At 43.3% G+C, this 1,153,433-nt stretch overlaps 3 protein-coding genes, 2 long non-coding RNA genes and 1 other non-coding gene across 14 annotated transcripts; 3 read left to right on the top strand and 3 right to left on the bottom strand.

Annotated features, from left to right (window-relative positions):
* Nucleotides 1–243,779: 243,779 nt before the first annotated feature.
* On the bottom strand, nucleotides 243,780–285,593 carry ANXA2 (annexin A2). 2 transcript variants are annotated; one of them, XM_031452968.1, is made up of 13 exons: nucleotides 285,495–285,593; nucleotides 275,606–275,664; nucleotides 272,566–272,665; nucleotides 258,072–258,166; nucleotides 254,831–254,944; nucleotides 251,675–251,765; nucleotides 250,463–250,542; nucleotides 248,906–248,965; nucleotides 247,103–247,196; nucleotides 246,359–246,454; nucleotides 245,902–245,960; nucleotides 245,176–245,298; nucleotides 243,780–244,155 (listed from the first exon to the last, which is right to left on the bottom strand). In XM_031452968.1, exons 2-13 carry the CDS (start codon nucleotides 275,651–275,653, stop codon nucleotides 244,096–244,098), a joined length of 1,020 nt encoding a protein of 339 aa, XP_031308828.1. In that variant the 5' UTR covers nucleotides 275,654–275,664; nucleotides 285,495–285,593; the 3' UTR covers nucleotides 243,780–244,095. The 2 variants fall into 2 exon arrangements, with proteins under 2 accessions (XP_031308828.1, XP_064341620.1); XM_064485550.1 differs by lacking the exon at nucleotides 285,495–285,593 and adding an exon at nucleotides 279,867–279,884.
* Nucleotides 285,594–307,806: 22,213 nt separating this feature from the next.
* ICE2 (interactor of little elongation complex ELL subunit 2) lies at nucleotides 307,807–369,378 on the bottom strand. 3 transcript variants are annotated; one of them, XM_064485549.1, is made up of 18 exons: nucleotides 369,236–369,350; nucleotides 368,396–368,512; nucleotides 368,167–368,305; nucleotides 365,659–365,763; nucleotides 359,919–360,180; nucleotides 358,748–358,867; nucleotides 347,951–348,088; nucleotides 347,187–347,303; nucleotides 346,851–347,010; nucleotides 345,492–345,673; nucleotides 339,906–339,947; nucleotides 337,583–338,579; nucleotides 336,669–336,844; nucleotides 332,071–332,200; nucleotides 318,640–318,724; nucleotides 317,314–317,364; nucleotides 313,613–313,871; nucleotides 307,807–310,073 (listed from the first exon to the last, which is right to left on the bottom strand). In XM_064485549.1, the coding sequence occupies exons 3-18, from the start codon at nucleotides 368,205–368,207 to the stop codon at nucleotides 309,951–309,953; spliced, it is 2,988 nt and encodes a 995-aa protein (XP_064341619.1). In that variant the 5' UTR covers nucleotides 368,208–368,305; nucleotides 368,396–368,512; nucleotides 369,236–369,350; the 3' UTR covers nucleotides 307,807–309,950. The 3 variants fall into 3 exon arrangements, with proteins under 3 accessions (XP_064341619.1, XP_031308822.2, XP_031308823.2); XM_031452962.2 differs by lacking the exon at nucleotides 339,906–339,947; XM_031452963.2 differs by lacking the exons at nucleotides 339,906–339,947; nucleotides 368,396–368,512 and having other exon boundaries at nucleotides 369,236–369,378.
* Nucleotides 369,379–375,638: 6,260 nt separating this feature from the next.
* RORA (RAR related orphan receptor A) lies at nucleotides 375,639–1,075,025 on the bottom strand. 6 transcript variants are annotated; one of them, XM_031452958.2, is made up of 12 exons: nucleotides 1,074,759–1,074,986; nucleotides 780,148–780,279; nucleotides 554,416–554,445; nucleotides 416,376–416,461; nucleotides 400,761–400,902; nucleotides 397,692–398,087; nucleotides 392,117–392,238; nucleotides 390,387–390,519; nucleotides 389,620–389,727; nucleotides 387,617–387,727; nucleotides 386,541–386,653; nucleotides 375,639–385,020 (listed from the first exon to the last, which is right to left on the bottom strand). In XM_031452958.2, the coding sequence occupies exons 1-12, from the start codon at nucleotides 1,074,922–1,074,924 to the stop codon at nucleotides 384,856–384,858; spliced, it is 1,704 nt and encodes a 567-aa protein (XP_031308818.1). In that variant the 5' UTR covers nucleotides 1,074,925–1,074,986; the 3' UTR covers nucleotides 375,639–384,855. The 6 variants fall into 6 exon arrangements, with proteins under 6 accessions (XP_031308818.1, XP_064341616.1, XP_031308819.1 ...); XM_064485546.1 differs by lacking the exons at nucleotides 780,148–780,279; nucleotides 1,074,759–1,074,986 and adding exons at nucleotides 552,958–553,039; nucleotides 707,769–708,002 and having other exon boundaries at nucleotides 400,761–400,891; XM_031452959.2 differs by lacking the exon at nucleotides 780,148–780,279 and having other exon boundaries at nucleotides 1,074,759–1,075,025.
* Nucleotides 420,469–420,541, top strand: TRNAG-ACC (transfer RNA glycine (anticodon ACC)). The gene has a single exon. It is a non-coding gene; the product is annotated as a tRNA-Gly (tRNA).
* Nucleotides 514,413–515,552, top strand: LOC135321270 (uncharacterized). The gene is made up of 3 exons (XR_010380838.1): nucleotides 514,413–514,482; nucleotides 514,575–514,652; nucleotides 515,344–515,552. It is a non-coding gene; the product is annotated as an uncharacterized LOC135321270 (long non-coding RNA).
* On the top strand, nucleotides 515,619–521,465 carry LOC116153423 (uncharacterized). Its single transcript, XR_004137147.2, has 3 exons — nucleotides 515,619–515,935; nucleotides 518,083–518,884; nucleotides 519,161–521,465. It is a non-coding gene; the product is annotated as an uncharacterized LOC116153423 (long non-coding RNA).
* Nucleotides 1,075,026–1,153,433: the final 78,408 nt, after the last annotated feature.

Here is a 1,153,433-nt window from a genome sequence, read left to right as displayed (position 1 = left end):
CATTCAGCAACTGGCAGTTCTTCCAAGAGAAGCCACACAATGATGCCGACTTCAGGATTTGGGCAGTTCCGGTATTTTCTCCATTGCATAGAGCCAACAGACACATGTGCTCTCATCAGCAAGCTGCCTCCTGCCCCCTCAGCCAAGCTCTAGAGGTCAGTGAATGTGACCAACAAGCCGTGCTTCACTCCCGGAGTTGGAGCTTTAAGCCTGGGTGCCCTGGTGCCCCACTGTGAACAGCCAGTGCCACAGGAACAGTCTCTCCATTTGCCCAGGGCGGGACCCACCCCCAGCAGCTCCTCTTCCAAGGTGAAGCTCCCTCTGTGGTCATAATGCAGTCCTGAATCCATATGCTTGGTTTAGTTCTTCCTAATTACATCCATTGATGTTGAGAAACACTCAGACCAGACCAGAGGGACTGTGGGCACTTGTAGCTGCCAAACAGGCAGGTTTTATACCACGGCCGCTGGGGAGATGCACGAAGGCCAGATGGTATGTCGCAACATATGTTCCCTAGCAGGACAGCACGAAGACATTCTGCATTCGGAAAGCCTGCGGCAGAAAATGCCACCCGGGAAGCCGTGAGAAGCACAAAAGGATCAAAGCATGAGTCCTAGAGTCACTCCAGGGGCGTGGGTGGCCCCAGGTGGCTGCCTCCAGGTCACCTCTGCAGCCTGAGTGTGCCCTTCCCAGGGCAAGGGCCTTTCCTCCAGAGAGGCGCTCTTGCTGTCTGGGGTGCACCCTTTTCTGGAAGCAGACCTGCACTGACCCTCTGTGTTGGACAAGTCATTTCTGAGGGATCCACGCGGTAGAAAGGATTGACACTTTCCTTGCAGCTTCTACGTAAGTCCATAAAAGTCACATTTGGGTCATTAAGAATTCATCTCATGCCTTTTGAAAGGGTCATCTGTAACAGCAGTTTGTTCTCTCAATTGAAATGAGGATGTGTGTCTATGTGTGTATGTCACAGCTTCATATGCCCCTGGGATCACAGTGTTAGGGTCATTTCCATTCTTATATTCTACCAGTTTTGGAAAGCTCCTGGATTCATTTTGAAAATTTGGCAATAAAATCCACTTGCTTGGAGGTCCAGGATGCACTTACCTTACTCATACTAATAACAGCAATAGCTAACAGTTACTGATTACTGACTAAGCCCTTTACCCGCATTATCTTATTTAATCTCCATCAACAACTGTGTGATGTAAGTCCTATTACTATCTAAGTTTTACAGACGAGGAAACTGAGAGTTAGACTAGCTAAGCGACCTGTCCAAGGTCACACAGCACATCCAAAGGAGAACTGGGTCGTCTGTCTCCAGGGTCACCGTGGTCATCACAAAAATATCACTCTGGAGTCTCGTTTTTGTCATAGATTGTTTAACTAGTTGTGGGGCTCCCTTTACTTGCTGAGAGTCAGGGGAGAGAAAAATCTCCCTTTGGGTTTAGCCAGCTAGCAATGACAGACGACCCGCCTTTAAATTACATTCTACCTATTCATAATAGCCATCTTCTCTTTCTTCTGGCTTTTTGGTCCAAAACCCCAAATGAAAAACACGAGTTAAGCATTTTAGAATAACTCCCATTTCAAAAGTATATTTGTACCATAGTTAGGGGTCTTCAGACTCTCTGTGAAGCCCTCCCGGCTCCACTGGGAAGTCTTGGCTTTCTGCTCTGAACTTGGCTGTCTACCAGGCAAGCACGTTCCCCAGCATTACAGTGGCTTGTCTGTGACTCCTTTTTCCTGTGAGCTATTGGAGAGCAGGAACTGTGTGACATCCATCTTTGTATCACCTACATCTGGCACGTAGCTGTGGCTCAGTAAAGAACTGAAAGGTACTGATCCTATCAGCTTCAGGGCAGTGATGAGATCAATCTCCTAGCCTCTCCCATTGTCACTGCACACGCAAATGAAGTTCCTAAGAGGCTGGGTGAGCCCCGCCAAATTCTATCAAATCCCTCTTTCTAGGATTTGTATGTTCTGTTTGGAAGGCAGGATTCCTTTGTGGGGCTTGAAACAGCCGATCCAAACCAGGTCTCCCTAATGGGCTCTCAGAATAAGGGAATTTGGTGTCCCAAAGAACTCCATCAGTGGTAAAATACAAAATTTGAGACCACTGTGGTCTTCACTTTCCATATCTTTCTTCTATTGTAGCTATAAAGTGAAGGTCAAAAAAGAGTGGGACTTCCATTTTTAAATGTGATGATCTGATAGTAAGAGCTAGGCTTTGCTGATAAAACACCCTATATTCTTGATCTTTTTCATCAAAATAAAGATCAGTTGTATCCCAGAGGTCGGTGGCTTTTGTACAAATTTCAGTTCAAATTAGGGCCTGGTGAAAAATTTACAGGCACCTTTGGAACAATTCTGAAGTGAGAATTTCAGGTATATCCGACTGTTTTCCATAGTGAGTAACTTTTCTCTGGTGTCATTTACAAAGCATCATTCTCAATCATCTTGTCAGAAATTAAAATGATTTAATCAGTTTACGTATGTCACATCATCAGGAAAGTCCTGCAGGAGCTTGTCTATTCAGAGAATTTCTAATAGAGAAAAATCTCAGGGTAGATGAAATCATCTTATATGATCATCTTCTTCCCATTACTCAAGAGCTGATGCTCAGCCTGAAAAACTCTCACATTCACACTTCAGGATCCAACTTACATGCCACCTCCCCTGAGAAGCCTTCCCTGACTCCACCAGACAGACTTGGATGCCCTCTCCCTTGTGTTTGCAGAGAAGTCTGCATGTTCACCTCCGACATCACTTACCACACTGCACTGTGATGTCTGTCTCTCCAAGGGGACTTATGAACTCTCTTATTGTTTTTCATTTTTTCAATTAAAAAGTAGCACATGCTCATGACAGAAGGAGGAAGAGGTGGAGGTGGAAGAAGAGGAAGAGGAAGAGAAGCAGCAGCAGCAGCAGGAGGAAGAACGGGAGTAAAAGACTAAGTTTTCGCTCCCAACGCAGAGCCCCAGTACTTCCCAGAAGCAAACTCTCACAACAGTTTTTTGTGCATCTTCCCAATTTTGTCTATGTAACTAATACGCAAATGCTCCTTTTTCTTTTTTAGAAAACACGAATAGAGCACTTCTCGGTCTCCATGATATTCTGGCACCAGGCACTGTGCTAGGAGTACAGTTATTATCAAGGTTCCAGGTACGCAGATAGTCCTTTGGGTGTTTGATTCTCTCCCTTCCTCCATCTGCTACGCGCCACTCCCGCCCCCTCACCTTAGATATTAGGGAGGTAAAACTCAGAGCCGCCAATTTTACTACCTAGAAGCAGAAGCTCAGTAAAGAGACAAGAGAAGATTAATATTCATAGCTAAAGTGCACATGGGTTTCAATTTCCTCCACTGCTCCATTCACTAATGCTCCCAGATAATAGAGGACTAATTGTATCTTTGAAAACTAGACTCATAATATAGATTATTTACTGTACACTCTCTAACATAAAGATCACAAAGTAAAGAGTGCCCCTGGCTTAGCAGCACATGTTAGTAAGGACACTGTTAATAGGACTTTTATTATTTATAGTTTATGGACTGTGGTGCTATGCTGGTTGATTCCGTCATTTCAATCTTTTGCTTTGTTTTGCCTTCTTTTTTTTCTACCTTAGTATCCCCAGCAGAATCATAACTTTTCACAGAGGCATCTAATTTCTTAACCTCGAAGCAGAAGAGAAACATTTTTCAAATTTTCCGCTGATAGTCAAAGGGGCGGAGGGGGGAGGGTTCCTGAATGTATATACTTAGATGAATTAAACTCAGACCTTCTCAGGTTGGACGTGTGAGCTGCCCAGACAAAGATGAAGGTTAACATAGTTTAAAGATGAAATATAGACCATCCTGCACAAAACCACTGTGTTGCAGTTTAATTAAAAGAATTCATTAAAGTGGCGCCCCATCCAGGGTAATTAGTATGCGTAATTTATGCGTTGCCTAATACACAAGGGCAGTAGCCTGAATAATAAACTCAAGTTAACCTTAAGTGGAAGAGATTGAATGGTCAGATGTTTATTTAGCTCAGGTTTGCTCACGAGTTAAGGTTAAAGAGGTGAAATTCAGTTACAGTTAATTAATTAATTTCTCGATTTTTCTTCAAGAAAATCCAACTGGGTAAAAGTCTGGTAAGACAGACAGCACTATTTTTATTCATCAGCTATTTTCTGACATGCCCTCTAGGAAGTTAACCATTTGAAAGAACAAATTTAAGGCAACTGCAAAAAAAGAGAAAATAAGACCACACACACACACACACACACACACACACACACACAAAGGGTGAGCCAGTCTGGGGTTTGTGCCAACAAAAGATAAAACCAGGTCACATTTAAAGAGGGTGTCACTAACATTACCAAAACGTTGGGCCTGATCAGGACAAGGGTGTACAGTTTTTTCCAATAATGGGCCGCATGTTTACGAATTCATAAATGTATTTGAGCTTTGTGAATTTCTATTGACAGGCGTGGTGAGAGTCCAGGCCTGATGTGTACATAAGACGTCACAAATATGAGCCAGTGCTTTGCAAGTTCTGTTTATTCCTAGAAATATTTCATCATGCCCCAATTCTGTGATGTAATTTTTGTGGAATTAAACTTGAAGAGTTCAGAATCATGTAATTAATTGTATTCAGCTTCAATTACAATGACTTATTAATCAAGTCCTTTGGCAAGACACCTGGCACCTCACCAGTGGTTGTGATGGGAAGTGACGAGGCCTGAGGAATCTATTGGTTCATGTGAGCAAGCTAATTAGCTGAATTGTTATTGATTGATTGCTTTATTGGTGGCTGCGTGTAGGTAGGTATTCTGAGGTTTAGGAGCTGGGATAAGTCAGGAAAGATGTAAATTAATTTGTTTCTTGGACTGGAAAGACCAAGGACTGTAATAAAATCAACAAAATCTATCAGTCATCTGATACGTATTGAGCCCCAATTACGTGCAAGGCGCTGGGCCAGTCTCTGGGCTTTCATTTTGAAACTGAGCATATGACAGAGGTGTCCTCCCCATAGCTCCCAGCCCTGACCCCCCAGGATCAATGGTCTAGTAGGATGCTAAGACAGAAGCATAAGTGAATATAACCAGTCAGAACCAGCCACACATAACAGCTGGTTTTAGAATTACATGAGGACTAAGTAATAGACTTCCTTGACTTGAGAGCATTTCTCCCTTTGTGGAACTGTCTTTCCTCCATTGCATATTATTCCAGTTGGCTGCTAACCATGCCCGCCCACCTGCCCACATGGTGGGCATATGGCCCAAACTAAGTCAAACAGATTGTCTCTTCTGTAAATTCGGATTTTGAATGGCAAGAAAAGCACGAGGAAGAAAGAGAGGTGACACCGAGTCATCCAATGACCATGCCCAGGGGCTGCTGAGATCCCTGGGGTTGCCATGGTTCTTTCCCAGAAAGTGTTTTATCAGCTCTTCCATTTTGTGACCTCACGTGGAAAAACCCTACCTGTTCTTTGTCAGCCAGTTAGTTTTGGAGGCATGAAAGCAAAAGGAACAATCCTGTATTTCAGAGACAGAAGAGCTTATTTCTAGTTGGAGCGGTACTGAGGAACAGTACAGAGAGAGGATGCAGTACACTGGATTCTGATCTGGCTTGCCAAATAACTCGCTGTCTACTAAGTACTGCATGTACAAAGTATGCAGCCCTGCAGGATACACAACAAACATCCCTGTTTAATAGATGGGGAAACTGAGGCTCAGGAAGGTTCTACTACTTAACCCAAAGCACATTGCTAGCAAGTGGCTAAGCTGAGACTTGAACCTAGGACTTCCTGACCCCAAAGACTGTTTCTTCTTGCACACCAAGCAGTACTCCAGCTTGTGGCCTTGGGCAAATCACTTAGCCTCTGTGTACTTTGGGTTCCCTAGTAGTAAAGCTTGGATGATAACAGCTGCCCTGGGTCCCCTGCAGGGCTGTTGTGAGGATCAAAGGGGAGGATGCCTGCAAAAGCACTTTGAAGCCTGTCACACTATCCAAATACTTTTAAAGGCTTCCTATTGTCAGGAGGAACTCCAACTAGGATGGGCCTGATAGTGAGAGGTGACAAGGAAGAGGCTGGGAGAGTGTGTGATTACAGGAACGGGGCCCTGGGGGAGAACTGGGGAAGTCTGGGGAGACAAAGAACCCAGGGGAGCTTGGGGTCAGCAGGTGCAGGGCAACAGAGTTTGATCTGGCAATCCAGAACTCTTAAGACTGCGGCCTGGGGAGCTCGAAGTTTGAAATGGATGGTTTCAAGACCGATTAAAGGAAGTGGAACTTTGAGATAGCGAGTAAAGGAAAAGTCTTATCTTCAAGAGGCTGAGGTGTTTTCACATGCATCATCTTATCAAATCTTCACTGCAACCCCAGGAGCTCTGTGTCATCCCCACTTCTCAACTGAGACTCTGAAGCTCAGCAGAGTTAAGAAACCCACCTAACGTCAGAGCAGAAAGGGCAGGAACAGATTCTAAACCCTAGCCTTTCCACATAATCTGTAGCTTCCTCTAATTCTCCTACCCACCTCCTCCCTTCTTTCTCTGCTTAGCCACAGCTCATTAGCTGGAAAGAAAATGTAGAGGTCCTAGTCTCACTGAATGAATATGCTGTGTGACCTTCGATTAATCACTCAGCTTCTCTGAATTTTAGATTCCCTTATTTGTACAGTGATCTGGTTGAACTCTAAAATACTCCATGAGTTATCTTCCTTGAGTCTATGTTTAAGAAAAACTCTTTGATTTGCACACATCTCTACCCTTGAAGACCCAGCCCCCAAGCTCCTTGAGTGCGTCCCAAAGCACAGGTGGTACAGTTTCATGGAGCTGACTGAAACACTCAGACAAAGGAAAATGAGCTTCTGGTAGGTTTTGCAATAGTTGAAAATCAGCCATAGTATGATACATTGTAAGATCATGGTTTTAATGATCAAATCATACCTTAGTATGGGGTGGCCCAACTCTGCTTCCCTAGGAGGAACAAAAAAAGTCCTGTTTCCAGTCTGATGTTCTCCACCTAAGAGGATACCGCCCTTCTAGTTTTACCGTGTTCCCCTTTGCCCTGTTGCCCACTTGACCAAGAGACTGGACCACAGTCACCCCAAGAATAACAAAGGACAAATAGGAATGAACATAATTACCCAGAATTGGAGGTAATTAGCTCACATCCAATAGCAATAGCTCCTAGTAAGTAACTGCACGGCTGCCCTTGGCAACACTACTGCAGGGAGAGCGACCTCACCCCCGTTCTAAAATCACAGAAACAAAAAGCACTATCACCTTGAGAGCTTCACGTTAAGATAAGCAAGTCTACAAAGTTTCAGCTTAAGAAAATGATCTATCTCACTGAAAGGGTTGTTTTTGGCATTTGGTTTGTAATTTTGTTTCTTTCACAGAAGATTGTAAACTCTGTGCCAGCAGGACCCTTTTTTGTTCACTAGAGTAGTGCCTGGCCCATAGGAGACAGTAAATATTTCTTGAATAACTTCACTCGTACAAACTTGGTAAAACAATTAGAGGTGTGCAAACTTTACAAGGAGGTAGGGAGTTAAGGAAAGCATCCTGTTTGGCCTGCTTAGTGGTATACACCATCACAACTGGCGACAGCCGCATCAGTGTGACACGCACAATGATCGGCTTTGGGTTTAGACTAATAGCTGCCCCTCCAGCTCCTTCTCTAACTGTCCAGCTTTGCACAAATCACTGAATCTCAATGAGCTTGTCTCTTTGTGTAAAATGTAGGTAACATGTAGGACTGTTTTGAGATTGTGTCTTTGAAAGTACCTAACGAAATGCCTGGTGCCCTAACAGTAGAGACTGATTCTCTTGCTGTCCCTAGTTGTGCTCCAGGAAGGCAGCCACTAGACACCTGTGGCTACTGAGCACTTGAATGCAGCTTCTGCAATAATGAAACCGAAATTTCCATTGCATTGAATTTTCATTAATTTAGCTTTAAAGGTAAGAACTGAAGCAGTGTAAAAACTTAAGCAAAACGGTAGGAATACACTTCGCTTTCATTATTGCACCGCATAAGATATAGTATTACACAGCAGTGTGTGTATCAGGCACTAGCATCACTTCTAGTACTGCGCATAAACGTTGTCACTGATCCAGCCAGTGGACATACTGATTCATTCAAGTGTTTTTTTTTTTGGTCTATGCACTAAAGAAACATGATAATTTGCTTATTTGAATATAAAATGCAGACAGCTCAAGTTACAGTGATACCTATGTAACTCATTATTGGTAATTACATTGAAATCCTTATTTTAATTATAATGTAATTAAATTATGATATCAGTTTAAAAAAAGTAAGTATGGACAGATTTTTTAATTAAAAACAATCATCCAGTTGCAAAACAAATGGGTCATGGGTGTGAAATGTACAGTGCAAGGAATATAGTCAATAACTGTGTAATATCTTTCTATGGTGACATATTGTAACCAGACTTATGATAGTGATTAATTTGAAATGTGTAGAAATATCAAATCACTATGTTATGTAACACAAACTAACATAGTGTTGTAGGTCAATTATACTTGAGAAACAAATAAACTCATAGAAAAAGCAATCAGATTTGTGGTTACCAGGAGTAGGGGTGGGGCTGGGGGAAGGGACAATAGGATGAAGGGAGTCAAAAGATACAAACTTCCAGTTAAAGGTAAGTAAGTCCTAGGGGTGTAATGTACAATATGAGAAATACTAATGAACACTGCTGTGTGTTATATATGAATATTGTTAAGAGTAAAGCTTGAGTTCTCATCACCAGAAAAAGAAATTTTTCCATTTCTTTAATTTAATTTTAGTATGAGATGATGGCTGTTCACTAAACTCGCTGTGATCATCACTTTGTGACATACGTAAATCCAGTCATTATCTGTACACATTAAATTAAGTGCTGCATATCAATTATATCTCAATAAAACTGGAAGAAAAAAGAAATAAAATGCAAAATGAAGGCATACTCCTGATGTGGAAGGGCGTGGAGGTGCAGAAGCTAGTACGGTGAGTAGAACACTAAAAAATAGAAGAGCCTGGAAGAAAGTATGTTTCAAATTTCACCACACGTGGCAAGTGCAGTTGGCTGATACCGGGCAAAATGAAAAAATCTGTTAGGTAAAAAAATGTTAAGCAGAAAATAAAGTAGGCAATACTGAGAGCCATTTAAAGCAAACAGACAATACATTTGGTGTTTCCTCTCAACAGCAAAAAAAAAAAAATTGAAGAAATTAGTTATATGAAATCAATTAAATGTCCAACCCAAATTTCTCAAATAATTTTTAACAAGATCTGAGCTTGTAACTTGGGCCAACTATAAAGTGACTTGAATTCTTTCATAGAAAAAGAAAATCATTTTTAGATGGAGCAGTGGTAAAAGCAATTGTTTCAGCTATGCAAATTTTTAGCAAACTGTGAGGAAAAGGCAAAAAAAGTTTTACAAAAAGTGAAAATTTTCAACTAAGTTGCCAAACAAGTGCCTATAGAATATGCCCTTCTAACAATGTCAAAGATGAATTGATTCAAAATTTGAAAAATTGCATCTACTTTTTTTTTTCAGTTTTAAATAAGTTAGATAATGTAAGAGGCATTACCCAGTCAATACTTTGGGCATACTTTTGTCTCAAAGAACTTTCAAATTTACTTAAAATGTTGTCTATTTATGACCTAAAAAAAATCAAACTCAAAGTGGAGACAATTTTGGATGTTTTACACATGTCAAAGAAGAGTTTCAGCTAGATAAGAAAAAAAGTAGTTTCTATCAAGACAGATAATGGCCCAGCCATGTGAGGTCAAAAATTTGGATTTATCAGAATTTTAAAACAAGGGACTAAATGTCTTCCTTTGCTTCATTACAGTAAGAAGGCGATGAAACTGACAATGCATTAAATAACTGTGTGTTCTTTACCAATACTCATTACTTGAGTTGTAGATGAATTTTACAAAGACATACAGTACTGGTAACTCCAGTTCAGTAATTTCTTTTGAAAAAAAGGAATGCTTCCCACATTCAACAATTAAAGGAAAAAAAAAGGCAGTGTGATTAGTCTTAACTACATCATATTGCATATGAATGATCTAAACTTAAGTTCTAGAGAAAGCAGAAAGAATTTGTATTAAAATTGAAATTTTTCACACAGCAAATTGATGTTTTTATATCTTTTAAAAAACAAATGAAGATGCCTGTTTTAATTGTAATCAACAGTGTTAGGTAAATTGACTGCAAAAACTAAGAAAAATGTGATCATCACTTTGTTAATATTGATACATTCAGAACTGCCTTTCAATTTATGCAATACTCCTTTGATTTCAATGTTAATGATACTGAGTTGATATTAGAGTTAGTGAATTTACTTAACTTGGACAGATAGAGTTTTAAAATTGATAAGCTTTTGCTTCAAAGTCACATCAATTCTTTGAAGCAAAAAGATGAACCAGTTTTATAAATATGAATGTGAACATTAAAGGAAAACACTTTTTTGGTACTCAGTTCAGTTGTGGGAAAAATTTTAAGTATGTTTGGGACAACTTGGGTATGTGAATTTCTCAACAGCACATTTTATGAACTCTAGACACATCAAGTATTTCTGGTAAAAGTTTAGCATTTGAATTGAGATGTGTCTGTGTATGAAAAACACTGGATTTCAAAGACTTACTATGAAAAAAAGAATGAAAACATCTCATTAATAATTTTTATATTTATCATATGTTGAAAAGATCATAGTTTGGGTATATTGGATTAAACAAAATACACCATTAAAATTCTTTTATTTCCTTTTTACTTATTTTAATGGGGCTTTCAAAACAGTTAAATTACATATGTGGCTTGAATTAGATTTAAACTGGTCAGCGGGAAAGCGCAGGTACAAACACTATGCCACATCCAGGGTTAACTGTCCCTCACCCAACGGTTCCCAGATTTGTCCTTTATACTGCTCTGAGTCTGCAGTTCCCTGTGTAAAATGGACAGGTCCCTTCTCCCCCAGTCTGGCTCTGTTCCCATTTCCCCATCTGCTTTTAAAAATGAGTATACTGTAATTCTTTTATTTTCAAATTTTGGTTTTGTTTTCATCAAAATTAGATTTGTACATAACTTACAGAATCACACAATTCTCTGAGACTTATTACCAAAAAAATAGCATTCTCCCATACTTCACCCACCTCATCTCTTTCTCAAAAGCAACCACTTGCAATTATTTTAGCTGTTTCTTTTGTTGTTCATCTCCATATAGCTAAGTAACATGCTTATATTTCCTACTTCTTCAAGTTTCAGTTTTAGGGATTATCTATAGAAGATGAGAATTTCGCTCTTACCATCTCCCATTCTTTTACCGCACACACGCCACCACCACCACCCCACACATACACACAAACTCTGTCCCATGGCTCTGTCAATATTATCACAACATACTTTTGTTTAGGTCAGTACTCACTGTTTGCATTGTGATGACAATGGTGATGATATTCATAGCCGAGTCAGGTACATATAGGATTCTAACCTTTTTCTGTTTTGCACAATTTTTTGTTCTCCCTAAAGCAATGATTTTCTTTTTTGTTTGATTTTCTACGTATTTCTAATTCAGCCCAGTTTCTCCCTCACTAGTCTAAATCTGTTCCCTACGTAATCAGGCATGTGGGGGTGTTCTACTTTTTCCTTTGCTTGGATTGATCGCTCTTGGCATTTTCTGACCTGCTACCGTAGACCTGTTTCACACTCTTCCTAGGACCGCATTTCATCAACCTATTAAAAATGCCTTTGACCTCTCTCTTCCTGGATCCTGTGTCTTTATGCCCTTATTCCTGTGGAACACACTGTCCAATGGCTTCCTGGGAAAACGTGGATGGGACATGATTTTTTTGAGTCCCTGAAGGTTAGAAAATATCCTTGGTTTACCCTCTTTCTTTATTGATAGTTTGCTTAGGTATAAAAATCTACATGGGAAAATATATTCACTTAAAAATTTGCAGATATTGTTCCACTGTCTTCTAGTTTCTGGTGGTGGTGTGATGGTGTCATTATTATTATTTTTTTTAGATTCCTCGTATAAGTGATATCATGTGGTATTTGTCTTTCTCTTTCTGGCTTACTTCACTTAGAATGATGATCTCCAGGTTCATCTTTGTTGCTGCAAAAGGTGTTATTTTATTCTTTTTATGGCTGAGTAGTATATATGTACCACATCTTCTCTATCCAGTCATCTGCTGATGGACATTTGGTTGTTCCCATGTCTTGGCTATTGTAAACAGTGCTGCTATGAACACAGTGGTGCATGTGTCTTTTTGAATTTTATTTTTCTCTGGATATACACCCACGAGTAGGATTGCTGGATCACATGGCAAGTCTATTTTCAGTTTTTTAAGGAAGCTCCATACTGTCCTCCATAGTGGCTGCACTGATCTATACTCCCGCCAATAGTGGAGGAGGGTTCTCTTTTCTCCACACCCTCTCCAGCATCTATTGTTTGTAGACTTTTGAATCATGGCCATTCTGGCCAGTGTGAGGTAATATCTCATTGTAGTTTTCATCTGTATTTCTCTGACAATTAGCAATGCAGACCATTTTTTCATGTGCCTATAGGCCACTGGTATGTCTTCACTGAAGAATTGCTTTTTTAATTCTTCTGCCCGTTTTTGGATTGGGTTGCTTGTTTCTTTGACACTAAGGTGTATGAGCTGTTTATATATTTTGGAAATTAGCCCCCTGTTAGTCACATCCTTTGTAAGTATTTTCTCCCGTTCTGTAGGTTGTCTTTTCATTTTGTTGATGGTGCAGTTCCTTTAATTCTTAACAATTCAATTCTACAGAAAGAAACAGCTTTTAAAGTAATTCAGTCAATATAACTAAACTTGTGTACCTATTTAAAGGGGTTTTGTTGACAAGGTACTCCTCTTCAACAAAATGTCCTGTTTACTGGAGGGATGTACTCCTGTATTTATTTCCTCATGCAACAAATTTATATTTCCTGTCTTCCCTCTACCCCAGCTTTAAAACAAAAACACGGAACTATCTAAAATTGAGAAGAAACACGTGCATCATCAATATTTTTGTTAAAAAAACAAACAAACAGATAAGCTTTCTTTCTAAGCAAATGCCAAGCCCTACATGTTTGCCAGAGTCCAACACTGGACTGAGTGGCCACTTACACCAGAGTCAAAGGCTGGCAAAACACCACAGCAGTGCAGGAGGAAAGCCACTGTGGAGGCGGATTTTTGACTTCTCAGCCTCTAACGTCACAATTTCTAGGGAGAGAAGACTCCTTAATGACCAGCTAAGTCCCAAACCTCTCAAGTTCAGGGACCTTTCCACTTAGAGAAATCAACACACTCTCCACTGTCCTCCCAAGTCGGGCAGCCTGTATTGATGCATCAGGGGCTCCTGGGTCATTTACACAAAATGATCTCTGTGACAGTCCACTCTTCCTCCCTTAGATGCCCCACCGTCCAGCTCCATGTTAGTCCTGGAGAACCTACGTCTCTATCCATCTCAGATTCCTGAAACCTTAGAATTGAGAGTGATAGATCAAGAGCACCAAAGCCCGACGTGTTGCCAGAGACAGGCTTGGTTGGCTCATTTTCTAAATGAAATTTGGTTCCACTTTAAAAGTCAAGGCCGTCACAGAAATGCCACAGAAACTGAAGATGTAGCTTGTATCGTAGAAACCCTTCTTCAAATTTAGAATTTGGTCAAGTGCAGCTTAAAAAGCAAAATAGGCCAAGGCACACCAAAGAGCTTACCCATGATTGTCTCCCCCGACGTGAGTGGTTTTAACTCAGGCGATATCCCACATTCAGTCAAGTCCAAAAGAGAGGTGGCCCGTGTCTTACTGTATTAAGTATAGCATTTTCTTTTTCTTTTTTAAAATTGAAGTATAGTCAGTTTACAATGTTGTGTCAATTTCTGGTGTACAGCATAATAGTTCAATCATATATATATATTACATATATATACACACATTTGTCTTCACATTCTCCTTCTTTATGGGTTACTACAAGATACTGAACATAGTTCCCTGCATTATACAGTAAAGTATAGCATTTTCAATGTGTCCTTCATCTTGGCTTCAGTTCAGTTGGGAACCTTCAATTACATTTTACATTTTCTCGTTCCCAGCTCTGCAGGAAGTTTGGTTTCAACAAACTATATACCACTGCCTCTGTTCCCTCAAAATGCACCTCACAAACCATGGCTTCCAAAAAATCTCCCTCATACACTTTCTGAATCTTTTGATAAATTACTTTATACCAAGAGATGCTGAAGGGCTTACTATTCCCCCTTCTAGAGAATGAATATTGCACCCTTTGCTGGGACTTGATACACATTCAGTGCCTCAGACAGTGGCTACATGTGATCCAGTGAAGCCTTTCTGTGACCTCTCATGCCTCACGGCCATCTTCTCAACCAAACATTCCAGTTGGTCCTTTGCCTCTTTCCTTCAACACAGAAACATGGGGATGAATCCTGCCCCTAATGGAGGCAGAATCAGAGAAACTAAGTTGATTTTTTTCAGGTTTTCTGAGATTCTCTGAGGGTTTCTTAGGAGGTTACAGTAAAGATGCAGTCATCTGAAGGCGTGACTGGGGCTGGAGGACCTATGACTAAGATGGTGCACCCAACATCCTGGTCTGGTGCTGGTTGTCAGGAGGAGGCCTCAGTTCTTTGCTACGTGGACCTGTCACATGGCTGCTTGAGCCTTGTGACAGGTCAACAATGTGGCAGTTGGTTTACCCCAGAGAGTGTGATCCAAGAAGCAACTCAGAAGCTGTAATACTGTGTATACTTTGATTCAGAGTCACACTCCATCAATTCTGCGTGTCCTATTGGTTACACTGGTCAGCCCTATGCAGTGTCTGGGTTGGGGAATCACATAAGAGGTGAGGAACACTGGAGCCATCTTAGAGGTTGCCTACCACAAATACATGTACTAAAATTTAAATACTATTATGTATGCTATTGGTAGCCAGTTTTTCTTCACTTACTAGTTCACTATCACTGTTCCACATCAGTTGGTTTGACACCATCATTTTTAGCAGCTGCATAATATTCTGTCATATGGATATACTAAAATTTATTTAATTCCATAATTTTGAACATTTAATTATTTCTGGTCTTTTATTTATCATATCACCAGTACAATGATGAGCATCCCTGTAGATTTATTCACATACCACCTTCAGAATAAGCTTAAAGGGAGGAAATGCTGGTATCTAAGGTAATTTATTCTCCTGTAAATCAGTGCAGAAAAGTGAATGCATATAACTCCCAGATACTTGGTTTCTTTAATTATCATTTTATATAAGCTCAAAATGGATTTTTAAAAAATTAGCTTCTCTTAGATGTTTCAAATTAATTTTGGAATGTTAACAAGAATTTAAGGCGGACTAACCCACACACACAAAGGCCCTTGGTTTTAGTTTCGGGGTGACACTTATTAAGCAACTTTTTATTAACTATTTACATGGAGATGTTACATCTAATTTGAACATTTTTTATTATTATTACAAATGTACATCCAAGAGGTAGATTGTTCCACTGGTTTGGCTCTTTGCTATGACATTCTAATTCCTTACACACTGATTGAGAACATCCAGGTATACAAATCGATGTTCAAAGAAGCACTCCTTAGGGCTACTGTCAGCTTCTTGTCTCATTGATCAGATCGTAAGACAGTAAGAACTTTGATTTAGATAAACTTTGAATTTATTATAGACCTAATGAACTTATTTTCCATCAATTCAGAAAAAAAGTGTACACAAGGTCTCAAAACATCAATCATTAGGTAAATTTTCAAAGACAGTGTTGTCACATGAGCTCAGACAAGAAGAAATCAAGCCTCTATCAGTCTGTTGCCACGTTTACTCACACATTTAACACTTGCCAAGGGGATCTGGGTCAATTTAAGAAACTGTAAATAAATATTGATACATCATAACAGACGCTATTACTCACATTCCAAGTAAACCAGAGATTCTAATTTAGTCACAATTTTGCAGTGGCATCATTCCATGGAGAAAATTAGATTTTTACATATCAGAGCAAATCACAAAGCCAAAATGTCAACTTCATACATCAGGCAATTACTTGTGATGTTTATTTTGGGGGGGAATTTTCTATATATATTTACTTAGAAAGCTGCACGGGTCCTCCAAAATAAATAAGGGCTATAATTCTTGCCAAAAAATCCACAGTTCCAGAGAGCTACTCATCAATTTCCAGCAGCATTAATGAGGAAAGGCGCTGAGACAGTCATTCATACTGTCTTTATGATCAGAGTAACCTACAGGGCAAATCAAGATTAAGCACAAGGACAAGACAAATGGTTTGGAAGACTCTCTCTCTTTTTTTTATCACTCATTTGAAATCAACATTTACTACCTGAAGTTGGTGAGGAGCACCAGAACCTTCAGGGAAGAGCGAGAATTGGTACTGAAGATATCACTGAAATATTTTTTTAGGGTAAGAATGGATACAGAAGGATCTCCTGCTCCCACAGACGGGGAGGAATATTCTCTTTGAGCTGGAAAGTTCTTTGTGGTGGGAACTATACAGTGCACTGTAGAATGTTCTGTAGCATTCCAGGCAATCTCTGGCCAGCTGAGTCCATCAACAATCTCTTTAGGGACCGTTAAGAGTTCCATGGAGGGGAAACTGCCTCCAGGTGACAAACACTGACTGGATTGAAGGATCATCTTCCCTCTTAAGAATACATTTCTCTCTTAGTGGCTTCCCCACATATTATATCTTTCAAAGGGCATCAGGGCGGGGGACACCCTCAAGTTGGAAAACACTCCAAAGACCCAGCTGAGGAGTCTGGATCCCGTTGGTGGGATTTTCCCAGGATGTTTTTATTGCTCTTACCAAGTCCTGTAGGTAGAGGTCAATGTAAAAAAGCCAGCTAACAGGATTCTGCTTAAGCAAAGTGGGCTCATTTGGATGGGTCCCTCTCAATTAGCCACATGCTGCATGGCTCTAAGCCTTTGCTCATTTTTCTTTTGCTCTAAGGCTTCATTTTAAAAAGGTACATTTCAAAATGATAAATTAAGGAGGATAAAATAACCTTAAGTAAAAACAACTTCTGCATTTCCCAGCATGCAGGAGACGGCATCTACATTCTTCCAGGGTGGCCACTGGACATGACCTTGGGGAAGGGAAGTTAAGGGAATGTTAGCAGGACCCCAAATCAGTTTTCCTGCTACACAAGAGAAAGTACTTCAAAAGAGACCAAAAGGCTTATGAAACTTCTCCTTGCAATAGAGATTTCTTCCCAATCTGCTCACTGTTCTTTCCCCCTGTTCCCTACTGGCAAGCACAGAAAAGATTCCTAACAAATTAGAGAAGAAATTGGCACTAAATCATTTAAATGTAGCATTAAGCCTTTTAGTTTCCGTTGACCTAGTAGGTGGGCCTAATTCATAAAATTTCATAATCCACTTACTGTACATTTGACCCAATCGAGATAAGAATATTAACATAGGATAGTGAATTTAAATGCATTTAATTTGGAATATTCGCATCCCCTGGCCTAACGCCACAACTCATTCTTGCCTTTTCCTTTCTCCTGATCCCCAAGGGCTCCCATTAATAACCAAGAGGCCTGAGAAGCACCATTTGTGCCGCTGTGGTGAAGGATCCAAGATCCCATCTCCCCACAAACCAGCTGGCAGAGCAGCAAACAGCCCAGACACATCAGGCTCCCCACACCCCAAGCATAGCCCTTCATAAGTGCACGCTAGCTAGGCACCCTGCCTTTGAGGTGCTCACTGGCCGCATCAGGGAAGGGCTAATTTCCCTCCACCTGATCAAGAGAGTCTCATCCAGCCTCTGGCTGACTCCACCCCTCCGCCAGATTCTCATCAGCCAGAAGAAGGAGAAAAAACTTCTGACTTCATCTTCTGACCTAGCCAGATGGTTGATAAATAAATAACAGAGCAAAGAGGAAAAACATACTTGCTTTCCCGTAATAAAACACTGACAGCGTATGCTATGGTCAAAGGAAATAGACAACTGTCAAGAGCAGACAAGAACTCACAGCGCAGTGGAAGGAGAGCCTGCGGGGAAGCATTCCCTCTCTGAGCCTTGGGTTTTCACTGCACAGGAGACTGGAGGCCATTCGGAGGGCTTGAGAGCTCGGGGGATGGACTGCAGGGCAACTCAGGGCACTAAGCCAAAGTGGAACACTTCCACCCTCTTGGGATGACACTGGTTTAGTATCCCCTAGAGCAGTGACCACCTGTAAACAAAATTCAAAACAGGAAGGACCTTTGTTTGAATGTAATGACACCCTAACACCAGGTGGACGGACTTTTTTTAGGCAGATGAAACTGTGAGCCACCCTTTCAGACATTTCTGCTTCCCTGAGGAAGTGATGACTGAGCTGTGTGAAAAGAGCGGGCAGAAGTTTGCCAACAATGAAACAAACAAACAAAAAACCAGATAGCATTTATAGACCACAAAATAATTCTCCACGTCTTACTGCACTTAATCCCCACTTGTAGTTAAACACATAGTTACTGAGCTCCAGTTACGTGCCAGAAGAGAGGCAGGCTTTGGATCTCCCTTTAAAAGAGAGAGACTGGGAGCCCAAAAGATAAAGTACCTGGCAGAGAATCACACTAACTAGTAATTAGTCAGGACCTCAATTTTTGTATTTCCACAAATGTCTTAGTGGCATTATAACTAATGATTTACATAATGTCACGTAAATATGAATAAAATAACCTTTTTGCCATTTACCAATTTCTTCCCTTTTGGAGGGTGGGGGGCACTGTGGAGCAATGCTCATTCACTTATGTTATAGTCTCTGGTTTCTTCCAATCTCTTCAGCTTATACATGATGGGGCACCCAGGTCACAGTATCACATTTTACATATGCTACACTTCAAAGCCGTCACTAAGCCAGGCCTTTGTCCCAGGTGCCCAGGCTTGACTTCTCATTGCATGTATCAAAGCTCAAAGATCATCCTCAGTGAATCTTAGGGTAAAACTCAACAATATGGTTGGTTTATTAGGCAAGTGGACTCTCTCGTCATGGAACCAGCATCCTGGAGGAATGTGGCCATGCAGAGGTGATGAGGCAGAAGGCTCTGTATCAGAGCATCTGGTCTCATGGACTCACAATGGTGGACAGACCATGTTCTCTTCTAAAGTAATCCCAACACCTCGCTGCCAAGGGAGATATGTTTGTCGGAGTCAGAGAATTCAGGGACATGATGGGTTTTTCTGACTGTTAGCGAAGGCCTCACTGATTACACCACCTATTTGGCTAGACTTGCTCCCTAGGTTATGGCCGGTCTTCCTCTCAGCTCCTTCTGGGAGGCACCAGCATCTCTGCCGCTTACCAATCTGAATTGAACTTAAACCTTGCCATGCCAGGGAGGAATTATTCATAGTTGAGGCATGCTTTATATTTCCCTGAATTTTAAAGTTTATCTTCTTGAGGCTGGGCCTCCAGAGCAGTCAGGTAAAAAGATAAAAGATTTGCTGCAACATGGATGGACCTGGCGATCATCATTCTAAGTGAAGTAAGCCAAAAAGAGGAAGAAAAATACCATATGATTATTCACTTATATGTGGAATCTAAAAAAAAGACACAAGTGAACTCATTTACAAAACAGAAACAGACTCACAGACACAGAAAACAAACTATGGTTACCGGCGGGGAAAGAGGGGTGGAGGGATAAATTGGGAGCTTGAGATTTGCAAATACTAACTGCTATATATAAAATGGATAAACAAGATCCTACTGTATAACACAGGGAGCTATATTCAATATCTTGTAGTAACTTATGGTAAAAAAGAATATGAAAATGAATATATGTACATGGATGACTGAAGCATTATGCTGTACACCAGAAATTGACACAACACTGTAAACTGACTATACTTCAATAAAATTTTTTTTAAAAGATAATGCAAAAAGAACCTAATCACTGGCAAATGAGATGATTAACATCAGTCTCAGAATCAATGACTGGCTTCATTTTTATGGGACCATTTATGATCTAAAATAAAAAAACAATGTACATGGATTCAAATTCAGGGCTAATTTTAGAACAAAATGGACACACAACAGAGTCCTTTAAAGAAGAAAAAAAACAGAACAACTAAGGAATCAATTTCTTAATTTATGGCCCTTAAGAAATTAGGAAAAGAAACAAAGAGGAAATACTGATGTATCTACAACTGAAAGAAATAGTTAACCAGCTGCATTTTCAGTTGAAGAAACTGAACCTCAGAGAAATTAAGTGATACAGTTCCTAGTCCCTGAACTTTTTAATTGCAAGGACCATATCCTATTTACCTACTTATCCATCATCCAGCCCCAAGTCTCCCACACAGTCCGTTGCTCAATAAATGTTTCATGATTGACAGCATAAATTAGTAGAGCTGGGATTCAGACACAGATCTATCTGACTCTAAGTCTCAGGTTCTTGCTGGTCACCATGCCACTTCCACAGCTACAGTAATGAGAAAAAACCACTGAAATTCAGCTAGACTACAAATAAAAATTTGAAAAGCACTATCTTCAGATTTTCTCAATTGAATTTTGTAAACATTTATTGAACACCACCGTGCACTTGGCCACACATCATGGGAGGCACCAAACACGTGGAAGGCATGGTGTCTATGTTGGGAGACTTTCCATTCTAGCTGACAAAAAAATCCAGATTATTTATAGAGGAGTTGAGTAAGCATTTGGAAAGAAATGCATAAGCACATGGGAGGCAGCTAAACTACATAAAAGAATGTTGGATTGAGTAAAAGAGAGGAAGCAACTTTTGTGGAGTGAGGTATGGGATAAGCGTTCAAGGAGGAGGTGGAATCTTGCAGGGAGGTGAGAGGGTATTGAAGCTGGAAAAAGATGTGAGTGATGGTGTGTGAGGAGGATGGTGAGACCCTGGCCTGATGACGTCAGATTCTTTTTAAGGGGTAACAATTGTAAACCAGAAAGGGAGAACACAGCCTTGATGCCCTGAATCACAGCCCAAGATGCTTGGGTTCAACCCTTGTCTATTCTTGAGGGAGCATCAGGCATACTTTGAGATGATGACTATGGCTGCACCACGCCAACAGGAAATTCCCAATACAGTTTTCAGTAACTAAGAGACAAAGGAATGCAACGTTTGGGGCGGTAGCCAAGGAAGAACCCATCAGAGACAAATTTCTTCAGAGAACTTCAGTTACTGCCACTCATATATGTTCGTCTTCTGGATACTTTTTTCTTGACTTACACGTGTCTTGGTAACATGAAGACAGGATCATAGCTTCTTATTTCAGAAACAGGAGAGAAAACACGCTTTGCAAGAAACTCAGCCAATTTCTTCTACCTTTGGGGGTTCTTGGGGGTATTATCTCTTTAGCTAGTGCACAGTCCCGTAATTACAGAACGTTAGTACTGGAAGAAAACTTAGAAAGCGTAGCCCAATTCCCATACTTAAAAGTGAAGGTGTCCTTGACCCAGAAATGTTAGACGCCCTTCCAAGGTCACACAGTTAATTAGAAGCCATTAAGTTTTATTTCCATGGGCCAGGGTAACAAGTGCTCTGTGTTTTCCCATAAACCAAGTTCAGTTTAGTAAATAACGTTTGCCCTTAATCAGAGATACAAGCCACCACACAATAACTCTGTTGTCACACATCTTCTCCCTCCCCTGGAGTTTGATCCCAATTTCCCCTTTTTATTTAGGGCTTGAGGATTATATCTTACTCATTCCTGTGGACTCAGCACTTAGTGTCACGTCTGACACATCACAAGCACCAGTATGTTTTTGTGGAGTTGAGCTGAATTTGAATCACAGGTTTTCATCCCTTGCTCTTGGGGACTTTTATGACATATTTTTTTAAAATGAAAGAATCATCAGATCATTAAACTGGAAGCAACGAGAGATTAACCCTTTTCCTACAAGTGAAGACACTAAAGCCGAAGGTAAATGCTGAATTCCAAAGACAGCCCTCAAGCTGGGCCCCAAACCACTTTCTCCAGATGACATGAATTACTTTTTGGTGAAAAATATCATCATTTTCAATATTCCTATGTGGGACAGATTCCAGAGTATCAACTCTTTCAGGGGGACAAAAGTCTTCAGAGTATTTTTGTGCATCCATACAAAACTCACGGCTAACAAAGAGCATAAGGAAAGTCTTTGATGACCAAATGATTAAGTGACAATTTTTGGGAAGAATTTTCCACTGAGTATGGGCTTGGGCTCATTTTAGAAACATCCTACTAGGAGGAAAAACTGATCCGGAGACAGGCAATGACCTCAAAGCTGGAAAAAGGCAAGACAACTGAGCCACAGACTTAGAGGACAAGAAGGGAACCTCCTTGTCCAAATCAACTGCTCTACTCTGTGCCTCAATCAACAGTAACACCCCTGCCCCTGCCCCCGTGCCCACTCCCTGTGAGCTCCTGACCTAGGAGAACCAAGTGAGCATGGGACCGGCTTAGGCCAAACTGTCACTGGAACTGAGACACAACACTCCCCGGCTGAATATAGTCAGAGCATCCTCTCCTAACACAAAGGGTTGGCCATTAATCCTTCCCGAGTGGAAGGTCAAATAGGGGCTGCCCTGCAACGCTCTGCTGGTTTCATTCAAGTTCTTGATGGCTGTGGCCCGCCTGGGGGGAGAGCCATGGGCTCGGCGGTTCTCAGGGCCACCTGATCAATGGCAGGGCACTCGCAGGAAGTCTGGTCCTTGACCAGGAGGGAATACTCATTTGTCCGGGCTTAGCTACAAAATACTGGAGACTGAGAGGCTTCAACAACAGACATTTTCTCACAGTTCTGGAGGCCGGAAGTGTAAAGGCAAAGGGTCGGCAGGTTTGATTTCTCCCAGGGCCTCTGTCCTTAAATTGCAGAGAACCCCCATCTTCCCACGTCCGTGAGTGGACTTTTCTCTGTGGATGTGTGTCTCTGCCTCTCCCTCTTCTTTTAAGGACACTTGTCCCACTGGATTATGGCTCCACCCTTACAACCTCGTTTAACCAGAATTATCTCTTTCAAGGTCTGATCTTCAATCCAGTCACACTGGGGTTAGGGCTTCAACAGATGAATCTAGGGGGCACAGAATCCAGAAGGAAGGCAGCCTCTCTTCTCTCCAGTCACCAGGGTGTCTCCTCGGAAGATTACTTACTCTCCTTGGCATTTTCTCCAAGAGACATCTGAAGAATCTAGACAGCCATGAAGAAAAATCACCTGCTAATCAGGAACTTAGTTCTGAAAATGGCAATGAAAAGGGGGGAAAAGACAAAGAAAGTCACATTGCCGACAGGAGGAAAAAAGCCTTTGTGTGACACTCTGCAAGGTCAGAGGCAAAACACACACACACAGAGGAGAAGAGGCGGGCTCCCAAGTCCTCCCCACAGAAGAGGGCCACTTGCGCGGCAGGCACTGCAAGCATGCCTTGTCGGCCTGATTTACACAGGTACACAGAGAATGGTCTGGAGGCTGCGGGCCTGCTCCGCGAAACGCCCATGTGTGCATGAAATTAGAATGTCAACATCTGATTCATGCTGCCAAGCTGTGACTGTGAAACAAATTATGTCAGTGGGTGGCAATTGCAATATTAGTCTAAGCAGATAACATTTAACTATAAAGAGACCCCCCGGTCCCCATCTTCCCGCCTTCCCTCCATTATTATTTTAATATCAACAGTGTGAGAACCTAGACGTGATAAAATCTTGAGAAAAAGGAAGATGCTTTCTGTGCAGGCCTGGGCCCTGCAGGCAAGGGCTCGTGGTCGGTCAAGGAATACTGGCTCCTCACCCTCTCGTTGGAACTCAGGAGTCAGGTAATGCGGTGATGGTTTTGACAAACCACCACCACCCACTCAACTGAGTTCAAAGTGGTGGTGCCGTTTGTGGGGTAATCTAAACCACAATTAAATAATCCTCCTCTTATAAAGGAAGCCTTTGATTCCGGGGCAGAAGCTAGGAGCTTTGTCCTTAAATGCATGTCAGTGTAAAGGAAGTGGTCAAGAGCCTTGAAAGGCAGGGTCAGCAGATTCTCCCAACTCCCCTCCGGAATTCCACACAAACTCATTTCGGGAGAGTTAGTTCCACACAGACGCTGAGGTGCAACCTGTTAGTGTCTCCTCAACTGATTTAAGCTGGTGCCTTAAATTTAAAATTTATTTTAACTAACTAATATACATAAAATAGACAAACAACAAGTTTGTAGTGTATAGCACAGAGAACTATATTCAATATCTTGTAGTAACTTATGGTGGAAAAGGAGTACGAAAATGAATATATGTATGTACCTACATGACTGAAGTATTGTGCTATATACCAGAAATTGACACAACATTCTAAACTGACTATACTTCAATAAAAATATAAAAATAAATAAATAAAAGCTAAAAGAGGACACAAAAGTAAATAAATGAAAACAAGTAAGTAAGTAAGTAAGTAAATAATTAATTAATTGATTTTAAAAAATCCACTTTAAATTAACATGCAGTTGGAAATTTGCTGAGGAATTTCATAGAAAAAGTCAGGGCTTTGTGCACATGTGTTTTTTCTTTTAACACTTTCTCCGTGAAGCTATGGCCTCCAACTTAAACGTGGCCTCCAAGGTAACAATCTTCCCATGAAATGAGGTGCACATGGTGCAAATCTATGTCCCCTTGAGGCCCCCTGCTTTAACTAGCAATATGGCAAAACATCAGTTTGAAGTTCTATTCCATTACAAACACCCATGTAGTTAAAGTTAATGCTTTGAAAAATCCCACTTGTAGCAGTGAAATGTTTATAGAAGCAGCATTCACTTAGCAGTTGACCCAGGCCAAGATGACTGGCCACAGGGCGAACCTGCAGAAAGAGTAGAGAGGTTTTTGGGGAGGAAAGGGGGCGGGAGGAGATGGGCATCCCTTAAAAACTTATGTATCCATTTAAAAACCTTTTTATTTCTAACCTTGAAGGTATTCTCACATCTCCCCATGGTTAACACGAATACCCACGACAGTCCCCACCTTCTCCTCTATAGTCTCATTTCCCCACATAAGCATCCATGTCCAGAAGTCTGGGACTTCATTTTTCTTCCAAGGCAAAGAGTAAAGGCTTGAGGCCTTTATCAAAAGGGAAGCATTAATAGAATTTGATTTTTTTTAAATTGTAGTATAGTCAGTTTACAATATTGTGGCAATTTCTGGTGTACAGCATAATGTTTCCGTCATCCATATATGTATGTATATTCCTTTTCATAATCTTTTTCATTATAGGTTACTACAAGATATTGAATAGAGTTCCTTGTGCTATACAGTAGGATTCTGTTGTTTATCTGTTTTATGTATAGTAGTTAGTATCTGCAAATCTCAAACTCCCAATTTATCTCTTCCCACTCCCTTCGCCCCCCCGCCTCCTCCCGCTCCCCGTAACTGCAAGTTTGCTTTCTATGTCTGTGAGTCTCTTTCTGCTTTGTAGGTAAGTTCATTTGTGTCTTTTTGTTTTTTCTTTTTTTGGATCCCACATAAGTGATATCATATGGTATCTTTCTTTCTCTTTCTGGCTTACTTCACTTAGAATGATGATCTCCAGATCCACCTATGTTGCTACAAATGACATTATTTTATTCTTTTTTTATGGCTGAGTAGTTAGAATTCGATTCTTTTAAATAGATTTCCTATTTGATTTTCATCAAATAGGGCTGGCGGGAGAGTGAGGGGGAGAAAAGAACTTTAAAATTTACCAAAGATTCTTTTGACAGTGATTTTCTATTACTCCCTTATACCAGACAGAAAGCAATGCCACGGCAATATGATCAGTAGCTTGATTTCTGAAATCATTTGCCTGATTGGCATATTTCTCAAGACATCTTTATTGATCATACTCCTTTCATAGCTGGACATAGTATGATATAAACTCACAAAGGTTCAAAACAGATTTCTCAAAACCAGACGTAGTAGGGCCCGTAGCGACATTTCAACTTTGTCTCCACTCCACGGTTTCACGAAGGTGGGCACCAAACCCACCCTTCTGGCCTCTGCCTACACGTGAAATCCCTTGGCTGAAATACCCCGATTGTCCAAGGGGTTTGTGAAAAAGCAGCCTCAGTGAAGGGTCTCTGAAACAGATCACTGGACAAGGGGGAGGTCTAAGGAAAAATGCCTGTTTGACTCACCAGTCCAGTCTAGAGCATTAGCCAGGGCTACTGATGCAAACATGTGTCCTACAGTTGCCACTCCAGCAAGAATTTCCACTTTGAAATCTCAGTCATCCTGAAAACACCCCCGGGTAAGGCCGTATTTCCTTTTCATTCAGATGATGTCAGAGTCTGCCACATTCACTCTCAAACCCCAGTGTCTTCACAGCCCTCTAACGTATCCTGCCGTTCATTTCAAAACTATTCACAGACCAAAGAGGGTGTTTTCTCTTTATGGGGCAATTGCAGGCTTATAACTTCTGCATCCCCTGAGAACCACAGAAGAAAGTTGTGAGCTGTCAGATGCACTTAATGCTTTATCAGGGGACAAAACTGCTCTTCTCACTCACTCCAGGTCAGCAAAGTAGATTTGGGTTCTTCATAGTGTCTGGAATTAACCATATTCCTTCAGCCAGAGATGTACAAATCAAGAGATCAGAGAATGGAATAAACAATATTTTTGATGTACACAGATTATCAACATGAGAGGAATGACCGTCTGGTCACCCGGGGGGCTTATTCAGTTAACACTTCCACCCCTTAAAGACAATGGTGCGCAATCAATGCATATAGGGCCTTTCAGGCCCGTTGCTAAGTGATACGCAGTGTCAACAGAAAAATGCCGGATGTACAGAGGACAGCTCCCGGCCCGAGAGAGATCAACACCCTCTGATGATATTTTAAACTTAATTCAGTTCCCAATGAAGATTGTGACAGGTTCCGTGGCTAGAGCAGAAAAGATGTTTGCACTTCAAAATCCGACTTCGTAAAATTGCTCTGCTGTGTGCAAAGAGTGTTTAATTTGGTCACGAGTGAATCCTGGCCCAAACAGTAGTTGGTTCAAATAGGAAAAAGCACCCAGCAGGGGCATCTTGAATATTCATTTCCTGCAAGGCACAGCGGTCATCTTACACTCTCGGCGTCAGTATCAGAGCTGATCATTTGTCTCAGATTGTCTATGCGTGCTCTCATTTTTTCATCTCTAAAATCTATTTTAGGAACAGCCCCCTGAAGCCATTTGCAACAGCTTCTTCAGAAATTCTAAAGAAAGGAAAGAAACTTGAATAGGATCACATCACCCCATACAACCATGAAAACCTGTTTTGTGGGGCATTCTTGAAACCAGCCCAGAAGCTCTTGAGAGTTTTTGTATTTATTTACCCATTTTTTTCTCTCCCTTCTCCTTCCCTCAATGGATTTTTATATTCAAATGCAAAAGATTTTCATGTGCACTAAAGACCCATTTATGTATTGGTTTAGAAGATCAGGCCATGATGTTGAGAAATGCAACTTTTTCATAAACAGATGTTTACAAATTCAGTCTTTGTACCAGGAAAAGCACACTCACCACAAAGGGCCTATTTTCCGTATTTGAACACAAAAATCCCTTGGAAAAAACCCTCATGTCTCTGAAGTCCAGGAACCGTTAACCTCAAATACCTCACCCCTCAAAGCCACCTAACCTTTAAAACATTTTCCTAACGAGACACTGGCTGATCCTGCCTGTCCTGGTCTCCCAGGCCCGGAGAGCTGTGTCCATAAGAGGGTGGTGACAGGTACAAGCAATTTATTCAATTCAGGATGCTCCATTCTCCGAGCCCAACATGAGCTTTTTAAGAGCCCCAGTCACAGAATTTTCAGCGGGCAGGTTTGTCCTCTTTTGTCCTCGAGGGTTTGGTCTGTTTATTAAGCCAGTAAGAGCCCCAGAGCACTCTGTCTGGTGGGCTACAAACTCCTAAAGTGGGAGTGTATCAACGCCAGTGGGGGAGGGGGAGGGGCTGGCTTCGTGACATTTTTCTTCCTGTCTCATCCCACGAAGCTAATTTTATAGGGTTGTTCCCGTCATGTTGAAGCTACAGGTAGTGAGGGGTAGACTGAAGGCAGATAAAACCACACAATAGCATTCCCAGGCCTTGCTTCCTCGCCTCACTGAGGGTGGTTTTCTCTCACAGAGGCATTAAAGCATTGTCAGGGACTGGAGAGGCAGAGCACAGAAACCAGCCCACAAGGGACCACAGTGGCGTTCAGACCACCTGCCACCATCCTCCTAGTCCAGCTCTCTCCCCCTACCAGCACTCTACAATAAAAACCATGCACACTTTTCCAGAGTTTTCAAAGATGGAAAGTGAGGATGTGAGCCCTGGGTTGGCAGAGTGAACAAGCAAGGTAACGAGGACTCAGCAGAGGCCAGAGGTATTTCTGGATTAATGATCACGTCTGACTCCCGATGGAGGCTCTGTCTCAGCGCTGGGGCAAGGACAAGTGACTGCTGAGTGCAAGGCAGAAAGAATTTCACTTTCCAGAATGAGCTGTGGAGCCACCAATAAACATTTATTCATTGAGAGGCGCAAAATGATTATTGATTAATTGAAATTGTTCATGGAGAATGATCACAAGTTCTCTACAAAGATGAGCAAGTAGGAATGGGCTAGCATGTCTTCCTTAAATTCCTAATAAAATGAGTTAGACCCTAACCATAAATTTATTCCAATAAGCAAATGGCTTTCTCTGTCTCTTCTGAACGTACCCAAAGCATCACACAGGAATCGGTGACCATGCTTCAGTCGTGTTCAGCCTCAGGACATGGCTGAGCCCTGTGGGCTATTTTAGCACCAACCTTATAATGTGGATAATGCTCTAACTTGGGGCATATCCTGGACCTCTAAATTTCTGTGTAGGTAAAAGTACTTTCTGTACCATCGTTTGTGACAAAGATCCTAGTTACTGCAGTTGGTTTATCCTGTGTGATGATGATGCCACCTGGAAGGGAGATGGGTTTTCTACTTTCCCCTGCAGCGGGAAGGGACTGTGCTAAGCCATTCTTTCTCCTTGTCCCTCTTGTGGCCAACAGGCTACACTGAGAAACAGGCCGTGAAGGCAAAGACCTCAGCAGCTACGGCAACAGAACAAAAGTGATAAGGCCACACTAACAGGAGCCTATGACGTCAAAAGCTTTGCTGGCATGAGTGTTGACCGGCTGACACATCTGCTTAAGGCCAGCAGTTTTAGCAGGTAAAATGCTAGAGCATGCCACAAAACAACACAGCCCGAAGGAAAATAGCCTTGAAACAAGTGCAAAATAGAAATTCGATGTTCTTCTATGTAAATATAGAGCCATGAGCACATACTAATTCATTAAGCTATGAACTAAGCTAGGTTGTCTATTTCCGGAACTTCCCACCGATACACTTAATATATGTTGGCTCTTTGATCTACTTTCTTTTACACAAGATCATTGCTGATCTATGGGTGTCAGCCTTGGTTGTACATTAGAATCACATGGAGAACTTTTAAAACTCTGCAGATGCCTTGGCTCCACCCCCAGAATGCTTCAATTGGTCAGGAGTAGAGCCTGAGCAGTGACAGTTGTCAATGTCAATGGTTGTTAACTTCCCCCTGGTGACCAGGGGTTGACAGAGATGGTCACAGATGATTAAGTGGAGGTAGGTGCTGACAGAATAAGCAGAATTTATGGGAGGAAACCCTAAAAGGGGGAAAACACCATCCATTAATTTCCCCTTTTTCTGTGAATGGAAAAAACAAAAGATATCACTCAATCTCAGCAGTCGAACGTCTTTGTTTAGCTCGAAAATAAACATCTATGAAGCTAGTTGAGACCCATTGACTTAAAGTGATTGGAAAGAGATCCTCCAGAAACTGGAAGGCAATTCCAGGCCTTTTGTAGGAAAAGTGCCCAAGATAGGAGTCAAAACACTGGGGAAATGTGGGGGAAGGGAGGAGATGGGGCATCAGGAAAGGCTTCCTAGAAGAGGAGGTTCTTGACATGAGTCCGGAGGGAAAGGCTTCACAGGGAGCAGCTGTGCGTAGGCTGAAGGGAGCTGGTGAGGTACAAGCAGGGAATCCCTTTTCCAAAGTTCAGGGCTCTTTTCATGAGAAAGAGAAGGAGTATTCCACCTTTTCTTCCTTTTCTACCATTCTTCTCATCTGCTTGCCCACCAGGAAAAGTAAAAAGCTAACGTTTACTATTTATTGTGTGCCAGACATTCCAAGAGCTTTCTACTGAAATCCTTTGTGCTTAAATCACCTAATAGTCAAAATATTTCTATGAGGTAGGTCTTGCAACTATTCCTTTTGTACAGAGGGGGAAACCAAGGCAGAGAGAAATGAAATAACTCACTCAAGATCCGATAGTTGCTAAATGGTCATTGTATTAAACTTTTTGCTCTTTCTGGTTCTTTCCGGTACTGTCATTGGCTGAAGCCACCTCTTCCACCAGCAGCCCAGAGCTCACTGGTGATAAATGTTACTGTCCAGGAGTTGACCATTTATCATCCAAAACCAGCTGCTCTCTGGAGGTGGTTGATCAAGGGTATCTCATAACAATTTTTTTTCATTTCATTCTTAAAAAATTTTTTTTTTCTTTCGTAATTGAAGTACTGGGGATTGAGCCCAGGACCTCGTGCACACTAAGCTTGTCTCTACCACTGAGCTATACTCACCCCCTGGAGTTGGAAAAAGATGGAAGACCCACCCAACTACAGTTCAGACAGCATGCTAGGAGGCCCAGTGTCCATCCAGGCTCCACTGAGCACTGGAGCTGCTAAGCCCACAGCCAAAGAAAGAGAACTCTGGTCCAGTCATTGTCTCTGACCACCCCATCTCACCCCGCCGAGGGTCAGACAGAGGCTCCCTTTTGCTTTTGCTTTTTTTAATTATAGAGGTGTAGATCATGCATTTTCTTCTCTCTTGAAACTCTCTAAAGCAGCAAGTTATTACAAATGTTGAATAGTGAGTGGCCTTACCTATGGAATCCAAAGAGCATTTCATCAGTGTTTTTAAGAATGTCCTAGCAAACTGGTATGGCAGAGGCCAACTAAATCTCTATTTTTTTCCCCTCTCATTCAAATCAGTTAACACAACTTAACATATATGTACTGAGCACCGACTAGGCCTAGGGTTTCTAAACTGAGTAAAGAGATAACACCGCGGCAGAAATTACTATAACAAAAGGCAAAGTGAAAAGGATTGCAAGGAAAGTCTCAAAACACCATGACCATTTGGAGGAAGATGAGAGCGAAGTGGGGATCCTGTAGGGCTGCCTGGAGGAGGCAGTGCCTAAAATGGACCCTAAATCTGAAGGATTTCAATCAAGAGGCCGGGGGAGGGGTTAAGGGCAGTTAATTCTGTTGAGAGGAGAGCTCCAAGGCCACTCCTGTCTCGGAGTGGAGGGCCTCGGGCTGCACATTCAGCCCACAGGAGAACAAAGAAAAGGTTTGCTGCTGACTTCCCAAACTGCACAGGCTGCAGAGTCGGGGGGCAGGGAAGCTCGAAGGTCGTTTGTTCAAAGTAGCCAATTTACAGTTATGGTTACACTTGAGTCAATTAAAGTGTTTTATTAGCAGGAATTTGAATCTCTTACCTTCATTAACATTTAACAGTAAATGGGAGAAAAAAGGTAAATAAAATATTATCTGGCTTTTTAAAGGTCATTTCAGACTGAGCATTATAAAATGCGAGCTGGGGAAGGGCGGGGATGGCCCTTTGTGTGGATTTAGTACATGAGCCGGCTACCCGCGGACGTCTCTAGAGATAGCCCATAGCACCGGGAGCAGGACACCTCGCGGCAGGTGAGGTGCTGGAGGTGCATTCATTACAGGCAGCACAACTGGGGCGGCAGGAGGGAAAAAGGGGACCTGACACGTGAGAATGAATTCTCCACTTTAGATCTCAGACTGTAAATCACTGAGGGTATGCAGCCCTAAGTAATTACTCCCGTGCTCAACACCTGCTTTTTCACAACCCCAGGCGAGCAGCCCACATTGATTAAGAGACATACCTAATCCTTCCCCCAAAGGAAATAAGCTCAAAGGAAGCCCTGGGCCTGGGTCTCAGAGTCCACCAAGGGCCCCTGGGAAGGCCCTGCCACGGTCAGGAGGCAGGTCCTACCCGTGCCCCAGGCGCCCCGGAACTTCTCACGTCAAGGCCTGCTGTTACTGGAAGCCAGACACAGAAACATGATCATTTGGCAAGGAGGGAAATGCTCAACCTGAAAAGAAACTTCTAAATTTCTTCATTTTTCCAAAGTGTCAAGCCAGAAGTGATGAGACAGCCATCCCAAAGTGGCCCAGTGAAGAGTTCATCCCAACCCGTGACTCTCAGGGATGTTAAGACCTAAAGTGGGGATGCTCAGGTGTCATCTGATCCTGGGAGGGCAGCAGGAAGCCAAGATGATCCTACAGTTGCGGAAAGACTTTTCTTGAGATTATTCATCAGAATGGGTGAATAGAAGGAGCAGACCCACGCCCACCCCGCCACAGAGAATTCTGAGGTGTCCCTGATGGCTGTCCTCCTTGTCTGAGGTGAAAGCTGTACCTGGATATATAAACCCCAGCAAGTGAGCAGTTTCCCTGTGGAGGTGGCTGTAGAAAGCGCAGTCTTCCTCGAATGAATAGGGCTACTGGGTTAAAGCCCCTTCCTGGGCCACCTTCATCATCAGGATACTCGATTCTACTGCACCCGGAAGTGGGAGGGAAATGAATTCACAACAAAATAAATATTTCCTAATTTTAAATAAATACTGCTAATCCCAGTGATGGCTTGCAGAGCACAATGCAGCTATATCAACATAAAGGACAGAATTAGGATTGGGGGAAGGATATTTACATACATGAAAATAAATCCAAAGTCTGATTTTAATGTGATAAAAACATCAAGTCTTGCTCTGTAAATGTCAGAGGTGGCTGCTTGCTGTCCCTCTAGCGCCTCCCCAATTAGCAGCTGAGGAGATGGCCTTCCGTTTACCCAAATCCGAAAGTAAATATCATGGACTTCAGTGCAAAAACAAGGAGGACCTTTTCCTATTGCATGTAACAAATTCATTTTGCATTTGATCTAGCAAAGACATACAGGAAGGCTCCTGGTAAACCAACGCTCTAAGTCGCCTTCCCCAGGAGCAATTTCAACCTCATTCCATTCCCTTTTCTTTTTGCAGAGTACACACAAGCAACTTCTCACCCACCCTAGAAGTATGGGGCTGTCATCAAGCCTGGAAGACCTTCAGTACTGAGGTGTGCAAAGCCACAGTCAAAGGCAGGCAGTGAGACTGTGACCACTTTCAATGTCATTCAGAGAAGTTATGATGCATGAGGATATAAAATGTTGTGTTGGGTTCCTGATAACCACTGAAACAAGCATCCTTTAAAAAGTATATTGGTATCACTTATATGCAGAATCCCCAAAAAAGGATACAAATGAACTTATTTACAAAACAGGAAGAGACTCACAGACATAGAAAACAAACTTACAGTCACCAAAGAGGAAATGTTGGGGGAGGGATAAATTAGGAGTTGGGGATTAGCGAAGAGAAACTATTATATATAAAACAGATAAACAACAAGGTCCTAACGTTCAATATCTTGTAATAACCTATAATGAAAACCTATACACACACACACACACATCTATGTATAACCGAGTCACTGTGCTGTATACCAGAAGCTAACACAACAATATAAATCAACTAAACTACAATTAAAAAAAAAAAGTATACTGAACACATAGTAAAAGTCAGGCGGTGTGTTTTTGCCTTAGCAAAGGTCCCCACAATTCAGTCCTACAAGAATGGTGTGTGTTAGGTGGTTTTCTCTCAAATGCAGAGAGAGAGCTGTCTGTTCTGGTCACTGTCACACCAGCCTACACCTTCTTTAATCAATCTCCCCTCTCTCATAAAGAGAATTTGGAAGTAAGTAAGGGAGATGACCATTTATTCCCACCAATATGAAAAAGCTTTCTCGCTCACTCTGGGTGCGTACCACAGACTCACTGAAAGCCAGCACCAGCAGATACCTCAGAGATCTGGGCACGGCCCCCAAGGGGCACTGGAAGGAGACAGAGGCCAGTGTAGCAGTGACTTGGGGAGTGTTGTCCCTCAGTGCTGGACCTGTCGCATGCAGGGAAGAGTTAAACTGCCCCACAGAGAAACGCTGACCAACCTCCTGCCCCCTTACTGACTAGGGAGGAAACCCAGGCCCATAGTGGGGCCCTGGACTGAAAGCTTTCAACTCCTAGTTTAGAGACGATAACTGTGTCCATAGTTGAGCAGTAGAGAAGCAATACATTGAAATATACATATAAATGTAGATATGTTAATGTTGCTTCTGCTTTTTCCTGCACAACCCACTTCTGTTAACTAACCCTGGAAAGGCCCATGGCTGTTCCCTGCACCTCTGTCTTCATCTTGAGGCAAATAAAATGAACCCCTTGCAAGAATTCATACTTATCTTTTAGTGTCCTGCCAGGGCTCTTCCTTAGTATCTGAATTCAGCAGGAAACTTTAAGTAATTCCAGAGAAAGATGTTCTAATTCAACCAAACATCTATTGGACACCTTGTATATGCCAGGCATTGGGCTTGGTCAAAACATTATTTCATTTAACTGCAACTCAAAACTATAACTTAATGTACTAAGTCCACTTTACAGTTTAAAAAAACTAAGGCTTTGAGTGGCTTATAAGTTGCTCAAGGCAATTAGTGACTTAGTGATTGACCTTGTGTCCGACCTTGGTGTCTCATCAGTCATCACTGGGTTCCCTCCACATCTCTGGCCCATCACATCTTGGCATCAGTTGCCTCTTCCTCCAAGAATGTAAAGTCACAGAAAGGGCCTTTCAAAGCTTAAGATTTCATCAGGTGGGTGAGTTCTCAGGAGACAGGAGTCTCAAAGACTCACTGAGACAGAATTTGTAAAAACTCTGGCCAGCAGGAGTTACAGTTCAGTCATAGAGTGCATGCTTGGCATGTATGAGGAACTGGGTTCAATTCTCACTATCTCCACTAACAAAACAAAAACAAAAACAAAAAAATGCTCTAGCCACATTTCCACAAGAAAATGGCAGACTTGTGCATGTACACATGTGACTTCTTTGCCACAGAGCAAAAACACATCCAAGGGGAACTGAAAGCTCCTGAAAGCTCCTGAGAAAGCCTGTGCAGAGGAAAATCAATGAGGAGACATGGCCATTTACGAGAACATGATCACACACACACACACACACACACACACACACACACACACACTGAAGTGGTGACCTGTAAAGGCATGCAACGGAATCAGAGCGGGGAATAAAAGAATAAACAAAACAAGAGCAGTGTGATTAACTTAATGATCTACTCCTGAGGTTAACATTTTAAAATGTTTATGGCACTTTAAAAATAGTCGGTGAAAAAGATTCCCAGCAAAGGTGATAAAATCCCTAAACCTTGCAAGAGGTGATGGAAGGTATGAGAATTGGCGAGAGGAGGGAGAGATGAACTGTCTCCACTTGCTAAACGGGGAGTCCTCCTTAGGAATTTCATAATTACGTGCTCTGGCTGTTCATTAATTGTAAGGAGAGCAGCCTGGCTCCTTCCCCCTTGCCTGCTGGGAGGGCATGACAGAATTATGGACTTATGTGAAGGATGGGCACTGACCGACGGCACCTATCAGAGTGCCGGACAGTGGGGCTGAGGTGCCAGGTCAGAGATGGCCACCCTGGACCCAGGCTGCATGCAGTTAAAAAGTCTGTGTGGAGTCCAAACTGCCCCTCCCCATCTTAGGCATGTCAGGAGATGCTCATTTGAAGCAAAATTCGTAACTGTTTTTCCCTTTCTCTTTAGTCTTAAAACCATCCATAGAAGTCACGTAGCTTGGCAAGATAAAGAATAAATATCCTATCATCTGGCTACTGTTTAAAGTTGCAAAGGTTTTCCATGACTGTGCAGTGAGCGTGTGCACACACACACAAACACACACACAGAGGCAGAGCAAAGGCTCTGATGAATGAAAATGTGAATCTGAGGCCAAATGAGGCATGAAACATATTGGCCAATAAACAACACAAAAGAAGGTTATACTAAATTTTTTGCTCTAACCAGACTGGGAAGGATTTGAGTTAGAATATCCATCCAGAGAAGACTTTCAAGGAAGTTCCATTTCCTTACAAGTACAGAGGACTGGTGTTCATTTACTGGTTATTACTCAGACGTAGAGAGGGAGAGAATCTTACTGGACTGTGTTTTTGAAGGTGAAACTCTGAGGGTTTATCATATCTAAAAACACATCACCGACCTATCATAAGAAAACTAAACCTGCCTCAAGTGCTCCTGTAATCACAGCTCTTTTTTGAAAACGTCTCCTCCAGGAAGCCCTATGTGGCTAAAGTAGTTTTCAGTCCACAAAGTTCCTTCAAAACCATCTCATAAAGTGGAAAAGGCAGGTATTATTTGCTCCATTTCCCCATTTCTCAGAAAGTTCAGGTGAGTTTCTCAAGCTGACCTGGAGTGAGTGACAAGAGCAGTTTTGTCCCTACTTCTGATAAAGCATTAAATGCATCTGACAGTTCACTACAGACTATAGTGCCAACTTTATTCTATGGTTCAAGGTCAGGAGTTGGACAGTCCCACAAGGATCTGTACTCTTGTTTCAGTGCAGCCCTGCCGATCTGCTAGTCCTGAGGTTTCAAAGAGCCGCTGTGAAATGTGCACGGTTTGGCCCCTGTTGCTTCTGTGTTTGAAGGCAAAGCTGATTCCAGGAGGCTGCTTTTTCCAGCATTCACCATATCAACCATCCCCTTCCTAAGAGAGGCAGGACAGTGTGGCAGCTTAGAGCCGGACAGCCCTGGGTGCAAATTCTGCCTCTGAGGCACCTGCTGTAGGTGTGGAGTGTTTGGAGCCTTGAAGCACTGTTTCCTCTTCAGTATTATTGTGATGATAATTCCTGTCTTCCAAAGCCCTGGGCATAATAAAGGCTTTGGCCCGCAGCAAGCATTACTATGATCTCTCCTGCACATTACGCAAAGGTGAAGGCAGAGAAGAACATACTTTAAGGGCATGAACAGAAGAGGTCAGGTCAAGCCCAGGGACACTTGGAGGGGGGGTCCCAGCAGAGTCTCAAACAGAAAGACCCATCAACGTGGACTTTTCTGTGCGTGGAGGATATCAGAACAAAAAGAACAATGAGAATGAATGTCTCAGAGACTCCTCCACCCCACCCCCACCCACCACATGCACACACAGAAGCACCCAGGGTCAAAAGAATACGGATTCTTTCAAGATTCTCAGACCAGTCTGAGCAAAGTGAAAAGGTTTCCAGCCCCTGTTGGATCTGAGAAATACCTGATCCCCGCCAGGCTGAGGTCACCTGGAGCTCCTCGGGGGGCTCTCCGTCTGCACTAATTAGAGAAAGCAATATTGTTTGAAAGCATTCCCTTCATCTGTCTTCCAGCCTTGCTTTGCTCCCAGATTTGGGCGTTTGCAGGCCCAGGTCCAGTTCACACAGCCGGCCAGCCCTTCAAAGGCGGGGAATCCACACAAGTGCATCCAACAGGTGGCGATGAGAGACGTGCCTGGACTGTCCTGGCCGGTCCGCGCCGCACCTTCACTTTCATTATCTCCATCATTTGTCAAGCAAAGGCAGGCTGGTGAGCCTTCTACCTTCAAAAGAAAAATACTGCCTAGACAGTGAGGCTGCCTCTGCCATGACCTCCCCTTTACCTGCTAGACGCCCACAGGGACTCACACCGTCAAAAGACAAGTCGTCAGACTTTTCTCACTGACATCCAGTGGCCCGAGGGAGAGCAAGAGAGATGAAGGGCCAGTCACTGGAGGGGTTATGAACCACGCTGGGAAACCGGCAAATGCAAAATTAACTTTCTAGGGTACGAACATACAGGCAGGATGAAGCCCCTCAGAAGCTGAAAAAAATATGCTCTCCGAGATGATGGAGTCCAAAATTCCCCATGAATTTGGCCGTTGATGCCACTGGTTAATAACCTCACCTCTTTGAGAAGCTCAGGTCTTCCCCACAGACCCAGAAAATTCCTCTTCCTAGAATTTAGAAGGATCCCTAAGTTGAGCCAGGGACAAAATGAAGTTCTCACGGCAAGACAATAAGTACAGATGCAGTGACCAAAGACATACTCTTTGCATGAGAAAAGGGATGCAGTTCTGTCTGAGGCTCAGCTGATGGGTCTGGTGAACTAGAAAGAAGTTCTTTTTGATTCTTGTTGTTGTTGTTGTTAATGAAGGTACTGAGGATTGAACTCAGAACCTTGTGCATGCTAAGCATGCACTATACCACTGAGCTATATACTCTGCCCCTGCCTCCGCCCCAGAAAGAAGTTCTTTTTTTTTTCTTTTTTTAATTGAAGTATAGTTGAATTACAGTGTTGTGATAGTTCCTAGTGTACAGCACAGTGATTCAGTTTACATATATACATATTTTTTCATATTCTTTTCCATTACAGGTTACCACAAGCTATTGAATATAATTCCCTGTGCTATACAGTAGGATTTGTTGTTTATCTATTTTACACATAATAGTTTGCATCAGAAAGAAGTTCCTGAGCAGAGCAGAGAAGAGAGAAGGAAGAAGGCAGGGTGGGGTGGGGAGGGGAAGTGTTGTTCTGGTCTTTTTCTTCTGCCGGCAGGGAGAGGGCTAACCAGAAACTGGAAGGCAGATTTTCCAGTGCCATGGGCAACAGAAATTCTGCTGCCCTGGGTGTTCCTGAAGAATGTGCAAGGACTTGAGCTCGAGTCCAGAGCTAGATCACAGGGCAAAAGACTAAGATTTGAGTAGAGTTTAGCCCTCCTGTCTTCCTGGTGTTCCCCAGCTCTCTTCCAGAAGCTTCCTGGAGAATCTCTCCCAGCCACTCTGTTAACCCCAAGAGTCCCATCCCCAAGTCACCTCAACATCTGTCCCTCCCTAAGAGACAAAACTCCATCCGGTTCCAAAATTGTTTCTATTCCCAGGTAACATGACTAAAGGCAGCAAAATGTGACCGTCCTACAAGTACAGACGTTCCAGCATAGTTATTCTTGCCGGTCATCTGTATGTAGGGTTGTTTTCCCCCAACAGTTAACATGTCACCTATTTTTAAAAGTGAGCTTGACAGTTCTGCTCACATAAATGACTATTTCCCATTTGACAAATACCATATCCCAACAGCCTGCTTCTGTGGGAATACAGGGGCTGATCTGCATGGGCATCTGCTCTGAAAAACACAGAGGGCAACATGATTTTGATGCTAACTGGCACTGAGAAGCTCTCGGGGGCGGGGGTGGTTTGGAGCACTGTAGTTAGGCATCTTCTTGTTCCTTACAGGTTGGCCTCCAGCCTGAAGGAGGAACACAGGAAAGCGCAGAGATGTAAAGCCATGTTATGCCTGGAAATACAGACGGGGCCATTTCTACTTAACAGGAGCCAGAGAAGGGCCGAGGGGAGCAGCAGCAAATGAGGTGAGAAAGGTAGGTTGAGTTCAGATCAGGAGGGCCTCCAAACATTTTCCTCCCATTAATGGGTACTGAGAGGCATTGAAGGTCTTTCCATAGGTTATACATGGGATTAGGACTTCTGTTCTGGTAATAGTGCATGGAGGCCCTGGAAAAAGGAGACACTAGAGACAGAGGGACAAGACAATCCTTCCTTCATGAAAGAAACATTGAAACATCGCTCTGCCAAGCACTGAGGGCATGTGAATAATGAAGGAAGTCAACACAATGACTCTCCTGGAGCTTGCAGTCCAGTGGAATGAGGGGGCAGCACTAACAGTCCCAGCTGAATTTATGACATTTGCAGGAACATTTTCAACGTGAGGAACTTGAGATGTCCATGAAACAGCCACATGGGAAGGTACATGGAGGCCTGGAGTCAATATGCACCCTCACAAATTTAAACATAGAAGTAGAATTTTGAAAACTTGTTTGATCTGAAGAAAGTCTGCTTTCCTAACACTATCTCTAGGGTTCTACTCAAAAGAGAACATTTCCCTTTCCTTGTCAAGCTGAGAAGCAAGTAGCTTGTCCAAGCATCAGTACAATTCAGTGGCTGAGCCCCAGGGTTAAACTGGGCCTGCGTGGCCAGGGTCTGTCCCCAAACGGCTGCATACAGAGTAAAGGGTGAGGAGCACAAGCCTTGGGCCTGAATTTCAGTTCTGGGACTCACTCACTGTAAACCAACACCCCCCCACACACCATTTTTACATAGAAGTCGATTATTATTGTCCAACATTGCACAGAAGTCAGGGGAGATTGGATATACAAATGACCTGAAATGAACCTTCACTGGGTCTCCCTCTTCTATAAAGGAAACCTTGACCATCAAACCACTAACCAGCTCTTCTGGATCCCTTCGAGAGGCCAAAAGCCACTCTCCTACAAAAGCCAGGTCTGATTGATTAACATTTCTTCCAGTGGCATTTACATATTTTATCCCAACCTCTATAATTCAGCAAACCCTCCCTCTCATCCCATTCTGCTCTCCAAGATAGTCCTTAGCAAAAATAACAGATTTACTGCTTCACTTCCCACAATGCACACGTATTTATTAGATCCTGCCTTAAAGCAAATTCAAACATTTTCTATGATCATTTTTTGCAAATGTCAGAGATCTGGCAATCCAACTTCAGGATGACTCTTGACTCTTAACATACAGTCTACCACCCGGAGCCAGCTACTCATAAATTGTAGTATTTCAGTGCCTTCCAGGGACTCTATCTGACCTGCTAATTATCTGTCAAAATGTAGGCATCAGGCACAAATCAAATAGGTGAAAAGAACTTGATCTAATCTCTGCTTTTTCTAGTTTTGGAGTCTCTGAATACCACATACATCAAGTCTCTGTCTTGCTCTGGGACAGCACATACCTTAATGCATTCCCCAAGTCATACAATTCTCTGCCAAGAACGGTTTCCTTTGCTGCTGAGATTAATAAGCCAATTCTCCTTCCTTGCCTGAGAATGTCTGAACAGTGCAGAGCTGACCCAGCCCCTGTCTTTCCAGGGGGGATGTAATTGTGCCATGATATGAATGTCTCTTGAACTTGAGCGTAGCACTCTTTGCCCACAGGAAGAAAATTCAGGCTTGGAGGGGACTTCTGACAAGGCTATCTGATTAGATTCGTCCTCTTCAGTGTGGACAAATGTCTAAACAGAAAGGAGTTACCCTGGCATTCAGCTCTTATGTCCCTTCCCAAATTCCTGAAAGAAGTCCTAACAATTGAAAAGGAAACCAACTTATATTATGTTGGACACACCTACTCACAAATTATTCATTCGACCAAAATATCTATTTAGTATTTACTGTGTACCAAACTGTGCTGATGGAGTGTAAACAAAGATCATTGTATTGTATGGAACTAACATTAATTCCTGAGACTCTTATATAACACCAATGGCCTTTATTTGAAGGGAGTTCGGTGTATACAACCAGTATCCTCAGTTTTAGCAGACAGTTCACCAATTTTTTTAAAAGGGTGCCCTCTCACACTGCCCTGGGAACTCTATGAGGACAGAGATTTTTGTCTATCCTATTCAGGCTGGATCTCTAGCAACTTGAATAGTGTCTGAAACATAGTAGGTGCTCAATAAATATTTATTATGTTTGTTGAACAAATGAATGATGCCCCTGACAAACTGAGAGGAAGGCTATTATCATTCACATCCCTTAACCAAGTAAGTACTTGAGAAATACTAGCATTTTCTTCTAACCATCCAATTTAGGAGAATGATCACTTTGCGGTCATTGGAAAAGATGTTGTCAATGAATTTTCAATGACATAAGCAAATACCTGTGATATCGAGCTGCGTGGAAAAGCAGGTTATGAAGCAATAGGTCCAGTCTAAGCCCATTTTTAAGCCAAAATATTTATAGAGGCTCTTTCTGCTTGATGAGCTGTAAGGTAGTTTTTCTTTTCCTTTTGTGTATTGTCTGTGTTATCAGAAGTCTCTACAATGAGTACATGTTACTTTCCTAATTACATAAAAAACTATTACTCTAAAAGAAAGATTACAATCCAGATTTTTGACCTGATTTCATTTTCAGTTTGTAGTTTAAGTCTACTCAAGACCTGCCACCCAGCTAGAAAGAGCAAAAATTCTGTTGCAGGAGAGAGGAGAGGAAAAGAAGGTTCCTAACTGAGACTGTCAAGAGAGGTGACCCTAAGTATCATCAGATAATAACCAATCAGTGGCTAGTGTCAAAGAGCTAATTGTGCCAGCTTTAACCCTGGGAAGGTCACCTAGACAGATAGGAAAGGGGTGAACACAGGAAAGACAATGAACCAACAATTAAAAGGAGTCCTCTTGTAATCTAGGAGAATAATGCCACCAAAGTCCACTGAATGGTAATTAGCTATAGTTCATTGGGCTGCCAAAACAGACTTCTCAACAAGACCAGGAATGGGAAACCAGCTTTTTAAAAAAAAAAATTGTTATTCCTTTTTCCCTCTCTTTCTCACCTAGGAAAAAAGGTTAACTAGGATTTCAAAGCCTAACCTAGCAGCAGCATCTCTGGACTTTGGCAGCTGGTGTGTTTTGGTGCCTGGGTGCCAGTTACTTGCTCTGCCAGCAATGTGTTAGGATAATCACCCACTGAAGGATTTCAATACATTATCTTTCCCCAGAAGCCTTTGTCTAACAAGGTAATTTATGACCTGTTCAGGAATCTGGTCTTTACAAAACAATAAATTCACACTTGCGCTGGACTTCAAAGCTGCCATTAGGAGGCTCAGTAGCAGAAGGCATCCCGCAGCTGAGAGCCACATCAACAGATAAGTGAGTTTTTAATGATCTCTTTCAGGCAGGCTGTGAAGGGGACAAAGCTGACAGTCACTGCAGCAGCGTTTGGCTATTCTTGCAAAATTTGACCCTAAAATTGGGTCCTCTTGACAATGTTAAAAACCACTTCACCCACTGTCTACAGAATGTGGGATCTATGGGACTGTGGAGAGGGTGGGGAGGAACTGGTACTCCCCATGCAGATGGCCAGCTGTTCCTGACCCTGGTAAGGATCTTGCTGGAATGCCAACGGAAGCCCAGTTTTCTAACCTGGCAGTTGGCCTAAGCCCCAGAAGTCTCTGGAAAGCACTGGGGGAGGAGGGAATTGGTGGTGGCAGGCTTTTCACTGACTTCAACTGTTTCAACAGGTTCTTGAAGTTGAGGGCATCCTACCCACGCACAAACCCTGCAGAAAACGTAGGCCAGGTTTTTCAGAGCGTGGTCTGCGTCCTTCTTGCACAAGGATCACTTGGGATGCCTGTTGTGAAAACACAAGCGCCTAGGCCCCATTCTGAATCTGCTCTATCAACTGGCAGCAGGTGGGCCTAGGAATTGGAATCTTTAACAAACAGCCCAGTGATTCTTACAGCAAATTTTGAGAAACACTGGGTAGGATAAGATGAAAAGAGAAAGACCAAACTAGGAGTTTAAGCCTGGGGGCCTTGGGATGAGCAAGATCCAGATTCAAATCTAGGAGGTACCATTTACTGGCTGTGTGACCTTGGATAAATGTCTTAACCTCTCTGAACTTTGGTTTACTCATACATGAAAAGGAAGGATTATCTCCTAGTTCTTTAGTGAGGAGTAGCATCTGGCTTTGAAAAGATGTGGCCTGGTTCCCCTTCAGACTTTGCATAGCTGTCTTCTGTGTGTCTAGACCTCCACTTACAGCTTCCCTGGAGTCGTCCAGCCAGACACAGTAAGCTGTCAGGTTCATCACTCCAAGCAGCTCCCTGTAGTCCAGCTCCCATGAAAATATATGTCTTCTGTTTGAGACACAGAGTGTGCAATGCAGCTAGCTATATTGCTTTCCTTTCTTTTTCCATTTTTCAAGCAGTAGAACTCATTTTTCAAATGATACCTTTCACAGAACTTTAATTTGTTAATCAGGTATTTTTTAAAAATAGAAGTTCTAGTGTTACAGTGGGGAAGGCTTTAATGAGTCCACTTGTCCCCTCCACCCCACCCCAAAACCCCCACCCCCCACAATGGCCTCAGATGGGAGGGGTGTCTGTCTGGGGGTGGGGAGCAGGGTGGGAAGTAGAGAGTGAGGAGTCACACTGGGTACACAGGACAGGGAGCACGTTTGCAGAGAGAAAGGAATGACCTCACTTTCTGCTACAGTTAGTTTGAGGTACCTGGCAACCAGGTGAAGACACTTAGCCGGCAGTTGGAAATTCACACCCAGAATGACCGGCAGAGGTCCAATCACAAACAGAGATGCTTTTCTGCCATCTCTCTAAGTCAGCGCTTCCTAAACATGGCTGCACTTTGGAATCATCTGGGAGCTTTAAAAAGTACTGATGCTGGGTCCCAGTTCCAAAGATTCTGATATAATTGGTCTGGGTCATGGCTGGGCGGTGGGGAAGTTTAGTCTCCCCAGCTGACGCCACTGTTCAGCAAAGTTTGGGAACTTCTGCTTTTAGTGTAAAATGTGTGTCCCTCATTGAGGCACAACTGTGCAGTGTAGGAAGCTTTACTAAACATCCACATCCTTGTAATTACATCAGAAAGGCAGCAATCCAAATGTATTAAGTTTGTCCACAGATCCATTTGTATTAGGACCATGAGGATGCCAGAGCAAATGAGCACGAACTTGGCGGCTTAAAACACAGAAATTCATTCTCTCACACTTCTGGAGGCCAGAAGTCAGAAATCAGTATCGCTGGGTGGAAATCAAGGTGATGGTGAGGTCATACTCTCTTGAGAGGCTCTGGAGGAGAATTCACTCCTTGCCCATTTCAGCTGCTGCTGCCAGCATTCTGGGCTTCCTGTGATCACACTGTCTTCTCAGAAAGGGGGCCTATTTCCTTCTGCACCTCCCTCTTATCAATGATAGATACACAGGCTTGCATTTAGGGACCATTTGGATAACTCAAGATAATTAGCTGATCTCAAAAGCCTTAATTTAATTATACCTGCAATGGCCTTTTAAAAAAAAAAAAAAAACCCAGATAAGGTTTTATTAACAGTTTCCAGGGATCAGGACCTGGTATCTTCAAGGGACACTTATTCCATCATAGTCAGCCCTCAAGGATTCCCATTTGTCCCACGGGCAAATTAATTCACCCCCATCTTAATATCCTCTAAAATCTCAACCCATTAGGGCACTGACTCATACCCCAAATCACACCTGCGTGTGAGTCTCAGCTCTGTCGTTTACTAGCTGGTGAACTTGAGCATCATATTTAATTGAGCTTCAGTTTCCTCTTACATAGAATGAAGATAACACAGCATGAATTTCCTTGGGTTTTATAAAGTTTAAATAAGATAATATATGTAAAATGTTTCTTTAGCACTGGGCCCACAGTAAGTAGATGGAAAACACTGGCAACTGTCTTAGTCTGCTCAGGCTGCTATAACAAAGGACCAAAGATTTGGTGGCTTCTAAAGAACAGGAACTTATTACTCACAGTTCTGGAGGGTGGGAATCCAAGATCAGAGTACCAGCCTGGATGGGTTCTGGTAAGAGCCCTCTTCTGGGCTGCAGGCTGCTGACTCCTCACTGTATCCTCATAGGGCAGAAAGACAGTGGAAGCGCTCTCTGGAGTTCCTTTTATAGCGGCACTAATGACATTCACAAGGGCTCCACTCTCATGACCTAATCATCTCCCAAAGGCTTCATCTCCTAAAACCATCACAGTGGCGGCAGCGGCGGTGGAGGGGGTGGGTTAGGATTTCAACATATGAATTTTGGGGGCCACGAACATGCAGTCCACTGCAGCAGCAATGATCAATAATGGCAAACTTAATGAATGCAATCCAAATAACAGAGGCCCCTGCCAGGTCTCTCTGATGGGCCACTAGGTCCGTAAGGATATCAGCTAAGGATTACGTAGCTCTCACTTTATGTGAGGTACTATTCTACATGCTTTACAGATGCTTACTCCTTTGGTTTTCAAAAATAACCCTCTGAGGTAAGTACTATCATTATCCCAATTTTATAGATGGAAGAACTGAGGCACAGTGAGAAGTTAAGGACAAGGTCACACAGCTAATCAGTGGGTGAGCCAGGAGCTGAATCAGGCAGACTAGCTCCATGTTCTTGCTTGCAGCACCACACCGTCTCAGTTTCCACTATAAAAGGGGTAATCTGTGACACTGTGTAGACCACAACTGCAACCCGTCTGGTCTTAAAGGTAACTGCCATGATTCTGGCCAGTTGATTTCTAAAACCCATCCCCACTCTGGCATTTTATGTAGACATCAAGGAGGAATTTCTGAATTCCCAATTTATCTCTGGGTGGGAGAAATTCAGGCACCAGTGGTCCCCACCGCCAACCTCCATAGTCTCCAGGCAAAGGAACACACTTGAGAGTCCACGCGGTTGACACCGGCACTAACCGCCGGGTTGCCAGATTAGCGCAAGCTCATGAACAGAAACTGGGAGTCCGGGTTCCCACCCAGCCCATCTCTTTGAACAGGCTGCAGCTGCCTCTGAGGTTGTTCTGTGACCAGGACATGGTTGCAAAGTTCACACTTAAAAGTCCACTTAAGAGGATTTAAAAGAAACAACAACAGAAGCAGGTGGGGGGAGAAGTGACCTCATCACCTTTTGCCCTGAGCGCCGCTACAACAGCTGGGAAGAACAGGGCCAGCCAGCAAGGCCGGACCATAAAGCTCCGGGACCCCGGCCGGCGCCGCTTTGAACAGAGTGCCTGCCGGGGACTCGCTCACCCCGCAGCACAGAGCTGCGGCCGGGACTCAGAGCAAACACACGGGGACAAGCGTCTTAATTTGAGGAACTGGAATTTACCAGCAAAGGTGATGTGACCATTCTGTTGCCAAACAAGGAGGTCTCTTTGGTGCCCAGTTTAAGTTTGTTGCCATAGGGGTCTCAGCGTTGAAGAGGTGGGGCGAGTTTTGCAGAGGATTAAAGACTAGCTGCCTACAACGTTGGTTTTCTCATTCCAGGAACAAAGCAGTGCAAGAAGCTACCCATCTCGGTGGCTTTGTTCAGTTTATATCCTGGGTTGTACTTCATGGGAAAATGAGATCATAAAAACAATGGGGGTGGCACAGGAGGAAGAGCTGTAGGGGCAGATAATATAGTGATCCCCCTGATTCAAAATCAGAAATATTTAGATCTGAAAAGAAAATATTAGTCATCTATTTTGATATAAATGGCCAAAGTCCAATGACAAATACTTCAGTATTTAGTATTAGTAACTCTTCCCCTCACCCCAGCACCAAAAAGCATTGCACATCACCCTATCCTTTCAAAAGAGATTTTTGGATAATATTTTAAATGTTGTCTAAGAGATGTGGACAACTTTATATCTAGGGGTATAAATAGGGTAAGTAATCACCCCTGTTTGCCTGGGACTGAGGAAAACTTCCAGGGCTGAGCCCGGCAAAGGCCCAGGCCAACCAGGCAGTAGGTCACCCTAGTTAACAGAGAAAGGAAATGACAGTCATATGTAAGAAGTGAGTTCATGTTGCTGTAATCTCATATGGTGACTTTTCAGTTCACTACCAAAGCTAGTCAGCTCCTTAGCATCACAAAGTCAAATTATACTGGCCATTTCTGATACCACTCCCAAAAGTGCCATAATAAAACTACAAGCTTTAGTTTTAGATAATCTTTCACCAGCCTACACCTATTTGCCTAAGTCAGGACCCTGTCAGTTCATGAAATGGCAATATTATGTTACTAAAAGATAGAGAAAATTAGGCCATTTATCCCATTTCAAACCAAGAATGTCCTTTCACAGAAATTATAGCCTTAAATTTTTTTAACTTAATTATTTGAAAAACACTACCCATTTTTCTCAAAGTTATTGAATTTAATCTGTTCATAAAAAGGACTCTTTTGCTATCCTGGCCTGACACACCATCTCATGCCCCCCACACATGTGTGCACCCCATACATGCAGACTTCTGAAATCTTTTGAAGAGAATGTGTCTAAACAGATTTAACACGTGATATATTAGGAAGAGCACAAACTCTGGAATCAGACTAATTTGACAGAGGGAACACCGAATTCTGCCTGAAATTCCTCCTCTAAAGGAACAGAATTATCATTTTCACCAAAACCCAAATCATTGGTGATCTGCACCAAAATGTTTGTTCCTATTAAGACTCCAGTGAAAATGCTAGGGTTCTCAGTATCAAATGTCCTAAATTTTTGTTTCTTAAAAAAAAAATAGCATCTTTGAGCAACATCTACTGGTTAAGTTGACTCTTATGATAGGAAATTAAGCTTTGAAAAAGTTCATAAACAGCCAGCCCCTTTGTAACTGTGGATTAAAACAGGAATTGGTGACTGAAGAGGAATAATTGGTAACAGTTCACAACTTTATAAATTAAAAGGCTTGAGGTTTAAAAAAAGACATTCTTCTCTTCCTTTGGGAAAAGGGTGTCTTCTGCAAAGTGATGCATTCTTTTGATAAGGATGACATTACTGATAATGTCACCAAACCAAACCAGCAGCAAAAGCGAATTAATACAGAGTGCCCACTGATTCCAACTATGCAGAAGGCTTAGAAGTTGTGAGGCACTGTGACAAACTCTTTTCTTGGTAACTGAGAGGCAACTGAATTACACTTTCCATTTTAACTCTGCATACTGAATTTGAATTCTAACATGCATTTTTATTTTAGTTTTCTAATTTGCCCCAAATGTTAATGAGTTGGCCTTGAATTCCATCTCTTACATGGTCTTCGGTCAACACATATTATGGACAACCTTTGGTGAGTAGTGTAGTTATAGAAAGTAGAAATTTGGTACCACATGATATCACTTATACGTAGAATTGAAAGAAAAGACAAATGAATTTATTTACAAAACAGAAACAGACTCACAGACAGAAAACAAACTTACCGTTACAAGTGGGGAAAAGGGGTGGGAAGGGATAAATTGGGAATTCAAGATTTGCACATAGTAACTAATATACATAAAATAGATAAACAAGTTTATATTGTATACCACAGGGAACTATATTCAATATCTTATAGTAACCTGTAATGAAAAGGAATGTATGTATACATATGGATGACTGAAACATGCTGTACACCAGAAATTGACACAACATTGTAAACTGACTATACTTCAAAACAAAAAAAAAACCCTGGAAATTTGGCTGATAGAAGGTGTGCACTGACTGCAGGTCAGCCTGTGGGAGTTTAAATTGTTCTTTAAAAATTTTTTTTAAATTATGTTGCAATTTAGGACTGTGAAGGAAAGAAGTCAACATGTGTAGAGTGACTGTGCTCCAAGCATGCTGGTAGGTATTCTACTGCAGGGTGTCTCGTGCCTGCACATCCTGAGTGGTAACAAGCATCAGTTCCCTCCATCCTTTACTGAAGAATGTGCATCAGAGTTAGACATTCGCGCCCCCCCCCCCCCCCCCGTCAGCTCTGATCCCAAAGTCTACGCTCTTTCTAATATTCCACAAGGCAGACCTGTGTCAACTAGTCTGTTCAAAACAGGTTCCAAAAGTCTATGAAGGGAGGGAAAAAGTCATGACTTCTCTAAGAGAAATCTTTTAAACTAAGAGCTATAGAAGCTTATAACTTTGTAGGACCTAGTTTCAGTTTTCAGACCTCTTACTCTGTATTCAAAATGTAACTACCACAAAGATGTCTAAAACTTGAAGCTTGCAAAACTAAACTCTGTTTCCCCCCACTGAATCTTCTCCCACTTGTATTTTTTGAGCCAGAGCCTGGTTATAGGGGGGTAAGAATAAATGGACCAAAACGTTTTCTCCGCTTGGTGCCTACCATTTCAGACCATACCAATCCCAAGAGATACATATTAAAATTTTCATTTTACAGATGGGAAAACTAAGGCTACGGTCACCTGACATTACATCCTTGCAGTCTGATGCCAAAGCCCATCTTTTGATCACAATGAATACCCCTTCCCCCACCATTCACGATACAAGTGAGAAACTTAGAAGTTAGCACAGACGACTTCCCCTTCCTTCTTTCTCATATCTACTTGTTCATTTACTCTCGCTAATTTTCACTCTCAAACATCTTGCTCCAATCCCACTGCGATTGTCTTGGTTTATTAGGGCTTCATGATTCCCTCCCTGGTCTTAGGAAGATTCTCCTAACTGAACTCTTGGGTACCTGTTTCCCCGGTGACCCACATACACATACACCCTATAATACACTATACTAGGACCTGAATGAACTTTCTAAAAAACTCTAGCCTGTTCATATCCCTTGTTTAAAATTTTCAATGGTTCAACAGTCTCTGCTCTCTAAGGTCCAAACTCCTTATGGCAAAAAAGGCTCTTTATTATCTTGTCTCTACAATCTTTTCACTTATCTCCAATCATTCGCTTTACAACCCGCAAGACCCTGACAGTTCTCAATTCAATTTAACAAAATGTTTCTTGAGCCCCTGTTCTGTGCCAGGCACTGCCTTCACTGTGGAGACACGGCAATGAACAAGACAGAGATACCCTTGCCTCATGGAGCGAAGAGTCTGAAACGGACCTTAAACAGGTAATTACCTGCAAGATGAATAGTACAGAAGAGCAAGCACAGGAGCACGTGGCAGCAAATTGCATCAGGGAGCGTGTGACATTTAAAATGAGACAGAGAGAGTGGCTTGAGTTAGTCTAGCAAAGATGAGAAGGGAACCCCAAGCGGATAGGCATTACTAACTCTGTGTGTGCATACCGCCTTGGACGTATCTCCATGCAATTTCCTACATTGCACTGGGCTGGTTATCTCCGTGGTCTGCCCACACTGAAGGCTTCTTGAGCACAGGGTCAATGCGCTAGTCACAGTTTGTAACCTGGTCAGCTACTAGGCATGGCACGCCTGAGTGTTCCAATGTCTGCTGGTGACAATGGTGACGATATTAGGCACCTTCTGTCTGATATTACTGTGACATGTTGATAAATTACTGATAAATTTTTACAATCCTCCACAATAGGTAATATATTTATTTTTACAGATAGAGACACTAAGGACCAGAGAAATAAAACAAGTCTCCAAAATTAAAGAACTAGCCAATAAGATGAGGTCAGATCTAAGCCCAGGTCTATGTGACTTCACACATGTTCCATTCCACTACAACACGCTGCAGCTAGTGCTTAAAGCACATTGGGACGATAATCCAGCTATGCTGGATGTTGAATACCAGGAAAGACAGACATTCTTGTTACCACTTTGTTAATAATTTAGTCCTCCATACCACTTGGGAGTGAGTGTCAGTCTATTCCCTAGGGTATTTTTCATCTCTGGGTACATGGAAAAAGCCCAGTTTCTGTTATAAGGCTGAGGACCAGATCATCATAAGTAAACCACGTCTTTGCCAACTAGCAAGCAGCCTTTCCCTACCAAATCTGTGCTTTTACTGTCAAGAGCTCCTTCTGTCAAACTTCACCTGGTGTTAGATGCTACAAAGAAGAGTTGAGACTGAGGCTTAAGGAAAGGCCATTACACTGGATCCCTGGTGAAGTGGAGAGGAGCAGTCAGGAGAGCAGAGAGGGTGTGAGCCAGACTGCAAGGGACCAAGGCGTGAGAAGACGGCGAGTGAGCAAACTGTAGCAGCAGGTAACACGTGCGGCACAATGGTGATATTAGCAGGAATAAGAGAGAAGGTATTTGCTAGAGCTGAAGGCACAGCAAAGTGCTGTAGACCAGAGGGAAAGAGACAGCAGAGAAGGAGAGATTCTAGATGCAGTTAAGGTGAGAGAAAGTCTCAGAAGACGTAAAGAGGTCCACTTTCAGCCGAGGGGGTGGGTGTGGGCTCAAGGGCATGGGGGGAGGGTTTAGCTCTGGCAGGGTGATGGACCCCTGTCACTAACAGATGAGACAAAGGGGGAAAGGGGAGAACCACCGTGGAAAGGTTTTGGGATCAGACAGAACTGGAATCCCCAGTATTAAAGGAAGATTCCAGTTTTCCTCAGTTGCTCTCCTGAAGACTGCAGCAGAGATGTTAGTAACCGCAGCAGAGATGTTAGTAACTGCAAAATGTCAAATCCCGAGAACTGGGTTTGGGGGAATGTCTGAGTGTAACTTTGGACAGAGAGATAAAGCAGTGAAGCAGTGAATTCTAAGCGCCTGCCAGTGGCCATGGCTAGAAGGCTAGAGCGCACCATGTAATGTGGAAAAAGGAACAGAATCTGATATCCTATGGACTGTGGGGATCTGAACAGAGAAAGAAGGAGGAAACTAGAGGGAAGATGAGTAGAAATACACAGTTTTGTTCTTATATTCATTGGGCCTAAGCTGCATAAATACAGAATTTGTTCTTCCTTTGTTGCTGAGAAGACCCCAAGAAAAGCAGGTCGGAAACTATAAATAAACTTGGGTTGTTGTCTGGGTGGGTAGATGGATGGGTACATGGTAGATGGATAAAAGGAAGGATAGAGAGATGGGTGGAAAAGCAAACAGAGGACTGAGACAGGGAAGAACAAAGTACAGAAAGATTATTACATTGAAATACTTCAGATATGTCCCCCGACTAGGAGAGCATCATACTGCTCATCGGGTAGACGAGGAGACAGGAAATATTTTGACCTGTCCTCTGACTTTCTGATTTGGCCAATATGAGGAAAGAGAGTTAGGGAGGGGCAAGGAGACGTTTTCTCTGAATGTGTTTATTTAGAGAGACCTAAGAGTAAGAGGTTCGTGCGAGAAACATTTTTTACAGAGCAAGTAGTGGGGAGAAGCACCAAAGACTCTTTTGGCTCCACAGGTGAATCAGGGAGCCTCAGCCATCAGACACCACGTAAAGGAAAACTGGTACCAAACCCACAAGCAACACAGATGAGAGAAGATGAAGGCTCTTCTTGAAGCAAAACGGAAAACCAACACTGAGATGAGCAGGAACTGATATTAAGCTGAAATTACAGACATGGCACCAAATGAGCCCAAGGATTTAGTTTTAAATTTTTGTTCCATATGTGATGGACTTAAGTTTGTAATGGATTTGTAGACAATTAATACTCCCATATTTGTCCTGCTATGCTTCACTTTTTCAACTTCTATTTTTATTTTGATGGAGAATTCATATATGTGTTTCTGGAAATTCATATTTTAGTGTGAACATCTGAACTATTTCTTACACATTAGCCACACCAGGAGAATTTCATTTTCAGGAAAACAAAGTCATTCTTATTTGGGATAATTAGAAAAAGAGGGAAGGTAGGAATTTGGGGGGGAAAAAGTTCTGAGATAAAGTCAGGGATAGAGAAGGAAAAATATTTTTATAACAAAACTGTACAGAATATCTATATGCTTATAATTCCCAAGTTTGGTGTTCTACCTGGCATCTCAGTTTAGATTCATATATCCAGTTACCTCATTCAGTTACCTCACACACTTACGTAACACATCCAAGACTGAGATTCTGGGCAGGGAGGGAATAGCTCAGTGGCAGAGTGCATGCTTAGCATGCACAAGGTCCTGGGTTCAATTCCCAGTCCCTCCATTAAAATAAATATCCCTCCGTTAAAATAAATAAATAAACCTAATTGTCTCCCCTCTCCAAAAAAAGACTGAGGTTCTGATCTGCTCTTCCAAACCTACTCTTCCTATAGCTGCCCCCATCCCTAATAATATCAACTTCATTCTTCTAATTGTTCAGGCCAAAAAATTGCAGAGCAATCTTTGGCTTCATATTTTGTTTCACACTCCTCAACTGATCCATCAACAAATCCTGTCCTCTCTGTCTTGAAAACATGTATCTGGAATCAGACTCTATCCCAACAGCCTCCTCGCTGGTCTCCCTGTCTCCATCCTGGCCCTCCGTTGGCCTGCTCTAAACACAACAGCCAGAGGAATACTTTTAGAACATGTTGTACCATGTCACTTATCTGCTTATCACCTTCCCATAACATCCCATTTTCCTCAGACTGCAAGCCTTATCATGGTCCACAAGGACCATCACCCAGCATTTGCACTTCTGCCCTCCCTCTGGAATGCTCTCCGCTCAGACTCTCCATATCCACATGTACTTCCCTCATTCCCCGTAAGTCTTTGTTTGTCACCTTCCCAGTGATGTCTTCCTGGTTACTCCATCTAAACTGCCAACTTCCCTCGGCCCCATTTTCTACCCCCTGGCACCCTCTGCCCCTCTCCCTGATTTATTTTTCTCTATAACATGCACCCTCACCTGAAATTTATCTGGTATTTACTTATCTGAGTATAGTCTGCCTACTTTCACTAGATTTGCGAGTGATATGAGAGCTGGACTTTTTCTCTGTTTTGTTCATTGCTGGATCCTCAGTCCCTTGAACAGTAAACAGTAGGCACTCAATAGGTATTTGTGGGAGAAAGGAACGAACAAATGAATGAATGAACTAACCAAGGGCTTATAAATACATTCCAGTAAGTGTCCGTGGAGCAGTAAATTTAGGAACAGTTGTTGGAGGTGAACTCAGTAATTCCTGAACAATAAATTCAGAAAAGCGTCACACGTTAAGAGAAGCATAAGACCCAAGCAAAAAAGACTGCTTAGTAACATATCTATAAACACACGAGCACAGACAGGTGCACATATGCAAAATGAATTTACATGTTTCTACGGAAACTGCCAAAAAATTTTTCTATAGAACAAGACACAGTCACTAGAAACCAATGATACAATTTCAGTATTACTAGTTATAGTATGTAAAAGGTCACTGAGCTTACCTCTGTTGAAGGTGCTGTCTCTGTTGTTTTATTTAGCTTAGTAAATATAACACTGTTTGGCAGTTCATAGATTTGCTTCCTCTCTTGGCTCCCCAATCATATTTTCCCCCTTAGGTGCCAAGTTATTTAATTTCAAATTTTCTTACAATAGCAATTATCAGGATCCAAACCCCTAAGCTGCAGAGAGACTTATGTATTCCTTTCTAAGCCTTATAATAAATGACATCTGAATTTATTCTCATTTATTCTTAAAACAAATATCTGAATGAGTATCTCCAATGTTGGAGTTCATGATCCTTCCATTTGTACAGCTTCGAGTGAGAGTTCATGCTGGCAAGATTTCATCTCTCCTCAACCCCTTGAGATAGTAGACAATGTCACTATTATTTCCTTTTACCAAGTATAAATTAGATTAATATCCATAAAAGCAAATGTAAGGGAATAGCAAAACAGATTCAAAGAAAGCAATAGGAAGGAATTAATAAAGATGAGGAACAATTTATGAACTAGAAAAGAAATATACAATAGAGAAGCTCAATAAACAGGAGTTGGTCATTTGAATGGCCAATGTCAATAAAATTGACAAGTCACAAATGTGACTGATCAAGAAAAAGAAAAGGTATAAATAGACCACATGAGGAATGAAAAAAGGGGACATCAGATAATTAACAGAGAATGAGAATATTATGAGCTACTTTGGGCCTATATATTTGATAATTTATATTAAGTGGACACATCCCCAGCTTATATTAAACTAATATAATTTTGATTCTAATATTTCATAAGGACCAGAGATAAGAAAGGTAAATCATGGCCAAACTCACTCATTAAAAACGTTGATGCAAAAATTCTTCTTTTTTCCAGTTTTATTAAGTAGAATTATTATAGTTTGACCACACGTACACATTATATTTCATGTAAATACATATAAAGAGTATACTGTACATTTTTTTAGCTTTCATATATGTACTAATTATTGTCTCTAAGAACAGATTAGATCTTTAGCTTTTTAAACTTACATAGTTATCAATGGAATAAAGCCAACTACAAAATAATAATCAGCAGAATGCAGTAATTCAATCATAAAGGACAGTCAAATGTGCTTACACATATCCAAGAAATCAAAATAATAATTAGTTCATTTGTGTCATTATTATTATTGTTATTATTTTTTAGATTCTTCATATAAATGATGTCATATGGCATTTTTCTTTCTCTTTCCAGCCCACTTTACTTTGAATAACACTCTTCAGGTCCATCCATATTGCTGACAATGGCATTATTTTATTCTTTTTCACGGCTGAGTAGTGTTCCATTGCACATATGTACCACATCTTCTCTATCCAGTCATCCGTTGATGGACATTTGGGTTGTTTCCATGTCTTGGCTATTGTAAATAGTGCTGCTGTGAACACTGGGGTGCATGTGTCCTTTTGAATTTTATTTTTCTCTGGATATACACCCAGGAGTGGGTTTGCTGGATCATGTGGTAGGTCTATTTTCAGTTTTTTTTAAGGAACCTCCATACTGCCCTCCATAGTGGCACTGATGTGAAAATTCTTAGGAAATTATTTGTAAGAAAAAATCCAACAGTGTTTGAAGAGGATAATGATGCATTATGATCAAATGAGGTTAATACCAGTTAAGCAAACTTAACATTTGATAATCAAAGGAATTCTCAGCAAGCTAGAATTAGGAGGGAAATTCCTTCACCTGACAAGGGATGTCTATAAAAATCCTAGAACAAATGTCATATTTAATGGTAAAATGTTGAAATCTTTCCCTTTGAAATTGAGGAATAGTTGAGAGTGGTTGCTATGACCACTTCCATTAAATCTTGTACTGGAGGCCCTAGATAATACAGCCAGAATGGAAGTTTTTAAAGGGATTAGAAAGGAAGAAATAAAGCTCACTGTTTCTAAATAATATGATTGTGTAAACAGAAAAATAATTTTAAATCTACAGAGATAAATTATTCTAATAAATTATTAGAATTAACATAAATGTGGGAAGTTCTTACATAAAAATCAATATACAAAAAACAATTGAGAGAGATCAATAAAGATTTTAATATTTAAGGGGATATGCCATATTCATGGGTTGGAGGCCTCAATAATGTCAAATTAATTAATTCTGTCTAAATTTACTTACAGATTTAACTGTATCCCAGTTCAAATCTCAACAACTTACTCTGGAATAAGTCAAGAACATAAAATTCGTATGGAAATGCAAAAGGCTTCAAGAATCCAAGACACTTTGAAAAAGAATTATTGGGATGTCTTGCTATGTCAGGCACTAATACATTATAAAGCTATAATAATCAAGATATTGTGGAATTGGTGCAGAGGTAAACAAACAGACCAATGGAAGAAACTAGAAAGCACCAAAACAGACCCTTACGTGTATGGACACGTGATACATGACAGAGGTAGCAAAGTAGAGCAGTAGAAAAAGGACATGTTTTTCAATTAATGATACTGAAACTGGATGTTCATATGTGAAAAATTGTATGGATTCCTATCTCATACAATATGCAAATAATAATTATGAATGGATTAAAAAACTAAATGTAGAAGACAAAGCTACAAAGATTTTATGAGATAATATAGGAAAATGTATTGAGTACGTCAACGTAGAAAAGGATTTCTTAATCAAGACACTTAACAAATACTAACCATAAAGGAAAACGTCATAAATTCTACCACATTAAAATATTTACCAAAGACAACATAAAAAAACCTGAAAAGACGCCAAAATCCTCACCAAAATTTTAGCAAATAGAATCCAACAACACATAAAAAAGATTATACATCATGACCAAGTGGGGTTCATCCCAGGGACATAGGGCTGGTTCAACATACGCAAATCAATCAGTGTAATACATCACATCAACAAGAGAAAGGACAAAAACCACATGATCATCTCAATCGATGCAGAAAAAGCATTTGATAAAATTCAACACCCATTTATGATAAAAACTCTCGCCAAAGTGGGTATAGAGGGAACATATCTCAACATAATAAAAGCTATATATGACAAACCTACAGCCAGCATAGTACTCAACGGTGAAAAACTCAAAAGCTTCCCACTAAAATCTGGGACAAGACAAGGATGCCCACTATCACCACTCCTATTCAACATAGTCCTGGAAGTCCTAGCCACAGCAGTCAGGCAAGAGAAAGAAATAAAAGGGATCCAAATTGGAAAAGAAGAGGTAAAAGTGTCATTATATGCTGATGACATGTTACTATATATAGAAAACCCTAAAAGGTCCACACAAAAGCTACTAGAGCTGATTGAAGAATTCAGCAAGGTAGCAGGTTACAAAATTAACGTTCAAAAATCAGTTGAATTTCTTTACACTAACGATAAATCAACAGAAGAAGAAAGTAAAGAAACAATCCCCTTTAAAATAGCACCCAAAGTAATAAAATATCTGGGAATAAATCTAACCAAGGAGGTGAAAGAATTATACACAGAAAACTATGAACCATTGATGAAGGAAATTAAAGAAGACTTTAAAAAATGGAAAGATATTCCATGCTCTTGGATTGGAAGAATCAATATTGTTAAAATGGTCACACTGCCCAAGGCAATCTACAGATTTAATGCAATCCCTATCCAATTACCCAGGACATATTTCACAGAACTAGAAAAAATCATAATAAAATTCATATGGAACCATCAAAGACCTAGAATTGCCAAAGCATTACTGAAGAGAAAGAAAGAGGCTGGAGGAATAACTCTCCCAGACTTCAGACAATACTATAGAGCTACAGGCATCAAGACAGCATGGTATTGGTACCAAAACAGACATATAGACCAATGGAACAGAATAGAGAGCCCAGAAATGAACCCACAAACTTTTGGTCAACTCATCTTTGACAAAGGAGGCAAGAATATACATTGGAATAAAGACAGTCTCTTCAGCAAATGGTGTTGGGAAAACTGGACAGCAGCATGTAAAACAATGAAGCTAGAACACTCCCTTACACCATATACAAAAATCAACTCAAAATGGATTAAAGACTTAAACGTAAGACAAGATACAATAAACCTCCTAGAGGAAAACACAGGCAAAACATTATCTGACATACATCTCAAAAATTTTCTCCTAGAAGAAATAAAAGCAAGAATAAACAAATGGGACCTAATGAAACTTACAAGCTCCTGCACAGCAAAGGAAACCAGAAATAAAACAAGAAAACCTACGGAATGGGAGAAAATTTTTGCAAGTGAAACCGACAAAGGCTTGATCTCCAGAATATATAAGCAGCTCATACGACTCAATAAGAAAAAAATAAACAACCCAATCCAAAAATGGGCAGAAGACCTAAACAAGCAATTCTCCAAGGAAGACATACAAATGATCAAAAAGCACATGAAAAAATGCTCAATATCACTAATTATCAGAGAAATGCAAATCAAAACTACAATGAGGTATCACCTCACACCAGTCAGAATGGCCGTCATTCAAAAATCCACAAATGACAAATGCTGGAGAGGCTGTGGAGAAAGGGGAACCCTCCTACACTGCTGGTGGGAATGCAGTTTGGTGCAGCCACTATGGAAAGCAGTGTGGAGGTTCCTCAAAAGACTAGGAATAGACTTACCATATGACCCAGGAATCCCACTCCTGGGCTTGTATCCAGAAGGAAATCTACTTCAGGATGACACCTGCACCCCAATGTTCATAGCAGCACTATTTACAATAGCCAAAACATGGAAACAGCCTAAATGTCCATCAACAGGTGACTGGATAAAGAAGAAGTGGTATATTTATACAATGGAATACTACTCAGCCATAAAAACCGACAACATAATGCAATTTGCAGCAACATGGATGCTCCTGGAGAATGTCATTCTAAGTGAAGTAAGCCAGAAAGAGAAAGAAAAATACCATATGAGATCGCTCATATGTGGAATCTAAAAAACAAAAACAAAAACAAACAAACAAACAAAAACAAAGCGTAAATAAAGGACAGAAATAGACTCACAGACAGAGAATACAGACTTGTGGTTACCAGGGGGGTGGAGGGTGGGAAGGGATAGACTGGGATTTCAAAACTGTAGAATAGACTACACTGTATAGCACAGGGAAATATACACAAAATGTTATGATAACTCACAGAGAAAAAAATGTGACAATGAGTGTGTATATGTCCATGAATAACTGAAAAATTGTGCTGAACACTGGAATTTGACACAACATTGTAAAATGATTATAAATCAATAAAAAATGTTAAAAAAAAAAACCTGAAAAGATGGTTTTTGCCATAGAATGGGTAAAGATAACCGCCAACATATAAAACCAATGAAGACCTCATATCCAGAATATATAAAGAAATCCTATACACCACAGGAAAAAGACACTCCCAGAGAAAACTGGATAGGAACCTCACTGGCATCACAGGAAATCCAAATGGCCAGTAAAGACATGAGCATATGGATCATATCAGTTATTAAGCAAATGCAAATTTTATATCACAGTGAGAAATTACTATACTCCTTCCAGTTTGGCAGAAGGTAAAAATTCCACTCATACCAAGCACTGACAAGGATGTAGAGCACAGGAACTCCAATACTGCTGATGAGAATGTCAACTGGTCAACCATTATGGAAGTACCTTGGCATTATCTCAGAAAGTTACAGATATGCATAGTCTTTGACCCAGGAGCTCCACTCCCAAGTATATACCCTGAAGAAATGCAGGCTATATACAGCAAGATATGCATTCAAGACAGTTCACAGCAGCATTGTGCATAATTGCCAAAAATGGAAACAATTCTATATTAGTTAAGGTGGCTGCTATGACAATAACCAATGAAATCTCAGGGACAGCTTGATAATATAGAAGTTTATTTCTTCCTCTCATACTAGCTCAATGTGGGTGTTCCTAGTCAGGGGCTTTCTTGGACAGCTCTCATCCTAATGGTGACCTAGGAACCCCCAGCGTTTCTCTATCTTGTGACTCTACCACCTTCCACACACAGCTCCCGCGGGCACCCACAGGTCAACTCTGGTCTAGATGGATAGGTAGGATCAGGGCAGATCATACGTGGGAGGTTCTTATGAACCAGGCCAGAACCCATATCCATATCTTACCAGAAGGGAGGCTGGGAATTGTAGTCCAGATGTTCCCAGGGAAGTAGAAGTACTCAGAAGAAAACAAGGGTGGCGCTTTGCTATGAATCTCTGCCACAAACTGAAATATCCCTCAAAAATAGGATGGATAAATTGTGATATATTCATACAATGGGATGCAATCTGGCAATGGAAGTGAACAAACTACCCCTACACACAGCCACGTGAATGAATCCAACAAAAATAATGTGGAACAAAGGAATCCAGACCCAAAAGATACTTAGAATGTGGTTTCATTTCTATCTCTATCTATATAAATATATACAGTTCAAAATAAACAAAAACTGAACTACATAGTTTAGGGAGTACACATAGCTAATAAAAGTAGAAAGAAAAGCAAGAGAATTGTTATAAAAACAGTTGGGATAATGCCTCTGGGGGAAGGAGGAATTCGTGGTTGGGAAGGCAGACTGCAGTGGTTATATAGGGGTTTATGCCCTTCTCACATGCATCACATTTTACATCCACGATGTAAGTTCAAAACACATGTGTTTTCTACCTTAGCATAAGAGAAACATGCTATTTGGTACAGAGAAAAGCACTTTCCCTGAGGCTGGAACACCATTGCCCTCTAGCAAGCCAAGCTCCACTGTCTCCACTCCTAGAAACTGAACACCATCCAGACCTCATTTTCTCTGATTTACCATTTTGAAGAGGAAGAAAAATCTGTGCTACCATTTGACATAATTGCCAAACACCCAATTTTGTCCCTGTAGGTCACTACGTAAACGCTTTATCTGCTGTTGTCTCCTGTAATTACTACCCCTTTCCTGAGTTGATGAACAGTGTTATCTGCAATCCTCTACTTCTGCAGCTACCAAATGCCATTTTGTGACCAGCGTTACTACTCCTCTCATGATCTCTTTATCTCTGTTTCCTATGGTAACTTGTAAATTCCAGTGACTCATATCTCTCTTGTTCCAGACACTTAACTTTCAAATCTGTATTTTCCACTCTCCAGTGCACAATTGGTTTTATATTCTGTTGCGTCTCCCTTTCATCATCCTTGAGTTCTACAGCTGGGAAAAGCTTTCGTCCCGTTACCCAGCCCTGAACACCTTTGTTTTTCCATTTCACACACTCAGGGATCCATTTTTTGACACTGACTCAAACACTTGGCTTTTGAAGGTAGATAATTTGAAGTATTCCCATGTCTCTCGCCTTGCATAAAAGGCATTTGTCCTGGTGTCCTTCAGCAGAAACTTTTCTCTGCCTCCTACTGAGATATCCAAAGGGTTGGTTGGCTTCCAGCCCTGGGTTCCAGTGATGGTGGCATTTTAGTGGCAAGATTCCCACTACCTCTTGATGGTGAAATGGATTGGAATGAAAGGTTCAGTGCAATGGAAGTAAGGCAAGGATCCTGGAGTTGCTTCCCCTTGGTTTCATCCCGAAAAAGCCCCAACTTCACCTTTCTGCTAACTTGTCAGCCCCAAGGTTCAACCAGGTTCTACAAAAGTGGGGCCTGGAAGGTCTTTTTTTTTCCCTCTTTCTTATTTATAGTAGCAACTGCTTTTTCTCTTTTACTCACCCTCAGGAGGAATATCTATTTGTGACAGCAGCCTAAGACGGAAACATTTTGGGGGGTATTTCTTTTCTGTTTTCCCTTCCTGAGTCAAATGAAGGAGGCCTGAAAGCTGGTTTTGAACTCTGTTGAACTCTGACTGTGTTAGTGCAATTTATAGGTATGCTCTCAGAATTATCTCTTTCAAGAAAAAGAGCCAGTGGTAGAACTAACACTCATAAACCTAATAGTAAATAAATGAGCAGGCCCAGAAGTTGTGAAACAATACAGAAATCATCAAATCAGATGTAATTTACTATTTGCTATTTTCCAATAGTTTGTCATATGACTGGGCTACTGTTCATTTCAAGGGTTTCACCTTCAGATTCAAGGTTCCTAGTCAGGCAGATGTTGTTCAGGGCATTTTGGGAGAAGAATCACTTTGCAGTTAAGTGTGATTTTATGCAGGGCTTCCCCACAGCTGGCCCCTCCCCCACCTCTTTCTATTGTAAATTACCTGAGACCAGCCTATGGTAAAGAATCGGGGGCTATTTTGACTTTAAAATAAGTCTTTTTTTTTTTTTTTTAATGGCACTTACTGTTTTCAGAAACAAATTGCCAAAAATCAATTCAATCTAAAATGTTTCAGTTTAGTACTTTGGGCATTTCCAAAGATAATTTAAAATGTCAGAGCTGTTTGGAAAAAAAAAAAGCCAGATTCAAAACTGTGCCAACTTAAAAAAAAAAAAAAAGGAAGAATTGTGTTGCACCTACAGATTTCAAGCATTAAAATGACATGATTTTTAATCCTTCCCATGTTAGCATCTTTTGTTTATGCATGACTTAAATGAAAAAAATTTATTTTTATATCCTATATAATGAAAATATTTTCCATGGAAAAATACGAACGTTTCCCACTAACAGAATGTAGTGATTATATATTGTATAAAGATTTATCTAACTTATCAGATACTTGGCATTTTGACAGTGCTCTGAATCCTCAAAGATTGCTTGAAGGCAAAGTAATTTTAAAAGAATTGTATAAGTAATAATTAAAATATCCTTGTGGAAAATTTTTAAAAAGAACTACCCCCTACTCAAAGCATATAACTTTTTAAAGAAGTATTTTCTTTATAAAGGAGGATAAATAGGATTATTTAAATGATGTTTCATACATCAGCTACAGTCAGGAAACGATAAATCAAGGCTACCACCCATCAGATTCTCAAATGAGGCACACACACATACACATATTTAACCGATATGCTGGCAATTCTCACTTTAAATTGTCTGGATTTTCCTGGCTCATCTTATATGTTGAATAATAATATAAAGTGTTTTGAGTGGCAATTGCTACTTTATATTAATGGTTGATTCCTTGTACAAATAATGCTTTTTAGGAAGTCTTACTATTTAAAGGGGAAAAAGGGTTGAAGGAAGAACATTCACTTTTTTCCTTATGTTCTTCTAAAAGCGTGCTGTCTGATTTTAAAAAAAGTTAAAGATGTCCTAAAGTACAATAAATCGTAAAATAAAATTTAAATATCAGTAGGGTACTTGAGGGTTGGGGAAGGGAATACGTGGGTAGGGCTGAGGTGGGGGAGGGGAAAGGGCTTAGCAGCTGGTCTTCCTTCAGAGAAATAAGGCAGGTTGGTATATTTTTCATGCTCCCCCAAAGCCTCCAGCTTCTGCTCACCAGCAACCCCAGAATACAGACTTTCTCCCCTCTGATCCCCACGTCCAGTGCTCTTGTTCCTCCCATCCTGCGTGTTGGTGCAACCAGCTCGGGGTTGTGCCCTAAATACTGGAAAGTCACAAATCACTAGTTCAAATGGACCCGCTTCTTCAAAGGACAGAGTGGGGAGTGGTGAGGGAAGAAGGAGGAGAGATGCTTAAAGTGATTTACGACCCCCCTAGGAGATTTTGGCACCTGGACCATTATGCTGGGACAAGGATCTGGCAAGTAACAAGGGACACTGAAATGTACGAGGGGCCCATGAGGATGGTTCAGTCTTCCCCGGATTAGTCAGGCATTTGATATAAACAAGTAAACAACAAAATCACCTCCATCACAGCCCAAAACGTCTCTTTCCTCTTTCACTCTCTTTCCTTTTTTTTTTTTTTTTCCAAAGAGTGAAAGGGACTAGAGATTAGAAAAAAAGAGGTCTTGTGTATTCAAAGTGCTAATTCAGAACTTCTTTCTCTAATGCACTCATGAAACATTTTAATTGTCTGACTTTGCATTCAAAAGCCTTGTTTGCAACTCCTAATTGCAGGCTGCTTTGAACAAATAATTGAAATGCATGACTTGTGGGGCCTGCTTAAACAATTATAATGTGCTTTGCTGCTAGGTGCCGGTCCCCCTCCCACCGCTGTCCCTTTTTGCATAATGACGAGCAGCCGGCTTGATATTTGCAGGCAAGTTAAAACCTTGCTAATTTGCCGCACTGCAATCTGGGGTGGTGGCAGTGGCTGTACCTGCATTAGTGCTTGCCACAGCAAAAATGGCTCTAATAGTTCAACTGAATGTTAAGAAGACCTTTTCATTTTCTGCTGAGAGAAATCCCACTGGGGTTTTGTTTTCAAAATACAAATCTTTCACGTGCCTGTTAGTTTTGTATCTACACACAATTTATGGAGCTATTTCCTTGAAAGTGTTCCCCCACCTGATTTTAGCACTGTCTTCAACAAATAGGTTCCTTCTTTCCAGGGGGCTCAGGTTTAGAAAAGGAACAGAACTACCCAGATCCCAGGACCGCCCCAAGACAGGCTACAGCCAGCGGCTGAGGACCACACACAGGGGCGCTGCTTCTGAAAAGGGACTGTGACTCTTGCGTTTAGGGTCTAGAACACGGCGCCAGATGTGCCCCCATCTAGCCTCCCTGTCAGGAGTCAGAGGCTTCAGGAAACTAAGATTGTGACCCCTCGTGTTCTGAACATTGAAATTTTGTTTTTATTTATTGAAATTATAGCAAAATATATATAACACAAAATTTACTATCTTAACTCTTTTTAAGTGTCCAGTTCAGTGGCGTTAAGTACATTCACATTGTTGTGTGACCATCACCACCATCCATCCACAGATCTCTTTTCATCTTGCAAAACCGAAACTCTGTACCCATTAAACTGTAACGTCCCATTCCTTCCCCCGCCCCCCACTCCCTCCAAGCCCCTGACAGTCACCTTTTTATTTTGTGGCTCTGTGAATTTGACTACTCTAGATTGAGCATTTTTTAAAAATCTTACAAGTTTTAAGACTAAAAAGATAAACATTTTACTCTTTACGATTCCTTCTATTGGAATCATCTGGTTCAGTAATTCGCAATTCTCAAATTACCTTATTTATTTCTGTTTAAGATGTTGGATGGGGGAATGCTTAGCAGATTGAAAAAAGTAGATTGAAAAATTCACTATAATAAGACCTCAATTCTGCCTCCTAAGAAGAGCACTAAAGATGACTTGTTTGTTCCCAGGTACTTCTCAGATGCCCCAGTGGTCCTGGCAGGTGATTACAGTCAGAGGAGGGAGCCTCCAGGCACCGTGCTTTCTGTTTCACTAGTTCTAAGTGCTCACAGTGACCTGTGAGATCGGTATTGTCTCTCTTTCACAGATGGGGAGATGAAGCTCAGAAAAGCTGTGTGAGTTGCCCAAAGTCACACAGCGACTCTGTAGGGAGACTGGGATTCAAGCCCAGTCACTGAGACTCAAAAGTTCTTTTCAAGTCACTGAGCAGCACAGCAGGAATGATCTACAGGAAGTGGTGCTTCAAAGACATTGGCTGTTTGGCAAGGGGAGCAGGGATTAACACCAGCTCGTCCCAGGACACAGGTGTAACATGTGTGCGGGATTGAGGGAGGGGAATTCCTCATCATTGTTATGAATACCCCACATCCTGCCTGCACTAGGCTGCACCCAGCAGGTGGTATTAGAACCCTCGTTGAGAATCTCTGGCCTAATGTTTCTTGGTCTTAATCTCCAGAGAAGAGCCCAAAGATTCTCTTCATAACCCACTTCTGAGCTAGGAAAGCCATTTATCCCAGGAACAAAAGCTGGCCTCTACTGAGTGATTACCATGCACCATGCTTTGTGTGTTGCCTGCAAACGCAGGCAGCTGTGCTCTCAAGTTCACACACTTATCACTACCTAGACAAGTTCTCCTAACATAAAACGCAAGTAAAGGTGCAGAGCGCCACGCAACTCTGAACCTTCCGTGCAGAGCCTGTGCATGTGACCACTGGGATACGCTACCCCAAATGAGAGATGCTCTTTTATGTAATGGGTAGACTGAGCAGTCTGAAGTACATATTTGGGTCTTTCAAATTGTATAGCAATGAAAGAAACCATCAGCTTTGCTTTTCAAGTCTCTCCAGGCATCCACTAGAAAACAGAACTACAGGACCAAAAAAAAATTTTTAAATATGACCAGCCCCTACCTTGGTTGAGAACTTCTGTTTGAGTCATCTAGTTGGCTGAAGCACCACCTCCAATGTCCTTCTGCTCCCTAGAAGCCCAAATAAAAAAATTCAAATGTGTGCCCTGAAAAATCAGACGATGCAGACATTTATTACAGATTTCTCCAGAAAGGATTCATTCACAGTACCATAGTGAAGAGCCCTGACTTTGAAGCCTGAAAACTCAGGTTCAAATCCTGTGTCTGTCATTTATCAGCCGTGTGATTTGGGGCAAGTTACTTTACTTTTCTGGGCCTCAGTTTCCTCACTTGTAAAATGGGAATAACAACAGTACCTGCATCAAAGAGGGAGTTGAAAGGGTTATGTGAGTTAAGCACTGAACAAAGAGTACCTACTATTATAAGCTGAGATGTAATAAGGCCTTCAAAATTTTCTTGTCAGAAACATTTCACCAGATTTTAATCAAGCTTTTGCTTCTACTGGCAGGGCCTTAAACCCTACAAGAGGTAGAAGAATAAGATAAAAGATACAGGAGGAAAACATTCAGTTTCCGAATTGTGATACCGTCCACAGGACAAGAGGCCAGTATCTTCCTATTGGTTATTCTCCAACTATAATAAGTCTTCCAATCAGTCTAATGCATCCACATCTGCTACATGCCCACTGGTCATCACCGTAAGCCTGGGCACAGCAGGTCTCAGGCCCATTTCGTGGAGCGGGAGCTGACGCTCTGCCCAGGGAAGAAAGCCAGCTGCCTTGCCCCAACCTCACAGCTGGTTAAGTATCGAGGGGAGAACACAGCATCCTTCCCCCGGCATCTGTTTTTCTCAACTCCCCTTCTTCACCTCCGCCCCACCCCACCCCAACTACTGTGCCTCAGACGCTGAGATCATTTTGATTTGGCTTTTGGAACTGCTGTTAGGAGAGCAGCTGAAACAAAACAAACACAGAAAAACTGAAACCCACCCCACATCTCGGGTCTGATCTACCTTTTGTAGATTTGAGTCATTGGCTACCACCTGCTGAACTAGCTACCTGACGGCATCCTTGGGGGGCCAGGGCTGACTCAATTTGCCCCATTTGTCTGGTGAAGGAGGACACATTCAAAGGCAAACCTGCTCACTCAGCAGTTTGCTCTTGATTATTCACTCAGACTTTCAGGACTTATTTCATAAGTGTTACTGGAAGAATCTGATTCTGTGAATGTGGCCCTCTTGGCCCAGCACCTACTCCAATACCAGATGCAGCCAAGGTTTTAGACGTGTTTTCTGCTGAGGGTATCTTTTCACATTTTTCATCTTCAAATATCGACCCAACCTGAAGGGATATCCATAGAGTTGGGAAATCTAAGTATCAAAGTGAATAGCTGACTATAGTGGATGGAAGCACAGTGAATACCTAAAAATCCAGGAGTCTATAATAACACTTGAAAAAGAGAAAGCAGACAAACGAATCCCCATCTGTTACTTATGGAGTAGGCTATGACACCAACTGTTTCCTAAGAAAACTGTAAATAACTATTTTAGGGTAACCATTAAAACCTCGTTGACGAGGTATGGTCTTCTTTATGGACAATTATTGTTAGTAAATGGAGAAGACATGATAAAATTAGAAAAAAAGAATCAACATTTTAGAATCCATAAAGAAATAATAGATTCAACCAAGGATCATCTATGGACAATAGGGTCGATGGGGAACTGAATTCACACAAAGTACTACACCCCACAACACACACACACACACACACACCAGATTCCTCACTAGTCATAAGCGGAAAACGTGTAGCATCAGGCTGTGACATAAACTCACGATTCTTAGTACTACAAAAGCAGGATGGCCAGATGGTATGTACCTCTTGCAATATAAAGTACACAACACCACCTATGAAGTATTCTCATGAAAAATATCTCACCCACATCTGGTCACTGCCTTTAGACGCATGAAATAAAGGAGGTAGAAAAACAAGATAAATGTCATCACAAGAGGAAAAAAATTCAGACAATTCAAGAATTATGATACATTCTACCGGTCTTGTATCACCAATAAATCAATGTCATGAAAATAGAGAAGAAACAAAGAGCTGGATCCTAGCATAGATAATCCACAAGAGTTAGAATTATGGAATTCTATCATTTTCTGGAAGCCGACTTTCTTTCTAGAACAGTGCCCATGGCAAGAAACATGCCATACTGGGCACTCAATACATATTTGTTAAATGAAAGAATGAAGAAGTAAGCAAATGAATTCCATAGATTCACTCAAAGAAGCTCAGAGGACTGAATGCGGTGCTCAAGGACAGGCAGCTGGTCAGAGGCAGAGCTGGGACGAAAACTGGATTAAAGCCTCTTCCCATAATCCGTTATTTCTGTCTTTTCATGTAAAATTGAGTTCTAGATTTTTAGAAACCTTGAGAGACACAGCAACCAAATGTGGTACCCAGTTGGATCCCGGTTTGAATAAACCAGTTCAAAAGCACATTTTGAAGACAACTGAGAAATTGAACAGGGACTGGTGGCTAGATGACATAGAGGCACTTCTGACGACTGTGTCAGATGAGATAACGGCGTTGTGGTTACACAGGAAGTGGTCTGTCCTTATCGTCTGGAGATGCATACCAAAATTTTGCAGGGTAAAAGTCATGACACCGTACTTCTCTTTAAAATACTCCAGCACAAAGAACTTGATGGAGCGTTAATGGTAATATGTTAATAACTGGAACTACTAAATCTAGAAAATGGGTACATGGGTATTTATTAGGCAATTCTTTCATTTATTTGAAAATGTTCATAATAAGACAGAAAGTTGACTGTCTGGTGGATAGACAGACAGATAGATGGAGAGATACTCAGCCAACAAAAGCCTGGAATTCTTTCATTTCTCAATGTTTCTCAATTTTACCTAATTAGGATATGACTGATACAAAGAATTTCTAAAACAGCTCTTTTTTAAAGAAACTTAAAATTAATACTATCTTAATTCTTAATAGTGGAAATAATTGTATCCTTGCACACCTTCAAATCACATGCATTTGGAGAGCACGATGTCTCAAATAAATAGTTTCAAAACCACTGAAGTCTCCAGAAATATTTAAGATGTGTTTATCAAACAGTGTGTTGGAAATATCATTCCTCATGATGTTTCATTATGAAAAACCGAAGGGGGAAGATGCCAAGGACAAGTCAGTTTAGTAAACCCCGGACTATAGCAGACTCGAGTTTTCTGCTGATGATAAATCTGAGAAGCATGTGGCCCTCAGTTAAAGGATTTTGCATCACATTTGAACAGTAATTCTAAAAGGGTATCACAGAGAGGGCTAGCAACTGGCTTCTGCTTAACATTATGCTGACCCCAAAGAATTCCGCTATTTGACAATTCGGGATGGGGGTGGGATGGAGAGAGAGCTCCTCCTTCCTTCCTACCTATTCTATCCTGTGTACACCTCCAGGTTTACCTGCAGAAGGGGAAACATCTGTCCACGTGGCTGCAGCAATCACGCCCTACCTGCTTAGTGCCAGGACATCCCAAATTGTGAGACCACAAATGTGGACATGAGAGAGCATCCATGAGACCTTTGGTTCGTCGCTATGTGAGTGTCAGGAACTAAAATGAACATGAGAAAAACCAGCAAGATGATGACGGAATGAACACTATGTTTGGAACTGGCAGACCTGGGTTTTAGTCTCAATTCTGACTCCAGCTGACTCCCTGGCCTCAACACAGGACTTAGCCCTTTCTCCTCTATTAGATACCTGTTCATCTGTCTACTTCCTCAGGCCACAGATGTTTTTTGAGTAGCCAGGATATGCCGAGTACTGCACTAGGAAAACATGTCTGCTTCCAGAAACTGACTGACTTAAAAAGCCATGTAGATTACTCATCAATGATCCACTTCCCCTCTTCCCTCCGTTTGTACAAGTCATTGAGAACAACTGTAGGCACTTTTGAGAAGGCCAGATCTCAGCTAAACCGTAAGGAAACTTCTGGGTAAACAGAAACGACCAGCATAAAAATAATGCAGGAGTTCTCTCAAGATTTTAAAACTGATATCGTGTCCACACGAGGATGTACACCCTCCAGAGCAGAGGAAGGAAACCGGTGGCCCATGGCCAGTCCAGCTCTTGGTCGTGCTCTGTGTAACTTGCACAGGGCACCTGCTCAGATGCTTTTCCAATGGGGAAATATTTCTCCATACCACTGTCTTCAGCAAAAGGGGGAAAACCAGAGACAGAATTAAGAGCAACAGATGTCTTCAGGAAAACGGTACTGAGCATACATTGGGACCTGCCCCGTTTTGGTTTTGGGGTTTGGGTTTGTTTTATTTTTTTAATATATACCTTATCTGACCTCTACAGCTATTGAGTTTGTGATGCTTCTAGACCAAAGACAAGTTTGTCTGTACCCTGACTCCCCTAAGGGAAGTTGTTTCCTAATACATGGGGCTGGTAGGAAAAGGGTGAAACAGAAGGTATTCAGAGGTTGCCCTCTTTCTGTAACTTTCCAGCCACTGCAGAGACAGACCCATCTCACACTCAGCACGGAGACACGCTGGGGATTATGTGGCTCAATCCTCTTCCCTGATATATGAAGAAATCAAGCCTCAAGGAAGTCAAGGACTTGACACAAGCCAGGCAGCTGAGCCGGAACAGGCTGAACCCCAGTGTTTTTTCCTCCTCTTTAAGATGCCTCGCCCTCAGGTGAAAGCGAAACTGCAACTTCTATTAAATCATGTTTTTTTATCATCTCCGAGCACCACAATTTTAGACGTGTTGTTTCCACTCCAAATTGATGGTCTAAGTGAAATCTCTCTTCCGTCCTGTTAGGAGCCCAGAAAAATGAGCCCCCCAAGAGTAGGCCCATTAGCAGCATGATTTGCAAAGCTTCTAGAGTTTGCTAAGGGGCACTTCAGAGCGCCAGGTTCATCTCTCTCATGTCACCAGGGAGGCTCTGCTCTTGCAGGAATGTGACAAGTGCACAACAAGGGAACTGGGGTGAGCAGTAGAGTTCTGTGCTAAGAACATAGGCTTTGGAGTCAAACCAGACCTGGGGAGCCTGTTCTTGGACTCAGTTTCCCCTTCTGAGACACCCAACAAACTACAACACCCATTTCATACTGTCACTGTTGGAGTTAAATGAGATAATACATAAGATTATGCCCGGACATAGTAAGTACCAAAAAAGACACTCATTATCATCATGATAGCTAGGCAACCAAACGCACTATGTGATTGGACGGGTTTTCATTGTTTTTTTGCTTTACAGAGATCAGAACATCGTAATTTCCTTTCACAAGTTGTTTAGGTATTGAAATTCCAACAGAAATTTTGGGCAAAGGTTATAATGAAAAGAGAAATTTCCCAACATAAATCATCTTCTCCTTCTCCTTTTTTGTTTTGAATCATAATGGGACCTCAAACCAAGTTCAACTCTCATCAGGCACCGCAGCAGGGCTGGCAGTCTCTTCTCCCTGTAGCCTGTCATACTGGTTGTGCTTACCAGTGCTGCATTCTTCTTCTGCTTTAATCACAGTGGGCACGGTGAGAATAAGGTAGCAACCACTGCCTTCCCCATTAGGTATACTAACTGCATCATTTCTGGAACAAACTCAGCCTTCACCAGCAGGAGTCCTTCAAATGTGCCCACAGTCCCTTCCCCAGCCAGCTCTCCCCTCTGATGGGTCCATGCCTGGAAGCTTAGAGCATAATAGTCCCAGAATGTTGGGGTGGCGGGGCACAGACTGGTGGGTCAATAAGTTGGGAAGCATCTGGTGGTGGAACAGGAAAGCACAGTCCTCTAATTTGAGCACATTTACAGTGCGGGAGCCTTGCACCCCACTTTAGATACATGGAACAGGAGAAACAAGCCAGCTGCAGCTCACAGAGGTTAGCCCCAGGTGGTAACCCTGGCTTATAGTTACCATGTCACTAAGAGTTCGAATTCATCTTTATTAATCTCCAAATTCACACAGAATGAATTTTTTTTTCTTACTTCCAAAATCCTGAGCTCCTACTACAGATGAAGTCACTTTTTGGCTCGAGTATATTGCTACTTCTGTGATTTTGAAAAGTGAAAAAAGATGAGGGGGAAAGTGACATCTTTCTGTGCAAATGGGCAAAACTGCTTTCCAATCCCAGCAGTCGTCAAGTGCCACAAATGCCACCGCTACTTGTGTGGCATTAACAGTAGGACCCCTTGGTGAATCCCTAAGGTTAGCACACTCTCTTGAGAGGGGGTGTGAACTGTGGGTAATTGGGATGAGCAGTCTTCTCAAGTGATTTTTTTTTTTTAGGAGACTTGGCTTCGTAGAAGGCATAAAGTTGATTCTAAAAGTAGCTCATTGGAAGTTTAAAAAAAGTAAATAATTGTGAAAGATTCCTAACTAACAGGGTGATAGCAATATGATCTCAAGTTAATTTTATATTTATATATAAATATATATACATACATACGTATTATATAATTATACACACACACAGACACACACACACACATATGGATATACTACAAAATGTTTATGGCTGTTAATATTTCCTGGGTAGTGAGATAATGGCTAATTTTTATTTCACTTTTACCCATCTGCATTTACTATTTTTTGTCTCCAATAAATGTATTCCTTGCTTAAAAAAAAAAAAAAAAGGAAAGATAAAATCAACCAAAGGAAAACAGACAAACTGAAGCATCCTGGAGACCATAAGCAGGGTGGGGAAGCGGGCTACAGTAAGTACAAGAACTCTTGCGTCACGGTGGCACATCAACGGCCCCGTCTCTCAGCTGGCCTGTCAAGGAAAACTCCCTCACGATGCACGAGTCTGATGTCTCAGTTGTGATTTTCATACGTCACACTAAACATGTCTGCCATAGTATAGATTTCTCATTCTAACCTTTCCCATTTCCAAACTCTGAATCTGTGACTGCCACATTTGTTCTTTCCTTTGGAAAGGGAATTGCACAAGGAGAAACACTAGTGAGGGGAGGGTACAGCTCAGTGGTAGAGTGTGTGCTTAGCATGCATCACGTCCTGGGTTCAATCCCCAGTCCTTCCATTAAGATAAATAAGTAAACCTTATTCACCCCTCCCCCGCAAAAGTAATATAAACAAAAAAAATTATTTTTAAGTTTTTTTAAAGGATTTTTTAAAAAAAAGTAGAAACACTAAATTTTTAACAGTTAATTCTAATTGGGACTGGAGACACACTCTCATTAGTGCTTTGCTGTATGAAATTCTCTGGGTTCTATGGTCTTTTTTCCAGTGACATTTCCAGATCCTATGGTTTTGGGTTTTTTGGGGGGGTTGGGGGGGCAGGGGAGGTAATTATCTTTATTTAATATTTTTTTCAGTGGAGGTACTGGGGATTGAACCCAGGAGCTTGTGCATGCTAATCATATGCTCTACCTCTTGAGCTATACCCTTCCCCCCAGATTCTTTGGTAAGGCAGTGACACCCAATGTGCTCCACGGACTGGCAAGGGAGTGAGAAGATACACCCACCAGAACGTCAGCTCTAGTTAGCTGGTAAGAAACAGTATAAGCAATAAGAGGGGTAACCCGATCTCACGGAAATTTGGAAATCTTAAAAAGATCTCTAACACAGACACTTGACTGGCTATTAAAAAAAGAGTAAGTATCTAGACATGCTTCTTTGAGAAAAAGGAGCAACAAGGCCCTCACATCTGATTTTGGAAGTCAGCTCTAGTTTCTAAACTTGAATCTCCACCACGCCACGGAAAATCCATCCTTCGTTTGCAGTAAGCAATTCCCCCAGTTTACCATGGCTTCTTGAAAAAGATGGATGGATTGGCATCTGGTATTCTAATTAGATTAGAGAATAATGACCAGGAGATCGTGGGGAAGAGAGGATAATTTATTACTCACATTACTGCCATCCTATCTAAGTACTCAGAAGTAAACAAATTCTCCTAGAATTCACTTATCATACTCAGAAAACAAAACACAAGTAGGAAACAAGAAGACCCTTGACGCTTTGGCCTTGTTACAATGGGGTCATGGTAAAAGCCCCTACTTACTGCCACCCGTATCCATCACTTTCCCACCTGGAGAATAAGGCTGTCTGCAGGAAAAGGGGATGGTGGTCGTATCATCACATATTACAAGTTGACATGCGTTGGGCATATTTAATTCTCCAAATCAACTTTGTGAGGTAGATGGAATTATTCCTATTATACAAAAGGAGCAAATAGAAAATCCAGAATATAGCTCACCCAAAGTCACACAGTGGATACACGATGGAACCAGTGTTTGAGCTCAAGTCTGGCTCTAAATCCATGCTCTTCATTGCTCAGCTGCCTCCCAAATGACCGCTTCCTAATTAACTCACTTGACACCCAACCACTTCAGCTGGAGCATTTCAGGACCCATCAGCAATTTGCTAGAGTTCCTTGGCATGTAAGAGCAGTGACAAGCAATAATAGTAACTTGCCTGTCACTTGATTCATCATGGAGCCAAAGCCCGAATTAACTGGTGGAAGGGTGGTGGTGCTCTACGGGCCTGGGGGGGTGGTAGGGAGCAGAAGGGGTGGGCACCTCCTCCCTCGCCCACCTTTGCTCATCTCCTCAGCACAGGATCTCAAGCTCCCACAGGCTGTGCTGTCCCTGGCAGTGAAGCGGGTGCCCTCTACCAAGCTGAGAGTTAAATTGGTCAAGAGATCTGTTTCCTTCCATTTCATCAACCTTTCTGCCATTTGGTATTGGGGGCAGACGAAGAAGGAGCATTGGTGGGACAGAAAGAGAACTTGACTCAGGACTGGACCACTCCTTAGAAAGGGAACTTGGGGAGAGTCGCTTTACAGCACAACCCACAGCGTCCTCGTCAGTAAAATCTGAGGTCTGATGCAGATTACCTACCTTGTGGGTAAGACTAAATGTGAAAATGCGTGAGATGCACAAGACAAGATAGACTGGAACAGAGAAGAGAAGTAAGAAGTGAGTTAACATTTACGAGGCCCTTTGACATGCTGACCCTGCACAGACCACGTGTATATAAACATGCACGACACTTTGCTTCCCTGATTTCATTCCTCTCTCACAGCAGCTTGTTTGGGTAGGTACTGCCACCCCTTTTCAGATGAGGAAACAGAACAGGGTTAACTGACCTAACCAAGGTCCACAGCTAGATTGTAACAGGTATGGATTGGAATTGAGGTGAGTTTGACTTGATTTCTGCACCCCGCACTGCCTCTCAAGATCAAAATTGGACACACTGTTTGGTAAAGTAATGAGATTTCCCTCATTGGAAACAATCAGAGATACTGGATGTAATGTTGGGACAAATTAGCTAGCAGTTGCCCTCAGACTCTAGAATTCATAATTCTACACGTCTAACTTTCATTCATTCATTGAGTCATTCCTCCGTTTATTTACCATGTATTTACTGAGTACCTACAATGTGTCAAAGCTTCTCTGGGTGACAAAGTGATAGAGAAAACAGTAAAAAAGAAAATAAACAAAGAGCATTTCAGAAAGCAAAACTCTGAAGTTAAGCAAACAGGGTCATGTGATGATGGGTCCCTGGGGGGCTGTGGGAAGTTGTGGGTAGAGGCTCCTTTAGACAGGGGTGTCAGGGAAGGCTCTCTGTGGATGGGATGTCTGAATGAAGGCTTGAAGATGAGGGGGACCCAAGCAGAGAGAACAATAAATGCAAAGACTTTGAGGCGGAACCAGGTTGCCAGTTAGAGGAACAGAAAGGGGGAGGCTAGAAGGGCCAGAGGAAGCTGAGCCCAGGGCAGGCGGGGGCACACGAGGGGCTGGGAGAAGCAGGCGGTAGCTGGGTCACGTGGGGCCTGAAGGCCAGGTCAGAAGCCTGAATTTTACTCTAGTTGTCCTGGACTCTCTCTGAAGGATCTAAACCAGAAGCTCCTGCCTCATCCCCTCTATGGATGAGTCATAGATAATCCCTGCATGTCAGTACTTGCATTTTTCCACAGACTTGAGGAGCGGCAGCACTGCAGATTACCTCAGTCTTCACAGATGGCCACCGTGTCTGACAGAGGTCAGTACATTTGCATGTGGGCAAGAATGGGAATTCCATCTGGGCAGGCACTAACCAGTATCAAGAAACCTCCAGGTGGTAGATGAGAAGTTCCCAGGTTTCTCACAGGCTGAGAAAGTATTTGTCTACAGTCAGGCCGCTGATCCTGGGCACGCCCTGCCCCTCCAGCAGAGGCTAGCACCCACAAGCACCCAACCCCATGACGATACCTTGGGGAATTTTTATTTGCACACAAGCCTATCATCACCTCCTCCGAACCTTTTTCCCCCAGCAGCTGGGAAGAATGAGCTTCAGAATCTCACAGTTGTGGTGTAAAAACTGGATTTGGACTCAGATAGAAGGATAGTTTAGAATTCTACACTTTGCATGAAGGGACTTAACGTCTTTGAGGTTAGCTGCCTTATCTATAGAATGGTGGTGGAAAAACAAGTCCCACAGGCTTGTGGTAGAAGAAAAATATCACAGTGACATGCATGAAAGTACCTTGCACAGGGCCTACTAGGTAGTATGTGCTCAAAAACATGTATTTTAAAAAATTGGAACAGCTAAACCTTGTCACATGAATCTAGGATCAGATAAGAAACACACCTAGGAATTTCTGTAAGCAAACTGCATCTGTCTGCGGGAACAAGAGAAGAGGACAAGAGCAAATCCAAATTCAAAACATTACTTCAAAATACAAATATCTTCAGTATGGCGAAAAAAAGTAAAATTTAAATACTGGAATCAGCTAAACTTGGGAGAGAGGAAAATGAATAATAAATGCAGGTAAGAATTCAGAGTTCTGTTTTATGCATACAAGGGGAATAATTAACTAATCTCAAAACATGTAAATGAGGGCTTAGAAGCATTTTCAAAACACCACATCCAATTCCAGTTACACATGCAGAATTTGCTACATTATAATAATTAGGCTTTTTTTTTTTACAAAAGATTTATTTATTTTGAATAGAAGTATTAAATATTATACTAATTACTGGTTATTTTACTTTGTACCCAGGGAAAAGAAATGAATATTCATTAGCTCCTTAAGCTACTGATCCTCTACCAACTAGACAGATTCCAACATCACCATGAAGCTGTGGGTGGGTGGGAAGTGCTCCCTGTAAAATCAGGCTTGCGCTACAAATCAGAGCCCAATCAGCTCAGCTAATGTGCACGTGCTAGGATCCCCAAGTGAATTCTGCTAACGCTGGACCCCAAGAGTCTTCAGCTGAGTAGCCAATTAAGTGAGGATAACTGTTAAATTGGTCATAAGACAACAGTATTTTTCTGTCTACACAATCCAGTGAACTTGAACAAGACAGCCCTTAAAGTAGTCAACGTGGTTTCATACAATAAAACTTAACATCTCCTTCTGTCCGAAACATGCCTAGTTCACTCCGAAAGAATATTTTAACATACATATTTCCATCATTGTCCCTCTTGGTTTTTGATCCAACACTAAGGAAAATCACCCCAAAAGGACCAGGCCTACGGTTTTCATTTATGAGCCACTTTTACCAGAGCTCAACAGGCAAATGCTATTTTTAATCTAAGTAAGCAATACATTTCTCAGGACACCAGCCCAGTTAATTTTTAATCCTTGCTCAGTTTAGGGCCCCCCTCTGTGTCGGGGTCCATGCTGCTTGATTTTTGTTTTTATTGTTTATTAAATTTTGTGAACCATTTTGCTCTTGAGCAAGTCACGACCCCCGAGGAGGGAAGGGGCTGTGGCTCTGGGGGGATCTGGTCTGGCAAAAGGGTCCGGTAAGTTTCCTTCCAGGCTTTGCCTGTGACGCAGACCTGCAGCCCCAGGCAGGCAGCAGGGGAGGGACTGCTCACTATGTGAGACTGGGCCGGGAACACGTGACGAGATCAGGGGCGCCCAGCAATGCCAGCTATATGGGAAACCAGCCCTGGGTCCTCCATCCACGTGGGCAGAATACTGGGACGTGGGTGGAAGTGTGCCAAACATAATAGCTTGGTAAGAGTTAGCTTTCCAGAAAGCAAAAACTCCTCAGTCTTACACAGAGAACAAAGAGAAGGATGTGTCCTTTATAGGAGGATTCGTATTTCTGGGGGTTAGGACAAAAGAGTACTCATTCAATAAATATTTAAGAACCAAGCATGTGCTATACACTCATGCTACTTGAAGTATGTTTCCTGGACCCACCACAAGGGCATAACCTAGGAGCTTCTTAGAAATGCAAATTCAAGGGTTTACCCAGACTCACTGAATCAGCATCCTGAGGTGATTCCTACATTAAAGTGTGAGAAGCACTGCCAGACACCAGGTTAGGTGTTCACCAGTGATCGCCACTTACCATGTCATTAAAATAGAAGTTCAGGTCACACATGTGCTATGTCACAACTGCATAGGGACATGGCCCAGGAATTTACAGTGATATGAGGTAGTGAAGGACCTTTCATAAAGACCTCACGTGCCAAGCCAAGGACAGGCTCACTTCAAGGCAAACAAGGGTGCCTTGACTCACCTGATGCAGGTAAGCCAACAGGGCTCCCATTTCTAAATTCACGTTGGAAGAGTTTCCCATATAGAAACTCTAGACACTAATACCTAGGAAATAAAGGCTGGTCTCATCTGATTTCCAGCTGGCAATGAGAGAGGGCTAGAAGGGGAATTATCCAACTCATTTAGCCAGCTAATTTATTTAGGCCTTTCACTAGTCCATGGCCCCTGCATAGGAGAAATCACACAAGGTAGATAAACATCGGGGAGGGGATGTCTCCACTGACTTCATTGGGCAGTTGTGTTGCATTTTATCTTCATTTTCTGCTCTAACAGATGCTGGTAATACTTCTTGACAGGTTGTGTAGAGCCACAGATTTTCCAAAGCCAAATGGAAGTGACTTTAAAGATATTGTAGAAATTAATGACCCATGAGGGTTTTCTATGGACTTAAATCCATTCTCCCTAGGGAGTCCTCCATGTCAATTTTTATCAACTGGTGTATTTCCTAACATCTTATTTTTACATTTCTCTTTTACAAAAGCATTGTATAAATTCATGTTTTAGAAAATATTCAAACAATACAAAATGTCTACAGTAAAAACGTGATCAATCTCCTTTACTCTCTTATTCCAAGCTATTTGCTGTTAACACTGGGGTGCATTTTTCCTGACTTATTCTCTGCATTTATATTGTATGTGCATATAGCCACATGCAGCAGTTTTACATACCTGAACCATATTATATTATTAATCTGTGACTGTTTTTGGTTAATTTTTTTTTCATTTTATCTTGGAGATAGTTCTCTTCCTCACCATATATTATATATAAACTTTCTAAGGAACTGCATAATATTCCATAGACTAGATGTATCCTGATTACTTTAGTCATTCCCCACTGATGAAGATTTAGATTATTTCCAATTAATTTTTAAGTAATGATAACAGTTTTCTCAGATGGCCAGATATAAAAGCAACATATAAAAGATCAAGAGCTTTCCACATACCACCAATAACTAATTACAAAACATAATTTTTTGCAAGCCCACTCACAGTAATAGAAAAGAAAACTTGGCAAGAACAGTATTTTAAAAATCTGTAAAATGTGTTGATAGATTTATAAGAAGACCAGAATAGTAGAGATATACACCTTGTTCCCAGTTACGGTATTGTAACATATAAATTATCTCAGCTATCTTTACAAAACTCAATGTAATCCCAAACAAATGGCAGTGGGATAGTTTATACAACTTGACAAACTGGATGTAAAGTTATTCTCGAAGTATGAGGAAAAGCCATGTAAATTTGGGGAGGAGAAAGAAGACACAGCTAAGATACTGCCAATTTTTGTGAGTAGATTTGCTTTCTCTCTAGTATCACCACAACGTAGGAGCCCAGAGCCCGCAGAATAAGCATGTTTTTGGAATGGAGGCCCCAGTGAGTGAGCTATCAAGCGAGAGAGAGATAGACAGACAAAGAGAGAGAATGATTAAACTCCAATTTAAGATAAATACGCAAATCAAAACTCCAGAAACTTACCACTAAAAAAAAACCAGCCAATAAAGTTGACATATTCCTTATAACCAATTGTCAACTATAGAAAAAAAATTTAGGAGTTATTTGAAAGGAACATAGGTTGCCTATTTGTTGGCTAAAAAATATCACACATATTCATACACAAGGTTTTTAATGTCACCCAAACAAGTAAGCATTTTCTGGGTCAGCGTGGTATGTTGATTCCTGAGGGGTGTCAACACTTGGATCTTTCTCCAGGGTAAGGAAATTTTATTTTACTACAGCTAGGATTAATTCCTTCTTTTTTTCCTCCCCTCTTCCTCCTTCCTCTTTCTTTCTCTCTCCCTCTCTCCCTCTCTCTCATTTTTTGGCAAATTATTTTGAAGCAAATCTCAGTCATCATGTCATTTCAGTTCTACATGCTTGCATAAGCATCTCTAGAATAAAGAAAGCATTCTCTTAAATAATCATAGTACCATTTTTGCACACACAGGTAAATGTAAACATTTTCTTGAGATCAGCAAGATGTAGGCACATTTCTATAGTTGTTTCAAATGTTTTTGCATTTGGTTCCATGGGATCCAAACAAAGTTCACACATTATATTTAGTTATCTAAAGTCTCTCAGTCTAAAATTCTCTCTCCTCCCTCCCCTTTATTTTTCCCCTTTTTTCACGTAACTAACTTGTGAAGAAACCAAGAGTATTGTTCTATAGAAGATCCAGCATTTGGGGTTTGTCTGTTTACTTCCATGTAGTGTCAACTGATGCTTCATTCATGCCTCTTATCTCCTCCAAATGGAAGCTGGCTTTAAAGGTTCAGGTTCATGTTCAACTGTCTGGCAAGAATACTTTATAGTCACTACTTCATAACTGCATCACATCAGGAGGCACACACTGTCAGATGCTAAGATGTATCAGTAGGTTTTGGGGATGATAGGCTGCTTCCTCCATTGTAAAGTTTCCAATTAAATTTCATCTAATGGTTTCCTCCACTGATGATTATTGCCCAAATCTATTGTCCATTAGAGGTTTAAAATGTGCATTTTCAAAAAAGAAAACAAAATAGTAAGTTTATACTGGTATTTCCTATTCCAATATAATCTTACAAGATTCTTATGTAGGGCTGTCATCAAAAAAGCAAGAAAGAAGTCTTAGCAAGGATGTGGAGAAAAGAGAACCCTTGTGCATTCCTGGTGGGAATGTAAACTGGAGCAGCCACTACAGAAAACAATAGGGAGGCTCCTCAAAAAATTAAAACTAGATCTACCATAGGATCCAGCAATTCCACTCCTGGGTATGTATTTGAAGGAAATAAAATCACTGTCTTGGAGAGATACCTGTACTTCTATGTCCACTGCAGCATTGTTCACAATTCAAGATATGAAAATAACCTAAGTATCCACTGACAGATGAATTGAAAAAGAAAATGCAGTGTGTATAAACAATGGAATATTATTCTGCCATAAAGAAGGAAACCCTGCCATTTTCCAACAATACAGATGGACCTTGAGGGCTTTATGCTAAGTGAAATAAGTCAGACAGAGAAAGACAAATGCTACCTTGATGTGGAATCCAAAAAACAAAACAAAACAAAACAAAACAAAAACAAAACAAAAAAAAACAAACCCAAATTCATAGAAAGAACAGATTGGTGATTGCCCAGGGTAGGGGGTGAGGGATGGGGGAAATAGGTGAAACAGGTAAAAAGGTACAAACTTCCAGTTATAAGATAAATAAATTCTGAGGATGTAAAGTACAGCATGTAACTATAGTAAATAATACTGATTTGTAAATTTGAAAGTTGCTAAGAGAATAGATCTTAACATTTCTTATCACAAGAAAAAAAACTTTGTAACTGTGTGAGGTGATGGATGCTAACTAAACTTACTGTGGTTCACATTCCACTATATAAATATATATATAAAATCATATTGTGCACCTTAAACTAATGCAAAGTTTTACATCAACTATACCTCAGTAAAGCTGGGAAAAAAGAGTTTTATGTAATTTTTAATGTTTTATAATTATTTATTTTCTGTTATACTGAAAACTGGGTTCCTGACAATATTAACATTAGTAGGTGCATCACTCTGTTACTTCCATGATGACATATGATGTGGAGCACCTTTTCACATGCCTATTTGCCATCTATATATCTTCTTTGGTGAAGTGTCTATTAAATAGATCTTTAATTCATTTTTAATCAGGTGGTTTGTTTTCTTACGGTTGCAATTTTGAATAACAGTCCTTTATCAGCTGTGTCTTTTGCAAATATTTTCTCCCAGTCTGAAGCCTGCCTTTGAATTCTCTTGACATTGTCTTTCACAGAGCAGAAGCTTTTAATTTTAGTGAAGTCTAGCTCATCAATCACCCCTGTCAAGGACAGTGTTCTTGGTGTTGTATCTAAAAGTCACTGCCATACCCAAAGTCATCAAGGTTTTCTCTTACATTATCTTCTGGGAGTTTTATATTTTTGCATTTCACATTTAGGTTTATGATCCATTCTGAGTTAATTTTTGAAAAGGGTGTAAGGTCTATGTCTAGATTCTCTTAAAAAAAATTTTTTTTCATGTGGCTATCCAGTTGTTTCATCACCATTTGTTGAAGAGACTAACTCTGCTCGATTGTAATGCCTTTACTCCTTTGTCGAAGATCAATTGACCATATTTATGGGGTCTATTTGAGGCTCTCTGCTCTGTTCCATTGATCTACTTGTGTTTTCTTTCATCAGTATCACACTATCTTGATTGCTATAGTTTTATAATAAGTCTTAAATTTGGGCTTGGCAGTCCTCCAACTTTGCTATTCTCCAACATTGTGTTTGTTGTTCTGGGTCTTCTGCCTTTCCATGTAAGCTTTAGAAGCAGTTTGTCAATATCTGCAAAGTAAGTTGCTAATATTTTGATTGGGATTTCATTGAACCTATTGATCAAGTTGGAAAAAACTGACAGCCTAACTATTCGATATTCCTATCCATGAACATGGAATATCTCTCCATTTATTTAGTTTGTCTTTGATGTCATTTATCAGAGTTTTATACATATTTTATTAATATATAGATCTTATATATATTTTGTTAAATTTTTACCTAAGTGTTTCTTTTGGTAGGGAGTGATAAAGTAAATGGTATTGGGTTTCTGATTTCAAATTCCACTTGTTTATTGCTGCTGTATAGCAAAGTGATTGACTTTTTTATGTTAATATTGTGTCCTGCAAACCTGCCATAATCACTTATTAGTTCCAGGAGGTTTCCTGTCCATTCTTTTGGATTTTCTACATAAATGAACATGTCTTCTGAGAACAAAGACAGTTTTATTTCTTCCTTCCCAATCTGTATACCTTTTATTTCCTTTTCTTGTTTTACCGCATTAGCTAGAACTTCCAGTATAATGTTGACAAAGAGTAGTGTGAGGGACACCACTGTCTTGTACCTAGATCGTAGAGGGAAAGCTTTGAGTTTCTCACCATTAAATATAATGTCAGCTGTAGGTTTTTTGTATATAATGTTTATCAAGTTGATGAAGTTCCCCTCTAATCCTAGTTTATTGAGGGTTTTTACCATGAGTGAGTGCTGGATTTTGTCAAATGTTTTTCCTGCATCTACTGATATAATCATATAATTTTTCTTTTTTAGCCTATTGGTGTGTGATGGATTACATTAGTTGTTTTTCAACTACTGAACCAGCTTTGTTCACTTGGGATAAATCTCATTAGACTGTGGTGTAAAAATATTTTCATACATTTTTAGATTCAGTTTACTAATATTTTATTGAGGATTCCTACATCTATGTTCATAAGAGGTATTTGCTTGCAGTTTTCGTTTCTTATAATGTCTGTCTAGTGTTGGTATTAGGGTCTCACAGTATGAGTGAGGAAAAATTTCCTCTGTTCCTATCTTCTGGAAGAGACTGCAGAAAATTGGTGTAATTTCTTCCTTACATGTTTGGTAGTATTCACTAGTGAACCCACCTGGGCCTGGTGCTCTCTGTTTCAGAAGGTTATTAATTATTGATACAATTTCCTTCATAGACATGGGCATTTTAGGTTGTCTGTTTCTTCTTGTGTGAGACAAATGGCAAATCATGTCTTTCAAGGACAATTCCATTTCATTTCATCTAGGTTATCAAATTTGGGGGCATAGAGTTGTTCATAGTATTCTTTGATTTTCCTTTTACTGTCCATAGGATCTGTAATGATGTTCAGTCTTTCATTTTTGATATTAGTAATTTGTGTCATCACTCTCTTTTTTCTTAGTTAGCCTGGCCAGAGGTTTATAGATTTTACTGATCTTTTCAAAGAACCATCTAAGGATACAAAGTTGAATAAAACATTTTTTCTGTCATCAAGAAGCTCTATCTAGTAAAATAGAAGGATATGGGAACCACTAACTATAATGAAATACGACAATACATAATGGAGATAAGTATATATATTATTCTGGGGAGAGAGATGAAGGAAGATTAAATGTGCCCTAGGAAGTAAGAAAATGCTTTCTTAAGCTACTCTTATTCAAATGTAACCTCTTGTTATTTCTTTCCTTGATGGTTTCAGGTAGAATTAATTTACTTTTTTATCAGTGTTTCATTAACACTTTTTATAGTCACCAACCATATTCATTATTACATTTTACTACAGTTTGTTTATAACTCTATCAGTATCATGAAAGTATAAGTTTCTTGAAAGGGTGGTACAGATCTTACTCATTTTCATATTTCTTTCATTTTTTAAAACATTTTTTATTGAGTTATAGTCATTTTACAATGTTGTATCAAATTCCAGTGTAGAGCACAATTTTTCAATTATACATGAATATACATATATTGTCACATTTTTTTTCACTGTGAACTACCATAAGATCTTGTATATATTTCCCTGTGCTATACAGTATAATCTTGTTTATCTATTCTACATATGCCTGTCAGTATCTACAAATTTTGAACTCCCAGTCTGTCCCTTCCCACCCCCCGCCCCCTTGGCAACCACAAGTTTGTATTCTGTCTATGGGTCTGTTTCTGTTTTGTATTTATGTTTTTTTGGAGGGTTTTGTTTGTTTGTTTGTTTTAGATTCCACATATGAGTGATCTCATATGGTATTTTTCTTTCTCTTTCTGGCTTACTTCACTTAGAATGACATTCTCCAGGAACATCCATGTTGCTGCAAATGGCGTTATGTTGTCATCTTTTATGGCTGAACAGTATTCCATTGTATAAATATACCACCTCTTCTTTATCCAGTCATCTGTTGATGGGCATTTAGGCTGTTTCCAGGTCTTGGCTATTGTATATAGTGCTGCTATGAACATTGGGGTGCAGGTGTCTTTCTGAAGTAGGGTTCCTTCTGGATATATGCCCAGGAGCAGGATTCCTGGGTCATATGGTAAGTCTATTCCTAGTCTTTTGAGGAATCTCCATACTGTTTTCCACAGTGGCTGCACCAAACTGCATTCCCACCAGCAGTGTAGGAGGGTTCCCTTTTCTCCACACCCTCTCCAGCATTTGTCATTTGTGTACTTTTGAATGATGGCCATTCTGACTGGTGTGAGGTGATACCTCATTGTAGTTTTGTCTTGCATTTCTCTGGTAATTAGTGATATTGAGCTTTTTCCATGTGCCTATTGATCATTTGTATGTCTTCCTTGGAAAATTGCTTGTTTAGGTCTTCTGCCCATTTTTGGATTGGGTTGTTTGTTTTTTTTCTTATTAAGTCGTATGAGCTGCTTATATATTCTGGAGATCAAGCCTTTGTCGGTTTCATTTGCAAAAATTTTCTCCCATTTCGTAGATTGTCGTTTTGTTTTACTTATGGTGTCCTTTTTGTGCAGAAGCTTGTAAGTTTAATTAGGTCCCATTTGTTTATTCTTGCTTTTATTTCTATTTCTTGGGTAGACTGCCCTAGGAGAACATTTTTGAGATGTATGTCAGATAATGTTTTGCCTATATTTTCTTCTAGGAGGTTTAATGTATCTTGTCTTATGTTTAAGTCTTTAATCCATTTTGAGTTGATTTTTGTATATGGTGTAAGGGAGTGTTCTAGCTTCATTGACTCATTTTCATATTTCTAGTACTCAAGAATGCCAACAATATAGTATGAATTTAGTAAATTTTTTATATGTAAGTGTATGCAAATATGGATGGATAAATGAGGTAATATATGACATTATCTCAACTATTATATTAACAAAGCTATATTATTTATATTAACACAATAATTTGTGCAGATATTAAAGCTATAACATAGTAAAGTTGAAAAAAAGAGAGCCTTAATTGAACATATGTATAACTAGCAATAAGATATTAAAATTCATATTATTTATCTTAAATAAATTGTAGACAGTCATTCCTCAGTATGCCTTATAGAAAAATCTCCCCTATTCAATCAAACATTTCTCTGCTGTTGAGAATGATCTTTAAGGCTAAAATTAATACACAATTACTCTTGTTAACTGCATAAAGTTGGGTAATCACTTGGTTATTTCAGAGGCTAACACCACAAATCAAAGTGACCATTACAATCCAAAGAAGATGAATTCAGATGTATTTAGAATGACTGCCTTGAGAAAAACCTCAGAGTCATGCTTAACTATAAGGTGGAGGGAAAATTAGCAAAGGCTCAAAGGGTAAAACACTGAACTCTGACATTTTAATATTCTGCTGTGCAAAACATGTCTCTAAGAGTCATAACACACACCATTTCTATGTTTCTCCTTGGAAATGGAATTACCATTCTTGCACTAACTGGAAATGGTAAATTCTTAAAGTGTTAATAGCTTCCCCAGGCTTCTGCTTCTTTGCTGTGCAATCATTTTGGCTCCAAATTTTGAAAATATTGCAAAGTGTGCTTATCAGCTTGCAATCCTAAGGCTCTTTCTATACTGAAAATAACTTTTGCACTGGGGAATAAACTACAGGGGTCCACTTCTGGGCAGGAAGTATTTTAACCTATAAGTCCATTGCACATTTGTACCTAATTTCTTAGATATTGACAGATAACACTTCTAGATTTTAGGCATCACAAACTGATTTTGCTAAACACTATGTCATGCTTAGCATATGGTAAATCTTGCCAATTGTCTTGAGTTCAATGCTTGATGGGAGCGGAGTCAGAAGGTGCCTACTGGTAATGAGTATGTAATTGGAGTAGTCATTGAATTGGGGAGGAAGAGGTGGAACTCAAAGTAATAAAAAAAATGGATCCTGTCACAAGAATATAAATGCAACACGCTTCAAGGAATTAAATGAAGAAATGTAGGTGAGGGAAAATAAGATAAGGAACTATTCAGATGAAGTGAGTAGACAAAATGAAAGAGGATGACAAATTAGAATTCAGATTTAAAACAGTCCACTGTATGCAAATTGAGATGCACCATGTGACTTAGGAAACTTCTGAAAACCTTTAAAACAATATTACATTTAATTATATGGAAATACAAAAGACCCTGAACAGCCAAAACAATCTTGAGAAAGAACAGAGCTGGAGGAATCATGTTCTCTTCAGACTATAATACAAATCTACAGTAATCAAAACAGTACAGTACTGGCACAAAAACAGATGCATAGAACAAAAGCAAAAATAAACAGATGGGACCTAATAAAACTTAAAAGCTTTTGCATAGCAAAGGAAACCATTGACAAAACAAAAAGACAACCTACTGAATGGAAGAAGATATTTGTAAATGATATGACCAACAAGGGGTTAATATCCAACATACGTAATCAGCTCATACAACTCAACATCAAAACCCAAAGAATCTGGTTAAAAATGGGCAGAAGAACTGAAAAGACATTTTTCCAAAGAGGAAATACAGATGGCCAACAGGTATATGAAAAGATACCCAACATCGCTCATCATCAGGGAAATGCAAATCAAAACCACAAGATATCACTTCATCTGTCAGAACTGCTATCATCAAAAAGAACACAAATAACAAATGTTGGCAAGGACTTGGAGAAAATGCTCCTACACTGTTGGTGGTGTAAATTGGTGCAGCACTATGGAAAACACTATGGAGATTTCTCAAAAACTAAAAATAAAACTACCACATGACCTAGCAATTCCACTCCTAGGTATATATCTGAAAAAGACAAAACACTAATTTGAAAAGATACACACACCCCAATGTTCATGGCAGCATTTTTTACAACTGCCAAGGTATGGAAGCAACCTAAGTGTCCATCAACAGATGAATGGATAAGGAAGTTGTGACACACACACACACACACACACACACACACACACACACACACACACACTGGAATACTACTCAGCCATAAAAAAGAAAAATTTTGTAATTTGCAGAACAGGGATGGAGCTGGAGGACATTACGCTAAGTGAAATAAGTCAGAGAAAGACAAATACTGTATGATATCACTTATATATGAAGTCTACAATACAACAAACTAGAGAATAAAAGAAAAAAGAAAAAAGGAGCAGACTCACAGATACAGAGAACAAGCTAGGGGTTACCAGTGGGGAGAGGGAAGGGGGAGGGGCAATACAGGGGTAGGAAATTAAAAAAGGGTTATTATGAGATTATATGAAATTATGTGTGTGAAATGTTTGAAAATTGCAAAGAACTATAGAATTAAACATTAAAAATAAAAAAATGTTTGAATGGTAAAACAGTATTACATATTGTTTGCAGACACCTGGATATGCACTAATAGCACACAAAATGTGGACAGGAAAGATACATATCAACTCTGGGATAATGGTTACCTCTAAGGGGTGGGGAAGGGGAATGGGTTGGAGAGGAATGTTAAACAGTCATTATAACATTCTATTTCTTTTTCAAAAATGAGACAGATACAGCAAAAACTAAACTTTTCATGACACTTTGGAGTCTGTTACTTTCTGTATATTTGAAATATTTCAAAAATATGAAGAAAATATTTGAAATTTACATGTGTAATGTAGTGAGCAAGGTATTTCAAAAACCTTTAAGTAAACAGAACAAGTACGTCTTTCAGCCCTTTCTTTTTGACACTGCTTGATGAAAGCCAACAGTAAATGACTGAAAGAAATGCAATTCAGTGTAAACAACTTGGTGAGGTCGGGAGGCGGTCAAAATGATGCCAACTGGATACCTTTGGTGGTCCCAAGGTGGTCTGGCTCTTGGTGGTCTGGCCACCCGAGTAACACAGAGTACCAAGTTGGATAAGCAACAGACAGCCCTGGATTCAAAGTTTTATTCAATGCCAAGAACTTACTCCTTCTGTTAAGTTCGGCCAAGCTGGCATAGAACAGCTGTCCTCCTCAGAGGGTTGTGGAGCATGACAAAAACAAATGCCGAAATAAAAGGTCCCCCAAGGCAAACAGCGCTGAGGGTACCTGTGAGCAGAGACTGCCTAGGGGCAAGGCACCTAATTTCCATGCAGAGTCAGATCACTGCCATTTTAGAGTTACTTTCTTTTTCAAATAGACAACTTAATCAATGATGACTATTAATATGTTTTTGTATGAAGTTTAATAAACGCACAAAACAAAGAAGAAGTTTGGGCAACTACTTAAATATTACACAACAGAGCATAAGAGCACAAAGTCATTACTGTATTCTTTTTTTTAATGAAGGTACTAGGAGTTGAACCCAGGACCTCGTGCACACTAAGCATGGGCTCTACCACTGAGCTATATCCTCACACCCATTACTGTATTCTTTATTGCTATTTATTTTCATTGAAACATCAGCAAATGAATAAAAATGTTCACCACCACCTGGGCATTTTTAAGTAGATGTAACCAAACTGCCACCTTGGTCATTAAAATAATAACATTGCTAAAATTCCAGAAAAGCAGCCATAGTTCTAGAGATCTGAATGCATACAATCTTCCTATAACCCTCCCTGGCTCCTGCTACGAAGGCAAAGGGATGATGTTCCTATTTTCCCTTCCATCTGCTCTTTTTTGCCCATTTCCAGACTTCCTGTGATAATCACTTTAACTGGCTGCACATATATAGTGATTGGAAGGGGAGCCATGTGATTTTCCTCGCTGTCCATCCCCGTTCACTATCCCCGAGAATGACCATAACTATATGAAATAAAGTCTCTAGGGGAGCCCTTTTAGAAGCACTTAAACAAGTGGCTTCACCCTGGAATGTTATGAATGCTAGAGAAGCCAGGAGGTATGAGCCTACTGGGAACCCCAGGTGCAGTCCCCTGTCCCATTTACCAAGATTCTTGCAAAGGCCAAAGAATGCTGAGATGTACAGGGTGTCTAGACCTTCAAGATCTTGTGCCTCTAGTCTGGACCACTGGTTCTCGGAGTGTCATCTCCAGACCATCAGCATCAGCATCATCTGGGAACGTGTTAAAAATGCAAATTCTCAGCCTTCACTCCAGACCAGATCATGAATCAGATAAATCAGAAACTGGTGATGGGTATCAGCAATCTGTGTTTTAACCAATCCTCCAGGTAATTCTGATGCTTGCTAAAGTTTGAGGACCACAGGTTATTCTCAATTTTGGTCCACTGGAGGTGGAACAGTGTAGAGTGTAGATTCTGGAGCCAGACTTTCTGACTTCAAATTCCAGGTCTTCCAGTCACCATATGCTATTGCACAAACTGCTTCACCTTTTCTATGTCTCAATTTCCTTATCAGTAAAATGGGCTTAACAGTAGTATACCTAGCCATTGGTTGGTTATAAAGATTAAAAGAATTGTTTTAATAACTGTTAACTACTCTCATGAAGTTAAACTACTTATTGAGGCATCTTCTCCTAAGGAAGGAAGATCTGGCTCAAGTTCTGCCTTGGGCAAACCCCTTTACTTTGCTGAGACACAAGGACTTCACCTGTAAATGGGACAATTACATCTGAACCACTTGCACCACTGGGCTGGTATAAGTTCTCTGCAAACTGAAAGAGCTATCTAACGCGTGGTAGCAAACATACGCCACCTTCATGATTACGATTTTTCCCCCATCAGGTGCAGTGCAAATCCAATGAACTGTCTCTTTCAGTTTCCTTCCACCAGCTGATCATTCTACGTCCTTTTCAGTGAGCACTCAATTCATACTGAGAACAGCTGCCAGTCTACAAGCTATTTTTCTAGTGTTTTCTATAGTACTTGTTTCGAATCCAGACATTCTCTCTTCTCTTCACTGACATCATTCTCGCTAAATAAATATTTGTTATTCCCCCAGTGGTTTCCATCTGAGTTGAAAATATGCCATAGTTAGCAGAATGACTTACTTGTTAATATCCTGCCAAACTTGTATAGAGTCATTATACTGAAGACCCCTTACAATAGTAACCATTGATTGAGCAATCATTCAGAATACAGTACAGTGCACATACCCCATTTCATTCACTCCTCAAAACAACCCCATGAAGCTGAGACAGGAGGGAAGGGGACAGGGCACAACCATTAAAACAACAACACAGCAATTGAGGATAGGACAGAAACTGGTTAGAACCAAGACGGCAGAAGATTTGACTTCCAGTAGACCTTGAGCCTCCTTCTAGGCTCATTGTAATATACTAGCATGGTAAATGACACACCCACAGGCATGATGACAGTTCCGGGGCCCAATTCTTGAAAATTTCCACCCCTCACCTCAAATAGTTGGAATAATCCTCCCACTTGCTGGCATATGAAATTACCCAGTCCATAAAAACTAACAACTCCATACCCTGGGGCCACCTCTCTTGCCTTCTGAGAGAGCCGGCACTCCGTCTATGGAGTGTGTGTCTCTCTGAATAAATCTACTTTCACTTTACCATGGCTTGCTCTTGAATTCTTTCCTGTGAGAGACAAGAATCTACATTCTCTGGCAACAAAGCAAGCACTAAATAAGAAAAGCAAGGCTGTGAGAGGGTAAGTAACTTGACCCAAGCTTCTCCAGCTAGGGAGATCTCTTTGATTCCTATAGTTCTCTCAATGACCCACCTTGCAAAATAGAATCATCTTGCAGTGGAACTCTTTTGGCACTTTGAAAACTAAACCTACTAACACAAGGACAAAGACAAATGAATCAGCTCATACCACATGCCTCTCAGTGAGAAAACCTGTATTTGAGTAGAGTTTGAGTGATATTTTAGGAATGAACGGCCAAGAAGCACTTCATCCTTCTCCACTTACTACCTCTGTCACCAAGAAGATCAAGGCTGTGCTTAGATGGGCACCTAGCTTGACCTAAATAAACCAAAATTAAATTACCACTCTCATCCCATTACACAACTATTGGGTTTTTTGTTTGTTTGTTTAAACTTAACCACATTGATTTATCTGTTCCTCACCCCCATCCCTGGGGCACATGTTTTTTAACCAACAATTGCAATGACATCACTTGTCTGTTCAAAAACTTCTGTTATTGACTCTCTTCGATTTATTTATTTTCCATATGGCTTTCATCATTGAAAGAGGTCAGTATGCAGAGATTCACCTGGAAAAGTCTAAGTATCTACAAAATCTTAAAGTTTATTTAGAAATGTGACCTACATAAGAAAATTCTATTTACTCAAAACATCTTCGTAGGATGCGAGTGAAAAACGTCCAATAATCACCAAAGGAGTGTTTATAAAAACCGACAACTGCAAGCCTTTAAGTAGTGCCAAAAGATCTCTCAACCAACCTCTTTACTTGACAGATGCCATCTCTGAGGGCTTCCAGAGACTCACCCATGATCCTTCAACTGGTGGAAGCCATACTTAAAACTCAGTTTTATTTAAATGGGTTTCAGGCTTTTTCTTTGTTACAGTGCCTTGAAAAACAAATCTATGTAGTTTCCCAAGCATACAGACCTGAGAACTGCCCTCCAGAAATATCTGAATAAATTAATTTTCTAACTCAAATGCAAATGAAGTGTAACTCAGCAGGTCTTTTCATCCCAAGCCTGAATTCTGTTGAGGTTCACAGTGCATTTGCTTCAACTTTTGAAGTAGATTTTGTGAAGATCCTCAGCTGTTACCCACAGATGGTATGAATTTATGGAGTGCTAGTCTGGATAAAAAACAGCATTATAACATAAAATGCATCATTAATACTTTAAAACCCAGTCTGATTTATATTTATATAAATAACATAAAAGAAGCCAATTAAACCAAAGTCACTGGAGTGTAAATAACATAAAAAACTTATTGTTCTGTAAGCTACTGAAAATAAACTAATAATGAAAGTATTTATCATACGTCTAAAAACCAAGCAGGTATGAGTGGGTTAAGCAGACTGTAGAGGGAACCATTTTTATTTCTCTGACATAGTTTAATGCAGGCCCAACATTTTCATCCAGTTCAGATCCATTTAAAATGTGACATCATCTCTGAAAGTTGCCTTTTGTCCACTTGAGTAATTAATAATTTAAGTGTAACAAGGACATCTTGATTCAAACACTTGGTAATCTGACTAGGAGAATATTTAAAATTCATTACAGTACATTAAACTTGCACTGAACAGTTAGCTTCATTGCAAAATAAATAAACAGCCAATTTGCTTTGATCAGCAAAAATTCTGATAAAATCAGCAAAACACCAATTAAATGTGAAAAATGTCACCTACCGTAGTTATTCCAATGGAACATGGACTTAAAGGAAGGAACTGATCAATGTTTATTTTCAGACCAGCTGTGGCTTCCAAATGTACATCATTTCACTTTTTGCCAGTGTAGCTAGCTCCTACGAGGCCCCTGTGTTGATCTGATGGCTGAACAATTTGTATTACATAATAAGGCCTCTCTATGGGGGTTACAATTGAATTCCCTTAATTTCCTGGCAAATCACTGTTTCCTTTAAGTATTTTAGGAGTCTTCCCATCTCCTGGAGTACTGTCAACTGATGGAGGTCACAAGCTGTGACCAAATGACCCCCGGTCCTTCCTGGCATGTGTGAACACTGTCCTGGGTGGAGGCAGTCTCTCTTGGAAGCATCATGACTCTTTGATTTTGCTTCTTGTCATATTAGTCATTTTAGTCGCTCAGCACAATGCTGCTATCTGTCCAGAATCATTCCGACTGCTGTCACAGCATGGCAAGTCCAAGTTTATGATGCATTTGTTCATTTCTAGTACTTAACCTAGTGCTGAGTGCTAAGTGCCTTGCAGATGCTCAATGAATCGGTGCTGGAAGGACCAAGAAGTCCCACCCGAGTGTCAGTCTCTTTCAGCTAATTCTATGGCACTTGCTTGGACCTCCTGATCTCAGTATCCAGAAATCATGTCTTGGGATCCCAGTGCCCCTCAAATAAAGAGAATAATTATGGTGCAAGAGGAAAAACTGCTTAAAATTTTACTGCATGCCCTGTTTATGGAATTAACAACCAAAACAAAAAGAACAAAAAAATAGCATTGCTTCAAGTTGCAAGATGGGTTTTCTTTCCTCATCTGCCTTTTCTTCCATGTAGGCAGTTTCTTTTTAACAGAAACCATGAATTCATTTCTAACGAGCATCGTGGAATCTGTCAGTTCTGGCCACTTCAGAAATCAGTAACAGGAAAGGAATGTGCAAAAATGAAAATAATTGTGCTGTGTCGTGGGCGCTGTTTTCTTCTTTTGAATTTTTTCAAAATGTTGTTTCATCATCTTTTCAATAATTACACACAGTAGATATTTAAGAAGAAATGTTATGATGAGATCCTCAGCATGGAACCGGGCCCATTTGCAAATGAATTTGCTCATTATCCAATTAGAAGATGGAGCCCCCGTTTAAGCAAACCCACAGTTCAAAAATACCCAAATTAAATTTAAACACCTCCTGGCAACTCATAATGAGTCTAAAATTAAACGAAATAACAGCAATTTTACTGAGTTCAAAACAACTAATTGTTTGGGAGCTGCTTTCACTCATTTGAAACTTTGTCCAATTATTACTATTGCATTTCATACACTGAATTTATATTTTTGCCCTACTTAAGAGATGCCTTTTAATAATAAGGGAATGGGCCAGTCCATTTGCCAATAAGATGAATTCTGCATGTGTGCCTTAACTTACACACTGCAAAACTCAACCTTGAATACGTTCTTATGAATTTAAGACAGTATTTGTATCCTTAAAGAAAAGTTAGTGAGACACATGATCTTATCTGCAATCAGTCATTTATTTTCATTTAATTAGAATGCACAGTGTAGTGAAATCAGAAAGGTCTTCATGCAGACCCCAGCCACCACCCTCCACCACTGCCTGTTTGCTGAGATCTTAGGCAAGTACGTTAACCTCTCCAAGCTTCATTTTCCTGTATTTATAAAACGGAGTAACAATATACCTACTCGGCAAGATTGTTGTGAAGACTAGATGATCATAAACGTAAAACATGCAGGAGAACGCTTGGCACATAGTAATCACTCAATAAATTCCAGCCACTGTAATTTTAGTCACTACCAGGTACGCCATGTTTAAAAAACACCTTCAGGCAAGTTAATAAGATGCAGGGTCTTGGTCCTCAAAAGGGTTGCCAGATGTAGCAAATTAAAATACAGACCGCCACGTATCTGGGATATACTTGTACCAAAAAATTACTCAATGTTTATCTGAAACCCAAATTTAATAGGGCTTCCTGTATTTTATCTGGCAATTTAGTGCTTAAGTTCTGGTACTTAAAGATCTTACAATTGTATATTATCCTTCAAATACTTGGGAAACAAGCAAAGGGCAGGTTAGAAGTGAAATGTTTAGATTACTGCCTTCATCCTTCACTTTATTTTGGGCATAGGGACAGAAAGTTTCCACTGTCACTCTGGATGTCCTTGGGACACCGTGACATGCAATCAACGTCACCTGTGTTGGCGGATAGTTCAGCGGCTGTGATGCTCTTGTTTATAGTGCCTTCAGTTCCACCGACATTTTTACTTGACTAATTCACTGTCTCATAGCAGGCAGGGGTGGGGCGGAAATCATTCAAACCCAATGCTACTTCAAAGTTCAGCTACTTGGCTGGAAAACAGCAGATAAATTGATAATTGCAAATGGCCTGAAATCTGAATGATTCTTTTTCCACTTCAACTAAATGTATTGAGCACACCCAAATAATTTAAAAGTGCTGAAAATCAGCAGTATTGGGGATTAATGAAAGCAATATATTCAGTCTGCTGCATTTATTATTTTTAAATTATAGTTCTCCCACTTGAAGGAATGCAATGAGGTTGAAATGAAGCAATTTTGTTGTTAAATATTGTCATTTAGAATGAAATGCATGTGACTCTGGAACTGAAAGAGCACAAGCTGTTGCTGTTTTCTGTTTATCCTTAGTTATTTTCAAGTTTACCAAAAAAAAAAAAAAAAAGTAACAGGGAAGTCCTCTGTCTCAATGATCCCACAGGGGACTGACCAGATTTAGCACAAAAGTTGCTCAAGACCAAGGAGACAGAGATGGGCATTCAGATCCCGGGCAGCTCCCCTGGGGTCCAGGGCGGTTCTCTCCTGTGGATTGGATGTAACCTAGTCCCTCCAACAACTGAGTGGGGTCAGAGAGGGGAAACAGTGGGAAAAGAGAGAGGACTGGACATCGTGATTTTTTTTGGGCAAAGACCCTACCCTCACTGAGCTTACTTCCAAGTGGAGGAGACAAACGCAAAAGTGTTTTATGTCAGATGATGAGAAGCATTATAAAAGGAGAATTGGCTTTTTGGCTGTGTGGCTTTAGGCAAATTACTTATCTTCTCTGAGCTTTATTTCCCTTATCTGAAGAATGGAAGATACTATCTCCCATGCAGGGTTCTTGTGAGGATGACAAATGATGTATGCATAGGGCACACAGTTCCTGGGGAAGAGAAGTGGTCAATGTAACGGTTTTTACTATTCTTTTTATCATTGTTATTGTTTGCTATGTCTCATTAGAAATGGAAACCAACAAAGGCAGAGTTTTCAGATAAAGTATAGGATGCCCAGTTAAATTTGCATTCCAGATAAAATACGTTTTTAGCATAGGCATGCCCCACACAATATACAGAACATGCTCATGTGAAAAAACAACCATTCATTGCTTGCCTGAAATTCAAATTTAATTAGGCATCCCGCGTTTTCCCGCCAAATATGGCGACTCTAAGCAAAAGGTCTTTCCAAGAAGCCTGCTGAAAGTGAAATCCTTCTGAGTCAAGTTCTCCTTTCCTATTAATTTTTTTGTCATGTTGATGCTTTCTTAATTTCATTTTATTTTTAAGTCTGTGTGTGACAGCAAATTCTTTATTAGGAAGATGACGTGGAGGGTGCTAATATCCTCAGGGCAGCCCTATATTCCTTACAGCAGAGTCCGGGTATGTGGGGTCACTAGGAGGGCATCCTTGTCTGTAAAATGGGGTGTAAAATTACAGTCACCCAGCTTATAGGGCACTGCAGATGGCCTGCATTAAAGTGCATGGGAAACTCAATGTGGAGAAAGTGCACCACAAAAAAGGGGAAGTTGTTGTTATCATTCACTCATTCATTCAACAAACCTTCATGGAGTTCCTACGCTATGGCAGGCACTGCTGGGGCACTGGGAACACAGCAGTGAGCAGTTCCCAACCTGTTGGCAGGGTCCATATGGCACAGACCCTACCCTCAGAGAGCTCACTTTCTAACAGGGGAGACAAAGCAACAAATTAAAATATGTTACGTCAGACGATGATAAAATGCTCTAGAAGGCAAAAAAAAAGAGTGCGACAGTGCACTGTTCTTCTCACGAGGGTGGCTGACAAGCGACAGGTGAGCAGAATCCTTCATGAAATTAGGGACCAAGCCCCACGGGACTCTGCGCAAAGAACATTCTAGGAGGAGGGAACAGCACAGGCAAATACCCGGATGCAGGCGAGTGTTGACGTGTCGGAGGAAAACCGTTATGGATGAGACTGATCAGGAAAACCTAGTTTGGTTTCCGCAAGCCACTTGGCCAGGAAATGCTGGCCACACACGGACCTCCAGTTCTCAATTCCTGCCCAGCTGGACCCACTGCCTACAAAGCTCACTGTGATGACCCTGGGCACGTGTCTCAAGGTCTAAGAAAGTGCCACTTTGGGGCCCTATTCTTAAGGGGAGCAAACACTCTCCCAGCTACTACCACTGCCCTTAGCCAGCCCCACTGACAACTGAAAGGTGATGCTCCCACAGCCACCTGAACACTGCACTAAACGCAGGATCTTACAACAGCAAGAAAACTTCCAGCTTCCCTCGTCCAGCTCCACCTTTGCTTTCTACTTCAGCCATTTTCCTTCTTAACTTCTCATGTCTGTCCTTTGTCATATTAAATGATTATCACAAAATTCTGTCCCTGCAAGCATCTAGTCCACAACCTGACCTCTGGTATTTGTCCACTGTCTCCACTTGTTCGTCATCATGCGGTGCAGGTAACTTAGTAAGATGACTTTCAGGAGACGTCTAGGTTATTTCAAATTCTTTTTTTATAGCTTGACTAGATTTTCAGTATGTGCAAATTTTTCTTCCCCTAGAGTTCTTGAAAGTGCTTTTACAAATAGAACAGAATTATTTAAAACAATCAAATTCATTTTTAACATGCCAGCACTATTAAAGTGGTTTTTGGCTTCAGTAAATTGTATCTCACACTTAAGCAGCGTAAACATTTCTTTCATTTACATTACTTTCTTCTATATAAAGTGTAAAGATCAACTCCAGTAAATTAACCTGTTAGGATGTATTCATTCAATGCTGTGTGGGGCTTCTTATTTTTAAAGTTCTTTTTATTGTTTTCAGTAAATATTTTATCACTGTGGCAATAAGTAGATTAGATACTAGGATCTTTTTCCTGGTGTTGCTCCCATCAGAATTAAGCCTGATACTGTCACAATACTGGGGTAAAAACAGTTCCCTCTGATAGAGCTTCTGAAAGTTTAGCAGGAGCAGCTGAAAATCTGGGAACAATGGTTCCTTGAACTTTCTGCACAAGGACTTAATTTATGCATTATTGACGGCTTTTATCAAGACTTCTGAGCAATTTCCAGTGTTACTGACAACACAAGAGCCCACTAAGGAGAAAAGACCCATTTAGACTAGAAGTACTCAACATTAATTCCTTTAACCATTTGAGGAGTATACCAAGGTGATGAGTGTACAGTTAAGTTATGGGATTCAGCTGAGACATCCTTCAGGGAGGTGAAGCCTCCTCTGCCTTTTCCTAGGATTCTTTCCCAAACTCCAATGCTTACCAAGGGTTTCCATTTCCATGAGAAATGGCCACCATGTCACATTTCCTTGGCTTGAGATCCTTGGCTACAACTCTATGATTCTCAGATCTCGTTTTAGCACTCAAAATGTAAGTCGTAAAAAATTGGAAAAAAAACCCCCACAAAAACCAACCAACCAAACACACACAGACTCTCAGCCTAATCATCTAGGCTCGTTTTATCTAGAAGACTTGGCTTACAGAAAGAGTGCCATGTTGCATGTCCACCCTACAGAAGCACTAACTTACAGAAGCACAACTTCCCATGGTAATGATCTACCTTTAAAAGAAGTGTTACCTAAAAGTGGAAGTGCTCCTGAACAGTTCCTTTTGGAAGGTGAATCCCAATTTCCCAGGAGTTCTTTCCATTTCACAACAAAAATAAGATGTAGAGCATCCAAATGACATCCCCTCCCACCCCCCAAATACCCTGGAGAGTAGAACGGAAGCTCATGATAACCCAAACACCATGAAAACATCATGTATTGATTAGTAAGGAAAAATCAAGTTTCCTCTCCATGCTGTTCAGTTACCCTGCTCATTTCTTAATAGTTCTACATTCATAAAAGGCCAAAGGACTCTGACCTTGACAAGCTAACTGAGCAGGAAAAGGCAATCATGTGTACAAGGCTGTCACCCACTCCACAAATTATGATAAAATATACCTCGGCATCAGAAAAAAGTTGCATATCTCCAGTGACATCCACAGTAGTACATTTAAGGATTTGAATAGAACAGTAATTTATTTTGCACTAACATGTTTTATGGTTATCATCAAGCATTATGTCTTCAGAGACTGAAAGGCGATGTTTTTATGGACTCCGGCTCCTTCTGCATTATTGTCACAGCTCAGAAATGATCTGCCTCTCTTTTTCTGTAATTCCCCTCTTCTTACTCCCTACTTTTGCCCCACATTTAACAAAGCAGTTGTTTTTGTAAAGGAAAAGGGGGGAAAGTAAAATGAATCCGCATTACACAAAGGGCACAAAATGAACAGATTTCCAACCCTGAATAGTTTCAAAATGAATGATTATCTGGCTAATTAGTGAAATAAATAATAATAATTGCCTGTCCCTCCTCATTAGAGCCCTTTATAGTAAATGAAACTCCAGTGCAGAGTTCCAGCAGGCTGGTTTCAGAGCACACGACTCAGTTCTGAGTGGGGAAAAAAGAGAGATGACCCTATCTTGCAAGATGCCCGCACGCCAACCCCTACAACAGAAGAATGAGAAAAATGGGGGCTACAGGATCTGCAAGGGAGATATTTGGGGGCAAAGAGGGAATATTTCTGGTTTCCTTCCATGCTTAGCGATTATACAATGTTCCAGGCATCCAAAAATGAGAGCCAAGAGCTATGGACACAGACCACTGGGTCCAGAACATAGAAGAAAGGATTCTCACTTATTCAAGGATCATCTATGCAGCAGTGACCACGTTCTTAAAGTCTGATCTATTCCATCCACGTCATTTACCCGAGGTGCTTGTTCAATCTGTAAGTTCCAGGCTCCTTCCCAGACTCACTGACTCAGAAGCTTTGGGTTTGGGCCCAGGGTCTGCATGTTCAACAAGATTTCCAGGTGTTCAGTATGCACATGAAGCAGACCACCTCTGCGATAGTCAGTGGGCGGTGAGACTGGGCAATGCTGGGAAATAAAGTACGTTAACTGCCTTGTGGGGAAGATGCTGTAGCAGGCAATCTCACTGGGCCACCCTCTGGTAGAGATTTTTCCTGTGGTTCAGCCACAACATCCTCTCGCCAGGGCTCCTCTCTGTACCAGCCTTGCCACAACAACTGAAATTAGCAAAGAACCTCGTTGCTGTTCTGCGTCTGGAACCAGCCCAGCCAAACCTATTACTCAACCCTGAAAGCATCTGATTGGCTTCTAATGAGGCAGCAGATCAGCTTTTAGGGGTCTGTTCTCAGTGTGATGTATGAATGGAGCTCCCATTAATGTTAATCGGTGGGGAGTTCCCACTGCTCAGGCAACTGTATTGTAAAGCTCTTGCTACTTGATGCTCAGATCATCTTTTTTCTGTGTTTTGAAGTTCATCGGTGTTCAGGCACTAGCAGGAAATGTGAATAAAAAGATTGTCTTTTAACCTTCTCCCATTTCCTGAATAAACCTCCTTTCAAGACTCTCTGAGGCCCACATCCATGCTTCCCCCCTCCACAGTGACATGTTTGACCCCACTGCATTAAGTAATTAACTAATTTAGCTATAATGTGCTTAGACCTGTTCAGACAGAGTTGTTTCTTAATCTTGAAAACTTATAGTCTAGCCTGGGAGACAGATGGATAACTATCACACCGTGGTACGCAAGGGACAGACTCAGAAGGAATCTTGGGTGGAGGTTCAAATGATGAAGAGGAGATGCTAAAGAGAAGAAATGATGGGCAAGAGAAGATGCTTCAAAGGACAGCATTCCAGCAAGGGAAGGAAAAGCTTACACCACAGCCAACTTAAGCCAACAGCTCCAACTTGTCGGAACCTCCCACAGGAGGCACACTGCCCAGGACCCAATCTACTTTTAGGGGCCTGCAGAAATGTTTTTGTTCCAATTTACTTTCAAAGCAAAAGCAAAAAAAATGAATCCAATTTTAAGGAATATATAATCATGAATCTAGCCTGGATTACACTCATCTTTATACTAATGATGTCATAAAATAGAATGCTTAATTTTTTTTAATTGAAGAGGAGGCCCATGAAGGCAAAAACATTTAGGGTCCTCAGAAGTCATAATGCCTAAGTCATAAGCCTTGGCTGACACAAAGATACAGGTGAGCAATGAGGTCTGGAAGTGCAAGTGATGATGCCTAGAACACACTGAGCCCCTACCCTGCACAAGGCACTTTCCTAAGAGCCATGCAGGTATTAAATTCTTTACTCCTCACAATCCAATGATGTAAGTACAACTACCACCACCCTCATCTTACAGATAAAGAAACCAAGGCAGAAGAGGATCAGTTCCCCAGAGTCACACAGATAATACACTTATGCAGTTGTTCAGACAACCAGGATACCTGTCCAGACCCTGATCCTGTCGAGTCTGCACACCTAAGCTGTGTGTGTGCGATAATTAATTACTTAATTATCTGTGCTGAAGAGTCCGTTTTCTTTCCTTCCAATCAGTCACAGGCCAATGCCTTTGTAAAAAAACAAAATGAATTGCTAGAAAAATGAAACACAAAACACAGAAAAGGCAAGCCCAACTTTTTAAAAATTAAATTCAAGACGTATAAAATTGTACTTCAAGAGTTGCACTTTGATTTGCAGCCAGGTCAGCTTTATATAATAGTTTCTCAGGGCTCATGCTCCACTTACGCTGACCTTATCTCAAAGATCTGCAGACCACTGTAGGTCCATGCATCACACGTGAAGAGCATGGCTGTGGGTGACCCTGCCGGTAGGAAGAGCTGCAGTCTGCTGTCTTTTGCAGTCAGGGAGTGGAAGGGAGGCACACAAAGGAGGCTGCCACCTCCCCAGAATGACAGTGAGAGGCCTTGAGAAGCAGGAGGACTGGGAGCTCAGAGTGAAGCAGGTATATACCTTTGGCAACCATCTTGAGGGTACACTTGATACCAAGCACCCACGTATCACAGGCAGTGCTGGGGGCCTTGGTGCATGAGCCTCCTGACCGTTAAAGCCTCAAATTGTAGGCTTTCAGTTCACTGCCAACTGAAGTAATACATACATATCATCACCAAAGCACAGTCACAAGACCACAACAAGATGTTCAATTGTAAATTTTAAATCGGGCCCCATTAATGGTCCACACTCCCTAAGGTACTCTAGGAATTAGTATCTTTAAATTAATTCCTCATTTGTCTTAAAGGTCATACAACTGTGTTGCATTATACAATTTTGCATCAAAACCTAATAATTAATACAAACACGATATACGCTACAATTTTTGTTTCCTTTCTATATCTTGTTTTTCTTAATTTTATTTTTTATTGAAGTGTAGTTGATTTACAACGTTAGTTTCAGGTATATAGCAAAGTGTGTTTACTTTCTGTGTCTTGTTTTATATCATATTTTGGGAAAAGTAGGGTTTTGTTAGCACAATATTTTTAAATATCCTAGGGGATAACAGATTGACAAGCAGGCTGCTTATAGTAAATTCTGTTTCCTTATCTCTAAAATGAAAATGACCACTTAAATGTAAAAGACTTTGAAAACCTTCAAGTGTTGTTTTTTAAGCTCTTGGTTACTGGTAGTGTTTAAAAAATGAGACAACAGGCTTCAAAATGGAGTCACTTACTCTAAGCCCCATGTTACCAAACCAAGAATTAACTTAATTACAGTTTTGACTCTCCCAGAAATAGAATCTTAAACCAGTCAGTCAGGAATTGACCAATCAGCACTTGTTAGTTCATCTACCTGACAGACCGCTGTCATCCCCAAAAGGAAAGTAACTGTGTGATAATCAACCTGCTCTTCATCTCCTGTAACTTCCTTGTTCTCGTTCTCATCCGCCTATTTAAAGTCTTTCATTTTATACAGCTCCTCCGAGCTCCTATCTCCAAGATGGACCACTGCCTGATGCTAATCAATTTTTGTTCAAATAAACTCTTAAAATGTTTAATATGCCTCAGTCTATCTTTTAACAGTTCTGGTGTCAGAAGAGAGAACTGAAGAGGACCCCCGACATCCCCTGGGAGCAACGAGCAATTGGGCATGAGCACCTGGGAGCCCCTGAGCTCGCTGCCTGTGGAGGCGTGGGTAAGTCCCTCTTGGATCCTAGGTCCCAACGTTTTGCATTATGAGCTTTCAGACTTTATTTTAGCATTTCTTTTTCCAGACTGGGTCCAGAAATTGGCTGGACTCAGACCGATTCTGACTTAAACCAGTTTCTGGGGTTGGACTGGTCTGACTTAGAAACCAGACTGGGTCCAGGGTCAGACTGAGTCTGACTTTTAAGATGGACTAGGTCCAGTGTGAGGCCTCGGGTGAATAAAATTTTGTTTTAAGGCTGAACAAGTAAGTTAATCTTACCAAAGATAATCTTGAATTACAATGGTCACAGTGGAGAACTTTTAACTTAGGTAAGCTTATCCATTTACGAGGTGCCCAAGAGAAAAAGGAGTCTCAGCCAAGCACTCCCCCTGAAGAGCACAGAGAAAATTACTCTTCCTCCTCTACAGTTTCTGGTGACTAGGATGAGATCTGCTGGGACACCCACTCTCCCCAGACTTGCAGATGGGATCCTGGGAAAACGAGCAGAAGCCAGCAAAGGGTGAGAACTCACACCAAAGTCAGTCCTCCCAGATCTATCTACAGGGCCTGAGAGAGGATGATAAAATTTCATGTTGTTCCTTTCTTTCGAAATCAGATTGGCAGGCAAAAAACATAAAAATTAGATTTTTAAATTACGACTCATGAGTGTGCTTTTGGGTACCCATTGGTTGTTGATCCGTTCTCTCCTAGGGACAGTGTTGGCCCTTGTTTGACTTCTTTTATGTCCTGAGAACTTGGCTTGACAGCTGTCACTCTGGGGCCCCTAAAAATATGGCTGAACAGAAATGTGGGTTGCACTCTATTCGTGGTAGTGTCCTACAGACTGTTGGCAATTCTCAGAGGAATTATCTAAATCTTCCTTTCTTTTAGTTATCTTGGGAATGGCTCTGGATCTTGAGAATGTAATATCTTTTGCACCCGATTTGAGGACACCTCTTATGTTCATGAAATTGTTCAGTACTGCCAGGAATACTTCTACTTGTCCTGGCTGAAAACTGATATTTAGAACCTAAAAGGAATTTTTGTTTAAGCCTTCACCTCAAACCTAAAATGAAGCTGCATACCCAAGTGAAAACATTCTGAAGCCTTTTGTGGGAGGATTTACTAAAACATTCCAAACACATATAGCTCGAAATCTAGAACACAGGAATCTTCTGACTGCCATCTTAGTTGAAGATAAAATGCTGAAACATCAATTAATGAACATAGGTTTATATACATTTGGTTTCCTTTTACAGAGGAATTAAAGATATTTGGGTCTGTTAGTAAATGTGTTTTGGGCCAAAATAGAAAATTTACTAATAGGAAGAATATGCTTCCAGAAATTATGAAATGTATTTATAAATTTGTCATTCCATGGAATGCTAGTTTAATAGACAGTCCACAATTGTTTATTTCTTAGTTTTCACTAGGAATAAAGAATCCTAAGGATTAAAAATTTTAATCAATACACGTGATTAAAATTTTGAGTCTGATCAAAATTATCGTGTGTCACATCATCTTTATCAGGTCTTTGATTGCTCAAGAAAACCCAGTCTTCTTAGTATTAAAAGAGCTAATTTTTGTTCAGAACTATATAACCCTCTGTATTTGCCTTTAAAATTTAAAAACCAAAATATCATTTGGTTAAACAGATAATTAAGTATTATTTCAGAATAATCCATGATCATAGTTAGTCAAATATTCAAACTTTTTGGCTTTTTGACAAATTTGCAAAACCAAATTCTAAAAAGAATCTTTTTGACCTCAAAGTAACTTTGCGATTTCCCAAAGAATCCCTGGAAAATCTCAAAGGAATTGTTTCTCACCTTGTAAAAGAGAGATGTTAAACCAATTAGGTGTATTCGGTATGTTAAATTACATGGGAAGCACTGTCAAATACGTGACAATAAACCCTTTTAAGTTTTATTTATCTGGATACATGTTATTAATAACAGTGTTTTAGAAATTGTAGAAAATTCCTAAAAATCTGGTATGTCCTGGAATGTTATCAGTCATAATTCCAGTTATTATTTTAAAATGTTGTATGTGACAGAAGCCACCAAATTTCCTTATCAATTCCATTATAATGAACTCTGATCAGAACTTTAATCATGGGCATGTTTAAATCTTCTGTCATTTACAGACAGTTAATATCTTACTCTGATGCTTTCACAAAAGTGAGATTCACAGAAAGGACCCTATCACGTACTCTTGACCACTGACACCACTGCCAAATTTCAAGATGTTGAAACTGGGTTGTATTTTTCAAAAACTGAAGAAAGCTCCACCTGATATCTGTTCCTATGCAAACACTGGAGAACTCAAAGACAAATGAACTTACTTACAAAACAGACCACAGACTCACGTACACAGAAAACAAACTTAATGGTTACCAGTGGGGGAAGAGGGTAAAAGGGGATAAATTAGAAGTTTGAGACTTGCAGATACTAACTACAACATATAACATAGATAAACAACAAGCACAGGGAACTATATTCAATATCTTGTAGTAATGTATAATGAAAAAGAATTATCAAAACAAATATATATATATGACTGAAACATGATGCTGTATACCAGAAACTGACACAACACTGTAAACTGACTATACTTCAATTAAAAAAAAAAAATTAACTAGGAAGAGAAGTAGTTGACATCAAGGTAAACTGCTTCCTCCCAAGACATTAAATCAGGAAGATTTCTTTCCATTCCTCTTTCCCTCTCTGATCATCCTCTTCCTAATTCTTAAGCATGAAGGTCCTCATGATTCTTCTTTTGTCTTGCTCTGGCCTGGAAAGATAATGCCAAGGTTTACATATCCCAGGCCACTGCAAGGAGGAGTAATCCACCTGCAAATAACTGCTGGATTTGCTACACTGCTGGTCAGCCCATCACAAACTTCTCCCTGATTTCCAGTGCCTCACTTTCTCTGGAACAACCTCAGCTCCCTCTGTGGTGTCAGACTCCCTAACCCTGTGGCTCCATTTCCTGCCTCTGATGAACAACCACAAACCCAAGGAAATTTGCATCCAGCCTTTGTACCAGAAAAGGGCACAGGCAAGGGCGACTAGAATAAAACCACTTGTGCAGTCTACAGACACTTTTTACTGACCTCCATGGCTGTCACCTTTCCAGTCCTCAGCAACAGACTCAAACGGGATTACCAGGAGGCGTTCATGATTCAAAATTAGCTTCCTGTGGCTGATCCCTACTGCCCTGGCTAAGAGTAAGTGCAAACAAGGCTATGATCAGGAATCTCTCCTTAACTCTTGAAGATACTGTAGAATCTGCTGCTAAAACAATAGCTACCCAAAAAACGACCCCTAAATCCTCTGGCCAAAGTTGTTCCTGGTAAGAGGCTAACCCTAGATTGTCTTCTAGGTGAGCAAGGAGGTGCTTATGCTGCGGCCAACACCACCACTTACTGTACTTGGATGGACACTTCCAGGGAAGTTGAGACTCAGCTATGTTAGATCACTGAACAAGCCATTCGGCTTAAAAAAGTAACTCCTTTAATGGAGGTCTGTCTTTGACTTCTTTGATTCTGATTGGTTTGGGTCCTGGGGACCATGGCTCCAAAGTATACTCCAGACACTGGGAATTACCCTGCTTGTAATAATCAACGTAGTTTCCCTGGTGTGCTGCACTCTCTCAGAAGCTTTAAATGCATATTCACAGCTGCTAACCACCAAGCAAATGCCTAGACTATCAGAAAAGAGAACGACTGACGTAAAGAATGTTAACCCAACATTGTGACCTGTGAATACCACAGACAGATTCAGTAAGAAGACTTCACAACCTGTGAAAACCACAGAGCAGTAGCTGGGAGTATTGCTAATGCTTAAATTTTGATCACATCTCTTAGTTACACTGAGAGTCGAGATCAAAAAGGGGGTATTATTCAAAACAAGGTAACAGGCCCCAAATGGAGTCATTTATGCCAAGCCCTACGTCACCAAACTGAGACTTAATTTCAGGTTTGGCTCTCCCAGAAATAGGATCTTAAACCAGTCAGTCAGGAATCACCTGGTTAGCATGTATTAGGTAACCTGCCTGACAGACCCCTGCCATCCCATAAACAAAAGTCTGCGCAATAACCAACCCACTTTTTTGCCTAATGTAATTTCCTTGTTCTCATCCCTTCTGGCTATAACAGTCTTTCATTGTGTACAGCTCCCTGGAGCCATTTCTATCTGCTAGATTGAAAGGTGCCTAATTCAAACTGATTTTGGTGCAAATACACTCTGAATCCCAGGATGCCCCAGTTTTTCTTTTGACAGTAGTATTCACTTTTGTGAATCCAGGCTTTCATACCAAGGTTTGTATAATACAAGATGCACCTTTATTTCTTGGTATAGAATTATAGTAACTGTCTTCGATCACTTGTTGCCTCCCATATTAATCTCACCAGGATGTTGGGTGGTAGTGATCATCCTTATTTTGAAAGGAATTATTTCAGGTGCTAAAGAAAGGATTTTTGCGTGTTATTTCATTCCATCCCATGCCTGGATAGTCTTCACATTTGATCTTAATTCTACCATGTTTTCATTCACCTACTTCCCTTCCATCAGAAATTTCACCCAGAAAGGATGCTTCCATTTGGTGAAGTGCCGGGGGAGCAAATCTTGCTCTTTTCCCACAGAAGGAGACATGGCTGCCTGGGACTGGAGGATTTAGAATTTCTTATTAATGGCAAAATCTGGAATGTTGTTGTAACTCAGGCAGCTAGTCCACAATGGTCAGTGTCCTAAAGAAAACAGGGCAGTCTGGGGTGGAGACACAGCTCACAGGGATCTACACCACATCAGCACCCACCCAGAAACGGACCAACACAACCAGTGTGAAGATTCCAACATGGTACCCTTGAGGGGTAGGTGGGCCCACCCCTGGGGAGCGGAACAGTACCACCTCCTGAGAAGTGATGAGTCACACATGTTCTCATCCTATCACCGTGGAAGGGACAGAGCTGCCCAGGAGGTTTGGTGACCTGCTGTGCTGAGATAACATCAGAGCGCTCTTCTACGTGCTTTACGGAGCTTTGCCTTGTTTCATTCTCATGACAACCTTGTGAAACAGGCACTGCTGGTTTATGGAGAGAGAAACGGGGGGCATGGAAGTGGCCAGTAACTTTCCTGGGGTCACACTGCTAGTCATTGGCAATGCTGGGATGTGCATATGGCTACACAGATAAGTGTTTAATGTGATTTCCTCTCTTGATCTGACCCCTATTCTTCCTCGCTTTACACAGCTCATGGGAGGGCCCTCTTTGTCCAGACTATCACCAGAACTTCAGATCCAAGACACAGGCTAGCCAGTATTAGCAGCACTGCAACGAGTAGCTATAAAGGACATGTACACAGTAAACATTTTTCATGATTGTATTTATTTCTCCAAATTGCCTGAAATTAGTATTTCATCAGACACATATTATAGACAAAGCCAATGGTGGCTGTAAGAGGTTAGGTAGTTGCTAGAGTCACACAACCGATGTGGCCTAGATCAGAGATCCGAATCTGCTGTTTCTAATTCTTCTCTATTTCCCAACCGCCACTCTGGGTTTTCAGGATCAGCTATTGCTAGTTGGAGCCCACACTCTCCCCTCCACCCCATCTTGAACAAATACAGTTTCTCCAGGTTCCCTTTACCTACTCCTCTCTGTCTCTGTCACGCCTGAGGCCCAAGATGAAAACTTATTGGGACAGTTTAAAGCTTAGTTGCAAATTTTAGGGCCGGGAAATACTGCCCTACCCCAGGCGGCCTCCTTCGCTGTGAACCAGGTAGTCAAAGGAGCCTCCCAAAAGGCACCGGCACTTTGGATGAGCTCAGCTGAAACCACGCAAGCCAACTCCTAGCACTAATAATTACTGAAATTTGTTGCGAGTAACAATAGCTCAGGAAAGCCCAGTGGTTCCCTAAAGGGCAAGAATAATAGGCCTATAACTTCAAACGTGTAAGAATAATTTGTTATTCATGTTAATCCCCTCGCCATTGCCAGCCACATCAATCTTTTTCAAAGGGGGACACTGGAAAAAACCACTGAAGTCCGCAGGGAAAAGACAGGCACGTAAGGTGAGCGGCGGCGGCGAGCAGAGCAACCCTGAAGCTCGGCACATTTCCTCAGGGCTCAGCCTTCCCCCCAGGCCCACCTGGCTACAACTCGCCCAGTGAGGCAGGGAGGCAGGCCAGAGGGAAAAATACCACCACCAAGCCATTTCTGGCTATTTTTACCAGGATGAGGTTTTCCAAGAACTTTCACCACAGAAGCCCAGGCAAGATAACTCACCCTGGTTAAAGTTAATGCAGGCTGGGCCGATTCCGCCTCAACTGGGAAACAGCACCCACTTTAAAAACTACACACACGCCCCGACAGCCACACTGGTTTCCAGGACTTAGCTTTCAAAGTGGCAGAAGTGTCTCAAGTCAAAAAGATGCTCAGAAACAGGCAGGAGCCGACAACAGAAGAAGGAAAATGCAACATGGAAGGAGACTCTGGAAAACTAAGGATTCAAATGAATCAAAGGGACAGCCTGTGGGCTAACATCTTCCCAGAAAAGGAAGAAATGGTGTTGGTGGTTCATGGCGTCTCCTCTCCCCTTTTACTCAAGTTACCAGTGAAGGTTTACAGGAGGCGTTTTCCACTCACCGTCACAGATGGGCCACCCCACACCTTCATTTTCTTGTTCCAAGCGCATGAGAGAGAAAGGAAAGATTGCTTTTCCCCACTTTGCTTTGCCTTGACATGGCAGCAGGGAACAGGAGCAATGGTAACGTCTAGCTTTCCCAGCTCTTGGCATGGAGGGAAACAAGGCTCCTTTTCAAGTAGACAGCGATCGAAGGACCAAAAGTGTGAGAAGCTAATGTAATGTTCACTTGCATAAAACAGGGTGTTTGATCCACCCCTCTACCATCAGCATGAAGCGAGCCATGCACCCTTCCTTCCAGGCTCAGAGAAGGGGAACCCCTGCCACCGACCCCTCCTGGGAAGTTCTTGAGCCAGGAGCCTCTGCAGCCTGTAACTAGGCCATCTCCTTCAAATGTTGCCTGGGAAATCACTGGACAAGGAGTCTTGGCCCTGCTGTCTCGACAGGAAACCGTCTGGGGCCCCATTTTGCAGAGGCAGGCCCAAGACACAGAAAGTTGTGTGCTGGACACAGAGAAACAGACCAGGTGCCAACCGTTGTCCAAATACATTATCCTGTCTAAATACATGTGGATTCACCAGGCCTGTTGCTTAGAAGATGCAAATTGTTTTTACTTCTGGGATATATTTTTTCTCTTTAGTAATTTTTAGAGTTTCCTAAATTTAAAAACTGCATGCTCATTATATAATATTTTAGTAACACAAGAGTGAGACTGCTTAAGTGTCTTTCCCCCACCATCCCACTCCCCACCACTCTGAACACTTTGGGACGCATTCTTCCAAAACTTTCTCTAAGTGCAAATACAGACACATATTTCTGTAGGTCTGTGCTCCCAGCATCTGAAACCCAAGTGGCTCTGAATCTGCCCATTGTCTTTAATGACCTGCTCTCCAAATCGGATACACCTTCACCCCATGTTTGCCACGGGACCTTGGGTTAGGTTCCCATGACACCCACAACAACTCAGCCTGACAGCTTGCCCTCACTCTGAGTCAGTTCAGCCAGTGATCGTATTTAGCAGTGTTTTCTACAACGTGAACATCTTTTATTTGCTTTTAAAAAGATGCCTGGCCTTCTTTTCATCAGCAAGTGCTGAGAGTTGGCCATGGTTTCCTAAATCAAAATGCAAACCAATTGTGAAGAAGCCCTTCTAGCCTAGACAGAATGAACAGTATTTCCTAAATTCTAAGAAAACGTCACTTATAAGACTTAATAACACATATTTCGGAAGAAAAGAATAAATACCATATTAAGCATATTTTTGAATTGTAAGATGATTTTACAAACTATAAAACATTGAAATATTGTTCTTAATGTGCATTTCTGAATCAAGAAAATATGGTACTCTCACTTACTTGCCTTTCATAATCTGAACTAACATCTCATATCCCTACCCCTTTTTTCAGGCAAAGTCTATCTCAATATGTAATCTTAGATATCTATTACCTTAAAGGATAAGTCTCAAATACTGGATGTTTAACGTGAACATGAGTTGGGACCTGAATTAATCTAAATCATCTTGACATTGTGCCCTGGCAAACTCATCTTTGCTATGAAAAGGCTGTCTGGAATGATTTCTCCATTAGGAATCCTGCCTGTGGCCCTTTAAAAATAAATCAAACCTGTAGGTGATCCTTCTCTTCGTGGTGGTGGCAGAAAGCACAGGTCTGAGTTGCAAGTCTAAAAGTTGACAACGTGGATAGAATCTAGAAATACAAAGGCTAGGGAAGAATACAAAACTAAGAGTAATCTTTCCTGTTTTAGGATGATGTTCTCAAATGAGGTTATGCGATAAGGTAGTAACTGGTTATACAGCAACAGGCACCACCCACCACTTCTTAGGCTCCCCTCACCAGTCAACCAATAATTCCTCTAACAAATAGTTTTAAGGGCCCATGTTTATGGAATGATCAAGCAACAAGGCTAGCCTGATTGATGGGTGTGATTTGAGACATAGTAAATATCATGACCCCATCCAACCTATCACATCTAAAATTCCACCATTAGACATTCATTCATTTATTTGTATTTATGAGTCCCTGAAAAGAACAGTATCTTAAGCTACTGGCAGTTAGCTAATTCATGATTACAAAGCTACTAGGACCTAATGATGAGGAATAAGATAAAAAGGAAACACTAGGAAGGTGAAGATGGATATTTAAAAGGAAGCTAATGTGTCAAAAGCAAACTCCAGTCTCTTCTTCATCTTGCTATGGCGTGCCCTTTTTTGGAAAAATTTGTTCTTAGCAGTGGAAAGCCCTTAGAATGAAAAATGTTCCAGTCTAAAGAAAGGGAAGAGGATTCATTCTAGGCAGAAACTCATATTCTTTGGGACCAAAAGGAGAAGTCTTTATGGAATCTACCCCTTCTGACCCTTTATTCAGCATAGCCTAGAATATCAATAATAATGTTAATATGGATAAAGAGATATCAAGTAGACCAATGAAAGTGTGGATTAAATCCAACCAAAAGACAACCCCACTTGGTTTCAGGACCCTCCCTGCTGGGGGGCTAATTCCTAACAGAAAATAACAAAACTATTCAAAAATTTAACAAAGTTACAAATTAAATATTTCAGAGTACCTCATTAAAACATTTCACCATGTGCACTTTCTATCACGTGGCTGCTTATACAGATGCTCATAAATCTGATGGCATTAAGTTCTCAGGCCTTTATTTGAGATCATTTCGTCTCCCTATGTGGACTGGCCCAGGAAATGAGATTTCATGAGTCACCGTCCTCTGTGATAATCACAGGAGAGCTCATTAGCTTTTTGTCAGATTTGTACCTACTATCTGCCCCCAATATGCCTATGACTTCTTTCGAGTTAAATATATTACCAAAAGGGAGAGCTCGAAAGAGCATTTCTGTGCTGAATGCTGCAGACTTGAAACACTAAATAAATATTTTTACATATGTTAAAAGGCATCTGAGCGCAGAAGAGAAAAAAAAAATAACAGAAACACATCCCCTATTGATAGCATCGTTATTTAGAGGACACACATCATTAGAAAGAAATAAAGTTAGATATTTACACTTTTAAAAGCCCTGCCAAATCTGTTTAAATGTCTGAGCTGAGTCAAAGCAAGAAAGGGTTCAAAGGATAGAGGAAAATAGTGTCATAATTCTTACAATTTATCACATCTGGGGCATTCACAATCATGAATCTTAGGATACTTCACCAAGGTCCCCCAACCTCATGACTTCTGGTTTCCACTGGAAATGACCAAAGGCTTTCATAGCACTTCATGAGAAGGGATGAAGTCTTTCATTGCTCTCAAAGAAACATTAAGTAAATCTTCCACAGACCATCTTGGTAGTAAGTCTGACTCACCTTGCACTGAAATTGCCCATAAAGGAAGTCATGACATTCATCGCCTTCAGCAGAAATCACTGAGTGACTTTCCGGGTTTTCGTTTGGGTCCTTCCTTGGTATAGCCAGAATTAGCTCCGTGAGACTATCCCTCCTGCAACGTTGAATGACTGGTGCCCAGTTCCCAACAGATGTTTACCGAGCAAAACAAGGGCCATAAAGCTTATGTAGAAGGCAAAGACTTATTTTAGCTCTACAGTCCTTAGATTCAAATGGAAATACGGCTTAACCTTCTCTGGGCTGCATATCTTTTTTAAGAATCTGATGAAAAAGATGTGAACTGGCTCCAAAGAAAAATGCCCCACCTCCTTACAAATGCACACACATACACAGAAACATACAGAGAATAATTTGGGGTACAATTCCAGAGAGCTCTCAAGCACTCTGATCTTATTTCTACAACTCCTTGGGGTCCCTGGACCTAAGACAAGGTCTCATAAAGATTATGATATCAAGGGATGAAATAAAAAGGAACACTCATTGAGAATGTACTATATTAAGAACAGGCTCTGTAACATCCCATTTAACCCCTACAACAACCCTAAGATATACATCTGTTATTATCTCCATTTTACAAAAGAAGAAACTGAAGCACAGATAATTTGAGCAAACTTCCCAAACAGCCAATTAGTGGCAGAGTTGCAGCTTCAAACCCAGTGTGCGCCTGGAGTCCATGCACTAAACCACTAGGTTACACAGCCCCTCTCATACATTTTTATTTTAAGGCATGTTCACTTCTGTTTTCTCATTTAATTTTTGCAGCCTTCTCTAGGAGTTAGATTAGGTAGCTATATCCACTTGAGTGGGTGTTGAGGGCATTTCCAAAGTGCAGCAGGAAATTTGCTTTTCAGTCTCTTTTTCAGATGATGAAGTCACAGTAGATGAAACTAAAAATTAAAAACAAAAATTCTGACTTGAGCCTCCTTCCTCCATTAACTACATATCTAATTCCCTTCTTCTCATCCGCCTTGAGGACTGAGTCAGCATGGTGAGGTTTTGAAGCCGTGTGGTGTCTCCTGCAAAAAATCTGGCTTCCTGGGGTTCTATGAACAGGTTTGTTTCTACAAAGTTGAAAAGGCACAGGGAAAAGCAGAAGGAAGAGGAATGGTGTCAACCTGCAGAAAATAAGAACCCTGTGTGCACATGATCGTGCTGGACATTAGATGGACAATTTTGTCTTCACATGTAATCTAAACCTAACTGATGTGTAAAAAAGAATGTTTTAAAGCATTTAACCCTCCCTTACCTGAATTCTACCTAGCATTGTTCAGTGCTCGGCTGTTCCCACTCGAGTGAATTTCTCCCTCCTTAAAACCCCTATCAGCATGTCCTGCCAGTTCTTCACGACCATTTGGTGTCAGACTCTGGTCCCACCTTCTCATTCCAGTGAAACGGCAGACTGCACTAACACAGCCCCCGATCTCCTTCCTCTAGATACGCATAGAAATGCTGGGGGAAATGTAGCAGACTTTTTTGACTCAGAACCGAACTTGAAAGAAAGAATGAGAAAGAGAGAGTAGAGAAGAGAAGAAATCCCCAGGTAACAGAAATGGAGAAGAATACAGCCAGAGTTGCCATCTTGGCCTTTATAAACTGATGCTCCAGTGGTCCAGCAAGGTGTTGGATGTACATATGAGCCCAAATGGCGAGAGGCTGGGGTCGCACCTCCCACTTAGTAACAGGAAAGGTAGAATAGGGTGCGTGAAAGATGGGGAACTAGAACTGACAAATTTGTATGAAGTCAGGCATATTTGGGCATGTAGGGTACAGAATCTGAATTCATGTTATCCACCCGGAAGGAAACCTCAGTGAAGAAATGAAAATAAGAATTTGGCTGCAGACCAATAAAACTCCTGAGATGCCCAAGATAAGAAAATGCAAAACTACTCTGTAGAAACATTTTCACAACCCAAGGAGCATGGGACGTTCCCCAAAGGGGAAAACTTCTTGCTAAAAATAAATTCACAATTAAAAGAAAAAAATTACAAGACGCAAGAGGAAATAATCCTCTAAAAGAGACAGTAAGCAAACAGACAGAATAAAAGGGGAGATTAATACTCTAAGCTAAGAGAGTAGAACAATCTGAAGCAGGCAATAAAAATAAGTATATTCAAAGTGATCAAAGACATAAAAGAAAGATTGGAAGCTACGTGATATAAGAACAAGACACCATATAACAGAAAGAAATTGATGTGACTAAGTCATGTTCTACTTCTGGAAAAAACAAAACCAGAATCATTGAAATTTAAAACTAAATAAATGGTATATTAGATTCCTAGGGCTGCTATAACAAAGTACCACAAACTGGGTGGCTTAGAACAAGAAAAATGTTCGATCTGACAGTTTGAGGGGCTACCAGTCTGAAATCAAGCTGTCAGCAGGGCCGTGCTCCCCTTTCAGAAACCTGTAGAGGAAAGATTGATCCTTCCTGGCCACTTCTAGCTTCTGGTAGCCCCAAATGTTCCTTGGTTTGTGACAGCTTAAGTTCAATCCTCACAGTGTTCTCCTCATGTCTATTCACACAGTCCTCCCTCTGGGCATGTCTTTGTGTCCAAATCCACTCCCCTTCTTATGGACACCAGTCAGACTGGATTAGGGCCCACCGTAATGACTTAGTTTTAATTTGGTTACATCCTGTAAAGACCCTGTTTGCAAATAAGGTCATATTCTAAAGTAAAGGGGATTAGGACTTCACTGTGTTTTTTTGGAGGACACAATTCAACTTATAATAAGTGGTTTAACATCAGATCAGACACAACTGAGGAGAACCAATGAAAGAAAAGATAAATCAGAAAATTATCCAAAAGGCAATATAGAAAAATTAAGAGATAGAAAATGAAGCCTGTGGCCCTCAGCTGGTCCAGGGGGGCCAGGGAAAGAAAGAAAGAAAGAAAGGAAAGAAAGGAAAGGAAAGGAAAGGAAAGGAAAGGAAAGGAAAGGAAAGGAAAGGAAAGGAAAGGAAAGAAGGAAGGAAGGAAAGGAAGGAAAGAAAGGAAGGAAGGAAGGAAGGAAGAAAAAAAGAAAGAAAAAAAAATGGAAAAGTAAAGTCCAAAGTTATACAGGACAAAATAAGATTCAACATCTATCTCTGAGGAGTTTCAGAAAGATGGAGTTTAAAAAAGGACGAGGGAGAAGCAATATTCAATGAGCTCACAGATGGGACTTTTCTGTAATGTATGAAAAGCACGTGTTTAGATTCAGGACACATGCCAAGAGAAAAGCAGGGCAAAGAGAAATAAATCCACAGCCATGTCTACCACATGATGAAATGGTAGATCAAAAATAAAATCTCAAAAGAAGTAAGGAGAAAAGATTAACTATAAATAAATATTAGATCGACAGCAGATTTCTCATTAGCAAAAATAGAGACCCAAACAAAAGTATTGTATACTGGCAGAAGTCTGGATAGGGTTTAGCTCCTGGGGGTGGGGAGTACAGCGGCTGGTGGGGAGGTGTAAGGGGGGTTCCAGGGATGCTGCCCACATTCCGTTTCTTGGTCTAGGTCAAATTTTGATTACATGGGCTCATTGAGCTGTATACTAATGACATGTGTGCTTTTCTACATGTACGTTATACATCAAGAAATAAATTTTCAAAGAGAGACCAGAAGGCAAAAGAATAGTATCTCCAAAGCACTGAGAAGAGAAAGTCAGCAAAATGATGGTTCAAGTAGCAATGATAAAGACATTTTTCAATCAAATGAAGATTGTGAGACCTTAGTCTTCACCACCCATGCTGAAAGAACCACAAAAGGATGTGCTATAGTGGGAAGAAAACTGAACCCATAATGAAGAAATAACATTGCAAGGAACCACAGTGAGGCAAGAAATTACCACATGTAAGGCAAATCTAAGTAACACTCACGGAAAAGCCAGGAGTAAAGAAGACTAGTTTTTAACCGTGGAAGACTTAAAATCCTGAGGAGGGGGTAATATCATGGATAATGGGAGGGATCTTTGGGTACAAATGTCTTTGTCTAATTTGGGAGAAGGAGAGAAATATTAAATGTTGGCTTTACATATACATGCTAAAAATTTAATGATAACAACTAAAAGATAGGAAATGGAATATATAAATTTCAAGGCAGAGGAGAGGGGAAAAATAATAAAGAAAATTCAGTCTAACCAAGAAAAGCCAGTGAAGGAGAAAAAACTAAGCCAAGAAAATGCAAAGTAAACTGAAATAACAAATGAGATTATGGGGAAAAGTCCAAAGAAATCATGATTTACATCATGAAATTTTAATGGATTAAACTGGCCAATTAAAGAGACATTCTTAAATTTTTAATAATTCAGTTACATGTTGTTTGAAAGGAAACATGAATGAAATATAACGAGACAAAGTTAAAAGGTAAGGAATGAAAAAAGATATGCCCAATGCTAGCCCAAAGAAAGTTTAAATATACTAAGATCAGAAAGAATTTAAGGAGGGAAACACATTCCTAGGAGTGAAAAAGAGTCTTAGTTTATGAGAAACAAAAGAACCAATTAATTCTTCAAGAAAATATAACAATCATGAGACTGAAGATACCAAACTACATGAAGAAAAGAATTAACCAAATTACAAGATGAATAAATTCTCCATCATACTAGGAGATTTTTTAAACTCCTGCTGTAGATCTGATAAGTCTTGTTGATGTGCATACACTTCATCTCCACAACTAAACCCTGAAGTCCCTGAAGTCAGGTGTGGGTCTTCTGCCATGCTCCCCCTCAGGTGGAAGACGCTTTCCCTCCCCCTTTAGTAACCATACATAACCCTTCTCATATGGAAGGCTAGGTGCTACAAACAAGTGCAAAGCACAAGAAGTTCATACTAATAATTTACTACTGATAGTAGAACACTTTTTAAACAAGCAAAACAAATTAATGTAGAATAAGTAATGAAGATTTAAAATAATGGGTTGAAAAGAGAAAAAAAGGTTATTATCTCACTGTACTTCTTTTACAGCATTTATGTGACACCAGGTTCATTTCTTAAACTATAAAATTACTGTATTAACCAGATGATCACTTATAGTCCTTCTAATCGGGAAAAAAATTACACCTGGAAAGATTAAAAACATGTAAATAGAACTCACATTTAATGGACAGAAGACAACAGCAATTATGCTACCCCCTAGTGGCAGAGACCGGCAACCCAAAGGGTTTTCTATCTTACAGGTCATTTTCCTAAGAAAAATACAAAGCTACAAACCATAGAGTTGATAGCGGCACGTGTTCGATTAATGTCTGTTATTATTATCATCATTAACATCATCATTTTCATCATGTTCAGCCTATAGCTAAGTGCCTTTGTGACAGCCAGCAATTTCCAGGCCATCAGCTGTGGCCAGGGCTGCAAGGTCACATATCACGTAGAGAGGGCAATTTATATTTTGGGAACAGCCTTTGGCAACTTTTCTCAGAAGGTGGCAGTGTAACCATCAGACACTTGGAGACTTCCTGACCTTTCTAGTACATCATGCAAAAGCAGCTCTTTGAAGATCAGTAATATGAAGTTCTTTCCTGGAGAATACTAAGGGTGTCCTGGAATGGAAATGTCATTTTCATACGGCCCTCCACTAAAAGATACGGAGGAAGGCAGACAGTTCGGTTATAACTCAATAGGCCCCATCCCATGTGTATGCATGCCCCACATGAAGTGTATAAATTCATGTTAAAAAGGAGGTAAAGCCCCATCTGTCAATAAGTTATCTTAAGTAAATGCCATTATCTCTAGGTAGCAGGCAGCAATTTTACCATTTCTTACTTTAATGAGGATCCACACTCAAATTTGTTGAGAAGGTCTAGCATGGGGTTTCCATTAAGCTTTCATATAAAACCAGTGCCCCAGTGCAGTCTCTGCACAATCTACTTCTTCAACAGGAAAGCAGTTTTAGAATCCTAGCATACCCCGTCCTGCACTGAGAATTGTACTGAGAAATTTCCCCCAGGCTCTAGGTCATTTTAGTTGTGTGTCTTTTAGACCAGTCAGGTGGAACGCTTAACTAACAATATTAAATATTTTCATGAGTTATGACTAATCAGTGGGCAAAGGAGCTGGAGGTGAGACAAACATGGAAGGAATGCGATCAAGGGCAATTTGAAGATGATCCGGAGGTCTAAAATGTAGCGGTCAAAGTACCTTAAACGTTTACTGTGTGCATTTCACACAAAGGTGAACGTGATAAATTCTGATTCCCAGCTAAACATAAATCCAATCAGTTACAACCTGCCTATTTGGAAATTTTTAAGTTTAAAAATATTATTGATACTGAAAAACACAATTAGTTGCCACTTCAAACCCAGCAGAATGGCCAACATGAAATGGATAATAGTGAGTGCTGGCAAGGGCATGGAGCATCTGTGACTCTGTCCCACACTGTTTGGGGGACTATAAAATGGAACAACGTGGAGAACCATTTAGCAGTGTCTTATACAATAAAACCTACATCTGCCCTAGACTTAATAAGCCCACTCCTAGGTACTTGAGACAAATGAAAGTGTTGGTCCACAAAAAGATCTCTACATGAAAAGCAGATTTAAATTTTGATGAAGTCCAATTTACTGGTTGTTTATCTTACAATTCATGCTTTCCGTATCTTACTAGAGAATCTTTGCCTGTCCCACAGTTGTGAAGATTTTATTCTCTTTTAGAAGTGTTATAGTTTTAGCTTTTCATATCTAGGTCACAATCCATTTTGAGTTAACAAAAAGACTTGAACATAAATGTTCATAGCAGTTTTAATTATAATGGCCCTAAACTGGGAACTACCAAGTGTCCATCAGTGAAAGAATGGGAAAACACAACGTGGTATATGTATCCACACAGCAACAAAAAGGAATGAACAACTGATAAACTTAACAACAAAAGTTAATCGCAAAAACATTATGTTGAGTGAAAAAAGGCAGACACCAAAAAAGTATATGGTATGTTCCTATTTATATGAAGTTCAACAACAAGCAAATCTAACTCATGGGATAGAATCCAGAGCAATGGTTGCTGGGCTGTTTAAGAATTAGAGGATGCTGATCTCAACGGAGCACAAGGGAACTTTCTTGGGGAGATGAAAATATTCCATAACTTGTTCTGAGTGGTAGTTATACAGGAATTCGACTGTCAGAACTCTTAAAATTGTATACACTTAGGAACTGTGAATTTTATTTTATACATTATAACTCAATTTGGAAAAAAAAAAAAAGAACACTGCTGATTTCAATGATGACATTTGCTCTGATGAACTTAATCCACTAGAGGACACCTTTCAAGGCACAAGGCTATTTTCCTGGAAATGAAAAGTATTTTCAGCTTTGGGGGGCCTTGTCCTTGGGGAGTGTTGTCATGGAGAGAAGCCCTACAACAGAAAGGTAAAACCACGGCAGTACAGAGTTCCACCTCACTTGTCCAGGTTCCGATGTCCAAAGAAATTCACTAATGACACGTTCTTGAATCTCTGTCACTTTCTTCTGTAGGAATAGCTCAGTGACAATGAACAGGCTCCATTTTAAAAATTAACTTAATACTAAATAGTTTTATTTTCAAAACAGGAACATGCAGCAGAATCCCAGATTTCATTTTGAATTCAGCGTTCCCGTTTCATCCATTATTCATCTACGCTGCACTTTCTTGGTTTATGATTTTACTAAATTTCTTCATTTGAATTATGGCCTTGTGGTCAACAGCGGGCGATCTATTATTCTTATATAATTTTTAAATACAAAGGCAAATGGCACGGAACAATTAGAATCGATGGCTTGGGAGTCGGGCTCCCGGATGTCATAGGCAAACACCATGCTCTTGACTTTAACCTATGGGTTCCACTTCGTGTGGGTTGTATTTTTCATACATCAGGGGTTTTTATAAATTTACTATTCAATCCAGCAGCCCTACTTTGTTCGCAAAATATAAGCAAAACAAATATGTCAGGGTAATGATGCCAGGACTCTCCCTTATTGAAAAAAGCAGTTTATTAATACCTTATTGCTACAAGCTAGATCTTATTATCATCTTGGGTCATTTAGAATCTTATTAGGTATTCTGCTGGTGGATGAATAATCCTGTGATAAATTCTTTGCCATGTCCTTCACAGTTGTCATAGCAGGATCATAAACAGCATTTATAACAATCTAGCCTAGAGGAAGCGGCTGACAATGGTCTGCTTAGCATGCAGGAAATATTCAGATCGGCTGTGTCTGGTTAGACACCAGCCCACAAGAGAGATCCCAAAGTTAAATGTACCATGGGTTTCTCTGAAGATTCCCCTTCGAAAAATGCATGAGGTCAGGGACGTGGGGACCAAAAACATTTTGGAAGCCAGAGAGTTTCTTCCCATCAGATCTGCCGAGCAGCAGGGGACGGCCCTGGCACAAGCCATTTTATTTCTGACAGGCTGTTCAGGTCTTCATTTGAAAACTCCACATCAAGTTACAAATTACTTTATATGGACGGATTTTTGTTCTCATTTTGACTTCACATCCAAAACTGCAGTTCACCTGTGTTACTGCTCTGTGTCTAATCAGTACATTTGATGATTCTGAAGGAAAACAAGATTATGAGTGTCATGCCCAGCATAAGCCAAGTACTTCTGCTCTATTCCAAAAGTGTCGATTTCAGCCCTTATAAAAACCCATGTTAAATACATACATATATAATTATATATAAAAAGCATATTTATATGTATTTCCTGCTCACAAAGGGAGAACTATAGGTAGATTAGTGCAATCTGTCACCACTGTTCTTAGAAAAATCCGTGCAAGAGGCAAATGAGCTCATCCAATATTTTTCCAGCCTCATCTCCTGCTACTCCCTGCCACTCATCTCACAATTAATCCACAATTAATTTCTCATAATCTCGAAATATGTCAGGCCCTTTTCCAAGTCTTTGTCCAGAATGCCCTTGCTTTTTTTTTTTTTTTTTTTTTGGCATGCCAGATGTTCTAAGTTGAATTCTCCCAGAATGAGAACCTGAAACAAGCATCTGAGGGCAAGGAATATTTTGGAGGTGATCCCAGGGAGCACAGGTAGAGGAGCACAGCTGTGAGACAGAGGAGGGAAGGAATCCAGCAGTGAGGGCAAACTGTGAGCAGCCGAGGCTCCCCCTTCTGAGGGATCTCCGACACGGTATGGAATGCACCTCGGGCTGCCCACCTCCCCAGAGGGCAAGGGAGCAAGTAGCCACTGACTGTGGGCTGCTCCCGGCGGGACTTAACTCCCCCGCACTTCCAGTCTGGTCCCTGCTATGGCTGAGCTTGCTCTTGGGCAAGTTAGGAGTAGCGCCATCAGGGAGCATCCTGATGCCGAATGTCAACGGGATGCGGTTAGGACACCAAAAGCATCTCCTCCCCAGGCCAAGTCCTCCTTATTCTTGAAGTCTTAGTCTAAGTATTATTTTCTCTGGGAAAGCATCTTGGACCCCAGTCTGAGTTTGATGGTCCCTCATTTGATTCTCACAGCGTGATGCTTAATCATGGCACTTCCTCAGATCATACTGTAAATGTGACTGTCTTCCCCTCTAAGTTATAAGCTTCTTTAGGGGAAAGGATGTGCTAGACTCGTATTCATATCACCAGTATAGTCCCTGATGACATTAAAGAAACTCAGAAGATCTGGGTATTCCATAAATATTTACTGAGGACTTGCCATATGCCAGACACTATTCTCGGAGCTGGGGACAGAGCAGTGAACAATGTATTCTACTTGGGGATCATATAACGGACAGAGGTAGGAAAAAGACAATATAGCCAAAGTGACAGGATAGTTTCAGGTATTAGTAAATGCTACAAAGGAAATAAATGAGTAAGGGGTGGCAAATGACTAGGATGAGGAGAAATTGCTATTTTCGGCTAGGCTACTGAGGAAAGGCTTCTGAGAAAGTAATCTGTGACAGAGATTTAAAATAATAATGAGCATGGGTGAGTGGGGAGGGAAGGATGAATACATGGAGCACAGAAGATTTGCAGGGAAGTAGACTACTCTGTACGATACTATCGTGGTGGATACATGTCATAATACATTTGTCAAAACCCACAGAATGTACAAGACCAAGAATGGAGCCTAGTGTAAACCATGAACGTTGGGTGATGATGATGTATCAGTGTAAGTTCACCAGCTGTAACAAACATACTCGTCTGGTGGGGATGATCATAATGCGATGCTGTGCTTGTGGGGCAGGACGTATATGAAAATCTCTGTACCTTTTGCTCAGTTTTATGGTGGACCTTAAAACTGCTCCAAAAAAATAAAATATATTTAAAATAATAATAATAATGAGAAGGACTCAGACTTGTGAAGACATGGAAGAAAAGAGTCCTCCAGATAGAGGAAACAGCGAGTTCAAAGGCTTGCAGGTGGGAACAATGGTGGCACACTGGAGTGTCAGAAAAGCCAGGAGAGCCGCACTTTGGTGAAATGTCAGAAGAAGAAAATGTCAGAAGAAGGGAGAAATGTCAGAAGAGCTTGGAGGGCTTGACAGGGTCCAGATCATGTAGGGACTTTTGGGTAATACAAACTAAATCGATCTAACATCCCAAAATCAATTAGAAGAAAATTTAAGACTACGTTAAAAAAAAAAAACAAACAAACTTCAATGATGCAAATATTTAGGCTAATATTAACTTGTGGATTTATTAATCATCATGATACCCACCTCAGTTTGTGTGGTACAACTGTAAGTCTGCAATGTTGGTTAGAATGCTTTCTCAACTACATATTTATTCACACTTTCAAAAAAACAAAAACAAACAAACAAACAAACAAAAAACCCAAAGTACCATCTTCAAAATAGCTAAAGTAATGAACAACAAGTCCCTTACGGTGGGTGACTGGATTCTTGCATCTGCTACAATTGACCTTTGACAGTCCTTTACCATCATGTCCTCACTTTCCTTTTCAGCAGAGTCAAAGGATAGGGACTACATGGTCTGTAGAGCATCTGGCAGCCCTACAAGCCCTTCTCTCCACTTCTGTGCATCAAAACAAGGTGAGAATGGAAGTTATATGACTGATCTTTTATTTAACTTTTATTAGGAAAATTTTTAAACATGCACAGAAGTGGAGAGAATGCATAGTGAAGTTGCATGAAGCCATTATTAATCTTCCAAATTTAAGAGTATTTTATCATGGCTGGTTTTTTCACATATATCAGAATTTTAACAACCAAACATCCACCATCCCTTCAAGGTGGACACCCTGTGAATCCACCTCCATATTCAGTGAGGCAACACACTCTTGCACATATTCTCTGCGGGGGAGGACTGACTTGGAGACACGGCTTAAAACCAAGGCCGAAGAATAAAGCAGAATAAGGTAGATGACCATTGAGATGATAAAGGTTAAACATTAAATAGTACATACTGAGATTCCATATTGAAAACAAATAATTTTAAGAAAGGAAATAGCTTCTTTTTTGTGAATAGGTAAAACTGGCTTTGAAAATAAATATACATTTTGAGCAGTGGTTGATCCACTACTGGAATAAGTGTTTTCATGTATTAATTCAGTAATTATTCGGTGAACATGGCACACTGGGCCCAGAAATAGATACTGTGACTGTGCACGAGTCACAGTCCTTCCCTCAAGGAACTCACAAGCCAACAGATGAGAATTTGAGGGGCCACACTGGCTTGGGCGCCTACATGCCAGTCTGCTTTATCACATGGCAGCCCCATCAAGGTATCCAGGTACTCTGATTTGCCTTTGCTTCCCTCTCCAAGGCAGCTTTTGTTATAGTCGATAGTTACCTCCGTCTCCACCTTGATGAGCAAACACATTTAATTCCAACACATGTCCCTCTCTAGCACCAGGGCCAAGATAACCTACCCTTCCTCAAATTCTGCACAGGGATAAGGTTGAGATCACGCTGCCCTTGACTGCACATTCACAGGACTACCAGGGCCCTCTGCGACGCGCATTTCCACTCTGAATGAGCGGGTTGCTCCTGACTGGTCTGGCACCAGCTAGATCAGTTGCTCCCACAATTCCCAGGGAGTGAATGTACAGCTCTCTCATTGACTGACTGTCTTAATACCAGCCAATTAGAGCTTAAGCTGTCTAATTAAGCCAAAGATAGCCATCAACTCCCTGAATTCGGAAGCCTGTTAACTTTACCTGAACAACAGAAGGATGTCAGGTGTGTATTCACAGTGGGAATAACTAGTCAAACCAGAAGAAAGCGCTTTGCAAACAGAAAACATTCCAGGACCAAGGATACGCAAAAGCTATGTCTAGACTGAAAACAAAAGTCAAAACCTATACAACATTCATACACAACTCTTTCTAATATGCTCTTTCAACATATATACTTGTTTCTAAATAAGCCAGGAGCTTCCTTGAAAAGGCAAATGAATCCTGTTTATACCTAAATGATCAGGATAAGAATTATCATCTTTTCTTTCATATTTTAAACTTCTTTTTCCAATTCAGCAGAATAGTATAAGTTTATAATGACCTACTTATTCCTTAATTCTATACATTTCTAGGTAAAAATTTCATCTGTGGCCATGTAATTCCTTCAATTTATAGACATATTTTGAAAATACTCCTATGTTTACTGTAAAACTAGTCCTAAATATAAATGAGGTTCTTTAAGATGCTATATTCCCAGTGTGGCTTGTACAGATGCAGAAACTTATCTTAAAGACTGGAGTAGGGGAACTGATGTAAAATTTCAATAAATATGTAATGTATTTGGAAAAAAATTTTTTAATTAAAAAAAATATATATACTTCTGAATTCACTTTCTATTTAAATAACACAGAACTAAAAGTGCATCATTACTTAGGACTCTACTATAAATGGTTTCCATTTTTACTTCTGTTTTCCAATTCTTACTGACCAATGTTGTTTACTATATTACAACAATTAACACACCTCCATTCACTCATTTAGCCAAAATCCACAATTAATATGTCCTTCTTTCACAAGTCCTACATCAATATATCACAATGACTCCCCACTTTCCTTTCTCTAAGAACAATAAAACTGCTCACTTCAGAAGCATAATGATTGTCATCCTCTCCTAGGGCAAATGATAGAAAGTATTTACTGATTTGCTTTAAACTCAGACAATTCACTTATGAAAAGATTAAAATTGGGTACTCATTGCTGTACACCTGAAACACTGTAAATCAATGATACTCCAATAAAAAAACAAAATAAAATTGTGTACTCAAAATGCTCTTTTTTCACTGTAAGACTAGTACCTGTAAAGAAAAGAAATATACACGAAGGGATGTTGGAACCAGACTTCTCTAGCAGTTTATAAACATCATAGTATACAGAGACACCATCATCCTGGTCTGTCCCTAAAGCTATAGCTGCATCAGCCCCTGAGATTATATTTAGCAAAGAAGCATTTTAAGAAACTCAGCACGAGAAAGAAAAAAAAATCTTCTCAGGTATGTGTATGTTATTAATCATAATTAAGGCATCTTTGACAGCTTCTTGGCAACAGAGAAAATGAGTTCCTTTCTCTGACATCAAAATCCTAAAGGAATACTTGCTATTTCATTATCAACTCCACTAGTCTTTACACCTATAATACTCACTTTGAGACTATGAGGTCTTAGAGAAATCTGAGCTCTGACAATTACTGTTTGCCCACCACTGACATCGTGTAAGGTATAGCATAAGCTGGGATCTTACTAAGATAAAGTACAGGGAACCTTGCTGGGGTTAAAATGTGAGCTCCAGGAAAGCATATGGCCTGCCCCATGATGCATTTCCACTGAAGGGTCATCCTTCAGAGATGTTGGTTTTTGTCTGTGCAGGTAGCTCTGCACTTTGATTTCCCATTAAATTGGAAAGGGAGCGCTTGGTTCCCACTGCAAAGGCATCCTCTGATAAGACGGTGAGAAATGGGAAATGCATCTGTTTCAAGAGATGGACTCATTACAATAAAACCAAACAAAAGACTTGCTTCCATGTAATCAAGCCCAGTTCCATTAATGTGCTTTCTAAAATGGTGCCCCTTTGGAAAGGTTCTTAAAATCGCCTAAAGGAAGCATCACCAGGATTTCTGTTTGGTGTCTTTGCAGGTGATTTCAAAGAATTTTATTCCATTCATCTACGGATCACAAATTTCAGCCAAGTCTCACTCAAGCCCAGGAGGGAGATATGGCCTGTTACATGCAAATCCCCAGCTCACCTTCTGCTGTTCTTTCACAGTGAACATGGACTTTAAAGACCTTTGCCTATTTTGGCACCTATTTAACAGCATAGGTTGAGATCTGGCTGGTTCTCAAACACAGTATGTTCCTATTTGGAAAATGATCATTGCCAATCTCAAATTTCTCTCTTGCTCATCCCTCCTCTTGAGCTGCCTCTTTCTCTTTTTCAACACTTCCGTCTCTGCCTTGTTTGACTCTCTGTCTCTTTCTCTCAGTCTTTTTCTCTCACAATGTCTTTCTTCATCAGTCTGGACTGAGAAGCATGGGGGTCGAGTGAAGACAAATGGGTCTGTCTCCATCATGTAGGTGAATTCAAAGAAAGTAAATTTTAAAATCTTCACTACTTAGTCTTCAGCTTAATTTCCCCAGAGAGTTCTAGTCGTGGACACTGTGATGTCCTGGGGTTGGAAGGGACCTCATGAGGAGACAAACAAGTTCACTTCTTCCACCATGCAGGCTACATGCCCCGCCCCCACCACCCAGATGGGTTATTCATTAATGAGTAGTTTCTGCCTCTACTAACTTCACATCATGACTATAACGAACCTTTAAATATGGTCTTCAGGATGTTAAAACCACCACCTCTGCTGATTTGGGGTTTTATTGTCTATTCTGGGCTGTATCTCATCTTAGTGAGATCTCATGGGATTTAGCAATTAGCATGAATACAGCAGTTTGATAATCAAAAGTAATTAATTGCATCAAAATACAGTCTTGCCTGCTTTTGAGGACTTGTTACACATACCTAGATTTTTCTTTTTAAATGAGTACTTTATTTCTGTTAGAAGATTATCTGCCACAAAATTCTATTTAGATAGAAAACAAGTTAGCTTAAAATATTAACATGTTTCAAGTAACAGGTACAGTGACTCAGTATGCCAAGGGTTAGCAGTAAGTTCTTAATCCACAAATAATGAATAATTCTACTAACAAAAGAAACACTAAAGTTGCTTTTTGCAGCTATATACAATATACAATACAGGCACTATGGGTCCTGTAAAAAAAAAAGATTTGTAAAATAGATATTCTGTCAACTGTCAAATGAAAATTTAAGAAAAATTACAATTGTTTATTTTTTCTTTCAGAACACTCATTTAAATATTGCTGAGGAAAGGAAAAGGGGAGGGAGATGTTTCATTGTAAGTGTTCAATTTATCAGGAATCACGTTTTTTAAAATTCTAAAGTTTCTCATAGTAAAAGAGACATGTAGGGGAGGAAAAAGTTTTCTTCCACCTTTAGGGTGCCTGGCTGGGTCTGAAAATTCAACTGACAGAGTCAGATAAACAGAAGAAAAGCAAACACATTTATCTAATGAAAGTTTTATGCAATCCTGGACCTTTCATAAGGAAATGATGACCCCCCAAAACAGTTAGACCGCGTATTTTTATGCTGGTTTGGGTGAAGAGTGGGCAGTCATCAGAGATACAGTGGGTCAGAGAGTATGAGGGAATGGCAGCAAACTGGCGGAAACTTACAAGACCTGTTTGCTCAGATTCTTCTCAGCATCCCTCTGTCTTCAGAGGTAAGGATGCGCCTTTCCTCTGGGTCTAGGGAGGGCCCCTCTCACTGGAGGGTTTATGATCTGTTTTGGGGAGAAGGGCAAGGAAAAGGTCAGAGTGACCTTCCTGCTTCTGCTGTTTTCTCAAGCTCCTTCAGCTCAAAAAATTCAATATGCCCAGGTGCCATATTTTGGAGTAGAATGTCCTGAATCCCAACAGAAGTCAGCGTGGATCTCAGTTTAAAGAGATAATTGCAATTCTTTTCTGAGAACCTTGGATTCCCTTTAATAAGTCACTGCTCAGCAAGTCACTGGTGGGCTTCACTTGTCTTCCTAACAATAGGGTATCGGGGTGAAGGTTAGAAAAGGAGACCATGTTGCCAAATATGCAAACTTTCCTGTCTCCAAGGGAACTTCCTTTTTGAACTGATGTTCTTTTAAAATATCCCCAGTTTCAGAAAGACTGAAGCTCAGCACTTAGGAGCCCTTATAGTTCTTATCTGTGACTCATTTGCATTTCTTAAAACACTGATGTGTGCTTTAATGCCAAAATCTCCCCTGACCACAAGGGATGTTAGCTTCAGGCAGTTTGGTACCATCATTTATAAAGCTCAGCCTTGTACTTCTAGGGTAGAACGAAAAATGAGAGCCTGGAGTGATTGGCTGCTGTTGGAGTGAGAAGCTCTTTGGAAGCTCTTCTGGAAGGTTCTGTGGTTGGCATTTCTATTTCCATTGCCACTAATGTTAAGATAAACATCAAGTTTGGGCAATTTGAATAACCCTCTAATGCCACCTGCTAAGCTTCAAGTCTAAATGGAGTAAATATAAAGTTGCCGTATCAAGGATTTAAAGTCTCCTTGGTATAAGGATTATGAAAATATGCTAACCTGAAACAATACTTATTTTTAAGTCTACTTTAATTGTATTTGCAAGCTGTTCTGTGCTCAAGACACAGATATGAATAATTTCTGAAGCTTAAAGCAACTAAAAGAGATTAACACTCAAAAGCAAAGGGATGCAGACCCCCCTGTCTCCAACATAGGTGTTATTTTTTAAATGCTCCCCTCCTCTCTCGTCCCCCTTACCCGTTTGTCATGCTTTAGCCAGAGTGATCTTTGAAACCAAATTCGATCATGTCACTCCCAACTCCAAGCCTTCACCCCACACAGCCAGCAAGGACCTCTCACCTCTCCCCCCTCGGGCACTGCACCAGCCACACTGACTTTCCTCCAGTTTCTTAAAGGCACCACGCTCAATGCGTGCTTCTTTCACCTGAGATGCTCTTTCTCCTGCAGTCAGGCAGCTCTGGGTCATCTTTTAGGTCTCTGTCTAAAAGTTCTTTAACAGAAAAATTTTCCCTGGCCTCTCCTCACACTGAAATCAGGTCACCCTATCTCATCTCAGTGGATCTCTTTGGTTTTTAAAATCATAATTTGCAAGTGTACATTTATTTCCATGAGTATTTGGTATTTGTTTAATGCCTATTTCTCTTATTAGACCGCAAGCTTCATGAAGACAGGGAACTTGGCCACATTTTTTTTTCCACTTCTAAATTTACCAGCATAGTGCCTATCACTTATATACTCAGTAATTATATATTTAACAGATGGATGGAGATTTCCTGTTCCAGACTATAGGATATAAAGCTTCCCTTCCCAAAACTGTGTCACTGCCCTTACCCTTTCCTCGTTTCCTCTGCTAACTTACATGTACCTCCTCTCCACTCTCCCTCTCCACATCCCTCACGCACACATTTGTTTCTTTTCCCCTATTTAGAGAAATAAACCAAGGGTTGGTAGTAAAAAAAAAAAAAGTACTATGTCTTTGGTTGATGACATATACTCTAGTCTATTTCTACTAAGTACTTGCAAAAATTGCAAAATACTATTACATGGTATATATGCAATAAAAGACTTACTCCAAATTTTAGAAGAGCCTCTTTCAAAGATACCATAAGAATATCACCATGGGTTCAAGATGATTTTAATAAGCAGAAATGGTCAAACCAATATGCCAAGATGAACAAATAGCTATTTCGCAAACATGGAACAAACCAAGAATTCTCAGCCTCAGCTATAAGCTTGAAGACAATGCCAGTCAACGAAACAACCATTAGGCAAAAAAAAAAAAGGGGGGGGGGTTTGAACAGCATCGCAAGGATCACTAACTGCAACAGAACAGTCTCATTTCCACAGGAAGTTCTTTCAAATACAATACACCATCTTGTCATCCAATGTTCAGAGTTACATTTGGAGATTTAAAATAGGGTTTTGATCCTGGATATAAATAGTTCTCTAGTCATATTTTAAAATAAAAAGAAGCAGCAGCAAAAGGTGGTGCATCACCAAATTAAAACCCCATGCTTAAAATTAAGTAAGGCAGCACCCTGAAGAACACTGCTTGTTCAAAAACTAGTAACTGTCTACATATATTTTTCAAACCTTCGTTGTTCACCCTCACACAATTCCACCCACCTGTCGCATGTTTCCTTTTCCTGCAAGAACTCTGGATATGCCTTCAGTGCAATTCTGGAGCTCATGCCTCTCTTCCTTCAAAATGGAGACATTCTCAAGACTGAGCTACATCATTGCACTGAGGAGGAGACAGAGCAGAGGCACATTGTTCCTGTCCCAAAAGCTAAAGCTACAAAACAGAAAACAAAGTGTTGCATCTGCAATCCAAAATTTTGACTAGAGGATGCTGCCAGCTGTGTTCTTCTAGGACTTCTCTTTTGTTGCCCAGAAACCCATAATCCCTACTCTGTTCAGAAAGATGCTCGAGACCAAGGAAGGACCAGACTTCCAATTTCTTTCCTGATCTTGCTTCCAAGCTAGTGATTAAACACAGATGGCTGGGAGGAATGAATGAAGGACCCTCCAGAAAAACTTTAAGATAGTCCTTCATTTACTCATTCAACAAGTATTTGTTGAGCTCCTGTAAATGCCTGAGCACTGTGGTTACAAGGCATACAATTGTGAGCCAGAGTCCCCACCTTCATATCTAGGGGTGGGAGACCAACATAATGAAACAATTACACAAATGAATATAAATTTGCAAACTAAGGTTAGTGCTTGGAAGGAAAAGTATAAGCTCCTATAGGAAATTATAGAAGGGGGAGCAGGCTTGGTCTGAACTTTTAAGCTGAATTATAAATAAAAGAAAGATGAAAAGATATAAAGGGATGAAGGAGGGCTTCTCAGTGGCTCAGGTAATGGCAAGTGCAAAGGGCCTGAAGTAGGAAGACGTGCGAGGCTACACATTCGCAGCATCGAGGGGGGTCAAGGGGAGAGAGGGAGAAAGGAAGCCGAAAGTTGGGCCAGGGCCCGATTGCCAAGGGCCTTGTAGGCTGTTGTAAAGATTCTGGTCTTTGTCTGAAGAGGAATTTGAAGCTACTGAAAGGCTGTGAATAGTGACATCCATGATCTAATTAAGTTTTCAGATCACTTAACTGTCATGTTGAAATGTATCAAAGGGGGTCAAAGAAGAGAAATAGGAAGACCAGTGACAACATGATTTGATGTGTAACTTTTAAGATCACTGACTACCAAGTGGAGAATGACTTGGAGGGAAGCCAGAGTACACTTGGGAGATGAGTTCACTGGCAGGTGCAGCCACCCAGGTGAGCGATGCTGATGATCTGGGCCAAGGGGGAGGCAGCATGCCCAGAGAACTGCCCTGGTGACACACTAGTTGGCTCACTCCCACTCACCCCCTGTGTAGGCACTGTCTGGGTCCTGATGTTACTAAGGCTGTTCCCTCAGAATCATACCCCTGTCCCTCCCTCAAACAGAAACCAATTACTCTTATCTAAGTCTCAGGAGAAAGCTGCAAAGAAAGAAAAACAAGAAATGGTTAGAATCAACTCGGCCCAAGATGGCAGAAGGTCTGACTTCCAGTAGACCTTGAGACTCGTATGCTCACTGTAACACATTAGCACGCTAAGTGACACACCCACCAGCGCCATGACAGTTGACAGTGGCCATGACAACAACCAGAAAAGCCCATACAAGGACTGAAAAGGAGTGCTGCATCAGTGCCAGGTCCGAACCAAAGGCCTGTTCTTGGTAACTCATGAATATTCCTCCCACTCTATCCAATTCCTTCCCTTTTTTGTTGACCCTCCTATTTATTTTGTCTCTGCCTGAATTGGGTTGAGAAGTTGATCTGAACTAGGTTCTCACTTCTCCATTCTTTGGCCACTGAATGAGGCTTGTGCTGTTCCAGTCGCAGTATCACTTTCGTTACTGGCTACATGAATTCAATTGGAAAATGAAACTCCCTGGCTGAGACAAGGGGTCTCTCTCCAGGCTAGGACCCCAGCACGGGCCCAGTCAACTAATTCAGTAACACTGAAAGGTCTGTCCTACAAAATGTCTACATGAACAGAGAGAAGCTCCTCTTGAGGAAGATTCCCAAGAGACAGTAGTCTTTGGTTGCCTCTCCTGAGCAACTGACTTACTTTAGCCTCAGGCACATGACACAATCACCAGTTATGGTGCCCTGTTGTACTGGTGGAGGAAAAATGCAACAAATTTGAAGCTCATGTTCACCAAGCATGCCGCTCTTCCCTGCCCACCCCTTTGTTGCTAAACTCGGTTCTTCTTTCACTCTACTTTTCCTATTCTTATTTTCTTAAAATTTTTTTTTATCTAGTGGTTATATGTAATTTTTAATACATTGCTATTTACCATTTAGCAAGATTCTGTAGGAAATTATTTTTTAACTGGCTATTTATTATTTAACACTTATTTTGTTACCTAAAATATATAAAAGGAAAAACTGTTTCTCTATTCATAACACTTCCATCACCAAATGTGTATGTTTTCCGCACCAAGCAATTCTCCAGTTACCTGCAGACACGAGCTAGTTATTCTACAACTTAATTCAATGCTGACACTAACTACCCCGAGTTAGTGCAGACCCCACAGGTTAAGGGCTCAGTCCCACAAGACTGCCCTACTTCAGACTCCAGGCACAAGTATTAGGTGCCCAGGCTATCCATACTTCTGTCTTACGTGGCTACAAACCAGAGGTTCCCACAACCCCCTGGTTCGATAATTTGCCTTAATGTCTCACAGAACTTGGTGAAACACTTTACTTACATTTACTGGTTTACTATAAAGGATATAAATGAATAGCCAAATAAAGAGGTCCAGAGGATGAGGTCCAGAAGGTCCCAAGCACAAGAGCTTCTGTCCCAGTGGACCTGGGTCAAATGACCCTTCCAGGACATAGATGTATTCACCAACCCAGAAGCTCTCTGAACTCTGCAGTTCAGGGATTTTCATAGTGGCATCATTATGTAGGCATGATTATTAACACAATCTCCAGTCCCTCTCCCCTCCCCAGAGGATAGGGGGTGAGTCTAGAGGATGGTGGAGGGGGTCTCAAAATTAAAAGCTTCCAGCCATGTTGGTCTCTCTGGTGATCAGTCTCCATCCTGAAGATATCCAGGAATCCCCAGGCCTCAGTCATCTCTCTAGCATACACACAAGACACTCTTGTCATTCCAGAGAGTCCAAGGGTCTTAGAAGCTTTTGTGTCAGGAGGCAGGGACTAAAACCAAAAATTATAACAAAAGATGGTCCTATCACTCCTACTGGGTTTTAGGAGCCTCAGTTCCAGGAACCAGGGATGAAGACCAAATATATATTCCTTATCACATCATAGTATCACAATATGATACATATTCATCGCAGGAATAATGTGAAATATAGAAAAGCTCAAAAAGATAATAAAAATAATCTATAATCTTGCCATGCAGAAATAATATTAGTTAACATTTTGGGGGTATAGTCTTCCAATCTTATTTCAGTGCCTATCTGTATATACTTATCATCTTCTAATTTTTCTCCATAGAAAAGACTGTATGTGTGTATTTGTGCTTATATATATTTGTATAAATCTCTTAAGTCCATTTTGGAACAATGAGAGAAATGGATAAAAACACAAAGAGATGACAGATAGATAGATAGATAGACTGATATACAGAGAGATAGACAGACATTTCCCCCTGAATTCTGAGTACTAGATGATTTAAATCCTAGGCTGCTTCTTTGACAATGTCAGAATTGTTTCTTTTCAACTACTTCTATCAATAAATAATACTCCTTCTTGCTCAATCAGAAGCAATTGTTTGGCCAAGTGATAAATGATGACTTAGAGGTTATGTGGTTCCAGTCTCTTCATCTTGAGTCCTAGGAGTATTCAGTTGATGGAAGACTGACCGTAGGTAACAAGTAAACACTCCCCATGGTCATGTCACATGCTACCAGACCACACAGCACATTATCTTTTAAATTGTTTATACAGCAAAACTAGATTGCCAGTGTAAATGACAAATCTCTTAGCTTTCTTGTTTCTGGTAGCAATCTGTGAAAAAACAGAAAATTGCTCCCAAGTTATATCAAGACCTGCTTTGTTTTGTTTTTAATTGCAAACCAACCTGAATTTAGTTCCCAGAGGAAGGCATAACCAAGAACTACAATCATCTGTGCTACCTGCCTTAAGCAGGCTGTGTTAGTAACAACACCTGGAACAGGTGTCACTTGGAACTCATACAGTAAAAGCCTATGACCAAATTGTTCTTCAAAAGATACTCAACCTTGCCCAACTCCTCCTCTGATACCAGTTCAATCTGCTTTAAAAAACAAATACAATAGCATATTTATTTAGTCCATATGGTTGCAGTCTGGCCACACCTATGTGGCCATTTTGTATTGAAACCCACAGAAATTAGTGGCCACTATGCCATTCCCCAACCCAAAACCAAAATATTGAAGAGCTTCCAACATGTCTTAACTATATTAACCAGAAGGACAAAGGGCTTACTTCCAGGGCTTTATCACCTGAATTCTTCCTCTTTCTCTTCCTCCCTTCTTCCTTCCTATATTTATTTACATAGGCTCAACACTTAGAAGGGTTACTGTTGCGATGGATAGTTTTTTTAATTAAATAATTCAGTAGAAAATTGGTAATATGGAGAAATTTTTACATTCTCGCCTTACCATCAAACCATCTTCCAATTCCCTATCCCTGATGACTCAGGATATGTTCAGGAAAGGTAACTTTATTGTGTTTTTACTTCAGCCAATTTGAACTTTTATTGAGCATCTAACTTATTCCAGTCATTATTCTAGGCACTGGAGACTCCAAAATAAGGAGATACAATCCATCATCATGAATCTCCCAGTTTAGTGGATATCCCATAAACCCCAATTGAGTGGAATATCCTAATTTTTTAAAAAATATATTCTGATTATTAAAAAATTTGAATGTGTCCTTGAGGTTTAATACATAAATACATGGGTCTTTTTTCCAATTTTATGTTCTTTCTGATTAGCCTAAGATCTAACTTTTCGGACAAGTGACAAAAGTTGATTGTATTTACGTAATAGATACTTTAGGAGTGTCTGCCTAGCTCACTCTCTCCTGAGAGAGAAAAAGAGAGAGAGAAAATATAGCCCCAAAGTTAAAGCTTACTCTATGAAACCTGATCCTCCTGATCACAACTAAATGAACCAGGAGTAAACACTGGACTCAAGCTGGTTCGAATCAGATTTGGTTCTGACTATCTTTCTGTCTTACCCTCCCTCCCTGCTTCTCTCACTTGCTCTGAGTCTAGCCAGATGCTATGTTGTGAACTGACCTACAGAGGTCTACATGGCAAGGAACTAATACCTCCAGCAAATGGCCAGTGAAGACCAGAGGCCAGCCAACAGTCATGTGAGTTAGCTTAGAAGCAAGATCCCCCTCCAGGGGAGCCTTCAGGTGAAACCACAGCCCCTGTTAATACCTGAATTTCAAACATGTGACAGACTTAGAGACAGAGGAACCTGACTAAGTCACATCTGGACTCCTGATACATAAAAACACTGAGATAATAAATGGTTTTGTTTAAAGCCACTGAGTTCTGGGGTAATTTGTCACTTGGCAACAGACAATTAATATAGCCTCTATCATAATGCATTCCAGAGTGAGAACCCATCATCTCACGAGGACTATAAAATTATCCACCATTTCAAATAAGCTCTATAATTTTTATATGCATTGTCTGACATTTAATAAAAACATAACCAAACATGCATAAAGATAAAAATAACCTCACAATTAAGAGGAAAAAAATTAATTTCAGACCTACTAGACATTCAGATATTGCTGTTATCACAGAAGGACTCTAAAAGGACTGATTCACATGTCTAAGAAAGTAGATGGTATGACAGGGAATTTCAGCAAAGAACTGGAAAGCATCATTTAAAAGAGTCAAATTGAAATTACAAAACTGAAAATACAGTAACTGAATTTAAAAATACAATGAATTGATTTAGCAGGAGATTAGACACAGCTAAAGGGGAGAATTGGGAATTGGAAAATTGTTCACAAAAAAAGAGACAGAGAAAGAAACAAGTCAGACTAAAGTACACATTAAAATTAAAGATAGAAAATACAGAAAAATACTATGTGCAAGAATTTTATAGGCAAAATTATAAAACTATTAAAAGACAAAAATGAAGAAATATAAAAAAGCAGATCAAGTGGTAAAAAACTGGAAACAACCTAAACGTCATCAAGAGGAAAATAAAAATAAAATGTGGTATCTTCCTTAAATGGAATATTGCATAGAAGTTAAAATGAATAAACTAGACAAATGTATAAATAAGGATAAATCTGAAAACTTTAATGTTGAGTGATGAAAAAAGTTACCAAAAGCTAACTACGTACAGCATCATAATGTTGATCTAGAATTTGTCCTTACATTTAACTATCCTATCAGAAGCAGAATTATTCCAATTCTAATCAAACTTAAGCTTCAACGCCCTTATTTATCTGGTCCCCTTTGAACCCCTGAGAGGAGCTTTGGCAATGTGGTCACATGGTCATATGTTTTGTAAAATTGTATAAGGAAAATATTTTAACCCTGCATGGCTAAGACAGTTGTCTCTTCTCACACCAACTTCACCGAATCTGTCTCCATTCCCTTCCCTTCCTGTCAGGTAACACTGGAGTGACCATGTGCATTTGGGCATCTGACTTAAGAAAAGTTAAGTTGGGGACACATTTAGGTCAGGTTTTGTGAGATGTGTTCACAGGCTGCACTACACCCACTGCAGGAGTTGCTCCCAGAGACACTGCTGTTGCTTACTATGTGGCCCCTCAGGTATGGCATCATGACTCAAAGGCACACTGCCCATCGTCAGACCAACACATAAACGCGCCTTATAGCGCCAGGCCCTGGAAGTATGGCAGAGTCAAAAACAAAAACAAAAAAACCCCCAAAATCCTAAGTTTAGAATGTATAGAAGCAGAAGCTGGTCTGTGGAAAATTCTTCCAGTCAGATATGCAAAATTGTAAAGGGACATTTGGTTTTCACTGACATCTAATCAAATCAAAGCCCTCTTTCATCAGGAATAAACTCACGATGCATCATATACAATTGTAAACACACTCTTGTTTTCTTTGGGGGAAAAATCTCACAAAAGAGAATTTATTTTGATTCTAGTATTTCTAAGGCAAAAACATACACCAGTAGTACCAAAAGTATTTTTGTCCACAAAGTTTCATGCTTTATACGTTTTAACTATTAAGAATTTTTTAAAAATTGGATCAACCATGCTAAAGGAAAAAACTGTCTTTGTATTCAGATTATAATAGTACTCCTATTATAGTAGTATTTCTCTAAGAATTCAGGAAAAATATCATTTAAAAAAATCTAATTCAGAAAATTAGATAGACAATATTAGATCATTTCATATGAAATAAAAAGTATGCAGACAAAAAAATTAGAGAAAAAGTATCACAGAGGTATGTCAAATAGTTAATTAACAAAAATATTAGTTTTCTTGATTTTGTGATATTCATGAGGCTTTTCATTTATAATTTATTTCTTTTCTCATTATAAACAAATACTCATTTTTAAAAGCTAGTAAAATTTTGTAAGTTTCTGGTATGGAAAATTGGGATCCGCCCCAACCACTGTACATTATTTATGATTTATATACTGTAAAAGCTGAAAATATGTGTCAGAAGAGTATGAAGCAACTTTGGGATCTTGTTTACCATAGGGTGGGCAGAGGGGTCTGAGTGATGGGCGTGGGGTCTTCTGTGTTCATAGCATTTTGCATACTTGGTAACTGGAGTCACTGAATTCTGGTGTGAGTACACATCAAGCTAAATCTGAGAAATGGCTTTATTAACAGAACTATCTTTTAAGAAATCAGGTAGGACTTGACTCATTCTGTAAAATGGTATACTTCCTCTCCATTTTTATTACATAGATGCAGTTAAATTAAGTGAGATCATAGGTAAGAGGGCTTTGCATATTATAAAACACTGCCAAATGTTATGTAGTTTGCAAAATGACAATCTATTTTGCAATTATATTAATGCAAATATTAATAATAAGAATGTCAATAATATTATCCAACATTTATTGAGGGCTGACATCATGTCAGGTACTCTTCAATGTGTCTCATATACATTTATCTTTTTTTGAATTTTTTTATTAATCTTTTTTTGCAGGGGGAAATAATTAGATTTATTCATCTATTTATTTAATGGAGGTACTGAGGCTTGAACCCAGGACCTCCTACATGCTAGGCATGCACTCTACCACTAAGCTATACCCTCCCATCTCATGTGCATTTATCTTATTTAATGCTCCCAATATGTCTATGGTGGAAGTACTATTATCAGTCTCATTTTACTCATCAGATCAAATACGTAACCTTCTGAAGGAATGATGAAACATTAACTATACTGATTTAATACCTATAAAATATTTAAATGAGTGAATCAGTTGTCTCACTCATTTCCCTCAAAAACCAGCAGTCCAGGTGTATGATATTATATTAAGGGTGGTAGGGTGGTGGACAGGATGCTACAAACAATTATTGAGTGAATTTTCATTTTCTCAGGAGTCATTGTATTGTATATACTCAATACAGGTCATGATACATCTCAGGTTAAATTTTAGCTAATAACATGAAGTAATATATGCACGCTTTGGGTTTCTCACCGAAATTTTTAATCCAGATTCGACACTATTTCTTCTAAAATCAAAACGTGGCAACTTCAGAATGTTCCATAAAATTCAGAAGCTCCATTTTGGTGTTTATCTGTGGATTCTCAGATTTGCCGGAAGCATTATGAAATGCCACAACTTGTATCAGAATATTGCATTATGGACCTGATGGTTCCATTAAGTTCACGCATCCAACAACTACATTTGTATGAAGTAGGAATTATGTGTCACAAACCAGGTTTTGAAAGAGAAAAAAGTACCCTGCCCTCGTAGAGCTCACACATCTAATCAGAACCAGCCAGTAAAATAAGAAGTAATAAAGGGAAACTCAGAGAACTCCGAAATAAAATCAGGGAAAGGGGGGCAGATATTTAGCTGGAGACCTGAAGAGACAAAAACTGGAAGGAAAAAAAAAAAAATCACCAGACCAGACTCTTGGCAGATCTCTCCATGCCTCACTCCTAAACTGATCCACAATCTCATAGCTGCATTACCAGTGGCTTGAGTCAGGAGCAGGAGCTGTGAAACATCAAATGACGGTCACCAATGGAGGGGTGAAAGGGATCTCTGGCAAAGCAACAGTGGAGAGAAAGTTGGACGGAAAATTTCCTGCTGGAACGTGCTGGGAGTGTGTGGCGTTTCAGCCACGGGCTCCTGACGATGGAACTTGAGTTGCTGAACATGAAGATAATTTCAGCACCCTACAATTATGTGCCTAATTAAAATTAAGAAATTAGAACACAGTTAAAAGGAATAATATTTTGCTCACAGCTAATTTCATTAAAGTATTAATGAACAGGACTCTTTTTATGGCCAGAGGGCAACCACTTTCTACAGAGTACTTCCATGCTAGCTAATTTATTCATGCATGAAAAACAATCCAATGAGAAATGAGGGAGCTGAGAACTGCTGGTCCTAATTAAAATATTTAAAACACCATGTCTATTTCCTTCCATCCGAGCCAAATACCTAAGCTTGAGCCAGCATGGTGCCAATTAACATGGAAAAAGCAAACACAAACACCCATGGTTTCTGATTAAAGTGCACATTATTGTACCATGCAATATATTGTTCAGCACATATATGTAAATGTTTAATTAACCCATGTCTAAATCTCAGCAACATTCAAAAATCGATACTTTAATCCCTAAACAAGTGGCAATCTGTGCAGGGGAGACACTTACTTATTTATCACAGTGTTTTATTCAAACCTAATTTGAAGCAGTCGTGTGCTAGACAGGCTAAAGTGTTTCTTAAGGGAAAGAGCATGGAGGAGATTCTTTGCTGGGCACACTTCTCTTCAGATGGCAGCGAGACTGTTAGTTGCCAAAGACTTGTGAAAGGAACTAGGTTAGCCTCAGGTGATATGAAATTTTTCATTAATAATGTAGGGGGAAGTCTGGACCTAAACCCATTTGTCAGCCTGGATAGCAATGACGATAACCACACACACACACACACACACCCTCTTGTCTTTGTTAAATAAAGACCTGTCTGTCAAAACGAACTCCAGAGACATTCCTGCCATGGGAGCCTGTGGGAGAGAAATGTCTGGAACTCAGAAAAGTTCAAGATTTGAAAATCTTATCAATATTAATTGGAACTTTATCAATATGCTAAATTCAATTTTAAAGGGAAAACATTTTCATAGCAGCAACGGTCTGCAAGCACTTGCACCCAGCTTATCTCTATTGTAACAGTCCCAAGAGGCAGGCTGAGCAATGGAAACTAAAGCTGAGAGCAGTCAAGTAACGTGGGAAGGTCACACCCAGCACATGCTGGAACCAGAACTTGAACCCCGGCCCTCCAACTGCAAAATCACTCTACTACATACCACACTGATTTTAAATAGCTATTAATTTTCTGTTTGCACAAGAGATATAATCTTAAGAAACCTAATTACGACCCATTTAGCTATTAAAAATCATTTGTAGCTTGCTTTTGAGCATTTCATGGACTGGAGTTGTAGGGTGAGGATCTATTAAACAATTTTTCTTCCTTCTAGGGTTTCTCATTGTTTTCAACAAGCAAAATCACAGAATTTTAGACTAAGATCTGAGATGTCATTTTGTCCAAAGGGTTTCAAACTGTTTGTAGCAGCAGAACCCTTTTTGCAAACACAGCCTTTCACAAAACACCAGTATACCGACACAGGTAAAAGCAGAGCCCTCCGACGCCCAAGATGGCAGCTGAGGCACCACCCTAGAACCCACCTTCTGAAAACCACCATGCTCCTCAAAATTCTCATCAAACAGCTGGAGAAACTGGGGGCCAGAAGTGAGGACATAAGGTTATAAGTATACACACAACAGAACAGACCTGGAACATGCCTATAACCTTGACCCCTTGCCCAGTGCACTTTCCACAGCACCATGGTCCCTAATGGAATCAACTGAGACTACAGGACGTGGAAAGTTTCAGAGCCAAAAAGAGGTGGGAGTACTCCTGCAGAAGTACCAACAACAATACAGGAATATACGGCCATGAGGCAGGCTGGTCTGATACACAAAGCAAGAGGTGAGATCCGAGGCAAGAGGCTTTAAAGAGAAACGTGTCTCTAACTCATGACAGCAGGCTCTTCAGTTCACGTCCCTGGCCCCAGCCTCCTTACCTGAAAATGTGGTTAATATCTCACAGAATGTTTTAAGAATCAAATAAGAATTAACGAACAGGCCATTACAAAAGTACCTTATCACACTGCATTGCAGTGGCTTTCCTGTCTATTTCTGCCACGAGACTGCGTTTACTCTGAGATAATGTCTGTGCTTTACTATCTCTTCGTCCTCGGTGCCTAGCCAGAAAAGGTGTTCAATTAGCGTTGGGATGATGCCATTGAACCCTTAATGACAGTAATAATGGCTCACATATATTATGCTTTTACTGTGTGTTAAGCATTGACATGAAATACCTGATGCTATCTATTTGTTCAGTCCTAACGATCCAATAGACTGATAGTGTTACTGTCCTCATAGCATAACTGAAATTGTGAGACACAGAAAAGCGACTTGCTTGCCCAGGGTTCCAGAACCAAAAGGTTATGGAGAAAAGACGCACGTTGTGAGAGTCAAACATTATAGAGTCGAAACCCTTACGATGTTCTTCAAGAGCAGCCAAGATGGGGTAACAAATTGAGACTTAACATCTGTTAGGGAATCAGGCAAATGTTAGAGACAGGAAAGCATGTGAAACACACCACACACCCACTGAGAAACATAACATGCAAATTCAAGAGAGCTCTGTTTTCAATGACTATTCTAACGAGCACAGGTTAGGGATGTTTAGAGAGCAACTCTAGTATCTCAGGATGATGCTGTGGAAGCCAAGTTTCCACTACACAACTCTCAGAAGGACCACTGATCCGACCGATTCAACAGGTCAAAGAGAGGAAGGCTCAAATATGCAACAGCCAAAGAAAGATAGGAATCCGAAGGAGTGGGGCGGAAGGAGGGGACACAAGAGCAAGGTTCGTGATGCACCAGGAACTATTCCTGTGATTATCAGCCTCACCATTCTCATACCTACATCTCCCAAAGCCCATACTAAACAGTGAGGTAGATGTGTCTGGTCACGATGCAGACTGGTAAGAGTCAGCAGAAACATGGCACTGGTCCTCTCTCGTACTGAATCACTCTTTTAAAATATAAGCAGAGTCAGCAAGAGTTTACAGAAACTGACTAGTGATGTAGCCAAACCTGACCATGAAGGAAAGGTGTGTGCACCTGGGTTACATCCCAGACATTTTCAGGCACTTCTTACTGGGCAATCATGATTCGTATTATGGTCAGAAACTGAATAAGGGTCTGGATGGACCCCTGATCTAACCCTATGTAATACTCTTCATTAGATTTGGTATTTAGTTGGCAATTAGCAACCATATTCATGTATACAAAGTCTATCTTGAAGGTAGGATGGGTTACATGTTCCTGGGTTCCTAATTTGCAGCTGGCATTGACTAAACCCTTGGTGATTATAGCTTCCTAATTACTGAGATAACTTCAAGGAAAGAGCTAATAATATCTCATCACTTTACCCTCTACAACTTACCTACACCCTACTAAATTTTTCAGTTGCTTAGAATCTGAAGTAATTTAATTAAATGCATTATCTTAGAGTATTCCAACATGTAAGTATTTCAAACATTTGACATGTCCTCCAAAACAGCCAGTCCAGGATAACTGGATTTTTCAAAAGGTTTATTTGTTTGTTTTTAATTCTCTCTTCATAAGCAAGTTTGGTTTTTCAAATTTTCACTTTCAAGGGAAAAAAAAAATAATGAAAGCAACAAAGCAGATCTCCAAGACAGACCTTGCATTTTTATGCATCTTTAGCCAGACAAACATTAGTCCTCCCCAGCACTGGAACGGCGATTCGGAAGAACGTGAAACTTGCTGTTTTCTCAATATGCAGATAGGTGTTGTCACAGATCCCCATGGTAATGAACAACTTCTCAATATTTAATAAGCCTGGCATTTCTGTCCCCAGGCAGAGCACACAGACGGTTGGTAGCCAGCTACTAACTGACCATTAAAATACAGCACCTCTCTTTAAAATGTGCTTCCCAAATAGGTGACATCACCTGCAGTGGGCAGCGAGCGCCGTCCCCTGCCAGGAGGTGGCCTGTTCTCCCGCCTGAAGAGGTCTGGCAAGGAGCACGCAAAGTTAGCTTGCTCAGTATTCAAACCGGGGCTACAGCACAATTCTGTTTTGCAACAGAGTTTTAAAAAGGAAGGGAAAGCCCATCAACAGCCCTTCCTTTTGCAGCACTGTTAGCGCCGAGAACAACCAAGCAAGTGGGAGGGAGGAAATCAGCCATGAGATTTTTTTTTATTATAAAAAAAAAAAAACTATTCTGGAACTCTGTTTTTTTTCTTTTTCTTTTTTTCCTGCTTGTTTGTACAGGGGAGTGTTCTGTGCTGCCCCTGGTGTGCTGTGCGAGTATAAATATATTGCAACAATAACACTCACTAATTGGAAGAAGTGGTCAATTCAGAACGGTAGAATTCGAGTATTTTAGTAGTGGCTTTCTTCCCCTTTACTCCAAGGAGTGAAAATTAATGCTAATGTGATTATACAGAAATTCAGAAAATCATTAATACAACTGGATCGTTTTCTGAATAATGACAAAGCTACCATAATGAGCTCTCCTTGCTCTGACTGACCATTAAGTTGTTTGGCTGTAACTATAATTTCAGGTTAACACAAATATTCCCACAATCACATTAAACACACAGAGTTTGAAAATTCTTGAGCAGGCCTACCACAACTCTTGTTACCATTACTTGATAAGACACGCCTATCTTTTCTTCTCTTTCATCAACAGCAATAGGAATTACTGTGTTTTTCAGGAACACTTTTTCTTTTTATCAGGAAACAAGGTAACTTCTTACTCATTTCAGGAGAACTGCTGTGTGTATGATGATGAGGGAAATGCAAAGATGTGGATGACAGGTCGTTGGCTTCCTAGCAGATGACTGGCTCTCATCACCAACCTCCAGCAGTGTGAGATCCCCCAACCCATGCCCCTAAAATGACAATGTCATGGCCCTGGGGGCCACATTCCAGGAGCATTAATTCTAGAAGTATTTACAGCCGTGTTCTGCCAAGAATTACAAGAAACAAACCCACCTGGCATTGCGTCAGGAGACAAAACCAGGACCAGGAGGTAAAAACACAACAAAGCAGGTTCAGGGCCCTCATGGGAACTTCCCAGCAGAACTGCATAGTCATGGAACGAACAGGGTAACATACAAAGTAGGGGCCCTCAAGTAAAGGCTGGAAGATGGTCTGTCTTAAATGCTAGTAACAGTGTTTTCAGAAAAATGTTAGGGTATTTTTTTCAAAAGCTCATGTGAAATCCCAAAATAGAACACAAGTGAAACAGCACTGCTCTGGTTAAAGAACATGGAAAATGTAGAACTCCACTCTGTTTTAACCCCCCACCAATGCTCCTCAGGCAACCCCACAGGGCTCCAAGGAACAGTTTAAAAACCACTGCTGTATAAACAAGGTCCTAGTAACAACAATGTTCTACTGCATAGCACAGAGAACTATATTCAATACCTTGCAATGGCCTATAATGAAAAATACAAGGAATACTTACATGTGTATAAATGAATCACTATCATGTACACCAGAAATTAACACAACACTGTAAACTGACTATACTTCATTTTAAAAAAAAGGATGCTGTAAAAAATATTCCTAAACTATGTGGGAGATCATACTAACCAAGCAATTTTTAAATTTTCCATACAGGGAAACACAAGACAATGATAATTAACATATAAAACTTGAATCCATGCGCATCCCAGGTTCAAATACCCCAAAAAACATCACGGGGAAGTAAAACACCACAAAATTCCCAGGCAAGCGTTCAGAGTTTAAGCAGGTCTCAGGGAGCTAATTTTAACTCAGCCCACCTCAAGCACTCAAACTCCGCAGAAGACAAGAGAATTAAAAGGATATTACTAATCCAGGTAGACTTGAATCTACTCTAGTTTGTCAAAGTAACACCTTTTTTAAAAAATATGCACAAATTTGAGTACCTTACTGATAATGATCAATTCTTTGGGTCACATCTCACAATGGACCATCGCACATCTGGGCAACCCTGGGCTTGAGACCCCCGATGACTGGATGAAGTGATAACCACAGCCAAACCAAAGCCTCAGAGCTGATTCTCCGTGCTAGCTAACACTGGAATAAGGTGAGCACTTTTATGAAATGATGCAACCATTCTGAAATCTCCAAATGCTTAAGACTTTATGTATAAAGACAAACAGTAGTCAATTTCTCTCCATTCAGCCAGAAGTTTGGGCAATATCTGAAAATGAATTTTTACTGTCCCTGCTCCTTCGAAATTCTTGCAAAGTACTCAAAGCTTAGATCTATCTGTGTGGTATAATGTAAAACAATGGTGTGTCTTTTCAATAAACAACGTCTTCGAGTATTTTTCTTGTGCCAGGCATGGTTCTGACTTTTCTACATGCATAACTCATTTAGGCTTCACAGGACCCCCATGATATGGCCATTATTGTTACCCCCTTTTTATAGGTGTGGAAACAGAGGCTTAGAGGAAGGAGCTAAGTAGCTTAGTGAGTTTGACGCCACAGTCAAGCTGCAGAGCTGGGATTTGAACTCAGGCACACCTCACCCAATTGCTCACTAGAGTAAACGTCACACTACACAAGGAGCCTGAAAAATCCTGCTGTCCAGAAGGAAACTGAAGCAGTCGTTCACCAAAGAGCTGATTCGCAAATTGTTAGGTGAGCTTCTCTGGTCTAGGTTGTCAGTGAGCCATGAAAGAAAAGAAAAAGAAGTAATGGAAGTGAGCAACTGAAGCACAGGGTATGGCTAAGCTACTTTTCCTGCAAAAGGCAAAAAAAAAAAAAAAAAAAAAAAAAGTCAAGAATTCAGATTAATTCACCCAAAGGTCAAAAGAGGTTTTTTTTTTCCTTTTGAGACAATAAAGATGAAATGAATGTGTCAACTCCCCCCGAAAGCTAAAGAATAATCAGAATTAGAAATATCCCTCGGCAGCTAACTGATGAATCCAGGGGGCACTGGCTCCCTGCTGGACTAAGTGCAGGATTGGAGAGTCTCTTGGAGGGCCAGCCCTGAGCAGGGCACAAAGGAGGCCTGAGGCTCACCAGCAGGGACTCTTGTCAGCCTTGTGACAGCCACGGCGGTAACACTGCTGACAAATATCTAGAGTTCCTTAGAATTACAAAGCCTCCTGGCCATCATAGAGTTGGATCCTCACAACCAACCTGTGAAGCACAGATTAGCACCGAGTTTACAGATGAAGAAATTGAGAAGCAGAGAAGGGAAGTGCTGCATTCGAAGCTTCACAGAGAGTTTCAGCAGAGGTGAGACTCAGATCGCCTCCCTCTCGTCACGCCCCTTGGTGTAGACTTTACTCATTTGCGAGACAGCAGTAGCATCTCAGTGTAGGTGGGCAGCCTGTGACCTGGGCTCACAACCTGCTGGCTCCACAACTTACTGGTCGGTGGATGACCCCTTGGCAAATTACTTAACCTCTCTAAGCCTGTTTTCTGAGCTGTAAAAGGAGAATCCTAACGGTACACGTCTCATAGGGTCTTTGTGTAATTAACTGAAATTGAATGAACCGATGCGTATCAAGAGCAAAGCAAAGTGGCTAGTACTAGTAAGCATTCACCAAATGTTAGTCTTCATTGTTAATTATTTACTCACTTAACAATCTTAGATCAGACAGCTCTTCTACTCCAAGCCAGCAGTGCTTGGGCCTGATGATATGTGACAAACCCTGCCCAAAGGTTACTCACAGTCCTTGGGAGACCGACACAAAGAAAGGGTCGTAAAGCAAGAGGGGAGTAAAACGATACTGGCAAATGATGACATCATACAAGCACATAAAATGGCATTTTTATCCAGAGCAGCCAACCAAGATGCTTTAAGAGAGTTAGTGAAACAAAATCTTTTAATTCCAAGAAGGATGCTACAAATTGAAACATAGTTCCAAATTAAATATTGATGTCATTAACACTATAAAAATAGACAAACAGCAAATCCCTAAGACTCAGAGTTGAAGGCCTTTAATTCAAATTCAGTTCTATCATCTACCAACTACGTGACTTTAAACACATAATTTAACTTCTCTGGACCTCAAGTGACTCATCTCTAGAACTGAGATAAAATAACAGTATACCTCACAGTCTTGTTACATGGGTGAAATGATGAATGTGAAAGTGCTCTTTGTACATTTTAAACAGTCATTAGAATTTTTTCTAGTTACTGGGGAGAGGTGAGGAGAAAGACATAGAGGAAAAGGAGGAGAGAAGGAGAGGGAGAAACACTCCAGCGTCTGCTGAGGTCCTGGGCAGCCACAGCGAGCAGAAGTCCTCTCGGGCTCCCAAGGTCTCAGGAGTGCATAAGGATGATGCTTCTTGTTAGAAGGGGTAGACAGAGATTTTGCCAAAATTTTAAGTATACACAACTAGTTCCCTCCCATGGAGTCAGCCTCCTTCTTATTCTCAGGTCCTATGGACTCTTCTGAGATTCAGGCATCTTTACTCGGGAAACCACACTGCCTGCCTGTAAGCGTCTGCAACTAGAGGCCAGCACCACCTGCCTCCATCGTGGAGGCTTTTTGTCCTCTGTGGCTCACTTCCTAGTTACAGAGAATGCCCCTCACTATAAGACACAGGGACACGGGTGGGCAGCCCATCCCAGGCCATCTGCAGACATGTTTCCCTTCATCATGACCCCTCCAGAGGTACAGCCAAGTAGCACTGAATTAAGCCCCAAGAGAGGGACTTGGAGTTTGCCAAGTGGACAAAGACAGTAAATGCCATGGGCTGGGGGCACAGCCTGGGGGAAGACACTCATCATAAAAGAGCCTGGGGAGAGAGAGATGGATGAGTGGAGCCAGGGAGTGTAGAAGAGATGGAAGGGTGGGAGGTGAAGGCCATGGGTGCCAGACGAGGGAGTTTAGACTTCACTGTGGAGAGCGCTTTATAAAGCAGAGGGACGTGATCTCTCTGAAGAGGTTACTCTGCCCAGGGAGTCTTAGAGAACAGACTAGAAGCTGTGGGGACAAGATCAGTTACCTAAAAGGCCCCTAAAGAGGGCATGGACTCCATTCCAGGGTGTTTGGGAAGAAAGGGGGAGGATTCAATAGCTATTTAAAAGGGAAAACCAACAAAACTTGGAGACGGGTTACGTTTAGGGGAGTAAAGCAAAGAGTGACATCAATGGGGATTCTCCTTTGGGTGGCTGGATTCATGAACTATGGTTTTGTCAAAACAATACTGAATTTCAATAAAAATATGATCTCCTTACACTGACAACGAGAATTCTCATTTCATTCTTTGTAAATCTCATTTGATTCTCATATGAATTGGGTACAGTTCATGGGTTAGGTGATACCTCTTCTTTATGGATGACGGTTGAGGCTCAGAGGAAGGAAGTCTTGCCTTAGTTTGTGCAAACTGCTAGAAGAGATAAGAGTCGGCGTCTGCTCTGTTAACCCAGGACTGACAAATAGGTCTGAAGTTGTTGACCTACTCTGATGAATTGGCAATAACTACTTGAAGCATTATGTTGAGATTCTGACACTGAGTCTGGCCCTGGAAAGCTAGACACTGACTAATTGGGAGTGCCTGCCATAGTACCAAGAAAAGAGAGCGGCAGTGTCAGACCTGCACCAGACTGTGGTGACTCAATGGAAATGGGACAGAACAAGAAAACAGGTATGACTGGATCCAGCAAATGCTCCTAAGAACATCACTAGGCACAGGTCAAACTTTGTACCAAGTGACAAAACTGATACCAGCAAGACTGAGAGGAACCCCAAACATGCCTGAGTCCCTCCCATTCTCACACCTCATCACTTTCAAATGGGAGGTGCCAACTTTCCAGGTGATTAGAGTCTTCCTCCAATCTTTGAATCACCAAAGTATACCCCCACCACCGTATCTCCCCTGAATTTTTGGGCAATACATCTCATTTATGCTCCATCAGAAGTCCTCTCCCTGGAAAGCAGTAAAGGAGATTAGAAAGAACAGAGCCTGGATTTGACAACTTCTGTTCTCTATCTGATAAAAAGAGATGATTCTCCAGCATCAGACCTGTTAAAAGGATTAAATAATACATGTTATACGTGGCATGTTGCACGTGTTCTATAAATGCTTTAATATTCTTATTTGTACAATAAACTGGTGGGGCAAAGGGAGACAATATTTAAGTCAGACAAGATTAGGGTGTCCTTAAAGTCCTATCTATAGTAGGGACAGCCTTCCTGCCTCAAGTGACCAATGTTTCCACAGTCTGATGTCTGCATCATTTATTTCAGACAAAATGAATCCAAATTATTTTCACTAGTGCTTAATGTTCAGAGTCAAATATCCAAATGAAAACTGTTCCTAAGCTCAACTGTCATACCCAAGGCAACTCAATCAACTCAACAAAAATTAGTGGTAAAAGTTTCTTCTAAACTTTTACGAGGCTCTGAGTTGACAATTTTTTTCTCAAAGAAGCAAACAGTCTCTTAAGCAACATACAGAAGTCGGAAACTGAGGCTAGCAGTGGTAAAGAGTGCAGGTTTTGCAATCAAACAAAATTCCAGCTCTTTCATTTATTTACCATGTGGACTTTGGAAAGTTACTCAATTGCTCACAGCCTCAGTTTGCTCACCTGTAAAATGGCTAATACCTACTTGAGAGGGTTTGATCAAACTAAAATGAGCTCATGTATGTAAAGCACTTACATAGTTCCTGGCACATAGTAAGTGCTACAAACTGGAGTTATTATGTCAGTGAATGAAAGCAATAGGAAAAAAATGACAAAGCTTACCAACACACTGACTAGCAGCAACTGACATGACCTTGCCTCTCCAATGCAGTTACCTGATTATAACATTAACATGTAAAGTACAGACTTCTAGAAAATAAGTTCCATCTAGTCTATCTATATATGTGGTAATGGATATAACAAATATCAAAGTGAGGAGCGGGAATTCAGATCAAGTTGGTCCAAACATCTTGGTGTTGTGTAAGCACCAGTAAATATTTTTAAATTATTTGATGGGGGGATCATCATTTTCTGTATAACATAGCAAATTAAAGTTCTTGTTTGACACAGGAAAACCCACTCAGTCAGAGGAATTAAGAAACTAATAAAACGACTACTCTTCAAGCCCTTAGTACATACTTAGCCTAGCTCTAGGCATGACATGGAGAGAAAAAAGTATAAAATATGGCTCATATGGCTCCAATGTATGGTTTATAATCTCACACTGATGATGTGATTGGGTATTGGGATTCCACTCAAAAGCCAAAATCAATGACTAAAGTCAAGGGCCAGCAGCCAGGGTTCACCTCACAACCAGAGGGGTGACAGAGCATTGAGCTAATATTTGGAAAGAACCAGATTTACCACCCATTATCAGAAATACAAAAAAAAAAAAAAAAAGAAGAAGAAGAAGAAGAAGAAATATTCGGTTAGGAAAGGAGTCCTTCTGAGAAGAAAAGAAGCCGTTTTCTGACAGCCTCAGGCCGTGGACCATGGCTGAAGAGAACCTTACCTACATTCTCTGGGCTGTTTTATCTCTGTTGGCATCATTTATTTATTTTTTTTTACAGGCAAATGAAAGGAAATACTTGTTCTCATAAAGAATCCCACCGCTGAAACTTTCAGAAATCCCCTCCCTGCCACTATCACAATCACCACACACACACACACAAATGCAGCTGTAGGATTCTCCCTAATTCCTGGGACCCTTTAGAGGCCTCTGCGATACCACATGTGGGGCTCTGGTTACAACTTGGACCAAGTTTTCCTTGAGAACCTATGGCTACACTCCCAAGTAGGCAGCATCCCCCAACCCTACTCTGTCCAGCTATCCAGAAAATCCATGTGCCAACCCCCCACCTCAGAACAAAAGGGCTTCCAGGATGTTTCACAGGCTCTCCTCTGTGGGTTTGAAATTATCCACAGTGGTGCCAAAGGTAAGGCATTTCTAGAGGTTTCTTTTTTTTTTTTCCTTTTCTCTTTGTTTTATTACAGTTCTGGGTGTTTTTTATTTTTTATTTTTTGTTCCCGCTCCCTCTCCCTCTTGTGGTATCTATTTGTGGCCTACAGCAATCACTTTAGACTTTTTAGACTCGTCCGGATAGAGATAGATGACACAAGTGATCTACTTATCTTCCTTTCCCATCACCAATAAAAGTGACAGCCCGCCTAATTAGGCCTAATAAAGCAGCCGCAGCAAGAGTGGCGCCGTAGCGATCTGAAGAGGGATGGCGCTGACCCGGAGATACAGGTGCTGCCTTAAGGCATTGCTGCTGTTACTTTATCTCCAGTACATTACAGCTCGGCTCATGCCATATTCAAATGCAAGTAGCATGTTTTTCTCCTCGATTCTCAGATCAAGAACAAAAAAAAAAAGGAAAAAAAACCCATCCCATCTAATCAAAAAAGGCACTGACAATTTTTCAGCCCCACATTAAAAGCAAAGAGTCATTCGGAACAGTGCACTCCATATTCTATTTTATAATATCACTTTAAGCTATTGCTTTGAATCTCAGACATTTCTTTGTTAAGAAGGAAAATCAAAAATTCATCAGAAGAAGTTCTTTCTTCCCCCTTCTCTTTCGCTCTCTCTCTCTCTTTTTTTCTTCCAGGGCTAGCATGGGGTTTGGAGCTGGAACCAACATTTGTAGAAGTTAGGAGTCCTTAAGCAATTATTGGCGATGAGAGTTTGACATGCGGGAGAGTTGTCAACAACTGACTTTAAACAAAGCGGAAGGAAAGAGAAGTAAACGGTGCTCTCAGCAAAATTAATATACAGGCCTGCAAATTAATGATGTCGTGTATTTTTTAAACAAGGGAAAGAAATCTGAACTTTGCATGAAACAGCATTTTAAGTACATCTTTGCAAAAATTATCAGATTGTCAAAGGGCATCAAAGTGAATTGAGTCTGCAACTATTCATAATATTTCCACATATGCTAAATGCAAAATTTATCTTACTTTATTCGCCTGTTCCATGGCAATTATTTAAAGCTATTAGAAAGGGGAAAGTGTCCTTGATCTGAAGTGCCAGTGCTTGTTCTACAGCATTTATTTTAAGAAACATAACCCCCATCTTACCCACATATGCATGCGCCCATGCACATGCGCATGCGCGCGCGTGCACACACACAGACACACACAAATACACATTCTCTGCTACTTACTACTGGCCAGATGCTTCTTGCCCTGAGAATCCCAATAACTTATTCCTGAAAATAACCCATTGGCTTGATTGCTACATGTATGCAAATAAGTTTCCCCAATCTCTACTTTCAACTAGTAGTTCTAACCTTCTTCTTCAATAACCAGAATGAATCCCGTGATCTTCCCACCCTTGTCCAACGTGAACCCTCTTCAGATATTCCTCTTCTCCAACGCTCCCTCATTACCAAGGGTGCTTACAGCTCCCCTGCTGATAAGCAGTGATCCATCCCAACTCCTCTCTCTCTGCCGTGTTCTCCAAGATAAGGACAATGTGTGTGACAGTCATGGCCATCATCTACGGAGGGCCTGCCAGGTGTTATGCACGATGACATATAAGACATGTGCTAGTTAATTACCCTAACAATTCTGTGGAAGAAGCACATTTTGCCCACCTGTTCTAACCTGTGAGGGATCTTTGGAAGTAATGCAATCTGTGCCAGGCTGCACAGCCAGTAAGTGGCAGAACTGGAATTCGTGCCTGCTGACCATTACGACAGATCTGTTACAATGGGACGGAGGGGCTCTGGAATCAGTGACCAAGTTGTCTCATTTCATTGTGTGCATGCTCACAATTATGCACCTCAGTCACTTCTCCTGAACAGTGGGATGGGCCATTGTCTGAGTTTCCCAGCTGTAGCATCCATGCAAATCTATCATGTCATAAGAGCAATCCCCGTTTCCTCACACATAACATTCCTGGCTCTGCCCGCTATCAGCTGGGTAACACTGGGAGACTGACTTACCTTCCCTTGAGTCCCAGTTCCCATTCTATGAAAGGGGATGTATGAAGTCCTGGTCGGGATCAGAGAAGCTGCATGGGGAGGGCCTGACATAATCCCTGCCATCCAGCAAGCTCTACTAAGAGCAACTGCTACTGTTACTGTCATTTCTTTCTTCATGCATGCCTCACAACTCCTTGGAGGAGCTTATAAGGCCTTCTGGGAGGTCAGTGTCAAAGGAGGGTCAGATTGGGCTTAGAATTTCACAGCCTTAACTGGATTGCTGAGTTGGCCATTTATTACCTTGTGATGTTGGGCAAATCACGTATCTCTCTCTCTCAGTTTTACCAACAGTAAAAATGGGTATGATAACACTGATGGACTGCTCAGAGCTGGTCAGAGTTCTAAATGTGAGAGCAGAGAGGGCGCTCCTAGCACCACATGTGACATACAGATCCTCCCAATGAACCAGAAAGTAGCTGCTGTAACACCGCCTGTCTTCCACGCCAGGCATGTGCTAAGTGCTTCACATTCATCCTCTGGTCTAACCCTCCACAACACCCCTATGAGGGCACTCCCAGAATCTCTGTTTTCAGATGAGAAAATTGAGGCTTAGGAAGGTCATGTAACTTCCCCAAATCCCACAGCGAGAAAGTAGAAGGGCTGGGATTTTAACCTAAGCAGCCTCCCTCCAGAAACAGCTCTCCAAGTCTTCTTAGATAATCAGAGATCCTTTCTCCTCCTTCTGTGAAGACCTCACTGACTAGCAGTCCCAGTCCTGCTCCCACCAAGTCACAACACACACGCAGCTTCTAAACTCAGTCACACCGGGAATCCCTCCAAGTACACACCTACTGTGGGCATGTGCACACATTCTATCACTTGCATTTCTGTACACCCCTCTCTTCTGTCGTACAGCTGCCCCAAATTTCCTCAAGCACCATGATCATGCCTTTTATTTCCGTTGCTTCTCACTAGAGCTCATACCCAAGCAGAAAGCATTTAGTAAAAGGTGTCCACGGAGCCAATGTGGGCCAGGATTGGTACCATCACAAGAGGGACGACTCATATATGCCAGACGCTCTTCCTCATTTTAAAGACAGAACACCCAGCTGCAAAGGTGCAGCATTTCTACATGAACTCCAGACCATCTTCATGTGGCTCACGACAGCCACCCCACTGGGGAGGGCAACCTGACAGGAGCATCAGCCATCAGGACAACTCCTGTGGTTTCGGCATCCTTGCGCACAATGGGAGAAAAAAGGTTTCAGATCTTTTCTAACGTGCAATTTCAGTTGCATGCTGAATCTGAAGGCTGTGCAAGGACTTCCTCAGGACCGTACGCAGTTGTGGCCCCTGAGTGTCAAGTGGCGGCATCTTGAACTTCGAGAGACACAGCTGGATTCCTGTCTTGCCGGGTCGCCTACTGCTGGCAGCTTTGGGCAAGTTACTCAATATCCTGAGACAGAGTTTCTCATCTGGAAAATGGGCACCACAGTATATAGTTTCCAAGATTGTTCTAAGGATTAACGTTCAATGTAAGATCTTTAAAACATTTTGCTTAATGAGAGAAGCCAGCCACAAAATTGAGTATTCTCTACGGTTTCAGCACATGAAGCTCAGTAACAGGCGAAACAGACCAGGCCTCAAGAAAGCAGAACTGTCGTTGCTTCCAGGCCGAGTTCAGGGATTGACTGGGAAGGACACAACAGAACTTCTGGGAGGTCACAGAAGTTTTCTCTAGTTTAATTAGAGTGTTGGTTACACGGGTGTCAAAATTCATCACATTGTACACTTAAGGTGTGTGCACTTTAACGTATAAAAATAACACTCAACTAAGAAAGAGATAAAATAAAATGAGGTATTTATATAAAATTAGCAAGCGCCAGGCAAACAGTGGATGCTGTATTTCAGACATTCGGTAACGATTTAATAAGTGCCCACTAAGTGCCACACACTGTGCTTGGTGATGGAAATAGCGTGGCAGGTAGTAAGTGAGTGAGTGAGTGAGTGAGTAAATAAATAATAAACAAATAAATAAATAAATAACATGGTAGTAAGTCATTACTATCATTTACATGGTATCCTTAACTCTTCTTGTTTAAGAGAGTGGCTGGGTATGGATGGTATACTACAGGGCATGGATATTAAAAGAGCAGAGGCTGATCAGTATTGATAATTAACAGAGAAATGCAAATCAAAACTACAATGAGGTACCACCTGGTACCAGTCAGAATGGCCATCATTTTAAAGTCCAAAAACAATAAATGCTGGAGAGGGTGTGGAGAAAAGGGAACACTCCTACACTGTTGGTGGGAATGTAGTTTGGTGCAGTCATAATGGGAAATAGTACAGAGATTCTTTAAAAAAGTAAAAACAGACTTACCATGTGTTTCAGCAATCCCACTCCTGGGCATATATCTGGAGGGAACTCTAATTTGAAAAGATACATGCACCCCAATGTTCACAGCAGCATTATTTACAATAGCCAAGACATGTGAACAACCTAAATGTCCATTGACAGATGACTAGATAAAGAAGATGTGGTACATACATACAATGGAATACTACTCAGCCATAAAAGAGAAGGAAATAATGCCATTTGCAGCAACATGGATGGACTTGGAGATCATCATTCTAAGTGAAGTAAGCCAGAAAGAAAAATAGTATCATATGATATCACTTGTATGTGGAATCCAAAAAAATAAAAGGACACAAATGAACTTATTTACAAAACAGAAACAAGACTCACAGACATACAGAACAAACTTACGGTTACCAGGGGGAAAGAGGGTGGGAAGGGATAAATTGGGAGTTCGAGATTTGCAAATACTAACTACTATATATAAAAGAAACACGTTTCTACCTTAGAGCACAAGAAAATATATTCAATATCTTGTAGTAATCTGTAATGAAAAAGAACATGAAAATAAATATATGTATGTATATGTATGACTGAACTATTATGCTGTACACCAGAAACTGACACAACATTGTAAACTGACTACACTTCAGTTTAAAAAGAGAAAAATCTGAAAAAAAGATTCCCCTCCAAAAAAATAAAGCTAAGGCTGAAAGCCAGCTAAGCCTAAGGGCAGGTACTAGGGAGTAAAAACCATGCTATGGGAATGGGTACCATCAGAAGAGCAGAAACTAGAAGGGAAGGATGGTCATAGGTAATGGAGGGGAGTCCAGGTAAGCCTTAGCAACAGAAGGGAGAAAGGAGGATGCCCTGACAGGCAGGCAGAACACACTGCCGTGTGCCAGTGATGCTTACGGAAAGTCCTTGAGCAGGTACCAGGGCCCCATCATAGAGCAGGCACCCATTTACCTAACCACTGGATAAGGTGAGGTCTGGCAATGAGACTGGTCCAGGTACCAGCCTGGGGCAGCCTAACCTACTGCTGACTGATGCTGACTTGAACTACAAGTCCATGCTTGCCTCCTCTGTGAGGCTGGAGCAGGAGAAGACAAAGGATCCCATGTGTAGGGAGAGAAGAGACATGGTATCAGGGCACCAAGCAGGTCCTGACAGCTCCCAGGCTTTGAAGGCAAACATCCGATCTGTGAGAAGAGCCACTGGTCAGTAGCATATTATGCTCAGACTGACCATGAAATTCCATGGGGATGTTAACTTATCTAGGGATTTGCATTAGGGTTCCTGACATAGGTGTTCTATGTTCAAACCCTAAATGGTCACTTCGGACTCAGATAGACCTGGGTTTAACATCAGCTCTGACTTGACCTTAAGGTTCTCCTCAGGAAATGGAGATCGTAATGGAATCTCCCTCTTTAGGCTATTAAGAACATTCAGAGAGATAATGTCTGTAAAATTCCTGAAGTACCTGGCGCGCAGCAAGTGCCCAATCATGTGAAGCGCTGTCATGAAGAGCTGAGTGACAATTCAAGGTAGAGGGGCCAGCACACAATGAGATGTGCTTTAGTTTAGTGAAACGTAAATGGCAACAATGTTGGGGTTGTCACTCACATTGTTTTATGCAGACCACCAATGCATACAACCAAAAAGGAGAATTTTCAACCCTAAAAATAACAGCTAGTTTACCTTGCATTCTAACAGTAGGAATCTCTAGTCTAGTATCTTCCAAATTTCCTAGAGTCAATGTTCATAATGATAGAATTATGACCTAGAAAATTCTGAGATGCCTGATCCTGAATGGAATTTGTTCGTGTCTCTGGCTGCAATCTCGTTGTGAGTGAAATGGCAATACATTTTGGTGTCAACAGAGTAAGAACTCTGTTTTTTGATCATTCAAGATAACTGAGTTCACCATGAAATGGAGAAGACACAACCACAGAGGGCTCAAATTTTCAGCATCAGTTGACAACTATTTTAACGTGACTCAGTTGTTCATCAGCTCTGATTTTCGTCAGCTAGAAAATTTTGAGGAAAATTGGGAAATCCAGCTTAGATACATGGAATAGAATAGTTTTGTTTAACATGGGGTGACGATGGGTTGTCCATTCCCAAAATACATCCCTGAGCCTCGGATTAGAAGTTAGTGGCCTCCCCATTCTTAAGAACAGTCCGTAGGAATGGGTTTTACCAAGAGATTTCAAAAGTTTCATGCTTCCACGTCAACCTTTTGATGTATTTTTCTAACATTTCACAAGACTAAAATGTAACAAGGAAGGGGTCTATTGCCCCTCCCAAGTCTGCCCCAAATACAAAATACTATAAAAAAGAGAAATGTCAGGCCACACAATAAAGGGCTCACCTTCCACACTGCACATGTGCCAAACACACTCCCTTCCCTCACAATCACAGTGGCTAGTGCTCCGCACACAAGAAGTTCTCATAAAAGCTGTCCAATGACAAAAATTATGGATGGCATAGCACAAGTAGCAAACACTGAAATTACAATTCTCATATTGTAAAACAAAGGGAAAAATTATTATAAAACCAAGGCCAGGCTTCCTTTATGGCTGCTGGAAGCCCTATATGGATGAACGCTACATTAGAGTTTTACCATGAACTTTTTTTTAACCTTCTTTTTTTTGCCACCTACTCCATGCTACTGGTTGAGCATCTTCTCAGTATCTCAGTGACCCAAAGGTCAAATGATTCCTTCCCAGAGGTACTCCCAGCCTCCACGGTCAAGCTTTTAAAACACACATACTGGACAAAAAGCCTAATAAATGCCTTGTTTTGTTTAGTCTGATGAGCTTAGCCAAAAGCTATTACAGAGCTGTATTAGTGTTTGGTTTATTTCAAAATGTGTGGGCTTGCTTTGGGTTCTGAAAATCCTTATGTGATAACTCTTGGCAAGAATCCCTGGGGCCCCAGGAGTGTCCTCTAGTACCCTGGGCTACCAGAGCAATGCCTACCGACAAGTACATCACACACATGGTACTAGTTAAGTACTGTAAATAGCACTGCCTTTCTTTTCTCCATCACTAGCTGGAATCTACCCAAAGTGGCAACTGGTTTTTGCACTCCCCACCTTTGTCTTTCTGCTCCCTCTTCTGAGTGCACCTCTTTAAGTACCTCATCAGCACACCAAATGCAAAGAAATACTCTGGCTATAAAACATGTGTGGACACTGAGGATCCAGCATGGCTCTCCCAGGATTAGCTGGTAATGAACTGAACTAAAGCCTTTAAACCTTAATGAAACCCAAGGAAGGCCCACACAGCTGCACACATGGAAGTAATATTTATCGTCAATCTTTCAAAGAGAGATAACGAAAACAAAAAACAACCTCACCTATAAAGAGTTCTGCAAAGAACTCCATGGCAAGGTTGGGTCTTTCCCTTTTGATGGCCACGGGCTCAGACATCCCAAGTTCCAGAACTATTTGGTGAGCTCCAGGGCAAAACGGGAAACAGGCTGTCCTGGGGTTTCATTCACTGAGTGACTCTACAGCTTCCATATCACAAGGAGTAGGTTTCATCCAGCTTAGAGGCCCTCTGCCTTCCAACATTGACAGAACTTCTTGCCAAAGGGAAAAAAAATTGCTTTTTAAATATTGACTTTCTCAGTCACTGCCAAGGCCAACCAGCCAGCCCTGAACCACATTTGTTGCTGCCATCTTACACAGAGCTGGTCCTCTGCTGCTTGCCAAGCAGCACCTCTAGGGCACTAGCAAAGCTGCAGTAACCATCCTGAGCTGCGATTCCAGGCATCCAAGCCAGGAGCACAAGGAATCACTGCCCAACTTGACTTAAGGAGTCACCACTGAACCTCCTATGGACATGTCTCAACCATACCACAAACTTGCATATTCTGAGTCCTTACCCTTCACCACAAGGCTCTGGAGCCCACCTCGCCCTGTGGAACTAATCACCTTCATCATTTTGTGTGAAAATATATTTTTTTAATTGAAGTATAGGCAGTTTACAATGCTGTGTCAGTTTCTGGTGTATAGCATAATAGTTCAGTCATACATATGCATACATACATTCATTTTCATATTCTTTTTCATTATAGGTTACTACAAGATATTAAATATAGTTCCCTGTGCTATACAGTAGAAAATTGTTGTTTGTCTATTTTATATATAGTAGTTAGTATCTGCAAGTCTCGAACTCCCAGTTTATTCCTCCCCACCCCCTTCCCCTCTGGTAACCATGTCTGTGAGTCTGTTTCTGTTTTGTAAAATAAATTAGTTCATTTGCATCTTTTTTTTAGATTCCACATACAAGTGATATCACATGGTATTCTTCTTTCTCTTTCTGGCTTACTCATTTTGTGTGAAATATTATTAAAAGATTACTAGAGAGGAAGGATATAGCTCAAGTGGTGGAGAGCATGCTTAGCATGCACAAAGTCCTGGGTTCAATTCCCAGTATCTGCTCTAAATACATACATACATACACACACACATACATACATACATACTAGAAACTTGATGGTGTACAAGCCAAGGATGTGCAAATAATGGTAAACAAGCCTCAGAAATCCTAATGTTTTGTCCTACTTTGCTGCTTGCTAGGTGGGCAGTCACTTACTCTTTTTTGCATCTCCACTCCCCTGATTGTTCATGGTAGTAAACTCACCAGCCCTGCTTCTCTTCTCACTATCCATGAGGCTGGACGCTTCCTTCTCCATAGCTGCTTCCTCTCTGCTGAGAAATCTGTGCCGTCACATCTCAGAGCCCTGTCTTCACCTCAACCTACAAGCTGGTTTTCCCTCTTTCCTTTCACAGCCAAATTCCTCAGAGGAATCTACATTCACAGCCACCACAGGCTCTGGGTCAGAAGTGGCCCCACCAATTCTTAGTTGTGTGACCCAGGGCAAGTTACTGCACCTCTCCACGCCTTGATTTCCTTCTGTGGAAAATGGAGCTATGAACAGTTCCCATCTCCAGATCACTGCAACGCTGAAATGGGATAACTGAGGTAAAGCACCTGAGCATTCCCCCAACAAATACTTATCCAGCACCTGTGTCAGGAGGTATTCCCAGTACGGGAGATACAGAAGTGAACCAAAATAAATGAGTTTGCATTTCCACAAGGCCTCAGAGTCCCGCCTGTGAGAGTTTTCCTGCACCTCCTCAACTCCCATGTGGGTGCTTACCCCAAGGGTCTTTCCTATCAGGTAAACAGAGCGCCTCTTTGCCTTAGAGCTCGATGCAACTAGAGCTGGCTCTTGGACAACACGAGTTTGAGCTGTGTGGGTCCACATAGACACGGATATTTTTAGTAGCAAAGATTACAGTACCACACAGTCCACAGCTGGTTGAGTCCGGTGATGATGAACAGGTGGGTATGGAAGAATCTTGTAAATGGAGGACCAGGGGCCAACTATAAATTACATATGGATTCTCGACTGCCTGCAAGGTTACTGCCCCTAACCTCCCACCCTGTTCAAGGGTTAACTGTACTGGGGAAACTGTACAATTTAATACAAAGGTAAGGGATTTTTATAAGTCCTCTCCAAGCTTAAGCAAAGATCTAGCAAACCAAGCCCAATATTGTCTTTTCTTCTTTGGGATGCTGGAATCCATGGTAAATGGAAATCTTCCTCAGGGATCTGGATAAGAAACCAAGCAAATTATCGTACTTTGTATTTTAGTCTCCAGGCCACAGAATCTGCAAATCTGTTGAAAGTGAAGTCTTCCTTAACACTCTTCAGATCTGTCTGCTCATACTGACCTCTCCCCACTCTGTGCTATTTGGCTCCCACGAGGTCATAAGATCCTGGAGAGCACGGTGTGTGTCTGGTTCACAACTTCCCTCTCCCGGACACTCGCCTTGACGCAGAGTAGGTCCACAAAAATATTTATCGGAGAACAGCCACCAAGAGTGAGGCAGGGGCTGGGCCCTCCAGAGGGCAGTGTATGTTGGTGGCTAGCCGTCTGCTACACTCACTACGTTTTCCTTTGAAGCCCATCAGTGTGCTTTGTAAGTAAACAGAAAATGCTAACCTTAGCATATTCAAAAGAACGCTTTAGCATGCAGCAATTAGGTTATCTCTTGGTTATTTATTTCTTCGGCTTGTTATTAGCTCTGCGCGGAATATTATTCTAATTATGTCAGCCCAATCAGCAGTATTGCATGTCCAGGCTCATTTCCATTAGTTTGAGCTTTGTCTTTCACACTGTGATACTAATTCAATGAGACATCGAACATTTAAATCGACCCGGGATGCCGAGGTCAGGCAGTTTTGCCCTTCCACTCTATTAGCACTTGGGTGTAATTGTGTTTGTCACTCCCCACATGACGGATAGTATCAGGGTGACTATCGGAGCACAAATGAGCAATGCGCTAATATATTATTTTGTTCTATAATATCAATATGTGTTTATTCAGTGCTTGTGCTAGCCAACTTGAAACGGTCACTTTAATCCAGCTGCATCAACTGCTCCTACTCCCAGCAAAGCACTGGTTTGGAACATTTGCTAGACTTTCAGTGGAACTGGACCAAAGGAAGGGAAATACATATGGTCGCTGAGAAAAGGGACCATGAAGGTCTCAAAATTCAGAGCCTCGGAGTGGTATCAGTGAGGACTTGGAAGCTGCAGAAACCAAAGGTAGAATGCAACTTTCTTACCTCCTCTGTGAGCTTTGCCAAACTCTTTCATTCTCTGGTAAATAGTTTAAAGATCAAGGTACAGCCTATGGTATCTGAACAAATATAAACTTGACCTGGATTCGGGGGGATTTTCATGACTCAGCTTTTGAAAGTGAGGAAAATGGAGGGAACTGGCAAGCGGTGAAAGTGAAAGTTTGGGAAATCTGTTAGCTTGTTTTTGTTTCCATGACAGGTAGACATGTGATAAATTTTATCCTTGGGGTCCCAATGAACCCCATTTATGCTCTTGCCATGTGATTTCCCCTTACTGTTGACAGACTTAAATGTGAATATTAGTATAACACAGGGTGACCCATAGTCTTAGTTTGCTATTTCATATTTTAACATCTAAAAAATAACTAGGGAAGTCGATTTGACAGGAAGTCCGGGCCAACAGGGTGCACAACCTGACCAGGAGGCACTGTGGATCCCACAGGAATTCTATTTCTGGGTCTCATCACCTTGCCACAATCATCATAGAACAGACTTTGTTATTCTCATGGTGTAAATGAAAAACTTCAGCCTAGAAAAGTTGGTATCTAAGCACAAGACCCCACAGCGTGTCAATGCCAAAGCCCAGAACTGGGTCTGCGTTTTTAGATTCCTGTATGGTCACAACCTGTTCTAAAACCCCATGTTGTCTGCCTACATCTCTAAACTGCCAGCCAGGAGTTCGACTCACCTCTGCCCTGGTACCATCCCTTATCCAGGCCCTGCTTCAATCTTGGCTCCCTGCACATTTCATGTAGCCTGTGCTTGGCACTCTGCCCAGGTGGACTTATCTATCTTCTACAAATCATAAACTTCTTAAACTAATGCTTGCCTGTGCAAAGAGATGCACTGAAAGAAAGTGAGAGGATAAATCATCCCTAACCCCTACCGACAGGTTCAATGAATTACACCGATGTATGTTAATTGAAAAATCGCTCTTTATAAATAGAGATAAACCTAAAAAGACACCATTAAGTACTTTTTAATAGCTTTTTTTAAACTCACCATTCCTTTAAATGACCCTTAGATGTATTTTTGTTCTATTGATTTTACCGCTTTAAATGCAGATGCATCTTTTCATTCACTCTGAGTAATTAGCTGCGAGTCTCCCACTTTCTGTTTGGGTCTCAGTTTTGCATGCCCGAACTGCCTCTCATGCGGAGACCGTTAAAATTTAGTGCTTCCACAGCTGAAGTTACAAAGTGCTAATAACTGGTCCCACTTGAGGGGGAAATGGAACTTTTAATTTTGATACTGCAGTTTGACCAGGAAAACTGAAAGTAACCTTATAAATGAGAATTTGATGCTATTGCTAGTCAACAGTTTCTGCTCAAAGAATGGGAGGACCTTCATATGCTTTGACGATTTTTCCACAATATTTCTGCATATTGCTGTCTGCATGTTGAAAGGAGCACATTAGACGTTTGCTCTGAAAGATCAAAGCTGAGCAGAAATGCAAGTGGAACTGAGAGACCAACTCCAAGGTGAAGGCCAGCCCCCGACATGCATACGTGAAACCTCTGAGTTCACAGCACTTTGGAAGGTGACAGTAGCAGTAAATAAACCACTGGACTAGGTCAAAGGTCAGATACCTTTTAAAAGGGATGTGCAGAAGAGCTGATCTGTTCCCTTCTGGTCTGCTACTCCCTTGCTGACCATGTCTTGGCAAAGCAGAAAAAGTTGAACAACCACCCGCTAATTGTCGGGTGGGAAGGGCTGCTGACCCTTGTGGCTACTGATGGTCCAACCAACCAAGTGCGTGTTGAAGAGCTCTGGCTTAAGAGCCACCTTGTGTAGTGACCGGCCAGGCTCCCCTGCACCAATATGGAGACTTGTGATGGAGAGAATAGAATTCATCAGGTCATCTTCTGACATATGTCTGATGACGTGGAAAGTACTGGTAGCATAAAATAACACACCAAAAGAAAGGCAGAAAGGCTAACAGATCAGATACCAGAGAGGTTAGTGATCAGATCCTCCCCTTCCTTGCCCTTCTATCAAAAAGAAATCAGAAAGCAGAAATATTGGACTAGTTCCCTCATAGAGGGGAGGCTGGTACATGGAAATCTGAGCAGCCTGAGAAATAAAGGGAAGAAAAAGAGAAACCACAGTCGACATAATATGCAGAAGTAGCCATTTATTTATGCACTCTTTCCATTTATAAAAGATGTGTTTCAGCCTCTGGCTGCTTGTACATAATAATTAGTGCTAATGAATATAAATGATACTCACAACTCAACCTGTTTACAGAGTCCTCCCTACCCAACCCCACCCCCACCATATCATTCAGGGAAGAATTGAATTTGGAAATGAGATGTAAGCTGAGTTCTTGGGCTTGATGATGACCCAGAGGTTGCAGAAGCTGAGGACAATAAAATCAATTAACAATTAAGAAAGAGCCAGACCCAAGGAATTCAGCACTTCCAGTCACAGGCACTGTCATAAAGGAGGACACCACCTTTCTCCACGGATTTTTGTCCACAAGGTAACAAGTTTATTTCTGCATAACCCAGCACCTGAGAGATGCCAAGGGCAGAAATTCAAGGAATAGCTGTAAGATCATGAGAGGGCTCACAAAAGTAACACAGGATGTAAAAAAGATGAAAAGAATTACACTTCCTCAGTTCATTGAGATATTCCCTTGTGAGAAACTACAGGGCTATGTGCATTTACACGCCAAACTGAAGAAACTTCCCTGAAGCTTGCTTTTTAGTCATTCTTGATGATCTTTAACACAGAGGAGAGCCCAAAACCTAGCTAACAAAAACAGAACTGGTTGCCTCAAAGTTTATTCAGAGGATAACCACTGGGCTCACAAGCGAGAGAATCTGGTTTCCAAACTCAGAGGATATCTGAAGCCTGAAACACATCAGTATGAGAAGTTAACAGCAACAGCACAAAGACAATGGCAAGAGGTCATACATAATATGATAAAGACTAAAAAAGAAAAAAAAAAAACAGAAAATCAGAAATCAGACATAAGGTTTCTTGAAAATAAAATCCAGGGACCACTTAGTGCAAAGGAAAGCATCTTTATATAACTCAGTAAATATACCTGAGAATTTTACAATATAAAAAAAGGGCTGGATTATAAATGAAAAGATCAGTGATGTTTGGTAACCTCTGTTTAATAAGGAATAAAAATAATGAAACATCTTAGGAAAGATTTCCGTCCTCAGTTATGTATACAAAACAAAGTTTCAGGGTTTAAAAAAGCCAGCCTCAGGTATTTGGAACATTCATTTACAGGACATCTCATTTTCCTGTGGGCACAGGAGTCCATGCTCAGTGTTCTGACATTCCTGAGAAAATATTATTTCCTCACCCCTGGATGCAGCTGTGGCTTCTGAGGATACTACAATCTAGGATATTTTACAAGCTTTAAGGGCCCTGAGAGATCAACCTCAACCGCAGAAGGAACAACTGAGCCCAGGGCAGGGCGAGGTGGGAACCTCCCAAGGTCCCACAGGAACAAGGGGGTAGAGGTGGAAACAACGACCCCTGGATCCAAGTCTCCAGCGGCTTCTATGAAGTTAAGCACCATGCACAAAGGAGTGTGCATTTGGCCCCTTCAAGCTCACTCCTTCCCTGTTCATCCTTCTGATGGCATGAGAAAAGGCAAGTTAGGTGGCAGGAAGGACATGGGGCATCTGGGCATGTGAGTTACACGAGGCAGCTGAACTCATTCCATTTGCTACAGCTGATCACCAAAACCTTCTCACTCGCCCTTGCCCATCTCCTTCTCTAAATCTGGGCTTCAAACCGGCCTCATCCAAGAAGCCTACCAAGCTAGCCTCGCCTACTCCCAACCGTTCATAGCATCCCAATCTCCCACTGACTCACCATGTGACATTTGCCTGAGGACTCAAGTCACTGATTCCTGGTCTAAAAATGGAGATGCTAAGACCTACTTCCTAGGAGGGTTGTGAGATTCACTGAGATAATTTGTGCAAAAGCCTAGCACAACACTGGTCAAATAATAACAAAATAAAAATTAGTGCTCAGTAGGATAAACGAAAGCAGATCATAGCCCTTCTTATTCCAACTCTCTTCTGTCAAGACTTTGGAAAGGGAAGGAAATACAAATAAAATTGGAAATGAAATTTAACTTTAAAAAAAATAGTAAGTGCTTAGTTAAAGGAAGGTGTTAGTACATTATTACAATAGCAAATAAATCTCCACAGCCAACTTGCTGGGGCCCCCGTGTGGGTGACTTTGGCACATGACATTATATTTAGTTTTGTTACTTTGGTGCCATTTTGGTCACTCCCACCATGAGCTCCTGGAGGGCAGGGGTCATCTGTGCAGTTGTCTTTGTATATGGGTTGAATTGAAGTCCTCCCCTGTCTTCTCACTTGATTAGAATCTTCCCCAGAAGAGGGATTCTGTATGGTTTCTTATGAATATGTTTGGCCCTGACTATGCTGAGCTGATAAACAGTAACTAACACTTTAAGGGGTATTGAGTCATCCACAAGGCAAGTTCATACACATAAATTCATTTGATCCTTGCAGTTACCCTAGAAGGTGAGCAAGATGCTTATTATTACCCCCATCTCAGATGAGAGGAATAAAAAGAGGCTCAGGTAGGTCTAATAACTTGCCTCTCACCATGAGCAGGACAGCTACACTTCTAGAATCAGGAGCAACCTCGCCTGGCTTGACATTCTTTTCAACAGAGAATGTCACATCCTCCCTTAGATAACCTTTTACACATATGACTGCTGCTGCACCGCATCCTCTCGATGAGAAGTCCCTAAACACGTTTCTCCAGGATTTCAGCATCTCCGCACAACAACTTGTTTTTACCCTACTGACCATCAATCTACCAAAGGCCAGCAAACTATGGCCAAATCTAGCCCACAGCTGATTTTCAGATGGTCTACAAGCTAAGTACTTTAAAGGGCTGTGAAAAACAAAAACAAACAAACAAGAAAATGCACCAGAGATGTTTGTGGCCCCAAGAGCCTAACCTATCTACTCGCTGACCCATTAAAGGAAAGGTTTGCTGGTCTCTGAATCAGATTGTGGTTCTCTCCTGTTTTGGCAGCCGGGCACTTGAGCCCAATCTGTGATCCTTCTCCAGCAAGAGAACAGGACTTCACAAAGTGGATGTCGGGAATCTCACTCTGATTCCCATTTTGCTCTCAAACTAAGTAGTTGATATGACTCTTTCGATGCTGAAGAAATGAGGACCACCACTGGTAACCCTAAAACAAAAGCCATTAAACTCATCAGTTCCTCTATCACCAAGAAATATGTGCAACAGACAACCTTGCCTCATCCCTTACCCCATGCATCCTTGAGACTTCCTCCGACATGATTCATTCTTCAGGGAGCTTCAAAACATCCTACCTAATGTTTCTCTTCACTAATTTTTGTTTTGTTTTGGGGGGGGGGGGTTAGGCGGGTAATCAGGTTTGTTTGTTTGTTTGTTTATTAATGGAGGTTCTGGGGATTGAACCCAGGACCTTGTGCATGCTAAACATGCACTCTACCACTGAGCTAAACCCTCCCCTCTTCCCTTCACTAATTTTTAAACTTACTTTTAGTGTTTTATCTTGCACCGTAATAATCATTTTTGAAAGTTATCGAATCCTTTCCAGAAAAAGGATTTAAGGACTACACACTAAATAACTTCCTTAAAATGGCCCATCTAGTACATAGCAGCTTGAACACGGCTCACCTCATTCCACACCCAGGGCTTCTCCTCACTATTCCTAAAAGTCAGAAAGGTTCTACCTGGAAACAACTAAGGACCAAACCCCGTTAGTGACCCTTCCCAGCTGCAACCCACTCTCCTGGAAGGCCCATCCTGAAACAGCCTTCTGGGCTTTCTCTTAGGTAAGTCAGCCCTCGTAACCACAGGTTCTGCATTTTCTTTTTCTTTTTTTAAAATTGAAGTATAGTTGATTTACAATGTCGTGTTAGTTTCTGGTGTACAGCATAGTGATTCAAGTGATGCAAGAATATATACATATATATTCTTTTTCATTATAGATTATTATAAGCTATTAAATACAGTTCCCTGTACTGTACAGTAGGACCTTGTTTATCAAGCAACCCAAATATCCATCAGCACATGATTGGATAAAGGTTCTGCATTTTCTGATTCAAGCAACCATGGACTGATGCGTGGGTGCAGAACCTGTGGCTCTGGAGGTCCCCTGTACCATGCTGTTTTACATAAGGGACTTGAGCATCTGCAGATTTTGGTATCCAGGAAGGATTCCTGCAATCAATCCCCTACAGATATCGAGGGATGACTACTGCCAAAGGAGGCACACACACCACTCCAGCATCCCCACCATTGTTATGGCTCCAGACACTCACCATTCCAAATGAAGAGAAGTGGGACGACAGCCTGTTCCCAGTTATGGGCAGGGAATCAGTGGCTGTGGGACCAAATGGTTGGCTTTGGCTTCTGCTCTCACCACCCAGCAGCTATCTGACCTTGCATCAGCCCCTTACCCACTCTGCCTCTGTCTCCTTGTCATGAGGAACAGAGGGATCATACTTGACCTCCCCTCCTAGTGTTGTCATGAACTGCATAGGAGAGAGTGGGACACCTGGAAGCCCCGTATGACCATAAGAGATTGTTATCGGAGCAAGAGCCATTCTGCAATCAGCCTGAGACACTGCAAGCTTAAATTCACTTAATTTTGCTTTTATTTCTGTTGTCTTGGGAGACTGACCTAGGAAAACATTGCTGTGATTTATGTCAGAAGATGTTTTGCTTATATTCTCTTCTAGGAGTTTTATGGTGTCCTGTCTTATATTTTAATCTTTAAGCCTTTTTGAGTTTATTTTTGTGTATGATGGGAGGGAGGGTTCTAACGTCACTGATTTATATGTGGCTGTTCAGCTTTCCCAACGCAACTTGCTGAAGAGATTGTCTTTTCTCCATCGTATATTCTTACCACCTTTGACAAAGATTAATTAACTGTAGGTGTGTGGATTTATTTCTGGGCTCTCTATTCTGTCCCATTGATCCTTATGGCTGTTTCTGTGCCAGTAGCACACTGTTTTGGTTATTGTAGCTTTGTAGTATTGTCTGAAGTCTGAGACGGTTATTCCTCCAGCTGTGTTATTTTTCCTCAGTATTTCTTTGGCAGTTATCGGCCTTTCGTGATTCCATATAAATTTTAGAATTACTTTTTCTAGTTCTGTGAAAAATGCCCTGGGTAATTTGATAGGGATCGCATTAAATCTGTAGATTGCTTTGGGTAGTATAGCCATTTTAACAGTATTAATTCTTCCAATCCAAGAGCATGGGATATCTTTCCATTTCTCTAAATCATCTTCAGTTTCCTTTATCAATGTTTTAGTTCTTTAGTATATGTCTTTCACCTCTTTGGTCAGGTTTATTTCTAAGTATTTTAATTTTTTGATGTGATTTTAAAAGGGATTGTTTCTTTACTCTCTTTTTCTGGTATTTCATTGTTAGTGTAAAGAAATGCAACAGATTTCTGTATGTTAGTCTTGTATCCTGCTATCTTACTGAATTTGTTTATCAGTTCTAGTAGCTTTTGTGTGGAGTCTTTAGGGTTTTCCATATATAGTATCATGTTGTCTGCATATAGTTGCAATTTTACCTCTTCCCTTCCAGTTTGGAGTTCTTTCTTTATTTCTTTATTCCTTCCTTCCTTCCTCCCTCCCTCCTTCCCTCCCTTCCTTCCTCTCTCCCTTCCTTTGTCTGATTGCTGTGGCTAGAACTTCTATTAATTATTATGTTGAATAGAAGTGGTGAGAGTGGGCATCCATCTCTTGTTCCAGATTTTAGCAGGAAGGTTTTCAGCTTTTCACCATTATGTTGGCTGTGGGTTTGTCATAAATAGCTTTTATTGTGTTGAGATATGTTCCCTCTATACCCACTTTGTTAATAGAGGCTGGTGAAAACACCTGAAGCAATTAGCAGGCATCAGACACTGTACAATGAAGCTGTAAGTTGTAGGGTATAAATAAAATTAAATTATGTAGAAGCCAAACCACAGGCAGCTTTAAGATCCACTAGGATTAAAATATGCTACCTGATGGTGAAACTACACAATTGATTGAACTATTCACACCAAAAACAGTTATTTTGTTGTTAAGGAGTCCTCTGAATGCCCTGCCACTAACATGCTGTTAGATAATATGCCTCAAGTGATTTCACAAGAACAAGGGAAATTAGTGCTTTCAAAAGAAATCATTTAAAACAGGCTCCCCAAGATCGTTTCTGAATGTGCAAATTCCATGGTGGATTATTCCTTGGTTTTCACTCATCTCTAATGTCTATACATGAGATATAATGGCAAAAGTTTTGATAGATCAGTGTAACGTCAGCACTGCTATAATGACAGTATCACAATTGGATTTTTTTTTTCTTTAAATTTTTCCATCTGCAATCTTCTCTTCTGTTACTTTGGGATTTTTCAGAATGGCATAATCACAAAGATCTGTGTTATTTCAATACCGTATGGAAAAGGATTCAAGCTAAGGAATTTTGTAAAGCACTGTTAGCAGGATTAAAGCCCTTTAACATACGCACTGGTACGGTTAACACATCATTTACTGCAAATATTTTTTCATGTGAAGCTGACTCTAGTAATCACTCAGTGTAATCTGAGTTGCTTTTCCAGTTCTGAGAACCCACTCTGTCCTCCCTGCTTTGTTTCATCTCTCCTCCTCCCTCTACTCATTAATGAATTTGATTTCAAGAGGTTTGAAGAGACAGCGGGTACATGGACTCCAGGAGACAACTGGTTCCCTTGCAAAGTTGAGTAGCTCTTTGGGGACTGAAGCCACAAGCCCTGCTCCTTTAATATGACGATCACACCACTGAGAGCTGAGAGGACCCATCTCCCCAGCAAGTAATAAATGAACTGCTGAGAGTTCAGCTACCACAACCTTCACCACGGCAGATCTGGTGTCTAAATTTGCAGACAACTTGTACCCGCTGATCCAGAGAGCTTTTGAAGTAGAAGCCCTTAGAATAGAATAAAAACAGCTCAGGTATAATGTTTCTCTTAGCCCTGAGTCATTACCTACATAACAGCTATCTGCCATGAAAATTAACAAAAATTCCTCTCCATTGCCTTATTTGCTCAACTTGTAACTAGCACACACTAACTGACCTGATTATTCCCCACACCCAAATCTCACTTTTTAGTAAACTAATCAATTTGGTGCCATCTGCAAAGGAACACTTCCCAAGTGCCTTGAGGTATGTAAAGAACTAAGGGTAGTTACTGTCGATACACATTTAAAATTTTTTACTCTGGAGCAAAGATGCTGCAGTGGTGTATTTTAAACCTGATATTTTCCCTGGTTTCCTTCTGAAAGTTATTCCTTTTTTAAAATTTTCTCAACTCAATTTTCAAGTAAATGAAATTAAGTACCTGATATAGTTTTGTTCTGCCTTCAATTTTTATGGTATTTCTTCAGAAGCTATTTATTGCCATTCTTACTTCTAAGCTGGTTTTATAATTATGCCACACATTCCTACCACAACAAACTTCCTTGCCTTTAAAAAGTGTATATCAGAATTTAAATGCTGGTCACCATGACACTGGTGGACTTATCTGCCTCTCCTAGTACTGAGGATCAGCTATTTTCAACTTATTTCTCTTACAGAGAAAAAGCGTAACAGTTATTAGCAAATAGTGCTAATATTCCAGGACTGAAACAACCCAAGAAATGCAGGGGGCCCATTTTTTTCTTTAGGTTAGACCCACACATTTAACTTACAATGATATGGAAGTGGAAAGAAAATGCAACTTCTTTATTTCATCTTACAGATGATTTTTCCCTTCACAAGCTCCCATCCACTATTTAGTGAGAAAGAGCTAAATGTTTAACTGAATTCAAAGCTAAATCCTATCTGATTATTTCTTCAGCCCTTGTAGAAAATGTTAAGTCTGTCAGATGGACTTTCCTTCTTACTATTTCTCTCTTGAGAGAGAGAGAGAGAGAGAGAGAGAGAGAGAGAGAACCTAGGGTCTCTGTACTAACTACTGTATATAAAACAGATAAACGGCAAGGTCCTGCTGTATATATAGCACAGGGAACTATATTCAATATCTTGTGGTGGTCTATAATGAAAAAGAATATATATGTATGTATAAATGAATCAGTATGCTGTACGCCAGAAATTAACACAACATTGTAAACTGACTATACTTCAAAACAAAAACAAAAAATAAAGCGTTTTCAATTAAAAAAAATTAACATCTGGGTTTCTGGAGATGATGGTGTCTACACATCCTGGTGAACTAGAGAGAAAGGGACTCCTTGGGCATGTGCTGGCTGGCACTTCTGATTCTCCATCACAATGTCCAGCTGTTGGGTGTCCAACCACTCTCAGTGCTAGAATTTACAGCTAGTGAATGTGTGGTCATTCTCTTGGTTTGACCAATTGGTTTGGGTCATGGCCTCAGGACTGGCTATCTGCTCTGTAGCCCCAGAGACAAAGGTACCTTGCCCTTTTTGAGTAAGCCTCTCAGACAAGTCCCTAGCCACTTCTCCTTGTCACGCTATGTGCCCAAGTTTATTTGACGGGGTTACACCCAAGGTTACTGATAAGAAGCCTCATTCCAGAGACCTCAAGGAGAGTTAGATGGGAGAGGGGAAGCTGAAAGAATCCCTTCGGCTTCAACGTTACACTCACTCACACAACATACGTGCAAATGCTCTGGCTCACGACAGTGTGGGCACACCAGCAGCGCTCCCCGGGCTTCGTACTTAGACTAAAGTTATTTTCCCTTTTAATGTTCAAGCTGGCTCTTACTCAGCCTCCGCCCACACTCCAAGATACAAGTTACAGTATTTGCTCTTAAACCCTTCCTTCCTAACCAGGAAATCTAAAGTATAAGGACTCAGAAATACACATAAGGATAGGCTGATTAATATAAAATATAATGTGTAATTAGCAAAGACTTCACTAAAGAACATTTAAAAAGAAATTCAACTTTTATCATTTTTCTCACAATATACATTATACTTCACAAGAAGCTAATTATATCATCCAATAAGCCTTAGAAGACAATGTAAGAAACAGAAAAGAATTATTTATAAGCAGTGTATTATTCTTTTGTATGTGAAGTTATCGAATGTGCTTGGGAATACTTGAAAACCATTTCACTCACTCACAGTATATACTGAGCCCGACATTCATTTGCCATCTTTATATTCATTATCACAGAAGGAAAGTTTGTTCTCTTCAAAGGAAACTATAGACAGGCCATAACTTGTCTAGTTTCAATCGTATTACAAATGACTAAAGCAAAATGAATGAAGTCCTTGGCACTGCACACTGAATGTACATTTTCTAAACTGATGTCCAAGTGGAAATGTATACAATATATTCTTTAATAAAGAACGCTGAGGGGTGTGGGGTATAGCTCAGTGGTAGAGTGTGTGCTTAGCATGCACGAGGTCCTGGGTACCAGTACCTCCACTAACAACAATAACTTTTTTAAAAAGGATGCTGAAAAATAATGAAAGGAGTGATTTTTTAAAACCATGTAATTTTGTAGAACTTGAGGCAAGGCTCCTGACTCAGAACACTGGGGCCAGGTTAGAACGTTCTTGCCCTGCCAAATTCCTGCCTCGCTTTCCAAAAATGACGGCCTTATCCTATAATTAAAAAAGAAAACATCCACTGCCTAAAACACCACACCCCAGTTAGTTTCAAAATGTGCTGTTATAATATCTAAAAGCACCAACAGTCAAGTCTAAACAAGATCAGCCAGCAAAACCATTGTTTCCAGCAGCCTTGGGAGACACAGTCCACCCAAGACGACCATTACCACTCCAGGGGAAAATGAGGCAGGCACACTTAAAATCTGGCCTTTGGGACTAGAGGACAAGTCCAAGGGTCACTTTCTTCTTAGGTAATCAGCCTGAAAATTCTACAGAGCACTTTTAAAATAAGCAAATTAAAGTCATCATAAGCCAAATACAGGAAAATTTTAATTAAACAAAGTGCTTTGTAAATAGATTGTCCCTTGATGTCTAGGACTACAGGATTAGTTCAATCAGCTGTGGTGCATCCACACAATGCAATACATAGGAGTCATTAAAAACCACATTCCAAAATGTTATGGGACACTGGAGATGTTATGTACAATCTTATTATATAAAAAGGTCATAAAAAAGTAGGATCAATTTCTTTGTGTGTGTTTTTAAACATATATAGAGATTAGAAAAATGCTAGCAAATTTTATTTTCCTTGATGGGTTTTTTCCCTCCCTTTCCTTCATCTGAATTTTCTAAAAATTTTATGCAGTAAATATTCATTATTTGAATGTTAGAAAATATTGTAATGATTGGAAAGTGATTGATCTGTGTATTATAGATTCTAGTTAACTTAAAAGGAAGCAAAAGATTTGGGGGATGATTTAAGTATTTTGGTCCACATCCTTTCTACTGGACAGCAAAAGCCCAATGACCTAATTATATTCAGTAAAATCAGTCAGCCAATCAATTTCAGTATCTAGGATATCCAAAGCGGTTAAGACTTAAGTTATTACAAGGTTAAGCTGTTGAAGAACTTGATATAAATTTGAGACAAGTCAACACATTACCTCTTTCCTTCTGATACAAGCATCTCATAGGAACCACACAGCTTGTGAACATCACTAATCATAACCACAGAACCATGAGTGTTGGTGTAAGAGTTTAATATCCACTGGTTCAGGCCTCATAGCTTGAAATGGTGTTTAGTTACTAGATTCCTAGTTCATATTTCTTGTTTACATGGTATTTGTCTCAAAAGGTAAATGCTACACAAATTCCAAAGAGCTCTTTGGATTCCTGTTGCAATCCTGTTATAGTGTAATCACTCTTTTTTTTTTTTTTTTTTTTGGCCATTTCAAATGTGCAAGTTCTATTTAAGTTCTTATACCTACTTCTAGATTTAAAAAATATATATATATTCATTTACTGTTTGGAATAGTTAAAATATTCAGGTGACTTAAATGTCAAAAAGTACAAAATAGTATACTTTGTAGCCTCCCTCCCATCCACGTACCCATCCACAGTTTCCACCCTCTGCCAGCAGACAACCACCATTACTAGTTTCTGGTTCATCCTTCTAGAGATTTTGTCAATGCATATGTAAGCACAATATACATTTTTCTGCACCTTATTTTTTTCAAAACATTATACTGCTATTCACCTTCTTTTTACTACTTAACAATGTACCTTAGAGATCTTTTCAAATCAGCATATAAAGAACACCCACATTCTATTTTACAGCTGCATAGTGTTTTTTGTATGAATGTAGTGTAGTTTATTGAACAGTTTCCTATTGATAGACACCTAGGCTGCTTCTAATTTGTTTATAATGCTGCAGTCAATTGTCTTATATACATAAATTATTACACAAATGCCTAAGTATTACTGTAAACTCCTGGATGTTGATTGCTGGGTCAAAGGGCATACGCATGTTTAACTGTCACGCCATTGCCAAATTGCCCTCCAAAGGAGTTGTACCAATTTACACTCCCACCAGCAATATGTGAAAGAGCCTGTTTCCCCACATCCTTGCTAACATAATATGTTATCTAACTGTTAGCTTTTGCCAAGCTGGTGGAAAAGTTATCTCAGGTTATTTTCAATGGATCTCCCTCTCTTATTCTGTGTGAGATTCAGCACCTTTGCAAATATATAGGGATTACCTTTGTTTCCCTCTCAGTGAACTCCCTAATAAGTGTTTTCACTTGAAATTGGAGGAACTCTTCAAATACTAAGGAAATTAGATGTTTACAATATAGGCTTAAAATATTTTGCTATATTTGTCATCTTTTTAATTTTGCTTGTCTTGATTTCTGCCATGTATAAAAAACAGACAGACATGCATGCATATTAATACACACACACCAATGTTACTGATCTTTTCTTCTAAGGCTTCTAGGTTTTGTTACAGTTTACAAAGCCTTCCTAATTCTGAGATATAAAGTAATTTGCTCACATTTTCTTCTTTAAATTAACGGGTTCATTTATTGTGATTAAAATTTCTACCCATTTGGATTTTTCTTGGAATGCAGTGTGGAGTATGGGGCCAACTTCTTTTGTTGTCTCATCACTCATTTTTGAGTAGTTCATGCAAGAGGGGAAACACATGAAGCAGACGTTCCTCCTAGCCTAACCCGGCTTAGCTTACAGGACCCTGGCAGCCAGGCAGTCAGCCCCAGGCAGAGCCTGGAAAATTCTATGTAGCCTTATCAGCCCAAGAGCAAGGACTTGTACGTGCTGACATCAGGGGTTCTTCTCTCAAGACTCAGTGTAAGCATTCTAAAGCAAAGCTCACGATCTCCAATTCCACCCACGTGCTCCAACTTTTCAAACTGATTTTCAGTCCCTGTCTTAGTCTGCCCAGGCTGCCATAACAAAACACTGCAGACTGAGTAGCTTCAACAGCAGACTACTGTAAAACTATTTTTTCACATCCTGGAGGCTAGAACTCCACGATCAAAGTGCCAGAAAATTCGGTTTCTGGTGGAGGCTCTCTTCCTGGCTTTTAGACAGCCATCATCTTGCTCGGTACTCAAACGGCTTTTCCTCCGTGCACGTGCATGGAAAGAAAGCGAGAGTGAGCTCTCTGGTGTCTCTGTTTTAAGGACACTAAACATGCTGGGTCAGGGCCCCACCCTTAAGACCTCACTTAACTTTAAGTACTTTCTTAAAGGCCCCATCTCCAAACATAGTGACATCGGGAGTCAGGGCCTCAACATATGGATTGTAGGAGGGGACACACACACACATTTAGTTCACAATAGTCCCCCAAACATCCTCAAAACAAACGAACTTTACCTATGGGACATCAGCATATGGATGGTGATTACCAACCACCTCTTGCCTTCTTTTTGACTGTTTGAAGCCTCTGGGGGTGTTCAGTGAGTTTCCACACCAGAGTGTCACTCAGTGAGAAAAGACTTCCCATTTCAGAAACAGTACATTCAGATTCACTGGGTCTAGAGCAGACAGGATCTGACATTGCCTTCTGTGGACAGTACCATGCCTTCTTTCTGAGTTTTAAGTCTGATGAAGTTTTGTAAAACTGGTAGAGATGAGAACGGAGGGAGTCTGGTTAACTTTTGCTGTTCCATGAATATAAATGTGCTAAATTATAAGGCATTGTTCAAAAATATCTATTGAATAGTATATGGAAACACACATCTATCTATACCCTGTGTAAAAACTGTGTTCTGCTGATGGAAAAACTCTCCACCCACTACTAATCCTTTAGCACAGGAAGATCCTCCATCATCAATAAAGGCTGAAGCTGGCTTCGCATTAGAGTGGATAAGCATTGCAAAGCAACCCAGGTTGGGACATCCATCTGCTACTGCATCAACAAAGTCATATCACCAAGATACCCTCACCTTTACTTAGGTAGGGTCTTTGCCTCCCTCCCGTCTATCCACAGGGCCTCAAAGGAAACTCTGATCCTTCAGCAAACCCAGCTCTGAACAGTGAGTTTATGTGAGATATGTTGTCCCTTTGTTTGCTGCTGACAAGCGTAAAGAACCACTTTCACTGCTGATAATAATGGTTAATTTATCACATCCAGCTGAGGCTGACCTCTGGGTGTCCGAGCCCCTCCATCACCTTCACACCTGCTCAAGCTAATTGTTAGAGCCAAGTGTAAATGAAAATCAACTGGGCTAATAATGAATGGAGTCCATTACTCGCAACAGCACATTGCTTTACGAAGGTTTATCAAGAAACATTATAACCAGTCCCCCGGTCACAGTTCCCTGTTTCATAGATGAGAAAAAGCAAGCAAACAAGGGGGGACAAGCACACGAAAACAGGCACAGCGACTGGAACAGAACGTCTGGCTTCAGCTTCCAAAGCTCTGGAATAGCCATCCCTGTATTTTACCAAAATTCACTCATGTGCAAACAGTAGAGGGACTAAGATATTTCTGCAAATGTTGGCATCCTCTGTTTGTGTAAGCATTTGAGATCATTACTGGATGTGAAGACCCTAATTAATATGCTAATCTCGTTCCCCCATCAAACCCATTTTTTAAGGCTCCTCGAGTCGCGGCCACCTGCCCTAGAACTGCCCTGCCATTCCCTTCTGCAAGCACAGACCCAGCTTCCAAATGCTCAAAACGAAATAACCACATCTTCCATGAAAGGAAACTGTGTCAAAAGAAATTCAGAGAGCTTTACTTGATTTGGCTCTTTTGTTGAGCAAGACACAAACTCTTCAGCGAACTTCCAAACAGAAGGTTAAGGAGCTCCTGGCTCTCAGCACGTACAAGCTCAGTTTATAAAGTATAAATAAGTACATTGTTTTCTACTGTGATCTGTTACTAGAAACTTACATTCCTTCTCATTGCATAAACTTATTTGCTTGTAGCTGATTAGCTAGGAAGCTGTGTCGTCCCACTGACATGAAGAATGCTTAACTTCTGTTTAAGGTCAGAGTCAGCATTTTAGAGAAATCAGGGCAGTTTTACATTATAGTTACATGACTATAAGTGCTTGGTCTACGAGTATATTCAAACTGTGGCCCCCATTTTAGTTTCTTTTTGGCAACTGAGTATCTTTAAGAGGCAGATGTTAACAGGAATTGTCAATGATAGTTTGAAGAAATCGCCTGATGGAGTGCAAGAAATCACTTCCCATCCCCAATTTGGGGGGTTGATGTATTTGGGGGATGTTTTAAAAGTTTTTCTCATGTTGTACTCTATTTGTTCATTTTTCATGTATTTATATGCAGTCAAGTTCCCCAACTGAAGCCGTAAGTCAGAAGGAACATTCATCCCACAGCAAATTCAGCCATAGCAGGAAATGCCTTTAACCCTCTATGTCTGAGCAGCACTTTATATGAACCAAGTGATCTTCTGGGCTTACAAATATGTCAGACCTCCAAATCGCCAGTTTGAAGATCAAGTCATTATTTGTTACATTTGAATTAATCATTCATAGGATGTAAATAACCCCCCTTACAACTTGAACAAGTGTGACTGATTCCCCATGACCTTGATTCTTGTCTGACTTCCCAGCAAGCTGCCTTAAACAGGCTGAAGATCCAGAGCCCTGCATTAACAAGGCCCTTCTTTGTCACCTGCCTTCATCTGGGCATCTTCCTTACCCAGGCTTTATATCTCATGGAGAGAGGTAGTCATCAGTAGCGTCTGTGTTATTTGCTCCACGACCCTTAAGTTTTGAGGGCACCATTCCAAATTTACACTGCACAGCAACTGCCTGTCATGGGGCAACGCCAGGTAGGTAAGCACACACTGCCCTAAACAGCAGTATCCACTGATTCCAGAAGAACAAAGTATCATTGCTGTTTTGGCAGGGGGTGTGGGATGGGGAGCGCGTGGCGGGTAGTGAGGGAAGGTTTCATGGTCAAATGAGATTAAAAAATACTGGGTTAAATTACACTAGTAGGAGTCCTTTTTTCAAGGCAGAATTTCTTAGAGCTAATAAATATTATCAGCCTTCTTTTAACTTCCATAAATATAGAATCCTTGTTTCACAGAACAGCAGTAAACATCATAAATAACACTAGCATTCAACAGGACATCAGTCGGAAACACTACTCTAAAAGGTCCTGCCCAATAAAGAGGGCAGGGAAGAAGATTAACAAATTTATCTACTTACACTTAGAGAGGGATTCAAAGCGTGCTAGCTTCATTTACAACAGAACATCAATGAATTTTTTGATTCTGGATTATTCAGATATTGTTGCAATAAGCCCGCAGAGTGAACAATCTCCAAATCTCAGACACAGAATGGCCAGCATTTACCTCTCGTTGATGGGTCTCTGAGCCGGCTGGGACCATCTGGCCTCAAGCAGTAAGTCAAATGCAGGTGCGTTTCTGGCGTTTCTCCTTCAGGAACCCAGGCTGAAAAACCAATGGCTACGATGTGTGTGCTTTCCTCATGGGAGAGAACAGGGGCGCAAAACTGCAGTCAGACATCTGCCAAACCTCATAAGCCTTAGTTCAGAACTGGTATTCGGAACGGGTTCTGTTCCATCAGCCAAAGCAAACTATGTGGCTCATCCCAACATCAACAGGGCAGGGAAGTGTATTCCACCCACAGGGAAGCCAGGCAAGGGCAGGGAGGGAGGAACCATGATGGGCAAACGGTATTTACCAGGCTGACCATAAACTTAAATCCAAAATGTAACCATGTGTAGGAATGCAACCATATTTCTATTTTCTTAAAACAAGAAAATGTCCTTTTGAATAATTCAGACATGCAAACGATTAGACTTGACCACAGGAACAGAGACAGCATGTGTATTCTTTATTCTTCGTCCTGCCCTGTACGAGTCAGTAGTCAGGACTCCTGTGTGCTACCACGGGAGTTAGCATGTGAGAGCATCTTTCAGTTGACTCCTGGGTATACATCTTGAACACCAACGCTACAGTCAATGTTTTATGGAAAAACAATGACTAGTGTATACGTTTTGTCTGCAGCATAACAAATTACCACCGACTCGCAGCTTAAAACAACATACGTTTGTCATCTCACAGTTTCCATGGGTCAGAAAGAGTCCAGGTGCAACTTAGTTGGGGCCCCTGCAAGGCTGTGATCATTGCCTGGGTTCTCCTCTGCAGGCCTTGGCTGAGAAAGATCTGCTTCCAGGCTCACTCAGGTCGTTAGCAGAATTCACATGCTTGTGGTGGTAGGACACATGGTGTCTTGCTTCTTCAAAGCCAGGAGGGAGGGGACAACTCTTGAGCAATTTTGCTAGCAAAATGGAGCCTCGTATGATGTAATGTAATCACAGGAGTGATACCTCATCACCTCTGCCATCTTCTATTGCTTTGAAATACCTCACAGGTCCTGCCCACACACTAGAGGTAAGGGTTCTACAAAGGCATAAACACCAGTAGGTATAGATCATGGGGACCACCTTAAAGTCTGTCCCTTACAACTGGAAACCTAAAAAATACATTACTATTGTCCTGCTTTATCCCAACTACGCCCAGCTTCTCTCAGTGGACAGTCCCCCTCCGTCATGTTCTAGAATTGTATTTACTCAGATGAATCCACATTCACTGGCCAGTCCTATTTTACTTTGTATTTTAAGATCTATTCAGGGTAGGAAACTGGCCAATGCTGTTCAATCACTGACTGTATTCAGTGTCATTAACACTAGAATGGCCAAGAAATCATTCCAGCCAGAAAAGACCCAAGTACCAATTATTAGACTGTCATGATTTATGCTGGTGCCTGATGGGACCAACATAAGTCAACTGGTTATGCATGGAAACACAGCCATTGACTGACAAGAACTGCAGCATGTGACTCATACTGTGTCTACCCAGAGCCAAAGCAGTCAGTCAATTCGAAAGGTAGAGACATCCATCAAATAAATGGTTTGGCAGGCTAAATATTTAACAACTGGATGATAGTTGGCATTTTCACTTTTCATTCAGTCACACAGACATGGTCTCAAGTAAAAGCAATAACTGAAATTTAGAGTAGTTTTCCTTTTCCTAAAAGTCATTCATCCCAAAACATTTGTTGCCTACTGTGAGCTAGGTACTTTGCTTACTGTTGGGAATATACAGAGAGAAGACTGAAATAGTGGTAGGAAGGAAAATTATTCCTCAAACTCTATCCTGACATAACGTTACCCACTCTGCTAATTAGCGATTTTCTCGTAGCCATCAGAACCCAGCGACCACACCCCCAGCTCCTTTTTCCAGTATTTCTTATAGGTCAGAAAACCCTAATATTTAATCAAAAATTGCTTTGTTGTGGCAAAACCTCAATACCTATACATCTCATTGACTCCAAAGAGTAACCGGAATGATAAAAAATTGATACTTATCAAAACACTGATTGATAGAAAAATCCACATGATAAAAATTTATTACTACGACGCCCATTATAATATCCGAGGTTAAGAACACTTTGTGTTCTACAAACACATGACAGCCCAAGATCACTTAAAACAAACCCAAGCAGGTCCAATACAAACGCTCCAAGTTACCATAAACAGGAAATGCCACACGGACAGAGACAACCTTGGACCACTTGGCCCTTTCGTTCCCCCATACTCTTTCTGGAAGTAGTTTTATACATTCCCACGGCTTTTATGTACCAAATCCTTAGAAAGCAAATAGATAGCTAGCTTACTTTAATAATCATTTATCATCAGCTTGATATGGGGGGGAGAAATAAACTCTTGACAAATACCAAGGACTCTATTCTTAAAGCCCCTTTATTCTCAAGGACTCCTTTATTCTAATGCAGTGGTTCCTGAAAAACTCCCTTTTTCAAGGATACTTTTTTCAAACACAATCAATAATCCACAGTCAACTTTGTAATATCTTTGGGAACCAGGACCTTTTCAGCTTTGGGGTTTTGAAGATAAAATGCATTCCTTTAGGCGAACGATTTAAATTTTTTCATTTGTTGGAATATTAATCAGGTTATTAATACACTATCTGCTCTTTGATAGATCGTGGAAAGCCAATAAACAGCTTTTCAAGTTATTAGTTCTGGAATTTCAAAGTTGAAATGAGGATTAAACACATCTGGTCCAGCCCCACCCAGAGCTTGGGTCTCCATAGCAACATCTGTAACACGTGGTTGTCCAGCCCTTGCTCCAACAACCCCAGCAATGGGGAACTCACTGCCTTGCGACAGGGATCATTCTAGCTTCTTACACCACCTTAAAAATGTCTTCCTTATGCCAGTCTGTTCTTCTATCCTGAAGCTTTAATTTCCAATTCTAGTTATAGCCCTTTGAGTCTCACTGGATAAATCTAATCCCTTCATGTGACAGTCCTCCAAATAGTTGAAGTCCCCTACCATGTTCTGAACACCCTCTCCTAAAGACGCTCAGTTCCTTGAACAGTTCCTCCACAGCACATGTTTTTGGTTCTATCGCCATCCTGGTTTCTGATCTATCAGTGGAATTCAACCAAGATTTTTTAGCAGTCATTCTTGTGATCAATAAGAAATGAAAGGGTAAATTGCTAAAGCAACTGCGCCCAGGATGAAGGATAACTTTCTACATTATGTTGTGCCACACAATGGGAAGAAACTAAAGATACTCAAATGAGTATTCTCCTCCTGTGACTGTGATAAACCACATGATCCACGGTGGATTAAGGGCTGAGAACCATTGCTTTAAATACACCCCAGTTCACCTGCATTCTTTGAAAAGTGTAACAGCTAGAGCTGAATACAAAAACCAAGAGGTGAGTTAGCTAGGACGATGCAGATGTGTCCACTAAATGAATATGTTCTCCTTTTTCTACTCCTGAATGCTCTTCACAACTTAGCTAAAGTCTTTACCTCTTATATGAAACCCTTCAACTGGAAGAGATAAATTCTGAATTCCCAAAGTGCTTCCCTTGGATCGGGCCTAACCTGCTCTCCAAGGTCCTCAACTTCCAGTCACGTGTCTTTAGACAGAGATCATGATCTTTCCTGAGTTCAACTTTCTAACACATAACATGGGGTTTCTTCTTCCTCACCAGGCAACTCCAAATTTAACATAGTACTTGGCAATGTTAATTCATTACCTTTCTTTGCTCTAAACCTTGCTCAGAACAATGAGCTGCTAAACTCCAAATACAGGGCATGCCCAGAATAATGGGCCCAGGAGAGAAGACATTGCTGTAAAAAACTGAAATTAGTAAGAGTCAACATAAAATGACCGCACTGGCCATCTGTGGAAATCAACCTAGTAAGTTACCCACAGTTAGAGATGACTTGTGACATAAGACTAAGGTGCCATCCCCAAATTTCTCTGTAACACATCAGTCCAAATACTATCGTCAGATGCCCTACAAAGTTACCACATGCCTTGCCTTGAGGAAATATAAGGACAAAGCCTTCAAGTTTATAATAAAATTACTGTCCACAAGACTGTGGCTCTAACTCTACATAACACTAACCTCTGTGACAGACATGACCTTGGATTGGAGAAGGGCAATTTATCAAGTTATCACTCAAGAATATTCAATTTCTCTCCTCAAACTTAGGACATGGCAAGCAACCTTCTCACCCATAATACAATCTCCTGAGTGTACAAACACAAAGGAGAGTGCCTGGTGTGGAGGGCTGATGCCAGTCACACTCACCCACTGCCAATGAATACATCATCACGCCAGTTTATGAATCCGTCTCCTGAGGGGCTTTGTGCATGTGAATTGATTTCTCAGCCTAATCCCCTCTGGGAAAATGAATTGAGTTCTGTTCTTACAAAGCTGAGTGATGCACTCTGTGCTGTGAAGACTCCCACACCGCCAATGACTCTAAATGCCCTGGATCCTCTAACGACAATACCCACGTGGTGGTGCCTCATCACCCATGCAGACGGGCACCTTGAAACCCCTTTCCACCCACCAGACCCTCCTCTGCCCAACTTACAAGTGCTGTTCCCTCCAAAGGAGAAGGAGTTACTGCTTTGGTCAAATTCAGACATTTATCAGGGCACTGACATGACAGGACAGGGGCGCTGTCCTTAGCAGCCCAACTGATGCTCCCTGTACTCTCTTCCCCCATTCACCTGGCTCTCAAATATGGCCACCCTCTGAGATAGGAGTATACCTGGGACTACAGACCCAATCACCTTCCACTCTACTCCCACAGGCTCAATGGAACATACTGGTTTCTAATACTCAATTTGGTGGTAAGGTAGGTAGGGAGTTTTGAACAGAATAGGATGTATGATTTTGAACTTAAGCCTAAGCCACATTTTTCTTTTTAACTTTCATCACAGAATCTTAGCAAAACCCTAGCCACCTAAACCCCCAAAACATACCAACTGGTTTTCATTTGTTAGTCTAGTTTTCTCAGATAGAATGTCATCTCCCTGAAGGTGAGATGGATGTTCTAGATTCTTTCTTTATCTTTTGTTTTCTTTCATAGCACCCAGTACTAAATATTTGTTCAGTGACGTCATTTGCCCTTCACTTGGTATAGATATTTTACTTATGCCTTAAGCCTCTGATATTTTCTCACTAGCCCAAATCAATGAATGTAGTTGGGTTCTTGGTGCCAATCCAGTCATAATACAAATGCAACATAGAACATGAAATTGTGGGACAAGGACTAATTACAAGGTAATCATCCCAGTGACCCAAAGTACAGTTATACTAAGATTTTCTAATAAAAATAAACTAAAACCTTTTAAATTCTTACCAAAAAAAGCACAGCTCCCCTAAAATTCATTTGAAAACTCTAGTTTGAAAAACACTGACCAATACACAGAATAAATCAGAGGTGATGAATAGATACAGATAATGGGTAAAGAGGTGTCAGATACTCCCACCCTCAAAATACACACATTACTTGAACTCCAAGGACCAAAGTGAATTCATATTCATGAGGTAGAAGGAGACAGGAAGCTTGGGGAGAGGACTAACCAGGGCAACAAAGGAGACCCGAGTCAGACCTCTTGCCATGGCTTCCTGACTCTGGCCTCAGTTACTAGCCTAATGCTGCTGGGCATGTGGTTGGGAGCAGGCTCTGCAGTGAGACTGCCTGTGTTCCAATCCCAGCTCTGCACCACCAGCCATGGCCATGGGAAATTTACTGGACTTCTCAAGCCTCCGCTTCCCCATCTGTAGTATTGGGATTACAACTGTTCGTTTATGCACATGAACGACAGTGGCTGACACACAGTCATGACACAGCAAATTATCCTGGGGTCTTGACTCCTACACCCATCCTAGTCCTAAGCCACTCTTCAGACCTCCCTGTCAAAAGGGAAGAGGACTCCTCTCGCTTAGGCTAATCCTTCCTTCTCAGCCCTGGACTCTACCACTGCGCCACCCTCCCCCCTTGGAGACACACTCGGCCGGTTGCCTCCTCCTCTCTGTCTGCTAGACACGTCCAATCAGCATCCCGATGCCCTCCTCCACCTTAAAATCTCCTCCATCAACTGTCTCTCTCCACTGCCTGTCTCCATGCCTTCTCTTCTTCAGAGACACTAATAGAAAAAGTGGTCTATCATTTTTCAAAGGCCAACTCATAAAAGGTGATCTCCAACTCCTACCCTTCTGTTCGCCTCTCCGTCCCGCAGCCTAGAGACTGACCCATACCCCACTGAAACTGCTCTCAACGAGGCTGATAATGCTTCCCAGATGCCAACTCCGATGACCCCGTGTCACTGACAATTCTGTGCTTGCAGCAGCGTTAGTGTACTGAGTCCTCTCTCCAAAGGTTCCATTCCCTAGGATTTCATGCTACCGCATTCCCCTTATTTTCCTTCTACCTCCTGAGTCTCCTTTGAGGGCACCTGCTCTCTGCTCGGCCTCTAAACACTGATATTTTTCAGGGCTCAAACTCTGACCATCTTCTCATCTGTCTGCTTGCATGCTGAATTTACCACCTTCCTCAATCAGTTTATACTTCCAAATTTTACATCTCCAGCCCTCTCTTAAATTCCAGATCACCAATCCTCAGCCAAATGCCTGTGTATCTTCTCACTGGAACAACCTACAAACATCTCAAATTCAACATACCCAAAATTAAATTTCTAAATTTCCTTCCAAAACCTGCTACTCCTCCGGCCTTCCCTATGCCCATATCTGGCGAAACAAAAATGTGTTTTTTCATTTGAGAGTGTGGTTTTTCAAAGCACACACATGTACAGACACACATCAAAATCTTTAGCAGGATTATTCAGAAGTATTTGAAATGTTTTTAAAGGGCCCGGAAAAGGAAGGAATCTCTCTGCCTTTCTTCTACTTAAAAGCAGACTCCCAGCTCGTTCTCTATGAGACCTACCTTTTCACCTCAAGACTCATCCCTACATATCACTTCCTCCAAAAAGGCTTCTCTGAGCCCCTGAGAGCAAGGTCTCCTCCATGAACCCCAAGTTCCCTATTTCAACCACTGCATTGCTGGGTATCTTACAATCTCAGTAACTCAGTATCATCACCACCAGTTAAAAGGGCTTTCTCCCTCACCAGGAATTGAGCCACTGCTTTAGTTATCTTTGTAATCTCAGTGCCTGTCATAAACAAATCCTCAATAATGTCAGCAGAACGAAGGGGTGGCCAATATTGCTAATAAACGCGGACTAGGCAGGAGAGCTGATGGTTTGCATTAGAGGCACAGCATTTTAGCCTAGATTCTAACTATGACTCATCATGTGACCTTGGCACCGTCACTTCCTAAGCCTGGGCTTTTGTATCTTTCAAGGAAATCAAAACGGCAATATCACCTTCCTCTGAGGGCCATTGGGACAATTAAATGAGGTGAAGTTTACAACATATCTTAGCAGACAGTAGGTTCTGTAACACTGGGGCATCTATTAAGGGTGGACAAAAGGCAATGGAGCAGGGGAGGGAGTTAGAGGAAAGTGGAAAAGTTTCATTCATGTGCTATAAACTCTAGTTCACATGTCTCCTCCATTTTGAAAATGGCAAGTGTCAAGATGACAAGAATAATCTAAAGGATGATTCGCTAATAATGGGACCAGGAGTTAATGGAGCACCAGTGGGAAGAGGCACTTCGTAGAGATATGGATAGAACAGTGGTGTCTCTTCAGACATTTGTGGAGCCTGAGCTTTCTCAAGGAGGTGAGGGGAAAAACCAAAGACCGTGGGCACTGTAATTTATTTTCTCCCTGAAAAAGATCATGATGCTCTAACTAATCCAAGTGGAACTGAAACGGTTAATGTCACAAAGCAGCTCAGCATTCATTAGGGATTCAGGCTAAGGCAACGCACAAGCACTAATATTAACTATGGTTCTTAGCCTTTGGAGTTGGCGAGATGAACCCAGCTTCCTACACACCAAACACTTATGCTAATTGAAGAGAAACTTTCTGAAAAAAACAAAAAAAGGCAGCCAAATCTGAGAGACCTGCCAACTCCAGGGTCATCAGCGAAGTGATAACCAGGAAAGAGCTGAAATCAAAGGCTGTGTCTGCCTCCCTCTGCACACTCTGTTCAGTGAGAGCCCATGGTGGTCACGGCTCCTTTAACAATATTTATAATGAAGGAACGACGCTGGAGATGTCAACCTTGATTATTCATAAAGCTTCCTCCTGCTCAGATCCACCCTGGGGCTAACAGTAAAAGTACCTGATTCCCAATTCTCAAACACAAAAGCATACAGAGCTTGAAAGAGAAGCTGACTAATACAGTTTGCATATCCCTAAGAAAAAGAGCACACAAGGAAGAAGAAAAGGAATGGCAAGATTAAACAAAAACAGTAAGCTTGGACGGGAAATGATAAAAATTTTAAAAGGCAAGAACTTAAATCTATTCCCCCCCCCCTTTTTTTTTTTTATAACATCCTTGTTCATTTACATTTCAGTATAAGCCATTTGGAGGAAACAGCTGTTTTATCTCCCGACTAGAATGCTAAGGTGCTTTGAACACTTACTGTGGGAGCATAATGTTGCTAAACTCTGTTCTGGAGAGTAGTCTAGTGGCTTTTAACTGTGACGAGAGGCAGGCAGAGGCCTTCATCTCTGGTTCTATTAGACAAGGAGGCCTCAGAGCAGAGGCTCTGAGGACACACTTAGGTGACCAGTGTAGGGGGAAGAGTCCCAGGCCGGCTCTGGAGTCTACACTCAGGCTCTCCAGCTCTGTGACCTGCTTATTCATTTGAGCATCCTTCCTCAGTTTCCTCATTTGTAAGATGGGACTAATAATACCATCTCCTCCCAGGGCTGCTGAGAACATTTAATTGAATAAGGAAAATAAAGCCCAGAGCCAGGATTATAGTGAGCACTTAATAAATGCCACTTATTTACTGTTATTACCAATCCTGACAAGATCTGTCGAGTAGACATTAAACAGTTTGCTTTTGGATTTGGTGACTTTAATAGAGCTTTTGAGCTTACGGTAACGACATGCTGACTGTCAAATATCTTAATTCTTCTCTCCTTCTGGGCACATGCTGCACTAGGATTATACTTCCTGGTCCACTGGGTTTGGGTGGGGTCATGTGACTAGTTCTGGCCAACAGCTGTGAGAGGAAGTATCATGTGACACTTTGAGGCTAGTGACAGGCAAAATCTTCCAGAGCTCTCTTCCCATTGCCATGACACCTGCAAATGTTCAAAATGATGGACTGGTCCATCAATCTGGGCTCTGAAGTTCACAAGCCTCTTCAATTTTGGCTGATTTAACATCTTTTCTCATTTTTGGAAACCACTGGTTAGGAGTTCTGATATTGGTTCTTCCCCATTATCTCTGTTGCCTGTGATCACCAGAGACATGAATGGGGCGTTCCTGCAACAAATGTTCACAACGAGTTGAAAATTAAAAACAACCTCAAGATTCATCAATAAGAGGATGGCTAAACTGAATTCTGTTCATTTGGTGAAATATTACATACTAATTAAAATACTGAACCAACCATACATAAATCAACTCACACAAATCACAAAAACCTAATTAGAAAAAAGTATGTTTTTTAACACACAAAAAAATACTACGTAGGTTTAAAGGAACATAAAAATGTAGTTAAAAATATTCAAACACACATGAGTATGATAAAAAATCAGAGTAGAGGTGGCTTCTGAAGAAAAAAAAGCACTGGGATCAGAGGTGAGTATTAACTCTAAATTTAACATTGTATTACTTGGGAAAAGAAGGGAAAAGAAAAATACAAAGTACTTATCACAAAAAGATTATTGTAACTGCATATGCTTGGAATTTCTCATAATTTTTAAACCATGAACGTATAAAGGTACATGCCAAGGCACGTTCTGCTGAACAACGAAGAGTAGATCATGAACATAGTTTCTTTAAAAAGGTACTTCTTATTTCAGTCCAGCCTCTACAGAGATCCAAAGCTACGATGGGTCAGACAAGACGGAAGCCTCTCTTCCATGATCACAGTCAAGGAGCTGCTCCTTCAGGGCTAGTGGCACAGTCCTGACATCTTCAACCCAGGGTTTCCATTAACAAGGTGGACAGATGCTGTGACAGCCTCCATCACAACTACAGACCAGCCAATGGGAGAGCAAGAAAATGTCAAGGAGACTGTACTTCATTCTTTTTAAGGGCATAAACATGAAACTGCCACACATTTCTCCTTGTTACATCTTGCTGGCGAGAATTTTACTGCATGACCACGACTTGTAAGGGAATGTGAGAGACATACTCTCTGGCTGTGAAACCACACACATAGCTTAACTTTACAGTTACTATTATTATTATCTCTTATTACAGGAAGAAGAAAAGAATGGAGATAGCTGGACCACTAGCTGCCTCTGCCACAGGATGGATTAAGCAGTGCCATGACCGAGGCGCAGGAGGAACATTTACAAAGGGGAAATCTGTCCTCTGTCTTCATCTTGGGATCCAACTCCACAAAAAGTCCTGGCTCATCTTTCTTTGCATAGCTTCCTAGCTCTAGTCATACTCAGCTGCCCATCATTCCATAAGCACCTTCCAAGAGCTAGATACTCCGTGAGGAGCTGGAGGTTCAAAGATAGAATGACATGCTGGCCTGAAGGGAGTCCTCTGGCTTGAGCACCCGGCTCTGCATTTGGCCCTGTGATGTTTAGCAGTTTTTTTCAGACAAGATGAAGGCAGACAAGGCATCTTCAACCCATTTCCAGATAACACCAAGACAGAAGAGGCAAGTTTGTGGATGTCAAGGATGAGAATTCAGAGAAAAGTAAATATGCTAAAATCAGTAAGATAAAATATAATGGGGAAACATGGAAAGCCTGTCAAATAAATCTGTTCAAATAATTTCCTCATAGGGAAATTCTGCTAAAAGTGTTTGCTACTCAGAATACTTATTTCTTTTTTTTTCCATTGAAATAGTTTATTTACAAGGTTGTGTTAGTTTCAGGTGTACAGCAAAGTGATTCAGTTACACATATATATGTATATATATTCTTTTTCAGATTCTTCTCCATTATAGGTTATTACAAGATACGGAATATAGTTCCTTGTTCTGTACAGTAGGACCTTGTTGTTTATTTATCTTATATATAGTGCTCTGTATCTGTTAATCCCAAACTCCTAATTTGTCCCACCCTCTCCCCTTTGGCAACCATACATTTGTTTCTTATGTCTATGAGTCTATTTCTGTTTTGTAAATAAGTTCATCTGTATCATTTTTAGATTCCCAGAATACTTTTTTTTTTTTTTGGCTGTACCAAGAAGATTGAATTTTATTTGCTAGGAAATCAAGAACCATTTCGGGTTTCCAAGTAGAAGCATGATTAATCTGGGAGCAGTTTTAAAGAGCAGTTACAAACTCAAATGCCTATAAGTGCCAAGCAAGTAACTAGCCAAGTGGACAGGATATGGCAGGGAGGATGCCTTTTCCAGGGGACTGTTGCTGTTCCATGCTTTAGGAATGCAGCTGCTCACTGTACTGCAGATTGACTGTTCCCTTGTGCACACGAGCTTTATTGTCACTGATTACATCTGGATACCATGTGTGCCCGTCAACATCGATTTGTAATTATTGTTTTATGTAGCTGTCTTTTAAATCACATAGAAAAAAGGAAAAAGCAAATACACATGAATGCTGACTTTTGTATTTATCTATGCAGTACCTGTGCTAGTGCTTCTAGCTCTTCGCCTGGATAAAGCTATTGCTGGAATCCTTTCATTTCAGTATGAAGGGCTCCCTGCAGCACTTCTCACAGGGCAGGTTACATGGGACAGACTCTCCCAGTATTGTAGATCCGGGAATGTCTTAATTTCTCTTTCACTTCTGAAGAACAGTTTTGCTGAACATAGAATTCTTAGTTGACAGCAGAATACTTAGTTCTTATAAAGCACCCTGGAAAATATCCAGAGTAGGAGGACTTCCATTTCCCAGTGCTCAATCAGCAAAACAAACCTGAATCCACTTTCCATGGTGATGGCAACCACTTTAAATAGAATGGGTGGCTACTTATCTTCTTTCTTCATTACTGTTCTATTCTGCAAGGACTGCCCATTCACTGAACTCTATCTTCTCTGGACACACAGCTACATTTCTCTACAAAAATCCTTCCAGAAATGCTATTTCATAGTACCTGTTCATCTTTGTCTTTTTACAAGTACTAACCAAGATTAGATGCAGCTTCCAGACTATACTATGACCATCCTTAACCAACATAGGTCACCCCTTGACTAATATTCATACAGTCCACTGTCCTTCTCCCGAACTTTCATCACCACTATAGTTCATCATGTCAATAATCTTCAGTGTTTGTAAGCTCCATGGCTGACTGATTCATTACTCTATCTCCAGGGCCTCCTACAGAACTGGCCCTTAGTGGGCCCAGAATAAATATTTCTAGAAGGAGTGAATGAAAGAATGAAAAAATAAATGACAGACACCCAACAGGATTGATAACCTGTTTTAGTAACACAGGATAATGTCAAAGAACTTTCTTGTCAAACTGTTTCAGGGTGGGAAAATAAATTCTTTTAACTGCTTTTCACAAATTGCCCCTCATTCTCACGTGTGTTCATACTGTCAACTGTTTCTAGTCAAATAATCTATATACCTCTAGTTCCTGCAGCAGAGGACATGTCTGGGAGAAAAAGGAGCAAAAAATATATAATATTGTTACCTTCTCTCCTATATTGTAAGTTCTCCTTGTATAAAATAGGTATTCCAGGGAAGAAAGACATTCAGTCCCTGGTCTATTTCTTCTTTTCTCACATCCATATTCATTTTTTACCTAGGAAAAAAAATGTTAAAATTCCAAGCAAAAGTCCTTATGCATAAAGTATGAATAAATGACTCTGTTATACAAGGGCTGACTTGGCTATGAATAGGAGAAAGGTGGAAAGAGAGGAGGTCAGGAGGTAATGCAGAGAATGTCGACAGAACAGAGGTGAAGCTGATCCCAACAATTCTCTTTGAACAGCTCCTGCCCGTTTTATTACAGATTCCACATGCAGCGGGTGATGTGGCGCTGCTTTATACTCAGCTACAGCCATCAGAAATTCTCTCTGACAAACTTTCAGCGGAGGATTCCGCACCGTGTAAGTGCCAGCCATTTCATTTTTACAGGGGCCTAATTAACGTGTTTCCATCCACATTTGTTCCGTAAACCAGACCACAAAAAGTTACCATTTACAAATTTTGCAAGCGATCGATTCCACTGCCCTAATAGGAGAAAAATGTCATTTGGAAATTACTGTCGTGCTGAATTAGCACATCAGCAGCCCATTTCAAAAATCACGTTGTGGGAGGAGGGTACAGCTCAGTGGTAGATGAGTGCTTAGCATGCACAAGGTCCTGGGTTCAATGTCCAGTACCTCCATTAAAAAATAAATAAATAAGTAAATAAACCTAATTACCTCCCCCCACCAAAAAAAATTTTTTTAATCTCATGGTAGAGACCAACCTAGGTGCTTACCTAGATACTGGAAAGGAGAACTTCTCCACCAATTAGCTAAGTTTCTTAATTTTAAAAGGCCAACATTTCAGCTGTCCCCATCCCTATTCAAAAGATCTAAGAAGGAGTTTCATAAGACGGCCAGTTTCTCCCACACCAACAGACACAGGCAGCGAGGGAGAAACTGCTCACCGACAGGAGGATTAGTCCATTAATTGAGCATCCAAAGCTCCAGGTAACATCCAGCCTCAAGTGAGTAATCCCAGCTGCCGCCACTCTTGACGACATAAAGGGAGCGCTGTTTCACTGTCAGCGCATGGTGAAATGTTTACAGTTTTCTGTTCTGTTCCTTCATGCATCTCGAAGTTACGATCACCTTGTAACACAGGTTTTGGGGTTTGTTTTTTTTTAAATTCATTTCACATTTGGATGATGTTCATTCTTAACTTGTGGAAAAACAAAACTTTCAATATAGTTGCAATAAACAATAGATTTTTGGTTTCAAAATCTCTCCCTCCTTTTTTTTCCTCTTAACTTCTTTGTCCCAAGAAAAGCTGGGCTTTTTTTTTTTTTTTTTTAAACTTTCCTTATGTTATCAAGCGGAAACAGTGTTCCCAAGCAGAGAGGCAGTGGGTAAAGCAGGTGAAACTTGCTCCACTGTGGGAAAGCAGAGCGACCCGCTGCACTGCTCGGGCAGATGTGAACATCCACAGCCACTCAGGACAGAAAACAGAATCTGGGTCTGATGCCTCACTAAGAACATCTCTGGGAATTATCCAAAGTTAGGAACCTGTGCAACAGTATCAGTGACCCCTCAAAAGTAAAGCACCACTCACAACCCAGAATGGTAGACTTTTTCTTTCCTAAAGAAATACGCTATGTGAACATTTTAAATATCCTAACAGATATTCCAGGTAGGCGTGCCTGAATTTTAACTTGCTTATTAAAAGGTTTGGACAGTCATATTTAAGTTTCATGACCATTCTATGGAAATGACCATTCAGAAGGAAAAAAAAAAAATCAAGGGAAACACTGGCCAAATTTTTTGTTTGCCGACTTTAAAAACTGATTTTCCCTTCTTGTGAAAGGCGTTCATACATTTATGGGACTCTGTCCACTGTCCTCCATCTCTTTCTATTTCCTCAACAGCAACAATCCAGGAATAAAATGTATACGGCATCACGTATTAGCATCCTCCAAACTCATTCCTCCACCACCTACTGATAATGCAGCACTGGTTACTACTGAAGATTTCATATACTTCATAACTACGGTTTCTGATCTATAACTTTATCTAAAATCAAAGATAAGGTATATGGAGAGGAAAGTAAGAATTTAGATTTCCTTTTTACATCCTTGATGGCCAAGACACCTAAAGGATGTCCTTTCACATTTTTAATCCCAGCTCCCTAGAAGCAAAATGTGTGAGTATTCACAGCAGAAAACAAAGACAGGAAAATAAAAAGAATAATTTCATGCCACAACTATTATCATAAGCAATAAAATGGCTAGTTAGAAGGCAATTCACACTTTAACCACTTTTGGAAACAGATGGTTGTAAATGTGACTAATATTCCTCAACACTTAACAGCAACATCAGAAATTAAACATGTTACAGAAACCATTGTGGTTCGGCCCTACCCCTGTCACTAACAGTGCTGTCTATTAGGGAAGTCATATCACAGTGATGTATTTACATTATTGGAAGAGGAAGCTTGAAGAAAGAAAAGAATCAGCTACCACTTCATACTCCTAAGCAAAGGCTGGCCCTTCCTTTCCTGGTTCAAACCAAACACTTGCTTGCTGGTTTCCCTTCTGACCAAGAAAGTTGGTGGATGGGTCAAGCTGAGGTTTTAAAGTAAGTTTCCTAAGCTAGAATCCTGATCCATTCCCAGAAGTACACTTCTACTTTGGATGAATAAAGATACCTTACTTGTAAAATGTCTTGGTTTATCAAATAATAAAAAGGCTTGAAGCAGCAATCCCAACTCCAATCCTGGTTTTGTCTGAACCTACAGCAAACAGTCGAGGAAGAATGGGAATTTACACATGCAAAGAACCCCTCCTGGTGGCCTGCTTGTCCCCAGTTCCAAGTACAAGCCTAGACCAGCACTGACTATGCTGACCTTTCCTGACCAGACAGCTTGGGGGAGATTCATCTTCCCCAGTCCTTCGTGCTGACATATGGCTCAGATGCTACAAGAATGTGAAATGCTTGTAAAGGTGTTTTCTGAAACCCTTTGCTCCAAAGATGGGATGATCATTAATCTCTCTTTCCTTTTTGAGGGATGCAGTAAAGATGCTTTATGAATAAACAAAGATATAAACATGTTTGAACTTCAAAACATCCACTTCAAAACAAGCAGGGGGATACGGTGTCACCTACGAATCCCAACAAAGGGGGAGTAATGGGGAGAGTTCTGAGAAGGGCAGATGGGGTGAGGAAGAGGACAGGGAGCCTGGGGAGCTCAAGGCCTTCGGGTCCTTCAGTCTGAGAAGACGGAGAAGGAAAAGGGGGATGACAGAAGGCTTTAAGGTCATGAGGAACAGAGACAGCATCATCAAGAGCTTGTCCACAACCTGCTGGAACAGAACTGGGTGGGGTGGGAACGTGAAAAGAAAGGCCACTTTGATACTGCAAACAGACGCATGTAGAATAATACACTGCTTTCCATGGTAAACTGACGCAACTAACTAATTCCCTCAAACCTCCCCCCTTTTTGCGATGACTAAAGGGGCTAATATCTGAAAAGCTGTAGGAGAGTATATCTATTCAGTAATCAATGAGTACTTATCATCAGCATCATTCATTTCTTCTACCAGATGAGAAGATCCTTAAGGGCTGGGACATAGCTCACTCACATTTTCACATTTTAATTCCCCCACAGGGCCCAGCACAGTGCCCCACACATGCAATGTGTGTCTGCTGGCCAACGCTTCACAACCAGCCCTCCAGGGACAGGGAAAACTGATGTGTAGTGATTGCCAGTTTCCACGGTGTAAAGACACCCATCAGGGCGAATTCCAAGCAACCAAGATGATGTCACTGAAAGCAGTGCTGGGAAGAGACTCATATCGTCAGTTCTTGGGGGCTGTAAAAACTGCTCCAGCCCATAAGTGGATGCTCTGCATAAATGATTATGGAATTGAAAATGGGGCCAAGCCTTAAATGATTTTATCCCATGGTCAGTAAAGAGCCAGGCGCGCGACTATTAGGAGCAGAAGCATCCATTCACCACCATCTGCACCATTAGTAAAATAACCAGCTTTTTCTCTCAGCCAAGAATTTGACCTCTTTGTTGCTCAGATGTCACTATTACCAAAGAATTCTATGCATAACTTTAGCAGAAAACCTTGTCACTACAGGCTACACATGAACTACATGCACTAATTAAAAAAAAAAAAAAGAGTATGTGTAATGGTATTCATTGTTGACAATAAAATGGATACTATGGGTTAATAAACCAATAACACTAAGTAACTAATAAATGAAATGAATATGAGTCACTCAAGAGAAGAAACCACAAAGCACTAGAACACTTACTGAATTCTCAGTTAACGTAATCAGTCCTTGTGAAGATGCCTTCCTTGTACACAGGCTCAGGGCCCTGGTGACCCTCTCTGGTCCACACGGACCCCCTCCCAATCCTAGTCTAGTCCTGCTCCAGGCCCCCCCAACACAAGCTGCCTCAGCCACCTGGGCCACCCACGGGTGCAGGTCGCCCTGGGGGTTCTGCCCCCCGCCTCTCACTGAGCTCTTCCTAACCCTTTCTGATGGTAATCAGAAGCAGAACTACGCCTCTAACTGCTGTGCAGCTTAGCAAAGTTAGTCTCTGAAATCTGTGACTGAAATCTTTGTTTTCTGTTCCTTTTCTTTCAAAATCAGCCTCACCTTTGGTTGCTTTCATCTGAGCGGAAACACTGTATTTTTTTTCTCATCTCCATTTCAAACTGCTCAGCCTTTCTTGGTCTATCTCTCTCAGGCTCCACTCCCTCGACCTGTCTCAAACTGTGAGTGTGCGTTTGTGTATGTATGAGTGTGAGTGTGTGTGTCTGTGGTCCTTAGTCAGAATGCCTCCTTCAGCATGAGGCATGCGGCGTCCTTGCAGTGAAAAGCTCTTCACAGTTAATGCCTCATAACTGACCTCCTTCCTCTAAGAAGTCCACATACTTTAGGAAGAAATCATTGTACTCTGCCTGAATGTCATGTGTCTCCTAGTCCCACCCACAACTTGTGGACTTGTGGACACCTCTGTCTGAACGTCTTTCCCTCTCAGTCCCAGTTAGAACGGCTCATACCTCTCTTTTCCTTAAGGAACACATGTAGCTTTCTAGGTCCAATGAAGAGACAACCAAGACTGCAAAAAACAGACTCATCAACTTCACCAAATACAATAAAATGTTCATGCAACTGGGGTTCAGATCAGAGGCATTCAAAAAAGCCTATGCATCTTATTTCATTGAGTTTTTTGTTCTAATACCAGGTGACATTCATCAGTGGATCAGTCTACAGATTATTAAATCTCATCAAGGAAGCTTCTACACTCTTGCTTTCCTTGGAAGAAATAAATCCACTGTTTAATATATGTGTGGAGACAAATTAATTCTTCTCTCTCTAGATAATTCCTGCCAGAGAGAGTTCTATCATAACATACATCATGCAGATGCTTTAAAAATAAGTGTCTTATTTTTAGCAGTCATTAAAAGCATTTGTAAAATTGATGAATTCTGGAGTCTGCAACCAAGCAGGAGGAAAAACAGGACCAATTTAAAAAGAGGCCTTGACAAGGGAGGACCAAAGCTTTATGGAACCATGTAATATGGGAGGCCCTGTTTAGGAAAACACAATAATGAATACAAAATTAGGTACAAAAGAAAATGTTTATTTAAAATCGGTATGTCCAAGTGAGGAGTCCTGAAAATTAAGTTTCATAAGCTTCACAGCAACCCACCTCCCACCCAGGTTTTCCTAAGAGCAAGTCCCTACCCGTGCTTTCTTCATGTTAAACCCATGACCCAGGGGAGCCCACTTAATCATCGTTTCAACCCTCGGAAAAAGCTTCATTGAAAACTTGAGGAGACCAAGGCCAAGAAAGGTTGAGTAACTTGCCCAAGGTCACACTACCACAGAGGACAGATTCAGGACCTCCAAAGGCCAAAAGAAGATTTAGCAGTCTTGCTTTTGCCATTTCCCAACATTAGTTTATTTTTATTCCATCCTAACTCGCCCAAGAGAAAAGGCACAAGAGTGTTTAAAGTGCACATAAATCTGGACCTTGAAGCTGCACCAAAGATACTCCATCATTAGGTTTTATGTTTTCATCCCCAATTGCTCCAGTTCAATCCTCCCAAACACAATGAGCCCCTTCATCAGTCATGGCCAAATGGGTTTCGAGTGGATGAAAGTTATAGCTGCTGGTTGTGGGGTTCTCCAAATCACTAAATTCAGATCATTTCGAATGTCAAACTGGCACTTAACAGGCAACAGCTGAGAATCTGACTTGATTTTATTTTGGAGTAAAATCCTTTCCAAGCTAAGGTATTATACTATAATTCCTCACATTATCTAGAAGTGTCATCAAATAGAAAATAAAGATATTTCTCACCTCCTTAAGAAATTCAGAAACAGTGGGGATGATCCTTCTAATGTGGAAAGCTCAGGGATAAAGTTGCTCACTTTCAAAGGGAGCATTAACTTCCGCAGGACCCAGAGGCTATCAGGCAGAGGGAAACAGGTAATTTAACAAACGGAGCCTAAGAGGCAGAGAGAGCTAAATACCTAACATATTCACCACCAAATATCATTTAAAACTGAAATTAGAGCCACAGAGAACTGTGCGGACATGAATTAAGTTAATCAAGAGTGTTTACCTAACATACTGTACTTCACACACAACAGACACAGACACACACACACACACACACAGAGCGTGACCACGACAACAGCACTGCCCTGTTCCAACAGAGGAGAGAGAGCTCACAGCTTGTCGATGTCATCCCTACTTTCAAGGCAATTTAAGAACAGCTCATTTAACAATAAAGAACCATTTGTGGGTGGGTAGGGGAGGGTACAGCTCAGTGGTAGAGCATGTGCTTAGTATGCACGAGGTCTGGGTTCAATCCCCAGTGCCTCCACTAAAAATAAGCAAATAAGAAAGAATCTGGAAATGTATATATACATGTATGTATATGTATAAATGAATCGCTTTGCTGTACACCTGAAACTAAACTGTAAATCGACTATACTTCAATAAAAGATAAGAATTTTAAAAATTCAAAAATAAACCCAATTACCTCTCCCCTCAAAAAAAATTTTTTAAAAAAAGAACCATTTGTTAAGTCAGTTACTGGGGAGAAAGAAAAAAGAGAAACTGAGGGAGAAAAGCATTGTTTTCTGACATTCAGGCTGGCCCAGACATCTAGAAAAATTATCCTGATGAACACTGAGTGCCCTACTGCTTCAAAAACCTCTTTCCTGTAACCAAATGGCCAGCTTTCTCCTAGAGATGTGCTCTATGTAACAGTGTGGGTGTGGGCACCAAGGGTAAGTCTAACAGGACTGATGAGGAAGGAACCCAAAGTCAGGCTCATGTAAGCTTGCCTGAACTGAAGGGACCCCAAATGCAACAAAATCTCAGTCACATCACTTGCCAAGGAGCCGAACTTGGCAAGGATTAAGTGTGCTTTGAGCCTCATACAAAGCTATTTTTTTCAAGAATCCAAAAGACCCCTTTGGAGGTCACTTAAACTCTCTGAGCATCACTTTCTTTTTTCCTCCAAATATTTGCTGAACATCTACCACATGCCAGGCACTGGGTAGGTGTTCTATGCAGACTGTCACTCATCACTGACTACCTTGTTTATCCTTCTGACCCCAGGACCTAGCACAGTACCCGGCACAAAGCAGGTGGCTCAAAAATGGCATCATCATCATCATCATCATTCTTGTTAATGGTAGAGAAGTTCACAGTGACCTAGAGGTGAACATTTTTCGGAGGTGTGCTCCTTTAAGGTTCATGGAATCCGTTAGTCCTGATCCCAGTGGCTGTCAACCACCCAGGGGGTGGTTTAGAGGGGAGCAGGGCAGAGCAAATGACTTTATCAGGGTTTTCCCTCTCACCATTCTCCATACAAGTGACAAAAGCATGTTGCTGCGAGGCTAAAATGACTTAACCTGTCACTGGTTAGAAAAATTATTCTTGCATTTCCTCATCAGAAACCTACAGTGTGGCTTTTTAAGGGAGGCCTGCGTGTTTCACACTAATGGCTTCTAAGTCAAATTACAAGAGATTTAATTAAGAACATGACGGTTTTACATGACATCTCTGAGTGACCCTCCATGCCACGCTCTGCTATGGGCAATTTATATTCATCAACTCACTTAAATCTCATCACTTTCTCTTGGGGTATTACTGGCTTCATGCCCCAAATACAGGTAGAGAAACTACACAGGCTACCAGGAGGCCAGAAAAGATGAGCAGCGAAGCTTGGGAGGCAAGTCCAAGGAGAAGCCCTTCTTCAAGTGAAGCAGAGAGCTAGGGACACTCCACAGACAGCAACTGGGGTGAGGGCGATAGGTAATTTGGTGAGCTAAAAGTCTTAGGGCTCTTTAGCCTGGGAAGATGGAGAATTAAAGGAGAAACGATCAAAGACTATAAACTCATGAAAAGTAAGGAGCCCATAAACATGGGTTTGTTCCCAGAATGATAGACTGGAGACAGAAGATGTGAGGTGAGGTGAAAAGAGAATGGATTGGATGCAATCACCTAAAGAAAATCACTAAAGAGAAAAAGATGAAGGCAAAGTCAAGATGTAGAAGTACTCAAGGAGGACAGATGTCTACTAGACACATTTTTGTCAATTCTCTACTGGGTTTCTAGCTTCACGCTAAGCTCTTTCCTAATGATCTTACTTGATCCTAATGACAGCCCCTGCAGGGAGAGCATCGAGTTCTTTTTTCAGAGCTGCTCAAATGCTTGGTCAATTAAATTCAGTTGCAGTGACTGCATTCCACAAGAACAGCTAGGTTATTTCTGAGTTCTCATGATGTCTCCAAATCCATGCTCCTGGTCACTCAGTCTTTGTGTTTACCTACTTCTCTGTTTCCATTTCACCTTAACTGGATTTGGAGTAACTCTGCCATTTTGAACAACTGTGCTCACCCAGACTCTGTCATCTGCTTTCAAGTGGAACCCCCACCAGTTTCCTCATCTGTTATGGACTGAATTCATAAGTTGCAACTCTACCTTCCCATGTGACAGTATTAGGAGTGAGGCCTCTGGGAGGTAATTAGGAATAGATGAGGTCACAAGGGTGAAGCCCTCATGAATGGGATTAGTGCCCTGCTAAGAGTTATGAAACAGCATGCTTCCCCTCTCTGCTCTCCACCACAGAAGGACACAGTGACAAGTCAGCAGTCTGCAACCCAGGAGAGGGCCTCACCAGAACCCACCACGATGGCACCTTGATCTTGGACTTTCAGTCTCCAGAGCTGTAAGAAATAAATTTCTGCTGTTTCTAAGTCACCTAGTCTATGGTAGTTTTGTCAGAGCAGCCCAAACTGACTTGGACATCATTTTGCAGAAACACAGGGTTTCTTCAAAACAAACAAACAAACAAACAAAAAAAAACTTAAACCAATAAAGCAATGAAAGCTATTTATGTGTCTAATAGCAAAATGTAATGTGGATGGAGCCCAAGGAAGTCTTTGAGAGCTAGATTAATAAGCTGCAGGTATTTAATAAGGTGGTTTTTAGCTACAATAAACGTTAAGTGTCTCTACTTTGGTTGAAAAAAAATTGTCAATGTATAGGTTTATCCTGCTAAAAAGAGAAAAACTTAGGAGAGATTTGGTCAACAATTAATCCAGCATGAATCACCAATTTAATGTAACTTCCAGAGAGAGAAAGTGACTTGGGCCTCATTAACAGCTATTCTGAACAAATCAGAACCCACCCTGCACCCACCCGCCACTTGAACATTGCTTTCACTTCTAGAAGCTACGCCGGGAACAAGCTATAGCTTGTTCAAGGCCAGTGACCACAACAGTGAAGAGATTCAAGCTCTGTCACCTAAAGAATGGTTGAAGCTAATGGGAATATTTAGCTTAAAACACTGAGAGAAAGACTAGGGATCAAAGAGAGACGACAGTTGTTCTCAATTGTGCAAAGGGCTCCCATGAGGCAAACTGGTTTGTTCCGGTTTGTGCTATACAACGCCAATGGGCAGAACAAGACCCAGTAAGGGCAATAATAAAAGAGTTTCCTTTTGTTGTGGCCCTTCTCTGTGTCGGATACTACACGAGGTACGTTATATTCATTATCCCATTTAATTGTTACAACAATCCTGATATTAATAAGTGGTAGTTACCAAGAAATAGATTTAAAACCAACACACAGGATAAGATTCTAACAACGAGAGCCGCCAGAGGTGAAGTAGGCTGCGCTGAAAGATGCGGGGTGTCCTGTCACTGGAAATGACCAATTACGTGCTGGAAAACCCTAGGCGAGAGGCTGTTGCCGAGAGAACTCAAGTATCAGATGGGAGCTGAGTTAGATCCTTCAAGTCCCTTCTAGGACTTGGTAAAAGAATAATAAAAAAAGAATAAGGAAAACAGATGTTTCTGAATGAATGAGAAACAGAGGGATGCAAAACAGACTAGGAGAAATCAAAACATTTCAAGGAAAGTGAGATGGCAGTAATAGAAATCAAGACATCTTCAGTAACAGAACAAATTCTCCTCTGGACTGGCTGATTTCTTTGTGGTCTGTTAACAATGGCTGAGGCAATGGGGCAAATGAGCCCTTGGGGCAAAAAGCACCCTCCCAGCTTTGTGGAAAAACTTCAGGCAAAGTGCTGGCTTCTCCGGACTCTCCCAGATTCTAGAATCCCACAGAAGAGAAGCCTCCAAACCCCCGTGGGTCCAACCACTTCAAGCGGCTACTCCTCTCATAGTGGTAATGACTAAAATTGTGTGCGTGCCAAAATGGCCCCGGTTCATTTGCTAGGAAACAGCCTCATGTACTCTGGAAGGACCTGGACAGTTGGAACGCCTACCAGCAGCAATGAAAACTATGTGGAAATGAGTAATCTGGAACTCTTAAAAATAACGGTGCAAGTATTCTGGATACTTAGGATAAGGCGTGTGATGGCGTTCAGTTTTAGCAAACCACATCCAAGGCCTGTCTTTGTGCTTCTTCTTGCCTTTTGTGTGCTCTTCGCCTAAAGCAGCAACTGGGAATTTTCTCTAAGATGTGCTTCCTACAAGAAAGGGAGAGGGAAGGGAGGGAAGGGAATGTGAGAGAGCAGAGAGCAATACAGAGGGGGAGGGAGAAAGACACCTGCCAAGAGCGGGGTTGTGCCCCCTTCAAGAAGGCACCCACGGAACGATTTCCCCTGAATCACAGCAGTATGGAAGCCAGTTCTACATGAAGCAGCTCAGGAGACAAACAGAAGACACAAATGCCAACTGTCGCCACACATTGCTTCTTGACTCTCATCTCAGAAACAGAAAGAGGAAAGGGAGTGGGTATCAAGTTAGTATCAAGGGGAGGGTACAGCTCGATGGGCCTCCATTTTAAATAAATAAAGAAATAAACAAACAAACAAACAAACCTAATTATCCCCCAAAAAATAAAAAAATAAAATTTAAAAAGCAGTTGCTTAGTAAACATTTTTTTAAGTTAACAACAAAAAGCCTCTGAGAGCCAATTTTTTCCCAACTTCCGCTCCAGGACGTCAGTTCCCATCTCTTCACCAGGAAAGGCAACAACCTGGCCTGTAGTTTTGTTCTAGGAGGGCCATACTCATCTTTGCTAAATGATGTTTCTAGAAGAAACCTTTGCTCTTGAGCAGCAACAAGAGGTGTGTGGAAATTCAACATAAGCAAGAATCCTCTCAGAGCCGTTTTCCCTAGTTCCCTTGCACAAAGCAGGCTTTTCCCCTCCACTCAAACAACAACAATTTGTTTTGCTTTGATAGGTCTTCCTAAATAATGGTTTCATCGTTAAACATCTGGCTTCTTCCTAGCAGATGAGGCCTCCAATGAGGAAAGTGTGTTTATAATTCTAATTTGAAACACAGCACATTAATATGCTGATTCTCATAATGTTTGCCTTAACCTGTTTGGAGAAATTATGACTACAAATATCTTGTACACAACACCTCTAACTACTAGCTTGTACAAACAACATAAGAGCCAGAGCGCCTCATCCAGACGATTGGAACCACTTCAGAGGCGATCATGATTAGTGCTTTGGCTGGAAGCCATATTTTACACAGAAACGCAGCATCTGTCTCCGAGATGCTGTCCCAGGCTCACAGAACCACCTCCACAGTTACTAATAAGCCCATTCAAGGGAGCCAGATGGTCTGACGGGAAGAGCCCGCCTTTTCCTGAGCTAGGCACACTGGAGGGAGGGAGCCAAGGCAGGCTCCAACTCCTGTTTCCTCGGGCTCCAGGTTCCTACAAGGCAGGGTGCAAACAGGCGCCACTAAAAAAGAATGTAAATGAGGGTGCTATTCATTATTTACGGCTGGCTCCTTGCCATCCCCTCTTCCTCTGGGCGACAGTGGCCAGTAGGAACAGGGAAAGCATCTGATGAGAGCTGGGCAACCCTGGAGGCCTCGAGCCATTGCAAAGCAGTTTCTTTTCTTCTGCGGAGGATCCTGCAGGCTCAGCATTTCTGGCTCGGAGAACAGCTGAGCTCTTCACTTCCTTCCTAACAAAGCACCAGAGTTCTTCAGCCTCCATGTTTGCACCAAGGGTGTTTGTGCACAACCCGACCCAAAAGAGCAGACTTGCTCTCTATTCCCACTTGTAGCCAAGGTCCTTTGCCCCATGCTGGGTTCAAGGAAAGAGGTGGGGGGGGGTAGTGACTGGTCTATAAAGGGGAGACACCTGCAAGCAAGTTCTAGACTCAATTGGCCAGAAGCTGCATCAAGGGAATAGTTCCTGCTGTACACCAGAAATTAACACAACATTATAAATCGACTCTACAGCAACCAAAAATAAACAAATAAAGAGAACGGTTCCTTTCTTCTGGGTGAGTGCCCATGCTGTAACAGTTCAGTATTTACATGTCTACATCATCTTTCTCCAACTGATTTTAAGTAACACGAGAGCACGGACCACACGTCATACTTATTCTCAATTTCTCCAAACTAGCAAGCTAACCCAGTGCCCAGAAGATCACTGCTAAACCCTTAAATATGGTTTTTAAGTCTAAGTAAACTTTTTTTTGTATGAATTTTTTTTTATTGAAGTATAGGCCGTTTGCACTGTGTCGATTACTGGTGTACAGCAAAGTGCTTCAGTCATGAACATACATATACTCATTTTCATATTCTTTTTCACTGTAAGTTACTACAAGACACTGAATATAGTTCCCCGTGCTATACAGTATGAACTTGTTTACCGGATTTTGTGAGAATCCTCCTGTATTTCAAAGCGAGAGACACTCTGCCAGAGTTCAGTAGGTGTTTTGTGCAATTCAGGGGGTTTGTAGATGTAATTCTTGGTGTATTTGTGGGAGAGAGCGAGCTGTGAGTCTCTCTATTCCGCCACTTTGGCACCTCCTCCTTAACTCTATGTAAACGTTTTGATTGAATATAAAATGTATAATTTTGCATTTTGAATTTAATCTAATACATCTCTACACAAATTGCAAAAACTAAAGACTCCTGGGGGGTGAGTATAGCTCAGTGGTAAAGTGCATGCTTAGCGCACCATGAAGTCTTGGATTCAATCCCCAGTACCTCTACTTAAAAAAAAAAATTAAGACTCTTGCTGCTGGGGTTCACACAGACCAGCTCCCCATGTCGGTTGCCAAAAGTCAGATAATTTTTCAATCCCACCTGAATCTTTTCCTTTAATTGTTTAAAAAATAAATGAATACAGGAACGGACACATCTATATGCTCTCTTCTTGAATGTGGAATTTTTTCTTGCCTAATGATATAAAACATGCTGGCTGCTATTGCTAATCCAGATCCTCTGGATTTAAGTGACAAAAGTCCAACTCTAAATATTCTCATCAAAAAAGGGGGTAGGGATTTGTTGGCTTCTGAATTCAAACTATGAAGACAGCACTGATGGAGCCAGGTCCAGGGTGAGCTAGATGCAGACTCAGAGGCCTCCCCTCCCTCTCTCGCCCTCTCTTATCTCTGCATTTGCCAGCATATCTGCTTCAGTTTCTCCGGACAACTGACCCACACATTGGAAATACGGCCACAGGCAACCCAGGTTCATATCCCTCCAGCCACACGGAAAAGACTGAAAGAAAGAAAAAAAAAAAAACCACTGCTCTTCTCCATCAGTTCCAGTTAGAAAAGGAAAGGATCCTGATTGGCCTATGTGAGTCGTGTTCCTAGGCATGGGCCGGTCATGTGACAGGGGGAGAGTAAATGAGCCGGGCTCAGGCTTGGTCACGTGCCCATCTCTGTGGCCCAGGAGAGAGACTGGCAGACACCCACCAGTACTGACTGAGGTGGAGATAAAACCATTGCCCAAAGATAAGGACTGCTGTTACCAGAAGGCAGGCAGGAGGAGGGCCTGGGCCAACTCAACACATCCTCTATGTTACTTTAGGGGGGAAAAACAAGTTATGCAAGGCCACATTATTATTTTTTATGTCAGATATTTGCAGCAGCAAACAAGTTTACCTCCACAGCCTTGGAAAAGTGAAGACAAGGATTTGACTCCTGATGGTATTTTTTATCTTTCCCCAAACAACTTTTGAGAAGTCGAGAAAGTTCACCATCCCAGCTAATGACATCTCATTTCTAACATTTTATTATTATTATTAGTTTTTATTGTAATTGAAATTTTACGTGCAATGAGTTTAAAAAGGCACATAGTTCTACAAAGGGTAGTTATCATAGAAAGTAACAGTTCTCTAACAACCTTCCCTCCATCCCAGTAAAGCACATTAACTGTTTATTTTGATACTTACCTCTATACCTCTAATAGGAAATGTCAACTTTTTCCTTTTGCATTTTTAGTTTTAAGCACTGCCTACTGACTTCACTTATTGAATAAGTATTTCATTCTCTCTCTGCCCCACCTCTCCCACACACACACACCACACGTGGGCATACTTTCCAATATTTTTTAAAGCAATCCCAATTTTTTATTTTTAGGGTGTCATTCAAATCTTTTTTTAATTTGAGATCTTATTTCAGGGATTATTTTTTATTTTGTTCATTTTATAAACTTTAAAAAAATTCTGTAGTGGTTTACCATTTTCAAAAGTCTTACACACATTTCATGTAATCCCATAATAACCCTTTTTTTATCCCCTACCCCTTACCTGCTTCTTTTTTGCTTTATTCATTTGTTTGTTGTATTTTTTAGAATCCCACATGTAAGTGATATCATACAGTATTTGTCTTTCCCTGATTTATTTCACTTAGCATAATGCCCTCCAAGTTTATCCATGTCACTGCAAGTGGCAAAATATCATTCTTGTTTATGGCTGAGTAGTAGTCTATTGCATATATAAACCCAAGCAACTCATGGTCAACCAATCCACAACAAAGGCGGCAAGAATACACAAGGGAGAAAAGACAGTCTCAATCAGTAGTGCTGGGAAAACTGGACAGCAACATGCAAAAGAATGAAATCAGAACACTCTCCAACAATATATAAATACCACAACTTCTTTATCCATTCATCTTTTGATAGACGCTTAGGTTGCTTCTAGACCTTGGCTACAGTAAATAATGCTGCTATGAACATTGCTCCCAATATATTTTTTTCATATTTTAGTTTGATTATTCACTTTTACCTTCTGATGATTATGTGAACACTACTGCACTACTGAGCCATGAAGCATGTTACAATTTTCCTTCTTTCTTGTACAGCTTTTTATTTTCCCTAGAGTTAATACTTATTTGGGTTTTGTTTGTTTTGCTTAGTTTTCTGGTTTGCCTGGGTTTTAATGAATTCTCACTACTTTATCTTCAGATTCTCCCCCTGATTAACCAACTTTCCTTTCAATACATTTAAACACTACTCATTTTATTTTTGGCATTTTCTCTTATTGGCCATTCTGACCTGCTCCAATCTTTTGGTTGCTCTCTTGCTCAAGGCAAGAGCACAGATTCGAGGCCTCTCCCTCCATCATCATCCTGAACATTTTCTTCACCTCTCTCTTGGATTAAAGTTCTTTTTCTCTGAATCTGTACCTTCATCATCATTTGTTTACTTCTTTGTTTTGGCAGACCACTTCTTCCAGTTGTTTTATGAGAAAAAGCTGGAGAGGTAAAAACTGTTTGTGGTCTCACCCGTCTTAAAAATACATATATTTATTCAACCCTTATGCTTCATTGATATTTTAGCTGGGTGTAGAACTTGAGGTTAGAGAGCACACGCAAAGTCTGAAGTGACTTGGATTCCCAGTTCTTTGTATATAACCTTCCATTACTCTCTGGAAGCTTTAGGACCTTCATTTTGATCCCAGTGTTCAAAAATATTACCAGGATATACCCTGGTATGAATCTGTTTTCATCCACTTTGCTGGGCACTTGATGGTTCTTTTCATGCTGAAAACTTCAGGGCTTGAATGATTTATCTGATAATTTCCTCATTTTCATTCATCCAGTTCTCAATCACAAATTTCTATTACATAGATGTTAGGCTTCCTAGTCTGATCTAATTTTCTTATCTCTTTTTCTCCTATTTTACATTTCCTTGCCTTCTTATTCTGTTTTCTAGAAAATTTCCGCAATCTTATCCTCTTAACCTTATACTGAACTTGTGATTCTGTATCATAATTTTTCCCAAGACCGTCTTAGTTTTATTCTTCTGATTATTCATTTATTATAGTGCTCTGTTCTTGTCTTGGGAATGCAAAATCATCTCTTAACCAATTCTTCCTTCTGCTTCTCCCTAAACTGGTTAGTTTCCTAAACTACCTCCTCAGATTTGTTTTTTGGCTCAAGTGTCTTTCATTTTAGAGAGGACCCATCCTCAGATGTCTGGTTATCTTTCACTATCTGCGCACATTTAAGATGACAGCACTAAGAAGCTGATGGAAGCTCTCAATATATGGGTTGGGTTTTCAACTCTGGCTGGGCTTGTTTCATTGGGAAGCCCCCATTGTTAATATGTTTAGATTTTTTCTCATAGACTAATCAGATTGTTCAGATACTAAGTTCCTGATCTCATGCCTAAAAGTGGAAGCTGGTTACCAGCTTATGGGGAGTCAAGTGCAGGAAGAAAACCAAGTTTTCAAATTCAGGTAGTCATTTCAGTATGGTATCCCTGCCCTCTTATACGCATCATGTCCCTTAGTTCGGAGAATAAACTTCACAACTTTCTGCTGCACTGAGGGAGGGGCAATCATCCAGCTGTGCCAGGTAGCGGAAGGAGATGATTTAACTCTATACTGTCCGATACAGTAGCTACTAGCCACTGAAGCTATATAAATTTAAACTAAATTAAGCAGATCCAGCAATCGTATTCCTGGGCATATATCCAGAGGGAACCTTAATCTAAAAAGATACATCCACTTGGATATTTATAGCAGCACTACAATAGCCAAGACATGGAAACAACCTGAATGTCCATTGACAGATGACTGGATAAAGAAGCTGTGGTATATTTATACAATGGAATACTACTCAGCCACAAAAAGTAAAATAATGCCATTTGCAGCAACATGGATGAACTTGGAGACTGTCATTCTAAGTGAAATAAGCCAGAAAGAAAAATACCATATGATATCACTCATATGTAGAACCTAAAAAAAAAAGACAAATGAACTTATTTACGAAACAGAAATAGACTCAGACATAGAAAACAAACTTATGGTTACCAGTGGGGGAAGAGGGTGGGAAGGGATAAATTGGGAGTTCGAGATTTGCCGATACTAACTAATATATACATAAAATAGATAAATAACAAGTTCATACTATATAGCACAGGGAACTGTATTTGCTATCTTGTAGTTACTTACGGTGAAAAAGAATATGAAAACAAATATATGTATGTTCCTGTAAGACTGAAGCATCGTGCTGCACACCAGAAATTGACACAAAATTGTAAACTGACTATACTTCAATAAATAAATAAATACACACACACACACACACACACAAATTAAGCAAACTTCAAAATTCAATTCCTCAGTTTCACCAGTCACAACACCACGTAACTAATGGCTATTGTGCTGACAGCACAGGTACACAGTGTCTCTACCACTGCAGGAAGTTCTATTGGACAGCACTGCTCTGTTTCTCAAATAGACTCTTGACTAACCCACTTGTTTCAACCTCATATTTAATGCCACTTCCAAGAGATATCTGGTATCCCTAATTCCTGAGCCCACTGGAAGTTTTGAGGTGCAAATCTGGTTGACTTTTTGGCTTTTCCCATCACGATGGTAACTTCACAGAACAATGATCTTGGTGTTGTTCACTAATAAATCCAAAGGACCAAGAAGAGGGCCTCGCTCATGAGAGATACTCCATGTATGTTTGCAGAATGTTGAATAAATGTTTTCCCCACTGTTGACTTAGGATTCAGAGTTGTCAGATCTGCTAAGCCAACTAACTACTCATCCTCCTGCTTTCTAGTTTCCAAAAATGTTATTGTTAATGTCTCCATTCTCATTCTCTTTGTTATTTTTCATCTGTGTCTCACTGCCATTTCAGAGGGGTATCAGGAGGAAGCCAAGATAAATGTTTGTATTCAATCACCATTTTTTACCCAAAGTGCATTTCTAAATCAAAGGAAAGGACAAATCAACTTAGGATACCAACTTTTTAAAGGAAAAGATCTAGTTTTTCTAGAAAAAAAAATTTGAAGCAAATACCAGAAAAGGCAAAAAGATATTCAGATTATACTAAAAGAAGGAAAGATTGACAGTCATCCTATGAAGGATGTCAACGTATGGTTTAGGAAAAATTTTTTATGGTTTTCTTACATAACTATGATGTAACCCAGACTGTAAAGAATTCAGACCCCCTCCCCACATTAGGAACCCCTGGTTTGGAAGGAGAACAGCATAAGAAATATATAATCCAACATTTTTCTTGTAAGAGTAATTTTCTAAAACTCACATAATGATTTTCCAGGACATTAAGGCAAGACCCCTAGGAGATTATTTTAGTGGAAATTTTCCTCAGCCTTAGTATGAGGAGTTGATACGGTTTCAAAAGCTAATAATATAAAGTTTCTCCTTGTGCCAGGAAACCCTTGGAAAAGTTGGCACTGTAGGTTGGAAGGTAGTCTTTGCCATTTTATTCACTTGGAAAAATATACAGCCTTGATAAATTATCACCAACGGCACCGCAAGGCCTGGAGACTCTTATCCCAAGTGATAATTTATCCAAGTTGCAAACAAGGGACAAAGACAGAAAAATGGAATGTTTACTCCTTGCTCTGTGTCTATAGAGAAAGCATGCCTGCTTACTACTTAATAGTATTTCTATTAATAAAGCCCAACTCAATGTCCCAATATAAAAAAATAAATAAATAAAGTTGTAAATGGATGTCATCAACGCCTAGTAAGTAAGAGAAGGACACAGCCACGCAGGGCTACCCCAGAGCCAGGCTACGGGTGAGCCTCGCTTTGGTCACTCCTCCTATGACACGGGTTTCAACTGCTCAACTTTTAGGCCAAGAGAAACCTTGTCAGCAGAGGCCTTGAAAACTAGTATGTTCATCATTCCTTATTATCTTGAGTTAAAAAAAAAATAAGAGTACTTTTGTTGCCAAAATTTCCTTTTGACTGATCTCTGTTCTTGGGGTTCTGAATGTTCCACTTTCTGCCCCCAAAAAAGAATCAATGTGAAGAAAAGAGGTATTCGCATAGCCTCAAAGTATCTTCCAAAATATTTATCATCGTGAGGTTAATATACATCCACAAATTCTCTGATATTCCTCACTCCTCTCCTTAGTGTGGGCAGGACTTGGTGACGTGCATCTAACAACTAGGGAGGAAGGGAACAACTCCGCAGTGGGAGAAACCTGGCAGACACAACCTCCCACAGTGACCAAGGCGAACCGGGCCAGTGACAGGTCATGCTGATAGCACGAGCCACCCTCCCATGATGTGATCAGCACACTTTCACCTCCATGGTATCCTTTCCCCAATTCCATAATCCAGTCCATGAGAAAACATCAGACCAACCCAAGTTGAGGGACCTTCTACAAAATGCCTAAACGGTACTCTTCCAAAGGGCCAAGGTCATGAAAAAGCAGGAAGGAGTAAGAAACTTCAGAGTGGAGAAGACATGACAACTATATCCACGTGGCGTCCTAGAAAGCAAAAGACATTGAGGGGAAAGTGGTGACATCAGAATAAAGTCCGTTATTTAGTCACTGGTATTGCAACAATATTAGTATCTTAGTTTTGGTAAATGTACCAGGCATCTGTAAGATGCTAACATCAGCAGAAGCTGAGTGAAGGTATACAGGAACTCCCTGTACTGTCTTTGAAACTCTTTCAAAAATCCTAAATTATTTTTAAATTAAAAGATCTTTTTAAAAAAGAAAAATTTGTTAAATAAGGCTTGGATAAGAGAAGGGATCCCTAAAATACTGCTTTATAGACAGGTATTTATTTCAAGGAACATGATTAAAATCATGCTTTATCGAAATTTATCACCTGCATCTTAACAGGGCTCAGCAGCGTTCAGCTACAGAAAGCCCACCTGGGTCTTTCTCTGCGCAGCGCTGTAAATGTGTGTGGCCTTTCACACCCACTCTGGAAGCTTTAGCCTCTCCTCTTTCAAAGATCTTTATACTAGAGTATAAAGTTCTTAGAAGCTCCAGAAGAGGCACTGCAGAAAGACCCACATTCCAAGGCAGGTTAGCTCCCCAAATCTAGCCCCTCAGTACTTCGGGTAAGACTTTACTACTTTTAGAAGGGTAGTTGAGATGCATTTTGCTCTGAAGGTTCTGCCTGCTACAGGGATAATTTCAACTGGGTCTCCAAACACTGCTCTTTAAAGTTGTATAAGACATTACATCACCATCTCTGCTATTATTAAAACACACCATTCTTTACCAAGCCAACAGGCTCACTCTGCAGGCTGAAGCCAGGGGTGGAAAAGGTGCTTGCTTTGACTTGATTTCCCAGAGCTATTCATAGACCAGGGCTGGGCCTGCACACCTACACTACTGCTTTACTGTCAATCGTGGGCACCCTGAGCAACTGTTTCTGGCCATTCGCTGTCCAAGGCACTAAGGACACTAAGATAAAAAAGCTCCCGTCCCCAGTACACCTACTTAGGCAACTGTGTGGAAATACCTGGTAAAGGTTAAACTGCGTATATAGTACGTATATCCCCATCCAGATGTCCTATATATTTTTTTCCTTTTCTATACAGAAGTCTTCATTTTAACATTTAAAAGAATCACACGTTCATTCCAAAAGTCTTATGAAATGGGCCACCTGCACATAGGGACTTGGAAGGTTTATTGCACAGTTTTTTAACTGGTTGGAACCAAGTGGCCACCTTCCCCATAGCTGGGCTCCAAGTGTGTCTTCCACAAAGACACCTTTACTCAAAAGAGGCTGTGGGCGGCTGGACTTAAACCCTGCCTCTGGATCGATTGTACAACCAGTGAAGTTATGAACACAGTTCTCATGGCCATATATATAGGCACCAAATGCATCCATTCTAATGCCAAAGCTGCACGTGCACCAGGAGATATGGCCAAGAATGTTCATAGGAGCCTTGCTCAAAATTTCTAAACCTAGAAACCAGTCATCCACAATAGATTCAGTAAATATGATGTATTCATAAAATGGAATTTATGCAACCATGAACCAACTGTGACAACTCGTACCAACAGAATCAATCTCATAAACATAATAATGAAAGAAGCAAGTCACAAATGGGATACAAATAGAACGATGCCATTTATACAAAGTTCAAAAAGAGGCCCAATTAAACAATATATTGCAGAGGGATACATGCTCAGGTGGCATTTTCTAAAAACTACAAAGAAAAGCAAGTTGATAATTAATGTGAAATTCAGGATAATAGTTACCTACAGGAGGTGGGAGCAGAGCAGGGTGCACAGGGGGTTTCTGGAGATTGGCAAAGTCCTGTGTGTCAGGCCTGGGGAGAGACACAGGAGTGTCTGACTTGAGGACGGGTATTCTTTACACTGCACACACACATTTTACATACTCTTCTGCATGTATGCTACAGTTCATAAAAATGTTTAAAATATGCTATGACCAAAGTAAAACATATTGCAATAATACTAATGGCGTCATGAGCTCCCAGTCTTCTAGCACCTGTTAGAAACTGGATGTAATAGAGCACCACCAGTGCTTCTGTATTTTTATAGGAAGTCACAAGGAGATAGGAGCCCAATCTGCCCTAGCAGTCAAGGAGGACTTCAAGGAAGAGGTGACCCTTGAGCTGAGAATAATTATCCAGAAAGAGCACAGGGAAAGAGCTCTCACCAAGAGGCCCAGAAAGTTAAGGGAATATACCATAGCTGGGAAAATTAAATAATGTGTTCCAGCTGCTCTTAAGAGGTCAGTGGGTGTTAACTAGAGAGGTAGGTGAGGGGACATTAGTAAAAACATGTTATTCCTTGCTAAAAGAGGAGTTTGGACCCAATTCTGAGAGGCAATGAAGTTTATCCATCATAGCAATTCTCAGCTCATCCTCGGAGTCTGGGGCAGGACTGCCAGTTCAGGGTGAGCCTGGAGAGGGAAAGCAGACAGGAGGACACTGCCATCCTCTGGAGAGACGCGACAGCTTACACCAGGGCAGGGAATGTGGGGACGAGGAAGGGAGGGGGTCTAGCGAGACTCGAGGTGCCATCAACGATGTTTAGTGAGTTGCTGGATACCAAGGTGAGGGAGAGGGATGGGTCTGGAATGAGTCTCAGGAATCCGGCTTGGAAGAGAAATTCAGAATAAAGTTAAGGAATTCCAAGGGAAGGGCAGGGTGCTAGTGGGGAAGGGTTTCCTTCCACTAAGGGGAAGTAAAAAGAGAGAGGTGAAGGGTCCAAGTGCACATCTAACAGCCGTTAGCTTTGAAGCTGTGCGGAAGCAGCCCTTCTGGGCTCACTGCCAACACCCAGAGTAGAGAGGAGGAAAATCAGAGGAAACAGGGCTGGTCTGTCTCTTTATGAACAGCAAGGGAGGAGACAGAATCCCACAGCAATAGTGAAGTTCTTAGATTGTCCCTGGTTTTCGGTACTGATGTCATCCTTGGTCTCCTTGGGTCAACCAGAGAGTGGGGCAGCAAATCACAGAAGAGATGGCATGAGTCTCCTCAGTACCAAAAGTGTGGCTCTCACTGGGTACCAGCGATGTGGTTTTCTCCATGAAGTTGTCAAATTATAGAGACCAAATTATGGTTCTGATTTCATGTGTCTTCAACAAATGCAAAATATAGAGAACTCCTTAGACACCAGGAGTGAGTAATCCTTCCGTCAAGGTTTGATGGACAATCTCAAAGTAGTATTTGCAAAGCATCTATTCTTCATTTACTCAACCCCATCCTCCAAAAAAATTACTCCGTGAAAATCTAAAGCATCCCATTCCTAATTCAAGGACTCTGAAGGGTTCTTTTTGGTGGGAGACGCGTGGAGAGGAAGGCGGCTTGCACCACCAGCTGCAGCACAGGGACAGGAAGGTCGGAGGTATGAAGCTGGCAGAGGCTGAAATGGCACCTAGGGCTCAAAGACACAGAGCCTCCACCTCCCCCCCATTCTCCCCATTTCCTGTTACCTTCAGGACAAAGCAGCAGCAATGATGTGTCCATCTTCACATCATTCTGTGACATTTATCTTAACATTTTAGCTGCCTAAGAATAGTTTTGGGTGTAGAAAAACATATCAAGTTCTTAGAAAATACACATTTGCATTCATTCATTCTCAATCCTGGGAACCGACAGAAACTGTGAGGATGAGAATCTGTAGTGAGCTCATGGACGTAAAATTATTTCCCCTGAACCTCATACCACCGTGGATTCAATTCATCCAAAGTGCACTGCAAGTCAAGGAGTGAGAATTTTGAAGGACTTGTGGGGAGGAAGGGAGAGTCTAAGGATGAAGTTCATGAGGGCTTTACACACCCACTCATACACCCATTCATTTCCTCAGTGTCAGAACACACCACCACCTACAAGGTGTAACTTTTTTTTTAACGTGGCATCACCCACTCCACGCGCCTGCCCAGCCCCCACCACCGAAAAAGTCTGCTTTAAAACATAATGCTTCTGCCAACTGTGGCAAACCATCCCCCACTTGTTTTTGATTTGGTGCACCTGCGCCATGGGAAAGGCAATATTCCAAGGGGTGGGGAAAGCATGGAACAGGCATCGAGGGAATAAACCAAATCAAATTGACTCACTGTGGAGTTGTGTCTGGGGCCAGCCCTCAACTCAGTAATGCTATTACCAAAGCTCTCTGCACAAGGTATGCCCTTGAGTCATCACAGCAAACCCCTAGTACCACATTAGCTCTGTTTCACAGCCCAGGAAACAAGCTCGAGTGTGGTTAAGTCAGAAACTTGGCCAAGATCACACAGCAGGTAAGAGGGAGGGGCGGGACACAAACCCAGGCAGCCTGCCCAGGGGCATCCAGCCATAATCACCAGGCCCGCCTGGCTTCAGACCCTGGGAGGCAGTTTCACACCCACAGAGAGCAGGGGAGACCAGGTGCACACTGGGAAGTCAAGAGATTTGGGGAGGAGGCAGAGGAGAATTCCAGGGCACTGGGAAGTAAGTATTTTTGTTTCATCTATACATTTCGGTAGCACTGCAGAAGAACAGCCGGAGTGAGGGATTAACTGGGAGTGAGGGGTTAACTCAGAGGAAGGCTTCCCAGCCAGCGGTAGAGCGTAAGCGGCAAGGCTCCCCTGGGAACAGGCTGTATTTGAGGGGTCATCTGTTCTCAGAACTAAACAGCACACAAGGACAGAAACAGACCAGGAGTCAGCGAGATTTCTCCGCTCACCACTAAAATTCCAGAGCTCAAAAATATCCATCCACAGATTCAATGAACTTCCCAAAACTTGCTTTCTTCAGTGGTGGGGAGTAAAAAAGATGTCTAACTAGGATTTGGAAGATGGGGTTCAAATTCCTGTTCAACTGTCACTGGCTGTGTGTCTTCAAGCAAAGCTAAACCTTTCCGAGAGGCTAATGTGGCAAGTGAAAAATCAAAATTTTAAAAAGTACTGGACTCCAAATCACTGCAGCCAAGTCACAGCGGAGCCTTACACAGATCAGCTTATAATGGCACCTTCGTCACAGAGCTGCAGGCCAGGGGGTCACAGGTGCCAAGGCTACGTAAAATGACAGCATTTGCCTTCACCGGAAAAAAAGAGGGAGTCAAACCAGGAGGTCCTTCCAAACGCAACACAGACGCCTACACTGAGAAAAGCCCACATTGGGATTAACGCCCCCATGTCCGTGTCTTTCATCTCTCAATTTCTGAGCAAGGAGCCTTGCAACTTCATTTTGCACCGAGTGCTGCAAATGATGTGGTGGGCCTGGTACCCAACACTACACTAAGCATCTGGGACACCACAACTGTCATAAAAAACGGGCACTCTTTGGGAGCTCCAAGTAAGTATATTGGGAAGCAAATCCTACAAAACAAACAGGGAGCTCAAGGAAAGATATTAATGTGTGTGTTTTTTTCCTTAGCCCAACCATAGACTAAGAGCTCTAAAGATTAAAGGGGTTCCTCAGGACCGGTCTGGCTTGCTTGCCCATGAAACACACACGTGCACCCCTGCAGACTCACCCAGCTGCACCCTTCTGAGGCGAGGTGTCTTCCCGGACACTCAGCTCCTGGAGGCACGTCCGTCTGGCCACGCCACAGAGAGCTGAGTGCCCAGAGCTGTGGTTCTCAGGGCCTGGTCCCCAGCCCAGCCACATCAGCATCACCTGGGAGCTTGTTAGAGATGCAAATTCTCCAGACCCGCCCCAGACCTACTGACTCAAGCTCTAGGTGTGGGGCCCAGCAGTCTGGGTTTTAAAAGTCCTACAGGTGATTCTGATGCATGGACTAAAGTTTCAGAACCACTGGTCCAGATAATCAAATGTAATCACTTCATCACTTGGCAAATGTGTTTGGTATCTTTTCGTTTCTTTCTTTTTCTTGGGGGGTGGGGCTGGGGAGAATGTGTTGGGGCAATTGGTGGGGTGGAGCCCTCCCAGCATCCTCCCCACACCACAATCACCAGCAATTCCCAAAGATCCGGATCTCTTTGTGTGTTTCCTGCAAAATTCAATTTAACTGCACACACTTTGTTTTTGCCTGTTCATCTCAGAGATAGTGCAGCCTGGAGTCCCTTGTGAACAAACATCCCATTTGCACATGTCAAGTATCTGATTCATTTAGTCTTATCCCAATTGCTTAATGTCTGCAACAGAAGCCCCCATGATATTCTTGATCTACGCAGCTGAGTTAATGCCCTGAGACAAAGGGGCCTGGTGTTTGGGTGAGCTCCCATGGGCCGACAGCCACAAAGAGAAGCTTGTTGAATGCACACATAAAAAGAGGAGAGATAGGAGGCAGAGACTCTGATCTTTATGACCCTCTGACTATTCTATCAGTTAGTTAAAGCATAAATCCATCCCCCGACCTCACAAAATACTATTTTACTTCCTTTTACTCCATATTTTATCTTTTATAGCCAATAAAACATAAAAACCTTACAAAGGTTATGTTCTCATCAGTTTCTGCACTAAATGACAATAAATTAAGTGGAAGTTACTGCAGCAGCAACGCAGACGTCAGCTTCAAACTTTCTGGGAGGAGAGTCCTCCCCATCCACCATCAGAGTTCAGAGCTGCCAGTCAGAGACTTATCCACTCAAATTAAATATTAATGGTTTTGCCATTCTATTTCTTTAATAATTAGATAGTGTCTAGCCTTTACTCTTATTTCTTAAAAATCTGCTCTGGAGGCCAACAAATGAAAAAGAACGTAAAAACATGAAAACTTAAATATTTGTCAGTCTCATAAAAGAAAAGCTACACTTTGCCGAATCACGTCGAGTCCACTATCTCCCAGTTCTTCTATTTCCCAGTAAGAAAGTCTCCCAAACCTCCACAACATGCAATAGTCCCTGGACTCAAATTTTATTTTTCATCTGTATAAAGGTCACTCAACCAATATTTGCCCAAGGTTCCAGTACATGAGTTAGTTGTCAAGCACTTAGAACCAGACCTGGAACACAGCAACGGCTCAATGAGTATTACCATTCTTACTCACTATTGTGACTGTTATATTATGTGCTGTTATATGCGATTTGTGCTAAGTGTACACCATGAACAGCAAGACAAGTGTGGCCCTCCTGCTCTCACGAAACTCACAAGCAAGCAGCAGAGACAGGTACCAAAAAAATTAATCACACAAGTAAATCTAAGTTAAAAGCTGTTACAATTAAGATATAACTCAGGAGGGATGGGAACTAGGAGAAACTCAAGAGTGGTTTTAAGTCCTTTTATTATTTTGAAACCTCTTGGATGTATAATTCGGACCAAACCATGACCCTTCCCTGGACATTTTCAAATCCTTCTGTACCACTACACAAATTCCCAATATAAAACAGCCAAAAAGATTTGTAAACAAATATTCATTTCATTACTAAGCCATTCAACATAAGAAACATTTCCCCAATTTTGTGGATGAGAACTTACTTTTTTTTTTTTTTTAGTAGTGTTAACATTTCCAAATACAGAGACTGGGATTTCCCAAGAAACAAAATATGTTCAGATACATTCAATGAATCTTCCATGAATTTTCTCAGAACTCTGTACACTAAAATTAATTCACAGTTCAATTAACCAGCCAAATTAAAAGCCAGGTTTACCTTTAAGTACACAAACCACTTTCTTGAAACTTACGACTATTTCTAAATAATATAAATTACTTTGTTAAAAATATTTTTTATTCCATTAAGAACTTTATAAAAATATATATAAAACGGGCTTTCTGGTGACTTCACTTAGAGCTAAGAGCAAGAAAAAAAAGATGTGACCACAGAAGGTGGAGACCCATTCTTAGAATGTTTCACAAGGAGAACTGGGGAAATTCAGGAAGGGCCAGGGACGTCCCCACAGACACAGTCACACAAGACCCTGCTAGAGCAGAAGGAAGCCCTGAGACCCTCCCTCTAACTTCTTTATAGCTTGGCAGGCAGGCCTGGGCTCTGGGTCTAGGGCACCGCAGGCCGTTTCCAGCTCCACCTCTTCGTGTCTGAACTTGGGGCCAGTAGCTTAACCTTTTTCAGTTTCAGTCTCCTGTTCTGCAAAATGGGGACCTGGGGCACAAGGAAGCCGCAGGGATCAGATGGGAGGATGCATGCAGATGCTCCTTAGCATGACGCTGAAGCCGAGTAGACGCTGCTCAGCAACCATGCGAGCCTCTCAAAACCCTGTCTCCCGCTGAGACAAGATCCAAAGTCACAAGTACAAGAAAACACAAACTCGGACCCGCAGATGCACTTTCCGCTGCCCGTGAATTTCCCCTTGAACAGAACGGTCCTCACCTGGGACTCCCCGAGGGCCGCCAGGGTTGCTGTCAGCCCCATGGGAGCCAATGGCTGTTAGGTCCCGGGAAGCACATCTCCTCTGAGTCTTGGAGGCCGCCTCTACAGCCTGACCCGCCGACATGTTCATCCCCGGCCTGTGTCTCACAGAGTAATTTATTACCAAAGCAGAGATTGCAGCTAAACCAACAGGTCTAGCAGAACTCTGCCCTCCACGGTTACTTCATCAAGCACATGGCCGACATGCAGCAGTCATCAATTCCTGCGTGCTTTAGTCCCAAACACTTCTGATTACATGCTGTGTGCCACACTCCGTGCTAGGCCCGGGATATAAAAACACCACGGACTCGGTCCTTGTCACCAAGGCACACGCAGTCCTGGAGGAGGAAGACGTCTCACAGACAGTTTCAAGACAATGTAGTCAGTATAGTGAAAAAGTTACACCCAAGATGTTAACATGTTTTTTCCTGTTAGGTATTTGGCCTGGGAAGTAAAATATTTAAGACTTGAATTTTTTTAAATGCTCTTCCAAAATAACTATATTACCACCTTTGATGAGCTAATGAAAACACATCAATTGTAAAAGAACCATGAAATAAAGAGAAGCAAAATAAATATATATGTATATATAACTATAATCTTACTCTCTGAAATAACTACTGTTAACATCTAGCTGCACAGCCTTCTGGATTTTAAAGTATGTATCGATTTCTCAATAAGACATGAGATCATGTTATACAGCATATAACAACCTAGGTTTTTCACTTTTCAACAAACACATATTAACGCATTTCTGGAGTATTAAATGCTCCTCTAAGTTATCACTCTAAGTGATTACACAGAATTCCACTACAGCTTCCACAATGTAACTATCCTCTGCTGTCTGATATATATAGACCAAGTCCAATTTTTTTGGCTATAATAAACATGATATTCCTACTCACACATCTTTTCAAAACAGTCCAATTATTTCTCCAGAATAACTTCCTAGAGAGTGGAATTATTGGATCAAAGAGTATTCATAAGACTCTTGACCCCTGTTTCCAAAGTGTCCTCCAAAAGTTGGAGCACTGAATACCACCACCTCCCCACACTGTCACCCACACTGTACAGCACCACTCTTTTCACTCTTCACATTTCAAATTGTTAAATTTTAATGCACCCACCTTAATTAAAATGTTGCTCACAGAGCATCTTTTTCAGGGGTGGTTATGGCACTTGCTGAAATTAGGCAGCTGGGAGCTGCCCAATCATCCTCATTTGGGTTTGGGGCCTCAGTGCTTCTCAGACTCAACCACACACAGAAGTCACTTGGGGACCTTGCTGCCACGCAGATTCCAAATCAGCAGGCCTAGGGGAGGGGCTGAGATGCTGCTTGTCTAACAGGCAACACGTGAGGCCCAGCTGCTGGTCCATCAGCTGGACCTGAGGAGCAAGGCGCACAGCTCTGTGATCTCAAGGCCCCTCCCAGTCCCTAAGAGATGCCCCCATCTCCCCCGGCAGCTTCCCTCTCAAAAGTGCCCTGCAGGACTGAAGTTATTCTACCACTAACTCCTTGCATTGTCTCGAACAATCCACTGAGTTTCCAAGGGCCTCAGTTTACCCATCTGTGAAATGAAAAGCTTGGAGTATCTGGCCTCTTAAGTTCCTTCCCATCTCCAACAGCAAAAGGTTTCCCTGGCCAAATATAACCAGGTGCGTCCTCAACTTCCCGCTCATTGGGACAATTCTGAGTATCTCCCTCCCTTGGGCCCACAGGACCGCACTCAGAACGAGGCCAACAGAGGAGGTGCCATTCCAGCAGCTGGTGATGCTGTAGCCCAAGGGAAAAAACACCCCAAAAGGGGACCCTCTCCTCCAACTACGTCTCCCCTGGTAGTCCCCAGGCATAACAACGTCCGTCATTTTCTCTTCCCAAAAGGAACAGTTCTAACAAGAACCGAAGGTAATTCGCCCATTACTGGAACAAAGAGCGAAGTAAGGGAGGAGACGGACAGAAGCACCGCATCTGTAAATGCCTTGCCAGGGAGCCCCGGGAGTCGGCCCCGGGCACAGGGAGGCCAGCGCCCTCGGGACTATTTCACCTGTCATGGCTGCTCCCTTCGGTTCTGTTTTCCCCTCTTGCTTTTCCGCAACTAGTGTTTCCACAACACTAAAAGGTGGGCAGAAGCAGCACGAGATCCTTAAGGCCCGAGCTGACAGAAGACACTGTCTAAAACCACGTCGGATCTACAGACCTGTTTTCTCATTTGCCAGGAGTAAGAAATTGCTGGAACACTGAGCATGTTTTCTCCATCGTCGATAAGACAGGTTCTTTTTCTTTGTTGGGGGGGTGGTAATTAGGTTTATTTATTTATTTTTGGAGGAGGTACTGGGGATTGAACCCAGGACCTTGTGTGTACTGAGCATGCGCTCTACCACTTGAGCTACACCCTCCCTCTCTCCCAGCTACCACCACGAGAAGACAGAGTCTAATGCTCCCCAGGTCAATTAAGTTATCGACTAAGACAAGGAATCGTTGTCTAGTGCAGTCCTCTGTTATTTGCAAGACTGAACCAGAAGGATTTATTTTTAGTCACTTAGTGCATTTTCCCCCTAAAATAACCTTTTCCCTCTCCTTCTTTCCATGTCCTGGCTGAATTCACAAAATTCTTTATCTCACTTTAATTTCCTTGAACTTCCTTTAAACTCCTTAAGTATTTTCTGAATCCTAAGCGAACTTTTCAAAAAAAGGCCCAGCATCCTCTGTTCCTCTTGTACAGATGGTTCCCTGTCCCTCTTCCCAGTGTCTCCCACAAACTCGGGAGGCCTCTGTTGCTTAAATCAGGCCTGAGTTAGGCATGATGCTCAAGTCTAATCAAGGATTCGGCCAACCTGCCAGAACCTAATCAACACAAATAAATCCGCCAGCATCTTCCACTTTTACCATTTCTGCTGTGGGTATAACCCACCCCTACCCTGCGAGCCCTGAGCCCCGAACCCCTCACTTTGCCCTGTTCGCAATCTTTTGCTCTCCCATGTTGAGGGGGAGCCCCCGGCCTGGATGCATTTCTCTGCAGAGCTGCTACCCTGATTCCTCCCCACTCACTTCGCAGCTTGTCAGCAGGACCCAAGCCATAAAACAGATCAATAAGAAAACAAATCCCAGTTTATTAGGTCCTGTTTGATCTTAAACCCACACCATCCAAGGCTGCAGCTACATAATGCTGGCTCGAGACAACAGAAGCAGAGTTTTCTTATGAAAATAAATTAGGCAAGGGCACGAAAGAAAGAAAACAGAAGTGCAACTAACTGCTGAAATGCTGGGGAGCCTTCATTGTGGCCAGTGAGCTAAGCAAAGGGCCATGGTTTCTTTTCCTGTCTTCTTTATTCTACTTTCCATTCTCCCTGCTTAACAAGACCAGTCTTTTTCCCTTGACAAGTATTTCTCAGGTACTACTTTTTGATTAGGGATGGCTTTCTCTCTCGCACGCTGGGGTTTTGTTTTCCACACCGAAAAGGTAACGTACCCTAAAGACAGCAAACCAAGTCCTAGGAGTCGCCTGGCTACAATCCATCAGCTGTCATAACATCAAGATGAATATATTGTCAGGAACCTGGATGTAGCATTTCATTTATCCCAGTCCCTCCCCTAAGAGAGGCTCCACCAGGGATTAGATTATTATGCAAGCTCCCTGGACCCACTCCAAATGCAGACTGCAACTACAGTTCAAAGGGAAACTTACAAAAGGTGATAGGAAATAGACCTTCTACAGAACCCTTTTCTTTAAAAAAAAAAAATTTTTTTTTTAACCTTTTCAGAGTTTAATTCCATCCTATATACCCATAAATAGACCAGCTTTCAGGAACTAAAAGCTAATCCTATAGTAATAACACAAAGTTGATATCTCATTCCACACAATCATTAATATTGCTTTAAACATCACGAGAAAGCTCTTCGACTTCTTAAGCTTTTTAATTCATTTCTGTACACCAATTCAAGAAACCTCATTAATTTAGGTGGCCTTTTTGCAGTACATCCGAGGCATGCAAATATTTGGGATTTTTACCTTAGGTCAGAGATTAAGGAAAAATTAACTTCTCATTTTCAGAAAGGATTTATGAATGTGAAAAAAATGCTTTTGACAGTAACATGTTAATGTTAGCTAATTCGCAAAAAAAAAAAAAAAAAGGCTACACAGAATGTAGGAAGCAAAAACTGGAAGAAAAACAGAGAAAGGTTTTATATAAATGGTAGGGGTATTTTTTTAAGGGGAAATAAAGCTTGTTACTTCCTCACCATTTTTTCCTATAACCCAGTTTCAATATTCCAATCAAGTGGAAGATGGAAGAGCTCTGATTTGGGAGAGGAACAAAAATCCTTTGAACACTGATCAACATGAGATTTGTGCAATTATTTTACCTAGATTTAACTCCCTACGCTCCACTCTCCACTCGTGTGATTGACCAAGACGCTGTTTCCATTGAGCTGGGTTTATGATTATTCTCAGCAAAACTTCAAAGGCTACTACTCAATAGGTATCTTCCGTTCTTCATTAGAACTCGTAAATGTATAACCTGCACATAAACAAGTCATTCTGCCTAATTAAATGGCATCTCTTGGTCTCTATTAAAAATTTAGAAGTGCTGCCTGAGTATAAACAATGTCATCTCAGAAGGGGGGAGGGAGACTTGTAATGTCCGTGAAGAACCAGCTGAATCTCCTCTAAGCAAAGCCACGTTCATAATAGCGGAGATGCACGTAAATTTTTCTAATGATTTTACTATCAGTAAAGATTGTTTAAATGTAAAGGATCTTCATTTTTGGCAATTACACCCTCAAGTATTACCTGTGTGACAGCAAAATGCAATCGGGTGCTTTCATTTATTTCAGAGACGATCACATAAGCGCCTTTCCCCCACTTTTTTTTTCATTGAAGTATAGTCAGTTTACAGCATTGTGTCAGAAATCTGCATCCTGGAATAGGTAACAGCATTTTCCTCTAACAGCTGTTTTTAGCTTGGAGAAGGGGTTTGCTTTGTTTAGTTCCTTAATCATATATCTAGACTTAGAATTCTTAGGAGGGTAATCCACAAAAGCTCTATTTTAGAAATGGAAACATTCCTAAAGTGTTTTGAGTTTGTATTGTTTGGCCTGGTAAAGAAAGCAAAGGTTTTTAAACTACCTTTTTCCGGAAACTGATGGAGGAATTATAAAGCACCTCCAGCTAAACAAAGTAGTTTAACTTGTGCTTAGGGTTCACTTCCCAGGCTCCCAACATTCTAAAAGAAAATCTCTTTTCATAAAGTTTGAAATAATATCTGTGACATTGAGCTTTATGTCATTAGACCAGACAGAAATTGCAGCATGTAAATGTTTGAGGAGGCAGATGGAGATTTTTGAGCTGTGAGGTGTTTTGTTAGAGCACTCTCTTGTGGTCAAATGTCATCAACACAGCTTCTGTTTCACATTTTTTAAGAACACTTTTCTGACAATCCACAGTAGCGTAATTCTAACAAAAATAAGCTGGAACTCAGGGTTGAACTTTCCAGTATTTTGCTGGATTTTGGATCTTCTCTTCTTCTCCAAAAACAACTTACAGTGCATTCAATAAAAAAAGCAGGAATGTGTGAGAGTTCTTAAATGTCCGAGAACTCAACACAGACATGCGCAAAGTAAACACAATGTTCCTTAGTGATTTGGTAACAGAGATACTCCTCCTCATGAAATGACATCCATCCTCAAATGTCCCCCAGCTGGCCACGGAAAAGACGGTTCTTTCCCTAGCATCAGCACCACTGGCAATAGCGTGAAGTTGATGTAGCAGCTGCAGGCTGGGTGGTAACATCACCCATCACTGCCTGAGGCATCTTAAAATGCTGTGATGTTGACTGCACCCATCTGCGAGAATATATATCCCCAGTGGGGCGGGGACCCAGCTGCCTCAGTCCTTGAGTGGAAGCAAGTGTGGCTTTTTTGCGACACCCACTTCAAAAGAGCTGTAGGAATTCGAAGTGATGGAGAAAATACTGAAGGGAGTAATTATACTCAGGTATTTCCAGAATTTATTAACTGTGTGAAATATAAACCATTTCTATGGCTTCAGAATGTTCTACCTAAAAGCTTCATTGAAAATAAGGATCTTTATAATAAATCCTGCCTTGGACTAGAAAACCTGGGTTCTTGAGAAATGAGACCTCTTTGATACATCAAATTTCAGGTCTTGAGGGGAGTCTGGAGACTACATTTCAAATTTGTCATTTTACAGATTTAAAAAAGCCAAAGCCCAGTGAGGTGCAGGGATTTGCCCAAGGTCTTCTGGTAAGAAGCAGCAAACCCGGGATTAGAAGCGAGTCTCTCAACCACACTAACTAGCCTGACCCATCCTCCTTGGCCCCATCTTGCCAAAGAGCCGCCTGGTGCCCTACTCCCTGTCGTGGGCTGTGGTCACAATCTGGCTTGTGGTCCCTCAACTGCTACTAAAACATCTTTCTTGCTACTAAGTGGTCGGTCCTCGCTCTTTCCTCACAATGATAAATAAATGACAATCATATTTTTTTAAAGACAAGACTAGCAGCAACTGAAAACCACAACACACGCAATATAACACTGAATAGAAAACATCCTTCCTGGAAATTTCTGGAATTCTCATTCAATGCGGGCTTGTCATGAACTGACTCATGAATGGTGGGGCTTGTCAGCCAAACCTTGTATAGAAAACGGAATTAGGGTGTGCAAGGGATTTGATAATGGGCCATTTTTTTATTATAAATGCCTTTGTTCGTTCCCTTCCATGACAGACTTTATAGGTTACTGGTCATTTATGAAAAGCTTGTAGAATGAATCACTGTAAGTAAAGGAACTGAAGGGAGGTCCTCCATCAGTTGCCTCCAGCTGATGACTCATCACATACAGATGTGTACACAGTGAGTGACAGACCGACGTCCATCGGGATCTGACATGGCTGTGGTAGTAACAGAGAATCCCACCAGATGGCGCTCTTCTCTATTTTTAACTCATCACAAGAAAAAATAAAGCGATTTTTCAGTCTCAGAATGAACTGGATATGTAGCTAACTTCATATAATATCATGTTTACCGTTGTAATGTACATCACAGTTATGAAAATCTGCCCCCTCCACTTCCCTGAGGACGAGGTATGTGATGATAGAGGACTCCTGCCCCCCGCATGAAGTCTGTGTGTGTGTGTGTATGTGTGTGTGTACCGCATGACTCTGTATTTTTCCCAAAAAGTGAGTTCTGTCTCAAAAATGGATTAATTTAGATTCTCTCCCCTCTTAGTTTTCTATCTTCAAGTAGAGGCTCTCTAACTACTGTCCCTTGCTCCATAAATTCCTCTCCAAAGGGACCGTACTATCTTTGTCTCACCCACACACAGCACTCACATTCCTGTGCTGTGAAATAACAAAATCTTTGCAGCTCATTAGGAGGCAGCAGATAACATCTGATTTGGCAGGAAGATGGGCGACAAGAAAGTCACACAGGGAGGTTATAAGAAGACCTCGGTGACTGGGCCGGAGCTCTCAAGGTCTGCTTCCACAGCACACCAGTTCCACAAACCAGACAAATATTTTTGTTAATAATTTTTGTTAAAATTAATGTTGGCATTTTAGCAAATGGTGCCGGAACAACTGAACATCTACATACAAAAAGATGAACTAGACACAGACCTCAGACCTTCCACAACAATTAACTCAGGATGGGTTGTAGGCCTCAATGTAAAATGAAAACTATAACGACTTCCTAAAGAAAACACAGGAGAAAATCTAATGGCCTTGGGTTTGGTGATGGGTTTTTAAATACAAATACCAAGAGCACAGTCTATGAAAGAAAAAAAAATGATAAATTGGACTTCATTGAAATTCAGACTTCTGCTCTGTGAAAGACACTGTTAAGAAAATGAAAAGCCAAGCCACAGACTGGAGGAAAGTACGTGCAGAACACATACCTGATAAAGGGCTTACATCCAAAATAGGGAAGAACTTAGAAGTCAACCAATTTTTTTAAAAAAGGATGAAAAGATCTGAGCAGACACTGCACCAAAGAAGATACAGGTGGCAAATAAGCACATGAAAAGGAGCTCCATCCACGCCATCTGTCATTAGGGAGCCGCGATACCACTACCGAACAACCAGAATGACTCCACCCAAAACCAGCGACAACACCGACTGCCAGAGAGGACGCAGAGCAGCAGGAACCCTCACTCAGCACTGACGGGGACGCCAAATGGTGCGGCCGCCTTGAAAGACAGTTCGGCAGCTTCTCACAAAACTAAACATAGTCTTACCACCTAACTCAGTAACTGTATTCCTAGGAGTTTCTCCAAATGAGCTGAAACTTAGGCCGCCACAAAAGTCTGCACAGATGTTTGTAACAGCTGTATTCATTAACTGCCAAAAACTGGAAGCAACCAACATGTCCTCTAACAGATGAGCGGGAAAACAAACTGTGCTACATCTAGACAGGGAAACATGACCCATTTGATAAAAAGAAACAAGTGATCAAGGCACTAAAAGACAGGGAGGAACCTTAAATGCGTGTTGCTAGATGAAGGAGTCAGGCTGAAAGCGCTCTCAGCTTCCCACTGTGGGATTCTAATTATATGACATTCTGGAAAAGCAAACTTTAAAGCTGGTAAACAGATCAGTGGCTGCCAGAAGTTCGGGGGCTGAGGTTGAGAAGTGCAGTGGATGTTAGGGGTGGTGAAACTATTCTGTGTGAGACTGCAAAGTAAATGCAAATTAAGGGGGAAAAAGCATTTAGGAGAACAGGGGATCCCAGAAAGGAATAAAAATATGACAAACAACCCAGTGGTGTTCCAAATGTGTGAAACAATCTTATCAGCAGAGGTGGGGGGAGAGGTGCTCAGTAAATTCGGAAAAGAGAAAAATCTGAAACACCAAAGGAGAAAGGACCTGCACGTAGCACTGTCCTCTAGTTGATAAAGTTGTTTCCCTTGGGGACAGGCATGCACAGCTCTGATACTGCTATACATATACACTGGAATTGAACACTTAAGTAAACAGACAGAAGCTGCAGGGACCAGGTCTCTCACAGTTGGTGTGGGAATTTACAGATAAACAAGAGGAGAAGGCAAGAATGAGCTGTGTAGTAGTGGATTAGAGCTGTAGATAGCAGTATGAACTCACGTTTAGCTTAACATGGATACAGATAGTTACATATAGAAAAATGCATAGATACGTGTATGCACAAAGATTAGCACACACACATCTATTTCCTTGCTGTTTCAGCTGAGAGGACCTAGAAGCAATGCCATGCCCACAGCAACAAGCACAACTCATGCCCAGATCTCATACCATTCTCCAATGAAAGGAACCACAGCTGCTTAGAGACACGGCAGATTTGAGGACTGGAGCAGGAAACAGACAAGATGAGCTTGGAGCATCTTGTAGATCCAGAAAGTAAGGAAGTGCTCAAAACACAAAAACGCTGATGTGTCCTAGGGACACAGGAGCCAACTGAAAGAGCTCGCAGTGGCCAAAGATGGAGCACACTGGAGCAACAAAATGAAGCTGTACTGGGTTATAATCCGAAGTAGGAAATAAATATCCATGAGTCCACACTGACATAAACAAATGACTAAATAAGTAAATAGGGAAACGAGACAAATCCACTGTGCAGAATTCCAGATAACTTATACAGGTACTCCATCCTCAAGGAGGGGGCACAGAACTTCTTAAGTGGGGGCTGTGCACAGCGACTTCCCGCCACAGAGGGCAGGCAGCGTGGTAACAGAGGAGTAACTAGACAGGGCAGGAACCTGGGACCCACTGCCGCAGCCAGGTGGTCAGCATTAACATCTACGTGACAAGTCATGCCGAGAGGATGACCCTTCATATAAGATGATGAAACAGCATTTTACCTCTGGTGTCTTCCTCCAAAAATATACTCCCCCAATATAATCCTAAGCAAGACACCACACAAACGCCAGCTGAGGGACATTCTACAAAATACCCGACCAGCAATCCTCAAAACTGTCAAAGTCACCAAAAATAAGGCAAGTCGGAGGAACCACCACAGCTAAGGGCCTGAGGAGATATGACTGTTACATGTAACATGATCCGGATGGACAGAACGGGTTATGTACATAAGGGGAAACTGAGGAATTCTGAATAAACCATGGACTTCAGTTAATAATACTGTATCACTGCTAGTTTATTCACTGTGACAAACATATCCCACTCATGTAAGATGTTTTAAAAAGGGAAAACTGGGTGTGGGATATAGGGACGCTGTTACTATCGTCACAATGATTTTGTAAAGCTCAAACTATTCTAAAATTAAAAGTCTACCTTAAAAAATGTTGACAGTCTTTTCCCAACTGACACTCACCAAAAAATTAATGGATAGATTTTCTTCTGTTTTTATGAAAATTCTGATGCAGAGGCAATGGAGTGAGCTAATTTCCAGCTGTGTTCGAGTAAGAGAGTAAGAGATTTGGGTTCTGCTTCTTACTGGCCACGTGATTTGGGGAAAGTCAACCTCACTGGGCCTCAGTTCTCTCATCAGTCAAATGGGCTCATGATACCTACTTCCCAGGCTTGCTGTAGGAATTAAACATTGTCATCTTTGTCCAGCATTTATCACGCACTTGCATTAAGCTCAGGAAACAGTTGTCCTTATCAGCTAGCCAGTGTGGACTGGTGGACAAAACCAATGTCTTGGTAGTAAAGAGATTTCAACAGAAAGACTCAGAATGTATAAAATCGATGCTGAGTCCTTTATTGCGGAGGAGAGAGGGATAAAGTCTTACACCGAACCCATCAAGTATTAACATCAGTTCCAGAAAAATATTCAAACAGGTACTTACACCAGGCACAAGTGACAGATTCTAATTCACAGAAACCCTTTCTGGTGGGAGAGATTGGGGGAGTTTCTTCTCTAATCTACTCACTCTGACTTCTGGGTTAAGCCCGTACAAACAGGTTTTTCACCCCTAGCTCTGTGGGTGCAGCCTGAAAGAGGTGCCCTTCTCCTTTCTCACCTCCTGCCCCTTTTTTTTGCTCTTCTTTAGCCTGTCTGTTCTTTCACTCTTCCACGCCCTCCTCTCCCTGAAACCCCTCCATGCCTCTCCTCTGAGATACATGGATGAACATTCTCTGCTCCATCCCTGCTCCACAGTCAAGTCCTGAGAATGGAGAAGATGGAGAAGAATAAAAAACAATCCAACCTTATGCCCAGCAAAGGTTAACTCCTACTAGCCAGTCAATGGAAATATTAAAAAAAAAAAAAAAACCCTCCCACCAGCAGACCTCCTTATACGTCACTAAGCTCACAGGGGGTCTCGCTATGAAAGACCGCCTTCTAGTCCCCCGGCCTCAGCAAGGGCGGCGGCAGGAGGCGGGGCAGGGCAGGTGTAAGAAGGACCACCGACGTACATGCCATTTCCTAGAAATATTTCACACACACATTACCAAGGCATGGAATCTCTACAAAGATGATTATAAAATTTTCATTCAAATAAACCACCATGTTTTCAAAACAGATTTTTAAAAACTGTATTTGTTACACTGTGCACAAACCTTTTATACTAAATATCAAACTACATTCTTCCGGGGGGATAAAAAGCTTTCCCATGTTTTCTGACCTTGTGCGACCAAAACTCCCATGAATCTAGGGGGTCTGATATTCCTTACAGTTTTTACTAGTAGCATTTAACTGCAGTCATCAACACATGGTTCCAAGAAATGAGCCCTTAACTCCACTTCCTAAAGGAACCGCTCTGTGTTAGGTCATCAAATTAACGATTTTCAGGACTAGGAGGGATTGGCCATCATGAAACATTATTTCCTACCCACCAACAGTCTACATATACTCACCAACTTGATATGGTCCAAAGTGGATGGGAACTTTAAAAACAAAAAAACAAAAAAACGGGGTGGAGGGTGGAAACCCTGTCTTGCTGCCAAGATAAATGATGTTGGCTGTAAAATAAATTCAAGGACACCCCACACTAAGATCCAAACACAACGTTCTGCCAATGTGCCAGCAGAGTCAGGGTTTTGGGCTTCGTTAACAGACAGACAGGAAGGAAGGAGGTAGGAGGCACATTGCAGGTTCTTTGACAAGAGAGAAAGCCAAGAGAGCCAAGGAGGCCAAATTCCCAACTGGAAACAGGCCACAGGAGGATACCCTTGAAACCATTATCCACTGCCCTGTGCAAGCACCACACAGTAGGCAGAGTCTCTCCTAGGTCCACAAAGGCCAAATTTATTGGATTATACATGAAATGTATTTATTTGATTTATTAAAAGCCTGCACTGTACCAAGGACAATGCTATAGACATTACATGAATTATCTCATTTAATTCTCACAACAACCCTATAAAGTAAATATGGTTATTCCCAGGCAGGGGACACCGCCCGGGGAAGACTCCAGGGAAAGAATTCAGCTTAAGTGAACTCCCAGGCTCACAGGGAACTAGACCTGTGTTGAGGGTGAAACAATCATTGTAACTGTCCCCCTCTCCACGGACTAACAGCAGCACAAGTGAGTCTAGACAGGCTCACCACTGGGCAGCCTCAAGTCTGCATTCTTTATTGGGGGAAGGGATAGAAAATGATTGATTCAACTCCTCTCTGAGAGGAAGCCGTCAAAAACTCTGATACCTAAGCCAGAGTTCCATTAGAAAACACAGCTGACCCTTGAACAACACAGGTTTGAACTGTGTGGGTTAGCTTACAAGTGGATTTTTTCCAATAAATGTAGCGCCTGTATTCTCATTACACAGATCTTTACGTTAATTAAGCGTGTGGGAAAGTCTGCATTCAATTAGGTAACACAATGAGTGGAATCAAAATAACAAGGGCTTGAATCCTGATTCTATCCAAACTGTTAGAGCTTCCAGCCCTGAGGTGAGTCACCGACCAATCCCTTTGTTTTTGAGGCAGAAATAGCAATATGAGGATTTTCGACCGCCTGGGAGTTCGGTGCCCCTCTTCCTCAGGTGGTTCAAGGGTCAAATGACCCACCTTACCTGGCTCTTCCAGTTAAACGTCTCATCCTCAGTTTCCAATTATGCTGCACACTTAGTTTTCCTCAGACCCCATTTAAGACTTCCCGATGGCCCTTCAGAGGCACTGAGCGTGCAGGGCGGGAAACGAGAGCCTCGCGGGGCGGGTCCTGGCCATGGGCACGGGCGCGCGGCGTGGGCTGGACTGCGCATGCTCCCTGGCGTTGGCTGCGCATGCTCCGTGGCCTTGGCCACCTTGGGCATGCGCAACTGGCTCCCCACAACCCCCCTCGGCGGCGTGCTAGTGCTGCCCAGGAGGGGGCGCGCGCGGCGGGGTTGCCCAGTGAACCGGTGGCCTCCTCGCCGCGCGCCTGCCATCCTGCCGCTGTGTGCATCCGCCAGGTACCTGTAGGAGGCTTTCTCGGGCATTGCTGCGTGATTATTGCGTGACTGTAAACCCAATATCCCCAAAGAGTGCAGCGAGTCAGCTAGTGTCAAGCATCCAGGCGCCAGTCCTTCGCCACCCTGCGCGTGATCACCGCCCTGCGGAACGTCTCGCAGCGGACCTTGCAGGCCAGCATGGCCCACTCGCACTATCAATGGATTCCCAGGGGTGATAGACAGCCACGCGGCTGACATTCGCTCCCGATTCCGAGAAGCAATAGGCTTCACTGACTGGATCAGGGAAAAGGAAGGCAAGGGCCGGAACCACTGTGAGGACGAGATCTCCCGTTCGCCTACCATCTGCATGGCTCACCTCATGGAGACGAGAAGTTCCACCTGAAGGAGGCCTTCGATCCCATTTAGCAGAGGAGCGTGATCTCACCCAACTTCGGCTTCCTGGGCGAGCCCCTGCCGTGTGAACCTGAGATCCTGCCCCTCCCTCCACGCCCTCCTCTAGGCTCCCTCCTGCCCGGCGGACGCTGCCCGCTCTTCATTTAAAGCCCATCTGCAGACACTGAGCGCTGACGTGCAGGGTTCCTGCTGCACGTTCCCTACCTCGCCGCTGGTACCAGTGTCTGCCCTCTCGATGGTTCCAGAACTCAGTAGGAGCTCCAAGCCACAGCCACATCCTGCTAAAACTGGGATAGGGGAAACAGCCCAGCCCTAAGAACAACTGTGGTTTTGTTTTTCAAACTCGCGGACATTTCATCCCTGTGCAGTACTGAACTCCTCACTCTGTCAGGCGGCCGCAGTGGGATAGCGACTGGCCACCAGGCTTGCAAACTTGAGCCTGACCTTGGGGATAGGTTCTTGGAGGGAAGGCAGGCCAAGCCATTTTAAGAGCACAGCCTGTGCTGGCTGACTACCGTTCTTCCAGCACCGCCCCCACCCCCACCCCGCAACCCTCCACCCAAGGACTGCCCAGTCCCTGGACTTCAAATTTTGCCTTTTCATTTCAAGCATAAGGCAATCAATACCTGCAGCCACTTGGCAGAAAGCAGTTGCTAGACCAGAAGAAAGGGCAGTTAGGAAGCCAGTTGATTTTGAAGGAAGCACAATTTACACCTTATTTTTTTTAACTTAGGCTGTCTGGCTGTGTCTCTGTTGCTTCAGGGCATAGGCTGATCACCCTCTAGTCAGGAAAGTAAACTGCCGGACTTGTAAGGACACAGAATATGAGCTAATTTGAAGCTCTTGGGCCCAGTGGAGGCTGATTGTCTCAAAAGGGAGGGCTGTGGGTGAAAGAACCAAGCAAGTGGTCGTCCCTGGGACAGCTCGGTTTCCCGAGGTTAAGCTGGGCGCTACCAAGCGGGAGACACAGATTTCTATATGGAGGTTTGGAGACCTCACCAGAGGAGAGAAACAAAGGGTCCAGAGACTAGGAGCAAGGCTGACTTACATTCTCATACTCCAGGTTTGTTAATATTAGAAGCCAGGTGGAGGGGGAAGGGTATAGAGTTCAGTGGTAGAGTGTGGTGTGCTTAGCATACACAAAGGCCTCCGTTAATATATATATATATATATATATATATATATATATATATATATATATATATATGTAAATATATATATATATATGTAAATATATATATATATATGTAAATATATATATATATATGTAAATTGTGGAGCTCTGAAGTGTCTGGAATACTTACGATTTATCTGGGATAGATATTGTAAATCATAAAATGTCAAAAAGAGAAAGAAGTCAGAAGGACAACATACAAAGATGCCCTTCCAGCAATTTGTCGTGGGATGTGGGCTGTCCCCGTGACTGGAGGAAGAAGTGGTGTAGAATCAGAGCAAGATTAGAAAACAGATTTTAACACTGGGCGGGGCCTCATTCCCCATTCACCACGCCAGTCACTAAGCCGTTCCCGGAGGTAGCCACTACGGTGGTGTGGCCAAGTTTTTGATTCCCTGCAAACACTCATGCTCCCCCATTAGAGGTCAGGACACCCCAGGCAATGCAAGGAGCCTGGGCACAGTTCCCCATCCCTTGGGCAGCACCCTGCTCAGTCTCTGGAAACCCAGCTGTCCCAGGGGTAGGCTATGTGCTTTTTCCTTTACCTTAGAAATAATTCAGGACCTCTTCTTGAACTAGACTGAACTAGACTTTGAAAAATCAAAAGCTGCTTAATTTCTCCATGGGGCAAGGGAAGCTTCATGTTTACTGCCTAAAGCTCAGCCCTCCTTCTTGAGGGTGGGGAGGAAAAACAGCCTCTTGTTCTTTCCTGATGAACTTACTGCCAAGGAAACAAGACCTCATTCTCAAACAGGCCATCCTGCCAGAATGTTTATAGTCACTGGCTCTAGTTGGAGTTCCAGGTGATTCAGACTTTCCTCTTTCTACTTTCCTGTATTTTTGAACTTTCTACAGTGATTCTATATTCCTCCTGTATGTCAGAAAAAAACACACACAAAAATTCCTGTTTTAAGTATTGCCCCTCCCCCCAAACTTTGCAGATGTTTTTTATTCTAGGTGAGAATCAGCTCCTTTGACCCCTAAGCATCTCACTTGTGCCTTCCTCCATCACAGCCCTTATCACTCTACATGGTCAGCATTGCCTTGTTTTTCAGGTCCTCTGTGCTTAGTTCGTTCACCAGTATAGAGTAGGCTTGTCTATTGAGTAAATTAATAAGTCAATGAATGAATAAGTGAATGACTGTGAAATCCTGTATTACCTGCTCAACTCTAAACTTTAAAATTTTTCCTAGTCATACAGAGTTCATATCTATTAGGGCAAAGGTGATCCTTTAAGACCAAGATAGTTCCCCAAAGATCAAGAATCCACGATGGAGGGGGGAGGGTATAGCTCAAGTGGCAGAGCACATGGTTAGTATGCATGAGGTCCTGGGTTCAATCCCCAGTACCTCCTCCAAGAATAAATAAACCTAATTACCTCCCCCCACCAAAAAAACAAAACAAAAAATTTTTAAAGTTTCTTTAGTATAGCACAGGGAACTATGTTCAGTATCTTGTAATAACCTTTAATGAAAAAGAATATGAAAAATATATGTATGTATATGTGTAACTGGGACATTGTATTGTCCACCAGGAATGGGTACATTGTAATTGACTGTCCTTCAATTAAAAAAAAAATAATAATCCATGATGGAATTTGAAATCTGGCAACCTTGCTGACAGAGAAACTTAAAACTTACTTGAAACATTTCTGTATTTCTGATCCAAGCTCCTTGCTAATCCTTGTATTAATTAATCTTTAGAAATGTACTTGGAATTATGAGAGCCTTGGGCTATGATGCAGTATAGCTGGGAAAGTTCTCATTTGTCGTCTCCTGCTGTTTAAAAAAGAACAGCCACCTCCACAGCCAGGTTCCATTGATGTATATGTGTTTTCTGGTCTGTTTCATAGGAATAGAAAGCTGATGGTTCAAGTGCAGAACAGCAAGAGCAAAGGGGTGGGAGAAGGGCAAGTGATTATCCTAAACCCTTAGCTCATTTCTATACTAGGATTTCAGGGGTTCAAGAAAGCCCTCCGGTACTCCAAGCATTCTCCATTTCCTCACTAACGCCTTTCATTCCCTTAATAGAGGAAAAAAGCTTCTATTCCAAGATAAGGCCAACCCTATAAACTCACCTCCAGGAAAGGGACATGGGCTCACAGCCATATCACGACTCAAGCAGCATCCCACAGACCTGGAAAGGGGAGAGAGAGGCCCTGCAGAGACCAGGAAGGGAAGTTTGGAGAGCTCAGTCCATCCCTGACCAGTCCCAGTCTTGCCTGGAGCTTGTCTAGCTTTTGGACTCGACGCAGGCTATTTAATGTTGGAACTGTTGGGTTTGGATTTCTCTGAGGTCTAGATAACGGAGCTTCGGGTTCTCTCCCCTCTTACCCTGTACTGTGGAGAACAGGACTGAGCAGCCTGATGAGGGACGCATAGCTGGGAACAGCACAAATGCAAAAGAGGACTTGCAAAGGGGAAAGTGTTCTTCTCTGTTTTAAGAAACCTGCTGATATAGGGAATGTGCCTGTTTTTGTGCGGAAATGCTGCCTTCGGTGGACCAAATTCAGCCACAATCAAGCTAATTGAATGCACAAATGTAATATTTTTCCAGGGCACCTCCAATTTAATGCTTGATGAAATCGTGTCTTTCGCATATATTTACAAAAGCTTTTCTTCATCCAGAAATGTCTGTTAAAATTGCTTATAGATGCTGAGATAGCAAATCACTCTTCTAATGTAATGAGATAAGTCATCTCTATAAACTTTGCTTGCTCAAATGTACTCGCATAAAAGAAATCAGGCTACAGGCTTTTTCCAATAAATAGAATGAACAACTGGAACTTGATGGCTATAGCATGTTCTGCCTCATTGCTAAGGGATGTTTAAAATTGCTCCCTCTCTCTCTCTCTCGCAGCGGAGTTTTCATTTTGGTAGCTGATGGAAAAAGGAGGTCAGATAAACTGATGTGGTTAAGAAGCCAAAGCCGTTTGTCAAAACGTGGGGAGAGGCCTGGAGATCGGAGTCATTTAAAGACTAAAAATTGATTTAAAAGATTTCTGTCCTCAAATCATTTTTCTTGCTAAACGTCGCCACTTGGTGAGCCTGGTTTTCCCTGCTCTAGCTATCTTTACTAATAATTCACGCTGCAGGAACTGCACGTCCTGGGAGGGTGCGTATGCATAGTCGCTGGTGCACAGCCCAGTAAGATGGGTCCAAAGATCAAGAGTCCGTGGAAAAGACGAGGCCTTGAGAGGTTTATCCATCTGTTTCTAAGTAAGATTTGTCTCCCAGCTCTAATCTGGAAGCCAGCTCTGGGACAAAAAGGCTTAGGAGGCCATGTCACACACACCTCCAGTCACCATAGAGAGCCATCATATATGGCCACTCAGGTTGTGCACTGCGTTAACTCCAGGGGACATACCATTCATGGAGGCTACAATGTGAAGGGTGCTGTCTGGAGCTGTGCAGTGGGACAGCCCTGTCCAGCCCCAGCACACAGGTCAGGGGGGAATAATACCACCTTCATGTTCACAATCATAGTTTTGAGTTTCCATGTCTACACTGCCTGCATTTACCTTTAACGCCTCAAAGAATAAAAGCCAAGTTCTTATTATCAGCTGACAAAATGTTAAAGCCTGCCCTATTCCTTCTCTTTACAAAGTAAAATCATGTGGGAGAAGATTCAAATCTCCAGATGGTTCTCTTTACTTCAAGAAATGGTTTGGACAGCTCAACTGTGGAGTCCAGAGTCTGAGCCCAAATTCCAAGCGCCCTTTCTGTCGGTTTTGGAAAATACTGTAGACAGCCACTGCTCCATTCAGGGGAGAGACAGCAGGTGGTGTTTGCAAGGGTTCTCCGGGGGCCTTCCCTGTGCCAGTCTGCCTTTTGGATTTTTCCTGCCTGCTGGAGGGTCCAGACCAGCCAAACCCATGGCCAAGCCTCTCTGGGGCAGGGCAGGAGCAGAAGCTGCCCAGTCTGGCGGCCCACCCTTGCCTTCCCCCACCCCCCACCTTTCCCAACGCGCAGTGTGGTGGGAGGAAGCAATGTCTAAGTGCTTCCTGATCTGAAACACTGCTCCCCACAACCGCCGCTCAGCCCGATCAGTTCTGGGGTCAAACCATCATGCGGGAGGAAGCAGAAAGTCCCCGCTTCCTATGCAGTTCCTTGAACCCTGCCCCCAGCACACCAAAAAGTACAGTTTGGGATAGGACATCTGAGAAAACGCCCTATTTTTTGCTTAACTTGCATTTTAAAGACTATCGCCGTGGCCTTCAAGGCACTCTCTGGGCCGCTGGTGTCTCAAGGGCCACGTTCTGTCTGAGTCTCTATGTAAAGTTTGCCAAAGGTCAAAATAGCAAATCAGTCAGCCCACTGATGGGTATCACACGGTCAACACGGTGTCATTTCCACTGGATCCGAGTGCTGGGAGTGGGGCAGTCGTTCTCCATCTCTCCAGAACCCTCTTTCTGTCCTACAAGCCCGTTTCACACGTGCATTTCTGTTACCTGCCTAGTCCCTGCAGACCACTCAGTGTGTCAGGAATTAGCGACTGACACGGCATCCTCTACCAGGAGGAAATGGTGTGTGAGAGTTTGGGGACAGTCAGCAACGCCACACATAGCCCCGCACCAGCTACGGGGAGGTACCTGTGTGAGCGGGCTGTCCGCGGCATCCTGGGCAAGCCGCCTGTCAACAGCACGTTTACCTTATGAATGGAGATAAGGATACAAACACACATACCTGCTTATCATGCAGCCCATCCGTGGAAGGAAGGATCAGAAACCAGGTGATGCTACAAAGGCCCCTGGCTGGCTGGGAAGGAGTGGGAGTGAGATGTAACTTTCACCATATTTACACGTTGTGCCTTTTGAAACGTGACGCCCTTGCATGAATTACCTATCACCCACTCTCAGAACCATCAGAATGTGCGTGGAGAGCTTCCTCCCAGCTGTAAAGCCTCCCCTTAGATTTGAGGGCCCAGCTCACCTGCTTCCTTCCTTGGGTTACCTTTCTCAGTCCTCCCAGTCAAAACCAGTCGCTTTCTTTTCTGTGCACCCATCTGCTTTTCTACATCTGCTGGACAAACATGCTGTAGCCTGACTCACGGATGGGTGAGCCCTTGAGGTTGAAGCAGGATGTTATTTATTTTTGTAATTCTTATGGAAATATTAGCAATATTTGGTAAAGAGTCCAACCCCCACCCCCGCTTTCCTCCAGTTTGAGGCCCCCATGGACGCTTGTTTTCACCTGAATTACCAGTAGAAAGATGAGCAGACGGAGGTCATTCTGGGATCTTTCCCCCGATAGGTACTGTCACCCCCTGGGCGCATCTAGCTGGCCCAACAGAACCTCCTATTGATGGAAATGTTCTCTGCCTGTGCCGTCCAATGCACTAGCTGCTAACCACGCGTGGATACTGAGTATCTGAAATGTGGATACCAGGACTGAGGAACTGAATTTTTAATTATTTATTTAAGCAAATTTAAATGTAAATAGCCACATCTGGATAGCAGCTACCTTATGGGACAGCCCAGTTCCAGAGCCTTCCTCCTCGAGGGGGGGACAGCTTTCCCCCGTCACACAGTACAACCCTGAAGCATGTCTGATTCTGAAACAATTAAATTGAGAGCAAGGTCAGCAAAGTACTTGTTCCTAAAGTAAAAATTCAGTTTATTCATCTGTTTATGGCACAGTACACAAGAAGCAACGTGTTTCACATCATAGATTTCACTTCCAACTCCTTGGAATGTTCACTCCTTTGGCTAAAATGAGAGACTAGATGGGATAGCCAGGTAATGCTCAGGCAACTAAAATCAGGCTGGGGAGGGCGGGCGGGCAACGCTGACGTCGTCTTCCCAGGGGTGGGCACGAGGGGGCTGTTAGTCGCAAGCTGACTGGGTAGAACTGTTAGCGGGGAGCATGGGAGCGTCCCTCCCGGGTGCGCGGGCCATCACGGGCTTCAGTCATCCCCACCGCACAGGTACAGCAGCGCTTTCTGGTAGTCGCCCTTGGTGTCTTGCTACAAATAGCCAAGGAGAAAAAAGAAATTCAGGGTCAGGAAAAAGACCCAAACTCTGCAGCGACGGGCAGGCAGGCCCACTGCAATGGAAGCTCTCCTGCTACTAATGAAGAGGAGACCCTGCGGGACCTGCCCAGACACACCCAGACCATCGGAGGACCCTCAGGGAGTGCGGCCCCAGGGAGATCACTGCCCCCAGGGTGGAGTGAACACCGGGTACTGGGCATTAACAGGGTGCATGACCAGAGGACAGAGCCCTGTGCTCTACCTGCAGTGGGTCCCGCGAACACCGCCTTCCTCCCTGGCCCTCACCCCTTGCAAAGACACACAAGGTATTTTCCTGCCTCACTGTGTTGTTTCACAGATGCTTAAGTCACGCGGGAATAAGCTGATGAGTTAAGGAAACAATTACTAAGAGTCTAAGGGGTCCCCTAAACTTTAAACACACGCTCCAGTAAACCTGGTTACAGCAAACCCAGCTCTAAACTCATCCCTGGTAACCACTGACATGCCTTTGAAATTTTCAGGATCTTTCAAAAAAGTGGGGTTGCAACACCTGTCCGAACCCTACACAGTGGGAGGGACCAGTGTGAATGCAATCACTGCTCGTACACGAATGCCCCATCTCTCCAAAACGGAGGCAGGATACAGGGATGGGAGAGATGGGAGTTCTGAGTGAGGAAGTCTTGCCAGGCTTATCACAGAGGAGTTTCAAGAAATGGAAACAGACTAAAATGCAAATTTAATTCATCTCAGTCTCCTCAGGATGTTGGCAAGTCTTGGAAGATCACTGTCACGAGTGCCAGGAATAGGTGTGGGAAATATAAAATATTTGCTCGAATCTGTAAGATTTCAGGACAAATCATAAATGGCACTTTCAAAATAAATCCCTGGTATCTGAGGACTAGCATCTCCTCCCCAGTGAGTAAGAGAACAGGGAAACACCCCCTCGCCAGTGTTCTGACAGGCCACCTGCCCGGGACCCCAGGCCCTCAGACGGCCAGGCCCCCGGGGGCTTACCTGGATGTAGTTATACAGGGACTTGCCGTACTTCCTCTTGAATTCAGATCTAATTTTCAGCATGTCCACTTCACTGCGGGAGACCATGATTCTAATCAGGACCTTATCGCGAGTGCCCTTGCCCTGAAAATCAAATCCATGCTCCAAGTTACACTTGGCACTGACAACGGTCATCATTAGAAGGGTCTGGTGAGTTCTCTCGCACGTGGAACTGATCTGTTTCTCGGTGCTGCCCTCTAGGAGACTGCAAAGGTAACAGTGAAACTGCTCCCGCAAGAACAATGAGCATCCTGGACTTCCAAACACACCAGCATGAAATCAGCACGAACCCCCACACTGTGCATTCAGTCCGCGTGGACTGAGCGCCAACTGCAAGGCTCAGTTCAGGAAGTGTGTGAGTTCACTTTCTAATCTCTCTCTTCCTTGCTTGTTCTGACTCTGGGGTAATAGGAGGGAAACACTGAGGAACAGGAGCAGGAGTCTGACCGGATTACCACCTGGCATCTTCTCTCTCCCCGGCACTTTGTTTTCTACCTCCCAAAGACACATGTGTGAACAGCTGGGAAAAGCAGAAGACAGGTTTGTGGTCTTCTCACAACTGACTAGTGCACTCCTGCAGCTGGACAGGGGGCCCCTCCTCCATCGGCTGGTCCAGGAGACTCGACTTGCGGCACAAAAGAAAACCCTGGTGTGGGAGCACAGACCGCCTGGGCCGGCTGGCCTTACCTTCATGGAGTCGTACAGCCGGTCAGCAAAATACAGGGGCTTGTTCTGAATGCACTGGACTGTGGAGAGAAGCGCAGGGTGAGCAGCCCCGCTCCACCCGTGGGGAGCAAAGCCCTGACCAGGGGCACAACCTGCCGTTACGGGGATGGGCTGCAGAGCGGGAGACGAGGAGGGAAAACCAGGGATCCTCTGAAACACTCAGTGGTTTTAAACCAGGGGACTCTGAGGGCCACAGAAACCCAAATGGATAGTGAGCTCCCCCAGTGGAGGAGAGAGCCCTTCCTCTTGTTCTCTCGTTCCTCCTGGGCAAGCCCTTCTTCAGTCCCATATCTTAAATTGTGCAGAAGCCACACCTCCCAAAGACGCCTGAATTAACAGGCAGGCCAGGCATTACTTCCGCTTCTGCGCAGTTTCCTGGAGGCTGACGCCCACTACGGGCGGGGCCCCACGCGCTCACCCAGGTTCAGGAAGGCGTTCTCCAGGTCTCCCTTCACCTCCTTCTTGATGCTCTCCAGCATGTCGTAGGGGCTGTAGCTCTTGTACCTTTCAAACACTGAAGGAAAGCAACAGATCGTTATTATAGCAGAGCCACAGATCAGAGCTATTGCCCCCAGGGTTATGTATCACAAAAAAAAGGAAACAAAAAGAAGAAAAAGAAAAAGAAGAAAAAGAAGAAAAAGAAAAAGAAAGAGAAAAAGAAAAAGAAAAAAAATGAGGCTGATCATAGCATCCTAGATGGTTAGGGAACACCATGTGGACCAGAGTGGACACTGCACTGGTTGCCCTGGGATGGCCACACCCTGGACCTGTCCCGAACGGCACTGCCCAGGCCACATATTGTGACCATCTTCATCTCTCCGGAGTGGAACCCATTTTTATCTGGGCCACAAGAAACAGTACGTAGCACGCAGCAAGTCCGTTACTTCCACAAATATGATGGCAAGAGAAAATGGTCCTGACAAGACGGGGCAGCCCACCAAAGCACCAAATGTGGAAAATACTTAGGCAAAAGAAAATATCCAAAATAGAAGAGAGGGATGAATGGATTTGCTGAGGGAAGATGGGTGAGGTTACACGGTACAAAGTGGACAGGGAAGGGTGGTCTGGCAGACCCGAGCCCCAGCACGGACACCCAGCTGGCCACCCAGAGGGCGTCCATTCTGGCCCCGGGGTCCCAGGACCTCCTGGACACAGACCCCACCTTTCTGGAGGTGGCACACGCTCCGCTCGGTCATGATGCTGATCCACTTGGGAACATCAGTTCCTTTCCTCTTCACTCCAGCATCATAGAGATCCTACGAGCACAACCGACCGGGAAAGTTAACGACACAGTCCAGAGCAAGGTCATTAAAAACACGTCCTGCAAAACACCCAAAACCCTACGCATTCAATATGCCAAGTGAGAAAGGATGACTGAGCTGCAGACATGGGAAAAAATGTGCTATTTAGGTCAAAAGTCTTAATTAAGAGCAGGCTTCCCTAGGCGCAGACATACAGCATGAGACTAGATTGTTCATGAGGTTGGTGCTGAACAAATCTCCCTCCTGAACCCAGAAGGAAGGACCAAGAGCCTCTGATCACACACAGAAGGACAAGCCAGTGTTCAGCAGCACACCCAGCCCCCCTCCACTGGGCACTACCAATAGCAGATGAGCTAATGGTCGGCTACTGAAGACCGCTACAGGTCAGGGACCCAGCCCCAAGCTTCTTAGAGACTCAGGCAATGATGGAGCCGGAAAACAAGCTGGCCCAACCTCATTTCTCAGTTCCTAGAAAATTTAGGGGCTACGAGTAATGCTAAGTCTGGCAGGGAAGGAGGGAGAAGGGCTTAAGCAAGAGTTGACACTCACTGAGTAACTGTCTACTCTCTGGGAGCTGCAAAGCCCAACTTCCATTACCTGATTGAAAACCCTTTTCTAACTCTTGCTGAAAGTGCTGTGTGGAATGTATTGAATTTTAAAACTAAAATGAATTAAAATTAATTTTGTTCTGCAGCTCTTATGAAACACTCTGAGAGGGCTGTGACCTTCCATGAAAGGCGTGTAGTTCACAGCGACTGTGCATCAGCTTCACAAGCAGTTCTCAGTGACTAGGGGACCAGAACCAGTGGAAGTTCTGTTCAGCCGGAAAAGAAGGAGGGGCCTCTGCCTCCCTCCCCTCCTCCCTCACCACGAAGGGCAGGCAGAAAGCCTTCCTGTCCCTGGCTGTGCCTCCAGCATCTTCTGCCACTTTTCTGTGTGGTTTCCTCTGCTAGTGTTTGTTTGTAGCAAATGCACACTGGCGTGCACAGCTCTAACACGTCCTGCAGAAACTGGTCCTTCCGCACAAGCAAAGCCTGAACGAGCCCATGTGACGTGGGCATCGATGCCGTGCTGAACACCAGTGTCAGAAAGGAGTACCTTGCAGTAACTATTGCTCCCAGAAAGTGAACGCGAAGCCAACAAATTCTCTGACATCCTCCCTTCCAAGGTGGAGCCTACTCCCCGACTCCACTGGCTGCAGGCTAGACACTGACTGCCACTCACCGCCAAGGAACAGAGCATGATACAAGGGGCGGTGTGCGACTCTGCAGACCAGGTCACCAAGGGCACTTGGCTTCCTCCCTGATTTCTCGCTTGGATCCCTCACTCTGGGGACCCCGCTGCCAGGTTGTGAGGACACTCAAGCAACCCCTTAGGGAGGCCCATGTGGAGAGACGAAGGCCTCCTGCCAACGGTCACATGGGTGGGTGACCCTGGAAGTAGGTCCCCCTGATGCCTTCACGCCCTCGGACGCTGCAGCCCTGGTCCACGTTCTGTCTCCAACCTCATGAGAAGCCCTGAGCCAGAGCCACTCAGCTAAGCCACCTCCCAGTGCCTGACCCACACAAACTGAGATAATGAATGTTTGCTGTTTTAAAAGCCACTGAATTTGGGGGTAACTTGTTACGCAGGCTAGATAATGACTCTACAGACTAACCAGAGACTAGGAAACAAAAACTCAAACCAAGAAGCTCGGCACTTACCCGGGCATCTTGGTCAATCAGCTCATAATCAATGACAGAGCCATCTTCTGCTCTTCTACCCTAAAGAGAGGGAAAAAAAGAACATTAAATGAGGGATGGTAACAGCTCAGTGGTAGAGCACATGCTTAGCATGCATGAGGTCCTGGGTTCAATCCCCAGTACCTCCATTAAAATATAAATATAAGTAAATATCTAATCACCTCCTCCCACCAAAAAAAAATAAAAATAAAAATGTATATCCTAAAATTGAAAAATGTTATTTTCTCCCAACTCACATAAGTCATTATTTAATTTACTGAATAAACACCCACTTAAAACTTTTCTTCACTTAGTGGTATAGTAATTGAGGCAGTGAGTGGGGGGCTGTATCCTCTTTGGTACCCAGTCCTGGGCTAAGCACCTTACAGAATCCACCCCCTTCCCCCTCAAAGAAAGGTAATGATATTTAAGTTCCTTCTCTCGGAGAGCTTCCAGTCCAGGAAGGGGAAATAAGCATGGGATAAATGGTAAAACAACACAGTGTCTACAGCTCTAAGTAGACGTGAAATGCAAAAGGGAGAAATCTGTCAGGAAGAAGCGTCAGCGGAGTCTAGGGACAGCAGGCTACAGCTGAGGTGAACGGAGAAGGGCGAGTCAGACGAGGCTAGTAAGGGGCAGCGGGAGGGAGCCATCCGCGCAGGAGGGACAGGTGAGCGAGGCGCTGCCCAGCTGAAGCCCAGGTGAGCAGGAGGGAGTCCTAGGGAGGGAGATTAAGTTAGGGAGGGCCAGGGTACAGAGGACTCTGAAAGGCAGCTGAGGGTTTGGATTTGATGCAGCACAAAAGAGTTTTGATCAGGGGAGTAAAATGGTGCAGGTGGATTTCAGAAAGATGGGTGGATGGCGGTGTGGGTGGATGGCGGTGTGCAGGGCCCATGGACGGTAACAGAGCTGGGAGGGCGGAAAGCAGCTGTGACAGTAGTGGAGATGGGGGTGGGCAGGGCACGCTGTGCCAATCAACCACCTGTCATCAGGGTTCCCGGGGAAAATTCCTCTTCCCTCCCCGGGCTCACAGGCATTAAACTGCACACTGGTCAGAACTCAGACACAGAAAGGAAATGCCTTTCACTGCATTAACATATCAACATTAGCAAACAAACAAAGACCTTCTCTCCATGCAAACCGTCACCTGGGCAAACCGTCTCAAAAGAAGTGAAAGCGGGTGAAAGAAACAAGAGGGTCACTTCCCACTGGGTCCCCTGTGACCACAGACAGAGCAAAATGACCTTCCCCAAGTCCCAGGGGACGAGGGCTGGCACATAAATCCAGGCCAGGAGTTGAGAGTCGCCTCCACCTTCTTCAGCCCCAAAGCCCACCTGACCATACGGTTTTGCAGGATAAGAAATCCTATTATACAAAAATGACAACTCGGCAGGGACACTGCAAATCCACTGTCACAAATGCAGCTGGACTTCCTGATGCAGGCACAGAGGACTGAGTTAATTCGCTCCCAAGAATAAAATGAGGTACACAACTTGCCTCGGGAGGAAGCAAGGACAGAGAAATAAACCGGAAACCCACCTTGGCGAGGGCAACCATCAGCTTGCGGAAGTCACCAGATGTGTCGGAAATGATGTCCTTCTCCAGCTCAGTCTTGTACACTTGGAAAACAACACATCTGGTTTTAGGCTTCCCGCCTGCGCAGCCAGCCAGCCACCCATCCCGCTCACCCCCAGCCCACTAAAAGCAGGAACAGCTGTGGCAGCACGGAGATACCTGCCCAAGTGAGGGTGGATTTTCTACAATGATTTTTACCCCATAAAATGAGAACCAGTGTTATTACCACTGACAAGGGACACGGAGAGCAGGACCAGATTACAGATCCTCAAGCTCACCTTTGATCAGTAACCTTTTGGGTAGCTACAACACTGGCCCCCAAACTTCTTAACTCTAAATACTTAGGTGGAACATCAAAAAATTTGGAGGACTAACCACATACACACAATTGTGCTTTATAATCTACTGATTGAGAAAACGCACAATGGCAAAAACTAGTAAGAATTAGAGAGTACTTTTGAATGAATTGGTGCTTTATTATTCAAAATCGCACCTATACGGAAATGTAGTAACATGTGCACACGTAAGCTGCATCATTTACTCCCCCAACACTGCTCAGCGCACAGAGGTCCACATGCCTCTTGCAACAGTGACCCACACTGGAGAGTTGGGGATCTCCTGGGCAGAAAGTGGACAGCACCCAGCATGTGAAATCCTTGTAGGATACTTTCTTTTTATTTTTAATTGAAGTTTAGTTGATTTACAGTGTTGTGTTAGTTCCAGGTGTACAGCAGAGTGATTCAGTTTTACATATAAATGTTCCTTTTCAGATTCTTTTTCATTATAGGTTACTACAAGATATTGAATATAGTTCCCTGTGCTGTACTGTAGGACCTTGTTGTTTATCTATTTTATATATAGTAGTTTGTATCTTGTAGGATACCTTTCTACTTCTCCCCATCAGATCTTTTTTTTTTTTAAAAAGGAATTTTCTGTACTTTTCCTCCTGTCAATCCTTTCTGTTAGTTCCAGTGGAATGTAATCATCAAATCCCAGGCTGTCAGGAGATGGAGGAGAGGGACCTGGCCCCTGCAAACCCCTGGATGGTCCAGATAGCATTTCTGCCTCTGTGATCCAGGCACCCCATCCTGAACACCAGCCGAGGGAGCCAGGATTGGGGGGGGGGGTCATGGAAACTAGGCTGAGAGGGCACATCACAGAAGCCGGGCTACTCACTTTCCTTGTAGACTCTGTTGATTTCCTGCAGCTCCTGGTTGGTCCTGGAGCAGATGATCTCAATGAGGGAGTCCTCATCAGTCCCCAGCCCCTGCAAACCAGGCAGCACAGATGTCAGCAGGGACAGCCCTGGCCACTAGCTCACTTCTCTGCCTCAATCGGGTAAACTGCACACACGGTTTGGCTCTGTAGCGCTCCTTCCTTCATTCCTCCTGAGGGATCGGACTGCATTCCTCAGCACGAGGTAAAGGTGTATTCCGTTCCTTTAGGAAACACTTCACCGGAATGTAAGATGGTTTAACTGATGTGTTTTGTTAGCTCAACTATATTAAAAAATCTTTTTTCCACTATATAGAAATAGTAAAATGGGAAGAGACAGCAATGGAATACACCAAAATGTTCAAAGCAGTTGCCTTCTGGTAATGGGTTTATAAAATGAGTAACTGTATCTTCTTCCTATGTTTCTTTATTTTTCAACTTCTCTAATAATCAACCATTACTTTAATAGATGATAAACAATGTTCTTTGTTAAACAATTCTGCTCAGTAATTTAAAATAAAGGAATATAGAGATTTTAGGCTGTCATCTGCAGCCAGCATCATTAGACTGGGGTAAGCTTTTTCTGAGGGAAAGGTATAGATAAGATAAAATTTTTAGCTTTACCTCTTTGAAATGTAAAATTGGGTTAATGTTAAAATTTTCATTCTTGTACTTCCATTTTTGCTTGATTACTATGCACTCTTCAGGCATTTGGGGGAAGCAAAAGGAAATAATGAAGTGGCAAATAAACCTAGACACCAACAGTTTATTAAGGAGTAAGAATTTGATGGGTGATGTATTCAAATTTAATATATACACTTTGGAGCTGCCGTGCCAGATAGCTTGAAAGGACTCAATGAAACATGCATTTCAAAGCTGGCCTCATGATCAAAGTCAAGATTTAATAATCAGGATTCTCTAATACTTGTCTTCCCGAATATGGAAATACCACTTTGAACTAAGTAGAATTACAACTGTCTAAAATGTAAATCAATTATAAGGTGTTAATACAGTAAGAAACTTACTTATTCACATGAAAAGTGTGTCAGCTATTAATTAAACTTATTAGAGTTTATATGCCCCTAAAAAAGCGGTTTGTATAATGTCAGTTAAGCCTCAGGTTAATGGTTAATTTTGAATTTTATTCTTCATCTAATCTATGAGCCAAAGCCTCTTCTCCCAGTTTTTAATCATGATTTTTAGGCGTGCTAGCAAAGCCAAAATCTCTTTTCTTCTTAGCAAAAGGTCCGATACAAATAGATTGACGACCAAGCGTCTTCACATATTTTAGGGGCTAGTTTTCCCATCTCAAGGATGACAGAAATACAGTCTAAAGGTAACTCATGCATTGGAAGAAATGCTATATCCTGAGGTAGTTGGAATTTAAAATAGGTATTAGCGGTGTAAGATTTGTTTTCTTCCATCACTGACATACCAGTGTTCATACTGGAGAATTCTCACAGTGTTTTTCCTCTATATTTAAAGGTGACCTTGGCAATTTCAAACTTGGCTCAAGCGTTCCAGACTGTCCACAATCCCGATCACAAGGGCAACATCTACTGCAACATATGGCAGATAGTGCCACTGGTATTGCCAGAAGTCAAAACAGATTTTGTTTTTTAAAGCATAGTTCAGTTAATGTCACTCCAAGCTTTATGGATTTCAGAAGGGTACTCAGCTGCGACAGCTAATGGAAGAGCTGGCACAAGGTCAAAGCTTTAGCAAAGCACCTTTCATTGGGCCCAAGTACATAGATTACAGTGGCGATGGACAGCTCAAACAGGTCCGTTTCAAGTCACTAAGACCTAGTAAAAGATACGAGTAAAATTGCACAAATCACAATTAAATGGATTCTTGGCGAAAATCAGATAAACTGATCTGAAGTGATGATGGTCAGAAGAAACCTGGGAGAGACCGGTGCATCCAGAGCTCCAGAGGTCCCAAGACTGTTTTCAGGGTTCTTTTTATCAAGCAGGATCATTAAGTGTTGTAGACATTTTATCATTCTTAATTATACCTCCCTGCAATACAGCCTAGTTAGGAAACTCAGAGCAAGTCTGCTCAAATAAACTGAGCAGAGCTTGGGCTAAGCTGAAGACTGAAGGAAGAGATTTCAGAGCAAATCTTTCAGCAGCCCTCAGCTATCAACTTCCGGGCCCTGGAAATGCCTGGTGGGAAGCTGCCTGACTCCTGAGATGCTATGTGGGGGAAGGGATGACAACTGAACTGTGACATTAGCTCTGGTGACAGGCTTACAGCTTGGTCTTTTCATAATTCAGAAATGGCGGCATCACAGAAAACACACTCCAGCTCATAATAAAAAAACAGCTTTCCCCTCTATGCTGAAGCTTTACCCAGTTTTACCAGCAGAGGGCAGTGTCAGATTATTCAAACTCACTGGCACACTATGAAAAGGGTTCTTCTATGCTTTGCTGCAACGTGCATTTATTATGGATCTATTACATTCATATAATACTTGATGTTTTAGGTATGCATAAAATTCAGGGCAATTTCCAACATGGAATTTTTACTATTTAATTTAACCTAAAAATCCATGTTCAAAATAACTTTGCAAAAGGAAAAAAAGATAGTATGTTCTATGATACTGTGAACTGAACCCAGGTACCACTCATGATCTGAAATCACCCTTTATATGCACTGCGATGTTCAGATTTTCACCGAATATCAGTTGCACAAGGGGACTTAAGAAGGTCAGAAGAAGAAACACCCAAAAGAGCACTGGAAGAATTTTGTTACGCTTCACCTAACAAAAGCTGTGAGTTTTACTTTTGCCTTAATATCATAACACATCTTTTTTAAGGAGGAAGTGTAATCAAGGAAGTCGTTTTTCCAAATGGTATTCCAATTGCCCAGGTGCCAAGCAGTAGCAGCTGGTAACTGACTTCTCTGCATCATGAAATTTCTTTACAGTCTTAAAAAAAGTAATTGAAATATTTTTGGTACAAATCCTGAGACTTATAGCTTCAGTTCATTCAAAAAAAAAAGTTCTAAATGAGAATTCAACAAAACTGAAAATCACCTAATTACACTCAGAAAGCTGTAATTCACAAATATTAATGACAGATTTGACAGAGATTGCATCCCACATGTGTTTACCTTCATGGAGGCTTTTAGCTCGGAAGCGTCATACTGAGCAGGTGTTTTCAATAGGCCCAAAATCACTGTCTCCAGGTGGCCGGACAAGGCTGACTTCAGCGCCGATGCAAGCTCCTTCAGAAAAACAGGCAAGAACATGGAAAACGTGGCTGATAACCAATAATCCCTTTAAAACTGGTGAGCAAGACAAAAGTAGAGGGATGCGTTTGTAATTCGGGTTGTGGCTCTTTGACCCCTCTGGGGTCTTGGGTCACAGGATCCCTCACCTGCACTCCCTTCCGCAGACACAAACGTCAGAAACTGAGAGATCAGACCTCGCTCGGACAAAATCCCTTAAAACCCAAGTTGATTTTGCCTTCTCCCCCAGTCGTTAGAAGAAACCTGGAGCATAAGTATGCAGTGCCTCAGAGGGCTGTGGGTGAGTGCACTTTGCAGTACACTTACACTTGCCCGTGGTAACAGCGGTGGGAAGGCAGGGCACTTTGTGCGGTCAAGGCCCCCGCTAAGAAGGAGGTGCTTAGGGTGGGGAGCTTCCAGGGAAGCAGAGTGCCCGTGACCTGCTGATATTCTAAAAGACTTTGTGCAGCTGTGCGAGGGGCAGTTCCTCAAAGTCTCCAGAGGGAACCAGAGGACCCCCCTGCATGGCTGGAAGTGGGTTCCTGAAGCTTTCTTATGCAAAACGCTTCACCTAAGCCGGACAGAACATCTGTTTTCCATACCAAATTGTAATGGGACTAATCCCCCATTCACCCCTTGACTTCCCTGCTGCAAATTATTTCTTAAGGGTTCCCAGGGTCACCATTCAAATCCACAGACAGATTTTAAGTCAGAGGCCTGAGTCCGCACCCAGGTACGCAGACAAATATCCCAACTCAATGCGGCTTTCACAGACGCCTCGTCGGAGATTACATTTCCTACAAATCATGGGCACTGAGCAATGACTAAACCCTCCTGTTGAAATCATTTTTTCTTTTTACTTCTTCCCTCTTCTCTCCTGCTTTCCAGCAGCACTCGTGCCATCTGCGATGTTTAGCCCCGAGAGGTACTCGCGGGCTCTCAGAGGTGATGTGCAGCCTTCTGCAGGGAGGACGATCCCTTCCAGTCATTCAGAAATGTTGAGGACTGACATAGATCTCAGAAATCACCTGGCCCAACCCTCTCATCACCTACTTTCGCCTGCTTCCCGGTGTCTGAGGAACACACAGCACTTTGGAGGGGGCTCTAAAAGCAGCGCCTTCCAATTATAGCACCAATTTCCCAACGTGGAACTCTGAGGTTAGGTAAGTCCAAACTCGGCCTCCCCATGACACTGCCCTCTGCCCATTCTTTGCTCACCTCCTCAAATAGCACCTGGGCACCTACCGACTTCTCCCGCTTCTATAATAAACTCCCCATGGGCGTTCAACTTCCTGCTTCTCATGTCAAGCACAGGGTTTTACACTTAGCAAAAAGTCCAGAAGTTTTTTTAACTTTTTTGGGGGGGGGTAATTAGGTTTATTATTTTTTTAATGGGGGTACTGGGGATTGAACCCAGGACCCTGTGCACACTAAGCACACCCTCTACCAGTGAGCTACACCTGCCCCCTGCCCCGAAATGTTTGATAAATAAAACATACAGAGGATGTTTCCTTCTGTATGAGAAACCTGGCATCTGGCATCTGCTCGAACAAGAAAGAAATGTAAAACCCATCCTCTCTCTTCCAGCTCCTCCCCACCTCTCCTAGCTGTGCCCAAGCGGTTCAAGCCCTCATCTTGTGGTAAGCCCCGGTCCCTAGTGTTAAAGTACTCTCCAGGACGGGCTCTCTCCTTCATTATGCAAACAACTCGTTGGAAACAATAAGGTTCTGCTTTCAAGATTTCCTTCAGAAAGGATCTCAAGCAGTTTCTGTATCTTTTTGTTAAATATGGTCATTCTCCTTAGCCACATCAAGAGTCAGGTGGGCAGTGAGTGGTCCCCAGCCAGCCCACAGCAGAGCTGTGAGGCCACCAAACCCATCAAGATGTGGCAGTATCTGCCCTCCAGCAGGGTATGTGAGAGCTCTGAGCTCCATCTATCTCACGTGCAATCAAGATCTGGGCTTCTCTGTTTCTGGGTACACTTGTGTCTACACCCAAGTATGTTCCAAGACCACGCTCTGTATGGGACAGCTGAAGGAGCAATTATGGGCACACTGTCCAAAGAGGTGGGCCTTCTGCTCCCCCTGGAACTCAGCTGTCTGCCCACGCACAGATCCCTTTGGGAAACTGGGAGAAATAAAACACTCCCCTCCATGCCTCACTACTGCCGATTGATATGAGTCTAGCTGGAAGAAGAATGTTAATGCCCATGAGATACAAGAAGCCAGATGCTTTCCCACTTGTGTCTTTTGCAACTATTCTGAGAGGTGGGGGAGGGAGCTACAGGAGGCCTTGACCTGCAACTCCCGGAACCCTGGTGGTTGTGTCAACCCCACGAGCAGAAACGCCTTATCTAGAATCCTTCCAGCTCACCTCCACTGTGACTACAAGTGAAAGCCGTAAGTCAAACGGGAGCTGCAGGAAGCCACGCTCACTGCACAGTCCAAGAATAAATCAAAAGCTTTTAATAGCAAGTTAAAAATAAAGCCGCTTGTTCTTAAAAATAAAATTCCCTAACACTGTGACACAATAAAGGATGAACCAGTGCTGGGCTGCTCCTTAGCCACGAGTGGACAAGCAAGGGGAAAAGCACTCAAAGAGCCATTAAAGGTGGGAGCGTGGCGCGCTGAAGATAGCCGGGGAGCCAAATGAACTACTAACCAAGCCCGTCGGCTGCAAAGCTCTTAAGAATTCAAGCGTATTTTTTTTAAGAATGACAGGAACATGCCAGGATCAATTCTCAGTGGAAGCTAGTGTCCCAAGATTAAATTAAACACAAGAGCAAGCAGAAGTCATCAAGATGAAATGAGTGGTAACACGCAGAGAACAGCGTGCCCGGCACAAAGTAAGCACTGAGTAAATGACACCTGTCGTTGTCTTTCCTGTTCCTTTCTTCCTTCACCCAGAGCTGCTCCCTCCACACACTCTGGGTTGGAAGAGAGTGTGGTCTTTATGGACGAGCTCCAAGTAGGTGTGAGCTGTGACTCTTACAAGGATGTAAGGGGGAGACCTTGGGTTCCAGAAGCTTCTTGCTGGTAAGAGCCAGAAATCGTGAAAAAAAAAAGCAACGGCAGAGGAACTGAAATTCAACAAGGAGTGCCCTCCCCCCCTGAACCTGCTGTACCTTTTTGGTCCTTCTCTGGTAGGCGAAGGCAATGTCCTGTCTCTGTTCATTGCTGCGGTTGGTCAAAATGTTGACGATGGTGACCTCATCCACACCTGCGGAGACACAAGTTGTGAACAGTTACTCACCCACATGCTCTGGTCCTTTGGGTTCACATAGGAGGTTTTAAGCTTTTTTTTCAACCTGAAACGTATGTACTGTTCCCTAAACTGAAATACCAAGACATCGAGATGTGTTCTCTGTCAGCACCCTCCACCCAACATGCATGCCCTCTTTGTTTGTTTGTTTCCTGAAAGCCTCAAACCTCCAGCCTATATAGACCTTTTAAATATCTGTATTAACCAAACAAACCAACAAAAACTATTTTATTCATAAATTGGTTTCTGGCATCAACAGTAGGAGGTGCATTTGTGGGGCCTTGGCAGTCAGATGGAACAACAAAGATTTAGGAAGATTTTAAATGAAGGTCCCTAAATTGCCATTTAACTGGGGATTTAATAGACAGTAACTGCAACCTGAATTAATAGAGACAATTATTTATATTTATTGCAGGATTATGACTATATGAGCAGCTAGGTATAATTTCTATAATTATAGAAACTGTCATGACAAATGAGCCAGATTTAATACGGCAGTCGTATTTTAATAGCATAATTGATTAATACAATCATACTTATTGAAGACTAAATTGTTTTGTAAGGAAAATAAACGTTCCACTGCTTTTAATCTTCAATAGGCAATTTTAATAATCAATTTTATAACTTTATTAAAAAGAGTAAGTGTTTTAATCTAAATTAAATCTAAATGGGGAGTTCTCAAGTGCCACCAAAATAGTTTAGTGCCTGTTTTAATTGGAACATGTGTATTTACAAAGATAAGCAATGCTTTCTGGTATCTGGAAGTTTCCAATTTTATATCAGAAATACTCCTAACATGCCATTTAACTTAAGAAAGCACGGTTTTAAGAATTCAGAAAGTGAAAGGTCTCTCTCCTGACTGATTATGAACTTTGTTTAATAAAAGGCAGAGTCTTTGCCATAACTGGGTAGGTAATTCTTGGGCGAGACAGCAGAGTGGCTGAGCTGACAAGGTCACATGCAAACTGCAAGCAGCCTGGCCTAAAGGAAATCAGGAATTTCAAAGCAACAGAAAGGTCAGATCTGTAATTCTCTGAGGCAGAGGCAAAGAGCAGACTGGCAAAGAAGGGATTCTAAACTCTCAAGTGTGTTAGAAAGATCAAAAAGCAGAAAGTTAGAATTTCTGGGTATAAAAATAAATAACATTTATTTTTGCATTTGTATACTCATTTTGAAGTGAATTCACACCGGTATGATAATTGCCTTAGCTGCAGGATTTATACCTTTAGCTTCAATTTTCAGAGTAGCCAGCATCAAGGCAGAAACCCAATGAGATTGTTTCAAATATGCTTATTTCAGCATTGTATATAATATCAAAAATAAAGGGGAAAATGTCTAATAAAAGATTGATTAAATGTTTTTGACTATATAAAGGGATACTATACGGACATTTTATATGATGGTGTAAGGTATTAACCGACGTGGGAAAATGTTCACAATATACCGTTGATTAAAAAAACAGGTTGCAAAACAGTATGCCCAGTGTAACCTGATTATTGTGAAACGCACGCTCACATATAAGAAAACATGTAGACGTCTTTATATCAAAACTGTAATAGTGATCACCTGAGTGGTAGGATTATAGATAATTTCAAACTTTCTTCCTTTTGATTATCTATAGTTTCCAAATTCACCATAATGAGCATTAAACTGCGTGGTTGTTTTTTTAATGTACACCATGAATGACATATAATCACTGATCCAGAATCAACTAGTGACTTCACCACACGAGATTCCTAGCATGGTTCCAAATACTTTAGTTAGAATCAAACACAGTACGCATGGTAGCTAGGAACTGTATTTATATCATTCTCTTCCATTTCCAAGACATCCCAGCCCACATCATCTTCCCTAACCCTCACAACAACCCAGCAGGGGCACCTATGTCTCTTCCCAGTTCATAGATGGGGAAGCGGAAGCTCCGAGACTGGGTCCAGCTCTGCCACTGTCACCTGGGGAAGCACCCGCCCCCCTGGGTCTCAGTGTCTACATCCGCATGAGGAAGGGACTGGAACAAAGACCTTCGGTTCTGCTTCCACGACACACTAACACATGAAATCAGCTTTAACTTCTGTTTAGCTTCCAAGAGGTACGGGCGGGAGAGATTTATTCACTGACTCGTTAAGGTTTACAAGGCTACTTTAGCCAACGTGTCTGGGTGCGTGGGCATGCGTGCTTACCCTCCCAGGTGTGTTCACCTCCGTGCTCGCTCGCTGCCTCTCTAAATACTCCATGGCTCTAACTTTAATTAGGAAAACCACTTGTTTATAAACGTGTTACTTCTTTATACTTAATTTTCTTTCCCAAATCTGAAAATGCGGGAGAACAACAACAAAATACAATTGTATCCTCTAACCTCAACTTGAATATTTCCTGAAACCACTTTTGAGGCTGCTAACCTGAACGCATGCCAAGAACACTGACCCATAAAAAAATTATTATCCCTTGGAAACAAATGCAAAGTTTATATCTGTGTCAGCATGTGGTCCTGGGCCTACCTGAATGAGACTCACATGAAGCACTTACTAAAAACACAGCCCCCTGGGCCCCACTGAGATCTAATGAAAGACTCTCGTGGCCTTTGGACCTGGGAAGTAATATTTCAACCAGCTTCCTGGTGATTCTTTGAGAATCACCGATAGAGATGGGTAGGCATGGGTGGGGACTGGAAACGTCGCTGGAAATCTGCGTGTGCCTAAGACTGTTAAGTTGCTTCTACCAACTGCTTCTTCGGGGTGCAAGGTCAACTACAGTTTTAGGAGAAGAAACGCTTTCCTTTGTTCAAGCAATCCAGCTAAGAAATAACACCTGAAAAGAGCTCGCTCCACAAACTTCAGTGCAGTCCCATGCTCTGAGTCAATGAAACAACTCTTAGCAATCAGACAATGAACCTTTCTGTTCATAGCAGCTAAGCGTCCAGCCAACAGAGTTGGAATTCAATCCAATTATTGGAAATCCCCATAAAGAGCCCAGGTGGTTAACCTGAATCTCACCTAAGAGGCAGCGACAACTATCACCTGAAGGGATCTAAGTGTATTTTACCTAAATTATTTACCAAGCAAACAGCCTGCTGTGTTGTAGCATCCAGCATGCTGGGACCCCTTACCAGTGAAGGATTGACTGCATTACACAAATGCTACTGCCAGAAACTACCAAGAAATTAAGTGGAGGTTATTTCTGCCAGGGGAAGCCCCCTCCCCCGTCGGAGAACCTCAGCTACATCAGCTATTTCTCCCATACCACTGTCTGCAAGTTTCAAATTGAACCAGAAAGAGAGAAAAATCCCGGAGCTCAGGATCAGCTGCCTAGTCCAAGCCTCTTAAGGCACGTCCTGTGTCAAACACCAGAACGCACACAGCTGCCAGTGGGATTTAACCATCTTATCTTTAGACCACTGCTGCTTCCTCTCGACCTGCGATCATAATTGGTGAGACAGTTTATTCCTGCGGAAAACAGTTCAGTGAGGGTTGAAGCTGCGAGGGTCAGCTGGTTACTCCCTGCTCTGAAGGATGAGGACTGAACGCTCAGCCAGCGACGTCAGCACAATCACTTGTCCACACATGCACCACGAGTGCCAGGGCACCGGAAGGCTTTCCATGGAATAAACGTAACGTGGATGCAGACGCCCAGCAGACAAGGCTGAGCCTCTCTGGTTTGATACCTTCCCATCTCTCAGGGCCGTGCCAAGGGAAGCGTCTGCCAAGGGGAAGAGCCTCGGGGCGAAAAGAAACCATATGGGTGGAGCAGAAGCATAAAGAGAAAAACAGCAAACCTGAATAATACTTCGTTTCCCATCCCATTCCCCTTGTGCTTGATATGGATGGCTACAAAGTGATCTAAGCCAAGGCTCACACTGGGAATTGGGAGATGCGGGTGGGGGAGCCCACAGAATGTGGGGGAGAAAGCGATAAATTCTGTGAGCCACGCAGATTTTTTAAAATATCTTTCAGAACTAATAGAAGTTCAGATTTTCAAGACTGGTGAGGAATTAAGACACCAATTTATTTGGCTCCTGATGGGAAATAGCATGATAAAGGTTTTAAGCATTTACTCCTTGAATGAAAATGGCTAATCATATCAGCTAACTACAAAAACGTTTCCCACACTGGAAGCTAGGGCATCGGAAAACCCAGCCCCTGTTCTCAGTGCCGGTCACCTGAAGCAACGGCTCTGGCAAGGGACGCCAAAGGAAAACACGGCTGACTGCAGGGCTCAAGCAGAAAACTCGGAATCGAGGGTCCCTTAAACCATCAGCCATATTTTTAAAATAAAGACTTGCAGTCTAAAATAATGGTTGAATCCAAACCCACAGAGTCAGCCTCCTGGAGTTTCCTCTGCGGGCAGAAGCCCCAAGTCAGCACCACATCTGGCATTCCACGGAAAATGTGCATCCTTATTGTCCATGGCAAGGAACCAAGAGGCCATTCTGAACAGGATGCTGACTCACATCTGCCAAGACACACTGACTGCACAGAGAAAACAGATCTCATTTTGTTTGATAAAGGACTCAGGAGGCCCTCAGGGCAGGGCTGACTGGTTAGAAAATAAAGGAAAACTGCCCAGATCTGCTCCTTATCTAGATCATAGGAAAAGCCATGGCTAAGATTACTGGGCATATCAGTATCAACCCTCAGAAATCCTCTTTAAGACAAGGTCAAAGGAGGCAGGTCACAGGGAGAGGAGGCCACAGACTCATGGGTTTTATTTTATTATAATAGCACCAACCATTCCCTGCATACCTACTATGTGCCAGGCATTTTACAAGGTGCTTTATACAAACCTCGCATGCCATCTTTGCCACATCTGTGTGTGGTGGGTGTCACTGTCACCCCCACCGTACGGAGGAGGAGGCCAATGCTTGTGGAAGGCAGGGACTCACCCAAGGTCACAAAAGCGAGTCACCTGCAGAGCTGGGATGCAAACCAGGCTTACTGCACTGGGCTCGTCTGCCTCCCATTGCAGAACATTACCCCAAACTTGAAAATCAGGCAAAAGGAAAAGAGCCTGTCCTCCCAGTGTGGCCACAGGCCCACCGTCACTGTTTCTGCAGGACACGCCCTCACTCAGCTTGCTCCCCACGGGCTCTGTGGGGTTACGTGTTATCTTGTAGATTTGGGTCCAGGTGGAAGGATAACCCCAAAGGTTATGGCTTTAGTGCCCTGAAGGACATTAAGGCCTTGGATCCAGCCCAGCAACCTTCTGCCAACATACTTTTCTCACTGCCCATAAACACCCCGTCCTCAAAGCTCCCTTTGAACCAGCTTGATCTCAATGAGTCAAATAAACGTTTGATACGTGTTTACCCTGTATCTGTATGAGTCATGTTTGTACCTTTTTGAAATCACAATTTGCTATTTCTTTATACCGCACTCCTCTAACCAGTTGCTAAAAAGGATTTGGGTCAGTAATATGTATGCATGTCTACACAACTGGACTTAACTATCCAGCATGTCCGAACGCACACACATTTAACAATCTGTGGGCAGTGATTCAACACCCGGTAACAATGAACGGCCACTGAAGAAATAACCTACCTGAGGTTTTTTCAGCAGAAAGAGCTGTCTTCTGGAAACAGCCTTTCATAACTTAGTGGGGGGGGGGACAGTCCCTCCCAACAAGCCTGATATGCCAACAAGAGCGATGTCAGGCACAGAGAAGCACAGGCATGCCCTGCTGCCCCAAAGTACCCTTCCCACCGTCTGCCATGGTGCTGCCTGGCCTAGAAGTCCTGCCCTGGGAGTCACACCTCTGGGTCACTCAGAAGTGAGCATTCTGCCTGCAAGGGTCTCACAAGGAGCTGGATGTCCAGGTGAGCGGCAGATGCAAAAGGGAGGCATGTGGATAAGGGACAATGACAGCTGTGTTCTGCAAACTTTGTGGGACTCAGAACTGTATGATCTGGGGAACGCTGGGAACCTCCCCATGCCTCGGTTTCTCATCCTGTACAACAGAGATCATGAGAATCCTTATTTACAGGGATGCGGAAAGGACTGGCTGAGTCAACGACTGGGAACGTGTCTACCACCTTCTCAGCTTCTCTGCTGCAACCCTGGCTCTTGCCTGCATTTGGGTTTTGGCCTATGAAAATACAGGGCATAGAGAAAGTGGGGAACACTTTAGCCACGAGAACACGTGAGATTCCTACTCTAGTTTTATGATACACCCCAGCAGCTGCCTGAGACACGGGACAGAAAATAGCAGGGCTCAGGGTGGGAGGAGACTGGGGAGCTGGGCGCCCCTCCCAAGTACAGCACAGCCGAGGACACGGGTCTGACTCTGGGAAAGTGTAGTTTAGCTAAGTGCCGAAGAAGAGGGTTGGGGCCAGACATCCTAATGTCTTCTTTTTCCATTTTTCTCTGGTCTCAAATCAGCTGAGTCTCTTAGAAAGGATTTAAGTACCATCTCTTTGGTAATCCCACTGGATACTTCAGTGATCTACAATCCTGTCTGCCTTCCTTGTATAATTATATTTCTGAGATATTCTACGGGACCAGCAGGAAAACACAGAGGCCACCACTCAAGATCCAAACTAAATGTAATTGTAAATGAAGGATTATGCATAAAATCCAAGCACCACTGTGTGCCCCATTGCACTATCAGCCTCCCAAGAGGGAAAGTAAAAAACCTGAAAAGATGAAGGAAAAACCAGCACAGCCACCCATGAACTCAGCTGACCAGTGAACAAGTTACTATTTATTGTCTCAACACCGCCGAAGCCACTTAAGAAGGTGGTGACTCCCGTCGTCCCCGGGGGCCACCAGAATTTGGATTTCCTCATGGAAAAGAGGTAACCATTTTCACGAAAAAGAGCTGAGAGGCAGGCAGCAACAGCTGATCCTTACAATCAGAAAAGCATCAGGTGTATATCTGTTAATCCCAGACTCCTGATTTACCCACCCTACTCAGCCCTTTCCCCTTTGGTAACTGTAAGTTTGTTTTCTGTGTCTGAATTTGTTTTGTAAATAATACTGGGGGCTTTGGGGGCGGGTAGGGAGTTATTTATTTATATATGCAGGTACTGGGGATGAACCCAGGACCTCATGCATGCTAAGCACACACTCTACCACTGAGCTATTCCCTCCCCAAGGTAAGTGATATAGTAAATTAACTGTAGGAACATTAAAAGAAAGAAAGAAAAGCATCAGACTCTTTTACCCATGTTTCACAGGCTTCTTGGCTCGAGTTTGGCATCTATGTACCTGTGTAGACAATGATCATTTTGAAGAACATCGGAAAATCTATGCTCAGGGAAAAGGGGGCTGTGACTCAGCACAGGTCCCTCCCTGTTCCCAGCAGGGCTGTAAGATGAGAACTCAGTCTGAAGTAAACCTGAGCGCAGAAGGCAAAGGCCTCCCCCAACGGGAAGGTTCTGTTCCCTCCTGTCCCCTTCCGGGAGGGTGAGAGGGCCCCGGGGTACGTGAGTCACAAGGCATGCTCTCACTCAGACTGGGGGCGGTTCTGGTTGGTTTGGGCCCTAACCTCCCACCGCCTCCTCTAGGAGAGAAGCTTCCGGTGTCTTCAAGAGAATGCATTCCTAACTGCTGTCTCGGCTGAATGAACGCACCTCCAGGTGCGCAGGTGAAACCAAAGATACCCTGGCTTGCTCCCCCACTGCCAAGGGAGGCCAGTCTTTCGGCCACGCGGGAAGTCTTACGCGGCTCCATTTAAAAAGTGTGAGAAGAAAATAAGTGCAAAAACTTGCTGCAGTGATGCTTCTATACTTGTGCTTCTAAGAAGGGGGTGGAAATCACCCGCTTTTGCATCCCTTCCGGAGAACACAAATACTGCTAAAATCAAAACTGGCAATAATAATAGGGCAACTCATTACCCTCCCCTTCCAGAGAGAGAGACCAAAGCTGTGCCAGTTTATTGGCACTTACACTAACTCTGGGGTTGTGCTGCTTCTAATTACAATCTATTTTATGTAGTCTAGATTCATCCTTTTCTAATTTAGCTGACTTTCCTTTCTAGTTATTTGGGCCCATATGGTAAACCATGCACAGCTGTGTTGTACACTCCGCAGTATATATTTAACCCAAGGCCAATCTAGACCAAGAGACTCCTACAGGTTTAAGGCTCAGAAACCTCTTGTTAATTAAGCAATATTACTACTTTTGCATGGCTTTATTCAGTTTCTAACTAGACATTAATTAAGGTAAGTAATTGTAGAGTCTACCTCAAGCCAGAGCATACACAAAACAATCCTTCATTGGCTTAGGTGACACACTCAGGGAATACTGAGATCCCTTCAAACCAGAAACAAAGCTGATTTACGAGCGTGAGCTAAGTTCACGCTGGAAAAAGGATCAAAGTTCACTAGGGGACTGTTATCCTTGTGGACACAGTCCAGATTCCGGAACTGCCTTTTGCTGCCTTGTCTTGCCAGCCACGTATCCCCACTCCACACTCACCTGTACACTCTGGATCTGTGTACATTTTGACTACGATCTGGGTTAAGGATGTACCTTCTCACACAGTCCCCAGAGGCCTGGGCATTAGAAAAGGTTAATGAAATAAAGTCCTTGCCCTTAAGAAGCTCACATTCTGGTGGGAGAGACAAATCCACATATAAATAACTATAACACAATGTGACAAGAGCTATAAATGAGATGTGAAGCATTAGGAGACACAGACCCAGGAATGATTGCTTCTGCCTCCACAGAGAACGTTTGGAGAAGAGGCCGTGCACGGGCTCAGGCTGAGACGTGAGCGCGAACCGCCCCTAGGTTAGAGGTGGGCGGTGGGCGGTGGGCGACACTCCCGCTGCAGGGGGGCTGCACACTCCCGCCAGAGCAAAGGCTCTGTCTGGGCCACCAAACAGCCTGGAGATGAGGCTAGAAAGAGAATCTGCAATGGATAAGGCAAGGGGGCCCATTAGGAAGGGACAGATGCCCTAACAGCCCAGGTGAGAGAGAAGGGCAGCAGGGAGGGACGGATAAGAGCTGCTTCAGGGCTTCTGACCAGTCTAGGCAGCACCAGCACATGGATCTCACCCAGGGCTGCCCCGCCTTCTAGACCTCCCCGCTCCACGCTTGCCTGTTTACAGTCCTTTTGTTTAACAGCAACTGAGTACCCCCCACCACAGGGTTCTTGCTCCAGCTGTCCTTCCCGAGAGCACTCGGACAGCAGGGAAGTGGGTGTACATCAGGCGGGGCAGGTTATGCCCAGCACGCTCTGCACTTGGCGCACGCGCACGCGCGCACATGGGCTACTCCATGGGGGGAGGGAGGGCGCCCAGAGAGCCATCTTCTCATGATTCTTTGGCTTTTGTATCAGCACTTGAGGTTTCTCTTTGTTTCCTTTGATGTCAAGGAAACACCAATTACTCTGCTTTGTGTTCTCCGTGAAAAGGGTTTGAGGTGGTAGCGAGGTTAAGGTGTGGCACGAGCTTCTTAATTACACTTGAGGTGGAAGGCATTCTCAAGGGGGAAGATAAGATCTTTAGCTCAATTTTTTGTAGTGCTAGTATCTAAAAAGATCAAGGAGAAGGTGAAAGAAACACAAGGAATGTGACTCTGCCAACTACAGCTGACACTTGAACAACTCGGGTTAGGGGTTCTGAACCCTCCACCCAGTCGAAAACCCCCCATACAAATTTATAGTCAGCCCTCCAGACACGACATTCTTCTGCATTCCCTGGTTCCTCCACATCCGCGGGTTCAACCCACACTGGACCGTGTAGTACTGTAGTATTTACTTCTGAAAAAAGTCCACGTGTAAGTGAACCCATACAGTTCAAACCCCAAGCTGTTCAAGGGTCAACTGTAATGACTTCCTTTTTGTTTTTAATTAGGTTTTCTGCCTTCCGTTATGAAGGTAATCACTGTCATAGGAGAAAATTTGGAAAATACAGAATATACTGAAAGCACAAGAAAAGAATCAACGCCTATATAAAAGAATTACCCATAATTCTATGTATCAGTTAATAACGCCTTTTTGTTTGTTTTTGACATGAAAAAAGCTGTTGGGGTGTGATCATACTGCATACACTGCTCTATGTACATTTTCTATGCAACTGACAAATTTAAGGTGAAAAAATGTTAAAAATGAGTGTTCTAAAATTAATTCTGTTGATGGTTGCACAACTGAATACACTAAAAAACACTGCAATGTGCATATTCTACAGGTTAACTGTATGGTATGTAAATTATATCAATAACAATGTATAAAAACCATTGATAAACTTTATTTTTCACGTGTCTGTGACATACTACAGACATTCTAGGTAATATAAACAGTTACCATAATCTACCAAGTTATCCTCAACTAGAAGACGGATCTGGGCTTGTCCCTATTATAACCAATGCTGATGTTAACATCTCCGGTACACTGAGCTCTGCAGGGATGTTCTTTCTTCTCAAGAGTTTCCTAGAAGGATTTAAGGTTCTAAATATACTGACAATTTAGAAACAAGTTTAAAGGACCAACAGACTTAACTCAAGAAAATTTACTATTCTCTAAAATCACTAGGCACCAAAAATAAATCAGTAAATAAAAAGTAGTCCCACATTGTGCTGTACACCAGAAACTGACACATTGGAACTGACTATACTTCAATCCAAAAAATTAAATAAATAAATAGTAGTCCTAAGCAGGACTCACTGGGTATTCAGTCTAGAAGAGACGACAACAGGGGACCTAAAGTTAGACCCACAAATATGACACGTATCTGATATCCACAGAATCACAGCTAGAAAATGTTTCCATGCCCCAAAATAACTTATGGCAAAGAAAGAATTCCAATCCTGGCAGGCAGGTGGCATTGCATTGCACTGGGATGCTTAAGAACATACACAGACCTGGGGCTGGACAAAGCCCTGTTCAAACCCCAGTTTGGACCAAAGCCAAGAGACCTGGAGCATATTAATCCTACACTGTGTCACCCATAAGTTGGGGATGATAGCACAGTACATCAGAGGGTTAATCTGAGTTCACCAGGATGAATGTTCTAGAGTGCTTGGTGCCACTCAGCTCATAATGAGTAGCACTCAGGAAGCAGCTGAAACCCAATCAAAAAAATGGGCAGAAGACCTAAAGAGACATTTCTCCAAAGAACACTGTCGAATGAAATAAAATGCACAACCTGGAAGCTAAGAGTTATGTTTTATTCGGCGGATTTTCTTAGGACTCGAGCCTGGGACACAGCATCTCAGATCGCTCTAAGAAGCTGTTCCAAAGTGGCAAGGTAGAAGCCAGGATATGTGAGTTTTTGCAACAAAGACCAGGTAGTCAGAACATCAAAAGATTACTATTAACTAAAGAAAACCAGACACCTCAAGTTAAGGAATTTAGCACTTTTCTACATATGGGAAGGAGCAAAAGTCTGGGCTCATGGAAATCATTCCTTTGATGTGCACCCCACCATCTAGGGCCAGTGTCCCTGTTCATTCACATCCTGAGTTCCCTCAAGATGCACCACTAGGGGTGGCTGCAGAGGCCGGCTGCCTGCTTGTCTGCATCCTGAGCTCCCTCCGCTGTCAGGGGTGGGTGGCGGAAGTGGCTGATACTTGATGGCCACAGCATCCTTTATACTGACATGGCTGGCAATATTTTTCATTCACAAGACCTACAGATGGCCAACAGGCACATGAAAAGATGCTCAACATGACTAATTATTAAGGAAATGCAAGTCAAAACCTTGATGAGGTAACACTTCTTACTAGTCAGAAGGGCCATTATCAGAAAGTCTACAAATAACAAATGCTAGAGGAGGTGTGGAGAGAAGGGAACTCTCCTACACTATTGCTGGAAATGTAAATTGGTGCAGCTACTACAGAAAACAGTATGGTAGTTCCTTAATAAACTAAAAATAGAGCTACCATATGATCCAGCAATCCCACTCCTGGGCATATATCCGGAAAAGATGAAAACTCTAATTCGTAAAGATACATGCACCCCAATGTTCACAGCAGCACACTATTTACAACAGCCAAGACATGGAAACAACCCAACTGCCCATCAACAGACAACTGGTTTAAGAAGATGTGCTGTATACCTGTAAATAAATATTACTCAGCCATAAAAAAAAAGAATGAAATATTGCCATTTGCAGCAACATACATGGACCCGGAGATTATCATACTAAGTGAACTCAGTCAGTCAGAGGAAATAAATATTAAATGATATCACTTTTATGCGGGATCTAAAAAGTAAAACAAATGAATCTGTATACAAAACAGAAACAGATTCAGACACATAGAAAATGAACTTACGGTTTACCAAAGGGGAAAGGGAAGGAGGGAGGAATAAATTGGGAGTATACATTACGATACATAAAATAGACAAGCAACAAGTATTTACTGTAAAGAACAGGGAACTATATTCAATATCTTATAATAATCTATAATGCAAAATAATCTGAAAATATATATATTAAAAACTGAATCACTTTGCTGTACAAGTGAAACTAACACAATATTGTGAATCAACTATACTTCAATTGAAAACAAAAGTAGCTGGTGGTGTCAGCTGCTTTTGACCAGAATGCAGGAAACTACAATGTTTTTCTACTAACTCAGAAAGGGCCTGAAGGTATTTTTACAGCCACGGGAGTTTCAGCTGTTACCAGAGTTCATTTGCGCAATCTTTACATTCCAGTGTGCTAAAAGCATTCTCATGCAGGGATAAAAGCAGCCTTTGTCTCAGGCTTGTAAAAGGCACCATCTTGGTCAGATGCGTTAACTGTTCAACTTCGATGTGTTTCTACAATGGCTTGTGGAACACATTCTGAGACCTATCTGTACGCCAGGTGGGAACTGTGATTAGCCCCCCTTTATAGTAAGGAAGCTGAGGCCTAACGCAGTTGACTGTCTCCCCAGAGTCAGAAGGCTAGTGACTGACCTGGTGGTGGAGCTACGATTTGAATACACAACTGCACGCACTCTCATCCCTGAGGCCCCGCTGAGTAGGACTGACTGCAGTGAGATAAGCCCTGCAGACTTCAGTTTCATTTTCTGATTAGTGACTTCCTGATGTTCAAGCCCGTCCTTTGACAAGTAGGGTCACGTAAAAGCACCAAAGAAGATGACTTTTTTTTAACGCCTAGTGTGGATGCTTCCTTATTCCCTCTTAGGTTATCCAGGCAGCCGTTCTGGGAGGTGCCCACAGGGTCCCTATGGAAACGATGGTGGCTTTGAAGTCGATCTTGGAAACCTCATGGTTAGAACCACAGGACAGAAAGGATCTTTCTACTCGCCTTCCTCTCCCTGGAAACACAGTCACCAGCTCCTCCAAGGGTTTTAGGAAAGGTGACCACCGTAATTTAACCTTATTGCAAAATAAGACAATTCTGAAAGTGAAAGGGGCACACTCAGTAGAAGTGCAGGCGTCACAGGGACACACGGTCAGCCTAGTTTTAGGTCCCCAGGTCACCCTGGTTGAGGTCCCCAGTCTGCCAGGAACCTGTACGTGGACGGCACGAGCGTGCCAGTGAAAACACTCACCATCCTCACGTCCCACAGCTCGTCAGCTGGGGATGAACCAGCAGCTGCTCAGGCTGCTGTCACGTCTGCATCTCCATCTAGCTTCACAGTGAAAGGAAGTGCTTTGTCCAAAAGGGGAAAAGAGTGTGGTGAATCACAAGCATCACCACCATTATCATGTTTCCAGGGATCTGGGGCTGGGGCAACCCCAAAGACACATGCTTCGTTAACAGAAGCCAAAAATGTCTGCACATTGGCTTTTGTAGACACAGAAAACAGCATGATGACCTGGACAGGTCCTTGCTTGACTCTACCCAATTAAATGCTTTCTCTGCTTTATTTCAGAACGGAGGCTTCTCTGCCTCCTGATCCTCCTACTCATCCTAGAACTGGAGGAAACACAGTCATCCCCACAGCTCTTCAAATTCGAGCTCTGGGCCAAAGGAGTGGCGTGACTTGCAGGGTTAAAAAAAAATTCTGAATTTTTCGCTCATTAGATCAATCTAAGAGCCAAGCAGTAAAATGTTCCCAGCATTTTTTCCAACAAGTGTAATGAAATTCAAGGGGATTGAGGACCAAAAAGAGGTCCTCAGGGATCACCATGATCAACTTCTTCCTTCTAGGAGGGGCACTGAGGCTTCTAAGTGAAGAGCTGAGCCCAAAGCACACACCCAGGGGGTCAGACCTCCTGATGCTTAGCTAAGACCTATTTCCAGGTCACAATGCTAACTGGCTGATTTAGACTCTCATGTCTGAAATATTTCTCTCTCTAAAGAGAGGAGGGAGGGAGGGAGAGAAGGAAGGAAGGAGGGAAGGATGGGATGGGGTGGATTCAGACCACGCCATTAAAGCTCGACAATTTCAAATGACCAGTGCATGAAGATTCAAGAAAAAGACTTAAAACGCCTGCCGGGGGAGGACAAATGTCTGGCCTACCTTTGGTCTTGATGGCCGTTTCGATGTTCAGAGCATCCCGCTCAGCGTCAAAGTTGGTGTACGCTTTGACTGACCCGTACGCACTTGCGGGTGTGGAGTGCTGAGGTGAAAAGACAAACATACTCAAATATCACACACACTTAAAATTCTCTTGTTGAAATATCGATTCCTAAAATAGATTTTTTTCCCTATTGTTTCTTTTCATCATTTACATCATCTTAGGCCAGGTAACTCGGGAAGTATTAACACGCTGTCACATGTAGGAGAAGAAATTTCCGTGTTTCTCAGGAGAATTCTTCAAAGGCTCAGCTAGTCTAGGATCTGGTGTATCTACTCCTATTTTTCATCTTACTTTTTCATGCAAGCTTAAAAGCAGACAACGCAAAGCTGGGCACTTGAAACCACCCATTTCTTTGGGGAAGGCTTTGAAGAGCATTAAAATGGGCTGGCAACAATTTGAAACAAGCTGGAAATGTGGAAATGCCTGATTGACAAGTGTGTTTAGCCAAGTTTTGCTACAGGCATGTGAATTTCCAATGGGTCTGTATCGCTGAGCTCACAATTCTTTAAAAAGCAAATGTAAAACGCCTGCCTGCTTATCTCTGACTATCAGATTAAGGGAGGGAAGCGGCTTCCTCCTCTGCCCTCTACTTCGGCCACCATTGTGCCACCCAGGTGGTCAGGCCACATGGCCCACATCCTCTTGTTGGCCTCTTGTCAGCCAAGTTCCGCCTCCTGTCTCTTGTGTCCGTACCCCCCCACTGCTGTCTTTAACAGGAACCTCTCTGCCTACCACTCTTCCTAGCATCTTTTTTTCTCATTGCCTTTAAGCCATGCCTCTTCCTTTCCAATGTTTTTCAAAGCCCATTACCCTTCCAGATCTGAAGGATCTACCCACCCCCACGATAATGTGCTCCCACATCTGTGCTCCTTTCTGAAGTGTTAACGTCTCTCCTTTGGAATGTTCTTACGGCTTTCCTTTTCCCTGCTATCCAGTCCCAAAGCAAAGGACAAACAGGACTGACAATGTTCTTTAGATTGGCTGATGGCCAGTGGAGCCATCCGCCACAGCCTCTCCTTCAATGTCAAGGCTCCCTACCCCCACTTCCTCCCAGTATATATTTCCCATCACATCATGACTTTGCCATGGCTCAGTATCTGGGAAAAGTCGAGACTGAGTTGCCCTGACTTTACCTCTCCACCCACAGGCATCACATCTCGAGGCACCCCAGCACTTAGAGCAGTGAGGTTGCACAGGTTAAAAACTAAGATGCCTTCCTCCCAAGTGTCTCCCAGGACAAGGCACAAAGTTCTAAGTTCAGGACTGGACGAAATGTTTCAAAATGTACTTGTGACCACCTTGGCCAAAAAGTAAATCCAGTTAATATTTATAGCTCTGAAACACAGTGGATGACCAGGGTGTTTTCTGTATAATTTCACTACTTAAACTTTCCTGGAGGACTAGCTCAGTGGAAATGGAGCACACATCCAGGAAAAGATATTCTAAAATACTTACTGCATTGGCCACGGTGGCTACAAAATGTGGATGGAAATTGAAGGGGACACATTTTCCTATTTATTAAAACACCATCAATCACTTACAAAGGCAGGCAGTCTGCTCACTGAGCCAGATCACATATGGTTTCATTTACCGGTACTATGTTGTCTTATGCCAAAAACAACAGTGAGTAGGGAAAAGTTTTGCATAATTTTATAGTATCTCTGGAAACAAAATTAAATGGGCAATTGAAACTATTACCTGTAAAATCCATTTGTCTGAAAATCAAATTATGGAGGCAAAAGTTTTGTTTCTTTTTCCTCAAAGTATTGGGGAATACTAGACATTTTCTATTGCTGTCCCATCTCTCCACACAGGGAAACACATCATACTGGAGTAACTTCAAAGGCCACCTGAAAAGCCCTCTTGTAAAACTCGATACTAAAAATGATCTAATGATCTGATCCATTAAGAAAAAAACGTATGCAGCTCTTGGACTTGTCTGGACCTCAACATGCAGCTTACAGGGTTGCCAACAGTGTGCACAAGTTCCAAGGGGAAGATGAAAACGATGTAGGCTTTATACTCCATACAACCTGCACTCACAGACGTCATCTATCTGAACAGTGTAATGGGAAGCACCAGAGACAGAGTTCTGCACCACCTGACCCAAGCTGCTGCTCACCCACTTGAAGTGCTTTGTATTTTAATTTCCGGGAGAGCACATTCTGAAATATTTGCAGGATTTATGCCTACAAACCAGTGTCACTACTGAGCTTTCATAAAAACCACTTCTGCCAAGATGATGTGAGAGATGTATGGTATTACTAGATACTTTACATATTCAGAATTTACATTATACTTGATTACTAAAGCCATTTGCAGTGACTTATTAATTTTGCATATAGCTTTTAAAGATTTTAACTGTAAAACAAAAAAAGCAAATACAGCAGAATTTCCAGGTTCCTATGAAAGACAATTAAATATATTTCTGAGCTCCCTGATAGTCAAAGCAAAAAAGGAAATACGAATTATAATACTTTCATTATTTGGCTTAAAAAAAAAAAAAAAGGTCCTAGTTCTTTTGGAGAAAAGCTTTCCCAGGAGCTAAATTTTTAAGAAGTCCTTGTCTGGAATAACACCCTGGACACCAAAAGAAGTCCAAAACATGCAGGATCCTTTTCAATATGGTTGTAGCTCATGCCAACCATTAATAAAATCCCAGGGCATGACGTTAAAAGTCACGTATCATTGTAACAATTACTACTACTGACATGTTAAGTACATAGCAGGATAAAATTCTAGCCACCTCAGTGTCACTAGTGTCTGTTCAATTTCAACGTGATGCCCCCAGTTTCCAGTGCCATAACGTTTCTTTCAGATTGAACTACCAGAAACAGCTAAAGTAATGGGGAGCCAGGAGGGGGAATGACTGAATTTTGTCCTCATTTTCCTTAGATGTACAACCAAAGGAAGGAGCACGGTTGTCCAGAGAGATGTCCCATCTGCAAAAATTACACAAAGTGAAAATGATATACTTACATCACCCTCCAAGCTGAGCTTGCACAGAATTTCGTGAACAGTAGACATTTTGAAAGAAGCTGGAAGAAAAGGAACAACAAAACGTCTTTATTATGAAGAGGCTTTCCTTTCCCCTGAAGCACAGTGATTCATTGTACTAATCTCTATTTCTTGGACCATTTCATCTGATGATATTAGAGTAATTTTTGCAAATAGATGCCATTCCTGTTGTATGACTGGGAAAATAAAAGCTGGGAAATGGTTTGCCTTCCGTTTGGGGTGGACCTGCTCTCACTCCGTTTAAAGAGAACCGAGAGAGACTGACTTACAAGTACAAAAACAAAACGCTTCCCAAGACGAATGCAACGTGCTCAAGCAGGGTAAGACTGAATCTGCCAGTTCTTGTAAGAAGTGGTTACCTTGTCAAACTAGCCATTACTTTGGTAGTTTTCACCAGTAACTTAATATATTGAAAAAGGCCCTGAAAACTAGGGATGTAAATTGAAATCAACGGCATTTTCATGTCGGCTCATGCCTAAATGGAAACTTTACTACGATCTAGAATTATTTTCTTAGCTCACCAATGCTTGGAGGATATTAAACTGTTTATGAGAGAGAGAACGGACAGATTTTCTGACATTAACTCAGTCCCTAGAAGACTGAGCCTTGTATTTAAGATTCAGAACGGCTGAAATGAAGTCATCTTCCAGTTAATACACTTAATCAGGCAGTGACACTACAGCCTGATGAATCGGCTTTCTAGCTTTGCAATCACAGTTCTCGGAATTGATACACCAACCCCTGCCAATAAAAAGTGCTCAACTGGCATGAAATTTACCTCAACTGAGACAGGACTGGTCATTCAGCAGCAGCACCAAAATAAAGGAAATAGAGCAGAGCTGCATCTTCAAACAGTGGGAATGATGTCTGAACTGCAGCAACTCCTGCTTTGGTTTTTATTTTGTTTTTCTGAATATTCTTTGATCAAGGAAACTGTGCGCATGCAATTCCAGCTTTGTGTTCCCTTCCAACAGTCTGCTTAGTCTAAATGTTTTCACAACTGGCTTGGGGGGAGTAATCTAACATAGACATTTGCTAATATGGCAGAAGGCTTTGGATTACTCAGATTCCAGGTTCTGTGTGGGGTGAGTTACAGGAACGGAAGAGAAGAGGATTAGCCTTTATTTACGGTTATCGATACATTTCCGCAAGATTTTCATCCTGAGCTGTCTCTCCTACACCATTCCTTTCTTGATGCTTACAGAAGATTTCTAAGCATGGCAAAAACAGAATCACCGCTATTCCATTCCTCTACTCCCACAACTCTCAGACACCGCAACCCCCCCACCCCAATATGTCCCACCACTAAAATATAACCCTGATTTGTAAAAAGTTTTCCTCTATAAACTATATCCAAACAGTGTAATATCATTTAGCACTACAAAGAAATGACCTATCAAGCCATGAACGGACATGGAGGAAACTTCATTGTATATTACCAAGTGAAAGACGCCAGTTTGAAAAGGCTCCAGTCTGTATGGTTTCAATTCTACGACTTTCTGGAAAAGGCACAATTATGCAGACAGGAAAAGGATCACTGGTTGCCAGGGATTAGAGGGGAAGGAGGGAGGGATGAATCAGCAGAGCACAGAGGATTTTTAGGGCCATGATACTGTAATGGTCGATATATGTTATTATAAGTTTGTCAAAATCCACAGAACATACAGGGGGAGAATATAGCTCAAATGGTAGGGTGCATGCTTAGCATGCACGTCCTAGGTTCAGTCCCCAGTACCTCCTCTAAAAATAAATACGTAAATAAACCTAATTACCTACCCTCCAACAAACAACAACAACAAAAATATATAGAATATACACCACCAAGAGTGAACCCTAATGTGAACTACAGGCGTTGAGGGAGAATGATACTTCCAACATATTGCTCTGGTGGGCAGTCTTGACAGCTGGGGAGCTTGTGTGCTGGGAATATATGGGAACTCTGTACTTTCCTCTCAATTCTTCCATGAACCTAGAACTGCCCTAAAATACAAATTCTATTTTTTTTATGAGTCTTGCTCTGTGACTAGACTATCCAAATACACTAGCCACCAGCCACATGGGGCTACCAAGCATTGAAAAGTGTCCATTCCAAACCAAGACGCACTGTCAATGTAAAATAAGCACCAGATTTTGAAAACTTAGTATGAGAAGAATGTAAAATCTGAGTAATTTTTATATTGATTATATATTAGATTTATAATATGCTGGTTATATCAGATTCAATAAAATACATTATTAAAATTTATTTTCATCTGTTTCTTTAACTTTTTTCAAATGTGGCTATTCGAAAATTTACAATTGCGTATACAGCTCACAGTTTATTTCACGGGGCTGTGCTGGTCTAGAGGATCCCAGGATGGGCGTGGTCCAATCCTAGTCCACAAGCCTTCACAGTAGCTGGGTCAGCTGAAGACTAAGTTTGAGATTTCTTGTCAAGACACAGATAGTTTGAGCCTGTCTTGATATAGCAAGAAATCTCCAACTTCAACTTGGGGCAAGAAGCATTCCAAAGGGACTCATCAGTATCCTTCTGCTGAGTCACCAAAGTGGAGACAAATTCCCCAGGACATGGGCCACCCAAGAAGCCCTGGGGTTTTTTTTCTGGGTTTTTTTTTTTGTTTGTTTTTCTTTTTCAAGCCCTGGTTTTGACTCTTACCCCTGGGGCTCAGTCAGAACTGGACTAGGTCTGCAGTGAGGTGTAAACTGGTGTCATCTTGTAATTCTAGTCCCCCCTGTAAACAGCTAAGAAATAAAAATGTCAAAACACCCTTAATGAAAAATATGAAAACGACCATATGTATGTATATGCATGACTGGAACATTCTGCGGTACACCAGAAATTGACACGTTGTAACTGACTATACTTCAATTAAAAAAAAAAAGCCAAAACAAACATAAACCAAAACAAAACAACAAACAGAAGACCAGGAAGTCAAACAGAGATGTTTCTGTGTGGATTAAATTCCACTTCTGTAGTAGACCAGGTTCTTCACATTGGTTCCGGCGTTCAGGAAATCTGAAGCACAGCAGCGCAGTGAGTTTCTGCCACGTAGCTCTTTCAAGCTGCCTTTCCAGCTCGGAGCCCTGGCTTGGGAGACAGCTGCCCACCCATGTCCCAGATGGCACCCTCAGTCCTGGACAATCAAAGACCATCTGATTCGTGTTCATTCTTCTCCCTCAGCCACAACACACTGAGCAGTCAGAAAATCAGGATTTTAAAACGCCCAAGAAATCTTCCTTTCTGTTTAATCTACCAGAGTTGTGCTGCTCTACCATCGGATCAGTCCTACAGGCCACTAGCAACTAAATTCCTCTATTTTATCGTCATAACAGTTCACAGTCCCTCCTGAGAGTTCAGTGGTGATCTTTTACTCCAGCTCCGTCCAGCCCTCTCTCCCCTCCCCAGCAACAGTGGACTTGAGCCAAACTGTTACTTGTTCTTCCCCAAACACACTGTCCGGCTTCAGGGCTCCGCACCTGGATTCGCGTTTCCTGCCCCACCTCCTTACCCTCGTCTCTTCTAGTTACAGACCCTGCTCGTCCTCAAGTCACCGCTACTTGGCATCTGCTCTAATAGGGTGGCTGCAGCCCCCAATCCACAGCGCTCCCTCCCACCTTTCAATGCCAGAAACGCTTTCTGGTATCACTAGTATCCACTGAGCCAAAGTGTACTGAGTTCCTGCCACTCACTATGTGTTCTAACGGCAAATACGTAGTACAATTCAACGAAGCAGGGAGCCTGTTCTACCTCATCTGCCCCAGAGAGTCCCAGTTCCCCCACAGATTTAAGAGTGCCTCTGCACACCCTAGGTACTAAATAAACTCTCAGAAACAGTGAGCTGCTCTTTTGCATAAATAACATTTACATTATTTATAATCATCCTGCAGAAAAAGCAAAAACGTCACAATAACCGAAAAACAACATCCATGAAGCCTGCTGTTACCCCATGCAAGTGTCTCCCGTACCCACATACATATTTCCTACTTCAGGCGAGCTTGATGGCTAACACATTTTCACCTCAGAAGTAACAGACAGCCCTCATTTCTTCGCTACATCCAATGCCCTGGTTTCTTCACTACATCAGACAATTCCACCCCCGCTGAGTCCTCATCCCGTATGTAAAATTCATAAGAGCATTCAAAGCAGAGCCACCACTCCCGTTCTGGCAGACTTCTCCAGAGTATGAAAATGGTGTCACTCCTTCCAACATGGCAGCCTCACCCAGAACTCCAACTGGTTTCAACTTGCAAAGAAAAAAAAAAAAAAAATCAGCAAAAGCAGTCTGTTGATGAGTACCTCCACACACCAGCACCTTCCATTCCCAGAGAAGGGCTGGGTCACTAGACAAGATCGTTAAACTCGTCTTTACCAGGGAAGGTTTTCATTTACAGAAAACAGCTAGAGAGGTAGACAGAGACCTACAGAAAGAGCCACACCCACTTCGAACCGGTTTGAAATAGCTCGCCACTGGGATGGGAACATGCTCTCGGCTCCACCCTAGCAAAGGGAACAGAACAGTTTCCTCCAATTTTTGAAAATATTAATAAATGAGACTGTTAATTGCCTGACTGGGAAAACTCTTAGGGTGCAAAGCTAGACACTAATGAAATCTGTGCAGCTGCTGGAAAAATGAGCAACTTACATTTAACATAAGGACTATCTTAAAGATAATTTAAGGGTTTGTCCTTTTTTCCCCCTAAACCCAACAGATTTTATTGAACTTCACTGTTTCACTTCCAACACAGAGATACAACAAACATAGTACAAGCGAAACAGCTTTAGCTTCTTCCCCCAATAACAAAAGTAAAGCAAAGTTTGCAAACAGTTTGAAACAAAGGAAACCTAGAAGTCAACACTTCAAATAACAAAACCAAGTTCTACTGAAATGAATTAAGAACCAGCTCCAGAAAGCCCAAATACTAATTCGCACAAACAAAAACACGTTGCAACAGGGCTCGTGTGCCTGGCAGAATCTGATACTAACCCAGCATTTTGGTGGACACACCCACTTTAGTTTAAACGTGGAGTGTTGATGTGTAACCACAAAACACATCCTTAGCAACCATGATGAATCAATCAGGGACTGGATGATACAAATGAGGATTTTTAAAGCAAGAAAGTGGTGGTGGTGTGGGGGTGGAGGGATGGGATTCCCCGCCAAGCCCTGACTGTGCAGTCCTGGGTCTACAGGACTAGACTGGAATTTTAAACCAAAAGGGGGAAAAAAAAATGCTTGAGTGGGGGGTATGGGTGAAGTTCCCACTGTACTCCACTCTCCACCCCTCCCCCCAAAGCATTTTTGCTTAACAGAACCTTCCTGAAAGCATACGCTTTTCTCCTTGGTTTTGTGGTCTTGATTAATGCCTGAGTCACAGGGGCAAGTCATTCCCCAGAAATCCTGGAATCCTGCCCGGTGGCCTTGAGCAACCGAGCAAGAGGGACACAGTGGCACTTGCTCTGGCCTGTCCCTCTTACTGCCTGATCTAAATCAATATTTGTTTGCTACCTCCAGGCACACTGCAGCCTCTTGCTCTCAAGAGCCTCTCCATCAATCTCCTGACAAGGGGTCGGAGTGGGCGGAAGGAGACAAGCAGGAGGAATGATGTCACTTGGCACAAAGCACATTCAGGGTTGGGAAATCAAGGTCTTCACATCTACAACTCAATTTCGGTGTTTCATGGCCCACATACGCCAGTTCCGATGGGGCCTTGCTGGTTCCAGAAAAAAGTCTAAACTCAGCATTCAAGATCTCCCACACTTAACTTTTCCATAAATAAAGCATGTGCAAACACACACACGCATGCACACCAAGCACCAAAGTCAGAGTGGGCCGTCATTCTCCAAACACGCTCAGCACTGTCTGGCTACCTCCAGGCCCGGGCTCTCCAACTTCCCTTTGCTGGGAAGGCTCAGTCTGCATCAGCTGGCATCCTCATGAGACATGGAGATATAAAAAATACCGTTACCTTTCTCCTGTACCTCTCCCCACTCTGTGCTCCTGTCTCGGTGTGTCTGTGAAATATCAGAGTGGAGTGTCTAACCACGGTCTACCATCCTATCCACCCACAGGTTTTCTCTTACTCATTCCTATTTCCTCCTAGGTCTGAGCACGGTGCCTAGCACACCGTAGGCGCTCGCTCACATTTTTGGATGGTTTACACACACCGAGTCTTCCCACATTATGTCTTTTTTCCCAAGACACTCTGCTTCTTCAATTTTCCTCCTCTCCCTCGGACTGAACATCTCAAATGTAATTCTACCTCCATGCATTCAGGGCTAGGAGGCTGAAATCCCCAGCCTCTGTTCAAATCTTTGTAAAGCCTGGCAGACCATTTCAGGAGGGCAGCGTCTTTCTCATCAGGATCCCATCCCCATCCCACAGGCCAATATCCCACCTGTGTGCTGTCAGGGCCCCTCGGGTCCCGGCTCTGTCCACAGGACAGTGTGGAAATGTAACCTACGTCTCCTTAAGGCAAGAAACGTCGGGTGTGGCAGAGAGACAAAGGGCAAGGATTCCATGGGACAGCCACTCCCTGAGTCAGAACTTTCCACACCAAGCCTAGGAGCCTAACTCAGACCACATGGACGCTACTGACTTCTCCAGGACATGATTGAGCTCAGATGGTTTAAAAGCTTCAGGGTGTACCCCAGAAGAGAAATTTGAAGGTAATCTCAGTTGATTCACGCAGAACAAGCCTGGGCATCTCCTGACCCCTACTGCTGACCTGCTCCCCAACCAAATGCATGGGGACTGCGTCTGGCAACTGGAGAAGGAAAAATATACCCGACAGTGAATGGGCGGAAAAAATTTTTTTTAAAGACTGGAATTTCCTCTGATGTAGCCTACAACTAGAATAGGGTGTGGCGCCACGGAAAATGAGGGAGGTGGATTCCCAAAGGCAAAAAAAGAGGAGCATTATTTGAATTAAAATATCACTTTCCCCTTTGAAAAAAACAAAAAAGCATTCCATTTCTATTTTCGGAATCAAAACTGGAAGGCAGGTTAAGTCACAAGATAACTTTAAACAGCACCTTCCCTAAAGTAGGTTAAATCTGATGCTCACATCTGCGGAACAGCTGGATTCAAGGGGCATTGAGCCCCAACCAAGTTTGGAAACTAATATTAATTTCAGAAAATGTACAGTTCAAAATCCAATTACTGCCTGCACAGCTCACTCATTTGTCTATTTTATTTTTCTCCCCACTGGATTTAAAGTCTAAAGAGCAGAGATTTTTGGTCTGTTTTGTTCACTACTGTATTCCCCAGTGCTTATGCCTGTGAGCAGAACACAGCAGGTGTGTAATAAACATTGTGGAAAGAATGTTTCAAGAAGCCCAGGAGCCCTGGGACTTCTCTTTGTGACACACCCACCCTCCTTTAGTGAGAAACACCTCGGCAGGCCCGCAGCCCTGCACGAAGACCAAGAACAAAGGCCAGACTCAAGGCCTAACGGTGCAGGAAGATCCCACAGCCCCCAAAATCAATAGCAATTATGGCAGGATATCTACCTTGCCAGGAAAACTACTTAAATTAGAAATTCGTCAGGAAACTAATGGCCACGACTGCCGGCAGGTCAATCAATAGAGCAGTCTAAAGGCTCAGAGACACAGGATGTTAAATATTGAGACGCCAGTCCAAGACCAAGCTCCTGATGGAAGCCGGTGAGTCAGCAGTATTTCCTGGGCATTTACTACAGGCAGGCCACTTGGCACTGCAGGATATCACTAAATCCAGGTCGGTTCCCTTATCATCATCCTCCAACTAATAAAATGTACACTGATGGTCACACCCTTCCACTGCCCATGCAATGGACACTTCTGGACAAAGCCTCGACTGAAGCTTTTAGACCTTAGATGAAGTTAGAAGGGAGAACAGCGTTAAGCTGGGATGGGCTTTAACGCCCCTGACCACTGAGGACAATGAACCTGGCCTTGTCTTCCTTCGTGTTCCCTGAATATCATGGGGGTCCTTGATTCCATAGCTTCAAATACTATAAATTAAATATGTTTAGGTTTAAAAAGTTTTGTTATTTTTTTAAACAACCCAGCTCCTCTGGGGTGCTGAGGATTTCAGGACCACCAACCATTCCTAATATTGAATATTAATAACTACTGATTGAATCTGCTAGCCTCCAGCCAGGTCTAAGTATACTGACAATGGAAAGGAGGGGGGAAACACAGCAGAACTGGATAAGCACAGACCAGCTGTTGTAATAAGTCAGGGAAGAGGGTCTCCAAGGAGGCAGGAGGAAGACAGAGAAGTGGAAAGGGCGACAAAGATAAAAATTTCCAATTAAAATAATTTAATCAGGCCAAACTCTTTAAGAAACTAAGAAAAAGTTCCAATAAAATATTTCAGTAATTTATTCTTCTTACCCACATATCCTCCCTCACCCTGCTCCAATCCTCCCTTCCCCCCACCCCCAAATTAGGCATGTGCTATCAGTACTTTGATACAGCGCACATTAGGTAGGGGTTTCTGGGCTAGCCTGGGAACTTAAGCATCTTCCATAACATTGTTTCAGTGGGAAAGTGCATTCTGCATTTCAAATCATCAAGTTCTGGATAGGTACAGTAGCACACACTTTTGGACAGAATCCATAAGTAGAGTCAGTCTGATCGCAGGTGTCCAGACCCTCGGACTCCAGGACTTTATGGTTCTTGGTAAAGTGGGTACCCAAGAGATTACAGCTCTTTTACACGTAGAGTGAGAATACCATTAAATAGCTTTCAAATGGCAAATCTTAACACAAAAACAATGACACTCTGTATTGGTGTGGCACTTAATGGTCTCAGTGTGCTTTACATATTTATTTTTGAATGAACTTTTTTTTTTTTGAATCTTCGGTAATAACCTTATTGGGGAAGGTAAGAATGAGCATCCTTAAACCGCTTTTATAGAAAAGTAAGTTGATTTTCACTTCCTACCTTCTCAACTGGGAGCTGAAGGAATCCAGCCTTCCACACCAGGCGCTGGAACCCACCTCACAGAGCTACAGGGAGCGGCCTGGGGGGCCACGCCCTTTTCTGTGCCCTCGGTCCCTGACTCACTGTCGCATTAGCGCGAGTTAGTCAGTGACAACCCTCCCCACAGAACCATGGGGGACACTTCCTTCCTGATGCAAAAGTGGCCAAGTGGGAAACTCTCCAGACACAGAAATCAGAAGTTACCCTCCTACAAGATAATCTAGACAAAGGAAAATGAGCTGAGGTTTTTTTCGTTTTGTTGTTTTATTGGGGTAGGGGGTTACGGCAACCCCCCCCCCACCCTCTCCCCACTGATTCCCTCCTGCTGGTCGGCACAAGCCTCACAAATGCCCGTTTGTTTCAAAGAAAAGTAACTTGGAACGGACGGGGATTACTTTCTAGATGGCCGTAACGCTCGTGTTAAACGTAGCGGGAAGCGCCGCCAAGTCTAGTCTACAGGGTACAGGGGACTCGCGGGGCGGCCACACCCTGCCCCCCGCCGCCCAGGGTACGTATGGAATGCAGGGCCTCCCTCCGCCCCCCTCCCCGGTGCTGCCTCACCCGGCTTCCTGCGAGCACTTCGGGGGGTTGCCCGACCCCCTCCCTCTGCCCTGCACCCCCCCTGCCTTGCACACCCCTAGGCTCAGGCCCACCTGGCCCCCGCCGAGTCACTCCTGTCCAGACCCACCCACCCCGGCCACTGCGCCCTCTCCCTGCGGAGCCCTCAGTGGGGACCGTCCCTCTAGCCCCCACCCCGGACGGCTTCCCGAGTTTCCGCCGCCCGGGCTTCTCTCTGCAAGGCCGTCTGCTTCCCCGCCTCTCCGCGCCCCACTAGCGCGGCGGCCCTGGGGGCATAGCGGGCGGGCGGGGCGCCCCGCTTACCTGGGCCGGACGCCGCGCACTGCGAGTATCCCCAGATGCAGAGCGGAGTCCGCTCGCCTGGGTGGGGCTTTTATAGCCGCCACAACCTCGCGGTGCAGGCGAGGCCCGCCCCGCCCCGACACGCTCCGCCTTCCTTTGCCCCAGCCGACTCGCACCCGGAGTCGGGGTGACTCACCCTCCCGGGCCCGGCCGCCCGCCCGCAGGGGCCGCCTCGCCCTGAAACGGTCCCCGCGCCCACGGCCCTGCCCTCCGGCAAAGCACCGCCGAGGCTTCCTCGAGGCCCATTGCCGGCCTCCTTTCTTCCTCCCTCTTTTTACTTGTCGAGCGCCACGTCGAGGTCTCAGTCCTCGCTCATGTTAATCAATTAGCAAGACCTGAGTCGACTCTGAGCTTGGCTAAGTCACCTTTTTTTCAAGGCGTCAATGCAATGGAAGGAAGAACTGTTCCAAGAAGTATAAATCGTGATTCCCCGGAGCTGGGCCGTTGGTATCAGCTCCCCGGTGCCGTCTGCGAACATATTAGCTTAACCTGTGACCCGCAGCTCCCGGGTGGAGCGCGGGGAGGGCCATGGGCTGGGTCCTGGCTTGCAAAGGCCCGGCCCGCCCCGGCCTCAGAGTACGCTGGGAGGCGCCGAGCCAAGATTGGAGTCGGGTTGGGGGGTGGGAGGCCGAAGCCAGGAGTCAAGGTCCCACCCACTCCAGTCCCGGGGGCGCCCTTTTCCCGAGCGCGCCTGCTCGGCCTCTGTCCACGCCCTCCCAGACCCGCTCGGCCTCCCGCGCCTCGGGCAGCCCTGCGAGTCCCCGTTGCTGGCTGTCCCGGGCTGGGTGGGGCCGGTGGTTTTGAACCTCGAGTTCCAACAAAGAAGTACCCTCCCCTCCTTCTTCCCGAAACGAACTGCCTTTTGTTTCTCAGCATATGAGCCCGCTCCCTGGCTTGGTTTTGCTCCGTTTGTCCCTTTTCTTCCATGCTCTGCTTCCATGCACCCCAGTGGCAGCATGCAGGCAAACATGCTTGTGTGTGACTGCGCAAATACTGTACTGAAACCTCCAACTAGCCGGAAAGTTATGCTAAGAATCCCGAAGACCTCTCTCTCTGCGCCTTTGAATTCCTTCGCGTACCTCTTTCTCCTGGTCTTGATGCTTGTGTTTTAATCTCCCGTACATCTTAATGTACACCTTTACTTTACAGCTCAGCGTCCCTTCACTCCTGGGAATCGGGAAACAACAAGGCCAAGACATCGTTGCCAAGGTCACAGTCAAGTCCAGGCCACAAATGGGGTCTCTGGGCACTCGGCCCAGAGTTTACTGTTACCATTTCTCTCACTCTGGAATGAAATAAGATAGGTACTGTGGGAAGGACAAACAGAAAATAAAGCAACTCTGTTGATACAATGCCTGGTTTACATTTATAGCTCTTCAATTTAGGCTGAAAGCTTTAGAGCCAGAAGTCATGTTTTTCTGCCTACTCCCTGAACGTTTTGGAACAGAAGGAGAACGCGGGCTCACAGTGACGGCGGACACGACTCTGCCTCCCTTCTCGTCTCAGGGCTGGTTGCCCAGCCAATGACTTCTAGTTGTGCTGTGACAGGCCCTCTGCAGAAGAGAAGGTTTAATTCAAGTCGTGAAGAATACCTAACAGCCATCCCAACTATCCAAAAGAATGCTTCTGCTTATCTTGGGCATCCAGCAAATCCAAACATACAGATCTGTTCAACAGCCAGAGTTTACTTGGTGCTACAGAACTTCACACTGGTGTTATCATAAAAAGGAAGCTATTAGAAGTCATGGTTTGCTATTTCTGAGGAATGTGGGGCCCATTCTGCCAGTATAAAAGAACTTTTGAATCTCTGAGTGCAAAGACTTTCTTTTCCCCCCATGGCTGGAAGAACATTTTACTACAACAGATCTCAGATCATGTCTGCTGTTGTGTGTAATGTCCTCTAAAGCCTCGACTTCATTTTGTTCACCCTTTATCTGCTGCACCTCAACAGGGCTAATAGTGCCTAGCTAGCAGTGATAGGCACTCATTAAAAAATTACAGAATAAGAGATTTATTCACCCAGTAATAGAACGTTAGAGTGGAGACAGGCCTTAAGAAACTAACTTGTCCAGTCCTTGATTTTTATAGATGAAGAAACTGGAGTCCAAATAAAGTCTACCCAGTCCAGAGATTAAATAATGCACTCAAGTTGCTTGCTGCATTTTAACAATTTGCCACCAAAACTTAGTGGTGAAAATGTAAAAAAAAAAAACCCACTTATTTGCTCATGAGTTTGCAATTGGACAGGACTCCGTGGGGACAGCTTGGGTCTGTTCTACATGATGTTCGGTGGGGCAGCTCAACTCGGGTTGATGGAAAGTAGCTTCACTCATTTGTCTGGTGCCTGAGCTGGGGTTGCCAGAATGGCTGAGAGCAGGCTGGGTCTCTCATCCACCAGGTCCTCCTCTCTACACCAGGAGAGTAATGGCAGCTGGCTCCCAAGAAGCAGAAGCTGAAGCTGCCAGGCCTCTTAGCTTGTGGGTTATCCAAAAACAAGCTGGGCTGGCTTAATGGGCTGCAGTTTGCCGATCCCTGCTTTAATCCATCCAGGCTTTGCCTTCTGGCCTCTTGATACCACTCTGAGATGTTTTTCCTTTTCCTTAAGAATGGTCCATATGTGTAGCTGAGAAGCTCTCTCAGTCTGCTTTCTGCCAAGAGAAACTCGAAGGTCCAGAAACTTCTTTCCGCTTTGAACTGTTTGTGTCCAACCTGTCAGTTCTTTCATTAATACAATTGTCTTTAAAATACTGTGGATTTTCTATAAGTCTTATTGAGGTTCATTGCATGCTCCAAAATTCACATCCAATGCAATTTCCTCAAAAACATGGTGGAATTTCTGTAAATCTTAAAGAGGCTTAACTCCATGCTCCAAAATTCCCACTGATTATTCTTTCTAAACACAGACCTCTCTCTCTACTTTGAGCTTGTCAGGCTAGAACAATGTACTTAAGATTCTCAGAAACCCTGAGATGGTCTTCAAGGTACCACATTAAATCTTTCTGGAATCTTAAAAATAAAAGGTTTTGATTTGATCTTTATCCTGAGGCCATTTCTTACCCTGCAAATCTTTCACTGGCTAAAATTCTGCTTGAAAAACAAACAGATCTTTACTTAGTGCCTTTTTCCTTCTTGTATTTTATCAAAAACAGCTAAAAGAAGACCACTGGCATTTTCAGCATTCTGGCTGGAAATCTCCTTGGTTAGATCCACCAGTTCATTAGGCACATTTTCTATCATTCATGTGACCACAGGCATTCTGCCAATACATAATAACCTAGGTTGCCTTTCCTCCAACCTTCCATAGCAATTTTCCTTACCACTTTTCCAACCTCTGCTAACAGTCTTCTCTCTGGTTACTATCACAGGGAAGTCAATATCACATATTTTAGGTTTTGCTACAGCAACGCTCCATGTGCAGGTACTAATTTCTGCTTCAGTTAACTATTACAAGGAAATAGAACACTTCCAAATCTTAGAGGCTTAAAACCACCACCACCATGTATTTGCTCATGATTCTACAAAGGGCAGAGCTCCTGGGGTCAGCTCATCTCTGGTCTATGAGGCATTGTCTAGGAAGACCCAAATGAGGTCAGAAAATCTACAAGGGCTCCCTCCAGCAGGGTAATCACTGGTTTTCCACAGCGAAAGTGGAAGCTGCCAGGCCCAGAACTGGAACTGTCTCACTTCCATTGTGTTCAGTTGATCAAAGCAACTCACACAACCCAGGTTCAAGGGAAGGGGACAGAGCTTCCACCTCTTCATAAAGGGAGTGACGTATGTTTACATGGGTGGAAGGAACTGTTGTCAACCACCTTTGCAGACAATCTATCACAATCCTTAAACTCGTGAGTGGCAGAACTAAGGTTAGAACATATTTGTCTGTCTTTCAATTCACTGCTTTTACTATCACCCTATATCTCTCACATACCACCACTGCTTCAGTGTCTCTAAGTCCTCTACAGTATATGCCTAACACTCTCACTAACCATAAAGCTGCTATTACATTGAGCCTTGTTATATGCAATCAGTGTATAATTATGTCATATCTGAAGATGTGGCCAGAAAAGGGAAAAGATCTATCTGGAAAACCCAACTTCCAAATAATAGGAGATCTAGAAAGAAAAACAGGCAACATGGAGGGGGAGATATCATGGATAAATAACTGAAGACAACTTTCAAGACCTGAAGGCCATGAGTTTTTAGATTGAAAAAGTCACAGTAAGTGGAAAATCAAACCCAGGGCACGTTATCATGGAATTTCAGAACACTGGGTGGGGTCAGGGAGAAGTTGCTGAACAATTCCAGAGAGATTTAAAAAAAAACAACTTACAGAAGAAAGGTAAGAAAGAAGAATGGCATTATACTCAAGACTCAGATCTTACTTTCTAAATATTATTTCCCAATCAATGAACCTATTCTTGGAGAATTGGCTGGTTCCAGAGGTGGGACAGAGAAAACTCATGGTGAGCTTTGTGCTAAATTACTGATGGGAACATATCAAAAAGACACAAAAGCCAACTGGAAGGGGCTCTCACTGGTTAATATTGGGGATAATTTGAGCATGATATTGAATAATGATAGGAAGTGATGAGACACACTGAATAGTCTGTTAGTAAAACACACGCACACACAACAAAGATGGGACAGGAAAAGCTGGTAACTAGGGAAGAATGTCAACTTATAAATGTATCAGGAAAGAGAAATATAAAAAATCATTTTTTGCAACTAGAATTCCATACCCAGCCAAACTATAAATCGGGACTGTACACATAATTAACATGTTTCAAAAATTCTGTTTATGCCCATGGGCTCTGTGTCTGTTTCCCAGGGCTGCCGTAACAAATCACCACAAGCCTGGTGGCTTAAAACAACAGAAATGCATTCCTCGTGGTTCTGGAGGCCAGAAGTGTGAAATGAAGGTTTCAGCAGGGCCACACTCCCTCTAGAGAATCTACGGGAGACTCCTTCCCTGTCTCTCCCAGCTTCTGGTGGCTGTGCACATTCCTTGCAGCTGCATGTCTCCAAACTCTGCCTTCATCTTCACAAGTCTCTCCTCTTTCTTTCTGTGTCTTCTATTCTTCTGTCTTTCAGAAGAACACTTGTCGTTGGATTTAGGACAAACCTGGATCGTCAAGGATAATCTCATTTTGAGATCTGTGACTTAATTACACCTGCAAAGACCCCTTTTCCAAGTAAGGAAATACTCACAGGTCCTGAGGCTTAGGATACAGACCCATGTTTTGGGGGCCACAATTCATCCCACTACATAACCTGTCTCAGGGGACTTCTAAATGATGTATTTCACCAAAATGAGAGAATAAAGCAAACATAGGAAGCACTGGATACAGAACACGAGGGATTCAATGCAATGGGGAAGAGAGAACAACGGGGAAGAGAGAACAACGGGGAAGAGAGAAGGTGGAACGATAGCTGTGCAGCCAGTTTACAGAGCGACCCATCTAGACTGGAGAGGAGTGGCGAAGGCTCCCGCACGGGCGCCTCCCAAAGGGTGGGCAGAAGCAGTTACCCGGTGTGTGCGAAGGTCCCGAGGAGGAAATGATAGCTTCACTGGAGAGCTTGGGAATGAATTAGTGACAGCGGCAAGAAAAACTATCAAGTGAAATGCTCCAGGAACACAAAACATTATTGCAGCGTGCTAGCAACACAATGTTTATATCCCCTCAAATTCATGTCCTGAAACCGAATCCTCCATGTGAGGGTATTTAGAGGTGGGGGACTCTGGGTGGTGATCAGGTCATGAGGGCAGAACCCCTCATATGGGATTAGCACTTTGCTGAGGGGCCCTGAAGAGCTCTGCTGCCCTCCCCAACGTGCAGCTACAGTGAGAAGATGGCTGTCTATGAGCCAGGATGTGGGTATCTTCACCCACTCAATCTTGGACTTGCTTACCAGTCTCCAGAACCATGAGAAATAAATTTCTGTTGTATATAAGCCACACAACCTGTGGCAGTTTGTTGTAGCAGCCCAAATGGACCAAGACACAACATATATTCTCCAGAGATGACGATAGTATTTCCCAATCCAGGTTCTCTTCTAGAATGTTGCCACTTCCCCATCAAGAGGAGGAGTGTATGCCCGCTCCCCTTGAATCTCATGTCCTGTTGTAAATTATTTGACCAACAGAACACAGCGTTAAGTCATGCCGTGTGGCGTCTAAGGCTAAATGCACAAATGCATTTCTACCTTGTTTACCTGGGACACTTGCCTCGGAATCCAGCCATCATACCACGAGGAAGCTCAGGCAGCCCATGGAGAGGTCCCAAGGTCCTCAGCCCACAGGGATGTCAGCGTGGTCCTGGCTGTCAGCTGTCTTGAAAGTGGACCATCCAGCCATCAGGTGAGCCATCCCAGGTGAGCTTGAGTGGAGCAGAGACAAGCCTTCCGCACACAACTCTGTTCAGACTGCAAACTAGTGCACAAAACAAATTCTCACTGTTTTAAGAAACTAAATTTGGAGGTGGTTAGTTATGCACCAATATGTAGCTAAAACAGTTGCCATGAGAAGGAAATGTAAACATAGTGCATTACATGGCTCAGGTTATGTTTCTATAGCCATAATTCTGTAAAGAATATTAGAGAAAAATAATGTAACCATTTTGAGATTATGTGTGTATGTGTATATGAGTACAAGACTCCTCATTTTTCATTAGTACACGACAGGTACTATTTAAAACTGAAAAAGTAAGAGACACTGGCTTGTTATTTAGAAATATATTGGTGAATCTCCACAAGAAATAGCTTCAAGTGTTGAAAATGTCTGGCTTTGGGGAGCAGACATTGTGGGTATTGTGGATCGAGGTAATTGCTATCTGGGAGTGTGTGTATGTGTGCGCGCGCACGCGCTATCACAGAAGTTACAAATTCCCAACTCAGTGTACATTCTGCTTTTTCTCCTTAGCAACAAAACTTTTTTCTTTAAAGTGGGCAACAGTGTACTCAGCTTTTTAAGACTGCAGTTTTTAGCTTCTTTTGGAATTGGATGTGTCCATTTAATTAAGTTCTGGCCAAGAAGCAGCCAATGAAATTTATGAGGCAGGATTTCAGAAAAATCTCCTTAAAAAGAAAACAGTTGACACGGGGTTTTTTTGTTGTTGTTTTTGTTAGTTCTAGTTTGGGTTTTTTGTCTCTTTGTTTTTGCTCTGACCCTCCTTTTTTCTTCTCCTTCCTTTGCCTAACACTTGATGTGACGTCTGGAACTTCCTCAGCTAAAGTGGACCCTGAGGAAAACTGGAAGATTGGAACTAGACACGAAGGATGGAAGACAAAAAATTGAGGATGAAAACAAAAGCACAGGGCAAAAAGTAAGGAGGAGACCGTTTTCCTGATGAATGTGAAACTGTCAATTCAGTCCTGGACTGCTTTCCTCCAGACTTCTTTTACATGAAAGAAAAAATAAATTTCTAACTTATTTAAATTGCTTACATCCAGTCTCTGATACTAATGAATAAGCTTAACTTCAACTTATACAGAATTATACAGAAATTTTATCTACGTGGCTTTTAGAACTAGTCATGCGTATAACTTGGCTGAAGATAAAAATTAAACGAGGAGGGAAGATGGAAGAGAGGGAGGGAGGGAGGGAAGGAGGAGAATCAGAGTATGAGTCAGTGAGCAGTGTGGGGCTTGGAGAGAACCAGTCCCAGAGTCTTGTTCTGACTCCGCTTCTTCCTGGCCAGGTGAAATCTTTGAAAACTGTTCACTCATTTGTGAACCTGGAAGACTATTGTAAAGATTAGAGAAAGTATAAAAAGTGCCTGGCGTATTGTAGGTGTTGAAAAAAACTGGCGATTTCACTGCCCTTTGGAGTCCTTTCAGCATCTGGCCCTGCTGAACTCACAGTAAGGTTTCAATAAACTCTTGTTGAATTGAGGTATCATGACCCAAATGACACAGAGCACCCTCAGTGCGGAGAGACCACAACCTTCTGTTTTGTTTTGAGACATTTTCAGGGAAACGTCTGCAGTGGCTCCAGCCTCTTTCCCAGCTGTAACAAGTAAAGTATACTTCTGGTCTCAATTCATTCTCTACAAGGGATCCAGAATATTCTTCTAAGAAAATAGTTCTGATTATACTGCCCATCTCTGGAAACCCTTCTGGGTAGGGTCCGACCTACCCGACAGCCCATTTCCCACATCTCTCACGCCCACCTTGCACCCTCGCTGATGATACTCACACCTCCATGTCTTCCTCCACGCTGTTTCCCTGCCTGGAACGCCCTGTCCCACCTTCCTCAATGGTGAGCTGCTCCTCATCCTTCAAGCCTCAGAGCAAATATTTTTTTGTGAAGGAAAGCCTTTCCCAAGCTCTTCAGGCAGATTCAGCTCTAATCTGTTTCTCCTGGCATTTATGTCCTCTGCATTCTCAGTTGGCAATTTGCATTGTTTTTTGTTTTGTTTTGATTTGTTGGTCTCTGAGACTAGGCAGGAGCTCCTGAGGACAGGCGTCTGGCTGTCACCTTGTGCTGGCATTGTCTCACCCAGTACCTGTTACTATTGGATTTCCCTCTATAAGCATCATCTTGCCCTTATTCATCCTTCAACTTCCTTGGCAAAAGCTAAAGGCTGATAGTTCAGCGTGGTTGGAAATCACTAAAATGGGGATTCTCATATGTTATTAGTGGGAAGGCAATTTACCAGTATCTGTTAATATTTAAAGTGTCCCTGCCATTTGATTCAGTGATTTTGTTTCTAGAAAGCTACCCCGAGAAGGGTGTCATGTATGACCACAACAATATGTACATAAGGATTTAACTTGCAGTGTTTTAAGCTGATATACTCTAAGTGCTTATCAGTGAGGCTAAGTTAAAATTATGAAATATCTGTACTATCGACAGGCTGGAGTAGATCAACACGGACAGTTTTCAAAAATACAGTGTGAAACAGAAGAGAAAACAGAACGTGTGTGTAGAGCTGTGCATTGTTGGCATGCTAAGTTACAGTACTGACGTGGAAAACATTATGAAAATGGACTTGGCTACAAATATCCACCCCATCATGATCACTCTTATGTTAACTTGCTGAGATATTAGGATACTTTCTGAGCTATCATATTAGCATCTTCCTTCTTACTTCAGCACATTTTACTGCATTTTTATGGTCTGGCAAGTCAGAGGATAAATATTTCCAACTCTACCAGCCTCTATTGTTTCTTCAAGCAGCAGTTTCCACAAAGTGCTGCACAAAGTATGCACAAATACTTAGATGCTAAGTGTCTGCTATCAATGGAAAAATCCTAATTCTATAATAAAAAAATATAACTCTTATCCATGAGTTTGCTCAAAATAGGACAGTATTTTTCATAAAAGTAAATGTTTAGTGAGCATGAAAACGTATGCAAAAATAGCTACACTTTGAATGTTTTCATCTTTATTAAAATGTCTCCTAGATACATTTTGAGTGTTCTGACTTTGATTGTTTTGACTATTTTTAAACTTTTTTGAAGGCCCTATGATTCCTGAGTAAAAAAAAAAAGTCAATTAGACTAATATGACTAATCTGATTCTAGTATTTATATTAATATTTATGTGTGTACGTTTATATATTTACACATAGTATAGGTGTATAGAGATATATACACACACATGTAAATATATGGAAGGTTACAGACCAAGCTGATATTGGTTAGCTTTGGGAAAGAAGAGGTAGGTGGGTGTGTGTAAAGGAGAATGCTCACCTTTTATTTTATACACTTTATATTATTTAATTTTTGCTAACAATGAATACAAATTACTTCTACAATGTTAAACAGTTGAAAAAAGAAAAAAGGTACATAGTAGTGAAAAGAGGGCTTCCTTCTTACACACTAAGACAATGACACCCTGTGCCAGGCTTTGGGGCAAACTTCAATCTTCTTGAGGGTATTTTTTCATATAAATTCAAGAAAACACAACTTAAACACTACAGAAGAAAGTTGGACATCATAGCCACCCTGTGCTGCCAAAGAAAACACTCAATTTAGTAAAATGTCATTTGATTTTGATTCTTCTGATCATAATCTATGATAACACCGCCTAGGTGGGGCCAGAGCTTACACAGGTCCTATCACATATGAAAAAAAGTTGGCTAAGCAAATTCATATAGTAAGTAAGATACCTTGTGGCATGGGGTTTATGGGAAAGATACATTAGACTTCTTTTTTCATATAACCTTTGTCTTATTCATAGTACCTCTTAATCTCAGGGTCCTATGACTGTTCATGTGTCAGGCTGCACCCTCAGACTGGGAGTTCCCTGCTCATCTCTGCAGCTCCAGCACCTCGACCACTGTGGGCCCATGACAGGTTCTCCATCTCTATAGTCCTGCCTTTGCTGGACTCTGTCCTACTGCAGAGTCCTGTGTTAGTCATCACAGACCTCGGGAGGTCCTGGTCCTAGCTCCTAACCTAACTGAGTGTGTTTGGACAAATCACCCAGGCTCTCCGGTTCTGTTTCTTATCTGGAATATGAGGGGCTTTGACTAAAAAAACTTCAAATTCTCTTTTAGCTTTAAAACTCAGTCTTTAATATGCAAATGCTACTGATTTAGGCACATTAATGTATATAGGCACATGGATGTTACTCAACATAAACAGGTCTTATCTACTCATTAAAACAGATCCAGTGGGACTTCTAAAAGGAAGTACTTTGATTAACAAAATTAGATCCCTTTACAAGCAGATCAATAGATCACTTTAATCAAATACAATTGGCTGCCTTTCTCTGCATTCGATTTTTGTTCAAATTGGGGAACGTATCCCTCCTGTAACTGAATAAATCCAAATAAAGTTATTGTTTTATTTCAGACTTTGGATCATGGATCTCCAGCATGTTTTTAGTTCCCAAGTTATTCAAATGTATAGCTGTGCCTGAAAAACATCACTTCAAACTAAAATGAGGCTGTTAGAATATTATCAAAATAGAAATAACAAGCAACTGTTGAGTATCTCTAATGTTGCAAAGGAATTTAGATTTCTAATACTGTGAACCTATGATAACATACTCAGGTATCTAGTTATGGAGATTTACAAAGCAGATGCAGGGATGCTATGGGAGGACATCAGAAGTTGGGCTAGAGCTAAGCCGGCTACCAAGGGAGAAGCCAGAGACACTATGACTTGCTAAAAATTTCAAAGGGCAAGAGTGGAATCTGAACAGAAGATGAAGCCAAGGTTCCACAGCTGGAAGAATGCAGAAAGGAGGAAGAGGAAAGCAAGGAGTGTGGTGGGCAGGCTGCAGGGAAGGCTGCAGTGGTATCCACTTGCCTCTGTGGCCCAAGGATATGTGATGCCTGGGAGTCAGGCTTGGTGAACACAGATGCTGAATTATCTCCGCCATTTCTTCAAATAACAACACAAAAGAGCAGAACGAGAAGGAGGAGGAAAAGAGGAAGAAGATGACAGCGGAGGAGAGCACAGTGAAGGAGGACACTGTGCAACTGTGACACAGAGAGAAATGGACTGAGAATCTGTCCTCCTGACTGAGGCGTATCGACCACCTCTTCTCATCTCCATCTTAGTTTCTACATCTGGGAACTGGACATTTTAGATCTTCTGTAAGGGTTTTGCTAGCTCTTAAATTTGTAAGGCCTTGTTAAAACACAGTTTCAAATTCTGCCTCCAGTAAAACACTCACTGCAGGATTCATAATCTGACTTCACTGCTTGGGCAGCAGATTTTCAGTTCAACCCCTTAACATTTTGGCATCTGGTGTTCCTGGGACCCTTGATAAGAATTCTCTATTGCTTTCTGATAGGGTGGGTCTCAGGACTGTGGTAGACGCAAAAGGCAAACAGATGCGTGAGCTGCTCTAATCAGCACTATTTGCAGTTTTTTTTTTTTCTTTCTTCTTTTCAAACGAGTGGTTAGTCTTCCCCAAGTCTCAGTGCTCCACTCCCTAATTTGGAGGTAAACCAGATGATTTCACTGGGCTTTCCCTTCCCTGGTTTCATGATTCACCAACTACAGCAACTAGGGTGGGGTGAAAAAAAAACAACTCTAATACTCAGGTTATGTCACAGCTCAAAAGGAAGGAATCTATGAAAAACTGCTAAGACTGGTAAAAAAGAAAAAAGAAAAAAAAAAGAAAAAACTATGACTCACAACACTCGTAACTCAGAAATCTTTACCAGGAGGTCTCCCCACATCCAGTGCCCCTGTCTTTCCTCTTTAATTATCAGTTACATGAACATTTTGTTTATTGAGTGTTGTACACGTATTTTTCTATGAAATTGGTAAAATCCTTTATCTAGTACAGATAGAAGCCTCGTTGGTTTTGATCACTCACACCCTTGAAAAAACTGCCAGTATCTCTCTGACTATAGCAATCAGGGTGAATTCATTCAGTTTAACAAACACTGAGTATCCACTGTATACACTAGGGCAAGACCGTGTAGCAGATGCGTAAGAGGAAAAAATACCGTAACTCCAACTTCAAGATCTGGTTGGAGGTAAAGAAGTAATTGCAACTTGACAAATGTATCAGAAATGAAATCAAAATGCTAGGAGAGCTCAGGAGCAGCTAACTCTTAGAGGAAGGAAGTAAGACATTCCCTCTTGGTCAATGCATTCGTGGTTACTCACAGCAATTTGAAGTCCTTGTGCAATCATAAGAGGAAACGTTAACATATGCCAAAGGATTCTATGCCCTGGGACGCATCAGTGTAGAGATTTGTGACTGCTAATTTTCAAACAAACCGTTCCAGTATAAAAACAGGTACAGAGGATCAGTCACCAGAGAAGGTATATATTTATTTAATGCCACCACTGTGAAAGTTGTGGAAATATTTTTGGAACTCCTCTACTTAAGGTTTACCCTCAGAGCCTAAGGCAAATCCTGGTCACTTGAGAGGAGTTTTGAGTAACATCTAAAGGTCACTCTGAGCCACGTTCTGTGACTAAGAGAGCAAAGGATGGAAGAAGACTGCCAACTGGGGCTAAAATACGTGAAGCTCTGGTCAGTCCCTTATTTGATGACATTGTTTGACAGACTCAGCACTATTTTTTTTTCTAGTTTTAAGGAAATTTGTTCTGATATGAGGTCTGAAGTTGATAGCTATCAGCCCAATATCAGAGTTCCTGAGATAATAAATATCTAAAATTATGTACTACTATTTAAAAGTAATTAGATTTTTGTTGTTGTTGTTGAAAATGTACAAAAATATAGTGGGCTGAGAAGAAATCTTCAATATCTTATCTATGGATGAGGTGCTTACATGCCAAAAATGTCTCAAAACACCAGTACTCCCATGGGCAAGGGAATAGCCAAGCTTGTTGCAGTTTCCTATGAATAACACCAGCCTCCTGGAGGTCTCCATCAAAATGTCTTCAGTTAACACGGTCAGTCCCTTTCCCCTTCCAGAGGCAGTGGCATTCTTGTGGGCATTTTGGGTAGCTGGAACAAACTTAGAGGGGAACCCCAGCCAGCCGAAGAGGAAAAGGAGAGGGCAAAGTCAGAGGACGCTGAGCCAGCCCAGAGGCAGCCACCAGCCAGTCCTCACAAAGGCTGACCACTCTCCTGGAGGGGCAGGTGTCTTTCCTTCATAAACAGAAATCACTGCTCAGAATTCTTAACATTGCTTCTGTCAGTCTTTTTAACAAATTGGTCTGTTAATAAATTTTGTATGTGATAAAACGATCTACATTGTATTGTTAAAAAAAAATACACAAAGCCTTACACACTTCATAACAAACTAAAAAGGAATGGGGGTTGGGAGCATGTCCTGAGACCCTCATGGGCTGGCAATACTGGTCTCCATATTATAATTAAGTTTTAACTGGTTAAGTCCAATTTTCTCTTTCAAGGCTGTAGCATCCATTTAAAATGTTTAAACATTAACAGAAATATCACACAAACACTAAAACATTCTGGGAGGGACGTCATGCCATGACTTACCCAGATCCTTAAGTCTCTGAGGGAGGGCAACTTGGGTTTCAGTTTGAGCACTGGGCTCAATTGCTTAACTTTCGTTTTCTTTCCTAGACTCCAGAGTCCAAGCTTTAAAAGCTTAGGAGAGTCCAACTGGGTAAAAGCAGCATTTAAAGAGTTAACCATCCTTTTTAGAGTGATCCTGGGAGAAAACCAAATTTTTCCCCCACATTGAGAGTTGCTTCCAAGTGATACAACTGGGATGTAATTCCCCAAAGAACAGCTTTTGCAAAGGAACCCTTACCCCATTTAGGTCTGGGCCCCAGGGGAAGGAGAGGCATCTGACTTACCTGGTGCGAGGATCTGTGGCACTCCTTACCCGTTTCCGACGTGTCCAACTCCAGTAGATTTAAGATCGGCACCTGCCATTTCATTGGCTTGGCCATGTTCTCACACACGTGGCAGGCGTAGTTGGTACCGCAAGGACCAACGTGAACAGGTTGCCTAGTAAGACTGACCTCTGTAACCTCAGGTCTAGACTGAAAAGTAGCCTCTCCTGATCTTCCTGCCCTCAGACATCCCTAAGTATCCGTCCTCCCTCCCGATCTACTTGACACACTGCAGCTATACTTCCCATTAGAGAAGTTTAATCCTCTTGCCCACCTCCACTGCTACCCTCGTTAAAAAGCTTTTGATGACTTCCCATCTGAAGACAATGCCCACTGTCTCTAAGAAGGCACCCAGGGCCTTTTACTGACACGTTCTCCCCAGCACACTTTCTTAGGTTTCTTTTGGTCCCTTCACCATAGGCAGCCCGGCCAGGTCTTAGGCACCCTGGATGGCCTGCCGTTCCAACAGGCTGTGCATGTTTGTAACACTGCGGCATGGATCACACTTTGTCTCTCAGCTTGAAATTTCTCTTCCAGTCTCACAAACTCCTTTCAAGTGCTAGCACAAGTGACATCTCTCATGGATATGATCCGACAGTATTTCACTCTGATACAGTGACCTGCAGTTTAAAAAGGACCTTTGTATCTATTATTTATTGGAAGGCCAGGAGAGCCGGTAGAATATGCTAGGAAGGCACAAAATTCTGGATTTTACAAATGAAAAGGCCTAGAGGCTCAAAGAGGGGAGAGATGCAGCCTTAGCAAAAGGGCCTTAGCAAATGGTGGCGCTGAGACTAATTCAGTGCCCTCTGCTTCCTGCTTTCCCCCTCCCTGCCTTCCAACAAACATCAGTTCTGGACTGGCTAAGACTCACGCTCTCACACCTCTCCAAGTTGCAGCTGACAGTTTTAGCAGTCTGAAGACTTCCTCAGCTGCTGGATGCGAATTAACTCTAGCAGGTGCTCATGGGAGGAGGAAGGCTTAGGCTGACAGCAAACTCAGCATTCCCTTATATGCAAAATGACATTTTGGCCTTAGGCACTTACAAAGTTACACAGTCCTTCCTCCTTAAGAGTAAAAGTTTTCAGGCACTAGAGTATAGCATTAAAAAAAGCCAAACTGAATTAGGGACTACCTACCACTTTATTAGCCTCCCAACATGTACATGTAAACAGACACACTCCAGCCTGATGCACTGTGATTTCAGTCTCCCTCACCCTCTTCCTGAACTCAAAAGAACTCACTGTGCAATTCTATGAGGCTGCATATTGGAATTGGATAGACACTATTTCCAGCTGCCCATTGTGGCACTTGGGAAACTGTAGTTTGCATCACTTTTGTTGGGGCACAGGGCAGACATTATACTTGCAAAATGTATTCCATTATTTATTTTTCACATTAGTAAAACTGCTGTTTGCATATTGTCAGGACCCATGACTAGTTAAAAATAAACCACAAACTCCATAAAATATAGTCTATTTCTTAGTTGTATAGAAATGTTAACTTTCTCATTCAATTAAACAAAGAGACTGTAATCACTTGATTATCTATTCTGGACAAATTTCTCACTTTCAGTTGAAAACTTCAGGAGCAAATTTAAATATTGTCTCGTGGAGGATTACGTAGTCAGTAAGACTGTTCCTGGACACAACATCCTACTTTTCTGGGGCCCCACCTAACAGGCTAAAACCTGAAAAAGCCTTACAGCTTAGTTTCTGCAGCCTAAGTTGGGCAGAAGTTTGTCCACAGACCAATTTGCAAATCCCTGCGGCTGGTGAGCCCTCAAGAACTGTGTGAAAGAGCAGGCTTCCTTTCAGCATGCCAGTGATTGGATATGGGCCTTTCTCTTTGACAAGAACCTTTTTTTTTCCTCCTGCCTGAGAAAGAATCAGATTACATATTCATGTACAAACAAGTTCTGGGTGCCAGATAAAATGCTTTTAAGAGGTTTCAGCTACGAAAAAAAAAATAAATAAATTTAGGGGGAGGATATAGCTCAAGTGGTAGAGTGCATGCTTAGCACTCACAAGTCCTGGGTTCAATCCCCAAACCTCCTATAAAAATAAATAAGTAAACCTAATTACCTCCCTCAACCAAAAAAACCAAACCAAACCAAACCAAATATGGTATCCTCCAAATTGTTAAATCTAATCTGAACTTGTACTTAACTTTGTTGTTAGTAAATGAAACATAGTAACATTAAATGAGTTAGATGGAATTATAAAAATGTACCCAAACCATGGAACTTCATTCTTTCTTGAGGGGTGACTGGTATGGCCTTTAATAAATGCAAGCTTTTACATTTCCTTTCTTGTGTGAGGCTCATAGACTGGCCCTTGCGAGTAGGGGATCTAAGACTGAGTTAGAGACAACTTAGCTACATCCCGGTATACGGTGAGGCTCTTAGGTATCAGCACAATTTAGTCTGTTCTAATGGACCATCTGGAGGCTGCCTAGCCCTGTGCTTTTGGTCTTCAGCTAGACAGACAGCTGTATAAAAACACACTCATTGCCTGCGAGGAGCGTACAATCTGTTTATGGACTTCACCAAAATACTTGAAAGAGAATAATGTAGGTAACATCTGAGATTCAAAATCTGTGGTATTATAAGTACAGTAGAAATTCAGAGCAGAAAAGTTCTGTTTTGAGGGTTTTGAGTTGTAAGAAGTTTCATTTCATGAACCCTAAACACAGGGATCCCTGATTCCCCCTCCCCCAAGTCCCCTGCCATTTCACTTAGACATTTGTCTTTCTGCCTGATTGACTGTTGAATCTAATAGTCCTTTTCCCTCAGTCTTTATCTTCCTTGATGTCATTATAATATCTAATACTCAACACATTTTCTACAAACCTTCTATTCTGATATAATCCCAAATTTATATAAAAGTTGTAGAAACAGTAAATATAGCTCCTACCTACTTTTCACCAAGACTCCTTGTTAAGGTTTCTGTGCTCAAGTCCTACAATTTGAGACTAAGTTGGAGACAGGATGTCCCATTACCAATTTATACTTCAGTGTTTATTTCCTAAGTGGAGGGCATGTTCTGACATAAACACATCACGGTGAGGAAACTAACATACATACAGTACTACTGTGTAATCCACAAACTCCATTCACGTTTTGCCAAGTGTTCCAATAATGTCCTTTATTGGACCATACAAACCAGGAACATGAGTCCCATTCAGTTAGTCTTTAAGCAAAATAGTCCCACAGTGTTTCCCTGTCTTTCACGATCCTGACATTTCTGAAGATTGCTGACAAATTACTTTACAGATTACGCCTTTGGGTTTCTCTGGTATTTCCTTACAACTTATGCATACGTGGCAGTGATATACCACAAAAGTACATACTTAGCAACATACATTGATTTAGTGATATCAACTTTAGTCACTTGGTTAAAATAGTTTCTGCCAGGTTTCTTCAGCATTAAGTAAACTAATAAGCATGTTATACTTAATAACTATCCTGCAGTGAGATTCTTTAAGACTATGTAAATATTCTATTTACCATCAAATTTTCACCCACTATATGTAGCATCCTTTCATGATTTTTAGCTAAATAATTAAAAGGGGGAGGGTATAGGTCAGAGGTAGAGTGTATGCTTAGCATGCCTGAGGTCCTGGGTTCAATCTCTAGCATCTCTATTTAAAAAAAAATAAACCTAAATACCCCCCCCCCCAAAAAAACCAAACCACACACATAATTGGTAAAGACTCTTGATTAAAGTATGAATGTGAACAATCATAGAAAAGAGAGATAAGAATTTTGGGGGGAGGGTCTAGCTCAGTGGTAGAGTGTGTGCTTAGCATGCATGAGGTCTTGGGTTCAATCTCCAGTACCTCATGATAATAATAATGGTTGCAAATTGGTGATTCTTCTAATTCCATCATTCTCTCTAGACTTACTGACTAGCACTCTCCCATAGAGCAGAATATTTCCTTTTGCCCATTTATTAACACATATCAGTATAAGCTTGTGGACCACTTGACTCAAAGTATTTCAATGTGTTACTACCATTATTTCACCAGACCTGGGAACTCCTTCAAGCTAGCTGCTGTCTTCTTTTGATGCACCCATCATTCTTTGAGCACTTTCTCATTTTCTGGTGTAAGACGATGTTCCAGGTTCATCTTATAGTTTCCCTTCCCCATTATGGGAACTAGTAATTTCTCCAAGGAGCCCCAATTTCTTTCAGTGAAGAATGGGACTTAGAAACCAAGATCTGGGTGCTGGTGCTAGGTGTGCTCATTGCTACTAGGGTGTCACTGCTCCTAGATCCTATCAGCAGAATTAAAAATGTGTATGCATATGTACATATACACACACCTATCTCTATTTCTCCATCTCTCTATATATTAAGTACCATGAATTTACTTATAATTCCAAACCAATTCCTCAGGGTTTATTCTTGCCTTCTTCTTTCCCATTATTCTCAATGTAATTTGTTCAGTTAACCCGGTATATAACCAAACTCCCAGCCCCCAACCCAAACAAAGGGGAAGTAAAGTAAAGGAAAAAAAAAAAAGGCCACCTTGGTTCCAGATATGCCAGCCCCAATTTCTTGGTATATCAGCCCAAAGACGGGCCCCAACCTTCCCATCTGTTTCTCTCTCCTAAGTTGCAGACCACATTTTCAGTCCATAGACCCCACAGTCTATCCCCTTAACTGTGCTGCCAACACTGGGTTGAAAACATAACTAGTTGTCTTTTCACCCCAACCATATGCTCCCTCTAATATTTTCATATTATGAAATAATATGAAGTCTTTCTCCTCTCTAAATAATCCTATATATTGTAACTCCTGAAACTGATCATGTCATCTTGCTCAAAAAGCCTTCAGCGTCTCCTCATTGCTTTCAGGATCAAATCAAACCATCTGGGAATAGCAGTCAACAATTTCCACTATCAGGCTTTAACTTACCTTTTCAACTTCATCTCCCATTTATCTTCCTTTAGCCCCATGCTTGTTACATGAGCGTAACAGCTGTTTCCTAAAACCAGCTCTTTTCATATTTCAATTTCCTTCATGCTGTAATGCTTTGCTTCCTTTTTGTCCATATTAATATTCTACTGGTCTTCTGAGAACAGCTTAAAGGTCATTCCTACCATGAGTTTCTTTTACTTTCAAGTATCCCTTTTGCTTACTCCTATGCACTACTGTGCCACCTGAATATTCTGCTCTGTATTATAGCTAATTGTGCATATCTATCTCCCCAACTAGATTAGGAAATACCCTTAAGGCAGAAACCAATCTTACTTATCTTTAAATCTCAAGAGATTGGTATAATGTATTACACCCAATAGATGCTCAAAAATGCGTTACCAATTCAATAGAGGACAGGCAAGGTTTTGACAGGGCCTTAATAAATGCAAGCAGATGTAGCTTTACAAGTAAAAGCATGCAGGCAGGGTGTGTTGATAAAGCCTGGCTGGAGCAGATGCTGCATTAACACAGTGCGTGGGAGAGACCTGAGACCCACGGCCTTACTAGAGTGTGCCTCTTAAGATTAACATGCACATACTCCCCTGTGCTGTATATTTTGGGGTAGGCAAAACCTAGGATAGAGACTATAGAAAAGATTTCCTTTTCCCCTCCAAGAAATGCACATTCTCAAGAAAAGGGAAGGAGAAATTCAATGCACTAACCACAGATTCTTTAGGTTTCTTCACTTTCAAAACAGCAATTTACACTCAGGCTTCTGCCCACTAGTTCCTCAGAAAATTAATCAGGTTATACCATGCATGCACAACTATAAAAACCAACATCTGGTAGCTCCTCGCTTGATCACTTTCTAGCAACAGCTCATATACTGAAAGGAAAGATACACACAACATACACACCAAGGTGAACCCTTGACTGAACCTTCCCATTAGCTGAGGCCGCCTCAAGACCCATCCTACAAATGTGTGTCTGGGCCTCGACTCTTTCAGCAAGTAAGCTTTGCTCAGCAGACCGGACCCCGTCCCCGGATAGATGTTTGTGTGTCTGTCTTTTTATACTTTGACAAGAAGTCTGGACATCAGTCAAGGGAACATGGCAAGGGTGGAAAGATCAATGAGAGCATTCCCTTTATTTCTGCATCTTAATGAGAAATTCAGTGAATCCTGACATCAAACGTTCCATGGTTTGACTAAAAAGTAGCATGTACCTGTAACAACACACATCTTAATATCTCTACCGGCACGTCCATCAAGAACCTCAAATTTAGCATGTTGGTAATAAAACATTAAGAGGAAAAAGTGTCCTCTCCCCTCTCTACCTTTAACCCGTGCCTTCTTCTAATCTCTCTAAAATGTTCAGTGTCCAAACACAGAATCCAAGCAAAATTGGAAAGGAACCGGTTAACTTCATTTCCAGCTGCAAAAGAAGTGGAACTATTTCTAAGTTTTGCTGATCCATTGGCAATAAAGATTTTCACTGTTTCCACCTTACTTTCTACAATTCCTTAACATTTATCAATCTGACTTTCATATCAGCCACTTTAATGAAACTTCTTTTACTGAAGCTCTCTGGCTTTTCCGGGGGCTCCGTTCACGGCTCTTTCTTCATTCCAGTCATTTCTGCTATCATCCCTTTCTCTGATTTCAATCACCACAGACATACTTGATATGTCTGTCAATTCCCAGTTCTGCTCTGACGAGATCAGGCTTCTCTCTTGAGTTCAAAACTCAAATGTTCAACTATCTTCGACACCAGTTATCTATCTCAGATTTAACATGTTGGTAATAAAAGACATTAAAAAAAAAAGTCCTTTCTTTTCTCTCCATCTTAACCTAATCCTTCTTCTATGTCCCTAAAATGTTCATGGTATTTGTGGAAATTTAAAAATACATTCACAAAATCCTTTTATATTTGTCCCTTCAAGAGGTGAAGCCTGAGTGTGGACTTAGTGACTTATTTCTAACAAGGAGAATATGGTATATGTGACAGTGTTTGACTTACAGGACGAGGCCACGAGACACTGGGGCTTCCTCCTTGCTCTCCCATGGATCGCTCACTCTAGGGTGAGTCAGCTGCTATGTCACGAGGACACTCAAGCAGACCTATGGAGAGGTACACGTGGTGAGGATGAGGCTTCCTGCTAACAATCAGTGAGAGACTGAGGACTTCCTCCACCACCACCACCACCACCACCACCACCACGAGTGAGCTTTCTTGGAAGCAGATGCTCTACCCTAGGCAAACCTTCAGATGACTGCAGCCCCAGTCAACAGCTTGAGTGCAACTTTATGAGAGACCTTGAGCCAGGGGCACCCAGCTAAGCTGCCTCCAGACTCCTGACCCACAGAAACTCTGAGATAATAATTATTTGTGGTTTAATTTAACTAGCTAAGTTTTGGGGTAATTTATTATTCAGCAATAAGAGCACACCCGGACCCAGAATCCAAGGAATAGAAATGCTGAGAGAAAATGAACATTGTAAGTGAGCTCTCTTCCCCTGTAATCGCACCCCTCCTCGTACTTTCTCACTAAGTGACATTGTTACTTACCCGGTGTCCCAAATGAGAAGCCTGGAAGCCATATATGACTCTCCCTAACAACTGTATCACCAAGTTACCTTTCTTTTCTCCTATCACCTGAGCCCATCCCTACTCTTACTGTTCTAACTCAGGGCCTTTACCATTTCTCAGTTACTACAACACAGCTTTCCAACTTTTCTCCTTCCCTACAGTCTTTCCCAGCTCCGTTCCATTGTCTGGACTAATGCCAAGAAGGTTAAAAAAAAAAAAAAAAAGTACCTGATCATGTTATTTATTTTTACTAAAAGTCAGTACTGTTTCCTACATTGCCCAGGACAAAATTCAAATGCTACAGCATGGCACGTGTGCCCCTTTCCTACAGCTTCTGTCATCTCCCATGTTCACAGCCTACAGTCTGGCCATCTTTCACCTTTGCACATGCTGCTTTCTTTCTGCATGGAAGATCTTTCATTCTCTCCTTATAGCACTTACTCATTTTTCAAAGACTCATCGCAAGGTTTATCTCAGAAACCGTTCCTTAATTATCAAGTCCAGGTTAGATGACCTTCTTATATTACTTTATTACTTATCACATAGATCACTACTGTGCCTTCCACTAGAATGTAAGCTCCTAGGGAAAAAAATCTATCCTCGATATCTAAACATTCATTTATTCGTACATCCAACTTTTATCAGTAAGCAACTATACAACAGATATTGTCTTAGGTGTTTGTTACATAACAGTGAACAAAACAAATATATATTATCCTTGTACAGCTTGTAGTCTATTCGAGAAGACAGTAAGTCAAATGAACAAATACTGTGATATGTGAAAAAAGAATGTTATGAGTAACTGTGGGGACCTGCTTTAGATTACATAGCACACAGATGCACTCAAACATTTAGTGAATGAAGTATTTATACCTTCTCCACAGAGGTATAAGTGGCCCAGGCTCATCATACTCTTGCCAACACTGGGTCTGCTTTTTTTTTTTTTTAAATATTTGCTCATACTGTCAACACCATATTATTGTTTATACATTCTCAATACTAAAAATTAAGAAAAAGAACACAAGATCCAATATACATTAGAAAAAAGAAGCTTGATTCAGCACAAGTAGAAAACTAAGACTGGCTTTATATATATTATCAGGGTTTCTCAAATAAATGGCTAAGATAATTTCAAAATAACCACTTGCAAGATCACATTTTACTAAAAAGGAACAGTAAAAAAATGAAAGCCAAGTCTCTCCAGTATTCAGAAGTCTGAAGCAATCATTGTCTAGCTTTTTTAAAAGAGCAAATTCCAAGGGAATCCCTGCATCTCCCTTGCTTCACTGCCAAGTGATTCACAACTGAAATATTTCTGGGAAATGTGGGTACGTGACAAAATTATAAAAAGAAAAAAAGCACAAACCATCAAGTCCACTGAAAACAAAGCTCAATATTTTAAAAAGGGAATGAAAGGATGAGGAAATTATATATTAAAATAAATTTAAAGATTTTACAATAATTACTCATTAATTAAAAAAATATTTTATAAACAACCAAGAAAATCAAAACTCGGTAGTAAAAAAATACTTACTAGTTTCTTATAATAGTTGAGAAAGTTTCGAGGACTAATGTCTTATATTAATATAAAAATGCATAAAAAATTCCAAAAACAAAGCAAATACCGCCTTGGATTACAAAGTTTGTATTTTACAAATGATGCACGTGTTCGGTGCACATTAAAGAGGAATTAAAAAATTAAGTCCATCCCTTCTTAAGTCCAAATTTGCTCCAATAACATTAATTGATCATGCCCTTTTCCAAATTCACCTCCGTGGTCCTGAAAAATTTAAATTATCCACAATAATTGAATTGAATCTTTGCAGATGAGAAAAACACAGCATCTGTTTTACCACACATTAGTCTTATCAGTTGAAACATGAGATATGTTGAGAAAATATACTCAGCTCTTTGCTTTTAGTAATGTATTTCAACACTCAGCCTGGATTTGTGACAAGAGACAGAGGCATTCCTCAACAAACCTGTTCAACCACAAAAGTTTTTGTTTTTTTTTTTTAAACAAACTGATGGTTGCCCAACAAAAAAGTGTTAACTTACTTGTATATTTTCAGAGGCAGAGGGTTTTTTATTTTTGGCTTCTGCAATGGAATTTCACCAAATTTTTAAAGGTACTAACTTCATTAACCTGCAACAATCATCATTTTAAAGTAGTATATAAAAACTGTCATAATGGGTCAGAAATAAGGTTTACTTAACTCAAAATTATCTCTGACAGCAGTAAGATTTAACCTTTCGAGTCAATCTCAACAGACTGGCAATACAACTCAAATTATTAACATAATATATAATGATAAATATTGCTCTTTAAAAAAGCAAATTATTTTCCTATTTACAATTTTTGGAAAAGGTCTACTACAAAAATATTTTCTTCTCTATACTTCCCTGCCATGATAATGTTAAAATGTATCTAGAATCTCATCGAACGTCAGGTGTTAAGAGCACAACATTCTGTTTTGGGTGGAATACTGCTTCCCATCGCCAACATGTTTTTTCAAGGCACTCTAAGAACTCCCAAGGACACTAAAAGAAAAATGTTCTCTTTGCCCCTCAAACTCTTCTAAACTGAACACTGTTATAACTGGCTTTTCTTTGTTTTCTATGGTTATAACTGGCTTTTCTTCATTTTCCAGGGCTTAAGTTATTTTTCTTTTACTTGGAGCCACTCCTTCATTTTCAACTTGCTGAGCAGGCAGGCTTTTGGTTTCCATGGAAACTGAATTCCTGCGGCTGCGGGTAGGCATTCTTGTTCCACCAATCTAAGAGATAAAGCAAAGAACAGGATGGAATAACATATTTACAACATACCTTAATACAGTCAACTCTGTATTATTTACACATGGACTAATTAACTTGCAAATGGCCCTTTATACATTTTTAATCTCTAGTCACTTGTTGCTTCTAAGTAAGCTTTAATCTGACACAGTTTTAAAGTACTAAATTTCCAAACAACAGTCAGGGAAGGGGATAAATCAGAGTAGATGGAGAGAAGTGAAGAGGAAAACCGCTCTTCATTGTTAAATTTGGAAGAGTCTGAAATGCTAAATGAGAAAATGAGGGAATGACAGGCCTTTTGATCAATTTGCTTAGAAAAATCAAGCTGAAGAGGAGGAGAAAAGAGAAATGAAAAACAGTAAGGGAGAGGAAGGAAATACAAGAAGTAGGTCAGGGGTGGTAAAGAAGGAGAGGAAATTAAAAATGGAGAAGGAGATAAAGAGTAAGTAAAACAAAAGAGTCCAAAAGAGAAGAAGGAAAAAAAGAACAAATGTGAAAGGAAGGGAAAAGAAAAGAACTCAATTTCAAAGGAAAATTGAGGAGCTGAAAGAGAAGAGCAAGAAAAAGATAAAGAAAAGGGAGAAGGGAAAATTGAAGGAGACCGCGGAGAATGGAAAAGAGGAAGGAGGACGAAGGGGGAAGAAACTGTCGGGGTGCTGGTTCTACCTTAACATCTACTCTTTCTCAGCACAAGCTGCTGCTCCCTCCTGCTTTCCAGCTCACACAGTCCAGGGAAGAAAGAGTATATTCTTAGGACGTAATCCCTAGCTAATTGTAGTCCTGGAAATGCTGTCATCCCCTGGCCACTGAGAGAGCATAAAGTTTTAAATGGGGTAATGGAAAAACCTAGGCTTTGCGGAGAAGGACCAACGCTGTACAGCCTGAAACCATTTCCCTGGAACCTGTCCATAACTGCTTCTATCTTCTCTAGTGACCTTGCACCCTTTCCATTCCTTCACACCTTGTCCAGTGCACTCCAGACCTGGAAGCAAGATGTAATTCCAACCATATTCATTTCTCATGTTCCTTATACAACAGAAGTATTACCAAGTAGCTCCAAGGGGCCACTGGCTCACTAAGAATGAATCAAACTTCAGCTTCCCTCACCTAATCTCTTGTCTCTTTAGGGGCATTTCTTGGTGTACAATTAGATGACTGAAAAAGACAAACCTGAGTTGGGATTTGAGTCTGCCAGTTTGTCTGTCTGAATCTGATGAAGTTCTGTAACAGACTGATTGGAAAACTGCTGTGATTTTTAGATCATCTTATCCCTCCCCACTCAGTTGGTATTTACTATAAAAGTATACTGATCACACTAATTGTATCTACTATATTGTTGAAGAAAGCAAGCATTCTGACCCTTTCATTGAGAGATCATGTGTGTGTGTGCACATGGGTGTGTTATGTGTAATCCACGTTGATTACAGAAGCTGTGGAAGGAGAAAACAGACAGGCACAGGGCCACCGCAGGAGGGCTCGAGTGGGAAGAAGTCAGGAGCAGCACAGGAAGCAGGTGGGTCCTCCCATTACGCTCTGCTTGATGGAGCAGGAGGCGGACACAGGCCATACTGGGGTATCCCTCAGGGTCAGCGCCTAAGGCACTGGACAAGGATGAGGTCTGAGTTCAGTAGACTAGGGACTAAGGAATTGTGTTAGAGGCAGAGACCCCTGTTACATGAGTTTTTAGATCAGGAAGTACGTAGATGATTTCTGTTTCAAATATCTTACTTTCTCAGAGTTCCTAAAGCTGTGGTCTTTTCCTTTGCTGCTAAAGCTGGAATCCTTATCTGTGTTTAGCCTGTTTGGACTAGAAGGTCCCATTCCTAAGGCCTTGCTAGGAAGCAGTATGGGAGAAAGATGGGGTATTCCCACCAAATGCAGAGCTAGACTGTAGGGAGGTATGTAAGAGATCACCAAAAACTTACGATGGACTTGGTAAAACATTAAACTATGCACTGGTTATCTGGTGTTCTACTGGACCTAATGCTAGGCTGTACAACAACCTGGTCCCAGATAATCTCACCAACTATCTGTCCCTGGAGTGAATGAATGAGGCATCTTAAAAAACAGAAATCAACAAATGCTCAGTGTATACATAATTAAGTTGTTTAACTTTTTGTGGCTAAACCCTGAACATACAGAATTGTGTCAAGATACTAAACAGCTCATTTTCACTAAAAAGGAAAAAGCCAGTCTTGTATAGAATTAAATGTTATAGGTGAAACTATAATCAGAGCTGCTAAATTAAAAGGAAATCATTCTCCCAGAAATAACATAAATACTTCAAAAATAGTTTTCAATTATTATTTTTAACTCAAGAAATTGTTGTCTTTGGAGGTTATAAAATAACTAACTCTCTCCATTCTTTCATTTGCCCCAATTGGTTAAACACATTTATATGTTTTCCTGGCCAAAGTTAACTGAGACTATGAAAGAAGTTGTCACTTCTAAAAAGGTCCTCCCAATAACAACATGAGGGTGGAGAAGTGAAAAATATAAATAATTCCTGTAAACTATAAAACCACTGTAAATTAGAGAAAAATCCTTATTATTTGCTTTCTAGCTATTTCTCAAAAGGACTTGAGGACATTTAGATTAATTTAATGTAACATAGAAAGAAAAAAAAGAACAGAAACTATCCACTGGATATACAAATGGTACATGTTCTGGGGGCAAACATATTAAGAAGGGTCTAGAACTCAGACAGTAATTCTGACTCAAAGATTTTTTGCACCGGGGAAGGAAAATACACTGTGCTACTATTTACTGAACACCCAGATTCATCTGTAGAAAATAAAACTTCTCCTTTAACTAAACCCAAACTGGAACTTCTTACATGATGTAAAGAATGAGTGGCATGGTAAAGAGTATCTCCAGCTGTGGCTTTAAAAGAAGTTTCAGATAGAGAAATATCATTCAACTGGTATTCTGGGAAAGATTCCATAAAGAAAATAATACTAATTATAACTAAAATACTGAGTTATAAAATACTTAACAAGACACAATCTAGTCCTTAACATTTTATTGTACTTTTAATAAGGCACTGCATTCATGAATTACTAATACTTGTTTTTATATTTTTCCATATCCTACTTATCAATTTTTAATTGTACCATCATAATTTTATTGTAGGTATTCTTCTGCAAATTGCCTCAAATATTTAATGAAATGAAACAGTATACAGTATACATAAATAAAAACTGCAAAAAATTGCAAAACTCTGCTTTTCATAGGAACACAGGGATTTAACTATGTGGTTGCCTTCTCCGTGCCCTCACCGGGCAAGCTAACAGGATTTTCTTCAGTTGACTTACTTATAAACCTGACAAAAATACAAAGTTTCACTGACACGATGACTGGGCTCAGCAAAGCATATAACTTCATCTATCCTTCCTAAAGATACAGCTTTCAGAATGGCACTGTGATTGACATGGCAAATGTGGACATCAGGCTGAGATACTGTACAGTCAGTGAAACAGATTAATAATAAACAGTGGAACATGTAATTTCAAAAAAGTCTTACCTTTTGTTGTGTTGTGGGACCTAGTGATTTAGGCGGAAAAGTACAAGGTATTCTTCCATGATGGATATGATATGGCAGTAGGAGGCTGGGATCCAAGGGGACCCAGGGCACTGAGAGACTAGAGGGTACACCAGGAAGGCTGCAATGTGTTTTATGCAAATTGTATGCTGTCCTAGTAACTTTTCCATCAGAGGTCTTGTAGATCAGGAGTGAAGAATCTTCTGCTGCATGAGACAACAAGTAGGAACCCTCCTGCAAACTAAATCCACACAGTGAAACTCAACTCACTGGGTCCCTGTGTCAGTTTCAGTAACACTTTATTAATCATGATCTATCGGTAAAATTGAAAACAATTATAGGAATGCGAGACCACTCCTAAAAATACTTTTATGACCAAGTAAAATAAGAGTCTTTTAAACTATTTTCATGCTTTTCAGCAACTAATTTTAATTTTTTCCAAAGTTCAGGATCTGCAATTATTTTCCTCCCACTGTTATGTCAGTTTCTAAGTGTTCAGTAACTTAATGGGAAACAAATAGTCTGCCTACGTCTCTCATCCAGGGACAACACATACCGAAAAGCATTTTATGAGGACATATACATACCATTCCTAGCCACAGCATTTAAACTGATTATAACAAACACTGCATCTACTTTGCATCTACTACTAGGTGAATAGAGATAGAAAAGTGCATGTGACAGATTCACTGCACTGAGAAGTTTAAATAAAGCGACAGAAACAGTCGATGGAACAGTCACAGCACAACAAAAGGGGCTGTCAGAGTAAGAGGAACCACACCAGTTAATAGATACTGAGCGCTCATCGCGAGCTAATGACTGCTATACTGCTTACATCCATTCTGTCATTAAATCCTCTACAACAAACCTTCAAGGCATAATATTAATTATTAGCCCCATATCAGAGATAAACAGACATCACAGATGCTAAGTAATTTGCCCAAAGTTCTGAGTGCAGGACTTGGACATAAACCTTGGCAGCCAAAAACCACAGCTATACTGTTAATTATGATCCCCTACTGACACAATAATCAGTTCTGTCAAACATCAGATCTACATTTTCCCTCTCTCCTTAGAAAGCTTTAAGGAATTCAGTGTATTAACACAGAGAGGTAAAAGGATATGATGAACATACTGTGCTTTTCTGGGATTTCATACTTGTTTGGCTCAAAGGTGCTGAGGAGAACATCAGTCCTTTCCCACAAAGTATCATTAAAAATAAGGACTAGTCATACTTACAGGGATTCTTCCTCAAACCTGGTAAGTTACATTTTCATTCATTTATTCAAACAGAAGAGTAACAGGTGTTCACAAAAGAGGCTCAGAGAATTATTCTTATCATTTTCCCCCAATTACTTTCATATTTCCATATAAAGAAATTAATAATAATTAATTTGACAGTAGGAAGAAGTAACATTTCAAAGATTGAGTTTTTATCAGTGGAAACATTATATTTTAACTACCTTCAGTAAAAATGAAAAAAGCTTTGTTTTACAGAGAAGAATGAGCCTCAGAGGGAGATGTGACTGTGAGAGAGGTGAGAGTGACGTGACGTAAAGAGGACTCAACTTGCTTCTGAAACTCTGAAGAGGGAGGAAAGGAAGAGGGCCAAAAGCCAAGGAATGCAAGTGGCCTCCAGAGTATACAAAAGTCAAGTAAACAGACCACACCCAGAGCCTACAGAAAAGAAGGCAGAAAAATCACACCTTGATTCTAGCCCAAAAAGACCCCCGTTCGGCTCCTGACTCACAGAACTACAAGTTAATAAACTCATGTTGTTTTACATTAATTTTGTGGCAATTTGTTACAGCTTCAGTAGAAAACTAAGATAACGATAATAAAATGTTAAAAAGAACCTGGCGAATTTCATGTTTAAGCACTGTACTTCACATGAAGAATCAAATGTATCAAGTAAAAATCCTGCTCCAGACTCACAGAATCTCAGAAGTGAAAAGTACCTAGGAAATCACTTAACTCAACACCATCATTTCATAAATTAAGGAATCTATCTAGTTGTACAGTAAGTTAAGCTGGAGAGTTAAAACTTGGAGATTTTTGACTTTTAGTTCAAACTCTTGAATTGTTTTTTAGTTTATCTTTTGTTAAGGGTATATATAACAGAAGGAACACGCTAGTTCACATAATGAAATGGTTTAATAAATGATCAGGTGGGGAATCTATATTCTAAGGTTTTCTATGGACCTAATGGCTCTTGATGACTAGCTCTATGGTACTTCCTCATCCCGAAAATGTAAACAGTATAGCTACGGAAGGCTGAATAATGTTCCCCAAGGACGTCCACATCCTGTCTCCAAAACTCATGAATGTTACCCTTCAGAGGCTTTGCAAATGCAATTAAGGATGCGATGTGATAATGAAAGCAGAGATGTGAGCGATGTACTCTGAAGATGGAGTAGAGGGCCACAGGTCAAGAAATACAGGTAGTTTTCCAACGAAAATATACAGATGCCCAACATCACTAATCATCAGGGAAATTCAAATCAAAACCACAATAAGATACCACTTCACACCTGGCAGAACGGCTATCATCAAAAAGACAATAAATAACAAGTGCTGGGGAGGATATGGAGAAAAGGGAACCCATGGGTACTGCTGGTGGAATTATAAATTGGTGCAGTCACTATGGCAAACAGCACGGATTTTCCTCAAAAAATTTAAAATAGAACTGTTATATCATCCAACAATTCCATTCCTGGGTATTTATCTGAAGAGTACAAAAACATTCATTCAAAAAGATAAATGCACACCAATGTTCACCACAGTATTATTTACAATAACCAAGATGGAAGCAAGGTAAGTGTCCACTGATAGATAAATGGATAAAGAAGATGTGATACACATATATTATGGAATATTACTCAGTGATAAAAAGTGAAATCTTGCTATTTGCAACAATATAGATGGATCTAAAGGGTATTTAGACAAATATCATATGACCTCACTTGTATGTAGAATCTGAAAAACAAAACAAACAAAACAAAAACAGACTTACAGAAACAGAAAACAAAAAGGTAGTTGCTACTGGAGGGTGGTGTGTGGGGGAGAAATAGGCAAAGGGGATTTAAGAGGTACAAACCTCCAGTTTTAAAATTCATAAGCCACAAGGATGTAATATACAGCATAAATAATATGATTAATAATATTGTTGTAACTTTGTATGGGGACAGATGGTTACTGACTTACTGTGATCATTTCATGATGTATGCAAATGTCAAATCATTATGCAGTACACCTGAAACGAACATAATACTGTACACCAACTGCCTTTCAATTGAAAAAGAATAGAAATATAGGTAGCCACTAAAACTGAAAATCAATAAACAGAAACGATTATTCCCTCAAAGCTTCCGGGAGGAGCCAGCTCTGCTGACACAAGTTTAGATCAGTGAAAACTGACTGCAGATACTGACCTCCTTTTTAAGCTACTAAGTTTGTGGTAATTTGTTACAGCGGCAATAGAAAACCATTACAATAACCTTATAGAAAAAGGTAACTGTAAGCTCATTAAAGCCAAATACTATTATATTACCTTATTTATATTTTCACAATTTCAACTCTGACACAATAGAATAAATCTTGTATTCTAGGTTATTTCCTATTTATTGCTAACAACATCTAAGAAAATGAGACATATCAATGCAAAATGTCCAAAAAATACTTACCTACTTAGTTTCCTTAGAATGTGTTGGAGGATGTTAAATAAACTTGAAATCCTATTAAACAGAAGAAATTCATGTAAAATTAAGTGACAAAATAGCTTACTCTTAATAATTATGCCTCCTCATGAAATGTCCTCAATAACAAAAGAAAACAACAGATGAAATATGTAAAACCCAGAATAACGATATTTATTTATAATTTGATTCAACTACAGTATTTGCCTAATTTTTGCCATTTTTTAATTTCTCCTCAAAATCATAAAGTATTTGGTTTGTGGGAGTACAGCAGTTGTAAAGAGATAATTATTTTTAAAATGTTTAGAAATCTTCAGCAGAACTAATCTGCAGAAGAGTTTGCCTTTTAAATATGGTAGTGGTGAACTCCAAAGAAACTGAAAGGTACTTTAAAAGAATAAAGGGAAATGAAATATAACATACTGATTTAGTATCTTTTCTAGACCTAAACTCACTGCCTTTATTATTTATTTAAAAATGGTTTTCACTGGTGGATGTAGGGCATGCAGTGAGCAATGTATGGAAAAGCTTTCCTATTCACATAAATAAATAAAAAGCTACCCCTCAAAAGAAGCAGTTCTTATAATGAAGCAGATGCTTAAGTATAAGCAGAGAATTCAAGTTTGAAGTCGGATCCTTCAAACACTGTGACAAGCCCCAAAAGTGGAACTATGCAACTAATAAAAGTCAGAACAACTCCCCACCCTCAGTGGTAAAACAAACATATTAACTACCAAGGTTGTTACTCCAGGTCAGCTGCGTGCTCTGGGGAAAGTCAGTCTCAGTCCCAGTTTCCTCATACATAAAATAGAGATAAAACTAACACCAGTCCTTCCTGGAAAGCTGTGAGATGCAAATTAAATTCATCTCAATCTGATGTACAGTAATGCTTGGTAGAAGGGCAGATTTTTAAAAGTCATGATGTCAGTCCTGAGAGCTAACAGTCTGACTGTCCTATCTTCCCATCCCTAAAAAGGGCTGAGATGTATGCTCCCTTACACCTCCAAGATGTAGGCTATCGTATTCTTCTAGCCTCCTTTGTATTAAGTAAAAATACTGGTGCCAGTCTACAGCCATACCACCCTGAACACACCCAATCTCGTCTGAAATACTGGTGCCACTAGTATATTTTCTTGGGAGAGAGAAAAGATTAATGTGAAATGGATCACAAATGGGGTCAGGGGAAGTGTACAACAGGATTAAAAGTCTTGAAAATAAATAATTTAAACTTAACCAATATATTTAGAGATAAATGAAAATTAGTGATCATACTATTGAGTTTTAAAATTTCCACTACAAATTAAAGTTTCTTACTTGAGTGCTGAAAGTTTTTCTTTCAATTCTTCTGAGGTAATTTCTTCTAGCAGGAAAAGCTTTGAAGTAAATGCATCAATATGTCCTAAAATAAAATATCAAACTTAAAAAGAACTATGGTGTTTAAAAAACAAAAAAACAAGTTATCTAGTCTCTTTAAAAATATTTTTACAAAACTGTAATAACTATAAAGGGACTTTATATTCTAAAAAGAGACAAAATTCACATTTTATTAAGTTTATTAAGTAAAGCTGTATTTTAAAATAACATAAAAGTCAGATTATAAAAGAAATATGTATTACTTCCAAAATATTCACTGAATCTAGAAAAGTTTACAGAGATCCACACCCAAAAAATCATCTCTAACCCATAATTTAAGAATAACAACTGTTAAAAGAGGGGTTGTTCTAATTCTTATTAAAGTTGCATTTCTATGAAAATTAAAATTTTAGAGAAATATGTACCTATTATTAAAGCAAGTGGATAAAGTCAAGTTTATAGTTAGGCCATGTGCTGCAAATTCCTAACACAGACTTAAAGATAGAAATTAGATTATAAAAATCTGGCTTAATCATTCACTGTAGCCAAGATACGGAAATAACCTAATGCCCATCAATGGATGTCTGAATAAAGATATGATACATACACACACACACACACTCACACGATGGAATATTATTCACCCATAAGGAAAAAAGGAAATCCTGCTATCTGCAACAACCCAATGGACCTTTAGGGCATTATGCTAAGTGAAATAAGTCAGAGAGAGAGAGACAGAAATACTGCGTGGAATCACGAGGAATCTGGGGGGAAAAAAGTCAAACTTACAGAAACACAGGAGAAAAGTGGTTCGCAGGGGTTCGGGGGCTAAAAGAGTAAAAACTTTCAGCTGAAAGGATGAATAACGTCTGTGGATCTAATGTATAACATGGTGACTATAGTTAATAATACAGTCCTGCATAACTGAAATACGATAGGGGAGTAGAACTTAAATGTTCTCATCAAAAAAAGAAAGAAAAAAAAAATACATGAGGTGAAGGACGTGTTAATTTACCTAAATGGGAGGAATCCTTTTACAATACATATGTATATCAAATCATGATGCACACTTTAAATATCTTACAATTTTATTAGCTAACTATGTCTCAATAAACCGTAAAAAAATCTGGCTTGGTTTTTAATTAAAGCACATCATAAGATTTCCTACAGTTTAAAAAAAAAAAAATCAAAGGAGTTTGTTACAAGTCTTACTTTCTCACAAACATGACCTAATTCTAGAATTCCAAAAAACACAACGGTCAATTACCAAGATTACAATTCCATTTTAAAAAGTAGTATGTATATTCTACAACAAAACAGGTTGAGACACAACACTGAGGCCAAAATGCTTCAAGAAAGTAATATAAAAGATAGCCCTTGGTTACATGTTATATAATCATGTCAATATAAAAACTATGCTATAGTAACATAGTTAAAAACATCATTAGCATTAGAGTGTCATACTCACCAATGCTGAAAATAACATCATTTAAATTTAAATTTTCTTTAGATTCTATCATTTTTTTGATGAGAACTCTTAGAATTTATTCCCTTAACAGCTTTCAGATATAACATACAGCAATGTTAATTATATTTATCTGTCATTTATTTATCAAAACATGTGACCTGGAAAGCTGACATCAGTCCTTGTGCAACAAAAGAAAACGCACATAATTTAACATCATATTTTCATATGTAGGCCCCTTTCATTTGCTTTGTGCTTGTAAAGAAGAATTAGAAACATTTTTACCAGATACTTTTCTTCTAAAACAACAATCTATTTTTCCCACACCTACTTATTATTTCCTGTGCCAAGTTTTAGTTTCACCTCTGTATTTCTAACACTCATTATTATACAGTGACGTTTCTAATAACAAAGGCACATTTTAATGGTTTAATAACTGTAGAAAGGGAATATTAAGTAGAATAAAACATTTTTAGACATTTACTAAATATGCTTTTGAGGAAACTAACGGTTCTTATCTTTTTAAAGCAATCTCGACAAAAAGTATGTGTTATAGTATACATCAGATACAGGCGGTCAGAAATACACACAGAACATCATACTAAGTGCTGTGAGGCCCCACCTCCTCAAGGAGCTTACAATTCTCTCAGTATTGGAGCATTCTGACCTGTGGACCTCAAGTGAGTCATACGTGTGCTTGAGACACTTATCTCATCAGTGATTCTGATACACAATCAAGTTTAAGAATCGCTGGACTAGAGACCTGTAAACCAATATGCTCTTCAGTTAAATAACTGAGATCTTATATTACTTGTGTCCCATGAGATATGCTATATCTGAATCTCAGTCACACATGTAAACTTTACCCTCCCAGTTATCACCAAAAGATCTAATGCAACTTTGTCCCCAACTTTGATTTCTGGGAAGAAACTGTCTTAAATTTCTTTGAAATATTGAAATCATAGGGCTAGGGAGGGCAAACTGACAAGAAGTGCTTAAGTTACACGGAGGAGTGGCTAGCAAGAAATGAGTAAGGAAAACTCACGCCACAACTAAGAAAGGCCCACGGTGCCTAAGTGCATGGCAAAGAGGAGAGGGGCACCTGGAAATCTTCTGGTTAGGATTTTAAGATCCCAACTTCTGAGACACAATAAATCATTTGTCTTAAGTCACACTGATTAACCTTGTTATACACACTGTACTTCACTTTTGTTATATTTAACATTCCCTCCTCCCCTCTGCCCCAACCAATTCTTCCCTAGCCCTTTTTAGGTTTACGTCAAGTTAGAAAAATTTCAAAACTGTGACTAAATTCTGATTCTGACACTGATGAACTCTGTGTCTATCAGTAAGTTACTTAATCATTCTGAGCTTTATTTTTTTCTTTTATTTAGAGCAGCAGTCAACACACATTAAAAGCTGTTAACAGCAATTAAAATTACAAAAACGCTTGGAAAGAATAAAATAATACACAATATATGATTAATTATGCTTTGTTGTTTTGATAAATCTTGTTTTAATTCTGTGTGATACAACTATTTGAAGGATGGATTTAAAGTTCAGTTCACTTTGCTATAGGTTTAAAGGCTGTCATAGCTAAAAAAAGGTACCCGCAATGATACACAGATCCAAATGGAACAGGTGCCTCATTGTGAGGGTTACTCAACCATGACAATGTTATATTTAACACCACACACCAATTACACAAAGTTTTTGCTGAAATTCTACTAAGAATGTCCACCCTCCCTGGTGTTAGTCAATTTTTTATATGAACTTAAGGTAGGGACTGCACTCCTATCCTAGAGGCTCTTTGGGAGATTCTAAAAGAAAAGTATTTTCAAATCTGGTTCTAAGCCATGAGAGTACACAGATACATGAGGGTTTTTGGTTTTGTTTTAAATAAGCAACATCTTTCCTTTTTGGCAACAAAATCATATGTAAAATATCCCTGAGGATGCTATACAGCACAGCTCTAGGGGTGGCCATTCACATGGAACGGACTGAGCACAATGTCTCCCTGGCCATGTGCAATGTGAAGGCAAGGAGAACACTTTCCATTTTACATGTCACAGGACTCCATGACAACATTCACGAGAGAGGACCACCTGTCGATACATATAGTCAATACCAGGAATGCTTAATTTTTTTAGAGAAAAATTAAATGAGAGTATTTTCTTCTTGTATCCCATTGTAAAAAGAATAACATATATAGATTCAGTGGTTTGTTTTCTGTCATTTCCCTTCTCCTTGCCTTTTCTGTTCCTTCAACCAATTATCCAAGCCAACTTCGCTCATTCTAAAAATACTCACTGAGTGCCTCCATGTTCTAGATATTGTTCTAGGTGCTTGGGATGTATCAATAAACAGAAGAGACAAAGGCAATAAATATCATGAGTAATTAAATTACATAATTTGTTAGTGATGACTCAAAAAGGGATTGGGAATATATTTGGAAACAATAACCCAAGGAAGAAAGAAAACCAGAGATGTGAGCCTGGCCCTTGGGGCTGCTCCTGTCTTAATTAAGAGTGCCTGTTAATCTGGAAAAAGCGACTGAGAGACTAAGAAATGTACCAGAGCTTTCGATATCCTCTCAGGATTAGAGGAACAAAAACTGGAGTTCAGGGTCTATGAAGTAGATAAACACTAACATTCTAAGTTGGGGCCCTGGTTTGGTGATTCTCTAAAAGGACTCATAGCCTCAGCATACAGTTGTAGTCATGGATGAGATTTATTATTGCAAAAGGATACAAGCTAAAGAAGACTCAGCAAAAAGAAAAGAAGTGTGGGTGAAGTTCAGAGGACAATTTTCAAAAGTCCTCTCCTTAGTTTCTATTTGGGATGATGAAAAGGCTCTGGAAATGGACAGTGATGACGGCTGCACAACACTGCGAATGTACTTAATACTAAATTGTACACTAAAAAATGTACAGTAAATTATACACTGAATTGGTTAAAATGGTATATTTTATGTTACGTATGTTTTATTAAAGCAGTCCTTTCCCACTGGAGTCACACAAGATGCACTTAATTTCTCCAGCAATTTTTTTTTTAAATACCAGAGAAACCTACTGGAGGAGACTCAGTACTCAAGGTTTTTATTGGGGGCTCATTATGTAGGCACTCTCTGCCTAACACACACCAAAATTTCAGACTCTCAGAAGGAAAGCAGGTGTTCAGAGTGAGCCATATTGTTTGCAAACAGTGTAGGCACAATGAGCCATCCTATCAGCTACAGGAAGTCTGTATCAGTGTAGAACACCATTTAGTATCCAAGTTCCCAGAAACCAGCAGAGAGCTAGCCTTGCAAGCAGGCTTTTCCAAAGACTGGCAATGTCAGACCATGAAAGGCAACGTCCAGCAATAAGTGGGAAGTAAACTGGCCTTTCTGCAGTCCAAAGTCAAGCTTCGAATCAGCTAAATCCCTGTAACTGGATTACAGCAAATCAGGATTGCTAGTGTGGTCAAAAGTAATCCTGTCTAGAGGAAGAAAACATTTTAACTCTCACATCATCTCTATAATTTCTCATATATAATATCGAGTCCTTGATAAGGAAGATTCTGGCATATGATAAAAAAAAGTGGACTGTAAAAGAACAACCTGTTGTGGAATGAATGGTGTCCCCATACAAAGATATGTCAGAGCTCTAATCCCACTAACTCAGAATGTGAATTTCCTTGGAAAGAAGATTGTTGCTGATGTAATTAGTTATGATGAGGTCACAGTTGAGTAGGATGGACCCTTAACTCACTATGAATGGCGTCCTTATAGGAAGACAAGAGAGACAGGAAAATGATGCAAGTGACGACAGAGGCAGAGATGAGAGTGATGCATCTATAAGACAAGGATGCCAACGACTGCTGGCAAAACACTGGAAGGTAAAAGAGGCAAGAAAGGATTCCCTCTCACAGGTTTCAGAAGGAGTATGGCCTTGTGACACCTTCACCTCAATTTCTAGCCTACAGAACTGTGAAACAGTAAGTTTCTGTTGTTTTAAGCCACCCAATTTGTGGTGCTTTTTATGGCAGCCCTATGAAACTAATACACAAAAAATAACAGAAAAGACCCACAAAGGATCTAGGTAACAAGGGTATTAGATAAAGACTTTAAAATAATTTTGCCTAATATACTTCAGACACAATCGAGAATTTCTGTAGAAGATTATACTGTATAAAAAAGAACCAAATGGAAAATCTGGAGCCAAAAAATACAATAGCTAAAATTAAAGACTCAGGTGATGAATGAAATAGTATATTAGGAACAGCTAAAGAAAACATTAGTAAACTAGAAGAAAATATAGTCATGCAGGAAGAGTCAAAAGGAAGATACAGAAGAGAAAGTAAGGGACATTATGGACATGGTAAAATGTAACATAATACAACAGAAACCCCAGAGAAGGAAGAGAGAGAATGGGGAAGAAGTGATGTTTGGTGAGACAATGACTGAGAATTCCCCCAAACTGTCAAAGGTCATCAAATTACATACTAAGGAGTAATATGTTACAATATGAACAACATGTAAAAAGGATATTTACAAAGAAAACCTAATCTAGGCACATTGTAGAAAAATTGTTGAAAGGAAGAGAGAAAATTTAAAGTCTGCCAAAGAAAAGACACATATCTTTCAAAGGAGCACAAATAAGATCAATAGCTGACTTCAACAGACACAAAAGAAGCCAGGAAACAATGAATTACTTTTCCTACAAAAATTAAAGTGAAATAAAAAAATTTTTTTTTCAAATGAATAAAAACTGGGAGGCTTTGTCACTAGCAGAGCTGTAATAAATACTAAAGAGTATTGTTCATGCAGAGGAATATTATACTGTAGTTGACCCATGAACAAGGGTGTGAACCATGCCAGGTCCACTTATACGCATTCCCCGCCCCCCCAGTAAATACAGTACTACACAATCTATGATTGGTTGAATCCATGGATGCAGAACTGTGGATACAGAGGGCCAACCATGGGACTTGAGCACCCTGGGATCAGTACCCCATAGATACTGAGGGAAAACTGTACAAGGAATTACGACTGCACAGGGGGTTGGCACCCCTGACCTCTGTGTTGTTCAAGGGTCAACTGTAGTTAGAATCTTAGAGATGCAAGAAGAAAAGCATTACAAAGGTTAAATATATGGCTAAGTGTAAATGAATATTAAATGTATACACTGATTATAATGTATATAAAAATAAGATAGTATTGTCTGAGAAGAGGCTAGAATACACCAATAATTAATGGTGAAAATCAAAAATGCATGTTATAATTACTTGAGTAGCAGTGTCCAACTGAACTTTTTTGTGATAATGAAAATATCTGCAGTGTCCAGTTCAGTAACCAGATGTGGCTTCTGAGCACTTGATATATGGCTGGTATGACTGAGGAACTGAATTTTGAATTTTACTTAATTTTAATTTTAATAAATTTACACTTCAATAGTCACCTGTGGCTAGTATCTACTGTATTAGACAACACAGCTCTAAAATCATCATCAAGAGACTAGTATAAGAGCACATAATTATGTTAACATATAACTATCCTATTAATAAAAGGAAAACAATGGAATAAAAATATTCAATTCATAAGAAGGCACTAAGAGGAAAAAAAAGTCCCTGAACAGACAAGTCAAATAGAAAACATAAAAAATTGGTAGACAGAAACCCAAATTTTTTGGTAATGTGTAATAATTACTATAGTTACTACAGACATTAAAAGATCATAGGAGGTTATTATGAAGATCTTTATGCCATTAATTTTGAAAATTTAAGAAAAATAAACAAATTTCTTAAAAAAGCACATGTGCACACACACCAGTTACTAAAATCGATTCAAGAAATGAATTATCTGAGTGGTTCTAAAACTAATTTAAAAATTGAATTGATAATTAGGACATTCTCAAAAAGAAACTCTAGATCTACATGCTTCTCTGGTCAATTTAACCAAACACTGAAGTAAGAAATAACACCAATAAAAATTCTACCAGATAACAGAAAAAGAGGAAACAGATCCCAACCCACTTTATGACATAAACTTAGCCTTAATACCAATAGCTCACAAGGAAAATTATAGGCCATTCTCACTCATAAACACAGATGGCAAAATAAGTATTAACAAACTACATCTACCAACATACAAAAAGAGTTATATATCACGACCAAGCTGTATAAATGGTAGGGACATGGGGTGGGTTAACATTTTAAAATTAATTAATATGATTCATAACATTAGTAGAAGAGAAGAGAAATGTTATAACATCATAACAATAAATGCAGAGAAAATATCTGATAGGTAGTTTTTATTGAAGAAAAACAAGCTGATGAAATTTACTTTACCAAATAGTAAAACATTTTATAAAGCTGAAGTAATTAAGACAGTTAATGGTTTAGCTACGGTAATTACTTAATTACTCTAGCTAGAGTAATTAAAACGGGAACTGTCTCAAGGATAGAGAAACAGAGGGTCCAGAATTACCACATATATGATTTATAACACAAGTAACACTGGAGAATAGCAAAGGATGGTCTCTTCAGTAAATGGTGCTGAAAACTGGGAAAAAAACCAAAACAAAACTTGATATTCCATGCAGAAATAAATACCACAAGAACTGTGTATCTAGAAATTAAAAAATAAAAAAGAAAATAAGGCTTCTAAAAGATAATCTGTGATAATATCTTCATGATTTTGCTGTAGGGAAGATTTCTTAAACAGGGCAAATGAATCATTAACCATAAAGGAAATGGCTGTTGGTCTATATCAAGTTCAAAAGACACCATTAAGAGACTGAAAAGGCAAGGCAGAGAGTAGAAGAAAAATATTTGTAACATTTAAAACTAACAAAGAACTACCAAACAAAAATTTGCCAACAGAAAAAGAAGTTTGAACAGGCAATTCACAAAAGCAAACATCCAAATAATTATTAATCAATGAAAGTGTCCAACTTCCTAAATAACCAAGGAAAGGCAAATTAAAACATTAATGAGATATTATCAATACCTACCTACCAGCATGGATAAAATTAAATAAACTGATAAGGCCAAGTATGGACAAGGCTGTGGAGAAACTGCAACCCTCACATACTGCTAATGTAAATGTAAAGCGACACAACCACTTGGGGAAACTTTCTAGAATTCTCTACTGAAGATGAATGTATGCTTAAGTTATGACCCCGTAATTCCACTCCTAGGTATACACACAACAGCAATGTGTATACACTGCACTAACAGACATTTACAAGATGTTCATAGTTGTATTAACATGGAAACAACCCCAGCAGGCTCCAAAAGTTAAGTGGATTAATAAATTGTGATATATTCTTATAAAGGAGTATGTCAAAAACAATAAAAATGAATTACTGCTATACACAAAATGGATAAATTTCAAAACCTATGTTAGTAAAAGAAGGCATAAACAAAACAGTACTACTTTAGGATTTAACTTGTATAGAGCTGACAAAAACAGAACGATTACACTGGAAGCCAGTATAGAGGTGACCACTGCAGGAGAGGAAAAAGGCTAAGACTGGGAAGTGTCACAAGGGGAGTCCTCCTGGGCGCTGGTAGTTTTCAACACCTTGATCTGGCTGCTAGTTAAGAGGTGCTGGTTTGTTATACTTCCTTGAACTGTAAAGTATATTTATAATTTTTTCACTTTTCTAAATGTATATTACTATACTTAAAAAGCTAAAAATCAAAGGGAAAAACATATCAAAACAAAGGTATATTTTACAACTGACAGTGTCTTAGGACTGAAGGAGCACCACATAAACATTTTAAAAAATTATGTATAAGTATACAGACGTTATCAGGTTTTTGAAGTCTCCTTTAATTAATTAATTTATTTTAAAATTTTGGGGGGTTAATTCAGTTTTTTAATTTACTGGCTCTTTTAATGGAGGTACTGGGGAATGAACCCAGGACCTTGTGCATGCTAAGCATGTACTCCACCACTGAGTTATACCCTCCCCACTACCCCAACTAGTCTTCTTTTAATTTTTGGTTAAGAAATTCTTTCTTATTCTGGTATCATAAAGATTATTTTCATATTTTCATCTTTTTCTCAGTACAAAAATATACACAATATTACTTCATTGTCTTTAGGTACCTATTTTCATTGAGGAGAAGTCTACTTTTAGGGCAATACATTATGTAATCATTGTAATAAAAAGGATTTGTGTATACAGTCCCCGAGGTAGACTGAACAAAATTTTATTATGGCCACTACATACAGATGAAAAAGCTGAGGTCTAGAGAACTTAAATGATTTTACCCAAGGTAAAAGAACTTTAAAATATGAAGTGCTCATACACTTATCTTTTGACTCCCAAAGTCAGCTTGCTTTCTACATTCCATTATAGTGGAATCAGAAAAAATATGGATATAAATTCTGGATTTCCCACAAATTGTGTAATCTTGAGCAATAATCTCTCTTAGCCTCAGTTTCCTCCTCTGTAAAACAAAGATAAACATCATCTATTCTACAGAATAGTAAGGATTAGTAATAATGAATATATAGTCCTTGACCCTCAGTACATACTTCATAAGTGAGTTAGAGTATTACTGAATTATTTTATAACATACACAAATACGTAAATATAAGTGTGTGTGTGTATATATGTGTGTGTGTGTGTATATATATATATGTACATTTAATAGCTTCTAAGGATGATTTTGGAGCATTTCAAATGTATTATATAGTTTGATTTGAGTAGTACGTACATAAAGAACAAAAAGGAGAGAAAAACAACAAAACAAAACCTCCGGCAATATGCTAAGAGCTGTATCTTGGGAGCCTGGAGGAGGCGAAGCTAGGAGGACTGGAGTAGCAAGGGAAGGGAGACCTACACACAGAAGATCAAACAACAAAACGTTTGAAAAGAAACACATTACTGCTTTTAAGTTCATACTGTAACTCATAATAAGTGAAATATCATACAGGTAAAAATAATTTTCAATTAGCCAGTTATTTAGATGTCAAAGGGCAGTAATAAACACTTCTGAAGCCAGATGTCCTAAGATGCCCTATAAAATATAAATATCTTGACCATCTGTAGACAGGTGCTCTCCTTTAAAACTAAAACCACTAACTCTACATGATGTTAGACAGAACTTTAAAAAAGAGACTAAGTAATGAGTCACACATACTACCTTACAGTCACATCTGATACGTAACTTGTTTTAACTATACTCAGTCACCCCAGACACTATGACAAACTGTAGCTTTCTGTTTTTATCCTATTTCCAGAAAGTAACTATAATAAAAACTTATTTAGGAGTCCTTTCTCCTACACTCCCTTCCTGTTGCAACATTTTTCTTAAGTTGAAAGAGTAATATAACAACATTTAAAATAAACCTCAAAACTCATAAATGCTTTTAAAATAGCATTTCAAAACATATTTACTCCTGCACAAAAAGACAAAAAAAAAACCCTCAAAGACACCCAAACAAAGAAAACACAACCATATTACAATACAACATAAGTTTCTAAACAAACAGGTGTCTAAGATACAAAATACACCATCCCATTACATTAAAATGAATGGGTTATCAGTGGATAGGATTTACTGACGATAAAAGTTACATCGTGCAATGATTACTTAGGACTTTAAAGAATACAGGAGTTCCCACATGCTCACAAGGTGATACGTTCCAAGACCCTGCAGTGAATGCCTGAAACTGAGGATAGTACCAAACTCTACATATACTGCTTTTTCCTGTACATACCTACCTATAATAAAGTTTAATGTATAAATTAGGCTCAGTAAGAGATGATCAACAACAATAATACAACAGAACAATTTTAACAATATACTATAACAAAAGTTTTCTGAATGTGGTCTCTTTCTCTCAAAATATTTTTAAAATGTAATGCCTTTTCTATCTTCACTAAGTACTCATAACCTGTGCAGGCTGAGGAGTGACAGCAAAACAAGCACGGATTTATTTTTCCTTGTTCACAATTTCACAGACAGGAGGTTTGTTCTGACCACAGATCTTAGCAACCTCAGCACATGAATTGTTTTCTTTCCTTTTATTTAGTTGAGAACTTTCACTTTTTTACTTAAAGGAAGCCATTTGTGGCTTCTCTTTGGCATACCTAAATTGCCAGCATCTTACACTCTTGCACTTCGGGGCCATTAATAAGTAAAATAAGAGTTACTTGAACACAAGCACTGCGATACCTCGACCATAGATCCGGTACTGAGACGGCTAGTAAGTGACTGATGGGCAGGATACGCTGGACAAAGGGATGGTCCATGCCTTAGGCACTATACAGAATGGCATGCAATTTAAAATTTATGAATCGTTTATTTCCAGAATTTTCTATTTCATGTTTTCGGACCATGGTTGACTGAGGGGTAACAAGCTGCTGGAGAACAAAACTGCACTTAAGTGGGGAGACTACTGTACTTTTGATAAAGTAAGGCATATTGATGATGGTAGCTTTATCTGTTAAACATTAAAAAAAAAACTATAAATGTTTTAGTCAGGACTATCTATTCTGACAGTACTTTAAAAAAAGATTTCAACGGTAAGTTTTTCTTTGGTCCTTAACTAAAATTGATGTGGCTGGCAACAGCCTGCTAGTAGCTTACATGAAGACTGTTGGTGCATTTCATTGCAACAGGTCTTTTTGAAGGAACGCTGAAATTGTGGTCACTGGCTGAGAACTATGACAACAAACTTCCAGCATTATGTATGAAGGGGGAGGAGGAGGCTAGCGCATCACCAAGTAGTGCATTTAGCCACTTCCTTAAGTAGGGCCAAGCAGAGAAAGTATATCAAAGATCTTATTAACACTCTTATAAGATATGAAGAGAAAACACTGATTAGCTAAAATATGGAAAAAAATTTCACGTGGTAACCTTTATCGATTAAGCAAGAAAAACACACATATAACATTTATTGTGTAACAGAAATTATGCTAAGCACTGCAAGAATGTAAAGTTTCATCAGACTCTGACATTAAACTAGTTTTGTCTAAGGGGAAAAGAGGATAGACTTAAAAAAGAACAATAAACTAGAAAGCAACAAGTCATAAAAAAGACAATACACTGAGAAATCCAGGGAAGGAAATGACATCGTGGAGGGGCATCCTGAGATGCCTGGCATGGATTAGGATGTATGGGATGAACTGAGAAGTACAGGATTAGGCATTCCAATGGAACGAAACAGTATCCATACTGATCAGCCAGTAACCCTTCACGTGAAGGATGTTAACTGTACATGAACCCAGCCAACACAAAGTAAGTCCCTGCCTAACTATCCCCTCAAAACAAAACAAAAACAAACTCAAAAAAATTTCATCAAGGTATTTGAGATTTAAAAAAACAATGTCATTATAATTTTAAGAAAATTTCAAAATACACTGAAACCAATTAAATAGTACTTTTTAAAAAAGCTTGTTAGAGGAAATGAATTCGGCCAATAGCCTAAGTGAGTCTGAAAGAGGACCCCAAGCTTTGGACAACATTGCACTACCAGTGAACACTCTGATTTCAGCCTAGTGAGACCATGAACATAGGACCCAGATACTTATTCGTGAACTCCTGACCCATGGAAATGTGAGATAATAAATGTATGTTGTGTTCAGCTGTTACCAAAAAAAAATAAAAGCTTGTTAGAAAACATACATATATTTTTAGTTAGTTACACTGTTAAATAAACTAAGTATTTTAAGAAAAGAATGATTACAGTGATGTTCATGTACAATTAATAAGGGAATAAGAGGGAAATTAAAACATTTGATAATCACTGCTCCCACCCTGTCATTTAACACTGGAGTAGGAATGGTGTTTTAATGGAAAGACATGTTAATACAATCAGAAAACTGAAAATAAAAAGTACGGAACGGAAATACTTATACATAAATTGAATTGTATGTATATACAAGGGAATTAAAAAGGAGAGCAAAGCCTCTTGTATAACTTACCAACATAAAATGAGCAGTTGGAATGCAATAAACTTTCAGTCCACAGGCGACAAAGTTCACCTTCCGTCAGAGCTTCAACTCCGTAGCAACCTTGATACTCCACTTTCGGTAGCACATAAACTGGAAATTGCTGCAATTCAAGGTTATACTTTTAGAAAGCTCCATTAATTTACCATGAACAGCAAATACATTTGCCTATATAATTTTGCCCCTTTCAGAATGCTTTCAGGCAATTTTACTTCACCCTTTGGGATTCAGACAGAGAGAGGGATAGAACTCTTCGTAGAAGTGGACAAGAAGTGGGTAAACTGGAGGTCTTGAACCGACAGCCTCCCTCACCCCCAACGAAAATCAACATACCTCCCTACACATGCACATATTCCATATCTGTCACGGAATGTGACGACTACTGACAGAATCCTTGGAACAGAACCTGGGACACATAATTAGCTAAAGGTTAAAAGCTAGAAGCTGGGAAGCCAAGACTAACACATACTAATAATTCTCAAGACGATAAAAAAGGTAAGAATTTTTGGTCTCTTTAAAGCATTAGTCACACTGTCTCGGGCTTATATACTCTGAGCAGCTTGTTTTCAATCCTTGAGTGTATGAGCACTAATATCTACACTAACATCGGTGAATGTCGCTACTTTCATTAATATGAAGGCTTTATTCCAGACACTAAGTACTTGGCAAGTCATCCATTTAGAGCTTGCTGGTCAGGACACAAACGAGATTTAGGAAAACGACGGTACCCATTACCAGTCTAAAGGAAACGTCAGGAAACGCACGTTGTGAAATAATATAATGCTAGTCGTGTTCACCGTGCTCATGCTACCTCATTTCTGTCACGTAAAATTCTACCCTTAACAGCAGTCTCTTCATTTCCACACATGATTTTTGGAACTTAAAGTGATATGGCTAGTTATTACTTCTGAAATTATACCAAGCTATCACCATTTTTATACTTGAAAATATCTCATAAATGTTTCAGAATTCCTGATTTTCACAAAGTGGTACTTTAAGGGGGCTTGGCATAATGGTGGTGATTAAAAACACTCCAAACCCAGTAAAATTCCTGTTAACAATAACTTTGGTTCATTATTATCTTTGAATGTTGTAAGACTCTAAAGCAGTGCTTCTTAAATTTCAATACGCATATGAGTAACCTGATGATTTTGTTAAAATGCAAAATCTAAGGTGAAAATGGAGGCTTTGCATTTTTAACAAGCTGTTGTTCCAGGGGCCAAACTTTTGAGTAGTAAGTTCCCTACAGTGTCTTCTTAATTAAAAAAAAAAAAAATTATGATTAGTATTATTTTATTGTAAAAGCATTTAACTGTATAATAATTTTTCAGCAACTGGTAATCTGCACTTATGGTTTCTTATAGTTGCAAACAGAAGCCAGATATAAAGAAATGAAGGCCCAGAGGGTTGAGATATCTGCTCAAGAGCACACAGCCAGTTTACAGCAGAGTTGGAAAAAGAATAATACATAAAAAAAATCCCCTTTTGGATCATGAATAGGTAATGGAATTCTAGATTTCTTTTCAAATTAAAAAATATCACTCTTTCTGAAGAAACTACTCTAGGGGATTTTCTTTGATAATACTGCTATATCTACAAAACGAAGTCCTGAATCTAGTATTAATTTCTGTACGTATTCTACTGCCATCTCCAGGAAGCCAATGGAAAGAAAAATCTGAATGTTTTATTTTAGTATTGCAAAATTAAAGTGAAATTTTAAGTACAAAGTTTTCAAATTATAAAAATTAAATTTACATTTCCTTTATCCCTTGATTGGTAGCTCCTTTTCTCCCTAAGTGAAACTTTCTCATGGTTCTCTGTCTTCCAATTTTTCACATAAGCCTTTCAAACTTTTACATACATTCCCAAATAGATACTTCATAGCTAGTATCCTGTCATTAATCCCAATAGGTATATTCTGTTCTTTCCTAATACTCAAGAATTGTCAGGATCCTTTTTTCTGGCCCTAGAATGGCAATATAAACTTTAAAATAACTGGATCTGAATTTTTGACCCACTTTAGAATATAGCTCTTAGGAAATCTGATTGAGACAGACAATGAAATAATGTTAAATCATTCAAAGGTACTTGGTCTGGATTTCATAATTATATGTAGAACAGGAAGTTGCAGTTCCAACTTGTGGTCCAAATTAGCCCTCTTTATTTCATTCCAGCATTTGAAATTGGCTGCTGTTTTAGGTTCTCCTCTATCCTGCAGCTCTTACTAAGCAGAATTTTGGTGAGGAAGGATAAATGATACTGGAAACTAAAATCTCAACTGTGATAACACAGGATGGAAGAACCAAAAGAAAAAAACTGATAAGGTTCTTGGACAACAGGGGTTGAAAAGTCTTCTGAGTATTTTAAAACTTTATCTAAACAAGTCGATTTTGAAGTAGGAAACATTAATGAAGATGCATTCTTACCTAATTAGAGTTTAAACAGTGCTGCTTTAAAATTTCTCAACTAGTGCCTCAACTTCCCTTCCTTAACAACATGGTCCTCTCTTCTTACCCCAGTTTTCCTCATTTATTCAATACCTATTTATTAAGTTCCTATGGAATAAAAAATTGGGAGAAACAGATAAATAGGAGATGATTCCAAAGGGAATACATTCTACTAGGGAATTTAAACCATGTGTACTAAACTATTACACATACTGACAGGTACAATATGATAAGCATTCACTGAGAATTTTAAAATTTTACTCTGGGATTAACACAACTGGAAAGATAAGGCTCCTGTTCAGCTATTCTTTGGGACTTGACTATTCTGATATTTTGATGAAGAATGAATTCTCTCCTGTAAGGTTTTGTCTTAACATTTACTTCATTAATTTCACTTTAGTCAAGTGAATGACCATGTTCTTAACAGTTTGTCTTTTTTAAGAATTAAATCAGTGTCCAAAATATCCCTAGGTTATTCTCACTTAAGAGATCCTGGCCATCAATAGTTTCTAAGTGCTATAAGCTGGTAGATCAATACAGAGTGGTATGGGCTCAAAGGGTAGAATGTAAAAGAAATGAGTTTAGCGCCCAAATAAATCAGATACCAAGTAAGAAATAATGAAATAAAATTCTGAAAATATAATCCATAGCACTGACACTATATGTATTCAAGATGTTCATGTGTTCATGCTATGACCATTAAATTCATCACAGTTAAATATAGATAAGACTGGAAAAATTAGCAAATAAAGTAAAATCTTTTACTACAAGGAGTATTTGTATTTATCTAGAAGGAGACTAATATCAGACCCATAGTATTTTATCATTCCTTGAGGTTCTCTTACAAAAAAACACTCCCCCATACATTTAATTCAAAACTATTTAGTTTCCAAAATTCCAAGTCTAAATCAATGATGAAAACCAAATTATGAGAATTAGAAACTTAAAATTTTATTAACAATCTTCCTTCTAAGGATAAAAGTGCCATCAAGGCAAAGATCCACTAAGTGCGTTGGATTCTGGTGGACAAAGTATACATCCTTGACCCTCATGGACTGGCTTTAGCATTTTTTCATGACAGACTCTCCCTCTGCTGCTATTGGCAGCTAAGAAAGGTAGGTACTTCTTTTTCTTTTCTTTTCTTTTCTGTTATACCTTAATATGATCAGGCAAAGTCAGGAAGTTGACCCACAAGGGTCAATGCTGGAACATCACTGTTCTTGATTCACCTGTTCCCTGGCCAAAAACACACTGACGTTCTAAAGTGGTCACTGAGGATTCTTGTTGGGTGGTAGGTCAAACAGCAAGAAACAGAGATATCAAAACAGAAAGGAAGGAAGGAAGAAGAGAAGGAAGAAAAAGAAGGAAAGAAGGGAGGGAGGAAAGAAGGGTATGCTATGACAAATGTACGTAACAGAAAAAATTCTCTTAAGAAAAAATTAAAGGAGAGATTTGGCACTATTTCTTGTGCAATCAATTATACCACAAAAGTTCCTCTTTATTAACCAGAATTCAGTGGTTACACACACATAAAAAAATCAAACTAATTCAAACTAATCTGAAAAAGAACTTCAAATATCAAACAGAAAACTGCTCAAAGAACCAATCACTCAAATTGTGGCAAAAACTTTTTTAACTGAGAAAAACATTTATATCAAATCCCAAAAGAAACAACAGGGGAAAATGAAAGGAAGACACTTGGTCTTCCAACAATCCTGAGAAGACATTTCAAATGTGCATGAAAGCCCACCTTTTAAAACTTGAACTTGTAAAATGACTCAAGAAAATTCTCAAAGAAAGAAAGAAAGAAAGGGGCTAGTATGTCATAATGGAAATCCAAATTCACAGAGAAAGCGGGAATATGTGTGCCAATCTAGGTCAAATCTACAATGGCGACTTTTTCACATAGTTTATATATTCCATGCAAGAATGTCACCAGTACTAATGACTGTTATGTTTAAGTAAACACTCTCCCTTATTGAAAGTGTTTTCAGTATTTTATGTGGAAAACCTACTGTAAGAGTAACCAACAGTTTAAAACTAAACTTCATAACAACGGCATGTGAATATTTGCTAATTATCTCTTTATGCTATTACATCCTAACTCCCCAAGTAACTACTTACTCTTCTGATTTTCTTCCGTTTTTTGGAACGTGGTCTGGTCTCTATCCTCTGGACACTGCATCGCACAAGTAGCAACAGGTCTTGCAGGCTGAACAGCTTGTAAACAAAATTTCCATCCTGAGGAGCCACATATTCCGATGTATCTTCAACATAGTCCTGAAGTTCATATGGCAATCCTTTAAAAATAATTATATTTCTCATTTTTATTTTAAAATACATTAGCCCTTTATCCATCATAATTCAAGATAAAACAATTCAACTATCAGCTTTCTATTTCCTCTGAGTTGACCATCACATTAGTACCGTTTCTGTTTACTTTTACTGGAACTCCAGCAAGAGCTAAAATCAAAGCTTTATTTAAGGCTCTCTTTCTTTTAACTACTGCTTTCACTTACCCTAGGCAAAGTATAAACTAGTGAGACAGCAGATGAAGTGAGAAGAAAAAAAAGCTTTAAAAAGTAGTGTTATTCATAATCCTGGCAGAGCTGAGCTGCAGCTTTGTATTTATTTCACAAAATGAAAAAGTACAAAACTGTAGCCCAACACCAGGAATACATTTAGACTAATAAATAGTTATGACTATTTTTGGTAAATGATAATTTATCAAATTCGTCCTTCATCAGTTTGGGAGAGTCCATTATCTGTAGCTTAGTGGCCATTGTACATGTTGGATAACTTAGGTTACAAAAATCCATACACATTTTTAGAGTGTGGGCACATTTTTAGAGTGAAGGTTTTAGAAGCTGAAATACTGAACAGTAGATTGAAAAATAAAATATCAATGACTATGCAAAGATATTATAACAAAGAGAAAACATGTTACAATAAACAGAAAGTGAGGGGATGAGGGAGAAAATCAAGGATAAGGTACAGGCAAACAGTTAATATAAAATTCTTTGAAAATATTTACTTACGTCCTTTTGGCTTCTGAAAGGCAGAAGGCCATATAGATTTTGGCCAACCAGAGGCATCTGAAGGAGCAGAGGATTGCTCAGAAATAGGAGGCTGCTTAGAATTTTCTGAATTCATTAAAGGCAACTCAGGTATTTTTCTGGAAATCGGCTTTAAGAGTTCATCTTGCATTTTTAAAATTTCTCCAACTGGATCAAATTTTTTATATACTCGTTTGATAGGTTTTTTTAAAACACATGACTCTTCAAGACTACAAGTAGTAGTAGTCTGGTTTCCTACAGAAGCCTGTCCTGAGGAAGAATTCAGGCTAGTTGGCTTAGAACTTAAATTAGAACCCACTTCGGCTGTCTTTCCATTACTATTATTTTGACACTCTGTATCAATTATTAAACAGTCTTCATCTGTATCACTATTGCAAAGAACTACATCTTCAGTTTTAGCTGCTTCTGATGTAACAGTCTTTTCCTTTGAATTATTGTCTGTGTTCTCGACAACATTCAGTGCTTCATCAGCACACTCCATGTCAGTGGCCATATCATTTTTATTAGAAGTTTCCACTTCTGTAGAACTTTCTAACTGAAAGGCATCGGATGTTTTCAAGTTATCATCTTGCACCAAAGACTTGTCAGAATTTGATACCTTTTCACTACATGGTATAAATCCTTGATCATCTTTATTTTTGCACTCTTCAGGGCCACTGTCCATACCAGTCACCAGCTGTTTCTCCTTTTGCAACTGTTCCATCAGAATCTGAGATAAACTTCTAGAGTGAGCAGAAATGTCTGGTGCATTTGGTGCCACAGATGTGGTTGCCGTGCTGGGGGCTGTGGGCGTATCTGTTGTGCTGGGTACTGTGGAAGTGCTTGCTGGACTTGGTGACTTTGACGATTTGGTGGTAGTTACTCCAAAAGTTTCAAGTTCTGTGACATCATCATCAAAATCCAGATCCAAATTCTCAAGGGTTTCAATTTTTCGGGATTCATTAACTTCGTAAGACGTCTTAAGAAAATATATTGGCAAACCATTAGCAAAAATTCCAGACCATCCTTCACCTATCAATGTCCTATCACATACATAGTTCATGCTTTTTAAAAGCAAAAAGAAAAATCTAATTGCTTTGAAAGATTATTGCTTTGACAAACTATTATCAACTAATTTATTTAACCCTACCTTCCCATTGAAATGTTGATGAAGGAAATGGGGAATACAGGCGAACTACTACAGCTCAAGAGATATTCCATTAATCAAAAAACAAACAGGATCACAAAGAAGAAATGTAAGGCTAAACAGAAAAGCAGTAGATTTTTCATTCACACTCACTTTATACACTCTTGCAGGGACTTAGCTGACCAGGAGGAAAGCCTCTTGGCTGCTGTCAGGAAACTGCTTTCTAACATGGCTGGGGAAGTATCACCACCCTCTAACATCAATCAACGACTTTCTATATCTACTCAGGGAGGACAACTCTCAGTAATATGAGGAGAAATGGACAGGAAGTGGTTTTATTGCATTCTGGGACATGAAGCTCCTGAGGTGATAGTTTTGCTTATACTGTTTTGGTAATGGAAGAACTACAGACATTTTTAAGTTATTTAGCAATAAACTGTCTTCTCCCCAAGCAGCAACATCTCTCCTCAATCTAGCAGAGCATTTTAGATAAATCTGATAGAATTGCCTAACAGTTTAGGGTTTGGGAGACAAATACTCCGACAGCTTCAGGCAATAAGTAAGAAAGATCTACCTGTGTAAATTACTTTACCTCTCTGAAACTCAATTTCATCATCTCTAAAATAGAGATAATAGGGTCACCCTCAGATTTGTTTTAAGGATTAAATGAGAAATTATATAAAGCTTCTTGGCATAGTAAGTAGTTTCTCAGTAAATGGAAGCACTTACTAAAATAAGGACTACCAGATTTAGTAAAAAAAATTAAACTATGTACTGTTTACATGAAGCATTCTTACACAAAAAGGTTCAAAAGAAAAGAATGGGACATGACATCAAGAAATAAAGAAGGAATAGCAGTATTAAGTGTTAGACAAAGCGGAATTCAATGCAAAAAGCATTAGATAGAAAAAGGAATCCTATGTTGAAAAAAGATGAAATCCATGATGGATAATGAACTGGGATGTGCCAAATAACATCAAAATCGTCAAAACTGAAAAACAAACAAAAAATTTGACAGAAACACAACTGTACTTGGTCAATGATACACTGTATCCAAGTAAAAATTAATAGAGATGTAGAAAGTATGAATTATATTTAATGACTGAAACAACAATACATGAATGACTGAGAACATACATATAGACTACAAAGATATACCTTTTCCCTCCCAAGAATCGAAGGGGCATTTCCCAAGACGGACTATAAATTAATATACAAAGAAAACATCAATATAGCACAAAGCAAAATCTGCTAAGGTCTTACTCTGTTTAGAAGGAAATAATATTAGAAATCATTAAGAAAAATGTAAACAAATAATAATAAACCCAAGTACTTGGGAACTGAAGAACACCTCAAATTGTTGGATATAAGAAGAAATGAAAGTGACAATTCCAAAATACTTAAGAATTAGAACACTGGACATTAAAAATCAGAAGTACCATTCATAGCCTTTTCAAGAAATAGGAAAATAACAATAGAATCATAATAATAAAATGAAGAAATTTCATAAATATAAAACCAAAATTAACGACCTAAAAAACAATGTTCTCACCCCGACAGAACAAATTTGGACAAACTTAAAATTATCATTTACCTGTAAATAGTATGTACTTAAAATTCTTCTGTAAAACATGTTAAGTACATCAATAAAATTATTACAATTCCTTAATGTCATGAAATACCTAACCAGTGTTAAAATTTCCTAGTCTGATAAATTTCTTTTTACAATTGTTTATTGGAATCAGGATCCAACCAAGATGCCTACACTGCATTTGGTTGACACTTCTCAATTTTCTTTAATTTGTCAAATGCCTCTTCCTATACTTTGCCAACTTTCACATACATTAGATAATTGTAGAAGAAACCAGGTTAGTTATCCTGTAAAAATTTCCACATCCTGGATCTTAACTCTTGCATCCCCATGAGGTCATTTAATACATTCTTCTGTCCCCTAGATTTCCTATTAAAACGATCTAGTAGCTTGATCAGATTCAGGCACCTTAAAAAAAATCTGAATATGTTGTATGCGGTACTGTGTACTTCCCACTTCAACCAGGAGGCTGTGTCTGATTGTATTTCTTCCTGTGATATTACAGTTGTTCTGTTCATTCAAGTGTCATCAGTCTAATCTATCCATTAAAATTCCTTACTGATCTTCTAATGATTCTAGCAGTCACTGATGATGAGCACTGCCTAGATTCACTACTTCATTAGGAGCTGCAAAATTGTTACAGTCATGGTCTATCATTACCCTGAGATATTGTTTGTACTAGAAAGGCAAGAGAAATATTTGAATTTTTAAAAATCAGTTTTCAAAATAATGACTACAAACTAGAATCCTCCAAAGGTAATTAGTAAACCTTTTTTAAAAAGTGTCATTATAAATCCATGGAATTTAACATATTTCATATGTTTCCATCCACTGCAGCCATTTTGTCACAGTCAAACTGACACATCTCTGGCCAATGGGAAATCCTTCAAGTTGGCACTGGCATCTGTTTAACACAATTTCATTACAGGGTTTTTACTTCTTTGATTGGCATTTGTTTATCTCTTATGCTAAAATTCTTGGTTTCTAATATAAGCATAAGTACTTATTGGCTTTATCATACTATATAATGTGTTCAAAATAACAGCAGCAGTATCATTACTAACAATATGAGTACCAAATGCAGTTTAAGATCTTTTTGGCAATTCCCTTTGAACTTAGGATATAAATCTTTAGGGATGTACAGTCACTTAATTCTTCTTGAAGTGGCCATTTCTCTTAACAATATATCTTGGACATCACACTGTAGTTGCATATCTAGAGCTTTCTGATTCCTTTTATAGGCATACATTGGAGACATTGCATGTTTGGTTCTAGACTACCACAATAAAGCAAGTATCACAAAAGAGTGAGTCACACAAATTTTTTTAGTTTCCCAGTGCATATAAAGTTATGTTTACACTACTGTAGTCTACTAAGTCCACAATAGCATTATGTCTTTAAAAAAATGTACATAATTTAATTACAACATACTTTACTGCTGAAAAGTGCTAACCATCATCTGAGCCTTCAAGTTGTAGTAACATCAAAAATCACTCATCACAGATCACCACCACAAGTACAATTAAGTTTGAAATATTACAAGAATGACCAAAATGTGACACAGGGACATGAAGTGTGCAAATGCTGCTAAAAAACTGGCACCAACAGACTTGCTTCATGCAGGGTTGCCACATACCTTCAATTTGTGAAAAAAAAAAAGTCTCTGTAAAGTGCAGTAAAGCAATGTGTGATAAAACATGGTATGCCTGTAGCCACTGCACGGTACGCTACTGAGGATGGACAGTTTATTTAATCAACACCCTATTAAGGGACATGAGAACTATTTCTAATGAATACTTTATAGCTGCAATGATTACCTTGCACAAACATTTTATTCTTTTCCTTGTATACTTCTGAGCTACACTTCTAGAAGTTAGATTTCTAGGGCAAAGGATGAACACATTAGATTTCATCTGTTCTGTGGGTACATCTGTCTTTATCTGACAGCAGAAATGCTACAGCAATTATCTTTTTTTCCTCTAATAACTCTGTGAGAGTTTCCATCAATAATCCCCTTCTGTTCCTCATGGTTAATTAAGATGGGTTTTCCTGCTTCTGTAGGAGGATAATCCTGTGAGGGGCAGGGTGGTGTACTAGCATAGCTTTCTTAGCTTCATGGCTCTAAACTCATGCTTCATTGTTACCACGAAGTATGTACTGTGTATAAGCACGTGGGGCTGTGTGTCTGCGTGTACATACAAAATCTTTAGTATATTCTGAGATCTGCTTCCTCTATTCCCCTCTCCCACAGTTATCTGAAAACCTGTCTTCTCTTTACCTTTAATGTCCTTGTTCTGATCAATATGGACGTTTTACCACTAAGGAGTTTTCTCTGATGAAGGCTTTAGTTTTGGAAGGGACTTTGGCTGGTTAGTTTCTAGAATTCTTAGTGCCTAGGTCATCACAGACCTATTTCAACTTCGGGAGTGTCCCTGCACTCACCTACAAGTTAGAGCCCATCCACGTTATTTTGACTTTTGTTATTCTTCATTTGTTCTTGCATCTTTCACCAACTTCCTTCTGTGTGGGGTTATTTCCCTTGTGCCCAAAGAACATCCAGTAGAGGGGGTCTGCTAGTAGCAAACTCAGTTTTTACCTAAAAAATCTTTAATTTTTTTAGTTATTTAAGGATATTTTCACTGGTTAGACAATTTTAGTAAGAGGGTTATTTTCTCTCAGCACAATATATTGTTCCAATGTCTTCTGGCGTCCATTGTTGTTGTTATTTGCCAGTCTGACTCTCAGGCCTGCATAGTGTAATGCGCCTTTTGTTTCTCTGGTGGCTTTCAAGAGTTATTTCATTGTCTCCAAGTATGATTTGGTCTCATTATCTCTTTTACACCTTTCTTTTGGGTGCAGGTACATGCATGTTAGACACTCCCACTATACTCTCTGTATCTCTTGCCCTGTTCTCCACAGTTTCTATCTTCTTGTTGTCTTTGTTTCATTACAGTCTTTTCAGACCCACCTTCTAGTTTATTCTCTCTTCAGTTTTATCTAATGTGCTAATAACCCCCTTTATAGACCTTTTAACTATACTTGCTATATTTTTTAGTTTTAAGATTTTTATTTAGTTCTTTTTCACATCTGCTCTTTTAGAAGTTTCTAGTTCCTCACTGAAATCTTCAAGCATAGCTTTTATTTCCTTGCATACATAGCATGTAATTAAACAGAGATGGCTCACACTTTGTGACTGATAATCCTAGGATCCATTTCTGTGAGTCTATTTCTTTGGTCATTGTTTGTGATGGTTCTTGCTTAAGTATCTAGTCTCCTCCAGTGTCTAGTTATCTTTAACTATTTTCTGGATGCTACATTTAAAAAGTTATTTGTAGAGATAACTTGCGCTTCAAAAGGATGCTGTGTTCCTCTAGGATTATTTTCATTTGCTTTTGCTAGGTGTCCAGAAACACTAGCAATCAAAGAGCATCTGAATCCAAGTCCAAAGCCTGAAAAACCAGGATATAATCTTTGAGAAACTGATTTATTTCTGGGGTACAGCCCTGCAGGATCCAAACTCTTGGTGGAAAACTGAACTCTGATGTTCGTCCCCCTAGTCCAGTGATGCTGTCAACACATATTCTGTTGCTTCCTCAGAATTGGCAGATAATATTCCAGGCAAAATTACCCTAAGTGACAGGCTTATCAACCTGGATTCTGGTCTTCTCTAGTATCTCAGTTCTGTTAAGTCCTTCCAATTTTGTTAGCCCTTTGATGATTCTATAATATATCTACTTTCTTTTTAGTTATCAGTAATGGGGAAGGCCCAAATTACCTGGTCTGCCATTAGTGAAAGAAGTTACTCTGTCACTTTTTAATCTCTCTTAACCTACTTCATGTTTCTTTATAGCACTTATTAGTTCCTGACATTTCACCTCACGTGAACACACATTTTGGGTAGATTTTAAAATGTAAAAAAAAAACAAAAAACAAAAACCGCCCAAAAACCTTAAGAAAAGCTGGAAGTGCTTTATGACATACACATTATAAAAATATTGAAAAGCAAACAGCAAACCAAGAAAAAGATAAATAAATATGGAACACAAAAGACCAACATCCTTAGCTCACTGAACACCGTATCAGCCAAATCTGGGTGACAGCTGTGTTTCCTCAGGGGCACCCGCTCCACAGTGGGCGATCAAAGTGTTAATATAGTATGCGCTCTTACGTAGAAATAAGAACAACATTGTTTTATTTCCTCAATTTTGTTTGCTCTCTCACTTTTTTCAAGTCCTTGTTCATATTTCTTCCTGTTCTTAAAAAAGCCTTCTTGCTCATGAATCTCATTCCCATCTTTTCCCCTTAACCTGTTCAATTTTTCTGCACAGCATTTATCACTACCTGCTTTTTCGCTATTGTTTTAATTACCTGTATCCCCTGCCACTAATGTAAGCTCTGAGAGAAAAGAGACTTCCTTTTTATTCATTGTTATATCTTCAGTATGTTAACAGTATCTGCTTAATAAGTATTTGTGAAATCAATGAATGAAGTTTTGTATACACAGAATGCCTTATTTTAATAACCATGGAAAAATATTTCAAAATACACAAAATAATAGAAGCTAGCATTTACGAAGTGCCAAGCATTGTTCTAAATGATTTACATGTATTAACTCATTTAATCCCAAATAATTCTGTGAGTTAGGTTATCATCATACCCACCTTACAGATGAGCAAATTAGACACAGCGAGATCATGTAGCCTGTCTAAAAAGTCACATAGCTACTAAGTTTATACCAAAAAGGGTCGACAATCTGGCCAAATATTTTCTGCACCAAACAAACTCATCTGTTTCTTTTCATATCAAAAACTTTTGAAAATGAATGAGACCAATTAAATAAAACCATCACCATGATTAAGTTTTTAGTACATACATACTAAAAACTGTGCTTAGCTTTTGACGTATAAATACCAAACTTAATCCTTACAGCAATTTTATGAAGTAGGTATTATCAACTTTCTTTTATAAAAAGAAGACTGAGGCGGAGAGAGGTTAAATTAGTTGCCTAAAGTCATGCTTGGGTTCAATTTTAAGTTTCAGTGTAAAGCCTGTATTTTTAACTACTAGATTTAGAGACCTGCAATAAAATTTTATGTTTCAAAAGGATAAACAAGAAACAACAACAACAACAACAAAAAGAAAGCACTACATACATCAATTTCAGATACATAATCTTCTGGTTTGTCCATAAATACTGCAGAGACTGGAACAGATGTGTTTTTGGACATCATGAATTTTAATGGAACTTCATGGAAGATTTGATTTCTTTCTCTCATTGTCATTTTCTTCTGGGGAAGTGGTGAATTAATATATATTACTTTAACTGGTTTTGAACCTTAAAACAGAAAGAGAAGAATGGGGGTGATTAGTTTACAGCAGTCATTAAAAACGAAACAAAAGAGGATGCAAAACAATTACTAAACCAAGGGACATAAGATAGGAAAATGAAGCACACGTCCCATACATTTGCCTTGAACTACAAGATTTTTTTAAAGTCCCTTAGAGATTAAGGGCAAGAGAATCTTACTGGCAAGAAAAACATATTCTCTTTCTAACAATTTTTTCAAAGAATTTTCTGCTTTTTACTGTCATTATTCCTCAGCACCTCTTGAATTATACTTTCAGAAACTGATAAAATTTTTACCACAGAGAATGTATCACATTTAACTCTAATTTGTACTTTCGTTTAATTAGACATAGTCTTTCATTTACTACAATTATGTACAATAATATTAATTCTAAAAGATATGAAAAAATTATTAAACATGAACAAAAATAAAAGGGGAATAATATTTTTTACAGAAGAATTTATGTGTAAAATTTAATTTTACTGTCAAAAGAGAAACTATCCTACATTGATAAGCATAGATTTGTTTTAATCTGAATTCCAATAAAACACAAATAAGTCCTGGGAACTCATGCATTTGAGGCTGTCTAATAAATTATTTTTTTAACATTTTTTATTGAGTTACAGTCATTTTACAATGTTGTGTCAAATTCCAGTGAAGACCACCATTTTTCAGTTATACATGAACATACATATATTCATTGTCACATTTTTTCCCTGTGAGCTACCATAAGATCTTGTATATATTTCCCTGTGCTATACATTATACTCTTGTTTATCTATTCTACATTTTGAAATCCCAGTCTGTCCCTTCCCACCCCCCTGTCTAATAAACTATTACATTCCTTTCATTTCAGTGAAAGACAGAAGAACGTCATCATTTCACATAGTTTTGGCCACCCTAAACCATAATTATTTCTTTACCTCTCATGCCCCCAGCATATGTACAGGTTCTGTAGATCTAATAACTCATTTATGACTATAAATTGTATACTAGCACTATATATTTAAAAAATAACTGAAGGTAACTGTCAAATTTATATCTTCCTTGAATCAAAACTTTTACTTTCGTATTGGACAAATGACCACCTATGTTTAGACAGGTGAAATAGAACTGTTTCAATTCTTCTGTTGAGAGCATTACTTGACATGGCAAATCACAAACCTGCAACAGGTATTACTTGAATACACACTGGAATTTCCCACTGTTCCTTGTAGCTTGGTCCATGATTATTTAACAAGGTAAATAATGATTGACTAGTTAGAACTATCTGAGGGTGGTATCTTGCAACAAGCTTCTCTGCATTTGGGTCTTTACTAATATCCTGAAAAACAACATAAAACTTGTTACTTGATGATACTTCTTGGAAACTTCTTTGACTAAGTAATGAAAAGAAGGGAGACGATTAGGGAGGGAAGTTCAGAACAATCAGGTTACATGCGCCTGTGCACGAGGCACACAAGATCACTAAGGAAGATCCAAAACCACCTTCCTACTTACATAATGCATAGCTGCAGCGATTTGTTCTGGTGTTTCGGTGGCAGGCATGTTATCTTTCGACAGCTGCAACTTTGCAGGCATTGAGGGAAATACTGTTTTCACATATTTTACACTGCCCTAAATAAGGAAAAAAAAAAAAAAGAATGTTTTATTGCAGAAATACTGAATTTTTCCCAAAGAATCTTTTCATCATATGAAACTTATAAGTTAAAATTTGTCATTCTACTAAATGCAATGTCAAAGTTAGAGCCTTCTTAAGACAGAAGACTTTCATGGTTTTACTTGATAATCCTTATATATATATATATATATATTTAAAAAGGGTCCAAGACAAGGGTGCTGTGGAATTTTCCCTGCCACTTTAAGTTCTAACCTCTCATTTTATTAAATACAAGTCATAATAGGGTATAACAGAAATATCTTATCTATACACACTTACATCCAATACGATTATGAGTAAAATCCCTTATTAAAAAAAAAAAAAAGAGCTTTCTGCTTGCATTCAGGGACGTTAAAAAATTCAGAAACTAAAAAAAGAAAATCAAGAAATAAAATTGGCAGTGATATTTTTAAAAACATCAAGTACTGGCATAAAATTCATAAAATAAATAGGACACATTTGTACTGCCTATTTTAAAAGTTTTATCTTATTATTGTTCAAAATTCAAACACAAATTCTGAAATATACTTAAATTATGTTTCTATGTGCAATACAAATAATGTTTCAGACAAAAGTAATTTTTATTTTCATATGTTAACCTTACCAATGCGAGAAGAGTTTTTTCTAACTTTAATCCCATCTCTATTCTGAATGGGAAGAATCCCATTAAGCTGGTGACTTCATGGAGCGTATAGAATTCTGGATACTTTTTCACTTGTTCAATGCAAGCTTTCAAAATTTGCTTAAAAAGAAAAATTAAGAGAAATTCATCTGTATTGTACTTCTCTAATAATGCAAAGAAAATAATTTAGCTACATGTGACTATATATAATTATTCATTTCACACATTAGCCTCATTTCATTAACTAAACTTCAAACAATCTGGGCATATTGTATATTCCTTATTTGATTTAAACTCTTTATTTTTCATAACAATTCTTTTAACCTAATTTCTTAAAACACTGATATTTAGTAATACTAAAAATTGTAATTATAAAAAAATTTAAAGTTAGAGAAGACACATCATATTTTCTGTGCTATTTAAGAAACTGTCAAAGAAGTAGAGCCACATGAAAATTTTAACACATTTTATGGCAATAAAAGCAGTTATATAAATGATCAGAAATAAGTTTAATATCCTAAAAAGATCCCAACCAAAATGAATTAATGAAGTAGCTATCTTACAGGTCATTCTAATCTACAGTCTAAAAAGTTAATGAGAAATGTTATAACTAATTCAAATGATGGAATATTTAGTATTTTCTTCTCTCAAAATGTTTTCAAAATATTAATGACTTATAAGGAACTGTAACGGGAAGGAAATTCAGTTTTACCCGAGCAGAATGTATGCCACTTGTGATAACACATACATACCTCAAAGAAGCACAATAGTTTGGGAGGGGACAGGGGAGTTATAATAAAAACCCACACATACTACATTATCTTCTAAGATACACAGTTGTCCCTCGGTATCTCTGGAATCCTCCATGGATATCAAAATCTAAGGATGCTCAACTCCCTTATATGAAATAGTATACTACTATCAGCCCTCCGTATCCAATGATGTGGAACTCATGGATATGAAGGGCCAACTGTACGTGCTTTTTGATTCTGCTGTCAATGAATCTTAGTCTTAACCTTCTAGAATATCTTCTAGCTCACAAAAGCTTTTAGCAATAAGCATATCTATATATCCATATCCCCTTTGCATTCATTTATAAAATATGTCAGGGCACAAATAACACTACTCTAGTACATCTTTTCATCTACAGTTTCTCATCCTCTTCTCCCCTTCTTTAATCCTCACTCTCCACTATCTTTCACATTTCCCCCTCACTTCTACGCTTTTCAATACCAACCTTGATATTTAATTTAGGATATTATCTGCAATTAAGGCAGATGTGGGTTAACATGGAGAGGTTCTGTTTGTTTTTAAAAACCCTAGTCAACTGCAAACTCAGATCTGCATAATATCTTTGCCCCTCATTTGTGCTATCAGTTAACTTTCAACCCTAACAACTCCCATCCTATGCAAGTCATTATAAAACTCTGAAATGCAAAGTAAAGCAATATATAAGAACTATGTGACAAAGAGACCATTCTGGTTAGAGGCGGCATATCTTTCTTGGTAAAACTGCTGGATGTAACAGTGCTTCCTAAGTGAGTTTCACTTAATTCAGTACTTATGGCAAGAGAAATATTCAAAGTAAAATCTAAGATAGTTTTATACCTAGTATTAGATACATTATATAGTATTAAAGGTACTCCACAATAGGTAGATATTAAGTAACTAAAGGATCATTATTGAATATGTTTAATTAAATTTTTTAAATTAATAATCTACTCATCTCTGAAAAACAGGTAAGACTGACCAAAGGAGGTTAAGAGATTCAGGCTGTTCCCCATTATCCACTCGCCTGAAATGTTATTTAACACTCAAAATATTTTGAAAGTTAAGTACACTAAAAGTACATGCATGTACACATCTTTACAAAGAAAGGTGAAAATGACTATGCTCCAGAAACAAAAAATATGATACGATATCATACATGTTTGAAACTTAAAATTTAATAGACACGACTTCTGGCAATATGGCAGAGTAGGTACCCTGAAAAGCACTCCTATCCAAACAACACCAGGTGCTGGGGAAACTGCAGCTAACAGTTTTAATGCATTTCTGGGCTCGGTAAAAAGCAAGAAGACTCTCCAAGGACCATAAATAAATAAACCCCAAACGCCCTGAATAAGGAGAAACGGGAGCAGGGAGCAGTAAGAAAACCCATGAAAGGTGGGATGGCCTGAGGGCAAATGCTTCAACCAGTTCTAAGATCAGGCAGAGTGTTGAGGATTTAGTTGAAGAAAAGCAGAGATTTGAACAGATACTTGTATACCCACGTTCACAGGAGCATTATGCACAACAGCCAAAAAGTGGAAGCAAAGCAAGTGTCCATCAGTGGATGAATGGGTAAATAAAATGTCCATATATATGCAACGGAATATTTATTCAGCCTTAAAAAGGAAGGAAATTCTGACACATGCTACAACATGAATGAATCTTCATGTTATATTAAATGAAAGGAGCCAGTCACAAAAAGAAATACATTATATGGTTCCACTTACATGGGGGTACCTACAATAGACAAATTCGGAGACAGAAAATAGAATGGTATTTGCCACAGGCTAGGAAGAGGTGGGAAACTGAATTATTGTTTAATGGGTGTGATACAACAAGAAATATGTATTTGGTGTTTGCCCTGGTTCCTAACACACAGTTCCTGAAATCTCCTAACTGGTAAGAATGTCTTTTTTATGATAATGAAGTGACCAAAAACCCCTAGATAGCTTCAGGATGGGGGATGGTTGCCAGAAAGACAAAAGCATGAGAGGGTTCAAACTTTTAGCTCTATTCCCTGAAGGAAGGGAGGAGCTGGAGATTGAGTTAATCACTAGCTGCCAGTGATTGAATCAAGCATGCCCACCAAATGAAATCTCCACAGAAATCCTTCGAACAATGGAATGCAGAAAGCTTCTGGGTTGGTGAACACTTGGAAGTGCTGGGCGGGTGGTGTGCCTGGAGAGGGCATGGAAGCCTTGTGCCTCTTCCCCCAAACCTTACCCTATGCATCTCTTTCTTCCATTAGGCTGTTTAAGTCGTATTCTTTATAATAAACTGGAAGTAGCAAATAAAGTGCTTTCCTGAGTTCTGTAAGCCATTCCACCAAATTATTAAACTGGGTGTAGGGGTGGGTCATGGGGAACCCTGGGCCTACTGTCTGGAGAGTTGGAAGAAAATATGGGGAAAAACAGGTGTAGAGAAACAGGTGTGAGTCTCAGTTCAAAAGATGAAGAGTTCTGGAGATGGGCTACGAACATGAACCTACTTAGTACTACAGAACTGCACACTTAAAAATGGTTAGGACAGTAAATTTTCTATTATTTTACCATAATTAAAAATAAATCTTTTAAAGAGGGAAGGAAATTCTGACACATGCTACAGCATGATTGAATCTTGAAGACATGCTAAGTGAAACAAGCCAGTTACAAAAGGACAAATATTGTATGACTTTATTTATATAAGGTACCCAGTGAAGCCAAATTCATAGAAACAAAAAGCAGAATGGTGGTTGCCAGGAGCTTAGGGGAGAGGGAATGATGAGTTTTACTTAATGGGTACAGAGTTTCAGTTCTGGAATGTGAAGAAGTTTGGGAGACAGATGATGAAAATCCCTTGACAAGTGTGAGAGTATTTAATGCCACCGAACTATTCTTCAAAGTAGTGAAAACACTAAATTTTATGTTACATACACTACCACACCAAGAAAAGAGAAACGGAAGGCAGACTGAAACCAAGGAAATGTGGGAATTGGGAAGAGAGTTGGGAAAATGAAGGGGAAGCAGTAATTGAAAATGGCTGAAATTTTTTAAGAACTCATGATGGATTTGAATCTACAGATACAAGAAACCAATGAACCAAGGAGGACTAAAAAAAAAAAAAAAAGTACATTGTAATGAAAGTGTAACACACCAAAAATAAAGAGCAGTCAGAGAGAAAACACATATTCCCTAAAAGAAATGACAGTTAAACAGACAGCATCCTTTTCAGTAATAATAATGAGTCAGGAAAAGTAACATTATATCTTCAAATGTTGAGAAATAAACTGTCAACTTAGAACTGTGCATGGAGTAGAACTATCTTACGAGAATGAAAAAATAAAACTACTTCCAGGTAAACAAAAAAGAAGACTGTTCATCACCAAGAGACCTTCACCAAAGGAACATCTAGAACATATACCATTTCAGTAATAATAAGAATCTCAGAATGTAGATTTGAAAAGAGGAAATGAAAAGCCAAAAAACAGTCCAAATTTGTAAAGGAAGACAAACACTGTCATATAAAAAAGGTTTAAAAAAGAGACAGCATTAAAACATCATCAGTGAGGAGGAAAGTGGTAAGAGACAAAATGCTCCATGGTCTCTGTTGATACACAGATTATTAGAACACAACAGAATTGAGAAATTTACCCATAGGTCAATGGTGACAAGGTAATTCAATGAGGAAAAAATTCACTGTGAAAATTCAAGAGTAACCACTAAGAGAACAACAACAAAAATGCATAAATTCTATATCAATAAAGAGAAAAAAAGGAAGAGGGGGGGAGTCAATCCCCTTAGAAGAAGTAAAAGAAAGAAGTTTAGAAAAAGACAAATAGAAATCAAACAGGTCCATATACATCAATTATCACAATGAATGCAAATGACTCAACTTTCTAATTAAATTGCAAGAGACGGTCAGATTTTATTTAAAAACAAAAGGCAGTCTAGCTAAACATCATTTTAAGTAGTATTTGTGAAATACAAGGTCTATAGATTCAAAGCAATCCCAGTTAAAGTCCACTTAGCTTTTTTGTAGAAATTGACAAGCTGATTCCAAAATTTTCATGGAAATGCAAAGAACCAAAAAGAACCAAAACAAGCAAACATTTGAAAAAGAACAAAGTTGCAGGACTTCCACCATGTGGTTTCAAAACTTACTACAAGACCTGGTAATAGAGGCACAAAGACAGATAGATTGATTAATGAAAGAGACTGGAGTCAGGAAACTGACCAACACATCAATAGTGACAGGGAATGCAATGACAGAAAAAAATAGCTTTTTCAGCCAATAGTGCAAGGCGATTTCTCAACACTGGCACAACCGACATTTTAGACCAGATAACTCCTTGTGGTTGGGGGGGGAGCCATCCTGTACACTGGAGTATATTCAGCAACATTCTTGACTTTACCTACTAGATGCCAAAAGCACCTCTTCCTCAGTTCTGACGACCCAAAATGTCTCTAGACATTACTAAATGTCTAGTAGCAGGCAAAATCACTCTCCATAGGGAATCACTATGCTCGAACAACTAGAAACCTCATATCTTGCACAAAAAATAACTTGAAATGAAAAAAGACATTCACGTAAAAGTTAAAACTATAAAATCTCTAGATCAGGGTTTCTCCACACAAGCACTGCTGACATTTGGGGCTCCACAATTCTTTGCAGTGAGGGATGTCACATGCATTTTAGGATAACAGCAGCATCCCCGGTCTCCAGCCAGTAGACACCAGTAGTGCTCTGCCAGTTGTGATGATCAAAAATATCTCTAGACACTGCTGAAGTCCCCTGGCTGGGGAGTGGGCAGGAGTAAAGGAATAAAAGTGACCCCAGATGAGAACCAACTGGGGCTGGCAAATATTTGTGTGCTAGAACACATATAAGTAACAACTATACAACATTTTGAAAAATTAGACTTCACTAAAATTAAAATTCTGTTGAGACAGACTATTTAAAAAATTTAAAACCATGCCACAAACTGGGAGAAAACATAACAGACTTGTATTAAGAATACATAAAGAACTTTCAAGACTCAATAAAAATAAAAAGCAATAATATTAGCAAGATTTTAACATGCATTTCACAAAAGAACATATACAAAGCCAATAAGCACACAAAAAGATGTTCAAACATCGTTGCTCTTTGGGGAATTACAAATTAAAACTAGGAGCCACCAATACACACCATTTGGTTGGCTAAAATTTAAAAAGATTAACAATGCTAAGTGTTATCTGAAATGTACAGCAACTGGAACTCTTGCTAGTTCCACTGTAAAATGGAACATCTACTATGAAAAAGTTTGGCAGTTTCTAATAAAACTTAACTTTGTACACTTGCCATATGATCTATAAATAGGACACTTAGCTACATACCCAAGAAAAATGCAGACATATGCCCCCCAAAACCCTTGTGCAAGAATATTCATAATAGTTTTATTCATAATTGCCCCAAACTGGAAATAACACAAGTGCCTATCAACAGGTGAATTGATAAACAAATTCTGGTACAACCATGCACTAAAACAAAAAGGAATAAAAAGGAACACATTATGGATACCTGCATCAATGTGGATGAATCTCAAAAATGCTGACTAAAAGAAGTCAGACACGAAACAGTACACTGTGTGCGATTTAATTTTCATGAAAATCTAAAAACGGCAAATCTAATCTATGGTAACAAAGCAAACTGGTGGTTTCCTAATGCCATGGATGGAAAGCAGCACAGAGATCTTTTCAGTGTGATAGAAATACTCCATGTATCCTGACTGTGGTCATGGTTACACAGATGTACACACCTGCCAAGACTCATTGACATGCACTTAAAATGGATACTTGCTGTATATAAATTACACCTCAGCAAGATTCATTTAAAATTAAATGTGGATCAAAAGGGAGAGTTATTTAGTATGTAATGGCTATATGCTCTAATAATAAAGATGTAAAACTTTTTAAAAAAGTAGGGGAGAATGGGCAGAACATATGAAAAAATTTCAAACTGTTCTCAGAAATTCTATTGATTGGTAGTATTGTTATTCTGAGGTTGTAGTGAGTATAATGTGGGATAAAGCAAATGAGACTCACATGGTATTTTTAATTTAAACATATTTTTTCTAGCTCCATCTACTGAAATATTCCAGAAACAATGATCAACACAGGAGCAATGAGCATCCCCACTACCCAGATTATAGTCTTAAAATACCATTTCCCTAAAAGAAATAAAGGCTCCAAAAAATGGCTGATTCCACGGCTGGGACAGGAAGTGTACAAAATGAGCCTCAAATGAGGGACTCAAAAGCCTATATGAACAGTCTGTCGCTGGGCAAAGTTGGTATTATTTGAACTTCTAAGAGGGTAACTGTAGTGGACTATAACCCTCCTAGTATGTTTAATTTCATGATTCAATAATAGTGTTTTTAAAAAATACCCATCACCATTGTAAAGTAAGAAGGAATCTATTAATTTTTTCAAAACTGGTATATGAAGGGCAAGAATCTAGCATGTTTTCTGCCACACGAACTGGGAAGCCAAAGAGGAGGTGAGGAAAACTGTATCTTAAAGATACTCTAACCAATAAACAAAAATAAATGATGCAATCAGAATCTTAAAATTTTGCAAGCCCTAGAGAATGAATGAATCTAGGCATTGAGCATCAACAGCTCTAACATCACAAAAAAGAAACAATCAGGTGTTATGTGCCACCTGATTAAAGAATACACCACCATCTATGTGTTCCATCCCTGTGATTAGACTAATTCTGATCACTGACAATGTATAAGAAATACAGAGGAAAGAGGAACATGCTTGAACACTACCATGAATAGGTAATCATCAAAATCTAGACTACAGGAAACTTTACAGGTCAAATTGTCCAAGTTCTTGAAGAGATAAAGTTTAAGGGAAAAAAAGATGAAAGGGAACCCGCAGGTTAAAAGAAATTGTTTTGTCAAATAAAACAAAAAACTTTCAATGTATACAGCAATCCCCCTTATCTATAGGGGATATGTTCCAAGACCTTCAGGGGATGCCTGAAATCACCGATAAAATCGAGTATTACTTCCTATTGATACATACCTATGATAAAGTTTAATTTATAAGTTAGGCACAGAAACAGATTAATAACTAATGAAAAATAAAAATAGAACAATTATAGCAATACACTGTAATAAAAGTTATGTCAACGTGGTCTCTCTCTCAAAATATTTCATTTAATGTCTTTCCTGTCTTAACTAACCACTTATGTGAGATGGCTATAACTTTTGCAGTTTGAGGTGTGACAGCAAAACACAAGTTTCTTTTTCCTTCTTCATAATTTCATGATAGAAGACTTGCTACTCAGAATGGTGTGTGATTTAAAACTTATGAATTATTTCCTTTTGGAATTTTCCATTCATGAACAACTGAAACTCAGGAGAATGAAACTGAGATTAAGGGGGGACTACTGTAAAACCCATAAAACGTTTGTGTTTAGAATATACAACCCCCTCACATACCCCACATATCAGTAACAAAAAGATGGAAAATCTAGTAGAATAAACGGCAAGACATCTACAGTCAGTTCACAAGAAAGGACCAAAAAGCATAGGAAAAGGTTTATAGCCTTATTATATCTATGGCACCTTATCCTCTAGACTGGCTAAAACTAAAATGACTTAAGTATCAATTGTTGAGGATATGGAGTAAAAAATTCTCAAACACTGTTGGGTAGAACGTGAAGTGGCACAACCACTTTGAAAAACAGTCTAACGTTATCTGTTAAAGTTGAAAATATGCAGACTCTACAGCCCAGTAATTCCATTCCATTCCTAGCCATATACCCAGGAGAAATGTGTGCTCACGTGTACCAGGAGATGTGAATGAGAATTTTCATAGGAGCACTGCTTAGGATAAGCTCCAAACTGGAAATGGCCCGTATTTTGATTAACAGAATTAAGTTGTAGTTTATTGATATAATGTAATAAATATACAGAAATGAAAATGAATGCACTACAACTACACATATACATACATATGAATCTCACAAAAATACCACCAAGTAAAAGGAGGAAGAATTCTGTTCACATAGAAGAACAAAAGAATTCTCTTCACATAAAATTCAAAAACAAGCAAAAGAAAGCTTGAACTACCAAAAAAATTTAACATTTTTAAAAGGCATGGAAATTTTCAACATCAAACCTGGCGTAGTGATTATCTTTTCAGTAAGGGAGAATGTCATTATCTAGGAGGGACACACAGGGGGCTTCTAGGTTACTGGTATTGTTTTATTTCTTGACTTGGAAGAGAGTCAGATAGGTGTTCACTATATAATTACTGGTTAACCTGTATATATTTGCTCTAAATACTTCTGCACAGTTACATCACATTTCATAATATACAATTTTTTAAACAATAAAATAAAAAAAAAATCAGTGAGTCTTTGTGGTGGAGATATGAAATGTAACTAGAGGCCGTGTACTGCCAAGTCAATATGGCTAAAAAAACCAGACAATGCTGATTGCTAGCTACCAAATAATGTACTGTTAACAAACATTTTTATATGCATTTAACAAGTAATTATATTAAGCACTTACTGTGTGCCAGGCATTATTCAAGTCACTGGGAACACAACAGTGCACAAACAGTACTTACATACAGGTATTGTGGAGAAAGGCAATAAACAAAAATAAAACATGGTAAAAGGAACACTGAGGGTGATGCTACTTTTTACAGGGTAATTAGGAGTATCCTCGTTGACAGTTGGCATCTGAACAGAGAGAGACTTAAAGAAATCAAAGAACTAATCCATGCAGGTATCTGGGGAACAGCTTGCCAGAAAGATGGGAAGGGCTAAAGGCGGGACCATGCTTGGAGTATTCAAAAAAACAAAAGAGGCCCGTAGGCTGCAGTGGAGCAACTGAGAGGAGGTGTGTAGAAGATGTAGTTGGCTTGGGGGTAGGGATGGCGGGTGAGGAGGCAGGATCATGTAGGGCACTGCAGAACTCTGTAAAGACTGTCTCTTTCTGAGTAAGATGAGAAGCCACTTGAAACCAGCAAAATGAGGGGATGTGATTTATGTTCTAAAACCATCATTCTGGTCCTTTCATAGGCACTATTACAGTAGGAACAGCTACAGTTCCTTTCCCATATGGAGAAATATGAAACTCCGTTTGAGTGTATCATACTTAGGTTCAGATTAAATAAAAATGAAATTCTTCTTTTTATTTAGAAGAATCATTTGTTTCATATTAACAACAAAATTTCACCTTAAAAAGTGTCTTAAAAAAAGTAAAACTAATATCCTCTGCTGTCCTCCGATTTATAGTAAACATTTTTTTTTAAGTTGTGGTAAAACACATAAAACCTACCATCTGAACCATTTTTAAGTGCGGAGTTCAATACTATTAAGTGTATCACACTGTTTAGTATAGTGACTGGTTTTAAAGGCTTAAAAATAATTCAGGCAGGTGTTGGTGTTTATAGATGAATTCTACTACTACTCCACTATTAATACTTACTATTTAAGTAGTATATTCTAAATCTCTCCTGTGCCCACTGAACAATGGTCGGTTATAAGGTAGAGTGATTTACACACTTTGCTAATAAATGTGCATGAATAATTTAAGTATCCAAGAATTATTTGATGAAATTTATCATGTGGTGGCGAGCTACCATGGAGATAATAAATACAAATTTATGTGACTAGGTTCTGAAGAACCATTCAGATTTTTAAGGACCAAGAAAACTCTTTAAACTCCATTTTCTCACAAGGGAAATCAGCGCATCAGATCAAACCATCCATTCGAGTAAATGCAAGTCACTTACAGTAGGCTGAATTATTAAAAGAAAAAATATAAAAACACTACAGTATATGATTTTGAAGAGTCAGTACTACTACTATTTAAATACATAATGAATAAAGACCTCCATATAATTTAATTTCTAATTTGATAATATTAATATTTCCACATGCTTTTGGAAGGATCATCACAAATTTTTTAATGCTGCTATTGTCTATTATTTGGCAGTTTAAGTAAATGTGATTTTTTTTTACCTCTGTGAAAAGACGAGCATCATCAGAAAGCATATTATAATCTTGTGCACATTTCTTTGCAGAATTTTGCAAAAATTTTAGGAATTCTGTAACTTCTTCATTCACATGTTTTTTCATATCCTGATTTTTAAAAAAGTAGACATGTCTTGGAATAAGAAGTTGGTTACAAACAATCACTTCTCAAACATTACTCTAATAATTTGGACTTACAAAGTATCATATCCAAAACACAAATCACAAAGAAAAAGCTAATTTCACAAAAAGAGATAAGCTAATGATTAATAATACAATATGGGCTTAGGAAATAAGCTTATTTTATAAAATGCTCTTAACATAAAAAAGCACAAACACCTAAATGGAAATATAAGCAAACACATGAATAGGCAAGTTACAAAAGAAGAAATAGAAATGGCTTATAAACACATGGGAAATGCTTATTTTCATTAATAACCACTGTAAATTAATGTAAGACAAGAGATCAACATTTTTTCTGTATTAAATTAGAGGCAAAAAAGGTAACATTCATTGTTGGAGGTGGGGGATATAGCTCAGTGGTAGAGCGCGTGCTTGGCGTGCATGAGGTCCTGAATTCAATCCCCAGTGCCTCCGTTAAGGGAAAAAAAAAAAAAGGTAACATTCAGTATTAGAAAAGACATTTTTAAAAAACCTTTCATACAAGAGTGATACATACAAATTGGTTTAAACTTTTTGCAGAACAACTTACCCATGTGTAACTGCAGATCACAGCCTTAAAAATATGTACAGTTTTTGATCTGGCAATTATATTTTTATGAATTTATCTCATGGAAACAATCATAGATATGAAAAAAAGACTTTGCAACAAAGGTGTTCAGCACAGGATCATATATAATCAAGAATTTGTAAACTACATAGAGTAATAAACAAAAATTTAAAACTGGTTCAATGAGCAATGTAAAGTTCTACTGCTAGTACTTAATATGAACTGGAGTGAAATACACTCAACTAGAACAAAATGCCTGAACTATAACAGAATCAACAATAGAATTAAAGCACCAATGTTGCTAATTAAACTCCTTATATTTTCCATTTTTGTTAATATGACTGCACCTAAAAGCATAAAAGCAAATTTAAATTATTTCCTAACTTAAAAAAAATTTTTTTAACTGAAGCCAAAGAATAGAATACATACCAAGTACTGCAAATAGTCATTTTTATTTATTCCAACAGCTTTAGAGTTTGCGGGAGTTTTTGCATATTTAACCAACAAATCCACATAATTCCTTTGTTCTCTCTGTGAGAAACGAGAGAAACGAGGATAAGGAACTCTTGGTTTCGGAAGAAGAACCATTCCAACTGTGGTTTTAACTTTTTCCTTTGCTTGAGTTGCTGAACTAACTGCCGGCTCATTTTCTACAGAACTTGCTGAGGCATTCAAATTTTCTCCTACACGTCTGGAAAAAAAAATACAGTTTACAAATACGTGCTTTTCACAGGAAGATTACTATCATGAAACTTCATGATTCTCAATCACCAGGGAGAATACAGAATGATTAACACAGTGAATTCTGGATTATATCTAACTCCACCACCTGCATTTTGATGTTTCGCCATTTGGTGTAAATTCAGTATTCTGCAGGATAGGATCACTTTACAAGCCTACCTTCAATTATCTGATGGAGAGGAAGAGGCATAATTCTCAGACAAGTTTTTCAATTTGGAAGTTTTTTCCCTCTACTTAAGATAGGTAAATCACCCTTGCCAATTATATATGCAGGTATTTTGTGTTTACATTGTATTGCAATGCAAGTTGTTTTTTAATACTTAAATTCTTCAGTAAGATGTATCAGTTAATGCGGTGAACAAAAGCCACTGAGGGCAGGATGTGATGGGGTCACAAACCTGCAGTTCACAAATTCACAGATATTCTAATTTTCTGGTTTTCTCCACTTTAATTATCTCAAGAATTAAAAAGACATTCTAACACTGTGATATATTTTATGGAAGCAACAGTGGTTTTAGAAAAGTTGTATAATCCACTATCACTCATGCATGTGGCTGAGTCTATGGAAATGTATTTATGTTTCATATGGATATAAAAGAGAAAGCTTGGCATATTGATAATTAAATGCACTAGAGGAAAGTAGTGAGTAGCTAGTGAGTAGCTAGTAACAGAATATGTTACCATATTGTTTATGAAACACTATCCCCAATTTTTAAAAAAAAAATCACCTTACTACCCCAATTAAGGTATGTAAGTACAAACTGCTTATCTTGTTCATAATCTGTCTCTATTCCTGCCATTCATTGTTGTAATATACATTTTTGATAAGACAATTTTAAAGTACACACACTCACTAAATTATATTCCTTAGCCTTTACAACTGTAATTTCCACCACAGTAACTGTTCTCTCTGATTTGGTTCTACATAAGTAACAACAATAACCCAAGAGGAAGGAAAACTAATGAAAGAATGAATGTCTATTGATTCATTCTTCATTCCTCCATTCATTAATGATTATTTTGAGTGACTACCATGTGCCAGTGCTATGCTGGGTACTAGACATACAACCAGCACTGAGCTCAATACCACTCTACCCTGTAGGACCTTACAATCAAGTGGATCAGGCAAAAGAATGAGGAAGAAAGAAAAGTAAATATGTGCGTCAATACAATGTAACTATGGAGATTTCAAGTTCCAAACTGAACATATTTAATAGGTGAAGAATCCTAAGGGCAGCAAAATCAGAGAGTAATAGGGAGAAAGGGGAAAGGAAAGAAATATTCAGACCATTGTTTTTCAGTCTTAACAGTATTTCCCCTCAGGGCATTCTGGAAGCCTGTGGCGGCATTTGGGTTGTCCCAAATATGAGAAGAATTAAAGGAATTCAGAGATGAGGAAAACTACATTTCTATAATGTATGGTAGTTTCCTATACAATTTTCAAAGGTCCTTTCAGGCTTTCTCTTATCATATACAAGTTAAGTGTGGTCTGTTATTACTTATCCTAACAATGCACATCATTCTTTTTTTTTCTTATGATTCTCTTATGGAAGTTTATTATTATTTCTCTTAAATCCAGTATTATTCATTTTAGCTAGTGCATGCGACTACTTCATTATATTTTCTAGTGCAGCAGTATCTACTACAGTACATAGCATAATATAAATTATTTTCCTTTTATTTCAGATTTCTATATCTCGAACATTATTTTAAAATGTTATGTCTGTGCCTACTATTTTAATTCAAAGTAAACAAGGTGTCTTATACCTTATTAACATTTGTTACGCAGAGTAGCACAGTTTCAGCCTGATAAATTTGAGAAATAACAATCCAGATTCATGTCTGGACAAAAGGTGAGTTAAAATCCATCCAAAACTACCACTTATTTGTTTTAAATCAACTTTACAATTCTAGAAGAATATTGTAAAAATTCCAAAATTCTTTAGAAAAAAAGACTTAGGACCCAAAAATAAGGCAAAATATTCAAGACTACTCTTTGAGAGCTAAACTCTAGATGGAAAACTAATCAAGAGAGCAGGTTAGTAAATGGGAAAGGAATTTTGGAAATTAAAATAAGGATGCTTAGATGGGCTCTGAAAATAACACAGGTGAAAGAAGACATACTTAGCTACTAAAGTTTCTCCAATAACTGCATAAAAATAAGCATATTTTAGGTTAACAAAATGAATGTTAACTGCTGATCTTGGGAGAAATGTATTACAGCAAATTGATTTCTCACTAGAAAATGTCTTGAGAGCTATTCAAACCTAACAGCATTGTGTCCGCAACTCTTTAACAATACTGCTTCACAGCTGTCTCTCTGAATATGAGAACATGTCTGTCCTTGTGGCACAAACTGGCAAATTTAATTAAGCTGCTGCAGCAACAAGATGCTGACTCAGATATGCCAAAGTAGGAATGTCAAGAAATTCTAGCAGTTTAAATTGGCTACATCCAGCAAGGAATGAAATGGCAGCACATCAAGATCATTTCCGTGTGCAGTGCTGTCAAAATCTTCATCAGGGTGCAAGCCAAAAACATCTGACAGGGTTTCTCTACCCACATTTTATAGCATTATATTTTATTTCAGTTGATGGTTTGAAGTTTTCCCCCTTCATTTTGTCAACTACCCATTCTTCTAAAAATTAAAGTTTCTATGAAAAAAGGCAGAATTCAAAACTTTTAGTCTCCTATGCTTTAAGTCTTCTGGTTTGGGTAGATTCTTTAAGTAGCATTTGGAAATGGTGATTTGAGCCTCCATCTAAAGTCTACCTGTACCTCCTGAATTGGATTTACTTTTCTGTATTAAACACATTAAAATTTCTTCTTTTTGTATTTGAAGCTACTTTCCCCTTTGTTGGCTTAAAACTCAGTTATAGGTGTCCTACAATCAGAAAATAATTTTCAAAAAGGCAAATTTTGACCTTATTGTGGAAGAAGAAGCATTGAATAAAAGCCTCATACTGTTTAAAGTAGCATAATTAGAAGTATCAATATTTTCCCAAATATGTTATTTACAGAACACAAAAAATGCAAAATTAGGGCTAGTAAAAAATTTACATTATTCCTAGTTTTTCCATTAAGAAAACAGTGGTAATTTCATACAGTCTGAAAAATTTGTTCTTACTGTAATAAAACTACAGGTTAGCAAAAAAAGACTAGAAACATACATCAGTGACTTGTGCCTTTATTGCTCCCATACTAAAAGGTATATTATACTAATGAAGTATTTTGTACTACATAGAAATCTAAAAAATCGGCAGTATTCTAAGAAAAAAAGATTTTAGGAATTAGGTGTACTCAGCTACCAGCAGACATCCTCTCCCTTACATGTTTCAAACTACAACCCACACTTGGGATATGCTGACAAGAACCCAACTCAGAAAAAACATTACAATAAGAAGCAGCAGCAGGATGAATAAGATTAATATTAGAAATTCTTAGTCTGAAAAAAGTGAGACAGAGATAAAGGCTAGTAAAATGATGAAAAATTTTTAAAAAAATTTTTTAAAGGTAAAGACATATGCACACTAAATCCCAGGACACTAGAACTGGTAGGCATTCTTTGATTCAGATAAACAAAGGCAATTCTTTATTTAATTGGTAGTAAGTTTTAAGAAGTTGGTTATCCCCAAGACATTGTTACAAGCTGAGCAACAGAAAAAGCTTTTGAAAACTGTCCATAGATTCACATTGATAAGAGGTCCACTGTTTTAACTTTCTGTAGTTGGTATTGGCAAAAACATCATACTCAAGCCCTTTGGCAATAAATGTTGCTCCTGAATTTGCCTCTTTAAAATACTTATTTTTTAAAACTGTCTTTTTAATACAACTTCTGCTTGCCTTTACGTGAACCTATCTATTCATCCGATCGAATCAAAAAGCACCTGCTTCTTCAGTGTTTTTAATAGCAATCTGGCAGTGTCTATAAAGATAAAACACACACACACCCTCCTTTCACAGGAACTTATCCTTATACGAGCATATGTATAAAAAGGATGCTCACTGTTTGTAATAGTAAAGGAATGGAAACAACCTAAATGAATATCAATGGTGGCAATTAATTGATTCCACTGAAAAATACCACGGTCATCCAGAGAACAAGGAGAGTGAGATATTTCCATAGTCAAGAGCTCACTGGTGATGTTGAGAGGAACAGTTTTAGTAGACTAGCGACCACAGAAGGCAGATTAGAGTGGGGTGTGCGGTGAATGCAAGTATAGAAGGATGTGCAGTAAAGGTCAAGTTTTTTTTTCTAAATCTTGTTTTTAAACCAATTCTCCCAATATCCCTTTTGGCTGGAGAGTTTAATCCATTTAAAGTAATTACTGATAGGGAAAGACTAAGTAATGCTATTTTGCTGTTTTCTGTATGTTTTGTAGCTTTTTTGTCCCTCATTTCCTCCCAGCAAGCATATACAAATCTTTAAAGACATCTAAGTATAAATGAGAGAAGACATAAGAAAGTAAATGGGAGGGATTCATGCAAAGCCTGGAAATATGCTCTCTCCATTGCAAAAGGAATGGAGAAAAGATGAAAGTAAATACTGAGCTCTTCTAGGGGAGCTCCACAATTCCTCATCTGGCATATTTTCACTCATTTCTAGTAAACCTGATTACTTAATTTCAAGATTCATTCACAATAAAGAAGAAACAGCCAACCACAAAGGAAAGAAGAGCTGTTACAGGCAGGTAAGCAGTGAGAAGGTAAAACTATCACTTAATACTGATATCAATCCATACCAGAGAGGGAAGAAACTCTATGGCAATTTGGCAGTATCGATCAAAATATAAAATGTTTGTAAACTGACTATAACTCAATTTAAAAAAGTGTGGTGTAAAAACACCACAAAACAAAAAAAAAAAACCAAAAAATAAATAAATAAACAAAATGTTTACAGAATCTGATCAAACAATTCAATTTCTATGAATTTATCCTATAGAAATAATTACAAGAAGTTCATCAATGTTACTGCTTAAAATTACAGAAAAAAGAGGAACACAAACATTTTGCAATGTAGGGCTAGCTAAAAGAATTAAAAGTATTTCTGTATAATAAAGCAATGTGTAATCATTAAGAAGACTGAGCAATACACAGGGGAATAAAATACCCCAAATATTATTTTAAATGAAAAAAGCAAAATGCAAAACAGTTCTACAGTGTTTACAGTATTTTACAGTATTTATAGTGTGACTCCATTTTTGTTTTAATATGCATCGGTTCATGTGTGGAGAAAGGTCTCAGAAGATATATATGTATACCTAAGAATGGCTGTCTTTGAATACTGGGTTCTTCTATTTTCTAATTTTGCATTTCTACAACTTGAAGGTTTAATAGTGGATATAGACAGATAGATGTGAAACTTCAACTATCAGAAAAACTAACAGTCAAATATGGAAATAAATAACCAAGTAAACAAACATATTACCTGTTAGATAAAACACACAGTTCTTTTAAACTTGGAGCCATGGAATGATCTTTGTAATTTTCTCGAGAGAAAAATGTCTTAAGGCCATTTTGGGGGGAAACATCCCTGTAAAACAAAGTAATTTACTTAAATTTAACAATTCAAAATCTCATGCTAGATTAAGAAGCATAATGGTACAATTGTAATTTATAACTGCATGTCCTCTGCATCCCCTTCCCAGACAATAACCTCTTAATAATTTTAATTTCATGTTCCAGATGTGTGAGTTTAGATGTTTTACTTTTTGGATAGCTTTTAACTTAGGCCTATTCTGAAATTCTCCAGTTCCAACCATCACCCTTGCTTTTTCATTTAGTACCCAGTTAAATGTCAGAGATACTTGAGACTTAAGGATGGAACAGAATGAAGACCTATAAAGGGTCTGTCAGGGGCAAGGCTCCCCTCAGGCTCTGTGGCATAACATTAAGACGTCTGACTGCTGAAAGTGCTTCTCAATCTATTTTTGTCTCATTCACCATCGTGCAGGGCGGAGAGACACTACAAAGATTGATTAACTATTTTCGTTAACTTGGCAAACATGATAAATGGTATGCCTCTACTGAAACCACCTGTAAGGTCATATATGATTTTCCACATTGTAATTAACTTACAGACTAACATATTATAGTTAATGCTTTCCTTATAGTAAGCATCTAATAAGTGATGGTTGACTGAAGGAATTTAAAAATTAAACAGGATAAGAACCATTACTGTAGAGAGGATGAAGATTAGGAGGATTCTGTAGAAAAAGACAGTTCCAAAGGCTGTAATACAGTGCAAAGGCCCTAAGCCATGTCTGGTTTCACAGTGTCAATGGCATATAATCTGTGTGGCATCTGAGCACATTCTTTATGGCAAGGAGCATAAATATGCATACTTCTTAAAACTTACAACAGAACCACCTAATCAAATGGCAACTTCTGGCTGGCCCATTTCTAAAATGGGAAATTCTAGCATATTTGCTCCATACTCATTTCTTACTGTTTTTAAAGGCGTTCATTCAAAAAATAATGATTAAGGTATAAATGATAAAATTAAAAAGTCTTATTTGCTAATCACCAGGGTAGTTTCTTATTACTTGTTATGGTACTGTATATGTGACATCTCATTACATTCCAAGGTTTTTGCATATCATACAAAAACAGTGTCATGCGCCTCATGGATTGTGAGCTCCTTGGAAGAAGGGAAGACTGTTTGCAGTAAAGAAGTTCTTACTGAGTACATATTGACTTTATTTATTTATCTGACAAATCTGACGTCACATTTTCTAAGTTTAAGGTGTACAGCATGTTACTTTGATAAAATTTCTATATTGCAGTATAACTGCCACTGAAGCAATATTTATCACATTACATATCATTATAGACAATATTATTGTCTATATCCATTATACTGGAGCACATACTGATTGAATCTTCTTTGAGTCAGGTACTATTTTAGTATAAATGTAATCTTTTGTAACTTTAGATTTCTCCTTGGCCAGCAAACGCCTCAGCTGGCAAAGAGTAGATGCTCAGTAAATGTATGTTACATTGATCTAAAGCAGCACCTACATTAGGCAGATTTATACAAAGCCACTGTATTACTTAACAGAGTCCTCTATTTGTGAAGTTTTCATACACTTCCAAAATACAGTCTATGCATTTACATTATCACTTGATACAGATTCCAATATAACAAAAAGAAGCTTGTCTATTCTTAAAGAGGTCTATTATTTGTACAGAAATGTGCTAGGTTCTTGAACACAAGAAAATTCCAACATCTTTCCTTCACTAAGATCAATAATAAATACATGATTGAGGTATGTAACAGGGAAAAACCTTTGTATTCTATTACAAGTTAACTACTAAACGGTGCTGCCTATTAGCTTGAATTATACTTAAAGGACCATCTCTGGGAACCCTGTTTCCCAGGTAAAGAGCATTAAGCTAAAATACCTTTGATTAGTCCAGAGGAAACATCCTAACCAAGCCCACCTGTGAATGCCTGCAGGCAGGAAGAAATTAACATAGCTCCTCTGCAGTCTGGCCATAACCAGAACTTTATTCCCTCCCCTTTTAGTACAAAAGACTGAATTCGAAGTTGGGGAAGACCACTCTTTGAGACACTAGTCCATCTTCTCGGTCTCCTGGCTTTCCGAATAAAGTCACTATTCCTGGCCCCAACAACTGCTCTCTTGATTTACTGGCCTGTCATGTGGCAAGAAGTACAGGCTTGGACTCGGTAACAATTATACCTAGTGGCAATCTAAGTGTTGAATTGTTGTCATTTTAGGAGAGGAAGTACAGTCAGTGCTAACTCAAAAGTGTTCAGTAGGGGAAGATGAGGATGGGGTAAATTCTAAGCCACTGAATTTATATTCCCTTTCTGTTTCCTTGAAACCTCTCCAAGCCAGCCACCATCCTTTCCTAACCAAGCCACCAGACCCACTTCAGTCCTCTTTGGGGATTACAAACAAATGTAACTCACCAGTTCAGCCTTGGTTCGCCCATGGCCATCATGGAGCTCATATTCCTAGATTTCTGCTTCACTCTAGTTCACAATTTCGCTGCCTGGCAGTAAGTGCAGGCTCCAGAGGGTACAGGATTTCTCTAGTATTTATACTCAACTGAGGAAACACAAAAGGTCAAGATCAAAAGCAGGAGATTGGCTGGGCCAGGTATTTTAACGGAGACAAGAACCTGTTCCTAACACCTACCTTCAATTGACAAGGGCACCTAAAAGAGAAACGAGCGGACAGATGAATACTCCCAACGTCTTTGCAGCAGAACAGGGAAGCTGATGATCCTTATTCCAGGAACGTCATTGACACTCACTGGAGAAATAGAAGCCCCAGAAGAATGGGGTTCTCTCTCACTGCTCATATACTAAATCACTATATGGCATGAGTTCTATGTCTTAACTCAGCTCCCCATCTCCTACCCCCCACCTCCGCCCCTCTTACTGCCAAAATAAATCTTTCTTCAGTTTTCCTAGCTATACACTGTTACGGGGCAGATTCCGGCAAATCACGCAGGGCAAAAGCTCTCTGGACATCAATAATCCTTCAGGAAGAATCTCACTTTTGAGGAGATTAAGGCCCAATAACTGACAATTCACAGGTTCACTTAGAGGAATCAGGACTACAAATCTGGCTTGCACATGAACCCTGCATGCTCAGTGTTTCTCCTGCCACCCCAGATGGACAAAAAGAGTATGTGAGCAACCAGCAGTTAAGTGTAGGCGTCGTCTCTCGATACCTGACCTAACCCACCTCCCACACTTCCACCCAGTGTGGGGCTGGGACGGGAGAGCCGATGAAGGCAAAGGGATGGCTGAGGGAAAGGGGATGAAAGGAGAAACAATGCTCCAGAAAAGGAGGTAAAGCCGCGAGCAAAAAACCGCGGGAGGGGCCGCGCCAGCACCAGGAGCCGAGGGGCCCGGCCCGGCCAGGCCCGGCCCGGGGGCCGCCATGTTCCCTCCTCCCGCCGCTCAAGAGCGCGCCCGCCTGCGCTCCCTCCCCGCAGCGTCTCCGCAGCAAAGCAGCCTTCCGGCCCACCTCGTGGTCCGCGGCGGCTCGGCCCGGGCCGCAATCCCCGCGCCACACACAAACACACTCCACCCTACTCCTCTCTGTCGCGCGCGACGGGGGGGAAGGCCTTATTTAAAGGACGTGGCCGCGCCGCCTGGGCCCTGCGTGATGACGTCACCAACGACCAAGCGGGCGGGGCCGGAGCGACTCAGAGGGCTGTCCCCGCCTCGACTCCCTCCCCAGCAAACGCCCCGGCCTGACAGGCTGGCGACTGCGTGTTTTCTCAGAAAGCCCTCGATCTTGTGGGGGTCGTAGACTGGAAGGGAGACCGGCCACAAGTAAAGTACTGAAAAGACCCAGACTTGGTTGTGACCTTAGGCAAATGTCTTAACTTCCCTAACCCTGACTCCTCATCAGTGAAATGGAGATACTATTAGCACCTACTTAGTAGGGTTTTTGAAAGGATTAAATGAGATAAGGGACAAAGCTGTGCTCAGCCGGGTACCTGGCACATGGTAGCACCTCCACTCCATTCTCGTCCCATTTTAGATGTCAGTTTCCTCCAGCGGTCACTCTGGCTCTCACAGTAGTTTTATTTTCCATTTACTAAGGAAGGATTTATTGAGCACTTAAAATTTGTGCATGGTGCTTCATATGCACAGGACTCAGACCCAATACGGGTTTTTCCAAGAGCTTTTTGATCATTGGAAATCTAACACACACATTAAATAATTTCAAAACGAAATAGAAAGTGATAAGCTACACAAAAGAGGTATTATTGAAAAGACTGTGTGAGTTCAGAGAGGGAGAGAAATTACTGGAGAGAGGGACAGAAAGCAGTCTTTGAATAGCTAAAGACATCTATGAGTACTTACATGTCAGTTACCACATTGGGCACCTGACATGTCAGTTCATTGAAGAATTTGAAGTTTGTGGATGATGGGAAAGGACATTCTAGGCAGAGACCAGCACAAGGAGCTGAGTAAGCCTATTGTATGAATAGAGTCCAGTTTGTATGCTAGCGAAAGCATGTTCTAAATTTTGGAATGATTTACGATATTGTTTAAAATTATGTTTACATAAAAATTATACTTATGTTAAAAATCTCCCTTGAACACAGGGACCCTTAGATGGTTTATTTTGCCTGCAATGCAAAGTCTCTGAAGAGTAGTAGAGGAAAGAGCTTTGGAAAAATAGGTTAGAACCAGTCCGTAGAAGACTTTACAAGCCAGACTAAGGATTTTGAATTTATTGTATAAGAAATAGAATGCTGGAAGGAAGAGGGAGCTTATAAGGAGGGGAATGACACAATCAGAGCATATCTGTGTTAAGAGGTGTTATCTGACACCGTACTGAATGAGTGGTAGGGAAGAGGCTGGTTAGGAGACGGCTTGTGAATGCTTGCAAATCAACTGGTGCAGTGCTTAGCACTGTGGGGTAACATTTCTTATTGGGTGAGTGATGTGGACACATGTGCTAGGACAGAGATGGCCATCAAGGTAGTATAGAGGTTTACGTGTTGGATACTATCTTGCAAGGCATGCAGAATTGGGATTCCTGTCCTAGTCTGCTCAAGAACTGCTCAAGCACTCATGTTGCTGGGGTATACCAGCCATGGTCATGTGGCATGGTAACATCGCTAGATCTGGCCTGTGCTGAGATACAGATTATCAACAAACTCTGTGCTCTTGTTCCATGTATCTGAGTTCCGGTGGTTGCAAGATAGCACACAGAATCAGAATTTTTAGAGCCAGAAGGAACTTTGGAGATTATCTAGTCCAACCCTTTTGTTTTCCTGATAAGGAAACTGAGGCCCACATGTCAAGTGACTTTACCAACATTACATGATCAGTGATGAAACTGAGACTACAAATCAGTTCTCATAACTTTTGCCATTAAAATACATTAAATATATGCATCCTTTCCTCTTTATGCTCTTTGTAAACCAGAAGCTGTTTAATGAAAAGAACATGGATTTTTGGAGTCCAGCCAGTATGGGTTTGTATCTCAGTTTTCCTGCTTACTGAAGATGTGATCTTAGACATGTGGTGCCTCAGTTTCCTCATCTGGGTAATGGGTGAGGCAACGTCTCACCTACAGGTTTGTTGTGAGGATTAGAAGTAGTATGTAAAAAGTGCACAGCCAAGGGTAAATGCTCAAAAAATACTGGATGTTAGTATATACTTTTATGTCAAAAACAAACAAATAAGCAAATAAACCCAACAACCCACAGTGGGGGGCAGCATTGTTAACAAATGATTATGATATAAATAAGTAATAATGCACTGCCAACTAAAGAATGTCACTTGCCATCTGGCTCTACAAGTCATTAGCCACTGCAAACGCTGACCTTTAAATACACCCTGAAAGGAGTTCAGGACAGAGATCAGAAATGAGGCACTGTGTCCTCTGGAAAAACTCGCACAACTGGCATTTAGATAGATATTTGCAAGAGAGATTTTTTTTATGAACCTGGATTCTGGCATCCTCCCATACTTAGAAAAGCACTAAAATCATTAACTGAAATATCTGTTCCTCCTGACTAGCAGCAACCTTCTCCTGAGATGTGTGTCTGGTTATAGGTACCCCTTCACCAGAATCACATGTATACTGGCCTCCCCCTTACCTCTTTGGAGCAGTTCCTCAGAGCTATCTGAGAGGCTGTCTCCTGAGCTATACTCCTCAGTAAGGCCCTAAGTAAAACTGAAACTTACAGCGTTCATGTTGTGTGTTTTTATTTAAGTTGACAACACATAGACATGCATATTATACACAATAAAGAATGAGACCATTCTCACTGAGACAGTTTAGAGACTACTTCAGAGAGAAAATTTAATTTACATTGGGTCTTGAAGGATGAGAAGGAGTTCACTGGGTCAAGAAGGGGCTGTGATTTAGTGGGTGTGAAAAGCGCAGAAGTGTGATGCATGTTGTGGGGAAGGGGGAAAGCTACTGTATTGCTGGCTGGGGGAAATGAAGGCAGTTGGACTGGGGGCCAGAGAGAGTCTTCGTGCTGTGCTAGAGAGCTTGAAAGTTTGGAATGTTTTCTCTGGATGATAGAGAAACCAGTGAATGTGTGTGTGTGTGTGTGTGTGTGTGTGTGTGTAAAATAGCTTTATTGAGGTGTAATCTATGTACTATAAAATTCACCCAATTTAGTTATTCACCGATTTTTAGTAAACGTACAGTTTTGCAACCAGCAACACTACACGTTTTAGAACATTTCCATTGTCCTGAAAAATCTAACGTGCTCATTTGCAGTTAATCTTTCTTCCCACCCCCAACCTCAGGCAAACACTAAGCTGCTTTGTGATTCCCCAGACTTGCCTTTTCTGGATCTATCATACAAGTGAAATGATACAAGGTACAGTCTTTTGCATCTGGGTTCTTTCTCCTAGCAGATCATCCATTTTTGAGGACCATCCATGTAGTAGCAAGTATTAGTTGTTTTTTGTTTGTTTGTTTTTTGCTGAATAGTAGCACATTTATGTTTATGCCCCATTTTGTTTATCCATTCAACACTTAATGGACATTAGATGGTTTTCACTTTATTGCTATGAGTAATATTGTTACGAACATTTGTATATAAGTCTTTGTGTGAACTTTGTGTTTTCATTTCCTTGGGCAGATACTTAGGAATAGAATTGTTGAGTTGAATGGTAAGTTTATGTTCCACTATTTAAGATGCTGCCAAACTGTTTTTCAAAGAGGTTGTTCCATTTTATTCTGTGGATATTCAAGCAGAAGAAAGATCTGGTTTCTGTTTCTGCTAAAATGAGAAACAAATTTGTAAATTAAATGAAAAGCCAGTATCATTTTGAAAGAATTTATAACAGTACTTATTTTGAGTCTATAAAATGTTTTGTTGGACCAAAATTTCAAAAAGAAGGTTGAAAACTGCAAGCACCTGGTTAAATGAGGTTGTCAGAGTTGTTGTTAGATGTGTATTTCTTCCTGCAGACCAAATCAAGACAGAGAAATGTGCAAGATCATCTATTTTTTTATCAGTACCAAGTTATCTTCCTACCTCTCAGCTAATGAGCTTCCTTGGCTTGATTTGGGGTGAACTTGGCCTTGGAGAATTTATAGTTGGTAACTACTTCACTCAGGGAATTGCTTCATGAATTTATAATCATCCATAAGTTCCTTTCAAAATAAGAATTCAGAAATAGCCCTCTAGCAAAGAGGTTTCAATCTACTAATCGATTCAGAAACTAATGGCCGAAATACTGTTGCCAATAGAGGTTTGTTCCAATCGGATTTTTCACCAATAAATGATATTTCAAGCGGGGAGGGAATTACTTCTCTCGAAAACCAGAAAAATACTAGCTATGCTGTGTCTAGGATATGCTGTGTCACAACAGAATGTGTACAAAGTTTTCCACTCAGAAGACAATATTTTCTAAAGCATATTTTGTTGTATTCTGTATAACATATTCCCTGGGCTAAAAAAAGATCCAGAAATAACTTCATCTGAATGCTGGTCTTTTATAGGGAACACCGAACTCTTCCACAGAGAGTGGTTGACGAGAGAGAGAATTCCAAGCACACAACTGAACAGTCATTTCTGTTTTTCTTTAGAATACAGTGTGTATTTTATTGGAAGGATTAAAAAAAGAATGGTAGTAGGTGGATGTGAGACTTGCTAGGAGGTGACAATCATAATTAATTTTGAATGGGGCTAATACTAAAATTAATTTTTCCTCTCTAAGCACAGAACAATGAATAGTTGAAGCAACTTCTCCCCCACAAAGAAGTCATTCTGGAATTAAAAATACTGTTTGAGAAGTCTATCAAGCAGTTAAATAGCAGATTACTGAGACATAACTATATTTTACTAGAGTCAGTATTTCCCCTTCAAAGGAGAAAAGAAAAATTCAAGATCGAATTAAATGCACAACATGGGTGGACCTAGAGATTATCATACTAAGTGAAGTAAGTCAGTCAGAGAAAGACAAATTTCATATGATATCACTTATATGTGGACTATAAAAAACATGACACAAATGAACTTATTTACAAAACAGAAAGAGACTAATCGACATAGAAAACAAACTTATGGTTATGGGGTGGGGAGAGGGGTGGGAGGGATAAATTGGGAGTTTGGGATCGGCAGATACAAACTACTGTGTACAGAATAGATAAAACAACAAGGTCCTACAGCACAGCACAGGGAACTATATTCAATGGTTTGTAATAACCTGCCGGGAAAAAGAATATATATATATCTGAATGCCTATGCTGTATACCAGAAACTAATAGAACGTTGTAAATCAACTATACTTCAATTTTAAAAATGGGAAAATTTTTTAAAAAAAGTAAGTGCACAAAGTTCAGTATGTTAGCTCCTTACAACATCAGAGATAAATGACGGTAGGGAAAAAAAAACAGCATTTTCCTCCAGTTCACAACCAGTGGTACAGGGAAGGGAGGGAGTGCCTGTTGACCTCGCAAGAGGCTTCTGCCACCACTGGGAGTCTCGGCTTGCCTTCAGAAATGCTGGGGATCCAGCAGTGTGTTTCATGATGTTTGTTATACGCAGCAATTTTGGGGGATATTTCAAATATGTATTTTACTAAGTGCCAGAGACGCTTAGGTATTGTAGAGTGTGGGCAGAGGAAAAGGCCAACTCTGTTGCCTTTATTCTGACTTCAGAACATTTCATCATTTGAGTGTCGAGATTACTTAGAAAATTACTTACGAGGAGGTTTGGCATGGCTGAAATGGTGTGATATTTAACTGATGTTAACTTTTATTGGTTTACTCCTATCTGATCTACTCTGGAGAAGGGGTGGGGCTGGGATGGGGCAATGATAGCCCAGGTAAAGTCAGATTTTTAAGTCTCTGGCATCATTAAAGTCTTCGGCATCCTTCTGACATTTCACTGTAATGATTTCTTAAGCAAAGATGACATAGTGTGCGTTTGGGATTTCTCCCCTCCTGGGAGAGGGTTTGGTCAGAGCACCCTTCTCCTTTGAGTCAGGAGACAGCCTCAGAATTCTCAATTCTGCATTGCTGGCAGCTACTACCAATCAACAGACGTTACTTCGCCAATTAAAATTTCTTTCTTTGCCTTTCCTGATCAGAGGGTGGCTTGATCCTTGTATAGGTTTTTTTTCTCCTGCAAAATAGAAATGAATGATTTTTTTTTTTTAAGTACTACACTACAGACCCATGCTTCTCAAACCTTGATATGCAGACCAGTCACCTGGGGGATCCTGTAAAAATGCACATTCTGATTTAGTAGGTCTGGGGTGGTGCCTGGGATTTGTGCATTTCTAACAAGGTCACCGTCGCAGGTGATGCCAGTGCTACTGGTCCGTGGACCACACTTTGAGTAGCAAGATTCTCTGGAGACAAGATGTAAGCTAGAAAACGCTGTGCAATGCAACTCGAGAACCAAGAAAAAAGAAGGAAAACAAGGCAAGTGTTCCATTAGAAGCTGAAATTTTATTATAGGATAACAGTACATAAAGCACATCTAAAATTGATGTGTTCAATGCACTTTTAATAAAGGTAATGTAATATTAAAGGTACAGTTTCTAAGTACAATATAACAACATTCATATTAGAATGAAAATCGGAGTATTTAAAAGACAACATTAAATCTCTCTTTTTTTTTTTACAGCTTGTATTTACAAAATGAATCAAAATATTTTTTTTTTAAATTCAGGACTCAATAAAATAACAAACAGCTGGAAATAAGCAGACTACTGTAAGAGTGAATTGAAAAGAAAACCCAATGTAAGTGAAAAGTTGGATGATCTCTAATAAAGATCATTAGCAAAGTTTTAGTACAATACTATTTTTAGGATTCCCATAAATGGCTTGCATTTTTTTAGTGTGGCAGAAAAGGAGTTTTTACATACTGTACACAAAACAGACAGCATATATTCATAGGTACAGTATTACCATTTCCAAACTGGCATGTATATTTACAGAAGGCTGAGTTTGTTACTCACAGAGTTTTGTGAAATTTGTGTGCTTAATCCTCAAGACCTACACACAATTAGAATCAGCATTTCATGTGGTCTTTTAAAATGTGGCTTTCATACTCAGTTTTAGAAGAAAACATTAACCATAAGGCTTGGCATACTTTGTAAATTTACCAAAACAACCCAGGAAAACAGTTTGAATTGGGGCACACTTGATGTCATTTAACAATTACCAAATGCTGACATGTGCTGGCCATTGTGCAGACACAAAGAGATATAATCACCATCCTCAGGAAGCTAAGGATACTAAATGGTGCTAAAAAAAAGATTTCAATCCCTTTCTAAGCGAAGCAATAAGGAATGATGTGATTTGTATTAAAGGAGATGTCTCCCTAAACGGTAGCCAATTCACTTTAAAAGGTTAACTATTAGCATTAGCTCTCATTAACCACATGATTGCATTTATAATTAAGGTAACAGCAACTCTTCCATAAAAATGGAAAATGTCTAGAATTGTGGGCAAATATTCAGTGCATGGAAGCCAATAACCATGGCTTGAGAATTTATCACCTTCAATTACAAAAAGTGCAGTAAACAGAAACATTTGCTCTATATTTATAAATTGCTCAAAAATCTTTGCTAAAGATCTTACAAATTCAGTAATAGTACAGAACAATTCTAACCAATATTTAATAAGGTTAACTACATCCTTAGTTAGATATTTGATACACTTTGACTTTACAATGCCAATAGGTCTCGGGAGAACAGGGGAAAGAGTTTAACTAAGCTCATTATTAAATGACTTTAAAAAGGAAAGTCCTTCACTCAGTTCATGGAACTGGTTGAGGTTATATTCACACAGAACATCCCTTGTCAAATTTGCTTATGGCCCACGTTCCACCATGACAGCGGACGTCTCTACATTTCTCATGGCTCAGGTAGGAGGGGAAAGGTTTATTCTGCCATCAAGCCACCAAGGAGATTTTAAACAAGTACCTATTGTCTATAATAGGAGCTAAGTACACAACTCTGTCAGGTGCCAATAATATAATTCCTTAGTAAGAAAAAAATAACCACTCCGTTAAACTAGAGTGTTTCTTTAGGAGCTTGAAGGCCTGGCAAATTATTTCTCAGCTCAGGAGATACGGTATAAAGCCAAGTAGCAAACATAAAGTAAATGCTAATAAGTTTTCATAGATCCATATTTATAAACAAATTCACCCTATAGATGTCAAATATCCATACTAAGGAAGTAATTTTATCCTAATTAAATACACTCTAGAATAATTTATATAATGATATTATGTATTTAAAGAGAAAAGCATGTCCCAAATCCAGCACTCTGATACAGCTGCCAGTTGGGCACAGGTAGATATATATATATGTATATATATACAAATATATAGTTATACTCAGTGAAATTAACAAGACCCAAAGGTGGTATTGTCTAGGAATAAAAGGGTTTTTTTTTGTTGTTCACAAAAGTAACTTATCTAGCACCACACATCAGAAAAACACAAAAATAGCACACTCTAGTTCTAAACAGCTATGTCTAAAATAGATTATATAGTAAAACCAGTATTATACAGCATATTGTGGATTTGATAAACAGATAAATATTTGCACTGAGTAGGCTGTTTATAATATAACATTTTCTTATCTATACAGAATGAAAGCCAAAAAGTTAACTGTATAGAGATGTGCAGAACAACATTAAATATTATGACTCAAAAGCAGGGACGAAGGTAAATTTGAAAGAAGAGTAAGAGAGAAAATGTTTACAGGCCATTACAAGTTCTTAAGTTAATAGTAAATAAGGAATCAATTGCTCAAGTTGAAGAAAGCAGTAAACAAGAGATTGCATTTACATGCAGATGTCTAAAATTTGTATTTTTTTAAGTCTATGCACAAAAGTCATTTGTTTTATTGCTTGACATTCAGTTATGGCTAGATTATTTAACCTATTTTTTTTTTTTTTTTGTACTTTGGAAACAAGAATATTGTTAAAGGTGCCATAAAAATGGACAACATTGAAAACGGTTTGCAAATAAACCACCTAACACTGCAGTTCTTTATACATATTAAAAGCCTTGTCTGGGGTTTGTCATATGTTAAATATATTTAAACTGGGAAAATATGTTGTAGCTTGAAGCCTCCCATTGGCCCAAACATCCAATACAAAAACACATCTCCACAAAAGGAGCAGGCGGACAATACAGGAACATTTAAAGAAGCAGCCAGCTAATGTCCTAATGTTTAAAGATTTACCACTGTTGTATATGAAATTTCAAACCACCGTAGATAAGAAGAGAATTTTGGATTCAGGAAGATGTGTACAGTACATACGGATTTTATTTTTTTTTTTGTGTGAAATCATATTCACTATATTGCTCAAGAATTATCTGCATTTACATATGCAATCTGTTCAATGATAACCAAGTTCCTAGAAATAGTATTCATCCACATCAAAGTAATAATGAGTTAGAAAGGAATCGCACACGAACATGGGAGAGAATTGAATTGCTCTTGGAGAACAACGTAATGGCACGTGCAGCACGTCAAAGCTAATAGCAAGCCATCTTTCATCAGTTCTCAGAAGGAAAAAAGAAAAAGATGAGTGATATTGCTAAGGTGGCAAATAGACTAAACAGCCAACACAGATTTTCTAGGCATCTACTTAAAACCTCATGTTGATTTTCTTAACACAAGACTCCATGTCAAGTTGCATCGCTGAAAAAAACATGGTTCCTATTTGGATTGAATGTTCTGTCATTCATTTATAAATAAATAAATAAAATGACTGAATGTGTTTATTGCTCTAAGTTCTGAGGGTCTGGTTCAACATGGAGTCTCCCCCATTTACGATGTTTCCTTGGTATGAAGCCAGGCTTCTGGATTATTTCAGAAATTGTTCTGAGAGCCAGACAAAAGTGATCTTACTTATCCAAACAAGCAAACAGACCCAGAAGTGAAACCAGCTGCTTTGTAAAGCCATTGCTTGCCAGCCTTCTAATTTCTTAAGAATAAACAATAAAAGGAAGGTCTCTTTAATCATATTTGGTGGAACCTCTTTAATAATACTGGTGTTTTGAGAATGCAATGAAGACCTGTATCATAGACTCTTGGCAAGAGATGATTCACTGCTGCCCTTGAATTTCTGGGCATACTGTCTGATCCATAATATAAAGTTGCTTCTGTGGGCTTCTGCTGTCATATCTTTATAAGAAAGAAGTGGCAACAAATGTTACAATAGGTAAACATGTCAACAACCTCCGTGTGTGTATGCATATACATGTGTGGGGAGAGTGAGAGAGAGATTTTGGTCATTTTCCATAGTCTTTATTGTCAAAAACAATAAGGTAAAGGTTTACTTTTTTAGCTAAACGACATGGAAAGTTATTCCAGATTATGCTCTTCAGTGGTAGTAAGAAAACTGTAAAGCTTCTTCTGAATGTGTATTCCAGGTGTGGAAGAATCAAAGCCAACTGAGATTCACTGACGGAAAGTAATATATGGAAATAGTACTTTCAAAATATTTCAAAAAATGTAAAATATAACCCTAAAGGCTGGCTCATGTGAGTCCTGCATGTCTTTAAACATTAATTCAACAGATAAAAACTACAAATGTAGAAGAATTGTGTGAAATAAAGGGAGTTTTTTGGTTTGTTTCTAGAGGAGAACATTGTGAAAAAAGGAATTATTTGCTGGTATTTGGGGAAAAGAAAAGTTTCACCTTTTCCCTCTCTCATTTCACTGATGGGCAGGGCTCTCATCTCATTACTGGCTTTTAAAATTTTTATCCATGTTATGTAGAATTTGAAGTAGTTTTTAATATATAATGCTGTAAGTATATTTATCATGAATATTTTAATTAGTAGAGAAATAGTAAGTGGAGTATGCAGGACTGTACTTTGAAGTCTCTGTTGGTATATTACCTATTAGTTTATCTTTTGAACATGCTGGCATTGCCTTGTACTGCTTTGGAAGTTACTCAGTGTTTTTAAGCACACAAGACTGAAGAACATATACATTTTGAACTGAACAAAACGAGACAATAGTGAATAGTTTATACACACACTACACACACGCAGCTCTACACAGTTCATTTGTGCCTTGGAGGGATAGTATTATCATTACTATTAACAATAAAAAACACAATTTTGTCCCAGTAGTACTGGCCACCCTGTTTTTAAGAGTTTTAGAAGATCCCTGAGCACATTGTTTCTGACTCTTAACCCCAACTCCAAAATGATAGGGCTTCTAGTGTTGATCTCAAGATGGATTGTCATTCACAGTAAGTCAATCATAAGGTGCTTATTTCCCCTTTTTTTTTCACCAATCAGCACAAAGAACTGTCAGAAAATAACTTTTTATTATTATTAATCTTCATAGCACTGGAAGGACACATGATTTAAACAATCAATGTTGGAAACAGTGGCTTTAGGATTATTATCTGGCTGCCCCTCAACAATAACAAGTGATTCAATCGACATTCCTTAGCCAAAAACAAAAGGAAAACCAACCAAAACAAAACAAAATGAAAAAAAAAAACCCCAACAAAATCAAACAAAAAACAAACCAAAAAAAACCCCAAAACTGTACAAATATGTATTTTTCCCTGAGGGATCAAGGTACACCCGCAAGTGCTCTATGTACATATTGCACTAGAGAGGAATGAAGGACATGTGCAAAAAAGCAACAAGGAGAGAAGCTTACATCCTACTTAAACCTTTTCATCAAAGATTCTACTAGGGTGCTTTGCATTTTGGAATGTCGGAACACAAACAGCGATTCCTTTAGTCTAAAACGAAAAACACGTACTTCGACTATGGCACATTCAATGAAATAAAAAGTTTTCCAAAGACAGATAGACAAATTCCATCAAGAAAATAATACAAAGTTTGTTTGTTTGTATTTTTTTTTTTAGAAAATTACATTACTTTCTTTCTTTGTTTCACATTACAAAATCTGTTTTTTTTTCTTTACACAAATCACATTTTATTGCAGGAATATTTCAAGTGCCATCAAATATTTATAGAAGGGTTAAAAAAATAGAAGTCTCTCTAAAGTGGTCCAGACAAGGCTTTGTATAGAATAAATCTTTTTTTCCCCATCTTCTAGTCTTGATTTAAGTATTTTGAATACATTTTCTTTTCCATTGACACTTAGTAGCCTAGAAGCGGTCCGACACACACACACACCATCATACGCACGAAAACCACACACACGCACGCACACTCCCTCCTCACCTGACCCTCAGCCCACCCCCATACGCTCAGAGATCTGAGTATCCACACTATAAAGAACAACCAAACTTAGAAGCAGTGTCTTAAGTAATGTTTTCCTTAAGTTAGAAAGGGTGAATTAGGATGCTGAAGACTGAAAAAATAAAAATCCATAGCTTTAACGCAAATTAGGATGCTGAACACTTAAAAAAAAAAAAAAATCCAGAGCTTTACCACAATTTGCAAACTGTCCCCAAAAGCACTTTCTTCTGCACTTTTGTTTTCATTGTGACCAAGGCCAGGTTCTTCACAATATAATGCAACCATCTGGATACCATTGTAACTGAAGGTATGCAGGCTTTATATAAAAGCCTTATTTACCCTATGTAAAAAAATTTGTATAAAAGGCATTATAGTAGCCGGAATAACAATGATGTGATTCCAGTCTTTAAAAGCCTATCGGACATCTAAGTTTAGGCAATTTTAATTATAAGAACTATTAAGAACAATTGTTCTGTATCGCCAAGTAGTTTGTGTCATCACAGAGGTGTTTCTATAATAAGAAAATAAAAATACAAAGGTTTTCACATCCTTTTCTGTACTTCATAATTTTTTCAACCGAAATTGTTGTTTAACTTCAGATCCCAACCTCGTTCCAAATGCCAGTTGTTCCCACGTTTCACCAAGCCCGCCTCTATTATTCTGTCCCTACACTGTCGATGTACTTTGCTCTCAAAGTCCACACCCTGTTTTTCTTTCCGGAAGACCCAGTAGCAGCATCATGTCAACGTATCTTGGTTTACTCCAAAAGCAACGTCACCATGGTGTGACTATTACTGAGATTAGAGCATCTTTTTTTTTTTTTTGCATTGGGTACATGCAAAATCCTTTCTGGGAAAATTTAAGATCAACATTGCGTTCTCTCTCACCCTTAGAGAAGTTCAATCAGTACTCATCATTTCACAAGTGGACACTGGAATTAGGTTTAGTTGCTCTTTAATGCGCTAGCTAGCACCTGAGGCTGGTCATATTCAGAAAGCTTTGGTTAAAAAGAAGTTAATATACTTTAATAAAACCATCCCCCAATTTAGTGAGTCAGAATGACAAACAAAAACAAAAAACAAAAGAAAACCAAAATAGAAACACACCATTTCCCCCACAAAGGAGAAACAACAGGGGTAAAAAAATGGAGAAATAAATAACTGAACTAAGCTTGGTACTCTTTGCAGAGTATAAATACTATTGATCTTTATAGGAACTACGCTTATTTAAATTAAAAATCTGATTCAACCCTTCTTGCCCAAATATAAATACTATATGCTGATAGCTACCTCTCTATATAAACACTCACATAAAGTTTTACACGCTTGTAAGAAGTTTAAGTAAATATTACTCTCGTCTTCTATTTCTGGTTAAACTCTTACTATATTTTTGAAAAAAAAATTTTTTTTAGATGTTATTTAGGCTTCATACACATTTCTGTGTGAACACTCCCTTCCCCTTTCCCAAGGCCCTCAGGAAACAATTCAGAAAGTCAGTGGAGTTAAACGCAGAGCGAGGGCTCTGGGACGCCTGCACTTGGGGACCCAGTACAGTGTCAGGAGTTGAATTCCTGCGGGAAGATTCAGGAGGGACCCTGGCGGGAGAGGAGACACTTCCTTCCCTGTAAAGGGCTGCTTGCAAACTCCCACCTCTACGGGAAGGTGGTCTCTTTTCTGTACAAACATGGTCTTTGATGTCAGACCAGAAGTTTGAATCCCACCCCAAGGGTGACTAAAACCATCATCGAAATGCCTACGTTCCTGAAGGTCACTTATTTTTAAAATATGCACACTTGTCTATCAGACTGTTTCTTCTCCATTTCCCCACTGGGAATTGTTTAAAAAAAAAACTAAACCCATGAAATTAAACAAAAAAAAACTCGTTCTTTCTTACCTGAACACAAATGCCAAACAATCTTCTAAATATTTAATAAAATAAATTACAGTCCACAGTTTTCTAGTGAAGATAAATATAAAAGTAAATGTTTGCAGCTTGCATCAACTTCACTTTAAAGGTTAAAATATCTGATATTTAAATAAGAGAAACTGGTTCAGCATCATAGGCCTCCATTGTCTCCCTCTCCACTGGCCGTGAAATATGGAGAGCGGTATTCCGGAATTATCCCATCGAGAGGCGGTCAGTCTAGCAATAGTCCGCTCTGAGATGAACTCTCAGGGTTTCTGGATTATACCAAGAACATGAACATTCACAAGTAAATGCTTCATGCCTTCATGTGGGGAGTGTGCACTTGCTCCTGACATAATCTTTGGGTCTTTCTTCTAAGAAAAGCTAGATTCCGATAAATATTCTGGTTACTAATCTGATCTCAAAGCATAAGAATTCCAAGTTGAGACTGAGCCTGTGTAACTACTGAATGGTGCAAAATGAGCCTCTCCTCCCCAGCCACCACGAGGCGGCATTTTAAAAAGCTTTAAAAAAAATAATGTGCGTGAGGGCGTAAATCCCCGGCACCGATCCATCCTTCAACTTTGTATGAAGCGTAAACACATCTATCCCTAAACTTCCCAAAAAGCAAAGTACAATTTAGGGAGAGCTCTAAGTCCAAATTCACATCTTAAAAAAAAAAAAATATCCAACAGCGTGATTTCTAGATATGACCAGCCAGTCCTTTAAAAGTCATTGTGTAAACAGCAGCATAAAAACCTCCCGACGTACCTTCCAAGCCTTCTCAGTTAAACTTGTGTTTCTGGTGCACATGCGACACAACAGTGAACACGCTACTAGCATTTAATTTAAAGAAAAAAGGTGCAAAATGAAAGTGCCTTATCAATTCAACAGGAAAAGCTACACCAGTAACTACATTTTATATTAATTAAAACAATATATAAACAATATCTCTTTTAGCTATATATAGTCTTCATGCCCATTTACCCTGTAATATATTATAATGCTATTTGTTGCTAGTGCTATGGACCCTTTTCGTGCCATCCTGCTGACTGGCAATAATCGGTGAAAAAAATAAAAACTTCCTTCATGAGACAAAGAGCAAGTTGTGCAAAGTTATGCTGCCACCTCCGCTATGCACGCCAGTCACCGATTAGCGCTGGACTCTCTGCTGTTAGGACAGACTGGTGACTCTGTAGAAAGTCTGTGGGCAGTGAGCTACGAGAAAAAGACATCCTCCAACTTTAGTACCCGCCTTCTGTTGTAAACAGAGGTCAACGATCAAGAAGTCGAGACAGAAAAAGGGTCCATATCTGTAGGCATAATGGAAATCATATGCATGAGAAAAACAAGTTCAACTTTTATTTGTTTTCATTGTTTCCCCTCCTTTGCCTGACCCCGATCACCAAAGGATGTGCAATGTGTTGGCGCTCCAGGTCTGTGCAGGGCCATGTAAAGTGTCTCGGTTAATTTGTTTGTTGGTGGGTTTGCTTTTCATTGTTTGTACTTCAGACATTCTAGAAGTGCTTAGCTGATACATTTACCCATCGATCTGCATGGCTGGCTCAAATTCTGAAGTGAACAACTCCTTGTATAATGGAGGAAAGTGAAGTCGCACAATGTCTGGGTATATTGCTTTAAACGCCATTAGCTTTTCTGTGTGTCGTCCACATAAGGCTCTTAACGTAGACACCTTGCATATTAACTGCAAGTGGAAGAAAGGACAGGTGGTCAGGACAGAAGAGACGTGAGAAGCAAACATCGGGGAATCTAGACGACCTTTCCAACATTGTTTATCAGGGTGAAACACACTTGAAGCAACTTAAACGTCCAGTAATAGAAGGAAGGTAAAAATTAATGATGATGTAGGCACATCACAGAAAACTAGGTATATATTAAACATGATTTTGAAGGCAAATAATTGAGTAACTTGAAAAGATGTTCATAAGCAAAAGAACCCAAGTCTCTCATCTTCTCCTCCTATTCCAACATGCTTTCTGCCCTACCATCCTGAACCCCGCCCTCTACCCCTTGGGAGAAAGGAGAGATGTGACAGAGATGAGCGCAAGGGGGCCCCGTGGGTAGCTGAAGTCACTGCAACCAGAGATGACAGCATCCCCTGCATATTTTATGCAAAACGAGTGCTAGTCAACTCCAATGATAAAAAGTTTTTTTCTTGAGAAGGAGCTCTGCCTGTAACAAACCAATTCCGGGTCTGAGTAAAAGGCCATGATTGAAAAAAAAAAAAAAAAAGTCAGGAAGTCTGGTGGAAGTCCCAGCATTGACCATTTACGGGTGGAGGATAATAACATGGCTTGCAGAAGTGCTTTTTAAAGTCTAAAGCACTGTACAGTGCAAACTGATGATCTCAACACAGAATAATCCCCTCTAAGAAACGTCTTCACCACAGCATCCATCTTGTCCATGTGTTAGGTTCTCTCTATGGTGAGAGACCCCTCCACTAGCATATTTTAAATTGACATCCTAATTATATTTTCATTGTGAAAGATAACAATTGGCAAAAACGAAACCTAATGCTTTGAATACAGGGTAGTAATGAGAAACTGATGAAGAAAATGCAGAAGTCATTTACTGTTGACTACTAATGAATTTAATGGAAATAGAACTAATACTAGAATGTATGGTTATCTTGGTTAATTGCTTTGGTCCTTCATAACCTCCTCCTTCTAAATGCAAAGATTTAAATTCTAAACTCTCTAGTTCGTATCAAGGGAGAACATTAATTATGCTTTCTGCCCATCTTTGATGAAATAGGTGTAGGATTTCCAGACTGTCTAGAGGGGAGGGTATAGCTCTAGTGGTAGAGAGCATGCTTAGCATGCATGAGGTCCTGGGTTCAATCCCCAGTACCTTCTCTAAAAATAAATAAACCTAATTACACCCCTCCTATGCCCTGACAAAATAAAATAATTAAATAATACAATAATAAATAAATAAATAAAAATATTTAAAAAAAAGATTTCCAGACTGTATATTGCTGCCATTGCTCTATTATTCCAGGACACTATAACCAATGATAATACATAGAATTTATCCTGAATTTTGGCCCAAGATCATTTTTTTGAAATGGAGACATTTCTTTCTTTTCAGGAGCCTGTTGCTTACTGATACTTTTGGGGCTGGTCGATGACGTCTAAGAGCAGCTGGCAGGAACTGTGACAAGGGATAATCAGGCTGTGTCAGTGGCAAGCCTTCAGCTCTCACCTTTGTTAGTATTCCGTCTTCTCGGTGATTCTTCTGTAGGACGTGCTGAAGAGCTAGCTGGATTTTCTGTTGCAGTTTTTCAATTTTTACCTTTTCCTGCAGCCATGAGCGATCTAAACATGAGAAAACCACACCCCTTAGCATTCTGCCAACATGGTGTCAGAAAACCCCAATTCCTCCTGACTCCTCGGTGCAGATCATTACACCACAATGCAGAGTTAGGGACTAACAGGCCATTTTCACTCCTCGTTCAAAATCTGCTCCTAAAGAAGTGGAAACCTGATCTGTGACAGTTATAAAACTGAGTGTTAAGCCTTTTCATTTTTACTGACATTTAAAGTAAGGGAGAGTTCGCCCCCTTCCAAAAGGACAGCCATTTAAATCTGTCATGCTCGTACGAGGGCAAATGAAATCACCATGGCCCCTTAAGCCTTTCTAATAGTTAAGTTTCTGAATCAAATACTCATATCAGTCCTGCGAGCCTTTCTGGAAAATACGAGCATTGCCTTATAGTCCAAGGCAACCAAAATTGTTAAGAGAATGCCAAATGATTTTAAGGGTTGTTAATTTAAGATGAAGTCTTCATGTCCAAGAATTCCAAACAGGAGATAATAAATTTGCAAAAATTGATTATTCCCAAGAGGTGGTGCTGGTTGAAAACCTAGATCAACTTGTGGATGACATCCAAATGGATTTTAAGAAAAAAGAAGAATGTTTTAAAAACCACGTTATCTTGGAGACTGGTGTTAAGAAGGGTAAACCTACCCTAACGCACTATTTCTCTTGGTATTAGGAGGTTAACTGTGGACTGAGCTTCATTCAATTTTCATTTCTTAAGAGTTGATCAGAATACCGTGAGGGCTTCTCAAAATGTTGTATGTGCTTTTGTTTGTGTGTGTGTATGTGTGTGTGGTGGTGGGGGGTGCTGTTATTTGAAAAACTTAAAATTAGATTTAATAAGAGTGGTAGCCTCTCTTGGTGGCCCCCTGAATATTCCATAGCCATTGAAAGTTACGTGCCTTATAAAAATTCTTTACCTGGACCAATTTAAAAACGATTTTACTTGGTTATCTTACCTGCTGACATCAGGACAAATGCAGAAAATAATGCAATTTCATCTTCAGTCAGGTGCATAGAACATAAACTCTTCCCAAATTCAAATACAAAGCTAATAAAGTCTTCACAACCTGCCAAAATTCAAGACAGTTTAGGATTTTGGTTATTATCCTAAGAGAAAAATATGGAAGAAGGGGAAAAGGTGAAGATCAGAGGGAAAAGTAATAACATTTCTACAGCTTAATAGTTTGAAATCTTCGGGAAAAAGTCAGTTTAGCCACCATCACCATCACCACCACCATCATCACTGAAAATGATGTCTGTTGTCTGATTACTATGTTAGGTGCTACTCTAAGAGGTTTCTTTGTACACTCTACTATTTCACAACAGCCTTGTGAGGGAGGTATTATTGTTACTATCCCCATTTTAAAGGCGAGGAAACAGACTTGGGTAGAAAAGTAATATGCCGACGATTCCACAGGTAGGAAGTGACAACCTGAGATTCAAAGCTAGCTGCCTGACTTCAGAGCCCACACTCTTTTTTTTTTTTTAATTGAAGAATAGTTGATTTATAATGTTGTGTTTCTGGTGTACAGAACAGTGATTTAGTTTTATATACACACACACACACACACACACATATATATATTCTTTCTTAGATTCTTTTTCATTACAAGTTACTATAAGTTATTGAATATAGTTCCCTGTGCTGTACAGTAGGACCCTCTTGTTTATCTATTCTGTATACAGTAGTTTGTATCTGCTAATCCCAAACACCAAATTTATCCCTTCCCACCCTGTTTCTACTTTGGTAACCATAAGTTTGTTTTCTATGTCTGTAAGTCTATTTCTGTTTTGTAAATAAGTTCATTTGTGGTTTTTTTCTAGACTCCACGTGTAAGGGATATCATACGGTATTTGTCTTTTTCTGTCTGACTTACTTCACTTAGTATGATAATCTCTAGGTGTATGCTGCTGCAAATGGCATTGTTTCGTTCTTTTTTGTGGCTGAGTAGTTTTCCATTGTGTATATACACCACATCTTCTTTATCCAATCATCTATCAATGGACATTTAGGCTGCTTCCATGTCCTGGCTGTTGTAGACAGCGCTGCTATGAACATTTAAATGTGTGTGTCTTTTTGAATTGAAGCCTATACTCTTGACCAACAGAGTCTAACAGATATAATATAACTAAAACGTTAAATTCACTCATTTTTTCTGTTGTTCTTTGCTTTATTTTATGTACAACACCCTTAAAAGTGATAACAAATGACAAATTATGGTGGAAAACCATTATAACTATTACAGAACTGAAAACACAGAACGTGAAAGTCCCATAAAATAAAAACTCATTCCCCCCCCAAAACTGGTTAAGTTTGGTGACTATTCCTTCAGATGTTCACATTATGTATATATAGTTAAAAGGCAATGGGCTATTCTTAAGTATACATACCTTCCATCATTTAATTGTTTTTAAAATCACTTAATAACGTAGCTTGGATACCATCCCACTCTTCGTAATGACTAGAGCCCACTTTATTTAAATTACAGACATCTAAACTAATTTATTTTTAAAGTATATGTCATAGTTTCACTTAGCTATACTCTCCTTCCCTGATGGCTCATTAACGGTTGTTATTTGAGGAGTATGGAAGGGCAGACTTTCAGCTCTTTGCTTGATTTTATCTATCAACTCACATCCTCTAGTTTATCTAAACAATATATTCCCTGCAAACCTGGTTCTTAAAATCTGGAAGGGAACTAGAAGGATATATCACACTTTCTTCAATTGCTAATTAGATACAGTGAAACTCTAGATTCTTGAATGTAACACAGACAAAAGGTATTTGAGCTGTGTGAACTTTCTACGGCGATCAACTATAAGGTAATGTAGGTATAAAATCCTTTAACTTTGGCGTCCATAAAATCGATTTCCACTTTGTTCAATAAGAGCTATCACCCAACTCCTGTCTTTTCCCCTAGCCCTGATTTAGAGACAAAGCACCCAGAGATTTCCTTACCTAAAGACTTGAAGACATCGGGGCTGGCATATTTCCCGTCAAAGTACACGGTGTTGTTCTGAGAGTCAAAGGCACGGCACATTCTGATAAACACCACCTCCAGAGAGCCTGCACAGAGACAGAAGCAAGGTCAGTTGTTGTCTTGGTGAGTTTATTTTGAATGTGGGGACCCCTTTTCTGAGTCAGCAAGGTGGGTTCTGCTAAGGGGCTCTCAGTCACCTTAGCTCTCTATTTAAAAAGGCAGAGTTCTTGAGCAGACTTATCTGAAGCTAAGGTCTGTGTTACTAAAGAGAGATTGATTTATGAATTACTTCTTTGGCACTTGTCTGTCCTGTCATAACACAAAGTCTCAGAGCTGCTAGGAAAACATGGACTCCTGTTTACTAAAACAAACGGACGGAAAAACCCAGGGATGTCTCTCTGAGTTCCCCTAACAACCTTCTTCCTAACAACTTCTAGGAACCTCCTGACAATCTGGAGCGTAGAGACAAAATACAGGTGATGGTTAAAACTGGGGAATGCAGGTGTCTTTCAAATGAATCTTTTCACCCAGAGGAGAAGCAAAATGGAGGGAACATTTCCTGCAAACAGCTCAAAACCTTTAAAAAAAAAAAACCAAAAACCCCTCCATTTCTGCTAAGAGAAACCTGAGCTATTATCATCGGAGAAAAACTGTTTCCGACACCTTCCTTACCAAGCATTTCTTTAACAAGCCGGTGAAAGCAGGTTAGGAAGAGATCTCCAAATTCACTTTGCAAAGCACATACCTGCTTTGAGAAGCACAATTTGATCGTTCTGACACAGTTCCATAAATCCATCAATGCGTTTGGCAAACTCCACCACATACTGTATCGCTTCTGTAATTTTGATGGCACACAATTGCCACATCACCTCCCGCTGCTGTTGAAGAGGGAAACACATTAACAGCCACTGTTACCCATATCCTTGACACGGTTGTTTTAACTGTTTCTATTTAGTAAATTCCTTCTTTGGAAACGGATCCCCCAAAGCCAGAGGATTTGAAAACAAACAGTTGGCCAGTTATTTAGGTTATAATGATTGCTTCCAAGACCTTCCTCATCTCTTCGAATTCTTTGCTTACCATTTTGGCGGCAAAGGGACAAGGGGGAAGATGTTATGAGCATATATGCAGCAGAAGGTGAAAACGTGATCAGGAAAGCAGCGCCTGCCACTGCTTTAACCCTCGGCCACGGAGAGCAGCAAAGTAGAATCTTCTCTTAAGCAATTATTTTGCCTTGGGGAATTTCACACCACTTTACTGGGAGAAGGGAAGAAAAGGGGAGTCAGTTACATTGACTGTGCACCTGCCATGAGCTAGGTGCTTTAGGGCAGCCTTGTCTTATTTCATCTCCACAAGAACATTTTTGCATCTTCTATCAGTGGACACAGATGCTCACAGATGTTTCACAGCTAGTGGGTACTGGAGCTGGGATTCACATCCCAGCATCTCCGACCCTGAATCCCATTTCACACGCCTTGTTGCTTCTTAGTGCTTTTTTGTTTTCCTTTGTGACTTTGCCTGCTGGTGCTACCTGCTGTCTCAAAGGTACAGCGATGCGCTGCTACTCCCCAGCCTGTCCTGTTTGATTCCTTTTACATACCCCCTCTCCGACTGAGTTACAGGATAACCTGGATCCGTCCCGCTGTTCCCCCAATCTTGGTTTAAGACTGTTTCCACCAATATGATGGGTGGAAGGAACAGGGAGTCAGGAGCCAGGAGCCACGGTCTAGTCCTGATGCTTTCATTTTCTAGCCATATGCCAAGGGGTGTTAGTTTCCTCACACGTAAAATGAAGGGGAGGATTAACGTCGATAATCTCTCTGGTCCTTCCTAAGCCTGATTTTCTAGTTATCAGTGGGGAGAAAAATCACAGCATTTTCTTTTCCTAGAGGCAGATGGATAATTAAACCCCCCCTTCTCCAGCCCTGCCCTCCCACTTTGGTGATGTGCCGATCAGAGTGTTTTAGAGAAAAAAGCAAGTAACAGAACTATTTGTCAGCCTCATATTGCTAGGTTCAGACTGCAGTTAGGATCATAGCTTCCAAACCGTTTTTTTAATATGTACTCTCTAAACTCCTTCTTTTTAACCTCTGGAAATATGAGGTCAAGATTATTTTACATCGGCTTCCAGACAGTGAAATCTTCCACTGTGATATCGGGACAAATCCCAATTCATTTAGGCTTTTGGAAGCTGCTTAATCTAGACCCCTGCTGACAAATGATAGAACACACGTGCAAAGATATAGGAACGATACAGTCTGTGTACTATTGCTGAAATTTCGCACACTGGCATCTCAGTGAGACGACAAAGCCCCAAGAATGTGATCAGCTCTGGAAGAAAGATTTTTAAACAGAAATCTGATATCTGACAAAGGGCATCCATTCTTTGGTCTGTCGGTAGTCTCGATCAAATCTCCCGCACGAACACCCTTCCCAACATCGTCCCACTCTTAGGTAAAATTCTTCGGAGTCTACCTTGTTTTGATAGTTCTCAATCTCCTCCTGCAGAAAGGTCTGCCACGTTATCTGCTGGAGCTCTTCTCTCAAGTATTGGCACGTTTCCAGGTGTGATTTCGATATATTCTGTGCAAGGTGTTCTAGGGAGAAAACAGGAGACAGCAAACATGAAAAGCCAAGTTCTTCTTCGGACAGTCAGGTTCTCCCGACCTAATTTTGATTTGAAAGGTAACAAGTATAAAGCAACACGCTGGAAGCAGTTTTAATTATCTTTACATATTTAAGGAAGCAATTTGGAACTATTTTGCATTTTGAAACACGAGGATGAAGGACAGGTCAAGTCAGCACTGAGCAATAAGGCTTGGTGGCTTCCAAGACCCTCCTGACTTTGACCTTCTCCTGTGCCTCTACGCCATTATCTGAGAATGAACAAATATTGACCTAGATGGGTGTGAGAAAGGACTGACACAACCTCTTCTTGGCATTTTATAGACACTTTTGCCATATACATTGATTGGAGGAGGGTTATTCTTGAAAAACTAAGAAGTGGTATTCTTTTATGACAAGTATGTGTATCTTTTGTTTTTCCTGCAAATGGCAGAACAAGCATTACTGAAAGCCTGCTACATAATTATACATAGTGTTGCGGTTAAGAGATGGACTATGGAGCCAGACTGCCCGGGTTTGAATCTCAACTCTACTACTTAGTAGCTGTGTGATCTTGTGTAAATCACCTAACCTCTCTGTGCTTTAGTTTCCTCATCTGTAAAATGAGGAAAATAGTACCTATTTCATTGGGCTTCTGTGAGAATGAAATGAATTGAGCACTCAGAATAGAGAGGTTTACACAGCATGTGCTATGTAAACATTTGTTTTTATTATACTGGCGTGTAGGGAGTTTGAAGGTATTAAAAGAAACAGATGCCAAATAAGTTTCCATAGGAACATACAACCCGGTGAACATGTAGGGACATGCTGAAAGGACAATTCAAGACATTAGACAATACAGCATGAAGCTGAATTATACCAGAAGAGAAATTAAAAAAATAAAAAGCAATCGGTGCTTTAGGGAAAGGAGAGATGAGGGAATTAAGGGATGCTTCCTGGCAGAAGAGGAAAGTTTCGATTGGACCCTGAAGGATGGGGAGGATTTGGCAGGCAGAGGCCAGTGTTGTATGGCAGAGAGCCAGTTCCACATTTGAGGGATGGTAGATGTAAGAACAAACATGGCATTTGTAGGAGACAGGCAGAAGTGATAAAGTAATGATGTCAAAACAGAAATATGAGTAGGTAAGTGCCCAAATCCTGAAGGATCTTGAATGCTGGGATTGAGAGCTGGACTTGATTAACAGGATTCTCAAGGGGGAGATGACATACTGAACACTGCATCTGGAGAAAGAGAACAAGCAGTTCTGTGATTGGTGGGCTGGAGGTTGGTGAGGCTGGAGGCTGGAGGCTGGAGGCTGGAGGACACATTAGAGGGCTGCTGAATTCTAGCTGTGAGGGACTAAGAGCTTGAAATAGGTTTCTAGTAATTGTTATAGAAGGGAAAGACAATTAAAGATGTATTTTGAAGATGAATTAACAAGATTCAGAGAATACAAAACCATATCTGAATGTGATCCCCCTCCCAGGATCCTGAACATGCAATAGGGAAAGCATTTAAAACAATGGTGCTGAATGCAAACTTAGCAACACCAGTAAGAGTGTCTATTTATGTGGAAATTTGCTAGTGCTTTCGCGAAACAGAATCAGATTTGTTTGTGTGAAAACAGAGCAGGTTCACCTAAATGAGGCTGGAAACTAGAATCTCCTTAGAGACACGGAGACACAATAAACCTTAACATCCTTAACAGGCAACACACAGACATGAAAATAACATAAGTAAATACGATTCAAAATAAAACATAAACAAAAGAAAAGAATTTAAAGGAAACAGACAGAGAGAAACTGAGAGAAAGAGGGAGAAGCTAGGCAATTATGCATCTTAGAATCAATGATGCTTGTGAAGAGAACAGGGGAGTAAAGACAAAGGTCACAGGGAATCAGAAAGAAGAAAATAAATGAGTAAATAGTAAACCAATTTTTGCAGATATGAAAAAAAAAGATGCGATGAAGCATGCACAGGGAATCTGGGAGAATCCTAGGAGAGGATGCATGGGAAGAGACTCACAGTATTCTCTTTCAGATCAGGCTTTTTCCCAGATTACACGGTCAGCATCTTGTTTCACTCCATCCTTAAAATTGTTCCTGCTCATCCCTACCCATTTGAGTCCAGCTTTCAGGACAACAAATGATGTAATGTACAAAGATGAGCCAGCAGAGGGCAGTGGCTGCATTCTCACTAGCTGCCTTTGAGCCCAATTCACACTTGATTTGGCAAGTGTAAGATTTCAGACCCTTGGCTATTTTTAAATCTCCATTTCAGCAAAGGAGAGTATGGTCAGCCGAGGAAAAGCTAAGAAGTTAGTGTGGTCTCTCAGATAAACAGTCTGGGATGGTGAAACACCTTGGAACTAGGAGTTAGGAGACCTGATTTCTTCTGGTCTGAGCTCAGTGGGTAACTCACTTTGTGACCAGCAAGGCAGTTTGCCTCCTAAACCGTGACTGCTTCATCAGTACAGCCAAGGTCTGGCTACTTTAGGTGGAAAAGCCTGACTTCTGATTTAGTCATAGATTTTCACAGCGGGATGGAACTTTAGACATCATCTGGTCCAAACTCTCCTCAGTTTACAGATAATAACATTATAATGATGATAAGAGTTAACATTTAGGTAGTACTTATTATGGGCCAGATATATATATATATATATTCTGTTTATATGTATGTACATATGTATTTTCCTTAATATTCATAACCATCCTAGGGGGAAGGTACTAGTATTATCTACTTTACAGATGAAGAAACCAAATGAGGTTAAGTGACTTTTCAAGGCGTCACAGCTGGCAAGTGGCCAGTGATTCAAACACACAAAATTGGAGTCCGGAGTCTGTGCTCTTAATCTTCATATTCCCGAGGTAGGGAGGCTGCAGCTTACAGAAGTAACGTGGTTTATGCCAGTTGTACGACCTACAGCAAAGCCGGGACCATAACCCACAGAAGCTGACTTCTTGTCTCATGCTTGGCCCAAAATATCAGCTGCCTCTCATGTACAAGGCTTTAGTTATTGATTATAGTAATAAGAGCTTCACTTTTTTTTTTAAATGAAACCACATAGCTTATCTGGAATGCATAATTCAGGTGCTAAGTACACATCAAGGGCAAAATCGCATCGCCAGGAACGCAGATGAATTTCCACTAAAAGCAATGGATTGCAGATACCCTGATGAAAGAAGGCACTTAGAATATGTTAGTTTATAATTCATTTTTCAATTGCACAACTGGTTTCATTTGTTTAAAATCTGATGACAAACTTTATCCCAAAATGAAGTCAAGTTAGCTCAACAGAGAGAGGGACTTAAGCCCCAAGGGAAATGTCTGGGACCCTCCAAGAGCTTTGGAGCAGCAGCAGCAAAGCCTTTGGCTACTTTTACGCTGCTCTGAGCTCCTCAAACTGTTCTGCACATGTAGATGAGATGGGAAACAAGATCCCAGTTATAACCTCCTTTTTTCAGATAAATTCTTCTTTAGTTTTGGGTTTGGGACAAATCCTAGTGACAGTCAATTTTATTCATCCTGGAAAATGCCACAATATATGTGAAAAATCCTTAATTGAGGAGAACGTGGAGAACGGATGAGGGTTCCAGGCTCGGCGACAGCTGTGGGAAATGGATTTTAAGGGGAAGGGGGAGCCGGGGGAGTTGGCTGAGCCATTTCTGGCTGCCCTCAGACACTAGGGCACATTTAGCTCAAGTGCCATGTTCAAGGGCCACACTCAGGCCAAGCTGTGTGGGTTTATTTCCGGGACGAACACGTGACAAGCAGACAGGATGGATTCCCTAGTATGGATGATAAAGCAGAAGCAAACCTAACGTGAGCCAGGTCATTTTCCATGGGATCGTGTCAGCTTTCAATCAAATCCTTATTCATTTCAGAAAATTTTACTTTTATTACAGCTCTGCTTAAGGCTCAGCCAACCAAGATTTCATGACCAAAACGGAAGGTTTTTGTTCTAGTTCAAGAAAAAAAAAAAAAAAATCAAACCTACCTCTGCTCAGCTTGGCTTCTAGTTCAGAGGTTTCTCTGTTAATCAAAAGAGCTGTGATACACCTTTAATGCTGTTCAGCGGTTAAACACCAAGCTTAAAATGTCCCTGCTCTTGAGGATTTAAATTTAGACCCATAAAGAGGTGCTTGTGTAAAACCCGTAAAGAACATTCAATTTGTTCTATTTGGAGAAAGATTTTTACTGGAAATATAAATTTCACTTAAAAAATGTTTTATGGGGTACAGAGGTGGAGAAACCATCTAAAGAACACAACCGTTATTTCTGTGAACTGAGGATGTCTGTGCTCAAGTCAGAACCTGCTGGTTCTTTTCCAACTGAAGTCTTCATTCTCTCCTCGTCTTTACTTAGTCATCTCCACAGCAACTAATTGAAATGTCCCAAAGGATTCTAACCTCGGGTGAGGAAGCATGGGGAGGAGCAGATCAAATTCTCTAACAGCAAAGGTCCTTATCAAAGTTTTGCTAATAATAGTGCTGCACTTAAAAATCGATTAAATATAACAGAGGATGTTAACGCAACTTCCTTGCAATGAAAAGTTTTCCATTGTCTGTGTTAACATTTCTAGGTCACCTCTCCTAGGAAGCATCAATGCCACAGGAATAAGGAAATGACAGGTTTTTTCTTTTTTTTTTTTTTTTGGCACGGTGAGTGTTCTATGAAATATAGCAGTTTTGTCACTAATTTCCATCACCAAAACATTTCGGCAAATAAAGAAGCCAATTTCTCTGTAGCATTTCTGGAAGACATCGGGATGGCAAACCATGGATGTGTACAGGGACTGGGCAGTGATATAAATGGGGAGAGTGGGATGCGCCCATTTAAAGGTGTTAGGACCTAACTGGTATCAGCTGGTTGTTGCATTCACAAATGCTGCTCCAGCGTAACTAGATCTTTTTTCCCCTCTCTCGCAAGAAGCTGAAAATCTGAACTTTTAGGTGGAATTCTCCGGGTGTAAAATTTTAGCAACTGATTCAAAAATTGTAAAACTTGACACTGGTCCAAAAAAACATGTCTGCGGACCCGGTTGAGTTTGTGGGTTGTCATAATGACCTTGGGTATTAAAGCAATACCCAGACTATAACCAATGTAATGGAGTTAGTTAATGGGGCCATTCCCTGAGCCTGCAGTTTTCTGGGAAACTTAAAGAATCTAAAGAAATAAAAGAATTTAAAGCACTAAGTTCATGTTGTCCCAGCTCTGGTGCTGAGAGGTCAGTGAGCTTCTGGTATTACAATGCGAAGCAGTGGAGAGTCAGAAGCAAGGAGGCAGGTTGGAATTGTGAAGGGGTCTAAAATGGTAAAGGTGAAATCACCCAACTTGATGCATTATTTTAATAACGTAACTCATCAGAGGAAAGTCAGACTTATCCTGCTGACTTCAAAGGGCAAGAGCAAGACACCCCAATGAAAACATGGAAGCCATTACCTAGTTCTGCCATGGACACAGTTGGGGAGGTCTCTCCGTTGGTGAAGGAACAGTAGGGAAAGAAGCCGGATGCTGGTGCATAGTCACATATTGGTTCTGGTTTGATTCCATTGATATCAAGACCCGACTGGTCCGGGGAAGGCTGTATGTCCAGGTAGAAGCTGCTGACAGCAGAGTCTGCCTTGCTGCCCTCAGGGGTGTGCCCGTCGATGTAGTTGCTCAGGTCGTCGTGAAGCTCCGTCAGCCCGTTGGCCGAGAGGTTGTAGGTGGGAGTCAGCGGCTCGGCCTCCCCGGGCTGCTGCTGGTGGTCGCGCTGCTGCTGCTGCATCCGGTGCTTCTGGACTTCTGCATACAAGCTGTCTCTCTGCTTTTTCGACATGCGGCCGAATTTTACAGCTGGAAATAAAAGGCCAAACGACACCGTATACAATGTTTTTCTCCATCACCCTCCCCGGTGTGCTTTAGGAGTTCCTTTGAAATCTCAGATAATCTCAGTCAGACACCACAGAACCACACGACAAGGACAGGATCCAGAAGTGAAAACCGTCCCACCCGACACGAGCTGGCTCCACGTCTCCAACAGCAAAGACACATCCCAGACGAGATACGTTTCAGAAATAGACCCAGGGCTGCTAGAAGAAACCCGGAGCCATGACCACCCAGGTTTTCCTGCTGTCACATAACCCTACGCTCAGTGGGAGCCACTGAAATGGAACTTACTGGGCTGGGTCCCTCTCCACCCAGGCAGCTGGCAGAGACCCTTCTTTCTCCTCCCAGTGTTCAGACCGATGCCCAGGGATTCACAGCCTCATGGGGGTACGTCGAGGCACAAGCAGTCAAACCTCAACTTTCATTCACTTCATTAATCAATACACTTACATGAGGGTCTTCCTGATGCGACAGCCAGACCTGGGGCTTTGTTGAGAAAGCTCAACAGACTGAATAAGGCATTTGCAGTTTCTGGAATTACATCTCTGAGTCTACCCCCTCTCCTACTCCTGGGCCATGCGGCCGGTCCCTGGTGAAACCCTTGGGTCCATCTTTACACTGGATCTTAGCCAAAAGGCCGAGAAGCGATGGGCCCATCTTGAAATGACCCTTTCTGCTCTTCTCATTTAGCCTCAAGTGGAAAGATTATCAGAATGCTGGAAAGGGCAGATGTTGTGGAAGATCCCTGCAGGGGGATTTTGTGTTTGCAGCCCTTCTCCTTGCGATGGAGCTCCACGTTTAAAGTGGGACAACCACTAGAGTGACTTTCCAGTTCATTCAGAATCCCACATGAATTCTGAAGCACTCAGATAACCAAGGACAAAAACTCTATGATTTCCTGGTCCGAACTTGTGCGCTGAGCCATCAATTTCTCAGCCTGACTCTGTATATGCAGATCAAACCTCTGCTGGAGGGACTAAGCTCTCCTCCTTGATTCTGGTTAACTTTACACATGACTGGGTGGTTGTAGGTGTGACCTACACCACAATTTTATGAGCTTCGGGGGCAAGAGACAGGGTGGATGCAAGTGGAGCTGGAAACCAGAGCCCACCACCTGGGCCAGCTGGTGGATTCTTTTCCTGCCAAGGAGAACGTGCTTTCCTTTCACACAGAAAAAACAACTGAGCTGGATTCTGGTCAGTTTTCAGTTTCCACGACTCAGGTGACAAACTTGGTGGGTTAGTTAGACAGCAGTCAGGCTGACGGGGGCTGTGAATTTCAGGCCTTTAACTGTATAGGGCCTCAAATTCACTCTGAGCCCGCAACAATACATGCCGTCACTTAGATGCAAAACCGCCACCAGGCATACTGAAGGCACTTTATTTTATTTTTTTTTTTTGGAAAGAATACTCTAGAACTCCCAAGCGGATTAAGACCCAGAGGTGAAACTTGTTCTGCTATGACTCTGAATTGTGTTTTAAGTCTTTTCTTAGTATAAACAACAGTAATCATACTATTCTCTTAATGAAATGAATGGGTCAGGTCTTAAGAAAATGCACACACAACCTGTGATTTTTAACTTACAGATTCATAAGAGATACACCTAATCGTGTCAGTTTAGTGCCACTGGAAGATGAAATCTGCAGGGTTTTGTATCCCAGGAATTTCTGAGGACACAGTGTAAGTTTGTGACTTGCATCTTCTGATGGCAAAAGTTCATTTTTCATTCTTACGCATCCTAAGAGGTCACCCTGCACACAACTCATGCCTGGGTGGGTCCACACACCCCAAATATATCTGATTATGGGGAAAGCAGACTTTCAGAATGCCTGCCCAGCATTCTGAAGTTATTTTTTCCCAAGCTGAAACTCCATTGGAAGAGATGGTTCCTTCAAAAGGATCTCTTCAGAGAGCCAGGCAGCCGGTATATTAAGGAAAAGTCCTTAACATGTACCCACTGTACTATCTGCCCAGTTTCCTTATGTAAGAATAATTGTCTTGAAAGCTGGCGTTGATTATTCAGTGAGCTTAAGACAGTTTTCCAGGAAGGTCCTGAAATGTTTTGCAACTGAAGGGTAGATGGCCTCTGTTTCTTAAAATAGCATCTTTCAATGAAAAGAACACTTGTCACTGAGCCATGCTGTGCACTATTTTCACACATACTAGATGTACAAATATTTGACTTTGGACCTAGTTAGCATAAAAGCTAATTCATCTCCCTGCCAATAAGCTTGCTCGTGTAAGGCATGCAGCCCTTAGCTCTGGGTTGGGTTTTCTATGCAGGAAAAAGGCTTCTAGGAAGTAAATTTATGAAGACCCTCATGTGATGCTTACCTTCAAGCAATTCATCCACCTGTTATGTCTTAAATATCAACAAATCTGAAGGTGTTCTCATCACATAGACATTTCTCCTCCAAGCTCCCCCGTCCCCCTAACCTTAGCCAGTGAGCTGGCTATGAAGGTTTACGGAGGAGGAAGGAACTGCTGTGAGACCCACACAGCCACCAGAGGAGGGAGGGGAGGTGGGTGGGGAGTGGGGTGAGGGGCAGAGGGGACATATTCTGGTAGATCTGGGTCCAGGCTTCAGAAGGCCCCTTCACCACCCCAGGCCACTGTACAATGCAGGCTGTGGGCGCTCACCATCTCGAGACATCCCCACGGCAAGGCATTTCTGTAATCGACAGTGTTGGCAGCGGTTTCTACTGGTTCGATCAATCAAACAGTTCTTCTGACGAGGACAGGAGTAGGTGGCATTGCTTTGCTGACTTCTCCTGAAAAAGCCCTGTGATTCAGTTATAAAATATAAAACAGGTTAGTGTCAGTTTGAGCGGAAGATACTAAAGGCAGGGTACCAAGCACCGAGTGGCATTAATATTTAACGAAGAATTAAACTTGCAGCAGAATCATCCAGGAGACTGTTAATAAAATTAAAGTCACTTCTTTTTCCTTGAGTAAAATTGATCCCCAGAGCCTAGCCCTCCATCCCTTACACATGCAAAACCTTCTTTAACTCCAACAGATGTGTGCCCACGTACAAGGCACAGGATCGGGTCCTCTTCTTGGCTTCTGAGGACCCAAAGCTATGTACTTGATAGCATGGTACAAAGGCACTTACCTTTAACCTTTATCACCAAACACTTTTTAGAATAAACACAAAACACTTCTCTGGGATGTCCAGAGATAAGAAAATGCAGCCTCACCGTAACCCAGGAGGCTGCAATCCTGATACACTATAGTAATCTCACCCAGACCATGTAAATCCTCCACCCTTTCCGTGTCTTGCATTCCGCACGTCAAAATCTACTGCCCCAAGAAGTTAAGTGACCCTTGGATGGATCATCCTGGCAGATCAGTCAGACTGGGAATACCCCACTCTTGCCAGTGTGGAAATACCTTGTGTTCAGAATCATGGCCTTTAAGATTTAACAAATCCGATTTGCTGCTCATCAAGTTCCACTCATTTGTTAAGCGCTGTTTTGGAAATAAGAAGGTGGACGAAGAACAAAGAGTACTGACCTCAAGGATTTCACTCATTAATTCATTCACTCTCATGGATTCATTCATTTTTGTTAACTTCTCGAGCTGGATTCTTACTAGCTGATTAATTTTCTTAAAGCTGCAAGTTTCCTTTTAGTGGCAACCACAAGTTTTGCTATGTCGTATTTTCATAATTATTCAATCGAAAACTTGCTCTAATTTTCAGTAGATTTTTAAAAGCCGTATGTTATTTAGAAGCACATTTCTTAATTTCCAAACATAAGTGGGGGGCAGTGTTTCTGGTTATCTTTTGATTGTTGATTTATCTCTCAGTGATTTTGCAAACTAGAGATGTACCCTTAAAAAAATAAAAAGGTAATCAGAGTCATTTCTATGAAGCAGAGCCATGAAGGGTACAAAAGAATACTATCATCTTCAAATCTTTAATGGTGAAGATGGATGACCCTAACCAAGGGTACACAAGTGGAGAGGGGTGAGGTAAAATTACTCTCTCACCAGAAGATTATTCTGGAGACCAACTTGGCAAAATCTATCAAAATCTTTAAAAACATGCCTATTCATTGAACTAGTAAGTATCCTTTAAGGAATATATTTGAAAGAAATGTTGATAAAGGTATGAAGATTTACCTACATGGATGTGTATCACAGCTCTATTTGTAAGGTGAAAAAAATTTAGAGAGATGCTAAATGTCCAACACTAGTGGACTGGAAGTCACAGTGGATATTCATATTCTCAGGAACCATTAAAAATGGTATGTCAGAAATACAATTACTGCCGTAAAAAGATGATAAAAATACACTGCTTAATTAAAAAAAAAATAGCTAAGGAACTAAACACAATATAATCCACTTTTGGAGGGAATAATCTATATATTTAGCATAGAATAAACTTTGGAAGTTTATGCCTCCAAAGAAAAAGAATTGGTTGGTGGGGCCATGAGTGATCTCAATATTCTTTCTATTTATCTGCTTTCTGATTTTCCGACAACGTGCAGGTGGACAGGTACGTGAGCTATGCAGAAAGAACAGTCTAGTCTATATATCTGCTTTCTTTTGTGATGTCTGAGGACCTTGTGGATTCAGCCGATGGGCAGTTTCCAGCTCTTTCCTTGGGAAACCAGTCTGGGATGGGCGGGGTGGGCACTGACCTCTCACACGCTCCCTGCTCTCTGCCAGACTGCTCACTAATCCACGTGGGCCAGGCTGGGGGTCCAGGGTCTCAGACTGTCTCTCCATGGTACTTCAGATCTTCCTGATAACAAGTCTTGCCTCTTTTGTGAAGCAATCTCTCTTTTCTCAAAATATCTAAAAAGCTGTAGGTTTCCTTTTTTTTTTTTTTTCTTTTTTTTGGTTTTGTGTGTGTTTTTTCCCTCTGTGACAAGAAAGTGAGATGAAGTAAAGCTTTCTTTGGGGCTTAATGGAGAGAATTCAAGAAAATATAAATGGTAACGGAGGCCAATAATCCTTAGGAAGAGATAGCAAGAGGTCACCTGTCTAGGTGTTCAGTCGCGTCTGAGACGTATAATCTCTGTCCAGGCTGAAAGGGGTTTCTTTCTTGAGGCTCGACCACCATCCAGACCCTCCATGTTTGCTATCACTGCTACCACTGCAGGCGACTAGGATCAGGAACTATTCGCCTTTCCTTTAGCTGAGGCTGAATTTTGCTTGCTTCACAATGAGACTGTTCCATTTTGTTCTATAATCATTGAATAAGGAGAATGTCTGCCCAATCTCTCTTTTTTTCTTTAAATGGAAACGGTACTTGTGGGCTGCCAGGTTGCCTCCCGGTACCTTGTCTGTAGACCAAATCACAGCCCGGGCACCTTTCTTTCTAGGTTCCTTTGTACTTTCAGTATTTCTTCTGAGGATCCTCTCCAGTTTCTCCACTTCCTTAAAAAAAAATCATCTGAAACTCGGAACTAGACACAGCTCTTGAAGAATGCTTGGGTAATTAACACAGGAAAAAAAAATGCTGGTCTTTACTTTCCATATATTCAACTCAAGTTAACAGCAAACCACCACTAAGAAAGTTCCAGCATGTTAGCCCAGAAGCCGTACACAACCACCGGTTTGCTCTGCTACCAGGGACCTCTGGGAGGGCGTGATGGTGGTGATAATGATGACGAAGATGATGATGATGGCAGCGGGGTGGGGGAGGAGAAATCTCTGCGTGTCTGTATTAACTGCATTTTTTATTCTGCATTTTTACTGCTTTGACATCTTGAGGTCTTGCTCACCCAGGAAAGACTGCACTTCCCAGGGCTACCTAATTTCTAGAGACAGCAAACAACTTGCCTGGAGCAAATCTTTCACATGCAGACCGACCAGTCCAGAGCCCGTACACCCAGCCACCTCCTCTATCGGGCTCTCACCCTCGGGGCCACTCTTGCCCTGCCCTAATCATTCTGGGACCACCAGGTACCACACAATTAGGGATTTTAACTAGCCAATCCTAACCCTGCTTTGCCTGCCTCGCCCGTTATAGAAAATCACAAGAAAGGCTCCTGCCTGTACGCCCCCCTCACTCCCTCCGCCTCCTGACTGACCCTGGTGCTTCCCCCTGTGGTCCCCTGCATGGCAAGCTGTGTCTCCTGTTTCGAGGGACCTGTGAGTATAACAAACGTCTTCCCACATGTCACTTTTGTGTCTCTGTGTCTCACCTACATGATTAAAACAAATCCCAGGAACTGTTGAAATAGTGCTTATTATTCACTAGGCTTCCTGTGCCTTCTATGGATTCCCATCATTTAATTCCGACAAGGGCAACACGAGGCAGGTGCTCTCATTTCCCTGGTTCCCAGGTCAAAGAACCAGAGGCTTAGAGAGGCACAGAGACTTCCCCAGAACCTCCCCTCCCCAAGCCCCCAGGATGGGATAAAGCCAGGATCCAAACCATGCGGTTTAATTCCAGGACTCACACTTTTATCCCTTTTGTTTCTCTGCTTCCTTTGCATATCAGAAGGACTCCCACTTGAGGATTCTCTTAGAAAGGCGACCATTAAGCAGGGCAGAGTAAAGACACAGGTATGCAGGATAAAGGAGCAAGACGAGTCTGCTCTGGAATTAGTGTTTCCCTTCGGGTTAGCCCCGCTAGCTGGCCACACCGCCACTGCCCAGGCAACTTACAGATTCCTCTTCAATACCACCTCCTGATGTGGGTTATTCACACGAGACAGCCAGTCTCACCATGTCATGATTTCCCCCTCATCTCTGACCAGAAGGATTAAGTTTCCTTCTATTTACCTTATTTACTTCTAAATTCCTTTAGAAAACAAACAAAACAATAACAACAAACCGACTTCAAGGATGCAAAGTCCTATCATTAAAGATGTCTGAGTAATGATGCCAACAACTGCAAGGCAAACCCCTGAGGCTTCCCAGATGCTCTTGGAGCAGCAGCACTGAGCCTGGAACCAACGTCTGGAAAAGGACTACATGTCTTTGGATGCCTCAGCTTTGAAGGGTCTGGGGCAAGAGAGCGAGCAGATACATCTTACTGTTTGCAGCACCATTTCTCACCGAATCAGTGGAGCAGGTGCCTGTGGAAAGCTTGGGGAGTGGCACAGCTAAGAATAGAGAAGAGACTTTTCTTTGGGACTGAGTCAAGAGAGTCATGCTCACAAGTCTAGCTATCAAATACCAAACAGGGGGGTCAGGCGGGGTTATAAGGTGAGAGCCGCTGAAGGGAGAGTGAGGTAAGCCTGGCTGACTCAGATACACACTAACCTTTGCGTTTCAGACACAACGAGGGCTTGGTTTTCCTTACTTCCCCTTTTCCCCCCTTTTAAAAAAACTCTTCCTTTCCTATTCCTTGGGATTTCTCAGAAGATTTGGGAAGGCAAAATGATAAAGCATTTAAAGCTAATGAACACCTAAGAGGAGAAAGGTTATAGGAGGAAGAGAGGTAGAGAGTATGGTAGGTACCTTCCTTCCTACAGGTAGACATGCTCATAAATGTAGAAGCAGAATCTCGACTGACCGGGGAGCGATCCTGGAGAGGGTCCCCTTGAGAAATGGGACACCAGTTCTAGGGGCTGGGGAGTTCGAGGCCACACAGAACGTAGTGACAGCATAAGCCAGTGCTTGGAGTTTTGGGGCGGAATTGAGCAGATGTGTATAAAGAAGAGAGAGAGTGCTGAAGCTGTGAGTCAGCTGGGAAAGATATTAAGTACACAGTTTTAAAGTTTTAACTTTTAAAAGCTGAGCTAATGAATTACTTCTTTGGCTTTCTTAAAAGTTCACTTTGTATGGATGTCAAAATATATGGAGATGTGCCATTATAAGCATGGTGGGCTTGGGCAGAGGGCCACCATGATGAATTTCAGGGTAGGAAACAGTACTCGGTGTGACTGTGGCACGCTACCACCACCTAGTGGCACTACACTAACATGCAGTTACTGCAAAGGGGATTAGAATAATACAAACCCGCCTTGCGAGATGAAAGGAATTTGAGAGACGATCAGATTCAGTAGTTCTCAAACAGACGGTGTACCAGAATCATCCATGGAGCTTTTATAAAATACACCTGCGATCTACTGAACCAGAACTTTCAGGGGTATAGTCCCAGACGTACATACTAGTTTGAACCCTGTGAAATCTCCATTTTCGTATGTCAAAAAAGAAGAAATGTCCTTTTGTATGGTAAACATTTTAACAAAGCTCCCTGAAGACTCTGCTGCCTTCCCCTACTTAAGAGCCAGAGATCTACTCTAGTTTTCTGATTTTTTGCAGATAACCAAACTGAAACTCAGAATGGTAAGTGTCTTGTTCAAGGCTGTCCCACCACTCAGTGTCAGTGCTGGGACTCAAACCTCAGTGTCCTAATTTTAAGTGCAGTGCCCTCTCACGTAAATATCTCTCCTGAAGTGCTGGGACTAACAAAACTGGTGCCGAACAGTCTTGATGTCCTGACACACATCAACCTTCTGCCTCCATTTCCACCGCTTCAAAGACAACTAACTCTTCACTGTTTCCTCCCTTATTTCACCCAGCCTCTCAAAGTGCCTTTCACTGAGTTTTATTTCTGATTTCTGCCTGTTTTCTGGAATTGCCTAATTGAAAAAAAAAAAAAAAACCGCCCTGGCTGTATACTATGAAATTTTGCATCGATCCCACTAGACTGGAGCTCCCCAGGGCCAGGGCTGAGGACATGATGTGTGGCAGAAAGCTCACACTGGGGTTGCAAGAGATAAATGTTAACATTTTGGGAATTTTGTGAACCAATTGTTAAACATAACTCTGATAAAACCTTAACTTATTATTTCATTACTATTTTGCTATTATTATCCCTGTCCGTGAGGTTATTTACATCATTTATTGCATGACGGTGTGCATCCTTACCCTGCGTGAAGTGAGATGTCACGCTGGGAGCCTTGAAGTTCACCATGTGGTGGGAGGATTTACACCACGGAAATGGGCAACTGATGCAAATCAGGGCTTGATTCATTGCTCTGCTTACTGTCTAGATTTAAACAGTGATGAGGAAAACATTAACAATGTGGGTTAAACTTAAAAGTATGCCATGTCTGTAGCCATCACGATGTGAACTGCTCCCAAAAAAGGGAGGACATACTCTTGCAGTTTTAAAAACCACTATCTGATTCAACAAAGAAGTTGCTCACGTCATCACTGACGACTGAGTGAAGTTCCAAAACAAGTTTTTCCTCGTTTCACTTTCCTCTTATTCATTAATGTAAATGATAAATGGTGTTGGCGCTACAGTCTTTGGTCCACTGCAGCCACAGGTACGGATTTCAGCAAAATCAATGAGTGCATTCCAGAAGGATCAGTCGCCTATATGAAGCTGATTAAAGAGTACTGTAGATTTTACTATTTGTGAATTGTGTGAATTGGTACCCGTGGAACAAAAACTAAAGTAACGCACATGCATATTGACAGTTTTCCAGAGAGTTGGTGGTTAGAAACTGACTAGCACGTGCCTGGACGGAGCTGGCTTTGCTGCATCCCCAGCTTTTTGCCAGGCTGTCAGAACGGCTGCTCTCCATTTTGGACAGGCAACTACCCAAAGCTGTGGCTTGGCCTTCCACAGCCTTATCACCCCCACCACCAATACACACACACACTCTCCAGAAACTTCAGACGAATGGCTTAATTTTCATTCCAAACAGAACATACTCTGACCCACTGACCACTTCCCAGGCTCCCCTCCTCCCGTGTTTTCTTGCTCAGTCAAGGGCACCTTGTTCACCCTTTAGAGACATGGGCGTCCCTGTCTCCTCCACACCCACATCCATGCAGTCACCAAATTAGACTGTTTCTGGCCACCTACATGTTTCTCAAATCCATCTACTTTTCTCCATCTTTACTGCAATTTTCTCAGATTCCCTTATCTCCCATCTCCTGAATGGGTTATTACACAGCCTCCCAGCTGCTCCCTGCTCCCATTCTCTCTCCCTCCGATGCATCTTTACAGTCACTGAAGACCTCTTTCTAAAACATAAACTGATCAAGTCACTTCCCTGCTTATTAGCCCTCGGTGGCTCCCTGCTGATGACCAGGCTATGACCACCTGTACAGGCAGCTGTATTAGTTACATTCGGTCCTCCTCCCAAAGTCACACTCTGGCCAAATCTAAACTACCACGTTCATAGGTTCTCAAAGGACACCACCCCCTCAGCCTGTCCTGGAAGCGCTCCATCTTCAGGATTCACCTTCTCTGACCTTGCCCCTCCCACACGCACCGGTAGAGTCCTGTAGGTAACCCCCGCTGAGTCCTTAACCTGCTGTAGTACTGATCTGTCTCCCTCACTTTGCTTTGTTTCTTTCCAGTAGCTAACCCAGTACAGCAGTCAACAAATACTTGTGGAGTGAATGACCAGTGGAAAAATGAGACCATGATAAAAAACAGTGGTGACAGTCATATGCTGAGCTGTACCAGGCACTGTGTAGGACACTTTGCAAACATGATTTATTTGCAACTCACAACAACCTTGCAAAGTAGGTATTTTTATATCTGTGTATAAATGAGAAAACTAAAGTTCAGCAAGGTTAAACCATCTGTTCAAAGTAACATAGCAGGTAAGAAGAGAAGCCAGGATTTGAATTCCTGAACCCTGGGGTGCATCTTATCCCAAAGGTCAGAGACAACTTAATGCACTATCCAAAAAGCATCCAGACAAACAGGCAGGGCAGAACAAAAACAAACAACCAAACAAACAAGTAAAAAGTCCCATTTTTCAGTTGTGCAGTCAAAGTTCCATACAATGGTTCAGAGACAAGGTGAGGGAGATGACATTTTATAGGATACTGAGTACCAGGTTTATGCATGTAGGGAAACACTTTCCTTTGCTAGATCTTCTTAATAAAAAAAAAAAAAGCTGTGAAATATACATGGCGTTTTCTACTGGGGTTACTAACAGTTTCGCCCCAAAGTGGGTGGTGGCTGGACAGAGCCATGTGGATGTGGCTGGGAGGTGCTCGACCCCGGTTTACTAGGGTATCTGGCTCCCAGGGGGCTCCCCTCCTGCTCCGGGCTCCTTCTTAGTGAGGCACAGGCTGAAATGCTGATCTGATGTTTGGTCTTTTGACAATTTTCACTTAATGAATTGATTCCTACAGTTCATTAACATACCCACTTCCACGTCTGTATACACATATGTCTTAATTAGCTGCTCATTGGCTGTTTAATTACAAGAAAACAGCTGACAGCTGCCTTGCTGAATTCTAATGGCAGACGCATTGGAAAGGCTACACATTTGCTTTTGACAACCAAGATTTATTCATAACTCTACGATTTATTGTGAATGCTCATATGCCTGCCCGTGTTATTGTATTTTCCGATACAACTAAAATTTCGGGATCTGGGGGACTGTGGACTCATTCCATTTCCGAGGCGGAGAAGAGCAGAGAATCCTAGATGGAAAGGCATGAACTCTGTTGCAATTTTATTTATTTTGGGAACTTTCTGTTGGAATGTTCAGCAGTATGGGGGTGAGGAAGAAGAAATATCTTGGGATAAACGTGGGCAGAAAGTTAAGTATGTAAAGTTAAGAAAGAAGATAATTGGCAACTTAATTTTATTGAGGGGTAAAGAGAGGGCACGCGTAGATTAAAATCAGGGTGAGGAAGAGGAGGAGGAAATGATAAAATTAAAATGGGGGGGGGGGGGGAGGCAGGAATAGCAGTCTCCGGAGAAGCAGATGAAGAAGGAAGTTTGTTCTTTAGACAAGAACAGGCAGCTTCATTCACCAACGTGAGCTGTCCAGCCCCAGACTCGTGCATCTGTTAGCAGTAAATCACGGAAACGTGGATCTGCTCAACTACTTCCCCATGCAGTAATGACTGGCCTCCCAGTAGCACTGTACGTGCAGATGATCTCCAATTAAAGCTGACCTCATGTGCCGTATCTGGCAAGTGTAGATGTCTGCTTTGGTGTACGATGATGTGCTAGATCCTTAGATCCAATCCAAGTGGACACGTTCAGCACTGGTGATTTCCACGCAAGCATGAGGGGCCCTCCTCTGAGCCGGACACCATGTTAGACCCTATCTAAGACAGGGTCCCAAGCCCAGGGTTTTCTATGAGCTGAGGCATGATTAAGACCAAACCAAAAAAGCAAAAAAAAAAAAAAAAAAAACAAACCCCCCCCCCAAAAAAAACCAAAGAAAAAGAAAAATACAAAAACCCCCTCAAATAACCAAATCATCTTGATGCAAATTGGGGTTTAGCACATCCTACTGCTTGTGCGTTTCATCAAAGGCGTGCAAGATTTTGCTAAATAAAAAATGTTTTCTTATCACCCCTATGTAACGGAAATGAAACTTTGATGCCACAGGATATAATAAGAGTCGAGTCTAACTTTCATTTTAAATGGCTAGCTTGAACGCTGGGACCAAGTGTTATAAAACATTACAGTAAAAATGTTGAGCATGAATGTATCAATGTGAGAAGTGGACAAAATTGATCCAGAACTAGTAATATTTTACAACTAAAATAAAAATATTAGAATCCTCTGAAAAACAATTTGGCCTAAAAGGAACGTTTATCGACATGTCTTTAATCTAATGCATAAAAAGCTCCAGAAATTGCTTTAACTCTTCAGGAAAAAAAAAGAGTACCAATTATACATTCTGGATATCTTTGAAAAGACTTTTTATTGTTAACTTCAGATAGCATATTTGTTAATGCAAAGAAACTATTCCACAGTCTCCTTTAATGGGTGGAAGAGGAAGCTTTGCATAAGATATCATCTTAAATGTATTCAATGAATAAATATTTGACAGATGGACTCTGTTCTTAGACTGATCAAGAGGCAAAGGGTCTTAATTGTAATCAAAAGTCAATTCACTAACTTCAATACTCAATTGTACAATATTATTGTAAAAGTTATAGTAGAGGGGGATAAATTTGGAATTTGGGATTAACAGATACACTGTACACATATAAAATAAACCATAAGGACCTACTGTACAGCACAGGGAAGTATGTTCAATATCTTGCAATAACCTATAATGGAGAAGAATCTGCAAAATAATACATATATGTATATGTATATGTATAACTGAGTCACTCTGCTGTATACCTGAAATATTGTAAAGCAATTATACTTCAATAAAAATTTTTTTTAAAGGTTATAGTTGAATGATGACTATAGCTAACACTGCTGTATGGTATATAGGAAAGTTGCTAAGAGAGTAAATCCTAAAAGTTTTCATCACAAGGAAAAAAACAATGTTTTCCTTTATTCTTTTCTTCTTTCTTTTCTTTTTATTGTATTTGCAGTTGACCCTTGAATGATGTGAGGGGTTAGGAGCTGCAGACCCCCGTGCAGTCAAAAATCCATGTTTAAGTTTTGACTTCCCCTAAACTTAACTACTAACAGTCTACTGTTGTCCGGAAGCCTTACTGATAAACAGTCAAGTAACACGTATTTTGTATGCCTTATGTATTATATACTGTATTCTTACAGTAAAACAAAATTAGAGAAAAAAAATTTGAAAAATCATGAGAGAGAAAGTAGATTTATAGCACTATACTGTATTTATCAATATCAAAGTTTATGTCCTTTGTGGTCAAGATGAATTACCTGTCTGTGAGTACTTACATCAAGGTTGTCTTACATGCTACTGGAGATGTTATACGTATTACTAACATTAGGCATCAAAAATGAAAAGATAATGTTAGAAAGAAATGTATATTTACTTACAAAATATTTTCCAATATATTTATTGAAAAAGATCTGTGTGAGTGTAAGTGGACCTGAGCAGTTCAAAGCCGTGTTGTCCAAGGGTCAACTGTGTTTGTGAGAAGATGGATGTTAGCTCAAAGAGCTGTGGCAATCATTTCCCAATATATATAAATCAAACCACCATGCTGAATGCCATAAATTATACAGTGATGTTTGTCAATTATTTCTCAACAAAAGTGGGGAAGAAAACTGTGGTTGAAATTGTAGAGCCAAAAAGTCTAAAAGGATATGGTTAAAAAAAAGTCTGTGTGGGTGTTTTTTATCTTGAAATAAATGATCGTCATCACCAGCCTCTGAGCAGCCACTGTATCTAATGATGATGTGAAGAACGGAAGGTGAATGATAAACAGGACCATTTCTCAAAAGGAAACCTCACCCAATGGTCATTTTTCTCTATACACTTCAGCCTTTGGATTCACTTTGAAGAGCGAAACTTATTACCATAACACCCACGGCCTTTCATTTTATTTCTGCCCCTTTCCTCTGCCCATATGCTTCTTGACCCAACCCCCCCTCCCCGGCAGGTCTGCCCAGCTTACCTTACACCCCCTGCTAGTGCCCATCCAGGGCTGGGACTAAATTCTGTTCCAAGAGCTCAGAAATGTCTTTACTGATGGAACTAAGCCCTTGCCGGCCTGGATTCAATGTTCTTCTGAAATGCAACATTCAGGGCTGGCCCAGTGCTAGTTAGTATACTGTCCCCTCCTTATTTTAAAAGAACAATGAACAAATTTTATAATAAAAACCTTGGCATAACAGAGCTCTTAATAATTTGGGGAATGGCAGCACCTGTCTCTCTTTATCTTCTATGATGCACATTAAGTGGTCCTTTGCTCCAGTGAAACTGGGTTGTCTCTTGTCCCCAGAATGCAACCAAGACTTCCCTGTTTCTAGCCCCTTGCTGCCCAGTGGATGTGTGCTTCCTGGGTCACTTCATAGACCGCAGACTTCCGCTGGTATTGGGTTCCTGCATTGCTATTTAGCTCTTCCTGTGAGGGCCTCAACTCTACAACTAGGATGTAAACCGCTCAAGGAAAGGACTGTCTTCTCCGTGTCTGAGTCCCTGATAGTGCTGACAGAGCACCCGAGAGCGTGCTCATTTTTGGTTGTTTTTATTGGCAAAGTCTACATAACAGATCACAAACGGTCACAAAATCAAGACTGGACCCACAGGTGTCCTGGAAATAGCACATGACTTCACAGAGCACATCACCCAGGCATGGGCCGTTTGCCTACGAGTGATAAGAACAAGGACCAGTACCCAGCGAGGGCTTGCTATCTGCCTGGCACGCGTGCAAGTGCCTAAATGCACGTGATCACCCTCTGCAGGAACTCCAGTCACTGTCCTCATTTTACCGGTGGGGAAACAGGCGCAGAGAGGCTGGGCAGCTGCTCAGGCTGGTAGAGAGCAGAACAGGGTTCAATCCCAGGCAGTCTGGTTCCAGAGTCTGGGCGTAAGGATGACACTATACTGTCTTTCTACACGTGGTGAAAAGGACTGGGAGACGGTGAGCTGGGAACACCTGGGGGCCAGCGAGAGACCTACCAAAACGTCCACCACTTTTGTTGTTCATGTGCAGTGCTAACCTGAGCAAGGGGGAAACAGAGAATCATTTCAGCAGTTAAATAGCTTCTCTGGTTTCTGGTTGTTGATTTTTGTTTCTTTTATTATTTTATTTTAAATTTATCTTTAATTGCATTTTTTATTGAAGTGTAGTTGATTTACAATGTTAGTTCCAGGTGTACAACAAAGCAATTCAGTTATACATACACAAACATATATATATATATATATATATATATATTTTTCAGATTCTTTTCCATGATAGGTTATTATAAGAAATTGACTATAGTTCCCTGTGCCATACAGTAGGACCTTGTTGTTTATCTGTTTTATATATAGTAGCATGTATCTGTTAATCCCAAACTCCTAATGGATCCCTTCCCCGCCTTTTCTCCTTTGGGAACCATAGTTTGTATTCTATGTTCAGGTTGTTGATTTTTAAAATGCAATTTAAAGTACATTCACAAAACAATTAGCTCAGAAAATGACTGAGTCACTATTTTTTTCTCTCTCATTAGGTATCTATTTGTATATCTAATTAGAAATTTTCCTGAAGCCTAATGATACCATCACAGAGATACATTCGTTACAGTTTGTCATGACATAACCGCCTTCACCTGGACACAACATGATACATCATTAACATTAGTGGCAAAAGCAGAGTCTCCTGACTTCACCACAACCAGAGATAAAAACCTTAGCTGTAGCGGAGAGAAACTATGATGCAGAACAAATACTATACACATCGAATGTAAACACGTACCATTGTATAGGTCCCAGGCTGGGCAGAGGCCCAATTTGTTAACAAAATTCAGTTTTAATTGTTTGTTTTTCTGACTTCCATCGCATAGAATCAACAGAACGAAGGAACAGAAGCAAAAATAACCAAAAAACACTTTGGCACTGAGGCTATCCAGGGTCTGGAAGGGGATCTAGAAAAATCACAGAAATAATGGCTGCCTTTTGCTTTCTTATTGCTTTTATTTTTGTCATAAATAAACACTGGGGCGAAAAGAAAATACACATTGTTTGTGCCTCTGTAACCCAGCAGTATTCAGAGAATCAAGTCAAATTTCATTGACAAGCATGTTGTTCATGCATCTTCTGAAATGCTGGGGTGTTGCATAGGCAGTGGCCCCACCCCTCCCTGGCCCTGCTGTGGCCACCACTCCTCGGCCCCGTACTCGCTCCAGTTTGCCCCACAAAATGACTCGTGGCATTACTGAGAGACCCAGAGCGAGGGGACAGTTTCCTGGGCATGAGACGGTACCCGTGGTTATTAATGCCTAGGACCGTGTCCACTTAAGAAAATCCCAAGGTGACAGGTGATGCACCAAAATCAAGTCTGCTTGGAGCTCCCGGTAGCAGGGCACCGCTGCCCCTATGCCCTTTATCATGGAAGTCCATGTCGCCTTCTCCCAAGAGGTCTGACAGAGTAGGGGAGGGGGAGGTGTGACAGCCGGCCGGCCACATCAGCCAAATTAACTCCCCGAATCAGTGGGGTGACAACTGTCCCAGGTGGATCCCTCTCCTGCTTACATCTTGGGATAACACAGGCCAGGAGGTTGACTGCGTTTGGTTTAATTTAAGTAATTTTGAGGGAGGGCAAATTGAGAAAATAATACTTTTTCTTTGGGAATCCAGAACCTTGAGGCCTCAAGGGCTACCATAGAGACGAATGATTCAGTATCCCCTTTGGGCAGCAAGCTCCCTATTCCTAAAAGGTGGATAAATTAAATTAAAAAAAAAATTAAGTCTGGTAGGTGGTGTATAGAAATTTCCAGCTGCCCCAGGATGGGCTCAGTATGAAGCATTTGCACCCGTGCAAAGTGGCAAAAGGGTGACGAGGTTGAACAGTAAACCAAAGACTTAAGGAAATTCTGGGGCAAATGTCCCTGAAGCCTTTCACAGTAGTTATTTGTGTCTGAAGGTGGTTTTGTGTTTTATGACGCTGTATTTTCTAACTTCACTAAAGGAAGGCTAACCAAATTTGTAGATTTTATTTTTTGCTTCAGCCTCAAACTGCCTTAGGGCTACACGAGGCCCGACTCGGGGGCAATCAATGGGCTCAGAGGCTTCCTGCAGGTCTAAAGGGCGTCTCTCTTGTTTATTTTGCACTGTTTTATCCTGCAAGCTGTCTCAAGGCTCTTCCAATACAAGCAGGAGGATTTAACTCTTAATACAGTGAAACCTGAATAACAGAACAATCTAGGTTTGGGGGTCTTGAATGATTAGGGTAAACAGCTCTATTTCCCGTTCCCACATCGATGCATCAGCTGGTACCCGCTGTCCCGAGACCAGCGTCAGTAATAATAAAAACCGTAACAACAGCCATTAGACTCTTGGATTTAAATAGCACTTTTCAGTTTGTACGGACTTTTATTTACAGCGTTTAACGCTAGTCTTGGAAGGGGTCTAAAAGGTGGGGAGAATGTCACTTTGCAGATGAAGAAACAGTCGCTGAAAGGGTAAGACATGCCCCAAAACAGCAGGGACAAAGGGAGACACCAGTCTGAAACTCAGGTTCTTTGCAAAACCCCAGCCAAGATTTGGCCGGATGTGTCAACATCTGTGCGCCAACAATAAGACTCTCAATCGCATTCCCATCAAACTTTTTGGAACTGCCTTCTTATAAAGCTAATAACAGGGACATTACGGAAGTCTAGAGTCATCTCTTTTTTTTTTTTTGAAAAAAGAGAACCAAAGAGATCGTTCACCAGATCAATCCGTTCTGGGACTGGAAGCGACAAACAAGCAGCGCTCGAAACCTTTTCTGATACCAGCCTCCCGTTATTTCGATGGGAGGAGTAAAAACAGACATAACTTCCTCAGTCGTAATGAACATCCAAATATTTATTTTCTCCTGTCATTTCTCATCACTCGAAATGCCAAGGAGTTGAATTTTTAGACAGAGAAGTTAAAAAAAAAAAAAAAATCACAGAGCTACATCCTAACACGAATGGAAACAACAATTAAAAAGGCTTACCTTGCAGCCTTCACATGTAATGACACCATAATGGATCCCTGATGATTTGTCTCCACAGATCTTGCATGGAATAATTTCAATTTGAGCTGCAACAGAAGCACGCAACCGGTTAATTACATTTTCTTTTAAACACCTTATAAAAGCGTTCCCTGATCAGCATTTGTATAGTGAAAACTAATAACCTGCTAAACATTATACTGCATTAACTATTCATTGCTGAACTGTGAGGGTCCCCCTAGAGCACTGGACTAAATTATGGCTGCTCGTTATATAATAGCTTTCGGGTTATTAAAATGGGTCATTTGAGAAGGTGTTTAAGAACCCACAAGAAGACTGGAATCAGCATTTCAAAGCCTTCAAGAACTGGGAGAGTTCGCAGTTTAGGCCTCAGAGCAAAGCAGATACTAAAATGTTTCCTCCCATCTCATTTTCCATCATTATGTTTAAAAGGTCATAAATCTGTCTTGGCTGAGCATTGTAGCTCGGCTGGCAGAGAAAAATATGCTCCAGAAAGTCAAGACTTCTCAGGAAAATGATTCCGTTCAAAACACTAATAAGTTACATATGACGGTAAGAATTCCTTACTCATCTTTTTTTAATTAACATAGTCGCCGTGTGTTAAAAATTAGCCCATTTGTTGTACGATCAAAACCTTTCAGCCATAAAGTTAATATCCTATCTGAATTTAAGAATGATGAATCCTGACAAACAGGACAGGTAGCTTCTGAGTTCTTTAACATTGGAAATTGATTTCTCGGTACAGCGTGCGTGTGTTTCTAACCAACTGATTACTTAAAGGTGCCTCATGCTGGAGGAAGAACCAAATAATTAGGGTATATTACACCAAAGCTCTCAAATATGACAAAACACATTTCTAAGCAAACAAATATATTGAGCAGAGTTAGAAAGAACATAATTAAGCATTAAAAATAACCTAAGGAATAGAATAATTAGGCAAAACAAAGTACTTGGACAACTATTAAATATAATTTATATGTGAAATAAAGAACCTACAGTGAGCTGTCTGTATAGGACGGCACCGTTCGCCAGTTTACCTGGAATGCTCCATTACACTCAATTTATTTTCCGTGGTTTTTATGACTGGATATCATGTCAGATTATCTACTAAGACACACACACACACACAAACACACAAATGCAAGTGCCTCAGTGCATTTCATTTTCATACAGCCCCTACGAGCGCCATGCCTCACACAAAGCAATGGCTTGTCCAAGGAATGTGTTGCACGAAGTAAATAACACACATATACACAGAGCCCGCTCTTTCTTCCAGCGGAATCTCATATCCTGGGATCACTTCCACAACCACTTACTCTGGATTTGATGCAATGTTGTATTGAACGCTTTGAAAGAGCACATGTTAAATTTCTGGATTTAACCTCACTGTAAACCATGAGGACCTGCTAACTTCCCGTCAACGGGACCACTGCAAGGACTGCAGTGACCTTCACGGAGGGCAGGCCATTCCAGAAGGAGAATCCTTTCCTATCAACCACTTTTAGTGTTGCCATACTGAGTCTGACTGCCCAAAAAAGTTAGAGACTGCTCAAAGTCTGACATCCAATCAACGTGCCATAATCCTGAAGCCTTCCGATACCCCCACATCAGTGTCTTTGCTCACTGCCTAATATGTCTATTCTGCCTTATGCAACTTAACGTGTTATAAGATCACGTTGAACAGAAGTGATCATCTCCAAGTCTGCTTCCTCATCTTGGAGTCTAGCTTGATTTCTTCAAGGAAACTTCTTTATGACATCTGAACCCCAATCATGTTTCACACTTCTGCCCCTCCAATATTTTTAGTATACAGTCAAGACAAAGTTTTGTGTCACCGATTGCCTGCAACTCAAAAGAGGGACGGCTATGCTCAGTATTTTTTTAGAGACTCACAAGAGCCAAGCGGTAGGAGAGAAATTCTGCAAGATGTTACCAGCTGAAGTTATTGCCTGGATGTTCCCATATGAGTTAACTAGTCTGTGATCAGAACCAGCCTCACCCACCCCAAGCCCTAAGGAATCGATTAATCAGGCAACATGAAGTACTTGGACCATCTATTAAACGTAATTTGTACGAGAAATAAAGAAGACGGACTCTCAGCTTCTTCTGCTTATGTCTCACCTCAAGCTGTAATCACAGACATTAGACAGACAAACCTCACTGGGACGTTAGTTGAAGTCGGCATCAAAACTCTCTGAGATAGTAAAGCAGCAAACGCACTAAGCCGAGGTCTTTCGAGAGTCATTTTCATCCCATCTTAACATAGGGAGGCCAAGCACATGTATTAAGGCCCTTATAAGATAGGAAAGCCCTGGACAGGCCAGATACGGGACACCGAGTAAACCTGTACCTGGATCAAATGGAAAATGATGTACTGCGGTTCATTCTGCCTGGACTCTAAGTGGATTACCCATGAGAAGTGACACGATGATGCTTAAGGCAGTGACCAAAATCACTCCTGTAATCTTGCAAGTGATCTGGAGGTCTCACGTGGAGAAGTCTGCTCATGATGGGGGAGGCCCCGGGACTGCCATCCTGGCCCAGTAGGTCCCACCCTCCCAGTGGCTCACAGCCTGGTTGGGGAGAGGGTGTGAGCGGGGGTGGGTGTAGTGGGAAAGTCACTGTAGTGCAAAGCCAGAGTTTGGTGCCACTGCTGCACAGGATGGGTGGCCTGAGTCAGGCCCCCCAACTCCTGGCCGTCAGCCTTGCTTCAGCTCCCAGGGTCGTTCAGATGTGGAGGGAACTCAAGCTGAGACGTATTTTACAAGACTTCTGGGGGCCAAGATGCTTGGTATGAATGGACTTACTGTAGAGTGTCCTGTATTTTCAAGCAAAGGGCCATTTGCCGAGACCTTCCCCCACCTCCTCTCCACTATGCTTGGCTCCAGTGGGCAATGTTGGCCGAAGATCCTGAATTAGTTAGAATCAGTTTCCTTAGGAACCTCATGGTGAGCTGATGGGAGGGTTCTCCAGAGCCAGGTTCAGATACTGACTGGTCAGATTAAACTACCCCAGTAGCCTACCCCCAGGGTGGCTCTCTTATCTCAGAAGACAATTTCAGTTTCAAGTGCTCTTTAGGAAATGACTAAAATCCACCTGCTCCAAAAGGCAAATTCTCTGAATGCGATCTGATCACGTGTTGATCTTTCCAGAAAGCAAACATTTGCAGATTGGAGCAGAATACTTCCTCTGTCTTCCATATAATCCAACAACACACAAAAGCCACCTCCGTCCACCTTTTAGCCAATTTACAGAATTCAAGTGTATCCAGGAGGAAAAAAAAAATGTAGTCACTGCCTTACAAATTTTTCAAAAGGTAAGCAGTTTAGTGCCATAAATTTGAGTTTTCAGACCAGTAAGAGAGAAACGGACTAAAAATCTCCTTGCCCTTTGCTTTCTGTCCCTCAGGCTTTTCCATTTTCCAACAGGCAATGTTGTGTCTTTTCAAAATAATCTTCTTTTAACACAAATTACGACTCTCGGCCCATATATATACTGCACACATTAACTCAGCCAGTATTTCAAAGGATGAAATCTGTCAGACACCGCTACTGTCACAAGAGTATTGATGAAATTAGTCCCCATCCATATTCATTGCAGCAAAGAGGTTTATTGTGTATAGGATATCTGAAGCAAGATGCACACACATGATCATGAATTGGCTTAACGATGAACAATCTCGCTATGAAAAATTCTAATTTGCCCACATTTTCAGCTCTGTTGCCTAAATAATCTGCTCTCTCATGCACCCGAAATAATTCAAGCAGGCTCTCCACACCTGCCCAGGTAGATTCCTGCAGTTTCAAGGAGCGGACGACACGCGGCAACGGGGCGGCAGGAAGCCCTGGAATGCAGGCTTGCTGACTGGCTACATGGTCCTTGGGCTGGACTGCCGCTTAGTGCTGCGCCTCTGTAGGAAAGTTTGCTTTTTACTTTTAATTACACTGAAAATCAACAAGACATGGGCATTCTCAACACTTCATTTGTTCCTCAGGACCTATTTCTGGAGATACCTTGGTCCAGAGAAAAATGCCCATTCTCCAAAGAATTAAAAAATACAACTGTGTAGTGGGGGGGAGGGTATAGCTCAGTGGTAGAGCACGTGCTTACCACGCATGAGGTCCTGGGTTCAATCCCCGGTACCTCCATTAAGAGAAAAACAAAACAGAAAAACACCTAAAATTGCCTCCTCCCCCCCAAAGAAAACAAACAAAAAAATATAATCGTACAAGTGTTGGACCCATCACTTCATTCTGTGAGTGAACAGTGATCTCTCGATGACAATCTAAATGGGTTGATAATAATCAATGATATCTAACATGTATTTGGGCTTCTAATGTGTCAGGCATGATTGTACTTGCTACTTCCAAAACCCTACGAAGTAGATGGTATCATTATTATCCTCATTAGCATGGTCCGCATTTTCTGAGATGAGAAAACTGAAGCTCAAAAAGGCTAAATAACTTTCCCAAAGACAGAGAGCTAGGAAGACGTAAGCCTACCGTCTGGACACACTGGACACATTTCATCTTTTCTTTAACTCAGAGGCCCCCCTTTCTCATCACACTGCACAGCCGAAGCTAAATCGCTCCAATAACAAACTTCAGGAACACACTGCTCTTGGTGGGAAACCATTAACCGAGGATCAAAAGACGTTTCATAAGGAATTTGGTTAAACTTAATGCTACTCAGAACTGATGTCGAGATGTCTTTCGGGGAGTTACCTGACTCGTTTATAACTGGAAATAATCATCAGCCTTCTAAGAGCATTCTTTTCCATTTTATAAAATTCCAAGTAGGGTTTTTGACCTTAGGGTGACCAATAACAATGTTTAACAATTTTAAGGCTGGGAAAATTACTCAACCTACCTTTCTGAGTCTTGGTTTCATATCTGAAGAGTCCATGACCTGATGTATAAATGCCACAGCACATACGATCATTTTATGTATGTCTTTTCTCTACATGCACATCACACAACTCAGAAACAGCTGGCACTCAAAACTTAGTTATTATTATTGTTATTGTTGATAAGAAATCCTGCCTTATAGCGAAATGAAATTCTTTTCTCCAGACTTTAAGCTCTTTCCAAAGTGGGGATAGAGAAAAGCTGCTTATCCTCCGAATAATATGACAGGCAGTTCATACCAGCTACTACAGCAATCCTTTACAACGCTGGCATTCAACTGTTTGCTACAACACAGCAGGATGTTGCAATCAATGTGGGATGTGTCACAAGGAATTTGTTACTAATAATAGTAAAAAAAAAATTAAAGTTTTTTTATTGCTTTATATAAAAATAAACTAATATGGATCTAAGCTTACCCCAACAATATCTTTCACTCAGGCTCCATTGCACATATATATACTTTCTTGAATTTGACTGAACAGGGCAGGATTATAGCTGACTTGCCAGGAAATGGCCAAACCTTGACAGTATGTCACACTCACGAAATGGCCAAACCCATGACAGTATGTCACACTCACAAATGCCAAGCAATTTTGTGTGTGTTGCAAAAACCATCAAGAACTGCTGCTTGAAAAAAACAACTATGTTGACACCAGTCTGTGGATGGTGTTTTTCCTGGAGGGCTGAGAATATGGAGGCCTTTGCACCTGCTATGTTACAGATTTCTCTAATGTTTGAATTTTTTTACAACCAGCATGTATGACTTTTGTAAGCAGAAAAACCAATAAAGATTAAAAAGAAAAACCCTAAGACATTTGATTTTATTTTCAGTAAAATGGCTTGAGTCCTTTATGGATTAGTCACTCTATTTTATCCCCTGTTTAAAACTGCTGGGGTATTAAAGGCTTCTGCAGCTGCCTGGACGGCAGGCTGGCCTGCAGGTCAAGGCTGGTGGAGAGGAGTCTTCACCTGGTTCCCTGGAGGGACTTTGGTGACTCGTAGCTTCTAGAATTTGATGGCCCCTTGGGGTCTGGCCACCTCTAGTTCCAGGGGAAGGACCCTGCCCAGTGGAGCCCAGCCGAGGGGCCAAAAGTCGAGGCTGAGACTCACCCGCCTGTGAGCCCTGCGGCACAGTGGCCGTGGCAGCCTGGAGTAAGGGAGCACTTTTCTCTCTCCACGCTCTCCCTGCTGCTGCGGGAGGCCCCAGGCCACCCACCGTAAGGGTCTGCAGAGAGCTCTCACCGCACCTCCATGGTGGGAGGGGAACAGACTGCGGGCTGTGATCAGTTTGGCACATTCTGTCCTCCTGGGCCAGAGACCCGGAAGTACACAGCATGGCTGTGTTTCACAGCCCAGGCATGTTCAACAGTCCTCCTGAGTGGGGAGGGCCGAGTTCCAGCTGCGTCCTGTGCAAACTGATAATCCACGTGTTCTGCCATTCTGTCTGCTGAATTTAGACTACATATAATACCAGTATGTTTCCCTGGCAGAGGCTTTTCTTCTACTGATTTTGGGTTCTTTGAAAACAGTCCTTGATCCTGGCTGAACATCGCCAAAGCAATTGGCCCCCTAATTGGAAAAGCCCTGCCCCTTTGGTAGAGCAGTCTTATGGTCATTTCTGGCAACGACAATAATGCCTGATATGTGCAGAGTTCTGTAACAGGTTTTAAAGGTTTTGTCCTCATAAGCTTGTTTTGATTTCAGTGTTCACAACAACTCGGAAGTAGGCAGCCCCATTCTACAGAGGTGGCAAACGAATCTCAGGAGGGTTAAATGGCTTCTTCTCTAGCTCTAGATTTCCCAGGGTTTAACTGCAGAGGCAGACACACACACACACACACACACACACACACACACACAAACAGGCGCGCGTGCACGCACACACACATGACAGACTTGGTGTCTTTTTCCTGCTCAGGATTATTTGATGCCTTTAGATTTACGTTATCATCAATCTGGGGCTCTCAAGGGGAAATGTCACGAGAGAAAAAGGGCAGGAGGTTGACCCAGCTAAGAAGAGGAGCCGGCAATCCTTCTGCATTTCCCTCTGACTCTCGACTCCCTGGGTAGCCTCAAGCAAGTCCCTGACACCTCCACTTCCTCCATCTATAAAATGGGAACAACTCCTACCTCCCAGGCAAGCGATGGTAAATAAATGCTTGCAGGGCTCTTTGAAGATGAAAAGACCTTGTGTAAATGGGAAGCTTCAGGAAGCTTGGTATATCATTCTTGGCAAGGACCAGGACGCTGCGCCCTCACTACCCACAACAGGTTCTGCCGCAAAGAGAAGAAAGAAAAATCCACAGAACTGTAATTTTCGTCTGCTAACTAGACTCACTTAAAGGTTCTCTTTTTAATTGCTGGTTTCCAAAATGCCTTCCTGAGGGACTGATGAGTCCAGATGTTACTATCTCAGTCTCAGCTGGAGAGAAAAAGCACAGAGATGGAGAAGTCACCTCTCTATAACAGCTGTCACATGCACAGTCACTGAACTAAACCTTCCCCAGGGCTCAGGCAGTCCTGCCGAGGCATCACATCACGGACGTGGCACGATTCCCACTTGTTATACGCAATACACATCCGTATTGCCCTTTGACATCCTCAGCCTTGGTATTAAGTTGATGTGTGACTCAAGGATCCCGTCAAATTACAGCCACCAAAAAAAAAAAAAAAAAAAAAGGATCCTTGGAGCCAAGGTAGAGCTCAGTGGTACAGCACATGCTTGGCATGCACGAGGTCTTGGGTTCAATTCCCCAGTACCTGCATTATTAAACAAACAAACCAACCAACTCTAATGACTTCCCTCTCCAAAAAAATAAAAATAATAATTTTAAAAAAGGTCCTGCACCTTACTCTGTGTCCCCATCTTACTCTGCCTCCCCGTCCCCACCGAAGTCCTGAACCTCATGTACTATCTTAAAGCCACCTTCTTAAAAGCTTTATCATGACAGTGGTTTCTGCTGAAAAGGCAACAGCTTTTTAAAAGCCTTTTTTTTAAAAAATAAAAAGTGTTGCATATACTTGTCAGATACATACACATAAACACACCTCAAACTGTCAAGAGATCAAGCATTTGCAAACTAAACCTACAACATGACAAAATTCGAGTTTTGAAACTTTGACTATTTCCTTTTGTCTTCATACACGTAAGACTTAGGCGCGGAAGCGTTGAAACGCTGGGCCAGGAGGCCCCACGTGAATTCGGAGCAGGCTGAGCTGTGTGTGCAGGAGATCTGTGCAGAGCGAGGAAGACAGGCGCGTGCTCTCCTGTGGCTCTCCCTGACGGTGCCGGTAGCCCTGACAATGGGAACGGAACCTTAATCCTTTGTAACACGCTTCTATCCCTACTAGATTAAGCCTTCCAGAGAAACCGACTCGCATTCCCTGATGCACAGGTATTTTTGTTAAAAGTCAAATCCAAACGAGTGCTTTTGTCCCTAGATGAGGACGTTCTGTCAAATCAGAGAGGAAACAGATTTCTCATAGAGAGGAGCAGTGGATGGCTTTGATTTTTAGATGCAGTTCTCTCTAGAACTCTCCTACTACACAGTAATGCACAGAAGACCTCGATTTAAAGGCAATGGATTCTTTCTCTCTCTAACCACCTGGTGACCAACTAAACCTTGAATACAATAATTAAACAGCAAGAGAAGCTGCTTCCACTTTACCTATCCAGTAGGTCGAATACTGAATAAATTCTCACCCAACAAAAGATGATGCCATTAAGATCAGCATATAAAAACTTTTCTTTTTCTTTCTATTTTTGGTCTTTCCTAATCTAATTGTGCTATCACTTTTGGGAACAACAGAATATATTTGTTGTTTTATTTTTTTTAAACTAAAAATTTTTTAAATTATTTTTAGGGGGGGGTAGTTAAGTTTATTTATTTATTTTTTAAATGGAGCTACTGGGGATTGAACTCAGGACCTCCTGCATGCTAAGCAGGCACCCTACCCCTGAGCTATGACCCTCCACTTGTATTTGGTATTGAGGATTTGTGGGGCTATGTGAAATCAGGGACTAAGACAAAGGTAACTGGCCATTCAGCCAATTATTCTTGGTTGGGATAAAGATTCTAGAATTAACTACATTTTTTTTCAATATATAGTTCCTGGAGATTTTCTAGGACCTTGAGACCAGAAATGTCTAATCAAAATCCTTCTCTTGGATCTCTCAGTGTGGGCTGTTAACTGTTGTTCCACATCAGCAGGAAAAAGTACTCACTTTAATTTACTAAGTGGTTAGACTATGATCGAGGGAATTTCCTAAAAACTTCTTTTCCAACAATAGGTATGTGTCCCTTATATAATTCTGGATAATACCAGACCCTAAAAAAAAGTCATCTGACTCACAGAACTGCCGCTAATCTTTTCTAGCGATCAGCCTCACTCTAGACACCAATTCCTTTTTTCCCCTTAACAAGAGCAATTGTGCCACATTTAGGTTGTGTCTTCCTTTGCTCGCAGTTGAGAGCAATGGGGTCAGCTCTTTGCTCTCATCATTCAAAGTCTGTTTTTCACAACAACAGAAAAGAACAGCTCTAAAACCAAACCAAAACTGGAGATCTTATCTAGTTTCTGCTTTGCCAAAAACATCAAAATTACTCTTACTGCCTTCTATGAAATAACCTTACATTACACCATCACCTCAAAATTCTCACATCTTAGACCAAGAGATAAGCACTCCAAAATTCTCACACCTTAGACCAAGAGATAACCTCACACCTGTCTATGCATATCTCAAGCCACTGCCACCTATGACCCTGGTATTTCAATTTGTAAGATTTTATGTTTTTTAAGGGAATGTTGCAAAAGTAAACAAACCTGGTGATTCAGTTACAAGTCCAAAGACAGGAAAAATCCACTGACACAGAAATGGGTCTTATAACAAGTAGGATATGGGTTTAAATCTATTTGTTTTCTGGCTTCTTATGAGTCTGGTTCATGGTATGCTTAGCAGATAACATCACAGTTCACTGAATAAATCAGTCAAAACATTCTGTTGGCCTCAGAATTCTCTTTAAAGGGCCAAAGGCTCCTGCCTAAAAGGTCGCCAACTGATTGCTAATTGCAGCTGCACGATTTCTATGACTCCTTAACGTACCACCACCTGCTGAAGATGTGCCAAAGTAGGTCAAAATAACAGGAATCCAGGTTAAGTCATCCTACCTCACCAGGCAAAGGAACTTATTCCTGTTGGTTCTTTCCATTAGCTTAGCTTTTTTTTTTTTTTTTCTTTGAAGATCAGTTACTATTCATTGAATATTAGACCATGTCATTTAAGAAATTTTCCCTAACCAAATTGTTTGGAGTCATGGCAAAAAAATTGGAAATAACTTGTAACTTTAAACCCTGAAAATACTTTGGCTTTCCTCTAAATTAAGCCATAGAGGACTAAGATGACAGCATGTCCATAGCCACAGGAACAGACTGGTGACACCAAACATTTCTTGGTGCACAGATCATTTTGGTGGGTGAGGCTGGTTAAGAGGATTATCCCACAGCCCAGATCCCCACTCCACCTCTGCCCTGTTTCCCACTCCACAAAGTCTCCCTGGAATTAACAAGGACAACGGAGTTCTGGGCAAGAGACCAGGGAAGGGTCTGCTTTTCATTAAAAATCACAAACAAATTATTTAGACTTACCAGAAGCAGAAATGGAGATGTCAGATTAATCATTTTAAGACTATAAGATCTTGAAGGATTAGTGACCAACTCCTAGAAGAAAAATCCTACTGGGTTCTCCACCGCCAATTCCCAGGACATAGCCCAGGACATCCAGACAACACATATGGCAAGTTCTAAGCCTTCAGATTCATCACAGATGTATTTCTGGATTGCAGGTCAATGGTAATTTTTTAAAAATTCTCTTTGATAATGCTTTTCTAAGACAATCAGTTCAGCCAGACATAGGAATGACCAAACAAATGACTGGAATGGTTTTTCCTGACTCCATATCTAAACACATGTTTTTAAAACTTGTTTAGTATAGAACTGTTTCCATTCTTAGTTATAATATATAACATCAGCTAGAGAATGGACAACAATATGGGCTGATAGCTGAAGCACAGCTGTCTTCTCTGTTCCCAAGGGGGGAAAGCAGGAGCTGGTAGCTATTTCTTCGTTGGACAGGGAAATATAGAAAAAGGCAGCAGAGCCTTGAGGTTATTAAGTAATTGTGAGACATGAGGAGAAGGAGTGCTCTGGACCAAGCTTCGAGACCGTCAGATTTATTTTAAGAAGGTCTGACATCTAAGCATCAATTCACAGACTAAAACACCTAATAAATGTCATTTTTTTTCCCCAGCAAAAGAAAATGTATATCTTGAGGGTTTACCTTGAAGCTATCTATTTTTATGTAAGTCATGCTCTAGGGGTGAGGTCAGAACTCCAGAGCCATGAAAAGACAGCAAAATAAGATTCACGACACTGTCCCTCCTATTCCATTTTCAGTTTCTGCTCCTATAATCCAAGGAGCCTCTTTCGCCTGCAAACATTTCAGATGACATCCCACGACTGCCCTGCACATCCTCCTCTCTGCTAGCCAGCATTTGGCAATGTGTGTCTCTGTCACTGAGGAGAGCTTGAGCGAGTGCGACACTATCGTTGGGATAAGTGACTTTTTCTAATTTGCAGTAAAAGTGCACCATTCACACACTTTGGTACTCGGGGACGGTAGGGTTTTGAAATCCACTTCACAAGTGATGGCAGCGCGATTCACATCAGGTGGAAACACACACTCTGACTGCTAACAGCTGCTACAGGCACAGCTTTCTGTCATGGCCGGAGCTCAGAAGAGCAGGTCCTTTCTAACGTCCATGGCTGCTACCATCTTACATCATTGCACGCAAGCGCACACACACACACACACACACACACACACGTCCCACATGTTCGCACACAGATCTCTTCAGCTATAAGTCCTACCACCACTTGCTGGGAAGCTGCATGACTAGGCACTAAGGATGCAAAGACGGTATCCAGAACCCACTAGCCCGCTTCATCTTGTTACCTGAGCTTCACTGTATGTGAACTAAGGATGATAGAGGACACTCTTCTAACAGGAGATTAGGGATTGCCAAATTGGTGGAGCAGAAGGACGCGGTGCTCGCCCTCTCCCACGAATATGACAAAAACTACGTCTACACACAGAACAATTCGCACATAATATCTACTGAACTTTGGCAGAATATCTCTTACTATTGGAACTACAAGATATACAACAAGTTTCTACTGTATAGCACAGGGAACTATATTTTCAGTATCTTGTAGTAATTTATAATGAAAAAGAATATGAAAACAAATATATGTATGTTTATGTATAGACTGAAACATTAGGCTGTACACCAGAAATTGACACAACATGGTAAACTGATGACACTTCAATAAAAAATAAGATAAAAATAAAAAGAGAAGAAAGAAAAGAACAACTTTGAAGGTCAAGTGGAGAGACTCACTTTGCAAGCTCTAGAGGCTGGGGTTGAATCCCTGGCCTGCCACTTTCTAGCTGTGTGAACCAGGGCAGCTTTCCTAATCTCTTTGCACCTTATTTTCCTCGCCTTTAAAATGATCCCTACCTCCTTACAATAGAGTAACGAAGCGCCTGTAGAATCTGTGCCTAGCATGTAGTACGTGCTCAGTAAACGTTAGCAGCAGCAGCAGCAGCAGCAGCAGCAGCATCATCATCATCATCATCATCATCACTCCTCTTTCTTTCAAGGACAGCAGTATTCAGCAAGGGCTGCTACCGAAGCTGAGGGAACGAGCAGAGGAATGAAGAGGGAAGGGTCATCATATTCCTTTCAGAGACAGACATGGAGTCCGGCAGCTTTATTTCTAATGCACGGGCGTAATATGAGAGGTAACATTAAGCAGGTACAACGCATGATGGAAAGAAGCCACTAGGATTAAGTCAGCCACCCACTTTCCAGGTAGAGCCCACAGCAAGGCTGGCACCTTGAAGAGGTAGTGAGCAGAGGAAGCGGGAGAGAGGCTTCTAAGAGTGGTGTGGTGAAGCACGGAAAGGGCCCAGCTACAGGGGTAGGAGGCCTCTAAAATGACCGGCTAACCAGTGACATTTACCGGTCACCTGGGAAGCTCCGCAACCATCTTTCTCCAGGGCTCCGCCTCCCCCACAGGGGAGAGCGCAGACACTCCCTGTCTTGCGTGTAGAGTTGCACTACGTAATCTTCCAGATCCGGTCCTCCTATATGCCTCTGCGACTTGATGAGAATGAGTTGATCTGCCATTTCCCCAACAGCTGGGACATCTTTTGATGGCCAAAACCAGCAGGTGGCACCTAGTAGGGAAAAGCAGTCTTCGAATGTGGAAGAGAAGCCCACCTCACAACCAATTTGTCCGTTTCCATCGCACTTTGGTTTAGAAAAGGAAATGTTCTCCTCAAGGTCCGGAGTGAAAGTTCTGGCAGAGCACCCACTGGAGCTAGGACATTCTGTTTCTACATACCTGCCCCCTCCCTTCTGTTTGCTACTATCAATCAAAGAGAATTCCTTTCAAAACCACATCCTGCCACATAGAAGAGACAGGGCAACACGAGACTAACATGGTGTGGATGGAAAATAATGTTCTTTTTTTTTTTTTCCCTTCAGGGTAAACAATTTCAGTCGCATGTGCTGGGACAGAATCAGGTTGTTTTTATTTTTCTGTCTCTCTTCGAAGGCCACTGATAGGTGTGCTTTTGCTTTAAATCCGTAGAGGCAAAGCCCACGGCAGGCAGCATCAGAAATTCAAATCAGTTTCCCACGGTTCTTTGTTTTCCAGAACAAAACTTTCTCCATTAGTGAAGCATTTTTGGACCTCAAACTACACAGTTCCCAGCTATAACTGTTTAAGCCCTTATGTGTCAAGGGTCAAGTCCAAGGCCATGTCAGGGACCATTAGGACATTGGAAAGTAACTTCTGAGGCAAGGTCTGGTGGTAACACAAAAGTGTATTCAGTAAACAAGAGCCTTCCCCGTGAGACGTTGGGGTGGCTGGAGTCAGTCCAGTGCTCCAGGAAAATCAACCTAACTAGTCACCTTGACCTGCCCTGGTTCTGCCTTCCCTGTTATTCAAAAGGACTCAAAGCAGTCACTGAAAGTAAGCCCAAAATTGGAACTCAAAAAAAAAAAAAAAAAATTAAGGCTTAGAGAAAAATTATTTGAACAAGTGTTCAGACTTTGAAATTGAAATTCTGGATGCGACAGAATTTTTTTCGGTGCATAACCTTGGTATGCTTGTCTGAAAAGAATCAGTAACACCTCAAACACACCCACCAGTAAACAGAAGGATGGCTAGCACGTGTGAGGAATTAGTATTCATTTGAAACATCCTTTAAAATCCATCACAAGAATAAGCTTGGCCAGTCCTTCCCCTGCCCCACCCTCTAAAGTGAACAAACAGTATTTCTATTGAAGACAATTTCCTGTTCTTGGAATCAGCTTTTTGAGTTGTCAGTCAGACAAGAAGAGCTGATTAATTTATCATAGAATTGACCATTGTTGGTGTCAAGGCAGGTAACTCGACCAGAGAAAGCAGTCCATTTCAAAATGTTTCCTGAGAGTGAAGGACTCTGTCTGTGGAGCTAAACAGCACTCAAGAGGTGCATTTTATTGCCCAGTGAGACAGCACAGCGCGTTTTCAAACAAATTTATTATGTTCCTTTCTGTCCTCACTTCCTTTCTTTCTTGACTTTCTGGACATTACTAATTCATTTCAAAGAATGCTTTCTTGGGGCATCATTTTACAAATATTCTTTGAGAACCTATACAGAAGTTCAGGGCACTTTGTAAAAACATAATGTCATCAATAAGGCAGGGAGTTCTCAGGCACGGGGAGAGCAATGTTTTAAAAAGATCTGTGTAACTTTCATACGGTGTCACTCCAGGAGCTTTTCCTTAAAGGGACCTTAACGAAGAGATTAAAATGGAGGAAACCGAACTTTGAAAGTGGTGCTCAGGCTGCCTTCTGTCCAACCTATGTCAGGGGGGTCAGAGAGCCCCTCAGCCCCACCGGACACCACGATGTCTCACTCCTCTCCTAAGCTGACAGATAGCTGTGACGTCCCCATCCCTGCTGACTTTGCCAGGCCCACGTTTTATTCAACTACAATCGAAAGAAGAAGAGCAAGAAAGGACGATAAGGGAGAAAAAGCCGAAAACCCCGAGGGTCAACGGACTTGCTTCCTGAACTCACGGTGTATTTCAGTATTCTGGGAATTTAAGTTCATATTGTCATTTGAATTACTGTTTGGTGGGTCTGTTGAGAGAGTAATTGCTAAACTGGGAGGGACTAGTCACAAAGACTTTAACGATGGGTATAAACGGCCAGTGGGCCAAGGGTTTGCGACCGCGAGTGGCCGGCCTAAGAACGGTTTCCACAGGACTGCTGCGGCTTGCTTGACACCAGTGTGGGCTACCTTTCCCCATCTGCAGCAAGTCAAAACAACCCCTAGGAGAAAGGCACAGGGACAAGAGGACGGGGAGCATTTCATAAGCCTTGTAACGATGAACTGGTAAGAAAGCCCGTTTTATACCCCCAAACACACCAAACTACAAAACAGGGTAAAGCATGGGTAGTCTCCAAAGGAGAAGACTTCAAGGCTACAACTCATATGCCCATCAAATCCCCCAGCGTGCCCTTGCCTCGAACCCCGGGCTGAGGAGCTGAGGTTTGCCCAGCCTGGAACCAGGGATGCTGCACTGTCTGCAGTCAAAGCCCTGAGCTGCCCCATGAACACACTCCGCTCTTCCTCTTCAGTGACTTCTGAACTGGTGGCTGAAGTCAGAAATTCTCCCGTGATCACCATCAGACCATGACAATGAACGTCACCATTCCTGGTCCCCTTGGGCAGGAGTTTCCCTATTCTTTTCCCTCCGTTCAGCCTCCCACACTCACTGTTTACTGTTTGGTTTTCTTAGGGAAGTAGGAATTCTGACATAGTTGAACATGTCTACGATCGGGGAGAGGTGCTCTGGGTCCTGGACACATCCTGTATGTGTGGAGATGCTTCTGGTCTGTGGGAGAGGATGGTCTTTGACTGTCCTTTGTCTTTGTTGTGGCCATTATCTGCCGTATTAATTTTCTGGAAGAAGAAAATGAGTGGCCAATATTTTCTTCCAGCCAAATCCCTGGGACCAGCCGCTCCCCCAAAGGGGGGATGGGTCTCCAAAGCCGTGATGTCATTGCCACAAATGATGCTGAACTCCTTTTGCACCTGCTCCCAGTGCCGGTGAGATGAGATGCGAGAGACAAGTCTGCCACTCTCTAGGCACTTTTTTTTTTTTTATTAAAAGAAAACAGCCTTGCCTAGTTTCTTCTCTATTCATCCCATTAATTATTGACTGTTTTCAAAAACCAGATTCATCTTTGCAGGAGAACAATGGCCACGATGGGGAACATGGAAACTTTGCTAACGGAGATGAAAGCAGTTCCAGGAGAGGAATCACATCTTAGTTTTTGGCCGTGACAGAGTCTTTGGCAAAGACGTTTCCCCTACCCGGTTGACTGCTTTGAAGGGGCAACGTTCACGTGGAAGCACACCTTCTAATACATTTGTTAAAATAAAATCAGCCTCATCACCTAATAATGAAAATGACTTTGGGAGGAACCTCTGAGCCTCCTGTTTCACTCTCCTTACACCACGGTTCGGTCAGCGTGGACCTGGTGGAAATTCTGATTGCATGACCCACCCCTGCTGCATTAAAACATGCGTTCTGATGTCATGCTCTGAAATAAACTAAGCTGTTTGCGACAACTACCTACACACAAATGAGAAAATTATATGACAAGGGGCCTGAGACAGCCTGCCGCTGGGACACAGGTTATTACTGCCAGCCGTCGTCGGCATGGTTTCTGGTTTCGCAGTAAAAGAAGACGACTTGAAAGGACTCAGTGGTTTTTCTGCTCTTCTGAAATGAAAACATTCAGTGAGCGCATAGCATTGGGTTGTCATTAATGTCAGTCATGCGAAAACACTGTCTCCACGAACACTGCAGTCACTCCCTCCTCCAGACCATGACTTTCCACTCTCTGGCATTTCGGGCACTGGGCTGGTCCTTTTCCAAAAGAGGATCTTTGGGCAATCCGTTCTAGGGACTCAAACAAATACAGCACTCTTAAATGAACAGGTGGCCTGAATTTGCTACAGTTAGCCCATAATTTCCACGAGAGAACGTGTTCCTTTCTGAGAAATATTGCAAATAAGGAAATCCTCAAACTTTGGAGGGCAAGAAGTATATAAATACTATAATTATACCTAAAGGTACCCAGGGTTGATTCAAAATAATGTAGTGGATAAAAATACACAAAATAATGTAGTGGATTTAAAAAGTAGCTTTACATTGCTCCTGCGGACGTTCTTCATGAAGTTCAGTGTCTTACTGCTGAAAACAGAAAAGACTCTGGCCTTCTCGATATATCTGAGGAGTGAGGAATTAAGCATGTTGTGTTGGGTGGAATTAAAAGTCCATTAAAAAAGTTGCCTTTGTTTTTTTGTTTTTTGTTTTTTTTTGCTCTATACAATCAAGCGGGGCACAAGAGAGAAGAAAATAAAGCTTTTTTCTTAGGTTTGGAGTGTTAGGAAGTGGTATTCGTGATCGTATCTATTTTGCTTTTGTTATTTTCCTCCCCTCATGGGTTGCCCATGAATTAATTTAAGAAACAAGCAAAGCTTCAGGGGAACAGGCTAAATATAAAACAGTATATGCTCTATTCTTTGCTTTCAAAACTCTAAGAGGGAGCTACTGAACTTTGGATAAGAAAAAATTTCATAATTTCCCAGGATATCACATATGTGTCATACTTGCTGAAGTGGTAGTATCCTGTTTTTAATATCACTTTTCTTTTTTTTTATTGCAATGAGTTTTAGACAGCCAAGGTGAATTTTCACCAAGAGATTGCCTGTGTGGTGGGGGTGGGACATCTGGTGATACTTTTATGGTAACTTCTTTTATTTCACTCGTTTTCTCTGCTTTCAAATTATAAATTGAAACTACAATGTCACTCTCCATCCTCCACACCTCCTTTCTAATCTACAAAGGAAACAAAAATTTATATTGTATTATTTGTATTGGGAAACAGCCGCAAATGGGACCCCAGAGTTTTTTAAGTTTTGCTTTGTAAGTGTCTGATTTTCTTAACGCCTTCGATGAAATCACAAGGACAACGTAGCTCATTTCATAAAATAAAACATAAGTGATATTTGAAAACTCAGTGGACAAAGAATGTAACTGTTTATAATTTGAGCTGCTTTTGCCCTGGTAAAAAGTACAGAACACATAAGGCTTGAAATCTGGATGGGCATTTTAACGTTTTAAAACTCACAACACAGTCATTTCAAAGAATAATGTTTAAAGCCTAAGAATTTATAATCTTTGTATCAACGGTTTCCTCAGTCAGTGCTCACCAAAAAGACATTAAAATGTTTGTTTTACTATAGAATCATATCTGGAAAATATCAACAGAAGTGCCATTAGTTATCCATCCATCTGATTTGGACATTAAAAAGATTGAAGTGCATAATAAGCTTTCACTGGAAAAGAATGAATTTTTTTCATGTTGTTTGTTTTCCTCAAGGACAGTCAAAAAAAGATGTAAATGAAGGTATATATTATCATGTAAATGGTGACTCTCAAAAGAGATGAAGAAGGAATCTCAATTAAGCCACCTTAATTCTGAAATAATAACAGTTCAAGCTATGAATGGCTGAATTCACACCTCAAAATTACACCCAATATACTGGCTTACAAAAATAAGTTTTCAATCATGTGAAATCCTTACCACACTTACAGAAAACAAAAGAAGCACTTGGCAGAAACATGCTGGTTTTGCTACTCTTTTTGCTCACTTAGTTTGGGCAGAAGATTCGCGGTGTGGACCATGTGTTTCTCATCACACTCAACCAACACCTTTACAAGAAGTCAAGACAGAGACGAATTCAGTCGCATCTGTTCACCTTTCAGACTTCTGCAAGGAGATGTCTCAGGAGTCCATAAGTGGCATCACTTAAGTGCTAACTACAGCTGTACAAGGAATACGCAGTGCATGACCACAGCCACGCAGAAGAGATCTGTGCACATTTATTTTTTCAGCATCTGGAAATTATTGGTAAGAGTGATTCAGTTCCCTTGCCTGTTGTCTTGATAATCTCTTATCTTTTAAGCAAAAGGAAACGCATACTGCACAGCAGCTTTACCACTCTGACCTCGATAGGGAGTAAGATGACAGACGCCGAGGAAGCAGAAGCCGGTCACTTACACCCGGAAGTGATTTTGATGCTTTGGCTGGTTCTGACCTCTGCTCAGTTCCTGCAGCTTGGTCAGCAGATGTGGTGGCTTACCTAAAATGTGCTGTTTCTAAGGCTGAAGATACTGAGGGTAGTTTGGGCGTATGAAGACTCCTCTTTGTTCCCCTTTCATTAACAATCTGAAATACAGTCCGTTCACACTAACCGGCCTCAGGAAGGGAAGTTAGAAAACCTCGAGGAAATCCTCCCACTGCCCTTGCAGGGATACCTCTCTGGCCCCTTCCCTGTCTGAAACTCCTTCTCTAGGTTAGACTGTAAAGTCTGATTCGCCTCTCGTGAATCACAGCTTTTGTTTTCTTTAGCATGTTCTAAAAAGCTAAACCGAACCTTTCACATCACAGAACTCCAGGCCTGTAAAAATCCCTGCGATGACCCCACCCAGCCTGTGACTTCAGCCAAGGCACCTGGCGCTTGGAGAGGTAAAATGATTGTCCTGAGGTGACCAACCTAGGGGGAGACCATGGAGACATTTTCACCCACATCAGCTCCCTCTCCTGCCATCTTTTCAACTAGGTTTGCCCCCACCTCCCCATTTCACACGTGAGAAAACAGAACCAGAATCGACAAAAATCGCTGCCTTGGGAGGAGTGAGTGAGCAGGTTAGTTTCTCAGAGGGGTGGCTCGTTGACATCTTCGCAGCCGCAGGGGCCCTGACCTTGGTGACACAAAACGCAGCACGGCCCACGGCTCACAGCAGTGGTGTTGGGGAAAGGCAGGGAGCTTTGGCATCACGGGCAGAACACTGGGCAGCTGGGGGTGGAGAGGGTCATCAGGAAGACAAGGTTCCGGCAGATTGGGAAGATGATGGTGGTGCCAAAGAGGAAGATGATATTGAAATAAAATTGTGTCCACTTGGCATTCTTCCCCAGTCCCAGTCCTGGCCACAGTGCACTGCAGACATATCTAGAGACACAGAAATTTAGCCTGCCTTTTAAAGTCTCCCTCAATATATGTCCTAGGGTCCACAGGAAATAAAAAACCAGAGGCACCCCTGGCCTTCTACCCCCAAGTCATCTGCTATTGTCATACTTGGATTGAGTCTTCATTCTTTATCACTCCCTGGAACGCTACGTAATTATCAGCTGTCTCCACACATTGAGAATGGAAGGTATATAGCCAGGGATCAGTCTTTGCTCCTCATCCGATATCCCCAGCACCTAGCTCAGTGCCTGACACACAGCAGGTGCTCCAAAGGCATGAATAAATTAGGGAATCCTATCACGTGCTTCTAGCAAGTAATCTCTGTCACCCCAGAGGGAACAAAAGGGTTGTTAGCACTACCCGAGACAGCCCTAGGCATTTCCTCAGAACCAAAATAAATGAATGGATTCTCAATTTATCATAAAATGCAACAAACACAAATTGCTTAGGACAAGCATTCTTTTCTGAACTCCATTTACTAGAACCTGCAACCCAAAGATGCCAAAGGAATTCATAGGAATGGGGGTAAAAAAGGCAGGGGCTGGGGGTGGAGGCAAGGGGACTCTCATGAATGAGAAATGCAGTGATACTCTTCTGACACAGAGGGCTGGTCCCCAAGTGCCCAGCACATGGGTGCCCTGGGTGGGCTGTTAGATGTCAAAAAGTAGCTTTAGAGATAGAGAGATCCGGGTCCAAAAGCTGAGCCGGCCACTTATCAGCTCAGTGATCACAGGCAAGTTGTTTGGCTTCTCTGATCCTCTGGTAATTCACACCACAGAGATAAGAGTAACTATTTCACAGGGTTGTCAGGAGGCTCAGTGCAAGAAGACAGCTGAGCAACTTGCAACGTGCCTGGCACACAATGGTAGCCCTATTACTATTATTATCTGAGCTATTGGTGTTTTTATCTGATCTCAGATAATACTCAATAATCAAAGTTAATCTCCATCTGCTTTTCTGAACCAGGCATTACTGCTTTATCCTGGGATTACTATAAGGTTGAGGTGGCAAGTGGGTTTCAGCTCATTGTCCAAGTCAGATGGATTTCTAATGGATGCTTGGGATGTTGGCTGAGGTGCCCTGAGCTGTGGTGGATGGCAATGTCTGCCAAGGGTGTGGGGCCAGGCTCGCTGGTTCTAATATTAGAATCGGCAAGCCGCTGCCAGTGTCACAGAGACTAAGAGCTATGTTAATATCACACAACAAAGCATAAGAAACGGAAAGGACAGGCCAAGAGTCGGTGGTCTGGGTTCTAGTCCTGGCTCTGCAACTAACTGGCTAAATGTCCTAGTGACTTCTCCATAAAGTCCCCTCCTACTCAGATCCTGTGATTTGCCAATATTGGTTTTAAAAATGTAAGTGAAAAATATATAGGGCAGGGCCTGGCCTACAGGAAGTCCTTGATGGTTATTTGTTGAGATCATTTGCAAGAAAAATAAAAGCCCAAGGCTCTCATTCAGAAGTGCAACAGTTAAATATTTTCTGTCCTCATTCAAGAAGTTTGACTCTTCCTACCAATGAGGAATATATTTGAAAGGAGAAAAAAAAAAATACAATATTTTTGGCACTAAAAAAAAGAAAGATCAGCTAATGCTACGGATGCTCCAAGAAAGACAAGGCTGTTGAGAATATGGCAGCTCTTTAATAACCAAGGCACCATTTAAAAATAGCTAGAATTAATTACAGAGCTAATGACCCATTGAAAGGCTTATTTAAATACCAAAGCCGGCATTGAACAATCATGGAAAATATGGTTTAAAAGGGTTTGAGAGAGCAGAAACCAGGAACAGCGATTGAAACAATCAACACATTATATCCCAGAACACTAGCTACTTTGGTGAGAAACATTCGGGATGCGAACATCTCAGGGGAGTTCTCAGACTGGGTAAGAGAAGCCACTAGGATCAAGAAGAGAAAGACAAGAAGATGACATGCACAGTCACCTGCTTAGCAAAGAAAGGGATCTATTCAGCATTTACCACGAGAGGACAGTCCTTCCCAAACAGCTTGCCTCCATCACCGCCCCCACCCTCTACTTTGCTGACATCCCTACCCACCTTTAATGTGCCATAGGACAAAATGAAAATCTCCAGAGAGGGAAACAATTTTAATGTGTCTCTGTGGCTACTTTAGAGCTGCATTACCTCCGCCAGCTTCCTGTGTCTCCGTCCTCTGTGTCTCGCATCCACACCATCATAAGCCAAAGAGATGGTGATAATCTTCTTCGGGGTGCCCTACTTGCCAGCAAAAGTGATACCACTGCACTTCTCAGCATCTCTCTGTACCAAAATGGCCTTTCTGCACGTCAGTATCCCGGGAGCACGCTGGGTGGCCAGAGCTGGCAGAGTTTCATTACTTCATTCATGCCCATTTATTAAATGCATTACTCTTACCCTTATTTACTACAGCCCAGCCGTCCTTGGAGTTGGCTTGCTAACTTAAAAGTGCAGCGGATTCAAAAGCTTCCAAAGCCCTTGAGATTTCAAGGTGGAGATGTGGGGATGGGAGTGAGGCACTCTTGACGTATATTGGTTTCAAGGAGCAAATATAAATTTTAGTATAAATTGCTGCTCACAATAACACTTTTAAACTAGCAATTACTTATACTGTACCACTCGAGGAACCCTGTAATTATTCTGAAAGCACTTGCCAACGTCTGCCCTGTTTCATAATTGCCAACACAGCCTTGTTCAAAAGAATTAGTGGCTATGTTTAAATTCTGTTTGGTGTTAGGTTACTGCTTGAAACAAGAAGTGATTGCACGATGTTGGGATATTCAAGCAGAATGGGGCCAGTAAAGGAAAAAGAAATTGTGTTGCATATTCACAGGTGCGAAGAGAGGGGTGGTGATGATTGGCTGGATACTCACATTGCTTGACGTTTGTTTCTGCTTCTTTTCTAAGAAATACTGTCATCTGTTGAGCAAAATGACTTTAAGGAAACTTTAAAAAAAGTGTTTCAAGTGGTAGTTATTTGAAAGAAGAACGATAACCCACTTCTTCATCTGCCCCTGTTCCACCTGCCCAGAAAACATTTTTCCACTTCTGGCCTTTACGTTAAGTGAATCTGGGTGGTGACTGTGGAACCACAGCTTACACATCTCGAAACACCCATCTGGGGAGGTCACTTGACTTCACTGACCTATTTTCTGCCATTTCTTTCTGTTCCACAAGTCTCCCCCACTGGAAAGGGGGGGGGGTCCCTGTACGTTCCAAAGAAGCACAGACAACAGAGGGATTTCGTATTATCTGTAATGAAAGCTGTTACAGCATCTGGTAACTCGGGTGAATGTTTGGGGAAAGAATGGGATCCCTCGTGGGTGTGTCTCTCCTTTATTTCATGCTCTCTCTTCTTTAGACCCATCTGAGTGTGGATGGGGTGGGAGGTGCCCTGAGTTCCCTATCCATCCCTGTATAAAATCGATCCTCCAAACTGAAGGTGCTGTGGAGAGCTTCATGGAGAGGAACACGGAGGAAAACTTCTGAATTTTAACCATTTGTTTTCGCCTCTTCCCATGCCCCTTCTCTTTCATGAGCACATCACACAAAGATAAAGAACTAAAGCAGACTTCAAAAAACAAGTTTTGCGTTACTTATCTAAGTATTTCAGGGAAATGTTTTTCCTGCTCTGAGGATCCAGGCCGTCGTCTTAGATCTGTCTACTCTATAGGTGAAGACGTTGCCACTGACTACCGCCCACTACACTTCTGAGGAGGCGGGGTGGGTGATAGCGGCTGTGGGTCACGAGCCAAATCAGCATCCACGAACCCACTGGCCACTGATGAGGTCCTCGGTGCCTGGAAGTTCATGGTTTCCCTTCTCTACCTCTCATTTTCGGCTCTACTGGAAACTCCACATTTGATTCAAACCTCACTTCCTCCTACAAGCCTTCTAAAATGAAGAAACCTTGCAAATTACAATGGCTATTTACCCCCACCATTCATGGATCCAGTCTGAACTTCCTTATCTTCCTTTTGTGAATACATTGCCTCCCCATCTTTCCTCTAGGAACATTTGTATGTCCACCCTAGTTCAGTGACAAATGACAAGGAAGAGATTTATTGGAGCGTATATTTCTGCATTATCTCCAGAGGTGTGAACATCCCCAAATGCTCGAACAGCAGTTTTAAGTACCCCATAAATACCCTTTTAATCGCCAACTCCGACTCTCCGATTTAATCCCACTGTCACTGGATATCTTTTTCTCCTTTTGTTCTAAAGAAATTCCTCCTCCTTCTCCTTGCTGGCAGGAATAATTTTCTGCTTCCTATATTCCTTCTGTCCAGTACTCTCTGATTCTGTGAAGGCTGAACTTCAAGTTGCCAGGAAAGAATCTGTGTTATTCCTCTATAGTTCATACATAAAATTAACTCGCTTTCTTAAGTAAGATCTAAATTGCACACACCTGTCATGGTTCACCGGGAACTAGAGCGTGGGGCTTTTTGGCCCTAGAAGAGGATGTGTAAGATGTGGTTTGGCCTTCATTTGGAATCAGCAAAAATCACAGGGGTCGTGGTTACATGACAGGAAGGGCCAGGGTAGTGAACGCCAGTGTTTGGCGAAGTTACTTTGTACTATTATGTAACGCAGCACAAGCTCAGCCTGGCTTGAGTTTAAATCACCAGAGGCAACTGTTACAAACTCTGGGAGGGGAGGATAAACAGGAAATTCGGTCCTTGGTCCTCCAGTTGGCCAAGCCCACCATGCACCGGGAGCATGTTCCCCTGGGCTGCAAGAGAAACATCTTGCAAATTGGAAACAAACAGAAGTCATTTTCTAGACAGTTCTCTCAAAGAATTCAAGGAAGTAAATTCCCCTGACTTCAGAAACCTTTGTGCCCAGTGTGCGTTTTAGAGCATCCCCAGAGCAAGCAGCAGTCTCAGCTGATGAGAGCCTTACTAAGTAACTTGGGATAGATCGATCTTCTAATAGCTGGAGTTTTATCTAAACAAGCACATCAAAACAAAGCAGGTAGTTATTGTAAATCCTTTCTCACGGAATATTTCTAAAATCATGACAAATTTCTCCCCTTCTTAGACTATTTGGAACATCATTTACTCTTTCCTGATGATGAAGTATCCTTACAAAATTTATTGAAGGGGGAAGGAAGGGATAAACTGGGAGTTCGAGACTTGCAGATACTAATGACTATGTATAAAATAGATAAACAACAAGTTTATACTGTGTAGCACAGGGAACTATATTCAATATCTTGCAGTAACTTACGGTTAAAAGGAACATGAAAACGAATATATGTATGTTCCTATGTGACTGAAGCACTGTGCTGTACACCAGAAATTGACACAACATTGTAAACTGGCTACACTTCAATAAAAATATATTAAAACTTATCGGAAATGTATCGAAGCAGCACAAAATTACTTTATATGCTGTAATACTCCCAAGGCCTTCTCATTTTGCCCCAAAGCTAAATGCCCTAGTCTCCTGTTCTGTTGTACAGATTTCCCCCCTTTATCAGTCCTTCCCCTTCCATCTGTAGCCGTATCTACATATCATGAGGTTCTCCTTCTACTTACAATTATATTTCATTTAGAATTAGCTGTGTGCTTGGAACCTAACCAGATAACCAGACTTGTCAGAGGATCTGTATAAAAGCCAATTACAATTAGGATGTATTGGGTCTACAGGGGTTTCCTCTGAGTCAAGTGCATGAGCTGTCTGTCGTGCTTGAACTTTGGGACTCTGTTTTGGCAACCCAACAGCCTGTTTGCTTACTTCCTAAGTCCTCAGATGGTTCCTGATAGAAGAGGTTGCAAGAGGACAGATTTATCATGGGTGAGGTACTGCAGTAGCAGGAAGACAACAAAAGGCACTGTAAGACCACGTTCCTCAAGTGACCCAGAAAGTGTGTTTAGAGAGCACGCAGTCACCTTTCTGTTGTTTGCATCCTGGCTTGACAATTACCGAAAGCACATTCAGTTTGAGAAAGTTTCTGAACCTCATCTCGATGTCTTCAAGTAGATAGGTTTCAAGGAATAGCAAATTGATTTAATATAACTTCAGCAAGACAAATTTTATGCTCCAAAAAAAATTCTAAGCCAAATACGTATACTTGATAAATTCTGCCTACTGTCTTTTTTTCTTTGTTATAAACAGCCAGAAGTTACTATAGTTGGTTGACCTTTCTTAAGGGATTAACTGAAGTTATAACAAGAAGTCTGTGAACAATCTGAATTTGTGGTTTTAGCTCATTTTGGACCACAGCACCCCATCGTGTGTAGTTCATATCTGGCAAAGTGAGAAGTTTATCCGAGCAAGTCTTTACTTTGTTTCCTATGAGACTGTATTAAATTCAGATCTCTCCAGAGAATCTGACTTGCTGTTTAAAGAGATTTAGGTTGAAAGTGATTATATGGCCACAAAATGCAATCTGGCTGTATAGTAAAATGTACATCACTTAAAAAAAATACTGAGGAACAAGAGTCCTTTTTAAATTTTTTTTTCTTTTTTCTTTTTTTCCTGTTTTATTTTTGTTTTCAAGAGTGCTTTCTGAAATAGCCAAAATCCTGTGACATAACCAGGGTCAACTTGCCCCAGTCACACCCTTATTTCATTAACATGGGAACTGAGCTGCCATTCCATTTTTTTTTAATGGTTATGCTTAATAACTGTATTCAAGTAGTTAACTTCCATCTAATGTGGCTGCTCTGGCAATTTGTTAATTTGCCCTTCGCATCAGCTGCTAACATTTAACTGGAATTTTAGGCTAAATTCTTTTTCCTATTTAAAAATTACACAGGCTTATTGAACGAATTTAGAAAATACAGGAAAGTATAAAAAAAAAAGTATTCACAGATTTCACTCCTGGAGACAAGGTTTTAAATACGTACGTGTCTTTACACACACATCTTCATATACACATATTTTGGTGGTGATGTTTTAAATACAAGTGCTTCTATACAGGGCAAGTTTTAATTTGTATTTTTTGATATTAGAAAATGCAAATATTTATAAGTAATTGAGACATAATTGTGATTGTGATAAGGAAATAATGAAGAAAAACTTAAACTCTTTAACTTTGAAACGAAAGGAAGAATTTCACCCAGTGTTGTAGATTCAGGAAGACTTGAGGAAGATTGTTTAACCACAAGATTGCTCCCAAGTTTTTGGACCCCTTTCCATAATGTAATAGATCCCAAATTGTAAAATACCAATGCATTTCCAAAAGGGTCAAGAAAAACAAAAGGAAAATCAATGTCAATCTAAAACTATGTCTGTATAAGTTGAAATTCTCTCAAAGTGAACACAGAGTCAGCCTCCCAGAGCAAAACTAAAATGAGGCGAATATTCAGATATTCAGACAAAAATCCCTGTTACTAAAACAAATCACAAAACTTGCTTAGCACCTACTCTGTACAGAATTCTGACTATGCAAATACCAGCTGTGCTGGACAACTTTCCATCCCTTTGTGCTTCTTTATCTAACTGGATAGATCTGCCGTTTCCACGTGGGGTTCCACTTCTTGTTGTCTGGCTGAAGTGTGCGTTTATTCCAGCGGAGAGAGGATATTAAACAGGCTTTGATCTCGAAGGTATCTCATGTCACATCAAAATGAAGTCTACCCTGTGCATTTGGGGAAGACTCACGGGACTTTAGTCCTTGTGTATATTTTCATCTATTGGGGCGCTGAAGAACACTCAGGGTTCCTGGTCTGCCACTTACATAAACAGAGCTCGGGAAAACTTCCTGGAGCCTCGAGGATCTTCCCCCTCACCTCACCTCATGATGTCCTAATGAGACAGCACAGTGCTTAGGGCGGAGGGGGCCCTCAGTAAACGGTAGCTCTTATTGTAAACCCAGAGTCTGTTAGGAAACGGCTCCGCAGAGGTTCAAACCGTGGCTTTTCCTGTGTGGCGACATCACAGACATTGTTTGTCAGGACACAGGTTTCAGGTCACTCTGAGCTGTCACCGGGAACTTTGTTCCAACACAGCAAGTACACACACTGGTCACCACGGCGTATATAGTGACAGAAGGGCGATCACGGCCCTCAGCATTGGATGCAGTGCCCTCATGGCATCCTGTGCTCCTGGGTCCAGCCTTCACTGTGTCCCCTCACGCGTCCTTCCACAGCCCTTCTATCTGAAGCGTGCCTGGCACTACTCACTTCCTCCCACTAGCTTGTGAATTCTACGTCCAGACAATGAACACGCGCTGACAATCATGACACCGCATGACTGTGGAGACAGGGCTGAGAGGCTCTGGGATGGGGCACCTAAATTCCAGTCCCAGTTCACAGCACCGTGTGGCCTGGTGCAAGTCACTCTGACCTCTCCCATCCTCGGCTCCCTCCATCTGTAAAAGGGGAATAATGGCTCCCACTTAGGGAGCTGTCAGAAAGGAAATGTGACCATGCACGTTGACGGCTTAGCCCGGGGCCTGGCAGACAGAAAAGTAATTCCACAAAGGACAGCTTGTGCTGTTACTGTTGCTGACTGTGACTGAACATCGTGCTCCTTCACGTCAGGCCCGCCAACTGGGACCTTCTTTGGGAGCTGCTTTTTAACTCGCAGGGATGAGAATTTGGACAGAAGCATGCACACTCGCTCGTCTGATTACTTTTACTTCCACTTATGAGAGAGCTGGTTCCGGTTAGGGGTACAGCTGAGGCTGCAAAAAACTGTTTTCCTGTGTTGGAAGTCTCCTGGGCTGTCATAAATCTGATCTTTTGGTCTCATTAGGACAATCCGCTAACCATGAGAGACGGGGGCCCATGGGAGCAAGTCATCTTCGACTTGTTGACCTTTCGACAGATATATTGTTCAAATATATCTGGGGGGATGGGGAATCAGAGAGAATTCTAGATTAAAAACTATTTTCTCAAGGTAAAACAAGATTATGCTAAGAAAATTACATGAGAGCATCTAAACACTGATGTTTAAATTGCTCAATCCCCTCCTAAGACCCAAGTTAAAACCCTGTAACCAGTGCAATGATAGTATCATGATACATTTTGCTTCACTCTTTGGGGCTTTTCAATTCAATGCCACAACCAACCGCTTACAAACTGCGACGGACAAGCAGTGACCTCGCTGTGAGCTCGGTGAGTATTATCTATTGTGTCCCACCAGTATCTCAGCAAAAAGACCGAGTGTTCCTGAACCCTCAGGCTCTTTGAAGAAGGACATTGTCTTCTTTTCATGTGGGCTGACTTCAAGGGACAATAGAGGTTTACCAGAGGACAACACAATCAGACTTAGATAACGCTGATGTATTCCCAAGAGTTCTTCCATGAAGGTAAATTCCACAGATAAGATATTGTCTTTTTAATGTATTTATTTTAGTTTTTTTTTATTTTTTTTTATTTTTAAAGGAGCTGTTTCTTGTAACCAGAAACTCGAGAACTGTAGCTGTTCAAACAGGATTGGTTTCAGACGGTGGTAGAGGTGGCAAAAATAATTCTGCAAATGTGACTCACAGTGTGTATGTTGTATGTCATCTATTTTTCTGTATTCATTAGTAGAGGCATTTGGAATACCTCACTGTTGAATAATGAGATAAATCTCATTTGTCCAATCTTCCCATTTGTATCACATTTATATATATATAGCCTTGAGCCTAAACCTATGTTATTCAGTAAATGACTCTTTTCTCCTTTGCAATGGATTTTCTCCAAATGGATCTGTTTTGTGTTAAAATTCATGATAAAGGTAGTCTTTTAATGAGATAGGCAGCAGACGATAGCAACTTCTGAAAGCACAACCAAATGGGGGTAACTTAATTTTTAGCTGTATTGCTTACACAGAACCAAGATTATAATCAAACTCATTTTGGCTCCAATACATATATCTATCATCCCAGTTTTTTGTTTGTTTGTTTGTTTTTGTTTTTGTTTTTTCACAAAACCTAGCTAATTATGATGGGACCTGAATTGAGAAAGTCAACCCATCCTCTTGAACAACCACTCAAAACACTTAAGGAGAAGAAATTGTCCTTGAACTCAGGCCAAGTATTTGATGGATTTATAAATTTCACTTGCCTCTTGGCTGGAAAACAGAAGGTAATTCTGATATAAGTTTCTTGCCCACCTACCCCCTTGATGTTGGTAAATTGTTAAGTAAGTAAGCATTCGGGTGGTATAATGCAAAGTTAATAACAGAGGTCTATAATTAACATACACTCTTATGTGCTCTCTAAAAACAGGGTACCAAGGAAAGTCTTCTTATTAGGCAATGTGATCAAGAATTAATTGGTTAATGTGTATATAGCCCAACTATATATAAATAAACTGTATGATTATTATAATTATGGAGAGTACAGTTCAAAATCCACTTCAAGTTCAAAGAATAGTAATTTACACATCTAAGTACAGACGCAAATATTTAACTGTGTAAAAATACTTATTTTAATGCCACTCCAAACGTTTAATAAGTATTACCTGTCTCTGAAGTTTCACCTTTTTCCCTCTTAATAAAAGGTCTTAGACGATGCAAAAAAAGGTTCATTAATTTCCTTACCGCCATTAATCATATCATTTTAATGTTATTTTAGTTTCGGGGGTAACTTTGGTCACATGAAGGGAAGTGAGAAAGTTTGGTGTTACGTACAGAAAATGCCATATTAATCACAGCGCATCCTGGTGGATGATACATGAGAAGGTGATTCAAATTTACTGAAAGCTAAGTTTACGTGCAGGAGAGAGCAATAAATAAAGTTGGGTTCCTAGCCTCCAGGTCTTATATGTATAACTTGAGGTGGGAAGGTGATCAGATGAACACAAGGTAAGATGTAAAGACCATCATAACACAATACCCCATGCCAGATTTTTTGGAGGGGATTCAGGAAGATCATTCATTTGTCATCTGACCTGGGCCATGAATAGTGAATATCACAGCTCAATAGGCAGCGAAAGGTGAGATGGGCTTGAGGGAAAGCCAGGCTGAGGTCCAGGCAGAAGCTTGCACGGTGTGTACAAAGGAAGGGCGGAGAGGCGCGAAGGGATGGAAAGTAAGTAGCTGGGTTGGTGAGAAGACCTCATCCTTTTTTTTTTTTTTTTTCTTTTCCTCTCTCCGTTTTTTCAGCTGAGGTAGAGTTGATTTGCAATGTTGTATGTGTTTCTGGTGTACAGCATAGCGATTCAGTTACTGGTGAGACCTAATCTGAAAGGGTCTTGAATAATCTGCTAAACAATCTGGACTGACTTTCTAAGTCACTGGAAGTTTTTGACCCCAGGGCTAGGGGAGCCTATTCAGACCCACGTACCAGACGAGATTTTGTCTCACCTGCCCCATATTCACAGCCCAAAGCTTACGGGTTTTCAGATTTGTTCCTAACAGTTAATAACCAGGGAATTTCACATCAAAGCTCAGATTTCCAGATTTTCCTGGAAAAAAAAAAATCAAAAGACCTGGTAATGGTGGACCAGTTATTCTAAGTGGTGACAGTTGGTCAGAACCAAGGGAGGTGGCTCGCTCCAGATGGCGTGCGTGTTGTCCAGGGGCCCAGGTGCCTCCTCTACCGGCCACACTCAATCACCTGCCCACGGGCACCAAGCATTTGGGTTTGTGCCTTCTCTTTTAAAGAGATGTCCTCTTTCAACAGCCAGTGTCTTTCTACCACTGCAAACAGCAGAAATTAACTTAAATGAGTTAGTTCACATGGATCATCTTTGCCTCCCTTTGCTAGAACTTTACCCCCTTTTTAGGTCCCCTCATGCAATGAGGTTTTCCATTTACACTTTTATTTAAGAGGGAAGATAAGTACTTTTAAATGAAATGAACTCGGGTTGAAAAGGCAGCTGTCATGCGTGAGGGGTGCACGATGAACTTGAGGTAAAGAACATGATGCGTGGCAGGATTTCTCAATCTAAGCACTACTGACATTCAGGGCTGGGTAATTATTTATCTTGGGAAGCTGGACATTGTAGACTGCTTGGCAACATCCCTGGCCTCTACCCACTGGATGCTCCAGACATTGACAAATGTTCCTGGGGGTCAAAACCGCTCCCAGTTGAGAAGGGCTGCTCCATGGGGAGGAAGGTCTCCAGGAAAGAAAGCTCTGGGTAGGAGAGTGGTGCTCTGTTGGAAAGCAGGCTGGAGCCTTGTGGCTGGGGCCCTTCTGCTCCTGTGCACCTTTCCAGCTGGCCAAAGCTTGCCCCAGCCTTGGGGAGGTGGGAACAGCCAGCCAGTCGCTCCAGAGGCCTCTCTTACCTGCGGGAACCTTCAGGCACCTCCAGGAGGCGACGCAGCACTGAAGGCTCCCGCCTCTCTGCTCTCTACTACTGCTGTAATTGAAGGAAAGAGGATGGGAAACTGTGTGATTTACTCCCAAGACCCAAACCTCCGCGTAGGCACACCCTGGCCAAGTATGGTGTCAGATGCCCCTGAGGACAAATGAAGCCTCTTCCCCTCAACAAGGCAGTGGCGAGGTCCACCCTGGGGGTCACTGGGCACTGCAGGGGTTGCTGCTGCCGACACCTGGGGGAGGCCAGGTCCAGATCTCAGGATACATCAGACCACGTCCAGGGCCTCCCTGGCCTCCAACTCTAAGACCTCTGACACAGAGCTCACCGACCTCAGAGCTTCCTTCCTTCTTTCTTGTCATATGTTTATCTTGAATCTATGCATTATTTTAAAAAAGTATTTTATATATTTATTATCACATTATTTAATTATTATTTTTTTTTGGCAGGAGGAGGGAGGAAGTAATTAGGTTTATTTATTTTTAGAGGAGGTACTGGGGATTGAACCCAGGACCTCATGCATGCTAAGCATGTGCTCTGCCTCTTGAGCTATACCCTCCCCTATGCATCACTGTTTATTAGCAACCCGTCAGTGTGATTTTGTACACTTTCCTAACATCAGTAAAAAGATGAGCTTCTTTTGCAGGGGAAGAGTGGGTAACTGTTGAATGACAAAGCCAAGAAGCAGGTAAAAGCTGACAGAGAGTTTTGGTATTTTTCATATGAATTTCAGGTTGGATTGGTTTTGAACTAAGAAAAAAATATCAAGATTATGGCATTTCCTGGAGCGCAAACTAGATAGGCTGACGATATGACTTGCAAAATCACATTTTTTGTGGTTAGTGCTTTTCACACTTTTTTCTTCTGGCATATAGAATCTAATCACTTTTCCCTGGTGAGAGGTGTTCTATAGAGAAAATTCGGCTGGATTAATCAATGAAGGCAGCTTGTTTGGTTTTCACCCCTTCTCAAAAGACACCAAGGCTCCTTTTTTCTTTTCTTCTTTCTTTTTCTTTCTTTTTCCTTTCCTTTTTCTTTTCCTTCCCTTCCTTTCTTTTTCTTTCTTTCTTTTTTTCTGTCCTTTTTTTTTTTTTTTTCAAAATTCAAGTCTTCTGATGTTTAGCAAATACGGAGTAGAGGCTTTACAATAAATCGAGGTGGGGCATTGGGTAAAAGTGAGAACAGGACAACAGGAAAGAGAAATGACATCTGGTCTTCACTTTCAGTAAGTGATGAGTAAATAAAATAGCCATCACCTCCCAAAACAGAGATCGTGTTTATAGTAGCGAAAGTGCAGAAGGGATGTGCCGGCTTGACCAGGGGAGGAGGAACAACACAGGGGTAAAAGGGGGACAAGGACAAGGAGGGTTTTGAGTAAGTTAAACCTGCTGGTGACAAAGAACGGACAGAGAGCAGGGCCGGGCAGCTGAAGCATCCTTTTATTCACAAGTCAATGGAAGCTATTCAAGCCAATATGGTTTGATTTAGCAGATATTAACTGCAGCTAAAGTGATGCAAATACGTCAGCGAATGGAGAGTAAGATAAACAGGAGAAACCCACACTGGCTAGAACAGGAGAAGAGAACAGAGACTGACATTTAAAGACCAGATGAAAAGGATAGGAAAAACGAGAGAAAAGTAAGGCTATGTGAGCATGACATCCTTAGACAGAAGGGAGGTGAAGGGACAGATCTGTGATCCCCCCCACCCCCTCCCTGCTTACGAGACTCTGAGCAAAGAGACAGGAGAACTGAGCACGGACCACAGGTCACACAAACACAGCACAAGAGCTCAGTAAATACTTGTGGAGTAACTGAATATGCATAAAAAGTTCTCTTCTTCTGGATATGATGACAACTTACTATACAATACCGAATTTAACAAGTTTTTGCCCTTTGGAGGTGCTAAAATCCATGGACAGCTTTGATAATGATTTTAAAACAGCTATCTATTTAGAGAAATTTCTTTGCACCTCATCTTGTACCCCTGATGCCGGTCCTGTCATAGATTCAATTAGGGGGTCACGCTACAGTGGTTGGAGCCCTGGACCGAGAGGCAGGAGACCACGCTTCCAAAATTGGCTTTGCTGTGAAGTGCATGATACTGGGTCAGTCACTTAACCTTTCCAAGTTCCTGTTTCCCCTGGAGTAACAGGAGTGGCCCAGGCTAGATAATGTTCAAGACCCTCTTAGGATCCTACGCGTGCAGTGAAGTTCATTACCATGTTAATCACGTTGTCTTCCCTGTTTCTATCTTGCCTCCTAAGTCCAGAGTTCAATGGCAGATAAAAGTCCTTCTTTCCACTGTCTCCTCATTTTGTCTGCCAGTGGCTTGTCAACAGTACTTTCTAGAATCAATTCTGGAAATGTTTACCCATCTGCATTATCTGAGGGTTGTTATTTACTGTTCCCTCTGTTTTTTTTTCCCTTGGGGAGGAATTTCAATGTGTCTCTCGTAGGGAGACCACAGCAAACAACAAGGATACATTTTCACAATACTCAGCATGAAGGGACACCGTGCCGTTGGCTTCTCTGATACAGTCTGAATTCATTGTGATGGTATATTTGAAGTGGTTTCCTGTGTTTTTCTGCATTTTCAAAGACTAAATTCAAGCCCAGGTCTTTTCTGTGCAGTTACTCTTAGCTGGAATTAATTTTTATCCCTTCTCTATGAAGATACAAATAATTATGCAATTAGACTTTTTTTTTTTTTGTGGCCATCAGACCGTCTGATAAAAATGTATGGCCCAGTTACTAATGAGTTAAGCAGACCTAACACAACACTTACAGCACTTTTTGATATAACAGTCCCTGTAAACTGTCCCGGCAGCACTCAGATGAAACACACGCAGTGACAAAAATTGTGGCAGAGGAGTAAGGAGACTTTGACTCTAGTCCTTAACCTGTCACTAGCTTATCCTGGGCAGGGCATTTCATCTCCCAGCGACCTGCTGTGTACAGTAAACAGACTGGACCAGATGACTTCTGAAGTCGCTGTATGTCGCATGTTCTGTAAAATGCCCAACCAGCTAAGGGACTGCTGTTTTCAGCTATGTCACCTTCCACAATCAAAATTCTGCTCCCAGCTGGGCAGTTCTCAACATTCACTGATCAGAACACCACACCAACACATAAACTGACCTCACCGCTCTCCTTGTTAAAACATAATATTCCATGTAAAAGAGGGCAGAGTGAGAGGGTGATTTATCTAAGCAGAGTAGTGCCCTAACTTAACCACACCAGGGCATTCTGCAGAGGTCACCAACCCCAGCAGTCCAAGATGGGGAGGGGGAGGCCCAACCTCCAAGCTCAGTGCGTGAGATTCCACAGGTCTGCCGAACACACACTAGGTACACCCTCCTCTGTTCCTCAATATCTGTCATCGGAACTTGGGGGGGCCTTAAAATGACATAGCCTAAGGTTGAGTAGCCTTACACGTAAAAGGCAGGTCAGCACAAAGTGGGTACAAAGGGGATTCATTGGTTGGGGAAGATGCCGTCCTGCCCTGCACAACGGCCCATGCAGGGCAAGGAGGGGAGAATGACTAAGAAATTCACATGGCAGCGGGAAGAACCCCACGAGAAGCCAATCACAAAACAAGCGTGATGTCTCATTGCAGAGTCAACCACACCTTTCCCAAACCCTTGGATAATCTGAGCATATCCAACCACCAGACACGCAGGGAGTGTAACTCAAAGGGCTTAATAAGCTCTATTGTTCTGCCTTTATCAAGGGTGGTCAGACAAAAAAAGTGGCATTTAAGTTATGTTTTAAAAAAATCCCACTATTTAAAAAAATCTATAAATAATATCAATAATAGAACTACACTATGGGGGGAGGGTGTAGCTCAGTGGTAGAGCACATGCTTAGCATGCACGAGGTCCTGGGTTCAATCCCCAGTACCTTCATTAAAAAGAATTAAGATAAATAAACCTTCCCCCTCATAACAAGAACAAACTACATTATGCAGCACTCAGCGATGGGCCAGGCATCTTCAGTGCGTTATCTCATTTAGTCCTCAAAACAATCCACTGAGAACGAAGTCATTATTATTCTTGGCAGACGAGAGCTGGGAGAGGTCAGCAACCGGTCCTATGAGAAGGGAGTTAAACCACCTCTATTCTGGATAAATCTGCCAAGTGCCAATCTTCAATCCACGAAGGAGAAGCAACCCGAGAGGCAGCTGGCAGTGACACATACTCGTTCACAGTGTGGGCCTCCGTCCTGACCAACACGTATTCCATGACCAAGCGCATCTTTAAATAAACGCGTGCTGCACGTCCAACTCAAACAACGCTCCTCCCTGCCGTCGTTACCCCGGCTGCGGCACGAGCCGCACCGGGAGGGGGTTTTTATTTTAACAAGCTTGAGTAGGTGCACGAGTGTGGGCTGAGCTTTCTGCTCGCTAGTCAATACTTGAAAGCTGGCTCCAACCTTTAATTTAAGCATTCGCTTGTAGCACCAACAGCGATACAGGGTTTCTAGTATCAAAGACGCGCTCCTCCATCCTTTCATGGCCCTGCTTCCGTAAGCAGCGTGATTGAACTGCGGCACCGCGGAAGCTTGTTTTCCCTCCTCCCGGCGGCGCCGGCCCAAACACGACTGCCCCATTCATCTGAGCGACATCGTAATGAAGTGCCTGCATCAACTTATAACAAGCAAAGTGCAAAAATCCATGGAAGGAGTCTTGTGCCGGGCGCCTTTCATGTATCTCGCAACAGCACACGAGAGGCAAAGTGTCCGCACGGAAACCCAAATCATACCCTGGAAGGGTTTTTTGCTACATCCAAAAGGCTCCCCCCGACACCCAATTCCCTGAAATGATTAAGGGAAAGGAAGATCCTGAGAACATCTGCTTGTTCCTAATGATCCCACGTGCTTTAAAAATGTTTGGCAACCTCCCTCGTGGCTTCTCATCACCTCCGGTATAAAGAACAACTCCCTTAGAACGACAGCCGGGGCCTTTCATGGTCTGAACCCCAGCAGCCCCCTCGAGCTGCCGCATCTCCTGCAGCCACACTGAACTACCTGCCACCCCTAAACTCGCCTCCCTCCCTGTCTAGGCTTTGAGACTTTTCACAAGCTCCACCCTTTGCTGGGAATACCTTCCTTGCTTCAAAGCTCAGCTAAGCCTTTGCCTCCTCCAGAAAGCGGTCCCTAACCCCTCTGTCTGCACACTCCTCCTGTGTGCTCCCCGCATGGCCTCCGTCACTCCAATCTGGCACTGACACTGTGTCATGATTTTATTTCCACCTCGGGTCCCACTGGCCTGGGAGCTTGCTACGTCTTCCCTCCTCTCTGCTTCTAGCACGTTGTACAGTACCTGCCACTCAGTAAATATCTGTTCATATTTTTGCCTACCTCACACTCCACCGCTGGGGTCTGAAGGAGCCTCCCCACCCCAGTTTGCACCCAGTCTCAGAGTCTGGAACAACGTCTCTCTAGGGGACTCCCCTGGTGCCGTGACTGTGGGCAGGCTTCCCCACCTCTGAGCGGGGTGAGAGGCTTGCAGGAGGATGAAATTCAGGAATCCATTTCACCCTGCTCCGCACAGAGGAAACACCTTAAAAATGACAGGCTTAGACTACGTGTTTCTGTTTACAGCAGAGGGCTGGATCGCGCAGAAATAGAAGCCGCTTGTGTTATATGCTGAGAAATGTCATCAAAGTGCCCCTTCCGTCAGCCTCTATCGGACTAGACCCATGTTTTTGGGCACCGACAAAGGCCTCTGTTAAAATGTCAATGTGCGTCAGCTGAGAGAAGACTGGATGAAGTCATTACCCCGACTTCAGATCTGTGTGCACGAGGTGTGCCATCCCCATGTGAACACAATGGGGGCGGCATTAATCACAACGCCTATTCAGTGTCTTCTGTGTGCTAAGCACCTGCTATCGGTGAGACGTCATAGAAAGCACCTTTTCCGAGTTACTTCCTACTTTCCCAAACCCATGTGAGGTCAATATTATTATTTTTGACTTTACGGTTGATAAAACTGCGGTGTTGATAGGTTACGCGACTTGCCTAAGATTCTCCAGCTGGTCTGTCACATTTCTGGGACTTAAAACTCATATACGGGGAATATTTTCCAAATCCACACTTACACCTAGGCCAAGTTTCTTGTATTCCTTCCTCATTCAGTTTCCACATGTCACCTGGAAGAGCCGGGAGAGAATGGAAGACAAGATGGAAACACTGAGTTTGGGGAGAGGGAAGCGGAGGCGGCGTGGAGACGGGCACTACCACTGAGCTGCTTGTGGTGCGGGCAGCTCCGCCGTCGGCTGCTGAGCCAGGAGACAACCGAGAGCCCGAGATAGGAGCTGACGGATTTTGAAAACACAGTCAGTGTGCTCAGGTCGTCCTTACCTACAGCCAGAACCTTTAGCAAAGAGCTAAAAAAGTGCACAGAAAATATTAAATCTTAGAGGAACTTCCTGTACCTATAACAGTATTACCATGTTTTCTGATTCACTTTCTTCTGCCTTCCCCCTAGCTCATTTAGAAGTCAATGTTAAAAAAAGAGAGAGAGAGATAGAGAGACATAAAGATTACTACTATGATGTAGTTACGGCCTTGCACGCATACTTGATGCATATAAAAGCCTTTAGTTTCCCTACCTTGAGGTCACAGATTCAATCTGGTGTTTGTGAAGTGGTGCCATGAAGGAATTGATACTAAACAAAAATATGTGTTAAATGACAGTGAAAAATCCCAAAGCCTGGGGTCTAGAGAACATTTTCAGTACTGTGAGTGTATTATTTCCAAAAAGGATACTAGAATGCCCCCACCTTTTAGTAAGCTTTTTCTCAAAGTGCAACATCCACACAGAAATAGGCCGAAGTTATAAATGTAATAAGCTTGATAAATTTCACTCTCAGACCAAGCCCCCAGCCCCCAAAAATGCCTTTTGGTTTTTAAGAGTTTTCTAGGCCTGGGTCAAAACCACTGAATCCTGCAAAACTTAAGGTATAACATTTCCTATTTTAAGTTCAGTTAGCAGGAATATGCTAGAAATTTAATAAAATGCAATGCCCAAAAGAGCCATTTTACTTCAAAGAGGATGAATTATCTTAGAAATTTGGAGGAAGTCTTGTTTTCTTTCTAACCGCAAAGTGGCAGGCAGTTAATTTTCCAACCCTTCATACAAAGGTGAGGGCTCCACCTTCCCCATCGCCTTGCTAAACAGAGAGGTCGCCATCTTTGTTCCCTCTCCCTCCACTCCCACTCCCACCATCCCTCCCATCATCACTGTGTGTTGTTCTGAAATGAGGCCCTCTCACCCTCCTTAGCCCGCTTGATTTTGGGCAGATCCAAGAGGAAATGAGGTGCTCGTTCCTAGCTCTGGGCCATTGCACAACCTCTGTTTACACAGCGAGTGCATTTCAGCCTAACCTTTAACTGGCTAATAAGACCATGCCAGGAGCGAGGTATCCAGATACCCTGACCCTGATCTGGCTCTGGGGCCACCCACTCTTAGTTATGAGAGTCAGGAGCAAGACCCTGGCAATGCAGGATGTGCCAAAAAGCATTTGCTCCCATGCTACTGACAGCTTGGTGATCAGAAACCAAATGGAATCAAGACCTGCATGCCCCTTGTTTGATAACAACAAAGAGGTCGATGGCCCAGCTACAAAGGGCAATGTAAATGTCTGTGTGTTGGATGCCAACAAAGCGATTATAAAATTAAGGACCAGTATTTGAGCACTGCTTTCTAACTGCACATTATTTTTCACAAGAAGTTTCAGGGAAGGTTGGACTTTCATATATTTAATTAGTATAATGGAACTGATTCTGCCAAGTGCATCTGAAGTTAGTCAAAGGCTTGCCTTCTTGTCACATTCTAGATGTGTTATCTGGGCAGAACTCCTCTCTCTTGGAGAAGGTCTAAGGGGACGTGAATGACGACGCTCGGTGAAGGTACCCACCACTTGGGTGGTGGCAGGACCCCAAAGGCGTTCCATCGCCACACACAGCAACAAAATTCCCCAAAGCACCCACACTAGTGGCAAAAATCTCCCAGCTACCAGGAGTTGGAACAGCTCTGGAAGTTGTACCAGTCGTATAAACTATTTTTTCCTTAGTGGAAGTCCAGACTGAAAAGACAAACAGCAGTAATTTACTACTACTTTTTCTAATGTGGGTTCACTTGATTAACGGTAAAAATTGTAAAGCCTCCAAAAACCACGATTTTATGCCAATCCTCTGTTTTATTAAAAAAGAAAACAACAAAAATGTAGCCATCAGCGATGGTCTCCCGTGGTCATTAAAGAAGACGACACTATAAAGAAACTGGGCTTTAGAAAATTTATTCTTGAATTTGTCTTTGAAAAAAGTGCTTAGTTTAATACATAACTCATGGTCCATCACATAAATCTGCCTAAAATTAAAGTCCCTTCTACTGTTTACCTTGTGTTTTGTCACAAAATTGTCTTTGTCTCCTAGAGGAAACTGTAGAGAGCAGTTCTCAAACTTTCGGTGTCTGGATTGTTTCATGCTCTTAAAAGAGCCTCTGTTTATGTGGGCTATGTATCAAAAATTATTGTACAAGGAAGGAAAACTGAGAACATTTAATGATGTTTGTTTATAATTAATTTTAAAACAACAGTGATACATTCATTATATATTAACATAGAGCATTTTAATGAAAAATTAATAAATTTTCAAAACAAAAAGGTTAATGAGAAAATGCCATGATTTTTGCTTCTTTAATCTCTGGCTTAATAGAAGACAGGCAGATTCAGTCAGTTGTGTCCTTTTAGTTGAAGTATGTGAAGAAAATCTGGCCTCACACAAATACGCAGCTGGAAAAGGGAGGAGCCTTTTAACAGCCTTTTCAGAGAATTTTGGATTTTCTTCTTTGATACTACACCAAAAGTCAACAAGCGGTAGTTTCGTAAAGGTTAGCTGGAATATGGAACCTAAAACCTTATCAGTAATTTTTTGGACTTGGTTAAATTCAAATATACTGGTCTACTTCGTTCTTTGAATGAATCTTTTACACCCATGCATATTTTTACAATAGCATGCATTGGTCATTTGGAAACTATTCATTCAATGAGTTATGTAGCTCTTCCAGATGTTGACATATTGCATTACCAAATTTCATTACCAAATGTGATTATATCAAGCAATCACATTCATTGATACCACCACCTACATCATCAGAATATTGCATCTATTTATTTATGTTATTGAAGTATAGTTGATTTACAATGTTGCATTAATTTCAGGTTAACAGCAAAGTGATTCAGTTTTGTATATATTTATATTCGTTTTCATATTCATGGTTTATTATAAGATAATGAATATAGTTCTCTGGGCTATATAGTAAGACATTATTGTTTATCTGTCTTATACATAGTAGCTTATATCTGCTAATCTCAAATTCCTAATTTATCCCTGCCGGGAGAAAGTTCTTTATATATTGAGATGCTGTCAAGTTCATGGATTGGGATACAAGTGTTTCAAAATTCTAATATTTGCCTGAAAGCTTGAACTTACTGGCAGTAAATACTGTCAACTATTTTTCTTGAAATGATGGGCGGACTTGGTTCCTTTTTGAGAAAACCCATGACATATACCTCCGTCTAAAGAACCACCGTCAGTCGCTCTAGTAAGCAAAATGGCATTCCATTCAAAAAGCAGCTTGTTCAGCTCTTAACTCAAACAGCGGCCCGAGTACTTTTCCCTGGAGATAACCACCCTCCTTCGGTGGGGAGCAGAGTGCTTTGTGTGCTTTCTCTCTGCTTCCCATTTTGTCAAAAAGACTTGTACTCCAGGGTCAAAATTTAATAAGCTTCATAATTTTTACTGCTTCATCAGGACAGTAATGGACTTGGTAATGTTTTGTTACCAGCAAGTCCATAGTCATAGCGAACATGAGCACTGCCTTGATTCCCGCCAAGGTGCCAGGAGTTCTACCCACCAAAGCTTTGGCGCTATTCACGCTGACGGTCCACACAGTAAGGAGGGGAAATCGTGCGTTAGTTTTACTCAAATAGTTTTAATCTCTTGGGACCCCTCAAAGGGCCTTGGGGACCCCTGGGAGGGGGCAGATCACAGGAGGAGGACCACTGCCGCAGAGGACAGTACCCGTATAAATCCACCCTCTAATCTGTTCAATGCTTGTGCCTTTGTAGGCTTCACGTAAAGAAGATTTAAAAGGTTTATTTCTGTCTCCACATTCCTGCCCTCCCCACTTAAAAAAAATTCCATTGTGGCAATTCAACATAAACTGTATATACAGAACAAAGACATTGCAGTACTCTGGATTTCATCCGCATTTTCCTCCCTAACAAAGAAAGCTACTCGAACAAGCTATTGGGGAAGACTACCATGAGCTACAGGAAATACGACATGCTCAGTCCGCCCTCAATCCCATCTAACTCCCAACCCTCCCAACCCTTTCACTTTGGGGGTCTTTTGGATTAGCTCTTAGTAGTGTCCTCTGAAATAATTGGGTGTCCTAATTCAGCCACATGCAAATTAATGCTCCCCTAAAGAGGCCTTATTATAATTTCCAACCCTTGATGTCTACATAATCCCCTATAGTTCTTTAACTTCTTGCTTTCGAACTTCTGTTTACTGATGCACTACTTTTGTAAGCTCAGTACAGCATCAATTAGCAACATAGTTGTGTTTATCAGGTCTCACTAGAGCGCTGAGAACGCTGCTTTGTATTTATTAATGACTACACAGAGCGCTACTATTTTTCAATCGCATTTAAAAATGAGTAAATTACTGAAGACGAACTATAAAAGAATTTCAAATTTCAAAGGCAAGCAAAAAAAAAAAAAGCACATTATTTCAAACCACCCATAATACTTGCATGGTTAATTTTATTTCCAATTTAATAACAAGAGAGGAGGGGAGGGAGTCAAATCCAGACTCTTCTTCCTGTTCTGCTTTTGGCATTCTGGAGTATACGCCATTTGACTTAGACAACTGAGGCAGAGAGCTGGTGATTAATTAAGAGCCAGTTTAACAGGTCTAAATTTCATTATCTCACGCACCTCTTAAGTAATGCACACCTGATTCAGCAAAAATCCACCCACAAGACTAATTTAAAAAAAAAAATTAAAAGCAAGCAAGAGAGAGAGAAAGAGAGCGGAAAGTATAACTCCACAAACTTAGGTCCAGTTTTATGTCAAGCATAATTCAAAACAACCAACTTGAAATGTATCCAATTTGCACTCTCTTATTTTGTGAATAATTCCCTGCACTCTATTCCGTGAACTTAGAGCTGCCGGCGCGCTGGAACAGAATTCACTACTTAAGGAAATGAGAGAGACCAATCTCTCCTGTGATGAATCTTTCCTAACCAAACTTAGAGTGATGGGGAGCAACCACAGAGCTCATTTGCCCTCCTTTTATATTCCTGGTCATTTATGAAATGAAGACGCTGATCTGCAAAAATCACTTTGCATTCAAGAAAGAGCTCTGGGAGCTCCCCCTGAGCATCTGGCTACGAGGCAGAAACATACCTCGGTGCACTTCCTTTGTCTTGCGCTCCCTCTTTGATGTGCAAGTCACTGGTGGAGTAAGCTGTGATCGCTTTGATGTTGAACTTCTAGACTTTATTGTTACTAGCATGCCTACAAGGAGAGCTGTCAGTCATTTCTTACATCTGAACAACCATGTTTCTTCACGGCACCTCTTTTACAAGCATCAATCCTTAAGTACATGTTTTTGCATTTCTGCTGATTAGCACACTATCTTTGTTGGGGGAGGGATGTGCTCAAATGTAACTACAGCACCCACATTTTCTGTAAACACCCTGAGGCGTCATCAGATGGCTGGTAACCAACCCTCTTCCACAAGAGAAGCTTGAGAGTAAAACATATTTCTACCAAATGAAAACATTCTGAAAACACTCGAGCCATCTTAACAGTCAAAATGAGGAGTTTAGCCAATATTTCCCCTAAGCAGCCATTGAAATCACATGCAAACTCCCAAGCCACTTTAAAAGGGATTCTGAATGCAGCAGTAGGGGGCTGAGAAAGTCTGCCAAAACTTTGAGACATCTTAACTCATATTAAACAACTTTGTTTCTCTGCAGTGGTGGAAACAAAACACTTCTGTTCCACATGATTATGCCTGTGATAGAAACATTGCTTTTGAAATAGATTTCTGCCAAACCAATTATTTTGTTAAACAGTATCATTTTCAGAAGGTGCTTGCTATCACGAACACAACTTAAGTCACAGGAAGATGGCGTTCCCTAATTTTACGTCTAAGGCGAACATATGGATGCATATCAACGTGTGTCCTATTTCTTAAATATACACGTGTAAAGTCGCCAATATGCTCATCCTAAAAAAACAAAAAAAAAACAAAAAAAGAAACTCTGTTGAAAAACACACGGCTCTAATTTCGTTTACTAGCTACCATCAGATTGACTTTTCAAACTCCTTTATCACTTCTGGAACTGCTGAGTATTATCAAACCCCATTGGGAGATTTCACACAAAAAAAGGAAATAAAGTTAAGGTGCTTGCATCACACCATGCTCGTTTATAACGAACTGCTATCTTCCTGAATAAATGTTTCAATAAAACCCAAGTTCTTACAGACACAAGGGCTCAAATGAGGAAGTACAAGGATATTTTCATGGAAGAGCTCAGCTCTGTAGTTTTCTTTTATAAGCTGGAAACACAGGAGACACACTGTTTCTGCTTACAACTGCAAACAATAAATTGGGAGTTGCTCAGTTTCTTCAGCTTTCTGGCCTGGAATATTTAGTAAGGAATAAAATTACTGTAGAGTGCAATGGTTAAGACTATTCCAGGGTTTCCATTTTTAAGCAACCTCCCGACCCCTAGCTGCCTCGGTTTTAACTCAACCATCAAAAATGGAAAAGGCTTTGGGCTAGAATTTGATAAATAAGGTACAACTGTAATGTACCAGAACTAAGTCTGGGCATATTTATTATTTAACGAAATTTTTCTTATTCTTAAAGTTATTTAAATAATTGGCAAAAAGTAATCACCTCTTTCTCCCTTGAATTTTCACTCCCAAAAGGAACTGATCAGCTGATTGAGGCAGCTACAGCAATTAGAGGATGAGACAAGAAACCAGACCTTTTCTTTTTCCCTTCTTTCCTTCCTTCCTTGTTCTTTTCTTTTATTGAAGTACAGTCAGTTTACAATGTTGTGTCAATTTCTGTTGTACAGCCTAATGGTTCAGTCATACATGTACATATATATATTATTTTTCATATTCTTTTTCATCATAGGTTACTGCAAGATATTGAATATAGTTCCCTGTGCTACATAGTAGAAATGTTGTTTATCTATTTTATACACAGTAGTTAGTACCTGCTAATCTTGAACTCCTAATTTATCCCTTCCAACCCCCTTTCCCCTCCAGTAACCATAAGTTTGTTTTCTATGTGAGAAGGTTGAGGATTTCTGTTGTTGTTGTTTTATTTTTCTGTTTTGTTATCATTATTTTTTTGGTGGGAGCAGGTCCATTTATTTATTTTAACGGAGGTACTGGGGATTGAACCCAGGACCTCATGCATGCTAAGCATGCACTCTTTCTTGGAGCTATACCCTCCCCTCAGACCTTTTTCTGTTTTAAGAGAAACATTTTCATAAAATGGGAAAGCTGGAGAAACTCACGCTGGCTATCAGGTCTAACCCTCTAGTTTTACAAATGGGGAAAGTGAGCAATCGAGGCAACCTGACAATTGTTGAGTAACAGATGTGGGACGAGAACCCACGTCTTCTCCCACCCTACACAGGGGGGTTTCTGCCATCCAATGCTGTGACCCTGTGCTGGAGATGGGTGACTCAAATGTAAAGTAAGGGTGTTGGACTTCAGAGGTTTCTCAAACAGAACCATCTGGACAGCTTTCAAAAATTACCAATATACTTGAGACCCATCTCAGACCAATAAAATCAGAGCATCTAAGAGTGAAGCCTGGGCTTGTGTTTTTCCGAAAGCTCTCTGGAGAGTCTTATGTGCAGACCAGGCTGAGGACTAAGAGACCAGATAACCTCTAAACTCCCTCCTGGGTCTACTGCAGAACGTTCGCCACCGGTTCGAAAGAATTCTTGGATTTCATTCCCTGCTGTTCATCCATCAGGCCATCAGCACTTCTAAGCCATTACAATCTTTATGTTGGCCGAGCTGCTGTCACTCTCTGCATTTATCTAGTTCATCTATATGTGTACGTAGGTATTATCTACCTCCTCCCACCAGAACACAGCCTGGCAGAGACGAGAGATGGAGTCTGCTGTGTTTGCCCCCAAAGAACCCAGCAACACATCTGCTCCAATGATGGGTCATGGTACTGCCATTTTCCAAAGAAGAAGGGGGCTGAAGTGGTGGTGTAGAAGGGGGTCGGCCCTCGTCGGCATCAGCCAGAGCAGCTCCACTTTTGTCTGTTTCACCAGACTCGACTCAAGTTGCATGAAGGCAGTGCTGCGCCGGCCTCGTTCAGACTGCGCCACGTGGGCAGATACACACCAAGCTCTGAGAAATGCCATCTCGTAAGTAGGAAACATTCACAAGCTTGCAGGGCTCTAAAACCTGGACTTTGTTGCTGAAAAAAGGCAACAAAGAAAAGGCATCACTGTTTCCGCTAGAGTTGGCCTTGACGTCCGAGGCACAGTCCCCAGCCTGCCCCCACTGGGTCGCCTCAGGGGCTCACTGAGGGCTAGAAGGCCAGATCTGTCTTGGGCAAGATTTATGCAGAAAAGGAATACAGCGCTGGGAAAGCATCCCAGGTACCTCCAGCACCAAAGCAGCCTCAGGGTCCTCTCCTTTTTGGGACATTTGGGGTAACAGGTTAGATGTCTGCCCATTTCTTCCTACACACGATAGAAAGGCCAGAAATAATCCGAAGAATATCTCAAATGTGTTAGTAACATCCAAACAAGAGCGGACATTGCTCACGGTGGGCACTTCTCCCACTTTAAAAGGAGACTGCAGTGGACCTGAAGGAAGGCTCGTGGTCACCTTAATATCACTGACCTTGTGAGCTTCCTTCCCTCCCTAGTTAAGAGGAGAGGGAGGGTTGGACCAGAGCAGCAGATTCTAAGCCTGCCAGATCCTCAGTCACCAAGGTGAGCGTTGACCAATTCAAATTCTTTGACCTCCCCCCAGACCATCAGAATCAGGATCTGTGCAGGTGGTGACGCACAGAGATCGGGCATTTATGTTTTAAACACTTCCTGGCTGACTGTGAAGATCAGTGACATTTGGGAACCACTGAGAGGTCAGAGGACCCCGCAGCCTGTCCAAGCTCCGATAGGCAAGGAGGAGGTTTCACAGAGGGACCGCAGGGGACCATCTGAATTGGAAACACCCGGAACACCTTGTGACTACTTGCCTTTCTGGGTCAGGAAGGCTAGACAGACAGAATCAGGGTCTCCCCGGGGGGGACCCAGGAATCTGCCTTTGTAACTCTCCGGTTTATGGGTTGCCCTCCAGAGTTTCAGAACCACCGCTTAGGCAGGATTTGAGAGCTAACCTATGGCTTATTTGGAAGGAAATCATGTTCACACGTAAATATAAGGATTAACTTTATCCAATTACATTAACAATTTTGTAACAGCGTGTTACAAAATCTCCTTTGTTTTAAATGGCACGGAGCTCACAGAAACTACAAACATATAAGCTCAATAGTCTTGAAGCATCCTTCTCTGGTTAAGCGTGGCTGCCAATTTCTCAGTGCATTTCTTTAAATGCTGATTCATGGCTTAAGAGACACAGCTGGGAGCAAGGCGTCTTTGTTCTATTATAAAAGCACACAGGTGGGACCCAAATAACCCAGCACACAGTAGGCACTTAATAAGTATTTGCTGAAACAAATTTATTTAGTTATTTATACCCAGTGTTCTATAGAAGATTTGACTGCAGAGAAATAAAAGAAGAAAAGAACCCCAACAACTGAAAAATGAAAATAAGATTCTGTGAAAAAGAGAGTATTTCTCATGTGGTGGAAGAGTCACACTTCTGGGTGGTGCAGTTTGAAAAACGGTTTGCTTCAATAACTGATCTGAACCCTAACCACAAGTCTTCACTTCTGAACCACTACCTTAGTTCTATGATGAAAAGGTTTAAGCAGCAGGTTTTCCTGGCTTTTTTATTTCCCCCTTCCTTGTTTTTCACTTAAAGATGCAATTTCATCTTTCCGGCAGGAACAAGTAAGCACTGTCCTCCTTTAAAATCTGGTGATTACCTGTCATTATTATCACCCTGGTTATTCTGGCTCAGCTCAGAAGGCTCGACTTCTTGAGCAATGCAAAATTCATGTAAACCTCCATTCTTCTTTCTCCAGTAGCATCAGTGACAAATGATATTTTGAAAAAGGAAAAGCAATACTAATTTATTTGATTCCCATGCAAAAATCAGATTGTGTCATGATTGTTTCACACTTGACCTATCACCGAAACCTAAGCACACAATTCACCCGTGTTATCTATTTATCCTAAAAGTTACACAAACAGATGCTTATCTCCACCTCGTGCAGTGTTTTAAAGTATCAGAGACATAATGTTCAAAAAACCCGTGTAACATGTACTTGATTTCTTCGGCAAATTGTGTGTACCTAAGTGAATAAAATGGTCTCACCATTAAGTCTGCATAAACCAGGGGGTTAATAGTTGTGCATCCGTTTAAAAATTGTCTTCTTGCCAGAAAGAGCTATGGTAGTTTACACCTTTCTAAAGGTTCACTTAAAAAAAAAAAAAAAGCTTTAGATTTAAAAAGGGAAAATGCTGAATTTCTCTGATCAAAATGACCGATAATCTGTTTTTAAAAATATTTGAGGGCAGAGGAATAAAATTGAGGTTGAAACTCTAAAAAAAAATTTACAAGGATTACCACGAAGGTCATCATTGTTTACTCACAAACCAAATCTCACTTATTCAAATTTCATATGGAGCCAAAGAGAATTTATACATCAGTTTTAATCTAGCTTAAGTTAAAAAAAAATTCCCTTATTTCCTTCCATGCAAACTTTTAAAATTCATTATCTCCTCACAGATACATTTCTAATAACCATGCAAAACAGTAAGTCACAGTTTTGAATCTGATGTAGAACGCCTCACAGCAATCGAGAAAATAACTCAACCTTTGACCTTCTCCACTAGCCTGATGGGAAATTCACTGGCACCATTAAAGCTTCTCCCTTTCCACGCGTACCTAACCACTAGAGGGCAGTCTTATCTCAGCGCTGACACTACTTTGGAGGAAAACTCATAAATGCTTCTCATGTTCCTTTAATTATTTTTTTCAACATCTTTGATTTTCTTGGATATTTAATAATCAACTTCAGTTCACCCAAAAGTATTCCTAACTAGGTCAAAAGTCCACTTTCACAAATTACAATGGTATTACAAAGGCTGGCCGTGAGATGGCTTTAAAGATACAGCCTAGCTTACGTAGCTTAAAAAAATTTAAACAAAATTTAAAATCTTTACTCTTTACTACCTGGTGGGTTGAGACGGATCCGATTCAATCACACCACAACAAGGACTTGGGTTCTACTTTTGGTACAAAAATTTCAAGAGGTTCTAGACAAACTGAAGGATGTCTGAGGAAGAAACACACTTCAAGATTGTGGGAAGGCTGACCCTGAAGAGAACAGAGTGGAGAAGGACGGCCAAGACTGACGGGGGTGTGTGTGCTTCATACTTAGTCTTCAAATAACTGATGCTCTTTCATATGAAGGATGGATTAAATGTGTTGTACCCAGACCCAAAAGAAAGACTCAGACTCAAGGGATTAAAAGTACAAAAGAGAAGTTTATGCTTCATATAAGAAGAATTTTCTTATTCAGGATAGAATAAGCTTCCTTGAGCGAGAGTGAGCTCCCCATCATGGGAGGTGTTCAAGCATAACCAGACAACCATTTGGCAGGAATGCTGTGGAGAGGAACCAAAGCCAATAGGGCGTGCATCTGAATGACATTTTAGGTTTCTTCTCTCCCTGAGACTCTATGAAATGATGTTCATTTTCTTGAGGCAAATACAACTCAATCCAGTTGCCAGAGAAATAAACCCCCATCAAGGGAGAAATGAGCTTTTGCAGATCTATCTCCTCGGAAACTTTGACTCGTCGTGTGATTTTCTAAAAGACAACAGATTTCTCAAGAATACGCCCATGATCATGCCCCGTAGCTGTCATGGAAACAAGCAGGACAGCACTCAAGCCCAAGGATTCATGAGCTTTCTAGCCACAGAGGGACATTAAATTTAGAAGACGCATTTGTGATACTCCCTTTGCCTACAGATACGTGGAACACATAGAGATAAGACTCTAGCTCAATTCTATCATAATGGAGATAGGTTACACAGGTTAGCTGCACCTCATGGTACATTCCATATTCTTTAGGAAAGTGACGCTTACATTTCACCCAGACCCTCTTACAACAAGCGGACTTAATGAAAATCATGGACGAAGAGAGCTAATGGTAAGCAAATAAGAATAACCCCATTTGTACCAAATTGATTTTATTAAATAGTAATTTAAAGATATTAGGCTCAGCAAAGCATTACATAATTGAATCTATTTTTTTCCCCTTATAAATGCCAGAGTTATAATTTCCACTAACTAGAGACAAAGTTAGATCCGGGACATGGTCACAGCTTCCTCCAGGGGAGGCAGCATGAAGACAGTAGAAATTAGGGCTCTAGTCCTGGCTTCACCGTGTTAACAGCTGGACGAGCTTGGCTGTGACACATAACCCCTGCGAGCTGCAACTAAAAACCATGACGGTGCCAGTGACTTTTCAGGGAGGGTTACATGAGACAAGAATGTTTGCAAGCCGTACAGCAAAAAAAAAATATAGATGAACATCCTTTCTCTATTTATTTACGAAATGCCAGGTAAACTTCAGAGGCAATGAAATCAAACACGAAAAGGGAAATCACTGGCAGACCTAGGGAAGAGGTTTGACGTTACCTTTTATACAAAGATTTTTAAAGTCATCAATGCTATTTACTTATAATATGGTGAGGGCAAACAAATGTCATTTAAAAAAGAAAATCCAGGAACAAAAGATTTCAACTTTCTTGCCTTTTGATAGCACTCTGACAGTGCACAGGAAAACCATGTTTCATCATGTCACAGACAACCCTGACAGATACAAACAGCTCTGACTGCAAATCTCTAAGTCCATGACTCAAAGGCTGGTGTGGCAGGGAGGTATCCTCAGCGGAGGAGCCAGAGGAGGGAGAGAAAACTGGTAAATCATTCCTCAAAGGGTCAATATGTGGTCTCTGAGATAGTATCAAATGTGAATTCACACCTGTGTTGTCACTGGTGGCCCTCTCCAAATGACCATTATGTTTTAAAGCAGAGAAACATAAACACAGTGTAGCTGCTAGTTCCGGGCACTGAATTATGGTTTTTAAAATGGGTAAATATGAAATATACAGGTTAAGGCAGCCTTGAGTTCTTATTAATAAACACTGAATATTTACAAGCCATGCCAAAAACATTGCTACGACAAAGTATTCATAGACTGTGTTCCACACAAGGGGTTTTATTCATCATTAAAAAAATTTAAGAGAATTTTAAGAAAACTCGACTCTACATCTACAACGCTTGCTATCTACATATCTATCTATCCATCCAGTAACTTTTTCTCCTAGTAAATGGTCATTTGAATATACTATTTTCTTAGGTGCCCCAGAGCAAGTTACAAAGTGGCTGGGTATTCTTGCAGGTGCTCTGAAATTATCTGCTTGCTGACCTCATCCATTTTATTGTGATTCACTTCGCTGAGAGGGAAAGGCAAGAGAAAAAGGAGTCTAGTGAGAACTACTAATATATTTACTGATATATCTACTAAGTATTAAAACAAACCTAAGATTTAAATCATATATATATATATATTTTTTTAAAAGGACTATGTCCATTTAGAAATTGTATTATTTTATAACTGGGCAGCATTAATGAAATTATATGGTATTCAATTCAAACCAAGGGCAAAGTGGTTTAGAGTATATTGCTTTGCATTAAGTGATGTGATTGAAATATATAAAAATCAAGAGGCTGCTCTCGAAAATGGTGCTTCTAAAATTCCTCCACTTTATACAGGGTCCGAACCCCTCACCCCTTCCCAGCCCCAGGGACAAATGGATCCAGAGAGCCTCTGCGTCGGCAGAAGAACCGACCTCTCCTCTCACTCTGCTCACTGCGACAGCCATTTGGGTTTTCTCTTTTCAAGATCCAGCCATCAACCGCTCCCAACACTACCCATCAAAGGTCACAAAAATGGAACTAAAAAATCCCAGCTAAGGAATGAATACCAGTGACACAGGGCTTAAAATAAGACGAGGCATAAAATTCAAATGTCGTTTGGTGAGGGCCAAATTCTTCAAAACTGTAACATAACATTTATTAGAGTTGGCAATACTCCTAATCACCCACATAGACAGTATTTTCAGAGGGGTAACATGCCTTGTATTTGCACATGAATCGTGCTGGAGGAAGAATCTGTTATGGGACGGACATTCCCCTTAAGCGTCCCTTCATGCTCAGCTCCATTTACACGCACACAGGCTGAGCACTCCTAGGAAGCAGAGGGGTGTCTCATCTGTGGAAACTGGTGAAGCGCTCGCGTTTCCTTTCAGCACTGGCTGCCGCCTGACATTTGGCCAAAGCACTTTTATGATGGGCAGAACAAGTGCTCCCCTGATTATAAATGTTATCACTGGCTCTCTCTGTTTGCCCAAGAAGCAATCCAAATGGCACTGGAATTCCGTTGTTAATTAAACTAAAAACAAAACTGAAGGATGAGACAAGCGTTGCTCAAATGAAGATTTATTACGTCTAAGCATGAACCCACTTTAAGCCTAAACTTATCTGACAACGAACGCAGAGGAAGGATTTTCTTCTTTGGAGAGTTCAAAAGGCCTGATTTAATGATGTTTAAAAAACATAAGGAAATCAGCCAACAAAGGGAATGTTTCTCTTTTATGGTGGCTTGTTCCCTCCTCCCCCGGCCACATGCATACACATACCAAAAAGCTGTATTGTAAAGAGTGTTTCTGTTTTGTAAGGAAAAATCTAATTATACCAGCTCGTTCTCATATGGAACCAATTTAACTATTAAAACTGAGAGGCGATAGGGAAGTATTTAATATGATTCTGGCCAGTTTTTTTTCCCCCTTAAATCTGATATGGAAATATTTATAGTATTCTTTGTTTGCTCACAACTATTTTTCTTCAGTTTAAATGTGCTCCAAAGCAAGATAATGCCATCCAGACACAAGGTATTATGATACTGGGGAAGAAATATTCTAATTGTCCAGATGCACCTCCCTCTCTCTCACAGCTGAGATTATAGAAAAACTGCATTGCCAGGACTTCTGAGATACTTTTCTCAAAGCACAATACTACGAATCTATTATCTTTTGGCAGCCAGAGGTCACTCCAAGACAAACATGTGGGCTTTTGGGGGATATGGTGATTCTATTACTAAGGGATATAGTATGGAACTTCACCTTGTACTAATTAAGAGAGACAAAAGCAAAAGCCTATGTACCTGGAAACAACAAAATTAAGCTAAACTATTACAAGGCACCTTCCTTACTGTCCGGTGGTTACTGTTCTTTAAGGGAAACAGTCTTAGCTTCCCACACTTCCCCAATCAACACCAACTATACTAATAAAATAGAATAAGACTAGCATTAATGCCGCCCCAAATCTACTTCACAACTTAAAGGGGGAAAAAATGGAACAAAATGTCAACTACAAAGGCTATCCAAGTCGTTTTACTCTCACAGAATTAATGAACCGCAGGAAATAGCATAAAAGTTTTTTGAGGGGGACGGGAGGACCATAAATTTCTTTTATGTAAGAAGTCGGTAAGAAAATCTTAAAATCATTTTGGAAAGACAAAAAAAGTTAAGTGCTTAAGACCGAGGATCACGGGGAGGTCTCCTCCCCTTTATCGGTTGCATATTCTCAAAATGATTAATTCCACTTCCCGCAAACCCGGGGGAAAAAAATTGCTGTGGGGACGTCGAATAGTAAGATTTCATCTCAAGCAGCTCATCTTGGCGTCCAGCGGGTTTCGGCCTGTTAATAATTAATAAAAGCGATGCCACCCAATCTCTAGCGAAGAAAGGCAAAGCTCGGTGATCCGAAAGTAAACCCAGGGCAGATACCGAAGTGGTGTCCTTCATCCAGGATTACAACAAACCCTCAGCCTAGCAAACGTTTAACAAGCGCCCGGCGCCAGCACCGAGGGGCTGAACCCACAGGGCAGTCTGGGTCTGCAAAAATGCTGCGCATTAGGGTAGCCCCGTCCACCGCAAACAGATGGGGCTCTAAATCCCCACTCCCAGCGGCCGGGTCTGCGAAGCCGCTCGGGCAGATTATCTTCCCGGAGGAACCTGCTGGCGCACAAGCGGACGGCGGGCTGAGTTTCTCCCGGGCTGTTTGCGCGTCTCGGCTCCTCCGGGTCGCGCAGGCGACTTCCTGCACACCTCCAAACTTTGGCTTTCCCATTAGAAACTTCCCTGACTTGCCATGGTTCCTTTCCTCCTCACCTGGGAGGACTTGAAGCCAGTCCTCTCTCCAACCAGTCCCTCCTGCCATCCCGCCACCAGCCTGGCTAGGGACTTCGGATCAGGGCGGAAGGCCGGGCGAGGAGGTTTGGCGGAGGCTTGGCAGCGACTAGCCCGAGCCCGCCGGCCCGCACAGTCGTCTAACCTCCGTCACTGCTCGCGAAGCTTGTGGGCAGAGAAGTTGCCTCCCCACATCCATCCACAACCCGAAGTATCAAGCAGGGGTGCGCGACGGCTGCGGGCGGCAGCCGAGGGAGTCTTGGCACGCTCCAGAAGCCCGTCTCGCTCGGGCCCGGGCGCTTTCGGAAGTGGCCGGGGCGGCACGCAGCGCGGACCCGACGCACTTCCCCGGCCAGCGGCCGCCTGGGCGCTCGGGGCTGCCGGGCCGCCGAAGGGGGAGGGCGCAAGGCCCGGGGCGCTGACCAGTCCCCAGGGATGACACCGCGCCCGCGCGCAAGCTCGGCCCAGCCGGGCCGCGGCGCCTTCTCTGCGTAGGCCGGAGCGGTCCGGGGTGCGGGCCCGGGGGATCCGCCGCGGGCTCCCCCGGCTTCCTCCGAGCTCCCCAGACCCTCCCCTGCTGGCCAGAAGCGCGACGACTCCTAGGAAACTTTGTTCGGGAGCCCCGCCGGGTGCCAAGCGGACCCGGGCGACTGACAGGAGCCGGAGGGGGCAGAAGCAGGGGGTCCATCCCCTGCGCCTTTGCCCCCAACAGGATGCAGGCGGATCCCGCGGCCGGGCGCACGGGGCGCCGCTGCGGGGGCCTAAAAAGCCCCGGCGGGGCTCCCGTGCCCAGCCCCGGGCAGTACGTGCGCTCGGGCAGGCGCGCCCACCCCTCCCCCTGCGCGCCCGCCTCCCCGCCCCCCGGAGCAGCCAGCCCACCCGGCCCCGGCGGGGCGCCCCGGCTCACCTTTCATCGCTGCGATCACAAAATACATCATTTAAGCCGCGGTGCGGAGTGCGCAGGGAGAGCGGATGGTCCGACCCCGGAGCCCCCTCTGCCGCCGCCGCGCCGCCGCCGCCCGAGCCACAGCAGCAGCTGCAGCAGCTGCCCGCCCGCCGAGAGCCATCCCGAGCCATAAGAGGCTCCATGTGACCGGCTGACATCACGGCCTTCGCTCTGTTTACACCGCGCCCCTCCGCTTCCTCCCCGGGCGGGAGGCGGGCGGCGGGAGGCGGGCGCGCCCCAGCACTGCGCCCCGCCCCGCCCCCGCGGGCAGGTGAGCGGCCGCGGCTCCCGGGCGCACCCCGGCCGGCGCTGCCCTCCCGCGCCCCCGGCCCGCCCGGGCCCCCAGCCTTCTGCCCGCCTCCCTGGGCACCTGTGGCCGCCCGGGCGCTTTCTGCCGGTAGCGCCCCGCAGATCGCGCGTCTGGCTACTTTCTCCCCACGACCCCGTGGGCAAGAGGGGCGCAACCCGACGCTACTTTTCTGCTCCCTTCCAGGATTCCCCAGAGGTGATACATGCGCCAACTCGTTGGCGGAAAAGAGTTGTTTGTTCGGTCTGGGTGGCTGTAGTCACCCTCATTTCCCACTTCCCAGGTGGCCCCAGCTCTTTTCGGAAGGTAGAGCCCCCTCCAGGGCCGTGGAGAACGCAGCCACCCGGACTGTTCCCGGAGTGAGGTGGGCGCCTCCTCAGCCTCTCCTGAGAGACGGCCTGGGAAGGAGGAACTCCGCCCACCCAGACATGGATAACCTTCATCACACCAACATCTAAGGTCCCGGTTTACATTTGTCCCTTCCCCCGGGACCACTGTTACCTGGAAGGAGAACAAATACTGCGTGTGAATCACCTAAATGAACTCCAGTTGCCAGCCGATTTGAGCCACGAATTTTCTAGGCTCTTCCATCTCCAGCAATCTCTCCAGAGGGCCCATATACAAGGCTTTAGTTTTTCACACCCTAAAAATTGGATGTTGTGGTACTTTGGACAGGGCGGGAAAAAAAACTCCAACCACCTCTAAAGGTCAACTTTGTGAATTTTAACTTGCAACTAAAACACACTTCCCTCCAAACTTTGAAGCTTAATGCTTTTTACTGGCCTGATGGAAACTTCAATCACATTGTTATTATCAGACGAAACTCTTTACTATGAATTTCATATACTTACATACCCAGAGTCTGCATTCTTTAAAATTTCGGCAGGCTTGTCTACAGTATTGAACATAGCAGAGAAGATGATCAAAAGCCAAGTTCGCTACCTACTCTTGTTCCTTCACACAGTTTCAATTCTGCTTTCTTTTCTGACGGCCTGTGTTTCTGTTTACAACTTAAAGTATTAGACGGTTATTCTTTGTTGCATTCATGGTAATTTAAACAAGGAAAGTCCTCGCATTTTCCCCCGTATAACTGAGTTGTTCTCGCCTCTGATTTGGGCTGTAATTTAAAACACATGGAGACAGTCAGCACCGGAAAAGCTAGGATTCAGACACTTCCACCCCCGCACCCAACGTCAAGGCAAAATTTACAGAGTACGCTGACTTAGAAGGTCAAAAAATTCATCGTACCTTAAATCAAGCCATAGATTTATAAAAGTCTGATTTAAGCTAAAGTCATTCTAACACAGTTTTTAAAGTTTTTTTTATCAAATAAAACCACAAAAATAAGAAATCATCAAAGTGTGAAGCCAAGACCTACCCATGTTAACTCAGCTGTCCAGCCGTAGCAAAATGGACAAGAGTTTCCAAAGAATTAAACATACCCACTGTGATGTTTACAATTATGAAATTAAATCATGCCACGTTCCCATGATGCAACTGCATCTCCTAGTGAAGCAACGCTCCTCAGTGACATTGACACGATCCTTCTTATTTGGTTCCTGAATTCCCTTGTCCTAACGACTTTAACAAGGAAGGGCAATGCACAGCTGTCCTGGTGGTAGGTCCCGGGTACAATTTCCTTTCCTTTGAAAGAATGGAAGAACGTCAGAGGCTGCATGTTTATAGGGACTTTCTTCCATCCTCACTGCAAATGAATCCAGATATACAACTCTGGAAATTCAGTGTTCCTTTAAAACAGTACCCTGCTTTAGAAAATAACACTCTGAAAATGACCAAATCCATTAGCTCCAGCCTGCCTGTCAGACATCTAACTCCAAGGTAAATAGTCTTACATTACTAGTAATCGGTATTTATTTCCAGACCATTTCAAATGAAATCGGTAATCGGGAATGACATGTAATGTGACATGTGCTCCTGCAATTACTAGTGGTAGAACCATTCATCCTATAGATGTGTCCCCAACAGGAATATAATCTCAGAATATTTATTTGGCATATTTACACATTTATTCAACAAAGACATTCCAAGGATAGTGGAATACTGACCTTACCCTTTAGAAATGTATTTCATTCTCACCCTACCACTAATGAGCAACAGAATTTCAGATATTAAGTCTTAGCCCTCCTGGGTGGCGAGGTGCTATTTGTAATCCATGCCTCTATTAAATGTTTTTTGTTTTTTTCATTTTTAACACGCCTTTTAACCCAGGGTATATTATTGTTCTTTATATTAACATTAAGCTCTTGGGAAACATTGAAAGTAAAAATGAGAGTTTTTTTTTTTAAAACTTGTTGAAATAAAAATTTTGTACAGAATTATGTCCTCAACCAAGTAAACCAGTCGGGAATGAAAGGATCCGTCTTTCACTTCAATACTACCAAACTGGAGACATAAATAATGCACACTTTAGGGCACACTTTTACCAACTATACATTAAAATGTAAGAATAATTATTTGGATTCCATTAAACACATGCTCATGGAGTACTTACTCTGGGGAAAAAACAGGGTTAAGCAATATACTCTTTCCATTTGAAAACTTTTCACCAAGTGCGCTAAAAAAGTTTAAAATAATACTGCTTCCATGAAGATAATTAAACAGGATGGGAATTCTTTACCATGAATGGGATTATATTACATTAATCTCAACTCAAATGTTTCCGTTGGCTAATCTCTGAAAAAGAAGGTACACTGCATACTTATAAACAGATGTGATTCAATTTGGAGTCCTCCAGAGACAGACCCACACGGTGTCCCTATGAACAGGGTTTCACGTTGGATCTGTCATTTAGTAAGGAAGTGAAGAGACACTTCTGATACCAGGCTGTTACAAAGCACCTATGACAAAAGCCTGCTGTATTTCTGCAGGGGTCTAGACTGGAATATAATCAGTAAATCGGCACCAATCTCCCCACTTTCAGAGGGTAAAGAGATGACACTTGACTTTACAAAGGTATGTTCAGTTTTCCACCAAACAGAACCTGATCTCAGGTACGCCACACGGAATCACACATGGAGTGCTGCTGGGGAGAATGGCAAAACGATGTGGGCAAACTTATCCAGAATTGGCGAGCAGCTCCTGGTACCAGGATGTTTTCAAAGTTGGCTGACGCACGTGAGACAGAGCATTTTGGCTCTGAGGTTCTGTCTCGCCCCGGCCCTGATTCTCTCTCCCCAGTGTGTGGCAGCTTGCTAATTCAATTAACGTCTTTCTAGCTGAACAAGAAAGGGATCAGTGAAAGGTTAATGTGGTCCTGGGCAGCTTGATTCAGCTGAATCCTTAGCCGCCATGGCATTGTGATCTGTAGGAGTTGGGCCATTCAGGCCGACACGAAGCCAGGGGACTAGGTCTCCTATCGACAGACAGGGTCAGATCTAGATAGTTCTAAGTAAGATTACTTGGGAAGCTACGGAGAAGGCACAAACTTACCTACAACAGATCACAGCCTTACTTAACTGAGTCTGGAAGAAGCCAGTATCTCACAAACATTTATAAACAGAATGAAAGAATATGAAAATGAATACACACACACACACACACACACACACACACACACACACACACACACACACACACACGAATGACTGGGACATGGTCCTGTACGCCAGAAATTGACACATTATAACTGACAGTACTTCAATTAAAAAAAAGTTTATATAAATGGAATAAATAATACTGGTAAGGCCGGACACCAAGGCCACAGAAGGTCCCCCTACCTATGTGTGTTAAGGGGGAGAGGATGAACAGATTAATATAACCTGTCTGTTTTATTCATGATTTTAAAGCAGATATAGATACAGATTTAAATGTACACGTATGTATGCATATATGTAGTCCGTGAAACACAGTGAAATAAACGGTATTTTGATGGCAAGAGACATCTTCAATTTTTCACACACACACATAAATATATATTTCACACTATCAGCCACATTTACTGAACACTTATTCTGTGCCTGGCTCTATACTGGAGAATCAAACAAGAACAAGACAGCAGGCCTGATCTTGAGGAGCTTCCTAATCAGTTGACCTTGGCTCTGAAAACTCTATGCAGAAGTCAGTCCCCTGAGTCAGCCTGAACTCTGCGGAAGAACGGCAGTGTCCAGCTGCTCGCTGAAAAGATGTCTGCCCAGCACGTCACCCCTCACAGTCGACAGACGGCTGCAAACCATTAGTGTGGCTGTTAGTGTAATGGACGTTGGAGGTGACCGATCTGGTTGGACTGAGACAATGGTGAAAGAATTCAGAGTCTTCTGGAACCACGTATCTCATACATCTATTAGGAAACTCAAGAACTGGCCTATGTTTTGTAACCTTCACAAGGAGGGAAAGGGTAACGTTCACAGGTATTCAGACCTGAGCGACCTCCCCAGGATAGGTAGGTGGCAGGTGTCTCATTACACACACACGCACCTGCCAAGGTGGCAAGGAAGGCACATCAGAGGCCAGAGGGCCCTCCATCCCAGGTGTTCCTCTGAGATGTCCTTGCCCCGCTCCCACAGTTGGCAGTGGGACAGGCAATGATGATTTTTTTTTAGTTAAAGGAATATGGGGAATAGAAGTGAACTCAGAACCTGGAGCCCTGGGTTTAAGTTTCACACCTGTCACTAGCTTTCTGTGTCACCTTGGGCAAGTCATTTCCCCTCCTAGGACATCAGCCCTCTGAGAATGAAGGAATGGAAACAGACCTCAAGGGGCTCCTGCCACTCCACCACCCATGACTACTTTCAGGATCACAGCCCACCCGCTTCTCAGAAACCCCCTCATCCCTTTCTCTTGGCTGCACCATGTGCACTTCCTACTTCAAGGAGCCTTCCTTGTTCCACTGAACCCCACGGTATCATCCAAAGAGCTCTGGCACTAGACAAAACTGGGCTCAAAACTAACCTTCATCCTACTCACTAGCTGAGAGATCTTGAGCAAACATTTGTTTCCTCATATGTGAAACAAGGAGAGTAGAGCCTCGGAGGGACGCTGGGAGGATTCAACAATTTCAAAAAGGAACAGAGTGATTATCTCTTAGTAGGCTTACAAGTGGAAATACCTTCACCACTCCCACACTGTTATACACACAGATCCTGTGCGTGGCAAAAATTATTGACCTTAATAGAGATGTGCTGAAATGACTATCAGCGTGCACTTTGATGAGCTTTCTACAATTTTGACATCTGTGTGTGTGTGTGCATAACAAGCATTTATTAAGTACCTGTTAACTATTGGGAATACAAAGATCAATAAAAATTAATTACCCCTTGGCCTAAGGGGCCTCGTTGTTTTCATGTCTCATTTTCTATAAGAGTACAACTTTTTTTAATGACTTATTTCCTATAAGAATGCAAATGCCCATCCAATGAACAATGAAAACATCTTCGGTGCATTACCCTTCGATGGGAAAAGGAGAGGAGAGGAAGAAGATTCAGATGTCAGACCTTCCCTCAAGGGGCTTGCAATCTTGTAGGAAAATGAATGCAGTGCTTATTAAGCAAGGCAGAATGTGACACACACTCGAAGTATTTCAGGACTAAGGTGCTACGTAAGCCAAAAGTAGGAGAGGTTACTTTGTGCAGGGTTAATCTTAAACTTTAGGAGCAGAAGGACTTCACAGAGGATGTACCATCTGAACTAGACCTTGAAGGACAAATCGAATCCTAGTGGACAGAGAAAGGAATAAAGGGCATCTTAGGAGGAGAGCAGAACACAGATAAAAGCAAGAGACAGAAAATGCATTTTTAACTTAAGGAACAACTAGTAGTGATGGTTTAAGACTAACACGAAGTACATACAGACGAGGAGGGGAGAAAGCTCCTAGCGTGGGTTGAAACTCTTTCTTTTGCTTTCCTCTGAAGTGCCTAGCACAGAGCTTTGCAAACTATACACATTCAGAGAATGAGTTTTGGAAAAAAATAATTGAATAATTTTTGGAAAAAATAACTGTGCTTTAGAAAATAAACCTCTTTGCAGCTTGCCTATTTCATAGTCTTATTGTAAGGATTAATAGTTGGTTTGATAGTCATAAAGTTAAATTACACTTAATAAAACACATAGAGCAAGAGTTCCACATCACAGCACACCGAGGGAGAATAAAACTGGAAATGGGTGTGATTTCATCAGAGTGAAAAGCTAAGCAGAGCATTTTAGGATGAACAAGATAAATTGAATGTTATTTGATTTTGTACCGCATCCATTTCCCTTCTGAAAATTCTCTGAGACAGTTCTATTAATACAGATGCTTTGTCTATAAGCCCTATGTCATTTTTAAAGAACTACCTTAAAATATATTTTCAAATAATGGAGGAAAGATAAGCAGTTACAGATGGTTTTCCCTATTTTTGTCACGCATGATCAAAGACGGCTGAGTAACGTGGGCTTCACTGGGAAATCCGAGGCTCACAGCGAGGAGCGTTCCAGGAGCAAACGCTGGCATTATTTTGCTTTCGCAGAGACAATATGTTTCTGTTCAGCCAAGCAAAGTAATCAATTATTCTGCATTATGAAATACTCATTTTATAACTATTGACATTTCAGACAGCCGTGCCCCACGTCAATAGTGGTTCTGATGCGCACACGTAAGCTCTGGCTTACAGGATGGGACTCATTGGGATGACACTGTTGGGTCAGAAGTCTGTTCTCTGGTCCCCCCCACCCCCTCAGTACACTGATTATTTATGTCCAGGCCCGCATTGGGGAAGTATGCTGTGAGCCCTGAAACGAGAACAGACGTGGGTATGTTTTTCTGTTTTACTAAAAAATGTCCAATTCTTCTAAATATGTTAGATTTACATTAAAAAAAATCAATACTCTTCTCTTGAATTAAAAGACGATTCCCACCTTTTGTAAGATGGAGGTAGATGAAATAAGGCTTTCCATTCCAAGGCTCAAAAAATTCACATTCAGTGTTGAGCATACTGTTAAGCCCTGTATCCTCAAAGAGAATTTTCTGAAATCAAAATGGCTTTCCAATAATTATGTTGCACTGTTGCTGTTCTGAGTTTTACCTCACCTATTGGTGAATAATTCCTCGGAACTTACTCAGTGGCAGGCATTTTTTAAAAATTAATTCACTCAGAACTCTCTTTTTATAGATAAGGAAACTGGCACACAGATAAATTAAGTAACTTGTCCAGGAACACAAGGAACCATGTGAACTGAATCTAGGGTGTTCACTCTCAACCATGATGTTACGACTCTCAAATATTTTCAGATTTTTTTCCTCAGATTGTGCACTACTCAGTATTTTGAAAGGGCAAGCTGACTTCTTCAGGAATCAAAACTTACTACTCTAATAAAATTTAGGGATGTGCACAGGAAATTCTTTTATCACTAGCTCCTGTAATTGAGCAGGGTTAGCATATGTCATTATGAATTATTACACAATCAAGCAAATTATTTAATTACTTACTAATGAAGAAACATACTGTACATGGTTGTAATTATCCTGTTTGAAAACAATGTTGTCATTTGTCCATTTCAGAAACACTTGCTACACAATAAATTAACTCTCCAGGGGAAGTGTTTCCTATTTTGGAATAATTAAACAACTCTAAATACTGGCAATGGAACGTTCACGTAGGAATGCAAGAAACTGAAAACTTACAAAAGCCAATACTAGCATTTCTAAAAGACTCCACATGAAATAGCAAATCTGTTAGAAACACACAAAATAATAATTTTATAGTTCATGCTGTTCTCTGGGAAAAGCACAAGATAGAGAGATGCTGTTTTTACTTTTCCAAATTGTCTCACTGCTGCTCTTTTCAAAAGTGGCTTTCACAACATGTCACATAATATAGCATTTCCTTCACCTGTTTTAATCACCCAACAAACGGCTTCAACAGTATAATCATCTTAAGCAGAGCTACTTAATTTTCAATGCACTTTGAATAAATCATTGTCTACATTTATTAAATGATTATAGTCATTCATGGCCTTGTTATTTATACAAAAACATTGTACACATATAGCCTCAAGATGTTCTGACAAAACATCTTAAATAAAATATAGAAAAAGGAATTTTTTTTTTTACGTTACCACATCTTTTCTCCTTAAAATGTAATGGACAAAATGTGGCAGAGCCATTGTAAACAAGGAAAAATTTAAAAAGGGAAATATCAGGATGGGAAGACACTCAGAGAGGTCATGTTAGGTCTTCCTGCTTCCAAGGATGTGAGCAGCTAACCCGTCCATGTCTGACAGTTGTCTACCATTAAATAATCATATAGAAACAAGAAAAGTGATATTATCATACTTTTTCTGCTGTCTTGTTTTCTCTATTATCCCAGGGCCAATATGCCATTTTCACTGGGTAATTCAAATCAAAAGTTTTGTTCTCTTATGAATAATGCATATACTAGAATTACAGTATAGTTTTCAGATTTTACCACTTGTCAAAAAGCCAGTAAGAAATTGTTACCTGTAAACCAGTAAAAACCGTGTTAAATTTAAGCATTACAAAACAAGAGAAAACGTGCTTTATACGTTCATAGCATACACGGCTCAATTTATAGTGTAACACGAATTACTACATAGTGTTTATTTTACACTATCAGTGTTTTATCAGTTAGAACTATAGAAAAACATGTTTTAATAGTATTTTCTGATGTTACTATGACAAACTAGAAGGATTGTATTTTGATTCATCCTTCAGATCTCAGGTTTTTTTTTCATTTCTTATCAAAATATAATTTGCTTATAGTAAAACTCACTCTTTTTAATGATCAAAAGGCACATGAAAAAATGCTCAATATCACTAATTATCAGAGAAATGCAAATCAAAACTACAATGAGGTATCACCTCACACCAGTCAGAATGGCCGTCATTCAAAAATCCACAAATGACAAATGCTGGAGAGGCTGTGGAGAAAGGGGAACCCTCCTACACTGCTGGTGCGAATGCAGTTTGGTGCAGCCACTATGGAAAACAGTGTGGAGATTCCTCAAAAGACTAGGAACAGACTTACCGTATGACCCAGGAATCCCACTCCTGGGCTTGTATCCAGAAGGAACCCTACTTCAGGATGACACCTGCACCCCAATGTTCATAGCAGCACTATTTACAATAGCCAAAACATGGAAACAGCCTAAATGTCCATCAACAGGGGACTGGATAAGGAAGATGTGGTATATTTACACAATGGAATACTACTCAGCCATAAAAACCGACAACATAACGCCATTTGCAGCAACATGGATGCTCCTGGAGAATGTCATTCTAAGCGAAGTAAGCCAGAAAGAGAAAGAAAAATACCATATGAGATCGCTCATATGTGGAATCTAAAAAACAAACAAACAAACAAAAACAAAGCGTAAATACAGGACAGAAATAGACTCATAGACAGAGAATACAGACTTGTGGTTGCCAGGGGGGTGGAGGGTGGGAAGGGATAGACTGCGATTTCAAAATTGTAGAATAGATAAACAAGATTATACTGTATAGCACAGGGAAATATACACAAAACGTTATGATCACTCACAGAGAAAAAAATGTGACAATGAGTGTGTATATGTCCATGTATGACTGAAAAATTGTGCTGAACACTGGAATTTGACACAACATTGTAAAATGATTATAAATCAATAAAAAATGTTAAAAAAAAAACTCACTCTTTTTAGTGTACAGTTCTCTGGGTTTTGACAAAGGTATTTACTTTCATAATGATCAACATAATCAAGACATGGAATAGTTCCATCTCCCTCTCTTCCCAAATTCTTTTGTGCCCCTCTGTAGCCAACTTACTCACTTTCTCCAAACCCTGACAGCCTCAGATCTGCCTTCTGTCCCTATAATTTTGCCATTAAATAATATTACTTGAATGGAAAAATGTATTACGGTAGACTTTTGACTCTGGATTCTTAACATAATGCATTTCAGATACACCTCATGAGCAAATCAATAACATGTTACTTTCAGTAGTGGAGGAGTAATCCATTCCACAGTTTACTCATTTTCTAACTGAAGGACATTTCTTAGCAAACACAAATACAGCGGCTGTGAACATTCATGTACAGGGTTTTGTGCGAACATTACGTTTTTATTTCACTTGGGTAAATATCCAGGAATGGGACTTTCAGATTACATGGGCTGCAGAAGCTTAACTGTAAGAAATGCCAAATGGTTTTCCAGAGTGGCTGTGCCATTTTGCATTCCTCTTACCAACGTATGAGAGTACCAGTGGCTCCACAGTGTCACCAGCACTTGGTGTTGTCAAATATTTATCTATCCTTCATTAATTGCTGTTATTTGAGGTAGTTGTGTTATATAAAGTCCCTGGGATCAATGAATTAGTAAATACTGAATGATCTTCCCTAGGAGAAATACAGGGTTAGGTTTCTGAGTCCATGCTCCTAATTTTTTTGCCAAACGACCAATATATAACTTAATTTTTTGTATGTTTTTATTTAAAGATATCTTACTTGGCATATACTGTTGAGTCATTAACATCGAACCCACAGCCAACAGCAATGAACTAAGCTTACCTAACACACAGTTTCTCCATAAGGCACATCACAGCCTTTTTCACTTAGGGAGACTAGCGAGCACTTTAGCACTAAGCTTGGGGGCCACTTTAAGTAGCAATAACACCAACAAAAAGCACACAAATTAGAAAAACGTGGCACTAAATAGACAGTGAAAAGGAAACTTGTTTACAGCCTGAGAGCTGAAACCAGAAGGCAGAGCATCGCCTCGTCAGACCTCAGCTGCAACACGTGTGTCAGGTGCTCTCCGCTTGCATAAGTCAGAATGGCAGCCAGTTTGTTTGTTTTTTTTAATTAAAGTATAGTTGATTTACAATATTGTGTTAGTTTCAGGTATACAGCAAGGTGATTTAGTTATATACATCGTTTTTTTCCAGGTTATTTTCCATGATAGGTTACTTTAAGATATTGAATATAGTTCCCTGTTCTATATAGTAGGACCTTGTTGTTAATCTGTTTTATATATAGTAGTTAGTATTTGCTAATCCCAAACTCCTAATTATCACTCCCCCTCCCTTTCCCCTTTGGTAACCATAAGTTTGTTCTCTATGTCTTTGAGTCTGTTTCTGTTTGTTTTGTATATAGGTTTATTTCTATTATTTTTAGATTTCACATATAAATAATAGAAAGTACTTGGACTCTCTTCACTGTAACATTCTTTGGGTCCATTCTGGTTGCTGCAACTGGCACTATTTTATTCTTTTTCACAGATGAGTAATAGTAATGGCATTCAGTATTGATTTTGGGATGCTAAATAAATTTTGGTGAATAGGCAAATATGCAAATTCAGAATTTGCCAATAATGAGATTCAACTCTATCTAACATCCACCTGTCTGTCTGTCTGTCTGTTTATTACCTTGCTGTTATACAGCCTCAGTTTAAATGTTACAGCCATGAGGATGTCTTGTCCAAACTGCTAGCCTCCATCAGGGGAGCCCTGAGCTCCCACTGGCATTCTGTTCTACCCTTTCTGTAAACCTGATTTTTCACACCGTTTTTTGGGGTTTGTTTTTGTTTTGGCAATCATTTGTTCTCGCTTCTGTCTTCTTCACTGGACTCTACACTCTAAAGAGGCAGGGATCCACATTTATATCTCTCATGATATGAAGGCTTAGCGCCATGCCTGGTATAGACCACATTTTGGGTAAATATTTGTTGAATAAATGAAAACTTCTTTGAAAACAACATGTATGGTGAGACGAGCACTGGAATGGGAGCTGGAAAATCTGGTTTCCCAGCTCAGTTCTCACACCTAGTGCTTGTGTGACTGGTGACAAGTGATTTATATTCCTTGAACCTCAGTTTTCTCACCTGCAAAACTGGAAAAAGAATACCTATATTTCAAAAAAATTAAGACTTGAAAGTCAGACAATAACATGAAAACATTAGTAACTGGCACACTGTTGATATCCAATAGTCACTGGATTGGAATGGTTTAGGAACCACACTAGACTTTAATAATTCTCTGAGCAATATAAAATACACTGATGGATACTGTGAATAGTGAGTTATTCAGCCATTCACATACTGCCAGTTCTGCATGTCTTTGGTTTTATATATGCAGGGGACTCGAATAGTGAAGATAATTTTTCACTTTAGAAGCTTTGGCACTCGATGAAGCCACACTCCCCAGGATCAAAGGTTATATACACTATATACTATGAATGTAACTACATAAGAGCAGATGATTTCTCTACTGCATTTCAAAAATATTTTCTGAATGTTTGAAAATGACTTCAATCACATAGAGTTTGTATTCTTTGGAAACAAGACTTTTTTTTTTCCTGTTCCAAACACTACTGAGAAAACAAAGAATTAAATTTAATTAATAAGCATATCATGGCTCTGCCGGAAATGTTTTCGTGCAAAGATCCATTATGTCCTTTAAGATTTCAAGGCAATAAAAATCAATAATTTCTATAAAATGATCACAATCCTTTTGTGTGTAACTAACAAAACTAAGTGCTCAAATCCTGTGGAGAAGAGATTGCATAAACAATACAATGGTTACATCACTCAAAATTTATACATAGGATTGTCTTGCAAAATTACTATGATCAGATATGATTCAGTGATGCTATTTAAGATTATTGGTCTTTAGCAGATGCAAAGCATGATGACTCACTGGCAGAGCAAGCTAATGGGAGGGAGGGAGAGATATTAACTTTGTGTATTTGATTACAAAGCAGAACAGATAGTAGAACCTCCGAATCAATAATCACTATTTTGAACAAAACTTTCATCGTTTCCTAAATTAGGATTGCTGTTTCTTGAGACGACTTTTTTTTTTTTTAAACACATACGTTCTTATAAGGAACCTAACAATAGGCCTAAATTAAACCGAGGGTTTAAAACACAATTTGCTGACAGGCAACCTCCAAGTGTTTTCCACAGAGAAACTTCACTTCCGATTACTTCCAGGCTATTTTAAATGATCTTGGACAGGGCTACTGAATGACTTGTCAGGGAACAGGAAAACATTATGACACCGCTTCTCCGGATTTCTTCTCAGAACACGAAATAATTTGGGATCGTTCTAATAGAATCAAGGCAAGTTTCACGTCAAGCTTCAGTTTCACTGGGGGAATGCTTCTAACATATGGCTGCTGGGCTCTGACTCACAGCAATCTTCAAATTCTGGCCAAAATGTCTGCTTCCTGAGATTGTGTCTGATATGCCTGTGCCTCTCTGGTGGGGCCCAGAAGGCATTCAATAAATGCTATTGTTGGAGCGAATGAATGAATGAAAGAGTTTCTCATTATGAGCTACAAATTCCTCCATCAGCAAAATAATCCCATAGGAAAGCAGCAGTGTACTTGGAATTCGTGTCTATGAAGAGTGCTATTTTCAACTCCTTCACAATTTTTTTTTTTGTCATTTATGCTCAACTGGGTCTTTCTTGATTTTTTTAAACCAAGGTGTGAAAAGCACAGAAGCATTTTCCAGAACATGAAAGACAAGTGTAGCTCTTAGGAAGTTTCCCTTGTATGTAGCTTGTGTGTGATAATTATTTTCAAAACTCAGTTAATCACCAGATATTTTCTCAGAACAGACTGGGGGTGAGGTGCTGTGTGAGATATTGGAAAAATAAAATAAAAGCATTCCACCCTTGCTTATACATCCAAAATTGTCATTAGGACTAGTAGGTGTGTAGGTTCCACTATACCCACAGGTGAGGCAAACGTTTATCTAAGTGACACTAAATTAGAACTGCTATCCAAGAAGTATAAGTCATTGGTCTCACGCTTTTCATGATCAGAGAGCTGTCATTCGAAAACCTTATGAAATGGAGTGTGGAAGAAAACAAAACAGAAAGGGAGAAAGGTCCACAAAGGTAACACTAAAATTCCAATAACTAAAGATAGTATCTGTGCTTTAAAAAAAAAAATCCCCCAGGCATCTGCTCAGAGATGATTTATTCTCGTGTAAGACACAGTTCTGACAACCTTGCTATCTGATTTTCCAGTATACAGAATATGTATATTTTTAAAAAGCACAGCAGAAAGGAGCAGCGAGTTCTGCTCATAGGAGCAGGGAGAAACAAGAAGGACTGAAGGAACAGATTAAACGATGATGCAAAGTTAGACATAAGAACCCAAAAAGGATAGCAGCATGGGGCTATTTAGCGCAGGGGCAGCAGACAACAAGCCACGCCTGCAGCGTCTCCGAGGCCATCCTGTATGACAGCATGCTGCTCGCACCATCATAATTAGTGTTCATGATGACTTTGAAACATTAAGCATGGATTAACCCAGGCACTCGAAGAAGACAGGGACTTCAATAATACATTTGGAAAGGCCTCTCCCACACCCAAATCGAGTGATATAGTTCAGGCACTTGGACAGATACATTCCAGAAAATTAATTTACATGGGATATCCCATTTTCTAATAATGTCTTTGCATATGGCATTGGTATACACACTTCAAATAATGACCCTAATTACCTAAGACCTTACAATCAGGGTCTAGGTTATTCCAGTTTCAGCGATATTCTGAAGCCGGTTGGAAAAATAAAGAGCTTTCCATAGCAGGAATAACTGCTTTATACACCACTATTTCACGTGATTCTATTCTTAGTCAAATATCAATAAAATAAAAACTATTCAAATACCCCCTCTATTTTTAAAGCGACAATGTTCCTGTAAAATGTTTATTTGAATTATGAGTGCTTAGGGCTGAGGTTTAAATATGTATCATTATATTCAGATACTTGCTATTTATATAATAGCAAATGCTATTTATATAATCATGTTTAACCTGACGGAATTCTGGAGAAGGAAAAGTTAATAAAATAAGTTAGAAGTGAGGGGAGAAGGGGAAAAAAAAAAACCCCAAAACAGAGGCACAACTTGGCATTGTTTTCATTTAGAGCAGGTGAAGTGATAGGTTTTTAAAAGCATGCTTGATACATGCACACACATGACACCTCCTTCATGGCTGCAACAATTCTTTTTTTCAAAACTGCAAGCCTGTTTCCAGGGCAGCTGCAAAACATCCGTGAACACTAGTTAATTTATTGGAGTCATGGAAACTGCTGCCTCTACACCTGCCAGCTAGATCCACATTGTGCAGACTCTACAATGCAGGAGCCCAAGGTCCCGAGACGAATTCTCTCCGCTCCTGGGCGGATGGAGGAAGGGGAAGCCACTGCTGTGCTGGAGACCATACTCAGGGATTTCTGCTGCTTTCGCTCCACATATTGTCCAGGCTCCAGAATAATGCTTTTTTGCATTAAAATCACCATGGCCACCTCTAAATTGCTATTACATTTATTATTATCTTCATCATTGTTATTACATTATTCTTGTTAATGAGAAGGCAGTTTAAAGGCCCCCACTGGACACTTACCAAAGCCCATAAAGACAGCAGGCAGGGGGTCATTCTTCCTCCTCACAGATGGGGTAGGTGAAGCCTAGAGAGGTTTTCCAGCTTAGCCCGGGACACTGAGAAAGGTAGAGCCGGGACTTCAGCTGGGGTTTCTGATTCTAACCTAGTGCTCGATCAATGTTGTCATGTGCTAGATATTGAAAACTGATTTCTTATTCTTTAAGAAACTATATTCTGAGGAATTCAGGTTGGCAACTATAAGGAAATTTTTCCATTGTAGGATTTCTGGAAGTGAAACATGAGGCTGTCTTCTATTTTTTTTTTTTTCAGGAGATTTTTGTCACTAGTTTTATCTTCCTTTTGGTTCATACATTTTTACGTTATCTACTCTTTTCTGCCGCAAGAGATAATTTACATGGTTCTTCAACAATATACCACCGATAAATCACCAACTAAATACTAATTTTTGGACCTCATGACAATCTACACAAAACTAGCTCATATGATGCAGGTTATAAACCAAGCCCGGTCATAGGATGGATGTTTCACAGCCTCTAATCCTTTCAGAGTAGGAGAGAGACACGGAGTGTTTGTAAGGGGCGCTGGTGCACATCATGGCACTGGCCTCAGAAGTTAAGAATAGTATATATTTTGATGTTCTGTCTCTTCTTTTTATGGCTCTCTCTTTAATTAATTTATTGACATTTTTCTAGTACTTTTGAATATTTTATTCATTCAGGGTAGGGGTAGGGGGAAGTCCAGGCAGGGTGTACCATGAATGTTTCCCAGTAGCATAAGGGAGTGATTCCTATGGTTAATTCCAAAACCCCTTCCATGTTGAAGGCATGCTCATTCGGCATCTCTGCCCTCCCCATAACTTTGCTGTTACCAGCCTTTTCTTGGTTTAAAATACTGAATTTGTTTATAAAAGAACCATGATAGGTTATGTTACCATTAAAAATTATATTACTTGGTGGTAGGGATTTTGAAATAAAATGTATAATATTGAATTGGGCAAAATAAGATGCCATGTCTATGGCAAGGATTTGGGACAGAACAAACAAATGTGGTAGCTCTAGGGGTGAAAGTCTCAGGAAGAGAAGCTGGTAGTCCCTGGAATAAAATCCTCCAGGTCTCATTCCTATCCAAGGTTCTGACCCCTCGGTCACACCCTAGGAAGAGACAATAAATACACATGTGCGGAAAGTCCCCAGATGGAAACGAGGTGCCCTACCTTTCATCCCTGGCGATGATCAGAGCTGAAGCCATTTATAAAAATTCCTGCCTTAACAGAAACCGCTGCAAAGATGGGAAGACACAGAAGAGGTCGATAAAAATGAAATCGTGATCCACTAATCCTTATCCTATCACCAAAGTGGTGGCCCAAAGAGGGGCCTCCACGGTTGTGTGATGAAAGGCACAAATCATGGACTACCCACTGGGGCAGCCAGCCCGGGAGAAGGGAGGAAATAGCCTTTTCTTCAGAGGGCTGAAAGGCCGGACCCGCTCCAATGAATAGATAACACCATCGCGGGACAGACAGTAGAGATGAAAGAGGAAGCCAACGAAAACAGAAGAACGGAGGAAAACCATCAAAGGTGGGGAAAATGACAAAAGTTCAGGGACCGGTGTGATCCGCACCCAAATGCTAAAACTGCAGCACGAGAGAGCTATTTGAAGCTGCTAAAGGGGTTGAATACAATCTGGAATGAACAGAATTTGCCATCAAATAGAACAGAAAGGCCACCAAGAGACCTTAAGGAAGGACAACCGAACGGAACGTGAACTCTGCAAAGAGCTCACTCGGCAGCGTCCTTTTGAACGTCTCAATCATTCTGAAGTGCTGTTTAAAACACACACACACACGCATGCACATGCACGCACGCGTGGTCCGGAGTCTGGGGGATTTTGATGGGAGCTGCTCATCAAAACTCTTAAATAATGCAAGGCAACGGCAATCCATCCGATCTTCCACTCTGAGGACCCGGAGCAAAGAACAGACGCAGGTTTTATCAAAGCAGCCTCTAATCTTTCTAGCACATCTGCAATGTCCATCTCACCAGGGGCGACCTTCTGTGTGAACTTTGGGAACGATGTGCTCTTTAGTTTTGTCTGGGCTGCAGTTTAATTCAGCAGGAAGCAGGGCCGTGGCTGGGAACCACAGCACAAAGAAAATCACGGTAAGGAGGTGAAAAAATGCAGGACTGATCGACCACAAGTGAGATGAAATAAGTGACTGGTAGTTTTTTATGAGACCAGCAGAATAAAAAAAAAAAATATATATATATATGATAGGTTATCACTTTTAAGGCTCATTTCCCATTGATGCTATTAAGCAGGCAACGATAGAAACCAGCACAATTGAGCAATTGCACCCAGATCAGAGAGAAAGAGAGAGTGAGAGAGAAAATCAAAGGCTAAGAGAGGCTCTTGAAGACTGTGTCTCATCCAGGGCAAGCATCCGAATAAAGACTTTCAATTTCACTCAAATACAATGCAGATAAATTGCACTGTGGAGATATAATATACAGACTTAAAAATTATCCTGTTTTCATGCAGATCATTGTCCATAACACCTGTGGATTGAGAGTGGTTTGGTTCGTGTAAGGTACAAAACCTTCAGATGTTCAAAAGTAAAGAATGCATTTATAGTAAAGCTAAGAAGCCATGTCATCCAAAGTTTATGGGCCAGTGGTTTTTCCTGTGCTAACTATTAACCTAATTTTGGACAAAAGGAAGGGGGAGGAGGTCCTCCTTAGTAGGGATAAGCCAAAGGGAGTTTGCAAACGGGGAAATGAAAACGTCTCTTCCAACTTGAGTATCTTCCACTGTGTCAGATTGGTTATGACTACACAGGCGGTGGGGGATGGAGAATTCTTTCCTCTTGAGTGGGTTCAATCTTTCAGATCTCAGAGATCCCCAAGAGAGTCCCTGGAACGGAAGTGGCTGGAGACTTCCTCTGATTTCTTCTGTCTGTTACCTTTGGCTGTTCACACCATACCCCGCCAGGTGTCCTGCACTGACTCGGCGTGAGAACTAGGCACAGATGGAAAGAAAAAGGGATTCAATTCTCCACAGCTTTAACCCTCCCCCAGAGAGTCAGTGTTTGTACGCTACTGGATCCCTATCAAGATGAAAATATGTTTTTTGTTCCATTATTCCATTCTACATGTTACTTTTCTTTGTCCTGGTAGAAAACAAAACCACCATCCGTCTCCATCTCAAACAGTCTTCAGCTTGGTAAAGAGAAAGAAGGGTGAAGCCTTCCCTGCATGACGGGTCTAGCGTTGTCTGAGCACCTAGTAGGTGCTCAGTAAATCCCAGCCGGCAGGCAGGGCTCGTTCCCTCCGACAGCTGGCCAGCGACACAAGCTGCTTTGGGAAACCTGACGAAGAGACCCGCCTTTCTGGCAGAGCCATCCTCACTCTTTCATCACTGCACTCAAAGATATTACTGATGTTGGTCCTCTGGTTTTGCTGCTTTTTTCCTCTGACTGGACTAACTGAGTCTACTCTGCTCACTAGCTGTCACTTCAGAATCCTGTCACGCAGCGGAAGGCCAAAGGACATTTTCCCCTAAGTCCTTTTAACTTCCTGGCATTCCGTTTTTCAACCCCACATTAAAGGTGCTAATGTTTCATCCTAGTCCTACCAGCCAATGGGTGGCCTCAAGTTAGACTAGGCAGGGCTTCTATCTGCTCTTTCCCTGTTGGGCACAGGGAGAAGGAACCCAGAAAAATGTTTCCTCAAGCTCATTTTGTAATTTTCCTTTGGACGCTATCACTGAAGTTCTGAGATCACTTACTAAGAAACAGACGCATTTGAAACTAACATACAACAGATGTCAACCTAGGGCCACTGTTGGCCAGCAAGACCTATTTCATGCAAGTTCTCAAAAAATTTTTTTTTTTCTTTCTTGCTGGCCTTTTTACCCCGGCTCTGCTCTCGCCCAATCCTCAATCATCTTATAATCCATGAAAGCTGGTGTACCAATTCTGTTTCTTTTCCAAGACAAGACCTGCCAACTTGAAAAACAAAAATGAGCCTCCCCTAACGTTGGCGTGTTTCTCCAAGCCTCAGCTAACCCCGGGCAGAAACTGGTGGATGTGTGCCCAGTTGAAGCCTGAGGTGAGAGTCATAATTTTTACCTGCTTTAGTGAACAATCTCCTGGTATGTTCTTGAATTCTCATCCTTGGTATACTTCATGCCCACGCATAAGCAAACCCAGCAGATGACTGGCATTCTCTGCACTATGACAGAGCAAGTCATCTGTCCTGAGAAGCTGAGATCCGAGACACCACTGCTCCCACAAGAATCTCTCTGTGTCTCTCTGATTTACCCTGTTCCCCCTGGTGAAGTATTTTCTGCAAACATGAAATTAGTTTATATTTTAAGGGCTTTGGAATGACTAATTTTGACTAAGTTAAACAGGGCAGAGTAGTGACTCCCCAGTGACTTGATCTGTGATTCTTGGGAAGAGTTTCATGGACATATTTTATTTTTGTTCAGGGTGACCTCACCAATCATTATGCACAAATGCCGTTTCTTCGTTTTTTTTTTCTCCTTAAAACAAAATCACTGCAATTTTCTAGGCATTTCCTAGTGAAGAAAACTCTAATTGCATTTTACTTATCTTTCAGGCTGCTGTTTAGGAATTATTATTTTTTAAAGACCTCTATTTAAAAATGAAAAGTGTAGGTGAAGGAGACTATATCTTTCCAAAGTCAGTAAAACAAATGTATTGCGTAAGACATTTCAATTCAATTAAGAGAAACAGGTCAGATGCTAAAATATTAGTAAAATCAATTATGAGTAATAGGTCTCCTGTTAACATGTTTCGCTACAACTGCCTCTCACAATTTTTGAATAAATTTACATTTGTTTCAGATTCTCTGTGTGCCCGTAATATATGTGTGTCACTGGCTGTAAAATCTTGTCACTTTTCTTTCCTTGGTTATGTTTGCTCTGATGTGCTTTGGAAATAACACATGGACTAATAGTTTTTTAGTGAAGGTTTTTTCTAAGAGGAGAGACAGTCAGGTGGCAAGTTGAAAAGAGCATTGAATCTTGTCCTGTCACCTGTCAGCCAGGCAGGGAGCATCATCCTTTGGAACCTTGGTTTCCTCATCTGTAAATGAGAGTAAGAGGACCTTCCCCTCAGGGTTGTGGTGAGATTTAAATACAACAACTCACTGTAACGTGCCCACCAGGGTGCCAGGTACATGGTGCTCGATGAATGTCTCTTTCTGATCTTTGAAAATCCGCAGAATCATTTACATGTAAGAGAGGATATTCATCATAACATTTCAAATTTGATGTCTGTTTTTTGTGTTAGGATCGGGGTTACCAAACTCACCTGGAAAGAGGGCATCAAAGAGAAGAAAGTTCTCCCTTTATCCTTATGTTTAGTAAAGGAGCATCCTCAAATCTCCTGCAGATAACTCACGGAAAAGTAGTACAAGGAGGCAAAAAGATTTGCTGCTGCAACCTTAGTCAGCCTTTCCTTCAGACAAACAGGTGAGGTCTGATACGGGGAACTTACGAGGAGAAACAGAATGCCACACTGAATCTATACTATAATTACAAAAACATAAAACTGACATATACATATGATAAAAGATGAAAAAGGGAAGCTGGAAATATTTTTGATAGATCAGTGAAAAAAAATGGGTACATTTTTTTTCCTCCGTAGTATTCTTTCCCATTCTTATTCTGAGGTTCGACACTTAGGTGGAAAACAGGGAACCCCGTGGTTGGAGATTCGTCCGTTTAGGTTGATGGGCTATCTAGTCAAAAGGCAAATATCTCAGAAATGGAACTTAAACACAGTTTGGCTTCATGCAGTACTTTCCTCCTAATAGCATAGAGGGCATGTGAGCGTTGATGGAGTTGATGAGGCACTGATAGAGGTAGAGGAAGAAAATTATAGAGGATGGCCCTCTTTTGAGGGGGAGCAGACCTGGAGCAAGTGCGCTCGAAATAGGAGATCCAGTGGGTGGAGACGGTGGAAGAAACAGAAGTGAGAAAGTTGTAGAGGTGAGGCAAGTAGTGCGGGGAGGAACGTTAAGGGTCTGATCGTCTGGGGTGTGTGAGTATATGTTTTGAAGAAGAGAGGCACTGATGAGCTCCGTACCTCTTGAGAAAGCCCCAAGGAAAGTATTCAAGAATTTAGAATTTGGCTTACTGACACTCTGGCTTTATAGACATTGCCTCTGCCTTTGGTTCCGCGAACCTTGGGAGGAGGGGGGGGCGGCGTGGCACAGAAGGAAGGACAAGGGCTGCAGGGCTTGACAGAAGCTTCCAGGTCCAAGCCCACCTCTGCCACTCACTAGCTCCGTGGGCTGGGCGAGTTGCTTAACATCTGAAACTCAGCTCCCTCAATTAATATTCATAGTTGTACTTAACAGTCATAGTTACCACAGGGTTTAAATGAGATGACACACGCAGATACTTAAATGCATATAAAATGCCAAGAACATAGTAAGCTCTCAAATTCCATACCTATTCTTCTCACAGGGATCAGAAAAAATAAGAACTCCCGTCTTGAGAGAATAAGAAAATGGATCAAGTTGAGGCTGTGGCTCCACCCAGGTTTATATGCACAAGGTGGGACCAGGAGAGTTTGCTCAGGGAGCCATGGTTTAACAGCTGCCGGTGAAAAGAGGGCCCCTGTTCTGTTCCCTAGAACGTGGTGGTGGATTAGCTGCCATGATCCACAGTCGAAAGTCCTAATGCTCTTCCGTGTTTCTTCATCTTAGGGCTGGAGCCCTTGGCTGAGCTGATCGCTCTGATTCCTGCATTTGGAATCCTGTAATACCCCACGCTTGGGGTCAGGGGACACAGAAAAAGGGCTCGGGGTGGCTTCTGTTCTCTACTGAGCCCTGAGACAGACCATTTCTGAGTCCGGAAGGTTTGCCTATCTCATCTGGGAGGCTGGCAATAGAAAAGAATAACACCCTAGCCAGTATCTCTAACCCGCATCTTGTGACATGTGTAAAATGAGAAAGGGAGGAAAGATTCTCCCCCAAAGTCTCATGAGACGAGGGCTCCAAGGACATCCTGGGAGCGGGCAGGTAGCTCTGTACAGGGAGCTCCATCAGCAGCCGGGAAGAGAAGGCTGACACCCGGATGTGACTTGTCCCAGCAAAACCCAGGGCACCAGTGCCTGGTGGGCAGGGGGAGAAGGTGAGTGCACCAGAGCCCGTGTCTGGGGGAGCTGCTCCTTCCGGTCCAGCTCATATGGAAACTGTTTATGTTTTCTGTTTGCCAAAAAAGCCTTTGTGTGTTGCTGAACCTGTCTGTCCTGAACTCCTAACAACAAACACATGGCAACCAGTTCTCCAGATGACAAGTCCCTTGGTTAACGAGCAGAGAATGACTGATGAGGCCCTGCTGCTGTGAAAACCCTTAGCTGCCTGGAGTCTTGCGGACCGAGGGGTGCGAGGGCTGCTTTAGAAGGGAGTCTGTTTTCTCATTCTCCAGCCTATTCCTTCCCACGTGGGCAACCTGGAGGCATTACGGTAAGGCTAGATCCCTTCTGGAAGGGCTGCAGCTGTTTCACTCCTAAAGTGCCGCTGCTCCAGGGGAAGCAAAGGCAATTCCATTAGACTCGTAAGACTCAATATGAAAAGAATAAGGAAACGAGTATCTGTATATACACGCACGCCTGGGACATTGTGCTGTACACCAGAAATGGACACATTGTAACTGACTAGACTTCAATTGAAAAAAAAAAAACCCACAGAGATAACACAAAAAAAACTCAATATGAGGAGTATTAGAAAATACATAAAATTTTGTACATATTGACATACCTACACACATATAACACGTCAGACCCTGTTTAATGTATGGGTACACACACACACACACACACACTCATGTATTTGTGGTTTGGGTATCAACAAGAGTGAGGTAAACTGGAGAACAGGTGAATCCATAGTGTTAAACAATTAAATACAAGTGTTGATCAAACTCCGTCAGGGTGTGTGTTTCTCCAGGGTGGTGCGATGATGTGTCTCCAGCACGTACGAGACGGACGCCAGCACACGCACCAGCTCTCTCCTCTCTCACCTTGTCGTCTATTACAATCTGTCTCCCACGCTTGCCAGGTACCCTCCCTGTTGCACAGGGGCCATCGCTGGTTGGCGACGATTGAGAAATTTCGACTGCTGTTTGTTGTTTTACTGGTATCTGCTGTTAACTAAAAGTTAGAAAAGATCCTGTGTAGTCCTTAGAAAGGTTCAGAAAGAAATCAAGAGTCTGGAAGAGCAGCGAAGGAGTGTGCAGAGGAAGTCTCAAGGAATTCCAGTGGTCGCCGGGTTTGAGAGATTCTGATCTTGGAACCAAAACAGACCCCAAACATGTCAGAACTCCGTTCTAGGAAAAGAGCTCGGAAAAAGGAAGCTGGTCAGGTAGAGATAAACTGATTTTTCCCTGAATAAGCTTGTGCTTTGCACAAATAAAAACAACCACACCTCCATTCTCTGGCTGGGGCAGATCGGGATCAGCACAACTAGCTCAAGCGTTTGCTGAATCCATGGCAAGGCGGTAGGCAACCCCTGGTTCTCAGCCCAGGGCCAGACACACCTCTGGAGTAGTCCCCCAAGAAAACAACTTAAAGAAGATTTGCTGGAAATGCTCTTACTCTGACAGACAAGCCTTATCTATAAAAAGACAATGCATTTTAGGGAAGACTTCTACAATACAGAAATACTTCTAAACCAAAACCCCAAACCCCAGCAGCTCCATGATCTTTCCTTTTTATCTTAGCATAATTGATCAAAGGCAGGGCTATAGACATTCTTTCCTGGTGAGCCCATTAGGACAGGGACTGTCTGCCTGGGCTCCACGTGAGGTTCTCAGAGCCCACTGCAGTGCTAGGCACACAGGAGGTGCCGTTTCTGTTGCTCATAATTGTTGAAGCACTCAATCAATCATGCAGGGTTGGGTTTCCAGTGGGTCCCCAATAAGGGCTTGTGCATTAACTGAAGCAAAAACAATTATACCTGGTGCCAATTAAATTTGGGGCCTCTATTTCTACCTCAGAAACATAGGAGCAAAATGTTAACTCTGTACGAAGTCTTGAAGGGTGGCAAGATCTGAGGTAGCAACTCAGCAAGAGGCCGAACAGTGACTCTGAGAAGCCCTGTCAGAGAGCACCCTGTGCACAGGCTCCCTCAGAGGGACTGTCAGGACAGCGGTCATGGGCCAATTTCAATGCCTGTTACAGTTTCATAAAACAGTGCATGATGAGTGCTATTAATCAGGAAAAAAGAATAAAGCTACACACACACGTCTCTAAATGTACACCTGTCCTTCTTTACCACTCAGTCTTCATTAAGTCTTCAAAGCCGGTGATGGGCAGATATGCCTCATGGGAGGCAGAAAGCCTGGCTCCCTCTGGTCCTTGACTAGAGTTGCTAAGCCCAACCCGGGATGGGGATGTTTCAGAGGGAGGGTCACTGTGTTAGGGACTCGGGTGGCTGTGTGTGTACGGGGGAAAGACAGGCAGCTGGGAATGAGAGATGCTTGGAAAGGGTGCTGTGGCCTTTAAAGTGATGATGGCAAGTCAAACTCTGCTTCTTAAAATGATCATGTCATAGAGAAGTGACGGGGGTTTGCATCTGAGGGCAATTTTTAATGATCAGATAGGGACAGGACAATTATAGGTCACAGATAAACTGTTAAACATTCTTCTATTACTGCCTATTTTTCTTTTCTTGCCCATTTAACACTTAGCTTGGCTGGATTTTCCCCTTTGTGTTCCTGGAGGTAAGGCAGACAACTGGGGACTCCAAGAACGCGATGGCAACGCCACACTCGGGAAAAGTGATGGAGCAACGCTTGGGTGTCAGGGCTCAAGCCTCTCCCGACTCTGACCGAGAACAAGAGATGACCTCTGCTACCTTCCTCACTTTGCTGAGCCTCACTTACCCACACTGCACCCCCCCCCCCAAACACTCAGAGTACATTTGCACACAGAACATTTACATACGGACATATACATACACTTCTTGACGCATGTCCTGTTGTGTGCACTCCAGGCACCTGGCACCCAAAAGTGCCCCCAAAATACAGTTGTACCTAAGCATCCATGGGGGATTGGTTTGAGGACCCCCATCAGAGGACGCTCAAGTCCCTGATATAATATGGCACAGTATTTGCATATAATCCAGGCACATCCTGTCGGACACTTTAGGCCATCTCTAGATTTCTTACAATACCTAATACAATGTAAGTGCTATATAAATAGTTGCTGGGTCCAAGGCAAGTTCAAGTTTTCCTTTCTGGAATGTTCTGGAATTTTTCCCCGCAAATATTTTCAATCCGTGGTGGGTTGAATCTACGGATACGGAAATTGCAGATCAGGAGGGCTGACTGTATGTCAAATGTCGACTGGCTGGGTTAAAGTATCAGGAGACTGGGTACCTACTCATGCTGTGTTTGATTTTCCCAAGCTTTAACTCACTATAAATTATGTGGACACATCTTTTCCCCATGTATCTATTGTCCATAAAGGAGCTTTATGAAAGTCAGGATATATAGGTAACACGTTCCTCGTACTTTGGTGACGAAAATAAGAATAATTTACTTTCTCATTTCAAAAGAACTGAGTCATCTTTCCTATGAATTTAATTTTTTAAACACAATTGCCTCCTCACTACTCCCTGAATAATCTCCAAATATCACTTTCCCAAATGTACGTATATGATAGAGGAATGGACAATGTCTTTGAATTTTTTCCTGTCTTGCCATTTCCCCAAATCTTGCTAATCTGCTGGGTTTGAAGCTCGTGCAATTTTTTTTTTTCATCTTTCCCAACACCTCCTGCTGACACACGCCCAAAGGCGCTCAGCTTAAGAAGGGAGTGGTCTTCAAAAACATAAACTAGGTGTTCCCTGCTCAAATAAAAACTTGACAGATATTTTCACAGGTAATACTGGAACCTTTCCCTTAATAGCTGTACAAAGGTTAAAACTTGTTCCTGGCAAACGAGTTTACACTGATGTATCCTACACGGATTGTCCCTTCTTGTGGTTCACTCAGCTCCAATTGCAATCATGTCGGACATAAGCTGCTTACCGTAATGTTTCATAATGAAAAGTGCACTCTCTACAAATTCAATACACAGTAATGGCTTCTCTGATTTAGCACATGATTATGGTAATAAAAACCACTACAAAAATTGACACATTTTCTTCAGTAGATCATCTTTCTTTGGAGACAAAGGCAAGTTCTGATTTCTCTGATTACTGAGGATCGCATTTAGTTTCAGGCCATGTCGCCAGCTTCTTTTCATCAATTTTGGTGTAAAATATCTTGGGGCGACAAGTACGGCCACCCGTATCACACATGATGTAGTGTGATGATTCCTTTTGGATGCATTTATGATTAGTGGGTCTGAAAAGTATGTTTTTGCTTTGTGTGCTGAAAAATTTAGATCTTACTGCATGAGAATATCGTAACGTAGTAGGGAACTGAGAAACTCACAATCCTGGAACCTCAAACACATTAACTGCTTTCCTCCTTCATTGGTCTCATAGCACTGAAATCTGCCTGCATGCTCACTGGAGCTCTGCTCTCCCCCAATGCTTCGCCGTATCATCACCTCGTCACATGAATTGTGATGGACTGTAGCACGAGGGTCAGCCATCTTGGACTCTTCACTGGGGCTTGGGAGCTGGCAGAACAGCCAAACTACCCAAGATATTAGGGCTTTATGATTTTCAGATGGAGAACCACTGACATCGCTTGAGACACTTTCTGCAGATGGTACATGGCGTCTTTGCCTGTATGTTCAGGCCTCAAAGCCCAGGAAGCCGTTGTCTACACAAGGCTGATCTCTTCGGCTCCATTTATGCCAAGGTGATCGGATTTTCCAAGAGTTCCATGCACCTCCTCTAAGGCCTTTCCCAACCATTCCTGCCCATTGCAGGACCCTCAGCTTCCTTTCAGCTCCTGATACTTCCATGGTCAGCATCTCTATCTTCCTCTATTGTTAGAGGGTAGATACTTCACCTCCCTAACCAAACTCTGCTGTCTCCCTTAGACCCCGCTGCAGCACACAGAAGCATTAATGCATATTTATAGGTTGGTCCAAATAACTGGTGATGAGGTCATGGTCAAACGGAAAAGTGGGTAAGTAAAAATAACGCAGAAAATGTGAAAGAGAAAACCGCATCATAGTATTAAGGAAGGGCAGAAACCCAGTCCCACCCTCTTGTGTCATTTAACCTCTCTGTGTGCCCCTAAAACTTCATGAAGCATAACAGTACCGACTTCACAGGCTGTCCTGAGGCTTAAGTGAATTCGCATTAGCAAAGTAGTTAGAAAAAGTGCCAGGCCTGCAGCAAATGCCACACAGGTATTTGTTAAATGAAAATAAAAATTAGGCATCATCACGATGCCAAAATCTACCGCTCAATAGTGCCGCTCAATACAGGTTGAACTCAACCCCCCTCGTTTCTGTTTGGAGACATCTGAGCCATCAGGGACTTGGGGTGGAGCAGGCTGCCAGGACCAATGGGCTGGCTGGTGACAGTGCCGTCAGGAAGCAGCAGCTCTTGGTAACACAGCGAGCTCCACGCTCCAGTTCCAGGGCCCTAGAAGTTCCCAGGTTCGGCCACAAACTCCGTTCCTCGGGAGAAACTCCCTGGATGGGGACCTGTGGCTTTTCGGGTTAGCCCAAGGAGGAGCCGTCGCCGGGCACCCTGGCGCCCCCGGTGGCGGCCGCCGCGGGGAGGGAGACGGCGCGGGCCCCGCCCCCGCCGGGCCGCCGGGAGCCGGCGCGGAAAGTTACTGCGTGCTAACGTGGCAGGCACGATGGAAAGCCCGGAGCTCGGGGCTGCCAAGCGCTGAAATCTCGGCTGCGCTTCTTACGCCCACAGGCACGGCTCTTCTGAGAGTCTAGTCCGTACACGTCCCCGGCACATAACTGTCTTCTTTTCAGCACTTACTATATTTTGGAGCAGAAGGAGGAGAAAAAAGTTTGAGGGAGTGGCAGTCAGGCAGGAGCCAAGATCCCATGCAGGCTCTTCAATGCTCGCCCTGAGATGTTCCTAAGACGAAGGTATAATTTCATCCGCTGTAATGTGGACAGCTGAACTTTCATCTACTAGATTTAAAGAAATACCTAATGCTTTATCAAGTTCAGCTCACCGGAGGCTTCGATTTCTCTATGTGCTCATTCATTCTTTTAAACAAACATTTTCCAGGCACCACTTACGATAGTGGGCCCTGGGAGGCCGGAGAAGCTGACAGTCCAGCGTGCAGACAGGCAGTATCAGTTGTAGGTAGCTCTGTGTTACGAAGGGCTATCACCGTGGTTGCACAGAGGGCTGCCCAGCAGAGAAAGTATTTCTGCCAGCGGGGAGAGAAGCTACACAGGCTTGCAGGGGAGTCTTGTTCGAGCTGGGCTTTGAAGAATGACTCCAGCGAGAAGGTCACCAGGTGAACAAGTGGCCTAATTAGGCTGTGATGTACATTCATCCTCTGTGTCTCACACCTGCTCTTCCAGGTGAGCTTTAAAAATACAAAAACAGATTGTGGGTTGGAGAAGAGTGTTGTATCAACACTACATTCCCTGCTTATGATCCTTGTATTGTGGTCATGGAAGAGAAAGAGCATGTTTCCAGGAAATCCACTCTGAGAATGAGTAAAGAGGAATATGCACCCCCCTATACATACATACAACATACGTATATGCACATATATGCATACACATATATGATGGGAGGCGGGAGAATGAGAATGAGAAAACAAATAGGACAAAATGTTACAACTGGTGAATCCGGATAAAGGGCACACAGTGAATCTGGATAAACGGCTTTTGTGCTATACTTGCAAATTTCTATATATTTGAACTTACAGCAACACAAAATGTTAAAAAATTTTTTTAAGTACCAAAAATACTAAATTCATTAAAAAAAAAAAAAAAACCCAGAATGACAATGCCTTTTATTACCATCCTTCTGAAAAGCACCAGCAATAATCAGAACACGGTTTGTTCAGACAGAAACAGCTACCCACGTGGGCCCTGAGGACTCAGAGGAAGCAGCATCTTCTGTGGTCCCTTCTTCCCCGTCCTGCTCTTTGAAAAAAAATTTGTTTTAAATTGAAGTATAGCTGAGGTACAATATCCTCACCCAGTTCTTTCTCCCTAAAACCTTGAGATTTGTAGGGAGAGAGGGTCAGGAGAGCAGGGAAGCCCACAGCAGGCGTGGTCTGCGGAGGGCTTGGAAGGAAAGGGGCTAAAAGATTCTGCTTAACCCTCTGCGGTGGAAGGACCCACCGCCAGGAACCAAGAGAAAGTAGTGCCACCAGGAGTGTGCAGTCAGCTTAGCATGGGTCTGGGATCTATCCAACAAGTCTGTTGTACTTGCTTTTAACACGTTTTACATAGCAGAAAGCAAGATTTAATAATGACAGCAGCAGATAGCACTCACCAGGTGCAGACTGTATCCTAGGCACTTTGCTAACGACTGAGCATGGATATCTCACCGATTCCCCATCACAGCTCCATGAGGTGGGTACTATAAATATGCCCATTTTACAGATAGGGGAACTAAGGCCCAGCTAGTCTGGTTGACTAGGGTTACAGGACATAAGCACAAGGAGTGTGGTTCCAGTGCTCTTGCCCACTATATTATACTCTCTAGGTTCTGGTTACTACTTCATGCGCATGTGGAATAAGAATTTCAAAGGACATGGTCGGGGCACGAAAACAGTATGATCAGGTGGGGTGGTGGGACTGCAGTGATGTTTACTTTCATTGCAGTGTTCAGTGTTATTTGTGTAATAAATAATTTTCAAAAACCAACCCTATTGATGGATGATTCCTGACCCAGTCGATGCAGTCTGGGATATGGGTCACTAAACTTTGACACTAAATCAATGACAGCTTCTCTCTGCCTTGGTTTCTGTATCTGAAATAGGAGAAGAGAGTTGCTAACATTTGCCCACTAACATACCTGCTCTGTGGCTGATACTCACTGTGTGATGTGTGTAGGGTATGGAGATTGTGGAGACTAGGGGGTGGGAAAACGTGGGGAGGAGTCGGGTGGGGTGAGGGCAAAAAACTCTCTAAAGGACAATTACTCACTGGTGGGATCAGACATAATGCATGAGAATGGGCTTCTGCTCAAAGGTTCTGTCCAGCACGAGAAAAGCATCAGATCCTCCCCTCCCCTTGCCTGCCTTCTTTTTTTCCCCCTCCCTCCCTCTCTCCCTTCCTTCTTTCTTTTTCTGGGCCAGTGGGAGTCGTGTTGCGTCGTATTTATACGTTTGCTCAGATAGGAAACACTAGCAGAGGCTCTGATCAGAGAGAGCATAAGTAGCTCAAAGGCCTGAACACACCTCTCTTTGCATCCAGGGGCTCACCCCGGATATCATTAACCCCTTTACCACATGCATGAAAGAGAGACTTTTTTATTGGCTGCTGATACACAGACGGTTCACTAGAAATGCATCCACAAAAGGTAAAAAAATTAGAGTAACCAAAATGGCACGCTGCTGTGGCTAGAAACTGCGTTGGTTCATGTGCATTCTTTTCCTGGTCACCTTTCAGACAGTCTGGATAAAAAGCAGAGTTTTCATTCCTGTGCACCATCCGTCTAGGTTCAAAGATGCTTTTGAGAGAGCCAAGGGAATGATGATTTAATGCTGTCAAGTGCTTTGAGATCTCAGACAAAGAAGCTCTGTAAATACTGAGAATTACTGCGCATTATTGGCCCCAGTATCGGTCCCCTCAGTATTATCTGGGCTTCGGGAAAATTAATGAAGAATTGGGTCCTGGCATCCTGGTAGTAGAAACAGCTCCTGGAAAGATTAAGAGGTCCTCTACATTGGGGAATGCAGAACTCAGTGAAAACATTCGCCCAAGAATTACTTTTCTTTTCTTTTCTTTTTTTTTTTTTTTTTGCAAATGGAAACCACCAAAGATGAAAACCTATTGCAATATGAGAAAGAAAGAATGAAAGCTTTTAAAATCAAACTGCAGGGGGGAGAGGGCACGGCATTGTGTGAATGCACATGTCTGCCCAGGAGATGAGAGAGAGAGAGAGACATTCAGGGAGATGGGCTAGATATCAGGAAAAAAATTGGGCAAAGGCTTGTGCCCATATGTTTATATTTGCTACAAAACCAAATCCTTTAAAAAAAAATACACATTCTGTGTTGGTGAGGATGGAGGGCAATAGGCATTTGCACACATTATTGGTGGGCACGTCAAATGGTAAAATCTCTATGGAGGATCACTTTGCAGCACCCATTGACGTTAAAGGCACACTTTCCCATTGTCCTAACAATTCCACATCCAGGAATGTATCCTGTACATCTGTTTGTGTATTTACAAAATGGTACATGTTCAAGGCTATTCATTGTAGCCGTGTTTGTATCAGTCAAGCCTGCAAACAACTTAACGTTGGTTAGTAGGGGATTACGTAGCTGCTGGATCCCTAAAATGGAGCATCACTCAGTCGTTAAAAAGAAGGCAGCACTGTATGCACTCTATGGAGTTAGCTCTAAAGATGTAGTTTTTTAAAAAAATTAAGTGTCGTTAGTGTACAATGTTGTGTCTGTTTCTAGTGTACAGCATACATATACATATGTATATTCCTTTTCATATTCTCTTTCATTACAGGTTACTACAAGATATTGAAAATATTCCCTGTGCTGTGCAGTAGAAACTTGTTTAACTATTTTATATATAGTAGTCAGTATCTGCAAATCTCGAACTCCCAATTTATCTCTTCCCATCCCCTTCCTCCTCTGGTAACCATAAGTTTGTTTTCCATGTCTATGAGTCTGTTTCTGTTTTATAAATAAGTTCATTTGTGTCTTTTTTTTTTTTAAAGATTCCCACATAAGTGATATCCTATGGTGTTTTTCTTTCTCTTTCTGGCTTACTTTTTTAGAATGATGATCTCCAGGTCCATCCGTGTTGCTGCAAATGGCCTTATTTTATTCCTTCTAATGGCTGAGTAGTATTCCATTGTGTGTGAGTAGAATTCCATTCCATAGTATTCTAATATGCAGAACAGTGTGTGTGTATAAATATATTTGAATATATATGTTTGGATTCATCACACTCACATAGGGTTAACTGAGTATTCACAGACGGGCTGCATGAGAAACTGGTAACTGGCTAAAGGATAGGGCTTACCTCTACTTTATATCCTTTCGAATAATGTATCACGTACCCATGTGGCCCTTCCAAAAAAATTAAATAATGTTAATGTCTGTGAAACCACTGATTAAATGACAAAGTAAAAAGATGACCCTTTTAGCATTTTCTGGGGGTGAGGCTGAATGAGGTGCGTCTTCAGAGCCCCCACTCTCCACACCTGGCTCCCCAGCCTCTGACCTTCCTGGTTGCCCACAGCTCAGTTCAGGGTGGATCAGGCTGGCGCTTGTTTGAGCTAATGGCCCCCAAACCAGGAACTCCCCGATTTGTACCAGATCCATCAGACAGATCTGAATCGGGAGGGACCTTCCCTGTAGGACTGATGGTGGAATTATCCCCAGGGATGAGGGCCCCCACTGGGCTATGCCAAACATATTTGCTGCAGCTTTGACCAGCGATCATTTTGGAATTAGTTTTGTTTTCAGTTGCAACTCCGACCAGTGATAATTTTGGAATTCGTATTATTAGTTTTTTGGTTGCAAGGAACAAAGACGCACCAAGCTAGGGGAAGCTTATCACAAGGGTATATGTGGAGTAGTAAGAATATTTCTCTGGGGAATCTAGGAAGGCTAAGAAAACAATAACCTCAAAAACAACAACTCTCAATCAGGTGCCCAAGCACTGTGCTAAGTGCTTTGTGCAGAGAATGTTGCTTCCACCCCACTCAAACCCAGAACGCTGTCTCTGTTATGACCCCCATTTTACAGGACTTTTGGGCAAGTGGAGGTCCTCGGTGCCACAGAGCGATGGGGCCCTTGGAAGTGGCACCTGGAAAATCTGCTGCTCTCCCACCTCTTGCTCCCGGGCAGCGCGGTACCTCTCGGGGCTGCTGCTTCTCCCGGGACGCTTGCTTCTCCGTTCTGATACCGGATGGCTTACTCACTACCCACTGGGCTCACTCATTGATTTTACTTCCTTCAAGCACCGTCCTTTGAGCCCCTCCTCCACTTCAAGTTCTCCTCTGCCCATCAGCTGCCTCCTAACTGCCGCCTCCTCTCCAGACCTCCTGTTCACATCCCTGAAAGAGGGAGAGACTGGGAGGTCCTCCTTCCACTGGAGGCCGGCCACTTCCTGACCTGTAGGCTGGCTGTCCCAGATCGGGGTCCCATTCTGTTCCATTTCTCTGCGGCTGAGGGCTACCAGGCCTCTTGGGGTACCTCTTTTCCTTCGCTCCTCAAAGTTTTTCTTTTTGAAAACTGCCCTCAGACCAGGCATCGGACGCTGCGGATGCAGCACTAACGGAGCACAAGGCGCTTGCCCCCGGTGCACTTGCCCTCTGCCTCCCTTACCTGCAGGGGTGGGTGTGCCAGACCTTCTGGCCCGTCCAGTCTGGAGACAATGACCATGACTGACCGCTGAGCTCTTGCCTCAGTCCCGATTTCACCACTCCTGGGGTTCCCGCATTCACGCCTTCTCCTGGTTTTCCAGCCACCACTTCCAGAAACTCGGCCCAGTGTAGTCCAGTGTCCAAGGTGACCGAGCAGACAGCCTCCGCAGCTGGGCGGAGACGGACGGGAGGGAGTCCTGGGGGACACCGCTCAGAGCCCCGGCCGCAAATGGTGGGGTCACCAACTCTTCTACCACAACTGCTCAGCAAATACCCAAGTGGTTCTCCTCTTTTCTTCCTTATTTCTCTTCTGTCAGAGGGGCTCCAGGCCTTGTCGAATGGTTGACCTAAATGAACCTTTTCCAGGCTTGTCTTCCACATTCCTCAAACTCCTAATAATCCTTCAAAACCCAGCTCCCGGAATTTCCCTCCTCACTGCAGCCTCCCCTAAATTCTTAATGACTCTCATGGCCTCGTGTGGTCTCCTTTCCTACTTGGGACATAATTTTACTGGCGCACTGCAGGTATTTAGATGTGTGTACTGGAGTGTAAACTCATAGAAGGCAGGGGCCATGTCTGGATGATTTCTTTATTTTTCATTTAAATAAGCTGTTTGAGAACGGTTTCAGATTTATAGAAAAGACACAAAGAGCATCCAGAGCGTTGTTCTGTGCCCCTTGCCTGGCTTTACTACGGTAACTTTGTTACAACTAAGGGATCAGCATGACTGTGTTATTAGTAACTACTTTTCACAGTTTATTCAGATTTCACTAGTTTTCCTCTAATGTCCCTTCCTATTCCAGGATGCCATCTAGGTACTGCATTTTGTGGGGTGGTAGCATCTCCTTAGCCTCCTCTGGTCTGTGACAGTTTCTTCAAGGCTCTTTGCTTTTTGACGACCTTGACAGTTTTGAGGCAGACGGTCACGTCTGTTGCAGAACGTCGCCTGGTTTGGGGTCGCCTCACATTTCCCTCGTGGTTACGTTGGGGGTTGTTGATTTTTCAACACCAGCATGGAGAGAAGCGCCTATAGCATGTACCGCCTAGCACAGACCAGGCATTCGATAAATGGTTACTGAACTGAATAGAATTCAAGTGTTTCTCTAGCACCTTCAAAATAAATAGAACCCTCTCAATGCTCTTAGAGAGGAGACATGTGGAACTCAAGTCCTGTAAAGATCTTCCACACAGTTAAACAGCAAAAGACAGCAGGCGACCAAGCGTCAGAGAAGGAGGGCCAGGAGACTGACCCGTGGCAGCTCAGGAGACGGATTAGTCAGCACGAGTGGGTGAAGCCAGCAACGTGTATGTGAAAGAAGAGACCGGAAAAGGAGGGAGGACTGAGAGAGGCCCTTTCCAGTTCTCAAAACACCCAGCTCCTTCCCGCCTTAGGGTCTGCTTAGCTGCTGAGCCCGAGGTCTAGAAAGCATTTCCAGTCCCTCTCTCCTTCTCATTCTTTAGTTTCATGCCCAAATGTGACCTCTGCAGACCCCATGGTTTAAGACAGCCTCCACCACCACTCTCTCTCAGTGGCCTTGTTTGTTTCCTTCATCACTGCTGTCAATGTTTATGATTGTTTATTTCTTTATTGTTTGTCTCTCTCCTTAGAGTCTCACCTCCCTGAGGACAAGGAGGGTATTTTTTTATTCACTCTGGCAGAGGGCTCTACCCACACATACTGTACTCAAGTTATCTTGCTGCATGAATAGAAGGGTTGCTGTTGCATGAGCCTGGTGAGACGTGAGATGGTGAGAAGTTCCATGAGCAATGGCTGGAAGAGTCACTGGAATGGAGCAATGACCTGGGTGGGCAGTGCGATGTGCCAGGTCATGAGACTGATCACAGTGGTGTCAGGTGATCTTGAACAGGGTGGCATAATTTGGGCAAATGCCAGCAGTGTGCTAGGTGTGGGCTGCACAGAGATAGAGGCCATCTAGTATTTTTCCATCATGGGAAGGCCAACATAGTTTCACAGTCAAAAAATGGGGGATAAGGAAGAAGTGAGGTCAAGGGAAGGCTGGGGGCTATAGGAATGTCTGTCTGTCTAAGCTGAAGATGTACCCCATGAATGAGACTATCCCAAAAGCTCCTGGAAGGCAGCGGGGGCACCTGGTTTAACTTCTCTGGTATTGGCACAATCCCAAGGAGAAAAAGGGCACTCAAGTCTATGCTTCTTCTTTTTAAATTTTTTTTTTTTAATTTTAAAAAATTAAAAAAAACCTTTTTTTGGAGACTTTGTCAAAAATTAATCTACCAAAAGTTTGTGCAGCAATATTTACAGTAGCCAAGACACGGAAACAACCTAAATGTCCATCAATAAATGGATAAATAAGTTGTGGTATATTCATACAAGGGAATACTACTCAGCCATAAAAAAGAATAAAATAATGCCATTTGCAGCAACATGGGTGGACCTAAAGATCATCATTCTAAGAGAAGTAAGCCAGAAAGAAAGAAAAATACCATATGATATCACTCATACGTGGAATCTAAAAAAAAACGAACTTATTTAATGAAACAGAAAGACTCACAGACATAGAAAACAAACTTATGGTTGCTGGGGGCGGGGAAGGATGTGGGAAGGGATAAATTGGGAGCTCAACATTTGCAGATACTAACTAAAATATATATATATAATAGATAAACAACAAGTTTATACTATATAGCGCAGGCAACTATATTCAATATCTTATAGTAACTTATGGTGAAAAGGAATATGAAAACAAATACATGTATGTTCATGTGTGACTGAAGCATTCATGTACACCAGAAATTGACACAACATTGTAAACTGACTATACTTCACAATAAAAAACATATATATATATATATATATAAATTTAAAATTAGGGGTGGAAATAATTAGGTATCTTTATTTATTCACATTTATTTATCTATTTTTAATGGAGGTGCTGGGGATTGAACCCAGGACCTCGTGCATGCCAAGCATACACTCTATCACTGAGCCATATACCCTCCCGCTTAGTCAACGCTTCTGAGTGAGAAAGGTGAAATGGAAGATGAAGACTTGTCATGTTTGCTGTAGGATTTAGTAGTAGGAAAGGACAGCCATCTTTGGAAGCATGAAGAAATCAATAAGATTCTGGGCTCAGAATGGAAAGGACCCCATTGAAATCTTTGATAATTTCTACCATGTTTGCTATATGATTACAAAGGACAGAATCAGCATATATTCTGATTACCTTGAAAAGTATATGTATTTCCCATCTGAATTCAATTTAAAAATGCTGACCAAAGGGCAGTGTTTCATACAGACTCTGACTGGAACAAGCCCAGTGGGAAAAGGCCTGGAAAGCACACGGCAAAGAAAGCCTGAGAGTCCGGAGTGTGAATTAGAAACTAAAGAAGGGGTACGCGTCGTCTGTGCACACCTATATAAAAAATTACAATGGTTGAACTCTACCTACTTTTCATCCACCCCAAGTAACAGCTCTGTGAAAGAAAGTTAACAATGCCCTGTGTGTTTGGACGTCTAGAGGTAACTGTCGGTGATACAGCTCGTTGGGTTCCCAGGAGGACCAAAAACACAGTCCAACCAATCTTTCTCTGACAAGGCAGGGGTGGGCAGAGGAAAACATGAAGAATGGCCACACTTCTACATCTGAAGGTCAGAACATGAGATCAAGGAACGTGTCTCTGCTATTTTAAATCTTTTGAACCCCCAGGAGGTAAGCAGGTGAGTCCTGTTCACTGACTTGTAACTCAGGAATTCCTTCTCTCCTCTGTACCTCCTCAGACCTGGGGAAAATGGGTATTCGCCTGTGCAATCCCCTCATTTGTCCAGGGGCCAGTGTGATTTGTCCAGTCACCCTGGAAGATGGCTTTAGAGCCAGACTGGACCTTTTTTTTTTTTTTTTAATTAAAAATAAATTTTTAATGGGGGTAGGTAATTAGATTTACTTGTTTATTTATTTTTTAAACAGAGGCACTGGGAATTGAACCCAGGACCTCATGCATGCTAGGCATGCACTCTACCACTGAGCTATACCCTCCCCCCCATACTAGGAGCTTCTAACCCACCTTTCCTTTCACAGTCCTCAGCAGCCCATCTGGGGACTGACCACAAAATTGGCTGTGAATCTACATTCTGGTTTCCACTCTCCATTCATTTCAACATATTCAAATATCTCAAGCACGGCTCACTATGTATTTTTTTTTCCTCCTCACATTACTTCTGCAACAACCTTGAGGTGGCCAAGGGAAAAACAAAACAAAACACCGCCCACACACACACTCATTTTAATGAAATGCACACCAGGCATCTGACCTGGCTCCTGCTTCCCTGCTGATCTCCAGCCCATATCAGTTCATTTCCTTAACAGAAAATAGGTGGCAACTTTGCAGACGGAAAGTAATTTCCCTACAAATATTCCCAGAGAGGTTACTAGCCCTACTTGACAGTTTTATTATGACTTTTGTTTCAAGCTAAGGGGGGATTGCCACCTTGGCCAGGTAGTCCGGTGAAAAAAAGTTTCACACTTTGGGTTTGTTTGAATGTCAGAGGGAAAAACAAGAAACAAAGGACAAGTGTGTTGGCTGCATGGTGAGTACACTGTGTTCGAAGAGCAGCTCTTGGGATCCTGGCTGTCTGCCTCACTTCCCACACACAAACTTTCAGATCCTGAGACATCAGCGTGGGTCGAAGGGAATCACCGCGGCACCTGAACAGCCAGCTGGGAGGGAGGCGGGCAGCTGCGGTGACTTGACAGGACCTGCTTGTAAACACTGGTTATCAGCTCATTCACAAGGTACGCCAACTGGGGGCAAGTTAACTCGTTTTACTCTTCCCTGGATTTAACTGAAAGTTGTTATGCTTTTACAAGAACCGGATCATCTAAATACTTCACATGTAGACGAGAAAACTAGACAACATAAAGGCAAGCCAACGAGTGTCATTAATAGCCACTTACGTGTATTTCACGAATAGTAATTTACATGTAGGGGCTACTTTCATTCATGTTTTGCCACCTATGTATTTTTTAAAGGGTCAGATAGTGTTGGCCGCCAGCTAAAATATAGGATATTCAGTTCGATTTGAATTTAAAATAAACAATGAACAAATTTTTAGTCTAAGTATGTTCTGAACTTTGTGTGGGACATACTTATATTCATTGTTAATTGACACTGGGTCCATTAACCAGACGATAATTTTTTCTTCTGCTTCCTTCTTTTTTGTCCTTTCGGTGGCTTAATTTTAGGAACCCTATTAGAGGGTGGAGAGAGAAATACAATTCAAGCCCATTGGGTGTCCTACTTATCATCAGCTGAGGCACATGTGTCAGTCAGAAGGGGAGGAATTTGATACTTTGAGTTCAAAATGGTGATTATCTGCCTTCTCCCTATTACCGTATAGACAGAATTAGCCAAAGACTGTTGCCTTCCAGAGTTTGGATTTTGCAGACCAGTAAAATGTGAAAAGAAAAGGAAATGGTGAGAAGATCAATATATGGTTGCCAAGTTTAAATTAGATCAAATAAGAATGTTAAAAATACCACAACTGCCATCTTCAATTATCAGCAATTCATAAAAGGAAAGAACATTTCAATGTCCCCAAAGTAGGAAGGACACACTCTCAGAATAAAGAGTAACACTTCTTAAACAAAGTTGGCAGCCTTGCAACGCCCTACCCTCAGTTGTGCGGAAGCTTGGTCACCATGTGGGGCCAGGCCAGGGTATATCTTAGGAGCACCTGTCAAAAGCACCCGTAGTGGCACGGCATGTCATACGAGTTTGTGCTGCTAGCAAGTAATCACAGAGCACCTTCCAGTAAAGGAAGGAGAAGGTGAACACAGCCGGGTTAAATTTCGATGGCCTTAAATTAATATCTAATTTAAGGATTTTCTTTTTGAGAAGCAGCCTATTTGTGTGGAAGTGTAATATGACTTTTCTCAAACCAGGAAGCATTTCCTCAACTCAAAAAGTCCAGAAAACCTTTTTCTGGGGGAGGGTATAGCTCAGTGGTAAGAGCCCATGCTTAGCATGCACAAGGTCCTGGGTTCAATCCCCAGTACCTCCATTGAAATAACTAAATAAATAAAAACCTAATTACCTCCCCCACAAAGAAAACCCCACAAAACCTTTTCTATTATCATATTAAATGACGTAAGTCAGACGGAGAAAGACAAATATAATATGATATCCCTTACATGTGGAACCTAAAAAAACTTTTTTAATGATACAAATTTTATTTGCAAACCAAAAACAGAATCACGGACATAGAAAACAAACTATGATTACCAAAAGGGAAAGGGCTGGGGAGGGATAAATTAGGAGTTCAGGATTAACAGATACACATTACTATATATAAAACAGATTAAACAACATAGCCCTACTGTATAGCACAGGGAACTATATTCAATTTCTTGTCATAACAGATAATGGAAAAGAATCTGAACAGAAATGTATATATATATGTATAACTGAATTGCTTTGCTGTACACCTGAAATTAACATTGCAAATCAACTACACTTCAATTAAAAGTTAAAAAATAAATTTTCCTTTGGAGATAGCACAATCTCTGTACTTTTCCTCTCTCTCTCTCTAAAATGAATGCTTCAGGAACTGGATAATGTGACACTGAACTTAAACAGCTCCCTTGCTAAGAGAGTTCAGAGGTCTTTGAAACCACAGGTAATGAAGCCTCCTGGCTCCTGTGAGCCGGCAGAATGTGTGACCCTGGCTGAGGAGAGTTTGCCAAAAGGCAGGTGTAGTCGGTGGCAGGGCTGGGAGACCATGTCCCCAGGTTCAGTGTTTCTATCACCCTTCCCATTTTCACAAGGGAAAATGATGGTGTGAATGGGGAGAACTGCCCGAAATTGCTGAGTAATTAATAGAAACCACGATTAAAATAAATGATTAAAATCAATTGCCCAACCCAAGTCTGGTGTGTAGTTTCTTGGGTCCTTCTCCTGCCTGAGAAACACATAGACTTTTCACCACAGGAACTTTTCCTTAAATAGGACTCAAATTAAATTTCACATGCCACGGAGAGATTCAAAGTGGTATTTACCAATGGTCTTCAGATATTCTTTCCTTTTCCCCATGGCTATGAACTAAGAACTGAATATCCTTCAAATGAATTTATTTACAAAACAGAAAGAGACTCGCAGACACAGAAAACAAACTTATGGTTACCAAAGGGGGAAGGGTGGGGAGGGATAAATTCAGAGTCCGGGATTAGCAGATACACACTACTATATATAAAAGAGATAAACAACAAGGTCCTACCATTTAGCACAGGGAACTATAGTCAATAGCTTGTAATAGCCTATAATGACAAAGGACATGAAAAGGAATATATATGTACAACTGAATCACCATGCTGTACGCCAGAAATTAACACAGCATTGGAAATCAACTATACTTCAATAAACAACAACAAAAAACCCCTGAGTACCCTTTTGAGGGGCTCTTTGAGGCAAAGAAGTGGTCATTGAACACATACACACACACACACATACTCTAAAATATTTGTTAACATATGCTTAAAAACCATGAAGAATATCCCCAACTTTAAAAATAATTTGATATAATTTTATTATAATTTTATTTGTCTTTTTCTAATCATAGGCTTACTTGGTGTCTTTTGCTCCTATTACATACCTAATTTTTTATTCACTGGTTACAATGAATATTATCATATAAATATTTCTCATGTTGTTATAATTACCCACAACTTTACTTTAAAGGATGTATACTACAAATCATATGAAAAAAATATTTCTATCCCCCATTTTTCATCCCCAGTTTTTAACATGTGATAATCTGTGTTTTAGGGCAATGGGTGGGGGGACCATTTTTACACTATGTTTTTCTGTAATGATGACACTTTAAAATAACTGTAGTTGTTTATTACTTTCAAGACAAGTAAAAACCAAAAATACAAAACACATATACTCCCGGTAAAACTCACTTCAACCTGACTTTTAAGGAGGTCCACTTAGCATCACCTTCTCATCACACCCTGTGAACCACAGTCCTCTCCCTGACCGACCTGAGACATTCAGTACCCCTCTGTCCTCGAGACAGTTGTCTCTCTGAGGGAAGCAGTGCAACCAACTTCCTTTTTTTTTTAAACTTCTCTGAATCTCAGCTCTTCTGTAATTCCCAAGGCTCAGGTATTTCCCCCCCAGCCCTTTTCAATATCAGCTTGTTTTCATTCCTCTCTGCTGTTTGCCTTACTAATTCTAACATGATTATTTTCTTTCAGGCTCCACCGAATAGAAGAGAGAGAGTTTTGCCTTTGATTCCAGAATGATGTTTCACAGAAAGTCAACTCTCGTTCCAGGTACTTGATAAACATCTCACTCACTAATTTCTCACTGCTTCTAAGTGGTGAACATTTTGGTAAGCAAGTCCAGAGCTCCTCAGACACTGTTTGCCTCCTACACAACAAGTAAGCTCATGAAAACCACGGAGCGGGGCCTGGCCCTCCGCTCCTCTTTAATGGTTCCTGTCACCCGGGGGCCAGGCTGCCGCCACCATGACTCTGCATTCGGGCCGCTGCCTCAGGGCAGGTGGAGGAATGCAAATGACTGTGGCCCTCAAATTGCAATTTAAGGGTAGCTGTTAGGTGATACCCTTCCCATATGTTTCTCTTCCTAACCACCAAGTCTGAGGATAATGTGCTATTTTTACTTATTTTCAGTGGAGAGAACATTAAACCTTAAGGTGATGGTGGCATATTGCTGAATTATGTATTTCAGCCTGACTAGAATAAATTCGATTTTTCTGTTGTTGTTGGAGAGAGGGAAGAAAAGAGAGCTTTGAATCCAAAGAAAATTAGATGAAAAAGCTAGGTTTTCCTGATTTCCTGGGTTCTAGGTATAATGAAAACATAGCCACAATTAATAATATAATCAAACTGTAAAAAGTTGTCATCACTGACAATGTGTTTCTGGCCAGACATCCAGAATCTGTGTACTCAGATTTTAATTACATTTGCACCTATTGATTTAAAATATGCTTTTTGCCCTCAGAATGCAATGATGAGATTTAAAGGAAGAAGAACACGCTAAAAGGCTTTCCAAAAGGGTCCGAGGCCTGGATAGTGACGCTTGCATTCAAGGATGCTGCGTGGCTTTACAGAAATGAATCAGAGACTCAGGCCTGCCACTTCCTTAGAAACAGAAACATGCATAAAATTGTTAGAGTAAACGAGTTTTTAATTTCAACTAAAAACAAACAAACGAACAAAAAAACAACACTTCACTTTGGACTTGGCTGGAGAAAAACCGTAAGTCTGTTCATGGCCCAACCTCTGCCCAAGTCAACTATGGGTCTGACTGGCCGCATTTTCAGTTTCTTTATTTTCAGACCTGGCTCTCTCTTGTTGTAAGGCTGGTAGCAGTCATAGTGATCGTGGGGTTTAGCACTTTAAGAGTCACCATTTTAAAACGCCGAAATATTTTTCTTTAAGGGTAAACCTGTTTCTCAAGTGAACTCCTGGAGGAAGCCTGTTCTGTGCATATTCAGAAGTGGTCTACAAGGAGGAGGGCTGAGAAGCTCGCCCAGGTCCTCAGAGAGACCACTCCTCTTCACCTACCGGAAATCTGTCTCCCTCCTTTTCAGGTCTGTCTCCTTAGGCTGGGAAGGACAGCCTCATGTCGCCACTCTTGGAAAGGGGTCGGGATGTGGTGCTCAGATTCCCTGACTTTTACTTGCATAGAGGGTGGGAGAAAGAGAGGAGGAGGAAATGAAACCATGAGGAAGGAGAAGAAGGGAAAGAAGCAAAATCACCCAGCCACCTGCCCTTTGGAGGAAACTGCCGCACACAGGTACCTCTGTGGCCTTGGAAGTATATGGTTTCCCCTCGTACTAGGTGGAACGCAATCTAAGGTTACAAAAGGAGGAGGATGCTTCCCACCCAAGTTTTTTGTTTGTTTGTTTTGTGTGTGTTAGTTTGCAGGGGGAGGAAAACATTTCTTTTCCCTCTGCCCGTTTTGGGTTCACTGCGGGGGTCCTGCAAATTAGACTGATAAAAGACAGATTATAGGGAGAAAAACAAATTTAGGAACTCAATGCATTGAATACTCAGTGATGAGTGACTCCAAGGAACGGTTACAACTTGGGCTTCTATGGGCATCTTAGCAAAGAACAGTAAATTTGCAGAGAAGCGACAATGCAAAGGAAAAGGGTTTTAGGCTTCCAAGGGTGGTAAGCCGTGGAAAGGTAAGTATATGGGGGAAAGTAGTGGAAGATAAGGATGTTTTACCAAAGTTTATTATGGAGTTTCCTCGGGTACAGTTTCGGGGCTGATTAAGAGTCTGGAGTCGTCTCTGGTGGTTAAGAATTGGCCTGCCCTTCCTGGCAGCGACCAGGAGGCCATAAAGAGTTCATCCTGTGTCTGCTTCTTTCCCAATTGTTTTCAGCTCAAAATAGGCCTTATGCCACAGTGGCATGTTTTGGGGTGGCATACTCTGAACCACATTCAAGTTCAATTTTTCCTTCTTTTTCAAAGTTTCTTAAAGTAAGACATATACACGGGAGAAGTTATAAGTAGAAATTTGGAAGTTATACAGAAGCTAAGAGAAGCATGCAAAAACATGACTAAATCTTATCTCATTAGTCGAACGCAAGCTCATCTAGGTATAGTTCCAGTAATTTTTTCCTACACTTTTTTTTTCTGCACGTAACCGAGATCATTCTCCACACAGAATTTCGCATACCTCGGTTCTGTTCAACCAATCAAAAATATTTTCTCAAGCTATTATTCACTCTTTAAATATCATTTTAATGGCAGTATAATTTCCCAACATATGACTGTACCATAATTTATTATAATTTTCCTAATATTTAGACATCTAGGGTGAACTTAAATAAACGTTTTGTGTGTGTGCATAAATCTTAGCATTTCAAATTATTTCCTGAGGATAATCTACTAGAGGTAGAAATATGGGATCAAAAGAATATCATCATTTTTCAGGTCTTTAGAGCACATATTACCCGGAAGTTGCATCCACTAACATTAGCACAATATATGAGTGTCTTCCCGAAGCTCTGACTGCATTGGCTGTCATTTAACCTTTGCTATTTTGTCAGGTCCCTGTTATTTAATTTTGCATTCAGTGGTGAGGCTGAAAGTTGTTTAGTATATAATAAGCTTTTTGTATTTTCTCTTCTACAAGTTATCAGTTCAGGACTTATCTGTTTTTTCACTGATTTATAGTAACACTTTATAAACCAAGGTTATTAGCTTTCTTTGTGCTTCAATTTTTGAAAAAAAAAACTTATCAGTTTGCTTTTTGTCCTCTGATTTTGTTATGATTATTTTTGAGGTATGGAAATTTCATATTTCTCTATCTTTCAATTTATTGGCCTTTTACTCTGATTTCTTCCATTCCTTTAAAGTATAGGAAATCTTTCCCTACCTAGTACTGGATAAATATGCAGAAACACATTCTTTTATTTATTTAATCAGTTTTTCAAAAATATGATTTCTTGAGCCTATCTGGACCCGTAATTTATTATATGGTATGAGAAAAAATGTATTTTTTCCTGATAAGCTAACAATTATCCTGGCATGACTATTTTCCCCATGGTTTTTATATGTATTCCATAAACATATACTCAAGACTATTCTTAAAAAAGGCAAGATTATGTTTCGGGGTTTTCAACTGACTTCCTTGCCTGCTCGTTTTACCAGTGGTTTTTCCACCCTTAATTTTTGTTTTTAGAAGTTCTTTTATCTCTTGTATTGAATTCTTTCTACATAAAAGGTGGCCAAGATGACGTACAAAGAAGACCGTTAAAGATTATTGGAGAAAGAGATCTCTGGCTTTACCGTTTTGGGTCTTAGGAGAAAAAGGTACAGTGTTAGCTCTGCTTGTGTCTGTGAAGGGTGGGGTTCATGTTATGACACAGAAAATCAGAAAGGACTTTCATAATTTCTTGATAGTCACAGGAACAGTAATATAAAGAAGAGAATTACGTATCTTTTTATTCATCTCAAGAGAAGAAAATTTCCAGTGAGGAGACTAAGACATTTAATGCTGAAAGGGCATCTCATCTGAGGCTTCTAGGGCACCAGTAAAGGTTTCAACCCGTGTGTCTGTAAAAAATTGCCAGAAACTGTCACAAAATGGAAAATGAGAGCCTGCATTACGATGGTTCTGCTAGGGTTCTATAAGGTATGTGCTGAAAAAGTTTGTTTTGTGCTTAAGGCTTGTTAATAGTATCTTAGGATGATGGGGTTATCGGTGACTTTATTATTTTTGGACATTTAACTGTATTTTCATACCCCCTCCCCAAATTGCAAAGAAGTTTTTTTTTTTTTTCTTAATAATGGTCTGTTAATTAACTTCTGAAAATACAGTACTGGAAGCTTTAGTCCCAAGAAGTACAATGGTACCAAGAGTGGATTTTCTGTTTTTTCACCTCTTTTCCTCAATAGACACAGTGACACCAAAACTCATCTCATTAGAAGAGATTTTTTGTAGAAACGAGAAAGGACATTTCTAAACCAAGTGCGTTTCTTCTGAATAAGATTTAACCCAAAATGAGGTTGGGGACTGAAAGAAGGTATGAACAACTACCTCTTAAAATTTCTATTCCTAAAGCTAATAGGAATTCTTTTGCAATTTTTTTTTCCTTGACAACCAAGGATTGCTACATCTTGCATGTTAAAAAGTAGAGGACTATAAGTCAGTACTCACTGGATACAATTTTTTTCCCTTGTAAATTCCCTTTTGGTGATACAATTGTGGTATTTTACTATCTGAAAAATTTCTGTTTTTCTTTAATGGTCTTTACTTTCTTCTTTTCTTAGCTCTTCTTAATTGTTCTATTTTTCATTAGTAGACAATTCTCTCCGGTTGATCTACAGTGATTGGGGGTCAGAGTCATGGACAATAGACAATATCTGGTTTAGTCTGGCTCCAGAAATGTTAAACTGTGCCTCAGCCTCTTAACGAGTCACTTGAAGGGTAAGCGACAGTCAGCCCTCCGTGGCAATAATGTCGTTGTTGGAAGCACTTGAGAAAACCTGCTGTAATTTTTTTACACACACACCCTCCCATCCCAAAGCAAGTTTATCTTTGTTTTTAAACCATAAACCACAGTCTGTATTTCTTTTCCATGCCACATTGAAAGGAAATAAAAACCAAGCGCAGTACGTATCACTTAAACACATTAACAATTAGGCAACAGTCCATTTCCCCCTTGAACTTTCCATGCTTGTTTTCCTGTCTTAAAAAAACACTTAAAAGCCATCAAAGTGAGGGGTAGGGGGCATGTTGAGCATGGAAAGTCTTGGCTCTACCACGGATGTCCACACAATTTCTTGGAACAAGGCTTCCAGTAGATAACCCGGTGAGATGGAGGAATTTCTTTCCACTCAGATACTGTCAGGGCCAATGTGCCTTTCAGGAGACTGTGAGATTCTGAGCATTGAAACTGTAAAAAAAATTGAGCTGGACAGATCCTTGCCACAACGGTTTCTGCTAAATATAGATAAGTCGTCGTCGCGTTGCACAAGCAATTTCCAGCTACGGCTCCTCAGGAGGAGACGCGGGTCCCGGAGCTCATGTCTCTGGTAGTTAAACTGCACAGAGAGATGCGGACCTTGACCTGGGGGTTGTGGGGAGCCAGGGAAGGAGGCAGCATGGAAACAGGAGAAAGGAGCCTTAGTTTTGGTTAAATAGATAATGACACACTAGGGGATACATAGCAAATGAGGGTACTGGCTTAAAATCTCATTAAGCCTCAATAACTTGGAAGAAAAGAGATGCAGAAGGAGCGCTCCCCCCCCCCCACCCCGAGTCTGTGTTCAAGTTCCTCCTGTCCCACTGCCTTGGAAACAATGTGGTAACGGGGGGGATGAGACCACGAGATATGGTGTTGACAGTCCTGAGTTTGCACCCCAGCTTAATCTGACCCTGTGTGTGATTTGGGGTTAATTACTTAACTTCTCTGAGCCTCAGGGTCCTAGTACACAAAATCTAGGTAGAACAGTATCCCTCACAGTGTTATTAGGATTGACATTTGGATTAAAGTACATGGCACTACTAAGAATGCAACTTCTGCTGGCGCCCGTCGCCTCCTCCCCTTGGAGGCAAGTCGTTGAAGCTTCCCTGGACCCCATTTGCCTCTCTCTTACCAAATCCCATTGGTTGTACCTCCAAAGCATATCCGGAGTTTGTCCCCTTCTCTCAATTCCCATTGCTACCATGTCAGTACAAGCCAGTGGCCTCTCTTGCCTACGTCATTGCAACAACCTCCTGGCTACTTCCTCTCCTTCTGTTTCTAAATCCCGTGCGATCCATCTCTGCACAGCAGGCAGAGAGAAAAGCATACTAAGTCATGCCATCCTCCTCCCCGAAACCCTGCAATGGTTTCTTACTGAGAATAAAATCCAAACCTCGTCATAGCTTTCATGGCTCCGTGCGATCTGGCCCCTGCACACCTCTTTCCTCCTCGACTTCACTGACTATCACTTTCTTCTTCTATTAATATTTTCCAGCTGTACTGGCCTAATTTAACTTCCCAGAACACATCAAGTTTATTTCTACTGCAGGGCCTTTGCATTTGCTGTTTCCGTAGCTTGGAAGAAGTTGCTTCCAGATTCTGTTGTGGTTGAAGCCTTCTCAACAGTTAGGTCCAACGTTCCCTCCTAAAATTTGTCTTCCCTGACTGAGTCTCTATCACAGCCCCTCTTCAGGTTTTTTCTTTTTCATAGCACTTATCCTTACATGCAATGATTTAAAATTTTGCCTCTCTGATTCCCCTATGGGGATGTAAACTTCATGAAAGAAGGGGGCTACAGTTTCACCTCTATATTAGCCCCAAACACTTGGACAGCATTTGGTGAATGAATTCTGAATGAATATGTAAAAATGGGATAATATTTGCCTGAAAGTTTGTGACCAGATTTGACAGTCTTCCTGTGTCTTTCCGTTTCTAAAGATTCTGTCATTTCCTAACCAGGAAAGCCTGAACCCCAGAATAATTTTAAAGACATGCAGTTAGGAAATTTTCAAATATTCAACATAAAATAATTCTTATTAGGATTCCCAAGGCACTTTGGGTATCTGCTTTCATGAAAAAACTAAGAAGGACTTAGAATCTGCATGTCAAGTATCTGTATATAAAGAGATTCTTTTAAACTACCATTTAAAAATTGTGTTCCTTTCAGCAGCATTTAGCTTTTCTGAGCAGTCCTATTTACAGCCGGCTGAACACATCCTTACTTCACAGATCTTGAAAAGGAATATGGTTCCACAGCACACAACACATCTGCTAAAAGAAACGGCTCAGGTGAGCACAGCCTGCGTCAGACGCACGCTCTTCAGCTCAGGGAGTTACTCACTCCACTTCCGTGGCTGTGCTGGAAGAGATACACTGTGCAAACTGGATGTATCCTAAGGAAGGTGCTGGAAACCGCGCTGGGAGAAGAAATCGGGAAGGCCTAACTGATGGGGAGGGGGTGGGGGAGGCTGGGAGTCGTTGTCGGATATTTAAAAGTTTCTCCTGTAAAGAGTCTGAGCTGCACGTGCCCTGGGACAGATCTAGAACTGAAGAGCAGAAGCCGCCGGGAGGCCGACTTTGGCTCCATCGTCGGAGGGGAATCTGACAGTCAGCCCATCCTCATGCACAAGCGAAGGCCTCCCTGGAAATACAACAGGCCGGTGTCATCACTGGCTGTTTAACTTCCAGGCAGGCAGACCACGAGCCAGCAAGGACCTGTAAGGACAGGTGGGCAGCTTCTGCCCTTCTGGCAGGTTCTCATGGAGGCCTTTTCACAAATTCCAGGTTGGCTAGCGGGGCCTAACATGGTGTGATTTGTATCATTTGTACCATGGTGTGATTGTTCCTTCTCAGATGTCCTGTGTGGAATACGATGCCTGCCATTGCTAACAACTCAGGCCCAGACAATTTTAAAAAATACATTTTATTTGTTTATTTTTTGTTCTTGTTTTTTTGAGGTGGATAATTAGGTTCACTTATTCACTTATTTATTTTAATGGAGGGACTGGGGCTTGAACCCAGGACCTCATGCATGCTAAGCACGCGCTCCACCACTGAGCTGTACCCTCCCCCCTGGCCCAGACCATTTTGAATTTCAAACGTTCACCTAGAATCTCACAGATTCATGGTTTTATGTTCTGACCTGGAAGCAAGTTACTGGCTATTTCCTACCGAAGAAATCTCTTATCTGGAAGGCTGGAGCAGGCGACTCCTCTTCTTGGTGAATAATAGTTTGTGTTCCAAAAATAACCCCGAGTTTAGGGACAGAAGACAAGGCTGGAGAGTCGAAGGGTTGAATGAGATCACCTTTTCATTTGTGGCCTAAGAACTGTCTGTTACATTTTACCCATCCCTTCTGGCAGGGGCGGCTGGTGACTCCAGGCAGAAGCTGACCCCCTCCTCAGCGACATCCCCCAGCCTGACCCCTCTTTTCTCTTTCTTTCTTTCCTTCCTTCGCCTTTCATTAGAATCCCTGTGAGCCTGTGCACGCTTAGCATGAAAATGAGCCCATTTTATTTTTGGAACCCACAGAGGCAGCCCTGAGGGGAGTGATTGTGTTGCTTTTAGCAGCTAAACAAAAAGGTGTGAAATCATTCGCTGGCTGTTCTAGAATGGGAAAAAATAAATAAATAAACGGAGAAGGAAGGTTCAGGACAGTGTGTGGCAACTTGGACAGAACCTCGGGACTGGGGCTTCTCGGAGACTTATTAGGAACCAAAGCGGCTGTGGGAATGTCTGTACATTCCTCTCACCATCCCGGGATGGTACTAGACTAACATGGGAGGGCACTGGGATTTTTTTTTTTTCCTGAATGATTCGTTTTGAAAAACTAGTTCCACGTTGCTTTGAAAATAACTTGGGGAAGGGACTAGTCTGAGAAAATTCCTTCGAGCCCTTTGCAACGTTCCCTGTACAGGGAAGGCGAGGGAGAGAAGAGAGGACCGTTTCACCCAGGGTTTTTAAGACCTGGGAACACCTAGCAAATGCTTCCGCGGGCAGGCACGGAGTCTCTACCGCAGGCCTGTACCGATTTAATCACACAACAGTGGTGAGAGACAAAGACCGCCAGCAACAAAGTCTTCTTATGAAACTTGAGGTTTTTGCCTCATGCTGACAACATTCATTGGGAGCCATTTCCTGTTTTGGGGGGCTGCGTGTCCCAGATACCCCTCTTCTTGGAAGAGCATCATATTTTGAAATGTCTCTTCCTTAGCAGGGGTGACTGCATATTCAATTGGCATCTTTGATATGGGATTTTGTTTTCCTTTTACACTTAGGGAATCTTTCTGCAACTACAAAATATCTGAAACAGACAAAAATGCAGAGACTTGATAAATTTTAGCCTTATCCCCAAGATGTCACAATTGCTCCTTGAGCTCTCCTTAAAAAAAAAATCAAATGTTATGGCTGTGCTTTTCCTATTTCCATGCTCCTCTCTTCCTCTTTCCCAAGGGACAAGTCCCTTGTTCTTCAACTGATGTGCAACCTTCCACGCTTGGCCTTGTTGCAGGCCTGACCAAGTAGCCATCTGGTTTAGTGAACGTAGCCTTTGGGCTATTTCGGCAGCCAGGCTTCCATGACTGGTGGGCATTGCCACGCGGTGGGCAGCCATTGGGCCTGTCTTATGAACAGGCTTCCTTTTATCCAGCAGTTAGGACAGAATTACAGTAGAGTCCAACGCTAGGAAAAGACATACCTTTAAAAAGTACTATTTAATTGGTTAATCAGTTCATAGAACAAATGATATTAATGGCCCACTTATTGCCAGGGACCATGCTCTGTGCGGAGATATGGTGAGTCACAGACAGACAAATGGAAATTATAACTGCTGTAACACCAGACTTTCTCTTTTGGAAAGGAACTGTCTTTGCTTGGGAAAATCCCATGATAGACCATGACCTTGACCAGGTGGGCAGTAAGAACGAAGAGACAATTCATTGAGCTGAGCAGGATTCTAGAGCGAAGGAGGAGAAAGGAGAAGGGGAAGGAGGAGAGAAATAACTAGGAATTTCAGGGTGAGAGAGAGAGAGAGATGAGAGATAGGAGTGGGGAAAGGACAAAGGGAAAGACAAGAGGACATATGGCAAAGTGGCTAAAGCCGAAAGAAAATCTATGGTGGTTCAACTGCTAGCAGGCTCCAATATCAAGGTCTCTAAGGATCAGTTGGAAGTCATTTGTGTTTCTGGGAAACAAATGCACTGCTTGGTACCCATCCTCTTCCCCGCACCCAGTAAAATGTTTAGTGAAATAGATTTTTTTCAAGTCAGTATACACACAGCATACACAAGTATACACACACACATGTCCATACACATACATGTACCTAAAAGACATCAGATAAGCTGAAATGGATCCATGAAGACAGAAATTCAGCACTGGAGGTGACCATGAACACACAGCCCTGGTGCCTCCCCCTTGTACTCTCCAACCTTGGAATTCTCAGAAACCCATAAAGTCTTGGCTTTCCCTGTGGCCTGGGGAAACTGCACTGAGATGCATCTCAAAGGGCAGAGAGAGCTTATTTGACGTCGGAGTTGAGAGCTGAGCTTACTGTTCGGGTTTTACCCCGTAGGTAATAGGGAACATGATTTGAATACGGGGGTGGATTCTATAATTTAACAAACCTCTATCATAGTTGCCCAAATGCTCTTTCCCCTTGTTTGCAACCAGCAAACACCTACTCATCTTCTGAGATTCTATGTGCGTGTCACTTTATCTGGGGAGCCTTCCCTGACCCCCAGGAAGGGTGATTTTCTTCTTCTGAACTTGCATATCTCTCCATATGTACCTTTCTCTAATACATCGTGTATGACATGGTATCCCATGGTCCTGTACTTGCATGCAACAAAGTAGACCTCATGGCACCACTTTGGAATCCCCACTGCCCAGCAAGACATATGGCTCCTTCACAGAAGGAGACCTGGGGAGGTGAGTAATAAAGGGAAACTTACAAGTGGCCATGCGGCTTTAGAGAGAACAGAACTCCAAGCCCCCAAGTGGGGGCACGCCTCCCCCCCCCCCAGTAATTCTGCTGTTGGACGCCATGTGTCTCGCCCCTTGCTCCTATTTTGAATAAACCCATTGCTCCCCGGAAGTAAAAGCAGTGTCATCATTGTTTGTTTGTTCCCTGCGCCAAGACCCAGGGTGACGAGGCTGGGTTGCACACGGGGCGTGGGCATCAGAAACTGAGGAGTCTCACCCTGCCGGGCCTGTCTGGCTCGTATGCTTGGGCAAGTCACATGGCTCCAGTGGGGCTCCGTTTCCTCACCCAGTGGTAATGACCGGCTTCCCAGGGTGGCTGCAAAGCCTAATTACGGACTGAGAAGGAGGCAGAAAATATAAAGTGCTTCATCACGCAAAGGATTTTCTTCCTCTGTTTCTTTCTGGGCTCGGCAGCCTGTGATAGGAAGTGTTTATAACCTGGAACAAGAGTCTAGCAAAAACTACCATTCTCATCGACAGTGGCTCACTTGGTATTGGTGTTGACTGGGACAGGGACCGTGTATTTCTTTTACTCCAGTCCATTCTGTGGCCCTGGCTGCTAACTTGACACGAGCAGCTTGCCACCTCTTCGCCTCGGTTTCCTTGACTGCAAGGGCTTTCTCGATGATGCCTTTATGCTCAGGCGCGTTGTGATGCCTTAAACTTTTATCTCAGTCCCCGGGCCGTCAAACCACGCTCAGAAACAAGGTTTGCAGATGATACACGATCGTCTGTGAGTGCACCCACAGGGTTAGTCCCTGAGAGAAGACACCGGGGCTTGGGAAGCCTTGCACAAGTGACACTCCAACTCTGCCTGGCTTTGCAGAAGCCCATCTCTCTCCTAAGCACTTAGAGACCTCAGCCCAGTCCGCGTTTCCATCAGGGCCAGAGCCCGCAGACCTGTTGCCAAGTGTTGGCTGAAAGACTGAGCAAAAGAACAACTGATCGTGAGGCAAGAGTGAGAAGGCAGGAGGGAGACAGGAAGACAAACCGAAATAGTGGGTTGAATGGCCACCTTGAGAAACCTTATTCCTGTTCCATCTTTTGTTTTTTTTAATCACAGAGGCTGTCGCTGTACTAGGGATATTCAAAGACCAAAACTGTTCAGAAAAATGAGATTCCAATGCTTTATACCCCCCCAATAAGCTTCGTGGGCAGTGTTTGTGGTCAAGAGAGAGGAATACAGGCCAGAAGATGGCCATTATTTACATGGCACCTCCCCACCCCCTCATCGCTGGCCTCACAACCCGGAGGCAGCTGGGTCACCTGCAGGGATCAGGTGAGGAGGAGGGAGGGTGAGCCAGCTATCGCAGGTTGCCCGGCCAGGTGTGGCAGTGGCTGTGGCAACGTGTGGGGCCACCAAGGCTGACCTCAGGGGGAGGGAGAACACAGGCCAGAGGGGAAGATGTCATGTTGACTTTGATTGGCTAACTCAACATGAGGCCAACGGAGGGAGGAGGGGGAGAGGGGAGAGAAGGCACTTTTGAGAGCATGCCAGTGTCTCACTGGTTTGCAAGTGACTATGAAAGTGTCCTCCACACATAGTCCTGAAGAAGATGTGGGAACTTGGCCGTGCAGTAAACCACATGCTACCTGAAACATACGGAAACAGGTTAGAGAAGGCCGCCATGAGTTGAATCTGATATGCCTCCGAATTATGTCACTGGTGGACGCCTTGATAATACAATTTCTCAACTTGATTTAAAAATTACTCAAAGAAAATGCAAAAATAATTTTGGGAACTTGAGTGCCCATAGACCATTTTCCTAGGAAAACATGGCTCTTAGAAATGTTGGACAGATTTTTGTTTTTCAAACCAAAGCGTTACAACTTGTCTCCCACGTGCCAAGAGTATAACTTTCTATTGAAGCCATGCTACAGAAGAACGTCACGTGCTACGGATTAAACACAGAAACCAGCTACTCACAACACATGAAAGCAAATGAGCGCCCTGAGAAGTGCAAATATGTTGAAACACGTCTGCCATGAAACAGGGTCTTAACAGTCCTCTGACGAAGAGCCCTTTTGCGAGAAGCATTTATTCATATACCTCAACGAGAGGCCTCAGTTTCAAATAAGGTTCATTTTATCCACTTTGACGATGGAAACAAAAGGCACTCTGGAAACATCCTTTTAGTTCGAAGCACCCCTTCTCTTTGGGGAGGAGGGAAGCTTTCAGTGATTCCATATATATCTTACACTCAGTATTTGGAGGATGGAAGTCAGTGCCAGGTAATTCCAACACTTAAACTGTTACTTAAACATCTAGCTGTCCAAGGAGTTCAAATGAATTGTTAGCTACAAAGAGAGGTTTCTCAATCTACATCCCACTCCGAGGTCAACTCTTGTCACAGGTGCACTTGGCCGGGAGGCACTCGTAATCTCAGAAGCAGATACGGCTGCCAAGTTCAAGTTGCCATGACTCTGAACATAGTATAACACTCCACTCCGAGCCAGAGCCTGTCAGTCTTGCGGCTGCTCAGATGAGGGCCCTTCGTTGGTACCACTTTGGCTCACATCCACTGGCTACAGTAATGCAGCAGGTGAAGGACTTAAGTGTCACTCAGTTGGTTTCCAGTTGCTTCCAGGAAAAAAAAAAAAACAAAAAAAAAACCAAACCCATGGCATATAAGAGGCTCGCATCTGACACCTGGCAAATTTCCCCCGTGTTCAGAGGCCATCGATTGAAGATCTGACCTTGGCTATCACGGCCTCAGTGCTGTTTCCCGCACTCTGAGAGGCCCTGAGACACCCAGAAACCTGGGGACATTAGCAATCTGGAGGCGAGCTATAGAAAACCACTCTACACGTATCTAAGAACTCCGCCAAGAAACTTAGCCCCGAGACGCTGACTTCAGAACATTCTGTCTTAGGAGCTGTCAGTCAGCTCGACATCATATTATGGTTTCATGGTGTTGATACACATCTACCAGAAAGGAGGCCAAAAGGGAGGCCTGGCCTCCGCTGTTATCTTCTGCAAGCGACCCCCCCCCCCCACCGCAGCTCTCCCCTGGGGCTTTTTCTCTAAGGACCGCTCCTGGGCTGTCTCTCTAATTAGGACTGGGCACCTGTGGTCCTGAGGTTCCAGGAATATTAAAATAAATTTAAAAAAAGAATGCTAATTACCAGTAGGCTTCTCAGGATGCAAGAGAACAGCAAACTCACCTTAACTTGGCCTTTGTTTCTCTGGCAACTGAAAGGTCAAAACGCTATTTTGTCATTTTTGCATAGTCATTTACACTGATAATTTCCCCTTGCGGGATCAAACCTTCAATGCGCAAAGAAATCTAGAAACTTTCTGTTCACACACTTTTAGGCGTGTGCCCCGAATGACACACTCCTGGAGGTAGGCCCGAGTCATGGTAACTGGCCACATCCTTTATCTGTTGGGACCTGAGAGTTAGCAGAACTTTATCTCTATGATGAAATGGCCTTTAGAAGTGGGTATCGCCGAGTTCAGAACGCGAGCATCGTTACTGAGAAAAAACACTTTCCTTTTAAACAGAGAAACCAACAAGCCATGCACTACAAGGCCTGAAAAGAAAAAAAAAAAGTTGAGCTACCACAAAACAAACAAATATTCAGCTTGGTTTCAGGAAGTTTAGCGAGGATCAAACAAAGCCTTTCTCTATTGAAGTTGTTGGAGAACATTTGTGCTTACTGCAGCCTCTGGTTCCTATTTATGCGGCTGGCTTTTATACACCGACCTCAGGAGGGCATTCCAACTTCAGGTTACTCACAAAGTAGCTTCAGAAACGGCGGCCGGAGCATCCCACCCCACCCCTCGTGTGGGGGAGGGGAAGCACTCCAATATGAAAGTGTTTCAAAACCACTGCTCTGTCCTTGAGGCAAAGAAGATATCTCGAAAACTGGAGAGAGAAACTCTGCAGAGAGAGGGTGAGAAAGCTTTCCTGTGGTGTGAACACGCCTGTGAGGAGAATGCCTCTTCTCATGGGATGAAACCAGGAGACAAGAGAGGCTATTTGTGGAACCCTAGTGAGGGTTTCCACTCAGAAGGAGAGTGCAATTTTCTGCTGGTCCCTGGGGAGGAAGATCTGGTACACCGTTGAATTTTCAAATTATATTCCAGAATTAAAAAAGGAACTATGCCCACTCCTGGCAAACGATAATCTTGTTTTATAAACCTATTACTTTTCAGTTCTTTGTGCTCAGGCTCATAACAATGTTTTGGGTAGGGCTTTTATCCCCATTTGATGGATTAGAAAACTGAGGCTTGGAGATTAAGTCCAAAATTTCACAACAAACACTAAACTAAGATTCATCCTGGGTCATTCTGCCTTGAATGCTTGAACTCTTTCCAACATGCCACACCGACTCCTAACTTATATCTTTCCTAACAAAGCACATGATTATCAGTGCGAAGAGAGAGAAACTTTTGGAGAATAGGATAGAGTTTTGATTGGGGTGTGGGAATGAGGCAGAGGGAAATGTTGACACTTCGGTCGTTGTTACTATGTCCCCATCTTTTCATGGAAAAATATAGAGGTTTCTTCTTAAAATCTGCATTTTGGAACTCAGTGGTAAAATTTACATCCCATCCTGCATATGGTACAAGTTCACATCAGAGAGGCAGGAGACAACAAAGGTGTTATCTCCAGAAGGGTCAAGTCTGAAGGACGCACACGCCTCAACTCACGTAAATACCCATGGTGCTTGCCTCCGGAGAGGGTCTCAGTAAGGGTCACCCATACGTCAGCAGGAACGAGCCTTCCACACACAGAGGGGTTAGGCGCCTCCCGCCACAGACGTGCCTCCACACCCAGATAGTCACCTGGCTGACTCAGGAGCTTAGAAAAGTCTTCCTACCTGTGCTGAACAACTTGCCTTTTTTTTTTTTTCCCACCATAAAAGAGTATATTTTGGTTATACCAATTGTGCAGCTCTTCTCTGGTACAAAACTGATGTGTATTCCCCACCCCTCCCCTGTCCCATACCATCAATGCCCTCCAGCACACAAGATGGCTCCCTCTCCAGGAGACACCCTCCTCCCACGCCCATCTTTTTGACCGTTGGTACAACATGTCCATAAAGCCGACTATCCTTGGCAGCGTTTCGAACAGCCATTTCAGTCACCTAAATCTGAGAGAGATAAATTTACAGTCCACTTTAGGTTTCTGTGGGGAACCATAAATATCAAGCTTGAGCCCTGAGGGCTAGAATTTCATGGGCCATTAAGTGTGTCACCAGGTGGAGAGCTGTCAATAGCTGGATGTGAATTACCCGGAGATGGAACCAGCCTGGCTTAAGAGGGTGCAGCCCCGATCAGAGAGGGGTACCCTTCCTCCCGGCTCCGTCGCAGCCCTCGCCAATTCCTTCCTCCCTCCTCGGAACTCAGTTCTCATCCCTAGGTCTTCAGGATTTGTCCCCATGCTAGACACTAGCCTGCCTTTCTCTTACTTGGGCTAAAACGCTACGCAACATATGGAAAGAACCGGAGATCTGCAGCGAGGCAGGCTCGGATTTAAATCCTTGTTCTGTCATTTGTAGCCATGAAATAATGCACACGTTACTCAACCTGCCTCAGCTCCAGTTTTTCCAATTGCAAAATTATTAAAGATCGTTAATAGTGTAAAAAAAGGTATAATTAGGGCCAATTGGCAGAGGTTGTAGGCAGAGAGATTTCCTGCTTAGTAAACAAAAGAACTTTCTAAAAGCCAGATTGGCTTAAAAGTAGGATGGGCTGTATTGAAAAGAAATGAAGAAGTCAGTATTACCACTAGGCTGTGTGCTCACGCTGGGTGCTGGGTCGAGGATCCTGGGAACAGGCGGGAGTTTAGATCTGGCTCCTGCAAATTTCCCTGCTAATCTTGACATTGGACGATTCTGTGATTTGCATGTGTGTCCTTCCAGAAAAGCCAAGATAAAGCCTCTCAAAATCCCCAGTGGAGAACAAAGGCTAAATGGCATGAGAAAAATTTTCTTTCAGAAAAATTAATCCCTCCCGTGTCTTTTCCACCTCCATTCAGTTCGCTGGGAGAGAGTCACATTTCCGCCGAGGGCACAGAACACATTTAACCATTCTGAAACACTTAACGTGTAACGCAGACCACATGGCCATCCATTTTAGTGACTTCCCACCACACGAATGGTTCCATTGTCAGAGAAATCAGAATTCTGTGGCTGCCTCCTGCTCTCCTTGTCTCCACCACATCTCTGCCGGACTAGCTCGGCAGTGCTTGCCCATCCTGCCCTTGTGCTGTCTGAGCCCACGGCACCTGCCAATAAAAGTGATGACAGACTTGGACGCTCACGCAGGTTTCCAACAACAGAGTTCAACTCATAATCAGCAGAGTTCAGCCAGTAAGCCCGATCTGAGCGGCACGGGGTGTTTTACTGGGGGTGTTACACCCGGGGCTTTCGTTTCTACAGGTGATGAGCCACTTTGAAAGTGAGTTTTTTGGCTTGCTAGGGGAAGTGATCTGTGAGCCTGCAGACAAATCCCAACGGACTGGGCAAAGCCCAAACCCTTGTTATAGTGCCTGAGTTTGCTTGGAAAACTGGCTGCCATCTATGAGTCACAGATACAGGGTTATCCTCTGGGAGTATGTGTCCCTGTGCTCGTGTGTGTGTCTCTGAACATGCCCAGGACATGATGTGAATCATAAGTGTCCCTTACAAAGAGGGGCCAAAGTGAATGTCAAGGGTAGCATTAAACTGGAGGAGGGCCCCAGAAGATGGGGGACATCATGCAAGACTAGGGCTGCAAGGCTCACCCCCATCACATGATTGTCAGTACTGACTACGCCTTGATCAGCCAGGCACTGAGGAAGCAGGTGCTCGTACCCACATCATCCTATTTATCTGGCTTGGTACCATCATCCCCATTTACAGATGAAGCTGAGAAAGGTAAGTGGCCTGCCCACAGCCACATCACTCTGAGGTGGTGACAGAGGTAGGTGACCCCACAAGGATGTTTCTGAGGACACATGACACTGCCCGGCACAGTCTGACTGTACTGTTTGCCTCTGATACTCTATTTCTTGCTATCTGTGGCCAGATTCCTCCCTTTCCAAGTTAGTTCTCTTATTTGCCTACTGTTATAATTTATGCTTCTGATACCCGGGGGCATCATTTTTCACATTTGAACTTTCAGAGCTACAAAGCACTTGAGGGACAATTAAAATCCCAACAAGAGCACGGATCCTGCCGGGACACCCCTGACCTTTGCAGCTGACACTGAAGACGCTGAAGTGCCTTCTCTTCTCCTCCAAGGACAGCAGCCTCTTTGGACAGTTGGGATTTCGAATCTCTATCATCTTAATCAAAGAAGCAACTGAATAGAGACTCGTTGACCAAAGTTTCTCACAGGCTAAGGACAGAGAAATCTTATTTCTCCTCTTGGCAAATAAAGATTCCAATCCGCTCATATGGAAATACGGATAATGTGACACTTAAGGTTTATACTCTGAAAGGTTTGATGGTGCAGTTAATGTTCGGTCTTCAAGGTAGAGTTTTGTAAGAGGGACATTTATTTTTAACCTTGACACAATTTGAATTGGCAATATGAGCAGGCATATTTTCTCCACATTTTATTTTCCAAATGTCTTTCCACTAGAACTATTTGGCTGGAATGAAGCATCAAAAACAAACAAGCAGGCATGTAAGCAAACCAACAAACAAAGGACCTCCTCCATCTCCCTTGTTAGGCAAGGAGAACCTCAGCTCTGTGAGCTTAGAAATGCTGTCCTTTGTTGCACGAGGCTGAAAGGCGGTCCCCGCTCCTCACAAAATGTCCACATCCTAATCTCCAGAACCCGTGACTGTGTTATTTTTGACGGAGAAAGGGACTTTGCCGATGTGATTAAGTTAAGGATCTCGGGATGGGGAGATTTATTCTGGATTATCTGGTGGGCTCAATGTAATCACAAGGGTCCTCACAAGAGGTAGGTAAGAGGGTCAGAGACACAGATGCGAAGTGACCATGGAGGCAGAGAGACAGAGCGAGAGACACTGGAAGATGCTATCTCGCTGTTCTTGAAGATGGAGAAAGGGGCCATGAGGCCAGGAAAGCAGGCGGTGCTAAAGGTGGAAAAGTCAGGAAGCAGACTTCCCCTGCAGTCTCAAGGATGAACCAGCCCTGCAGACACGGGGATTTGAGTCCCGTGAAACTGATTTCAGACTTTTGACCTCCAGAGCCTTAAGAGAATGAATGTGGCTTGTTTTTAAGTCCTGTGCTTGTGGTAACTCGCTATAGAAGCAACAGGCAACTAATAAACTCGTTTATCACTTACTGCCTCTCTTATGTCAAGCATAGTGCTTGGCATATAATATGGACTCAGGAGTTAATATTCACTGGATGAATTGAAAACATAACCGAAGGGAATCACGAGAGTGGAAGATACTCAATTCATGGCAACATTTTTTGGTTTAAAAATTCCCTGTTTCTAAGGATGGGAAGAACACTTCTTTAAGGCTCAGCCGGGTGTATGGTTACTCTGTGATCTGTGATGAGACTCCAGAGTGTAGGCAGCTTTGTATTAGCTTTTCAGGACTAGCGAACTCCTTCCTGGGAGCAGGTGCAGGAGACCACGGAGCATGATAGACAGCCTTTAGAGGCTAATTGCTTTCAGGATATCAATTAGAGTGCTTCCGGGGACTCAAAGCACCAGGAAGACAGGCAGGAAGAAGAGGCAGCGTCCATACTGTCCAAAACAAACACCAGCACCTTGAAGAACATGTAGTGTACAGTAGGCACTCAAGATGGAAATGACAGAATGAATGACATTTAAAGCCAGTGTATAAACGTGACCCCTCATCCCTGCCCCAGCTCCCTTCCCTTCTACGGCAGAAGTCAGTCTCCCACCACATCTGCCTGCTTTGCCTCTATCAGATTTTCCTCATACAAACTAAGGAAGAGCAAAGGAGAGCAGCCTCCATCCTCAGATACAGACACACCCACCCACCAGCGTGCCACGTGTATTTTGGGCACGGGGCTGCAGACCACAGCAGTATACTCCACCTTTCCTGGAACCCTCTCGCTTGTTCAAATTTTGCAAGCCTTTTAATTTAAAGAAAAATAAATGAAGCCATTCTGGCTGATTGAAGAATCGTTCCCCTAAGGAGCTTAACACTTAATGATTATATGAGTGATTTACGGTAATTTCTCCTTCAGGATTCTTTTCGATTTGTCATAGAGGTAAAATCAATACCTTCTACCAAACTGAAGAAACTGAGATGATTCATTTGGAATATGGGAATGGAAGAAAATTAATGATGAAGGCTGAAAATAACTCCAATTCTCCCAATTAAAGCTCTGGCTGACTTCTTAAGATCAGAATTTAGGAAGGGAGTGGCCTCGGGGATCATCTAGTCCTGTTTCCTCACTTCACTGCAGATGAGGGAAACTGAGGCGTAGAAGGAGTTCCTCAGATCACACTGGCTAGGAAGCAGCAATGTTTCCCTGGCAGTGGGGCCCAGGCCTTCTGAGTCCCGAATCCAGTATGCATAGCCATCTGCCTTGTTTCACTGGTACAAGGAGTTGGAGGCACACAAAATAAATAGACACCAATCTTGCTTTCAAGGTGTTTACAGTCTAGCAGGGGAGAGAACACCTGTTTATAAAAATTATGACCCCAAGTAAACAGGAAGACGCTCTACAAAAGTGGGATAGATTAGAAAGGAATCTTTAAGTCAGTGAACCCTGAAATTAAAAAAAAAATTTTTTTTACAATAGTAATCAAACTGGTGCAATAGTGAAATTCTTTTTTGCAAGATTCCCAGAAACCAACTATTTGGACCATAACTTAGTTAAGGATTTTATAACACACTATCTTTGTATTTGAGTATCTGATTTGAGAAAGCAAACGACAGAGCCAGACCACACAGTGCACACTGGGTGAGATCTTCTGGGCAGGTACCTCCCGTCTGGCCAGGAAAGCCAAACCAAATGAGGCACAGGGGCCAAAAGGAAGGCAGAGTAACAGATCCATCCACTGACCACCACCCCAGGAGGCCAAGACACTCTCTCCTCCCTGTTAGTTGTGGCCAGAGCTAAAATAAAAATAACACACTCAGCTGTGACAGAGGAACGCTCTTGGTTTGGAACCCAACTACAGAGTATTAGCAGAGAGAGAGTATGACCCACTGGAGACTCTCTTTCAGGTCTAATGAGAAGAAAAGAAAGACCACTGAAGGGTGGGATTTGTGAGAAATACGGGTCATGTGTCGGCAGCACATGCTGTTTGCAGAACTGGCCATGTGGCTTGGCGCATGGCGCCGTGAATGTCAGAAACCACAAATCTCCCGAGTTTCCTGAACAAAGTAAAAGGCCTCGTCTCCGGATTGCCAGGTGGGAGGTCGGCTTAGGGAAGAGCCCCTGGGTGAGTTCCAGTGCTCCCTGGACACTTCCTAGTCCTCATCCTCTCCCTCCTCCCTCTCCCTCCCCCCTCCTCCTCTCCCTCTTCCCCTCCCCCTCCTCCTCCTCTCATTTTGGATATGGGCATCATGGTGGGTCTGACTGCAGCTTATGATGCTTCTGCCAAAGCCCCAGAGGAGACAGGCCCTCTCCATGACAATGACCAGCCAGGAATCCATAGGCAGCTTTGGACAATGGGACAAACCAGATTTCCACGAACAAAACCAAGGGAAGCGGATTCTTTGCCCCTGAAGGATTATGGAAGTTACTCCCTTGTCAGAGTCTGCAGCATCCAAAGGCTCAGAAAAAGGACTACATCTCCCCATGGTGACAACAAGGCCACTTCTTCAGATGCTGAGCCACAGCGGGGACTCTTTCAAAACTTCCTGGGAGCCTGTAACGTAAACCAAGTACTTTCCTATTTTCATTTGTCCAGTCATACTCCTCTCTGGGATTATCTCGAGCTCTAAAAACTTAAGTAGATGTCTTTTAGTAGGTACAATTCGAGAAAAAAGAAAAAGGAAAAGTTGAAATGAGTTCTTCAAGTCCCCAGGATTAAGTATACCTTGGACAAGACAAACAGCCACTTCTGTGCACTGCCTTCCCAGCCACCTCCGCCTGGAACGTTCTCTCAGCTCTTCCTTCACCTTCCTTTACGCTCTGAAATATTACTTAGCTGCACCTGCATCTCAGGTGATTTCCAGGAGCCCCCAGTTTGGGGCGGGGGGAAGGGCTATGTCATCTCTTTCCTTAGCACTTGTCTCCAAAGCACTTAGATTATGCCCTCTGTGTGATTTTCTGTCTCTCCCTCCTCCAAAAAGAGGGGGTGGTGGCAGTGACAGAGATTCAGTCTTTTCTTTCTACGTCCCCAGTGCCTTCTACACATTAGGAAGTCAGTGAGGTCAGGGCAATCTTTGAATGAACACCCAAGCCCTGTGGCTGGTCTCCCCGCAGACCACACTGACAGGACAAAGTCCTTCTGTCTCTATTTCTATTTCCTCATCTATTTGTATAACTATGTTTTTAGGAATCAGAAGGTTGCTCGTTGTAAAACTCCCAAAAAGACTGGGTAAAAATTATTTTATCAGTGCCAGTCTGGTCCTCCACTTGATTCCAACCAGCTGCTATCAAGCACGATGCAAAGCAGAAAAAATCAAGCAGGGAGGTTTGCGCTGAAAAGATTTGGGCCACAAAAATTAAAACAGGATCCTTTTTTTCCATCTGAGGGAAAAATGTCCCTACTCCAGTTATGATGTCTGGAATTTCAGCTTAAAGTACAAAAAGGACTAGGGAGAGGCTTTCCAGCAGTGGCTGACGGTCCTCATGGCGTAACCTGGGCCAAGTGACTCCTCCCGCCAGCCTGGGCTGTCACGTGAGCATGCTGACCCCCTCCCCGCGACAGAAGGTCTCTGGAAGCCGGCGGAGGGAGAACCGGCTGCAGAGCTGCTGCAGAGCGTCACCAGAACCGGATTAAACGGCATCGCTTCGGGGACTTGTCGCACAACTCGGAAATGGTGTTCAATAAAAGAAAAGATCATCTGGGGCCACACTACCCGGAATGAACATCTGACACGCAGTCACTGGTCTGGATTTAGAAAACTGCTTTGATCCCCAGAGAGGAGATTGTTAATGAGTATTTGAAAGGACAAGATTGAGATAGCATGATAAACGCTGTAAAGGGTACTGGTTTCGAAGGGTTCTCGTCTCACTTCTGCTTCTGTAAAAGCAGCTGGAGCTGACTCTGAACACGGCACGGTCTACCTCCCTGAGACACTGTCCTCTTCTTGAATATGGGCGGTGGGGACCACCAGGTGAACTCTCTGAGCCATTCAACCCTCAGATCTGCGCCTTTATGACCGTAACATGGAAAGATTTAAAAACAGAGCAACTAACATTCACACCTTTTTCCTACCTGAAATGAAGGTGAGGGAATCTTATAATAAAAGACGATTTTTCTTACATGCATCCTAACAATTTGCACATCATTTTTATAGCAGTGCATGGGTTTTAAGAGATTGGTATCAGCTTCCTGAATCTGATGAGCTCAGTGATGTCACCTCTTTCTCATTAAATACTAAGTATCCAAGGTGGTCAAGCCTCCAGTGTAAAAACAATCATCTCATAAATCACAGACGAGAAGGTGAAAAAAAAGTTAATCCGTTAAAAAATGCCAAGCTTATTCAAAAATTGAACACACCTCTATGTACTCCTCCTCTTCCCCCTGGTAAAACATTCTGTCACTCTGGTTTCACCAATCCCCAATATACTTTTTTTTCTGGAGCATTTTGGAGTAAAGCTCAGACATCTGGTCTTTTCCCCCACAACAACGTCAGTATTCATCTCTAACTGATAGAGATTAAGGAAAAACAAAAACAAAAAAACCCACCATGGCATTATTACACCAGACAATATTTTTTAAAAATCCCTAATATCACCTAAGTTACCAGTCCATATTCAAATTTCATCACTCATCTAAAAAATTCTTTTCCAGTTTTAGCTTGAATCAGCACCTAAACAAAGGCAGAGGTGAAACTGATTTCACCCAGTTCACAAACGTTTGTCTCCGAAATATTTCTTTCAGACACTGACATTCCTTGGACACAGCGTATCTGGACACAGATAATGCGAAGGCCACTCTCATTGCTACTAACTATTTCGTTATTTGAAATACCTTATTCTATGACTCAGATACAAATGTGGTTAAAGACTCACCACTGGAAAAATAGCAAATAATTCTCATAGTTTTCTCAAATATGTGAACAACGTGGGCAACTTTAAGTGCATGCTTTAAAGAGACTGTGTTCAACTTTATAACATTCCTGGGAAGACTCCATCTGACAAACCCTCGTGGCCTTAGTTTACCCAGATGAAAGCTGAATTTCCTCAACCATACAGCAGTCCAGTAGCAAACGGAGCATTTTCAGTTGTAGCTTCACCCGCACTTCAAAAAAGAGACATCTGGAGGAACATGGTGACAGGCCAGCTTCGTAAATAGGGCTGGGAGCTTTAAACGGTCATAGACGGACTCTGGGGAAGGAGGAAGGTGAACAGTTTCTCTATTCAGGCCTCTCTGGTAACACACAGGCGCTGCCGTGACTCATAACTAGAAATACTGTTTTATAACAGGAGTCTGTGTTTTGTAACACACACCGAAACAAACAAACAAAAAAGACTGTTTAGAAACTAAAACCAAGCCCTGCATCTGGGCTTTGGTATCAAGATCTCAGAGTGTCAGAGTGGCTATTTAATCCAGGTGGAGTCAGCCAGGCCTATCCCCTCCCTCAGCAAGAGAGCGGTGGCTTCCTGCTGGCTGCGCATGGCCACACCAGGAGCAACCATGAATTGCATTTTCTTCAAACAGAAGCATTTACAGACTTGTGTTTTCCTGGACAGCTGCCTGGTGGCTGTAATACATAATAAGGGCGTGTAATTGACAGTAATGTGAATCACTCACAAATTCTGGCAAAAAACAAAAAACCAAAAAAACCCCAAAAAACCAGAGCTGTTTTTTTTTTTTTCCAGGAAATTTAAGGAACAGATTCTTCCTGTCTATTGAAAATAGTAATTACTTTACATGTCAGCTCATTAGCTACCTTTATAAAAAAAAAATTCCTGTAATTTGCACTAACTATCAGCATGTGTTGTAAACACGTGGGGTGGGTCGGGGGAGACATAATCCATGAAGTGGCAAATTTAGATGGGTTACCTGGTATAGCATGTATGGGGTTCTTCTCCCAAGAGCGAGTTACAGGAGACTGTCCTCCCAATGATTTTGCCACTTGAAAAGTTGCCAGCTGCCAGGACCTTGTAATTATTATGGTAATACCCAGGGCAGCCTGATCAGGCTGCCCCTGATATCCACAGGCAGCTTCTGAACCCCTTTCACGAGACCTCATACACAGGCATCTTCAGATTAATGGCCGGAGATTTTCCCAGGTAGGAGCTGCTGGGACCAGGGAAGCTTTCAGACAAGGTAAAGGGTTTCTCCAATCTATTAATTCTCCTTGAATAAAGGAAAGAATAATCTGAATTCACTTCACTATGAGCCTGAAAGTGCCCCCCTTTTCCAAGGCAGAGGCACAGAAATTAAGCCCTGGAAAGCCATGAAGATTGAATTCCACTGAGATAAACCTGGACTCCATTTGAACTTGTGAACCCTTGTTCAGATCTGCAGGGTGTCTTGGGCTCCTGGTTCTGGAGGGAGTCGGGGTGTCCTCAACTGTGGAAGCCTCAGAAACTTGGGGATTTAGAATGTTGGGGTTCGTGTTGAGGGGATGTATTTTGAACCAAGGTGGAAAGAGTGGAAACACTTAGGTCTTTCCTTCCGTATACAATACCCCATGAGGACAGTTTGGATTGATCTTCCGAGACTGGGATCTCTCATTCTTAGAAGTAAAACTAAGTCAAATTGCTCTAAATCAGAGGTTATGTTGAGACTTTAAGGAATGAAACTAAAATTCATTCGGTACTTTATCACTAATTATTACCGAGAAGCTTTTTCTTCTATTGTATCAGTTGGGGGCTGGGAATAGCGCTCATGACGGTTCTCATCACTGACAGCCGCCATTGATCTCCAACTTAATTCTGAGTTCATTTGCAAGTAGCTGCTACCAGGCAAAATGAGGGTGGAGTCCCATGAACCACTAAAAAGAGAGACTTATTATGTACATAAATCAGGCCCTGCAAAATATTTCAGATACTTTATCTCAATTACACAACAGTAGCAGACTGTCAAAATCTGAGAAGTAACATGTAAGATACATAACTAGTTCTTTGCAGGCCTGCTCTTTCTTCCAAATGAAATCATTTTACATGAGCCCAAAGAGTTGGAAAAGTGTTCTTTATTTTTATAATTGAGAAAAATGTGTTAACTCTCTGGAATGTCCATGTGTGGAAAAAGAAAACATTCTATGGAATTGCACACACATGATTTATAATGCACATATCCAGGACCAGAAATCCCAACCAAGAACCTTATTCAACAGAAAAAATTTTTTTTTTCTTTAGCATTTGCAATTCTGGTATACCATAAATGCTGAGGCCAAGCATATATTTTATTAGTTTAAATCCTAGCTAAGCAATAAAATGTGTGCCGTTTCAAATAAAGAAAACTTGTTTTTCCCCAAAGTTACATTGCAGGTCCATTTTGGCCCCCCTGCTGTGACGCTATGGGGTGCCACCCAGATCCCTCCCTTCGGGATGGAGGCCCTGATGTCCCCTACGGAGTCTTGACGGCCAATGGCTCACGGCTGAGTTGTTTTCTGAGCCTTGTCTTTAGCTCAAGGGGGCTGCCTTGCCCAAGGTGGTGCCCTTCTCTGGGGGCAGCTGGGATCCAGGGGCTTTTGGATGCAGGGCAAAATATCCAGCCCTTTTGCCTCGATCTGGGACATCTCCCAAAGGCTATTTCTCTGTTCTGATCTCTCCGTGGCATCTGCTGAACTCAGGGTGCAACTGTATGACAGTTCAATTTCTCCTGCCCAGTCCAGCTTCCTTCACCCCTTAAAGATGTTTTTCCTAAGGACACCCCCTAATCAACTTTCTATCCATAAATCTCGGAGTCTCAGAGTCTCTTCTCTGGGGAACCCAATCTAAGATATCTACTTATATAAGGATACTTGAGCAGAGTGACAAGTTGGGAATAATGATGAATTTTAGATGAGAATACGGCAGAACTTCACTTGATTCAGTGTGAGGCAGTCCCAGCCTAGCCGTTATACCAAGAGGGTGGGTTAAGTCTGGCATTGAAGGTGAGCACACTTAATGATGATCTGACAATATAAGAAATTTTATGATGAAGCTTTACTTCTGTATTAATACAGGTGAATCATGGCCAGTAGGTGGGTGCTTTGGCCACATGCAGAATGTTCCAAGCTGGCTCTTCTCTCTTGGGTTACAAGTTAACCCAACCTTCTAGAATTCTTCCTTCTAAGTAAGACTCTGGGACAGTTCGATCATGAAAGACTAGCTTAAGCACTAGGAGAATCTGTGACAATGGGACCCATACTGGTCATTTTATTCATTAGAAATGTGACTTAAGAGAAACACATCAATGGAATCTCAGGTAAAGCAATTTAGGGCAATAAAAACATATTCTTCTAAATGATAGTGTCCCCCAGTGGCTCCCCTAATGAAAATGAGAACATTTTCCCGTCTCTCAAATCACCCCAATTAGATACAGGATTAGGTAACGTCCACAAATCAGGCCATGGAAACTTCTTTGATTTAGAGATACCAGTCAGAACTCCTTTCTGGGGGAGGGGGATGGTGGTGTGTATGTACGTGTGACGGCGTAAGAGCTTTTCCTTCTCCAACCTGAAAAGCCATAGGTTGAGCTGCCTTTCAGGGCAGATTCCACTTTGATCGCACTTTGCTGCGTGAATCTGCAGCACGAAGTGAAGACAGCTCCTCTCGCCGCGTTATTAAATACTCCCACCTGACAAAGGAAAAAGGCTGAGAGAGGCTACCAGAGAAGGCATTTTTATCAAAAATCAACTGCAGAGTCCCCAAAGCTCTCCTAGGTTCACCCTGTTGTCACTGAGCTTTGTTAATAGACGCATAATGAGAGAAGAATTATTGTGAAGCTGAGAAAACCAGGATTAAAATTCACGTGAAGAGACGGACTTTACATTAGTGGCAAAGGACCTTTATTCTCCTAGTATAATAATTCCAAAGTGCTTTTTGACCTTGGAAGAAAAAAAAAAATCAGTGTTAAGATGGAATTGGTTAGGTCATCGCCTAAGGAGGCATAAAAGGCCATCAGGAAATAAATTAAAATTAAAATTAAAATAGATTCTTTTACTGGGTCACAGCTCATCCTCTCATTTACAAGCAAGGTTTCCACTCAAGGAATTGCTACTGCAGGGAATGATTTTGCTCCTCGGGTTCCGGCTCAAGAAAAAGTTACAAACAAAAAGGAGAGACGAAGGTGCACATAAAGCTTAAAAGACAGAGGATTCCAAGGGCCAGCAGACAGAAACCACGGCTGTGGGCAGCTACTTGTGGACAAGAGTTGTGACGTCAGTGGTCCCTGTGAGGTTCAGGAAACAGACTTACGTTCCAGACCAGACAAACACAGCAACGTCACGTGTTCTGACCCTGAACAAGTAAATGTCCTTTCCTTTTTGTACCTTAAGAGTCAGTAAGTAATCTAGGGTTATCAGAACATCTACTTCCCACCTTGTCTAACATGTCAGGATCACTTTTTTCTCCATGGATCAGACAGACACAGGATATTTCCCTTGATGGAATACACCCTCCATTCTTGGAAGGATTGGCCAATTCTCTTCTCTAGCAGGTAGTTTTCTCCTTTGCATTTAAATAGATGCCAGTGGTAATTGAAAATGTGTCTCTTTCCTTTTTATTCAATAGATTTGATGATCTGGTTTATAAAACCTTGTACTGATAATGTAAACCAATGGTGTCTAAGAGGTCACTCTGAAAAAATTACTCATTCTGCAGCTTTAGAATGATATACAAGTATTCTTACATTTTCTGGGTGAAATTCTGAGTTAGATCTTTACAAATTTTAAAGCCAGCAGTCCTAAAACTGAGCTTCAGAATACACACGGTAAATTGTCAGGCATCAAGAAGCCCTCTGAGCTGTAGCATTGGTTTCCAAAGTAATATAGTACAATATCATAATCTTTTTTCAAATAATAAACATCTGTTCTTCCTTACAGCTGTTAACAATGAAAAATTATTTTTCCCATATTCAAATGTGCAAGAGCAGTCATAAAATCATGCATGTATACACACACACACACACACACACATACACTTAAAGTCTATAGATACTAACTGAGCACACAGTACATACCAATCACTGTGCTAAGCCCAAGAGATACAAAGACAATTAAAGCATATCTAGCGGGAGAAAGCAACATAATAGAATAAGCAACAAATAGAGTAACAGCTATTCTACAATATGTTTTCTGTACTGTCACCTTAATAATGTGCTGTGGGGGCAGAGCTGCAGTGACCAATGTAACGGGGCTGGCGGGGGGGGGGGCGGTGTTGCAGAAGGCTTTGCATGGAAATGGCAGCTTGGGTTGGCCTTGGGTGGAGCAGTAAGACTTCCACATGTACAGAACGTGGCAAAGGACATTCCAGGGCAAACAAGATACAGCAGAAGCAAAGGCACTGAGGCAGACCCACCCACAGAGGCTTCTAGCAGCGAGTTACTGAGGGTAGCAAAAACTGCACAGAAGTCAAGGAAAGAGAAAAGGAAGGAGCCTTGTTTGCCATACTCAGAAGTTCAGACTCCTCAGGCCACAGAGAACCCTAGAAGGTGATTATGGAGGTGGAATAAAAGGATTCTGCTGACAGTGGAATTCCAGTGCAGACAGAGTTTTTCTTTTTCTTTTCTTTTCATCTAGGGAAGGAAGGAGCAGGTACTGCTGAATGTAAAGGTAGTAATTTCTAATACACCTGGTCTCAGAGAACAGAATTTAGCCAAGGCAGGTTCTCAGCCCAATCCCGGCACACAACCGCAGCCCCACGAGACAAGACCCTGATCTCTCCACTGAAGGATTAATGACAGCCCCGTGTCCTACTGCCGTTCTGTGATCACACAGCAGTGCCAGAGCAGTGCCGAGCCGCATCCTGAGCGCTCTGCTCTGCAGATTTACTGCCTGATGAGCCTTAAAGTTAGAAAGATATTTCCAACTGAATCTGTCACTAACAGCTTTATATGGTTTGTTGTTTCTTGAGTCACCTGGCCACTGGCAGACCAAGTCTGAAGCACATGGATCCAATGGTGGGCCTTCCTGACAACTGCTTTATCATTCTTGAAGTTAAACACACCAGCATATCAAAACTCCCTCAAGCCAGAGCGCCAAGCTGATGATGTCAGCAACAAAAAAGTGATTTTTCTAATTGCCTACATTTATCAGAAGTCTTTGAATTTACGGCTAGCAAAAAATACAACATTATTTTTTTTTTAAATTGGAGTATAGTTGGTTTACAATGGTGTGTTAATTTCTGGTGTATAAGAGTAATTCACAACACTAAGTTTTTTTTATTACTATTTGATTCTCCTTCACAACAGTCCCTTATGGCAGGAAAGGGGTTAGTCTGCAGACAGGAAACACATCTAGGGCCAAAAAAATAAAATAATTGGAAATCATTGTTTTAATGGAGTCAGGGGCAGAGTGAGCAACAGCATTCCTCGGCCGAGGCTCTCCCGGGGAAGACCAGCAGCCTTCTTCCCACCACAGCCTTAAACATCCTAAATCGACATAGGTCAACTCGATTCCTGAGCCCAAATGACAATCTAAACTAGCAGGAATGCCTTGCACGGGGTTTTAAGTGACATAATCAACCGGAGAGAGACTTGTGTCAGTTAAGACTTTGTCTCCTTCAAAATCAAGAGTAACAGTGGTAAGAGAGAAGTTTTTAACAAGGAGGAAAACCCAAGACAGTTGTCCCTAAGAGTCTTCACCACAGCTTCAAGGACAACCAGGAAAAGAGCTGCTATTTGAGGCAACTTCATTATAAAATCATTTTTAATAAGCAATCTTAACAAAGAGAGGGAATACTCTTGTGGAGAGAACCTCCAGGGACCCGGAGGCTGCCCAGTTAAGTTATTAGTAAGTTTCACACAAGGGACCAAACAGCTATTTCATTGGCCTCGGGGGACAGAGTTTAGTTTCCACCTGTTCTCCAGAGGCCCTGGTGTTATCCTGTCTACTAACGGCAGAGGCTGGTAACAATCAATTATCCTGACGCCCCAACCTGGTGAGGGAAAGTGAAGCTGCCGTTTTGTCGGCACACAAAGACACCGCGTAGAGAGCCAGAGAAATTAACGTGATCTGGTTTATTACGCGCTGAAGACTTTCCTGAATGTGCAGCCAGCAGAAAAGGCCTCTTCTGGACCTTACTGTTCTTTTAGTGAAACAACAGAAACCCATTCTGGGAAAATTAAAAATAACGATAGAGAGAAAGGGGAGTATTATCATCTTCTGACTGTCTCGTCCTGCTATGGGAGGAAAATCATGCTTCTGAAAAAAAAAATAGTAATCAATGCAGTTTACTGTGGCTACCGAAGGTGTCAGTAAGATTTGGAATTTGGGGTTTGAATTTTTATAAAGCTTTGTGTGGCTGAGTTTAAAAGGGCTGGAAAGACACAGGCTCCTGGCGTATCACGGTCGCCTCCAGCCAATTAGCAGCAGGAATGAAAGGAAGCAAAAAGAACCATTAGCCACGCAATTCAAAGTGCAGATGTATTTTTCAAGTCTCACTGCTCGCTTCGTTCCTCTGATTTTAATGTAAGAGCAAGAACTGGTCTTACAATTAGACCTTAAAGCTGGGAAGATGGAGAAAAAAAAATGAAATACTCTTTTTCTTTAATAATTAGAACAGCCTTCTCTTTTTGGACTAGATCTTTCCTGCTCAATAGGCACTTTTTCTACACAGGTGATCAGAAGGAAAGGCCTGGAAAGAACCTCCATTCGAGAATAAGAATTTTGTCTGAGTTCAGAGAAGCGACTGAAGAATGGAACACGCGAATCATACAACGCTCACTAAATGACAATAAAAACAATGTTTAGAATCCAGCGTATTTTCCCCACCCATTCTGTGCCTTCCCATAGGTTATGAGATAAAGCCCCAAACCGTCTCTCTGTTCTTCACGTCCTCTCTTTTTCTTTCTTTTTTTGGGGTGTATGTTTTATTTTTTTTTACTTTTTGAAACTTTTTAAAAATTGAAGCAGAGTCAGTTTACAATGGTGTGTCAATTTCTGGTGCCAGCATGAAAAACATCTCTGGTGTTTCAGTCGTACATGTTAACACTCTACCCTAGTCAGACGGGTCTGCATAATCATCCCCCCAGCCCTCCATCCGTCTGCCTGGTCACACCTGATCCTTGTGACCCTTCTAGACTCAGCTCAGCTCACCACCTGTGTTCCCCACTCACACAGACAGTCGAGAGGAATCACAGCCCTGCATTCTCCTGTCATTCTTTTATTACGAAAAGTTCCTCAAGTGGTCTGCCCTTTCCCCTCAGATGTAGACTAAATCACTGGAGAGTGAGGATTGTGAGTTAAGCTTCCTCTATTACACTGTGCCTAACACAGTGCTAGGCACCCAGTAAGGGTTAGAAATATTAAGCTAATCAAATCTTTCGGACTCCAGCCGCCCCACGCTCTTTTTACAGGGATTGGCTATGGTCTGCTTTCCAGCCTTCCTTCCTTAGACCCCAGTATTATAGGTATCTGGATCATCCACCATATAATCTCCCCCTCCAAAAGTTAAAATAAAAGATTCATGGATTAAGTCTCTTTCATGGAATCCAAACCTTAATCTTGGACAATCTAGCATTTTCTGCTCTTTATATGCCCTCTAATCGTTATGCTTGGCTTTTAACCATCTAAGATAGTAGGACTCCATGCCTAGGAGATTAATGAAGTAAAATAAGGAGAAAGAGCTACCACTCCTACACGGGAAAAATGTTTATCCAGAGCTGGAGGTGAAGTGGGTGGGGAACAGTTCACTGTGAAGACTCTTGGGCAGTCACAGGAAGAGGGGTCACTGAATAGCATGGAAATCAGAACCTTAGTCACCATTTGTGCAGGTATGGCCACCAAAAAGAATCAACAGGACCACATGGCTACAAATACACTAACCTCCGGGAAGAGTGACTGACAGTGTAAAAACTCTCATGTAATTTATAAGAAAGTTAAGGTAGACCAGTAACTTTCTTCATGTTTCAACTACTTCGGCACCTCTGCTTCTCTAAATTTTCAGTCCTTTGGACGCAAATCTCAATTAAGAGAGAAGCTGGTGTACCTGTCAGTCCAATCCTAAATTCAGGTACTCTTAAGCATACTCAAAACTCAGATGTTTAATTCTCTTATGTATCCTTTCAATACATATTTCAGTTCCCTAAGGATTCTTTTAGCTTTCATAGTTTTGTGTGTTTTTGGTTAAGTTTCACAGCATCTTGAATCATAGTATCTCTTAGCAGCCATGAAAGTTATATGTGAATTATCAAGTTGATCTGATAAAAAACTACTCATGTACAATTTTATTATAAATGTCATTAGTGTCTGTTAAAGGCTTTGTTGCAGTGGGAAGAGGGATCGTGCTATAAGAAATGCATATTACTCCTGGTGAGGAAGAACATGGCTATCTTAGAAGCAAAAGTTGCCATTTTGAACTATTGTTTTCTTGTGCAATCAGTTGAGTTGTATAAACAATGGTGTTCACTGGATGTCAGTTCTTTGATGAATTAGGTTCGGTTGTTAAAAAAAGATAAGTCATGATCATTTTAAAGTAAGAAGGCTGTATTGTTTTCAGGAGGCCAACCGGTTTAAATGAATTTTTTTCATACTGTGGAATAATATACCCCTTTCTTGTATCAGTTCGTTCACCAAGCTGACAAGCCTTTAATAGGTAAAACAGTTGTAAGATAAAAGATCTAAATCAGTTGGAGGAATGACTGTTACACTTGGCTTTCTTCCTGTATTTTAGGGTGGAAGGACCACTCTTAGGCATGAAGTTCTTTACCATAGAAGCATGTAGGCTGTGTGAGTTGGCTTTAAATCCTAGCTCGACCACAGACTACCTAGTTGTAGAACCCTGAGCCTCAGTTCTCCCTGGTAGAGTAGCAATAGCAGCAATCTCACAAGATTATGGTAAAGATTAAGTAACTTAACATTTCTAAAGTGCTTAGGACACAGGCCAGCATGTAGTTAAGTCCGCCACAACCAGTGCCTGACGCTGGTACTGGAGGTAACGGTGCGGTGCTGGTGTGCAGGCAAGGAGTCAGTCTGCTCTTGCGCCCTGGCTCTGCCCATTTCCAGCCAGTAGAGTCTGCAAGTTTTCTCTCGCTTCTGGTCTCTCAGACAAGCTTTCTCATCTACACAGCGGGGGGTACTGCTACAAAGCTCATGGGGCCAATGAGAAGATTAAATGAGACCACGCATGTAAAGCGCTAGAAACAATGCCTGGAATGTTAGAACTGCCGGTGGGGCGCAGTGCCTGCTCCTGCTGCTCCACGATGACTGCTGGTACCTCTCCTATTCCTACTGCCATTGTTGTCACCATCACTGAACCGGACGTACTGCGAGATTCTCTGACAGATGGCCGGCCCTTCTTTAAAAAGCAATCCAATCCTGTATAGGAATTTTATTAAATAGATAATAAATCCATCAGATAGACATGGGTACCTGGTAGGCTAGGCATTCTTGTTTTTCCGTAGTGATCATGGATTTTTTTAAGAGCCATTCCCCAACTCAGTACACCCTTCTGGACCTATGCTATGAAATGGGAACACAAATACTTTTTGTCCCAATTCAATTCATGCATCTGAGGTCCGCTGACAGCAAACTTGAACCAACTGGATGCTCTAATGGGAACACTTAGTTAAATATTCAGATTTTTCAATGGAATTCACAGATCCCTACTATGAACTGTGGGTTTTAAGATGAGGCAGATCTTCTACCTTGGAAGAACTGAGTGGCAGGATCAAATGCGGTCCATTTGTACCTTAATATGATGAGACAGAGAAATCCTGTTAAGTTCAGAGGACTTAGCTCTAGACACACAAGCTGAATCTAAACAAACGTCCTCAGCAGTACGGATGGTTTCTTACGTCCTTGGACTGACTGATACGAAAGGGACAAGCCAGTCATTCCTCTGGGTGAGAACAGGTGGGGAGGAGGAGCAGAGGCAGTTTTTAGTACCCAGGGCTAATATTTACCTTTTCCCTCATTGCTACTGGGTGTTGGATCACAGTGTCAGAAGCCTGGCGGTCTCTCTAATTCTCTTCTCCTCTCCCACCTCTCCAGCTCAGCCTGCTTTCCAGTTATGAGCTAACTCTTCTGAAAATGGTACACTGAGCATTTATGTTCTCAGATTGTTTCCTGTGACTATGTACCCTCACTCTCTTGGTAGTCCCAACCTTGAACTCAGCTTCCAAGCTCCTTGAGGGCAAAAACCTGTCAGCGCATAGTAGGTCCTCAACCAACAGTTGTCCACCGATTGTCCCTCTAAGGGACCAGCACCCGTACTTTAATCATGTCTCATCGTCTGCAAGCTTAATGTCTGGGATGGCCGGTGGCCTCAGCCCGCTAAGAAGTGAAACTTCTGGCAACTTCGAGTGCGCTGAGTCTTCCTTTCCCTGCCTGTCTGTCAACGGGTGGACAGGATCTGGGCGAAAGCCGACTGAAAGGACTTCAGTGTGGCTTCTTCTCAGGTCTGTCCTAATGAAACATCCAGCCAGCAACTGAAATTAGAATTGCCGTGAGTCACACCATGAGTCACATGGGTTGCCACAGCAACTTATGAACTATATAAACCAAAGCACCTTCCATTAGCTTTGCCAAGAGTGGTTCTTGAGTTTTCCTGGACTGGGGAAAAAAAAATGTGGGTGAGCCCCAAGTTTGGGGTTGCTAAGAGTCTACAACCAAAAGGAATAGCCTCAAGGAAAGGAAAAGAAAATGAGAAAATAAGGTGATTCTAGTTCGCAGACCTCCCAAGTAAATGGCAACAATTGTGACAAACTGTTGCATTGGTTTTGCAATAGCAACAAATATCCAACGAGAGGAGGCTGAGGCCTCCAAACTAATTTTCTCTAAGTCAAATTCAAAGCCAAGCCTCTAGGGGTAAGAAGTGAATACATTAACCTAGTCCACTTTAAATGATGGCAAGAATTTTTTTTTTTTTTTAAAGACACAAAGGATTTGTTCTGAAAGAAATATTCTGATTTGTACTAAAATATTTTTACTATTGAGAACTAAAATCTCTTTAGAAATAATATGGGTCTTTAATTTTATGTTTCAGGCATCAGCCTGCTGCCACCAAATATTTGCAAATGTACAAAATTCCCTTTTCATGGTTATTTGGGTTAAAATTAAAAATTTAAGAAGGTTCAAAAGCATACTTTTTTGTGGTTATTTATTAGGGAAAACTGACATTCCATTGGATTAAGCTGACACGCTTTCCTGACTGCTTGCTGAGGAACTTGTGATTTTTGCATATTGGGGAGTGCCTGTTGCTGAGTGTGGAAGAAAGCAAACTTAAACAAGAAGAGTAAGGAATATAAACAAGGATGCGAACAGGAGGAAGCAACCATGGTCTGTTGACTCTGGAAGCACTCCAGGTGCGAATCAGGTATCCGTCGGGTCTGGGCTGTGATGGCTGGCTGGTGTATCCCCTAGGGTGATGACTCTGCATTGCTAAATTTGCCAGTAGTGAGAAATAACCAAGATTTTCTTCTGTTACAATGTATACTTTTTCACCTCCATATTTGTCATCTTTTAACATTTTAGTGAACACAGAACTACCCAAGCAGAATTAGATTAGTCAGGAGCAAATGAACAGTTGTCCTTGGCAAATATAAAAACCAAGAGAGCAGTTGATTCCAAGAAAAAGATACTTATCTACATGGTACTTTTTCAGCAGGGAAGGGACCAGAACCAACTCGCGAATCATCAAAACAAAAGCATTCTGGAAAGTGTCCGTCCACGTACAGGTGCTATAGAATCAACCACGAAAATTAAACTGAAATTCTACAGCACAGAGTAAAAATTTCTCTAGTCCCGCTCCCACAGGCAAAAACTTCCTTTTCTATTCCCACACCAAAACCCAGCGGCAACATCTCCTGTCAGCAACTGAAGCACATCACAAATGTAAGAATTCCTTGACCCATCTACCATGAGAACATGTGCTAGACGCCCCCCAAACTCTGCCTTCCCCCCACTCCCCGCCAAGTAAAGTTCAGGACACACACTGAAGGTACTATCCTAGGAACTCTGCAGAATCTGGTTTCTCCCAAGACCATGCGTGTGGATTTCTCTGAAGCGAACAATCAGATTTCCTTTCCTGGGAACTTCCGGCTTAACTCACCCCAAACATCTTTTTCTTAAAGAAGCAATACCTGTGCTTTCCAGATAACAAGGTGGCCTAAAATATTATGAAATGTCACAACCTATTCAAGCTCATTTTGTAGTTCTTGTGCCTCTGACTGGTGTACCTGTGAGCTGACACTCTGGTCTGATAATATATTCGGCAACCGTACATGTTAATTTGTAAATGGAGCAATCTCTCTGTGAGAGCAGTTAGGAAAATCAGATTGAAACTGCTAACGTGAGGTGACTTTAGCCAGGGATGATTATGTAGTCAAGCCTTGACCAGGGTTTCCAGAACCCTGGCTAAGAGTGGAAGGCTTGAGACTGTCCAGAAATGAATTCACACTCTTCCCTAATAGTGAAACTTTTTGAAGAACAGATGTCAAGATGATTTAAGAGGAGCTGGAATTTAACATCTTAAGAAAACTTATCGGCAGGTTGGGACAGTTCAGTTTTCAAGAGAAATCCAACCGATGCTAAAGAAGAAGTCATTTGGGTGACAGTTATTAGAGAAAGAACTGATTGATTTTCTTCCTCACACGTTGTGGGGCCTGCAGAGATGCTGAGATCTGAAATACGGTGGGCTGTCTGCCGAGTTGTGACAAAAACAGTCTCCACGTTTAAGTGGCGTGGAAGACTTCACTAACATTCAACCTGGACAATTCAGTTTCTCTTTGGCAAGTGCAAAGATTCACGCCAGCTGTCCATTCAGGAGCTACCCTTCCCACCTTGTCACCGGACCAGTTGATCTTGGGCCCTGCCCCACAAACCATGAAAGTAAAAACATCAACCAAAAAACCAAGATGATTTCTGATCTCTTTCTATCAATTTAATATTTGAACTGCATAAAGGAAGCTTTAAATCTTTCTACATTAACATTATGCTTAATCCCCAATAATTTTCCTGCCGATTTTTATAGTTAGAAAGACACTCTGGCTGTGTCTTGATTTTATTTTAAAGCGGGTATAGCTGATGGAGTTCGCTAAGCTTCTACTGAAAGACCAGCCTGGCTATGTTGCCTGTTACTGGAATGCCTTTTTTTCCTTGCTAGCTACCACTCTCATTCTGCACCTAAATTCTTCCATAAATTTAAATCCAACCACAGGTTATGTTCTGCAGTAGGCAATGAAATCCTCCTTAGGGATGGATGACAGTTCCTTAAAGGTCCTGATGGATGGATGGTCTGTATGTTAAGTCACATCTATTGTCTCTGTCTTAGTAGTTGAGGGGGGTACTCTTTGCATGCCATCGAGCAGAACTAGTGGTTTTTATCCACTTGTCTAGGAGCCAAGTCGTAACGCAAATAGTCAGCGGCTTTTCTGTACAATGTCAGGGGGGCCAGGAGCCCCTACCCCATAAACAGTCATCCGCCCCTGCTCCGGAGAGGCCCAGGGCCGAGCTAGCAGAAAGACTGAATTACTTACCACCTCTAGAGTGGGTCCCTCCAGGCCAGGGACGAGCTCATGGGCAAGGCTGTGCAAGGAAGCGCTCTGTACCATGCCTGCCCTGCGGATACACAGAGGACTTCAGTCTCCTGCACTGTCAATCTCTCAGTTATCATGAGCTCAATTACGCACCGACAACAGCGAGAACAACAACGACGGAGACAAAACAACCCCCAGAAAAGCTGAGGACCACGGGCTGCCCTGGAGGCGGGGCAGCCCGCGGAAGCTGTGCAATGAGATGAGGTGCTGTCCTGACCACACGTCCGTGACGGACCTGAGCTTTCCCTCTCTCCTCAAACAAACATCCCGTGGACAGACTGCAGGCCGGGGCCCTAAAAGTCAGGTAACCATCAAATTTGGGGTTTTTTTTTTTGGGGGGGTGCTTTTTTTTGTTTGTTTCTTTTCTACAAATACAGATAGACAGACAGACAAACCCAAGAGCAGATTTCAAGAATCAACTGAGGCACAAGGTAGACTGCTTTGATGGAACACAGTTTTTTTCCTCTAAATGGTTCACGTGAAATCAAAAATTTTCAAAGCATAATTAGGAAAAACATGGGGACATGTCTTTGTCGGCCCTAAATGGTGCCGTAAATGTCCCCATCGCTTGCCTTAGAAGGGTGCCCCAATGCATCTTGTAGGTAGCACGTATCTGTGGTCTCAAATGGTTATCGAATTCCAATGACACTATTAATTCAAAGTCTAAATAATACTCTGATCAAGTACAGTGAAAGTTGACTGCTTGCAAACAATGACATATTGGTTTCATCCTGAGGTTCAAGGCACAGTCAAACATCATTGCTCTGATTGCAAATCACAACATTTCACACTGACGTGAGTTTGTTAACTCATGGTGGAGTTCGAATGAAGGCACTTGATGAAAGCAGCTGAACCTGAGAGGTGGGAATGACTCCAGAGGATAAACCCAGCGCACACTTCCACATCAAACTACCCATGCCATTTACCAGGGCCCTCAAAGGCCACACTGCTGGCCGAGCGGCAGTACCTACATTCCCGGTCAGTATCTCTGCTCCACAGACACAAGTACAAAACGGCCTAAGTCGTGAACTCGTGGTGAGGAGAATGCGACCAAAGTTTAAAAGAAATCAAGGTGATGTTTCCTAGAAACATACCAACTCTTCTAAGAAGGATCCAGAGTAAGGGTGATCAGTAAGTAATTCATTGATCCTCCTGGCTAGATGTGATGGCTTTTTCTAAAGAGCATTGGCTTGAATCATTAGAGTTCATCAGACTATGTCTACACTCTCTTTAACACACACTCAGTACAAACAGGTGGAGATGTGCCACTTCCGACCTCTGTTGACCATGGATCACAGCTGAAACATTAGTTTATACTTGAAAGGTCACAGCAGCCAGACATATGCGAATTCCAACTCTTCAGAAAACTTTGGACAAAAAAAAAAATGCATTACTTACATGTATGCGTCTTCTTTGTTACTGAGATACCTAGAAGAGAAGAAACAATGACAAAGGTAAGAAGGTATCCAGGATGTAGTTCTTAGGATGTCCATCATCCACAGTGTACCCAGAAGCCCATTTTGTTCAGATGAGGATGAGAGGTAAGATGACCCTTAACCTCACAGAGCTCCATCACTGGATCGACCCCAGGGTGACGCGAGCATTAGTGATGGGGGCAGCGAGCATCACCTTCTGGCTTAAGGGATGCTGTGGTAAAAACAGCAGCGCGCACAGTAATTAAACCAAGTGAGAGAAGACTCTTATTTTTACTTTAAATAGGGGAGAAGATCATGTTTATAGGCAGAGTGGGGAAGATTTAAGGCACAAGAGAGTGATGCCAACCGACTCAGACAAGAGTGAACTGAGCAACAGAGCAATTAATTTGCCACGGCCATTGATTTGGTGTTTACTTTTTAATGAAAATGACTCTTCCTGCTCACATGAAGCATAACTTCTAATGGGGAGGGAAAACGCATCCACAAAATGTGCCTCTCTGTCTGTCCTCATTAAAGTCAGAAGGGGCATGACAGCTCCTTCGCTGTACGTGGCAGCAAAATGAACACACGCTGGATGAAAAGATGAGGAACTCATGAGTCAGCACCCTTGATGTCTCCAAGATGATTTACAGAGAGCAGGTGAGGCATGGAGCGAGGCAAGGTTCCGCACACGAGACCACAGACAGACACCACGAACGCAGGCTTCCATGCAAACAGCGCCATGGCCACCTCAGAGATTCTCCATTTTCAACTCTTTATTTTCCATTCTTCTCGGGGAGAGGGGGGTGAGATGCTTGAGACCAGATAGGTTCAAGGTTAACAAAACTCTTGGGAACATTTAGCCTGTGACTAAGAAGGGTGGTCAACCTTGCATTTTTTTTTTTCTTTCAAGATATTAAGGGAACGATTTAACCCTCCTTGGGAAAAGTAAAGTTGTTGAAAATCTTGGCGCCCACATCAGACCAATTACCGAGCTATGGAACGTATCGTACAGGAAAGAAATCCGTTCTGAAAATCCATGGTAGACATAAAGAATGTTAGTTCCAAAGTTGTGCGCCAAGACCAAAATCACACACTTGTGCTCCACACAACTTTCCAAAGGACTTATTTAAGGAAGCTGAAATTACATAGCCCGACTCAAAACCCTTTTCTCCCCCCCTTTTGATTGAGGAAAACGAAACGATTGCTTTTCATCATGTTTGACTTGGCTTTGCAGAGTGAAGTGAGAACCTTCTGCAGAGTCTGGGAGGCTCTCTCACGTGGGCACTCACCAGAGTGTTCTAGGAGTTCTAGGAGTTTCTGAAATGAGCTTTTTTTCCACAGGAAGGGAGCTTTCCCCAACAGCAAGAGTGAGAACAGTTGAAAAATCTGAATACCACCTGCGACTGACACCAGCACCAGTACTTCGACACACGAAGGCTCTTTCGGCGTTATGAGAGCTGTCTGTGTACTTCCCTGAGCAAATGCTGCTTTCTGTAAAATCACTTTGAAGAGAAAGCGCACATGCTGTCACTCCTGATTATTCAGAACCTTCACACAATTGGATTTAGCGCGGCCCCAGACAGACCTACCTATATTCGCTGAGTGTGGAACTGCTTTCGCCTGACATCCAAAGGCCTGATGAAAATACCACGGCTTTGACTTTTCTCCTTAAATTTATTATACAGCGGGAGGCAGTGTTCTCATCAAATATTTTCATGACGATTAGATTGATAATAGATTTGGAAAATCCTTCCAGGAAAGCTGCCTGATCTTTGAGATCACAATAGTGCAGAGCTGAGACTTCTCGCATCTGTCTCCAGGAGACAGCGTGACTTCTGCCACAGCACTAACTCGGTCCCTCAGTTTTGTTTAACTGCCAATTAGTGATCAGGAGAAATAACTGGGGCACAGAGCTATACAAAGAGTTGCCAGATTTAGCAGAGACAATACAGGATGCCCGGTTACATTTAAATTTCAGACAGTAGTAATTTGTTGCTTATCTGAAATTCAAATACAAACTGGGCATCCTGTGTTTAATCTGGCAACCCTAACCTCTGCAAATAAAATGTAAATTATATCTATCACATACAATGAAGCATATACCAATAAATTAATAGATACACCTCAATGGGGAAAGGCTTCAAAAACACATCCCTCTCACAAAGCAATAATTTTTTTTAAAGTACATTACAACTTCCAATTATGGAGACAGAACTGTGCATAATATTTAATTTTTTTTTTTTTTTACTTAGTAGACAATTCTATTTCCCTAGGAAAAGCAAGTGAACTGAAACAATGTGAATGCACAAAAGATAAATTTAATGGAAGAATCCGAAAATTTATTGGAATTCCCTTCCTCCTCCTCTTCTGAAAAATAACTGTGATCACACTAATGTCTTGTAGCACTTCTTTCTCTACAGAAGCTCCAGTATTTAACAGGAACTGATTCCATAGAGTGAAAAAAAAAAAAAAAAGCAGAATATGTCCTTCTCATTTCACAGATGGGTCAACCAAGACTCAGGAAAATTTAATCAGCACAATGAAAAGTTTTCTGTGGGAAGTTAATATCTGGTGGGAAGTGAGCTATCTAAGGAGGTAAAAGACTTGTCCTCAAAAACTGTAAGATGCTGATGAAAGAAATTAAAGACGACACAAAGAGATGGAAAGATATACGGTGTTCTTGGATTGGAAGAATCAATATTAAAATAACAGAGTCACTGAATCCCTATCCAAATGCCAATGGCATTTTTCACAGAACTAGGACAAACAATTTTAAATTTTATATGGAAACACAAAAGACCCTGAATAGTCAAAATAATCTTGAGAAACAAGGACAGAGCTGGAGGAATCTGCTCTTTAGACTATACTACAAAGCTACAGTCCTCAAAAGAGTATGGTACTGGCACAAAAACACATACATAGCTCAATGGAACAGAATAGACAGCCTACAAATAAACCCACACCCTTATGGTCTATTAATCTACAACACAGGAGGCAAGAATACACAATGGAGAAAAGACAGTCTCTTTCGTAAGTGGTGCTGGAAAACTGGACAGCTGCATGTAAGAGAATGAAATTAGAACATTCTCTTAACACCATATACAAAATAAACTCAAAAAAGACTAAAGACCAAAATGTAAGACTGGAAACCATAAAACTCCTAGAGGAAAACATAGGCAGAACACTCTGACATAAACCATAGCAATATATACATATTTTTAGATCTGTCTCCTAAAGCAGAGGAAATAAAAGCAAAAATAAACAAATAAGACACAATTAAACTTAAAAGCAGCAAAGGAAGCCATCAACAAAATGAAAGGACAACCTACTGAATGGGAGGAAACATTTGCAAATGATATGACTGATAAGGGGTTATAGATATCCAACATCTATAAACAGCTCATACAACTCAACATCAGAAAAGCAAACTACCTGATTAAAAAACGGGCAGAAGACCTGAATAGACATTTTTCTAAAGAGGACATGCAGATGGCCAACACACACATGGAAAGACGCTCAACATCACTGATCATCAGGGAAATGGACATCAAAATCACAATGAGACATCACCTTGCACCCATCAGAACGGCTTTCCTCGAAAAGAACACAAATAAAAGTTGGCGAGGCTGTGGAGAAACGGGAACCCTCATACACTGCTGGCAGCAATGTAAATTGGTGCAGCCACAGTGGAAAACAGTATGGAGAGTTCTACAAAATGACTCAGCAATTCTACTCCTGAGTAGATACCTGAAGAAAATCAAAGACACTATTTCAAAAAGATACATGCACCCTAATGTTCATAGCAACATTGTTTACAATTGCCAAGATTACCTAAGTGTCCATCAACAGATGAATGGATAAAGATGTGAGATAGATAAACACACACACACACACACACACACACACACAAAATAGAATACTATTCAGCCATGAAAAGAATGAAATTTTGCCATTTGCAACAACATGGATAGACTTGGAGGGTATTATGTTAAGTGAAGTAAGTCAGACAGAGAAAGACAAATATGTATGCTGTCATTTATATGCAGTATATAAAAATACAACAAACTAGTGAACGTAACAAAAAAGAAACAGACTCACACACACAGAGAACAAACTAGTGGTTACCAGTGGGGGGAGGGAAGGGGGGAGGAGCCATATGGGGGAAGGGGAGTAAGAAGTCCAAACTTTTATGTATAAAATAAGCTACAAGGATATATGATACAATACAGGGAATTCAGCCAATATTTTATAATAACTACGAATGAAGTATAACCTTTAAAAACTGAACCACTACATTATATTCTTGTAACATATAATATTGTACATCAATTATACTTCAATACAAAACAACAACAAAAACCCTTAGTAGAGATAGTGCCTTGAAAAAGAGTAAATATTAAAAAAAAAAAAGTTTCTCCTTGAAGCATATCACTCGGCAGTCAGCTCTATAAATGATTTAAACCCACAAGGCCCTGTCCCCTGCCTTAGCTAAGCCAGGAAGCCCCTCCAGGGCTTGGGTGATAGAGGCACTTGGAGAGGCCTGTGTGCCTTGGTTAGTGACCAGCAGCCATTTCTTCACCTGCTTCGTTCTTAAATGGTGTGTGGGGGTGTGTGTGTGTGGGGGGGGGGGTCCTTCCATTTCTCTTTTTCTTTATTTCCAGAGGCTGCAGGATTCCTGTCTTTCTTGCCACAGAGCTCATCCTTCCTGAGATCACGAGGGTCGAAGCTGCCCATCCTTGTCCTCAAGTGGAAGGTGAAAGACATATTCGAACCTAATGCTTCTAGCAGCCGCACTGAATCAAGAATTTTGGTAGAACTGGGTTTTCTACAGGTAAGTTATGATGATGGTTTAGGAGGCATAGAGCTCCAGTTCTACCCAGAAATGGAAAAGAATAAACTTCTTCAAGGCAGCTCCTAAGATAACTAGATTTGGAGTCAAGCTGACCTGAACTTTTATTCTTAGTCCATCCACTTTCCCGCCTCTTGGCTGAGAGGCCTTGGGCAAGTTGCTTCACTTCTCTGGGCTTGTATTTCCCAGTCTCCACAACTGTATATTATCGTAGTAACAGTCAAAAGGCAGTTGTGAAAACTAAAAGGAAATAAGGATGCTATGAACATTGGGGTGCGTGTATCTTTTTGAATAAGCGTTTTTGGTTTTCTTTGGGTACTTCCCACAAGTAGGAATTATGATATAAATGTTAATTATTTACCTTGACCAAAGGTGGGCCACCCATGCTGCCTTATTTGGATTAGAAATTTATATAATTAGAAAGTTGGATTAGAATGTTCTACTGAAAGCTATGCTACAGTTACTTATGATGTCCTGGGTTTCACACTGATCCAGGGCCTCAGACTCTGGTTTTCAGACCAAGTGCTCTGACTTCAAAATTCACATCTGATGGAGGAGAGCATGAGACAGAACCAAGTTTCTAAAAGTCAATGTGTTCTATCCTAGACCCCAAACTCCACTGGGGTCTTACTCTCTAAAATCAAGGGAAGATACTTGCTTATGGGGCAGATGGATAAGGGGTTTGCCCGATTAGCAAGTCCTTTGCTAAGGATCAGCATGGGCAAAGGACTTGGATCACCGCACTGAAGGGTGATCAAACCACGTCCAGATGTTGTGAAGGTTTTGATCCGCCTCCCAATGCTTGGGAAGTGCCACCAAGACCCCTCCCCCGGAGATCTGCAAACAGACCACTGAGAAGACGAGTGAGCTCTGCAGAGACTGGGGCTTCACGGAGTGGCAGAAGACTGATGGGTGGAACCAGCTTTCCAAACACAGACCACTCACACACCCTCTGCCAAAAGGAAACTGGCTGGCTGATCTGGGGAAGTCACAACTTCCCTGGGCCTCAGTTTTCTCATCTGTAACTTGAGACAGTTGAACTACACGATTTCTTGATTTCTCTTCTAGTGCCTGGATCAAGGACGCCTTGCCCCGCTTTCAAGCTCTCGAACCAAACCTCCTCTAGGCAACAGGCTGCCAGGTCTATTTCTCCCTGTAGAAAAAGCTAACGTAGCCACAATCAAAGGCAACCCCCTGAAACTTCTTTCTTTTTGCCTTTAAAAAGCAAAGAAGAAAGAAGGCAGTATCCACAAAAGGTTATGTAAGTAAAAGGTTCACTTCTTTGGGGTGATATTTTAAAATTATCTGGGCTAGAGAAAAATAGTTCCTCTTCATAACGTTGTGGGACTCCTTATTATTTTATCCAGATCATTATATCTTTATATATATGTAGAGAGAGGGGGGGAGGGAGAGAGAGAGAAACTCTCCCACTTAAGGCTTTAGAGTAATCTCTAACTTAACTGTTTTAAATTGCTGATTAATATCCTTAAAACGAAGAGGAAAAATCTTCACAACTACTGTCCCCAAACTAGGACTTCTCATACAGCGAGATTCCCTGCGTCTGTTTAGCTGACCATGCTTCAAAGTCAAGCAAAGGAAATGTCATGAAAATGCCACAAATTTATCACTGTCACGGTTATCAGTAGTCACAGAGTTACAGTGATTGCAGAGCAGAGCACTTGAGGAATGTAATCTGATATTTCCAATCAATGCCAAATCCTGGACCAATTAACTTCTCTGATGGACTTCTTATTGTCTCTTGGTTTCTAGGCAATTGTCTGGGTACCAAGTTGATTGTAACTTTTTTGGTAGGGGAGGGGGAGTAAGAAATGGCACCTTTCCTCCTCCCTAGACAATGCCAGTTACTAAGTTGGCATTTCCAGAGATGCCGCATTGTGGAGAAGTCTGTAACTATCAAGATTCCTCTTTGCCACTTTGCTAATATTTAGCCTGTGTGCCTTCTCTCGTCCTTGTTCACAAGGAGATAACAATTGTTGAAACAGATCTTTTCAACATGGATAAGTCTGAGTTAGGGGAAAAAAAAAAAAAAACAAAAAGAAAAACAAACACAGCCAAAAGTACCTAAAATAAGATGCAGTATGCGGTACCCCTGAAACTAACATCATAAATCAATGACACTTCAATACAAAATAAGAATAAAAAAAGATGCAGTGGAGTTTTTTTCCTTCTTTTTGTTTCTAAATATGTCAGCGTTTCCCTATTTCAAGTGAGCATGTGTGGCAGGGAGGGGAAGAGGTGCTGAACGAGAATGAACAACATCTTTAACTGGCCAACCCACTTCATGCTTCTACACGAGCCCGAGCAGACCGACGCTTCGGGTCATTTCTAGAAAAGGAGGGCTCCAAATATGAAGGCCTTTGCAAGGTTCATTCTCCCTTCTCACAAGATGCCTGCGTTAAATGAGACGCCCATGATTCAAGCTGTGGTCTTGTGAAAATGGCTTAACCTCTCTTGAGCCTCTGTTTTCTTATCCATAAAACGGGGATAGAATTCTCAGTACTGGGTTTATTGTAAGACTTAAATAAGGTCATTAACATGGGACACCTAGCATCATGACTCTTTTCTACTAGAGAAGATTCTAACGGCAGACATTCTGCACTGGAGAAGCAGAGAGCTAGCCCTTGGCTGGACACAGGCCATGCCCATTAGGGCACTGCTGTTAAACAGGTGGATGATCTGGTAAGTAAACATTTCAGCACTTGGGCAGAATTTCCAAAACAAAATCTGGACCCCCACCTCCTGCCATGTTACCAAGCAGCACAGTGATGGGGCTGCAATCCTCTGGGTCGGCTCGCTCCCTCCCAGACCTCTTCCTCACTCCCTTGTTGTAAGGAGCTAGCAGTTAAAACAGCAATTTACATGCAGCGTGTGAACACTCGGTAAGAAACAAGCCCCAGCATTCAGGTGGTTGTTTTTGAATGGCTAACCATTGTTTCATAAAGAAAATACATCACTCTGAGCTGGCCCTCTGTCCCCACTCCCCCAATCCTGACTTCTCCCGTGAGCTGGCTTCCTTTTACACACAGTCAAGGATCGACGCAGGATGTGAATCAGGAACACAGCCCTTGCCAAACAAAATGATGCTACAAAACAATGTCCTTGTCTAGGACAAAAGAGCTATTAATGATAATCAGTACATATTACTGAGAGTGCTCCAAGTAATCTCTGGACTTTGTTTCAAAAATTCTTAATGGACACTAATGCTCCGAGTTCACTCGAAAGAGAAATAAATTACGTGCCAGGGTTGCAGGGACCAAGGACAACAGGAGGAAGGCATCAAAGCATTAGCAATGTTACGACAATCAAACATTTTATAATTGCATAAAAAGCCTTTAAAAATCATTTATACATACTAATTATGAAGATAAATAATACCTTAATGTGAGGTTTCTTTTATGTTAGATTTGAGCCTAGGTTGAGCTGTTTCAGTAATAATACTTCAGCTCTTTTACCAATCAAGGTACTTTCTCCAGCATGAAGAAAATTACATTTTAGTTTGAAAAATGGTTACGGGAATGAACACGAAAAAAATTTTTTTTTGTTTTTGAATTAAAAAAATTTTTATGATTGCCCTCCATCTTGAGGTCATATTTCCTGTCATGTGTGCCCAGAAATATCTTTTAATTTTGGACAGGCAGCCACAGCTGTCCCCTCTTTCAAGTCCTGCCTTTATCTTTGACAAAACAGTTCCAAGGACAAAACCTCATTCCTGGTCCCCGAGCAAAGGCAACATAAAGAGACCATCGGTCTATCCTAAAAAAAAATTTGAGACTAAATTTATCTGAGAAACATCCATCTTCTCCCTTAGAGATTACTATTCAGAGCATTATAAAAAGGAGGGAAATCTCTCCTCTTATGGATTGCTGGAGCCAAATGTGTGATTAGCACGAATGGACAATAAGAAAAATAAGAATCTTTTGTTTTTTTCAAATTGATTTCTTTCTATCCAGTCTCCATCCTGAAAATGAAGCTGCCCATTAGATATTACTTGGTTGACTTAAGTTTGATCTTGGAGCTCTGGGCAGACATGTGAACTGCCAACTATCACCACTTCCAGCTCAGCCTTCTGAAACTGGGTAGTTTTATCATATAAGTGCACAATCCAATTCTGGTAAAAATCAACAGCTTTTACCATGCTTTTTCAGAGAACGCTTTACTTATCTACCTCTGAAACCTGCTGAAATTGTTTACCTTTGCCACAAATATGGGCAGGTACTGACGGTCTGTACGTGACTTGCCTGGATGTTGTCAAACACGTGGCTAGAGCTACAAACCCCAAAATCAAAGCTACTGGAACTGGTTGGACAGGATGATCCAAAGATTTTGGAGCTGTGACCCTGAAGCATGTCAGGCACCATAGACACTTCTTATATACTATCTCCTTGTCTAGTCATGGGCCATGGATCCTGGTCAGTATAAGCAGGTTAAGGCAAATAATGACTGAAGAGATATCACCTGGTCCACCGCTACCTCAAACCAAAGTCTGCTACGGATGTCACAAAAAATCCAATCCAAAATGGGCGGAAGACCTAAACAAGCAATTCTCCAGTGAAGACATACAAATGGTCAACAGGCACATGAAAATATGCTCAATATTGCTAATTACCAGAGAAATGCAAATCAAAACTACAAGGTATCACCTCACACCAGTCAGAACGGTCATCATTTAAAAGTTCATGAACAACGAATGCTGGAGAGGGTGTGGAGAAAAGGGAACCCTCCTACACTGCTGGCGGGAATGTAGTTTGGTGCAGCCATTGTGGAAAACAGTATAGAGATTTCTCAAAAAATTAAAAATAGCCTTACCATGTGATCCAGCAATCCCACTCCTGGGCATATATTAGGAAAATAACTCTAATTTGAAAAGATACATGCACCCCAATGTTCACAGCAGCACTATATACAATAGCCAAGACATGAAATCAACCTAAACATACATCAACAGATGACTGGATAAAGAAGTTGTGGTATATTTATACAATGGAATACTACTCAGCCATAAAAAAGAATGAAATGCCATTTGCAGCAACATGGATGGACCTAGAGATCATCATTCTAAGTGAAGTAAGCCATAAAGAGAAAAAAAAAGTACCATATGAGATCACTCATATGTGGAATCTAAAATAAGAAAAAAAGAACACTAATGAACTCATCTACAAAACAGAAAGACTCACAGACAAAGTAAACAATCTTACGGTTACTGGAGGAAAGGGGGTGGGAAGGGATAAATTTGAGAGTTTGAGATTTGCAAATGTTAGCCACTATATATAAAAATAGATTGAGAAAACAGTTTTTGTCTGTATAGCACAGGGGACTATATTCAATACCTTGCAATAACCTTTAATGAGAAAAAATATGAAAATGAATATATATATGTATATGCATGACTTGTGCTGTACGCCAGAAATTGACACATTGTAACCAACTATACTTCAATTAAAAAAAAAAAAAAAGCAGCAGCATGGATAGAGCCAGGGTATACAAATTATGGCAAAGAAGGAAACAATTTCATGGGTTCACTCATGTGCTCAATCACCTGGAAAGGAGAGGAAATCCGCTTAAGTGGAAACAATGGGAATCCAGTTCTAAATCTGGGGGAAGTGTGTGCCACTCTCAGAACCAGGACGAACTCAAAGCTCCAGATCCAATAGTGGATCAAATAAATATTCAGAAGTGGAGAGATAATTTCAGTTAGTCCTGAATGTGTAGGATACCAACGGTCTGCAAAGGATTTCCAAAAATGTCAACGTTATTACCCTCTTGATGCAGAAAGATGAAAAGTCCCATTAAATCAACTCTCCATAGCTTCTCTACTCTCTTTTGATGGCAGAATTTTAGGCAGCTTGTCTGGACTGACCTCCGCTGGGTGACAATTCAAGAAAAGAAAGTAGTCACCAAGGCATTTACTTTGTATTCACAGACTTTACTGAGTGTGATAATTATTAGATTAGATGTAGAAACTCTTTCCCCATATGAGATTCGAGTCAGGAAGACTGCATGCCAGTTCTCGCTCTGTCACTTGCCAGCTGTGTGAATTTGGTCAAGATATTTAATTTCTCTGAGCCTCAGTTTCCCCATCCTCAAAGAAGGGGAAAAAAAATTTCTCCTTTCACCTGGCAATTCAACCGCTGGAAATACAGGCTTAGGAAGGATTTATGGATGAACACAGAGTTTTTATTATAACATTGTTTCTATCAGCAAAACATAAGAGGGGAACCACTCAGATGTCAATAGTAGAGGATGAGTTAATAAACCATGTATATTTATGTCATGGAATACTCTGCCATCATTCAAATAATGAAAACTTAATTGTATAGACAGATGCTCTAGCATCTAGAGGAACAAAAGACTGAAAAATACACACAAAATTAGTGGCACTGGTTATCTCTGAGTAGGGAAATAAGGAATGATTTTTATTTTCTTTTCTTTGCCTGTATCTTCTGAAATTTCCATAATAAAGCTGTACAAATAAAATTCTAATAGTAAAAAAGCCAATATTAAAAAGAAATGATGGATGGAAGTGTGACTTAGTGTTGGTTTTTATTATCAGAAACATCACTCCTCTGGGACCATTAGGAGACCCGGTTTTCTATGACAACTACTCGTTGCATTACTTATTCCAGGAACTCTCTCTGGAGTCTGAAGTACACGTGTGATGGCATAGCTGGCAACTTTCAGGGGCGCCCCATGGTGATGGACAATCTAAAAATACAGCTGACCCTCGAGCAACTACCTATAACTTACAGTTGGCCGTACATATCCCTGGCTCCTCTACATCCTTGGATTCAACCCACATCGGACCGTGTAGCACTGTGGTATTTACTATCGAAGAATATCCACTATAAGTGGACCCGTGCAGTTCAAACCCGTGTTGTTCAAGCGTCAACTGCACTTCGTAAAATAGTAATCCAGCCACCAATCAACACGATGATGAAGGTCTAAAAAAATTAGCCTTGCTGAGTTCAGTGTGTTTTAGATAATGATCTAGAATCAGTGAGAGACCTGGACTCATGGTGGACAAGACCTGACTTCTCGGAAAACAAGCACCGTTTAGCTATCTAATCAGTTTTGTTCCTCCTGATGCTACAGGGTGTCTGTGCTGTCGGCACAGCCCAGCACTGCGGCCCCCGTGGGTTTGTGGAGACCTCTGCTGAGCAGGTGTGGCCTCAGAGACTGATCGCAAATCCCTCAAGGCAAGAGGGAGTCCTTTTGTCAGTATCCCGAGAAGTCTCTGGAACTCAGCGCAGTGTAATGTGAAGAGCAGGCTCACAGGGGACAGAAGGACCAAGGATGCAAGCAAGGCTGCACTGCCGTCAGTTAAATCACTCACTCTGGGTAGGTGACTTAGCCTGAGCCACAGGCTGATTTCTGCAGGATGGAGGTCAGAATGCCTTCTTTGTGGTGCTGTTATGATCACCAAATTGTAGATACAGTGCAAAGGTGAAAGCTGTCAAGGGTCCTTGAATTCCATTACCTAAGCAAAGTACCTTGCACCAATACATTGGAATGTTCCCGTGGAAAAGGGAATGAAAAAAGGCCTATATGTCCTTGGGTTGTGGCATTAAGGTGGCACTGAGCTTCAGAACAAACGCTGGGTCCTTTTGGAGACTGATAATACCTTGTCCTAATTTGATTTCAGTTTGCATAGCACTTCTAAATTGTCTTTCCTTCCTTCCATCCTTCCGCCCTTCCTTCCCTCCTTCCGCCCTTCCTTCCCTCCTCTCTCTTTCTTTCATCTTAAGAAGGTTATAATGGCTTGAGCTGCATCCCCCCAAAAGATATGTCCCAGTCCTCACCCCAGCACCTGTGAACGTGACTTTATTTGGGAATTGGGTCCTTATACCTGTAATCGCGATGAGACCATATTGGATTAGGGTGGGTCTTAAATCCAGTGACGACTGTCTTTATAAGAGAAAGGAGAGGGAGATTTAGACACAGAGACACAGAAGACACATAGAGACGGTCATGTGAAGACAGAGGCAGAGACTGGAGTGATATAGCTACGAACCAAGGGGTGCTGAGCACTGCCAGTGACTACCAGAAGCTAGGAGAGATGCTTCTAGACATTCTTCCCTGGAACCTTCAGAGGGAGCGTGGCCCTGCAGACACCTTGATTTTGGAGTTGTAGCATCCAGAACTTTGTGAGAATATATCTCTGTTGTTTTAAGCCATCCAGTTCGCGGTAATGCGTCACAGCAGCCCCAGGAAATTAACACAAAGGTCCAGGAAATTTTATGAGTTTGAGGTATCTTGACAATACTCTGGAATCTTTCAAAAACTGGATGTGGCAGTTTCCCTGCTGCCCCTTCAAGCCCATTCTCCCATCTTCCATGGCAGGCACATTTCAGATGGGCAGACAGAGCTAGATAAGAGTTAGAGACCACATTTCCCCAAGTCCCTTAGGACATGGTATGCCCACAAGACTAGATTCTCCCCAAGAAATGTGAGCCGAAGAGGGGTGTGTAACTTCCATGTCACTTAAAAGGAAGCTGACTGTCCGGGATCTCCTCTCTCTCTCTCTTCCCATGGCCTGGGAATCGCATAAAGCCATGACTCAGCTCCAACCACGGTGGGAGGAGCATCTTCGGAAGCAGGACCCTGGCACTTGTGAGCTGGGCTCCCCTGGCAGCCTCCACTGGCTGAGACACCACAGGTGAGAGGACCAAATCTCTCCCACGTATAGGCTGCTGAGTTCTTGGGGCTCTTTGCTAACAGCATTTTTTAGCCTTTACCCTAACAAACACAGAGGGTTAGGGAGCAACTCTCGCTTCCAGTTCAGAACCAGCACATGTCAGATCTGGAAGAGACTTAAGAAATTGTGCCTCTCTGGAAAAAAGTACTCAGAGACGCTAGGGATTCAGAGCAATGAGGTGATTGGTTCCAAGTCAGCCAATGAGGAACAACCAATGAGAAGCCAGTGCTGCTCCAGCCAGTGAGGAGCAGAGTGGAGAGCAGCACCCAGCCCTGCAAGCTCTGACACCCAGAAGTGTTCACGTCGCCCCACCATCAGACAAGACACCTCAACAGGACCACCAGCATCATTCAGAAGTGCCAGTTAAGTCGGACTGACTTTTTGAGCTATGAATCAGATCATGTCAGTCTCCCGCTCACACTCCGTCCACAGCTCCCAAGGTCCTCCACGACCCAGCCCGTCTGGTTCTCCACCTTGGGTCCTCCTCTCTCTGCCTCGTCTGTCTCCCTCTTGTACACTGGCCTTCGCAGACTTTCTCTGAAGCTCTGCGCTCGTTCTGGCCTTGAGTCTTTTCTGCTTGTGACTCCCTCTGCCTGGTTCGATTTCCTCCCACTTGCCCCCAGCCCTCCCTCACATCCACTCCTCTCTCTCCGCTCAGAAGTCACTTCCTCCCGGATGCTCCCTGAGCAGTTCATCCAGAACTGGGTTCCCCGCCCCTTTCTCCGCTTTTCTTTCGTTTTCTTCACAGTGTTTCTCTTCTGCCATTCTATTAAATAGTCGTTGTGTGTCTTTCCAACGACATCAGCGCTTGCAGGCAGGAACTGCATGTTCCTGATTTACCACTGTATTTTTCAGTGCTTAGAGTGGTGCCTGGCACAAAGCAGAAGCTCAAGAAAATGTCACACAAGTGAAGATGGCTCCCCAAAGCCATGCGTCTAGTTTACTGATGGTGACCCCAAAGCTCAGTCCTCTGGAAATGTACAGAGAACCCAAGGGAAATATACATGGTGAGGCAAGTGCTAAATGAGATGGTTTAGAGGCACAGAAGGAAAGGTTTGCACGGGTGAAGAGAAACGGGAAGACTCTAGACAAAGAGTGAGAGAGGGGAGAACACATACCAACCCCAGCACCCACAGCAGAGGTCATGCAATCAATAGAAATGTTAAAATGGCCCTTTTAAACACTTCTGATAAAATCAATTTGGTCATTACTGAAGCTGAACAACGGGGCACGTAGGCCTCATCTGTTAGCAAGATCTTTATGATCTTGTTAACGGACCCCCAACATAGAAGCTGCAAAGGTTATAACCCAACGTGTAAAGCTAATCTCATACAGGCTCTGGGATAATAAAGAACCTACAGAAAAATTCCCACTTAGCCATTTGCTAGAGCAAGAAGCAAGGGCCTGTGTGGCTTCTCATACGTGGTAATTCAGAAGAGTTTAACTCTCCCTTTGCTGGGGATGGAGAAAGCTATTTTGGAAGCAATGATTTCAGTACTCAGGGTTCTTCGCTACAACAGCTTAGAGGCGGGGTTTAGCCATCTCCCTTCTATTCAGTCATTTAGAAATAAAGGTCAGGATGCCACTGCCACCAAATTCTGTGGGAACCAAGAGGAAATAGCGCTTTGGCAAAACACACTTGGCCAAACATTTTTATTTTTTAAAGACAGCTTTGTTTAATATTTGTATACCCCAGACTTTAAATCCTTGTACTCTTATTGTTATTGTTGTTGTTGTTAGATATGTGAAATTTGGGGTCATTCTTCTTAAATTGAGTAACAGTATCATCACATGGTCCAGGGCACCTGAGTAGCATGGGAAGGGAAAATGACTTTGTGCTACACAGAGGGCTCAGAAAATGAAACAAAATAACAAGGACAAAAGCTTCCTGAGTGGCCTTGAAAAGACCACAAGGGGGAATGTGAGTGCACCAGGCATTCAGTTGCTTTACTGAACATGAAATATGTCGGGGTGGGGGGAAGTGATGCGATGTCTGAGACTGGCTTTAAAACGCTTCAGCAAAGAAGAAAGGGCCAGACAAAGCGAGCGTGGCAAAACCTGAAGTCTTCCATCTGGGGGATGGGTATACGGGAGTTCACCGCACCATTGCCTCTCTTTGTATGTATGTTTGAAGTTTTCATAATAAAAAGAGTCCTTATTGGCTGGAGAATTTTAAAAAGCGGCTCAGTCTCCCTCGGGGAGAATGTGTGAGTGACTCCGTCCCTGCTCGTAGTCACGCAGCAGCCGTGGTTCCTCAACAGCCGAATACACTGCTGCTCACTAGAGTGGCTTTGACTGCTTTGGAGAGCAGATGCCTTGAGAATATTTACTTATCTGTTGAGTCATGCATTTTATTTTCTTTATGAAAAGGAGTATTTCATGGCTTTTATTCCTCCCCTCTAATTCTGGTTTTCAATGAGGTCTTAGTCTTGCCAATCATGATTCTGCCAACCACGATACATTGTGGGGACATAACCTCATGGGCTGAGGACGGGGTACTGGAATGTGTTAAGGCTGCGGGAAGCACACAGCAAAACATAAATCAGAAGACCTGACTTTGAATCCCACCTGCCCCTCCCCGGCCCTCCGCCATCATTTCACTCAAGTTTTGAATCTTTCGCTCGGGTCCTTTTGTTCTCAGCAGCAGCCCATGTTTTGTTGGCTGGATGAGAAGTCCCATTGGTGGCACATAATAGCGGCCACTCTTAAAAGCTGGGTACACAGAAATCTACACAGAAACCTAAACAGAATCAGAAGTCTCTCGGTTAATGATCCCAAACAAAAGCCTGAGAAATCCTGGCTACTCTCTTAAGTGGTTATTTTAAGGCAAATGGCTGTCTCGGATTTGCGGTTCAGTCCCTCTGCAGGTGACTTCAATTCATCATTCAGACTAGCAATCTGATCCTTGTTTAAACAAGATGTAGCAATCGCCATGAGGTGGGTTTTTTTTTTTTTTTTGAGTCCTACATTTTTTTTAAACTCATTTGAAGGTTACTCAAGGTCCACTTTAAGTTCACCATCATAACAAGGTGTCTGCGCTTGTACAGTGGCCAGCGTGTTTTCAGCCCACCTTCTGATCCCCTCACCTCCCTCTGTGAAGGAAGCAGCGAGGGTGTTGTTAAGCCCTTTTTCAGTGAGGAAACAGTGTTGGAAAGGTGGAGGGGCATGCTCCAGGTTACCCTGTTTGGCAGAGCTGGAGCCAGAGCTCAGCCATGTGACGTTCTCAGTGGTTGCTGCAGGCATCTCCTCCTCTGGCTGAAGCCTTTAAGGGCTCCCTCCCAGGCCCACACCAAAAGTCAAAGGCATCCAGCAAACGGCGTCCGAGACACACATCTGAATCCTGGCTCCAAGGGCTCCCTGTGGTTAGCGCCTCCACCGGGGCTAACTTTTACACCAGGAGGCTCTCCTAGCTGTACATTCTGGTTGTCCCTTCTTATTTTGTGCCGTCCGGACTTGATAAACTGGAGTTTACGTGGTTTACTGCTGCACAAGTAATTGTCCCCTGTTTTTCTCCTTGTATCTGTGAATAAGACCGAGGGGCCTGGCCCAGGCCTCTGGGACACGCCTCACTGCCAGCGGGGGGACAGTGGACTCCTGTGACATCGTATCACGCACATGCACGTGGCTCCACTACCACACACAGCCGTGGTTCCACCCTGTGCCCTTTCACCCGTGCACCATTAAAGCAGCGCTCTCAAGGCCTTTGTGTATTTGGAAATGAACCCACAGCCAGCAAGCGAGCTTTAGTTACCTCCAATTTCAGAACTGCCACTAATTGGGTCCCAGAACCATAGGGAAGTGTGAAACTATTTGAACATTTCATAAATAGACAACACAGGGACAAAGTGATCTTTCAGCTCAAAGCAGAATTTGCTCAAGTGTGAAACCTCAGGCGTGCCATCTCCACGACCTGGTGGGCTGTATGACTGTCCTCTCCCTGCCCACATAGTCAGGAACGACGCTAGGTGATGGGGCTACAGCAAGGGAGCAATGGTCCCTGTTCTCACGGTGCTGAGGGGGAGAAGCCTCCAGTGTAAGAGCGTCAGCCAGAACCTCAACGGGTGACACACATTCCATTCTGGCCATTTCACATCAGCCCATCACCTTCCTAGAGGTCACTGCTTCTCCCTAGGGAAGTCCAGTCACCGCTATTCACATTCATGAGCTTCAGGAGCAAAAGTGTTGGGGGGTGGGGTGGGCGGCACTGAAAAAACACAGGCTATGTTAATTTAGCCCAACCCTTAGCTCATTCCCTTTGCACTGGTTGGTCACTGGAGCGCCTGTTGACTTCAGATACCGATGTCCATCAAGACATGTACGTGACAGGGACTTCTTCCTGTTTACATATGTCCTCCTACAAACATCTTGATTTTTTATTTGCATTTTAAGGTTCTTATACATGATCTAAATATTCCGAATAACGTCTACAGCTGCTGTGCGATGAGGATAACTGATCCTGTTACTCTTTATTTACACAAATAAAGCCAGTGCCTCGATTTCCAAGGTAACAGGACAAATAAAACAAGCCACCCCCCTGTTGCCAATATGGGGATATTAATAGGACGTCACATGGCTTTGAACTTAGACATCGGGAACCTCTCTGCCAACTCAATGTCCTCTTGATTTTAATATATATTTTTCCCCCAACAGTCATCTCTGATGTCACTTACTGAAGGGTGCTTTAAATACAGCAAGAAAAAGTACCCAGATGAAGCAAGTAAACTTTCAGGATTTTTGTTTCTGTGAACGAAGGCAAAGTGACTCATCACAGTGAATGTGAATCGGTCAGGAGCATCCATGGCAGAATGAATCAGCCTCAGACAGCAAGTCTGGCACCGGGTACCAAGTCGCCTTTACGACCACCATGCCTCAGACAGACCACCAAGCTGCCGAGGACTCCGGCATCACGCCTACGCTGACAGAAGTCTGCTTCTTATTATCTGTAACACTGAAATGCTGAGCTCTCCCGTAAGTCATCATGTTATACAGTCTCAACAATGACCATAAAATACGGCCACAAGTGGTGCTGTCAACTTTTCTACCTTTTCCTCACAGTGACATTAAGAATCCAGAGCCTCCTCCATGTAAGGAGCCATCCTATCAGCTCGCTAATGGGGACAATTCACTTAACCTGCACTGGAAGTACAGCCAAGGAGGGGAGGGCCGTGTACTGGGTCCAGGGGGAGTCAGCCCTCCCAGCCAGCCCCTCCCGCAGCTTGATTCATTGATGAGGAGTTCCACTTTCTTCCCACTTAGGCTGACTTACAGGAAAAAGAGAAGCACATTCCAGAAAAATTAAGTTAAACTATTAGCCAAGCCCCCTCAAGCTGCTGGCTGGGATTATATAACAAACCCCTAACTCCAGAAGCTAAGGACTAGGAAGGCCCCTGTTTCTCCTCTTTCTCGTCATTTGAAACCCCCTTTCACCCTCCCCTCCCCTCCTCTCAGCCCACCGCAAGGCCACACGTGTCTCGGACAGCACAGAGCACGGGTTTCTGATCCGTTTTCATTCCGTGGGGTGCGTGTGCTTCCACTGCAGGGCATCCTGGCTTCACAAAACCCTCGCTCCCCAGGACCCTCGCCACCGCCTCTGACCCACTCACCAGGCAACATCTGCAGAGCCAAGATTCTCGGAACAGCAGTTGCAATCATTAACGTATTAAACCGTGGTTCCAAAATGACTAAACTCATTCTTTCTGCCGCAGAAGAAAGTGCTGAGGTGAGGCAAGCACAAAGGTAAAAGACCTGCTTTTCCTAAAATGGAGACTGCTCGGGGGCATCTCGAAAGACACAGTCGGGACTCTTCTGATCACTTCTCAAATCAGCTTAATGAGCGTGAGCTGGTCCTCTCGTCAAACCGACGTAACAAACACTACCTGCATTTAGGGTGGGCAGCTGGAACACGGAAACCAGCTCCCGAGAGTCCACAGAGGGGTTCAGGGGAGCAAAAATGCAGCTCTGACTTCTGAAAGAGGCCTTATGTTCTGCCCTCACTTCTGACTGGTTGGCACAAGAAATAGGGGGAGAGGTTTTTTTCAGCCAGAATGAACTAAAAACACCTCCAGTAGGTATGGGTTGCTTTTTTGTAAGATTTTGAGTAATTTCCGTATTACACATGTTACCTCTATTTATGAGTTCCTGAAAAGATAGCTAAGTGCCAGGCCAGCTGGAACAGTCAACATGGAAATGGAACCGAGCAGGACCCTGTGGGGCCCTCCAGGGTCAGACCCCTCCACCATGTCCTCTGCTGTAGCTCCCCTCTGAAGTACCCAGATCATAGTACCTCATGTATATTTCCTGAGTCTCTCAGATGCTTAAAACCACCACCAAAGGGAAGAAATGAACTACTTGATGATTGAGAGTTCATGGCCCCAGACCTTCTGGCGCCTAGGGGTTGAGAGTGTTGACCTCCCTGTTAACCTTACCGTTAACCAATCAGAGAACAGTGCACGAGCTGATCACGTACCCTGTGACCCACCCTCTCCCTTACCTGGACTTTAAATACGCTTTGCTGAAACCATTCGGGGAGTTTGGGGTTTTCTTGGTGGGAGCCACCCTGTTCTCCTTGCTCGGCCCTGCCATAAGCCTTTCTCTGCTCCAAACTCATTTTTCACTTTGGTCTCATGGCGCAGCGGGCCACAAATTTGCCTTCGTAACATAAAGAGCTACCTAAACTCCCAACAGATTGTTTTTTTCAAAAACCACTAGCCTAAGTTAGATGCTATATGTCCACACTGGCCCAGGTGAGGCCTCCCCAGACCCCAATGTTGCAAATACAACCCAACTCCCAACTCTGACCTTTCTAAGGATCTTTTTACAAAATGGGTGTTAGATGCAAATCAAGTGTCACCTCGCCAGCTGTTCTCACCGCCTCCACCTACAGAGTTGTCCACAGTTGCCATTTCCTTCCAGAAAAGTTGAGTGACTCGGTCTAACATTCTGTTCCTAAACAATGCTGGAAACTTTAGAGCCACTCTCACAGTGCAGAATTTCTGCCTGCTCTGGATAAAAAAGGCCTGCGCTTGTGTTAATGACCTCAGACCCGCTACTCAGTCCACTCTGTGGTCTACGGTGACCCTGAAGAGACATACATTTCTCACTGTTACACTTAACTCAGATTTCATACGTTATATTTGTTATTGCAAAATCCAGTGCTTTATAATGAATGTATAGGGTGCCTAGGGGGATATGCATTCATATTATATGGCTTCTCCTTCATGGTTCCTCCAGGAGAGAAACGAGGAGTTACACCGCTCAGCCAGCCAGCAACGCTCAACCGCGAAGCTCCTGTCTGCGCGGACAAACGGGGCTCCCGGGGACGCCACGCACGTGCAGAATAGGAAAGCCGGCAAAGCAAAAACAGCGCCACCCGGCTCTTGAGGTGGGATCACCCGCATGTAAGCTGCAAAAATGCTTCCGTGCTTGTAGCTGAAATGATTATGTAGTTCATTGTGGAAACCGGTATAAAGTACCAATTTCGAGTGATCTTTTTTTTCCATATGTGATGCAGCAGCCACCCAAGGAGGGGAGACTGTCATGGGAGCAGTTGTCCCGCATGAGGGCAATAATTTAAAAACAATAAAAGCTGGTTTGCTTTTGATTATCACCATAGGCTGACAATTCTAAGGAACGCCAGTGATAAAATATATTCCTTCCCCGGGGCCAGCAACTCCCGCTACCTGCCCCCTACCTGTTTGATAGCCAGTGTGAAAGCCTTCTAGGATCTTTCTTAAGGTACATCATCATTTTAAAAGTAAAAGTAACACATATATACTCTAGAACATCTAGACGTATTTCGAAAAGTTTTCAGGAGGGAAATTAAAATCCCATTAACTCACCACTAATTTTTAAATCACAGGTCTTTATGCCATCTCCTTTTTTTGTTATGAAAAATAATTCTACTATAAATATCCTTGTTACAAATAAATATATTAATGTTTGGGATGTTTTTTAAAGTATATTCTTGAAAGTTTAGCTTTAAAAAACAATTGAATATGTAATTAAAGTATCCTGTAGAAAGTGTTTATCCATTTATAAGTCCCAGAGTAGTGTGCATGGAACATACACAGGAAAAATCAATCTTGATCCTTAGTTGGCTAAAAAGGTATCTTCTTTTAACTGACATCTCTTTTTTGACTTATGAGATTGTTTTGTCTGAGTTTGTTCATTTTTGTATTTCCTCTTTTGTTAATTGCCTGTTCATAATCTCTGCTCATTTTTGTATTGTGGTTTTAGTCTTTTACTTATCAGTTGATAATAATCCTGCAAATTAATCATATGTTGCTTATTTTCTTTCTAAATTTGGTTTGGGTTTTTTTTTTAACATGTGCAAATTAAAAATTTTTATTCCATTTAAGGGGTTAGAATCAAATCTTATCATCTTCTATTTATGGTTTCTGCCTTTGCTCATGTGCCTATAAAGACTTTGTCTATTCCCAAAATATATTCACCTATATTTAAAAAATTACTTTTATCATTTTATTCTTCATATTTAATTTTAAAATTCAAATGGAATTTATCTAGATACACTTTTCTCTTTTCTTTTTTTTTAGGTTGGCTTGTGTATCAGCTGTTCCACTCTGCTTCTTGAGACTTGAATCTAAACAATATACCAACTGTCTTACGTCTTTTTCTGTTTTCCTCCCAAGTGAGATATGTCACTGTGTCTGTCATGTCAGGAAAAAAATCAGGACTATCAAAAGACTTGGAGCCAACGTCCAGCCCAGAAGCTTTAGGTATAGAATTTGAGTCAGTTCACTCCTTCTTTAGAAAAGGAGGCCAGCATGAAGATCTGAAGCATTCAAATCTTGTTTTTACCAAGTAAACCTGGGCCTGCTTCCTGATTTCTACATAAAATGCAGATTATGGGGCGAAGCACAGAACTGTAGCACCAATGCCTAACACTTTCGATGGCAGATCACTGGCATCGTACACAGTTTCACTTTTATCTTCAGTATTTTTAGTAATTGCCACCATGAAAATTACTGGTGACATTTTAATACTTACCAAGAGTTTTCCAAATAGAGCTGATTCTATAAGTAAGGCCCCGCGTGTTTTTACCAAAGTTTGTGTATTATCAGAATTATATTCCAGAAGCTAAGAGGGCTCCATTCACTGATTTCTTACAAAGTACAGACATAGAACATGGAGTGACACTCCCAATGCTTTTCCATTAGCTGATCTGCTTTTCTGTCCAGGAGGGAAGCCAGGGAGGTCAAAGAGACAGGAAGGACCTTGCGGAGAGGGCTGCTCCCCTCCTCACTAGATATGGGAGACATGTGGGGGTGCGGGTGGGCAGGGGAAGCACACATTTTATGAAAAAAAACTAGAGCGTGGGAAAATCACGTGCACCCTGTTATCAAATGCGATTTGAGTAACAATTTCCCATTCTATTCAAAAGTGTCTAAGATACAACAGCTCTTCCTTCTTACTCCCTTTCGCCCAGACAGTTGCCGGCAAAGAGGTAACGCAGAACACGAAGCGCACCCCCCAAGGCAAAGTAAAGCCTGCGGTCAGAGAAGGGGAGGGGGTCGGCTGACCTGGATCCTGTCTCACCGCAGCCCCGACACCTGACATCTTGAGCTTTGCAGAAATTGGAGGAAGCAAAGCCAACGTGATGATGCTTAAGGGAATTTTTTCATTCCACTCACAGGGAACAAAAATCCAAGGGATACTTTCAACTCACTCCTTAAGGACGTGGGAAATGAGTATAATCTAGTCATCCTCTACTTCGTGTCTGTGTGTGTGTGTGTGCGGGGGAAGGACAGCCCAGTAGACAAAACAAGGAAACAAGTCAAGAATCTTTTCACTGATGTATTTCACCAGCAATAAACATTTTCCTAATGTGATGCTGTATCCGAGGCATCAAGGAAGTTACTTAATGAAGAAAGGCACCTGGTTTCTCAGCCTTTACAGCTCCCCAAGTGTTTCACTTCTTAAAGACCTCTGAGCTTTTCAGCCTCCTGTTTCCTTTGCCAGAAACGCAATTCCTTTCCTCTTTCCTGGGCTAATTCCCAAGAAACCTTCAAGACTCAACTTCCTCATCACACCCAGGCTATGCGGTTGTCTCTCCCCGGCGTCCCCTTATTCTGGCCTCTGGTCAGCTGTGCAGCTTGGTCACAGCTCACAGGCACTGGTTAAAGGATGGGCGGGGACACTCTTCCTGCAGGAATCTATGAGCCCAGGTTCGGGTCTGCATCCACCTCTAGGAAGGGGTGCTTTTTCGAAATTCCCCCGCAGTTGCTCTCTCTTCTCTGTGCTTACCACTTCCGTGGCTCTCATGCCACGTTCTCTCTGTCTACCTGTCTGTCTAAACACACGCCTCACGCACACTCTGTCACTCACCGCCTTCCCTCCTGGAGACAGAAAACAGCCCTCCTTCCAGTGAAGTACAGGCTCACTGTCTTTTATTTCCGGATCCTAAGCTCCTGCCATCGTGCCTGGCACCTGGTCGCTCCTTAGGAAATCTCTCTTGGATATTTGCTGAGTGAACCAACAGTGAATGCCTTCTGTCAGTTACACCGCAATAAAAAAGAAAAGGGGAAAAAAGTGAATGCCTTCAAGAAACGTGCAGCTCTTTGTGAGTCCCTTATCTGCCTATAAGCACCGTAACACATAATATAATGATGCTTCGTATGTTAAGTTTCTGAAGAGGGGCTTGAACAAGAACCACCGAGGAGCAGAGAGGTCTGAAGAAGTTAGGAGAAGTTTCATGGAGGAAGAGAGCTGGTATCACTATGAATTGGAGATCCAGTTTCTTTAAATTTAGGGTAAAGTGGGCACAGTATTTAGAAATCACCCACGCACTGCCTCTCCTCTGCCCTTATAACTGTGAGAATTCATTCATCCGCACCCAGCAGCATTTGTCTGTTACTCACTACATGCAAAACCCTGGCAGTGCCTGGACCCTGCTCTGCAGCATGTGCTATAGGGCGTGCCTCACCCTGGCTGCACTGGCTCTGATTTTTCCTGATCTTGTCCTCTGTACCCATTTTTGTATGAAAGAAAGATGGGGCCCGCCTCCACTGATGTCACTGACCTCTGAGGTCTGGTGGGAAGACTGAGGAGGCAGGGTTTTGGAAAGGGCTGTGGGTACCGCATGGACTGCTCCCTCCGCCTTGGATCCTCACAGACCCCAGGATGCCTAAGACAGCAGCACCTTCTCATGAAGTTGACACTTCTGCAATTTCCTGAGTCCCTTCCAAGGAGCAATTTTCTGACCAATTAATAGGCAGGACCACCTTCCCCTCTTCTCCCCTCCCCTGAAAGACTGTTTTCCTAGGCTGGCGGAGGATAAAGACCAGGGCTTTGTGAAGAGGTAATTTAGGATCACAGATGAGAGCGCAGGCAGACGACAGAGGCTGAGGTTGGGCTCAGCCCTTACCAGCTGCGGGACAGTGGGCAAGTCACTTACTCCCAAAGCCTCTACTTTTTTCATCTGTAAAACTGGCATCATGGATTCAACGATCCTATGTGTGCAAACCACTTAGCAATGATCACTGACCATGTGAAATGAATTACTTTAGGGGGCATCTGTATAATCTTAAGAAATGACCTCATTTATAAGATAACGTTAATATTACCTGCCTTGGAATATTTTTATAAGGATTAGCTGAAACACTGCCCATGCAAGTGCATACACTAAGCCCTAAAAAAATATGAGTTTGCTAAGATGATCAGAATGAGATTTTTCTATGGGGCTAAGTTTAAAATTCTTAACTCAGTTTGGGAGGAAACCCTCACCTCCCATGGCAAACTTGTTTGGAAGGGGCCTTTTCTCTCTTGCCGTCTTCATTCAAAATATCTGTGGCAGTGCTGTGGAATATTCCGATACGTCCTCTTGACCTCTATCCATAAACAGCCTTTCTCACAATGAGATGTTCTGAGTTTAGGAGCCCTGCTATTTTCAACAAAGAATTAATTGCAAAGTGATTAAGTTTAGAGCAGGGGAATAGATGAACCCTGTCTATCATAAAGGAACAATGTGGATGGTGACATAATGAAGCAAGGAGACGATGGTTTAGATTCATACACACACACACACACACACACACACACACACACACACACACACACACACACAATCTCCTTTGTGAAGCACACAAAGAAGCCTCCCATCACTTATATTGACAAGATAAATCTAAGCTGCTTAAAGAAGCACTTAATTTTGTTCTCATTAAGTCCCAGGGTTAAAGGCTTTACCCTCAACATCCATGGAAGCAGTGTTAGGTTTTCACCTTGGAAAGTTCTCTGAGGCCCTAAGTCCATTGACAAATATAGCACTAAGATGTGTTACAGAAACATGCAATGGAAAGCCAGTTGCATTGCTGCCCACATTCCCACTTGGGTCCACTTTGCCCGGTGGACATAGAACGTGCAGAGGACACCAGAGGGGCACGAGTGCTCACCCCTCTGTCTTGAAGCATGTAAATTTGCAATTAATCAACAGTGGATGTGGAGAGGGGCAGATGAGGACAGCCACCAGCCGGTTTTACCACTAGAACTAGGAGGCTTAATCTGCTTAACGGCAATTAGGTTGATGTCACTCTAACATTTTTTCCAGTTGCTTTAGGGACCGAGAAGATGCCCGCTCACATCACACATCCTTTTCTGGCCAATGTGAACGGGGCAGGTGCTGGAGAAGTGGTAATGGGCAATGTAAGGTGCATCCTTATTCATCCCCGTGATTTGATTACAGCAGTATATGTCCAAATACCATATATTTGAGCCTGGAAACATACGACCTGGGATTTAAGAAAAATGTGAGCACTTACAGGAGAGAAAGGAAGACAACAGCCATTCTGACATGTGTGAGGTGATATCTCATTGCAGTTTTGATTTTTATTTCCCTAATAATTAGCGATGTTGACCATCTCTTTTTTTATGTGCCTGTGGCATCTGTATGTTTTTTTACCCCCTGGGAAAATGTATATTCATCTCCTCTGTCCATTTTTTAACTGGGTTGCTTGGTTTTTTGTTGTTGAGTTGTATGAGTTCTTTATATATTTTGGATATTAACCCTCTGTTGGAAACAAATAGCTCCTCCCATTCCGTAGGTTGTCTTTTCATTGTGTTGATGGTTTCCTTTGCTGTGCAGAAAGAAAGAAAAAAGGAAAGAAGGAAGAAAAGGAAAGGAGGAGGAAATATATCAAAATTTTAATTGTGTGTCTAGTGTTTTTCCTTCTTTCTGCTTTTATATCTTTTCCAATTTTTTAATAATGAATATTGTTTTATTTTTATACTGGGGGTGATGAAATGAATTTGATTTTGACAATTTTTTAAAACCTCTTAAAAAAATCAATTCTAATGAAATAGGCTTTAAACCCCCTCAATGCCTTCAAGGAATTAAAAAAAATTTTTTTAAGCTTTATTTTTGCAGGGGGTAGGTAACTAGGTTTGTTTGTTGGTTGGTTTGTTTGTTTTTAATGGAGGTACTGGGAATTGAACCCAGGACCTCATACATGCTAAGCATGGGCTCTACCACTGAGCTATATCCTCCCTCACCTTAAAAATTTTTTTTTCGAAGCCCTCAAGAAATTTTACCTCTAACGGTAGGCAAGACAATTCTGACAAAGATGGATGGCCCCAAACTTGAATGGACAGAGTGTAAAGGTAAGGATTTTTGGAAAGGGTCTACATCCTGGCTCCTTCCTGGGGCTTTTTCATGGTTCCGGAGATGAGTTGTGGGAGGGGCTATATTGGGCTGCAGTTACAAGGAAAGAAGGGTGTGGCCACGCTCCTCTCATCACACTATCCCAAGAGCAAACACAACCCACAAACTCTGTTGTCAGGCTGCCTGGGTGGCTCCCTGAAGGTGCTGAAGGCACACTTCTAGAGGGTGGGGCTGAGGAAGCTTTGATGCAAAAATAAAAATAATCACCCAAGCTCTCTCGGGCAGAGTTTTCTGTTGTCGCCTTCCTACCGGCCCTTACTGTCTGTAGAAGTTAACTAGCTTTTGCTTAAATCTCTCAGAGAAGCATTAACCTTCCCATAAAATAAATGGAAAAGATAAAACTCTTCCAAAGGTGGTCACGGATGCACTGGAAAGAATGAGGAGATAGAACTGAAGCTGCGGGTTCTTCGGGTGCATCATCTCGGTCGGACGGGCGCCAGTTCACAGAACTCTGCGTTCGAGACACTTTAGACCAGGCCTTCTTGGCTGCCGATCCTGCTCAGACCGTGGTCGCCTTGTGCATCACACAACATTGGCCTCAAGCCTTCCACCCTGAACGCCTCTGACTCGTCTCGCTGTGGATGGTGAATGAACTTGCACAAGGCACCACACTGCTCTCCGCAACGACCTACATTACGTTTTCCTGTGAATGAGTTTAATGGATTAAGATCTGACGCGCGTGAGCTTCCACATGTGATGGCTGGGGGCTGGCAAGGCTCTTCCTGGGCCCGCTGAGGCACAACAGACATTTGCTCTGGGTTCTCAGCTCTAAAATTCACTCAACAACTTACTTGAAGTTCTCTCTCTCTCTCTCTCTTTTTTTTTTTTTTGCATGGTGCTTTGTTTTGCTTTTCCCCAGCAAGATCCTCATTCTCATGATGATATTTTTCTGCCAGGCAAGAAGAAAAAAGAAGAGGAAAAAGAAAAAGTGTACAGTTCTCTATTAAGTAGTGAAGAATCCTAGGCTCCTTGCACTTCATTGTAGTAAGTTACCCAAAACACAGGGCACATCGAACTGGTTTCGTCTGAAGGTTGGGCTTGTATTAAATGACGAACAAGGCATTTTGACGTGATCTGGAAAATGAGGTGACTAGAAAATGAATACCGGTTTAAAAAGTTTTCCCTGACATTTCTGTGGACTGGAGTTTGGCTTTAAAAATTTCTACTCAGAACTCACGTAATCAATTTATGAAATATCCCCACAAGTACGAATGCAGTGATGGCCCTGTGATGGCTGAGCAGGTGCTCAACGACAGTGTGACTTAATCAGAGGATTCAACACCCATAGGGTCAAAAGGCCATACAATGAACAAACTGAGAAATGGAGAGCTGTCTTTACCATGTAATTATTATAAAGGAGACAAGGGCAGTTTATAAAATCAGAGGGGAAGTGACAGCAGTGTCTATGTTCTTTGATATCCAAGTCCTTTAAAAACAAGCTTCTGGAGTTATGGTTAGAAATCCACGCCATCCTCTTTCACCAACCAAACTGCCTTTTTTTTGAGTGTATTCTGCTTTATAGACTGTAAGAATTAGGAAAACTGGGAGATAATTTCTCTAAAGGGAAGCATAATCTATTTGCTTAATGATCCTAGAAGGAGCTAATCAGTATCATTCCTCTTAGAAATAATAATACTTTGCTTTTATGTAAAATCTTTCTCCAAGGAGTGTACAGGGCATTACAGATGCTACCTAATTAATCCTCCCAGAGTCCCCAGGTGGAAGGGAGGTGGCAGGTATTATGAAGCTTTCTCAGCACCATCAACGCATCTCAGGTGAGGAAATGGAGCTACATAAAGAGTGGTGAAAAGGGACCACGCCTAGTAAATTAGGCTAGGTCTGTGTGACCTCAGAGCACCTCGTCAGCTCATTGAAAAAAAGAATCAATCAAGCTTGATACTGTTGCCAAATGAACAACACGACAGGACCATCTGACCACATGCTTTGCCCTTCCCCCAGCTGTGCTCGTGCAGCACGAGCTTTAATGGCGCAGCCAAGGAAGGGACCCTCGTTTCCTGACTTTTAGCCCGGTGGTCTCTTCAGAAAGCAAACTTGGATAGCCCGGGTGGTGTGGATAACTCGCGCTTTCTGTTTGCTGCTCAACACAGCACCCTCAAACAGTACAGTACACCGAAGTGTGTGGCCGTGGCTCCAGTTCTCACTGTCCTTGTATGTTTGGTTGACTAACCCCGTGTCCAGGACCCTCGGTGACGTGGGCTTCTATATGGTATTTTGGGGGCGTGGTGGCTTGGTAAGAAGGAGTCAGGGGCTTGAATGATCCGTTTGGTATTCCTGATCTATCAAATCGGTAAGAGTCATGCCGCCAGTCTACATGTCTTGCATCAAGAGAGATCTAATCCTGGAAGTCCTGAGAGAGGACGTGTTTGTCCTATTGCCTTAAGTCCTGCTCTATGTCATTTTTAAACATTCCATGGGCAGAATTCAGCTTCCCACGGTTGTACACCCTCTCTGGAGACAGACGCCTACACCAGTGTCTTGATCAATAACTGATGAACCGAAGAGGGTGCTTTTGCCAAGAGTGAGCCAGCCTGCAAATAACAGCCCGCCGAGCACTTCCTAAACTGCAGACTCTTCGTGCCAGGCTCTCTGGGGAATTAGGGCTCAGCTAAAATCACTTTCCAAAAAGGAAAAATACCCCAAGAGAAAATTCAGTCAAATTAATAAATGACCTGCCTCTGATGTGAACTACATTTTGTTTTTTGACATATTGCAGTAATGAATAGTTTCTGATTCTTACTTACCTAGCTCAGGAGAAGTTATTTGTCTGCTTTTTTTTTTTTTCCCAAAGACACTAATAATGTCATTTGTTTAGCAAATGGAGGTGTATGGGGTGTTCTGAAGAGAGACACCACTTTGCTCAACCTTGGAACTTAACAGGTCGATCAGATGGCCCTCAGTTGCTCCCCAGAGCCTGCGGTCTTGGTGTGCTTGTACAGAGGTGGGCACCTGCTGAAAAACCTCAGAATGGCAGGCTGGGCTTACTGCTGGCGATTGTAAAGGGAAGACCTCTCCCCAAAACCCTGAATTAACTCTCTGACTCTAGCTTGCCCCTCATAAAGCAAGAATAATTCCCTGTAAGCATCCATGATCCTCTATTTCTTGTGGTCCCTAAGGCCACCTCCTTTCCTCACTCCCCCAGAAATCCTCTCTTACTACTCTCCTTGGCTCCTGCCTCTCCCGCAACTCTTCTCTTCCTGCTTTGAGTTCCCCCCACTGGGCCCAGGTCTTCGCTTGTACACTGGCCACTCTCCAGCCTGGAATATTACTCCATCCCTCCAAATTAAGCCTTTCCCTTCTTGGCACGGGGCGTCCACTTTAATTTCTCCCAGACCTGTTCCTCATCCCAGTCATCTCTGCAGGATTTACGTAAAACTAATTGCATACATACTTGATTTCATGTATATTACTCATTTGCATACATTTCCATGACTATTTGCTCAAACTGCTCCTTCCAAAGAAACTCTTGACTCCTTGGATTGAGGCTTAATATTTAGATTTCTTGAAGGGAGAGAGAGTATCTGTTGGGTCCTTGGAACATCCCCATAGCCCTCTGGCTGCAGACCCTCTGGCCACAGAGGGTCCTTCTGTGTTATTTGTCTGTCCAAGGCACCTATCTTCTTTTTTAAAAAATCAGAATGTCACCACCTTCTCATCCAAGTGGCATTCCACTGTGGCTTAGTATGAGAAGTTGGGCGTCTTTGTCATTTTATGCCTGTGTGTGTCCCAAGGTGGGTGGGAGAAACACTTAGAAATAGCCTCTATTATATAAAGGGCCAGGAAGGAATTTTCCAAACCATTTGTACAAAAATTCTTTCTCTCAACTCCCCAGACTCTCCGTCGAAATGCTGACATCTTCTCCCCCCTCCCAGGCCCTTTCCATCCCCTACGCTTTCACCCTCCCTGTTCCCAGGGTATAGCAGCAACACTGCGGCCGAGTCTGTTTGGTATTAGAGTTAGAATTATTTATATCTTACAGCTTAGGCTTGTTTATGCCGTAGAATTCTGAGAAGGAAGTGAATCAGGAGATCTGTCCCCTAACAGGGCATCCAGGGGTCAGGCTGAACACAAGCACTGATGATAAGGTAGCCCCGTGCCGGACAGTCCGCTTCACTGCAGACCTTGAACAACACCGGCCATGCAGGGAAAAGGCCTTGATGTAGTCGCAGTGCGGCCAGCAAAGGCTATGTGCACTGGCAGGCATGGGTATTTCAGAGCAGTTCCGGGAACCCCACAGGGATGGTGAGAATCACAGAGGTTGTCAAGAAACCCCTGAACTACAGCCCCTTCCTCCAGGCCTTCCCACCCCAAAGCTTCCTTCAGAAATATCAGCGGTGGGATTGTGCAATATAACACACCCTAACATTTCCTCCCCTTGCTTGATGAACCTCATGTAAACTCCTCTTTGAACAAACCATATTTAAGTCTCTCACGCAGCAGGAATTAACAGCTACTACCATTTGCTGGATTTCTGCTAGGCACTGGATATTTCCCACGCAGATCTCATTTAATTCCACGACACTGAGAAATCGTTACTACTACCCTCGTTTTTACTGATTAAGAAACTCAGAGAGGCAAAGTAACCTCCTAAAAGATCATAGCTATTAATTAACAGACTAGGGAGTCAAACCCAGGCCAGTTGATTCCAAAACCCATCACTTTCCTTTCGACCAGTCTGTCTTCTGCACGATACAGATGAGGACATGGCCACCATGAAGGGGCGGGGCTGGAGGGTTTTGATGTAGAGGGAAGAAGCGATGAAAGTGTTGGGGTAATCGGAGTTCTTAACCTTGGTTTTACTGTCTCGGGAACACTTTGGAGTTGGAGGCTTGGTTAGATGGAGACTGGATTCCAAGCCAGGCTCTGCCACTTTGGACAAAGCCTAGCATCTTGTGTTGCACTTGGACTCAGAGGGAAGGATTCCTTCTTAAGCTAAGGATAATCTGTGTCAAACAACAGAAAAGATAACCAAAAAGGTCCTATTGTATAGCACAGGGAACTGTATTCAATATAACAGCCTATAATGAAAAAGAGTATGAAAAGGAATATATATATACGTAACTGAACAACTGTGCTGTACACCAGAAACTAACACAACATTATAAGCCGACTGTAAGAATGAATAACCTTCCATGGTGAACAGCTAGGCAGATCGTGGATAGGGATCCACCTAGGATGTGGTGTCAGAGATGTTTTATCAAGGCAAGAACTGTGAGATGCGTAGCTGGCTGTCAATGGCTGGGTGGCCATCACTTGGCGTCTGTGCTCACATCCTCACGGTCGCGGCCCAAGCTCCCCCTGAGCAGTGGGAAGAACGCGATGGGCCTCCTGGGTGGCCCCGTGGTGCCTCGGGAAGCAGGGCTCTTCTCAGGCCAGAGGAGAGGGAGGGCAGGCCCGGCAGGAGGAGCTCCAACAAAGCTTTGTCCCTCCCCAACCCAGGGCACACACGCACTCAGGACCTGTGGCCCCTGCAGCAGAAGGGGGCCACAGTGGTGATTCCTCCAGCCCCATCACTTAGAGGTAGGAGCCTGAGGCAATGCCAGGGGAAGCTCCTTGCTTAACCCGTCCCACTGCCAGAAGTGTTGCTCTGAGACCAGGATTCGGAGCGCCTTCTACCCCACAGCGCCAGGGCTTCTCCAGCCTCACTCCTCCCCTGCAGCCCCATCCAGAGCATAGAGGCATCGGCTCCCTAACACCCTGTAAGGATGGGTCACGCCAGCCCTTCCGACGTGCAGCTCCCAACGCAGCCTCCAAGCCCTCGAGGCCGTGCGTCTTTCTTACTTCACCTGGAATTAGTCAGGAATGCACATTTCTCACTCCTGCTTCCAAATGCATACTCCTGCATGCCTGAGACTGCGTTTCTTTCCCTCTTCACTGCCAACTTCTTTTTGCCCAAATAGCTGCCAGCACAGAGCAGGTAATCAATACATATTTATTACATAAATGAATGTATAATGAATAAATGTCAAAAAGTTGCCTACAGTACTCAAGAAGATGGACAGCTTGAGGCAGTGGTTAATTAGAGGCTGACAGCAAAGAGGGGTAATGTAAGGTGACTCCTCTTCCCCATGACGGGCCCTGCCTGCCATGCACACACACACACACACCCAGAAGCAGAAGGGTTTGTTTTTAGGGAGCTATTCTATGGTCGAAGAGGAAGCTAGAATGAGGGTTGCCCATGATGTGAGAAGCACCCTAATGGTGGCTTTGGTCCTGTTGCCACTCATCCCTTGTCCCCTCTCACTGTTTCTGACCCTCCTGTCCTCCCTGGTCCTGGTACCCTCTAGCTCAAGACTAGGAGGAGATGATACTTCTTTAGGGCAGATGGTTTAACCTCAGATTAATCCTCCACAGTTTTCAAAGGTGTCCAGACACACACTTTTGCATCCATGACCTACCAGAAAAATCCAAAATTTAGAACACTTTCACTAAAACAAATTATATGATAATAAAACGCCAAATTCCTTAGCCTTCCCACGCTCACTCTCAAGATGCTGTAAATTAGAGGAGCAGGGGTTTTGATTCTCTCTTTTTTCCTGCCACAGTACAGTAAAACTATTTTGTGATAGGTAATGTAATAAGACATGGATTTTTTTTTCTCTTTTAGAAATGGAATCTGAAATGTCAATGACACTGTATTTTTCTTCTGTGAATGTTAGCAGTGATGGTTGTTAGCCAAAGTGGCTGATATTTCCAAATGGAACTCATACTTTAAATAGGACACATTGAAAATATCTTTGGGTTGGTTTAGCGACGAAGAATTAGACGCCAGAGGTGACATACCAGTGGTTCCCTACATGTTCCGTTTGGATTATAAATGGCTGGTTAGCATTTTTAAAATACTGAGTTATACTCCAATATTTAAATACCCAGATATTCCCTTTAAGACAGATACAAATATATATAGTATACAATCCAGATCAAGTGTAATTGTACAATGATGGAACATAGGCTTTGTGCTGCCATATTTTCAAGAAAATATGGAAATCTATCTCTCATCTATCTATTTCTCTGTCTATATCTTGGAGATGAAAATCCTCTCTCTCAGACTAGAAAGCCCCAAATCTCCCTGCTCCAGAATGTTGGACCTCTACCCTATTCAACATTCAGGGCAGATACTCCAAACCTCAGTTAAGTTGGAAAAAAGCAACAGTTTAGGTTACATTAATCAGCAAAGCGAACAGATTTTTCATTTCTTTGACTTTTTTCAGACGGTAGCCGGGGTTTCACTGGCAAGAAAAGATCGCACTAAATTATTCTAAATTAGGTAGGAAGATTACGGTCATTAATACAGTCATCTTCCATAAGAAAATGAACGTGCCGAAGCCAGCCATCCACACCAGAGGGGCCAAGGAGCCCTAACTCTGATCAGGCTGCCCGGCCACCCGGGATCATGACAGTCACTCCTCCGGCCACAGCAATGGGGCTCAGGAGGTCATCAGGTTCAAGGGAATGTCTTCCCGGCCTCCTCCTCCCCCTGTCTCTCTACCCAGTGAGAAAACCAACTGCGCCTCTTATCAGTTGGGCAAAAAGACAAAGGGAATGTTTACCTCTGTAGCTAAAACTCTTGGTTTCTATTGTCAGCATTCCCAGTTCTCAGAGAACAGTGGATGGACATTGGAAGGGTCCTGTGAAACTGAGACTGAACGGTAACAATGAGGAGGAAAAGCTCCAAAATTAAAAGAATGTTTTATAATACACTTCTCTGTATATTTTACTCTCCTAGCTTCCCTCCCCTCCACAACCAAGGGATAGACGGCCCTGAGGAATATTCCCACAGGAGGGAGGCCAAGTGATGTCGCCACCCTGCCTGCGTTCAGATCCTCACCGCCACGCTTAGGTAAGGGCGGACTGGGGTAAGCCACCGAACGTCTCCATGTGACAGTCTCCACACCAGTGACCTGAGGTCAGCTCCATCCCTGCTTCAGGTACCTGTCCCATAGGAAGGGCTCAGTATATAGGAGCTGCTATTATCATTTTAAGTTTTCTAAAGAAAGCACTTGATTTCCAAGACGCACATCTTACAACAGGATTTTCAGTGTACGGTCACAGCTGCCAGTTGGCAGACCTCTGACGCCAAGCCTCTCAGGCTAAGATTTCAGAGTAAGAAAGTTCTTCAGCCATCTCAAATGAGTGAGGTGCCCTGGCTTAGCAAACCCGGGCCCTGCAGAAACCCAAGAGCAACTGAATGAGCACCTTCTTAATTCTTGCTCATTTACAGAAGGATTATTTTTCCCACACATAAAATGGGCATTTGTGGGGAATCCTGGGATGTCAAAATGGGCTTCTGCCTTCCCTGTCTGACAACATACTGGTGTGACCTGTGACCTGTGACCAGACAGAAAAGGAGGTCATCGAAGGAGCCCACTGCTGCACTCAAAATGGCGCCTCCTTATTCTGTGGACTGAATCATGGACTCCTTAAATTCTGAGGCCGGAAGAGGTTGTACTGGCTCTCTTTTTTGCAGAAGTGTCATCCAGCCCTTGAGAGTTGAGGAAGAAGGACCAAAATCTCTTAACTACTTAGAGGCGAGGGTGGGGCTAGAACACGCGTCACGTGACTTCCTGTCAAGTGAGTTTTTCATCTCTCGGGCTGCCTCCAGCAGCTGTTTTGGCTGCCTCTGCTGTTGGAAAACATCAGGCCTTGCAAGACTCTCTGATTCTAGCTCTTCCCTGCAAGACAGGATCGGCTTTCACAGCCATACTGTATACATACAACCTGTTCTTCCTCTCGTAGGCTCTGTGATGCAAAGCCTCCACGGAGCCTCCGGTAGGTAATCATTTCTAGCAGAAGACCTACGCAGAGCAGGAATCCAACGTCCAAGGACACAGTGGGGAGGAAAGGAACAAACATAGGGCAAAAAAGAAGTTAGCTTGTGAGGAAGGTTTGAAAACACCGAAGACTGAGAAGCTTCTATGAACGTGATGGGTCACAGTCAGCTGTAAAATATCATTTTCCTTTGCGACCTTTCTGGTAAAGCTTCCTGGCAACAGGTGGGTGGTAAACTCTCACTCTGTCTTTGCAAAGCAAAACACATGGTGTCTGGTGGCTGTCGGAAGAGCGCTTACTTGGAGATTGTCGAAGGAGTGTAGAAGCAGTCTGGGTGAACAAAACTATGAAAACCACAGTTTTATTCACTCCTTAAGGTTTGCATTCACACAAATCGTGCAAACTATTCTGCATGTTGAAAAACAACGAAAACCAAAATCATATTTTTAGAAAGGGAACATAATGAAAACACAATGGACCTTCCAAACAGTGCCCAGGAACAGTTTTTAATAAATTCAGAGGCTAGCTTTTTGCTAACTGTATGCATGCGTGGGCACACACAGACGCCTGGTTCTGTAGTTAAAAAGCCATCTGAGTGCTGGAGGAGAGAAAGACCCATTCTCCAGTTCAAGCCACCAGTCTGGAGATTCCCAGTTGGAAGAAATTCTGTTATACTGTTTTTTTTTTTTAATAAAAAAATTATGATTCTTCTTCTCCGCCTAATGCAGAATTGCCTTTACCCAGAAATGATCTTACGCTACACTAGAACCACTCAGTCAGCATCTTTAATTATCATTTCCCACAAGCCTCTAGGCCAGTGCTTCTCAAAGTTTAATGTGCATACGAATCGCCTGGAGAACTTGTTAAAAATGCTGATTCTGACTTACTAGGTCTGGAATGGGCCCTGAGATTCTGTGCAAGTTCCCAGTTGATGCCAAAATTCTAGTCCATGGACTAAATTTTAGTAGCAAAATTCTAGACCAAGCCACTTAACATTATTCTCACCAGGGAAGAAATGGGCCATAGACGATTACAGTATAGCAGGTGTCTATGAACTACTATGTTCCTTGTGAACCTTCCCTCATTTCAATATCTCCTCAGTACCATCTTTCTTCCCTCTCTTCTGAATGCACTTGCCGTTACTAACCTAAAGGAGGCAGTCAACTGCACTGGAACAGGGGAACGAACGTGCAGACTTGGGTTTGAACTTCAGCACCACGACCGACAAGCCAGGCAATTCTCATCTCTGAGCCACATCACTATCGTGCCGCTAACAGACCCACCCATGCACCTGTTATTGTGGATAAATGACGGAACGTCGAGTCCCCAGCACAGTGCCTTGCACAACCATCAGGTCCCCTTCCTTCTTCCTTTAAAGTGTCATGCCCAGAATCAGGGCTTCACGTGTGACCTGCTCAGCACAGACTTGAAGAAGGGATGGGGTTTATAAAACCTACAGCATGTTACTAAGGTCGGCTCGGGATGCTGGAAGTTGGAAGGCAAGGTGGGTGGACGGACAGGTACAGTCTTCCTCTCTTGGCAGTGAGTTATAAAATCCTTGTCCTGCTTTGTCTGCTATCATCACTCCCAAATTGGCCTCTTTTGATCTCATCAGTGATTGATTTAACATATTTTTATTAAGCTCCTATTATGTGCCAGGCCCTGAATCAAATATCCAGATGAAGCTTCCAGATGTAACCAGCTTCTAGATGAGCTGGATTTAATGTAGAAAAACTTTGGATAATTGATCAAAACGTTGCCTTTTCATTCTAGTCTTTGATGTTCTATAGTTGGAATCTTCCTATCAGTGAAAGTATGTCAATAGGGTAGAGCTGAAAATTCTGGTGATGGATTTCCTAATGAAAATTAGTGTTGCATACAGGCAGAAATATACAGTGGTCTGGGCACCCCTAGGTAGAGATTTATCATTCCGTTTATCCATCAGTCACCAGTGGAAGGATCTTTCTAGAATGCTCAAGTTTCTCACCTCATCCCTGGTTCTGCATCCAGGCACGGTCACTACTTGCCAACTTTTTCCATGTTTTCCTCTTGTGGAATTCAAGGTGAATGTGACAGCAGAGAAAAAAAGACATTCACCTAGAAAAAGGTGATCTCCACTTATAAAAAACTAGTGCAGGAAACGAAAAAACATTAGATTCACAAGTGGAAGAGGAAAAACCACTTTAGAAGAGGGTTTTCTGACCAGGTATGAATGGAAGTCTTTGGCTGCATCACATGCAGATGAAGAGTGCTGGTTTGCTAAGTTTGACTTTCCTGCTTTCCTGTCAAAATTGTCACCATGTTGCAAATCAACTTGAAAAAGATAACTAGAGCCAGAGTGGAAAAGGAGAACTTACTGCAAAGCTCGGGTAGCAGGAAATTCATCTAAACATCCACGTCTTGACTTCCTTCTAACCCAAAGTGCAGACCTTGGCAGAAAGCAGACGAGGAAGTCATTAACATGTGGAAAAGGGATCTTTCCAAGGCACACCAAGACTGTGTCTTTCACTGAGGAACATCAAAAGGAATTGTACAGATATCTACCACAATAAAATAGTTTAAGTTCTGACACAAAGCCGAGGAACTTCCCCAAGAGATACAGGGCACCGTGTCATTACCAAGGCAAAGTTTGTTTGGCACCGGCTCTGTATCTGAAAGTGAATGTGGAGGTCAGAGTTCAAGGACTGACCTTTCTTGAGCTTTTTTTTTTTTTTTAATGATCAGTAGTGTGTGTGAGGGGTGGGGGACAGAGGGGCTCTTCCAGATGATGGTTAACAACACAGTTAAAACTGCTCAGTTATGATTCACCACTTTTCTCCCTTGTTTGGCTCTTTGTTTATAAATTTGTCTGTAAATCTGAAAATGGACTCGAAATTATACAACAGCAAGGAATTATTAACTTTCTTTCATTTTAATAATGGCTTTATGGTCACAGAGAACTCAAAAGAAATGTCTACCTTGAAATACTTAGTGGTGAAATAACATGATGTCTGGGATTTCAATTCAACTTCTCTGGTAAATTTAAAAAGGGGATGTTTGTTTTTTGGGGTGGGGGAGTAAATAAAACAACTATGGTTGCATGTGGATGGTTGTTAATGCTGCATGATGGGTCCAGAGGAGGACTGCGTTGTCTTTCGACTCCTGAGTATGTTTGGGGATTTTTACAATAAAAGTTAAAAAAAAAAAAAATACAACCCCAGATCAAGAGGTTTCTTTAAAAAGCACTAAAAATAGTTGACACAATACCGCCTTTTGCGGTGAAACACAGGGAAGAAGCGCAAAAACCCGAGAGCAATAATTAATGGCCAATCCTACGTGCATTCCATTAAGCCCAAGCAGCTGTCATAAACATCTTAATTTAAAGAGCTGGGGTTTGGGGAATCATGGCACTGCAAAGAGCTGCGTCCTGCTGCTGCTGCACAGAACTGGTACATATCAGACCCTTAAATTTTTAAACGCGGCTTTCATGTTTTTGAGAGCTGAAAAACCTTTGAAAAGTCAGCTTGTTAGGAAATTCACCTTGCAGACTCCTGCTTCGAGGATTGGCTGAGGTGCTTGGGTACTGGCAGAACTGATTTGGGGGTGTGGGGGATGTCGCAGGTCAAACAGATGTGTTGTGTGCTTAGAAGGGAGCAGCGAGATGCTTCTGAATGTATGGGGCATAGCTGTGTTGCCGAATGCAAGAGAGACCACCTTGCTGGAGAGACGTTTGGTCTGCAAAGCCCCCGCCCCCACCCCGCCCCCACAACACCCCTGCTGCCTTTATTCCTCCCTCTCCCAGTCTCTGTCAAAGAAAATGGACAGAGGCAGCATTATGAAGGGAGGGATATGTGCTAACCCAGAAGCAGGAGCCCCTCATTCATTCCCCTCTTGCCTTGTGCTGTGAACTTTAGGCAATGACCTTGCCTCGGTGCCTCCTCTGGGACATGGGAACAACATCTCACATCCATGATCTCTCGGATGCCTTCCAGCCCCGAGACACCTGAGTGTGTGGGCTCACATCGCCCTCCCCTAGAGCTAGATGGCAAACAAGAGCCCTATTTGGCTTGCAAAGTTTCAAGTGAACAGAGAGGTAGAGAAGATAGTCAACGCAATCTAAATCAACAGTTGAAAAATCCCGATGCCCCAGTCCAAAACATCTGGAAGGGCCCAGTCACCTTTCTCAGTAGCCAATTAAACAATTTCACCTTCGTGTCTGCATTTTTGCTTAAATAAGTGACTGCTTTGGGATTCTGCGTATTGATGGTTCCCCATAAACTTCAGAGCACCTGTGTGCCGGGTGAGCCTGACAGGGAATGAAGCTTGCTGGCAGCCCAGAGCAAGGCCTCCTATTAATTTCTTGAATCGATCCTGGCTATATTATTACCGGGTCCAGGAAAGAATAGCTTTTTACTCATATCATCAGATTTGAATTTTTTTTTTTTAAACAACTCTCTTGCCCGTAAGAATGACTAATAACCGTCGGCTGTAATTTCCCAGAGTTTGTGGGTATGACTTCTACAGTGTTCCTCGCGTTTGAATTAGCCTTATTTCATCTGGGGGATGCTAAGGCTTTCAAACACAGTTTAACCAAAACCCCCGACCGGCTCTCAGTTCAGCCAGGAGAACTTCGTGGTACTTTTGAACTCACTGCCTCCCACCCCCACACCCGAGAGTCTCCCTGGATGCTGCCTTCCCTGTATCACGCAGCATCAATCACACAACCAGAGAAACGCAGAAACCTCGGTTCTCAACTGCAGTCAATACAACCACCTTTCCTGGGGGTAGCGCTGCGTTAGCGGGAAGGTCACGGAATGAGTCAGGGGCAGAAGAGAGAAGAAAAGAGGCCACGGGTTCTTTGACCCCGTGTCTCAGAGAGATCAGCCTGTACAGAGAAATAACCTCATTAAGATGGGCTAATCGCCGGGGAGCAGACCGTCCAAATGAACAAAAATTCTGAATGATCAAAATACTGTTGTGTTATTTTATATGCTGTCTCAAGAGTGAGACAGATAAATTAGCCTAGTGTAAGTTCTGATTCACAAACAGATAAGAGGAAATTGAAACCACAATAGACAAGCACTTCTCGGAGGAGCGAGGGGCTCTGTTTCCATTGTAATAATACTCTTATTTATGTATTCTGACATACATTATGTAAGTAATATTTATTTACTCATACAAACCAGATTGGTTGAGTACCACGATGTGCAATTCATAGTATGAAGTGTCATGGGGAAGGCAGATGTGGGAATCTTCGAAGAACTTGGCAGAAAGCTGTTTCTTAAGTGCTCATAAACAAGTTGCTTGTCTAGTAGGAAAAAGTCATTGCTGGAAATCTTATTTATACTCTTTATATACAGGGCTTTTAAAACAAACCAGGTATGGGAAACATTTATATATGAAGTACTTCTAAAACAGATGAATCTGGGATAGGTCTTCTACATAAAAAGACAAAGTCCTTTGCAGTTTGAGCAAAGATTATTTCTGCAAAGGGACATCTCTGTGAGAACTGCCTGATCACTCAACAGAAGCTCACTCTCTGGTGGTCTCTATAGGCTGGCGATTTATTTTACTGAAGAATTCACTATGGAAGGTAGACAACCAGCTCTTGAGAAACACATGAACTGTTTAAATAAACTAGACCTCCATTCATTTGTGTAGCAAGTTACTTGGTTATGGATTTAGCCCCGCCAGAGTTACAGACTCACACTTGGTGACATTATACCAATCCCTTTTCTACTGAAAAGCTATTACAGAAATAACTATTTACTCTTGACCTTTTTCCTCCGGATTCCATTCTCTCTCCCTTCCAGTTTACCAAATACTATTTATTTTCCTAAGTTCTGAACTCCAAGAAAACGTCTATGTTATCAACATAATATACATCATTAACATAAATGCATGAAATTATCTACAGATCCTCAAAGAACTGAGCTTATGATGCAATTAGCAAACTGAAGTGGAAGTGAACTTACAGAGATAACCTAGCAAACCGAGGCACAGCCAGTAAATAGCTCCATCACCCACCGCACTATTTCTTAGAACTTTTGTCTTTACTTATATACAAACAAACCAAGTGTTTCTATTCCGCCTTATTCTCTGCACTTGTGACTCTGCTTAACCTGGAAGGGACCTGGGTACTCACGTGCAAGAAGCTGACGGCACCAGACGAAAGCTGCCTTCTGAGGACTCAGAGCTCCTGGCTCATTCTTACTGCTCTTGCCACCTGTCTGCCCTCGTGGACTCTGGGCCCTGCCCACCTAGGGCATCACCTCCACTCGCTCCTCTGTGGTTCAGTGGGCTTCCCTGGCCTCATTTCCTTGTTGGCCTGGACCTGTGCTATCGGTCAGATCCTTCAAGCAAGGCTGGTCTCTGGTCCTTCCCGGGCAGGCTTGTCCTGCAGTCATCCCAGAAGAATATGGGAAAGGAGGACCACACCCTTGACTGACGCAGCCCTTGTTCTGTGTCAGTGATTTCCAACATCAGACACCAGGGTCCTCCTTCCCATTCCTCACCCTTCTCTCTCCAAGCCTCACAAACAACAAGGACATTTCCCAGAGAGGTGACCAGGGTACAGTGACACAGGGAGCCCCAGAATTCTGCCCGTGGACATACGACCACAGAATACTGAGTTTAACGTCTCACCAGATCTTTGCAAAGATGGGACAAGATGAGTTTGAAAGAAGCTCTGGGTTTTCTGGATTACCTGTCCTCGGGCTGCTGAGATCTTTAAGGCTGTGGAGATAATGGAACGTCACTTTTTTCAATAATCGTATTATAATGAATCATAGCAGTTTTCTTAGGATACAGAACTCCTCCTTACCCAAGGAAGGAAGTCAAGTAAGATAACGCCAGTACTAGACTTTATTTAAAAAATTCTTAACAATTATGCAGAGATAAATGGCTTAGAATGTGGAGGTCTACCTCAGTAAGAGGAGCCACCGTTGCTTTAGATGAGTAAGAAGTTGAAGGGCTGGCTGAACAGAGAGAAAAATAAAGACCACTTGTTACCTCCAAACTGGCTGAGATGGACAAATGTGACCTTATCAAACCATTTGCGCGTGCGCGCGCGCGCACACACACACACACACACAAATGGACATTTTCTTTAAAAAGGTAAAAGCAAAGGAGAAGGTAAGTTGGACAGCTTGAGCAGTTTATCGGTCAAATGATCAGCAAGATGACTTGAAATGATTAGAACCCCCCTTAGTAAAAGAGATGGCAGATTCCAAATGAGTAATTCTTCCTGGAGATGTTCACACCCAGAACAAACATGTCATAAAGTCCTGAGAGGTTACCAGGGTCAGAGTCATGGCTCAAGTCAAGACTATATCCAGCTCCATCCATGCATTCATCACCCATGCAGGAGTGCATCCATCCATTCCCAGATCAAATCAAGAAGCTAACTATGCACAAGATCGCATGCTTGAAGACGGGGGGCTACCAGAAGGACCAAGGCAAGCTCTCCGTCCTCAAGGAGGAGTATGCACAAATGTGTGGGGCTCTCCTCTGCCACACCAGAGCCCAGATGGGTCTATCGGTATAACACAAGCACAATGAACTCTGGAGCCCTTGGCCTTGTCTCAAAGAGGCTACGTACTCAGGTAAAGGTGTTAATTCTCTTAAGACTTAGCAAATGTACCAGATCTGACAGCATGCCACCCCTGGATACTTCACCTCTAGCTTCATTTGATGATTCCACCTGTGTTTTCTTTCCACCTTGATTTATTCACTGAATTTTTATTTCGTGTACTGTATGTATTATTTTAAGCCACCTCAAATCCTCTTGGGAAATAAAGAGGTCTAAATTCTTAAAAAAGAAAGAAAGAAAGAAAAAATGCAGCTACCCTACTAGGTCACGTAAGAACAATAACAAAGACGGTAATTTTCATTATTACAGGTAACTTTCATTGAGTACTTGGATGTGTCATGCACGTCACAATTATTGTCTCATCTTTTTCTTCACAGTAATCATGTGAGACTGTCATGCTTACTGCTTCTTTTTCACAGACGAGGACAATGAAGCACAGAGAGATGACGTAACGTGTGAGGAGGCGGTGGACCCAGGACTTGAACCCGCGCACTCTGCTTGTGATTTATCCATGTGCTCAAGCTCTCCAGGTCTCCTTAAGGGACAGAAGCCCTTTGCTTACTGGTCTGACTCACTCTACTGTCTGACTTTAGGACTCCTATGTTGGGCCCTACCTAGTCTTGAGGGCCTTTTTTGGAAACTGGACTCATCTTCCCTGTGACCCCTCCCTGACCTTGTGGCTGGGTTAGTGGGAGGCTTCCACATCTGAGCACCTGTATCTCTGGAAGGTGAGCTCCTTAAGAGCACAGGCTGTGTCCTCCTTACTTTCAAGAGGGCCACTGCCTGGTAGCACACACGAGCCACAGCAGATATGTAATCAGGGCTGGTGTGGGTTGCCTGAGCCAACGAGGGCTCCACCACTTTCCCGTGAACACTGGTTAGCCCTCCCCGAGAGAAACGTCCAGGTCCCGGCTCCCTCCTCCCCGCCCTGGTCCCTTCATGGAGGCTCTGTGGCTTCACCTACTTGCGTTTGGAGAGTTCTACCTGTCTAGGCGCTGCTCCTAAAATCAAACTGCTACTCATCTGGGAGTGGTAAAGCACAGGTATCTAGGTTTTACCAAACAGAGAGCAGCACATTTTGCAAGGGGAAAAGGTCTTCTTGATTAGTGATGATACAACTGACTTGATTTCAGTCTAACTCGGTATATTCAAAGGTGCCATATTAAAAATTGGAATGGGTACTTTAAATTATGAGTTTAAGGGTTTCAATGTCTTCTTCCCCCCCCCAGTTCTCCTTAAAGCAACGCCACCACCATTGAAGCCTTCCTTCTGCTCTGACGTGGTCTTTCCCGTCCTTCATCTCTTATGCTTTTATGTCCTGAGCTATTTACTTCATAAATAATCACGTTTTACTTAGAGACATAGACTTGACTTAACTCTTGCACAGTTAATTCGTGGCACCCATGTTTCTGTCTCCTGTGGGAATTTCTTGACAAGAGACCACTGTGACTTGTGTCTCTTCAGAGAATTTACTCACTCAAAAGTACTGGTTCTGTGGTGGTTTGGGAGAGCCCAGGGAATCTCATGAAAAGTTATGTTCCTCAAATAAACTGAAGAGAAGTGTCCTCCACCACTGGGTATTCGTAAGTGAAGAGGAGGGGGGTTCTACAGAGCACAGAGTACAGCGCAGTCTCCAGGCAGAAGCAGAGAAGTTCTGGTCAGATATGAACGGCAAGAAAGGCAGAAGGTGAGGGTGGTGTTGGGTGGGGGTGAATGATGGGGGGGGTGGTTGATGCTCAATATTGATTGAATGACCACATAAGCTAGGCACTGGGCTGAATGTTTTATACACTTGATTTCATTTAATAATCACAACCCTCAGATGCTGACATAATGCCCCTTTCCTTCTACCTACGATTACCGTGAGATTCAGAGAACTTGAGTACCTTAGCCAAGGTCACACAGCTAGTAGGGGGTGGGGGTGGGGAACGAGTCTAGGTTTTTCTAACTCCAAAATTATACTTTTTCCTTTATACTGCTTCCCAGAGTCACCTTCATCTGAAAAGCACGCCCCAGCTAGAATCCTCCCTCTGGCTCAGATTGTGGGAAAGAAAGGTTAATAAGAGGCCTAGCTGGCAAGGCCAATAAATGAATGAGTTCAGGACCAATAGGGAAGTGAGTTGAAACGTCTAAGTCCCTGGTTGTATTAGGACAGCAAAAACAAAGAAGGAAAATAGTTCTAAACAGGTCGCCCATGGCCCGCTTTGCGCACCTACTGTGTGCGAAGTCAGTTTGCAGCAGCGCAGAGCTGAGCAGAACCCGGACAAAGTCACAGTACCCAGCTGCACACTTGCAGGGAGGCCAGCTGAGTCGAAGGTCTCCCTTTGCCTTGCATTTCTGCTTGAAAGTCAGCATCCAATTCGGTCTCGAAAGACCAAGCCCAGGCCGTCCCCAGCCTCGCCTCCCTCCCTCGGGGATGCAGCCGCGCCAGGTGTCCGGGGCTGCGGGTGCGCGCGGGCGCGCAACCAGACTGCAGGCAAGCAAGGGGTTAATAGCTCATAAAATAAAACCCTCTACCACAAAAATGTTATTTTAATTGTATTACATTGAGGAGCCCTGAGGGTCGTGGGGTAGATAATCAAAAAGGACAAGGAGGAAATTAAAAAAGGGAAGAAGGCAATCAAAAAGGCCATTTAGGAGAGCCCCTTAATCCTCCATAGAAAGAACACTAATTATACTCCAGAATCTCCTTATAATTAACCCTGATATAAAGTGTTTTTTTGAGCGGTAATAACTTTCACATTCACAACCGTTTTGATCGCAAACTCGGGTGAACGCTTCACAAACAGCCCACGCAGGTGGACGGGACCGCGTTTCCTCCTCGGCGAGCCGCACGGTCGCGCGTCCGCAGCCAGAACGAAATACTTCTGCCCTCAGCTAACTCCCCTGCTCCGCTGAACTCAGCCCATTGCTTTTTCTTTCTTTCTTTCTTTCTTTTTTTTTTTTTGGCAGGAATAGCCCAAAACGCAACCAAACTTGTGCCTGCGTTCCGACCCTTCCTTGTAATTGCTTCCTTGCGCTCATTGCAGCCTTCACTATGGCTTGGACTCCCCTCGGTGGTTGCAAAGCCACCGAATTCCCAGCATACCTTCCTTAGCTAACAGACCCTGCCTGGATTTACCTCGACTCTTAGGCCACTGGGCACACATCGCTGTAATCGTTTCTTAACGTTTCCAGACAAAAGCAAGGATTCAGACAGACTGCCCAAATCCCATCCAAAGCAAAAGCCTTACATTCCTCGCCCTGACAGCCGATCCCTTTTATGAACGGAAGCTCCCAGCCGTCAACAAGAATGGTTCAGGAGCCAAACAGAGCAGGGAACGCCGACAGACAGCTCTACCTATGCTTCAGGTGTGTGGGGTCTCCTAGGGAAGAAAGATGCAAAAGAAAGGCAGCTCGGACCAGCGCTGTGAAGGAGAACGGCCTGGAATAGGCTGTTTGGGCTTTTTTTTTTTTTTCTTCTTCTTTTAATGGTGTGAAAATGAAAAGAATCTGTCCTTGTCCTCACATGAACTGGCCAGTGCTCTTATCCCGCCCAGTAAGAGAAGGAGCAAGATCTCAGATCCCATGAGATCCCAGGGGAGATGGTTTCAATGGGGCGCCTGGCTGCCAAGTGAAACCCTAGGCGAGGTTCACAGGGCTCCTGACATTCACAGCACCCGGAAGGTATCCATCCCCTCTTTGAATGTGCTCCCGGGCCTGGCTCCTCCTCCTCCCTACAGATACATAGCAAACATTTTGAAAAGTCTGCTTGCTTACAATGGGCTGCCTCCCCACTTTAACCAGAGATCAGGAAGCCAAGGTCTGTGGAACACTGAGCCCAGTGTTTTTTCCTCTGTATCAAGAGAATCCATGCCAAAGGAATTTTTCCATTTTTTTTCCTTGCATGCTGTTGGAACTAAAAGCTTACATCTACTTCCCATCTGGGTGATTCATTCTTTATGTAGAATTTAACAAGATATGAAGATGCTTCCTTGTTTGTTTTGTTTTTTAAACCAGGATCCATAACTGAGAGACAGGCGTTCTCTTACCATTCATTAATATTGATTAATGATCTCCAGTATGCCCACTGCCCTTGGACCTGGGCAATAGGGAATAGGGATTATATTGCCCTAGCTTGTTGCGGGACTGCGTTGCTCCTATGTGATCATATATTTGGCTGAGCAGCAAGTTATAGCTTGTTAATACAGATAAATATAGGATGTTAGTTCATTTGCACTTTAAAATAACACTACTAAATAAGTCATTCTCCTCATCCAAAACACACATAAAGACACACAACTCACTTACGTAGGTGAACAGGCAGATTAGAAATGAAGGCTAGATTGTGAGTCTTCCACTGTAATATTGGTAAGTACAATACACAGACAAGTATAAATATACTAAAGAGAATTAAAAAGATCTGACATCCTTGCTCCGTTCATTACTTCAACAAGTGCGTACTGAGGGCTACTCATTTCTCAATACCTAAAGACGAGGCAGGCACACATCCTGGCCTCAGAGAGCTTAGAGAGTGATGGAGGGGGCAGGGCTGATTCACATTTACATAGACTTACACTGCAAGCCAGAGTGTGAAAAGTACCATCAGAGAGGTACAGATGGAAAAGAATTATAAAAGGATGAAGTTGTATGTAAACATAAGATACTATTTATCTCATCCGACAAAGGGTCTCTTCTTAAATGACCCCATTTGAACAGAAGGTGACACTCCAGGATCTCCACAGACAGGACACTTACAACTTTCTCTACGGGGCGGTATTGATTCTATGTTTAATTAATATTAGCAGCAGGAGCTGGAAGCCAACAGGAAGAGCTGAAGCTGGTACTGATCTTTACCTCCCATCTTGTAGGGTCCCTGGCTTTGCGATGCAGTTTCCCACTCTGGCCTCCCTCCCAGACTCCCCCTCCCCACCCCATACTTTGGATTCCTCCCACCTCTGTTCGGCTTCATCAAAACCTCATCACTGAAGAGTCTCATGAATGCCAATGAAAAGCACAACACATTAAGTGGAAAGGCTCAGTCTCTTAGTCACTTTCCCTATTCCAGCCTCCAACAATATATGTTTTAACAAGGTCTTCTGGGGATGCGTCCTGAACCAAAAGGGAACTCTGTATTAGGAGAGTTGGAGAGAGGAGAGTCAGGAGTCTTGGGTTCAAGTCCTACATGAGTCACTCACTATAGGAACCCGGACAAAGCCCTTTACTTATCTGAGCCTCCTTTTCCTTCATTGCTAAAATTCAACAGTAGCCGACTCACGATGTTATATGCAATGTGTAATAAAAGCTCTCGTGAATTATCTGAATACATTTAAAGGCAATGGCGGGGGGGACTTTAGTCACATGCAGGGAATCTTTTCGACAGGAACCTTGTCTACAGTACCTTGAGTAGGTTTGTCCTACTGTGCCAGCAAATGGCACTGAATCCAGTTGAACTGTAATAATTTAATGCCTTCACTTTTTCACTTGTTCCCAAAACTATGCATTTGATCCAACCTGCACTTTATATAGTCAGGACTAGGTCTAATAATATTTTCTACCTAATCTCTCACTTTTCTGCTTTAAGGCTAGTTGCTGACAACAGATTTAGCTTCAACAGTAGAAAGCTGCCAGGTTTCCTCTTTCCTGCTTCCATCTCTGGCGGGGAGCGACAGCAGCAGCACTGAATCAAAGTGGCCCTTGTTGTGACCTGTCACTCTTTACATCTATCTCTTGTTGTACTAAAATAAACCACAAACAAGACTAAATAGTGTTTGGGAAGTGATTTTTTTTTTAAAAGTCGAACTTGGTATCATTTAAAAACAGTCAGCAGTTTCCCATGAGGCTCCCAGCATCTTGTCTTCCTTCAGGTGTTCAGAGGAGAGAGCCTGAAGTGGGAGATGCTGGAAGGTGCTGTTCACTACAAAGGAAGATGGCTTTCTGCCCCCAATTCATCTGTGTGTGTCCAGGACCCTGGGAGATGATTGTCAACAGCTGGAAACTTAAAGGTTATCAAGGACAATAGGAAAGGCCATCTCACATCTGCTCCAATAGCCTGAACTTTTATGGCCTGATTTCTTTTGCTGTTCTCTTCCAATTAATTTCAACCGTTCATTCCTTAAATCTAGAACTAATGCATGCTGGCTGTAAAAAGCTGAAAAATACAGTCAGATGTGAATTAAAAAATCAAAAGACCCCATTCACTTCCCCCCACCTTCCCTAACTCCTCTCCTTTCTTCTAAGGTAAAAGATTTTAATATAACTTCTTCTAGGCTACCTTATATGCTTCAAATACAGGCTTATAATATGTGTATAGATATGTGTATGTTTGTGTTCACTTATATATTTCTTTTCACATTGTTCTGTGATTATTTTGTTTTACTTAATAATATATCATGGATTGGTTTCCAAGTCAGTATATCTGTGTTTGCATCATTCTTTCCAACTGCTGTACAGTATTACTTAGAATAAATGGAAAGGCATATTACAGTCTGAATTTTTATGTCTCAGCAGTTAGCTGCTTTATGTAGGAAAGGAATGCTTTCTCGACAGAAAGCACGGAATTTACGTTGCTTCTTGACAATCATCTGGCATATGTTAAGGCTAAGTAGGAGCAAGTAGTGAGACCAACTTCAAAGCGGTCCATCATTTTTACCCCAAGAGTCTTGAGAACCGTGATGGGTCATGGGGTGTCCAACTAACAGTGATGGTGAATATGGTCATTTGAATCACAGCAAGAAAAGGGCCATGCACCAAACTTCCAAATAGTACACCTGAATTTCACCAACAGAAATTCATTCCTTTGGTCTAAACATAGCCAACTCTAAGCATTCTCTTTAAACATGCATGTTTTATGAATGAGCGACCACCTAATTTGTTAGGTGCTTTCCTTCCCAGAAAACATGATTCAGTCTGAAAATGTTGAGTGTTTCTGGTGGAAGAGGTTTGGAAAGCTGAGGAGGGGGAGATGCAAGACAGAAAGGATGTGCTAAAAGAAGAAAACAAAAAATAAAAACAGCAAGGGTTTTAAATTAGCTTAAATATCAGTCAGCTGTCTCCCCCACATGCTTATGATCAAAAGTTAATTTCATCAAGCAAATAAAAATAGATTTTTATAAAGGTGGTGGCTTTCTTTTGTTAACTAGAACAGAGGAGAGGTGGAGAGAGACAGCAACTCCTACTATATGGCAGACATCACTAATCGATTGCGGCATTCTTTCCCACTGCACCAGAACTCCGCCTCAGATTTCTCTGTACTCAGCACTCCAGGTGGCCACTACCAATTGACTCTAGTTGGTGCCCAAAATGAAATCCAGTTTGTCATTCAGTCACAGGAGTCATCGTCTCCATTATTACCAACCACGGGTTTGAATTTCACAAGCAGACAGTAATTGCATAAGCTTAAAGTTGCTGTTCAGACTCTTTTTCAGCCAAGTATCTGTAGAGGACATGACCCAGGGGAAACAGGAGGTCTCTTTGAGCTAATGAATTGGGATCCTTCCACACCAGACTCGAAGCTCTGCATGGGCTTTTCCCACTAGAGCCCAAGAGAACACCCAACGTAGAGCCGGTGCCGAGTTGAATGACTGTCCAAATCAACCTTTCAATGGAAAAGAACACACTGCCAGCAGATATTTGGTCTGAGAGTTCTCAAGAATAAAAAGAGAGAAAAGTTTGCCTTAAAATGTCTTGTTTGGGTAGCGCAGCCTCTGCACGTGCACCCCACCCACTAAATTAGATATATGTAAAAGGACCTCTGATCTAAAAACCATGATGCAGTATTTTAGAATTCGGTAATCAGCAAGGGAAACAAATGGAATCTGATAAGAAGGGGAGGCGCGTGACCAATTGGCAGGTAATGTATGGAAAGGTAGGCGAGAATAAGCCAGTACTTTTCAGATTCTGGAGAGACAGCAAAGCCAGGCTGCCTGCTTAGAAGTCAGACCAAAGCTTTTCTCCCCGGGGCGGGGGGTGCGGTGGGGCGGGAAATCTTCAGCAAGCAGCTGGCTTCTGGCTCCCAGGGCACCTGGAAGACTCCACCGCCACCTTTCAGGAAGCCTTCCTGGAGTTTCAGGGCAAAAACTGTCCCAAGTCAAAAAATTCAGCCAATAAAATAAGCCTTTACCTGGTTTGGCCAGCTTTGTCCATCCCATCAGAGTCAAGCAAGGCCATCCTGCGATGGGCTAATCAATTTGGGTGTCTCTCGCTCACTGACTCATACACACACACACCCACACACACATGAAAACTCACATGCATTCACGCCCACATATGCTCACACCTACACACACACACACACACACACACACACATACACTGTCCTACCACCAGCCTCCAGAGAAGCAGACTCAGATATCCCCCCTCCCCCATCACACTGTTTTCCTTCTAAACAAACACGACTCTCTCTTGATAGAAATCTTCTTCTTCTAAAGGGACACTCTCATCAACACCAACCCCGGGGACCGGGTGGGAGGCAAGCTCACACCTGCTCTGCTGTTGGCCCCTTTCCTGCCGTGATGGTATTAGCCTGTTCCTCTGGAGGGATTCTGGCTCAGAACTTTTATAAGCAGGAGACTCAATTATGCTTCTTATGAGTTCCCTAAATTTGGAAAGAGAGCTAAATAAGGAACTACATTAGTCAATGTCCTTCTCAACCTCCTCCCCTACTCACTTCTCAATCTTTTTTTTTTTTTTTTTTCTGCTTTCTTGGGGTGATTTCTTTGACTTTGTAAAACTACCAACTGGAGCAACCATAAACAGGGCACCATACTGGGGAGGGAAAGAGGACAAGTGAGGAAAGAAACGCCAAACTTAGGGACTCTGAGTTTGATCGGTATATGGTTAAGGCCCCCGAGGCAAGTAAGAGCCAAGCCAATTCACCTTAATGCTGATTCTACTAAAGAGTGGTCAGCGTAACGGTGAGATACCCAAGAAAGAAAACTTTTCCGTACAGGTGATCTTTATGCTCTGAAGTGCAAGTAGCAATGTTGCTAGGACTTAGGGATCACAGAGAGGTCCCCCAAGAATGAGTACTAGAGAGGGAAAAAGACCATGGCCTGGAAGTTAAATTATATGATCCCATATAAAGAGTCATGGTGGACATAGAAAACAAGCTTGTGGTTACCAGGGGGGCGGCGGGGTTGGAGGGATAAATCGGGAGTTTGGGATTTGCAGATACAAACTATTATGTATAAAATAGATAAACAGCAAGGTTCTACTGTATAGCACAGAGAACTATATTCAATAATGAAAAAGAATATGAAAAAGACTATTTATATACATATAACTGAGTCTGATGCTGTACACCAGAAATTAACACAACACTGTAAACCAACTATACTTCAACTGAAAAAAAGAACAATAGGGGAAAATATTTATAGGTTCCAAAATAAACGGAGTCATGGTAGAGACATGCAGTTACCTGACAGAGGTCTTTCTGGAAGACAAAATTTGAAGTCTGCTTGAATTTATAAATACATCAAAGAAGGTATGATAATCATCAAGTCTGGCCATGGAAACAGAGAGAAAGGAAGGTATGGAGACAAACATGGGCAATGCCCTTCTAGGGATTTTTCAGGCTGAAAAGGCCCCAGTCAGTTGTGCCCAGTGGCAAGGAAGGAAGTTGAGGTGCCTGACTTATGTGTATTCAGCTCCGTGCACACAGACCCGGTGCTGGAGAAGGGAGAGGGAGGGAGAAGGAAAGGAACTGGGCAAGGTGGAAGGACGGAGGGAGAGAGGAAGCAGAGGGGAGGAGGAGAGAGAAAGGGAGAATGAGAGGGATACAGGAGATGCGACCCTGCTGATCCTTCAATCAGCCCACAGTTCTTGAGCATCTCTCTGTGCTCGGCATGATTTCCAGCACTTAAGTATAGCTCCTGTTCACTCAGTGTGACTCCCCAACCCGTGTTTCCAAGTGCAATCTGTGGGCTGGCCACAAGCGCATCCCCTGGGAATTTGTTGGAAATGCAAACTTGGGTCCCACCCCGTCCTACTGAATCAGAAACTCTGTGGGTGGGGCCCAGCGGTTTGTGTTCTAACAGGCTCTCTCAGTGATTAAGGCCCGATTAAGTTGGAGAACCACTGCCCTAGACACAAGCCAATGACTGCATGTGGAGCCCCACCGAAGAAACAGCCAGAGAAATCTCTCCTTTACATAAACGCAGGAGCGTTCTGGTCTTAATGCATCAGTTTGGGAGCTTGTGGGGTCTGAATCTGTCCTCGCATCTCTGAACATGGCAAAGACAAGTCTTTGAGCCTGTGGGGCTGAAAGTTGGTCCTTGCCAGTGGGAGAGAGTCACCAAGTTAATGGGCCACCGCTAAGCACGTGGACACCTCACATCTCCATGTACTGGGTGGGTTCTCCTCCATTTTTCGCCACTTACAGAAAAACAGGTTTCTGTGATTTGAGAGAGCCCCACAGCTGGGTACCATGCTTCAGAAAGGTCCAGTGCACTCTTCCAAAAAGGCCATTCAGCTCTGTGTATAATGTTGTGGTAATCATGTGGCCACTCTCAGGTGACAGGCAGGGCTGGAAATTTCTGCGATACTTTTGGCAGTGGCTAACTAAATCATTTCCCTGCAATCCAACCCATCAGTTCGGTGTTTGTTTCTGTACTGCTTTTATTGTTTCATTTGCTTTGCCAAGTGCACTCAGACTTGACTTGCAGACAACCGTGGGCAGCATAGTTGGGTATAAAAGAGAGTTACTTAATGGTGTTATTTAAGGTGTGTACCTTAGCCAGGCAGTTTACAAAAGCAAATCCCTGTGAGGTATAAAGCATCAGAAAGCAAAACAACGGTCACTGCCATCTCTGTAGAGGACAGAAAGAAGCTGAGTCACTGAGCTTGCAATTCAAGAGAAGGCAAATATATCACAGAACAAAGGATGACCCTCCACCCTGGGTCACAGGACATCAGCTTCAGAGATGTTCACCAACACAGAAAGATTTGTTGCTTACGATGAAAGACATCTGTGAAATGTCTTTCACTGAACAAAGCATCATCTGACCCCTAACTAAACATAGCTGGCTTTATAAAAGGTTGTTTTTTTATATAATATTGCCAAACACTATTTCTGTAGCTCTTTGAAGAAGAGAGAGACCAGTTAGTGTTATTGAATCTGTGGCAGACATCATTCTAATCTGCGTCTGGGGAAGTATATTACACCTATACCTACCTGCCTAATTTGTTACTTAAGGATACAGACTAAGGCTGTTTAATCAAAAACAAAGCAGAATAGTTACTACTAAGGGCGACCATCTGTAGAACTGTGTTAAGCATCCTATGGGGAAAAAAAAAAAAGAAAGGTAGGTACCACTTTGGTCTCCAGAGGAGACAAGATACACAAAAGTTCAGGACTGAAATGTTTGTGTTTAGAGAAGTCCACATGGATTGGAATGCGACAAGAGACTCTTTCGTGGAAGGGATAAACTTCACTCAGTGGATAAAATCTCACACGGAAATTTGGCAGGAAATATGAGCAAAGAAGAACAACCAAGGCAAGATTCAGTGCTTTCAAAGATAAAATTCAATTCCTCACTGCCATTCGGGATGAAGCTTTGGGAAGCGGCAAAGTCACCAATAGGAAGGCTGATTATTCACCACGAGAGAAAGGTGCATTGACCTGACGGTCCAAGCCCAGCTTCACCCCCCATCTCCAATGCTGTACACACAGTAGATTAGATGTGTCCACGCCCTTCATCACAGGGCACCACCTATCACATTTCAGCTATTGCCTCTCCTAATTACCTTGCTCCCTCGTCCCCTCTAAGAAGTCATCTAAGGATCAAACAAATGCTATCAGAAGCAAGGACTGAGTCTGGGGGAGGAGCTGTGCAGGCTGTGGGGGTGGGGGAGGAGGAACAGGGATGTCAGCTCACTGCTGGCTAAGCGTAGGGCTCAGGTTCCATCGTCAGCATTTTCCCCTGGTCCCAAGTATCCTGGAATAGCCCTTCTGGGTGGGGCTTTCATGGTGGCAATGTCAGCTGGTACAGGGACCTAGAGCAGATGACAGGCACTAACAGCATGACAGGACGTCAGAGTTATTGAGGAAAACATCTCAAAACACAGCCCCTTCTGTCTCCCTCCCAAAAAGCACTGAGAAGGGGAGCCTTCGGCATTTAACAGCACTAGAAAAAAAAAAGTTCTGCTCCCAGAGGAAGACCTTGGCAGATGCCAGAGTTCAGTTTAAGATTTTTGGCTTCAGTTTCTCAGCTCATGAACTCTGATTTGATATTCTCAGATTTAGACACACTCTGATCTGATATTCTTTTTCTCCCTCCTGAAAGGTAATTACATTTGAGGTATGACGATCTCCGGGGCATCTTTGAGGAACGGTGAACCTGCTTTTGTGGCACTGCCTACTACGTGTGATTTGTGAGCCTGACTCACCTCCCCCCCAGAACATCAGCCCTCCCCCCCCCCCCGAATGCATCACCTTGGCATCTCTAGCTGCTCGGCAAAGAACCGTGCCCAGAGAAAGTGATCGATACGGACAGCTTGGCTGAAGGAACACAGCAGAGAGAATTCAGGTTCTTTCCACTTTTCCACTGTGCAGAAGGCAGATTCTAGCTAAATCTTCATTATTTGCTCTTCTCCCAGCCCTGAACCCTTTCTTAGACCCCACCTGTAGGGCAGTTCTTCACTGTCTCAGCAGCCGAGTGTGTTTTCACACCTGAAGCCCTGCAGTGCCTTGATCCTGGACCATCCTGCTACGATCGTTTAATGTCTGCACCTCGCTAGAGGGGATGCCGATGGGGTCACACGGGAGGGTAGCTATTCCCATGGATGGGGAACAGGGGACAATCAGGTTGATCATTTTCTTATTCCTGTTGCATGGTCTTGCAGCGAAACTGCATAAAACCCATCTGGAAGAGTGATGGTGTCGACTCCCACCTATTTCCAAGAAAGAAGATTCTATGGCTTCAGGCAATCCATTCCTCTGTTAAAAATTCATTACATCCCTTAGTATGTGGGATGGTGCTCTTGTCCACCTGTGAGGGATAAAGACCAGTTGAAGGCTACGGTCTAGACCAGGGTTTCTCAAAATGTGGCCCCTGGACCAGCAGCAGCATCATCCCCTGGGAACTAGGTAGAAATGCAAGTTCTCAGACCCCTCTCCCAGACCTACTGAATCCCAGTCATTGGTGCTTTTAGCATGCCCTCCAGGTGACTGTGAGGCTCACTACAGTTTGGGAACCACTGGTCTACAGACTGAGGGCCAGGAGGGTCAGGTGTATTTGTCACTTGTCAATGTAGAATCACCTGTTTGGTGGCCCTACGTTTCCTCTGTTTAGTGCTGCTTGTCAGGAAGAGTATTTATTCACTTTAATTCCATAGTTTGTGTGAACTGTCAACTGGAGAAGATGGGAAACAATCTTCACAGGCCACTGGGCTCCCGGAAGCCCAGGCTATTCGACTTTGAACTACCAACCGGATCCTAATTAATGAATTTGTCAAGTGCTTCGCCCCTTTGTGAGGATTTTAGCAGAGACTTCGGTGACAGCTATCCACTTTTATGGATTTTAACTGAGTAATTAATAGGATAACAGTTACAAGTGCAAGTTAAGTGCATATTATTTCCACTGGATTGAGTCATAAATAAGTAACACAGCTTTGAAAGCGATGGGAAGAGACGGTTGGAAAGAAAGACCTATTGGGAGCTGAATGAGGGAGGCCAGACTTCATTTTAAGCTCTACCTTCTTCTCATTTCAGTGAAGCAAGCGGTTCACAGGGGACCGGCCCAGGCGGGGATAGATTCTGTTTCACTTTGTGCTTCTGCCCAAAGTATCGGAACAGAGACAATCTACCAAATGGAGACATTCTGGTCTCTCTTCCTTCCTCAGAAATCAGAATTGAAAACAGCTCAGTACGCCAGAGGTAAGGGTGAGAGGCGGAGCAGCAAAGCTTCAGAAATACTCTGCAGCACAGTTGTTACACAAGCCATCTGACGTTTTATGTTTTTCCGGCATTTGGGCTGACTCCCTCCCCAGCCACAAATTCAAGGCTTCTCTCTAGCAGTGGTGAGCCCCCGCTATCCAACTCCTGCTCCGAATCAGTTCTGGGCATCAGGGCCCCATCACATCTTTTGTGGGACCTGGACAGTTTTATCTTCACAATCCCCTTCCTCAACATAAATAAAATAAAATAAAATAAAATAAAATAAAGTAAAGTAAAGTAAAGTAAAGTAAAGTAAAGTAAAGTAAAGTAAAGTAAAGTAAAATAAAATAAAATAAAATAAAATAAAAGAAAGTAAAATAAAATAAAATAAAATAAAATAAAATAAAATAAAATTAAATTAAAATTGTAGTTTATGACTGCATTGGTATAAAGACAAATATAATCCAGGCTGGGCTTCACAATTACATATTCTTTTTTTTTTTATTGAAGCAGAGCTGATTTACAATGTTGTGTTAGTTTCTGGTTTATTATTTTATACTCACTTAAAATGTAAACACTTTAGTGGGTCCTTAAGTAGTGCAGGCCTGGAGCAGCTTCCTAGGGCTGCTGTAAGAAAGTTCTGTAAACCAGGTGGACTAAATGTCAGAAATGTACTGTCTTACCGATCTGGAGGCTAGAAGTCCAAGATCAAGTCCTCACGCTCCCCCTGAAGGCACTGGCAAAGGATGTGCTCCAGGCCTCTCTCCCAGCTTCTCCGACTTCCTTGGCTTATGACAGCAGAGCTCTGATCCTCCCTCGGTGTTCTCCCTGTGTGCGCGTCTGTCTCCAAATTGCCCCTTTTTATAAGGGCACCAGCCATGTCAGATTAGGGGCCCACCTGACTCTGGTGTGACCTCATCTTAACTAATTACTCAGAATGTGACCCTATTTCCCAATAAGGTTCCTTTCTCAGGTGCTGGGGATTCAGGATTTTGAGGAGACACAATTCAACCCATACCACAGGCCTACGCACTCCATCTAATGGAGGGCTCACCCCTGCCGAGCCTGCCTGGGGATGCTGCAGGGGAGATGCAAGTTTGGGGTCTCCAGAGCATCTGAGAGGAGATAAAGGCTCAGGGGTGAAAGAGGGAGACATTTTACGTTCAATTTTATCCTCTTTTGATTTGCAAGTATTAACTACGATATATAAAGTGGATAAAAAGCAAATTTCTTCTGTATAGCACAGGGAACTATATTCAATATCTTATAATAACCTTTCATGAAAAAGAATATGAAAACAAATATATGTATATATATGTATGACTGAAGCATTGTGCTGTACACCAGAAATTGACACAACATTGTAAACTGACTATTCAATTAAAAAAATTTTTATCCTTTTTAAAAAGGAAATACTTTAGGATTCAGAAACACTTCAAGGAAGAGTTTCTGTGCATCAGCTCAGGCTGGAGGAAGGTTAACTTTTCCCAACACCCCGCTTCTAATAAGTCCAGGTGAGCCTTAACCTGCCTCAGCTCCAAACAGGAGCCAAGCCTCCTCCACTCCGAGGTTTCCATCCTGCACGTTTGCTGCTTGTCTCTTGGAGCTGAGCCCTCCTAGGAATTGAGGAAGGATACAATTTCATTTAAAAAAAGAAAAAAAAAAATCTGATTTTCACAGAGGCAACGTACTTCTCACGCTCTCTTCCACATGTTAACCTTTTCTCTTCCCCCGCAAGAAACATTCAATTCGCCCAGGTCCACGTGAAGGGAGAGATATGTCTGTTGCCCCCAGACACAACCTCTTTCCCCGTCTCCTCCACTAAAAAAGGAAAAGACTGAGGGCGACGGGAAAGGATACCTGAGATTATCAATCCCTTTGTTGCCTCCATTTTTAAAGTTACTATCAGCCCATGGCGACAAAGGCCTCTCAATTCTTTCTCAGTCAGTGGTTCAATGGTTTAATTCCCAAAGGATCCTATAAACCCAAACAAAATGCTAGCTATCCTCCTGGAATCTTCCCCCTCCCCACCTCTCCCACACACACATGGAGAAGAAAAATCACCAGGTACAAACCCAGCCAAACAAAGCAGCATGGCCTGAGAGGGCACCCACGAAGTGAGGACTGAAACAGTCCAGGAACTCGGTCTGTCCACGTACGTTGCAAAAGCTCCAGCTTGTTCGCAGACACACAGTGAGGGCCGGCAACACCACTCACAGCCCGGGACGCGAAGGGGAGCCTAAGCCATCAAAGGCGCCCGTTGGCAATGGCAGCCAGGCTGCACCCCTGTGAGCAGGTGCCCTTAGAGCCATAAATAACAGTCAGGGCTCTGAGGGTGCACACGTGCCAGAGACGAAGGGCTGCGTGTTTCTGGGGAGGAGTCTTTGGAACCACCTCAGGAAGGCTTTTTCTCTCCCTCTTAGATCTTCATTAACTTTTCAAAAAAAAAAAAAACCAAACAAAAGTAAAAACAGTGATATGGCTATGGACATACACAAAACCGAATGACGACTGGAAGAAACTCGCACAATCCTCAGAAAAAGATCCTCAAGTTGGCTGACCTACCAGATTCAGCCCAAAGGTTGAGCCAACCCCGGCGAGAAAGAAGCCGTGGAACTTTTCAAGGCTGTACGTGCAGATCGTCTGTATTTCCTGCACAGCCTTCAGCCACTGCAAAACATAAGCCCTGGGTGTTCTGCTCGGGCAGTGGGAGCGGTGTGGTTTATTTAGATGGACGGATGTTCTCGGCTCTGGGGCTGGATATGAGAAATTGCCAGAGGTGTCCCAAGGTCCCCTCCAAATGCCTCGGCTGACCACGTACACAGCACCGACCACGAGCAAGTCACGTGGGACAGGAAGAGAAAGTTCAGCGAACAAGTGACTCAGATTCCATTCCCAGCCGGAAACTTCACGCTGCACAATACGGATTTCAGAGGACAGTGTCCTCTGGAACAGTGGCTTCTGCTTCATGTGACCTTAAGCTTTTCTTTACCTTGGAAGAGCTGCCAGCACTCCCATGCCTCTCCCTCCCAGAAAAAGAATTAGATAGTTTACCCTCTGTCCACACGATCGCTGATAATGTGGCTTTCAACAGGCCACCAGCTTCAGGCTTGCTTTCTGCAGGCTCGAATAACCAGGATAACAGTCAGATGGGAAAGTGCCTCCTTGGGGTGAGAGTTCCCAAAGAACGGAATAAGGCAGAGGGTGGCGTCACACTGACTGTGAAAATTCTCATCAAGGCTGCTCAGAGGGCAGCGGTCCTGGGGACAGACGCCTGCTGCTTCTTTCCTGCCAGGTCCTGGAAACGTGAAGGTTCATGCCCAGGGCACTGAGCAGCCGCTGGCAGCTCAGCCCTGTGCAGAGACCTGGGGACCACGGTTTCATCAGCTTACTGGGCTCCAGGGACTTGGCTCTGGGGGTCTAGCCCTCTCCCTGCCAAACCATCTTTGGCGCCAGAGGGCCCTTTCTACCGTCTTCACCTCTTCTTTAGTCACATGGCAGGCCTCGGCAACCTTGCCTTCCTTGTCTTCCTTCCCCACTTCCTGCAAGGCCACAGCTGACCCCCCCCCCACATGCCTCAGACCAGTTGCACTAGTCTCCTTGGGAACCAACAAGCCACCCTTTGCCAAGCTTCCTCAGAATGCTGCCTTCTAGTTCCTTCCTTCCCAGCCGAACAAAAGTTTCTCTCACAGCATTTATGTAACTGCTGAAATCCAGCCTCCTCCAGGAAGCCACTCTAGATTGATTAGGGAGAAATGCAAATGATTTCCATGGCCTCAACTGAACATATATATACACATATATCTAGGAGTTGCTGTTTCCAACAGCCACCAAGTTGTTTGGTGTCCCCTCTCTGCCACCCACAGTGAATGGCGTTATTCTTTTCAAAAGTGAAAGTAACTTTAATGTTTAACCAATTGTAAAAATGTCAAGATACTCACACTCAACAGGCGGATTTGTAGATGCAGAAACTTATCGGAAGAATGTACAAAATCACACAAACACTACTCTGCAGAGAGGTAACTTCTTACGTGATACACGTCTTTACATAAGTGCACTTACTCTTGACTGATACTGCCTCTCTGACACAAATAAAAATCAAACTGAGGCTAATTAACACAGCAAAGAGTCGAAGCCACTCGTTAATTGGTCCTGTTTGCATGCCTACCGTGAAAAGATCACTTTCACACTTCAGTAGAAACCTTAAGCTTGACTAAGACTGTCCTAAGAACACAGTGAACGGAAGTTGAGACACCTACTATGATGTGGAAGGTGAGGGAAGTTCAATTCCGTTATCACTTTGCTATAGACGCCGATGAGTCTAGTAAAGGGGGAGACAATGGTTTGAGTAAAGAGTGACTGAGGTTGACCAAAGAAGCGTAAGCAGGCGTGGTGAGCAAATCTGCCAATCTTTCCGTCCATCATCAGAGAACAGGAATCTGGGTCTAAGTCTGGATTCAGTGTGAGGCTCTGCCTTTGCACCACCTGCCTTGGCTTGAAGGTTTGAGGCCACCGTCTCTATGTCATATGCATGTGGGACCAGGAAAATAAAGAATCAGAGCGTCTCTCCTCCCGCCCTCCGGGGAGGAGACAGCCTCAGTCCAATTTAATCCTGGGCTGTGCTGTTCCCATCAGAGTAATGGATTGGGGGTGAAGGAGACTAAAAGAAGCTGAAGCCATTTGATTGGTTTCCATTGGAGAAACCAGACGCACAGAAGAGGAAATGAGAGATTGGGAAGCTAAGAGATAGGTGGGGAAAAGTGAAGAATCAGAAGGCACTGGGTTGAAGGAAAAGTTTGAAAGAACTCTTTTTTTTTTTTTTTTTTGAGAATGGGGAGTGATAAGGGCAGCTGTCATACTGTGATGGGTGGGGTTTCAGAGAGATAGATAAAGAGATTTTTGAGAAAATCTGCTATAAGCTATAGATGGAATCCTTCCTTTAGCATTTTCTGAAAAACTATCACAAAGATACAAATTGCTTTTAAATTCTTTTTGGAAGTCAGTGCCTGCTTCTTTGGAAGTGACACTGTGCTGACCCTGGGGACAGAAGGCAGCTTAGTTTTATACGGGTTACATATAAAAACCTCTGTTGTTAGCTTTGAGCTCTCAGTTTCTAGACGGCAGGGGTCCATATCCATGTAGCTGATTCGGTTTTATCCCAGGAGGCATCTTGTCATCATTCTAGAAGCTCTGAAGTAGGAACGTGAATTTGAATCCTGGTTCACCTTCTTGCTGGCTATGTGGCCCAGGACATGTCGCTCCCTGAGTTCAGGGTCCTCACAAGTGCACAGTGGGCAGTGACGGTGACATCTGCTTGCACCGGCGGCTCCTGCGAGGACCAGTGAGATAAGTACGTATGAGCGTGCTCTGTGAACGGTGAAGAGCTACCCACGTCATCACTTGCTGTGGCCTCTTGTACAGCGTGATATTCAGCCACTTACTCTAACTGATGGTAACAGTGGCGGCTGGAATGTTTCCAGGACCGATCCTGCCCGGGGCTATCTGCCTGTCCTCTCTCCCCGTTCCTGGTATCTCTACTGTACTGGGAGCCAGGGAGGAATAAACTCAGTCCTAGGAAATCTACTGGGAACTGCACAACTTCCCTACCTCATTTCACCCAGGGCCTCCACCACTGATTAAATGGAAATGCTGGAGGGTGCGATGGGCTCAGGCCAGGGTTCTGCTGAATCCAGCCTGCGCCTGGCCACTGCGCCCTGTGCCGATGGTGACTTCACCCGCTGGCTCCCAGCTCAATGGACTGCTCTCTCTGAAAGGCCATTTTGTGACTTGTCCTGGGAGTACTTCATTCATGCTGGCTGAATTTCTTTCCCTTTCTGTTCCAGATTAACCCTACTCAGCCCAAAGCAGCCACCAAGACTCTGAATGAGACAGCGGTCAGTGGGGACCTTGCACAATCCAAGTTTGTTTCCTGGGGAGTTTTCTCTGCTTTCCAGGATTCCGACAGAATCCCATCCAACCGCGGAGGCAACGGCTTGGCTGGAGCCAAGGGCCGGCCTCCTGTGGAGGTCCCTCCCCTTACGCTCCTGTCCCTCCTAGGACCCGCACTTCCCTCTGGAAAGGAAGCCAGACATGTCTACCTGCTGCCTCAGAATCCAGTCCTGCCGTTTTGTTTTTAGTAGCTGAGACCAAAGGCCTGGCCCATTCGCTCCTTGGTTTGAGGCAAGAGTCCTTGCGATGGATTTTCCTGAGAGGCAGCCCAGAGGCTGGTGTGACAAGGAGCTGGCCTGCTTTCCTTGGCCTGGGTCTGGCCAGTTCTGCCCTCACCCAGAGCCAGGCCAGCAGGAATCAGGCCCCAAAGCAGCACCAAGACCTTGAATTAAGACACAGGCAACTCCTTCCACTTTCCTGGCCGCCTCAACGCATCTGTCCTGTTGTCCTGTGTCTAAAACCCTTGAGCGATTCCAGCTGCGGAGCCGGGCCTGCGGACACAGTGACATTTGGTTCCTGTTAGAGCACAACACATCAGTGTGTTCACCTGCTTCATTTTTTCCCTCCTGCACAAGGAGGGGGACAAAGGCTGCTGATTTGGAGATTTCCCGTTGTGTTTCAGTGACTTCATGCCTTGGCCCTGGCCTCCGCTGGGTCTTCCAAAACCGCTTTATTTCCTGTGTATTTCCAGCACTCGGCCAAAAAGAATGTACAGTATGAAAAAAATGTCTGCTGCCCTCAATTGCAGAGACCCTCTGGAACAAAATAACCGGAGGGCTTTTAAATAAAAGAAATAATTACAACCTGCTGTGTGCCTTAAAGAGTCTATGAAACTCGACCTTTTCCAAAATATCATAGTATTTCCTGTGGCTTCTGTAGGCTAAGCCTTCATGGATTTATAAGTTTGTGTCCAACACAATCTCTGCGCTCCATTTTTTTGTTTTTAAATCCAAGAGTCAGATTGGAAAAGCAGAAATACATCCTCTTGGAGGGCAACTTCCCAAAAGGTGTTAAGCTAAAACCCAGCTGGAGAAACAGAGGCTGCCAGCTGTCAGGGGTGGTGGGCCATGTACATTTATTTTATTTTATTATTTTTTTAATGAATGGAGGTTTGAATTTTCCAGCTTGCCGCCCAGTTGTAGCTTTTCAGGGGCTGAACATGGCAGGTACTCCTCGCAGATGTGAACAGTCCCAGTTTACAACTATATGGTGGCTGGAGAGTGGTTTACGAGCCTTGAGATTCATAAATTCTGGTCTTTAGAACTCTCTGTATAAACATGGTTACAAGTTGGAAACGGAGAGAGAGAAAACATTCTGACCTTAAACTACCTGTGATCAATGATCCAGACTGCTGCTAGCTTTTCCCAAGAGAAAACTGAAACCTTTTGAAACAGAAATTCAAGGAGACAGAAGCTTCTACTGACTTTCCGGAGGAGGTAAGGATTCCAGGCCCGAGTTCACCGTGCAGGACTACTGCTCACTAAGTCTATGTGTTGGAAGGAAGAGATGAAGTGGAGGTCTGGACAATTAACTGGACACTTAAACCTGCAGAGAATATCTCAAATATATGGTTGTAAAAATATCTCTCCCTTGATGGCTTTTAAAAAAATTCAGATTATTATTTTTAACTTAATGCTGTATAGGTTGTCCATTTTGGTAAAACCTGTGGAATTAGGGACTCCATTTCCAGTGAGGAAGAGTCGAGTTCCATATCAAATTACTCTGAACAAACTAATGAGCAGAGACTCACAAATTGATTTCAGTTAGCGTCAGCCTCAGGCTGAACTGTGAACTGGTGACCACTTGTTTTCCAAGTCCTCACCCTCCCCTTGTGTCCCCTCGTTCCCCAACATTAGGGACCCTCCCATAAACCTTGGCAGAATCCCAAGTTGGGAAAAGTCCCTTGCTCAAATTCAAAGAAATGTAGTTTTCTTCTCTAAGAAACCAGCAAAGTAATTACCAAGGAGGTGACAACAGCTGAGTGTGGTCCACCTCCCAGAGAAGAGCCATGTTTCAACCACCAAGGGGGAGTCCAGGAAAGAGTCAAGACTCCTTGGAACCAAGGCGACCTGGGGAGAGAGAGACTCTTACTAGGGAGACGGGCATGCTCAGCCCTCCTCCTCCACCAGCTTCAGGGCAGTGGTAGGACATTCTGTCCGAGAGACAGAAGCATAAGGAGGAACCTGCTTTCCTCTGTGGTGTCGAGTTCGAGTGAAGAGAAGGAGAGCAAACATAAAGGAACTGTCTGGAAACAATCGATATCTCTATTTAACCTTGGCCGGCCTGTTAAACAGAGAAACACTTACAACTATTTTATACACAGGGAAAAATGCTAGCCTGCCCCCATCACCTTCCGGAAACACGTGATAAACCTCCTGTGTAGTTCAGGCTGCCTGCACCATCCCAGGACTTCAGAATCGTGATCAATACCACATGGGCCACAAGAACAAGCGCAGGCTGCCAGGAGAGGCGTTCTCAGACACACAGTGTGTGACGGCTGGAGGACTCAGCAAGGCAGAGGAGAGTACGTGAACTGACCACAGGAAGTTCTTGGATGAGTTATCTTGGGTTCCCAGGTAAAGCCACAAATCACGTACTGCTAAGTAGGTAGCTCCTTTCCTGTTTTTATGCCTTTTCTTTAGGGATCTAATTCTCACGAAAGCAACTCAGGAAGAAAAAAAACAAATGCTTCTTTGTTTCCAGGACTTGGCCCTTTGTTTTATAATTAATATAGATTCCCACCCCCAATGCATAAATGTTTAAAGCATCATTTATATTGCATCACCCACTTGTTAAAGTTTAAAATGTTGCAAATAGCCAAGAGTCTGTGCTTTAGTTACAGGCAAACTTGCTCCCCCCATGGTCTTAATCTCTGGCAAACAGTGGCATAAAATTGACCACGAGGTGAAGTCTGTATTTGCTGTACATTCTTTGCCATTATCATAAAAGATACAGAGATCTGGTTTTGAGTCAAAGCCTAGCTGAAATTATTTTAAGAATATACACAGCTGGTCTGAAGTGTGTGTCTGTGTGTGTGTGTGTGTGTGTGTGTGCGTGCATCTGCATGATACACTATATACAGAAATGGATGAAAAAAGTAGTCCTTAACCCAATATTGGTGCAATTAGTTAATAAAGACTGAAGGAACATGGATGGACCTGGAGACTGTCATCAGAAGTGAAGTAAACCAGAAAAAGAAAGAAAAATATCATGTATCAGCTATGTGTGGAATCAAAAAAAAAAAAAAAAAAAAAGAGAGACACACTTGAACTTATTTACAAAACAGAAACAGACTCACAGACATAGAAAACAATCTTATGGTTACCAGGGGGAAAGAGGGCGGGAAGGGATAAATTGGGAGTTTGAGATTTGCAGATACTAACTACTGTGTATGAAATCGATTAACAACAAGTTCCTTCCGTATAGCACAGGGAACTATATTCAATATCTTGTAGTAACCTAGAATGAAAAAGAATCTGAAAATGAATATATGTATGTATATGTATGACTAGAGCATTATGCTGTACACCAGAAATTGATATAACATTGTAAACTGACTATACTTCAATAAAAGAAAAAAAAAAGATCAAAGGAGATATAAACCAGCACCTTCAGACATAGGGATTATTATTTTTTCATTGAATTACAGTTGATTTACAATGTTGTATTAGTTTTTATAGCAACTAACACTTAGGTGTACAACACCGTGATTCAGTTATTTTTTCTGATTATATTCCATTATAGGTTATGACAAGATGTGAATGTAAATCCCAGTGCTATTCAGTAAATCCTTGTCGCTTACCTAGTTTATGTAGAGCAGTTTCTATCTGTTAATCCCATACTTCTAATTTGTCCCTTGCCCTGCCCTCTCCCCTTTGGTAACTGTAAGTTTGTTTTTACAGACATAGGGATTATTTTATTAACGAGGGAATGGGTCCAAATATTGAATGAGCCATCTGCTTTCAAAAAGCCAAATACAAATAGAGTAAGGATGCTCTTCCTCGTGCCATTCTTACACATGCTAAGGTTTCACGTCACTTGGCGCATACATCATCTCAAGGATGGATTGTGCAGGGGCTGTAAATCAAGGTAGACTCTTTGCCACCTTTCATTCCCATAACTGGGCTCTCGCCCTGTCTCTTATGACCAAGCTTCTCCTGATTCAGTAACCGAGCCTTGATATGTTCTACCCTGGTTCTCTTTCCAGGCTTCCCGGGGTCCCAGCCTGCTTCCTTTCCTTTCCTTCCAATACTCTTGAATTCCAGTCTTAACCATCATCATTGTTAGATTTTCTGACTGTCAGAGGGTTACAGTGCAGGGAGCTTGGCACTGATTGTGGGAAGTTGGGGTCTGTGTCAGTAACACCTCCCCGTCATGGGGGAAGATGATTCTGCACTTGCAGAAGACTCTGAATTCTGAAGTATTTTAAACAGAAGAGGTTCTAGTGTTTTCCTGCAAGGAAACAGAGAAGCTCTATTCAACTATTCTCTGCAAAAATTTCCTGGGACATCTCACTTAAGGTATAAGATTCGTCAGTATTCTGTATAAGAGCTGTTCTTAAACTTTAGTAAACCTATGAATCAGGGAGTTTCTTAAAATGCACATTCCTAGGTCCCCCCCCCCCCCAGATCTGAATTCAGAACTTTTGGTATATAATTCAGGACTTTTGGACTTGATCTCCCCGTGACTCTCTCTGTCTTAGATGGAATTTTGAGAAATGGCGTCTTATGTGTTCACTGAACAACATCCAGGTATGAATTACACATTTTATTTTCATATAGACGATTATGGTTAGAAAAATATTTGCTGCCTTTAAAAAGTTTAATATATCCCCTACAATCTCTTTTGCAGCATTAATTCGTCGAGTAAATCATTTCTATAAAACACAGATGTAAAAGTTAACGTAGCCTAATCCAGACTGGGATGACTGCAAATTGCTCTAAGAATGGATGAAATGTAAATGAATGAATTTCTGTAAACGCTTGGGGTTTTTTTTTTTTTTTTTTTTTTTTTTTTGCTAGCTAATATTCTATGGCAATGAGGTAAGGATATATAGTCAAATATTGAACTGTTTGAGCTATGTTAGGAGATTAATTTAAAGGCTAAGCTTTTACAGTAGCTAAGAGGGTGAGACTAGAGTTCATGACCATCTAAGTAACCCTTGACTTAGTGGGTCAACTGGATATGAGCCAGACTACCCAGATGCATCTTTCAAGGAGTCCTTTAGAAAAGTGAGACAGCATCTCCTTTACCAGAAGTATGACAGAGAAAAAACACCTGCTCCCTGATTTTAGGCATCTGAAGATAGAAATCTAAATAACACCAATAACATTAACAGCTAATATTAAGCCCTTTCTATGTGCAAAGTACTTCATTTTCATTATTTCATACTGTCTTCACAACATCCCGACAGATATTTAAAGATGAAGAAACTGAGGCTCAGAGAGGTTAAGAAACTGGTCCAATGTCACACAGCTAGAAAGTAGCACAGCTAGAGTCTGACGCCAAACCCCAAGACATCACAGCTGTGCGAAAAAAACCTCAGCTCTCCGCACTGCTACTGGTCTCCTCCACCAGTTTCCTTTGTTTTAAACATAAACCATGGAGCTAAAGCTTGCGGTTTGAAAAGTTCACGTAGCATGAAGTGGCTCACAGAAAATAATTATCCAGGTATTTATCTTTAGGAAAAAAGAAAAAAAAATTCCATTTTTATTTCAGTATCAATATATTTTTTGCCAACATATTTTGGTCTGATGGCCCCAGAGCTCAGCTTTGTCCGGATCTGGTGGCCGAGATTCATTTCACATTCTCTCCAGGTCCAACAGCTGCCTGGGGCAGCCTGATCGTTAGGCTGTCCGTGTAGAAGATCTTTAGAGGAGAGACATCTGCTGAGATTAGAGGAACCTCAACTTCTTCATCTTTAAACATCTATAGGGCTGTTGTGAAGACCCCGGATAGTAATCTGTTCCCTTCTGTGACTGGCATGTAGAGAATAATTTTAGGACTGAATTTTTATTTTTTTACTTAAAAAAAACCTGTAGCCCATTCAAGCAAGGCAAGGAAGAGGAACATTCAGTGTCCTGGTAGTTGCTTCGGAAACAGGGAATTGGCTGGCACTCCGGGTTCCCTGGGCTAACCCCCTGCCGTCCATGTTCACAGTCAAAGCCACCAGCCCACAGACAAAGTCACCCAGGGGGTGAAAGGCACATGGAAGGATTCAAGACTCTTAATCCCCATCTGATGCCCCTCTACTACACCGGGATAAAGGAACTACTTCATTCTGATGTGAGGACTTGGTAGGTGAAGGGTATTTCAAAGCAGGTGGTGAAGCAAGCAGAGAGGAAAGGCAGGAGGGGGACTGAACACAGAACAAGGCAGAGGATTGCAGAGACCAGGACAGCAGGGAGAGGCGAACGTGAGTGGCTCCAAGGAAAACGCCTCGTAAGCTCCTTCAGCTGAAGGTCTCCCCTCCAACGGCGGGCGTCCCTTCCCACAGCCTGTCCACGTGCTCACCTGTTCGTCCCCCTCAGCCCCACTAGCATGTCTTGATGACTTAATGGCAAACAGGATTTGCAGTTGTGTGAAGACAAGGGGTGGGACTAAGAAGTGGGGAGAGCAGGAAACGGGTCATCATGATGATTATTGTTTTTATTTAATTAGGTTTTGCTATTAGAACAATAAATAATAATAATGAGAATGATAATCATGCTGATAAACCAACATTTAGAAAGCCAGGCACTATGCCAAGCATTTAAAATACACAATCTTACTTAACCCTCTGCTATTCTCATCAGTACTCCTGTTGTCCTGCTTCAGAGATGGGGACACTGGGGCATGAAGAGGTCAGACCTTCACCAAGGTCACGGGGTGGGGAGGGCTGGGACCCAAAGCCCAAATGCTGGCTGTAGATTCCAACTCCGGTGCCCGCTGTGTGCCGGGCTTAGGTGTCACCTCCCTGGATCTGCACAGCAACAGGCAGAGCTGGGCGTCGCGATCCCTCTTACAGATGAGGAAACTGAGGCTAAGAAAAGGGAGAAAGGCAGAGTGGACGTTCATAAACAGGACTCCGAGCCACTCTTTTGCTGTTCCCAAGGCTATTCTGAGAAACCCATTCTGAAATAAGGCTGGGACCCGCTTTCTCATGTCTAGGACTCTATGTCCAGGTAGGAGCTGGGTGAGAGGAAGTCTGGGAAGAGGAAGGACCTGACAAGGGGGAGGCTGTAAGCATGGAGCATGTCCCCCATGGCCTGTCAGCTGAGCGAGGGGCATCACCAAGGCATTGGGGAGGGTCACTGGAATCAGGTGGAGGTTCTACACTGGGGAGACAGAAGGCAGTGGAGCAAATTGGGGCACGACAAGGAAGAGAGTGAGGCAGACATAAAGAAAGAACATCAGGAGAAGAGAAACCTCTCAGAACAGCATAAACACAACCCAAATTTCAGACATCAACAAAAACCCACTGACGCTCAGACACCTCCGACTGCCTTCCTTTCTTCCCCCAATGGCGCAACTGGAACCTCTGATTTCATCTCTCCTTTTACTTCTGCATGATGCACGCTGACACATACAGTATGTAAAACGCAGGGACGTGTGAAAAGAAAGTGTGGCGAGGGTTGTTTTCCATCTCCCAATAATAGCGTTTCAATTTGGTACCTAAATAAACAATCTATTTTAGTGGCTCCCCTTTGATACCTCGAATGTTCCCTTCTGTTATTTCTGGCAGTTCCCAATCCTGTGATGTGATTAGAGAGGATGATTACACTTACATAACAGCATCAAATTAATTTGCCGCCGAGAACAACAGCGGCAGGAAATCATCGGAGTTCTCAGATCGCATCGCCCCCACCCCCACCCGCCTTGAGTTTATTTAAGTGACATCAAGGGATTAGAGCGAAGTCGGTCAGTAGAGCACTGTTGGGAAAACAACCAAAACATCGGCTCTGACCTTGTAAACGAAAGAGGAACAGAGCAAATAATGGAAAGTGTTTGCCCCAGCCCTGGTGCGAGGGCCATTGGATGAATCAGCCTCCCAAACACACAGTTCTGTCTGCAGGAGAAAGAAACACGCTGTACCTTTCCGTGAAGATTATTTTCTCGGGCTACGTCCTGCCAACCAAGGACTGTCAAAACCAAAGATCTTTGAGATTGTACTTATGGTTTTTCTTTTTCTTTTGGCCCTTTTCCAAGAAAAAAAAATTTTTTTTTCAATTGACTTGAATATTTCACCCCAGGAGCCCAGATCAAAAACAAAACAAAACAAAGAAAGGAGACAAAAAGCAGAGGCAAACAGTATTGCTTCTGATTTTCTAAAAGATGGGACAGTCACAGTTCCGAACACCGTAGCCCATGATCTCGCCAAAGGCCAGTGGTTTGCAACAGAGGGTGGCGCGGGGTTGCCTTGGAAAGGGGCTCAAGATGTATGCCCGGTTGGCAGTTTTCAGATCTGACACTAACCCTTGCGCAGTCATTTAAAGTCTCGGAGCCTTGGTTGTCTCACCCAGGAAAGGAGATAGTACCTCCTTCCACCTGTATTACAGACTTGGTGTTCACTCATCCATTCACGCCATCCACCATTCAGTAAATACTTATGGAACACTGCTTCCATCTCAGGAACGATGCTGGCCACCGGGAATACCAGCGGACATCGTCTCAGCCCTAGGAGCGCACGTCCTAGTGAAGTGTGATCATAAAAAGACCATTTCTTCTGGTCTTTTCCTGGGCTGGGTTTCTCAGCCGCGGTGCCAAGAGGGCGGTGTGGGGAGGCACCCATCTCACCACCCACTATCCAGCGTTGTGTGTATTCCACATCCAGGAGGTATCACCATCCTGTTCTACAAATGAGGAAATGGAGCCCAGATACTTGAAGTAACTCTACGTCAAGGCATATTAGCAAGTGACTAGATTAAAATTCAAACCCAGGTTTTCTGAATTTAAAGCTACACTAGTCCCTTTCTAATTTTGGGGAACCTGATAAACTCTAAAGCATTCTGCAGACACAAAGGATTATTTTAAGTGTGTTTACACGAGATGTTCATACACTGTCTGAGACATCACAAAAGCACAAATTCTTGTTGCCTCATTCCAGCAATTCCAGTACTTGATTCTTTTTAAAGCAAATTCATTCCCATTGTCCCATTTAATCCTTGTGACAGTGCTGAGATACACACAGAACAGATAGTATCTATGACTCCCATTGCACAGATGAGGAGACCAAGTTCAACGAATTTGCCAAAATTGGACCTAGAACTGTCCTAGAACAGGAACACTGGTCAGTGGCTCTTCCCTCACCACCCCCCCCCCACACTATCGCCAACCTCTCTCAGTGGGAACATACAGAAGGAGGCTGATGTCTCCAGTTCTGACTTCAGTAGGTTTCTGGATGCTGCCTGTATGTGTCGGTCTTTTGGGTTTCCATAGCATCCCGTGTTTAGGTAGATATCCATATGTGAAATACAGCATGGGCTATTTTTATACTTGCCCACTTCGAGTATCATTTGCTGCTTTTCCACCTTACAAAAATGAGTAGCATGCCCCATCTTTTCTGAACATCGCCATCATTCATGGAGATCTCATCGTGCATTCTCTCACTTGGCACTTTGGTAAGAGTGCACCTAATATCAATACATGAGGTTTCCAAAGTTGGTTCTGCTCCAATGACATCACTCTAACCTTTTGTTCCTTGGGTGTAAGTGACAAAACATGACAACAAAGAGACTTATGCTAATTCCAAGTTTAGCATGGAGGCCATCGTATCAATTGACCCTGATTATTCACCCCTTTTCTCTTAACTAATTCATAAACTGGCTGTCAGAAAATTTTTTTTGTCCTATTTTACCTTCACTGTTTAGTTCACTGCTAGTCCTTCCGCCCTAAGTGCTTGCCGCCCAACGTCTGCAACCTTCCCCTATTCTTCAAGGTCACCTCACTACCACGTCCTTGAAGACATATTTCCACAATACCTCTGCCAACACCAATATCCCCCTGCTCTGAATCTGCGAAGCCCACAGGTTGTCAGTGTTTACCGGGCAGGCACTTAGAGGAGACCCAGTCCTAACAATGAGGAGACTGGAGTCAGAGAGGTCAAATGGCTTTCTGGTTGATGCCGAAGCAGGAACGAGTACCCTGCTCCCTGACCCTTGAGGCTTACACTGCTTGTCTCAGACCCCTTTGCCTCTCCCCGGATGACCGTGGGGATGTCCAGTGTGTCCACAGCCTGGAATGAATATCTTATTATCCCCATAACCTTGCTGAGCTCCTGGAAGGCACATCTGAGTCTTCACTGCTGAATCCCACAGCATCTTGCACAAACCCAAACACAGAGGAGTTGTTCAAGACATAGTTTGGGATAAATGGCTGCCCTTTAAGGATGCTACTTTCTTTACAGAAACTGTGTGCTGCCCAGTCCCCTGTTGGTTCCCTCTTTTGCTGCTCCCCGTTCCTTGAGTCCCTCCTCCACCCAATCCTACACCTCCACAGAGGGCTTGGGTATCCACCTTCTCCTCCCAACATGAGGGAAGCCCAGAGTTGCATGAAGTTGTTCTGGGAGTGTTCACGTCATGATCGGCGATAATGGCAGGTATTTTATTTTCCACTTAAATAATTGAATAAATACAACGATTACTTAAATACATTTTCCACTGAAGAGAGAGGAGTTTGGGATGAGGTACGTGTGCTCATGACTTGGGTTCCACTACTGGGTGCTGAGCTGGATACCTGCAGCCACTGTTGCAATCTGACTGTCATGCAATTTCAAATGTTTATTTTTTGTTTATTGTTTACTTGATTGATTTGTCTAATTTTCCCCCACAATCAGCCTGTGGGTAAAGGCAAACAGCAGAAGGATTCTGAAATGAAAATTTACACTGGAGAGTTAACTCTGCAGATCCATTCGGCTGTGCATCACCAGACTTCAGAATTACATCTGACTGACCTCTCAGATAACCCACTGAGACCTCTCTATCATTTAAAAAGAACAATGTTATTAATAGAAAATTTGGCATTTCCTGTATCCAATTTGGCTTTCAATTATTTCTACAGAAGTCCTTATGAAGAGTGATCAAAAATCTTTTTAATTTCAGTATTTAGAAATAAAAGAAACAAGTAACAAAAATAAGCCAGAAGATTAAGCAGATTTTGTCTATTTTTGTTGATATCTGATGCTATAACACACAGTTAAATTTCAAGCCACAGTTTAATATTTATTTGGTTTTCAAACTAAGCACACTATTAGATGCCATTTTAATGTATGTTTTATGAATTGTCATTTCTTACATAATTAAAGTAAATTAAACCATGTGCATCACTTGTTAGATGGAACTCATTCAGAATTTATCATTATAACACAGGAATATTAGTAAATATTATATTCAATTAACTTTGTCGTAAAATCTTTAATCTATACTGATCTAAAATGACACATAGCTTTTAAAACATTAAATCACTTAATTTTGCATTGCATGTGAAATGATCAGATGATTAAAAAATTCTTCAGAAAATGTATATATAACTAAAAAATGAATTCACAAGTTTTAAAATGGCTGGGGAATGCTGTTCTAACCTCTCTGTATCTGGCCCTGATCTCACCAGCTATGCTCCTTCTCTAAGATGAATGTGTTTCTCAGCACCACCTGTCATCCTTTCTTTCTCGCATACAAACTTTCCCTTTCCCCTTTCTCCTTTTCCTCATTCTACAGCCATTATCAAGTCTCCCTGTTCTAAACCGTCAGCCAACCAGCGGTAAGCAGCATCGGGAAGCCTGCTCCTTAGGCCTGTCTCCCCTCATGCTGCTAACTTACGCAGACAAACTTCAGGGAGGAATATTTTTCTGTCATGTCCCCTGCCTCGGGGCCTTTGCACTGGCTGTTTCTGCCACCTGGAGTGCTCTTCGCTTAGTCCTTCATGTAGCTGGCTGAGTAGCTAGTTCAGTTCTCAGTTCCTCCAAGATCTGACCAATCTTGCTAAAGTGCCCATCCAGTCCCTCTCCATCGCATCACCCCCTTCTGATTCTGAGTATTTATTACTGCCTGACATTTCTCTTATTTATTTTGGAACAATTTCAAAAGAGGTTGCCTGCTTTCCTGAGTATGACTCCAGCATGTAAAATAGTGCCCAGTACATAGAAAGTGCTTGATATTATTTGCTGAATAAATGAACAGATGAGTAAATGATGATCCATTTCAGCTTCCTCTGCTTGCTTCTTTTTCCTTCACTCTCTCCTTAAATGCTTGCTTTGTGTAGGAGTCTGCCTTCTAACCTCTTCTCTTCTCTGTTTTCACACGTTCCTTGGGTTACCCCAGCCATCCCCAGAATTCCAACACCCATCTATACGGAGATGACAAATACAGAGCCTGGCGCTGCCCAGGGCAGACATTACTAGTGGATTTCAGCTCTCTTTTCAAAACAGTCTAGTCCTAGTGTGCAGGGCCCTCCAGGCACGCTCTGCCAGCTGATGGGATCTGGCTCTCCAGATGAAAGCTATTCCTCTGATCTGTATGTCAATGATTTTCCAAATGTTTATCAGCAGCCCTGGAGTTTTCTGACCCTCTTTCACACTGCCTCCTAGACACCTTCATTTGTTCACCACCATCACCTAGCACCACGCCTGGGGTATGGCGAGTGCTCAACAAATGCTTTGTCCAATGCTAAGCACGTATTCAGTGGCACCAGCCGCTCACACAGCCCCTCCCAGCTTGCCGGGTATGAAAGTGAGACTCACCTATTTGTCCTTCTCTGCTTTCAGACTTTCAGTGGCAATTTGCCAGGTCTGGAGCACAGTACCCATTTGTAATACGCCGCACATGTTGGCCAACCGTTTCACAATTTCACCCTTGAGTTCCTTCAAAACTCTTGGGTGGATGCCATCAGTTCCAGTGATTTATTCCCACCTAGAGTGTCATTCCAGGACATCCTGTCCACTCACCGTGACTTGTTCTAACGCTTCACACGCTTCTGTTCTCAAATACAATTGGGGAGGGGGAATTTTCCTCTTCACTTTCTTTAGTCAGAGCTAATGCAAGGAATTTACCATGAGTCTCTCAACTTTTTTTTTTTTTTTTTTTTTTTTGCTTATCTTTAAAGTAGTGACGACCAAGTGGGTCCAACTGATCTGACTGACTCTCATTATTCTGACTGCGGTTGGTTCCTATTGAAAGAATGTTTTCTAGGGGAAAGTGTGGGACAGGGATAAATTAGGAGTTTGGGATTAGCACATCCATATTACTATATATCAAAGAGATAAACAACAAGGACCTACTGTACAGCACAGGGAACTACATTCAATTTCTTATCATAACATATAATGGAAAAGAATCTGAAAAGAAAAAAAAAATATATATATATATGTCTATGTATAACTGAATTGCTTTGCTGTACCCCTGAAACTAACATTGTAAGTCAACTACACTTCAGTAAAAAATAAAATTAAAAAAAATGTTTTCTGATTGGCACAGAAATCCCCTGCAGAAAGCCAACCTCAAATTCTCTCCTGCAGTGCTATGCCCACTAACTTTATAAAATTCAGGCTGATAACTCAAATGGATTAAAGAGCTTTCACATCCACCCATTAATTTAATCTTCATAAAAACTCTGAAACATTGATCAGATAGGCTAGACAAATTATCATTTTATGGACCAAAAAAAAAAAAAAACCAAAAACCCAAAAAACCAAGATTCAGAGAGGCTGAGAGATGTCAATGTCCCACAGTAAGTCAGCAGCTGAGCTGAAGTTGGAATCATTCTTCCGGTTCACAATGCAGTGCTTTATTTTTGGTCTCCTTCCTACACCTTGATTCCATTGAACTGCATCCTAATCTAATCAAATGCTCAATGAACAGTCATTAGGACAACTGGAAAGAACTAACTGACGTCAGAACGGTTTCCAGTGGCCACATGTAGCTACGGCCTCATGTAACAAAAATGTGCTCTGCTAAGAAATATTCCCCAAGGAGAGCCCAAGGGAACACACAGATAGCCCTGACCCACAGAGGCCAGTCCAGACTATATTTGAGGGTGAACATCACAGCACACGGAAATATATACACAGCGTTTGAAGGCTTGAACGTTCTTTCTGCTGGGTTTTATCTTGAGATTAACTGAATTCCATCATAGGACCCTCTGCTGGAGTCCAGGCTGAGGCGAATGTCTGGGCCACCGCTAGCAATTAATACATCACCAAGCAGAGAGGCGGGGGGTGGGGAGGCGGACACAGCTTTGAGTCAGTAGCAACCACAATTCCCACAAGGGAATGTTGAGGAAGCTGAGTAGCTGGAAGGATCAAATACTAGTATTTCATTTTTAGGATCACATTTTGCGTGCAACCACAGCTCCAGACCTGAAAGACTGGCCGTCTCAGATTTGCCCATAAACATAAAGAAATCTGTCTCTAATGTAATCTGACATCGTCCCTACTCTGCGATTAACCGCTTCTGGGTTGGCCTCAAAAACGTGCGTGCCAAACAGTGTCCTGCGGATCCCAGGGGCGGCAAGCTTCATTCTTCATTCTTCTTTCTACCTTGTCTTTTCCCAAATACTATCTTGCCAGTTAAGCCAATCTGGCTGAACGGTGAGGAACAGTTCATCATCTGTGCTCCAACCATAATGGAAACATACTATCATTTGATATCTTATTTCCCCCATCCAGGAGACAGCAAATAATTCGTCATTTTTGTTTTAATTCCTTCGGTACAAAGATCAGCCTGAGTGTATTTGGGACTTGCTAGTCACTCTGTAGCTCAGCATTTAACATTTTTTAATGTGCCAATTTGGACTATGTTTTTAATAGTTTTAATTTAAAGCACCAAAAACTGTGTTAGAAAAATGGTTTCAGTTTGCTTCAAGATGAGTTTGAGTTGGTTTTTTTTTTTTTTAATTTTTGAATGTTTCAAACTTTCCTTTGGAAAAATAAAAGGTCTTCCAACAAATGTCAATCGATCATTGATGCTAAAAAAAATTCAGTTTGTTGGGGTAGGGGGGCCTTGGAGGGGCTGAAAGCGGGCTAGACACTCTCCCGGCACCCAGTTGATCAGTCTCCTACATTCGGAGTATTTGCTAATGAAGGAGCACTGATCTGGGACTGAAAAAGGATTCCCTAGGTCTGTTAATTTACTTGGAATAATTCATTATCTGACACTTTGAGCTGTGAATTTAGCTGGTAAATCCCAGGTCACCCCAACGTCATGTGCAAAGAGGGTAGTGCTGTTTTTGTGTAAGGAGTTCACGAGGATGGATTAAAGCCCCCTGTCCCGTTGTTACCCTTACTGGAAGGAGCTTGTTAATAAAGAGCTCTTCAGAGCCTTTCCTTTGTACAGCCACTAGATGAATATTTATAGAGTATTCCATTGGTAAACAGCATTAAAATATCAACAGAGCATACCAAGAAATAGGAAGGCCGTTTTTCCCTAATACATAGCAGGGCTGTGACACACTGGGGTTCCATTCCTGGAATGGCTACAGAACAGCACAGAAGGAAAAATCATTTGCTTAACAAACCAGGGGGCAGCAAATCGTGTGGTCTGCTGGAACTCTGGCGAGCTTGTGAATTGAGTGTTCTGAGTAAGTGAATGATACACACGTATCTGCACACACAAACACACACGCAGATACACACAGGCACCTGATACTTGTAACCACTGAAACTGGCCACTGGACATTGCTGCTTTTGGAGATACGAAGTGGTCATATATCAGAATTTTCATATGGTTCAACCTAAGGAATGCTGCCCCAAGTTTCTGGCTCTCTCCCCCTTTCGGGCACAGGGAGGGACGGGCATATGGAATTCTGTTTTACGCATGGGCTCCAGCTAGCAAGCTGAGCAGGAAAGGGTGGAGGTGGGGAGGAGCTGAATGGAAACCTTCACAGAGACCAATTTCTGCAGATTCCCTGGGCAGCGGGATGGAGGACGTGGGGGTGGCCATCAGCCTGGGCACCAAAGCACCTTCCCGGTCGCCAGCTGTGGCTGCGTGCTCTCCACTGCAAACCTCTGGTACCCATCCTAGGTGTGTTCCCAGTTTTCAAAGGGATTAGCATACAATAAAATACGCTCAACAAGAAAACCACACAGAATGTAATGAATCATTCTTTGATGATTCAAAAGGCACTCTGGGATCCTGCAGCGCCCGAGGTCAGCATTACAAACATCAATTATTTTATGGTAAATGTTTGGAAGAGCCAGTTCACTAGAGGTACTAGTTAAGAAAGTGCTGGGCAAAACTCTCGTGCAATATTTAAAAAAATAATAACGTTCCAGCCCAGGCCTTCTCTGCTTTCAAGCTCTTGCCTAGACGACTCCTATTCTCTGCAAAAATGGTTTGTTTATCAGCTTGGAGAAATACCTATTCTACAGATCGAGGAGGTAAAACTGAAATTCCCTCATTTTCCTACGAACTACACTTTGGATAGATGTCTCCCCTTTTTCCTTAACCACCTCCATATGCCTCTAATCACATTCATATCACTATACGAGAAATGTGGTTTGACCAAGGTGACAAAATTATTTCGGAAAAAAATCGGAGTCAGGGGGCACACTTGTGCTTTGTTCAGTTTCCAGTTTTCCTAAAACCCAGGAGGACATGACTCTACTGCAGTCAAGACAATCGCAAGTTGAGTTTCTCCCTCTTTGAAAACCACAGCGGTTGGTAATGAAGAAAAAACATCTAGTCCTTGGAAGTCAAGCTCTTGGGCACTTTTTGAAAACAAATTAATCCAAAACATCTGCAAGGATTTTATCTGTAAAAACCCAGGTGTCTAAAACCTAAGGAGACAAAAATACATAAATGAGGCTTTGTCAAGCAAGTTTTTGAAAAACAGGTTTCTAGCAGAAACGAAGCGTCCGAAGTAAAACGCAGTTGGCTTGATGAATCTCTATTTTCCATGGATTCCTCCTACTGGCCTTCAACAAACAATGGAATTCCTAGGTGAGTCTCGTCAGATTTTCCAAAGGGCTGAATGACATGAGGGGATTCCAGGCAAATGAAAGTCTCCAGGAGGCTCTCTGACCTGGATTTATTGAAAAATTCTGGTTCTTCTGAATTTAAATGTTAATGGTGTAAACCCAAAGCAGTCAGACCTTGAGGTTATGGTATCAGGCTTGAATAACTAAAGACAGAGGTGTTGACTTTCTATCAAATGACAAGCTTAGGTGTTACCTAATCTGCACAGAAAGAATTCAGGGAAAGGAGGACACGTTACTGCACCTGTGGCTGGTTGTATGTCTTTGAAAAATGTGCGAAACTCAAATGCACACACACACACACACACACACACACACACACACACACACACACAGCATGAAGAAATGTCTCCAGGTTGCTGGCACACATATTTACTCCCATGACTCTGAGCAGGGGAGCCTGCTCACATTCTTAACGAATGTCCTTTTGCTGGAAGCGACTGTGGCTTCGTAGCTATGTTTTCTGTAACATCTACAAATGCAATACCATCTAACTGCCACCCTAAAACTGTGTCTCCAAGAGAGACGCTACCGGTATTTTGTAAACTGCTGCTGCTTCTGCTCTCTCCCTGTTAGACATGGTCTAACGGGTTTGGAAAATGACATTCAAGATGCTGCTTTGCTAATTAGAACTTCCGCTACCTGATTCTTGAAGGACTTAAGCACGCCTGATTGTGTGCTCGGCCGTTTTATTAAGTTGTTTTGAGTGCTGAAAGTCTCTTAACCTTCATACAGACTCATATTCATAAAAAAAAAAAATGTTCTTAAGAAAAAAAAAAAACCAACTGGAGGGAAAGAAGGACATTTAATTCCAAATGGAAGTTCGATTCATTTCCAAAATGCACAGAATTTTACTAGCCTACCAAAGCAAAAGCAGGCTTACAGATGTTGAAAACTGAGTTAAGAGACTTGCACAGATAATTTTGCCAAAACTTTCTCGACAACGTGGTAAATGCTGTTCTGGGCAGCTAAGGGGGAAAGACAGCACTGTCTTGCCAGGAGCCGGACTGACTCCCAAACCATTTTTTTCAACAGTGAGAGCTGAACAAATTTGATTGAGATGTTTCCCTTGCCCGGGGTTAATTGGTCCTCGGGCAAATTTAAGTCCAGGGTCTCCTACCAGGGAAATTGTTTCAGGCAAGGAAGTGACTCCCTCAGCATCAAACTCCTCCTGAGCTTTCTTTTAGAAAGTCTCCTTTTCAAAGTTGAGGAGGTTACACAGTATGTTAAACTCTTGACAAGTTCTAAGGCAGAGGAGAGACAAGATAGGCTGCTGTCAGCCTTCCCAGAGAGTCCATCGTGAACCAACCCCAACCGGCACCATCATACAGGTCCCCGCGTGGGGCACACACGCAGCCTGATCACAACCTTGCCTCAGGAAGCACGTGGGGGGACATATGCCAGATGGCAGCTCCCCAGTTCTCCTGCTCCGTTTCAGAGATGCTTCCCAGAACCCGCGCTGCTGTGCCCATTCAGGAACGCGGGGCGCTCCCGCCGGACCTGCCCCTCCAATTCTAGATCATCCACGTGTGATCCCCACCGCTGGGGGCATTTCTGTTCTGCTCCCTGCCTTCTCGCGATAGTGCCAATCACTGCTCTCCCCCAGCCGGGTCCTCCCCGAAGGCTCTCCGAGGCTGCTCCCTTAGTGATTGGCATCTCATTAATGAAGAAGGGCTGGTGTCTCTCTCATTACGGTTACAGTGAGTGAGAGTACCTCAGAACTAATTGACTTGCTCTCACTAGGGAAGACACTTCCCTCCATCCACACTTTCCTGCTGCCTGTGGCAATAAAAGAACCCGTTTTGTTTTAACATTAATAAGGTGAGAGAATAGAGAATTTCCAAAAGAAATTAAGGAAGGCAAGAAGGTAGGTGTTGGCCCGTGGACGTTTCCCTATGCTGGAGTTCAGTGAGGGACCCCTGATTCAGCCATGGTACGGACCACTCCGGAGAGGCTGGCAGGCAAAAGAGAAACCAGCCGCTCAGGGAGTCTGGGGTGCAAAGCAGGAGACGTGGCTTCTAGTCCTGGGTCCTATGTCCCTGAGTGACCTTGGACCAGTCTTGGATTTTTCTCTAGTCCTCAGTTTTATTATCAGTAAAGCAAGGGGAGTGAATAAAGAGATCTTGTAGGGTTCTCCCAGCTCGAAGATTTTATAAATGGGAGACTCTGGACGATTTAAAACTTTTTTTTCCCTGTTTGGAGTGAGTTTTTATCTCTGGCAACAAATTAGAAATTCCTCCAGAATTAAAGAGCATGGAATGGAAATCATTTGGCTTCTCCAGCTGAAAAGGTCAACTAGATTCAGAAATGTACTCCACGCCTGCACCGTCTGTGTGGAAACCTAATTAGAGATCATACTTCATTGGGCTGAAAGGGATCAAACTTATCCAAGCTTTCATCTGGATCTGTATTTTCAAAAAAAATTACTCTGAGTTACTAATTCATTTATCTTTCGACTTACAGGAAATTCCACTCATTGATAAAGCTCCGCTTTGACACTCCTGCTCCCATAAAATACCTTCCTTTCCATCCCCATTACTTTATGATCGTGCCCCTTTATCATGTTGTGCTTAAAGTGCCTCGTCATTTAAGAAACCGTAAAAAGGACATCTTCAAGAATGTGTTCATCAGGGAGCTAGAGACGGCTCCTGTGCCTGGAACCAGAGCATGCCCGCTCGGTGGCTTGTCTCCCGGAAATGAGGGCAGCCTAGAGACTGTTAGCATGAGAAAGCATCCCAGGTTGCCTGGATTCCACCGGAATGGGAATGTTGGTGTTAAACTGCAACATGGGTGACAAAGCAGCAGACATCAGAAATGCTCATGTTAAGGAGAGAGATGGCTTTACATTGGGAAGACCCCACCATCCACAGCACTTTTTTTTTTTTTTAAATTGAAGTATAGTCAATTTACAATGTTGTGTTACTTTCTGGTATATAGCATAGTAATTCAGTTATACATATAGATGTATATTCCTTTTCATATTCTTTTTCACTATAGGCTATCACAAGCTATTGAGTATAGTTCCCTGTGCTATACAGTAGGACCTTGTTGTTTATCTATTTTATATATAGTAATTAGGATCTGCAAATCCTAAAATCCCAATTTATCCCTCCACCCCTCCCACCCTTCCCCCTGGTAACCATAAATTTGTCTCCTGTGCCTGTGAATCTGTTTCTATTTTGTCAATAAGTTCATTTGTCATTTTTTTTTTAGATTCCACATATAAGTGGTATCATATGGTATTCATCTTTCTCTGTCTGGCTTAACTCACTTAGTATGGGAATCTCTAGGTCCATCCATGTTGCTGCAAATGGCATGTTCATCCTTTTTTATGGTTGAGTAGTATTCCATTGTGTGTGTGTGTCACAACTTCTTAATCTAATCATCTGTTGAGGGCCATTTAGGTTGCTTCCGCGTCCTGGCTATTGTAAATAGTGCACAGCAAATTCTGATTCCTCCCTCTCTTGCTGATAGAGGCTATTTGTGAAATGGGAGACTCAGCTTAATGGATCGGTTTCTTATCTTTATGTCTATGAAGGGGAGGAGTACTTCCTGCTCCTGAGATCCCCCACCAAAGCAAATGAAAGTAAGTTCCACGTGGACCCACCAAGGTCAGCCTGGGGGTGAGTCCTTGAGATCAACTTAGAATCATGGTCTTACTGTCCTCCAAACTCTCATCCCTACTTCTGCAGGTTCCTAAGTATCGCCCTAGGCGATACTGACAACCTTTTCTCCTGCTTACAGTTTTTGAATGAAATTAGAACTAACCCTCTCCGGCTTGGCTAGGTCTTGTGTAGGAGTCCCACACCCCACAATCAAGGCCTTGCAATGCGGTGGCAGAAGAGATAGATAGCCAAGCCACCACGCCTCCATCACCACACGGACGAGGATCCTAGTTTTTGCCTCCTAGGTGGCGGCTCTGAAAACCTGAGTTACCGAACCTCCCTTACACCAGTCCTTACATTCTCCTTCTCAGCCAGGACATCAGCAACTCCTTTGAAACATAAGAGAAGGATGAACAAGACATGTGTGCAGCTGAGAGTAAAATTTAAAATCTTCAGATTTCCACCCCGAATTTCACCAGGTCAGCGTGGCCCAGATTCCTTTTCACTGGTACCGTGGTGGTGTAAACCCTCTACTGCTTGAATTTGACTCAGTTCGCTAGTGAGAAGAATAAGAAAAAAGAGAATCAAAGGCAAAAAGGCAAGAGACAGGGGACCAATTTTCAGGTCATCCTTTCCTTCTTGCAAGAAGGGATTTGCCTACAGTGTCTGTAATTTAGATGGTTTTAATGAATGGTTTCTAAATTATTTATTACTCACAGAAAGCCATAAACATCCCTGCCTACAGCATTATGAAATTATCTGGGCAGGAGTCAAATGGTTCAAACATTTGGCACTTTTTACTGGACTCTTGTTGAAAATAGTTCTGATCTGAGAATAGAACTTCTCTCCTTCCTCGTTCCCCGGGATTGTGGGCGAGCATGTGAGTCTGTATTTGATTAGTGACGCGAGATTGTCAAAGGCATCTTAGCTCTGTAATTGGCTCGCTGGCAGGCTTCTGACTTCATAAGCAATTCCCAAATTAGTAAAAAAAATAAAATAAAATGAAATAATTTAAAAAGCCATCAGCAGCATATACAAACTGGATATTCAAGCAGAAGTGTTTGAAATGCCTCAGCCTCGCTTCAAAGAGCTTCCTGCTGTCAAGCGCAAACACCCAGACAGCTAGACCGCTGTGAAATATGTAGGCGACGCCTGCTGCCTGATTTTCAGATGGCGAGCAGGCATTTGAAAGCATCAAAGTTCCCTGTATAGATGTGTGTACATTAATCCCGGCTTCTGTGATCGCCCCACTTGCCCATTGTCACTTGCTGTTTAATAGATTGCCAAACTTTGCCCTTCACAGGCTGCGTGTTTTTTTTTTTTCCCAAGGATCTGCTCCTCTCCCAGGGGCTTCGTGCTGGGGCCGAGTTTGAAAAGTTTTCATTCCCGGGCTTGTGTTGTGGCACTGGGTCACCCTTTGATTCCTGCACTTTTGAACACCTCACTTGTTGCCTGGCTTTTCCTCGCGCCTGGTGCCGATGTCTGCATGTGGCTGAAGTCAGAGCCCTCCAACCACGAAGCCTCCGCCATGAGCCAGCCCTGCTGCAAATCATTAACCAGCACTGCCCTTGCCCTGGAAGAGCCTATAATGTGGTGGGAGAGGGAAGAGAGACGTCAAAGGCCAGAAACTGGCAGCCCACGGGCCGCGCGTGGCCCACAGAGCTGCTTTCCCTGTGCTGTGTTTTAAATTCGGATTAGCGGCCAATGTGGAAAAGTCGGGAAATCTGAGATAGCTAGCCATACTTCCGGCTTCTCCTGGAAAAGTGGAAGATGCGATTCCATAGGGCTTTCTCCCTGCGTGTGGCCTGTTCCAGATGTTCTTACTCAACTCAGGTGAGTGACAGGTGACATCAAGCACCTTAGATGCGGCTCTCTGGCTACCTTTATGTTATGTGCTGGGCTGCTGGCCTTTAGAGTTTGCGACCCATGATAAGGACACACACAAAGGCAAATAATAGTAACTGGTGTATCTGGGGGACACTGGCAGGTGCTTTAGAGATGACATCTCATTCGATTGTGCCAGCACGTCAGTAAGGCTAGGATTCTAACACCCACTTTACAGAAGAGAAGAGTGAGGCTCTCTGCTCTCAAGTCCCTTGCACCACTATTCCATACAGCTGATGAGTGAGGGCCGGGTGTTGAAACTGGAGCTGTTAGCTTTGAAGCATCCTCCTTTCTAATTAGCAGTGCGAGAAAGTCCCCGGGAAGGGTGGGGGTGCCCCGAGAGCTGCTGGACCGGCCCCCCACTCCCCCTCTCACTCAGTTTAGCCACACTGACCCCTCACTCTACCCCACAGGGTCTGGACCATGTGATCACTTCTTACCTTGGTATATTCTTTTCTCTCTGCCTCGAACCTCTTTTCCCTCTGCTCTCTCTTTACCTTTCCGTCTATCAGAAATGCCTCTCCGCCCTGCCAAGCCCAGTTTAACTGTCAGCTCCTTGGTGAAAATTTTCATGAACCCCTGACTCAGTTTTCCAACCTGAGAGTTCTTGCAGCCTCCATTCTTACTTAAATGTCCCATGGTAGAAGGTCAAAGTCTTCTCTCCTGTGACTGTCAGTTCCTTAAGGACAGGACTGTGTCTCATTCATCACTGTCTGCCTCACGCCTGACACAGGTGCCTGACACCCGGTAAGTATTCAACTCAGGGGGCCAGTGGAGGAGAGGGATCTGAGCCGCACACCTGCCGAGGTCTCCCTGGGGCAGGGAGGTTAAATTGGAAGGCTCAACAGCACCTTCCGTGCATGGTTTCGTTTTCTCCTGCCCCATCACTGCACCCTCACTTATCCTCCACCCTCAACACTTAACAAGACGACCACTCACACCCCTGTTGCCAGATGGCTGAACACACACACTCCTCTGAACACCCAGGTAAGTTTATCAAGTGGCTTCAAAATGCAGACACATTAGAAACATGCTGGGTGCTGCCTGGGTAATGAGGGGCGGGCAGACGCGCACCGCAGGACCACGACACGGCTGTGAACGCAATCAGGGAATGACCGATCCTACCAAGAGCCTGTGAAAACACCTGGTGGGGTGGCAGGTGCACCCGGGTGTGGGGCAAGGGCTGGCTGAGCATCTCTGTCTCACGTGGGAGACGCTGACTACACACCGATTTCACTCCAAATCATTGACCTCAACTGACCTTCCCAATTTTATTCTCTGCTATTTTTTTATGAGGCGGAGGTAATTAGGTTTATTTATTTTATTTATATTTGGAGGAGGTAGTTGGGGTTGAACCCAGGACCTCATGCGTGCCAAGCATGGGCTCTACCACTGAGCTATATACCCTCCCCTCATTCTTCACTAATTTTGAACACGCAAAATAATTGTCTCTCCAGCTAACTACTAAAGGCCTCGTTAAAAATATCATAATATGGAAGAGCTTAAGTGTGGAATAGACTAAACCAGAGGCCAAAGCTTAAACTCCATCTCACCCCTGAATCATCAGCAAGCGGTAAAATCAGGAGCGGGGGGGACTGACCGAGAAGGAAGCCTGGCCCAACAGGGTGGATGTTCACTCCTTCTCATGAACTCAACATACGCAGGCGATGAGAAAGGACTGACCGGGCAGGAGGGAGGAGCTGACTTTGGCGATGAATTATTAAAGGCGAGAAACACGTCTTCTCAAAACATGATTATTTCAAGAGAGGATGGCGGTACATTCAGAGGCGTTTTCACCAGCGTGTTTTTGTGCCCCATCCTGAGCAAACCTTCACTGGACATGCACCCCAGGTGCGGTTATTTCTAAAATGTGAACGGTGAATGGAGCCTGAGAAACCACGGTCAGTGTCACCAGCAGGCACCGGATACCCTCAGTATCAGCTGACGTTTGGTGGGTGTGTACAGCACAGATCACACTGTCTGAATGACTTTTTCCTGCTGTTAAGGGAGGGGACAGGAAGCCTGCCCCTTTCCCTTAATAACAGGTTCTTAGCTGTTAGCGCCAGGACGTAAAGTACAAAGGGAAATTAACTTCCATGATCAATATTTGTTAAGAAAAATACTCCTTAATTGAGTTAGAATGAAAGTAAATGTGCAAAATGCTCTTCAAGATAACTGTCTTGATAAAGCTCTTTGCAAGTACAATGTGAAGCAGAAAACCTGTTAGCTATTTGGTTTCTTCTTTATTCACGAGGGTCAGGTGCTCTTATGGGGTGGAAGTCGGGGAGGGGGAAATCTGGACTAGTAATATCTCGATGAAGTTGCAAAAACAAAAGAAAACAAATCCATTCAGTTGAACATTGTGAGCTGACGTCTGACTCCTTAGGTGAAGGCAATGACAGGGCAGCTGTACACATCTGGCTAGGGTTTACGGGACGATCTTACACTAATCTAATCAACAGCTCTCGAATGCTCCAGTTGCCAGGTGAGAAAGGTGGATTTCTTTTTTCCGGTCTTGTCGAGAGTCAAGTATTGATGTTAACAAACCCTAATGCTACGGGCTTGACTCCATGAAATCTGAGGTTCCTTTAGAATCACCTTGAAAATTCACTAGGAGCAGTTCCTGTGAAACTCAACCAGTCCGACCTCCGTCCGCCTGGACCTCCTCTGAACAGGCTGGGCCTTTCTTCTCCTAATGATCAGCCACCCAGCGTCCTCCTCAAATGTCTTCCAAGTGTTTCCTACCCCTTGCATTTTCCTTGCTTCTTTCTTTTTTCCTGTGGATGCTGACTCCCAAGTTCCCCTCTACTAAATTATGCTCTATTAGTTCTACAGCCCGAAGAACTCAGAGCTGAAGCATTATTTCTAACCTTATTTTGTATTCCTAGCATGTGCTGTAACCTGTTTTGAGTTTTATTTGCAGCCGAGATGCTGACACAGCTCCAATTTTGTTTTGATATTTTGATTAGGTGGGAGGGCTCATGACTGTGGGTACCAGGGTAGGGAAGAAAAGTCATTTTAAAAAGGCACAATGTACACCTCTGTTAAGGGGCTTTTTGTTTCTGAATGCTGCCCATTAATATTCTAAAAACTACAAACATCCAAAAAATACATTACTTATTTTCTTGGAGAAAAAAGATGTTAACAAAAATTGGAGTGTCTTGATATTATTTTCCTCTCATGCTTCTTATGTCATATCGATTATATCTGATTTCCCTTTTTCTTGACTGTCCAGCACAGGCAGGTGTAGAAAGCCCAGAATCCAGGGGTTTGTAAGAAAGGACATTTTCAAAGCCCAGTGCAGCTCTACACTAACCCGTCTTTCTAGGGACAACTGCTTCACTGATGACATTGTTGAATTCATGGTTCCTGTCTCATAACCAGGCAATTCATGCATTTCTCCTACAGGGAACCCCTTAGATGGGGCATGAGATTTCCCTTGAGCTTCCCCATAAAGGAAAATATATGATGAGTGAGGTTTTGTAATACCTCCATTCTTTCTATTGGGTTCTTACACTTCTTTTTGGAAGAGATTTATCTTCGTGGGGGCAATGCTACTCCAAAACCTTCAAAAGTTCCATATTTAGAGCAACTGATACAGGATACCAGTTACATCTGAATTTCAGGTGGACAATGAATAATTTTTCTGTAAGGATGTCTCATGCAATATTTGATATCAAAATCAGTATCAAAAAATTCTTTGTTTACCTGAAATCCAATCTAATTAGATGTTCTGTTTTGTTCTGTGTTTTTTCTAAATCTGGCAACCCTGTCTGCAATGTGTAAGAGGACAGGCCTCAACTCTTAAACCAGGACTTCTGGGTCCTCAAGACGCCAATTCTGAACCTTTTCTCTCTGACTTTTTTCCCTCCTACATCCAACACTTTCTCTCTCCTCCAATACTGTGTGCCATTTACCAGTCTCTGAGTTTGGGTCATTTTCCCATCTGGAGAGTCTCCTTCCTTTGTTGTCCCTGGACCACTCAACCGTGCCTCCTCCAGGAAGCCTTCCCGGAATGCCCAGCCAAAAGTAACCTCGTGACTCATTTAGATCAGCGAGCTCTTTCTCTTTGGATCATTCACTGGTGCTCTCACACATGAGCGAGGAGCCTGGGTTATCATCTCCCCTGTATACTGCACTCTTTCCAGAAGGCACACGCCCTGGCGTGGAAGCGGTCTTACCCTACATCTCTCTGCGTGCTTCACAGAGTCCAGCCCAAGGCCCTTCACGTGGTTGGTGCTCCCCAGACCCCTGCTGAGTGCAAAGGTCCACTGAGCTCCTCTCTTCTGCAGCTGCCACTTTCCCTCGCTTGGTTCCCTGCACGGAGGGGAAGCTCAGGGCTTCCTCCAGTGTGAGCCTGTGGGCACACGGGAAGCCTCCACACCTGCCTTTAGCCACAGACCTGATTAAAAGTTTCACGGCCCGATCCATTCCTCATGGACATGTGAGTAAATCATGCAAAACCCCGTCTTCTGTGGACAGGGCCTTTAAGCCCACCTGCTCCCACGATACGTACGCATCATCTTGAAAAACATAGGTATCATGGTGTCTGGAGTGCATTTGGTGATGAGGGTGAGAACAGAAAATAAACTTCTCTAAAGTGTAGACCGTTTAAACTGGATGTTTGGGTTTTTCATGAGGATTTCAGGGCCAATGCCAGCGTCAAATCTTCAGTCATGATTGATGGGATGGGACTTAAAAATGACACAGCTGGAGAGAAACCCAGTTGGAGTGTTAAGTGTCAGGACTCTGGCCACACTAGGGTCCTTCGTCACGTGCTTGGGAATTTACATTCAAACTATGTCTTGTGATGGTCTGGACTTAGAAATATGCAGAAAAGGAAATTCTAGGAAGAACACAACAGTGGCAGTGGCTCTAGCTTTCTTTGAAAACAGCTTTAAATCGTTTTCATTTTTCCATTTTGCTTTCCCTCTTATTCATATTGGTCTCCACACCTCGTGTGAGCCGTTGATCAGCTCATGAATCAGGGTTTTCAGAGCAAGGCAGCCTGGCAAGAGGTGTTCCGTACACCTTGCTAGGACTTGCTTTCCTTCCTGCTCTTGTTGCATCGCCGTAAAGACCGCGGGGCTTTCGTTTACCTGGAAGCCCTGACATCAGGCTGAGCCACCCAGGATGCCTGTGCGAGCCAGGACTGCCCAGCGCCCCTGCAAAACCTCATGTAGCCGCTGGACCGTTTGTCTGCTGTGGTTCCTCCTCCCCACACCCACATTCTAGGCTCAATTAGTGGAAACCCAGTCTTACATCCACACCACAGCAGCACATTAAAATGTCTTCGATTAAGCCCTGGATTAGCATGGGCCCCGACTTTATCTTAATTGCCGATTAAGATTAATCCCTCCAGGGAGTTTTCCAAAGCTGCTTTATTACCATGGGGTGAATCATGACATATTTTGGGTCACAAGTGCCATTTAGCTTCCTTGGGCCGAAATGGGAGATCCAGACTCTCCCAGCCTGGAAGGAAAAGGCTCTTCATTGCTCTCTGAAAACCACCCCGGCAGCTCATTTGCACCCGGAGTTTCAGGGGGAAGGAAGCCTTGATCCATGGTGACAAGTCTACGGAAGCTGCAGTCCAGAAAGTGACAGGCTTTCAGATGGGCTCTTGGCTTTAAATATCTGTGGCGAATTTTAACCTGAAAAATGATCTTCTTGATACCCTCAGTGTTGGCCTTATTATTCATAGTGATTTGCTTTAACGTTCCCCCCCCCACCTCTCTTTTTGTCTTTCTAAATGGATATACACAATTTGTTTTCTGGACTGTCTGAGGATAAAGCTATAAAGACTTCAGTGTGTGTTTCCTAAGAGCAGGAATATTCACTTACATAACACAGTTCTCAACCTCATTACTTCTATCTATTTTATCAATTTACTTTTGAAATCTGCTTGACTAAATAATCCCCTGGGTATCTGTCAAGATCTAGTTACAAAAGAGAGGTGGAAATCAAGAGGAAGAAATGATGTTTTCACTAGAGGGTGTAAGACAGCTCTTTATCTTGAAGAAAGAGAAATAACCTGAAGAGTACACCGTGTCTGCAGAGTCCAGACCAACTCAGGAACTCGGGCTTTCTGCTTTTCTGTCCCGGGGGAGCCCCGCAGACAGCCGTGTGCAGAGCCCCGGGCTCACGGGCGCACCTCAGGGCTGGGCGGTGCCGGGCAGAGGCGGGCGGAGCGGCTACAATCTTCCCCCCACCTCCATTGCCTCTGTCTTTTGAAACAAACAAACAAAAAAGCCATTGCTAACAAGCATTTCAAAACTGGTCGAGAAGGAGCAAATGTAGTTAAATAAAAGGCCAAAAAGGCCAACTTCTGGCCATTGAATGGATAAGGCCAGGTCAGTCTTGACTCTGCAAACATTCAGAGCCGTCCGTCCCGTCACACTTGACGCTACCCTCCCCAGCTGCGGAGGCCTCCCCAGCGCAGAGGCCAAGAGGTCCTGCTTTTTTTTTTTTTTAGGGGTGTGCTCAGCATTTATGTGATGTGTAGTGAAGACTTGACGTTAGCTGTACCTATTTCATTGGAATACATCTTTTCTCTCAGGTTCTAATTGCTTACGAAATATTGTGTCGCTATCCGGGGAGGCATCAGACCCCTAAGGTGGGACACAGCTGAAAGCCCCTTTCATGACAAGTGTGTGCCTCTGGACTGACTCAGATTTGAGGAACTGGCTGGTGCCCACAGCCTGGGCTTCTGGAGATTTCCTAAGAGGGCAGTTCCCTGCTTTATACCCTGGGGCACCTGCCGCTGATACTGCTCTGGATGGATTAGCTTTTATCAGAGTACCTGGGTCAGGTGAGCCTGTACCGTGGTTACCAAGGTCAAAATCAGCCTTCATGTTCCTCGCCCACTGCGCTGCCCCATTTCACGATGTCTTCATCTGAGAACGTCTTCCTCTAAGAGCCATGACCGGGAAACAGCTTAGGTCAGAGAAATCTGGCCAAAAGATCTTGGAAGGATCACGGAAGCCCAGCCTCCCCTTTGCAGCCCCCACCAGACACACTCTAAAGAACCCCCCTTACATGGCTGTTGGTATTCCTGTGTTTACTCGTAGAGCTTCCTAGAAAAGAGAAAGCCCCTCTCTCATTTCCCTACCGTGCTTGCTGCCCCCAGGAGCCACCAGTCTCAGTAGCACTTGTGACTCCAGAAGGATGTCCCCATATTGAGGTCATTCTGATGTCTCACGGTCGTCACCTTCCTTTACACTGCTGTCCTGAGATGCACCACGTCTATCACGCGTATTTCTGAGTGGACAGCAGTCATTTACGGTCTCCAAGCATTCTCGTCCGCCCCCTCCCACGGCGATCTTATTTTCATCATGAAGCAGAGCATAGGAATTGAGGACGAAAGCGCTCTCTTTTGTTAAACCCACATTCTAACCATGTTCCTTAGATTCTATTACAAAACAACCATTGGCTTTAACTGGAAACTTGAAAATTTAGGGTAATTGTAGTATCAATTCATGATTACTCAACACATTTCCTCAACTTCCTTTGTGACTGATACTTTGAGTTTATTACGGTAACCTGCTCTGAATAAAGTGTGTTGTCCTGGAACAGTGGGGTCTCAGACACCCCACACCTCCAAGGTTTCCCACCTATGAATCACATGGCTGCCAAAACATCTTTGCCCTCTTCCTTCCTCTTTCAACTCTTCTCTCTGAAGTTCCTTCCACTTGTACTGGGCTTCCTGGCTCTGCCTTTAGCATCAGTAGTAACGTGACTCTCAACGAATGGGATTTCCACATTATTCTGGTCCAAGCTGCAAATGATTAGATTCCCTACCGAGCCCCGATGGCAGAATTACTAGGCTTTGACTTGATGGGACTGACTTCATTAATAGAATTCTCTCTTCAGTTGTTTGACTATGTTAATGTTGCTAGAAGGGAAAAAAACCCCTGATTTTCTTACATGTAAGCTGTTTTCACATTTGCATGGGGTTTCTCCTGAACAGATCTGCAGTTTTCTTCCTATGGAGACATTACAAGTTTGTTTTTCTCCTATGAAAACTAATATCTTGCTAGGCACTCTGCCAGGAGTATGCAGATTTAGTTCTGATAAAAACTCAAGGATATTTCTGGCTGAAGCTCTAAGACCTCTTTTCTTTCTTTCCCTCTGTTTTTCATCCCTCTCTTATTAGCCCTACTCAAGGCACGTGCACACGCACACGCACACGCGTGCGTCTGCACACACACACACTTCATTTGTGCCCACCTCGGAACAGATCTGCATCCACATGTTCCCTGGGGGGAGACAATGGTCTCTTTTCCTATTAATGAACAGTATGTTGTTGCAGATTCATGGAGGGCTTAATTTAATAAACATGGAACGATGAATATGCTTATGGGACAGCAAACCTCTTTAGGTTTAAAATTACTGACACAGTAGAATGATCTCATGCAGCACCCGCGTCCTTTCACGGCTGGGTCGTTCTGGAATAGAGTGCGGCAGGGAAACGTCCCCGGCTCTGGGCTTCGACGCCTACCCTTTGACTCCGTCTCCTCCATCCCTATGTGCCAGGGGAGGTGGCCGATCTGCAGATGTCAGCGATGCCTGTGTGTGAACTAGCTCAGCCTCGAATTCTGTGGCTTAGTCCTTATTGGTAACTCGACGGGAACCTGAAACTTCGTTGAAGGGGAAGGTGTTCTGCTGGCTCAGTGAGAACTGAGTTGAGCACGCAGGACACTGTGATCATCGACTGGCTTGAGGTGAAGGCACTCGTGGCCAGTGGGCGGAAGCGGCCCCTCCCACGCCCCTGCCATTTTCCATGGATGCCCTGCAGACTGCCTCCTCCGCACTTCCAATCCCACACTTTCCACAAAAGAAAAGAAAAAGACCACAGTAAGAGAGTAAGAATCAGATTCAGCTGATAAATTAGGCAGTTGACTTTGCAGTATGATTTAATAGGGACTGGCTCCTAAACAGCTCCCTCACTGGCCAGGCCCTAGGCCTGACTCTCCAGTCCTCCTGTGAGTTAGGAGAATCCTCACTGCTGACACCCTGAATTCTCCCATCCTGAACCCACAGCAGACATTGCTAATCCATCACTGACCTCTCTCCCATTTCCCATACTCTCAAGCAGTCACAACCAATCCACTGGAGTTGATATGGAAGCTGAATCCTATTTACCTTCCTGGCTTAAGGCATTGAATACGCCTAGACTTCAGGGGTTTGAATCCTAGCTTTACTACTTAAAAACAGTGGGACTTTGGGAACTTAACTCTGTGCCTCAGTTTCATTAACTGTAAAATGAGGCTAATTAGAGTTTCTTTCTGAGTATTAAATGATGGTTAGTATTACAAAATGCTGAGAACATTACCTGACCCACTGCAAAAAGGGTGTTTGTGTTTGCTTTTATTTTCATTGTTCAAATGCAAATGTCACTCATGAGGGATGTGTTACAGTGCGTTACCCACTTCCCCTTCACCTTAAATGAGTCTGGCAGATGGCTAGGTAATCTCCTAGCAAGGTCTTCAGGAGGAGGGAAATGGAGCAGGGTAACTGTGTCCAGGTCTTTGGAGACGCCAAAGGCCGCCAGGCAAGGAGAGGAAAGGCTGAGAAGCTAGGAGCACCAGCTGAGAGCTGAGTGCTGGGGAGAAAGAAAGAAGGGAGCATCAAATGCTTCACAGCCCGGCTTTACTGAAATACATGTGCTCTCTCTGCCCCTCTTTAAACCACACTGAGACAGCAGAGCACAGATCCCCAGCCAAAAGGGTTGCAATCAAGCCATGGATGCAAAAGGCAGAGACAAGGTCTGGGGTTCTCAGAGTCCGGGGGTCGAGATCTGGCTGGGGGAGCAGAGGCATTATAAGAAGTCTTTGAACCATCATCTGCACCAACCACTGTCTAGAAACTGCATCAAGAACGGTGCGATCACTGTCCCTGGATTGATGTCCTCCTATTCTGGAAGCCCTGTTTAAACCTGCAAGCACCTCCCCTTACCTGTTCTGCCCTCCCCTCCTTCCCTCAGCTCGTGTCACTTTCTAACACACTCCATAATTTACCTATTCCTTATATTCATTGCTAATTGCTTTCTCCCTGCAGGAATAGAGGCAATTCAAAGGCATGCATATCAGTTTGTGTTTTCTGATATATTCCCAGTACCTAGATCTGTGTCTACTCAATAGTAGGTGGTAAATAAATATTTACTCCATAAATAAATGAATAAATGTTGTTAGTTCTGAAATGCAGTTCTCATGCTCTAAAACACTGAAGACCCTTAAAGACAGTAGCAAAAACAAAACCAAATAACACCAATTATAAATATTTGCACAGTTCAGTCCCCTCTAACAAAGTACACTCCAGTGACTTAAGTGAAAAGCTGAAAACACAAACAAACCCAGAACTTTAGCTCAGAACTTTATGCTCGTGTTTCCTAATAAACTAATAAACACAGACGTATCTCCTTCTTTACAAGGAGACGCCTCATGGTATCATGGAAAATTCACTAGCCTGGATACAGCAGGACCGTGGTTGAGGACCTCACTTGGCACAAACCAGCTGTGCGACCTCAGGCAAGTCACCTTTGCTCTCCGAGCCTCAGTTTCTCCATCCAAGTCTAGCTTGATTCAGCTCAAGTACTTAGTGAGTGTCCACCTCTCTGCCTCTAGCCCTAAGACGGATGGCACAACCTAACCTACTATCTAAATCTGATCACTGGTGGGTGAGAAATTAAAGCTGCACCCCCTCGCTCCCTCGCTGTGGGCAGCAGCCCCAAGAGGATTAGGCCTTCGTGCAGACATCCTCACTCAGCAGGGCAGGCATGTACTCCGAGAGGCCGGGTGCTGGCAGCCCTGGGGCGGCCGAGTCCAGGCGCTCACCTCTTATAGCCACTTCGGAGACCAGAGCATCAAACAGTCATCTCTCCAGCACTGGGGGTGAGTGCAACACCGGAAGCCAAGGCACGAACTGAACTGCTGAGCCAGGGCTCGCAAATGCTCTTTCCAAAGGCCCACAAAGCATCGCAACAACGAGGGTGGGTGACCGCCTCCTCCCAAACGCACACCTGTTAGGGTCTCGGTGCTCTCTCGCATCCTTGAATATTGAACCCGGAAACATAAATTGACTTTCTGTTTAATCCAATAGTCAATACGAGCTGCTGTTGCGTAGATCTTATTGACTGAGAACTCGAGCCATAGCCTTCGGCAAGAAAAGGCTAACGCGACAGCGCAGGCCTGGCGCAGACACACATCGCAGGCGGCTGGAAGAAGGAATCAGCCCGGACTGTGTTTGGTGGGAGCGGTCAGCACTCAGGGATCGATGCGGCTAATAATTTTTGATCTGGCTTGCTGAAGAGCTGAGCACAGGCTTGTTATCTCTACGGTTTATGAAGGCCCTCTAATGGGATACAGTTATTATGATTTTTTTTTCCCACACTCAAGGACCCGTCTTTCTCCCCCTGTTCAAAGAGAAGGGTTAAACACACCGAACTCCAAAGAGCCACTGCCCATTAACGAGCTCTCTGCTACGCGTTACTTTGGCGTCAAACCTAACCCCGTAGCGCAGCCCAATTACCAGGTTGCAGACCAGTGTCGACGTCTCACTGCTGAGTGACAGTAAGATAAAGCAGAAGAGCTGGAAATTAAATTATATTGAGTATGCTCTAATGCCTTATATGCAAACCCTCTGCCTGGCAGACTCTCTGTTCGGATTCCTCAGGGACTTAATGATGGCAGAGGGGTCGAAAAGTAAATTTCTGAGAACCAACTCCTTTTACCAAAGACTAAAATCGTTCCCCGCCTTCCCATTTCTCAGTTCGAAGAACTGCCTCCTGCTTCTTCACATGGAAGCCGGCTACTCTTCCTTTTGCTTCAGGATCCCTTCAGAGCAATACAAAGAACACAATGTCTAATGGTTCAGGGCAGCCGTTTTCAGGGCATCGGCATTAATTTCATTGCCTTCTATCTCCCCTCTGAGGGGTGTGGCAAACTGTCAAGTTTGCTTTGAGTTTCAGGTTTGGACACACCCCAGAACTCAAAGTAAAAATGATACAGGTTTAATAACAACTTCGAGGGAATCCTTTTCAAGTTCAAAGTGGACAGTAAACATTAATTAATCAATTCCCCCTCTCATCACCGTGTGAGGTTCAAACCAGCCCCATTTTATAGATGAGAACATTTAGATAGGGAGCATGAATGACTGTTCCCAGCCCAGGTGGACTTTAGTCGGTGAAGGGATGAGTAATTTGAATTCCCGTGTGTAGTACGGGTCTGTGAAACTTTTCTTATTCACAGAAGTTGATGAAAACCCTGACCCCGGATCAGGCATCTCAGCCTAGCTTAGCCGTTTTAATGCATTCGTCAGACCAGCATCTCTCATTCAGCTCAGTATGGCTACTGCCTACTTCTGGCCTCAGTTTTCTGGCCAGAAGGGATTGCCTTCCTCCAACACAACTCAAAGAAACTCAGATCAAAGGCTCACCAGTAGGTCACTTAAATGCCAAAGCCTGTCCAACATCTCCCTCTAACAAGACTCCCTGAGAGTTACTAGCCTAGCTCTGCTGTGGAAGTTGTGTTCCACCCAAGCTGCTCACCTCCCCTTGTTCCTGCAGCCTCGGGAGACGTAAGACTGTAGCTGGCTTGTGTAAGGGGAAAGCTGTTTGGCACAAGCAGATAGATAGATAGATAGATAGATAGACAGACAGACAGACAGATAAACAGGTCAACACCATTTATATCCTTTCACTATACGAACCTTTGGCTAATCTTTGTAATCCACATGTCTTTTACAAAGACCAAGCTGGTGGTCACTTTGTGGGAAACTGTACAAGGATTTTCTCAAGACAGTCCTGGCTGGCTGAGCTTCTGATGACCTGGAAATGGTTCTACATTTTTCTCCACGAATTATCTTAAACCGATGAGCACTGATATTCTTTCTAGTGACTAAAACGTTGTGAAATGGTTCTCTGAGACCCGTGAGGAATTATCTTTCCAGTTCATAAGCACCAAGGAGTTTTGCCTCAGTTCAGAGGGTGGTGATAGGAAGATTTCAGCTTTCCCTCATCAAAAACACGTGGATACATATTTTCCAAAGCACTTGGGGGTTTCCAGCAAATCTTGATACATCTCACGAAAAGTACCTTCAGAAGCAACCGCAGTCTTCCTTCACAGAGCACACATGAAACACGTCTGTTCCGTGGGGAGACGGGAGGAGGAAGACTTTAAGCTGAGCCATAGTGCATATGGGAATTTAAGGAAAAACAGAGGCAGAGAAGGTTCTTTGCTGCCATGCTGGGAGTGGAAAAGTTTAGCCTAGTGGATCTCAACCCTGGCTGTTTATCGGAACCATCTGGAGAACTTTTGAAAACTCTCATGTCTATTTCAGTCCTACTGAACTTGCTTCTCCAGCAGGAGGACGAGACAGGGGTATTTTTTTGTTTTAATCTTCAAGGTCTTTATTTCTTGTAAATGTAGCCATGTTTCACTGGTTTGTCATTACTAGAAGATTTAGCCATGCTTAACTTTCAAAATACTTTTTTGTCACCACTATGAGTTGTTCTTACATTGCTCTATTATAGTTCTCAGGTACAGGACAATTTCTTTTATTTTCTAAATTGAAGTATATCAGCGGTGGTCACAGTCATCTTCTGAGGCACCGCCCTCTCCTAAGCTCTCAGACCTGTCTCACTGAGTGAGGGCTTCCTCTCTGCCGTGTCATGCTGCCTAAAGCCCTGGCGCCTCCTCTTAGGAGAAGGCAGCCAGGTGGTGCTTGCTTGCTCCGCTCCGGGGATGTGTGCCACAGGCTGCCGCCCCGGCAGGAGACCTTCCTGGAGCAGCCCCAGGCTGGGCCGCCAGGGGCTTGATTCCCAAATGCATACAGGCACCCATTAGAAGCGGGTATTTTAAAAAAGCTGCACCTGTTATAACAGTGTGCAGACAAGTCCGGGGACCACTGGGCTGGTCAAGGGACCACAGAGTGGATCGCCTACGTGTGAGTTATATTGCCTGTCAGGGAACATACAAGAGGGACATTCCTTTAAAAAGAATCGGGCAGCCACTTACATGTGGAATCTAAAAAAATAATATAAATGAATCTATATACAAAACAGAAAGAGACTAACAGGCATAGAAGACAAACTTATGGTTACCGAAGAGGAAAGGGGGTGGGGGAGGGCCAAATTAGGAGGATGAGATTAAGAGATACAAACCTCTATAAACAAAATAGATCAGTGACAAGGATTTACTGTAGAGCACAGGGAACTACATTCAATATCTTGTAATAACCTATAATGGAAAATAATCTGAAAAAAATGACTGCATCACTATGCTGTACCCCCGAAGTTAACACTGTATTGTAAATCATCTACACTTCGACAAAGAAAGAAAAAAAAAATAAGACAATAATAACAGTAACAAAAGAGAATCCGGCAGGGGCTTCCTGGGTAACTGCTTCTAATTAGTATCATCGTTCAATTAGTCACTTAGTTTTGTTTGATGTTTTATGCGAGAAACTGTTTTAGAACAAGAAATCCTTCATTCTTGCTTTCATTCAAATGGACTCGAAAGAAGCAATTTCCTTGACGGGCCCATGCAGAATTAGGGATTATATTACTGACTCCAAAATAGCTTAAAATGAAGAAGTATTTAACAGAACAAAATGAAGGAAGCCGCACACTGCCTCATCTGGGGTCCGTGGGGCCCAGCTTTCTCACAGAGCTTGCATCCACACAGCTACACACATGAGGGTTCACTGCGTGTTGAGAAAAGTGACTGAATCTAGCAGGACTGGAATGAAGCAGATAAAGGCCCTACACGTTAGGGTCACCCAGTCTATTAAGGGAGGGGATAAGAAAAAATAAAAAGTGCTATGATAAAAGGTGGTTTTTATTTGCCTCTTCCTATGGGTCACGTAATCTTTCAAGTTCCCTATCTCATTTCATCCTCACAACAGCCTTATTAGGTGGGTTCTATTATTATACCCATTTTCCAGATGAGGAACCTGAGTCTTAGAAGCCTTAAGTAAGTTCTCAAGGGTCACAAAGCCTGTAGGGAGGAGATCTGGGTCTTGCCAACTCAGCAGGCCAACTTTATATCCCCATCTTATTCTGCTTCTTAAGCGCACAGAAGGTATGTGGGGGCTTGGGCAGATGGGGTGCTCGCTGGGCTGGCTGTGCTGGGCTGGAGTAGGGAGAGCTAAGCACATCCTTTTCTCTCATGACAGCGCTGCTCCACATCAGAGCAAATTCAGCATCCTGGGTGCCTGCAGCTTTCAAAATCCGTGTTAAGGTATCCCCTTCCCCTTGAACTTGCCCGTGCACGCAGCCCTGGCAGCCTGACGGTCAGCAGTGCCTTTGTGGCTACTCTTTCTTGATGGGGGAGAAACCATAACCAGCCTGGAGGCCCTGTGGCGGGGCCCCATGTGGGACCCGAGAGCCATTTATTTCAGGACTCTGCCTGGCCTGCTTACCCGTGTTTCTGCAGCACAGAGTGCCTGGCCAGCCCACGGAGTTAGGTGCAGCTGATCTGGAACTCGAAGTCATCTATTTATCCCCTAACCACACCGCTGGCTGGCAAGTGCAGGGGAGGCAGCGCACGCCCCGCCGCGGGTCAGTGAGCCCAGCTCCCCGGCTCCGTACCGTGGCTGCGGCGTCCAGCCCCAGTTATATAACCACTGGGCTGAGTGCCTCCCCGGAGGGGGAGATGCGGCGGGGGAGCAGGAAAGGCATCTATTAGCGTAATGTTAAGAAAACAGACTTTGAAACCTTCCAGAGACTTGAGAGTTTGGAACCGTGGTTTCCCGTTCCGTTTCTTTCCCAGTGAATCCCACCATCTCCGAGTCCCGCGCATGCGAGCCCGGGCGGCTGTGGGTGGGGAGGCTGGCACACCGACCTGGGTGCGGAGCTCTCACGCGGTGAGTTCATTTAGCCCTAAAGTACGCCCGGCAGTACCACTGTTTTCAGTAGACTGACCCTGACGCTGAAAACCACGTGGAAATTAATGCACCGTTACAGCTAAGGAAGTGAACTTTGTCCTAAGCTGTGCATTCTTTTGCTTCTAAAGTCTTAGCGTGGACCACTTGGAAAGACTGAAAGACATGAGGATGCATGGTCTTCCAGAAACTTCTTAGAACTCTTCAATAAGGACAAGAGAGTAAACAAACAAGGACCCACTTGGGCTGTTTATTTTGGGGGCAGGTCTGTTTCTTTGGCCCTCAAGAGTTACAACCATCTATTTTTTTTTCAATTGGAAAGGTGGTCATGGGCTAAGCAGTCACTCCATATCACAGAGATCAATTCCAGTTTTTTAAATAGACACCCATCCCCGGCTGTAACCTGCCCTCCAGCTGTGAGATGTGCAGCTTCCCCCCCGCCCTCCCGGCACCCACATGTGGCCTCAAAACATTCTTAATGCACAGGACTTGATACAGGGACATGTGGGGAAAAGCTCATCCCTGCTAGTAATAAAAAATGCAAATGAAAGCAACTTTGGAAAGGTAGCATTCTAGCCTTGCTAAATAATACCCTAACGCTGGTCAGGCTGCCGTGGAACTGACAGACCCAAACGCTCTAGGCACCCAGTTAAATCAGCATAATTCTCCCCGAACGACATAAGGCAATGTGTAACAAGAGCCATAAAGATGCACTTACTCTGACCCAGTAATCCTTCTGCTGGGAATGTCTCCTAAAGGAATAATCTGACAGAAGCAAAAAGCTACCCAAACTGTAGGGCTGTCCCCCATGATCCAATCTAATCACGCACGCACACACAATTCCAGAAGGAGCCTAACGTTCAGTAATTGGGGATGGCTGACCACATTACGGGACAATGGAATATTATGCAACTATTCAACTCCAAAAGGCACGAGGGGAAAATTTAAGACTTAATATCACTAGGATGACAGGATATACTTGAATGTTTTTCTTTATCATATTTTAATATGTAAAAGAAATGACAAGCATTATAGAGAACGCAGTAGGAGGCCCATTGGACAATTACTTTCCTGTCCAGATCATCTGTACAAAGGAGCTTTTATTAAGGATCTCCCAAATGAAAATAATGAAATACAGAGGGTCACCACGATCAGGCTGGATATGGGGAGAAGGTTTAACACGGCATCCTTGACTCTAGTCTAAGTCGGGTCCTTGGACTTTGAGTCTCACCCTTGCAGAGGACCTTGTTCACTTGTTCCAAATAAGGTGACTTTGAAAGATGCTAAAATGGGGCCACGCTCGCCCCACATCAGCCATATGACCTCACGTTTACTCAGGTCCCACCCCACAGGGAGCCCAGGAAAACCCTCAATGCCAGGGTTTTGGAACCTTCAGATGGACAATCTGTCTTTTATCCATCCTGCAATTAAGGAAACTCAGGTCCATGTGACTGATCATCGTGAAAAGACGGGCAAAGTAAATCTCTATACATGCTAATCAACGGGTCCCACTACTGGTTTAACTCAGTGGTTTCTAGTCAAACCAAGCACACCATCCCTTTGCTAGACACCAGCAGCTTCCCCCTGCCTGCCAGCAGATAGTGTGGGCAGCTCTGTGTTCAATTGGGGAAAAAAGTTTTCATGAAGTTAAATATATTCCAAGTAAAAAAATCTAGCCTTACTCTAAGATAATGTCCTTTCTAGTTTTTGGGTGTTAAAACTCCATCTTTTGGGGGGAAAGATGGTGAATACAGACAGGAAGGTTTTTGGTTATTGTTCCTGCTATTCCTTTGCAATAAACTACAGGAATTTTATATTGGTCCCCAAAGTGCTAGTGAAATCAAACTGCTTCATGACACACATTGACCTTGGACTCCCAAGCAGCAGGGAGATGGAGATTCCAGGCATCCTCACTGGGCCACACCTAACAGTCTGGAGAAAAGTTGTGGTCCTGTTGACTCTTCAAAATGTGCTGCACAATTGTTACAGAGCTTTGCTTCCATCTCTGCATGTGTCTGTCTGCCCTTCCGGGCTGTGAACATCTTTGCCCGGGAGCCACTGCCGTGTGTTCTCGGTGACAAACACAGCACTGGGTATACTGCTGTTAAGCTATACTCTGTAACTGGACAAACAGCTGAAGACCAGCTGTGGAATTGAGGAGGAAGCTTTCAACATGGGTTCAGAAGACCTGATCAGAACTCTGGTCCTGCCACTTAACAGCACTAGGACTGAGCAGTTACTTGCCTTCTCCGGTTCCCATGGTGCGGAAACTCTTCCCACACCCTCCACCGGCATCCCAGCTGTGTCACTGTGTACAGATCACGAGAAAGTGCCTGCATGTGCGTCCATTTCATTTTACTCTCTCAGCGGCTGGATGGCCCGACTAGATGCTTCTCACATTTCCACGTCATCCTTGCATCAGCCCTGGCCAGAGGGGATTCCACAGCAAAAGGCCGGACCCTCCCACCCGCCGGGGGAGGTGGAGGGTCAGAGGCGCCCGTCAGCGAGCTCCAGTGAGAGACAAAATCAAATACAAGCAGCATCCGCTCACACTGACTCATGATCATTGTTTGACAAGATAACCTGCACCTGCTTGTACATTCATTACAGAGCTTCTGAAATGATTCTTCTTTGTCTGCATGAACATAGGAATTTTTAATGAACAGTTTCAATGTCTGGTTTTACGCACTTGAAACTTAAACATCAATGAGCATCCTTCTAATGGGCTTGATCCATACCCTCAGTTGGTCTATTGGAGACTCCAGCAGGGGAACGTGTCTGGGCTTGAAACACGTGTGCTTTCTTCCTGAAGTCAATGATGCAAACAAAGAAGAACTTTTAGCTTCCCCTCTCCAGTGATAAATATTTTAAACAAATGGAGAAGGGATTTGAATTTTAACTGCTAAGTGAGGCATGAAGGGGCAAAAAGAGAGCTGTAACTGCCATGTATTATTCTGAACAAATTCATTCGCAAATTATGTTGCATTTGATACAAAGCAACATCAGATGTCCATCCTGTCGTGGCATAGAAAGCTTCCATGAGACCCCTCAGCCACCTCTCCAGCTGCATCTCATGCTGCTTTCTTGTGCTCCTGGGCTCCAGCCTCAGAAGCCTTTATCCTGTCCCTGAAACACACATTCTTCATCTCACAGCAGGGCCTTTGCACATGACACTCCCTTTGCCTGGTTCAGTCCTATTGTTTCCGATCACCCCTTCCTCATGGAAGCATTCCTCCCCTTCACGATAGGACAAGTCCCCTATTATACAAGTATCCTTTGTTGGGCTTGTTACTGTTGTTATTTTACACTTATTTGGTTACAACTGGATGAACTCCGTCTGGCCCAGGAGACTGATTACAAGCTCTGCAGAGCAGGGACTGTGCCCATGTCCCCTCCTTGTCTTACCTGCATGGCAAGTGCCCAGTAACTACTGAGGTACTAAATGAATGGAATAAATGGAATCCCTGACAACATCGCCAAAGTCATTTTTTAATGACTGGCCTTTGCAAAGCACCCTGTGGAACAACTTAATAGTCCTAGGGGCGGGGTTTCAGCAGCTGGAGAGATCATCTTCACACACAAACAACCTCCCTGCAGTGGAGGGTTGGGCTGTACGTGGCATCAGTGAATCCAGGTGTGTTCCAGATGGTTCACACCGCTTGGACCAAGCACAAAGCCTCGATTCCCCACGTGTCAAACGGTGAGAAGATCAGTGTGCCCTTCAGTGAATGGCCAGAGGATAAAGCCAGGAAACAGGAACAAAAATGCCCTGAAAAGGTAGATATTAATAGTACTTTTTACCTACAAGTTACCACCTCCTCAGACACCTCTATAAAGAGTCCTGGGCCTTACTAGGAAAATATGATGGAAGCAACCCTCTTGGGTGAGACGCCTCCTGTGCAGCAGGAGGCGTGGGTCAAGCCGGGGACACAAGCCAGTGGCAGACGGACAGACAGAGAGGGGGATACGGTAGGGAGCTGGGGAAGTCCACCCTCCCACCACCAGGGCCACCGGGAGGACGGCGGTCAGATGATTGCCCTGAAGAGGGACGCCAAGGAGCTTCGTGGGGGCAGAGGACCAGAGCAAATGAGCAAGGAGGCGGATGCTTCTCAAAAGCAAACCGCCCACCTGCCCTGAGCGCCTTTGTTTCCCTAATGGCTCCTGGGCCCTAGTTCACCTGGGTTTGGCAAACAAACAGGAAGCCTGCTCCTTAGCCGAGGCTCCCCAGACTGGCTCCAGCCCTGACTCAGGGACCGCTCCCTCTGGGGGCCTGAGGGGTGATAACCATTTAGCAACCGCAGGGGCAGAGGTACGGAGCGTCCTGAGTGACCACAGAGCGAATCGTGGCCTTTTCGGAGGATAAAGCGGCCCGGGGACCACTAGGTGGGGTGGGAGCGGGGCTTCATTTTCTGCAGATTTGCAAGACTCCCAGTCTCCAGCTCTCCGAAGGCACCATCGGCCCATTTGACAAGGAGGAGCAGAGGTAAGCGAGTCTACGGCAAGTCACTGAAGGCGGGAAAGGCAGGCGTAGGTTCATCACAGGAGACCTCCCCGGACAAGAGAGAGACGCGCTGGGTAAGCACATGGGCCGATCACACGGAAGGGGAAGGCCCACGTGTCATTCCTCAAGCAGCCGCTTCAACACTTGGGAGCACAGGGACCCTGGCCCAGCTGAGAGACAGATGGGGCAGTTACGGGATTCAGCACCGTGGGAGTCCCTTTCTTATTTGTTTGGAAAGGTTATACTCTCTTCACATGGTAACAGGAATCATAAAGGAGCCACTCAATGTGGCAGTTCTGCACAACATGGTGCTCCAACCGTGGTCAGTGCTGAGGATGGATGGCCACAGCCGGTCGTCCTTTCTGGGTGTCCCTTTGCAAGGGGTGGAGTGGGGAGAGCTAGGTTCGTGGCTTAGAATCAGTTCGTCTAACAGAGAGACCACTCATCTAACCAAGGGGTACATACAGTTGTTTCTACTGATTCTCCAGTCCTGGACGGAGGACTTACAAAGGCCAGCCCTGTGCTCAGCACTAGGAAAGCAAAGCTGATTAATACAGCATGACTGCTCACCAGGAGCTAGATCCTCATCGGTTAGAAGGGCACATACACCACAATTTTCACCTGCCCCTTGGCACGGCCACTGGTTATAGGCAAGGGGCTACGGGAACCCAGAGGAAGGAGAAACTCTGAGAGAGCCTAGGAAACCTTCCTGAAATAAGGCATTGGCAAAAGACTGGGAATTTACCAGGCATCAGAAAGACCATCCTTCAGTCATTCATTCATAGATATTCAACTGCACTGGGCACCCCACCAGGTGCTGGGGGACAAAACAGCCCCGTCCCTGCCCTCTTGGAGTTCATGGTCTAGTGGAGGTGGGTAAGCACACAGAGAATTAACCATAAATTTGGAAAGTCCTACAAAGGGAAAGTACAAGGTGTCTCAGGAGAGTCCATCTGGGGTGCTGACCTCGTCTGGGAGGCGGGAGACGCTCTGGCGAGGCTGTGATGTAGAGCTGAGATAGGAAGGATGCCCAGCAGCGTATGAGGCCGAGGGGCTGGAAGCACTGGCGGGAAGAGAGATAGGGCAGAGGGAGCCTCACCCGCACTCATTCAACCTGCTGACATTTATGAAGTCCCCATGCATGTTGGCACAGTGCTGAGCACTGTGGTCCCCAAGACAAGCAAGGCATCTCTGACCTCAAGGGGCATGCAATTTAGTGGGAGAGGCAGATGATTGTAGCAGGACGTGGGTGTGGGAAGCACTTCCCCATGGGAGGGAACAGCACGTGCAAAGACAGGAGAGCAGAGCTCACGACCTCTTAGACTGGGGCTGGGGGTTCCTGGCTCCCCTGAGTGACTGCTGTGTGGGGCACTGTCTGGTGCTTACCTTGCCCTTCCTTGCTTAAGAACAAAACTCCTTTCTCCACCAGTGGCAGGGATGTTGCACCGAGAAGACGCCACCTCAGCAAATGCTGATGAGTGCATTTTGCAAGGAGCTAGAAGTGAACGGCCTGGCTGGGCCTGTGCCTCCCTCCCCTCCTCCCCCGGCAGGATCCACACAGTCATCAGCACCGTGGGGCTGACTGCTTAAAGAGGGCACCCTCCCCGCCGGCCTCAGCCCAGGCGCCCGGCCACACCCACGGCCCATCCTAACCTGCCGTCTGAGGGTCGAGGCCCCCTTCCGGGAGCAAGCCCCCATCCCGCTTAATAACATTTTCCCTCTGCCTGTCTAATTAACTCCGTCACTGTATCTGCAGTCAGATAAAATGCTCATTTCACACCACATTAATTTTTATCAGCTGAACATTAAGCAACACAAAGCTATCTATGCTTGGTTTAATTTACATACTGACAGACCTACAAAGCGTTACCCACAGTGGCTGCGGAGCAAATAAGCAGAACTGGCATCAAACAAGTCTCTTCAGAATGAAATATTGATTTGCAAGGCCGACAGTGAAGAAGGGTCGCAGGGAAGTGGGAGAAGTGAGGGGTGAAAGGGCTGTCTTCCCTCGAAGAGCAATGATTGACGTCGTCAACCGAGAAGTCTCCTAAAGGTCAAGCAGAGGGGTCAGCTGGGCTCCAGGGTCCGGAGGGCCAGGTGAGCTCTGGGGACGGAGCTCCACCATCCATAGAGCGGCCTGGAAATGGGGAGGCTCTTCACCATCCTGCTACTAGAGGCTTCCCCAACCTAAAGGAAATGCCTGCAAAAACATAAGTGCTTTAATCTTTTTCTCTCTCTCCCTCCCCCTCCCCTCCCATCTTTCTCTCTCTCTCTCTCTCTCTCTCTCTCTCTCCACACACACACACACACACATACACACTATGATAACCTCACCTTTGTAACCCCGTTCAAGCTGTTTCTAAGAAGTATGTTCCTTCCCCTACTTCATGTTCAAGCTCACGCACCACCTCCTCCAGGAAGTCGTCCCTGATTACCTCCCTTCCGCACAAGTATGTTCCCAAAATGCCCAGAAGAAGGTCCACGTTGCACCTGCCACAGTGTATTTTAACAATCCACGTCTATGTCTCTTTCTCTCACTGGCTGTAAGCTCTTTGTAGGGGCAGATCTAGGTTTGCGGCAGTGGCTGAAGCTTATTTAAGTTGGGGAGTTGGGGGTGCCTTCCTTAAGAAAAAAAGAATGACAACTATCTAACTTTTGCAAATACTCCAAACCATGTAAGCCTGAGAACACATGACGAGGACCCCTCCCAGGGCCCTGGAAGAGACAGGGCCAGTGAGGGATTCTCAAGTTTAATCAGCTTTGACGTGAGTCTCCTTCTTAAGCATAGTTCTTTGCTCACAACAAGCGTCTGATAAATGGAGGCAGCATGAACCGAACGACTGAAGGGGAAGTGAAGACTTCCGAGTACATGGTCTACGATAGGCTCAGCCGAAGAACCTTGGCAAGGGTGTCTCCTCTGGCATCATGGCAGCCCAGAGGACACAGCCAATGTGGGCTGGAGCCAGAACTGATTTCCAAGAAGCATATTTCTACACCTGAGAACCAACGACCGAAGGCAAATGAAGAGACGCCCCCAGGTGAAGACATGTGGCTCGTACAGCGCAGTCTTCAGACCTGCAGTTTCTCTGGGCAGCCGTCATCTCTCCCAGAACCCTGGTTCTCCCACGTTCGTGCGTACCTAAGTCACCTAAATCACTTGCCACACGGCAGGTTCCCTGATCTGGACACCGGAGATGCTAATTTCTGGTACCTGGAGTGGGGTCTGAGAACTCGTATCTCCAACGTGCCCGCCCGTGATTTTTCTCCATCCACTCTCCCACTTTACTGAGATATAACTGGCCTGGCACATCGTAGAAGTTCAAGTTGCACAACATGATAATTTGAGACGCAGACCTACTGCAACATTTTTACTACAATAGGGTTAGTTAACGCATATTTCACCTCACATAATTACCATTTTGTTGCTGTTGTTTTGACGAGAACATGGAAGCTCTACTCTCATAGCAATGTTCAAGGATGTAATACAGTGTTGTTAACTATGGTCATATGCCAAGATGCACAGAACTGCAGAAATCTTCCTGCAGGTTTTCTAAGACCACACTTTGAGAAACCTTGACTAAACACAAATGTTAGTGTTGGAAGGAGTAGGTTGGGGGAACCGGGTAGGAGCTGGCTGGGAGCCTTAGCAGGGAACTATATTTCCCTCAGGAAGCTGGACTTGGACTTGAACATGATGTGGCATGATGGTCTGAGGAAGACCCAGGACTGGCAGAGGGTGTGGAAAACGTGTCTAGAACCTGGAGAGTGGAGAAGGCTGTAGATTTACTTTGAAATATCTCCATAAACCCCAGTTTGAGAACAACTCTTGCCCTCCTGTGACTTTCAACCAGCAGACACTTTGCACCAAGTTCCCCCAAAGGAGAGGACCTGCAGAATCCCTTCTCCAACCACAGGGGCCAACACAGGTTGAGTTTTCGGCTTTGCGACACTAAGAATTGTAATAGACAGCCCTGGCTATGTAACACACAACACTCCTGCCGTGGCTGCATGTGGCTCCCCACAAAGAAAATTCTGGGCTGGCTTCAGTTTCACAATCATGCGTGTTGGGGCTTGTAGGAGTCAGGGGTTCTAGCATTACACAGGTAATCTGCTTCCAACACCAGCACGACACTCTCTTCTCAGAGATATTGAACCCAGAGGTCCTTCCTTTGGACCAGAAAGCTTACAAAAGCCAGGATTGGCATTTGTTTATTTGGTAGCGTTTAGTGGGAAGAGAATTCAATAGAAGCTTTTTAAGAAAAGTCTCCCTCATTTAGACTCCAACGTGCATAATACCAACTGTGGACTGAGCCCAGGCCCAAGTCATGGGCTCTGGGTCCCAGGCCTAGTTCGGCCAATATTAAGCTGCATGAACTTGGACAAGTCACTTAACCTCCCTGAGTCTGTTTCCTCATCTGTAACATGGAGTTAATAATACTAGTTTTGCATCATAGAACTGTGATATTATGCCAAAATGTTTTAAAAAATCTAAATGTAAACATAAGGAGTACTGGCTTCCGGTAATAGTCTACCAAACCCACAGATACTAAAACAACTAGACAAAATAATCTTAAAAAATGATTTAAAGACAATGGGGTACAACCAAAAGCAAACAAAAACTGGAGGAGAGCCTTCGTCCTGAAAGACAGGGCCTCCCCCTGGTAAAATTTGTGAATTTGTGGATTCACACACCTGAAAACACACCTAGTTAGTTTCTGGCTCTGTACACCTGAGCTGCCAGAGATAAGATCAGAGTCTGGAGAGGAACCAGAAAGTTAGGGGACCGATTCTGGAAGGGTGGGGACTGCAGAAGGACAAGTCACAACAGCTGTATATAAAATTTGCCCTACTTCTTGGCTGGCTGCTAAACTACATATGCATTGAAGGGCCCTGCAGGGGGCCCAGTGCAAGAGCAGCAACTGGGAGATTAAAGAACAGAAAAGAGGCTTCAGCTGTGACTGACCACAGGCAAGACAGAGCTGGAGTTCCGAGTCCAGCCAAGTTCACTGGCTGCTAAAAGAAAAAATTCTCTTCAGAGGAACATAACAGAATCTAGATAGAGCAGGCAACATCTGTGCTGGCCGTTATCTAACCAAAAGTCACCAGATATGCAAAGAAAGAGTAAAATTTAACCCATCTTCAAGAAAAGAAAAGCAGTCTATAGAAGCCAACCCCAAGAATACTCAGAAAATGCGTTTAGCAGATAAGGACCTTAAAGAAGGTATGTTCAAGGAACTGAAAAAAGATACACACACATACACACACAATGAATAAACAGCTATAGAGCCTCAGTGACAAACAAACTATAAAAGTGAACCAAATGGAAATCCTAGAGTTGGAAAGAAAAAGAACTACAATGAAAAAAAAAAATTACTGCATGAGCTTAACGGCAGATTAAAGATGGCAGGAAACAGTTACTGGATTTGAAGGTAGATCAATAGAAACTATGCAATCTTAAGAACAGAGAGAAAAAATTAGAGAAAAGTGAACAAAACCTCAGAGACTTGGCGGGGGCAGGTAGAGCTCGGTGGCAGAGTGTGAGCTTATTAGCATGCATGAGGTCCTGGGTTCAATCCCCAGCACCTCCATTAAAAAACAAATAAACCTAATTTCCCCCCACCCCCAACCCCCCTAAAAAAAGCCTTGGAGACCATCAAAGAGTGAACATAACATACATGAAACTGAAGCTCCGGAAGGACAAGAGAGACACAATGGGCAGAAGTAAGTATTAGTAAGAATGGCTGAAGACTTCCCAAATGTGGTTAAAGACATCAACTTACAGATACAAAAAGCTCAACACATCCCAAGCAGAACAATCACAAAGAAACCACACCTACACACACCATAGTCAGTTTTTTGTTAACCAAAGATAAAGAGAAAATCTTGAAAGCAGCCAGAGAAAAACACATCTTACATACAAGAGAAACAATAATATAAATGACAGCCAACTTCTCTCGAAAGACAACAAAGGCCAGACGATGATGGAATGACATCTCCAAATTATAGAAAGAAAAATAAATCATCAACTCAGAATTCTATATTCAAGAATAAAGGTAAAGTAAAATCATTTTCCAAGAAACTAAAACATCACCAGGAGACCAGCACAGTTAACGCATTAACGTACCCAATTATTAATTTTTTCAGTGTTAAGCAAATTTATGGCACAAAATCATACTGTACCCTATGCTAAAGGACACGTAATCTCTAAAGAGAACCTATGAATTCCGCTTTCTCCTGTCCCACTAACCCCCTCCCCACAAAAAGAGAGAAAAGAAAACTTGGTTTTATTATCCAGCTGTGTGACTTCAGGCAAAAAGCTAACTTATCTGTGCTTTTGTCTCTCCATTTATAAAATGCAAAGATGGACTAAATAAATCTCAGAAGTTCCTTTTGGCCGGAACTACACTGGAGCAGTATGTTAGTAATAGCCTCCACTTAATTTTTACTGTTGTTATTTGTATTTCTATAATTATGGCTAAGGTAACTGAATCTTGTTTTTAATGATCAGATAAACTCCAAATTTACCTAAGAGCCTTCTCAGAAGCTTCTTAGAACACACTAAACCCATCCGTGCCTCACAATTCAAAGACAACCCCAAACATACCCCTGTCGCACAGGTAATCAACGAGGGGAGTCACAGGACATAAGTGTGCAAGCTGTAAAGCCTGGAACAGATAAAGGGGAGGTAGTTTGATCGCCCCAGCTGGCAGATTCCCTTTCACATCTGCAGTTCAGGGCCGCCGGATGCTGGCCATCTTCAGCACTGAGGAACTAACTACATTAAACCACATCAGAATGTGTTTAGCCAGGCGCGAAAGTTCACTGCACAAGTTCTGCCTGTATGAGACGCAGGGAGTAGTGAGGCCCCAAGGACTAGGGACAGTTAATTAAATATTCAGTGTGTCCATGTTGCACTGGGGGGAGAATCAGTGGACATTCAAAGAGCTTTCTGGGGATTTGCCACAGAGATGGACTGAAGCCAGGCTAGACTCCAAGGCTCACTGGCCACCACGTTCTGGGAGGTTGCCCCCTGGGGTGGCCGTCCTCAGTCATGATGCTCTGTGACATTTGAGCTGGGGAGCCGTTCCCTCCTGCCTCAGTGCCTCTGACACTCTGCTGGATTAAGCCAGCCCTGGGAGCTTCTCCACTAAGTGTCCTCTAGAGCGGGCTCTTCGAGGACCTGGGTCCCAGCTGCCTCTCTCAGGTGGCAGGAGAGAGGGCAAATAATTCTGTCCCTTTACCTGCAGCAGCTTTATGATGCTGCTGAGCACAGTGTGTTCAATTGTCTCTTTTCTCCCCAAGAAAACCGTCACTGTGAATAACACGCTGTTTGGAAGCAGGTCTACTTAAAATGTCATGTTAATATAATTATTTACAAATACTGACATCAATGAAATCAAGGTCTGACTAAAACGGAAAATTTCAAGGCCTAACACTGCGGCTTTAATGCTGAATACTTTTCTGCTTGTTTCACAGCATTCTTGATAAGCCTTTTCTCCCTCCTACACACATATCCCAGGTTAAATTTTCCTTTTCTAATTTGTTCCAACTTCCCGACTTGCAGCACATAACACAGCAGACACATCATTTGTGTTTTTGAATGGATCTCAGACAGATTCGAATGTTGCCACCTCAGGACCATTCCACCTGCTTTTATGTTGTCCTTTTGGGAAACCACAACAACACAAAAGCCCAAGGGGAAAATTCTGGGTACATAACCAGTGAGCCGAAGCCTGCTTTCCAGCATCCAAATCTCTACTGACGTCAGAGGCAACTGAGTCACTGCCGTCCCTGTGAGTTGCCCGTGGGTTTCTGACAGCAACATCCAATATATTTTCAAGATGACAACCAGAACTTCTAAGCCACTGGCCACTGGCTGTTGAATCACAGCGCTTCACTTCTGATGGGGCAGAGGTGTCATTTAATTAGAGCCTGAGCAAAAAGCACCTGGCTTCCCTCCCTGTTTTCCTTTTAGACGGGTGCTTTGGCCCATCTGCCTAAATCCTTGAACTGACTGCTTGAAGCAAGTTAGATCTGGAATTCTGCCTTTCCACTGCCAGTCTTTCAACCAAGTACCGGTGGGAACTGCCAGGTGGTGAGACTGATTTCGGAGGGGCTGGTCTCAAGCCAAACCCTGGACCTTAGTCTCTAAAACGTGATACCCTCTCCCACCGCTTGCCAACCACATCAAAGCCTCAAGAAGACACTGCTGTAGCATCCGAACTGACAATCTATCACCATTGTGGCACACATATCCTTGGGTGATAGCAGCTGTCCACAATCCCCACCCACTGGGATGTCTTCTAGCTCAGGAATCGGGACAAAGAATCCATACCTCTAAAGAACTAAGCTGCATGTTGTGGCTGGTGGTGGGGACAGGCAGAGAGAGAATTCAAAATGGCGCCTCCAAGCCAGCGCTCACCGTGGGCTAGTCACCGTCTGCAGGCTGGCAGCAGCTGTCACTTCACTGCTACGCTCACCACAAAACAACAGGTTTATTCGCCAGCCTCACACTATCAGAGGAGAATTTCCTTATGCCACCCCCATCCTTTTCCTCTGGCCTCTCTCCATTATCTTGTAGGCTGCACAATCATGGAACATTATTTACAACTTATTATAGTGGAAATTGCTTTGGGCAGTTACCTCAATAGCCCTGTGCCTTGGTTTCTTTGGCTTTAAAATGGGGATAGAACTATCTGATGTCTGCCCTAGATCCTGGGATGATGGTGAGTATCAAAATGTTTAACGCCGATGTAAATATTGTCAGCATCGCTGCAATGTTTCTAACCTCTGCATCCTTAAAACAGGAAGTGTGTCATGCCTCTGTGGTTCACGGCGGAGTGGAAAGAAGCCTGGGGTAGGAGGGAGCCAGGGTCTGGCTGCGATCTCATGCTGTGTGCTGGAACAAGGCTCCCCAGCTCTTGGTGCCTTTCAGCATCGCAGAGAGTGTGGTAGTCTAGCTCTGGCGGATGCACAACAATTCAAGCTGGAAGGAACTCCGTGAGATGGTGCAGGGACACGAGGCTACGCAGCTCTTGGCAGTTCTGATGTGCTCTGTAATCCTAGGGCTGACCCTTCAGACTTCCCTAAAGACAGGAGCTGGATTCTAAACTTAGAGACGTGATGAGGACTCAGTGGGAAAGGCTGGGCTGGGCGATGGCAGCGATTTTTCCTGTGCAAGTATTTTCCACTGAAAATACTTAAACTGCTTTGAGAAACAGATCCCCGCAAAAGAAAGCCAGGTACCATATCATACCCACGAGGGCAGCAATTAAATAGAAAAAAGGAAAACAAAAAATCAAGAGAAATTGGAGCCCTCCTACATTGCTGCTGGGAGTGTAAAATGGGCAGCCACTTTGGTAAGCAATTTGGCAGTTCCTCAAAAGGTTAAACACAGAATTATTCTATAACCCAGCAGGTCCCAGCCGAGGTACATACTTTAAAGAACTGAAAGCAGGTGTTCAAACAAAAACTTGTATATAAATCTTCATAGCAGGCCTATTCACACTTGGCAAAGGTGGAAACAACCTCAACTGTCTATCAACTAACGAATGAATAAACAAAATTTGGTATATCCACACAATGGAATATTATTCAGCCACGAAAAAGGAATGAAGGACCGATATAAGATGTACCAAGGATGGACCTTGAAGACATCACGCAAAGTGAAAGAAGCCAGACACAGAAGGCCACATAATGGATGATTCTATTTACATGAAGATCCCAGAGAGGTAAATATGTAGACACAGAAAGCAGACTAGTAGTTGCCAGGGGCTGGTGATGGGGGATGACTGTTTAATGGGAAGGGGGATCCTTTTGGGGTGATGAAAATGTTCTGGAACCAGACAGCGGTGATGGTTGCACAATTTGTGAATATGCTAAATGGTGCAGTTAAATATGGCTAACGTGGTAAGCCTCATGTGTCGTATACCGTAACAGATTAAGAAGAAAGCAAGCCACACAAAGGTGGGGTTGAGGTGGGAGGAACAGAACGCCCTACTGCCCCAGTAAAGGAAGAACCTTCCAAAACCATCTCTGCTGCATCATGTGCACCCTTCCAAGGGCCTGTGCTGTGGGTTTAATTGAGAAATTATTCCTCATTAAGTCCCAAGGAGCTACAGGTCTTTTCCTTCCAAACGGGAAACGATCATATCTCCTGGCAGCTCATTACGCATTCTTTTGCTACCAGGAGTTGTTTCAAAACCGTGAAATTAGTTCTGGCAGAGTTTACAGAAAAACACCCATGAGATGAGACTGAATGAGTTATGTAAGACTCCTCGTACTCCGCGTACGAGACGTTAACTCCTTACTGGCACAGCCAAGGACACGAGGTGTCATTTATAAAGTAATAGCACGTTGTGGCTTCCGCCCAGATCAGCACGTGGCTGATAGGAAGAGGCAGTTGTCTGGACATAGATCTGGATGGGCCCATCAAGCCATGGCCAGGTCCAGCTGGACCCTCCCTCTCCACGTGAGGCCAGGGAAGCTCCCCGACAGGTGAAGGGACTGGCCTGTGCAAACTGGCTCTATTACAAGTTCCACTCTTTTTCCAGGAGTTAGGATGACACTTGGGTGTCACATACTGAAGCCTTGAAAATCAACCAGGTACCCAAGATAATAGGACCATCGCTGCTCTAGAGCCTTGTCACAGACCAGGCACCGCTCAGCTAGGAGATGACTGCGCTGATGGATGGAGCTTGAATTCTGGCATGAAGGGGACACATATTACCAAAGTTTTCACCTGGCAACAGTCACCAAACCAAGGATGTTGTTTGAAAAAAGAAAGCCACACAAACCCTTGTTGGATGCATGAGCCCCAGACGAGTTGCTAAGCTCATGAGCTCTCTCTTCCTTCTTTTTCTCCCAAAGACACATGCACACACACATTTCACCTAGAGCATACCTACAAAACATAAATCTAAACATACATGGAGGATTTTACTAATAAAGTGCCACACTTCATAATATCGTTGATTAAGAAAATGGTGAAGAAAGAGAAAACAAGTCCCCCCCCACCCCAAAAAGCCTGCTTCAGGTAAGCCTCAAAGGTCAAGTACTCAAATCTGGACAAGCTCTTAGGACTCTACCCACAGGCAAGGCACCCTGACCGCAGCGATCTGGGACTCCCGCCCGCCAAGGGAGGAGGCTCCACAGGGACTTAGAGCAAGCAGATGTCATCAGAAATCAACTAGCCTGGAGCCGGCAAACCTTACCCTCCCTGACAGGCAGCATGGCAGAGTACAGGCTTAGGAGTCACACAGACCCAAGTCTGAAGGCCAGACTTTGCCACTATTTGCTGTGCAATCTTGGGTAAGTTACTGTCCCTCTCTGATCGCTAGTTTCTTTCTCAAAGGAATGATGTATCCCCACTTCAGAGTGAGGAAAGGCGTATCCACCTTTCAGGGTTACTGGGTTCAGGACGCTGGGACCTCGGGCCTTCACCCTTTTTTACCCATCGCAGGAGCCCTGCCCAGACCTTCTCCCGCTCTCTTCAAAACCTACTTTCAGCTAATTATTCTTCTATGAATTATCTGATTAAACGAGTTTATCCTAACGTGTTAATGCTTGATACTAGCAAAGCAAAGTTTTCAGGGGTATCACTTACCAAGGGGCACTGCCACCAACCAAAGGAATAACCTCTAATGGTGACATTTCAGCTAAGGTGTGTCCTCTCAGTCACACCTGTGAGCAGTTGCTTCTGTGCGGCTAGGCTGAAACATGACCTTAAGGAGGCTGGGGCACTGACAGGGCGCAAGCACTGTGTGCTGACGATACCTGGTGTGCTCGGTCCTTGAGTGAGAATGAGATACGTATCCATTCAAAACATTAGAGCCCTTCTTCAGATCGGGTCATAGTTACTTTATCTATACTCTGCATTGGTCCCAAAACACTGGGGAGGGGGAAGCTGAGTCACTAAGGGAAACAGGGGTTTAGGCTAAGAAGGTCCCACCACCAAAGTTGACCACGATGCGTTCATGCTACAACGCACTGAGAGGTAACACTCTTTTCCTTTCCCTTTCCTCATTTTCCTCTGCTTTCGGAGGCTCTTTTAAACACCCACATGCTGGAGACCGCTCCCCAAGAGAGGCAGATAAGGACCGAGGGGCCCAGGAAGAGACAGATGGCTGAAGCACTTTAGAATTTATCAAGATGTGTCTAAGGAATGTCTCGGTCTTTTTGTCTCTGTCTAGTTCTGTCTCTGTCTCTCAGTGTCTCTCTCTCTCTCTCTCTGGCTTTCTCTTTGAAACGATAACAAAAATATTGTGAGGATCAAGTGGAAAAAACTGTCTCTATCTCACCTCCCCACTGATGGGGTTTCTGATGTCTTACAGGGACAGGAGTCCTGTCTGCTTTGTGCACTAGTGTGTCTCCAACACCCGGCCCAGGGCCTGCGCCAATCCTGCCTATTTCCTTTCAACCTTGCATACAAGACATTTACACTGGTGGCTTAACATTGAATAAAACAGGAGTGTTTACACCACAGAAGTTGGCAGACACTGAAAATCAGGTTTTCGTTTTTGTTTGTTTTTTTTCCTGGTGAGCCAATTAGTAAACATTTCTCAGCAAACCCCGATAACGGGTATTCCATAAATATCTGTTAAATAAACGAAGGAGGGAGGACAAGCCGTCCCACTTAACTCGCTATCTCCAGCACCTCTCTGGCTGTACTCACAGCAGACCCTCTGTAAGTTCTTCTCAACAACAGGAAGACAAGCCTTAGGATTTAGTGATGAAGCAAAGAAAGAAATGCCAGGAAGGCTAATTTAAAACCAAGTTTCTCTTTAGTGTCTCTGACTCAGCTCTGGTGGAAAGTTATCAACCTTATAAACCCACAAGGAAGAGGTGAAGATTTCACATCGTTTCTCATTTCTTTTGATGTTAAAAAGAGAATCGTTTTAAGTGCTGGGCCAGGGCTGTGAGAGGAAGGATGCCAGGCTCACAGAGAGCTGTCACATCCAGCAACCTCCTCCTTGTGACCTCAGGGAGCGAGTGACTCTCTCTGAGTGCAGGTTTCCTTGCTATTAACTAGTAAACAGTACGCCCTCTGCCTCACTTACACAGTAACCCCCCGATGAGCTCCTATTCATCCTCCAGAACCCAGTTCTTATGCCCCTGTCCCTTCTGCTTTTACTGGGCCACCCCACCTCCTTCAGAAGAGGAGGGCTTGTTCTTTGGCATGTGGGTCCTTCACATCACTCCTGTTTCGATTCCAGCTTTTACTGTGCGGGGCTGCATATAACTGCTTACAGATCTGGTCCCCCCCAACTCCTGTCACTCTGTGACCTCCTCAAGGGCCCAGGGCCACAGTGGGGCTGCACTGCCAGTACTCTTCACAGTGCTCAGCACACAGGAGTTGATTGCTGCTTGTTTACTAAAGTGAACCACTGAAAAACGAGAAGCGAAGGGCTTTTTAAAGCTATGGACATAATATATAAAATATAAAGAGTTCTTATCAAGGACAGATCACGCAGAAGCGTGACACACTACTGACAACCCTCAGGAGCAGACTTTGCCTGCACGGACCCATTTAATCCCATAGCTGCTGGATCTAGTTCGTGAACACCTGGAGGACCTGGGTGGAAAGGATCAATTAGAAACTACAGAAGCGTTCTTCCCAATAGTGGCCTCCTCCTCCTCCCAGTGTGTTCCAGCTGCTTTATTCCAGAATTCTGAACCCTCCCTGCCCACAGGGCTCCGAGGTAAGAATATTATATAAGGAATGAAGGCTGCCTTCATTTGTTTTAATAAAAGAAACAGCCCATTTAAAGGAACATAGACGTTAGTGGCTCAGATATTTCAGAAAGTGAATGTGACCCAGAGGCTCAGGAATACAGAACGGCTGTCTTGAGAATGGCCGTTTTTTCCTATTTAAAACATTCTGGAAAATTGCTCCGTGTCCCCGCGCCAAAATGAAAAAATGAAAAACATAAGGGCTATTTGGAATGCCTCTTCATTTTACAGATGACTTTAATGCATAATGCTATAAAGACATGGAGTTCTCTGGCCTCAAATGCCCCGATGCAGCCGCCCAAAGCCTGGGAGAGGCAGCTCACCACAGTGTGGAATTTGTGAGCAGACCCTTGCAAAGAAAACTCACCATTTCAGATTGAGTTGCATAGCCGTCCAGGGGCTTTTTAGTTTTTAGGCATTTCCTCATAAAATACAGGCTGGCTGGTGTGGGGTAATTAATTCCTTAAATATCTTAGAGACTAAAACAATGGGTGATGGTGGTGTATTGCAATGTACAAAGGCTGTCTGCGTGCGTGTTTCTCCCCTTTCATTATACATGGCGACCACGTTCAGGGAATGAATTACTGCTGGTATGGATATGGAAAATGAAGGCTGACAGAGGTACCGTGGTTGGCTTCAGCTGTAATGGCTGGGCAACCTTGCAGCAGAACCCAGAGCTCTTGTATGATGGCTGGTAGGAGTCGGGTGGGGTGGGGAGGGGGATCAGGAGGGGCACCACTGGACGTAGAGAGGATGTGAAGGAACACCAGGGCTGGAGTCAGGTCCACCTGTATGTGCACCTGGGCCCTCCCAACGAGGTCTCCTGATCATGGGCAAACTATGACCTCTCTGGCCACAGCTTCCTTACCTGGAAACGTGAATAACAGTTCCCAGCTCAAAGGCTGTTCTGAGGATCACGGCTCGGGGTGGGGTATGGAGGCAGAGGTGGGAAGATAAAGTAGATGGTCGTTATTAAAAAACAGTAGCCATTAGTATTTATCATTATTTCTAGCTTTACCGAGGGCTCTTGGCCCCGTTAAAAAGGGGCCCATTTCATTTGTTCTTTGTGAATCTCCCTCGTGGAAATCCTAAATATTTCATGAGGCCCGTCTCTCTTATACCCCTTTAGGGGCTTCGCGGATGACACACAGCCCAAGTGCCTGGCTTCTGCGCGCAGAAGGAGAAACCATGCCAGTCCAGGTATAGTGTGTGTGTGTGTGTGGTGGGGGGTGAGCCTGGTGGACTAGCTCTCCTGCTCTTCTTAACATCTGAGATGATATTCACCTGTTGTTGACAAACCATCTTTGTCTTTTTCGGGTACTTCTGTGTCTACAGAGATGAAAATCTTAGCCCAGATTCAATAAGGCAGGAAATCAATTAAGGTTTTCATTCTCTGCTTGGCCTCAAAAGACAAGGCAATGAGAGAAGGCCTCAGTAAAGAAAATGTGCAGAGATTCCTGGGGGCTTCATTTAGGGTTCTATGTTCCGGAAAAAAAATAATAAAACAAGAACAAAAAGCCTTACATGTTCTATTTAAGACATACATGCTTTTTTTTTTCTTGCTGAAAAAAAGTTTTTACAGAGCCCCTCCACTCCATTTTGATTAATATGGACAACTCTGACACAGGAAAGATACCTCAATTTTTAAAAGACAGCCCCTCCACCCAACAGCTTGATTTTTAAATGGCTCCATTTAAATATTTCTTTCTCTGTTCATTTCCAAACCTGGGCCATAAATCAGCCTTATGAACACAATGGCCTGTGTCTACAGCAATTCATCATTTGGATAACGTCACCTGTTCAGGTGTGCATTCATTTATGCCTCAGATTAGAACTCTGGTTGGCCGAAGTCTTCCCTCTCATCTGTACAACCTGAGCGGCAGCCCCTGAGGACCCGCTGTGCACGGCTCAGGGCAGGGAGGAACCACGGCGCCTCTTCACCCTCAGGGGAGGAGGAAGAAGCCGATGGAAAGTTGGAGCCCAGCAGTGGTCTTCTCTGGTTCACTTACTCCGGCCTCCTCACGTCCTTCGTCCAAGGAAGGAAGCTATTGTGAAATGTTCAACAATTCCTTTCCAAAGAGGAGGGACACGCATACAACATGTGTGTCAGGTTTTTTGTTTTTGTTTTTGTTTTTTTTTAAATATTTGCTCTAAGAGAAGAGAAGGAATTGAAAACGAATGAGATGGAGGGGCTTGGAGCCCATTAGGCAGCACCACATCTCAGACGGGCAAGGATGCCGGAGGGGGCGCTGGAATTTGGGCGTCCTAGTTTTGCTACGAATTATGTGTCACGTTGGTCAGGTCCTATCTTTCTGGGCCTCAGTATCCCTTGCAGTAAAATAGAAGATCTCCAAGGACTTCCTTCACCGGCATTTTACGACTCTCACTCAAGAGGAAGGAAGTTGTTTGCCACTATGGCCAGCAGTTTCTTACTACCTACCAACCCCATGATGCAACTGTTTCCTCCCGTTCCCTAAAATAGACGGGGTCAGGATAACTACACGTTTCTGACCCATAATATGGAGAACTGGTTTTTATACATCTGGGTGGAGAAACCTGTATTTGATCTTCTTTCCTCTCTCCACTTCATTTTCTCTCTTATTTTTTTCCCCTTCCTCTCTCGTGTTTCACTACATCTTTCCACGTATCTCAGGAACAGACGAAGCACTATCAGGAGCTGGCATTAATACTAACAAACATCAAGGCGGGTTTGCTCTGTGTTAGGTCTTACATCATAATTTTTGAATAAAACGACCCCATGTCATGCTTCAAAGAGCCCAGGGATGCCCTGGCGTCACTCCTCTCCATCAAGGCACAGAGAGGTGACTTGCCCAACATCACACACAGGGCGTAGCAGAATCTGAATCTGACCCCAGAGCCACCTGAACTCCCCGAAGTGCTGTTTCCATAGGGCTGAAGCGAGCGAGTCCATGCATCAGGGGCCTGTACAATGTAGTTTAGAACGTTCCATTGCTTTAGCTCCGTTGGTGATTATGATCACCTATGGTCAAGGGGGATTACAAATGTTTTTGAGTTTCCACCAATGAGAGCAGCGTGACTATAAAGTTACATATGTATGAGATTAATCGACTGACTGCAAGAGTCACACACCCGGGTTTATGTATTTGAATCGTAAGTTCAGAGATCCTGGCTCAGTTTATTCCTCTTCATAAGCTGTGATCACCGCTTTTGCATTAAAATAGTCTCTCCCTTTCAACAGAAGAAACCTAAAATCCAATGTATTAATTGTTCTTTTTTAGTGGCCTCTTCATATGTGTAGTTTTAAAAATGATTTCCTCATCGCCCGAGTAATTCAAGGGAGAAAGGACTTCCCAGCCACAGTCTTTAAATGCTTCAGTTTTGTTCAGGGCGTGAAAACTGTGAGAATCGCACAGATCCAGTCCGGAGCACATCCAGGGCGATGAATCACTGCTTCCACCGGTCACTTCCCCAGTATGCAGCCCGAGTCGTCCCAGGCTCCTCTCTGTCCACCCCCGCTCCAAGTGCGCTGTCCCTCTCACCATGACGCCACCCTCCTCTGCCGGGCAAGGGAACACCTGCCAGAGGGTGACTTCACCACACCGATCACTCTGACAACAGCCCAAACAAAACCGTGTCATTTAAACCACAAACAACAATGCAGCAGGACTAGAGAACGCAGCCCAGCCGGAGTCACAGAACAGGAGGGAGAGAAAGAGATGGGGGGGGGTGCTGTGAGAGAGGGCCATGGCCACAGACAATTAAAATACAGTCATCCGAGCTGTGACTTGGGAAACACACGGAGACAGCGCAGCAAGAGGGAAGAGCAGGGACTCAAAGAACTGGGTTTGAGCCCAGCACTACCGCTTACTGGGGACTCCACACTGGGAAAGTCACCCTCTTGCATCCTGTTTCCTTATTTGAAGGATGGAATAACAACAGGACCCTACTCGTGGGGTTGTTGTAAGACACTGAGTCTTGATGTAAAACACGAAGCTCGCAGCACTTAACTCGAGTTAGCTGATTCCTGCATTATGAAATTAAGCTTTTACGGTAGGTTCGCCTTCCCTGGACATTAGTGAACATTCTAGAGCCCAACATGTGCCTGTCACCGGCATAAACAGCTGGCAACATCCTTTAAGAAGGATGCGAAAGAGGCCTGGATTCCAGTCCTGGTTTTGCCTCTGGCCAGATGGCGGACGCGACGCAGTCACAGTGTTTGGTGTCAGTTTCCAATTCTGCCAAATGAGAGTGTGATTGTCTGACGTGGTATCGTTTCCTCACTCTTTGTTCAATACCAGATTGCCAGCACGAGTGGCAAAGGTGTACGTTCTAGGTGTCCGGGAACCCTTTCCTTTGGAGCACGGAGTCGCCTCCCTCCACGCCTGCCCCTCCCCCAGGAATGTCAGGGCAGACTGGGCAGGGATCGGTGCCTGGGAATCGTCTACAAGGCCTCCCACTGGAGCGCTCCAGCCAAGCCACAGCATTTCTAATGAGCATTTTAGGCGGTGACGTGCAGTTTGAAATTTTTCCTTGCAGTAGCAAAGTCAGAACTGTCAGAGGAGTTTAACTCTTCTGCTTTCGATTTCTTGATAGGAACCAGAGAGGGGGGAAAAATGCAAGGGGTTTAAAAAACAAAAACAAAACCTTCAGGGGCAGAGGAAAAGCCACATACCAGTGGGTGGTGGGACCAAAAAGCATTCAACTCCACGCACGCTCTGACTATAAGCTTAACTCTCTGTGACGGTGTATCCACCCACTATGCACAGCGGCAGCACTGGATTAATTCTGGGTTGGATTGGAAGGGAATGGCTCAAACTTCTCTTCCATGCCCTTTGGAATGCCATTCTTTTAGTTCTACACAAGAACTCTCATCAGTATTACCAAGGGGGACTTCTAGATTGCCTTTGCTGCCGTCTCTCCCAGGGAGACGCAGTGGGAATGGGAGTAACAGCACCTTCTGGTACCTGGAAAGGCTTTACAGTTTCAGCAAGTGTTTTCACCTCAATATTCTCCTCTAATTCCCGTAATAATGCTACCCCATGGGCAGTGCGGTACCCCTATTTCACGTACGAAAAAAACCACCATGTTGAGTGAGGTTAAAAATGAGCAGGTGAGGAGCGGAGCTGGGACTGCAGTCAGGGCTGATTTCCTCCACTGTCATCGTGGGTCCCTCCCACCAAGCAAGCACGAGCTCACACGTGGAACGGAGACAAATGGGGTCTTGAGGGTGTCAAGGAGAGAATACAGGGCCATGTGTGAGGGGCTCTGGTTTTCAGTTTTGATTCTGCTCTGAGCTGGGGGACCCTGGGCAAGTTACTTGCCTTCTTTCTAGAAAGGTTCGTGGCTGGAAAACAATGTCCTTCAGCTCTCAACTCTGTAACTAATCCCATGCCTCCTTGGAATGACCAAGCTGACATCAAGTCTGGATTGATAAACTGTATGTTAACAGCAGCCTCAAGATCAACCATCAATGGAAATGCATGCAGTGAACTCCATAAAAAATTCATGTTTAACAGTTATACCTGCACACTATTAGAGACATTCTAGAACGCTTTATAGAAAAAGCAACATTTCTCATGCCCCAAGGGCAACCACTGTCAACTCCTTTAGCTGACCCTTTTGACATTCACCTCTGTATCTCTAAATAACATGTTTACATAACTTCTTCTTGACTTTTCAGTTTTAGGCTTTATCTATTGACCTTCCACTACGGAAGATGAGGTTTTTGCTTTCTTTCAAGAACTCCCACCCTTACCACACACACGCAAACTTCCTGTCCCCCTCCTGCCAACACAGTTCTACCATAGTTTGGTTGGATTAATATTCTAAGCTTTGGGTTTGATGACAATGAAAATGCTATTCACTGCTAGGTCCTGTTGTATCTCATGAGTGATCTTCCTTTTCTGTACAATATTATGTTTCTCTGGAGTTAATCATGAACGGGTCTGCTTAATTTTCTATTAACTGATGACTTATTCAACCCCAAACTCTCCCCCAGTTGCCTAAGTCTTAATATATTCAAGCACATCAGCTATTCTACTGATTTCGTTGCCTCAAAGAGATTTTCCCAGGAGCCTTTGACCGACTCTAATCTGAGCTGGTTCTCCTCTGGGCTGTTGCACAGCTGTCGCCTTGTGATTTCTCTTTCCCCCGATCCTGGGGACCCCCTTCACTCTCTGTTTGTTGGCTTCCTTGTTTCTTAGACTGCATCTCTCTTGGTTTATGTCCTCATTTTTATGAAGCTTCTTTCAGTAGTCTCCGGAGAGAGGATGTATGTGAGGTAAAATTTTGGAGAACTCACATATCTGAAAATGTTTTAATCTAACCTCACATGTAATTGATAGTTTGCTTAGATATAGAATTTTACACTGGAAATTATTTTCCCTTAGAATTTTAAAAACTTTGCTCCATCATCTTCGAGTTTCCAAGGTGGTTGTTCAAAAATCTGATCCCAGTCTAATCCTTGATCCTTTACATGAAACCAGTCATTCCTCCCTGGAAACCAAGGGTTTTTTCCTTGTCTTTGATGTTCTGAAACTTCAGTAATGAACCTGCCTTAATATGGATCGAATTTCATCCATTATCATAGGATAGGTATTTGATAGATGCAACAGAAAACTTGTCACATTCAAAATGTCCTGAACCATTTCTTGAATTATTTTTTCCTTTCCATTTCGCCATTCCATTTTTCTGTCTTATTTTTCACTTCTACTCTTAGATTTTTAATTTGTTACAGCTCCTTATTTCTGAGTGTTCCTTTTTTTTTTTTTTTTTTAAAGAACATTCTATTCTTCTTTCATGGATGTCCGATCTCCATTTATCTTTCTGTGTTTGTTAAAGATCGGAGTATTTTTCTCTCTACTAGTTTTTTCTTCCCTTCATAGTTTCTGTTTCCTCTAATTTTCTACTTAAGGAAAAACAAATCTGTTGTTCATGTTAGATGCTTTCCCCAGATGCCCGGTAACTCTTGGATATCTGCTTATATTTAAGAGTGGGGCATTAAAAAGCTAAGTATGATTTGGGGTGCAAGAGAGGGATTCATTTACTGTTAGAATAACTGATTGGGCCATTTCCTTGGGAAACTCCAAAGCTATTTTTTTTTTAAGTGACGTATTCCTCTTAGACTGGTCAGATACCACTGCAAAGATTCCACCTTCTGCTAAGAGGTATACGTTTGGCTGCCCTTGTGTGGGAGCCAAGTTGGAGGACGAAAGCGGGGCATCTTCAGTTAAATATATGAACGTAGCCTTCCCTCCACTGTTTGCACATGGTGTCCCAAGTTGAGGGACCACTAGTTTACAACATTCAAAGAATAATTCTGCTCAGAGAAGAGGTGGGGTAGTTTCCCAGAGGGAATCTGGGATCAAACTGCTACTTAAACAGATTTTTAATGACTATTCTCTTGTTAGATGACGTTCCACTCTACTTTCAGAGGTAACTGGTGCCACCGAGTCTTAAATCTTTGTGGCAGTGAGTTTTGTGATACTCTAGATTTCCTTCCTTCCTGGATTGGGATTCAGCTTTCTTATCTGATAAGTCAGTGACCTGTTTCCACGGGCTTTCCAGCTTCCAAAATATTGTCACTGATGCATTTTCATGTGTGGCCTGATGGGTTATCCTTTAAAAGACTCTTTCCAAATCTTTCTAGCGGATTTTGAGGCGAGAACAGAATCAAGTATGTGTGCTTAATCTGCTATCTCTCACCATTTTGTCTGAGCTCCTTCATTCTGTCTCTAACATAGTAAAATAGTCAAATACACTTTGGACCAACAATATAATCACATTGAAAAGAAATCTTAATCCACCGGAAAAGTGGCAGTTTCTTTATGTCACTTATTACTGCCCGTATCTCAGTTCTCATTTCTGCCTAGTGCATTATCTGTAGGCCTGGTCCTGCCCAGTGGATTTGTAATCGGAGCCTTTTAAGTATCTATTTGACCATTAACCCACGGTGAGCAATGCGCAAATCCAGCCAAGACCAAACGATGTCAATTTCATTTACTGTCTCTTGGGCAGCTAACAATTTTCCATCTCAGGTTATTTATGAAAGTTGAATCATTCGCATGTCCATTATTTTAATTCTGAAATGGCTATTCCCTATCTGCTTAAAAACTCCCAAACCCCAAAGTTGAACCAAGTGGTAGCATTCTTTAATTTGGAAGAAGTGTGCAAATTGTGGGGACGCATACTGTGTTTACAAGCACGGCCTCTGGCATCACACTGCCTACATTTGAATCTCTGCTTCCTTCTACATGACCTTGAAAAAACTGATTCACTGCTCTGTGCCTTGGTTTCCCCATCTGTAAGGCAGAAGGAGCAATCGTAACTACCCTATAAGTTTATCGGGAAAATTAAATAGAATAGTACATAGACAAAGCACTTTTCCTAGTGACTGACACAGAGGAAAAACTCCATAGATATTAGCTACTTCTATTCATTATCCCATATTTTTAAGGACATAGGAATAAAATTAATAGATACTCATTAAGTGTAACTGTGGCTTGACAATGAGACACTCCTTCACCCTTCAGTGATATAAGGGAAATAACAGTGTCATCTGGCGTTTAAATTGTAGATTCAGCACCTGGTGGGTTTGAGTAGAAATGCACAGTCAGGCAGAGGGAGGGCTGATGTCGGAAAGCCCTAGTGGGATATGATTGATGGAAGGTGCACATCGGATGGATGGATATCATCCAAAGGCACATCCTGTGATTGTATTTTAAAAGGATGCTGCCAGGGTCTGAACTATGGTGACAATACCAAGGCCATTCCGTTGTACCGACCAGAATAGGCTGGGCTCTGTGGTAACAAAGAAACCCTTCTATCTCAGTAGCTTAACAGAAAAAGCTTTATTTCCTGATTTCACTAAGTCTGATGTGGATCAACAGTCCTTCCTCATCTTGTTCCTCCACCATCTGGACCACACTGTCTCCAAGGTCCCCAGAGGAGGGAAGGGGGATAGAAAAGGCACACCCGTTCTCCAAGGCCTTGCCCTAGGACTTGTACCACGTCCACTTACATTCTGTCTGCTAGAACTCAGTCTCCTGGCCCCAGCCTAACTGTGAAGAGCCTGGATATTATCATATCCGGAGCACTGAGGAAGAAGAGACAGGGTGGTGGGTACGGAGCCTCATGCGGGCCACTCCCTTTGTAGAGACCTGTCTGGACTGCCTGCTGCTTTCTCCAGGGAACACTTTTCTGTCTCTTCACTGAGCACCCACGTGTGCATGACAGGCTGGCAGTGTCTTTGCTCTAGTCTCGCGGAGCCTGCAGGCGGCCAAGACTCGAAACCAGTGTGCCTAACCCTCCCAGCCTTCAAGGCAGTGAGAATCCAGGAAGATAAGGTGGTAGGAACTCTACCTCTAGTTGTGAGTGGGGTTTGGAATCTGTTGACTAAAACCTGGTCTTCAAAATGAGCCCCACTCAACTGTATCCTTGGCCCATCTTCCCATCAGTTCTGCCTTGTGGCTGAACTTTGAGTTCCTACTTGGTGACAGGTGGGGAAACAGAAAGAAAAGAAATTACTCTAGAATATTACATCCTTCTTACACTTACTCATTAGGTCAGGCCTAACAATAACAACGTTTTGTATAATATATTATCGTTTATGCAAAGTAGTTTTACTTTGATGATAAAATAAGACAACAAAGATAATGTGGGACATTAAGTAGCAGAATTATCATAATTTTACGTATGAGAAGATGAGGGCACGGAGAATGGAAGCATCACATTCCAGATTACTCAGTGAGCTGCGGCCGGAAGTGACCTTGGAGCCTGGGACTTCTCATTTGTACCTAACGTGGACTTCTTTGTGTCTTAGGTCGCTGTTAGACCCACAGTACTGTTCAGTTTTGTGCTATGGGGCCAAGCAAGGTCTTTGAAATTAAGTAATTTATAATCCATTTGGATAAAGAGGCCTACCACATTTTATAAAACAATCCATGAAATTTAGAGGAAAATATATAATTAGGGACTAACTTAGCTCTTCCAGTCCAAAGGGACAAATTCACACAACGAAAACAAAAGTTTTTAAACGGACCCCAAATCTCGTTCAGCCTCCTGTCTCCTCCGTGCCCTTGGCCAGGCTGTTCCTTCTGCACAGAAGACTCTCTTACCTCCCAACCCAATAATCTCATCTCTCTAATGCTGGTTCAAATGAAACTCCCTTCCCCCACACCCTTCTCCAAGCTCCCCAGGTAGAATGAGTCACTCTGCCTTCTCCAAGGTGCCCTGCCTGTTTCTCTTCTGTCCTGAGCACAAATCTTCTATGTGTTCAGGCTGTTGACTCGGGGTGGAGGTGGGCCAGGTGGAGTGGGTATATGGTATCTTTTTTCTCCTTCAGGGAAGTCTTTGATTTCCTGAAGGTAGGGATCAAGAATTTTTCTGCTTGACATCTCCAGGGGCCAGTGTGGTTCTTGATATGAGTTAAAGGTTCATGGAGTGAAAAAAACCAATGATCTGGAAGAGAGGACACAGCCTCCTAGGATGCCCAATGCAGTCCCATAAGCGTCTTTCCTAAGCTCGAATCCTGGAACTTTGGAGGCAGGAGATCAGAGTGGAAGAAAATGAGTGCAAAGGAAGAAAGGGGCTTCACCAGCAGATGGTGACGAATTTCTGGGGTCCCTACTGAACTCCTGCCACCCGAACGCGAAGCCCCAGACAACAGCGACCTCTCTGTTCTTCCACCCCCTCCCCACGCTGTCGGGCTTCATTCACCATTTCTGACCTGACGGGTGCACGGATTCTCCTCCAAAGGGCTGCCTTTGGTGAGATGAATGATGAATCAGCTTCTCTGTGTCCAGGGGGCCAACGACAGTGTGGAGGAGCAGGGGGTGCGTGAGGAGGATGGGTCCTGGGCGCCTCTCCTTAAAGGTCTCTCCCAACCCTTAATGGGTATTCTTTGCTTAGGCACTGGGAAAATCTGAATCTGTCTTCATAAGCAGGACGCGTGAGGCCAAAGGGGTTGATAAAACGTAAAAATCCCCAGTTTCCCTTCCCACGGTTTGACCTCAAGGAAGTCAACTCGCCCAACAGTGTTTCGGTTTACTCCTCCGTAAAGGAGTCTAATGATGCTTCGCCCAGCTCCTGGAGGAGCGGCGAGGCTTAATTAACCAATGCTCATTTCGTTCAGCACTTTGGATGCCCTCCATGGGCACAGAATTATGTTATTACTTGAAATAATAATAATGGCCCCCCTAATAATTCTGTGTTATTATTGCATTTAAGGAACTATATTAGAGGCCTTCTGGATCTAGTTTAATACCTATAAATGTCTCTCCCTGGCAAAACAAGGGAGCAGTGCCCGGTGATTATGGTTTGTCTTACATTTCAAAACTAGTCGGTTTAAACCCTCAGCAGAGTCCTTATAACAGCGCCTGGCCAAGGGAGACCTCTTGCGATCTCAGTTCGTTGGACCACTGAAAGCACTTAATATGCGCAAGGCGGCTGGCTTTCAAAGAGAGGACTTGGCAGCTCTGAGGGCCCAACCTAGCAGTGAAAAGATAGGCGAGGAACCAAGAGAAGCAAACCCAGCCTCCCCCACTGCAGCCAGAGCAAGGAGCCTGTATCGCAAATCCGATCGCTGCTGTCCCCCTGTTTATTTCTATGCTTTCCTCCGGCTCGCAGTCAAGTCTAAACTCCTCCCCCAGGGCATACGAACGCTTCGTGTTGCACCCGACAGCCTCTCCACTTCACCTCTAGACACTCTCTCTTGCAGGCTTTGTCTCCATCCTGGTCTTTTATTTCTCCAAAAACACCAGCTTCTCTCTCTCCTTGGTCCTTTAACAAGCTGTTCTGTAGCCTCTGCAAACCCGTTCTTCCCTGTCCTACCTCCAGCTCTCAGGGAGATGGGACCTCCTTTCTAAGCCCTCCTGGGTGTCCCACCACATCCTTTGTTTCCTGGGCCAAAGGACTTGGCAGGGAGAACCGTACTTACATGTTGAATTCTAGGTGTGTCCAGGAAACTGTCTGGGAGCACGAACTGTGCCCATCCTGTGCCCTGAGCCTGCACACAGTAGGTACTTTATCAGGATTGGTGGAATGCATCAAAAAATAGTTTCTCTATTTTTTTTTCTCTTCTATTCCATTTGCTTATACGGGATGCCCTGACCCTCACCCTAATCCTGACCTAGCCCTCCCCTATACCAACCGTGGGCAAGGAAAATGGATTAAAAAAATGGGAGAAATGGAAAGAAGGAGTCAAATCCTGAAAGGAGAGAAATACTGCAGGCGGGAGGGATGAGGAACAAGGCAAAGTGAGAAAGGAAGAGGAGCACTCGGGAGAGGAAGACCTGAAGTGAAAGCAGGCGACAGGGCCAGGGATTCTAACATGCTAAAATTAGATTAAAACTATCCTTAAATTTTCTTTTTCAGGAATTCTCCACATAAGAAAATGAGCAGGGTAGGGGGAAACGGTTAGGATTCTTTATATATATTATCTCCTTTATTATTCCACTCGCCCTATTAGACAGTAATCAGAGACACAGGTAATAGAGGAAGGCAGGAAAGCTCAGAGAGGTAGAGTCCCTTGCTCGAAGTCACATAGCTTAATAAGTGGCAGAGCCCAACATGATACCCAAACCTGTCCGAATCCCACCCATCCATTTAGAAGAGCAGATGCCCGTTCCACTGACAGAGCATCCTTCCTTGGGGACCCTGGGGCTCTCAAGTGTCCCTTCTCTTTGAGATGCAGAGGACAAAGGGGTAACATAACTAAAAAGAAGAAAAACTCAGCATCCAGTTATGTGTTCCATGGTGTACTTGGAAGAGTGGTTTCTTACCTTTGCATAAAAAAAAAAAAAGATTCCCATTTTCTTTCATCAGAAGAAAAATAAACTGAAATGATTTTCTCTGGCTCTTGGTTTGTCTTTCCTATTATTAGGTATGTGTCTTGGAGTCCTTCTGCATAAATAGTCCCGTGGTTCATTCCTGGCCAGAGCAATATTTTCTGCCGCAGTTTGGGCCTGGCGGACAGAACTGTGCTTATGGACTTTTGCAAAACCATCACAATGAAGCCCAACAGAATACGCATGCTCCCCCTCCTCACTGTTTGCCTTCCGAAATTAATAGATGCCAGCAGTCCAGATGCTTACTGACATCTGAATAACTCAGTCCCACTCGCTGGTTTTCTAGATCTAGATTCCCCCTCCCATTGGGGAACGAGATTAAAAACAAAAGTCCTGCACAGAGCAAGCAACTGTCTTGTCTTTGATTTATGTTATTACTGAAACTGCGGTCCTTGAGAGAAATTCCATCACTACCCTAATGAGGACGGAGATACAGTTAACTAATAAATCCTTCAGGAGTGTGCTCTGGTGCTGTTGAACTTTTCATGAAACAGTGATGTACAAGAAGGGAAGAGAGATTTTTAAATAGCATGATACAGACACACATCCACTGTGACATTAGTCAAGGCCTGGGAACGTCACATGTGAGAGAAGCAAGTTTACCATCAATAATCGCACATTTCTCCTAAATACCAGGCAACTTGGCCTTTCTTCATTCCTGGGCCTGTCTTTGTAAAGGGAAGAGAGAGAACCAAAACCTGTGATTCAATCAGAAAATGCAAATGAGGTCAAGTTTCTTATAGGCTTGTGAGATTTCCCTAGAGAAATTTCCACAGCGTCTAGGCCGCTGCCGAGACGGAGGCTGGGGCCTGTCTGTGGAGGGAAAAGCAGGCAGTGCAAACCCCCACCTTCTTCCCTGGGACCTCTGGCTGGCTGGGCACTTGGATTCCAGCAGGGGACTTCTGAGAGCTTTGGGAGTACGAGCATCTCGGGACTGGGGTCAAACCCAGATGCATAAAGGAAAGGATCTCCTTTTTGTGGGTGGAGCTCCGAGCCTGGCTCAGAGTGAGGCCCCCCCGGTACCCCAAATGAGGCAGGAAGGGAAGCTCCTCGGGGAGCAGGGATGCTCGAGGGGTCTGGGACAGTGACTCCACCCCCTGTGAAGGCCCCAGGGCAACCTAGAAGGAAATCTCTCTCACACACGCCCTTCCCTCCCTGACAACCTTAAAGCGCGTGCATTTCGCACAGCCCGGTCCTGCCCAGCGCCAGCGCCGCAGAAGTCTGAAGCCGTCCTGCTGTGCTGTGACTGGGACACGCTGACATGCTAAGTAGTTTGGGACAAGCTGACAAGGGATGCTGCAAGTCAGGACACTGCCCTCTGCCTTCCAGCAACCCGAGGGTGGCCTGGAGGATTTACAGGGTTTCTCTTTGCTCGTACAGGTTGCAGCATGTGTTTTGAAAGTAAACTGTTTTTCCCTTCCCAGAGATAGGTAAACGTCACCCATCTAAGCTGCATGCTGGTTCCTTTAAGTTATAAAAGATTAGACATATTGGAAGCTGGCCTTCAAGGGGTGGGGAGAAGGGGGGAAGAGATAGCGCCCCCCAGCTCTGAGAACAAAGCCTGTGTTGCCTGAAGGGGGTTGAAGATCTGAGGCCAAAAAGGCGTATTTTCTTCCCTGCAAAATTTGTAAAAATGATGTTTAAGCTGAATGTGCCCCTTCTGGCCTGTAGCTCTCACACTGAGAACGAGCACGGGGAGTGGGCTGGCGGGGGCAGGTGTATAGGTCTTACAGGAAACGTGCAGGAAAACAAAACAGGTTTCCCCTAAGCTGTGAAAACGGCACATCTGGAGGTCCCAGCCGAGGTATCCGCCGGCCCAGTCTCGGATTTTCATTACTGAGCTTCCCTCGACCACGCATCTCTCAAAGCCCAGCTGGGGTTTACAGAACGGAGAACCACGAAGGAAGTGTGGAAATTGCACATTCCCAGGTCTTGCCCTGAAGGATGCTGGGTGCGGTCGGGTGATCTGTAAAGGGGACGGCTGATCTCTAATCGCCACCCCAGCTCTGCTACCCTGAGAGTCTAGACTTTCTGGAAAGGAGCACCACCAGAATGGCAGGGACCCCTTAGCCAGCGTACATCTCACCTTGGCCAGGTGTCACCAAGCTCCCCCTGCAGGCTCAGGGCCTTGGCCAAGATCGGCTCCTCCCACCAGCCCTAAAGAAGAGCCAAGAAACAGGACCAGTTGGCTGAATCAGGGATCCATCCTCCACCAGAGACGCCTTCAGTGCCTTTCCCATCACTGGCGGTAGTGTGGGCGCCACTTCAGCCAACTCCTTACCCCGCTGCAGCACCCTTCTGCCTCCCTGCTCCCTGCAGTCTGCCCCTTTCCCTCAGCCTGACTCCCGACTTGCTCCTCTGAACAACACAGTGCTCTCTGCCTCCTTGGCGGTTTGGATCAGTGGCTCCTAGCCTCTGTACTTCACTCCTTGTACTGCCCAGATTCTCGTGCCGGGGGTCCCCAAAGCCTTGGTGCCTCCAGAAGGTGGAGCTCACGTGAAAAGGATAGCCTTCTAGTCTTTCTCCCACCACCAAAGAATCCCCACGTGACCGGTAACACACTATGTTTAACCCCTGTCCTTGAAATAATCACTCCCTCCACTGGATTCCCCAAAGGCTTGGGACATACTTCTATGATTTCGCATCGTATTCCAATGACTTGTATCTGTCCTTCCTCCCTACCATAGGCTGTGAGCTGTGCGATGCCCAGGACTGTGTCTTACCCATCTCTGCAGCCCTAGCAACCAGCGTGGGGCCTCCGGATGCTGACAGAAACATCGCTGGAGCGCTTACTACCAGGCAGGCCCTGGGCTCCGTGCTTTTAGGCAGCGTGCCACTTCATCCCCACCACACCTCGCCGAGATCGACACTTTCATGAATCCCATGTGAACAAATGAGGCCAGCGAGGCCAGAGTTCAGATGACCTAAGGCACACAGCTGGTGAGTGGTCAGGTCAGGCCTGGAATCCCCGCAGTCTGACCCCTGAGTTCCGCAGTGAGAGCTCACTGAAAGTCCGCTGGATCAGTGATGGGAATATGAACACAAGAGCAAGAGAAAGTGGCCACGAAAGCACCGCATTTCGGACCTAAAAGGAATTTCGAGACCACTGAGGCCAAACCCCGATTTTATTGCTGGAGAAACTGAGGGCAGAGCAGTGAAACCAGATGTCCGAAGTAACAGTGTGGTGATTAGAGGCCCCCGGCTGTGGACGAGATGGCCTGGGTCGGAACACCCCTGGGGGAGCCTGGGCAAGTTACTGAGCCTTCTTATTGATCAGTTTCTGCCTCTATTAAGCAGGGATGATAATACCAGAATTTATCTCATTGTTTTGTCGTGAGGATTAAATGAGATAATGTCAATTTATTACAACAGTGCCAGGTAGAGAGACAGGTCCTGAAATGTTAGCTATTGTCATTGTTAGCAGAATCAGAGCACCTGGGGCTGACAGTGGTCTTAGAAGTCACGAGTCCGACTTTGATTTTCTCGAGGAGGAAATGGGCCTTCCGTTTCATGTTTACTCCCACAACTAGAACTGTTAGAATCTGATCATTTAAAAAAAAAAAAAAGCTGGGTGATCTCCTAGTTCGATGTCCTCATTTTGCAAACGAAGCCGTAGAGCAGGGAGTCAGATGACGTGCCCGCGTCTCCACCTCACCCGGGCAGAGATGGAAGTAAACCTGGGTCTCCGGACGCCAGCGGCACTCCCGCAGAACCACGGCCCCAGGCTTCTCAGCTCAGGGGCAGACAGGCCGACTGTCCGTGACTCAAGGTTGTTAGAAACACTCCATGCTGGGGCTCAAATTCGCAGCAAGCAAGTCCATCCAGTTCCAGTTCTTTCATATGACAGGTGGGTAGAATTACAGAATCACATTGCAGCTGGAGATCCATGAGATCTGCACTGGAAGACGGCAGAAGTCCCCACCACCGGGCTGACCGGTGGGGGAGGGAGTGAGTCAGCATGTGCTGCAAACCACTCAGGGATATATATACTCCAGCCAGCGCTCAGCAAGCAACACTCACCCTCCCTGGTGCCATCGAGCCTCAGAGGTCCTTTATGTGCCTTGGAAAACACGGATGCCCAGACCCCAGCCCAGCCCAAGGACAACAGCATCTCTTGGGATGGGACCAGGGCATCATTATTTTTTAAAGGCCTCCCGGTGATTCGACCACGTGCTGAGCTAATCTTTCAGGCCAGTGACACACCCTCCACCCATAAAATACCAGGGTAGTGGTTCTCAGAGCGTGGTCCCCAAACCAGCCGCACCACTTGCGGACTTGCTGGAAATCCAGATCCGACGTTAGGTGCCTCCTATCATTTTCTCTCATCGCACTCTGTCATTAGTTTTCATAACATTCAGCAAGTTGTGAAATTACACCTTTATTCATTCAGCGTCCTTGGCCTATCCCCCTCCACTCCCGATGGTGGAGGGTCTCACCATGCCTGCTGTGTCGACTCAGGGTGCCTGGCACACGGGGCGGGGAAGGGGAACTCAACACATTCAGATTCAGTGAGTGAATGTTAGGTATGTACAGGCAAGACAGATGCATTATTGAGTTTTTCATTTTTTGGAGTCCATTGCTGGGGACTCGGAGGGCAGATTACCAGCATACATGATGCATAAGCAGGTAAGTTCAACGTAAGGGAGCAGGCAGCTAGGAGTTTTTAGACAACTACCAGGAAAAGGAAAAGACCAAAAAAAGGAAAAAAAAAAATCAGTGTAATAACTTTGGCCAAAAGACTGGCTTTGCCTAAGACACTGCTGCTGTTTTAGGTCAGGTCCCTAACTAGTTATTAAATAGCTCTGGGGCAGCCAGCATATTAATAGGCCCTTTGTGAAAATTTATGATGTTTAAGACGTGGGTCATGGCCTTTAAATTGTTGTGAAAACAGAGCTTACTGATGTGGCATTCGAGGGAGGATACTGTAAGTTACTAAGTAGAGGAGGGTGATCTCCAGTCCGCAGATCTGTCAAGTGCTCACGTACATACATATGCATGCTGGTCAGGTCAGCCGTCCCGACTCAGCTTCAGAGGAGACCCAGAGAGAGGGCACAGGACGTGCTGGTCTACCGGCGGGCGGGCGGCTTTGTCGGGGAGAAGGAGGTCTAGGATTTGGAAACATTCTTGACTCGGCTAGGCTTTTGGAAGTTTACCTAGTCAACATTTCTGCCTAGCAGTGCATGGAGAGCAGGCCTGATCCAGGAAGTCGAGATAAAACTGTTCTTGGATGGGACATGGGGGTTCAAATGAGGAGAAGCAATTGTCTCCGTGAACTTAAAATACAGTTTTACTGATAGAGGCCAACTGGCTCCTTTCACAGATATCTTCCCTTGCAAAAGGGATCCTAAAAGCCGGCCACTGGGGTGTTACATTCAATAATAAAATCCACGTTTCAAAACTCAGTGTGCTAGTGGCCCTATGCTGCAGCGATTAAAGCAGGCTGGCCGGATTCAAACCTCAGCTATGCCACTTCACGGGCGTAGGACCTTGGGAAAATTACATAACCTCCCTTTGCCTCAGTTCCCCCATCTGTAAAATGGAGCTAATAATAGTACCTTGTTTGTACAACTGTTCCTGGGAAGAGACGGTGGGCTAATTTATACAAAATTTCAGAACAGCGCCTGACACATCAGAAAAGCTACAGAAGTGTTAGCAATCATTATGGAGAAACCAAACCCAATCTCGTGCCATGCAATCTGTTGTTTAGATCTATTTGCTTATCCTCCCCCCCCCCCAAAAAAAAAAACCACCCAAAATGAACTGTAACTCAGCTAAGGGACAGTAGAGCAGCTGCTTAAGGACAAATTCACCTGATACTTATGGGAAACATCACAGAGGTGTCTTCAGTGATGGAATATAAAACATTACAAATGAAGAGGAGGCAGACGAGTTAGAGGAGGACAGGGCAGCCCAGGACTTCTGGAGTTGCACAGGGCTGATACCTGAGGATCAGCTCCAGTGACTAGAGGATGGTTGGAAGGAACCAAGGGTTACAGAGGGAATCCTCACAGGAACCCGTAGACCTCCCTCCTGCGCCATGGTAACAGGGGTGCCTGGGTGGCTTTCTAAGTTTCTGTGCCACTGTCACCAAGTAGACCTGGAAGAAAGCGTAGTGGGGATGGCTCAACACAAATCCATCACTGCTTCGAACACACGCTCAGGTACTTCTAAATCTGCACCATCCTCACACGCGGGTGGTGTGAATGCAACTATCGTAGAGGAAAGCCAGGTTTGATAAGAGCGGTAGAAATGCTGTAGCTTTTCTGTGGAAGTCACCGTGACATTAATAACTCTGTTCACTATTCATCAGAGACCAGAATTTGAACTCTGGCAAAGCTATCTCAGAGTCTGATTCAGGAGGTTTGTCCGAATCACTGGCGCTCCATGAGGGGTTTGATTCAAGGTGGCCTCATCTGGAAGTCCCGAGGCCAGTGAACTCCTAGCATAATCCACAGTCAGCTCCGAGGAGGCCTGCTGCCCCGTCCCCATCCTCCCAGCGGGGGGCTGCTGCTCTGGCCCGGCGCGAGGCATGGCAGGGGGGAGAGCAGCAGGCTGCACACAGGGAGCCTGGCTCTCCCACACTATGCTCATCGGTAAACACATGGGAACTGGCTTAGGTCATTTCTGAAACCCTGCCACTTCAAAAACTTGCATCTAAGATGATCTTTCATTGCATAACTTAGACATAACTTACATGACTCTTGGGCAGAACAGCTGCCACCCAGGCTAACAGGAGGCATCTCCCTGCTGAAAAAAACATCTCCCCTCTCCCGATCACAGTTCCTGACTGTTTCTTACCTTTATAAATATACGACTTAGGACTTGAAAGGTTTTTACATTCTTAAGAGTCTTCTGTTACAGGCAAGTAACTCTGAAAGCAATTTAAGCCTTTCTAGTCCTCACCTTAGAGGCGGGGCCGATTGGTCAGACGCCTTTCCCAACAGGACGAAGAGAAAAGGCCGATGGGCATGGAAAGCTGGGTGGGGCTGGAGGGAACCCCACTCCACCTGAGGGCGGGGACTAGGTCCCATTCGTAACCCCAGGTCCTGTCTCTATACACATAATGGCACATGCTTGATATTTTTAAATGTTTCTGGGTTTTTTGATTTTTTTTTTTAGAAGGAAGGAAGGATGGAAGAAAAGAGAAGAAAAGGAAGGAGAGAGGGAAGGAAGGAAGGAAGGACGGATGGATGGATGGATGGATGGATGGATGAGCCACCAAACAAGACAGTACTTTCAAGAGTAGCTCCCACATCTGACCCGGTCAGTATGCACCCAAGGGCACATTTTCAACTTGGGTCCCAGGTGCCAAAACCAGCCCCCACTCTCGGGGGGCCATTTCCAGCCCCGCTGCTGCCTTCCCTCAGCTCAGAGAGGGCGCTGGGCTGTCAGGGAGGACTGTTCAGGGACTGGGGCGCGCCAGCTGCCGTTGTGCTCAGCCCTGCACCAGTTCTAGGCGCTACACTTTTTTTAAGCACTTGATTTAAATGAAGAAAGAAATTGGCTTATATTTTTAGCAGCTCCTGCTACTAAAACTCATTTGACAAAAGTGCCAAAGGGACAGTTAAGTCTGAGTATGATTTTTTTTTTTCCCATGGAGGAGGAGGAGGGTATAATTTATCTGAAAATGACTGGTACTTTCCTGGCCTGGGGACATGAATCTACCTGCTCTCTTTTTTTTAAAGACACACTCTTTTTTTTTTTTCTTCCTCTCTTCCCATCAAACTTCAAACTGAAGATTATTTATTGTGTTGAGCTTTAGTTCTCAAGCCCTAACCAACCCCAGAAAGGAGAAGGTGTGCAACCTCAGTTCAGAAACTTCACAGCCTTCAAGTATACTTCAGAATTAGAGGCATCTGAGTGGACCAGCGCCCTCCCCTCCCCCTACCTGGGATACAGACAGAATGTCAAGCATCTTGTAAAAGCATAACATTAAGCCTAACTGGAAAATAATATTAATTTTGCGCTTACATATACTGGGAACCAGACTCAAAGTATACGATTTCAGAGTGTCCCAAATCCCCTCTTCCTAAATGTTTCTATTAGCAACTTGCCTTTCTATCTGAGATCTCCTTTATTAAGCTATGGAGAGAGTTACTGGAAAGAAGAAATCTTTTTTTCCTTTCCTTTCCTTTTTTTTTTTTTTTTTTTTTTTTTAGAGTTAAGGCATTTGTCTGTCAGAAGCCACTTCTAAAATGCATATTACTTAACAAAGTAACATTTTAACCCTTGACACAAATGACTTCAAAAGACGAGTTAGCTTATAGAAATGGAGCCTTGAGATAATGGGGGTTTTGAAGGGTTTAGGGCTGGTAAGAAAACATCTCATGTATGAAAAATCCCAGATGAACTCATTTGTTCATTTGTTATTTGGAAGCGCTTCCCCAGAAATGCAAAATTGTGAAGGGTGGTTATGTTCCCTAAGGACAGTCTGAAAAAGTATGATTTAACCGTAACGTAATTAAAGCATAAACCTGAAGTTATCCTCAAACCACCCTTCATGGCAAGGTTTCCGCAGGGAAGTGTGTCCGGGTACCAGCTGTGCGGCCCCGGCTCTGTCTTCCTGCGGCAGTGAGGCCGGGGATGCAGTGCGGCCTCGTGGGAGAGAGGGGGCTGCAAGGAATCCAGGGGGACAAGGAGCTCCCTCTCCCTGTGTTGGTCTCTGAGAACAGGGCAGTTGTATCAGTGGCTGTCTGCACCCCGGGACTCCACGGGTTCTCAACTGTTCCTTATTATTGCCGTTTCCAGTCAGCATCCTTAAAGGCTCCTCCATAGCAGTCAGGACCATTATAGCAGTCAGAAACCTATACTGCAGACACTGTTTTATAAGCAGCCAGACACAACCTCTCGTTCAGGTTTGGAACCCCTGTCTCATACAGATGCTCAGTGACAGCTGGGTGGAGTAAAAGAGATGTGCGTACATCTCGGAGGCAAACTCGTACCAACGAGGCGGGGTGTGTCATTGTAGGTGGTCATGAGGTGACACCCAGGCAACATCAGGAGAGGTGGGGGAAGGTAACAGGCGGAAGAGGCTTCTGGAAGAAGGTCTGAAGGAGGAGATGGGAAGGGAGCTGAGAACAGAGCAGACAGCCAGGGAGGAGCAGGGAGCACCGCTGGGGAGAGATTCACTCCCCCTCTCCTCTCAGCCTTGACTCCAGACCTCAGCCTGGAGCCGGAAGAGGAGGCGGCAGGCTGGTGAGGAAGGTGGTCCCGCCAATCTGGTGACCAGTTCCAGATAAAGGAAGGCTTGGGTCGGGGCCCAGAGAGGGCATCTGGAGGCTCCCAGAAGGAAGGAGAGTCTAAGAAGAGGACAACGGAAGGGGAGGCGGAGACATTCTTCAGTGACTGTCAAATCTGGACTCGGCCACAGCGGGAAGAGGGGGAGTCTCTGCGCTTCCCGCATCTCTAGGCAGACAGTGATGGAGGCGCACCGGATGCGGAGCGGCTGCATCCTCCTGCACGGCAAAGGGGTGCACCCCGTACCCTGGTCCAGACCCACAGGAAGTGCGGGACCCTCGAAAGGAAAGCTCCTGGGAGGCCCTGGGTGGAAACCATTGGGCATTTTTTATAACCTTCGGAGTAAAGCAGTAAAAGCCAAGTCTCGGTTAATAGCTCCTCCAAGGACTACTACTTGACTCTCCTTCCCTCTCTTCTTCCTCATTCCCATTGATTCTCATTCTCTCTCATGTTCCGACAACGTCTCACCCCTGCTCTAGTCTCTCTCAAACCTGTGCAAAGGTGCAGAATTCATTTGCATTCATTACGGTCTCCGGGCAACTCATTTACTTTCATCTTGCAATATCCAAAGAATGACTCATTTACTTAGATCATTTAAGGATTTCTAGGAGTTCTGCAAAAAAAGATATTAGGATTCCCCTTCCCCTCCAAGACCTTCAGAAGAATAGGATGCCCCTCTCGGGGGAGGTGGGGTGTCCCAGACAGTGAGAGAGCCAGTCCCAGGCAGAGCACTCAGTAAGGATCTACGAGGGAGGGGGTGTCTTTCCTCTGGTTCAACCTGGTTCAGGCCTCACCTTTGCTTTCTTGGATGCTTGCCAGTCTGGAGGCAGGATATGCCCCAGGGAGTTTCACAGCAGGAAGCGTGAGTCTCCCTTGGCATTTATTCACATCTTAGGGCTCATGGAATTCAGGAGGTCGCCGCTCCCTGGGGCACTGACCTGTTAAACTTCATCCCTCACCGGAGTGGAAGATGCGGTCCTCAGTTACTGCATCAGTGATCAGGAGACAGTGGGGGTGACAGAGGAGCATTTTCAGGACCCTTGAGGTAACACCATAGAGATGCTAACATCTACCTCCTGGTGGGCCCCATTCTGCCCTGAAATAGCGGTCCATTCATGCCTCTGGCTTGAGTCCTAGCCCCACAGGAACCCTGCACTAACTGGGGAGGAACTCTGCACATCTGGAGGCCTCCAACTCTGACTCCTTCCAGAGTCATCCCTTCTCTGTTCAGTACAAGCGCACCAGGACAGCACATGGAAAGAGCCAGTCAGTTCTTCCATGAGCCTTTGTCATTTTATGAAGTAATTGACTGAAAGGGTAGGGCCCAGACATTTGAGATTCCTGCAAGGAGGTGGGAGAAATCCCACAGAGCACCAGAAAACTCCTGAAGGAAAGGTCAGTGCTGGGGACTGGCAAACTCCTGTTCTGTTCATTCATCGATCCATTGGTTAATTCATTCCTCAAACACATGCCTCATTTCCAACACTAGGAGACAATGCACACGCCGACTTAGTATTTAACATCCCCCGGCTGTAGGGCTGGCTTCTTAAGGTTGGGATAGGCCTTGCTAGTTTAGCACTGTGCCTGGCATTTCGTGGGAGCACAGTAAACAGTTCATGAATGAATGAATGAATCAACAAATGAACAGACAAATTAAAGACAGCCCACTGCGCACACGCCTTGTGTGTCAGAACTCATGCAAAGGTGAGGGCTCACCACATTTGCCTTGGATTTGGCAGAAAATTGTCTCCTCTCATCAGTCGCTTCCCAGATTCATAAAGTGGCATTTTGTCTTTATTCATTCCCAAGTAAAGAGGTTTTTATAATTATAAACGTGGCATGTATTTGCCCTAAAATAGAAGGAAGAGTTGTTTGCTGAAATAGATCGTTTAAAGGACAAAAGCAATCGTCCATAATCACACCAAGACTTAACATCGGGAAGAAGTTCCTCCTAGTCTGTTTTCTTTGTATACAAATTGAGGACATTGGAATCATGCCACGTACGCAGCTTCAGATCTTGATTTTTTCCACTTAACGTATATCAGGAGCCTTTTACCACAGCATTAAATATTCTTTGAAAATGTTACACTTAATGGCTGCATAATATTACATTATAGGTCTTCAATTCTTAACTAATGCAGATTTATTGTCCTTAATAGCTCTCTGAATCACTGCACAATCAAAGTTGTTCCCAGGCTTCTGTACCCATCTTAGTGGCTGAGGCAGACTGCAAACCTCTACAAGACGACAAATAAACACCGGCAGGCAAGCAAAGCTGGCGCAAGTATGGCTGGATCTCATCTGCAGCTTCTCCCTCCTCAGAGCTACTAACTCATCCCAGCACGCTAATGCCTTTGGAATGTTTATTCTCTTCAAGCTGGAAGCTCCAGGGTACACAAGGAGACAGGCACAGAGCATGATGAGAAACACATGGCAAGAGTCTAGTTGGTTCACAGAACACTCGACAGTTACTTGGGCATGAGGACCACACCTCATTTTAGGAACAGAAGTATTTCGTTCTCCCCAGCAAAGAGATTTTGCTAAAGAATGTTATCTTAGGCCATCCAGAAGAGAGACAATAATTCAGCGTCGACACGTGGTCGGTCTTGTATCGTCAGTGTGAGACTGGGAATACCTGAGAGGCTGTGAGGACAGAGGACTTAATGAAGGGCCTGGACCAGACTGGGGAACCTTGAGTAACTTGTGGCCTGGGCTCTCTTTTATTGAACAACTGGTTTCCCAATGCCATCTTCTCTTTCATTCCTTGGGTCCTATCCTACCCCAGTCCGGTCCTCTTGGCCTTGCGTCTGGAGTGTTTGGTAAGCTGAAGTTGAAGTTCTGCATGGAAAATTCACTCCGGAGTAGCCAGGACGAGGCTGGAAGGCATGTCTGGCAGGGCAGAACTGATTACCACACCACTCAGTGGCCATGCCTGCGTATGATCACCCCCCACCCCTCCCATCGCTGATGTATCAGCTTCAGGGTTGATGCTACCTCCTAATCCCGTGGGACACACAACCAGCCTTTTTCTGAAAGCTGGTCTCGGGTGCTAACTAGCTAGTTAAATGGACAGTCCTCCCCAGAGGGCAGGGTTGAGGTGAGTCCTCAATTTCCTACAGCTGAGTCTTCCAGAAGCACAGTTACCTCCTCTGATAATATTTACATACAAAACTCCAGGTCCATGCATTTGTCCCCACCCCACTCAGCTATTTGGGATTAAGTAGTGAGACCCCCCATCCCTTCAGATGAATCTTTCTCCAGCACTTTTTCATCACATTATTTCATGACTCCTGAACTCAAAACCATTCTGAGGATCTGCCAAAGGGCATCTGAGTTTCCGTGTCCAGCCACATTGGTATGTGGCAATCAACTGTGAGAATGTTACAAGAAACATTTGTGACCGATTAATGCTTTTTAAAAAATATATAAGCTAGTAGAGTCCAAGGTTTTCCCTATAAAACATCACTCTCAGATACGCCTCCTGGATTGGAAAAAAGGGTGACGTTGCAGCTGATGTGGTGGGATTTACACAAAGCTTCTGGGACAGCATTTGCAGAACTATCATTATTGATCCATCAGCAGCAGTCACACAAATGCTTGGTAACCCTTCCCAACACTATTCTCCTCTGCCAACAAAAATAGTTCTGTGTTGTGGCAGGTGTACCTAGTAATGGCTTAATATCAATTACCTACCCTTCTTCGGGAGGAATGAAGACTTCAGCTGGGCACACGGCCACCCAGAATAAAGACTGTATTTTCCAGCCTCCCTTGCAGCTAGGTGTGACCATGTGACTAAGTTCTAGCCAATGGGATGTGACCAGGAGTGAAACACACGGCTTTAAGATAGGGCACTCCTAGAACTAGCAGGACAACTCCCCTTGGTTTCCAGGGACTTTCCTGGTTTCAGCATGGAAAGTCCTGGAAAATCCTCTAGTTCCAGGCAGAAGTGGAATGTTTAGTCATTATCTCCCCACTCCTGCTTTCTTCAGCTGATTTCCTGGAATATGGACAAGCTGGTGAGCCATCTTGGACCCGGGGAAGGAGGGAAGCCCGGGGATGGTGGAAGGAGCGTGGGTCTGTGCCAACCTCGGGTATCACTGCCGCCACAGCAGCTCAGACTTGTGTGTGGAGGACAAATCAGCTGCCATTGTGTTAGAGGTCTCTGCTGCTTTCTGTGCAGCTGATCTAGCCCACCAAGCTCCATCTCGTCTGCCATTTTTGGCCACCACGATGATTTTGTCCTTTTTTCGGATTCTGGTAACACCTGTCTTTACCATGCCTTGACAATGAGTCACCAACTTCCTCGTACAGTCATTTCTCTTATTTACATGTTTGAGTTTTGTTTCCTTGGGGAGGTTCTAAGATCTTGGGAGGCAGTGTGGTTGAGAGCACATGGCTGAGGGTTTAGAAGATCTGGGTTCAAGTTTGAGTTCCAGCACTTGCTACATGAGTGATCTTGAGTGAGTTTCCTTATTTATTATACCTCCTCTGCCTATTGTACTGTGTTGTTTTGAGACTAGATGCTATGAGAATAGTTCATCAGCCATCAAGCACCGTCACCAAGTGAACTGTTATTGAGAACTGGTCCTCTATCGAATAGTCACCAGATCTGCCTAACAGTCTTATCACAGTGCCAGGGACAGAGTGAATGACAATTCCATGAATCTGTGCAGAATCAATAAAGGAGGGGGAATAAGATAATATAATAGTTTCTTAAATATTACGAAGTAAGACTTCTCGTAGACATCTACTCTCCAAATGCAAAGAAGGCACAAAATATTGGGCATGTATCAACCTGAGGCCTCAGACTCAAGTTTTCACTCCCGAGAGGTTTTGAAGAGCTGCTTTACTAATTAATTCATGGCAATAAAGCCTAAATCCACAACGCGACCCACACGCTGTTAGTTTCATGAACAGAGGCGCCACCTTCCTCGGCCTCCATTCTGTGTGCTTCTCACCCCACCACAACATGAGGAAAAGTCAGAAAGGCCCAGATACATTTTACATCCGGAAAGAAACGGTTTCCACTCAGCAAGCTGCGAAAAGAGCTGCTATTTTCAGGTGCTCTGTAGCTTAGCAGATTACCAAGGTGATGACATTAAGTTTAAGACTCCCTATTAATGGAAAGATAAATGTGAGTAATTCAGGGAGGCCTCTTCAGCGAACAGCAACTGACAGACAGAAACCACCATGAAGCTCGAGGGGGAAGAAGAGGGACGCTGCTCCACCCAACAGCCCAGGTGGTGGGCCTGGTTCCATCATCGGTGCAGAGCTTCTGCTCATTGCTTGAGAAAAAGCCATCTGTTGGCACCAAACAGTGACAAGAGCATCCCGGTTCAACCAGACGACCAGCGGGCCCAATGCCGCAAGGTCTCCTTCTCGGTCTCCCTTTCCCCTTGTACCTCCTGAAGGCACATTTTCCCTCAGGTCCCTTACTTCTGCAGGATCCCTGCCTCCATGGAGCCCTCTCTATACTCCAAACAGGAGCCAGCAAACTCAGCACTGCTGAGCTACACATGACCGATAGTCCTTTTTCCTGGAAATATTTAGAACTTCAAAGACATGGGAGGTCTTAGAGAGTAGACTTGTCACTGTGGAGCTCAAGGGTGTCTACATGGCCAGGGTGGGAGTGGCATTCTAAGGGAAGGTGGTTTTGGGAGGAGAGAAGACCCCAGCATCTTCTGAATAGCATCGTGCGTCTGCTGTCTGCGTTGCCTTTCCACAGAGTGGGACCAGAACACTGCGCACCAATTGCTCTGATCAAATCAAGGGGCCCTAGAGGAGACCAGGCTTGGCTTAAAAGCTCCTGGGCCAGGAGTTAATAAGAATTTTAATAAAAATGGGAAGTATAGCCCAGGGCTGTGGTACAGGATCTCTCCGGGTTGCTGGTGCTCTATCAGTCAATCATATAATCTGACGTTTGTAAAGTGGAGAGGGTAAGCAAAAACTGTGTGGGCCGAAGGTTTCAAAAACATGACCTGCAGAAAGACCATCAGCTCTCCAACTGGCCCTTCAGGGGCCCGAGACATACCTGAAAATGAATGTCTTTCCCACAAGATAAGATACGAATACAAACAACCAGCGCCCAGCACACTTCACAAGACAAAGCATTTCCATCCACATTTAATTGTCATGACAACCTGTGATTCCGGTGATCCCCGTTTTACAGATGAGGAGTCTGAGGGTCAGAGAGGTGGTGGGAGGGGAATCTGAACCCAGGTCTTCTGACTCCCATCTCCTTCCACAATTTCTCTGTAGCTTGTTTGTATTTTAAACGCTAATTGTCTGTTTAATCATTACCATCCTCTGTTTCCGTTAACCATCCACAGATGCAACCTAGAAAATGACTGGCCTACATCATCTGATTCACCTCCAAAGACAGGAAAGATCATTCATCCTCTTTTACCTCTAAAACTTAGCGCTGAGATTAAAATTTGCTAACAGTTTAAAAGCAAACAGCCTCCCTAGCGTTTATCTGTTTCTGTCTGAAGGACTATCAAATTCTGTGGCATTCAAAGCACAGCCCAATACCAGGGTTTTCCCTGACCTCTTTTAATATGTCCATCAATAGATACATGCCTGATGGTTAAACTTTGGTCGTAACAGTTGATAGGAAAGATTGGTTTTAAAAGTTTTTGTTTTTTTTTTTAAATAAATGGCATTCAGGTGGAAGTACAGTTGGCAGAACATGCTGGTACAAATGCCAGTCCATGTGGAAGCCACATTCCTTTACAGAACTACTATGGGGTTTGAGACGTCACGTAAAACTCTGTGCTGGCCCATGATGCTCTATGTACTGACTGAGAGAGGAGACAAAACAGAGAAAACTTCATTCTTGCTCTTGATTTTTTACATACTGATAATGACAGACTGAGGAGAGACTTGAAAGGTTACACTGGATGTCCTTGAACCTCTCTTACTGATATTTCTGCACCTGCACACAGGTGCATCCTGGCCCACCTGCCCTCGATGGTGGCCCCACAGGTGCCCTCCATCAGCGGCCCCACACTCTCCCTGGGCTATCAGTGAGTCTCCAGTGTCAGTCCCTAGGCTGGAGCTTCCTCCAGTTTTAGTTTCTCCTTTCGCTCCCTGAACATTAGCACCCCTAGGTCCAGTGGGGACTCCAGATATACCATTTGCAGAATCAAATCCATGGCGTTCTTGCCTCATCTAGTGCCTCCCAGGTTCTCCATCTGGGTTGGAAACACTCCAGCAGGAAAGCTGAGAATCACTCCGCATGCCACACTTTCTATCGTAATTCATGTTCATCAGTCACTAGGTCCCCAAGGGTTTATCTCCTAAAGATTCCCCAGTCAGTCCTCAGCTCGGGCTTCCCACCCTCACTGTCCTAGGTCAGGCCCACCATGTCTCCCACCTAGTCTATAACCCAAGCCCTTGTGTACACTGCAGCAAGGAAGGCTGCTAGAAGGTAAATCTGAGCAGGACCTTCTCTACTGAAAAATCCTTCAACAATTCCCTGCGTTCATGACGAAGTACAAAAACCTTTCCCTGACTTAAAGGTCCTCCTCCCACGCTCCCTGAACGGGGACCAGGGCAATGAAGGAACATGACAGGGCAGAGGTAGATCCCAAGCCTGAGCCCAGCAAATATATCCCCCTGTCTTAAATTCTTGTCACAAAGACTACTGCTTTCTTGTTTTTTTTTTCTTTCTTATATCATCTTCATCATTATCATCATAATCATCATCATCTTCTTCTTCTTCCTCCTCCTCCTTCTTCTTTTTTGGTAAATACATTGCAACAGGAAAAAGAAAGTGACCAGGGAAAAAAAATGGAGCCTATCTAATTGAGGAGATTCTAGACACAGGATGGAGCTTGGCTCCAACACAAGATCATCCAAAGGTGAAGCTCTGATAATTATGCAGTGAGAAGGATGCACATACATCAATCAATGGGCGACACGCGGTGCCAACCCCACCCCTCCCTGCTCACGTCAGCACAGGCTTGGTAGCGGGTACTACACGCTGAACATGTGAAAAACAAAAAGCAAGGAAAGAGCCGCCTCCTTCCACGGGGAGCTGTCTGGAGTGCAGAGATGCACTCACTCCAAGTCAGGTCTCATGTCAGTCTGAAGCCGTGCCCTTGGTTTCCGTGTTGACCACAAAGTTGGAGATGACGCACCATTTATTCCTCTAAAGAGCTAATTTTTTTGGGGGGGGGGGCAACGTCTTTATGGTCTCCATTTGGTTGGAAGTCACAAAGGGCCCCACCAAACAAGTTAGCACCTGATCGTTTCTTCTCATGATGCCCCAAAATCGAGAAATCTGGAAGCCACTGGAAGCAGCTAGCTGTTCCCTTTGTCTGCCAGCACTTGGCACTATGAAGGTGCCTCCTGAAAGCTGGCTCTACTTCCCTCATCTTTGCATCCCTGCCCCCTGGCATATAGGTTGGCAGAGGAAATGTCCGTGAATGTTTAGGAAGGGACTTTACAAACAAATAACCTAAGCCATACACTGTGAGGTAGAACATCGCCGGCCCTCCCTCCAAATCTTTCAAGGCTGGGCTTCCCCACTCTTCTCCGAATAGAGGTTCTGTCCTTCCTGCCTGTGTCGACCTTTGGGATCCTCCTGAGCCTTCGCAGGTGTGGGGTGATCTGGATTCTGTACCCCAGTGACTCCCCAGCACACTGCTCCCCTGGAACCACACCCACAGTCGGCTTCATCCACCAACAACCCGAGGAAACAGGCACAATGTCCTCCCCGGCAGCTCAGGTCTGATTCCTACATGCTGATTGAAGCCTGGCCTGTCCTGTATGAGTCCTGGATTCCCATCCTGCTACACTGTCCCTGAATACAGGCTGACCGAGACACGGCCTGGCTGTGCGGTTTCACCCTGGCTCTGACTTCACAGAGCCAAGTATCTGGAACATTACGGAAAAAAAAAAAAAAAAGAAAGAAAAAGCTATCCAGCTGTTTCTAAACATCCAGATGTCTGGCATAGGGAAGAGGGAACATCCTGGCCTTCGCCCCACCAACCAGGTGTACTGTCCAAGCAAAAAGGCAGAGGTCCCAGGGCCTGGCTGACTGGTGGCCCGTGTTGGCCGTGGAGTCAGACCCCTGCGGTTCAAGGCTGCCCCTTGTCTCTGCACAGGGCGAAATCTGGCCTGAAGACTGTAGACCAAAAGCCTCTCCTTCTGGAAGCTTCCTTTAGAAAAGCAGCATCGGGGGGTTGGGATGAGGTGGGGGGACGTCAGAAGTCTTCACAACGAACCTCACCTGACAGATACCATTGGCTCATACGTGTAGGTGCCCCAGGTTTGGCCAGATCAAGATGTCCCTCTGTGCTTTCAGTTCCCAGGGAACACAATTTAACCAGAACCACAGTAAAAAAAAGTCAGTCTCTTCTGGTTCTAACTCAGTTCCCCTGATCAACTGTCGTCTTTCTTACGCAAGGGAGCATTTGGATTTCCATCTGCTCATCTTTGACGTATTAAGAGCTAAAGTGGTGGGCGCTGTCAGCATAGCATACCGTACCTTTGAAGAATGACAGTAAGACTGAGCAATCGTTATATTAATGGTGATGCTACTAATAATCATTGCTAATAGGTTTTGACCCTTTATGCGCCTCATTGAATAATAATCCATTTGTAGTTTTTATTTAATCTATCAAGCCACCCTAAACATACATGCATATATAATTATTATCTCCTTAGAAGTTCAGAGAGATTAAGGAACTGACCCAAAGTCACATAAAGAAGCCCAAACTTGAATTCAGATCTGCTTGAGTTTGGAGATCATACACCTGTCATCACACACCTGCACAGTACACGTGGCCAGGAGGACCCGAGAGGACCCTGGGTCTTGGGTACAGTGGTCTCACAAAGCTGGGGAGCACCAGGGGTCGAATGCCATGAGACTGGCACCTGTGGGAGTCAGATGCTCTAGGACACAAGGAAAATGATGCCCCACCACCACCACCTCAAAACTGTGAGACACAGCGGCTCTGTCCTGGGCCCCTGCAGAGGCTCTAGAAGTACAGGAGAAAACATCCCGTGTATGGATGGCTACGTGTGTCCCTGTATCCCCAGTGGCGTCCAATATGGAGGCTGGCACCCGGGGGGTGCCCTTCCATTTTTGCTGCTCACCTAACAAAATGAATACACCTGAAAAGGGAGAAGGAGAAGCTCAGATGGGAAGAAGATGAAGTAAGATTCGCCTTCTGCTGTGGTTAACAGGCCGGGGTGAGGGCAGGCAGGAGGGTCCTCTGCACACAAGGATCATCTAACAGGCGTGAGCTGTGACGATGGGCCGGGGCTGGGGGAGAGGCGCTCCGCCTGCAGCGCTGCCCTGAGAAGCTCCCGTGGGCAGAGGGAGGCCTGGATCTGCAGCAGCAATGAGAACTGCTTCCAGGCTGAATTCTACTTGCCGGCGATTAATGCTGCCAACCGCTACTTTAAAACGGGGGCCTTGGTTTCTTTAGGCTGCCCGTTCTGGAGTGGTCCACTGGAGCCCAGGAAGGACTGCTCATGGTGGGGGGAAGGCGGAGTCCCCTTTCCCGTGACTCGCTGGCCCCAGGTGCCTTTTCCTCTCATCCTGACCTCCTCAGCATCCGTCCCAGAGGGCTGTGCACACCTTGAGGCATGGGTGGGAGGCTAAGGGCTCAGTGTGGGGCTGGGGAAAGACAAGTCTCCCAAGCCCTCAGGCTGGGTCCGGTCCAGGTCTACCTGTGCAGAGCCAGGGTCTTTACACTTCGCCAGGAAGCCTCTGAACACTGGGCTCAGAGCCAGGGCTCCTTAAATCCTGTTCCAGCCGCAAGCTGCAACGGCTTGGCCTTGGGAAAGCTGGCTCAGGACTCCAGGCCTCAGGAATCCCCTTAGGAAGAGGATCAGAGAGCTAGATGGTTGCTAAGCTTCTTTCCTTTCCAGAAAGGGGCCCTGCGCACGTCCAGCCATTGCCAGACTGGCAGGGGAGGGACGGAGCTCTGGGTTAAGCAGCACAACTTCTTACCCAGCCCCCCGCCTGTCTCCACTCCCAGGGACAAGGTGGGTCTGGATTCTGGACCGTAACGCCTGCACCCATGGCCAGCAGCAGCCTGCCTGACAAAGCAACCCCGCCTTTTCACACTGTGGTAACCGCCCTCGAAGCCTGACCAGCTGGAGCCCAGTTGATGGTTTTTCGAAAGCTATGTTACCCAAAAAAAAAAAAAAAAAAAAAAGCAACACTGAGTTGGGTGTGGAGATAACAATCTTGGTGCTGTCACACCACACGGGGAGGGAGGGGGTGAAATTACCACCTTCTTCCTCGACAACAAGAGCTCACGGAAGCCAGAGAAATTCAAGCATTGAAAGTAAAAACGTTCACTGCACTTACCAAATGCTGAGTGACTCTCTGTGAGCAGTTTCAGCAGAGACCTGCAGGAAACAACTTTTTCTTGTTTTCTCCCAGGCCTCCCAGCAGCTAGAGCCCCTCTGCAGAGAGCACACTGGCCCAGAGAGTCCAGACATCCTGCAGCCGCTCTGAACCCTCTCGGGGCCTCAGGCACTGCAAGGTGCCCTCCCAGACCTCTGAGGCTGTGAAACCCTCCGGAATCGTGGGCTGAGCGAGTCTGTGCTACTAGAGAGAGAAAGAGGAAGCAAAGCCGCAAGCTGGATGGCTCGGTGGCAGCCGCCGCCACCGCCACCCAACCAGCAGGGCCCCCGGCAGTGCCTCCCAGCGACGGGTCTCTGTCTCCTTCTGCAGTTTTGGTTGCTCTTGCTGGCTTTTGCTCTCACTCCCTCCCTCCCTCTCATCCTTCCCTGGGAGTTGTACTGGTTCTGGAGAAGGGGCACCTGCCGTAGCTTCTTCCATGACAAAGAAGAGGAAGATTAAAAACATTGAGAAATAGCCCACTGTTATTCTGGAAGTTAGACAAGAGGTCAAAGAGCCTGGGTCTTCTCTCCCTTTGCGAGGGATTCCCTCTTAATTCAAAGGCCAAGAGCCGGCAGCTGGGGACTCGCCACCACTGCCTCCCTTGTCCCCCATTTTTACCTCCTTCTCCACCCGCCAAGAATTTACTCTACTGTCTGTCTCCTCTCTCCTTTGGTGTTTACTGTTTCAGTTCATTTCTACTTAAGAAGAAAGTGTAAACTACCTACGCCCTCAGGTATCAAACCATCTCAAACCCTTTTTGGACAAAGCAGGATACTAACGCACAAACCAATCAACGTACCAAAGACCTCCCTCAGGGTTTCAGGACTGGGGTCCAGTCCCTCCGGATGGCAGCACCCACCCTCCCTGCCCAGGACAAGAACAGTGATGTCCTTCCCCGCCTCACACCTCAGTCGGGGTGGAAGCCATCAAGGCTACATCCTCAAAACCACTTTCCACGTCCATCCTTTACTCCTCTGCCACTTTCCTCCTCATAAAGTTCTTGTTTCCGCTTTTCCATTCCGTTCCCTCTGCCCCTCCTCGGGCCCTCACCCCCACTCTCTTGGACACTGACTGAACCTCCTCACCAGCATTCCTTCTCTCTTCCAACCCACCCCAAACTGATGACAGCTGGAGATTTCCCCGAACACCGGCTTCTCTAACACCCTCCCCTGCTGGAGTCCCTTCACCGGCTGCCCATGGGCTGCAGGATCAAGTCCAAATTCTTTGCTTTGGCCGACAGAAGCCTCTACCCTCTGGCCCTAACTGACTTTTCTAGATATTAAAAATAGATTTTTTTTAAAGCTGCCATTTATGGGACACTTACTACAAGCCAGGAATAGCACTAAGCACTTTACCTGAATTCGTTCTCATGAGAGTCCTGCAAAGGCTTGGATTCCAATTCCCCACTTCCCGCTGTTTTTTCCAAGGGAGACAGACAAAGACTCACACGTCACAGGTGAGAAAGTGAGGCCTGCGGAGAAGGAACTGGCTGGAGGCTGTATCTACAGTCAGTGGAGGGCCCAGGATTTGAAGCCAGGTCTTGCGATATCATAACCCATGCTCGTGATCACCTCTCTCCACTGCCCCTTCGGGCTGCCCAGTGCCCCAGGAAGCAGCCAAACCGCTCCTGCACCCCTGCGCCCCGGTCCCAGGTCTGCCACCTCCTCACTCCACCCTCCTTTTTCACCCTGTTTCCCTTAGGAAGCTCCATCCTTAGGGTAAGATCTCCAAACTTCCAAATCCAAGGCTGGCTCATGCAGGAGCTTGGATTCCAATTCCCCACTTCCCGCTGTTTTTTCCAAGGGAGACAGACAAACAGGCATCCTCACTGGGCCACTGGGTGATTTTCCCCCTTGCTCAGGGCAAAAAAACCCTCAGAGCCTCCTTGTTAAGACGAAACACTTCCTGCTCAGACTCTTCCATCAGAGACCACTCTGACTTCCTAAAAATTAAAGAGGTAAGGAAGACACAGACGAGGCAGGGGAGGCATCGAGTTCAGCCCTTCATCTTACAGACGAGTTCTTTGGAGCCTGGAGAGAAATTACTTGTCCAAGGTCATTCAGCATGAGAGTGGCAGAGCCCAGACAAGACCTGGTCTCCCAGGCAGAGAGCTCTTTCCTCGGCAGCCACACTAATGAAGACTCACAGACATAGAAAACAAACTGATGGTTACCAGAGGGGAAAGGGGGTGGTGGAGGGATAAATTGGGAGTTCGGGATTTGCAGATACTCCTATACATAAGATGGATAAACAGCAAGGACCTACTGCACAGCACAGGGAACTAAATTCAATATCTTGTAATAGCCTATAATGAAAAAGAATATGAAAAGGGATGTGTGTGTGTGTGTGTGTGTGTGTGTGTGTGTGTGTATAACTGAATCACCGTGCTGTACACCAGAAACTAACACGAAATTGTAAGCCAACTATAGTTCAAAATCAAAGAAACTGCTCCTATTAGGGGGGGTCATGGTTATGTGTCCACCAGCTTCTCAAGGGTCAGATGGGATATAAAAACAACTTTTCCCATGTGTCCTTTAAGTAGTTACTAGGGGTCAAGGACACTTTGAAGATTGACACTCGGACCACGGCAGGCCAGGTTCTAGAAGGGTTAAGTCACTTGTGAAAGGAAAGCCCCCGGGGTGGGTCAGAACCAGGGACAGACTTGCAGGCACCACCCTGACTGGCTGGAAGGGCCAAGCTCTTCATTTTGGCAAGGTCCCTGAGGTCTTCTCTTGATTTTCCCAGGGTCTCTGGTGCACTCACTGGCATCCACCAGGATGGCGCACAGAGTCCTTTCCTGGCTGGACCAGCCCATCTTCCTACAGCCTCACCCTCCTTTGCCTGCTCTGCTCAAGACGCACTAAACAGCCCACACGTCCACATCTTCATTATTTCTTTGGCTATTCCCTCTGCTGAGAATATTTTTTCCCTCTTTAACTGGCAGCCTTGTACGTGACTTTGAACATGGAGTTTAAATGCCTGCTCCTCTGCGCAGCGTCCCCTGGTCCTTCCCTCCCAGCCCCCCTCAACTGCCTTCCCTCACAGCTCCATCCATGGCACCTCCCGGGCCCCTCCTGGGTTGAATTCTAGCCGTGTGTTAACCTGTGTTCTCTCCATGGCTACAGAGAGACTCTCTCAAGGACAGTAGCCGGGTCATATTTATCTGTACCCTGAGTAGCTAGCTCAGTTCCTGGCACAGCGGAGGAACATCAGAATGACTAGCTTAAATTAAACAGAAATGTGTCTGCTTAAGGCTCCAAATCCCTACGTGGAAAAGCCAGGGAAAGTGTCCTTTCCCTGAGTGCAGCCGAGGCCTCCTTGCAGATGAATGGTGCAGTATCTTTTTACAAGACGCTGCGGTGAGCAGCCGTCCGCGCGCGGGGCGGGGGCGCGCATGCGCGCACGCGGAGGCGGGAAGACGCTGCCGCTGGATGGCAAGGTGCAGCAAAGATAAGCTCACCCCGCTGCAGGAGACGGTGAACCACGTGACGCTGTGGGTAACCCCAGCACACACGGTACCCTCGGCCAGCCCAGCTCCGATCTAACCGCATCATCTTTTCATGAAGCAGACGTGAAAAAAAATACGACTAAAACAGTTACAGAAAAGGTGCCTTAATGCCTTCTTGCCTCGATGGTATCGAAGCTATTGACTCCGGGCTACGCTTGGGGAAACAATATTCTGAGATAAGGAGATGAACTATCTGTTCAAGAGAATGTGCTGGAAGCCAAGGTAACGAGGCAAACGCATAACGAAACGGCTGCAGCCAATGAGCCACCTAAACCCGTGTCCTCGGGCGGCATCGGTTGTGTGAGCAAAGGAAACCGAACCCGCCCTCATCTCAAAACGAAGACTCTGTGGGTGCCTATCTGTGTGTGTGTGTCCTCACCAAACATGACGGCTGAAGTGACATTCCCAGCTCCCCCACATGTGGCTGAGACAGGTATGAAATGACAAAGTTGAAAAGGTGAGACTTGTGGTCATGCACCAGCCTTGAAGTCCCTTTTCTGGGGACTCCAGCTGCCCTGTGACTCACTTGCTGAGTGGCCAGGGCTCCGTGAACGCAAACTGAGGTACCAGCACTGACTGATCAGGACATCCCGGAAAGGGCTACTGAACTTTGAGCGTGCTGGGGTTCTGACGTCATTAGGTGTGTGTTCTCTGAGCCACTGAGGATGGTGTTTCTCCTCTCGGAAGCTCTGCTCGTGCCCTGTCCACGTTTTACGGTATTGTGGTTTCCTCTATCAGTCTTCACCCTTTTCAGTCCCCAAGCAATCTTCCCGTGACTGGGAAGGTCCCCACTACTAATGCACACGACGGCTGGGACGGGTTTCAGGGCACTTAGACCCCGAACTTTACAGGCTCAAGGACTTGCCATTGAACTCCAGCTCTCCATTAGTCAGTGCTCTTTGATTTTGGGTAAGTTACTTAACCTAAATCTTAGTTTCCTCATCTATATGCTGGGAATAACACGGCCCATCTCCTAGGTAAGTTTGCTTCAGAAATATATGAATTAATTCCTGTGAAGTATGTAGTGCAATCATGAGCACAAAGTCAGACCTTACTAAATAGAGCTATTACTATTGCCATCAACACCATAATCCATTCAAACCCTCTGGATGTCTGGAAGAGGATCCTGAGGTCTAGAAAGGGAAGGTGACTTACCCAAGGAAGTGAGTCTTGCGTCATCTAGTAGTGATCGTACTAGACAATGACTAGTGTACTAGACCATGACTAGGTTGAAGGTAGTAGCCCTGGTAAGTGGCTGCCTTAGTGGCAGAATTCAGATCTGTTGATTCACAGGCCAGGTACCATGTACTGTGTAATTTATCATCGCATAGTCTTTTTTTTTTTTTTCCAACCAGATCTCAAGCTCGTGGAAAGTTGGGACCTTGTGTTTCTTAAGTCCCTCCAGACTACAGCACTTCATAGGTACTGGGTAAATATTTGTTAATAAGTTCATTGTTTGCAAAGATCACGGCTGATTTTCAAGGCACCAGGTTTCTATGTCATAGCTGCTTCTCTCCCACACTACCACGTCCTCATAATTCTGGAAAACTCATCCAAGAAGGACTTGTGCTGATGCATTACCAGAGGGAAACATTCCATCCCTTTTCCAATGCCGCCCCAGATTGCTCAAGATTGCAGGCTCACTAATCAGAGACATTGGTAATTTGACTGATGCTCTAAAACCCCCAAAGCACTCACTGAAGGCACCTTTGTCCTTGCACATTAGAGTTTTTGTCACTACATGTCACAGTGGCCAAGCTGCCTTTTGATGGCACTGCTGGTACGCACAGCCCGGAAGTCACGGTCGAGATGCCAGCCCATCAAATCCATCGTGAGAAGGGAACTCGGCACCAGCCCTTCTCCTGAAAGCTGAGGGTGTTGTGCAGATGGATGGCTCTGCACAGGATGTTCTAATAAATGCTGCTGTTACTTTTATGGTCTTGTGCAGTACTGAATATGCTTCTCATAAGTTGGCCTTTATGCAAACCTCCATGACCTCCATGTTTAATTCAGATCTTTATTTTCTGTTTCATAAACCCGTTTAATTTAATATCACTGTAAAAATCCCAATGAATGGACGTGATGTTCTTTTGGTACTAAATTTCTCAGGCTAGACTTTTATGGTTAATACTGGGGTCACTGCAAGAGCACAAGAGAGCGTGGGTCTAGCTTGGAAGTGCCTGGGATATGGTTCTTGCCCTAGCAACCGATTGCTTCTCACTGCTTTTGTTGAATTTTCCCTGTTCTTGACCTCTGCTCTTGTTTTCAGTAACACTGGTATAATGAGATGAATAAATAGCCCCGTCTGTAAAGAAATGGGAAAAGTCTGACTTTGACTAAAACTCACGCAGGGGATTAAAGGTGTGAGGGCTGGACAGGGAGATGAACTTTGAGACCGATCACCTGGAATACAGACAGGTGTTCCCTGGAGGTTCCAGGCAAGCAGGAGTCTACTGCAGGTCTGGGACCAAGTCTCCCCGGCCCCGCAAGGGGACATCTTCCTTTCTAGGATCTGCAAATCCATCCTTTGCTTCCCACTGCCTACTCAAGAGTCTCTGAAGCTGGGGAGGGTTAGTGGGCGTGACACATGCCCCACATTCTCTATGATACCCCACTGTTCACCACTTTTTGAAACACTCGCAGACTAGACTTTGCATGGGACTCCTAGGACCCTCCCTGTTTGTACATGTACTTCCCCAAATGGTCACTAGGACCACAGGTGGCTCCTGAGCACTTGAAATGTGGCTAATCCAAACGGAGATGTGCTGTCAGCACAAAACGCACCCTGGATATTGAAGATGCAATATCTCGCTAATACACTAATTACACTGATTATGCATTGAACTGATAATATTTTGGAGGTATTGGGTTAATTAAATATTTTATTAAGATTAAATTCCCCCATTTCTTTTCACTTTTGAAAATGTGGCTACTAGAACATTCAAAATTACAGGTGTGGTTCATATTATAGTCCTACTGGACAGTGCCTCTCTAGACAATTCCCAGAGAAGTTGCTTCCATCCACGTATGGACCATTCCAGCGAAAAACACAACTCTCAGCTCCTTGTCACACTGGGAATGAAGTCCTACCACTCCAGCTTCCCTCTGGCTGCTCAGTTTAGTCACACTGGTATCTTTTTTTTTTTTAAGCTTTTTTTTGAGGGGGGAGGAGGTAATTAGGTTTATCTATTTTTTTTTTTAACGGAGGTGCTGGGGGATTGAACCCAGGACCTCATGCATGCTAAGCACATGCTTTACCCCTAAGCTGTATACCCTGCCTCCACCCCCCACCCTGCTTTTTTCCCCACACTGGTATCTTTTTAAGAATCTCCAGGCTTGCACCAGCCTCTAAACTGCTGCAGGCTGTTCTTTCTGGGACACTTTCCCTCCCTATATCTTTTTGTCATCTGGTCTCATCTCAGATGTCACCTCCTCAGAGAGGCCTTCCCTTCCTTCCTGTGGGAGGCGGGACAATGGTCCCCCAGAGAAGTCCAAGTCCTGCTCCCTGGAACCTGACATTATACTACCTGACGTGGCCAAAGGAACTTCCCAGATATGATGAGGTTGAGGATTTGGGGGTAAAAATATTACCGTGGATTATCTGAGCAGGCCCAGTGTCATCACAAGGGTCCTTAGAAGGAAAAGGAGGAGGCAAGAGAGTCAGAATCAGAGGAGATGTGATGACACCAGCAAAGGTTGGAGAGACGCAGGGCCCAGAGCCAAGGAACGCAGGCAGCCTCCAGAAGATGGAAAAAGCAAGAAATGGATTCTTCCCTCGGGCCTCCAGAAGGAACACAGACCTGCCAACCCATTTTAGACTTCTGACCTCCAGAATCATAAGACGATACATTTCTATTGTTTTAAGCCAAAAAAATTGTGGTGATTTGTTACAGTAGCAATAAGAAACTAACGCACATCCAGGTCTGAGACTATGTACTGCCTGGCCTCCAGCCCCTCTAGCCCATCCTTCCTTGGTTATTCTTTCCATATCATTTTTCTGCTATCAGTTGACATATTAGTTAATCGGCTTCCTTGTTTAGTTTCTGTCTCTCTCGGCTACAATGCGAACTCCCTGTGGGCAGAGACCTCCTCTCCTGTTCATTAAGAAGCACTCTGCCTTTGAACTAGTGCCGGGCACACAGTAAATGCTCCTTAGTTTGAACAAATGGCTGATGAATGAATGAATGACAATGGGCTATTTAAAAGGTTTACTTTCAACCCATTGGCTACTATGTGAGCATTTTTAGAGGAAAATCACACCCAGGTAGAGGAGATGAAAAACACGGATAGGTTCTGGAGAGCGCATACAATTTACAGGCTACCAGGATGGACGCTGCAGAGACACAAAGAATCTGAAGATCCTACCCCTCTGACAGGCTCTGTAGAGACACACACGGGCACAGGATAAACCAGCGACCGGCAGGGGTTCTGAGTGGTTGGGGTCAGAAGACCGGAGGGGCACTGAGTATGAACAGTGCTGAGCTGACAAACCAGCTCTTAAAACAACAATGATGACAACAAAGGTCTGATCTGTGGTGCTTGCCAGTCTCTGTGGTGTAAATACTCCTACGATGACTGACTTCCAGCTCCCACTGGAACATCTCTGAACATGGCTTTGGGAAGTGCTGTACACAGCAGGGTCTTGTTGAGGAGGTGGGATTTCAAGTGAGCCTAGAAGAGTTGGGGGGTGCTGGGGATGGCCTCAGGATGGGGCAGGAGGCCAGTCACACACAACGGCAACAACCTCTTCGAGGCTGGCAAAGTGGGGTCTCAACGGCCCTTGTGGCTCCAGTGGGTTTCCTGTCACTGAGACAAGCAGAAAAAAGCAACTAAAAGAAGTCACCCTGGAGAGGGCTGCCTGGAGAGATGCAGGAGCAGAGAATCTTCCTGCCAGGAGGACAGTGATGAGTGTTCAGCCCGGCACTAACTTAATGAGCGTGGGGTAGAGCGAAGAGCTCGGGGAGGAGCGGTGAGCAGTCTGTGTTCACCGAGCTGCTTAAAGGACACCTGGACCTGAACCCGGATGACGCCCTCACTCACTCTGCCTCACTCACTCTCCCCGCAATCCTCGTCCTAAGATGAACTTGGGACAACCTACTCAAGGCTCTCAAAGTAACCCTCCCCAAAATCTCCATCCTCAGCCAGGCATCATGCCCTCTAACTGGTAAGGCAGGGAGATTTCGTTCTGAGGATCCGCGGGCGGTGTTTAAGAGGTTGGTATACAGCGTCAGATGGTACCTGGATTCAAATCCTGACTCTGCTGCTTTCCAGGTGACTGACACTAGGGAGGTGCCTTGATCTCTCGAGACTTTAGGTTCCTCATCTGGAAAATGGGAAGAATAATAACAGTACCTTCTTCAGACGGTTTTATGACAATTACATGATGCACAAAAGACACCCAGCACATGCCTGGGGCATCGTAAGTTCCCCATCACTTTGCACAGTGATAGTGATAATAGTAAAAATCGTGTTTTTCCCCTTTTCAAGTTCCTGCCAGACAGAAGCTAATTTTCAAACAAGCCCCATTCCCCCAGCCAGAGCCACCTGTCCACTGCCTCTGCCCTGAGAACGACGCCCTCCCCTCACGCCCCCTCTAGACACCAGGTCTCCAGCCCACGCAGGCCCACGTGCCCTTGTTGGTCACTTGAAGAGCACACATTTGTTGTGCGCAGGGTGAGATGTTTTCCTTGCTTTTGGGTGTGTTTCAATGCAGGACAAGATGCGGCCATTATGTGAACGTAGGGGCAACAATGAAAACAAGACTGCTCTCTGAAAAACACTCAAAAGCTTTATTTTGCCTGAACGGCCATTATTTTCATTCTCTCTCCCCAACACAAAGCACCGGAGCACATCTCATTCAGGCTGTTGCCGAGTGAGTGGGCGTGTAGAGACGGTCCAAACAAAAGAAGCAGCACATTGACGTCCTCGGGTCCCTTGTTCAGTGTGCTGCACGGTGGACCAAGCTTTCCCACCAGCCCCGCTGCCTGAGTCATCGGGACCAACAGGGTGCACACACACACGTGAATATAAAAACCCTGCCTGATCCTTGACGTGGCTGTGCGACAATTTACCAGCTGGAGCTGGATTTCAAAAGTCGGCAGAACATAAAAGCACAGTGTTCTTCTAAGGTATTGGCACCCTGTCACCCACTTCGATAATTTTTAAGCATCAGTCCCACCGCCTGGAAACACCGTTCCTCCTGCCCCCCAGGAAGAAGGCGGGGTTGCTCTGCTCTGGATGCACCAGGGCGCTGGGCATGCGCGTGAGAGGCCTCGCCAGGGTGGGCTGGGAGGGCCGGCAGCCTTGTGCCTGGAGGGGGGGGATGTTCCAGGTACCCGGGCCCTGGTGTGTTCTGGATCCTGGCTGTCCGAACCACACAACTCACAGTGAGAGAGAACCACTGTCTCCTACTCAGTCTTCTGAAAACAGAAAGCAACGCCAAACAGAGGAAGGAAGTAAATCGTGGCATTCTGCAAGTTTTCCTTTATTAAGGACAATTCAGTGGCTTTGGTTTTTTTTCTTCCCCACAATAGTTTCCTTCTCTCCAGCTTTTATCAAAAAGGTCACTGTGCCAACCAGATAGAAGTTCTGAGAACTTTTCTTCTGGATCCCGGGATGGTTCTGAAGAAGGAGGAAGTGCCTGTTGATATGGTCTCAGCTCCCTGAGGGCGGGGCTCTGCCGCATTTCCCACGGGGTCTCCCCAGGGCCCGGCACGCGCCAACACTGTAAGTATTTCCTGAGGGAGCTGCTGTGAGAGTAGCATCACTGTGGCGTTTTTCTGACTTCACCATCCCCGTGGGGCCCGGTGAGAAGGACCCCTGCCCCAGCTACAGTCTACAGAACCCCAGTGAGGGACCTGGCCCTGTGTGATTCAGCCAGACCAGCGCCGTGCTTAGGAACACCATCAGGGATGCGCTTACTGGACACCACCCACGCACCTGGCACTGCGGAGCGTGTGACGCTACGGTTACGTGACCCGTGTTTGGGGGCCTCCAGGAGTCTGTCAGTGCACATGCCCCCGACCCGTCTTCACCCGATGTCCAGTGGTGGACGTCCTGCCTCGACACTGACTAGCCGTGCGTGGCTGCCGGCAAGTTTCTAAAGTGCATACCGCGTGTAAGTTCCAGCCTCTCGTTTATAAACTGGGGACGACAGCACTGAACTCCAGGCGTGTCGTGAGGATTCAGTGGAACTGCGTACAAAGCACCTAACACGGGGTCAGCCCCACGTAGGTGCTTAGGAAATCCTGCTGGCCAGCTTCTGTTTGATTAATTGGAAAACAAAAAACAAAACAAAATCTATCTCAGGAAACAAGATGAGCGTGCAGAAAGCGACCTGGAAACATGATAAAGTTGGTGAATAAGAAAGACTGAAGTAGGATGGATGACAAGACCTTTGGGCTCGAGCTGTCTGCAGCCTGGGCTGGGAATGAAGGTACCAGCTAAGCCCGCAGCAGACAGCCTCCTGGAGGCACGAACCTGAGATGGGGCTTGAAGAAGAGGCTTAAATGGCGGTGGTTCCCGTTGAAGAGTTAAGAGTTCCGGTGCAACAGAACATGATGATCGGGGGAAAAAAAATCCAAGTGCCAGATTCATCGCATGGGAACACAGGTTGAAATGAAGATGAGAAAAGCCTGGGGTGGGCCAGGTGGGAACAAAGCCCTGCTCTGCAAACAAAAAATTTCCCCTGAGAAGTCGCCCACAATACCTTTTGTGTCTCTAACTGTGGCAATTAGCAACGACCCCCAGCTTAGCGGGGAGAGCGTGCCTTTATGAGGAGAGCCAGCCACACACCATCTCTCCGCTCACAGAGCTCAGGGTGTGCGTGGAGGGAAGCTGTACGTGCTTCCAATTAAAAACACAGACAGAGGGGAAAGTAACGTGAATGTCACCGACAAGAAAGTCCTGCCACCCACTCGTGGCCTAAAGGTCACTGTGCCTCAGCCTTGGCCCTTATCTCCAACCGCAAAGGTCAGGGGGGCTGCGTGCGTTTCTGGGGAGCATGTAGGCTTTCACGAGGCCTCAGAATGACTCTTGCTCTGACACCAAAATTAGTGATAAGCTCGGAGGAGAAGACGATAATAGAGAAATGGAGTGACTGTAACCTTTTCCACCATCTCTCTTGTCGGCTCCATGAAGCAGAGTCACAAGGCATAAAACGAGAAGTTTCCACATTCTACAAAAGACTACAAGACTGCTGACTTAATTGGGTGTGGAGCAAATGGCTATACCACTGCCAAGAGGAAGACATCAAAGAAGAAAGGGAAAGGAGCGATTAAAACATCTTATAAGGATGTGAAAACGAATATACGTATATATATGCATGACTGGGACATTACGCTGTACACCAGAAACTGACACGTTGTAACTGACTATACTTCAAAAAAAAAAAAAAAGAACAACAACAAAAAAACATCTAATAACATCACCTGGGTGTGGAAACGGGCTCACAATATACTGGGCAGGTCTCGATACAATAGTGCAGGACATTTGCCACATGGTTCTATGAATAGTCCAATCACAGTGGCCCAGCACGGGCAGCAATACTGCTAATTGGAAACATTTCAGGTATTGAAACATAGAATGAATTGGAAGGACACTGGACTTGGAGTCAGACGGACCTGCGTTCAAATCTCAATTACTGTCCATATTTGATGGGCAATTTATATCATCTTTTATCATTCCTGTACTGTGAACGCACAGGTGTTGCATCTGGAAAGGCGAGATGATCAGAGTATCTACAGCTTAAGGTCCTAGTGAAGATTAAACGTGAGAAAAGATGAAAAGGTTCTTTATAACGACTCAAGAACAATGCAAACGATGATGAGAATTATGATTGGCTAGTGATGACATCACCCTGACGTACGCCCTACCCCTGCACACTCAGAGGTAAGGCTGCTTTTCTGTATTAGACCCTTCGAGGAGAGACGATGTTTAAGTGGAATCTGGGAGACGCCACACACACAACAATTTGGGTGGGATGCTACATAAAACACAAGAGGAAAAGTAAACCAAGGCACAGAGCACGTATATGAAGTATGGCTGAAGGTGGCCTTTGCTGGGCGGGTATCAGAAACAAAACTGGCAACTTGAAGCACTTCAACTAAGCTACCAAGCAACAGAAAAAGATAAACAACAAACACTTAATGATAAGCATCTGTAAAGGCACCAGAACATCAGGATGTGATATTGGTTCCTCCAAATGTGCTCTGGCTAAAAAAGTATTTTGCGCCTTCAACTCATCTGGGATGGTGAATCTCTCTAAGCCTGCCAAGTACAGAGGACGAAGCAGGAATGATAGTTTGGGAGTTTAAAATATTTGCCCCTTTTCTTACCAGAAGGAAATTGATCGTAGCATCAGCGACACTCCCCAGCAGAGCCAGTCACCCAACACGGCAGTAAAGGTGTGCTTTCTCAAGCTCTGAACCTGACCCTGGTGGATACGTCTGGAGAAGACGCTTGGAGAGGCTCTGAGCATAGCGTGCTAATCCAAAAGCAGCTGACTCAGGCCCAGGATCTGGGGCAGAGCTTAAGACCACGTCCGTGTGCGGCTAACCACGTTGACGGTGCTGCTGGCGCTGCCGGCTTTATTGGCCTGCACATAACTCACTGGTAGACAAGCTCTTTGGTAAGATGTGGGAGAAATCTGGTCTTTAAAGTCTCCTGCAGCTCTGGGTATCAAAGGAATGAGATGTCTCCCGGCCTTTCATGCTGCAAATGAGAGAGAGAGAGAGAGAGAAACACACAGCCTAGCAGGGCAGCTAAGATTTAGGACCAGCTTTTACGGTAATATGGAAACCACATGACAGATTGCACGGGCGCCAGCAGAGCTTCTGATTCATTCCCCAAGTGCTTCTTCTGTCTGTAGCTCCAGGGAGCCATTCTGAGGAGATAAGTAATGCTTGGTGTGGGCAAGGTTTTTCACTTGTCATGTTTGGGTTCCCTACCTTTCCCATCCCCCTTGCCAAAGGACTCCTTGCTTGGGGCTTAAGATCTTCATGCTTTCACCAGATTTTCCAAGGGGTCTCTGCCATTCCCTTGGAGGCTAACGGTAGAAACTGAACACAGTTGGGTTTGGGTTTACGCTGCTGTGTTCCCCCATCGTACAGGTAGAACGTAACTCTGGTTTTGGAGGGCAAACGTGTGGGGTCTGACATTTTACTGTTTACTCTTTTGCAATGCGTACTTAAAAAAAAACCAAAACACTTGTTCCTGATTTACATTTGAACTAAAAATAAATCAAATGCAGATTTCTGAGCTTACGCTTTATGTAATGAATCAGGAATCCTGATGATGGGAATTTAAACTTCCTGCAATATCAAGTGATCCTTAAACCCACTGAAGGTAGACACGGCTGTGTGACCCCTCCTCGCCAATCACAGCCCTCCACGGGTGTGAGGACCATGCCCGGCCTCTCGGAAACCCATCAAATGGAGAAGGAAATTACGGGGGGCAATGGAGAAAAGCTCAGGTACGACCCCCTTCCTGGAGCACTTGAGGCCACTACTCAGTGGCGAGATAGGTTTTGCCTCTCAAGCAGGAGGCTCTCCAGATGCCTCTCACCGCTCAATATTTTATTTCCCTTCCAATTCTCTCCCCGGCAATAACACCCGAGGTACGTAGGCACCATGACCAGGTGGTCACCTTCGATTGACAAGTCGCCTGCTAAGATATAAGGTCTGGTCGCAGATCTCCTGAATGGAGAGCCATCCCTGAACAGCAGACTCACTGACTTTGAAATCTGGGTTTTAGAACGAGAAAGGTACTTAGATCATCTCAAAGGATTAACTGAACAAGCCAGATTTTAGAAAAGTCACTGGTGCAAATGAATCGGCAATCTGACAACTTGAAAACAAAATAAACAGGTATAGAATTTTACATTGCGTATGGACGAAGGGGAGAGAACAGAGTATTTGGAGAATGCGGAACAGACTCCCAGAAACTGCACGTTTATTCCAAAGAGGGCAGAGAAGCAAGTGCGGTCTCTGTACCGGCCAGTCGAGAACACTTGGAGAACTGGGGGAGTTTCAGGCATCGTTTCAGAGGTGGAGGACAGACAGCCTGGCCCGCGAGAGGAGTGTATGGTGCTAAGAAAAGAGAGGGAGAAGGGATGCTGTTCTGGAAACAGGAGCTTGGGAGGAGGCTTGGAGGAGAGATAAGGTGACTGGATAAACTCTGAGCAAATCTGTCAGAAGAGGAAGGAGGAGAAGTAACAGGAGACAGTCAAAGGACCATCTTGTTCCTAACCTGAACGCTGGAGGGGGTAAACCCCGAGAAAGGGCGTGATGACTTCATTCATTCATTCATTCATTCACTCTTCATCCAATAAACATCCAGTGGGAGAACTTCCAGGGATAAATGGCATAGGGCTGGTGTCCTTAGCCAGAAAAATAATGAGAGACCTTTTCATTATGGTGGGGCAGGGGCTCTGATGCATGGACGTAGAGGCAGACAGAATAGTGGGGGGAGCTTTCTAGATAACGTGGCATCCCCTGAGGCCTGAAGGGAAACAATGGGCTGAGATTTCAACCATCGGAGAAGCCCGAGATTGAAATTCTCATTGCTCATGGCCCCCAGCAGGGAAGTAACGTGTCCTACGTAAGCCTCTGCTCTTTTCATCTTGAGTACCCCACTGACACAACATGCCGGGCTTTGGAAGACAAGCAGGGTTTACACTCAGCCAAAGGTTACCAATGCTGCTTCCTGGGTATTTGGAGCTGAAGGTACGCTCCTTTCTTTCCAGCGTCAATAGAGGAACTAAGCTGGCATCAAGATGCAACATGGTAGACTGTCGGCGAGGAGAAGGCCTGCCCGGCTGCTGAACGCGCCCTGCAAAATGACACAGGGGCGCTACCACGCCGCTGTCGACTTCATCAGCATGACAGACTGAAGTGTGTTGACAGCTGCAGGAAAACACACTCACAGTTAAACATCATTAAGCCGAACGATTAGCACTGAACAGAAGCCAGCAGCGAAGAACTCTGGTTTCTCAGCCGAAATGACACGATCACAGCCTATTACAGCTGGGAAGGGGTCTCACAGATCACAGACAGCACCTCCACATCACAGATAAGAAAACAAGGCCCAGACTGCTCGAGTGAAGGCAGGACGGACTGCGGAATGATCTAAGAAGCTCTACGGCCTCAGGGTCAGAGTGGGAACTCTGAGATCAGACAGCTGGGGCTTTGCATTCCTAGGTTTGGAATTCACCGACCTCAGGAAAGTTCCTTAGCTTCTCTCAGCCTCTTTGAAATCTGGATTCTTGCGAGGATGACTGAGGATGAGTGCAGGGCCTGTTCGTGATAAGTATACACCGTTATGACAGAGAGGCAGAACACTGGCTCCACAACCTCGGACCACCGCTTAGGAGCTGTGGCTTCCTGGGCCTCAGTTTTTCCACCTGTTAAATGGGGATAAGAATGCTGGTTCCTGCCCTAGTTACTTGCCAGGATATGTGCAAGGCTTGAAAATGGGAGCTGTGTAAGTTTCTAAGCAAATTGTTGTTACTTCTGTGGCCAGATGTGTTCTGGGCTGTTCTAGTGCTGAGTGGGCAGGACCCAGGCCAGATAAAGACAGCGAAAGAGAAAGACCAGGTGGGACTTTTTTTTTTTTTCTGGGAAACTGTTGGATTGCAACACTTAGACTCTGCTGATTGGGATCAGAGAGTCTGATGGGACGACGTGGGGCTCAAGGGGGAGAAGAGACCTGTAGTGCCTGCAATGCAAAGGGTCTCATTTCTGGGCGGGACTGGAGGGAAGCAGGGGGTGGGCAGCAGGAAGCAGCGGCAAAACCTGGGGAAATGCAGCAATCTGCCTGAGTCTCACTCTCATTTTCAGAATTATTAAAAAGAAAGAAAGAAAAGATGCCCCAAAAACCCCCCGAAAAACAAAAAGCAGAACTCCAGTCTGGTCAGTCCACGAGAAATAACAGCAAGGCTGCAAACAGCGCTGAGAACGGGACCCCTCGCCCTTCTCCCAGCTCCGGCGGGCTCACGGTACCCTCATTTGGTGCCTCTCCCGACTCCGCGTCTCAAATGCTCTAGTTCTATTGCGCAGCAGAAGGAAGGCCTGCTGCCCTTGGATGTGAGCAACTGCTTACTTGCCACAGGAATGTCCTGTGCTTTCAGAGGCTTCATTCTTCACACCCCCTCCGCCCCGGGGGCCTGGAAATGAACAGGGCAATATTTTAGATGTCTCCTCTGCAGAAAGATGACAAGCTTGTATGTGGTTTCTCTTCTCACCCAGGCTCCTATTGCTGCCTAAGAGATTCTTTTCTGCCTTCCCTTCCTGCTCATCTCTAAGGCCCCGATCAGGGCCCTGCTGGGCTCCATTCACCTCAGTCTCTGCCCTGAGCATCTGTGGAATGGACACTGCTCACCTGCCTGTCCCCCACCACAAGGTGGGTGCCTAAAGGCAATGGCCTTGTCTTTCTCTTCTATTCACGTTTGTACTCCCCGCACTTGGCACAGTGCTTCGCACACGGGGCTTTGCTTCTCAAAATCTTTGTGGTTTATGGTCCAGCAGCATCAGCATTACCTGGAGCTGGTGTTAAGCACAGAGCCTCAGGTTCCACTCGGACCTAATGAATCTGAATCTTCAATTTAACAAGATAGCCAGGGAATTCGCAGCCACGTTCAAGTTTAAGACACTGGACAGGGTTGGGAGGGGAGCACTGAATCAGTGTTTCTGGAATTTACCTGGAGCGACCAGTCATTTCTGCTGAAGGTCCCTCTCCTCCGGGGGGACACAGCAAACAGTTAAGGGCACACAAACCCTTCAGCCCTCTCTCCTCAGCCCTGCAGTGGGTCCCTGACGTGAACTCTGCAAAGCTCGGGGCCAGTTTCCATGTACCAACCACCTACACCTACTACTTTCAAAGAAACCACAACCTGGACCTGGAACAGAACCGGATGTGCCAAAATGCCTGAGGACATTTCGCTGAAATGTGGCTGGCCTGATGGGAAGCTGGCATGACCAGAAATGTCAGGAGCCTTCCCTCTTGAGGTTTCCAGCCTCGTGTTGCAAATTCAATGGTCCGGATTGAGATCAGATGAGTCAAGTTCAGAGAACCATCCAAACCTTCAGATGGGGACTGAAACCAAATCTGTGTTCTCAAACCATTCTAAATGTGTTGATCACCGGTTATAGTTTGCTGTACAACCCAATCCAAGAGAGTGTAGTCATTTCTCTAATAGCAGATACATAATTTTCTCATCAGTGGAAAATCTAAGTGTAGCATCAAAGGTCAAAAGTTGCAAGAGAAACTTGGCACCTTTGAGACTCTGCCAAACCTCAAGCCTTCAATAATAAAGGCTCTCAGTCAAACCTTCTGAGGACAATAAAGGCCATTTGACCCAAAGTCTAGCATAAAGAGACACGATATATAACCAGATCGTGGAACTCTTTGACAGCGTGTTACAGAAGCGACAGCCCACACAGTGCCTTCTGCCCCAGAAGACTTTAGCCCACCTGCGGTTCAAGACACAGCAGCCCACAGCTATGGCCCCATGAAGTGTGGAAATGCTGCTGAAATCCCAAAAGCAAAACCAAAGTCCTCAGCTTCATCTCCTAAATTTCCCAAATTGTGACATGCTCCTAAGTATTAATTATTATCTAAGTACAAGATTCTGAAATGTCTGCTACAGACATCAAAACTGTTAATTCAATGTATGCGAGGGGAAATATTCGGTATTTAGAATTCATTGTGGATCTCCCCCCTTTTTACCCATCATTGACTTTCTCTTTTCAAACACTCAGTGACTGTCCACTGGGCACCAAAATCTGTGCTGCAACAGGGGCAGGAGGTTTTCTGTCCTCGAGCCCCTCGTGTCCCAGCTGGGAGTGACAGATGCAAAACCAGTACCGTGATGGGGAAGCTCTTTCGTAACGCTGTGCCCACAGTCCTCAGGGATGCCCTTACCAACCAGGCTCTAGCATGAGTCCCTGAAACAGACTTTATGGTTGTAACTGGGGATGCCAACAACAAAACGAGATCTTAAAGCCACCATTCAGCAATGCTACAGCCTGACTGGAATTGAAAATGCATGAGGGAATCAAATGCGTATCAGAACTCTTAAAGAGGTCAACCATCCACAGGAGAGGTAGCTTAGTGCCAATCGCAGAGCTCAGAAAAATGTGCTTGCCTCTTAGTTTCTGTAAATCAACTCCCACCAGAGGAGCTGAGTATGTTTGTAGACTCAGCCACTTGCACTGGTGAGCCACCTTTAAGAGCACCTTCGTAAATATTAACTCACTGGGCCCTCAGCGTCTCCCTGGGTAGTTGGTGGCTTGCTGTAACGGGACGTGACTAGTATGCGCAGGGTTGACAGGAGAACTTACACTGTGACCCTCGGAAAGCAAAATTCCTCACTTTGAATGTGTTCGAAATACTTTTTTGAAATTCCGAGGAATAAAAGCATCTCTCTAAACTGCCTCCCTCTTTATGTAATTTAACCGAGTATCCTGGTGTGTGAGAGTCTCCTCGGGTTAAGTGGCCCTGCAGAAAGCCACGCCACTCAGATTTAAGAGGACGGAAGACTCTAAAGGAACTCTAGGTGTCTGGGCTCTCCTCCACCGGTATACCAAGCTGCTCCCAAAACAGTGCCTTACTTTTAGGATAGAAGGAAACTAATTCATGGAGATGGTCAACGTTTTAAATTGTTTTCACTCTTAATTTTTATCTTGGCTCCAGTGGATGACAATTCCAACTTCCATTAACATGGAACGTGACTAGCCCAGAGAGACAGGAAATGGGCACTTTCTGAGTATCTTCTATGTACAAATCTTTAACCTCTTTTAGATTTGTCTAGGCCTATGGATTCTCCATTATTCAAAGGCAGCCCTTGATTTCTGACTTCTCCCAAGGTTACCTCCTGTGGATCCTGGCACCCCTCTTCCCTGCAAAAGGTCAGGACAAGAGGGAAGAGGGGAAAGTACAGAGAAACTCAAAACTGGTTATCTGGTAAAATCCTTAGCTGGGACGTGCATAAGGGCAAGGACAACTGGGTACGAGAAAGCAAAACTAATAGATAGGCAAGAAAGCCAGTTGTCCAACAGGGGGAGAGACCTGCTTGAGAGGACAAGACTCTCTCAGATCCACAGTCTTGGGGACCATGGCAGGAATGGAGGGCACCGCAGAAAAATGTTGAAAGCAATATGGCAGGGGCCAGTGGAGTTGGCCAACTGCGTCTTCTCCCGCCAAAGCAGCCCACCCTCAGCACTGAAAGGAAAGTGGGGGAGAGTGAGAGGTGTGCTTTGCAGTAGGAAAAGCAACAAAAAGAGGCACTGGTATGAGTTTTTATATTATTTTAGTGAAGTCACAATAGGACACTTTCTCTTCCCAAAGCTTGCCCAGAACAGCTTTTTAAAGGGGGAGCAGAAACGGTATGAGCTTTTACAAGATTCTGAGGTCGGAGCCTTAATTAGAGTCACAATTGTATTGTACATCTATTTGTGTAACTGTTCAATTAGGAGTGTAACAGCTGGGACAGAGATCTTAATGAGCTTTCAGTGTCCTGATGCCTCAAGACTGCCTTTTTTTTTTTTTTTTTTGGTTATTGTTATTATTAAGCTTTTATGCAGGCTTTTTCATCTCTGCAGTCCAGTTATACCGTTGTCCCTTCAGACAGACTGAAATGCAAGGCTGAGTTTTTGTATGTCAAAGGCTGTGCATTAAAGATGGGTGGTTATCCCCCCCGATCATCTTCGTGAATAATTTGTGAACAGTTGCTTGGATCTACCCTGTGGTGAGTGTAAGCTCTGGGAAAGCTGGGATCATAGGGTTCATCTTTCACAATTGAGAAAACCGAGATTCAGAAAGATGAAGTGATCTACCCGATATGGCACAGAGAATGAGTGACGGAAGCAGAGCTGGTACCCAGGCATTCCGTCTCTCCAGCAGCAAGACAATCAAATCGAACACTTGTACATGTCACGGTAGGTCATCCTAACACTACAACACATACAAGTAACCCAATGGGATCATTCATTTAAAAAAAGAGAGAGAGAGAGAAGAATTCCTTTCCAAAGACATTGTTTTGTTGGTCTTAACTCAACAGGAACTTTAATTATTTTTCTCTGCTCTTCACTGCTTAGACTTGGGACCAGTTAAAGACGACAGTTATATTTTGGATTCTACAAAAGAAACAGCGCTCAAACATGACTTGATTTAAGTGAAACTGGTCTATGAAACTCGTATTCATAAAACCTCACAAATGGGGATGGTGTTTATTTTTATCTTTAGGAAAGGATTCCCTGCCTCAGTTACCTCAAACCTGAAATTGGCATAATAACATCACCAACACCACAGGGTTGTCGGGAAGATTAAATAAAAGAATGCAGTTAAACTGTTTAGAATACTCTCTGGCAGTCAATCGCAATCAATGTGAAATACATGTGTTCTTACTCTTTTCATTATCATAAAAGGACGGCCAGAAGATTCCTCATGCCAACCAATCAGAATTGTTTTTACGTTTGTAGAAGGAGGTGGAGAGGACTGGATGGCATGCTGAGGGTGGTGTACGTGCTCATATTTTGAGATGATTTAAAAGAAAGAGAAAATTTGCACCAGAGTTTGTGAAAATGACTGTTGAGACAAAATAATTATCCTCTTAAAATTAATAATCTAATTCACTTATATGTTGTTGAGTGCTTGGAGAATGAATTTCCCTCAAATATTCTCTTCAAAATCCATTTATTGCCCAAGACAAATTTAAGGGTAGTGTCACATTTTGAAAAATGTTATTTTATTGGCCATAATTTTTCATGGTTCTGATGGGGACTGGGTGACAGCCCAACACAGCAAATGTCCTTCACTTTGCCATCCTTTCTGTCTCTGTAAAGCTGGATTGTCCTGGGACCACTCAAAATGTGATTGATTTGTCCCTGGGCCAGGAGAAGGTTCCATGTAGGTGAAAATGGATGTTTGGGTAGTTGAAGAGAAATGGAAATGAAACCCGCAGGCTGACTTATTCAGTGGAAAGAGGTAAGTAACTTAGGGACATTAGCTCCCTCTACATTCTGACTCCATGGAGTTGTGGGTGATTCCTGTGCCTCAGAGATACTATGGACTTACACGTGGTTTAGGAGGAAGGAAGGAAGCAGGAACGCGATAAAAAGCATCTCGGTCCCACGTGCTTTGTATATATTTACTCAGTCATTGTAACAGTCCTGTAAAGCTTAGGGTGAAGGAGGCGAGATTATGTATTCAAAATAACAGACCACCACGTACCACCAGCGCTGGGTTCGTCCCAAGTTTGGGCTGATTCAAAAGGACCAAAGTGCTGCCAGCACTGAGGACACTTTGCTTTCTCTTGTCTCTCCTTTTGGGACCAGGACCAGGCATCCACTTTCACAATAAATGTGCTGTTGTGGGCAGAGAATAAGAGGCTAGAGAAACTCAAGATAAAATGAATGAAGATGTGTTTCCATCTGGTCCAATGCTCTTTTCACCACACTCCGGTTCTCAGAGATGAGGCAGAAAGATGTCAGGCAGATCTGATGAGCCATGCCCTGGGCTAGCTGGCAGAGAAACTGGCTTCCAGCCGGTCTGTACATCTGCAACCTGGCCCTCCGCTTCCTTGCACCCATGTTTCCTCACCTGTCAAGTAAAGAGCTCAAACTAGATGATCTCCAAGGTCTATTTCAGCTCTAACACTCCATCATTCTATTATCTCTGTGTTCTCAGAAGTAGAAGATGTAGCCCTGGGCTTATTAATATTAACTGGGGCAAACAAGCGAAATTACTTGATGAAAACAGAGCTGTGGTTGCTGCTTGGAGCCAAATCTGCCTTATGAGACTCACTCAAAGCATTGGTGACGGGATTGCTGGTGGCTCCTTGGCTAGAGCCCATGTACGCCCTGGAGTTTCACTTTCCAGCTGGTGCCAAGGCTGAGTATCCTCCACAGACACGTGAAAGGGAGGCACAACACAATTTAAGTGAAAGGAATACATCAAATCAGCCTGACTCATCTTTCATCCATCTCCTTCCCGATGCTCGTTCAATCCAGCTCGCTCCAAAGGCCAACCCTTCCTAGAAAGGGCCCCTTTAAGGCTCAGCCCACAGTGATGCTTATCCCTTTGAACCTCAGAAACACTCCTACTTTCTCCACTCTTAACATTTATAGTCTGGGACGCAGGCATGCCTTTATGTTTCAGTATCTGAGATCTATACTGAAGACCCTTTGTGCCAGAGGCAATGTGCTAAGCTTTTGGGGGGATATGGACTGGAAGCCATAGACTACATACTTGATCTGTATTGCCTTGTTTGCCACATTTATTTCACTGCTCTGCTCTCGGGTTCTAACAAAAGATGCTGCGAAAACTACCATGCTAAGTATAATAATGCATGTCCTATAGGAATTTTGCTGACTATTGCTAAGTCAGCCTCTCAGTGTTTCACATATGAAGTCTTATGAGAGAGAGAGAGATTTCTTTCATTATTTAATTTCAGGAATATAGCTACCCCATTTTGATGATCATTTTGTTAATAAGAACTGTGAACTGACAGAGTGTCTCCCCTTTTGGTTGCCAGGAAGCCGAGGTCAAACATGAAACGAGCTGATACCTTTTTTTGTTCCCTATGATCTGTAGAATATATTCTTAATTTGGTCATGACTGTTTTCAATTTTATTTCTACTTCCTTGGATCTTTTTTGTATTTTGCCATTGTTGTGTGTCAGAAGTGTCCTTTTAATTTGCCCTCAACGTTCCTTAAAAGGAGGTAGATTATAAATAAATACATAAATAAATAAAACACGGTAGTTCTTGGAATCGGAAATGTGTGGCATCATGCCTGAAATTCAGCAAATACTCACTAAGTACAGACTGCTTGCTTTACAGGGAGACACCTCTCACTTTATAATGCAGTACTCTCTGAGGGTTGGAGCTGCTTAGAGAAGACCTGGGTGGTTCCTGTCGCTGGAGGCGTCTGTGAATACACTGGATAAGCGCTTTGGCCAACTTACTGAGCCTTGGTGTCTTTAATTATAAATTAGGAATAAGAGTATCTCCCTTTGAGGTTGTTGGGAATAGTGTCAGTTAGTGCACTTCCAGCCCCGAGCACAGTGTCTGACACACACAGCGAGCACTCGAGAATCGTAGCTGTGATTATTAAAGAGGACTCACGCACGGAAAGCTGTTTTATTAGCTGAAGTTCACGTCCAAACCCGACCCACCGTTCTGTTGATTTAGCAAGCTCGCAGTCATCAGAAGAATCTCAGACGTGGAGTCAGGGACCAGCCCTGCTTGTGTGGCTACTGGGAGGAGGATTTCAACCACAGACGGGGTGTGTGTGTGTGTGTGTGTGTGTGCTGGATGAGGTCACTTTTAGGCTTGTCTCCAACCCCAAAGTTCACGCACGATGCTCGCATTTCAAATCTATTCATTCAGAGGTAGGCTGTTGGGGGGAGGGGAAAAGGGTTCCAGGGCCATTTTACTAGAAGTTCTTTCTTCTTTCATGTGTAAATTTCACTTGGGACCTTATCAATTGGATATTAAAGCATTTTCCAGGGAAAACCAGCCAGGAAGAGAAGAGTTGGGGGAACGTCGGAAAGCGCTTCCTGCCTTGCTATCTGACTGCAAGTAAAGAGCTGCTTTCTCCGTGGTTGGCCACACACAGGCTGGCAACCTGCTTCTTTCTACTAAGGCACAGACAGCACACTTCAAACAATGAAGCTGTCCAGGACCCCTGCCGAATGCGATGGACGTTCCAGTTTCGTTACTGTCAACCCCACACGGGATCGCTCCATGTGCATCCCAATTACTTTACAGTCTGGGCTTCCCCCGCTATCCGAAAAGAGTGGTCCTACGAAACCTTCCGAAAGCTGAGACAGCATAAAGCAAAGAAGCAATTGCCGTAGGATGCATCTTGCTAACAGGTACACACAACAAGCCAAGGCAAAGCACAGATGCTCACAGACAGTTCAAAGCCAAAGTGGCCTGATGCTGAGATGCTGATTCCTGGGGAACGGGCTTGGCGGTGGTACCCTCCCTGCTCAGGGGTGCGCGCTGCCTCTCTGATGGCTCACTGCCAAACAAACACTGAAGGCTATTGTTGCTTTTCACCTTTGTCTGTAAAAGTGAAAATCTCTTTGGATTTCTCTTGGTTAGTGAAAACAAGTGCTCATGCTCAGGTCTTTCGTAAAAGTTAAAAGATGTAAGCTGAATTTTTGAGTGGGAGGGGCTGCCTGTATTTGACAGCGGTGTCCTTCAGCAAATGTGCCACACCTAGGGAGGACCCATCAGCTCTCTGCATTTTGGCTGGAATGGGCACAAAACTGCAGGTCCCCAAGGCAACCATGGTCACCATTTTCCACTGACTTTGTCTAAGGAGTTGTCAGGCACCTGAATGGGGCGGAATGAATTAATGGGAAATTCTCCAGAGACATAGAGACTATGCATTGATTTCATGATTTTAAAGACGGATGTTTCTTTTCCATGAAAATCCCAGGAGGGGCATCCATTATAGAGGTCGGGACCACAGGTGTCACCCCAGGTAGGCCACAATGTAGATGGTCCAGGTGTCCCTGCATCTAAATGGAGAAGAGACACGGCAGTCTCCATCATGAAGGACAGCTTTCAACTTAACACGCCTGGCTCAGGAGTGCTTTGGTTGGTAAAGCCTCGTGAATGTGAATGGGCGGGTCTGATGGTAACCAGAGTCCAGCTACATAGTAGGTGCTACAAATATTGCTTAGAAGTCTCAAATTGCTGCAGCTAACCTGGGTTAGGGCTTTCAGAGAGCTTTTATAAGGAGATTCCCCCATCTTTGGATGGGGGCAAGAGGGAGTGAGAAGAAACCTTAAAGGGCAAGCAGGAGATTATAGCTCTCTCTCTCTCCTTGAAAAACCATTCAATGAATAAGAAATTGCCTAAGAGGCGCTGGCCCAAGGAGGGAATGCTGGCCCTGACCCCCAATGTCATCCTCCTCAGGTCCCCTCTGGCTTTTCAGTGTGTTCCTTTCCTCGGCCTCCCTGCACAGGCCCTTCCTCACATCCCAGAGAGAGGAGGCGGCTTGGCTAGGATGCAGCGTGTGAATCCACAGCCACGGCAAGAAAAAGTGCCTTTGGGATGGTCTGTCTTCTTTGGTGGTCTGCTTATCTCTTCTCACCCCCTGCTGAAAGCTCAACACAGTTGACGAGGCCAGAGAAAAGATCTCCATGAAGTGATCTCTGCTATAACGGCATTACAATTCAATCAGACAGCTGGCTGGGACTTTTTATTATTCACGATTTCCCTCATAAGGTGATGAGCAAGGCTTGGCCTATTCCGTCATCAGCGGAACTGGCTATGGAAACCAGGTGCTATTTATTGAGATGTTTATTGAACGGCTGTTATGTTCCAAGCAGCATGCTAAGCACTGGGGATATACAAAGGTGAGTTAAGCATAAATCTTGTGCTGAAATTAATTGTACTAAATGAAGAGGATTAGACACCTACTTATATAACCAGAGAGTGAGAAGTGCATCTAAGAGCCACAGGCAGAGATTTGGGGGATGTTAGAAGAGGCAATGATGCCTTCTTCCTACAGGCATCCCCGGCTTGCATGGAAGAGGGACGCATATGCTGGTTCTCGATGCATGAAAAGAACCTGGACATGAGAAGGTGTGGATGGTGGTGCAGTGGCAGCGATGATGGGGCAGAGGGATCTTCAGCCAGGAAACGTCTGTGTCCTGAAGGCTAAAAAGACACTCTGCTGATGCATGAGGCCGTCAAGTGTGTGTGTGGTAATGCTCGAGACACTTTTGCTTAGAAATCTGCTCGTTGTCACAGCAGCACAAGACCTGAACAATGGCTTGAGTTTTCACTTCCTCATCGAGCATCCTGGTTCACAATGGTTACCTGCATTTTGTACTAACTCCATCCTCACCCTCACTGGTCACAGATGCATCATTTATACAGCAGATTACGTGTCTCTGTGATGGCAGAACGTGCCTGACCCTGACAGCCACATCACATTGTTCTTTTCCAAGACAATCCGTGTGATCGTCTGCCAAGAAGTAATTTTTAAACAATGTCTTAACTTCTTCAGTTAATCCACGAGTCCTGTCATAAGACACATCTGATTGACTTGTTGGAAATTTTGAGCTGGAGAGAGAAGTTCTGCTATTCTGTGAACACACAGTCAGATCCTCTCTTCGCTGTGAGAATTTTGGGGAATGGCACACAACAAGCATGGGAAGTGGTCATTAGAATGGACTTCAGTGCGCAATAGCCTAGGTCTAGGGAAGGAGACGGGTTGGAGAGATTCAGGTACCAGACGTACACACTTTTCCAAATTACATTCCTGCTGCAGATCAAAGTTTTTTTTTTTTTTTTTTTTTTTTTTTCAAACCACACCAAAGCACACATCTGGAGACCAAACACTTCAAGGCACATTTGGTAACTTTCCTGTTAAATTTGGAGTTCGGCTTACAAGCCAAAGGTGTACCAAGTAACCTAGCAAACAAAGTGTCGCTTATGGGACCAGAGGACTCTATCTACATGAGGTCTGAACTATTTTATGAGTGCCATTTGTTTCAAGAGGTCATAGCCAGCCTGTGCATAATAACACCACCCAAGTCACCATGTCAGATTTGGACTCATGCAATTCTCTTCTGCCTTGTTTAAATCATTCAGCATAAGAGGGTTCAAGAAGGGACTGTTGCAGCTACATCCCAAAGCCTGGCCGGCTTTTCCACTTAAAAAGGAAACCCTTTTCCTTTTACAGAAATATTTCTCTCTAGTCTCGCCAGGTTTAAAGCCTCTTATGCAGAGTAGTCAGTTTCCATAAACCACAGTCAGATAGAATTAGAAATTTTAAGGATGCCATGAAGTAAATAAATGTATAAATGCAAAAGGATACCCTGAAATAGGAAAAGGACGTTAATGTAAAAACTTAAGAAATCCAAATCAAACCTGGACTTTAGTTAATAACAATGTGCCAACGTTCACTTCTGAATTTTAACAGATGAATCATGGTTCTGACATTAACATTAGTGGAAACTGGGTGAGGGGTATTCAGAAACTCTCTGTATTATCTTTGCAATTCTGTGTAAATCTAAAATTATTCCAAAATAAACAGTTCATTATAAACTTTATGGGAGAATTTATACTTTGGAGGATAAGTCGCTGGTAGTGCTCTGAGGGACTGTCTGTAAGAAAGCCAGTGTGACAGAGCAGTGGCAGCACCAGTGTAGGAGGGAGGAGCTGTGTCAAAGGCCAGGTCTACCTGTAACTAAAGCCATGACCCTGGATCAGCCATGGAATCTCCTGGAGGCTGGACATCTGCATCTGAGAGAGACTCTGCATCTCTTCCAGAGGCTTCAGAAAATTGATGGAAAACCTAAAAGCACAACAAACTGGAAAGGCGCTCTGACCAAGCCACTGAGTATCTTGCTAACATTCAGAGACACGATCTATGGGCAAATGTATAGGAAGGAATCATTTGGTCTCAACTCTGGAAGCTGCACAAGAGAAAGTTTTCAAGTGGTGCACGAGAGGAGATACCCGGGTAGCTTCGAGGCACACGGGGCAGGGCGGGACTTCGGCCACCGGGTATAGGGAGGGTCACCAGCAGTGAGCTCATATAGTTCGGTAGTACTAACACCATGTTCAGAGCATTTTGCAGAATGACATAATGAGAATGACAACACTTGATGACTAACTAACAGATAATGAAACGAAATTAATTAATTCACTGCTAAGATAAATGACTGGAAGAACTTGGCGGGGAGAAGACGGCCGCCATAGCTATTATGTTTCTAAGTTTGTTCTGGAATACAAAGTACCTTCCACTGAACAACTCCCACCTCCAATTAGTTGTATTAGCTCTGTTAAACCTACAAGCAGGGACACCCAGCTGCTGTTTGAAACATCCCCAAATAATACATTCTGGAGCCGAAAGCAAATTTTGCAGGTAACCGGCAGGTGTAAAATACCTGGGAATTTATCTTTTGCATAGTAATTCACAAAAGAAGGGGTAAATACAGAATGCAAAGCAGTCTGTCTATCCTAGACATATTTGCCGATTAGCTTTACAGGGACTTTATCTGAAACAAACGAGTTTTCAATGTCAGTATTAATTTTAGCAAGCCAAGGCATCAGGTCCTGAAGGGCGGAGAGGTGGTAGAAAAACCTAAACCAGCTGTTTATTTTATATCTAGCGTTTCCTGGCCTTTGGTAAACGCGCAAGAAAATTGATAAAAATCTCATTTTATGAGTTCACTGCTCATAAAATTTATATATTTGAACATTAAATTTTATAGGTTTTTGCCTTTGGGGGGATAGCTTATACTAAAATTCTTCTTTGCAGACTGAAGCTGTGTCTGTTAGGGCAGAGTTGAAGTTACCAACCAAAGATTTTATCTTACTCACTTTTTTGGGGTGGAGAGGAGGAAGTAATTAGGTTTTTTAAAATTTATTTATTTTAATAGAGGTACTGGGGGTTGAACCCAGGACCTTGTGCATGCTAGGCACTCGCTCTACCACTGAGCTGTACCCTCCCCTCCTCATTCATTTTTTTTCAGGGTGATTTATTAAGCACCTAGTATGTATCAAGCTGGGAATACAGCCGTGAACAGAATAAAGCCCCTGGCTTTATAGACTGACATTCTAGCAAAGGGGGCCAGCCAATTTCTTTTGTAAAGGCTTTGCACCCAGACTGTCTCTTGCAATACTCAAATGCTTGCCACTGTAGCACATAAGCAGTCATAGACAACATGTGAAGGAATGCATGTGGATGTGTTCCAATAAAACTTTATTAGTACAAACAGGCAGGGGGCCTGATTTGGCCTGCGGGCTGCAGTTTGGCCAACTTCTGTTCTAGTTCATGAAATTTCATATATATCAGGGAAACTAAATGGTAGCATTACAGAATCCATAGAATGATTTATAGAATCGTAGAAATTTGGAGTTCAAAAAGAACATTCATTTATTTTAAGCTTAGCTTCCCCTCATATGGTAGCATCATGGTTACGTGTGGAGTTTTGGGGATCAGCTGGTCAGGGTTCAAATCTTTCCTTCTCCATTTACCATAGGTGATCTGGTATTACTTAATCCTTCTGGGCCTCACTTTTCTCACTGATAAAAGGAAGCAAATAATAATTCCTACATCTCAGTAGGCTCTTGAGATAATCCAGGTAAACATTTACTTGGGCACACGGCCCACAGGAAACTAACAACGAATTCTAGTTATTTACCAGGACAACAACAACAAACAGTAACAGTATCAACTAAACCAGGGAGCTCAGAGAGGTGACATGACTTGCAGAGGGTCCCAAAGCTAGTGAGTTTCAGAGGAACCCAGGCACTGTGCCTCCCAAGTCAAGATCCTACCTAAACCACACGCTCCAGGGGTCCTAAAAACTGGACATGTCTACATATGGTAGCAGGACACAGGTCAATTTCCAGGGAAGTTTAGGGCTGCCCTCTGATGTATGGAGATTTGGGGGGAAACGGGCCTAGCCCCAACCTTTCTGTTAGGAACACAATGCTACCATCAATATATCCAGTAGTGAGGCTTCCAATGGAAATTACCCACGAGAAGAGCATGGTCATTCAGAGAATAAACGCTGCAGGAGAGGCCCAAGGTGGACAAGAGAACCCAGTTCCCTGAAAATGAACGAAGCCAGGCCTTCAGCAGACTGACTGTGAGCCAGAACGCCTGGGTGAGTGAGGTTAAACGGCTGGCTTCTTCCACCTGGTGGCGGGCTTCCCGGGAACACCCAAAGATCCCTTTGAAATATTATTGTTCATGGTAATTATTTTCAACCTTTTGCTCATTTCACTTAAGGATCAGGTTCTCCAAAAACTCCTTTGAAGACCACAGTTGTTCAGTATATTTAATGTAAGTTACCCTCAGGGCAGGAGACAAACCAGAGAGGCGTGAGCCAAGGCTTTTGTACCAGCCCACCCTTCTGAAGGCCCACACATTTCTACTCTTTCAAGCAAATCAAGCCACAACAGCAGAAGTACTCTCTCAGGGAACTTTAAGCTTATTAATTGTGAATGTGACAGTTAGAGCGCAGAGAATTAACTTCCTGAGGTTGATCCCCTCCCCCCTCCAAAAAAGTGTTTTTTCTGAGGTTGGCGCTTTCTGGGGTCTATCATTTGTGGGTTCTGACAGGAAGGAGAAGGGAGAGAAGACCACCCCACTGCAGAGTCAGTAGAATTATCCTTCTGACAGATGATTTTGCCAGCTTGAGACATCTGGGTCATACTGGGTTTGAATTTGATTTGAAAATCTTTCTTCCCTAGCCAAAGACAATGTTCTCTTGGAAGTTCTGGGGATCACTGCCCTGGGACCCGTACACACCATCCCCTCACCCATTTTTAAAATTTTCGTATCTTTAGTGCTTTTTGTAAATTGAAGTATAGTCAGTTTACAGCATTGCATTAATTTCTTGTGTACAGCATAATGTTTCAGTCATACACACACATACATATATTCCTTTTCGTATTTTTTTCATTATAGGTTACTACAAGATACTGAATATAGTTCCCTGTGCTATACAGAAGAAACTCGATGTTTATCTATCTTATATATAGTAGTTAGTATCAGCCTTACCCATTTTTAAAACCTTAGTTATCAGATCCAGGCAATGTGAGAGAGTCACAGGACTTCATTCCACTCGTAACACAATGTATTGCCCTTGAGATTTCTGTTACTTTCTTTTCTGAAACTACTTGGAAGATTTGCAAATGACTACTTACGGGAAGTTTTCAAAGAGCAACTTCATCTAGCATTCATAATTCAAATATTCATTTGTTTAATATACGTGCATAAGACGCCTTCTTGAGAATTATTGGGTATACGATGTCATAAAAGCCATGGCTCTTTCCTCAAGGATTAGTAAGACTGATAGGCACCTGGATGCAATTCCATATGCTTAGTGTCATTATAGAGGTATTTACAACTCTGGGGATATTGATGAAAAACATTTTAGAAGAAATGATGTCAGAACCCGAGGGTGGGAGTAGTTCAGCAAGTCAAGTAAACAGGCGAGTGCGTACCAGGCTGAGCAGGTACAAAATGCTAACACAGAACTTTTTGGGACCTAAGGTGGTCTTATTATAAATGTAAAGCTTGTGTTTCCTTTACCTGCTTCAGTGTGGTACACTCTTATCGTTCTTATATATCCCAGTCTCCTCCAGATCTAGCATCCTGCATGGTATTTTGTAAGAATACAATAATGATGTGGAGCGAAGGAATGACTGTTATGCCTTTTTTGCAAGCATTTCTCCTTTGGTGATAACATGTCCTTTAAAGACAGGGACTGGGACTGTCTTGATGTGATCCTAAGTTGATTCAGTTGATGAATTAAAAAAAAATCAAGGGTTAAACAAGGATTCCAAGCAAATTCAGTGGGCAAAGAATAATCTTGTCAACAATCAGTTCTAAAACACCTGGGTATCTATACACAAAAGAATGAAGCTACACCCAACCTCACACTGTATACAAAAATTAACTCAAAATGAATCAAAGACCTAAATGTAAGAGCTAAAGCTATAAAACTCTTAGAAGAAAATACAGGCATAAATCTTTGAGACTTTGGATTAGGCAACGGTTTCTTAGGTTTGATACAAAAAGAACAAGAGACAAACAAGCAGATAAATTGGAGTTCGTCAAAATTAAAAATATATGTTCTTCAAAGGACACAATCAAGAAAGTGAAAAACACAACCCATAGAATGGGAGAAAATTTTGGTGAGTTATTTATCACAAAGGGATTTGTATCCACAATATATAAAGAACTCTGACAACTCTACAGTAAAAAGACACACAATCCAATTTAAAAACAGGCAAAGGATTTAAATATATATTTCTCCAAAGAAGATATGCAAAAGGCTAAGAAGCACATGAAAAGATACTCAACGTCATTCATGATTATGCAAGTCAAAACCACGATGAGATACCTTTTCACATCCACTCGGATTGACTAAAATCAAAATGACATACAGCACTAAGTGTCGGAGAGGATGTAGTGAAATTGGAACCCTTACACGTTGCTGGCTAGGTTATAAAATGGTGTGGCCACTTTGGAAAACTGTCTGGCAGTTGTTCAAAATATTAAACATAGAGTTATTATATGCCCCAGCAATTCTACTCCTAGGTGTCTAACCAAGAGAACTGAAAACACAACTCCGTACAGAAACTTGTACATGGATATTCATAAGCAACCTTAATCATAATAGCCAAAAAGTAGAAACAAAATCCAAATGTCCAACAGCTAGCTGATGAATGGCTCAACAAAATGTGGCATATTCATCCAACGGAATACTATTAGTCAATAAAAAGGAATAAAGTGCAAGCACACGTAGCAACATGGACGAACCTCACAAACAGGCTAAGGGCAAGAACGGAGTCATAAAAGGTCACATATATCATTCCACCCATATGAAGTGTTTATAGAGGCGAATCCACAGAGACAGGAAGTAGGTGAGCGATTCCTAGGAGGTGAAGGGAGGGAGCACAGGGAGCGATTGCTAGTGGGTAGTGGACTTCCTTCTGAGATGATGGAAATATTCTGAAATAAGGTGATATGAGGGTTGCCCTCCATGACTATACCACTGAATTGTAAAATTTAGAAGAGTGAATTTTATGGTATGTGAATTATATCTCAATAAAGTTTTTCTTTTTTTTTTTAAATCATGGTACATGTTATCACCTTCATCGTTATCATCACAGGTACCACCACGGTATCGAATGTCACCGAGCAGTTACCTCATGCCAGTGGAAGACTTTACAAAATAACGACTGATTCGATTTCTCTTTTGATTCGATTTCTCTTTTGAAACACGAGCCCACGGGGACTTTGTTTTAGAGCATCCTATATCCTCTCTTTGGTTTGTTTTTTTGTTTGTTTGTTTTGAGGGGAGGTAATCAGGTTTATTTATTATTTGAATGGACTAAACCCAGGACCTCGTGCATGCTAAGCATGCGCTCTATCACTGAGCTATACCCTCCCGCTTTTCCCCTACTTTTTGGTATCTTTCCACAGTGCCTTGCCCAAGCCTCCACCCAGAGTGGAATTCAGTAAATATTTTGTGACTATTATCCAAAAGCCACTGTCTTTTCTGAATTCAACAAATAACCAGGTTTTTTTTTTTTTTAGCAAAAACCACCAAAGTTTACCCTTAAAATCACAAAGCCTAAAAGTCTAAAAATTCATTAATAATTTGAGATCCTACTCCCAGGTTCCTGACACTTACTACTTCAGAAGTGCAAGTAAAATGCATAAATAAAATCCAGCAGTCAAAGCAGGAAAAGGGGGATTTCACTTTTATGCCACAGAATTATGTCTGAACGTACCCACGATCTCTTCCCTTTGCAGATAATGGTAAAACTGCCTAAATCACACACAGGGGGGTGCTCCAAGGAGACCTGATTTGGATTCATTTCTATTCAAGGCAAACTAAACGTGGAAAATGCCCTACTTCTAACGGCTCACCATAGTACACAAACTTTAAAAACGGATTCCATCGAAGTGAGCTCAGGCAGGTGAAGAACCAAGCGTGGAGCCTACATTAAGCTAATAGAATTTTGCAGTGTTAAGGAGGACAGAGCGACTGTCTCCCCACCGGCACTCACCCTCTCGGGACGCAGCCAGAGCTGTGGTTTCGGCAGGGCCCTGCTGGTGTGACTCAGAAGAGAGGAAAATCGGAGCTCAGAAACTAAAGATGTGTTGAAACCGCCTTGCTCCTTTGTGGGTCTGCCTGCCTGTCCTACGGTGGCTGGGTCCTGGCGGTTGTCCGCGGCCAGTCCTGCTTCCCCAAAGCCCTCGCCTGGAAGGGAGCTCTGATCCCCCACGTGTACTCTGTTCGTTTAGCTTCCTGGCTAAATCCAGAGTTCTCTGCCCGAAGACCTGGCCCCACAGAAGCAGCAGCTATTAGATGCAACGTCACTGTCGTGACCCACTGCGCTTATTTTCCAAGATGAAGTAACTTGTGCCGAGCAGTAAGGTCCTCTCCCCGAGTTACGGCAGCGGCTTGATTAAAGGAAAATCCCCATTACGCTGCCCTCCCTTTAGGCATCTGGAATTGTGGCTTGTCCTCTTCCCTTTATTCCAGCCCTCCAGACCTCCACCGTGTTCCTACCTGCTCTTCAAGCCCCAACTCAGCCACCCATCAGCTTGAGCAGGTTTCAGAACAGGACCCGAGGACCTCCAAAGAGCCTTCTGGCTCTTGGCAAGGTCATGCTCTGTGGGATCCAGCTGCCCTTGGTCCTCTTGGCTACTCAGTCCCTCTACCGCCCAAGTTCCTGTGCGATAAAGTCAAGCTGTTTCCATGTGTCAGAAACACATGCTTTATCTCCACTAAGCAGCAGCGAAGAACAGCCACCTACCCCTCGGAGTGCACTGCGACGAGGAGCGAGGGTTGTGCGGCTCCCAGTGCTCAGCGTGAATTCTGGGTTTGCTAGTTGCTAGCCAGGTAGTCTTGGGAAGGTGTTTTTTTTGGTTTGTTTTGTTTATTTCTTGAACTTCGTTTTGTTGATCAATAACATGGGGATAATTATAGTACCTACTTCACGGGAAGGCTGGGTAGAGTTCATGAAGTGATGTACATAAAACCCTTAGGACAGAGCCTGGCACACGGTAAATGCTCAGAAATATTACCTGTTAGCGTTATTTGGAGAAGGAAAAGCAAATAACCTTCCAAAGTCAATAAAATGACACACTGAAGTCTACCTAGGTACAGCCTACTCATCATAGAAATGCACTATTTATATGACTTGAATTACTCTGCCCCCAAAGAATATTTAGTTTCCATGAGCAATTATTTCGATTACAGAAACAAATTGTAACGGCTCACTTTAAGACGCCATAAAGTGACATCGGCGGATACCAGACATAAGAGGACATGGTTAAAATCTCTCTCTAACAGACTGATACCACTGCGCTTAGGGTCAGGGTTCTGGAAATGCCTCACATACTAAAAAGACATGCTTTTAAATGTTATTTAACGAAGCAAAAAACGGCCTTTTTCACCACTTGCAAAATAAGACACAAACATAAACCTTCCACCTTCATGTGTCACTTAAGGATCCCATTTCCTTTAAAAACAAACACGCAAGCCAGCAGCATGAATGTGGTGTTGTGACCCGGGTCATTAGAAGAAGGAGATTTATGAAGTCTGGACTTCCCATTAGCATGCCCGCAAGAAGCGACCTGCTGCGTCAGCCGTGCGTCCCCTGAGAGGGCCTGCACGCGGAACTCCTTCTGGACACAAGTGCGAGGAGCAGACCTCCATCCCTCCGAGACTGAAACACTTTCAGCTAACCAGCCGCATCTCACTGTGCTCCCTGGTTTCCAGGAACACGTACGGCTCAGGGACCAGCAACCCTGCAGGCCTGCATGTTCCCATTCTCCAGCCCCGCCCTCTCCTTGGCATTGGTTTGACATCCTTCTCTGCATTTTCCCTTGGCCCCAACTGCTAAACAATTACTTCTATTAGGTTAAAGCTAGCGCCATTTCTGTAGGTCAAAGGTCACTGAATTTTAACAACTTCACTGGATTCAACTTTTTTTTTTTTTTTTTTTAACATTTTCAGTTTAAAGATCTGCTGTAGGCCCACTCAAAGCCTCTGTAAAAGAAGATACGGTATAAGTGGTCTGATTTTTAAACACATTAAAATTAGGGAACAAAAAGATTAAATGTAATGTGTCCACTTTTGAGAAAACCGGAAATATAAAAATATGCCAATGGGTTTCACTTTTCCCCCTTCATTACAGGATTTCCTTCTTTAAATCAGTCAAGTACTAATACACAAAACAAATGTTGCTATGTGCCTGCCCATCCAGTCCCTCAGCTCCCATCTCCCATCCCCGTTTCAACCTTGAGGCCTGTCCTGTGCACCCCCTAAGGTCTCCTCAAAGCACCATATGAAAAAATGATCTAAACAAAGAATTGTCACAAATAACATTAATTACAAGAGAGTGGGGAACAGTGCCTGCCCTGCTCTCCGCCTTTCCCACAAGGAGTCTTACAGACTCTTAACTTCATTATGTCTTTCAGACCCCTGGTGCATCTTTATTACTATCACTCTTGCCTCTGGTTTTTGGCTGCACTTGCCTCTTTTCCCACTGAGATCCTGAACTCCCAGGGCCTCCTGCCCTGCAGCCCTCCTGGGCACACCCACCGCGGCTGTCTCTGCTGGAGAGAGGTCCCTCCCCAGGCCAATGGGTCCGCATGGACACATGCTGCCCAGCCCCACCAGGACCCAGTGCTGCCCCGTCATTGCTCCAGGAGGGTGTCCTCAACATATTCCACTGTCCTCAAGTCCCCATCCCGCACGCTGGAGGAAACACCATTTAAACATTCAGTCAAGATCAACACCGTTACTTGGACAATCGGGAGACCGCGTCACCTCCCTGGCTGGCCTTTACAACAGAGGCTCACAGCACACTTTAAAACACAGAATGGCCACTCTGCCACCGTCATGCCATCTTCTAACAAACCCCTGGGCTTCCTTTTACCACCAAAATAAAAGAGACGGCAAGTGAAAGAAGAGAAAGCTTTAGAAAGCAGGGTGACTCTTTTCCTGAACAATGGTGGCATTAAAAGGTGTCCTTGAGGCAGAGAGACCACTCAGGAAGGAAATAACACCTCCAGCCAGGGAGCCATTCACCAAAGGGAAGAGGCGTTCGAAGCTCTTTGCAAAACACTTCCCCACTTCTGCCTTCCCTTGTCCGCCACAAGGACTGATGAAAAAGAAAGATGATAAGTATGTTTATAGAAAAAAGAAGCCATTCAATCATTCATCACCTTGTTGGCATACAATATAAGGACTGCAGAAGAAATCTGTTTCCCTACCCGCTGACCATGAATGGGCACCTGAGACTTGAACGTGGCTCAGAGCATTGTCTTCATGTGTCTGTGTTCCGGAACTGTCCCCAGCACGCTGTCCGGGCCGGTACCCAGGTGGTGCCGCCTCCTCCACCACCCTGCTGTTCCTGTATCTCCCATCTCTTCTGTCTCCCAATACAAAGCACGCTGGCGACCACCCAAAGTTTTGCTTTGCAGCCATTATTAAAATTCACTAGACTGGAATTGTAAGTATTTTGTAGCCTAAAACAATGCTTCTCAATCGAGGGCAATTTTTCCTCCCAGGGTACGCTTGGCACTGTCTGGGGACATATTTGATTGACTGATGTGACTGGGGGTGGTTAAGAGCTACTGGCATCCAGTGAGGAGAGGCCAGGGATGGTGCTAAACATCCCACAATAGACAGGAAAGCCCCCATGATGAAGAATTACCCTGTCAACATGCCTGAAAGACACACAGTCATGAGTCTGTCAGGTCAACCCCTTATTTCACAGATGAAGATACTGACGCCCAGGGAGGGAGAGTGATGCTGGGCTCTGCCCAGAACTCAGCCAGGTAACAGCACAGCCCAGCATGGCGTGGCGCCCCCGCTGGCTGGTTCTGTATGCCCCCCCATCACATGTTTATTCTAAAAGGACTTATTCTTAAAATGACGCTTAACCTCAGAAAAAAACGAAAGTCTGGAAGGATACACACCGAAATGTAACCTGGGATTATCTCCGAATAGGATGGCGCTGATTTTTCTTCTTTGTTCTGACAGGTCCAGCCTGGGTTTATTTATATGGCCTGTGATTTTTGTTTTGCTTTTACAATAAGAATTTACTGCTTTTATAGGCAGGAAAAAAGGAGAAACTGTCTTCCTTTTGAAAAACTAAATGAAACGCAGTCAGATTTAGCTTGACCACTTAATATTTACTGCTGGCAAGAGTGGGGCAAGCCCTGTGTTACAAGGTGTTAGGCTGGGGACTGGTAAGTGGGACAAATGCGGATTTTTCTAGAAAACAAATTCACAATGTGTTCAAAGTCTTGAAAAATGTTCTGTCTTTGACCTAGTAATCACCCCGTAAGAAATTTATGCCAAGGAAAGAATTTCAATATTTACATAAAAGAGTGTGAAGCTTGTATTTATAACAAGACAATGGGAATAATCTAAATATCTAACAACATGTGATTGAAAAATTCTAGTTTGGCTTCATAAAATAAATAAATTATATAAAAAGACAGTGTTAATCTAACCCTAAATATACAAAAATGATGGAATGTTACGCAGCTGCTAAGCAGTGTCTTTTTGATTATTTCAGTGTTGGTCTCCCCATTAAGCTAAAGTCTAGGAGTCCAGAGATTTTGCCTTTTTGATTCCTTTGACATTCCTGGTATCCAAAGCAGTTCACACAGCAGGTACGCAATCATCACTGGTGAATGAATGCAGTCAATCAATGAATGTGGTTACATTCAGGGATGGAATTACAGATCACCAGCCTCTTTTAATTTTTCTCCAGTTTTCAAAGATAATCCAACGAGCATGTGTTACTTTTGTAAATAGAAAAAAAAAAAAAGTACATTAGTTTGCAGTTGCAAAAAAGTGAAAGAACACAGTAGAACTTAAGGAACAAAGAGGAAAAAAAATGTAGTAGAAAAGAGCATTTGGTCCTTGGGAAGCCCACTCCACGACACGGCTGAGGGGTACCATGATACCGAGACCATGGTTCAAGTATGGCGGGTGTACATACCCCACTGAATGGTCTTGACTGGTTTACTCTTCCAGCATTCTGCCCTCATTGGGGCCTTTCTTCCACTGGTAAGACCAAGAGCTAAAACAACAGAGAATCCACAAATCAACAGCCTCGTGTGGTCAGAGGCTCCCGTGGCCACAAGATCAGAGGCACTGTGGCGGTGGAGGCTGGGGGTGCTTTTCAACTGGATGTGCGTCTGCGGCTGACAAATGGAATAAAAGAGCTGTGCTGTGGTGCTCAAAATAGAACAGAAAAAAGTATCCCAAAGAGAGAGAGAGAAGAAGAAGAAAATGACACAGACATGAGAGGCTAGCTTCTGGAACAACCTAAAAAGACCAACGTTAACCCAGACCCGTGAATATAATTCTCACATCTTTTGTAGAACTTTTTTTTTTTTTCCTTTTCACAAATGCCTCATTGGGACTGCAACCCTGAAAAATGGCATCTGCCCCTTCCCTGGAATGGCTGGACCCTTATGTCACCTACGGACAAAAAAAAAGGTGATTTAATATATTTAACCATGTGTGGTCATCCTGGTGGGGTGATGGAAGAAAATAAACAAATCTAAAAATACAAACCCACATGTGTGTATGGAGAGTCAAAGAGTAAGAGTGAAGAAAAAAGGAGAGGGATACAGAGAGAGAGACAGGGAGAAAGAATATGGAAAACTTATGAAACTGAGCAGACTCAGGTATCACTGTCTGGGGGTAGAACGAGCATTTACTGGAGTGTCCTGAAGGTTATTGGCTCTGTCAAGGGCCCTCTGCCCAAACCTGTTCTCCCTTGGCTTCTTTACCTCCTCAAACTTTGAGAAGCAACCCTAAAAAGCAAGCTTTCCTCCTGACTCCTTGGAAAGAACATATATGATTGTGGTAGATTGGAGACGGCTGTAAATTCTTTGGGCTCAGTTTCCTCTCTGCTTGGATCTGGGCTGGCCCGTGACGCTCTGGCCAACAGAGTACAGTGGAAGTGACGCCATATACACCTGTTTGGGGCTCAGCCTAGAAGAGGACTGGAAGACCCCCCCCCTCCATGCTCTCCTGGAGCCCTGAACCACCAGGTAGGAAGTCCCGGTACCCTGCTGTAGGACCAGATGGAGATGACATAAAGGCGGGGAGGGGTCATCTAAGCCTGGACACACAGTTAAAGGCACCTCGGACCCTTCAGACCAGCCTGGCTGAAGACGAACACCAAACAGTGACTCCAATTGATGTCCTGCAGGACAGAAGAACAACACAGCCTAGTCCTGCTGGAATTCCTAACACACAGAAAACTGCAAGATAGAATAAAGTGGTTGTGTTTTTAAGTTCCAAAGTTTTGGGGGCAGCATGTTATACAGTGACAGATAGTCTGGTCCAGGTAAGAGGGTGATAAAGTCTGTCCATTTTCAATACTGGCCGTGCCTCAGATAGGTCTGTCTGTCTGTCTGTTTACCTGCCTATCTATCTATCCATCCATCCATCCATCTGAAAGAAGAGAAATGTTACAGCCTGTTCTCTCTACTGCATGCAATGCAATGCTAATAGTATGTGTCTTGGCTTGTCTCCGCATTCTCACGGGCCTGGTAGTGTGCCTCAGGCACACATTATTAACCACTTTAAGCCTCAGCTTTCCCATCTGTAACACAGGAATAACACCACCTACTTGTTGCTGGGCTGTGAAATGAGAGAGCAACCACGAAGCACGAAGCCCAGCGGGCTCACGGGCAGAAGCTCCCCCAGTCCCTGAACCCTGCGCCCTCTTGCCTACCCTCGCGCTGGTCTGCGAATCTCAGCTCGTTTCTCTGCCACCTCATTTCCTGGACACCCCGGCTTTTCCTGGTGCGTGGCTGCCTCCCTGTCTGTCTTGCTGCTGTATCAACCTGACTCCCTGTTAGGGTGTCAGCAAATAGAGTGGCATCTGTAAAAGAACCCCATCTGGTACACAGAAGGTCCTTAAAGTCAGGGAGAGACACGACCTTGTTGTATGTGGAGATAACATTTCCCCAGCAAAATCAGACGACATGATCTGCTAGAAGGCGGAGCATCTAAACGCCCAGAATATAGACATCAGAGAACCAGAAAGGATGTAGAGGAGCCCTGAGACCTGGGATGGTAGGAAAGGGAAGCAGAAGGACATCGCAGTGAGGAGAATAGACAAAGGTACCCCTCTGTGTCTTACTCCGTCTCATCTCACAGCACACAAGGGTTGAGTTATAACTGGGTCTCAAAGGCTTTATACTTCAGTATCTTTCACCTGTGACCAAGTGCAGGCATGTGCCACATAAAAGGCCCAAATTCCATGCCTGAGTAGTTCCTGGGGAACCTTTCCTTACACTTGCTGATGTTAAACTCCTTACAGAGTCTGCCTGCCAAGGGCCACCCAGTTATGACCACAGATTTCAATGTCTCCTGCAAAAACAATTTCAACCCATTGGCTGACAGAGCTTCGATCTCCCATCTGAGGTGGGTCTCTGGTAATGCAAAAAGCAACTTTTCCTGCAGAAACCATTGTTAAGTATGATGAAAGGATTAAAACTCCTAAAAAGTGACGTAAGACGTTACTAAAATCACTATGTCCTCATCCAAGTTTCGCAATGAATAAACTTTACAGCTACATCTTCTTCCTAGACAACCGAGTCTCTTTCTGAAATGGTCTGGCACACCTGCTAAGTGTCTGTACCACAGACTTGGAAGATAACTAAAAATATTAAGATCCCTGCCATTGTTAAGACCGGAAGAGATCTGCGGTCACCACACTTAGACCTAACAGCCCACTCAGACAGCATCAGCTGTGGTGTCTCTCTTTTGCTCCTGGACGACAAGACTGCCTTCCTCGACAGTTTTTATTGCTCCTGAAAGTGATTTGCTCTTTATTAAGTCTTCACAAATGAAAACCAAGACAGGTCAGAAGAAGGCTGGCTTCTTTGTCAGTGAGGTACTCCCCTTTGCCAGAGCTGAGAGAGAGAGAGAGAGAGAGAGAGAGAGGAAACATGTGCTTGCTGGAATCAGGGGAAAGGTTTTAAGTTCCTCTCTGACGTCTGTGATCTTTTAACAGAGATGTAAAGCATATCAGGTTTGCAGCCCTTCGTGGCCTGAAGGGACCTAGTTATTTGGTCAGTTGTGAAGACGTTCTCTGGCTCCTACTCTGACTGTCACGCTGTCACTAGGGTGCATGCCTGGCTCCTGATAAAAGGAAGCCAAACTGGGTTTTGACAGGAATTTCAGGAGTCTCAGCCTTACCGGAGACCCTTACCAGGATTAAACCTGAGCTGGGCAAACCAAAGTGTTCCACGTATTAGACACAAGAGCAGGGGAGCAGGAAGAGAGAATGAGAAGGCAGAGGCAGGAGTACAAAGTAGGCAGGAAAAAAAAAAAGGATCTTTTCATGCACAGTCGACGGAGCTCTGGGGACCTCTGTTTCTTTCTTCGTGGTTATACGTTCGTGGTTATTTGGCATTTGGATGGCTAATGGGTAGCGAAGTTGCTTATAAAAATAGCCCACTCCCTTCGGCACAAGACACAGCACTGGCATGAAGGCTTGCCCGTTCCAATCTACCACCCGGGCTGTGAGGCGGACATCATCCCAGCACCACAGCGGGACCTGCGTCTGGGGTGGGGACGAGCAGCGGATGACATCGCGGCCCCAGGGACGATGCTTTGTGTCACCCAAGGACGACCGGCCTCCTCACCCCTCCCTCCACACAGTCTAACATTCCGTGTCGTCTCATCACAGGCAACTAAAAAGAAGGCTAGTGAGAATTAACACAAAGAACATGGAAAATTAGCCCTCTTCAGTCAACAAAAGGTATCCGGAGATAACCCAGCCTGCGGAGGGGAGGGAGCCCGGGAGGGCCTCTCCCCAGCCCCGCCGCCCCCGCTCCCAGCCGCACCCCCCCCCCCGGGGTCCCGCGGAGCACGCGCCTGCGCACGGGTGTCCGGCCTCGCCGCGGCTGTCTCACCTTCCCCCCTGCTCTGCTCACTCGAGGTGAGCATTTCAGCCCCGACTGGATGCTGGCTGGCCTGCCCGCCGGGCACACCCCCGGGCGCGCCGGGCTGAGCCCACACCCGGTCAGCAGGGCAGTGGGTCTGGCCCAGAGTGGCACTGATCTCTGGAGGGGGTGTTTTTTGTTTCTTGTGTTTTTTGTTTTAAACATGAAGCTGGAGGAGTAACCCTCCCAGACTTCAGACAATACACACCTACAGTCAATTAATTTTTGACAAAGGAGGCAAGAATGTGTAATGGAGAAAAGACAGTCTCGTCAGCAAGTGGTGTTGGGAAAGCTGGGCAGCCACGTGTAAAGCAGTGAGCTTAGAGCACCCCCTCACACCACACACAAAAAAAAACTCAAAATGGCTTAAAGACTTAAATGTAAGACAAGACACTCTAAACCTCTTAGAAGAAAACGTAGGCAAAATATTCTCTGACATAAATCTTAGCAGTGTTCTCCTAGGGCAGTCTACCCAGGCAATAGAAATAAAAGCAAAAATAAACAAACGGGACCTCATTAAAATTATAAGCTTTTGCACAGCAAAGGAAACTATAAACAAAACAAAAAGACAATCTATGGAACGGGAGAAAATATTTGCAAATGATGTGACTGACAAGGGCTTAATTTCCAGAATATTCAAACAGAAGAGATTTTTCTAACAAGTTATTTCAGTGGGGAGAACAGAACGTGTGTGAACATCACGCAAGTTACACGGGGGGAGGGGGGAGCAAGGACAGACAGGCAGAGGAAGGCGTGTGGACACGTGGACATGTGTGTGCACACACAGATAATCATCTTGGGGTCAGCAGCTCATGGTCAATTTTCCTCTACTGGATAAAGTCAGACCAAACTACCAGGTAACAGCAGCGGTCGGTCCCACCTACACATGGTACTTCTAGGCACAGTGTGGCTGATGGCGTCCTTCACCCAGTGGCTCTTTCCAGCCCTGCTGTTTCTGGCTCTCCCCAGACTCTTTCCCTTTAAGATTGCAGGCAGGTGCCTGTTAGCTCCAGTGAGCAGAGAGACAAGAGCTGTCCGTGCCCTCTGTGATGTAAGCCCACCACTTTGCAAGTCCTTCCAGACGGGGGCAGCAGGCCGCCTGCCCTGGGGGGACAGGCAGAGAGGCCGGGTTGGACTCTTACATCCCTCCTGCTCAGAGAGGCAGGAGGGTGGGAGCAGAGAACAGGCCTTCCCGGCAGAAGGAAAGATAATGTGTCTTCAATGCACAGAAAGCGCCTGGAACCTAGAAGATGCTCACACTGTGAGTGACGTCTGAGAGGAAGGGGGCCACCTTTCGGGCACATTTCTGACGCTTCCTTGCTACACTCCCAGCCCTGGACTTGGGGTTAGGTCTTCCCCTGTGGCCCCACAGGCATCCTGTGACTCCCCTGCCATCATCCTGGCCTGTAGCTGGCGACTCCCACCAGATGAGGAACTCTTGACAGAGAGACTAGGTCCTCCAGGGCCGGGCTTCCAGCAGTCCTCATGGTTCCGGCAGAGAGAGAGGCTCCCTAAGTATTTGCTGAAAGATTGACTGTTTTGTAGAGCTCCGTTTTGCCAAGGAGGAAGCTGGTGGTTAGAGAACGAGAAAGGGAGGGAGGGAGAGAAAGAAATCAATCTTCCGGAAGCCCCACAGGTCAGAGAGCATCTCAGGCATCTGACATACGTGAATTCATCCCCTCCCAGAACCCCAGGGAACTTGGTCTCTCTGTTCTGCAGACCTGCCAGTGAGTGCTGGGACACACGTTTACTTGGGAGAGAACAAAACACAAGGTTGTATAAAGTCAAAGCCTGGACAGCTGGGGACAGTGACCACGGGAGTGACCAGGGTCACAAGCCTCAAGGCGAGCTGGAATGAGAGCAGGGCTCTGCAGGGGAGGCAGTTTGAGAGGCATCAAGTCCCTCTGGAATTTAAACCTGGCCCTGCCTCGCAGCAAAGATACAGAATCCTCAAGTTAAAATGTTAAAGGGCAACAGACCCAAACCGGGACAGGCGTGGTTTTTTACCTTCCCCTCTTCCCCTTCGCCCACTGGCAGGGTTAAATTTATACCAGGTGGAACTCAGACATAGAAACCGAAATGCACCGCTGTTGGAAATGTGAAATGTGACAACCTTTCCGGGTGGCAACGGATGTAAGAATACCTTCAAAACATAAGAAGACTACTTCTGAAACCTGGAGACAACTTCGAAAGAGTAAGAGATTATAAAAAAAAAAAACAACAAAAACTCAAGTAATTTCCCCATTTTGAAAAGAGAGAAAAATGTATTGTACATATGTACATACGCTCCGGACGGTTCACTGCTCACGGCAAGCCCTACTACAGTCCTCAGGCTCCATCCTCCCGTAACGGGAAACTCAGCGGTCATCACCTTGTTTTCCAATATATCTGTGTTGCCCATACGAGCATCCCAGGATCATATCTGAACTTGTTGAAAGTCATCCAAGGTCAGAGCTGAGGGCCTTTGCACGACCACTTATTCTAACCCACTTATTTTATATTTGGGACTATTGGGAGCTCAATGAGTTTTCCCAAAGTTTTAGTAGAGCTGGGCCTAGAACATGGTATGTTTCTAAAATGTCTTACCTAATGCCACTCTTTACCGACCATCCTAACTCCTCTCAGAAAGATGCAGAGAACAAATCTTAAATAAGAAAGAATAGCCATTAAATAAGAGTACCACTCGTTGACACCATTTCAGCTTTGTTTTCTCCTGGCCCTGGAGCACCCCCTGGAGCAGAATTGGAAGCCACAGAAGGGGATGCTTCAAAGAACATGTGTTCCCAGGGCCACCCTCACATACTCCGGGGTCCCTTCCCAGGGGACTGCAGAGAGCAGCTGTCATAACGTGGGGCCAAGGGCTGTTCGGTTTGTGCCAATTTAAATGGAGCTGTGATGTTATGCAAGGAAATCTTTGGTATTGCAATAAGCCTGGATTATAAATAATTTAGCATATTTCTTTGTACACTGCAGTCCAGAATCCTTGCAAATAAGAAAAGGATTAACTTTTTTAGAAGTACTTGCTCCTGAGACTTTAAGTTCAAGGCAGAACAATGCTTGCCGTGGTAATTCCATCTATTTTAAGATCACAAAACCATACCAAGTTGAAACCAGAGCAGAAGATATTAATGCAGTGCTCTCTCTGAAGTGCCCAATAGTGGGACGAGAAAGCTTTCAAAGGGAATTAAGTAGACAGAGAAAGCTCCCTGTTCATGTCCAAATCACAAGGAGGAGGCTGAATAGGATTCACAGTTCTCCGTGGGTAGGACCCACACCACAGCTAATGTTCAAAACAGGGGGGTGATGTCTTGGGAAGATCAAGGACCCAGAATTCTGCTGTCAGAACCAGCTGCCTGCCCATTAGAGCCTCAAAAGACCCTCTTCCATGGGCGAGCTGATACGGTCCTGCAAATGAGCCCATTTTTCTTTTTCTAACCAGCCTGAACCCTATGCGAAGGAAGCTGTCATTATGTAATATTTCCCAAACGCCCTTGATGTAAGCTTCAGATCTGGGGTGTGTGTGTGTGTGTGTGTGTGTGTGTGTGTGTGCGCGCGCGTGTGTGTGTGCACAGTGGGAGAGTGTGAGGGGGCAGTGAAGAATCAGATGTGCATACAAAGTACAGAAAGTGGCTGGGGAGTTGCCCAGAGTGGAACAAGAGACAAGCACCCAGGGTGAGCACCTGGCTGGGACACATGGGTGGAGGTCATAAGAGGAGCAAAGTTAGCCACAGACAGTCAGAGCCAGGGACCACAGAAGGGCACTGAGCCAGAAGCAGAGAGGTACAGACTCAGAAATCAGCAGCACCAAGTTGGGGGCAAGGCAGGGGCGTGAAGGGCTAGAGGAGCAGGTCAGCGGAACCCCACCTCCACATCCTGGCCTCCAAGACCCTCCACAGTCTGCTCTCTGCCTGCCTTTCCAGCCTCATCTCCTGCTGTCCCCCATGTGACGTCTTTTACACTATCACATTAAAAATGCAGCAGACGCCGGGCTAGTCTTCATTCTTGCCGGTGTTCTTTCTGTTCCCTATACCTAGACAACCCTTTTTCCCTTCTCCTAATAATGTCTCTCGTTTTCCAAGATTTAGCTTAGAGTCACCTCCTCCTGGAAGCCTTCCTTGCTCCCCCAAACTTCAAGCTGGGTTAAGCACCACAACTAAGTGCCCTAAGGACATCAGGCCAATTTCCCAGCTTCCACCTAAGGAAGAGGACAGGGAAGTTTCACATAAAGAGTAACTGTGAACTCTGAACGGGTCATGGCTGCCTAGGGCACGGTGTTCAGGATTCTGAGGCCTCATCTTGAGTCATTTGGAAAGAAGACTGCACTTACTTAAGGATACCTGCCACTTCGGGGCACGGGCCACCAACTGCCATTCCTGCTCCAGACCAACAACATCCTCATCAGCCAGATGAGGCACCTGGGGCTGCAAGACGGGAAACATCTGCCGAGTGTTCAAAGGCTAGTTAACAGCAAAGTCAGGATGGGCACTGCAGGTCTTGTGGTTCCCAACCAAGCACTCCTAAATGGTAAGATGCCTCCAAATTCTAAACCGGGAATGTTAAAACTCTCAGCAGTTTCGTAGCTCCTTCCAGGGGAGGGGGAGAATTACAGAGTGATGGAACTGTGACGGAAGACTTAGAGGTTTAACAGTTTTGCGCGGACACCTTTCACCTGAACCCCTGTGTCGTGTGATGTTTTCTCCCGCCTAACCCTCCGCCAGCCCCCGCCTTCACGCTCCTCTCTAGTCAGCGCTTCTGGCACCGCCACTGCCTGTTACCCAAGTTAAAATGAAGACTTCTGAGCTCTTCTGACATCACAGGTGTGCCATCAAAATGACGCACTCCCCTCGCTGCCAGGCCAGAAGGCGGAGAAAGTGGAAGCCACGTTTTCCAGCTTCATCTTTCACTCCTCACCCTGGAACCCGAAACGTTCCTGAGAAGGAAATATACTTGGAACGGTTTCATTAGATAAACTTCCCCTGTCTCACCGTGGAAGGAATTTTCCAGCGGGTTCCAGTTTCAGGAGGTTATGAGGTGGAAGGGAAGGAAAGCTGGCAGGCTCTCAGTCTGACAGGGAGCTGTCACATGACCAGTGTACTTAAGTTTAGCTGGAGCATCTCATACGATTCCATAATGCAATTTGCTGAGACATCAGGCGGTGAGAAACGCCAGTCGCTTGCCTGACCATCCCCTCTCCCACCGCCTCGGGCTTCCGTGAGAGGTTGGGGTAAGAGATGAAGTCGCCCAGCATGGTGCGACTTTGCAAAGGAGCGTCTAACCTTTCAACTTCAGTTCGGCGAACTGGGCTGAAGAGAAGCACCAGGATGTCGCCCTGTGATGCGCTTCAACACCAAATGACCTGCTTCGCCAGGTTACCCGAGGACACGGCTCGAACCGAAGACGGGAGAATTCCCAGAACTGGAAGCACATGAGAGATGATGATAGGACATTCCCCTCAACCCCCATCCCAGGGTGCTCACAGCAATTAGCAGCCGTGTCCTCTGTCTCACCTCCGCTGTGTTTTTAGCAGCTCGCTTTCTTCAGAGGACAGGGCAAGAGGGAACGGGATGAAGCTGGGAGCCCTGATTTTCGGAGGGAAGAGGGTATTACACGTTTTCACTGCAAGTTTCTCTGAAGGGTTTCTGGACAAACCCGTACCCTGACCCAGGCGCTGTCATCTTTGGGTGCCCACCTTGCTTCTCCATAAGAAATCAAAGCAGCCAATTTGCAGTTAAATTTCCAAGTGGCTGAAAAGAGAAGATGCTATTCTATCTGTCTCTCTCTCTCTTTTTAAGCTCTGTAAGAAAAAGGGAAGTGGGGGGCTTGGAGGAAGAAGTGGGTGACAGAGTCTCACAAGGATCAATCCATTCGAGGGTCCCTGTGCTCCAGCGGAAGGAGGGTGCAGGGAGGCAGATGGGAGGCGGAATCCTGGAATCAGAGGTCACCTGGTACAACCTCCTCTATTTCATATACACGGGAACTAAAAGTCAGACCTGCTAAGGGAGCTGCCCAAGGTGACAGCACTTGTGGAGAGAGAACCAGGACCCGGATCCAGCTCTCCCAGACCCCAGTCCAGGACCTTCCCCAGAGTCCCACCAAACGGCCATTTGAACATCAAGGTCCTAGAGGCCGACCCCACGTCCAACCCCAAGAGCTGCCCACAGTGCTCCTCTCCTCAAAACCAAAGTCACGGCTGCCCACTCTCTTTATGAACTAACTATGTGCGTCGGCCACATGGGCACAGAGCCAGTTCCCCCGGAAAGGCTCTCACGGCTCACTTTTGCTGTGAGGCTGGCAAAGCCACTTGGATGATCTTTTCTTTAATTTTCCCCCAGCACGGCAGCTCCCTGACAAGAGGATTAAAGCAGGCGGCTTTCAAAAAAGTCTCAAGAATAATTTAAATGCAGTATGTTAATGCTTGTCTGGAGATTCGTACACTTTCGTGAAAACTCGGAAAACCCTGCCGCGCCCGATCCTGTCTTGTCAGTGGCCTGGTTTATTGAAATTCAGAAAGGAAAGAAAAAAAAAAAAAAGACAGTGAACCCAGCCATAAATGAGGACCAGCCACCTAACAGGGCAGGATCAGGCTTTCCAAATCACAAGCCAAAACTGAGTGTGGAGTCACAAAGCCGGGGATTTTTGAGGGAGGAGCTGGGAGTTCTTTGGGATCATGGTTCCTTGGCATTCCCTCAGGCAAGTAAGATGGGCAAGGGACTAGAAAATAGTGCCTCTCCAATGTCAGCCTGCAGCAGAATCACCAGGAGAGCGTGCTAAAACCCAGATGGCAGGGCCCCACCCTTTAGACTTTCTGATGCGGCGGGTCTGGGGAGGGGCCTGGGAATCTACCTTCCTAAGGAGCTCCTGGGAGGTGCTGATGATGCTAGTCTGGTACCACGCTTTGAGAACCTCCGGGCTGGAAAGACCGCCTCAGGCCCCGGCTGGGGTGGGACGGAATTACAAGGTGGAAGATGGGATGTGAGGTGGAGATGAAAAATCCCTTCACAGGTGCGGCAGGCAGGGTGGGAAATAAAAGCACAGAGACGCGAGGGCCCCTTTGTCATAGCATCAGCGTCGAGCGGTCCCTTTTCACAAGGAGGTGAGCAGGGGACTCCGGCTCCTCTCGTCACCTCTCAAAAGCTAATGCCTATCTGAGCAAAAGCAAACACCGGGAGGCTTAAAAACCCGGGGTCCCCGAGCGCGTTCCTCAAGCAGGAGAGAAACATCTTCATGGAGGGAAAGTGTGGTGTAAATAGAAAGTAGGGCTTGATTTCCACCAGCTCGAGTCAAAGAATCTGCTGAGAAGGCCACATGACACGCGAAATGAAATCCAGGTCCTTGGTACCCGGAGGCAAGAAAGGGCACGAGAGATCCAAGAAAATCCAAACACTCCTGAATTTCTACAGTAAACACTTCTGATCGGATTCTCTTGCTATTTTGAAACATACATGAAGTTCATTAACCGGCATACATTAAACAGGAAAAAAAGTTTTTTTTAAAAAAAAAATATGCTGGAGGACAAATCAGTAATTGCTGCTTGAGAGCAAACCAAAGTTACTGAGAAAATCTCCTATAAAGGCTCTGTCAAAACAAGTCACTTAAGGATTAGTGAGCGCTAAATCCTCCATCAGAGAGATTTTTCTCAACGGTCGTAAATGGGTTTTAGTATCGGAAAATCTTAGAAAATATTTTCCCCCGCCCCCATCCTCCTCTCAGAAAGGCCTTCAGCAGCTTGGCGTCGTGTGGAAGCAGCGTGTTGCCCTAGACGGAGGCTTCTTCAAAACTAAAATAAAATAAAATAAACTCTGTCATTTGCAGGAAAGTCAGTGGCTGGAAATATACTGTTACAGGCACCACAGTTCAGAGGCCGGTCTGTGCAACACACATGTTCAAAGACAGTCCTTTGTTTTCTTGGCAATTTCCCCACAAACAGTTCATGTCAGGCTCTCAGAAGCTAATACTCTTACTTCAGCTTTTTACCTTTTTCCATTTTGGACTCTCTCCTTCAGGTTTAACTGCTCAGTTTGCTCACTGGGTAAGGGCAAGGGCTTAAATTTAAATTTCAGCCTTAAACATCTTTCGATGATTACTTTTTTTTTTTTTTTTTAATTAGAAAAAGGCAAAGACCGATGGTACCCAACTTTTTCACTGGCAGCCTTCGAAGAGCACACACTTTAATTCTGTCAGGAAAGGATCATCTTATTTACTCTCTTAAAACCATCATCGGAACGTTCGTGTGTTATATTTCCGAGGGAGTGTCTGGAGTTCCTATCACTGGATTAGGGAGGTCTGTCTCTGTTCATTAAGCTGGTGTGTAGAAAAGACACACTCACATGGTAAGGACTTAGAGACACTGGCTTTATCCTCACTAGAGGAGGACCAGGCAAGGACATTTTCCTGTCTGCCTCCCGGACGGTTACACTCCACTTTCTCTGCCCAAATCTTTGTTCTCATATCAGCGTTTAGAGCTAAGGCATCCTGGATGCCATCGGTGCCAATCAATGGAAAGCTAACACACTTGAAAAATGCTCCCTGTGTGAGTAAGGTTTGATTTTTACCTCCTCGGATGCAGACTATGTTTTTAAATTTCCCATTTCCACCATTAGCCCCTTTAAAAACCTCCCATCTGCCAGACAAAAAAAAATTCCTCCTGACGCCCAGACAGCGATTCTCAGCGACAGACCTGGTTTTAGGCATTAATATACTCAGCTGCTCCTCAGCAGAGTGTGACATGAAGGGGTGACCCAAAATTCCAACCCCAAAATAGTTCCCTTCCCAATTTACCATATGCCTAAAATTTTGCCACCAAAAAATCGTTTAAGATATTTTATGCTCATGAATACCCTTTTTGTATTAAATTATTCCCAGGGGCCATCTATGTAAACCATCCAATTAGTAAGACCATAGGGAATTTACCAAGTCTTTTATCTTGGTTACGTAGCCAGAAGAGTCTAAGCTTGGGGTTATACACACCTGAGCTGGAATCCAAGAGCCAGTTTTCTAGCCCTATGAACTTGAGCAAGTCACTTCCCCTCTAAGAGGCTCAGTTTTAACATTTATAAAAGGGGAATACTACTGCCCACCTGTGAGGAGTAAATAATGAGACAGAAGGGCATGGTGCGTGGAGTCTGCCCCCTGAACGGGGCTCAGGAACGTGAATTCCCTTCCTCAGGGGCCAGCTGGTGCGGAGGGCAAGGTCAGGACAGATTATCCTCCTGAGGTTGAGAAGAGATCACACAAACGGTATATCCTGGGAAGGCAGCTCCAGGAGGGGGCCAGCAGGTGTGTGTGTGTGTTTCTGTGTGTGTGTGTGTGTGTCTGTGTGTCTTTGTGTCTGTGTGTGTGTTGTTGTTGCTGTTTAATGGGCAGTAATGGGAACAAGAATATTAGTCCCTGGAGGCAACGGCCACGAGGACCAGAGTGGCAAGCAAGGACAACCCTCTGCCTACTCCATTCATCAGCTGCTAGGCAGCTCTCCCTGCAGTTTTACAAGTTTCACTCCAGTTCTGCCCTAACCCGATTACATATAAGGGCCTTGTACCCATTATCTCAAAAACGACATCTTGAGATCTTTGCCTGGGGAACTCATGAGTAATCAGGATGTACACATAACTCTCCACTTTGCTGGCGGTCAAGTTAAAGAGCTGTTTCAAATCTTTCTCTTGTATGGAGGGGGTATGAATGCTAGATGGATAGGTACAGGAAAGCGCGAACCAGTTATCTCGGTGACATGTCCAGAGACCACAGATGCCTACGTTAGGGGGTGAGGACGAAAGTTTCCAACAGTCTGGTTGAGAATCTGCTTTTGTGCCCCACACCCACTGGCTGGATCTCCTGCAGCTACAGACATATTTTTGAGCCCCGAGTTAAGGCACTGGCTCTCCAAATGATCCGTGAATTTTATTCACACGGATGTTCTTAATGAAATTGCACTTGTATTGAAAAGATGAGGCTCAAATGAAAGAGATAAACGTAGAAATTTCACGATGTCTGTCCACTGATAATACTTTACACAGAAAATGCTTACTCGACCCCCGTATGAGTTAACAACAGTGAGTCTCACCTCTTAATTCATTCACCTCCATCTTCTTGAGACTCCTCTTAAGCACAAAGCCGTAGCACTGGGAAAGCAAAGCTGCCCACAATAAAGAGAGGAAGACCCTATGAGGAGGACAAGGCCCCCACTGAATTAGAGAAGGGATCTGATGTTTCCCGCTGCCCCTGCCTCCTTCTGTCCTTATCCTGGATGAACACTGCTGAGGATGGATCTTAAGCAGGAGTCAAGAAACTCTAAGATTAGGAGAGGAAGCTCTACTTCTTGTTCATACTAGTAAGTGACAGCTCTGATTCACGGTGAGTTCCGGTGACTCCAATGCATGTGGTGGGTGGGGTGAGGATCGTCTCTAGGCCTCGGAGATCTTAGGTTTACTGAAGGCATGGGCTCGAGGAACAGAAGCAGACAGGACTGGTTAATCTCTGTATGGCTCAGGTCCCCTGGGGTTAAGATGGAGGCAGGAAGCCAGGCAGAGCAGAATTCTTGAGAAAATTAGGCAATACATTTTTGGGAAATATCACATGGGGTTGGATGGGGAAGTGGTCCAAGATCAACCATTCAAAACTCCTGTGAAGTTCTACCTAGCATACAGTATTTAGGAATCCGAGATGAGGGCATAGGGGATGGCGTGAGGGACAAGCCATGAATCTCAGGCTTGCTGATGGATGAGACCACGGTAGATATTCCCTAGAGGTTCTAGAAAACATCGAGCAAGGAGTCCCATGGGCAGCAACTGACCCTCATGCCAGTGTTAACCGTAACTGAGGTCAGGGGTGGTCCCCATTCTATGCGGGGGAACAATGAGAAGTGTTTCATCTCTCGGCCAGAAGGAGTTGCCCACAGTGCAACAGGAACCCTGTCTGAGCCTTGACAAGGTAGCCAGTTTGGAAACATGTTTATATTATAAATGCCATTTTCCACCCCATCTTCTTGTACCCAGGTTTAGGAGGTCCTCGGCAAGATCTCAGAGTAGTAAATACGAATACACCGTTTTCAAAGGTCCTCCACATGGAGAACGGAGAACTCGGCATTCAGCCACCTGCACAGGTCGAAAGCAGATTAGATGATCAAGCAGCAAGTCAAAGCATATGTCCCAATATGGACATGGTACCTTCGCAGCTCTTATCTGATTGAAATGCACAAATGTGGATTGGAAATGAGATGATTACTAATTTTCTGAGGGGGAAAAAGGGGAAATCCAGTTTAGTGACTGGGTGAAAAGTTAGTAATGAAAGGTAAGTAACCCAGACAGGGAGTTTCCTGAGCAAGTGTAACCCGGCAGCTTTGAGCCATGCCTCGTTCACGGCGCGCTTTAAAACTTGGGTTGATAGATATCTGACCCGGGGCTTGACCATCTACTCAAACCGTCTCTTGCCATTTCACCAGGTAAGGACGTCAGCAAAAAGCCTTTTCGGCGCAAGTAGCAACCCACTTTCCTAAACAACTCTCCACACTTCAACCTAAACAAACGACTAAGTAAGCCCAGATTAAATACAGCTTTATCAGAATGGAGTTTGAGTAATCTCTGAATCAACAAAGTCTGGGGAATGTGTGTACAGAGGGTCCATTATACAAATGTCAGACCACAAAGTCAAACTCTTTTTTGAGATGCTGTTAAGGATTCCCTAATCCAGCCACTACAGGACAGCAGGGGAGGCCCCGGGCGATGCTAGCTTCCACCCTCCAGCATGCTTTTCCTTATGCAAAGGGCAGGAAAGCAAAGCGCCTGCAGTTATTTTAGCTGCTTCCTGGAAAGAGCAAGATGGCTTTTCCCCGTTCGTCTGAATGAAATGCTCCTTTTCTGGGCTGCTTTAATTGCTGTGGGTTAAGCTTCAACATCACACAACTTCACAACCACAATACGACTGGGATCATTTGGTGCTTTTTAACTTCATTGGGTCCAAACTACAAAGGCCAAGATTAAAAGGGTCATTTACTGTCTGCCAAATGGAATGTTTCAAAGTGAAATGGTTCAGTCACATAATTAGGGGAAAAGGAAAGAATTAAAAATGTACGCTCACATACAGAATTAAGTATGCTTGTAAAATGATCAACACAGGAAAATATAAACAATAGCAGCCCAAGAGTATACAGTTACTTGGACTGTCACGGAGGCATGGAGGTCTTGAAATGGTAGCTGCTTCTATTTTTGTTTTTAGTTGAAGTGTAGTTGAGTTACAATGCTGTATCAATTTCTGGTGTACAGCATAGTGATTCACTTATACATGTATATATTCCTTTTCATGTTCTTTTCCATTATAGGCCATTACAAGGAACGTAACAGAGTTCCCTGTGCTATACAGTAGGGCCTTGTTGTTTATCTATTTTATATACAGTAGTTAGTATCTACAAATCCCAACCTCCCAATTTAGCCCTCCCCACCCCTTTCCCCCCTGGTAACCATAAGTTTATTTTCTACCTCTGAGAGTCTGCCTCTGTTTTGTAAATAACTTCATTTGTGGCCTTTTTTTAGATTCCACATATAAATGGTATCATATGGTATTTTTCTTTCCCTTTCTGGTTTACTTCACTTAATATGACAATCTCCAGGTCCATCCATGTTGCTGCAAATGGTATGATTTTATTCTTTTTCATGGCTGAGTAGTATCCCATTGTATAAATATACCACAACTTCTTCAACCAGTCGTCCTTAGGTGGATGTTTAGGTTGCTTCAGTATCTTGGCTATTGTAAATAGTACTGCTGTGAACACAAGAGTGCATGTATCTTTTCAAATTAGAGTTGCCTCCGGATACATGCCCAGGAACGGGATTGCTGGATCATATGGTAGGTCTATTTTCAGTATTTTAAGGTATCTCCATACTGTTTTCCATAGGGGCTGCACAAAACTTCATTCCTCCCAACAGTGTAGGAGAGTTCCTTTTTCTCCGCACCCTCTCCAGCATTAAAATGGCATCTTCTTGATCTATATGGAAAACTGTAGACTGCTGTTTCAACAGTGCTGTCATAACAGCCTAGGACACTTGGACCTCCAGGCTGGTTATGCTTCAGAATCAAATAGAGTTGAGGCAGGTACTAGGCTACATACTCATCACCAATGTGTGATTTGAGACCAGTATCCTTTTTCTGAAACTGTCTCAGAAGCTTTAAAATGAGGACCATATAACCTTCCTCATAGGTTTTCATACAGATACAAAAAGATTACACGTACAGTATTTGGCCCTGGCACATATTACAACCTTAATATTATTCCCGCCTCCCCTCTAACCTTTTCAGCAGAGAGATCCGTGTGTGTGTGTGTGTGCGCATTTAGCTTTGAAATTATGCCTGTATGTAACAGGCACACAATAAATACTTCTTGTCATTTATTCAATAACAAACATTGATTATTTACATTTTGTATCGCCTGACCCAGAAGTTCCCAAACATTCTTGTTTCATGATTAATGTATCAGTAATTTTTTATAGCACTCCTAGGTTAAAAAGAAATACCTAGCAGTTCAGTTTATTAATTAATTAGACCCAAATAACTTAAAAAGAATTTATATCCTAGCAATTTAATCTTTTTCTGAAAAAAATAATACCCATAAATGTAAAGAAAAATAATATTTTCGTTTCACTGTGAAATAATCACAAGCTCTTGCTAACGAGATGCCTGTTGGGCCCTTCACAACTTCTCTAAACTTGGCATTTGACTGGAAACCCCCGCCCTCACATCCTGCTCCGCACTGTACCCCCGTTACTGCTTCCCATTACAGCAAACGCCAAAACGCTAGCTTTGCAAAGGTATGACATCACTGAAAAGAATGCCGTGAATTCCAGTAGTGAAACTGTGAACTACCCTGAGTTAGCCATTCACACGGCGCTGGACACGTCAGGAACTGACATATTTTCCTCAGCTGTTTAAAATGTTTCCCAGAACTCTTCTGAGTTTGCTGCAACGCCTGGGGTGCCTCGGCTCATCATCTGGGAACCAAAAGGGTAACCAACTATATCAAATTAGATTCACCTTCCCTGCTATTGCATCATCGAAATATGAATTGGACCACATTACAGATAAACCTAAAGAAAAACAAGACATAATGGAGTCTTCTGTTTCCATGTCACTTTTAGCCTTTACTATTCCATCTATTGAAAGACGTCTTACTAGTGTCATGTGGCCACCACATCAATTGTGCAGCGAAGGTTCTGCGGATTCAAAGAGATAAACAGCTACTTATCTTGATCTCAAATGTTTACTCACCTCAAAAACCAGAGAGTAATGCAAGGTTTACCCGATGATCCTTCTCATTAGTAGGAATTTGCGAGCTGTGTGGATGGGCTCCCCATAGGGTCATTCAAGATGAAGGAAGGGACTCCCTTCACATGTGAAAGCAGCTCAGTGCCTAAGAACTCTGCCGGCATGACGGCTGCTCATCCTCGAGAGTCCAGGCTGGGGGAAGCAACAGGGCTGCCTCAGACTCCATTCCTCGTTGGTTTACAGGCACAGGCAGGGCAGGGCAGAACGTACATGCCGCACGCGCTCAGCAAAGGCTAAGAGGAAAAACCGTGCTTTGTAGCGCTGGCTGATTTCTGTGTTGCAAAACCCCCCAATGAGGATGAGTTAGGTCCCTGAGCTGAAGGTGGGGGAAGCAGCACACCATCAGCCCCCCACCAGGCAGAAGGGTTTCCTTCTCTTCTCTAGCGGCCTGCAGAGTGCCCTGAATTGAGGGATACGCTCTTAAAAAAAAAAAAAAAAAGCACTGGTGAGGGAAAGTAGGCTAATCCAAAGCATTTTATGGAGGGGCTGAGTCCTGGCCGTCCCCTGTGGGCAACGGGGATCCATGCCGACCTCGCTGGCTGGGCCTTGCATCTCGGGGAACTCAGGCGGACTGATGTTCATCCACCCCAGGGTACCACCCCGAGGCCCAGCATTTGTATTCTGGAGGGTCCCAGGAGAAGACAGTGTAGCCTCTATCCTGAAGAGCAGATAATGTCACTGGGAGAGGCGGCTTATGACATACACTTCACGTGAAGCAAGCAAAACCCAGCTCCAGACCCTTCTTTTGCTGCAACTTTAGAGTAAGTCAGGTAACACTGTCTTCTCAGGGGCACGCTTGGCGTAGGTGACCATGAGCTACCATTTCTGCTGGCAGACTCGTGCAGGGGGCCCTATTGGCCTACTTGGCAAGAAGCTTCATATAAAATGGAATCATTCTGCCCAGTGTGAGTCAGGGCCCTGAGTCCTAGCTCCGCCTACTTTGCATCAGGCCTCCCTCAGTTTCTCTAGGCCCCCCGGCCCGGTATCTGGTACCCATCGTCAAAGCTCTGCTTTATTTTGAAATTCACCTGGCAAAACGATTATATATCACCAACTCTTTCCCGAAGTGCTATGCAACTCAGGGTAGCAAATCCAAAGACTCACCATTCAGAACGCACCATGCCCTGCCAACCTGAACTCACAGGTGCATGCACACAAAACAAAATAGACAGAAACGCGGCCGTTACTACAGGAATGATGTCCTGCCCAGGGATCGTGGATTTGGAATTATGCAAAAATACAAGAAGGCCAGTCTCAAAAGTTCACATAACTGATATAAATGAGGTCGTAACGAGTACACTATCTTCTAACATGTTAACATTTCCACGGCAGATTCCTGTTCCATTGACTTGATAAGCCCGCAGGGGTGCACTGTGCATTCATATGTTGTGATATATCAAGTGTCTTATTTGCTTTGAAAGATGGAAAGTCCATAGCAACCCTCCCTGGGTTGCTAGGATTTCCCTGGCACCATCATACTGAGTGTCCACTAATTCTGGACCTTAAGCTCAGTGTCTGGAACGGCATTTGTTTTGCCGGTGAGGGCCAGTTTCAAGACCAGTTACTTGGTGTCAAAGTCCTTTGCAACACTGCAAACAGAACTGCAGTCATGTATTTGGAAGCCAGTGACTATATCATTTGCATAACCACCCGCCCCAAGATTTCCCCTGGGTTTTACAAAGACCTCCTCTCTTACAAGGGTTACCTTTATGACTTGGACGTCTTTGCTGGGACAGACAGGAGCTTCAGGACATGGTGTGTGGAGTCAGACGTGTCTTTTCCCTAAATACTGATCTGCATGAGGGCTAAGGAACTTCCTCGTTGGGGGAGGTAGACTTGAACTTGAGTAACCCCAATGATTCAAGTAGGTATAGACAAATACGATGGTTTGAGGGGGAGAGCGGGGACAAAAGTCAGGGGGGGTGACAAATAAAGGTCACCGTGGGAGAACCTGGCAGGGCCAATGAGACTCAGCCCCAAGTGTGACAGCCAGGCGGGGTGATGTTTCAGACGGGGTGGATGTTCTTCACTATGGTGGCTGGTGTTTAAACCCACCCAGCTGCATGTACCTTGGGGAGGACAGAGTGATGTATGCTCTCTTAAATGCCAGAACACTTGGGGCTCAAACTCACTTCCTGAGGCAACGTGCTCACACACGAGCCCAGAGGAGGAAACCTTCCTCCTCACTTCAACAAAGGCTGCCATTCAACTGTCACGGTAACGAAAGAGTTGGAATGGGCTGGTGCCAGGCCAGCAATCAACCATGAGAAGGAGCAGAAAAATAAGGGTGGTGTGGTTTGGGGTGGGCAAGGCCAGTGTTGATGGCAACAGTGGAACCAGAATACCAAACGGAGTCCCGCGAGGAGCAGAAGCCCAGACTCATTCCTCAACACATGTAAGACATCACTTTGGCAACTCAAAGGAATGTTGATGTTGGGATGGGATGAGCTATGTAATGGACTTATTACCTGTACTCGCAGGTAAGGGCTTGAGGCTCTGATCTTAACTTTAATGAGATTCACTCATACCCCTGGGCTGGAAACACCGTGGTTACATAAGTTTACATCAGCCCCTCCTGTTTTTTTAACTGACATGCAGTCTTAGCCTGGTTATCATCTCTGATCTTGGACCACTTCCCTGAGCCACTGAGCAACCAAGTTCTTCCTCTGAAAGGCGGGGAGAAAAGTAAATTCACAGGTTTCCTCCAGAGCGGCCTGAGATTCCCTAATTTGCATTGTGATGTGAGTGCAAGGCACGATGATAAAAAATATAATTCTTCAGGCACGTCAAACATAGCTCATTAGATCAACTTTTTTTTTTCCTGTGTATGTGTTGTTTTTTTTTTAAAAACAGGGACCACTGTGCTTTCTTTCAAGTGACAAGCATTGTGACAGCTGCTCTATAAGGTATTCAATGGTTAATTAAGACACCAGTGTCATCACTGAGCTCTTTTGTATTTCGTAGAATTGCAATTGCTAAACAGATGAAAGTATGTCTGAGGCAATGGTGGTAGCATAACTATTCTTTCAATTAATAAATAGCTCTAAAAGTGAAGGAAGTGATAAAGGCCTCGAGAGCGTCTGTATCTGCCCCGGTTCTGTCAGGAAAATTAAACAGAGCACTGGTGATTGCCACTGCGGCTGTTTAAGAGATCCAAGCAAGTTGGGTCACCTGCGCTGAGCAGGTTGGAGTCTGTCTGGTTCTTGAGGCACCCCCTAGTGACACATCTGTATACCCTGGAGCATCCATTTCATCGCTGCAGAAAGGAATTGGGCCGAACTCACCTCTTTTTCTTCCTCCCGCATCCTCTCCGCCACTCTCCCCCTCCCCCCGCTGCCCTCCGCCAAAGAAGCCCTAAAATGTATTTTCAGACAAACATCAGGGAAGCGTTTATAAATATTTCAGAGGCGTTTCATAAATAAATAAGCAAATCTACAAAAAGACTTCCCCCTTTTTAATGAGCTCTCGGCTGTGGTACATGCCTTTTATTTGAGCATCATTAAAAGCAGTTGGGGAGATTTTCATACCGGATTCCCTTTCGGGGGTGGATCATAATATATGAAAAAGCCTGCGATGCAAGTCTGAAATGTGCAGCTTCGCCCCTGACAGATTAGGCCGCCCTAGCACAAGGGAATCGCTTTTACTCTTTAAAAAGTAAATACTAATCAATAGCAACTGTGCCGACAAAAACCTTCTGGCCGCCTAATTGCACCACAGCCACTCATAGACCCCAACAGAATTTTCCCCAAGACGTAGCAAAATTAACCACCAGGGGCTGAGCAAGTGAGTTATCACCATCTCTCTATTCAAATGTAATTAACATAACCCCACAACTGCCACACGTACCATTAAAGTACCATTTGTACGTGTAATTTCCAAACAGGGGTTGAAGGTCGTGCCCACATCAATCTTTTCAACCCGCTCATCTGCACAGGAAATCAAACTGGCAGGGAGGTGGTCCCGACCATCACAGGAAATCTCTTCCTCTCTGAAATCTTGTTTGTCGTTTCTCTTCTGCTGCTTTATGCCCTCTGTGGTCTCTCTGGCCATGTCAGAAATAGCTAGGCTGTGTCAGAGGCAAACAAGTGATTTAAGCTCTCTTAGCAAGCATTTCTGGTACCCAGCTCTGGGCTGATCCAGTGGCTGGATATGCAAAAATCTTACTTAACAATAGCTTGGGGATGAACGCTGTGGTCACTTGGGTTAATGATAACTAATATTTTCATCATACGTTAGGATTTTTAAAGGACCTGACCTACGTCTTTCATTCATTATCATCATTGGTGATTATAGTAGTAGCAGTGCAGTTTATCGAGTGCTTGGGCTAAAAACTTTAAGTATATATTTTATCATTTAATTCTCACAGCAACTTTATGAGTTAGGAATTATTACTCCTATCTTAAAATCAAGGAAGTTGAGGCTCAGAGAGTGTAATTAATGACTCCAAATGCTCCAAGCAGCTAGAATAAGGGAGCGCCAGGATCGGTACCCGATTTTCTGACTCTAAAGCTCATTCTGGATCCTTTAACCACTTTGGGAGAGAGGAATCACCATCACCACTGCCATCAGCAACTTCTGCATTTTACACATGTGGTAAATGGGGCACAGAGAGGTAAAGCAGCTTACTCAGGGTTACTCAGCATGGAAGAGTTTCAAAGGAGAGGGAAGAGCCAGTCATGGGGGTTAGTGGAATCTCCGACTCTCTAAACATACATCACAGCAGCCTTTTTGTCTTCTTCAAGGACCAATGGAAAGAGGAGCAGAAGAGTCCAGAGATATAGCCTATTCACCTGTATGAGAGGCATCTGTACAAGACATTCAGCCAGAGACATCCCCTCTCTGGGCTCAGGGACCTCAAGTATGTAACCATGAGTTAGATAAAAGCTCTCATAGTCCCTTCCAGAGCTACCACTTTAGGCTCATTGTGAGTTCTTTGAGCTAGAAATGTGGAAATCTAACATAGCATCATCTTCTCAAAACTCAACCTGTACTGTCCCTGTTAGAGCCCAGATAACCATATTGTCACAAAGCCATCGCTTTATAAAAGGAGGTGTGATGGGCTGAGGATGGCCACAGACAGCTTACTTTCAGGAGTAATCAGCCACTCCAGGAGCAAAAGGGGAAAGACAGTATATACTGCACTCTATCTAGATCCCCTGTGTAATTTAGCAAAGCTGCCCAATTTGTGAAGAGGTCTGTGCAAAGTCCCTGGGGTCAGCAACTCCAGTCAGAACTCAAGTCTTGTAATTCTTCAGTGACAAGTCTGTTGTCAGAATCCTTTTCTCAGGTGCGCTATGAATACAGAAGCAGCTTCTTGACTTCTTCCACTCAGAGATGCCTGGTTCTGGCCTCTGAGCCTGTGCCTGGGGAGACTGTTCAGAACTTCCCACTTCCACCGAGAAACACACAGGCCACATGCTCATGGGGCTTCTTTCCTGCCCCTGGCTCACCCTGGGCACGGGGTGCCTTCTGCAGTTGGGTTTATAGTTGTTCCATCCTGGGGAGGCCCCTGTGTAGGGACCACCATCAGTCCAGCTCTGAAGGGACCCTGGTGCCTGAGCTGTTTGTGTGTCAGGGGTTCAGGGGACCTTTGGTGTCCAGAGATCCTTGGCATCAATTTATTTCCATTTAAATATGTTTTCCCTTGATTCAGAATGAATTGAGAGAAGCAAAAATACTAATGAAAATGGAATGCAAATATCCCAGGCTCCTTTTTCTCCGAAATGCCCTATTTTCCCCCCTCCATGGTACTAATGTTTTAGAAATAGAAGGCACCTCTAGAGAGACAGGATAATACCAAATTTTTAAATCTGTAGAAAATGAGTACAGGGGTAGGCGGCACTATTAGTGCTACTAAAAATAAGCTTGGGGAAGCTACAATAAATGGAAAAACCAGAAGACTCATTCCTTTTTTAAAACTGTATTGAAAATCCTGTATGTTCAGAAGCCGTCTTCTCCAGAGATTCCAACAATAATACTTTGGATTCAGCATTCATTTCCATAGTGGGCTCTCTCCCATTTTGTTCCCCTCCCGGCCCTCCCACCACCACCGCCCCAGTGATGCAGGCTGGATGTCGAGCTTAATACCCATACAAGGCAGCGTGGTTCTGCCAACTGAGTACCGTGCCCGACGCCACAGCACTGGGGCCGGAATTATTTTCCTTTATTTCAATTTAATTATTTTTTTTTACAGAGAGTTCTAAGGTCACTGCAGACAGACCACCTCATGCTGGAGAGGAAGGATGTCCCCTTGGACTTGGATGTACTTCCCAGTCTGTTTTGTCCTCAGCGGACGCAGTTCCCCGCCCCTGGGACCTCTGCGGGAGGAGGGGTGGGGTGGGGTCTGCTGACACCACTGACCCCAGAGCAGGTCAAACCACGTCCCGAGACGTCACGTGAGCCATCGACCGCTCTGCTGGACTAGAATAATGACTGCAAATATTCAGACTGCAAGGACACGGGCTCCCAATATTCCACCAGCTTTGGGTTCTGCTCCAGATGCCAAGCTGGATGCATCTGCCAGCCTCAGCCACAGACTCCCAGCTGAGCTGTTCTGAGGCATCTGAGAATTTCTGGGAGTTTAACAGAAAAACAGAAAAAAAGAGGACTTTGCCAAGCCCCGAGTGCCAGGCGTCAATGCTCTGAGACCGGCTCCCTAGCACCTACGTTGGGCCAGCAGGAGAAGTCCAAGGGGGCAGTAATCCCAGGACCGAACTTTATTCCTGCGTCTCCATCTTCTCGAAAACTATGGCGATACTTAATCCTCACACACATAAAGCAATGGAGAAAGATGGGCTCAGAAGATCTGTAGCAAGAGAGTCACAGAATATTTATAAAGAGGGCACTTGTAAAGTGGCTGGTCTACTTCTCTCATTTCATAGACAAAAGCACAGAGGCCGAAGGTTCTGAACCGGCGTCCCCCACCCCCTTCCCCAGCACACGTGGGAGCTGGGGACAGCGCTCTGGCTGGCGGGGGGGTTCTGGCTTCTAAGTCAGAGTTCATACCACCACCCAGGGGCCCCTGTTGTGGTTTCTAGTTTGATTCCTGGAGCCGCCGGGAGAAAAGCAGCCTCGGGTGGGGCAGGATTGAAAGGCCAAGATTTTGAACACCTCTCGCTTTTTAACAAGACGATCTGGAATGTATTACCATTTTCCCCGTCTTTGTTTCAGTCCGGGCATTTCTGCCTCTTAAAAGCAGCCAATCCTTCACCATGGAGGTGACGCAGAACTCTACCAATAAAGTAAGCCTGAAAGCCCTCTGCTTCCCGCAGAAAAATCTATATGTGCCCTTCAGCCTCATAATTGAGTTGCAAAGGGGAAAAATAAAATTGTTTCCTAGCTGTGTGGAGCCATTCCACCCAACATGCCAATAAAAAGCAAGTGGTGTTTTTGTCCATGGGATGTCCAGGTTCAAAGTCAGATCTGTGAAGCTAAACAAGGGCTAGGTTATTACCAACAAACGATTACACTCCAGGTTGTATTGAGCAGAGAGAGGTTTGAACTCTTGAGACTAACTGGAAGGGTTCTGAAATGTCAGTGTTGACGTCCCCTGTCCAGATTCCCTGAATCACAGTGGAAACTAAGCCTGAATTTTAAAAAATGCAGCCATCCAGAAAGCCTCATGTCTGTCAGGAGATATGAATATTAATCCTGGGCAGGCAAGTCACTTAGCTATGCCATCAAATAAATAAGTAATGGCCAACTGCATTATATTTTTCTGAGACTTATGGGAAAGACTGAGTAAATAATAATACTCTATTTGTAGAGCACTTTAACTTGTAAAAATCCCTTTCCTCAACCTCAGTTCCCCCCCTGTAATATCTGTAAACAGGTGAACATCTCCTACCTCCAAACAACCCTGTGTAGTTAAGGTTAACAGTCCCATTTTAGAGATGGGAGCACTGAGGCTCAGAGAGGTTAGCTGGCTCATCTAATTTCACACAGCGAGAGAGCAACAAAAAAGGGACAAACCTAGACTGACTAGTTAAACAACCAATTCTCTCTCCACGGAATCACAATGTTTCTATCCTGGTACATGCACAATGCTTTTGAAGGTTAAAACCAGCGACACTATAATAGCTAATTAAATTCATCTCCATCCTGTCACTCATGTCACTATTTAGCAGTCCATGCTCCTCTCCACAGACATAAATCATCCTTGTGTGACCTCAGCTAGCTCCGGAAGCACCTGGCTGCGTCTGATTCAGTGATGGATGGATGAAGCGGCTGGACCAGTCCTGCAGCATACCCTCTGCTCCCAAGGCCATTTACACAGTCAGGGCCAAGAACATGGGACCAACCCAGGCTTCCATCACGTTTGGTCTGTTGATTTTATTTGTAGACAAAATACATGGCTGTCTTCCTGTTGTGATTTGCAGGTTCTTAGCAGAAAACGCCTCTTCTTCAATCTTCTTCTATCCCTTCCCCTAAGGTTTTAAATCCCTTGGATGGGGATTTAAACATAATCATTCTACGACGAGAGACAGGTTTAAAGTGCAAATATATTAAAGAATCAATTCAGGGCAATGGACTCATTCGCTAATGCATAAGTAAAACACTAAGCAATTCTTTTTGGAAGCAAGAGGGGCTGAGACACCAGAGGAGGGTCTCAGGCAACTGATGTGGGCAAAGGTCACAGAGGTGGGTATGGGGCAGAATGAGTGTGCTAGGAGCCTCAAAACAGTCCACTGACCGCATCGTTTTGCTGAAGGCAATGCCATTAAACGTTCTAGGCTCTAGAGAAGTGATTTGAGGTTATGTTCATAGGTTTGATTTTTTTTAAAAAGAATTTAAGCAGCTTTATGAGATAAAACTAGATACCATAAAATCCAAACACTGCAAGCGTACAATTCAATGATTTTTAGTAAACTTGCCTAGTAGTATAACCATCACCAGAATCCAGTTTTCGAAACAAGTTTAATTTGAAGAAGTAATACGTTGAAAAGGCCACACTCCTTTCCTATATCACAAGAAGTATTTCTTTTTGTCCTTTGGACTCAAGCATTTATTCTTATGAGTACCTGCCTCCCTTGGGCCCCACTGTCACACTGCATCAAGGCAGCCATGCTTTGGAAGATCTGACTCCTTTCCCTGGCTTCTGCCTGCTGGGATCTGGAGTGAGCTCAGAGCCCAGTCACCCAGGACTCAGACTTAAGGAGGGGCCCCTGGTCCACCATCACTTCCACCGCCTCCACACCCACAGCTTGGAAAGTTACAGAGAGCCCTTGGTCACACCTCCAGCCTCCAGAACCAGAACATGCATGTGGTCAGCCCCTCCACCCCAGCTTACTACACCCACTCCTCCTGGGAGAGCCTGAAGGAAATTGGCCAGCATCTTGGCATTCCCTTCTGGTTGCCAAGCCCCCTCGTTGTTTTTGCACTTAGAGACCGTTGGCACAATTCCTTCCCACCCCGCTACCCCCCTTCCCCAGCCACCATGTGACAGGCCACACTCTTCCTTTATCTCAGGGGACCAAATCAATGACTTACCCCATTCCAGGTCTTTCTGTTTCACTGCGAGTCAAGCACAAGACAGAAAGCCAGCCCTATGTTAAGGCAAACGCTAAAACAAAAACACTGCTGTGCTCTGCGGGCATTTGTGTGTCCTGGAATGAATTTTCCAGCAGACATGGGTAAAGAAGGAGTACGAGCAAATATTTGGTTAAGTATAGAACCCACTTAAACACCGTAGATTTACTGTTTAGGTTCAAAGTAACAGTTGTGGAGTGGGAGTCTATCAAAGGGAGTCTGAACAAAAGGTATGTTTGCCTTTCCACATGCTGTTCTCCCTTTTGACAATCCTCTTTCCACCTATCTGTCCTTCCATCTCATCGCTCTACCAACCCAAACAACTGACCGCGTCTTCTTCCCATGTCACTGCTTCCCACTTAGGCTGGTAGATCAGATGTTTCTGTTTGGTATCATACTTCCACATTGTGAGTCTTATAGGAAGGGGACCCAGTCTTCTTCAACCCAGGTGTCTAACACTACACTCAGCATGTAAAAGACACTCAAAGGACGATCTGTACTCCACTGACGACAAAAGGACCGTGAAAACAAACAGGGGCTCCCACGCAGAGCAAATATTTCCTTCTGCAGGCAGCTGTGCTAATTCGCCAGACTTTACATGACCAGGGAACAATTTGTGATCAGTTGTTGAACTAAGAAATTGTTCTGGACTCAAGCAGCACCAAATGTAAATGGCGACGCTGGACTGCAAGAGAAAGGGCTGCAGGCTTTGGGGCAGGGGCTTGCCCACTGAGACCACCAGGGGAATGCAGCCTCCTAGCGAAAGAGAACACGTTGACAACTTTACAGCTGCGATATGTTAGGTTAAGGCAACCACTCCCCCCTACAAACATCTACAGTCAGAGCTGTACCCACAACAAGAAATATAAAGATGTGCTTCCTATCTGTGGCTTATGGAACGTCTTCGCGATTTGAATGTCGTCTGTAACATCCACTATTGTATCCCCAATGCTTAGCACAGCACCCAGAACGCAGAAAACACTTAGTAAATACTTGTGATGTGAATGAATATTTCATAGTCTGGCTGGCTTCTTTCCCCATAAAATGTGCATATTTTTTCCCCTTTGTGCTCTAAAAACACAAGTGTCCTGGAATGAATTTTCCAGCGAACATCTCATTCATCTGGGACGTGATCCATGAACATGATTAACAAATGGGAAATAAGCCAGCCTGTGCAAACCAAGGCCTGGGAGTCCCACCATTTAGAAAATAAGTGCCATGAAGACTCGGAATCTCAGGCATCCTAAAGTGAGTGTCCACCTTCTGAAGGACCCTGGAAATGTGAGAGGACTCTGCGAGATGGTGGGACATCCAGAAAGAAGCAGGATGAAGGGGACATAAGGGGACTAATGCTTCCGTTGGCACCTACTCTGAGCCACGGATCTGGTACTCGCATCTCTTATTTCAGTAATGATAACAGAACCTACCTGATGGTTACGGCCATTGTGACTTTACTACTGAGGAGGGAAGGATCAGAGAGACTGCGTATCATACCCAAGGTCACCCAGCTAGGAAGTGGCCACGTCAGAACTTGAACACAGACCTATGTAACTCTAAGGCTAATGCTCTCCCCAGTCCACCATGTATCTGACACTAGCATCCCTCTGGATTTGGAGACCCACAGGGCAGGGACCAGTCTTACTCATCGCTGTAGCCTGCTCTCCTCACAGTGGACCAGAAGATGCGCTAACACGTTTCCTGAGCTGCATCCCAGATCACAAGTACTGACACTTCTCGACCAAGAAGCAGTCTGACCATAGCCCAGCCGTCCCCTGAGGGAGGACACACACCTTCACAGCGCTGGCCCTGGAGGAAGTACCCAGGCAGCACTGATTTTACTGGTGGAGCACAGGCTTCTCTGCAGAGATGCGTCCTTACTGTTACAAGGACCTTTGCAACTCAGCCTATGCAGCAATAACCCAGGGGGCTTGCAGAGTTCCTTCTGGAGCTTTGAATGGCAGCATTCAATGTCTCCTCCCTATGGCTACCCTGGCTGCCCAGCACAGACAATGCAGAGCCTCCCAGGTCTGTGTTCAGTCTGCCCTTAAAAAAAAAATTATTTATTTAAAAAATTTTGCTGGGGGGGGGGGCATAATGAGGTTTATTTATTTATTTTTAATGGAGGTACCGGGGATTGAACCCAGGACCTTGTAAATGCTAAGCATGGGCTCTACCACTGAGCCACAGCCCCCAGGCTTCCTTTATTCAAGGTTGGAGGATGGTTCTGAGTGGCAGGTTTGGTCTAGGCTGCCAGAGTTCAGCATCAGGAAGCCCAGGTTCTAGTCCCCGTTTCACCACTGGTGGGGGGAGGGGGTCTAGCAGGGGAGGGTTGGCTGCTGGGGAAATCACTCGTCCTCCCTGCCCTTAGCTCCTCATCTGTAAGACTTGACAGATAATTTCTGAGCACTGTAGAACTTTCTATGACAATGAAAAAACTCTACTTTCTGCACTGCCTGACATAGTAGTCACTAGCCACCTGTATCTGTCTATCTATACACACACACACACACACACACACACACAAAGTACTGGAAAGACAGTGTGATTCAGGAACTGAAAACTTAACTTAACATGATTTAAATTAATTTAGGTTTAAATTTAAATAGCTGCAGGTGTCTACTGGCTCCCTATTGGACAGAGAAGCAAGAAAACTTCAGCTCTGAGCAGCAGAGAGGGAAGCAGCTTAAGGTAGCTTAAGAGTTCCGGCTCACATGGATGTGGGTTCAAATCCCATTCTGTAATTTACCAGCTACCCGATGTAGCCCAAGACATTTAACTTCTTGAAGACTTGGTTTCTTCTTTTATAAAATGGAGACAGTAATGGCTTCCGTACAAACGTGCTGTGAAAACTGAATGAGATCACGCTCGGAGTGTCCTGACTATCACATGAAGCGAAGGGTGTGTGTGGGGGGTTCTTTCTCTGATTAATCCATTATTTCATTCACCGAGACATCTCCATTCCAGTGGAAGGAGAGAGAGGTTTAATATCCACCGGGTGGGGCACTGGGGGAGGGGAGGGGAGGGAGGTGCCGGGGAAGGATCGGCACTTTTGCTACTTCACATTTTTCCCAGGGCCGTCCCTGGATGTGTTGTTTGACTGATTGGGTCAAATTACACAAGATCTTGCTAGATATTCAGATTCCCTCAGATGTATCTGTGTTGTGTAATCTTCCCGGCCTTGTAAAGGAACAGCCCTGACTGGCCAGAGATATTACAGGCGGCCTCTTCACTGAGATTTACGGTGCACGAGAAGGAAGGGAAGGGTCCTCGACATCCTATGGCAAGCGCGTCAACCGTCTGAAACCTCAGGGCGACACTTTCTGCGCTACACGGCTGTTATTTTCTAGGTGGAGTAATTAACCAGCGACCTGCCCCCAGGACCAAGGCAAAAGCTGTCGAGGAGAACGTCAGTCTCCAACTCCTTTTGCCCCCAAAGATACCAACCATGACGAATCTGGATCCCCTCCATCTTAATAAATAGCTTCCTATCCATTAGACCCTTGCAAACATCATTTAAATCAGTGGGAGGATATGAACAAACCCCAATGCCCAGGCTACATATACCACATTCGTTTGAGCACCAAGAGTTTCGAGGGAGCGATCTGGGTGGAAACTCCGGAGTTAAGTGCACGGGGAGCCCTGATCTCTATCAAATGCTCAAAGCCTCATCAGATCATGCTGATGTTCCATTCAGCGCACGCTGCTTACGGCGACTAGAATGTTTCTCAACCAACATGCTCTTTAATAAAGTCTAATTTGGGGCATTTCCACATTGTTAGTGTTGACAGGGAAATTCCCCACTGAATTGGTGAGGGGAGGGGCTGGCGCTTGAAGAAGTATTAAGATTCCGGAGCCCAAAAACCGTCACCAGAAGAGCTGCTTCGACAGCTTCTGCGTGCTGCCACCTGGTGGGGCCTGTCCCCAGCTTGATCACTGCTCCTCTCTCGTGGGCTCCCGCCGCCTCCCCCAAAGAGATGTAATTTAGGGAAATGTCATGCATTTTTTTCAATCCAATTTACTGGTGCCTTCCACATTGATCAGACTTCCCTCTCCTTTTTCCTCCCATCTGGTTAATATAATTATTGCTTTCACATGGTGAAGCCATTTTACGTAATAGCTTTGTTTGTTACTATGGTTACAAGTTAGGCAGTACTTTGGAATATAAATCTATCATCTCCCGAAAGCAGTCTTCCCTTTGTCAAAGTGCAGCCCTCACGCGTATCAGAAAGCAAGCTGGGGGTGGTGGCATTGGTTTTCTGTCTTAGGGAAAGTGGCCTTTTGTGGCCAAATTGTATCCTCCGAGCCTGGTGTAGGCACTCCTTGGAAACTGCTGGCTGCTGGCCTACCTTCGTCCCCGGGTATAGTAGGCACCCTTAAAGAGAATTATCTGGGAGAAAGACTGCAAAGTCGACTGTCCAGCAAAGCTGCCAGGCCAGAGCCCTCCCGTCTCATGGCTGGAGTAGTTACTGGACTGTTTACTCTTGGCTGATTTATTTCTCAGCTAAAGGCAAGGGCTGAGAACATAATCTCTTAGGAGTTAAATTTCTTTGGGTGTAATCCCTTCCTCTCACACATCTGAAGCATCACCCCTTATTTCCTGATGGAAATGGAGTTATAATCTCCCTTTAGAAAAATGGCAAAAGTTCAGAGCTGGGTGCAATCCGCCACCCTCAAGTGACAAAGCGTGACCGTGTCTCTGCTGTGACAGCGCTTCACACCCAGCTGAATCAGACGCGGCCCTCGGAGTGCAGACGCCGTCTGGCCTGTGAAGTGGGGCTTTCCTCCCGGCCTCGGTCGGCGATAACCGCGAACCCTGGAGAGGGCTGAGGGGTTACCGCCCCGTCCACGTGCGGACCCCGATCTAATCCTCGCGACAACGCCAGGAGGCGTGCGTCGCCACCAGCCGGCATCACTCTCATCTTAACGGAGGAGGAAATGGAGGCTCGGAAGGATTAAGTACTGCCCCCAAATCACACTACTCATCAGTGGCTAAGCCTGGACTCCTCATTTTTGGCTCCAAGTTCTGCTTCCCTTCTAGGGAGCCTTTGCTGCCAACTCAACAGAGGCTCCCTTTCCAGCTTCAAACAGCAGGGACAGACCAGGAGAAAAGAAAGAACAGGGACTATCAACGCTGCCCCCAAGGCCTTCATTCAACCAAACAGAACCAGCTCTAACCATCTTCCCCCCTCTGTGGGAGAAAGTTACTGCTCTGGTAGCGCGCTGGTGAATTTCCAGTGGCTACTCATTAGCTAGCCGTGTCATTCAAATTTATTATCCCTGAACAAGAACATACTTATTTACATCACTCACATGGCAGGATAATTTGCAGTTATATAATTTCACAGCAATTATGACCGGAATTGCCAGGTAGAAGGAAACCAGGCACTTTGGCGGTGCCTGTTTACCAACAAGCGGCGACCTTGGAATCGCCCAGTGATGACATGAGTAGCCGAGGCCTTGGAGGAGAGAGAGGTGGTTCATCGTGAGGGACTTTACCTTTGCGTTCCCCAATGACAGAAAAGGCAGGAACCTTGGAGATACCAGGGGTATTTTTTTCTTCGTCGTCTTCTGGCGGGCGAGGATGCCGTTCTGCAGGTTTATCCTGTTTGTGGGCGTGTCTGGGGTGCTCTGGTGACAGGGAGGGGGCAGAAAGAGATGTGTGAGCTTCAGCGAAGGGTGCAAGCGCTGAGCTGTGCCGGGCTCGTCTCCTCGTCTGTTGAGCCAGGGCACAGGAGGCAATTACTGCCTTGTAAAGCGGCGGGCGAGGAAGCTCGGAGAACCTACGCTTGGGCTGATGGGCACAGGAGTCACGGGGCTGAGTGACTGCCTGGTCACCTGCTGTATGGGACCAAAAGAACCTAAGTTGGAGAAAGGAGGCCACAGGGAGAGGAGCTGGTGGATTCCATACACCACGGATGCTATGAAAAGGCATGCAGCTCATGTGACACAGACTGGGCATGCGTCACCCCTCTCCTCTCCCGCAGAAAACAAACATGATCCCAGGGCTGGTTTTCTTGGCAACAGTGTCCTCCCTGTCCCTTTCTCTGCATCCCCTGTTCTTAAGTTGCTCTTACTGTTTGTTTTCACTGGCTGTCGCCGGCATGGGGAGGAGAAACCCATGCGATGTGATGGTTCTCAGCCCTCCCGATGGTTCTTAGCTGGGCTCACGGAGACTAAAGGAAGCACTGGCTCTTAGAACTGCAAGGGGCCCCTCATCTAACAGATAAGAAACCCGGGGCCCAGAAGCAGAGAGCACGAGGGCCAAAGGCACGCAGTGGATAAATGGCGGGGCCAAGCCCGGAACACGCACCCGCCACCTCCACGTGGTTTTTCCACAATGCAGCTCCATCGTGAGGGAGGAGCTGTTGCAGCTGTCAAATTGAGACGAGGCTAATATAAATAATAGCCGGATGGGGAGTGCCTCTGCGCCTGTCAGGAGCGCTGCTCTGGGATCACTCTTTTCTTTGCCTTTTAAAACCACCTTGCACAAAAACCCCTGTATCAAATCCTTTCAGTGGTCCTTCTGGCCTGAAAGGCCTCCTACCACGAGATAAAGAGAACCCCGCCGTCCGCAGTGATTCCCCCTTCTCCCCCGGCTGCTAGGAGGAGGCGGAGAGCCACGTTCTGGGCGTATCTGTCCCAGCTCTCCTCGGGGAGGGGGGTTTCACTTTAGTTTTCTCTCCCTCTCTTTGGCCTGGCACCTGCTTTTACACTAGGCAAATTTGCGTTGGTCTTTTTCTACCCGTGTCTTCATTATAAAATTCTGGACGGCGGCGGGGCTAGCCCCAGTCGTAAACACAAGCCAGGGCTGCTCTTTACATCTTGGGGTTCAACCCCGCAGGAACCGAAGTGTTACAGAATTTATAGCCTCGTTGGGAAGGGCCCCGCCCCCCCCCCCCGGGCTATCTGCATACAGCGTGCAAGGGAGGGCAGGCTCAGTTTCAGTGAAAAGAATGGTAGGCGGAAGACGCGGGCTCCCTGTACCAGCCAGACGCATCATCTTGCGCCATGACCCATAATATCCAGGACAGTCAGATGCAGAATCAAGGCTTCTGGAGGCCCTGGAAGCTGTGCAGTTGCAGGAGAGAACTGTAACAATTTGAGACGCGTTTGGTAACCGCAAAGGAAAGCAGCTGACACTTCCCGGATGGCGGCAGCGTGCCCGCGCCCCTTTGCTGGGTGCGGGACCTAGCTAGCTGGCTGTCTAGCATTTTATCATCAACTTCTGTCATCTTTCTAGTTAAATTGTTTCTAATTTTTCTCTAAAAGTGACATCATCGTATTTACTCTTACAGATAAGGAAGCAAAGTTTCAGAATTAGGATTTTCCAGGTCAAATAATAAGCAGACACGGGAGTTGAATGCATCCCCATTTGTATCTGACGCTCACAGTTTCTTCTGTCTTATCACCCCCACGTCCTCAGTCACTGTCACCTGGAGCTGTGAAGGGTGGAGCACCCATTTTCACCAAGCTTTCCCAGCACCCAGGTTGGACTTCCAGAAAGAAAAGTGTGGGGGCTACAGGTGTGCAGGGTGCGAAAGACCCACCTAACCGGGGGAGAAGCCCGCAGTTAATCACGGACTATTACAATAGCTATTTTTCATCCTTCAAAATGAAACAGTAATGACACGATTGTTATACAATTGGCAGATCCTCAAGGACGCCAAAGGTCAAGATGGATTTTATTAAAATTTTTACTTTGTGAAACTTCTTTGCTTGCGTTGATGGTTTAGATAAGCGTGTTCATAGGTCTCGCCTTTATATAGGTTTTGGCATCCTGGGGTGACACGCTGTTACGTTCAATCAGGGATGCAGGACACTTCAGAGCAGTGCTTCTCTGGGATTAACCTTATTTCAAGGAAGAGTCCTGAAGCACTGAAGGCCTGGACTGGGACTTGGGGTTCATCCGTGCTGGACCAGAATATTTCAGGCTCAAACCCCAGTCCTGATCCTACCTCAGAGCCTTTCAGGAGCCTACGTTATTCCCCAGTGTTACGGAGCTCAGCACATAAAGCAGTTAATTTCTTCATCTATTTAGAGAGAAATGGGTGATCACACAAACAAACAAGAAACCCAGAGCTCCTGGCTCACGTATGCCTACCCTGTGCCCCTGTCATTCCGTCCTAGGAATAAATCCAACGGAAATCCATCCTGCTGCCCACTCAAGGATGTGTATGTACCACAACATCCATAAATTCGCTACTCATAACAACCCGAAAGCAGAAACCCTCCCAATTCCACCAATAATTGAATGGACACATTCTGACATATTTCTACCATGAAATATACACAGCAGTGAACGAGAAAGACCTGTTTGAGGCACCCCCGCGGATGAATTTCACACACATAATGTGAGGAAAAAGAAGGCACACACCAGAGCATGAGTCCACTTACATGAAGTTCAAAATATATGCAAAAAATTCATCGGGGGTGCTAGAAGTCCAAACAGTGGTCACCTCTGAGGAGGGCTGTGACAGGCAAGGTCACGGGGTGGCTTTGGGGATGGTGCCACCACTCCGGTTTTTTTTTTTTTCACGTTGGTCGAGGTTATTTGATGTGGTCCCACAAAAATTCATTGAGTTGTACAAATACGATTTGTGCACATTTCTGGATATGTGTTATACTTCAAATAAAAGTTAAAGAAGAAGATCAGGGTTCAGTTCCCAGCTCTGCCACTGACCGTGTGACATGTGGAATTCACTTTTCCTTTATGTTACAGCCTTTTCATCTGAGAAATCAGCGTACTACAACCCACTTATGGAGATGTTGTAAGAACAGAATAAGAGGCTGCACATAAAACAGCCAGCCATGAACCTGACAAGCGGTAGCTGCTCGGTAGCATTCATTAGATAAATGGCTTTAATAGAAAATTATTGAATATATGTAAAACTAAACAGAATGGTACAACCCCCCCCCATGGATATCACCTAGTTTCAATACTTATCAACTTACAGCCCATCTTGTTTTACCTAAATCTGTCTCCCCACCCATTAAAAAATAAAAGTACATTTTAAAGACATGTATTTTATCTACATATATATACACATCAGTTGGCATTTCTAAAAAAAATAACTGTTTTTAAAAACATAATCACAATATCATTAAATACCGCTACAATTATTGCTGCTAATTAACTCAAACATGATTGCCTCAAACGTGTCTTTTTATAACTGGCTTGCTCAAATCAACCCCAACAATATACAGGGATGTGATTTGGTTTTTTTTCAATCTTAGTTTCATTCAATCTCTCAACAGATCACAAGGGCAATGGGCAGAGAGACTGCCTAGGACATCTGTCCATCAATCACAGAATCCTTTTTGTGGAGGAAAAGAACGGTGCTGTCATGAAGTCTCCTAAAAACAGCCCAGATTTCCGTCTACAGCCCTCTTCTGAATTCTTTACATCCATGGATGGCGGCTGTCACCGTCAAAGCTAGATCTAACACAGTGAAGGAAAGACACTCCAACACAGGACTGCGAATACAAATGGGAAACCAGCTCCTACTGTCACACAATACACAGAAGAAATCGTAAACGGACATTCCTGGAAGACAGAAAGGGGGTGGCGCCTGGTCTCAACTCTTCAGAGGAAACAAGGGTTTTGAGCTCCTCTAATGAACACATCACCCACATCAGGGTGGAAGCCTCAGGTTGTGTCATCTCCCTCTGCTCGTCGACTTTCATCCTTGTTGCCTTATCTCCACCCTGGATGCCGTCCTCTGAGGTCTGAGCAAAGGCAGGATCAAAGGCCCAACCGGGGTTTTGCCTCGTGTTGGTTCTTTAAAAAAAAAATAGATGGTCTCCTGGACCGCGTGCATCAGGAGGGTCCTCCTTTCAAGGAGGCATCTTACTGTATTTTATGAAATAGCCAGCTCATGTTCCTGTCTCCTCCAACTAAATCATGAGTGCCCTGAGAAGAGGGCTCTCATTTCATTCATCTGTGCATTCCCTACCCCAGCACGGTGCCTGGCACATCGTAGGCCCCCAAGCAAACGTGTGTAGGCTTAATTGGTGAACAAAGTGAGCAGAGCCCATGGGAAAAGCTCCGTACCAGGAGCTGGAGCCCTGTAGTCTGGCCTTAGCTCTGCCTCTGAGCCATTGGGTGACCCAAGGCGAGCCACTAGCTTCCATGGCCTTCCAGTAATTTCTAGGATCTCTTCCAACTCTCAAAAGAGAGTCCCCAGTTCTAAAATGCATTTACTTTACTTACTACTCTGCTGTATTGAGCCGTCTATTAATTCACATCTGAAGACTATTTGCTGGGCAAAGCTTGGATACCTTTCAGACACCCCACAGCAATGCAACTCTGTCTTGCTGGTTGCTCCACAGCTTCCCTGCCTATCGTGCTCCTGCCACAAACCAATGCTAACAATCCCACCCAGGATGGCCGGGAGGAACCCTCCCGCCTAACTCACCCTCCGGCATGCCACGTGCTAGATGTGGTTCAGCTAAGTTGCTCTGGAGGCCTCGGTGAACAGGCACCAAAAATGCTACTCTTTCCCCCTTAGACCACGTCTGGCTCTGCTGTAAAACAGAGTTGTGACGGCTGACCATTATTCAGGGCGGGCACAGGGCACTGTGTCACAGGAAGGGTCAGCCTACTGAACTCCTACCAAGTAGGGGAAACCCACTGAGGCACCTTCCTCTCTCCTGCCACCCACCCCACACTCCCTGTGTGCTACCCCATTCCAGAAGACAACTGTGGCTCATCGCTCGCTGGCAGCTCACCTCCCGAAAGGGTTTAGCTAACGATTTCTCTGAGGCTTAAGGTGTGACCAGTTACGGGTGCTGGGGAAGTGAAAGGGAGGCATTCATTTCTGCTTATTCCATTCTTGTTCACTCGTTCAAAATTAAACACAAGTGGAAGGTGTAGTCTCTAAATTATAAAAAAAAAAAACCACGATTTCATTGAACCAGTACTTTATATATGCTCATGATATAAAAATACCTATTGGAATAAAGAACTCTAAAGTTACCACACACTCTCCACATACTAGACACCTTGTAAATTACAGCACCTCTATTTTTTTCCTTTATTTTTAAGTGAGTCTATTTCTTACATGTCTCTAATCATACTTTACCTACCACGTTTTATTAAATCCTATTTTATTTTTAGTAGAATATAAATTCTATTCTATTCTGTTCTCTTCTGTTCCGTTCTAATTCCAATGGAACAGGATACATACAGCTTTATTATATATGGTTGCATTTTTCACTTACTGAAGTGGAGAGTTACATTTTGAGAGGGAACTCTTAATAACAGGAAGCATCTAAGAGACAAAGGAATGAATGTTTTGTGGTAGGGACAGGCTGTTAAGGCAGAGGGTCGTTCCTGGCTTCTCTCCTTGCTGGCCCTCTTCGCTAGCCACGCACGGGGCTGGTCAATGTACAAACCCAGGAATCAACAAAGGCACGTCTGGGACAATAAAGAAACTGGAAGAAACAAAATCTGGTGGTTTCAGATCCAACTCTAACTCTTGTTAGCTCCTGGACAAGTCACTCATTGATTCATTCAGATTCCTAAAAGCACAAATACGCAATGAAATTAATTAGTGAGTCACTAATACACAGGGTGGTGGTAAAGAAGGAACCAGCTAATGTTGTAAAAATACTTTGTAAACTCTAATGATCGGAGAGATACAAAGAGTGATTATTGGTGAGACACGTTAACCTTTTTAAGCATTCACAGGTGAGCTAACCATTGAGAACGCTGCTCCGTATCACATCTTGGCAGGTGGAGCCCATCTGCAGCCACTATTGTAGAAAACTCAATAGCATTTTTTGAGAGTTGTCATATACATATGACTATATATGTATAACTGAATCGCTTTGCTGTACACCTGACACTAACATTGTAAGTCAACACTTCAAGAAAAAAAAGTTTTTTAAGTTTTCATTTTTTTAAACGATGGAACCTTCAGACTATCCATTCTCTTCAAATAGGACTGACTTCCAACGACGCATTTTAAATGCTCCCACACTCAAGTCTACAGGAGTCTGCTGGTCCAGCAAGGCCACCCAAGAGATGTCAAGAGTTACACACACTGTCAGGGGCCACAAAGCGCGGGTCTGCTTCCCTGCACCTCCCAGAGCCCGTGGCCCAACACCACCGTGTCTGTTGGGCCCAGGCAGAAGGAGCCTGGCCCTGCAGGGACCAGTTATCCTCAGCGGGGAGTTAGGCCATCCCCAGAGAGGACCACATGGAGTTTTGGCCCACCTGTTCCACATCTCAGGAGAAGCACTCCACACTGGCTGGGGCAGCGACCAGTGGGCTGGCCATCGGAGCTGGAACACTACGCTTCTCTGGGCCTCAGTTTCCTCAGCAGGAATATGAAGGGGTAAGACTTGATGTGTGTCAGGATCCCTTCTCGCTCAAAATGCAGGAACCTGTAAATTCTTACTCATTTTTGTGTGCTGCTCAGAGCCCAGTGGTGCCTGCAGTAATGTAAGTTCTTAGTGACGTTTGTTGAATGAATGAGCAGTGACTAAGCAGATGGAAACTCTGGGCTTACCACGAATGGAAACACAATGATCAGGGAATTCTGCTCTAACTCATCGCATGGTGTCAAGTGATGACCAAAAATGCTTAAGCCATATCCGGCCTGCATGGTCCGACACATGGCGGCACCAGGATGGAGCATACTGAACTGGAGCTGGAACACTCAGGACAGAAGGCTGCCCTACCAGGGACCAGGAAACACGGCACTGGGGCCTGGAAAAGGCAGTATTTCAGGCAGGAACAGATCTGTGCTTTTGGAGGCCTCTCAACATCTGCATTTCTTATAGCTTGTGTGGGTGGTGACACCTTGCTATTCAAAGGCCAAATGTCCCAAGAGGCAGAGTCAGCCATCCTGGAGAAGAGCCTGGAAAGCACCTTACCTGACCTGGCATCCACTGGCACCCCTGCTCTCTACAGCCTTCCATGAGCCCTCGGCAGAGTCCCACATCCCTTTCAGGCCTTTAGGTTCTGCAGTGCTCAGGAAACAGTCTCTGGGCAGGCCGCGGACTTCTCCATGCCTCCATCCTGCCCCAACCTGACCTTTGGCCCATAGGTTTTCCAGGGAAACAAAGCATTAAATTACATTTAAAGTGCATTGGCTGATCTCTCCAGAGAGCATGCTTGGCAACAGGCGGCAAAACTTAAGAACGTGCATACACACTCTGCCTCGCAGTTCCATTTGCAGGAGATAATTTTACAAGCGCACATGGATGTACATGTACATGGATGCTCCTTAGTCTTGCTGATAAAAGAAAGCTCAAACAACCTAATGTCTGTTAATACTGATGTATCAGTTGAAAACATCACGATTTACTGACGAATGAAATACTGAGCATCCTAAAATGATGATGCACAAATACATCACAAAAGATGTGCACAAGAAATGATGACCAAATAAAACCACTTCTGTGATACAGTCCATCCATGTAAATATATCCCGATTATTACGCAGAGAGAGATGACAGGAAGGATCCTCTCAGAAATGTTAACTTATTACCTGCATCTTGAGATTTGGGGTAAATTTTACTCGGTACTTCTCTTTTTCTTCCTTTAAAAAAAAACAGTTTGAACTCTTTACTATGAGCATGTTCTTTTTGAATATCAGAAAATAATTATTTTCATCTGGGAATAGAAAAGAATGTCACTCTTTGGAGATCTCTCCAAAGAGGTGATGAGGATTTGTAAGGATGTAGGCACTGGCCATGCTCATCCTTCTCACCTAACTGCCCAGATAGACGGTTCTGAGCATGCATGGACCAGTTCTTCCAAGGGCATTCCCTTCCAGCTGTCAGGTAGCTGATTCCTGAAGCAGCATTGGGAGGAGGGGGCGGGGTCCACAAACCCCTATTTTTGTATGAGTCTGAAGCAAGCCCTCTCTGTGAGTTTTGGAACAGAGGCAAAGAACTTGCCTTACTATGAACTCTAATGTGCATATGTTGTGGCCCGTTTCCAACCTTAGCAGGACACAGCTGATGAACACTCCAACCACTATTATTAAATAACACTTCTATCAATCGTAAAGACTCACCCTGTATCTTCCGCCCTCCCCTTACTTCTCATATACCAAACACCCAGTCCTTACAGAATATCAGGGTCAGATTAGGGACCATGTGCTCCAATGCCCTCATTTTACAAAGCAGGATACACACTCTAGGGAACGCAAATCATTCGAAGTGGATGCTGACAGAGGCTGGATGAGAACTCAGGTCTTCCAGCTCCCAGCCCTGTGCTCTCTCCACCTCCCTCACGGCCAGACCCTCATCTTGAGCCCATATTTCCTCTTGTTTGGACAACTGCAGTAGTTTCCTAGCAAGTTTTTCCTCCCCCAACCTCCTGCACTCTGGTGCCAGAGGATCTCCCTAAAATACCGTTTTGACCGTCTCTCCTCTGAATTAACCTCTTCGAATGTTCCTCACGGCCTTCAGGACAAAGTGCAGACTCCCCGCTGCCTCCCAGGAGCCTCTTCCACGTGCGGCCCTGTTCCAGCCTCACCTCCACACTTTTCCCCTCTCATCTCCTAAATTCACACTATACTCCAACCAGACTGAACCACTGATCATTTCTCAAACAGCTAAGGGGCGTATTGGTGCTTTTACACACACCCTTTGTGCAGCTTGGAATAGACTTCTACAACTTGTTTGCCCAGAGAACTCCTAGTCTTCCTTGAAAACCCAACTTAAGCATCCTAGAGGCCTTCCCTAAGCCCCCAGACACAGCTAAGCTCCATCCCACCTGCTCCCACAGATTCCTGGGCATGACTCGGTACTCAGTAACCGTGCAGTGTATTTACCTTCCCACCAGAGTCTCAATTTTTCCTTGAATTCTGGCGTTTGCTCTTGTCCCTTCATCTTGGGAACACAGAACTTGACACAAAGATGAGAGCAGATATTCCATGAACCTTTGTGGAAGGAAAGAACGACTAAATGGATGAATGGATAGTGAAATGAATGAAGCAATGCTGTCATTCCTTTCAATGACAAGTTCTTTCCACGGGATGGAAACTTGGGGAAGGCCAGAGCAACAGGGAAACCACCTGGCACTTTAAGAGAGCCTTTTACAACTTACTCACGGGCCACAGTGGCATCCTAGAGAAACAGCACACGGCAGCTGGAGAGACTGCACGCTCCCTTACTGTCAAGCAAAGGACAGTTTATTACAAGGACTAGCCTGTAAGTACTTAAAGATTAAATTAATTTTTATGTACTAACCAGCTCTTGAAAACACAAACAAAATTCTAGATCGAAAACCCATGAAAGCTGACAACAGAACTATACATACCCCATATACCTGCGTCCCCGTTAGAACCGAATATATGACACAGCCCTAGTACATACATTTGCAAAATGAATAGACTAGTTAATAACCAGAAATGGAAGGGTTAAGCCAATACAGTGGGCGCTGAAGAGCCAACTGTTCTTTGTTATCTTAGACCCTGGAGAACTGAAAACAACTCTGAGATCACCCCATCTGACACCCTCCCTTCACAAGGGAGGGATCTGAAGCTCAGAGAGACCGTGTGGCCTCCCCACAGCCCCACAGCAAGTCCCTGAACAAGCTGGGCCCGTGTCCGCATCTTCCGATGGTCCTCACCATGTCCTGCTGTCTTTCTAGGCAAGTCTCAAGCCAGGAAGGCAGTCAGGTACAGAGCCCTGGACACAGGCTTCGTCTTCTTTAAAAGATGCCAAACAGCAGCACAGGCTGGGTGTCCAGGTACACAGCTAACCATCCCCAGAGAGGTTCACCTGCACTTCCAAAGTTGTTTTGTTTTGTTTTGTTTTTTTAAGAAATCTTGAATTACTTGGTGAAGACTGTTGAGCCAAGGAGCAGAAACATCTGTGTGCCCCTCCCCCTCGTCCCTTCTTTGTTCCTCTCTTTGAGCTGGGTCCAATGGAGAAGCATTGTAAGGTGCCCCTGCTGGGTCTACAAGGCCCCTTTTCGGTTCAATTAATGAGCCATAAATAACCCAATGAAGGTGTCAACAAAGAGGGTAATTTATCATACCTTGTCAGGAGGGCGAGCCTTGCGAGGCAAACGCTCATTCACCGTCTGGTGCAACATGTTAAGATTTATTCCTGGCCAGGTCCCTCCTCCTCCCGGCCCCCCTCCCCCAGACCAAAATTTATCTTCCGCAGGAATCCTCACAGGTGTGCTGCTTTGACAAATAAGCTATGAAGTCCGGTATTCATCACTGGCTGGTCTTTGTGGGGATGAAGGCAGTAGGAAATAAATTTATTTTAGAGAGAAGGTGCTTGTGATTCAAACACGCTCAAGGGGAACAGCGAGGTTATTTCCAGCCTCCTGGTTCTGCAAGAGGAGAGAGGGAGATAATGCTCGCACAGCCTTTTTCTCCATCATTTACTGCTCGATGGAAGCGGAGCCAGGACTTGACTGAGCTGGAACCCTTAGCTGCCAGTCTGGACGCTCCAGTCACCTACTCTGGGGAGACGGTGGGCTGGGAAATCTTATGCTGGAGTGCAAAGTGATACATGAAAGTTCAGATGCTCGGAACTGCCGGACCAGGAGGTTTCCCAGCTTCGCTACTCAACTTCTGCCTTGCCTTGGAGCACTGAAATGTGAGTTTGCATAACAGCCACCTGGGGGTGCTTGTTAAAACGCAGCTTCCCAGTTCCTCCACCCACTAGAAGTTCTGATTCAGGAAGTGAAGGGAGGGACCCAGGAATCTGTATTTTGACAAACTCTTCTTTCCTTTTGCCTTCAAGTCACTCAGAGGCATACGTGTTGAGGTATACACTTTGGATCAAGAGCTGTCACTTGGAGTCCCCAGTGTCACCCACCTGAAAGTTCTGCTGCGACAGGAGCATTCTCTGCCTGTGCTGTCTGATACTGTAGCCAGCAGTCAGCTCATGGCTACTGAGCACCTGATGTGTGGCTAGTGTGAGAGGAGAATCTCTTCATTTGATTTAATTTTAATTACTCAAAATCTAACTGGTCACATGTGGCCAGTGGCTACCATATTGGACAGAAGGGCTCCAGCCCATCCCTCTGCATATTTGAATTCTGAAGAGGACGTACAACCTGGAAAACTCAAGATGCACGTGACAGCCGATATACCAGTCTCCTCCCACTCCCCCTGATTTGCCAGCTAATAAAATACTGCAAGCCCCCGGCGGGGGTGCCCTAGTCACTTACGAACAGGAGGAGCGGGGAACATACCCTCTGTCCTCCACTCCCAAGGTCTATACTCCTGGAGTTTAGAGAGATCCAAGCCCTGAGGCACCTGCTGTGTGGGGCTGCGGGGCTGTCTCTGAGATGAGACGTGGTCTTGGTCCCTAAGCATCAGGTCCTTCCCTTCGCAATGGACAGGGAGAAGATAAATAATTGACATAATACCAGACAGCACAGTGTGATCAATGCTCCGAGAAAGCCCTGGGTTTGCGACAGAAAACACTTACAGACACAAGGGGCCAGGCGTCTCGCGCCCCCTCGGCTCATGTTGTGAGCACTTCTGGGTGGGAGCCATGCCTTCCCCATTTTGGAATTAACGAGACAGCCTAGTAGTTAACGGTGCCCAGCTGACTGGGAGAACTCAGACTTCTGGATTCCTTCTGTGAAGTGTCCCGGGAGATGGCGCACCGTCTCTGCCATGCTGAGATGCGCTCACCCCTACCGCCACCCTTAGCATGAGTGACTGCCATCACCTGTTACCCTGCGACCAGTGAGGGTCCTGGGTCCCCGGGCCTCGCCCAGCGGCTGACACTGTGGGGCAAAGCCAGGATGTGCTCAAGTGAAACAGCCTCACATTGGCTGAGGTGAGGCCCCTACTGTCTTCCTTAAGGCTGCAAGTCAGAGGGGCAAGCGGTTCCTGAGAAGCACAAAGCGGTCTGTTTCCTGATGGTGAAAGGACACCGTGCTCTCCCTTCACAGTGATGTGAGAGGAACTTGCCACCCCCCCCACACACATTTTGAAGGACAGGGGATAAAAGCCACATGGAAGGGAGGCTGGTCAGGGGTCTGAGGGGGAAATCCCACCTGGGAGAAAACTCCCCGGGGAGAGCACAGGGTGTCTCTGACTAGAGCAGCAGGAAGGTTTCAGGCCCACAGCTGGGGCCAGCCAGGCCAGTCCGGGGAGGAGGCCTTGGGAGGTGGGCTGGCCCCTGGCCAGAGGCACAGCCCCCCGCCCCCGCCCCGGCTCTGGAAGGGAAGGGGCCTCTATGAGACACCCCCTCCCTACTCAAGTGCTTTCCCAAACTCGGGCCTCTATCCCTGGGGAGGCAGAACCCCGCACCCAGCTGCAGGGGAAGAGGTGGGGAGAGGAGATGCCTGGCTCGCTCTGCCAACCTCCCAGGCTCCCGGAGCCTTTCAAGTCTCCGACATTCAATTCTTTTCATCAAGTGGTATTATGTTGCCTCCAGAAAACAGGCATTTGTAGCAAAAGTTGTGTGCCTGATGCCAAGACTTCAGGCTCCCGAGTACCTTGCACTGGGCTGAAACTGCCTCTCCCTGCAGTGAGAGCGAGAGAGCGAGCTCTGCAGAACTCCTTCCAGGTCCCAGGCCACCGGCAGCTCCTCACAACCAAACGGAAGGGCAGGAAAAGAAGGGGTCTGGTCTGGCAAAACTCTCAGCCCTCTGCCCCAGCAAGTCTGCCTTATGGTGGTTACAGCTTAGACCCCAAACAGCTGCCTGAGATCTCCAGCTAAATATTCCTTTGATCAACACACCAGCTCAATGTTAGGGAGCCAGGTTAAGCCACCGTACTGACTTGGCACTCCAGCTCAGCGCCTGCTGGAAGTGAGGGTCATGCTGGGATGCTGGAGATTCAGGTCTGGAATTCACCCATAGGACCTGTTCTCATCCTGAATCCTAAAAGCAAATTCTAGAAAAATATTATTAAATCAAAAGATGTTTTCCATTTTTTAAACAATTTTTTTAATGAAGTATAGTCGGTTTTCAATGTTGTGTTAATTTCTGGTATACAGCATACTGATATCTATATCTATATCTATATCTATATCTATAGATTCGTTTTCATATTCTTTTTCATTATTGGCTATTACAAGGTACTTAAAGAAAAAAAAGATCCGTTTTCCAAGAAACAAAGATCCAATGGTGGCAGTAGAGGGGCGACCAGTATTTGGAATAAGACAGCAGTACCAACGTCTTTGAATTCACCCTGAAAAACAAACCGTGGTGTCCCTCTGAGTGGAAAGATCTGATGGTATTTGAAATTTCCAAGACTACTAACAAAGGGGAAAGCTGAGAAAACCGAGACGGCAGAGTTTGCTCGAGAGGCAGTAAATAAAGACGTAAGAAACAGAGGAGGCATGAGCAGGCTTGGGCCCCGTTCCATCCCCACCAGGAACCTCAGGCACGTGGCATCCAGGGCAGGACGCAGCTTTGTGAAATGTGGGCCATTCTGGACCTTCCTAAGGAACCATCAATTCTTCCAGAAGTCGTAATGGTTCATTAGTAGTTGTTCCTTCATGATTGGGGAAACTGAGACCACCCTCAGAACAAATAACTAACAGGTAAGTGAAAAAAAGAAAAGTTTCATCAGTTTATCCGTAACTGCCAAGTGCCAACTTTCTCTGTGCAGAACAAGGAAACAAGTTCCGTGCAACAGCTCGAGATACGCAACTTGGCTTTGCCCGAAGCCATGGCACAGCGAACGTGCGGCTCCCTTCAGATCTCATGCGACCAGCCCTTTGGCGGGGTGGGTGACTGTTTGGGAAGCCTCCCAGGAAAGCTCAGCTCCTGCAAATGACTCAGTAGGTGGTTCTGAGTCAGAACCAAGCCCATGGCCCAGCCCCGTGCCAAGGCTGCCTGCCGTGGTTGAGATGCCCAGGGCTGGGCTGCCATGAGATACTGAGGACCTCTGCTGTTCATCTGCAGAGGGATGAATGCTCTTTCTAAAGAGTGACCAGAAGAGCAGCTGACATCGCTCAGTGGCCCTTCTCTTGCGCCTCCCCACCTTTCAATTCCTGGAGGGTTTTGATGGCTTTCTACTTCGGGCAACCTTTAACTGAAAATCTCACTCTTCCTTCTTACCAAGAGCTGCCAGGCTGCCTCCCAGAGTCATGAACTCGTGAACACCAAATACCTAGTTTTAGCTTCCGAGGGTTAGGACCCTGAGCCAGTCACTCACTGGAGACCTCTAGTCCTCCCCATTCTAATTTCCTTATCAGCTCAATCGTCCTCTAGCGCCATGATGATGACATCAGTCTTTTAACCTAAACTCGCCACAGGCTCCCCTGCCTAGAGCGTCCCGTCCAGACTCCTCGGCCTGGGATGCAAATTCCAATCTATCTTTCACGCCTCATCTTCCTCCACTACTCTACTCGCAGCCGATGTTCTGGGCAAACTGGAACACTCACTCTTCCCTCAGGCAAGGGCCCTTCCCACCCCTCGTGCTCCGCAGGTCCCCTTCCCGAGATGCCTTCTCTTCGCCTTTTGAAATTCTGCCCACCCTTCAAGGCCCAGATCAAATGCCACCTCCTCCCCGACGTCATCTCTTGCGAGGCCCCTTTGGTCTCATGCCACACAGTGTTGGTACTTCCCTATGGACACAGAGCACCCTGCTCTCAGCTGGCGGCCTTTGTGTGAATGCATGACCTACCTCTTCACCCAGGTGGCATGCTCCTTAAGAAAGGATGGGGGGCCAGGGGGTAGGATAGCTCATTCCTATTTCCCATTATGCCCACATATACCAGTTTGTACTAATGAACAAATGAGTGGATTCAGAAGATCTAGATGGCGCACTAAGATTATCCACAGTGTGGTACCTTGTCCCAGAGGTCACTGCACACCAGTAATAAAAGCAGCCCGGCCACAAGCTTTCCACGTGGGAAAAGGCAGAAGCCTCGATGCGATCCACTCTGTCGGCCATGCAGTGACTCTGGGGGTGTGCGCACAGAATCCCAGGAACCAGATGCGGCAGCTGCCATGAAAGGGTCCAGAGCACCTGGGCTCGCTCATTTCTCAACGTGATGAGAAGCCAACTGGAGGCTTAGAGCTGACAGTCTCTCTGGGAAAGAAACACCTACTTAACAGAGCAACACTCCAGCTCCACGCCATATGCACCAGCAGGGGCGGGTCACAGCGCCCTGCTGGCAGCCAGCCAGGTGGAGATCCGAGCTCTGCTGTGCTCCACAGGCCGCCCTGATCTGCGTTAACAAGGCTCCCGCTCCTGTGTGACCCGCCAACAAGGAGACCGGCCTCCCTCGTGCGTGGAGACCCTCCCCAAAGCTTGTGCGCCCGCCTCGTGCCGGCCCAGGGGCATCCAGATGTGTGTGGGGGTGGGGGTGGGAAGCAGGGGAAGGAAGAGTTTCTAAAGCTTTCCTTTCCACTTTCCCTCAAAAGGATCAATGTTCTCAAACTCCATCAGGGATCAGAGTCACCTCGCGGGGCTGCTAAAACAGGTTGCTGGGCTAAAATTCCAGAGCCTCTGATTCCGTGGCTGTGGGACAGGGCTTAAGACTGCCTTTCTAACCAGCTTCCTAGGTGATGCCTATGCTACGGGTGCAGAGACCACGCTTTGAGAACCACTGCTCCACGCCACCCCAAGAAAGGCCGGTGAAAGCCATGAGACATTGGACAAGAGACAGGTGACTGCCTCTCTGCCTCCAGGCTCTCCCTCATTCAGATGGGCCCCCTCCTGCGCCACAGAGACCATCTCTTGGAAGGATGCATCGGCCTCTACCATTGGCTTCACTGCCTCTTCCTCACCTATAAAATAAAACTCCAACTCCACAGCCAGGCTCCTGTTGACAAAGCTCGAACGGTGTGCCAGGCACTGTCCTAAACCCTGACACATATTAACTCATTTAATCCACATAATTCTAGGCTAGTAGGTACTATTAATATCATCGTCATTTTTGAAATACTGAAGCCCACAGTCAGCCCTCAGGAAATGTTTTCTGAATGAACGGATAAAGGGACACGCATAAGCGTTGACACCGTGTACCACAGAAGGCTGTTTCCATGCCAAGGGAAGCCATCAAAAGGTGAGCAACCGGCTGGCCAACCCGTGATTTGTTCCTGTACTCCACCAAATAACCCGTTTGCCTGCCATTGGCTGGAGAGTCTCCTCGCTGGGAGGAAAGCCAGAGTTAATCCCTCACAAAGGGTTGTTTAATAATAACCAGAAACTGGAGAAGAGCAGAAAGGAACACAATGATCCCACACAATCCGAGGAAGATGGACGGCTCAGGCTCGTGGTGCTCACACTGCCAACAAGGGCCCCTGGTGTGGCCTGAGGTTTCTTAATTTCTATTATAAAAATAGAACATGAATATGTCTCTCCTGATTATCGCCACCAAATGCACCGGCAAAAACATCTACGGATGCCTATTACTCTAATGCAACACTAATGCTCGCATTGGAACAGAAAACCAGGTCATCTTTGAAAGTCTATAAATGGACAGCCCTCTCTGTCTATTACTTATTTATGTTTCCCGCCTTTTGCTTAACCAGCCTCCAGGCCCGAACAGAAAACACACCATACATAAAGCTACCAGTAACAGATAAATAAAACATCAGACTCCAACTGGTAGCTTCATCCTTCACTGCTGTGGAGAGGGTGGCCTTCACCAGCTGGATGCTGGAAAAACGACCAGCAAAATGCAACCCTAAGAGACCAGGCAGGTCGTTCCTACAATATGCCCTCTTCCCCACGGCTATTCAGCTTTGTCCTTTCTGGAGAACCTTCCTGCTTGCTGTGGATGGAAGGTGAGGACTGCAAAGTGAGTCTGAACCCAAATCTCTTTGAGTTGGGAAAACTGAGACTGATGTTGAATTCATCACCAGCTGAAGCTGCCAGGTCACCTCCCAGGCTTTCCCTGCTGGCCTGCCCTGCAGTTTCAAAGCCTCAGGGTTCGCCAGGGTTCATACAGCTAAGGGGATGTCCACACGTGAGTGGTCTCCCTGCAAAGTTCCAGCAGAAAGACGACTATGCCAGATTCAAGCCTAATGGATGTCACTGTGGTACCCATGGCCCTGGAGGAAGCCGTTCCGGTGAAAGGAAAGTGCATCTCTGGGAAAGACATCACTTGCCTTGCTCCTTACAGTCTTCCTCATGGCTGCTCCCAATGGCCCTCTCTTAGCTAGAGCAAACTAGCTTGCGCTCAACCTGTGGAGCAGCTTCCCTGGAGAGGTCTGGTGCGATGAGCGGCACAGAGGTCTGTTTCCAGAAACAGCCTGGATGGAGAAGCAGTGGGCATCCTCATAAAAGCTTTCAGGCCTCCAGCCTCTGAAGCTTCAGAAATGCGAAGCATCCAGCATCCTCCCCATCACCCTCACAGTCGTCTAGCATCTCAGATGCAGATCACAGCTGCTCTACCCAGCCCCGAGAGCAACAGCATGGAGGAACCTATATGGACCCCTCTGCCCTTGACCAAGGGGCGGCCAAGAAACAAGCCCCTGTCTTCAATACGTCCTCTTTATCTTGTGCAGACAGGTAAATATCTCTTAGCTAGTTAGACAGGTGAGGAGTTGATACCGATGAAATGTATAAGACAGGGATTTTGGGGGGCAGGGGAAGATGGCAGAAATCTCCAGATGCCAAGGACTGTGTTTCTCAAATAAAACCATCTCAACAAATACAAAGCGCTATGTTGAGGTAGGGTGTGATTATGACAGAAAAGGAGAAACAGATCATACAGTCTATGATGGGAGCCGTGCAGGGCTTATGTTTTTCATTTGATTATAACTGTAAGCATTTACCTGCTACTGTGTGCCAGGCACTGAATGGAGTGCTTTCTGTTGGGTTACGGATAAGGAAACAGAGGCACGCCGCTGGCAAGTGGTGAAACTGGGATGAGAACCCAAAAAGTCCGACCCCAGAACGGACGGCCCCCTTCTGCTGCAAAGTCTTTCGCTGAGCTCGGAAGAGCGCCAGGCTTGGTGCTGGCATCCTCTGAACGCCTCTAGATGGTCAGCACTGAGCTTGAACGTAGCAGATGCTCAAGAGTATTTCCACTTCGATTGATTCTTATTGTTCATTTCATGACGCTTCCCTCCGGGTGAGAAAGGACTCGCCCTCATCCAACTGGAGAGCCAAGTTCTTCCAGGCTTGGGGAAATGCTGCCTCATTAAAGCCATGCGCTACCAAGCAGCACAGGAAGAGCTTATCACAGATTTCCTGAAACTGGGTGTGACCAGCAGGTTCAAAGCCTTGCTGATTCTGTTTTCAACATATTAGGGGCAGGAAAATACACGATTGGCCCAGAGAGCTTATTCTTGTGGGTGATTCCTCCAAGTCCCCAAACTTCAACTTGGGTCTTGACACCACAGTAGAGTCTGGTAGCATCACAGGCAGCAAGGGGCAGCAGAGAGACTCCTGAACCACAGAGGTCTGAACTATGACAGCTGGGCTCAAGTCTCAGCCCCAGCCGATGTTACTATTGACATGACCTTGAGCAAAGCATCAAACCGCTCTGACCTTCTGAACTATGATCAGTGAAGTAGGGATGAAATCCGCAATTCAGTGTCATAAACCCACGTACTTCAGAGGTTTACAATTAGGGTCAAAAAAGACACTATATGTGCAAACACATAGGAGCATAAATAACAATGACAGTGATGGTAACTAACATGTCTTAATGGCTTCTTATGTGCTAAGAACCCCAACTAAGCGGACACTAATATCTCCACTGCTGGTGAGGAAGACAATGAGGTTTAGAGAGAAACAACTGGAAAGAGAATCTGAACCCAGGTTTTTCCAACTCGTGCATTTTCAGCAGAGTTGAAAATTGCTTCTTGGGGGCAAAGAAGATCTTACTTTTCAATGTATTCAGCAGAGATACACATACAGCACATAAAGACATACATTGTGTATCTGTGGTATTAACATTCCATGGGGAAGGCAATTAGGAGAAACAATCTCTAAAAGGGTTCCTTGGGAGGCAATAATGAAGACGAATTTGAGAAATACTTGTCTGACTTCATTCCATCATGCCATTTCCCATAATTAATAAAGATTATTATTACCAAATCATTAGGCTCCAACAATGGAAGACTGCACACCGTGTTCAAACATGGTCCCAGAGAAGGCGGTGGCCACGTTAGCTGCCACTGTGGATGGTCTAACTCAGAGGTCATAGGCAAAGAAGTAAAATACCTTCAAATTTAAATTGCAAAGGGTAAAACCTCTGCCACTCCAAATAGAAAGTTAATGCATCACTAATGCTACCCTCCCTCCACCCTCGATGGTACCTATTCAGATCAGTTTACACAACCCAGAAGAGGGAAAAACTCATTATAACGTTTTAAATAAAATACTGGGAAAAATTTAAATGATAATTTAGACATTATTATGACTCTAACGAGACCTGCCAATGGGGACATGGATTGCTCCCGTTCCTTTGCTTTTGGAAAAACTGGAGATTTATGTGCAAATTCCAACTCATATCTGTAGATGACAGGAAAGGGAAACAGCCCATCCCCCGCTGATTAAATGAACTGAGCATATCCGTGCAACATGCTTCCAGCACCATGTACCAGTCCAGTCACCAGCACGGTGACACCACGTGGGTCCATTTCAATGTGCTACATACCCTGCTTTCCTCCTTTTGTTCTGACTTCCTGCCTGGGCATCCCAGCCTCACTTCCCACCTTGCCCTTGGCTGGGCATCACTCACAGATGCATTCATTTTATTGTATTCAACGCACAGTGACTCGACCCTCACGATGCACCAGGCACTCTTTTAACAGGGCAGTCCTGCCTCTCTTGTCTGAGGGGCCCAAGCATCTGGGCCAGCCTGACCCAAACTCCCTGCTAAGCAGGGGGTGCTGGCGAGGAAGGACTTGCAGTCATCAGAGATTCTGGTTTGTACAAATTGCCTCTGAGGCGCTCCCCTGACTGGAGCGTGGCAGGGACGCACGTGCTCACTTGTAACGCGGGGCCAGGCTGGTCCTGCGGTAGCTGCGACAATCAATCCAGTTGCCATAGCGGCCGTAAGTGTTCATTTACCACTGCGCGACCTAGAGCAATAATATATTATGCTTTTCGCCAGCGGGAGCTGTGCCAGCTGCAGCACGGGGCGGCCGTGTCGGCCATCAGTCACCCCTCTCCTTCACAACCTTTTGTTCCCTGCTCATTATGGTGAATTATAACAGGGGGACAGCACATTTTTCAGAAGAGTCTCTCCCGTTACACCAAAGTGCTAACTCATCCCAGGTTGTTCCAAGTCAGCTGCACTAGCCTGGGGTGCTGTCGCCCACTGGTCCTCCCTCTTCTCCCTCCCCGAGCCCTTAGGACTGGTGAAAAACAGAGCAGGTGTACTTTTCTACAAGGCAAGATAAAAACAAAAAAACCCTCAATTCCATTTACTATAAATATTGGCTACTGTGTTTTGCTGCACTCTGTCATGTCCCCGAAGGCCTGTCATGATGGTAAATTACATTACAGCGCTCTAAATAGGCCATCATGTCAACGTTGGGCCTTGGTACTGCTACTGAGATGAGTAGATCACTTTCAGAGTCACAGATGGGAGGATCAGGGGCCAACACCTCCACTGCCCCAGCAGTTTTTGAAAATGTTTCACTGTAATAGTAACGGCAAATGGTCTAAGATTAAAAAAAATTAGAAACTGGGTCAAGGTATTAGGTGACTAGGAGACATGAAGAGTGAAACTGTTGGCAAAGATTATTCCTCATAGCCACCCCACTGGAAGCAACCCAAACAGCCATCGACTGGTGAAGAGATAAATTATATATTCAACATCCTGTACAACATGAAATACCATTCCAGCCATCAAAAGAAATGAAATATTAATACACGCAATGACACGGATGGATCTCAAAAACACGCTAAGAGAAAGACGGTGAACCCAAAAGACTAAATACCATATGACTTCATTTATATGAAATTCTAGAAAAACGCGAAATTATAGTGACAGAAATCAGATCTGTGGTTGACAGAGGCCAAGGGTGGGGAGAGGAGTCTCAAAGCAAATGGGCTCAAGGGAGCTTTTTAGGGCATGGGGACTGTTCTATAAATTAATTTTGGTGGTGGTTTTATGATTATACACAGTTACCGAAATTCATCAAACTGTATACTTCAAGCTCGTGGATTTTATTGTGAATAAATAGTACCTCAATAAATGGAAACAGAGCAAAACAAAACAAAACCCACAAGCAGATTGTTGCACAGGAGGAAAGGTCAGGGCAATTGCTCTTATGTGACAGAAGACCTATAAGAGAACTGGTACTCGATAAGGGGTTAATATCCAAAATATATAAACTGCTCACATGACTCAGTATCAATAAAACAAAAAATCCAATTAAGAAATCGCCAGGAGACTTGAACAGAAATTTTTCCAAAGAAGACACATACAGATGGCCAACAGGCACATGAAAAGATGCTCAACATTGCTAATCATCAGAGAAGTGCAAATCAAAACCACAGTGAGGTATCACCTCATGCCTGTCAGAATGGCTATCCTCAAATCACAAATAACAAATGAGGAGAGGATGTAGAGAAAAGGGGACCCTCGTACACTGTTGGTGGGAATGTAAACTGGTGCAGCCACTATGGAGAACAGTATGGAGGCTCCTTAAAAAACTAAAAACAGAACTATCATATGATTCAGCAATTCCATTCCTGGGTATATACTTGAAGAAAACAAAACCACTAATTCAAAAAGATACACGCACCACAGTGTTCACAGCAGAATTACTTTCAGTAGCCATGAAACGGAAGCAACCTAAGTGTCCACTGACAGATCAATGAAGAAGGAAGACATGATGGATATATGGGATGCAATACTACTCGGCCATAACAAAGAATAAAAGTTTGCTGTTTCCAACACCATGGATGAACGTAGAAGATAGTATGTTTAGTGAAGTAAGTCAGACAGAGAAAAAACAACACTGTATGTTATCACTTATATATGGGATCTAAAAAGTAAAACAACAAAAAAACATGAATGAATGTAACAAAACAGAAACAGACTCACAGATGTGAAGAACAAGCTAGCGGTTACCAGTGGGGAGAGGGAATGGGGGTAAGGAATTAAGAGGTACTAACTAGTAGGTAAAAAATAAGCAACAAGGATGGCATATGGAATATAGCTAATATTTTATAATAACTTTAAACGAAGTATAATCTATAAAAATATTGAATCACTATGTTGTACACCTGAAACTAATATAATTTTGTAGATCAACTACACTTCAAAAAAAAAAAGCAAGCAAGAAAGCAAGCATCAGTATTGTGTAGGAAAATGAGTTATGCTCATTAGGTAAAAATGAACAAGCCAAACTTATGGGCCTAAACTTGCAGGGAACAAACACTTCATAATCCCTGTGGTATGACGATCAACCACACAGAACACCGCTGTGATGGAAAGGTCCTGTCAGCTTCAGTTTAACTTCTGGTTAATTCAAGCTGGATCTAAAAGGGACTAAAGTGATGGCGTGAATAATCACCCACGGTGTGGTCTCGGGAAAGTGGTCTCACCTGCCTAGACCTCAGGTTCCTTGTCTTTAAAAGTGAAGGATTGGGACATAATGGCTGTTAAAGCTTTAAAATGGTACAGTTGTGCCATTTAGCCCTTGGGGTCTTCCCCACCTTGCAGCTAAATCTGGCTAGTCCCAATGTGGGCACTTTGTAGAATGGGGTAAAGTAAAGGGCTTACAGCACTCGGGGGTGCCACAGTCCACAGTGGACCCTAATAATGAGACACCTCGAGGCTGACCTCCCTACTTGGACACAGTAGCCAGATTCTATTGTGTTTTCACCAAGAGGTGTTCTTGGAAGATCTCCAGTGACTTATCTACTTTATTTTTAGTTCCTTGGCGAGTGCTTACTTTGTCGTCCAAGAAAACTTTTAGATCTCAAGACGAGAAATTTTTTAATCTCACGTTTTCATGCAGCTATGACTCACACAGCACATTCACGGTAAACCAAGACCCTCCCCTCTTTTCACTGATCTATCTTCTTCATCTCTTCAAAGAGCCTTGAAGTAAGGAAAGACTTTACATATTTGCCCTTGAATAGAAAAGATGTGAGAACCTGATGCTGGCGACTAGTGTGACAGTTCTTACCAGGAAAAGAGATTTCAAAAGCAGAGCTTTTTACAAAGCTCATTGTTGATGTTCGCATCACCCACCAGTGCAGGGAGCAGGTAAATCTCCTATGTTATAAAACCTGCCAAGTCTTTGAGCAAACTCTCCTTTCTATAACGTTGACTGAAAACTTAATCCGTAACATTTGGAGAAGACTCCTCTTCATTTTCTGAAACCTTTTTGTTGCTGTTGTTGTTGTTGTTTTGTTTTTTACTTAATAGATTTGGCTGAAAACCGAAATCTCAGCAAAAGCCATAGCTGATCATAAAACTAACCACGGACCCCCTAGTAATGGTCAGGTGCTCAGCAGACAGTAGATCTTTCAAACCTTACAACTGAACGTGGAAACTGAGTCCTAGTGAGTTCTTGCCACAAGCCCAAGGCAACCCAGCTTGTCAGCAGCAGGACTGGGGATTCCTCCCATGTCGGACCAAATCCAGATTCAACGTTCTTCCTTCTACCTGTCTTCAAATCCAGCAGCCGGCCTTCAGTTTACGCTTCTATTCTCAAGGCTCATTAGGTGTGTTATGCAAGACACTCGGCAATTATTTGCCCATGTTGGCGTTTCTCGTGTCTTGTACTTTGCTTCACATTAGCGATGTGGCCTCGGGCACACATTCCTGGGAGCACTCATTCATGAGTGACCGGTAATCAGTTCCTAAGATGATCGCTTGAAAGACATTTCCTGCTACCAATGATGCTTACAGCTCAGTTGCTAGAACGCTGTGTGCCTGTTACGTGCACCTACGTACCAACGTTTCGTTTTTCCTTTAACCCGGATCTCCCTATCCTCCTTCAAAACATCATCTTTACGTTTACGTGCAAAAGTGATAACAGAGACAGACACTGGGATGGGGGTTCGGAGGACGCAGGCAGCTGAGCGTAACAAGAGGGAAAAAGATGCACAAACTCACAGCTCCAAGGCTGGCACTTCCTGCCCTTACATATTATGGAACAAACTAGGCTAATAATATTATCAAGCCCACGAAGCCCTGAGAGTCAAAATAGCAGCTCAGATTTATCAGATTCTCTTCTCTACCCTTGAAGAATGGTTGAATAACAACTTCCTATTTTAACATGCAGTCTCTTCCGCAGTTGCTTCACCTAAGCCAGGAAAACCGGGACAGGGTACCTGTCTTCATCTTTGCTCCCCTTGTGTATGAATCCACATCTAAGCAGCTACCTACACACAGCGTTTTCTTATTGTGAGACCTGCTAGTGGTGCAAAAAGGTGACTTTGCTACAATGTTATGGGGAAACCTGGACTGCCAAGTTCTGCGGGTCACTTTAAAAGTGGACTGCCATTCATCTGGAGGAAGCTCTGATTCGAAAAGATGCCTGCACCCCACTGATCAGAGCAGCGCTATTTATAATAGCCAAGATAAGGAAGCAACCTACGTGTTCATCAATAGATGACAGGATAAAGAAAGTTGTGTAAAGAAAGTTTTACATATATACACACACACACACACACATATATATCAGCCATAAAAAATAAAAAAATAATGCCATTTGCAGCAACATGGATGGACTTGGAGATTGTCTTACTAAATGAAGTAAGCCAGAAAGAGAAAGAAAAATACCATATGACATCACTTATATGTGGAATCTAAATAAATAAAAAAAAAACCAAATGAACTTATTTACAAAACAGAAACAGACTCGCGTATAGAGAGAACAAACTTACGGTTACCAGAGGGGAAGGGGGTGGGAAAGGATAAATTGGGAGTTCGAGATTTGCAGATACTAACTAGTATATATATAAAATAGACAAATAACAAGTTCATACCATATAGCACAGGGAACTGTATTCAATTATCTTGTAGTAACCTATAACGGCAAAGAATATGAAAACAAACATGTATATGTATATGTATATGTATATGTATATGTATGTGTATATGTATGATTGAAACCTTACGATGCTGTACTCCAGAAATTGACACAACATTGTAAACTGATCATACTTCAATTTTTAAAAAATGAAAAAAAAAACTGGACTACTGGGTTTAGAGTTTAACTCTTCACATTTCTTATATCCTTCACATGTTAAATTAGCTTGAAATATCATCGGTGATCGTTTTCCATCTTGTCCTGGCTCTTGCAGTCACTCTTCCAAAATGCTCTTGTTCTTTGCTATAATCAAGGTCACACTTAAAAAAGGCTATTACTTCTTGATCGGAGTTCCAGGATGATAATGTTTTCAGTATGGAGGTTCAGCCACTGTTCCAGAGGACTGGACCAGTGACGGGAAGACCGAGGGTCTCGGCCCAGCATGAGTTCTATTCTCCACACATCGCCTCTTTGCAGCTGGCGATCTAGGGGGCCGGGCAGGAGGGTCTGTAACATGAGGATAAACATAACACTCCTACTAGCTAAACAAACCATAAAACAGACGCCTTTGCCACGGTCGGCTGGCCGACCATCACGGTGAAGGGAAAACCACACACACACCCCCCACACGAGGTCATCCAGCTGTCAGAGACCCTATAAAGTGAAGAACTGCAACATGGGCTGAACATGAGATGCACCTGGGGGGCTCTAAAAATTCCTCACGCCCAGCCTTCCCCACTCCCATTCCCCAGGAGTCTGATTTAACTGGTCTGAGATGGGGCTTAAGCGCCAATATTATTTAAAAGCCCCAGGAGATTCTCACGTACAACTAAGGCTAGACTCCCTACTCCAAACCCCACCAGCCTCAGGGAACCGAGCACCAGGAACCTGGCACAAACTGCTTAACGGACAGTTGCAGGGAGGAAAACCGCCAGTGTGTGCCTGGGAGCAGCCCGTTCCAAATTCCTGAATGGTACCTCCCACACTCCCGGAGGGCAGGAAACCCTTTCCAGTGACTGTCCCTGCAGAAGACAAGAAGTCTGCCAGCAACAAGAGTAACACTTGAATTGCAGGCCAGACCCATGGCTGAGATGCTACTTGCCCAGCGGGATCTGAACTCCCACTGGCAGGGACCTGGGTTTAGCAACAGGCCGAGATACAGTCATGTCAGGGTTTCCACAGGGTCCACGGCTTGGAGGTGGGACAGGTGCTGGAGATGAGCAAAATAAACCGGCTGTAAGGACAACAACAAAAGCAAACGGCTGACTTTGCTTTGAGAACAGAAAAAGCCAGCAGTTGGTTGGCTTAAGAGCAGAGGGGAGGAGGGCTATCGCTGAACATCCCCAGCACGTCCAGCGCTTTGGGGCTGGAATGGAGAGAGAAGCTATAAAGTAGCATTTCCTTCCCCAGTCTCTCTGGAAATCCAAAATCACGATCATAGAAGCCGTTCATGTCAAGAGGAGGGGAAAACAGGGACTCTCATCTCTTCTCTGAGGGAGGTCTGTATTCCCAGCTCCTGCTGGAAGGAGCTAGGCAGTGCTGAGTTGACACCTCCGGGGACAGAGCAGAACGCACGCTTCTTACAAGCAGGTGGGTGGTGCCAACTGGCCAGCACCGGGGGCTGGACCGCGTCCAGGAGACTGTGCTTGCCTGAGCTCCTGTCAGGCGAGACGCTGTTGTAATACTGTGGCTGCTGCGGACAAGGAGGTGAGGGAGAGGATGAGGCTCTCCAGGCTACGACTCTACAACTGCCAAGAACAGAGCTTGCTAGGAGAAATAAGGCTTCTTACTGTTAGGGGAGAAAAGGGGCTCTTTTTCCAAATCCCTTCCATTTAACCCCCTCTCCGTGCCCCCAACATGCACAGAAAGATGTTCCATCAAAAACTGGTAGTAGAAATAAAGGGATACCATCACAGCTATATTTTGGAGAAGGGAAAATAACGTTCAGGCGAGGGGCATCTCCTTGGTAAACCCAAGACAGTTCACATCGGTGCATGTGTTTGCCTATTACAGACCATGTGGTGAGACCTGAGATCACGAGGTCACCCGGGCTTGTGGGAAGGCCAGGACCACCTAAAGTCACCCAAGTGGCCTGAAGAGCCAGAGGCAAACCAGGCTAGAGGCCGGCTTTCCATCCATGAGATGAACTGGGTCTGCTTCCTGCCCTCTTTGCCCAGGTAATGGTGGCCACGAGTTCTCCCGGCAGGTGGACACTCTGAAGGTCAGGGGTGTGGCAGGATCCCCGCCTCAAGCCACCAGGCTCACCCTAAGATTCAGGTAAGTCTGGAGGAGATGTGACATCTGGTGTCAGGTCTGTGCAGGTGGGACCAAGGAGCCTCCAGGAACAAGGTGCAATCTAGGCAGAGAGTGAACCAAAATGCCTCTTTCTAAATCACAGAGAACGGATCAAAGGGAGGGGCGATTCTGAGTGGAACACAGCATCCCTCTTCCCAGCTGTCCTGTGTCTCAAGGCAGAACAGCTGCCATCGCAGGGGTGATGGCAAACAAAATGAAATAAAAAAGAGCTATTTCCCCCCAAAACATGGGTAGCCGGTGGCACCTCGTGGGCACAAGAGCATCCTGGCTGCTTTGCTGCATGCGCCTCAGCAGAGGGAGCTGGTACCTAAGAGAGGGTATTGGCAGGAGGTGCAGCATTGATGGCACCTTGACCGGCAGGACACGGGACCTCAGGTCCTTTGGGGCAGCTCTCTGTGGGCATGAAAAGTGGCACCAATGCTATCAACAGGCAGCAGCACCACTACCCATGGGCATCTCTGGCAGTGAGTGACGCTCTCCTTGGGTACTCAGTCCAAGCTGCTGTTCTCAGCATCAGCAGATTCAGAAGATGTCACTGCTAAGAGCCACAAGGAACACGAAGGCAGCTCAGATGGACTGAGTCACCTGAGATTTGCCCTGAGACTCCCAAATTATTTACACGATAATTGGGAAGGGGAGAGATTAAAGTTCTTTCCAGAATTGCTAGGAACAAAACTATCCAGTGAACTTAATTTTTTTTTATTCCCAGGCAAATATGATTCAAGAAGTGTACGTTATAAGAATAAAAGAATAAAAATAAAACTGAATAGAAAAATTTCTCTGCTTTTTCTTATGATGCAAATGCAAGGCACCATCCATTTACAAGAAACAAAAATGATTTTTTTTCCTCTCCACTCCAAAATGCCAATATGTATAAATGAGTTATAGGACTCACTTCTGGAAGGCAAAATACTCTCCATGGTTCATTTCCTCAGTCACTCAACAAAGAGTAAGTTTGTAAGTAAAATAGATGAAGTTCCCAGCTAGTGCTAGCCTCTGTCGGGGATAAAGAACAACAATACTTAATTTACGTCAGACATTTTAACGTATGCAACCTCATTTAATCCTTATGACCCTACAGTGACAAGCCCTGCTTATTCCCATTTTAAAGCTGGGAAAACTGAGGCTTGGGGAAGTTAAGCGGCTTAGCCAACATCATACAAATATTAAGGGGCAGAACCAGCTCACACACTGGGATCTTCCAATTCTAGCTCGAGATTCTTGCCATCCCCTCAAAAAAATCCCCCATGTGGAGCACAAAAAAATATGACCCCACTCCCTGCTTTCAAGGAGCCATGAGACCCAAACCCAGGGAATAACTAGAGACTAGAACCTGGTTCTGCCTTGTCCTGGTCCCCAAGGATGGGTGCCAAAGGGAGTGATCTCGTAACTCAGGCAGGAAGATCTCGGTGAAGGTTGGAGTTGTCGGAGAGCTGTGCCAGAGACTGTGAGATGTGAGGACCTGAATAAGTAAACCCAAAACAGGCAGGGGTGAGGCGAAGTGTATTCTGAGCAGTGAATGAGAAGAAGTAAGACCTGCCTTTCTAAGCTGAAGCAGAGTGATGGAATGCAGCACTGTCAGTGGTGGCCAGTCACTCATGCTCTCCTTCGCCAACATGTCCAAAGCACGAGTGTGTGCCAGGCACTCAGCTGCACCCAGGAGGACACGTACACCTCAGCTGCGGTCTCTCCCTCAAAAAGCTCACAGCCTAACTTGGTGAAGCGGCCGAACCGCATGCGATCCCCAGGCCAGCCAAATTGTCTCCTATTCTCCGCAATGAAAACATCGCAAGTTCCCAGTCCAAATCTTACTTGGCTTCTGAAGTCAGGCTGTTTATCAGCCCTGACTCACAGAGATAACACCTCTCAATATAGAGCGAGAGGGGGGAAATTCAGCTTGTAAAAATAAATTGCTCAAACAGAGTTCCTTCACTGCTTAACTCGGTACCCAGGATCACGCAGTCAGGGGAACGCATGAAGCTCTGGACTTCATGGCCGGCGCAGCTGCTCTGAGTGGGAACACAAAACATCAATGCAGAGACCTTGCCACTTCTGCTCTCACTGTCGCAGCCTCATCTGAACTCTGGTGCGGGACGCTCTGTTGCAGGATGCAGGGAACAGATGAAGGCGATGCTGCGGAACCCTCTCCTTGGCACCTGGTGTCTTGCCACAGATCCCAGGGTGGGCTGTCAGAAATGGCATCAGCACACTTGTACCAATCGTTGGCATTGTATTTTCCACTCTGCAGCGCCTTACGTCTTTATCTGCACTAGGTTTATAAGTGAAATCAACTGATAAAGCTTCAATTTCATACCATCTGTTATGTGTCACAAACACTGGTTGTGCAAAAGGGATGAGAAAAATCTTCTAAGACTCTGGAAACTTTCAGAACAGTTGTAAGCTCTGGAGGCTAGACGGTAAATCTTAAAGAGCCTTTGGATGTACTCAAAGGGAAACTTCCCATTACCGTAAGGTCAGGACTCCCAGTCTCTCTATACATGGATGGTGAACACCTCTGTTCTGTTCAAGTATGTTTTGGGAGGAAGGTTCTGATTTGGTCCCCAGTGGGCCTGGTATCCATCACCTATGGACCTAAATGCATTGGGGTTTTGCTGGATTTAACAAAAGCGGAAACAGCCTGGAGCCAAAAATTCCAGGGGAAATCCTCTTCAACCTCCCAGTGTCAGGAGAAACACCACTTCTCCTTGAATACCTTCCGGGATCAAGCCCCAGGCAGAAGTAATTAATTCTCGGGAGCCATGCGGGCACCATGCAGGTCTAAATCAGCTCCCACCACACTCTGAGCTGAACGGGGACCTCCGTGAGGACAGGGACCATGTTTCTCTTCACAGCCAACCAGTAACTGGCAGATGTTAATTGGACAGGGAATTATGGAGGAAAACTGGGCATTTTTCTCTGGTTGTCTCTTGTGTTGACCTATCTTATTTATGTGGGTTTTACATCTTTCTAAAGACAGTTTAATTTATATGTATTATTATTATTTTAAAATCTATATTATTCAATTTTATTCCCCGCTCCCCCCTCTTGGACCACCACTCTTTTTTTTAAGTAGAGTCGGTTTATAATGTGTTAATTTCTGGTATACAGCATAGTGATTCAGTTATACATATATACGTATGTGTGTGTGTGTGTGTGTGTGTGTGTGTGTGTATATATATATATTCCTTTTCATTATAGGCTATTACAAGGTATTGAATGTAGTTCTCTGTGTATATGTATTATTTTAAATTGCTGGAATTTCAGATTCAGAACTGAAAACATTGTATTAAACAATACATGCAGAACATTCAGCATGTCAGTTGTACAGTAAGTGTTCAATACATGTTAGCTGTTGTACTGTTACCACATATAAATTTAGCTGGACATTGACTTTGTGCCTTTAACATTCTGGTCCTAACTGTCATGCAAGTATTTTTTTAAAAGATGCTAAATATTCTCGGGAATTCGACATGAAACAAGAACTCACATTTATACAGTGGGGAAAATTTGATAAACTATGTTTACGAAGTTTCAACCGTGGGGTTTTGCTGGTGAAGAAACAGAGGTTCAGCCAGTGTTAAGTGTTTCACTCAAGGCCACAGAGCCAGGGTGGGCCCGAAGGAGGTCTCAGACCAAACCAAGCTGTCTGACTTCCAATCTGACATCCCAGCGCCTCTTCGGTTCTTCCCTAAAGCATTCTAAACAAGTTTTTCGTTTATCCATTTTGTTTATTCCACTGAGAAAAGAACAGTTTACATATATACGCACTCCAAAGGGGCCAGATGACGTCTAAAATTGCAAGGATGGTAGGCAAAGCTTTTATGTTATTGAAAACAGAAAATCACAAACAACATTGTAATCACCGGCACAATTTTACACAAGATTGCTTTACCTGGTTTTGTTTTCCTTTCTTGTTAGATAATTTCACCAGCAGGTTTGTAACAAAGAAGAAGCAGGGAAAGGAAAGAGTCTCTCCCTGGAAATTTAATAGCATTATGCTCAGTGATGAATAAAAGTACTTCTCTTATTTTGATCAGGACTTGCCCACAGTATGAACTCAATAAATGCTCGTTCAATCGAATTATTATTACAATAGCTTGTTGCTTTTTTTCCACTGGGCAATAATAACTTTCATTTGTATAATGCTTTTCAGCTTACAAAGCACATTCTTCATGTATTCCCATTTCATTCTCACAGCTATTCCAAAAGGTAGATATTAATTTCTTCATTTTTACCAATCAGGGAGCAGAGGCCCAGGTAAGTTAGATAATTTGCCGAAGGTCAAAACTGCTCACAAGGTGTTGGCTTGTTAGGAAACAAAGACAATTTAGGAAAAGACTGGTGTTTCGTGGGGAGGAGGTATAGCAGAGTGGTTAAGAGTTTGGGCTGTGAAGAAGTCAGCCTGCCTTGGTTCAAATCGCATCCCTGCTCAAATCGCACACTTAGTGCCTCGGTCTCCTGCGAGAGTTGAAAATAACACCAGCTACTGTGGGGTGGGTGAGTTTGTAGGATGCCTTGGTTACAGCACTTGGCATTTACTGAAAACCCATTTTAAGGACTCAATACATAGTAGTTGCTATTGTTATTCTGTCTCCCTTTCTGTCCTGGGAAAGGTACTTCAGTAGGTCCCACCATGCCTTCAATGATCAAACGCTGCATTATCTAGTTGGTCACAAACCGCAGAAGAGGCTGTGAGTCAGGGGCATGGGTCTGGGTGTGAGTCCTGGTTCTGCCCTTTATCAGCTACAAGATCATGAGAACGTCTGTAACCTTTCTGGGCCGATCTCTGCTATGAAATGGGACCACGACTCTAGACCTATCAGCCTCGCAGTGTCGTCACAGGAAGTCGAGGGAGATTTAAAGGGAAAGCACTGCATAGTGTATCGGGTGTCATGCAGATTCCTTCCTTCCTTCATCATCCAGCTGTCCATTCATTCACTCACTCATTCACAGCCATGCGGAGTGCCAAGCACGGTGCTAAACAGTGCTGATTCCAAGACGCTTCAGGATGGCGGAGAAGACAGACGTGCAAAATGGCAAGTGACTACACTATGCTACTAATCCAAGTGAGGTATTATTACGATGTGCCTATGACTGAGATGGACCCCGTGGGGACTCTAAGCGCGCTTTAAAAATGTGAGCGCAGCCTACAGTCCTGATGGGGAGCAAAGCCTAACATCCTCTCAGCACTCACATCTAGGAACTTGGCTGAGGAAGGCAGGTGAGGACCCCACGCTGCCTGTCCCCTCTCTGCTGGGAGGAGGCACTAGGATGCAGGAGGTGTCTGTAGCTCCGGTCCCTTCAGTCCTGTGACACCATCTAACTCTTTGGCCCCTTCTCCCAGCAATGCAGTGGGGACACCCGATGTCCCCGAATTTGCTGTAGTTCAAGTAGACTCTTACTGAAGACTTACTAAGTGTCAGCCTTCGTGTCTGCTGAACAGAGATGGAAAAGACAGTTTCTCAGGCCCTGAAGGGGCTGCAGTTCAGTAGGGCAGCCAGACTCCCATATTAATTATTCCAGAATTAGGCACTCACGGATGAGATCCAGGAAGCAAAGGGCTCATGTTAAAATGGTGAAAGGCCCCTTGGCCCACCTGGAGGTCTGAGAAGGCTTCCTGGAGGAGGTGACACTTGACCTCAGTATTAAAGGGGAAGAGTTAGTTAGGTGGAAAGAAAATGGTTGAGGGTGGTTATGACAGAAAAGTGAAAAACAAAAACAAAAGGTAGAAACTATCCTGAAAGAGATCCACTTATCCCAGAGAACTGCTACCTTTTCCTCGCAAGTATAAATACTTGGTCTCAAAATATAATCACATTATGTCACCTACTTTTCATGGTTTGTCTTATAAGGAGCTTTGTAAACATAACTAATATTTGAAATTATCTGTGAGGTCTGTTTGATTTTCAGAGTCGCCACCTTTCGTTTTCCTGAACCAAAATACCCCGAGAAGGGAAGAATTAGTGATCCGCTTTGATTTAATGTCTCCTTTGAAATAGTTCATCTACTTTATTTCTCCAATTGGATAAATAAATTATTCAGAACCCTGACTATGGGAGCATGCAGATCTGAAGTCTGAGCCAGAATACTGGTGGTCAAAGGCTTCTATCTCATTACAGAAGATGTTTGATATAAATATTAATTTTCCTAAAGTGGTGATGACAGAGATTTCATACAAAGGATGTTCATACTGGATTAAACATCAGACTCGAATTACCTGAGCCGTCACATGTATGGAGCATCAAATTCCATTTGATCCTGATAAGAAGCTGCCCTGGAGAGTCATTCTGGATTTAGCAGGCTCATGTGGTCCACGGCCCCTTTACCAAAACATATGACTATCGAAAATATTACCGTGACCTAATTGCCTTGGTGAGAGGCGGGGAAAGAGGGAAGTAAAATTGTATAATTTGCCTACATAGTATAAATTCTGCTGCAATAAACAACTTTTTATTAATTGCCTAGTGTAAGTCCAATATGTTCGTTCTATGATACCTTACAGTACTGCATCTTCCCGAACCCTTCCTTCCTCCCCCCAGAGAAAAGAGAACCACGGTAGGAATAAACGTCTTACTCAAGGTCAGGGAACTGGGATTCAGTGATGGCTGTTGTGAGAATAAATGAGATAAAACATACGTTGAACGTTTAGGATGGTGATGGAGACGGCCACTGCCGTCATCAGGAAAGTCTAACTCAGCAACGTCCCCAAAATGTGTCACTTGGAAAAGGTACTATGGGGGAAGAAGGGTCCTGATGGTTGGTAGGATGGCACAAACCTAGATGTCCGCTCAGCAGGTCTGCAGAGCAACTTGGCGCGGGCACACTCGGAGGCGGCTGGCAAGACCTCGGAGAGGCACCAGCTCTCACCTTTCTGGGCCACATGTGCCAGATTCTCTCCCAACCAACCAGAATATCACAATTCTTCAGACACTGCTGACGTCTGCAAACTGGCACCGAGTTAAACCTGTACCTGCTAACAGATCCTGTAGACATGTTCCAAAGCGAATTATGGGCAGGATCTTGGACCAGGATCACTAGCCTGTGTAGCACAGACATTGCTGTTAGGCACTTTTGCACAAAAGGGATAGAAATTGTGTTCCTTTTCTTTCCCAATGTCTATGAGACAGAGAACTGTATTAGATATTCTGTGGCTATTTGTCTCTGTGTAACAGAGAAAGTGGCCAATGGAAATGGGGGCCCAAAGAGGTCAGCGAAAATATTTTTTAAAAATATTGTCTCCCTGAAACATTCAGAAAATCGCAGTTGAAGTGGGCAGCTTAGCCTGCCTCATTTGAATTCTGGAACGCTGAAGGAGAGGCTCGGGAGCTCTGGGCTTGAGTCCTAGTTCAACCGTGAACTTGACAGTGACTTTGTTCCAATTCCCTCATCTGTAAACAAAGGTATCAGACAAAATTAGAGCGTCCTGAAACTCCACAGAACACGAATGCTGGGAGATACTTCCAGAAGCCTTAGCATAAAAGGATTCTTTACAAAAATAAAAAAACAAGAATGCGACAACAAGACTCCATAAACAGGGCTACCATTTACACCCCTTTCTTGGAGTGTCCCAATGCTAATGGCAGCGCATTAAAGATTCTGAAATTCCTGATGGAAACAGACCCGTTATTGTTCTTCAAGCCACCATTTCCAAGCTCAGTGGACCGTGACACATAATGTCTTTACACGTCTTAGGCAACTGGTAGGACCCACTTCTAGAAACACTGGATTACATGATCCTGAAGGTTCCTTCTGCTGCTGGATCCCATGATCCTCTAGAGAAGGTTTCATTTTGCCATGGAGGTTTATGGTAGAGACGCGTGACCTGTGAACATCTCTCTCAATTCCTCTCCCATCCGACACCTAAGACCTCATCATCACCCATTGCTGGGTTTGGAAATGGGAGGCAGGGAGCTCGCCCTCCGAGAGGCTGCCCTCTATACGTCCCTGCAGCTAACTGGGACTGTAAAACTTTCCTCCGAAGCTCCCAAAGTCCATGGAAATAGGACTTTTTGTGTTGAAAAGTAAGACCTGAGGTTTTAGATACGTCTTCCTAGTTGATGGAGCCACTTGGCTTCATAGCCCTCTCATTGCTACAAACACTAGGATAGTTGAGACCCCTTTCCACCCCAAAGTTACATGACTTCATAGAGACAAGCTGATAGAAACATTCTTGACTTTATCATAAAATCATCAGCTTACGGCTGATTCTTTTAACAAGCACGTCCCTCTTAGGTCATCCCTGTGGCCAGGGTAGCTGCCAGAAGCAAATATGCTAGTGTTTTCTCAGTCCTCCTGAAGGGGGGTGACCCTCTTAGGAATCAGAGGCTGGGGCTGCCGTGGCCCGTTAAGTATGCACTGATTTAGGTCACACATTTGTGCCCCTGATTAAAAATAAAACACCACTAGGAAAATTGTCTGGGTGATACTCTGGGCCACTGGGATGTCGGATTAGATGCCTGCCCAGGTGATCTAATGATGGGGGCAGGAACTGGAGATTTAGATGACTAGGAAGAATGAGCTGCTGACACATGAGTTTTCCCTTGAAATTCATTTTCACTATGACATGCACACACATACACAAAAACTAAAAACATCTCCTCCTTTCTTTCTGCACAAAGTCCAGATTCCTCTGGATGAATTTCATGGCCCCTCAAAGGCTGGCTTCACTTGATTTCTGCCGCTTACAATGCATTCCCCCCACTCTGGACAGTCTTGCTCTTTGCTCTCCCACAAGCTTTGTATCTCCATCATTATGGCCACTGTTTAGCTCTGTGCTTTCCACATGTCATTTCAGGTACTCCTCAAAGCCACCCTGCGAGACAGATACTGTTACCATCATTTAACAGTTAGGGAAACTGAGGGACAGAGAGGTTAAGGAACTCGCCCAAGGTCACACAGCTAGGAAGACGTAAAGGTGGAATTTAAGCCCAAGTCATCTGTGACCAAAGTCATCACTCTTAACTACCAGTTTACGGAGGCTACGTTCATCTTGTCATTTTCTCCAACTCTGATCAAGCCGTTAAGGTCAAGAGCAAATCCCGCCCCCTTTGTGAAGCATGCCCTCAGCCCCCCTGGCGGGCTTTCCCCCCGATTTGCCTCACTGTCTCACTCACCATCTTTTTCTCATGTTGTGTGATGCCAATTTGTGTGTGAATGGCTTCTGACCTGACTGTGAGGATCCTGAAGTCAGGGGCCAGGCAAAGTGTGATGTCTGCATCAACAATGCCCTGCGTAGTATTAGGTGCACCGTGTGGCAGGCTCTAAAAGAAACCTGCTCACAGATGAATTCTCTGATGGCCTTCTGGAGGCACCAGAGCATCTCAATCTCCCCATTCCTACGCCACAGACACACCTGGCCCTGGAAGCCAAGAGCCACAAGGAAAGAAATACAACTTAACAAGGAGAAACAGTTGATCACCCAATGACGTACATGACAGACACTTGAAAATCAAGTGCCGATCCAACGAAGCAACCGCTTTTGTGTCCTCATGAGCATAGGAGCGGCTCCTTTACATCTGGCCTAGGATGTGAACGGGCAGGTGCCTCTTCCCTTTGAGAGACGTCTCTGGCTATGAACGGGCCACAGGCAAGAAGGAGGCAGGAAGGGGAAGAAGCCATTAGGGTTTTAATGGTTTAATCCGCGGATATATGTTGTCAGGCCGGCCAGCCTCCAGGAGCACTGAGAACCGCCAGCTCAAGCCAACACAAGCACACGCTAAGCTGACGGGCAGCGTAACAAGACGCAGGTTGTATAACCGAAGGAAAGCGCAAAGCCCTCCGCAGATTCAGGCTCCCTGGCGTCCCAGCCTGAAAGCAGTAAATGATACAGGCACCGTGTGCACGGGTTTAGATGCACATATGTGGAAGTTCTGCACATAAGGATGTGGAAAGGTGCTGGAGCAGGGACTTTGTTTGGCACAAAGCACCAGCCGCAGATGCGAGGGTCCTTCTGGGATGTGGAAAGGGGCCCCGATTCTGACCAAACACAGCTTTCTCCTTACTGTTGGTCACAAGCCTGGAGGGTGTGAGCGCCCTGCTTTGAATTCTGAGTGCCTCTGCCTTCCTGGAAGTTTTTCAGCTGGGCTTTCTCTTTAATGCCTTCAATTATATTCCCAAGCACCTCGACCCAGAAGCCACAAGAGTCTGGCATTTCCTGGACCATCTAGAAAATGACCTGGCAGCAGACTGAGCATTAGCCTGGCTTTTCAGCTTTTTTTTTTTTTTTTCTGATGCAGACTTTAATTTCTTTTTCCCCCTCTCTCTCTTTCTAACTGCTAGAGAAACAAGAGATTAGTGCAGATGGATGGAAATATTTTTTCCGCTTCAGCATTTGCTGTCAAAATCGAGCACCGGGAAGGTTCTCAGATGGGGTCTCCGGCAGCATGGAGATTCCCAGACCCATCTTCAGTTATAATCACCTGGTCCCACAAGGAATGCACAGATCAAAGACGCCGGCCTTTTCTGAGAGCAGTCCCTCGACACGGCCCCTGGAGTCCTATCTGAGGCAACCCTGCTCCCCGCCCTTGCATGTTATCTTGGCCATTTCTGAGCTGTCCTCGACACACTGGTACCCTACCTTGGACACCACGAAATGAACACTTGGCAGCCTTCACATGTGCACCTGCCCAAACACGGATGTTGGTATCACTGATAACCCCAGGAGCTCTAATACTCGCTAGAAGGGTGATTCTGTCTGAACAGGCTCACGGTCGAGTGGGGAAAACATGAGCCTTGCTCAGAAGACCTGGGAGCAAGAGATGAAGGCCAAGGACATGGCAGAAAGTCGGTTCAAAGGAAATGAAATGGTTACAGAAGATGGGGAAGACGATATGGAGGTGATGCCGTCTGTGGTCATGAAAAACAGATTTGGTTGTAAAAGGTGGGGAGTGAGTATTCCTGGGATGAATAAACGCATCTAACAACTGCCTTTCTTTCCATCACCATGACGGCTATAAACAGTGGGCCAGACACTCTGGCGCCGTACATACACCATCTCATTTCATCCCCAGTCTTGGGAGCTGGATATGACTGTCCCTATTTAAACAGAGAAGAAATGGAAGCTTTCGGAGGGTAAATGGCCAGCCCCCAAATCGGACAGCCAGTAAAGGAGATCAGCTCTGATTCTAAGGCATGGTCGTTACAAGAGCCAGGATGCTCGTCTGATGTGGTGGTGATGGGGCGAGAGGGCTGCTGGGTCAGAGTGTGGGCGAGGGCCTGGGTCAGGAGGCTTTCCTTGTCCACTACGCAGGAACAGCAGTGATGAGCGATGGTGGAGGTGGGAGGTGGGAGCAAATGGCTGCAAAGGGCCACGTCTGGAGGGAAGCTAAAGAGCTCTATGTCAGTTTCCCTGAGATGCGGAGCAATTAACCATTTCCGGGTGGTCGGTGCTGGAAGGGAAGCTGGCATCCTCTGGGTTTTGGCCCCCTGGCCTCCTGGAGATGGACAGCCTCTCCCACCCCTCTGCTTACGGTACTTCCCTCAGCTTCATGTGAAACTCCTTCCAGATACTGCAGAGCTCAGCAGGAACGGCCCAGCTAGCTCTGCCAGCGCGCTCCAGGAGGCAGGTGTGGGCCTCGGCCCTGGGTACCACCGAGAGGCTCAGACCATGTGTCTCAGCTTTAGGGATGGGGGTCCTTCAACAGGCCTCTCCTGCTAGGACATGCAAGGGGGAGGTTCAGCAGCGGGTGGCTTAAAGTCTGTGTCACATGATTCCTCACTCCTAATTAAGGGCACGGGAAGACCAGAAAAGCAAGGTGGACTTTGCACCTAGTATTTGCCGGCAACACTCCACCCTCATTTCATGTTTTCACTCACAGAAACCTCTTAGAGCCCCGTGGGGCAGGAATTATCCCATTTAACAGACTGGGGAAGCCCATCCTAGTAACTGGTCCTGTCACACAGCTTGTAAGGGGCTTAAATAGAAGTCCATCTGGCTCCCACCCTGCATGGCGTTCCCACCCTGCTGAGGCCTCTCTGGGGCTTAGCGGGCTTGTTTTCGGTGACATGGCATTCGTACGCTCTCCTGGAGAAGAAGAGGTGTGGCCCCTAGCTGCGGAGGGTTAGCCTGCTTGTTCTGGAAGCAGGGATCCCAGTTTGAGTCTAACTGGTACTGGACTAGGACTCAGGTCTGGCTGGTGGAAGGCAGGGTGGGGGACACTGTCTGATTGTAGGAGGATCTGGGAGCTTCCTGGGAACCCCCCCAACCTCAGGGAACAAGCCTGGAGAGCCACAGTGTTAAGGGCCAGGGTCAGGGTCTGAGGGGAGCGAGTCATTCAGAGCTTTCATCCAGTTCCATCCCCTGTGGCCTCATACCTGAGCCCTGAATCCTGAAACTAGAATAAAAGAGCTGGAAAAAAAACCCTGCTGGGGCCGGAGGAGTGTAGGGGAGGCAGTGCCGCCTCATAGCAAGTGGGGGGAGGTACAGCCAGCAGGCGCTGGGGTGTGGGGTCCCGCAGGCACAGAATGCAGTGGCCTGAGCAGGTCGCCAGGCAAGCTTCCGAGTGGACCAGGAGCCACTAGGGGAGAACGCTGGCCTCTGTCTCCGGCCACAGCAACCCTAACGGCAAAGGGCAGTGCAGGTGCTGGCGCGGGAGGACGGACAATGGCGCCTCTGAGTGGCAGGTGGAACAGTTACAAGAGGGTGGGGGGGGAGGGAGATGTCCTGTTTGAGACCCTCGGGAACCATAAGTTACAGGGAATTACACCATATTAATGATGCCACGAGGGTGTTCCCTGGACTGAAAAGAGAAAGCCTCTCTTCCTCCTTCTCTCCTTGTAGCAAGCATTTGAGTGCCAGCGACGAACCAGGCAGAGCCCAGATTCTAAAGGTACTGAGAACTCTAGGACGGTCCCTGTCAGGGAGTGCTTCCCATCGGCAGGGGCGGTGGGGGTTGGAGGGGGGACAGTGAAGTAAGCACCAGCTACGGCACACGGTGGCGGGTTGATCATCTTGGCATCCATCCTTCTCGGAATATGAGAGCAACTCCTCTCACCTCTGGGTGGGTCTTTTTGATGACCAGTGAGAAGGAGGTTCAAGACATAACGGCAGACGAGCTATGTGATTCTTCAGTAATGGACAACGGAATTCTCAACTGAAGCTGAAGGCCATCAGACCCTTTTACAGGAATGTCTGGAAGGCCTCCATGAAGACAGCTTTCTGGGCCAGCAGGGCTGATGGAAGGACGCCTTGTACTATGGCAATCTCTGTGCCCTTTGAGCACCAGCCAAGGACCATGTCAACCACGGATGTCTGCAGTGTTTGACATCACATCTTTGAGACTATGCTCCACCCTGTCTTCCCAGTTTAAATTCTCAGCAGCCTATCCTACAGCATCCCAGTAACAGAAAAGGAATGGCAAAACATCACCCTCTTCTCAGTTCTGCTGCTTCTCTCACCACCTAGGATGTGTCCCGCAGTTGCCCTGAGTGGTCGGGCACACATCCAAACGCAGAATTAGCAATGGTCTCTGCCCACTAGGCTTAAACGCTAAGTCCCAGCATTAAGGAAACATCTAAGTGCATAATCACAAGAGGAAAAAGCAAGTCTTCTAGGGGAAGAACTTAACACATCTGAGCAAAAGAAGGGGCTAGCCCTACACGAAGCCATTTTGCTTTGTTGTAAGACAAGACAGTTCAATAAACACACCAAAGGGGAGGAGCCCTCTGGGGAGGGCAAAAGCCGCCTTCACATTGATGAAGTCATTAGGATGCAAGGAGAGTTGCATCTGATTTTTCTGTTCACAAGAACTTTTTTTTTTTTTTTTTTTTGGCAAGCACTGGTTTCTTTTTTTTTTTTCTCCATGAAACACTAATTATGCCATCCTCCCTTGCTACTCAAAACCTGAGCAACAGTCCACCTATTTGTCCCTGCCCACCCGGCCAGTCCATCTCCTGTCCACAATGTCACGTTCAATATATTTGTATTAATTCGTTCGGGCTGCTGTGACAAAGTGCTGCAGACTGGGTGGTGCTGACAACAGAAATGTACTGCCTTACAGTCCTGGAGGCTTGAAGTCCGGCGTCCAGGCGTTGGCAGGTTGGTTGGTTCCTTCCGAGAGCTGCAAAGTGTGGATCTGTTCCAGGTCTCTCCTTGGCTTGCAGATGGCATCTTCTCCCCGTGTTTTCACATCATCTCCCCTCTATGTTATCTGCGTCCAAATCTCTTCTTATAAGGACACCAATCATGTTGGATTAGGGCCCATCCTAGTCATCTCTTTTTCACTCAATTACCTCTTTAAAGAACAAATCTCCAGAGAATGTCTCATTCACAAGTACTGGGGGTTAGGATTTCAACATACAGATTTTGGAGGGCACACATTTCAAAGCCCACAATGATATTCCGTAGAGATGGCTTTCTGGTACGTCTCTGGAAGATGACTCGTGTCTCCTCAGCTAGTCTGCAAGTTCCACCAATGTCGTTTGTTTCCATTTGCACCAAAATGAATGGTGAGTTAACGCTTAAAAGTTGTAAGCTCCATGAAAGAAGAGACTGTGCCTGTCTCATTAACCAGGATTCACTCCAAGAACAATATGTGGCATGGGGTGGGAATGTATTAAATACGAAATGAATGAATAAAGGACCAGAGAGTTCCATACTGGGAAATGACATCCCTCTGTTTTTCCTAAGACCCACTTTGCCTTTAGGGAACAATCTAATGTCAGCTTTCAGAGTAAGAGGAAATGCTTAGTATTTGGGGGGAAACCTAGTAAGTTCTAAACATGTTGTATCAGCCATGGAAGTAAACTAGGCTAGCAATCCACTGGGCAGTCAAAAATACCCTTTGAGTATGAATGAATAAGATTCTGACGATACGGCACACCAGTGAAGTCAGTCCAGCTCGGCACCAGTTTTCACTGGGTCAGGGTTAATCTGGGCACTTAGGACTCCACTCCACTGCCATGATGTTGCTGCAGGGTCATGCATCCCACGTCATACCTCTAGAATATTCCACTCACTCTTCTGCCATCACAACAGAATTATCCGGTATATTCTAAAGCAATGCATTACACAAAACCACCTTCCACGGGTCCAATTTGGGCCACCCACGTATCTTCTGCAGGGCATGCACATGCATTCTAATCAGTAGCAGGAACTGAAGTTAAGAATCTCTCAACCCTCTCATTACTTAAGGTCCTTGCTACTTGAGTAACTATATCTTAAGTAGATTGTTTTTTAAGAGTGCAACATATAATTATTGGCATCAATATGCACATGTATTTATGCACGGACTGATGTAGTCATATGCAAATGCACGTGTTTATAAATACATGGGTTCATGCATTATGTGTTCTTGGCAGCGCCTACTTCATCACCCCCACCCAAAGTTTCCAGTCAAGAGAGCCAAGGGAGTTGGGGATCAGCAGCAGCAAGACGTGACACCATCAGATGGGGCTCGGAGAGGCAGAAGCACTTACAGCAAAGGGTACCCAGGTCCCTGCTTACGTCGATCACTATGACACGCTCCCAGCTCCATCCAGGATGACGGATGGGCCCGTAATTTGTTGTTCCTGTTGTTTTGGCACACGTTTGCAGAAGCAAACTCGCTCACGGTTCCCCTGCTGAAAGGCCAACCATCCACGGGAAACAGGCTTTGGCATTTTAGCTGCTTCACAGGCTGGGTCATCCATAAAAGTTTAATTTTCTCAAAATATTCAGTGAGGTGCTTTTCCTGAATGAAATGGTTTCTGGCTCATCCACGTATTGATGCGAGTAAATAGAAGGAGGATCGGTAAGTCAGGAATCTAATCAGCTATCATCCAGCCCATCTGGTTTAATTAGAGAGCTCAGCAGCTCGCAGGCACCTTTTAGTAAAAGGCTTCAGGAACCGGCTCCCTTAGAAGTGGGGGTGCTTCTGAATGTAGTTTCAAGTGCCTGCCATCTCCCCTGCCTCCACAGAGCTCCTTATCAAATTCCCATCACAGAAAGACTGGAGACACATCACTGGATGCCTCTAAGGGGAATCAGATGGAAGCGAATGTAGCCTAGGGGAACAGCATGAAACATCACAGCCAGCCCCTCAATGCATCTGATAAACATCAATTAACCAAGCACGCCCTGGTGCCTCCACTGTGCCGGGCACTGTGTGAATGAGGCTTGGACCAGCTCTGCTGGGGGTGACAAGTGTGTCAAGAACCGACTTCTAAAGCCTGAGGTGTCCACCGAGACAGTGAGGTCGCCCCAGGGATGGGACGTGGTGGGGATCTGCACTGACTCTGGGAGGGAAGTGAGAGCCACTGGGGCAGAAGCATGAGGAAGGAGCTTAAACTTCAGCATGAACCGAAACCACCTGGGAGGCTGGTTCCAGCACAGATCCTACCCGCAGATGTTCTGATTCAGGAGGCCTAGAGAGAGGCCAGAGAGTCTGCACATCTAACAAGCTTCCCACTGATTCTAATTCTGCCAGGTCAGGGACCATATTTTGAGAAAATACCAGCGGTTCTCAGTCCGGGCTCACACTGGAAGCACCAGGAGTATCAACAGCTACTGGACCGTGGGTCTCCTCCCCAGAGATTGACCTAATTGGTTGGCTGTGCAAGCTGGACATAAGGGATTTTGAGCATGCGTATTTTAAGAATTTCAAAACCAACAGAAAAGTTACAGTTATGGTACAGATAGCTTTTTTTTTTTTTAAAACAAACTGAACCATTTAGTCATTTAACAAACTGACTAGACCCCCTTCTTTGTAGTCCGTTTTTTTCCCAAACAAGAACATTCTTCTACAAAGCGACCACGCAACCATCAAAATCCAAAAATCCACACTGATACATTATGATCATTCAATGTGTGCTAAATATTCCAAAAAAAAAATTTTTTTTTTTGTCAAAGGATCTGGTTCAGAATTACACGCTGCCTTCAGTCACGTCGCTTTAGTTGCCTCCATTCTGAGACAATTCCTCAGTCTTTTCTGAACTTTCATGACTTTGACATGTTTTGAGGATCCTAAGTCAGTTTTTTGGAAGACGTTGTTCCATTTTGGTCTGTCTGATGTTTCCTCATGGCGGGACCCTGGTTATACGTTCCGGACAGGGTGATGCATTCCTGACACGGTGGCTTCTTACTGTAACCTTCAAGGGGGAACCTGGTGTCTCTTTGTCCCAATACTGACAATGTTCCCTTTGGCCATCTGATTAAGGGGGTGACTGCTAGGCGTCTCTACTGCAGATTTACTCATTTTCCTTTTGCAATTAATCAGAACTCTGTGGGGAGCTGCTATGACGTCATGTGAACATCCTGTTTATCATCAGACTTTGCACTGACTCGTTAGCTGACTTACATCAGTGTGAGCTCCTGGTCTCTCACGCTGTCCAGTAGGTTATACTCTATCACCATCACTGCATGTTTGAGGCCAATGGGAGCCCTTCCACCTGGCCCTGACTCCTGGTCTCTCTAAAGCTTGCCAGGCAATTCTAAAGCACGGCCAAGGTTGAGAATCACTTCTGCGGGTAGGGCAAAGCACCGTAATGGGAGAACAGGAGATAATGAACACAGCGTCAGGGAACCGGATGGTTTTCAGCAAGGCTGGCGGACAGGACAGAGATGGAGGTGACAAGAGACTCAGTGTCCAGGGTTCACCTGGGCCCAGACTACACCATCATCTTCATCACCATCATCTCCAGTGATGAGGTTCCATCCCTCTGTGTTCGCCAGGCTGTGACCCCACACATCATGGAAGGGCTGCCTCGCATGCAGTTAAGAGCACGGACTTGAGGGCAAGGATGTTTTAGTTCCTGCTCTGACACTTCCCATCTGTACAACCTTGAGCTTGTTACTCACTATGGAGTGTGCCCCCCCCACCCCGCCCCTAATTCTTCTGTTGAAGCCCTCACCTCCAGGGTGGTTGTACTAACACATGGAGCCTCAAAGGAAGAAAAGTTAAATGTAGTCCCAAGGCTGTGGCCCTGATTCTACGGGACAGTGTCTGTGTAACAGCGACACCAGAGCTCTCTGGCTCCTGCCCCCACCCCATACTCATGCACCAAATGGGGACATGTGAGCACTCAGCTAGATGACCACCGTCTGTAAGTAAAAAAAAAAAAAAGGCTCAAAATGAAACCTACTCTGCTGGACCTTGACCTTGAACTTTGCGCCTCCACAACTGTGAGAAAATAAATTTCTGTTAAGTCACCCAGTCTGTATGCTGTTTTGTTATGACGGCTCAAATAAACCGAGGCCTGGCTTATCTGATTTAAGTCTGTTTCCCACCTACAAAGCAGATACAGCCGATCCTCCCTCCTGGAGGCCTGGAGAGATTTAAATGAGAACATCAAGTACTTAGCATGGTGTTGGCTCTCAGTATTTCTATTACTTGACTCATCCTCAACCACACCCTGCACATTCCCACTTCCCCGCCTCTGTTCATAACCAGGTCAGTCCCACAGACACTATCTGAGCACGTCCCTACTATGTGCCAGGCTCTGTACTAGGTCTGGGGGGTACACAGTGCACCACGCCTTCCTTGCCTCAGGTCCGGAGCCGAGAGCGAAACGCTGCCCACTGCTGCCCTAGGTTAGGAGCTGCTGCAAATTCCACCTGAGGAAGGGGACTGATTCACAGGAGGAAATACAAACTTGGTTTGGAACCTGTTTCACAGCCTCAGGCTTTTGAGAAAAGGAGTAAATCACAGGATGCGATTCAACAATCCTCTATACTCTTCCTTGGTTTTCTGATATTTATATGGTCACAAAGTCTTCCCCCAGCTCACTAGCAACTGGCTCAAGGCCTCCAAACTAAAAGAGGTCCCCCCCCCCACCTGTCAAAAAAGATTTTTCCCTCTTTGTGTGGGTCTGAGGTTCTACATTGTTAACATTATAAAGTGAAAGCAACTTAAAACCAACTAAGCAAAAATGGAAAGGCCTGGCTCTGCCCCACTGAAATTCAGATGGGAGGACAGAAAAATTCCCGAGCCACAAGCAAACATGACCTAAAGAAGGGTCCAAGTGACTCATGTTGGAAAAACCATGGTTATTACTTTGTACCTCCTTTGGGGGTAGCCACAGAGGAGTAATTTCTTTTTATTTTACTTTTTTTTTTTTTTTTTGGAGGAGAACTAAATTAGGATGAAAGATTCAAAATAAGTCTGATGACATAAAATCTTTAGAGTCCAAAATTTCATACACAGTTCAGATTTAAGCATTGAAAGGGGCATCACGCATCAGAGGAACTAGCTCTGGCTGGGATATGATCACAGAAGGCCCCTCCTCTCATCTCCTCGAACACTCCGTTTGTACCTCCTTTCCTGCTTTTCCCGATTTCCTCCTGGGTTTAGGGTTTTTGAGGGCAATTTAGCGACTTCCTTAAGAGATGGCTCCTTGCTGGTGTCCCCAGGGCCCAGCACGAAGCAGGTCGGCTCTTACCCCTCCCGATTTTGCACGCCCTGAACTTAGCAGTGGGAGGCTGGATGCATCAGGGGAGGCAGCGGACGTCCAGCATTCAGCCTGGGATGGGGACACACAGGGCTGTCCACTTTCTGCTGGAAATCTCCACTCTGCACACTTTTTCTTAATAATTCTTCGCAATTCTTTTCCTCATTCCATTGCAATCTTTAAATGTTTCTCTTTTACCATTCTTGACCTCAGAATTAGCCTTTCTATTTATAACCGCCAAGCTCCCCTTCCTTCCTTCCTTCAAGCATTTTCTGCAAGCCTTTTAAGGCTCTTCTACAAATATGAACAGTGAATGAAAGACCCTGAGGAGGCAGTCACTTTTCTCGTAACCCGTAAGAGCTTTCAGGAGAGACAAATTATGTTCTTTCAGTTCATAGACAGGACTGGCTCATGCTGGGCTGGTGAGAGCCTGTGCCAGGGCAGTGGTTTTCAAACTGGGTCCCCTGGAACTTGAAGCTTCCTTGGTGGCACCCTCCAGGCCAAGGAGGAGAAGAGGAAGGGCAGGGGAGAAGTGAGGATGGGGGTCCTGCCTCCCAGTCGTGCCTCAAATCCAGACATTCTGCTTTTATCTGCCTTGCACACTGGGCTTCTCCAAAAGATTCCAGTGGAAATAGAAATGGTTCCTTGGCTATATTTTCTGAGCCATTGGAAGAGTGGGAAAACATATAGCCAGTCAGACTGGTTAAATGGTGGGAAATCTTTTCTTTAAAGGTAGATTGGATTTGCATATTGGAAACAGCCAAAGGTCACCTGGAGCCAAGACTGGTGAAAAAGTATGTCAGCACAAGGAATAATGACAGAATAAAACAACAATGACAGACAAAAAGGCGGACTGTGGCTGTGATAGGAAAATACAGTACATGTGTGCGGCTCAGGAGAAACTGGGAACCCCAAGCAAGCATTTGTGTCAGTGCTGGAATGAATACACAAACCGACCCTCTAAGGTGATGGCGCTGAAGTCTGGGACTCATTTATATGCGTACATTCTCCTGTTGGATGTGAGTGTGGTTTTGTGTGTGTGTGTGTGTGTGTGTGTGTGTGTGTGTGTGTGTGTGTGTGTGTGTGTGTTCAATCTCGCTGCTTTAAAATCAAAGTCCAGAACTCCTTGAGTTAGTCTTTGAGGAAAGAAGGCCTCACAGTGTTTATTCCGGGTTCAAATGCTGCTCCAAAAGTTATGCGATGACTCCAGAAAAATCATGTAACCTCTCTAAACTCAGTCTGCTCATCTGTAAAATAGGATTAATAATCTTTCTTACTTTATAGGGTTTTTTTTTTTGGAGATTTAAATATGGTAACATGTTAATCCCTCAGCACAGGGCTAGGCACAGGGTGAGTTCTCTTTGTGTCTGTTGTCCGGTTAGCGTCATGATTAGTTACTGCCATCATTTTCCTCTGACCTGAGGATTCTCCACCACACCTGACCTGCTTCCTCAAGAATCCTCATCTCTCTTCAGATAATTGATGAAGTCCTGCTTTAATTGATTAAAAAAGCATCAGAAACACAGGCAGCTTTGCTAAATCATCCCATGACTCATAGGAAATCTGGGATTAGAATGCCAAGTAGAGGCGGTTTGGGCAGCTGGTCATGGAGAGAACACAAATTAAAGGCCTGTGCGCCTCGTCTCCGTGGGTGGAGACATGAAAGAGTGATCAGGAGGGTTCTGGAAAGGAATGTGGAAGATGCCGAACCATGAGAGAGTTCTAGAATCACAGGTTCACTGACTGTCAGAGTGAGATCTGGGAGAACCCTCCCTCCCATTTACACAATGGTGTGGCTCAGAGAGGTTAGGTTACTTGTCTAAGGCCACACAGCTCGTTGGTGGAAGAGCAGGATAAAAGGTTCCACCTCTCATCTCAGGGGCCACTGACTTTTCCCTGCCCCTTGCCCAGTTTTACTGTGAGCGAGGTCTGGGTGAAGTGCCAGGGCCTGTGAGGGATGAGCCGGGAGGCTGGGCAGCCTTAGCTGGCTGCTCTGAAAACGCTCTGATTTTTCAAGTGTGCAGCCTCAAAGCTTTGCCTGCAGTTTCCCTGTCTCACCTTCTACTAAAAAATGTTCACTCTGAAACTTGTAACAGCAGTGACCTCTGACAGACCGGCACGTCCCGACTGTTAACATTCTTCTGCTTACAACAGAAGTTGCCCTCAAGACCCTTGTAGCCAGGCCCTGGGAGGGGGTGACCCTGTCAGGGTCGGGCCTCAGGAAGAACAAAGACCGAAGGCACCTTGGCTCTACGGGTCTGGGAACCACCGACCGCTCAGTCCAGCTTCCTGCAACCTCTCGGTCCTGCAGCTGTGCGCTGGGATGTGAGATGCTGCCTCTGGCCAATCGAGAGATGGACCCTTCTGCATGGAGTCCCCATCAGCCATCAGCAGGGGCCACTTTACATGGGGACCTATTCCAGCCACCCACACCCACAGGACACACTGCATTGCAAACTTCTTCTCATTGACTGTCTTCGGCTAACATGCTGCTCCTGAGTCCCAGGGCTAAGTGACCCAGATGAGGAGCCCTGCGGACGACCTGCGAGGATGGTGCTCCCAGCCTCCTCCCTGCCTCCCAAGGAGCCGGCCCACGGAAATGAGCATCAGTTCCCCAGTAGTTACCCCCGAAGCCTTGGGTTACTGCACGTCCTTCCAGGCTATTAAGGGAGGTGTGGCACAAAGTACGGTGTCTGGCCCCTTTCTTGAACCCTCAGCAGATCCCCCCATCAGCTCCCCTTTATAGTTCATGTTGACCAAGCTGCTTCACCTCCCAAGTTCCTTGTCTAAAAACTGGGGAGAATGCCTGCCTCACCCACCTCTCCCCTTTCCCCAGTCCCCAGGAGACTGCGGAGAGAGGGCTGCACCCTGCTAAGGAGAGACTGTCACTGTGCCCTTGGGTAGCAGGGGAGCTATTCCCTCGGTGCTTTGCCTCTGTGGCTCCTGGGTCATCTGGACCCTTGAGAGTCAAAATAGGTGAGAAATACATTCCAGGACTTCAGCCCTCAAAGGCCCCATTCATTCCAGGGACACTGAGCCTGGTCTGTCCCGGATTCTGTGCAAGGACTTGGATAGAGAGAGATCACCAACCAGGCCCCCAAGGAGCCCTTGGAGGAACGGCAGCATTGTGAGACTTAAATGCCTCGGCGGGGTCTCGTCCTAGGACAACCTGCACTCCCAGCCCGGGGGGCAGGGGGCCGAGGCACCAGGCACAGTCTTCTGGAGGAGGGGAACCTCGAAGGTAGTTTGAGATTTGCCAGGATTGAGCTAGTAAAGACTGGGAGGTGGCTGTCCCAGGCATTAGGAAGAGGACGGGAAAGGCCGGAGAGGTGATGGCAGTGCTGCGTGGCTGGGCTGGTGAGTTGCTGTGGGCCTGGGGGCGCAGGCCAGGGCCAGCCTGCAGACAGTCCTGACTCCATGGGGGAGGGGGAGGGGCCGTGGGAGGACAGCGGGATTTCAACAAGGGGAGCAGTGAGGAGGGCACTCCGTGGGGACACAGGAGGGAGGGAGGGGACAGGGTGGGGTGGGCGAGGATGCTGCCGTGCTGGGTGCCCCTGTGAAGCTCTGCCGTGATCTGGGCAAGGAGCAACGAGGCCTCAACGACCCTAGCTCTCACGGCTGTGCCAGTGTGAAGACAGGAAGCCGCTAAGTCAGGTCTGAAAAGGGGAAGCGGCAAGCCCACCTCTGGATTCCTATTCCCCAGCCTGTCAAATGCCTCCCTGCTCTGAAGTCCTGCTGCCGTCACGACATCTTCCTGGATTTGTCAGCCAGATTATTAGAGACCTTCCGGAACGAGTCCATTTCCATTGCCACACTCAAATGACAATAAGGAAAGCTGAACCCCACAGCTCACTATGAAGGCCACTGAAATAAACGCATGGGGCCACATTCTGGATGTAAGCGCCTTGAGTGTGTAGAACCTGGGGGGCCTGTGATGAAACCCCTTGCCCAGCCATGCTAAGCTGGATTCGGGGGCAAACTCACACTCATGTAGTGAGCAGGGATGATAAAGCGTGTCTAAAGATGAAAACAGTGAAAGGATGTGAAGTAACTAACAGTGCCAGGCAGGGCGCTGAAAACGCAGCCTCTCACCTAGTTCCCTGATTCTTACACGGCTCGAATGTATCCCCTCTTTCTTCACAGCCGCCTCCACCACTGAGAAGCACACACACCCCTGTCTCACTTTCAACTCTCTGTCAAGACTTAGGATCTGCAGTCTGTGTGGTTTTCTGTGGCAGACGCCTTTTCAGAGGGCCTTCGGTCCCACAACACCCGCCCGCCTCTCCTCCACCCGCGAGCAGGGGCTGGCCTGGGTGATGGGGTCAGCTGGAAGGGCTCAGCTAATCCGTCCTTCCTTAAGGTACTTTCTAAACGCTGAGCAATTAACCCACAACCCAGCCCCCGCAGGCAGACAGCGGATGGCCGTTCCACTGATGGGATGGCTGAGCCGAGGCTCTCAGCGTGGGATGAGCTGAGGGGGCAGCCGTGGCACAGGGGGCATTAGAACCCTCAGCCCCCAGGACAGCAAAAACCCATCTAGGACTCCACCCCTTGGACCCTCTGGATTTTCACCCAACGGTTTCACAAATTTCTTTCCTTTTAAGAATCCAACTCCCCAACCCCAGGAAACCGGAAGCTGAGCAGCGAGGAAACAATTCATACTCCAGTGGGGAGGTATTAAATGAGCCTCAGTTTCCTCATTTTGAAAGTGAGGGAGTCAGATGAAATAATCCCCGAGTGTCTACAGGCAAACACAGATCAGACTCGAGCTCAATGAAGATGGATTCCTCCATGCTACCCACTCTGCTTGGGTCCGAACAGCCCAGGCCCGCCGACATCTGCAGGCACAGTTCACACGTGCCACTGCGACCTGACCACATGGATGCTCTCACGTACACCAGCTGACGACGGAGAGAAATTCTATTAGCAAAGCAGCCCAGGCTGATCCCAGTGCCTTCATTTAGATGCAGAACAGGAAGAGTGTGACGCTCAGGGGGAGATCCCGGACAGGCACATTTTAGCCATCAGAAGATCCCCGCCCATCCCCGCCTGCGCAGAAATCCCAGCCCCAGTGAGCTGGGATGACAGGGGGCTCCCCTGAAGCCAGTCCTTCCTGCCGAGGAGGAGGGAGGAAACCCGACAGCTCACCACCATCACCTGCCGCAGCAGCAGCGGCCGCGGCAGCACAACGATTCCCTTGGAAGCAATCCTCGCCCCCACTCCAAGGATTTTTTGAATATTCAGCCTGTGCTTAGAAGTAAATGTCACCTCTGCTTCGGTGGCCTTATGTCCTGGGTTGCCCAGGACAGCCTGGTTTATGCCTGTTGTGTTAACATCCCATATGATTAGTGCCCTCTTTCATCCCAGTGTCCCATTTGGACCATAAATAAGGTGGTTACAGACTCTACCAAGTTATTTTCAAAATTTTTTAGAAGGAAGGGAAAGAATCTATAGAGCCATCAATGATTAAATCATAAAAGTACTTTTCCAAGATCAAGAAGACTGGAAGTTTTTGTCCATAGCAGTTATTATATATTTAATTCAAGGAATAGATGGGGAGGAGAGAATAAATGCAATTTAGTGTTAAAAGGTTATAAGCAAGAAAGGTAATTCTATAACCTTTTTAAAAAAAAAAACAGATGTCGGTTGTCAGCTTAATAAAGCATCCTGCTACTGTATGGCACAGGGAACTATATTCAATATCTTATAATAACTTATAATGGAAAAGAATCTGAAAAAGAATATATATATGTATGTATAACTGAATCACTCTATTGTACACCTGAAACTAACACAACACTGTAAATCACTATACTTTAAAAAAAATAAAGGCAAAACAATGTAAAAAAAAGCAACTTGTATTGAAAAATGTTGTGTTAAAACCAAATAATATTTATTCATACTCATTTAAAAATATTTTTCTATGATGAGAAAGGCATTAGAATTGGTAACTAGGAGGTTATTGGCAAACTTGACTGCATATTCAATATCATCAGAAAGCTTAGACTAGCAAGGTCAGAATTGAATGGTTCAAAAAAAAAAAAAAAAAAAAAAAAAAAAGCTAAGATAGCTTATTTGGATCAGCCGGAGTAAAGCAGCAGAGTTAAGTGAAAAAAAAATCCTAGATGGAGGCCAGTGTATATTTGAAGGAAATGAAGAAACAGGCAGTGAAAAAAGAGACTAAAAATATCAGAAGAAAATGGATAAGAAAGAGAGGGAGAGCTCAGAAGAGAGGGTGGATAAAAAAATGTTTTTTCTATGAAAAAAAAAAAAAGGTTTTCCTGCTTTTTTTTAATGAGATGACATCTACATAAAATTCACCATTTATACCATTTTAAAGTCTACAATTCTGTAGTTTGTAGCATTTTACAGTTTTTGTACAACTATCAAACTAACTCGAGACCATTTCCATGACCCTCAAAGGAAAACCGAAAGCTGTTTAGCAGAGAGCCCCCATTTCCCTTTCTCTCCAACCCCTGGCAACCACTCATGGAATTTCTGACTTTATGGTTTGGTCTATTCTGAACGTGTCAAATGACCAGAACTGGAAGATGTGCCACGTCAAGTATGGTTTCTTTCTCTGAGCCTAATGTGTTCCAGGTTCATTCAAGTTGTACCATGTAGTTGTTCTTTATTCCTTTTCATAGCCGAGTAATATTCCATTATAGAGATACACCATCTTTTGTTTATCCATTCATCAGTTGATGGACACGAGGTTTGTTTTTACTCCTTGGCTATTATGAGTAATATTGCTATGAATATTCATCATGTACAAATTTTTGTCTGAACATGTTTCCACTTCTCTTAGGTATATATCTAGGAGTGAAATGAATGGGTCAAATGGTAATTCTGTGTTTAACTTTCTGAGGTACTGCTAAGCTCTTTTCCACAGAGGATGGACCATTCAGTCATTTTACATTTACACCAGCAATGTATGATGGTTCCAATTATTTCATATCCTCTTCAATAGCTGTGATTTTCCATTTATTATTATTATTATTACTACTACTTCTATTATTATTATTATTACTACTATGGCCAACCTAGTAGATGTGAAGGGGTATCTTACAGTGGTTCTGGATTATATTTCCCTAATGAGTACTGAGCATCCTCTTACATGCTCTTTCATGAGCATCTTATCAGAGTGACCATTTGTAATATCTTTGGAGAAATGATACTCATATCCTTTGCCCATTTTACTTTTTTTTATTTGGTTGGTTGTCTTTTGTTGAGTTATTTCGGTTTTTATATATTTTGTAGCAGATCCTTACGAGATACATGATCTGTAAATAATTTCTCCTACTCTGCATGTTGCTTTTGACTTTCTTGATAGTGTTTTGATGCAGAAAAGTTTTTACTTTTGAAGTCTTATTTATTGTTTTCTTTTGTTGCCTGTACTTTTAGAGTCATAGTTAAGAAACCCTCTGCCTAATCCAGAGTTATTAGATTTATACATGTTTTCTTTCTGAGAGTTTTATACTTTTATCTCTTACATTTAAGTCTTTGATGCTTTTTTTTTTTTTTTTTTTTTGTATATAGTGCAAGTTAAGGATCCAGTATCATTCTTTTGCATGTGGCTACCCAGTTATCCCAATAACATTCTTTCCTTATTGAACAGTCTTGGCACCCTTGTTGAAATCAACTGACCTTATGTGTATGAATTTATTTCTGGATCCTCAGTTCGATTCCATTGTTCTGTATGTCTGTCCTTATGCCAGCATCACCCTGTTTTTACTACTGTAGCTTTGTGGTAAGTGTTGAAATTGGGAAGTGTGAGTCTTCCAACTTTGTTCTTTGTCAAGGATGCTCTTTGGCTGTGCAGTGTCCTCTGCATTATCATATGAATTTTAGGATCAGCTTGTCCATTTCTGAAAAAAAAAGTTGGAATTTGATAGGGACTGTAGTGAATCTATAGATCAATTTGGGGAGCATTGCTATCTTAACAATATTGAGCCTTCTAATCTGTGAAACATGGGATAGCTTTAATTTATTTCAAAACTCTTTTGCAGTTTTCAGTTTACAAAACTTTCAACTTCCCTGGTTAAATTTATTCCTAAGTATACAGATCTTTGATGCTATGGTAAGTGTAATGGTTTTTACATTTCATATTTGGATTGTTCAGTGCAAGTGTACAGAAAAACACTCGATTTTTGTACCTTGATTTTGTATCCTGCAACATTGTCAAATTCAACTATTAGCTTGAATTGTGTGTGCGTGTGTGTGTTCTTTAAGGTTTTATACATAGGATTATGCCATCTGTTAATATAGTTTTAACTTCCTCCTTCAAATCTAGATGCTTCTTATTTTTAATTTTTACCTGGCTAAAATTTTCAGTAAATCATGAATAAAAGTGGTGAGAGAAGACATCCATGTCTTGTTTCCGATCTTACAAGAAAAGCTTCCAGTGAGTATGATTATTAGCTGTGGGTTTTGCATAGATGCCATTTATCAGATTGAGGAAGCTTCCTTGTATTCCTAGTTTGTTGAATATTTTTATTGTAAAAAGATGCTGGATTTGGTCAAATGCCTTCTCTGCATCTATTGAAATGATCATGTAAATTCTTTTCCTTTATCCTATAATATTGTGTATTACATTGATTCATTTGCTTTGTTCAACCAACCTTGCATTCTTGGGATAAATCAGATTTAGTCATGGTGATGAACCCTTATGTGCTGCTGGATCCACTTTGCTAGGATTCTGTTGAGAATTTTTACATACATATCCATAAAAGACGTTGGCCTAAAGTTCTCTTTTCTAGTGACATCTTTGTCTGGCTTTGGAATTAAGGTAATACTGGCCTTACAGAATGAGTTCAGAAGTGCTCCCTCCTCCTCAGTTTTTTGAAACATTCTGAGAAGGAATGATGCTAATTCTTAGTTGAATGCAATGTTCAGTAGAATTCATCAATGAAGTCATCTGGTCCTGGGCTTTTTCTTCATTGGACGTTTTTTGATTGCTAACACAATACATTTGTTAGAAGCCTATTCATATTGTCCATTTATCTTGAGTCAGTTTTGGAAACTTGTGTTCTGAACTCTGTCCATTCCATCTGTTTTCCAGTTCATTGACCTACAATTGCTCATTGTATCCTGTCATAATACTTTTTATTTCTATAAAATTGGTAGTAATGTCTCTTCATCTGTTCCTGATTTTAGTCACCTCTATTTTTTCTTGGTCTTTGTTAAAGGTTTCTCAATTTTGTTGATCTTCTCTAATAACAAACTTTTGTTTTGCTGATTTCTCTATTGTTTTCTAGTCTCTATTTCATTTCTCTGTGGTTTAATCTTTGTTTTTCCTTCCTTCTGCTTGTGTTGTGGTTAGTTTGTCCCTCTTTTTCTAGTTACTTCAGGTGGGGGTTAGGTTATTGATTTGAGATCTTTCTTCTTTTTTAAAGGTAGGTCAGGTGTCCTAGTGACCAACAGTCTCAATTTTTATCTGGGAATGTTTTAATATCACCTTCAAGAATAGTTTCGTCAGGTACAAATTCTTGATTGAAAGTATTTTTCTTTAACCACTTTGAACATCATTCCACTCCCTTTGGCCTCCATGGTTTGTGACAAGAAATTAGCTTTTAATCTCACTGAGAATCTATAGAATCACAAGTTGCTTCTCTCTTGCTGCTTTCAAGGTTCTCCATTTGTCTTTGGTTTTCAATGGTTTGACTATGATGTGTCTCAGGGTGGATCTCTCTGAGTTTATCTCACTTGGAGTTCACTGAGCTTTCTGTATGTGCTGATAGATGTTTTTCATCAAACAGGGGGAGTTTCACCATTATTTCTTCAAATAATCTTTCTGCTCCTTCCTCTCCTCTTCTTCTAGTTCTCCCCTTAGGGGTATGTTGATATGCCTGATGGCCTTTGGCCTCTTAGGCTCCGTTAATTTTTCTTCTTTTACCTTCTTGTTCCTCTGACTAACAGATCTCAACCGACCTATTTCAAGTTCACGTATTCTTTCTTTGGTCTGATCAAATCTATTGTTGAGCTCCTCTAATGCATTTCAGTTCTTTCACAGTTATTGAACTTTTCAACTCCAGAATTTCTATTAGGTTGCCTCTAAGTGTTTTAGACCATGTGCCCTGGGGAGTGGCCTAAGAGCAGGCAAGCTCCTAGTCAAGAGAAATAAAGACACCTCTCTTGAATGGGCCTTCCACCAGAAAAACCAAATAGAATTCTTTGCAAAATGAGGTCCATCCTGCCCCCTCAGGTACCTGCATTGAGAGTGGGGGCTGCTATTTTCAAGGCTGCTGCTGAGTTGGAGAGTAGGGAACCCACCCTCAACTTAAGGTAAGACACCACAAAGTTTGCACTTTTTATTCAGAATTGGCTGGGTTTTTTTTTTTTTTTCATTTGTTTGCTTGCTTGTTTTTTAATAAACATTCCTCAGGATACTGCAAACTTTTGCTACATTTCAGAGTTTTGGAAAGTTGACTTCAATAGTTTTGGCCAGATTTTTTTTCTGGACTTTTAGAATTCCTTCTTTATCATTTTCTCTTATATTATCTATTTTGCTTTGTTTTGTTTTTCCCCTCATCAATGTGAGAGCATCTCCTACTTCTTCTGGGTCTCAACTGGAGAGTGGGGGTTTCTGTAAAGCCATATTTTTTGTTTGTTTGTTTTATATACAATATAGCAAAATTTTAAGTCTGTTGCATTTTTTCCCCAAGCACTACTGGGTCTTGTACACACTGAGGATAATATTAAACACTTTTTGAGCATATGTTGGCAGACAAGAAACAAAATGTGCAAAACATGCTCAAGGATGGAGTTTCTCATACGCAATTCCTTCCTGATCTACTTTATAAGAAAATACAGCACCCTGATTGAGTAGTGATCATTAACAAGATGCTATGTTTCTTTACTTTAAAGGAAATTACACTGTCCCTTAAAAAACTAGGCTTAAACAATTGAATATTTGGAATATGATATTAAAAAAGAGAGGCTGAAAACAGTGAGTTCTAAAAATATTTTTGTGTTAAAAAGAACAGTAATAATAACAATTCATTGATATTGCTGATAATGCTACTAATTAATTATTTTTAAGAATTATCATCATTATCATGATTGTAATTACTACGAACACTTATCTACTTATCAGTCTTACTGGAAAGAGGAGGGAGATGTGGATACAGAAATATGTACTGTTTAACGTTTGCCCACAAGTAATTTACACAACACAGAAGGGAACACATGCAAAAATAATGAGAGACTGCATGTCACAACCAGTGCTACTTACTCAAAAGTATAGTTCACAGATCAGAGCTGATCTACAAGCTTGTTCTTACAGGTTTGAGATCAGGTAAGTGCAGAAATTGAGAGCAGTGTTTAGAACCGTACAGCACTTTGAGAATGTGGCATATCCCTTCCAAAGGAAAAGGGCTGACTAAAAGTGTTTCAGTAGTAATAAATCTAGGCTTGTATTTTATACGTCTTTTTTTTAATTTCATTTTTCTGGTAATTCGTTTTTATTGTGGTTTTTTTTTTTTTTTTTTTTTTAACGGAAGAGTCTGCAATAAATTAGAGGAGGGGAGAAACAAGTCCTTCACTCTAGAACATTTCAGAAGTGCTAGTTTAGACAATCTATGCTACTTGGTTTGGGAAATGAAAGGTTTGGGTGACACTTATTATTCAGATTTGGAGAAACAGATTACCATGGACTACAGTGGTCTGAACAGGATTTATGGAACAGATAGGACTTCAAGTTGTAACAAACCATAGGTGAAGAATGGAAGAAAATCCCAGGATTGAATTTCCTAAAATTGGGAAATAAAAGGCGTGTAAATTCTCCTAAGGTTTAGCATCTCTCTTGTCTCTCCATTATGATGGTTAAGATCAGGAAATGGATTAAAATGTTTTCATTTCCTCCTTGGCTTTGAAGTTCCTTAAAGAAGGGATTTAGAATTTAAATAGTGTGATTGGTAGAATCTTTGAGTGAAGGAGAAAACATAAATTAAACGTCTTCTCATTTTCAAAATTAAATAGAAGAGCTGGCTCCTGCCTAAGAGAAAGAAAAACTAAATTAAAATGTGTGGCACTAAAAGTAATCAGAATATTTGATCAAATTGAAAAAAAAAAAACAAAAAAAACCACTAAACCCTTCTTAAACTCCAGTCTCTCTATTTTCAAAAGCCATACTTCAGTTTGGAAACGGCTGAAGACAACGTTTTGCTCATGTATGGAAAATTAATCTGGTGCCGAGGCTAGGCAAAAAGGGCTCAGCCTGATGTGTTTCACTTAAATCAAGGAGTTCTTCAAAATGAAGAATTTACATAGAGCTTTAAATTAAAACCTCTACAGCATTTGAAGCCTGTGGGAACTGGAGAGCACCGTGTCTAATCCAAATCAAATCACTTCAGCTTAGAGATGAAGAATCACGGTTGTGCGAAGCTCAGACGTCCCAGGGGATGCACTTGAAGACACAGGGAGGTGGGACAAGGTCACAGGACCCTGGGCTGGGAGTAAAGGCAACGAGGGCACCTGATTTCTAATCCATGGCACTTACTTTTGTAGTTTTCTGTTATTAGTGCTGACTGAAAAACACACACAACCGAAAAGGTGAGAATGACATTTTCTTCGGGGGACTTTCTGGGGACTTCAAGCCCCGGAGACAGCCTCTCAGGTAACTCTATGGGACAGCTCCCGAGAGGTAAGGGAGGAGCCAGGATATACAGGAGCTTTTGCAACACAGACCAGGTAACTGGACCCTCAAAAGATTACTGCTAATTAAAGAAAACCAGGTATCTAAAGTTGAGGAATTTAGTGCTTTTCCGTGTATGGGAAGGTGTAAGAGTCTGGGCTCACTGGAATCATTCCTTTGATGTGCACCTTGGCTGTGCCTTCCCATCCCGAGTCTCCTCAGCGCGCACCCTTGGGGGTGGCTGCAGTGGGTGATGGCTTGACAGTGGGTATCCTGCTTCCATCCTGAGTTCCCTCAGGGCTCAACACCGAGGGGGCTGCAATGTGATGGCCTGATGGCTGCAACATTCTTTGTTTACTGATATGGCAGGCAATCGTTTCATTCACACTAGAATGAGACATTGCGAATCACCAGGCTCCAGGTACTCGGTTTTCATGTTCCTGACCAATTTTGAGGCCACCTCATCAACTAGCCAAAGTCGTGGGTGATCATCGCAAGTCAGGGCAGAGAAGAAGGCTGGCTGGACAAGAAGCTGGCGGTTGTCACTGGCCACTGGACCTTCAGACGTGGACTCACCAGGTAGCAATACAAGTCTGTTGGGGCAGAGTGAAGACTTCTGTTGTAAGCTTGCTTTGCCCAGCAATACACAAACCTTAAGGCTCTGGAAACGCTTCGATCATAAAGCACGTCACATACCAAGGTTGTGGTTATTTCTGTGTTTTTGTCTTTAAGTGCAGGACAGCTTTCTCCAAGCAGGTTGCACAGGGGTCTGGTTGAGCCAGGGGGTGTTGCAGAAGCCCAGACTAATTTCCAGTTTTTGCTGAAATATCTGCTCTGTCTCAGTTTAGGGGGACACACAAGGACTTAAGGTCACTGAGACGTCCATCTAGCACAGTCCTCAGACTGGCTGGTGAAAGCGCTTTGTATTAGGCTACTTCTGATGTTCAGAAACGCCAGATGTTCCCTTGGTGGGGGCCAACCCAGGCTCTCCATGGAAAGACAACGATCACACGAAACGGGACAGGGTGGTGCTGGCCACACGCTGTGGTTAGCTGGGGAAATGGATGCTCAGAACAGATTTTAAGACTGAAGACCTGGGGTTGTGAGGTCTCATTCTTTTCTCTTTACTCCACACAGACTGTGTCTCTGTTGTCGGGTGATGGCACTCTCCTCTCCAGGCCTTCGTCCCAATTGTTCACTTTGCTGGAAAATGGTCTTTCCAGTCCTGGTTGCCCAAGATGCACTCTTGGTCCATCCAAGTCTGCTCATTCTTCAAGGTTCAACTCACACTCTACCTCTTCTACAAAAGCTTCTTTCCAAACCAGTATTGGATGGTAAAATAAGTGAATGAATGAATGACTGAATGAATGACTGAATGGGCTTTGAGTTTAGCTAGACTCAACTTGGGCAAATTAATTTGAGTGGCAGACTCATCACTATAAAATTCCGGGTCACTGTGAGGATTAGAAGTGCAAAATATGGTGGGTAGTGTAACTTTTATTATTCCAACTATTTACCTGGCTGGAGCTCTTTTCTCATGAATCCCAAAAACACAACAATCAGAACCACATCCTTCAGCCCTTGTACGACTGTGTAACAGTTCAGGAGATCTGGCCTTAGCTCCCGCAGAATCCTCGAGGGCAGTGAGAGGACCCCACATCTCTGCAGCAGAGATTCCGTTATGCTGAGTGTCTCCTTAGGGAATGTTTGCTCTGGGTAGGTACCAGGCTGCTTTTACTTAATTCTCAAAATGTCTCTGAGAAGAAGAGATTTTTTTTTTTTTTTTTTTACTCCCTGTTTACAGATGTGGAAACCGAGGCCCAGAGTCACTGGTTACTTCCTGGAGGCCACACGCTAGTGAGGAGCCTGTCTGGTCCTGAACTCAAGCCCTCTGTAATGACAGCGAGCGCTCTCCATACAGCAGGTGCTCAAATGCAGATACTGACCAAGCAGCTGGACTGTACTCATACCCAGCTGCAGCCTTCTCTTTGTGGCATCTTCAGCTGCCACCCTCCTTGCTATTGAGAAGTGCTCGCCCATCCCAGCTCTGTTTTCACTCTTGCCATTGCATCGAGCATCGGCACGATGCTGCGCAAGTCTGAGGGCCCAGGCAGTTAGCAGACCACATTTCGTGGGGCCACTAAGTGGGAAGAGTGAGAACAAGGCTGCAGGCAGAACCCCCAGGCAGGTCTGGTGGGGCTGAAAGGGCGCTCAGGAGAGAACATATACTGGAGGCAAGTGACAGATTACCTATTCCTAGAATCAGGCAGAAATATTAATTCCGCTCGGGGTGGAGAAACCAGAAGCAAACACAGCCTCGGTCAGCCCTCGCATGCTAATGGCAGGGGAGTCCTGCTTGATGCTTCTGGAAATGAACCGATAACCTCATAGGGCAAAAGGCAATTACCTTCATTCAGCTCAGGAAATGCCTATTTTTTCGACAAGTGAGTACACTGGGGATTTTTGTCGCTCTGTTGTTCTGCCTCTGCTGGAAAGAATATATAAAAGTCATAGCCAAAGGCAGAACACTTGCCTCGCTGACAAACAGCCTATCGACCATGGCCAATCCTGTTGCTAAACTATTAGAGCTACGACTCGCCAATGCTTTGGCAAATGCCTGCCCTAGATGAAGTGTTCCAAACGCCGCAGCTGTCTGCATCCCGTCCCACCCCTCTGTGGTGTTTAAAGGCCACCTGAAATGCTCTAGACAGAGTACACAATGTGGTTTAATAGACACAACATCTTAAACGGCTGACCTAGATTTATCTACTCCAGGTGCACAGAAATTGGTATCTCACTCCTCCCTCATCATTTCTTTCTCACTTTGAGGTGAAAATACTAAAATCTCACTCTTGTCTTTTCCACCCTAGAGAAGAAAGAATCATCCAGAAAAGGGGGGGGGCGGGGGCAGTGATAAAGGTAAAATAAAGAAAGGAAAGGGTCTTTTCTGAGAGCTTGCTGTGTGCATGTCACCCTAATTAAGTCCTAATAACCTTCAGGGTGAGAAGTATCCTTATTGCATTATTTTCATTGAGGTGCAATCCACATAGCACAGAATTAAGCACTTTAAAGGGTATAATTCAGTGCATTTAGTATGTCCACAATGCTGGGCAAGCACCCCTCGCTCTAGTCGCAAAACATTGCCATCACCCCTGAGAAGTCACTCCATTGCTCTTAAGCATCGCTGCCATTCCCCTCTCTCCTCGTCACTAAGCTACTTTCTATCTCCATGTATCGGTCCATCCTGCACAGTCATACAGAAGAAACCGTACACCATGGGAACCTAGGCATATGGCTGCTTCTTTCATTTAGAACAGTTTTTTCAAGGTTCATCCGATTTGCAGCACGTGTAAGTACTTCTTTTATGTTGAATAATACTCCATCGTGTGTTATGTGTGTGTGTGCGTATATATGTGCATGTGTGTCAAGATACATATTTCTTATCATCAGATGATACATTGACGTTTAGATTGTTTCTACTTCTTGGCTGTTATGAATGATGTTGCCATAAACATTCATCTATAAGCTTCTGGGAGGACATATGTCTTCTTCTCTCTTGGGTATAGACCTAGGAATAGAACTTTAAGCCTGCTGTAAGATGGGGAAACTGAGGCTGAGAGAAAGCAGGTACCCTGCCCAGGGTCATTCAGCTTGCTATTTGTAGAGCCAGGACTGGGGCCCAGGTTTACCTGGTTCCTGATTTTCCAATCTACCCACTAACCCTAGGGTGTCTTGGGCTAAAAATTCACTGAATGATTATTTTGTAGAATATTGCTAACTTTTCACTTCAACTCAAACACCCTGAGGTCATATGATGAATAACACTAATTTGAACTCGTGGAACCAGTAGTTTCATTTGGCTCATGCTGAGATCAGAGCTTTTTGTTTCCCAGGCAAATCAATAGCAACAGACTTTATCTTGTTAGATCAAATGGAACTTTTATTTGAAAAAGCTCCAATTATGCCCCAATGCAGAGTGTATGTACTCAGAGGGCTTAATGGGATAATAAATGAAATTTTAATTTGATAATTAATAGTAGAAAAGTGTTAGGATAGTTTGGAATTAGGAAGGCTTGTGTGTGATTTTTCTTTTTTATTAGCCATTGTTTTAAGGTATAATTATATGTATCTCACCCTATGATTGGGCAGTAACTCAGGGATTAAGAGGTAGAAAATGAGCATATTTCTACTCCTGAGCTTTTTGCAGTAAATTGTGGAAATAACATAAAAAGTAAAATATAATGGCGAGTTGTATACACTGTTAAGAAATGGTGTAATTCTTTCGAAGCCCATTATTCCTGGGTAAGAAAAGGCTGGTCCAACAGTCAACACAATTATTCTGACCATTCATGAGTAAATTTGTAAACTTGTGAGACAGTGAATTCTGGAAGAGTCTGGGTGCTCTGAATGATGTAACAAACAATTTAAAATGTGTGTAATATGAATACATACAATTACAAAGTTATATCCTTCTGCGTGTGAACATATAGCCACGTGCACCCAAACACGTGCACGTTCTCAGCTTCCAACAAAGTAAGCAAGTTCTCAGGCTTCCAACAAAGTAAAGGCACGTGGACCATTATTTTAACACACACCTATTCAACGCTTAAGGGTACCAAGCAATAGAAGTTATAAAGAGTTGAAATAAATGGAATCTCAGACTATGATGCAGGTAGAAATCAAAGCATAAACCTTAGATCTGCTTAGCTAAGGTGAGTTACCAACGACCAGGTAAAATTGCTCTCTGTGTCACCAAATCCCAGGTAACCCTTATCCATATATTTATTAAAACAGCAAACAACTGTTTTTCAAATTAGTGAGAAACGATCTCATTTACTTTCAGTTTTTCAATGAGTATTGGATGCTTACTTCAAAAATAAAAAATTTTTTAAATGGATGGGAACTCTGTTGAGAAGACATCAATTATACGTAGGAGATAATAACAACCTCTTTCTTCTTCCCAGAGGCCAGTGGGAAGAAAGCAGAACTTCCTGTGTCAAGTAGACTTCAAGCCAAGAATCAAAGAGCAAAACTAGTAACACCATTAAAGCAAGTAGGACTGTTTGTTGAATGAATGAATGAATGTATGTAAGAAAGAAAGACGCACTATACACAGAATAAAGAAGTAGGTAGAACTTGGACCCTGCAGACCGGGTGAGGGGGGTTTCAATGTGGGTGTCAGGGAGGTGACAGGCATGGATTAGGGAGGACAACAGAGGACATTTCTGGTCATTTGAGACATGCAAAAATGAAAGTGACTGGCAGGGTATGTCCAAAGTCCTAAAAGTTTTAAGAGTTTTTATGTCCAATAATACTATACCTAAGGGTTTCCCCAATAAAAATAACTCAAAAAATGAAAAAAAATTAAAAGTAGTACTGTTTTAAAAATATAAGTCCCACTGTTATTTAAAATGTTAAGAAGTTAGAAGTAATCAAACAATAATAAATAAACAGTGGAAATAAATTATTAATACATCCTAATTATTTAATATTAATAAATAATAGTAAAGTATTGATACACAAATTATTATCTAACAACATGAAATAATATAATTATGGTAAGTAAATAAATAAAATCAAGTCTTTGGAAAAGCAGATATGAACTAGTATTAAGTGAAAAAGATCAGTATAAAAAATTTGTAAGTACTATAATGTGTGCTTTTAAATATTTTATTAAGAAGCACAAGAGTTTCAAACAGGGGAGGAAAATGGATTCCTGCTGGAGGAAATGGCACTAAGACCCATGGGTGTGGGATGATGGTGAAGAGGTTGAAAATGAGATTTGACTGAGACAGAGAGTTTCAGTTAATGGTGGGACTAGGCCACACTCATTTCTGGTTAAGAACTGAGTCAGGGATGAAGTTAACCTGAACCTCCGCAGAGATGCTAATTGCGGTCCTCAGGCCTTTTGTTGTGGGGCGGTGGCGGGGGGGTGTGCTCAATTCTCAGCCTCCAAAAGAAGACACCAAGGTCCTAGTGGTTTGGGGACTTGTAATGCACATCCCCATGCAAGGAAGTACAGAAACTCCTGAGTGGCGGTAGGGGGGCTTGGAGTGGGTAATAAACTAAACTCACAGCCTGATTCCAAATGCCTGCAAGTAGAGGCGTTACCAGAAGGTTTTTATATGAAACCACAAAATTCCAGAACAAATTGGTCAACCATTTGCAAGCTGGTGCCGTGGAAAAAATCTCTTTTGCTGAAAATCTGCTGTCGCATCCCCAAGCTCACAGGCTTATGCAAACCAAACCTTGCAGATAAAACCATGAACTGGAGGAACAGAACAGAATTTTCCTGGAACAATCAGGATAACCTGATGAGCCACCCTTGAACAGCAACCAGAGCTACCCTACTGCGGACCTCTCCTCCTTTCCAAAAATCCATCTCAGTCCGCTCCGTGTGAATAAGATGGAGCAGTAAATATGAATTCCCATGATGTCCAGGCAAAACCCATTATACGCTCATGGAAAAGACTACGTCTGTCCCTGACAGATTTAAAACCACTGCAACGTTTTTGGCCCCTGTAGTGTGGGACGTGCCATGTCCCATGTGTTCATAATCCATCTAAATGTTCTCATATAGTTCAACATTTAACTAAAATATTTGTTTCTATAAGAAAACAAGTGAAGGTGGTACTCACAAAGCTGTTAAGATATACCCAACTGAATTTTTAAAGAGCTTTTCAGTTTGAAATAATTTTAGATCTACAGAAGAATTGCAAAAATAGCATAGCTGCCCCTTGGCATCCATGGGGGATTTTTTTTCCAGGACCCCTTGCAGATACTAAAATCCTCGGATGCTCAAGTCCCTTATATAACATAGAACATGGGTCCTCTGTGTCCATGGCTTCCACGTCCGCAGTACAGAGTTGAAACTCTGGATGCAAAACTCTTGGATAAGAAGAGCCTACTGTACAGAGAGTTCCCACATACCCTTTTTATCCAGCTTACCCTAATGTTAACACCACATTTAACCAGAGTACAATTATTAAAACTAAGAATTAACATTAGTACATTACCATTCACTAAACTTTAGCCTTTACTCAAAATTTGCCAGTTTCCCCACTAATGCCTTTTTTTCTTTCCAGGATCTCATCCAGAATCCCACATTGCATTTAGTCATCCATGTCTCCTTTTTTTTTTTTTTTTTTTTCCTTTCGCCTTCAATCAGTGACACTTCATCAATCGTTCTTTGTTTTTCATGACCTGAACACTTTTGAAGAGTCTCTCAGTTTGAGTTTGTCTGATGTTTCCAAACGGTTAGACTGAGGTTACAGACTTTGAAGAAAAATAGCTCAAGAGGTGAAGTGCCCTTCTGATCACATCTTAGCTGGGAGCACGTAATATTAACATTATTACTGATGATCACTTAACCTTGATCACTTCTTTAAGATGGTGTCTGCCAAGTTTCTACACAACGTAACTTCACTTTCAGACAGAGTTGCCAGATTTAGCAAATAAAAACACAGGACATCAAATGTGACATCTTTATACCAAAAAAATTTTTTTTTGCTTAAAATTCAAATTTAGTTGGGCATCCTGGATTTTATCTGGCATCCCTACTTTCAGAAATAAATTTCCAATAAAAGCCCTGAATATTTACTGAGCCCCTCACCTTGTCCATGGAGCTCTCCTCACCCCACTTCCCACCAGTATCCCTTGCCCCCAAGACTTCAGTAAAGACAAGAATCCTATTTTCTCCTTAAACCAGGAACCCTCAAACTCTAGTATCCACTAGAATCCCCTGGCAGGCTGGGCCCTACCACCAGAGTTTCTGATTTAGGGAGTCTGGGTGAAGCTCTTGAATGTGCCTTTCTAACAAGTTCCCAGGAGATGCTGATGGTCCAAGGATCGCATTTTAAGGAGCACTGGCATTCACACGGAGGGGAACGTGGGTACCTGTATTTCCTTCATTTTGCCAGAGGATTAAAGATCTACATACCCCGGCATTACAAATCCACCATTACAGCTCATGCACGGTGGGTCCTAACCCAACACATTTTCAACTTATGGATAACACATACATAAGAACAGGAACAAAGAAGAGTCAGGAATCCTTCGACCCCAGCTGGAGATGAGGCTCAGGCCCAGACCTAGGTGGGGAACTACAGTGGGACGGCTGCCCTCGGCTGCAGCCTCCGTTGTTGAGAAGGTTCAAGTTTATCTCCATGAGCAGCTCTCATCTGTGATCAGCCCTTGCCCACAGTCAGAGCCTCAGACCCCATGGAACTTGTCAGAGAGCCACTCAGAGAGGTTCTGGGGATGTAGGCAAATGATTTCTACCTGAAAACCAGCATGCAGTGTTTCACAGACAAAAACACTACAGACGCTAAGCAGCAAAAGTCAGCTTGTGCTTTTTTTAAAAAAAAAAAATTTACTTTGGGCTGGTTTGGGTACTTAACTGATACTTAAGACATGGTTCCACTGTTCTTATAGGAAAAAGCGTGCTTGGACTCCAAACTTTGAAATGCTTCAGCAGAAAACAATGGGTCCTTCGAACAGAGGAGTCTCACCCACTCATACCCTCCCCTCTCGTTACTGGACTGTTTTCAAATGGAAAGCAAGGTCACGTTCTTCTGCAACGCTTACCTACCCTTGGCGCTGGTTACCTAACAACGCAGATAGCAGTTGGTTACCTACAGTTTTCTCATTGCTAAGCGAAGCTCTTCCTTGGATAGCAGTTAACTTTTCTAAGTTGAAAAAGCACACTGCCCCTCTTTGAAAAACGGCTGGTCTGTGCATTCTTCTGAAGGTATCTGATCAGGCACTATATACACAGGATCTCATCCATGTTCACCAAATTATTGTGAGAAAGGGATTAATGATCCCCTTTCACAGACTGGCTAAGTAACTTACAAAGCAAGTTACAAATCTGAGATCTAGCTTCCATGTTTTAGACATGCCTTTACAATCAATACCCCATTTAATTTTCATTCAACCCAATCCAAGCTTGTCCAAGGGACCTAACTTCAATCTCTTCAACCATCAGGAAGGGCATTTGATATTCTTAACTAGGCACCTATAAACAGTTCTACCAGGAGGCTGGTCATAAAGACAACTTGGGGGTGGATTTCTGTTTACCTCCCAAAAAGATAAAACATTTTTTCCTCATAATACTCCACAAGATACACAATTTTCAAAGGGAAATAAAACACAATCTACACCTAAAACCCCTCATATCCATAGAAAGGGAGTCAAACCTTAGTTTTGTCTCTCATGTGATTTAAGCCCACCACCTGTTACTTGGTAACACTTGGGGACAATGAGGAAACCAGTCTGAGGACAGGCAAAAACCCAGCGTCACGTCCAAGCGTGGACTGGGCAAACTGTTTGTTTCTAAAAGCCACCTTAGAGAAAGAGAGGTCACTCCAAGTGGGTCTCTAGCCTGCTTGGCATTTATACGTGATTGAACCACAGATTTCAGAACAAACGGAACAGAACGGAACATCACCAACCCTGATACAGAAGGATTCGTGCCGCTCATAACTTCTTCTTGATATTCTCAAGACTTCAGTGACCGTGAGAGTCCCTGGCTTTCACGCTAAGTCGCGTCAAATGTGGGAGCTATTATTACTTATATCCTGGTACCAATTTTCTTTAAAAAGACTGAATGGAATACAAGCAAGCGTTTGCATAAATAATCAGATCTCTATCTCCCTTCTTGAGCTTAATCGAAGTGCATCCCTTCTCCTCTGACTATCATGACGTGAGCCCCAGGAGAATGGGGTGCATTCACCTGCCTTACCTCCATCTCTGGCCCTCCCTGCCTCTCTGGGGTTTAGCCCCTTCTGTCTTTTCAGGAGTATGTGACAACAAGAAATCCCATTCTCCTGCCCGGAAACCTGTATGATTATAACCCAGGAACAGTGGAATGAAGGAACTGTGATCCGGAACTGCAGAGGCCCAAGGACAGGGACAAGGATGCTGGGAGAGCTCTGCAGGCCAGCTTGTGACCAGAATGAAGACATCGCAACACACGTCTCACTTTGGGTCCTTCCGCGCCCTCGTCCATTGTAACCATGGGCCTGAAGGAACTCGCAGGCCTCCTTGAGGAAGCCAACTTCATCACCCTTTTGAAGACCCTTCGTTTTAACAAGTGTGGTTATTCCACTGGGGCATTGGGATGTCAAGGGCCAGGAGCTTTAAAAAGGAAAGAAAGAGGAGAAAATCAGGAAGTGGTGTAACAAAGGCCTAATTAGAAGGGAGGAGTATCTCTCTACAGACAGGTCACTGGACGGATGCCAAGGGCTCTCGCCACATAAAGGAAAAGATTGTTATAAAAAGATCTTTAAAAAAAGAAGAAGAAGAAAGAGGCATGGCAGTGGAGACTGCGAGGGGGTGGGGCGGAGAATAGGGAAATGAATAAGAATAATGACTTAAAAGCTTTTTTTTCCCCTTCTGGCTCTCTGCTTCCCTTTCTGCAGATGCTCAGCTGAGCCAGTGCAGCTGGCTCCCTGACAAATGTGGAAAAATCAGCCAATTTGAGCTGGTTGTTAGCAGTCCAAGCACAGAGGCCCAGAGAAATGAGGGGTGGCCTCAGGTGTGGCCCCAGATCTTCCGGAGCCTTCGCTGAGAGATTCTTGGCCAGGACGCAGCCTCCAGGCTTTCAGGGTCCCACCAGCGCCCCCTCCACCTCTGGGCTCTAGGTTCTGATAAAGGTGGCATGGAAGAGGGATCATGTCCTCTATGTGTTCCTCCTGCCCCCAACATCCTCCCATAACCGACAAGCTCTCCTTCCTTCAGCCTGGCGGGCTTTCATCCTGCTGGCTCAGGGAAAAGCCTGCAGCACAAGGACTCTTGTCCTCAGCTGTCTGAGAGCACATCTGTTGGCCCAACTCAAGGCCCCCAGGAAGCGTCTGACGCGCATTCCTTTTCAGATCATTGCATCAAACTGGGGTCTGTGGACACTCTGGCCGAACACCCTGGTGTTTTCCCACAAGACAGCGAACACTGCCCTGGGAGTGTTTCCTAACATCAAAGCGTATGCCACACGTATTTATTTACATATTGTGATGGCCACACACAGCGTGAACATGAAAAGAGGAGCGTACCTCTGGCCGTTCAGTGCAAGGAAAGCAATTAATACTTAAAACCAAGTCCAAGGTAAAGAGAGCCTTCCTGTAAGAAGGATTCCCTGTTCCTTGTCAAATGGTCCACTTTTCCCGTGATTCTTGTTTACGGATTATTTGATAATTAAATGAAAGGGGCAAAAACTAGGAACTAAGATACTGAAACACACAGAGATGGAAACGTTCCAGGTGTTGCCTTGAGTGGTGGTTACATGAGTGCATACAGTCGTCAAAACTTATTGTAACTGAAAGCTTAAGATCTGTGCATTTCGCTGTATGTTAGTTATATCTGCATAAAAATGTGAAATGTTAAGGGTTCACCTTCCAGTAACACTCGCTGTGATCCTACAGTGTACCTCCACCAGCACACTGAAGCGGCTGCTACTGTAAAAATGCACAGGAAAAGCATACATTGTGTCACTTCATCAGTTATCCTTTACAGAATGGAATGCTTTCAAAAGAATTGAAAATAATTCCTACACAATCCTCAAATACATTTCAGGAGCTTGTAATATTCCAGAGTAGCTCAGAAAGATTTTTGGGAGGCAGAGATGATAATGTTACATGTTACACAGGAGGTGATAGTTATTGCTATCCTAACCTGAAAGTAAAATGTTTTAGGCGCTTGACTTGATTGGTTTTCAAAAAGCTTGATGTGGGGAGTACTGGCTGGTAATGTGGAGGGGAGGGCAACAAAATTGGTTTGTCTGAACTATACCACTCTGCAGATGAATGAGAACACTCACTCAATTCAGGAAGAGAATGAAAGAATTTAAGAGATGAAAAGGTACTGGATTACCTGATCTAATTTCCTTATTTAAATCAATATACACACCAGTCAGAATGGCCATCATTCAAAAGTCCATAATAATAAATGCTCCAGAGGGCGTAAAGAAAAGGGAACCCCCCCCACACACTGTTGATGGGAATGTAGTTTGGTGCAGCCATTATGGAAAACAGTATGGAGATTCCTTTAAAAACTAAACATAGACTTGCCATATGATCCAGCAATCCCACTCCAGGGCATATATCCGGAGAGAACTCTAATTCGAAAAGATACATACACCCCAATGTTTATAGCAGCCCTATATACAATAGCCAAGACATGGAAACAACCTAAATGTCCATCAACAGATGACTGGATAAAGAAGTTGTGGTATATTTCTACGACGGAATACTACTCAACCATAAAAAAGAATCAAATAACACCATTTGCAGCAACATGGATGGAGTTGGAGATTGTTATTTTACATGAAGTAAGCTAGAAAGAGAAGGAAAAATACTATAGGATATCACTTATATGTGGAACCTAAGAAAAAAACACAAATGAGCTTATTTACAAAACAGAAACAGACTCACAGACATAGAAAACAAACTGTGGCTGGCAGGGGAGAAAGGGGATGGGAAGCGATAAAATGGGAGTTTGGGATTTGCAGACCTAACTACTATCTATAAAATAGATAAACAAGTTTCTACTGTATAGCACTGGTAACTATATTCAATATCTTGCAGTAACCTATAATGAAAAAGATTATGAAAACAAATATATGTATGTATATGTATGATAAACATTATGCTGTACACCAGAAATTGATACAACATTGTAAACTGACTATAGTTTGATAATTTAAAAAAAATCAACATAAAAATTGAAGCTCAGAGAAGGAAAGCAATTTTCCCGAGAATACACAGCCGTTTTCTCCCCAGCGTCAATTTTCTGGCTCGCAAGTTTGTTTCTCCCAGTTTTTCATTATTCATGTTTTAAATGCCACCCTCTAATAATATTTTAAAGCAAGTATGATATTTACATCTGTCATCAACTTTCAACAAAGTAATATTTTTACTAAGTATTATTTTAAAACATCTTCAGAACAATATTTTTCCCCTGAGAATGGATGCTTCTCAAATAAAGTATGCTTTAAAAAATGAAGATAATCTAGTGTTACACTCAATTACACATGTTTATCTTCTTAGGAAGTACTCATGTATATCTTCTCTGTAATAGTTACAGCGTTTAAAAACTGTAATTCGTGTTTGCTGATGTCTCATTCCTAGAACAGAAGATTCTCAAAGGCAATTTTATCACCGCAAACCCACACTGTCTCCTGTTTGGACCTCAGTGTTTCCTTTGACTTTGCTATAGTGACGGCTGAGTCATCCTTCTCTCTGTAGTTCTAAGAATTGCCAGTGATAAGATAACAGAGCCGTAATCCCATGGAAACCAATTATTATACTAAAAAACAAAACAAAACAATACTCTCGCTCATGCCTTCAACACACTGTTCCAGGCCACAATAGGATGTGGCCGACAGGACGTTTGGATCCCATCAGCCACACTGAAGATGGGGGACTTACTGTCCACATGCAGAACTGAACCCACTTGAGACCCAGAACTCGATGACCAATCACACTAGATACTATATAGTGATAGCACCCCAGAGCAAGAAGAGAGTTTGAGTAATCACGTGTGGTGGCTTTCAAGCAGTTTTTTGTTGTTTTTTTTTTAAGTAGAATATCTTTTGAAATTAAATCTTCTATGGACCCTTGTCATAGAAAACAAAATTGAGGTACAGCTGTTTGCTGGATAGTTAACAATTCTCATTCTTTGCCAGAAAGATTCATCCTGTTGTTTGTGGCGCCTTAAAATACTGCTGTGGGAGGCCTCCTAGCACACACGTGAACAGGGGGTGGCTTCTAAGTACAGGGACAGGGAGCTTACTGCTGCTAAGGTCCCCCCCACGACAGGCAGCCCTGACTCTCAGAGGGTTTCTTCCCAAGACCCAGCTGAAATCTGTCTCCTGGGAGCTCATATTCGTGGATGTTAGTTTACCTTTAAAGCCAAAAAAAAAAAAAAAAAAAAAAATCCCCGTTTCACATGGAGAAATCCTTATATATTTGGAAAGAGCAGGTATGTTGTATTTCAGACATGCTCCTCATTATGCGGTAGGATGTAGACACACCTGCCTCCCCACACAGGTGTTCAAGCTTAAACCATCTCTGCTCCCCACCCGCCCCCCGAGTCTCACAGAGGCTTCCTGTAAGACGGGCAGCCTGGGGGCCCAGCCTTGGAAGGGACCCACGGAGCCCTGGACTGTGCGTGTGGCCAAGAAGGGAAGGAAGGGCTTTTGCTGCTGGGTTCTTGTATTTTTCTGTCAGTGTCAGGGCAGACTCTACCCCTTCTGAATAGACAACCAAGAAAACTGGCTTGTGGCCATTTAGAATTACATCAGATCCTGGGGGCGAGTTCTAAACAGACTTTATACATTGCAAGAAAATCAAAACAGCTGAATTGCAGACAAGAAAATTAATCTGCCCTCCATCCCTCCTCCAACGGCATTCTAACAGTGAGAACTACTTTGGGGCTGCAAGGAAGACTTCCTGCACAGTAACATGCAATGTTTGGAGCAGACCGACAGCTGGAAAGGCAAACTGTTTTTTAGCGTGAACGTTTTACAGTTCAAATCACTTAACAGATGTAAAATTATAGGATATACTTAGCATTTAGCGGTTTTTTTTATTAGCTAAAGAAGATCTTTTTGGAAAATATATTTGATGTTTAGTCTTTCCTGATGACGACAGCAAGAATTTTTAAAATGTTCATTACACTAAATAAAAATGTTCGTGATACTGAATCATACTTTAATCAGCTTAACACATGGCTTATACAGGTTTACCTAAGACTCATGGGACATCTTAAGGCACTAAACACACAGATTTTAAGGTTGAGAACTGACCAGCCAATCAACGTAAAAGATGAGAGGCACTGAGGCTACAAATGATCTCAGATGCAAAGTGAATAGTCCCTAACTGAAAATGACAATTAATGATGCTGGCAAGAGAAGGTTGAGGTCAGGGGATGCCCAGGGTTCCAGACTCAAAGGCAAGGAAGGTTTGTGCAGGAGAACGCTCGGGAAAGCAGCGGGAGGCTGGCACTGCCCCCCAAAGCAGGGGCAGAGTGACAAGAGAGGATTTACGCAGAGGGACAGAGCTACTGACTAGAGAACTGAGCAGGTGAGGAAAGATGAGTAGAACTGGGGTGGTTCTGACTTTAGCAGAAAAGAAAAAGGGCAACTTGATGACCATCATCATGACTGACTTTTATAAGAGGCTTTTGGGAAACTAAGCAAAAGCAAGTGAAACTCAAGTGGGCCTTCTGGAAGGAAAGCCAGACAAGAGGGGACGGATCAGCTGGGGAGTCAGAAGGCTTGGGTGGACCCACTTGTCCGGAACAAGTGAGGACATCGTGGATAAGCATCTTACCCTCTGCAGGCCTCAGTCTCCTCATGTGCAAGGTACCAAGGTAGCAGCAAATGATTTCTAAGACCCCTCCCAGCTCAAGAGAATCTTTTAATTAAAAATAAACTTAAAAAAAAAAACCTTCTCTCAAATGGGAAGGTTAATAAAGAGTAACACGTAGGTGGGTGAGGACACTTCATTTTAAACTTCCTTAATAAAGAGCAAACGTATGACTCAAGAGTTTCTTAAAGGTCCTCCCAACATCCTGGTTCCAGCCTGCATTGCCACCGACTGGCCGGCCCATCACTACATCAGTCACCGCTGAGACAGAGACAGTACTTCCCAAGCCACGGTCTGTTGGAGATGATGGTTTTAAAAAATGAATTCTAAATCCTTGTGGGAGGGGATGAGGGAGCTACAGAAAAGTCATTAATAACTCAACTTAGAGCTCAGCTTCCCATCTGAGAACAGCAACCGGTTAACAATAGGCTTGCTGTCCGAGGAAGGTCTGGGCTCCATGAGGCGGAGAAAGCACTCAAAGCTGAAATTTTAGAGCCCGGAGAAGGCAAACAGCAGGTATCAGTCATTGTCCTGGGCGAGTCTGCCAGTCACAGATGTAATCTCACAGTGCCCCTGGGAGATGGGCATTACTGAAGATAATTCTTCACGTCCAAAGTGAGCGATCGCACGTTCAGAGAGCTCAAGAAGTCGGCTCCAGTCACGCGGGCAGACTGACACGTCACCCTTTGCTTAAGTATGTGGAGCGCTTACTGTGTTCTAGACACTGTGGGGTACAGTGGGGGGGGGGGTAACCGTGGCCTCTCCCCTGACAGAGTTTTCCTTCTTGTGGGGTTAGGGGTGAGCATCTGTGAATACATAAGCTAACGATGGAGATACATTTTGCAGTGTGAAACATGACACAAATAAAACCAGGGGATATGACAGAGTGTGACTGAGGGGCTCCTTCCATGTGACAAAGGGAAAAATAACTCTTGAAAAGAGGTGACATTTAACCAAGAACAGAATGACACAAAAGACCCAGCCATGCAAGGATCCAGGCAAGAGTCAGATCAAGTGAACAAGAGAAAAGGGCACCGGTTATATAATGGAGACAGCAAATATCAAACAGAATCCAGCCGGAAGAGGCAGCTGATGGGCAGGAGGGGCAGCTGGGAAGCTGACTGCCGACTAATAAGGTCCTCTCTCTGCTGGGCTGTTGAGGTGGGTCAGCTGGTTTCATCCTTGCCCTTTTAATTGAAGCAATGGGAGGGACACAGAAGCCACGATCATGTTACACTGGCACCTGCACCTTCTTCATAAGGAGGAGTTCTTCAGGAAGGTTGGGTACCGCATCTTGGTGCCCCAAAAGGATGAAGCTGATTTCTGCTCCATGTGCCAACCTTAAGTCTCAGCTTTTATCCCCCAGGGAAAGATGCGTCCGCGTGTCGGAACTGTAGCATCTGAGCCCATAAGCCACCTCTAAAGAACATAGAAGCAAGGTAGGAGGGGAGAAAGGGCATCCCACTGTGATCTCAGCTGTATTTCTTCCACATGGCAAGTTTCATTTTGTTTAATGTAACAATAAACTCATTATATTAAGTCAATTCAATAGAAGCAGCAGGGGGATTTCTCCTAATTTAATCTTGGGCTTTGAGGAGCCTTGCTCGGTGCTAAAACAATGCCATGCAGAGAGATTAAAGGGCTTGTATCAAATTGAAAAAATACCTTAGAGTTTCTGGACGCAGCCTACCTGTAATTTAGGAACTAGTCAGCCCACTTCTGACTTTATCCAAAGCATCACCTAGTCAGAGAGCTAATCTCTGCAAGCAAATCATTCCCACGAATGATGCCGCTTTAGGGTTTAAGCTCTGAGAAGTGATCCTTTCATCCTCGGAGCTGATGTTCCAATTTGAAAAGGAGTTATTGGATGCGCCCAGCCAGGGAATATAAATATCTTGTGCTTACCGGTGTCACAAACCTGGTTTTCTGTAAGTCACTCGAAAATACAAGGACGCAGCTAGCTAACATCTATTCCTGCGTATCCATTATGGAAAGTTAGATAGTACGCAGCCTTAAAAAAAATAAAAAAGTTGTTTCTGATTATCTGCCATTGTAAGAAAGAATGTCTACACTTTAAAAAAATTCTCGAGGGATGGAAAACACTGTATAATCTGCTGATCTAGTGATTTGAAATCTGGAGGTTCCAAATTCACACGCATACAATGGCTAGGGACCAGACAATAGTTTTTGTGCCCAGCTGGCAAGAAGAATGAACAAACTCATTAATTAGGGTCCCGTTGATACTGGTATTGAATATATATGAATGCAGGCCCACTCGAGGATTCCAGCTGGGAGATGCAAACTTTTGAAATTCAAAGACAAACTAGATTTATCTTTGTTGCCTTCTCAGGCTGAGCATGGTCGTCCTGAACACGTGGGCTGGTGTGTATCTGTGAGGCCCACGAATACTTATCGAATCAGGCCAATTTTAAAGTTTATTTCGCAATCCTTTCAACTACAAAATGCAAAACAATACTAGGCATGGGAGGTGAGGGAGACCAGAGGCAGCTTTTAGGAAGACATCATCCTCACTCCAGACAGCTTCTAGAAAAAGAAAGAAATGGCTGAAGGTGAGAAAGGGCATGGATAATAGTTGCAGTTCCCTCCAGCAGTGGCTGACAAGGCCAGACTTTCTGGAAACGAAACAGGGGAGCTGGTGGGGGAAGGGCCCAGGCTGCTGTTTGCCCATCTCTCTCTGTCTCCTCTTTCTCATACAGCCTCTCTTTCGATCTCTTTCTTTTTTAAATATTTTTTACTTTTTATTTTTTATTTTGCATTCTTTTTTCTTTTCTAAATATATTTTTACTGAAGTACAGTCAGTTTACAATGTTGTGTCAATTTCTGGTGTACAGCGTCATGTTTCAGTCATCCATAGACATACACAGATTCCTTTTCATATTCTTTTTCATTATAGGTTACTACAAGGTATGGAATATCGTTCCCTGTGCTGTACAGTATAAATTTGTTGTTTATCTATTTTATATATACTAGTCAGTATCTGCAAGTCTCAAACTCCCAATTTATCCCTTCTCACCCCCTTTCCCCCCGGTTACCATAAATTTGTTTTCTATGTTTGTGAGTTTGTTTCTGTTTTGTAAATAAATTTGTGTCTTTTTTTTTTTTTTTAGATTCCACATATAAACAATATCATATGGTATTTTTCTTTCTCTTTCTGACTTACTTCATTTAGAATGATGATCTCCAGGTCCATCCATGCTACTGCAGATCATTTAGTTTTGTTTTTTTTTAATTGAACTACAGCCAGTTAACAATGTTGTGTCAATTTCTGGTGTACAGCGTAATGTTTCAGTCATACGTATACACACATATATTCCTTTTCATAGTCTTTGTCATTATAGATTACACCAAGATATTGAATATACTTTCCTGTGCTGTACTATCAATCTCTCTCTTTTGATGAAACCTTTTCTTGAGGTCAAAATTTTAAAAAAATTTTTTGAGGGAAAAAAACCCCCAAAATCCCAACATGGAGGATCTGAAGCAACAGGGAGTCCCGTCAGAGCTCTCAGATCCCAGAGTGACGAGAACTCAGACAAGATGAGGTCTCAGCTCTGCAAAGTGAGAAAAATCCTCCTCACCTTGTCAGTTTGCAAACAAGAAGGTTCTTCCAGGTTTAGGATATTTTCGTCTATTATTTAAATTCCCTGTTGTGCATTTGCTTCCTTTATTGACAGCACTTCTTGTCATTGAAAATTATAATTTGCCAGAGAGAAAGGGAGAGAGAGAGAGAGCACGTTTGTGAGCAGGCAGGATGGGGAGAGGGGAGAGAGACACAGAGAGAGGCTAATATCAGAATCCAAACAACACAGCAAGAGGGCGCATCCCATTAATGGATTCTTCTTTATGCTTAAAACGGAGTCTTATTTTCCCATCTAAAAATAAGCCTATGACCTTTTGCATTCTCCAGACCATATGTATTTCTGTAATGTCCAGAGTCCCAAGGTGCATCGGGCAAAGCGAGCGTGGAGGGCTGTCTGGTCCAAGTCCCTGGAGCTGAGAAGTACACCTGCCAGAGAAGCAGCAGCCAAATTCAAGAGAACGAATCCACAGAGATTGGGGTCGGGGGGCGCTCTGAACCCCACTTCCTCTGTCAGTTACTGATTAAACCTCTTAGGTATACACACCAGCGCCAGGAAAAGCAGAACTTTAATTTTATGCCTCCTACGGAAGAGGGATGATAGAGGCTGGGAGTAAATAACACTAAGTGTCATAAAAAGAACAAACACCTGCCTGCATTCTCATTGTCAGATTTTTTTAAGTCCAAAGAAATAAAAAAGAATGTCAAACCTCACTTACAATCAAAGAAATGCAAACTAAAATGTGTTACACTTTTTAAAACTTATCCAATTAGCAAAGATGAAAAAGAAAGATAAGACCAATGTTGGTGAGGGTTTATGCAAACATTCAAGTACCTGTTTAGAGTTGGAATATAAATTAGTAGCATTTTCTGAAGTTAAATTAGGCAACATGTTGGAAATGCCTGAAATGTGTAGATTCCAGAGCAGCAATCCCACTTTAGCAGTCAATCGTATCGGTCCTATGCCGTAGGATGTTCATCCCAGCGTTGTTTAGAATAGGAGATTGTTGGAAGCAATCTGAGAGCCCAACAGCGAGACAAGCAGCTTGGTCAGCTGTGTTATATTCAAACAGCGGATGTGATTAAGAATCATGCTTAGAACAGTAATAACAAATGAAATGGGAAAATTTTCAGGAAAGATTGCTAACCAAAGGGGGGGAAATGTCTGAAAGCTGTCTGTCTGTCCATCCATCCACCCACCATGCTGACTGTGTGCTAAATAATCATTTAACTAAGCACCCTTGCATTATCACCTGTAACACAACAACTCCATGAAGGATGTGCTATTGTCGCCTTTCTGGTAAATGGGGACTGGAAATTTCAACTCAGGTGGGGGCTGGACTCAGCCACACAAACTTCCTCTCTGCCTTGACAATGAGTGTGTGTAAGTCTGGGGACATGTGTCCTTCCTCGGGAATACATACCCTCTACAATGTTCATAGTCCTCTCTGAGGGGTAGGCTTACAGATGATTTGGGCTTACTGCTTTGTGATTTTCTGTGATTTTTCATGATTTCTACAATGAGCATGTATTTCTCTATCAACTAAGGAAAAAGAAAATGAGCTGTTCTTTCGAGATGATATTCTGACTGTGATCATCATTCTCCTTGGGACTCAGGAGGATTCAAGAAGAGGCAGAAAGAAGCTGACGTCTTCCCAGATCCACTCTGGAACCAAGTAGCCACTTCCTGACCATGTGCCCTGGGAAAGGTCACTTAGCTCTCTACTGTAAAGGTGCCACGGCATCCCACATATGGTACCTGTTCAATAGATGCTGTTTCCCCTTTCTCTAGCCGTTCTCCTGGAACGCACCAACTCCAGAAGTGGCACCCTCCAAGCTACAGCTACTACATAGTTCAGTTCCCTTAAGGAAAACCATTAATTTAAAATCAAATGGAAATACATTCTGCCTGATTATCAATGCCTGTTAGATTCAACAGGCCTCTCTCACCCCTCCCAAACTCTAGCCTTCTTTGAATTTTAAGGTTATTTCTTTCTCTATTACAGCGGTCTTCAAACTAGGAAATGTATACAAGTGAAGTGTCACAAAAATCCTTCCAAGAAGTACATGGACACAGATAGTTTTCAGGGAATTAACTTCCAGAATCTCCGTGTCCCTAAGATTCTTTCCTAAGTTTGTCTAAGAATGCACCTGTGTTCAAGGGTTCTTTCCAGCATACTCACCTGCCCTCTTACCATCAGCCTTCTCCTACTTTGTGGCAGAAAGACATCACATTCTACCCAGAGCCATGAATAACACTGGAGGGCCAGCCCCCAAAAGGACCAACTTGGTATATGGGTTAAAAGCAAGCCTTCTGTAATCAAGGTGGGTAATAAATCCAGGGTGGGGAGGGCTTTGGGTCTTTTGCAAAGAGACAGCCCATTCAGGCCAAGAGTCAGTGCAGACTACTGATGGGCATGTAAAGCCTTCTCAGAGCCGGGCCACAAGCTCAGGATGCCATCACTTCCATTTCTCAATTTCAATCTCTCTCTTCCTTTCTCTGACAAATATTTATTGAACAATTGCTCCCTCAAATAAAATTTATCCAAAAAATCCTGTCCTCAGAGAGCTACATTTTGGTCAAATTCTATGTTAAAATTTAAATTCTGAAGTGATATCGTTTGTCACTGGCACGCATATTAACATATTGAAAAACACGTTCATTGAAAAATGAAGTCAGACTTTTTCTGACACAAAATAAATCTGACTTGGCTGTTTGATTAAATAATGAGGACAGATAATTAGGGTATATTATCTATGCATTGAATGAACCAAATCTGCAGATCCAAGGTTTGATGAATATGTATTTATAGAATGTGATAGAAAAGCATTTTTACCATAATTATATAAAAATATTGTTTGGCAAGCCAAGGTTTATTGAAATCAGCAACATTTCTCAATTACCAATACTTTCCAAGTAGATCAAGTTAGGCAGCATGTCACTACTGAAAGTGTAATTGTATAAAGAATACAATTTAGCCATTTAATGTCTTGGTTAAGCCTTTCTGATATACTTTTTGGTACATATTGAGTTGAATGGTTAACAAATGCTTTTGGAAGTCAGGTGCCCACTAATTCTTTGCTTTTCACAAAATCAAAGGAAAATCTAACCAGCTTGGAAATGACTAAATATCACTGCTGGTGCAGGTTTGTTTTGGGCTTATACTTCAGAAGTTCAAGGATAGAAACAATGTGGCTCTATCAAAACTCCATCCGGCCCACCACGTAACATGTAGACAACATTTCTCACCAGTTACATCATAAAAACTAAAACTAGGAACGTAACTGATGTTGAACCCTCAGCGATAAATAATATTCATCCCTGGTCGAATGAATTTGAAGTAAAATCTCACCTGTCTCATGAAGAAATGCATTTCCCATAAATTCTTACTCTTTGTGTTTAATAATTATCAAAATGCTTAGTACACTTATGTTGTTTTGATCAACTTTGTACTAAAAATCGTTGTAATAATCAATTTAGAAGACTTTTTATTTCTTAGAGCTTTTTGCTAACAGAACTCCTTAACTTATTTTTACACATTTTTATTTGCAAAGGATTCTAATAGCAGCATCAATAAAAGATTTCTAAGAATAAAAATATGTAGCATTAGGATAAAATTTCACAGGGGAAATAGAAGAGAAACACAAGTCCAAAGAAGAAATGTAAAAGTTTTGACAGTTAAAGAATAGTTTGTTCACATATTAAAAAAAAAAAAGAATGATGGTGAATATTCACTCAAAATAGTATTTAGATTTCACTAAATGCATTTTGAAAGGCGATCAGTTTAATTTTGAAATGCCAATATGTAAAATTTGCCAGGAATTATATTCTTTGCAACTGTTTAAACTTAGGATGAAAAATTGAATGTCAAATTTTAGACAAGCATGTGAAACTTTCAAAATTCTTTTTTAGGGGGGAAATGCCTGTAAAACAATTGAAATGCACTGTCTACTACATTTCATGGCTATCCTTTTTCCTCTGTGAGACCCAAGAGAATGAACGTTTATTTTACTGGGTTTGAGGGGGCTAAAGAAAATACTTGATTTAGGCCTCTCAAGAGACCTGGCCTCACCCCACCTGCAGCCCCAGGCCAGGTGCTGACAATCTGTCCCGTGAAGCAGGTGCTCAGAGCACAGACAGCAACAAGCATGTGGCAGCTCCGAGGACAACGGCGACGTCGGACACGGGGTAGCTCCCTGACGGTGAACTACATCTGACTCAAAGAAGGAAAGAAAAACTAAGTTTCCCACCCGTGACTTAAAGCTGTAGTCAAGCAACTTATATTTATTATTTGTGGGAATGGAAGAAATCCTATGGAAAAAATTAACTTGCAGATGGAATTCCCTCTTGTCCATATCTTGACTATTCACCACCTTTTAATGCTTTGTCCTTGACTTTGTTAGGCAAAAATTCCACAACTAAGTACAGTGTTCTTTAGAAAGCTGCATGCATTCACCTACACTCCAACAACCAAAAAGATGTGGAAATAAATGATGTAGAAGAATTACAGGGGTGCACATGCTGCCTTTCCTCCTCTCTGCCATCTCTGACCAGGGGCAACTTCAGGAACAAGAAGTGCACCACTCAACTCAATTAGAGAGACAGGGGTGCAGAAAACCAGGTCCCATCACTTACCATCTCACACAAACCCTTAGCCTCTCAGAGCCTTGGTTTTCCTATCTTTAAAGTGGAAAATGGAGTTCAAACAGACACCTTACCCACTACTTGGCGTCACTGCTCTGAGCAGCAAATCTGAGCATGAATCCAAAAGACTATTCTACACCATGACCGACTCATCACTTAAGAGTCTTAAAAGCTTTTCTACGCCAACACTTATGGAAGAACCTTAAGCCAGTGTTCTTCATTCCATTCTCTGTCCTCTTGTCACCTCTGTCCCTATAAACCAGTCTATCTGGATGAAGGGTTGCATGCAGAGAATTGCCACTGATGTCATAAACATACAGGAAAAATTCACAGTGCAAGGGCAACTTAAGGCTTACAGCCCTAATTTCACTACAGTGAAAGAAACAGCCACGACTCTGGGAACAGCCCTCTTCTTAAACATTTATGGTTTGGTGCAGATGGATACACCAAGTTGAAAGACGTTTCTACCTTGATTCACCCTTATGACACAGAAAAGAAACACTGGCCAATGAACGTTCACTTTTAAGGTCAAGACTAATCACTGATTTCAAGTCAGATGGATTGTCTTAACAAAGCTGTTAACAACAATGAGAAACAGAAACATCTGACTTGTCCTGACTATGTTTCGATCTCACAAATCTTCAGTTGCAATCCAGGAGCCAAGATCACTCACCACTTCCTTTAATTGATTTCTATACATAATGCCAAGGCTCTCTCTTGAGGGGAAACATTTGAAGCCCTGACATTATTAACCTGGACAATTGACACATAAAAGCATCCTAATTCATTAATTTGGTAATTGACATTCATTACTTTGGACGTGGACTTCAACACTGACAGTCTAGTGTTTATCGGTTAGAAATAAAGACCAACATAGAGCACGTAACTGGGCAAATCTGGCTGCAGCCTGGAAAAAAAAATCAGGTTTTAAAATTCTCTGAACATGAAAATGAAAAACACAAGCAATAACCAGTTGTGTCGCCTCTTAGTCTTTGCCCCCAACTGCACTGCTGTATCTTTAACATATGTTTAACTGCTATTTTTTATTAAAGTCATATTTACGGAGAGGAGAACAAGCTTACCACATATGCTTTGGGTTATATACTAACGGTTCCCTGTCAGATGGTGAGTTAAAAGGAAAAGACACTGGGAGAGAAGAATTCAATTTAAATCTAGCTTATGGAAATCCCTATGCTTGGGGATAGGAAAAGCCTAAGCTTGAGGGAATTTGGGGTAATTTCTGCAGAGAATTTTGCAAAACACACTAGAACCTGAATCTAAGGCTATCATGGGAGAGGTTCTGTTTCAAGTAGAGTCGTCGTGAGCCCCATTCCAAAGGTCCTTGAAGTACTGAAATTACCCCCTTAGGTGTCCATCTATAAGGTGGCACACATCCTAGACCACAGTCCTAGCTTATATGGTTCTGGTGAAAATGAGTGACCCGGAAATATGAGCACCGAGTTGCAAGGGAGTGCTGGGTAACGCTGGGTAACGCAGTAAAATGGTCCATGACTTTTCCGACCTTGAGGATTGTTGGGTGGGAACATCCCAAAGAACTGACTCCTTGAGATGCTTCCTTCCCATCCTGCTTCCATCACGAGCCTGCTCCTTCAGTTCCGTTCCGCTATCATTCCAAGGCACTGACTTCGATTCCATTCATCTCTCTTGATTAAGCCAAGCACCTTCACCCCCATCATGTCACTTCAACACTCTTTAAGGCTTGTATAATGATTCCCACATGATTTAAAAGCAATTTGATGAAGGTCAACTGACAAGCCAAAGGTCATGCAGGCAAGGAAGGGGCAGAGCTGGGAAGTGAATGCAGGTCCTCAAATCCAGGATTCCTTCCTGGTTTCTCCCTCGGCTGCCCATGCATCTGGCCTCTTACCCTTTCTTTCCTCTCTCCATTTTCTATTTCTTTCCTTCTCCTCCCACTGTATCTTTCACATCCTCTTTCTTTATTGCTTTCTTTATAAGCATCCATTATTGCATTACTCAATCCATTTCTTTCCCTTTGTACAGGGATTAAAGTTCCAGAATCCTAAGAGAAGAATGGCAATTTGAGAAGAAATTCTAATAATGATAATTATGATGATGTCCTAAAATCAATGATGTTAAGACTAATAATACAATGTTTTGCATTGGTTGCTTATTTTTAAATGGATAAACCTTTCCTACTTTAAGTATGTTCGAATAGTGGTTTAAAACAAAAACCGCAATCTAAAGAAAAAACAGAAGTGGCATTCCTTTCTATTTTCTCAAGGGAGATACTGGGAAAATACTCTTATTGAAAGTGTATCTGCAAAAACATTCCCATACACGCCAAAAAAAAAAAAAAAAAGAAAAAGAAAAAAGTTAGAAAAAAGAATCAGCTCCTTGACACTTATAAAGTAGACTGAATTACCCCAGCCATTGCTGGGTACATGGCATTTCTAGGGTCACTTGAGCTGTTCTGATTTATGAGGGTTTAACCCCAAGCAAGGTAGTTTAACCAAGCTTGCTCTAAGTGCCCACTTAAGGATTCTTTCAGCAAACAAGAGGAAACATTCTTCAGCTACGGTTTATAAGCCTTGCCAGGCATGATGCATTAACTTCCAGAGAATGTGCCCTCTGTTTTCTCCACAGCTCGCCTCAATTTACATCTCTATCAAAGCAACAGAAAAAGCTGGAAGACCACCTGGTCCAGCCAACTGCGTAGAGAACTTCGGTAGGCAGTCCAAGGTTCTCAGTGGTGTAGAGCTTCCAGTCCCCAGTGAAGGATTACAGAAAGTGTGACTCTGATGTGCCACCTCCACCAGAATTACTGTGAACCTCTGTGCCTTAGTTTCCCTACCTCTAAAATGGACATAGTAACAGTACCTATCTCACAGGACTGTTTGGAGGATTAAATGAATGCACTCAAGCACAGCACTTAGAGCATGTGCTAGAAGATGGTATTGAGTGCCCCATGAGTTCAGCGGGTAATACGAATGCTTTCCCCATCTAGTCATATAGGACACCCACAGTGGTACAATAACTTCCGCTGACAACCTTCCTCCCCAGCCCGAATCCCATAAAGATTAACGTGTCCTGCTGCCTTATTCCCTCAGTCCTGCCCTTCGCTAGCTCAGGTTCAGTGCCAACATGATCACCAGACAAAGGAATTTATAAGCCACCTAACGTATTTCCTCTCCCAAGTACAGGAATGCTGTGATTCAAAGGAAATTCACATGTCTCGGGAAGATCCTCAAGTAATTGCTTTAATAATGGAAATTTCAGGTAAGCCAGAAAATGGTTTTTGACCAGATCCTGCTTCTCAAGTGCCTGGTAAAAACTATTTCACTACGCCAGGTAGTCATCTAACATCCTGATCAGTCTGCTCCAAATTTTAATCACCATCACAGGCAAAGAGTATCTTGGGATAACAAACTTCTCTGAGGTCGTTCTCGGGACACGTCTTCAATTTAGAGCTTTGAGGGCCAAACAATGAATTAAGGAAACTGAGTTCTCTTTTCAAGACCATTGTTTATTCACTGAGTTGTGTTGCACAAGTCACATGACTTCTGTGAGCCTCTATTTCCCCATCTGTATCATGGGAACAATAATACATACTCGCAGCACTGCAGCTTAAGTCAAATCCAGCCTGCCACCTCTTTTTATAAATAAAGTTTTATTGGCTCACAGTCATGCCCATTTGTTTAGGAACTTGCCGAGGGCTGCTTGCCTGTGCTGCTAACAGCAGAGTCGACTAGTTGTGACAGAGATCGTACGGTCTGCAAAGCCAAACATATTTAACCATCTGACCCTTTACAGAAAAAGTCTGCTGAATCCTGCTCTGGAAGACTGCTGTGAGAAACCGGTAAAACGCAGATCTGGAAGTGCTTTGTAAACTGCAATATTTATGCAAAATGTAAATCTTTATTACTGCCTGTTCAGTGTTTATAGGCAATTACTGTGCCACTCAGCCCGTGGCTGCATTCTTCCTAGCTAAGCCATCCCAGCCACCTCGCGTCTTTTCCTATTAGGTCAGGTTTCAGTTTCCTCCACTGCCTTGGTGGCTGGGTGGGGTTATTTTTGGACTTGCTCCAGTTTTTCCTGTTCATTTTTCTTTTAAATTGTAATTAATGTATAGCATACTGGCAGGGTTATTAACTGGTTCTCAAGTGAAATCCAAGTTAATACAGCCAAGAACTGGGCTGGCTTTTTAAGTAACAGCTCTGTAAGGAGGTGCTTCCTGGTCAAGTTAGAAAGAGCACGGTTCAAAACCCGCGAACTCATCCACAACTGTGCACGCTTGAGCCAATGAGTTAGCCTCTCTCAGCCTTGGCTTCCACACTGAGAAAATGAGGGAGGAAATTAATATGGAGCCTGGAGAGTCATGGTAGAGATGACAATAGTCTGTGAATAAGCTGACTCCCGCAGAACGCCCCACACATGGTAGGTTCTAGGACAAAGCTATGGATGCCTTCCTCACATGGCTGACTTCTCTTCCACAACAGGGCTCGCACGATGTTAAATCTGTGAGTCCATTTACTGGATCTGAGTATCCTACCTTACATTTGTCCCTACTGAACTTCAACTTGCGTTTGATTTATTGAGGTCACTTTGACTTCTCTTTGCTTTCTTCCGAAGAGTGAGAATTTCTGCCTTTCTGAATTTGTATTCTGTGGGTCTTATTTCCAAAGGATCAAAGAACAAGCAAGAACACAGGTTAACTAGGGTTATGAGGACAGCTAAGGCAAAATTAAGTGTAGGTTTGGGTCCAATTATTCGAAACCCAATACAAAAAAATATTTTGGCCGTAACTATCTAAGCTTTAAGAAGAGAAATACGTTTTCCTTTCAATTTTTCACTTCACAGGGCTAACACAGGCCAGACCAAACGGGCAGAAAGACAAACAGGTGGTCAGAATTAACAGTGAGATTGGGGAAGAAAGAATGGGAAACATGCGACTTTTCTCCCCAGAAAGCTCTCACCAGTATTTAAATGCTATGGCCTTTCCAAGGTTTGTTTTGCGATTGTTTTAATCTGAGGCATTTTATCTACTAAAACCTTAATTTTTCTGCTCCATTTTCTGCCTTCTCCTCCAGCATCTTTGATTCTCAGCATTTACAGCCAGCACCAGATCTCCCCACTAGCCGGGAGCTTGTTAAACTACCGCAAAATAGGATATAAGCACCTCATTAATTACCATCATCAAGAGAATTAGCGTGCCTATTGATAAATATTACAGTTGCAAATTCTATCTCTCAAGAATGCATTTGCCATGCACAGGTACTGGATGCTTTCCTGCCTGAGACAGATCTCAATCACAGAAGACAAGGAAAGCCCTGGAGGCAGATTCCATTTTAATCCGAGGATTTGGGGAGGGGACTTGCCTGCCAACTAAGGATTAGTTTAGTTTTTTATTTTTTTCCCCCTTAGAGTCTTGAGACTTTGAAAACCAGCTGAAAACGCATAAGAAAATGTAAAATGCCTAAATCAGCATTGTGGGAATCATTTAAAATGTATTGACAAAGCCACTCAGTTAAATTGATATGAATTCACGATCTTTTAAGTAAAGAAAAATGAGTAACATTGAAATGCACAGGAAAATGTCTGGAAGAAAGGCTTTTTGCTCAACTGCCATTCCTAATTTCTCTAATAATAACAATAATGGTTGTACTAACTAATACTTACTGAATAGTTATTATGGACAAGATACAACAGTGGGAACTTCATATGCTCTTCTGTTGCCCCCACAACTCCAGGAGGTGCGTGCTGTCACTATTCCCATTTTACTCACCAGAAGTGAGGCTTAAAGAGGTTGAAAAACTTGCTGTTGATCACAATGTTTAGCTTTTTAAAATCAGCCACATACATGGGAAAAGACTGAACAATTCTGAGAACGTGCTCTGAATGATACAAAGTAATTATACACCTATAACAGAGCCATTGCAGGCTCAGGCTGCATTATTTGAATGAAAGGGTCCAGGACAAGAGAGGTGATGCGTTGCCTGACTCAGACCTCAGCATCCATTGGGGGCGGGGCTGGGGGGGGAGTCTGTGTTCAGTATAGCTAACACAGTTACATGGGATACGGATAAACCAGGGGGAGAGTAGATGAGATGGTGAGGAGGACTCGAGTCATGACACCTGAGAAATGACTGCAGGAACTAGCTGGGGTAGCCCGGAAACAGAAGCGGACCAGACTCCGCGAGCCTTCTCATCTCTCAGTCTTCTCATCTCTCAGGTGGCACTAATATGGTACTTTAACTCACAGGATTCTTGAGAGAATCAGATGAGATAATATGAGTAATATAAATAAGTAAACATTAAAATCACTGCAGAAAACTGGGCTCCCAGGGTGAGCAGTGTCACTCCAACAAAGGCTTCCATGGTCCCGAAGGTGTGGGAAATGCCAGCTTAAAGAATATTAAGCAAGATTTCCACTCTAGGCATTGTGGCTCTCTAAGAAGAGGGAGAAGTCTGTAAAGATTTGCAGATACGTTTGGTTAGAGCCATTTTCAAAGCACATTCTCGGGAAAGAGTGTGTTCTGCAGGACAAGGTTTGGGTCCCAAGGCCACAGAAGAGCCTGCGCGTCACAGACTGTGCCCACCATCCCCTGATACTGACAAGCCGCACTCCAGAGAGTCTGCCCGGAGGTGCTGGGACCCATACGAGGGAAAGAAAAGCCTGGTGTGACAAATCTGGGAGGTGCGCCATTGAGCGGGGATGTGCCTGGTGGCACAGACCTAAGTCAAGAAGCAGCTCCTCCTGAGGAAACTGGCGGAACAGTCCCCTGGTAAAAGCTCTTTTTTAGAGTCAAATGGCCCAGATAAACCTGACATTCATTAAATGAGACCTGAAAATAAGATTGCCCCATATAGACTCATCTAAATACATATGAATGAATAAAGCAATGAATGAACACTTTTATTTCAAGGTGCTCTCCTCTCTTCTAAAACATAAAAATTACACCATTATTATCACCAATGATTATCACCATTGATAAAATTATAAACAGTTTTGAAAACAATTTCGATCGAGCCTTTCTCTCCTCTCCCTAGTTGAGTAGATTGCAGACTTCAGACTTCTGATTCCTATGTCCTTATTTGTTGGCTTAACCTCAATGGCTCCGTTGGAATGTGTCACACAAACAAGTCGCAAATGACAGAGATGAGACAGAATCCAGGACAGGCTTTGTGTAGACATGGATTTTCACATGCTTATTCAAAATATTTGCTGTCAACGGTACTTGCTTATAGTGATTGTTTCATACAGCATGGCTAACTTTTTTATGTAAATGAAATGCAAATGTATGCAATGTTATCTTTAATGCAGATGTAGCAGAAAGTATTAAGATATGCTGAGAGCCTAATTAGGTCCTACATCAAAAACTATACATAAACTTGACTCCAGTGTCTCAAGAACACAAATTGAGTGTAGAAATCCCAGTTTGCAAGCTTAAAAAAAAGATGTACATATATATTTTAAACCACAGTTCTTTTTCTTCTCTCTTCTCTAAGACGGAGCACTTAAAAGGATGATCTTGGACAGATATTTCCGCTTGGGAGAGGGGGTGTGGAGTGGGTGGGAAATGAACAAGTTTCTTTCTAGCAAAAACCAGGAAGCAAAAAAAGAAAAGCAACTGCACCCCCCCGCCCCGCCGCCGCCAAAGGCAAAACAAAGCTGTCTTGTGCTTTCTGTGTTCGTATTAAAAATGATGACTTGCCAGAAAAGTGTATTTTTTGCATTTATTTCCATTTCTAACCTTCCCAGACACAAACACATGTGCATTCCTCCCTAATTGCTGCTATGGTAAAACCTTATAAATTCCAGTTCCACTGATTCTCCGTGTTGATCATGCCAACAGGAGTGGGGCAGAAGTTTACCTAAGGGGTGAGAGGGCTGACAAAGCAAATAAACATCCTGACAAATACTGAAGCTTGCACACTCAACTTACATAATGGAACAAGCCCTCCCCGAGCCTTCAGAGACACTGTGTACATAGACAATAGGTAAAACTGTTCAACTTCCATTTCTATTTATTACAATAGAGCCCCGCAAAAAAAACCCCACTCTCCTATACTTTGTTAACCCATTACGGTTCACTGTGCATAGCAGAAAAGTGATAAAACTGAATGTCTTTAAAACTGTCTATAATTGAGGCTGGTCACTACATCTGAGGGGCCCTGCCTTCCGATTCCTCAGCTGAGTGTAGTGGGCTTAACGTCATGGGTTCGTGGGGCCACTGTGTTTTGAATTTTTTTTTCAATCAACACCACAGTTATATCATCTATTAAAACTAATTATATTGATTTAAATACTGTTTTGTTTTGACTGTAACGTGCCCGATGGACTTGGATGGCTCAGAGGCCACGAGCAGCAGTGGGCTTATTTTGTCTTACATTTTAAGGGGCTCTCCTCCTCCCATCCCAGGGTTGCTTTAGGAATCAAAAGAAGGGGAAAGGGATGCCAAAACAGTTGGAAAAAGAACCCAAAGTACTTCATACACGTAAGACGTCACAGCTCCAAATTGTGAGGGTGTGTGTGTGTGTCTAGTGAAGAAAGCAGCTTCCATGTGTCACTTGTATACACATGTATGTATTTGCATTTACAACTATTTGCTCATCTTCACGCATATGTATACTGAGCTCATGCCATACACGTGTATGCACAGAGCCACCCACGGGTAAGTGCAGATGCACATACAAATGTGCCAACCTCAAAGCAAAGATACATTTATAATACACATGAGCATGTGTATACAATGATGTATACATTACATACAAGTGTGCTCACGAGTGCATATATATGCCTATACGTGCCAATGCACACATCACACGTGCATGTCTCTGAGCCGATTAACCTGTGCCCTTCCCAACAGACGGTACCCGAAATGGCCCCGGACTAAATCCAGACCTCTGTGTCCAGGCTGAAGGGCTTAAAGCAAGCAGAGCTTACCCAGCTCTATTCCCCTCTGAGTTTTCTTCCATCTTATCTAATACACCCTCTGAAAGGAAAGATCTTTTTTAGTGCTGCTAAGATCCCCAAATGCTCTTAACATCTCCAAAGCTCTCTAATACAAAAGGACCCAGTCACTGCGAGGCACGAGAATTGCACTGGCTTCGCGGCTCCACAGAACATGCCCAGCGGAATACATTACACACGGCTCCAGCACAGCTCTTCTGAAATTGATATTGCCGGCGTCACTCGCCCCAAATCGCTAGCATTGTCATGATAACCCCATTTGTTCTCAGGCGGTGCTTCCCACATTTTAAAGTGACAGATGTTTCCCCATGTCCGTCCTTCATCGTGCCCTTTCATGAAAAAAGGAAAAACATTTTCCCCTGGGTTTCTCCTCCATTTTGAGCAGTAATTCCTGGTGGCTGTTTGTCAGTCAGTTATCAAGTATATATAGTCAGCACCACCATCTATTAACAATCTGTGGGATTTTAAGAGACAAGACTTATACTCCAAACGGTAAGGGGCCAACGAAGATTCAGTCTTAGTGCTGAACAGTACGGTTCAAACGTTACCCGTTACAGATGCTTAGAAGACAAAGGCGTTGTTCTGGGCGGGAGGGGTGTGGAATAGCTGGCAATGGAGCAATCGTGGCGTCCTGCCCCACACCCGTCTTTTCCAGAGCTAGTCTCAAAAGAACCAAACCATCCTGCTACTTCAGTCCCTCACCATCCCCTCCTTAACCTTGTGCATCTTCCTTCACCGCTTCTCCACCCCACGGAAGATGGTCTGCCCTCCTGATGATCCCAGTGGCGTCCTCACCGCCTTCTCCAATAGCCTGTCCATCACTCCGCGCCTTCAGCCTCTCCTTACACCTCCACAGGTGCAGGTCCTACGCCCCCATGTCCAGCCTACTGACCTCTGGCCGCCTCACCTTCCCTTATGTCCATCACCACCCCTCGTATGGCATTAACCATCACAGAAATGGCCAACTTCCCTCAGGAGCTCCAGATCCACATTTCCAAGGTCCTGCTGGACGTGACCACAGAATGTCCCCCTGTAAAGTAGCAGTGAAACCAGCCCCAAAAGCTACCTCTTCCCTCCAAACCCCTTTGGGGCTGCCACTCGCCGAGACTGCGAGTGGGAAATGCCACGTCAGGTCTTCTGGGTCCTCCCTTCTTGCAGCTCCCACGTTAGGTCAGCTGGCAGGCATCACCTCCACAGAGCTCCTCTCCCGTGTCACTTACACTGGGGCCTCTCCCAGACTCATGTTCACACCTTCCCACCTGCAGCCCAGGACACAGGAGCCCTCTGTCTCAGGCGTGAGCATCGTGCCAGTGGGGACCACACACCGCGGACAAAGACGAGCTGGAATCCCAGTTCCCAATGGCTGCCTCTTCACAAAGGAGCTTCAGACATCAATTCACTTCCTTTCAGGCTCAATTTTCCCACCTTTAAAATCTGAATTTTCAGCTCCTTTCTTAACGGCTTACTGAAAATAACGAGGTCTGGCCGCTGTGACCACCGCAAAGGTCTCCTTCCTTCAAACCCAGTGTTTCCAAAACCTTCACCCTTACGAGATTCTGACGCAGAATGTCAACAGAAGTCCCCTCAAATCTGCATTCTGAAAAGCTCCTCGGGCATCTTGGTGCACAATTAAATTTTGGACTCTGTTCCAACCCATCATAGCCCGTGGAGCCAGAATCACCTTCCTAAAGTGTAACACAATTCCTATTACTCACAAGCTAAGAAACCTTCGAGGACTCTCGGTAATTTTCTGAGGACATCCCCCCCGCCCTGCCCCCTGCACCTTCTCCACCTCCTCAAATGGTAATCCTTGTGCCAAATTAGGTTATTTCTTGTGCCTTGTCAATTATGATGAGCTTAGTTATAAGTATCAGAAACCCAAAGGACAGTGGCCTTAACAAATAAGCATTTACTTTTCTCCACAGGACAAAGTCTAGAGGCAGAAGGCTTTGTGCCTTCTGTCAGAGGCTGCGCAAGGTCAAAGCTCCAGAGCTGGTAATTCCCGCGGTCTTCCCCTCGAGGGGAAGAGATGACAGCAGCAGCTCCAAGCTGCATCAAGTCCACACCGACGGTCCAGGGCTGGGAGCAGGACAGGCCCGCGCAGGCCGACTCCTCAAGGTCCCCTCTCTGGCTTCATTGGGCGTGAGTGAGTCCTGAGGCTGCAAAGGAGGCTGGGAAAGTGATTTCTATTGTTTAGTCTCTACAGTTGCGGGGGTTGGGGGGGCTGGCAAGGGAGAAAGAGTTTGAGAATGGCTTTGAACAGCCCACCGTTAGAGTTCCCTAAATGCACTCTAGATGTCACTGCCTCAACTTATAAACCCTTCCTTCCCGAATTCATCTATTACAATAGTTGTAGCTAGTGGTTAGTAGGCACCTGCTTCGGGCCAGGCAGTGCTTCAAAGCCTTTAAGGGTATAGCTCTGAATTTTCACAATAACCTAAGGTTATTAACACACTTATCTCACTAGCGAGGATACTGAGGCAGAGAGGCATTTAAAACAGGCAGGCTGACTCCAGACCCTAACTGCCTTGCAAGGAACAGCTTAAGCACAACCTTCTCCAGCAAAAGTACCTTGCAGGCAATCCTGCTGACCAGATGCACCCTTTCCTTCCTTAAACCCTGGAATGTACCTCTCCTATGGCTGGGGCAATGACATTGCCCAAGGTAGGGCATGTCTGAGAGTCAAAGGAAGCACGATTAACAGTTACACCAGGAAGTCACACTGTTCTGGGCAAACCAGGATGTGCAAACAGCCTCCCTGGGGTTTCAACCTCCAGCAGAGGGCCTGTCACATTTTACTTGAGAAATGGGGTTGTGCGGGCAGGGACTAGATGTGAATGGTGTGTACACCCCCCTGGTATGTTTCATGTGATGCTCTGCTCAGAGAAAGTGCCCTCAGCCAATTAACCAAGCGCTGACCTGATGGAACTGTGGAAGGTGGGTAGGATTTGCTTCAGCAAAGGGCCATGGGGTGGCAGCTGTGCGGTGGATGAGGGATCAGCTCTATAGTCAGATTGCCTGTATTCAGGTACCAGGTCAACAGCTCGTGCGATGTATGACGTGGGGTAAATTACGTCACCAGTGCAGTGCCTCCATTTCTGTATCTATAAAATCACTATGACAAAGGCACTTACCCTGTAGGGTGGCTGGAACCACGGCAGCGTGAGCTAATGCATATAAAGGGCCTGACACAAAAACGCTAAAAAATTTTGGTAAGCATTAATTAATGCACACACATTAATTTGTGCAAACAAATGCATTTCAGTAGACATGTGAGTGGCAATTGTGTCACATGTTAAATGTCACAGGAAGATACGTTTGGATCAGATATGTGGCCACTAGGCTTGACGTGAAGGGCAGTATGACTTTTCCCAGCGCTTTTAGGAAAAATGCTCCGATGTCAGAGCGCCATCTCTGGTTTGGTGCCAGTACCGTCAGTGGTGCCCACACAGACACATCACGTTAACGCGACATCTGCTACAGACAGCAAGACACACACACAACACACGTCAGGCACTCCATGTCACAAGGCCTTAAAAGTGAACTGAACAAAAGCCACAATAAAATGGGTGGGTCCAGCACTAAGAATTGGTACGTGGGGTCTAGTTCAGAGCCCTGCCTTGATGAGTAAAACACCTTTCTGTAACTTTGTGCCTTCTTATTTCAAAGCTGGGTAATAGCTTACAACCCCTAAGACACATCATAGCAAAGATCAATCAGACTGAAGCGAAATGGTTAACTGAGGATTAACCGGTCCATTCCTTTCTAAGCCATACATGTGGTTTGGCTGTCTAGACAGGGTAGGAGAAAATGGTTGGTTGAACCTAAGCCAAAGTTTGCAGTCTGTCTTTGGTCCTCTGGGAAGAGATGCAGGGAGGCAGGAGTATTCCTGGTGGTGACCAGCATTTCAAAATGACAGAACGAGGCGCTCAGCTTCCACAGAGCCATGAAGAAACGGGGCGACCTCAGGATCAGCAATGAACCTTTAAGATGGCAAACCTGCTGTGCATGGCCCGGAGTTCTTCCAGTTAAGAGCTCTGGATACCCTTGGAGTGAGCTAAATGTTAAAACAAGCAATCTATAAAAGATGCAGTTTTATTTATCATCATGACAAACCTGACTCCTTCCCATTCATGATTTTACACGGGATGGGAAATCTAATCACACCCGTCATCTTCCTCAGGAGGCAGCTCCCAGAGGCTTGAGGGAAAAACCAAAGTAGCCAAGGTGAATACACCGATGTACACAACCATGGTGCCCTGCTAGCAACATTTCTCAAGCACGGTTCGAGGCCCAGTCACACTGCACTGGTACATGTGACAACACCACCATAGCAGGGGCACCAGCAAATGTGAGGGGAAAAAACTTTATATTCTGAAAAAAAAAAAATCATTCAAGCAGCATTCATCTTGGGAGAAAGCAGACGTGTGCACAATCTCCTGATATTTCTGGTTTAACTTTTTGCTTTCTTTTATTTATTATTATCATTATTTTTTGCATTATAAGCTTTGACCTTAGCACCTTTTTGGTGTTTTAAGATCTCCAAAGTTTTGGTCCAGGCCCAGGTCACACAAGCTCATGATTCCAGCAGCTAGGACTCAGGCTCGAGTCTCCGTGACGCCAGAGCCTCATCACGTATAGAATGACGAGCCTACATCATGCTGCGGACACTCCAGAACATTCTAATCACTTCCTCAGCAAAGCACCGCACAGCAGCATGAGAACTGATTTTTTTCTCAGATTTCTCAAATTATAAGGCATCTCCATATGTCAGACTGTCTATCACTGAACCCTGTGGAAATGTGACTCCTGCGAGACCTTCAAGCTCCCAGAGAGCCACTCATCCCCTGGAAGGGCAGCTGGGCTGAATTCCCAGGCCCCAGGCGATCTGTAATAACACAATTCAGGAACATCTCCTCTGACACAGCGGGGCAAGCCCTGTTCATTTCGGAAAGCTATGGTCCCTGAGTCATACTCTTAGAACTTCCTAACTTCTAGAGACAAAAATTTGGCTCAGACCATCTTTGTGACAAGATGGGATCCTTGTATCCAAAGGATGGGACAGATAATGGAGACCACAGGACATCCTGGAGCTACGGACGAGAAGACACAAGCTTATAAAAAGTCCCTGGGCTGAACATTTAAATTCAAAAGGGCCACCAGAGGCAGTTTACAAGCAGAGAAATCTGGTCCAGTGCAAATTAAGCTCATCAAGGTAAAGGATTAGTGCAGAAAAATTAAACAAATGGATGAAGAAAAAAGGGTGGGGAAAAAACTCTCCCTGCTGCCATTCACCAAATGAGTGTCGGCAACCCTGGAAGAGGTTGCCTTTTACCAAATGAGCGTCAGCTACGCTGGATGGGATTGGCTTTGTGCACGGAATTTGCCACGGCCACATTCCTTCAGGCCCCACAGTAATGTTCCTCGCCGTGTATTTGAATTAACCAGACCCAGAGGATAAAACTTTCAAATTAAACACATTCCTAAAGGATTTCAGGCTCATTGTGTATGCACCAAGGAAACATAACATCCTAAAAATAATACATACACAGAGAGAAGCACATTTTCCACGAACATTAAAGTGGAATATGAATTATGACCCAGCTCATGGGAATAGACATCTGATTACACGCAAAATGGAGCTTTTGTAAATAACATCAGTCCTCGTGAGCTACCACAATTATTATCAACCATTTAATTTTACTCTCTGGCAACTCATCCATCATGGTTACAAGTGTCCACTTTTGTTTTTCCCCTTCTGATTCATGAGGCTCCGAATTTTATAAAGTTTACCGTGACAGCTATGTCAGTTCCTAACCCAGCAGCGAAGGAGTTTACGAGATTATTAGATTCACCAAAGCATGTGCTGCACTGTATATCTGCTATTTCGGGATGCGTTCTGCTGGCAAATTGCTGGAAGCAGCACAATTACAACGGTAGCCGTTCTGTTCGCTCTTTATACAAAGGAATCATGAAAATGTGTTTCAAGTTTCGGTACTGGGATATTTAAGACCAAAGTGACTCCCAAGGAAATGAAATTATACTTCATCTCGCTGTTTCCCTCGCCCCCAGTATTTGACACTGTTCCACGAAATACCATCCGCGACTCCAGTTGGTCAATGTCATATTTAATACGCTTGCCTCGTAAATAGTGAAATAAGCCACTTGCTGGCTGCACAAATTCTATTTCACGACTAAGTAATGAGAAATGTTTATCAATAGAATTAAAATTTTTCCAGTTGGCCTCCAAACTTGTCCTTAGTCTATTTCTGTTTTAAACTCTTGACAACCAGACACAGGAAGTACATACGGCCAATGACCTTGTGTCCCTGTAGGAATGGCTAGTGGGACATCTGAGCAAAGCCATCCTTCAGCACCTAATAGAGACTTGACCTCACAAAATACACTGAATTTCCTTCCTCTCCCTTAAAATTACATTTAAGTAAGAGATCAGGATTTTCACTGGCTCCCAGAGGCCTTTGAGTTTTAACTGCATAAGAAGTAAGCTTCGAAAGACTTCGGTAGGGGAGGGTAGAGCTCAGTGGCGGAGTGCATTCTTACAGTGCCCATGAGGTTCTGAGGTTTAAAAAAAAAAAAGTTTTAGCCTGCAAAAACTCTTGCCAAATTTCCCCACGCAGCTTCAACGGCATTTGTCACAGTAAGCGAGCTGTATTTGGTCAAATTATAAAAGCTTTGTATTTGTGTGTTCTCTATTGGAATATGAGCCCATTGTGGGCAAAGGACCATGACGATCATACTCATTTCTGAGCTGGAATAGTGTTAGCTGAATTGATATTCACTGAAAGGAAAGAGAAGAATATTTAAGATGAGACTGCAAATGTCTATTTCTAATCAACATTTTGATTCTGTTTAGCAGCTCACTTCTTTCTAGTCTTGGCCTAAAAAAACATTAACTGGGTGGGCTAGACAAAACTTTATGCTGAAGCCATTCATTTGCACGTGAATATAGAAGTGGGAGAAGAAACAAAAGAGGAGGTTTCTCGTTTTTCTTTTTAAGCACCTGCTTATGTGCCAGGCAGTGGCAAGATTTGTTTGTTTCATTTAATCCCTAACAGTACTTACTGTGGTTGATATAATTATCCTCACTTTTAAAATTAAGGATTCAAGGAAATTGTGAGGCTCAACTAATAAAAGGCAGAAGTGAAAGTTCAGTCCAGGTCCGGGCAGACCCAGAGCATGATCTATTTCCTCTGCTCTGTTACTACGAAGATTTTTTTTAAAAATTCAGACATCATTATCAATAACTTTTAATATTCTACTTTAATCCTCCACTTTAAAACTTCTAGTTAAAAGGAGACCCCAAATCTGCCAAAACAGACAGGTCTTATCTACAAGTGCGATAGTTAACGTGAGACTTGGAATTAGAAAAACAATGGCATAAAGGCCAAGGGACTTTCTCTCTCCAAGCCTCAGTTTACCCCTCCGTACAATGGTAACAGGGACACCTGTCTCACAGGGGGACTGGGACAGTGAAATGAACATTCACACCTCAAGCGCCCAGCACAGCACCTGAGCCAGGAATTCAGTAAGGGTAGCTCCTGTCCTTCCCACTAACCCTCTTGTTCAAGCAAAAATGCTTACCATCAACTATTTCCCACACTTTAGTGACAAAAAGGAAACTTACTAAAAAAAAAAAAGAAAAGAAAAAAATTTTGCTGCAGATACTTCCAGAAGCCTGCCCCAGGAATCCCATTTCTCTTCCCATCTGTTCCAGCTTTGCAAAAGCGCCTTGCAGGGCGTGAACTTCAGCACACTTCTCTGTTTCTGCCTGTCACGGGCACTTCTATATTTTTGCCACTTAATTCAAATAAATATATACAATAAATGCTGAATTCTATTAGGAAATACAATTGAGTAAAGGCCTGCTGGAGGCAAGGACAAGAGCTGAATGGTTTATGGAGGGCCCTTCTAATCTAAGGCACGATGGAGGCCATGCCAAGGAAATTCATACAAATGGTTCAAATATCTACACTGCCAGAAACAATCTTGTTTTCATGAACAGAATTAGGATTTATCCGTGGAACAAATATGTAATGAGCTCCTACTGTGTGCACAGCCCTGTGTTAGGTGTTAGGGTACCACGGTGAGTCAGAACAGATAGGGTCCCTGCCACCTCTTGTTTACAGTGTGGTGGCAAAGACCGGCATAATATTAAGCCTAAAATCGTGCAAAGAAACGTAAAATTAGAGCTGAGAAATGCTACTAAGGAGAGACAGTGCAGTGAAACCCCATCTGGCATGATTTGGCCTATCCAGGCAGGTCAGGGAAGTTCTCTGCAAAAGGGATGCTTGATTCAAGATTTGAAGGCTGACCCCATGTCTGTAAACTGGTGAGTGGGTGAATAAAATCCGATCCACCCACAGAGTGGAGTATTATTCGGTGACACGAAGGAATGAAGAACTGCTCCAGGCTACAATGTGGAATTACTCTGAAAACATTATGCTAATTGAAAGAAGCCCGTTATAAAACATCACATATTGTACATGACTCCATTTATTTCAAACGTCCAGAACAGATAATCTCAAGAGACAAAAAGTAGATGAGTGGTTGCCTAGGACGGTGCAGGTGGGCGTGGTGAAGAGGAACGGCTAGTGGGTATGAATGAGGAGAAGCTGCTAACAGTTTTGGGGGTGATGAAGAGATTCTGAAATTAGATAGCGGTGATGGCTGCAGAACTCTGTGAACAGACTAAAAACCCCAGAATTGTATACTTTAAGTAGGGGCATTGTATGGTATGTGAATTATATCTCAGTAAAGCCATTTAAAAATACTGGAAGGCTGGAAAGGTAATGAGCTGAGGTGCAAAGAGCCTGTGGTTGGTGGAAGCACGGTGAGCACATCTGAAAGACAGAGGAAGGCCAGCGTGGCCAGAGCAGGGAGCATCAGGCGTGAGAACAGGCTGGGGAGGGAGGCAGTCCAGTCCACGCAAGCCCCATCCATGCAGGTCCCATCAGCCATGTTAACGTCTGTCTGTCCTGAGCACACTGGGAAATCACTGGAGGGTTTGAAGCAGGCAAGGGGGCATGAAACAATCAAATGCACATTTTTGAAAAGGTCATTATGGCTGAAGTAAGGACAAACAGATTGGAGGGGACCAAATAGCACATACACAAACCAGTTAAGAAGCTGTTAGAATCCAAGACAAGGGTGGAGGTGGCTCTGAAGGAGGCGAACCAGACGAGAAAGATGTCTAAGATGGTCACTCAGCAGGACAAGGTGGTAGAATGGCATTTACTATTTAAGAGAAGAAACTATGGAGATGGTTGGTTCTAAGGTTCCACAGCTCCCTGGAGAAGCCTGAGCTTAAGATGTGAATTTGTGAGTGACCTACAAGAGAGGTAAGTGTGGTGATAGGTGTGCATGAACTTGGCTCAGTGAGAAGACAAGAGGGCCTGGAACGGAGCTTTGAGGAATTCCAATACTTAGTAGCCTGACACTGCATAACTGGAATCTAATTGTAAGACAAACCCAAACTGAGGGTCACTCTATGAAATAACGGGCTTATCGTCTTCAACTATGTCAAGGTCAGTGAAAGTCAAGAAAGGTTGAGAAACTGTTTCATACAAAAGGAAACCAAAGACATGTAACAACTAAATGTAATAAATGATTCTGAAGTGGAATCTTTTGCTATAAAGAGACAGTATATTCTCTCTCTCTCTCTCTTTCCCTCCCTCCCTATCTCTCTCTCTCTCTCTCTCTCTATCGGATTGGGACAACTGGTGAAACTTGAACGGGGTCAGTGGATGTGAAGGTTGCAATATATCAGTGCTAATTTCCTGGTTTTGATGGTTAATATCATGGATATGCAGAAGAGTACCCTTGTATACATGGATAATATACTAAAACATTCCAGGGTGATCCGGCGAGAAGTTCACAACTTATTCTCAAATGATTCAGTGGAATATACAGTTCCTAACACTAGTCTAGCTAATGTTTTGTAAGCCAGTGGGCACGACGCATTTGAGAGGGAGAGCAGACTACAGAAGGGAAACAAGAATCAATGGTGCTGGGATCCTGAGAAGGAAGTTTGAGAAAAGGGCTTGATCACTGTCCTGCTCTGCAGGAGAATGGGTTGATCAGAGATGTACAATAAGACTGCCAGGCAGGTTCGGGGCTCATACCAAAATGCTGACTATGGACAAAACAATGCTGTGCCTTTGAACCACATTCAAGGACTTTAAAAAATAGAGCATTCTAAATTGATTCTTTAAGTGATATGTATATGCAACTTAGTAAATACATTTATTTCCAATAATAGATAAACTATAGGTTGTCTTTTCCTCAATTCTGAGAAAAATGCAAACAATTGTGAAAGATATTAGAAAAATGTAGTTTAAAACTCACAAAGCATCAAAATTCAATCCATGTATACATGGATACACACACATGCACACATGTGTTTCATTTTAATAAAATAATATGACAGGTTGTTTAAAATATCATCCAAACACTTCAAAACCAACACAGTTTGCTTTAGTAACTGTCCAATAAATAGTTTCTGAACTGAACTCATTTACAAATTAGTAGCCTCCTGACAATATTCGGGCAATGAAAAAGAAAGGGCAAGAGATACAAGTAAGTAAAAAAGTTTAATTCCAAAGTTGTCACTGTCTAGTTGAAACTCAATCATGATATAAAGAAAACTTCTCTCTGAATATCAGACGCCATGAAATGAGATATTCACACAGTGTAACTTACGTTCTTTCTATTCCAGACCTTACTAGTCACCAGGTGAGGAGCACCTTCACTCCGACACATCTTCATCCAGGAACCGTAATGCTCAAAGAACATAATGCCTCCAGTTTATTTATTTCAGCTGTTTCTTTTCTGGTCTACAACAAATGGAAATACTCTTTTGATTTGGTTTTAGCTCTGGTACATTTTTGAACTAACACAAGTCTTGGGCTTAGCAAGCAACCAACCTCCTGGGCTACCGTCAGTAAAGATTTGGAACACAATGTGGTTCCGTGTGTGTTCTAAACTTGCACGTACAAGACAGCTAAAGATCTTAGCAAATTAGTGGGGAGGACGGAATTAGAACTGTGTCTATTGAGTTTTAGGTTTGTCCATCACGCACTATGAAATGGAAAAAATAAAAATATGTGTTCTATGATTCTATTTCCATACCCCCCAAAATCCACTGACAGCCCCGTAAATGTGAATCCACGCATAGGTACGTCTGTCTTAGCAAGAAGAAGGACAGATAAGGACAACAGTGTGTTGTTGCTGTTCTGTGAGGATGTGGGGGGGCGAGGGCACGAGGGTGGAACCACAGAAATGGTTCGAGAACATTCTCATGTAAAATATTATATACAGATGTGTCTGTAAAATAGATGGAGATGTTCATAATTTTGCTCTCAGTATTACTGACTTCCCTTCTGAAAAGTTGGAGGATATTGGTCCCTCCTACTCGCCCTGCCAAGAACGGTCATTTCATTACCAATTACCCAAAAAGGTTTGCCTTTCAAGCCGTGTCTTTTTGTGTCACAGGAGAAGTCCAGCGTGACAGGGGTCTATCCTTCGTAAGCTGTGTATGTCAGCACACGCTCTCCCCATGAAGAACGCTTCAGTTAATTGACTGGTTTGCAAAAGTACAGGCAGGGTACTTGAAAAGGGCAGAATTACAGAGAAAAGCCTTCCCAGGGGCTCGTATCACATTTAACCAATTGTGGTGACTACCTTCACGGATCCCAGAAGAAACCATAAAGTGTGGCCCAAACAATGTAAAGCAAAGAGTTTCAAGCTGAACAACAAAGACAGAGGAAAGAGGACCCTGCAAAGAGTGCCCTTCTGGCCAAGAGGAGTCAGTGTGAGATTACGTTCAACTCGCAACCTCTAGTGAATATGTCATAAAAAGTTGGTCTCCAAGAAAATCAGAAGCCCCTAAAAAGCAAAAACCAAGAATTTCCTCTGTATTTGGTCAATACAGTAGACCAAAGCATGCCTGCCCCACCTTTTCCGATGCCAGCCACAAGGAATTTCATCACAGAGTAACATACCCAGGCAGAACCAAGTGTGGATGTGAGAGACATTCTATATTCACAGTTTAAGGCATTATGAAAAAAGTCAAGGGAGGCAGGAGTTTTGTCTGACAAACACTTAGAAGTTTTCTACCATAGCCCTGAGATCTACAGATTCCTGCCCTAGCTTCACCAAAAATTATCTCTACACAGGTCACAAACTAGAGAACATCATTTTCAGTTATGGACCAAAAAGCAGTACAAGGAATCTTCCCTCACAGGATCCCAGCAGCATTGGGACAGTCATTACATACGGTACCATTTATTAGAACGCACGTCTATACAGATAGTGCACAATAATGTAATACCCTGCGATGAGGCCATCATTTATGGGCTGCCCGCTGCTGAGCGTCAGGCACGCGGCCAGGCACTTGCTACACTTTATAGTATTTACTGCTCCAACAGCCCTGCAAGGCAGGCTTTATCTTTGCTGTGTTACAGAGCTGGAAACACATTCAGATCTGCAGTTTGCTTCAAGTCACCCACGTAGTCACACAGAGGGCTATCCGATTCCCCAAGCCCATGCTCTCTTAACTATACCCCAAGGACACTGCTTGTTTATTGCTAAGCTGGGAATGGGTTTAGGCTCCAGTCTGTGGGTACAAGACAAGACAGAAGAGGCAAGGAGAGTCTTTTAAATGGAAGGAGTTGCCTCAGGCAAGCAGGAGAGAGCAGTGCTGAGCTTTCCTTGAAATCCCATGTTCCTTCTGTCCTGAGATTATTCAGAGAGAACTAATTCTTCCCAACACAATCCTTCTAGTTCATTTCTAGCTTGCTCCTCACGAGAACATGCAGCCCAACAAGAGAGAATTCTCATACAAGTAAAACACAAGAGCCCCAATTTGTAGCTTCATGCTCAAAAAAACAAATGATGCTATCAGTTGGACTCTTCAAATTTGTAGGACCGCCTGGTCAGTTCCCTTCTCCAAATCCATCGCCAGCCGAGTGAGAAACAGGGGATGATTCTTTCTGTGTCTCCAAACCGACCCAGATAAGTAGCTCCATCCAACCCAAGCTTCCAGATTCTGTTAATTTAACACTGCGTCCTCTCCAAGTGTCATTTACAGTTGTGCTGTCCAGGTTGGCCACCAACCCATGGAGATATTAAGCACGTGAGATAAGTCTAGTCCAAACTGAGAGATGTGCTCCAAGTGTAAAACACACACTGAACTTCGAAGCCTTAGTATGAAAAAAAGAATGTAAAATATCTTGTTAACAAAGATTTTATACTGGTTCCAGGTTAAAATTAAAATATTTTGGATATATGAGGTTCAATAAGACGTATTATCAAAGTTAATTTCTTCTGTTTCTTTTTACTTTTTCAAATACGGCTACCAGACAATTTTAAATTGCATATGCCACTTGCATGATAGTTCTGTTGGACAGTGATGGTCTGGCATAAAGGCTTGCCAACGTTGTTTAAAGACTGCTACAGTTCTGAATCACAGACAAGTCCTTTTTGTTTGAGTTCAGTCATAAAAGGAAGAACTTTATTAAATTTGCAATTATATTAATTCCTTGGTGGACTGTGACTAAGGGGAAAAAAGAGAAAGTAGGTGAATTTGAAAGGAGTGAAAGAAAGGGAAAGAGTTTGAAAGGGGAGAAGTAACAATTTTCTTTTAAAAGCATGATTGTTTTCCTGTGCTGTGCAAAAGCTTGTAAGTTTAATTAGGTCCCATTTGTTTATTTTTGCTTTTATTTCTATTGCCTGGGTAGACTGCCCTAGAAGAACATTGCTGAGATGAATGTCAGACAGTTTTGCCTATGTTTTCTTCTAGGAGATTTATTGTGTATTGTCTTATGTTTAAGTCTTTAAGCCATTTTGAGTTTATTTTTGTGTATGGTGTGAGGGAGTGTTCTAACTTCCTTGATTTACATGGAACTGTCCAGGTTTCTCAACACCATTTGCTGAAGAGACTGTCTTTATTCCATTGTATGTTCTTGCCTCCTTTGTCAAAGATTAATTGGCCACAAGTTTGTGGGTTTATTTCTGGGCTCTCTCTTCTGTTCCATTGATCCATATGTCTGTTTTGGTACCAATACCATGCTGTTTTGATGACTGTAGCTCTGTAGTATTGTCTGAAGTCTGGGAGAGTTATTCCTCCAGCTTCATTCTTTTTCTTCAGTAATGCTTTGGCAATTCTGGGTCTTTGGTGATTCCATATAATTTTTAGTATGATTTTTTCTAGTTCTCTGAAAAATATCCTGGGTAATTTGATAGGGATTGCATTAAATCTGTAGATTGTTTTGAGTAGTATGGCTATTTTAACAATATTAATTCTTCCAATCCAAGAACATGGGATATCTTTCCATTTCTTTAAGTCCTCTTTAATTTCCTTAGTCAGAATTTTGTAGTTCTCCACATATAAGTCTTTCATTTCCTTGGTCAAATTTATTCCTAAGTATTTTATTTTATTTTATTTTTTGGATGCAATTTTAAAAGGGATTACACAAATGATAAATGCTGGAGAGGCTGTGGAGAAAAGGGAACCCTCTTACACTGTTGTTGGTAATATGGTTTGGTGCAGCCGCTATGGAAAATAGTATGGAGATTCCTTTAAAAACTAAACACAGACTTGCCATATGATCCAACAATCCCACTCTCGGGCATATATCCAGAGAGAATTCTAATTCGAAAAGATACACGCACCCCAATGTTCACAGCAGCACTATTTACAGTAGCCAAGACATGGAAGCAACCTAAATGTCCATCAACAGATGACTAGATAAAGAAGTTGTGGTATATTTATACAATGGAACACTACTCAGCCATAAGAAATAATAAAATAACACCATTTGCAGCAACATGGATGTTCCTGGAGAATGTCATTCTAAGTGAAGTAAGCCAGAAAGAGAAAGGAAAATACCATATGATATCACTCATACGTGGACTCTTTAAAAAAAAAAAAAAGAACTTATTTACAAAACAGAAACAAACTCACAGACATAGAAAACAAACATGGTTACCAGTGGGTAAGGGGGTGGGAAGGGATAAATTAGGAGTTCTAGATTTGCAGATACTGACTGGTATATATAAAATAGATAAACAAATCTCTACTGTATAGCACAGGGAACTGTATTTGATATCTTATAGTAGCTTACAGTGAAAAAGAATATGAAAACGAATATATGTATATTCACATATGACTGAAGCACTGTGCTGTACACCAGAAATTGATACATTGTAAACTGACTATACTTCAATAAAAAAAAAAACATTAAAACTTTTTAAAAAATGAAATGCAAGAAAATAAAATAAAAATGACTGTTGATCTGTTTGTTGGCATCAAGTGATCTTCAGAAGGATATCAACATCAAGTTAGAATTAAGTTTCTTCCCAGTTCCCAAGGTTGAGTCAAGTACAGTATATACAGAGGCTATTCTGGGACCTCAGTTGAAAGCTGTTGCCTTTCCAATTGTTTAGCTGATCACTTTTGAATGATAATTATAGCTCATTGTTGTTCCCTCTTAAAAACCATTGACATCCATCCAAAAAATTACAGTTTACAGTTCAGGGAATATTTATGTGGTATTTATAGCCTATGAAGAAAACCCTGGGGAAATGCCAGTAAGGGAGGATTATTTTATCAATTTCTCTTTCTTCAAGTTGGCGTTTCCTTGAGATTCACATCCAAAGGACATTTTGTTATGTGACGCTAATGTGCGAATATGATTTGGCATATGGGTCAAGTTCAAAGAAAAATCCTTCTTCCTTGTAAAATGGTGGGGGGGGGACCCTCGTTGATCCCACTAAAAACAGAATGGCCCCCAAAATACACACTCAAGGAAGTGGTGTTACATACTTGAAGAATTTTCTGAAGCTAGCCAAGAAAAATAAAGTAAAACCAAGAAGGAAAAGCTGGAGTTTCAATTTCTGGAGATTGTACCTCCTGGTGATATAAAAACAAAAGTTAAATTCACAGAGATTCAACTCTGAAGTTAGCATCGCATAAAAAAACAATAGACAATATTTAACTATGTGCGTATGTTTGTACACAAGCAGAAATAGACGTAAACAGACCTTAATTAGCGTTGTAGACTTTAATTATCTTTGTACAGTAATTGGGAATGGTTTTGTTCTGATTTATTCCATAACGCTTACTGTGTTCTGTTAACAACTCATTTTTCCCCCCTTACAGCCCGTAATAGAAGGCTTTTTACTGCACACTTTACTGCATCTGCTTTTCATTTAATGACCATTGTTCTGGTCTGTCAGAGCAAGCAGCTACACAACTTCCCAAATCTGCAAGATTAGGCAAATATTTTGACAATGCCTAGACTTTTTTCTCTCCCTTAAAAAAAAAAAACAAAAAACCAGAATAAAATAAAAAGAATTTTTTTTATGTATCCACACAGTGGTAGGCGAGTTCTTAATCCAAGAGTATAAAGAACTAAGTGGCAGTTAAACGTACTTCATGTGGCAAAACACAACAAGCCATTTTCTGACCATTTCACTGAAGAGCCCTAAGCGTCTGGGCTGAACCAGGCAGCTGAGGTCACAAGAAGCATTCCGGGACTGCCGGGAGGTCGCTGGACCCCTGTGGCAAACCACCTGGAGGCTTTTCAGCTACGGCTAGCCTCTAGAACAAAACAGAGGTCTCCAGCTCACCTCGAAAGGCCGCCGCAGGTAAGCTGAATGACAGGTGTCTGAATCGCTAAGAAATTTCATTAAAAAATGTTTGTGCTACATACAGAATTCCAACACTGATAGCATGGAGACCGGGATCATGACCCTACCCACAGAAGGCGGCTACACATGTAAGAACAGATGCATTTCTAAGAGACTGGAGAGACAGAGAAAGAGAGAGAGAGAGAGAAAGTGGGGAGAAGGAAAGATGGAGAAAATCCGCTGGCCCATAAGCATTCATTTGTTGTATAAATATTCTAATAGGAAACGCAGAAAATAAACAAACGAACCAATAAAAACACAAAGTCAAAGTAAATGCTGTTAACTATGTGAAGTAATGGATGTCAACTATACTTACTAGGCTGATCATTTTGCGATATATACATCTATCAAATCACTATGTTGTATACCTTAAACTTAGATTTTGTGTCAAGTATATCTCAATCAAACTAGGGGAAAAAAAGAGAGCAGCGCTAAGAGGAAGGGGCAGCCTGGGCATATGGCGATGCGGTGGCTGTCCCTGGAGCGAGGGAAAGGAGTACAAACAGAAGAGCTTAAAAGAAACAGTCTCTGCCCGTCAGAGCAGTTTAGAAAACAAACAAGCCACAGGAAGGTAACTAGCTGTAGACAGCAAGGACTGAATTAACCCCAGAGGCATAAGCCTCTTAGAACTTTCAGGTGGGGAGCCTCTCCTTGGAGGCAGCACCTGGCAGGGAGAATTCCTGCAGGAAAGCTTTCAGATGAGAGCAGGCAACATTCTGCTGGAAAGACAGGAAAGAAGACTCGACCTGGACTGGCTGTAGGAGAGCATCAGCAACGATCAAGCCAAAAGCAACGACCCTCTGGAGGAGGCAGAGGTTTGTCTTGTTGCCGTTGGATTGCTCTAGATTCTCCACTGGTTTACACTTACTGCAGGGAGGAAAATGCGGTATGAAGCAGGACATGTACTTCAGGAAGATCAAGGGTACGGCTGTGAGGGTCACTGACACACTGCCTATGATGGTGAGAATTCTGCAGAACGTGCCCCTTGTCAGGTCCCTTTGAGACAGTGAGACAGGAGGGAAGGGGGCAGGGCACAGCCATTAAAAGAATGACCCAGCAGTTAGCACCAAGATGGTGGGAGCTTCCACTCCCAGTAGAACTTGAGCTTCCATCTCCGCTCATTGACATACAACAGCTGCTAAATGGTCCTCCCACAGGTGCCGGGCCAGGTTTAAGGCTGACCATAAAAGGTCAAGGATGGGTGATGGCCCAATTCCAGGGAATCCCAGCGCCTTCTCCAATGTAGTTGGAATAAGCCTCCTACTTGTTAGCATATGAAGCTCCGGAGCGCTTAAAAACCAACAACCCCACACGTCGTGGCCACTCCCCCTCCTGAGTGAGACGGCCCGCACTCTGTCTATGGAGTGTGTACCTACTTTTACTTTAAACTGAGCACCCAATCCCCGCACCTTGTGGCCTCTTGCTTTCTGAAACAGCCTGCACTCTTGTCTATGGAATATGCATCTCTCTGAATAAATCTACTTTTACTCAGTTGTGGCCTGTTCCTGAATTCTTTCCTGTGTGAAGCCAAGGACCCACACTCGGCAAGGTGCGTCCCAGGGACTCAACCAAGACCTGAGACACGGCCATCCCCTCGCCCCATATTTTTTTCCCGTATCACCTTCAGTGCCAACACCATTGGCCCGGCCCCTAACTGGAGCAGGTCTGTGGCTTTTAATGAACGCCTTGGATGAGTTCTCTGAACTGTCCCATTAAACACTCACTCTACCAGAAAGGCCTGAGAGTTGTCTTTAAAAATGTTTTCACGTTACCATTGCTGGCTATTTCTCAAGTTAAGCAGTGTAAAGAAACAAAAGCCCCAGAGCCTTGACTTTAATTTAGAAGTCTCAAGGAATGTGCCTCTCTACCTTGGAGCAGAGATTTATAAGGTTGTAGTATGGACGTCAGCCGTCCCTCCGACTCACAAAACAAGAAAGCAAACCAGCATCAAAGCTCCTGATGCTCAGAAGAGAGGAAAACATCTCGGTGCAGATTCACTGGCCTCAGTCAAAAGGATCTGAATCAGCAGATCTGAAGGTATCTGTATTTTTAACGAACAAGCTAGGTGATCTTCGTTTTTGATAGAATCACTCAATGTGATTCTGCCTATTTTGATGCAAGTGGTTGAGGAACTAAATTTGGAAGCGCTTTTGACCCAGGACACAACATGGTAAATGACTGAAGAGTGGAATCCAGAGCCAGACTATTGGCTTTACCACTTTCTAGCTGTGTGACCTTAGAAAAATTACTTAACCACTCTGTGTTTCAGTTCCCGTATCTTCAAGATGGGATAATGGTAACAGTGTGCAAGAACTGAAAAATACGGAAAGGACTTTGTGTCACACCAGGCATGTGGTCCATGTTCAAAATGTTACCTGCTTTTAATAGTGGGTTCATCCAAAAGTGCTTTCAACTGATGTGCCAAATCTGGGGGAGAGGGTAAGCCAAAGCAGAGTCCGACCGAACCCGTGAATGATACAGCCAAGTATACAATGTGATCCTCATTAGGTCTCCTCCCACCAGCACCTCAGCATGGCCCTTGCTCCTCCAGACTTCCTATATAACATGAACCTCCCGGAGCACGAGACTTCCTAACCCTTCCCGGCACAGACGCCGCGATGGGGCAGGAAACGAAGCAACTGAACCACCAGGCACACGTTCCACTGCCTCACTTTACGGGAGTCCCATTAAACACCCGTCTCGGAAGACACGACCGGGCAGTGCAAACCCAGTTAATTCAACAAGCGTTTATCGAGCCCCTGTGATGTGTCAGGAACCGCACTAGATGCTGAGGATGGGAGGAAGACGAAAAAGAAAATGAACCTGTCCTCAGGGAGGTCATCATCTAGAGTGCGAAAGAGATGCGAGTAAGTTCCAGGCCGGGTGGCCCGAGATGAGCGCTGGAACTCAGGGTGGAAGAATGCCGGGTGCGCACAGCGGAACTGGTAATTAGCTCTGATGGGGGCAGCTAGGAAAGAAAGGCTTCCCCGAAGAGCACACGTCACATGCTATTGGAAGAGATCGATAAGGCAAGCCTATGAAATTGTTTAATGACTTTTTCATTCATGGAAACAACCCAGAATTAAAGCCTAAAGGGCCAGCCCTGGACTCTCTAGGCACAGGTGTGTGCTTAAGATTTGATTCACTGTTTGTTGTTACCGCGCTGTATCACATTTTAAAAAACAAGTGTGAACATTTATCTACTATTCTGTCTTCTTCAAAGAGAAAAGAGAATCCTAGAATACTTTTTCAAAAGCAAATCCTCCGAGTTGATAATATAAGGATGGCAAATTAGTCAAGGCATCGCTGAATCGTCAGCCAAAGCAGAACCCTGAAGAAAGCCTTTGTTTGCTTTATGTAGCAGTAAGACAAAACGTGAGGGTTTTTTTTTTTCTTCCCCAGATAGATAGCTGTTTCTTTCTACCTGAATACAATCACTAATAATTTCTTCAGACCAGCACAGGAAACAGGTATTGATCACAATAAGCCACTGCATCCACAAACACCTGCCACAGCAGGTTATGGTCTCCATGGAAACCCTCCAATAGAACCAATCTGAATTCAATTTCAGAAGTAATGAGAGCAGATAATTTTACACTCAATCAATCACTGTCAGCCGCCGTTATCAGCCAATCAGTCATCACGTCAGTCAGTCACACTTTCGACAAACTTCTGTGGCACGGTCAGACGAGAATGTTTTGACATCCAGAAGCAACGCGATCAAATTGGCTCGTCTTTCCTGGCAAGGAGCCAAAGACACAGCGACGCATTGTGTTCGCGAAGGCAATAAACAGACAGGGCGACCAAAACACACTGCGGTCGGCCAAGATTCTAGGCAGCAATTTCGGTAATTGTTATAATACTTCAGACAGAAAAGTACTTCAGACCCAAAGGTCATAGAGTTTAATCCTCTCATTTCAGAAAAGCAAGAACCAGAGAGGTTTAAATACCTGCCCAAAGCCACACAGCTAACCGGTGGAAAACCCAACTGAGACAGGAGTTTTCTCCCAGCCCAGTGCTCTTTCGGGATGTCAGGCCGTTGTTATTAAATGTCTTCTTTTTTTGAGGCCAGCGGGATATTTGAAGGTTAGGTTCCAGCTCTCAGCAGAGCGCCCAGGGCCTGTGGGAGGCTCACAGGATGCTTGTGGGGTTTGTGTTTTGGACCCAACTCAAACTTCTCTATTTGGGGTTAGTTCTTGGCCAAAGGCAACTTCCGGCTTCTAAGGGGGAACAAAAGATGGTGAAATACTACAGGGCTACCAAATCATTGTTACAAAAATGACATTTTGAAGAATTCAGGGCAGGACTATCAGGAACACATGGATTGAATTTCCCTAAAAATGCATAGGAGGGGAGGTTAAATTTGAGGGGGAGAATCTGCTTCTGGCAAAAATGCTTGGGCTCTCGTCAACCTCAAGCGTTTGGAAGGTCATCTTGGACTTCGCAAAACCCTGAAAGGTATTTGGTTGAACAATCCTTTGTAAATACAGATTTCATCGTGGAAATCTCAAATAGTCTAAGATTCCTCGGTATTTTCTCAGAGATGCTTTATTAGCTTTCCTTTTTCTTTTCTGCTGTCTTATTGCTTAGCCCATTTCTCAGAGAGACAATTTTCTGAGGTCGATGGTTACCTTCTTTTTTTGGTCAAATGGATCAGCTTGATGGCTCTCAGGCTTCAATGTGCATGAGAACCTCCCAAAGTTGTGAAAAACGCAAATCCCCAGACCATTCCTCTAGAAATCCTCATTTAGCAGGTGGGTCGGACCCAGGAACTTGCCTTTTTATCAAGGGGCTCACGTGACTGTGACGCACTTCCTCTGCCCATCATCCTAGAAAACACTGGTAACTAATGATACTTGGCAAAGGATTGGGTGATTCTTTGATGGTGGTTTTTCAGCCACATTTCCTCCCACTTTCAACTTCGTGACTTGCGTGTGTCACCTGCATCACAAGGACATAGTCTTAACGACTGTGATCACAAGCTTTTATACGTATGAACCGTTCCCTATTAATTGTGAGTAGGCATTACTTTAAAGAGGATGATGGTATATAAGACACTAATTCATCCCATCAAAGTTGGTCTAAGGCAAATGAGGTGGAAAAGAAAAGCAGATATAGGTTCAGGCTTGAGATGAGACCACTACTCAGAGCAAGAGCATTATGGAAACTTTACTATGAACCGGTGGCTTCATTCCTCTAGTCTGGTTTGCTTGCCTGACTTGGGCTCAAGATACCTGCTTTCTTGTCTTGCAAAACACTAATATAAGGTTCTGGCTTGTTTGTTTATTTCTAGATCAGGAATACTGATCATTTCCCCGTACTTCCTTCTTAGCTCAGTTTTTGTCTTTCACTCACGTGTTTCAGGGCATTTGATGTTTCAGGAGTGTTTGTAAATGAAGACGAGTACGTTGTGTATACAGTAGGTAGACGGTACACCCTAAGAGGACCCAGTTTTTTTCACTGTTGCATCTCCTGTACATGGTAGACTGCCTGGCATGTAGTAAGCACTCAATAAATATTTGTAGAGTAAATTAATGAATGAAAGGATGGCCAAATGATAGACAACTAGTAAAAAAAAAAACACCTGTCTGGATCCTGTCTGAGTCAATAAAGCCAAACTGAAATATCCAAAGTTTCGAGTGTTAACCAAAGACTACTCAATTTGTCAAAAGTTGTTCTTACTGATTAAGCTCTTAGTTAGGTGTTATCTACCCTACAGAAACCAAACAGAAATATAGTATTTTAAACATGCCCTTATATGTAACACCAGCTACCATACAGATTTTTCTTTGCAGTCTTCAGCTCATTTCATTTTTGTAATGACTTAAAACAGAAACATTACTGGAAGCCAACTTCTACTGGGTGAATGGAGGGGGAAGTGGAGGGAAAACCCATCACCTCGGTGTTCAGCAATGGGTGATCTAGAAGCCTGTAAAAATTCAGACATCATTAAAAATGCTCTGCTGTCTTCACTATAATTGTCCCAGGCTCAAAGCTTCTGTGCATCATTCAGACAAGGGAGGCGACCCTCGGGAAGTTCACTCATCTCACTGGTGGGCTTCACAGCCTCATGTCACTGACGTCACTGAGAGCAACTTGACACTTCCCAGAAAACAAGAAAACTAGAGGAGAAATGAGCTCCATGAACTAGCAGAGATTCTCCCCATCCCATCAGGGACAAGGACGGACAGAGGGAGGGAGGAGAAATTCACGTTTGCTGAGAATCAACTGACAACCGGGTACTACACGACACTCTTCACAGACATGATCCCATTTGATGCTGACTACGTTTCCAGGAGGTAGAAATCAGCGTGTTCATTTTACAGGGAATCCTGGCTCGGAGAGCGCCAACCCCGTGGCCACACTGCTCCAGAACAGTAAAGCTGGGACCAGAGTAACAGCAAATATTTACTGAGGACTTAGTTAATGTTAGCTGTTGTTTATGTGTGTTAACTATTAACTCCGCTCATCCTCATTTCAATAATATAAGGTAGGAGCTCCTATACCCTTTTTAAAGGTCACAGAACACACAGAGAGGTTAAGTAACTCGCCCAGGGAATTGCAGCTGCTAAGGGGAAGCGCTGGGACTGGAACCCAAACAGTCAGCTTTGGATCCTCGTCTCTTTAACTCCCACACCCAATCACTCTCTATAAAAGGGTCCTGGTCGGCCTTTTCCAAAGGCCAAGTTCTTTCCAGGGTACAACTTTGATTTACATTTCTAGAGAAAACAAAAAAGGCCTACCTCAACAAGAGCCCTGTTAGACTCTCCCAGCGTCATAAATCAAGGGTTTTTATTGTACACACAGACATGCTATGTGGTTATAATTCAAGGAGCCATGTAATTTATTGTCCAAACAAGACTCATCTGAGAGTGAAGGGGAGTGTTATTAATAATCACCCAAGGACCACAGCCGCAACCGGGAGCTCTCGCAGGTGAACAGGGGTGCCTGTTTACCCCAGCCAGGAACGTGTGTCCACACACACAACCAGACAGTCCCTTTCAGAGCCTTCTTCGGCTGATGAGATCAGCTGGACCACAGCTGTGGAATCAAGTGCCTTCTGACAACTGTGCAGGCCCACCCCGCCTCCCATCCCCAAGAGCTGCTAGCCCTTTCTTTACCAATGCATTTCTTTTAACTTGTTTTCTCACAAAAGACTGTGCGTAATTGGTCAGCCACCAGAGATTAATTTGTACTTAGCCGGCTGAGCAGATGCGGTGATAACTCAATAGCGGGTGTGGCCAGTGCCTGGACCAGAGGCTTCCCTCTGCAAGCCGTCCTCCCTGCCCTTCACGCCATCCCTCCCAAGCCTGCTTCTTCGGGGATCACCAGCCACGCCCTTTATTCACCTCATTTTTGCCTGCCTGAATGAACGCTGTCTTGTAGTTTTCAACTTCCTCATGGGACCTTTTACCTTTTTTTTTTTTCTTTAAAATAAAAATACTGGCTAAGACACCCAGATTCTCCCCTTCTAAAACAATGGGAAGAAGAAACAGGCTATTGGGGTGCAGGGCAAGCAGGAAAACACAGGACTGAGCAAGAACAAGGTTACTGCATCCTTCATCTCCCTCCCACTGCTTACAGCTATCGTGACACATGGAGGCCACGCTAAGGGTGACAGAGACGATGACAGAGGTGATGATGATGATGATGGAAATACTACCAAGAATTTACAAGCTGCTTTACAAAGACTATCTCATTTGATGCTCTCTCCATTCTAGATGGCAGGTGCAATTATCATTCCCATTTTAGAGATGGAAATACTGAGACTTAGGGTAAAAATTCTGCCCCAATTCCACCCAGGCAGTTTGGCCCCAGAGCCCACCCTCTCCCCCACGGGACCTGGACATCAAATGCACAAACTCACTCCAGGAGAGAACGCAACATCAGAGACAAATCTCCCACCTCCCACCTCCCAGATGAGGACTCTAGTCCCTCCTCCTCCTCCAGAAAATACTTCCCTGTCAAGAACTTTGTAAAAAATAAAATGAGAGAAGGTCAAAAAGCTACAGAAACCAAGACGTGCTATAAACGTTAACTGCTCTTACTCAAGCAGCCCTTAAACCGATTTCAGATTTTACTCTAATAGAGACATTAATACTTGGACACCAGGCACAGGGCCTGGGCAAATCCAAGCTAACCATGGAAATGCATCGTGTCCCAGGTTTACGCCTGTCACACAGGTGTCTCCCAGAGCGGTCCCATTTGGCACACCCCCATGCACTGTCATCAAATTCCTTCAAAACATTACAAAAGCAGAGTCCAGGGATGCGGAACACAGAAGAGGGCAGAAGGCACGGAAGCAAAGGGTTTTATTTTTTAAATATCCCCAGGTCTTCTAACTGGCCCTTTTACTCTCATTGGTTGGTACAGGAGGTGGAGGTGGTGACTTATATGCACCGTGCAGCCTGTTCCCATCTCCCATTTGTACCTCGCAGGCTTAGGGCATCGAGAGAACTTGCAGTGATGCACAGCTTGGGATTTGGTTCCCACAGTAAAGCTGTGTGCAAAGAATCTGACATCAGACACACACCTGGACAGAACCAGAATGGGGCCCCGCCTCTTCACATCCCAAGTCAACCAGCGGAGTTCCAGGAGGGCCCATTTTCATGAAAGGGGGGGCACACCAGGCGGGAAGGAAAGAAAACCTCACCCACCCAAGAACAGTGAGCATCCTCTGGCAGGAGGAGATGGCTTGAAAGCTGAGGTTTCTGTTTCCTTTTTTCACGTGAGGGAGGGAAGCGTGGGTGCACGATTCACTCCACTTAGGATGCTCCTCACGTAAGGAGACCACGTGGTCCTGTATCTGGAGCCCCAGGCCCTGCGGCGGCATCTTCTGTTCTCCTCGGAGTCACTGCGCTGAGCTCCCCAGTGATGAGGGCAGCGCCTGGACCCACGCTGGATCACACAAGAGCCAAATGCCACATGGGGACCTGAGGACCTGGAACGTGGCTACGCCCACCTGAAATGCGCTAAGTGCAAAACCCACACTGGCTTCTTTGAAGACTCAACAGTGTTGATGCTGATTACATGCTGAAATGATAGTATTTTCAACATAGTGGGTTAAATAACACGTTCCTCCAAAATTAACTTCACCTGTTTCTTTTTTAACCTTTTTCACGTGGCCCTGAAAGAATTTTAAATGGCGTATGTGGCCATCATTTGCAGCTCAGATCATGTTTCCATGGAACGGCGCTGGTCTCGACTCCCGCCAGCTGTGATATGCTCCTCGGAGGAGCTTGTGAGAAATGAGGACTCTCGGGTCCCACCCCTGACCTACTGAATCAGGATCGGCATTTCAGCGAGATCCCCAGTCAATCCGCATACACATTAAAGTCTGAGAGGCACTGCCCGAGGGCCCAGAACAGGGCTTGGCACTCAGTAGGCACTTGAGAAGTACTTGTTGAACGAAGAAATGAGTTATCTCTAGGAAATAGCTGCACACAGAACACTCGGGAAAGGGTAAGGCCCCTTCCTGGCTTTCTCTTGAGCTCATTAATGTTGACGTCCTCATCAGATTAATCACCTTTCATTTTAGCAGGCCCATCAAATCAAGCCTTGAGAATATGCAGGCCTTGAGAGAAAAACATCGTCTGCAGATTCCTGGATCCCAGGAGGTGGTCAGAAATTCAGGATCCTGGCTTTCTCCCCAGACTTTCTGATTTGGAATCAGGATTATAAATAGAACCCCCAGGTGAACCATAAGCACATATTGAGAAGCTGGGGCGTAAGGGACAGCATCTCCCCATCACTTCACAGAAGCAAGAAGGCTGAGGCCAGCGCGGGATGACTTGAAGGAGTCCAAGCAGGGCAGAATGGCTTCGGCTGGCATCTCCAGGTACCCAGAACATCCCAGGAGAAGCAGCGGGCACGGAGGAGGAGAAGACCTTATTAGGGGAGACAGAGCAGAGAAAGAGGACAGGGCAAGGCTGGGCCCCTCGGCCCATGGCCGTGTCCGGCAAAGCAGAGATCTGACAACAGTTTAATCTGCATCCCCAGCTCTGCACTTCATTCCTCGCTAGACCTAAAATCCTCGACACAAATGGAATGTCTGATCACGTTAGCTATAAAAACACACTGGTGCAGCTGATTTTTTGTTTGTTTGTTTTTTTTAATCAGAAGCAAATGGTCAGGGAAAAGGGACGTCAAGGCCTGCGGAGAACACAAGTCACAGCTCTCGCCTCTGTCTCCTGGTGCTGGCTCCCAAACATCTGCAACCCCCATCCAGCCACCCTCAGACCAGAAAGACAGAGGGCCAGAGGGTCAGTGGCGGGTAAAGAGAAAAGAGAGCAGACACTAAGAAATCAGGGAGCAAGGCAAGAAGATGGGGGGGAAAGGAAGAACTTAGGGGGAGAAATGAGGTCCTGGAAATTCCATCAGCTGCTGCATGTGCTTGGCGGGGAGACACCGAGAGAGAGAGGGACGGTGGAGGTGGGGGGTGGAATATGAAGGCGTGTCTTTAAAGAAATCTCCCTTTTAATGAGAATGGGGGAGAAGAGGAGTCTATGTGTGGCCAGGGGGCATCACAAAACAAAGATGGCTCTTACACAAGCTCAACTTCCCTCCACCCCTTTCTGGCAAAACATCATCAGCTCTTATTTTAGCTGACAATTGTCCCAGGGGCCAGGCTCCCCCAGGAGAGGCTGGGGGATACACCCAGCAGGTTCCCATTAGTGATGAGCCTCTTGTGAAGGGGAAGGCGGACCTGGGCACACAGAACGCACATCACGGCCGACCCGCCTGCCGCCACGCCGGAGCAGCATCGCGTTCCACCTGCGAGGGCCGGAAGTGATCCTGACAGGTCACTGCAGAGGTGTTCACGGCGAGGGGAGGGTGCTTCCCAGGCCCCCACAACAAGCAGCAGGGCTCCTTTGCCAGCCGTTCAGTATTTTTTTTTTTTTAAGAAAATCAACCAATTCCAGCAGGACTGGGCACAGTATTACACAGCAGACCCAGTACTGAACTGGAGGAAAGAAGCTGGAATGGCTCCCAGCATGGACTCTCAGAGGGTCCATGGACTCCCCTCCAGCAGCGAGGGAAGAGGGGTGTGAATTCTTCTAGGTCCTTCTGACTTCGAAGCTGCTCTGATGAAAAAGAAAGATCCTCTGGGGTATTCAGAGCCAGCCTCCTGCCAGACAGCACGTCTTGTCAAGGTGGAGGTGGTATTTTCAAGCTCAAGGTCCTTCCTTGAGAGCACCTTTGGCTTAAAACGGCGGTCTGGGTTTGACCAGACTTTGGGGGCAGCAGGCGGTACTCATTCTAGGCAGCTCTGCCCAGAACACACACAGTCCTTAGCTTCTTACTTTAAGGGGGGCAGCCGGTCAGACTGTAGCCACCTGCGGCGCGAACCTGTCTGGATTTTCTCTTTTGATTCTAGAAGGGGTGGGGGTCTCTAGGCTGCTGCAAAGTGGCACCACATGAGCTCGTCCTGGCCACACAGAGGGTCTTTTCTGATGCCAGGAGTGAATGGGTTCTGTCTGTCCTCACGCCCAGGATCTGAACCCCTTTCTTCCCAACAGTTGGCAAACAGCCTGGGTCCCACTGCAAATTTTCCCCACACATGAATAGGAAATAAGGCAGGTTGACCAGGGGACAGACTTCTGTTCCCGGACTTTTGAAGGACTTCAAAAGGCAGACTCATATTCTTTCTGAAGAGGAAAACAGCAGGGTTTGGGTTTTTGTAAGTAGGAAGGAATCAAATGCATTACGGCCACAGAAGTGCCTCTAGAGAGCCCGGTAACAGCGGCCTCCAGTGCATTCTCTCTCTTCTCCAAAGGGCAGCTGGAACTTCTCCTTGGAGCGTCTCTCCCCTTGAGGAATAAATCACAATAAGGGCGTTGAAAGTGGTCAAGGGAAAATGCAGTGCAAAATCGGAGGCATCACTCTCTTTTTGTTGCACTGCTCCTGGCAAAAAAAAAAATGGGTGGTTTTCTATTTTTCCTCTTTTGCATGTCCGATAGGACCCAGAACACCCCACTCCTGTGTTGCTCCATAATTGTTCATCTCCTGAACAGACTCGAGAAGAAACACAGAAGCAGCATGGTCCTCCGGCCACCACTGTCTGCTGTGGTTTCCCCAGCTCTAGTAAGAGCACACAGTCACTTACTCAGCATTGCTTGCAGACCCATTTTCCAGGACGGGCCACCTTAACCAACATGCTTATTCCCACGGTGACAAAATGAGGGATTTTACAAAGTCCCCAGGAGGCAAAGTGATTCACGGTTTTACGTGCCAGGGATTTAGGCATGGCTCTGGAAAAGAGCGCCCAGGCCTAAGAAGGGGGCTACCAGAAAGCTGATGAAGTGTGTGACTCCTGTGTTCAAAACTGCCTTGAGATTCATCTGACTGCACATTTTAAGTCCACATCCTTCGTGACGTCTTCCCCTTAACTCATGTTTAAAATCAAATCGCATCATCAGCACTTTAAAGATCATGCTGGTATCACTGCTTAAATTATACGCAGGTCTACTCGGCGTGTTCTCATACATTCGCCTTTGATAACTCGCTCCTCAGCTGCCCAGATTCACTGACCCGACTGCCCACTTGCCCCCAGGACATGGGAGCTCAACACTGCATCCTGGATTCCCCTTCCGGTCAGCAGCTCAGCCAGACCTGGGAAGAGGGGAAGGCAGAGGCGGCCCCTGACACAGGTCCCTGCCCTCTGCGAAGGGTCACACGGAGAGGAGACGAGGCCCCCTTCTTTGGGGGAGCTGTTCTCGTCTTGCCCCACGCCCCAAATCTCAGGGCGGCCCTCATCCCGAAAGCCTCGCAGGCATCAGGGCGGAGCAGCCAGCCCGTTTCTGATTATTCTGCTCAACGGAGACGACCTGCTGGCACGTGCAGTTTTAGAAATTTCATCAGCTCAGGACACCAGGAGACTCTGACATCAGCGCCATACGACCCATATAGGCCCGGACACTTGTCGTCTGTGTGGGGAGCCTAATGTTGTAAACAGGGCTCTTACATAAATACACACGAATAAGGTTTTAAATAGGGGCTGGCTGTGGAGAGTGGGGTTTGGGCTTCTTTTTGGTTGTTTTTTTTTTATTGAAGTATAGTTTTATTTTTTTTTATTGAAGTGTTTATAATGTGTCTTTCTCATGTACTTTCTCACGTACAGAGTAATGTTTCAGTCATTCATACACATACATACATTCATTTCCATATTCTTTTTCATTATAGGCTACTACAAGATACTCTTAGTAGCAGCCCCTTCTACTTAAAACTCAGCTTTTCGAGCACACACCTGGAGCTTTAATGGGAAATGAGACCCACTTCTGGCCTCAGACAGAGCCAGGGGTCACCCACCACGAAACATGGAATCACCTTTCAACCTCTCCCTTAATCCCATCTTCCACTTCCGTTTTCCATCATGTCTCTGTATTGTGGACAAATCTCCATCCATCGGTCCTTACTTGGACAGAAACGCCCATCGAGGCAGCTGCTCTGGGGAGCCCCACCTTGCACACTCCTCTGGGTCTGGTCCCAACACCACTTCTGCCAAGGTAGACTGGACCTGCAACACTGGCGGCTCGGGTGTTTTCGGAAACCGTGGAGAGTCCTCTTGCTGTCCTCAAAAGCAATTACATGTTTTGGATAATGAAGAGCACTGTCATGAAAAGCTGCCACAGCGGCCAAGGAGACAGATATACTGAACCACCCGGCCTCTAAGGAGTCCCACATTAACGCTGGAGCTCAACCCAGAGAGTGCGGTGGGACAGGCCCTCCTCCGGCATCCTCGCACTGGACTGAGAGCGTCTGGCTTGTTTCTGGTGAAATGCTAACTTCCTTCCGTGGACAAACACAGAACTGCAGAAACTGGTCATCAGACAAGCCCATGTCCTCAAATGAAAGTAACAATTTCATAAAGGCAGACACTCAACCCACAGAAGATGGTAGGTTTGACCGTAGTGAGTCAACATCCACAAACCCAGCATTTCTAACTGGTCATGGGGGGAACACTAGTGTGTAAGATGCTAATTAATTGATATGCTATGAAAAACACATTCCAGGCTCACCGATGTAGGGGAGTGGTGGGTTAAACAAAGTGAAAAGTGTATAACTGCAGGACTTCTCAGAGCTTTTAATATGGCAATAGGTGCTGTGAGGGGAAAAGACTTAAATCAGTGTATACGTATGTAATGCACACACAGAACTTATTTTTTCTAATATGTATTTTTTTCCCCCAAACCACCCTAATTCCTTCAAGGTTGATGACGTAGCAGTTGCACTTTCTATCCAAGCTAAATGCCTAATTCCTCCCTCCCTTCTTTCATCTTCAGTACCCAGCTCAGTGGGAGCCCATCTGCGTCAAGCCTCCTGTAACCTGCCCACAACCTGCGGTGCCGTGGTGTCTGCCATGTGGCTGCTCAGTTGGTGAACACGAGCAGGGGGTCAGAGCTTCAGGAGCATCACATCCTGCACTGCGTCCGCAAGCAGAGTGTGTGGGACATCCTGCCACCTCCGCGGAAACGCCGAGGTTAAGCGAGGTCCCTAAGGAGGAGCCACTATCACCCGGTGGTCACCTGTCACGCAGACCTGTTTCGGTCTTTGTTCACCACTTTCTAGGTTATGTGCTTTGTTTTCATAAAACTCTGTTTCCTTGACAATAACCTGGGATAATAGTAGTACTTACTTTACTGTGATAAGGGTTAAAATAAATTCTTCATGTCAATTTCCACAGCGCCTGGCACGAAGTACACGCTCAATAAAAAGCTTTTGCTGTTATCACAGAGTCGAGCGTTACAGCCAAGGCTCAACCCCAGCCCTTTCGGCTTAACTTCTGTGATGGTTTCACCGCTCCACACGCCCGCACTCTCCCCGCCGTGACCTCCTGCCTCCTTTCATTGTTTGGAACATCTTCTGCACCCCCTGATCTGTGCCTTCCAAACCTGTACATGAGCTCTCTGTAGACAGAGACCACATACAATGGCCCAGCACCTTTCTGTGTTATTGCCAAAATGCTTTAATTGTCAATGAGAATGTCATTTACTACAGTTATTAAACAAATTCTACCGACCATGGGAAGTGTCTCAATGTTGGCTTAAGAAGTGTGTTAGAAATTTGATTGTGGGAATGAAGTAGGTTTCCCCATCTGCTATGGAGAGGGCAGGCGTTGGCCACTTTTTCTGTCAAAGACCAGTGAGCAAATCTCTTAGGCTTTATGAGCCACGCAGCGTGTCCCACTCCTCAGTGCCGCCGTTCTGTGCAAGCAGGCGTCGAAAACCCATCAACACACGAGGCTGGCTCTGCTCCCGTGAACCCTAACAGGCAGTGGCCAAATCTGACCCATAGGTGGTAGTCTGCTGACCCCAACTATCCAGATGATAAGAAGTGTGGTTCAGGGAAGTGGTCAAATCAAATGGGTTTGCTGTAGAATGATCTGAGTCTTCTCAAGTCACAGGGCTCATTAAAATGTACACGTACATGTGTGTATAATGCATATGTATGCGTGTACACATTTTTTCCTAAAATCTTCCTGATCACTTCAAAGTTGAGGATAGATGGACGTATGTATAAACATATTTGGGGGGAGGTGGTGGGGGCTGGTGGGGGTGTGGGCAGAGACAGAGAAGCCCTGTGGGACGTACTGGTCCATGAACTTGAACGCCTGCGCCCTCCCAGCAGTGCTGTCCCAGCAGCAGCCAGAGCAGGGTGGACGGTGGAGTGCAGATGTTTACAGGCAGGGATCCTCAAGTGTATTTTGTCCTGGAGTCAAGCCCGTGATCCAGTGCTAATGGAATCTCCAGCTTGGCCAGAATGAACCGTATTGGTGCCTGTGCACAGGAGCCCCGTCAGGTATCATCAAAGGGTCCCACCGCAGTGCAAGCTTGGCTCCACGAGAGTAATACACCAGGGCAGCCATGCCACCTAGTGATGCTTGCATGTACTGTTCTCATCCCGAAGAGAGCTGGAGAGGCTTCCGGGAGGCCTGGCATTTGCTATTCCTGGCCAACACTTCCACATGCAGCAGTGTCTGAAGCCTCATCTTGGCTCTGAAACGTCCCTTGCGGCTGCATTGGCCATTCCCCGCAAGGCTCAGAGGATATGAGTGACTTCTTGCTAAGAGGGAACAGCCCAACTTTGTGGCACTAATTACCAAAGAATATACAGCAGATACACACACACACGCCCCATTCTGCTGCTCAGCGGGGATGGAAGATGCATCCCCTCCCATATCTTAACACGGCTGCAATCACCTGTTTTCTGGATTACACAGCCTGGAAGTCTTATGCACACAGCCTCGTCTGCTTTCTAAACTAAACAGAAATGCTATTGTCTGCAGTCAAACAGAAGACACACAGGATGGGTAGTGAGGATCTGTCCACCATTCCAGAGTGGCAAGAATTAGAGGTGCTAACCATTAGTGCTAGGTGGGTGTAGCTTACACGCACAGAGAAACATCAGTGTTTTCATAAAATGGGACCACTCCTCCACCAAACACAGGGGCGGAAGGGAGGATCTTCTAAGCTTTTTGAAGGTTTAGGAGAAACTCTGCAGACAAATAACACTATTTTTTTTTCCTCCTTCATTTCAGATTCCTTGCAAGAAGTCTACTGCACAGCTCGAATTCTCCAAGTCTGGACAGCCAAGGCTCATGCATAATGCTTTTCATCCTGCAAAATACAGCTAACTGCAGCAGTACCACTAACGCTGCTTTCAAATAGTGGTTCCCCGTCATGTGATGCGTTGTAATAAGCTACGACGGTGTGCTTTCTGTAAGGAAGGAAAACGTCCAGTCCAGGAGAGAAATGGAGGTTGAATGGCATTTATCAGATTGTAGTTTCTGAAAACGGATTTGCTTCACTAGATCAAAGACAGCCCATTTCTACACATCATCACCAATTCTGCGGGAACCATTCCAGATATTCTGACTAGATGTTTTGAGACTGGATGGTTGATTCTCTTGCTGAGTGTTTTTACCACGGGTCATCACTGACTTCCATACACTCTTGATTGTCTCTATACATCAAGACAAAAGGACAAAAAGGTGTACAGAAAGCTCAACAGGGAAGAGGGATGAAGACTTCAGGCAGCATGCCATGTACAGTTGGTTAGGTTGCACCCTGCACAAAACTGTCCGGTCTGTACATTACTTACCTACTTATGTACTTGGCACAGGATTACAGAAGGGACACTTTTTTCTGGTACAAATAAAATATCCTAAAGAAAAATTTCATATCCATGTCTATTAATTTACTTCATATGATTAAAGACTTAACCAGGGACATCACCCCTGCTTTTGCCCTTGGAATGAGCAGTTCCTTTGCTGTCAGGAAGAGACAGATGTGATTGGAAATACTCAATCACTTGGTCTTCATCCAAAGCCAATAAGCTCAACTCCCCATATTTAAAATGCTCATCGCAATGCCTCGTTACTGTTTGCATATACAGCTGTCAGCTGTGAAAACATTCTTTTTTGGACACAAAAATCTGGCTTTTGCCCCATCTCCCCCAAGACTCGATGGTGGCCTGCGGACTCATGCTGACAAAAGAACACAGTTTCCCTTTGCTCCCTCCCTGCCCAGACGTAATTGGCTCTTGCACAGGTGACCTCTTCACTTCAGGGAGAGCTCAGCGTCAGCTTCATGACGGCGACCATGCAGGCTCTGCGCAGGTAAGTGGACGGACATCAGGACGGCCCTCCTGACTCCTCACTGCTGGCTCTGAAGCAGGTGTCCAGGGAAGAGCCGAGACCCCGAGACCCTGAGAGTGAGGCACAGCCCAGCAACTGAGCTGGATGCACAGTCTTCGAGAATCCCTCTTGGAAACAAAATTCTTGCTTCTCCCTTTTTGAAGGGCTACAGGGAGACAACACAGCTGACGGTTATTTTTGCAGCCAGAGAACAAGGAGAGTGAGAGATGGGCATGTGTTCAAACAAACGGGATCCTTCAAGGCACTCCCCAGGATCTACACAATAGTGAAACACACTTAAACTTCACCTGGTCCTTGCACGCTCTCAAAGCACCACAAACCACTGCATTCTTTAGGGAAGGTCTCCTTCTGAAATATTCACAACTCATGGAAAGGGGGGCGTGGGGAGCAGCTTACTTGAGTTCATTGTTTCCTGCAGAGCTATTTCTTTAAAAGGAAGCCTTTCAAAGTGAAATAGACTACATTTTTATCTCAGAGCTGCTGGGTGGTAGGTGTGACTTGGAAATCTGCAGTTTGTTTCAAGCAAACCCACTTGGGTTGAGCACGAAGGAAAAAAAAAAAAAGCAAAAGGGATGGTGATGAACAAATGGAAAGGTTTAAGGAAGGACTGAGCATCTGCATACGTCTGTTGCCTTTACATGTATGTAGTTTCTCCCGGAGACACGACAACATGTATTGGCACATGAAGAACAGAAAGAGTTAAGGCAGGAAGCAAAAACACCCATCAGCTGTGTTGTCTCCTTGTCCCCCCCCCACCTCAAAACACTTGAAAAGAACTTTTATTCTCCAAACAAATATTCTCCCAATGATGCAGAAGAGTTCATCTTCATTACGGGTCACTGCCATACTCTATTTCTGAAAGGTCTCAAATGATCTCTGGTATCTTCCCACAGAGATGAAACTCAGGGGCAGTGGAGACGAGGTGGGGGGCATGGCATCAGGATGAGAACCCCCAGACCTCTTTCCATCCCACTGAGGCATAAAAAACAGCAGTCCTTCTGAATCAGGCTCCAATCAGTACTGTGTCCCAATGAAGTCCCTTCAGTGAGGATTTGTGTATTTCTCATCATTAACTCCCATATTTTAAAGACTCTATTTTTGAGAAGCTGAGGGCACATGAACAGTGTGGGAAAACGACACCGTCCGACAGTGCACTGTTTATGAAAAAGGTGACAGTCTCTGGATGGGACTGCTGAAGTTAACGGTTGATGTTCCCTTTCCTGTTTTTTGCATATAAAACACAGTCTCACACTTCCCTGAGCTCTCCCGCAGGGCAGTGAACTACGCCGTCTTGACCAGCCTAAGCCTCCTCTTCTCCTTCTCAGTTCTTTCCCTTTTTTAAACATTGGAAGTCTGAACGTCCCCGTTCTGTGGCCAAGTTTAATATTGTGGGTTTTAATATGTTTTATGGGTTGGTTTTCATTCAGATGTTTCCTCACCCTTCATCAGAGCAGTTCCCGAAGCAAGCAGGGCTTCCCTGAGTGATCAGGTCCACACTAAGGATGAGTGTTTATTTTGTGGCTTCTGCTGACAGAGCACCTTGAGCTATTCAGTGGAAAATCACTTGGTTTCGGGAAGAAAACATCTTTGCCAACTCACTGCCCCTGCCCCTGCCCCCTCACTGGGAATCCTGTGCGGGTGTTGCAGCTCCTTGATGTGTTTCAGATGTCCAGGTCCTCTGCTCGCCCATTATTGAGTCCACCATACCAAATAAATTTAGAAAGAAAAAGCCTGCTGCAAAGAATCCAGCTGGTGCTTGAAAGCAGTATTTAAAGGAAGTACAGAGGCAGAAAAGATTGATCATCCTGAAATATTATCACACATCAGAATGTCCTCTCCATATTTTTAGAACCACCTCAGTGAAAGTGTAGCAATGAGCTGCTAATGTCTACAGGCAACAAACAGAATCATTAGGGTTTGGGAAATGTTTTCAGAAAAAGTGGCTTTAAATAATTAACATCGGGGCATTCTTCCTCTCTTCTGTATCCAGTAGGGTAAATGCCTCTTGACAGGTAATATTTCTTTATGTGAGGCTCTAACTGTGGACTATTCAAAGTAACTGCGCTGTTACTGAACACACTTTAAATATGATGTCTCTGAAAACCATGCTGCTTATAAGTAATTAACAACTCTTAAATATCCGATTAATGCTATCAACTCAATTGCATAAAAAGATTCATATACTACTTCTATTAAAAAAAAGCAAAGAAAAAGAAAAAATATTAAGAATGAAAGTAAAACAAAAAAATACAAGAACTAATCAAGAAAATCAACCAGGAGACAAGATGTGGATGTCAGTTTTGGACTGTGTGCTATTAACATGCTGACTCATACGTCAGCTGCTCTCACACAGGTTTTCTGATTTAGCCTAAATCCTACGGTAGGTATTAAACATCTTTGTATCAGATGAAGAAACTGAGGTTCAGAGAAGTTAAGTATCTTGCCCGAGGGCAAAAGCTCTCAAGTGGAAAAATAAAAACCAAGAACTCCTATCTGGGTCTCTCTGAATTCCAGGGTCCTTCCACTATTCGCAGTGCCTCTCAAACTGAAGGGAGGAAGCAGGAGAGAAATTAAAGCCTGACCCACCCAACACGACAAAATCTAGGATTACCCAGAGACATCGAATTAACCATATTTTGAGTAAATATGTGTTTTCCAGCCATTGGATCAACTAGGATGTGATTCAAACTGGCTTTTACGAAAGCCAAAGATACCAGATGGACCGTCTTTCAATCTGGTGTTTTTGTCATTTACACACGGTCCTGGAAATCAAAACAAATAGCAACAGAAAAACCATTTTTAAAAAATATGGGCCATCTCTACCCTGGAGTAAAGGCAAAGAATGAAAAATAGTTCCCCAAACCAGTCCCAGAGTAGACTGGGACTCTTTTACCATTAAGAAACCCATCCAGTTTCCTCTTGCAAGTGGTCACCAATCATACTTCCGCTATGTGGAGATAAAAATACCCTGATGTGCTTGTCCAAAGGGCTTCTGACAGCACTTGGGCTGTTCCAACCTTTGCATCTGCTTTCCCTCGTGCCCCCTGACTTTTCCAGGTGCGCCATGAAAAGGCGATGCCTTTAATGATCTACACTTGACAAGGCTTGAAATTAACCTTTTAGTGAATCTTTCACATTCAACGTGCAATGACAGAAGCGGTGGTGATGTGACATTTTTGGTAGGTGAGCACATCAAAGGCGCCTGCCTCCAACGAGCACCCTGAACCCCCAAGGGTACCTCCGGCTGCCAGGTCTCCTTAGACCCGACAGGCGAGGGGGAGAGAGGAAGGAAACAAGAGCAAGCTCACTGGATCCCCCGCACAAACGGAAGGTATTTCAACCCACTTCTACTTCCATCTTACACATTTCATCATGCCTGGCTATTTATATTTAGGTGGAAAAGAGAAAAGCAGGATAAAAGACAAAGACTATTATTTCTGACTGCCAAGCCCCCAAATGCAGGAACCCACGAACACGGGACTTCCAGCCCCTACACACTCCACCTTGATCTTTCTGCCAGCAGTTCTCAGAATGATCATGTTTAGAATTTTCTGTTGGGAAGCCAAGTGCCTTTAGCATTTCTTCAGATGTCAAGAAGCATTTTTAAACTGAAAGCACATGAAACCTGGAATCAGCTTGTAACTCTGTCATGTAATAAGAACAGTAACAACAAGTAATTACACTCATCTCTAAGGCACCCGTGTTCTTGGGTCCCCATACTTGGTGTCTAATGGTCACAATGAATCCCAGACATTTGTAGAAACCTCTAGTTTCTCTGCCCCTTTCAACTTTCCTCAAAACAGGGAATTCAGGGGAGAAGAAACCACACAAAAGATACTGGTCTTTGTACAAGGTCACCTTCAGGATCCATCAAGAATACTCGAGAGCCCACCTAGATTTACTAAAGAGCAGTGATTAAGGTAATAATAGACATTTGGGACTCCACGGTTCTGAAATTTTCTCTCTTCATTCATGGATCGATTCTTCTGGAAAAAGACACTAGTTACAAGAAACCGCGGTGGATGGGGAAGCTTGAAGGATGGGCATTGAGTTCTGAACGAAGTTTAAGAAAAGGTCCCATCACAGATTCAGGGACTAGGGATTTCGTGGGTGCTTCTTCTGTGAGTGTGGTGTGTTCCTGGCTGCACAGTGTGTTTTCTGCTTTTCCGTCATAGTCCCGTACAGCCAGAGTAGTCAGGGAGGCCTCACGGGAAAGAAAGGACTTCAGTGAGACCCCGGTGGGGCACCCGGTGCCCTGGGAGGGAGCAGAGCAAGAGCCGAGGAGGAGACACGAACATACAAGGCACGGCGTGAGACCGGGAAGCAAAAGCATGGGCTGGAAGGTGATGTTTAGAGAGGTGAGATGGAAGGCAGCCAGCTGGGTGCAGCCAGACGGGGGGTCAGGCTAAGGTTGGGAGTTCACCCCCCCAGAGCACGGGGAGTTTCCCGTGCTTCTAAGCACCTCTTAACCGTTTGCTGAATGAGTCAACATACAGGAGATGAAAGCTCAGGAGAAAGGAAATGTTGGAAGGAATCTGAATCTTGCTACCGAGTCCGGGATGGGTTTGAAGCGAGTTGGGGGAAAGGAAAGCAGCTTAGGAAGCAAGGACAACGATACAGGTGACAGGTAGAAAGGCCCTGGGTTCAGGCAGTGGCAGAAGAAAGCAAGGTGGGTAATTTGAGGAATGTCAGGAAGGTTACAGACTAATGGAGTATCTGAGGGTGAGTGAGGAAAGAGGACAATTACCAATAGCTGAGAGACCAGAAAAATGATGACAAGGAATTCAGGGGACTGGAGGTCTGACTTCCAGACCTATCCCCTTCATTGTAACCAGATAAAACACACTGTATATAATTCATCACTGCTGCCCATTAGACTATAAACCAGACAAGGACAAAGCCTGCACCTAACTCGCCTTCCTATGTTCCAAGCTCTTGAAACACAACACCTAAGACAAAACAGGTGCTCAGTAAACACAGGGAGACTCCGTTACGGAGGACAATGAGGTTGTGGAAAATCAGGTGAATTTATAGTGATAAAGCATTTCTATAGATTTGACTAATGTTGAAACCTGGGGGAGAGAGGTCATCTCTGATTTCTTTCATAACTACCAGCCCTCTGCCCACCATTAATATCCAATAATAGACAGTTATTTCTGCATCTTCCTTCCTAATGGCTATCAGTTGTATCCTTTCTCTCCCAATGGGCAGATGAACGTTAGGGCTATCAGGATACGTCCCTCTCTGAGAGAGACAGAGAACAGAGAGAAGATGAGAAAGCCAGCAACTAAACTTCAGGAGTCCCTCCATCTAGGCAGCCAGAAAAGAAAGGCTTTCTCATTGTTTATACAATGGAACACTACTCAGTCACTAAAAAAGAATAAAATAATGCCATTTGCAGCAACATGAATGGACCTAGAGATCGTCATTCTAAGTGAAGTAAGCCAGAAAGAGAAAGAAAAATACCATATGATATCACTTATATGTGGAATCTAAAAAAAAAAAAAAAAAGGAAAAAAAGAGGACACTACAAACTCATTTACAAAACACCAACAGACTCGCAGACGTAGTAAACAATCTTATGGTTACTGGGGAAATGGGATGGGAAGGGATAAATTGGGAGTTCGAGGTATGCAGATATTAACTACGATATATAAAAACGGATAAAAACCAAATTTCTTCTGTATAGCACAGCAACTATATTCAATATCTTGTAGTACCCTATAATGAAAAAGAATATGGAAACAAATATATGTATGTCTATGTATGACTGAAACATTATGCTGTACCCCAGAAATTGACACATTGTAACTAACTATAATTCAATTAAAAAAAAAAGTTTTCTAGTTGTTTCAATAGAGTCAGAACCACCAAGATCCATGCATATTGAAGGAAACACATACAACACAGGCCACCTGAGCCATCTGAAGATGACCTCAGAAGATGCTCACTCCATGCCTCAGAGTGGTGTTTACTCCACTGTAAATATTTCTCAGTCTTTGCAAGATAGTTCACTTTCTGTCTCCCTGCCTATCAAAGAGTCATTCAAACACACCTATTTACTGCAAGACCATTGTATGAACAATTACACGTTTCTGGAGGCCAGAGATTTGCAGGAATCTTCCTTCCTCCACTGAAAATCTGCTTTGAGATAACGCTATTCTGACTTGTATCAATAGAACCTTTTCCCTCAGAGGAAAATTAGAGCTCAGGATTTCCTGCTACTTATGGGATATAACAGAAGATTCTTCATCTCAATTTTCTTTACCTATCCTGTCCCTAAATAAGGATCAGTCTGAAAGCTGGGAGGAGGACAGATGGTATAGAAGAGAAAAATTAAAGTAGACTCAAAGCTCCAGTTTTAGCAGGCAATAGCTCTAATCAAGAAAAAGGGACTTGGTTACTTTGAACAAAATAACTCATAAAATATAAAAGATACATCAAAACACAGTTCCACATTTGAAAAAATAATGCCTTTCCAGTAAATGCCACCCAATGATTAGTTCCACAGAGGCACTGTATTGTCTGATGAATCCTAATCACTGAGGGCAGGGTTTGGTCCCAGAGAGGTACTCAGGGAGTATTTGGTAAGTGAAGGGATCTTAAATTAATTCCTTGCAGGGAGAGACAGATTTCACATTTTCCAGGCTCCCCCACAACCACACCTGGAATCATGCTGTGCAGAAGTGAGCACCCGATAATCCTCTTCATCCAGATCCCATCTCCCATGTCCTCCCTGGCTCACCCTCCCCTCTCCATTAGGCTCCGGCTAAGTCAGTGCACTGGAGGAGCCCCTTCTCCCTGACCTGGTCCCAGGTGGTTGCCTTGACAACCCACCCTAAGAGCAGGCACTTGACCATGGCTTTCCCCATACACCCCAGGGCAGGAGGGAGTGTGGAGACCCTGAGGCCCACAGCAGGGGACGAAGTGAGGTGGTTCCTACCAGAGTTCCCTTGGCCACAGACCACCCAGCCTCTCAGTCAAAGCAAGGACTCAGTCATTGGCGTTTCCTCTTTCTCACCCAAATAGCACACAGGAACAACGGTTCGGGACGCATCAGTGGTCCCATCACCTAATTCTTTTTTTGTTTTTAAGTATTTTATTTATTTATTTTTGGTTTCGTGTTTTATTTTATTTTTACTTGGGGGTACTTAGGTTTGTTTGTTTGTTTCTTTGTTTATTTATTTATTTTAATGGATGTACTGGAAGCTGAACCCAGGACCTTGTGCTAAGCAGTCACTCTACCACTGAGTTATGCCCTCCCCACTGTATCACCTAATTCTCTTTATTAAAACAAGCCAAATGGCTAGATTCCAGCATCTTAGACAATTTAAAACATCCACCCTAGGGAGGAGGGTATAGCTCAGTGGTAGACTGCATGCCTAGCGTGCAGAAGGTCCTGGGTTCAATCCCCAGTACCTCCACCAGGAGAAACAAATAAACAGATAAACCTAATTACCTCCCCCCACCAAAAACATCCACCCTGAATCTAAAAGCAGGCATCCCCCAAGTCTTTAGGAGGGAGGAGCTGCTGTTCCTCCCCCGCCCAGGGATGTGGCATGGAAGGGCATGGCCCTAGGAAGGGCTGGTGTCCAGGTAGCGCTGGTGCCGGCGACAGGCCCATCTGCCGTGTGCTGATGGGGCGCGGATAATGTCAGTGAGTGCTGGTGGCACGTGGTATACAGCCTTCTCGCCTCACCCCTCACTCTCAGGTGTAATTCCCAGACTAAGTTTTCTCCATACGCACAAGTCCTAAAGCCCTTTATGACTGATTCATCCCTAGGTATGCCGAAAATAATTCAGGTTTACATAGCCTTTCTCTCATTTCAAGAGTTAAAAGAAATTGAAACTACTGCTTTAGCTGCTGGGCAGAAGGGGCCTGCATCATGGTATTGGCACCTTGCATACAGTAAGTGCTCAGTAAATGTTAATGAGTTGAACAGAAATACTAAAGGCGAACCCACCCCAAGGGCACTGCCGCCTCTTCACAAGGTCTTCTTAGCTCCTGAGTCCTGACAGTGCAGAAGAGCCACGCCACGCCTTCAACAGAGACAAAGGCACCTGCCCACACAGGGCTCCTGCCACTGTGTTTGGCCAAACCACGGAACTGAGGAGATGGCCTTGGGCCACGCCTCCCACTTCTTGTCTCTTTCTTAGCCCTTTCCTCAAGATCCAGCTCAGGCCCTTCTCCCCGTGCCCCCCTATTCTCAGCTCCTCCCGCTTCTCAGCGACGCTGCACAGTTGACTCTGCATCTCATGAGGAACGTACGGAGTCAGCAGGCCCTTTCACCTTCTGCGAGGGTCCCCTCTCTCCTCCTTTGGGTGATAAGGCCCAGGAGGGCCGGGCAGTGGCTCCGGGCCAGGAATGCCAATGGTTCCAGTCCCCACACCCAAAGCGAGCGGCCCAGATGCCAATCAAAGGAAGAAAAGTAATCACTTCTGCTCCTTTAGCTGGAAAGCGGCATTTCTTCTGGAGTGGTGTTTCCCGGGAGAGGCCTCTGGGAGCCCTGAAAATCAGGTCCGGCCAAAAAGATGACCCGTCTAACCCAGCACAGTGTGGAAGCCGACCAAGGTCAGTGCAGAGCAGGGAGGCGGGGCACCGCTGGCCGGGATGGGGGCAGGGAAGAGGTCTCAGAGGAGGGGACCTGGAGCTGAGTGTTGAGAAGAAAAGGAGTAAGCCCAGTAGAGAAGATCAGAGAGGGTGCTTCCGGCAGAGGGAACAGCCTGGATAAAGGCTCGGCATGTCTGTGACCACTGCTCCTCTGATGGGCAGCCTCCCAGCGTCCCTGGGCAGCAGGGGCATTTCACGTGTGTAGTAATTTATGTGTTCAGTGTCCACGTGGCATTCGTATCTGCAGTAATGACCCCGGTACACCCTTTCCTTTCCCTAACCCTAGGGAGGTGTCAGGAGCTCCGTGTCTGCAGGGAAACGCTGTCTCCATCCCTGAGGGTGAGCATCCCCTTGCTGCTGACCGAGGTCCGGGGGCATGCTCCCTTCAAAAAGCCTGTGATAAAGTACGTGGTAGAACAAGGCATCCCGCTTCTTGGGAGCTCTTTTTCCATACTGGATTCTTCTGGTTTATCACAATCATCTGATTATGACAGAATTTACACTTGGAGTATTTTACCAGAGATAAGACGCACAAATGATCGTAATATAAAAGGTGAAGAGCGGGCTCAGATCAGACACGTCCGCGTGCAGACCTGCAGGACACAGCTGGGAGCACCACACGTCACCACACGGCACTCACTGGCACTGCCAACAACAAAGCTCCCCTTGGACGCTGTCACATTCGATGCCTTCACATTGCGGCACTGCTGTGGTTCCTAAATAGAAATTGAGGCTCCACAGGAGAAAGAGTCCCTTCATCTTGGGTTATCTTATTTCATAACAAGCAAGCTTGCAAAAAAAATAAAAGATGGGGGTGGACGAAGAAGACAGAAGACAGCCACTGCCCCGTGAGATCACGCTGGAGTATTTCCTGTCTCTCATGTGATCTGATAAAGCGAAAGTTGTGTAATCTAGAACCTGGTGTAGAGAAGACGCTGAACACGTTTTATCTTTTATTATCTAAATGTGAAGAATCAATCAGACAAGATTGCCTGACCGTGTACAAAAGGGATTTCTGTACAGCAACATGATCAACTAACGAGTTTAATAAAATATAAAATAATATCTCAGAATCAGACTGGCCGGGTTAAAATCTCTGGTCTCCTATTTACTAGCTGTATGTCCTTGGAAAAGTTCTCAAAAATTTCCAAAGCTTCATTCTCCTCATCTGTAAAATGGGTTTATTTACCTCCATATTTCTGCTGGGGGGATTGGACCATTAATGCATATCAAGTGTTTAGCGCACGGTCTGGCACATGGCATGTGCTCAACAGATGCTAACTATTACGAGCATAAAAGAGTAAGAACACTGAGTGACAAGCTTTTCAACCTAAGAATACCTAGGCGATTCCAAGTCGAGTTTCCTGTGAGAACAGTGAAAAATGAGCCAGGGTTGCAAAAGAAAGAAAGAGAATGTTTGGCTCAGTTGCTAACAATGGAAAACGCTGGGAGAGCCAAGTTCTAGTCCTGGTCCTGAACAGCCCTTCTGGGAAGCCTTGGGCACCACACTTCACCTTGCTGGGCCTCCCGCTAGCTTCAGAGTAAGGCTTGGGCAGAGTTACAGCCGGATAATGTCTCAGGCCCCTTCCAGCCGTAACATTCTGGAGTCAACCTCCAGGGCAGCTGTGATGACAAGGGTCAACACAGTACATTTCATAAACCATAATTAGAGGACAGTGTGATGAGGCCTATTGGCTGCATTATGTAATTAGCCCTCTGCCTCCAGGGAGGGAGTGCCTGGGTACAATTATGCAATCACACGCTGAAAAGAAAGGCACGAATGCAGGACGAATCCCTGAGAAAAACAACTGTGATTCCTTTGAGCCACGGCTGCCTCCTAAGAACGCTGTTCGGGTACCCTGCTAGCACCAAATATTTGAATAGCTCTTTATTTCTGTAATATCCTGCACTGCAAAGGGCACATTTGCATGGCCCGTTCTTATTGGCTGGCTATTAAACTGGTGAGCTACATCGCATTACACCTGTCTTGTAACCTGATACCCACCAGAGCCTAAAATCCTAATGCAAACTTTAGGATTTTCCAACTTTAGAGTACCTGGGAGTCACCTAGGGGGCTTGATAAAGGAGCAGACCCTCTCCCCTCCATGCTGATTGTGTACACCTACTGTGGCACCCGGCGATGTGCTGTGTTAACAGTCTCTGCAATTCCTCTGGTATCAGTGGTCAACACTGTGAAAACCACCCTGAGATTCATCGATAGCTTTGTGGAGACCATGAGGATGGCTGAGCCACCACCATTACCTGAGCTGAGGCTCCTGCGTGGCCCCTCATGATCAGGGAGCAAGAAAAACGCACACACAATCTGTCCATCCCCTTTCCTGGCTCAGGAGTGCAGCTGCAGACTTCCTAAGATTTAAGCCAACTTGGGAGCAGTAAGCCCGCCCAAGTTTGCCATCCTAGCCCTTGCCCCCTCATACCCGATGCTGCCTCATTGCTTGCCCTGAGCTACTCGCTTTTTCAGGTCTCTCCCAGGATTCCACCCCCGCCCAGGATAAAAAAGAATCACTCGAGGTCCCTAGTATGTCAAGCTTGGAGAATCAGAGTCCAAAGCAATTTCGTCAACATTGTATTTAAGACTCCAGGACGTTTCACAAATTAACGTTAGTGGTATCATTCAAAGCTCAGCTCAAAGGTCACCTCTTCTAGGAAGCCTTCCTTGAAGACAGCCCCTCTCCCTGTCATCTGTTTTGGACTGCCTTCCTAGTTGATAACAAAACTTTCACCACAGGTAGCAGGAATCGAAACACACCGTAACTGTTTTAGACTGTGAGCTCCTTGCAGGTGGGTACCACATCTGTATCAGCTTTACATCCTCAGCTCCCCTCTGCCCAGCCTGGTTCACTTCCTCATGATCTGGGTTCAACTGTCTTTGCCCCAGGAAGCCTTCCCAGACCCAAGGCAAACCTCCTCACAGTACAGACGCTCACAGCACACCGTCTTCCTCTCCTCTGCAACGAGTCACGCAGCTGCCGTTTTCCGTGTGTTTTAGTGACCAGTTGATCGATGTCTCCATCCCCTATGAGGTCCAGGAAGGCAACAAAGGGGGTTAACACAAAGTACCCCCAAATATCTCCTGAACACATGAATGATTCAGAGGCGAGGGTGGCGAGAGGCTGTGGGGTGCTCCGACAGGCTGCTTGACCTTGGTGGCTTCCTGCTCTTTCATTGAAGGAATCCAGTTTAAACCTCAAGCTAGTACGAGTCTGACTCCAAAATTGGGAGAAAGGGCCTCTCTGAACACAATAATGGTACATGAAGACTTTATTTTATTGCATAATTCATTGCCTTCATGCAAGACTCTGGTCCTAATTCTGTGGTCTGACTGTATTTCATATTTTCCAGTGACTTCTCTGCTCTACCCAAAAAGCAGGCAATTTCTCTCTCTTCCATGGCTGGTGTTCCCTTCAAGGATGGTTGCAGGTTGGGTGACGTACTCTTGTAGAAGGCCAGTGACCGAATCCAAGTTCCATTTCTGGAGTAGAGGTTTTGGGCCTTTCAGTTGTGCCGACTCGTCTGAGACATTTACTAAGTCTAGTGGGGTGTTTTGTTTTGTTTTGTTTTAAGGACTCATTCTGAAGTCCACTGGCTCTCAGCTACACTTCGATTCCAACATGAGCTGCCCATTTTTACCCATAATTCGTCAGCTTTCAACAGAGGTTAATGCCTCTCTGGTGGTAGACAGGCCCTGTGGAACCAGAGATGGACAGGAATGTACATGATGCTCGCCAGCCCTGGTAACACCTCAGAACTAAAACTCGAGAATATTAAGTACTCACTATACAATTTAAGTTTCTCCAGGAGAAACCGGCTTTTGTTTGTTTAAGCATACAACAAAGATCCGGGCAGCCCAAACCTGTACAGTAGTGACAAGAAAAGGCATACTCCTCAAGAACACAGAACATCTTGGAGGGTACAGCGTAGTGGGAGAGCACGTGCTCAGCATGCACGAAGTCCTGGGTTCAATCCCCAGTACCTCCATTTAAAAAAACAAAAAACAAAAAACATGGAACATTCTTTCAAGAAGTCCCAGGACTCTTAAAACCAAGTATGTGAAAATGTGGTTTCTCAAGCCCAAAGGACCCAAATCTTCCTTCTTCTAGTCTATGCTGTGAAAGGACAGAGTTAGTAAGACCAAAAAAAGGGGGGAGGGGGCGGGTGGTGGATAGGACAGGCCTTAGAGCACCGTCATTTTGGCAGACGCATTAGGGAACAATTGTGGAAGGTCCTGAGGGCACATCCTGACTTCAGTGTCAAAAGGCCCAAGGTTAGTCCACATGCTTCTAGCTCCCTCTAGTCAACCATTATTGACAGCTGTACGCATCAGTCTAAACTTGCAAACTCTGATTTTTAACCGGTACAACTTGATTTAAATGTGCTTCTGTCAAACTTCATTATAATTAATTACAATAAAAATGAAACCCTGATGACCTTGATGACAACGAAAATCACCAAAATTTAAGGCGAGCGTTCCACGTTCCACATTCACATCGCATGTAATACAATTATAAAACTCCTGTAAGACTGTTATTTCCTCCATTTTCAGTTAAGAAAACCAAGGATGAGAATGATTAGGTCAAATGCCTGTAGGTCAGACACATCAGTGGTAGAACAAGCGTGCTGCTATCCACCGCACCATGGGTGCCGGCCTCGAAACCCGGACTGCTCCCAGGTTTGCAGACCACATCTGGGTTCACGCTGCCCTCGCCTCTCATCTCAGACATCTTCATCCCACTCACTCCAGTTTCCCAGATGAGGGGTACCAGCTTCATCTGTGTGCTCTCGTCATATATCTCAAACCCCTTAGCTACTTTATCCCGATGCTTTCTTGTTTGTATCAGGTTATTCTTAAAGCGTCTTGGACCAGCCATAAGTTGTATTATAAATGGCCAGAGACATGCTTTCGATTTTGATGCTGGCATCCCGCAATGCTCACATCCAGTCTGCCTTGCTGACCATAACCACAATTTGGGTGGTCTTCAGAGAGCTGCCTACAATGACACGTAAACCCATTTACTGGGTTATTGTCTGTAATTCTGGCTGATCATCTCCAAGTGCAATTTGAGTTATTTTTCCCCATATGCTTTGTTTATACAGATGCTCTTTTGCCTCTTTGCAGCACACTCGGCCCAGGGCAGCTCAGTATTTCACTGTCAGAAAGACCCAGAAGTTTCACCACACACAGGATTACATAAAAGTGTTTAACTGCATCGGCCCTAACCCATGCACTGTTTATGGTTCTCCATTCAGAGCAGTGGCATTGTTTCTCTACCCACTGCTTCCTGTCTCTAAGACAGTCTCCACCTCTGAGGCTGCTTACCCTGACATCACGTTCATTGACAACTGTCGTGGGAGGAAATATCTGGGAAAATCTGCTGTGTCAATTGCATTTATTCACCAAATTCTCATGACAGTTGCTCGACTGTTCCACGTTCTTTGACACCTTAGACTTGGCTTTGACTTAGGAATATTTCATTGTGCTGTGCATCTAAGTCTGTACAACTGTCCTGCAAACCTGAGCCACCCTTGCAGTCAATAGAGACCTTTCCAGGAAGAACGAGATTATTTCACCCACATGGAGAGTACTCGCTACTGGGAATGACCACACTGAAGCAGGTATCTGTGCAGTCCTAGCCTTTACCTCTGGATTTAGCAGCTCATCACCAATAAGATGGCAACATTTTCTTGGGCACACAAGCAGTTAAAGCCTTTCCTCCATTGGATAAGATGCAAAAACAAGTACTCTTAAAAAAAAAACAACACAAAGAAATTAGTTTGATAATGAAAAAATCACTGAAAGCAATTTATGAACCATTCCCCGGACAGTATATAAACCCTTAACATACTGTACGTAATTGAGGGTCGGTCTTTGATTCCTCCCTTCTAATCACACGTTTTTCTAGCAACAATACTGACACTTGAATCTCTTTCTCATTGTTTCAGAAGGAAACACAGTAGAAACACGGTTACGCACTGAAAGAAGCTAATGGCTTGTACTGTTTTGTCAAAGGAATGCCTCTGGTAATTTAAAAAAAAAAAAAGGTTAATCAAGCAATTGTGAAACCAAATATTCACAAAGTCCAAGCACTTGTGTAAACCCTAAATTTGTGCTGTGCACCCTGAAGTAAACAAACGATGTGATCACCACAAATAAAAGGGAATTTCAGGGATAATACGATTATTTCTTTAAAAACCATGCAAGCCAAGAAAAAAGTTTTGTGAAATCAACTTGGGTGGAGGATATAGTAAATGAGGAGCCGTGAGATCCCTCAGGAGAGAAAAGCAAAAAGAAATTGCAGAAAGGATAACAAATTAGTTTAGCAAAGTCACAGGGAGAGAGGGGCAGACAAAAATAAAGGCAAAGGAAGCAGCGTCCAAGGAAAGAGGAAGGGGCGAGTGGAAACAGCTGGAATTGTTCAGCTGTGTCAACATTCGGCTGTTTCACAGATTGACTAGCAAAGTGTCATCTGAAACCAATTACATTCCCAAAACCCCACGGACCCAGTTCATAACATTGATTAATCCACATTGTGAAAAAGTCCCCAAGCAAAACTAGAGCAGCTGTCAGCCCTTGGAGCTCAAAAAACAGCAATTGCTTAAGAAAAAAAAAAGGGGGGAGAAAAAGCTCCTCTTGAAATTTTAGGGAGTTTTCAGAAGGTATGCCTACTGATAGAGATGGATTTAAAACTGCTTCTACCCATATGCCTGTTTGAGAGCAACTGACTCTAATTAGAAAAACAGGGGTCACGTTAAAGCAAACCCGAAGTCCATCCCCCAAATCAGAACATGCAGCCTCCAAGTCGAGTATCTTGTGTCTTTGCGCTCCTTTTGGGGAATAACACTACGCATTTCATTTTTTTTAAGTCTACTTTTTTTCCCCTTCTCAGTATTTTATATGTATTAAACCTATCTCCTTTGGGCCAATCAAAATTTGGTCACACTTCATTTCCTGATACAGGTTTTGCATACTTTTTGTCACATTTCACAGAGGCGGAAGTAAAGACAAGAGTCCTTGATTTGCAAACGTGTAACTTGTGCACGAGTCCGACGCACAAACGGCCAGCACACCCCTGCGAGGTGTCCACTCCTTGCCTATAAAGGTGTTCACGAAGAATTGGCCTTGCCTCTCAAGCTACCCAGCTAAACATCCAGCCACTAGGCACTGCAGAGGTGACCTCAACACTATACAAATGGCAGTGAGCGGCTCCTTAAGAAGTCCCCATTTCTGTAGATCCTAACCTGAAATCTCCCCAGTGTGGCAGCAGAAGTCATAGGAATCACTCATCCTTTGGATGGATTTTTCCCACAGAAATAAAATGTATGCGTATTCCTTTGTTCATTTGGCAAACACTTTCTGAATGTCTACTCTGCATCAAATACTGGGTTTCAGCATGTGAATTTTATATATGAGCAAAAGCATGGAAAGCTTAGCGACCTGCCTCGGGCCATACAAGTAGTGCTACAGTTTGGACTCAAAACCCAAGGCCATCTGATACCTAATTCTGTGCTCTCTCCCCCAGATCATGTTCCTACATTATGCTTGACACAGAGTCGCATAAGCTAGCTAAGGGGCCCAAAAGCATGCAAAATATAGTTCCTACGGGGAAATAAATTCCAAGTGACCGCAAAACTGGGTACAAACTGGACTTTAAGAAGATAAGCAGTTTATATATTCAGATTCCGCTCTATATTGATCCTTTCCTTTCTAAATATCCCGTTAGTGATGTAATGGTCTCCTCTGTTGAAGTGCCACTCTTGTAAATTTTATGAAACTCAAGTATGTCTTTGCTACCCTGGTCCTTTTCATCCAAATACATACGCTTGAGTCTCACAGCTCTAACCCGTATTCCTACGACCAACTGTTTCTCCCTAACTCAACCCACTGAGAAAAACACAAACCATGATTCCACTGGTGTATCTCTGGATTTGAAAAAGGCAAGAAAGGGAACGCAAACAAACCGTCTAACCACCAACTCCCAATGCACCACCAGGCAAGGGAATCTAAGCTTACTCTTTGGATTTCAGAATCGGGAGATCAATGTTAACAGCAATAAGTTATTTCAAAGTTAAAGAAATAGCGTTACTAAGTACTGTTCTCCGAACAGTAACAACGTGTTCAGAGCTTTGGAGTAGGTAACATCCGCACCGAGTTCGGCAGGGTTTAAGGAGTCTAAACTCAAAGAGACTGGGGCAGGGGCAGGACACTCAGATGGCAATAAGAAACCATTAGTCTCTAGGCAGATTCTCCAATTCTTTCTAGCAATTTTTTTTTTTTTACTCTAGAAGATATTTATAATTATTGTTTTTTAAATGCTCATGATGTCACAGATAAACACCAATTGCTCCCAATAGAACTCCAACTACAGTACATGTTTATAAGAGCAAATTACTGTTTATACACAGACAGGATTACAAATGAGGGAAGAACACTACAAATTATAGGTTACTGAAAGAAAGCCAAAACATTTCTATTTCTTTCTTTTCATGAAAAAAAAATATGATTACCTGGATCATGCCCCTTCTCTCAGTCCCTTCAATGGACACTGGCACTAACAAGCCTACAAGAAATATAGTAGTCAGTTTATGTTTTCATGATAGGATTTGAGAACACAGGGTTATACCCAGGGTGATGGGAGCAAACTCACTGCCATTTCCATATTTCAAGCTACTCTAAGAACTATTAGGGTAGAAAGACTAAAACTTTAAATGCTGACCAGAGAGATTATTTATCCCAAGGACCACATACATCAATGAGCTTCAAATAAATTCATCCTAAAATGCTGACCATCTAACAAAACAAAAACAAAAAGACACCTGAATCTTAACCCAAATTTAGGTTTGTATAAAATGAGGTCTTTTCTCTGTACATTTAGATTAACTCAAAATTACTGTAAGCTACATTGTTTTTGTCTTCTTATTAACAATCATCTATTTTATAAACTAAGCTCTAGTCCTAGAAACAGTCATTTTGTGACCCAACATAAGATCAGGACAGGTGTCTATCTCAGGCTACCATATGACCCTCAGAAGGGCTGAAGGATCACAGAAATAGTATCTTGTTGGTTCTAATATCGTTTTGAGGATTAAATGCATTAGCGCATGTCAAGCACTCAGGGCAGGGCGTGGACCATAGCAGAAGTGTTGCAATAATGTCACGGTCCAGTGTTTCCTATCCCCTGGAGTTCCAGGAAAAGTCACTTCCAAGAATCTATGTCTGGGCAGACCCAAAGTGGTTCTATGGCAAACGAAGGGAAGACTTTTATAAAGGTACGTCTTCCTGTCCACTCCTTGCCACCATTAAAGGCATCTTTCTTTCACTCATGGCAGAAAAGAAGTTGAACTAGAGTAGGCAGGGCATGTGTGCGCTGAACTACGCTGGCCAAGGCCTGGAAACGACCCCTTCTCTGTTGCTTCTCTGCTTTCAGTGGCCCCTCTGAGCATCTTGGTGAGATTCACATGCTAAAGGGCTCTTATTGGGTGGTGAGGCGATGTAGAGGGCAGCTAGCAGGTGTACCATTTGTCACAACTTCCTCACTGCTCCTTAAAACTTTGTGTAAAACCAAGACACTCAATGACCCTGTGGGATTATGAGCAGCTCGTATCTCCAAGCATGGACTCTCTCTGGGTTGGAACGGATATGAAAAGTTGTGCAGACCAGCGCCTTGCAGCAGCATCAGGCAACGCTTGGTGGCTCTAGTTTCTCAGATGGCATGAACTGCCTGGCAACAGCACCACTGCTTCTGTTGGAGGGCTGTGACCTGCCTCAACCCAAGGGGGTTTCAATGACACCGGCCTGGGGGATAAAGGGAAATGGACTTGCGGAGAGCCCCAAGAAGAACACAGAACGGAAATTTTCCTCTGTTTGCCGGGTATCTGAGTTAAATACTGAGTAGGAACTGGACATGCTGCCTTCTCAAGCTACTTCCTATGTCAATACTAGACTTTACTTATCTTCCAATTAGGGACAGGCAATCCATGGTACACCTACTTTAAAAGAAAAAAAAAACTGTTGAGCTTTTCTGGAGTTACTCAGTATCCACGTTTTCCCACCACAAATGCAAGCCATTGCCAAAGTCATTGCTAAATTTCAATGGTATCAAACTCATTCATTTTCCAAAATATCAGCCAGCCCTTTTTGATGAGCGGAAAATATGGTTTTTTTAGTTTCTTACCACCAAAGCTTTGCCTGACTACTCATAATGGAGCGTCACCATAAAACGTGGATGACAGAAAGGCTCCAGTAACTTCCTACTCTAGAACATTGCTACCAACAGAAAGGAGCCTAGGGCCAAACTGCCAAGGGTGTGCTTGCTGTCATCATGAGAAGCAAAGAAAGCTCCACTGGGACCAGTCGTGCTAACACACTCTGATCTCACTTCTTCTTGGGAACTCCTGAAAGGATAAACCTACACCTTTCTATGTAGCCTTGGCTGCAGTACTTAATGTATTCATGCCACCGTTTCCCTGCAGACCTGAAAAAATAAGACCAAAGAATGACAGCAGTGATGTCCACTGGGGAAACCACTGGAGGAATTAAAACTATCCACAAGTCACTCATAAAGGAGTTATGTAACTCAAGAATATACACTGAGTACCTACTCTGCACTGGACCCTGCCCTGAAGTGGCCAAAGGTCCACTGAGTGATACATACATGGAAACAGACGTGGGCTATGGGCAATCATTCTGTTAGTCCAGAAAGAAATCATTGCTTCTCAACTAAAACAGGCAGCACACCTACAAATGGGTCCAAAGTTATTCTTGGCTGCAAATCTGTCCTTTGGCCTGAAATTGATTCTAATATTGAAATGCCCATAAAGAAACAGATTATGTCTACCAGCTCCTTACAATTTATCCAAATCAGCCTCCTTCCAGCCAGCTACCTTCTTTCCCAGAGGAACAGGTAAAAATTGTCATTATCTTACTGGACTATTCCAGGCAGAAGTGTCACGAAGGTGGTAGACCCCTGGGAATGTTTCTCACTGTTTAAGCTCGATCTCCTTTGCCTCAGGTGAGGTAAAGGCTGTGATTTCCAAGCTGTGGGCTGCAACAAAGTCACCGGAAAGTCATAGAATATTTAAAAATTTTCAGGGTGACATCGTGACGACATCTGTCAGACCAGGCAGAACAGAAACTGTTAATGTTAAGTTCATTGAAACTAACTATTAATAAACAGAACTGTATGTATCTCTCTTGGTCTAGAGAGTGAAAACGTTTCAGAGACACAAAGGTCCCATGAGCTGAGAAAGTTTGGGGACCTTGGGAATTTGGTTGGTGGGGAGGCTCTCTCCATCAGATCTCAATGTCCTCAGGCAGCCGACTTAAGAGTGTCTCTACCCTTCAAGGTCACCTTGAAGGGAGCTTCCAAGGGAGGCTTAATGGACTTCATGATTGTGTAACATGTCACTTCCGATTTAGGAAGAAGAGATGGTCCTGCCAAACTGGAGTTAGAAGAGGTCTTGTCCGTCAACCATGTATGTGCCCGGCATGTAATATATGGTCGATAAACGTTAGTTGTAGTAGAGGATGGGAGTGATGGTTGCCATTGTCAGTATCTCCATCCAGACTTGGTTGTTGACTTTAAATTAAAATGCTGTCTGTCTGAACCTAATCTGTTCTCACTTTTACCCCCAGAGCAAATCGTTTCAAGGAGCCACGGAGCTGTGCAAAGTCGTCTGTCAGTCTAGGTCACAGTAAGCAAAGAAGCACGACAAAGCCAGGTCTTACCCGTGGCACCCAGGGCTGCCAGCGTTTACACACTGCATCCCGAGACCACCACGTAAAACGCGTCCTCTTAAGTTGTCCAGTATACCATCCGCACAATCTTATTCAGCCACCTCCCTCAGTGTCCTAGAGTCTCATCTGACAGATGGAACATAGTGATGGGTGTCTGCAGCCCAGGGTCATGTTCATTATTAAGTGAAGGTTAGCACTGCACCTCCAGGCAAGTAGACACGGCAACTCAGGCAGCGATGGGAGAACAGGACCAGCGTTCGGCCACCATCGGAGAGGGCTCTCAGGAGTTCGCTCAGGTGTGCTGGGGTGGAGGACTGGCTCCAGCCCTGGCAGGTGGAAGACTGTCATAGTTTAAGCAGAATGGCAGTCAGGCCACCCAGGCACATCAGGGCCCTAGGTGGCTACCTTTGGGAGGCTGGGGGTAGGAGGAGGGCAGGGCAGCCTCAAACACACCTCAGGTCCCACCTAGTGGTGGGACAAGGGCTTCTGATGTGCTGGCGGGTTAGGCCAAGGTGTGTCAGCTCCATAGCATTTTAAACCTGACAAATCCACCCATTCATCAGGCCCCTGCTGAGTCACAAGCACCAGCAGCTGTCTGAGGCATCCGTGCATAAGTCCCCTTCCTTCTTGCTTCTACGGGTGCCTCTTCCTACATGATGACTCTCACTGGCATTTCCTCCTGACCCAGCCTTCCCACACTATCTCCCATTCTTCCTGCTCCCTTGGAATGGCCTCAGCACCACTGGCCCATCACTGAGCTGACTGGCTACCCACCTCTACCACTCAGCCCCATCCATGCTCAGCAGGCAGGGAAGAGCCAAGTCTGTCAGAGAGGGTCCTCAGGGTCCGCTGCTAGTCAGGGCATGTGGAGAATGAAGAAAGGAAATACTAAATACAGAACCCCACATGTGTAAGTCATCAGCATTTTCAGGGGGCTCGCTCACCTAATGAGGAAGGAGGGAGCATCTCCCAGCCTCCCACAGTGTTGGACTTTAGGGGAGGAGACTTTCTACCCTGAAGACTAGGGAGTTTGAGCAGTCCCCCCTTTGAGGGCAGTCTTGCAGGGACTGCGTCAGACCTGCATCTCTACCCTCCACTGCTTGCTAGGTCCTTGCATGGGAGGGTGAAACCCAGGAGGACCCTGCAGGGCCCTCCTAGGGCCAGACCCTTTCCCCTCTAAGTATCCCCACCGCTTGTTTGTTTAAAAAAAGAAAAAAAAAAGCACTTTGGCCTCCTATGCCTTCCCCTGAGTTCCAAAGAACAAATTTAATCAGAGAAGGAAGAAAATGCACAAAGGAAAATAGTCAAGTAACACAAAATAAGAAGAGTTCAGCCATAAAACAGAGCCAAGGACCTTTAGTTCCTCCTCAAGGGCTACAAAGAACACCCTGAGCCGTGTCCCTGAGTTGTCCTGCAGATACTAACCCCCGCCCCTGCCCAGGTGGAAGAAGTTGGCTGCTGACCACCAGCACCAAGAGCCCAGACTGGTTCAAACCAAAAGGCTGATGATTAAGATTCTGGAAACATCACCCTGTCACCTCACCACCAGCCAATCAGAGAGTTGTGCATGAGCTGATCACATACCCTGTGACCCTCACCCTTACAATGTCTTTAAAAACCCTTCCCTGAAAGCCACGGGGGAGTTCGGGTCTTGTGAGCACGAGCTGCCCGTTCTCCTTGCTTGGTGCCTGCGATTAACTAAACTTTCCTCCGTGGTATCAGCAGACTGGCTTGGTTGCACATGGGGCGAGCAGCCCCGAGTTCAGTTGTGTAACCGGGGCCGTGCCTGACGGGCTGGGTAGGAGCCTGGCCATCACTGGGCATGACCACTACGGCGGCGGTGCTGTCCTCCCACACAGCCTTCCGGGCCACCTCCCTCTCTTATGCTGGCCTCTGTACGGGGCAGGATCAAATCTGGTTCCTGCCTTCACGTGGTCTTCATGCCCTGACGTTGGCCATGTTTGCGGTTCCAGCTGCTTGTGCCTGGGCTGGGGGTCGGGTAACGGGGACTGGGAGTCTGACCACAAAGTGGAGATGGGAGGCCTCATTTAGATTGACATGACTGAGTCTTGTGTTTTACTACCCCTTACTAGAGAAGTCCTACTCTGTGTGTGTGTGTGTGTGTGTGTGTGTGTGTGTGTGTGTGTGTGTGTGTGTGTGTGTGTGTCAATGCATTCGTTTAATAAATTAACAAAGTGCTCTGTCCCCCACTGAGCTATGATTCCTGTTGGTAGGGCACCTTCATCCAGGAATCTATCTGAGTGAAGTGAGGGAGTGAATTTGGGAGAAATCCCATCTCGACCCCTCTTCTCAACCGAGCAGAACGTCCTATGAATCAGAGAGGGCAGATATAATTAGCTTTGGTTCTGAGATGGGCAGCCTCGGGTCCACCTGACTTTAGTGAGGTTAATGGATTTTCCCAAAGTCCCCATGCAACCGAGCAGAGCTGTGCCTTGACCCGAGTCTTCCAAATCTAAACCTCCCTCTCTCTCCTCATCACCGCGGCTTCCACGGTGAGCAAACATCAGTGCCCCTCTCTGCCTCAACTCAGTGGAGAAGCAAGAAGACATTCTCTCCAAGGCAGGAAAGATCCAGTATCACCCTCATGGTTTGGGGGAACCACTGGGCTCCTTAAGCGGCCAGGCAGCCCAAAAACATCCAAAGGCAGGAAGTCATCGTGTTGTTACCCTGAGGGGGCAGCTGGAAGGCTGTGTCAAGGCTTGTTCTCATCTCAAGGAAGCTCAGTCCTCACGCTTCTGGTCTCCCTAGTACCCGAAGTCTCCTTTCCACAGAAGAAAGTCCCTGGAGGTGTGAGTGGGCCGGGAGGGGTGCAGTTCCATGCTTCAGAAACCCCACTCATGAGAATCAGCTGGAAGGCTGGTTAATGCAGACTGCTGTGTCTGACCCCCAAGTTCCCGGGAGTAGGGCCAAGGACTGGCATTTCTAACATGTGCCCCAGCGATGCTGAGGCCACTGGGTGAGGGACCACTGTCTGAGGACCACTGACATGCAGTGGCTGGTCTTTTCCCAGGGCGTGGCTAACTGGTCCACACACAACAGATGTTTATTGAGAACCATCAAGGAGAGCATTCAAGGATCACCTTAACAAAACCATTTAAGCGGCTTATGTCTTCAGCTTTGTTTTAGACCCAGCGTGGTGTAAGTTAGATAAATGCCTCTGCCATTTAGAAACACAGAAGCTAAAGACAGACACGATTCATGTGGACAGGCACAGAGAGATAATACTAGCATATTCCAATTATAAAAAATGCCCCAGAATAAAACAAAAGGCTTACATTGGGGGACTGCAAGTTCCCCTGGGAGGCCTCCGAAGATGGTGCCTTCTCATTTTCAGGGATACCATCAAAAGCTGGATCACTGAGCAGCTGTTACAACTGTGTTTAATCACATGCCTGAGGTCAGACCGGGCTGCTCCCACCTACTGACACGTGAGTCCTTGACCTGCACAGAGTGGCTCCAACAGGCAGAACTGGCTGCAGAAGGCAGGGACAGAAATGGGTTTAAATGTCGAGGCTCGTGGTACCAAGGATCTGTGAACTATGGAGCCACACAGAGGAATCGTCAGCCTGATGATCATTTTCCTCTACCCTCTCCCTTGCTTGTTCAAAGAAAAGAGCCTTTAATTGCTTCTTGAACTACACACAAGTGGGCCGTTGACTGTGGCTGTAATTCAGCAAGGAGAAGCAAGGAAAGCTCTGAAACAGATTTTGTTGGGGCAGTGACTTAAACGGCGAGAACACTGCGGTGGGATCAGCAGGCGCAGGGCACTGCTAAGCAGAGCAGCTCGGGATGCTGTCAGCAGCTGAAGTAAGCTTTAATTGTAGGTGATACCAGTGTGGCCGAGGGGGATGTGTTTTTAAGTGCAGGGGGGTGAGAAGGAGAAAGACAGGGAGGGAGAATGAACAGAAGTCAGTTTAGAAGGAGATCCCATTATGGATGACCTAATAGATTCAGATCTGTAATGAAAAAGACCCTGTGTAAGGAAACTGAAGGATTCTGCCTTTGGACGTTTCGTCTTTACCATCCTTCCACACCCACGTCCCAGGTCCACCATCACAGCTTGTGCGGTCGGAGTCGTGTCCTTCAGCCTAGGATGCACCTGCCTGGAAAGGGTTATGGACTTGGAGCGGCAGCAGCTGTCTGCCCGCACTGTTCAGCGCACCAGCTATTCCCACACAAAGTCAAGGCCATCCCCGCATGGGGAGCACAGCTACGGGGACTAGGAAAGGGACGCCGGGAACTCAGAAGCCTACCGCCAACTCCGTACCTTCTATACACATGTCTTTCTGTGTTTAGCTAAGAAGAATGTAGACCTTCCAAGGCAATCTCCTTTTCAAAAATACGCCTTCCTACTTCTCTGTGCTGCCAGGTCCCTGAAATAAAAATAAACGCCCAGCGCTTCTCTGCTGCCTCCCATCCCACTCCATCCAGAGGTATCTCTTCTTTCCTTAAAGGCCTGTTGCACCACCCTGCTGGCTGGCTCTTCTGCAGACCGGCCCTCTCGTGTGCCTGTCTCACACCCCCTGCACCGGGGGAGGGCAGAGCCAGGGCCCCCGCTTCTGCCCCCACCAGACCGGCTAGCTCCCATCCTCGGTAACACTGGACGGCAACCGTGTTTGTAAAGCAAGTCTCCGAGGGAGCAAACGACACTCACTTTCTAGTAAAGCCATCCCTGGATATTAGGAAAAGCAGCTATGATAATAATCAGCATCGACTGAGTACTAACTATGCACCGAGTACGTATGAAGGGCTTTCAAAAGCTTCTCTCACTCAGTCCCAACGATAACCTTACTAGCGGGTACTACCATGATGCCCATTTCACAGAGAAGAAAACTGAGGCACAGAGAGAGTGAATACGGTACAGAAGTCGTCGTGGCAGCAGTAAGCTCATCATGTGAATCCAAATCTGAGTTCAGTGTCCAAGCATTTATACGCTATTTATGGCTTGTCTACACCAGGACAATTTGAAGGAGGCTACGGGTTTTAAAACATCCATCTACCTGAGAGAATTGGGTGTTTAAATGTCTCCTCCATGTTGGGCAATGAGCTGGCTGCTCCTTAACACACTACTTCTCAACCTCACCACAACTCTCAAAGGGGAGCCGTTCTAGCCGCGTTTAACAAACAAGAAAACCCTGAGTCCACGTGACCGAATGACTTGCCCACACGTCCACTGGAGGGAGGCACAGGAAATTTAATTAGAAAGCCCCCATGCCTCCCGCTTCTGCCTTCTTGGCGCCTCTTGTCCAAGATCCCTTATTAACTGACTGCAGATTTATTACCCTTATCCTCCCAACTCGTACCAGAAATTACTAACTCTAATCCAGGACTCTTCTAAGACTATAACCTTGAAGATCTTAATATATTCTAGGCATCAGAAATGATGCCACCAGTTCACTTAGACCATGTCTTCAAAACCCCATTAAAAAAGTACTTTTTAAAAAAGCAATAAAACAGAAATGTATTCACAGACCAATTAAGGAGAGGCAAGTGGCTTATTTCATTACCAGATCTGAGATGCAGTTAGAGATTGTTCAGTTTGTAAAACTTGTCCGTGGACATAAGCCTGCCTTTAATTTCCTGGTGGCAGGTCATTCTCTCTCCCTCTCAAGCCACTAGACTCCTATCTGCAGAACCAAGTAGCACACCAGGATGCCCAGGGCCTCTTAACTGTGGCCAAATTTCTCAGGCGTCAACTCGCTCATCTTCTACTGAGTCACCTACCCAGTTCAGGAGAGCTATGTGAAAAGTGCCCAGTGGCATTTTGAATTCCTTCCAAGCTCTGACAAGAAAAAAAAGGGAGTAAGAGGCAGAGCAGCACTTCAGTTAGGAAGTGTTGACTGAGAAGGTGTCATGTCCCTAGTTCCATCCAGGATTTAGGCGTGCGTACGCACGCGCGCGCGCACACACACACACACACACACACACTGTCCCTGCTCTGTCATAGGCATGGGAGGGGCACCTGAAGAACAACCCTGTTCCTCATCCCCAAAGAGCTGGCAGGGAGCTGGGGCAGGGAGACGCTGGGACAATACAGAAAGGATGATCAAATTCCACGAGCTTCACCCTTTCTGGCTGGGTCACTGCTGCTGGTGCTGAAGAGCTCACATTCTGAATCACACTGGGTCTGAATTTGGCTCTGGTCTTTTATTTACTTTGCAAAGGGAGCAAGTTATCCCACCTCAGGGACAACAGTATTGCTAACAAGGTGGGACGGAGGAAGCCGATGTTGCGTAAAGAGGCTGGTAGGTGGCCAGCACAGAGACAGGACCACTGAAGTCAAGGGCAGCAGGCATTTGACGAGAAGGGAGCAGGCTGACCCGGCCCCAGTGCAGGCAGATCAGGAAGCCACAGCTCCTGAGAGCTTCCCTCTCTTACTTCTCCAGGGCTCTGAACCCCTTCGCTTCGTTCTAACTTCCACTTCCCTCTCTCTGAACCCCGGGCAAACGTCACCGGGTTAACCTCTACTCATCCTTCAGCTTAGCCTCCACCTCCCTATTCATTGCTCCCTGACACTCCCTCTCCATCCCAAGAACAATGAGTCACCCCAGAAGCTCTCAAAGCACCTGAGCTCACCCGTATCTCTGCAGCTGTCACTCGCCTGAGAGAGTCCCAGCGTGCTGGCCTACGCCCCCTATCAGACTGTATGAAGCTGGAAGGCAAGACCACGTACCAGGGCTCTCTCTCCAGCTCACAGTTCAGTGACGGACAGTAGCAGGTGCTCAGTAATCGTGTTTAGAAGATGAATGAATGAACGCAAATAGATACTGTGTCTAAACCTGCACAAATCTGCCCTTAATCAGAAGTACACGGCTCCAACACGGCATCGAATTCTGCTGTCCTGGCTTGTGTCTGGTGTCATGGCATCTCCTGACAAGTAGAGATGGCTATGGTGTCACTTGAGGTCTTTCTACCAAGACATCAGCTGCCTGTCCTGCACACGGTGGGCAGAGCGCACGTTATGAGGTTTGGCTGTCTCTTGACACGTTCGCCGCTGGTGGATATGGGTGTTAATGTGACTGCAATTCAGATGTTTATTCCAACGTCGAGCATAAATAAACCTGGGAAGAATTCAAGTCAGGCTAACCATCAGTAACAGTATCTTCCTGCTCTCCGGGGAGCCGTTTCAGATTTTGGCTTCATCCCCACCCTACATAAAGAGACTGGGATGGGGCTGCAGCTTCTAGAATTACAACCATTTTGTCAACTTGTCATTTGCCTCACTGTCTGGCTGGTGCCTCTCCCTCTGGGTCCAGAGACATTTTGCACAGGAAGAAAGCAATAAAGCGAACACAGGGCCGACGAATTCTCCCATCTTCAAAGCACCTCGTTCTGTCCCACAGTACATACATATTTCTGGCAAGCACCATGGAGAGTCTCACATCTGTTACCTCCTGCACTGCTGGGAATCAAAGCATTTGCCCCCAGGAGACGTTTTCTAAAGGCCCAAGGGCACTGGGCCATCTTATCCTCACTCCCTCGGTGAGCTTCCCTGACTACATGAAAATACCTAAAAAGGCTAACTTTGTCTGTTCCATATCGCCTTAAAAATAAGAGTACTCTTAACCTTTAGGGATTTATATTTGGAAAAGGGAAATGAACTAGATACAGCTTATAAAAAAAGGCAGGGGGTGAGTCATTTGTCAAATTATTTACAAGTTGGGGGGTGAAATATATATATATATATTTGCGGATACTGATGAACATGAACTGATCCGTTTCATGACTTCTCGGTGTTTATAACTTTCTTGGTTATATTTTACTTTTCAAAGAAAACTGAGTGGAGCCCAAAGCAGGTGCTAAAACCATACATGGTTAATAGAGTAACCAGAATTTACAATCTGTAATTCATTAGAATTAGACCTGGGAATAATAACTCAAATGCTAGAAAATCGGAAGCCAGAAGACTCCTAGTTAGATTTCAGCTTTATCACTTATTTCCAAAACGAGGGGGTAACACACAGTCACCTCACGGATTTGCTGGGATGATCACGTGTAAAAGAATCCTGTAAAGGGCTGTACGTCTGCGCAGTCGATGAGATCTTTCTAGTTCCTCATCATGACTGAAGGGCAAATGCCAAAAAGGCTACTCTTTCAGAGAAAGAGTTACACCAAGATTTTTTTTTAATGTTAAATTATGTTTATAAATAAGTCTCCATCCATCATTTCGTTCGGTTTCTTTTGGCTAGGACATTCTCGAGTCCTAAGAGAAAAGGTACAATGCAAGCAATGTACTTGGCCAGTTTACTATGGAGTTAATATTGTTGTCATTAGAAGCTTAGAAAGGGATCCAATTCTAACCCAACCCACTCATCTGGCCAAGGCGGAAAGGGAGGCAGAGAGAGGCTGAATGAAGCCCCCGAGATGACATAGAGAATCATGGCCCCAGGTCTGCATGGAAGGGCCCCTCACTCGCACAGTGCTTCTCGTCTGCAGGGCTCCATGCGCCACAAAACCTTCCTTTTCAGCTTTCCACATGAAGCCAGCATCAGAGACCAGAAAAGCATCCCTCTCAAAAAGGTGTGGAATCGCTGTGAGAAGCTGAGCCCGACAGCTGTGGGTGGTGCCTGCCGCTTGCCCAGAGGATGCGTTCTCGGTGCCTCCCCACCAGGCAGGCAGGCAGGACTCAAGTCCCTTCCCTGAGGCAGGACATGGCTTCCCTCTCCACCCCCTCAAGCATCTCAAAAAAAGACTTTCTCTCGCTCTCTCTTTTTTTTTTTTTTTTTTTTAAAGGAGAACAAGTTTATTAGTATCACAGGGCCCTTTTTTTCCCACACCGCATTCAAACATCCAGGTCTGGGGTCCTCGGTCATTTGCCAGGTTCAACCTGGAGGCCACTGGGGCGGCCGGCCCCCGAGAACGTGAATGTACAGGTGACACACAGTCAAAAACCAGCTGCAACAACAGTGACCATATTATCAACATTTCAGGCAGAATCCGAACGGAAAGATCCAGATTACAAAATGCCTAGTTCCAGGAGATACCAGAGGAAAGAGGAGAGCGTTCCTTACCTCACTGGGGCCTGAAACAAGAGTTCCCCAACACACAGCTGCGCACAGCCACGGACCTTCTGGAATGGGCTCGTTCGTTTCTTGCCCTTCCAGAACTGAAGCTGGAAGTCTGTGTCCAAACCCCTACATAGCTCACAAAATCCTAGGGTGCAGCGACAACCCCAGAGTACACTGTGGCCAGCACATCTGTTGCAGTGTTTGGTCATCTGGGAAAGGACTCGGCAGTGTTGGAACACTCGAGGGGAACATCAGGGACGAGAAGGGAAGCCACCTCGGCCCGCACGTCCCTCCACCTTCCCCAGGCGCGCGCTCTCTCTCTCGTGGGGATTGCTCCTCCCCAGGGAATAAAACAGGGTCGGTCTCATTACGCAGGACACAGAGAAGACGGCAGTATGCAGACCTCTCCTGACGATCAGAGCCGAAAGCTAAATAATAGAGAACACAAAAATGAAGGATAACTCAGGAGTCACTTCTGTCTGGCTCTGCGTGATGTTAACAGCACACACAAACGCCCCAAGCCACCCCTGCACGGCAAGCCTGGGGCTGTTTCACCCCTTCCTGGTTCAAGTAGCGATCGAAGACGCAGCTCGAACTGGGTGGAAGTGGGCAAAAGGCTCCCCACCAGGGATGAGTCCCCGCCGTCCCCCGAAGCGAGAGACACCTAAGTGTGTCACCTCAGGCAGGCCCCAGGCAGGACTGTGTAGGCTACGCCCCTCACTCAAATTTTCTGCTCAGCCTCTCAGTGAAGGTGAGCAAATTATTTCCTCTCTCGACTTTAGAGAGCTCTGGTCTATTTAGCTTTTCAGGGTTCACTGGGAAAGCACAAGATTCTTCTGGACTCTATTAGCCATGCTTGTGGGAAGCCTGTGAGGCTGGATGCACACCCTACACGGCAGCACAAGACCTCCCAGGTACCAACCGTACAGACCCAAAGTCACAAAGTGGGGGCAAATTCCCCAGCCTCTCTGGGAGAAACACAACACTGTCTTGCTGAGGTCTCTTCCTCAAGGCCAAGGATAATCACAGGAGATGGCTGACGCACTCGACCTTTTTTAGACATGCCTAGATATTGGGAAATATCCCACATTTTTCTTTGGGACTTGCTGTATCTTTTAAGGCGTGTGTGTGTGTGTCTGTGTGTGTGTGATTTTCTAAATTTCAAGTCGTCTATTGCCAGTTTGAGCTCTCTTGGCAGAACCTTCAAGTGTTCTCAGTAACAGATGCCCGGAGGAGAAGGATGCTAGGCGTTCTGCAACAGAGCAGTGCAGAGAGTTGGCGAAGCAGCTGCTCTGCTCTAGTCACTGTGTATCCAACTCCACCACAAGTGTTTAGGAAACAGATCATTCTGAAGTCTATACCACCTATTCAAAATTCAGGCCCTTTTAGTTCCACTCGTTTTTTTTCCCTGTGCTGTTTGTTTTCGGCCATGCATCTTAGCAATCTGTTTATGTTGTGTGTGTGTGTGTGTGTGCATGCGTGCGTGCGTGCGTGTGTGTGTGTGTGTGTCTGCCTGTGTGCATTTCCCTCTCCAGCCTGGCTGAATTATCCCCAAGTGACTCTTAATCCTCAACGGTAATTCCCAGTGATTGCACTGACATGATGGTAACGGGGGAGCCCATTTCCTCCTGCCCCTCCTCCTTCCCTCCCCCCTTGTTGCTAAGCTCAGCGAGGATGCCCTAGGCTGCTGTTTATTTAAAAGAGGAAGTTCGACAGGCAGGGTCACCAGGCTTTTGAATGGACAGAGGCTGCCCAGGGTAGGAGGAGAGCTGGCAGTCACAAACCCTTCCATTTCCCCTCCGACCCAGCACCCCTCCACCACGGCATCGGTGGTGGGCCCAAGTCACCACTCTGTTCCAGGGACCCTGGCTTCCCGGCACACAGTCCATCCAGATTGGCACTGAACTAGGAATCAGACCACATCCTGCCCCCAGCTTGCTGATTTATGGTGGGCAATTGCTCTCAATTTCCATAACCATAAAAATGGACTCGACAGGTCTGAATGGTGAATCAGGCAGTACTGTGCAAACTTTACTATGCATAATAATCACCTGGAGGCTTTAGTAAGACAGATTCCTTGGCCTGCCTGCAAATTCGCATTTCTAACATGCTCCCCAGTGATGCCGATGGAGCAGGTCTGAGGACCACACTTTGAGAACCACTGGCCCTAGGTGTCTTCCAACCCAAAATAACCCACTGTTCTATCCCCACATCCGCTGGCACCTGAGACGTCCCAACTATTTGGCCCTGTGACAAACATCAAAGGCCTCTTCCACACTTACAGTTTCTCTTTTGCCCTCAACTTTTGGTCACATGTTTGTAAAGACAAGCAGCGAAGATATGGGTGAGAAGGGCTGCTGGCTTAACCTGAAGCTGTGAGCAGAGGCCACCCCTGTGGGGGCATCCTGAAAGCCACCTGAAATTACAAGATGGAAATAACCTAAAATAGCAAAGAAGGAACAAGAATATACCACGGAGGCTACACTTGCCTACGTTGTTGTCCTGGATCATACTTTTGCCAACTGCGGACATCACCAGGAACAGTGTGATGTAAATTCAGTGTTCTCACTCACCGTTTGGAGAGGCATAAAAAATAACTCCGAAGCAATATAAAAAGAAGTATTACAAGGTACACTCTCAGATATTTACCTGGCTCCTAGCTCTGTAATCCTTTTCAAACCGTGGAACCAGAAACCTTTCGGGCACACAGCAACCTGACCATCCCCCATGAGGTACCCAGAATGCCCTGCGTGTGTCCATTTTTACAATGATGTGGCCTGGAGTGAAACAGAGAAAGCACTGGGTGGTGATGCTGGGATTATGTCTAAAAGGAATTCTGATTCTAAGCTCCTGCACTCGGAAGCTTATTCAGAAATATTTAGCTCAATATTTCTGCTCATCTGAAACTCTTACTTATTCAAATGCAACAGCTCATGCTAAGACAGTTTTAAAAGAGAACTTAGAGAAAATAACTCAGGGCAATGCCACCAGCTCAGTGTTACTCCCCTCCTCTCTGAAACGTTGTGCTGGAGTAAGCCACTGCTATTAGGAGCACATGATATGCATTTGATGGAATATAATCAAATAAATATTAAGAATCCTGGCACTGGGATCAAGAATAAAATTCTGATTTACAATTTCATCTTGCAACTTAAACTTTGATTTGACCACTTTAGAAAATGCCAAATAGAATGGGAGTCAGGTAAGAGGTCCATTCCCAAAAGGTCTGAAAAGGTTTTTTTCCCACAATTTCCCAGTAGCTTTGGGGTAAATCTGTTTTTTGTTTGAATCAGGGGTTAACGACAGCCTGCTGCCTATTTTTGAAAATAGAGTTTCCCTGGAACGCAGTCACTCTCATTTGTTTACATACTGCCCCCCGGTCACTCTACAAGACCTGAGGAGCTGCTCAGAGACCATGTGACCTGGAGAGCCTAAAATATTTACTACCTGGTCCTTTATGGAAAAATTCTGCCAAACCCTGGTTTAAATATTAAAAAGAAAATAATGACAGCAATTTCAGCCCTAAGATGCGATACATCACACATACACTCCACCCAAGTACCTTGTAAGTTAATTACAAACCTGTTCGATCAACAACTATCGGCCAACAGCAGAAACTACTCTTTCTTCCTGACTCTCAGTAGCGTCTTCAAACGTAAAGTCCTAGCGCTATGGAATTTACTCAGCTGTTTAACCAGCATCTGAGAGCCTACTGTAGCCAGAGTGCAAAAATCAATCTCAGTCCTGAAACTTTACACAGATGCCAGAAAACAAAAGCAGAGCCCCGCTCATCATGGATTTCTGCATGCGATTTGAGTTACAGAAAAACAACATACGACAAAGAGGGCAAATTGGGTTTTTAGAAGCCATAAGTCTGCAGTTGGCAGATAAAATGCCATCTCAGATAATCACATTTGATTGTCACTGATGTTAATATATGTCGATCCGCATCGAGAGCAGCACACCAGAGGTTAGGTTTACTGCTCCGATGCAGATGTTTGCAATACTGATCTCAGCCATAACCCTGTGGGAATGGCATTCTTTATGTGTTCTACACTGGATTTACGGCCAGAGAGCCATAAATGTTATAGTCCTTCAAACCTTTTGCTTGTGGAGATTGTCACAGTGATTGAAACGTAGAAAGACACAGATGTCTTCTGCTAGCAGGCCGTCTCCAGACCTGCTCGAGGACGCAGCCTCTGCCAGGCCCTCAATCTCAGGCCATCTGAATGATCAGTGCCATGGAGGTGTGAGGTCTCCCACCACCGATCACGTTCAGTTCAGATCTGCAGTTAGCGAGGGCTGTAGGTGCCAGGTTCTGGGCTAGACCCTGAGACAAGGCCCTTGACCTCAGGGCCCTCCCACGCTGGCCAGGGGACAGGCCGTACACACAGTCTGGCGTGGAATGTGCCATCACAGAGCTAGGCAGAGTGCCACAGCGACTCTGCAAAGACAAGAGCCGGGGTCAAGACAACAGCTGTGCAAGCTTGCTTACAGGAGGTCATGTCTGAACCAAGACTTGAAGGATCAGCACGAGGAGCATGAGCAAAGAAAGCTGGGGGGGGGGGGGGGGTGCGTGCGCGCACGCGGGCAAGTGTTGTTCATAAAAGGCAGGAAGAAAGCCACAGGTGCTAGAAACAGAGATGTGCCCCAGCGTGTCAGTGGCGCTCAGTCCTGGTGTAACATGAAGTGCAGGGGCTGGAGGAACAAGCTGTGTCAAATGCAAAGAATATGGGCTGAGGAGTGAAGCAGATCTCAGTTCAAGTTCTAGGTTTATCACCTACTCAGACCATGACGGTGAGTAACTTCCAGAGTTTCCATAACCTGCAGAGTTCAGTTAGTAACACACGCCTCCAAGGGTCGGCGTGAGGATCCAGCAAGGTTATGGCTGGGTCCTGAGAGCCAAACAGGCTAGTAAACTGGTAAAGGGACAACAGAGCCACCAGAGAGGACAACACACCCTCCATGGAGCAAGAAACGGGCTTTCTTTCTTCCTTTTTTTTTTTTTTTTTTTAAAGGAAAGAATTCTATCGATGGCTCCTTCCTTCAGCACTGAATAATGATGGAAGAAGTCATTTAAGAGATGAAACTCAAAGGCACAGTGACAATGCTTGAATCTCTCATTTTTCCTGTGTCATCGTTATGAAGGTGACAGAAATACCATCAGGGAGACAATGAATCACGAACACAACTGACGCTGTTCAAAATGGCAGCCCCACGGGCACCCTCCCAGCGCTTAACCCAACACACGCTCCCTGCGCATCGCGTGCCCAGGACCGTCGGGGGTGTGAAACAGACCTCCCCTCCAAGTGACACAAAAGCCACTTCAGACACGCCAGGAGCTATGGGACAGATGCTAAAGTTCCCTCAAGGCAAATGAATCAGCACCTCAAGCGTAAGAAAAGGAATTAATTTAGGATGTTCTGTTAACACGAGCTTTGCCAATTTCTCTTAGGGAGCATAAAAAGTCCCTAATGGTTATGACTCAATGCTTGCGCTCTGGGAAAAACTCAAAGCTAAGTGGCTACTCTGTGCCAAGGCCCCCCTTAATCCTGTGTGAGAGGGAATTCTGCAGAATACAGACCCGGCTAACTTGGGAAATCATCCTGTTCCTTGCAGCCATGGCTTTGTTCATGCTCTTTCTTGCATGAACAACACGCATGCACACACATATGCACAGAGAAAAGGGAGTCGTCACGTCTGCAGGGGGGAGACCCCTCTCTTTCATAAACATCACGCAGGGTGGAAGGGATGCCTTTCACGTGTCTGAATACACAGGCAATCCTTGGGGACTTCTCAACCGTCTCCAAGCAGAAGCCCCTGGGGCCCAGGCAGAGAGTCTTGGCCTAGCCACAAATGGGGAAGAGCCCCTCACAGGTTTCAGAGCGGCCCTTTTTTGTACAGGAGGGGAGACTCATCCAGCTGCAGCAAAAACCATCACCCCAGGCGGTGGGTCCTGGGCATCAGTACCGATGTGCTGGGTTCCCATGCAGCCCGCCAGCAATGACAAGCCAGCCGGCTCCGAGCAGCCACGGGGGAGCCACAGCCTTGTCATACTGTTGGTACACACAGCTTTCCAAGGTGAATAGTTAAAAGAAAATTTCCAATTACCATGCTTGTGACCATTCTGAGGGTGGGTGGAAATAAACCAGTGAAGTACACAAGGGCAGCACCTAGTCATACGGCCTGGAGGCTGGAGTTCCCTCTAGCCCTAGTCCCTACTTCCTACTCTGAAGCACCAGATATGGCAAGCCCGGGAGCTTCTCCCAGGGGACTTTTCTTTCTAGAGACGGCCCCCATCCTTGAGCTCCAGTGGCTAGAGAAAGGATGAAGGAGTTTTGCCCTAGAAGAAGGGGAAGCGGGGAGAGCTCCAGATTCGAGCCTGGGTGCAGGGGACTAACCTCTTCACCAGCTGCGGGGCAACGCTGAGTCGGTCACCTTCAGGGTCTCCTATTTTGTTAGTCTGTTCACTTCACTGAGGAGTTGGGGCCAACGGATGATCCTACAGCTTCCCTCCAGCTCTAAGTCTGACCCAAAGCAAAAGGTAACCCAAAGCAGGTTGTCCCTCTGCGGACATGAATGAGGCAGCTGCCAACCCAGTGTCGCCGCAAGGCTCTGAAAAAAATACCCAAGCCTCCACTGGGGATCCCTGAAAACGGTGCCACCTAGTGACTCTTGGGTGAAAGACTGAAAACTACTGAAACACACTCATTGTACAGTTTTGGAACTGTGACCATTAACCCATTATGAGCCATTTCATCACCTACATGAAGTGAGCTATCCAGCAGGTCAGCCAGAGGTTAAGTAATTTTTCTTTCTTTCTTTCTTTTTTTTTTTTTTTTGGTGGGGGCAGAACAGGTCTTAAATCTCCAGCCAAGAAAGATGACAGCAGCCTCAGTCCACACATGGACACTGAAACAACTGTGGGGCAGCAGACAAGAGACAGGCTACTCGGTTAATGGGAATCCCAAGTTTCTCCCTGGGAAGCAGGAATCAGTGGCCCCCGGTTCACTGTCACCTGCTGTCATCCATGATGTGCCTCTGTTTGATACCTTCTGTCACCCCCAAAACGACCCCCCCAAACTCACTCCCTCGACACACAGTCATCTGTGAGTTTCACAACAGCCAAAACCAGTGTCTGAAAACCTTCCAGTATCATTCTGTCCCGCCCAACACCTAAAACGGTCCACTGTTCCATTTACACTGGCTTTTCTTCAGCAGATTTACAAGGTAACATCTGCTTCAGAAACAGATGTTTATGCCAGAATTCTCTTCTGCTCATTAATGCTTTTCCGGTTAACATCTAACTATCTCACTCATTAGTTCTTAATAATACTTTTTGTATCCGAGCCATGCCAAATCCGCGCTCTTTAGAGCTCCGCATTATTGTTGCTTCTGCTGCTGTTGAATTACGCTGCTGAATAAAGGAAAAGTAAAAATAAGCCCCTCTAAGACGGCTGCTCTGTGTCAGAGCTCTATCTTTGTGAACCGAACAAGCTGAAATCAATTAAAAGTGTGTGTTCGGAGAATGCATCTCAGCTGCCTAATTGCACCACCTCTGCTTTAGGGCCAAAGTTTGACTCCCTGCCAAACTGCCAACAAGATGGGCGGCCGTCAGCGCGGCTGCAACTGCGGCCGCCTGCGTGCGATTCAAGGGCTTGTTGAAGGAAGGAAGCCTGGGATGCCCTGGGGCTCGGAGCACCGAGGCTCCCGCTTCCCAGGGGCAGGACTCAGTGCTGGTGCTCGAAGGACACCACGAAGCCCTCCGGGAGGAGGGGTCTGGGACATAGTAACTGGCCTCGCCCAGCTCTCCCAGCCTGATGGTCCCAACAGATCAACTCTAGGAAGCGATCACAGGATGTTTTCTCCTGGTCCACAAGCATCTTCACATAAAGAGAACTACTTCAAGGAAAGCAGAGCCAACACACCTTCGCTGAGTGTTCAGAGGTGCCCTGGGCTGCGAAGTAGTGTTGAATCCACCCATTATTAGAAACACAAGAACTGTTCCTAGGGGCTCATAGCCAATAAAAGAGAAAGGACAGTGTGAGGTTCAGTGTTTCCTGGTTTGTAATACCAGGGCACATATTAAAATTATCTTTGAAATCCTTTTTAAAAATGCTTTTCAACATTTAATGGTGATCCCAAGATGCGCTTTTATGTTTCAAGAAGCTGACACCATAGTCAAACAACAGAACAAACCAAGACAGAAATAAGGTTGACGCTGGTCTATATGATAAGGGGAAAGCCAGCCCTCTGGGGAACGTGCGCCAACACAAAGAACTGTTTGGGATCAGGAGCAAGAATGTTTAATCAATCATTGACAATTGTCTCCATGGTTACAATGGACGTCTAGTCACCTGTCTTGCTTACTCTGGTGTGACCAGTCCTACAGGGAAGAAATAATAAGGGTCTTGGGGAAAAGCGAATCTAGAACTCATTCAACTGAAAAAAACTGGTGGACTGTCCAAAATATATCACATAAAAGAGAAATTTAAGTCTATCGAAGCCAACTTTTAGCATCCAGACTCCTTGGTAGCCAAAAGGTCTCCTGGTCCCAGTGAACTCTAGGGCAGCTCCATGATGCACCCTGTTCTTTTTATAGTAGGCGCTTCCCTCTCTGCCGAAGTGGCTGCTTTTCAGCAAAATTACTTGGCAGATACTGCTTTATCAAGTATAAATCAGATATGCTACTCTGGAATCTAAACCCACAAAGAATATGCCCCGTAACACGACATAATAATGAAAAATAGCAGAGGTTACTACTGCCAAAGGAAATGGAAAAACATGAATGAGAATGATCCCTGGGCGTGTCTTCCATGAGATTCCACTTCAATAACACTCTCCACTTACTTAAATCTCTACAATCTGATGGGCTCACACACTGCAAAATGAAATCAAATCCCATTTGAGGAGGAAATTAAAACTTTATGAACTGCCCTGGGTGGTGCTGGCATTGCTCGAAGAATGGCGAGTACTAACCACAGTCAAAGCCTCTTCCCCCCTCCAGTCAACAGAAACGGCCTGAGGCAGTGGAGCCGGCTGCTAGGGGAGTTCCAGCTGGAGATTCAGGGGCTCCTCCCTGCAAATCAGCTGCAGAGGGAGCGAGGTGACCGTGTGGTGGAATGACAACACAGGTGCAGACCCACTAGGACATCGGACGCCCAGCCCTCTGGCTGTTTAAAACGCTCCCCGCCTCCAGCCCCACGCTCTGATCGCCTCCTTTCCTCGCTGTGAACACTGCTGCTCGACTTCCTCTCTTAAGTCGTGCTCCTTCTGTCTTCTTAGACTCTCTGGTCAGACGGATGGCTGATGCCTCTCTCATGGGACTGAGGCTACAGTATTATTCAGTTATGCCACAAAGTCATAAGTGGACAAAAAAAGACGAGGGCGTAGTGCACCCAATAGACAACCAACTACAACAGCCTTGACGTAGAAGAGTGGATATACTGCAAAGTGCTTGAGGGATGAGAAAGCCCTAAGGGGGGATGAATTCACCAGAGGTGCTATTTGGGCTGGTTATAGGAAGGGGAGCCCCACTGCACCAAGCAGAGATGAGAATTCAAGTGAGCAAAAAAAAGACAGTTATCTTTCCATCTGTCATAGTTTTCTAAACCCTAACTAGACAGAAAAGACTGCTTTCCTAAGACTGCGTTTTTTTCCATATGAACATATTAAGCGCCATCAGAGATCATCCCGGACTTCAAGAGTTTCCCCGAGACACAGCACAAGGTCTTGGAGTAGGTGGCCATCGGCTATGGGTCTGCCAAGGGCATGAGTCGCACAAATGATGTGGGCCCAAAGCCAAATGGCAGACGATGTGGGCATTCCATTATCCCCAAAGCCTGGGGATGTGGGCCTAAATACAGCTCTCTCTCTACCACCAGTGGCTGAGCTGTTGGTTTCTTCATCCTTGTACTCAGAGGACACCATGGACAGTGAGGAGATGCAGAAAACCATCTGAGAGTGGCCCACCCATGACACATTCCCGGGTACGGTGGCGACTGCAGACAGACCAACAGTCAGTGGGAGTGCTCATCTGGACTGGCAGGGTCGTGGCTTTTCTGGTCACATCAACCCCCGGGAGGTGGTGGCTGTCACAAAGCCATTCTCATCATGACCAGTAACTTGACAACCATCTCTGAATCTAACAAACTGAGGGGGTGGGGGCGGGGGGAAGGCATAATCATTCTCTTGCTCCACGAGGTCTAGAGGTGGTCTATGGCATCCATCACTCAGGGGTGGCGGAGGTCCAGAGCTCCATGAAACAGGGTTTGAGCAGGAAGGTGCCGAGTGAAAATGAAACAACGTTCAACACGATCAGGGACTCGCAGACAGAAGAGAGTACTTTGGGGGAGAACTACAAACGCCCCTGTTTCCACGGCTAAGTCCTATTAGGCACATGATGGCCTGAGATCTTCACCAAGGTTCAACATGGCTTGGGCTGTGCCTCACCTGGAGGACTTGGGCACAGGACACAGCCTCACGCTGATGAACTTGGAAGGTCAAGGTGCAGCACTCATTGGAAAGATCCAGTTTTTCCTCCTAAAGGTAGAGGATGAAGAGGCATCCGTTCCTTTTGAAAAGGGGTGACTCTTCCTTTAGGTAAGTGAACCAAAATGCTGAGATTTGCACAGCTTCCAAGGAAATCCTAGGATACTGAGAATTCTTGTCCCTAGAAGACCTACAGGTTTAGGGGACGGAGGTTCCCCTTCTAGTTACAGGAAGGAACATCAAGACCATATAATGGACCTCAGAGCAGTATTTTCATCTCACTGACTCTAATCAAATGACTGCAAGGTATAAACAAGCAAAATCTGTGTAGCAGACACCTCGGCTGCTGCTGTCCGCTCTATTTTAATAGACAAAGTAAATGGAGAGCCCAGCCTTTCCCCAGCCTCACCCCTAGGAGACATCCACTCACGGGCTAGCGGGCAAACCAGGAATGCCGCGCACATTCTCAGCAAGGGAGCCCCTCAGCACCGACGCCAGGTCTCCCCAACAAGACCTACGAGGTCCACAAGAGCACCAAGCACAACTGATGCTCGTGGCTCTTGAGGAAGACAACACGCGCTAGACCAGAGACGCCGCCACTGGAAACTCACATTCTAGTAGGAAACAAAACAGCTATACAAGTAACTTTAAAAATGTAGAGAGATACTTATAAAGGGGAGGGATGGGTTTTTTCCAGATCAGGAAGAAATGGGAAATATTCTTTGGACAACTAGAGGGTATCCAAGGCTGGACCACATGCTGGGGATACAGTGACAAATATGACCCGCTTGCTGCCCTTTCAAGGGTGTAGCGCACCCAACAGACAGCTAACTACAATAGCCCTGACGTAGAAGAGCAACGGATATATGTGCAAAGTGCTCGAAGGATGAGGAAGAGCTGCTCCTTTGCCTGCCTAAGGGAAGATGAGTTCACTAGGTGCGCTATTTGAGCTGGTTATTAGAAAGGGGAGTCCCCCCTCTTCACCAAGCAGAGGAGAGAATTCCAGGGAGAAGGCACTACATCTCCTGAAGCGCTCATATTTTTTTCTGCACCAACCTTGACTCTTTAGTGCCCAGCACAGCGCCTGAAACATCGCGGGCACTCCATCAAGGTTACTGAATCAGTCAGAGAATTCAGGACATGGATGGACAGAATACCATGTGAGTGTAAAGCTATCACCAGGAAAGCCGCTGGTCAGATTCTTGTTTCTGAAAAATGTTTCCAGTCGTCTAGAGAGTGGGAATGAGCTGGCTCCACCAGGGAGAAGCTAGACAGCCTGGGTAGGGCTGTGCATGGGCTGAAGGGCAGGCAAGACCAGGACGTGCAGAGATTAGCATAGGAGGCAGTTTCCAGAAATTTTTTAGACACTTGTTATAGGGATTTGTTTACCAAAAATATTATTTTAGAAGCATTAAAAAAAAAAGACAGTATCTTTTAAAAGACTTATTTCCTAAAAGCTTTTAATAATATGTACAAATGATTTTAAAATAAGCCAAATATAAAACCACTAATAAAAAGACTTTGATACAAGTAAACAAGGTCAGTGGCTACCCATCTGAGGAATCCTGGCAACTTTGTAAATATCAGCTCAGTCTGGGGGCTGGGCCACGGTGACAAATGCATTTTCCAATTTCATGGAGAATGAGATAAGACAGCGCCAAGGTTGTGCAAGGATACAAAATCGCAGAGTACATAAACTAGAGGTTTAAACATTTTTATTTTTTTTAAGCAGCAGAACCCTTTCCTTAAAATCATATGCAAAACCCAGCAGGCAAATCAGATATAAACGTAAGAATGCTTGTTTGACACGGAACAGGAGGGGCTGGGGGACCCCAGGGTCCATTACCCCTGGAGGCAGCCCACAGAGACCCTGAATGAACTCCCCCAGGCATCTCCTGGTGACACAAAATACTCTCCCAAAGTCAAGAGACTTCCAAGTTTGCCCAGCTTTCACAGCAAAGACCTGGTCCTCAGAATGACAAGATGACCCCAAAGACATTTGGATGGGACTTCTTGCTGCTTACTTTATCACCACCAGGAGGTTTGGAATTACAAAGCATTGGCCACAAACAAACTCCAGAAGTTCTTCCACAAGTGGGAGGAGCAAGGGGAGCACAAGGCTGGCTCCTCCTAAGAAGTCCGGGAGCTGGGATTTTGCAGATGAGAAACGGAGGGTCTGTGGGAGCAGCGCCTCGCCCAGGCACATACCCACCTGGGAGAAATCTGAGGCAGAGCCAGGTCTGAAGGCTCCTGAGGCTTCTTTGTGGCTCTAGGGCATAGTGGCTGGGTACACAGATGTCCCTCATGGAACTGCAGCTTTCCTGGGAAAAACTGGAATTGGGTACATTTCCTATCAAGCTCTCTGGTATAATCACGCAATGCAATGCGGTGTGGGGTAAATCCAAGGACATTTTGTTCTTCAGCAGAGACTGACAAGCTCATTTAGTAGCAACAATTCACAGTCCACCAGAAAATGCTGAATCTCACTTACAGATGTAGTGAAATGCAGGCAAAGACAGCCAAACAGCATTGAAAGCTATTTTAGACATGCACATTTTAATAACATAAATCTTTGTTTTTCTTAACAAAAGAGCCCCGCTAAATTATCTGTTACATCGAGAGCCCTGTGAGAGAGGTTCTAATCCCCATTTCAGAGATGGAGAAACTGACAAGGGCAGGCTTCCAGAGAGGCGGTCAGAGCCCAGGCTTCTTTACACACAGCAGCCCTGCGGAGCTCACACAAAGAGCTTCCACAGTCAGCAAAACGCAGCCTCTGGGTGCCTAGGGAAGGCGGTTCAGAGTCATTAAAAATCAGTCCTGTCCCATCCCAAAAGGACATCTGGATAAATACGCACTGGGGAGACATGACTAGCAGGCTTACCTGAGGAATTTAATCCAAGGTTGCTTTAAATTCGCAGTACTTAAGCCCTGGTCTGCGGTTTCCCTGCTGATAGAGTAGCAATTCTCTAAAAGCTTCACAGGAGTATTTACCTTACATGTCTTTCCCTCAGACCCTTTCCAGGACATAAAAATTAAAGCCACTCACTGTATAAACCACCCCATCTAAACAGTCTTTCTCCATTCTCTCTGATTTTCTTTTCCTGATCCCTTTGCAAATGGATTTCACACTCTAAAGGTTGCCAGGCTGACATCCTTAGGGACCAGTCCTATCCATTTATGTGCAGGATCCAGAAAAGACGCCTGGCCCTTCTGCACACAGACTCCACGCAGATGGAGAGGAGGGTGGGAGTGGGGAGACGGCAAGAAAGATAGCCTAGTGCAGGGTTACCAGAACCCAGGGGCTGTCGAGCTGAAGAGCCCTGTGCCACTGTAAGAGCAGCTCTGCTCTGGAACTGGGCTTATTATTAGCAGGGCTTCTTTGAAATAGAAGGGATTTGAAGATGCAGCAGCCTCCTGCCTATTTGCATTGAATGCAGTGGAGTGAGAAAGCAGCTCATGAAAAACTCCAAACCCTTTCTTACTGAGACGTTTCATTCAGAGCCCTTAATGTAGGGGTAATGGCCTCGGCAAACTAGTCCTGGTCCACCTCTTCAATCCCACCTTCTCCTCTTCCTTCTTTATCTCCAACATCCTACATCCCAGCTGCACCCTTCCTGGTGCTTTTCTTTGTCCTAAAATGCCCTTCTCCAGACCACCACCCCTCCCCTGATTTAAAAGTCCAGCCCTTCTTTGTCAAAGCCTTTCCCGACACCCACCAGCAGGTCTGGCTACTCTCCCTCTAGGGACCCACATACCTCACACGTTCCTCCAGTCTTGCTCCCATTCGCCGTGTACAATTACTTATGTAGAGCCAGCTCTCCCCACCAGGCAATGAGCTTCTTGACAGCACAGGCAATGTCTAATTAATCTTTGCTTGGTCTGAAAAACTATGGAAGCAAAGTGCCAGATACACAGTAGGTAGTTGAAAATGTATGTTTAAAAAAAAAAAAAAAAAAGCTGAGTCAAACTGTGAGTGCATTCTCCAAAATATACCATTGGAGTGGTATAGTGGTATGTGTGACAAGTTCATTGTAATAGCAAGAAATAGGAAGCAATCTAAATAGCCCTCGATAGTGTAAGTAATATGCAAACATTAGGGAAGACTTGGCAATCACTGATAGAGCAAGGCAAGTCCTATGTCTGGACACAAAGGGAAATAGATTAGCAGGTGAAAAAGTCTGAAGAAATCAACAAGGAATCCTTAGCAATGGTTACCTCGAAATAAGGGGAGGTACTGGGGATATGAGAGGTTCATTTTAATTTTTTCATCTTATGTATTTTCTTAAATGTTTGAAGTTTTATAAGTATATATTTTGGAATTTTTTAAGTGGATAATTCTTTTTTTAATTTTAATTTTACAAAAGGGATTTCAAAATTCCCTTGAAGTGGAATTTCATTTAAAGTATCCAGGTTAATACTCCTGTGAATTAAAGCCATCTGGTAAATGAAACACTCTGTCATGGACCTACCAAGTTCCTTGAAATGTAGAGACAAATAAAATAATGAAATCATTTACTGGGCACTCATGACATGTCCCATCGTGCTCTCAGATCAGCTTCTCTCTGGCACAACGCTTTGGAAAACTCGCCTCTGCTAGCCTGTTATCTGGATTTGAGTTATTTCAACTCAATAAATATTAATGGGGCACCTCCCATGTAGAAGGCACATGTGCACGGCCACGGATGCAAAAGAAAAAGTGAGTGACGCCAGCCCCAGCATCTCCAGGCTCCTCCTCTCCAGGCAGAATCTCAAGCAAGGCAGAAAGCGACAAGTACGATGCAAAGGAAAAAGCAAACAGGACGGGCAACGGGTGCAGTGGGAAGACTGGAGGACCCTGTGGAAGAACGGGATGGGAAAGGGTCTAGAAGGACAGGTCAGACTGACCAGCAAGAGACCGGAGCAGAAGAGACAGGTGTTGGCTTTGTCCTGCTGCCCTGACACATTGGACTTGCAGCTAAATATCCAACCTTGAAAGGATGTTCTGCATGCAGAGTAAATGCAAGGAATTGCCACATACCTGGAATATAATCCAGCCCTCTCCCAGACATTACAAGAGCCACGTAATCCCAACTTGCCTCTTTCTCTGACCTCGATTCCAGCTGCCTCCTCTCCCCTCCCCTAACTGCAGGCGCCCAGCGCCCTGCCCCAAGTTCATTCAGCCTCCAGGACTTTCCACTGCTATTTTCCCTCAGCCTGGGGGATAAATTCGATCAGAGTGGGGCCTTTGTCTTGTTTACAATTTTATCCTCAGTGCCTAGCACACAGTAGGAGCTCAATAAATATCTTTGGGGTAAATAAATGGATAAAATAATTTTAAACTAGAGTAGGAAAGAACTGGCAAATACAGAAGCTTTCCTTGGATAACTTGCCTGGATTTTTTTTTTTTATTTTAAAAAGTCTATCTGGGCTATAAATCACCTCTCCCACCCTAAACCACAAGGACTGTGGTAAGTATGGAGCCTGGTACACTATGACCTTTCATTCCCAGGGCACTGTTGTAGTTCTCCAATACAGGATCACCTCAGTCTGCACAAAATGCCCTGGCATTTTAATTCCTACTTCACAGTTTAGAAAACTGATCCTCATGGCAAACCACCTTCCGAGCAGCCACAGAGCCTGCAATTGGAGGAACTAAGCTTCAAACCCGAGTCCTGTGCCTGGTCTAAATCCGATTCGTTTCGACTAAACCCCAGCTGATATGCTGGGCTTGGAAGAGAACTGCTACTCCTACCGCTTGACACCAAGCTGGGACGGCGTCTAGTCTCTGATGATCTACAAAGACCATCAGTGAAATGCATCGGCAAGAAAACGTGTTGGGATGTGAGGAAACCCCCCCTCCCACCCCGGACAATCAGGAAATGCGAAGCAAGTTTTGACAATTACTCCTCATTTGCGCTGCTTTAAAGCAAACGTAACTCCTCTTGACTCCTGTTACCGGAATGTCTAAACCTTTTAAAATAATAAGTACCACTTAGGCGCAATTGTTATTTTAACTGTGAATTAAGATCTTAAGTCTTTTGTTTAAAATGCAATCACGTGTTATACTTCCGAATTCTTCCAAAGGTGCAGGGCTGGAATTCCCTTGCAGGCAACGTATGCTTCAGTGAAATTTTTCATTTGCAAATTAGGTTAGTTTATGGCTGAAAACGAAAAGTCATCATCAGACAGACCAAGAAATGGGGCCATTCTTTACCTAGAAGGGGGCAATTAGCTGAAACATCTGTGGGGAAAATTTATCTTTCGTATATTGTCAATTTGAAAAAGGTATGAAAGAATCACTCTCAAAATCTCAAGAACACGCGTAATTACGGTGCACCCCAGTGACCATTCTGATCTGCCTATTTACGCAAATTGAAGCCAGAGTTACAGGCATTCCCTGAATGAGAGACCACACCTTATAATACTGAGTTCCATGATGTGCTTCTGGTTCACAACTTCCAAGGAGGCAGCTTCAGGCAAATTCATTTTGCATAAATCTATCTACACAGAGGCAGATGCGCCTGTAAATGTGGGTTACAATTACCTCCAAAAGGACAGTCTACCTTGCCCTCCACTACATCCCCTGCAGGAGAGGGGACGGCTTTCTTGGAATATTACCTCCTTGTTTAATTTTCTGGATAAATTACAGAGGATACAAAGAGAATGAGGAGGTACACTCATACTTCACAGGTGTTAATAGTTACCGGACATGAGGCTGTTGTCAATCAGACACATGCTGGCTGCTATTAGGAAAATGTTACTTATTACTTCAAAACTAAAACACAAACACATCCCCTTCCAAAAGAGGGAAAAAACAGAAAACTGTTTCATCTGAACCATGTTCACATCTGACCATTTTTATTTCTAGGAGGTTGAATTCATTCCATTTTTAGTGGCAACTCCTTCAGGAAACACTTAAAACCTGTGTTTTGAGAAATGAAGTTAATGGGCCAGAACTGGCTTATCACGAAATACTCATCAAGCCACGAAATAAAGTTCAAGCCCTTCTTCCCTTAGATGAAGGGAACCCATTTGTAGGATACTCTCCGAGTAACTATCTAAAGGTCAATTTCTAGAGTTTGTGAAGAGAGTTCTAGAAGTAGGTGACTTGGATTCAGTACTGTTATTTCTTGTCATACATAATTTATAAAAGAGGGAACATATTTAATAAACTAAGTCCAATAAAGTGGTCCATCTTCTTAAATTACAAGCATAATTCAAAAGAGCCAGAAGTCACCCTTTTCCTCTCTCCATCACACCTGGTGATAGGTGGTCAACTTTTAAATGTCTTCCAGATAGAAACTGCATTTTGAAAAGCTGCAAAGCTGAGGTTCTCTGTGAAGGGCGCAGAATAGCTCGCCCTTCTCCACGGCAGGGCTATGGGTATTCCCAGAGGGGGCATTCATTTGGGGTGAGAGTCCCCACTCCCAGAGGGGGGCGGGCGACGGCACACACCTCCTCTCCCAGGCTCTGGCTCTCAACACTCCTTATCAGCCACCACATTATCGGTCACCAGCACGTGCCCTCATGTCACAATGAACTAGATCACAGCTCATCTTACACTCCTTACAGTTTAGGTTAATGTCTTTCTGATGAGATTTGGGAATGGTTAATCACTTCCCTAGTACATGGATTCTTACTAGCTCGAATTTCAGAGAATTGTACTTAACAACCCACCTGGAATACCAGCACAGGAGACTGCACGCGGGTCACCTGTCTAACTGTTAGAACCCTTCTTCTACTGTGTGGAATATTAGCCTATGATAAGACAGTCACTTCCACCAGAATCCCCTTGAAGACAGGAAATACGCCTTATTATTCTTGGCTTGCACACACTCAGCACTCATTAGATGTCTGTAGCATAAACAAATGAACTGCTTAAGCAGTTAATCGACATGGAGGCTCCAACAGGGACAGATCAACCTGCTTTAGTGTATTCATTGCGCCGTTCATTTATTCACTCAATGTTTAAAGTGCACTGGAGACATCGAGATAAATCAGACAGGTATGGTGTCTGCTCTTAGGATGTTTACAGTTAACGGAGAAGACAGACACTGAACAAGTGATCATGACATTCAACTGCAAACTGTGACAAAGCAAATGAAAGACACATGGGTAAGTAGGGGTAATAAGACACCATGAAATACTGGGGAAAGGATTATATTTATTCTGAGACTAGAAGAATGAGTAGGAATTAAGCAGGGGGCCAGAGAGGAGAGAGAAGAAAGTTTTCTAGGCAGTGGGAACAACATGTGCAAAGGCCCTGAGGTGGAAAAAAGCTTGATGCATTCCAGAAACTGATAGGTCAGTATGACTAGAATTTAGCAATAGGAAGGTGAAGCGGGAGTGAGGGTGCAAATTTATTCCCTCCTCCTTTTTCCTGAGTAAATATCCTCCCTTTAAAATTATAAAACCAAATCCACGCAAGGCGTTTGTAAACCTGTTGGAAGAGGTTTTCATTTTGACCTCAGGTTGAAAGCAAGCCTTCCAAGCAGGAGAGTGACAGAACCAGACAACCAGACCTTCAATTCAAAAGGAACCCTTTCCCTGCTCTACCTGGGAGGAGGGGATGGTGGGGAGGAAGAGTCAAAGTGGGAGACTGGCCCAAGGGCCGCGGGCAGTCTGCGGGACCCGGACCTGGACCAGATTAGGGATGGTGGGTTGGTTTAGTATGAATGTTGGAAGGAACTTTCAGGGTCTTGGGGGGTGAAGGAGAGAGACACTGTGTGTGGGTTTATGCGTTCTCAAAGCTGATCTAGACCACCAGGGGCAATGGCAGTAGCCCAACTCCAAACCACCTTCCAAGCACACACCTGGGCTAGGAACGCACCGGAACAAGCCCCAGGCTGTCCCCCTGGATCCTAGATCTGGCACGAGCTGCAGACATTTCTCCCAGCCCTCGTCACAAGGGCCCACACCCTGGTCTGGGTCCTGGCCCCAGTGAAGAAAGGACTGACCCGTCCTTGTCAACAGCTGTCTTGGGGTTTCCATACAAGAAGCCCCTCCCTCAACCCTACCAACTTGACATGCTCAGTGCAGCCAATGACTGACTACAGAATGTCATGGAGACAGTGAAATCTCACCTCTCCACTTCCTTGAGTGTCCTGTAAACATCTTTCCTTTAAAATAACAAACTAAAAGCCCAGCTTTCCACTGTGAGTTCTGGCCTTGGCTGCCCCAACGGTCAGGGCCACGGCTGAGGACCTCTGGCCTCCCCAGCTTTGAGTGGCTGCCCTGTATTCCCTCTGCTCCATTCCTCTTCTTAAAACATGCTTTGATATCCAGTTTCCCTTTTACACGGCCCCTACTGTCAAAAGCACAGTTTTGTTTTCTTGCTGGAGGACGGATCCAAATTCTTCTGCTGTGCACGCACCAATTCCTGGGTCTGCTCCCACCTCCCCACGCCCGAGAGCCTCCTCCCTCCCCTTCCCCCAGCCTCCTCTTCTCCAGCACCACCTCCGACTCAGAAGGATGCCCCCACTTTTCCTTCTGTTAATGTAACACAGTCCTCCTGACGTTTTCTTGCTTGACCACTCTCTCTTCTCCGTGACAGGATTTCACAAAATCAGATTCTCTGAGTTATCAGACTGGGTGCTTTCTTGAGAGATACCAGATGTTTTTCAAAGTCCCAGTGAGATCTGCCCTCACCCCCCACCATTTCTCTGTCTCAGAATCAGCCTGAACTCTGACCCGGAATGCCTCTTACTTTTGAACGTTCATTGGGGTTAAACGGAGGCAAAAATTATTGAGTGCCTTCTATATGCTTGGCAGAGAGATATCTGTATAATAGATGCTTCTATTCAAATACCCTCGCATGTTCCTTGCCCTTATGTCCTTCCACCGACTCTAGGTGGGTAACTGGAGGCAGTGTGCACTGGAGTAGGAGTGAGCAGTGTGCTGGCCAACTGCAGAAGGCACAGCGGGGCACGAGCTTCGGTCCCCTTGGGGGCGGGGCTGAGTAATTTGGCAGGAGAGGACTAGCACTGAGCATCATGGGACAAGGAGGGAGCCATAACCATGACCCCATGGGTACTTGGCTGCTTGGTAATTGAGAGTTAACTGGAGGTGAAGTGGGGTAAGGGTGGGGGGCTTTTTTGCCTACCCCACCCCACCCTAGTAAATTGAGGGCTGAGAGAGTAATGACTTCCACTCACACGATGTGACGCAGGGGTTGAGAACTTTCTCCAAGCCCTCCCAGGGAGGGTGGGACATTCAGAAGCAGAGTCCTCCCCCATATCCAGCTGGCTCGGTGAGATAAACACCACCACAGAGCACCAGGACTGCAAGAGGGACCACCAAGGCACTGTGGGCACCCATGCCTTCCTTAGTGTCCGACCCTCTCCACGGTAGGGAGACTGCGTGCCACCGCAGGCCGCTCTCACAGACCCAAAGGCAGTGGGAGCAGCCGGCTCAGGGGTCCATTCTAATTCCCATGGCATCCACACTGTCCTGGCAACTCACCCCCCGAGAAAAGGTCCCAGATACTGCCACCAGCCAAGAACTCCACAAAGGCAACCCCAAGATCATTTGCATGCAGGGGAGAGACCATTCCTCATTCCATCCATTTACACAGGCAGAATGTGCCCCGAGACTTGGACCTAAAAAGCCCTCTGCAAGCACTGCAAGTTTTAAGGAACCAAAGGAAAACAAAAACCAGCTCAATGGATCAGAGGAAAGAGAAGGTTCCTCCCCGTCCCATGACGTCCACACGATGCCGGTTCCAGCACCATTCGCTAACTTGTTTCATTTCCTTAAACCTCTGAACACCCTGAGTTCATCCAAGTGAATTCTAGGCTGGAAGAAATGGGACTCGCAGATCAACAAGGCTGTATTTGGGAAGGTGGGAAAAGCCACACCTGTTCTCATCTCCCCTTTCCTCTCAACTCACCTGTCATCTTCCTGCACTTCTTCATTGCAAAACCAGCACTCCTCTCACGGTTGGCTATGCACAAAATATCCTTCTGTTCTCCCAGTCACATCAAAGCACCTTCACGCTATGCAGACAGGTCATCGAGGGAATGCAGAAAATTAACAAACCCACCTAGGTTATTTCTATTAAAACGAGCCCCTCAGCCCGTAGGCTCTGTCAGTTTCCACAGAGCACAAACTCTGACAAGTCTGCGGAACGCTCTTAGCCTCTCCAGGTTGTGTCAACAGCTTGCAAACACAACAGGAGGGTGGCGCCTCTGAGTTCCGCCTTCTCTTTTGAAATAGAGGGGAGTCTCAGGGTTCAGTCACTCGCAGCTTTCATAGTCACCTTCATCTCCCATTTCCTCGCTCATCAACCACAGCCACCTACGCAGCATACGACCATCTTACCGGATAGAGACCGACGTCTTTCAATTGTACAGTCTTCCCAAGACAGAGGTTCTTGTCTACCTCCGCGTCCCTACCTCACCTCACCCTCCTCTTCATTGTGCTCAGGGCCCCAGAGAAGGCTGCCTCCTCAGTTCTTCAAATAGGTCAAGTTCCACCTGCTCCAGGGCCTTTGCATTCCTCTGTCTGGGTCCCTCTTCTCATTTACTCGACCGTTTCTCCTCCCCATGGGTTTCAACTCCAAAGTCACTTTCTCAGACTAGGGACAGCATCATATTTACCCTCTCATAGCTCTTACACATTTATCTTAAAGATCTTCCACAGCTGGTGATTGAGCGGGAACGATGCACAGTTTGCTCTAACCCAGGACTTGGCACACAGTATGTGCTCAGGAAGTGTGTGCTTCATTAGTAAATCACTTTATCACATCATTCCTCTTCTATTTAAAAATTTTCCAGTAGCTCCTGTGACGTTTCATGAAGCACCCAGTGTTTTTGGCCATCTTGTTCACTAAGGAGGAGTGTTCGGGCAGCATCTGCTCTATCCTCACCTGGGAGGATGCAGAAATGTTAAACATGGGCCTTTCCCACAAGGCACTGACAGTACGCCAGACAGAACTGCCTTGATCATGTGAGTCAGTACAGAACTCAGCTGTAAAGGGTGGGAAAGGCCAAGCCCAAAGGAGAAAAAAAAAAATCAAAAGAATCATTTCTTCGGTTCCTAAGTATCTGTTAAGTACCTATCAAATACCAATTATTTAAACAAACAAACAAACAAACAATACATGACTGCTTCTCAGCAGCTCATAACTCTCATCACTTCCTCCCTACTCATTCAAAATCTTGCTCATCCATCAAGCCCTTGGTCAAATCACACCTCCTCCATGAAGCCTTCCTTAACCATTCAGGACCAGTTCCACCTTCCCTCATGCCTACCTCAAAAAAAAAAAAAAATTCTATTTTGCATACCGATTTTACCACTCACTTAATATTGGCCAGTCCTGTGCTATTAAACAGAGTCATCTCTTACTCCCTAACTCTCATTTCACTGGTTTTCAATATACATTTTTCCCATCTAGTGATGAACTCTATCTAGGAGGCTGTGGGCCCTGGAATCTTTTGCAGCAGATTTAAAACCAATGTGTTTATTTGCATTACAGTCAGTCTTCCTAAGAGCAACTAAAAGCAGAAAGAGGAGGTAAAGGTGGAAAGTAACCTTTATGGAAAAGGAACTATGTGCCGGGTCCTTTCCTCAGACACATTTAAGTCTGAATAATCCTCGAAGAAAGTACCCAGTCTTCTTGGAGGCCTTGCTCCCCTCCTACACACGCCTTCTGAGCATGGTCCCTGAACAGCCAGCATCTGCCCACCTTGGCGCCGGATACACTGATTTCTCAAGTGGGCGTGTATTTCGCTGTTTCCAAAATCACTGAAGTAATTACCTGCCATATCCAATGGGCTGGAATCACCCCTGCTCTGCCTGGTTCTAATACACCCATCAACCAAATCTAAATACACAGGAGACCAGAGATAGAGTATGGGCTATTTTTGCATGACTGCCTATTTCAACAAATTCTCAAAGCCCTCAAAATGCAAGTAAGATCATAAGAATACAGCGGTTTAAAAATGAGCAGCAGTTTTGCCAATATGTACAGAATTACAGTATTTTTTTTTTAAAGGAAGTCCAGTATTCTCCATTTCCCAAAAAGTTCTTTGTTCCTTTGCTCTAACAAAGTAAATTATTCCTCACCTTGGGCAAGTTGGTAGGAACGTGAGAAAATTACATTAAATCAGACATCCTTGAGATCAAAATAGATTGGAACAGGGGTTCTTTTTGTTTAAAATAGTTCTTCAAAGAGAAAGCAAAAGAGCTTAAGGGTAGAAAAAAGTTGTCAAACACCCTCCAGCACTTTGGAAGCACCTAAGATCTCCAAACGATTGATATGTTAATTAAATTTACTTTTTTTTTTTATCTAGGACAGGTGTTTGCCGGTCATAGTCGCATTACCCTGTGGCATTTTGGGCCTTTCGAATAAAATTTCATTTCTTGAAAGTCATTAGAAAATGCTTCCTCTCCCTTACTATACTTCAGTTAGACTTCATTCTAGTTTGCTAGTATTACAAAGCTGAGCATCCAATCCAAGCCCAGGGAGATCATACAATCCCTTAAGTTCATCCACCATCAGCCTTCTGGCCAGATCTCCTTATCTTTCTCAGGTAAGGAGAAAGTCTGATTTTTCATCAGTGAGTGATTAATAATTGTGCATTGACTAGATGTTAGAGTGAGCCCTCTCTAGAATTTTAAATGTCTAGAGAAGGAAAGTGCTTTTCAGTAGTAACTCACCTCAGTAATCTGTTTCAATATTGCCAAGCCTTCCTTTGCTGCTGAAAATTCTTCCTTATACCAGCATAAACCCCCTGGGACAGTTTGATTCTATTCCAGGAAAGATGCCCTTTCCGGGTTCTTGAGACATCTGCCTTGCACTGGCCTTGGTCTTAAACGAAGCAGGCAAAATAGGAAACTTAGACCATCAAGCATTGAAGCCAAACTTTAAAGTATCTAAGGAGTATATTGTGAATTTGAAGTCAGCCAATGTTATTTTGTTGTATCAGTTCACATTTTCTTTTCTCTTAAAAAGCTAATGCCACACACGATGTTATCCGTAACAGAAGTTTTACTTTCTTCTGGAACAGAGGCTGTCAAACTATGAACTTTGGGCTGAATACATGCTTTTATAAATAAAACTTTCTTGGAACACAGCTAAGCTCATTCGCTGACATACTGTCTATGCTTTCTTGCTACAGTGCAGCGTGATGGACATAGTTGTAACAAAGACCCCATTGCCCACAAATCCTAAAATTCTCACGATCTGGCCATTTACAGAAAAAGTGCGTAGACCTTTGTTACCACCAAAATGTTACTACTAAAATGCATAATATCAAAAATACTAGACTAAGGTCCCAAAACTGAAGCTGTCATATGATTAATTCAACAGTGATCAGTATGAAGACCTCCGAAGAACCGCCACCATCACCTTGCCGTATGGTCCAGTTTACCATCCACATCTACAAATCCAGTTTTGCCCTCTCATTCGACGTATCTCATCAGAACATTAGGAGGGTAGCACTACTGCCTGTAAAAAGCACTGAGCAGCAGTGCCACGTAATAACAATAACAGAGAGCCAACCACAGGCACGACGCACATTACATATTATTATGTGATCAGGATACGAGCGCCGCGGGGCAGGGCTTGTCTGCTTGGGTTACTGCTGAATTCTCAGTACCTAGTGGGTAGCATCCCGTAGTTACCCAGTTAAGTATCCGGAGAATGAATCAAAGTTGTCACAAAAATGCCACGGAGTCTGTTCTGGTATTAGACAAAGCAGCCACATGGCAAAACCAGGTGGCTTCGATCTGAATACTTTACTGCTTGTTTTAACACGTGGTTCCGTCAGCATGCGCTCCTCCAGCCCAACTTGTTTTCAATTAAATAAAGACATCTTGGCAACAGGATAACTAAATCTAACATGATCAAATAGTAAGTATTTATTGGGCGTTGATTTACTTAGCACTGCATTAGAAACTACAAACCTAGAAAGAAATGCGAGATGTCTTTTGCTTACGACATATGCATATTCAGAGTATGAACGCTGAAAGCTGCCCAACGTCCACATCCTGATTCCATCCCTTATTTGCTAAGTGATTTGGGGCAGTTGTCTAAACTTCCAGGCTTCAGTTTCTCCATCTATAACTGGGGACGACTGTAGCATTTAACTAAGAGGGTTGCTGGACATTTACGATGCCTGTCACACAGTAAGTATTAATACATACCTGTGAGTGAGTTAGCATTTTTACTCAATTGTTTGATTTTTTTTTCCCTATGGGAAAATAAGAAACTTGCACCCGAGGCAATTAGTGAGCATGGCATTATCATATTTTACAATCCCACGTGCTGGTAGGGCTGGTGGCTGGGGAACACAATCATCTCTGGGTCGTGGGACGCTGTTCCCCCAGTGGTTCCCTTGGTTAATGTCCACCCATCCCTCACATCTGAGCTTCCCTGTCATTTCTTTGGGGCGCCCTTCTCTGACTGACCCATCCTTCAACTGGGCAGGCGTGTCCACCATATGATCCCCATCCTCCACGTGTGTTAGCTGTTTGCTTCTGTGTGTCCTGCCTACTCCAGGAAGCCGCCATCAATGTTAGTGGACTGAATGCTTGTGCCACATGGGCCCCCAAGGAAGTGCTCCACAGGGAGGAGAGACTAGGCAGTCAGAAAGTAAAATGAAGAAAGGTGAATGGTTTGCAAGCCTTTCTTTTCTTTTTTTTTTTTTTTAAAGGTAAGAAACAACAGCAATATGCAATTTCTAAAGCAGGATGTACATAGTTCATCCTCAGATCTCAAAACCTCTTTAAGTGGTTCAAGATGGGTTTCCCTTAAGACAGAAACAGAGATTTCTGGAGAGCATACCTGCCAGCTGGTGCACTGGTTCCTTTTCACAGCCATGAAAATTACCAGAGTGCATTCCTCAAGGAGGAAGAAAACCTTGGGAGGGAGATTTTTCTTTCAATTCAATGTTGATTTGGTGATTGAAGGCAATGCTCCAAAATAAATTTTACTGTTAATTCAACTATGGTTCTTGAGTTTTAACTATTCTTGTACATATATACACACACACACACATATATAAAACCTCTTCCTTCTGCTAATTAGCATTTTTTAAACTCAAATTCTGATTGTCACTAAAGCACAAGGTAAGCGTTTGACTAAGATTCTCATCTACGGCTTGTTTCTCAGGATATTATCAAGTACATCCGTACTCTGGTGACAGCATAAACCTTATCTCCATCTAGCTATCAGAGATGGAAAATTTTAAAAACTAAGGGAAAAGAATGAGTCTTAATACGCAGTGCAAATGAGTGAATGTTATAAAAGGCAGAGATAAAAAATTGTAATCCCTTTGGCATGCCATTAAGACAACTTCCTGAGGATTATGAGTTTTAAATATGCTCTGTACAATCATCAATTCATTTGTTCAATTCAACTAATATTTGCTGTGCATTCATATATTCATTCATTCAACCCAACTAATTTATCAAGCACCCTCCACATAGGGCTCCCGCCAGGTGTGGGAAGCTGAGGTCCCCGGATTCAACGAGCACCTGAGTAACTCGATGCAGGCAGAGACGACGGACATAACAGTGCATGCGCACCAGGGACCACACAGGTCCTCAAATGGGTCATGACCAGTCTGGGGCAGGAGAAGTACAGAAACCGAGGGTAAGCCTTGGAAACCCTTCAAATAATTGAGCAAGGTAACTTTATGTCTGGTATCTCTAATAGGCACTTTTTTTATTTTAACTGTCTTTTTCTTTTTAATTGTACCTTATGAGAGAATGGATCCACTCTAGATGGAAGGCAGGGGGAGACTGAGAACCCTGCTAGAAGAAAGGAAAAGTGGCACAGAACCCAGGAGAGAGCAAGGGAGGGAGCACACCTCCAGCCAGAGGAGGGGCGCAGGGAGCAGTCCGGAAAGGCTTCCTGGAGGAGGTAGCGTTTGAGGAAAGCGTCACCAGACAGGGCACAACCTGGGAGAACGGGCCTTTTGAGGCAAAGTGAGAGGTTGAGGCCGGGAAGTAAAGGGTTTATACTGGGTACAGCAGGTATCTAAGTCTCTGTAAAGCAAAGAGATGAACAGTAATGGTAATAGTGGCAAAACCTTTGGAACACATGCTGTGATTCAGGCTCTGTGCTGAGATTATGGTGGGCATTACCTCCTCTGCTCCCGCCAGGGACATGCAGGGGCACTGACTTGGGAAAATGGTCCCCAGCCAGACGGAGGCAGGGAGGGTGCACCTTGGGAAGGCAGGAGACAGATGCCACTGAGGGACAGAGGGGCACGGAATCCTCTGCCTCCCCCTGGATGAGGGTGGGGCCTCACGGGGACTGAGTCGGGTTGGTAAATATCCTCTTTAAATGGAAGAACAAAAAACGGTCCCATGGGCTCTTTTAGAATGGTGATGTGAGCCCAAGGATGAATGGGCAGATGGGCAACAGGTCCGGCAGTATCCCCATCCCTGCAGACCTCTTCTTGGTGACCTGGGGGAAGCTCCTGTGAGCTCACTGCATCTGGCCCCTACTATGAGCAGCCACCTCATACTGGTAAGATTTTTGTGCCAATGGCTATTTAAATAACTTCATCCAATCTTAAAAGGTGTGTGTTCTGCTCCTGCCAGTTAGTACAGAAATGCTGCGCTTGCTTTCAAGTAAGTGTCATGTGATTTGCGCAGATGATTCAAACTCGAGCCTGGCTGCTTCCAAAGAGGCAGGAGTGAGCCTGGCACAGCAGGGGGGAGGCCAGGAGACAGAGGGAAGCCCTGACTCCCAGGCCCAGGAATGTGGACTTGGGGCCCGAAGACAGTGGAGAGCTAATGCTGAAAGACAGAACATAAAAATCCTATAGGAGGCTCTTTGCCTTCACAAAGAACATTCTTTGGCACAGCAGGACAGCACTGTGAGAAATGACCAAGTTACTCAGGTGGCCCTAGGTCACAGTCCTCTCGGGGAAAAAAAATTGAGCTGAAACAACACAGTCAGCTCTTCCTAAACTAGCTACCTACGATGCCTGGAGTCATTCCCAAGTCTACATTTTGCAGATAGCACCTTAAAATGCATAGCTAGGGAACTCCTGAGCCTGTTTTAAGATTTTGTATGTGTATTAAAATATTAAACATAGTATTTATAATGTATAAATGTAACTTATAGTATTAAAATACACACACAGATTCACACACACACACCTCCACCTTTTCTTGAGATCGTCCGTGTAAGAAGGCACACTTGATCTGGTCTGCTTACCAATTTGTGAGGCACTTCAGCGACTTTTAAGATGTCAAGCGTCATAAAATCAAAGTCCCTGTTATTGCGGTAAATTGGCCGGCGTTGCCAAAGCAAAACGAGAGACAGTTGACCATGGCAGCCACGAATAGCTGTACTTTAAGGGCCAAAATCATGATTTTCAATGTTTTTCCATCCAAAATAGGGGAACATTACTCACCAGGGCCTGTAGCCGCTTCCTGCCCCATGCAGCTAAATTCCTTCACCAGCAACACGGTCTCCACAGAAGCCCTTGAAACAGAAATGTCACTCCGCAAAGTTCTCACTCCAGCCAACCAAGCTCTAGGTCTAAACTTAACAGCAGAAACTTAAAATCTGGCTGACCGCAGAGGCGACAAGAGACCTTTTTTTTTCCAAACGCCTGGAGACTGATGTCACTGCTCTGTCTCTTCAATGTCACCACTTCCCTCGCCCCAAAACCCAAGTGAACGCTGGAGAAAGTGACAAAGGGCTGAAACTGCAGCTTTATCCCACGGCTGCCCCATACTTCCCAACTCACTCAGTGCTCAGGTACGTTTCAGCTTTAAAAAAAAAAAAAAAAAAACTTCATGGGGAGAAAAACCAGATCATTCACTCCATGAGCATCTGTTCCATTTGGGGGTGGGAGGGGGAGATATCTCTACTAATACGCTCATCAGCAGAATCATACACTGCTGTTAGGCCTGGTTCTCACATCCCATCCCTGCATCCAGATTTACTCAAATGTTGTTAAAAAATTGGGCCTTAACATGTACCTCTGTTGCCTGAAAGAACTTAGCAGCGATTGCCCGGGTAAACATTCTGTAGACAAATGCTACACCTGAAAAAGAGTTGAACCCCCCTGAGATGAAGTTGGTTATATAATGGCTGTTTGGGGAGGGCAGCCGTCCCTACCCCTTGCTCGTGTTATGAGAATTAGCGTAAGGGGGCCCACCCTTTCTGGCCAACGTATGTCCACAAGGACCCGGCCACAGACACCCCCCGGGGTCTCTCTGTATGCTGGCTCTTCTCCCAGAGGGAGTGAGGACTCCTTTGTGACATCAAAATGTTACAACCACTCCCACCTCATGAAAGTTATCATTTTAGCCCATTAATTAAAAACTCTCATAAGTTATTTAGCAGTGCTTTAAATATTTATAAATCCCAAGACTATCCATGTTTACTTGCAAAAGAACGGTCCAGGAGATGCTACGTGTGCAGTGAGTGGCAAGGCCGTTTGGTGGTGGGAGCTACACGGATTCCCACATCCCTAGCGAGGACTCAGAAGTCTGCGGGGATCCAGCACGCACAGGTTTGGAATCCTGGGTCTGGCTCGATGAAGACACTGCTCCCATTCACGTCTCTGCAGCGCATGAAGGAGCTGGCTTTGCAGTCTTCTCATTTTGCCCCTTTCACTGGGAGGTGCTCCACTAGGCAAGCTTTGTAATGGATATGCCAACGAAATGCAAACACCAGCCACATTCAAGGGCGCCATTTAACTTGGAAACCCACACAAGATCGCTCAGCAAACCACGGCTTTCAAGGGAGCCTGGCTCACTCGACAGACAAGACACTCGATCCTGAACACGCCGCACCGCCCGGACTCCTGCCACGGCCGCGCTGGTTCTGACCGTGGAATTTCCAAAACAGACGCCTCCAACAAAGCCAAGAGCACATTTTTGTGGCTTCAGAGTGAAGTGAGGTTTCTCTTTTATTAGAGAGAGACGGCATTGCTAAATGGACTCCTTTTCCCCAATAGGGTACCAGTCTCCCACAGTCGGCCTCCGCGCAGAAGTGCAACGGGAAAAGAAATACTCAGGTTCAGGTGCCACGTGGTTGGGAGACTGACGCTGGCCCCCTCGGGAGCCTTGGGAAGGGAGAAGCAATTCCAGCACCACAACTTTTCTGACGCCAAGAAGACTCTGACAATGAGGGCCGGAGGACTGAATGAGCCAGTCATCGTTTCTTAAGGACCCCCCCACCACCAAGGGCCAAAAAGGGGTGAAGCTATCAGTGAGGGAGCTTCCTTGATGGGGGAGTCACGAGCTCAATTCTTCACTGGCAGAGTGGAAGAGTGAGCCACGTGTAGGGAACACAAGGGAAACTGGCTGGGTGACTCAGCAAAACAGCCTTTGCAGGCAACTTGGTGGGGACTGATGGGAACCCACTGCTTGTCCTTCAGCACTTTCTCAAAGACATTGTCTTGATGGAGGATGAACCATTTTAGCAGTAACGGGCAAGATGAATTAGGAAGGCCAGAAGACTAGCGGTAACTTTGTAGTAATCACGTAAGTGGGATGTGAGACGGCTTTGGAATGAAGACGGTGGACACAGAATTGATTTAACAGGCACCTGAGAGGTGGCCTACCTAAGTCATCAGACTCACTGCCCAACTGTGGATCCGATTCCAGGATTTTAGGTGTAGGCACGACAGGACAGGGGTTGGCCGTGTGCATCACGGGCCTGAGGAGCTACAGTTACTCTAGAATAAAAGGAGAGTGGCAGTAAGAGGGTCCCCACTCCTGAAGGCCTCCCAGCACCATGTCCTATCGCTGGACACCCCAGTCCTAGACGTCCCACCCCAAGCAGCCGTTCCCTTGGGGTGAACTGATACAGTGATGTGGTAAAACAGAAATCATCCAGATGGTTGATTACAAATATCACTGCAACATGGCCTTTCGAGTTGGAGAGGATGTGAAGCTCAAACAACGTGCTCGTTCTACAAAGGGGGCAGTGGGCGATGCGGTGTCCCCAGCCTCCGGGAGCGGGATTCGGGGGCACTGGGAGCGTTCTGTTCCTGGCTCCACCGCGGTCACACCAGATAAAGCTGAGCAAATTCTTCTTTTCTTATCTTTTTTTTTTTTTTTTTCTCTTTCCCTGAGCCTCAGATTCTGTATTTGTAAATAGGAAAGCTGTAACTAAATGGCTTCTAGGTCCCTGCTAGCGCTGACTTCTTGTGTGATCAGTGCTTCTAAAATTGCAATGTGTCCAGGTGGGGAAGTTCATTTACCCCCTATCTGGTTTACGCTCACTTAAGGGAGTGATTTCTTCCCTCTGAGGCTCTCATCTCGCCCATTATTCAGAGTGAGCTGCCTCCTGGTGCGCTGTCAAAATACATCAGCTTCAAAGACAAACACACACCTTTCAATCCGAGGCCAAGATAGTTTACTGTATAATTTATGATAATGTTAAGTCTGTTTCTCATAAATGTTAATGGTGCCACGTTTTTTTTTTTCATAGATGGGCAATTCTCAGAAAAGCAGCTGGATGTTAAAAGTTACCTTTTTTTGGGGGGGGGGGGGAAACAGTATAACTGCCTCTGCCAGCAAATCCGATTAAAGCAACATAAAATTCCCCTAGGTTGCAGGCACAAAGATTCTGTTAATGGCAGTAAGTAAATCCAAAATAAAACCAAAGATTCTGTTTTCCCGTTTATCGACTATGATTTGATTAAGTTCACATTCATAGACTTTTCTCCACTTTAACATGTAGACGTTAATTAATAGAAAGAGTCCTTTACTTTAATCCAAGTTCTTTCTATTCCTCTAATTTGCTGAATTTGTTGTCTATTAATATTAGTACAATACGACATATGCCTAAGTACCTCCTGAAGTGGATTCCTTCTTGCTAGAGTTATTCTGCCATCCAGTATTCGACCTTTTCTCATTTACAGAATTAGCAAACTTTCGTTTGGAACAGAAATGCCACCGCTTCATCTTTTATCCCCTATAGGATTGTTCTGATGGCTAAATGTGTCTGAGGCATTTTCTCTTAGATATTGGGAAGCCAGATTTTGAAATCACTTGGCTATTTCAACGTCACTCCCTGACAAAAGAGTAAGAGTCTTTTCAGTTTAGCTACCGTACTGGGGCTCCTGAAATTGCAGATTTTGTATTTTGAAGCATCACATAATCCATCAAAATAAGGATGTGGGTCTTCTTAATTATTGATTCTCCAAAATATGACAATAGAGTGTAACATAAAAAGATTTCTAAATTCCACAATAAAGTAGCCACAAAAAAATCACGTGGAAGAATTAGATTAAAGGTCCTCAAGTTGCCTGGCTGCAGGATACCAGGGTTTCTAGTCCCTCTTCTGGCTGGTAACTCTGCGGCCTTCTTCATCCTTTCATTCATTCATCCTTTCATTCATTCATCCTTTCATTCATTCAACTAACACATACTGACCTTGACAGCAAGATACTGTGCTGGGCATTGGGCACAGAGAAATCACAGAAGATGGTCACTGTTTTCCAAGAGCGCACAGTCCAGGGGGAAAAAGAGACTTAGAAACAGATAACCAACACCGTAGGTATTTTGGTAACAAGAGGCAGAGTGTGTTAGGAAGGAAAGCAGGAGGTGATGAGGCGGGGAATGCCAGGGTGTCAAGGTGTCTTAAAGAAGGTGATGCCCCGCCGAGCCTTCCCACCTGACCTTGGGGGGGCTTCAACAGGCCAGCTGAGACTCCTGTAAGACACAGCCTGGGAAGAGGCCTTGTGGACCCAAGCACAACAGAGCGGGCCTGGGACTCCTTCCCATGGTGACAAACCGAAAGCTGCAGCATAACGAATGAGTTCTTCGGCATCTCTGGCTATTGAGGAAAACATCCAAACATGATTCGGGAGAGGGTTTTTAAAAATCCACTTGCAGCTGATTTTCTCAATCTTATTTGTATTTCCAGAGCATACACATCTCCATTTCACAGAGGAGGAAATTCAGGCACAGGCCCAGACAGTTAGAAAAGACCATCAGCGAAAAGCGTCCAAGAGCCGCTCAGGCCCGGGTGGGGGTGACGGTGGGCGATGGCATTTTCCCTTCATCACTCTCCTCGTTGAGGATGACACTCTTCCTGCCAAAAGTGGGAGGAGTGATTTTTTTTTTTTTTTGCTGCATAAAATAAAAAATCAGAAGGGAAACAAAACCCACATTTGAAACTCCCCAAATATTTTTGAAACAGTTTTCTCCACTTCTTTCCAAGCCAGACAGCACAGAGCAAGTGTGAAGCCCCAGTTCATCTTTCACTTAAGATGAAGGCAGCCCTGGCAAGCTTGTCGTAAGTGACCGCGATATGGACCTTCAAGTAAACGAGGAAAGAAGAAAAAAATTTAAGAAGGAATCTGGAAAGGTTCGAGTCCTCAGAAGACACTGTGGGTACAGGATACCGTCCCCAGCTGGGTGGTGAAGTCTGGGAAGATTCAGTGAACAGAGGAGGAGGGGCAGCCCATGTGGAGAATGGGTTTCAGCCAAAGCACAGGGACAAGCACTGGCTTTGTCCAGAGACAGGACAACTCCCAGAGATGTCCTCAGAAGTCACGTGCCATCAGGGCTGGCCCCACTGCTGCTCCCAGGTGGGCCACAAGGGCCACAATAAAAAAATCAGACTTAAGTGCACCAGTTCCCTGAACCCCTTCCATCACAGTTAATTCTTGTGTGAAGCCAAAGGCCGCGATGATCGGAGTGTGCCAGAGTTGACTCATTCATTCCACTTACGCTCGGTGTGCTCGCCCTGGGGACATGAAGAGCCAGAGAAATCCAGTCTTTGTGCTGGAGAAGCTCCTGGCTCCAGGCTCGACCCACACACTCTGCAGCACCAAGTGCCGGGAGCAAGAAGAGGAAGGTACAGGTGCTGGGGGCACACAGATGGGGAGGGACAACAGCCTTGTGAAACCGCTGATGACAGGGAAGGGCATGGGCGCATGTGAAAACACAGGGGCATTTTGAGGAGGGAGGAAAAGCTCGTGGCAGACCCAGCGTGGGTGGCCATCTGCTTGGGCTGTGGTTCTCAGCCCCCACCGCCCATCAGACTCATTTGGAGAAAAAATTACAGATGCCAAATGTCCACCACGCTGTGATGGGTGGTGGTCCATGGACATGAACTTAAACATTTATATAAAAATTCCAACCATACACTTAAGATTTGTGTACTATAGTGTCTTAAACCACACCTCAAAAAAATTAAAATACTCAGCCCCAGGCCCCATTCCAGACCAATTAAGTCAGAATACAATACGCAAAAGCAGGACTGAAGACCATTGGCCTGGGGGGGGGGGGTAGTTTTTTTTTTAAATACCCTCATTTAAAGGCCACGATTTTTTGTTTTTAAAACAGGAATCAAAGCCTTATATTCCATGATCTACGGAGAAAGTAATATAAATAAAAGGTATTGAAGGTCCTCTTAGTGATTTCTTAAAACAAGCATTATCTTCAATCCTTTCACACCACTTTGAGAAATAAATAGGTTACAGCTCCATTTTATAGATGGGGAAACTAAGGCTCAGAGAAGTTACTTTCTTGCTACAGGGTACACAGGCATTAAGCAGCACAACTGGGCAGGCATGTGTATTTTTTCCTGAGGGATCCACACATCCTTCCTGAAGGGAATTACTAAATACATCAAGTGAATTTGGGAGCCCACCACCCTCTGTGACTCAAGCTCTAACAACTTCTCAAAGCGGGAGCTTTTTGCTGCTACAGGAATTATTTCTGCAAACCAATAAGCCTGAAGTCAGCAATGATTAAATTGCCCCTTGAAGCTCATAGCCACTTGTATGTCTCTGCGTCTTTGGGGTCTCATCTGTGCAATTCATTTCAGCTTCAGTCTGCACCAGAATCTCCAATCTGTCATGCCGAAGGCGAGAAGAAATGCCTTCTTAACAAGACTCTGGGCATCACTGGGGCTGCCTGCAATCTAGACTTCCAAAGAGTATATTCTGCATGAGCAGCTAACGAAGCTCACAGGAACAGGAGAAACTGCACAAAAGCAGAAAATGACAATTCAGAACATACACCCATGGAGTGACGGCATTAAAGAAATCCTCAAGGCCCCTAGCAATGTAGCTGCCGAAAGGAAAGAAAAAAAAAAGACTTATTAAAAAAAAAAAAAAAGGCCCAAGTAGAAGTTATAATAAGGACCCACATACATTCTGCAGGTTATAAAAATTATTGCAGCATTAAAAGTGATCATAGCATAACATCACCTAGAGTGTATGAAATCCCGGACAACATAAGCTGAGTTGCAAAAAGGCCAACACAGACTAGAAACACCAGGGAAATAAGTGCGTGTGAGAGGAAAAACATTCACGTGGTATTTCTGGATCACCGTTCTCAGTGCTTGCAGGAGAGTCCACAGTGTTTCTGGATGGCATCTCAGCAGTCCTCAGCACTCACACACTTCCTTTCTTTCTCAAGCCAGGCTCTTCTCTTTGAGCTGAAAACTTCTGGATGTCTCTATTCCATGTTATTCCTTCACTTCCCTTTCTATTCCTAAAATCTCGTCACGGAGGATGGAGAAGGGAGAAGGATGGATAACTAACAAGCGCTTGAAAAGGGGTACTTTGGGAAAACTGCACACCCACCATCTCCTTAGGATCCAGACATGAGAATGACAGAGCTAGAAGGTGTTTAAAGGTGTCCATTTCCAACTTTAAAACGGAGGGAAGCCAGGCTCAGGGAAGTGAAATGATTTGGTTAAGGTTACAAAGCTGGCTTCCTGGCAGAAACAGATTTAATAAAGCTGTAGCTTACATTTTATATATGGTTGGAGCACTCAAAGCCATTTCCCACCTAGGTCATAAACGCCCCACTGAAGATAGCCCCCTTTTCAGGTGGCAAAACAGGCTAGGATACTCTGACTTTTTCCCCGAGCGTACGTAGCTAGTCAGGGCTGGCTCTGGAATCCTTCTCCGGTACTCAGAAAAGGGCTTATGTTAGGTGTGTGGCTGGCAGGCAGACGCCCCTGCCTGCGCCAGGCTTCATTAGCCCCAGCCCACCCCAAGTGGAGCTGAGCCATTCCTCTCTGCCCACGCCCCAGCTCAGGGAGACCGCATTACTGAGGGAAATGCATTCGGGTACCTTTGGGCACATGCCGTACTGAGAAAATTGAGACAAAAGGCGAAGGATGTTCGGGCGCAGTCAAGAAGCTGTATTACAAAGGTACATCACTTTCATATTCATTTGCACATTTTTCCTCATAAGAAAATTAGGCTTTAATGTAACCTCAATTTCAACCTTGTTGCTTTATTGCCTAAAGCCCATTAGAGAGCTATTTCCCAGGGCCAGGAACTTATGATTGGAGGTCAGGAGGCTGGGGTTTTAATCGACTCACGATGAGAGACTCCTTTCCTGGGGCTCCACTCCTGTGTCTCGGCTCTGCTGTATCACCTGGGGGGAGGGGGTTGCATCCTACATGTGAAGTGAGAATTTTTCTCGATACACCAAGGGCTCAGTTAGCTGCCTCTGTGTGTGTGTGTGTGCGCGCGCGTGTGCGTGCAAGGGGAGCAAAGCTTCCACTGACTCACAGACCAGTGCATGCCAAAGCAGAGCAGCTAATGAACCATCCCAAAGAATGACGGTAGCACCATCTCGTCTGTCTTCCTCCCCCTGGGCTACACCAGGCTGTCTAATCTACTTTAGGGCACACAGGAAGAGCCTCTGAAGGGTTTCCTGATCCCCGGAAACACCTCGGATAGAACTACCTACAGACTGGGAACGGTTCCTATACCTAGGAACCATTGACAGTACCTAGGTAGTCTTCAAAAATGCTGATACTTCAGCTCCCCAAGTCCCTCCAGAGATTCTGATGTAACTGGTCTGGGGTGAAGCCGAGGCACTGGGATTTTCAACCCCCTCCTCGCCTCCCCGGGTGACGTACGTGCAGGCAAGGCTGAGAAGCACTGCTCACCTAGGCCTAGGGGAGATTCCCAGCATGTCCCCAACCTAAGTGTCTTCCCATCGGCCATGTCCACCTCTGCCCAGGAAGAGGGAGGCTGTCCACTCCCTCCGTGCTGGGGCCAACCTTTCCAAGCCCTTGCCATCTCCAGGCAGGATGCTGGTGAAAAGACAGGCACAGCTCACTTCTGGCTGCTTCCAAGCCCTTGAAGTCTCTTATTCTACTAAATATAATGCTTATCAAGCCTCAGACTTTTAAGTACAAGCGAACAGCCGTTGGAAGCCCGTGCAAGGTTCCTTCCCCCTAAGCACCCAGTACCCCGCCGGCTCCGCTGAGTCCCTTCAAAGCACGTTGCCCTCCCTGCTCCCCAAGGCCAGCGTCCCATCTCTTGGCCAATTATGCAGCCTGGCACCCCCCACCATTCAGGTATCAGCTTTTCCTTTAAGCCATTCCCTTATCAGGGCTCAGAGATAATGCAAACACTAGGGAAATACTATTTTTATATTCTAGTGGGTACAGCTTATAATAATTCATGCTGGTAGGTTTTGTTTCCCATACACTCGGATCCTGACTGCAGTTCACCTCCAGGCAGCAGCAAAGTGGATGCAAGTTGGAGGCAGCGGGGGAGGCGCCTGCCTGCGTTAGATGCCAATTCAGCACCCTCTCTCCGCCTGCTTAAGACCGGAGTGCGGCGTGGCCGCCCAGGTCTGGCTTTTCATAAAGCAGCTCAGGAAGACCAAGGGCAGAAGAAGGCCGAACTTGAACGTGGCTTTCTAGCCAGAGAATCACAGGGGAAGAAAGACTCTGGAGTGCCCCCACAAGGTCACCAAAAGCAACACCTTGTCTGGATTTATTCAACCATTTTTTAACTTTCCTTTTGTTTTGTTTTGTTTTTTCCTCCACATCACTTTTCCCTAGTTCCTTTACTTTTCCAACCCCACCCGGGAGCAAGAAAAACTCAATCCTCACGCAGACGCTACAGTTTATGAGCCTGAGAGTTCTGAGTGGAACGCCTTTCTGGGTCTCAGTTTCCCCATCTGATAAGGAGATCACACTTCACGAGATGACTGCTCATCTTCCCTCCCCACCTCACATGACTCTTAGACTGCAATCCCTTTTTATTTCATTGGAATCTTTAGGTCTTTGTTCCAGCATCTAATCCATAGCATGTGTTAACACTGTTATCCTTCCTGTACAACCCCATTCCAGTCCACCCCTAGAAGGGTGTGTTTGGGTTGGTGGGGAAGAGAGAATCCAAAGAATTCAATTTTTTTAAAAACTCATCCCCTTTTCCTGTTACGGTAGCACTGGTGGTATGAAAATTAATTGGCAGTAAAATATAAAACTGCTTTTCCCCGCTGTCACATCTTACATCTATTAACATTAGTACTCTTATCAAAAGACAATTATCACCTGATTGCAAAAACTACATCTTTTGAGGGCAAAAAGAAGAGGCTACTGCAAAACGTGAGGTATGAAATTACAAATTCGGGACAGTTGGTAATTGTTTATCTGCAGAGCAGTTTAGATTACAAGATACAAATATGCTACTATTCTGAATGATGTTCAAACAAGGAGGCACAGAAAGTCTATTAGTTTTGTCTGAACTCACACTTTTTTCAATTATATATCAAATCATTCTGCTAGATTACAATGAATGTGATATATTATTTGATCCCAAATATTTCCTTTTGAAAAAATTAGATTAGAATAAAGTAACTTTATTACACTGTTTCCATTATTTTTCCTGTGGACAGTCTTTTCATTGACAATGCTTCTGATTCCTTGAGCAAATGCTGTTAAAATTTTGCTTCTTTTTCTTTCCTTCCCCATTTTTTGTCCAAGTTGAATCAGAGCTGCCGACAAGGATGAACCTAAAATTTGTTTTCCATCAAGCCGTGCTATCAAATGCTTTTGATCTGAATAAAATCAGTACCATTAGCACATTTTTAAAAAAATCAATTAGCTGAAAGGTAGTGAAAAATTGTCACATTTACTGGAAGCAATATTTTAATAGCCACAGGAACTGTAGCATAGAACCCAAGAAAGCAAAATTTCACGATGGGAAGCCATACTATAATACCAGTTGACATCAGTATTAATTTCATCTTTTTGAGGTCTCCTATTACATTAAATTATAGTTTTGTAGCTGAGTAATGAGGGCTGGGAAGATTTCTGGTCACTTTTCTTTAGAAAGTCCCTTTTCAGAGGCCACGAGGAATTAACCTTGGCTATCACTAACCACTCCTCCAGTCAACAGTCAGACCTTGATTTTCCATGTCCTCCAGTCAACAAAGGCTCTAAAAAAATTTCTCTTTAGTAGGTACTATATGGAGACAGCGAAGAATACTAATGGAGAAAATTATTATCCAGAGAGTTGTAATTAACAAGTTATTACTACTTGTTAATAGAAGTCACTTTCTCTTCCAGACGCCATATACATAGTTTTCATGACTTACTGCATTTAACCATGATAACCAACCCCCATACATACACACACCTGATGAAGATTAAAATCCCCATTTTACAGATATGAGAACTGAAACTTAAAAAAGCCAAGTAACTTGCCCAGGGAAGTTTCAATGCTGGAAACTCCCTCGCCTGCGATGCAGATCATGCTCCCTCCACCAGGCTGTCCTCTTGGGGTGAATCGCAAAACCGATAAAGCTTCCAAGCATCAAGTGCCTTAGGTTGGTAAGTCAATAACCTAAGGCCAACAACACTGTGCATTTTATTCTCCCAGTACATTATTGGTAGAGAACGAATTGCCCTGGGAGAGGTATTGCATAATTTCATCTGGAGCATCGTCCTCCTGTAGCAGCAAACGCAAACACGCACACTAAAATCATATTGCAATTAAAATCCAATTATAAATATATTATGATATTAGTCACCTACCCAGGAAAGATCCAGCAGGCACGGCCTCTGAAAGGCAGTGTGTCATAGTCTTCCAGCTGCTTCCACGTGTACTTCTGACTGTGCGCCCTGACCTGGAGTGTGTGGTAAACAATGCCTGGCAGCCTGTCTCCAACAGCAAAAGGACTTGGTTTATTTCTTGTGAGGGATTAACTTTATTAACACCATTACCAATTCACTTTGGTGGATGGCATGGGAAAGATATTAAGTCTTCCCCCGCAGATTATTTATTAAACAAATTAAATACAGTATTTCAGCTGGTGGGAATCAAGAGATGGAATTTGTGTGAGGTCAGGAAAATCAGAGGCACAAAAATAGGTCCACATGTGACTTTACATCCTTTCAGCCCTTTGTTTAAACCACCTGTTATTTCACTGACTTGAAATGTTCAGCCCATCCTCATCCCAAGAGAAAGGCAGTCATTTCCCCACTACCCAAGATTTTCTTTTTCTCTCACGTGATTTACCAACCAAATTAATGGCAGTAACAAATATGCAGCCAATCTGGAAGCCCAGGAATTTCCTTCCAATTGCTGGCATTTATGTTGATTTTCTTTAATTTGACAGAACATGTCAACGGCGGAACCCAGCCTTCCAATACTTTTCACCAGTTGTCCTTAAGTTCATCTGTCACAGTTAACACAGGCCATCCAGGCAGATCACCCAGCGCAACTCTACTCGACCACCCGGCTCCCCAGCAAGGACACAGTATTAGGACTGGCTCTCAATTATTTTTCATTTAGGAAAAGGTCTAAGGGCCAGAAGTTGGACCCCCACGGTTTCTTTTTAAGTGGTCTGGCACAGACTACGAGTCTACACTGTACGCACCAGCTTCTTCGAGCTATAAGACAGGTGCTAATTAATCTACCTAATTATGTAGTCAGTGGAAGAGGCTTACCCATAGGATTCTAAATCTGGAGAAAAAAATAGGAAGCGGAAAGGGAGGGAAAATGCTTTTGACTTCACACTGAAACCACTTCAGGAATCAGCTTACTCGTCGTTTCTGCTTAAGTTGGATTGATTCTTACATTTCCTCTCTATCATGACTGCTGTGTTTTTGTTTTTTTGGTTTTTTTTTCCTCCTCCAGGAGTACACTTTAAAAAAATGATAAACTAACTTAAGAATGAATATCTCACCTTTACGTTTTTAAACTGCAAATAAAGCAAGAAAAAAAAATCAAATCCAAATAGTACACAAACTGCAGATCAGGCCCATGAAATGCACAAGACCCCAAACGATGCTGTAATTCCAGCAGGCACCTGTCTGCAGTTAACCACTCTCAGGGCTCGTCCCTGGGATTCCCCAGGCGCCCATACAAATGAACTTAATTACAGATACCATGAGCACAGGCTTCTGAGGCTGTGGATGATGTGAGATAAGCCAGGGATGCCAGGAGAGAGAAAACCTGGGGGTGCAATCGATTTTGTCACATATCCTCCCTTGGTCTTTCCAGCTTCACGGAAGGGTTGAAATGTTGTTTCTCTGGCTCTCAACTGCCAGGAACACATATGAAGGCTGTGATGTGTGTCAGGGAAGGGAAAAGGAGGACGCCTGCTGCATTCCTCTAGGGAAATAAAAGCAGATCACAAGGGAGATATTCTCTCAGGGCACAATCCAACACTGGCAAAGCATCTCGAGAGAAAGGACGTCGTCACGTGATAAGCAAAGTCAAAAGGCATGAGCAGACCATGGTCCAGGAGGAAGAACCACCCACCTCCTCCTACACAGTAACTTACATGGCGCCCACAAAAAAACACCAGCCACACAGGCGTGCGCCCATGTCCCATCCCCATCTGTGAATTCCCTAACCCTTTAGACAACAATAATTTATTGTCATGAACTGAGATAGCTGAAAATAATTTTGTAAATGAGTAACTTAAGAATTCACATGTCTCGTTAACACTAAATGACTTTCCAGCTGGGCAGAAAATCAAACTCTCGCATTTGGCAGTTTTACAAGTTGTTATGAAAATATGTCTCCTCTTTATTTGATCTGTTTCTAGATACTTGCCTCCCTTCTGGATATTCTCCTCTCCTGTATGCTACCGAAGGTATACGAAGAGGCTTAAAAAAAATCTGGTACCGAGTGTGAGCCGTGGGCAAATTAAGAAAAAAGTAAAATGGAGGTAAGTATATCTGTTTCTAACGTCCTCAAGAGAATTCAATGAGCGAAACGTAGGTTAAGGGTTTAGCACAGAACTTGGAAGGTAAGTCCTCAGTACATGCTAGCTGGTGATGGCACTACAACTGTTGAAATTCACTCTAGGATGGCTTTTCCCTAAAAATTTCTTTCCACTTTTCTGTATGTTTTAACATATTCACAATAAAACAGAAATGAATTAAAAAACAAAAACAAAAACAAACTAAGTGGGGACTTCAAGAAACCAGGAAGAAGGGAAGGCTGGCATCCATCTTCACAATGTAGTTCTGATATCACTAAGACCCAGCTCATCAGTATTGGCTGAAATCCAGGTCTCCTGGCTCCAGTGGAAAAGTTTTCCCCACACGCCGCACAGACAAGTAATCTTAGCTCACATATGTAGCTCCCAGGATGCGCCCACTACCCAAGCCCTCTGTAATATCCAGTGAGGCAAAACACAAATCACCCAAGAGCTAATTCGCCAGCATGTTTTATGGGAAGGACCCGCATGCTCTGCTTGGCCAGCAAGGTCAGGCCACCTCTGGATGTTAGGGGTGAGATAGGGGATCTCGAACATTCCCGCCGTTGCTTTTACCAGGGTTTGTTTCAGAAACTCTGCAGAGGACCTGAGCCTGCCCACGTCTCAGCAAAATGTTCCTGCTATTTGCATATTTACCTGTTACAGTAGTTGTCTTGAAAGTTTCTGATTCACATGTGGAAAAAAAAATCGATCCAGATTCTCTGTAGCAGACCGAAGCAGCACCAAGGCTCCACTCGCTCTGTAGGAAACTCAGCTGCAGTCTCTCTGGAGGCCTGCACGTGCTGGGGATGATGGGGGCCAGGGGCTTCCTGGGCAGGGACCGAGGGAGGCTCTAGGGGGTGGCTTTGATCTTTCACTGGGAAGTTTGAAAAACTGGGATCAAATTACTAACGCGATAGAAAGAATAATGTCACTAATAGCCAACGCCGCCTTACAGTTTTACTCCCTGTTAGATGATGCCCTAAGCAGCTCTCACAGATTAGCAAATTAAATGTGAAAGTCAACATTCCAAAATCCAAGCCCTGACTTGGTACAAGCAGTGAGCCAAAGGTCCAGCGCTGGCAGCAGAGTCAAAGTGAAGGAGAATGGGACTGAGAGAAGTAGACCCAACTCCTAATTGTTTCCACCAACGGTTCCAGGCCATCATGCCTCTTTTGTAAAATTGCGTCATTGGCAAATGGAGAAATTTTCGTTTAGAAAAGACATCACTAAACTGGCACTGTGGGGTGACTGTGGAGACCCTGATTACCAGGGGACCTGGAACCTGTGGGCGGGCTTCATGGTCCTCTGGGTACTCCCCCGAGGCGCCTGTGTTGTCTCCTTCCTCCCCTCCCTCTTCTCTTTACAAAAGAGAAATCAGATTTGCATTCAAGTCTTTAAAAATGAGAGACTTTACTCACTCATCTGTCTATTCTCCGTTTAAAATGGAAGTAGAAATTCAGTGAGATGCATAATTCAGTGTGGTTTACAGAAACCATGCCATTCCGGAAAAATAAATTCATCTTAATTTCCCCAAAGTATAACCACATTAAATGCCAGCACATATACATGTCAACAAGAACACGATTAATTTTTTATATCTTAACGGATGTCTGAATGATCAATAAACCATGACCTTCATCATGGCAAAACAAAGACAGTTCAGCCCTGTGTCTCATATGTTAGAACGTTAGTGCCATTTTTTCACTTTTTATTATTTTTTTTGCTTGTTTCTACTTTTTACTTTTATTTATTTGGGGGGGGGCAGGAAATTAGGCTATTTATTTATTAATGGAGGTACTGGGGGCTGAACTCAGAATCTCATGAATACTAAACATGCCCTCTACCACTGAGCTATACCCTCCCTCTATTATTGCTGTTTAAAAAAATTTTCCCCCATAATCAAGTATCATCATTTTTGTTTGTTTTACAGACCTCGAATATCCCAGTTGAGACATTTTTCCCTTCTTTCCAATATGATCTTTAATAATCTCATGATACGGCAGTAAGTGATGTCCAAAGATGAATAATGAAAATGTAAATTTCAGTGTGCTATAACTACAACTCTTAAAAAATGCAGTGCAATAATTAAGGGCTTGTTCTTTAGCAATTATAAACACAAATAGAATTTCCTCCGGCTTTTGGATATGTTCTGCTGTAACAGAACTGCCGTCAGAAATGCAAACAGCTGAAAGAACAAACATCGACTTTACCTACTGTTCTATAAATAAGGTCAAACTGCGCTGCTGGCGGGGGAAACACAGCCATTCGTTTGGTACCACCAATTGCTGGGTACCGTTCTGTGATTGACCTGTATAAGTGTGTGCTGTTTTCGCTGTTGACATTTTTATAAACATGAAGAACTCACTGAATAAATCTTGCTATGTATCTCTTTGTATCAGAATGGAGCACTCCGCTCGGGTGAAATTAGGCAGTTAACAAAAACAGCCTGAGTTTTACGAGGTTTTTTTTTCCAACTACGGGAACACCATAGTTTACTAGTAACTAAGCACACTTCAAAAGGCAAACTCTTTAAAAGTAAAACTGTCAATATCAGAACATGTATAAAACAAACAGCTTTGTTTCTTACCCTCAAACCAAAGTTGTCTTTTTCAAGGTACTTTCTACATTGTTAGCATGTATATAAAATAATAGATGTATATAAAATAATGTCAATCAGGTTAATATATAAGGTAACTGCGAACGCCCTTTCGAAGTGTGAAAACAGTTCTAAACACCTTCCTGAATCTTTTAAGTGGGATAGCAACACACACTGGCATTGCATAACTCTTGCCAACACTCAGGTAATGACTGTAGTAACAGTAAAGCAAGTTCAGTGCACCCTTTCAGCAGGTTTACATAACCATCTTACTGTGCAAACAAAACCAGCTCAAACACAAATGACCCAAAGCAGGGTGATTCTGCAGAAGCGTATAGAAGGAGCAACAAACTGAGGAAGGGGAAAGATTGATGGGAGAGAGAGAAGCCCAGAGGGCGCTGTGATAGTAAGCAAGCCAGGGAAGGGGCCGAGTCAGAAGTCAGAGGGGCTGGAGAGCCCAGACCAACAGAAGGTCCGTGGGGTCCAAGGGAGGGAGTCTCTGGCCATGAAAACATACGGCCACATTTACTCCGTAAACTTTTCTCTGCTCTCCTCCAACTTGAAATCAATCATCCATTTGTTGAAATGGACTGGTTGCTCTGGCATCCTATTTAAGGTTCCCCTTGAGTTCCAAGAAGCTGGGAACATTTGCCTTGATGCCACCAACTCCTGCCCCCACCTTTTCCAACACCTACCCTTCCTTCCTACTGCATCATGAGGTCTGATGAGAATGAATCTAACGGCAGCAGAATACACTGAAATGCCCCCTCGGAAGGTGAATTCTTGTGTACGTCTTACCAAAACTCAACTGGAAGGGGAAGCCCAGTTTGTTTGTTCAAAGCATTGGCTGGTTTCTTTCCTGATAGGCCTAATTCCTTGCAGGCTCGGGCACAGATTTCTGGAACCACAGTTGACTAGGTGAGCAGCCCTGGGCTTCTTTCTGTCAGCTTCGGAGCTCTGAGTTGGCCCCAGGTTTAGCATCCTCATTTAGCTATTTACCAGCTTCTGGAACTTTACATCCCTCCCTCAGAAATCTTCCAAAGTCTGAGAACTGGCTTAAGCCAGGCCAGTCTCAAAGTGCCGAATTGTCTACTGGACTTTCAGGGCTTACTGATGATTAATAGTGTTAAAGTAATAGGTTAGGGGGAGGGTATAGCTCAAGGGGTAGAGTGCATGCTTAGTATCCACAAGGTCCTGGGTTCAATCCCCAGTGTCTCTTCTAAAAAAAATAGATAGATAGATAGATAGATAGATAGATAGATAGATAGATAGATAGATAGATAGATAGATGATAGATAGATAGATAGATGATAGATAGATAGATTAAAGAAAGAAAGGAATAAAGAAGAGAAAAGAGAAAGAAGAAAAGGCATAATGTCATTTAAAAAAATAATAATAATAGGTTAAGTTTATTGATCAGTTTGGCCTAAAAAAGATTTCCTCTCCCACCTAAGAACATCTAAGTCTAGTGTTAGCAAAGAGCGCAAATCCTGCAGCTGCCACTGCAGTTTGAATGCCAGGTCCTTGGTACCTCGTGGCCCAGGTCTTCACTTACAAGGCCAAATGGAGTAACAGAACCTCATCAACTCTGTAAAGCAGGATCAAGAGGACACATGCAAAGCACTCAGAAGAGTACCAGGAACAGAGCAGTAAATAAGAAATATGAGCCTTTATAATTAACCCATGAGGAACTGAGCACAAATTCCTGTTCTCGGTCCCTCGGGTTGGGTAGGAATAACACAAAACTATGCAATGATTCGTTTGGTTTCTTTAAAAAAGTTAACGTGCATCTCACTTCAGACTACCAAATATACAATTTTCAAACCTAACTCAGACCTGTTCTGACCGTCCTTGACCCAAGACAGATAGCATAACCAAGTGTCTGACCGGTGTGGTCACACCTTGAGCCTTTTCCATCCGTGTTTTTATGCGCCTTCAGGAAAGCAGACATTTTCCTTCATCCATACATCACTCCTACGTCCCCCATCCTTTACTGATTCTCGCCTCAAGAAACACGGCCCCTTCCAGCATCCCACTGTCCAGAAAGATTTCAAGAGAGCACACCATGTAAGGGTGATAAAGTTGAAAATTTAAAAAATTATTTGGTCTATCAGGAAAAAACACACATAAAAAGAACTCTTCGTTTGGCCTTAACTATCTGTTTAATCAAAGGGAACACGTTTTTATTCTTAGGTATCTGGATAACTGTTCCATTCTTTCCTTGCCTTTGGAAGGTGCACCTGACAGTCAGCGCTGGTGGTCAGTAATCAGGTTCCTTTTAAAAATGAGAGCCCTTTATAGGGACAGAAATCAAACCAAAGGACATCAGAACTGGTACTCAAGACCCGAAAGTGTAAGTTGATAGGCAGTTTATTTACTGCCAGTTCCCAAATATAGGTAGACTGCATCTATTTGTGAAGCCAGTTGAAAGTCTTTTTTGTTTAAACTTAATACTCATCAGTGAAAAAAATAATTTAAAAAATTAGTATCTTTATTCCCTTTTAATCTGGAATGAACTAGGTCAGGGGTACCATGGTCTTAGTTCAGTCACGATCTGTGATGTGGACTTCCATCACTTAAGTAGTATAAGGGCTCAGTATGGCTGTACATTTCTTGAGGGTGGGACCATTTTTGCTGATATAATCAAGAATCCTTATAAATCCCAAAAAGCATCTTCTCTTCTTCTTTCTTGACAGTAACAAGTTCACGTTCTTCTTTATACTGTTTCTAGCATGTGAACTAGCCAAGTGTTTACTTAAACAAAACTTTCGTGTCAGTATGTGTTTATATCATAACTTTGGAGGAATAATACGATATATATTCCACTTAACAGCAAGTACAGACACAACCTACCAATCAAGCCTATTTTGTCCCCCAAAGTGTGAGAACAATATCTAAGTGTGAGAGCTTTTCTCACACTTTGATGTTATTCTCACATGTGTAACGTCAGACTTGTACTTCTGCATTTCAAAAAATAAAATAAAACCTACCACCAAATCCTCAAACCACGTAGCTACTCAACACCAAGACATTCCTACACACCAATGCTTTGCCTGACACCAGTAGGAAACAGGACTGTTAGAACCATGGTTGGTGAACCAAGAGACAGTTAAAAGTGACCAACGGACCCACTGGAAAATCTAAGTGACACCAAGGAACACTGGCAATGGGACTTGACACATCACGGACAGATTGAGCAAGACAACCAAATATGAACGTCCAAGATCTCCACCTAACCAACCAGACAACTCTCTGCCACCACTGCAACATTATATAGGTGGGATGTGTATATATAGGTGGGATGAAGACGTGAAAAACTTGAAGCTGGGGGAGAGTGGTGGTACAAAAAGCTTCTGGATCCTCAAAAGTTCAACAAAAGGAGCTACCATTTTGCACAGCAGGGGAAACCATAAATAAAATGAAAAGACAACCTACAAATTGGGAGAAAATATTCGTAAGCAACGTGACTGACAAGGGCTTAATTTCCAGAATATACAAACAGCTCATACAACTCAGTCACAAAAAAAACCCCCAAATAACCTAATCAAAGAATGGGCAGAAGACATAAATATTTAGTCATTTCTCCAAAGCAGACAGACAGACGCCCAACAGGTACATGAAAAGATGCTCAACATGGCTAATCATCAGAGAAAGGCAAACCAACTGCAGTGAGGTACCACATCAGTCAGAATGGCCATCATTCAAAAGTTTACAAATGATAAATGCTAGAGAGGGTGTGGAAAAAAGGGAACCCTCCTACATTGTTGGTGGGAATGGAATTTGGTGCAGCCTTTTTGGAAAACAGTATGGAGATCCCTTAAAAAAACCAGAGTTACTGTATCATCTAGCAATCCCATTCTTGGGCATACGTCTGGAGAAAACTAATTCGAAAAGATATATGCACCCCAATGTTCACAGCAGCACTATTTCCAATAGCCAAGACGTGGAAGCAACCTCAATGCCTATCAAAAGATGACTGGGTAAAGAAGATGTAGTATATATACAATGGAATAGTACTCAGCTGTTAAAAAACAGAATGAAGTAATGACATTTGCAGCAACAAGGACGGACCTAGAGATAATGATTTACTAAGTGAAGTTAGCCAGGCAGAGCAAGACAAATATCACTTATTTATGGAATCAAAAAAATAATGTTACAAATCAACTTATTTACAAAACAGAAAGAGACTCACAGACATAGGAAACAAATTTAGGACTACCAAAGAGCAAAGGGAGGGGGAAGTGAAATTCAGAGTCTGGGATTAGCAGATACAAACTACCGTATATAAAATAGATAAACAACAAGGTCCTACTGTATAGCACAGGGAACTCTATTCAATAGCTTGTAATAACCTATAATGAAAAAAAAAATATATATATATATATAACCAAGTTACTACGCTGTACACCAGCAACTAACACAGTACTGTAAATCAACTATACTTCAATCAATCAGTCAATAGAAAAAAGGCTTTTGCAAAGGGTCTACGTGGTACACATTCTGAAAATCTTTATCACCTGTCTTCCTTTTTAGGGACTGACCCTGATTTAAATCTAGCATGCCACTTCCAGAATGTATTCTCCACTATTCTTAAAAGGGTGTGGAAGATCTCCCAGCCATACAAGCTCAGAATCTGGGGGGCTCTTGCTATTGCTCTCCCTTCACATGAAATCCCTCCAGAAATATTTGTCCACAAAGCCATTCTCAGAGTTTGTACTTTCTGCTACCTATTACCCTCCTGTATACCATTTCTCTCCCCCATTTTCTTCTTAAATGGTCATGTGATGCTGGGTGGGCATTGGGAACTAGTTGTTACCCTTGACCTTAGAGATGATTTCCGTTTAGTGGTCACGCAGTTGAAAGTGGAGTAAATTTATAGCCAATATCTCATGTTTCAGGTTCAATCTACTGTCCTCAACAGTCCAAGCAAAACCACTTAAATTTTTTTCTTAAGTGGTTACTACTTCTTTTCAAGGAAAAAAAAAGGCATGCAATAGACAACAACGAGACAAAAGAAAAATGGGTACCTGTTCACCACAAGACAGAACTGGGGAAGAAAAAAGATTTTATGTCTTGTAAATAAACAATAAATGAACATACAAAGGAATAGTTCTCCTAAAAAAGAAAGACAACAGTCCCATTTGTAAAAGCATCAAAACTAGTAGAATACTTAGGAATAAGTTTAACCAAAGAAGGAAAAGATCTCTACACTGAAAACTGTAAGATACTGATGAAAAAAATCAAAGACAACACAACTAAATGGAGAGGTAGCCCAGGTTTATAGGTTGTAAGAGTTGATGTGATTACAATGTCCATACCACCCAAAGCCACCTATAGAGTGAATGCAGTCGCTTCAAGTTTCTAACGTCACGTTTTACAGAAGTAGGGAAAAAATCCTAAATTTATAGAGAACCACTAAGGACTCCCAAAACTCGAAACAATCCTGAGTAACAACAAAGCAGGAGGCCTCACACTTCCTTAATTCAAAGGCTGTATTACAAATCTATCACAATCAAAACAGTATCCTACTGGTATAAAAAGAGACACATAGACCAATGAAACAGAATTGAAAGTCTAGAAATAAACTGACATTTATATGATCAACTAGTATTTGATGAGAAAGCCAAGAATACTCAATGGAGAGAAGACCATCGCTTCAATAAATGGTGCTGGGAAAATTGGATATTCACATATAGAAGAAGGAAGTTGGCTCCTTTTCTTATACCACTCCCAACAATTAAGGCAAAGTGGTTTAAAGACTAAAATGTAAGACCCAAAACTATAAGAATCCTAGAAGAAAACATAGGAAAGAAGCTCCCTGACATGGATCTTGTCAATACTTTTTTAGATATAACACCTCAAACAATAAAATCAAAAGTAAACAAATGGAACTACATCAAACTAAGCAGCTTCTGCACAACAAAATAATCAGCAAAGTGAAAAAACCTACAGAAATAGGAAAAATGTTTGCAAATCATATCTGATAAGGGGTTAATACCCAAAATATATAAGGAACTCATACAATTCACTCAATAGCAAAGAAATAACCAAACAATCCGATTTAAAAGTGGGCAAAGGACCTGAATAGACATTTTTCCAAGAAAGATATAAAAATGGCCAACAGTTTATCAACATCATTAATCATTAGGGAAATGTAAACCAAAACCACAAAGAGATCTGACCTCACACCTGTTACAATGGCTTTCATCAAAGACAAGATATTAACAAACGTTGGTGAGGATGCAGACAAAAGGGAATCCTTGTGCACCTTTGGTGGAACTGTAAACTCATAGACCCACTATAGAAACAGTATGGAAGTTCCCCCCAATATTTAAGAGAACTATATTATGATCTAGCAATTCCACTTCTGGGTATATATCTGAAAAAAGGCAAAAACACTATGTCAAAGAGATATCTCATGTTGACAGCAGCATTATTTACCATCGCCAAGACGTGTCAATCGATAGATGAATGGGTAAAGAAGCTGTGGTATATGTATACAATGAAATATTATTCAGCCATGAAAAGGAGGAAATTCTGTTATTTTTGACAACATAGTTGGACCTTGAGGGGATTATGCTAAGTGAAATAAGTCAGACAAATACTATACAATCTCACTTATATGTGGACTCAAAACAAACAACAAAACTAAACTCATGGCATAAGATCAGATTTATGGTTATCAGAGGTGGGAGGGTGTGGACAGGGGAGTACAGTGAAGGTAGTCAGAAAGGTACAAACTTCTAGCTATAAGACAAATGTAATGTACAGCATGGTGATTAAATATACCATTCAGCAGTGCTGAAAGTCGCTAAGAATGTAAGTCTTCAGCGTTCTCATCACAAAGAAAAAAAAATTGTTTCAAAATCTATGAGATGATAGATGTTAACTAAATTTACTGTGGTAATCATTTCACAGTATATGTGAGCCAAGCCATTATGACGTATACCTTAAACAGTGCTGAATGTCAGTTATAGCTCAATAAAACTGGAAAAATAAGATGATTCATTCATTTGGGGGAGGAAAAAGGGCAGTTCTTCAGAAAGGTTAAAGGGTTTCAATTAAAGTAGTTCAGAGACACCAGCACTGGTGAGCCAAAACGAGACTGGCATGGAGCACAGTGTTCGTAATACTCATGGCCATTATAACAGAACGCCTTGTGAAGTGTTTGAAACTTCGCTCACAGTGCTTTCATGGACAGGACATCATCTCCTCGTAAAGTTCATGTTCTTAAAATGAGGCTCATACATATCACATTTATATTAGGTCCAAAGTCAAGATGGCCTTGGTTTTGCATAGAGATACTTCCTGGGATGTGCCATGCTGGCATCCACCACACCAAGCAGAAATGGTCCAACGTCCGATGATTGGAGACCAAAGCTAGTAAGAATCAGAAAAGGAGGAGTTATCTCTCCAGACCCAAATAAACATGGTCGACATTTCTCAATATAAACGAAAATTAGGATTCGGACAAAATCGAGATCTATTTGCACTCAAAGTGTCTTCTAAACACTATACACGCTGACCGATTGTATTTCTCTGCAGGCTTTTCACCCCTCATTTAGTCTGCAGCACAGAAATACCAAAAATATGGTCAGTTGTAATTACTGGTCTTTCTAAAAATGTTCTCTCTCAAGAAAGGAAGGCAGCCCGAACCCGGAGAACGAGGTTCTACTGCCTTTTTGTGTTATCTGAATATTAACTTTCCTAAGGGAACGTGTTAATTTTCCTAAGATCTTAAGCTCTTTCCTGCAAAATTAATATATCACAGACACTTGTTTTTGTTTGCAAAATGCCCTCTTTTCCTGGCAGGACGTGCCCACAGCCTGATGGGGCGCACACTTAAAAGGCAAGAGACAGCACTGAACCGTGTTCACGCCAGCACGCTGGGCCTTTCCAAAGGCAGACATTCTCCGGCCACAAAACGCGCCTCCTCTCGGTGCTCAGAACACAGCTCAAGTACACTTAAGACCTTTTTTTTTTTTTTTTTTTAACTTAAAACGTGTCCTTAGATGAGTGCCACTCTTGCTGAACAATCACTTTGCATTACGTTAAATTAACACGGTAATGGACAGCTATAAAATTACACTCTCCATGCACTGAATTTAATGATGAAACAATAGGAAACAACAGGGTACAATTCTGACATATATACCACACAATGAGTAAATGCACTCAACAATCATGAGTGACTTTAAACATCCCATTTCCTGGGCAACAATATTGAAAGAGGAACATGTAAATTGCAAAGCCATCCGGACAACATAATTACCCTGGAAAGATAACTACAAGGAGCTGTTAACCTAAAGCATGTGATTATAACAGACTTTTCCGTGTTTTGTTTATATGGAGTCATTTGGGAGAATTTAACACAGTATCACTTCTATTTTGACATGCCGTTTCCATATCATTCATTTTTCTATGGTTAAAAAAAAAAAAATAACTAACTCGCATGCTTGGATTAGGACCAGAACAAAGGTGGTGACCCTTGGTAATCCAAGAAAGTGAGAAACATATGTATTTGGTGCTTAAGATTCATTTGGGTTTTTAAATTAAACAACATAATTTATTTTTACTCGTTTTTTTCCCCCTCTTTAATTATCTATGTGCATGAGACACTTTTTAAAAAAGAATTACCTACAAAAAAGTGACTCACATAGACGTGGGATGCAGCTAGATGGTTCCGCGTATGCTGAATGATGTCTGAATAAAAATATTCAGAGAGCAAGCAGACTTTACACAATATGAAAACTTACTGCTTCAGGTTGGCTGTCACTGCTTCCCTGGGGCAAAGAAGACCACTGTGAAATGTTCACATTGCAACGGTTGCCTGTTCTAAGCATAGATCTTTGGAAATCTCTTGCAAAATGTGTGAGCTTTCATATCGCCAGAAATCCAAGTCCCTTCGTGCCTTAAAATCAAACTACTACGCCAGCGAGAAGCTTGTGAACCACAGACAGAGAAGCTCCCAAGAGATGTGTGGAAGGCCCTACTCTGCACAGTCTGGGCTATTCTGTGGAACACTTTTGTCCCCTGGATGTTAAGAGGTACTACGAGGGGGGGACATTTTGAGGGAAAAAATTGTTCTGCAAATGCTGGACTCAACAACTTTTAAAAACTGTTTCTTTTAACTGCAAACATCTCAGCCTTTAAGATGCTAATGTGCAGTGAGAAGCAACCAAGGCAAGACCCAGTAGGTCAGGTTTCCCCAAACTAAACTGACCTCAGAAGTAATTTCCTTAGAACAACTGTAACACCCTCACCCATCGCCAGGGTTCCGTGGGACTCACTGTGCATAACACTTAATACTTAATGGAAGAATCAGTACATTTGCCTGAAAAAAACCCGAAGTCTTACTTTCTCCGAGAACAAAAACATACCAACAAATAAGGAACACAAAATATTCAATTTCATGAAGTCAGACTGGGAAAAAACGAAGAACATCTTATTACGTCATCTTATGGATGAATTAATAGAAAACTTTTTGACTTGCAGGTGAGAAAACGCGATGCAGTCAATCCAGGGGCCGCCTAAGCTGGCAGCCTGAGGGTAACCCTGTGGTTCTAAGGGGCTACATTGTCACCCAGGATAGCAGACCCCTCTGTAAGAGCCAAGGGGCTTGGTTCTACAGGGAGAACATCAGGTGCAACCCTGATTCACCCAACTCTTGGCGAAACCCAGAAACTTGACCACAGGACAGCCCTTACCTGCTGTTCTGTCCTGGTGGTGGTACCAGGGCCGGGTGAGACAGAGGGAGCCTAAGATCTGATGGGAGAAAGAACCTAAAAAAAAAAATTAAAAAAAAACAAAACAAGGAAAAACAAAGATGCTCCCCTAAAGCACTTATTTCACTTTTCACCAAATTCTAGCCTCTTCTCCCAGGTTCTCTTTAAAAATATAGTTTTAGAAGTTGGACTGAAAGGAACTGTTACCTGATTGGAAGTCCCTCTCATTCCAGCAAAGCTCTGCTCGATGCTGGAGGACACCATTTGGCGCCTCCCAGACTTCATTTGCACATTCTCAGTTGTACTGCTATAAATGTAACCACCGCGATGCATATACATTCACAGTGCACTGAATGCACAATGTCGAACTGACTTTGCGAGAGAGAAAATTCCTCCTCAACATGTCAATTGTCTCGTTTTACCAGTGTCTGCTCACTTCCATAAATGCAAAGGCAGAGGAAGGAAACTTGGTTCCAAGTTCACTGGCTGCACGTTTAGGCAGAAAGCCAAGCACGGTCCCTCCGATTTTCAGCACTACTGTGATTCCTTCACAGGACTCTGTGTTAGAGGTTAAGTTGGGAATGATGGTGCCTGGCAGGGGTACTGAACAGACGAGCACAAAGAGGTGTGCCTCACTGATAACCCCCTGTCGAAATCCTACTCCTGGTGAAGATCTAGTTTTAACGTCATCTCTTTCAACAGACATGACGTTCCCACCCACGTGTGAGCTCTCCCTCACTCCTCTGTGGTCCTCTCCCAGACAACGCCTTGACAGTGTTAAAGTGATTAAACCTGGAGGCTATCAGACTGAGGTGACTCTAATCCCTTGGGAGCCAACATCAGCAAACCCAAAACTGAGCTTATCAATGCCTCAAGGTTACAAAATGAAGATGCTAAGGACCACCCATCACAAACAGCCAATCAGGCTTTAAGCTCTAGCCATTCAGATCATTTCCTGTGTTTTGCTTCTATACCTTCTCTTTCCCCTGCTCCTGTGGGCAGGCCCTCCTGACCGCTTCCTGCCTGGCACCGCCAGATTCAAATCCATTTTTGCCCAAATCAACTCTTAAATTGAATATGCCACAGTTTATCTTTTAACAACAGAAAGCAACGGAACCAGGAAAGTAAAGGTGCAATGGTAGACACAAGAGATAAGCAATGGTCCAAAGCGTGGGGGAGAAGCTGGTCAGACAGGGAACCTCAAAATCTTTGTAAAAATCAGCCAATGTGGAGCCAAGGGTGGGGCCAGGGAACTAGGAGCAGAGGCACAGGGGTTCACTTCTGGGCCGTTTTACCAGGGGTCAGGGGTTTTTATACTGGTTCTCTGGCAGGGAAAATAAAAGGAAAAAGGAGACACTACTGTATATTCATATTTGGGGAATATTTTTAGTCTTGTGTTTTTGACATGTGAACTGCCAGCACAAAATACACCAAAACCCTTCCCAACTCCCTCAAACCAAATAAATAAATGAAAAGAGAGGCTGCTGAAAACCTTGACAAGCAGCTTGTCAAGAAAAGCTGTTTTTCACACAAGAAACCCTTCAGAACCCTAAATCCTATGACTTCCATTCTATTTGCAGTAAATTATCTGTTAGTATCACAATGGAAAAGCGTAAATTGGACCCTAAAAAAAACCCTCTATATTTTTAAAGCCAAAAATTGATCAAGGAGTTCTGTCCACATTGAAAAGGCAGTATTCACATTTCAGATATATAGATACAGAAATCTAATTTAGAAAGGAGTACCTATTGACTTCTAAGCTTGGAGTAATAATAGATACTAAGAGTAAATTTTTACGGTCAGTTAAGTTTGGAATTAATGTGGAATTTGGGATGAATTTTTCAGAACAATTTGTGGCTGGAACAGATTTAAGCCAATACACGTTATTAAGTAATTTCCGGCCCTGTTAAAAAGTCTACCATAATTGCTCAGTACTAACAGAGAGAGAGATCCAGATGCAAAAGAAAAATCCAAAAAGGCACAAAATGATCCAGTTTAATCCCACTGCCCTGCATGAGAAAGGGAAAAAACAAACCAGAAAAAAAAAAAAATGCTCTTTTTAAATTTTAATTTTAGGAATCTATTGGAGGAGAACTCTGAAAAAGACTTCATAAAACTGCTGAGGGGGAATCAGACGGGACCATGGCTTGATTTCCTAAGTACAAGTTAGACCCCACGCGTAAGAGCCAGTTAGATGTGGGGAGTGCGGCTCCATCAGACACGTGGAAAGAGCTAGCCAGCCAATCCACCTGGTAGGTCACTACCTGCTCCTTGAGTATTGTCAGATCATCCTGCAAAATACAGACAGGCCACCTTTGGGAGGCACAGAAACAAATGATGACCAATTAGCCCTTGAGGTTGGACTGGCCTAAAAATGCCTTGGGTAAGCTCTGACGGGGAAGGAGAAGTGACAGTCCTGACACCCAGCCAGTGAGCCCTTCCAAGGTGGGTCCTGGGCCACACAGACAAGGGGCAGGAGGCTATCACACGGAGAGGGTCTCCAAGTTGACGAGGACACTAATGAACTGATCTGCAAAAGAAACAGACTCGCAGACATAGTAAATAATATGGTTACCGGGGACGGGGGCTGGAAGGGATAAATTTGGGAGTTTGAGATTTGCAAATGTTAACCACTATATATAAAAACAGATAAACAAATGTCTTCTGTATAGCACAGGGAACTATATTCACTATCTTGTAATAACCTTGAATGACAAAGATGAAAATGAACATATGCATGTATATGCATGACTGGGACATTGTGCTGGACATCAGAAACTGACTCACTGTAACTGACTGTACTTCAATTATTTTAAAAATTTCTAATTTATCCCTCCTCCCCTTTTAGTACTTCTTAATATGAAAAAAACAAATGAAAAGGCTTAACAGTGACACATAAGCAGCTTTTCATTAAGGCAAGAATGGCCACTATTAATACTCTATAATTTTATACTTTCCAATCAGCACCCGTCAATGCAAACAGGAGAAAGTCATTGTTATGGACAAGATGTTTATGCCCCTCCCCCTCAGAATCACATGAAGCCCTAACCCTCCAGTGTGGCTGTATTTGAAGGAAGGAAGGAATTAAGATAAAATGAGGTCCCATCGGTGGGGCTCTAATCCTGCACGATCAGTCCTTACACCCATGCTTTTGCTCCCCTTTGCTTGTCCCCTTGGACTTCCCAGCCTCCAGCACTGTGAGAAAGAGATTTCTTTTGTTTACACCCTCTCGTTGTCTATGGTATTTGTTATGGTGGCCCAAGCAGAGTAATACAGTCAGGAACACTAAAAGTTGGAAAGGTAGAGGCAAAATTACTATTTTTGCAGATAACATGTATGAATCAAGAAAACCAAAGAGAATCAACTGAAAATAAATAAAAATATTAAAAGAAAATTAAGGTAGATGATTACTAAGCTAGATTACAACTATTAATAGCTTTTCTTATACAAACAAAAGCCAATTAAATATAGAGAAGAAAGATACCAAGTACAAGAGCAAAGGAACAATTTCAAGAAATTTCAAAGTGCATAGAATGTCAGGAAAAAAGTCAAAATCCCACAGCAAGATGTGAAGTGACAAACTAATAGAAAGACAAACTGTTCATAGATGGAAAACTCATTGTAAAGATGTTATTTCCCCCTAAATTACTTCATTAATTTAATATGATCCCGGTAAAAATGCCAGAGTATTTTTGAAATTTGCAAAGTTCATCTAAAATTCACATGGAAAATTAACATGTGAGAACTGTCAGGACATGTGGGGTTACTAACCCCACTGGATATTAAAACATAATATGAAGCTAAGGTAAATAAAACAGTTTGTTACTAGCAAAAAAAAAAAAAAAAAACACCTCAGAAAAATGGGACAAAGATAGTTCAGAAATAGATAATACACATAGAAATTCTGTAATAGAGCTGGTATTTCAGATGTGGGAGAATGATGGATTATCTGATAAATGTTGGGTACAAGTGGCCAGTTACTAGGGGGAAAAATATTGCTGGTTCCATCCTCATGTCTTATATCAAAATAAACCCCAGATGGCTCAAAAATTTAAATGTAAAAAATAAAGTTGTTAGAACAAAAAAAGAGAACATTAAAAATATATATATTCTAAGCATAAAAAGGCCCTACTAGGCAAGAGGCAAAAACCAAATGCCATAAAATTAAAAATAAAAAGAAAGAAAATTGATAAATTTGCATCAGCATTTGAAACCTTCATAAGGCAAGGAGCACCAATAACACTGAAAAGCAAATGGCAAAGAAGCAAAAAAAATATTTGTAACTCAGGAGTTAGACCAATGGCTAATTTCTCCTCAACAGCGTGTCTTCAAAGCACTTAGAAAAGGACCAAGACCCCAGTGTTAAAATGGGTAAGGTTAGCATGATACGCTGGACTCTGTGGGAAGCAGATTTAGATGGAGAATACAGTGCAGGAGGCTCCCTAGGGAACGTTCTCAGGATCAGCACCCACTGGGGAAGGGAAGGGACCACGACTGCACCAAAGAACTTGGGCAGTGATGAAATCCCAGCAAAGACCTCCGCTGGCTCCCGGGGCAGCTCCGGCGCGGGGGATGCCAAATTGGCAGCAGAGAGGTTGGGCCTCTCGAGTCCCACTCTGGCTAAGAAGAGCTGGATATGGGTATTCTCGGGCAGGCAAGAGAGACCCGCGGCTGGTGGGATCTCTTCAGCTGAGGTGATCCCCAAAGAGGGGCTGGCAGTCGAGCTCCCTCTGCCAAAGCCTGAGCAGCAGCTAAGGAAACGGGAGCTTTGTCCTGCGCAGCACAGCACCGTGGCCTCGGCTTTAGGAAGAGCCAGTTCACAGAAAAAGCAAAGCACAAGGCTAACAAACTTACAGGAAGACACTCAACTTCATTCACAACCTACAAAGGGCAGCTTAAAACAACCAGTACCGTGTGTCCTGTTAGAGCTGCACAGGTAAGATGGCAGCCAGTGGAGAGTGGGCCACATGGACACCCAACACCGTTGAGAGGAATGTAAATCCCCAAGCCCCCTTTGGAGAAGCTGGCCTATTTTTCCAAATTGAAAGTGCATGTACCCTTTGACCCAGCATCTCCACTTGAAGCAATTGCTCCTACAGATAGATTCAAATTTACATCCCAAATACCCACAAAGCCTGTTAACCCTGGTTACTTCTGTGCGTTTGGCCCAGAAATGACAGGGTAGGAGATGTGTTTCACTGTATGCCTTTTGATACTATTCTCATTTTCTTTACTCTGTAAATGAATTACTTTTAAAATAATGGTCAACAACAACAAAAAACCCTGAATATGAAATTAAAATATCTACCTACAGACATAGCATTATAGTCCACGTTTCAAGATATTTTCTACATTTAAAAGAATCCTCTTTTTATTTCCACACTACTATAGCTAGACTAGCTCCTGGATTCTCTCACAATCAATAAAATAAACTTACTCCAAATGCACGGAATCTTAGAAAGTCTCTAGATGCATTTACCTTCTGCATAGGAAGCTACACCAATTTAACTCAAATCCTAGCAGTTCTCAACACTTTGGAAAGTGAACTTGAGATACTGAAGCACTATGTGCCACTGATGCTAATAGGCACTCTGATATATATTCTACTTTAATCTTTACAAACCTGGGAGCTATGTCTTATCATGTCTCCTCTACCAATGTGTAGAGCACACAAAGATTTAGCTAACCCAAAGGGGCCGAGTCCAGTTCACATCTAGCCGCTTACCTCTGTCTACAACATCCTCCTGCCTCCCACAGTACTTTTCTTTTGCCTCCCAAGACATTTTGTAAGCAACCATTGGGAACCTAAATGGTTGGCATGATTCTACATGGTATGATTTCCATTCTGAAGAAAATCGAGAAACACTAACAGGCAAATCTCTCTCTCTAGCTCAGAAAGCTAAAATTTCACATCCTAGAAGGCAAGTCTCCATCTTTCTACTGTCTCCTTCTGAGTTCATCTGCTCATAAACCTTTCCCTGAAAGAGAATTCAGTCAGTAGATCTCTGCCCCAGTCCTCCTGTTCAGACTGCCATCAGACGAAGGGCTAGAGGAAGCACCTTCTGCCAAGGGAAGGGGCAGGGGTCCAACACCCTTGTTTTCCTGTTAGTCACTAGACTCAAGCCTGAACAAGGGAAATCTGTGTGTGTTTGGGTCAACTATTTGAATGTGCTGGTATAAAACAGAAACAGACTCGCAGACCTAGAAAGCAAACTTGTGGTTACCGGGGCGGGGGGAGGGGGTGAGGGATGGGTTGGGAGTTCAAGGTTTGCAGATACTCACTGGTATACACAAAATAGATAAACAAGTTTATACTGTATAGCACAAGGAACTATATTCGATATCTTGTAGTAGCTTATGGCAAAAAAGAATATGAAAATGAAGATATGTATGTTCATGTACGACTGAAGCATTGTGCTGTACACCGGAAATTGACACAACATTGTAAACTGACTATAATTCAAAAAAAAAATCTTAAAAAAAGTGAATCTGCTGGGAGAAAGGAGACCTACAAAATGCTGAGACGAAGAAACAAGAGGGGGATAAGGTAAAGGATGCTTCTGTTACACATCAAGATAATTTAACTCATGAGTTAGGAGGTGGTGGATACTCTGAGTTCCTGCAACCACTTCCCGAATGAAAATAGCCAATGCCACCAAAAATTAGATTTGAGCCAATGACAGAAATCGTTCTAAGATTTTAATCACACACAATGAGGTTGGTTTAAAAATACCTATTGAAGATTTCGAACCTAGATGGCGTTGTTTTATCCGGAAGAGAGATGACACTGCTTCTGCTTCACTGACAGTGTTTATCATTTTGCCCAGACCCTTTAATAGAGATTGCTCTGTTTCTCACTGCCAACCATCTGTTGTCATCTATGCAAAGATCCACATAAATCCCTGCCAGTTTCTGTACCTCAGAGATACCCCCTTCCCAAAGAAAACATAAATAAATTGTTGCTGCTTTAAAACTCTGAGAAGGGGGGGATGGTGTGGATCAAAACCCTCCCCTTCTCCCCAGCACAGGCCCACACAGACGCAGCAACTTTCATCTATAATTTAGAAAATGCATGCAGTTCAGCAACAGTTAAAGACTAATTTCTTATGCTTTTTGTGCATTTGCATAATTGATTCGCTAGATAATGCACTCTGCTTCCTTATTTAATAAACATGTTAATGATTTCAGACAATTACTCAAAACTGCCTACAAGTGTCTGCCTAAGAAAAGTAACCAAAAATAATTAAAATGAAAATACACACCAAAAGGCACATCCTTCATCTCACATTACACAAGATATTAAGTCAATATGTCACCCTGTCACCAGTCACCCGCTACCTGCTGTTATACATTTATTCAAATTCTAATGTATTAGCTGCGGCGGATACATTGGTTCGACACCCAAGTGGGCAAACACACAGAGCGGGAGAATAAACCTGGGGCTTTGTCAGGGAAGAGGCCGTAAAACGGCAGCGGAGGAGGGGGAGGCGACGAAACCCGGGCTGGAGACAGAAGGCGCGAGCAGACGTTTTCCCAGGAAAACCCTCTCCGGGCTCTTCGTGGCGGGGGGCAGTCACGGGGGGACCTAAATGGATTCCATCTCCCCCGCCACCCCTGAGCGACCGCCTGGCGAGCGCCGCAATAGGTCCAGCCTGGGCAGACGCCTCGTGCATTCTGGCCATTTGCAGCCTGCCTTATTTTATTCTCCAGAACTTTCACATGAGTCGCCCACAAAGCCATGGCCTGAACCGCAGACATTTCCACCCTCTGAGGGACCCGTGAGGAAGGGGAGGGGCACTGGCGGTACTCACAGGCTGGGCAGCCCTGACTTTGGCCCTCCGTGGTACCTGGCCAGTCCACTTGGCCTTGGCTCTTCTACCTCCCAATGGAAGCCAAGTCGCTAGGGCCCAGAAAGTCCCAGCCACCCTCCCCAGCCCTCAGGGAAGAAAGGAAGGTGGCCTGACAGGTGCAACAGGACACTGAAGAAAGAGCCTGGAAGTTCCCAGCCCTTGCTAGAAGCTGGCTGATTTTGGCCCAGGAAGTCCCAGCCCCAGCCCCTACAGAAGACAGAATAGTTGGAGACCACAAACAAAAAGATGAAATTGAGGTGAAAATGGGCCTTCCGTCTGTACTTCTTATTCTTCCAGAAAAGAGGGTAAGAAAAGTAAGCAGGGAGGTCCTCTTAACCAGGTGACACGCTTTTCATGTTTCTAAGTCCACTAAGTCCAAGTAACCTGGGTAGAGGCCCCCCGATCTCAGCTCTAAAGCAGGAATTACCAGTTAGTGGGCAAAAATGTATGTCTCTGCAGTTTTTCAGGGTTTTGGTCTGCCTGCTTCATTGTAAGCCTAAGCTGTTTACAGCCTGGCTACCACATGGAGGAAACGGTGAGAAATGTAACGGAGCAGAAACAAGGACGGTTCATTCAGAAACAGCTTAAAAAAATGTACATTATCAGGAAGGTTTTGGAGAGCCACCAGGGGACTGTAAACCAAGAGTGACAGGGTCTGATTTGCTTCCTGGAACCATCACTCCGGCAACAAGGTGGCAGGTGGTGTGAAGGGGACAGAAATCAGGGAGGAGGCTGTCACATCACTGTAGGTGAGAAAGGGACTAAAGGCACGGACCAAGGGTGTGGCAGTGGGGGATGGACGAGTGAGGTGGCCTGCAGTGCGGGCTTAGAGAGGAAGCATCACGGTTCTGAGAGTCAGGTCAGGCCAGGATAGGGAGGGGAGAGGTGACACTGGTCTCCAAGGGCTGGAGGGAAGAGGAAGAGGAGCAGAGGGTGTGGCAGGAGGAGGAGACAGGGGAATGGTGAGTCTGCTCTGCGCATGCTTGCTTTCAGATGCCTAAGGTACATCCAAATGGAGTGTTCCCGAGCCACTGTTGTACTGCTGGCTCAGACAGTCAACAGTCCACTAGACCACAAAGGCAAGGAGAGGGTGACCTGGTGCCTGGGTCACGGCATCACTTAAGCTCACCATCAGAAAGCTCTTCCTGGTCTCCGGAAACACAGCCAAGGCATGAAACACAACTGATCTACTACTATCAAGTATTATCAAAAGACCATTAATTCAAACCACCCTTCCATCCCCCCAAAGAAAGTAGAACAAGAAAAGCAGGGTGGGAGGAGTTGCCTAATGATGTTTAATAACATTCTTGCAATTTCATGGCCAATTCCTTCAGATCAGAAGGTGGGGCAGATAATGCCCTGATCAAACGTTCAGTATTATTATTATGAGTTCCTTATAAACCTCCTCAGCAGTTACTTTAAAATCAGATCACAATGGAATCGTGCAGTCTGACTAGTCCAAAAGGAAAAGAGGCCTGGGTGACCCTTTGTATGGGCAAAAATCTACCCAGTGACCCTTTTGAAAAGGTGATCAAACCAAAGCAGCTCACAAATCGTGCATACAAAGCACTTGACTGAGACGCACCATTTCAGATCCCTTCCCACATGCCTGTTGGACGGGAGTCCCAGGCCAACTCTGTTGGGACTTCACATCAGGCAGCTGGCTCTGTGCCCCCAATGATGCTTCTAACAAATGGGAAGAAGCTATATCTGGGGATTCCAAATGCAGAGGTTTATAGAAGTGAGTCTAACTCAGGTGTTAAGGACTTCATCCAGCCAGGTGACCACGTGTGTTATCACCTACTGAAAAGGCAGCCCCTCCCCCAGCTTCCAGGAGAAATTCAACCATTCCTGGCCTATGGGGACTGTTCATGTTACTGAAGATCTGTGGGGCCATAAGGAAGAGTCCCCACTGGGCAGTGTCCCCCCACCCCCACACCTCTCTGTGCCCAGCTTGCCCATCTACGGTCCCTCGTCTCTCTTCTCTCCAGAGTGACCGTATCTTTGGTTTGAAGCCTGGGTACCCCAAAGGCTTCCTTCTGTCCTACAGAGAGCACATCTGACAAGTTTCTCATCGAAAGGAGCCCACTACCACTATGACAAGTTTTCCCAGCTGCTAAAAAGACACCATCCTCCCTAATCATTTTTTATTTTTTCATTTCCTCTCCTAATTCCCCCAGAGAGGATTTCAAGCAGCTTACAGCAAAGGGCAGATATGCCACAAAGAAAATCAGTTCCAAAGAAGGAAAAAGTCAATATACTAACCTTTTACTGATCAGTAACTGTTGAGACTCGATGTGAACATTAGCCAGGAGCTTCCAAGGAGCCACAACAAAAGACAAAGCACTGTTAGGGAACAGCTGCCTATTTCTTAGGATCAGAAATGATCAAACAGACCAATACGGCAGAGGACAAAGCTTCAGAGCAACTTTCAGAGCTTCGACTTAGGAGGGCCAAGTCACTGGCTAAGAACTCCCATTTCTTCTTGCTGTCATGCCCATGTGATTTCATCTTGTTTTATACTGCCTTTATTTTCTTAATTATTCGAGGTAAGAACAGACACTGGATAGGAGTCAAATGTTCCTCATGTGATGCCTAGCACTGCCCTAACTAGCCAAGGGGCCACAGGCAAACAGCCTCACCTTTCCAGTAAAATGGGAGACAGAAACCAAGCACGGCCCTTCCACTTCCAATGTTACATGGCTTTTAAGATGACTGTCACTGGTTCTGAAGAGCTCAGGAGCATCGCACATGGTAAAACTCTGTGCGTGGAGGAACAAGACCAAATCCTCCTTCTAAATTAACTCTGAAGTTTTTTATCTTTTTGGAGAAATCATATGACAATCTACAGCTCTGTGTGGCAGTAAGCCACTTCAGATGAGGGGCATTCATCATGTTCCTTAGAAGTAAAAGAAATATGGTAAATAAAAGGAATCACTAGCAAAACACTGATCAGCCTCATTGGGTTGATCCTGCTTGGGCTTCGAAAGCTGATCCACATCCATTATTCTAAATGGGATGTACCATCTAAAATCCATTCTTCTGGAGCCACTTGCACAGGGACGGACAGACACAGGCAGCATGTACATACAAACAGATCATCTCAAATTCGGTCCACATTTAACGACCTCACTCAGCCCTCCCTATGCTCACATTATGATGTGTACCCACCTTAATTTAAACCCATAGTCAAGAGAAATGAAACACAATTTCAAATTAGAGTTAAATCTGTCTCCTAGACCAAAATATACAAAAGGTTCTTGACTGTATTTTTAAACTTCATGTGACTTATTTAAAGATTCAAGGTTTTCACTGAAATGACGCACAGATGACTAAACTTTCATTTAGGGTAAATAGTAACTCAGGAAGAATTCTACTGGAGCATTTGGATCCATTTCAATACTCTGCATCAAAACACATGGAAATGAGATGGGCCAGGGGAAACTATACCTTCTTTTGTTCTGTTTAAGGCCAATAACCTGAAAAAAACCAAAAAAGTGCTTGTAAGAAAACTGCCATTTCTCTACCTTTAAGTAAGGACTTGTTTTGAGGGTTTTTTTGATTAAAGTATAGTTGATTTACAATACTACGTTAATTTCTGGTATACAGTATAGTGATTCAGTTGTACATATATATTTTGTTTCATATTCTTTTTCATTATAGGCTATTACAAGGTAGAGAATGTAGTTCCCTGTGCTGTACAGTAGGACCTTGTTTATCTACTTTATACATGGTAGTTAGTGTCTGCATTTAAGTAAGGATTTGTCATCATGACACGGCTTCGGTTGCCCTTTGCTGCTTTCATTTTTCAACTAAAGTGAACAACTGTGCATATCTGCAGTCGTCTTTAGTTCCTGGAAGGCAAAGACTCAACCTTATGGAGCAACAGTACACAGGCTTTAGAACTTCACAGATTACCTGACCCAGGACAGCAATTCAGTTGCACATACGCTGTAACTTCCTACCCACAGTCCACAGCAGACATCACCAGCCAATGGCGGATAACGTTCATTTACCCTGTCCCCAAATGCGGCTTCAGATTTCTTTTCAACACAGCACTACAGGCAGTTAATACCAACAGACAACACGTGAGGTGAAAGCTTCTGCAAACTGTGACGTAGACAACGTTGACATGAAGACACCAAGCCCCAAGTCGGTTAAGATGCATAATAGCTAAGCCATCAATCAGGACTACGCCATGAACTCAACACTCCTGATCCATGCGCTTCCACTGGACGCCACGTGCACTGCTGTATACTTAATAAGCAATCACTAAATGGGATGCGTGGACACATGATCACCTCCCTTGTGTTCTTTAGTGCTTTTCCCTTTTCTTTTGGGAAGACATGTGTGGAACAGTTCTCCTCATCATTATCAAGTCATAATATGTGGGTACCAAATGAAGTTTAGTGGGCAAATGAAAAGCAACTGAAACCCACTCCTAGATTCAAAAATGCTAAGCATGCCGTTACTACATGTGTCATGACTGACAATTCAGATATCCTGGAAGTTCCATCCCACAGGATAAGCACCGCATACACGTCCTGATTTTGCCACTACAGACCTGTGACAGCGAGAAGTGAATAGTCCCTTCTCTGGGTGTCATCACTTTCATTTTTAAATGGCAGGTTTCAAAGGTCTGACCTCTAACACCCTTTGTGATGATGAAACTTGTCAAACATTTACGTTGCAAGCAGCATCTACTTATGAATAGCCTACTGGAAGCCGGGCGCTGTAACGGGTGAAAGGTGAAATCACCAAACAAAAGAGGATGCTGCAGCTACTAGCAGGTGGTTTGTCTTGCCACTTGCCACACTGATGTCATCAAGAAGGCCCGGCTTGCTCTGGAGTTGGTGAAAATAGCTGTTCATCCTTCTGCATCAAGCTGTCAATCAGAGCAGCTTGGGAAAAGCTCCAGTGCTATTTCAAACGCTTTCCGCAACTCAATAGCTTCTCTCCTCTTTCCACAAACTAAAAACAACTGCACCTCCTTAACTGCCCCCTCCCCCAAATCTCCTGGTAGAGAATGATGAACCAGGAACGGCAGCGGCGGAAAAGCAACGTTCCCAACACATCTGAAATGGACATTTTTCTGAGTCAACACTTCCAACTCCTCTTCCCTCAAGGATTCCCCAACTCCTAAGTTGGAGAACCAGAGAAGCGCCTGCCCAACTGTCAGTGACAAGAAGACATGAGAAAGGAGATGACAATGTGCAGTCCCTGAGGAAGATGACAAGGATGTGAACCCACTGTGAAGAAAACAGTCTTCTAATGGAGACTTTCCTCCAAATCAATCATATTTGTGGACAGAAGCCTTCTTTAAGTTAAAACCTTGAAAAGATATTCTATTGTGTTCCATTCATTCAACAAATATTTATTGAATCCAATGTTGTGCCCAGGACTCTCCTAGGAGCTGGGGCATTCAGCAGTGAACAAACCAGATGGACTTCTCTGCCCTTCTAGCGCTTACATTTGTATGAAAAGTGAAACCAGGAAAGCAGCTTTTGGGGGACACACGACTATGCATCTGTCCTTTTCTACACTCAGAGGTTTTTATTAGCTAACCACGTCAGGCCAGGGTGTGGGTTAAACTGGGACAACATCCAAGCACTTACAGATGAACAATCAGTTCACTACAGGATAATGGGCTGCTGGGACGGGGTGTGGACAAAGCACTATATAGGCAGAGGAGGGATCCATGCTTCTTACGTTTTAGGGGGAAACACAAGTCACAGCTGAACTGGCCTTTGGTGGAGGGACCTGAGTGTACCAAGTACACTAGGGGAGGAGAGGCATCTTGACAGAGCATCCCATCAGAGCGACAGCCATGGGAGTGCAGAGAGGGCTGGAAGATCCCCAAGGTGCCCTGCAGCCTGGAGCATGGGTGTGGTTTGGGAAAGGAATCTGGAAAGTCACGCTGGAGCCCCACGGGGCTGGGTCTCAATGCCAAGCCCAGAAGTCTGTCCTTGAACCAGGGACAACGGCAGGATGAACCCATTTCTGGCTAATATCCTGTTCCAAGAAGCTTACACTCTACCCTCCTTAGTGGGATGGGATGCTCTGTCCCTCAACATTTTGATCCTCCTCCAACATCCAGACAAATGAGGGAAATTTGGCTAATTCTTACCAGGAAAAAGAAACGTGGGCGTGACTGGCCCAGGCTGGATGGGGCCCAACACACCCAGAGAGACAGCATTTTCCTCCTTTCAACCATTTCATCCAGCGAGCAGCTGCTAACCCACTGGCTGTGCCAAGGAGACTCCATGGGTCTGACGGCTGTTAATGGGCTTTATTACCTTGTTGAGTACCTCAAACTCCAGTTACTAATTGCAGGGCATCGATGCGAATGTTTGGCTATATAATTTTTGTTAATTGATTTGCATGAGGGGATTTGGGCATGACATGCTGTCAATTTTCTTCTGGCTCTAAAAGTCCCCGACTCTCCTCTGCGGCGCCAGGCGGCAGTAATGACCTCGTGCGCCCTGGACTGTGGGTGTCATGCAGGGGCCTCTCTCTCTTCAATTGCTCCGTACCCTCAGGAGCAAAGCGTTCCGCAAGGACACACAGTGACACGGAGGCCTGGGCTGGAGTGGGACTCTGCCATGATCACTCGTGCTAGCCGGCATTTATCGGGCTCTTAACAGTGAGCAGATTTCGTACGGCCGAGCCACTTACGGCCACTTGGACCTGTTGCCCGGAATGGGCTCACACAGTTTACGGACATGAAGCGGATGGTTCTGCTGCATCAGGGGATCTCAAATGCTTACAGCCCCCAGTTCCTAACCAAACTCTTTGTCCCCTTCTCCCTTATGACCGGCCACCGAGGCTTTAACTCACCCCTTTTTATCTCTGGCACAATTTACCCTTTCACCTCTCCAAGGCCCACAGCTCCATTTCGAAGGTATTGCTCCCCATCAACGCAACTGCTTACTCTTCGGGGGTCTCTGAATGATATTCTTCCTCTTAGCATATCCTACTGAGGGGAGGGAAAGGCAAGACAGGAAGGACCCACAGATAAGCTGATCTGATGCTTAATGTACCAGGCTTCTCTGGAGCCATCTGCCCATTCTTAATATACCGGGCAGGTCGCTCTGACTCTCGGGCATGTAAGCCTTTGGATGCCCTGGTTTTCCAAGTGAAAAATACAATTAATTACTAAGAAACTGTGAGCTACAGTGCTCCATTACCAACCAAACTTCTGGGCAGGAGGTCGGTGGAAAATCTCTGGAATGGAAAGAAGTGGTTCTCAGTGACTCGGGAGGACCTGTCATTCCAGATGTGTCATCAGCTATTTGTAGCTAAGAATAGAACACATTCTACAGGTTTCAAACAATTAAGCTTTTTAGAGGGACTGAAGGTTATCGCATAAGAAAGCTCCTTTGCACCTCCCCCCCATTCCAGTAGGTTTCCTCAAATGGGAAAGGAAATGGTAGCATTAGAGCTCAGGTACGCACTGTATCAGTGCCTCCGTGTGGGTGTGTGTCCTGCGTGGAAACGTCATAGGTTACGTCTGCCACGTATTACAGGAGAAAATACACTCTGAGGTCCTCAGCTGGCTCAACAGTAGAGAATGAGCTGAGAAAAGGGAAAAATGATGGTCCTGCTTCCGGAATTTTGGAGGGGGCGTCAGCTCGGGCAAGGAGAGCTTTGGGCTCATCCACGATGCACATACTATTATTTCCCTGCTTCAAGATGTCGGAAGAAATACTTCTTAAGCCACGTAAGCCTTCAACACAGCCAAATTCAACTTAAGAAAAGGCACCAAAAGCATTTCCGTACTGGCAAGAAAAAAAAAAAAAAAAAAAAAAAACAGGGAAAGAGTGAGAAAGAAGTCAAAGAGCAAAGCTAGAAGAGTTGCTTGGTTTTCCCTCTTTAAAGAGGATCCCGGCTGTTTGGGAAGCTGTGGCCTCAGGCATGGGAGGACCTCTGGGAGGAGTCCCTGGGCTGTTGGGCCAACAGAGATCATTCAAGTGGGAAAGATTAAGCAAACTACACTTGGTTGTGATGCCTGACAAAGTCTATCTCATCTTCAGCTGTGAGGGGGAAAAAGTCATTGCTTCCTCCAGGAACATTAATTATCCAACGACAGCAGCGACTTGACAAAGGCTGATCATGTGTTTAGATACAACAAACGTGGTCAATTACTGGGCTCGGGTCCAGGGATCCAGACGCCTCCGAGGAGCAACTCTTTCTCCTCCCCACACTCAAGGTGAAGGGAGACCCCAACATTTTCATCAAGCCAAGGCAGGAATGGGCAAGTGTGCCTTCTGGGCTCTGTGTTCTGGAAAATGGGATCAATTATAGAGAGAAAGATGCCACTGAAGCCTCAGAACCCAACAGGCAGGGTGTTAATCCAGCTGCAACCATTTACCCTTCCCACACATGACTTTTCTGGAAGAAATTCCCAAAAACTTTTTGCAGAAGAAAAATCTCATGAGCCGCTCAAAAGCCAAAGGGCTGTTCCTACTCTTTACTGGGTGACAAGCCAGTTGCCTGTCACTTTTTTTTTTTTTTTTTTTGCGTGTGAAGCAAAAGAGGATTTTAAAAAGGGAGGAGGGAGTCACAAGAGAGGTATCAAAATATTTAAAGAGCTGTTCCTGTCACCATTTTTAGGATAGTTCTAGAGTTTTCTGGTTTTGTCATTTTTGCAAATGGTCCAGTACCTTGCATGGAAGAGGCGTCTGCCTGAGAGAGTGGGTTCCTTGGGCTGTTTCTTTTAAGCAAACGGAAGAAACAAAGGGAAGTTTCTCTTCTCCCCTCCCAGAGGCCAGCACCCCCTACAGCACATGAGTCATAAAATAGCTCATGGAGGAGGCTGCTCCAGGACTCTCCTCAGTTCCTATTAGCTTCCCCAGAGACAGGGAGTGATGGCGCCAGAGAACAGCCCAGCAGGGATCTGTGGGAGTGCAAAGCAAACAGGAAGCCTCAGACCCTAGGAGGCAGAGGCAGTCTGGGAAGGAGGCAAATTTTGGTAACTGTGGCGTTCAAAGAGCCGTCAGCTAGGTCAGGGCCGTGAAGTACAGCAAGGCTTGGGACTGGAGAGACCCTTGGAGCTGGAGACTCCTCCAGACCCATCCCTGTGACAGGTGATGTTGAAGCGGAGGTGAAAAGAGGTTAAGGAACTTCTGGTTAAGTCAGGTTAAGTCAGGATCACACTTCTGAATCAGTCCTAGCCCGTAACTAGGCTTTGCTTTTTAAAACCATCTTCCAAGTACGTCAACCACAGCCTGTGCAGACCCAGCCCGACGCCAGCTCAACTCTTTTTTGTAATGAATGGTTAAGAAGGATGCGGATATTGAAGAATCTGGGGACTGTCAGAGCCCCAAGTCCCTTCTAAATCACCCCAGCAAAAGGATGATCAATACATTTTCAATGAAGACTATACCTGGTCCTTTTCCCCAGTTTCTGAAAATGGAAAAAACCCACATGGTACATGGAGTAAATCTTAAACCTGATAAGCTAGCTCCTGGCATGTGGCGGGTACTCAGTATGTCTGTGGGATAAGTAATGACCAAAACCAAGCACTTTGGCCAAATTGGAGTAGATGAGATCATCAGAAATATTAGGTTTTACCACCTCTCAGGGGACAAACTAGCCCTTTAGCGTGATATCAGCAATGCTGTGAAGGTAAAAGAGGCTTCAATCCAGAGAGGTGCTGGGGAGCTAAGTTAGTTCCTCTGGGTTTCATCCTTTTAATTTTAATGAGTTACTTGTGTAAGCCAAGTGATGTAGCAAATATGAAGCCAAACTGTTAAGTTAAAAAGTACCCAACAAGATCAGGTGTTTGTGCTGTACAAATTCCATATATCTGGTTCTCAGAGCACCTTGCATCCAGCTTGATTGGAACACTTACCCCATGACTATCAAATAGCCAAGATTTAAGGGACACCACCACCACGTGTCAGGCACTACGGAAGGTACTGGGAAGACAGACAGCATAAAAAAATCCTCGTGACTGGTTTTATGCACATCTGTCCCACTGGCGTATATAGTGACTACCCTTAGCCTAGGGACTGCCACACACTACGCTATTATTACACTGACGGTCGAATAAATGGATGGATAAGTGGATGCAGGGTAGAATGAATGGATGAAAATGAAAGCTGAACTGGGCAATCACCCCCTGTCCCAGACCCATGTCGGTAAAATTCCACGATCCGGGGAGCTGCAGACGTCCATGATGTCAGGCCCCGGAGGGATGTGTATGTTCCTTGGCTGCAGCCAAATCCCGACCCCTGGAGACCATGAGAGCCACAGTTCAGCTGATGGGAAAACGTGCCAAAGCCCAACCCCAGCTGCGCGTTGACACCAAATTCCCTTCCAAGCGAGTTTGCCGGACAACCCTCCCAAACGGAGTGAGGATCACATGTCAGACTTGGAGGCCAAGCCCTTGTCCACGGAGTGTGGGGTAAGCAATTCCACCCCGACAGATGTGCTCTCCAGACTGCTTCAAGTGACAACATGGAGTTTTCCATTACTCCAGATAGCAAAGAAATACACGCCGACCTGACCTGGCGGAAAGCAAGGCCCGAGAGTCTCCTCTCAGGAAGGGTTACCGCTACCTGAAATCAGCCAGGATGTTTTTCTAAGTCCTGCGTTCTCAACTTTCTAGAACTGGTGGAGGATGAGCGGTCTGTAGCATTCAGTGGATATTAACCTTCCATTCCTCCCCCTGGGGTAGCTAACACTGCTCAGAGGCACATTATTCTGACATCCAAATAGGTAGAAAGCTCATTACTTTCTGGGCAACCACCAGTCTTTGCCTTTACTGAAAGAATGCTCGGTGAGTCCTTGAATATCAACCACAATTCTAGCACTTCACCAATATCCACTTATTTACTTTTCACCCAGCCCTTTGAGGTAGGTACCATTATCCAGCCCCATTTGCAGACGGAGTAACTGAGGCCCCAAGAAGTTTAAGAAACAGCTCACTATCTGAATGGCTGCAGGAGCTGTCATGTCAGCCAAAATGATACTTGATGCAAGACTAGAAAATGAAAGAACTCCGTGCTTTCTGTGGGCTGAGTCACTCTGAAGCATAGTCTCTTGCGTTTAAAGAATGGATACAGGGATGGAGAGGGCAGGTCCACAAGAAAAAAGTACATTGTTAATATTGCCCTCACATTTCTATCAGCACCTGTAGCCAAGGACAGAGGATACACAGGGAAGCACATGATCCCAATGCAGTAGGCTCTTTCCTTGGATTCAGCCTCAGTCATTTTTGGACTAAACTGCAAGCACAGAGTAACGTACATACAAATATACAGATAGGCGAGATAGATATAAATAGATATAAATAGGTAAATCAGGGCCTCTGAGTAAATATATTAAGGACAACCTCCCACCCTTTGTTAATCAGAAAATAACCAGCTCTCTCACAGGTCCTCCTACACAGGATGTGAGGAGGTAACTTTGCCCACATTAACAGTTTCACTTATTAGCCTTTTTGAAGGAAAAGCCACACCTTTAGAGACACTTCTTATAAAGAAACAACTTCCCTTTTGCTATTTATCCATCTACTCTGGCAAAACATCATTAGAACATGAAACTGTCATCTAACCTAGATGACAAAATTTTAACCCAGAAAACCTGCTTCCTGGGTTCTCTCTCACCGCGTCATCACCTCCAGCTACCCCTTTCTTCCATCAGAAGCCCTTGTCAAAAACTGATGGGTTTTGCATGCTAATTTCACCACAAATACCTGATCTGAATTCTAAGTAATTAGCAAGTCGGTAACCTGCGAGATGCTGATCTTTTTTTATAACCACAAAAAAGCTTTTCGCCGAAGATATTTTAGTTCAAGAACATTTCCAGTCAGGAAACCTAACGTCGTGCTCCGAAATACAACTCCTCTGTACTGCATTCACACCTTCAGGGGACACACTGACTGAGGTTAGTAACGTACCTCCACATCAGTCACGCTGCATTTTGAATGGGCAATGGCGATGAGGTGTGTGTCACGTATGTTTCACCCGCTGGGGCAGCTGTCCAGAGGGACCGGCTATGACCAACTTCATTGCTTGAGTCTCAGTTTTCTATTGTGAATGAAAAGCATTTGTTCGTTCAAGTAGGAATATGTACTGTTACTCCCATTTTTCATTTGTGAGGCTCTGAAGACAAGTACACCCAAAAGATAGCAAAACACGGTTCCCACGTAATGCTGAAAAATCAAACTATGGTGTAGCAGGCTCTGAGAAAATGACTGGCTCCATTCCCTTCTCTGTGATCACTAGCTGATCTCACCTCAGTTTTCTTGTCTATAAAGTGGGGACACTAATATGTACTTACATCAAAAGACCATGGTCAAGAATTTTAAAAATAGAAGTGTTATACAAACTTAAAGCAGGACACCACAGAAGCCCTCACGTTACTGACAGGGATCACTCCTCCGAGAACCAAAAGACATAGTTCAAACAAACAAAAAAATAATTAGGTAGCGTAAACCTGCCTCCAGTGACCGACACTAGTAAAAGCTGTTCCCTATCTGTAGACATCACCTCACACGGTCTTTAGCCTACAGTAACACATGCAGAGTAACTGAGGTGAGAAAGATTTAGTCTGGGGTTTTGTTGGGATTTTGTGTGTGTGTGTAATTTATAAGTTCATGTTACATTAAATTATTTTCACAGCATTGTTGTCTTCATGTTGAAACACATTTCACACCATAGCATCTTATTATTGCGCTTTAATATTCAGTAAATAAGTACATTCTTATTAGTACTTCAAATAAAGGTACAAAAATTCCCTGGAAGACAGCCTTCTACAAACACTGAAAGAGGGACAGCGGTGAGGGTGTAGTCAGGACCCGTGCCTGGTCCTTAGCCGGTGCTCAGAGACTGCTTGATGAATACATGGATGAGTGAATACACTGCAGAGGTGATAAGACACAGTGGCGAGTGAAGAATTTCAGAACAGCACGCAATTTCTGAGCTATCATAATTGATCACAGCCAAGACAGACAATTCTCTGAGTGGGAACTCTTCGGGGTTATGAAGAGAGTCATCTTCATATAAATGAAGACATAAAAGTCACAAACACAGAGTTAGTACAAAGAAAAAAATTTTTTTCACCGAGTCTCAACCAATAATCTGTTCAATGAAGGAAGATTTCCATTAGAATTCTGAGAAGGATGTTTCAGGGGGATGAACCGATCTAACACACCCCCTGTGCACGGGGGAAAGCACATGTCTGCTCTGAGCCAAGCTCCCATGAATAGCCCATCACGTTCCCAGGAAACACCGGGCAGGAATTTTGCTGCATTACGTGGGGGACAGGTAGGGGAGCTGCAAAAGTGGGGGAAACACCTTACTCAGAAGCCCAATCCATAATACTCGGAAAAGCTGGGTCATTCTGGGTGAACTAAGAGGAAGGTAGATGCCGGGGACAGAGCATCTACTTGGATCCCATATGGACTCCACCCTCCTAGACCTGAGTGGTTCCAAGGAGCAAAGAATTCTCAAAAGCAGTGGTGGTCTTTCTGAATTTCTCCTGCAGATTTATAGCGATGTGGGGCAGGGATGCAGGCAGCAACCACCTCAAGCCAGGCTTTAATTGTATGTAGGCAGAATGGTGTAATATGTTGAGGATTTGGGATTTAACAGATCTGGGTTCAAATACTGGCCCTGCCATTTTACAGCTGGATAAACCCAGGCCAGTGCAAAACCTCTCTGAGCTCAGTTTTCTCTTCTGTGAAATAAGGTACCATTTATCTCACTGACCGGTCATGAGAACCTAATGAGATAACGCATGTGCACCCACATAGCCTGGGTTCCATAAATGTCACTTTTCATCCCGTCCCATCTTTTCTTAATGTTTTACTGTTTTGACTGTGTTTATCTCTACTGTTGGGTTTAGTCACACTTAAGGGTAAAAATACAACCTCCAAAAGAAGTCTTTATGGATTATTTGAATTTTTAAACATTAAGCATCTTAGGTTGTGGCTAGAATAGAAAATTGTAAGATGTTAATTACATGCAGCTTCTTTTCACTACCAACATGAACTTCAAATCTCTTAGTCAGAAGACATATTTGTCTTCCTACCTACTAAGGCTGCTTTAAAATAAATTTTAAAACCTCACAAGGTCTAAATACACTGATACACTGGCAATGGTTAAATAAATTATGGTCCAACCATCATGGACTATATATGCAGACACTGAAAATTATGTTTTTGAACTACTTTTAATCATAAGAAATGCATAAGCTCTAATATTTGATGCAAAAGGCAGGCAGGACACAAATGTACAAAACAGAAATATATGTATCTGCATGTGCACAAACATGGGAAGGGCAATCATTTCTAGGATATTTTGTTACTGTTTTGTATTCCAAAATGAGCAAATATTCTGTCTACAATCAAGAAGAAGTAAGTATGGCTTTCAAAAATATTCCGAAGTATAGTAACTTCTGCAACTGGAATGAATGTGCTCTGAACTGTCCGTGTGGATTTGCCCTGTCATCTGTGCACACGTCAAGGTGCTAGGTCATTAGCAGCCCTAGCGTTCAGTGGAGTCTGGTTCTGGGCGACGTGACAGTGGCGATAACGTCTAACAGCTAATTTTGCTCTTCATATAGTTTGAACTCAAAAAAATTTTAAAGCAAAAAGAAAAATAAAAATTTAAAAATTTTTTTTAAATAATAAAAATTTAAAAATTAAGAAGAAACATCTAAGTGTGTATTTTTATAGAAACCAGTCTTGGTAAGAGGCCTGTCAGGCCACACAGGACAGCAGCCACAGGTGCTGGACTGTTCATGAAGGAGATGCTGCCAGTGGGGGCATTTCTGCTGTACAAGTCTTAAGGGAGCTTCTATGCTAGCCTCCAATGAGTGGTCTTGGTGAGGGAGGCCACCAATTCTGAGTAACATAAGGGGCAGCAAGGTGAGAGCAACCCATGGCTCTCTCTTAGCCCTAACATTTCAAATTAATTTTTATAAATTGATAGATTTCAAGAGCTGGCTCATCTAGACCAGCTGCCTCATTTCATGGCTAAAGAAGTCAAAGTCCAAGATGAAGATTAAGTGTTTTATCCAAAGTCCCAGTTCATCAAGAGCTGAGCCCATAAATAAGGTCTCCAGACACAATCCAGTCCACCTTCCGCTGCAAGCTCTTTGTAAAGTAGCTTTCTGTTACCAGTTTCCACCTACCGAAATCATCACAATTCTTCAACAGAAAACCAGACACGAGCCCATGACCACTGAGGATTTTGGCAGAACACAGAATTGTCTTATGCTCCATTTAACAGGGTCGGAACAGGTCTTCCAATCTGTGTGTCACTCACTGCACGCAGCAGAATAGCTCATAAGGTGCACAGCCCTGATACAGGCCGGGTAAGTCAACGAATCAATGCATCAATGTCAATGGCTGCAGGAAGCCAAAGAAACACACCCAACACCGTGATACATCCTGACTTCTCTCCATCTATTCCAGGGGATTTATCAAAATTCTACTTATCGTTGTCCATTTATCTATTTCTCCATTTATTTGTGTGTCTATGTTTCTGCACCTAAGTTGCTTCCGTATCAGTGTACCAAGCACAGAATGTCACGTGGCAATTAAGCAGGCAAGCAAGAGTCCTAGGTCAGGAGGAGAAACCAAGGGGACCTTCTGAAGCCTACAGGCCAGTGCCATGAGGGGATGGGGCATCTATGAATATCTGTCCATGGGCTAATCAGCATTCCAAAACCCAGAATGGCCTCGGGGCGGGGGGGCATATGGTAGGTTCTAGAAACTGACAAAACAGACAAGGCAAGAAAGCACCAGCAACCTACACGCAGACACGAGCCTCAACGTCAAGTAAAAGCAGTGAGTGCTCTGTCCTTCCCACTGCAGGAGGAGGACTGTCAAGGGAAGAAAGGAAATTGAGACCAGGTGTGTGGAGACCGGGGTGCACAGTGATCCCCGAACCAGGATAGCTGGTGGGGGGCGAATCACAGCTGTGGGTCTGCTCTGGAGCAAAGATGACTTACACAGAGTTCTCACAGGACATCTGGTGTCATGGTCCCACCTCCAACCAACACACAGCCCGCCTAACATCATACCTAACATTCCTCAAGAGTCTCCCACAGGCAAAGGATGACACTGAGCCCTTTACAAATTGTTTCTTCCCAAAAAAAAAAAGAGGCTTTTCTCTCCCTAATCCACAGAGAAATTGAGGTTTGGTGGCAATCAAGTGACTTGGCCAAAGTAACACAGACTAATTTGATCCAAATTAATCAGATTACTGAGGCTGGGCTCAATAAACTGTTAGATAATTTAAATACCTATATGCCAAAAATAAACCAAAAAACTCAACAAGCTCTTACAACTGGAGATGGCACCTCTCGCAGGAATTTAAGCGTCTGTCACTGCAACAGCCAATGGGTGACAAGTGTCTCAATGATCTCTCAGATCAAAAACAGTTGGGGAACATTCTTAATTATGCATTGATGTGTGCTTTTTTTCTGACTTGGAGGGTAAGGTTTCATCAGCACTTTAAAGATATTTCCGACCTTTGCTGTCTTTCTGCAGTCCCCAACCCCAAAAACTGCCAGCAGTTGCTGGCAGGCTGATAATTTTTCCTATGTGGTAAAGCCTCTCTCTTTCGGACTAATTAGGAAGAAGAGGGGAGTGGAAGATCATCAGAATAGAAGAAAAAATGTTTGTTTTTTTCCTGAGCAATCAGGTGTCTTTCTTTTTATCAAGAAGAACAACAGAAGCCTCGGGAACACAACCTTGCTTTGTAGACATCCTGCTTTAATGAAAACCCAAGAAGGATATGGGTAATTAAGGCATCACTTGGCACGCGCTTCAGTACCTACCAGCACCTGGTTCCCATGAACTTGCTCTGGACAGCCTTTTCCCCTTGAGCAGACCTGGTCCTGCTTTTGCTCTACCTCTGGCACAGGGATCACAAATTCTGAATCAATAAAGCCTGAAGAAGCAGGGTTTTTTTTTCTGTACCAGATATGCAGATTATAAAGAGGGGTTCCTGTTTCAAGGGCTAAAGAGATCTGGATGCTGCAACTTTGAATTTTTTAATTATTAAAAGAGAGGGGTGGAGGTGTGACAGACAAGTAAGACTGTTGCAGGCACTTACAGAGTGCTGTCTAAAGAAGCCCCACTGGATTCTGAGTGCCCGTGTACACTAGCAAATACTGCGCTATTTACTGTACAACAGAGAATCTTCTCAAAGACAGAACTGGAGCCCCGTCCCTAGTCTCCCGCAACCTGTGCCACCTACCCCGGTCCCGCAGCTCCTACTGACAGCATCCCGTTTCTCTTCCCAGACCCTCCTCACAAACTCCAAAGAATAAGCTGCTGTCATCGTGAACACAGCACCTGTGTATTGTGAAAGAAGGCTGTTTCATTCTCTTCACCTTCCTGCTGCTTCACCTTGGGAGAAGTGTCCCCATGTCAACACCACACCAAGCACCCAGTGGCCGAAGTCAGTTTTCCACCAGCTTTTGGTGAGGAAAAAGCCGTCAAATGAAAAACTGATTACAGCTGCAACTCCAACAGTCACCCGTTGGGTTTATTTCTTGCTGGAATTATAGCCCCATCTTCTCAACAGTTCACAAGTATCTGTGTGCATCTGGGTCCACTCTATTTATTCCCAGACCAGTTCTGTGATTTTTTTTTTAGCTGTTCCACCTCTCCAGAGCCAACCTAGTCCTTTATCTAATTCTTTCTTTTGATCCAGTGCCTTTATCCTAGACTAAAGCCAGTGTTGGCATTCTCAAACTCTTTTTCCCCAAAGAATCTTTACCCCAAAGAAATTCCATAGCAAACTCCAGTATGTAAAACAGAACTGAGGTAGGCTGCCTGATTAGAGCATAGTGGGGGCTGGGGCCCCACCAAGCCCCACCCTGGAGAACCCTAGGGTGCTGTGGCTCACTGAGCCAGACGGTGTAGATCTCAAAGGGTAGAAACAAATAAACAAGACTTGGGGGAACAGGGGATTTCATGAAAATGAAAGGAGAAACTGAAACTCAACCCATTCTTAATTCTCATTTCATCTCTACAATTACTCTCCATCGCTCATATATTTTCAGCTTAAAGATGAAGAATGGGAAGCCCAGAAAGCTTGAGTAACTTGTTAAAGGTCACAAATTCCAAAATGGCACAACTTTGACTCAAGCCCAAGGACAGACTCTGAAACCGTCACTCTTCACATATGCCGGGCAGCCACCAGTCACAGGCTTTCCAGCTCCTCTGTGTAAAGGTCACGTAAGAGTGGATCCATCAGTCCAATGGGAGGATATTCTAACACGTGGAGGAGAAATGTAGCAAACCTCAAGGCCGAAGCTTTCTTTTAAAGAGTTGTTTCCTTAAGAGGTTACTGAGGGCCTTGATGACAAGAGTGAAACTGACAGTTTCCAGAACCTGTTCAACTGACCGGTTTCTACTCAACACCTACCACATGGCCAAACCCTGGCAGAAAACAGATGAATCAGACAACTTGGAATGCCAGCATCCCCTTCTCCTGCCCACTTTCTGAATCTAGCTAGAGAAAAGGGCCGGGCCAGAGATAGGAGTCAGAACAGACACAGCTTGGGGGCAGGAATACGAGGCAGAATAAAGGAAAGCGAGGGGAACAGAAAGGAGAATTACAGGTGAGCCGTACACGGGTTACTTTACAACTTTGGCCCTTTCAAAGAAACTGCACATGCACTGGTAAGTATTGTACCACCTTATATTTACTGAGAGCTCTTTGACTGAACCTCACATCACCACTGTATTATAGGAAAGGCAGATATAAAACCAAGCTTTACAGCTAAGGAACAAGCGACCTCAGGTGACCTTACCCAAATCACAGAGCTAATTAGTGGGGGAGCCAGGACTAGCACCCAGACCTCGGGCTCCTCGTAAAGTGCTCATCCCAGCACACAGAGGCCCCCATGTGAAGCAGACAGATCCCGCATGGGTTTACCCACAGCTCCTCTGTCTGCTAAAAGCTAACACAGTAAGAAAACAAAGAAACAAAACCCTCTTTTTCCTTCCTTCTCCTTGATCATATTTATCCCACTCCCAACCCACCTTCCTCAACATCCTTACCAAGGAACAATTATCTAAGCCCAGCTATGCTCACTTCTGAAGATCAGCCCTCCTTAGAATTACAACAGAGAATGAAAAAGAACTCAGAGTTGCCAGAAGATGTCTCCGATTGGTCACAGTGACACAAACTTCACAGAATCGGCCACATCCCCAACGCTTCTTCTGTTCAAAATCCAGTCCTTGTAATGACATCTCATCTGGCAGTGGAACCAGCTGAAACGAGGGCTTCCGTAAAAATCACTGCTGAGTATCAAGAGAGCAGGGAAGTCTCTTAAATGCCAACCTGATAGGAATCACAGTTTCTCTCCTTCATTACAAGGCTTAGAACTATTGCGTGCTCTCAACTTCCAGCTGAACCCAGGTATTTGTAAATTCCAGAGGATATAAAGCGTTCTTTCTCTATCTGCTCGGTTTGGGCAATTGAGTTACTCACAGAAGCTGTGTCTACCTCGTTAAAGACATCCAGGTTAACAATAAAATGTTCAGTTCCTTATCCAGGTATTTATAAACCTTCTGGAGTCTTTGGAGATGCAGATAACTTGGCTAGGATTTTTAGCTTCGATGAAGTTTTTCTACAACCCGGGACTCTTAGGACCACGAGTCCGACAATTTGGCCGAGCGTGCCACAACCCAGAAGCAGCAGGGCGGAGCTCAGGGGACTTTCTCCACACTTCCTGTATCGGCAAAGCAACCTCTGAAACAAAGCCCCCTCTTAATTCCCTACCACGTTTTAGCAAAGCATTTCAACCACCACCTCTGGATTGGGTCCCTCGTAAGATGCAGAACCCTGCTCCAACTCTTAAACCTGGCATTCCAGTAGCACTCACCCCACAACCCACACTCCCCCCTCCCCTACCACCCAACACAGTCCTCATGTTACAGCCACACCTGAATCCTTGCTTCCTGCACATTCACATGGACATAAAAATGTTTCCTGCTTCTATACATCTGCTCTTGCTCTTCTGATGTGTCTGGAACTCCCCTGATGGCCACTCATCCTTTCAAGGAGCCTCTAACACTTAGAAATCTTCGCTCAGACAGAGCTCTTCCAAATGCGTTTAGAAGCTCAGAGCTCTGTTAGTTTTTATCAATATATTAGGTATTGTTTCCTGTAGAAAATTTGTAAAATATAGACTAGCAAGAAGGATTTTAACAACTCACCCCCAGCTTCAACACTCCGAGGTAGTCACTGGATGGCATTAGGGTGCATTATATATTAACCTTGATGTTTTGAGCATAAATGTGTGTGTTAACAAGAGCTGGATCACACAACCTGCTTTACCCACTTAGCCGTAACTCTTGAACATCTTTCCACGTCATTAAATAACTCATGAGGCATTTTATGATTTCCCCCCCAGAAGTCGATGCAGCGTGGTGGAAAATATACTGGGCTCGAAATCAAAAGTGAGTTTCACCCCTTCTGGCCTCTACTCGCTAAGTTGGGGTGAGTTATTTAACCTCTGTGAGCCTCATTCTACAAAGGAGAGTAACATTCACCCCAGAGTCTGAATGCTGAAATGAGAGGTTATGTGTGCGTGTCGAGCGTGGACCCTGCCTGAGTGACCCTCAGTAACTATTCATTTCTTTCCACCTCAGTCATCATGAGCTCTTTTTCCTCCTGTCCCCCACTATTCCCTGTGCCTCCCTGTGGCTCTATCCTACTGGTTCTCAACCTAGAGGAGTTTGTGAAAATGCAGTCTTCCTGCCAGGGCATAAAAAAGACCTTGAGGGTGGAGCTGGCCTGACTGCTCCCACCAGCCCCTGTAGCTCCCAGCACAGGGCTAGTAGCCCCACAGGTGTTCAGTGCACTGGGCCTGGTTTTGCCTGAACCACTGCCATCCTGGGCCTTTCCCTCTTGCATCCCTGGACACGGCGTCTGGGCTTCTTTCGGGGCCTGGCTTGACTTCGTTATGAAAAACAGTCAGTCTGGAGCCTGGCTCTTTGGGGTCCCAACAATGCGTCTGTGCTTGGCATCCTCCCCTCTGAAGCTTCTCTCCTGGGTTTTGCTGCCTCTGCTCCTGGCTCCTAGACCCTTTGATCCTAGAGGATGAACTTGCTAAGTGAGAGGAAGGGCAGCGCCTCCCCTCCGCCCCTCCCTCCACACGGAAACGAACTGCACGCTCCAGCTCGGAGCTGGACCGCGCATGCGCACGGGCTTCTCCAGCCTTACAAGGCTACCCCGGCCACGAAGTTTCTTAGCTGTTGCATTCCTCTCCCCTCCCCCTCCCCAACCCATTTTTATGAAAAAGCACTTTACCGGGGATCTGCACTGCTTGCTAAAGCCACTTTCTGTTTTCTTCTCAACGCGACCCCCAGAAACTGCCTTCCTTACGAGCCGCCTTAGAAAAGCGAAACCAAACCGCTCACATGAATGCACGGAAGATCTGGGGGAAAAATTCATCTGATTTCACCCCAGAATTGAGTCTGATGGGGACTTTCCTGCCGACTCTACTGGGCGAGTAAAATAGGAAAGAAGGCCCAGAAGGCAGTCACGCTGAGCCAGACACCTCCTCCTGCAGGAGAGTGTGCATCATGACAGCCCCCAATGCGGGATCTGGGCACGGTTCCCTGTTGGGCCACTTCCTCGCGGTGTGACCTCGGGGCAGCTGCTTCGTCTTTCTGATCCCCGGTTTCCTCCTCTGTCAGATAGTGACTGTGCACTGTTTTCTTACGGCTGCCGAAACACATGACCATAAACTTTATGGCTTCAATAACATAAATGTGTTACTTACAGTTCTGGAGGCCAGAAGTCCTCAAATCAAGGTGTAGCCAGGCTGGGTTCCTTCTGGAGGTTTAAGGGAGAATTTGTTTTCTTCCCTTTCCCAGCTTCTAAGAAGCCACCGGCAGCGTGGGGCTTGCGGCCCCTCCTTCCATCTTCAAAGCCAAAAGTGTAGCATCTTCAAACTTCTCTCCCTCCCTCCCTCTTGTGAGCGCAAACACGCTGGCTCTCTCCTCACCCTTCTCTGCTTCCAACCTCAATCTCTTCCTCTAACTCTGACTCTCCCACCTCCCGCATACAAGGTCCTCGTGCTCACAACGGCCCCACCTACATCACCTAGGAGAGGTCTCCCATCAAGGCCCTAAGTTTATCACATCTGCGAAGTAACCTATTCGCAGGTTCCAGGGATTAGGGTGGGGCCATCATTAGGGAGTCACTATTGTACCTCCCACCCCTACCTCACAGGATCATGAAAATGTAAGAGAATGCTCATCTAGCCCTCCGCACACTCCCTGCCAGCAGCCAGCACACTCTTTCAGGGCAGAAAGCTTTGCCCATGTCCTCCCAGCCCTCCACCCATGGATGGACACACCGGAATGTGGACCATGACGCCCAGGTCATTCTTCAAGGAGCAGGTGAGTCCAATGAGATGGATAAATGCCTCTCAACTGGGAGCAGGCATCACAACCACCTGGAGAGCCTGAGCTGCTAGGGCTTGACTAGCACACCCACCGGGGGGATGGGGCCTCCAGCAGGTGGCATCGATTGGAAGCCCTGGCTCTGTAACATCTTCAGAAGAGAGGCCTGGGTCACTGGTCCTCCCAGTCCCTGCAGCTTGGCCAAGAGATGAAATACAACGTTAAGACACCAGACATCCCCTTTGGGAATGAGGCAGCGGTGGGGAGGAGTGATTCCTTTAAAAGGGGAAAGGTTCTGGGGGCCACTGATCCTCAACGCCTCGCCCACAGCTCAAAGTCACGAGCTTACCCGGGTTCAAGGAATTCAGGAGCCAAGCTCTCCAGTGTGCTCAGTGGTGGTATTTAGATATGACCCTCCAGGCTGAAGGTCATGAATATTAGCATATTTTGGAATAGCCGTTGATGAAGATTTTTTTTACGCTTTGCTCAGGGGACCAGTTGCAATGAGGAGTATTTTATGAGAACAATACATATCGTACACATCTGAATATATTTCCATGAGAAAATAAGGATGAAGGAAACAAAAAGATGGTATACTGTTCTTACAGGGCAGATGAATATTTAATATGCTAGGGCTTATCTTTAAGAGGGAAAAAAAAAACCTTTGCAATTTGACATGTTTCCTACAATAGCAATCCGCATACAGAACGACAAACACTACAGCCACCCATATAAATATACATGTATTTCATTATTCCCTTATTATAGTGGCACAAAGACCAGCTGCTACATGAAGTATCATGAAAATATAAATTACGGGTTATAAATAGCATATGTGAAGCATGAGGCCATCCCAGACTGGCTGGTTTAACATAGGCTGCTGAGAACAAGCCTGAGGAACTGACAGGACGGGCAGGGAAACTCGGGCAGGATGTGCAGATCTCAGGAGAGCAGCCAACAGAAGCTGCAAGAGGGCTCTCAAAAGAGACTTCGAGGGGGATGAAGTGGAGCTCTCCGGGGCCCGGAGGAACAATTCCACTTTCAGCTGACCCTTGCCACCCCAAGAGGGACCAATTCACAGACTGCTTATCACCACTATTTTTAACTTCCTGGCAGTCTAACCCGGTGCAATGGGAAAATCGCCCAAAGTAAATACACACTCTCCCTTGATTCTTCCCTGGCAAGTCATTTTCTATTATTTTCCGTTAGAACCGTTTCCAGGATAAATCACGCTCCAGAGGCAGAGCTTAAGTGTGAGGGACCTGTAAGGAGCATCCATCCTCGACCGAGGAGCTAAGAAAAGGCCTGTCTTTGCTCTCCACTCTAGAGGCTGTGTCCAAACAAGCCCTTGGAGAAGCTTTCCAGGCTTTTCACCTTTGAGGTTCCTTTGATATATTTTATTTCCCCTGAGTTCTGCTACCAAGCAAATTATACATAGTCATATATAATTATTTTTCCATGAGACGGCTTAATGCCAGTAACATTTTTTGAGCATTTCCTTTACGTCAAGCCAGGACATGCATTCTCTCGTGGACTCCTCTCCACAGCTCTACCAGCTGAGTGCTAACCATCCCTGTTTTACCCACGGGAATTATGATCACCCAGGTGAAGTAACTTGCTTGAGATCTTGCAGCTGGAAGGCAGGGGAACGTGTCTAAAACTCAGATCTGTCTCCAAAATGCATGCTTTTAACCACTGCATGGGGCTGCCTTCCCTTACCCAAGTTGCCACACTATGTTCGTACAGTTCCACGAATATATGTATGTGTATGCACCACTGGGACATTGTGCTGTACACCGGAAATTGACACATTGTAACTGAGTATACTTCAATTTAAAAAAAGTACAGTTCCAGACCCAAGAAAGGACTGAACTAGCTACAAACTTAGGAAGGATAAATGCATAGCATGCATTAGCTTTTACGAAACACCTAACATAGCTTGAAGAGCCCCATTAAGGTCTTCATGGACACTTAGCTCCCCCTGGAACCCCGCATTGGGAACCCCTGATCTAGAACCACCTGAATATCATTTGCAATGCGAATCTTCTAGGTCTGCATTAAAATAGCTAGTTAAAAATACTATCTCACGCTCTGAGGTCAAAGTCTGAACTTTGAATGACATGCAAGGCTCTTCTTAAACTGGCCCTGATTATCTTTCCAAATCCACCTTTCATAACTGTGTTATGCACAGAGTCTGGATGAAGAGGTGAGAGGCCTGTGACTCTGTAGCAAGCTTCCCAGGAGAGCTTCATAGGCAGGTTAAGACTGGGCAACATTTCCATCCGGATTGTGACTACGCACAGACATGGTAACTCTAATCTCTGAGGGCAGCTCACCATGTAATTAGGCACATTACCTATTCCCTGCTTTGGGCTTTGCTCAGGACCATTCCCCAGCCCGAAATGCATGTCTCACCCTCTCCTCCCAGGCCCAGCTCACAGGCCTCTTCTGGGACCCTTGCCTGCCGCCTCCTGTTAGAATCTGCCACGTCCTGCGCACCACCCCACCACCACCCTACCACCATCACCCTGCACACATTCTGTCTTCTATCATGGGGAGCTGTCCCCTAGTCTGACCCAGGTGACAGTAAGCTCTGTAAGCACAGGACTGATTCTCACTAACCTTCTTTGCTCTTACATGGGCCATAGAAGGTTCTTAATAAGGATTAGCAGGTCTAATTTGCCACTGGAGACCAGGAGTAGCTACTGTACTAGAAGCAGACGTCTCCCCTTGCTAGCAGGAAGCAGGAAGGGGACGGACGTGAAGGGAGAGGGGCTCATGTAAGAATTAAACAGAGAGGAAAAATAACGATGGTTCATTTATCCCTTAAGAATGTGATCCCCAATGAATAATGCACAATGGTTCTCAGAACTGAACAGGTATTTCACTGTGATTAAAACTTCCTGTAATAAACTCTGACACAGAGTTTTAATGTTTGCGTTTGTCATCATTATCAACCACCTCAATCACCCCCAAAACAGAGCAAATGTCCCCCGAGCCGGGAAGCCTCAGCCACCCAGTGCCACATTTTCACTTGGCACTTGTTCCCTGGGGGAACAGGATTTACTCATGCTCATTGAGCACCCACTGTGTCGCAGGAACGGAAGCCTCTATTTATATGCGTAATATCTAATCCGCACAACAGCCCTCTGAGGTATTATGATCACCACTTTCTAGGTGAGAAAACTGAACTCAGGAGGTACAATAACTCGCCCACAGCTGCACAGTTAGCAACGCTGGAGGGCGAACGCAAATCTGCCTGACTGCAAAGCCCATGCTCTTAACTGCTCTGCTAATTTTTAGGTAAGAAGATCCTTGTGATTTTCCAGAGTATAAGACATGACATCAAAATACCAGTGGAAGAAGGAAGGCTCTGGGTCCATGCTGTAGCTGGCTGGAAGACACCCAGAAGACACAGCTTCATCACGGGAGCTCACCTGCCAGGAGCACAGAGCTCGCCGGCAAAGGTTCGAGACTGTCTGGGGGCATTCCTAACTAAAGCCACCACACAGGCCGCGCCCTCAGTCCAGGGAACCCTGGGCTCATTGCCAGCACCACCTCCCACAGAACACCAGGGAGACTCCGGACACCCCCAGTTCCATTTTCTCATTGTGAAGATGGGGAAACTGAGGCCCAGAGAAGTTGTGCCTGCCCTAGTGACATGGCTAATAAGCTCCCAAGCTGAGACTCAAACCCGTTTCTTACTGTGAGGCAGACTTGTCTTTTTCCCTTAATTTTTTTTTAATCACTAAAAAAATTAAGATCATTGCAGCAGTAAAACGGGAAGAGTTGATATAAAGGAAAAAACTGTCTTCCTGTCTCACTTTAAGCCCAGGATCGTGCCTTCCAGAGATCACCAGTGTCCACGGCTTGGTGTATACAAGTCATACACTGTCACACTGTTTCCATCACTCACACACACACACACACCCATATTCATTTCTGAAACTTGTATCATTTAACATATATACATATATTGCCAGGTCAGCGAGATCTAGCTGTCCCTCACTCAGGGCTGCACAGCCAGGAGGGGCCCAGCGCGTTCAAACAGCCTCTTACTGACGGACAGTCTGATGGTGGGGTGCGCCTCTGCGGGTCATGTGACTGCAGTAGTGAGTCCTGCCAATATTTGGAGGCGGGGGGGGGGGTCTATAACTCATTTAGTTTCAGATGGATCGAAAATGGAGTGACGAGAGGTTCCACTTCCTGGCCCATCGGATGGCCAGCCCTTTCAGTAAACCAGTCTACGGGAATAAGATGTGTTTACTGACTGTTTAAAACGTGCTTCCTAAGCGGCTTGAACTTGGATGCACCAATGTTTCTTCACCTGCAAAATGGGAAAAGAGTAGTGCTTACCTTACAGAGCTGTGCAGTTCAAAATTAAATGAGGTAATACGCATAAAGTACCCAACACCATGCCTGGCACACAATAAGCAATTAACCAAAGTGGCTGCCGCTCTGATGGTTGTTAACTCTGGCGGGCATTCAGACATGATCAAAAGGACAGAGGGTTCGGATATAAATGTCCGCGCTTTCTATGTCTTCAACTCTTATTAACATAATACACCGTATCTGTTCCCATAGATGGGGGATGGGGGTGAAAAAAAAGGGAACTGAGTGGGTCAGCTTCAGATGGATGTTGGGGTTGAAGATTTCAAAGACACTGAAGAGATGAGCCCCACACAGCCATTCAGTGTATGCAACAGGCCTTCCGTGAAATGACAGAAGGAGCTCTGATATCTACGTCTAGAACATTCAGCACCCATGAATAGCGCTACCTCTAGCAGAAGGGAGGAGGCTCTGCCGCTCCTGGCTAAGGTTAGAGAATCCAAGCAAATACGGGGGGCTGCGGGGAAAATGCAATCAGGAAAGCAGGTGAGCGGGGACTGGTGTTTCCAGAAATCTGTTTTGAAAAATACGGGCTTGGGTTTTTCACCCTCGACATTTTCCATCTTTGAATATGTTTGTAATCTGTGTGGTCTGCACACTCCAGACTTTGTTCTGAAAGGGGAACTATATAAATCACTGCATGATTGCTACAAATAATTGAACCAAAGACTCATTTGTGGTTGCACACATGTTCACAACCATATGAAAAACTGCTGTCAGCGCCAGGGCTGTGTTTCCATCACATCACTGCTTTTACAATTTTTTTTTTTTGACATTTCTTTTCTTTTCTTTTTTTTAAGTCTGGGCATTTTATTTATTTATTTATTTATTTATTTATTTATTTATTTAAATGGCGGTACTGGGGATTGAACCCAGGACCTCGTGCATGCTGAGCATGCGCTCTACCACTGAGCTATACCCTCCCCCTGCCTTTACAATTTAATGGACCTCTGAATGTTGCAAATCTGAGGGGCAAAGCATAAAGAAAAAAAAAACCATTAAAGCAATAACAAGGAAGAAAGGAGAAAGTGAAGAAAAAAGGAAAAGGAGTGAAGGAACAAGGGAGGGAAAAATATCTTCCTTCCTTTTTTTAAAAATTCTTAGCCCTAAGAAAAACTTCCAAGCACTCCCCTGGAAAGTGTGTTAGAATATTCTGATTCTCTGTTAATGGTATTAAAAAAAAAAAAAAAAAAGCAATGGACCTAATGTGTGTTTTTCAAAATCCTTTGATTCTAAATCCATTCAACTAAAAATCTGGGTTATTACTTCAAAAGCTAGATACATCCTGACTTTCCTAAAGTGACGCGAAATATTCAATCCCAGGCCAAGAAAAATCCCAAACCAACCAACAGAATTCAAGGAAAATTGAATACAGAAGCTTTCAACTTGAATTATTCAGGTCCAAGGAAATTAAGTCTTTCATCTTTTCTCCCTAGTTAACTTTTAAAACATTTTAAATACCCTGCCCCAAATATTTCAAAGTGCAATCCAGAAAGTGATCAAATTCCATCTTATGAGTTGAAGAGTACAGAAAATATACCAACTTTTATCTGGAATACGCATACCCTTTTCTTTCACAGGGTTTGAAAAATACTGATAAGTACTGTGTCTATTAAAATGCTTCCCAAGTCGTATTGGAAAACTTTTTAATGTTTTGATTAATTTAACTCTAAAAGAAACCATCACCCCAAAATGCTTCCTTACAGATAAATGATAATCTCTAGGAAGAAACTACAAATGATGATTTCCCCTTTTACCAACACACACACACACACAACAAAACAAGAAAAAATGGTTTATGAATTCGTTTACATGGAAAACAAGCCCACATGTAACTGACAAACAGCAAACTGCCAAGAGACATCTGAATCACAGAAACATCACATCATATGGCACCATCCTTGAATAGCTAACTGTATAGAAGACATATGACTTAGGAAATATCTTCTAATGGGATGAAGACATTTCATACATCTGACCTATTTTTTAATGTTTTTCCATGACCCACCCTCATCCATATACCTTGACACACACACACAAAACCCCTAAATGTATGAGGTCTCTTTTCTTACATAGACCTAAACCTTGAGAAACACAATCTCCTGAAATACCCATGGACTCATCTTTCGGAGTGTAGCATAGACTGGGGGCCACCAGCATACGGGCTGCCTCCTCGGGTTCCTTTCCAGCCATCTCCAGTGTTTCAGCATCTCCACTCTAGGGAGAGTTAAGGGCATCACTGTGCACTGCAGTTCCCACAAGTACAATCCGTGGACCCCTGTGGGTCCGTCCCCAAGACTCCTTCAAGGAAACCCATGAGGTCAAAACTATTTTCATAACAATACTGTTCACAGGCTACAATGACATAAGGTGTGGCAATAGACTGAACGTAGAGGCACAGCTGAGAATCCAGCTGTCTCTTATTAAGTCAAATATAAAAGAGATTATTTACAAAAAATTAAAAAGCATGCCATTTTTGTTTGGGGTTTGGAAAATAGTTCTTTTATTTCATTATAATGTATTACTTATGCTAGGATGCAATGGATTTGTTATTATTTTAACATAAATATGTTTTTTTAAAACTTTCTCCATTTTCAATTCTTATATGGCAAATATTAATGAATATAATTCCCACAAAGGCTCCTGAAGGTCCTCAGTAATTTTTCTATATATATTCTTTTTCAGATCTTTTCCATTATACCTTATTACAAAATATTGAATATAGTTCATCATGCTATGCAACAGGACCTTGTTGTGTATCTATTTTATATATAGTAGGGTGTATCTGTTAATCTTAAACTCCTAATTTATCCCTCCCCCACATTTCCCCTTTAGTAACCATAAATTTGTTTCTCAAGTCTGTGAGTTTGCTTCTGTTTTATAAATAAGTTCATTTGTAACTTTTTTTTTTTAGATTCCACATGTAAGGGATGTCATATGATATCTGGCTTGCTCTGTCTGACCTGCTTCACTTAGTATGATAATCTCTAGGTCCATCCATGTTGTTGCAAATGGCATTGTTTCACTCTTTTTTATGGCTGAGTAATATTCCAGTGTGTGTGTGTGTGTGTGTGTGTGTGTGTGTGTGTGTGTGTGTGTGTGTGTGCACGTATTCCATATTTTCTTTATCCAGCCATCTGTCAGTGGACACTTAGGTTGCTTCCATGTCTTAGCTACTGTAAAGTGCTGCTATGAATACTGGGGTGCGTGTATCTTTCTGAATTAGAGTTTTTGTCTTTGCCGGATATATACCCAGAAGTGGGATTGTGGGTCATAGGGTAACTCTATTTTTAGTTTTTAAAGGAACCTCCATACTGTTCTTCATGGTGGCTGCACCAATTTACGTTCCCACTAACACTGTAGGAGGGTTCCTTTGTCTCCACATCCTCTTCAACACCTGTTATTTCCTGCCTTTTGGATAATGGCAGTTCTGACACATGTGAGGAGGTATCTCATTGTAGTTTTGATTTGCATTTCTCTAATAATTAGTGATGCTGAGCATCTTTTCATGTGCCTATTGGCCATCTGTATGTCTTCCTTGGAGAAATGTCTAGGTCTTCTGCCCATTTTTTAATTGGATTATTTGGTTTTGTTTTTTTTTTTATATTGAGATGTAGGAGTTATTTGTATATTTTGGAAATTAAGCCCCCGTCAATTGCATCACTTGCAAGTATTTTCTCCCATTCTGTAGGTTGTCTTTTTGTTTTACTTTCAAAAATCTTTAAAAGTGTAAAGGGGTCCTGAAACCAAAAAGTCTGACAACCAGTGATTTATTAGCACCACTCCTGGCTCACAACAAATGCTCAATTCATGCACGTGTGGCGAACTGACTGACTAAAGGGCGTTAAGGATGATTTTTAAATGTGCAAGAGACTCCAGAGTTCGACATGTGGATATGGCCGGTAAAGACCCTGGGATGACGATCTTCAGGTCCTCTTCATCTGCTTACAGCGTGACTTTTTAAAAAGATGGGAAGCACACAAAAGTACAGAGCAACAATTATGGCATTAAAGATGCAGGTAAGTGTGGCTTAAGACAAGTAACAGTAAAGAGAAGTGTGGTAGGTATTGGTGGAAATGGGTTCCGTTTATCAGCTGACTTCCTTTATCCATCCTATCACCACTAATTTCTCAATTCAGAGAAACAATATCTTCTATGAATTCATACACTATGTCCTTCCAGAGGGGTTTATGAGGATTCACAGGCTAATTAAACTGTAACATTCTGCGTGACTCAAGTACTCAGAACCCCACAAAGCCATCGGGTCATCCGTGTAGACCAATGAGCTAACTTTCTCGGGTTCCAAAACCAAAGTGTTCATGTGCTTCTCCTAATTTTTCTTCCTGGAAATGTCTTCTTTGTATCGTAAAGTCCACTTTGGACAGTACCTCCTCCAAAAAGCTTTCCTTGAATTCTTCTTTCCCAGAAAAGGTTAAAAACTCCTTCCTGTGACCAACCTCTAGACCTTGTGTGTATGTCTGTGGCAGCATGGAGCACATGCTATTGAAATTCTTTATTTCACTGTCTCCCTTGGTAGGCACGAGCCATCGAAGACAGAGTCCCTGCATGGGCTACCCTTATGTTCCAGGACCTATCAGTGCCAAAACATTGCAGACACTTTAAAAACTCATAAAAACTCTAGTCAGTCACCTTACAGATGCATAGGTCAATTACCAGAAGCAAGCACAATACAGAAGAACAATAAGGAAGTTACTACTTGAAATTCTACTTGTCCCCAGCCTGGCTAGAAACACAGCATGTGTGTGTCAGTGATGGAGAGTTGGTCTTGCCGTGTCTGAGAACGAAGAGCAGCCCACTTAGAGCCCTCTTCTAAAAACCTCCTCCTGGAAGAAGCTTTAGCTCTTTTCATCGTTCTGAAAGGACACAGATTGCAAACGGTATACGGGCAAGAGCTGCAAATGATAAATCAAACCAAGGTAAAAACGCACAAGGCAAAAAGCAGCACTAAAGTGACAGACAGTCAATTAGCAGAAAAGGACTGGAGAAAGGGGGAAATTGAACTATCGGGAATGCTTATGTGACATCAAAGGAGGCTGGAAAGTCATGCCCTAAAATCACTCCGACTTTGTTGCACCTTTTAAGAGACATGCCCACCAGCAAAGAACACATGTTTTCATTAGCGCAGCAAAGGAAGCGTTTGTATGCCTAGGGTCAGCTTTGGCAAAGAAAGGGGTAAAGTAGGTCGTTCCATGTTTAGCTTTAAGAATGTAGCCGGATGGTAAGAATTAAGATGTTGCCCAGAATCTAGTACGGAAGAGATGTCCGCGTGCCTCCAAAATGAGAGGGTAACACCAGTAGCACTTGAGTGGGAATGTGAGACTGGTAACTAAAAGCCATCCAATCTCAGGAAAAGCTACACAGAGTAAAGGTCTTGAAGCATAAAGAACTTGTCTATCCTCCCAACCATCCAACACAATGGGATGTGCATCCTTTTGTTAGACTTTGAAAACAGCAATTTATTGCTCATTCATTAGTCTGAGTTCAAACCACCCTTATCGGATGTCTCAATTATCAGAGACCCCAAGGTCACCTAACCCCCAGACACTCTCCATATCTGTTTTCTTTACTCTGCTATACCTCAGTTTTCCTCATTAGAGTTGGAGTCCTAGCCCAGGGGAGCTCTCACTGCAGAACCACAGAATGTTACAGCTGAAAGTCACCCCAGGAACGGACTCATCTCACCCTCTTAGGAAAGCTGAGGCCCAGAGAACTCAGTTTCCTTACCTGGGGTCACACGTCTAAGGACTGTCAGAAACGGACAGGGCCTCAGGTCTCCCTTCCTGCAACATAGCACCGTTTCCATCACCCCAAAGCAAAGAGGTACAGATACTCATTTGGAAATGTGCATTTGGACAAACCGCTAACCCTGAGCACCCTTTCCTCCCTCCATAAATAAAGGCAATGCTTTCCACCTGCCACTGCTTCCCGGGGATCACCCAGAGCGTGTGTGTTTATCCCCTGGAGCCGACTGCGTGAAGACAGAAGACAGACTGTCACCGCGAGGCCGCATGGCCGATGCCACAAGGAGGCAGCGACAGGGGGCCAAGGCGCAGGCCTGAAGGGCTGCCCGAACTTCTGGGTGTTGCAGGAGACCTGGGATGCTCGCCCTGCCCGCCCAGCCCCAGACTGCCTCCCCACAGCACTTGTGGGTTTCAAAGGGGGAAACGAGTGACTTCATAGTGAAGTCTGGCAGACACCACCTTCCCTGGGGGATGGAGGTGATCACTGTCTCCCCCCAGAATGGGAGAAAGTGAGGTCTTGCTCCCCCGGTCTGATGTGCGGGAAAGGCGCTGCACCACTGTGGCCTCCCCCAGCATCGCTTGCCTCTATTTAACCATGGGGAACACCCGATCACCCAGGCCTGGGGACATTCTGGGAGGCACCTCTGAATAGTACTCTTCACAAGGGTCAAGATGCTGAAAACCAAGGAACTGTCCTTGTTGGAGGAGACTAAGCAGACAGGACAACTAAACGCAGTGTGGGATCCTGGATTGATTTCTGGAACAGAAGAGGGACGCTGGTGGAAAGACAGGTGAAATCCAGACGTCTGTGGCTTAGATGGTGGCACTGAGCCAACGTTCATTTCTTAGTTTTGATGACGGTACCACAGCGATGCTGTGGGGGACGCTAACTTTGGGTGGGCTGGCTGAGGAGCGGGCAGGATCTCTTCCTACTACCTTCATAATAGTTCTGCAAGTCTAAAATTACTTCAAGTTTAAAAAAAAAAATTTTTTTTAAGTGGCTTACTGTGAGTAGGAGACAGCTAAAGACTTCCCAGTCTCTCCTTCTCAACCCTCGTCAGAATCGATCACTTTTCCCTCTGAGTTAAAAAGTCAGCTATGTGAATGAGGGAGCTACATTCAGTAGCCTCGCTCTCCCCTGTTCACACCTTCCTCCCTGCTATCACATCAGACACACGTGCCTTGTCTCAAGCGGTCCATCCTTGGGATTCACAGAGAAAGGAAGGGTTCCCAGCACTCCTACACCCCTCTGCCTGACACAGGGACCTTCTCCTCACCTGGGGCTCTGAGTCACGTCCCCAGAACTCACAAACACACCTCCGAGCAGCTGAGGTTAGAATGCACCTGCTATCCCGGGTAAGTTATATCCGTTCTGCTGCACTTTGTGACTGTGCACATCTTCCCCATTCCATGAGTTCAAACGTACGAGCCGCGTTTACAACCACATCTCTTTCTTCACAGTGTCTGACACAGCCCACTGCCCTCATCCACTAAACACGAAGCAAATGCTATTCGAAAACCCCTGTGCTCTTTGATTAGACTGCCTTTTACCTCCTTCTCAGTCTGGAAACATGTACAGTCTTCCTCCAAAACTTCGTGTGTTGCATCACCTCCTCCAGGAAGTCTCCCCTGGTCATCCCTCAGCCCTCCCCTTAGAGGAACCCCTTTTTGCAGAATTAATCACTTCCTGCTCTGCAGTACTTAGGAACTAGTGTAGGATTCTGCTTTAGTACTTGTAACAATCTATGTTAATTACCTATTTGCACACGCATCTTCCCGACTCAAGGAGCTCCTTGAGAGCAGTAACTTGGCTTTACTCTTCGTGTACCCTTAACCCCTGGCACAGTACTTGGCATGTGATACAAAACTGTTTGCTGAATCGCAGCGTGACTGTTATTCCCATTCTCTGGCTCCTCCTGCCCAGGAATTTACTCAGGTGGCAGATACGCAGGCATTCAAATGTCCCCCAGAGCAAGGGGGCAGAGGCTGCAAAGACATTCTGAGGGTCTTTTTGGCTGTTGCAGCAAACGGGCAGGTGGGAGGCCTCGGCCCGTGGATGAAACAGGAAGTGGTTATGTGCTGACACGAGTCTCGCCAAGCCTCTGCAGCAAACTCTGTGCTACTTAGCTTCCAGACCTGTTGATCCAAACTTTTCTTATTTCCCTGTGAGCGTTCATGCTCAGTAAGAGGGACAGGAAATAGATCTAGGCAACCAGACCAGAAGGATGTCCAGTGATGCCAGGGTCATTCTAGTATAAAGAGGAAGTGAAATCTGCCCAGAATGTTCTCATCAGGAACTTCATCTCAGCCAACCCAGTACAGAGTGAGCAGTCTTCCTCTGTTTCTCCTCTCGGCAATGCCTTCTAACGGTTCCTGAATTTGGGGCCAGCTGCAGGGCATCTCAGTGGCCCCTCAAGCTAGAAACCTTCCATTCTTCATTGATGTCTCTCTCCCTCAGCCCTCAGGACCAAGTGAAAATGTCACATTATTGATCAAACCCTGAAATAACCTAAACTGACACTCCCCTCCATCCCGCAGCAGGACGGGAATCTCAGCCCACTACCACCCACCTATCCTGGGATGCTCCACTCTCTTTCTCGAAGCGACAAGCTCCTATACATCCTCCACTGCCCAGCTCTAAACTGCACCGGTTAACCTTCCCCCCAGGGAAAACACAAGCACACTGCACGCTCTCTCTGTGGCTGGCCCCTACTACACTGTGGGGAATTGCGCATCCATAAATTGTCTACGAAGCACAATTTGTCTGTTGCATTTAATTCCTTCACTCATCACTGAAGTTTCCATGTGCATGTGTGTTGTGTCTAGACTGTAAGCTCCTCCCTCCCGCATATCTCCAAGCACAGCATTCTGCATACGTGGGTCATTTAAAAAGATGTGCTGGTAGGCGGCCGAGAGACCCTCCTGGACCAGGAGATGAAAGCATTGAGATTACACCTGTGGTTCGCAGCCCCTGTGTGCATCAGAAGCAGCCGGAAAGCTTGTTAAAGGTGCAAATGCTTCAGCAGGGCTCCTGAAGATTCTGACTGGACAAGGTTCTAGACACCTGTATTTTCCAGTGGGTCCCCACTCCTGCTAGTGAACTGTGCTGCCCCCCCAAACACGGGAGCCGTTGCTTCCCACTGCGGGTTTGATGAGCTCTGTTCCCCTGCTGGCCCTTCAAACTCCCTCCCTCTGGGGTCAGAGGTCAGAGGTGACGTCAGAAGGAGCCACTAAAGAAAAGAAAGTTGAGGGGCCCTGTGCCGGCTTCCCCCAGGAACCAGCCTCCCCCCTCTCAGAGGCACCCAGATGTGATGGTATCTCGAGAGCACACAGACTACTTATCTGCTCTCTCCGAAATGCCAGCGAGTTTGAAAGGCACTTTGTCCAATTAGAAGTGTGGAGAAATATTCATCCTGCCCATGACAGAGATGAAGTGCTTCTTTCAAAAGCGGCGGTGGCAGCCTGCCAGGTTGAAGAAGTCCAACTCTTCCACACCCAGCCAGCAGTTATTAATTAGTTTTATTAGTGGCAGGTCTTTAATGCAGAATGACAGAGGGAGGGAGCGCAGGTCCCCGTCACGACAAAAATACAAATTGTCCGGATTTAGGTTGTGCTGCTCCCCGACATGCGCAGGCGGCCGGCCAGGCCCGAGTGGGGAACGGAGGACGCGGCCAAGTGCCTTTCTGCAGAGTCCCAGACTGTTAATGGCATGACCAGGAGACTCGGATCCTTACCTCAGGTAGCTCTCTAGGGGCAAATCCACTGAGCTTAACGATCAGGGAGAGTGGGGGCATCTGAGGGGAGAACCCAGGGCAGGAGGAGGGGACACGGCGGGGACCCCACCCTGTTCCCCAGGCCCCGGCAAGAAACGAGCATTTCCAGAGAACAGTGCGGGACTACTTTGCAGAGAATGAGTCTTACACTGTCAACCTGTTTTTTATGACCATTAATCACATTTGTATTTATAAGCACTAAGACAGGATAATCAAATCTCATGCTTCAAAGCATATGTTTATCACCACAGGCATAAAAAGAAAGGAAAAAAAAAAGTTTACAAGCCTGCGCTGTTGGCAATAGCTGCTGTTTATCTGGTCGCTTCCCCAGAAGCCCCCTGGGGGGCTCCGGGGAACATTCTGTGAGGGGGAAGACAGGACTGCCCCCATGTCTCGCTTTGTCAGTGTTTTGACTCCTCTCTGTGCTGGTGCTAAGGCAAGAATTTAAAGGCAGGCCCCCAACCTCCTCTCCTGTGAAGCTCACCTGATACAGCCCTCAGCTCTTTGCCTCAGGGCTGCCCAGACCTTCCTCCTTCGCCCCAGGAGAGGCAGGCTCCTGACAGGCCCTGGTGGGTGCCCTTTTCCCCAGCACCTGTATTCTGAGCAGCCTGGACCTCCCCTGTGGGACCCTCAACTGCCCTATAACCCAACCCCAAGCTGCCTATGCTCTGAGGAGGCTCTCCCACACCACCCACCGTAGCAGCCTTCCTCCAGGCCAGACCAGAGAAGGGAGAACCTTCTCTGCCAAGGGCCAGTTAGTAAATATTTGTTTCTGCAGGCCCTACAGTGTCTGTGGCAACGCTTAGCTCTGCCCTTGGAGTTGGAAAGCACATGTAGACAATATAGAGATAAATGAGCATGGCTGTGCGCCAAGAAAACCTTGTCCCTCAAGTGGGCAGGGCGTGGGCCGGGCTCGGCCTGTGGGTTGTAATTGGCTGACTCCTACTTTAGAACATCAGTAACCGATCCAGGGACCCAGGCACTGGTCAGTTCTGCAAACTGGATGGAATATTTAAAAAATTCTGACAGAAAAGTTGCATTTGCGTTTGCAGTAACAGCACAGGGGAACCCAGATCTCCTGGCTGAAACTGTTACCAGCTGCTTAACTTTGACAATACGTGCCTCTCATTGTCTGAATGAGAAAAATTGGGAAATGATCATTAAATACAGTTAGGTGATCAGTATCTTTCCAAACATGAGGCCCAACTATTGTGTTCATTTCAAGGAGTTCATGAACTTACTTAGGCAAAGAGCCTTCACTGTTGACTGTTTAGATAACATATTTTGTGTATTTGTACTGCTGTCTTTTGAATGTACACGATTGGGGCTAATACAACTTTAATTCATTAAAACGTGTTATTGACATTAAAAAAAAAATGAGGTTCATGGTGGGCAGGTAACAAAATTGGCCCTACTGTTTCATATGCTAACAGAGAGTCTCAAAAGCATCTAAGGCCCCATGTTTCTGTAGGAGATTCCTTCAAGCAGCTCAAAACACTTCCAGTGAAGGACACCGTCTCCTAACATGCGAGTAACACAAGTCAGTGTGAAAAACCCTCACCGCCATGGTCAGCATTAACAAGAAATATCTGGGGTACTCACTGACAAAGGGAACGTTTTGTAAGCCTGTCGGAACCAAACACACCACCAGCCCAGTCCCAGACTTTCTAGAACTGAATGAAAAATGAAAAAACACACAGCACTAGGGGGAAAACACAAGAGTAAGGAGACCCTTCCGCTCTTGAAGATCGCTGGGTGATGAGGAGAAAAGCCACACCTTTGTCATCTTTGACTCCTCAGCGTTAGCACAGTACTTAAATGCCTCTTGAATGAATGAGTTTTTACCTCCAGGCTTGATGTGATAAAAGATTCAGAACTAAATCTGAGATGATCTTTGCCTTCCTAGGGTTAATGGTCTGATAACGGACAAGTAAAAGGAAGGGGACATAAATAATACACGGCGTCTATACGCAGGCACTGGATTTGCAGGTTCCCACTCAGCATCCTGGCGCTTTTGTTTGGAAAGGACCTACTCTAGCCTTCTTACCTAGTTCCCCAGCTCGCAGCACATCTCTAGCAGGTGATTTAAAGGATGGCAGGAGAAGGAGCCATCCGAGGCCAGAGCCATATCAAGATCCCAGCCAGAAGGAGAGCTACAGCCTAAAAGGGACCCCAGATGCTAAAGATAGAACAGATATCTGTAATTATCACAGAATGTTTGCAATGAAAAAAGAAAAAGAAAACACTGCAAAAATATACATATTCATCAGCAGGGATGAATAAATTAACATGTGTCTATACTATGGGAAATTCTGCAATTCTTAATAAAATGCATAAATTAGATTTATATATATTGACTCGATACCTTTGAAGTTTATTTGTTCCTCACTGCAAAAGCCGACTGAAGCAAATTCTCATGCATATCAATAAAAATTACCTTCTCCATCAATTAGTAATTGGTCTAGAAAGAAAAAAAAAAACAACAGTGTGTCCTGCTTTAAGGTCATCAGTGTGCTCGGACCTAAAACTAGGAAACACACACACAAAAGCTGTAACTCATCATTTTACAAATGGTGACCATTGACAAAAGGGACTCCAATGGGTTCCCTAAAATTGAGTATTTCATAGGGTGCTTGGAAACCATGATAGCTTGTGAAAACTAAACTGACTGAACTTTACAGTAGAGACATTTTCTGCGTAAGGTGAGGTCCACCTTTAAAAATCAGAAGATGCTTTTGCTAAAAAATAAAGCCAGGAAAGAGAGGTTACATAAAGAATTCAAAGAATCTATACAGCACCCAACGGGTATATTAAAGAATGTTTGCACATATGTATGTGTAATTATGTATAATTTCATGTGTCACTCATATAAAGCATACTTTTGTTTGTCTATAAGGATCCTATTTTCCTCCTGGCTTCCTTTAAAAAAACAAACACCTGATTGATCTTCAATAGTTCATAATAGCGTAGTTTTCAGATCCTTAGCTTTTCAGCTGAGAAATTAATGGTCTATAAACAAAGACTAAACGCATCAGGGGGATACCCTGTATATTTGGATTTCCATTTGGGAAGCGGTGCTGCATAGCGGAAAGAACATAATCTTTAGAGCCGAAGAGACCTTTGCTGAAATGCTGGCTCCACTGCAGGGGCTTTGGGCACAGCTCTGAACCTCTGTCTCCTCATCTAAAAACAGGCAGAGTGGCACCTCCTCTGCACAAATCATCACGCAGGATGGAAACACTAAATGTGAAGCCTCGGGTCCGACTGCCGGCGCAGAGCACACCCTCTGTAATTGTTACCTGCATTATGCTTTCGCAAATTGCTATTTGCGACATCATCATCGCAAAAAAGAAAAAAAAAAGAGAGGAACCAGTTCTGATCAAGGGCGCACCTAATAGAGAAGATGACACCAGCGTGCAGCCCCTTTCTTGTTCTCGAAGACGCGTCCCCAGACACTACAAGGCTGGCTACTGGATTGCTTTGGCTGTGTCCAAACCACTTTAGTCAAAACCAGTGCTTTGCAGATGAACACCCTGTCAACCTTTAAAATACTCATCGTCTCCTTCCACCCTTCCTTCCGGTGGAATTGGAGAGTGACTGCTTATCTAGTCTCTCTCTCAAAACAATAAACACCAGGAAGTGGCACTCAGGCAGACACACACGCGCTAACCCAGGCACGCACCCTCATGACCCCCAGTACAAGTCTGTCCGTCCAGGCAGCTCCAGCCAGGCCCAAGCTCGCCCACGAGTGAGTTCTGCCGCCTGGCATCTGCTCTCAAAACCTGGTGGCAACAGGAATATTTAAAACTCAGGGCTGCAGAGTGCCACATGGTCTGAGTGCCAACTGCTCTTGCCACTCACGCCGCACTTCTCTCAGGAAAGGCTGCCTGGAACGAAGGTGACAGCCGCAGGCCAGGCTCAGTCGAAGCCCCGTTGGACGCGGCACTGGGTACTCGGGTGACAGCCCAGGGAGATGCGCAGCGTTTGTGGGGAGCCCTCCACGGAGCATGTCGTGTGCGAGCCGGGGTCACATCCGCATGTGTCGTCCTTAACCAGCCCAGGGCGATCGAAGCCAGGGCTCACCTGCGGTTTCCACGATTGTGATTTATTGAGGAGGGGGGTATGAATAATGCGGGGGACTTGACCGACCGTTGGCCCTTAATTCCTCTCATTTAGACAGGCTGCTCTTCACCATAAAACCGTCATTCTGTAAATGTGTTTTATTTTAAAAGTGACATGTTGGACTGGCCTGTGCTTAAACGGAAATTACTCTGGATTGCCGGTTTCCCAACCAGGCTATGAGGGTTCCAGCCCACTCGACCCAGGGGACAGGAGAAAATCTAAACGGGAGACAAAAGATGACAAAGTCGGGAGGGTATAGCTCAGTAGTAGAGTGCATGCTTAGCATGCAGAAGGTCCTGGGTTCAGTCCCCAGTACCTCCAATAAACAAACAAATAAATAAAGCTAATTACCCTCCACGTAAACAAAGATGACAAAAGCTACCATCCCTACCTGAGGCCCGCAGGTCCATTCACCACCAAAGGCAGACCTGCTATAAAGTGAGGAGACCTGTGCTCAGTAACTGGGCCTTGTCTGCAGCTCAGCGCTGGGCCCAGACTCATCTCCCGAACAGACCTCACATACAGGTGCCTGTATGAGCCCAGGTGGCTCCTCACTTCGCTGAGATCCAAAGCCAGGTGGGCAGTGAGTCCATCTATTGCCTTTCCTTGCTTAGCTCGTGACGGTGATTTGGGGAATGAGCGAATGATTGACGTATGCAGCTGCCAGTTCACATCCAGACCCACGGTTACTCTCATTTGCTGAGCAGAGCACCTCCATGCTCTGAGTCTCTGGCTCTCAGGGCGCTCCAGCCAAGCCCCTTGAAATCTCAGAGTATTTATGTTCTCATCCACAAAAAAGAGCCAGCCCCTGCCTCCCAGGGCTGCTGCGAGGTCAGACAAGGTAAGCTATGGCCGTGACTGGCAAACGGAGACGTGTCTGCAACGATTAGTTGTTGCGGTTACTATTACAACTCCTTAGCATCGAAACCTTCAATAACGCTCCACTACCAAGAGAATAAAAGGCAAACCCAGCAGCCAAGACCCATCACAACCCGTATTTCCTTGCCTACTTTACACCTATCTCCCTTCCTCCCAGTGTGAGCCAGCCATTCCAACCGTACGTCTTTTTGTTAATCCTTGAACATGTGATGTCTTGAACATGTGGTCTTACTTTTGTTCATATCCTCCTGAAATACCCCTGTCTTCCTCTCAGCTCAGCTGCCTAAATTCCATCCTTTCATAAGGCAGTGGTGTATTTTTAGAATCTACTGTGTGCTCCGCAAGGTTGGGCATGAGACCCAGGCTGGCCGTTGAGGGTCATAAGCCCCTGCTGGACACAGCTAATGCTGCACGGTGGGGTTGCATGACTCAGCCTGAGCCAAGGAGCCTGGTTTTAAGGATTCACCTAGGCCCCAGGAGAGAAAAAGCTGTACTGTTTCCCTTGGATCTCTTGCTGCCTAGGAACAGAGAAGGGCCAACTCAGAAACTCTTAGGCTGTCTTGATCTTCTCTTTAAACTTTCTAATTACATGAGCCCATTAACTACCTCTTTTGGCTAGTTCGAGTTTGGTTTTTCTCATTTGAACTCAAAAGAACAGTGACCAATACCAATATTAATAGTAGTTCCATATGAAGGTGAAATAATATTATGTGAGTTGCTTAACATATGTGATGTCTTTTCATTCTCTACTTTCACAATTGCAGACCTGCTGAGAATCAGAGAGGTTTGATAATTTTCCCAAGGTCACACAGCAGGGCCAGTGTCAACTGTCAAGACTCCCAGATGAATAGTCCATTCTCACCATATGCCACTGGAGGCACTAACCTAAGTGGACAGCTTTGGGAGGTGTAGGAAGGGTTACTGGTCTTACAAGGCCCCGTTTTCAAGGACTGACTTTGTTGGGAGGGGCTCCACAGCAATCCCCTAGGGCGAGGAGTGGGCTGTTACCAAGCGCACCTCCGCCGCGCTCCGCTCACCCTTGCAGCCAGGCCAGACTCCTAATGAACGGCCAGTGAGAAGTACACTGTAAGTCCAGCGCAAATCAGCGAGAGCACTGATGAAACTGCTTCCAGTGCTGGAGCAGAAAGTAAGCTGAATGCCTTTCAGGGAAATGCGGCCCTGTGCCCTTCCAAGTTCCCGGAGAGGAAAGGAAAACGCACTTGGTGGGGGGTGGGAGGGAGCAACCAACACGTACTTCTTACGTTGACTCAACATGTGCAATAATCCCTCACTTAGCCATCACGTTGAAGAAGGCAACAAAGTGATTTCAGAGATAACGGAAACTCGCTGTTTATTTTTTTCACTGTTCGCACTTTTGAATGAAATATTGGACATTTCAGGGTGCGATTAAAAAGGTTTCCTGAACACGATGTTATCACGACCTAAGGTCTGGAGGTTATTTGGAAGCATAGAGTGTTAAAAGCACAGGTTGAGTTGAACTGCCTGGGTTTGTTTCCTAGTTATGCAATTGTCCAACTGATGTGACCTTGGGCAAGTTAATTAACCTCTCTAAGCTACACTTTCCACATCTGTAACACAGGGATAATAGCAGGACCATTCTCATTCAAGGGCTATGAGAATTAAATAAGTAAGTAAAATGCTTAGCACTGTGCCAGTCAAAAAATTACTAGCCCTTTTTCTGTTGTTGTGAGAAATAACATTGTTCATGTTGTTACTTTATGTCATCAATTATTATTTTTTGTAAAATAGTGGTTTCTTTAGGATCTACAGAGGTATGCAGGTGTGTTTACAACATCCCTAAATGGTCCCAGGCTGTTTCATAGGTTCTTTTTCCTCTACTTTCTGTAGTTCTTTTGACTCTGTAAGATTTCAGGCCGTGAGCCATTACTGCTATCAGGCTGGACGTTACTTACATTCTGCTTCCAGCATACAATATAACCAAGCTTGTGAAAATTCCGTACGAAACCAGATTCATACCATTAGGCTTTGCAGTAACTCTCTCAGCCACTAGAGGTCTACCCCCAACTCACGGGCTCACTGCGGTGCTGGGCTTCCCGGAGGTCGCGGGTCTCTCCAGAGTTCCATGTTGAAACAAACCAAACCGCGTTAGGCACTGCAATGATCTCCTTAATCTGGTATTCAGAGCTCTCCACCGTGGGGTTCAGACCTACATTTCTAACCTCCTAGTCCACTGTTTACCACATACAAAGCATTACTCCCAGGCAAAGCATATTCCACTGTTCCCCAGATGGGCCTTGGGCCTCTTCCATCTCTGTGTGTTTACACACACTATTTGCCCCCGCTGATAAGCAACTGACACCCCCTACACACGCAGAAACACACACACGCAATCCCCAGTGGTCTCTGCATCTATCTAAATTCTCTTCATCCTTCAAAGACTAGTCAAGGGGCACCTCTTTACGAAGCACTGCCTGCACTTCAACTTAGGGGATCTAGCCCCCACTTTGGACTCAGTGTACTTAGGTCTATACCGATCCCCCCCCCCCCGCTGATGAGTCCCAAATTGTTAGTGACGGATCTCAAACGATTACTTTGTACCTTGATTTAACTCAGTGCACACTTGATCCTTTGCCTCTCCGATGAGACTGTAATCTCCTGAAGCCACAGGGGTCTTTCTATTCCACATGAGTCTCCAAGAGCAACAAAAGGAAAGTCTGACCATTTATGGAGCATCTTATATGCACCAAGCACATTGCTGGCCATTCCATAATCTTGATCGGTAAGCCTAGTAGATGGATATTTCTGTTACCTTTGCAGAAACTGAGCCTTAAGGACATAAAACTACTTGTCCAAGGCCACACTGTAGGTAAACCAAAAGCCAGGATTCAAACCCAGATCGGACCCGGAAAGCCTAGTATTTTTGCCCCACTAAATCAGATCTACTTAGCATTGCATGCAGCACCTCCTCAATAAACATCAAGGGCCTGCTTGACTAGCTTAGGAGCATCTTGTGCCGAACATCCCATACCTCATACTAGTAAACCATCAACCAAGCCGTAACAAGTGACACTGGTCCTCAGACTCCCTGAGTCTCTGTGTGATGAAGCAGGCAGCTCAGCAGTCCCCCAACAAGCCGAGGCTGCTTAGAGCTGGAAGAGCCTCCTTCTCCGGCCAGCGCGGCCTCTGAAGGCACTATGCCTGGCCCACCCGCCCACTACAGGTTTCAAGGAATCTAATGATCTTCTCAGATGAAAGGCGGGCAGGTGAGAGCCACAGAGAAGCGACACAACAGCACACAAGGCAATTATCAAAGAGCGCACGGAGGCTCGCACGCACGTTTTCCCTGCTAGGAGCTCCCCGGTTCCAGCAGCACTGCGATTCGGTTAGCCATAATATTATGAAAGCCGCTGCAAACAACTGGATTCCATTTCAAACAGCATAAATTAACAAATTGCACGTGCGCACACACAGCATCTGCTAACCTCATAATTAAGACATTAAAAAAGTCACCTAATGGCACCAAAGTCAGGATAATGGGATAATTGTTACAGTGCTGAAGAAAAATTTAAAGACACATAATCCAGTCGCCCATGGAGCGCACCAAACGGAAGGTTGCTTTTTCATGGTCTCTTTGAGCCCCGTGTTTGGATTAGCACGATGTGAAAGGCAGCAACTGCTGTTATGTAACTAAACCCTGCATATACAGTTGTCAGTCTGGGTAAATTTAACTCTGCAGGTTTAAGGCAGGGCTGGCTTGCCAGAGCAGAACTTAGGAAACGAGGAAAATTTAAAGACACATCGCCCCACGGACCGCAGGGCCAGGCCGGGTAGGGAGCCGATGGGGAGGGCCAGCGCAGCCTGCCCTGCCCGGGTCAGGGCCTTAGCCCCGCCTGGGTAGCTGCTTTGAAAACAATGAGGGCTGACAAGAGCATGGTTGTTCAATCACCAAGCCGTCTGCATTTTCTCTCTCCCTCCATGGCAATAAAGGCACTTAGGGGGCCTAATGGAGTTCGGAGGGAAAGGCACCGAGTCCAGAGTCAGGTTCCTTTCCAGCAAGAACAGAGTGGTTCCCTCCCCCAGGCGAGGGCGCCACCAAGGCCATCACGTGGCCAAGGCCACAGCACTGAGGCCTGGGCTCTAGGCCTGGCCCTGCACTGCCACACCCCCCCCCCCCCCGCTCCACCCTGTGTGGCTCAGAAGCCGCCCCGTCACCTCCCTGTGCCTCAGGTTGGCCAACTGCAAAATAGGAACGAGGGTTAACTCTCCAGGAGGCCCTTCCAAGTCTCCCATTTCTCCCTGGGGTTTTATCGGCAGATCTTTATTCATTACAGACAAGGAATAACTCTGCAGGGAACCTCTCATTCTAAACTGGGCTGTGTCAGGTGAGGCCAAGAGAAGGACATTCACTGGGAGCTGTCAAGATGTCAAGAAAGATAAATCCACTGGACCATGTTTCCAGTCCTCTTCACTCCCCAGCAGAACTCATTATGAACTGGGCTTGCCCTGGACCCGATCCAAAGAGCCTTGGTGAAGTCGATCTCAACAAATGATGAGAGGTGTTCCCTATGCACAGCTCAAAACCAAGAGCCCACTGCCACGCGGGAAGGCAAGGGACCCTCAGGGAGCTCAAGGGAGGCTTGAGAGCCCTGTCGGTTTGTGTGTTGTGTGCTTCGTGTGGTGTGAGGGGCATGTTTTACAAGGATAGAGTGGAGTGGGAGAGATGCTGGAAAAACTCACAGCAGAGAGGGGCAAGATTTTCCACTTTGTTTTGTAAGCTCAACAGGGCCAGACTCAGCACGCAAGCAAGATGCTCACCTCAGGCACCAAGTTTAAAGGGGGCCAAGCAACTCAGTCATCAAGATAAATAACATTTTAACACAATACTTTAAAAGTTAATATCCATGAAAAAAAAAATCATGATGAGCAAAATATCAGAATCTTGAATAGAGAGAGGAGCAGTCTAGCAATGACCAGACAGCCAGATTCTTCTAACAGAGCAGGTCTATTTTGTATGAAATAAACTATCACAACATCTTCCAATTCCACTTTAAATTTAAAATAACCAGGGGAAATTATTGCTGATGATTGACCCACGTTGTAATCCTCGTCACATCCACATCTGCATTTGCTGAACATTCTGATCGCGTATATTCGGGAAGGAGGACTACTCTGCAGAATCATGCTGGTTGGATACACCGAAGATAGGGTAACCGGCTTCTGTCTGCTAAGACTAGACTGTGCAGAAATTCTCAAGGATGACTCAAGAAAAGTTTGTGTCCTGGAAGGCAACAGTATCCAAAAAAGGTTTATTCTAGAAATGACAATTCTTTAAAATAATTACCAGTCAAGTATTGCTAAAGCTCTGGCCTGCATTTTATTTTCCTCTAAAAAGAAAAGATAATTTTATATGCAGCTATGTGTTTATATTCTGGAAGCATAATTCTAACTATGTCACCCCTCACTCAAAAGCCTTACATGGCTCCCAACTGCCTACGGACTTCAATTCAAACTCTGAAGTCCAAAGGAATCAAGAGCCTTACTCTCTACACTAAGTCCTATGATTCCGCTTTCTTCCCCTTTCCCCCGCCCACATGGCAGCAGGTCTGTGCCTTCCCCCACCCAGCCTGGCTTTCCAGCTTTCCTGTGTCGCTGAGGCTGTGCCCTGCCCCGAGAAGCAGAAACACCCTTCTCTCACCTTCTGCAACCATCTCTTCCTCTAAATCTCATTCATTCTTTCAGTCTCAATTTTACAGCTGTCTCCCCCACGAAGCCTTGGAGCTCGGCTGGGTGCTAAATTATAGGACAAATTAATGTTAGTGAGAAATAGCTCCAAATAGCTTTTGTATTTCAGTTTAACCCTAAATTAACCAAAACACTGAGCTGACAAAAAACGCCTCGTTGTCAAAGCACACTGATTCCTCCTTCTGTGCTCTCAGGAGCAGTACTGGTGGGGAGATAATAGAAAAAGGAAAAAATAAAGCTCCCTTTCCTCAGTGGTTCCTCCTGGAACAAAGGAGGTATTCAAGAGATGAATCAACAAACACATCCGACTTCCATTAAAGATGAAGGATGGTAACAAGGTATGTCCAGTAGCCCCAGACAGACAGACAAGACGAATATTCTCTGGATCCTGAAAACCACACACATACACACACACACACACACACACAGAAACACACACCACTCTTGGCCCAAGAAGGGAAGGAAAGAAAAATTCCATTTCAGCTCGTGAGGCTTAACTGAAGCCCCCCTGGTTCTCCCCGGCCTGTGCCTCCTGCCCCCGGTGATTTGCTTCCACAGCTAAGGGCCTGGAAGGGCCTGCTTTTCCCTGAGCAGAGCAATTCAAAACCATCTTAGTCACACAGATAGAAGGTGAAAGTATCTTCCCAGCAAACGACTGGACTGAGGTCGAGTTTATCAAACCAATTACACTGAGATGTTATAGGAAGGGGGGGCAGTGTAACCACACATGACAGGGATAATCAAAACTGCTTACACAGTGAATCAGGAAGCTGATAACAGGCTGACAACGGCGTACACCTGACTGAGGAATTTCAGCCTCAGATCCCCCAGGCTTGTAAAACAGAAGTAACAATTCAGAACAAGCTGAGCAGCACTGCCGGGCACCTGGGCGCCTCTGGGATGGAGGATGGAGGGTGAGGAAGGCCTGGTACTGGGGGCCTGGATGGGCTCTGGGAAAGGCCCCCCTGGAAGACGGTGGTTTGCAGGGAGTGATGTCTCATTATGCCCCTCAAAAACATCTTCATGGGTCCTGACCTCGGACGCCACAGAAACCCAGCACTAAGGCGGGGGACTCTTTGGGGAGCCGAAGGAGACAGATGGAAGTCAAAGTTGTCCATTGCGGTGAGGATTGGAGACCGCCGAGCGCCACCCGGCAGACATCAGGGAAAAGAGTCACTTTGCATGGTCTCCGGCCTAAACTGGCTTTCTGAGGAATGGCCTAGAAAGCCAGGTAGGAAGCACCCCACACTTTGGGAAGGTCTCTATCCTCTCGGGACACTGATTCTAGGGGTTTAGAGAGCCATCCAGGGTAGGCAGGACATGCAGAGTGGGGGTCACTGTATACCCCAAATAAAATAGTCATCAATTAACTCTGGGGAACACAGAGTGACTGCAAGGCCCGCGGGGCCCAAAGCAAAAGCAAACTGCACGAGATACCTAATGAATCACTGACAGACATGACACCAAAATAGAGGCCCTAAATAAAGCAACTGACCTGGAAAGGGAAATAAATACCTGCATTTTAAAGGAGGGGCCTCGTATCTCTCTGTGCCTCGTTGGGCTTTGTTTTCTGTTCACAATGGGGCGCCCTGAAACACCCTAACAAGTCCGGCTGACTCAGGGCACAGGCTTAAACTTTATCAACGCCTGCAACAGCCGTGATCTGCATCAAGTTCAAGGCTGTCCTGTTGGCAGTTGTTGCACTTAATTGAGTGAAAAAAGCTGTCAGTCTAAAGCCCCAATCCCAAGGTAAATTCACTCTGAACTAACCATCTGCCGGGGCTTCTCCCAGGGTAGTCAACACTTACCATCCAGAGGGCTGGATTCACTTCCTCATAATTAGATCATTCCTGAATTAAATTGACGGTCCCAGGGAAAAAAAAGAAGAAAAAATTGCAAAGTGTGTTCTGAGACCAGAAAGCAGAAGCCGACTTGTTTTAACAAATGCAAGAGACTACGTATTTTTTCACCGCGATAGAGCAGCACAATAAATGATTTTTCTAAATCAGGCTTCACAACAATGATTATCTTCCATGCCACCCTCGTCATTTACATTCGGGTTTTTGTTCTGGAAGTTGAGGCATTTCCTGGAGGCACCGCACACAAACCCAAAGGATGGGTAGCTATTGTTTTCAGACCCAGGTGCCGGATTGAGGTCAGACCAGGTTGAGCAATCTTACGAGATGCTGTGAATGTGAAAGTCTGTGAATTTGTTGGTACATCCATGAACCTGCTGCTTATTCTAAACAGGGAAAGAATTACAGGCGGTTTCTTCTATCCCCCAGTAGACACGGGTGGGTGGAAAGGCTGGGGGTGAGGGAGGCAGGTAAAACAATCCACTCAGAGATAAATCTGCAACCAGGCCCCCAAAGCAATGCAATCAGGCCGCCAGCAAAAAGAGGTGAAGATACGAAACAGAGGCGGGTGGGATTCTGGAGGTTTCTCTGTAAACATGATTTCATTCCCTGCCAGTAATTGGGTGCTTTGCCTCTAGTCAGATTCAGTCCTGTGGGTACACTTAACTGCACAAGGTTTTTTTCAAACACTGCAGATTAACTCAAACTTTTCCAGGAAATATTTCTGAATTAACTCAAGTATTTAGCAATTCTCTCTATTGTTCTTCAGAAGTGTGCATGCCACTCGGTTATCGTTACATTTCTGATGAGACAGGGACAGAGAATAAGTGAACCACTGTCTCCCAGGGCCTCCTCCAGCCACAGGCCAGGAAAGATTAATGTAACTCAAAATAGAACAAGACCAACTCATTTTTGCCTGAATATCCAGATTAGACATTTCCATGCGCACTTTTGTAGGGATGTGATGTGAGAGGTAAGAGAAAGGGAGAGGGACAGAAACAGAGGAAGAGCCATTAGGCCCTCTTAATACCACAGACTAAACAGAACCTGAGAGAGGCCGTACATAACATTTCTCACACGTGCCTGGTTTTAATAGCCGCTTGAAGCATTTCATAAACACACAGGGTTTTTACGTCTTTCTTTTAGAGACTTAGATTCAGGAGGTCCGGGCTGGGTATCAGTAATCTATTCTGAAACACACGCTTGCCAGAGGCCCAAACTTAGAATAAAATACAGAGGCCAGAAGCAAAGCCAAGACACAGAAGTAATGACCTCATGATGCCACGATGTGGGTGGGGGCGGGGAGGCACACATCCCTGTATGTACATACTGGTGGAGGGGGCATAGGGACCATGGTGCTAAAGCCCTCACAGGGGCGGAAGATGTGACTTTGTATCCCTGGCTAGGCCAAAAGCTAGAGCTGAGATCTCTAATAAGACAGACAGCCAAAAAAAGCTTCCCGCTTCATGAAAGAAACACTCCAAAAACCCTACCCCTGACCCAGGGAAGTAAAAAAAGAAATTTGCTGAGAATTCATCTACTGAGAATTCCAGGCGGGTGTTTAAAAAAAAAAAAAAAAAAAAAAGTCTTCTCTAAGAAGGTGAAACCCTAAACCAATGCAATATGCAAATGTATCCAGGCTCGGAATTTATACTACCCTTGTGCTGTACGGTAGGGACACCTCCACAGCTCAATACAAAGAGGGCTCCCTGATGAAAAATTCTGACTGAAGATGAGTTTGCAATCAAAAATTCCAGTCACATAAGGAAAAGATCCACTCTGCATAAGATACAAATAACAAAAATTAGCACCATAAGAATTTGACGTGATAGAAAGTTATGGAAGGGTCTATAAAAGAAATTAATCTGAAATTGTTAAAAAAAAAAAAAGGTTAAAAAGAGAAGAAATAGGACAATGTAGTAACAGAACACTATGGCAAAACATAGACCAAGTTGAAAAAAATTTCTAGAAAGAACAAATATTAGTCACTTAAAATTAAAAACTCAAAGAATGTGACCTAAAAGAATGTGTTCGGTATGTTTCCATTGATATGAAATTCACCATGAGCAAAATGAATCTATGATGATGGAAGTCAGAAGAGCATGTAGTTTTAAGAGGGTACTGCCTGGGAGAGGCTCTTCAAGGGAGCAGGCATCATCCACCATCTTGATCTGGGTGATGAGTACAGAAGTGTATTCTACAGGTAAGGCCATGATTACTGCTCTGCATGCATGTTAAACAACCATGTTAAAAATTCAATGGGCAGCTTAGATGCAAATTACACATAGAAGATTAGTGAATTTGAAGAGAGAAGCAAGGAAACCTCCCAGGATGTTACACAGAGAGAGAGAGAGATAAAAGATATGAAAGAGAAGAGAAAGAGGATAAAATGAAATCTCCCAGACACAGAAAAGGAGTTTCAGAAAGAGGGAGGAAAGAGACAATGTCTGAGAATCTTCCAGAATGAAAGGAGAGCATTATCAGAATGAATAAGCCCACCAAATCCTGAGCAGAATGAAGACACAAACCATGCCGAAACATATCGTAGCGACCCTGCTGAATGGCAAAGAAAGAGAAAATCTTCAAAGCAACCAGCAAGACAAATTACCTATAAGGAAAGGAGCAACAATGTGACTGGCAGCAAACACATCACCTGCACGGTCGGTGCCTCCTACTGGTCAGAGGCCGCTCGCTGCCAAGTTGTTGACAACATGGAGAATGAATTTTGTTGGAAATGATTGCAGTGAGAACATTTTTCACACCAAGGCCTTCCATGTTAAATGCATCCTTCATTCAGGTTTTTATTGAGCACCTACTCTGTGCCAGCTTGGTCAAGGAACTTCCCTGCTCTCCAAGAGATCAAAACTCTGGATTCTGGTGAGAGGTAAGGGCTATGATGGCAGAAATACAGAGGCTCCACAAGGACAAGGAAATATAGCTAACTCAGAGAAGAGAGACCTGGGAGGGCTTCCAGGAAGAAGCAAATCCAAGCTGAGATCCATCAGAGGAATAAGAATAGCGACGGAAGGCTTTAAACTCTGTAAGAGCAGGGGCTTGTCTGCGCACTATTGTATCTCTAGGATTCAGAACAGTACCTGGCACCAGGGAGGGGCTCTCTGAATGCTTACTGAATGAATGAATGAATGAATGAATGAGTGGGCAAATTGAGGAGTGGCTGGAACACAGGTGCAAGAGAAAGCATGTGGAGGTGAGGAAGCATCGCATGTCTGAGCATCAGAGTTTGGTACAGCTAGAGAAGAGAGCACAGGGTGAGTACAGGGAGGACGGGGCGATGGGGACACGGGCACAGGATGAGGCTCGAAAGCTTTTCAGGCTTTGTTAAAGGGTTTGGATTTTCTTTTAAGAGCAACAGGCATTCCATGAAGGGTTTTAAGCAAGGAAGAGCTATATTAGATTTGCATTTGCGAAAATCACTTGAGTCCTAGTGTCAATGTCAAGGAAGTGAGCGCTGTTCTATAAGGAGAAAGAATACTTCCTCACTAGTAATATGAGGAGCAGCTTTCAGACTTCCACCCAAAAGAGCTTGAGCAAGAAGGGAGGGAGGGAGAGAAAGGGGAGAAAAGGAGGGGGAGAGGGGAGGGCTGGGGGAGGGAGGGAAGGAGGGAAACATACATGAGCAGGTCTAAGAAATAAACATAAAATCCCAGCCATCCAAATCCTACAGTGGGTGTGTTTTCCAATCAGCCCCGAGGCTTATGGCAGAGATAAAATAGGAAAGGAATATGTCCCCAGCTCCAGCTGAACATTCTGTTCAGGCTTTTCAATCTAAAAACTTCCATGTGCTGGTCGGCACCGTCGCCCTTCCCGTGTTGTTTGCCCTGCACTGGGCCAAACCCTGCCCTGAAATATCACCGTGTCACATGTGGGCCCAGGCAAGGCTTACTGGCTCGATGAAGTTTGAGTGTTCCCCTCTTCCTGCAAAAGCAGGGAACCAGAGAAGGGTCCACGGTAATAATTATGACTATCCCTGTATGGACAGCTCCCGTACAAGGGGCGGCAAACCCACAGAATCTGGCTGAATAAAAGCATGCCCCAGCCAGTGCCAAGTTCAGTAGCTTCTCTGTTGGCAGCTCCTGTTGGGGCTTCAAAGCCCTGAAGTTGCTGGGGAGACTCTGAGGATGCCTCGGCCCAGTTGCTCACGGGCCCTGGCATCTGGTACCCTCCACGTCTTTAAGATTCACAGCCCACAGCACACACAGCTGCCAAGCCACAATCACAGGTTGCTCTCTCTCACCAATCAGTTAAAGTTACTTGTCAGAACTGTACACAGGAATTCCTCCAGCAAGATGGGAAGTTGGCCGGAAGTCGGCCAAGACAGTGAGGAAGAGAGTTCAATCTCAAGGAGTTATCTGGCATGAGACTGTCTTGGCCCCGAGACGGGGGACAGGATACCTAAGGAGTGGAAGGAAAACCTGCCACTAGAAGGATGAAGAAGCTGCCACAGGAGCAGCCAAAGGGCAAGAGAAAGTGAAGGAAAACCTCCAGGGGCGGCCATGGTCAGCTGACTGGGCTGAACACTGCACAACTCCAAGGAGCTCCATCCGCCTGCACTGCAAGCCCCTGCCTCCGCAGATGGAGAGGCACAGAAACAGAGACGGAAAGGGACCCCGGGACGGGAGGCGGGTATAGCTCAGTGGTAGAGTGCATGCCTAGCACGCACAGGGTCCTGGGTTCAATCCCCAGTGCCTCCATTAGAAAACAAACAAACAAATCTGATTACCTCCCCTGCCAAAAAAAAAAAAAAAAAAAAGACTACGTACCCAGAAAGGGACCCTAGGACCCCGGGGCTGTTGTCCAGACACACTTATCACAGTTGGGGGAAGGGGAGGGGTACCATTTTCTGGGCTCTGACTAACCCACCCGTAGAGGCCTCAGGCTTCTCATCTGCACAACGGGGGGACATCATTCTTGCCTCCTAGGGATGTGGAGAGAATTTTAGGACTGGGCTCAGTGTGCCCAGGGCCTGGAACAAAGTCAGTGACCAAAAAGTAGGAGCTCCAAACTATTATGAACTCCTATCAAATCCCGTATCAAACTCCAGGATGACGATTCTCACAGACTCACTAAAGATGAGGCTAATGTTTTATTTCATCTTTGTAACCTGAGCCCCCCCCCCCCCCGGACAGCGCCTGGCAAGGGTAAGAGCTGAAGATGTGGCTGTGGAAGGAAGGAGGGAGGAGGACGGTGGAGGGGAAGGAAAGAGGGAATGAGCCAGGGATGTGGTCCTTTATTTCTCTATCTTGGGCTCCTAGCAACAGTATCAGGCACTACTGGGAAGCCAACATTGTCACCAATACTGTGTGTTGTATAGTAAGTATCTATCCGTCGTCTACTTACTCACAAAACAATAGCTGACTGCCTCCCATGCACAAAGCGCTGTGTCGGCATCACTGGAAAACACAGAGGTAATGCTACCGCGTTCCTGTCCTCGAGGATCTGACAGCTGAGGCGGAGACGCACACCTAAATCATCCTAGCGATTATCAACCAGGAGCCTGGAACACGGGTCCAAAGAAGAGGGGCTGCTGGCCTTCCCTCCCCCGTTCCTTCCATCCGTAAAGTAACATGACACTGTTTTCCTAACTGCTTGCTTCCTGACTGAGAGAAGGGAAAGTTTTCTCTCCTTAAAGCTGTAGGAGGGAAGGGTAAGAACACGACCTTGCCTGGAAGCAGCCCGCTCATCCCTGGGAAGGCCTGCAAGTACCCAGCCCTGGAAAGCATCCCTGCCCGCAGCTCAGGCTCAGCACAAGGGAGGGTCTGAGGTTTACTAAAGCATGTCCTGGTTTATCTTCTCTACAACAACCCACTAGATGGATTCAACCCAGGCAAAGCTTTCCCAGGACCCAGGAGGCAGGGTGTGATGCTCCAAACATCACTTCCACCACTGGGAATAGGAAACCAGCTAAGATCGCAATTCCAAAAGATATGACTGATGCTGTTTACAAGTAGCTTGTTAAATAAAACCGAGTCAAGCTGCCGGCTTTCATAGGCCTAGCCCTGTTACGCAGTTGGAAGGATATACGTGTGTGAACCTATGCGTGTATGTGTACATATGAATATACAGACACACACATTACTTGTGGATCCACGTTTCTGAAATTTAGACAAGAGCATGGCCACAAAACACGTGGACCACATGGAGACGAGAAAGGCAAAGGGAGCAGCCTTGCTCCTTCATCCTCCCTGACACACGAGCCGAGGATGGACTCCGGGAAACTGAATGGCCCTGGGAGCACCAGAAGATGGAAACCTACTGCAGATCAGCCTCATTTCAAGCGCTAAACTCCGAACAGGAGGAGCCATTTGAGAAGCATCCAGAACCCTGAGCTGCTACCCTCCATGAGCCAGGAGCTTACAAACGGAAATCCACACCCCTTCTTCACTCACAGCACAAAAAGAACACCCAGCACCGAAATTCCTAGCGCTGTCTAGCCAACAGCCCGAAAACTTAAGTCTTCTCATTCTGTCCACCTTTTCTTTGCAATTGCATTTAGTGGTCTTCGCGATTTAAGAGCTGAAAAGTAAAGCATGGGTTTCCCTGCCAGTACGTCCCTCCTTGGATTTGCGTTGTTCATAATAGTGCTGGTGACTTCCACAGGAAAATGCTGAAAGTGACATTATTAACTCAGAGTAACGGCCGGTGTCCTTAACTCTTGCTCCCGAGTATTTTGTCACCCGATGTGTAAAACAGCAAGCAGACTGTCGTCGGGAAAGCTTCTGACTCAAGCTCCCCAATTGGGAAACTTCACGTTTATTAATCATGTATCACAGAGAAAGATCTACAGTTAGTGCTTTCCCATTTACTGATCGTTACTACGTGGCTGTTTAATCACATTTTCAATGACCCAGCCAGCTCACACTGACTCGGAAGGGTTTAAGTGGTTTAAAACGCAAAACTCTGGCCTTTTCTACAAAGGAAGACGTGAGATAAAGAGCTAGCATTTCTCTGAGACAGATCTGTTCTTTCCCCATATGGAGTAGGCTACAGTGAGAATAAGTGCCCCACAGGATGAAAAAGGAGGAAAAAGGGATGTGCATCAGCTGATGAACAGATAAACAAACTGGGGTATATCCATACAGTGGAATAGTATTCAGCAAGAAAAAAGGACCCGGATGCCAGTATCTGCTACAACGTACATGAACTCCAAAAACATGACACTAAGTAAAGGAAGCCAGATGCAAAAGACCACATATTATATGATGACATTTAAATAAACATCCAGAAGGGGAAAATCTCTATAGAGACAGAAGGTAGATTAGTGGCTCTTAGACTGGGAATAGGAAGAGGCAGTAACAATGAATAAGCAGGAGGGATCTTTTTAGGGTGACAGAAGTGTCCCACAATTCGATTGTGGTGGTGCTTATACAATTGCATAAATTTACTAAAAATCATAGAATTGTACACTTAAAAAGGGTGAATTTTATGATACGTAAAGTATGCCTCAATTTTTTAAAAAAGATACAAAACCATAAGGAAAGCATATCCGTCACTGGATTTCTTTAAAAGTTGGGTCTTCGTCACAAGGTCACAGAACATCTGCACTGGCGGGAACTTGCAGTTCGGTGCCTCCCTGAGCTACACCTGGCGCTCACCTGAAGACGGGGGGGCTGGGGGCTCGGGGTGGTGAAAGCCAACTGCTCAAAGCCGCCTACATAATTAATGGTCGAGCTGGGATGAGAACCCAGGGCTCCTGATGGCTTGTCTCGTGCACTCTTCACAGTTTATCTTCATTACGTTGCTTCATGCAAACACCCAGGGCATTAACCTTAGTAGATAATAAAATACATTCACAAACAGATGTGCCTGGGTCAAAGGTCAGCATTTTGGGGCATAGAGAGCATGCTGGATAACCATGAGTTAGTCATTCCCTGCTCCCATTAGGGCTTGTTTACTTCATTTTCTTGTCTTCTCCATATTTGCTTTTATGTGACACCTGTGTGTGACTTTCAGATTGAAGATTCTCTCCTCACCCCAAAGAGTCACAGATGTGTTTTTCTAGAAACTGGACCAACTCTAAAAGTCTCGCTGCTTCAGTACAACCAACAGCAAACATCCTGATTCAGACCTAGCCACAGGGGCTTGTCTTTCTAATAGAAATGTAAAATAGATCTTTATTTGCCACAAAATTAAAATGTGATCCAATTATGCAGAATAGGAAGGAACTTGTTGTTGAATTACGTTAAAAAAAAAAATCACCCACACTAATTTAAAACGATGATACCACAGCCTTAATTACCTCGGGCTTTACTACAGTAGCTTTCAAACAGTACAGGAATATGATGGGACACAGCCTTGCCGATGATAAAACATTACATAGGAAAATAGGATTCTGTTTAAACAAACAAATGGAGCAAGTTAAAAATTTAAAACAACTTTTTGGAGACAAGTCGACCACCCTGAAAATTATTAGCAAGCTTTCAGTGTCAACCAATATTACAGAACTGTATGTGTCCCTCCCACACCAAATTCAAACGATGACGCCCTAACCACCACCACCCCACCCAAGGGATGATATGAGGAGGTGAGATCTTAGGGAGGGAGTCAGGTTTAGATGAGGTCATGAGAATGGGGTCCCCAGTGGGATTAGTGCCCTTACAAGAGGAGGAGGAGATACCAGAACTTGCTTACATCCATCATGTGAAGATACAGGAAAAACATGCCCATCTGTAGGCCAGGGGGAGGACTCTCATCAAGAAGCAAGTCTGCCAGCTTCTGAATCTGAACTTCCCAGCCTCTAGAACCATGAGAAAATAAACGTGGTTTAAGCCACCCAGTCTATGGCATCTTGTCACTGCAGCCTGAGCTAAAACAACCAAATAGTTTACAGGTGTGTAGACCTGTGCACAGTTCATTACAGTGATTAAGGCTAGGTGGTTATACAACATCCCTTTCTCAGGAATGCGATCAGGGGTTGGTTATATATGTGCATTAAAGTATGTGAGAAAATATTTAGCCTTCCCAAATCTGCATTTTGCAAGGGGCTATTCTTGCAGTGACTTACTTATACATTTATAGCCCATCTCCCAATGCTTTCGCCTTGGCATAAAGTGAAAATTAAAATAGAACTGCATATTTAGCTCAACTTCCCTGTCACAGAACCAGTCCTTAACTTTCTAAAATGTATGACTTTAGCCTTAAAAACGGTGCCCATCTCCAAACCGCTTCACTTTTCATTTGTCTGTACATATACAGGGACCAGTTGGACGGATGCACACAGGATGCTGGGGGTTCCCCCAAGAGGCAAGTGTCTCCTCCTCTAGAAACACGGGGGAAATATGCCATTGGTGAGGAAGGACAAAGCTTCGCTACCCGGTACGTGTGGAAGCTCAGAATTTCAATATACCAGTGACCTTACACTCAAGAAGGCTCCACGCTGCCCCAAGGGATCGAACTTGTCTGGCCGGTCTTTCTCTAACAAAGCCCAGCACTCTTCCCCAATTGCAGCTGAATGACCCAAGTGCTACTTAAAGTGGAAAGAAAAATTCCAAAACTGAAGGCAGGACTTGTGCAACGAGGTCTGTCTGAGCCCTAAACCAGAGGACCTTTGGGTAAGGAACAGAGATTCTGTTTCAAATCACGGGGCTTAACCCCGTATCTATTACAACAGAAGAAAAGAAAAGAACTGCAAACTGCAAACCTCTAAATGATCAAACCCTAGATATGCCCTCATTAGCCCAAATGACTCCATTTACCGAATTCGCTGAAGGACAATGGCAGAACTGGGAATGACAGAAATACGTGAGGTGGGCCAAGGCTACAGACACCTTTTTCTTTGAAAAAAGAAATATGTAAGGAAATTGAAAACAATGAACTCACTGAATGCTTGAACAATAAAGAGGAAAAACTGCACCACTCTTAAGGAGGAGGCTTATGGTCATAAACATCTTCACTGAGCCATTTCCTCGCAAGATCCTTATAGATCCTCAGTGTTCTGCAAACTGACACTGGACCCTTTAAGACAAAACCCAACCCATGCTTCTCCCTCCAAGAGCCATGAGTCTCTTCCTGCATCTCTGCACACTGAGGCCATGGCCCTCAGCTCTCACTGGCTCTTGGGATGGTGGCCAAGGCCAGAAGTCAAAGCTGGAGGCCTCCCCAAGGTGGTTCTCAGGTAACCAGCTGGTTAGATTTTATCTTGTGTGGGTCAGCTTGGCCTCACTCAGAACAAACGAGGCACTTGGCCTGGGTTGAGAATGATTTCTGTTTAGGTTTCCTCAGGCCTTGATTCCGAACAGCCCAAATAAAGCCTCTGCTGTCCTGAAGGGCACCTTTCAAGAGCAACAAAAATAGGACGCACACTTAACAAAAGGGGACTGTTTGGCCACCAGCGTCCTGAGCGGGGTCTGACCGGAGAACTGGAAGGGCTTTCTGCAAAGTCAAAGAGGCAGAGAGGAGAACAGCAGCAACAAGAGCCATCCCAGAGTCACCCGCTCCAAACCTTCCCTCCCCCTCGGGAGCACCAGCGGGTAAAATCTAAACCTGTTTGAAGAAAACTGCAGCCGGAGCGTGGCTTTCAGGACGTCAGAGACGCTGGCGTCCCAAGGCCTCCCCACCGTCAGATCAAACACACACAAAACAGTTCCCTGATATGTGCCGGGTCTCCCCCACACCATAAAAAACAGGCTTTTGTTTTAATCTACTTACCCCACGGTGGGGAAAGGCCTCTAATTTCACAGCACAGAGATAACACAAATAATTCATGTGACATATTCGTGGAACATCTGCAGGGAAAGTGTTCGGTGGGAGCACCCTGAAAACACGAGGGGCTGGGCCACCGCCTCCCCCGGGCTAAGCCCCCTCCTGTCACACTCCCTGGAGTGGTTTGAAGTCAACAGGTCTCTCCAATCACACAACACTTCTTTCTTCTTTAGTCCCTCCGTGGCCTGCGACATTATTGCCTCTCCAGGACCTCCAGAGGCTGCCGCCTGCGTGTAAACCCCCTAGAAACACCAAGCACCAAACAGGTGCAGAACGACCCTCTCACTGTCATCAGCACCAACATCAAACCCCACCCTCAGCCGCACCAACAAACACGAGTGCATTTCTTTTTCTCTTCCTGGTCAACTTAAAAAAAAAAAAAAAATCTTCCGTTTAGTTTCCCATGGCTGGACCCATCCTTTGAAGATCTCACACCCTTTCTCAAGACCCTCTTTCAACTTTCTCTCCCACGAAGCCTTTCTCCCAGGGCCATGTGGAGACCTCACCGTGGCTACAATTCATTCCATTTCTCCCAACCTTGAGCTTCTGCCAAGTGTGAGGCAGATTCCCTTTAGACACAGGATAAATCAATGCTGGGCTTTGTATAAAGTTTAAAAAAAAAAAACAAAAAAGACAACAACTCCACAATCACCAATTAGACAGGTTGGGAAGGAGACACCACCAGAGCAGCTAAAACTCAAATGCAACCCAAAGCAGCAAAGTGTATTAAAACCCCACTCTGAATTTAAAGACATTCTGGGTTTGTTTTTGTCTATGTGTGTGTGCCTTTAGTAAACGTAGGATTCTCAGGTCTCAAGTAAGTTTCGTGAGATATTTTTCTCTGTCACTGCACCAGTCCATCCTCTTTACTTTCTCCGCCGCACCCACCTGGACCTGAGGCTTATTTTCTCCTGATTTCACCTCCAAAATCTGGGAACATGTCCTGGTGTAAAAATTTCACCTCCAGTCCTCTGTCAAAACACTGCTTCTTAACGTCTCCAGCCCAGCTGTCCCTCCTGAGCTTCAGATCTGTTAAACGACTTTTTCCTAATTCACAGGCTCTGGGCCAGACCCACGTTTCCAGCTCCCATCAGGCACTTCCCTGGCACCTCTAACTCAGCTCACCCAAAATGGAACCCCCGCCTTCTCCCCTCTTCCCATCACACCCCAAACTGCCCCAGCCAATAATTCCACTCAACTCTGGGATTAACTCCTGTCACCGCTTCCATCAACTCCACCCCCTGGGAAATCCTACCGCAGAGCCCACCTCCTCACCCCATTCCACTCCCAGCCTGCAGGACGTCTCTCCAGGATTACACAGAGGTCTCTGGACCTGCCTCCTTCTCAACACTGTCAGTTCTCCACCCACCCGCAACATACTTATGCTTAAGGACTTAACGAAAAGAAATCAGATATTTTTCATGTGCTCAAAATTCTGCCACAGGAAAATGTCCCAAATGCTTAGCCTGACCCCCTGCCTACTTTTTCCAACTGCACCCCCTGGACCTTGCCCACAGACTCTCTGCTGAAGCCAAGCTACACCTCACTCGCCCTACCTGGATGTGCCATGAACTTGCACTTCATGTCTTTGGCCCAGAATGCCCTCTCACTTATTGCGCCCTAGGCACATCACTCCCCGTTTTTCCCAACGATTAGGCAAATGTACCCACCTCAGTGAGCTCTCCCTGATGCATCATGAAGTGTTTTCTCCCTCTTCTGCACACTCTTTTGTAAAAATCTCTGTCCTGGCACTCTCCACATTTTTTGAAATTACTAGTTAATATGTCTTTCCTGTTCATCAACTCCCTAATTCAACTCTGTACCTCCACTGACCAACACGGGATCTGGCACATAGTAAGTGCTCAGTTAATACTTCCTGTACCAATGAAACAAGGCGATATATTGCATCGCCTTTAAACATCTGAAGCTTTTGAAGAATATTAGATTTTCTTGCCTCCTCCCAGTTTTCCCTCTGCTGGCTCATTGTTCACATATCGATTCTAAACAGCACTGTCACTAGCATCCTGAGGGCATTCACTGAATGTCCACATAAGAGGCAGAAGACAGAAAACTTAAGACAATCTACAACACTGCCTTCAAGGACCAATGAGACCAATGAGAAGATAAACACAGCTGAGGCAGCAAAATGTGAATACAGTAAGGACTGTGACTAATGAGCAATTAAACCAGAGTGTGTTTGCTACTAAGAAATAATAATGGATAAGACCAATTAATACAGGGATGTTGTCAAACGCCATGGTAAGTTTCACTGTAACATTTTATTATGCGCAACATGATATTGGCATTTTTTCATCGAGGCTTGCAATAAAATTTCTCCACTAATATATAGGATATATATTATATATAAGAATAAATATATTCTTAATCCAGATGCCTCACACTGAAGCTGTATATTCTCTCCCCAAATGCTCACAGGGTTTAAAAATCAATACTGTTTATCTGAGATACAGAAAGCACACAGTTCTTTATGAAGCAAAGTTGCTTTCAATATTCTGGTCATCAGAGCAAGAATTACATACATGAAAGTTAAATATATTCTAAACTACATAAAATCTCAGCTCTTTTTTTTTTTTTTTTTTTTTTGGTTGGGGGGACAAATCTCTTGTTGCTTTATCAGATTCTCAGTCAATCAACTTGTGTTCAAATTTCAGCTCTTTGGACAAGGTCTTTCTGAGATTCCAGATTACCAGGTGGGGTACTAAAAATACTGCAGAAGCAAAAATCCTGGAGTAAGGGCAGGAGAGAAATGGAGACTACCAACGAAATCCCTTCCAGATGGCCCCCAAACAAAAGCATGGAGAGGAGGTCTCGGAGGCAACAATCCAGTCCAGAGATGAACAGAGTTAAGTCTTCGGGATCTCCCTGGAAATGGCTGCAAAGCCACGGACATTTACTGCCAAGCTACCTCGCTGATGCCAATCCTCCTGGGAGTTCAGGGATTAAAACCACTGGAACCAAAGCAAAGCATAATTCATTCTTGGACTTTTTAGCTTACATGCCCCACTGGGAGCAGCCACATCTGACGCCGCCCTCTCAGATCCTGTTTCTGCTCCAGGGTTAGCTTATGACTTAAGGCATAAAAATATGCCTCTGTCTATCTTTCTGCCGTGGTTGTTTGGCCAATGTCCTTCCTTGGGAGACATATGACAAAATAAAATGACCACAGTTCCTGGGCCCGTAATGCTTCTTCCCAAATTGAGAAATGTCAATTAAGAGAGGCTCTCAGACATGATAAAAAGGTTGGAAAAGTTACACAAAGTCTTGTTGTCAAAACCTAGCCTTGATGCTACTCCTGACCTGGCCGACTAGAACTGGTACCTGTCCCCAGCCAGGCCAGCCAACTCGTTAAAAAGGCAACACAGGCAGGTCCTTCTTCTTGACCTGCCTGACTGGTACACCATGTGTGTGCGTGCCTGTGTGCATGTACGTGTATGTACATGTATATGTGTGTGTACACATTTATATCCAAACACACAGTAATTCACTTTTCACTGAACAACGGCTTATTTTCATTTATTGACTGTTCAACATTACAGGACTGGGGCTTCTCAGCTAGAGTCTGTTTCTTAAAGACCAGCAGCCCTAAGTCTGCATGTGTCTGTATTGCCCACACTATCACAATACAAATTAGATAAAATAGATACTTAATGGTGTAATTCACTTTACAATGGCACTGATTATTACAGCGTTACTCTATTTTCATTACTACTGCATATTAGAATCGGCTTCCAACGTGTTTGAGTGAAGAAATAAAACAACATAATCACAGTGCCAATTAATCTGTAGAAGTCACACAGTAGATCGAAACGCAAATATTTTCACAGCATCCCAGGAAGACAGGATTCCACTCCTGGCTCACTCCCTCTAGCGAGCTGTGCTTTTACCCCAACCACACTCTGACCTCGCCTAGTCCAGTTGCAAGCCAGAAATCAATAAAAGACCCTTAGCAAGTTTAATTGATTCTCTAAGAAAGGATATTCTAATCCATCAGCACATCCTCACCTTGCACTAACAGTATTTTCCCGGATTTACCCAATACCATTGTGGTACCAATAACTACTCTTTCTCACGCTGCTCTCTCATCAGCTCAAATACTGTAACTGCAGAGCAATTTCAAGCAGGTTGTGAGTCTCCGAGAGTATTGCTTGCAAAGTGCATGTAAATTATTAGATTACATTACAAGTGAAAGACTCAGCAGTGGGTCACCACAGTGGAGCATTAATGCAGAACGAGCTGAATGGAACCCTGGAAGACAAGCCTCTCCAAGGTGATTTTTTTTGGCAGGGAGGAGAAAGTGAGGAAGGGGGAAGGGAGGGCAAGGAAGGATGGGCTGCTGAGAAATGACATGTGAGAGAGCACCCAGCACAGCGGGGAGGAGGGAGCTCCCCCAGCCTCAGTGGCTGGAGGGGGCAGCCAGAGTACTACAGGAATCGTGAGGTTGGGAGGAAGGGAGCCAGCAGACGCGAGGCCCTCCTCTGGTTCAGCTGAAGGTGTGGGGTGTAACCTCAGGGAAGCCCAACAGTGGCTGATGGGTTGAACTTATGTGATCTGTCCTCATTCGCCAGGATCTAGTCTATGGCAGCTGAGGTGAGGGACTGGGGTGGGATCCAGACCAGGAGAGAGATCTGGTAGTTTAAGGAAAGGCCTCCGATGCCCTAGGACTCTGGCTTATGTCACAGAGCAGCCCATCAGAACCAGCGGGGAATGCTGCAAGCAAAGGGAGCTGAAGACCTGAGGAGGAGACAGGGGAGGGATGGCCAGAGGGCCCCCTGCTCCCCGATACGCTCCGCCGTCACCACCATCACCGGGGCGACGCTGAACGTGTGCCGGGCGTCCCGCCAGGTGCTGCACCTGCCTCCTCGCAGGTGATCCTCTCCACCACCTTGGGAAGCCAGCATCATAAACATCCCCAGTTCTCAGGTGATGTAAGAAACAGACTCAGCGGTGAATGAACTTACCTAAGGTCTCACAGCACACCAGGGCCTCACTCCCAACAGGCTTGCAACCACCATTATGCTGTTTCCCAACCCGTCCAGCCTTGGACTGAGTTGTTCAAGACTGAAGCAGGCCTGGACCTGCTACGGAGGGGAGGACTTGGGGAGCCGAAAGAGACAGGAGTGGGGCACACGAGGGTGGCTGGGTCCAAGCCCAAGGCTCCCCTGGAAGCCGAAGCAAGTAGGAGCCTCACTGGTGGAGCTGGGAAGCACAACTAACTCCTTGCTGTAAACCGTGGTGCTCATCTTCTCAGGGAGACGACTCTCATCCAGGAAATAACACCAGAAGACGGTGTAAAGGAACCTGGCAAAGGAAGAGGCTGCACGCCGACTGAATGAGCCAGGCCCGTATGAACGGCCACTGTCAAAGACCTGGGTCACGAGGACGGCAAGAGGGAGAGGGCAAGTCTTACCCAGAGCTAAAATGATCGTAGGATCTCAATAAGCAAAGAGATTGGACTCAAGATAAGAGACTGAGTGGGGGAGACGAGGAGGGGAAGGGGGAAGGCCCATCCAGGAAATAGGGGTTAAAAAAAAAAAGCCAAATCAAGGCACATGCAGAGGAGAACCCTCAGAAGCGTCTGGTCAAAGGTGACCCAGTGGGCTACCCTGAGACACCACCTGGAAAATGTAAGATCCAGGAAAGCAGGAATCTGACTTCTCCAGTTGGTGGCTTTATCCCCGAGCCTGGCACACTGCTTGGCCCAGAGAAGGTGCTCAGCAAACACGTGCGGACTGAAAGAGTGCCACCCGCGGACTTTTACACAGCAACCACAGCTCCAAGCAAAGGGAGGGCACCCCAGGATTTACATGCTAAGCCAGTCTAGGCAGATGCAGGTCTAAATGGAACAGGATATTAATGAGCATGTGCTAAAAGTGGCATAGATACCGAATGATTACAAATAATAAGTATTCACCTTATTTTCCCTCCTTCCTGAAATCATAATGAATAACACCTGGCGTCCCACATCAGTTACCATGGAAACCCTCCCTCCCTCGGCCCCTCCCACCGCCAGGCCACGGCCCACTGGAAGGCTGCTTCTACCCTGTGCCCAGGACAGAGCTCTTCAACTTCGAGGAGCAGCCCAGAAACAGATCATCATGAAACCAATCTGGTGGCTCGTGACTTGTATTTTGTCTTGTACTAACAGAGCAAAAAATAACAGTGTATCGCAGGTAAAGGATATTTTATGTGAAAAGTTTGTTGTGTGTGTGCGCGTGTGCATGTGCGTGTGTGTACTGGCTTACAATGTAGTATGTTTTTTCTCATTGTAGGTCACCATATACACACTTGAAAGACACTGGGCTAGAGGGACAAGGAAGTCCAATATTAGGACACTCCTTTTCATATCCAAGCTGAATGACCCTTATTTTCCTGGCTGAATGTGACTGTCAAAGGTGCTGCTCTTCGGGTCAGGAAACCTGGCCCATCCTGAAACATCAAGAAATCCTATGGAACCTATTAAGATTAGAATCAGTTCTGTCAAAGTATCCCCCGTTCCACAATACGCAAACAATCTTTTTCGAAAAACAATAAGATTTATTATTTTCCAGTTACAGAAACAATACACACGTAATGCAAGAAACTCGGAAAATACAGAGGAGCACAAAGAAAAACAAGCTCATAAATAATCCCACCATCCAGAGTATCATGTCATGATCACGGTATGATGTCATCACTTACGTATACGTGGGTCCATGTTAAAACACACACACACACACACACACACACAATATATAGTTTTAACAAAAATGATCTCATTCCGTGCACACTACTATGAAAGCTGTGACTTTTCACTAAGCCATAGATCCCAAACGTTTTCTGCTACAACATGATTTTTACTGGCTATATAGTATTCCATCCGCAGACTTGCTCGTGAGTATCTCTATAAAAAGCACAGCCCTAAACCCTCTGCCTCGAAGAAAGGGCTGCTGCTAGGAGACACCCTCCCTGCAGCACAGCGAGAGCTGGCTGTATCTAACTCCTGGAGCATAACGGCTCCAAGTGCAGGATGCCCAACTCTATATCCTGTATTTTATTGTCTACTAAATCAGAGGGTGAGACCCAGGCACTATTTCTGCTATGCTTTCAAATGGCTTTACGAGCAGAGCCACAAGCTCACAGGCTAATTTTTACTTAATAATAAAAAGTGCCCAGCAGAATTAAAAGATAGTAATGCTGCTAATGTTCCACTACTGATGTGCAACCAAAACACCGTGTGCTTCCTTTCACACATATCTGCTGTCTCAGGCTGGCCAACTTGTGTACGCATCGTCATATCCTCACGGGGCTCTCCTGGCAGGCAGGAACTTGATTTTGCACCTGACTGGAACTTCTGAGCATCCTGACACAGCACACAAGTGGCATCACTAGCGAGGGAACACAGGAGAAGACCTGTGTCTTAGTTACAGCCTTGCTACCTACTAGGAATGGGACCCCAGGCACATTCTGAGACCTCTGTGGGTGCCCGTTTCAGTGGGAAGAGGGTAGGTGGGGTGCAGGGAGGGGGTCGGCTAGATGGCTCATAAGGCCCCTTCCAGCTCTAACAGGCTTTAGTCTAATAAAACATGGCCCACGGCAGCCTCATGAGTTAGCGTCACATAGCCAACGTACACCCCGAAGCTCAAGATTACAAGGCCAGCTTTGGAACTTTCTAGAGCCCTTTCAGGGGTCACCTCAGTTCTCCTTTAGCAGCTCATGCACTTTCTGCAGAAACAGGCCCATCCGAAGTGGGTCACGAGTGCCAGAAATGGTAACACAATTCCGGCAATGTCACCCTTGTCATCGTCGGTCAACTAACACGATCACTAAAAGCAGCATCATTTTTTTTGAACATCAGAGTATTTCATTTGCCTTTGCTTCTCCACAGCTTCATTACCTGGGCACTGGAGAGTTCGGGGCAGTTCACCCTCCCAGGTGCCTGTCCTTGCGGATCTAATACCCCCGTCACACAAACGTTCCCGGGAGTACTCGCTGTACTGATCCCCTGGCCTTCTTACCATCCGCTGGCTTTATCACTGTACAGTGAAAATGAAAAGCAATGCAGTTTATTGAAGAGATTTTAGACTTGCTAAATATACCCTTGTTTCTTCTGTGATCTGTCTGTTGAAAATCCATTAACTTCTAAGCAGTCACTCCGCCCCATGGCTGGCGTCGATCGTGTGGGATGGTACAGGCCTCTTTGGTTCTGGAAGGGCAGGATCGCATCCGGCTGTCTTTTCTCCATCTCTGTCCGCCTCTCCAGGTTTCTTTAAAACTAATCGGAAGAGTCAATAAACACGCCCGCCAATTCCCTTCACATTCTGGGAAGCAGATCATTTGCCCTTCAGACCTGCTCTGGCTCTGCTTCTCCGCGTATTCCCTTACCTGCCTTTGTCAATTGGCATTCTCGACAAGTTCGTCATCACTTCTCAAAGTGTCAACTTTTCCTCTTTTCATCGTCCTTGTTAAAGATAATTTAAAATTAGAAAGTCACATTCCCAGCCATTTCAGAGTCAATGCTAATTTCATTTTCTTTTGCACAGAAGTCTCCTTCCCTCTAGAGATTCCCTGCCTTCGTTCACAGCCCCCACTCCCCAGCCCCAAACCGGCATCCTTAATCTCCGTGTGCACGGCCCTGTTCCCTGACTTCAGCACTCTCATCTTTCCCCCCAAATACTTAACCCAACGAAAACACACTTTAGCATGTGGTTCTCCTTCCTTCACTCCACTTCTGAGAGAAATGTCTGTGTCTGGAGATTGTAAAGTCACCTTCAGGAAAGAGGCATATAGTTGGCTGTCAATTAATCAGGATAAGACAGAAAAAATTACACCGTGTGCAGCTCTGCTTCTCGGTACATGCATTTATGCTTTGGGGATCAAGAGGGTTTCTCCCACACAGCCTAGAATTCACGTTGATGCCTTTTGTTTGGCCACAAGTAGTTCTCTACCTGGCGGCACAGTTGTTAATAGTCCGGATTATTTAAAACAGTGATTACCATACTTAATTAGAAATTCAAGTGTTGGTCCCTCCTGTTTTCCCTGTATTCCGGTTCACCTCTATTCTTGCAAGCTGCCTGTTTATCCTCGGGAGCATTCTTTGCTTATAAAATAAGTCAGATGACTTTATATGCAGTAATTTTTAGTCCCACATCGAGTCTGACAGATAGATTTTAAGCCAGTGTATTTTCCCCCATTAGGCACAGACCCAAACGTCACCAGGCTTGTCACGTATACAAGTCCATCAAGTTTCCGAGTGTCATTTATACACCATTTTACTGCTTCTTACTTCTTTCACACACGCCCACCACTTACGTACCGCAACTTCACAACATTCATATTTCATAAACTCCATCAGCATTCAGCCAAGTCCTCCCCCGAAGGGAGCTAGGTATTTTTAACAGTGCGCTGTCTCTTTCACAGGCGTGAGGAGCCTCTACCAAGTGGCACCCTTCCTTGTGACCCTGCAAGACTTCCATCTGTGACGGTCTGTTCACGGATGGAGGAACTTCCTAATTGTTCCCAAAAAACTTTAAGATAGTTCATAGTCAAAACTCCAGTGCCCAGTCGCGCCGTTAGAAACGATCGGAGGCCGGGCGATTCTAAATCCCCTCCACCGGGGTTGTTCCTCCTCGGTTCCAGCCTCTGACTGAGCGCCAGGGAAAACAGCACAGGTGCAGAAACCGCCTGGGACAGCGTGGAGGCCTCCAGCACCTTCCAGGACGCGGGAAACCTGTCCTCTCCACTGCCGCGCGCCCTGCAGACAGTGCCGCAGTCTGCGGACAAGACAGTTGCCAGCGAACTGCAGGGCCTGGCTGTTGTCAACGTCCCACAGCACATAACGTGATAAGACACTTCGTAATACGGACGTGTCAGTTGAGGCCATAAACATCTGTTAGGGGGAAAAAAAAACCCTGTTCTTCCACCAACACAAGCGAATTGCTACCTGTAATTTCTCTGAGCGTTAGCATGTACAAGCCAGGGCCGAGATGGAAGCTGCCTAACCCACGGGCCGTGGTGCGTTTATGCCCTCTTCCCCTCTTCTAAGGATTTCTTTAGAGTATCTCCTTGATGTCTTTCCTCAAAACACAAAATAATGATAATGATAAAAATAATAATGAGACAGTCACAAAAGGGCCCCCAGACTCCCAAGCTGAATTTCCAACACTCGATGTCCAAGATAACACAGGGTAACTGCAGACAACCATGAAGTCAGGCGGGTGGCTCTGCGAACATCAGCCTCTCTCTGACGGTGTGGTCCTCAGGATGCTCTCCATACTGGTCCAGTGAACAAAGCCCTCAGCTTGGAAGGACGGTTTCCTCTGGGGAGATCTAAATGTTCTTCACTGACATTCTTGAAAGTCTTCCTTCCGACTCCTAGAATTTCCTACCTTTCAGCATTGATGGCACCCCTTTAATATATTTATGGAAGAGGCAACATTAGCTGACATTTCTATCCAACATTATTCAGGGGAGAAGTTACACAATGCTATGGTAAAATAGTACATAACTTATTTGGGTTGTTTTGTGTTCTTTTGTTTTAATGGAGGGACTGGGGATTGAACCCAGGACCTCATGCATGCTAAGCAAACGCTCCACCACTGACATTATACCCACCCTCCATAATTTGTTTGTAAATACAGTAGCCTTTATAATTTTTGAGAATGAGTTTACATCCTCTATGCTTCTAGAGAAAGAATTACGGTCTAGACTCGGGTTGAAAAATTCCCTATAAAGTAAAAACCTCAATTAACCAGAATCAGCTAATTCAAGTGCATTTCTATTCTGCTACTTGCAGCTGGGACAACAAGGGAGTCAAGTAACAAAACATACCGACATTGAGGATTTAACAACAACAACAACAAAAAAAAAAAAAAAAAAAAAAAGAAAGAAAAGAAAAAAAACAATCCCCAAGCTGGATCAGGACCGATTTAGTCCCATCTCTGACACTGTCTCCATTTACGTTTCTATCACGGACAATCAGAAGTCATCCTCAGAACAGTGACCCTGTGGCACCGCAAGATCCTCAAACCTCCAAGAAAGAGTCCATTACATTCCCCGTGTTCTTTCCAGGGGAGGGGAAGGGACCAGCACATTTGAAAAACACATCCAATAAGGAAAAGGCAAAAAATATTTCTGTTTAATCTCTGTTAGCCAGAAAAACTAATTCATGAGTAATTCCTTGGTACTCTTACAGAAAAATCATGGTTTATTGTATACTGATCAATATGTGAACACTGATTACCTGGACAGTTTTTTCAAAGGGTTAACTCAATTTTGTTTTTCTTAACGTACAGCCTAATAAAATGGGTGAAAATTTTAACAGCTCATTTCAAACCAACCCTTCCCATTATGAATGAGATACAAAAAAAAACTCACTAAAAAAATTATTTTTTAATTATGGCAGAGAAAACATCAGAGAGAGAGATGTGACTATTCCAGAATTCTCAGCAAGGAAGACAATCTTCATTTTCCGAAAGGTAGTCCACATTCTAGGCTAGTGTTCACTCTGGCACCTGAAGGCCTTTCAAAACAGACTCTTCTTGCTCTGGAAGAATCTATCACTAACCTGGGATGAATGGCTCAGGAATCTTCTTGAGGGAAGAATGATGCCTCCCTGAACATCCCTGCACACCAGCTCACAGAAGACAAAGCGCAAGAGCAAGAGGACATGTCATACGAGGAAAGCGGCATCTTTCAGAAAAAATGCTTTTGCACGTGGGGCAGTCACATCACAACCCTTTCCCCAGACACCTGAAACGGAGTTATGTATTTTGCTTCCACAGACACAGAAGTACACAGATACGCTAAGAAGAACCATTCACCAAGGGGACCAGGAAGATGGGGCAAAGGAAGAACATTCTCAGAAAAAGCGGCCCGCGCTGTCAGAGACCACACCACACCGACAGAATTCTCAGTGACCTTCCAACATCACACCACACCTCCTAAAAGCGGAAGAGGGAGAATCAGGAGAGAAAAAGTGCATCTTAACTCAGCAGGGACCAGAGCATGGTCCATGGAGAAGAACCCATGGGCTTGTCTCATGCACATTCCTAAGGTTAGCTCTGGACAGGGGTCAGTTTGCTTCCAAAAGCAATTCAGCCGTCACCAAAGACCCTCCAGACACTTTCATCCGGAGGCACGACTATTGCAGTGAACACTCTCGCATTTCCCTGCATCCCACTTAAGAGCCGGTGTGGAACACACAGTGTGTGCTGTACCCCCACCTCGGCTGCCTTGGCGAGGGGGCTTCCACGCACACTCCGTGTTTCAGAGACCTTTTCTAAAGCCAAGGGCTGCTCTTAATGCCAGTAGGTTTTGGAAAATCCTAGCAGGTGATTAACATAAAAGAAAGTCTGCCGTAAATATTCTTAGCCACTAAGGATTTGACTTCTGGATTAATAATTCAATTCTTTTTAAGTAGGAAGGGGAAAGCAACAGAAAAGGTTAGCATAATCATCACCAAATGCATTTTCTAAAATTATTCTATTACATTTTAAAAGGGTATAATTATAAATGTTGTTATGAGCAATTTACTAGAAAATTAAAGCCCCTTAGTTTAAAAAATAATTATTTCATCCCCTTGGCAAAACATTTTATCCCAGCCCATAGCTCTTTCAAACCGGGGGTTCTCATTTGTTCACTGTGGAGAACCACGTCCTCTGAAGAAAAGTTGATCTGAGTACCAATCTCTAGAAAGCGCTCTAAATTGCCAGGCAAGAAGACCTACCAGAAGGTGAATCAGCCCAGACTGAAGAGGGGAATGGAGGTAAAGCACTTTGAAAGGGGAAGACTTTTATGTGGGTCCACAGGGCTACAGATAAACTACAGGCCTTGTTAACTGATTTTAAGTCAATCTAAGCTGAGCTTCCAGAGGGGTTCAACCTCAACCCAACTGAGCTTTTCAGTGCTAATCCCAATTTTTGGCTTTGATTTTTTCCTGAGGTCAGCCTGCCCTAAAAGCCTTCTACCTTCGGCACAGGGGTTCCAAACCAACTGAGTGGCACACAGCCCTTTGGTGAGGACAACTTCAGTGAGGCAGAATATGTAAGCTTCTGGCATGCACGTAATAACGAGATTCTGGGAAAGGGGTTTTAACAACAGTTATGTCACAATGTTCATGGCTCCCTGAAGTCCCTGAAAACCTTGTTAAATTAAAGATTCGCTGTGGCTTTTCTGCCTCGTTCTTCCCATGTTGCCGCTTGCCTTTCTTTCTCCCCTTGCATTGTGCTGTAAAGATGGGACTGAATGACACCAGCCATCATTAATACCACGCAGAAAATGGAACAGTTTCATTAAAACTGCTAGCATTCCCTGCCCAGCTTTAAGGACAGGGGGAGGCCATCTTTTGGATCATCAAGTCGCACATCTGATTTTGGAAGCTCAGGCACTAACAGCACACGGCCCATTCGCCCACAGATTCCCAGGAGTTTGGAATTCAGCCAGTTTCAAGTCTACCTAGGTAATGTCTCATGAGGTCACCTCAATGTCATGAGAATCCAGACCACAGTCTATGTGGACTGCACACGCTGGCTGGCTGGAAGCTAACCCGGCTACCTCTCTGGAAAGCATCCTCCAAATCAGAAAGCATCCCAAATCCCCCAACGCCAAGAACTCCACTCAACCCTCCTTGAGGTTGAAAATGCCAATTTCAAAGGGACGATGTTTGCTTTTCCTTTTGAGTTGTGTGCCTTTACGTTTTAAGTATTAAAAAAGCGTCATCACCTAGTGTGTAGGTTAATTTCTCTCCAATACTGTAATTTATGCAACATTAATACTGGATGCCAGCTCCAATTTTCTTGCTGCTTACACTCTGGGAGCCGACTTGCATATTCTGCCAACTCCATTACATCATCTGAAAACCCAAACATTTCCCATTTTCAAATCACTCTCATCTACCAAGCATACTTACACATTCTTTTTTTCCCTAGCTCTCACACACAAAGATTGGTACCCCTGAGGAAGAGACGCTGCATCTGAGGTTAAAGTCTGCAAATGCACATAATTTCTGGAAGCTATTACTACTGCTGTGTTAGCTAAAGGATGCCTCCATCTCTGACCTTCCTTTTTCCATTCAGACTGTTATATAACCTAGTGCCTGCGTGCAGGATGTGAGTTGAGTGTTTGGGCCTTACCTCCTCTCCCTCCCCCCATTAAATCTTTGGAGGCATGGACAAGAGGTTGGTTCAAAGAAGAGTGAGTGGGGGGTGGCCCTCTAGGGGGGAAGGGGATGTGGGTCAGCAGGTCAGCTGTGCAAGATGCATCCTATCCCTACTTTGTCCCTCTTCCCTTTTTGCTGAGCCTAGGGGGCTGGTGGTACTGAATGCCCCAGCATTATATAATTTGCAAGAACAGCAAGTTACAGATTTGCTAGTCAGTTCTGCAGCCTGCCACCCTGATCTCTTGCAAGAACACCTTCTGGCAAGAATGACACCTGAAGATGCTAATAACAGGAGGGAGAGGGGTGGTTAAGACAGAGGGTGGCGGCAGCACAAACCAGAAATCAAGGTAGCTTCCCTATATACTATGTCCCCGCCTCTTTCCAAAAATCAAAAAACAAAAAAGCCTCAGAAACACATGAAGGGGATTTTCTCCAGTGTTTCTGATTAACCCTGTTACATAACCCGCTCGCATTCCAAATCCACCGTCTCAGGTCTAAATATACTCTTTGCAGCCAAAAGCTCTCCACACACAAACTCACCCAGCGAGCTAGCGGCAGGTCCCGGCCCCCAGCCCCGGTGATCCCCCTCTCCCTTTACTCCAGACCCTCGCTGCCCCCTCCCTTCCGCTCAAACCGCGGTTCGATGTGTGCACTCTTCCGAAATCGCCTTTAATTAAATGTTTTTCGCGTGTGTCATCCTGATGGCTTTTACTGTACTCGAATTCCGTGAATGGGAAAGCGCCTGGACAGGGGGTGTGGCTAAGGTGGAGAGGGGGGGAATACTGTAAAACAGCCAGCACATGATCAGCCATATTCCTACCTCCAACTATAACATCGAGAGGAAGGGAGCGGCTCCCTGGGGCCCCGACTCGCCTCTCCCCAGCCCTCCCCAGTCGCCGCCAGAAGCCGAATGGCCAGAGGAGGGGGCGCGCTGGGCCAGTGCCCAAGCCGGGGCTGGAGAGCCTCTCTGCCCCTAGCCCTGGGCGGCTCGCACCAGCCTGCTTCCTCTGGAGTGACAGGCGTGATTTCTACATTATTTACAACAGTAATTAAAGCCGTAGCTTCCTCCGGTTCTTCGCAAACTCCAGGCGCATTCAAATAAATAACTGCCTACCCCCAAGAAAAACTCCCATACCAGGTTCTGATATCTTTAAGAAAGAGGAAAGAGAGTGAGCTTTCCCCAACACTCCACTTTAACTAGAAAAAAGCAAGAAAGGGGCAATGGAGCCCCCCAAAGACACACGCACGCACACATAAGCACACAAATTCTACGAAATGAAGTGTGTAAAAATCGCCCAGAGAGGGGGGAATATCGATCGCACTATCCAACCAGCATTGAACTCGCACTGACCATTCCCAGGTTCTTGCAGAAACGCTTGCAACCTCAGAGAGGGAAGGATTTCCCAGGGCAGAAATAAGTTTGGGTGCCTTGCGATCTTTCTTTTTCTGCTTGTTTGCTTTTGCAGGCGCTCACTCCGAACGCGCGCGGAGCGCCCCACAGGACCGCCGCCCCCCGCACGCTGGCGCGCACACGCCCCCCGCCAGCCTAGGCGCCGGGCTGCGAACCCCGGGTCTGCAAACTTGCGCATCTCCCCTCGCCGCGCCCGACAGACAACTTGGAGAGCACCTCGCGCGCCCGCACCCCGCTTCCCTCAGCCCTTCCTCCAAATCCCAAGCCCACCGCCGTGCTCCAGAGGTGTCCAGGTCGCCCCCAAATCCGGGAACGCCTCCTCTCCACCTCTGGGGGCTGCCCTGGTAACTCAATCCTAACGTCCCCCTTAGCTCTGCGGGGGACCGAAAACCCACCCTGTCTCGGGCTGCCGGGGCCGGAACTGTCAAGATTCGAAAGGAGAAAAGGTAAAGGGGGAGGAGGGTGGCCATAAACAGATTTTTTTTTCCTTCTTAAAAGGACACTGCCGCTTTAAAAGTTTCTTTCCCGGGCCCCCACTCTCCGGTTCTCCGTATTTTGGGGGAGCGTATTTAATTTCGGCAACGCGGCTTTCCTCCTCTCTTTGCAGAAAAATCAAAGCCAGGGGGTGAGCCCGCCGGCTGTCAACCCTCCTGCCGCCTCCCCCGCCCCCCCTCTCCTCCCGCAACCCGAGAACGGGCTGCAAAAGTTTGCAACATTTCTGGGGGGCGGAGGGGGGAGGGGAAGGGGGTGCTTCGGGCTCAGGGCGCCGCCGCAGGCTCGCGCTCGGCCCCCGACCCGACGCCCCGGGCGCTCGCTCCCGGCCGCCCCCCTCTCCGCGTCGGGGCTCCCGCCGCCCCCTCCTCAGCCCCTCTCACAGCCTCCTACCTCTGCTGGTGCTGGAATAGCTCTGTCTGCGCACCGGGGCGGGCGGCTCGCTCTTGCGGGCGGATTCCTGGTTCAGCGGGGTCTCCCTGGAGCCGGCGGCCGCGTCCGCGCCACTGCTGCCCGGCTCGCTGGCGGCGGGGTCGGGGGCTGCCGGAGCTGACTCCATGTTTTTTCCCAATGTAGAGATCGCTGGAGATGGCGAGCTCCGAGACTCCCTCTATCTTCTGTTTTCAGAGCAACTCTATGGTACCAAAAAAAAAAAAAAAAAAAAAGGGAGAAGGAGACCGGGGAGAGCAGGAGGGAGAGAGCAGGCGGCGGCGGGCGGGCGAGCGAGAGCGCGAGGGAGCGCGCGGAGTGTGTCTGGGTGGACGTGTGTGTGCGCCCGAGAGGGGATGGGAGGCGGGTCTGGCCACAGGCAGCGCTAGCGAGAGCTTCTCCAGCCGGCCCCCACACCCACATTCCCCACCCTCCAGACCCCAGACCGAGAGCCACCGACTGGCTGCCAATTTTGGGAGGTGGGGAAAAGAGTGGAGGAGGAGGGGAGAGCCTCCCGTGCCCCAGTCCTCCCCTGTCCCCAGCTCAGGGACAGAAATAAGGATCCGCGAGATGATTCTGTACCTACTTCTGAGACTCTCTCGGGAACAGAACTCGTCCCTATCCGCAGCCAGCCTGGGAAGAGACAGATCCGATTATCCACGTTGGGGAATCGCAGGCAGCTCCCTGCCAGCCCAGCCCAGGACTGAGGAGAAACTGGAAAGGAATTAGAAATGGGCTGACACCCCAAGGAAGGCAGAGGATGGGAAGACGAAGGACGTGGCACTTCTTACTTTGCGATGGGACGTCCAGTGGGTTTCCAGTCTTGGTTTGATACATGTGTGTAAAACCAATTTTATGAGTCTAGAATCGCCATGGACAGCCAATTTCTGATGTGGCTGAGAGAGGTCGCTTTCAGCTCCTTTACTGTTTCCTCCGAGAAGGATCCAGAAACCACTTGGCAGGGCAATTTCTACTGAAGAAAACTTTGGCCTGTTAGGTTGGTGACTATCTAAGCTGGATGATATATGCCACACTGCATCTAGTTAATGCGTGGCTGCTCATTGTCAATTCCCACTGGTACTTTCGCTATTAAATGTACAGTCTCATCCATAAAAGATATACTGGAGGCGTTAATAACATCTGGATGATAAAATTCAGATAATAAAAAGCTTTTAGTAAGTCACATATTTGTAGGCATCATTCTGCAGCCCCTCCTCCACAGAAACACACCCATCACATAGTAGGTGCTTATTGAAACCCCGAGAAATTGAAGGATTGCTTTTGTGTTACTTTGACCCCAAATTCCAATATAAAGGAACAATACAAATTGGATGAGTGGAAATATTCAGATGGTAGTAGCCTGATTTCTCTCCCTCAGTACTCAATCCACCATTTCCTCTTGCCTACAGAGACACTGATGAAATCAGTACATTTTTTAACACACGCCCCCACCTTCCTTTCAGAAGGCTTGCAAATTTTGACAACAAAAAATATTGTTATATACCAGAAGGTGGCATAAAGATGTGTATTTAGGGGGTGGGGTGGGGGAGGGAATGGAGGAACATTTTGCTTTTGCTAACTTCCTGGTTTGGAAAAATGCTTTTCAAAAATAAGGGGGAAAAAAACCTAGTTAGATAATAGCTTAAGAGGGACCTCCATATGCCAAACTTCACACATGGTTTGTGTTACTGTTACTGATCTTGGTCTGATTTCAAATACACAATGCTATTTGCCATGGTCTGTGTACTCATCAGCAAAACCTGTGGTCCACTCTTCGGAGTGATGAAAATGAGATGTGAACAGTTCTGATACCTTAATCCAGTCTCTGCAAGGATCCCTGGCTTTTGCCTGTCTGTTGGCGCCACAAACAATGCCATGATTGTCTCCTCCCTCCCAAATGAGATGTGTGGGTTTCCCCATACATCAAAGCACAGATTTCCAGAGCAGCCTTCACACCATTTACAATGGGTTAGCCTGTTAATAATGTTCTTGATGTAATTGACCTAGCTTGTCACACTTGACTTTTCTAAGTAAACAAATATATCAAAGTGCACAGTTTAATAAAGAAGTTCCTCTGGGACACGAGTATCTCAAAATATATCCACTGCCCCATGTTTATTTCAGAATATGTGAAAGAAAAAAAAAACTTTTCATATTAAATTTCACCAATAATTCTATTTGGGATACAAGTGGCTTAGAAAAGATCCCTGGCTCTTCTTTAGGTACCTGTAACAACTGGTTAACATTTTGGGGTGAAATCTATTCCCCTGGGCCTTCAATTGGTTCCTTTGCTGTTCTTCTTTGACTAAACTGCTATTTATTCATGGGGGAAAGACCATCCTGAAAATGGCCCTAGTGACCTTAGTCAGTTAACATAGGTTTCATATTCCCCTCAGCGCTAAATTCCTGCTCCAAAAAGCCATCTCTCCTGCCTCTCTCAAACAGTTACTGCTTCTGCGATTTAAAACAATTGGGAACGCGAGTGCTTTCCCCAAGGGAAAGATAAGAGTGAGTTAGATACATTCCTTGACTGTCAATCATTGTTACTAAAGTGTAAATTACCTGGATAGGGGGAGCATTTGAAACCTGAAAAGCACAGTGATTAAGTTTGTATTTCTTTCTTTCCCTCATGTCCCTTCCCTGATTACTAATTAAGGGTTTCCAATTTCCCAAGTATTTGGAAAGATGGGAGCCTTCTTTAGGCTCTGTTCATTGTGAAAGGGCAATAGTGTTTGCTTTAAAATGGTTATTTTACTTTGCACTGAGTTCTCAGACAGACTGGCTTAGAAAACCTATGCTTTGTAGAAGACATAAGCCTAAGACCATTTTTTGCAGACTGCTCTTGCCCTCCTGGAACTCACCAGGACTCCCCTACCTTTCTACTAATCGCAGGCTCCCTTCCAGATGGTGACAATAGTTTTTTTCTTATCCCAAGGTAATCACTGGGAAGCTCAGAGTTAGCTTTGACTTCCCCCTCTCGCTCCTGCCCCTAGCTCTACATGGAATAACATACTTGCCAAGTGCTTTCAACTCTACCTCTGTGACATCTGCCCCTCCTTTCTGCAGCTCCCACTCCAGTTCCAGACATTATTGTTTGCCTAAACCATTACAGTAACCTTCCAAATAACTGGCCTTCGGTGGTCTTATAACCATTCTAATCCATCCCAGATAGCACTGCCAAGTTAATTATCCTGAACTACAGCTCTCATTTCCCACCATGTCACTTCCCTGCTTACAAGACTTTAATGGCTCCCCATCGCCTATCCAATTAACTACTAACTAGTCAACAAGGTATTCAAGACTCTACCTCACTTATCCCTGCACTCCTGCACCAGGGATGGCAAATCGATCACATCTCATGAAGGAGCTTCTGAGGTTGGTTGGAAAGGTGTAGGCTGAGATTGATCCATGCTGTCTCCCATGGATGGAGGATTAGGAGCAGGACACTCATGCCAGGATTTGCCGCACTGCCTTACATCCTTACATAATCCCTGCAATCCACGCGTAATCCTCAGACCAGGCCACATGCTGCTTCCTACATCTCCTCCTGCTTGTCGTACAGGATACAGGGACAGTTGCCTATGCCTCAGTGCCCTTTCTGCCTTCTCTGTTGATTGAAACCCTACCTTTCTCTAAAGGTCCATTCTCAGACTCCTCTGTGGAACCTTGATTTACCCCAAACCAAATATCTCAGTTGTCTTAGCACTTTGCATCCTTCCTAAGGCACTTGGTCATACAGATATACTCTGTCCACCTTGTGCTGTGGTTGGGTGAGCATTTGCCTTACCTTCCCTGGTGGAAGATTCGTTTCTTGAAAACAGGGTCTCTGCCCTTGCACACAGTAGGCACTTTAACTAGAGTTAGTGGACTTGGGGAATGGAATTGATGACCTAATCATAAGGTGGCATGTCCACGCAGTGATTCCATCACACAACAAGAAAGAAAACCTAAGCGTTTCAACTTTCAATCACTTGAAATAAGCCTTTCCTTCCTGGATAAAAGATTAGTTGACATGTATGGGCTGTTAAAATTTATATATGCAAAAAACAGTTGACAGTTATTTCCTTTGTGTTTCTTGGAGAGGGAGAGAAGGAAATTTATGGAAATGTATAATAGAATTTCTTTGGGAGAGGGGAGCTTTCTACAACATGCCTAAGAACAAAGAAGTTAGAAAATTAAAACTGAGTGCCCAGACAACAAGTTTCCTTTCTTTCAAAAAAACATCAAGAAACTAAAGCTGGACAATATGCTGAAAATAGAGGAAACTCAGATGAAAATGCAGCAGTGTTCTTGGGCACAGGAGGGGCTCTCCATCCTGCTGCAAGGTGTGTAGATTCATGGTCAGAACAGCCCCAACCAGAAAAAAAGTCCAGGTTAAGAAGAGCTTTCTATGCAAATCAGAGAAGGAACAGTGTAAACCTAAAGTCCTCATGGGGAGCAGGGGGCAGAACAGGCGGGCAAGGCTTGCCAGATGTTTCTAAATAAAAAGGAAGATTAAGGCATGCAATATCCACTCTGGATGATCCACTCCACCCCTCTTCCCAAATAGGAGAGGAGAAACTAGAATGCAGGGAAGTGATTTGCTCAAGACCACCCAATTAATCCGTGGCACAAGGTGGAAGCTTCTGACTACCTGAATTCAAGACCCAGCTCTGCCACCTACTAGCACGGTGGCCAACGCTAAGTCACAAACCATTTCTATGCCTGTGTTTCCTCATCTATAGATGAGGTTATTAGGAGGCTTAGAAATGATGATTCTTCTAAAATGCTTGCACTCAACATTTTGCTATTATCCTTATGCACCTTTAATAAAATACTGTCTAAAGCCACACTGTCCAGTGCGGTAACCACCAGCTGTATGTGGCTACTGAGTACTTGAAATGTGGTTAATCAAATCAAAATATATGATAAATCTTAAAAATCCACATTAGATTTCGAACACAGTACAAAAAATGTCAAGGGTCTCATTAATAATTTTATATTGATTGCATGTTGAAATGACAATAGTTTGGATATATTAAGAGTTAAATAAAATTTTAAATAATTTCATCTATTTTAACATTTAAAAATCAAGCTACTAAAAATATAAAATTACTATGTGCTTTACATGACACATCTACTAGACAGTGCCGGTATAGAAGATATCTGATACATAGTAGGTATTCTAATGAAATTAACTAGAGTAATTGCTAGGGTTCAGCTGGGGGGGCACCGCTGGGTCAAGAGTTAACATCCATCCTGTCATTTTACAAAATGTTAATTGTGCTCCTGCTATTTGTAGGGCATTAAGCTGGGTACTAAAGAAATAGAAGCAAAACTATTGTGTCTTACAGAGAAAGCAAGGTGGGCTCACCAAAGTCAAGTGGCATTCAGTGATGAGGTTCCAACTGCCCTGGACACCACCACAAAAGGAGCTAAAAATCTCCCCTAGGGAATGGAACAGGAAAGGCTCTGCCCTGGGCAACTGTTGTTCCCTTTGTGAGTTTCTGGAACTGAGGCTGTGGACTTCAGTAAGGAAGAGGACATCTGAGCATATGGAATTGCCAGGGAATCCAAGGAACAGGTGTCCTGCAGCCCAGTGTTTCCAACCTGAAACGTCTAAGTTTCACCTTGGTGAGGCAAGCTGATGTACTGGGCTCAGTGTTCATCAAAGAACCATCATGAGCCCGCTGGTAATGAGCTCACTAATATCCCTGGCTGACCTTGGAATACATAAGGGTAAAGAAAATTAGACTGTAAGCTCCTTCAAGGCAGGGGCCGTGTCTCACTTGTTCACCTGTGCATCCCCATTGCCTCATTCTGTATTCAACACACTGATAAATGCAATATTTGTTCACTGAATAAATAGATGGATGAGATATGGTTTTAAAAAAAAAGGAAACCGTGAATACATCAACAAATAAAGAAGTATAATTTATTGTTACCTATGAGATTCTAGATACTCTCTCCTGTCTCATAGTTAATTTATGGATAAGGCTTCTCCACTCCACCATGAAGCAATTTACTCAACTTCTCTACAGATCCACCATTCCATCTGTAAGATGGATTTGATCACTTTTTTCTGACAACTTACATCACAGCAGAGTTGGAGAGGGTCAGATAACATACACGAAACTGACTTGGAAATTCTTAAGGGAGTCTCTCCAATAGGACCATGTTTGCGTTATCCAATATGATCGTCACTAGCCACACGCATGTTGGCTGTTGAGCACTGGAGATACGGTTACTATGATGAATTTTTCCTTTTAAATAGACTTTATTTTTTTGAGCAGTTATAGTTTCAGCAAAATTAAGCAAGAAGTGCAGAGATTTCCCATAGACCTCCTGCCCCCACACACTCATTGCCTCCCCACAATAACATCCCCCATCCGAGAGAGACATTTGTTACCATCGATGAACCTACACTGACAAATTATTATCACTTAAAGTCCACAGTTTACACGAGGGCTCACTCTTAGTGTTGTACATTCTGTGGGTTTTGACAAATGTGTAATGACATGAATCTACCATTACAGTATCAGAAAGAGTAGTTTCACTGCCCTAAAAAATCCTCTGTGCTCCACCTGTTCATCCCTTCCTCCCACTAACCCTTGGCAACCACTGATCTTTTTACTGTCTCCATAGTTTCGCCTTTTCTAGAATGTCTTGTAGTATGTAGCCTTTTCAGACAGGTTTCTTTCACTCAGTAATTTGCATTTAAGGTCCCTCCATCTCATTTCATGGCTTAATAGCTGATTTCATTTTAGCACCAAATAATATTCCATGTCTCGATATACCACAGTTTATTTATCCATTTACCAATTGAAGCACATCTTGGTTGCTTCCAAGTTATGGCCATTATGAATAAAGCTGCTGTAAACTTCCATGTGCAAGGTTTTTTTTTTTTTTTTTTTTTTGACATAATTTTTCAGTTCCTTTGGATAAATACCAAGGAGCCCAATTGCTGGATCATATGGTAAGAGTATATGAGTTTTGTAAGAAACTACAAGACTGTCTCCCAAAGTGGCTGTGCCATTTTGCTTTCCCACCAGCCATGAATGAGAGTTTCTGTTTCTCTACATCCTCCGCAGCATTTGGTGGTGTTGCTATCCTGGAGTTTGGCCATTCTAAGACGCTTGTAGTAGTATCTCCTTGTTGTTTTGATTTGCATTTCCCTAATCACATGTGATGTGGAGCACCTTTCCAAATGCTTATTTGTCATCAGTATACCTTCTTTGGTGTTCAGATCTTTTGTCCATTTTTTAAGTAGGCTGTTTGTTTTCTTATTGTCGATTTTTAAGTTATTTGTATATTTTAGATACCATTCCTTCATCAGATATGTCTTTTGCAAATATTTTCTCTTGGTCTATGGCTTTTCTTCTCATTCTCTTGAGACTGTCTTTCACAGAGCAGAAATTACTAATTTTAATGAAGTCCAGCTTATCAGTTCTTTCTTTCATGGATCATGCCTGTGATGTTGTATCTAAAAAAGTCATCACCGTGTCCAAGGTCATCTAGATTTTCTTCTGTGTTATCTTCTAAGAGTTTTATAGTTTTGTGTTGTACATTTAGGTAGATGATTCATTGTGAGTTAATTTCTATGAAAGGTTGGAAGGTCTGTGTCTGGGTTCATTTTTTGGCATGTCAATGTCCAATTGTTTCAGCACTCTTTATTAAAAAGACTAGCTTTTGTCCATTGTATTGCCTTTGCTCCTTTGTTAAAGATCAGTTCACTATGTTTATATGGGCCTATTTCTGGGCTCTCTATTCTGTTCCATTGATCTGTTTGTGTATTCTTTCACCAATAACACACTGTCCTGCTTATTGTAGCGTGGATCTAGATTTTTAATTTTATTTAACTTCAATTAAATTTAAAGAGCCACGTGTAGCTTGTGGTCACTGTAGTAGATGCTGCAGGCTTTTCAAGTTTTAGTCTTTCGAACTTCTGAGCCACCTTCTCATGGATATTCACTAATAGGTTTTAGATTCTCTAAATATTTGTTTTGCGCCCACTATGGAAAGATGCTGTGAGGGATTCTGAGATGAATCGGGGAGCTTCCACATCCATGAGGAGCCAAAGCAAGTCCATCAGCACCTGCACTTTAAGATATTTAGTGTTAAATGCCATAGGACAGGTTCAGATAAAGCGCTAGGACTTCAGAAGAAGGAGCCAGTGTTCCCTGTTGGCAAAATTAAGAAAGGCTTCCTTGAAAAAGAAGCGTTTCATCAGTTGTTTTTCCTGAACTAAAAATACACATTTGGGAAGTGGTTATGGGAATAAGAAGAGCTTTTTGCAAAGAGAGTTGAGGCCACTGACTCCATTTCTGTCCCCCAGATGGATCTATTCTTCATATTATATACAGGCATTTTCCATTGAGAATATCCATACGAACCTTCCCTGTGCAAGGTGATGTCCCAGAGAGAATGTATCTCGAACACACATACTTTTCACTCCGGTCAGTGATTCTCAAAGGGTGGTCCCCAGACCAGCCGCATCAGCATCACCTGGGAACTTGTTAGAAATACAAATTTTCTGGTCTCGCATCAGACTTACTGAGTCAGAAACTCTGGGGGGTGGGGTCCAGCAATCTGTGTTGTAACAAGCCATCCTTGTGTTTCTGATGCCCATGCTCAAGGTTGAAGACCACTGTCCTAAATTCAAGACCACATGAATTATAAGTGTACATAAAAGAGCAACTATGAATCTTACAGGAGGGTCTTCTTATGAAAGAAAAGACCCATGTCTCTGTGTACTTGGCTGATGTCTCCAGCACAACCACGGATCCCCACCCCACCGTAAGGCACCCTGCCATAACTGAGTCTTCACCAGGCTCATTATTTTGGTGGTAGTTACATGGAGAGGGTTTTGTTTTGTTTTGTTTTTTCCACAAAAACTTGGATAGAGCTTAAATTTTAAAATTAAAAAAAAAAAAAAAAGAAAAAGGAAAAAGGAAAAAAAAAAGTTGTTAAGCTAGCCTGGGGCACTGATGATTCAGAATGCCAGTGCTGCCCTGGTGAAGATAGATGTTTAGATGGAGGGCCTGTGTGAAACTGAGCAAGAAATCAGCAGGAAATATTTTCTGCTTAACAGATCAGAAGGGTGACAAAGACGGTAGCACTGTTCCAAAAAGCTACAGCGTAGTAGATATTATGGGCCAAACTTTCCTTTAGAAAATAGTTCTGAGTTGTCCCACTCTCTCATGTCAGAAGAAATGTAGTTGGCCATCTCACTAAATAACTTTTTTCTATTCTACATAGGTCAGTTACCTTTATGGCAATGCTCCATAACAAACTGTCCCCAAACTCAGTGGCTTACAGAAACAAGCATTTATTTCCCATTCTTACGTCTGCTGGCAGGCTAGGGTTCAGCGGGCTTGGCTCCAGGTGGCTGACTGGGTTTAGGTCTGCTCTATGCACCTCTCATTGCTCCTGGGACAGTGGTTGACCAAGGCCTGTTCTGTTGGTGGCCAAAGGCAGGTGCACAAGAGAGCAAGTGCATTGACCGAGCACAGGTCAAGTCTTTGCATGCATCACATGGGCTAACACCCCATTGGTCGAAACAAGTCACATGGCCAAACCGAAAGTCAAGGGGTGGGGAAGCACCCTCTGCCCACCAAGAGACCAGGGTAAGGGTGTGACTGTGTAGCACTGCTTACTACAGGAGACTGAACAATTGGGGCCAATAATTCAATCATCCGAGATGGCTTATCTGTAGACCAGAGGTTCTCAAGCTTGGCTGCACATTGTAATCACCTAGGAGTTTTAAAAAGTACTGATGCCTGGTCCCCACCCCCAGAGCTTCTGGTTTAATTGGTTTGGGGTGCAGCCCAGGCTGGGAGTGGTAAAAGCTCCCTGGGTGATTCTAATGAACAGCCGAGTCTGCTCAGCCAAGTCTGAGAATCACTGGTGTTAAACCAAATGCTATCAATTAAACAAATGAAAAACTGTTGACCACTGCTTTGGGGAGGTCCCTTTCCTATTCATTTTGGGAACTCCTTATCTTTTAAGACCCTTTACAGTTAAAGCACATTATTGTGCCAGATGCAATTTCTGTTCCCTCTGGTGAGCAGCCTCAGGTCAAATTCATAAAAAGGTACCATCAGAAATTTTCTTAGCATTGAATTCTAATGAATTGCTGGTGAGTCTGTTTGTTACTTATCTGTCGTTAAAGTGAAAACACTGGTGTGGGTGCTAATTGCTAGATGTCTGTATTTCCGGGGCAACTGGTGTGTACAGGAGTATAGAATCCTGCTCTTAGTAGAAGTCGGGATCTGCAGTTTCAAAGGATAGCATGTTTGCATAGATAAGTACCATCTATTTCCTTTTCGTTTCTTTTCATATTTTCTGTATGTATGTACATTGAAATTTTTTCTTTTCTTTCTTTTTTTTTTTTTTTTTGGTGCCTTCTGGCATTCAAAGTTCCATAAATGCAAAGAAGTTATAAAGGACCTTATAACTGTTCTTACAAAGATCAGTTCTAAGGGAGTTGTTTTCTGCCATACATGTTGGAAAAGGGATACCTGGGGCTAATTAAAATTGGCAGCTTTAGTCTTCTGTAAACTCTGCTTCTTCCCAGCAGCGTTTTTGCCACTTAATGGTCTCAGCGTATATTTAGTCTTAAAAGCTCTCATGTCATTTATTTTGTCACTAATTTTATTTCACAGTTTTCAGTGTGGGAGCTTTTGAAATCTCTTTATGACACTATGAAAATAAAAATATTGCGTTGTACTCCCCTTTCTGATTTGTTTTTACCGTGTGTAAGAAAGCTAATATTTCAAGGACCAACCTAAGTTTTAGAAAACCCTTCATATCTTTCAGAGGTTGTCTAGATATAGCGATCAAGCAAAGCATCCTCCCATCGTTCCCCAATATGTTGTCTGGCTCATAGACGGGCTCATTTGTTGGAAAAAGAAGAAGATAAATCATCGGTTTGCATATTTCCCCTCTCAATTGACTGCTGGCTGTCAAGATGCTTGAGATTTTGAATAACCAATCAAATTATTAATTTTTGGATGAAATTCCATAATGCTGTGGCTAATTATGGATGCACATGCAGATCTGGGTGGAGCTCTGTGCAGAACTACAAAAATGTCAGCGCCAAAGAAGAAGGAAAAAAAAAAAAAGGTAACATTCACCCTGCAGATGAGTCACGGGAGAACATATTGAATACATTTATCAGAGTAGGAAGCACTACAGAGTCAATAACATTTCAGTTTGACACTAACTTCACATCCAAAAGTTAGATCCACAAATATTTTCTTCCTGGGGACATAGTGTCATAATAAAGAAAATAAAGCCTTGGGTCTCTACAGCTGTCACCCTTCACACTGACTCCATGATGATATGACCAAAAAGGAGACATCATCATGCACCAACCACTGCCATGGTAGGAGGCTGAAGGCAGGAGTCTTAGAAGTGCCGCCAAAAAGCTGTGTGGCTTTGGAGAAGTTGCTAAACATCTCTGGGTTTCAGTTTTCTCATCTGATGAAGTAGATGATTTCCAAGGCCCCTCTGCAATTCTGTTTAATTGCATAAAGAAGTCATGGCACTATAAAAGACACAGTGTTACAAGAGATGGAATAAAGCAGATGTTCAATATGGAAGAGGTTATGGGTGGAAAGTTTTGGTGCTGAGGAGGTTCACTGAATGGAGAAATAACACTGTGGACCCAAGCAATAGACAGGGTTCTTAAGCGTGAGCAAGGAAACTAGAGAGGTCAGTGAGGACTTGGCCAAAGTCACTCACAGAGTTGGTGGCCGAGTGAAAGGATGGGGGGACTCCCATTTCCCCATTCAGCACCTCACCCTCTTCCCCAGGCTGCTTCCTGGGCCCAGGCTTAGCAAACCAAACTTTACTGGCAGCTGTCCTCATTTGGCTGACCGAAAGGTCACTTGAGAGCACCATTTATTTTACTGTGAGCAAAGGGATGTCTGAGGACAGACAGAGCCTTTAAGATGGGAGACAACATGATCCAATGAGTGTGGCCCCAAATGGGGTCAATATTCTATGTTCATGGTCAGCCATACCTTAACCATACGACCCTACATGATCAGCAGTCAGCCTCAGTCTTAACCAAACCACCAGGCTGGATTTGAGCTAATTTGGATTTGGCGCATTTGGGCAAACAGCACAGCGCTTCAGTCTTGGGGGTGCCCCAGAGAAGATACAGTTATGACGGAACCCTCACCTGCAGGCTTGCTGGGCTGTGGCTTCGGGGAAAAGTCAACGTGTTCTGAACCATACGTGGAGTGTGATTTACGTAATTGCAGTGCTAGGGACTGGGTGATGGAATCCCTGCTTGACAAAGAAATGTTGCCCCAATTCTTAAGGGGTTTGACCAGAGCGCCACAGTTAATGTTCAGCAAATACAGGTTCTGAACCTAGGTCTGCTTAATTCCAGTGCCCTTGTTCTTTCCACGACACATTTTCTTTCTGATGCAAACAGTAATAAAATGAAACACAAAAATGAAGCTTAAACTCAAGCTAGGGAAAAGAACAAAGAAAAGGGAAAGCTGGGTGGGTCAGTGGAAATAAACAAGGATTAAGAAACCTGGGTCCAAATTCCAGGTCTTTCTTCTTGATCATCGTCCCATCCTCCTCAACAGCACATATTAGACATTAGTAGACAATTAACAGCTCCCGAGCCCTCACCCTTCGAGTTGTTTTCGTGTAACCCCTGCACTTTACACATATTTCCCAGAGAACAACGCAATGAACAGCTACTGCTATTATCCCCCTGTTACAGGTGAGGGACCTGAAGCGCAGAGAGAAGATAAGGACCACGACCAAGATCATGCAACTCATGGGTGGCAGAGCTGATGTGTGACAACGCTGTCTCCCTCTGCTCCCCTTCCCAATTTCAGGTGACACCAGACCTGCCCAATGTAGCCTCTGGAACTGTTCAGATTTCCTGGGCAAATCATCTTCCTCTCCCCAGACATCAGCTTCCTCAGCAATCAAACAAGGAGGCTAGACTACATGATTTGTAGGGTCCTTTCCAAACCTAAAATTTGCTGATTCTATGTAAGAAAGGAAGACTGAAAAAAACCCCATGTGGTGACAAAGAACCTAGAGGAAGAAGGGGAGGAAGGGAAAGAGGAGGAGGAGGAGGAAGGGGAAGAGGAAGGGGGGGGAGGAGGAGGAGAGGGGAGGAGGAGGGGGAGAAGGGTAGACAGGGAGAGTCATGGCAGCCTCCCTCCCCAAAATTCCCAACATACTGCTACCTCCTATCCTGGTCCTTCCCCCAGAGGAGTCTCCATAGTTTCAGCAGAATCTTCTCAAAGCAAAGGGCCCTGGCCTTTGAAGGCATTGAGTGGTATTTGAGAGCCAGAAGTCCAAGCCCTGTGTTCTGGAGACACAAAAATTGGCTTCAGTTTGGGTTTTGCTCCAGCCAGCTCTGTGACCTCAGGTGGGTTACTGCTTCTCCTGGGCCTCAGTTTCCTTATTTCCATTTCTTACTGCTTATTTCCCTCCTCTCCAGTACTTTTTCCACTTGACTAGACATTTTTACCGTAAGGGCTTGTCTGGGTTAAGGCATATAACAGTACCATTAAACTGACTTTTACAGAGCAGGAGTACCTTAAATGTATACATGCCAGCAACCTCTCAATAGTCACTCATCTGTTTACTCATGTGAATATTTGGCTTGGGCCTCATGCTACCTCCCTCTTGGTGACAAGATGGCTGCTGCTGCTCTTGGTATCATGTCCAGCAGGAGAACAGGGCCATCTTGTCCTTGTGCTTTTTTTTTTTTTTTTCCCCCAAAGAGAGAAAACAATTCCCAGAAACTCCTCAATAGATTTCCATTCATGCCTTTTGGCCAGACTGAGACACAAACCCACTCCCAAACCAATCACTGCAAAAGGGATTGGGAATACCAGAATTAGCTTGAGCCAACCGAGGTTAATTTTAAATTGTCAGAAGGTCACCTTCCCTGAGGGATGGATACCCAGTCACAAATGTGGTCCTGTTAATGAGCCAGCCATTTCTGCTATAGACCCTTCCACCACCATTCCTCAGCTGAAAATACGGGAAGTAACCATTGCTCCTTTGCAGGGCTCTTGTGAGTGTTACAAGCACGTAGCAACATTCTGTATGGTTTAAGCACTCTGCAGACCTAAGATACTAGTATTTCTCTAATATAAAGCAGAGGCTTTTAAACTGAGTGAGGGTTAGAGTCCCCTGGAGGGCTTGTTAGAACAGACTATTGGGCCCTGGAGCTTCTGATTCAGTAATTCTGGGTGGAGCCTAAGAATTCATCGATCTAACAAGTTCCCAGGTGATGCTGCTGATGGTGGTCCAGACCATACTTTGATAATCACAGCTCTGGACTATGAATGTCTTGAGTGTAAGAACCAAATCCCATTTTTATTTATATGTATCTCTAGTACTTCAGTGCCTAGCACATACAGCAGATCATAAGTAAGAATAATAGTTAATATTTATTCTGTGCTCAACACTAGTAAACCTTTTACATACATTGTTTCATTTAATCCCTACCGTAATGCCGTGGACAAGGTACTTTTATTACCCCTATTTTACAGATGGGTAAAGTGAGGCATAGAGACAGGAGGCCAATAAACAGTGCAGCCAAGATTAAAACTCAGATCCATCTAAATCAAGAGTCTATGTGAGTGAGATTTTATCCTGAATAATGTAAGTGGTTTGCTAATTGTTGAATGAATGAATGAAAGAATGAATGAATTTAATATCCTCAAAGAAGGAAAAATAACAATTATATGTTGATGAGGCAAGAGAGAGAAGGCAGGACGAAATCATGGCTATCTCCCTGGGACTGTGGTCCAGGAAAAACCCTTGACATCTGGGGTCCTGGGCACCAGAGCAGGCCCCTCAGGGAGGGATGATGCCCTGGGGAGATGTCTCTAGCCAAGGGGAAATGGCACATGTTCATGAGCTGAGTCCCCTCCTTCATGAAGCCACCTTGGCTTACCTTCCACTGACACTGCAGCCCAGCGTGAGAGTGTGACGGGAACAGGAGAGTAGGCAGGGGGCCTTGCTCTTCTCATTTTCCACCCTCGGCTGTCCATGCGTCTCAGGGAGAATTCTGAGAGCGCATCCCTGGATGTGAAGGAAGCCCTGTTACAGATGCGCATTCACTCCCCAAGTCACCAGGGTACCATTTGGTAAATTGCTGCTGCAAAGCAGTGAATGGTACCCTGGTGGCCTCCCAGACTGATTGTATCCCTAAAAGTGTTTAATTTATCTCTGGGGGGAATTTACACCCTGGGAAAAATCTGGTTAAACGTATAAATGCATCTTCTAACCAGCCAAGATTGAAGATATGAAATCATAAAGCCAGAAGGCACTCCTTAAAAGCAGCAGCCTCTCCCCACCCCTCCGGCACACTCCTAGCGCCCAGTCTCAGGCAAGGCTGACATCTCTCCTGATTTCAGAAGAGCATGAGGAAGGAGATTCCAGAATATCGTTCCACTTATTGACCTTCGGAATATTCTGCTCAGCTAACTTCAACCCCTTCAGCTTGGGCTCATTTCAACCCTCTCTGCCTCCAGTGGAGATGGCGGACAGACGATTGGCAGCACTCTCTGAATCAGAACTTTCAGAAGCTGGATGATAGTCATTAAGCTTCCACTAGGTCTAAAGCTTTTGGGGTTCAGCCTGAGCTTAATGACTCTCCTTCTAATTCCTCCAGGCAAAGTAAAAATGCCAAGAATCCCCCCGCTGGAGACTTTCAAGAGTGTCCGAGTCACGGCAGACTGCTACACGTGGATGCTAACAACCGCCCAGACTTCACAGCTTGTAACAACCAAGGACTGTGTCTCACTCACCCCGATGCTCACTGCAGGGCAGAGGTGGGGGGCTCTGCTCTTCATAGTCACGTTTCATTTTCTTAAATATTCACTTCATATTCTTTTCCCTTGTAGGTTACTACAAGATGCTGATTATCGTTTTCTGTGCTATACAGTAGGACCTTGCTGTATATCCATTTTATATGTACTAGTTAGTATCTGCACATAGTCGTATTTCAAATACTGCTGGTCACTGGACCAGTGGGAAATCATGGAAGGGCTCTTAAAGCTTCCACGTGGAGGTAACACATGTTACTCTGCCCACTCTGCATGGGCCAAAGCAAATGACACAGGCTTACCTTACTCGAGGCAGCAGGAAAGGGAAATCTTCAGACATTCCCAGAAGGGAGCGTGGGAAATATTTCATAAATCAGTGCTAATGATGACCAGACCATAGGGGACATTCTTGTGCAGGAACTTCCTTGAAAGATATGTTCATCACACACCTGGAAGCACCGGGAGAAAGATCAGCCACGTTGTGAGTGTGTGCATGCCGCAGGAAGGCCAACCTCCACTTCTTTTTGACACTGTGTGTATGTTTTTAGGAACTATGTCTGTTCCCCCAAATTAATATTCCCGTGTCATAGAGTGGTAATGCATTCAAGGGCCAGCAGAGAGGGAGGGAGACTTAAACCAGAAGAGCTAGTGCTTGTTCCAAGTCATCCTGTACGAACTGCTCAAAGTACAAAGTGAATACAAACTGTCACCAGTCTTAAAGAACTCGGAGTCCATGAGGGACATCACTCAGTGAATAAATAAATTCACTGCAACGCATTGTACCGTAATGGGTGAGTACACTGGCTTCAGAACCAGAAAGACCTGAGTTTGCATCCCTCGTTCTATTTATTCAAGTGTCCTCTCTGAGACTGTCCATAATCACAGTATGAGAAGCCTTGTGAGAGCTAAAGTAGGCAACCCATGTAAAACGTTTATGACACATAATAAATGCAATGCTCAAAGTGAATATTGTACTGGAATAAAGATGCGGGTTGTTCCAGGAGCACCGAGGGGCCTCAGTGTGTGGCACTGTGGCATTTAGGGATCCTTACTGAGAAAGCAGCATGTGTGCTGTGTTTTGAAGAGTGAATAGGAGTTCGTTACGAAAAGGAAGGTAAAGACCTTCTTAACGGTGAAAGTAACAGATGCGTAGCCTGGGGCCTGAATCAGAACCAGGGCAGCGCTGGGCGCGGTCCCTTGCTTTGCTACTTGTTGGCTGTGTGGCCTGAGGTGAGTGGCTTCCCCTCTCTAAGCCCTAGTCTTCTGACATCTTCCTCGTTAGGTTATTATGGGTATCCCATTCCGAGCCGGTACTTGATAAATTTTTGATGAAATAAAGGCAGGTTTGAGCACATGCAAGAAATGGAGGTGTGAGACCCCAGTGCTTTTGTCTGATCTCCACTTTTACCAATAATGCCTCAGCGCCACAACAGAAAGCAGGAGATGCTCGCTGCCATTATTCCATGAACAGCAGGCAGAAGACAAAAGCAGTCTTACTGGCCAGGGTTGAGGACAAGGGCAAGAATAGAGCTGTGTGCTTGTTTTTAGTTCTAAGTGGTAGGCTCTTTGGTACCAAAGGAAGGTAATTGACTTACAGTTCCCACTAAACTTAAGAGGCTCAAGTTTGTGCCAGACGAAAATTAAATAATTAGCGAGGAACGTTCACTTCCAACATCCTCGGCCAACTGCCTATTTCTCCATAAAGATGGGTCCCCAGGGAAAGGAGAAGGATGTAACTGCAATTCAATAGGAGCATAAACCTTGCAGAGAGCTGTCACCACAGTGCCAGAGCTTGGCTGGGCTCTGTTCTAGATAACTCACTAGCCCCTGCTCATCGTGTGCTCCAAGGGAAAATGTATCAAAATGGTGGTGAGCACTCCCAGATTTGCCCGTTCTTAAAAAATAAAAGTCAAACAAAAGAGGGCCTTCTAAAGAGTTGTCTAAAAAAGATGATTCTTGTGAAAAATATGGGCTGAGAGGATATAATGTTTTCTTTAAAGTTTCAAAGTCATAGGCCCAAGTATGAAGATGAGATGTGAAACGTGTGTGCATCAACCAACCTGAAATTCTCAGAATCACTACTACCTTGCCTATAAATGGAAATATGTTTCCTACGAACATTTATTGAGCACTTACTATATTCTAGGTCCAGTGTCAAGTCCTGTGAATATAATGCTGAATAAAACATTTGCCCTCTCTGTGTTTCTATATCATTCAAGATTATGTTCAGCTACATATAATAGAAATCCAATCCAAAACAACAATATTTTATACTAGTTAGAAGTCAATTCTGCTTCTTTGGTACAAGGAAGAGAAGGAGCAGGCATTCCAGCACTAAAATGCCAGCTCCGTAAATTCAGGGTCCCAGGCCACTTCTGTGTCATTGCTATGGGCTCTTTAATATGATGCCATACAGTCTAACAAGGCTGCTTTAGTTCCAGCCATCACGTCCATATCCTAGCCAGTAATAAAGAGGCAAAGGCAAGGAAGGTCATGCCTCCTACATTTAAGGACATTTCATAAAAACCAGATACTTCCCAGCTTCAGGTTAAGTTAGTAATTATATAGTCTTTATTCTGGCTAGACATGTACCCAGCTAAGAATTGGGAGTTCTGTTACTAAGGAGGAAGGCAAGAACTGATTTTGAGGGATAAATAACCAGCTTTTGCCACAGGATTAAGAACTTGCTTGCTTTTTTCCCCCTCCATTGTCTTATTTATAATCAAATCATTGAAGTAGCATGACTCTCCTCTCAGAGGAAGAGAAAGCCCTGGGCACAAGTGGGTTACAGGAAAAAAATGTCTTAATTTTTTTCCCTGTCTTTCAGATTACTAATGGCTGAAAGTCTTGTGTGAAACCAGAACAGGAAAACATAAAAAATATCAGAGAATTTTTAAGGATGTCCCTCCAGGGGATAATTGTTTAAGCTCTTAAGGAAAAATGAACTTAGGTGTTTACCTCATGCTGTAGATGTAAAAAGGAATTTCACAAAGATTTATATGTATAACTGAATCACTTTGCTGTGCACCTGAAACTAACATTGTAAATCAACTACACTTCAATAAAAATTAAAAAAATAAAAATTAAAATATGAAAAAATGGAAGTATTCTACAATTAAATTTAGGATATTACATACTTAGTCTAGTGCCGGGGAGGGCCATGAACAGAACACACACCTACATACATACAAACACACAGATGTCACACCATGCTCAGAAATGGCATATTAGGAAACATGATAAAAAAATGTACATAATAAAATGGTATAAAATAAAATGGTATAAATAAAATACTCTTAATGTAAGAAAAGGACGAATGCTCCAAATTAAAACATGACAAAGGCAATTCACAAAACATTGATTCACATGAATGTAAACATAATACAGTCAAAAACAAACAAATACAAAGGGAGAGAAAAATCATAGTGAAAACTACTGGGGTCGTTTGGCCCACATTCCACTCAGTGAGCTTGAACTGACCGTTGCACGTGAGACAAGAGGCATGGCCCAATCTCTCCGTACTTCATGGACAAGGGATCTGCAAGAGTCACTCGGACTAGATCTGTTTTTTTGCCTTAAGTGCTGTCTTTAAAATATAAGCATCATATGAATTGCAACTTTTACCCAGAGTTGGTGAAGAGCTGGGGAAATAGACTTTCTCACACACAGCTGGTGGAAAATATAAGTTGACAGAAACTTTTCTGATGGGAATTTGGCAATGCGCGAACCTTGGCAGCCTGGGAGGTGTTTAAGAACTGTGGTTCATTCAATGAGCAAGGGGACAGATTGTCAGCAAAGTTGGGTAACAGATTAGTGAAGCATTTCCAGAAGACAGGCTTGCTAGTTGGCCATATTTAAACACTTTAGTTATGTGTCTCCAAAGAGATGTAAGACTATAAACCAGTGTTTTCCAGGTGGGTCCTGGGCAGCTTGGTGCTCTCTGGTAATCTGCCAAATGTTCTCCAGGTCTTTTCACAGTTTCAGAGGAAGAGGCTTTAAATAATTCTGCTTATATACATTTGAAATGTGAGCTTAACTATGATTTTCTAGTATTGAGTTACAATCTGAAGCGTTATATTCATAGATGTTGCTTAGGCCTACTAGAACTACATTAGTTATTCTATTTTGGCTGATTTCAGTCAACCGGTGTGGTTAATATTGGCTAAGACATCTTTTACATCTTTTGTATGTTACCATTTTTGTGAATGTACATTTACTGTTGTTACTCTATTACTGTATTATAATCTCAGTACGTTGAAAGGGTCACTGATTCAGAAGTCACTGACTGAAGCACATGAGTGGTGGTAAAACAACAAACACAATTCAAAATAACGTCTAAAATATGACTGATGAACAGCCCCAGTGCAAACAGAGCCCCAGTGCAAAATTCTGTGTGCTGGGACATACATAGTTACAAGCGTAATGATTTTTACACATATTCAAAAAACTAAAAAGGTAATAGAATCATGATGAATCTTAAAATTAGATTTCACTGAGCCAGCCAGCCATTCACTCTCAATTCTGAATGTTTTGTCTGATACGAAATTGTCAACTAGCGGTATGAAACCACATTAAAAAAATCTCTCTAAACATAGTGACTTCTCTACTGAATACGTTTAAATTTTCCACAATAAGCACAAAATAATGTCTTCCAGCAAAATACTGATGCACATTGTTGCTAAAGGCAAAGAAGAGACCAAAACTACAGAAGCATCCTTCAAAGTCACGTTCCTTACAGCATAAAAAGAGCAAATGTCACTCCTGACAGGCTTATAAAGTGATCCCCACTATAACAAGTATCATATTTAGAAAGAAGAACAAGTCATTGGTAAAATTCTTTTATCAAAGGATAAAGATGGACATGGCATAACAACAGTAGTATCTAATGTAAAAGAGCAATTTTTCTTTCACACAGTACAGGCTCACGATTGGGGGGAAAAAAGGCAGTACGTAGCGTACAAATCAGGTCCTGACATATTATGGTGTATGTAGGAGGGAGAAGTGCTTGATGAGTCTCTGTTTGTGAATCACTGAAAAATTCATGGATGGGAACTCAGGGAATGGCATTTTGTGAACTAAGATAAAACTGGAAAAGGTACATTGCAATAAATACTGATAGAGCACCCGGCCAGCATGCAACAAGGAAAGGTATTACCACAGATGCACAAAGATGTTTTAACCGAACACCAATCCACAGGCTGATTTATTCAAAAAAGGCAGTTGGGAGAGAACAATGTTCCTTTGGCTCTTGATTAAATACTGAAGGAAATATTGACCTCTGTGAATATAAGCAAATCATAGCCACCTAGCATACATTATTTTCAATTTGCAATGCTAAGAAATGGGCGGCAGGTGCGAGAATGCTCTCCTCTGCTGATGTATGCTTGCTGTGAAAGGGAAAGGCATGCATTCAGATTTCTAAAAGCAAGGAGTATAACAAACTAGCCAGTGCGATCTGGAAAAAGAAGAATAAAGTTAGAAAACTTACTCTGACTTCTAAGCTTACAATAAAGCTACAGTAGTCAAGACAGGGTGGTGATGGTATAAGGAACAGGCAGATCAGTGGGACAGACTAGAAAGTTTTTGTATTGAGGTAAAATTCAGGTACTATAAAATTCACTATTTTAAAGTATACAATTTTCAAGTGTGTGTGTTTTTAAAGTGTATTTTCAATGTTGTGCAAATTCACCATTACTTAACTCCAGAACATTTCCATCATTCCAAAACAGAACCTGTGCCTGTTAGCAGTCACTCCTTGTTCCCTTCTCCCTCATCCCTGGAAACCACTAACCTAGTTTCTGTCTCTGTGGAGTTGCCTACTCTGTATTTCAAATAAAAGTAATCATATGACCTGTGAACTTTAGCGTCTGGCTTCTTTCAATTAGCATAATATCCTCCAGGTTCATCCATGTTGTAGCATATGTAAAGTATTTCACTCGTTTTTTATGGCTGATAATATTCCACCACACAGATTTCGTTAATCCAGTCACCTGGTGATGGACCTTTGGGTTGTTTCTATTGTTTGGCCACTATGAATAATGGTGCAGTGAACATTTGTTTTTATATGAACACATACTTTCAATTCTCTTGGGTGTATAACTAAGGAGAGGAGTTCCTGGATCATATGGGAACTCTAAGTTTAACTTTCAGAGAAACTACCAAACTGTTTTCCACAGTGGCTGTACCATTTTATATTTCCAGCAGCAATTTATGAAGGTTCCAGTTTCAACAAATCCTTGTTGCTACTTCTCATTTTTCCATTACAAAATTACTTTGATTACAGCCATCCTAGTGGGAATGAAGTGGTATCTCATTATAGCGTTGATATGCATTTCCCTAGTGGCTAATGTATATTTTTGTGTGCCTATTGGTCATTTGTATATTTCCTCTGAAGAAATGTCTATTCAAATTCTTTGCCCATTTTTAAACTGAGTTACTTGTTTTTTTTATTGTTGAATTTATTGACTGATTGAAGTTATTTTTAATATTCTGGATATTGGACCATTAACAGATACATGATTTGCAAATATTTTCTTCTATTCTGTAGGTTGGCTTTTTTTTTTCTTGATACACAAAGTTTTAAATTTTGGTGAGGTCCAACTTATCTATTTTTCCTTTGGTTGACTGTGCTGTGAGTATCAGAACTAAGAAATCATTGCCAAATTTAACATCATGAAGACTTACATCCATGTTTCCTTCTGAGCATTTTATAATTTTAGTTTTTCTTTGATATTTTGAGATAATGTTTACATATCATGTGAGCTTGGGGTTCAAAATTCATCCTTTGTGTGTGGATATCCAGTTGCCTGAACACCATTTGTTGAAAAGTCTATCTTTTTTCTTCCACTGAATGATTTTGGCACCCTTGTCAGAAATCAATTGGCCATAGATGTCTGGGTTTATTCCTGGACTCTCACTTCTGTTCCACTTGTCTGTGTGTCTATTCCTCTGCCAGTACTGCACTGTCTTTATTATTGTACTTTTATAGTAAATTTTGAAATCAGAAAATATGAATCCTCCAATGAATTTGCTAATCTTCCTTTTCAAGACAATTTTGGCTATTTGGGGTTCTTTGTATTTCCATATAAATTTTAAAATCAGCCTGTCCACTTATGCCAAAAAAAAAAATGCAGTTGAAATTTTGATAGGGATTGCATTGAATTTGTAGATCAATTTGGGGACTATTTTCATCTTAACAACATTATGTCTTCCAGTTCATGAATATAGGATGTTGTTCCATTTATTTAAGTCTTCTATAACTTCTTTGAGTAATTTTTTGTAGTGTTCAGTGTACCGGTTAAACTTATTCCTAAGTATGTTATTTTTTTGATGGCACTGTAAATGGGATTGCTTAACTTCATTTTTTATTGTTTACTGCTGGTATATAGAAATACAATTGATTTTTTACATGGATCTTATATCCTGCAACTTGGCTGAACTTATGAATTAGTGAGAATATATTTTTTTCTGGATTCCTTGGGATTTTCTGTATATATAAGACCATGCCATCTGCAAATAGAGATTGTTTTTACTTCTTCCTTTCCAACAGGTATGCTTTTATATCTTTTTCTTGCCTAATTGCCTTGGCTAGGACTTCCAGTATAATTTTGGGTAGATGTGTTAAGAGTTGACATTCTTGACCTATTTATGGTATGAGAGGGAAAACTTTCAGTCTTTCTTTATTAAACATGATGTTAGCTGGGGGTTTTGCATAGACACCTTTTATTAGGTTGAGGAAGTTCCCTTATATTCCAAGTTTGTTAGTGTTTTATCGTGAAAGGGTGTTAGATTTTCTCAAATACTTTTTCTGCATCTAACGAGGTGATCTTTTTTTCCTCTAATTTCTTAATGTGATGCATTACATTGATTCACTTTTTTATGTTAAATCAACTTTGCATTCCTGGGGTAAATCCCACATGGTCATGGTGTACAGTCTTTTTAACATGCTGCTGAATTTAGTTTGCTAGTATTTTGTTGAGAATCTTTCCATCTGTATTCACAGGAGATAATGATCTTCAATTTTCTTTTCATATGATGGGTTAGACTGGCTTTGGTATTAGGATAGTACTGGCCTCACAGTATGAGTTAAGAAGTATTCTACTTTTTTAGAAGACTTGGACAAGGATTACTGTTAGTTCTTCAAAGGTTTGGTTGAATTCACCAGTGAAATCATCTAGTAATAGGCTTCTCTATGTTGGAAATTTTTTGATTAACTAAATCAATCCTTTTATTTGTTGTTGGTCTTTTCAGGTTTTATATTTCTGTTTGAGTCAGTTTGGGTAGTTTGTGTATTTCTAGTAATTTGTTCATTTTATTTACCTAATTTGTTGCCACATAATTTGTTGGCATATAATTATTCATAGTAATTTCTTTGAATCCTTTTTATTTTTGTAAATTCAGTAGTAAGAGACCCCTTTTCATTTCTGATTTTAGGAATTTCTTTCTTTCTTGTTCAGCCTAGCTGAAGATTTGCCAATCTTGTTGATCTTTTCAAAGAACCAACTTTTGGCTTTGTTAACTTTCTGAATTGTTTTTGTATTCACTATTTTGTTGACTTCTACTCTAATTTTTATTATTATTTTTTTCTTGCTTTGGGCTTACCTTGCTCTTCATTTTCTCGTTCCTTTAACTGGAAAGTCAGATAATTGCTTTGAGATTTCTCTTATTTTAATGTAGGCATTTATAGATATAAATTTTCCTTTGATTACTGCTTTCACTGTATCTTACACATTCTGGAGTGCTATGTCTCTGCTTTGATTTATCTCAAAGTATTTTCTAATTTTTCTTGTAGTTTCTTCTCTCTAACCCATTGGTTATTCAGAATTGTGTTGTTTAATTTTCACATATTTGTGAATTCTCCAAATTTCCTGTTCAAATTCACTTACAATGTCATTCCACTGTGGTCTGAGGACGTAATTTTGTATGATTTCAACATTTTAAAATTTATTGAGACTAGTTTTGTGGCCTAACAACATACGGTCTACTCTGCAAAATATTCCATGTGCACTGGAGAAAGATGTGTCTTTTGCTGTTCTTGGGAAGAATGTTCTATAGAGGGTCAACTGATTTTTCACAAAGGCATCAAAGCAATCCACTAGAGACAGCAAAGTCTCTTCAACAAATGGTCAAGGAAAAACTGAATGTCTATACCAAAAAAAAAAAAAAAAAGAGTCTCTACTCTTCCCTTACACAATATACAAAAATTAACTCAAGATATATTATAAGCTTAATGTAAAAGCTAAAACCTTAAAACTTATAGTAGAAAATATAAAATAACATCTTTTGCGACTTGGAGGTAGGCAGAATTTTCTTAGACAAGTCACAGAACACAATCATAAAAGAAAAAAATGACATATTAGACTTCACTACAATAAAAAAATTCCTGTTCATCAACAGATATAGCTAAGAAAATGAACAGACAAGGTGAAGACTAGGATAAAATATTCACAAAATATATGTATCTGACAGAAAACTGGTATTCAGGATACAAAAAGAACCTCCACAACCCAAGAACTTTTTTAAAAATTCACCAAATATAAGATGAGCAAAATATTTGAACAAATATTCTACATAGGAAGATATACCAATGGCTGTGAGCACACGAGAATGTGCTAACATCATCGGGAAAGTGCAAATTAAAGCCGTAATGAGATACCACCACTACATACTCACTTACATGCCTTAAACTGAAAACAGTGACCAACTGCTGGCAAGACTGTGAAGCAACAGAAACCTTCATGTATTTTTGGTGGCCTGTAAACTTCTGCAGTCATTTTAGGAAAATGATCTGGAAGTTTCCTATAAAAATAAAGATACATTGACTTTATGTCCTGGACATTCTACTCCTAGGAATTTACCCAGGAAAAATTAAAACATGAATATGTATCTATGAAAAGACTTATATAAGAATATTCATAGCAGCTTTATTCATAAGACGCCCAAACTGGAAATGGCTCCGGTGTCCATCAACAGGAGAATGGTTAAATAAACTGTGGTATATTTGTACAATGTAACAGAGCACAGCAATATAAAATAATGGACTACTGATATACCCAATGGCTTGGGTGAGTTCTTAGAAAAAACAGTTCATAATGTCTACTCTATGATTCCACTTACATGAAGCTCTAGAACATATAAAATTAATCTACTATGAAAAAAGTCAGGATGTGATTGTCTCTGGAAGATAGGGTTGGGAATTATCTTGGAAGAGGCATGAGGAACTTCCTGGGGTGATGGTACTTTTCTGTGCATCAACAGAGGTTTGGATAACATAGGTGTTTAGATTTATGAAAACTTACAGAATAGTACACTGAAAATTTATGAATCCATTATATATAATGGATTTTATTTTTGTAAGGAACTATTAAAAAAACTGAACTCTAGTTAACGATATGCATGCTGCAGTTTATTTTCAAATATATTCAAAAAAGAGATGAATTAATGAACGAACAGAAGTACGGATGGAGAGAGACACATGATGACACAAAGAAGGTAAAATGTTAACTGGAGAGTCTAGGTAACATTCACAGTATAATTCTTCCAACTTTTCTATTTGTTTTTAAAACTTTCAAAATAACATATTAAAAATGTGTCTAATAAAAGGACATAAAACCCTGAGTCACATAATTCTCATAAAGACCATTTGTATGAATTTAGGTGTTTCATCATGTGATGTTTCTTAGCAATAATTTAAGCCTTTTGAATAAAGTAAACCTATTATTTCAGGGTTTAAAAAAATGCTTTTTAATGTCAAGGATAAAACTTAGAATATCTTACAAAGACCAGAGTGTGGTGCAAATAACATAATCAAGAATTTTACGTTTTCCGTCACTTGAATTTCTACACTCATCAGAGAATGCGAACCATAAGGACATGCAGACATACTCTCCAAAATCAAATGCAATGAGAGCAAAATTGGGAATCCACTTGCTGCCATCTCTCAAGTTGAAATATTCAACCTTCTGGCTTTTGAATGTGATATGCTCATTGATTTAGCATCTGACTGAATGATGAAAGTAGTCTTCAGTAGGAAATCTCTTCATAATTTCCATGTCCATATTCAATCCAGAACCATTTGTCAGAGCCACCAAAAACTTGCTGCCATGCCTGACAACCTGTGACTGTAAATTTGGATTTTCTAATATAGTGAATAGAAAGAGCAACGAGAGAAACTGACTGGATACAGAACGTGGCCTATGGCTCAAGTTATCTGGCAGATATTAATACTGTCTTAGCCCAGGTTCCACAGAAAACAGAGCCTAAGGCAAAAGATTATCTGCTAACACTTCACTGGGAAGTACAATTCCAGGGAATTAAGAGTGAGGGAAAAGGGGAGTCAATTAAGGGAAGGGACGAGATTAAATACAAAGGAGTGCATTATTGACACGGCTAAATTCCGTAATACAGCTCAGTTGTTCATTCTTAGAGAGGTTTCATCATTGAGGCCATAGGAAACATACATGTTTCAGAACAACCCCGGGCAGGAAGGTAAGTGTGGGTGGAGTGGGGGGAAAGGTTGACAGATTTATTTATTTATCTCCTGGTTCCCTTTTGTCTTTCCTCTTCCAGTGTTTGAGGTCCATCTAAAAGGTAGCAACTCTCCTTTGGTCTAAGTCCCCCTGAGTCCAGTCCAACCAGTGCAGAGGTGTGGAGTCCCGTCCTTGTCAGCTGACAGCATACCTTAATCACGCACGTGGTGGCAGAAGCAGGCTTTAGAATCTTGGGAATGGAGTGAGCTGTGGCTAGAGCAGCTTTGGCCAGGAGATAAGGCAAGTAGCCACTGTAAGTGGGACTGGGTAAGTCTCGGGAAGTTCACAGAAAGGTGGTGATAGATTGCAGACAATACACACGACATAAAATGGGCTGACATAAAAATATCGTTAACGTTTTTGTTTTAAAATGTTAACGTTTTATTATAAAATGTATGTTAAATCTTTTAAAAATTAACCTAAAATTGGTTGTCTTTATGTAAACATAAATAACAGCCTTTAAGTGGTACTTGGTGGCCACATATTGGAGAATGAGCTATTACTGAAGTCCTTGGTGTTTCATGTGGAAAAATTCACGTCACGTAGCTCATTGTATTGTGAGTAACACAAAGCATTTTTGCAATCATTTAGCTGTATACTTTCTAATTATTTCAAGAGGAACAAAGCTAATAATAGTGGCCAAAATGTTAAAATAATATATGTAACCTTGTAATAATAAAAATACTCCATAATATTCCATAATATTATGTGTTCATGGAGTTCATCAGTTTCACTCACATTTTAATTTTTTCCTGAGTGTAATTCAATGTTGTTTTTGTCTGTCTGATCATTGAAGTATTTAATTCTGCAAAATTTCAGCTAACATCTCTTCAACACTGCCTTTCTGCAGTCCTATCCTTTATTTCTTGAACTTCTGATATATTTTACAGTTTCCCCTTCATTATCTGTGATTTTGAAATTCTCTTTCATATTTTTTGTTTTCTTTACCTCTCCATTCTGTAATCTGGATAAATTCCTCAGTATTTCTAATCATTAATTCTCTTTTCAACTGTATCAGTCAGTGTGGTATTTATTCTGTCTTGTGAGTTCTTCCTTTCCAGAAGAATAGTCCTCAGTAACTTTTTCTTTTTTTTTTTTTTTACTGTATTTATGATTGGTGTCGCTTCTTTAATCTCTTTATATATCTTATATTTATAAACACATTTATGTTGAAATTACTTTCAGAATCCTTTAGCGTATCCATTTCCTCAAAGTCAAATGAATTTAGTTGATGAGGTATCTTTCACACTTTAGTTTTCCGCATTAGCGTTGACGCTTTGTGTGCAAATTCATTTTGTGTGAAAGTTTCATTATGTTTTTCTCTCTGCACTCAGTCTTCTCTCCTGGGTGTTTTTTCGGTTGCCTTCACAGAGACCCTCAATGTAGAGTCCTTTGCTCAGAAACAGGTTTCATATTTGGATCCCCTTAGTTCTTGTCCCATGGGACTGTATCTTAAATGACCTAGCAATTCAGCAGGCCCAGGTAGGAGTTTAAGCCTTTTCAACCTCAGTTCCCTGGGCGAGCCCTACCCTAGAATCTTTTTCACAAAGTGAGTCTAAATATGATCTGTCACCATGAATAGCTGTGTCTGATTTCTTTCTCCTGGGGCAAACCCTAGGTTGCCTTTTCCTGTTTCTATTCTGGAAGTCCAGTAAGATCAAGGTTTCAGAGCCCATTTGCTTTTGGGTGTTTCTGATCTACAGAAGTGGTTAGCTAATATCTAATTTTTCAGTGATAAGACTTTTAAAAGTATTTCAACGGAAATACATTATTAGCCACTGTTACTCACCTGGACTATGAATGCGCAGGTATGTGTAGAGTTTTGTGATCAAACATCTCAATCTATTGAGTGGAGTTCAAAACTGTGATATAAAGTGGCATTATTCTGACCTGGAACATTTTGTTTATTAGAAATGTGATTTAAGTATTAAGTATTAAATCTTTTAAAGATGCAATACTCTGCGTATGAAATGAACTTTTAGGGTTAAATTTAGAGGAAGTAGTTAGGCACGGGCAAAAATTTTGTCCTCTGTTATACTCATCACAGCATCACTTACAAACTAACAAACAAAGAAAAAAGAAACAACCTAAATGATCAACAAAAGAAAATTGCAGGAACAATATATGGGGAATATATTCACATAGTTATTAAAACAGTTTACAAACAGTTCATTTAGTAGGATCCCATGTGTGTATTTGTGTATTTATTAAAGGGGAATATAGCAGAATATTGACAATAGTAACCAAAAGATGGTAGAAATATGAGTTACTTAAAATTTTTTCTTTTTTACCTTGCCTATGTGTTATTTATTTTCTTTTGTTTTCAACTAACTCTAAAGTTTCTCAAATTAAAGCTCAGAATCAAGTTGGACACTTCATTATCTGAGTTTCCATTTTCTTATCTGTCAAATAGGAAAAAATCACAAGAAATTCTTCATAACATTATGATGAGGATTAAGTGAGATAATTTATACCCAACAAGTTTGCATTTCTTTTGTATCTTGGAGAAATGACTTAACTTCTTTACAATTTTGTTTCTTTCTATGTAAAATAGGAATAATTACACTAACTACCTCATAGGATTGTCAGAAGGATGGAATTCTGTGACGTGGTTAGTATAGTGTCAGGTTAGTCCTACTGCTGTTGCTGCTACTATTACTTTTGCTGTTGTTTTTGCTATTGTTTGTAGCCCCATCCATGCTTCCCTTTTAACAGCCTTACTGATCCTGAGTCTCATTTTCTCAGGGCTTTGCTTGGGGGATGAACTTTTAATTGATGGTAATAAATGAATATGCTGCTTCTCCTAGTAATATATTTATAACAGGAATATTTAATATCATTAATTAAAAACTCAAGAACATTAATCATTAATACCATTAATTCTTCATGAAGGGCAGGAGGAGAGAAATTTGGAGCTTATGAGTCTTGAGGAAACCCTTTCAGATTGTTTGCCTTTCCCGGGCAGAGGAAGAATGGCTGAGATACCATTCTGAGATTTCGTGAGTTGCACAAAAGTATTCAAGTACCAAAGCTGACAAGTCCTTATAAGATTACTAAGTTAGAAATAAAAATGCATTGTTACTGAATAACAAAAGCAAACAATAACTATATTGTATAATATCTCACTGTGTTATGAAATAATTAATGTTCAATCATGCCAGGAACTATTATGTAAAGGGAAACAGGGTTAGTTAGTAGGGGTTTTCTATCCTTGTGAGTGATTATTTAAGACAATCTCCATGATGTAGCTATGAACCCAGGAGATGTGAAGCTGTATCCTTCAAAAGCATACGACGCTTCAGTAGCCTTTTAAAACTGTCATAATGAATAGGTGGGACTTCCAGCTTTGTAGAACAATGGTAAACACCTGATTATAAATCTTCTTGTCCTCTTTCTCTCTAACACATAAAAGTAACAAAGAGAACAAATGAAACTACACAAAAAAACACAGCTTCTGCACTGCTAGGAGAAAGAAAATTCTACCACCTTTAAATTAACTGTGAGTAGAAAAATAAAGAAATTCCATAGAGATACTGCTGTCCATCCACTGCTAATTTTTAGATGCAAAGAGTGGGTGAGGAGAAGCTTAAAAGGCTCAGTGATAAAGGAGCAGAGGAGAGGAGAGGAAGGTAATTAAATAACCTTCAAAAAGAAAAAATACAACAGTAAATGGCAAAATATGAACACAGATAAAGATTTGGTTGTTCATAGCCCAGGCTATTGGGAAGGGACTTACGAGTGTGCAGGACCAGAAGTGTCAGCCTGGGAGAAGTAGTGCTTCTGGAGGAGAATCAGGTAAATATAGAAAAGGTGGTATCCCTTGGTGATGACATGGTGAAGAGAAAGAAGGAAATAAGAGAAAAATTAAGGATTCTTAAGAAATGAAAGGGAAAGGAAATGTGAAATTCTTTCTCCTCTGCCCACCAGCAAAATCATCATTAAAATAACCTGTCCCAACGAGGACAGAAGTGACAGAAAAAGCTGCTCTCAAACTAGGAAATCTGTAATGAATAGGACTAATAAAAAAGTGTACCATATCTACACAAAGTTACTGCAAAAAGTCAAATGATGTGCATAAAACTCTCCTGCTGCTGAAAAATCTCCACCCCTAACAAGTGAACCATAAATCTGAAGACAACTTTAACACAGCATTCTAAATGGAATTAAGTGTCCTCAATCAAAAGGAGGGAAAAACACCTTGAATCAGAAATACAAAAGGTAAGAACACAATTGGCCAGAAAAAAGGAAGAACTGAACATGAGCTGATGGAACTCAGGACAGAAACAGAAGGCAGAGACAAAGTTATAACAGAAATAAAAACTTAATAGAGGGCTCTGAAGCAAGCAGATAAGCAACCAAGAGAATGAATGTCAGATGATGACAGAAGCGAAACAGGTCAGAGAGAGAGAGGGAGAGAGAGAGAGTGGTTGAAATGGATGTGAGGCGAAGGGGGTTGAGCCTAAGTATAATTGTGATCTGAAGAATTTTGAAACAATAGAGCAAGTGTAATATTTAATACTAAAGTCTAATAAAAAGCTGTCCATAAATAAAAGGAGACACGAATCAGGGCTCACTGAGAACTGAGGAGAATGAGTTAGGTATCTGAGAAATATTCTAGTAAAACCATTAGACTTTAAAGATAAAGAAAACCCATTAAGGCCTACAGGCAAAAAGATAAAATACATTACAAAGGCAAGAGGATCAGAATGGCATCATATTCCACAGAACTACAAACAAGGCAAGGCAACAGCAAACCAGCATCTTGAGTGAGCTTGAGGAAGAAAGTGCAAACTAAGGCTATTATACCCAGCTGTATGCTCCTTCAATTATCAAGGCTGTATGAAAATAGCTTGGAATGTGCTAGACCTCAGAGCATACTAGACACACAGTCCATTCCTGTGGATTTAGAGCAGGGGTAAAACTATAGCTCACAGGTCAATTTTTGAAGTTTTATTGGGGGACAGCCACGCCCATTTTGTCTACCTATTATCTATGGTTGCTTTTGTGACACAAAGGCAGAATTGAGTACTCATGATGAAGACCGCATAACTTGCAAAGCCTCAAATACTATTTACTTTCTGTCCGTAATTTACAGAAAATGTTAACCAACCTCTAATTTATAGGATGCATATCATTGAACCAAAGAGTAAATGACAAAACTTTGCAGAAGGACTGATGGTGAGTACTTTATATATTTAGCTGTAGATCTAAGACTATAATGAGAGTGGCACTGTGGGCTGAAGAATTATATGTAATCATCATACATCCTGATACAGTAGAAAGAATGTGACTACATAGTGAGAGAAGGAAAAAAAGGGTGAGTAAGTAAGATCATTGACTGTTATGTAGGTAATAGAGGAGAGTTAAAAGATAATATTTTAACTGAGAAAGAGGTTAAGTAAGTAAAGAGAATTAAGGATACTATAAAAAGTATTAATATGAATATAGCCATTAGAAGAAAAATATAGACCTACTGAAATACTAGAATAATATTTTTTAAAAAGCAAATAGGGTACCTCAAATAGAGAAAGAAACTTGGTAAATACACTTTAATACATCCAATAATTACAAGTAAGATGTTATGGAAGTACTGAAGATTATATTCATATAGTACTAGGACTTAATAATAAATTCTAAATTCATGGTAGCTAGTGTTAATTACAGTTTCTATTAGTCTTCAATATCTTTTTTTTTTTTTTTTTTGGTAGCTATCAGTTTGTTTTCTATCTCTGTGAGTCTATTTCTGGTGTGCAAATAAGTTCATTTCTATCATTTTTTTTAGATTCCACATACAAGTGATATATATGTCTTTCTCTGTCTGACTTACTTCATTTAATATGATTATTTCTAGGTCCATCCATGTTGCCACAAATGGCATTATTTTATTCTTTTTTTTTTTATTGCTGGGCAATATTAGTCTTCAGTCTCTCATTTTCAATTCTAAACAACTCTGAAAAGGTTTCCATAACCCATCTGGCAGCAGTAACTGACCTGATTTGAACTCATTTGATAACAAAACTTGACCTAAACTAATGACAGTCTATTTATAGTCTCTATTTCTACCTCATAGAGTGAATACTCATACATCTCACTATTGAAACATCAATGGGATTGATTATGGTGTGTTGCTTTCAGACACTGCTTGGGGTTTGTATGATACACAGCACACTCACCATATGACCTTTCTGAAATCTCAATAATTCTGAATTCCAAAACATAATTTTCCCAAGGGCTCTCCATAATGGACTGTACAATGCTGCTGCTTTTACTACTATCATTACTACTAGTTCTGCTACGTAATCTCCCAAATAAGGCCAGTCAAAGAAAGGGAGAATAATATATTGCAACATTTTTAATAGCAAAGAATTGGAAACAACGACAACTTACAATAGGGAAATGAGTGCATAAAATACAGTCTACCAAATTGATAAAATTTCTGTAGTCTTTTGTGATGATTCTGTAACAACAGAGGAAAAATACTTATAATGTTAAGCAGGAAAAAATAAGATATAACAACAATTCTAACTAGGTCAGAATTAAAAATGCACAACTATTTTTAGTAATGCAAACGATACGTACTAAAGTGACAAATAGAAAAATAAAAACAAGTGACTTGTGGAAATGGTAAAATTTTACGTAATTATTTTCCTAATTTAAATAGGAAAATCTGCATGCTATTAAACTGTTTAGGAATTATCCAGCATGACACTGAACTCAAGGTTGCCTGAAAATCAAAAGGAGCATTGTAGTGATTAAGAATTCAGCAGTCTGTGAAACCTGCACATTTGATTAAGATTTACAATCACGAATAAAAGGGTAATTTGTTTATTTTTGCTTTTGTTTCCTTTGTCTTAGGTGACAGATCCAAAAATTATTGCTATGATTTATGTCAAAGGGTGTTCTGCCTATCTTTTCTTCTAGGAGTTTTATGGTTTCTAATCTTACATTTAGGTCTTTAATCCATTTTGAGTTTATTTTTGTAGATGATGTCAGAAAATGTTCTAATTTCATTCTTTTACATATTGCTGTCCAATTTTCCGAGCACCACTTATTGAAGAGACTCTCTTTTCCCCATTGTATATTCTTGCCTTCCTTGTCATAGATTAATTGACCATAAATGCGTTGGTTTATTTCTGGGCTCTGTATACTGTTCCACTGATCTATGTGACTGTTTTTGTGCCAGTACCATACTGTTTTGATGACTAGCTTTGTAGTGTAGTCTGAGGTCGGGGAGCGTGATACCTCCAGCTCTGTTCTTCTTTCTCAAGATTGTTTTAGCTATTCAGGGTCTTTTGTGTTTCCACACAAATTTTAGAATTATTTGTTCTAGTTCTGTGAAAAATGTCATTGGTATTTTGATACAGATTGCACTAAATCTGTAGATTGCTTTGCCTAGTATGGTCCTTTTAGCAATATTAATTCTTTCAATCCATGAACATAGTATATCTTTCCATCTGTTTGTGTAACCTTCAGTTTTGTTCATCAGTGTCTTACAGTTTTCTGAGTACAGGTCCTTTGCCTCCTTAGATTTATTCTTAGGTATTTTTTTGATGTGATTATAAATGAGACTGTTTACTTAATTTCTCTTTCTGATAGTTTGTTATTAGATATAGAAATGCAACAGATTTCTGTATATTATTTTTGTATCTTGCAACTTTACTGAATTCATTGATGAGCTCTAGTTTTTAGTGGCATCTTTAGGATTTTCTATGTATAGTATCATGTCATCTGCAAACAGTGACAGTTTTACTTCTTTCTTCCCAGTTTGGATGCCTTTTATTTATTTTCCTTGTCTGATTGCTGTGGGTAGGACTTTCAATACTAATGTTGAATAAAAGTTGTGAGACTGAACTTCCTTGTCTTTTTCTTGATCATAGGTGAAAGACTTTCAGCTTTTCACCATCAAGTATGATGTTAGCTATGGGCTTATTATATATGTCCTTTATTATGTTGAGGTATGTTCCTTCTACACCCACTTTGTGGAACATTTTTATCATAAATGGATGGGGAATTTTATCAAAAGCTGTTTCTGCATCTATGGAAATAATCACATGATTTTTATTTTTTTCAGTTTGTTAATGTGGTGTATCACATTGATTGATTTGCAGATATTAAACCATCCTTGCATCCCTGGGATAAATCACCCTTGACCAAGGTGTATGATCCTTTCAATGTATTGTTGGATTCAGTTTGCAAATATTTTGTGGAGGATTTTTGCATCTAGGTTAATATCACTGATTAACCTAGATGCAAAAATCCTCCACAGTTTTCTTTTTTTGTGTGATGCCTTTGTGTGGTTTTGTTATCAGGGTGTTGCTGACCTCAAAGAATGAGTCTGGAAGCATTCCCTCCTCTGCAACTTTTTGGAATAGTTTGGAAGGATAGGTGTTAACTCTTCTCTAAATATTTGGTAGAAAAGTCCAAATGTCCTGGGCTTTTGTTTGTTGCAAGTTTTTTTTTTTCAATACTGATTCAATTTCATTTCTGGTAATTGGTTGGTTCATATTTTCTATTTATTCCTCATTCAGAGGCAGATTGTACATTTTTAGGAATTTGGTCATTTCTTCTAGGTTGTCCAATTTTATTGGTGTATAGTTATTTCTAGTAATCTCATATGATCCTTTTATTTCTGCATTGTAGGTGGTAACTTTTTCTTTTTCATTTCTCATTTTCATTGAGCCCCCTTTCTTTTTCTCTTATGAGCCTGGCTAAAGATGTATCAATTTTGTTTATCTTTTCAAAGGACCAGCTCTTAGTTTTATTAATGTTTTCTATGACTTTATTAAACATAAATTCTGTTATTTAAATTAAACTTAAAAGATTTTGCAAAGCAAAGGAAGCCATCAGCAAAATGAAAAGACAACCTACTGAATAAAAGAAATATTTTCAAATGTTATAGCCAATAAGAGGTTAATATCCAAAACAGAGAAATGGTGCATACAATGCAATGTCACATAAACAAAAACTTGATTAAAAAATGAGCAGAAGACCTGAATAGACATTTTCCCAAAGAAGACACATAGATGGCTAACAGACACATGAAAAGATGCTCAACATTGCTAATTATCAGAGAAACACAAATCAAAACTACAATGAGATATCACCTTTCACTTGTTAGAATGGCTATCATCAAAAAAAATACAGATAACAAATGTTGGTGAGGGTGTGGAGAAAATCAAACCCTTGTGCCCTGTTGGTGGGAATGTAAACTGGCACGGCCACTGTGGAAAACAGTTTGGAGGTTCCTCAAAAAAACAAAAGTTAGAATTATCATAGGATACAATTCTACTCCTTGGCATATATCCAAAAAAATGAAAACACTAATTCAAAAGGACTGCAATGTTTGCATGTACCCCAATGTTCACAGCGGCATTAATTACATTAGCCAAGATACAGAAGCAATTTAAATATCCATTAACACAATGAATAAAGAAGATGTGGTATACATAAACACACACACACACACACACACACACACACACTGGAATGCTACTCAGGCATAAAAAAGAATGAAATGTTGCCATTTGCAACAACGTGGATGAACTTGGAGAGCATTATACTTACTAGAGTAAGTCAGATCAAGAAAGACAAATAGTGTATGCAATCATTTATGCGCAGAATCTAAAAAAAGAAACAAAAAAATAAATTTAACAAAAAAGAAAGAGACTCACAGATAAAGAGAACAAACTAGTGGTTACCAGTGGGGGGGGGGGTAGGGGCAAGATAGGGGTAGGGGATTAAAAGGTACCAACTACTGTGTATTAAAATAAATAAGCTTCATGAATATATTATAGAGCACAGGGAATATAGCCAATGCTTTATAGTAACTTTAAATGGAGTTTAATCTAAACATTTTGAATCACTATGTTGTACACCTGAAGCTAATATAATATTGTTAATAATTATACCTCAATTAAAAAAAAGAATAGAAGGGTCAATTCTCTGTAAAAATCATAAAAGAAGCAATTACTCCATCAAAGCCACTGGGTTTTCCTGGTCAGTCCAACGCTTCACCACCAGACGTGTGTCTTTACATAATCATTCTGGTCACCAGGCTCCAGGAAGAGGCCTGTGCCCAACATTTGCTGGGCTTGGGGCAAGAATATAAATGGAGGCCCACATCTAACAAGTCTAAATATTTAAAGGGATCAATCCGTTGTTTAACAAACAGTTTAATCAAGTATGGTTTAAAAAATAATGACAGAATTGAAAAATACGTGAAAATGTATGGTTTTGTATGACTGACAATAAGAAAATTATTGAAGACAACTTAGTTTAATGATGGCACATGTCTGAGTGAGCTTTAGATGAGTTTTCAATGCTTGGAAGAGTAATAAAATCCTGACTCACATTTAATAAATTATGTATCAATTTCATAATTTTTCTGGTCCTTACACAAAATCATTTAATTATGTGGTATCATCAAGATTTTGATTTAAATTGTGTCCTATGAAAGTGATCTAAAGGATTACAGAAATGAAATAAAATTATTTTCAATCAGGCAAAATGAAATTGATGGCAAAACTGGCATCTCAACAAATCCTTCCCTACAGGGGACTTCAAGAGTGACAGTGCCTGTGGACTGTGGACATTAGGACACGTGTAGACTGGACAGTGTGCTGTGGCTTCTCCTCCCTGGCTGTCCGAGGCCCTCCGGAGCCCAGTGATGTGGGCTGTGGACTTCCCTACTTAGTTTACATCAGCTGTCTTTGAAGTGTTTCTCACCAGCCCAGGAAAAGCAGGAAATCAGTTTAGCAGAGGGAAATAAACAGATGGACAGAGTCATTTATTTTGAGGGGAACTCTGTGCTGTTTGAATTAAAGTAATGAGCACTTTAAGATGCAGTGAAGCTGTTTTTACATTTCATTTGAGTCATTCAAGATGTAAACAGAGCCCCATGGCAGATGAGCAGTACCAAACTTCTTCAGCTTCTGAAAATTCTAATAAAGGACTGGGGAAGGGAACATCTTCCCTCTTGCAGAAGTTAATAATAATAATAATAATAGTAACAGTGCTTCTGATGCTGTGAACAATAGCACCTTCCTATGGAGCATTATTTTGTACGAGCCCCATGTAAAACACTTCTATATACATTATCTTAAATCCTCACCGTAACTCTGCAAGTTCCTACTTAAAGATGGCAAAACTCAGTCCCAGAAGGTGAGAAATTTGCTACGGTGACAGAGCTGCGAAGTGGTGGAGCTGGGATCTGAAACCACTTCCCTGGAATTCTAAAACTCTCACTCTCTCTGCCACACCATAGACGGAGGAGGTTCTGCTGCCATTCATTCCTGCACTTGAGCATGTTTGTTTTGCTTTTATTTGAACTTAATTGCTTCGTGATTGATGCTCTGTAGCTAAAGTAAGAAGCGGTTGAAAAAAAAAAAAAAAAGCTACTGTAAAAGCAGTAGCCTGTATTCTGGCTCAGGCTCCAACATCTACTAGCTTCGGGTATTCAGGAGGTGATGCCACATTTCTGGGCTTCACTATCCCACATTTGAACGGAGTTAACGCTATCCTTCCCACATAGGATAGTGAATGAAAAGGCATTTTTGTGGACGCATCACTAGGACAAAAGTACAGCCATTATGTGACAAGCTGTACACTTGGTAGTAATTATATAGTGAAGCATAGCAGAGTATGGAACAGACTCACACGGCAGAGCGCCAAGTACCAGCGCAACGTAGTATAAGGAGCCACAAGGTAATTTCTGTGCAGTGTTCTCTGCTTGCTAACGTCACACCGCGGGGGAGTAAATTATTTTAAAATGCACATTTTAAAAGCAGAGAGCACATTTCATATATCACACAGCAATAATTTGCATTCAGTAAGTTCTACAAGAATTTATTGGGTACTGAATATGTATCAGACTCGATGGTAAGAACAAGATCCAAAGGTAAGAGGAGAAAAGATGGGAGAAAGGCATGTTCTCCAGACGCCCATTCTAAAGATCTCCTGGCCTTTGGTAACCGTGTCCTCAGGCTGCTGTCCCAGCACCTTGGGTGCCAGCCATTACCCCTGCTACACAGGCCCAAAAGTTCAATGATCAGAACCTCAACTGGTCCAGGGAAGCAGACTGGGTGTGTCGTGCAGGGATGTAACTCCCTGAGGACCGGGGTGCTGACTGCATCCTCGGTACAAGTGTAGTATGTGGGGCAAAGCAGGTGTTCAGTAAATGTTTGCTCTATAAATACTTAACGATAAAATGCTCTGTATCTATCAAGATAAGTTAAGAAATGCATCTATTGACATGAGGAGAAATTTGCTACCACTGTTAATTGAAAAATGATTAAGCAGTAAGAATAAGACCAGCTTCTTTTTGTAAGAGAAATACATTTAAGTACAGAGAAACCCATATACACACATACAGCCACAGCCAAACACTTAGGAAGACAGACAAAATATTGACAGTCTATCTTTAGGGGGCGAGATTTCAGATGTCCTTACATTTTATTTCATTATCCTTATCTTCTTAATTACATAACCATGTATCGTTTCTACATAAATGTTTATGCTCCTAGAAGAAAATACTAGAAGACACTTCCCTTATCAATGTCACACATTTCAGCAGCCCCACGTGCCTGGAAATGGGGGAGTCCCCATCTTTACAGACTAGAGACGCATTGTTGCTGATGGCCTAGAAAGTCAGTGTTGAGGGAAAGACAGAGCCTCTGGTTCAGCAGTAAGCAAACAGTGCTCAGGCTTTGAGTTTGCTAGTTGACTTTTCACATCTGTATAAAAGTGAGTGCTGGGTATTCATAGTTTTAGGTTTTGAGACTCAAAGTAGTTTGACTCTAGTTAACTACTGGCTTCATGAGAGAAGCCGGGTAGCAGACTGGTCAGGTTTAAAGATAACTGGTTATGTGGATTTGAGCATGCTTTTCACATCTTTGAGCCTATTTCTTCACTGGTAAAAGGAGGGGACTGGAGCATGTGATGGCCAAGATTTTTCTCGTGATAATAAATATTCTGGGATTCTCTTCCCACTGTGATATGCCCTTGCAGTCTGACTTCTAAAAACAAAAAAGGCAGAACTGATTGGTTTTGGAGACCTGTGACTGTTTCATCCAAAGTCATTGCCTAAAATCAGAAAGGCTTCCTGCCTTGGGGACCTGGAATTCTGCACTTCCACCCTGAGCTCAGCCAGAGGTCTGGAATTCTCACATAAACATTCTTGACATGAAAAGATGCTCAACGTAAACTGTCATGAGGGAAAAAAAAAAAAAGCGAATGTTAATAGAGATTCACTCCGGGAGATGGGATGACAGAGATATCCAGGGCAAGGTGATGTTGAAAGCTGACTTCCTGGGATCTGAAGACCTTGTTCTGTCATCAGTGGGTGTACACCGTTTGCTCGGGTAGACCTCGGGGATGGCGGGTAAACTGGGGGTTGTACAACTTCCCAGAAGACTTTTTTGTGTGTGAGCACCAAATAAGCTAACATATACAGAGCATTTAGCACTCAGTTAACAGGGGCTGATACCTAGAGGGCACTATGGTGGCTGGGACCATCGTAACTTGTAAATGCAATCTACAATTCTTCTTGTTTCCCTCTTCCTGCATTGACTGTTTCATTCCTGCCTCCTGGGCTGTGCTCAGACGTTCGACCTTTCCTGTATCATTTCCCCGTATCTGCTACCTTCCTCTTCGGTATGCAGAGACGGCATAGACACGTGGAGGCCCGTGGGATCCACATGGTTAACCCAGAGCAGAAAGTACACAGTGTCAATATTTAGAGTGGCACTATCTGACCGACAGTGGTTTTTCCCTCCGCAGAGTAATTACTCTGTGTTTGGATTCTCGGTTTTCATACAAGAAACTTGGCTTGCTAGCTGTTACATATACCAAATGAACCTAAGCTTGTGTAAATGTTGAAGAATGAATTAAAATGAAATTGCTGCTTGTGACAGGCCTTCCATGACTTTGTGTGGTTTTGGAGGCAGCAGCCCCTATGTTCAGCCTCCATGAACATCGGAGTTGTCACGTGGCAACAACCTCCTCAGAGCGCCATTTGGCCGAAAGATGGAGACAGATCTAGAGATAAGCAGGAGCTATTTCTTTATGAGTCCCCCCTCCTACAAATGCAAACTGGCCAAATCTTGGTACTTGGGTACCAGAAACCCTCACGAGGACAGGGTCCTCGGAGCGGCTCTCAGACCTATGACATACAACTACTGAAAGTTGGAAATGGTTCTGTCTCCTAGGACACGCTCAAGGCTTTTTACTATTTAGCTTTCAAACAGGCATGTGGGATGGGATTGGCAAAAGCCACTTCATCCAATATCATTCAGAAAATATTTTAAGTCCCCACACCCTCAAATTTGGTTCAATTCGAGAAGATCCAGACAATCTCCACTGCAGATCACTATAGGGGCAAAAAATAAGTGTCACATAATATTAACCGAGGTGAATGTGATTTTAGTCCTTGAGCAAGTGAAGAGGGAGAGGTGATGAGCAGAGGGTCCTTTAGCAAAAATGTTGAGTGGAGAGGCGGGGACAATTTATTCTGGGCGTGGTAGAGTATATACTTACTCTAGTTGAATTCAGAGAAAACTTGGTTCTAAGATGTAGACAGATAATCCTTGATTTGCATTAATCGAGATACACACACACACACACACACACACACACACACAATATATATATTTTTTAAAAACAAAGATCTTTGCTAAAAGGATTCCTTTGTTTCTTTTAGACCCTGGCCCTGCCTCTGACCCCAACCTTTCAGAGCCCTCTAACCTCTACCCAAAGACAATTTCTACTATCAACAAATACCACCAAGTTGGAAACTGAGTTCATCCAGCTCATTTCAATTTAAACGGCATTTCTTGTGCATCTTTCACTCTGCTAGAAACTGAGGAGGCCCTGGGGACGACGTTGTCCTTACCCGCAAGGAGCGCACAGGAAGACAGATGCATGGTGGACAGTGAGCTCATCTTCTGCACTAAGTGAAAAATCAGAAGTTACCCCGGGTCACCGCGGTGGCGTGGACAGAAGACCAGCGAGCAGTGTCTGCTCTGAAATTTCTGTTTAAAAGAGCCTAGGGCCTAGCAATCTAACCGCAGGCGCTGGGAGGAGGGCGGGAGAAGCTGCAGGTGGCTATGGTTGCCAAATTTAGCCAATAAAAATAAAGAATACCAAGCTAAATCTGAATTTCAGATAAACGACACTTTTTTTTTTTTAGCGTAAGTATGTCCCATGCAATAAACTAAATTTTTTTTTGGTTATTTATCTGAAATTCAAATTTAACTAGGAATCTTGGGTTTTATCTGGCAACCTTAGTGGTACAGGACTCATCTTGAAGCTTTAATTGCTTAGCATTTCACCAAAGACTGAGATAATGTCAAGTTAGAAAGGCTTCCTCAAAGGAGACCTGACCCAGGGGGAGGGTTTTAAAGACTGAAAATGAGTACCCAGGTCCTAGCTATTCAAAGTGTGCTCGTAGAGCAGCAGCAGGGCCTCCCCCAGACCCAGGGAATCCGAATCTGCATTCTAACTAGATCCCCAGTAACACATCAGCGTTTGAGAAGCCCTGGTCTAGGAGGAAAAGAGCAGGGACTAAATAAAAGAAATGGCTTGTGCAAATGCACAGACACCCAAAAGAGCGTGGGAGTTTCCACATGGAAACTCGGTCACTTGTTTGATCCTCTGCTGCACACAGCCTTCATGCCGTCCTGCACTTCACTCTTTTTTTCAGAGATATTTTTCTTCTCCTCTCCATTACAGAAAGCACGAGGGCCCACATCACTTTTATTGAGCAAGTGATGAATGGTGAAAGATTTATAGACATACAAATTAGTTTTGACATACTAAATTATTCTCACTCCTGTTGAAAAAGTACACGGAAAGCTAGTGTGTAGTGTGCAGTGTGTTACACCCTTCGTGTGCATAACTGTACCACCTGTTAGGTGGTAGTTCTGCATTGCATTTTTTTTTTCACAATTTTATTTTAGGTGGGGAGGGAGATAATCAGGTTTATTTATTAATTTTTAGAAGAGGTGCTGGGGATTGAACCCAGGACCTCGTGCATGCATGCACTCTACCACTTGAGCTATACTCTCCCCTCTATTTCTGCATTTTACAAATGAGGAAACTAGTATCTTAAGAAGTTGAATGTCTTGTAATTATCAAAGGCAGGATTCCAACTCAGGAACATGTGACTCCCCAAAGCTATGCTTTTTGCCCATGGTCTTCAAGTATGTGGTGATTATAAACAAAGTGAATTTTTAAAAAAAAATTTTTTGAAAACTTGGAAAATTCAGGTTAAGCACACTTCGCCTTGGATAGCCAGATATTTCAGGTGGCAGGGGTTTTTGTTTGTTTGGTTTGGTTTGGGATTTTGGGAGAGGGCAGCATTAACCTGTTAATTGTAATTATACATCCTCGTGTGTATATATTGATGGGCCCCATGACCGGCCACGATTTTCCCTTCTCTTCGCTTATCTTCATTTCACCCCTCCTCCAAGGCTCCCCTAATACCCCTCCACCTTGTGCTCCCTCAAAAGGCCTTCCTATACACCGAGACCTGGCAGGGACCCCCCAGCTCCGGCCCCTTCTCTTGGTTCCTTGTTCTTACTGATTCTGCCTGTGATCTCAACTTCTCCCCTAGCAGTGGAATCTTAAAGAAAGAAAGAAATACTATGCATTAGGCCAATTTGAAAAATGCAGTGGAGCTCTGAGATGTCCCAGACCCCCTGCACTCAGCTCTCCTCCCATCTCCCAAAGAACCCTTGGGACACATAGAGAACACATTTTTGGAGGGAACAGATCTGTGCCACTTGCGCTGTTGCCTCAATTTGTTTTCCTTCCCACGTGTGTGTATCTTCCCAAGTAAATGAAAGCCCCTTGAAGATGGAGGATATTGATTAGTGTGGGTACCACATCACTCAAACCCATAAATGGGGCTTGTGTACTTCCGGGCAAAAGAAGGAAGACTATTTGAAGTCCAACCATGAAAAACTTAAATTATGATCATTTTAGACTTTTGTGTCTCTTCCCATGATTCATAGCAGAGTCCCTTCCAAGTAAAATAGGTTTAATCAACTCCATACATGCTGATTAATTGACTGCTCTACAGAGTTAAGTGGATCATTTTAATCCTGTTGCCTGAAATATATTTATTTAAATTGTATAAATTGACTGTACCTTTATAATAGCATGCTGTTGGTGAAAAATGTTTTTAAAACTTAGAAATAGCAGGAATAAGGACAACGTACAGGCAGACAGCAGAAGAGCCGCCATCCAATTTACAGGTTGTGGTGCTTCTGTAGAAATAAGCATGTTGCTAGAGATAATGAATTATCCACATTTACATTCTGAGAGGGCCTTTTCATTTGGATATTCGCCTTCCTTAAGCATTTTAAAGTGTTTCTTCCAATGCCTTAATGATACATAATTAAATCCAATAGGACAGGTAATCATTGTAATGAAAACATTGCTAAAAATTCTGATGGATGTACGAATTGGCGTCTTATAAATGGGAGGTCTTGTCACATCGAAAACTGCGGCTTCCACGAAGTTCAGTAGAACAACCAGAATGCTCACGCAGCCATTCTTCTATTTATTTATTCACTAACTGTTTATTGATCAACTTATAAATGCCAGGCAACTTGTTAAACATGGGCTGAACACAATACATGTATCCCCCCCCCCAAAAGAACTCGTATTCTGTTTTAAAAATAGCAAAACTTGGAGGTAAAGTAAAGTTAGACTAGACCACTCAAAACCTAGGCAGTTATGGAACCGGAGCATTAATTAACTCAAGTAACAAAAAAATAGGTGTTCTAAAAAGATAAAGCGTAGTTCAAAAGACATTAAATTTCTAAAAGATCAAAACTAGAGTAGATATTTATTAAATAAGTAGTTTTCAAAAGGTGATGTGACTTGGTAGGAGTGGGTGTGAGCTGTAAGGGAGAAGAGAGGCTGCTGAGTTACAGAAGCAGGGCCAAGGCCGTGGAGGAACTTGCAAGTCATCATGAAGATGGAGTCAAGAGGAAGAGTGAGGTGTATACGTTAGCCTCCCCTGAGAATGGACCTGGAGATCAGGATTTTGGTGCAGAGAGTTTGTTGAGAGGTGCTCCTGGGATGCACTGGGAGGGAGTAGAGCAGGGAGATGGAAGGGAGGAACGTCGCTCCACTATATTAAGTGGCATCAGAGCAGAGTTACCACTGCCAACTGGGATTGAACCCCAAGAGGGATGCTGTCAGGTTGCAGATCACCCCTGGGGCATGAATTCCTTGGCACATCTTGCTTTATACACAAGCTAAGCAACCCCTTCCTGGAGGCTTAGAGAATACCCTTAGGGAGAGGCGGAAAGTGACTGACAGGTCCTGAAATCTTCTGCGTGGCCCCGGCAGAAGTGGGGAGGCTGAGAGGACCCAGGCAGGAAACCTACAGGGTCTGCGAGTGGACGAACGGAGACTGTACACACAGAGTTGAATGGACACTGGGTTCAGTACCGAGTTCCTTTGTCTTAATAGAGTCACTGTGTTCGTTTGCATTGGCTGCTATTTGGTGGAACAAAAAGGTAAGGTCTTAGAACAATAAGGTCTTAGAACAAACAGTCTACAAAACAGTGAGATGTCCACATTATGCAGACACCATATCCCTCTCTGTGGCTTGTGTGTGAGCTCCTCTGCATCACACAGACCACGTGTTATAGAAGAACAGATTGTACTGGGACACCGCCTTTGGATAAAATACTGAACAGTCTCTGAGAGCAAGAAACTTCCAGTCTAGTGAGGGAAACAGGAGTCCACAGTTCCCTGAAGCACGTGCTGTGGCAGAAGATGTAACAAAGTGCTATGCACCCCCCAAGGGAGGGCCCCACCCACTCGAGGGAGATCAGGGAAGAGACGTTTAAGCTAAGTACTGATGGATGAACAACAGGGAGATGGGAGGACAGAGGAAGAGAAGCCTCGGTGAATTAATGAGTGAGGATATAGAGTGAACTTCCAGTATCTGTGAAGCCTTGTCCTCGTCTCCCATGCAGGTCACTAAAGACTCCTGGACTTTAGGTTTCAGCTTAAGGAAATGGGGTACACTAAGGCTCAAGAAATTTAGGTCCCCAGAGAAAAAACTTTAAGCCCTAAGGTAGGTGCTGAGACCTATCCCTGCATCGTGCAGAACCCGCCTGGCTGCCTAGTGTTGGATAAATAATAAATACCAGTCCCTCTGTCCCTGGGATCAGCGTCCTGCCTTGACCTTGCTTATCAGATCAGGTAGGAGAGCGAGGTCCTCCTGACCACATGTGGTCATTACATTTCCCATGGCATTTTCACAAGAGGCCAGGCTGCTCCCCTGGCTGTGGTCCAGGAAGGTAATTATCTTGCCTCCTGTTCTAGCTCCCTTGTGATTTCAGTTGTAGGAGAGAGCCTCCTTCACTCCCACGTGATTGGCTGCCGGAGCTGAAAGGTTTCATTCTGGAAATCTGTTACCTTCTGCCCTGGAGCTTGGCTGGCATTCAGGGGCAGGAGAGGATGTTTGAGGACAACTTGGCCAGGTCTATACCTACTCAGAGAAGTGGAGAACTGGGACTAATTTCCTGATAAAATGAATACCAAGTGTAATTTTTTTACCACATGACTTTATTGTCTAAAACCTAGATTGCGCCCGGAAAAGAACAAGTTCCCAACGCAAAGTTACCGATATAAAACCTGTATTCTTTAGCCTTACCACAAGAGCATGCTGTTTTGGCAAACTGGCCAATAATTATGATGGTCAAATTTTCTGAATATGACACACTGAAGACAGGATATCTGAGTCAAGACATATTGTAAAATCTCTCTCTCTCTCTCTCTCATCTATCTATCCATCCATCCATCAACTGTCATCATTGCACACATAGCCTTTTACCTCCTTTTTTATGCACCGTTAGTAGAGCCACCAACATGCAACCCACAGGTGATGATGTTCCTGGCAGTTCAGTCAACGAACAGTTGCAGAGTCATATGAAGATATGAAGATGTGTAATGTTAATACCTTCCCTCTGCCCTCTGTATACTTCCAAGCAGCAATGCCACATAATAGGACTAGCTCTGAAAACGCTTAGACCTGGGTTTAAATTCTGGCACCACTACCTCTGAGACTCTGAGTTAACTTACTTAATCTTTCTAATCCACAATTTCTTCACTTATAAAATGGGGACAATAATATTGGGACCTGCCTTATTGGGTAATACTAGATTCTAAAGAGATATTGAAATTAAAGTGCTCAGCGCAGTGTCTGGTGCATAATAGGCTCAGTAAATATTTGTAATCATGATGATAATAAACTCCATCAGACACACATGCAAAACCAAGACTGAGCTGCCTGGTCCCGCCCTTCTTCTGTCTTGCCCCAGCATCCCTGAGAAGAGCTGGTGCTCTGTAGCCATGAGATGGGGGTTAAGAACAGTGGCTTTGGGGTCAGACGAGCCTGGGCTGGAATCCCAGCTTTGCTACTTGTTAGGTCTAGGACCCCAGACACATTAAATAACTGTTGTAAGCCTTTGTTTCCTCGTGGTAAAAGAGGATATTTATAAAGCACAATAACTACTTATAGGTTCTATACTTGCCACATAGAAAGCATCAAATAAATGGTAATTTTTAGTATCAGAGAGAAGGAATACAAAGCATTTGATGATTTGACCATAGGAATCACTCAAAATGCAGTTACTTTTAATATCTTTATTAGCCAAAAAACAAAAAAAATCTGTTATTCAGTATTTATCAAAGGACCAGTGGAAAGAAATACTGTCCCTTGAGGTGTTCACGAGGGGTGGCCACCGCCCCCACCAGCACTGGACCAGGCTGGGTCATCCTTCTGTAGAAGGGGCCTCTTTACTGACTTCACCTTTGGCATTATTCTACTCGCTTGCCCTGGGGAGCAAGCCAGCTATCATTTGCATGAAACTCACAATTGAGTTGAAGCAAGAATGCTGTTGAAGTCAAGGTCACCCCTTCAAACAGCACTCTTATTTGAGGACTTCTCGGAGGAAAACCCCTCATGTTTCAGTTCCTTGAAAAGGGGGAAATTTTTGCATTACCTTTAGTGACTTTATTGAAATGTAGAGTGTGCCTAGCTGATATTAACCTTGACTTTCTTACCAGCTTCTCCATTTCTCTTTATTTTATTTTCCTCTTCCATTTATTTTTTTTTACCATGTTCGTGCATTACACATACGCAAGCTGCCTCAAGTCCTTTTGGGAACAAGGCTGGGAATAAATAAATTAATGAATGAAGTGAAATATTCTTGTAACGCTAACATGATGCTCTGTGCTGTTTGGATTACTATTCAAATGGAGTCAATCTATGACCAAAAAGAAGCCTAAATTTGTAATGTTTCCTCTCTGTAGTGCAGGCTCTCACCAGAGCATTCTGACGTAAAGAACCCTGCATTGCCTAAGGGCAGTTACTTAATCAACGAAGACTCAGTTTTTTTTTTTTTAATTATAAAATGAGAATAGTGGCCTAACTCTAATAATAATAATAATAATGTCTCTTACTAGTTTCTGAATCTGTTTCTTTACAAGTTGTCCCTAAGCCTTGAATTTATCTTAATTGGAATAAAACTGGAATAAAATCATCTGCAAACAGAAAAAAAACCAAATGCCCTCCAGTTAAGCACTCTCCAGATGTATCTGATCTCATAAGTTTATGATATAGCCACTGACGAATGTTACAGCAGGGGAAACAGGCTGAGAGAACTGATCTGCCCATGATGACACAGCTAAGAAGTGACAGATTATTGGCTGAACCCAGAAGAACTTGCACTGTGACACTTAGAACCACATTCACATTGCTGCTCATTTAGTTTTAGCAAAACGATATCCTGTGTCATAATTAATTCAGCAAAACGACACTATGACGTGTTGCAAGCTTGACTTTGGCTATGAAGTTCTGTTTTATTTAATTTATAACTTTTTATATGATTTAAGCTTGTAAAGGGTTTGTACTTCATTTTATGGTTGTATATTTTAAGTATCATCACAAAAATAATTTAACATTAGGAATATGAGGGACTTTTTTTTCCCCCAGTGGAAGGGTTGATATATTTTTTCAGGTTTGGAAAATATTGATTCCCAATGTTAGTTTTCATCTTTTATCTGTTTTAAATCTATCAGATTTAAAACCACTAAGAGGAAAAAGAACGCATTGAGATGGCTGAGAAAGGTGGGATTTGGACTAGCTTTGAAAGAGACGTAGAATGCAGAGTGTGAGGGCCATCTGACAGCCACACCCCCGCCCAAGTGACTCTAGATTGATTTGGTTCACCTGGATGGCTGAAGGATGTCCTTCATCCCACACTGTTCTGAGCGGAGCCCTTCAAAAGCTGAGGGCTTTTGTTAGAGGAGGCCCAGGCACACTAGTGGAAATGAGCAGAGCACATTGAAGCCCTATGTGAACTGGGCTGTCGGAGCACAGGTCCGCAGTGGGAGCTGATGTGGGAGAGATGAACCAGAATCAGAACCGAGCCAGAACAATACAGTGGGTGGCTCTGAATGCAGAATGAGTTTAGACACTAAACAATGGGGAGGCGTTGCTTGCCGTTGAGTAGGAGATCGGTATGAAATAGATGGTGCTTTAATACTAAGGCAGAGGATGACCAGAAGGGAAGGCTGGCTGGATTGAAAAGAGCATTGGTTACGTTCATCAAGGTGGAGCTTAAACAAGCGGAGCGAGGCGGGAGGTGAATAATCCTCCTTCATGCCCTAGGTAATGGGGACTCTGACACCCCATCAAGAAGTAAGTTATGGGCACTGGTGAACACAGACTAATCACGGCTAGAGCCTCAGCGTCCCTGACAGCTTCCCACATTTTGGTCAGATCTATAAATATAATGGAGAGATCTTAATACTGCCCCCTTGTCCTGCTGGCAAAGCTTGTGCCTACAATATCCCACTGGGACCAAAAGCCACCCTGAGATTCCGCAAGTACATTTTTAACAATGCTGGGCAATAGCTCGTTCAGAAAGACTCTGCCCGGGGTAGCTACTGCAATCAGCTTTCTCGCTTTGGTTTTCTATCGTAAAGAACTTGTCTGAAGGTCTCACGCAGAGAATTCAATTTATATCATCCAAATAGGTGAAACGTGAAGTGTACCTCACTCACTCCTGGAGTTGGTAGCAGGCACCAAGTTTACCATCCCTTATTTCTGGTTTCTGGGGGCAAATGAATTAAAATTCATACATTACAATTAAAAACCATTAAGAGCAAACATGAGAGAACAAGCAATTATTTAATGTATTATTTAAGGCCTTATTACACTTGAGCTATCAAGGACAATCATTCATTCTGAGAGAGATTTTTTTTTTTACCCATTATTAAAAGCTCAAGTGTCTACCAGTAACTGAAAATATGTTTGGGTTTGCTCGAATTCTACTCTAGGGAGCAAGACCCTGACAATATTTCCTGACCTGATGCCTCAAATGTATTCATTTTCAAACACAAATAAAAAACTAGTCTGTAAATTTTGCTATAGATTCTCTGCTGTGCATCGATCCATCATAATTTTTAAGCATCTGTTCTGTTCAGGGCAGTATGCTTGAAGCTATAAGGTAGTTGAAATATCCTTATCGCTTTCCAGGAGTTTCAGCAAGCCTTCTGTGGTATCTAACTGGCCTTGGTAATGACAATAACAGTAGCAATTGTCTGTCTGTAGATATTTCTAAATAATTTAAGAACTTTCATTTATGTAATTTAATCTTTTTAATCTTCCATTTAATGTTTACGGGAATTCTTTAAAAACAGGAGGTAGGTGGAAGCGTCACTAGCCACATTGTATGAGGGCAAAAGTTTATTTCAGAGAGATTCGATAACCTAACAAAGTCACAAAGTTAGTGAAGGAACCAGAACTGACATGAATTTTCTGATCCAGAATGAAGTACTCTGTCTACCCGCTAACTGAATTTTCAGTTCTATTACACTACCATCTCCCCTACACTGTAGTAGAACTGCTCTGTAATGGTAAGGGGATTTAGATGTAAGGGTCTTCCAAACTAGAAGAGAAAATGTTCTAAATTGTGCAAGTTTTCTGGCTTTAAAGAGTGAATTTAGGTAAGTGTACTGAGCTAACCGTGGATGCCACTGTCCCACTCCAAACATGATGAATTATGGGTAGAATGTTGAAAAGACTTTTAAAAAGTAACTAAGTATGAAAGCAAGAAGTGAAAACATCAAGATGCCATTAATGAGGAGGCCACCCAAAATGAAAACAACAAGAACTTGATGACTGTCAGGACCTGCTAGATGCCATGGGGGAGGGACTGCCTGATGAGGAAGGAGTCTGGAAAGCAGGTGGCTGGTCCTGGGCAACTGGCTACAGTGCTGAACAACTCAAATCGGCTGCCCGAGAAGTGGAAGGTAGCACCCAACTCATCCTGGGCTATGAATGATAAAGCATTTGCCCAAGGAGGAAACTGAACCCTCACTAGGTACTATGTGCTGTATGCTTGTGTGAGCCAAATTTATATTACTGGAGATGAACACGGGCCTAGGTTAAAAATTGTTCAAGGATATCTCTTGCCAGAAACCAAACAAAATATTTCATTGCTAAAATTTTAAAGAAATAATTAGAAGAATAAAAAACATTTAATTTCCCAACCAGTAGAGGTGAAAAATGGGGGAGAACAATCCCCTCCAAAACCTTAACCAATTAAAAAAGAAAAACCATGGAAGAGACAAAAAGTATAGGAAAAAAGATAAATAAAAATAATACAGTATAAATATGTCCAAATATATGTTATAACTATAAATGATCTAAATTCGGTGGTTAAACACAGAGATTGTCAGATTAGTTTAAAAAATTAGAATTGAGTACATACATCTGAAAGGTTGAAAATAAGAGAATAAATAAATATAAACACATAAATATATTATTTATCTGTCCAACTCTCAAAAATACCAAACAAAAGCTGGATAGCTTTATTAAAAACAGACAGAAGGGATTTAAGACCAAAAGCATTATTAGAGATAAAGATGTTGTCAATCTAATGATAAAACTGTAATTCACCAGAAAGCTGTAACAATGCTAAATTTGAATATCAAAAATATAGAAAAGCAAAAATTGACATTATTACATGGAAAAATGGACTTATCCATAATCTTAGAGGTTTTATTATGTAATTCACTATAAATGCTAACTCTAGTAGTTAGATATTAGTAAGAATACAGATTGTTTGACAACACAATCATCATGCTTGACATAATGGATGGAAATAGAACCTTATAGGCAACAGTTTGAGAATAAACATTCTTTGGAAACATCTGTAGATCTTCTATGAAAACTGACCATGAATCATGTCCCCCAAAGCAAAGCCGTAAGCAAGTCCCAATAAACTCAAAAGAAATAACATCATAGAGATCACAGTTCTGAACAAAGTGCAAATAACTTGGAAATCAATAAGAAAAAGAAAACTAAACAATCCCAAATATTTGGGAAATTAAAGCTCCACTTGTAAATAACTCACAGGTCAAGGAATAAATCATAGTGGGAAGTTAAAATTATTTAGAACCAAATACTACTGGAATCATATATACAAACTTGTGGAGTACAGTTACAGTGATTTATATCCAAGAATATTATGCCTCAAATTCTTCTATTAGAAAAAGAAGAAGAAGAAGAAAAAAAAAACCCTGAAAACCAATGAGCTAAGCATTTATTCAAAAAATTAGAAAAGAGAGTGAAATAAAATTATATATAAAGTGATTTCTATTCTTGTCTATGATGGAAAGATTATATAACATTAATCCTACTACTAATAATAATTATTCAAGAATAATTATACTGGGTAAAAATTAAAAAAAAAAACTGCTTGAAGTCATCAGAGATCAGCTAAGGTAGACAGGATGTGAGCATCCAAGATCTTAAAGAGAAGATAAGCCCATTGAGGGCAACATCACATTAGCTTCCATTTGTTTCCCCAAGGGGATTTGCTAATTTGTGGAAAAGGAAAAGCAGTAGAAAGCAGCAGCTTGTGGTTTCTGATAGTCTCACTGAACTGGAGAGATAGCAGTTAGAGTTTGGATGACGCAGGTGGCCAGGACTTGAGAAGTCTAGATGTCAATCAAGTGGGAGGTGCACAGAAGTGAGCCTCAAATTCTACATGTACTTTTCTTTAGAGCTCTTTTTCACCCTCTAAGCTGCATGTGCACCGGGCAAGGTGCCGAGAATACAGGTGGAAAGCAGCTTCTGCGAGACTGAAGAGCTTGGCTGGAAAGAGGTTGCAGCTGGGACCTATGAAAGTAGAAGAGCCCTGGTTAACACACCTGGCTTTCCATGGAGACACCTGAAGAGTATGCACTAGAAGTCAGAGCTGTGCCCTAGGAGCAAAAGCAAATTCAAACTATAGTCCTTTCTCCCCAACAAAGACTGAAGCCCACCATCAACTCATCAGAGTGATCCGCTGGTACTGTGTCCACCTGCCAGAAAAAAATTAAATCCTCTCTGTAGAAAGAGAACATCACCCAGAGACTTAAAATTTTTTCTATTGTTATGTACAATGTCCAACATTCAATAAAAATAGGAAGCTAGAAAGAGGATCAAATGACCAAAAGCGAAGTTAAAAATAAAGTAGAAACAGTCCCTCAAATGATCACAGTATGATTTTATGCTCACGAAAATAGAGGGGGAAATGGAGCCTTTCATTAGAGAATGCATCGGAGAATCTGTAAAAAAGGAATTAAATAGAAATTTTAGACTTGAAAGTATAATAACTAATAATAATAATTTCGTAGATTGGTTTAATAGTGGATGAGACACAGTAGAGGAAAGGATTCGTGAATTATAAGTCAGTGAAACAAAACTCACTGAAGTTCAATACACAAACATAACTATTTCTATACATCTATAATAGCTATAGAATATAGAGTATGTCATTAATGGTAAAACAAGTATCTAGCAGTAAATCTAACAAAAGAATATAAGACTTTTATGGACAAATTTATAAATTTGGAATTTATAAATACGTAATTGGAGAGGGCTTCCTTGTTTATGGATTACAACAGGGCTTCCCAAACTTTAATGTGCATATGAAACACCTGGGATCTTGTTCGACTGCAGACCCCAATTCAGCAGATCTGGGGTGAGGCTCGAGATTCTGCATTTCCAGCAAGTTCCTAGGTGATGCCCATGCTGCTCTACAAAACACACTTTGAGTATCAAAAATTTAGAAGACTTGAAATCACAATTTATAATGACTTACATAATTAAATAGTATAATTAGTGTGAAATGCATGATTTACACTAGTATGTCCATGTGATTCCAAAAAAAAAAAAAAAATAAGGACAGTTCTTTGGTACACCTTGATAATCAGGCTCTAAAATTCATATGGAAAAGCAATGTGCCACAAATAGCTAAGGCAACTTTGAAGAATAAGGTTGAACAGGGTTTGCCCTGTCAAATACAAAATGTTTTTATAAAGCTATAATAAATAAAATAGTGTGGAATTGACACAGAGAAGACAGATAAACCAATGGAAGAGAATAAAAGGCAAGAAGCAGACCTACACATGAATACAAAGTTGATCTGTGATAGAAGTAGAAATAAAGATCAATTAGAAAAAAAAAATTTATCAAAGTTACTGGCACAATTAGTTATTAGTATACAAAAATAAAATTGAATCTTACCTTATACCATACTTAAACTAAATTCTAGGTGGGTTTAAATGTTACATTTAGATAGCAAAACTTTAAAATTAAAGAAAACAGTAGGAAAATATTTTTATGACTCGAAGTGTGGAAGGAAGGATTTTTTAACAAGGCAAGTAAGTGCAAATGTTAAACTAATTAAGAGCTCTGACTATATTAAGATGAAAACTTCTGTAAACCAAAAGTTGCCATTATAAAAAGTGAAATGAGGTGAGACGGGGAGGAGACACTTTCAAAGCAAACTACTGGGAATGTGTATCCTTTGAATTCTAAAGCATCCCAAGATCAAGAAGAAAAGGAATTTGAAAGAAAACTGAAGTAAGAGGGAGAAACACAAATGGCAAAGGTACAAGTGTGAAAAGATGGTCCCTCTTACTGGGGATGAGAGAAGTAAAACACAAATGAGGGTCACAAGAGGATCCGATCTCAAGCCCGCAAGAGTGGCAGATACTAACATGCTGATAATTCTAGGAACTGATGAACATGAAGATCCAGGTGAGATGATATTTACAACTGGTGGGAGGGTGACTTAGTTGTAACTTTGGAGAGCAGTTTGACAAAATCTGTTAAGTGGACAATACAAATCCCCTATTATCCAACAACTCCTTTTCTGGGGATTTTCTCAGGAAAAATTCTTGCAAGTGTGTACAAGTGAGCATGTATAGGAAAGGTGACAGCAGCATTTTTGGTAATTGCAAAATTTACAAAAAACCTGAACATGTATAAATAGTAGAATTAATAATTAAATTATAGTATATTCATGCCATAGAATATAATACAGAACTGAAAGTAAGTACATTAGAGATTTATGTATTATTAAAATGGTGAAATAAAAATATAGTTGAAAATGAAAGTAGCAAAATGATACTGTGTGATACCATTTTATAAAGCTAAGAAATATATGAAGCGACCCTGCATACTATTTGGAGAAATGTATGAGTGTGTGAAGGACCTAAACACACCAAATTCAGCACAGTGTTTCTCTCTGAGAGTGGGAGTGGGGAGGAAATTGGAACTGAAAGGAGATACATGGAGGCCTCAAAGGTATCCATAATATTCTAGTTCTTAAGCTGGATAATGGTTGCACAGGTATTCATTATACTATTTCTTATACCTTTTTGTATGTCTGAAATATTTTACTCTAAAACACTTTTTAAATCTTCTAGACTTGGGAAGTCTGGACGACACTGTTAGAGGCAAATGCTTAATGCAGGATGAGATAACCTCCACCATCCAGGGCGCCACTGAGAAACTACCGTGGACAACGACTGTTGCAAATAAGCTGACAGTAGAAAGATATGAAGCATATCAGGAAATCCATTCTCCTAAGAGAGAGGCAACAGGCACAACAAATGAGAGAATATCCAACTGAGAAACTGAAGAAAACGGAACATTTTCCAAAGGACTTCAAAAATAATTACATTCAAAAATGTTCAGAGCTAAATAAATCAACTGAACTCATCATGTTAGAAGAAATTATGAAAACAGAGTAAGCAGACTTGAAAATAAGCAGATATTGTAGAAATGAAAAATACTGCCATCATGATTATAAAATTCAACAAAATATGTCAGAGCAGACCAAAGTAAGAATAAACTGGAAGGTGAATTTCAGAATGCAATGTAGAGACCTCAAAAGATGTATGATAAATGAGTGGCAATGAGGGATGTGAAGACAAGAGTGAGAAACTCCAGGATGTATGTACAAGAGTCCCAGAAGGGGAGAGGGAGGAATGCAGGAGGAGTAACATGCTAATATGTTGGTGGAGAATTTTGTAGGAAGACATTAGCTTTCAGACTGAAAAGTCACACACAAAATCTCAAATTGAAGAAAACTGAGGTTGGGGGTGGGCAGGAGAAACAGAGAGGGTGAGAGAGAGAGAGAGACTGTAGTACATCAAATATAAAGATAAAAATTTTGAGACCACCAGAAGAGATAAGATAGGAAACCTATGAGGAAAAACTATCAAATTGACATTGGATTTCTCATCAGGCAGAAGGTAATCTGGAAGAAAAAAGAATAATGCCTTCAAAGCGTCAAGGGAAAAGTGTAACAGCCAATCCAGAATCTTACACTTAACTAAATTATCACTCAAGAATGAGGGTGAATTAAGATATTTTAAGAAATACAAGCAGAGTTTATTACTTGTTGGAAGAACTTTCTGATGAGGGAAATAGAATCTAGAAGGAAGAAAGAATCTAAGTGGTAATGATGAGAAAAACATTAATAAGCATTTTCACAATTAAAAATTACACTGAGCAGTGAAAAATATAACTAAGGTGAGAGTTAAAAAATAAGGCTTTATGAAATATGAATTATTTTGTTAAGGGGGGAGTAGTTTAGAAAGAATTAGAATATTCTATTTTCCTCACTGTCTTTTGGGTGAATAAAAATGATTAACTTTGCACGTTGTTAGAAAAATATAGTGAGATATAAGTCTTTAAAAAATGTAAGGGCAATCATGTGAAGAATAAAAATTACAAATTGCAACCTAGAAAATAGCTAAAAGGTAACTGAGAAACTCACAGGTGAGTAGAAGGCAGGAAATTAAGAAAGAAGGAAGGGAGGAGGGAAAGGAGAGCAGGTTTGGAAGAAGAGAAGGAGAGAGAGGAGGAGAAGCAGAAGAAACAACTAAAAAACTCAATCAAAAGAAAAATCTAGAAGATGGTAGGAATTAACCCAAATACATTAATGATAACAATATACCATTTGTAAGAGTTGGCTTTATTTATCAACTTGACAAAGCTACAGTCCTCAGTTACTTAAGCACTAATGGAGATGTTGCTGTGAAAGCATTCGGTAGATGTGATTAAAGTCCATAATCAGCTGACTTTAAGAACTGGAGAATATCCTAGATAATCTGTGAGGGTCTGATTCAATCAGTAAGAAGGTCTCAAAAGCAGAGCTAAGGCTTCCCCGAGGAAGAGGAAATTCACTCTGTGGACAGCAGCTTGAGTTCATGCCTAGAAGCTTTAGACTGCCCTTTCTGACAGCCTGCCCTACAATTTCCAGACTTACTAGCTGGCCCCCATAATTGTGTGATCTAACCCCTTGCAATAACTCTCCTAATATATATCTCCTACTGGTTCTGTTTCTCTAGTTGAACGCTGACCCATACATTATGTAAATAGATTAAACTCAAATCTCTGCATGTACAGATTTGCAAATTGCATTAAGAACAAATAAAATACTTTTTATGAGAAAGATACATAAAACATAATGAAGGTTGAAAATTAAGGAATCAAGAGAATCCATAAAGTGGCACATGTGCATCAAAAGAAAGCAGTGACAGGGACAAGGGTGCCTCTGATGAGTCTCTGATGACATCAGGACCAACAAGAGAGTCTCCCATGCTCTTGCCTATTCTTCCAGTGAGGTCCCAGCCCTATGAGTCCCTGGTAAACTTGGTGATTCCTTTTCATTTCTCAGAAGAGCCCAGACCACTTCTCCTAGGTTAAACCTGAACATTTAAAATTTTAATTTCAAAATAATTACAGATTCACAGCAGGCTGCAAAGACAGTATAGAGAGGTAGAGTGTACCCATCACCCAGTTCCCCCAGTGGTCACGCTTTATGTAACAACAACACAATACTGAAACCAGGAAGCTGACCTTGCTGCAATGTGTGTGAGGAGCTCTGTCTTTTTATCACATGTGTAGATTCTTGTACTCATCACCCCAATCAAGATACAGACCTATCCCATCACCAGAAAGATCTCCCTTGTGCTTCCCTTTATATTCACACTCACCCCTCTCCCCTCCCCATCTTTAACCCCTGACAACCACTCATCTGCTCTCCATCTCAATACTTGTGTCTTTTTGAGAACGTTATACACCTGGAATCATGCAGAATGCTACCTTTTGAGATCTGGCTTTTTCACCTACAGAACACCCTCAAGACCCAACCAACTTTGTTGCATGTGTTACTAGTTTATTCTTTTTTATTGCTGAGTAATATTCCATAAATCTGTGCATGTTTCCAAGTTCTAAAAAATGCAGGAATTTCATAAGTAAAATATTAATTTTTAAAATATTTAAACAGGTGGAAGCTCTTAGGATTATATGATCTTAAAAGTTTTACTTTAAAATAGTCTGAGGTCACTAATTTCACTGTATTGGGGCTTACATACTCTCCTAATTTGGGGGAAAAGAGATCATTTATGATCTTACCAAATCGTAAACGGAATGGGCGTAATTACTCATTTATGACAGAAATATGTGGTAAGTGCCAGCAACATCTCACTGTGCCAGACGCTGGCGAGCGTGGAAAGAGGAACGAGATATTGATCTTGTGTTTAGCCCAGAGCCCAGCACATAGCAGGCCCTTGACGGCTATTAACTGGCTGAATCAATCTCGCTTTTAAAAGGAATTTACAACTTGGTGGCAGAGATCATATAAATAAATGAGAATCACAAATAAATGAGAGTTAGAAGATGGCATGTATATCACAAAGAAGGTAGCACAGTGGGACAGTTCACGGGAGAAAGATTATCGTTTGAGTTGTGAGGACCAGAGAAAGCTTCAAAAGACTGCTGATGTGTGTTTGGTGTTGAAAAATGATAAGAATTAGTATAAAAATAAATTGGGGGGAAGGGGAAATAATTATAGTAAGGTAATTGACAGTTATTTCCATCTTCCTGTGTGCTGGGCACTCCGCTAAGCATTTTACGTAATGAAATCAAGCCATCCTCACAGCATCTGGGTTATTACCTGCCTGTTACAAACAAGAAGCATGGAGAAGCTGTGTGCCCTGCCCAGCATAACAGCTTGTCATGGGCTGGATCTCTCCCTCTGATGGAGTAAAGAGTGGAGAAGAAAGAAGCATGGGAGGTGAAAACAGGGAACTGTGACTCCAGTCTAGAGTGTGCAACTAGGGGCAGGAAGAGAACCCCACAAAGATAGGCAGGAACCAGGCCCTGGAGAGCTTTGAATGCCATGCTAAGTGATTTGGACATGTTTTGGAATGCTTGTGAAGATTTTGAGCACAGGAGTGACTTGATGAAAGCTGTTTTGTTTGTTTCATTTTTGGCTGTATTCAAAAATATAGCATTAAAAAAAAGCACATAAATTTAGATGTGGGAAACTCAGTTAACATCGGTCCAGGGAGGAGCTTAGAGGGCACCTGTGAGAATGAAGATGATGGGCAGTTGAGAGATGCTGTGAAGATGGACAACTCAGGACCTGGTGACGGGCTGGACCAAACGAGTGGGTGGGGCACAGGAATGGGAGCATCCACGGTACCTTAGGGGCTTCTCGCCTGCACACCGGGGCAGACAGCGGTGACTTCTGCAGGAACTGGAAGAGGAGGAATATGTTTCAAGGGGAAAAGAGAAGTCAGCTTCAGATGTTTTAAAGGAAGGATTCCAGAAGCACCTCCAGTTTTCAGGTAAAGCACTGAACTCCTGGAAAAAGTCTGGAGGGGCTGAAGGTGGATGAGCTACTTTGGGGTAAGATTTATTTAAACATCCAGTTTTTTATAGACCTTCTACTCAGTAAAGAGATTTCACACTGAATGAACCGAGCACATCTTTGACTATGAAGCTCAAACACTACTGAACCAAGATTTTCCTTGGTGCTTTTTTTAAAAAAATGAATTTACATTTAGGATATACATAAGAATGGCACAGAAGTGTCTGGATTCAAGGCTTAAAGGAATGGCAGTGGGAATTCACACTGGGTTGTAGGGAAAAAACACAACTGTCACTCAGCCTAAACTTGTCACGATTTCAATTTACAAACAGGAGATAATCATTCTTGTTAGCAGCTGCTGCCCTTTTGAACCACCAGCCGATGCTCGCCCGAGCAGAGCTGTGAAAATTTCCAGAATTTTGTATTTAACTTCCCTATTTAGTATTACTTAGGTAAAATTTTAGATTTGGAGCAAGTGACTAGAATTACAGAAACTGTAATAATTTTAGAAAGCAATAATAATAATGACAGTGGCAATTTCTGAAATTAATAACCTTTTGGGGCTGCCTGGAAGGCTTTTAAAAATCGGATTTGCATCTCTAAAGTTTCAGAAGTTCTTGCAACAGGCTACCTGAAGTCTACTTTTTATTTTACTGTTTTCAAAATTAGTTCCTTTCTGAAATTTAGGTGTTAGTTGAAATATTACATGCAGAAAAGACCAAAATGACTCCCTTACCTATCTGTTATCCCCTAAAAAGTCAGTAATGTGTCACCTCTTTGCTTAGAACACGCCTCTAAGGGTGCCCTAGAGGAGGGACTCAAATCCAGATCCATAAAGCGGCTTCAAGCAAGACCTTGAACTTGTATATGAAAAATCGGAGTGAAGTGCATGCATCTTCCTGGAAGCTGATTTTACAGAGCTTCATCACAGTCTCCAAATGGTCTATTAAGACTCCAGAAGCTAAGACCGTAGCCTAGGATCCTTCTCAGTTCAGGAGGGAATGAAGCAGCAAGGAGCATCCACTTTTAGCTGCCCCTGCAGCGCGGCGTGCCGTACTGGGAAAAGCTCCAGGCTGGGCTTTAGGAGGTTTTTATTCCAGTACCCGCTCCACTCTGAACTTCCGTGAACTTCACACAAGTCACTTAAGTGCTTTAGGCCTCAGTCTGTTCATCACTCAAATGGACAAGAATGTGTCTGACCTGGACAGACTCAAGCAGCTCTCATGAGAATAAACCAGTGTAGGGGATGCACCTTGAAAAATGCAAAACACTGTAACGTGGGCAGGTCCTCCTCGATGCCCTGGTGGCTGCACCGTTGGCTCCTTACTTTTCTGGCTTCTCTGCTTCTTTCCTTTCGTAGAGGCCATTGGTTCCCTCAAGTCTACATCTCTGCTCTTTTCTCCGTGTTTTTCAGGTGCTGCTTCTTGCAGCAGAGACAGAGAAAAGAAATGGATGCAGAACAGGCAAGGGGTCACTTTAAGAACGTGCTTCTGAGAGGAAAACATTAACACTTTGCTTTTGTAGCGTGCTTGACAGTTTTCCAAAGCACGTCAAGTTAATTGTCATGCTTCTCCGTTACCACAGAACCAGGAGGAAATTGCCACCACGTCCATTTTATTTGCTCTGGAAACCAAGGCACAGAGAGGTCAGAAGTCCAAGGTCATTTGAGCTGTCTATGGTGGTGCTAGGGCTAAAACTGGGTCTTCTGACACTGGAGTCCCGGCTTTGCCATAGTTCCCCTGGGTCTCTTAGGTAGGAGGTGCAGGCTCAATCATGATAACATTAATTAGTCATATAGTGAGAAGGTGTTCACCAGCAAAGGAATGAAACATCCTTTTCCCTGTACAATGATGCAAGAAAAACTGTCTTCCATCGTGCCTGCTTTCAGATGAGGTTTGACCTTGCTGCTAGGTCTTTCTCTTGCTGCTGACTCTGCTCGCCCTCCTTCAGCTTGATTCATTTGGGCCCCAGTGGGCCCTGTTTGGGGGAAGGCCCATCTGGGAGTGCTCAATACATTCCCCTGTCAAGCAGAGGAAAAGAGCTGCATTTGCAGAATAAGGAAACTTCCAAGAGGGCTCTGGCCAGAAGTCAGCTTGCAGCTTTTGCGAGTAGCACTCGATCTGGGCACTGACATAACATACCTGTTGCTTATAACGTCACAGACACTGCTATGTGTCTTTTTATTCTTGCCCATTGCCATGAATCCTCTAACCCAGAGTACTGCTCAAACCTTCAACATTCATTCAACATGCAGGGACCTCACATACAATTATTGAGCACCTCCCATGTGCCGAGTGCTCTGGGGAATAAGAAAATGAAAGTTGATGGGTCTGCTCGGAAGCCTGCCAGCCTGTAGGAGACAGCAAAGATAATGGGGATGCACGGAGCTTCTGGAGAGCTCAGGGCTATGGGAAGAGGAGAGACTGAGTGGCCAGCCCTAAAATGTTAGATGCCATCCATGGTACTCCATGTGATACATCATTAGGGAAATGCAAATGAAAACAATAATGAAATACCATCACCTGCCAATTAGAACGGCCAAAACCCAGAACACTGACGCCACCAAATGCTGGCAAGAACATAGAGCAATAGGAACTCTCATTGGTTCCTGGTAAGAATGCAAAATGGTACAGCTACTTTGGAGGAGAACTCGGCCGTTCCTTGTAAAACCAAACATACTCTAGCAATTGCGGTCGTCTGGTATTTACCCAAAGGAGTTGAAAACTTATGTGCATACAAAAACCTGCACACCGATGGATGCTGATAACAGCTTAATTTATCATCATCAAAATTTGGAAGCAACCAAGATGCCCTTCAGCTGGTGAATGGAGAAATGAACTGTGCTCTATCTAAATGATGGAATATTATTCCACGCTAAAAAGAAATGAGCTCTCAGCCACAAAAGACATGGAGGAAACGTTAATGCATATGACTAAGTGAAAGAAGCCTATCTGAAAAGCCTACATGCTGGTGTTTTCAACTATAAGACATTATGGAAAAGGCAAAAGTACGGAGATGGTAAAAAGATCAGTGGTTGCCAAGGGACAGTGGGAAGGAGGGCTGAAAAGGTGGCGCACAGAGGGTTTTTAGGGCACTGAAACTACTCTGTCTGATATCATAATAGGTACATGTCATTATATATTTGTCAAAACCTATAGAATGTACAACACCAAGAGTGAGCACTAATGTAAAATACGGACTTTGGGGGATAATGATGTGTTAATATAGGTTCATCGATTGTAGCAAATGTACTGTTCTGATGGGGGATGCTGAAAATGGAAGAGGCTATGTAAGTTTTGGGGGCAGGGGATATATGGGCAATCTCTGTACCTTTTCGCTATGAACCTCAAACTGCTCTAAAAAACAAAGTCTATCAGAAAACTTCTCTCTTCAAGGGCTGGGGAACTGCATTCCACTGCTGGAGCACACCCCAGAAGGCTATGTGAAAAGCTACACAAATTTTTGTTGGCTTTTTGACCCATCATGTACGTCATGTGACACACACTCAGCACAAATTCATGAGTGTCCCTTGTATGTGCAAAGCCTTCCCTGGGTTGCGGGAGCAGGGGGTGTCTGGAGGAACGGTGGGAATTTGGAGAGGGGTCAAAGTCGACAGCAGAGGTAGACCAAATAATTGGTCTGAACAATTCACGGAGAAGCAGGACACCCTAACATATTAAGTTCAGACCTGATGAGGACTAAGGCCTTGAGTGAGGTCTTGAAGGAACTAAACCTGGTGGTGGGTAAGGAGACAGGGTGATGTCGAGGGTGTTACCAGGAGTCTGGGGGCAGGAATGAGCAAGGCAGACAGGTGAACAGAGAGCGCTCTTGTGTGACTTGGGGCAGCATGTTCATGGGGGGCAGAGGCAAGAGAGCCTGTTTTTACCCAGTTGTAAAAATGGGTTGGGTGGTGGATCAGTTTCCCAGCGCTGCGGTAACAAATGACCACATTGCTGGCTCCCAGCGATCCCTGGAGATCTCTGATTTGTAGCTGCACCACTCCAGTGTCCATCTCTGTCATCTCATGGTCTTCCCTGTGTGTCCTCACATGGCCTTCTTCTTATCAGGACACCAGCCGCTGACTGGATTTAGGACCCCCTCTAAGCCAGTACGACCCCATTCAAACTAATTACATCTGCCAAGACCCCATTCCCAAGTAAGACCACATTCTGCGGTTCCAGGCGGACACGAATTCTCAGGGGGACACCATTCAACCTAGTACAGCCTTTCCATGAATGGTGTACTTCACAACGTGCCTATCAAGATCCTGCTTCTGGACACAGAGACAGACTCTCCTGACCCAAAGGCAGCTGGCCCCTCAAGGTGATGGAGGCTCCTCCCGTGACCACTGAAACGCCCCCAAATCATGTCTAACCAACATCCTTTCTCTGAGATCACGCTGAGATGCCCAGCGGGGAGCTTTTTCGTCCTCTTCTTATTTGTTAACTTTCCTATTGTGGGCAACAGGAATGTTGCTATCCTCCCTCAAATAGTTTGCCTCTGCAGACAATGCACCGCTTTCCCATTTCTATTTTAGAGCTGCGCACGCATCTGTAAGAAAACCGGAGTGTTATGTAATACCTACCATTTTTGTCAGAACCTCATCTCACCCCATTGCCTGGTACAGGAAGAAGTTACTGGTGTGAAATTTGCTGGGTTTTTTTTTTTTCTCTAGGTGAAGAGTATATTCAGATGGATTTCATACCTCACATTCATAAGCAGGTCAGTTTTTAAAAGACTATATGTACTGTGCTAATGAAGATGAAATCCACATGTCTCCCGTATAGCACGCCAGCAGCCGCTGTACCAACACGGCTGAGTACCCTGCCTTTGCCACTCCAACTATTTTAAAGAGGTGCCCTGGGGGGAAGCATGCAGATTGACTCACAGAAAACATAGTAAAGAGAGGAAGACGACCAAGAAGATTTTCCCTTCTAACCAGTTATGATGCTTAAGGATTCGTACATTTGGAACTTGTCATCAGGACTTTTTCAATTTATAAATGAGATCTGCGACACTCATAGGGGACTTCGGGGAGGGGAAAATGATTTCAGGGAAAAGAGATTTCTTTGTTAGGATCTGGGCTTTGTGAGAGGTGAGAGGGGCTAGTGCGGAGAATGCCAGGGCTGGGACGCCATCAGGGCTGCAGCCGAGGCAAGGCCAGGTGTCATGGCAGGGGGGCCGGGGCAGGGCTGGGAGCACAGACATGCAGAGGTGAGTCTGCGGCTGCTCTAAATGTGGAAGCCAGCCTGTGAGAGGAACAGCAGGACGATGCTAAGTACCACTAGACCGAAATTCAGAGTGTTGTCCAAACAGAAGAATGACATAGGAAGTTGGCTGGAGTCTGGACAAGAGGCTGATATCGAGAAAGCCTGGTGTTGGTTACTGGGATCCCAGTTATGGGAAAACTAGGGGTGCAAGGGACAGACATCCAGTCCAGCTAAGTTCTGCAGACACTCCAACCTGGGCTTGGGGTTGGGGTAAAGAAGGGTCTTGGTAACCTCTCTGTAAACTGTACCATTTGTAGGAAGGACTGACAGACACCTCCTCTATGGGGTTGAATGAGGTCCCCCTCATTCATGTCCACCGGAACCTCAGAATGTGAAACAGTATGTGACCTTATTTAAAAAGGAGGTCTCTGCAGATGTCATTAGCTAAGTTGAGACGAGTCATGCTGGATTAGGGTGGTCCCTAAATGCAACAACTGGCATCCTTACAAGAAGAAGGCCATACGAGGGACACCGGAAGGAAGATCATGGGATCGCGGAAACAGAGACTGGCATGACTCAGCAGCCACAAACCAAGAATGCCAAGGACTGCCAGGACCAGCAGAAGTCAGGGAGCGGCAGGAAGGATTCCTCCCTAGCGCTCCTCAAGGGAACATGCTGCAGGAATCCATGTGCCCGTGACGCCCGCCCCCCTTGCCACCATTTCTCTCTAGTCCTGGGTCTGTGTGTTCCACACCGTTGGGTCTGTGAGCTTCTTAAGTATGATGCTGGGGTACAGGGGCCGGGGGAGGGTCACTGTCTTTTGCTACTTAGCTTTGACACATTGAAGAGGATTGGGCTTCAATTTAAGAGCCCTGGACTGTTTTATTATTCACTCATGTTATGCATTTAACCATTCAGCAAATATTTATTGAGTCCCTAAGGTGGACCAGGCCCTGAGCTAGCTAGGCCCTGGGGGGACAAAGATGATCACAGAGTCTCTGATATTGAGCGACACATCCAGTCAACCACACGCCCACAAAATTTTGCATCAAGGGTGATAACAGAGGATTATGAAAGCCCTGAGGAGGCATCCCAAAGCCCACCGAGGGGGACAGGGGAAGGCAGAGAACAGTCCTGGGAGGTGAAACCCAGGGTGAGCAGGAGCCAGACGAAGAGGCAAGGAAGGTATTTCAGGGAGAAGAGACACAGGAGCAAGCCGTGAGGTGACATACATGGCGCTCACAGAGACCGACGACCAGACTGCGCGGCTGGGCTGGAAACGTGCAAAGCAGGGAGCAGTGAAACTAAGGGTAGCAACATGTATGGGGAACAGATGGTGGAGAATCTCGAATACACGTTAGAGTTTGGACTTTATCCATGAGTACCGAGGAGCCACTTGCGGTTTTGAGCGGAGAGTGGAAGGGTCAGAACTGCGATGTACGGGCCGGGCCGGACCGGACCGGACTGGGACAAAGCTGGAGGCGGAGATGCTGTGCTAGCTGGGGTGAGAGGTAGCGCTGCTCTGAACCCGGCCAGTGGGAGGAGAGCGGGCAGCGGTGTGTTTTAGGAAACATGTAGGAGGCCAGCCCAGGACGCCAGCCTCGTGAGTTTGTATAAATTGCTTCACTTCTCCCAGCCTTAATTTCTTCGTCAGTAGAATGGGGGTAATGACATTCTATTCACAAAGCTGTCGAAGGATTAAATTAGGTCACCAGCGTGCAGAGGGTTTGCAATCTCTCTAACAGCCCCCGGGATGCGGCCGTTAGTAGGTTTCCCCAAATATTTCTGGGATGACCCACCTGGTGTCTCAACAGTGGCCAGTCTGGAGAAACAGGTAAATGCTGGATACTTTCACATACTGATTTAGAAATTTAAAATGTAATTTTTAAGGCCCAGGTGTGTAAGTATTTCTATGCTCTTTCTAAAAGATACAATTATGTTCTCTGCTCACATAATTTTATCCATTATAAAAACTGAACATATCACTGTCACTTTCGTTGCAGGATACTGGCAGAACTTGCTTTACCTAGCAGATGTGTTCCTGAAAATTTTACTTGTAAATTGATTTTAAAACGAGTCAAATCATACTTTACTCACACTAGGGAGATGAGGCATTTCAAAGAACTCTCTGGTTGTGACTCCTTGGGTAAAATTAATAATGATCCTTAATTTTTTGAGGGATTAAATGTGAACTTCCATATATCTAAGTGGGGGTGGTAGTGGTCAATATATAAGAATATGTAGGTGTATGTATGTATGTATATATATATATATAAATGTATATTCTAATGTACAAAAAATGCAGAGTGTTATCTGTTCAAATCTGCCCGGCCGTCTCTCTCCCAGCCTGTTGCTGTGTGGCTGCACTTTTTAATACCCACCCACTGCAATTTAAGACATTCCCCCACCAAACATGTCAGGTTAGTACCCACATTCATCTTCTCCCTGCTTGCTTGATGTAGATCCAGCCTCGACACATCCATGACTGACACGAGATCAATTCACTTGCACAATGTAATCTTCCGTGAGACAGTAAATTATAAACTTCCTATCTAGTGTCCAGTCAGCATCTGATTGCATTCTGATTCATTTCTTGATGTGCGGGTGGAGTGCTGAGACTTGGACATGGCAAGTCGGATGAGTCATATTTGCCTAATTATAACTTGTAATTGTAAAACATAACAGCATTAATATGCTAAGTCATGCAAATCGATACTGAAAGTGTTCGAGCAGGAAAGATTTATGGCAACACGGATTTATAATAATCATCGCCATTCATGAAGCACCTACTATGTGCCTGGAACTGAATTTGTTACATATATACGTAATATGTATGTGGATATATACATATATATGTTTTATATCTATATATTTATCTCTCCCTTGACTCTAGCAGATTGACTTATTTTTATTGTGGATGACAAAATGGAGGCCCACCAATATTAAGGCATTTCCTCTGAGTTAAATGCTAGGACCTGGTAGAGCTGAGATGGGAGGCCTGAACAAACACTAGGCCTCAGGTCCTCTTATTTAGGACACCTGGTCCCCAGCCCTGTGTGAGCCACTAACTCACCTTTGTGTGCAGGTGGCTTATCTGGCCCAGAAGGGTTCGGCCTCTCTACCTCCGAGACCCCTTCTGGTTCCTGCTGTTTTTCATGAAGTTTCAAGAAGGCCTTGGGCTACTTTTAAACAGCCTGGCATTCCACCTCACCTCCCCGTAGTCAATGAAATCCAACTCGAAATCCAAGAATAGCTAAACCTCCACTTCAGTCCCAAGAGCCATTTCATTTACTGAAATACTTACCACACTACCATCCAATTACTATGTAAAACACCTTGGGATACCATTAATACAAAAGGTTACATATTCTAAAACCCAAATGTCATTTTGTATTAGACATTTTCTTAAGGGCTACTTATCTCAGGATGAATTCCAAGAATGAGTGCTTAATAATTATTTTGCATTTAAACAACCTACTTATGAATTCCAGGGATACACTGTGGCACAGTACGGCTTCTGCAGGATACAGCAATTATTATAAGTGCTGGTGGATTAACTGCCAGAGCATTGCAGCCTGACAAAATGACACATCTGTATTAGATCACTGGTGGGTCATCAGGCGAAAATCCTTCTTCCCCCTTAACCCCCAATCCCACCCCAGAAAAGAGGGTGGTGTGTAAAGTTTCTCAATCTCACAAGGAATAATATAAAACCTATGAGAACCTACATATTTAGACCCCCAAATACTGGGGCTGGCCACAGACATTTCATTGTTTGGTGAACTGCAGGGCAAGCAGTTCCCTCTTCAAAGGTGCTGGGAAGATAAATTTTTAGAAGCCAAGGTATTTTTACATAGACTCATGAATTTGACTTAAAAGCCAACTCAGCCACAGAAATTTGAAGTTTAGGTCTATTTAGCTTTATAAAGTTTGTCCTTAAAAGAAAAGGTCATAATTCGGGAGAAAAGAAGGTTTAGATCAAAACATGTGGATTTATTCTTGTGTGCACGTCACGTGTGAGTGTGTGAGTGTGTGTGTGGCACTGGGGTGGGGAAGAAAAGCTCAGTTAACCTCTTCTGAACCCAAATAGCCAAGTTCCACGCCACTTTAGTAAGTAACCACTTGGTGATGAACATTTAACAGTCTCATTAAATCATAATTTCAAAGATTGGCTTTTTTTCCCCCAAACAAATAAAACTTTGTTAAATTCTAATAAGAATCTTCGAAACAGCTGTTTCGCGCTTCAGAATGTGTAATGGCCTTATAATTGTATTAGATGTGGCATGGAAATGTTTATGTTTCCTTTCTAGTCTGAAATGTGCTAAACAGCGGAAGCCAAAGAAAAGGGATTCATTATGAATTCCAAAGGACTCAAGGGCCGAGTTTCTGGAGACGGGCGGCCCTTAGTCAAAGTCTGAAGTGGATGCTAGGCTGCGCTGGGCCAGACTGAGGCAGGCAAGCTGGTTTCCATACAGTTGCAGTTCTTTCTGTGCCTTCCATGGCACCCTGTCCTTCACCTCGAGCATCTAAACACCTGCCTGAAACCCTGGACCTTGGGAAAACCTGCCCTGTTATCATAGACTCTTGGGTTGCAAGAGGCTCAAACTACCCAGGGCCAGCCCCCATCTCCAGTCTCAGCACAGTGCTGGAATCCCCCCAGCAGAGGAGTTGCAGGGTTGCTGGTTTTGCTCCAGATCTGCTCGCCAACGCTCACCCTCCAGTCCCAGGAGACTGGCCTGCGTGATTTCTAGCCACCGGCTTCCTGGCCTTCTGGTTCTCATTGGGTTTGGCCAATGGGAGCAGTGCTGTAAGGAAAGCGTACTTAGGTAAATACTTTCCTGGCTCCTTCCCTGTGGGGTAACCATGGGTTTTATCTGTCTCTCTATCAAAAACCTCAGTGCCTGTCCAGAGGCCTTGCCTGCACAGTGCTTTGCCTGGAGGTTCTGGGAAATGCTACCTCCCTGAGTTCTTTCAAGCCTAGAAGTGGTAACAGATCCTAGCTGTTAACAGCCCTGCAATGCTTCTTATAGTGACGTGCTGGTAAATCAGCTCTCTGAAAACAAAAAGCAGAAACAAAAATAAACTCAAAAGCCTGACTTGTGGTGTTTGACGTCAATGCTCCATCAATGGCCGATGTCAAACTACCAACATGAAGTCTGAGTGAGACGGGGGGGGGGGGGGGGGGGGGGCAGGGCACAGCCATGAAAAGAATGACCCAGCGATCAGCACCAAGATGGCGGAAGATTCAACTCCCAGTGGACCTTGAGCTTCATTATACGCTCATTGACATACAATAGCTGCTAAATGGGCCTCCCACAGGCGCCATAAAGGCTGACCATCAGAGGTCAAAAAGTGGGCGGTGGCCCATTCCTGGGGCTCCCAGCCCCTTCCCCAGAGTAGTTGGAATAATCCTCCCACTTGTTAGCATATGAAGTTATTGAACCCATAAAAACTAACACCGCAGGGCCGCTCTCCCTGCTGAGTAAGACGGCCCACACTCTGCCTGTGGAATGTGTTATCTCCTGGGCCATGGCCTCCCTTGCTTCTGAGATGGCCTGCACTGGAAGTACAGCCCAGCCCTTCCTTAGCTTCAAGGGACATACATAAGCTTTTTCTTATTTGTACGGTCTGAGCTGTCCCAGAACGGGAAGCTCTATCTGATGAACCACTGGGTCCTCTGGCTGGAGCAGATTAGCTGAAAACCCTCATTTGATTTGGAGACACTAAGCAGAGAGGGGGTTCATCCTGAATGGAAAAAAGGACAGCTCAGGGTTGGACACCTTGTCAGACATGAGCCCCGACCGCAGGTGCTGCAGCCCGAGGATGGGGAGGAGGCCACCGGGAGGGAACGTCCGGGAGCAGTGGCTTTCCAAAGACATTATGAATCTTGGAAAAATAAAGCAACTTATAATATCAAAAAAAGGATATAAATGAGAGTTTAGTAAAGGAGCCACTTACTCTTATAGGTGTGTAGTCTGGATGAAGAGAATGATCAGGGATGGGGCAACAGCCACAGACTATGGGCAGCGGGAATCACAACCACTCGTGCAACAATGAAAAAGGGCAAGGAAGGTCATGGTGTTTTAGGATCTAGAGGCGAGAGCTGTGGCGGAGGGGGCAGCATCCACTGCCCCAGTGAGGGGGCGCTCAGTGAGAGCGGACTTTGTGGAGGTCCTGGAAGGTAAGAAGTCCCCTGACCCTCCTCATCCCACCGTCCATCGGCTGAGCTGCAGTGGAAGTCACAGGGCCCTGAACTGGGTGGTACAGTCCACAGAGGGCGGCCTCTTGGGTACTGAGCACAGCGGTGGAAGGTGTGGGAGTGGATCTGAGAAGGGAGCTGATCACCTAGTCTAACTCCAAGAGGCAAGTTTACTGTTGTTTCCAGGAAACAGCAGCAGATGGGTTTGAACCCAGGGAACTTAGTGGGAGAACTCGTGCCTTTGACACTGTGCTATACTGTTTTCCAAAAGCTCACATTGGAGGGAGAAAGGGGGTGGGGGGATGATACTGTTTCCTACAAGTTAGCTACCTTTCAACATCCAATCCCCTAGAGATGTCATGGCCATGAAAATCGGAATACAAGTAAGTTACCTTCTCAGAAGGAGGGTCATCCAAAAGGTCCATCTAAGGCAGGTAATTACTACCTGAGCTTGTGATAAAATCAACGGATCTATGGGTAGTTTCTACATGTTGCTCTTATTTCTATACCCTCTTCCACCTGGCAGGTCCTTGGGTGCCCAAGGGCAGCCACCCTGCCTCCTCCTGGTCTCATCTGTCTCACCAATCTTCACACCCCTCTGCTGATGTTTGGTTTGCCTTCACTGGATGCGCCTCCCTCCTCTGCATGCAGCCCATGTGCACCCCTCTTAAAGAAGGCTGACAGCAGTCCTCTTGGAGAAGTCCTCTGTTTGCATACTGGGAGGCAGAAGATGGAATCGTTTTAGAGAAATCTTGGACCCAGCTCCCCAAAGGAAAAGCCTCTATATTTAAAATTCTTCCATGTTACCGAGATCAAATTATCAACTCTTTTTCCAGATAGATTCTATTTCTCTATGAAGGTAGCAGAAGGCTACACATGCATTGACTGCATTATTTTAACTCATTGAAGCACCTTCCTAGAATGACAATTAAGCCCTCGGTTTTTGTTAAGGAAGGTCACTCAAAAGACTTTCCTGAAATTTCTATACAATCATTACCATAAGCAGCCTCTACGATGTTGTTTATTATCCTTTATAGAACAAGGACCGAGAGAATAAATTATCCCGAGAATGTAGTGCAAGAAGTTGGTATTTCTTGATAATATGCTATTTCTTCTTTGATAAGCTAGTGAGGACTATGAAAAGCATCATTTTCTTTTTTTGCCTTGACTAATGGGAACTTCCAAGCCAACTTACTCACAGCTCAGTTGCAGTAATCCACTTTGCCCTAGGCTTTCTGGTCCTGCTCCTGTTCCTTTATTCCCACTTAAATCATCCTACAATAAATGCGTCCTTTATTCTTTTTGTAAGTTAGCAATAGTAGTATTAACTAGTTTTGTGTGTGTGGTAAGTTGACAAAGTGATTTTTTATTTTCTTTTTTGATCCCTGCAATGGCCCTGTGAGGTCTGCTGGATTACCGTTAACTGGAATGTTTGCAGGTGACATTCAGAGGGGTGAACTAATCGGGCCCAAGCCACCTGCCTGGAAGGGGTGGCCCTTTCAGAAAGCAGAGCAGCATGACTTCAAGCTCCGGAGTCTGGCTGGGTTAACAGCCAGCCCGCTTGACCTTGGACAGATCACTTACCCCTTAGTTAGCAAGCTTCAGTGCTCGCGTCTTCAGAATGGGGGAAATACTCACACCTAATCCACGGACTCAGAAGGATGAAATGAGATAATCCATACAAAGCACCTGGCACCACACCTGACACTAGATAAGAACCCAACACACGTTACCGATACGACGCTGACGAGGAAGAGTATTGAAATTCGCTCTGTCTTTCTTTTCCCAAGGCGAGCACGCTTTCTAGCACCAGGCTGCCTTTCAGAGATTACAGGTACATTCTAACTGCTCTGCATTCAAAAATTTCTGGACTTTTCCTAGCCCCTGTGTTGACTTGCAATCTAGCAGACGCTTTGGTTATGCAACGTAACTAGAAAAAGTTCTGCCCAGGAGCGGGTTTTGGTCATGTGTAAATGCACCAGAGAAATGGTATGCGTTGGCCCCTGGAGGAAGACTTTTTGCTCCAGGTCAGGTGCTCTCACCTCCCAGGGGCACATCCTCTCAGAACGGAGCCCATAAAGAAACAGGCTATTTGAGCAGGTCACTTCCCGTTCTGGGCTCTGTTTCCTCACCTATAAATGGAGCGGGTGGGTGGTGGTGAAAATGGATTCCAAGTGCCCCTGTCTGACTGAAAAACAATGGGGCTCCTCTGCAGGAAAACTGGCTAAAAGGCTCCCACATCCCTCCTGCTGGCCTGTCCCCGCCCGCCCTGGCGTGTTCTTACGGCACCGTGTTATCCACGAGGGATCAGAGGATGCAAGGATTCACTTAGCAGATGAACACCTGTTATCAATCACCGGCTCTAGCGAGAGGGGGACTTTGAAGGAAGGAGGCATCTACCTGTGAAGTCTGAAGGTTGAGGGGGTAGGAGAGTAGATGACGCTCTCACTCTAAACAACAACAATGCACCCGACTGCATTTTACAAAACACTGCCTTATGCGTTGTCTCGTTCTCCTGACCAACTCTGAGAAGTAGATGTTGTCATGTTCCTTACTTTACAAAGAGCTTATGTGAGTTGCCTGAGATCACACAGAGAACAGTCTGCAGAGCGAAGACCTGAATTGAGAGCTCAAAAGCCAGGGGACGTTCCCATTACATCACACTTTCTGCTTCTCTGTGGCTCAGTCCAGAGCTCAGTTTTCCTGAGCCACATGTTTACATTATTTATAAAAATTTGAAAGAGCCACTGCCCCCGTTTCCCCAGACAGCCTATAGCCATGGCAAACCAGGAAGGATGGCCCTGCCCAAAGACAGACACTGCTGAGGTGGCCTGGGGGCAGGTGACGTCGGAGCTGTTGGTGAAGTTTCTTCTTAACATCGTTGCCTTGACTTTCAAACTGTAATTATGTCTGCACACTCCCCACCCAGGGGAGCCCATCAGTTCCTCTGAGATTTTTGGGTTGTATCTCATTTTACAGCCGAGCAACTGATTTTTTTGTCTGCAGGTTTTGCTCACTCAGGCACCTCGAGCTGTCAAGGGGCATGTCGTGTCCCCAGCAGTGAGTCACAGACCCGTCAGACCGGAAGTGCTGTGTGGGCTTTCTGAGAGGCGCTGAAGTGCGGATCAACGGTCCTCAAAGCGTCACAATCATCGGGAAGGTCTGTGAAAGCACAGGTGCTGGCCCCACCCCCGGAGCGTCTGGTTCAGTTGATCCGGGGTGCGACCTGAGGGTTTGCACTTCTAACCAGTTCCAGGGTGAGGCTGATGCTGCTGGTCTGCGGGCCACATCTGAGAACCATTCACACAGAGTGAAGCAAGTGAGCGTTAGCATCACCAAGATTTGGGTACAACTGTGCCTCAGCTTTGGGGCAAATTACCAGACCTCTGGGGGGTTCAGCTTCCTCACTTCCAAGTGATGATAACGGTACCTACTCCACAAAGTTGCTGACAACGGTAAATGAGATGGTCCATGGACAAGAGGGCCGTTTCCCTAACCATCAGCTTCTGGGTCCCTGCAGATGGCAGAACTCAAGTTTTTTTTCTAGTTTCCTAGATGACCTTGACCCCCAATAAAAACTCGCTTGTGGAAAAGCATCAATAAGCATGTAGAGTCTGACAAAGAGCTTGTAGAGGACACAGAAAAGGAAGTTACATCCTACCCCACAGCCAACACCTTGACCTCTCTCCTTGGACCCTGTTGTTCTACTAACACCCCTCTCTGGTCTCTTGGCCACGACCTTGGTATCACGGAGCTCCTAAGTATCACTGGATGTCTTCTCTAAGTGGTTCCCAACATTAATGTCTCTCGAGTTAGGAGGCAGGCCAGTTTAACACTCTGCTAGCCTTTTCCCTCCCATGGATGCCCAAAGTCACCATGACGTTTGCAAACCAAGGTCCTCCAGTTAGGAGCCCGTTACCTCCTGAAGGCTGGTCCTGGCCGTCCTTCATCACTTGAGCTTGCTTTTGCCCTCCTAGTCCCCATCATGAGCAGTTTATTAGAGCATCTCCCCCTTGCCCGCCTCCTGTTCATTGGCCACCTCCCAATAAAGAGAATAAAATGTCTTCCCTGTCTCTATGAGCTGTTATATGACTGTTCTCTCAAGGGAGTGATGGTTTAGGGAAGAGGCGAAACAAACAGCAATGGGTGGTACTCGGGCCTCCCTCACCTTCTCCTGAGGGGTCTGAAAGTGCTTGCTTCTGAGAGCAAGTTTGAAATAATTCCCCTAGATCTGATAGCTCATAGCTGAGGAGTGGTCCTCGTCCTCCTGGATGACACCTCCAGTGGTGTGTCGGCAGGAGCTGTGAGTGTGAGTGCAAACAGAGTGGCATTACAGGGTAGTATCGGTCCCCAGGTGGGTGGAACCCATGGCCAGAGGCTTCCTCACGCTTCCTCACCGGCAGAGCCAGGCCCAACCCGGGGCTGCTTGCCCCCTCAGCTGGACTGATGCCTGTCCCCTTTCTCAGCCTCAGCCTCTGTCAGGAAGATGAGGTTCCCTGTCTGCCAAGGCATTTTCCCCTCTTAGCGTGATAGCTTGTTTTCCCATCTTCTCCTCCACTTACGACACAAAGTCCTGGTTCCAACACACTTGATCTTCTCCTCCAAGGGCTGTAACTATCACCTCCATTTCCCTCTGTAACTTAAAATCAGCTTCACTGAGAACAAGAGCTGGGGAACTCCCAATCCCAACCCCACTGGGAAGTGAGCTGTGACGCTGCCCCACCATGTTTCTCATGAATGGCTCTTCCTAACTTATTCCACCAAGCCTCCCTTTGCAAACCACATTTAAAATCTGCATTTCTCTTAGTTTGCTGCCACTGTCTCTTGAATCCCAAAGGGAAGATTAAAGTCTTTTTTCCCCTCTGCGGCTCCATTTGCAGCCAAGGTCTGGAGAGCCTCCTTACTCCTGAGTACCCAGATGAGCCACAGCCGTAGAGATGCTATTGAGTTTGGGGCTGCAATTAACGCCTAAGGTTGGATCTAACCAGCTTTTCATTACCCTCCTTTGATTATACACCCATGCATCGCTTTGCCTTCCCCCTGCAGCCCCAGTTAACTACCTTCTTCTTCTTGTGGTCGGAGGAATTTAGGATCTAAGTTGAGAAAACTCATGAGTTCAAATCGGATGTGCGGCCACCTGGCTTGTTTGAGAAGGCTGTTTTACCCCTCTGAGCTTGTGTCCATGTCAAAAAGGGATAAAACAGGGCTCATGCTAACATCTGCTCCGTGAAGGACTGAGCGAATTCATACATATGTGAGGGCGTTTGCAAACACTTGGTACTTCCAACACACACTTTTCTTATTTCTAGGTGCACTCACCTATTCCTCTCATCCCAGACTTCCTCTCCAGCTGGTACTAACTGAGAGTTTGGGCATAATGGATAGAGTAGGACACTCTTTTATTAATTTTTACTCCAAGTGACTAGGCTGTCTTTGCTTCCATGGATGGAATCACATCCAAGTTGTTGTCACGTTAATCACAGGCCAACTGGGAGTCGGCGATTTACACTTGTGTCACTTCCTCCAAGATTCGATTACTGTAATTGCCTATTGACTATGTGCCCTGCCGGCTTCCACACCAGCTCCAGCTGTCAGGGGAGGGAGCTGTGGGCAGTGTGTGTCATGGTAAAAGGGGTGGCTCCCGACACGTACACCAAACCAGCTTCTGAGCCTCTTGGTCCATCATTCCCAAGGCTTTGTTTAGTGTGCTGATCCACAAATTGCTCCTTTTACCTCTTCTGGGTCCGTTACAATGTGTCCCTGGCCAAGGATATCTCTGGATTGTAACCATGGATTTTGTGGTCAATTCCTGCCCAATGCAATTACCCAAGCTTATACAGAGTCTTGTTTAAAGACATCTATTTTCATTTGGAATTGTCTGATGCCCTAACTGTATTTTTTTTAAATGTAAGCTTTCTGCTTATCTCATGCAGCTTAAATTGATTTTTATGAATCATTTGGCTTCTCTACTGATTTTTCCATTTTCTTTCATTAGTGTCCTTGGGGGAGGGTGACGGTGGTAGTTGACTGTTTGCTTTTTCAGTCAACCAAGTCACGAGCTATCTAACTTCACCCTCAGATGAGAGGTCAGGTGCAAACTTCCATTTTATTCAATCTATAAATTGGTTTGAAATAGGAGCCAGGAATGCATTTAATTCCTGCTATTTCAGGTTTGAGAGCCCTGTTCAACATTCCTGCTGATTCCTCTGCCTAAACTTTACACAAGTTGTCCCATAGCTCAGCTGTCTTGCAGAACTGAATTTAGCTTAAATCACTGCCATCTACTGCGATTGCCCCAGACAAATCTTTTCAGTCATCTAACTCTTAAATGAAAAGTGCTTCCTCACTGCTCATTTGATGGAGGGTAATGAGGTGCTGTTTCTACAAGATTACTTACCTGATGAGACAGGAGGACGCGATTGAAAAGACCCAGGCAGGACCCCAGATGGCTCTGGCTGAGCACTGCTGGAGGATGGAGCTAGCATTTTTGTAGAAAGAAGTCAATGCTTTCCTTCTCCGTTTTGGCCTCAATAAATTAATGTGGTTCTTTGTCTTCAGAAAACACTCTTTCAACATTTTCTTTTTTCCCCCAGAGCTTAGAGCAGTGGTTCTTTCTCTTCAGCATCCATCATAATCACCTGAAGGTCTTCTGAAAACACAGATTCCTGGGTCCTAACCCCTGAGTTCCTGATGCAGTAGGGATGGGTTGGGGCCTGACAATGTGCATTCTGAACAATTTCCCAGGTAAGAGTGATGCTCTGCTGGTTAAGAAACCACACTTGGAGAACCACTGGCCCGGAGTGTATAGAGCCAGCCAATCATAGTGGCATTAACGCCCTCACTCGTTTGGCCGTTTCCTCCCAT

The sequence above is a fragment of the Camelus dromedarius genome, chromosome 5 (assembly GCF_036321535.1).
Source record: "Camelus dromedarius isolate mCamDro1 chromosome 5, mCamDro1.pat, whole genome shotgun sequence".
Classification (NCBI taxonomy): domain Eukaryota; kingdom Metazoa; phylum Chordata; class Mammalia; order Artiodactyla; family Camelidae; genus Camelus; species Camelus dromedarius.
This window is presented reverse-complemented; position numbering and strand designations above follow the sequence as displayed.

Coding starts and splice junctions, on each gene's coding strand:
- ANXA2 (XM_031452968.1), bottom strand. CDS start 275,653: ATGTCTACTGTTCACGAAATTCTGTGCAAGCTCAGCTTGGAGGGTGAT. Junction 254,945..258,071: donor ACCAGAGAAGGACCAAAAAG/GTACAGCAGGTT, acceptor GTTTTTCTGAAG/GAGCTTGCATCGGCGCTGAA. Junction 245,961..246,358: donor GAACGCCTTCCTGAACCTGG/GTGAGCGCGTGG, acceptor TTCTCTCCACAG/TCCAGTGCATTCAGAACAAG.
- RORA (XM_031452957.2), bottom strand. CDS start 780,610: ATGCCCAGTCTGTGTCACATGAGCTGCATGCCTTTTCATAGCATCCGT. Junction 400,903..416,375: donor TTACATGTGAAGGCTGCAAG/GTAAGCCTTTTT, acceptor ACTGAATCACAG/GGCTTTTTCAGGAGAAGTCA. Junction 386,654..387,616: donor ATTTGTCCTGATGTCAGCAG/GTAAGATAACCA, acceptor TCTCATGTTTAG/ATCGCTCATGGCTGCAGGAA.
- ICE2 (XM_064485549.1), bottom strand. CDS start 368,207: ATGAGCTCCATGATGGCCATGGGCGAACCAAGGCTGAACTG. Junction 348,089..358,747: donor ATGCTCGTCTTTTCACAGAG/GTAAAAAAAAAT, acceptor TTTCTTTTTAAG/CAAATTTTGAAAGCTTGCAT. Junction 332,201..336,668: donor AACGGAAGAAAATCAGAAGA/GTAAGTAGTTAC, acceptor CTTGAATTGCAG/CAATTTCCAGTTTATGTGCT.